Source organism: Apteryx mantelli, chromosome 1 (genome assembly GCF_036417845.1).
Source record: "Apteryx mantelli isolate bAptMan1 chromosome 1, bAptMan1.hap1, whole genome shotgun sequence".
NCBI lineage: Eukaryota > Metazoa > Chordata > Aves > Apterygiformes > Apterygidae > Apteryx > Apteryx mantelli.
In genome coordinates this window covers 42,538,039-43,691,471 of record NC_089978.1, presented here as the reverse complement: position 1 = coordinate 43,691,471, position 1,153,433 = coordinate 42,538,039, and the positions used below count along the sequence as shown (strand labels likewise).

General features: G+C 36.7%; 1 protein-coding gene across 1 annotated transcript; it reads left to right on the top strand.

The window, feature by feature from the left end:
* The first annotated feature begins 300,723 nt into the window (after window positions 1-300,723).
* PCDH9 (protocadherin 9) lies at window positions 300,724-990,362 on the top strand. The gene is made up of 3 exons (XM_013951329.2): window positions 300,724-303,821; window positions 746,460-746,535; window positions 988,078-990,362. The coding sequence occupies exons 1-3, from the start codon at window positions 300,786-300,788 to the stop codon at window positions 988,449-988,451; spliced, it is 3,486 nt and encodes a 1,161-aa protein (XP_013806783.1). The 5' UTR covers window positions 300,724-300,785; the 3' UTR covers window positions 988,452-990,362.
* The last annotated feature ends 163,071 nt before the right edge of the window (window positions 990,363-1,153,433 follow it).

The following is a 1,153,433-nucleotide window of genomic DNA, read 5'->3' as shown; positions in this document are numbered from 1 at the left end:
CTGATTTTGGCAGGTCTCTATGTTTCACTTTCCTCCCCTGTAAACTAGGGATGAAAATAACAGTGATTTTCTTTGTGAAGCATTCTATAAAAGCTACCTACAACTATCATAGAAATTAATACAGCTGAGTGCAGAATCTCAGTCTGAAAAAATTAGTGAATGATTTTATAACTGACAAAACCAAGAATATATTGAAGTGAGTAAGGGTTATTTTCACGCAACTAAAAAGCTAAACAGCTCCTCATGATGACCTGGAAAGATTTTTTTTTTTTTTCCTTTTTCCATACAGGGCAGCATAATTATCCAGCTGTATGGGTGACGGGGAGATTTGTCCTTAAAGTCTTAGATATTGGAAGCTACAAAATTTAAGGGTGCCATGCTTTGATTTGGGTTAGCAGGTCAGGTTTCTTTATTCTAGGTGCTTTGACAGGTTTAACTGAATTCCCTTCTGACAAGCCCACTTTCACTTATAGTCCTGAAGTCGCATTTACAATTGCTGCATGTAAATACAAATAGAGCTTCTGAACACTCATTCTGAATGCAACTGTGGGTTGCTAAGTGAGTCTAAGGCTCGTTAAGGTTCAGTCCAGTTATCTAAACATAGGCACCTGCCTCTATTTGATGCAGCCTAGAGTTTCCAAGACTTCTACACAGGGCCAGGAGATATGATGAAGACGTTATAGGAATCCCCAAACTTTCTGGAACAGCAACATAAGACTAAGTAAGGTATCCCACAACTTCCAAAAGGACACTAGATACTTACATTTAGGGAACTGAAAGCTGCTCTGTGAGTCTTTTTGTTAATCAAAGGCTTTCCTAATCTGACTGGAAGTGATGGAAGCATAAAGATAAGAAGCATCAGTAAATGTTAAAGGCTTTCCAAGGTTCTGTATTTCCAAGGTTCTGTATTTTTGTCATATTGGTTTTATCACAGAAGATGGAATTAACTGAGAATTAGGAGAAGAAATACATACCTCTATTCGCATCTTGGTAGGATCAGTGTAAACACCTACATTTAGCAGACTAAAGATAGAGAGCCTCATGTGAACTAGGAGTTTGCTTCAGTCACTTAACATCATGTCCAGAGCCATTTAAGATGCCGTAGGAGCCATTTAAGATGCCCTAAATTATCTGACATATCCACATGAAGCTGGCACACATGACATAGGGCATGCAGGAATGGAAGACAAGGCATAAAGGAGAAGCAGCTGGAAACCAAGCAAGTCCCAATTTCAAATGTCACACATGATTAGAAAACTGAATCAAGACTTGGATGTCTAAGTTTCTAACGTACAATGGAGAGCTAATTCATTAACTACAGTGAACAGAAGACTCTATTCACTTTCCTAGTAACATTAGATGTCCTAGGACCCCCGGTGGGTTGTCAGTTTTCTCTCCAGCGTGACACAAGTCTCTCTAGATCCTGTGTAATCTCTGCCAGTTCCACATAGATGTCACAGATACACTAGGGCATCTCATATGACACTAGACACCTACTGTTAGGATGAATCAAACTTTAGATATCCACTGAGTATAATAGGAAATCTGTAAGTCATGGTCACTGCTACATGTAGACTACATAGAAAAACAGTTGTCTATAATACAGAAATGAATCCACAGTATAGAAATTAATCCTACTGCTAGTCAGTGACTAGAATCCACAGAAAAGACAGAAGTTTTTTTTCCGCTATATATTTTTATTTTCACAGTTAAAGATTTTAATGAATGTATAGATGTCTTCTGTATGTTGAACAGAAAATAAAGTACTAAAAGATAACAGGAATATAAGGACAATATTTATTGAAAGTCATGATCTGAGGAAGTTTATTGTTATATTTTAAAAAGGGACTCTTTAAAATAGCACAAAGGAATCAAATCTTTATTGCTGTTCAGTGACATCACAATATGGAAACAAAAACCCAGTAATTAAGATTATGTAAGTGGACCTTTGGGCGGGGGGCACTAATAATAACAATGGGATTTAGTACTCCTCACAAAACCGCATGGATATTACAGCTCTGGAGCTGTAAGAAGTCCAGCACAATATAGAGGGACAGGGGCAAAAACTGAAGGAAGAACAAGGATTCTGGAGTTGTATGATAATATAAAGCCCAAGTCAGGAGCCTATATCAGGAAAAGCAAATTAAAAATTGATCAAGAGTTAAAGTGAATAACTAAAAGAGAGCATGCTTTGAATGTTAGACAGTCAGGAATCAAGTGCAGAAACAGACACAATAGATATCCTAGCATAAAGATAGCTACCTCTATAACTCCCCTGATGGCTGATGGACACTCAACCTGAAAAATACAAGCAATTTCAAAAATAAGTCAGTTTTTCTCATTAAAGTGAACTGATATGTCACTTCTGGCTAAATATTACAATGGTATATCAGTGAAATTCCATTGATTTTCATATTTTTCCATAAAGCAATGAATAGTTTTTCAGTTATTCATTATGACATTTCTCCATGCTCCTGACACATATACTGGATAGAGTACTATATTTAGAAAGTATTTATTACTGCAGATATTGCTATATTTTATAACATTTCATTTGTATTTTCTGCAATAGATGGATCCTAAAGCTGGATAACTTCAAACTGAAAATTCAGATTTATGTGGCAGAAAGACAGTAAATCCAGAAGAAGATCACTTGGCCAAATCACAATACTTATATAACCTGACCTTAAAGAGATATACCAATAATTTGAAACAGATAACAGAGGACAAATATAAAAGAATAGCACAAACTTGTACATAGAAAATCAGGAAGGCCAATGCATGAAATAATTCACAACCAGAACTAGTTCAAAGAAAATATTATTTAACTATATAAAAAGAAAGAGGAAGAGGAAAGAGTTCTTTCATTGTTCTTCAAAAAATTTCTCAGCAAACAATACCAAGAAGACTGAACTGTTTCATGAAAATTGCCAGTGATAATCAGATAACCAACACAAATTATATCAGCTCTAAAGAGATAAAGACTCAGGTAAGAACAAGAAAATAAACTGAGAAGTAATATTGAGGAAAACTATGCATCTCCTCCCACTTTAAGGTTCAGGAAGAAAAATATCCCCTTTTTTAAGTTCTTAGAAAAGCACAACTTCCAAAGCATGCTTAGGCCATGCTGATCCCACTGCCTAAAGTTACTGGTACCTTCTTTGTTCAATAATTTAAGAATTAGCTCTCTTTCCTGGGAAAGGAAGGAGGGTTTTTTTGTTGTTTTGTTTTGTTTCTAGGTTTGTTTGTTTGTTTGTTTTTCACTTTTATATCTTTGGAAGGTATTTCAGCATTTGAATCCAGATTAACTTGTGTACCTAAATGATGAGTCTGGGGGTCTCAAAATAGCGAAGATCTTAAATAAACCCCTTTGTATGGTTTATATACCAATTCAGGATGCTAACTGGTATGAATCCCATTTCTGTTCTTCTACAAATATCAGCCTTTGGATGGTTATCTCATTACTTTGAATTCCACTCTTGGAATAAGGTTTCTAAGTCTTAGGCAATGCACCACTATGAATCACAACGCTTAAGGGCATTTACTGAATGTCTGCTTTAGAGATATGCTGTTAGCATTTATCTTTGAGAACTCATGAAAAATGGATGAGGTACCAAAGACTAAGAAAACAAAAAACAAAAGACAAGTTGTCTATCTTTGAAATAGAAAAGACGGGAAAAGCAGGTAAGAAATAAATATTGACCAGCCAGTCAGCTTATTTTCTGGAAAAGTACTGGAACAAATAATCAAACAAAATGTTGGTAGCTATATAGAAGATAACAAGGAAGTAAATAGCAGCAACCTGTTAAGAACAACTCCTGTCAAACAATTCTCTTTTTTTTTTTCTGTGACAAAGTAGCAAGCCTTGTAGAGAGAGGAAAAGCTGTAAATTTCCTATATCTTGATTTTATAAAGGCCTTTGATGTAAATTATTATTCATGGACCTTGCAAATAGCTAGTATGTATCATACCAGGTTTTGCAGGGGTCTAATAACCAGCCAGTACTAGGTATTAACAGTAACTTGGACAATGCAATGGAAAGACAAGATTAGAAGTGAAAATGATCTTAACAAATTGGAAAAACAACGTAATAAAATAAGACACCATCTTTTAAGAACATATGTAATGTTCTACACTCAGGTAGAGACAATCGTCTTCACAAATACCAGCTGGGAAACACCAGGTTACATGGCAGTTATAGCAAAAGATCCAGGAATTTCAACAACTCAGTAATGCAGCTGTGAGTCAGATAAGGAAACCATTATAATGGATATACCTGCAACAAGGTGTATACCTTTATTAAGGCCACAGTAGCAGCTGAAGAAGTGACCATTTGAAATGCTCTAGCATAAATTGCTTGACTTCCAGCTACCACTGCAGAAGAGGGCAGATCTCCCTGTGTCACAACCACCAGACCCATACAGAAGTCTCAGATACCAAAGGTCATTTCAAATGGCACTAAACAACTACAGTTAGACAACTGAATTGATGACTCGGTGTTTACATGCAAACTATATGTCACTGTAGTCAATGGTGATTATCTAATACAGACAGCATAATTAGTAGGGGGTTTATTCATTTACATACAAGTAGGCTGCGGGTGCTGTTTAGGTGTGCTGAGGTGTCCAAGAGATCCAAATCAATAGGGCAGATATGATACAAGGACTTACAGGAGACACTTGCCATCCTGGAGCTGCAACTATGGCCCACTGTGATGCTCTTACTGAGACACTTCACAAACTTTAGTCAAGCAGAGGTTACTGGCTTCAGTACTAGAGTAACCAGATAAAATTAAATAGATGATAGTACTTAACATGATATAATGGCCCTTTCTGTCTTAAATTTTATGAATCTATTTTACAACATTTCTTTCTTTAGTAGTTATTGTGTGCTTGCTGCTGACAATAGTTATCAAAAAAATTAAAACAGGATAATGGGACTGAACTTAGAAAGTTGCAACAAAATGCATTTTGGCAAAATAAGTCATAGTGCCAATGTACAGGAGAAATTTGGGAAGCAGTGATGGCAAAACAGTCCTTAGTGTAATGATGGCCTGTAAACTTACGCAAGGCTTGTTCTTCCTTTATGATATGTCATAGAATAGAGAGATAGCCCTGAATGATTTGTCCTAGGTCAAATAAATAACATATGCAAGATGCTGAAAATGATCATCCAGTTCTCTCAGTTGCCGGTAATAACTTTACCCACTGACACCTAACTAAAATACAGCTCTGAAGCAATTGCACCTACTCTAAAGCCTGGTAACCAGACCTTCTTAAATGCTTCATACCCCCATATAGCTACTGAAGAGAGGGAGGTGTTATTAATGTCTTCTGCTGGGAGTTTCAGTCCAGCTAAATTAACTACTTTATTAGATAGTGAGCTGTTGGGGAGAAATGGGAAGGAATTACCATCTATCCATATTTAGACATTTTCATTGGAGACCTCCCTAAAGTGCCTGTCTCTTACAATTAATTTTAAAGGATCTTAGCTGATTAGTTTAGACTAGATACTTAATTTCAATAGTTACATTTAGATGGGAAAAAAACATGACCTTAATGAAGCATGTTTCACTCAGGTCCTCTAAGCTAGCTGACCAAATTATAATTACACCAAAATATAAGCTGTCTTCTTGTTGTGATGCAACTTTATTCAATTTCTCTGTATTCTCTATCAAAAGCACTTTAAACTGCTAACCCAGCAATAGGTGGCTGGGCAAACACCAGCCTAAATGTTACTCTTGTACCTTGTCAGCTACATCCCCTTCCCCTCCAAATATCCACACACAACCTTCTTATGATAACTGCTATTGGAAACATGAATTATGAAATTCCAGGGCTGATGATAGCCCATGAAGAAGAAGAAGAGTAGCTCCATAATGGCTTTTGTGAAAATGAAAGCATAGTGTACTGTTTTCCAGAATAAAGCAAAGACAGGCAATAGACCAATCCTACAACTACTGTTACTGTTCCAGATCCTCTGTTCCAGATCCTCTGAAGAAAGATCACTCACCTTTTGCCACAATATTAGATGGGCTAATGTGATTGCTACACAAGCTGAATGGTGAGCACCACATGCCAGTACTTGCACTGAAGAAAGATGCTTTTCATGCAGTGGGAGAGGATCTTTGTCGTGGGACAGAAACAGCAGCCCCACATTGCTCCCCATGCTTGTTTGCCACCTCCCACTTCTGTACTGCTTGGGAAAGGTAGTTACTGTCTGGAGATGATTTAGAATTAAGAGCTCTCTAGAAATTACAGACAGCTGCCATGAAAGAAATGAATTACGTAACGCCTGGAGGAGATTAGACATATACTTTGTCAAGGAGGTGGCTCCTGCCCATGAGTGGGATGGATATTTAAAACAACAAGGAGGATCTTTACCAATCTAAATCTGCATAATTAACATATATGGAAACTGAATTTACAGAAGGGATTGAATTACAGAGCGAGATTTCACTGCCTGAAGTCCCCTTTCAGTATTTAAAAGATATAAATGCTTTAATAGTCCAAAAACCATAGGTATAAGTTAGATGTCTTGGAGAAATGGCTCCCACCTTGAACTACTGCCACATTACCCATATAGTACTGACAACCTGTGAGGGATTTTGAGAAAGGCAGGAAAAATGATGGAAAATGGAAACCATTTGGTCATTTGTAGGCTTAATGCTTGACTTTCTCTTATGTTCTGCAGTATATTTCTCTGTAGTCAGGCCTCCAGTGTTATGCTTTCTCTGGCAAATTATACCCACTCTAACTGGGATCACTCAGAGAATCAGTCAGAATCCCCAGAATAAATTTTTGCATTTTGTAGATGTTTTCATACTGATTCTCTCACTGATCTGTAATGATTAAATTATTCCCTAAGTCATTCACAGACATTTATTATATCCCAATTGATACACAATATATTTTGGCTTTGTCACCTCTTTCTTGTAGATAATAAAGGGACATTAATGTCTCCCAGATTATACGTTTCGTTTTTTTCTATTACTTTTTGCTACTCATTTTTGCTTTTACCAAATTTTAAAATGATAATTACAAAGTGTACTTCAGGATTAAACGTTACTAAGACTGTATTCCTTTCTCTGCTGCGTGATTCACCAATTTATATATCCCACTACAGAAATCATTTTGTGCAGTAGTATTCAACTGTGAGGTTTGCAGAGCTATCACCAGTTCCTTAACCAGAACTCACCAGTTTTGTACATCCCCTTGATATTACATTTTCCTAAGTATATTATTACCTAGTATTTATCTGAATTAATTCCTCTGCTCTGAAAGACCCTCTTATGACAGGATATAATCAATCAATCATGCTTCATTTGTAATAATGCAGCATGACAAGTCATACTTCTGCATTTCAGTGGCCAGATTCATTCTGAATGTGTGGTATTGCTGCATCTTTGCAGCTCCTTAGTGCCAGCTTCAGCATTGTTATTTTTGTTTCACAATGACAGTGAAAATCAAATTTAGCTGTCTCCTTCCAAAGGATGTAGAATGAAGGAATAATAAAAACATATATCTAGGTGCTAAACACCACTTGCCTCTAAATATGACCTTGATGGGAGAAGCCTTGCTCAGACAAACAGTGTAAAAATCAGCTTGCTTTGGTAATAAGGAATAAACCTACTCTGTGTAAGACAGAAGTGAAGAATCTTCCCTTGAAATTTGTCTGACTGTCTTTATTAAGCAAAGAGTGAGCCCAGGCTTAGGCTCACTAGCTTGTGTTCTCAGAAGAATCTCATCCCAGAGGACAAATTCAAAATGATTTGACATCCACAAACGCAGATCTCCTAGTGGTGGATGATGGAAAATGTGAGTCACTAACTTTAAAAATACTGATAAAGAAAATGAAGCAGTAGATCAGCTTTGAAGAAGCTTGCTTCTGTACTTTGAAAGACTGTGGCTATGGCATTTGGGACTAGTTCTGGGGTCCCTGACAGATGTTGTTCCCTAACATAATTTTTAGAAATAGTATTCCCAAGTATATATGGTCTTAAGTGATTTAGTATCAGTGTAGTAGTTTCATGTGCAGACTAAGCCTTTCAAGATCTTTTATAAGTTTACATAGAGAAACATATTACTGGATTTCTTAAAAGTTACACATTAATTTTGCTACATTCTTATTTACTTGTGAATTGTATAGAATAAGATTTGATTTTGTGTAGCAGCCATATATTGATGACATATTTTTCATCAAATTTTATCTCTTTAAGGTTTTTCTTAATTGAATCACCTTCCTGATTTGATTGAGAGACCTGTACATGCTTAAAGCTATTGTACAACCAAATTATAACCTAGTATTATTGCCATATCTCAAAAGGGAAGAGGTACTAATGAACATCATGTTGATAATTCTGGACTGAAATGGTAAAAATAAAACAAAAATGTCCAACTATTTCATGAACTTATGAGATTTCCCATATAATGCAGATATAATGCTAGAAAATGGATGACTGAACTCCAGAGCACAGACCTTTATTCAGAACAAATGGTGTCTAAGCAAAATATGCGGTTCCCTGAATGGTAAAAATGTAGATGCACTGATATACTGAAACGTATGTCTAAATAAATTAGGCAAGGGAATTGGAATAAAAAAATAGACTGCTGGAAATGTATAAACTAGTAATTCTATGTTTCACAAAGAAGTTTTGAGATTTTCACAGATGGCTGCTTCATCTACACCTCATGTGATAAGTGGGTGTGAAAGTTCTAATGGAACTAAATCTTGCTGCTGATTAACAAAAAGCATCTGTGCTTGTGACATAAATAAAACAATCTAGTGCTAAAACAATAACCGTAGAAAAATATGTCTCATCCTTTTTAGAGCTCATTAATGGAGAACAGATATTTCATAAGATGCAAGAATTTCTGCTTGGGAAAATTACAAGTGAAGCAAAGCTTATCTATTTCAAGATAATTAATTTTGTAGAGAACTTCCGTGGAATTCTGAAGCTTTGTGTATGGTTGTAGATGGTATCAGGCCTTCTCTCTGGAAAACTGAATCTAGGACTCCAGAGCACCTATTCTTTTACATACTTGTTATTGTCTATCTATTTGTCGTAGGATAAATTAACAAATAGCCAATAAGGTTGTTTCAGGTATAGTCAAGATACTTCAGTTTAAGCTGACACTGCAGTTTAACTTGCATCTTATTACTTGGTATCAATTAACTTTTGGCAGGTAACTGAGGCAAATATAGTAAAAGGCATTATTTTTAATTTCAGTTAAACAGATTTTGATTCATATGTTTTGGCTCAAATATTCTACAGGCTAATAACACACAGTATCAGCTGTCAAAATTCATCTGATATGCAGTCACAGTCACGCAGTTGTATGTCTCAGCCTTAGCCTGTACACCAAGTTGAAGACAGACAAATTCAAACTATAAATGATGTATTTTCAAGTGTTAGCTTAATCAGGCATTGAAACAACTTACTGAGAGATGTCATGAAAGCTTTACATTAGAATTGACTGTGCTTACAAAATGTTTTGGATCATTTGAAAATTAGATATCAGGCCTGAAATTATTTGGAGTGTGGTATGCAGAACCAAAGGTTATATCATGTTTATAGTAAAACCCTCAAGAGTCCATTAATATTATTCTAATATTTCCTAATTTTTAACTTTCTTTTAACATATTTTTGCAGAGTTGCTTTCATTTCTTGTCCATAGCTATGCAAACTCTTGTATTCAAAGGTACACTGGACCTGCACTCAGTAGTGCAGACCTCTGGTACAAATACAGGCTGGATGCCAAACTGGAAATTCTGAGGTAGCATTAGATGAATTAACTAATCCTAAAAAGCTTTAAGCAAATCAAATAAATCGTGATGCATTACACACAGTAGTGTCACATACACTCTTTATTCTGAGACTTACTGTTATAAAAGCTGCTGCACATGTTCTGCTATGCTTTTCCATGCCTATTTTAAAATTTACTGCACAGCCTATTCTTAGCATACATCAGAAATCAGAAGACCTTGCTGCAAGTTTTAGGAAGAATGCATCACGTTCTCTTTCTGGCAAATGAGAAAAAAAAAAAATTTACATTCCTTTTAAGCTGATAGAAGGAAACTTTTTATTGCTCCCTGGGTGCTGAAACAAGAGGAAGACATGCGCTTCTCCCTCATCTGGCAGCAAAAAGACAAGATGAGGAAGGGAGCAGGAAAGTACAGAGGGGGAAAGATTAAGTAAATATGGAGTAATTGGGGAAAATAATTTTAAAAAGTGAACAGAGTTCCAATTCTGTCTTTGGCTTCAGATGAACAGTATTATCCATAGTTCCTTTTCTTATTCCTTTTCAGTGTACTTTGACTGGTGGGGAATTATGGGATGAACCACTACTAAAATTTTCGTGAGACACATGTACCAAGAGTTCTGAACAAATAGTTCCTGGTTGTGTTTATAGGGAAAGATGTATAAATCTACAGAATTTTAAGGTCAATGGCTGGGTCACATGTCAAGCTTTTTCCCATTTCTTCTTACTTAAAAGTAAGTATAATTTCTTTAAACTTCATGGGGTGAAAGAAGCAAGTTTTCTTTCTAGTCAAAGCAATCCCAAAAATAGCAACGCACCAGTACTAGAAATAGGTGTCTGCAATGAGAAAGATCTTTGATGTAAAATGGATATTTATATACATCTTTGTATAGATAACACAGCCCATCTGAATTCACAGATTAAAATACACGAAGCGCCAGGTGCCATAAATTCAGAAGCTTGTGTAACTTGCCATGGGTTTCAGTGTTCTTTTTGCAACCATCTAAGACCTGAGTTGAGGCAGTGCCAAAGTGCTTCAGTTACAAAGTTTTCTTTGCTCTATAAATAAACAGAGGTGAAAGAATACTTGATTTTGTTTTTGTTTTTAATATATCATGAGCAAGCTGTTAGTCTTCTGCCAAGTGGTAGCCAATCTCGAGAATGAAATCAACGGTTTACCTTATGTTACTTAGGTGTTAATTTTACACCACCTACTTTTTTTCCTCACAGAAGGACAGATTACATGCAGACAAATCATCTGTTTGGGGATTTTCAGCCCAAACATATAAAATCTACTTAACTTAAAATGTGATTGGTGAATGAAACCAAGGTAGAAAACATATATTTTAGTTGCTTGCAAGAGCTCTCCCTAAAACAAATTGCATCAATGAACTAGAAAGAATTTAATTTTTCTTGTGGCCCAATGCAGAACTTGTAGGTTGCCTAGAGAAAGGATTGATAAAATTAGATGTTACAGCACCATCTGGTGACTCCTATTTAATATCTTATGCATAAATGAAATATTCATTTAGTTATAGTATTTTTGCTTAATTAGACAAAGACAACATGTTCTTTAATATTAAGTAATAATATTAGAAATTGATTATTTTATCATGATACAGAAACATATGTATTATTACAATACCTGATTTCTCTTGCAACTATCATAATCCTAGCGTGTCACCTCTTTGGAGCAAAGACTGATTATGTGGCCTATAAAAATGGACAGTAAGCCTTAACCCAGAGCTCCAATAAAAGAAAAATAGCAAAGTACATAGAGTTTATTTTAGAAAGACAGTTGGTGTTATGAATCTGTAGACAGGTTCAGTATGTGTCATTCTAGTATCTAGAATACAAGCACATTTAAATGACAACACCAGTAAAAATCCTTTCTGGACTGTTTGTATTATTCTTATATCTTAAGCAGAAATGTCACTAGTTACATGAAGGAGTAAGGGAGGTATATGAACTTGCATTAGTTCATCTGCACAATCAGCAACCATAATTTAACAAAACTGTAGGAAAATTTTGGTTGGAAAGAACCTTTGGACATCATCTGGTCAGCCTTCCATCTCCCCACTAAAAGCAGGGCTAACTTGGAGTTAGATCCAACTTCAAAGTTAAATTAGATCGTTCAGGTCATATCCAACTAAGGACAGTTACTGAGTATCTCCACATACACTCTGTGTATCTCCAAAATTTCTGCAGCCTCTGTGGGCAACTTGTTCTAGAGCTCAACCATCCTTATTGTGATTTTTTTTTTCTTAGTATCTAACTTAAATTTTCCTTGTTGCAACATGTGTTCATTGTCTTCCATCCTGTTGCTATGAACTCCCCAAAAGAGTTGGGGTCTATCATCTTCGCTATATCCTCACTTTACATAACTGAAGCTAGCTCCCCAGCTTAACTCATATTTCTCTGGAAAACAATGGAGTCAACTGATCCAACTCACATGAAGGTGAGATAACATAAATATATGCATATTCCCTCTTCTGCACAGAGAAATCCAGGGATATATGTGGTGAAAATCAAATAACCATATATGAAAACACAACATCTTCAAGAAGCCATGTTAGAGTGAAATTCCTGTTCCTTTTTACACAGTTTTGCCTTCTATGCACATAATATAGACCTAAAAGCTCCAGTAACTGTCAGTGCTTCCTAATCATACTTCTAATGGTAAATTATCCATTGAAAGTTAAAATATACGTAAGAAAAATACATTTAAACCCTTTACCTCTTCATCAGTCAGAAGTCTTCAGTACTTTATGTCTTGGGTTACCAGCCTCAGCAGAAGAAGAAAGAATTTTGGATAAGTTCCGTGTAGATTTTGCAGACGCAGAGCAATTTTTGAAGGGTAGAAGAGAAGGGGGAATGGTTCCTGAAAGAGTAACAACATGTCTTCAGTTAAAGTAATTGTAACTTGAAAAGATCTAATTGTAAAGGAGTGTCAAATTTGCGAAGTATGATACATTTTGTTGCTGTAAGCAATGCAAGGATATTTAGTTCATCAAGAAATTTATATGCCACTAAGTCTCAGGGCCACAAAAATGACCAAGGGAGTGGAGCATCTGACATACAAGCAGAGTCTAAGAGGCCTGGGATTGTTCAGCTTGGAGAAGAGAAGACTGAAGAGAATGCTGTCAAGGTGTATAAGTACCTGTGGGGTGGTGAATAAAGAAGACAGAACCAGACTCTTCTCAGTGGTGCCCAGTGATAGGATGAGAGGCAATGAGCACAGACTGAAATGCAGGAAATTCCATTTAAACATAAAAGAAAACTTTTTTTACTGCAAGGGTGACTGAACATTGAAACAGGTTTCCCAGAGATGTTGTGGAGTCTCCATCCCTGGAGATATTCAAGATCCTACTGGGCATGGTCCTAAGCAACCTGATCTAGTTTATCATGCTCTGAGCAGGGGGTCAGACTAGATCTCCAGAGTTTCCTTCCAAACTCAGCTGTCCTGAGATTCTGTTCCTGTTCATACCAAGAGTACAAATGAAGGTTTGTGAAGAACTCTGACCTTCATGTTATATCCTGAAACTCTGAAAAAATACAACATAATTTAGGACAAGTCCAAGTATGTGCCAATGTTTTCTTTAGATAGCATTTTTTCACTCATTCCTTGCTGTCTCAAATTCCAATCTTCCTCTAAACTGATTATTCCTTTGATTTTTTAGTCAGCAAATATCATTAGAAGATGCTTATTTCTTTGTACCCCTGATTCCCTTTTTTTAAGAAATTATTCATCCATCTAGGTTCAGAGATTTTTTTTTTTTCCCTTGGAACAAGCTCCAGATAGCTTTCTGCATGTTTGATTAAAAGAAATCCCTAAGCCCTCTTCATATGCAAGCTCTTGTGCTCTTCAGTCCTGCTGATTTCAAAACATCAGTTGAATGCACATCTGGGACAGCCTTTCAAGAGAAGCAGGTGTGTCAAGAAAGCAGAATGACTTCCAAATGAACTCTTCAGTTTATGACAGCATTTCAGGGTTGCCTGTTGAAGAGGACTAGACAAAGTGAGAAAAGAGGTCTCTTGTAGTCTGTTTTCATGCTTCTTCTGGAAAAGATTATAAATTTAGGAATGTCCAACCTCATTTAAATACACAGAGGAAGAAGCAGTATTACTTCATTCTTTTGTTGGTCCATACAAATAATCAAAGAATCACTCAGACCAGAAGGGAACTTGGTAGTCAGCTAGTTCAACCTCCTGCTCAAAGCAAGGTCAACACTGAATTCAGACTAGGTTGCTCAGGACTTTTGTCCAGTCAGGTCTTGAAAACCTCCAAGGACTGAGATCTCACACTCTTTAGGCAACTTGTTCTAAAGTTTAATTATCCTCATAGTGATTTTATTTTTTCTTATATCTGTTCATAACCTCCCCTGTTTGAATTTATGTCCCTTTTTTCCCTCTTTTTCTGTGCATCTCAGTAAAGTCTCTGGCTTCATCTTCTCAGTAATTTTGTCTCGCGTATTGTAAGGCTGCTTGTCAAGGTTGAAGAAGCTTGGTTCACTCTGTTGCTCCTCGCAGGCCATATAGTCCTATTAATTTCTATACATTTTAAATCTGCTCTATGACCTCCATGAGAAGAAATAAAGATTGCAGGATTGTCCTTGGTAAACAGTTTTTCTAATACTCTAATGATGTACTGAAGGGAAAACAACCTGTGATTTGTAATATCTTTGTGGTGTGTATTTTTATTTATTCACTATCTACTATACCCATTGGTACTTTATGCTTTCTTCAGAAGTTGTGAGGAAAGCTAACTGCTTGCCTTTTCATGGCCACAACACTTGGGTAGCTGGGACTCTGAAATGCTGAGGAGAATGACATTTCTCTGAGAGCAGTTTTGTGTGCTTAATGTGGGAAAAGTGATGAAAGAGTTTAGAAGAATGAAAAATTGAGTGCAAAAAAGCGTGTTTTCTGCACAGGTTTAATCTGGAGAGTTACTAAGAAGACCAAAGACTATATGCACAGCCAAGCCTCAAATGTAGTGGAGATGGCCTAACTTTAGCGATTCAAAGGCATACTGCAGTTTGCTGCAACCCAGGAAGCCATTGAAAGTTGCTAGACAAACAGTAACCTGAAGTAAATAAACCTCAGGGACACTTTGGATAGGACGGACATGGTTTTTTTAAGCTTATTTCATTTACCACAGCTAACAGGTCTGAGTTTTCTCTGTCTACAAAGTTAACTAAGTCTAGTTTATTATTCTGTGTTTTCTTAAAACCTAGCTTTAGAGACTGAAACTTTTAGAGTTTTTGATGTGCACACTAGAAGGAAAAGAATGTGTGAATTCAAAACTCTCATTGATTCACATATATGCTGGTAAATAAAATGTCAAGGTCTTGTTCTCTGGCCCTGAAAGTAGGTGGAATGATACAGCTTGTGTCCACAGAGCTAAAACTGTCTATTCCCTCCTGAAACAGAGTGCTTCATCCATAACATCTACTGGCATAGTCCCTGACCCATGCCGTCCCTCAAACCATGTGTAGGAATTGTCAAGAAGAAGCTGGCTTGCACTGCCTTTAGCCATTCCAGAAAGCATGCTAAATATTAAAAAAAAAAAAAAAAAGATAATCACATGTCAGTGGCTGTGCCCATAGCCTGCTGTACTTTGCCTGTTACCATAGATATGGCCCCCAGACCAAATCACAACTTTGGTTTGCACTTTAAGACCATTTAGGAGTTTCTCTAGACCCATATGAACAAACATTTTCTGTTCACATAGGTCTACAGCTATGAATATCTGAAATTTTTTCCAGTTAAAATTTGTTTTTTTTCCCAGCTCACTGTGCACCGGCAGAAGGAGGGATTTATGTGGAGATAACAACTTAAAATCATCAGTTAAAGACACTGTGTGCACACATAAACAGATTGAATCAAGCTTGCATCTTTCTTCAGTTACTCATTCTGCAGTTTTAAATGACATTTGGATATGGTTTTGTATTATATGCTTATCATACAGTATGATTTGTATTATATATAAACTAATATTTATGTACTATTTTCTAGTTGTTTTGGATGTTACTGCTTGAATACTACCATATGAATATAAAACTAGTAATTATATGGATGTGTTTAATGACCCTTGGAATTCTAGTTCCAGATCCTTAGAAAAATATACCTGATGTCCTCACATAAGATGCTATTTATTTATGAATAAGGTCTGTAAGTTATACATTTGAGAGAATGCACATGCTTATCTGGGCATCAAACTGAAAATAAACATTTCACTAGAAGAATGTCCAGTGCCGCTTCTCAAAGGAAATACTATTTATCATCAGTATGAAAGACCTTGCAGATTAAAAACAAATTTTAATATTAATGTTCCATATTCTCTCCCTTTACAGACTTTTAAGGGGAGTAATTATTCCCTTTTTTAATGGTCACAAGACTAAGACTTTGCTAGGACTTATACTGAGCTAGTTATGTGATTATAATGTCCACTACTCATTTCTACTTTGTCTGATTTTCTTATTCGTGTACTACTTAACACAATGTATTTTCATTATCTTGGTGAGTAACACAGGTATCTTCTGCTTACCAGCAGGGTGGGAAATCTTGTCTAATTGGGTAGACATCCCTTTCTCAAACCTCAGAAGTTTGCCTTATTAACACATCCATAGTTATAGAAGAACTTTTTATGATGTAATTTCATCTTGGATGGATTCAATAAAAATTTATCAGCGCAAAAATGTTTTTGAAATAAGGTAGACTCTTTAAACATATGCTATATACAAAATTATTGCAATTATTTCCAAAGGTTATAGCCAAACTGCTGTTACCTTGCTTACTTTTTCCCATTTTTTTTCTCACTTTCACTGTTAGATTTAAAGAGGTTTCCAGACTCAGCTTCTGAATTTTCAGCAGATTCAGTGTCTAAACTCAAAGACAAGTCATAGCTTTCTCAAACCATCTAAACATTTAATCTGAGGCAAACATTTCAAAGCTCTTATACATCTCTCAAAATTTTGAACATCAATGATAATGTTATCAATCCTAAAAACTTCAATATTAACAAAAATGAAAACTTAGGTACCAGTTTGTGGCAGGTATCAGTAGATTTTTTTCTTTTTATGAAAATTTGCACTCACATTCCACTTTGCTTCATTCAAATGTGCTTTACCCACTTAAATGTCTATATCTTTAAAACACCATGCTGATGTCTTACTGTCTTACAGTTTACAGATTTATGTGCCTTTTAGCTAAAAGATTTGGAAAGTCAATGATGCCTTTGAAAACATTCAACTCTTACTTTAAGATCCTTAATGAGGTCTGAAAGCCTCATAGTTGATTGAAGTTTGTTTACTCAAGAAGTAACAGCTACTACAGTTTACCTACTGAAAGTGGCATAATTAACAGCTTCTGTTAACTCTAAGGGATTCCAGATATGTCAACATCACAACTGATACTAAATATCTTGCTGAAAACCACATAAAGCTGCATCTCAGTTAATGGTTACCAGCAGTAACTCTTCTCAAACATAAATAGAAAACAAAAACATTTGTTACTGTATTTAGCAAAGATAGGAATGGCAAATAATTCACACATTCTCTGTGTGAAACCTAGATTACAGGGAACATAATTTAAGTAGGATACAAAGCTTTTACCAGTAAAATCTAGTTCCCTTGAAGTCACCAGTGAAACTCCAATTAGCTGTCTCAAAAAAGCCAGGTGTTCATAGGAGTCTTCATACAGCTGAGATAGATAAGTAATAGCTGAAAATTCTTACTCTGACAACATTACGATGTCCTTTTTTTAAACTACAGTAGATAAATATCTATATATCTCTTGTGGTGGACTCCCTGCTGCAGGGGACAGAGGCATCTATCTGCTGACCTGACCTGACCTCATGTCTAGAGAGGTTTGTGGCCTGCCAGGGGCTCATGTGCAAGACATCATGGAAAGACTGTCAAGGCTTGTCCACACTTCGGACTATTACCCACTGCTGCTCTTCCATGTGGGCGCTAATGACACCAAGTGCAAACTGGAAACCATTAAGCAGGATTTCAGAGCTCTGGGGATGGTGGTCAAGGGTCTGGGAGACCAGGTCATCTTCTGTTCAATCCTGCCAGTGAGGGGGACGGATGAGAGGAGGAGGAGACAGACTTTCCAAGTTAACAACTGGCTGCGCCGCTGGTGTTGGCAACAGGGTTTTGGTTTCTATGAGCATGGGACCCTGTTGAGTTTTTCTATATTCCTCCCAAGTGGCCTGTCCCCCAGGGGTCAGTACTGGGTCCAGTCTTGTTCAACTTCTTCATCAGTGACCTGGATGAAGGGACAGAGTGCACCCTCAGCAAGTTTGCTGATGATACAAAACTAGGAGGAGTGGCCGATACACCAGAGGGCTGTGCTGCCATTCAGAGGGACCTGGACAGGCTGGAGAGGTGGGCAGAGAGGAACCTCATGAAGTTCAACAAAGGCAAGCGCAGGGTCCTGCACCTAGGGAGAAATAACCCCATGCACCAGGACAGGTTGGGGGTTGACCTGCTGGAAAGCAGCTCTGCGGAGAAGGACCTGGGAGTGCTGGTGGACACCAAGTTAAGCATGAGGCAGCAATGTGCCCTTGTGGCCAAGAAGGCCAGTGGTCTCCTGGGGTGCATCAGGAAGAGTGTTGCCAGCAGGTGGAGGGAGGTGATCCTCCCCCTCTACTCAGCCCTGCTGAGGCCACATCTGGAGTACTGTGTCCAGTTCTGGGCTCCGCAGTACAAGAGGGATGTGGCACTACTGGAGCAAGTCCAGCGAAGGGCTACAAAGATGATTAGGGGACTGGAGCATCTCTCTTATGAGGAAAGGCTGAGAGAGCTTGGCCTGTTTAGCCTGGAGAAGAGAAGGCTGAGAGGGGATCTTATCAACGTGTACAAGTATCTTAAGGGAGGGTATAAAGAGGATGGAGCCAGACTCTTTTCAGTGGTGCCCAGTGACAGGACGCGAGGCAACGGGCACAAACTGAAACACAGGCAGTTCCATCTGAACATGAGGAAAAACTTCTTCCCTGTGAGGGTGACAGAGCACTGGAAGAGGTTGCCCAGAGAGGTTGTGGAATCTCCTTCTCTGGAGATATTCAAAACCCACCTGGACGCGATCCTGTACAATGTGCTCTAGGTGACCCATTTTGAGCAGCGGGGTTGGACTCAGTGATCTCCAGAGGTCCCTTCCAACCTCAACCATTCTGTGATATCACAGACTGTTGTGATTGATGCTAGTGTCCCTGACAAAAGAGGACATATTTTAGATAATCATTTTTTCACTGCCAGTGGTTTATTTCATTAAGAGAGCAACTGTAAATGAAGGGAAATAGAAGGAATTTCATCCGTTTGTTTGTATAGTTATACTACTGACCTAACCTTTCTTTATACCAACGGAAAATTTTCATCCCAGCTATGAACTTCATCCCGCCTATGAACTTTCTTCCCAACTATGTTAGAGGATCTACCTTTGGAGGCAGTTATTTCTCTCCATAGAGAAATCCGTCTTCTGACAGAGAAAAGTCTTCTGACATTGCTGGGATGAAAATTCATCTGGAGGGACTTGTCTTTCTTCCTCAGCAATAAAAGCATAAAACATAAATTAGACACCTGGCTAAGCTGTCCACTAGCTTTTAGGTGGCTAAAATTAAGTGAGCTGACTCTCGTAATTAGGCATATGCTGCTGCATGTTTAGTCCACAGAAAAAAAAAAACTGATTAGAGTGTTAATATTGGTTTCTCTGTGGGAAATACAACAAGCAGGCACAACGCTGAGGAAATAGAAATGAACAGAGGCACGGTGATTGTGAACCTATTTCATGAAAGGTCTTTCAAGCTGATGGAAGCAGTAGCTACATATTTTTATAACTGCAGTTATGCAGGGCAAGCTGTGGGATATAGAACACACTCTATAAGGCAAGAACTAATCCTATGTATTTTCTTTTTTTCTGTCAGTGTAGTTCATAGTACCAACCAAATCTTGGTTGTCTCTTGAGTACTATTGTAATTGTAATAACATGATTGCTCATACTAAATGAGTAAATTAATACAATATCATACAGAAGTGAATAATCTGGTCCCTTGCTTGATCAAATCTGTTTTTCCTTTCTCATATATCCAGTATATTGCTACTACAGTATAAAAGAGTCACTACAAAACTTTCTGCTGCATTTCACAGGTTGCTTTGATCTGTGCATTTGTCTTCTGTGGTCACGAAATAGCCTTAGCTCATTAATAATTAAAGCATTAATTAAAACTGCTAGAGATCTTCCAAACTTTTCATGGGGCTTATCCTTTTGTACTCTGCAAAACTCTGCAAAAGAATTAATAATGAGTGAAATGAATAGCATTCCCATCCTTTGAGTAATTGCTTCGAAAGATTCACCCTTTATGAACTGGGAACAACAAAATTATCTCTGTATTCCATGGAAAAGAACATAAGTATGTTAAGTCTGACATTCATGGGTCAGGCTTAAAGTCTACTCACACCAGCATTTTTTCTTAGGGAAAGACCCAATCAGTACAGAAGAGGAAGCTTTCTGACTCAAGGTAGGTAGATTAGAGAAACACTTGCAAAAAACAAGAGAAAGGCAAAAAAGGGAGAGGAATATGGGGACCATGTTGCCTGGAGTAGGAACACAAATAGAGATCAGGTCCTGGGAAGAAAAGCTGGAGTAACTGAAGAAAAAGAAAGGGATGAAGATAGGCTGCTAAGTAAATGTGAAGAAAAAGAAGGAAAAATAAATAAATAAACCTTAAGAAGAGCTGGATTTAAAAGGCTTGGCCAGGAAATTAGAGAAAGGAGAAGGTGAGGAGATCATTAAGAAGAATCATTTGGGTGACTCAATGAATGAGAAACCCAAGGAGTAAGAATGACTTTGGAAGCCAGTAAAGATGGCAAATGGAAGAAGGTAAGAGGAACAAATTATGTGAAGCACCAAATATTGAGAACAAGAACTAACTGAATAAAGAGAATGAAATAGGGAGTTGTGGGGCAAGACTGGAATAAAATGAGGACTACTGAGAAGTGGCAGTAGTAATTATGGTCAAGAGTGACTGGAATTAATAAGTATAAGGAGGGGATGGTCAGACTGGCCAAGTTAAAAGGATGAGACTGGAATTAAAATTTGGGTAACAAAGACATGGTATTAAGAAACAGACAGTCTAGAGAGATGTAGTTGAAGAAAATGGGGGAATAGAGAGAGAGAGTCTCTCTTGCTAAAACGTAACTGCCTCCAAAGCTTAAGGGGGATGCAAATAACAGCCAGTACCTGTGAAATCTCCTTCTAGTATCTTCTCTCACTCGTGCTAGTTCAGAGAGAATAACTTTTTGTTCTTAGCTATTCAATTAGCTCAGGTGGTGAGGATGAGAGATTTCGGTCTTAGCAGCAAAGTACACAACTGAACTTGTAGCAGAGATTTTGCTTAATTAAGCAGGGGGGAGGGGGGGTGTTCCCATCAAAAATCCGTGTTCAAAAATTATTAACAGTCAAAAATCAGATGTTAGAGAAGAATTAAGAACAGAATTAAGGTGGTTCATAAGAACGCAATTTGAGCTTCACATGAATATAAGGTATAGACTTTATAATCATGCTTTCTTCCCTACAGGATATTTGTCCTGTTCATTGTACAGAATACACTTGTGTTAGAATCAGTGTCGTGAAGTAGTGAAAGAATCCCAAAGCCTTCCACCAAATTACCTGTAGTGTTTTTTAAGTTATAAAGGCAGAAATTTTCAGGGAAAAATAAAAAGAAAATTCTTGTAATTAAGACATTTGATTAGCGTGACAAAGACCTGGATTCTTTACTTATCCTACCACTATATTTTTATGTCCTTAAAGCAAACTTTACATATTTTATTTTATGGGTGACATAGTGACACTCTGGAGTCTCATTTACACAAATAATAAGTGCTCACAGCTGTAGTTAAAGTCAATGGATCTGTGCTGTGAACATAAAGTCCTATAGGAAGCTGATTTCCCTTAAAAATCAAGACTTGCGTTAATTAAGTTGGACACTCAAATATCAGTGCATCTATGATGTTCCTCATCTAAGACACTCTCTCTCTCATTACAGAGTGTAGGAAGATGGAATAATTAAAATTATTGAGTCATTCAGATTCTAGAGGGAGCATTATGGGAAAGCCTATGAAGTTAATACCTAAATATGCCGTGTGTGTCTTTAAAGGAAAGTTTGAATAGTGTACAGTAAATATATGACTACTACATTAAACAATAAGGCAAAAAATACTGAACTGCTGCCCATTTAAAAACTACTACCCATTCTGGACACAGAATGAAATGTCTCCAATAAAAATAATTTAATAGAGTCATTACAATGTTTGTATTATCATGCTCAGAAGGATAAACTTGTGTTTTTGACAGACAATTTTAATTTCTGTGAGTTTGAGTTTCTCATCTCAATATTGCTCTTTTAGTATAGTTTGTTTGTGTTTAATACTTCCAGTTTTGCTTCGCAGTGGCACACTTTCTAACAAATGCCATTGCAGATTGAAATCACCTTTTTCCCTATTACTTTTAAATTACAAGGTTTATTGCTGTACCTTCCTTGTTCCTCAAAGTCCTTGTATTCTGGTTGTCCCAAAGTATTGCCTTCCTTCATTTCATGATTTCTCAAGACTTGAAGTTAATAGTTTCAGTAGTGTCTGCTATTCTCAGCAAAATTATCCATAAAAGTAGCAATGGTACTTTCTTTTATAGCTGCAGTACTTGACATAAACAAAATTAATGTTTACCTTTTTTTTTTTTTTTTTTTACACAGTTAAGGTACCACTGGTTCTATTTGCATGACTGAATGTTTATCTTTAATAGCAGTCACCGCTGCTAATATTAACTCAGGAAAATTCTCTTCTTAATTAAGGAACAACCTGAAGAGATCAAGGTCATGTCTAGAGTGATTCCTAGAATCCTAAGAACCCTCCTAAGAATGTATTTGAAATATTTTCTCTTAAAGGCATCAATAGAAAGAAAAGAATACCTCAGTTTAGACTTATTTTGCAGAGTTTTGGAAGGCACTATGGTGATGAATGGCTTGATATGACTACATCAATATCAACAGTTTTCTGATATTACCAGAAACACTCTGTTTTGAACTTTTTAAGCTTGAGATAATAGGAAAGGTGATTCTAACATTGTTGTTTGTTATTTAAAGTCCTAAACAGCCCAAAAAGTAATTATTCTTTTTTTCCTAGTTGTTGTTTTCCCCTTAAAGAGATCAATTAAATTTTTCAAAGAAGCAAACTTTAGTGAATACAGGAAATATTTAAAAGACTTCTTTCCCATATAGGTATTCTTCAAACAGCTTGAGCGTTTTTACTAGAAGAAAGAGATTTTTTTCCTAAATGTAATCTACAAGTCAAATTTTAAATAATAACAGCAAAAGTATTCCTTTATGTATGTGTGATAAATAAAAAAGGTGCATTGCTTTCTTTCTATATTTGCAAAAGCTTCTCAGTAATACAGATGATAGAACTATTATGCTAATCATAATAATGCAAGTGAAAATAAGTATCAGTCATTTCATTTGTTTTATATTTGTTTTTATATACCTCGCATCCCACTTAGCAGAGATATAATTGTGTGTCTGTAACGTAACAGCTTATGCAAACACAGCATTTTGCATTCAGACCTATCTTGCAAACAGCTGTGAATATTTATATTGGTGTTAATTAGTCTGTGATGGTATTAATTTAGATAAGGAAAGTTAGCCAAATCCCAAAGTGGTATGAGATTTTGAACACGTATCTGAAAAGAATCTTCAGAAATTTGCAAATGAAAATGTGGTGTAACACCACATTTAACTGTAAAGATAATACCTTCATGAGGTCTAACCACTCAGCCTTCATTACTACTAGTCTGCAATACCATCATGGCTATCAGCTAATAGGATATGAAGCAAAGCCCTCCTGTTCAGAGAGATGAATACTAACAGCTAAGTCAAACTGACACTAAACAAGGAACCAGCTGGCACAACCTCGCCACACAGTGCATTAGAGAGGTAAATAACCTCATGCTTAACCAGATTAAATCAAAGAAGCTGGGTTGGAGGGACTCTTCAGAGTTGTTTCTTTTGTTTGGAGAATTAGATCAGAGGAATATTGTTATCCCTCATATATCAGGACTGAAACATTTTTCAGCTGCGAGGAAAAATATCATGTCTGTTCTATGCTTTTTAGAATAATTTATCTTTCAATTACAGTTGTAGAATTTCAGTGGACCATATTTTTTTTCCTTTGTCCTTGAGCACAGTTGGCTTTTTTCCTTAAAATAGTGTTATAGCACTTCTGGCCTTTTGGTAGTATTCTCCTCAATAACTGGAATTAATGATCGAAACTTTCAGAAAGAAATTGCAATACTAAAAATTTTAGTGTAGTCCCAAATAGTGAAATTAGTCCTATTACTGTAACACACTATATATATCAGATCTGGAAAACTGGGAGTGTTTTGGAGATAATGAATTCAGATCCTTATTCACCTATTTCAGAGATCCAACATGAGATCCTCAGAAATATTTACATTTTCTATTCCAGTTTCTGTGCCCAGTTACCATTAAAGTAACAGGAAACCAGAGATGAATTTGGTGTTAAGAGAGCATACAGAGAGTACCAGCCCTACGTGGTCTAGATTGCATTTGCTCCAATTTGTTCTGTCTTTCTTTAGACCCTTGGCTCAGATTTGTGCCTGGATGTGGACCTTTGGTCCATCCTTACAGCTCTGACTGTGGCTCCAGACTCACCCAGGACATCTCCGCTACTGTGTAGCAGAGAATCAGGAGGTGAGATCAAACACTGGCCACTTTCCCACTTGGAGCAGTCTGCTTAATTATTAAAGTGCTCTCAAGTTAGGGAGGGGGCAGCCCTTAGCAGTATGAATGTGAGCCAGTTTGGGTCACTTTCCCTTGAGGCAGGGATTGATCCCAAGCTCTCTTTATATATAGGGAATTGTGTAGCTACTGACTTTTCGGGTTATCAAGTTCCATTTGCATTGGCTCTAACATTATCGACTCCACTTGTTCTGGTCAGTCTGGTCTCTGACAGACAGCATGGCCCCTCTTCTCTGACCTGTTTTGGAAAAGACACACTGTGGAGGGAGTAGGGACAGCTGAGTCATGATGTTTCAACCATGGGAGCGTTTCTGGCTCTCCTTTCACACTGACCGTAAAGCAAAAGTTGGGCAAAAAAGAGACTACCCAGATCCCTGTGCTGCATTGTAAGTAACTGTAACAGAATACACTAGTTTTCATACAATACATCCAGAATTAGAGTGTAGAGAAAACCTGGCTAAATTAGGGAAAAGCTGCATGGAAGCCTTGCACTTCAGCTGGACAACTGTCTTCAGACTAGTATCGTATCGATTTTCTTTTTTTCTCGGGGACATATCTGGCATAAATCAGTAAATATAAGATGAAGTCAGTAGAGTTTCACCAACATAAGCCTGGCAATGACTTCGATATACTTAAATGTTAGCAGGTGAGGAGTTCTGTTTTAGTTATTAACAATCTCAATCCTTTGTCAGTGACTTACTGCATGAGTCCAGATAGTGCAGGTGTTAATCCAAGGGAATTAATTATTATCAAGTTAAAAGCATTTTTCATTATCAAGAACATTTTTCCTATGATTGATACATACAGCAATTCTTTTTGCAAATAATGAAGTTCCAGATTAAAAGGCAACTTTTAGCCCTTTGTCCTCCAGCCTGTCCCCCTCAAATGAATACCACAAAGGATATTTGAAGAAAGCTTTTCAAAATAGATAGATACTCTGCCTGCTGACCTCAGCTATTCTCTCAAGAGAGTATGTTAGTTTAAATAAAGGAAGGCACCTTTTACCTGGATCTTTCTTATGGTTAAATTGATGATGAAGGTGTGGAGCTGAAAGGGAAACCTATTAGATTCCAAGAGATATAACAATGTTATCACACAGCTTTCTTCCATGTAGCATATATTACTGACAGTTATAATATTAAAAAGGAATCGGCGAGTATTAGAATTTTGTATTTAGCAAGTAGCGTAGACAAGATCATGCTGTCATTTACACACCGATGAATCATGAGTAATTAATTGAAATGAGTGGATTCAGAGCACCATAACACCCAAAATAGTTTTTTTCATCCTTTCAGACTGACTGCATGCAGCATATAGTGAAAAAATGATACTTACATAACATTCTGCTTCCTTCTGGGATAGCAGTTCCCAGGTCAACCTTTGATTACCGAGACCCTCCTTTTCCTTCAGGGGAACAAGAGTCCTGATTTAAACAATTACTAGAGAAAAGGTGGCAGGAGCCAAGAGGGAGAAGGGACCAGTCAACCACAATGCTCCTCTGCAGAAAGCAAGCCTTTGGAAGGGAGCTCAGTGAGCTGTGAGAAGCCTTGCTTTCCTTTCTCCCTTTAGCATAGAAGAAGCTAAGCCTTTTGGCCAAAAAGTCAGCCCCCATCCTCAGAGAACCTGGGGGAAAGAAGGATCTCACTGGTAGCTGTGTCAGTGAGGCTTTTAACCTAAATAAAAACTCATTCATTTTAATCTGCTGTTTACCCACCATTAAATGTCTTGTACAGTATCATCAGCCTTATGTGCATTCTGGATTAATCCAGTACTTCTGCAGATATTAGAGGACAATGAATATCTGAGATGCCATTGTTAAATCTCTGAAATTATAGTTTAGAATAAGTGAACCTTATTTTAAATTTTGCATTATATCTTTATCTTCCCCCATCATTTTCATCAGCAATGCTTTCAGTTCTTCACTGCATATCCATTCAGGTTTCAAATAATTATATGGGAAAATAGAGGGGCTGTTTATATTTATAGCTCGCCTAGGCACATTATTCTGGAGGTCAGAAGAATGCAGCATTTGACATCACAGTGCAATTGAGACGTGTAACCAAACACTTAGTAGTACTTGACTGCTATGACAAATTATATAGCCACTCTTTCTACATATTTTATTCTTTGTTGTTGTTGTTTATTATAACAGCTAAATTCTGGAAGAAATTGTGCTAAAGCACAAGCTCCTAGAAAGAGCTGGTCAAAAAGTGTTTTTTTTTTTTTTCAGCAAGGTATGAAAATATATCAAAACTATTTTTTTGTATTAGTATTTACAGTTTTCTTGGAGTTAATATTGAGTTTCTTGCTGCAACTGGACAATCAAATACAGATTATGGGCTTTATTGGAGGATTGAAAACTCTCTGATAAATGTCCCATCCGCAAAGTCTGAAATGTCTGTTTTAGAATCACAGAAAAATTTAGGTTGAAGGGAATGCCGGAGACCACCTACTCCAACCCACTGATCCAAGCAGGATTAATCAGATCAAGCTGTTCAGGGCTGTGGCCAGTCAAGTCTAGAACACCTCCAAGGATGGAGGTCTTACAATCTCTCTTGGCTGTTGCAACTTCACCCTCACGGTAAAGAAGTTTTCCTTATATCTGATGGGAATTTCCCAAGTTCCAACTTGTGTCTGTTGCCTCTGGTCCTATCATCATGCACCCCCGAGAACAGTCTGGCTCTGTCTTCTCTGTATCCTCTGACCAGGTAGCTGTAGACAGCAATAAGGTGTCCTCTGAGTCTTCTCTTCTTAAGGCTGAATAGGCCCAGACTTAAGAAGAGAAAGCTCAGGGGACACCTTATTACTATCTCCATCTTTCCTTTTGCTTCCCCCCCCCAATCTCTCCTTTTGAAGCTGTCCATATAAATGAAGAAATATCCATGACACCAAAAATCAAGAACTTTTTGTAATCCAGGGGCCCCAGCACAAACTGCCATGTAGGAAGCCTTTAATGGGTCTTTAATATTAAACGGGCAGAGAAGAATCTCACTATAAATCTCTCAGAAAATATCAATACTGTTAAATAAGAGACCAAGGCAAGCTCAGGCTCAAGGACTCAGGCATAATCACCCACAATGCTTAATTGTTAGCTGTCTCCCTGGCTCTGTTTTGGACTGCTGCAATCAGCTCTCCCCAGTAAATCTACCGCAGAGTGAACTAGCTCTAAGCATTGAGTCAGTTGGTGCTCTTTCGGCCTCTGAAATGGGGCTGGTCCCTGGGCATCTTTCATTTAAAAGAATAGATACAGCCTCAGAGGGCAGGTGATTACTGTAACTATTACAATACATACGCAAATCTTTCAAGTTTCTTCTGCCTATTCCAAATGTCATCAGATCTATTCTCTGTATTCCTGGAGTCAGTGCAGCCCACTTAGGACTTTTCTCAGGCTCACTACTTTTTGGCATGTTATCTTATGAAATTACAATTTTCCTTATTATGAGGTAAAGTACTCCAGATGCTTTGATTACTTATAATGTCTAATAATTCTATGTAATTATGGCATATGTATATACGGAACATTAAGATTTACGTAAAGCTGAAAAAGGGACTATTTCCACTGCCTACCTAGTTCCTCTCACAGCCATCTGTAGTTAATGGCTGATTCCTACCAGGTGTGTGACTTAAGAGAACAGAAGTGAGCTGAAGTGAGCTGAATTCTCAAGAGGAGATTGCTTTCTATTTTCAGCATGTAAATGAGGTGTCTGAAGTTAGATAGTGTGAGAACTACACAATACATTAAAAACAAACAAACAAACAAAGTCACTGTTTCTGATAGACAGACACTATACCATAAGGTACAGTTCCTTTTCAGAAAGCATTCCTGTAATGGTTAACAGTCATAGAAAAGTCTTAGTATAACGTTACATATAGAACAGCTGGTACACCCACACAAAAATGTATTAAAGAGCTTTGTCAGTCAGAAAATGTAAATACTTCAGTTAAAAAAAGTTCAGCACACTTACTTTACTTTCTTTTATAAATATTTCAACTAATTACTTACAGCTTTAAAAGCCTTATTTTATTCCCAGAGCACCCTAGAGTTGGAAATCTTTATCTGGGTTTAGTAGCTGTGGCAGAATGCCAGTCGCACTAAGTGATCAGTGAGAAGTTGTCAACTGCATCCAGTGTCATAAAACAAGAAATGTCCTAGAAACTGCCGATATGTTTGGGCTTAGTGCAGAATCTCTCACTGAATGAGTAAATAAGCAGTTCTATTTGTTTCAGACAAAAGCGTATACGTAATTTGTGCCAAAATATGTGTTCTCCTAATAAGGTTACTTACTAATCCACAGAGGAATGTCCTGTCAGTGTCCAAAAGTGAATGAATATTGGGAGGAATTACCAGATTGTGTATCCAGAGCATGATGACCTATATTTTAATGTGGTTTAGCAGTTATTAGAAATTCCTTTGAATTAGGATCTCAGTGGCAAACTTGTAGATACATTGCAACCTCTTATAATTCACAACCTTCAGTAAGATATAGAGTTTCCATTCATAAATATACCTAAGACCGGGTCTTCAAAAATCACTAATCTGTGTGAGGACTTATCTAAGGACTTTTTTAGGAGACAATGAAGAGATTTTCACACACTCCATATGATCTATGTGTCTATCTTTGAGGTCAAAAAAAGACTGCAGATCATTTCTTGGAATTAAAGTCTTTCATTTCTAAATGAGAACTACTAGGTAAACTACCTAGACTACTAGGTGAAAGGGATATGATTGGGAAAGGAAGGGAAAAGACCAACAGTTTCTGAATAGGCTTCACAGTCCTCAGGATCTGGATTGGAATATGAGGCCAAACTGAAACTAAGAATCACTAGTTTCAACCACTGGAAACACCCAATCTATGAATTCCTTAGGTATGAGATCAGTAGAGACTCTCAGTGCTGTCCAGATTAGGGTGTTTTTGCTATGGTGCCTTTAGGATGAAGCACCCTAGGGTGCTACAGTCACATAGTTTGAGAGTTTGAAGATCTGAAATATTTTATCATGTAAAAGTCACAGCTTGATGATTCTACTCATACGCATTTACATAAATTGCTCATGTAAGGCAAAGTAATGGAGTTCCTGAACACTGTATCTTAAACAATCCTATTCAGAATGCTTGGCTACCACTTCTATTCTGCTCTAGATCAGTTCTATTACTTTTCTGGTAAAAAAGCCCTGCTTTGCTATTCACTTAATCTCATAGACAAGGAATGAATCTGTGGGCAAATACTTGTTTTTTCAGTAAAAACAACTAGAGCAATGATCAAGCTTATACCGCTAGGCTGCTACAAAATGGATTAAGTCAACATCAAGAAGAGGCTGGTAAAATGATTTCTGAACATATTGGGAATAGGAGGGGTTTAAAGAAAAGGAAAAGTGGATGAAAAAGAGACACTGAACCCCACTGAAATGCTTCAATTCTTCAGAATTGAATCATGTAAATAGTCTATGCTTTTAATAATGCTGCAGAAAATTTAAAATTGAAAAATGTCCCATTCCCTACTAGATCTTTTTCTACTTCATTATTTAATTTTCATTCAGAAAATTATCCCCAGTCATACTGATATGAAATAAGAATTATTATATTGATTTACTTCACTCAAGACAGCAAAATCAGAGTGCAACAAAGACAGTATTCCAAGACATAAGCAGAAGTGAAAAGGTGTTTGTTCATGTTTATGAATATTTAGCAAGTAATGTCAGGTAGACATTAATGACTTTGTAATGCTTCTAACATCATTCAAGCATAAACAGTGAAGGCTGGATTTTGACTGGTCTATTTGTTTGAGCAGAGTGTAGGGAAGATATTTGGTATCAGCAAACCTTGCAAAATGTGATGACCTGTAAATGAATATCAAAATTAACTGCAGATGTTGCATGCAATAATCGGAATGTTCTCCACACTCTAATGTTTATGTAAGCAATTGTGGCAATTAAGGCAATTTGCAAGACACAGTATCTGAGTCTGACTGCTGGTGAGAGAAGGCAATTTTGTGGTTAATGCATTGATCTTGGACCCAGGGGATTAAAGGCTTTTTGTCAGCTTTGCCACAAACTTCCCATATGACCTTGAACAAGTTGTTTAGGCTGAAATCTATAATAATACTTGTATGGTGGAAGTTATGCAAATAAACCTAAAAATTAAATCCTTAGAAACTCTACTGAATCATTTAGACACAAAAATTCCCCAAATATCTAAGTTTTGTTTCTAAATATGTCCAGAATTGCTTTCATCTTTGCAGCTTTTAGCAGCTCAGCAGTCATTTCATCTTGGTCTATCTGATCAACATTCACAGATCGGATGTGGGTTAAGCATACTCTTCTGAAAATCAGAAGACAACACAGCATCTGAACTCCTTGGACAATGCAGTCTTTAATTTCTCAGTGTTTCATTCCCTCAACTGCAAAATAGAATAGTAATCTTATACTCTTTTCTGGGTATAGACTGTATAAACTGTAAAGTCTTACTTTAGAGAGACCGTTTAGACGGTCCCTTAGATGCATTTGCATGCGGTTCTACTTGTTACTTTGTTATGTCTCACTTTCTCTTATCAGAGTTGTTCCTGCTGTATAAACATTTAAATATCAGTTTGGGACAGAAGCCAATTGCAAAGTCTCATTTCTCCAAGGCCCAACATGGTAAATATGGGAATACCCCCTGATGCGGTCATTCCGGACAAGATAGAGAGGGCTATCCCTGTTTGAAAAATACTACCAAAGTTTCTGTGTTAAATAGTGCTCTGAAAGGTTATGATACCAAGACCAACTAGACAATTGTGAATATGTCCATAAAAAGTCTTTGTTTTATTTTTGTTTGTTTGTTTGTTTTATCAATAGAAATATAGATACTACAGTGACTGTTGGTTTGCATGGATTTACATATGGTCTAAGATGTGTGAGACATTTTTATAAATTTAGTTTGTAATGTCTTCATGTGCACAGGATTTTATGGTCCAATAGACTAAAATGTCTTCTAAAACTCTCACAATCAGTAATACTTTCAGAGAATCAAAAAGTAAGAGCATAACAGAGGAAAATCAAATACCTATCATTTCAGATCAAAAAGTGATGAAAACTGAGGATTTATTTCTCCTGAGACTTGAGTCTCCTTTGAGAAAATAATTTTAAACAAACAATGCAAACTTTCAGGCAAAGTAAGCTGATTGTGTTTTTCTTTCCACTTCCTGTGTGTATTGCCATTAATGATTAAAGTGTTAGCTTGCATAAATATACCTAAATAATAAAATGTGGCAGGCATGTTTAGATAACATGGACTTTGTAATGAACACAATCTAGCAAAGTACAAAGTAGTTGCGATTAAAAGAGCTGGTTTCACCCAGGAGCAGCCATGTCGCTGATCCATATCCTCCCTATCATTGCTTTTGCATTTACATACACAGATTACATCTGTATGTCTTGATGACTTATCCATTTTAACCAAATCTGATTCTGCAGCAGTATTTACATCAAGGGAATATGGTCATTTAAAATTCCAAGTTAACTCTAAATTATTGATTTCAGGAGAACTGTGAGGGGTTTGTTCATTTCTCAACTTTATGTAAAGTGGCCAACTAATGACAATGTTTAATGTCAGACTTTATGTTCCATTAGATTTATAGAGCTCTCTCAGTTTCAAGGCAGAAGCATAGACACGACTTTGTAAAAAATTTATACAACATAACATTTTATCATTTTGTTAATTTCTTCAGGATAATATAGACATCTTTATACAGGCCGCACTAGTTTGAAATCCTAGACTATTTTTGGTTTAGTAATTTTAGAAGGCATTATGCTTTTATGAAATATATTTGTAACCCGATATCCAAAAATGACAGACCTGGTCTCATAGGTCAATTTAAACATAATATCAAAATGGTGTCTCTGGAACGACTTCTCTGAAATATTAAAGTGCAGAAAAGTTAACAGTAGCATTCGTTCTTTCCTTTGTGATCTCCTCTTGACTGCCTAATTTGCAAAGAATTGTTTAATTTGCAAAGAATCACACAATTTGGATTTGCCTTTGAAAAAGAATGCAAGTAAGAACCAAATTGTTGCTTTGTGTAATAAGGAAGAAGATACAGATTACTCTTCATACTGGAAGAATAAATGACACTGCCAAATTCTCACTGATGTGAACTCAGACTGATTATGCCTGTGCAAGGGAAGACTTGCAGAGAAATGGAATTTCAGAAAATTACATTATTCCTGCCCTTAGCAAAAGAGGGAGAAAGTGTGGTTCAATTTTTGACGATTGACACCTACCTCAAGGACAGGTGCTAGCAGGAGCATTTTAGGATGTTTGATATCCAGACATAGAGAGATTACTTTTATCAAAGAACAGACTTTGCTTACATAGCTCAACAAACAACATTTCAGGATTCATGCTAGAATGATCAAAAACAGAATTTTAATCTAGGAAGTAGTCAAGTGAAGTCCTGCAATTCTGATACACATGTAAACATGGAAAACAGGTAAATAAAAATTGGAGAGAAAAAAAAAACACCTGAGGGTATCAAAAATAGAAAGCATTGCACTCTGAAAAATAAACATAAGGCAGGATATTTCAGAAAACTGACTGCAGTCAGATCTCTGATAAGACCAAGCCAAAACAACTAAAATGTCTAACTACTAATATAACAGGGCTGGACAATAACTTAAAGGAATAAAAATTTCCATTGTAGGACAGAGAAAAAGAGATAAAAGTGGAGAGAAAAAAAGAAAAAAAAAAACAACAAGGAAAAGAATCAACAAACTGATTGACTGTTAAAAAATAAAACAAAATATTTCCCCATAGTTAAGAAACAGAATCTCTTGAGACAAAAATGAGTCTGGAGAGGCATGTTCAGAAGGTATACTAATGGGACTTTGCTCTAGATCCCAAGGTTCAGGCTCAGATTTCAGCAGTGATCTCCATAAGAGCATGAACGAAATAAGTAAAAAGAAGAAATACACAGTTATGTGAGACTTTAATTTTCTGACATCAGTTTGAAAAGAAGTGCCCCCACAGGCATCAGTAGGTCTTAAATATGGTTGAATGCATCAGTTGACAAATTTCTGTACAAAATAGTCTAAGAAGAAAGAGGGTGCTGATGCTACTTTAGAGCTACTTTATGTAAGCAGCAGGGAGGAGCAGCAGAGGGGCTGGTTGTAAAAAATAAGCTTACATCAAGCAATCACAAGCTGATTCAGTTCATTTTAAACTGCAAGGCAAACAAAAATGAATCCATAGCTAAGGTCTGGGATTTTAGAAGAACAAACTTTGAAAAACTAAGAAATTAGTTACCAAAGTTGACTGAACTGAACAGCTCAAGGATTTTGAACATAGTGGAAGCATTGAATTATTTTAAGTCAAAAGTGCAAACACTATCTGAAGCTTGCATTTCAAGCACGAGGAAAAAAAATAAAAAATCTTGGCAGGAAAGGGCCTCAGACCTCCCTGGAGGAAGAAACACCCCACATAGGATATTAAGAGTAAATGAAGAACCTAAAAGGAATAAAAAAAGGGATTGATCAGCAAGAAGAGCTATGTCTCAGAGGTCAAAAAGGGTGAAAATAAAAAGAGAATGGCCAAAAGCCTGGTTGAGCTGAAACCTGGAAAGGAAATTAAAGCAAACAGTAGAAATTCTTCAACCATATAAATAAAAAAAGAACAAGAAAGGGAAAAGTTGAGACAGCTACATATAAAAAAGCTGAGAAAAGACTTAGTCTAAATATGGCAGCAGAATCAAGTGCTCTGTCTTATTTTTCAGAAAAAAAAGATAATAAGGAATGAGAGCAATTTCAGATCAGTCACTAAGAATAAAAGTAATGCAAATTACCATATACACAATATAAATAAAACCTGAAATGCTTACACTCACCAGATGAAGAGTATAACCTGTAAACTCTGAACCCCAAATATGAAAAGAATAGGTAGATAAAATTGCAAAATGAGATGCAAGCAATTTCAGCCAACCCGACTACAGTAAATACTTTTTAAAAGATTTTGGTACTTGTAGATCATCAAGGTAGTTAACAACAAAATATGTGAAAAGCAACTATGAAACAGATGGAGTAATCACTTGCAGATCATAGGAAGTTAAGTATGCATGACATCACTGGAAAAAATGGCAATGTGCTATAAAAGCAGTATCTTTCCAGAGTCCATGATTTGCAGAGACTAACAGAATTATACATTCTAATTTACAGTTTCATAATTTGAATATATTTTGTAGATCTTCCTTAAAAAGTCAAAGAACATGGCTGTTTTGTAAAAATGTTATGACAGTGGTAAATGGGTGTTTCAACAGTTTATAGTTTGTGTAGTTTGTGCAAAGCCAACACTCAGAAAGTATTTAAAGTGAGTCATAATGCCACTGTGGAATGGGATATTGCTGTATATAGGCTCTACTGGAATCTACTGTGACCAAGTTGTCATTTTATAGTTAGGTGTTGTATAGTTAGTAAATATGTCCATTTGAGAGAGAGCTGGTTTTTTGTAATCCTTGAAGGGTTAAAATGTCATGGCTGTATATAACAGCACCTCCTGGGTGAGTCATGGGAAGCATTTAAGAAGTACTTGTGCAGTTTTTCCAGTAGCTTTCAGAGAAGGAATTTGATTTTCTCCTTGAATTCCAAGATGAATTAAGTTTCTTGTGGTGAATCATGTCAGAGAACTTCCCGTTAGCCTCATTTATGTAGTCTTTGCAGCTTAGGTTTACTATAGTCTTTCTTTTGCCTATTGGTTTAATCACTGTTTAGTTGTCCTCTCTTAATACTGTATAGATTTGCTCTCCAAGGGAAAAAATTGTGACTGTAGTTGTCTTTGATGACTATGTTATTTCTGGTTTTGTTTTGTTTTGTTTCGTTTTGTTTTGTTTTGTTTTGTCAGTGTTTGAAGATGTGTCTGTGGTAATAGTTCATTCATTTTGCATCCAGTCTGTTGTTACTGCTTTTTAGATCTCCGTAGGAGTCTGTTATAAAGATTTAGGACAGATTACGAAGGAAAAACTAACCAAGAACATAGAAGTAAATGTCCACCTGTGAGGTATCAACAGGACCAAAGGATATAAAAACCATGCCTGAGCTTTCCCATGTCCCACTTTGAGAGGACTGCCAGTTCCTGGAGTCCTAAACTCAACATTTGCTGTCAGCATCTTGCTGCCAGGGTGGCTGCTAAGGCCTTTCCACTGCAGTTCTTGGCTGCAGGGCTGAACAGCCTATATTGCACAGCAAATAGCTCAATAGCAAATATATTGCAAGTTGGGGTATTTCAAACTAGAAGTTCACACCTCCTCCTTTACCAAGCAGGAACTACAGCAGGTAACCAACCAGAGCCTGTCAGTGCCTCTGCAGCACCCCTTAGTGCTGCAGCAGTTACCTGCAGCAGTTCCTCTCTTCTCCCAAAGGTGATAAAGAAATGATTCTTTTCAGATTATGCCAATTGTAGCAGGAATAGGTTCTTCCTAGAAGTGTTTGTATCTAGTAAATCCTAATTGATAGAACAGACCCTACAGATGAATAAAATTTACAGAAGCCCTGGGTATGGCCTTCATTTTCATTTCTGACACTGGTCCAGTGAGAAGAATTGACTGTCATAGTCCCAGATGAAAACCCTTTATCAAAGCTTCATATATGCATAGGGTTGGGGTGCGTGGGAGGAATGGTAATGACTAAGCCAGTTGAGGTGACATCTTGACAACACTGATCCTACTGCATTTCACTGCATTAGCAGTAAACTACTGCATATTGCACTTAGATTTGGGATATTAGTTTTATTTACTTGTCTTGTGGCAACTGTGTTTAATGAAAACTTCCATTCTTAGTATGAGGCACTGCTTTTTGATAGACTTAATGGTGAGCAAACTTTGTAAGGTCCTGTAAGTTAAATAAGGTTGTGTCAGCCACTTGTTTCTTCCTCATCACTATTGATGTATCTTTCTGTGCTGCTTCCTTTAAATTGAAAACCTTGCACTTTATACTGCTTCCCTGATATGCACAAATACCTTATGAGGGGATTTTATTGTGCCCCATGAACACATCATAATGGCAACTGCAGCTAGGACTGTGCTGCTAGCTTGAGCGAAAAAATTAAGGAGGATGTCTAGATTGCTTGTGTGGCTGGATAAGAGGAAAGATGAGAGTGTATTTTGAGGTGGCTGTCTGAATAGTAGATCTTCTATGAATGTATACCTTTGGATGGAATGGAAAGGAAGAGATTGGGTTAGGAGACTGGCATTTTTTCGTGACATTTAAAAACTCAAACTTTGATTAATTTCATAAGAATGTATGGGCCAAGGATCAAAGCTATATACAGACACAGAAATGACACCCTGTACTTCCTGTAGGATATTTAGTAGATGACTTTGCTTTGACCTATTCTCCAGGTGCCCACTGAGTAAATAACAATGATCTAAGATGAATTTTCCATCCAAACAGAAACATTGGATACACTGCTCATTCATCACTCCCACTAAATGCATTCAGAGAGTGTAGGCAACCCCTCCCTGCTATACTCCTTCTCTTCCTCAGCATTAGCCACGGTGTATAAAACACAGACATGATAACTTTCTCCTCTAACTCATTCTGCAGGCAGCAATCAATTTTAATCTCTCTTTCTTTCTACGGTGGTTTGAACCCCCTTAAGGTTTTCAGCGTATGTATACTGGACCATAAATAAATGTGGGTCTGCTCTGAAATTTAAAATGGTCTAATGTATGTCTACCTGCAGTTTTCTGTCATTGTTGCCATATACTTTAGTCCATCCATCTGTCTGTTTCTTTTTTTGTCAGAAGTTAATCTCAGCTCTCTAATGAAATGTCAGACCTGAACACTCTCTCCCTCTGAAAAATAATTCCATTCATTAAGTCTTATCATTCCCTCAGGAGACCATATCCCCAAGCTATTTTGCCTATATCAAAAGTACATTTTAATCAAACAGTTGTATGATAGTTCATTCCGATTTGGGACAATTAATGTTATGTTTATTCACCTGTAATTGCATTTTTCTATATCATTTCCTTTGTTTCTAGCTTTAAACTTTTGGGTGACTTATCTTTAACGCAATTTATTATACCTAATATACCACTGGCCCTTTGTAGTTTGTAGTTTTCAGAAAATTTTAGAAGTGTAGAGTAAACTATAAAGGTGAAACAACTAGCTCAGCATCTTTTTATTTATCTTCAGGCATGAGTAGAGATGTGTGTGTGTTGGGAAGGGGGAGAAGGGAAAGTCCTGTACAAATGGAAAGAAAACTAATCAATGGCCTAAAATGGACATTAATAACATTCAGTAATCAACCTAAGCTAATGGTGTCTTGAGATTTCTTTACAAATACATTCAATTTATTGCAATAAGTTGTGGGGAGGTATGTCCCCAAAGAATAAGTTCAGTTCAGTGTGTCTCAGAGTATTTTTAAAGTTGGAAGCACAGCAGATGGGAAAAACCTGAGTCATCAAATATGCACACTCTCTGATCACATAGAAGAAAAAGGCAGATTAAGTCTGCTCAGTCCCCTGTTAAAGTGAAAATGTTGTCCAAGACTATCTAAGTAGTCATAGCAGTAAAATCATGTCCTCGAATCCTGTGTCAATCCCTACTCAGCAAACTTTCCAGAGAACAGGGGCTCAGTTGCAGGCTCTTCTGGTATAATTTCACATAACCTAGAATAATTCTCTATAGCTTCCCCATATATTGTTTACTGGGGAGTTAAGCAATGATATTTTAGCCAACTGTAATTCTTTACTAATGTATTTATTAAATACTTTAGACACTTGTTAGATTTATTCAATGAACTCTACTATTAGTAAAGTCCTAATAACTTAGCACATTTAATAGAAAATAGAAGGTGTTATTAACACAAAGTAAAAAGCAATAAGAGGAATCAATTAAATTTCCTTATCACGCTTCAGGCTTTAATTTTCTGATTACAGTATTGGTGTACTTTTATATTTCCAAAGTGAATGTCTGGGGAACAGCTTCTTATAGAAAAGACTAAAAGTTTTCTGAATCTGTGAGAGCTACTATGTATTTGTTTTTATGCTCCTGGGGAGGTATTAATTACTTGAAGAGGCATTTTATTGCTCTTTGCCTGGCAATTGTCCATGACTGTCTAACATATATACACATATATGTGTGTATGGGTACATATAAGCATTTATATGCATGTGTATAACACACAAAAAACAAGGATGATGCCTACATAATCTTTTTATCATGTAATCACATAATCAATGTGGACTTAAAAGATTATTAGGAAGTCTCCTAAAGGGTTTGCTCACTAGAAATATGGGTTCTGGGGAAATGTGACCAACTTTGTACATATCCATGTAATTAAATGAAGAGTTATATATTGTGCCCATGACCTTCCAGACCAGCAGCTGAAGGCCAGGCGGGAAACCCTAGGGCACCTCAGATGGCCCTAGACAACTGTGCTTAGACAGCTCTGTGAAGTCTCTGGTAGCCATTCACTGTAAAAGGAGTTTGGATACCTATGGCTTAGTTCACTTGCCCATGCACAGATGCCTAATACCATCCAAGATGCCTGCCCTCATGAATTACACCTGTCCTCCAGCTGTGTGTCCTTCCATCTGTGTATAATACCTCCTTGCCCCATGTGGATGTCTCTGTTACCCTCAGGCATCTCAAATGCTACTAAGCACCTGTATGTGAGTAAGTTAATTTGTGCCCTAGCTTAGATATGTAACATTTAAGTACTTTAATTTTGAGTTTGTCTCACCGTTAATCAGTTATGTGACTGATTCAGTGAACTATCCACTTATCAAAATTCATACAATGTACTCCCTTAAGTCTCAGAAGGAGGAACGCATTTCGGAAAGAAAGAGCTGTGGGTTTTGCAGCAGAGAGGAGAGTTTGTAGGCATCACGGTTTGGCTGAATTTCCTTTTTCTCTCTCACGTTGTTTCCCTCATTGCAGAGGGTTTTCTGCTGTGTTTTGTCCTACTTGGGTGATTTTGTTTGGTGAGAAGCAGCCACCTCTTTTCACCAGATATGTGTCAAGCATGGGGGAACAAAAGTGTATAGGAAATGCTGAGATAAAAATCTCCTTTTCCCATTTAAAACATCATCAGTGGGAAAATCTGTGGCTTTTACCTTCCCTAAGAGAAAAAAAAAAAAAAAGCCAGACAGCACATGTTCAACCTTATTTACAGTGTTTTCTGAAATCCAGCTAATATAGCTGAGTAGAAACATGCAAATATCACATCTAGGCTTAGAGTGACTAAGTAAAATGAATATAAATTATAGTTCTGATTTTTTCAGGTTTGTTCTTTTTCTCATCTTTATTTTTCATCTGCCCAGGAAGTAAGTGTTTTCCTGATAATTAATTCATATAACTCCTTCAAATTTCTCTTCCTCCTAAGAGACCAGACGAGTCTTTATCTCTGCAAACAGGCATCTTTCTGAACCGTTTACTAAGTGAATGAGAATCTCAGTACCTATTACACAGAAACTACAGTTTTGGTAGCCTTTCACTAAGATAGCTCGGTGTTATCTGAAGTCATCTATCTACAAATGTGTAAGGACAGAACATTTCCTCAGTAATGTGGTTCATTGCAGCAATCAAGAATAAAACAGGCTTCCTGACAGAGGATGTTGAGCATCTTGTCTTCATCAAAATAATACAGCTCTAGCTCATGACTGCTCCTGACAAAAATTGAGGGAAAAGATAACTTTAACTTAAAGAATTTCAGGAAAACTGATAGCTAATTAGTAGGTTTGCCCTTGTGGCTTTACATTTGAGTTACACAACAGTCTCTACACTTTGAATGACTTATTAAAACATTCACAATTTTCTTCATGACATTAAGTTGAACGTTTTTTTCTTCTGGTTTTGTTATTCCAGAGCTGGTGATCCAGCTAGCCTCTGAGCAGTGTAATAGAAGGGAATCGTATTTTTTGTCATTATAGCTGCTGCTAATCTTACTGTATTTTTTTTTTCTGTATTTGGAGATTGAAAGATGGGCTATATCTGTCACTCTTTCCAAAGGAGACAATTACTTATATTTCTTCTCTCACTAAAGTTGATCAGAGCATGTGACTATCTACATAAACAGGTTCCAAATTACATTTAAAACATGCATCACAAATAAAATGCTTGTTGTTATCCATCACTATCAATGATGATGGTCATTTAATATTGATTACTAGCTGTCATGTGATTTTAAAGACATAATTTTACAAGGTTTGTTTTCCTATACAAAACACAACACATTGATTCATCTAAGAGTTATCTTTTCCTAAATTTATTTTGGTCTTTCTTCAAAAATTTGGATAAAGTTATTTTCATTTCATTAAAACTTATTTCTGCATGTGACAGAAACACCATCTGCCAATGAGATCCTTTAAAAGGATGTGACTGAACTTATTCATGAGATATGATTCCATATTTTGGCTGTCTTATGTATAAAGTAGAGTTATGATTGTTAATTAGAAACACATGTTTTCCCCAAATGTTATTTGAAACCTTTAAAGAACTTTCAACAGGCTTTTCCCAACCTGCTGCTTGGGAAAGCATGGAATTGGTTTGGTCACCCACAAGATACCATGGAGCCTGATGCTTCCTGTGCAGATACAGCTGCAAGCAAGTAACTGTCAGTGATGATACTAGCTAACACACACAGTTTATCAGAAGCAAGTGGTTAACTGTTTCCATATTGCTGAAACTAAAAATAAGACCAATTACTACCCCCAGTAGACAGGCCCCCTGGACAGACACGTAGATCAACTGGATGAACTTTTTGGAACAAGTTATTCTGAGCAATAATTTCCAAAGGTCCTCTCTGCTAATTTGATCAAGAGTCTTTGTGAGACCAACAGAAGTATAACAAAGATTTTTGCTTCTGTCATTTTCACTGAAGTTAGTAAAAAAAAAAAAAAAGAAAAGAAAAAAAAAGGAAAGTACATACACACACAATTCTCTACTGACCTACCAAGCAAAATTTTCTCAGCTACATCTTCAACAGAGCAATTTAATTAATCCAAGCAAAGATTTCCCCAATGTAACAATCAGAAGCTTTTTCTGTGTTTGTCATATATGTTTCTGGTCCCCTTGAATTTGAATAAAGGAACTGAAGTCTTATGAAATTATTTTTTTCCAATTATGACTTAATTTCTATGCTGGATTTCTGATTCAAGATTCATACTTAAAAATTTTTGAACTCAGGTCTGGAGATTTATGTTTTGTTTGTCAACAGTAGAGAACAACTGCTTTTTATGGAAAGAGCCATCAAGGAAAAGATGACATTACTGTTGTGTAAGTTTTTTACTTCTTACTTACAACAGGATTTCCTCGGATTTGTCGCTCTACCACTTTTGCTTCCACTTTGGGTTAGTGTGTGGTTTTCATTATATGCAATATTTCTGATTATTCAAGAAAAAAACAGAGATTGTGTTTCTTAACTCAGAGTCATTCTCGCAAAACAAAGCTGTTTCCATAAATATCCTAAACAATTAGATTAGACTAGATACCTAATTTTTCAGATGGCTATAGTTGGGGGATGAATTCAGCCTTGCATGTGCCTGTATGTATTGTTTGTTAGTATTCCAAACCAAAGAATAATGGGGTGTGGGGGGGGGTTGTTTGTTTGTTTTTTGTATACCCAGTAAAAAGTGCTGTAATCTCAACATATGGTCCTTTCTTTCTACATACTGTGTCTGTCAGAAGCAGATGTCATTCATCATAGAAGAAGAAAGAACAGGAAAAGGCAAAACCCAATCTGACAGTGAGTGGAGATTAATCTCCCCTAACCAAAATATTCAAAATATTGGTGGTTAATTGTATATATTTTCATTCAGTCTCTTCTTGGTTAGTGAAACATGAAAGGGCATTATTTGTATTTAATTGTGTTTTACTGACATTGACTATTGCATATAACCCAATTTAACGCATAAGTGTAATGATGTCTATTGAAATAAGAATTTTGAAATCATGATTAAAATAAGCCTAACATCTGTACTCAAAATCCTCAAATATTTCCAAGAGCACTTCACATATGCCAAATACTTCCATACTTATTCACTATGTTACGGATCATTCTCTCATCCTTAAGATATTAGACACAGAAAAAGAAAGAAAAAAAAGAGGAAAAATATCTGGAACACCATTGTATATTAAAACCTAAAACTGTTGAAGCTATTTTGTATGAAATCATCTTTAAAACTGTTTTCTTCAAAATGATGAATAAATGATCACTGTCATACACATCCTCTTATGTCTTTAAATCTTAATTAATGATCTGGGTCAGAAATCAAATCAAGATTCAGTCTCTTCCTTCATGTTTAATATTCCCATTAAATAAATAGTAATTGCACTATATATATTTCCTATGACAATAGAGCCATTATAAGGCATTTATATCTTATTTTAGATGCAGGTATTTTTGTACGTGTAACAACACAAGCCAAATGCAAGCAGTGAAAATGTTTTATTAAATAGATGAATAGGCAACTAAGCCATATGAAGACAACATCTCCTAATTGCCTGCAGTGCATCTGCTAATAAACTGCCAGGGCTCACAGAAAAGCACTTCTAGGATAAAGGTCAGCACAATTGTAAAAGCTAAATTATTAATTAATATCAGGCAGCCATCATAACTTGCTTGTTTCTTGCCAGGGCAAAGCATGTTGGTAGAGGGCTAAGAAGGAAAGGTTTCATGCATGATGAAGACTATAATAAATCTTAGTAAGTTCTAATTTTACATAAACCTGCTGCAACCTTCATTTGTTGCTAACAGTCAGACTGAAAAAGCTGTGATGTCCTAACTGCCTTAGATAATTTGCTGCAAATTTAAATTCAGTACAATGAATAATTTCTCAGAAACTGTAAGTAAAACCTAATGCTTGGTTGCTGAACACTAAGTGATTTCTTACTGTATTTATTTGAAACCAAGACATCCCTGAATCCTGAGTGGGAGTTGAAAGTTAGGAATGACATATTTAATTTACCTTAGCAAGTTGTTAGCCCATCTTTTGGTTCACAGACTGCTGGTGATCCAATCAGCTGCATTACTACCAAAATTTGCAGTATGCTGTTTTATGATAAGTCTACACTGATTTTCGAGTAACAGCTTCATCAGGCATCTCAAACTACTTGTGCTCATTTATGAATTAGAGTCCTGGAATGATCATAAGTTGTTAATTCCCTAAATGATGGTAAAAAGGTAATCTTGGTTCAGGTAAAGAGGATATTTATTAAACCTGCCAGAGGCTAACAGAAAGAAATGATATTTCTTGCTGATGTCTTCAGCTGCATCCCATTCAAAATATGGGAGAGTTCATGCAAATGTCAAGTTTCATCCACCTATCTCAATTATGCCCACATATAAAATTAATAGGCATAAGACAGGTAAATTTTATTATAAAAGGAAGCAAAGAAAGGAGATGGATAATGCAAGTCAGTGCTGTTTAAATCTTCTTTTCAGATGGGGACATTCCAATCTAATATCCTAAACTTCCTAAGAGAAGCAATGAATGAGTGAGCAGCAGATAATTTAGATTCCATATTTTACTGAAAAAGATATGTTCTGCTAATTTTGCTGTAAAACTGAGGTAAAAATCTTTATGTCATCCTTCATTTGTTATGAGATAGCACTGTTTATGATTTACCAAGAGATAAAACAGAAAATAACTAATTTGTTGTTTATTGTCCGTAGTGGCATCATTGTACTGGGATATGGATAACAGAAATAGATGTCTCGTAAGATTCATCATTAAGTATTACTTTCATGTTTTATACTCAGTAGGTTTCTTTATTAACATTTCTATTGACAAATGAAGGCCAAAGTACAATTTTTAAAGTGTTTAATACGATAAAATCTAAGACATTTTATATTAATTTTTAAAACGTCATTGGGTTATTAGATGATTAGGTGATTAGATTAGTGAAGTTCCAACTATTTTAAATATATACAAATACAGTTAATGAAATAATAAAGAATATAGGAAACTAGGATTTGTTGTCTTATTTTCTACTTCCTGAATTGTGTAAGATCTGAAAAGTGAAATCTCTGTTTTTACGCACATCGAATTAACTGAAGTTCCATAGACATGAAGAGAAAATGTGCTCATGCATTCTTTTCAAGAAACTTGAGGTTTCATCATGAATCAATTAAATCTGGGTCAAATCCAAGCTGGCACTCAGAAATGTTTCATATACAAACCACTTTTCTGTGAGCATCTATAATGGCAGTTCCACCAGGAAATGTAAATTCTACACCACTTGTTCTTCATTAAGAACACACAGTTTTGATTAGTCTCCCTAACCCAGATTGTAAATATACTTATGTGTATATACACATATATACACATGTATTTCTTAAGTATATACATGGTTGCTGTTCATATTTTAATAGTCAACCTACAGATAAACCTCTCAGAAGGACAGCAAAGAAGACTCCGTTTATTTTCTGATGATTCATAAAAAAGCTAACACAGTGTTTTATATATATATATATATTTTTTTTTTTTTTTACTTATTTGCTTAGGTATTTCAAAGCACTTCAGAAATTGTAAAGTCTAATGCCACTGACCTCTAAAAGATAGGGCACCACCTTAAAAGACATGCTCACCAGTTCAATGGTTGGTTTTGAAGATAAAATGTTGTCCAAGGCTATAAGAGATGACATCTATACATTTCATAATGTTGTAGGGTCTTAAGTAGACGTTTTGGGCAGAAGGTATTTCTATTATGAATCACATGATGGTGATATCCTGCAAAAGAATTTACCTATTTGGACTTGAAATGAACTTCATCCACATGTTTTAAGAGCATGTGTGATTAGACTCTCAAGAAAAAGCAAATCTCAAATCTCAGATAATAAGCTGATTGAGTACCTTTACCTGTTTAGGAAAAAAGCTTTCTTGATGTTCTTTTTCCAGAAAGAATAACTATTAATAAAAGCATTGCACAAAGGAAAGCTTGACTGTTCACGTCAATCTACCTTTTCTCACTATGCTCACTATATTCACTATGATGTTTCACTTATTCGAAGGGCCTTACCTCTACAAAAATCACCTCTGCATTAGAAGGAAGTGAAAGTTGAAATTTGTTCCAGTGATAAACAAATCTTTCCTGAACAGAAAGAGTTTGAGGCAAAGTATAAAAACAGAGGGAAACTAATGCTAAATGTTACTGTAATGAGGTTTCCTGCATTTAAAAGGTATATATTAAAGCAAATGATTCATAGTTTTTGTCAACCATAGTTTGAGAGAGATGTTTTATGAACAATAAAGCAAAGAACTTAAGCAGGGACAACAGATGTATAGAAAAATCCAGTGTTAAGCATTCAGGTGTCCCCCCCCAGAAAAAAAGATTTTAGGATTTAATAAGTTTTTACTTCTTATCTCCTTTCTAGGCAGCAATTCTGTTGAAATCCTGAATTATCAACCTGATAAATATTTTGATGGCTTCTGCCTTTGTTCAGAAGTAAAATTTTGGGGAAGAAAACCTGGTGTCAAAAAGCCTCACTGACTTGAAACAGTATATTTGATTTCACCGTATAAGAAACTTTTGTCCTTTTAGAAGGTGGTGATGATAAGGGTTTAAATATTTATGTGAAAAACAAATTTAAAAGATTGAGCATTTAGAAGGCAAAGGAGTTTGGGGAAAGCCACATGTGAGAGGAAAAGCAGACCTATCTTTACTCTCAAAGAAAACAAAACTTGTGCCTTTTTATTAAGCAGTGGGGAGGACAGACTCAGCCCAGCATATCATTCAAGAGCTAATGTTATGAACAATCAGTGCTGCAACATGTGTACTGTTACTCAGTGGCACTGAAATGCAAGGTGTCTAGACACATGAGAGGAAGCTTTGAACTTGAAAATATCAGGGATTCAGGCTTGACAGATATTGGTTGTTGAGCAGTTTTGTAGTAAGCACTCTACTTTCTTGTCACCTCACAGAAATTCAGTTAACCCCACAATTTGTAAGAGATCCAGGCTCAATTTTGTACAGTAATGTGCCAAGCATTGGACAAAAATGTTTCAAGTAAATTCCTTCTAGTGAACTTCAGCAGAAAACAAAGTATAACTATATTAGCAGAAGCATCCTGACATTCAGAAATCTTTATATTTTCCTTCTTTTTTTTTTTTCCCATCCCCAGCCACCCAACATGCGCACATACCTTGTCTTGAACAGTCTTTGCTGCAAATAAATGTGGTTTGCAGTACACTAATAAAACTCAGGAAATTCAATTCCAGAGTGAGACCAAGATCAGAAACACAACTCGGCATCCTTCAGTTTGCTTAGAGCCAGCAGACACAGAATAAACAAATTCTGAAATCAGGGATTATACCAGCAGTTTAAGCCCCACACAATCAATGGGATATTAGAGCAGAGCACCAGTTTCATTAAAATTTTGAGCGAGGAGGGCTTGCAGTTTAAAAAATAACTTGTGTGCTAAAATTCTACATCCTCAGAGAGACTTGAAATTTGCTATGCCTCGTATGCATGCCAGGTCATATTTACTGTTTGTATCTGGGGCAAATGTGAGCAAGAGGCTGTCAAGTTATAACTTTCTGTAAAACCTCCAGAATTTTACAAAATCAAGAGGGATATATATCCCTTCCTGATCCTCATATGCATATATATATAAATATATATATGTATGGAGTTCATATGGTCCTAATATATTTCTGCAGTGGATCTGTTTGTCAACGTTTATCTTCACTAGTACACAACACCCACTCTCCCTTTTGAGGAACACTACTGAAGAAGGCAGGAATGGCATATAACAAACACTCCTTTTCCAAAGAATTAAAGTAGGTATATGCAGTAAGACCAGGCAAGTTCCAGGAAGAGAAATGAAAAAGCTTCTTAAAAATAGCCAAGAACTCAGCTGTAGACAATTAAGTTTCCAGTCTTAAAATGAAATTAAAATATAAAATTAAAATGAAATAGAGGCAAAACAAAAATCAGAGTTGATCTCCTTTGTTATTCATTCAGGGATTTTTTTTGAAAAAATATTTAGTGCATCTAAGTGCCAAATGGAATTTTGAAAAGTATTCAAGCTGCTATTCTGGAAGTGTTAGGTGTGCAGATACTTTGAAAATCCTCCCAGAGGTAGGATTCAGCTGTAGACTGTAGACCCCTAACATTAAATGACTAAACACATGTCTCTACATGTGAGCTAAGGATCCAACTACAGATGCTGGGATCTAGTCAGCGGCATCTGGAGAGCTATCCTTTTCAGCTGGAAGTAGATAGATATGGCTCAATTCAGTTGGCTGAACAGAAGCATCTAGTGCCTTAAGCTATATGACACACCCACTCTGGGCTGTCAGATGTGACACACTATCTTTGGGAGACCCATGCCCCACTGAAGCAGCAGCCAGACTCCAGGCAGAACACCATACATATCTCAAATGGTACTAGACATCTTAAATCGTATTATGTATAAATTACTAATTTAGCCACTACGTTTGGTCATCAGTCACCTAAATTTAGATTTCTGCAATCTGAAGCTGTATACCTGTCCAGAAATTCATGTTGTTTGCCTATTCATAAGCATCTCATCCTTAACGAGGCTCAAGAGCATCCAAAACATCCCCAGGGAGTCAAGAGCTGTCTGACAGGACCTTTGGGAGACCATGCCCTTTTGAGGTGGCAGCTGGCAGCAATGTGGAATGCCCAAGTTAATGTAGGGCTGCTCCAATGCCTCTAAATATTCATGAGTGAGGAACAGAAAGAAGTCTGGGTTACCTATGTGCATCTTGACAAGACCATATCCCTTTAAAAATTTGGTCTTTAGATACCTAGCACCAGCTTCAAAAAGTAAAAGAGTCAAGCTTGTGCCGCAATGCCTTCATTTTAGGAGTTTGGTCCCAAAAGGAGAATTTTCAGGTAAGGAGTCCACAGTTCCCAGTAAACAGAAATGGGAGATATATGCACTGAAGCATAGGGTTCACCCAACCCCGTGTGCTGTGCTGGGAGATCCTGAGCCACCCAGAAAGAATGCCCAAGAGACACATTTTTCCCAGCTGGACTTAGGCTCCTGCTTGCAGCCACGTCCCTGCACAGCACTGAAGCACATTTGAGATGACAGACTTCAGGAGCATGTTTAAGGATGCAAAAGTAATTAGAAGTTTAATTGACTACATCAAGACTACTGAAAATCTCACACCAAAACTATTATTTTGACACAGTATCTTTTAGTCCTCTTTCAAACAGCTGTGTTTGACTACACAAGGAACAAATTACTGGGGAAGCAAGTCCTTAATATTATGAAAAGCTCCTTTTTTGACCTTTTACTGAGTTTTCCCCTTGATTTATCAACCTATTCTGTTGGTATTTTATGAACTTTAATTTTACACCTTTCAATATGATAAACATTTCAAGTTTTTACTTACCTATAAAAACACATGTAATTCTGCTTATCTAATTGTACATTTATAGTGCTATAATAATATTACTCTACTAGTCGTAATAATGCTTAGTCCCACATAAAGATTAGAATGCAAACCTTCTTTTTCAAAGATCTCAGAGGCTTTCCCAGGCCTCAACAGAGAAAGAAAAAACATATAAGCAAAGAACAGTACAAGCAAATACAGTAGTAAGATGTGCTATCAAAAGATACTTTTTTTTTTCAGAAGTTTCATTTATTTAGAGACAATGTTAAAACAAGGTTTAGTATTTTTATCCATTATTTGGCGATTTAAAGCCTCCTTAAGGGAAACATGAATATACCTGAATGTGTTGTTGAGAAAGTTAGAGAAAACCTCACAGTACTTGTAAACTTTCCAGTTGACTTCCCTGCCTGACTAATCGAGGCAAGATTGCCTTTGCATTTTACCCATGTGGAAAGGAATATCATGTAAAGAGGTTATGCATGCAGGAAAATGTCCTAATATGTCATTAGAAGTTACAAGGCTCATACATTAGCTGAATGCATGGTAATAATGGAGGAGCTTACCTACATGCAATATGTGTGCATAAAATTAATAGGTATTTAAGAAATGATTGAAATATGCATGATAGAGGATAATAACTGATTAAAAATATGTGTCATGACCAAGCAGAAATAAGAAGACACTTATAAGGGAAAGCCTAGTCACAAAATTGAGCTGCCAGATCAACTGGACATAATTTTACGTCATTTGGTTGATAGTTTAATTGTCCTAATCACTACCTACCATATGCTGCAATAGAGAAGTGTGGCAGATTAAGCCAGTGTCAAGTCTTACAGCTAGGCAACCCTGACTGAATCTGGTTCCTTGAAGAGCTAGAATTCAAGATAACTTCTGAAGTAAGCAGCCCCAGCCAGTGAGGAAGCCAGGCTCCTGAGGTGTCAGTGACCTGTGATGGAGGCAAAGCCTTGAACATGCCTCCAGTCTGTGAAAGCTCAGGCATCTCTCAAGTACATTCCGACTCTGCTTTCCATCAGCTCTAATCTCTCTCTCTCTCTCTCAAAATAAAAGAATGCATATTGTTGGGGTCCCCATCAAAAGTTTCTTCAACACAAATAACATTCTGCAGAACAAGCCTAGCTCTTTTGATTTCCATAATAATTTACACCTGCAACTAATATCATTATGTCAGTAAATAAAATAACTGCTAAAGGGAAAAATTCCATTTTTTGGCATTACTAATCTAATGCCACTCTTTCAAAGTATGCTAATATTACTGGATTTTTCTTCATGATTCTCCATTATCCAAATATGATTCTGCACAATAAAGACAAATTTAAGAAAAAAGGATGAGTTCCATTCCTTCATGGAGAAAAAAAATAAATAAAAAATCGGTGCTGACAATTTCCAGGTTAACAGAAGTACTGTATATCATAATATAATACAAATTTACATTCAGACTGACCGTTATGTTTCTGTCAGCATTTTCTATATGAAAAGTTTCAGGACTCTGCATTTCCATTTTCCAAATATAATCCATATTTACAGGTTTCAGCCGGAAAGAAGATGTTACGGAATTTTAATAACCATGAGATAGCCCCATGAAAAGAGGGAGGGAGGGAGAGAGGAAAGGGTGGGAGGAAGGGAGGGAGGGAGGGAGGGAAGGAGAGAAGGAAGGAAGGAAGGAAGGAAGGAAGGAAGGAAGGAATGCCAGTAATGCTAGTAGTGCCAGTAACATCTATTGATAGAAGTATTGTGTAAAGTATCTATTATTACTAGTTTTAGAGGACATATATTAGTCTCCTCTTGCAATCAGTTTAAACTTCCAGTTATGTGGCGTAACTTTACTATGAATACAACTAGCATTATTTAATTTCTTTTCAACAGGCTTATTTTTATTCATAAATTGACTGATATTATTTATGAATAATCAGGGTTAATGTGGAACAAGATGAAATAAACATTACAGAAAACTCTGAAGAACTCAATGTATTTGTTCAATGGCATGTACATTTAGCCTACATTCTGAAAAAAAAAATGTTGCTTGGTATAAAATCTTAATTTTTACAGATCTAGAGACAAAAATGGCATATTTCATAGAAAAAATACTGTCAGAATTATTATGAATTTAATTGGACTGTAAAATAACGCAAACAGTAAATTTACAATTTGCATTCTGAATTTTGCTGCTATGAAATATTAAAGCAGAGTTATATATGCTCTACTCAATCTGCACAGCTTCTTCATTAAGGTAAAAGCACTGTTAAACAGAGCTATACCCAGGTACACCAAATAAAATGTTTTTAAATGCCCATCAGCTGAGAATCAAAAACTGTGGTATTTGAAAAGACTGCACAATAATTGATACATATCAAATCATCAAATCACACAGCTTTCATGAAGTTTGCAGGACTGGAGAGATCTCCAATGCATGCCAGATATGTCTTTAATGACACCTAGACTATCTATATAACTCTTCTGAGCACTATTTACCCTTAGATTACTGAGAGATGACCTTGGTTCTCAGAGTCGTAACCTTTCTACTTGAGGCGCACAATGTGTGCCTCTCTCTGACTGATTTTGGGAAACAAGATCAAACAGCAATCCTTACTACACAATTGTAATATTTGGCTTAAGACTGACATTGCCAGATTGTTGAACTTCTTTGTATTTCTGTCTTTGGCCTCAGTGAATTTACTTAGGCATACTGAATTTAGAATCACATTCAAAGTGGACATGCAGAGTTTGGCCCCAGGCACTCAGTAACTTTGCCACACATTCATACTAGTGGCAAAAAAGCTTCAGAATTGTGAGAAATCCAAAGTCAGGAAAAGAGAAGAGAAGTTTGTTATAAGTGCTACATGGGAGGCAGAATTTAGCTAAAGATGAATAGATGGGGTTTACAACACAAGAGGGAACAATACAATTATATCAGTTCTATTTTGCATGTGGTGGAACAGGAGTTTCCTACAGGGCGTCACATATACAATAAAATTCTATATAGTTGGCAATTTGTCATTGTTAATAACTCGGCTGCTTACTAGACCTTAGCAGTTTTGTTGACCTTATTGTGTGTTTTCCAGCAGGAAATCTGATAGCTCATATTCACATTTTCTTATTTTCATTCCTCTCATTTTTCTATATTAATTCTGAATAAAGTACTAATATACATTTTCAGAGGAGAACGGAAGTACAGCAGTACATTGTTAAATATGTGACCATAAAATGAGAGTTGTAACTTATTGCCTCCATTTTCCAAAATTTCTACATGAAGAGACTTGCTCCACCTGGGTCAATAAAAGGTGAATACACATACATCGAATCATAGAATCCCGGAATGGCTGAGGTTGGAAGGGACCTCTGGAGATCATCTAGTCCAACCCTCCCGCTCAAAGTAGGGTCAACTACAGCAGTTTATGCAAAGGATTAAGAGGCCTTTACTTGATCTCCTGCTTGTGGGGTGGACCTTTCCTTAGCTCAGAGGAGGTGATCCTTGAAATCACAGCTCTTCTGGACCACTCTTCCCTCCAGGGCAGTATCCCTTGGTATTCTTCCAGGCAGATCCCTGAACAAACCAGTCTGCTCTCATGAAATCCAGGTCTGTGATCCTTTCTGCCCTTCTCTCTCCTCTCAGGAGCCTGAACTTGATGGTCTCGTGGTTACTACAGCCAAGGCTGCCCCCGACCTTCATATTCCCAGCCAGATCTTCCTTGCTTGTAAATATGAGGTCTGGCACAGTATCTCTTCTCATCAGCTCCTTGATCACCTGCATCAGGAAGGTGTCATCAATGCTCTTCAGAAACCTCCTGGATTGCTCATACCCTGCTGTGATGTCCCTCTGGCAGATACGATGATGGTTAAAGTCCCCCATGAGGACCAGAGCCTGTGACCGTGGGGCTTCTTCCAGTTGTCTGAAGAAGTCCTCGTCTACTTCTTCCTGATCAGGCAGGTGATAGCAGACATGCATCACAGCGTCACCCATGTTGGTTTGCCCGTTAATCCTGACCCATAAGGTCTCAGCTGGTTCATCACCCATCCTTTGGCAGAGCCTCATGGAGTCCCACTGCTCTCTTATACAGGGCAGCTTCCCCTCCTTGTCTTCCCCAAGGAAGAGAAGCAGTTGGTCTTGTGCTTTAAAATACCGCTGAGCAACTTGATTTGCTCTCCTATATATGACTATCGAAGTGAAACGTCTTATAGGAACATTAAAAATGTGAACTAAAATCTTGGTCCAGATAAGCTGACAGAGCTAGGACTTCCTTACTGTGTCCATCAAACTGTGTATTAATGTACCTACTTCCAGACACAAACATACACACATTGACATATATATGAGACAATCTAAGCGATATTGCTCTCTGAAATTTTTAAGGCATGAGGTTATTAGAACATAACAATACTAATGCCTGCAATGTATAAAATGAAGCTAAATATTGAGAAGCCCAGGCTACTCTATTTTATTGAGTACAGTGACATTTAAACCAAAAGTGATCTCAGAAAAGGAAAAGTGGTCACAATCTTTTATCCTCTTGACTCCAGACAAACCACTCTCATCTGAAAAATTAAGTCAATTAAACCTAACAGGACAGAGTTTGGGAGTTTTCATGATCATAGCAGAAATAAAAACTATTAGAAATTTAAAGAATCGAATTTGCTGAAGTAGGCATTTATAATTCCTATATAGAAAAAAAATAAGAAAACGAGCAAACAAAAAATCTCAAAGTTTAATTTTCAAAGTCATTAGCTGAAGTCAATAAATCATTATAAAGGGTGGAGATAAACGTTCTAGACACCTGACTCCCAACTTTGCTGTGATCAGCATGGTGCTAATATGGAAAGACGGCTTCCATCCACCTTTCTGCTTCTCTTCATAGGCCATGACAGAGTGAAACCTAAAGATTTATCTATTGGATCATGAAAAGGATGGTTTCAAAGGATCTCCCTAGAGACCATCAAGGAGGTAAATGGCACATTTAATGGCAGTGTTTTCAGTTCTTCAGCTTCCTCAGGAACCTGGGATACTGCAGAAATCTCTGACTGTTTCACCAGGGAAAGTTTTTATTTTGCACTGACAGACCTGTTGAGGTAAAAAGATTAGCTTCAAGAATTCAATTACAAAGTGTCACGTAGCTGAACATGGCTCCTATCCAAAATGTTTAATATAATACTACTATAAATAACTCTTATGTTTACACACACACCCCCAACAAAAAGGGGTAGGAAGGAAGGAAGGGTCAAAAAAAATCCCAGATTTTGTTATACTTATCCTGTACCATGCCAGCTCTCCTTGGAGCCTTTCTTCCTTCAGGTTTTCACTTCTGCAGGTCACAATACAGAAGAATTTAAAAAATTATAGCAATGTAAAGCATTATAAACAATGTAAAAAATGTAACAGATTGGAGTTAACAGCTGCATCAGCCTATGAATAGTATTTTGGCTTTGTGAACATCCTGGTATATTTCAAAGCCTATTCTGAATGTAATTTTAGTGTAACTAAATTAGTTCAGTATTCATTCTGAAGCTGAAAGTATACAACTTACAACTTCGTATACAACTTAAGCATGTGAAGTTAGATGTCCAAGTCTCAGGTAGCCATCCTAACCTCTCACTGTAGTCAGTAAAGAGAAATGAGCACATACAGATGATTTCTATTTATCCTAAAATTTGTGCCTAAATTGCTGATATGGTTGCATCCATGTGAGTGAAAAATCTAACACACTAGTTATAGGAAAGCTGTGCTTTCTGGAGCAGCAGCCAGCAGGCAGCCAAAATAGTCAGTGGCAGCTAAACAATGCTGAAAATTAAGAAAAGTTACAGCCCTAGTTATAGGACAAGATGGCCAGAATGCAATATGCTCTTGCACAAGCTGGGCATCACACCTAGCAACCAGAGCAAGGAAGAAACCTTGGGAGATTTAGCCACACAGGGATTTTGACAGCTGAATAGATATTGAGAAAATGAGACTGAATCCAGCTGCAAAAACTGGAAAACTATAAAAACTGGCTGGACAGATGGACACAGACAACATCCAGAAGCATCCTAACTTCCTTTACCTATTTTTGGAATGATATCCTCTCTAAGGAACATTTGTAAACAATAATCACTCTCGGTAATGTATGTGAATGAAGAACATGCAAACATCGTCAGTAGGTGATTAGGTTTGCGCAAATAACTGGGGAAAACAGATTTTTTTTGTTGTTCTTGTTAAATACACATTTTCTGATTTCTTTCTTTAACCTGTGATAAAATTGTAGTAGGATTTAGGCATATGCAAAATCTGTAATTTCCACAAGACTGTTACAGCTAAATGTATCTGAGATCTGAAGAAATTCTGAGTACCTTTTTAAGTATCTATAATTTTAAAATATTTTGACCAGTTGCCCTCAAACATGAGACAAATTCAGAATATATAATACTCTGCTTATGTAAATTTTAATGAGTTTGAACTTAATGCTCATTTGATAATCGTGGTGCAGCATAATGAATTTCTTAGCAAATGTGTCTATTATAACAAAAAAAATTATGGACAACACAGTTTGATCAATTTTATTCATATTTTGCAGGAAAAAATGTAGCTGAGCACTTCCTGTGCTCTTTGGATTAAAGCTAGTGCAGTCGTGCCCATCCATGCCATAAACAAATGCTCAGTTTACTCTTTAGACATTGCCTTTGGGCGTGGCTACATTGGGACACTCAGGAAAATAAATTTGAACTAACTGAAGTTGTGATTTCAAAAGAAACTGGATTTACTCAAATTAACAAAGTGGCTTAAGTAAACCACTGTAACAAAATTAGCAAAAGAATTAAAGCTAATTCAAGCTAATTTTTCTGGAAGATCCCAAGGACACAAGCCTTTAAAGTTTAAGAAAACCGGCAATTGATACAGGATACTTCCAAAATCTCAGGTACCCATCTGTCTGTGTAAATCCATAGAAACACATATTTATGTATAGATGTGAAGTATAGATACAGGTCTTTGTTGACTGTTACCATTAAATATTAAATACAAGGTGGCAAAATACTGAACTGAGAAAGTTTTGTTTGATTCCATTAAACACCAATCATTCTTAGGAAACAGATACACCATCCAAACAATGACTAGTTAGTAATTTCAACCCATGAACATTTATATGCATTGTTTCTAAGGCACAGCAAGAGAATTAAACCACCCTGCTGAAATATGTAACATTTCATTTACATTTTGTGTCACTCTATAGATGCAAAGAAATTGCTTCAGGGTGCACTGTAACACTGACAACTTTTTGCATAGCAAGCAAAGTTTAACAGCTCAGTGTACAAGAATAGCATTGATTCTGTATATTAGTAAATCAGAAGGCAAATCCTGCAAATATTTTATATTAAATTAAAATCCCTACTTTTCCAGGTTGCCTTGATTTTCTTTTTTATTCTTCTCTTCTATTCTTGACATAGCAGAGAGATGTATAAAACCCTTGTCTCCTAATCTGCTCTCAGTCTTGCGTGTTTTTTTCATAAGACTTCCAGTATTTTTCTGAAAAAGAGACCTAATTATCAAATTGTCTGTGATTTCAAAATTCTTCCTGTGTTCTACACAGGAGATAAATTTTGAATTATGTGCTATAACAGTATTTTTCATTTAGATGCATAAATCTGGTATCACTGGTGCAGAGTTATTTTCTATCAGCGTATACCTATTATATATATGAAACTATTTGATTCCTGTGCCTTGGTGCATTCCCACCAAATATGGTGGGAACAAACCAATTAGCCTACTTTCTTTAACTAGCACAAAATACGTCTTTCTGGGCATTCCTTAAGTGAAAATGATAATGCTGCCATTAAGTGCATTTGTACTTTTCCTGTAAACATACTAAAGAGAAAGTTGTCCTACGCCAATGATACATGGCTTCTGAAAGAAAAAGGTCCAAAACAAAAATAACTATTTTCCTATGTGATTATAGTGGTCTTCCATGTAAAACTTAATAAATTCACTGCATTGTTTTTAAATTATGCCCCTGGAGTCTTCAGAATTCATTTTATGTAAGCAGTCTTTTGGAGCAAATGTTTCTTGGGGGTTGAAATGTATTTTAATTGAGTATAATTAAGTATTGGTATTTTATTTATATTAAAAGTTCCTTGTAATGTGTTCTAGATCTAGCATTTTCTCCTTTTAAACTACTCACCCATTTAAGCCCACTTTTAAATACAATTTGAAAGGTATTTTCTTTAGAAGGGCTTTGCTTGTTCCAAGGTTTATTTTACTCCAGATTTTTAAGTTAATGTCTTACATGGAAATTCTAGGTCTCATCTGTTTCATTAAGAAAAGTATTCACACTGCACCATTAGTTTACATTTCCTATTTTGTCTTTAGAAATTATTCATTAACAGTACAGAAGGTTTAACACCTAATTTTTATGGCTGACTACTTCATGACCCAAATATACAATTTTTTTTCAAATATCTTTCATAATTCTTCAAAAAAAATTGAATTGTTGATATTTGTTTTGTGCAAATTTCAGATTTTATCCAGAGTAATAAGTAATTTAATAAGTGCATATATAAATCTGTAAATATGTATGTGGGCATATACCACACAGTCCATACATGCATGACAAAATCACAGTATGTCTTCCCTATCAAGAAAGTGTTCCTAGAAGGTTGGACTACTTCAGTTCTGTTGAGCAGAAGGGATGCAGAGAAATCTCAGACACGAGACCCCCCAGAATATGACAGTTGGTGTTCTTTGGGGGCTTAGCCCACTAATATATCTGATATTATATATGGACAAACAGCAGACAGAAGGAATTAAAAAAAAGAATGAGTGCATGTGACCAGTGCAGCTACAGGATGGCTAAAGCTTTTAAGAGAAATAGTTCTTGTTTCACTTACACAGACATATGTGTCTACTAATATTTGAGATGCCCCAGCATATCCTTCCTGACTTCCAATTGCTTGCCTAGAGGGATGTGGCTTTTCCATATGCACTGTGTCATATTTCTCAGCCTTTCATGGATGGCTTGGATACTACAAGAGTTTACTTGTAGACAGTAGTATCAAGCCCATTATGTAGTACTGAAAAGTGGTTCCATTGGGTATATTGAATGTGTTTGCACTTTTGGCCGAAATCCACAATCGGGGCAGCTCAGTTAAGCACAGATTTTCCTAAAAGTTGGTCACCTAGCCTTAGTTCAATGACTGAATTCTCCTAATATAAGATCTTACAAAAACAATCCAGGTTCTTCTGACTCAGTGTTAGTATATTAGATAAATATCACTTTTTGCTGGCTTTGTGGAGAATTGGTAGAAGAAGCTGGGCACCTGTATTTACTTGGGAGCCAGTATGGCCAGCCTTTTTCTGAAGATGGGCAGCTAATGAAGTAGAGCTAGCTGTGGCAGTGATCATGATGCCAAAAAGCCTTTTGCTATTATAGCGTTTGGAGTACTTTCCCAAAGTAGGAGGTCTTAATTCTAGATCTTCCTTATAACATTTCTTAGACAAGATTTTTCCTACAAGCAAAACATTTAAACTACTATCAGGATATTGTATTAATCATTGACTACTACAACTTTACTCTGGCCCTGTCCACTGCAAATCAAAACACTATGCAAAAAGTTTTAGTTGTCATCTATTTCACATCTCATCCCTTCACAACTCCATGTTTCTCCCTCTTTCTTCATGCTTAAATCAAGCTGCTTAGCCTTTGTAGTGTCTTGGATTATGCTATTTATTTTCTCTCATTTATTGTTAAGACTTTGACTCCAATCTCCAGCTGACTAGTCCAAATTGTTTACTATTACATTTTCAAATAAACATTCTCTCGTGTTAGAGATGCATTCCTCCCATACTTAAGCAAAAATATCCCCTTATTATTCCCAGATTTCCCATAAAAAGTCTTGACACCAAGTAGGCTGCTGGTTTGATGATACCACATGCTAACTTAATTTAGTCCCTTGAATTAACCTGTGTGAAACCTAGTGGTAAAATTCATCTGGTATTTATGAGCTTATAAGACAGTGAAGTCCTTCAGTTCTATGTACAGTATCCAGTCCCATGTTTTAGCCCATGGGCTAAAACAATAAGTAAAAATTAATAATAAAGAAAAAAAAACTAAAAAAACAAAACATAGGGGTTTTTTATAGGAATATGTGTGTGTATTTGGGGGTGGGGGGTGGGGGGAGGTGTAAAGATGTGACCCTACACTTTGAATATTGAATTGCAGGTTATTCTACTTGCTTAGAATAGAGAACTATTTAAAATTTGAGTATGTATCCTACAAAATAAGTGGTATTTCTCACCAAAACTTATTCTCAGATGTTTTGCTAAAATGCTTCTGTGTAAGAAGGGGAAAGAAAAAAGGTTCCATTTAATTGACACTTTAATTTGAAAATATTTTGCACTGTGGACATTACAAGTTATGAACCTTCACAACTGAAAAGCAGATTCAGTTGTTTGCCTGGGAAAGGGAAATAAAAGCATGACATTTATTCTAGTTCACAGAGCTAACAAGAAGCCAGTATTCCACTTAATTCTCATAACCCAATGAACCAAAATTTTTTTCCTTCTTAAAATCAAAGGAGAACTACCATCAGCTTCAGTGGGACAAAGTTTCATCTCGGATTTAAAACCTACAGACATTTACATCTTTGAATTTTCAGAGAGAGGCCAGAAAATAATTAGGTCCTTCAGTGATAATTTTGCATTTTATTGGATTTATGCATAGGGGCAAGGAGTAGTATTCTCAGTTTTGGCTCCATCTAAAACTAAAGGTGTTTCTGAGTTTTTCAGTTACATTTTTTTTTATTGAACTCTAGTGTCCCTAAACAAAATTAAATAAAATGCTGAAACAAATCTTTTGGTTATATGTCATTGCTAAAACTTGTCTGGTAATGACAATACTACCTAATCTACTAGGAGGAATATTTTTTCTCTGTTTTCTGTCCATCAAAGAGGACAATAGCTTTTTTTTAACATTTCTTCCCACATTTTCAATTTTAAACTATCGCAACCCCTTCTTTTTTTTTTCTGAGAATTAGTGTGTGTTAAATTTTGTTTTATCTTTGCAACTTCACAATTTCTCCAGAATTTGAACTTCTTTTTTCTTCAGCTTTCAAAACATAGGCAGAGACTCCAAGCTGTCAGAATCAGGAAGTCTTATTTTACAATCCTTTTATTCACTACACAAAAAAAAGGCTGTCATGGCATTTTGTATTTATGCATTATATTATTTATTTCTGAAACCCTTAAAATAGTGTTCAAGAGAGTTAGTTTGAAAATAATATCAAGTTAACCATACAACAGCATAATGAGCATGAATGAGACACAGTGGCAAAGGATAAAAACAGCTTGTAGTTTTTTGGTTTTGGATATTTTTTTTTAATTTCAACTCATACTTTTGGATGAGGAAAAAAAGGAAACAGTAGACAGTCTTGCTTTTACAGAACTTAGGACATACGTAGTTAAAATTTTATACTGACTATAAAAAAGGTAATACAATGTATTGTGTAAGTTAGGAACATCCTACATGCAGTCTGAACACAAAATATTCATACATCATTTATGTTTTGATTACACTCTAAATGCTGACAAGGTACTGCATTTATGAATAATGTAAAGAAACCGAAAGAATGGGCTCTTTATATTCCATTCTGAGTCTCTGTTTTTCAGCGAAAATGATTTAACAATGTAAAACACATCATTGATGGAATATGATTAGAAATACATTGTGTTCTTGACAGTTAACAATTATTCCAGTGTGCATTAGTGATGCAGTCATAGCAACAGTAAAAGCTAAGTGTCAGGTACCTCCAAAAATATAAGACCAGTCATTTCAGTAACATCTAGTCCTTGTAATTCTATCTGAATAATGTTTTGCCATTAATACGACTAATCAGACAAGAAAATTAAAATATAACACTATGTCATTTCCATTGATCAATTTAATAAGCATTGAGAAGAAAAAATGCAATCACATTAGAAAAATATTCACAAGAAGTACAGTGCCCCATACTCAATTAATTCAAAACAACAACAAAAAAAAGAACACGCGTGCGTACACACACACACACACACACAGACTCAAGAATGCAGGTTCCCCCATCCTGAGCAGCAAAGTTTAAAACTCTGAAAATCTGTTGCATTTCAATTGAAATGCATTGCATGATTAATCTTGATTTATGAAAAATCTAATGTCTTTGTTCTTTTCATTTCCCTTTGCTGAAAATATCCTTAATCATCTTTTTAATCAATATCAGAAAAAATCAACATTGTCACAGTTACAGTAGGATCCCATAGAGCCTAGTCCCAGCAGAAGCAAAAATCTCCAACTGACAAATATTTCATGTTGGGTTACACTAAGCAATTAGCCCCCTTCAATGAACAACATTTATGTGTTAAAGGATGATTTGTTTCAAGTGATTTAAACATTTACAATAGGTTTTACATCCACAAATGAGGCAATCCTTTGCATTAAGATTTAAAAAGAACGTTGTTTAATTTAGTCAGTCTAACTTTATGGAGCCTTCTGTTGTAGGATATTCCTCAAAGACTTCTCTCCGCACCATTTAATTAGAACAGAAGTCTATTCAGAGTTCTATTCTATAATCAGAATACAACCAAGATGTGAATATCGTATTCAGTTGCTCATGGCTGGAAGAATTTCCTGGTTTTAAAAATAAATCCAAAACTGAAGCAATGTGCATTGTGTGGGATGGAAAGGGACTGTGCACAAACTATAACAGTACACTAAGACTTAGATAGGCATATTATTATCCCACTAGACACTCAGCTGAACTTTTTTTGTTATTCCAATTTTAAAAGTCTATATTAGGATGAAATTAACTCCACCCTGTAGTGTCTGTTTCTCCTGGCTGCCTTTAGGGGAATTCTAGACCACTTACTCAGCAATAGATTCCTGCATTGTAGATATCTAAAATTAGGTAGGCTCCTACCAATGAGCTCCTACTCAAGATGATTTCATTCCTTTTAGTATTCTCAAAGACAAAGGAGACTATGTATTGCTAGGTTATGGTGCTTAGATACCACATGACATATTAAAATATTCAAAAGTATATTGCTTTCTAGCAGATACTTTTTAAGAGGTGCCCTCTTCATATTGCCCAGTGAGGCAGAGAAAGAGGTTTATCTTCTCACTTCTGCAAATTGTTTTAAATTGTTCTCGGTTCTTTGTTTGGGAGACAGGTGCATCAAGTGCAAGCCATGGGAAAACAGAGGAATATATTTCAGACCATTACAGTTTGCAAAATCTGGTGCATGTCTTTCATTCTGATCTTGTCAATGTTAGGGAAACCCTTCTTAACTTGGAAGGAACACAGAATAGTTTGCAGTCAAGTTGCCAGGAAATCAGAAGGAAGGATGGGACCCTCAGTGGTGGCTCTAAACATGAAAAATGTTTCTAAGAATTACATGGAACTCATGTTATTTATTGTCTGTGGATGGTAGACAGAGCTCCTTTTGAACAAATTCACTGAGAAGCTCCAGAGTTTTTTCTCTTCTGTAACCTCCCAAGTCTTTCTACAAGGAGAATCATCTGACCTGAAAAGAGGTTTAAATAGATTTGGATCTGCTAGATAAAGTGGATAGGTAAATACCTAACCTTATTTTGTGCCTCTTATTGACTTGAGGTATATTGTGGTGGTAATTGTTTTATAAATATATTTTCAACCATTGTTTGTTTCCTATGTCAAACAGGATATTAGATTTCAACAGGAAATCTTTGCGAATATGCTGAGTCTTGATAAAAATTTGCTTTCAGTCATGAAGGTTTTTTTCTAATCTTATACAGTCATTAGAGGTAAAAACAGAAGACCACAAAATGAAAGAAAGAAGGGGACAAAATAGCCAATTTTTCTTGTACTCCAAAAAGATCACTTCCCTGGCAAAAGAGGTACCTTTGATACACAAGCACTATATGCTAAGGTTTTAAACATTTGTGTAGTGTTACTTCATGGGTAACACCCCTTGAGATTATTCCAAATTGTTCTGTTATCTCTTTTGATTTTATAGTTTAGCTAAAATCATACATTAGAGCTCGCTACTGATCTACAGTCAAGGAGACTTTTCCTGATCTACAATCATAGAACAGTATTCCAGTTAAAAAGGTTTGAAAAGCTGTTCTCAGGACTCAGTAAGGCTTAATTTAATTTCTTTTTTCTTTTTTTTTTCCCAGACTATCAAATCTCCAAAAAGAATTGAATTTCATTTTGATGCAGTTCATTTTGTATTTATATTTTTCACTCAGAATGCACAGAGTCAGCAGGAGAGATGCATTTGAATAATGGGGAGGCAAATACATGATAAAAATGATACAATTTCACACTTTTTAAGATGTCAGTCTGAAGTTTATTGTACAGTCAAAATGTGAATGTAAATACTATGAGAAAATGGCCCACGTCCTGCCCATTCCTATTTTTATTATGTCTTGTTTTGAAGCCCGTAAAATGATAATGGATGTATTTAGGCCCAAGGAATACCGAAAGTCATGCAAGTTTAATAGATCAAATTAGAAGAACTTTCCTAAGGATAGCCACAATAGAAAACTTTTTATCACAGGCTTCTTTAAATCATGATCAAATATTTTTCTAAATGATATTCTACAGCTTGAACAGAAATCATGGTTTTGATGATGCAAAAATGTCATTATGCGATATTAGCACTGTTAGTATGCTTTAGTTAGGCTAGTCTTCAAGAAGAGAGAGCTCGGATACAGATCTCAGACACTGAAAAGCAGAAATAGATTATAACAGTTTCATTTTTGTCATCATTTGTGCTGTTTCTTTTAAGAGATGAAAGGATCTGTGATTCCCATGTAACATCCTGCTGTTGCTCCAGAAGGGCAAAGATCTCCTTTAATTGCTGTGCTATGTACCGTAGACCAATATGGGTGGCTTGGATGCCCTGTGATGTCCCCAGTAGCAATAGATGACTGCATTTCAGCAATTTAATTTACCCCAAGGGTAAGATTTAGCTCAGACTGCAGATAGCTAAAAGTAGGTGTCTAAGTATGTGTGTTTACACATAATGTAAAGATCTGAGCTCCTGTTGCTGACAATGAATGGGAGCCCCCAGTCAACATACCCACTAGAACTCCGAAGAGCTACTCAGCTTGCTCATAAAATAGATATATGTTTGCTCAGATGTCTTCTCTCTCAGCTGTATTTCTTTCATGGAAAGGATCTCCTGGGTTTTGGAGATAACTCTAACTCCTATGTAGACACCTGCCTTTACACTCCCATCAGTTAGACTTCAACAGTATGGAACTGATTCCCACACCAACAGTGGGCTCTATTTTACCTAAGTTTAGCCATGGAAAAGCTAGCTGACTTGTCTAAACTGGTCATTTAGTTCTTTCCATATTAACGGAGATTCTAGTTTCTATGGAATAAATTATCCTGCTTATCTTAAGGCAAGTAGCTTAATGGCTTCCTGGAATGCCTACTTCTTGTCACTCACTCCAGAGGAAACCTACATAATTAGGTTAGACTAATTAGGCACAAGTAGGTTAAACTTCAGGACAGGTAGATGAGATGAAGCCAGTTTTGTGTATTTATCTCTGTTGCCTCAGTGTCTTTATCAGTGCACTTTTATGCATCAGATGTAAATTTTGTTTACCTTTTTCCAATTTTATATCAGCAGATGCCAAGAAAATTATCAGATTTTCTCATTCTTATTACCACTGACCACAACTCACTTTTTTTTTTGTTAGATATTGTTATTATCAATATCAATGATCATATGTTAAGACTTTCTCAATGACTTCTGGATAATATTTGAACTATTTGAAACCCTGACTTTGCCATGGGACTGAAACTTTTACAGAAAGAACTATTTGGACTTCTAAATATCAGTTCATTCTCTCACAGATATTACATTTGTAAATAAAGGATTTCTCTGAGATATAGCCACAATCTTATTGCTTAATATAGGAAATAATTAATTTAAGGCAATACTGGAATAACACTATACCAGGGAATGATTACACATCCCACTATTGAAAAATAATATAATTTATATACAGAAAGTTTCATCCACTAACATATTCTTATATATAGCAGTAGAAGATAACAGAATAACTGCATTAAATTGTCTATAAAAACATTACATTTTTATCCTCCAAACATGCAGCTTCTTCTGCAGAATTTCCTTCTTCAAGTTTGATTCTCTTTGAAAAAGAGACTGAATATAAATGGCACCTTCATCTCAAAAAAGCTATTTCTTCCATGTATTAATTTCCTTAGATGCCGAGTTTAGAAAGAAAGAAAAAGGTGCCTTTAAATTTTTTTTAGGCCCAGAAAGGCACTTCTGAAAAGGCAGGACATGAGAACAGTTGAGGTAGTTGAACTCATGCAACTCAGGACATAATCTGAACATTGGGTTATACTAGTGACTCTCTGAGCCTTATCTGTGGAAGGAAGTACATTCTATGTCAGATCATGAAAGCTGGCAGTAGAAGAAAAGACATGAGCAAGCTGAATCTGCAGCCACTTAAAAAAAAAAAAAAAAAGGAATCCCATGATGTCATTTTTTCAGTCACTTTCTTTTCCTTTTTCCTTTTTCTTTCATTCTTCCATACGAAACCTTTAAAGAAAATCAGTTTTTGCATATCACCTCTGATTTCTGTTTAATTTATACAGTACTTATGAATTTTAAAAGATACAGGTATTATTATCCACCTAAAAGAAAAAATTCCTCACACAGGACTGACTTTTTGTTAGAGAGAAATCATTAACCTACAGATGATGTTCTTTCTTTCTCAGTGTGATGCCAATAATTTAACCTTTTTCCAATAGCTCACATAACATTGAATTCAGTTCTTGGGCGTTCATGAAAGCAGTGTAATAAATGACCACACACGCAGCAAATGTACCATAATGTACTAAAGAAATCATGCCAATGAAACCAGTGCAGAATTAATGGCAAAGCACAGACAGAAAGTAAGGTCAGTTCCTGACAATTTGTGTCCTGATCTCTAATAATGGGACTAGGTAAAACAAAATCTAATCACCGTAGAACTTGGTCCCAGTCATTTGTTGCCTCATCCCTGAAGTGGCAGTAAAAAGCAAAAGCTGATCACTTAGAAATCTTGTGTTGCTTAAGAATGTCACTGCTAGGTCAGATCAAAAGTTCAGGAACCTGTGTCCAGTAACACTTATGTGGCAGATGCTTACGGACAAAAGCTAAGTTTGGATAGAATGAATCCTCCTTGTTTTGCTACAAATAGCAGATTAGAGATTTCCTGTCCCAGAAGTGGAATCCAGTTTGAATTTGTTTGTCCTTTCTGAACCCTTTTATGTTTTGGACTTCCACTGCTTTTTGCAGCAGAGTTCCATGATTTAACTGTCATAAGAAAAAAGTGTTCTCTTTTCCTCATTTTAAACTTGATGCTTGATTTCATTGCATGTCTTCCCTTCTTCTTTTGTGGAAAATAGTAGATAGTTTTATATCTGATGCAGCTTTTCACACATTCATTCTTTTCTAGATGCCTGTCTCTTTATAAAAAATGTCTATTCCAAGTCCTAGTCTCTTCAGTTTCTCCCCAAACAGAAGTTATGTCATAAAGCTGACCACTTCTGTTGCCATCCCTTATCTTGCTTTCCCTTTCAAGAGGGGGTGATCGGAACTGTACACAACATTTACTATGTGTAAGTACCATGGCTTACAAAACTTTTGGTAACAATAGTTACCAAAAGAAAAAGAAACCTCAGACTTCACTATTTTTACAGTTATAATTACTCTGTGGTTTGAGACCATTTTCAATCTTAACTGTATAGTCTAGCCCAGATGTATTATATGTTTGTTCAGATTTCCCAGGATCAGTCAATTATATTACCTGAAAGTATACAAATGAAGCTTTAGACAAATTAAAAAAAAAAAAATCAACATAAAATGATGGCTAAGACCCATTCTTATCAAAACTATTCTTTAAGTAATGCATCATCATCACAGGTCATTGCTCTGTTGAAATTAATCTGCAGAGCCACCTGTGTGACAGACCTAATGATATATTAGCGTGATTCATCATTAGTGATCATCAACAGCCGATGATCTATTAGTATGCTGCTCCAAGGATGGCGCCATCCAGAAAAAATTAACATCTATAATTAAATTATGGCACAAAAGTCAATGACAAGACCATAGTCTAACCCAGTCAACAGCAGGTAGAAACACCAGCACTAAATCAGCTTCTTTAGAATTTTGTCTTTTGGCTTGCTAGTGTCAGCTTTGCAACTTTGTTAATCAGGTCTCATTACACTTGTGGAAAATTATATTTGCTCTACTTCCTCCTCCAGTAGCATTTGGCAACACTTACTCTGTTAAGCCTTCTACTACTTAGAGAGGGGAACACTTTTCACATGATTTAAAAAAAAGGTAAAGCCTCTTGCCGATAGCATTGTTATTCTTTTCTGTAAAGGTAGCAAACTGGAAGATTTCTGTATGAAATCTTAGCAGTATCACATAAGTTAAGTCAACAGATACTTCTCAGCTTCCTCAATTTTTTGTCATGCTAGTGGTCAGCAAAAATTAGAGAGCAGGAAGCTGGTAAAGCAGGCAAAACATGTTGGACAAGCAGGGCACTTCAGACCAATCCAATCATTTTAGCTTCAGGATTAGGTCACAAATTTCAATTTGGAATGACAGAACTATGACAGCATAAAATAGTATTGTCCTCCCCATATGCGAGAGGGCCAATGGCTTCTCTAGAAGTTTGCTTCTACTGCTCAACCATCTTCTTTTCACACGTCACCTAGACAATAGACACTTGTAGCCATTTTTCATAATCTTCTTACTCATTTCAAGCCTCCCCTAATTCTCATGTCTAGATATTTAGCCTAACTGCTGTAAACATATGACAAGATAGATCCTTGTCTCTGTGTTCTGCTCAATATGCTTGTGCCCATGGTAGAGAACTACCACTCTTAGTGTCTACCTTTTTGTTACTAATCCTTCTCTGCCAGCCAGGTGGATTAAACTTAAGGACAGGGTATGAAATCACTTCCTGAGGAAGGTAAAGTCCTGTACAATCTACAGTAAAAGTCCTGTAAATCTTTAAGGTGGGAGTGTGCACATGGCCTTGGTCATTAACTGGAAGAGGAAAGGAAGAGTCTTTTTTACCATAACAGTCAAGTCCCAACCCTCAGGTCCTGCAGAGACTTATAAATAGTGCAGGTAACCCGGCCTGAAGTATACTGGCTCATACTGCCCTCTCCTTCTCCCAAGGCTGCTGATAATACCATCAGCACTTTTATATGCATCTGTTTACATTAATAGTTAGCAAAAGCAGTTCCTACAGTACTGCTGTATCTCGACAAACCCTGACGAAGAACAATTTATTTCTTCTATGTCTCATTTTCTAGTGTTCATCCTTGGAAATTTGCCCCAGGAACTCTTCAGGTTGCCTCCAGGACACCACTTCAAGTAAATAAGATCTAGCTGCTCCACCTCCAAAGCACAAACTAAAAATTTTCATTAAGCACTACTGCTCCATATATTATATCCACTCCACCAAGCCACTAATGAAAGCTGGTGGTAATAGTAATAAAATCAGCCTTTATCCCAACTGCTTTCCACCATCTCCCAGAAAGACAATTAGAAGGTTATTTCACAAACTTCTGGGCCCACATGCACCTGAAGAGACCATCTGACACATATGATTTCTGGGCCATGAAATAAATCCTGTTTCACATACATACTGAGTATATTAGGTCCCAGACTTTTTTCTGGCTCCTCCATGTTTTGTTACTTTTCCTATTATCTTTTCAGTTATGTATTTCTTATCTGAGGCCTCACAAAACTGAGATATTTTCTCATCAGTCTCCTCCTAGATGTGGCCAAGCTGACCATCAATGACACGAGAGGAAAGAACAGGATTATGAAGCCTAACTCCTGTCAAAGGTACTCTCATGCCTCCAAGCACATCATTTATGGCACCTTGCACATCTATAAGGAGTCATGTGAACTATCAGAGGGCTCTGCTTCATGCCCCTGCTAATTTTTAAAACCTCTTACCTCATCTTGATATCTCTCTCTTTTTTTCTTTTTTTTTCAATTTATTGCATCTGAATTTACATGGATCCCACTTCTACGTCATCCTCAATGGAGAAGACTTTTTAGTTTGAAAATATCTTCAGGCCAAACTCTCTCCTGAGAAATTGAGTAGAAACAGTGACCAGAACAAAAAGAATGTAAGAACAGGGCAAGTATAATTGATATTTTCCCAACATGTAACAAACTACAGCTTGGCACTTTCTGAGCCACAACTTATGCCCATGTCACGAGGTTTAATAGCCTTTGATGAACTTTTCTCCTGTGAATTTGTCTAATCTTTGTTTGAACCCATTTATATTTTTGGCCTCCATGGCATTCTGTGGTAATAAGTCTGATAATTTAATTATGTGCTGGGTAGAAAAGTACTTCTTTTTCTTTATTTTAAACTTTCTGGCTATCACATTGAAGCTGGACCATATTGTAACCAGGAAGGGATGATTCACAGAGCTGAAATAAATGCAGGATTCATGAAGATGGAAAAACATATGGCAGGAAGGAGACTGACTCCATTCCTCACAATTAACAATTGTTTTTGGCAAGACAGACATGGGTTTCCCATATTTTATCCTGGAATTGCTGCTACAATTTAGGAATTATTTTGGTATATAAATAACCCAAGGGGCATAGCACTCCAAAGTGGAAGTGCCTATTTATTTCAGGTGCCTGTAGAAGTTAAATTGTATTTGACAGTACAGAAACAAAATCACTTTTTGAAATATAGACAGTCTCCACTACTGTGAATTCATTCAACTGAATGTGGATGTTTACAAGACATGCAACTACATCTGAATTAGCCACCTTCAGTTCTCTTTTTAGTCTATGGAGAGAGAAAGAGAAACTTTTAGAAAGCAAATGATTTTCATCCTGGATTAGACATCCGTATTTTATCACACGAATCATGATTTAAAAGTGAAAGTTCTCCTACTTCTTGGAGTCCTAGATGGAACACAGACAGAAGGACTAAAACTTTCTTAGAAAACAAACCTCTCATGCCTGGTAAAGGAGACAATGAGAGCTCTCAGGTGGACAATCTGAATCTATAGCCCTGATAAATTCTGTCATAACAGATGACAAGCACGGTCAAGATCTTGCTGACTTTGACACAGTATTCTTCCAGCAATATACACTTGGAGGAATCCCAAAAGGTGGGACTGCAGTAGAACACTCCTTGGATATGCATGAGCCTATCTTGTCAAACACCTTGTCCTAATCAGCAGACAGAATGAGTGACAAAATATTCCCGTCTTTCAGATGGGGAAGGTCTTAAAGTAGAAAACAATTACCAAAGGCACTTCAGTTCAGAATGAAGTTGGTCTGATCTAGATGGATCACAACTGTCAATACAGACTCAAGTCATAGCAAGATGATGTTTTATACACCCTTAAAATTCTTGCTGAGAAGTGTGCTACTTCCTCATCTTCTAGAGACCCTTTCCCCCATTTTTTCAAGGCAAACATCGCATGGGTGGATCACAGAAAAGAAGGGAGAAGCCTAGTGAAGACAAGTGAAAATAAGGGTGTTTATGAGAAGGGGAAAACACAAAATGAGAGGGAAAAAATGCTTCAGGCACAGGTACCTGAATGTACTACATTTTTGCTAGTGGAAAAGAACTGAGTGTGCTCTGGGACTTTCTGAGAAAAGGAAGAGAAAAAGGTGGAAACAGAGGCAAGGGGTAGATAGAATAAGATCACACATTTCTCAGTCTTCTCAGTGTACTTTCCTAAGCAGAAGTTAATTGTGCACCAGGATTTTGGCGACAAAAGGTCTCAAGATTTCAGGATGGTCCTCCTCTCTATCTTCGAAGGTAGAGATCAATTATTTTTTGGACAGCAGGATATATGGCCTGCATGGTCCCAGTAACCATCAGAGAGGGATGCAAGAATGTCTTCCATCCCATCATCCATCCTGAGGTAACTGTTCTAAAGCCCTAAGGCCTGACATGGTCTTCAGCTTCCTGTTCAGTATTAGACTTATCTAAAAATTCCTGAAGAGGCACTTGAATTCCCCAGTTGGTCATCAGAAAAAGGTTTGCTCCTACCCTGTTCTTTCTAGAAGCCTTCTGAGATGCTCTTTTCTCTTTGATCATCAAGAGACTTCTGATGCACTACCTGTGCAGTGTAAATCACACATAGGTACAAGTACCTAATTTTAAAATAGTCTCAAAGACAGTAAAGTCATATAATTTATACCATGTGAATGTATCCAAGGGAGCTTACAAAGTTCTGAATTGAAAGAATGGCCTCTACAGACTTTAAAACTCTCTCATCCTTTCTGAATGAGGGACACATGATAATTAGAATCATGAAATCTCATTGTGCTGGCCTGCTCTCATCCAGTCTTTGTAAGACTTTTTATCTTCAATATATAATAGGCAGAAACCCCATGCACTTGAATTTACATAGCGATGAATAACTGCTCATCCTCAGAGGGAATAATCCAAGTGATCCAGAATCTGAAGTCTAGGGTAAAAAAAGAAGAAAAAAAACCTATCAAATGAAATTAGAATAGCAATTCCTTAAAATACAGCTAATATTGGTAAAAATAAACTAAGCAGTACAAACCAGATTATGATTCAGTTTTTGACAAAATAGATCTAAACTCACTAGATAAAAATGGAAACTGAAATTACAATATCTCACCAACAGAGAGAATACTATGAACCAAATGATTTATTTCTTCCAGAACTGTCTGTGAGAGCCCAACAACAGCAAAAATACTGTTATTGATATAAATGTTGGTGCATCAAAGAAAATTCCCTCCTTTCTCATTTCTAAATTATTTTCATTTCTAGTGTGATGTCCAGAGAAAAGATTCATTCTACTGTGTCTTGTCCAATATCAACTACCAATACATATTAAATATGAAATAACATTCATTATGTTTAAAACTGTCAAAAGCATATTCATTATCATGATAGAGAGTATAGGAAAACATAATATGTCATAGGATTGGCCATATGTAAACTCTTTTTGGAAGCACAGCTGCCATATTGAAAAAAGGGGGAAATGTAAACATCATAACCATATCGTCACACTTCAGCAAAGGTAGTGTTCTCAATAGACTCAGCATAAGTAAACAGAATCACTGTATCAGTAGGGATAAAAATGTAAATCTGAGAAAAAAAAACATTAGAAAGATGTGTCCATAGTGTAATTTTTTCTTTGATCTTATGAACTACCTTTGTGTGTTCTTCTAGAACACCAGTTCCATCTCTTTAGAACAAGTACAAAAAATAGGTGTGCCAGGATTCCTCAGAGGAAATTACAGGGACAAAAAAAGCTAAGGCAGGAAGGAAGAACAACATGGCACACTTCCATAACACTGGAGTCCTTTTCCCTGTTAAACAAAGTGTGACTGGGTCAGCAGGTTTAGCAGAGCTTGAGATTCTCACTTATTCTACAGGGTCCTCAAGTGGAAAATTATAAAACAGAGCACTCAAAAATGGAAACTGTTGGAAAGAATACATATGGTTAAGCAATGGGGTTATCTACAGTAACTGAGATTTGGAGTCTGATGCATCTCATCCAAGAGACTTCATGCACATGAAGGGATAACAGCTGAAGAATCTAAGGAGAAGACAGAACTGGGGTCTACTCTGCTCAAAAAACAAAAAAGAACACAGGTTTAGTGTTTGGGATCTAAAATAAACAGCCTTTTGGGTGTCCTGTAACGCTACGAGTGTTGTAAGACCAGTATTTAAAAACTTCAGTGCGATTGCCAATCTTGAAGCTAAAAAATCTCAGTTTTTCTTGTATATTTCTTGGCCTTTACTGCACCATATAACAGTAGTCAAACAATAATCTTCTCATCTAAATATTGTGAACCAGAAAACTATCTTTGTATTTATTCAAAAGGGAATTTTAGTCTCCTTTAGCACCCTAAAATAAATGTTATCCATACTTTATTATTACATCAGTAGATCAGTTCCATAGTGACAGGTGATGTCAAATATATAAACTGAAAATGTGACAGACCCGAAATTCTTGTTTAAATATAACAGCATTTCAAGCCAAAGTGCATTCAGATTTACAATATGTTTATTTATACTTCTGTGCCTGTTGAAAAGACATACAAACTGTGTCATGTCAACGAAAGTGAAGAATACTGAGGATATTTATGTTCTTTCAAAGCACACACGATTTTTGCAAGAAATTTATAGTCTTCCTCAGTATCAATGCTTTCAATATCCCAAAGTTACAAAAACATTTAAAGACTTTAGTATACAAAGAATACTGTTGTCTATAAGCTATTTTGACAGTTAGATTCAATATTTTAAACATTAAATTACCATTAATAACTCATCAAAAGGAGAAGATTTATAAGGACCAGAAGTGACTTTTATCAGTATTCAGTTCTCATGAATGATTTTCAAGTTTAAGTACCTGTAACAATATTTAAAAAATAGGAAAATTTGGTGATATTGGTTATTTTAATATCACTCCGGCACTATTAAAAGTCTGGGGAAAAGAATTAGGATGTTCACGAATATGGAACAATAGACAGGCACTCTAGGTCAGCCAGTTTTAATTTGTAGAGTAACTATGGACTCTTTCCATTCCTTTTAATCCATTTAGTGTGACATTTGAAGGTAGTTCCAACTATTGGCTTCACAACTTCTAAAAAATATGTTTCTGATCCTAGAAAAATGATTCAAAGTGTTATGCTTTTAAGATCTGTCTCTAATGCTTAGGTAAAGTTCAGACCTCAGAGATCTGCTCAGTCAAATCTGCTAAGTAGATCTTACTGCTAGATAGCTACTAGTCAAGAAGAAATTATGAATGATGTATAGCTAGACTCCCTTCTATATAGAGTAGGAATCAACAAGTCAATTTTCTGAGATAATTAGAAGACTAAGTAGAACCTAACTAGAGAGAAATCACCAAGGCAAGGCAAGGCAAGAGAAAGAATTGACATCCAGCTGTTCATGAACAGCCCAGTGACTAGAATTCACCCTATAGAAATAACCAGGCTAAATTCTAGCTTAGTTAGAACTCATGAACTTGAACTGATTGAAACCCAGCCCTGAACTCTCATCTCTCAGGAAATATTATAACTGTGTGGCCATTGTGTGGGACACTCACAGCCCCCCCGTTGAATTTTGGATCAGGTACATTCCAGCATGCAAGAGGCACAGAGGGAGAGGGAGAACTTTATGTTCAGGCTCGGGGCATTTTCCCAAACGTTTAACATTTCTGGAAGCCCCTATAGCTTAGGTAGTCTGGATGATTTCCTTAAATTTAGGCACCAAAATTTCAGCCTCACTTACTTTAAATACCACCACCATCTTTCTGGTTTTGTTCCATAATTTCCAGGCCAATTTGCAAGCTAGTAAGTCATGTCTCATTCTTTTCCATGCTGTTTATCATGCTTGTCTAAATAAGATGCAGGAAGTAAAGATGCTGATCCACATTGATTTTGGAATTTTACCTCTAATTTGCAGCAACAAGTGAAAAATATAACTAAGCACAATCATCTCCAAATTTTTTTTTTTGTAAATACAAATACTGGATTGATAATTGTTAACAAATAGTTAACTGCAGTTAGTTACTGCAGCATAATCTTTTGTATTCACAAGGCCTCTACTTATACCAGTTTTTTACTGTGGTCCTGGCTGTTCTTAGTTGCTTAGAAGGGTTGAGGTCAGCTCAGATGGAAAGCTTCCAGAAAAAAGCTAGATGGTACAAGAAGTAGCACTAGTGATTTAGAAGGCAGTATTTCCCCCTCTAATTCAACACTGAATCAGTTCCTCTGCTTTTAAGGGGCACTCTGCAGTTGTAAGGATAATATTTCAGATGAAAAATTAGTCCTAAGAACTTGACTTCACTATTTCTGGTCAAATAAAGTACAATCACATATATTTATCTTGTCTTCCTTGCCAAGTCTTTCCTTACAGAGTTACATTTTGCTGTACACTTCCCTTTATATTTCATTCCAAGAAGGGCTCTGGTCTTTTTTCTCCCCCCCCTCCCCCCCCCCCCCCACACACTTTATGTCTTAAACTATTGAGCATCCACGGGGCAAAGTTACTTTGCTCCTTGTGTTCCTTGAAAGAGCTTTCATGTTCTATACCATTTTCAGTGATGACATTTTTCCTAATATAATTTTTACCTGCCTTATGGGTACTGTAAAGTACTGGAACAACTTTCTTAGAGACAGTTCCCTTCATTGGAGGTTTTCCAGAACAAGTTAGACAGACTTTTGTCAGAGGCAACATCAGTACACCTGATCCCGTTTCAATGTAGAATTGGACTGGATAGTGGTTTTTCATGTCCTGTCAAGCCCGACATTTGTCTAATTCTATCTTTTAGACTTGATTAATAACTGCTCATTGAGTTTCTTAGATGAAGGTGCCTCTATCCATGGAAAGTGTTAGTAATAGTACAAATAATAAATAATTATGATGACTGGCCTTCAGATCTTTCAAACAGTAAAAAAATGAAGTGAAATAGAAAGTATAATTGCAGATGCTTTCAAGCAATGTCACTGAGTTGATCTTTGACCTACAAATACTGCTGACTTATAGTACAGAATAAATTTATTAACTGGCTGCAAATCCGCTTCTTTCCCCTGAGTGATAATTGCGCTTCTTTCTGTAGTACTCCCTTAACATTTAGCAAAACACCAAAGGAAATAGGGAACATTATATCATAGCTTCAGCCCTCAGGAATGAAGATGATACTGACAACAAGCTACACAGAAGTCACTTAAAATGCCCACAAGATTCTATAAAAAATTGAGAATATCTATAAAAATCTGTAGCTTAAGCAACCAAGTAGATTTCAACACTAATATTTCATTATCAGATAAAATCTGTCATATAGACTACAGATAAAGTCTAGACAACATTACTTTGGAAATAAAATGTATGTTTTCTTTCAAAAATGAATGAAACCAATGCAGTATAATGTAAGTAGTGCATATAATTAAAATATGCTTAATCCCTGTTTTAATTTTGAGATTGATTTATCTTTTGCCAAGCTGAACAGTGCCACTTATTTGACCTCTTACTTTAGGTTGTGCAGCATTACTTTATTTACTTAGCTGTATTCCTATATGTGTATATATATATATATATATATATTCCTATTATATAACTTCAATGAAAAAAATATTTAGATATTAAAAAGAAGATAACAAGAAAATATTTGGGGTAAGAACTGCCCAATCAAAACTCTTCTATTAAATTACATGGCAACTGACAAAATTCTCACCTGGTTCATAAGACCACAATTTCATGAAAATGAGCTCAACCAACCTGAGGAACCAGTGGAACAGGTTTATTCATTAGCTGCTGTATTTCAAAGAATTCACAAGGGTATAAAGACAGTGAATTCCTAAGATTTTTAAAGTTCATAATAAAGATGTGAAATATTTCTCTAATATTTGGATTCAGCTAGGGCAAATGAATAAAACGTGCTGAAGCATGAGAAAACAAGAAGAGAAAAAAAATCCGGACAGCATACTATCATAATACCTATAAGACAGAGAGAGAAAAAACAAAAGATTTAACAAAAAGATAACTTACATGGAGTACCTTGGGAATCAGTGTTTGGTAATGAAAAAATCAAGTTGCTGCATATTTATGAAATGTTAAGAAAAATCACAGTGGTCAAATTCTTCAGAATGATATGGCTCCTTTCTTCCTTTCTAATGCAAATGAACAATATACTCCTAAACAGTTAAAAAAACTGAGTGTGTATCAGCTGAGGTTTCATTATTTTGGTTTGTCTTCTAAGGATGTTTTGCAGAATTGCTCTACATACAGAAAATGAATTAAAAAAGAAAATGGAAAAAATTAGTAAGACAGTTCCACAAACCAATTTTAACAGTTATGTTTACCCACCCAGGAAAGGAAAAATTACTGTGTGACTTTAACGTCCAGGCAAAATTAATCCATACAGTTCAGGTTTTGGACGTTGAAAATCTATACTGCATATATAGACACTAAAGAATTCTTTATAAATTACTCTGTGAATTTTTTTTTTTAAGAATAAATTATGGAAAATAAAAGACTGCTTATGATTAAAAAGGAGAGACAAATGAGGTTAACTTAATGCATTTTGTATCTGAAATTATTCACAGAGGTATATGAATGTAAGAGTTCTGGCAGCTGTCAGCGAATATAGGTGGGATTCATTGCTCTAACTTTTAGTCATCTGAAAGAGAGGCATGTATGTTTGAGGTAATCACTCCAGGCTTTCTTTATAGTCTGTGGAGAAAAATCGGTATATAGGGAGGGAAATCATCTCCACCTAGCCATTTAAAATAGGGCAATGAATCATCCCTAGCTTGTTTCAATCTACTATCTCAAAAAAAGTCTGGGATAAATAGCTGAGGGTGTAGACTTGTAACTCTTAGATACCTCAATTTAGGGCAGAAGAATGGCAGAGCTAGCTGAGGAGAGAGAACAACTGAAGACCTGTGTTAAACTCTGGAAGAGGATGGGGTTTTTCACTAACTTGAAGGGTTTTAAGATTATTATTCAGTCTTGAACAACTAACTTTTAACTAAAGCTAGTTTTAAGAAGTCTCAGCTGAATAGTGGACCTTTGTAAAGCACTCAGTATTGGCAATGTCAGCTCCTATTATCATTAGAGGGAGTTTACCAGTGACTTTAACCACCAGGTGAGGACAATGGCCAACTTCAGGTACTCAGGCCTGAGAACATATCGGAGAACAATAGAACCTTATTAATAATGTCCAATTCTCATCATGAAAGTCTGCAAACAGAATAACCAATTGAATTCCTTAGTATAAAATTTTAACAGAGAATGGGCATGAACCAACTTTGGATAAGCAAAAGTAGTAAGAAAAAAAGATGGACTCAATTATGAAGATGTTTGAGGTTTGGTGTTTGGTATAACAGCAAACATGGGCACTATCAGAAGGAAAATGCCTGTTCATCTTTTCCTACAGGCTTACCTTTGTCCTTGGGTTATAACCTGTCAAATGGATTTGCAGACAATGTGACCCAAATGAAACATATCTAAAATTTTCAAAATTTTATTTTTACGTAGAAATCCAAGTTGAAATCCTTTTGATATATTCTTCATTTTGAATGTATGATTGAACTTTCATTACTTGCCAAACCCTGCAGTTCTTACTCAGTACTTATCCAGGCAATATTTGCTTGTGAAGTCAAGTGAAGTCATTTGGCAAATAAGTAGAACCTGAGGAGATGCTATGAATGTTTCCAGACATTTTTAGACAAGGCAGTGCCAATGGGATCTGTGCCCTCTCATGAATTCAAAGGGACCATCAGTAAAAGATCTTGAAGGCTGGCTTCTTCAAAAAGCTGTAGGATCTCTGCTCAAAGCCAAAAATTGGTTTTGAGAAGAACCCAGGAATGAGATCCTATTCCTATTTTCATGTCACAGTGGCCTTCTCAGGAGAAGTTACTGTTTGAATCCAATGTTCCTGTCTCAGGATCCTGCAGAGGGAGTTCTGGAAGTTTCCTGAAACTCTTTACTGTTAATTGGAGCTTGCAAGAACTGTGACATATACATATATATACAAACATACATAATACATACATACATACGTACGTACGTACATACATATTTATCAGCTATTTATATTTTATCTAAATTATATTTTTAATAATTCCAGCAATGCATATATTCAAGCAAAATTTCTAGAACTGGTAGAGAACTGAAAGTTTATACTTCATAATTTCTTGTGAAAAAAAATGTGCTGTTTTAATCTACTTTGGCTCTTTTTCCAGAACTGTGTGGTGATCAGAAGGACATTGATCCGCCTTCAGAATTTGTCTCTGCCTTTATCATCTACATGTACCTGGAATACTCCCTGCTTGTCCTTGAGAAATGTTGGCTCCTTTTATTGAGCTTTCAGAAGCATTAAATCTTATGGTGCTGTAACCTTTGCATTGTCGCTATGGCCATGTAATTTCTTCCCTTTAATCGGTAAACTTCAAATGTTCTTCATCTTTACACCCTTTCTTGTTCATGCTCACCTTAGTATTACTTTACAAATCAAAGAAAATCAGCTCATTCTGCATCTTAGCCCTTGTTTCCACCTCCTCCTCCTCAAATATTCTTCCTGGTTGCCTTGTTTCGCCATTTTCTTTGCCTCTTCCCACTCTGATAAAACTTCAGCCATATTTTAGCCATTTCCGATGACCAAAGCTTGGCTGTGGTTTTGCTCTCTCACTCACTTATCCCTTTCTTTTGTATTACTTTGATTTCGATGAAGGAAGTTTCTTTGACCTAGTGCAACACAGGGGCAGGGATTCTGTAACATCCACAAGAATATTTTTACAGCCTTTGCAAACCTATGAATAAGTTAAACAGTAGAGATGGCATAATTTTTTCTTTTAAAAAAGAATATATATACATGTATATCTTTTCTCTAAAGTAATTATATTCCATTGAATGATGAAATGATTTGAAGCCAAAAGCTTGTCTTTTTTTTTTTTTTTTTTTAGTTAATAAAGATCTAATGGAGGATATTGCTTCTTCTTACACGCTCTACCTCTAAAATTCCATTAATGTCTTTGAAAAATGAGTTTCTCCAATTTTTCACATAACTATTTTGATCTTGTTTTGGAAAATAAAGTAAGCAAAGAAAGTACCAAATCCTTTAAATATGTCCTCAGGTCATTTAGCCTATCCTTTTGCATGCATCCTATCTCCCTACTGGCCTGGCTTCTTTGGCAGCTGGAGAGTAAATCGTTATATTAAGTACTATATATCAACTTATTTAAACAATGAAACTGAAATTGTTTTTTTTTCTGAAGATGAAGAAATTAGAAACTGCTTTAGAACAGATGGAAAAAAAATAGTCAGTTATAATTAAAAATGAAGATGAAATGAAGACAGATTTAAATAGGGCTAAAAATATGAAACGTAATACAGCAAGATGTTGTGACTGGAAATTCTAAAATAACTTGAGGGGCTCCACAGTATAAGCCAAGGGCTGAAAGAAGGGTACAGAGGGTGCTTATTATTCTGCTAAAAATACTTAGAGAATTGTTGGCTAGAAAATGTGTTACCTATAGAAAAGGTGCTGTAGTTGTCATCATCTTAAGCTATTTTGAGACAAGAATGTGCTGTGAGGCAGAAGATTTGTAGAATCTTGTTAAACCCTTCTAATTGTCTTCAAGGTTGTTATACATTTTTGAAAATAATTAAAAGAAAGCTATCTATCTGGGCCATCATCTTCTCATTTTTAGTGATGTGGCTCAAGAGACACAGTTCAGTCAGTTGAGGTCTAATTCTCTTATAGAATAATTTTGCAAAATAATATCAGAATTTGCCATTTTTATTTAGCTAAGCAGCTTGCTACGAGAAATCTAAGCAAATTATTCTTTTAGATTATAACAAGATTTGTGATTTCCTTTGTGTAAACTACCCTATTTTGACAAGGCTTTTGAAAACTCTGAATGTTTTGAATTCTGTTCTTTCTATTTTTGATCCATCCCACCAGTGATAAAGCACTTAAGCCATATTTAATCTGCTAATTGAACAAACTAACAATCTGGAACAATTATTATTTATTTGATATACATACTCTGTAGAATGAACTACATGTGCCTTCATGGTAATAAACTATATAGGATGTTACCTGATCCAAAATAGCATGATATAAATACAGGTATGCTGGCTTTATTAGTTGATTTATTATAACTATTTTGAGCTGAGTAAGATTATTTTCATACAATATAGGTGTGGGGGTTAATAAAAATGTTTAATACTTCTTAAATTATGTAAAACAACCTTTCTGAGCTTAAAAACATTTAAGTCTTATGGATCTAGAATATCCAAAGATATAAGCAACTATTTAGCTTTTTGGAAAACTGGAATGTTGTATTCAATTTGATTCAAGTGAAATGGGTTAAATACAACTATACTGAACAAAAGGTGACTTGTAGCTTTTCTGTCAGATTTTTTTCCATCTCCAAAACAGTATCATGGTTGAAAATAAGTATTTTACTATAAGATACATAAGTAAAAATTGTTTGGCAACCTGCTCATGATGGCTGAGATTTATCATAATTAATTTTAGATATATAATAGTTAAGCATCACTCTAAGATGAATAATTTTAAAATACAATAATTTCTTTACACATATGATGGTGTCATATGTGTAGATTTTAATGGAATGAGCCATTTTATTCTCATGAATACAATAGCCAATAATATAACATCCCTATTGTCATGTGTGCCATTGTTGCAATATGCAGAAAATACAGCAGATCAACACACTTTAGATTCATCTATGTGTGTATCACATATGTATGTCTGTTGTTTTCTTATACAATGATATATGCTTCGGACTAACTGAATGTTTAAAACTATTTATTTTATGTACGTAATAAAAGAAGTTGGGGGGTACTATGTCTTAACATGCTGGTATTGTTGTTCATCTGAACCAGCACTTTTTTTAATAGATTATTTATCAGCTTTCCCTATGATTCAGTTGGTCCAGCAATTCAATTTTTTATGTATTCATTTGTAAAAATTTATTTCAGTATATGTATATGTGTATTTTCAATAAAATGAAAGGCAATTCACCAGCAAAAGTATAGCATAGCAAAAATACTTGTTCCATTGCATTCAGAACAAGTATTCTGAATGCTGAGGATCTGTCAAGATTAGTCTTTGAAATCATATCATGTTGTCTCTTGTGCACTTACTGTATAATAACTTGCCATAAAACAAAACCTGCAGCTCAGAAGCTTAAAAACCCTTACAATTTAAACTGGTTTGTAGATAACTCAGTTTATACTGATGTCATTTTCAAGAGTGTCTGATTTGATATAAAATAACATTTATTTCTCAGACTCTAATTTTCCCAAAACACATAGACAGTAATAGGTAATTATTTGGAGGAAAGGAATTTGCTTCCTTAGTGTAAATCTGTGTGCTTGCAATAAATTAGATTCTAGTTTAAAAATGTTACTTCACTCAGGAAGGAATTGAACAGTTCATATTCATCTCAAGATGATCACAGGTATTTTAATATAGGCACTTCTTACGAGAGTAGAGTAGGACATGTGAAGTGGAATTGACTTCAGGCAAACCACAAGGTCCGCTGGGAAAATCTGCCAATGCCTGAATTAAATGAATAAGAAAGACTGACAGTCAAAAAACTAAATGGATGGAGGTTTTTCAGTTCATCAGTCAGCAGCATTCAAATACATACAAGATACAGGTAAAGCTCTTGCTGGAGAGTCCATTTGAATCATTATTTTAATCAAAACTGTGTACAGGGGAAGCATGTGAGAGGTCAGAACTGGCCCTTGATATCGGGTTAAATACGGGTTGGCACAGCAGGAGAGAGAAAAAAAAAATGTTATCTGAGGTTTTGTAAAAGAAGGAATTCAATTATTAGGGTGTAGGTTTTGGACTGCTGAGAGAAGCTGAAAACTGAAATTATGTAGCAGCAGATCTGGCAGCTATTGAAGGTAGTGGCAAGCCAAAACGGGTGTGACAGAAGAAAGATTGGTAGCTGGTCATCAAAACTATTTTATTAGATACATCAAATTTTAGGGAAGATGGACACCCTTCCTTGGGAGTTGATACACTTTTTAAACTCATGTTAGGAAGATAACTGCTATCTATATAGGAACGTACGCAAGGAAAATTGGTCAAGCTAGTCACTAGTGCCAACTTGTGGCAGATGATAGGCTTTTCATAAGCTGTCTGGTATATCAGGGAGAGGGACATCACTTCCACACCAGAGAAGCTGGCAGCTTAGTATTAGTGTTTAATACAGTAAATTGACTACCTTCTTCCCTGAACTTTTAACCCTGACAGGAGGAAAAGGCAATGAGGTCCAAACAAAGCTGGGCACTTGCTGCGATGGGGCACAAAAGGCAGTAACAGCCATTCGCTAGGTAGAAAGAATGAAATAACAAAAGATGATCTGCAAAATAGTTTTCACCAAATGGCTCCCAGACGAGGAGATGAAGTTGTTCCCTAATTTAAGTGTATATCCTCCTGCAGAACAATGAAACGTTGGAAACTACAGCTGTCTCATTTTGCAATCTTTTACTCACAGCCTTATTTCAAAGGGATATTTTCTCCAATTATAAATGCAGTGTATCTTCACACTTAATTCCTCTATCACTTTCAGTAGCATTTATACTTCTTCAGGATTTTCAGACTCACAGTATTTGTAGTCTATTGTGCTAGCAAAATTATAGTCAACAAAAAAAGGTTTTTGTTTGTTTTTTTTTTTTCCGTTTGGAATTAAATCTGGCGAGAGATGTCAAGGACAGCAAGAAGGGCTTCTTCAAATACATCAGTAGCAAGAGGAAGACTAGGGAAAGTGTGGGGCCTTTGCTGAATGGGGTGGGTGTCCTGGTGACAAAGGATGCAGAGAAGGCAGAATTACTGAATGCTGCCTTTGCTTCAGTCTTTACTGCTCAGGCCAGCCCTCAGGAACCCCAGACCCTGGAGGCAAGAGAGAAAGTCTGGAGGAAGGAAGACTTTCCTCCTTGGTGGAGGAGGATCAGGTTAGAGATCATTTAAGCAAACTTGACACCCACAAATCCATGGGCCCTGATGGGATGCACCCATGAGTGCTGAGGGAGCTGGCGGATGTCATTGCTAAGCCACTCTCCATCATCTTTGAAAGGTCATGGAGGACAGGAGAGGTGCCTGAAGACTGGAAGAAAGCCAATGTCACCCCAGTCTTCAAAAAGGGCAAGAAGGAGGACCCAGGGAACTACAGGCCAGTCAGCCTCACCTGCATCCCTGGAAAGGTGATGGAGCAGCTCATCCTGGAGGCCATCTCCAAGCATGTGGAGGACAAGAAAGTGATCAGGAGTAGTCAGCATGGCTTCACCAAGGGGAAATCATGCTTAACCAATCTGATAGCCTTCTCTGATGGAATGCCTGGCTGGGTAGATGAGGGGAGAGCAGTGGGTGTTGTCTGCCTTGACTTCAGCAAGGCTTTTGACGCTGTCTCCCATAACATCCTCATAAACAAGCTCAGGAAGTGTGGGTTAGATGAGTGGACAGTGAGGTGGATTGAGAACTGGCTGAATGGCAGAGCTCAGAGAGTTGTGATCAGTGGCGCAGAGTCTAGTTGGAGGCCTGTAGCTAGAGGTGTCCCCCAGGGGTCAGTCCTGGGTCCAGTCTTGTTCAACTTCTTCATCAGTGACCTGGATGAAGGGACAGAGTGCACCCTCAGCAAGTTTGCTGAAGATACAAAACTGGGAGGAGTGGCCGATACCCCAGAGGGCTGTGCTGCGATTCAGAGAGACTTGGACAGGCTGGAGAGGTGGGCGGAGGGGAATCTCATGAAGTTCAGCAAAGGCAAGTGCAGGGTCCTGCACCTGGGGAGGAATAACCCCATGCACCAGTACAGGTTGGGGTTGACCTGATGGAAAGCAGCTCTGCGGAGAAGGACCTGGGAGTGCTGGTGGACACCAAGTTAAGCATGAGGCAGCAATGTGCCCTTGTGGCCAAGAAGGCCAATGGTATGCTGGGGTGCATCAGGAAGAGTGTTGCCAGCAGGTCGAGGGAGGTGATCCTCCCCCTCTACTCAGCCCTGGTGAGGCCACATCTGGAGTACTGTGTCCAGTTCTGGGCTCCCCAGTACAAGAGGGATGTGGCACTACTGGAGCAAGTCCAGCGAAGGGCTACAAAGATGATTAGGGGACTGGAGCATCTCTCTTATGAGGAAAGGCTGAGAGAGCTGGGCCTGTTTAGCCTGGAGAAGAGAAGGCTGAGAGGAGATCTTATTAATGTGTACAAGTATCTGAAGGGAGGGTGTAAAGAGGATGGGACCAGACTCTTTTCAGTGGCGCCCAGCGACAGGACGCGAGGCAACGGGCACAAACTGAAACACAGACACTTCTATCTGAACATGAGGAAAAACTTCTTCACTGTGAGGGTGACAGAGCACTGGAAGAGGTTGCCCAGAGAGGTTGTGGAGTCTCCTTCTCTGGAGATATTCAAAACCCACCTGGACGCGATCCTGTACAATGTGCTCTAGGTGACCCTGCTTGAGCACAATACACAATAAATGCCAAAACAGGAATGAGCTTGTGAAAGGGAAGGGAAGGGAAGGGAAGGGAAGGGAAGGGAAGGGAAGGGAAGGGAAGGGAAGGGAAGGGAAGGGAAGGGAAAGGAAAAGAAAGGAAGAAAAAGGGGAAAGGAAAATGGAAAAGCAAGTTGCAATAATTCGTACAAAAACCTTGTTTCCCATGCATCAAATACAAAGAAAATCAGTGGATAACCATTATTCTAGAATACTCTTTGTTCTTCCATTTTTTCTTGTATTTATTTTCTCCTTATACAAAGTCAACTAAAACTGCTTCCAAAAGAACAGACTAATACAGAAAAAGAGCCACCCAGTATTTTGGTTATATCTACAATGATGTGGTGAGTATTTGACCTAACGTGGACAATGTTATTAACCACAAGAGTGGGAAACAGTATCACCAAGCTATTAAAAAATTTAATAAATTTCCCTTGAAATCTATACATTTGACTGAAAGAAACTCAACACATCATGGCATGAGTTATCAATGAAATCTCTAATAGGTTTTATTAACAGGCCATTTTAGATTTACTTTTTGTATACAAAGTAAACAGATGAATGCAGAATATATGGCAAATGTTTGAAACTAGTATATTGCAAACTCTACCCAAAACTATATATTGTAGATGTTGACAGGAACCATAGTATTTTGCTAGCATTCTGATAGAAGTTGCAATTCTAAATGGCACTTTTGTTCTGATCATAGTTAATCCTAACACTGTATTAACGGTAAGAGTGTATTCCAACGCTGCCCCATTGAACATAATTAGGACCTAAGGCCTTAAGGTCTAGTATGCATTTTCATACCTTTAAAATGAGTTGTTTTGATTTTAAAGTATAGGAAGCAAGTTTCACAGCATGGGCTGATTCTTACAGCTTCATCTTGAAATACTTGTGGGCATTCCAAAGAAAATACTTTGGAAACCAAGGCACAAAAAGAGCACATTCCTTCGCCAAGATCACCCCAAGGGGTAAAAACCCTGCCTCAATTTTTTCTTCAGTCTCTGGTTCAGTACTTCCTGAAGAGTAAATACAAACAGTGGGAAACTTCTCTTTCAGATACGTGTACAACACCTAAAAGGGCACCTATGCCTTAGAGGTGCTATTTCAATATGAGTAATGAATGACAGGGAAGGCAAAGAAACTGGGGCAGCATACTCAGGAGTCAAGAAAAATAAATATTATGTGATTTATCTAATAACATGTCCCTCCTCTAATGAAATTTCTCCAAAAGATGTCACAGTACATGGCCCTCAAAATGTGCACAAAATGACCTAAAAGCCACTGAAATACTAAGGGAAATCACAGTTTCTAATGTATTTGGTCCATTATGATCAGTATTGAAGTGTTTTAGGCAACCTCATTTTTTTCAGTAGGTATTGCCCATTTTGGATAGTTCTGTTTGTAAATGTAGTAGTGATGCCATCTACAGGTTAAATGGAGGTGAACCAAAACACCCAAAATTTACTGCAGCCTTAGCATGCTATCTTATACAAACTGAAGTCTTTACTAAGCACATGAAAATAATAAACAAACTAAAATATATTAGTAGTTGAATAAAACAAAAATGGGAAGAAGCTTTGCTTTTCCATTCAGTTTAGCTTACTGATACACATTTTTCCTCCACTAATTCTTAGAGAAGATTATCTCCGAGTATGCCTCTCTTTAACCTTAGGTGTTTTTATTTTCAATTCACATAGTAGAATTAACCTCTTCTAGTTCCCAGTGCTATTAGAAAGGTTACTTCTTCTTCTCCTTCTTCTTCTTCTTCTCCTTCTTCTTCTTCTTCTTCTTCTTCTTTTCCAGATAGGGGGAACCTCTGAATTTTGTCTGTGGAGTTGAAATTTTATTGAGTCTTTTGAAATGTCAAAGGAATTAAACGATGATATCATATTTGCACAATGCGGAGGAAATGCATGCTGTACATCTTTAGTGCCTTTCTTTTCATAGTATGTAGGAGAACATGATTAAATGCCATAACCATACATGAAAACTATAAATGTAAAGTGGGAAAGACAGCAAGGAAAGGAAAATGCATGGAAACAGAGTGACAAAGGGACTATAATATCAAGGTAAATACAGATAACTCATAGCTAGCTATTAGAACAGCTGTCAGCAAGATAATTCCAAGAAGCCATTCAGTGACTCTGTGAAACATTCAAGATGTTACTTTGGCCCCAGTGTATCAATTTCTTTTCCATTTAGTCCAGTGGGTTTCACCCTCCATCATCCATTTATAAGGACTAGGTGTATTTTCCCCACAAAGTCAATGGGGGCACACCCTTCTCTGAATGTGAAAAAAATAATTATGTATGGAACAGTCAAAGGCTCTTTTACATGAGCTGAATTCCTACAGCCATGTAGCTTTCCGTACAAGTCACTAAAAAAACACATAATGTTGCAAATACGAGTTGTGCTCAGCTACATTTGTAGTATCATTTGGATGAAGGAGAGAGGAAAGGAAGGAAGGTGAGAAAAAGACAAGGTCTCCCTCTAGCAGACCTGGCTTTGATGGAAACAGCTTCAAAGTTGTTTTTAAATCTGTATCTACAGAAGTGGATTTCTCTAGAGTGTTTCCAAACCTTTATATTGAAATGGGTTGTTAGGCAGTGCCTGAATATCATTATACTGGAATAGCATTTGCAAAACATTTGCCTTGCTATTCCAGACCAAACAACTTTTCTGTATCAAAATGATCCTTTTTAATGAAAAGTGTAGATGTTTGTACATACTTTTATAGCAGCTTGATCATATCTTGGCGTAATCAGCCTTGATGTAAATCTAGTCTACCTCTCAAAGGAGCATGTTATACTGAATAAAAAATTGCATAGGCCCTGGTTTCCCATGTACAGTTTTAAAAATAATGGTAAAAAAATTATACAGAACTGTGCTGTTTAGGCAGACTTTTAATGAATCCAGGTGATTGATAGGATTTTCTATAAGCAAACAGCCACACAGAAACAGTAAAATGGAAAGGAGGATTCATAGAATAACATTATGCTAATCCCAGGAAACTAATTCTAGTGATGTACTACAACAGCAGCTGTATGTATTCCATTCACCCCAAACAAGAAAATATACAGCGGAGACCACTCAAAAGTTTAGTGTTACCTTGCAGTGCTATGCAGCAAATCAATGTAATATTCATTTCTAGTGCCAATATTAGGAGTTTGTGAGCACTTACATAAGTTTCCAGTTCCAAAAAGAGATGGACAAACAGTTCCTCTTGATTCATGGAGGGGAAGTTGGTAATATGGCACATGGAAAATATGTTTCCTAATCTAGATTTTCTAATTCTAATCTAACTCTGCCTCAGCAACACTATGCAAAACAATCCCTGGTTGTGCCTTCTATGAGAACTTAACACTCAACATCCTCATCCATTTATCTTCCCCAGAATATAACTTTTCCTCTCTCTTCCTTTACCTCCACCATATATTACTGAAAACTTTCGAGCTTTAGAAAATTTGCCATGTTCTAACCTGAAAACTGGCCAAAGAAGAAATAGATAGGCCCTTTGCAAAAATCTTTATCTGACATTTATGTAAATCTTGATTATGTACATGATTTGATTGAAATGCACACACTGGTCTTAAACACATCTACACTGCTGTAACAATTATGTGTTGTTTAGTGTTATGGTTTAATAACATATGTTTTTAAATTGATTAGACATTTTAACTATCACTCTCTGCTCCTGTCTAACAGCATTTGTTGTGGATCTGCCTCACTGACACAACCAGCAGTGACATATCACAGCAGAGAATGCGAGCCTGGAGGGGGAACAAACAAAAGCTGTTTGTCAGAAACACATAATCAAAGTAGCCAGGGATTTCAGGGACTTCTGTTAAAAGAAAACAAACAGGAAAAATAGATGCATACACACAAAAGATCTACCATTATAATTTGCATATGTAGGACTTAGCAGAGGGAAAAATTACTTTTTAATGTCATGTTTCTCTACAGACTCAAGTGGTAGAACAAATTCCTTATGTGGCACTTATCTATATAGTTTATGCAACTATGAAACTAAGTATCTTAATTATTAATAAGTCCTTATTCACCCACATCTGTGAAACACCTGCCTTCTTTTCTGTCATGAGTGGCTAATATAAAGAAGAGGCTAAGCAAATTCTTCAGATAAAAATATCTTGTCAATATCATATAAAATGCCATTAAAATATTTTGAGGTTTTTTAATAGCAATAGAACACAATGTCATGAAAAAATTTTAGCATGGCTTTTAAAGAGAAATTTAAAACAAAAGATCATTTTTAAGGCTTGAAATCCTGTCAGCTTAGAAACCACAGGAAGTCTATGGATTGCTCCAAGAGTCAGGTGCAGAAACACTAGTATAGTCGAAGGGATTAATCTCCAGCAGTGGCCATGTAATGACTAATGAAAATTACAGATTCATAGATTTTAAATTCAAAAGAGACCTCCAGGATTGCCTTGCATGCAATATAATCTACAGAGATTCACATTCTCTATGCCACCCATTAACTTTTTTATATTATAGCACATTCAATTAAAAGTCTTCAAGGGTGGAGTCATCACAGCCTCAAGTAACCTGTTTTGGTGAAAATTACTCTTATTTAAAAAATGTAATTGCTGTAAATATTCAGCCTCCAGGCAGGGGTTTTTGATCTTTCTTTATATCTTAAGGTACTCTTTAATATCAAAAATCCTAACTCTATGTGACTTGGTAAGGAGCATTAAGCTACTTCATGACCTTCTTTTTGATAAGATAAATGAGACTCTCAGGTCTCTCTGTAAGGTACATCTTTCAGCTTCTGAAACACATTGAAATCTTTCCTTCAGTTACAGAGGGCTTGAGCTTTAGATATCTAATGTATCATTCTCTATCTATACCTGAACTAGCAGTCTGGTATCCTTTTACAGACAACAGAGGGAGATGATAGGCTCTCTAAAGGTCCAATTCATCTGACCATCTTAAGACCACTGTTCTAATATAAATGTTTTAGATAGAAATATAGTTAGAAGACACTTTAGCAAAATCGGCCTTGTACTATGCATATCCTGGTTTTGACAACATTGATGACCAATAAGCTAACAAAAGCTAAGAAATGCTCTTGCATTAATTAATGAGCAAGAATTGTATCCTGAATTCTCCATCTCTGTAATGAACTGAGGAATCTTCCAAGGTACATTTTATGATACATGTCTTGTATGGGGAACTCCTTATAAACCTGCATCTTAAGAGAATTTTCTTTCTCTGATATGCTGGCTTTGCCTTTCTTTGGCTTTCATCTCCATCTTGGAGTAAAATTTCTAAAATATTGCAGAAGTCAAAGAGTGTTTTTTTCACTAATTTAAGAATTGTACCACTCACATGTAGTTGCTTTAAACCATAAATGATCTCCTGTGAAAGAGAGTTCTTTTGTTGGCGGAGATCACTGACAACAAAACTAGCTCTGAAACTCTTCAGGATGTTAAATAATTGTTGAAAAGTAGCAAAGACAATGCAGTTCCTAAGAGAAACACAGGCCAGAATCAATGAGCCTACACCATACATTTCATATAAAGCTATTGTGTGGAAACACATTTTTCCATATAATAATTTTTAACTACTTTTATATTGGTATAAATGATAAAACTTTTACTGCTATGAGTCTGTGGTCAGAGCAGGCACATGCTTGAGAGCAACTGAAATGTTCAGGTTGTTTGCTGTGTGCTGTCTGACCCATGAACTTGAGTTTATGGAAACCTGGGCATGTGGGTGGAGCATGGCTAATGCACCTCTGGGATTTTACCTGATTGTGAGTGGGGATGTGTTTGATGTGCACACCTGGGCTTTGGGATTTGCTCCAGTAGTATTTCAAAGGTCAAAATTCTGACATTCAAATCTGATCTGAAGATGTTTAAAGTATTTTCCAACTATTTTAAATTATACATAGTGTATATTATTGTCTTTCACAGGACACACTGTTCAGAAAGACAATGTTATGTTCTGAAGACTACAAGGGTTTTTTAAACATAACCAGGAAAAGAATTTGTGTGTTTTCCAGAAAATAAGAAATCTCTTCAAAGAAACTGAACAAATTCTGCATCACACCCTTAAGGAAAATCACTTGAGTAGTTTCCAGTACAATAATCACTAATAAATTCTGTTACAGTGGGTCACAATATCGTACTATTCTATGCTTATTCAGAAACACTTTTTTGGAGCACGTTGGCAAGTTCTCACCACTGGCAATGTTTAAACATGCATATATTTTAGAGACAAGACAGAAACAGCTAATCATAAATATGACTTATTAAATAAACAGATCAAAGTGTTACTTGATCTTGAAATGAAGACTGCAAGAAATAAAATATTCACTGTTCCCTCTTGCAGTTTGTTTTCAACTGATAACCAGTCTTACTGTAAGTATGTTTGTCATTTATATTTTCCTGGTTTTAACTTCCAGCCCAGCAGTCGTCTTAGGCTTTCTTCTGTGAGATTAATCAGCTCCTTAGGAGCTTATATTTTCTCCTCTTTGCAGTACTGAATCATATCTTCACCTTTTCCAAAATGCAATTATTATAGGCTTTTCCTGTGCAAAGTTTTGGGATAGAAAGAAACTATACAGGTAGTGGAAGTTTTTATTCTGTTCTTTAGTCTCTAAATTACAGTTGTTTCATTGAGATAATAGTCCTTGGGAGCATATGCCAAAAAGTAGTTCTTCATTCAGGTGAAGAGACTCAGGTGTCCCAAGGTGCCTAGATGTCTTTTACAATAAATTCAGAATCATAAATTTATACACAGTGTATAAAGAGCTTCCAAACCAATGGAAAGAGTAAAGAGATGCTCAAGAAGAGAAATTTGGATTTTTTTCTCTCAGAAATATTATGTCCTTTCCTTTAAATTATCACTGGCTAAAATGCCAAATACATACCCTGAATAGGAAATGAAATGAAATAAAATATCTCATATCATTAGTCATTTAGTTTCATAATCGTGTCTCCTTTCTCTGTCTCCTGGTGAAAGCTGTCTTCCGACATGGAAGAAATGGCTGAACCCCTTAGTTTTCTCTCAGATAATTGAGTTATTATTAATAAGTGGGCAATAACATTTTTTTCATTGAAATTATCTATTGTCATTCTGTCTTATATATTCCTGTCATTGTATGCTGACAATGGTCAGAGCCTACCTGTCAGATAAGATCTTCAAGAAATCTAAGTGAAAGAATACCTACTCAAAGATTGTGTTTGAACTGAGGCACAGGAACAGGATTGAGCTACTCAGCCTTGTCAAGGCTATTCAGACAAGTACAACTTGGGGAACCTAATGAATGCACTTTTGGGTTAGTGTTACATTACATTTAATTTTGATTTTTTTTGTCCTTTTGTGGACCTAGCAATGTCTTCTTAAAATATATAGCTATCTACCTCCCAAAAGATTCTGAGAACAGTAATAGCCCAAAACCAGTCATGACCTTTCTTTAAATTTATATAACGGTAATGTGAAACCAATATGTGTCAGGCAAACTCTATTTCAACCTCTACTGGATGGATAGACAAAATGGCTTAATAATTTCTAGTTTCTAATTTTTTGTATTAAACTTAATTGCATTGGCAAGATATTCATATAAAAACACTTACACTAATAAAAAAATGTAGTTCTGAGCCTTTAATTTTTATAGCACAAATGCTAAATGACAAAGAATGTGGAATTTACATATGAGTCAGTTAAAGCATGAAGGACTCCATGTTCTTAAATCAAAGAAAGATAATAATAACAGTGCATTTCATTTTTATAGCACTTCTTATCTTGGGATATCAAAAGGTATAATAAATAAAATTTATTCTTTCAAAATAAGTCATGCAATTAGACTGTAGAAAAGAAGTCACTGTGTTGAGGTAAAAAGGGCCCAAAACCCTGGCACTGATCCAAAACCAATGAAGTAATTGAAATTCTTCTGTTTTTTTGGAGTAGTACTTTGGGTAGAAGTTCAGGGGAAGTTCTTCATAGTGGCAGTGAAGTTACTGAGATCATAGCAATTTGTAATACTCAGGATTTGACTTTAAATACAGATTGAACTTTCAAAAGATAAAGGTAAATATGAACCAGGTAATAAGGCAATATACAGAATGTTTATACCATTGAATGATTACTTTATAGACAGGAAAGAATGCTCTATAAACACATAGCTAGCCAGATGTTTGGTCTCTAGAAATTCTATTAACTACAAAAAAAGCGTATGATCTATTGCAAATATTTAAACCTGAATAGCTATCATTTAAATGATGACATAACTCTGTGTCCATGTTGTATTAGGTTTGCCACATATTATTCTTCCTTTTCATTCTTTTTTACCTTCAGGGAAAATGTTAGCATCTTTTATGTATTCTTATGCAGAAGAATGATATCAAGCTCACTTGCAACTGTTAAAATGTCATCAGCAATCCCTTTGGAAGGAACAAAAGGGTAATTTGTATAAAGGGTAATATCTCCCTGGACATTGCTTTATGACATGTCACGACCCGCCTGAAAACCATAATTATCTTTAGGGAAAAACTGTAATCTTGTGATCAATAGGCTTCCACGAGCTGGAAACATTTGAAATTATGGTTTCAGATTTATATTTCATTTACAGAAAAAATAAATCACAAATAACTACCCTGAGTCCAAGAGATTAAAATTAGTTTAAATTTAATATACTAGAGATCAGAACACAGATCATCTTTCTTGAAGCTTTTGACTGGCCTCCTTTCTAAGTGTATTTCTTTAAAAAAGAAAGGAAGAAAGTCTTGCAAGAATAATTCTATTTATTATTGCTGAAAATGACCACATAAACAACTCAGGCTTACAAATAGGAGTATGAAAGTCTGTCAACAGATCAAAAAAGTGGGCTGCATGTTCATTCTTTGGTTAGTGAGGTTACTTACCAAAAGTTTTTTGCCTAGAACAGATCACGAACAAATGCAGCCAATGCATGCTATACTTGATATTTTGGTATGCAGCCTCACTAACTGAAGTGAAAAAAACCTAATGATTCTAGAAATCTTCAATTACTGTCATGCCACAGTCGTCTTATTCCCCTAGAAATGGGAACTTAATCAAAGCTCTAATGACAAGTTCCAGACATGGTAATAAAAGTAGTCTGAGTCACAGTAGCAATGTATTGTCTTCAAACAAAAATTTTCAAGCCCATTCTGCATAGCTTTCCTCCTGGAAATCCCTGCTGTAGTCAGACAAAATATGCAGAGCCAGCTGTTGAGACACAGTGTATGCATCTCTTAATCACATTCTTCTTTCTGTGGTTGCATGTAACATTCTTCTAGTAGACTCTGAAATTCTCACATTCATATAGAGCTTCTGTATTCACAAAATGTTAGGAACATGTAGCCACACAAACTTCAATGAGCATAGTTTCTTACACTAAAATGTAATAGAACATAAATATTCATATATTGCATCACTTTTAGCCAATTTGGTATTTCAGAATGAAGTAATGCTACTCAGCACCAAGTACTGGAAGGTTAGAGGTTGATCTTTTTCTAACAGACTTTCTTTTCTGTTTTTGTTCTGACTGAGATATATGTATAAATATATATTTTAATCCAGAGATTTTCTTGTCTCAGGATGCAAATGTTAGCCTGAGATACAGTTCTTGTTAGAATAGACAAGTTACCAGTTGTACCCCAAAGCAAGAAGAGAAACAAGCATTTAGTAGAGAAAATGAAGAAAATTTGAAACAAAAATTCTCATTGAAGTTTCCTTTTTTTGCTGAAGGTCATGTCCTTTATGGATGTTCAGTACATTCTAGAGACATCTGATGAGCAGAAATCAGAGCATATACTACCACTATTTACAGGAATGATTAGTTCAAAATATTTTACTGCTGTTATGCATTATATACTTTTTTTTTTAATCTAGTTTCCCTCAGATAGTTTTCTCTTCAGATATTACTTGTATACAGACAGTGGATTTATCTCACCTAACTTTGTTCACCAAAAAGTTAGCTGTCAGGCCTAAGCTGGCATTTTAGACTCTGTTTAAACTCAGTGGGAGAGACCAATGGGTTGAATCATCCTCTGAAGGTGCCTCTTTTCTCCATTCATTTACAGAAGTGGTCTAGACTAATTTAGTTTAAGGTGTATGTATAGTCTTTAAATTTCTTAACAATGATCAGTTCTACCCCAAATCTATCTAAGACTTTTTTTTTTTCTTTTTATATGTTGCTATACCCTTGGTTTTTCTTCCACAAGGGCTGAGGAAGAAAATTAAAATTGAAACAACTTTCTGTAATAAAATTCTAACGCTGGATTTTCCCCAGTACATTGACAACTGTTAAGTCTTTAGCAATGTTTACACAAGTAAATGTGACAGACCATAGGCTGTTCTTTGACCATCAAGAGGTATCACAGCTCTTTTCCATATTATTAAAGTGCCTTCCTCTCCCCAAGAAGGGTGGCCTTACCCATAACAGCTGCTGGGACAGGTCCTCAGCCCCTGCGGTACCCTAAGCCATGCGTATGTATTGTATATGAAAGTGCAAAACAGTATGGTTCATCGCAGACCAGTGATCCAGGGCAACGTCTTTGTTCTGTTTATTTTACTAGCATAGGTGTAGTCTCTGAAGTATACCTGTAAATGATATGAATATTCATGAAGATGTTAACTGCTAATTCTTTAAATGTTGTATCATTCATTTTTCACACATTTTCTGGAGTTCAGTCAGTCTGTGGGAGTTCAGTGTCATATAGGAACTGTAACTGGCTTGCTCTGATTGTCTCTTATGATCCTGAAAAGTACTGGTGTTTTAACATTATCTTATTAGATCGTATACCAAGAATTAGTAATGTGCAGTTAACAATAGACCCATGTAACTTTGAACAAAAATCTCATTTAAATTTTCACTTTCTGATGGCATAAATAATATTCAGACTACAGTGTTTTAACATTTCCCATATGTTATATTTGCTTGCAAGAGTGACCTCAAACTTACCTTTTGGCTAAGGTGTCTGTACCTTGTTTTAAAGGGAATATCATGCTACTTACTCTGTTTTATACTTAGGATTAGATATTTTTTAATGTTTTGGTTTCTTAATGCATAGGAGTTAGCTGAAATTTTATGTTTTGACTTTCAGCATTTAATATTAAAGGACAATTAATGTCAGATTCAAATTTCTATTATTGCTAGCATTTGTTATTACTCTTTCTGACTTAATGAAGAGCTATGACAAATGTCTAAATACATAGACATTTGAAAATAGTAAAAATAGAATTTTCTTATAAAGTAATTTGCTTATTTTTATATCTACTCTAGTCATATGGCATCTGTTTCCTAATTAGATGTATAATTCTGAGAATTGAATGTATGGGACAAATACTCATATTTTAAGGTTCGACATTCATATTCTTAATGCAGGCTTAAATCGTGCATTCATGAACATCCTGCCAGTAAGCTTATTCAGTAAGAAATATTTACAGAAATCTAGCACAAAGGGGATGCAAACTCAGCTTAAGCATATTTCCATCTCTTATTTAAGCAACTGCATAAAGACAGTTTTTGAGGTATTAACCAAGCTGTACTAGTGACTAACCTATATAATTCACAGAACGGGACCAAACCAGCCGTCTGTCAGTGGCAGATAGACTTGTTAAACAGTCTGTCACATCCTTAGCAAGTATATCAGGCTCAGCCTATAGTAGGAGTATCTGACAACAACATCCCTGTCATGCTAATTGCTAGACCAAATTTTATGTTGGCTTTATGTGGAGATAAATTATTTAATGCATATAACTTGGATCACCAGGAGCTGGCAGTTTAGACTGCTTTAGGGAAGATATTTACTGAAAGTAATGTATACTTTAAGAATATGAACAGCCAGTCAGAAAGTGTCCACAATATAAGCCACCTTTAAAATATTCATTTTTATTTTTTTGTAAAGTTTATAGATCAATTTTCATGTTATCTAATTGGCTTAAGCAAGGATGAGCCCAGAATCTACATGTAATATAATCCCTAAAGAAATATAATTAAAAAAGACAATGTTGATGTTTTATTTAAGTTTCATTTTTCCTTTTCTTTTTTCACCATAGAGGTAGTTTAACTGTCAGACTGTCATAGGATATTCTTGCTTTTGCTAGGCCTATGAATAAAAGATATGCTAATATATAAGATCTAAACAGTTAACTGGTTAAAGAAACAAGGCATTACGTTATACTGGAGAAGTTCAAGTACTTGTATGACAGAGTATAATTTAAAAATATTGATAATGCAGAACAAGTAGAAAAAATGTAATAAATTAATTGACCCAGCTCATTCTCATTTATAGAAAATACTACTACTCTTATTTTCCTGTGTTCAGTGACAAACTAAGAATGTTTTTAACCACAAAATTAAAATAGATGTCCAAACAATATAATTTTCACATAAAGTTCAGTTAGATTTTCTTCAGTTCACATTGCCCGCTATAAGCATCACTCGGAACACAGAGGTCTAAGATAACATTTGTTCTTCACTGGCTTATCCCACGGTGCTGGACACCTGGGCATGGGTCCAAACATAAAAGTGATGTGATTTTAATAACTCAGCTGCTTTCCCACCACTACCCCTTCAAGAGACATAGTATTTTTCTTTCAGCCTCCTCTCTCACATTCTGAGCAGAATTTTGCCACCAATATTCCTTCCTGGAAGGCAGATCCTATTCCATCTGCCATAGGTTTTGAGAAAAATGTTGGACCCCAAAACTTACGTACATGCTTTTCAGACCTATTGACTTATAGTATTCCCCCTTCAGGAATATCTGATACCTGGAACAAAGAGATGGAGACTTCTCAGAGGCATTTACAGCTTGATCATTCTGCTATTAAGAGCACAAGAGATGCACACAGTTAATCTGTATGATTAACATGTCTGAGGGATTCCATGACTCAGTGCTGGAAAACCTGCAAGTCTTGCTCACTTTCTCCTTTATAACATTACCATCCCATAACTGGATTCTTGATACTGAGGGAGCTTAATTTACTTCCCTTTCCCCTCTGCATAAAGCTTTTGGTTAATCTTTCCATTGCATGCCTTTTAAATAGCATGTTGCTGGCTCCAACTCTTTCTCTCTGATAAAGCCTTCTGTAGATTCATTAGCACAATTTTATACAACTTTACTAGAAGAAATATCACACAGACTTCTTACAAGATATATAATTAGCATTGCACTTTAAGTACCATATAAGGATTGAAAATGATAACAAAGATGGTCAAACTGGGAAAGCAATGTTTAATTTGACTCTCGTGTGGCCTTTGGAGCACAGGGTGCACGAGACAATAACGTGACTACTACTGGCCCTATCATTTCTAAAGCATCCTCAACACAGGGGCTCATGGCTATATAACTGAGTTTTTAGAGCATTTCTTCTTAGTACTCCATGCTTCACCCAAATTTGATGTAATTCTGGTAAGCTACTGGCAATCTCAAAAAGACTAAGCTGGTTTTCTTTAGCTTGAATTCAAGTTTACAATAATTTGTTTTTATAATCTTGCAAAATATTTTACACATTTCAGATGAACATCCATAACCTCAATTTCTTCGTGTCCTATAGAATAGTATTTCTGATTGCCCTGATACTGCTTTCTCATCATTCTCAAAGCTTAGGTATTTGGTAAAGTATGGATTACTAAGATTTCTTTAGTCCTTTAATAGGATTTTTCAATTTTTATTAGCTCATTAGCTTCGTTCCTAGTTCTGCCTAGTTTCCCAGCAAATCTGCCTCAGGTTACTACTTCACCTTCTTTCCACACCTCTCCAGCATGTCACCACAATTTTCTTTCTAATCAGCTTTAGCTGCAAAGGTGACCTACAGATAAACTGCGTATGCAAACTTGCTTTTTGATTAATTCCCAAAAAAACAAAACGTTTCTCTTCTTAGCAACTCTTATGTTGTATGCAGCTAATGAAACCATGGTTTTGAAATGTTCTTTGTGCCTAATCTTTGGAGTTTTCCGAACCTTAGTTCCTATAACCTCAATAGGTGGAAAATAAACTAAAAAATAAATAAATATTACTTCAAAAGTTGCAGCTCCTAAAAGTCAGTATATAACTATCACGTCCTATTTGGAAATTAGCCTTGATATGGTAAAGAAAACTGCTGGTTCAAAGGCTGTATCCTGAGGTATGCTGACACCTTCATCTCCTCTCCTGTAACAGGAGACAGGAAGGATACAAAACAAAACTCCAGACCTTTCTACTACTCATATGAAGCTAAATTATCCTGGTCTTGCATATCTCCTCCTTCAGAAAAGTCCTTCTGTATTTTCTGTAACTGGGATTTTCCCTATCTTGTGGAGGGAGGGCTTTTTCTTTTTCCTTCGTCTTCTTCCTAAGGTATTTGATTAACATTTCTATTGTATGCCTTAATTAGTACATTCCTGGTTTCAGGCTGCTTGGCTCTCTTACAGCTTTGTGAAAGCACATTGTTAAAACTAAAAATATTGTTTTAAAGAAACAGTAAATGTACAGCCTTCTTTCTCAATCTGTAATTAATATTATTCTGTAACCCTCATCTGATGGCCACACATACAGTAAATGGAATGAGATGTTTTAACTGTGTAAATCACTCTTCTCCACCATCTAGTCAATCCTTGTTTTTACATGGTGTCTTCCTGGAGTTGCCATCAAAGCAAGCAGCTGAGATTTCAGTTTAACTTTAAAAAGGACAGAATATAAGCAGGTTCTTAAGCACAGTTCCAGTATAGAGATATCTCCCTCAATCAAAATCTTAAAATGTTCAGTGAAGTTGAAGCAGACAGTATTCTTTTAAGTACACAAAGAAAGAAGCTTCAAAAGGCCTTCAAGTGTATCAAAAGAGCTAGCTACAAACCCATTAATGATTACAAAATGAAAGAAGAACTGAACTGTTTCAAGAAATATGTCTCAACTAATATTGGCATCATCCTCATGGCCTTGATTCAACAAAATCTAAGTCCCATTGGAGTAAATGGAACTTCTGCACGTGTCTAAGAGCTTTATACTTTTTCATACTGGCCTCATATGAATAAAACAAGGAAGTCAAGTAAACTTAATTTTAGTGTTACTAAATTAAATAGTACTTATGATTATAACTGAACACTCTGTGTGCCTATGAAATCTATACATGTTAAGATTCTTGGTTTCATTTCTTCCATTAAAAGTTTCTACAGGATAAGGAAGAAAAGATTTAATTTGACCAATTGCTTTAATAAGAAACCTCAAAAATATCTATTAATGGGAATTGTTTCATTACTGGACATATTTCAATTTTATTAAAGTTATTGGAAGAGAGTTAAAAATAAAATGACACATTTAATCTGCAGTCAAAGAAATAGTTTCATTTAACTTAGAGTGGTCACATTGAAATAGTATTTGTTTCATTTTTTCTGTTTTACCAAAACACATGTTATTCACACAGATTTATTTCTGACAGAACACTAATGCACACATTTATTCTGGCATAATCAATAGTTCTAATGCAGAAGCCAAAAAAAAATTATAGACATATTGGCTTCTTTAACAAAAGTAAACATACTGCATGTTATCTAACATGCAGTATGTTTATCTAACATAGTGCAATGTTATCTACATATACAAGAAATATCAGATACTAAAAAAATAATTGAGATGTATCCCAAAAAAATTTTTTTACAATTTTTGTGTGACTTTAAAACATTATTTTCTTCTTAAAACTTCAGTATTGAAGATAAGCATGATAAGCAGCTGAGTCCACAAAAGCAATACATCTAAAGGGAGATTCATGTAAAATTTAGGTTCAAGGTGAATTAAAACCCTGCCTAATTTACTCTACATGTATTTGAAAAACACAGATGGTTATTTTTTAGCTAATAAAATATACTATATGCCCAGAGTTCTGCATCTGGCCATGCCTAGAAGTGTCAACACTCTTTTCTGTTAAGACTGGTTCACACAAAGTCTTGAGGAATGCTTGAACCAGTTTTGATCACCTCTAACCCACTCTGTAACAGCTAATTTAGGTCAAAGCAACAGTCATAGCCATTTTTGTATAAAATCTCCAGTGGAATAATGGCTGGTGATATATAGGGGTAGAAATATGGCTGTGGTTTTTGTATGTACTCATTTTTGCATAACAGATTATTGGTTAGAGTTTACGTTCAGAATGGAAAATGCCTAGATTCTATGTCTTCTTCACTACCCGAATCCTTCCTCAGGATTCAGAGCTTAATTTCTCCTCTTGCAAGAGAATAATCTAAACACTAGGCTGGGAGAGAAGGAAGGTGTGTTCCCCACCTTTGCTAAACCTGTAACACAGTGTAGAAAGATATGAAAGACTCTTAGGGCTATAGGAAAGGCAGACTTCATTCATAGCCTGATCATTTGAGTACTAACTTGGGAGCTAGAAAGTCTCTAATTCTGATTTCTGCTCCTACAACTGCTTACATATTTTACATTTCATAATATTTGAATAAACTGCAAAAACGCTTTCTCAGATGAATGGTCCCATCAGTGGGTTAAGAGTCAGGCGACCTCTTGTCTCATCCCATAAATCTTAAATTCTTAGCTGCAGTGTCAAAGCTCTGACAGAAGAGCTGGAGAAGCTCCCTCCCTTTTCCATTGTTTAAGTCACTCTCCTGGGAAATGGAGGTTTGAACTGCCTCAGGCTGAGGAAGCCACAGAAACGAGATCTGTTACATCTTGAATGCGTGCTCTAGGCTATTATACGAAAGGTGGGCAACACCGCCACTTCCTGACATGTTTCAAAGGGGGGAGAGGGGAAAGATCCAGTTCCCCACACAGAGAAAGGCTGTCAGTCTAAAAGGAGAAAGTTTCACCCTGTGAACCCCCATCAGAAATAATTGCTGAATTTTGGCCAGCAAAGGAGATGCCTGAGTTCCCTGCTATGTTCTATTGGGTAATTTGTGTGTTCCCCTGCTTATTGTGCTGGCTACTGATAATCTTGTTTCTTAGTGTTGAATTCTTTCCCTGAACTGTAGATGGAAGTTTGGCAGCTAATGGGAAATAATAAATTTCGCTCTGGGAGCCAAATGAATACCTACAGATATGGACCCTGTCTCTCCTTTCCCTGGCATAATTCTGAGACTCCGTTTTGACTTCCATTTGCATATTTCCCCCATATTTGAAGAATTCAAAATACACCACTATAGCTCCCTGACAGATTACTTGTCACAAACACTACATTCAAATAACCTAAACTGGATCTATTGCTTCCTCTATGGTCAACAAAGACTGAGAGCTTTTTTACAATTTTTCCGAGTTACTTTTCAGAGATGCCTAGCTCTCTTTAAAAAATATAGAGAACGTATATACTTAAACTAGCTTAAGACTGTATGCTTAACTCATACCATCATGCTTGTATCACATTACATGAATTCTATCTGACGTGCAGTTACACAAATTCATGTAAAAACTAGTTTTTAACAAAGTAAAATCTGAAGCTCATATGACTGTCCTGATCTATGCTTTAATAGCTTAGAACAAGTCCTGACCCTTTGGAGTAGTTGCCTAGTGCCACCATACATTGGTATAATAGTAGATTAAAACATAGACAGACAGACAAACACTATACATTATATGGTAGCCAGAGGTGCACTATCATCAGGATGAAGTATTGTTTATAGAGGTCAAAAGAGGACCGAGTTTGTTGTTGTTGTTGCTGAATACCATTGAAAATATGTTCTTTTTTTCCACTTTCAATTCTCATTGCGTTCAGCCAATTTTATGATCACATTTGGAGAAATCTGCATTGGTGGCAGAATGATGAGTCATTATATAGTACACTTGAAAAGAAGTTTAAAAAGAGGGGTGCAGAATACTCTACAGGTGTTTGTACTGATGTTTTGCAATATTGAATTGGCATTTTTTACAGAGAGACCTCACTTAATCATGAAGAATTACAACCACAGATTTTTAATAGAGACAAAGTAATCATTAACCCACATTGAACTGTTTGATTGTATATTAAAAATAAAGACTCTGGAACTATGCACAATGGCAAAAGAGAATCTCTTTTTGTGTTTGATGCCAATTCCAAGAGACAAATCAAGGACATCTGCCTGATGTATCTATTAAATATTGTGACTCTGCAACAGTGATGCACTGTGGAAAGTACACAGACTGTTTGGTATAATTGTTATATTTATTACACTACTACTGTAATGACATGACATAATTTGATCGAGGCAAGATTGTACTAAACGCTTCAGAAAGACTATCTTTGCTCTGAATAGATTATTGTCTAAATAAAGAAAACATACAAAGGAAATGCTATTATCCTCATTTAATTAGGGACTGGTCAAAGCACAATAAGCATACCTATTCATAGCAGAATCATATCTGTTTCATAACTACCAGTCAGAACTTTTTTTCTAAGTTCTAAAGAAAAATAGATGAAAACACAAATCTCATGAGTCATGGGCTTTAAATATTAAGGCCTTCTTTATTCTCCATTTTAATTTTTTGTTTGCAAAGTATTATGAGTGTTAAAATTATATTTTTTTATATTTCCATGAACTGGTTCAAGTACAAGAAAATGCATGAACATGAATAAAACAAAATCAGTCTTCATCAGTGGGGACACTGCTGCGTCACTACACACTACTCTTAGTCCTCACGCTTCTTGTAGAAAAAACATACCTCACAACAAATGAGATTTTAAATGTAGCTTACTAGCCAAAGAAATAGTCATGCTAAAGCAAATCAGTTGAGAAGGTCAGAGTTGTAGTTATCAGCTGAAAAGGAAGAGGCCATAATCGATGCCAGGTACAAAGTGTATATTTATATCCTAGGCTACATCAATTCTCAACTGAAGCTAATGTAAAGTTACATCTGTGATGCTATTAAAGGCAGCTTGGCCAAATTATGCATGGTACAGTAATAGCCTGTCTACATCTGCACCCCAGCATGAAACCTTAGAGAGCTGTGTGAAACGGCATACCTTATTTCATTTTGAAATTCAAAGAAAAATTTTTTGAAGAATGATTTCACAAGATTAAATTTATAACTGCTGATAAAAACAACTTCAGTACAACAGGTTTTTTTTAAAATAAGTCTGTCTTAGGTGTTGAAGAAACTACTCTGTAAGCATCGTTCTCACATAATTTCTTTTTACCCACTTCTGCACACCTTTATTCAAGCTGACTATCTATCGATGACTAGAGTTAAAAGTTCAGGAAGTAGTGTTCTGAATAAAGGCACCCCTCTATTCATGAAAAATAAAAAAAAAGGAAAACAAATATGCAAAAGTCTGTCACTCCTATATCCCTTAACATGATTTTTGCTACAAGGATAAGGGTATGACTCAAAGGGAAGAAAAAGTCCATGATTTTCACAGGTCAGCTGGTTAATGTCAATGGATCACTAACTGGAGACTGAGTTCTTGTAGACATGGTCAGCCAGCGGGGCAGAGTGAACGTAAGACTCTGTGTCTGGCATGGTTGCATCCCCTGGTCAGAAGCCATGAACCAATAACAGTGGCAATCATGAGAGCAGCAGGAGGTTAAATCAAACCCTAACAGCAACGTGTAGACAGTGATCATCCCTGCAGATTCTTCCTCAGATGTTTCCTGGCAAATCATCGGAGGCGTCCTTCTGAGGCCACTGACATCACCTAGTCTTACACTCAGCTTGAAAAATTCCAACTGAACAGTTAAAATTCAATAGAGCTATAAGCAGTTGAGAAGACTGGCTTGCAAAAGGAGGACTCAGACAGCCTTAAAAACTGATAGTGCTACCAGCCTTCTTATGACCCAAAAGTTTGCAGGTATGTATAAATCCATACTCTTCTGTTTCAAGAGAATTTCATGCTGTTTGTCTAATAAAGTAAAAAATATACATATTGGTAGCCAAGATTTAATTTAGTTTTGACTCTGCCATCTTTGTATAGTTTTGCTGAAGATGCTCTTCATAGACATGTGCATTTACAGTGGAATCTGTGAAGCATGGTGCCCAAAGTAAACTGTTAAATAAGGCTTGTGACTGGAATTAACTCCTTCCTTCCAAAAATGTTACTGATCCCAAGGGCTGTACAATTATTTTTGATATTGCAAATGAGAAACATGAACCAGGGGTGGGGTATATCTTGTCTTCAGATAGACAGCATTAATAAGCTTTCTGCATTTGATGCCTACATCTGAACTTATTGTCTAGATTTCATTTACAGTCAATGAAGGGAAAGACGCAGTTAGAGGCTGTAACATATTTAACTTTAAAATAGGCATCTAAAATCACTTCTGTGAACCGACCCCCAGATAAGTCTATTTCTCTTCACTAACAATGAAGAAAGCTTGATTAGCACTAATGTCATTATCTACATAGTAGATGTCTCAAATAATTTGTGAAAAATCACTTTCTGTATTGTAAGATAATTTTACTTTCTCCCATTAATAAAATAACAAACATTCCTCCACTGTAACAATAGCTATTGCTCCCCTTAGTTCACTCTCTCCAAATGTGCTTTTCGTTTTTTCTTCTTAAAAAGTCATTCCAAAGGTGCCATTTCTTCTTAAGCTTCCTTCCCACCTTTGTTATCCAGATCATAGACCTCAACTGCTTTTCTCTTTTCTCTTAAGAGATCTGTTCTGCTCCTTTTCCTTACTATTTCCACCTGAAGCCTATTTTTCTTCTTCAGGTTCATTTTGGAGTGAGGATGGATTTGCAGTCAAGTGAGTTTTCACTCAGATGTAGATACCTAATATATCCAGCTGTTTTCTAGTTAATCTCCCAACTCAGCTAAACTTATTTTAGTTAGATGGTTTCTAAACCTCATATACACCTACTAATCTTTGTCACAAAAAGCAGATCAGCCTGCTCTGAATGTTAATCTCTGCTTTATGGTGAAAGAACTGTTTTAGGATTTGGTGACTATTATCTTCTCTATTCCTTGCCTGTATGAAGCAGTACTGCTACAGGGAGGGTAAAAGACGCTTTCTGTCTTCTCTCACTGTACTTCTCTGAAGAACAGAGGGAAGAAAGATATCTGTCACAAAGCGTTATTTGGCTGTTTAAAAATATGAGAGGCTCTTGTCAGTTTCATTCAGGGGAATCCAAAGTTTTAGTTACTTTAAAAGTGTATTGATTTAGAAAAGTGACAGCATTTTGAGACTTTTTATTCTAGTTTTATTTTTCCTGTAAGGAAATGCCATTTGAAAAATAATCAAAGAGATTTGAAATAATGCTGCATTGTCCAGAACCAGTGCAATATTACAAAGGTAGAGCGTAATGCAAAAGAGCAGACTAGTTCTTCATTAAAGACTTAACTGAGATTACTATAATTGATGGTGGTCAACAAGGTATTAGAGTAATCAGAGGCCCCAGATAAGCCTGATCTCTTTTTGATCTGATTATGACTAAATTGAGATGAAAAACGTTGATATAATATACTTGAAATTTCATGATGCTTGACCTAGTGATCATGCTATTATGATCAAAAATATACACACAGCTTATGTAGTGTACTTTAAATGGATTAAAATTTCCTGACTGATAGACCTTAAAACATAACTAGAAAATGATGAGCAAAGCAGATGTTTCTACTGGAGTCCTGCAGTAATCTGTGCTTTTGCCAGTGCTAGCCACTATTTTTTATCAACTGTACTAAGAAAATGAATAAACAAAATTATTGCAAGAGACATATTGCAGGAGACATATTGGCACAAAGATGCACAGAATTGGAAGACCAGGGAATATTAAATATAGTCAGATTGTTTGAATCCTGCCTAACTTTTCAAAGTTGGAGTGCATTGAATTGCAACTCATTAGACAGTCCATGTCATTGTGTTATGTTGTCTAATCACTTTTGCTTTGTCTACTACCCTCTACTAGGTCAAAGAACACAACATAGTATCAATGGTCATCTCTTTCAAACTAGCTGTATTATTTCATTCCTGATGTGTTCTTTCCTGACCACTGCAAGAATCCTCTGCAGCATTTCATTTCAATAGCCAGAAGTCTTTGAGTTTTCTTAAAGTTTTTAATGTCATCTGATGCATAGAGAAAGACTCATTATGTACACATCTTCTGTCGCCTGACTGCTGATTTTAGCAGACTTTCTTTGTATATGTATATGTGTATATATGTATATATATGTATATATCTTCTCTGCAAGTTACTAAGTAATGACTTTGCCAGATGAATCTTTCTCATGAGCTCCTGAGATAAATCACTGTGCAACGTGATAAGTGACTTGATAAGTCTTTTCCATTCAAAAGCTGTTCACATTACCCTCCTTGCTAGCATCCACTTTAATGACTTCTTTGGTCTTGCAGAAAGCTCCTGTCTTTTTCTTGTCCATACCAGATAGTGAGCCTGAATCATTCAGAGATCCAATGGAAAATATTAGTATGGTTCTGCAAGCCTTTATCTTCTCTGAAATAGATTTAATGTCAGTTGTCTCTTTGCCCTTGCACTTGGGTCACTATGATTCTACCACTCTCTTTCAAAACAGACAAAGAAATTCTCCTGATCTACCAATCATTGTCTTGAATCAATCATTTGGAGTACTGTCAATAACATTAACAAGACCACTTCTTTCCTCAGCAAAACTACCAGTTTCTTTAGTGTAAAATTTCAGTCCTTCATCCCCTACTGAGAACCATTTTTTTGTCTTAAAGAGGCAACTGGAAGTCTTACAGTTGATTTTACTATGTGTGTCCCAATATTTGATACCCAGCATTTGACAGTAATATTGATATGTACAGTAATAATGCTGACAGCCTGTACTTACTTATTATAAGCTACAATTGTGTTTAAAACTGTAAATATGTAAAAAATTGCATAACAAAACCAACAGAAATTAAGAGAGTTCACAGTTATTCCAATACCGACTAGTACTGGAATCAAACCTGCACTTAAATTTTGGGCACTTAGTAAACCAGTTCTCCTATAGTGAATGTCTGAATTCTCTCTATTTGTCAAAGGAAAGAGGCAGGAGTATTACAGAAGTATACTGTGTTCATCATTAAATTTAAGTACTTGCTTAAGAAATACTGATTCCCCCCCCCTTTAATATTAAATAATAATTTAAAAAAAGCAAAATTTAAGATGCTATAGCAAATACTTTGGAATCCTGAATGCATGAATGAGTGCTGCTGCTTTAAATTTAGGATACGTTCTTCTTTTTTCTCATTGGGATATACATCAATATTCTATTCATTATTTAGTTTACCTGTTCTATAAAATATATTAGATCAGAGTACTTTAAGAAAAACTAAAAAACTCTAACAGTTAGAGTTCTCTTTTAAGTAACTGGTCATATATATAATTACCTGTCATAATGCTAGTTTGTTTTTTCATCAGAGAAACCCTATATTTTATTCTTAGATCATTTAACAAATCAGCATAAGCCCATATATTTATGTTTCAAGTACATTAGCTATAAATATGATTAATTCTGCTGATCCACATTAGAACAGTGTTATAATGGCTGCATTATAAATAGGAGGAAAGTGATGTTATTATATTTCTATCTGTTTCAATTACCTGAAGGTGGACAAATTTCAGGGTGAAGTATGAGCAATTACATAAACAATATTTTTTTTCTATGGGATGTCTTAGTGTAAGGCCACTTACTGTCCTTGATCTATGTATGCAACTGCCATTGACATCAGCAGCAACTCCGTTCTGGTCAAGGGCAATGTATAGCCTTAAGTTATTTGCAACATTGCTTAACACTTCATCCATGTTGTGCTACATTAAAAAAAATGTTGATATTATTCCTCTAAAATCACAGATTCTTCTCACAGCCACACCATAATCCTAATGGTAAAAAGGTATAAATTAATGACTTTTTTGTAATGTAATGTATCAGATACGTAAGAAATGTGTTTCCCATACATATTAAAAAGTTATAACTGGAATAAACTATATAAATGCTGTTTTGCCCACTAACATATTTATAAAAACAAAACAGAGTTTCTAACTGGGAACTCCCTCATCCTCACTTATTTTCTATAGGAAACTTTGAAAAAGGAAAAAAAAAAGATAGCAATAGTTCTTTTAGAAAAAAAAATCAAAAATAGTGTGGCAAAAATGAATTAAACAAGTTGTTTCAAAATATACTGAAGGCTTTTCTCAATGTACAGCTCTTCAAATAAGTATCAGGTGTAAATTAGATTTTTTCTCTGGGATGTGAAATTTGGGAGAGTGCTTTGTTTTTATCTTTTAATGCCAAGGTAAGGACATTAAAGTGAAGGGGGCTGGGGAGCCGAGGACTGTAGTGGCTTTATTTCTTTGGTTATTTTTTATAGCTTTTGTCATTTTCTTTTCATCATTTTTATTTAAATGATCTGTCCTTCACCCTTATTTATTATTGTTTTTATTTTTACAAGACAATGTTTTACATTTTTTGGTGACTGCCTCCTGGGTTAGAAGATTGCTTGGATTACCTGCTCCAGCTATAGTTTACATCCAAATTAATGTCACATCTGTAACAAATTGGGATGCTTTCTTATTGTCAAACAATGTAAGGCCAAGGTTGGCAAGTTGGTTAGTATTAGCATATAGACCTTCTGGCAGGAAAGGAAAGCTTTCTACTTGGAGCTGGGCATTTTGCTGGATTTGTCAACTCAAAGTTGCCACTGGCCTCATTATCTCATTTGTCTTAGTTAGTCTAAATTGGCAGTTATGTCTTCATGGCAAATGTTTGTTTTTACAAATGAGCAATAGAGCAGTGAGTAGAAGACATAACATGAGGACTTTTCCCCTGAAATTTAATTGGAGAATACCATAGCTAGTGACTGGCTTCTCTTGTTTTAATTCCCCAGGAGTTTTGAAAGCTATCCTTCCCTCTCCTGACTCAGTAAAAGTACTGTAAAGTTGTTGGAAGAGAGCTTATGAAACTAATCTTAAATACATTTCTTTTCTCTCTATTTTGATTTTTTTTTTTAATAATGTCAACATGTCTTGCAATTAAGTATTTTGGAAACCGTAACTAGATCAACAAGAACCATTGCCACAGTCATGATGATGTATATATACCCCATTTAATGGGGCCAACAAGAATAGGCAGGCAGGAAGGTTATACATCTTATTAAATAACATCACATTGCACTCTGGGCCACAAAATAACGATGATAGAATTTTTCAGTTAATCAGCATAGAAAGCCATTGCACAAAAGAGAGCTATAAATGTTACATAATATGCTTTTATGCTTAGTGATATCTGGCACTGCAATCTTACTTCCAGTCATGTTCTGAAAATGACATTTTTAAAGCACATTTTAAGTCCTAACAGCAATTTCCTGGCATAAAAAAGTCCTTTTTTCCCCCCCTTTCAAATTTCCACATATCTCTGTGCAGAATAGAAGGATGGGGTACAAAAAAGGGTTCTTGGCCCATCTTTCAGAAAAATTATGCAAGAACAAATGAAAATGATTATACAAAATAGAACTTATTAACCACCTTTTTCTGAAATACATAATAATGCTGGATTTTTTTTTCAATAGTACAAAATAACATATTATGGAAATAAGTTATTCAACTTTTATAAAAATTGTTATGATTTTATCATCTTTCATTTGAGATATGCTCTGCTGTCTAACAGTTAGACTCTAGACCTGTGAATCAGGCTTAGTTCTGCTTTTTATCTGGTGAGTGTATAATATAAAATGTATATAAAGCCTGCAAAACACAGTTGCCCTGTTCAAGCAGAATAGACTAAATATGCTGAGGAACCAGGTTATGGCTTGCATATCCCCATCATGGTCCTACAGAATCTGAGGCTGCATAAATGGAAAATGTGAGGTCAGGGAGAATCCTGTCCCAGTTTAGTCTTCAGGCCAGCTGACAGTATAACGCTGTGAAACCAGAAAGGTCTTCCTGTGAGAGTTTACTATACATTCCTTCCTAGAGAAGATGTTATCTCTCTGTTGGCAACTACAACTGCCTGTCATGAAATGTCCAATCTTATTAACGTGTATTAGGCATGCTGCCGTGTTATCTATACATTCAGGCCCTCCTTTAATGTGGTTTACCTTGCCTAGTTTATATATAAGATTGAGGGTCATGCTAGGAAACAGAACCTTGGCTGTTCACATGGCAATTCTAGGCATATGCTAAATCAGAAAAGCAAGTCACCAGAACAATTCAAAGTCAGAAAGGAGGAAACAAGTCATCTGATGACCAAATGAGGGGAAAAAAAGAAAATATGTTTCAGCTTCTCCGTTTGCCCTCCAAGATCTTGGATTTTCTGGAAGATGTTGACAAATGGAGTTTCTGGCCAGTTTCATAAATGTTTCTTTAATAATAATATTTCTTTAATACTATGTAGGCATTACTTATTTCACAGATTCGCTCTGTTATTAAGAAGCATGAGTTTAGAGTATTACAGTGCAGCTTGTTAGAAAGGTATGTATACTGTATTACCAGATTATGAAGTTCTCTATTGTGCTTCTTCTAAATTAATTGAATGGCTAATAAGAATGGCATAAAATTGAAGACATTTTAGCAATTTTGCCATGGGGGCTGAGTTAATATTGTTAACTTTAACCAAAGTTAAGACAAACAATTTAGTAGTTTGTGAATTTTTGACCCATGAACATTAGTAAATCATTAAAGCTTTTCATTTAAAATGTCATGTCTGTAGTTTAAAACATAATAATAATTTCTTTTTAAATTATAGATGTGACATTTTAAACAAAAACTTTTAAGTAAAATAAACAATTTAGACAATAGTAATTACAAGTGCCTCAATTTTTAGCAAAACAACTCATAAGTTCTTTGATAGTGAAAGATATAATCTGATGCTAATGAAAAAAAAATTAACTAAGTTGAGGCCAGACTAAGTGTTTAATATTCATTAATCTGTTTTATGAACTTATTCTTTAAAAATATGTTCATTATAGCTTTCACTGCATGACTTTTTCTGATCCCTAGCCTAATTTTTTAGAAGCCAGTTACCCTTAGGAAAATCCACAGTTCTTGCAAGACGTAGCTTTCCCTGGTGATCAAAAAAGCATGCTAGGACACAATGTTATTTATTTCTGACCATATCACTCTATCTTAATGCAGAAAGTGAGAAGTATGCCGCAGTTTAAAGGTATTTGTGACGAATCTTCCAAGGAAAAAAAATATATTCTCTTCAGCTCCATCTTCCTTGACCTAGAACCTTCTCAAACCCCATTTGAAAGCCAGGCTTAGAGCACAAAATTTAGAATTAGAGGTATATCATCCAAGCAACTTTGTAAGCAAGGCAGGCATAGAAGTTGGTAAAGGAGGCAGCAGAGCCTCATAAGAGGACAAGATGACTGAGAGACCAGAAGTTCGTAAGGTAGATATGGCACAACCTGTGGCATTGATTTTCAGTAGAATGCAAACCTTTACAAAGATGAGGAGTAAAAAAGATATGAAAGAAAATCAGGAGACTCCTGACACAGAACTGAGTACTCAGATACTTGAAGAAATATCAGAAAACAGGGCAATAAGGACAACACAGCAGGGTACCAGCTATGCAGGAGGTTTCTGGAGAGCACTGATACTCTCCAGAGAGAGCATCTTCCTAGCATAGATGACTGAAGAGCAGAGGAGAAAAACTCTACTGGACCTAATGCATACAAACTAGGAAAAATTGGTTGGGCATGTGAAGGTCGAGGGCAGCCTTGGCTTCAGTAAGCATGAGAGGGTGGAGTTCAGAAGCCTAAGAGGAGTTAGAAGGCAAAAAGCAGAATCACAAGCCTTCAGGAGAGCTTTGGCCTGTTCAGGGATCTGTTTGGAAGAATCCTAAGGGATATTGTCCTAGAGAGAAGAGGGATCTAGGAAATCTGGTTCATTTTCAAGGAATCACCTCCTCCAAGCTCAAGAATAGTCCATCCTGATGAGCAGGAAGTCAAGCAAAGACTCAAGAGGTCTGCATGGATGAACATGGAGCTCCTGACTAAACTTAAATATGAAAAGGAAGCACAGAAGGGGTGGAATCAGGGACAGGTGACCCAGAGACATTGCTCATGGGGCAATGGGGTTAGGAAAGCTAAAGCCCACATGGAGTTGAAACTGACAAGGTACCTGAAGGGCAACAAGAAAGGCTTCTACAAGTGCACAAGCAGCAAAAGGAAGGCTACAGAAAATGTGGGCCCACTGCTGAACAGAGTGGGCAACTTGGTGACAAAAGGCGTGGAAAAGGCAGAGGTACTCAATGCCTTCTTTGCTTCAGTCTTTACTAGTAAGACTGGCCTTCAGGAACCCCAGGTGCCTGAGAGCAAAGGGGAAGTCTGGAGAAAGGAAGACTTACCCTTGGTGGAAGAGGAACAGGTTAGACAACACTTAAATAAAACTGGACATACATAATTCCATGGGACCTGATGGGATGCACCCATGAGGGCTTAGGGAGCTGGCCAATGTCACTGTGAGGCCACTCTTGAGTATCTTTGAAAGGTCATGGTGATGGGGAGGGGTTCCTGAGGACTGGAAGAGATCAAATATCACTCCTATCTTCAAAAAGGGTGCTGCCGTTCAAGGGCAGCTCAACAGGCTTGAGAAATGGGCAAAGAGGAATCTTATGAAGCTCGGCAAAGTGTGGAGTCCTGCACCTGGGGAGGAATAACCCCATGCACCAGTACAGGCTGGGGGCCAACTGGCTGCAATGCAGCTTGGCAGAGAAGGCTGTGGGGAGTAGTGGTGGACAAGTCGAACATGAGCCAGCAATGTCACCTTCTGGCCAAGCAGGCCAACAGCCTCCTGGGCTGCCTTAGGAAAAGCATTGCCAGCAGGTCAAGGGAGGTGCTCCTCCCCCTCTACTCAGTCCTGGTGAGGCCATATCTGGAGTACTGTGCCCAGTTCTGGGCTCTCCATTACGAGAAAGACATGGACTTACTGGAGTGAATCCAGAGAAGGGCCAGAATGACGATTAAGGGAATGGAGCATCTCTCATACAAGCAGAGACTGAGAGAGCTGGGACTGTTCAGCCTGGAGAAAAGAAGGCTCAAGGGGACCTTATCAATGTGTATAAATGCCTGACAGATAAGTGTAAGGAGGGCAGAGCTAGACTCTTTTCAGTGGTACTCAGTGACAGGATGAAAGGCAATGCGCACACACTGAAACACAAGGAATTCCACTGCACCATAAGAAAAATCTCTTTACTGTTAGGGTGATTGAACATTGGAGCAGGTTGCTCAGAGAAGTTGTGGAGTTTCCATTTTTGGAGATATTCAGAACCTGGCTGGACATAACCCTGAGCAACCTTCTCTGGCTGATCCTGCTTTAAGCAGGGGGATTAGCCTAGATGATCTCCAGAGGTCCCTTCCAGCCTCAGCCATTCTGTGATTATAAGATTCTGTGATTCAGTGGCTAGTCTTGCACCTGAGGCACCTATGACAGGAGAGAAATACAGTATCTGAGACGCAAAGCATTAGCTTAGAATATGCTCTCTAACTGGATCCAAGACTAGAAAGTCACTGATCAAAATTATAAGAGGCAATTGTATACAGCTTAGAGGCTGAGGATCTCTAAAGTTTAATTGCCATTGCATCTGGAACATCTTCCTTTAGAAGCTTTCAAAAAATTACTGAGATAACAGTATCTGACCTCAAAAAATTTCGGGCTAATGAAAGAAGAACAGACTGGAAAAGGTATCAAGGTTTTAGACCCAAGAAGCACTGTTGGACCATAGTTTAAGATCCAGCTAGAAATAATTGTCATTTACCTTTAGATTTAACTAGTAATGTTAGGCATTTCTATTTGTTCTATTTTCTGCCATATAGTAAATATTTCCTATGCCGTAGGTTGCATAACATTTCTGAGCACTTTCATGGCATATAGAATTTGAAGTGCTTTCACAATTTGCCTCCAAATCATCCTGTGCCTGGCGCTTAATTAAACACAATGGGCAGTTTGGCATACCAGTGCCCTAACAGGTACTAATACTTCCAGAATCTCTCTCGAAATAGGGAGGAACTAAATGAATCATATCATTTCTTAGAAACTGTCAAATTGGTGGCCATGCAGAGTGAACCCCCCTTCAAAGGGCCTCAGGTACAAAGTTAAATATCCACAGAGTCTATATCTCCAGTACGTCCCAAAGACAAAGCAGTAGCAAAGGCACTGCAATTTCCACACTGATGATGTCTTATCACTGCCTAAAGGGAACACATTTACAGAAGAGAGAACCATGCTTACTGAATTCTTGGCCCCTCTCAGAATGCTGCCAAAACCAAGTGAGTTCTTTGTGATGTGAACATCTATAAAGAAGCATCTGACATTGAAACAGTGCTACCACTTCATTTCATATAAAGGAAGGAAATAGCCTTCTTTTGACAAAGACTTGCACTCAGTAGCAGCTTCCTGAACCAAATGTCAGAAGATTGGACGGTCCTATATTCTGATTTCCAATACCTGGAGCTATTATGTCTCCAGGTCTCTCTTTTCATGCACTCTGTTCAGAACCTTATTTTCCTGATAAAAAGCAAACATTAGGCCAGCAGAAAAAAAATGGGATGTGTACCTTTTGCTATATAAATGTAAGTCCAAGTATTAAAAGAATTGTGCTTATCAGAGCAGAAAAGCTAGCTGAACCAAAGCTTCCTGTTGTAAATTTCAAAACTCAAGTCCTGTTACTTTTACCAAAACGCTACCCTTACACTATCATTGTATTTCTCTTTGCTTTAGACATTGTCTAGAATTTTTAATTCTTTCATATTTCAGTCTTTTCAGAAGAGTTCAGAAGTTTGGGTTTTTTTCCTTCTCCAGCAACCTCTGAAATGCTTAATCACTACTGTTACTTTTTTAATTTATGTATTAAGAATGAGTTTCTCCTCTTGTCTCTGTTCACAGTGTTCGAAAAAGGAGTTTAAAGACCAGTGTTATGCTATGCCTTGTCAACAGTCGCTGCTGTATGAATAGTTAGCTCCTGCAGGCCCCTAGGTCTTATTAAGGAAAAAGTGTGGAAAATCTGTGATCACTGTGGTCCCTTTGTCTAATCCCTCTCTTTTTTATTTTAAGGATTTACATTACTGTAGAACATGGTTGTTGTAACTAAATCAGCAGCATGTGTGACTCATGCTGGAGGACAAGAAGGCATTAACATCAAACTCCAAAAGTCACCTTCTTGTTATATTAAGTTACTACTCCAGTTGTCAGTTTAAATTGTGAAAGGATCTTTAAAGAGAGATTTTAGGTGTCTAGATCTGTGTGTTTTTTTTTCTTTTTCTTTTTTTTTTACTTTTTTCTATGATGCTCTATTTGTGCTTGCATGAATCAAAGCTATGAGAAGAGTCTTCTTCGTTCCTAATGTGACACTATTCTTCAAACTCTGTCCTAATTATTCCCATTGTTGCGTCTCTCAAAAAGGATGGTGCTGCTCTCCAATATCAAACAAATTAAAGTACTTACATAGAATATGTCATTCATATTTTGTTCAACTTTTGCTATATTTGAATATCAAGAGAGTACAGAAGCCCTAGACCATTAGCAAATCGGTAAGTCTTCCACAAGGATTTATACTGAGATTGGTCTGAGTCCGAGTCTAAAACCAGGAGTATAGAAGATTAACACAGCAGAAGACATCAATTTCCACTTACTCATCATCCCATGTAGTATAGTATTTCATCTCCAACACGTCCAGTACTTCTTAATGCAAATGCATGAGAAATGAAGTGGGGAATTCTTCAACTCTTTTCTCCTAGGGGTGTTTCTTCTTAACTCTTCAAAGAATCCTGAGGCATACAAGTTTACATCCCTTCTAAATTGCTTGGTTTTATTTTTAATCCTGTGGATGTTCTCAATAGTGACAAATTACTTTCTGAATCTTGCCAAGCTCTTGGCCTCAGTGATATAATTATCCTCATTACACAAAGTTCATTTTCTATTCAGTCATCTACTGTTCAATTTGAGGAGATGTTACACTCTGTGTATGTGCCTATATATATTTGCATATATTGTTATTATTATTACTATTTTTTTTAATATTGTTGCAAACAGAAGGAAAGCTTGTGTTATGCTTTAACCTTTCCAGAAGAGTGAACTTTTACAGTGCTTTGAGAATGGTCCTTGAGATAGCGGCAACTTTCCCGCATTCCTGAAAGAAAGGATTGCTTTCACACTCTCTGGCCATCTCCATAGAACAATCAGCATATATATAATAAATAAAGTTAGTCACACAGATTCTGTTCAAGATTCCACTGAAAGGAAAAATTAACCTGGAAGACTGAAATCTGAATTCTTCATCAGACAACAGTCTGGCTTCTACAGGGTAAATGTCCATTTTGCAATTATATATTTCTGGTTTCAACTTTAAATTTTCTACCTGTCTACTGAATGTCTTCTTGAAAGTCTGAAACCATCAGTGTTCATAAAATCCTTTCTAAACTATTCAATTACTAGCTCCAACTGGCTTGTCTCTACCTCAATATTTAGTAAACTAGAGACCCAGTAATCCATAAACTAGAGGCAGATTATCGAAAAAGTTTGATCTGTTCATGAGCTAGAATAACTATTCTAGCTCATGACCAGAAGTATCTCACTTCCTCTGTGAGTCCAGAGAAATCAGTGGAAATGTAGATGGAATGAACTACTATTTATGATAAGCCATAAAGAAAGAATGTATGAAAAAATGTTTATGTAAAAAGGATTTATCTCTATGATTTTTTTTAGGACAGAAGTACTGGAAGTGTTTTGTATATTACACATAATTTTGTTGATCCGTTATAAAGTGTTCTACATATTAACTGTCTGTGAATGTGATTGTCAGCACCTATAAACTACACTGACAGTAAGCATTCTTACCCTTAAATATGACTGGACAAGTCTCAGTTTGAGTATTTCAAATAGTCACTAGTATTTAAATTAGCAACAAAATAAACATGAGAATCAGAAATTTGTGGTATGTGGTATACCTATGCTAATAGGAGTTTGAAACTGTGCTTTGGAAGAAGATAATTCCTCCAATAGCCCTATTAAGAAAAATTTTTGACACCAAAATACAAATACTTTTATGGGAACTGATGAATATCTATTCAATATTACTACCGAGAATATTTATATTAGCTAACTCAAACTTCTGTTACTTTGAAATTTTCCCAATAGGGAAGATCATACACTCAGAGATGTCTACAAACACTCACCCTTGAACATCTGAACCACTCCTTATACTAAAAGCAGGGCCTGAAAATCAGAGAAGCTTTCGTATTCTTTCCTAGTGCTAGGAAACTGTTGTCCTCTGTCTACTGACCTTTACATTGTCATTAAACTCTTGTAAATCTGTTTCTTTTCTGGTTCTCCCTAAATTGCATCTTTTGACTCATACATTCTTATGACTGCTGAGCTCTCTTGATATATTCTAATAATACTTCATCAGGATGGGGGTCGCTTTGATGCTGTGTTACTCAAAAAAACTCAAAATCCATCCAGCAACTTAATTAAGCTACAGATAGCACCAGTATTCTTTTCCTCTTGAACTTTGCCTTTTGAGCAAGTTACCCAAGAGTATCAGTTCTCCTTTTCACAATGTGCTGGCTGCTTGCAATCTTATTGGGATCCAGGATCTCAAGAGCAATGAATCAGCAGTATTAGACCGTGGCTAACCTTCCACATTCTTCTCTGTTCTTGGAAAATAGGTTTTCCAAGGGGTTTCTAACCCCTTAACTACATGATAACTGACACTTTAGATCTGTTGAAATGTAATTTCCTGTAATATGTGCATACCTGTTTTTATATGCATACCACTTTTTATCCTTATCTAATATTACCACTATATGCTTTTATACATATTCATTGTGGACAACTATCCCACAGTGGTGCAGCAGCAAGACTTCAGGTGTAACAATCTGCCTAATTTAGGTCTGCATCTTTTACATATATTTTACATACATTTCTCCTGGAGAAAAAAATCTAATCCTTTTCTACTTAGAGGGATAAAGTAGGTGCTTCTGAGGACCTGCAGAGGAAGATGTCATGTGTATATATATATATTTATTTATTTATTTATTTATATTTTTATATATAGGCACCAAAGTTCATGTGCCAAAGTTTAGGTGATATTTAGTCAGTAGAGTCTAGAAAATTTCAAATGAAAAAACATTGTTGTCCATTTTATGGTGAACTGAATTGCTCTCTAAACTCTGTTCACTAGCTATTACTATATCTTCATTGACTGTAATGGTAACATAAACTAGATCAGATGTAGAATTGTGCATTGAGACAACTGAATTTCATTATCTACAATCAACATCTACAAGCTACAGTTTGGGAACTGAATCCTGCCCCCAAGTTACGGAACGACTGCTTTAGCATGGGATTCAATTCCTGTAACATTTACAACGAAGATATCAACTCAAAAATCTCATCAGTAACTTGCAGTGAAGTTTAGATTCTGGAAGGATCTAAAGAGCAAAGCAAGAGGCAAAACTACCTTCCCAGGTGGTGCACAGAATTACTGCTGATAGTGTTTACAGTGACAGAAAAGGAGCAGAGAAGTGAAAAAGTGATGAACTAGAAACTACAAATGCTGATGTATTAGTGCTACAGTAAATCATATAAATTGTAATGTAAAACTGCTCAGAGCTAATGTAGTTCACCACTTAAAATCATCTTGTGCTTTGCAAAGTTTATAACAACCTATTTTGATCACAGCTTAATTCTTTATCCTGGATGTTTTATGTCTAACACATCTTACACAGGCTTTGCCCTAATTACCTAAAATAGTTCTTCCATAGTAATGTGAGGATTTCAATTTTACACCTACTGGATAAAAAAGCCTCAACAGCAGGCTGTGTGACTGTGATTATTTCCTCAAACTGGATTTTAAACCATTTTAAATCGGGCTTAGTCAGTTGTTAAAACTTTTTTTTTATATTATTGTTATTTATAACTCTTCTTAGTAATTCAAATATCTATCTTCTGTAATTTTATATGTGCTACTGAGACTGGTTTCTTCCTGAATTTAACTGAAAAATATTCTGCAAAAAGCAGTCTATAGATTTAGAAGCTTTTCTGTAATATTTTGCATTAATATATTGTAAAATTATTTAAAACATTATCATTTTGTGCTCTGATCTGAGGAAACTGAGATACCAGTACCTAAAATAGACATATTGCCAACCACCAAGTTTGTGACACAGCCAGGATGAGAACACTGCTCTCCTCAGTCCAAGAATAAAGCTTTCTCTATGAATTTCAAAAGTTCTTGATTCACTGGGATTGAGACACCTTCTTCTGGTTTCCTATCAAAATTCATTGCCACCTAAAAATCTATCCTTTCCAACTCTACCATCAAAATTTTTGATCTTCTCAGTTGCCTCTTTTTAGACCCCCCAAACCAGCAAGCCAATCCCTTGCTCACAGCCCTATATACCTCACAATTTCTGATACTCCATCCTGAACCTGATGCTTCAGATGACTCCTACCCGACATCATCAGTGTCGATATCTACCTCTCAGCCTATGCTCTCTTTATACACAACGGAGAGGAATGAGAGAAATATTTCAGAGCTCTAGTACAAAGCTACTTCACATCTAGAAGTGCTTGCTATCTCTATCATTTATAAAGACAATTTAAGGTACCTAGCACAGATGTAGATGTCTACAATGTAACTATTTTAATGTATTTTTAAAATCTCACCCTGTCTTTTTCTCTGTCAAAGTGAATACGACTCAGTTGTCTAAACACAGTAACCAACTGTCATTTGAGACACCCAAGGGTATATGGAAATCCACATAAGCCTGGTAGATGTGACACAGGACATACAGGAGACCCATGTCCTTCTGCAGCAGCTGCTGGCAGCCAGGCTTCTGGCCTCTGCAGTGTCCCAAATACTAGTGGACTCTGTAGGCAACTGAACTGAGCCCAGTCAATCTCCTCTTCCTCACTCTCACTTCTGTAACTCTCTTGCAAACTGTGCTCAGCAAATGTGCAAATATGCATCCCCTTCTTCCTCCAGCTGGCCCATCTCAAGCTTTTAATGTTCAGTCACTTTATGGGTTACCTCTGATAACAACTGACTTGTTTTTTCTTAACCTGTCCTGCCCGTCAAACCTCAATCTAGACATCAACTACATGGCCATTAAATTTATATAAAGCTAGAGTCAAAAGGTGATATGAACATTTATTTACATAACTATGACATACCAAACATTCATGATACATCTTTCATTATCAAAAATTCTGCAGTCCTAAATTCTCCATTCTGTCCCCTCTCTATTTCACAGAATCACAGAATCACAGAATGGTTGAGGCTAAGCTCATGCTTAACTTGGTGTCCACCAGCACTCCCACGTCCTTCTCTGCAGAGTTGCTTTCCATCAGGTCAACCCCAACCTGTACTGGTGCATGGGGTTATTCCTCCCCAGGTGCAGGACCCTGCACTTGCCTTTGTTGAACTTCATGAGGTTCCTCTCCACCCACCTCTCCAGCCTGTCCAGGTCTCTGAATGGCAGCACAGCCTTCTGGGGTATCAGCCACTCCTCCCAGTTTTGTATCATCAGCAAACTTGCTGAGGGTGCACTCTGTCCCTTCATCCAGGTCACTGATGAAGAAGTTGAACAAGACTGGACCCAGGACTGACCCCTGGGGGACACCGCTAGCTACAGGCCTCCAACTAGACTCTGCGCCACTGATCACAACTCTCTGAGCTCTGCCATTCAGCCAGTTCTCAATCCACCTCACTGTCCACTCATCTAACCCACACTTCCTGAGCTTGTTTATGAGGATGTTATGGGAGACAGTGTCAAAAGCCTTGCTGAAGTCAAGGCAGACAACACCCACTGCTCTCCCCTCATCTACCCAGCCAGGCATTCCATCAGAGAAGGCTATCAGATTGGTTAAGCATGATTTCCCCTTGGTGAAGCCATGCTGACTACTCCTGATCACTTTCTTGTCCTCCACATGCTTGGAGATGGCCTCCAGGATGAGCTGCTCCATCACCTTTCCAGGGATGCAGGTGAGGCTGACTGGCCTGTAGTTCCCTGGGTCCTCCTTCTTGCCCTTTTTGAAGACTGGGGTGACATTGGCTTTCTTCCAGTCTTCAGGCACCTCTCCTGTCCTCCATGACCTTTCAAAGATGATGGAGAGTGGCTTAGCAATGACATCCGCCAGCTCCCTCAGCACTCATGGGTGCATCCCATCAGGGCCCATGGATTTGTGGGTGTCAAGTTTGCTTAAATGATCTCTAACCTGATCCTCCTCCACCAAGGAGGAAAGTCTTCCTACCTCCAGACTTTCTCTCTTGCCTCCAGGGTCTGGGGTTCCTGAGGGCTGGCCTGAGCAGTAAAGACTGAAGCAAAGGCAGCATTCAGTAACTCTGCCTTCTCTGCATCCTTCGTCACCAGGGCACCCACCCCATTCAGCAAAGGCCCCACACTTTCCCTAGTCTTCCTTTTGTTACTGATGTATTTGAAGAAGCCCTTCTTGTTGTCCTTCACATCTCTAGCCAGATTTAATTCCAAACGGGCCTTAGCCTTCCTCATTGCATCCCTGCATACTCTGACAACATTCCTATATTCCTCCCAAGTGGCCTGTCCCCCTTTCCACATTCTGCATACTTCCTTCTTCTGGTTGAGTTTTGCCAGGAGCTCTTTGCTCATCCATGTCTCCTGCCCCCTTTGCTTGTCTTCTTACTCATAAGGATGCACTGCTCTTGAGCCTGGAGGAAGTGATGTTTGAATATTAACCAGCTCTCTTGGACTCCCCTTCCTTCTAGGGCCCTAACCCATGGGATTCCTCCAAATAGGTCCCTGAGGAGGCCAAAGTTTGCTCTCCTGAAGTCCAGGGTTGCAATCCTACTTATTGTCCTGCTTCCTCCTCTCAGGATCCTGAACTCCAACATCTCATGGTCACTGCAGCCAAGGCTGCCCCTGACCTTCACATCTTCCACCAGTCCTTCTTTGTTTGTTAGTACGAGGTCCAGCAGCACACCTCTCCTTGTTGGCTCCTCCACCACCTGTGTCAAGAAGTTGTCACCAATGCTCTGCAGGGACCTCCGGGACTGTTTGTGCCTAGCTGTGTTGTCTCTCCAGCAGATATCAGGGTGGTTGAAGTCCCCCATGAGAACCAGGGCCGGGGATCGTGAGGCTACTTCCAGCTGTCTGTAGAAGGCCTCATCGACTTCCTCTTCCTGATCAGCTGGCCTGTAGTAAACACCCACAACAGTGTCACCCATGCTAGCCTGCCCTTTAATCCTTACTCATAAGCTCTCGACTCGCTCTTCATCCACCCCTAGGCACAGCTCAATGCATTCCAGTTGCTCTCTCACATAAAGAGCAACTCCACCACCTCGCTTTCCTGGCCTGTCTTTCCTAAAAAGCACGTAGCCATCCATGACAGCACTCCAGTCATGCGAGCTATCCCACCATGTCTCTGTAATGGCAATGAGATCATGGCCCTGCGACCGCACACACATCTCTAGTTCTTCCTGTTTGTTCCCCATGCTGCGTGCATTGGTGTACAGGCATTTCAGAGAGGTAATTGAGCATGCAGGTTTCCCAGGAGGGATGCAAGGGGATCCTCCATAGCCACATCCCATGTGCACTTCCCTGGCTGCTTTCACCTGCTGGAGGCATCCTGACTTGAGCTGCATTTTGCACCCTGTCTCTATAACTCTCCCCTTCCCCCATCTTTCCTAGTTTAAAGCCCTCCTTACCAGGTTGGCCAACCTGTTGGCAAAGACACATGTGCCCCGCTTAGTGAGGCAGATCCCATCTCTCCCCATTAGTTGTTGGTCTTCAAACAGGGTCCCATGGTCATAGAAACCAAAACCCTGTTGCCAACACCAGCGGCGCAGCCAGTTGTTAACTTGGAAAGTCTGTCTCCTCCTCCTCTCATCCATCCCCCTCACTGGCAGGATTGAACAGAAGATGACCTGGTCTCCCAGACCCTTGACCACCATCCCCAGAGCTCTGAAATCCTGCTTAATGGTTTCCAGTTTGCCCTTGGTGTCATTAGCGCCCACATGGAAGAGCAGCAGTGGGTAATAGTCCGAAGCATGGACAAGCCTTGGCAGTCTTTCTATGACATCTCGTACATGAGCCCCTGGCAGGCAACAAACCTCTCCAGACATGAGGTCAGGTCGGCAGACCTCCGTCCCCTGCAGCAGGGAGTCCCCCACAACAATCACCCGCCGCTTCTTCCGGATGTTCCGGCAAGGCACAGGGTCTGTTGTCCCAGGTACTTCCCTTGCAGCCATGCCCATCTCCTCCTCGTCCTGGAGGGCACTAAACCTGTTCTTCAAATGCAAGTCTTCAGGAGAAGTAGGAGCTTTTCTCCTCCTACGAGCAGTGACCAGCTTCCAGCCACCTTCTACAGTGTTATGATGTACCGTTTCACACAGCACAGAGCCCTCTGGCAACTCCACTGCTGCGGGGGGTTGGGACTCCTGAAGCTGTACAGTCTCCGAGAATACCCTGTCTATCTCTTGCTCATCTTCTCGGATGCTACGCAGCCTACTGACCTCCTCCTGTAACTCCCTTACCTGACGACACAGCTCGTCAACAGCAGCACACCTCCTGCAGGAGAGCTGACTGCCAGCCCAGGCCTCCTGGAGAGGCCCCAAGCACTCCCTGCAGCCTGAGACCTGGAGAGCTGCATCTGCTGTCAGAGGGTCTCACCCTTTACCTTGTATCAGATTATGGCAAACTGAGAACATAAAATCTTTGGGGAAATCATGAGTTAAGGTCCTCACACGTGATACAGGACGACTATATATGACACTAAAATAAAACTATAGCCAAAAAACAATATTAATGATCCTCTGCATTGCAAAAGATATGCAAGGTCTTGAAACCATGGCACCATATGAGTCATGGACCAGATTAAAGATAGACACTGTGTTCAAGGTAGTAGGAACATCCTTTTCCTGTTTTTGAAGTCATGTGGGCCCATTCAGATGCAGGAACACACTCATATTCATGCAGAAACCAAAGACCATCAGAAGGAGTAGTGCAGAAGACCAGTATAGTGACACTTCTAATATTTGTCACTTATTTAGTATTCATAATTGTTCATCCCTTGAGGATTTTCTTGACAGACACTAGAGAGAGATATACTGAGGAACACATTTAAAAAACTTGCTTGTTTCTTAAGACATATTTCAGTTTGTTATTAATTCAGTTCATTTCAATGATACAACTGAAAATCTTAAAAACATTGTTTTGTAGAAAGCACAGATTTTGACCTCAAAATGCTGAAGTACCACCTGTACATAAGTGTATGAGAGGAAAGGAAAATATATATCAATATTTAATTTCTCTGGGCTGGTTTCTGGTCCTGTTGAAGTCAATGGCAAAATCCTAAATGCCATCAATGGCAGCAGGATTTGACCATATTTGTATTTGGTCTGAGAAGATATGTCAATGTTAGGCACATATGCTCAGGTATATATGCTCATTTATGGGTGTATATGAGACCCATTCACAGAAGTGGTTTAAAGGGAGATCCATCTGCCACAATCTTTCTCCTTCTCCCAGTGCAACAGAGCTTTCCATTATTGTCTGCACTAATATTTGCTTGTGCTTATGTGTTCCATTGGTCCAATATGTGATTGCTTCACAGTTTTTTTCAGTTATTTTAGTAACATTGAATATAATACTAGAAAATAAAAAAAATGTTAGAAATATTGAAGATTAGTTTCATAGTAGAGATCACAGGCTTAACTCATTTGTTTTCCTATAGTGGCTTATTCCACTTGAGATTTCCTCAGGCATCCTACCTGGCCTCCAGATACTACTCCAATAGATGGTTGTCTTACTTGAGTAAATTCTAACAGAGCTTTCTAGAGATATCTATCCATCTCCAGTGATTTTACTGTGGAGTTAGCTGAATACCATATTACTACATGTTTAATGTACACTGTCAGAGATAATATGTACCCTTTATAAGTGCAGTTCATTGCAAATTAATCCTCACATAGTCTGAATATAGTCAAAGGCAACAGATATCAGAGTAAGATAAAGTCTTTTGTTTTTCTAGGGAAGGGAGATTTTTAGTATCTCTTGTTAATGATATTCCTTTCTCCTCATTAAATAAATAAGCACTGGAGCTCACAGTAGGCCCTACATGTCTAATTAAGGGTCACCACTGAGTAGCAGATTGTTCAACCAATGTGGTTGATGTCTACATGACAGTGTTCATTTAGGATTAAGTATTTTCCAGTATGTCTAGGAGCTGTCAGGTATGGTTCATTCTTTCTCTTACTTTATCCCCAAGCAGAGAATTATGTCCAGAGTGTATTGTTTCATTTTGTCAGTTTTTCATACCTGTTCAAATATATTTATGCTAAAGAAAAAAAAAGAAAGCTCTGTCTCCCTGCAGACAAGCTTACCTTTTGAGGGAGAAAGCTGTATTGTGCTGGAAGACCAGAGCCATTATCCATAGCCTTCATTGCTGAGCACAAGATGATCTCGGCCTAAGTGATTTGAAATGAAAGACAAGTTCTTAAATTTGGCAAGATTTTTTAAAAGCAAAGGCCAAGATGCATTGCATCTAATTTGAGACGTTTATAATGAAGACATCTACAGCTAACTAGTGTAAACTCCACATTATAGTTAAGGGAAACAAACAAGCACTTATAAGACACAGTTCTTTTGACCTATTAAACATGTGCCTTAGGTTGAGATTAATGGCATTCTGGAAATACCTATACTTGCTATTTTCCATAAAAGGAGGCTACATGGCTAACTCAGAAGCAGGTACTACAACACAGATGTCTAAAGCTAGGTGAGATGCATTCCCCTCTAGATTTCTTCTGTTTTCTTTCCCCTTCTACTCTGCATAGTGAGTCATATTACGTATTCACTAACTTCTAACTTTCTTCCTTCGTATTTTCTTTGAAAAACCCCAAAACTAATGATTTTCTTTGAAGTTATTTTTATGGATTTTCACACAATTTTGCTTCCTAATCACACTCCTAATTTATTTTGTAAATTTCCAAGTTATGCAGTGATATTTTGCAAAGCAAAACCAGAAACTTTCTAATTAAAATATCTTTGCACGAAAGAGTTCAATCTTTTAAAGAGTGGTTATTATACTTGCTGCTGTCTCTTTGATCAATTTTATAATATGTGATGCTCATTCTGAGTTGATCAGTAATCTCTGTCTCTTGTAAAGTAAAGTATTTTATCCATTTCAAAAGTTTTAGGTTTTGTATTATACCAAAGTATTTATTTCTTAGAGGTCTACAAGCCTGATGGAAATGATTCAGCTCACATAACTTATATAGGCTTGATTGTATTATTAATATTCAATACACATTTGAATTATGGGAAAAAGAAATGACTATTTCAGGCAAACCAATTCCACAACAGACTGATTTTTCATGAGTTATAGGACAGGAAATAAGATAAATGCCAGCTCCATGTTAGTAGATTGGTTCTAGGTTCTATCCTGAAAGACTACATAGCTCCTTTATTTTAAAATGCAAGTTAACTAATCAGCTGACAGTACAATCTCTCTACACAGCCTCCTATGTACTCTACTCTCCACTGAGAGGGTATCAGCCTGTAATCAGTCTTTTTAAAGAAAGTTTTCACAGTCCTGGAAGGCCTGGGGCCAAAGCTACTCCAGAAGAAAACACAGTTGAAGGTTGTGAAGATGTTATCATAACACCCTTTTCGCCTGACTTTTTGACAAAAACACTTTTTTTAGACCTGCATTGGAGCTGTAGAAGCCACGGAAGAAGAAAAAGATCTTATATATATGTATAAGTAGAGTAATATATGCCAGCCTAAAACTGGAATAATACAGAAAGAGTTTGTGACTCTTACGTGCTGGGTATCTGTTCTGATCCACCTCTGGCAGCAATACACAACAGAAGCAGTTAAAATTGCTCCTATTTGGAGCAATTTGCAAGACACATGACCATTTTATTTGCAACCAAAACTTTTTTTTTCTTGTTTTTAATGGAATTTGGAAATGGAAATGGAAATTGGAGAATATGGGAATGTTTCTATTTAGGAAATTAAGGCAAATTAAAAATTATAGTTCTTTTTGTAAGACAACAATAACCGATGAAAATAAAGGTTTGTGTACTTCCACACAGCTTGTTAGTGGAGAAGACTAGTTAAATTAAATCTGACATTAAGTAAATGAGTGCATTTGTTTAGCATTGGTTTAGCCTTAGCTTATTTCTAATAGTAACAACTGATACTATTATTGTACTTATTTATATTAACTCCATTGACCTTTTAGAATCTCAACTCATTTATTCACTAAAATTCAGTTAATATTCCTCATGAAATTGCATGTCAGGTGCTACAGGATGATTATCAATTACAAATTATTCAAATACATTCAATTCAATACATTACCAATGTAATGTGTTCCTCAGATGGATCCTCCATAAAATTCACAACTGGCGTGGGAAGAGGTTGTGGGGATGTTATTCAAATTAAGCATTCCATTCTTGATTTCAAAATCTGTGGTATCTAGCTTATATAAATATATAGCTATATTTATATAAGACTCATAGGAAAAGAATAGCAATGATCCTAGCAACAAGAATATATAGGAGTTTTTTTTTTTTTTAAATGACAAAGAAAAAACAATCTGAAATCAGAAAAGGACTAAGCATGTGATATATTCATTATATATTTTCATGAAAAGAAAAAGTAGGAAGAATGTTTGGCACTATGCTTCCCCAGAAGCCAGTCACAGGAAACAGGAAGGAATCCTTTTTAATTAGGTATTAGAGAAACTTAAGGAATATAAAAACAGTCATAGCTTTTTCTCTGTGTTCTTGCTCTTATCTGGGATAGCGGCAGAAAAATAGAGTAAGTAACAGCTAATTCAGCAGAATAAGACAATTTCTATCTAAAGTTAGTGGAGGGAAAATTCCCTCTACATGAGAATTGCTCCTCTCTCAGCACCAGTGAGGCCAAATCTGGAGTACTGTGTCCAGTCCTGGGCTCCTCATTACAAGAAAGACATGGATTTACTGGAGTGAGTCCAGCAAACAGCCAAGAAAATGATTAAGGGACTGGAGCATCTCTCATACAAGGAGAGACTGAGAGAGCTGGGACTGTTCACCCTGGAGAAGAGTAGGCTCAGGGGGATCTTATAAATGTTTATAAATATCTGATGGTAAAGAGGACAGGGCAGACTCTTTTCAGTGGTGCCCAGTGACAGGATGAGAGGAAATGCAGGAATTTCCACATGCAAATGCAGGAAATTCCACGTGGACATAAGAAAACACTTAGTTATTGTGAGGGTGACAGAGCACTGGAAGAGGTTGCCTGGAGAGTTTGTGGAGTCTCCTTCTTTGGAGATATTCAAAACCCAACCGGACACAGTCCTGGGCAATCTGCTCTATATGACCCTGCTTGGACAGGGGGGTTGGACCAGATGATCTCCAAAGGTCCATTCCAACCCCAACTATTCTCTTATTCTGTGAATCCATGAAACTCTATCTTAACTGAGAAGATGAAGCTGTCAGGCTGTATCATCATAATTAACTATAGATTTGTGCTTCATTTTTTTTCTCATCTTTAAATTTTCTTCAATAAGTAAACATATGATACTATTTCTGTATTATATCATATAGAAAATATTTCATCCCTTTATGTATGTCCTATTCCCTTGCAAATTGCTCCACAGTATCCAAAGGAACAGACTGTGTCTCTACAGAAGCTGCACTGACTGATTAGAGAACTAGAGGTCATGGAAAAAAAGTCTTTTGCGCACTAGCACACTAGCAACCAGGCAGGATTCTTGACATGCAGAAAAGTTGGAAGGAATATGCTGGAACACAAGAAGTATGGACTATTCATGTTATCAGTTTCAGAAGGTAATTCCTCTTAAAAATAATGATAATACCAAGATATAGCCAAGGTATTTGTGATCTATATTTCAGTGGTTTTAAAAATAGTGATGAAGATTTCTGATACTTCACAGATCTAGTTATTTAAAAACATGATATCAGACACCATTGATTCATTTAAAAACTTTGCCCATCATGATTTTTATCAAGTCTTTCTGCTGTGGTATTACATTAGTTCAGCATTTTTATTTCCTAAAAGATTTAAAGTATTACAAAATCCTCCAAATATTTTCACTGTGATACAAATTAAGATCTAGATCATTCAGATCCATCCAGCATGCTTTTATCATTACACTGCAATCGCAACAACATGGAGTTGACTACACACGTTCAATAAATGAAAGCATTAAAATAAATAAGTAAATAAATAAAGCTTAAAATTGGCATGGGCCAGTATTAATCTATAGCACCTGTAGTTCTCAGTTATTTGGCTGGTAAAACATGTAGTCTTACAAATCTTTCAGCAAAAAGATCCTGGTACTGAGCAATTTAAATGTTAGTTAACCTGCATAACGGACTGAAAGGAAACAAGACAAGAGAACTGGTAAAGATGTGAGCCTTGAGAGCCGGCCATTACTTCTTTAAAACTCTAAACCAAGTCAGAATTCCAAATTAGATACTCCTTCATAAAAATACTTTCTGAATCAAACGGGATGCCAAATTAACATCTGCACCATTTAAGAATCTAATGTTGATCCACCAAAATGAATAGAGGAACTGCTATTCATTTCTATTTTTGAACCAGATCCAAGAAGCATAATTTTCTTCCTCTTACAGACAACTAGTAGTTCCTTATACATCAGTTAGTTCCTGAGCTTCAGCCTTGAATGAGTATAATATTGCACTATGCAAATAAAAGCATCTTCAAGAAAACCTACTATACTGTTGTTGATATTATGGTGAATGGCATTTATCATTTTGACTTCATAAAATGAGCTATCATGACAGATATGCACATGCTCAGTAAAGCTGTAATAATTATTTCAATAAAAACTTCTAGTATGCAAACATCAAAAAAAGAGAATTTAATCTCAGCTGGACATTCATACAATTCCTTTCTCAAATAAAATCACTACTATATGTCACTGCACATTTGATTACCATCTGTTTTCGCTAAATACTCTTGTAGTTTAGATGGTCAAAAAAAATCTTTTTAAATGTCTAAATATGACTCTATGTAGATTACAACAATTATGTTATCAAGCCCCACCCCCATCCACCAAAAAAATAATTTCTAAACTAAAAACTTCTTCTCTGTGCAGTTCTAACAATTCCAAAGTAGTCCTATAATTTTTATTGGGAAAATAATGGATGAACAAAAACTCCCGTAATGTTCCTACTGATATGCCTCAGCACACAATCTCAGTGCAATTCTGTAACAGAAAAAGCTAACGAGGTATTAGAAAGAATAAGAAGAAAAATATTTAGAAGTCAGAAATCTCTTCGCATGGCATTGTAGTATTATTTTCCATGTAGTGTTCAACACTGATATCTCCTCTACAAGTATCACAGAACCACAGAATGGCTGAGCTTGGAAGGGACCTCTGGAGTTCATCTAGTCCAACCCTCTGCTCAAGCAGGGTCACCTAGAGCACATTGCACAGGACCCTGTCCAGACAGCTTTTGAATATCTCCAAGGAAGGAGACTCCACAACCTCTCTGGGAAACCTGTTCCAGTGTTCAGCCACCCTCACAGTAAGGAAGTTTTTCCTCATGTTCTGACAGAACTGCCTGTGTTTCAGTTTGTGCCCATTGCCTCTCATCCTATCTCTGGGCACCACTGAAAAGAGTCTGGCCCCATCCTTTCTGTATCCTCCCTTCAGATACTTATGTACATTGATGAGATCCCCCCTCAGTCTTCTCTTCTCCAGGCTGAACAGTCACAGCTCTCTCAGCCTTTTCTCACAGCAGAAATGCTCCAGTCCCTTCATCTTTTTAATAGTTCTCCACTGGACTTGCTCCAGTAGCTCCATGTCTCTCTCGTATTGGGGAACCCAGAACGGGACACAGTACTCCAGAAGTGGCCTTACCAGGGCTGAGCAGTAGGGGAAGATCACCTCCCTTGACCTGCTGGCAACACTCTTCCTGATGCACCCCAGGATACCATTGGCCTTCTTGGCCACAAGAGCACGTTGCTGGCTCATGGTCAACTTGTTGTCTCCCAAGACTTCCAAGTCCTTCTCCGCAGAGCTGCTTTCCAGGAGATCAGCCCCCAGCCTGTACTGGTGTAAAAGTGGCATCACTGGAAATAGTCCAGAAAAGGACCACTCCCAAAATATCCAGCAGACTGAATAAAAGTCTTACAATATGAGACTTAAGAATTTCGTTTTACTCCACCATCAAGAGAAGACAGAAAAATGGTTAGAAAATTGTGCATAGATACTTAACAGAAAAAGGAATCTAATAATAGGATTTTTTATCTTGTTGAAAAAGGAATACTAAGCTCAATTTGGTGGAATTTAAAATTAGATTAAAGTAGATAAATTCAATCTCATAATAAGATGCAAGTTCTCCAAACTAAGAGTAACTGGAACAGAATATTAGAGATGATGTCTGTTCTCCAATGCTGAACAGCTTTCAGTTTAAGCTAGATTGTTTCTGAAAGATATGCTATAATCTATTTTGGAATTTATTGGTTATGGTTATCCCTTTTAACCATACTCTGCAAGTCCATGAGTTATGTTTATTGCATCCTAGAATTTGCCTGCATTGCCCTCAACACACTCCTTAACTGCAGCTCTTTATTAAGAAAATATTCATACTCAAATATCAGTCTTCATATAGTTGTATTCAGGATCTAAGGAAGGATTTTTTTTCCCCCTTTCATGTAAATTCAACAGCATGCATTCTAAATTTTCAAAGAATCATGTAATAGTTGCAGTTGGAAGGGACCTGTGAAGATCTTCTGATCTAACTCCCTATTTAAAGCAGGGTCAACTAGAGCAGGTTGCTCAGGGACATGTCCAGTCAAGTTCTGAATATGTCCAGGGATGGAGACTCCACAACCTCTCTGGCAACTTGTTCCGGTGTTTACTCACCCCCACAATTAACAATTTTTTTTCTTATGTTTAAATGGAATTTCTTGTTTTTCAGTTTGTGCACTTTGCCTCTGGTCCTATCACTGGGCACCACTGAAGGGAGTCTGGCTCCTTCTTCTTTACAGCCTCCCATCAGGTATTTATACATGTCGACAAGATCCCCTCTGAGCCTTCTCTTCTCCTGACTAAACAATACTAGCACTCTCAGCTTCTCCTCATATGAAAGATGCTCTAATCCCTTAATCATCTTTGTGGCTCTTTGCTGGACTAACTCCAGTAAATCCGTGTCTCTCATGTACTGGGGAACCTAGAACTGAACACAGTAGTCCAGAGGTGGTCTCGCCACTTTTTTTCCATCTTTTATGAATCCTTGAACATTGGTCAGTGTGTGTTGGCACATCAGCTAAGGTAAACCAATCATCTGGAATTATGCAAAGAACCCTATTTCTCAATAGCTAGCTCACATGTCTTCCTCACTTCCTTCCTCAGTTAAACATGCTCAGAATCAAAATAAATTTGAGTTTGAGAAGGCCTTTCCCATCAGCCAGTTCAACAAGATGTTGGAAGAGTTTTTGTTTTCCTCTCTTTCATGGATTGTGGTTTACCTATTGGGGTCCCGTGCATATGTCATTGTCACAGTATGCTCAAGAAAAGGAAATTGACAATTAGTCTTCCAAAACCTCTTGTCACCCCAAGCAGGTAACTATCTCAGTATGTGGTGTCAGATAGGAGCCAGTAATAAAATATGTATGTTATCCTATTAAGACATCTGTATCAGGAATGATTAATCTTGAATCTTGCAGTTGAATATTGGTCTTGTTGGAGGTAAATTTCAAAAGACATATTTCACAACGAAGGATGTTAGGCATAGAATTACAGAATCATAGTAAAACTTAGGTTGGAAGGGACCTCCAGAGGCCATCTACTCCAACCCCCTGCTCAGACCATGGCTAATCAGATCGGGTTGCTTAGGGCTGTGTGCAGTTGAATCCTCAACACCTTCAAGGATGAAGAACCCACTGCCTCGATGGGCAACTTGTTCCAGTATTTGACCACACTCATGGCAAAAAAAAACAAAAAACAAAAACCAAAACAAAACAAAACCAAAAAACTTACACTTAATTGGAATTTCTCATATTCCAACTTGTGTCCCTTGTGTCTCTCATCCTATCACCATAGATATCTCGTGTCTGGGTCTGTCTTCTCTGTACTCTCTGACCAGGTAGCTGTAAATAGCAATAAGGTCTCCCCTGAGTCCTCTCCTCTTAAAGTGGAACAGACTTATCTCTTACACCCTCTCCTCCGACACCATGTGTTCCAGCCCCCTGGTCTACTTGGTGGCCCTCAGCCAGACTTGCTCCAGTATGTCAATATCCTTCTTTTACTGGGGAGCCCAAAACTGGACACACCTCTCCAGATGTGGGCTCAGCAGTGCTGAATAGAAAGGAAGGATCATTTCCCTGGACCTGTTGCCTATACTCTTGCTAATACAGCCCAAGATGTGGTTGGCCTTCTTTGCAGCCAGAGCACACTGGCAACTCAACTTGTTGTCCACCGGGACCTGCAGGTACACTTCTACAAAGCTGCTTCCTAGGCAGTCAGTCCCCAGCCTGTACTGTTGTATGGGTTTATTCCATTCCACTTGCAGGACTTAGTGTTCACTTTTGTTGAACTTCTTGAGGTTCCTGTCAGCCCAATTCTCCAGCCTGTCCAAGTCCTTGTAAATAGTAGCCCTGTCCTCCAAGGTATCGATCACTCCCCCTAATTTGATGTCCTCTGCAATCTTGCTGAAAGTGCACTCCTTCCCCTCATACAGGCCATTAAAAAGACAGTAAATAGTACTGGTCCCAACACTGATCCCTGAGGACACCACTAGTTACTGGTTGCCAGCTGGACTTTTCACCACTGATAACAACCCTTTGAGCTTGCAGTTCAGCCAGTTTTCAGCCCACCTTATCACACTCTTACCCAATCTGTGTTTCACCTTTTTGTTGATAAGGAGACTATGGGAGAGTGAGTCAAAGACCTTGCTGAGGTCAGGGTGTACAGCATATCATCTCTAGGTCCTCAGCATCAGTCACTTCATCATAGGTTGGTCAGACATGATTTACCCTTAGCAAACCTGTGCTGACTGCTCTCAGTGACCTTCTGGTCCTTCACGTGTTTAGAAACCACTTCTAAAAGGATTTGTTTCATAACATTCCCACAGACTGAGGTGAGGATGACTGGCCAGTAGTTACCAGGAGTCTCTTTCTTGCCCTTCTTGAACCAGTGTGACATCTACCTTTGTCCTGTCACCAGGAATCTTCCCTGATTGCCATGACCTTTCAAAGATGATGAAGAGAGGGTTTGCAATGACATTGGCCAGCTCCTCCAGCACCCTGCACCCCATCTGGTCCCATGGAGTTGTGCACATCTATGCAGGCTGAACGATCCCTAACTCTATCTTCTCCTACTGTGGATACTGCTTCACTCCTGCAAGCTCTGCTCAGAGACTCAGGGACCCAGGAGGCAAGAGGGAAGACCTTACCAGTGCAAAGCTGAGGCAGAAGAGGCATTGAGTAGCCTTTTCCACATCCTTTGTCACTAGACCTCCTGTCCACTGGGGCCAAACAGCAATGGGCCCACATTCTTCTTAGTTGTCTTCTTGCTGCTGGTATACTTGTTATACCTTTCTTCCTTGTTCCTGTCACCTCTCTTGCTAGGTTCAACTCCAGCTGAGCTTTGGCTTTCCTGACTCAATTCCCACATGCCCGAGCAATGTCTTTGTATTCCTCCCAAGCAGCCTGTCCCTGCTTCCACTTTCTGTGTACTTACTTTTTGTGTTTGAGCTCAGGTAGGAACTCCATGTTCATCCATACTGGCCTTCTGCCATGCTTGTTCAGCTTTCCACGCACTGGAATGGGCCAATGAATCTCCCGCAAAAAAGGAGGGCCCTATGGCAGATCAAATGGAATTGTATACCTAAGTATAGAGAGCAACTTGGATGCCAAATCTCTATTTACTAAAGCAGGAGCTTAGACAGCTAGGCAGCTTAGACAGGTGTTTCACTAATAAATGTCTATGTACATTTAAATATCTCACTTAAATATCTCATTTAAATATCTTATAAGTATAAACAGCCACGAGATAAAGCTCTGTCATCTCTCCAGCATGAACAATTCAACCCACAGGGTCACAGGGAGGATACCACAGTTACCTCAATCACTTCTAGGAACAGCCAGCAAAAGAAATGGACACAGCATGAACTTCAGAGAAACTAGTGTAGCAGAGACCTTTAGAGTGCAGGCACACAATGATACCAGAGACCCCAAGAGTATAAACACGAATCACAGATGACTGATTATTTGTCAATAAAGGAACATTGTCTTAAGAACTGGTTTTAAGAAGCAAAAACAGAACAAGAATATACATGCAACATACATAAATCATTCCATATATGGTGAAACCACAAAGGGCATAAGAAGAAAACATGCTGTCTCTACAAGAGCAGCTAGAAAAGGAAGAACAGAAAGTGGAGTTGCTTCAGAATTGTCTGTCTGGTTAAGGACACTGCCTCTGATCAACACCAGCTACCCCCAGCAATTTCCCCTCATTTTCTGCAGAGAAAGCGTGATATTTTTTTTGATTTGCCATTCACCAAATTTTGCTATTGCAATTCAGCAATCATAAACAAAGTATTATAATTTACTGTGTACTTAGGTTAAGTAAATTAGAATTTTAAAGAGGGGTGGGTGGGTGGGTGGGTGTGTGCGTGTGCATTTCCTGCTCCAACCTTCCCACATGACAAAGTGATTGATAACACAGCACTGAGTCAGAGTATTGGATGCAACACCAGCAGCAGGATTACTTATGCAGACTTCTCAGTGATATGGTGCACTAATTACTAGCCTGCAACATTTCATCTTCACTGCTGTTGTTATCCATGCTAGCCAGCGTATGCTCACCCAAGTCATAATCTTCATTTTGTCATGTAAACATATCTTCTGTCTCCCAAGGGATAAACAATAATATGATAATTTAACAACTGTATAAAAGCTAAAGAAGTCAGATCAAAGTCCCATCTAGTTTATTTTTCTGTGGTCATTTGACGACAAACAGGCTTCTAGTGCCATTTGAGATACTGTGTGGTTTCTAAAACAGGTTATATAGACAGGGTATATCTGCCAGCCCTGTACAGACACAGTCTATACAGGGCTGGTAGATATAAGACATCCTGCAGTACACCCATGCTCTCTGGAGCAGCAGCTCAAGGTCAGGTGGATTAAAGCAGGGTGTTTCAAAGGGCACCAGACATCTATGCATGGGTAACTGTTTTAAATAACCTGACTATGGCAGAGACAACTAGAAAATCCTTCATGGACAGTGGGCATGGATGGGTATGGGTATGTTCTTGATAAAGCTGACTGCTTGTGATGACACATATCCAGTCTCTGGCAAAAGAGAGACTACTCTTGAAAGCATTTATGCCAACTGCATCAGCTTGCAACCCCTCTTTTAGCTCCTTCAGAATCTCATTATCTTTTCCCTCATCATAAGCATGAAATCTGATAATTTATTCTTATTTCTTCCATTCTATCTTTAACAAATTATTAGTCTGTGAAAGTTCCTTTCTTCTTGTCCCATGCCTGTTTACTTTCTGAAAGAGCTTTGGTGAAAGATCTTGTCAAAGGGTGTTTTGAAATTCAAATAATATTAATCACCCAAATCACTATTGTCCATGTGTTCATTGACTCCAAAACATTTGTGACACAAATTAGCCTCAACAAAAGCCATGCTGAGTCATATAGCGTAAGTATATGAATACCTACTTATATACTTATTCATATAACCTAACAACATTACTTCTAACTTATGGTATTATTTGTGGTTTTAAATTAAACTAATTTGGGTTATAAGTTTTAATACAATATAAATATAAAATAATATGATTAAACCTAGTAGCATCAAAAGCAGAAACAACTATTATAATCTTTTTTGGATTATAGTCTGTAGATCTACTTAGTTCCCTCCTTATTTTCTTTTGTCTTCCCAGTGTTTATGATTCATACCTTCCCAGATGAGGATTTATCATTATGGATTTAAAGGGCCATTCACAAGTACAGAATTTGTTTGTTGTCTATTCCAAGACCAACCACCAAAAGACAGATTCCAAATTCCTGCAGAATTCATTTGGACCTGATTGTCATTTTAGAGTGCAAAGGATTGATTTCTTCGAACTCAGTGGGGAAACAAAAGTGTAAAATTGGAAAGGCGGGCTCCTTTTCCCTGTAATTCTCAAGTGGAAACCATGGAGATGGATATAGTATAGTGCGGTATAAAGTTTCAGAGAATGTTCTGTCACAATTAGTCATGAAATAAATAGGACTGTTTAGAGAGGAGGATATTTCTCAACAGAAAGGGAGCAGATTTGGAGTTTGGAATAGATATCATATATATCTACTATATTATATATATCTATTATATTATATATGTGATATATACTTAGATATTACAGTTCATAGTTCAAATTACAATAAGCATCTCATTTCATATTTACAGCAGGCACTGAGTTTTCAGAAAACTCTTTCCCACATTATTAAGTATCTGAAAAGTTTTCTCCCCCACCAACAATTAATAAATATCAAGCAAAAGGCAGAAGTCCCATCTCTCAAGCCTCTAAGCATTTTCAGTGCTGGGAGGTTCAACAATTTCATCTGTTTGAATGAGAAATGATAACCCCAAGGGTGGAACTGATCTCTCCTGTTTTCAGTCAGATACATCTGAACTTGTTGCTTTGACTTGTCAGTCAGGAGAAACAGGGTATTGTGAGCACAGAAGTCTCATCTGTTTAAGATAACTATTATGTAGGTGCCTAAAGGTAGATGAGATGATTTATTCTCTAAAGACCTGGCATGGCAAGACAGATGAAGTGACAACCTATAGTGGATCTGGATCCTGGGTTTATTTAACAGCCAGCAAGACTGGAGCGTTTACCCTGCTTGATTATTTCACACACTCACTCACTCACTCCCCCGCAGTATCGTGTTCAATAGGTCTTGACTTCTCGGACCAGCAGGGAGGTTGCTGCTGGTCCAGGAAAGTCAGGGAGAAAGTCGTGTTGGTTTGTGCCATGCTGCTGCTCACAGTTACGAGTCTCGGGCGTCACCAGCCATGGTCCCTGGGCATCCTCCGGTATTTGTCTCCATGCAGCTCTCTGATCTTCCTCCATTTCTTGAATCGTTCCTCCAGCCAAGATCTTCACCTTCTTCTTTCTCATGCCACTTCTTCCTAAATCTGAACACTCTACTTTCAGAAGCGCAATGCATGATCAGCCTCCTAGTTGGTGAGTCTGTCTCATGTCTCTTTATTAACTGGAGGATTCGGAACATGCCACTTTTATGCAGTCCAGGTGTTATCAAAATTTACAACACAACACACACACATACACCCAATTATCTGCTGCCTGTCAGCATTCACAATTTAAGCTTTTTTCACTTATTATAGGACCCTGCAAGAAATATTAGGGTTTTCCAAAATCAGATCATAATACACTATAAGCAATTTTGAAAGAAATGTCACCATTCAGGGGTGATTCTTCTACTTTCAGAATAGGTCTTTTCTTCTAAATTCTAGCTTTGCTTCTCCAATAAGAATCTTTAGCAGAATAGGTATTATTTCCTAAAAAGTGTACTTCACAAAGCATCTCACTTTCTGAGTACTTGTTTCTATTGTTTACCATCACTTTTTACCTATGCCAGATGATGCAGCTATATACTCATAATGAGATAATTTATCAAAGTGAAAACCATTAGCTCATTTCAATATTTAATCATCAAATAAAAATTGACTAAGCAAAGTAGCAGTTAAAAAAAAGATAAGAAATGAATTACTTAGTTTCAGTAAAATGGTTATGTCTGGAAGTTGAGACTGAGGGTATAACTTGTATTGCAGTGCTTAACGTTTTCATAAGAGCCCTACAGGGTACTATTCTAACAATAATCATGAAGGATTCTAGATACTCAGACCTATAATTGAGCCTGTGTGTTTAGGTTCGGGGTCATATAGGAATGGTTTGTGATAAAAACAAATGTCAGATTAAGATCTGTTTATAAAATTAAATGCCATCAGGACAAATTCACAAGATATTGCAACATATCTTATCACAGACCGGTTGAATTTTTTGAAAGTTTATGTCACTAAAACTGGACTATTCCATATTCTAGAGAGAAATCAGTACCATTTTGGTCTCTTAATAAATTCCTAGTATTTTTTTTAATCACATTCTAGTGCTCCAAATGTGCTGGATGCCAAGAGCTCTGAAAACACAGGTTGTTTTATAGCTGATTGCTCTGAGGGTGAAAATTTCTGCATGCAGAAAACACAGGTACTTCATGACCATGATGCTGAGAACAAGGGTTAGAGAATGCTGACAGATGGGTGGTTAAATTGTTTGATGATGCACAGTACAGGCCAAATAGATTTGTGTGTATTTGGTGATCACAATTTCTCTGAAGCAGACAGGCATCTCTCTGCCCATATTTTATCTTCCTAAGGAGAGCTGACAGAGAGTTTGTATTGTGCAGCTTAGAAAAAAATGTGCTTTCTGTAACTCATGATTGCCACGTATTGGAAACGAGTAGGATGATTCTAATTGCAAGGTCACTCAAACTGTCTTGGTACTAGGAAAGTTTAGGGAAACCACTTTGCTTCCATGTTCTCTACCTTGTACAACCGCAGAACTCAGTAAGCTTCGTGCAGACTAAGATTCCTGTTTTGACTCATCTTCATGGCATCAGTAAAAACACTGTGACATCTTCCAAAAACTTTCTTTCCAGTATACATTGGTTCCAGCGAGGCTGGAACTGTGACTTCAAATTCCTTCTTGCTTAATAACATTAGTCATGTTTATAGACAAGTAACCAATAAATATTTCTCTGTAAGACTGTCATGTCAAAATCACCTGATGAATGTTCAGCTTACCTTCCAGGCACACTAGTAGCTGTGTTTGGATCCTTCCTCTTCTCTTTCAAAGTTCTTGAAGACTTCCAGACTGGCACATCAGAAATGACAGATATGCTTTGGCACAGTTATGCCATTTATTCCTTTTATCTTTGATACTTAGCACCGACAATGCTGATCTGGTAATGTTAAATGGGTGGGGGGAAGCATATTTTGGGGTATTAGTGATATCTCTTCTTATAGAAAAATATTTTTAAATGTTATGCTCTTGCAACATTTCTTGGCAATTCAAATTGTACACTCTTCAACAGATAACATACCTGCCACATATTTTGACTGAAATGAATTAACATTATGAAACATGATTTTGACCATGTAAACATATGCCAAAAATATTTCACACTTTGAAGTGAAGAGCGTTTTTAGTGGATGCTTAAAAACAATATTGATTATTGCTAAAATAAGCCAGATAAAATAAGTGGTTTAGATATGTTTAATACATGGCAATAAGAATTGCTAGCTCTTCTAGTGTTATTTTTTTATCTAGAAGTATCTGATTTGTATTAGCTCTTTAGTGCATATACTGGTTGCATGAATGCATGTACCCCTTTGAAAAACCCTCTTTTCTCCTCAAAGGATTTTATCAGCTTTCTGAGAAATTATGGTCCACACTGAAAGCTGATAATGAGACAGAAAGAAATAGATCTTTGTGTTGGCGTGCTCATTTATCCCCTTACAGATATGTGTGCCTCGCTCATGTCTTGTTCATACAATTGGGAGGTACAATCTATATTTCAGTTTTCAGAATCTATTTGTTGACAAAATATTTTAAAATTAATGCATACTTAAGTGCTTCTCCCTCTCTCCAGTAAGTTCTTGGAAACTTGGAAAGTTTTTCTATTGGATTTTAAGAACTAGAAGGTGAATTTTATTGTATGATGCATTAACTTTGTATAATCCTTTCAGCTTTGAAGACAGCATATAACATTGCAGGTTTGAACAGATTTCAACTCAAATAAGGTGTTAGTAGATGAGTGGATGCATCAAGTCAAAGAAAGTAAGAGGCTCACACATGAGATGAACCAAGTCAATAAAAAGATTCAGTTCAATTGGTCATAATTTCTTGCAATTTATTTTTAATGTTTCCATGTTTTCAGAGTGTGTTTGGTCCTTGTGGGAGGACTGGTCATTTTTATGCTTCTCTTCATTTTCTGATGAATAGCTACTGCATATAGAATGAAAACACCAGGAAAACCATAAATGAAAACTTCATCTATTAACTTAAGTTCTGTGCAATAACTTGCAGATTCTAAGGAACAACAGCAGCAGAATGCATTAGGCAGGGCTATACTGACAACAGTGGTCAAAAAGCAGAATCACAAGCTTGAATGTTCCTGTTCTTTAAAAAGAAATAGTTGAGATCACACACAACCATGACAAGTTTAAAATCGTGTTCCTAGAAAAAAAAAAAAAAATGAGAAAGGTTTCATGGCTCCATACAGCAAAGTGATGATCAGTGATTATTCATGTTTAAATTAAGCACATACCTTAAATGCTTAGCTAAATCTGATCTTGAAAGCTTAGCTTCTTGTAGGTCAAAATTCTTAAATGACACAAATATTTCATGTGGGAAATCTGAGCAAAGAACTACCTTAAGAAATGAGCTGTTCATATGCAAATATATTTTAATGTCCAAAAGTGAACCATAAGAGTAAATTACAGATTGTTTACTTTCTATATAAAATTAATTTCACACCAAACCTTCATCCGATACATAATATGAACTCAAAAATTCAGAATTTTTCGGTCTTGCCAAAGGCAGTGCTCTGAAAGGACAAAAATCAGGAATATTTTTTTTTTACAAGCTGCTTAAAATTAATAAATCACATGATAAACATAGCCCGTTTCTACCCTTCATTACTAATGGATTGTTCAAGATTTAGATTTCTGTAAATTTGTTATTTGTAATTGGTCAGTGAACAACAAATGTGAACAATTGCAGCCTGTGGATTGCTTTCCTTAGCTACTCAATGTTTGCTGTATGTGATTAGTCATCCGCATCACATAGTATTGTTACTGTTCCTGGAATGGGTAACTGAAAAGAGGACAATAGAGAACAGCAAACAGCAAACAATAAATACACATGTCCATAAATGAATGCCTTTCTTCATATATGAACAAGTATCTACATGAAAAAAAAAAAAAAGAACAGTAATCCTCCAAGCACCCTTATAAACAAAAAATTATTCCTGTAGATATTTACATTTTGTAAATAAAAGCAGTTTGAGCATAGTTAAAGCAAACATCCATCTGGAATTCAAACAAGTATTTGTAAACACTGTTTTAAAAATATTTCTTCACATATACTTGCATACATATTGTACCCTCTTATATTTTTTAAAATGCATAATAATAATAATAATAAAACCTTATGGATCATGCAGTTTTAAAACCAAACTTCATATTATATTTTTGTATTTACTTTATTCGGTACATAGAGCTAATGTTTCCTACAGAGGAGCCTTGCTTGTTTTTCTCATTCACTAATCTTATGTTTTTAAAATCCTGAGCAAATACATTGTATCTCTTTGTGAATGTTATCATTATATTCTTTCCATATGTAATATGGAAAGTAATCAACTATTCAATTTTTTGTTGAAAATTGCAAAAAGACTGTCATACAAGCTATAAGAAAGTAATTTCCTGAATTCATTGACCTTTCAATTGATATCATAACACAGGATAATCACTAAGCATTTAAATTAGCAATGTAACTCAACACAGACGGGTAACAGTGAAATCTCAAGGGTTTGTTGCCTGAACAAGACTGGAGCACTGTAACTAAAAGGGTAAATGTGCTTCATGTTTAGGGATGACCTTTAAGTCCCACAGCTGCCTATCATACGTTTTGTTGATCAGCTCTGTTGTTGGGTTTACCTGCTTATCTTTTTCTTCTTTTTTTTACAGCAGAAGTGTAGTTTTCAGTAAGGTCTGACACTTCTGCTAAAGGTGCAGCATAGATCTGTGTGCTTTATTATATATCAGTCATCTGGCTGAGGAAAATGTCCAGGCACTGAAAAATAAAAATATACTCTTAAAAACTTTGTTGTTTAAATGAAATGTAAAACAAAAGAGTTTCATAAAACTTATTCTTTGTCCCATATATTTCATTAATACTAGGATTTATCTGACCTAATTTTAACTGTCTAAAGGTTAGACATCTAATCTAAATTAATCATTTATACTCTGAATAGTCAATGGTGAAGAACTGGCACTTCCAACTCATTCCAGCTATCTCACTGCCTAACCCAAGGTGAGGTGAACATCCATAGAGAGGTGTCTCTACCTTTCTCTACTGGTGAATAGACAGAAGAGCTCTTTATCTCCCCGACAGCAGGGAGAAGAACTGGAATTCCAAGACAAGCTTGTAAAAGAGAGCACTTTTGTATGAGGAATTAGAGGTTTACCAGATTCTCCTCTCCTCTCCTCTCTTCTCTTCTCCTCTCCCTCTCCCTCTCCCTCTCCCTCTCCTCTCCTCTCCTCTCCTCTCCTGCCCTTGCCCCTCCCTCTCCTCTTCTTTACAATGCCTCCTCTATTTGCACATACAAATAAACAGACTGATTGTCTGTGGCAATGAAAGTACTGTTGCCCCATTTCTATTGTTTGTACCCACAAAATCAGAGTTTTTCAGTATACGTGCGTGTGTTTGTGTGCCTTTGAAATTGCATGTATGTGTGTACAGAGACTGGATAAATCTGGCAGGATCACAGTTCAGCCCTGATGGTGTCCCATGAAAACAGAGAAGAGTATTTAGTAAAAATAAAAAATATTTTAATTGATTGACTTTACCAGTGCTTAAAGCTGTTAGGCCAAATTCCATAGGCCTTACCTGAACAAACTTCAGATGAAGCCTAAGGAGGTTGGTTTGATGAAGGACTGCAAAATTTGAATCAGTGGTGTCTGACAACTGTTTGAAATGAGTTTGGGATTCCTATCTAAGACAAGTAGACAAGTGCCCACATTGCTAAAAATTCTTGGCAGTGACAAGAGAGATGTTAGGGACTGAATGCCTAAGGCAATCGGACTAACTTTTTTATCCTCTAAATCACCTCCTCTGGGCATTCAAACCTGTATCTTTGCTCCAATTGAATTTCTACTGTTATTCCTGTCTTTTACAGAATAATTCAGGTAATCTGAATAAAACTTAATTACTCAGAATTACCTACTGATCAGCTAATGATTACAATAAATCTGGGAGGTACCAAATAAGCAATTTTACATTCCAGCATTAGCTGACTATACATGACACTTGGTAGCCTGAAGAGCAATACCAGAATATTTCATAAAGGAACATAAGTGATAAAATTTGGGTTAGTCTTTTTCTTTTAATTGGGGGAAGAACTACAGTTTTGTGTACACAAATTACTCTGTTCTTTTAATCTACTTTTTTTCCTCCCTGATATGTAAACTTTTCTAAAATAAGCAGTAATTTTCAGGGTTTATAACATTCATTATCCCTTCTGCTTATCTTGTGTAGCAGGCTTGTGCTTTTTAAAAGGACATTTTTCTTCTTGGTATTGCTGTTTACTTCTCACACAGTATTTTTAAAGAGAAAATGTCACGTTGTGATGTCTCCAGGTAACCTCCACGCAATGTTTTTTTACCACAACTTATTTTACAAAAGGGCTTTTTAGCAGCAAACCCAGTTCAAAGCACTGCAGAGTTTGGAAACAAAACAAAAGTTCCACAGTAAAGGAAAATCAATGATCTTTCAAATAAATCAAGATTAAATCAAATCAAACCAGCTTTAACAGTGGATTTTAAAGCCAAACAGTGACTTGGCTTACCTGATGGTCAACCACAGGTATAGCAGATCAGATGAATATAAAGCCTAGTAATAAACGGCTGTACCCTCTCCAACCAGATGTTATAAATAAATAAAAAGATGTTGAGTTAGCTTCTGCCACCTTTATTCACCATAAGCAGCCACTTATTCTACAGGCTGTACTTTTGATTTCAGTGGGATCAGATTTAAAATAAGATGCTATTTAATATGAGATGGCAAAAATAGGCTTTTGTCATCAATCGAGTATATCATTTTGAGCAACTGTGATGCATTTAGAGTTGATAAATATATTTAAAATCTCAATTAAATATTAGAATGGTTAAACTGAAATTCAGTAAGCTGTTTCAAAATATGCAGGCCTTACCTATCCCTTTTGCACACAACAAATACTAGGGCTTTTTTGTTTGTTTGTTTGTTTGTTTGTTTGTTTGTTTGTTTGTTTGTTTTTAAGAGTATGTGTTTCATTAAGCACTATATTCATCCACTGTAGTGGTGGGGAAAAGTTTATAGCAGACAGTCAACAATAGGAGGGGAAATATTTGACTTCAATATGCACCTTTATTCATACACTGTAAGTGATTTCAGCATTTATAAACTAATTGTTTTTCTGGGCTTTCTAAATCTCTCCTAAAATGCCAAGCTAGTCATTAGCCATCCGCTTCCCTTTCACCCAAGTGCTCTGCCCAGCTTAAAACTTGACATATTAGACAGTGTGATGACATTCTGCATACAAACACAGTCTCAGTTTATTGTTTGAGTTGCCAGCTGAGCCTGGCTAGTTTTGCACAAAGTAGCGCATCCCCATTATCACATTCAATGTACTGATAAAATATGAAGTAATCACCAAAGCTGAAAGACACAAAGTTTCTTTCTAAGCTGCCTCCAGCATTGTTAGCAGATAACTAGCTCATAAGAGAAAATATTAAGTTCCAGCTCTTTGGTGGTAGTTCATGGTTTGCCATCTATTTTGGGTAGCCCTTTTTTATATAATCATGATCAGAGTTTACCTCACTAGGGGGAAAAGAATAGATAAGACTGCATTTCTGTAACTTAATTCCTTACTACTCAAATGTTCCCATTTAATTTACTGACCTCCCTAAAAGCTGTCAAATGACAGAAAGTATCTGGGTATCTTTAGTCGTACAAAAATTTAAGACAGAAGCTGGAATTCATCTTTCTTAGCTTTATTAACATAAAAGTTAGGCATCTAACTTTGATCTGGTCATCCACTATATGCTTGGTACTCTTCCATGACGATGAAGGAAGAGAACTTAGATTTAGACATCTTACTTTTGCATATCAGAAGCTGGTAAGATGAATCCTATTACTTGTGCAGTATGTTTATCACCCACTTTGAAATATTGAATGCTTTCATCTAGCACTGTTTTCAGTAGATGTTGAAGGTACTTACCTCCAATTCCCTGGAAGTTCACATCTCTGGCATATCAAAATGCTGCTTTAGATTCTCCTCTCAAAGTCTTAGAGGTCAAGCACATACACAGGATATTTTGTGGCATTTCCTTTTTTTTTTTTTTTTTTTTTTTAAGCTAGACATTGATTTCTTTAATATAAATATGATAAAGTTTATTTTCTACTCATCCATATTTATTCATCCGTATGACTATTCCTTTTCAATAATTTCATCTCATTAGTGCCTTAAATCAACAGGAGAACAGAGACATTTTTACTGAGCATCAAGCAGTCGGAGTTTTACCTTCTTGTTTTTACTGTTCATTTAATATTTTGAATCCTCACAAATCACTGTATGTTGTTACTGACTCTTACAGTGACTTTATGATGATTTGCTGTGGGATTAATGGTAATTTCAGGAGAACAAAAATCCTAAACTTTTTGCAGAAAATACTGCTGGATGCCAGTATTTTTCCCAAAGCTTCCACTCACTGGTGGCTTTTCTCAGTTCAATTTTCCAATGCATATCATCTTCACAACAGCTGCACTAATAGCCAATACTCAATGCCAGGTCTTATCTTCTGATCCATAGAACACATTAAATCACTTTTACTCACTAGTTTGCCAATTAGGTTTTTCCACTGAATGAGTTTTGCTCATCAATTAAAATTATTGGTGATCATCTAAAGCCATTTTCCTAGTTCATTGCCACTATTTCTGTGCCACTATTAAAGCTGGTACATTATGTTTTTGCCAGCTGCTTTTCGTCTGTATATTTTTAATAGACCAATGTTGATGTTTAAATTACAATGCCTGATTTCAGTTATGGACACAGGAATAATTTGGGATCCACTCAGAATGTACCTTTTTGTTCTCTTTGTTCAATTTCTTCTGCTTGCTGGGTCCTTGCTATTCCCTCACTTTGGATCCTGTCTAGATTCTGTCACATTAACTAGATTGATCTCTAATTCCTATTTGACTTTCACTGGCATGTTTACTGTGTAATATAGAGACAAATCTAAAACTTCTTTCATATAAATCTTATCTAGCAATTTCATGACATGCAAATCAGCATTACAAGCAAATATAAACAACCCCAAAATCATTATTTTCCCTTCATTTTTTCTTTTTAATGGATCCAGTCATCAAAATAAGTAAAGACTGAGGCATAATTATAATTTTAGTTGAGTATACCTGAAATATATGTGACTAACTATAGAGTATTCTCCCTTAATGAATCACAGAATGTGAATACATGGAAAGTTTTGCTTCAGTCTTATGTCCAGGCATGCAGATAATTCTGATGTGTAGTTTTCTTTTTAGCTAAGGCACTTTCAATGTTCTTCGTTGTTTGCCTTCCTTTTATTTCCTAAATCATTTTTTAGAGATTACCATATTTGCTTAGTGTTTCAGGAATATGCAGAATCTTGCTCAGTGTCTGAACCAAGAGGAAAAATAGAAGAAGAAAAGTATCATTAAGCTGCTTAGGCCCTGAAAACTTAATCCAGTAAGGCTGTTTGTTAAATCCCACTGCTTCTGAAATGCATGATAAAATTGATAGATAGTAAAATTTATACAGGAGTTAAAAACTAATTTGCCTCAAACTGTTTTAAATGTATGAATAGTGACCACACCAACACCACAGGGCAGATGTGCTCTACAGTCTTGGATCCTCAGGCATATGATTTGGAAGCATCTCAGATGCATGCCAGAAAGACACCTGGATATGCCCTGCATCTCCGTATGCTAAGGTTTCCTCTGAAAAGAAACTTGGTCTCACAGGGAAAGAACTACAATGTATTTTGATTTGGATGACTGGAGGACTGAAAATGTAGGTGCGCAGCAGACTACATTTGCTCAGCAATATAGACACAGTCAGTTCTGACTCAAGAACAAACAGCTTGATCCAAACTCTCTGCAAAATTATAAGCATCCTTCTCTTACCTTATTGGGCTTCCTATCTTCTTTCCAAAAGAGAAGATAGCTGACTGTCATTGACCAAGACTTCTTTTTTAATCTAGTGTCCAGCTAGTGTTTAGTCATGAAAAATGGGAGGGAGGCGTCTTTGATTTCAGTGCAATTTATACTTTCTCTATTCTTAAGTGGAAACTGCTTTACAATATTGCTTGCAAAATGTATCTGAGTAAGCTGAAAGTCATTCATTTGATTTTAACCCACAAATATTACTAGTGTCAAATCTTATTTTCTTTAGGAAAACAGTACTTTGAATGTAGGCTAGAAGTTGTTAGAACTCATGCTGATCAATGATTTGACTCAATATTAAATGTATATAAAAATAGCCATTTATGAAAGACTTTAAAATGAAAATCTTGAATAGAATAATTTTTCATGAAAACACTGAGGTTTCTATTTTCTCTTTTCTTACTTTTTTTTTTTTTACATTTTATGTCATTGTACACAATTTAATGCAATATAAAATATAATAAAAATTGAGGTATTTTTCCCCCCTTTCCAATGGCTGCTACTGTTTTTTTCCTTTGCAACAGTACACCTTCACCATCATTGTGAACATTTTGGAAAGGTATGACAATAAAAGGAAAAACATGCAAAAATAACCACAACAACGAAAAACTTTGTCTACTATACATTTTGTTAGTGACAGGAACAAGAATTTGTAATATTAAAAAACAAACAAACAATACATTTTAATCCTCTAACCAAAAAAGGTAAAAAAAGAAATTCATACCCACCGAATAGCAGAATTCATTTTTTCCCATTTTTTTACTCATCTGACTAAAAAAAAAAATCAAAATACTGTAAGCCCAAACTTCTATTACAGTCAAGAAATGTAGATACTAAGCTTTCTGAATGGTTATATGTCTAATCATTCCGGTTTACTTCATTGCCACATTCTCAGATCCAGAATTTGATTATGGTGGCAGTGTCTATCAAAATTCCTCTAACATGGTATCAAAGATCCTCTCTAATAAGACATTTTTCTTTATCCATGTCAAAGCCTGTTGGCTACATATGGTCTTAATTTCTCTGATATTTTAATCTGAATTCTATTAACTTCTGCTTTAGCAAGACAGAGTTCATCCTGAAACATATTTTATTTAATAATACAGTATATAATAATATATCTACTGAAATAAAATGATGTAATTACCTAGGCAGTTGAAATATTTTAAAAGTAACCATGCATTCAGTTTTTATATCCCAACCATAAATTTAAAGTTGGACTGTAGCAGTGTAATAGGCTAAGCCACACCATTCAAAAGCAGAATAAATTTCTTTCACTTTGATAAATAGTAATAAATGCCCTCATTTTTCACTGCAGCTGAACAATGGCAATGTAATATGGGGTTTCTAGAAGCCTTGAGTCTGTGGTCTCAGACCATCATACAGTCTTAGGAACACCATTCAAAAGGAGGCTGAAGCACTAAGCCACTCCTCAGCGGTATAGTGCCTAAAAAGTTAGATGCCCAATTGGTAATGAAATTCACAATGTTGAATTAAGCACCTCCTTTCCATTTATTTTGAATGAGATCTGTAATTCATAACGGCCAGCATGGTAATCCCTAATAGATCCCTAGCAGACAAAGGGAAGTGCCTGAAAAAGGGTTTGTCAGATCCCTCTCACACCAACTTTTTCAGCTCACCAAGAGATGCATTTTTATGTCTTTCAGACAAGAAATTAAAATCTAAAATTCCTTCAGGAACTTACTTGCTTAAGTGATATTTTTAGACATGGGCAAAAGGGTCATTGTTTCTCTTAAACACAGTTCAGCATATGTCATACTCTTACATCATACTCTTTATCATATTCATATGTCATACTCTTAACATTAGTTCAGCAAACTGCTCTGTGACCTCATATTCATTTCATGCTAGATTTTTAAAATTTATTATCTTCCTACTTCTCCCTTCAATTCCCTTATCTTTAGTTTAAAAACAGTGCAAACTGTGATAAAGAAAGGAATGAGGCTTCCATCATTGATCACTTCAATTTTCAACACATAAATAGGACTAATCTTTCCAAGGATGATAAAAAAAAAACAAAAAACAAAAAACAGCCAAATGTTGTCAAGAATCATAGCCTAAGGGACAAGTAGAAATGAGAACTGCAACATTTTGACACCTTGACAAAGCTATTGCATATATCTGAAGTATTATAAGAGTACTGAGAATTTATTAATTTATCCTGCCATGTTGCTCACTGCCAATATGTTAGCATCAGCAACCATTTATTTCAGTTTCCTGTACAAATACTAAATTTGACTAGTTCATAATGTAGACTCTTCAGTTTCCAAGCATTTTTAAAATGGAAACTGGCTGTGAGATATTGTCTTAAAATATATTGTGAAGCCACTCTGGGAATGGAGAGCATGGTCCTAGTATCACAGTTCAATTCAAAATCTGCATGCACTCTATCATGTCTCCAAAATCAAGATAAACTTTGGCCCGTATCAATTCACAAACTTGATAAACTCAAAAATTCTGCTCTAATAGTTTAACAGGGGTGTGGTAGTTTCTTTCAGCAATCTCATAGTAGAGTACCTAACGGTCATAGACACAAATACTCCCTGCTGCTACAATTCAGGATGCTCACATGATCTTCTTCCTAAGGATGCATATACAGATGAAGTAGACTAATAGTGGGAAAGTCAAGAGCTTCAGTGTGAGAGAGGAACTGATTTCATCATAAACCAATTGCTCTTATGATAAAATAGAGAGCAAGAAACAAGGATTATAAGCCCATGCAGTTGCTAGGGTTTAGGTCAGTGCTAAATAAAACCCTATACTTGCAGAAAACAAGTTATTTAAAATATTAAAGGATATTTTCTGACATTAGTCAATTAACACAAATAGAGACAAATTGTCTGTTTGTTGCGTCTGACTGACCAAGCAGAAGACCTTTTGCCTAAAATGCAAGCTCCAGGGCCCATTCTGGGAAAACAAAAACAATAATAAACCCTTCATATTTTATATTCTCTCTCTTGATAATGTATTCTGGTTTGTAACTAGTTTTCAATCTAATTAGGCGGGTTCTTGACCTTAAGAATGGCTATGTAATGGCACTATTTCAGCCCAGGGATTTCTGAATTGAAAGGCTAGCCATTCCCAACAGATGCATTTCTAAAGGACCATGGTCAGGTTTTTGATTAATTTAAGTGTACTTTACAAGAAGCTCTTGTTAAATGACATTCATCACAATGAGATAAATACATCCTCTTCTTAGACCATTAAAACTGTGTAGTCTGGGGTGAGCCTGATGTATAAGGACACAGACAGAGTGGGTAAAAAAAGAGAGGGAGGGGAGTGAATATTAGCTTTTGAGGGAAAAAATGAAGAACTGGAATTAAGATTTCCATTACTTATTTGTGGGGAAATAAGTCTGTTGATTACTCCAGCTTTCTGTAATCTTATAATATTCTATCTTAGAAGCTTAGATCTTTTTTTTTTCTTTCTTTCTTTCAAAACAGAAGCAGCTTTGAACAGTAAAAAGGCAGAAATTCGAAGTTTAAGTTGACATTTTGTTTCATGTCTTTCTCAGAAGTCTTCTCTTATTTATTCTGATAAAGCAGTGCTGTTAAAAGCTAGACCTGCCCATGGCAGGCTTGACTTTTGCTTTAATTTTATTTTCATACTGTTCATAGTTAAAATTTATCAATAGTTATTGAAAAGAAGTATGAATTAACTAAATGATTAAGCTGCTGCAGTGAGGCACCTATGTCCACATGTAAATCTCTATGTACTACAGCACTTCTGTTAACTCTAGCATGTATTGCACTGACTTGGATACATTTAGGAAGATTGTTTGTTTAAGGCAATTCATGATTTTGTCCATCTGAAGGCAAAAAGAAAGTCTTCCTATAAACAGATGGACTCAGCTTCCACTAATTAAATCTAAGTATAGTTAAGGACAGAATTAGGACTATAAACACAATGGTTTGAAGTAGTGTATAGTTAAGTTTTCTAACTGATCACCTTTTTGTCTGTGGTAAAAAAATACATAGGTTCACTGAAGACAACTTAGATAGCTACAAAAAAGCTAAAGGTCAATATTAGGTAGTTAAAGGCCTTAATATCATTTTAAATATATAATCAACATTTTCTTTTAATCCTGAATTCAAAAATATGGTAAGAGCCAAATTTGAAAAGAAGTTTGTGTATTCCTTCATGTGTATCACTGAAAGATGGATAATAATGATTCTTCACCACAGTACCTATAACAAAATTTAAATTTTCCTCATTTCTAGAGTGAAGCCAATATTTTTCATATAATGATAACTGTAAAATAGAAAATAAAATTACTATGATAGACAAGAAAAGCTAAATATTAATACTACCTAACTATTCTATAGCACTTTGCATGGAATTTTGTAAGGGTCAGGATGAGAAACACTTTTTCACAAACAAGAATGTGGAAGCACAGAAAAAGGAACAACAACGGTAATGCTTGGGATAAATCCAGATCTCCAAGTTCCAGCCTAGAATACAACTCTTCAAAAGATATGTCAGATGATAGGATAAATCTCATCTAAGTGTGGACATCAAGATTATGAATGTCTACATATCAGTTAGTCATGCAGCGTTTCTTAATATTGAATAAAATGGGGCACTTTTTCTGGAGCAATTATTCTGAACAATTTGGATGCCTACCTTATGACGAGATGAATTATCCTCTAGACTCCACTGACTATATTAACCAGATTTCTACTGACTACGAAGATCGGCATGAATAGTTCAGATATACACATCTACAGTCTATACTTAGTGAGACAAATCCTGCCTTAAGATTTTGAACTCATTATACAATGTGTCAAGCATTTTCTGTCTTCACTCCTCTTTACTGAAAAACTGAATTAAAGCCGTTGTAAGAGGTGTCTTTTTTCTTTGAAAGCTTTCTTTTTCTGTATCTCCTGTTCTTTCAGGTTTACCAGAAAATTAATAGCATAAGAAAACCTAAGGCAAGTGAGGAGAAGGGTCTGGAAAGTCAGTTTTTGATCTTTCAGTAATGAGTTGATACTTTTTTTCATCAGAATCATTTACAAAAATTATTTTAATTTGCATTATATTTCCTAGGTAGTTCTAATAGCAAATTAATTTGATTATTACTGCTGCTTACTCCTCTTTCTACAAGTTTCGTTCCCCTTGTGTATTTCAATATACACAAATATCAGCCTAAAATCTCTCTACACACCATGAAACTAATATCCTGTGATGGAATACTAATTTAACTGAACTTAGTTGGAAGTGGATGTTGAGCTGTCATTCCAAGCAAAGTTTCAATAAATCTTGTCTAAATCCTGTGTAGTTCCTTAAAGAATAGAGTCTTTGCAAGCTCCGAAGCCTATTCATTAATTTATTTTGATGGGTTTAGACATCACAAGAGAACTCTTCATATCAAACACTTGTTCTTGTTCAAACATAAATTGTCATGCTGGGAAAAAAAAAAAAAAAAATATATATATATATATATATATATAATGCCTTTCAGTTCAGTGTTGCCAAGAATTTGTGCATTATAAAGGGACAATGTACACCTGGTACTGAACTAGCTGACTAAAGTTTGTATCCCAGAACTAATTATAGTACCTGTTATTTGTGACTAGGCCTGTGCAAACCACTTATTAAAAAACCTGAATACAAATTAGGCTCACTTCATTTATTTTGACAGAAGCAGGATTCTTTTATTGAGATTCCCATTTCTAATAGTGAGACTCAAAAACTCTCTAGGAAGAGTTTGTGCGACCCTGCCCCATAAAGATTCAGATCTTATCTTGGTACGGTTTTCTAGGACTGATTGGCTGGCTTTATCATCAAAGTATGACTGGCTGATTGCACCAGCTATTCATGAGTTTTGGAAAGGTCAGCAAGAGACGTCTATAACATATTTGTAATTGAACTTCAGCTTGAAATGAGAATTTAAATGGTGGAACTGAAGATAAGGGGGTGCAGCAGAGTATAAATGGGAAAGAAACTTTGGAGGACTTCTGAAAAGTTCCTTCAGAAGGATGGGAAAAGGACTCAAATGTAAGATATCTATACAAGGATTCATTTCTAAATTGTTCAGACTAAATCAAGCCTCCAAAAAAAAGTGTTGAGCTATCCAAACTTTCTGCCATAGCAGCCATGAATTGTGGCTGTCAATTGCATCTGTAACCACTATTTTTTTCATGTTCTATGGTATAGTCTGAAATAGAGAAAATTGTAAGAATGAGAGACTTCATTCCCAAGCAATAAGAAAGATTTTCTCAAATTACACAGACTTCATAATTGAAAGGCCACTGTGCTGAAGTTGAAGGTTTCCACCTTACACTTTGCACAACATCCAGACTAGAGGAAGTTCTGAGAGAGACAGTGATAGTTGTCAGGCACTATCCTTGGATAAAAAAAATCCTTGTGTTTATAATGATCCTCTAACAACTAGATGAACATGCAATGAAATAATTAATTTGGGGGGTTGTTCGAGTTTTTTCCTAGAGAAATATGGAAGATGTGAGATGGAAGCAGTCTCTTGAGAAAGTCTGAGCAATAGAAAGAAGGAAATTAAAAATAAAACTAGAAAAATGTATGTATTAGTATCACTATCACATAAAGGTAAGCCTTTCTTTTTTTTATGCTTCAGTATTACAGTTATGCAAAACTGCAATTTTCCTGCTGACTGGAATAGAATCTTTAATGTCAAGGCAAGGTGAAGAGGACTTCCAATACCTCCTACAAAAACTGAATTGCAAGCTGTTTATCCTCAGTTCGTCTGCTATATGAGTCAGCCCTGACAGGATTTGAATCTGTGATCAAAGAGGGCACAGAAACCAAAGTTATTAATGGCATAACTGAAAAAAATGCAAGGGAAACTAAGAATTTCCCCAAAGAATTTATTGGGGGAAAAAAGAAAAAAGAAGAAGAATATAAAGTAATGCTTTCTAGCTTTAAATATTCTAATATCCCACAAAGACTCTATTTGACATATAAAAGACTTCCTTCTGTAGACACTAAAATGTTGATGGTCTGAATGGTCAAGTTTTCATTGATTGTTATTGTATCTTTCTACAGATGTTTGAGGGTGACTAAAATAAAAAAAAAGAGTTTTATAAACACTGTACTTATTATAATAACGTATTCTATTATTTCACACTATGAGTTGCATGGATGCATGTGTATTTTACATTATATATGAAAGATTTTACTCCTGCCTGTTCTAAACTATTCTTGAAATCCCTACTATTTATATTCTTTCAAGGCTTCAATCACCAAAGACTGAAAAAACTACATTTAATTTTTGCTAGGTTTTCATTAAATGACTGTAATTAAATGCAGCTCCACTCAAGTCAAACATGCTTCAAGTGAACACAGACGACTTTAATGGAATATAGATTTCAAATATTGATACACTTCTCATCAGCACACTGAAAATTGACACTACTATACATTGATATGAAGAGCTAAACTTTTGTAGGATATGCATACAGCTGATAGCTACATGTGTCTGCAAACCGTAAGTTTCCATCTGTACCTAAACTGTAGTGAAAATGCATACTGCAGTATATCCCATAGGCCTTTTCACTTCTCAGAGGATCACTGTCTTACTGTCACAGTTTTGTGTTTTTTTTCTAGTAATTCCAGCACATTGGTAATTTTCTGTGTATTTTTAAAGATAAAATAAAAAAGTATCATTTAATCAAAGTATTTCTTAATGATTTTACCCAAAGTCAAATTACTGTGAGTGCTGCAATATCCTGCTGTTTCATTAGAGGACCCAGGTAATTTTTATTTAATTAACTAAACTTCTGAAATGTTTCCTTTTGTATCCTTGAAAATTGTTATCAGTTCCACAGTTAGTCTTTTCTTGTGCTGATTTTCTTCAGTATAATGTATTCTCAGGCATTTTTTAGGCTTTTTCTCTTCTCTAGATTTTCTCCAGCTAGTGCATAGCTTTCTAGATATGGTAGCTAAAATAAGACATAAAATCAAGCTCACAATTTACCAGTGCTGAATAGGGTAGCCAAATATTTCATATATCTTACAGATTATGATATTCATAGATCACAATATGATAGAGGGATTTTTCTTTTTCGCAACACCATGATTTTTTCCATGTGTGTTCAGCTCGTGATCCACAATAATTCAGTTACATTTTATTGTAGTACATTGCATTTATTTCTATCAAATATCATTCTGTGTTTTTCAGACCAAATCAGCAGGATTTTCCCAGCAAGATTTGATCTGCAGAGTTATGACATATATGCTGTACTCTATCACTGAAGTTATTAATGAAATTATTTGATTGTACCAGACACAGGAGATACTCATACAGAATTCATCATAACATAAGAACAACTACATCAACACTTCAGTTAATTCGGTATGGTCAATAACAGATGCCTACAAAAAGAACATATATTAAGGGCAAGTATACAATGCTGCTTCCACAGAATACTCTCCCAGTTTCCAACAACTGGTAGCTCAGGAACTTCCTGAATGAGAGATGATGTCTTGGGATTCAGTATGACCCAACAGAATTTTTTCTCATTTTTTTCTTTCACTTTTGAACCCATATAAACTTTTAACAACCACAGACCTCCTAGTAAATTACTGGATTTTGACAATGAACCATTTATTATCCCAAGCACATTTTGCCAACCATCTTCAGACACATGAAGTATTTTCATCTAGAGCTTACTTCTCTCATTTGCTTTTAAGAATACTGGAAGAAAAAAAGAAAAAAAAGAGTAAAAAGCCCTATTAAAGTCTGGGCATACAGCATCTATTAGGGATTCTGTATCCACAAACAATGTCAACCTGTTGTTGCAGAAAATGAGACTGGGTTGAGATAGCTTGCTCCCACCATGACCATTGTGGACTATTACACATCAGATTGTTTGCTTCTAAGTGCTTACTACTAGTCAGTGATTTTAGTCTTCTTTGTAAAGCTCTTCAAGATCAATTAATAGAAAAGGAAAATATAGGAGTGTGGTGTTAAAAATTATTTTCAGTTATTGTTCAGGTTAATCCCTGTGGTCTTGATTGATCTCTCTAGGTCAATGGGGGGAGGCATCAAGCTGAAGGTTTCTAAGGTTACTAAGGTTTCTGTGAGTAACGTGGAAGAACAAGGATGCATACATTCCAATATTTCTATCAGATCTATGATTTTTAAAATGTTAGAAACCAGCCGGAGCCACTGATAGTCTTTGCATGCTTGTACACAGCTGTTCAAGACCCAGCTATTCCCTTGTGTATCTTTCACATTCTTGTCATTGTGTAGAGAAGAAAAGACACAAAAATGACAATAAGGCTGGAATTCTAATCCAAGAACAGAGCTGAGCGTGGAACAGAGGGGCAAAGATAAGGAACCTAGAGAGAAATAACATCCACTGGGACTTAAAATAAAAAAACTTACCCAGGGAAGATAAGGTTTAAAAAAAATCTGGTAATTTGAAGAAAATAAGTTCATTCAGTAACTTAGTTGTCTGTTCCAATATATGCAAATCATTAGCAGGACAACAAAGGCGACCCCCAAAATGACTGTTTTCCTGAGTATAAAACTAACTTGCTACTTGTTGCATAAACTCATTGCATTCAACTAAACTCACAGGTAAACTTTGAAATTGACTGGAAACCCTTCAGAGTTATCCATCTTTAAAGACACTGCTATGTCCAAAGTGCTTCTGGGTTTGTGAACAGATGCAGAAGGAAAATGAAACAATGTATGAATATATTGCTGAATTAATAAAATTTACAGAACAATGTTTTCTCAGGCAGAGTTAGCTGAAAGTAAGCTGACCATGAGGTGTATTCTGCAAAAATTAAATAAAAGTAAGTGTAGACTGTGATGGATTTGACCCTAAAATAGACACAAAAAATTGCACAGATGGAGCAATTGTAATAGTGATCAATTATTTCAGAGAGTTAAAACAGCTTTGCATTAGTTATACAATATATAAATGGTAGATCAACAAGGAAACACAGTATTTGGACATTATTCAAAACCTGTTTGCTTTTGTAGGGAAACAGATTTGCAGCATAAACACATGTGGTTTACTAAAGGATTTCTGAATAACCTTGCAAATGACGACACGCAGTCCACTGAAAAATTATAGCATGTCTCCAGCTGTTTAATTTAGGGTATGATAAATGGCATGCTGTTTGGATTTCTTTACAACTAGAAAGGATGAGATTCAAAAATCAAGCTGAATATCTGGCCTGCTATTTCGGTAATTTCACAGTAGGGTTATCAGAGACTATTCAATCTAGACTAATTGAAGAAAACTTCAGTGCTGCTGGAAACAGCCCAAATATGTAGCTGCAAAGTAATGTTTCATTTCAATAAGGAAGACAAAGAATTTTTTTGTCTTCCATTTGAAATAATCACATTAACACCTATACAAAAATGAGATAATATGTTAGAATACTTAGGTGTGATATGTGACAAATTATCCCTATGAAGCTTAAGTCATTCATACAACATAAACTACATGAAAGACTTTTGAAAACTGCAATGTTATTCTTTACCAACAGCTGTGCAATGGCAGGACTGATAAACAAATGGAGGACACTGCAAAATAATGTCACAGCTGACAGCAAACAAAAACATTTTCACATTCCTGGGAATGGTAAACAGATTTGCAGGACTCGTTTCATAATTTTATATCAATACTTAGTAATTAGGATGAAAATATTGCACAAAAGCTTAGGACATACAGCTTACCCATATATCTCTAGTCTGTTAACATCAAGAAGTGCACAGACAATCTGAAAACAGGATAAGAAGAACTTCAGAATATAGGTCTCTCAAAGAGACAGCCACCGCCACACGGAGGAAAAGATATGTATAGCCATGGCTGGAGACTCCTTTCTGAGGGAGCCTGCTCTGAGAAAGACGAGGTATGCTTTGTCCCAGTATTACGAGAGATACAGCTTCTGCCTGCAGTACAAATTTGTAGCCCTAAGTACAAGATGTGAAAGTCATTGTTTATCTGTCTGGCCACTACTGACGCTTCTTGAACATATAGGAAGTGACTACAAGCTCTGAAAATTAGGATGAAGGAGATGATAAAACACAAAATGGAATCCTTTAATCTGAGGATAATAGCTAGTCACCTTTTGGAGGGGAAGGTATGGCTCAAACACTATTTGTATAAGCATTTTAGTTTGAGATTACCCACAGACAGCTAATAAGGGAGATAGGGTCCATCTGACAAAGACAAGTAAGAGATAACAACCTGACATCTTAGAAATGTTGACTTTAAACTACATGAGGTAGGTAACAAAAGACCATAGGACAAAGGTCTGACATGTAAAAGAGGAATAATGTGAAATTGCAAATTCATATGATATATAAGAAGAGAGAATGCAATAATTTCCTGAACATGATACAAGTCAACATTCCAGTGCTAGGACAATGAGGAATAAAGTGGAAAATATGAAAAAATCTGCAACACTGACTTCATTGGCCAAAACATTAGACTGGAATAGTGTTACAGAGGAACACACCGTGTATATACAAATCAAACAATATAAAGGGAAAGGCTATTATACTGTACTACTAGGAAGTATACACCTGCTCTGGAGATGCAAGATAGATTTGCTGAAAGTATATGTGAAAACAGAAGGGGTAAATGAGAATTTAACAGAAAAGACAAGTTTTATTATACTCCATGATGGAAGATTAAAAATGAGGTTATATTTATAATCCTGAGTTAAGCATTTCAGCATCATTTTCACCATCTTCCATGAAAAATTACTTGTCTTTGAAACACCAGAATTGAAGTAGTGCATACAAAATGGAAAAGGAGAGACTGTCATCCTAATCACGTTAATTAGAGCAAGCTACTAAAGAATTTATCAGTACATAAATGATAAGAAACAGCCAGTATGGATTTGTCAATAACTGATCATGTCACTATTGAATCTGATTGAATGACACTCCAATTTACCTAGGGGAATTAGGGACTTCACTGATGTGATGAATCTCAGGTTTTGGTTTGGTAAGATTTTGATACAATCCATGGCAATTCCAGAAAAAAAAACATGTTCTTGAAGAAAGTACTATACGATGAATGCAAAAGTATTTAAATATGGTACCCTCTAAAACTGAGAAATCAAATCGTATGGATTTCAAAAAGTATGTATTTTTAGTCTGGGATTTCTCAATGCATTCAAAAATTATTTAGATGATGAAAGAAATTACATTTAAAACTTGCAGATGGTAATAAGTATAAATTCTAACATGATGAAATGGACATAAATTGAAGAAACAGTTTGAAACTTGTAAGATGAAGCAGAATAGAGACATATTGTTTGGGATTTAGTTAAGAGTCAGATATCTGGACCTAGACATTTTCATGAGTTGTCTAAATGGGAAATAGGTGTTAAAGTTCACATAATCATCAATGGATATCTACTAGTGTTAATGTTGATCTACAGACAATAGCAATAAAGCAGACAGCTAGAGTGTATTTTAATTAACTAAATATAGATGTCTAGTGTTACTGGAGATCCATAGTATTTGTAAGACAGACAGACAGAAGATATGGCACAGGATGTACAGGAGATACATGCTCTTCTGGAAGGGGAGATGAAAGGCTGGTGGGATACCACAAAACATCTCAAATGACATTAGACACTTATTTCTAAGTAGCTAGAATGAGCTGCAACATTTGTTCAGCTGAAGAAATGGAGCTCATTCTAGATCACAGGCAGGCACTTAAATTTAGATACTTGAGTGTCAAACTGAATCCCATCTTCTTTACACTTAGGAAAGAAAAAGCCAAATGTACAATATAAAATTGAGAATGACTGTCTATGTATTAGTATTACAGAAAAGCATTCATTAGTGTTTGCAGATTACAAGAAATGAACTAACAAACAAGAGGCTATTTTAAACAGACAAATTTTATTCTGGGTTATATTAACAGAAATGCCATGTGTGAAATCTGGGAACTAATTTTTCTGCTCTTGGCGCTGGTGAAGTCTCAGCTGGAGCATCTTGTTCAGCTTGACTACACTTTTTCAGAGTGATCTGTTCAAAACTAAAAAGAACCCGTACAAGACCATCAATAATCATGGCCTCTAAAGAAGAGAACTGATGAGAGAAAAAGATATGATGAAAGTTTCCTAGTCTATAAAACTGCTTTTCAATAAAGAGAAAAACGATCATATATGCCAAGTATAGGACAAATACTCAGAAATTTACATTAAATGTTGGACACACTTTTTAGATTCTGAAGATTTTTAAGAAATAGGAGACTTAAGACATAGGAATTCACCTCTATTATTAAATGTTTTTAAACATAGATTAGAGAAACATGTCAGTAGTGTACTAAGTATACCTATTTGTGCCTCACAGAACTCTTCTTGAGCTCCCTGCCAGTCATGATTCTACTAATCCACCTGATTTGGAACAGCCACAGTAGCCACCTGTATCAGGACTACATGACAAAAACCCAGTTGGTTTTAAGATGAAACATAATTCCTTTACAGTATCATTTATCATCACTGCAAGAGACTGGTCTCAATAGAGGAACTCTCTTTCAGCTTTTTGTTGATTTCTCCAAATATTTCAATCTCAAAACTGACAACAGGGTTTATTTAGTATGAAGAAAACCATATATGGAAGAGGAGTTTGGATTCACAATCTGTTGGAATAAAGGAAGATTGTATATCCTAGATATCTATTTGTAAAGCAAAATAGTAGCAAGCTTAAAAAAAGTTTTGAAGAGTTTGAAGAGTCTGAAGTATTCTCTTTACACCTATATTCAAAATCAGTATCTTTGTTTAGAAGTGCCAGAGAGTACCTTTTCTATTCCAAGAAAAGGAGTATTGGACTATAACCCTTCATAAACTAGTAATTTAAAAAAATATTTGTGATCACAATTTAAAACAGAGTTCATGTGTAGTATCTTTGCATTACTGTCTGATAGCTTCCAAATACTTTCACTTTCCATAGACTTAGATGAGATTATTATCGTTACTGGGATGGAAAGTGGGTGATTTTTTTATGGTATTTTCCAGCATATTTCTAAACTTTTGAAATTCTTACCAAATAAATATAAAGGCTTTTTCACTTAAATGTATCTCTGCTTGAAATGAAAGGTTCCTAGCACATGGTACACAAAGTGACAGTAAATAGTACTGATCTATTTTTTGTCTCCATTCTTTATATTTTGTGGTCTTTGTAAAAGGGAGGACATGGTAATTACAGTATAGTTATTTGATCCTGATTGTAACAGCGTCCAAGAACTGAACCAGAGTTCCTCCCAGAACTAATAATTATGAAATAAGGAAAGTGTAAGATTTCAAGATAGTTCTTATCTGCTCAGTTAGGGCAGGTCATAATGTACTACTGAAACTTCTGGAAGGAGCATTAAGACAAAAGATCTCAGAAATTAGATCACTCTCAGAAATCAGATGGTTTCATTGCTCTAATTTGGTCAAGAAATAACAAAAGCTGACTGCTGAGTGCAGTGGCAATCACAGGTGCACAGCTGGGTCTTACTCAAATCTCAGTCATACCCACGTAAATTAAAAGTAACTTGACTGAGAACATTACATTTGCAGCAATTAAAAACTGATGTAAGGTCAAAATTAGGTCAGTCGTTCAAAAATATGTATCTAGTTAGAGTATATCTTGTATGGGTTTCTTTCCACTCTTGTTAACTCTTGTTTCCCAAATACTAAAGATACATTTCTGTAACACTGAGTTAAATGCTAAATCACGGTATAGCACAGATGGAGCTCTTGCCTCAAGGTCTCAAGTCCTAACTCAGGCTCGAAGACAACATATGCTGGATCATTTCTTTAAAACCAGATCTGGGGTTTCCACAGCTCAAAATTATATAAATGGCAGTTTCAATTACAGACAAGATCTGCAATGAAAAGAAGCGTTAAAGGTCAGATACAGTCAAATACCTGAGCCAGCAATATATGGAAAACTTTCATTTCATTTGACAATGTATGTTTATATTACAACTATGCTCTGACTCCTTGCTTGAATACTCTTCAGTCAGTCAAAACCTGCCCTTAAAAAGAGTAGCATATCTGATCACCTTTCTGCATTCTGTATCATACCATGATAGTCATAACAGCTGCTAAAACTAAAATGTAACAGTCTGTATCTCAAAAAATCCTTGCTTGTTGGTAGCTATTTGGTATAATTATAACTGCTTCTATTGGCTGAGCTCTCTGATAATTGAAGACTGTTCACGCTTAATCAGAACTCTCTGCGCACCTTCAGAACATGTGCACATACAGAAGATTCAAATACGAAGCAACATATCTTACGTTGCTTATCTTATCATTGTTGAAGTATAATTACAATAACAGTCATGGTACAGTTGAATCTGATTTGCAGTAAGATATCCTGCAAAGGCCACATTTCATCCCTCAGGCTGGACGGAATGGTCGGGGCAGAAATTCTTCCCATGTATAGCACTGCATAAATGGTTCAGTACATTGCTTAATAGTTTAGAAATAGAAAAAGAGTCACTTCCTTTAAAAGCAAACAGTTAGTAGCCTAGTCCAGGAAGACAAATTCTATTTTTCTAATATGAATTGAAAAGCAGCAATGTGGCTTTCACTCAAGCTTCACCAAGTGATTGTTATCTTTTCTAGAGTTAAACTGCTTGCTATAATTAATGCTGCCCCCAGGTAGTTGTAAGTTGTACAAATAGCATTTACTCTGCATGTCATCATAGGTCTCACAGGCCATGATAGCAGCATGGGGTCATATCAGTACAGATTAAATGGCCTTGAAAACTTCTTCACTATTAAATTTCACCCTCCAGCTATTTTCTCTTACAAATAAATCTATTGTGGAAATAGCAAAAAAAAGAAAAAAAACCCACCAAACCCAAATAATGTTTGTTGTCCTCCAACTGTCTTGGACTACCAAAGCACTATTCATACCAATTCTTGTCTTTGTTTTATATGGATTAGGCTTCATCATTCAAGTGCTGTAAATGAATAATAGCAAGAGTGTTTCTGTGTGGTATTTGAAGCATCTTCTAGACCACACTGCATTTAGACAGCTGCTCACCAAGCCAAAACATTTGTCTGCACCTGGATTTTTTCTCCTCTTGATAATGCAACCGTCTTCTCTGTTTCAACACTATGCACCTCACTGCTCTTTCTGTTCCCTCACATCGCATCACAGCCACAGCAATATAAAATTGACAATACTAATCTGTACTTTTTAGTGTATCTTAAAGCACAAAGGATTACAAAGATGGGGTAAGGAGTCCTGTCATCCCAGTTGCTAGCTGAGTGGATATATCTAAAGAGCTTTTGTGTCCTGCTGAACTAATTGTGGAGGTTTCTCCAGGCCAAAGAGAAAAATGCAATACATACCCATTGTATCTGAAATTGCTCTATACATATCTGATGTCTATCAGGAGCAGTCACTATTAAAAATTGTCACCTCAGCCATGCACATATTTTACTTTAGAGACAGTAAATTGACTCACTGTGAACAGAGAGCACCCAGAAGCAAACTAGCATGAGTGTCATTGCGGTCAATGGACCAATGCCCTAGAGCAAAGCTGTGAAAGAAACTGACCACAGAGACACACTTCTTTCTTAATCTATTGTCTCCATGCCATATTCACTAGCTTGGTATATAACATAACATTTGAGATGTCTTCTAAAAGTTATATACCAAGTCAACAACTGAATTTAAATGAGAAACTTGTTTAGCTTTAGTTACTTTGGCTATGGTGAGAAAATTAGAGATGATAATTAACTCTTTTGAAGGCTAGAAAGACTGAAGAATTAGCTCTCCCCAGGAAGTGAGCACCATCTCACGCCTCTTCATAGTACAACGACCTTGTCTTCTCTAACAGAAATATATACTCATATGAATGATTGTACAGATGTGAGTGTAAATAGCAGAACATTCAGAAATATTTCTACTGCTGGGGAGTGAAAGAGAAAATACACATTATAGAAAGGTTCAGAAACAAGACAGGTATGATGAAATAAGCTATACAGAATAGACTAGAACAAGTTAAGACTGCATATCTGATTTCTAGTCCTCTCTACCATGCCTAGAACTTACTGTCCCAGACAGACCTCATATCCCATCCTTGCAGTTTCACCTCTTTGCTACCTTCTCAAGCATGTTACAAGAACATCTTCATAATCTAACTTAATCCTGCTAAACATTTCTTATTTAAAAATTAGCAGTTGCACTCTTACTAAATAGTTATTCAATTTTCATGTAAGTGGATTTTTGCACTATCAGTAATCACTGTACACTAGCAAAAATTCGGACATTAAAACCACAGCAGTCATGTAGGCATCATTTCAGTAATGACTCATACCATCATGCTGGTGTTCTGTCCTTGCAGTGCCACCCTAGATCAAGTCTGACATTATGATACCAATGGCACTGATAACTCTAATGCTAACAGCCCTCTTGAGACCAATTGAGGTAGCCTGAGATGATCTCAGAGTACTCAACATTCAGGTCTTGAATAGCTTCTGATTCAAGAGGAGGATACTTCCAGCAGCCAAGCACTCTCCTCCAAAGTGAGCTCAGAGGTGGATAAGGAGTGAAAAAGACAGCTAGAAGTCAGGAAAGCTTGAGCCTTCTTTGTATGACACTTGGCCTGATCAATGTTAGTGAATATGTTATAGGCCCATAGAGGAGTCACTCACAAATTCACAATTCTCTGATTTTTTTGTTCTCCTTATGAGGTTAGGGTAACTTTCTGAGCTGTGCGTCAACTCCATAAACACAAACAATTTATATATAAAAAAAGAAATCTTATGACAGGCACCATTTAGGTCCCTCATTGCATTGGTAGAGAGCCAGAAAATAAGAGTTTTTCAGCCTTCTTTTTATTTAGCTTGAGACCTTGAACAAAATCAAGGCTGCACTGTATTTGCCATTGTGCTAATAATGAAGAAATTGCAATTGAAACATAAGAGTCAAAAGGGGATAATATAAAGAGTATTATTTGGGGAAGATAGATAATAAGGTGCAAAGTATTCGGTGAATAGTAAAAGGTTGAAAAAGAATCTGTCTCAGAGCTAGAGATTCAACAGTTTCACTTTTTTGTTATGCTAAACAAAACAAAATGGGGAGTGAAGTACAGAGAGAATTCATCAGTACTCTACTATACAATATTCTTTACTCATGGTCTATAAAAGTGCCAACAGATTAGTACAGGCCTTTCCACCCGTTAGCTCTCTAGAAATGTATATTATCTTCTCACAATAAACTGAAGCTCTGTTTTAAGTATTCTTGCGGAACTGGATGCCTGAAAGGATTGTTAGGAGTTTTGAAGACAGTGACCTCTTGGCCACCCATTTGGCCATATTTAATGGCATATATAAAGTGGCATCTATATTGTTATTTTTTTATCAGTGATCTAAGTCTGATTCTCCTTGATTCTTGGAAAAAAATCTTAGATGTCCATATTGCCATTTATATGTAAATACATTTAAAAGGATAGATTTCTTACATTCTACATTAGATATAATATAATAAAGGACTGCTCTGGAAGACATATGAAGACATAAAAAGGGTGATATACTAAAGATGCACATGCGTCTTATTTCCTCAAACCGATGCCTCATAAACAAGTACTGTGAGTGTGCCACAGTGGGATGGTAATATAATCATAAGGCCTTACCACTCTTAAATTTTTTGAGACAGTTAACAGATACATTCTAGGAAGAAGTCTTGTGACAGAAAGCAAGGAGAAAAAAATAGATAGCTCATTATTTTCTCCTCATACCTACTCAGTCAGTTTGAAAACAAATTAAACCCAGTAAATATGCTTATAGTATATGCCATAATTAATTGAAGGTCCAGTCTTGAAGAGGGTGTCCCCTGAGGATCAAGGGTTCCAGCTGCTATATTACTGTCCTTTTTGAAACCACATTGTTGATTAGATGAGAGTGACTAAGCAAACATTTAATCCATCTGTTTACGTTGTTGATTGTGACAATTAAAAGAGACCCTCAAAGAATCTGCAGTAATTATTGACCTGGCTCTTCTCACTATGGAGTTTCAATACTATTGAGTGAGATAATGAATGAAATCATATGTGCAATAAGACTTAAAAGGTACCTCCTGGAGCTGGCTGGTGATCCAAAAGATGCCTATGTAACAAAACAAAGCCAATGAATGTAATTCTCAGAAATCTGAGTTGATCAAAGTTTCCCAGATCCTTCAAATCAGCTGAATCCCAAGGTGTCTCTATGGCACTTCTTAGCATTCTATTTGCATAAGCAGAAGAGGCTTGGGGATTTGTTCAGATTAGCCAAGAACAGAAAACAATAGTGCCTCCTTGCTCTATGCTGCACCTTTTTCAGGGATTAGTGTGCTGCACAAATAGTTGAGCAAATTAGCAAAACTATAATCCTTTGTAACAGTTTTTAAGAGACCAAAGGGGAGTACTTCAAGTGCTACAGTATACTGAGAGTGAAATGTTGAATAGCAAGGAATAAAATGGTATCTTGCACTGGGGCTTACTACACCTCCATTGCTGCCATATTCAGTCATATTTCATCTTGTGTTTTCATCTGTATCAGGCATAGATTATGCATAGTTGCACAGCAATTGCATCTTAACCACAGCAGTAGCACGTGATTTTAAAACTGGATATGAATACCTGACTGATTGACACCTCATATGACGGCCAGTCAGGCACTTTTCTTTCTGAATCATTAAGGTTATAAAGAAACTACTCTCCAAAATACAATAATAGCTGCTGATTTTGGACACCAGAAATAGATATATATGTATGTGTTTATCACATGTACAAGCAACTACTACTACAAAAAAGTGCTTATAAAATGTAAGGTTTTATTTCTAGGACATTTGAAAAGGCACTTTTGTGACAATAAAAAAGTATATTTGTATTGAAGTATGCAGATTTCTGTTATGTCCAAGTATTTTCATACACTAATGTGTTCTATTTTCTTCAATTGGGGGAAGTTTTAGCCATGTATTTGATACACAAAACCAGGAATTCGGTTTTGTTACTTCTTTTTAGGCAGTATACCTTTAAACATTTCCACAGAAGGGCTTTTCTGACAGGGATTTCAAGCTGAGACATCCCAGAATGACACTTGTTTTTTTCTTAATCAAAAATAGATCTATAATGAAAGTAATTGTTTTAACTTTGTAAGTATAGAGCAGAAAGACATGTTCTAGATGGGCTGTTATTTGAAATGTATAGATAGATCCTAGGACTGGAATAATCAAGCCATGTCATTTAAAACTCCAAACTTTCGAATTCTTCCCTTTTGCTTTTCACTGATTTACTACTGTTTTTTTGCAACTGAAAGAAGCAGTTTCTCAATGTGCATAACTTTTTGCAGCGCTTCAATATTTTTCCTTCTAAAAACAGAGAGGTTTACTTTGATTTTTTTTTTTTTTTAATGGACTTTAATGAAAGCAAAGTTGACAGATAATGCCACTGTGGCATGCTTTCTCTACTCATCTCAGGTGAATGCTAGGATTGATTATTCATGTCATTATAACTCCAATATAATAAGCTCAACATATGGTAGGATACCACAAGATGATAATGTACAGAAGTCAGAGGTCTGAAGAAAAACATAAAAGCAGGAATCAGAGATATAAATCACTCTTTGAGGAGAACAGATGACAAGAGAAGGGTTTCTTTTTTTTGTTTTCCTTGGCAAGTTGGCTCCATCAAATTTATCCAGGAATTTCCAAAATAATAGAGCTTTTTATTTACTACTGAACCTTTGACTATGACAACAAATTCAGGCTAAGTCTCAGTATTTCTTCTGTTTTGGCAATCGGGAGACAGTTTATCACTCGTTTTGCCTATGTACACTTGCTTTCACACAGTTGTTCAAACATTTAACCTGCAGAGACTTTGCTAAGCTTTCTTATACATCCTGTATATCCTGGTTTCACACAAAAGTATGATTTAGACAAGTTTGGAGCTTTTAAAATTCAAGACCTTTTGAATCCCAAGTAACTTCTAAAATAAACCTTTGTAAACTTCCTATTTACAAATATTTAGCTTTGAAAATGGAAAATTCTGTTGTTCAGAAATCACTAGGAGCTAAATCTGCCAGCAGACTGCTTCATTCAGTATCTGAGCTCTAACCATTTGGTACTGCTCAACATAAGCTTCTGGAAAAAAGAAAAAAAAGGTCCATCTGATTCATGTTAGACCATTATAGTCCCTCAAAACACCCTTTTCTAGGCACACAATATCAACTAATAATCACAACAAACTTAAAATTTCAAAAATATTTTACTTTGAAAAACATGTAAGCCATCTGCCACCTAAAATTAGCTAGGAATGTTAAATTAATTTCTCAAGTGCCTGACATTGTCACAGGTATCTGAGGGTCTTCCCTGAAGAAAAAATATAAAAGAACCACTGTTGTCAAAATGTACTATCTCCATTAGTTCTGGGCTTGACTGGGACTTGCTTGTCAAAAAGGATGAATGAGTGAAAGATCTCCAGTTCTTGTAATCTTCCTGACAGGTGAAGTTTTCTAGAGCTCTTATCGTTCTCTGGAATCTCTCCAGTTGAGCCACATCTTTCTTGAAACACTCTGTTCCAAATGAGATTTTACTTTTTTACTGTCTCCTTCCTTTCTGAAATTTGAAGAGAAATAGGTATTTCAGGGTGAGCTTCACCTGAACCATTTTCAATTTCTTACATTTGGATGAAGTGAAATTTGTTTTAAAAATATTCATTTTTCTACACTGATCAATTCAGTTGTAGATATTACATTGAGGATGCCTAAAGTTAAGTGAGATAAATTCCACCTGAAGTTCCGGCTCAGGTCCTATTAGTATTTTACAGGACTGATGGATTTCACTGTAAGCCATACATAATATTCTTATGTTTACTAAGCTCCTTATGAGGCCTGCAGTAGGAGGACATTATTGACTTCAGTGCAGCATGAGATAAAATCATTCTCAGTACCTTCTTTTGGATAACTTCTAGATTTTATTTGGGTTCTATTTGTACAGGTGATGATTTTTGCCTAAGATAATAGCTTGACTTGTTCCTAATGAATGTATCATATTTTTTTCAGACAATTTCTACAGCTGGTCAAGATAATTTTGAATTCTAATCCTGTCTTCTAAAACATTTGGAGTTCTTCCCAGCTTCGGTGTCATCTGCAGATTTAATAAGCATACTCTCTATGTTATCATCCAGGTTCTTAATGGAAATATTTAATAACAGCACACCTAGAATGGATGAGTGTAGAAACTCACTTAATACATCCTTCCATTTTAACACTTGAAGATTGATATCTGTCCTCTGGAATATTTGTTTTCTGGCTATTTTAAAAGTGGAAAATAAATTTTGTTCTGGAGTTACTCTGTGATATTTTTGTCAAATAGTCTAGAGTAGTGTTTATTGAACTGTCACTGGTGGTCTGCTGGTGACCTGCAAGATATATAAAAGTGATCTGAAAAACAATAAAAATATGCAATGATTTGCCTGAAAGCAAATAAGAAAGCAAGCAAAACTGAGGTAAAATATTGATAAAAAATGAACATTCAAAATGAATCGTAATTTTTATCTGCCTGTGACAAAAAATCATAATGAAAGCCTTATACAAGATAGTCTGGAGATATTTCATAAAGATTAGGTGGTCACTCATTAAAAAAAATAGTTAAGCACTGCTCTAGAAATTGGGCCTGCAAGTCCCAGATCTATCTGATCTGTACATTTACAGTGGAAATCTATACATTTATAGTAGAAGGTGATGTTTACCAAGACAGTTTGCCATTCAGAAATGAACTCCAGAGATGACAGTAAGTAGTTTATGGCCGTTTCAGCAACTGTTTTCCCTCTAGAATTAATGTGAAATTTTTCATACCTAAACACTAAGGACAGATTTCCCTTCTGTATTTGAACACAAAAGAACATAGTTGTTTAACTAATCCACAACATTTAGAAGCAGCTATGATGAAAGATTGCTTTTTAACATTCAGATATTACTATGAATAAGTTAGGGTATGACTGCAATGCAGTCAGAGCAGAAAGTACGATATATTGTAAAAAAATTCCCAGGCAGCTAACCTAGCACCATGGCACCTGCAGAGATACATTTGCTGTATTACAGTAGACATATACTTTCAGTTTTCTGCTTATCATAACAGTTTTTAAGGGCTAAGGTTCACCATACTTTTTGAACAGTTATATCACACTGTAAACATTTCATTTTTTTATATTGTTTGTTAGGATCTGTATCTCAGCTTTACTGGACAATTTTGCATAGTAGTACTCTGGGGTTACTGATTTAGCCACAGAATTCCAAGGTTTATTTTTAGTATGAAGCTCCATATTCCTTTCTTTTCCGCTGTCGTAGGCATGCTGGGGATGGAATCAGTTTTACTGTCATCTTCTCATACACCTTCATCTCTTCCCATGTATATTTCCAATAAAAAAAGCTTAAACTTGTTTTGCTTAGCTTTAGCCCGGAAGCTATGGCTTTCTCAAGAACTGCCTGGAGCCTCCAGCAATGCTTTTTTATTGTTACTTTTCAGACCAAAATATCATCTGTGCAGAAACTGCTTATCTACGCAATAAAAGAAATCCATTATTTTTCCTAGTGATATACAAGTGCTGAACAACGTAAACAGCAGTCCAAGGAAATAGTACTTCCCAAGAAACTATGCAGTGTACATAAATATGAGCCGTGTTTTTTTAAGGTCTTATGCCAGGACCTGGATGCTGAATGAAGTTAGAAAATACTTGTCATCAGCCATCTCTCAAAAAATGTTTCCATTGGTAGCTCACTGAAAGGTTAATTTCCAGATATTTGCTTCTTTGAGCCTATATATAAGCATAAGTATCTTGTTTTGTCTTCATTTCTCCATGATTTTGCATTTTTCCTCTGCTCCAGTGCTCATAAAAGGTAGGAAATAATTGTGCTTTTTCTCTTCAATCTCTGATACCTAGATTAAAAGAAAAAAGAAATTCTCTTTTAGAGTCTACTTCAGTGTGGAGAGTTTTCCCACAATCATCATCTCTGCTCTCTGCATACTCAGCTTTTTCTTCATTTTTAATATTGAAGTTAAGTGATTGACTGTATTTAACCCATTTATTTGGGTATAGTTGCTGATGGAAATTAAAAATTACATCTTCTTCAATATATTTACATATATATTTATCTCACATACTTATGTGGACAAAACTATCATCGTAAGACCCAAATAATTATCCTGCCTCATTTTTATTATTTACGGATTTCTTTACAGTACTAATGTCATTATTTGTGGCACCACATTTCCTTTTGTCTCAATCTGAAGTTAGTACAGTTCCCATGTGCGTTCCAGTCATTCCTTCATTGCTACAATATTCTCTCTAATGTTTTATGGATAATTCTTCTGAACCAGTGGTACTTTCATGCACTTTGTCAATAATGAACATTCTATTCTGACATTTGCAATCTCTCATAGTCATGATCATTTCCTCTGCCTTTTCCCAAAAGTCAAGTGCTGGTGTCCTCTGCCATGCAGAGTTTTAGATGAACTCCAGCTTTGAATTTCCAGACCTTTCTGTCTCAGCCTCATTCTTTGTAGCACATTCTCCAACAGCACAAGAATCCTATCCATTCTTTATCACCTTGAGTCCTGTTCAGGTAACTTCCTTTGCTTAACAAATTCTGCTTGTTTTGTAAAGAGGTAATTTAATTATCTCCAATTTGTTTTCATCCAGATTTTTTTAGTCTGTTTTTTTAAATTATTGTAAATTATTGTTTCATAATAGGAGATTCCAATTACTTCCCCAGATTGCAAGATAAGTTCTCATCCATAGATGCAGTACAAATTCCTCTCTGCTTTTATTTTAATAAACTCTATTAAAAGCATCTTTCCATCTGTTTTACATGAAGTGCAGTACTCCTCATTTCTATAATAGTTATATAGTTATCCTCTTCTGCATGAATTAACTGAGTAGTATTAACAACAGGTAACACTTCAGAAACAACTGTTTCAGAAATAAGACTAAGTCTAAATATCTTCTTTTCTGCTGTCAACCATTCCTTACACATTTTAAGTGATGTTTCAATCTTATTCCACATTTGGAAATACTTTAAGTCTAATGAAAATTTTCATGACTCCAGTCTTCTTTTGCAGTTTCTCTTTTCATCTTTTTCTTGGTATCATGTATTGCTCAATAATTACTCAAAAGTAAGGTATCTGAGAAAGGTGGAGTACCTTGTGCCATAGCAGATTTCTAACTGATTGGCACTGTGCAGCATGGGCCATTGCATAATATAACATCCAGTGACAATGGATACAAGGCAAAATATTCGTGTGTGACATCCTAATTTAAGCACCTATTTTAAATACTAACTCAGCAAAATTTTAGGTATTTGACACCGGGGAGGCAGGTGGGCAATTCAGTCTGTCTAATATAATGGCCTAAGTTCTCTGTCAAGTCAAAGCTTTGTTAAACTAACTAGCTTTAGGATCAACTGATCCTAAAGACAAGTAGAAACAGATAAATAACTCTCTTTCTACTGGAACTAGTGGGAAACCATAGGAAATTCCCATCTCAGGCCTCTTGCAGCCAGTTTACCTAACCTGCTTTAATGAAAGAGTGGAGAATACATTTTCTGCATAATAATGTAGCAGTTTGAGCATTCACTTAAGGAGCTTGTTTTGGGGGGACTTAAGAGTCGTTTCTATAAAGACAAGGGTGGGCTGCAATCACAAGTGCCTGCAGTATTACTCTTCTCTCTAGTTAACACCAGGCCACTGTAAAGTCCAGCATGCCAGCATCATAAGACCAAACAGAGAAGATGGAGAGAGCCTGAAGAACACAGTCAGGAAGCAAAAAGATTGACAGTTTCAAATTTGGTCTCAAAACTGTTTGTTTTTTTTAAGGACTGTCTAATCATAGTTCAAAATTTAACTTTACATTGGAAAAATATTGTCCATCTCAGCAGAAAACACATTCTAAGCATGTTATTAAATATAATTAAGTACATAAGGTATTTTCAGAATAATGAAAATTATTTTATAATGCATACCTAAACAGATACCTAAACATCTAAACATAATACCTAAATAGATGCCTAAACAGATATCTAATGAATTTAGGTACTTAATCTGTTAAGTATTTCCCTAAGGTAGACAGACTACATTTCTCTCTGTAATTTAAGTGACTTTTAGGGAGACCAGGTTCTACCTCTTAAAATTTACTGGTTTCTTCAGGTAAATGCTCCATTTTATTTTTTTCTTAGACATTGGCCTTGCAAACATCCTGTAGCAATGCATTCCATATATTTTATGGGAAAGAGTTTGTTTTCATCAGTTCTGAAAATACCTTTTAATTTCACTAAATACTTTCATTGTTCTTGTGTTCTGAGATAGACATCGGGTTTTTATAACTTTGCCATTCATTAGTTTAATCTCTCTTTAAAGGAGAATTTTTCCATGATCACGATCATTCTTGTCATCATACTTCAGTGTATTTAGTGCATATTGTAATCTCCAATCTTCTCTAATATGACATATTTTATGAAAGTCACAGCACAGTTTTGCTGCAGGAATAAATTACTACTATTCCTCTCTGCATTGGATACAGCTCTACAGTACTGAAAATAACATAGGTAATCTCTTAATGCATGTAAAACTATATTTTTGGACATAGAGCCCATATAATCTCTATGCACACATGCATATGTATGTATGTAGTTATATACTACCAAACAAAAGAGAGTCAGAGACCAAAACCTGGTTCTCATGTTAGATGTCGCATACTATTTAAGGATAGAGCCCCTTAGAGATGATTTGTCTTGGAGTAAACTACTTGAAAAGGCCGAAAGCAAGAGCCACGGATGCAGCTAACTTAAGCAGCACAGGCATATTGAATGCGTCTTTCCTTAGCACTCTATTGTTTGCAATGCAGTTATATGCAGATTAATCAAAGTTCAGATCTACAGAGACTTCCACCAATTTCTGGGTAATCCTAACTCAGCCAGACTGAGTCTTGGTGTAACCTGTTTAAAGTAAACTAAACACAGTATATAATAATGTCATATATAAATGTTTATCCAGATTCTACCGTTGGACTCTACCATTATTTAGAAAATTGGAAAGGGTAAGTGTCCAGTTATCTCCACTGTTGTTCTGATCCGTCTTGTTCTCATTTCCTCAGTGCCACTGGAGATATGTTTAGCCTGAACAATTTTAACTGGCCAACAAGCTCAGCGTACATTTAAGACTAACGTGGCCATTCTGTGCAAAAATTTGTCGTTTGCTCCAGAGCCCTGTTTACTGACTGCCAATAAATTTAAGTAGAAAAGATCTAGTGAAGATAATATCACACAGCTCCCCACTGAAAAAATAATTTTGGAATGGGAAAGAATTAGTAAAAATTGTCTTTTTCCATCATATTCTTGTAATCTGTATATTTAAAAGACAAATATTTCCTAGTAAAATTCTATCATCTTTATAAAGAAGAAACTAACTTATACATTCACTTAGGAAGACTGTGGGAGGAAGAAGCAAATGGTGCAGGGGCTAACAGTAGTGTCTCTCTTGCTTTTATTCAGTAGTGTGACATCTGCTACATTTGACTATCTGCAAGTCATAACACTTTTTACTACTTCTGCATAATGTTTTTGGAACAATATGAAGCATCATTAGTGTATTTCAGTTCCCAACATTATTGTCTCATGTTGCTTTATTACCATAATAAACTTGTGAATCATAGTAACTAACGCAGTAGGGCTCCCGTAGTGAATTCATTTTCATAACCTCTTTTGTTATCATAAATGTGATCCAGAAAATTGTAAAGTCAGCAATTCTATACAGCTTATTCATAAAGCACATTACAGGAATGCATTAAAGCCTCAACAGCTGTATTATAATGAAACAGTCTACTTATAATTACAATTATGCTAACACTTAATAATAATTGGGCCTCTGTGTCTGTAGCTCATTTGCTCAATAGGAGATTGGGTCTTGTCAGAAGTAGCCATTCCCTCAGCAGGTGACCTGGTTGCAAACATAACAGAGTTTAAACAGGGCATGAAGTTAGCAATGGCATGAAAAGGGCAAATATGCAGGTGGGGTTACCATCTGTGTGGAGGAAAATGTGAAACAATGAGATATGTGGGCTTCTTTCTTTGCAGAGATCAGCTATCCAAGGGTGAAAAGAGGAGAAACAAACATAATGGATGAGAAAGGGAACAAGGCAGGCACGTGAGGAAATCTCCTGATACACAATGCACAGCTTGCTAATATTAACAATATGTAGGACTACAATGTCAAGAGTAAACAACTAGTCTGTACATCTCAGTCATGCTACCAACTATTCTTCTGAAGTAGAAAATGAATTTGAAGGAAAAAAAGACTGAGAGTTTATTGTTAAACCCCAGCTTTCTCCTCATGGATGACAGCAGTGATCTTGGAGATAACCTGTTGTTCATTACAGCTTCTTAGTCTCCAACCAAAAGACACTGATACACTCTTATTTTAATCAAGACACACTAGCAGCAGTCAAGCTCCAAAGCTATTCTTACACTCTAGAGATGGAGCTGGGTAGTCTGGAAACCCTTATGTTCCTACAGCAGTAGCAGCTTCATCACAAGAAGCCAGAACTTCTTCTCCAGCATGAAAAAGAGTGCTTTGCATCCAAGAATTTACAGGAAGAAAGACAACTCAAGTTTTTATGCCTTGTCATTACCACTGCCAACAAATTACCCTCAGCAGAGGTGGCTCACAATCTTGCATCATGAGATGAAGTTTCGTTTCCCATCACTGTGCTAACCCTCATTTAGGTCAAGGCTTCATCTGCATTTGGACTCATGGTGGATAGAGCGAAAATCGCCATTGGTGAAGGGTGGTACTAGGTTCTTACTTCCAGTAGGAGAATCTTTACCTGGGATTCTCTTTTCCTCAGTACTGCAGATAGGCTTATGAGGGAATGAAATATATCACATCATGAACTCTATTTCAGACAATAAGTGGAAGTAGTGATTGCACAAGAGTAACCTCTTCTACTGTATTCTAAAATGACTGTCCTACTCAGAGAAGATCTTTCATACCTTGTAGAAGAGCAACTGAGGGTCACTTGGGCATTATCAACTATTGGTCTATTGTTATGAAAAAGTGGCCTTTCTATACTCATCCTCCAAGGTATAGTAAATATGGCCTGGTGGATTGGTAGCTTTTCAATGTGAGTACATGCCCTAGGAAGAGCAACCTATGTGAAAGCAGAATTTATCCTTTGCAGAATCTTCCATTGCAACTAAGAACTTTCACTGCAGTTAAGAACTTGTTGGCAAGAGGGAGAAGGAAGAATTCAGTTCAGCCTGAAATACTAGTGAATATCAGATTCATGAAAGGAGGGGAGGCCAAGAGCTTACCTGTAATTCTCAGTTGCTTAATAATAAAGTGGAATAATTAAGAAACTGTTTTCTGCTCCTAACTTTGGGTTCCTTCCTGCCAAATGATCTTGGAAGAATGTAAGAAAATATAACCAGAGTATCTGTAGTGTGGGAGAGTTCTGAAAGTGCATGGGTGAGTAGTGAGGAAGTTCAGGAGGTCTGAAGCACTTAACTTGAGGCATACAGAAGGCGAATCACTGAAACAACATCAGACATGGCTCCAAAGGTTAAGATTGTTGCACCAGAGATGCAGAAACAGCAGTAGTCATCTGCTTTGACTTATACATCTGTCTTCAGCTAGGACAATTCCTTCTTGGGATGTATTTACCCTTCTAACTTGAGGAAGCTTAGACTAATGTTTAACTGTGTAGGAGTACATGGAATGAATCTCACTTCAAGTAAACTTTTGGAAGACGGTATAAGAGGAGAAGAATGCATGAAACATGGCCTCCAGCTACTGAAAGGACAGAAATGAACCATACGGACCCAAAATAGACTTTTATTTCAACCTTTCAATGAGATTCTGAATTAAATGAGCTGAATGCCTGAGGCCAGCCAGAAGTCTGTGTAGGCTTAAAATAAGTCCCATACTTCCCCATGTGTATAGAATCCCAGTGGAGTATTCGGAGATAGAGGGATCCAGGCTCTTTATTCAGTGAAGGGACTTAGGCACCTTTAAAAAATGAATCTGTACTCCTCCTACATGATGTTCCCACCTAGAACTAGAGTTGTGAAGACACAGTTGGTGATGGCTCAGAATTATTCCTAGATGCTATTCAATTAAGCCCACAGTATGCCTTTCTTAGGATACATGAAGATCACGATTCAAAAGAGCAGGCTGATGATATGTTTCTTTGATGGAGCTTTAGAGCCCATCAAAAATTACTGTGTATTTTAAATCTTGCAAGGGGTGTAAAGGGTGGAAAGTATGTGTTACACAGCCATAATGTCCCTTTCTATAGATAATAGTATTTTCAAGGACAGATTCTATGTGACACTCAGCCAGTTGTTAAAAACTTGAGTAAATCAGCATCCTTTAAATGGAGTAAGTGTTTACTGCACTCTTGTTTGCTTATAGGGCAATACCCTAGGAATGTAGAACTTTCCTTTTTCAACTGCTCTCTGAAAAGAAGTATCTGAACTTAATGAAAATGGTTTTAAAGAATAAGGCATCTCCTAACAAGAAGTTCGTAACGTGGTTTGTTTATAGAGGAAAGTTTCCAAAACGCTGTACCTCTAAGAAATGAAAATAACTGTTTTTATTTCTTATCAGTTTTATCATCATCTTTTTTTTTTAACTTTTTTATTCCATTAAAGATATCTGGATTAAAAAAAAATACCTTGTAGACCAGTAACGGATATTCTTATACCATTTAACATTTACAGAATCACAGAATCACAGAATAGTTGAGGTTGGAAGGGACCTCTGGAGATCATCTAGTCCAACCCCCCTGCTCAAGCAGGGTTGCCTAGAGCACGTTGCACAAGATCGCGTCCAGGTGGGTTTTGAATATCTCCAGAGAAGGAGACTCCACAACCTCTCTGGGCAACCTCTTCCAGTGCTCTGTCACCCTCACAGTGAAGAAGTTTTTCCTCATGTTCAGATGGAAGTGTCTGTGTTTCAGTTTGTGCCCGTTGCCTCGCGTCCTGTCACTGGGCACCACTGAAAAGAGTCTGGTCCCATCCTCTCGACACCCTCCCTTCAGATACTTGTACACATTGACAAGATCTCCTCTCAGCCTTCTCTTCTCCAGGCTAAACAGGCCCAGCTCTCTCAGCCTTTCCTCATAAGAGAGATGCTCCAGTCCCCTAATCATCTTTGTGGCCCTTCGCTGGACTTGCTCCAGTAGTGCCACATCCCTCTTGTACTGCGGAGCCCAGAACTGGACGCAGTACTCCAGATGCTTACTTCCATAAGCTGTCCCACTGACTTCTGTGAAGCTGATATACAGTAATTTGCTATTTCATCTGATTTAGTAAGACAGTCAAAGAAGAAAAATTAGAGCTGTATTAAATTGGATACTCTTTTCAAAAGAAAGCACAGAGTAGCATAACTATAAATATACATTGGTAAAATTCTAAATAGCTTATTTTTCATTCTATCAGACAAATTATTTTGGTAGCCAGTAGGATAACATACACGTGCCATTGACATGCAACATTGAAATATATTATTGAAATATATGTTCTTCATTTTCTTCTTCTTGGGTATTTTCAGAATGACTTCATGAACATTGAGAATAAATTTTGGTAGGATTACAAGCAATCTTACTTGCTATGAATAAGTTTAGTCTAGATAGGAAACAACCCTGCCATATAAATATCTTCCATCTTATCAAAATCACCTTTTTCAGGTTTGAATAATTAAATCTGAGTTACAAAAGCTGTAAGACAATTGTCTTCTTTTGCTTTTGGAGTATTAGAGAAATGTACTTGCAGGTCTGTATAACACTATAAGGATTTATTTATGGATTTATGGATATTACAATATTTAAATACATCCATATAAGCTTTCTAGATTTAGACAAACTTGCCTTATATAAAGCCCTTCTCCAAAATGTGTCAGAGTTTAATTTTGATTGTTCAGTCACTAGGTTTAGCATTCAAGAAAACACTTTCTCATCTGCTAGACCACTTCCCTTAGGGTATTGTAATTCCATAGCTGAGCTCTCAATATTACCACATTATTGTTCATACGTTATTATTGATTATACAATCTAGAGTCAGTATATGGCCCTTATGTTTTAAATCTTCAAAATATATTGCCAAGCATTTCACTGCTGTGATTCACACTTCCACAATATGGTCAGCTGTTCTCTATTACTTTAGTCCATCAGAACTCAATATATTTTTCTCCAGAATTCATAATGCTCTGTTCCTCTGCCATTGCTGGAAGAAATTGAAATTTGTTAGCCCATTAAATAAATTCTAGAATATTTTATACCTCAGAACATTTATCACTGCATTACAAAGGACTTCTTTAATATTTAATCATCTGTAAAAGACAGTCAAATATAGTGTTGAAAAATAAAGTCATACAAGGAAAACAGCTTATACACTCTACTGCTCAGTTTTAATATTGAAAATTAAAATGGATTTTAAGAGAAGTAGGTGCTTAATTCTACTGAATTTAACTGGACATGTCAATCTTTTTTAAAATTTTAGGTTAAGTTGTTTATAACTCTTTGCAAACACTGACATCAGTGTCCTTATATTGTATAGCAGCTTTATCCAGTCATCCAAGTGTTTTCTATTTAACTTTTGGAATAGTGTGTTATTCAACACATGTAAAGATGTGAATGTGTGGTAGGGTAAAAAGCAATATTTTGAGTGACTAAGTCACTAAACAATTTATAAATAAGTTTTCTAGCTCTCATTTTTTATTTTTTTTTTATTTTTAGTAATTCATTCATCTATACTCTTGCACTGTCACTAGAGACACCATTGTATCTTATTCCTGAAAACTGTTGGCTACTCTTTCTTTCTTCCTTTCACAGTTTGGAAGGAAAGTTAAGTAATCAATAGGAGCTAATTTTCTGAATTAATATATATATTTTAAATTCAAATAGCATATTACAGTTGCATTGCTATAATATGTACTACATTAACAGATGCTTTAAAGTGAGTCTCTTATATTGTATAGAAACTATGTCACCATACAAAAGAAAACAATTGGGAAAAACAGTGAAAAAGTATATAAGGATACAGGATTTGCCACTTAATATATTGTATATGTATATAAGTTATGCATCTTTTTTAAAAAAGTTGGTCACAAGTACTTAAAAGACCACCAGTGGTGACATGGCTCAGATGAAAGATGAACTAAAAGTAATCAACATTCTTTGTAAAATATTTTCCACCCAGCAGTATTTTCTTACAGTTGGAAGGAAGTATAGTGTTTAAAAATTAAAAGCTTTCAGTAAGGAAACATTTTTCATAGAAAATTTTAGCGTAATTTTAGTGAATTAAAATTGAAGGTTCATTTGCAAAAGGAGAGAGGAAAGGCACACTTTAGAATATAGTTTGTTATTCCAATGATCCCTAAATTTCTCATAATTCTTGAATAGACGATTACATTATTTTGATATCAGTACTCTTTTTAAAACATTATTATGCAAGGTTTACTTTGGGGAATTGAAGGCTCTCTGTAATAATGGTGTCCTGTACAAATACTGCTCTCTAAAGAGAACTATGATATTTTTGGTCAAGAGTTCTTGATAAAATGTTTTTTAACTTTCCTATCTATAAACTGTAATATATTCAAAAGCAGCCCTTTATGACTTTAACTAAATATAGTAAGCCATGCAACATCCTAATGACCTTCACTTACTTACATACATTTTGCAAAATACTCTGAAAAATACTATACAAAGTTAAAGCATAAGAGACATTGTGAAAGCATTCCAGAATCTGTATAAAAAGTATTGAGATTTTATAATTATAGGTGTTCTCTCTCTAGGTATTCAAGATTTGTTGCACAGTGATGGAAAACAGAAATACCAAAATTTGATCATTCTTTTGATCTTGTTTAAGTAAAAAAAGACTGTTTTCCATGCATCACAGGTTTCTCTTAAAATTCAGTAGAAGCATACATAAACTCATAATAGCATAACATGATATGAATATATTACAATTATTACATTAACAGCCACTCTTGATTCAAAATTTAGATTTTCCACTTCAGTGAGAATGATTCCTAATAAAATATGTGTACTTAAGTATGTGAGACCTAAAGAGCAATTTAACACTTCTGCCTCACAGTTACTTAATATCTTACTTTTCTGTGTTATGTAGATGTTCAAAAAAAAGAGAGACAACTTCAGAAATCTATCTATCTGCTAAGTAAATTCATTATCATAATAAGTGATCAGGTTAACAGCAACTCTTTTTGGAATATGTTTTTTAAAGTTGTTTGTCTGACTCATAGTACACTTCTCACAGCATCTGCATTTTAATAGTTTATTTTTAAAAAAAGTTTGTATCAAAAAGTAAATATACATAGATTATTACTTATAGCAGTTTCATATCAATTCTTCAACTTAATCAATGAGCATTAAAACTGGAAGTGGCAAAACAAGTTCGCACTTCTTTCTCCTTCCAAAACACAAACAGTAAATCATAACCACGCATAATTTCTGCTGTTATATATTGTAAAGGTTATGTTTATACTATGAGCTGTGAATTAGATTAATGAGTTTTCTCAGCACCATAAACCTCCTCCACCAAAACAGAAGCTAAATTGCAATAAATCACTGTTTATGTTCACATATTTATGGGACAGCAAAGATTTAGAGTTCCTCTATGGAGAAAACTACCCCAACACAGAAGAAAAAAATTACAGCTTCTGTACTGTAAGGTGGATGAACAGGGGCAAAAGAATGAACATTGTTTTCACTTCACTATAATAATGGCAGTAATTTATTAAAAGCAATTGCTATAGCAAAGCTTTTTGCCAATATGTCAGCCAAAGTGACAATATATCAACCCAATACATTTGCTCTTTTTCTGTCACTACAGATCAAAGCTATTAAATTATACACCTTTCTTACATTATTCTTTGAACAATTTTTTTTTGTCAAAAAATTATTAGTGATGGTGTAAGTGTGCTGTATTCTTCATATACTTTATACATCATAAAATCCTTACATAAGCCTGAAGAGTAGTATTTACATTTACACATTTATAGTGGTGCTTTCAGATTATTGTAGACATAATTTCTCAGTGCATTTCTTATAGAAAAGTAGTTTTTAACTACATTTTCTTTCATCAGTCACCCATAAAATTTTCACTTATCTGTCCAAAACCAAAAGGTTTTATAAAAAATAAGTCCTCTTTGTGTTTATAGAGGGAGTTTTATATATATATATATATATATAGTCCGAAAGAATGAAATCACAAGTATTTGCATGCAAATTTTAAGCGGTAACATTTTATATTTGTGGGGAAACACCTGAAATTATAACAAGAATCTTTTGTGGAGCTACTGACTTTCTTTTTTTCCAACAGCTTCAAACATAGATAGGAGCAGTGCAGTGTTCAGTTCCCTGCCCAGGCATGAATGGTAGTGCAAGCAATTAAAAGTAGTTAACAGCCACTCCTCTAACATAAACACTTGCAGTTAATTTTCCAAAACAACAAAAAAGGGGGACATTCTTATCACATCATGCGTTTTTAAACTATGGAACTGATTCTACAAAATGTAGCAGATGGTAAAAATGTATGTGAAACATAAAAGTCATCAGATAAGTTTAAAAAAGAAAAATAGGCATCAAGAGTAAAGAAAATTTGTGGTTTGGGAAGTCTGTAAGGCACAGATCTCTGAAAACTAGGAAGCTTTTTGATGGAAGTATCATTTTGTGCTTCCTACACAACAGCACTAAGTTATTCTAACACTCTTTAATGCAGCTACTATTTGCTACTAACAGAGGCAGACTAGGGAACTGTATGGTCCTTTGGTCTGATCAGCTACAGTGATTCTTAATTGACATTCTTGTGCAATTACAGCATCTTCTTAGTCTATTAAAATAGAGGAACTAATCTGCTGTCATCTCAGCTGAGAAATGGTAAGATGGTGGTAGTTACTGAGTTTTTGATAGGGAATGCAAGATCTTTCCTAGAAATAAAATTACTCATTTTATATTAAAGTGATGATGATAATAAGATTTTGAAGGAAAAAATGCTTAGTTGGGATTTATATGTAGAAGGTGGCACACAAAGATGCAGGACCCTGCAAAGCTGGATTTCATTTTCAAAAACTTTGAGAAACACTGTATTAATGGAAACATGTTGTTACACTGTAGATATTATGTCAGGTTTGTAGCTCCTCAGGGAACAGCTTGATCTCTCCAAAGAAAATAAATTCCAAACCCTTAAAGTCTAAACTTTTCAAGAGGAAAATCATTCTGTTGCCTAGAACAATACATTTCTGTTGCTCTCCCTTTTCCTTTGCACCTCCCCAGCAAGTTCACACATCATGTTCAGGTTATTTAAAAAGACATAGGAATGTCATTTATAGTCAATGAAGAGAGATAAGACCTTCCAGCGAACAGTCAATCTGATCTCTGCTGATGTTATACTTCAGGATGCAGTTCCCACACCCTACAAGTGCCTATTTCTCTTCTCTGATTGCAAAGGGAGCATTATTCACTATCTCAGACATAGCTGTCTTCACTGTGGCTGTTCACTTTAGTCAGATGATGACTCTCATATTAACTCTTTAATACAAAATGAAGTAGCACAAATGTTTCCTTTGACATGCAGAAGTCTGAAAATAATAAATTCCAGTCTAGAAACAGAATGATATACTATATAGTCTTATTCAGACAGTCCAAAAATAGTAAAATATATTATTTTCCCACTTAATCAACAATCACAAATATTCCTCTTATCCTTAGATTCAGGTCAGTAACTCAGAGTAGTGTCTACCACGGATAAGTTTATGGCTACAGAAAATATCAGCTAAAAGATTCTAGTGAGATTTAATTCCTTTCTCATAAAACATAAAGGTACACTGCAACAAGACACCAAATTACAATATCCAAGTCCATCTGTTTTACTGGAAAAATCCAGTTATTATAAGACCCTGCATCCAAAGATACAGAAAGATCAGGAGAGTGTTTTCAATTCAATAATTAATTATCCTGTTGATCTGAATCAACAGGATCATTCTAAAGGAATGATAGTTCTTATCAGTTTATAAATGAGTTTTCTCCTTGAAGATAACATCTGTCATGCTAAAAAAATGCACTCAAACATGTACACAAGCTAACTTATCTCCATCCCCCAACAATTTTGAACTGGACAGAGTCCCAGAAAGCCCTAGGAGAAGCAGATTCCCACTGCAAATACAGAATAAAATTAACATTCTACATCTGAAAAAAATGAAAGTCAGATGCACGGTAGCAGAAAATCACACTGAAACAGATTAAACCCTAGCATGAACTATGCATAGTAACCTGAGACACAGGTCTCTCAATGACAGCAAAGCCCTTCTCAGAATGAGGGAGTTTCCAGTGTACTGTTTTCTCCCCTTTCCCCAAAGAGGTAGTGATGAGCCAACTCAGCTCCCATTGTCAACCCTATGGGGAGATAAGCATGGCCAGAGAAAAGCATCAGTTGAGGGACACCACCTGTGCAGAACTGCCTCTGCTCACATTTTGCAATGGAAGTGTACTTCCAAATTTCCTTTAGAAGTATATTGTGATAGAGTACTACATCAACATAGTCAAGCAAGAGTACTATCACATGCTATCCAGTATTTCAAATGCTTTCTTCACGTTTTGTGAACTATCAGGAAGAAAAAAAAGAAAAGAAAAAGAAATAACACTGTGATTAAGAATTTTGTTGTTTGAAGCAAGGCACAAATTTATTAATCTCCATACATACTGAGTGATAATAAACCAATTTTTTTTTGAGCAGAGACCATCTTTACATATTACATCTACACAGTACTGTCAAACTGGTGCCACAGATGTCATCATTTCAGTTCTATAACCAGTGTTCCCACGCACAACAATGTTCATGTTTCAAATTCAATTCTCATCAACATGGCTGACTTAAATAAATTGTGGAAACATCCAACTCATTATGGCTTAATTAAGATACTTCTTAGTTATATGGGTATGCACTTACTCATCTTTGCAGTTTTTCTGTAAGAGTTAAGCACACAGAATCTTTGAGTTTTTAGCATATAGAGGTTTTTAAATGTACCCATCTCATTAAAAGTATTATTTCAAGAATATTTACAGGCTCATCAGGATTCCAAGCTGTGCTTTTCTCCTGGCGTTAGCAACTGGTTATTATATTCTCTGTCCCTGGAAGATGCCCCAAGTAACTTAGGCTGCTTTCTTTCCAGATTTTTACAAGTATCTTGTGCATGAACGCTGACTTGTTTCCTAATGGTTGGGTTAAATAAAAAAGAAAGCAAAAATCCATTAGCATTGTAGCTGAACTAGGTGGCTTTACAAACATTTTTGCCTTTCTCTAAGTTAAATACAATTTAATTCTTATCATTTAAGAAAAAAGCAGTTTCTTCCATGATAAAGAAAACAAAGGAAAAAATCAGGTCAGGGAGGAGGAAGAGTAAAAGTTCTGTTTATTAGTTGCTTAAAATTCCATTAAGTTCAGTCTCTTGGTGTTTTGCTTTACTTTGTTTGCTAATCCTGAAAAAGCTGCTACATTAGGTACATTGAATAAGATCATGTTAGACGTGCTCCAACATAACAAGTCTTCGTTTTTACACAGTAAAGGTCATATACAGAAGTTTTAAATTAAATAGTCATTCAATTTCCATAGAAACAAGAATAACTTTTATATACAGAGACATATAGATATTTATAGTTGATATAACTTGTTTCCTTTCAGCATAACTTGGTATCATTGTATGATTTTTTCTTACTTTTCTGCCCTATAGAAAGTGTTATTCTTAGAAAATACTCTGCTTCCATTTCTCATGAGGAAATACATAATTTTACAAGACAGAAGTTTCTTCCCTTTGTTTTGTGTGTGTGTGTGTGTGTGTGTGTGTGTGTGTGTTTACAAGTATATTGCAGCTGCTATCTGGAGAACTGGACTGTTTCTTAGATAATGGAAGGCCTCATACAATTTTAATGTCAAGATATTCTGACCAGATAACTCAGGTACTACATAGAAACTTTGATACTATGTGACATTTTATTATGATTTAGGAACAATCACTTGTGACTTGCTATAGTCTGAATTGTGATGTATTGATGGCTAAATAGGAGGAAGGATAAATAGTCACAGGATGTTGTTGCATATACAACATAGAATAGAAATTTCTGTCTAAATGACAGTGACAATTCTCTACCTATACTTTATTAGGCAACAAAAAGGTAAGGAAACTGTCTAAGGTACTCTTCAGAGAACTATTCATTATTGTTGTTGTTGTTGTTATTCATTATTCATAATGATCATTGCAGCTCTACAAGTCTTGGGCTGCTTGAGGCCTCTCTCTCTGGATGGTCTTCTTGCCTGCAGAAGGTGTGCATTTGTTGAGGAGTTGTGCTGCCAAGTCATGGAGTTGTGGGAGAAGGTCAGCAGACTGCACACCATCAGGGAAGATGAGAAAGACATCAGTCAGATCTTCTCTGAGACCCTACTTCATCAAGAGTCTGAGCCTCGCTGTAGCAGAGAGGTAGGCACAGTCAATGCCTATCAGGTCAGAAAGTGGAAACTCACATGGTGACAAAGGTGGGAAATGGAGACTTCCAGCACCAGAAGAAGGGCTCCTGCTCCACCCGAATGAAGACTTGAAACTCTGGAATAGGCTCACTCCCCTTTGGATGATGAGGAGCTGGGAGTGCTGTCAAATGGAACATCTGTGACAGCTCAGCCTCCACCACACCGGAGCACCGGGAGGAAGCAGCTGGTATTAGTCCCCTCACTGCAGGTGACGGAGACCCCCATCTGTCTACCTGACCTGCCAGCTAGGGAGGTTTGCTGCTTGCCAGGAGCTCGCATTTGGGACATTGTGGAGAGGCTGCTGAGGCTTGTCTGGCTCTCAGACTGTTACTCCCTGCTGCTCTTCCATGTGGGTGCCACTGATACCAGGAGAGCCAGGGGAGAGCTGGAAAGCATCAGATGTGACTATATGGCTCTGAGGGTGAGCATCTCCTCGAACCTGCTCATGAGGGGGAAGGGCGTGAGGAGGGCAAACAGATCCTGTGAATCAACAATTGGTTGTGCAGCTAGTGTCAGTAATGGGGCTTGGGTTTCTATGACCATAGGACCCTCTTCAAGGACCGATGACTGCTTGGAAGAGAAAGTGGGGCAAGAGTATTATTGCCAGTAGGCTGTCCAACCTAGTAAGGAGGACTTTAAACTCAGAATGACAGGGGAGGGAGAGAATGACCAACAATCAAGTGAGGAAGTGGTGGACAGGGCAAGAAACCAAAGGTGCTGGGGTGATGTGAAAAGAAGGGACCTCTTAATCAATAAAACGGGCTGAAGCGGAGTCATCCAAACATACGCACCTAAATAAGGAAGTGCCTATGGGGAAAGCACTAATGCCCTTTCTGGGAAATCAGCACCCTAGGGCAGCTCTCTGAAGTGCCTGTACATTATGTGTGCAGCATGGGGAACAAACAGGAGGAATCAGAAGTTGGTGTGCAGTTACAGGGCTATGACCTCACTGGGATCACGGAGATGGAGTGGGATAGCTCACCCAGCTGGAATGCTGCAAAGGATGGATACAAGATCTTTAGGAAGGACAGGCCAGGAAGGCAAGGAGGGGGAGTCACCCTTTACGGGAGAGAGCAGCAGGAATTCACGGAGGTCTGCTTGGGTTAGGGGCCAGCTGAGAGCTTATGGGTCAGGCAGCCCAACATGGGTGATGTTACAGTGGATGACATTACAGTGGGTGTCTGCTATAGACTGCCTGATCAGGAAGAATAAATAGATGAGACTTTCTTCAGATAATGGGAAGAAGCTTCACATTCCCAGGCCCTGGTCCTCACAGGGGACTTCAACCACCCTGGTATCTGCTAGAGGGACAACACAGCAGGACACAAGCAATCCAGGAGATTTCTGGAGTGCATTGATGGCAGCTTCCTAACTCAGGTGATCAAGGAGCTGATGAGGACTGGTGCTCTGCTGGATCTAATACTTACAAATAGGAAAGAATTGATTTGGGATGTGAAGGTTGAGGGCAGCCTTGACTGCAGTGACCATGAGATGGTGGAGTTCAAGATCCTGTAAGGAGGGAGCAGGGCAGAAAGCAGCATTACAACCCTGGCCTTCAGGAGAGGAGACTTAGGCCTGTTCATGTCTCTGCTTGGAAGAATCCCATGGGATACAGCCCTGGAAACACTAGGGGTCTAAGAGAGCTGGTTGATTTTCAAGGATCACCTCTTCCAAGTTCAATAATGGTCCATCCCAACAAGCAGGAAATCAAGTGAAGGCAGCAAGAGGTCAGCAAAAGTAAGGCTATAGAAAATGTGTGCGTGTGACTAAATGGGGCTGGGGCCCTGGTGAGAAAGGACACAGAAAAGGCAGAGGTACTCAAAGTTTTTTTCTCCTCAGTCTTTACTGATAAAACCAGCCTTCAGAAATACCAGGACCCTGAAACTTGTGAGAAAGTGTGGAGCAAGGAAGACTTACCCTTGGTGGAGGAGGATCAGGGTAGGGAATATTTAAAAAAACTGGACATACACAAGCCCATAGGACCTGACATGACGCACCTGCAAGTTCTGAGGACACTGGTCAATTTCAATGCATGGCCACTCTCCATTATCTTTGAAAGGTCATGGCGATCAAGAGTGGTTCCTGAGGACTGGAAGAGAGCAAATATCACCTCTCTCTTTAAGAACAGCAAGGATGATCCAGGGAACTACAGGCTGGTCAGCCTCACCTCAGTCCCTGGGAAGGTGGTGGAGCAACTAATCCTGGATAACATTCCAGACACATGAAGGACAAGAAGGTAGTTGGGAGTAGTCAGCATGGATTTACAAAGGGAAAATCATGCTCAACCAAGCTGGCAGCCTTCTATGATGAGATAACTGGCTTGGCTGATGAGGAGAGAGCAGTGGATATTGTTTATCTTGACTTTAGTAAGGCTTTTGACATAGTCTCCCATAACATCCTCACAGAGAGTAAGTATGAGCTAGGTAAGTGGACAATGAGGTGGGCTGCGAGGCTCAGAGGGTTGTGATCAGCAGCATGAGGCCAGTTGCTAGAGGTGTTCCCCAGGGGTCGGTATTGGGGGTCAATACTGCTTAACCTCTCCATTAATGATCTAGGTGATGGGACAGAGTGCAACCTCAGCAAGTTCACAGACAATACAAAACTGGAAAGAGTGGCTGATACACCCCGTTGTTGTGCTGCTATTCAGAGGGACCTCAACAGGCTTGAGAAATGGGCAGAGAAGAACCTCATGAAGTTCAGCAAAGGGAAGTGCAGAGTCCTGCATCTGGGGTGGAATAATCCCATGTACACTGGTACAAGCTGCGGGTCAATGAGCCAGAGAGCAGCTTGGTAGAGAAGGAGCTGGGGGTCCTGGCGTACAATAAATTGAACAATGTACCCTTGTGGCAAAGAAGACCAACAGCCTCCTGGGCTGCCTAAGGAAGAGCATTGCCAGCAGGTCGAGGGAGGTGATACTTCCCCTCTATTCAGCACTCGTGAAGCCACATCTGGAGCACTCTTCTGAGCCCTGGTCTGAGATCCCCATTACAAGAAAGACATGGATGTACTGGAGTGAGTGCAGCAAAGGGCCACAAAGCTGATTAAAGGACTGGAACATCTCTCATATGAGGAGAGGCTGAGAGAGCTGGGACTGTTCAGCCTGGAGAAGAGAAGGCTCAAGGGGACCTTCTCAAAGTGTATAAATACCTGAAGGGCAGGACTAAAGAAGAGGGAGCCATGCTCTTCAGAGGAGCCCAGCAATAGGATGAGAGGCAATGGACACAAACTGAAACACAGGAAATTCCATTTAAACACAAGAAAAAATGTTTCTCCTGTGAGGATGGCTGAACACTGGAACAGGTTTCCTAGAGAGGTTGTGGTGTCTCCATCCTTGGAGATATTCAAAACCCAACTGGAAACCCCTGAGCAATCTGATCCAGCTGACCCTGCTTGTGCAGGGAGGTTCAACTAGATGATCTCCAGAGATCCCTTCCAATCTCATCTGTTCTATTTTTCTATGATTCTGAACTTAAGGATCATTGGTATTTTATTGGACTTCCAAAAAGAAAAGTTCCTTTTTTGAAACTGTATTTATAGTTACTTATCATCTGGTGGATTATTGCTGTTAAATTATGCATAAACTTGGAATTGATTGTAATATCTCTTCCTGAAGTAAAATCTGTACAAATACAAATAAATAGATAAAAATAGTGGAACAATTCGAGTCAGAGTCTGTCAAAACCGTATTCAAATCATACACTGGAGCTTTTTAATTATATTCTGATTACCCTCAGAAGAAACAGTAAGCAGTATTTACCCCACAACACTCTGTGAAGCTTAGAATAAGAAAGGTATTTACAATATCCATTATATAAAAAGGTTGCTGCCTCAATGCTGTAGTCAATTTTGGCTAAGTAAGGAACTTTGTGAAACTTATTAGTACCAATAATGGCCTTTTAATGCAATCAATTCCCATATCTTTCCATTTTCTTCTAGTAAAAGTTTTGGAAACAGCAACATTTTGGATTTATGTAAAATTCTTTATGGGGCATTAGATCATCTTTCAACTTATATTTTTAATTTCACACCAGATATAATCACTCATGATCACTATTTTTTGAATTAAATGTGTCTTCTAACTACTTGTCAGGGTTTTGACACATTTATGAACTCTGGCAGCTGCAGGGTATTTCTACTCTTTCAATGTTTCTTACTACAAGTAAGAAACTTTGTCCTGGTTCCCACTCTCCAGTCTAGTGCAGTCTGTAAGACCATTCATTTTGCCATGTGGCAGTTTCTTCTGGGGCTACTGAGGGCTTCTATTCTGTTTGCACTTTTATTTATCATAGACTTAGACAAGGAATTAGTAGACAATCTGACCTATAGTCAGACTGAACCAAGCATAATTAATTTTAATTTACTATAGCCATTTTACCTTATTATAACTATCTGAAAGATTAGACTTCTAATCTAAGCTATTCTAGATGTCTTAGGAAGAAAAAAGAAACAAACACATTCAAAAAGTGACTTATCCCCTCTTAAAACAGATGTCTAAGATAAGTCAGATAGCTCACCAACTCTGTAGCCTGTCTTCCCCGATTAACTTCGGTGGGAAGCAAGACAAATAGCTTAAACCAGACACATTGGAGATTTCAACTGAGTTCCATTTATACATCTCAACATCCTGTTCTGTCAAGCTTATGGTAAGTATAAGTCTAAAACAAAAGTTTGATCTGGTCTTGTTCTGAAACTCTTGATGCTTGGATAGAGAAATTGTTTAATTTTAATTATAAAGTAACTTGCTATTCGTTTTCTGCAGTGCAGAAAATAGTCTTTTAACAATAAGGTTCTCCAGTGGAACAAACCTAACCTAGCAACACATGTTTAATTGGCCATTCCTCATCAGACAGTCAAATTCTTGAAGCTCAACACACAGAAATCAGTAACCGTTCTGGTTCCCTGGAAGATGCATTGAGAATACAGAGGATTGTAAGACTCTTCTCATTCTTTAGCACAGATTTTATTCTCCCTCAGTTTTTCATAGAGGCCACACATGACATGGCATTTGAAGTAGTTTGTCCCTGGCTTTTGTCAGCTGTGGGACTCATATTGTTTCAAATAAGCACATCAGATGACACAGAGTGTAGTATAAAGAGCAGGAAATAATTGTACTAGCCCTCCAGACTTAAATTATAGATGATACTGAAGAGACAGAATATACCTAAGTGAAAGGACAATCTTGACTGTGACCTAGTTGATTTATTAGAGCTAATTAGGTCAGTGGAGCTGACCTAATTTTTTAATTAATAAATTGATTCCAAAAGAACACATGCAGACATTGCCAGACTTACATAAACCAGGAAGGATAATTACATTGTAGAGATAACAAAACAGTTTGTAATGACATATTTTTCATTTGAATAACTAAATTCTTACATAACTGATTTAAAATATGCTGTATTGTAGCTGTAGTGCAGGTGGTGCTCCATATGGCATTTATATAAATATAAAATGTCAAGTATGCATTTTTTCCTATCACAAATTCTCTAGTCTACATTATATTGGAGAAATGCATAAGCATATACTTATCCTACATCTTTCCCGCATATTTTCAAAAAGAAAATACAGTTAATTTTAGCAACCAGAGGACATTATGAAAACTGCGAATAAATTTCTCAGAAGTTTTTTTTCTAATAATGTCCTACAATTGGTAATCATTCATTGTATTCAGTTTTACTGCTGTTATTTTAATTATTTTCACTTTTATGTTGTCTTAAAGAAGATTAAGTATTCCTAATAATTAGAGGACATTTTAATTGGTTTTATAAATAAAGCAGCAAGATTCTTCCCTGAAAAAATAAATAAATAAAATAAATCTTTCTAGACCTGATGAACTGTTTTATATTCCCAAAGGAATTCTGAACTCATTTAGGTTAAGTTACCACTAAGATCAAACATAATTTTTTATACGTCTTACAATTTGAAAATTAGTTGTAAAGAAACTAATATAGGAGGAAAAAAAGTTAGATGACATGAGCAGGAAGTTGTGCCATAACTTCAGATCAACTTCTTTAGAAGAAATTTTCAACAATCAGGAAGGTTGAGTAGTGGGTGATCACCACTGATTTGCACTAGATTTGAGGCCAGCTCATTCTTGGATTCACCTGGTCCTTCTCTGCCCAGTCCAGCAGGACCATTGCAAGACCATCCAAATCATGGAAGAGATGACGTTTTATTGCATGTTTGCTATCCACAGGAGAAGTCAAATAATCCTGCCTCTGCAATGCCTTACAGAGGCTCTTAATTTGGGAACTCCAATTTTACAAGTTTGGTGATCGTCTCTGGCTATAAAAAATCTTTGATTACCTAAAGTTCACAACAGCAAGTGGGTCAAATTAAGATTTTATTGGTTTCCTTTAAAAAAATATGAAATTATAGTATGGATTTAAAGATATTCATGCTGATCTAAGATATTTTCCTACATTAATCATTTAAAATCTCAATTAATATCTCCTGAGTTAGGGAGAGAGTTATACATTAATTGGGAACCATGGTCAAGAACCAACCATTTCCACAGACAGGGCGTGCTCTGGCCCAGTAATGCCTTCCTAGTTCTTCAGATTATCCTCTTGACACTCAGAAATGTCACTGATACAGTTAAAAGTTATATAGCATAGTAACCTGGCAGCACTAGTATGTTGTTTTAGACATATGTCATGACCCCAAAGCACCACTCAGACATAATGAGGTTTGCACTCTATCTGCCCAATTCTAGCTGTTAAAATTACTCTGACATCCACTGGCGAAAATAAAGCGGCACAAATACTTTTCAAGGGGAGGCCTACCTGAAAGCACTGCGGAAGGAGGCCTGGACTACCCACACCCTGCTCTAATGGTTTACGTGCAGTCAGGGAAGACACAAAGCATCACAAACAACTGTTAGCAACTTTATATATTCCTAACGCATTGGGGAAGGGAGACCTCAAGGTGCTAGCAACCCGGGCAGCAACTGCTTAATTGACTTTGGATATGGAGAAAATCTGGGAGATTAGCCTGGGGCTACGTGACTAGTGAGGCGAGCAATTAACAGCTACTTCATTAGCCCCCGGGAGGAAAGATATCCGTGGACATCCAGCACCACGCAGAAGGCTGAAGTGAGGGGGGACTGTGGAGTGGGAACCACTGCACTCAGGGGCCAGACTGGCAGCCGGGAGACAGACACATCCAAGGATCGGAGTGAGTGTCCTGGTGCCCCGAGCCTGTGCTGCCAGTCACAGCAGGACTAATCACAATTCCAACTTTGTGAACATTCTCTGTAGAGATACAGACACAATTCAGAGGCATAGCAGTATTTCCCAGCTTCCAAATAAAAGAAATTTATCACTGTAGGAAGTGAGTTCTTGTGTTACTATCAGGAAGCTTGTAAGCACATACGCTTACAACTTCAAAGCAAATACATGGTATAATTCCATTGTTGACAGCAAGACCAGGATTGCGTGTTTACCACAGATTTTTCATGGGACTAATTGATGCTACAAAGGAGAACAAGAATAATATTATCTTTCCTTTAGAATCTTACAAATTTCTTTAAACCAGGTTTCTTCAAGATAAGTATGTCCTTGGGGGCAAAACCATGTGGGTGGATGTTTTCATTCATAAATAGCAGTATGGTTACCAGTATCATTTTTCACTATTCTCAGCCTGACTTCTGAGAACATTACTCCCCAGTTGCCTCTTTTATGAACTCTAAATTTTATTCATAACCCCTTAGTAACAGAAACCATCCCTAATCAACAACTGAATATAAAGTGGAGGGAGGAGAAAGTGTGAGAGGGTAAAATGAAGAAGTAATGCTAAAAAAAAAAAAAAAAAAAGTTTTAAGTTGAGGGTTGACAAGCAGGTTTCCCTGAGAGTTCTGGTACTTCATCAACTTTTAATAGCCATAATTTCCTAAATATCTGTTCCAGTGCAATAATAAAACCTTCTAGTATTTTACTTTTTCCTAAAAGGAAAGAATTTCCAGTATCTGTACTGCTACTCTTTTGCTTTAGTGCAAGATTCAGAAAAGAAAGACCTTAGATATATAATGTTATTATTTACTAGCTATCCATCCTGCTACTGTAATGTACTTAACTTCTATATTTAACAACTTATTTTTCTTCTTTCTCCTGCCCTTCCTTGTCAATTATCATATTTTCCTATGAATTTTCATTTTTGAGTTACTCTTACAACATATGTTATCTTACACTTCAGAGACAATAAAGTTCCAAGTTTCTTTCTATATAGTGTATCAATTCATGATACATGAAAACACAGGAATTTGCTTGCATTCATCTTGACAAAAACAAGATTCACTGCAGCTTATCTTCCTGAATATGTTGAATTAAGCAAATAAGGCTATTAGAAATTGAGAAGAATGTAAATAGGACATGAGAAGGTACTGTCATAGAGAATACTACCAAAGAAAGGGAAAGACGGTTATTATAGGAGTGATAATGGGTAACTTTTGATGGGGAAAATCTCCCAAAGTAGCCAAAAATGTTGTTCCCATCCCTGAACCAAGCATCTAGATGTTTGAAGTTGCTGACCTAATAATAAGGTCTGTAAATTGTAGCACATGTTGATAAACAGATATACAGAGCATAGACAAAACAATCATATTTCTATATAGTTCAGTTGGGATGAAGGAAGTTTAGAAATTATGGGAGAAACAAACAAATTGTAGCTAGTAATCATACATATTGAGCTTATATCTTCTTTCTTAGTTTTGTGTTCATGAACCTTGGGTGATTTAATAAATCAGATTTTGCTTTGCAGGAGAGAGTTTTGCAGTTCATAAACAACTACTAAGATCAGTATGAAACAGTTTACAGATGCCAAGCCCTGCTATGCCTATTGTGTTAATATGATCGGGAAATATGGAACTACAGTGCAGAGATCCAGCCTACGACTTCTGAAATGGTATAGTGCTATCCAGAGAGGGGTGAAGGTACAGAAAACCTTTTCCAAAGAGCTACACTTTCAATGAACTGAACAGTTCTAAAGTTCCATCTGTACAGTAACTGGGAAATGCTAATGGTAATTGCCTTACTAGTACCACCTCGAATGGTGCACTTGCCCCTGCTGCGTTGAAAAGCAACTGCCAGAATCAATGCCCCTTTTCCATCCCTGACAAAAAGCTCTGCCTTGAGCCAGTTGCAGAACAAGCAACCAAGGAGGTCAGCAGCAATAAGAAGCTTAAAAACAACAGTGAGGAACTGACCTTCTTGTTGTGCTGTTCTGTGACTCTTTTCATGCCTCTTACATGATGGGCACATTTTTTAAAACTATATAGATAATTTAGAATTCATACAAAGACTCCAGCTGACTTTGGTACCCAAGTACTCTTGCTCACAAGAGCATGAGCCTCCTGATTCATGGAGCAATACAGTATTTTTAACTCTAACCATACTTTTTACTATCTCAAATGACAAGACAATTTAAAACATGCAAGTGTACGTAAGAGTTCCAATTGTAATATTCAGCAACAAAAGCAAAAAGTTCTATATCTCAAGTATACAGGCTCAAATAAAAAAAATACGCTGTTACAGAGAAACTGCAGCATTTTACATTTAAGCTTTACTTGCTCTGATATTCTTTCTATACTTGGTAGTGTAAAAAATTATTAAGGATTACCTTATTCATGGAACAATATATCCTACAAATGAAACATCAAAAGAATAGCCCTCTATAGCAGATCATATTGTAATGCTTGCAAATATATTGCTACAGCCTAAGATTTTTGTACCTGTATCTTCATTTTACAGGCAAGGTTGATAATGACTGTGCATATAATATGTTTTATTTGGATTTTAGCAAGCTTTGATCAAGTTTTTACATGACAGGCCTCAGCTTAAAACTACAAGCTTCAGAGATTCAGATTAAGACACAGAAAAGGATAAAGAACTGGTTAAAAAATAGACTAGAGATTATCTCATGGAAAAAATAACTTACTGTAGTTTCACATGGGTCAGTGTTCATGTCTGAAAGTGCTAACATCTGCAGAATATGTTGGGTAAGTATCAACACCTAACTGCTCATAAATTCAGGGAAGACAGAGTAAAGAGAGGTGGATGACAGCTTTCTACAGAGGGTGGTAGTGTGAGGGGAGCTGGGGTATACCCTCTTCAAGGAGTGCGTCTGCCTGTTCTCGGGAGTAATTCAGGTGACACAGCTCAGTCTGGGCCTCAGGGCTACATTAGACAGCCCCAGTTTATGACTGGACTTCAGATTACCACTGTGAAAAGATGTTGCCACCACATGTTCTTAATCCTTTTGCTTTCCTGCACACTTTCCCATGACCTGAATCATTCTCATGGTCTTTAGTGCTGTACCATAAGCTCTTCCATGGGGAGGGAGGAGGATATGTTATATAACTGAATGACCTTTCCCGAGTGACTATCTCTCAGCAAACTGTATGAAGTCTGTTAGTTTATGGCACTGAAAATAAATAAATAAATAAATAAAACTGTCCCAAGGTCTATAGACCTTTAAAAATGTTTATATTTGTTCTACAAAAGTAAAACAATTTGGAGTTTCTGGCATTCATATACATGCATTGTTTAAATGCAAATTAAGTGCATAAATCCCTATGTAGGAATGTAAATAAAAGTAGATTAATTTTAAAGAGATCAAGTTCCTTCACCTTTAATTGATTTTATTGCTGGGTATTTAGTTTTTATAAAAAAAAAATCTAGTCTATCATTTAAGTACTGAAGCACTGATAAAAGAGCTTAGCAATTAGGGTTTAAAATTTTGCATTGTATACTCATATATATTATAGTCACACAGGCATGTACGTGTCACATATGTTTTAACATTTCAGAGCTGAAATATTTTTAGGGTATCTTTCTGGGAGAAAAAAACATAATTTCAGATGTTTGTTTTTGTGATAAGGCCTCAAGACCTTAAAGAAAAGAAAGTCCAAAACTCTGGCAAAAGAGGAGAATCTGCTAGCAATGACCCTGTTAAGAAGTCAGGTAGTGATTAGAGTGGAAAAGAGGACAGTTGTAATTCTACCTTTGCATCCTCACAGCTCCTTTAGGACTACGCAGTATGCTGACCTTATCATGCTGCTCTTGGAGTTTGATCCAAAGGAAAGATTTGAGCAGGGAAGAGAAGGAGGAAAGAGTGCTGACATCTTTGATTTGAGCTGGAAGAACATTTTAAAGTATCTAAATTTTCCTGTTGCCCCATCTCACACCTGAAGACTCTTTCCATCCCACTGCAGGACCTCTAGACTAGTTACTCTCCTGGAATTAACTAAAACCAAATTGGTTTTAGTATCTTCCTGGAGCTTTGTAAAATATTTGAAGTCTATTAACTTAGTCAGTTCAAATTCTCTGGCCCAACTAAATAATAAACACAGGAACAAAGACTGACTACAAATCTTTGTAGGGATCTGCCAGTTTGTCAGAAAAAAATATGTGTACACACACTAAGTAGCTCATGCACAGTGTCTCTGACCCAGCCAAGATGGTGTTCAATCTGCTGCCTACAGATAGCCTGTTCATTCACAGCGAACCCCATGTTCTTATACAAGTTCACTGTACATGTGCAGAATATCTTTACTGTACAGGCATAGTAAATACAATATATCTGTGACATGTTACATCTATCGTGTGCTCAAACCATCTGTATTATACCTGTATGTAAAGTATAGGAAACAAGATTTGTGCATGTGTGATAGATACGGCTGGCACTGATGGATGTTCCAAAATTCTCAGGTACTTTGTGGACAAGATTTTGAAGTAGAAAAGAGAGATCAAATTGTGAAAGAATCCATCTTTCTGTTCAAAGATCCAAGCAACAGGACTCTTCCTTCTGAATTAAAATTGTCCAAATTTAGCACAATTAAGTATTACCTTTTTCTTCTTTTTCTTGTCAAAGCATATTCAGTTCCTCTTCTTGAACAGTAGAAATACTTCTTAACTTTAGATGCTTACTATTTTGTGCATTCTCTAAAACATAAATGTTTATACATTTTATTTATCCTACCTATTATGCACGGATATGTCTTAATACAAATGACATCTTCTCATGGTGACTTTCATTCATCAACTATTATTTCCTCTATACATTGCAAAAGTTTTTCTTTTCATTGCTTTTTAGTCTACTGATTTTCAACATTGCTGGCTGCTCCTAAGTTCTTGTATGTGAAAATAGATAAGTAAAGGCATTCAGTTTACATTTTCCTACTGTTATTGTATGTATTCCTTTTAATTAATTATCTGCCAAAACTGCCCTGTCCCACAGCTTTTCCAAAATCCCTCCAGGTAAATGTCTCTCTGCCCTAAAATGCTTGCATCTCAGGCAATGGATACATCATGATTTCTTCTGGAGAGGCATCCCCAATTCTACTAAGGTTAATTACTTTAGATAGACTGAAAGAACGTACTCTAAAACAATTTCTAAGAAAACCTAATTCCTTTAAATGACAGGGCAGGTGTTTTCACCTCAGAGCTGCCATGTGATCAATGTCCTCAATGCTCTTAAAATTAAAGGAATAGCAGCATATAGAAAATGAAAATTAACACAGTTAGGCCCAGCTTCTGTCATTTCATGGAAGTCTGAGGCATTTCAGACATTCATATCATGTCTGACATTGCCCATTCTGCTTTAAAAAAAGACAGATGAAACTGCAGAATGCTTAATATCACAAGCCACAGAACAGTGTTTTATTTTTACACATAAGGTAATTGGAAAAGGATCTTCTCCGAGAAAGATACAGTGAGGACATTGTTAGAAGTTTGATTAAACCTCTTCAAAATTGGTAGGGTAAATTTCATCCTTTATCAAAAATAGCAGAAATTATTAAACTTATCAAGGAATCCTCCAAATCAAAACAAAATAATTGCAGCCATTTAGCCACTTGAGCTTTCTGGACAGAAGACCTCTGAGATATAATGTTTGCATTGTGGAGGTCAGAAAGAAGTGAGAGGGAGAAAAAACAGAAAGCACAGAGTCAGAAACAGAGGGGGGAGAAGGAAAGAAGCAATCTGAACAATCAGTTGAATGTAATTCTGAGAAGGACTATAGAGAGTTTGGGGCATAATGCCTGAAAGAAACATGTTTCAGTAAGCCAGGAAATTGTCTCTTGTCCTTTAATTTCCCACTCTTATCAGCAAATCAACATTTTGTATGTTTTTGGAAATATAAATATTACCTGAAGTAGACACTGGATTTTATCAATGTGTTATCCTAACTGTAACAACGCACAACGTCTCAAACCTTTTAGTTTCTCATGTCAAAAGAGATAATATCACAATTTAAAAAATCAGATGATCAATTCTTTTGATCCAGGACAGTGTTTATATGAGTAAACTGTCTTGTAGTCTTTATCTGGATTTTCCTATACTTCCCCCTCTCTGCGCCCAATTCACAAAAGTTAATCCAAGGAGGAAAAACAAATTAAAAATAACATTTATTCAGGGACGGGGCGGGGGGGGGGAAAGGGTTCTAAAGTATAGGTATATAAAACCAGCAAAATGCATTTTCATGTGGGAAATTATTTCAGGGGCAGCTAAAACTTCAAAGTAGAACACCAGGATTTTTCAGAAATTTGTTTAGCAATCTAAGCCTCTGCACTGTGATGCCTTCCCTTCAGTCTTACTCTCAGTCTAGAAACTTTACCCTGGCTTCATGAGTTATGGCAAGCTCTGCATAGTCTCCTCTGAATCGCTAGGAAAAGTCTGTCTCTCCCTCATCTTGAGGCCCAGTTATGCATCTGTTACCTGCTCTTTTGAGACGTCTAATACCTAGGAGAATACCAGATTCTTACCCCAAGAGCCTTCACTTTGTCATCTTTTTGGCCTCCTCAACCCCATCCTGTGCTGCAGGAGCCTCTCCAAGTTGGGCATTCTCAGTTGCTTGTGTGGGAAATGATCAGAGAAAAAGCATCAGGCTCTCTAGATGGCTCCATCTGACCCAGAGTGCAGTAGTTTTCTGCAGGCTTGCCCCACACTTTCTGAAGAAGCTGTACAGGAACAAATCAGATTATCACCTGTTACACCCACATGTCTCCACAGATTCTTATACATATTCCTAGAATGCACATTTTAATAGAAGATGCATGCAAAGCTTCAAAGAAACAGTTTTGTTCATTGACTTAAGGAGATGCAAGTATGCCACATGATCATGACATGAGACAGCTATTTTGTATTGACAAGCTTGTGGTTAGATATAGTTAATCAGTGATAAATCACACTGCATCTTCCTTTGTGATGCCTTTGCAATTTCACTGCACTCAAAAATATAAGATCCTGAGACTAAGGACAGACAGCACAGGACTATCAATATTCCTGGAAGTCTGCTTCAGCAAAAGGGTCTCCTACATTCTGTCTCACAGGGGTTCATGGATAGTGGGGACAAATGTAAAGGCAAAGTTATTTTGTTTTTCATACTGTGCCCAGTTGCAGATATATAATGGGACGGCAGATTCTCTGAGAGCCAAGCGCACTTGCAGAGAACGGAGTGCACTTTCAAAATTTGTCTCAGTTTAGTGAAATTTATGTAGCTAACAGCAAAATGATAGAGAATAAGAGCTTTGATAGAAAAACAGAAGGACTGGAACCTAGAAAGTCTGTTTCTTTTTTCTTTTAAAACATAATTATGATAGCAAATATTTGAAAAAAAATTCAAAACCAAAATATATGTTAAGCACGTATTTGGTAAGTGTAAAGAGGAACAAAAGAGTTAATTACAGTCACATGGATCTCTTACCAATATGTTGCACCCAAGTTACAGAATAGGTTGCTTGAATTTCCGCCAGTAACATTCAAAAACTTGTTATGGGCAAAAGAAACACATCATATATCCAAAGCCAAAAATTTATTGTTCCTCTGACTACAGTCTGAACTGTCTGATCAAAGAACTATTATTATTCTAGTTAAACTAATTCTAGCACTTACAGTTTGAATTATATACAGCTAGAATGATGCATACACAAACTTTCTAGTATCTACCCCTTTCTCTGGCATTATGCTCACTCTTCCTCTGCGTCTTCAGTATCCCAAGTCCTTTGATGGGAGGAGCATGGTGTTAATGTTGATGGCTGCTTCCTCCACTAGAAACCACTTGAGGTCATTTTTCTAAGTATATCATCATATTTTATATCCTTCTTTGGCCTGCAAGTCCACAATACATCTGAATTCATTAGATATGGTGTGATTTACATATATTGGATATTTGTTCTCTGTTCATTACTCCTAAAACTGTTTTTTTTTTTCCCCAGCTCTTAAGGTTGCATTACTGTGATGATAGTAATTGAATACTGATGAGTGGTTTATGGACCTGGAGCCTCTGATATCACTTTAACTCTGCTATCATCCCATGCCTTTATTTGTCTGTGCTCCATTTTATTATAGGTCTGTCACAAATGACAGCAACACCATATTTACTGGATTACAATGCTATGTATTTACAATATGGGAATTTATGATCCCATTTCGCATTGAGGAAGAGTTCATTTGTCCATAAAAATAGCACTGTTCTTTGTCCAAAAGAGAAATTTTGAATTGTTTTGACATTTGAGTAAATTCTTATATATATATATATTATACATCATTTGTCTATATTACATATTTTATATATATTCTTATATAACTATACATTTTTATTAACTCTTCCAATTTCAACATTTTTCTCATCTAGCTGACTCTGATATCTCAACAAGTTTTAGCTGACAATTTGAACCCATTAATAGAGAATTGTAAGGACTTTGTCAAGGATATGCAATATGTTTTCCAAATAACTCTCCCAAAACTGAGTGCTATCTTTATTTCCTTTGTGATTAATTCTTCAGAATTAAAAATATTCCATGATAAATTTATTTAAAGTTTCTAAGATCTACTTTCTTTGTTATACTTCTTGTTTCTTAATTTGCTTTTATGATACTTTTATTGCTAACATTTAAATGGATGTAAATTTTCAAATATATATTTTGTTTAGAAAATCTCAAATTCAGCAGGTAAGCAACAAATATGATATGGCTTTATTCATTACTTTTGTTGATACTATCTTTATGCTAATATTCTTTTATAGATCATGACTATTCTTCAAGAGATAAAGTAGTTGTTGACTAACTATGAACTCTCTCTTGAACTAATGAAGCTGGTCATACTATTTGCAATATCCAGATAAGTGACAGTGAGCACCATAGCTGCAATGCAAAGCAGTAACCATTGTGTTGCAAATAGAAGTTAATTTATGATGTATCAAAATAAAACAAATGAATCATACTTTCCAAATTGCTAACAATACTATTTCAACAGCTCGACACAATGTTTTCAAAAATGGATGCACACTTCCAGACAGTTTTTTATCACTTTGCCATGATGATAAAAGAAAACCGTCAGGATTACAATCCTTGGTTCAGAATATTACAAAGCCTCTGAAATAAGAAAGTCAATGATTATTAGACAAAGAGATGACAGAACAGAGAGTAAAGGCAAGAAACTAAAGATAAGAAGAACAACAGGGGGTTGCTTGTTGAGCCTAGTGACCTTATTTGCTGCTCTTAATACACAAAAATTGTGCCAATTGCATAAAAAAGAAAAAAAAAAGACATTTTAAATTCAATCTTTCTACACAGCAGTTGGGTATTGTTGGGTTTTTTATTCCTCCATCTCTCCTCAGCACTTTTATTTCCCCCCACCTCAGCGTAATACTTTAAAATGCAAGTTGGTGTAAGCTAAAAGGGGGGGAAAAAACTGATTATGCACGTGTAAGTTATTATTACTGATATGTATGCAAACTGCTAACTAGTGCTCTGTGCCCTTCATTCAGCTTGTATTATTTCCTTGATGAGAAGCACCCAAATCACTTGGGAAGAGTGCAATACAGCCTTGAATTAGTTTCAGAGCTTCTCAAACATTTAATAAGTAATAAGAATCCATCAAAAGATGGACTCTACCTTACTTGTGGCAGCTGGAGGCAAGAACTACTTTACAACTTGGCCTGAAAAGTAATTTGCTATGAAAATGACATGAACATAAGAAGCAGGAAAGAGGAAAAACTGTTCTATTGCTAGTATTTAAATATAGAGTAATCTAAGAATAGCTGACTTATTGACTTTTACATTTATTATTATAGGCCCTCAGGAGCTATGAGCTATGACTGCAGACATAGCTATATGCACTTATCTGTGTGTGTGTATCTGTGAGTTGAATAACATTTAAGGCTTTGATCCAGTTTCAGCTGAAATTTCGTCTTTCCTGCTTGGGCTACCAATCATTTAGACACCATAGTATCTGAGTTTTACCATTGTTACCTTGCACATAAGAAAGAAGGATATGTAATTTAGCAATTCTGAAATTGAAATGAAAAAGAACGTAAAAAGAAAACTGTTTTTCACTGAATGTGCTAAATTTGGAGTTTCTTTCCTGGAATTCCTAACATGTATACATCTAGATTATGAATTCTACAAGGTACTGATCATTTTTGTATCTTTGGAAACTGTTCCTTTAAAAGCTTTTGGTTTGGAGGGTAAAAATTTAAGAAGAGATTTAAGTTCTAAAGTAGCTTGAAATAGGGGAATGAGTCACTAAAAACTGTTATCTGCACTGAAAAATCCCAGAAAATCTGGAAGATACCCAGGTGGATCAGTGCTTCACCCTGGGTCCCTGAACAATGAGCACCAGTACAAAAGAATACCTAAAGAAAGTAACCTTCCTTCTTATGATCACAGGTTCCATTGCATTTGTTGCATTTGTTTTCCATTAAAACAAAACAAAGGGTTACTTTAAAAAGCATTAAAGAAATTTTAGGACTATTGCATTCTGCATATAATTGAACATTTGGGAGAGATGGTTTCAAATAGTGAAATAAAAAAATATATATAGCAACAAGAATTTTTGTTCTGTTGCTGTAACTCTTAAGAGATGTTAGGGTTCATTTATTTCTGGTAAGTCATGAGAATTGACCAAGTCTGGGAAAAGAGTCTAAGAGACTCACGAGAGAATTAAAACTAACCCTTAACAAAGTGTCTAGAAATTCATCAAGGAAATTAAGTTATCATCAATAATGAAATGTGTAAAGTACAGAAATACTTTTTTAAGACTGAAAGTTCAAAAATAATCCAAGAAAGGGGACTCAGTATCAACTGAATGCACAGTTCAGAGCTCAGGTACACAACAGTTTACCAAATTTATGAAAAGGGGGACAGGGTCAAGCCAGGGTCAAGACCATGCACATGAAAAATAAAAAAAAAAAAAATCCAATTAATTGGATGAGTTTGCAAATATCTATAGGAAGTGCTATGAAGAAAAAAGGACAACCGCAGCACCTCTTGCACAGATGAATTGTTCAGAGAAGCAGTGGAAAATTGAATATAGGTAACTATCACACTAGAGCAAACATAACATTTACTTATTTAAAATGAAGCAAAGGTGCACAGACCACCGTGACAGTAGAAGTGGAATTAACACTGAAATACAAATAATGGAAGGTGAAATGTAAAGTGGAATGGAAGTGGTTAGCTTATTGCCACCAAATATATATATGAGAAAGGTGCATGAAGAGGGTGGAAGTGAGAAAAGATTTTATAAACCAGGAAAAAGGACACTCTTGGGCTAAAAATGCACCTAGCCAGATAAAAGAAAAGACTCAGTTTCATATTTGGTACTGTAAAGCTTACATTTTACATGTGTATATTCCCGAATCCTGTTCTTAGCAGAAGTGGCATGTCTTTGAGGAAGAATGAGAAAGAAAGAATCCATATGATCTGTTTGGTGATCCTTGTGGAGCCAAATAATAAGAAAAACTCAATATCAGAGCAGACCTTTCCAGATCTTCAGCACCTCACTTCAGGATTAAAAGAGAGATTTCAGCCTGCTTCTGCTTGGAATCCAGAATCTGGGATAGACCACTTCACAGAAGAGAATACAAGCTTCAGAAGAGGAAATGCAAAAAAGAAGCATAACCACTGATTCAAGCATTTGGATGAGAAGAGTTTGGTCTCAATGCCTTCTAATTTTTATTTGTTTCATTAAACAGTCACAGGATAAAAATGTGTGCTGATGATTTCAGTTGCCTAGAATAATCTGCTCTGACTGAAATCTGTTAAAGAGAAACCACAAAAGCAGTTCAACTGGAAGATCTGAGGATGTGACAGCAACTTCCAACAAGGGATAAAGAGTGACCTTTTCTGCCATCACAGTTAGAGCCAGAAAAGGATGTAAATCCTTGGCCTGAGGAAGGACTGATCACAACCTAGCCAGTTGTGCATGCAACAAAATCTTAAGAACCCTCGGACTTCAGCAAATATTGATCATAACATATGGCTCCTATTGGACTTGATAACATTTTGAGCCTTTCACAATGTGAGGTATTCGTTGGGTTGACTACACACAATAAAAATCATATATGAACAGCATGTTGTAGTTTTAATGTCTAATAATATAGACAACCTTTTAATGAAATACAGAATACCTCTCATCTCTGGCAGAAGTTGCCAGAAGTCTCTGTGGTATCTATAATGAAGGCTGAAAGATCCAATGTTCTCTTGAACTTGTGCACCTTTAAAGTCTGGTAAAGTAATTTGGTTCTAAGGGTAAAAAAAGCTTAAGCAGCTCCAGGTGAAATGAGTACATAGCAGGGATAAGGATGACTTGTCTTACAAGAACTAGATTTTTCTCAGACATAAATTGTCAATAATAAAAGCATTCTGATTGATACTAGTTTACTGGGGTCCTAAGAGGCCCAAGAAACAAAGAATTCCTCAAAGCTGAGACTTTTTTATATAAAAGTTTAACTGTCAATCCTGATATGGTGATGAAAAACAAATTTTTCATGCTATATCTTAGATTATGCCTTGTACCTTCGTATACTCCTTTTCTGTCTCCTTAAAATGCTGAATTGTTAGGGCTGTGTTAAAAACATATCCTAAGTTTTCTGTGAACCGTATCCCAAGCATTTAATACACTTCTTGAAAAAGTAATGAATTCAGTGTGATGTCTGTTATTTACCTACCCAACAATCAATAGTAAGTTGGATAGAAACTATTAATGAGTGCAAGCTGCTTAGCACTGTCTCTAGCAGGCAAAGAAATGTGCTTTCAGCCATTTCATTTCAAATGCAGAACTGAATCATAGATCCTAAATAGCATTAGGTACCTGAATGCTTCTTAGGATTTGGTCTAGCCAGCATACCTATAATTGCACAAAAATGTGTGGTGGCACACAGATGTTTTACATCCAAAATTTGTGTCCTAATAATTGAGCTTGACCTGAAAAATTATTATATATCCTTGAATTTGAAAACTAAATTCACCACTCATATTTACGCCAGTTTCTGCTGGAGGACCTTATCAGTTGCAGCCTTCTTTCCATTATAGGACAATTACAGGTAACCATCTCAATGCAATAAAAGAGAAGGGACCATGATGAGGGTTGAACAGGCATCGTTTTAATTGGTTGTTTCTTCACTAGATTCCTCCAACGCAGATGTTAGCAAAGACAGCTTCTAACATATAGCTATATTCTCACAATTCTGGCAATAAGATTTAAGGAGGAAACAAACAAACAAACAAAAAACAGTGTTTAGTTTCCACTCCCTAACCTCTAATAATATGTCTGGACAAAAATCATTACATTTAGTATAAAATGTAGATTATATTGCATTAAAAAAACTTTCCAGTAAGCTAAACATTTTATTTATGTATTTCTGAAAACATAAATGTAAGCGGCATGAAAGGCAAAACTATCTTCTGTGCTATTTTTACCTTTACAAAATAGCATCTTTCAATGCCGAGAATGAAGATGCTGTTTGTTTGTTGTTTTCTTTTCTTTTTTAATCATGTATCAAGGACAATCTTTGTGAGAAAAGCAGGTGTAGTGTAAAGAATAATTAATGAAGTTAGGAGGAAGGATTCACTGTCTAATGTCAGTAAAAGGAACTTTCTTATTCAGCCTTTCAGGACCTGATCCAAGTCTCACTGAAGTCAGCTGGATTCTTTAATCTGATTATTCAATTGTGGAATCAATAAAGAATCAGCAGAGACAAAGTAAACAAGACGCATCCTAATAAGTTCCATAGAAGCTAAGATCTTTCCTACAGGAATCAATATAACTTCCATATCTGGTTGTCTCTCATTGTACCCGTGCAGAGTACTTTGTACCTTCTATATTTAAAGGCTGTGTCCAAAGGTTTCATCTAGTCAGAAGTGCACCAGTCCTCCAAATCCCTATCTGGCACAGTAATCCCCCACACAGCTGCGCTTCACAAGCCATTGACTTTCAGCATCTTCTGTATTTGGAGTTTCTTTTCTCAGAAAATAAGGAACTAGTCTTTTAACGCTCATGCAGCTGACTCAGGAACTTAAACTTCCAGTTTGCCAGCATCTAATTCCTTGGAAGGTGGCCTGGTAGGACTCACTACCTTGCATTAGCCATTGATTCCCCACATGGCAACATAATCAAAACCAGTAAGTAAACTAAACCATGAACCAACAGGAAAATCTAAGAAATCTCTATAGTCTGGTGGCTGGGGATTCACCTGGAGGAGAAGAGTTCTAATTACTGTTTCTGTATTTCAACCTGTAATTACTTAAAATAAAAGACTGAAACGACCTTATAATTTGCCCTTCTCTTTCTTGCCCAATGAATTTTGAACTCTGTTTGTCATGGGCAAAACAGAGTTGACTTGGAGAATTTCACTTAATTTAATTTAATGCCAATTAACATAAAGTTTAATTACAGATTGGGGTACTGAGAAACAAAGACACACACAATTAAACACTTAGGGAAACATCTTTTCTCCCCTTTCCTCAGAGCTTTCCCCAGGCCCTTTTCCTTCAGCCCAGCACCTCTCCTCCTCCCTTCCTAGTTTCCACTCCCCTTGTTTTCACCACGTTACACTCAGTCCCTCTCCGTCCCTTCGGTGAAGCAACGGGTGGTGGAGCAGGTTGGGGGCAGTGCTTAGTGGTTTCTCCTGGCCGCTCCTTGCATCTTGCTCTTTCCTTCTGCTGCTCCTGGCTTCTTATTCACTTCCACCACTCCGGCAAAAGTCCCCCATAGGCCACAGTACCTTCAGGGGTGTCCCTGCCCTGGCATGGGGCTGCGTCCCCAGCCGTGACCCTTCTGCTTGTCTCCTCCATTTCATTTCTTCAAACGCGGCTCTTCACACTTCTACTCGCTCATGTGTCTCCTTTTGTGTCTCCTCCTGTGTCTGCTCTCAAGTGCGTCCTCACATGTCCCTTACACCTGCAGAAGTCTCACATCTGTTATTTAAGGACATGGTCGTCAACATTGCATATTTATGTTCAGGTTGCACACTGTATGTGGAAGAAACCTTTAATTTTAATAGAAGAGTCAAGAGATTTTACCTTAAAGAAGCAAATGACTCAGAGCTTGTCTATGCAAACTAGAACAATTGAAACAAATACATCAGATGTGATGTATTCCTTTGTTTCTAGGTAAAACAAGTGTGGGGAGCCATTTTCATTGACAATAACATAATTTGATAAAGTATTTGCTCATGGGGGCATATGGGTCTTATGCTGAACTGCATCACTGCTCATTGCAACAAAACTACAGTGGCTGCTCATTTTTTTTCTGTCCTCTTGAGTATATACAGAAGATCCGGGGACAGTCTGGCTCTTAATTCTTGTCCAGGTAATTACCTCCTAAATAAGTTAATCAGCTTTTTTACCTACTGAAAGGATGTGTGAGTAAAAGGCAAATTTTGACACTAACACCTTGACATGGAGAATAATGCCAAGTGACTAATGGAACAACGTATATAGCAATAAGCTATTAAGAAGATTCACTTTCCAGTTCTTGCAAATGTGATTTTAGATCATCTGCATTTTTACTTCTTCAGCTGCACTTTTTTGGCACTACAAAAAATTCTGAATTACAATTTCTACCTCTTTGACAGCTAGTGCTATATGCTGTCTTTTGCTGCTAATTATCCAGCATTATTTTCCTAATATTTTAAGGCTGTTCACAGTTTCTGTTGGGCCCCTCTTTCCAGCTACTTTTTTGTGATCTTTAGGTCCTGTATAGCAAGAAAAACATACCAAATGTTTCTATACCATAAGCTTTATGGCATAATTATCTGCAAGACAGTATTTCTATCACAAAAGAGTTCATTGTCACTGTGCTGTACTGTGGCTGTATCTTGGCTTGACTCTGAAGGCCACCACTAAGCTGCAGCTGGCACAGCTGGCAGTCACACACCTGCTAAGCAGAGCAGGCTAACAAGAATATCTCACACCAGCACTCTTCTCTTTACGCTAGTGGATAATACAGCTCTTTGACAGAGGAAAAGTCCTTGTCCCTATCTGCAAAGGCCTACCTTTGTGAAGGCCTGCCACAAGCCTGCTCACTGCTTGCCCTGAAATGGCAGCTGCAGTAAGCAGGCAGCATGACTTTGTGAAACACTATTTATTTGCATGCCAAATATTCTTTTTCAAGTCTTTGTACACTTTTTACAGATTTTAAAAATTACAGGCATACAAACCTGAACCTATGTCTTTCTTTGCTTCACCTTCATATGTACAAAATATTCTGGATGTTCCCCTCAGGTAGCAAGTAGACAGCTGGTCACCACGGATTATGAAAGTGGTCAGTCAATGCTTGCACACCTCACATGTGAGGAAGAGAAGAATTGTTAAAAATAAGATAACTCTAGCAGATTTTTCCATGTCACTTGTTGACCAGCTCTCAAAAATAGCCATACACTGGCAAAGATGCACCATTTAGGGTGTTACGAGCTCTGGAGAAAGTGTGTTTTTTATAAAGATTCTCTATAGCATATATGGCTATGTTTTACAGAATAAACATATATTTGCTATATATTTATTTATCATATTAAATATGTATTAAATATGCATTTAATAATATGTGTGTGAATTTTTCATTTACTAACAAGGAACTCTCAGCAGCATTTTGTTCTCATAAAAAAAAAGATTATGTATCTCTAATGCTTGGGTTAACAGATATTTGGAGTGTGATTATGTGATAAACTTTTCCAATTATTTTTTCACAAGAAGGCATGCCTGTTATTAGTTATTAATTATATTAGTATGTTTTTATTAGATATTAGTTATTTACGTATGTTTTCTGCATGGTTCTTGTTGTATGTAACAATTAATTACCATTAATTTAGACTTACTAACTAACAAACCCTTCTCATATTGTCACTGAGAATTAACTAGCAGAACAGCTTACAATCTTCATGGAACATGAAACAACACTGAAGGAGTATGTATGTGTGGAACTTTGAATTATAGCTCTAGCAAAAGGGTAAATATGGCTGTGTAAATAGAACTATCCCATATTTCTTTTACATCATTCACCCTCGTTAAAAATGCTTTCAGGGTTAATTGCCTGATGTTTCACTTGCAGATTGGTTAGGGCACTATTTTCATGAACGCTTTGGAATTTTGCCCTTATCAGTTTCACCATTAAGCTCTTTGTCTTCCTTTTGTACTTTTTCATCATCAGATACCTCCAAAGAGATAAAAATGGCTTTCTTATTGACAGCAGTCAAAGTTTTGTAACCTCCAAACAGACTGCATTTTTTCCAAGATACTCTGCAAAGGGGTAGGGGGAAAGTCTGGATTTTAAGGCTCTCATTAACAATATGAGCTGACAATTATTGAGTTCAGAAAATCATTCTTTAAAGTGTTATTCTAACTTTGATACTCTTTAGTTTCTTAAACGGTTTAAAATCTGCTAAAGTACTGTAAAGCTGATTATTGATGTTACTCAATAAATTCAATAAATTAGAGATTTGAATATAACACTTTTATTTCTACATATTTTTGAAACTTAACAGAAGTTCTTAGATTATTTGAAATTAAAAAATATATATTTATCAGATTTTTATCTTGCAAAGTAAGTTCAGCTTTAGTTTTAAAAAAGAAGCTGGAAGAATAGCTTGTAAATATGTACCCCAAACCTCTACTGAAAGAAAAAATCAGTCTCATGAACATTGCAGTCAATGCAGCTCTGTGTTGCCTTGGATGTTCTTCTCATTAACCTTTTAAAATATTTAAATACTAATAGTTTGTATCATGTTTCAAGATTTTTTTTTTAAAGGTAACTGCTCAGATTGAAGAAATCATAGTTCTTCTATGCTTAGTGTTTCTAAAGATGTTTTGAATCACTGGGAAGATATCACTGTGGTTGGAATGTAACCATTACTTTATCTTAAATATCTCTGTTTTACCCTGAAAGGTTAATGTTTTGCCTGCAAGTATACATATTTTGTGGTATATATACACAATGTTGTTCATTCATGTTCTACTTTTGCCTGGAAAATGAAGCGTACAAATGGTAGATAGAGGACAGTATAATATTAAGCACATGAAGTCATACTGTAGATGTTGTTTTGCTGTTTTGTAAGAAAGAAATAGTCAAGAACACATCTGTATATCCATAGGTTGTGCAAAGTTTAACCACTGTTGCATGGAGAGAGTAGTTGTAAATGTAGTTCAAGGACCTTCACATCTGGACTGTGAAACAGTTACTCTGTAAGGGTCCAGCGTGGGCGACGCCTGGCCTCCCGGCAGGAACGGATACACAAACACAAGGCACACTGAGGTCGATGCTTGTATGGGAAAGTGCGGAAGAATGTCGAGGAGATAGGCGATGGAAGCTAGCCAGACTGTTCCGTGGGAAAAGGAGCATCAACAGGGCCTGTTGACCCATAGCCACGTAGCTGGGCCTATGCCAGTGTGGTGTGCGCCTGGGCTTTGACTCGAGATTAGCGATGAGCTCAGTGTGCCCACTGCGCATGTGTATAGTACACAAAAACCACGTACAGTGCTCCCCCCCCCGGTGTTCCTCACCATGGACCGACGCTCAGCGGTGCCAGGGACTCTCCCACTCCTTTATTGCCTTGATCGGGAAATCACTGGGGAAGCCCCGCTCAGACGCAGAGGTAATAAACGCTCAGCATTGACCTTAGTGTGCCTTGTGTTTGTGTGTCTGTTCCTGCCGGGAGTCCAGGCATCACCCCCGCCGGACCCTTATAACTGGCGTAGTCGGCAGGATACACAAACGACAATGCCGTGGCCGAGGAGAGCGAAGGGGGAGGGCGAGAGCCACGGAGGGACTGCTCGCCTGCGGCTGCCAGGATGGCCCCAGACTGAGCGGTGGGGGCTGGTAGCTGCATTGCTTGCAATGTCCCCCAGGACTGGCCAGAGTCGGCACAGGGGGAAAATGTTACCCCAAAGGCTGTTGAATCCGCTTTACAGGCTATGCCCTTCCGTGCTGCTTCGGAAGCAGCTCGGAAGCTCGCTGGACAATTAGGGTGGGCGCTGTTGATGGGCATTCGAGCCTTAGATAATGAGGTATCATCTTTGCAGCAACGAGTAAAAGATCTGGAGAAGGAGAATGGAGATTTGCGTGATGCGAGGGCGGTAGCACAGGAGTTGATCGCGAGCCAAGCTGAAAAGAGTCAGGAATTAACCCATAGGGTAGAGCGATTAGCTTTACGAATGGCTAACAAGCGCTGTGTGCGCTATGGTAAAGCCCCAGCTACAGTTGCACAGGTGAGAGCAATAATAACTAGACCTTCCTGGGACCCGGAGGAGTGGGATGGTAATATTTGGAGTACTTCATCTGACTCGGAGATTGAATTTGGATTAGAAGGAGAACCGGCTACTCCCCAGGTCCGACCTCTTGTGCAGCTGAAGGGGGAGAGGCAAGTAGACGGGAATACAGTGGAGCAATCTAGGACATATACCCCGAAGGAATTGTGTGAGTTTTTAACTGCTTTCCAGCAGCAGCATGGCGAGTCTTTGTTAGCCTGGTTAGCAAGAGCATGGGATGCAGGTGCCGGATCGCTTAGTCTCGTAAGAGAGGAGCTGAATTTGATGAGCCCCTTATCAACTGGTGCTCAAGTTCAGTATTATCTTACCCAATTAACTGCTCCGCAGGACGGGGCAGGAAATATTATCGTAGCTCCAACATTATGTCAATGGTTTTGTGCTGCTGTGGTAGATGCTTATCCGTCCACCGATGAGTTAGCCGCCACAGTGGGAGCGTGGCATACTTTGGAGGAAGGGATCAACGTGTTGCGGCAGCTAGGGGTAGCAATCGGATTAGCAGATGGAGAAGGACCGGACGGTGTGGAAATAACGCGGCAGATGAAGACCCAGTTATTAAGGGGGGCTCCAAGTGCCTTAAAGCCCTTACTATTTGGAATAGTAATGCCTGCAACTGGAACAGTGGGGGCTTTAATACACAATATAAGGGATTTGACACTTGTTGGTGAACCAGATACTAAGCAAGCAAGAGCAGTTTGGAATTCCAAAGGAAGAAAATTGGCAGGGACTAGTAAATTGAGTGGAAAGATAACAAGGCGACAGATGCAGACTGATTTGCTGCAGGCAGGGGTATTACGTGATGAGATAAATGGTCTTTCTACTGCTGACTTATTCAAGCGGTGGCAGCGGCTACCTGCTAATCAGCAATGTCGAACACAGCCTACTGCCCCCCCTGCTCCAGCCACAGCGTGGAAGCTGCCGGCCAAAAGACAACGAGGGGGAGGCAGGTCCCCTGCAATACGAGCCTTAGTTGCGGCTTACCATCGGGGGGACCAACATCCTTATGTACCCTTGCGAATTCGCTGGCGCTCTGGAGGAGAAATTGCTGTGCTTGCTTTAGTAGATACTGGAGCAGAAGCTACTGTACTACATAGTGTGGTAGCTCTGGGGAAGGCCACTACCCTTATATGTGGGTTGGGAGGATCAGCCACCCTGGCGAGACAGGCTGTAGTTACGTTAGCAATTGGCAACCCCCCCCCCCCCATTTTCTGCCACTGTTTTATTAGCACCGATTCACAAGCATATCTTGGGGATCAATGTGCTACTGGGCAGAGATATTCAGACCCTGCAAGGATTGTTCTTCTTTGGAATAAGTTCTGCATTACCACAGTTGCGATCCATTACTTTGATTAGAGGGTATCCAAAATGGGACCCAGTGGATCTACCGGTTGCCCCCACTGTAGTGCAAGTGAAGCAATACAGAATTCCTGGTGGGGAACAGGAGATTCAGGAAACTATAGATGCTTTATTGCATACCCAAATAATACGCCATGCCCTGTCAGCTTTCAATAGTCCTATTTGGCCTGTTTGGAAGCCTGATGGCTCATGGCGTATGACTGTGGATTATAGGGAGCTAAATAAAGTCGCCCCACCATTAGCAGCCGTAGTACCTGACATGGTAACTCTGCTGGAAGGCATAGGGAAACATCTGCAAGAATGGAAAGCTGTCATTGATTTGGCAAATGCATTCTTCTCTATCGCTATATCCCCGCAATCGCAAGACCAATTCGCGTTTACATGGAATAACAAGCAATATACGTTTCAAGTCCTTCCTCAGGGCTATAAACATAGCCCCACTATTTGCCACCAGATGATCTCAGCTGATCTTTCCCCCCCCCGCTTACAGAGTGTACCATCCATCATTATATCGATGATATTTTGATAATGGGACCTTCTGAAGAACAAGTCCGTGAGCAGTAATCATTGCTGGTACAGACCCTACAGGAGCAGGGGTGGGCTGTAAACCCTAAGAAGGTACAGGACATCAGTGTGCAATTCTTAGGGGTAGTCTGGAGGGGGCAGATGAAAGCTATCCCTGAGAAAGTGTGCAACACCATTCAACAGTACCCTGTTCCCACTACTGTGAGACAACTACAAGCTTTTGGGGGCCTTTTGGAGTTCTGGAGGACCTTTATACCCTACTTAGCATATTTAATGCGGCCGCTACAGCGTTTGACCAAAAAAAGTAGCCAGTGGCAATGGACTAAAGAACAGCAGCAAGCCTTCGACCTGTGCAAGGAGGCGGTGGTCCAACATTGCGAACTATTCACTCCGTATGAGGGACGACCTTTCGAGCTGGAGGTAACGGTCATGGGGGATACGGTGTCTTGGGGGTTGTGGCAGCAATGTGCCCACGCAAGGCGGGAACCTATAGGTTTCTGGTCCCGTTCCCTGCAAGGCGCCACAGCAAATTATACACCTCTGGAAAAACAGCTCTTGGCCATGGTGTGGGCTTTGCAGGATACCGAACGAGTTACAGGACGTGACCCGGTGATCGTACACACCCCCATCCCCATTCAGGCATGGGTGACAGATGATACCATCAGGGCCCATGTGGGGGTGGCCCAAGCTGCAACTCAGTGGAAATGGAAACACTATTTACAAGCCCGGTTTAAGGCAGGGAGAAGGACATGAGCACCCCGCATGCAACCTTGTTAGGGGAGGTACGTTTTGAGCACATGCCTCTATTGTCAGAGCCAGAGGGGCTGCCCCCCCTTGCTCCCCCAATAGAGCCATCGCCTGTCCAAAGGCCCCTCCTTTTGAGACGTTATCTCCTGAGCAGCGAGAGTGGGCCTGGTTTTCTGATGGCAGTGCAGTGTATTCCTGGGCAGGAGAGCGAGTGTGGTGCTCTGTAGCATATAATCCTGCCATGGATACTATCTGTTTTGCCTCAGGAACGGGATACTCAAGTCAGTGGGCTGAACTAAAGGCTGCAGCTATAGCTCTCGATGAGGGAGATGCACGCTACCTCTATACGGACAGCTGGGTAGTATACAAGGGTCTGCGAACCTGGTTACCAACATGGGCCGCTGCACAGTGGAAGATACATGATAAGGAACTCTGGGGGAGCCCCTTGTGGGAAAGGATTTGGGACATTGTGCAAACTAAAGCTGTGTCTGTGCAACATGTCGATGCCCATCAGAAGCAGGAGACCCTCGAAACTCAGCATAACACAGCAGTCGACCAGATGGCAACTCCCTCAGAGTTAAAGCAAGCTTGGCAAGCGCATGAACAATCAGGGCATCGTGGCCCCATCACAGCTCAGGCTTGGGATCTATTACGAGGCCATCCCATGTTAGCCCTACATTGGTATAAGACAGCCCGTGCTAACTGTCCCGTTTGCATGAAGATAACAAAAGTGCCTTTCACCAGCACATATGGTCGCATCAAACGAGGCGAACAACCCTTTGCGACCTGGCAGGTAGATTATGTAGGCCTGTTACCTCCCTCACAGGGGCGAAAGTATATATTGACTGCTGCAGACACTTACACAGGCCTTATGTATGCATATCCTACCTCCCATGCGAATCAATCCTCTACTGTACAGGGCTTAGAGCAGCTCATGTATACTTATGGTATACCAAAAGAAATACAGAGTGACCAAGGTACCCACTTTGCAGGCCATGTAGTACAAGAATGGGCAAAGGACTTGGGGATCACCTGGGTCTTGCATATACCATAGCACCCTCAAGCTAGTGGATTAATAGGGAGAATGAATGGCCTGCTAAAAGAACAAATTCGAAAGCTTACCACCATGCAAACCTTAAGGGGGTGGATGAGCATGCTCCCACAAGCGCTGTTTATGCTTAACAACAGGCGTGTTGGAATGCTTACTCCCTATGAGCGAGTACAAGCCAAACCGACTCTAGCAACTCCTGCTCGGATATCCGTAATGGAGGGGGGGATTGCCCCCTGCATACTCGCCTCCGGGGAGGTAGAATTCTATACACCGGAGCAACTCACGATTACTGAGCAAAGGGTTATAAGCTTACATTTAAGACTTGACTGCCCTTCACAGTGTGTATGGCTGTTTACACCTTTGATACCTGTCCAAATAGCCCCACTCTTATTGACCTCTTCTCAAGATTTATCTTTCCAGGTATCCGTATCCACGCCAGTGAATATTGCACAGGGAGCACCGATACTGTGAGGAATTCTGATCCACAGTGCCGGAGTGCCTCAAGTTCAGCAAACACCCTCAACACACTCTTTAGCCAGTGTGTGAATACTAACTCCTCAAAAGGAAAAGCAGCCTGGCACTGTTCTAGCAGATGGTCCAGGAGCCACTGCCCTAGTTCTTCCTGATGGTGATACTATGCCTTTCTATCTTCCCATCAACAGGTTATCACACCGGCATCTGTAAGCTACTGTTGAGATGTTGCCTCTTGTTGACCACGACAGATGCCGTTAATCTACAAGACCATCCAGCTTCCCATGTAAATACATGGATTTGGCTCACACAAAGATCAGCTAACCTCTCTGCTTTCTGTATTGCAGGAGGACGATCAGTGGATGATGTCTTAACTACGTGTTACATAGGTGTACCAGCTCCACTCGTGGTACTACAGAGTTATATACAAAAAAAAAAAAAAAGGTATTTCTGTCACTCCCGTGAATTTATACAATTTGGGTATTGTTTCCCAAAAGATGACACCTTGGACTTACTCTTTTTGTATAGCTAACATATCTAAAGCATATATTTGCTTTCGCTTTGTAAATGCTACCTCTGTTCTGCTCTCAGCATTGACCTCAGTGTGCCTTGTGTTTGTGTATCTGTTCCTGCCGGGAGTCCACGCGTCACCCCCGCCGGACCCTTACAACACTGAGCGTTTATTACCTCTGCGTCTGAGCGGGGGTTCCCCAGCGATTTCCCGATCGAGGCAATAAAGGAGCGGGAGAGTCCCTGGCACCGCTGAGCGTCGGTCCATGGTGAGGAACACCGGGGGGGGGAGCACTGTACGTGGTTTTTGTGTACTATACACATGCGCAGTGGGCACATTGAGCTCATCGCTAATCTCGAGTCAAAGCCCAGGCGCACACCACACTGGCATAGGCCCAGCTACATGGCTATGGGTCAACATGCCCTGTTGATGCTCCTTTTCCCACGGAACAGTCTGGCTAGCTTCCATCGCCTATCTCCTCGACATTCTTCCGCACTTTCCCATACATATTCACATCACACAGATTTGTTCTGCATTCATAGCACACTGGGTTTACCTTGACCAAAGTCATTAGCCATGACTTTGGCTCATGTAATCGACCCAAACATACTAAAGAAATGTCTTGTGCTCATCCAAATGCTTAGTGAGTTTTATGCTGAGACGCTTGCTTGTCAAATTAGCAGGTTTTAGGACCTGTCATCACCAACATGCAGATTGTGCATCATTGCAGTTGCCTAAAGAGAAAAGCTACCATAGCATTTGTAAATGTCTCATGTCTCTAAAAAAATAAATATCAATACAGCAATGAAGGTATAATTTGATACCTAAACCATGCTTCCATCAAAGATCCAGGTTTGATGCAGATTTCTGAAGTTATTGAGTTAGACCAGTTATTTAATCATTTCAATTCAACTATTCAAGTAGCTAGTCAGAAAATTAACATTTAAATGATGTTTCAACAACAGTTTGTGCACATATATTATTATTATTATTATTTTAATATATGGCACAGAATTGTCATTCACTGCCAAAGGTCCCTATCAGAAAATCAAGTTTATCAGTTTACTGAGGCAGTCATAATAGCTCTGTCTTAACTGTGGGATTTGGAACCAATTTTGGAACCAGAACCAGTGCCTCATTGCCCATATCTGGAGGAAGTCCAGATTTTACTAATTCCTCAGTCCCTCAGTCCCCTTTTTTCATTCTGTACGTTCCACTGGGGGAGACTTGGAGGGAACAAAGGAGCCTCGATCAGCTCCATCTAGACAATAGGTAACAAGACTTCAGGGCATTTCCCACATTGCACCTGTCCTTCCATATAAATTCAAGCAGCATAATATAGTTGTGAAACACAATCCAGAAAAGAAGAGTCATACCCTGTGATTCCTATATACGTAAAAAGACAAAATTAAGAGTTGAAACCTGCCAGTGCCAGATGTCCTCAGTGATGTCGGTAGATAAAGAGTTTTTTCTTTAACAAAGAATACCCAAAGCCTTCTATTTCGAGACCATAAGCTAAAGAAATCTAAGTAAAGAAAAGCTTGTATATAAAAGTTAAATATTTGTATAGATGCTATCCAAATTATAAATAAACTTTGATCCTGAAGGCATTTGACTTTGGTGAAATATATGAAATTTTAACTGCAACTCACTTTCTGACCTCTCTGTAAGACAGTCTAAAAGGTTTGTTCCTGCTTGAAACAGGACTTTTAAAAGGTGTCTATACTGTGGTAATTGAAGCTAAAAATAAGTAGCTATTTCTTTTCTAAACAAGAGTTGGCCTTGCCCTGGGTGAACCAAAATTTATTGAAAATGAAAATGAGTAATTAACAATGTCTTCTCCCTTATCCCATTATAGAAAACCATTTATTTCCTGAAGAGGAGAACATAAGCTGCCTTAAACAAAACAGAGCGTAGCTGTAGTAATTTGAATTGTAGGATATGCACAATTGAAACTGGAGCAAATTCTGCTTCCATTCATTCTCTAAGAGTACATGATGCAAGCTAAGAAAACAAAAGATTTTAAGGGCTCGACCTTGTATGTCTCAGGGTTACAAGGGAATAATGCAAAGCCACAAGTAAGGCTGTTAAAGATGATGCTTTATAGGACACGATACAAAAAATGTACATGAACAGAGAAGCTGAGCTTTTCAAAAGCTGAGGCCCATACAATATATGCAGCATTCAAAAGCTGTTTATGAGAGACAAAATTTCATCGGGAGCATGCCTGTCACAGTGTGGCAGTAATTCCTGATTGCTCCTGCCTGTGGTTTTAAAAGCACACAGAAAGCACTGTTGAATAGTGATTGTCAGTGGGAGAAAATGAAAATCTTAACATTATTTCATTGTATCTCAGTGCATTCAACAGGTGCACGTAAAGCTTCTGTGTCCAGGCCATGTGCTTCTTTAACTATACTTCAGCCAACTTCTCATTCACTTGTGCTCTGTTCAGTGACAAGAATGAAAATTTGCTTACTCTGTTGATGACAGTACATATCCCCACTGCTGTGTTAAAGCCTGTTAGCACAGGTACTTAGCAAATGATGTCAGGAAAAATCTAGGCTTCATGGAAATCAATGACAAAGCTTTTCATTGATTATACTGAAGCAGGATTTCACCTTGCAAAACAGAGTTCTTACACTTTAGCTTATTGCATTTCTTTTCATCAGTATTCAGGAGCTGGAAAGATTGAGCTTCTGACACCTTTTATTTTTAATTTACTTATGATAAAAAATCTTTAATTAAAAACCCTTGTCTGGCAAAGAAAGAATTCCAATAACTTATTTGTGAAATGAAATCTCTGTATTTACTATACCTATATACTCTGGCTTACTGGAAAAGCAGTTAGGAGTTTTTTGAATGTATTAATATGTTTAATAAATTCCAAATCAAGCTGAGGACATACAGGTACAAATATTCTCTTGTTCTTACTTGCTGTGAGCGTGTAGAAGGAATATATGATAAACACACAAAATTACTATAGCCACTGAAAAATGTCTCTTCCTTTTATTTAGCATCCTAAATAGTCTTTAACATTTCACAGTTATTGTTTAATTGATACTGTTAATTATTTGTTATTATATTTGTTATTATATTGATAGTGTTATTAATGGAAAAAAAAGAAGAATTGTATTGATTTTATTAAGGTTGGAGAGAGATTTTAATACTGACCAGTGTAGTTAAACTTCTGTTTCAAAAATTCATCTGACCATGTGTAGTTTATCTACATAAAGGTCTGTAGTCCACTGGTACTTCAGATGTAGATAAATTATATTTGGTCAGATGAATCTTAACCTCTACATTCCTTTTGTAGTTGTCAGCCCAGAAAACTATTGTACAAGGAACTAGTGATCCACATAATAGCTAATCCAGGTGTATGCCTCCATATCATGAATGCCATGCAACCACTACTCAAAGAATGTGTATCTAATCAATGTGCAGTTAATCAATGTACATATATTCAATGTGTATTTAATCATAAGGATACGTGTAGTGCATTGTTCTGTCCACTTTAATTATTATATGCACCTATTCAGGTTTATTCATGAGATAAGAATACTAGAGTACATTGCTCAAGGGACTCTTTAAAGCTAAGTCCATGTTCCAGACTTGACCGCTCTCCATGACTGATGAATCTGTATTGCAAGCAAGACCTTAAAAGAGTGCAAGCAAACACAGAGCCGGTGAACCTCATCATGGACAGAATCTGCACAGCCTGCTGGGATGAGAGGTCCATCCAATGATGTATCACTTCAGGGTTTCCAGCATCAGAAGAAACATAAGATTTTATAACTTGCTATCATCTTTTCTGGGATATCAATAAACAGTTATCTGTCTTGAAGGTGTTTGTGCCTTTCTGTTGGGGTCCGAAAAGAACAGGCACCTCCTGGTACAAAACACCTTTTATTCAAGCTATTTAAAAAAGAAACTGCTGTAAAAATGCCATAGCCTTTCATTGCATAATTAGAAAGTGGAATAGCTTTCACATCTATGATTCATGCTTGAAGGCATGAAGGCATGCAGTATGGCATGCAATGCAGTGAATATCTTATAGCGTAAATCTCTGAAAAAGAGCCAGACTTCTGTTTTCTAGAATGCCGAGCATGGGCTTCCGGGTTCTTACAAGCATTGGGTACAGGAGCATCAGGCAGTCAGTTGCAGCACATTGTAACCCTGCTGCTGAAAGTGTGTATGTCTTTTATACAGCATTTCTTTCTACTTCAGGTCCACCAGTATAATATATATATATATGGCTGGCTTTTAGAGCCCCATGGAATGAGTATAGATCCTCAGAGGAAGAGACTCTCATTTGTGAACAGCTTGGCTCATGTTTGAGGTCATTTCTAGCTCACTACCAGGAAGTCAGTGAAAAAAACGAAGAAAAAGTGTTTAGGTTTTTTTTTTTTTTGAGACCTATAGTATTTAGGCCTCCTTGAAAATGAGATTGCTTTCCATTCTAATAATAATCTAGAAAGTTTGGGAAGACTGTAAAATTTCAGGAGGTGATAGACATTTCCTGCCACATATGTGCAAAGATTTTAAATATATCTTCTAACCTAACCAAAGATTTTGTTTTAGCTTTCCATTTATAGTAAAAAGCACCTTTCATTCAAAGCCTAAGTAATCTTAGACCTTAACAGCTTCTCACTGCAATATGAATCATTCTTTCCTTTACTCATTCCCAGCAATAGAAGTGTGAATTTGAATTATTGGAATAAGAAAAATATAGGTAATTTATGTTTGTTGTAGTCTTGTTTCTATGATTTTGAGAGAAGATGGCCATAATTTGTAGCCCTGTTAACAGAGACTGCAAATCCATTTGTTAAAGCTGACCCAACAAACTGCTCGTCCCTCTGGATTTTAGTTGGAGAAAAAAAAAGAAAATGAGATTAACTTGTCATTTGGGGATTTTCTTGTTGTTGTTATTGTTTAATTATTCAAGTAGCATTAGAGAATGAAAAATTATAAAAGGATCTCATTAATAACTGCTTCTGATGGAGCTATTTTTAATCATCTCAATCCTGAAGCAAAAATAAAGGCCTTTTTTAACATTTCAGAAATGATCAAAACACCAAAAATCACCATTCATTCAAGAATATTTTACCGCATACTTAACATTGCTTATTCAGAATGGCACCTAATGTTAAACATTTACTTACAGTTGTGGAAAATCAGGACCAAACAGTAAGAGTAATTGCATATGACCGGAAAAATCCTACAACGACCCCAAGATTTTGGGAAAGAAGCGGATCGTGACTCTCAGTTCCCACTGCAGTAAATGGAAATAAAAGTCCTTTAAAGCTTACAAGAGGTGCTTAACACCTTCTAGCATCTTGTCCTTGGTTAGCATCAGTGTACAGCTGAAATCTTGGTCTGTTAATTTATTTGATGTGATGGAACAGTGTGTGTTCTAAATGCTTTTCTCTAAATCACACTCAATTAAATAAAAAGCTTGTGATTTGTTGATGTGATATCAGTGCCCACAAGCTGTAGGGTTAGTCTGTATTATATAAATGCTTCTTTTTAAAAACAAAATTTCAATCTCAGTACTTCTTTATGAAGTACCACTATCAAAAATATATCTGCTCCCTGAAATATTCCCATTTTAATAACCACATTCCATTATCCACCTTTTTTCTCAAGCCTATTGTTCTGCCTCTGAATCTACTGCACCTTTTAGATGCTTGTCCATTACCTCCCTGCATACATCCAATTTCTCAGCCATTTTGCACAAAGTAGTGAATTTCATCCTAAAAGTCCATTTACTATCTATTTCTTCAGTTCTTAAATAAAACATTCAGTTACCTAAGCAACTGTCATAGCACTGGATTTTGCTAGCCAAAAGAAATGCATATGTCCATATAGAACCCTCTATACCTTGTTTTTCAGGTAAACAAAACAAAACAAAACAAAACAAAACTCTATCGATACAAGATTTGTCTGAGATTGTATTTACTGGCACTGTAGGTCAGGTCTGGATTGGATTGCTGGATCCCATATATTTCCCACAAGTCTCCTAAACCTGGTTAATGACTGATCACAGGTTCCAAGAAAATTTCATGGACAAACTTCCTTAATGAAAAATCGTGTTAGATCCTCTTTATGGTAATGGAACAATATGATGCAACTGTCAAGACTGTAAAGCCTGTGTATCAGTCTCCTTGCAACCCAGTTGCCTACAAAAAACTGACTTAATTTCAGCCCAACAGAATAAAGCCTGATTTCAGGATGGCAGCCTTCAAGGACTCTGCACAGGAAAGGGAAGGAGCACTGGCTTAGTTAAGTAATTTTTTAAAAATGCATATACACTTTTATATTTAAAAAACAAAACACAATATTTACAAATATATTCAAAACTATACATCCCTCAGAAAGCATTTGCTATCTTTGTTCCTTTAGCTGAACTGTGGATTCAGGATTTTGGCCAGGTCTCTGAGACAAACAATCCTCCTGCCTTTTTGAACTGCCCACCTGGCTACTAAAGGAGAAACTTCCCTGTTTGCATAGAGACCTTTCCCCTTTTAAAACAGACTGTGACTCCTTTCAACCCCCTGCGCTTATGCTGCAAATTTTCCAGCTCTGACATGAACATGCACCCTTTCAGCTTCTGGGCAGAGAGTTGTTCAAAGTCAATGGCCCTGCTGCTAGCAAGCCCATTGATCCACTGGTGCTGAGCCATTAAGTGTTGATGGCCCTTGATTGCTCTATCAAAGCTTCCCAGCTATAGTCTCTTCACTAAGTGTCAACCTCCTGCTTTAAAATGAATGCTCTAAGCTGCACTTAATGTTACCTTCAAAATGAAGTGTAAAACACAACAGGGTATTCACAAAACACCAATGGGAGTTATACATTGACAGCGACTTGTCAATTAAAAGAATGTCAATTAGTCTTTCTGTCAGTTAAAAGACTTTTAAATCTAACAAAAAATGAAGAATGAAGTTTGAAAGACTACAGCAAGTGTGAGAATGGGACAGAGAAGTGCATCTCTGAGCAAATGGATGGATAATAGTGCTCTGACTGTATAGCAAAAAGGGACAATCTGTTACTAAGGCTGAAGTAAATGAAGGATTATAAGAATCTTAAGTATTCTCAATCATGTGATCGAGCTATTGTAAAGAGTTGAGGTGTATATAAGACATTAATGAGTTCAGCTCGACTCACTCTTTGGCACAGTGCTTACTGATCATTTGCACACTCAAAGGATGAGTAAATTCTCATAATAAGTTATTGATTTATTTCATTCCATTTCACCCAGTCAGGCATTTAATTACTCACAGTTCTGCAAAAGCATGGGCTTGTTAAAATCCAGATATGAATGTAAACACTATTGCCTTTCAGACTAGTTTTAATCTGTTACTTAATATTTTGCAGACTGATATTCCTACTCAGCCAACCCTCCCTTTATTGAAAATACATATTTATATCAAAACAGAAGAGGATTTATATTTTATCCTCTAAATATCTGCCAGATGCTCAGCTGCTGTCACCTGGCATAGGTCTATTAAAGGCAATGTCAATTCACACCAGCTGGTCTATGTGACTACATGTCTAGGTGAAAGTAAAATTTTGTTGTTTGTATACAGTGTTCTTTGTTCCACTTACTTGATTCTTCTTTAATGATAGAAAATTAGAGTCAGCTGCATATGTTGTTTTGGTTTAAAAATAAAATGTACAGCCTAATGTAGCCTTTATATTTGTCAAAAGAGCCACATTTCCAAACACTACCCAGAAAGGTACAGTTATTCCCTGATGAGAAGGAGGAACAGTTTCCAATTGAGTTTAAAAGGCAAGTGAAAAAAAAAAAAGAAGAAGAAGAAGAAGAAAAAGGAGAACAGGAAACTAAAGCAGGACTAAAACTCAGAGGGGAGATATTCATGCAAAAAGAATTTTAGTAACAGCAATTGAAGATACAATGAGCTGCAATCTCAGATGTTTCCATATATTTTTTTTTCTCTGTGTTTTCAAGACTGACATGAATATATACAATAGATTAGCCTATCCCAGCCTTATATCAGAGTTTATGAATGTATCTTCTTTTCACTGCTTTGCAGTTGTTGTTTCCAAGCTGCTTTTATGTCTCATTTTGATATGCAAATAATATAGGCTCAAATGTTAAATCACCTACTAAATAACAAGACAATCTTATTTCATTCTACCTTTCAAAATGTTATTTTCTGGTTTGCTTTTTATAGAAAAAAGGTCTTCCATTCATATGAGAAACAGGACTAAAGTAGACTATATAAACTAATGGGATAACTGTGAGATTAAATCAAGTCAAGAATTTAAACACATTTTTTTTACAAAATTATGATCAACAGCAAGGCTCCCAAAAAGGCATATTTGTAAATAGACAGAAAAAAATATCAGTGTGATCTAAACAGCATAAAATTGTGTTGGGACCAAGCTTTCCTCAGAGTCCAATAGAGAACTGAGTCTACTCAATAGAATTTTTCCTCCCTCCACTTTTAAAATATTTTTTTACATATATATGCACAGATTTGTGATTGTGCATTTGCAAGTGTGCAGCCAGCTAGGAAGAGTAAAGAAAACAAGTCTGCAGCCTACTTATATGAAGAAATGCCACAGGAATGAATGCTTCATTGTCAGAGAATCCCTACACCATAGTGTGAGAAACTAGCCTTGAAATAAGGACTGAGCGCAAGCAAACAAATTTTGGCTTTCTCATTGTAGTATCAGCAGAAGTTGCGCAGAGAACCCCTCTGAAAAACAGTTGCCGCTCTCCATGAGTAGTCCCACCAATGGAGGTCATAGAAATCACCAAGAATTGGTGACACAGTCACAGGTTAGTGTGCTGTGTTTTGTGTTCACCCCTCAGGATGATGAATCACGTATTTCACTCAGGAAATTCCACAATAGTATATGCTGAAGGATCATTGTACTCACAGGTGTTTTATATTGCCATTTATTTGTTTTAGCAAATCCTGGGAGACACATCTTACCCAAAAGGATTTCCATCTGAGTAGCTAGGCAACAGAGCTAAAATAGTTATCAATTAAGTCACAATTTGCCAGTGATCAGCGTCTATGACATCAAGGTTTCTTTTTTGTCCTTAGATATTTCAGATACCACAGCAAGCTAGTAAGTGGCAAATTGAGGGCTTTCTTTCTTTCTTTTTTCTGTTTGTTTGTTTTAATACAGGAATAACTGCATTGGCTTGAACAAAGTCAAAGGCAATATTAAATAAGAATAATTAGCAATAATAGAACAACACTTAGATAATCAAATCAAAATAAACAAGGTGCAGCCACCACTGAAACGGATCCTGGAACATATTTCAAAGCACTCAGCAAAACAGCTGTCTGAGAAGAAAAGGAAGACTAATACTTTATTCAATTGAAATTAGCAGACAAACTCCAGGGGGCAGAATGCAATTACTTGACTTGGAACTTGGCCCAGCCACACCCCAATTATCTGATAGCACTATAGATCTTCTACAGCCGCAGACAGTCAAACTTAGTCTTATGATTCACAGGACTGTACTAGGATTACAGAATCTGCCTTTATTTTTTGTGGGTACTTTATAGACTATTCCACAGCTGAAATTGCAAAGCAACTTGAAGATCAGTACATAAAAATTTAACGAAGGTAGATCAAAAAGATTATTTTAAAAGTTCTTCTGGGAAATGTTTATTTGTACATTCAACATTATAATATAAATTACTGTAAGTGAGTTAAAGATTCTAAACAAAGAGCATGCCAAATGCTTTAAAAAATCATTTTCTTATATTACTGGCTGTTCAAGAAGCATATCGCTCCTGAGTTTAAGTGTAGCTGACAACTGGTGAAATATTCCATAACACGAGCCCACTCATGCTCTTCTGCCGAAAATAATCATTGACTCCAGCTGAGCTCACCAAATTTTAGATCAGCAGTGTCCAGAGGAGAAACTGGACCTAAGGCATCATAAAAGTAAGTAGAATGATTAAAAAGAATAGTGGTTTTGGCAACCATAACTCAGGATGTTTGCAGACTGCCCAGTAGAAGAACCAACAAAGAAAAATCTGCTGTTGGACCACTGCTTTGACAAGCATGTACAAGGCATTTTTCTGTTACTGTGCTATTATGTCTACCACGCATTGGACAATATAATCTAGTCCACAGTGCCTGTAGCTTTCCTCAGCATGCAGTTTATGATGTTCTCTGTGGTACTCATTATACAGCCTGCAACCACTAACAGTTGCTGAACATGTTTTTGAAGTTCAGTATTTAAGCCTACTTTCTCGCTCTCTAACTGACAGACATTGAAAATGCTGTCTGTGGAGTCAGCTCATTTAGCTAGAAGAAGACGTAGACATACCTGGTGGTATATATATAGTTTTTTCTGCGGTTTTGCTAGAAACACCATAGTTATGTTTCAAAAGAAACTGTATACGCTTTTCAGCTGGAGGGGCAGTGTGGATCAGGCTTCAGGGCTAATGAAATGTTGGCATAGTAGAGGCACAGAGACTTTTACAAAAAAACTAAGTTTAAATGGGGGAAGCATCTACATCAACATTATAAAATTTTGAAATGGGAGCATGTAATTAGGAAAATGCAATTAGATCCATCTGATGCAAAAACTGGAGGAGTCATCATTTTCTGTAAGCAAATAATCACTGCATATATATTTCAAACATAAAGTCTAAGGAGTATATACACTGTCTGTAATACACATTGGTGATTATAATCTTCTAAATGAGTGTCCAAATATTACTGGGGGAGTGAATAAAACTGTAACAAGGGCATTGTCATTTTTCACAGAATTCTAGTTAGGGAGTGTAAATGTGCTGTGATGACTGAGGAGCTGTCACTCACGGGAGTGTTTTTTAAATGTTATACTGTACTAGGACACTTTTATTTTCTACTGCTTCACTGGAGTAAGGTGAAAAAAATGATATATAGCTTTAAGGGATGGAGGCTATTTGTAACTGAGTATACAAATGTTAAGGAAATCAGAATAAAAATAAAACACTTACTGATGTATTTGTATGAGCGTAGTCAGACCAGCACAGCAATACTTTTATTAGCATTAATATGTCAGCATTAACAATATGTCCTCTGCTTCAAAATTAAGCTTTCTGCTGTGAGAATATATGCCTCTCCCTGACAATGTTTTTTCCTCCTTGAGTATAGATTGTGGTCTTTGTTCAATGCACAGTAAATGGCTTTTGCTACTGTAAATATTATATGTCTGCTTCAAGACATGCATAATTATGAGTTTGTTTTATAAATGTACATGTTCTTAGAAAAGGCATGTAATAAAAAGAATGATTGCTAATCATGTCTTCAGATGCAGAAATCAAGATCAGGGTGATTCGTTTTTCAGATCTCATTTATTCTTAAAACATTTTGTCTCTTTTTTAAGCCCTTATGTATGTTTCAGAAAACTCAGAATAGGTCTATTGGTAGAACTGTGGATTTCAAGTTATGAATGGCATAATTTGTCCTGAAGATTCCACATTTCTACATACTATTCTGTATGTATCCTCTTGACATAACTGCATAGGTTTACATTTTCAGCTATACATTCTATTTAAATAGAAAAATTTGTAAATATATTGAGAGAGAAATTCTGAAGCTCTAGAAGCAAATAGTTGAGAGAATAAGTGACCTACAAGTACCAGCTACTGAGTTGGTAATCAAATCTATAACATCACATCTTGAAAGGGAATCATGGGATTGCATACTAAATACCTGACATTATTTTCTGTGCTCCCAAAGAGAATATGACTTTACTGTGCAAAACATTCAGATTGTAGTTTGTGTCCTGTGCTCTCAGCCCTTCAAATTGTTTAAGACTTTAAAATTTAATCAAGGGATTTCTTAATGGAGGCTAAGAAAGAGTAACATCAGAAATACATTTGACAAAAGGGTAACAAATTTCTACTTAATTATTTACAATGGCCCTATACTGCTATTTAGAAACACAAAGTAGTCAGGCTCCTGAGCATCAGATCCAACAGTCTGGAAGGACAAGGGCATCAATTTGTCCTCACATCATGCAAACAGTTTTCAAGATTGCATCTTGTTGATCTTGATGAAATTACAAGTCTAGGATCTGATGCAGCATGCCAGTAATTTATGATCATAGGTCACTCTGCGCTGAATGTTTTCAGGGCACACCAAGCCTACTTGTCATTTGCATGCAATTCATTTTATCACCTAAAAGATGTTTTTCATCAGGCCACTGGGCAGGCATTTGCAGTTCTGAAAGTCCAGCATTTAAAAAAAATTGACCTCTTTTCATCCATCACAACATTAAAACAAACATCAACGCAAAATGTAATATTAAAGCAATTAACCTATTATCTTCAGGTCAGATGTTTGCTATTTTGCCATTTACAGAATGACAAACTCTCCCACTTGGCTGCTGATGTTTAGATTGGGCCAGCTGTCTGTTCTTTATAAATGCTGTTTCAGTTGATTATGTGACTATGAAATGCCCTTCCTTCTGCCATGTGGGATTACTCCAGGTTAACTTTGTAGCTGAGCATTTTTCCCTGTATTGTTTGGGGGGGGGGGGGGGGAAGAGGGTGACAACGACTGTACAGTTCTTATACTGTATTGGTCTCAGCCTGCAAACTTTGGGATAATTTGCATTTCTAGAGGAATCAGTCTCACTCCTTATGTTCTAGCTTGCAAAAAAAAAAAAAAAGTTAAAGTTCTTTGATGTCGTTATTATTAATATTTTACCACTCTCAGGGGCCACAGGGGTCCTGTAAGAATAATAACAATTTGAAAAAGAAAAGCAAGATTCCTTAAGACACTTAAAAATTAGAGACTAAATGATATAAGCATGCCAAATTTCATGAAGTCATATAGAGCTTAAATATCTGATCAGACTTATTTTGTCTCTTTTCAAAAAAAAGATTAAAACTCATTTTCACTAGGTTAGGCATCTTAGTTAGAAATATGTGTCTGTGCTAGTCATCCTAGGCTGCCTTTACAAGCAGCTCCAAAAGAGGATTCATCCCACCCAATGATAGTTGTTTAAGGTAAATCAGACATAATATCCTGGGGGTTCCCGTTTCTGTCTAATGACTACAGGGGGAGCCAGGATGATTCTTTCAGAGTTAGACAAGAGAATTGCTGCTTCTCTGAAGTTATGTGGGATGAATCCTGCACCAGGCATCTTTCTACTCTAGGTGCAGACTGTCAGGTGGGTCAAACTTTTGCGGTGGCATACTTAGTGCACAGGGTCTGTATATCACAACGTGTTCCAGCTAGCTGCCAGGCTGCAGATGTCTTGCTTATATTCTACAGAATAACAATGAAAAGGTTTACGTGGCTATATAAATTCTAACACAAGAAAAAAAGGAGTATATCTCTTTTGCCATCACAGTAGTTCAAAGCAGACTAGCTTTAAGGTGTCTCACTTGAAACTATCTCTATTAACAATACTCAGGGCAAGCTAGCTGTTGTAGAATATCCTGCTTCCTTGATGCATTTGGAGGCCACATTATACCAGCCAGGTAGTAGCTGAACTTGTAGGTGAACTGGAGATTAAGCCTAAATCAGATATGTCAACAGCAAATTGATTCAAATCACTGTTGTAAATATGCACTAGGCATATTTAGAGTCTTACTCCCCCAGACTCTGCAACAGAACAGTCAAAAAAATTTATTTGAAAACATGTTCATTGAATAATCTGAGTTAAGATACAATCTGACCCCGTTCAGACCCATTTATGTTTACTTTTTTTGAAGTCTTTTGGTGACTGGATGTGGTGCATAAGTTATATTTTTGAAGTAAGTGATCTTGATGTAGCATTTTTAAATCAATTGCCTCAGACTTTTTTCCCGTTCTTTGTTGGTATACCATGTTCTGCTTTGCACAGCCCTGCCCTTATGCTTTGTGTCTGTTTTACTTCATCAGCTTTCATATTTCAGCTACTATAATTAGACAAGTCTATCTCCCCACTCTTTACTATTATCCACCTAATAAGGCAAACAGCTCAAGCAAACTTCCTGTCATGTCATCTTGTCATCAATTCAAACTCAACAGAGGAAAAAATCTGCTCATCTTCCCTAATGCTACCAAAGCTGTCACCCAGATTTACAACCCAGGTCATACAATTTCTCCAGAATTTTTTTTCTGTTACATTCATGGGAGATGAAGGTACAAAGATCATTCAAGGGCGTATTTTCACCTATAGGAGGAACCCTAATTACTCTTTCAAAAATATAGGGTTTTTTTCCAGCTCATATGTTTTCTGAGTGAGAAATCAAGAGTGCTTGGAAAAAGAAGTTACTCTTAACCTCCAGCAAATGCAAATAAAGATTACAAGAAAAATAAAACATTTTTTCTGTGTTCTGTTTTCCTAAAATATATGTCTATCAAGCTCTGAGCAACAGCACCAAATAAACTAACCATAAAATCTTGACATTTAATGTTGAAACAGATAATAAGTGAACACAAGTGAAACCATTCAGGGGAGAAAGGAAACTAAAGGTGAGTCATAGCACCTGGAAACATCCACTGAATCTGTATGAGACTTAAAGGACAAATTACATGCAGATTATAAAAATATAATTTTATAAATGGATACAGCAACTTGGGTGCTGCAGTGCCATACATCTGTTTTATAGACTACTGAATAATTTAGTAATGGATTTTAATATTAGAATACATTACCAAGGGCTATTAATATTGCATGAAGCATTGTTGAATTTCATGGTATCAAAATTACATCTGTTGTAGGGTGTTTCTTCCAGTAATGGTCAACTATGTTTATACAAAGTCACTGCTTTTCTTAATTGTAAGTATTTTAGTGATGTTGTGGAGAGTGAAATCAACAGATGTTATATAGCATATAGCTCTTCCAGATTGTGAGCAGTCCTGCTTTAATGGTCTAAATCAGCTTCTTTTTTAATCATCAATACCTATACCTAAACCATCACTACAACACTTTTTTTTTCTTGAAACTATTAAGTTGGAAAAAACTTGTCATAAATTTTTCAATTTGCCCTCAGAAAGATGACATGGACCAAACACTGAAGCCTTTATCCTGTGAAATTCTATTTGATTATGGTATACATCTGATTTTCTCTCAACTTCCCCAGGGAAAGGTTTGGAAAGTATGAATACTATTGCTGTTGAAGAGAAATAGACCCTATTACTTTCTGTATCTGACCAAGCATCACTATCTTCTCTTTTTAAACTGTCATGCTTCTATGTTCTCATCAGAAAAACAAAAAGCCTTCTGAAACAGTGAGTGGAACATAAAACTTCCTTTATGTTGTTAGAAAATACAAGAAGGATGTAGTACTATTATATAAGGATTATTTTAACCAGTTTCCTTACTATTATTTATATCCACAAAACATCTTTTTTTATATTCTCTTAGTGAGTGTGGTCTCCATAATATGACATAATTACTACAACAATGTTTCAAGATGCTGATAGACTCATTTAATTAGCATCTGGAAAGTAATAAAAATGATTGCTTCTGACTCTTTTGGTTCAGAAAGGCATAACCCTTGGCACAGCACTGTTTCAAACAGTTACCACCGATTACTTTCCTTATTGAAGCCCAATTACAGAGTTTTAAATATCTGTCTTCCCAACCTATATTCATTTTGCTGCAGTATATGTCAACCTTGGCACAGCTGTGAAATATAACAACCCAGCTTGCTGTACTAATGAAGCAAAGAACTGTATGTTAAAAAATAGTGAAAATTATATTCCATCCCAAATTTTTTGGTTGATATTAAAGTAAGTTCTACATTTAGTCACAAGGCATATACTTAGAGCCACCTCCTGCTTCTCCAAAGCTCACTGAATCCTGTTGGCTTTGTAGGCTTTCAGCTAGGTATCTATCACAGATGCACACTGTTTCTTTTTCTCTCATTCCTGCCTCAGAACACAAGGTCATATCTCCACTCTTCCCTCCCTTGATGGGTACTCTCCAGCCAAATTCTGTTACGTAGCTATCTGCTTATTAATTGCAAGCATTCTGCAAAATGCATCCGTAAAAGAATCCAGATTTTTCAGAGATATCAATAGCACATTTAAAAAACAGTTTCCATTTTCTGCATCCCAGTCTTGACAGTGAATTCCCTCTACCTTCTGCCTATTCTGACCTTGCTCATGGAGCAAACATTGATCTTTTCCTTCATGTTTCTTGAGAGAATAGTGAATGTTCCTCCGTTTCATGTATTTTCTTTGTGCTCCAAAGTCCTTGCTGATACAATTATCATGGTGATGTATCCAAGACTCTGTAAAAGCTGTCTTCTTTCTCCTGTCTATGACTGAACACATAGCGAGTATAAATCATTAAAGAATCACAGTACTAACAGAGGTCCACATTTTTGAAACTGAACTGTTGTCTTTAGGGTATTGCAAAGCTTCTATGCTGGTATAAAGAGGGAAAATGAGGAATCAGAATCACTTTTCTTTCGATTGCTCTGTGCTAGTAAAATTTCTGAGATGGAATTAGACCCCATTATTAAAACTAGAAGTGCTCTTTGCTCCATTTATTCTTGGCCTAATATGCATGTGTGGTGTGTATAAATATATACTCACACAGAGAAGAGCTTAACAGTAACAAACACAAAAATGTGTTCAGAGTTCGAATTCTTGGGCAGGTTCTTTCCAACCTTATGGCCTATATTTCAGTAGTACTCTCTAAGCTGACTTACAATTGCTGCACAGTTACTATCTGTCCCTGAACATAGATGTACACTATACATTGTGGCAGTGACAAAAGAAATTAGTGGGACTGCGAAAGTGGTCTTTTACAGGGAGGGAGTGAGCAACTTTCCTAGGCATGCTTCTGCATGTCTACAGACAGCAGGTTTAGCAGTAACCTACAAGATTGACTGTAAAGAACAGACAAAGGAAGGTAAAAGTATTATCACAGGTCATTGGTTACTGAGAAGATTGAGCCTTTCTGTGTGTTTTTCTTAATGTACCAATAAGAACCATGGCATCCTGCTATAACATGGAAGTCTCAAATTTTAAGCCAGTGAGAGAAGTACTAACTTTAATAATCCATATATTAGGTGTGTGGTTAATAGAGAGAAGTAGGCATTCGTTCCAAGACAAGTTTAAGTTTGGCAGTATTGGTAACTTCAGGGGCCAGACCATGAAAATAGCTGACTGTGGAAGAGTTAAACACACAATGAGCTATTCTGAGTATAGCCAGATGTATGTATGAGCCATATTTACAGCTAGTACAGAAAATTAATTACCCTGGCACTTATAATTGCTAACAATACCATAAGTGTGCCAACATATAGGTGAACTACCTTTTGAGGTTACCTTTTTCAAGGCTTTTGAGGCTTTTGAGTCATTCTAGAAATTGTTCCAGATAGGCCTTATTAGTGAAGGAGATAGAAGGTGGACAGCGCATGCTGCAGATGCTGACAAAATACATTCTTATGTCCTTCCTTATTCAAGATGCTTGCAGTTAAGCCCACACTTCAATGGCATCCTGAATGTGAATACTTCCTACACTACAGCTTAAATTATCGTATGGCCATATCATCATATCATATAGTTATGTACCATATATGTAATAACTTTTTTATGTTATTAAAAACATTGTGAAAGGGATACAAATGATCAAATAAGAAGTCTACATTTTGCAACTCATACTGGTATTAAGTGATCCTAAATTATAAACCTCAAGAACAAAATATTATTTTCACTCAGATCATTCACATAGCCAAGACATTCTCAAAGGCACCGCTTGCAGATAGGGTTCTATAGAGTATAGAATATAACTGAAATAAAACATATGAGAGAGCTGGGGAGAAATAAAGATGTCTTAAAATGCCTCTTGGCACAGATATTTTTTGTACAGCTAAGGAAACAATATAGTAAAACTCTATGGAACGCTGCATAGAATGGCCTCAATTTAACTCTTTGATATTAATCTCTAAATGGAAAAGACATTAGTAATTGTGTATTATTGTTTATTTAATACAGGTCCATAGTCTTCATTACATTTCAAAGCAGTATTTGCTGCTTTCCAGATTTGAATTAGTCTCTCAATCTTCCTCCAACAGAGATCCACCAGCTGTGACCATCAGTAACTCTTCTTTTTGTCATAACAAAACATGTAGTGCCACATCCAGAGAAAAATTAATCTGTTGGATTCAGAGATGGGAGTCAGCAGAAATAAAAAAGGAATGAATTACCTAAGAACAGAACTATGAGACTGAGAACAGAACCATGCTGAGAGTGCTGTGGCATGGATAGATGTACAATGTAATCAGCATAACAAAAATAAATGCCATACTTCAAGCTGAAGTGACTGCCAAATTTCCATCCAAACAGTAGAGATGAAAACTGTTTTTTATTAAATTTCTGGATTTTTTTCTACTTTCTGACAAGTTTAAGCATCAATTATTTGAGATAATTTTAATAAACAGTTCGTTCTTTCTGTTTCCATTAACTGCAATAGATATCTGTTTTTTCCCCCATGAGGAGAGATATCTAATACAGTTACCAAAAATAAATGTGCTAAATTTGAGAACAAACATACCTTACACTTTTGTCTCTGTCACACCACCAATTTCAATGAAGCTACATAGATGTTCTTAAGGACAGAACTTACCTCAAAGTAGATTTTTATGATATAAAGATTTGTACTAATTTACACTAACTTGGTATTTGTTTATAGAAGGACCCATTAAGGACGTATGTATCCATCAAGGAGAACTGAAGGATCTGGGATTTTATATACAAGAAGCTGATGTATTGATGCCTCCTCAAAACAAATGATGACCCTTTGAACCCTCCCCTAACCCTAAGCATGCCAAATCTGCTTGTGGTTAACAGAAGCAGCTTGCAAAGAGGAGAGAAGGACTTTCACAGAGTAACAGAAGGGTTGAGGTTGGAAGGGACCTCTGCAGATCATCTAGTTCAACCCCCCTGCTCAAGCAGGGTTGCCTAGAGCACATTGCACAGGATCATGTCCAGGTGGGTTTTGAATATCTCCAGAGAAGGAGACTCCACAACCTCTCTGGGCAACCTGTTCCAGTGCTCTGTCAGCCTCACAGGAAATAAGTTTTTCCTCATATTCAGATGGAACTTCCTGTGTTTCAGTTTGTGCCTGTCGCCTCGTGTCCTGTCGCTGGGCACCACTGAAAAGAGTCTGGCCCCATCCTCTTTACACCCTCCTTTCAGATATTTAAACATATTAATAAGAACCCCCCTCAGTCTTTTCTCCAGGCTGAACAGTCACAACTCTCTCAGTCTTTCCTCATAGGAGAGATGCTCCAGTACCTTCATCATCTTAACAGCCCTTGGCTGGACTCACTCCAGTAACTCCAGATGTGGCCTCACCAGGGCTGAGGAGAGGGGGAGGATCACCTCCCTCGACCTGCTGGCAACACTCTTCCTGATGCAGCCCAGGAGACCATTGGCCGCCTTGGCCACAAGGGCACATTGTTGGCTCGTGTTTAACTTCGTGTCCACCAACACTCCCAGGTCCTTCTCCGCAGAGCTGCTTTCCAGCAGGTCAACCCCCAACCTGTACTGGTGCATGGGGTTGTTCCTCCCCAGGTGCAGGACCCTGCACTTGCCTTTGTTGAACTTCATGAGGTTTCTCTCCGCCCACCTCTCCAGCCTGTCCAGGTCCCTCTGTGCTTTCACCATCTGAATCCTACTGGGTGTATATTACTGGTACTCTTTTCTGTTACACAAAAAATATAGCCCTACAAAAGGAGATAAGGTAATCTGGTTATTTCATAACTGGGAATCAGCAAACTATCACTCACTATCTGAACACAGTTAGGACCTCATAAAAAGCAGATGCTCAGAATGGTGCTTATCTGACCAAATGTAAACATTTACATTCAACCTTATCCTACACTGAATCTGCAATGCATTCATCTCAACCACAAGGAAAGAGAGGTCAATGCAAAATGGCCCACCTAACTCCTGAACCAAAAGTTGCTAGTCATCAAGCACATGATTCTGGTTTCAGCTAATTTTAGCTCTCTACCATACAGATATCTACACCTTAGCTAATCACATTTGTCATGCTTTACAGTCAATGAGAGAAACAGGCACTGTTTAAGGCACAGTTGTCTTATAGTTGAATAGATATGTTGACCGGTATAACTAGTGCAGTGAAAAGCACTCTCTGTTCTCCTGGACCTGATTTGAATTTAGCCTAAAAGAAATAATGAAACATATAACACAAAGTTAATGAAATCCATGAGGTACAAAATATTTCTCAAGAATTTTACTCTTTGTTATGGGAACAGTGTGGTACCTGAATAAAACTGAATAAATAGCTAACAAAAAGTCTCATTTTACTCAGCTGTACACATGCTACAAGCATTATATTCAACCCACTGTAATTGTTCAGCTGCAATAGGAAGACATCACAGTCAACACTGTATTAGACTGTATTTAGGCAGCAAAATATAAGCCTCTATTATATGCATCCCAGAACTTCATAAAATTCAGTGGTCTGCATCTTTCCTCAGTTCCATCTAGCTTAAAAATATGGAAGAGAAAACAAAACAGAAAGTCAGAAGTTTGTGCTAAAAGCATATTAAAAATGTTATTTAAAACTGAAAAAGGAGTAGTGTATAAATTGATCAGTATCTCTAAAAGACACTGTGACAAAGAGAGATGCTCTGAGATATGTATCTATGCTCCATTCAATGGGAATAATAATGGGATAATAATTTTTTGTTGGTCTAATATGGCAGTAAATGGTAATCCTTTATAAGACACAGATGTCTTGGACAGTTCATTGAAGAGCAGAGCCAATCCTGTGCTTACTTCCTATTCACTCCTCACCTGGTTTGGGAAGAGAAGTAGGCACATTTTTCCCAGTTAGTGTTAGGTACCTAACCAAGCATGGTTCTCATCAGCTCCTACCTCAGTCAATGGAGATACGAATCACCTACGGCAGCTCTGGTCCTAATTTAGTCACTTAGGTTAGGTGCCTAAATGCAGACCTTATTACCTGCGTAAAGATGGTCTGTGAAGACCAGACTTCAAGCATAAAGGTGCAGGAAGGAAGCTATTTACTCTCATGTGCAAACTTTTTGTCCAAGATGTTAGATGTGTTACAAAATGAATGAGTGTGTGTGTGTGTGTGTGTGTGTGTGTGTGTGTGTAAATATGGTGGTGGCACAGCTAAGAAAAGCTGGTGATACCTTAGCCTAAAGCTGAAAAATAATTGGTTTAATAGGTAAATTCAGGGCAGATTGTTATCGTATTTTGACATATGTTATATAATTATAAACACAGAACAACTCAGCTGCCTTCAGTAAATGCAGCTGCAAATGTATTTGACTTTCATATTTTTTTAACATACATGTGGGCAATGTTTAGTTAGACAGCACAACAGTGTTTTTTTTCTTGATACACAATAAGTGGCAATATCAGCATGTGACAAACACAGGCTTGTATTGGCTAGAATTTTTGCCCCCCATTTCAGTAAACTCTGTTAGGCAAATAGGCAGTCTGTCTAAAGCTTTCTGGTTTTCTAAAATGGAAAGTATCATGGAGCTGTGGTAGTCATTCCATGGTTGAGGTTGTAAGTACCTTCCATTTTAAGCTCAATTAGGCCCTTCCATCTAATTTTAACATCAGACTGTTCTATTAGAAATTTCTCTTGTGTGGTGCTCTGCAAGAAGATGATTTCCCCCCCCCCCCCCCAGAAAGTTTGAGGGTAATTGGACAATACATTTGTGAGATTTGAGATGCTGTAAAATCAGTGGTAATTTGCATTTGTTACATTATCCTAATGTATTTCAGAACAGCATATCCCCAAAACAGCATGTTGTAGAAACTGCAAATGTGGTTTATTCTCCTGTCTTCACTGAGGAGTGTGTGGAAGTTATGAGCTTTACAGGACTAGACAGAACTACCAGGCTGGAAGGAAGCAGAGCTTTAAAGGTTCCCAGGAGCAGGACTGCTGTCAGAGCTTCTGTTTAGCAAGTACTCAGCAGAACTTTGGAGCATCTTCCTGCCCGAGACTGCTTTAAAAGACAGAATTAGGAAGAAACATAAATATTAGATTAAGCTTTCTCTTACTAGAATAGACAAATCCCTTTAAAAATCGTGGAGACAAATTTTCGGATATGGTTCTCCATCATATTTGAACATTCTATAAGAAATCAGAAATTTGAAAGTCAAGAAATTACAGTATTCTAAAGAAAGATTAATAAAACCTAAAAATCAGAAATGTTAACGTTCTTACATAAAGAACCAACACCTCACTTATTTCTTTCTCCTACTCCTGATCCCTGTCATGTAGTTTTCAGGTATACTTCAAAGATCATGTATTGACCTAGACTTTTAGGTCATGATCCCCTACTGAGTAATAAAACACAACTGAGAGAACACAATATTAAATTATATGTAACACAAAGTATTGAAAAATTATTACAAATTTAAGCAAAAAGAAATCTTTTCTTCTTTCTATCCCCCTTTCCCTTGCTTATGAAGTATTTTATATCAAATTCTTAAAACACATATATAAATTACATAGGCTTATCTTTATTATCACAGGCAATTGATACACCTTCTAATGTAAATCTCATAGTTTCACACTTTAGTTTGAGAAAGAAACATAAGCTAAGAAACATAGAATAGCAGAAAGTGCCATATTACAGGCCTGTAAACTGGGCAACTACACATATTCATTACAAGCTGAAGACCAGAATCATTCTCCAACTTGTAATATGGATCAAAGATTATATTATATGCTCTATTCTTCGTGTTCATGTTTTATACACCTTACTGCAGGTTTTAATGTATTCCATAAACTTTTCAGTATTATGCATAGGAGACGTATCACAGAACAAAGACTGATTTTTAAACCAGCTAGTATGGAAGGCATAGAAGAAATTATTTCACCTGACTTCAGTCATCTAAAATTTGGTCATCAAATCCAAGGTAGCTGTTTCAATCTTTGTTTAGTCCAAAAAAAGAGAGAACAGCTCCAGAAGGTAATTCATCCCATTTGAAAACATAGATCTAAGACAGATGGAATGAGTTATCTTTGGCAGTAACTTTACTTTCTCTGCTGGCTCCATTTCATCTGGAGTCAAAGGTTAGGTTCAGTGGCCTTAACATCACAATTTTGCTCCATTTCAGGTGTTCTAGGGTATTTGAGACACCAAGATGGGGTTGGCAGATATTACAAAAGACCTATGGATACCCTGCTGGAGCTGTTGCTGAAAGTCACTCAAGGCATGCCAAGATATCTAAAATGCCACTAGATTAAATATTTGGGGAACTAGATCCCACCTATCTGCCAAGTCTAGACTAAGTACACAACTTTTTGGTGACTAACATTAGGTAAGAGTACTTCCACCCATACTTGCAGACATAAACACAAGTCTAATGGGTAATTTTGTTTGTCAGTGCCAAATTGTTTTTACTGTTATTTATTACACATTACCTGGAGAACAGTTAGTACAGGTCTTCTAATGTACATTGCAGTCACATTCCCCAGTTGCAGTATAGCCATACCTTCTCAGAGATATAGGATATAATAAAAACTTTTACAGAAAGGAGAGTAAGCACAGAGAGGAGCTCAATCAGTCCTTAACTGGTGAAAGTATTACTATTTAGCAAAATAATTAACCATTTTCTAAAAGTACATTTTTCAGTCTCATTGTCCTTAAGTATATGTTTAAACTTAGCACTTGCCAAGTTTTTTTCCTGAATGAGAGCTTAAAAGATGAAGAATAAACACAAGAGACAGAAAAAGAGATCATTGGGGGGAAAAAAAATGAAGTTAAGAAAGCTAAAAATATTTTCTTCTCTCTGGAGTAATACATTTTCTTGGAAATACAGTAATGATCTAACTACAGTGACACTCCTCTTACAATGAAAATTTATTCTTAAATGATTTAGCAATGGCAGTGTATAATGAATAAATTATCCATGAAGATTAGGTAAGCCAGCATTAGAGTGTCAGTTGCAACTTTTTTTTTTCTTTACAGCATTAAGTCAAGGATACTTCAACGAATGTTCTAATGCTTGACAGAGCTGTGAACAAACTAATAGCTCCAATGCATGAATCTAGTTTTACATAAATAATTTCATAGTTCTCCCTTGTATTAATAGTTGTGTTCTAACAAGAACTGACATTATTGCATGCATCTCATGGAAAGAGTCCTTAAAAAAACTTAGGCTGTTATTTTTATGGCTAAGATATAAAACCTGAGGTCTAGAGAGGTTACCATAAAAGTGGATTTTTGGAAATTCTGAGTTGTTTGGGGCATATTTTACCAACCTAATCTTCCTCTTCATGTGCAAATGATGCCAGTATTCACATACATATAGGTGTCTGCATTCAGTGGATCACTGAAGCAACCAGTACTCATCAGCTGATCAGTTAATGTTAATTCTGGAGTGATTGTGAAAATAGGAGCTCTAAGCTCCTACTTTGTTCTTGTACATCAGTCAAATGTACATTTTTACTTAAAGAAAGTCAGCTTTTTTTCTGGATGTGTTAAAAGTCCTCTCAGAGAAACGTATGAAGATGTTATTCAGCTTTTTAAACATTAAAAAAGGAATACAGTCATACTGTAGCAAATTCATACTTTGCATCATCTTGCTAGAGTCAATATATTTAAACATTGTTTCTTCTGCCTACAAATCACTCCATGTAAACTTCAAATTTCACTGAGCACAACAGCTGTTTCTGATGGCTAAGTACTGCATGATGTTACCTACGTTATGTTGGTAACATATCAAAAGAATGATACTTTCATTGTCCTGAAACAACTGGTATGGAGTATGTCAGGAACATGCTCTAAATGGTTTTTCTGACATTCGCTTAAACTGATATCCTGGGTTGTGATTCAAGTGATTTAGTCTTAAAGAAGAAATTATAAGATGAACTTGAATGAAAGCAATAACATTACTGAAGAGGAATAGCTGGAATCAAATTTACAGAATTGGTCCACAAGTTCCTCGCAGCATGAAAGAACTTTGTGCAGAGATTTGAAGTCCTGTTTACAATTATCCTTCTAATTCAATAAACCATTCTAATCCTGCTGCTCAGTCATTTAAACATCAAGTCAGTTATATGTAAGCTTCCTCAGTAATCAGCTGATGGTAATAATATTTTCAGTTAAGGGGATGTACCATATACAAACATGAGAAATACCTAAAAAAAAAAAAACAAAAACCAACAAAAAAACACTTCTGTATTTTTTTCAATAGTTTCCTAAATTAATGTCATACTTCATTCCATATTATCACTCACCTCTCTTCAAACAATTCTAATTACCATCTCCTATTAAGATGTTAACAAAGAGAACACATATCAGATCAATTTTTAATGATAGATCCTTCTTGTGATTGCTATCCATAGTAGACAGTTTTTATTTGTTAAGCTGACATACATAATTAGCCCTGTTTTTCCTTTAAAATTCTTTCCTGCAAACAAATCAGATGACATTGAATATCAGATAGGAGAATAATAAAGTTAGCCAGAGAAATTGGTATTCTTTAAAATAACGTATCATTTTATAGATATTAAAAAGATTATTAAATTCCTCTCCTTTAGCTATTTGGCATGAGCAGCCTAATAGATTTTATTTCAGTCTATTTTTTTGTCTCTACATTAAATGAAACTGAAGAAATGCGGGGCAGACAACTCTTCATTCAGGGAACTAATAAGCTCACTAAGTCAGAAACCCTGCCTCAAATGAGCTGTCGTTTTTCACTTTTCTTACACACCTGGGAGACATTAAACAATTTTTCCTATGAAGGGACTCCTTTCCCTATCCAAAGAAAGTGCTTTCCTTGTATAGCCTCTAAATAACAAGTCACTTGTTATAACAAGTCACTCACAAGCTGAGGTGCTTGTATAATAGAAGTGCTACATGAGGGTTATATGTATCCAAAAGCCCATGACGAAAATTCTACTTCTCAAATTTCTTCTGACTGCAAGAATCTTGGGGAATGAAGGGGATTCTGCTTTCTTTTTGAGGCACTGTATGGTTGCGAGTTTTGGTCTTTTACTGTAAATTTTCAGTTCTTAACAGGACACTAGAAAGTGATTTGTGGTCTGTGATAGATGAGGTCATGTAAAGTAGACGTCCCGTAGACCCCATGCTGGGCACTTGTCTGCAATTCATGGGGTCTGAACTGGCTTATCTACAGGTTGTTTCCAGTCCTGTGTTCCTACTATCTGACCTCCGGATGACAGCATATAAGACCATTCTAAGGGTTATGCATTTCATTTCTAATGCCCAAAAAATAACTTTGTCCAACTTTTCAGTCCTATTACTGCATCTGTATCATGCTTCTGAAGAAAACTGTAAATTCAAAGGGTTGAAGCTTTGAAGAAGAAAGTACTTAAACTAGAGCTGAATCTGAGGAGAGAATCTATTACAGATGCTGAGGACTGTGACATTCCATGCCCTAAGAAGGCCAAGGAGATGTCTAGCAATTGGTGATGATTAAAAGGCATTTTGAATGAGACATAGAACTGTGCTACTTTGCATTATATTGTGAAAGTCTGAACACACACCTGGTTAAACAATAAAAAAAAAACCACATTCCCCTTTACTCCAGTGACTGCTGGACTAAGCCCCTGAGAGAACATTTGTCATACTGTTTAAATACAGGACAAACCTACTCAGCACCACACACTTCCACTAACAGTTTTCAGAAGACATTATGTCTTATAGAAATTACAAATTTAAGTTGTTTCCAGTTTGTCTTCTCCTAACACAGTTTAGTCTCACAGAAAAGATAATTGAGCCATATATAGCAGAGAGTGGGCGAAGAGGAAGCGCCACAGTAAGACTACAAAGGCCACCTGATATATGATACCTTTCTCTCTGTCAAGGCACTTCTCATGAAATACTGACTGGTGCCTCAAGGGAATTAGTGTGAATTATAGTCCTGGGGAGTAGAGGGAAATAAAGATGTTAAGCTTGCCTTTCTTGCTTTAAAGGTTATTTCTAATTTTCATTTAATCTCTTTAATGAGAAGCCTGTTGTTACCCTAAACATACTTGCCTACTTAAAAAGGCAACAGATTCAACCCCAAACCTCAAATATTAGAACATAACAGCTAATTATACATTTTTTAAAAACAGTCATAAATAAAAAATACCATCTGCAAGTGTTCAGAGAATTCAAAATATTCAGAAGTGTCCCTGAGTTTTAATTGTTAATTTTATATAGCTGATTTTCAAAATAAAAACATACATGTTCCAACATCAAGCATTACATTCATATTAAATAGCTATAACAGTGAAAATATGAGGATGTGAAGAAGTCAGTCTATTTACAGTTTATGGGCTATGTTTCATATTCAGTGCTAGTACACAGTATTTTATAAGTTGCAAACATCACTTTGAACTTAGGCCTTGCATGTCTTTTCTGCTGACTTTTAGCTCAGCATTGAGCTAAATCCCACAGGTGGTATTATGAGAAATTCTTGCTTTTATCACAGAGCAGAAAACAAGAGTCATTAAACTTTGATGACTTAAATAGGATAATGTTCAATAAGGAGATGCATGCAACCCGGAAATTGTTTCATTTGAGTGTGAAAGATATTGTTACTTGATAACAGATTATCCAGTAAAGGCTTTGGTTACTTGTCTGAGAAGTATCTGAAAAAAGTAGATTGACAATTATAAGAGAAGGGTTTGCTGAGACACCTTCTCTGCTGCAGGGTGAGTGCATTCCATAATTATCTTGTAGTCTTTGCCCACCAGTTACCCATAGCAGAGGACCTGGTGAAAAACCTAGGAGCCTTCTCTGGCCATCAACTTAGCTTTCAACCAGAACAGCTAAGGCATCAGTGGTGAGCATCCAGATGTCGTTCTGTTATTTACATGAGAATTTATCTCTGGTTCCTCAGTTTGCATACAGTCTCATATAACTGGAGTAAGAGAGAGAGGAAAGAGAAAGTTAACTGCAGAGATGCAAGGATATTCTGTGGTCTAGAGGAAATAGCATATGCCAGAAGAATTGCAAAGAAAGGTCTTGGGCTCCCTTACAAGCTTTTTCCAAAGCCTGAGAATGCTCACCGGACACAATAAAATTGAGATATGGAAGTGTGTATAGGTATTTATTTTTTTCACATAGTTCTGGTCTTCCTTGGATTAGCAGAATATGATTAGTATTAGGACATATTTATATGTGTCTCTGAAGATTGACTGTAAACCCCAAGAATGTTCTAAGTTAAATTTTCATAGGAAAAGATGTTTAAATCACTGCGAAGGCTAAGGAGGACCAAGGACACCAACAAATGTCAAATTCCATTTGTAGGAAGGAGTAACAGAGGACCTGTGCCCATCTGGAAGGATGCCAGAGGTTATATCTACACTGCTAAATGCATCCAGACCAGGGAGTGAACCCTGGGCCACCAAGAGGTATAACACTGCTTCACCACTGCAAAGCACTAGTTTGCCAGTGCAGTCTGACTATCTTTGCAATATACAGAAATCAGTGCTGCATCTTTTCTGAGATCCATGTATATAAAATGTAATTACTGCTTTTGTTGTTGTTGTTGTTTTTGGGTTTTTTTTCCAAGTGCAAAGCCCAAGAATAACATAAAGGACCTGTTGTAGCTCACCAAGGCGATTTTCTTGCAGTATGAAAGGGAGGCTATGTATTGCATGTCCAGAAGGGCATGTCATTAGGGCATGTCCTATGCTGGGATAATATTGGAGGGAGAAGACAAACCTGATTCAGCCTTGTCTACCACACCTTTTAAGAGAGGTCTCTGGACTGTAGCAAGGATTTGTTTGGAGGTAACTACCTGATACATTGTGAGCTTTTGAGTGAATTATCTTTCATGCAGTTTGGTCAGTTAGGGGCCCTGTACTGTGGAGGGAATTTAAAACTGAAGCTGATTAACACCATAGATGTACTGTCAGAGTCCGATACCTTCTGACCAGGTTCTTTGAGAGATTCCACGCATGGAGAGTGTAATGTTTAAGATCAGATTTACTTATCTGAAGATATTTGATGTTACGCGGGATTTTGATTTAGCAGGGTGATACAGCAATACAGTGAAACCACAGTACAAGTGTAAATTACACTTAGCCTAACTTAGCAACTGTAATATACAGTTGGATCATAATACAAATTTGATTCCCATTACTTGTCTCTATAATACGCTGTGACATTGCTGAGCATCCCCAGTCACCAGGAAGGAATACGTGGGTTGAAACCAGCTCAAGCCCTTTGCTCTCTTCAAAGTTCTTTTGTTAGTTGTTTAGTTTTTCTACTCTGCTTTGGGCTGAGCCACGTATACACTTCGCCCATGTTGGTCTGGCTAACTCAGGGAGACATTCACACTCTTTTGGTTAACTTGATTAACGCGGGGAGAAACATTTGCACCACCAGTTGATCCACTCAACTGATACAGCACTTTCTCTAAAACAAAGGCCACCCTCCAGTCCCCTTTGTGTTGAGATAAATTCAGCTTTCTTTCCAACAGCAAAGGTCAGTCACTGCCTACATTCTTACCTGAGCTTCATGGACACCTTGCCCCCACCCATCTCTGAGACTTCTTCCATTGTAGGGGTTTATTGCTGGCTCACACCTACTCACCATGGGCAGTGAAGAAACATATTCAAACTTAGGGAAGTTTAAGAATACAAATTCCCTTGTGCATCCAGGGAAAATGTACCTGGGATAGGTAATAGCTAATTATCCTTTCAATATGTATTCTTTTCTTTTGCATCCAGCATTGCTTGATACTAAGTGATTTCTTTTCCATGCCTCTATGAAGCAAATTTTATTTTAGCAGAGAAGATACCAAGCTTTAGAGTAAAACAAAAATGCAAGGATATACAGATTATCATCACTTATAAAGTTTTATGCCAATGTATGAGAGGTTTATGGATTATTATTTTTTTAATCTTGTAAAGTTTTGTGACATAGTAGTAATATTTCCTGTCCCTGCCTTGCCACTGTAAATTCAAACTTCTCCATCCATCCACTAAATATTTAGGTGGAAAATGGCCCTAATGATTAAAAAATCTTTTGCCCTTTCTTTGAAGCACAGTCTCTACATATTAGTGCTAAATAGAGATAGTCTTTTCCTACTGACAGCGCAACACAAAAAAACTATTTCTGGGTAGACATTCCTGCTACTTCAATGCTTATCATTGAAATGAGATAATAATAATAATAATAATAATAATAATAATAATAAAACTTCTTATTCAAGGATGACCCCATCCTCTGGCACTGTACCCTCTGTTGGCACCATATGATCCCATCAAAATAAGAGAGCAACTTGGGGTAGCGTGGAAGGACAGAGAATGGAGAAGAGCAAATACTTCACGGTGAATCATTTAATAACATTTAGCTTCTTTTCATTATGTCAAGTGCCCACAAGTAGCTTAATACTTTCTTGACTATATTCATTATCAGCAACTATCCACTGCACAGTTTCTCTCAATAATATGGATTTTAAATTGTTCGTTTGAACTGTTTATTCAAGATGCAATATTATTTTCATTGGACATGCATATTTTGTTCAATGAATGAATGCAAATGAAATCAGGTATCTGGTGGGAATATTTCAGATTAAAAATTCATAATTTACTCTCTCAAATATTTGCTATGTGAACAGTAAACATATTTCTAGTAGCAAGTTTTCACTAGAATGGCTGCAAAAATGTGACTACAATTAGAAGAAATTCAGTGGCTATATTCCATTTTTAAGGCAGTCTCTGAGAATGGAAAACAAAAACAAAAAAACCCACTTAACTCCTAATCCCCCACCCCATCCCCCAAAAAGTCCTTACAAAATCAGAAGCAATAGAAGACTGCTATTAGTTTCTGTCTTAAACCAAGTTGTTCTTCAGTGTTTTGGGATAAGTTTTGATTTCTCTCCCCCCCCCCCTTTTTTTTTGCTTTCTGTGAAGAGCTCAGATATACACTCAGCAACCTTATCTGTGAAAATCTATTTATAGCAGCAAAGAGGTCAGCCTCACCCCTTGGCCAAGAGTGCTTGGAACAGTAGTTTTAGAAGTGTAATCTAGCCCTTTTATAGTAGCAAATGTGACAGCCCTTTGGCAAAGTTTTAATAAGCTCTCCTCTCTCCCATTTCAAAGTGCACTATTACATGTCACACATTCTTTCTGTAAAAGCTAGTTCAACAGGAATGATCAAAACAGATATTAAAGCAATTTAGCACTTCCGTGCTTCCCCTTCCACCTCACAATATTTCAGGATGGTAACCAAGCTTTCCATAGAAGATCAGTGAGATGTTATAGTGTTTATCAGTACATATTGCTTTTTGATCTCATTACTCTTTTGCAGCATGCTAAACCCATTGATGACACATTTGTATTGTGCATGGACTCATTTGAGCATACACAAGGCTGAATTCCTCCAGCTGTTACTACTATGCTTGACCATGAAGAAGGAACAGCTCATGCATGACCCCCCCTTTTTGTAATTGTGATGCCTGAGACACATTATTTTTCTTTATTCTCATCTGTAATGGGAACCCAAAGTGTATTTTACCCAAAATGCCAAATTCACAGTAAAAGTAGATAAGGATTTCTGAAACTGATGGAGACAAGACTAGTACAGGCAGGGGGTGGGGTTTGAGAGTGGTCATTCATTGCTGCTTCCTCCTTGCACATTGACAAAGGCTCTAACGCTTGCTCAGTTTCCTTTTTGTAGCTATATTCAAGACCTTTTAGTTGCTGATACTTGGTTCCCCTTTCCTTTCATCCATTTTATTTTGTCCTTATCACCTTAATGTCTTTCCTTCAGAGAACTGCAGGCAGGTTTTCACTGCAGCAGAATTCTCATCATCTTTTTATTGTTCTTATCCCCATGATCCCCCAAATTGAAAATGCCTGTTTTTAGGCTAGCAGAACAGGTCTGGTGATGATAACCCGGTTCAACCAAGAGTCCAGACAGCCAGACAAGTCAGTGGTGAAGAGGCAGGTCCCAGGTAAAACTGGGAAGTCAAGTCAGCAAGTCAGAGTCAGGATCAGGTCAGATGAGGGTCTGATCAGGTCTGGTAAGCAGGGTCAGACACAGGCCGGTGATTGACAGACAGGTCCACAGTGATGAGGCAGGTCCAAGATCAAGTCAAATAGTCAAGTCTGCAGTATGCTGTATTCACCCTTCTTTCTCTAAATCTTTTGTGTATTTGAGATTTACTTAAATTACAAGCATCAGCACCTATACAAATCAAGTGGGAAATACAAATAAACTATTTTTTCAGTGGATTTACTCCAGACAGAAGCAAGGATAAACTGGTATTTAATACAATTTTGTTCTCCTTTTCATAGAAACCAAAGAACTTTTTATAATGACACAAAAATGCATAGAAGTTATATTGCTATTCAGTCTTAAATGAAGATAAGAGTTTCTCCATACTCCATTGATTGTATTACTAAGCTCGCCACCATCTATGCTGAGAATCTAATTTAGGTTCTGACTCTGGAGCTGAATTCCACACCAAAAGTGGCTGAATTTGCATTCATCCTTTTTTTTTTTTTTTTTTTTTTTAATAAACTCAGTTAGGCAAGATCAGCATTGTGCCTTCCTTTCAATGTGGATTTCACCTAGTTCTCTTAGTCAATGACATTAAGGAAAGATATCATATGTGTGCAATCTGAGACTGAAACATTTTCTATGTAACAGACCACATGAGAGGAATACTCAATCTCCCTAACTTTTGCCTAAATTTTAACCTTTATTAGAATGGGACCTCTTAAGTGAAAAGGGACACATTTTCAAGCCTCCAGAAGGATTCAGTCTGCTTGACTCAGGGGGTCTGAACTTTAGCAGATACAATTTCCATCTTAAAAGAGATGTTCAAAAGCACCAGTTCCTACCCACTGATTATAGAAGGGGAAATTATACTGTTACTTTACTAGAACTAGTTCACAGAGGACCTAAAATTTATGCATTATGAACCTAAGTTAGATGAATCCACATTCTCTGTCTACCTAAAGTAAAAGTGTTTGAGGGTGACCTACAAAAAGGTAAAAAAATAGTTAAAAACAGAAAAAAGAAACTCCTGCTTTACAAGGTTGGTATATTTTAGAAGTTGTTTCCGCAAGAGTTTGTAGAGGCACACAATATTGGAAGATTAAAAGAAAGGATTAGACAAATTTGTGGACAGCCAATATATAAGTCCTTACTAAAAGAACTGGATAGGGATGTATCTTCTAGCTTTCCTACTACCACAATCTGGATGCTGGAGAAGAATGAGGGGAATGGACTATAGAACGTAGTCAGGCTCATGAACTCTCTTTCTAAATAGCTTTGGAGAAAGAAGATTGGGGTAGAGGGACCATAAGTCTGACCCAACAGAGTATCTCTTTTTCTTATCATATATCTACTCATACCCTGCATACACCCCTGGCATCGCCAATGAGAAAGAAAAGTGTAAAATTTCTCAAGAACACATCCTTTTTCATAAGGCAAACATTGCAGGTCTGTTTCCTTGCTAGAAGCATGGTACGGCATTTGTTTTGGGTCTGCGTTATGCCCGATTCATAGTCTTATTATACACTCTTTTTCCAAAGTATCTTCAGCATTATCCTGCTGAATACCTCTTGTGAAGTGATGTCATGTCTTTGACTATCTCTGTAGTGAGGAGATATTACTCTGCTTCTCATACTGTCCCCAAAGTCATTCTGTATCACAGTTGCTGTGTTTTATAGATAACAGAGGCTCTGAGTCCCTTTTATATCTTAAACAATTCCTGTCAAGATGTAATATCAGAATAAGCCACCTTGGCAACAAACAAACGTAAAATTCCCTATTCCTAGTCTGGCCTATAGGCCATGCTTTTCTGTGTTGACTGCTCTGGCTGGAGATGTAAACAAGATTCCAGCTTGGCTTTTTCTCTGGATTTAAACAAACAAGGTTTCTAGAGCACTTGTAACTGTGGCAAAATAAATAAATAAATAAATAAATAAATAAAAATCATTTAATGAATTGTGCTTAAACTAAAGGCAAGCAATAAAACATGTAATGGGTAGGATTCACACCCATACTAATGCCAAAGAAGAGCAGAAAGCAAAATATATGCTTTGACTATTAATATAATTTTCCCCCTTTCATTCATTCCAGAGTTTTTTGGGGAATGAACTGAACAAAAGATTTTGCTTCAAAATAAGAATAGCTGTTTTACCATCTTTCACCAGAGAAATTCAAGAGGCTGAGTTTGGTAACTACAGATCAAGCTTTAAAAAGGTATGTAAAGATATGCCAAAATCCCTTACATCCAGTCATTCTGACTTGTCCTTAGGTCCTGCAGGTATTGTGGAAATAAGTACTGTTATAATGATTAATTTTAGCAAGCTTCATGTTGGATTCTTTCTCAATGAAAATTTTAAAATATAACTGGATATTTTTCTCATGAAATCTATGCTCCAGTTATGTACTTTTCAGCATGTGTTTCATGGACCCATGCAAATTCAGGAAACCTAGCTAAGGAAAGAAAACTATATTGACAGAGAGTTTAATTCTGGACTTTGCACTTTTACTGTGAAAGTGTACAAGGGGCTGAAAATCAGAAAAAAATGTCACTTTATTCTTTCAGCTACATCTATTGCAGTTGAATCACACATTAATTCACAGTCCCATGGCCTGTGCTAAGAAGGTCTGACAAGATGATCAAGATGATCTTTTCTGGCCTTATGATGTATGAATCTATGAAATGACTTACATGTGATGTGTTGGAAAGGTGAGCCAGTATGAGTCTTGTGCCAGTAAAATGAGTTTATTTTAGATATGAGCACTCTTTTACATGGATGCACAGCTACGAATTTCCTTTAAAGCAGACAAGAAAAAGATGATTTGCATGAGTTTGCATGCCAAGGACCCTGAAGACAATATAGGTCAAATAGGCTCCCAACTTACTTTAACTTATGCCTTCCTCTTGCCTCCTGGCATAATGGTTGAACCAATTTACAGTCATTTATACATCAGCAGAACAAAAGTAAGTAGAAAAGAGTCCAAGTGAGTTTAATGGAAAGGGTTCTAATTTATACCATGTCATGAACCATTTTTGGACTTTATCATAGAAATTAATGGTATAGAATGTCTATTAATTCACCTATACCATCCTCTATAGCACAATCCATTTACCCTGTCCTGTGTATCTATTTTAGATGAGGAAGTAATGAGAAGGTGTCTTAGAAATCACCTGCTTGGCCAATGATTTGGGAAAAATTTCTGACCACCCAGGAGACAAAAAATACAAGATTAATTTAGATATATGACTCTCAAGTAATTGGCCATTCAGGAATAAAATATAAATAGCAATAGGAAACCCTTCTAATGTGTCTAATTTTAATATACCACTCATATCAGAGATTGCACACAAAATCAAGCAATTTCCACCTATTTCTGTCCAATTTTCTAACAGCTAGGTGCCACAGTGATTTCCCATACAGAATTTTAGAAAGATCTCTTTACTTTTACAACATTTCAGAACATGCAATTTTATAAAGCAAGAAGAAGCCTCTGTGATCATGTAGCCTAATATCCTCTGAAATGTGGACACTAGGGTGAGGCTGCACCGCAGTAGCAGTTCCACCGCTGTTGAATGTAAAGGTAAAATGAACTCCCAACACCAGCTCAAGATTGCCCTGCTTGTACATGCAATGTTCACATCAGTCCTTTCAGTCTGAGTGTCTTAATGGGAGCTGATATAAAGCTGATGAATCCTTTGATACCTGAGATTATTTTTCCCTAGTCACATATTCCTGGAATAGAATCTCTTTTCTTCTTAGTTCTCCAGTATGTGACCATACATTTGAACTTACTAAAATGCAAGTCTATTTGCTCGTTCTGGTTTAAACGTAATCAGATCACTTTCTAGCAACACTCCATTCTTTCTATTATTTAATATTTTCCAACCTTTATCAGTCATGTTTTATTCTATATTGTAACAATAATGTTAAATAGCATGGATCCAAGAATCGATAATGATAAATCTAAGGCAGCAAGTGGCAGACCTCTGTTCCTCAAGTCAAGTGCTACAGATTGACTCATTCCAAGACTGCTTAAATCCAGCCCCCTTGCACAGCAGATTGGCTGCATTCACAGCCTGTGGTATCCCTCTGGTCCCAGGGCATAATTACTGTTATTATTTGGGGAAAAAGTTCAGGTCAAACATCTGAAGTAATGTGCGGACTGTGTTCCAGTCAGTGAGAATAGTGATTTTATACATGAAACATTTTGTAGCATGTTCTGAATGCCCCAGTCTGTAGCCTGAGGGTACGTGGAAGTGTTTGAGAGTGCAAATCCAGCTGATAGTGTTGGAGGAATGTGGACAGCAGAAGGACCAAAACTTGATTCAGTCTCATCCATATAGCCTTTTTACAGTGAACCTTTGAAGAACCGCCCCCCCCCCCTCACTATCCCCAGAAACTGGCTTGGAGAAAACTGGTTGGAGTGGTCCAGAACAGAATCAGAGTGAATGATAGGTGCTGGTCCTTAATTCACTCATTGACCCTCTTTAATTTAGCAGTGCAGGCAGACACAGCCTGACAATTCTCTGTAGTGACACAGTGTCTTGATGCTGGTGATTTCATTACTTAAAATCACTTTCTGAGTCCCAGCAGACAAGTTTTTATTACATTTAATACATATGATGTTAAGTACTACCCATTCTAATTTCTTAAAGAAAAAAAAAACATGTTCTACCAAGACAAATATTTCATCAAAATCTGAATAAACTACATAGCACTCATATCTTTATCTGGTAAACCTGCAGAATCACCAAAAAACAGGCAACAGGCTAGACTGACAGACTCTATTAATAAACTCTAAGCCTATGTTGATTGGTATTAATATCACTCTCTCTACGCTTTTTATATTTGAGTCCCATATTAGCAGTTCAGCAATTATTTTTCTCAGGGTAAGTGTCAGGCCAGCAGACCTATAGTTTTGTAGGTCACTTACCATTTTTAAACATCAGCACTGTATCCTGCTAATGTTCTTTGAAGTACTACCATGAATAATTAAAACTAAGCTACAACTGTCAAGTATAAAATCACAGTATATACAGGATGTCTTATTTTTGCCAACATTTTATTCTGTGTCTTTGTTTGTTTACTTCAGGGAAAATTCCACCTTATTTATTCATTTATCACTTAGCAGAATTCTTGTTTACTTGTGTGTCTGCGCATAAAAAAAATTATAACTAATGCGCTGATGCTCCTATTCACAATTTTATTGGTGTGTCTGCCATATGCTCAGGTTAAACGACTCACCAGATTTGTGCACAAATTTCTCTCAGTTCGGGCTGGCAGTTGGAACAAGTGATTTTTCTGCCTTCCTCTGGAACAGGAGTTGTGGTCCAATTCATAGAATAAACTGGGCATTTAACTTAAGAAATTCCAGAAAGTTGAAGAAAATTAAGACATTGACAAAAGTTTCAAACTTTTTTCTTTTAGTTGCACATAGTAGCTTTGGGTTTTACATGCTCAACATCTTAAATTGGCTAAAAAGCTTTGATGGACAATTTTGTGGCTCATGGTGCATAGAGCAGATATTCAGTGTACCCTTCTGGACCAAATAAACATAGCACAGTTGCTTGAGAGTATGGAGAAGGGACATGATGTCAACATGATGTGGCTAGTCGACAGCCACACTCAGTTTGGTGGTCCCCTCTGTCCTTTGTTCTAAATGTGCTATTAATTATTTGCACTGTACTTGATTAATATATTATGAAAAAGAAAGCAAAATCTGTGTTAGCTATGGTACATCATCCAGGAAAAAATATTTCTATTTGCTGTGTAATTAGCCTGGCACCTTCTTTTCAAGAACATCTATTAACATCAAAAGTATCATTATATATTTTTAATTTCAGTGAAAACAGCAACTGTACCCATCTGTTACTCATAATTCCAGTCTACAGCTACTGCTTATTAATAAGGAGCTTTAAAAAATATTGACAATGTCTTTCAATGCTAAAAATTTACTGGAGGCTTTTGGAACTGTCAGGTCCTTTGCAGCAAATGAAGTGTGCTGCTTAGAGAAAAGCAAATGAAGCTAACCATGTACTTGATACTGATTCAGTCTACACAACAGATGGCAACATGGATGCAAATACAGTGCTTGTCCCTTTATTATTTTTAGTTAATATTTACATCACTGGAATGCCCAGAGGCCTCAGTCAGGAGCAGAGGCCCATTATGCTAGACACTACACAAATACACACCGGAACATTTTGTTCCAATATCATCTTTCTCCTCCTGCACACCGAACTCATTGATGACTCATTTGCTTTGCCCAGAGAGTCATTCAAGCATACAGAGGGTTGATTTCCTCCAGCTGCTCTGAAAAGTTTATAGTCTAAGCAGCAAAGGAAGGAAGGAAGGAAAGGAAAGAAAGACAGAAAGAAATATAAAATTTCACTTTAAAGGTTTTTCCTTGCATTTCTTATTCCACAGATGCGTTGGAATACCCTTTCACTTTGTCATTTCTCGGGTTCCCTTCTTGGTTCCCCATTACTCCACTGTTCACTTGCTTTCTTATTCCTGTTTCCTTCCCAATGCTGTATTCTCCTTACTTTTTCTCCACTGCTGTCATGGTCTATCTTTTTACCAGAACATCACCCAACATCCTCCAAACCTGTTTGCACACTAGGAGCTCTATAAGAGTTACAAAGCCTAGGGTATCCATTGGCCAATGATTTAGGATGAACAAAACAAAGACTTCTGTAATTTTTAATTAACCTAGTACATTCAGCATAAAATATTCCACTGTTTTCATACAGAGGGATCAAAATATTGGTGACATTTTAACTATGATGATTAGTGTGTTGCTCTATTGCATATAGTTATTTCCCTACAGAAAAGCTTCTTTGGCACTCAGGTTTTGTCTGAGGAGCATTTTTACCAGGTAACAGGAGCAAGCCCCAAAAAATTCATCCTTTCTCTCAGCAGGTACATCATTCTGTCTCTCACAATTAAGCCCTAGTAGAGTTTGAAACTAGATTTCAATCAACTACTTTTTGATCCTGTGAATGGGTCCCAGCTACATTGGTAAATAATGTTTTTTCTCTCCTCCTGCTTTCTCACCTCTTACAAGGAAAAATTGAAAGACTTTTTTTAGAAGTATAGCAGGCATTTTGATGTTTAGGATTGAAATGTGGACCCACTTTTTAGCTCATTTCAAATATGGTACAAGTCCAACTACCTAATAAAGGATAAAAAAGATTTACAGTTTTAAAATTCAAGAGATGCAAAAATAAAGCTTTGTATGGAAAATTTGTGGCAACATATAGTACAAGGTGTCATAGCATTGGCCTTATTTAAAGAAATCTTACCTTAAATGCAAAAGAAAATATTCCTTTGCAAAATAAAAGCATTTACAAACTCAATAGGTATTAAACAAGCAATATCAATATTATTAGAATGTCTTACTCATAAGGAAATCATGCAAATACAGAAAAAAATGAAGAAAAATATTGTTTTCACTTAGTGCTAATAATCTGTACTTCCCAAAGAAATCAAGTGTTCCTGATACAATATAAGGGAAGAGAATTCATTATATTAACAGTGAGTGATCATTAGAGTTCAGAGTTAGTATCTACTTCCAGAGAAGCAACCTTATACCTCTTCAGAAATGCCACAGGTAGCGATCACAGAATCATAGAATCACAGAACTGCAGAACAGTTGAAGTTGGAAGGGACCTCTGGAGATCGTCTAAGTCCAAAACCCTGCTCAAGCAGGGTCACCTAGAGCACATTGCACAGGATTGCGTCCAGGCGTGTTTTGAATATCTCCAGAGAAGGAGACTCCACAGCCTCTCTGGGCAACGTCTTCCAGTGCTCTGTCACCCTCACAGTGAAGAAGTTTTTCCTCATGTTCAGATGGAACTGCCTGTGTTTCAGTTTGTGCCCGTTGCCTCGCGTCCTGTCACTGGGCACCACTGAAAAGAGTCTGGCCCCAGCCTCTCTATACTCTCCCTTTAGATATCTGTATACATTGATAAAATCCCCTCTCAGCCTTATCTTCTCTAGGCTAAACAGGCCCAGCTCTCTCAGCCTTTCCTCATAGGAGAGATGCTCCTGTTCCCTAATCATCTTTGTAGCCCTTCGCTGGACTTGCTCCAGTAGTGCCACATCCCTCTTGCACTGCGGAGCCCAGAACTGGACGCAATACTCCAGATGTGGCCTCAGCAGGGCTGAGTAGAGGGGGAGAATCACCTCCCTCCACCTGCTGGCAACACTCTTCCTGATGCAGCCCAGGATACCATTGGCCTTCCTGGCCACAAGGGCACATTGCTGCTTCATGGTTAACTTCGCATCTACCAGCACTCCCACATCCTTCTCCGCAGAGCTGCTTTCCAGCAGGTCAACCTGTACTGGTGCATGGAGTTATTCCTCCCTAGGTGCAGGACCCTGCACTTGCCTTTGTTGAACTTCATGAGGTTCTTCTCCGCCCACCTCTCCAGCCTGTCCAGGTCTCTGAATGGCAGCACAGCCTTCTGGGGTATCAGCCACAGATCAGTGATCTGTGTATATACTGTCACATAGCATTTATTTGATGAAATTGGACATAGTTTAATTGCTAGCAGTACCTTTCTTCAGTGAAAACTCCATATAACTCCTGGGGCTAAAAGAAATATGCCTGCACAGAGTGCTGACCAATACAGCATAATCTAAACCTGCACTCCAAGATTCATGGAAGCCAGTCAACAAGTATATTCATACTAAGTTCTTTGGGAACAATCTGCTAATATCAGGAAGCACTGAGGTTTGCTAACAGTGAGTACTGAGGTGATCCTTTAGCTCACACTTTTGTAGAGAAGAAAAAAGATTTTCATAATATCAGAAACAAGAATAATGGATTACATACAATTTTCATACAGCTGCTCCTATACAAGACTAATAATGCTGTCCACAGCTGCTATTACTGTGCTGCACAATTCCAGGACAAGAGAAGCACTTCAATATTGCCCCAAAAAGAAAACAAGGGTGTGCTGTCCCATACAAATACTGATACTACCTTTTGCTCAGGGCCGTTAGCTGTAAAATAGTTCTGGTAGGTTCATCTGGTTGACTGTACTTCCTGTAAATTAAATAGAATTACTAAGTCATGGCCTTACCTTCAAAATTGGAAAAAAACCTATATATTATCTGCTTATGTTTGATATGCATTATTTCCTGATTCCTTAGTAATAATGCTGGCTTTAAAAAAAGCAGAAAATAGTGAATGCAAAAATGGACTTAGAGGTTAAGAGAATGGTAGGACAAAGATGCTCGATAACGAACTTTGAACTTCGGAAGTTTGGCGAATAATAGAACAATGAGATTTGTGAAAGTCCCCACCTCCGAATGTTGTGACAACAGACATTTTCTTGTGATTGTGAAGAGCTATTGATATTCAACAGCTATCTTTCAACCCTCCCTCATCTCCCACATCATCTTCCCCTCCAACACCTCCCACAGTTTATTGTCTAGTATTGATAATCCACATTTTGGACAAGAGTATCTCTTGTCCTTAGGAGGCTGTAGTTCCACAGTATCAAACAAAATGATTGTTGCTCTGTATTAGACAAGGATGCCTATAGAGTGTTTTCTAGCTTCAGCTGGAGCAGTCTTAGATTATCTGAAAGCTGTCTTCTGACCAAATCCCACCAAGTAGCTCCACTGGTATCAGTTACATGACTAGATCATATTGCCTGTGCGGAAAGAGCTCTTTCATTTATCTTTCAGTTTGATACAAACAGTAATTCTGGAATTCATTTCCAAACTCTGACTTCCGAAATCAACTGTGTATGTGATGACCTGATTCTACGCACCAAAATATCCTAAAACATTTGCCATGAACATCACATGTCCTTCACAAGTCCCTAGCACTATATCATTTGGATAGCACAATGTGAGCATTATAGTAATTGCAACTCTATAGTCAGGGGCCTATTTTTGATTTCAGAGTAGTAATCTGAACTCTGTTCAGTTGGCATTTTTGGCAGTGGCACACATCTAATTAGAAGTTCTTGCTCCCCAGCTCATGCCAAGTATGGGAATGCCATAACCTTCACTGAGAGCCTTGATTACCTTCCTTTTTAGGTAGTCCAACTGTACAAGGTGAAAAAAACAAAACAAAACAGAGGAACAACAAGAACATCGTGTAAGGTCACAAATTCAGATACTAGCAGTAAATCATAGGCTTAGAAATGCCAATAAAGCTAGAAATAATGAATGCCAGTGATAGCAGTTCTTGACATGAAAAAGGGATTTTTAATGCTTTTTAAAACAATGTAAGTATTGCTTTAGAAAGTAACACAAGCTTATTCTCATGATGTAGACAGTGGTAGCAGTCATATTCTGTCTAGCTTATGTCAAGGACTCAAAAAAGGATTCCAGGTTGACATTGGTGATGAGGAAGGAAGGATCTGACCCTGAAAAGCTTATATTTGAGAGAGGAGAATGAGTTTCTTGCCAAAGACTGTTGATTTACACTTCATGAGTAGTTTAGCAAATATTCTTATCATACTTGCAGATATTAGACTTTAAAACATTGTTTTTTTGAAGTTATCTTTTAAATCCAGAAAATTAGTATTTTAGCACTGACTGAAACTTCAGGAATACAAGCAGTTCAAGGTATTTCAATTAAATATTTAAGGATGTATGTATTGCAAAAGGAACTTTGGAGGAAATGCTGCTGCTTAGATCTCTCTACAAATAATGCCAAACCTATCCAATATTTGTCTTTTCTCTCGCTTCCCATCCCTCAATTTTTTCTCTAGGAAAAATAAAAAAGAAAGAAAAAGAAAAAATAAAAAGAGTGATGCAAAATTAGAGAAAGGTAAATGTTTCTCCACCGGAAAAAAATAAAATAAAATAAAATAAAATAAAATAAAATAAAATAAAATAATGGCTAGCAGATTTATCTTATCAAAAATAGTCTTTATATATAAATTGGCTTTCTTCCAAAAAGTCAATTTTCCATTAAAAGAAGTTTTGAATTACTTTGCTTAACAAGTTTCACTATAAAAGAGGTATTAAACTCTCATAGGGAAGGGGAAAGAGTAAAAAAGAGCCCTACTATGATTTATTTTGTCTGTAGTACAAACCATGTGTAATTATTTTTCTTTTTCATTGTGGAAAGAGAGGTCCAGGTATACCTTTGATGTGTTTATTCTGTATAGGGCTCAATCTCTCTGTTGCTGTTCTGCATTTTTATTGATGTAATTCAACCGAATCCTGATGAGTCACTCTTAATTTATCCCAGTATTATGAGAGAAGAAAGGTTCAAACAGCGTGAAAAAAGCAAATGAATGGTACACTTATGTTGACAGTATGGGTTAGAGAAATTTTTCTAACTATTTTGGCTCTATTTTTGCCAAAAAAAAGTTTTAATAGGTTTTGTTGCTGAAATCAGGAAGTCAGGCCATAGATTGTTTTCTGTTAAAGAACTGCATGAGCCACATAATTTGCCACTTCTTTTTTTTTTTGCCACATAATGGTTATTAATGAGGCTCGTCTTGAGCTAATTCATCCAAAAATTCCTTAGCACCCACACATGATACAACTTTCTTGTAAATGTGAGTCATTCACTTAAACTAAAGAGATATTTATCGTAGTGTAAAACATTAATTAATTATCAATCTAAGAAGATTCCAGGAATGAATGTTTAAACTCCTTGTGTTTTAACAGATGACAAAGACATTAAGTCAAATAATTAACCTTTCTGTAACAAAAAATGACATAGAAGAGAATGATTTTTTAACATATCTGATAAATATAGAGAAGAGCATGAGAAAGTAAATAAAAATCCTATCAGCAAAAAGAGACACAGTTATTTCTGTATGGAATTATAATTTACACTGGATGTCACTCAGAATACTCATAGCCTTCAAACCACAATTCAAATTTGCTTGGGCAAATTTGTCCCAGTGTGACAGCAAATCCATTCCTTACTATACATTACAGTCTAAAAGAAAATAAATTTTAAATGCTGGTCATAGTTTACTAACCCATATTAAATAATCTGATGTAATGAATCTGCATTGCCTTCAATTTCAGAGGCTGGCTTGTCCTTGGTTAAATAATACCCTTGTAAAATTGCAAGGCAAAAATAAACTGTTTTCCCCTTAACCAAACAGAGATAGCCCTGTGATGTGAAATTACTGAAAAGATGTGATTTGGGGAAATTACAGTTCCTTGCTTAGTATGTATTGTGCATGCCCTACAGCCTTCCCTAACCAGTAGCTCCCAAATTCATTTAAATTGTAATGATTTCCTTTAAGGACAATTACATTGCCTAAGAGCAATGCATGCATAATAATGCTGCTTTGGCATGGTTCAGTATAGAATGAGAGTAACAACTGTTTATTAATATGATAATTAACTGTTAATGCTTAGCAACCTAATTATATCTGTTAAATAACTTACATTTTTGAGCCAAATACTAGCAAAAAGAATTCTATTAAAAATAATAAAAAACTATGAACATCATAGTAAAGTTACGGTTTAAAATGCTGGTTTCCAACTTCACGTACACCGAACAGATTCTGGAATTCTGCATACTGTGAATAAAAGTGGCCGTAAGGCCTTCCTTGTTCTAATAGTAAATGGCTTGCTGTTAGAATTTTGGACTTATTGAATTCTGACTGCATGAGTGAGCTGTGAATATCTTAAAATATGAAGCAAATGAATAAATCCAGGTAATGTATAGGCCTATTAGAAATCTGTTTTCAGAGAGCGTTGCACAAGTTTTGCCAGTGGTGATTTTACTGAATTGTATTACTACTTTTTCTTTCTTTGGTTCAGCATCTAGAATTGTTTCGATACTGAATAACACAGACAAATACAACCTTGGCAAGGTCTTGACTAGGAGCAATAAGATTTCAATACCACACATCAGGAAAAAAGGTGGACTAATTGGTGATAGTCTAAAAGAGAAAATAAGAATGATCAGAAGACTAGAAGGTATAACCTATGGCAGAAAAGTATTTATTTAGACTAAAGAAGAAAACACTGAGGGAGAACATAACAGTCTTCCTGTCAGAAGTTAAGTAGAAAGGAAGAAGCTGTTCTCCATAACCTTAGTGAATTCAACATGAAAAGTGGGCTTCAAAGGAAGCAAAAATGTTGAGGAGAGGCAACTGAATGTATTCCTAATGATAAATATAGCAAACCTGTGCAAGAGTTTTCCTGGGGAGACTGTAGAGTTTCCATCATTAGTGGCTTTGAACCTAGTTAAACACCTGTGAGGAATGACATAGGCTGAGCTGACTCTGAAGCAAGAGGATGGCTTAGTTGCCTCTTGTGGACTGTCCCAGCCCTGTGACTCTTTGCTAGCTCATTTCCAAATAGGCATATAAAAGGATTGACTGGAATTTCAAATGTTCAAAATTTTATGTAGTGGTCTACAAATGGATGGCTTGAATTAATTTGGGCAATCATTCTTTGAAGTGCTATCACAGCATCAAAGGTATCTGAACCATTTGATTATTTCTCATACTGTTCACTGGACCTGTAACTTGTACAGCAAGAGTCACATTTTCACCTGTCTGATTGCTAACTTCTTATGGAGGTCTTCTCATTTCTTGACCATGCAATGCTTACAAAACACTGCAGTTTCCATTATCTCCTTTCTACAGATTTTGGAAGAAAATCTCAAGAAACAGTTCAGCTGAGATCACCCAGAAAATCAATAGCAGAGACAAGAAGAACCCAGATCTCCTGAGCCAATGGCATTTCATGGGATCCTATTTGTTAGATAACCCTTTCCTAGGTCCCTTTGTAAGAAGGAATTTTTTGAAAACAGCATTTGGTCAAGATGGAAGTGGAAATCCTTCATCTTGCTTTGTTTATTTCCTCCGGGATCTTCTTTTGCCCCATAATTGAGAACTATTATTTTTCACATATTTGGTCTCACACTAAACCTGAGCCTAAAATTTTATGTAATAGTTACCAGTCTGTCTGAAACCCTGACAACCCCTAATAAAAAACAGCATGGGTTTGGGGGGGATTCTCCCCTGCCTCCTTCTTCTGATTACTATTTTTGAAATAAAATAAGAATTTAATGTGGAATCATTTTATGTAATCCTTTTAATCTCCTTTGGGTAGTACTTTCATAGTTCTGAAACTGCTTTTATAATCTACCTCCTACCAGCTTCAACATCATCATCTGTAACTCCATTCTTCAGGATAAAGAATATGACTGGACTCAAAATCGCAAATAAGTTCTCCCTGTGGTATCCAGACATAAGTCTTTGAAGGTTTTAATCAACAACAAGAATTCGAATTTAATTTTGTTCTGGAGCTAAGACCAAGCGTCATTTGCAGGATACAGTATCATATTAACCAATGTCAGATAGACAGATAGACACTTGTTGAACCAGCAGACTTTTTCCATAGGATTTAATTGGCCTGGCAAGGTCAACATACAAGGTGTAGGAGAAGATTAAGAACAATAGGTAATGCAGGGATCAATTCAAAATCTACTATAGTGATCTAGAAGTTTTGTATTACTTCAGTAACTTCAGTGACACAAGATCATACTTTACAATACAGACATTGCAAAAGCCAAAAATTAAAATATGTCTTAATAATGGTCACTTGAATCACAAAGATAATGGGCAGCAAATCGGTTGACACAAAGGGTATCCTCAAATGTCTTATTAGCCCTACTCTAAGAGAGCTTCATTTCTAATAATTGAAGGAAGTAAAAAGGAGCAGTGAAATATGTGATCTTTCATCACATAAATCAACCATAAAATGGAATGGCATAACACTATCACTCTGTATTCTCCACATTGGGGAACCTCATCCATCTCTTAGAAGAGAAATGGATTCCTGGCAAACTAAACTGGTTGAAGTGTTCTGATTTCTTTCAGCCAGCTATTTCAGGGTTGATTCATTTGTTGCATTAGAACCTATTAATACAAAATTTAAGATCCCTGACTTTTCACTTTTTCTTTATTTCAGAATTAGAAATTTTGCCGCAGTGAGGTCAATTAAAACCTGTATTATTACAAAACTGCTAGAGTAAAAGAATTTTCCTATAATTCATTCATGGGTTGTGCAGACAGACTAGGCAGAGTACTAGACCTGCACTGAAATCAGAATCAGGAGATTTACTAGACTTATGTTCATAGCTCTAGGAAAAAAAACACATACACAAATGTGTGTGTGTATATATATATATGTATGTATATATACAGGAAATAATATTTAGCACGAATCACAATGTATGTCTGAGTTTTTACCCCTGAATTGTACTTCAGAAAAACTGATCCCATTGTACTTATTTCCCTTCAGGTTTCTGCTGTGCAAAGAGAAAGAGAATATAATTGTATAGAGCAACCTAAAGTGCTTACTCATACCTATGGAACATGATGACCTGGCCCTCCTGGTATCATTCCTGGTGTCATTCCAAATATATACACCTGGCCCTAACAGAGTGGCTCACAGATCTTAACTTAAGCATCTTCGCAGAATGATTAGCAATGACTAGAGACAGGTATGAGAAAGATGATCTACAAAAATTTCATGTGTGACAAGGAGCTGTGTGAAGTTAGTCAATAGAAGACACTCCATACATACTTCTGGATGCACGTCTCCCTCTTCAGAGATTAGATGCCTATATTCATTCAGGATCAAAGACTAGGCCCATTCCTGAAAGACAGGAGGCTTAACTGAGTAGGCTTATATTCTTTAAAGAATAGATACCAGAGATGCTTTCTGCCTGTATACAATGTCATAATGGCTAAGTGCCCATGCCCAAATAGTGAAGGACTTGTGTTCAGTTTGCAACTCACCCTGATAAAATTTGTGTCCACATTTTATAGAACAGTCTTGGTAAGTGCAATATTTGGCTTTTGCTTGAAGCTGGATCACTATATGAAAAGAAATTTGATATTTATGGTGGCAGGTGGACAACAGGAGAGAAGATTGACTCAGCAGTCAGGTTTTGAGAGCATCCTGCTTGGATGTGGAGGAACTTGAGTTCTGGCCATTGTCTGCTTCTGCTTTTCTGATCCAGTTATTGTACAATGTAAAAATACATAAACAGTTCAGGGCGCCAGGATTAGAATGCAAGTCTTTCTTTTTATCAGCAGGGTGTCCTATATCCACTTGGCTGCAAAGTCCAGTTTCTTAAATCTCTCCATCTGGCCCCAGAAATCTCACGTTTCTTTCTGCCCTCGGTCCTGATTCAACAGTAACAGCAGGAAACATCTGTGACAAAGCAAGCTGCCATGGCTATCACCTGAAGACTGGAGAAGTCTCTCAGAAGAAGGAGGAGTAGGTTTAAACACTAAGCTGAGAAAAGAACTGACACCAGTTTTCTCATTTCTTCCATAAACTGGAAGTGGTTTGAATTGGTAACTGGTTGCTTACTGACTAAGAGACACTTTTCCTCTGGCACTGTATTTCAATAGAAGCATCCATGGCTTCTACTCTTTTTAGTAGACTCATACTCTTAGTGGGCTTTGGGAATGCTCCAAACATGGCTGTGGGACCAGGCCCATCTGAGGGATCAAGTGGAGCGGAGGCGACCAGCTGCCTCCTACCGGCATCATGATGAATGTTGGTCGCCTCACTCTCCAGGGGGGACTTTTCCTGTGCATGTGCAGGCACCTATAAAACTTTACTATCCAAAAGGTGGAGGTTTAACAGCATTAAGGCGTTAAAATAAATTAAACAAGTGCTGAGTTGTGAACTTTCTGGAAATATTTCCACATACATACTCTTTTGGTGTTCACTCTTCCTGATTTGCACTACATCAGTAGTTTCTTAATCTCCAGGCCCACAAAATAAACAATCCAAAAGGATAACAAATGGACTCTCCCATCCTTCAGTCTCATTCCACCAGTGGCTCTTCCTAGCAAAAATACGAAAAAGATTTGATTGTATTACCTACAGATCACTGGCCATGTAATTTTTTGTAATTTGTCTGTAAAGCACCCGTGGGGTGATATAAATAACAAGAAGAAAGGAAAAATGAAAATCACTCACTGGTTGATATAATCCTCTCCACATTATCTTGTATCATTAAAAATCTTTTCTTGTATCTCAGCATTTTTTTATTTTTTTTCTTTAAAAATAAGTAAAGTGGAGAAAGGTTGGTCTGTCATATGTCAGCCTCTCTGACAGACTCTTGCTCACCTTCATTTAGTGAATGACATTGCACCTCACGTATGATCCCAGACCATGTTCTCTCTTAGTGTCACATCATTGTTATTTACTGTATAGTGCCTGTATGCAGCAATTTGTGGAGTATGAAAGGCAAGGCTGCTTGACACTCATCAGCTTAAAATAATATCAAATACATAAAATAATAATATTGTACACATGATTTAATACTCAAACACAAAAAGATCTATAAGTCCCAATATAAAAAGGAGAAATAAAATCACTATTATGTGCTTATTATTTATTTTTCTCATTGTGTTTTTCTGTCCTGACAGAAGGTGCAGAGTTTTTGTAACACAGGTGTAAATACAGACATGATTAAAATTGCTGATGAATTTAAAAAAGTGTAGGAATAAAAAACATTGTGAAGCAGAATACTGTAATGTGACCTGGAGAAACTGGAATACTGGGCAATTGGTTGTGGGAAAGGTAAACAGAAGTAAAAGAAAAGACATCTGGAAACTAAAGAATCCAAGGAAGGGTGAGGGCAACAGAAGGTAAAATTAATTAAAGGCTCACAAAGTAATATTGTTGTGGGGAATAAAAAAGAAAATGCTTTTTTCATATATATGTACTATATACATACACACACACACACATATACCTATACCTACACCTACACACACACACACGCACACGCACACGCACACATATATACATACGAGTTCCATGTATACAACAATCAAGTAATACTGTTCTAATGTCCTCATTCTTTTCAGGCTGATGAAGGGTTTTAGTACAATAAAATCAAATTTAGGAAGAAGAAAGATAACCACCCAGATAGAATAAAGGGTAACTGTACAGCACTGAAAAAAGATTTCATAGAGAAATTATTTCTGGTCTGAAAAATAACAGAGCAGATTGTAAAAAAAAAAATTAAAAAAATCAGCTTATAAATAAAAATATTCATGATAATGTGTGGCTTATTCAAAATCTTGAGGTATTTAAGAAAATGCTCACAGTATCTCATTGTTCTTAGTTTTCTATCATCATTGCAAATTAGTCCTTAGCTCTTTTTAAAAAAAATGATATCATAGGTAACAGTGTGTGGAGCAAGTGTCTCTACACAGCTGAAATTGACTTTATAATCAATCAATGTCACATTTGAGCCATAAATATTTGTACAATGTCAGAGTTGTGAAATGATGTCACAGCAACACGTTAGCATTATGCAACACTAAAGAGCTGAGGGTCACCAAATAGTTTTGAGGCTTTGCAGAACAATTACAGCCATTTGATACTATTTTCTCCTCCTGATCCACCCATGAATAACACAGCCTTCTTTGGGATGCAGTAAATTCGGTATCTTCATCTGAGTTAATCACATTAGCCTGATGAAAATCAGTGAAGAAAAACAGAAACTTTGGGGGCATTGACAATGAGTCAGATGTATTGCACCTTGAAAGCTATTTTTTCTCTATTTTTTATAAAAGGGGCTTAAAAAAACTTCATCAGATGTAAACATCTATACCATAGATATCCAAAGCTAAGTGAGAAAAATTCCACTAATACATTTTAAATCTTTTTTTTTGTCTGTATAAAATCGTGGATACATGTGTCCAGAAGTACAATTAATGCTCCTGTGAGCAGCACTGCTCACTCTGCTTGCTTCAAATCTCCCAAAATTCTGGCAGAGAAGAATATAATATTCTAAATATATGTATATTCAATTGTCTTTAACATTTGGGGTCTCAGTCAAAATACTATTGTCTTTAAGGTAATATTTTCTGAAGGGAATTAATTATTCATCCTCTCAGAAAATATTACGATAAGAAAAAGCAGCTTAAGTCACTTAACTTCAGACACCTAAAAGTTAGAGATATAAGCCTGAATTAGTCACCCTTAGTTCCCTTGACAGTCACTGGAAAGAAATTGGCATCTCCAAAGGGCAATTCATCTGACCGATCCTGGATATCAATCTTAAGATAGGATGAATCATTCCCTTGAGGCGCCTATTTCTCTTCATTGACTATAGAGAAAGAGTAGGGTGAGTTAGAGAAATTTAATTTTTTGATGCCTAAACTAGGGCAGATTAATCCCATGCTGAGAAGAAAAATGTTAGGCTACTTTATGCTGAAAATTCTTAAAAGTATAATATGGGCCAAATAGAACTCTTTTAAAAACAAGGTAACAACACTGAATTTAGTGAATTTCTTCCTATTGTACTAGGCTGAATTTAGATTCAGAATAACTGGCCACTCAAGAAAACTCAAGAAAAATGTAAGCATTAAGAACTTTCTGATTGTATCAAACACAGAAAGAAAATATCTATAAAATATCTATTCCAAAGCAGTCAAGAATCATTTTAGGAGTCCAGGCATTAAAAAAAAAAAGACTAAATTAGCCTGCAGTTTTTAGTATAATAAATTAACCCTTCTAATACTGATGTCAGCATTCATACAAAAGATTAAGGTCAATCCCTTATTTGTAGGAGACTTTCAATAAGAGCCACAGGCTTAGAACCAAATGAAGAACCTGGCCTATAGTGAATGCATGTTTGGAAGCCAGTCAGGGTTAGGTGAAGAGAAATGGGAGGTTTGGAAGAAACTTGACTGTAATATAAGAGGAATAATGATTTCTTGCTCAATTAATTTGCAAGAACTATCTTATTACATAACAATTAAATGTATATTTAAAACTTGTAATTGAAATTGTTCCAAAAATACAGAAATTGCTCTCAAAGTAGGGAAATTTATTTTGCCCTACCTTGAATTTCCGTTTCTCCAACCTTCCAAATGGGGCATGAAATAATTTAAATGGTTTTGCCATTTTTTTTTGTCATACTAGCATGAAATCTAAATGTCATACTTTCATAGAAACCTCAAACCAAAGAAAAGCATTCAAAATTTTTTTAAATTAAAAAAAACACCCTACATGTGACAACATGCAACATCTATAATGAGGAGTGCTCTGTGGAGGAAGAAGAAGGAAGATTCCTTAAATTCCATAGCTAGATATTTCACAAGTATGTAGTTTCATAAATGTGCATGACTTTTTTCAGAGCAAAAGTATGGAAAATCATAGCTGTCCTGAAGTCAACAAAGTCCAAAAAATTCAGTAGGGTCAGGCTTTCATGTTCTGGGTATATTGAGACTGTCCTTCTTACCCAGACTGTTGCACTAGAGGTGCTTTCTTTCCTCATGTGCTCTGTTTAAGATCATACAGATTCTTGCTTACACAATACACACAGTATGTGTGATATTTTACAGAAAAAAGATAGGACTTCCATTGGTTGAGGGGTTGGGGGATAAAGGGACACAGCATTCTGCCATTTCCTCCCAATCATTATTGCCGAAATGGAGAAGTTACACGGGTAGCACTAGGATGAGAGAGCTTTGAGATGCTGGCAAAGACAGATCATGCTAAGCAAAGTAACAGCAAGTGAAGTTCAAAAGTAGTGTCATGAATACCTTGACATCTCAAAACTTTAATATGATCTGGTTTTAAAGTACATTTGACTACATTTAGAATCATGATATAAATGTCGTATCAACAACCTGTAGTGCAAAGATTTTGTCAGTCTGCCTTTACAAACACAATTCTCTAGCAGAAACATAGTTTATACTGTAAAAAGGACTTGAAAATACCAGTAACTCATCCTGTAAACCTCTATGAGATAGGAACAACATCTACATATGTTTGTTTTTTCCAGCTAAGTCAAGTCATCTAAGGATTTGTTTTCACATCCTGATGAACATAACTTTGCCAGCAAAATTTTACCCAGTGGATATGGTCTGATACATTGACAAAAGGAAAAGACTGTATCAAAATCTTGAATATATTGGATAAAGGAAGCCAGCATTATACTATGACTCTGAGTTTGGGACCACCATACAGACACTGGAGTTATCTACAATAAGAAAAAGAAAACAGGACAGTTTTGGAATACATGATTAAAGATTCACATTTTTTACTCTGGAGTTTATCAAAAGTTATATCAATGCTAATTAAATGACACTAGGAGTAAAATTTTCTATAACCACAATCTTTTTTCCTAATTGTCCTTTTTAAGTGTCCACAGAGTACATTAGAAGGAGAATGTCAAGCCAGATTAGCCACAAATCTGATACAGTATAGCTATTTTAATGGTCCAACAAGGAAGTCATTAGAGATATGATCCAAAGGTAGGACTGAACACAGAAATATGAAGGGAAAGAATAGAATATGATAAAGGATTTATTTGGAAAATATTTTAGTATTAGATAATTTGGAATTTTACTTTGAACCAAGCACAGATAGAGGTGAGTCCAGCCAGGAATATTTACTTAAACGAAAACACATTTGTATGTACAATGTGCATTTTTCTTACTCATATTACAGACATCACGGCTTTCACAAATCTCTCTTCTCCTTTTTACCTATAAGCTGTATTCAACAGAATGATCCATGGTCTTTCATAGTGGATAAGCACACAAAGGTCATAGATTCAGACTCCACACCTGGCTGAACTACTCAGCAGAAATGCAGCTGAACTGTGGAAACCAGTTCTGCTAAATTCAGCAGGTGTCCCCCAAAGTAAGTTGCTAGGAGCTACTTATTTCACTCAGGCCAGTTTCTTTAATTCCACCCTTTCCGGTGCACCACTGATTCAAACAGGCCTCACAAACAACCTTTATAATGGAGAAGACTTAATGAGAAAATGAAGCCAATGTTCTGGATTAATGCCTTCCATAGTCACAGACTGTTAGGTAGGTGCCCAGAACAATTTTCAGGCAAGTTCTCTAATCATCAAAAGGTCCTTAGTATCTAGGCAATGACCTCAAGCATGATTTTATTAACGCTTATCATTATCCTATTCCTACCGCATTCAGTTTTTGAACAGAAAGTTGCTGCCAATCAGCTTTAAAACAAGCCTAAAAATCTCCCTACTTGTATGAATATCAGTTAAACTGCTTATAATATTTGATGCCAGGTTTTAATTATGGAATTAGAGAAATATTGGATGGTGATGCATCAGTAAACATAGGACACATAATGATTTAGCATTTGTTAACATAAATGCTGGGATACACTATCAAACACAAAAATTCAGGGCAAGAGTTTAAGAAGGAAAAATTTAAAGTATATATTTTTTGTTAAATAATATGCTCTCTTAAATATAATACACTTATTTCTTATGATCACTGTAGAGGAAGTGATCCTCTAAAGGAATTTGAACATGTACAAGCTGGTGGTTAAAATATTGCTGACACTGGAGAAAATCTGAACATGAAGGTAGAGGATGGTAAAAGAATAAGGAGAATAGTGCAAGAAGGGAATGAATTAGGTATGAAGGTTAGAGCAGAAAATTGGGGGCAATTAGTCTGGAACACTGCAGAGAGGCCATTGTTCCTGGCTGCGATGTTTGCTGAGATTGCAAATCACATATTTATTTATTTCTGCTGACTAGCCTTCTAAGTAATAAAGTACTGCAAGGGCACAGACCAAGAACAGTAACATAATTCATTTGAAATTAAGTCACAGCAACCAGCTTATAGATAAATGGATAAAGAGTTACATTTTCTCCTGGCATAAATTGGTGTAACGTCACTGGAGTCAATGGAATTGTGTCACTTTACATCAGCAGAGAATTTGTTCTACAACACAAGCAATAGTTTTGGCAGTTATGTCCCATTTTCAGTAACACCAAAGCTACAGAAAAATCCCATTTGCAGCTTCTTGTTGATCTGTCTAATAGTTCTGTCTAATGGCTGGAAGGGTCCCCCAAGAATTAAAAAAGAAATCAATTTCACTGCTGGTGACATCCAAAGGCAAAGGCAAGGAATGAAATTCTGATGCTATTTATACCTAGCAATTTCTCTGAGCTCAAAACACCATTTTATGGCAAAAAAAAATTTGCTCCATTCTTTTCTATAGCTCTTTGCCATTTAGATGTCTGAATATTTGTATAGTAATAAATACAACATCTGCATAAATGCAGATTCTTTGACTCCTTCAGCACTGACATTTCCTCCACATAGATTTTAAACAATAAAGGCACAAGCTGGGACAACTTGTCCAGACTGAACATTTAAATAGTTTCGTTCCTTAATGAAATTTCCACATTGCATTTTCTCCAGGCAATTAGAAATTATATTGCAATTTACAGCAATGATAATTGTTGATTTCATAAAAAAACAGAATTTTACAGGGATCCCCAAATGCTTCATAAATTAATTGAAACACTGGTCTCTGCAGAGGAATTACAATTCTTTCTTGCTCATATTCTGTTTTTTCTTCATTTCTTGATGTCTTTTCTGTTGTTCTTCATTCTGATATGTTTCAGGTGAAGAATAAAACAGTCTCTTTGAGAAGACGGAACTAAGAACGGCATAAATCTTACTAAGAATACACCTTCTATTCTAAAATGTTTCTGTATTTTTAATTTATTTTTTCTGACAGTTCATGGAAGCCAATAGGAAAACAAAATGGCTTTTACCAAAAGGGAAAGCTTTGCTCCTGAAGATATTAGTCATTTCATAAATATTGCTACGTATGTCCTCATGATCAAGCTACATGGACTTCTGAGAGTCTCATACACCACTCTATCTCTTTAAATTTCTTCTTCAATCTGCTTAAATAGAGATAAAATAGAAGCAGCATAAGAAATTGTTATTGTCAATACTGCTTTGACCACAATCAATTACTCAGAGTTATGATAAGCATCTTTTCGTCTTTTTAGTAAAAAAAAGTCCTAAAATGGGGTTGTCTGATATGTAACACTAATAAAAATAATCTGATGTGTAATGCTAATGATAGGACAACAGGTTTACACTGGAGGCTCGCGGAAGCTGGAAGCTTTAAGAGCAAGTGCAGTCCACAGTGCTAAAGAACTCCCCACCAACAGCTAAGTCTTGTGCTAGTGATCTGCAATAAGCACACTGCTGCACTGGAAGAGCCCAAAGAGGATACAGGGACAGTGTTACTGGCATACTAAGCTACAAAGGGCATGATTTATACATCAAGCTCCAACACCATGGCTTTACCGTGCTGCTCAGACCCCCAGATGGACTGCCACCTGCACCTACAAGCACCTGAAGACCCTCTGCTGCCTGTCCAAAGATACGAGCTCCATCAGAGAGATCCCGATGCCACCAAACTTCTTTGTGCCAAAGCCCTGACAAGGCTGATGAACAGTTCTCACTAAGGACTTCTAGTCTGGTTGACTTTCTTATATGTTTGAGCAGTGCCACCCAAAAGATATATCTATTTTATCCATTATCTCAGTAGTCTCCTAGGATAGAGAAACTGAGGGCTGAATCCTGAAATTCAACACAGTCCTGCTTTAAGTACCCTATTGCCATACTGAGAGTGTCTGGGACTTTCCTGAAGGCTTTCTTCTTGTTCAATTTTTATTTGTTAGTTTTTGGGTGGCAGTGTGCAAAAGAAGTGTCTCAGGCTCTTACTTAGAGGATTCCTTTGTCAGAGAAATAATTATTTCTTCTTGAGGAAGGTGTTGAGGTCCTACTTCCCTAGCATTTTCAAAGAGCTTGACTAATTCATGTGGCTCTGTGTTCAGCTTACAAGTTTCTGTGAGTCGTATACTCAGACACCTTACTTTCCCTGTTCATTGCAAAAGGAGAAAATATAATTTGGTTACAGATCTCTCAGAAATTAGGTATTACTGTACTTAAATTCTTCTCCGGGTCCCAATCAATCTCCCTGATGATCTCGGAAAGAAAGAAATCTTGCTGCATTTATATCCAGCACAGCATATGAATTTCAACACATTACTATAATCGTAGTTAGGTACCTTAGAGAAAGGTAGGTACTGGGGTGAAATATGATAAAAAACAATGAACTTTCACCAGGAATGTATCTGATTTTGTAACAGCAACAACAACAACAACAGCAAACTTTATCTGTGATTCATTCATATCAAAGAAACCAAACTCCTTTATAAACAAAGGAATCCGTTCAGCTACTAATGAAATGCAATCACCCAGAGGTGAAATGAAGCAGATTTTCTCTTTTTATAAACTTTGCATAACAGTTCAGCACTGTAGTGGAAAAGAATATCAGAGATGGGAGAAATAGTCTGCATCTGATTTTGATTACTTTGGTTTTAACCTCCCTGAATACAGCAAAATATTTTGTAAAGTTTTAGGGTGCACCATAGCCACGGTTTCAGAGAAGAGGAAGGCAAAATTAGACCCTTAATGCACAAACAAATCTGTAAGCAAAATTACTTTCAAAACCACTGATCACTAACTGTCTCAGGTTAAGACTTGCTTGATGAGCCATTTATTTAGGTAGGGACATTGGATTATTATTAATAGAGGTGCATGCAAGGAGGGAAAAGGAAGTCTCACAATGAAGGGGTTTAAGATATCAATAAAGCATGTTTACTGCAGCAGCATTAGGCAGTTAACTGTGATTCACGATTTTAAAAGCAGAAGTCATTTAGCTTGCTAATTACAACAACAGCTGCAAAATTAAAGAATTCTTCAACTATTTATGAGGTATGAAGACAAAGAGTAGACACAAAACATTAGAACATTTGAGATTTGACAGTCAAAGATTTTCTATTAAAAGAGTCTCAGATGAGTCCAGCAGAGTCTCACCAAAGAGACTTTAGAAACATCCTCAGTGTTTCTTGCTCAATACCTACCTGTGTTGCATTATAGTTTTAGATGCTGCTGGTCCTTCATTTGATTGTTTTAGCACACTGGCTGGGTGTTTGGTGCCTGAAAGGCCTCAACTGGATATTGTGAATTGAATTCTCATATGCCTGCAGAAGGTTTGATTCAATGAAATAGCAGGTCCTTCCACAGGATGACCAAGCCACAGACCATGAACCTCTAAATTCACCTCAACTGTAATTTCTTACCCCTTCTTTCCTGCAGGTGCCACAGAAAAAGTGGGCTGTGTGCTATGCAATAATTCCTGGTGGTCCATACTCAGGTCTACTCCCTCCTACTTCCTTTTTTGAAATATCTTTTTTTTCTTCCATTGCCTCTACACATGTGCATCTATTTTTGACCAAAATGCAGTATACTGTATAATCTAATAGATAAACAGTTCTGCAGCAGGATGTATACATCTGGTCACGCCCCTACAAATATGCCTTTCATTTTGTATCCTCATTGGTTAAATATTTTTGGGGGAAAGGGTCTCTCTGTCAGACTTCGTTTTTGACCTCTGTCCAGCTCTTTTTTTGCCCCCTGCCAGCCTATCCACATGGATGAAATCCATATTGAATATGCAAATATTAATGGAAATGTAGGGGAGAACTTGCCACTGAATAACGTTATTTAGCTAATAAGGTTAGATTGCTAATAGAAAGATTGTTAGAAAGCTAATGATAGTAATAATAGTTTTGGCAACAAGAGCAGGGAACTATGTAGGAGAATGTGACTGCTGCTTGGGTCATAGTCACTTTTTAAAGCGCCATTTTGATGTTCAGGAAGCAAGCGCTGTTAGGTGGAAAAAGATTGTGCTTCAGAGCTGGATGGACCAGTAATAACTACAGAACCAGAGGATAAAAAGGACTGTTTAAGATTCCAGGTGTCTCTCAACCCAACTCAGCATTCTCCAGAGAGTTCAGAAGCCTGCAGCCGATGTCTTCCGGAAACCTGTCACCTTCAGTTGCTATTGATCAGTAGCTACCAACTGTTGTGCTGGAGGTTCAGCTCACCAGCAACAAAGTATTGTCAGCACCAAAGGTGTTGCACAACAGTGCGCAGAGCTTTTTGATGACTAAAATAAAGAGAGCGAGATCTTTGAATAAGATCAGAAATTACTCAGTGATAACACGTTTTCAAGTTATCTGTGAAAGCATCACCATGGCTTAGTTGACAGAGGTGAGAGACTTCTCTAAAACACTGATGAAAATCATAAGGGATATCTTGTTTTTCAATGCAGAAGAAAGAAGCTTCTTTTTCTTATTTTTATCTTCATTTTTATCAAGCTGCACTTGCACTGTTTTACTTATATTTTATGTAATAATACTTCGTGAAATATATATATTTTTTAAATCAGCAAAGCCTTTTTTCAAAAAAAGCAGACTTTCTAAAGCATAAAAAATTGAAATGTATAATAATTTCTCTGAAAAAATAAAGATAATATGAAATAACTATAACATAAAAAACTTAAACATGGGGGAAAAAGTCTGCCAAAGGGCATACTTGCACAACCGATTCATTTCACGACCTAGTGAACCTGTGGACTTTCTGCCTAACTACTTTCCTGGAAACCTGAGGGCTTAAGACTTTGTAGAATGGTCCCTCCTGAATTTCAGAGTCCAAAGCTTGGATACAAGAAACCATTATTTTTGCTATACTCAGTGGAGGGAAAATCCTGTGCAGGTTGAAGTACAGAGGCTGCTTAAGACTGCCGAGCAGTGCTAACTGAAGTCTGTTCCCGATACTCTGTTTATAGTTTCAGTAGCTGTGTCTGCCATCTACCTGTTCTTCTCTGTAGCCTCAGAGATCATGGCAACAGTCTATTCAGTCCTCTCTCAGGCAGTAGAAAAGTCCTTTTGAGACCATTGCTTGTCATTCTCAAGCAGAAAAAATCCTTCATGCTTTGAGTCATCTGACTTGTTTCCTTGAGGAAGCTGTTACAAACCCACTCGTCTCAAAGAGAAAAGAGTGGCAAAGAAGGGGCTGTATAAAAAGGTGTTGAGGTCTGGAGAGTAGACACCTCTACTGAATATCCACAGCAAGTTGACGCATAGCACTCCATCAAAAGCCATAACTTGCAATGAAATAGATATTATCCATCCATTGAGGACTTTCCAGAAGGAGGTATCAGCATGGACCTGATTCTGTCTCTTTTGTCTAAGTTTCTGCAATTATTCTCCATTTGGTTTCAACCACCAATACAAGTATCACATTCAAATTGGAGTAATATTAGCATAGTCTTTATCTAACTGGCTATACTTAAATAACTTCGGGAAGGGCAGAGATTAGGGAAATCTATCTGAAAGGCAGTATCTTCCTTTTCTATCAGGCCCATTTTTGTGATCAGCAACTGATTTTCTCTTGTTCTTACAATGGTATTTGCACTTTTATTTACATTTCTAACTCTTTCCAACAGCAATTAGGAAAATTTAGATAAAATTTACATGACCTTAATCTCAGGCTATTTGTATGTATAGGCAGGCTATTAGTATATAAAGGTGTTTGCATTTAAGAGCATATATGTATAGGAAGGCAGGGAACTGGGGTAAGGTTCTTAAATCTAAGCCCAGTCTTAAATGTATACTGTGTATTTGCTCCGATGGGGAAACACTGAGTTATTTACAAAACCTGAGAAGCTCTGCAGCCTGCTACTACAGAAGCCCATGCTGGGCAGGCTTATAAAAAGAGATGCCCTTCAGACTGCTTTCAGTTTGCCCTATCATGTCTTTTTCCATCTTCTGCCTTTTAACATTTTCTATGCCTTGCAAACTGAGAGGAATTCATTCCTCAATGGCCCTAGGTGGAGGTTAATCAGCTCCCAGCAGCAGCTGACTTGGCACTAGAAAAGAAACACTCTTCCCTACACCCAGCTCAGAGATGTTACCATCATATCCCCTTCCCTGCTTTGGGACACAGTACTGACAGTAAGTCTTTTTCCACCTCAGTTCTTCTGGATACAGGCTGGCCATGCAGAAAGTTTTTTCCTGTTTTCCTGTAGCTGAGAGGGTGCTCATGGTGAAAATTGCTGGTAAGTGTGATGTGATACTGAGTCAGCCAAAGCCGTGAGGTAGATATACCTTCTCTTTTCTTTTCCTTACATCATACCAAAACCACAAAGTATGTCTTTGAATCTTAAAAATAGTTGTTTATTATAGCACAGAGTAGAATAAGGTAACCCTTAAAATAGAGAAAACTAAGATCTTGTGGGTAAAGCAGCTTAAAAGATCTGAAAACAAACCTTCCCCCTCTCCACTGTGTCCTTCCTTCCTTCTGACCTTGTTCTCAATCCAGCAGTTTTCCCTGGCTTCGTGGATTGCAGCAAAGTCTCCATAAATTGCCTGGAAAGTTTCCTTTCTGCCACCTGTGTGTACGGGCTCTCTGCCTCTGGCCAGCTCGCGCCCCGGCAGCAGGCTCCCCACCTGCTCCACCCGGCACTCGCGGGACCTTTTCCCAGCACGGCATTTACACTCCCGCTCAGAGAAAACACCATGTCCCCCTCCCTTCCGAGCACAAAATCCAGGACAAAACAAAGCGGCAGCTTTTGACCTTGCTGTCCAGTGCAGCCTTTCCACCAAATGCTCCATACGTGCAAACTGTGAACAAGCAGCCGGCACGGGCTGTTTGACCACCTGCACAGTGGCAGGGTGGTGAGCGGTAGGGAAGGGGGAAAAAATGGAAGAGATTATTGGAGGATAAGCAGCTAATCATATGCACATTTCTCCCACATTTCCTACATCATCAAATGTCATCCACATACGTAGCCAGGAAGCAGAGAACTTGCCTGCTTAAGAGGAGCAGACTGGGAAGGTACTGAGGATTATTATTACTCAGAAGGATTCCTTCTCAGCTGATAAAAGAACATAGTTATCTATACTGGAACAAACAGCAAGGTGTCTCTGCCTTGTAATACTAGAGCCAAAATATGACACTTTCTGTGCCTTAAATTCCATTTTGTTATCCTCTGAAGACATGGACAAATTCCACTATAAAATAAATAGAGTTTTGCACCGAGCGTTGAGAATGTTAGAGGTTAACAATATTCTCTACCTCTTGCCTCATTGGTGCCCTGCCATCTCTATACATATTCATGCATATCCAAGTGTATGCTGTGAAATGTTCCCTGCAAGAGTTTGCTGTTAAAAATGCTGTGCATTATACCTGATAAAATGCTGAGATAAAATGGAATTATAAAAAGCTGTGGAATACATCTTGGACAGTGCTATGATACCGTGCTATGAAATGTACTTCCTAAGAAACTTTGAAACCTGTCCCCTAAAGCATGGCACCGATCTGTGAGGAAAACTAATATGTATGGTGCCTAGTTTTCATAGTACTCGGTGAACATACTCTCATGATAAGGTTTTTATCATTTGAATGTGCTGTACCAGAAGCAAAAGGATAAAAAGCACGCTGTCACCAGTTTGGAACGAGGTCTGTAGCAGTCTGCTGGAAACAAAGTAGACCACAAATGGGAGAAAGGGAGATGTCTAAAGAGGTAAGTTTTTCTACACAAAGAAACCAAAAGAATGGAAAGTCAGTTGTTGTAGCTATAGATTTTTCAAGTATAATCCTCAAAAGACTTGGAGACAGTAATTGATTTAATTGTTGAAATTGCCCCAATTTATCTTTTTTATTTTCTTACTGATTTCAATTTAATGCAATAAAATAAGCAATCTTGAAGGATATTTTCCACCTTTTCCATATTTCTAGATCCTCAGTTTTTTTAACAGTTATGAAAGCACCAAAAGAAATATTAAACCATGTAACTTTTCCAGTCTGCCGCTTTTCCAACCCTCAATTTTTACAAGTTATAGAATTTCACTTTTCACCATTCTGTAACATTCATAGCTGTAGAATTACAAATAGAAAAAAGGAAAATACAAATATAAAAATAAACCCAAACATTAATATCACTATTATTGGTATTGAACCAAGTGGCAAAAATGGGGTAGGAAGAAAAAGGATGAATAAGGGAAGTTAATTTTTTAAAATACTTTTTCCAAAACAACTACTTTTAAAAGTATATGCATTTTTTTACTTGTAGTTTTTTTCCTAGTTTGATTTCTGCAACACTGGCAAACTGTAATATACCATTTATTTACTTTTTTGGCTTTGCACAAATGTTTCTGTGTTTTTTCAATAAGCTCTTCTCCTAACATGTAAATATCTTTGGCGAAGACCATCCCCCTGGAGTGATACAGGATGCATTGCTAAGCAACATTTTTTGAGTTTGCCTAATTTGTGTTCTTTTGTTCTCTCACAGAGTTCTTCTTGTCATTTGCTTGTTACTGCATGAACACAGGGGAAAGTTTCACTAGGGCCTCCTTCTGCCAATAGTATACATACAGCTATGTAAAGACTTCACATTTTTCAGATAGCTCATGCAGAAGATCACGATATTTATTAAATAATTTGGAATCTGCTGTTTGGAAGATTGGGAGAGCAGAATCCCACTGGAATTTGGGAATATTGATCTAAAGTATTTCCAGTCTAGTTTACTGCTGAAATACCTGTGATTCCTAATTTCAGGGATCATCACCTGCCAAGCCAGGGAGCTATATCTGTCTGTATTTCTTCATGAAAGAAAGCTTTAATTGCAAGAAATAATTTTAAAACTTCATTACTTCTGTCACAGACAGTGAAACTGAATCAGGATTGAGAAACCATAAGCAGGTCCAGACTCTTAAGTCTGGGTACCTTGATCACCTGCATCTCAACTCCATGTCAGAGAGAGATGAACTTTTCCAGTCTTTTTCTTCCCTCTGCACTTCCAGCTCTTTTAAAAAGAAATCTGGGCACATAGATTAAATGGGAGCCAGAGTACTCCAACAAGGTCCCTTAAATAGAAGAGATGAGCAGAATGAGGACCTGAAAACATGCTGGAGCACATAGCCTTTGGTCAAGTATAGACAGAGCCTCCATTTGTCCAAGTCTTAGGTCACTAAAGATAGTACACACACACAGCAGAGCTCCTCATATCCAAAAAGCCAGCATAGGCCTTTAAGTCCAAAGATGTATCTCCATATGTAAAATATTTGAAAATTATTGTTGGACTTGGAACACCTACAGAGCAATCTCCATATATGCCCTAATATTGCCACCCCGAATAGCAGAAATGCATGCACTATTGTATTCATAAGCTTGCAGTTATGCAAAGATTACTAAAACAGAATCCTCTGCCAAAACCTAAAAACATCACATCAAACTTTTTGATGTTTTCCTCATAGAAAACATACAAGCTGGCTCTGGACAAGCTGCTTCTGAAGTTGTCATTTGAGAATATGCAGCTCTTCTGGTTCTTCAAATCATAATGCCAGTGCTCCTGCCTCTCTTCTTCTAGAGGGATCTGTATTTTTGTTGTTGCCAGTGCACACATGACATGGCAGCAGTTTCAGATAGGCTTACAGCTGATCAGAAGCAGTCAGAAATGGTAAGCTTCCAGATCGTTATGACAAAATACATCTTTACAGACAAGGAAATCTTGTATTGGTATGATGTCTTGGCAGCTCAGGCAACCTTGACATAAATTTTCAGCAAATATATTCCTGCCTTTGCTGACCATGCTACCCTATCAATCCAACATGATTATCTAGTCCAATACCAGGAATTCACTTTTAATAGATGGTTCCAGCAGCAATCCTCCCACACCATCAGCTAAAGTTCATCCTCACTCTCTTCTTTACTTTCATCTTCATTGCTCTCTGCAACACAGCTTCCCAGTTGCATAAAATGGTTTGCAAGGATAGGTATTTGCTTCATAAACTCTTGCTTTTCTCAACTGTTTGTTAGTGCAATGGAGGATTTTCAGTACGGCATGTAATTAGCTATAACTGAGCAACTAAAAACAGGAGCAAGAAGTGTTTGTTGTTGAAATTGTAGCAGGCGAGAGTGTGATCTGTCAGCGATGTTCCTGCCTACATTTTTTTAAATGGCACCATGTCTCTCCTAAAAATTATTTCATGAAAAACAATAGTATTTCTACCAGTGATCTCTACTTGTGGAAATGGAGACTCCTGGTTGTCCTTCAGAAAATAAACCCTCCACGAACAAAAACACCTCTCCTACATTGCAAGTAACAAGGCAGCACTGAAGAGCATTATGGAACACCTAGGCACAGTGATGCACAGATAATTCGTGGACACTCCCCACCCTATTTGATGCATATATTGGTTTGTAATGAGTTAACAACTCTCAGTTTGGGCAAAAGTTTCTTGAAAGTAGTTACCTGAAGACTTTTATGTTGACGTTTCACACTTATGGCAACTGTATTTGTGTGACCTTTTCCACTGAACACAGAAACCCTTTTTGCAAGCACTGAAACTATTTGGTGGGGACAGTCTGAGACACCCTGCTAGTGTTTTTAACACAGAACCATATCATGCTCTAAGCACACAAGAGGCCACAGCTTTAGTTCACTGACAGCTTGACAACCGTACAACTTTACTGCAATATTATCAACTATCAGCATAAATTAAACGTAAAATATTTGTATCATATTAGTAAATAATCTGGGAAGTATGACTGTGTAACCACCAGCCAAAAATCTTGCTTTTAATCATACCAAATTTACATAGATGCTGCTCTTTTTGTTTCCTAATTTATCTTGCTGTTTCATTTGTTTTTGTTTCGTTCTTGGCCTTCCTGACTACTGCTCTTTCTGCTCAGAATGCTCTCACATCTTTTGCTACCTAGTGCTTCCTAAAGGTATATAATCACTAAAGCTAAATTGCATAAAGCATTACTTTACCCATAAAAAAAACTATTGCGAGGGATCACATTTTCCTATTTGGCTCCTATGGACCATTTCCATTTCCCCAGCTGTCTCAAGACAGGAGGTCCAGCTGCTTGCTTTTTTCACTTCTTTCATTAGCGTTCACACTTTTCCTCCAGACACCCTACTAGAGCAACTGTCTTCCTACACCAAAACCCTCTGGAGATGTAGAAACATTAGTGATCATGTTAGAACTAGTAATGTGAAGAAACTTATCCTGTGTTGCATATGCTGCCTCCTGAGTTTTGCATAAAGAGCAGTTAGTCTCACAGCATTCCTCAATTTGAGAGAAAAAAAAGGGGGGGGGAGGGAGTAGATGGAGTAAGAAATGTTCTGTGCAACTGTGGGAACCCTTTCATTTTCTCCTTATAAACACATTTACCCAGGCAAACATTCAAATCCAGCAGTGTTCTGCCTGTTGAAGCACTTGTGCCTGCATGGCTGTGGTTACTGTCTCTTCCACAAGAAGCTCTGCATGCTTTGCTTTTCCCAATGACATACACCCCAAGCCACTCAGCCATTGTCCCTTGTAGCTGGTTACACCGTTGGCTCTGCGGTCTCATCCTTACTTAAGAGAACAAAGTCTTCTGATCAAATCGTCAAGTTTTCCAATAGTAGTATTAGCATTTTTCATTATTATAATTACTCTGAGATTTGTGCCCATCATCCTCAAATGAGATCACAGCCCCACTGTCCTTGTCACAAAACTTTATGAGATGGAGTCCCTATCACAGAATCGCTGAGGTTGGAAGGAACCTCTGGAGATCATCTAGTCCAACCCCCCTGCTCAAGCAGGGTCACCTAGAGCACATTGCACAGGATCGCATCCAGGCGTGTTTTGAATATCTCCAGAGAAGGAGACTCCACAGCCTCTCTGGGCAACCTGTTCCTGTGCTCTGTCACCCTCACAGTGAAAAAGTATTTCCTCATGTTCAGATGGAACTGTCTGTGTTTCAGTTTGTGCCCGTTGCCTCGCGTCCTGTCACTGGGCACCACTGAAAAGAGTCTGGTCCCATCCTCTTGACACCCTCCCTTCAGATTCTTGTACACATTGACAAGATCCCCTCTCAGCCTTCTCTTCTCCAGGCTAAACAGGCCCAGCTCTCTCAGCCTTTCCTCATAAGAGAGGAGCTATCCTGCTAGCTTACAGTTTAAACAAATAAGATAACTGAAAGGTAAAAAATACAATTTAAACCATTTTGTAGATCAATTTAGGTAGTGACTAAAAGAGGAAAGCATCGTCTCACTGTCATGCTCTTTCATCTAGCTTCATTCTTGCAGCAGTTGTTTGCAACTTTTCTTGACAGGCAATAATGCACTGGATACAACATTGTTTTTAATTATCCCCATCACCCTTCTAATATTATCATTACTCCTGTAGTTTTTGCCCATATAAATGGAAGCTTATTGTTGATTGCAAGTGATGTTGACCCTCATAATGGATGGTCACTTTAATTATAACAGAATTATAAAAGGAAAATTGCTTTTTAGCCAGTATTATTTTTGTCAGAGATTTTATCTGTAACTAGTTAACTTGACAGCTTTACTGAAACTTTGTTATAATTAAGTTTCTGTATCATGTAACTGTCTTGTTTGATTTTATTTCATACTATAATTTTTAATTCATTTAATTAACATTGTAGTTTCATTAACCAATGGTATGTTTTTAATGCAGATCATTTGTAAAACAGATAGTAACTTACATTCTAATGGACCCATTGCACTCCAGTTCTTTACAGATTGCACTCTTGCCTGACCCGTGACTGAAATTAGACACAGCCTTAAATATTTAAATTCCTGCAGAATCATATAAAACTGTGACAGGGAGGAGAGGAGAGGCACATAAAATTTGTAACTCCTTCTTCTGGCAAAGCAGGTATAGCAGAGGATTGCAGGATGGGGACCTGCTTGTGGTCCAGAAAGAAAAAGAACACAGCTCCAGTTAAGGCAAGCAATAACACTTCTCCTAGCATTTTGTTATATTATATATAATATATATAAATATATATATATATACACACACACACACACATTATATATATAGAGAAAAGGTTTAGTAAAAATATTAGCCCCCAAAAAGGCAGAAGTGAATTATAAAAAAAAAGGGGGGGGGGAGAGGAACCTTCATAGGTCATGGGTTGGGGAGGGCATTAATTGTTGCTACTCACTGCATCTGAGGTTGGAAATAGAAACCTCTTAGTAATGTCAAGTTATCAATGTAGGAAGAGATCCATAATTTACCTCTCTTTTAAATCTTTTTAAAGGGATAGTTTCCTGCCATAGTACTGCTGCTATTGTTTGATGAGTTATTTCAAAGGAATCAAATCTTTGGAAGCAGCATCTAGTGCATGTTAATGAAAAATCTGTGACAGAAAAATAGTGAAGTTAATCTCTCCGAAAGAAATGAATGACCATGATCAGGTAGCCAATAAGATCTTTGTTTGTTCCACATACAAATATGTTTGAAAATGGCATATGCTGCTGTTATTCTTCATCTGTGCATGTTTGCAACGTTTGGCAATAAAACTGTGTAGGGATAAAATTTTAACAACTTTTTTTGCTTTTGTTAGTATTTTTTAATACTTTTAAGACATTTCTTCATGCAATTTGAATTACATTAGATTAAGTACAAATAACTGAAGCTAATTATTTAAATATGCACTGGTCAAAACTATATGATATTACAAATTATTTCTTTATTTCCTATTATAGCAATTTCACATAATACTGTGTTACCTTAATTGAACCAAACCAAAGATTCACAGCAATAATGGATATTAGTTTAATTTCTTTAAACAACTGTGATTAAATTAACAGCCTTAAGGCATCCAAGCATTTTGTTGTGACAGTGTATTAGGCTTTCTGGTGTTCCAAAAGTAGAGCATGTTCAATAATATAAATATATTTTTTGGATAATTACTGTGGCTACTGTCTAGCTTCACACTTTCACTTTGCTTGTCAAAATCTTCGTAGAGATGTTCGTCAATGACATGCAGTACTTAAAAATATCCTCTAGATGACACTGTTTACTGCGTTTAGAAGATTTGCAGGCCTTTATAGAAATAGCTGAAAATTGAACCAAATACATTTGACAACTATTGTTTGAGCCTAATCTTGCTCTCTTGACGTCAATGGCCACGATTTCAGCAGTTTCAGTGAAAACAAGAAGAGGTCCTATATTTATCTATGAAACTGAAAGAAAATCTCATACTTTTCCTTCAATAGAAAGGACTACTCTTTAAAATGCAATTAAAAGAGTTTTCATTGAATCCTAAGGTATAAAATGTACCATAGGAATGCATCTTAATTATTTAAATCCCCTTCTTCTACATGCACACACTTAGTTATTCTGTATGGCTTTGTTTAAAAATGACACTGTATAAATATTAATCTTTTTTTCCAACTACTCTTTGTTCTGTGATCTACATTCATTGTAGCACAGTAAATTTGAGTTCATTAGATCAGTTACTGCTATTTAGATGCAAATGTCTTCAAGGAGGATTAATTACTCTCTAATTCTGATTTTTTTTTTTAAGTCAGGATAATGAAGACATTCTCTGACATTTCTCTGATAAAAAAAAAAAAAAAAGCAGCAACTTCCCCTGTTCCTCTGTATAACACAGTTCATAGTAGATAAAATTTTGGAAGGTGTGTGGATAATTTTTATGGGACTTGAGTTAGAAAGTGGCTTAAGTTGAATTCCAGGAAGAGATTTAATGGTTGAAACATGTATAATCTGGATGTCTTTCCACTACACAGGCATCTTGGTTGTCTCTGGAAAGCATGGGAAGAGTTAAACATATCAGAGTGCGCTCCTTTAAAAATGAATTTGAGGCTACTCTTTTCTTTCAAACCAGTCAGAGGAGAAAGAATTGCTACTACCATGATGATTTATGTAGTTGCACCGTGTTTGGAGCAGTGTTTTGAACAACTTCAAACTGAACCTTCCTACAGATTGTCTTAAAGAATGAGAGAGACCTATAGAGGAAATTGAAAATGATCATTAGCAGACATGCCTTTTAATTACCTTTTGTAGACCACTTAGAAGTGGTAAATGAACTACCATAAGCCCTTGAATTACAAGTTGGAAATTCCTGTCAGTTCTCCCAGGAAATGGGAAAGCTGAGAGTTACTTCCCTCTCTGTCTCGGGTGATTCAAACATACACACCTCTCCATTAGTAGAATCTCTTAACCTGAAAACTTTTGGCTATTCTTGGAGGGTTAGGCTTATTGACACTACCCAGGATTTTATGCTGTGACTGCTTCATGTAAGGAATACAAATAGTTCATGGAGAAGGGAATGTAAGCCAAGATCTCTCCCTTCCATCTTAATCACTAGGCTAGAGAGTCTGTGCACACGCACGGCCTTCCCACTGGAGCTTTATGTGTATTATCAAAGTGAGCAGTGTCATCAGGAGAGGCAGTTAAGACATTCTTCCAGAAAAAAAGGAGTTGTGGTTTTGAGTCTATAAAGACAAAACCTGAGCAAGTGCCTTCTGGACTAAAGGAATACCATTGTCTCCTTTCATGGGTGTATTTAAAAATAAGGTAAAATAAAATGAATTGCTTTCTGCACAAAGCTTGATTTTGTAGGTACACAGTGCTTTATCTAACAGTGGGAAGAGGAAAAGCATCTTATTTGTAGATTCTGATAGGGCTTGAGAAACACGTTGGTAAGATATATCAAGACTAAGAGGCTTTTGATCAGCCACAAAAAGCAGAAGTTTAGCTTAGAAATTTTCACATTGCAAACTGAAGCAACCTGTGGATGTAAACTTCCTCCACAGTTTGATGACATTTTAGTTCAGACTTTCGGGATTGCCTTTTGGGGTAGATGCCTACATTCTGTCCACATCTTACTTTAGACAGCTAAGATCTCTTTAGATTTGGTTTTTGACTTTTTTTTTTTTATATCAATTATCTTTTCAGTGGTCTTACAGTATTATGTTGAAGTGGTTAAAACTACATTTTGATCTACTTCACATCAGACCAAGCAACATCAGTATTAACAAGAACAGAATTTGTGACAGTATACTTTAAATCAGAGCTGCCTTAGGCTATATAGGATCACTGACACAATCATTTGCAATGCTAACTTCATATAATAAAAATAAGGTAAAAATTATGAAAATGAGCCTGAGGTCTGTTTTTTGTGAGGAGGATCCAGTTTTTCAACACTACTTCCTCTTAATGCTATGAAGAAATGTAAGTTCTTATCCTGAAATGAGAGCTATGTGTGTGAAGGCCCATATTCAGACAGAGCACGTTTCTGGTTCAAGATCAAAAACTGTTTCTATTTTCAGAAAAACTGAAACATAACAGAGTTTCTGAAAGAGAACCAGATAGGTTCAACTTCTGTAGCCTGATTGGAAGCTTACATCTATTTAACTAAAAAAATGAGATTTCTCTCCAGCCATAGATCGGTCACAGGCAAACAATTAGCTCTGACTTTTGCTTTATGACATTTTACCTTAACTACCTCCAAGTGACTTATGGGGCTAATTGAAGAAGACTTGGGTAGTTGTTAGAGAAAGCACAGGACACTGTCCTATCACAACATGCACAATGCCAGTGAAACTCAGACCAAAGCAGGATAACAAATGCTTTTGTCAACTGAAAGGAGAGTTTTCACTAATGTTCAAAGACTTAGCTTCAAGGCCAAATACTTAATGGGGAAGAAAACTGAACAACTCCATTGGTTGTCTCACAGTTACATATCTATGTGTACAGAGAAGGATTCCTGCTATACCATCTGTAAAAAATATGTAACTCTAGGGCTAACAGAGACAGTCTTTTCATTCACTTAAATGTAATCATGTTAATAAGATTTCCACAGTTTCAGTATTAAAAAAAAAAATATATATATATATATATATATATTTGTGTCTGTAATTAATAGCATATTATTGTCCCAAATACAACTGGCTACCCTCATTTCATATCCTGAGGTCTTCTGGTACTCATGCTACAAGAGGAAAAATCCTCCTCTTAAGATTCTCTATATTTCTCAGTCAGGCTGAACAGTAACTAAGTCAAATAACAGCTGAAGTTCAGTTTTGAAATGACTGGTGTTCAGTTAGGTGTATGTGAAGTTCACTAAATTGCACAGGTGTTTTTCAGGATTGAGAGCAGCATAGCAGTGGAAAAAAAGTCTTTGTAATTATTAATCCTCACTGGCATGATAATAGCATAGGTAGGGTGGATATGGTTTTTACAGTGACTGACATACCTTGTAATGCCTAGAAGTAAAAGACCTCCCCAATTACATGACATGAGATAAACTTATCATTTTTATATTATGCCTCCCTATATCTTCTCCTAGCATCACATGCATTTCATCAGAGCCTTTAGTCCAAGAAAATCTGTAACTTTATTTTCCCATTATACAAATATACTACCTTCAGCGACAAATAGTCACAAAAACATATACTATACAGAAAAAAGACTGTCTAAATAGGACTCTGAATAAACTTCAGTTACTAGTTTCCAAAATGTCATACCCTGGAAACAAGTATCCTCTCCTCATCACAGGGCTGAGGTTTGTCAGCATGGATATAAACTAATCAGGCAGAAGGCCTTCAGTCTACCCTAGCTTTATAAAGATAAGAGGGAAAGACAGAGATATGAAAGGGAATCTAAGCACTGATCCCTGTAAATACAACTGAAAATAACAACTTTCTGGCATATGTCAGAACAAACTTTGCCAGAAAACACTATGGCAAGTCCAAGCAATTCCCAGTATTGCTTTTTTCTGATTCCGGTGTGACCTCCCTAGCAGGGAAAATTTCCCTGGCCTACTGAATCCCAGTGTGTTCAGGCCCAGCTGTTGGACAGAGGGAGATCAGTGCCCTGTTAGGCTTTTCTGTGAATCACTGTGGCCCCCTACTACCTCTGTTAGGACTAAAAGCAATCTAATCTACCTGTCTAGACAAGGCTTTGCTCTGGTCTGATCCCTCTCTTTGGTGTTTCTTGTGACATCCAGAAACTTGACAAGGAAAGCAATTATTGATCAGTCTGAGGTGTGTTTTGCTGTGATAATTGTCTAAGTATGACTGAGTGATGCCCCTATAGATAGGTGCTTACTTATTTCTTGAAGCATGTCATCCTTACAGCGACAGAAGCATTGATAAGGCAGAGGACCAAATGACTAACTTTGATGGAGTTTGTGTTGAAACATCTGCTGCTTGTCAATGTGGGAGGCAGAAGCAGTGATTTATTAGTAGTAAAAAAGGGAGACAAGGAAATTCACCATCTTATTATTCCCCTAAACTATTTTTTCATTATGAATGTCTAGTAAGTTCCCATGAAGATAAAGTACTGTCCCATTATCTCTACATTTTTGCTTTGCTTAATTTGCCATATACATAATAAACCTTTATTAAGACCTTTGAGTAGCTTCTGCCCATTATGGAATTTCACCACTAAGTCACTGAATGAAAAAGTGAAAATCCATGGAGAAGTAAAATTGTGAATTTAGAGTCTTTCAGATTTTGTCTCTTTTTCAGAATCTAAATAATTTTAAGGATATTGAATAGTAAATGAATGTGAAGATATTTGGTGACATCTAGTTTATTCCCTGACTGTATACCAAAACACAGAGCTGTAATTTTGCCCCATTGCTCTAATGAGATTGATTTCATTGGGATGAACGCTTTTATTCAGGCTCAGCTCTGCATGGGGACTTGGTGCAGTTCCAGTTCCCACATGAAGAGGAGCTCTGAGAAGAATTAGACTGCAGAAAGCCAGAATTAAATCAAAATAAATCCCCAGAATGTGGTGGCATGTAGAGTCAGGGTAGTGCTGAACATAGGAGGAAGGCGCACGCCTCCTCTTTTACGGTCTTACATCCTGAAGAATAAAGATACTTTGTGAATCACAACACATCCACAGGGGCAGAGAAAAGGGGGGTGGCTCTGGAAACTGCGTTCTTGCCTTTGCTGCATACAGGTTAATAGATGGACAATAATCTGCTCAATGAAAGGGTGTAGCTATTGTACTATCTCTACTGCCAGAACACAAAACAAACCACTCCCCCCCAAAAAAAACCCTCAAAACTGTAGATTCCTTTGTTTTATCTGAATGTTAAGAAGAGCAGAAGTGTTAAAAATAAGAAACTATCATAACAACACAATGTTTTTAAACAGAAGTTAGTCATCTCTCTATCTACCTATCTGTAATATAAAAAATGAAGCTATGCCAAAAACGTTTTTTTTTCCTTTCAAAAGGATGTAGAGTTTCACTACCTTAGTAATCTTTTGCAAATGGCAAGGTATAGCTGACATCAGAGTAGGACTGAAAAGCAAAAGATATTTAGGTTCAAATTCAGAGATAATGTAAAGATGTCAATCACACTAATGCAAGTTATTGAGAGTATATATATTGATTTAAATTGAGTGTATTCTGTTTTCAGCTGATCTATATAAAGACCAGGTCAGAAGTTCAAGGCAGAAAAAACCAAAATACATGCTTGAAGGAGGTCTCATTCTGATCTTGCTCCTGTCAACACTGCATCAGCATAACTCCAACATTCAGATTTACATTACTTTTTGAGGGGAATGAAAATCCTTCAGTAAAGCTTGCTTCAGACATTGTTTTGCCTGAAAGTCTTCAGATCCCCTTTCTTTTCTGTCTTTTTTCCTTCTCCCCTTTCTAAACAATAGAACATCAATAAGACATCAGGTCATTTGCAGGTCTTGGAATACTTTCACCTTACACAAAAGCCTACTGGTTGGAATCTGCTTCTGTATTCTGATTCATCAGCTACTTTCTTTGCAATAAATAACATGAGGGTAGCAAAGAACAAAACATTTTTTTCTTTTTGTGCCACATGCAATTACATCTTTTTAAGTGGTCCAATAATTGCATTTTAAACGGCACTTGTTTATTACTCTCTTTTTGTCATTTCCAAATTGATTTTTATTGTTTTACTAAATAGTTACCAGAGCCCTGAGTGGGGGGGGAGGGGGGGGGAGAAACACTCTCAAGAAAACAATTCAAATCTGTACGTTAATCTGTGCCTTTAAATAAACAACAATAATTAATGGGAGTTCGGCACCTTGCTGTATTGTACAGTGACAGGGATTAAACACTGGCACTGCAAAATGCCAGTTTTCAGCTTGTGCATTTGTAGACCCTTCAGAGCCATCAACCGACATTTGCAATCTTTGTCAGTCAAAAAGCCCGGCAAATTCAGTTAAATTTAGTTCTGCCATTCAAACGGAATAAAGGTCATCACCTGCCCCTTTTGTGATTTGATTATCCAGGGACTGAGTTTATTTTCCTGAAGGAAGGCCCATTAAAAGGGCCAAATTCTGCAACTATTACCCCATCTCAGCAGCCCAATTGGCTTCAGTTATTCATCTTTAATTTGCTACTGCTGTTCATTTAAAAGTACAGATTAAAATATAGTCCTGAATTGTTTGGCTAAGTGTTTTTCTGTTCCCAGAGCTCTAACAACTACTCTATGAAACAATTAAAAATTAAATTTTTAAATTCTAAAATTGAATATAATAAGTACCATTTATAATTGACTTACTTGGCCTTTTGAAAATACTGTAGTTATATATGGTTTATATTACACAAAATATTTTTACTGATTTCATTTGAACTACTCATTTAAGTAAAGACTCTATTATCAGGTCAAGTCCTGTGCCCAGGACAAAAGGAAACTTTGAAGAAAGCTCTAAAATTCAAACCATCACATACATAAAATGTGGACAAAAGAAACATGGATATTGAGAAAACAGGAATTTAAATGAAAGGCTACCACTGAGGGTCCGCAGTCCTCTCTGTATGTTGTTCCCTCCTTTGTGGCATCTTCCTCCTTCATCTTCACAAAATTCCTGAGGTTCTGGTGATTAGGAGACAAGCATCACTTTTCGGCACCAGTACTTCTTCCACAGGGGTTTCCTGAGATTACCATGTGAACTGGGGCAGACGCCTGACTCAAGCAAAGAGCAACAGGAGCCAGACTGAGCAGAGCAACGGCAAATGTCTGCCTTATGAATGTGAACCACTGCCTGGATTAAATACTATCCATAACACAGGGAAACCTCACTTTTTACCTGCTACAGTGAACTCCAAAACTCCCAACTCTCAATTCGAGGAGGAATATCAGGAACACCCTACAAGATCTCGGCGAAACTGACAATTTGGCCCTGACTATTTCCTATTCAAACCTGGATTGTGGCTGTGCTAGCTAATGTTTTAAGCAGCATTAAAGGAGCAAGGCTTCCAGTGATAACAGTAAGGATCGCTAAAGAGCTAGCACATGACCGGCTATTCGAACACATGGGAAAATGTTTATAATGTATTTTGTCACCATATTGGAAGGAAGGGGACATGCTATAGGTGTACTGTAGCTCAGGCTCCAGTGGGGCAGTGTGATGGCATGAAGGAAAAGAGCTCATTCATTACAATATGAATCAGCTCACTACAGAACGTGGTAGAACCGTAGGAGAGGAAAAGCCATTTTGCCTTAATAATAACAGGCTGTAAGAGGCAATCCCAGGTACCAAATGATCAAGTGACCAGAGCCAGTTCAGTGAAGAATGATAGCATTTTATGCTCAACACTTCAAGATTAAAGTCTTTAGTTAGCTAAGCATAATGTGAATCAGTTTCATGAATAATGTATTGTGTGAGCTGGTAGCCAGTGTGATACAATGTAAGCAATTCCATTTAGTGCAATTTGACTATAGCTAGTACAGAATAATTGGAGTCAGTTTCTAGCATGCTAGAATTTGAATCAAATATGATCTGGAAAAGAATTTGATACATAATAATATGCAGGGGAAGATAACATGCAATGATGTGCATGAATAGTTAATATGCTATAATACAGAAGCCATTCTAATAGGTTATGATGTGATTAGGAGACCAGTGTTCTTATATACAGACAAAAGCCTAATACATTATGGTAAAGATAGGAGACCGTTATGGAGCAGTACAAATAATCATACATAGCTGCATTTGAGGAGAAGGTAATGCCAAATACCATAGTTTCCCCAAATATTACAGCAACTGAATAAACATTTATTGGAGGATAAAACATGGCTACCCAAGTGAATACTGGCGACGTTTTAGAGCAGTTTCTCAAATTTCAGAGGCCATATAACGCTGTACCAGGCAATTCTGATTGTTACTCAAGAATTCAGGGTTCTATTAATTTTCTTCCAAGATTATTAAAAGTAGTTGTGACAGTTCTATCTAACCCCTTTGGTACTCTGAGTCCCAATTTTACAATCTATTATGCAAACATTGTAGTCTGAAGACCTATCTTTTCCAAGAGGTTAATAATGTATCATTAGTTAAAGAACTACAGCATTTTAAAGCAAGCACATAGGCACTAATATGACAGATCTTCAAGTAAACATCTTTGGCTTTTTAAAAATACTTCAGAAAACAGCAAAACTTGTTTGACTATTGTAACTTGTGAACTTGGGTTTAAATCCAATAGCTACTAGTTCAGTGAAACTTTACGATTTCTCTTCTTAACTTTTCATGAGACTAACCTTGTGTACATGAGAAAAGCTCATTTATGAGCATGTGGTAATCAGTTCTGACTACAAGTTAAAGTCATCCCTGAGCAAACAGAAAACTATTCAGCTTAGCAATAAAGTTAAATAATTATTACCAGGCTATGTGATGAGACTACAATGTGACATTGAAATGACTATGGTGTGATTAGAATAAGAATGGTATATGTCTGTGATGTTACTAGAATGAGGCTATAAAACGTCTGTGATGCTGTACTGCTGTGATATGACTAGTGTCAGAAAAAATGTGGCATTATTAATGCATACATAAACACACAGTATTTCAGAAGCAGACTGCATTACAGAAAATGCTAGTAGTTCTAATTATCTTCTTTATTAATGGCTGATCTGCTTTGTATTTTAAAATAAGAAAGATTTACATTCTTAATTCATTCACAGATTTTTTTTTTTCTAAGTGTTTTGGCCATAAAGTTGCTCCTTCTTGTCACTTTCTTGACTTTCAATGCTGGGGCTGTAGCCATCCTTCCTGTATTACTTAATAAACATTCTTCTTAAAACTATTATTAGATTCAGTTCTGTTTGCTACCATTACTTGATGTCATCAAAACCAGGATCAATTTTTTCTTTGTGTGTCTGTAATAAGAGTCTTTTGGACACAAATGCAAAGCAAAGCAGAACTAAGAATGTTTAATCTTTACACATCATGGGATTATAGCGAATGCAGCGTTCACACACACGTAGTCTATCAATAGCGTCTGCATCTGTATGACTGGCAAGGATATGTACATATATCAATATGTACCACATGAAACCAAGCCATGCAAATTACCGACCTCTAAGAGATATGACGAGCTTCCATCGTTAATTAATAGTGTGCCATGTGTGCATACATACATGGCATCTAAAGGTAGGAGCCTGCATCTGAAAAATGTAAAATCCTCAAGGTAGAAACTCAGATCTCTAGCTGGCCGATGAGATCAACTGAAAGTGTGTAAATTATCTAGTTGTTGTACTGTGTACAGAAAAAGTCAAATACTGATGTTGTCCTTGTTTTTGGTATGTGTATATATTTGAAAGGCTTAACTAGACACAGCAGTTACTTAGCCTGGCCACATATCTGGGCACACTAAATCGGATAGGTACTCTGTCATATAGTTTCAAGTTCAAGCTGAGAAAAGCTAGCAATAAAAGCAGTCAAATAAAGGTTCATTCATGCTGTAGAAAATGTTGAGAAATGCACTACGTATAATGCACTATATATATATAATGTACTATAATCATCTTCTTGTCACACTTTTGAGGTCACTCATATCATAATACATTGGCATTTTATTACACTGTCTTCCAGGCATGTGATGCTTCTTTGTGGCTAGCTGGATAATTTACCTGTGTCATTTATGGGGAAGGAGAAATGATCACTTTTATTATTTATCAAACCACAGTGAAGAATGCTTTCCAGCTCAATGTTTAAGCAGATGAAAAACAAACCAGCAAACAGCGCTCTCCTTTCCTTCAGCGAATTCGCGGCTGACCCTTCGGGAAGGGGAAGGAGAAAGGTGTGCAGGCGTAAATGGGAGCCGAGACAGGGCTGGAGTCAGAGTAACGTGAATTATAGATGAAAAGGCATATATTAAATATAAAGTCGGAACACGCTGAGGAGCGCCGCGGTAGGGTATCTTCCTCGGCGCGGCAGGCCGCGGAGGCTGCGCGGCCACCAGCGGCCATCAGCGCTCCCCGCACCGCGGGCCGCGTCCGCGGCGCATCCTGCCCCTTCCGCGCTCCCCCGCGCAAAGGGCGCCGAGCACTCCCAGAGGACCCCCCACCCACCCCCAAAAAAACCCAACAACAAAACACTGATTTTTCCTGATTATCACTGCGCTCCTCGCAACGCCGCTGTGCGTTTCCCCCGCCCGCGCCGCGGAGGCTGCCGCGGCGGGGCAACTCCCAGCCCGCCCCGCGCTCCGCGCCCCGCTCCCCCCCCCCGGCGGCGGCGGCGGCGGCGGCGGCGGCGGCGGCGCGCGGCTCGGCGCTGCCCCGCGCGGCTCCGCTGCGCCGCGCTGCTCCGCGCTGCGCCACCCCCGCCGCGGCGGCCGGAGCGACGTGCCCGGCGGCCAATGCGAGGGCCGCGCTCCGGCAGCCACCACCCCTGCCGGCGCGGGCCAATGCGGTGCGGCGGGAGGGGGGGCTTAGCGCCGCTCACACCCTCCCTCCGGGCTTATTGAGAGTTATATCAAGAATTTCAGTTCAGAGAGAGAGAGAAGGAGAGTGTGCGAGAGAGACTGGGAGGGAGGAGAGGAGGGAAAGCGCTGTCGCTTCCTCCCATCACTAAAGCAATAACCTATTAGGATTTTCTTTTCTTTTCTTTTCTTTTCTTTTCTTTTCTTTTCTATTCTTTTTTTTTTTTTTTTTTTTTTTTGTGGGCAACTGTCACCCCAGAGAGAAAGAGGGAGAGAGAAGCACCACCAGCCCAACTCTGTCATTTCCAGTAAGAACTTACAGACTTAATATAGCTGCCTCTGCACTGGTGAGAAGGGGATGGAAATTGTGTGCAGTGCAGAGTGGAAAATACCCCCGATCTAAAGAAGTGCACCGGATTTTGCTTGCTGTTTGTTTGTGTTGTTGCGTGCACGTTAAACACCCGAAGGATCGCCGCTTAATAGAAATGAAACGTGGAGAGGATGACTAACGACAGAACTGTGAATTTGTTCCTTGGAGTTGCTAATTTGCTACCCCGAAGCAACACATATCTCAAGGAGGAAGCGTTTGACTGCTGCTGCTTTCTCCAAAACTGGTGGTTTACCAGATGCATTGTGCTGTATGTGCTCGAACAGATCATTGCTTAGCTGCAGCAGATCGTCAGAGGTAGACAACCAACGTAAGTGCAAAGTTATCCATACACCGTGGTGCATTTCATTAAAAAAAAAGAAAAAAAAACACGCAGGATATTTATCTAGGGAAGGAATCAGTATTTCGGATTCAGTTGATGTTGGTGGCTAAGGCTCACCTACTCGCTGTCTCTGCATCCATACCTGCATCACTCTGCTGGAAGTAATCACGGGCATCAGCTACCGTGCAGCTTAATGCAGATAAGATTAGTGCTCAGTGGCTGACCGGTGCCGCCAAACTGTAGATGCTGAGAGCCTTGCACCCGTTTAATTCGCGGTTAGCAGAGCATGTAAGCAGAAGTCTTTCTCTTGCTTTTTTTTTTTTTTTAACCTGCATTATTAGTCTGCAGTATTTATGTGTGGCAGCTGCTAATAACATCCTGAAGGGAGATCAGTGTCAATGGGGAAAGGCTGCACCTTTTTCCTCCTCCCATCATCAGAAAATATATCCCCCCTCCTCCCCTCCCCCCCGCCGTAAACATACTGGCTTCTCCTAAGTTGCATTTGGAAATTCTAGCCCCCTGATTTAGGCTATAGCTAAAAACAAACAAAGTTAAATGTTTTAAACATAAGGAGAAGTATCCAACAGCTGGAGGGGAAACGTTGAGCTGAGAGTGTAAAAAACTGTAAGTCCTGTTATTGTCTCATCAGTTAATAGGGATGTGAAGTAGCCAGTGACGACTGCTGCAGCAGCAGCATGTCCGGGTGGTTATTTCCCAGTATGATAGCAATAGAGGGGGATGCAAGACACAAGGAGCAAAAAAAAGATATAGATAACAAGAGCAAAAAAATAGGTGTGGAAGCAAACAACAAATTACATTTGGCAGCTGACATAACAGTTAGCAGAGAATCCAGAAGAAGTACAGGAAGGTTTTTCACTTGCACCAAATGACTGGGTGGAGGAGAGTGAAGGGGGGAATGCACGTTACGGATTACACGGTGTACCAAGAAATTATTCAGAAAGTATGTGTCGAAACTGTAGCTACCCTTAATCCTGCAAGTAATTATTTCCATTCTTGCTCTGTGCAAATGAGGCCAACGGGATATTGGTGCATTCATCTGGGGGGATTGCTAGTGAAAGGGAGCAGTAGGAAAATGTACTGCTGCAAGTGTGCACTGCAAAAACAAGTAGTAGTTGGAAATTATGGATTTGTTGTGCCTTAGAAAAAACAATAATGCTGTTCTGTGTGGTTGTGTTGACAGTGCTGTCTCCAAATAAGAAATGAGATGTAATGCATCCTGCAGTCCATGCATGCCTCCTCTTGCAAATCGCGCATCATTCCTCCGTGGAAACCTTTAAGTCCTAAAATCCAGGAAAAGAGAATAAAAACATTATCATGGACCTGAGGGATTTTTACCTGTTGGCCGCTCTGATTGCCTGTTTAAGGTTGGATTCTGCTATAGCTCAAGAACTTATTTACACTATTAGAGAGGAGCTGCCTGAAAATGTACCCATAGGAAACATACCAAAGGATCTGAACATTTCTCACATCAATGCTGCCACGGGGACCAGCGCCAGCCTTGTCTACAGACTGGTGTCTAAAGCGGGGGATGCCCCTCTGGTCAAGGTGTCCAGTACCACCGGGGAGATCTTTACGACGTCTAACAGAATAGACAGAGAAAAACTCTGTGCTGGAGCTTCCTATGCAGAAGAAAATGAGTGTTTCTTTGAACTTGAAGTGGTGATTCTCCCCAATGACTTCTTTAGGCTGATCAAAATAAAAATCATTGTAAAGGATACTAATGACAATGCACCTATGTTTCCATCCCCTGTCATCAATATCTCCATACCAGAAAACACTCTGATCAACAGTCGTTTTCCAATCCCATCAGCCACAGATCCTGACACAGGTTTCAACGGTGTGCAGCACTACGAGTTGTTAAATGGACAGAGTGTCTTTGGACTGGATATTGTAGAAACTCCAGAAGGAGAGAAATGGCCTCAGCTGATTGTGCAGCAGAACTTGGATAGAGAGCAAAAGGACACCTATGTGATGAAAATCAAAGTGGAGGATGGAGGTACCCCCCAGAAATCCAGCACAGCTATCCTGCAAGTCACAGTAAGTGATGTCAATGATAATAGGCCAGTTTTTAAAGAGAGTCAAGTAGAGGTTCATATACCAGAGAATGCCCCTGTAGGCACTTCTGTAATTCAACTTCATGCTACAGATGCAGATATAGGAAGCAATGCAGAAATCAGATATATTTTTGGTGCCCAAGTTGCCCCTGCAACCAAAAGATTTTTTGCTTTAAACAACACCACGGGGCTGATTACAGTTCAGAGGTCCTTAGATCGAGAAGAGACTGCTATTCACAAAGTGACAGTGCTGGCTAGTGATGGTAGCTCTACTCCAGCTCGAGCAACTGTTACCATCAATGTCACTGATGTAAATGATAACCCTCCTAACATAGACCTCAGGTACATAATAAGTCCCATCAATGGCACAGTGTACTTATCTGAGAAAGATCCTGTCAATACAAAGATTGCCCTAATTACAGTTTCAGATAAGGACACTGATGTGAATGGCAAAGTGATCTGTTTCATTGAGAGAGAGGTCCCCTTTCACTTGAAGGCAGTTTATGACAACCAGTATTTGTTAGAGACCTCTTCCTTGTTGGACTATGAGGGCACCAAAGAATTCAGCTTTAAAATTGTTGCTTCTGATTCTGGCAAGCCCAGTTTGAACCAGACTGCCCTGGTAAGAGTTAAACTGGAGGATGAAAATGACAACCCTCCGATTTTCAGCCAGCCTGTAATTGAGCTGTCAGTTTCTGAAAACAACCGTCGTGGTCTATACTTAACAACTATTAGTGCCACAGATGAAGACAGTGGGAAAAATGCAGACATTGTTTATCAGCTTGGCCCTAATGCCTCCTTTTTCGATCTGGATCGAAAGACAGGAGTTTTGACAGCCTCCAGAGTTTTTGACAGAGAAGAACAAGAACGTTTCATTTTCACTGTTACAGCCAGAGACAATGGCACCCCTCCTTTGCAGAGTCAAGCAGCTGTAATTGTTACTGTCCTGGATGAAAATGACAACAGTCCCAAATTTACTCATAATCACTTTCAATTTTTCGTATCGGAGAACTTACCAAAGTATAGCACTGTGGGGGTGATAACGGTGACTGATGCAGATGCTGGGGAAAATAAAGCGGTGACCCTTTCCATCCTGAATGACAATGAAAACTTTGTGCTGGATCCTTTCTCTGGAGTTATAAAGTCCAATGTTTCTTTTGATCGAGAACAGCAGAGCTCCTACACCTTTGATGTTAAGGCAATTGATGGAGGACAACCACCTCGCTCTTCTACAGCAAAAGTAACCATAAATGTCATGGATGTTAATGATAACAGCCCCGTTGTCATCTACCCACCTTCCAATACTTCTTTTAAGCTAGTGCCGCTTTCAGCAATTCCAGGATCAGTAGTAGCAGAAGTATTTGCTGTGGATATAGACACTGGAATGAATGCTGAACTTAAGTATACGATTGTAAGTGGAAATAACAAAGGTTTGTTTCGTATTGACCCAGTGACAGGTAATATCACTCTGGAAGAAAAACCAACTCCTAATGATGTGGGGCTGCATCGTTTAGTGGTCAACATAAGTGATTTGGGTTATCCCAAATCCTTGCATACTCTTGTGCTTGTATTTTTGTATGTAAATGATACTGCTGGAAATGCCTCTTATATTTATGACTTGATACGCAGGACTATGGAAACACCTTTGGACCGGAACATAGGGGACAGTAGCCAGCCCTACCAAAATGAGGACTATCTCACGATCATGATTGCTATTGTGGCAGGTGCTATGGTTGTCATAGTGGTGATATTTGTCACAGTTCTCGTGCGCTGTCGACATGCATCCAGATTCAAAGCAGCCCAAAGGAGCAAGCAGGGTGCTGAGTGGATGTCTCCCAATCAGGAGAACAAGCAAAACAAGAAAAAGAAAAGGAAGAAAAGGAAATCTCCGAAGAGTTCTCTTTTGAACTTTGTGACCATTGAGGAGTCCAAACCTGATGATGCAGTTCATGAACCTATCAATGGGACAATAAGCCTTCCAGCGGAGCTGGAGGAGCAAAGTATAGGAAGATTTGACTGGGGCACAGCACCACCAACAACCTTTAAGCCTAACAGTCCTGATCTTGCCAAGCATTACAAATCTGCCTCTCCACAGTCTGCTTTTCATCTCAAACCTGACACTCCAGTTTCAGTGAAAAAGCACCATGTGATTCAGGAACTCCCGTTGGACAACACCTTTGTTGGTGGTTGTGACACCCTTTCCAAACGCTCTTCCACTAGTTCAGATCACTTCAGTGCCTCAGAGTGCAGTTCCCAAGGAGGCTTCAAGACAAAGGGCCCCTTACACACCAGACAGGTAAACGAGCACTTTTACTGGTCTATAAGTACTGCATACAAGTGCCCGGTCAACCAGTATTAAAGTGCCAGTATGTTTTTTGTTTCAGTCTAATTTTTTCTTAGTTATACTGTGGGGGGAACAAAAAATCCCAACAAAAATCTTGACCCCTTTATCATTTACCCGGGGCTCAACCATGCATTTGCAAAATGCCTCTGATACTTCACATTTTAAAGAATACTGATTGTTAAAGGACTGTATGCATTTGTGCACATGCACATGCATGTGTATTATAAAAAAAAAGAAAAACTTTTTTTTTCTCCCCAGTATTTGACTGCCCAAATGTAAAAGTTATTGAAGAAGAAAATCTGTTTCCTTACATGCCAAATTTCACTCATAAAATTTGATTGTTTCAAGATTAAAAGGATATGTACATTCAATTTCAAATTTAAAAGTGAGTTAGCTTGAGTTTCTTTTATAGCTCCAACTGATTTGGAACATTCTTGAGTTATTGTTGCTAAAGGGGTTAATTTTTTTCCCTAACAAAGACAGCAGAATTTCCAACTTCATCTGTGAAGCACGTGGTTTGTTGGTAGGATATAACTAAGCCATATGGAAGTCTTCCTCTGTTTTGAGTTCAAATGATTTTGTTGTAATAGATTAAAGTTGGTATCTCATAGACAGTTTGTTGCATGTTTTAAAAATGGCCAAAGCATACTGTCGAAAGGAATGCATTCTCTGAATACATCTGAATTATGCAGAAAAAGCCAGCCCATTGTAAATATTTTCTCATCTTAGTAATGCATAAGTGATCTGTCATAACTCATTTTAAACTGTGAAATATGCCATATGAAGAGGGATTAGGAGGCTGAGAAACTCATATTTCAACCAAATCCAGCATTAGTTTTTCTTAGGTCTAATAATTCCTTGCTAATAAAGATTTAAATGCAGCACTGTCTAATTTATTTTATTGGTGCTTATCTTTTGCCGCTAAATTAGAATGTCAATATAGCCTGTAGATGGCACTAAGGTACTATGTCGCTTATGCTGGCCAGATGCCAGTCCTGCAGTAGATAGGAAAAGGGGGAAGGGAAGGATCAAGCTGATATTACAGCCAAAGAACCTTTTATTTAATGATAGTTGCACTGGAGTGGCCAATAGTTAAGCTTGTGTGTTTGCAAAGGAGCTTTCTTAGTGCTTAGCTTTCACTGCACCAACTTTTTAGGTGTTAGCGATCACGTTCATATTCCTGCTGATGTTGTACCCTCCAAGTTATGGTGATTTGTCTGAATTTATTAGGGCTATGGATCTTAGAGAATTGAGCGAGACACGTTTAAGCTTGTCTTTGCAAAAAGATTTTGACAGTAGCCAAGTTTAGGATAAAGTCATTCTCTTGCTGTTGCATTAGCCTTATCTAAGATGAATGTGATGTTCCCAGAACTGTGTCTTGACTTTGGGTGTCTGTAAGGTGTCACGCTAACAAGATACTAAGAATAAAACAAGCACTTCTGAGGCAGGTCTGTTAAGGTAACTGCTTTAAAACTACTCATACTTAAAATGAGACACCAAAAAACACCTTAGAAATTTCTCACAAAACCTTTCAAAGGACTTTAAAGCATGGTAAACTCTCGGAGCAGTGTTCAGGCTGTTATGCAGCACCATATACATACTGTCAGCGTAAGTTAAAAAACATAGCTGTTTTTTTAAAAAGATCTTGAGTGTAGAAGAGCTCTGGATAATCTGCAGTTACGTGGCTGAAGTTTTCATGAGAAGAATTTTCTTCCCCCATTTTAGTTACAAAATGTAACACCCCCCACCCACACACTCCTTTTCTGTGCAGAGATGTTGTTAATTTAGCTGAAATTAGCTTTCCAAACTCTATTAGGAGACTCAGACTTAATCCCCCCACAGCATTTTGAGGCAGTTAAGATCAGAAAAGTGATTCACCTGACAGAATGCATAAGCTCTGCACAGTGACATTGAGTATGAGAAGAAAAAAGGACACAACATTTTCAGACTCACCAATGTTCATTTCATTAAATACACTGGCTTCAGTTTAATAATAGTATCAGTATATTTATAGTTTTGTATATGGACCTGATTCAAATCCCATTCTAGTCTTACTAAATCCTTTTGAAGCTAGTGGATACTCATATCATATGATTTGGATCACTCCCTGCAAAAGCTGTAATATAAGTGAAAATGCAGCTCTTTCCTAGGTAGACAATTATTTAAATTGATCTTGTGTATTTTTAGTCTGTGGGGAAAGAGGAAATGGTGTCTTTTTTTTCAATGATAAATGTTACAGGAAGTAAGCTTTTTATGTTCACTTGTCACTTTTGGCTGGAGGAGTACAGCCAGCAATGTTAGTAATTATTAACAGTCTTAATTTTATTCTATCTGTAATTCCTGAATTTAGGATGCATCTTGGCTAATATTCATTGGCACTGGAATTAAATACACTTTCATAGGTCTTTTTTTTTAGACATGTTATAGAGGATGGCAAGTATTCAATCTTAAACTCTTATAGCATAGTATGAAATACTAATGTCACAGTCTCTGAAGAACATTTTTTAAACTCCTTTATGAAGAGATATTTAATTCTGTGTCACTGTACTGTTTTCTTGAGGTTTAAAATGATTAATTTCTCTATAGTTTGTGTTAGAAGTTGTAATAAGAATATAGGAATTCACCTATACCTTCAGAAAGTTTTCTTTATGTGGTTTGGAAAGGGTGTGGGAATTGTTGTTGGGAGTGTTAAGATAGGGAAAGAAGAAATATGAGATTTATATATATCTAAGAAATACTAGCATCCTCCATTTTTACTTACAGTTTTTTTCAGTTCAAGGAAAATACACATACAATATATGTTGCAGGTAAATTAAACTTAACAGCGAGCTGAGACCCAAGTCCACACTTGGACTGTATTCAAGCAAAAACCCATTACCTTGAATGGGATTTTGGCCCTAGAAATCTGTTAGAAATGCGTCTTAGGTAAGAAAGCTTATAGAATTCAGAAATAGATTGTTCAATATAAATTTCTCAGTATTTTTTTGCTGGGCAATTTCTGTGCAATTGTCAATAAATGTAGTGGAAATTCTGTGGTTAAGTCTTCACATATCACTTTGAATTGCACAGGTTGATGTTTCAGAAGTATCCAGTATAAAAACCAAAGCATTCTTCAAGTGCCTATGTTGCAGAAAACCTGGTGGATGCTCTGAGAAGAGCATTTTTGAATACTTGAACTTGGGATTGTTCTAAGTGCTAATTAACATAATTAGGAGTATGGAAAGGATGTTACACAGCACCAGCTCATATAGCTAAGCTTCCAAAATCAGTATTATGACTCATAAAGAATACTGAAATCTATGCAGGCTTCTCAATCAGTGTTCTTTTCAGTATTTGATTGAACTTTAAAATGCATTTCAAATTTAGTAAGTCACTACACCAAACAACTACACAGAAATATAGTAGAAGACAACATGTTGTATTCTTCTATGTGAAAGACCTTTTATAAAAAGCAAATAAACAAAAAACTCCTACTCACTGCCAGTAGATTAACAATAGATTAAATAATAAGGCAAAATGTGGCCAATTTACTATGGTTATCCCAGTTTTAAATTATAATAACTTCATTTAATCAGATTTGAAATACAGCAGTGACAAATAACACAGGTCTGAAAATATCTATCAGTAAGGGTTATGAGCAAAATCTTCAGTCTTCATTCCTAATCAAATAGCATTTAGACATGTGCTTAACTTTCATTTAAAGTCAGCGAGACTGAAGTTGATCCTTAAAGTCCAAATGACTTTAAAGGCCGCCTTCAATAAAGGTAGCCGTAAGCATATTCTAAGCACTTTTCTGTATCAAGATGATAATTTATTAATTCTGGCAATGTGCACAGTTCTAATAGATTCAGGAAAGCTAAATATATGTTAGCACTGTCCCTTTATTTCTGTGCTCTGATGGCAGCAAGTAAGGATTTAGGGCTTGACTGACACATTAAATGCATTCCATACTAAGATATATTTCTAATCATATAGTCAATAACATAAGCTCTGTGGAGCTTGCTTTAATCCTTTTTCAGTCAACGGACTTCTTGCCTGATCAAGGAATGAGTAGCCAGGCTCCCACTGATCAATGCAGATCACTTACACTTTCTGTGGCAAATGCAGTTGATGTTGCCTTACTCTGGAGTGTTTAAATTTGTAACTTTAGGATTTATGTAAGAGAAAAGAAAAGCTGAGAACATTAATGACTCTGATACATTGGGAGTGGCAATTTCAAGGTGCATAAGATGATGGAAATCCGCATTGGAATAGCAGTGCAGAACCTACATCACCTGCAAATATTAAAATTCTGTAACCATAGCATTCCATAATTCTGTATGTGGTATTATTTTTAGTGGCACTGTTTTACAGCTTAGTAGAAAAAAATACAATTCTGGTGTTTCTTTTTCTTTTTATGTTTTCTTTGTTTTATATGTTAGCATGGGTATTAGTCTTGGATGAGGACGAATGGAAAATGTCTGCATGTAAAATTCAATTGGTTTTGAGTTATATATATTTATATATATATATGTATACTAAAATATTAGAAATGCTGAAAACGTATAATATATTTTTTCTATCCTTGTATAACGGAAAAATAGGTTAACGGATTTTGCTCAACTGTCTAAAGAAATTTGTCTTTGAACTGAGACCAAGCATGGAAAATTTCAGCTGAAAAGAAGAATTTTTGCAGAAAGTAAAGAGCATGTGAAAACTGGGGGTTATAATGGGAATCTGAACATAACCTTAAGCTATAATACCATTTTCAATAGTGACAGTAGAAATGCTAAAACTAGAGTAGGGAACATTTTTTGTATGCAGATACAAACAGTAAAACCTTAGCAAGCTTCCTTTCTCTTTAAATCAGTTTCCCATGCAAAAGATTTTTTTCTGAATCACTGGGGTTGCTTCTGTCCTGAATGTGCAAAGCTGAAGTTTCACAAATGCTAATACATTTGTGCCACACCTGGGACAGAGAATTGGATCCTGAGACTTTAATACTACTGGAATTCTGTGATAATGTTCTTTGTATATAGGAACAAGGAAGGATCTTTCTAGTTTCCATTTCAGATTTTCACTTCCAAACAATCTATTCTTCTAGCACAGCAAAACCATATCAGCCACACTTTATTGACAGCAATTTTATTGTAGCCAGAGGCTTACAGTAAGCTGTTTATTTCTGTTCCCTAACTCAGTTGACAGCAATTGGGGAATTAATTTTCTTGCCCCTGATGTGCTTTCTTGGGTATAAACAACAGATGTTAAAGATATGAAAACTATGACCCATTTACGTTCAGCAACTTTTTAAGTACAGAGTCTACCTGTCTGAAGTTCATCTTTCAAATCTTAGGAAAATTGTTTCATCAGTTCTAGAATTCTCATTTTTGCAATAGAACTTTTCATCTATTTATGAGAAATATACTGCATATTACATAGAAGGAAAAAATACATAATACCTAATAGACCAATCCTCATCTAGGCAGATTCAACCCAAGAGTAGCTGGGTTCAAGTTTCATTTATTTCATAATGTGCTGTAACTTCTTACTCCAGGACTTATTTGCACCTAACATACAGAATGTAACTGACCAAAAGGACATAACATGTTCTGTAAGATCTAACAGGAATTATAGGTGATAGCTGCATTTTTACTCTCACCTTCTTCCTCAAAATATCATGGTGGTCTTTAAAATCTATACTTCGAAGTTTCTTCTGTTGCTGCTCAAGCACAGCCATTTCACATACATTCTGTAATGCTGGTATTGACTCCATATCAGTGCTTAAGGAAAAAAAAAAACAAAAACCATATATTATTTTCTTCTTCTTTTATCTCTGCTTTGACTTTACAGCCTGTGGTGGAATGTATGTAAAATGATTTATCCCAATAGAGTGATATAGACATTTAGTCAGTTCATTTCTGGCTTGTAAGAGATAACATTCCACTGGCTGGAAAAAGATTTTTCCAGGCTGCAGATAAGAAAACAATGGATACTATCTTATTTTACGGAAGTATGTCTATAAAAAAACTGAGGGGGCATCTTTTGTTTATTTGCATTGGTGTCTTTTAGGAAGACATTTGCAATGTAAGTGTTAGTGTTGTACCTAATTGAGATTTTAAGTGTTTGTCTAGACAGCAAATACATATCATCTTAAATTCCTTTGCTCCATTATAATTAAAATATCATATAAAATAGCTCCTTCTAATATAGTTGCAATAATTTTTAATTTTGTTGTAATGGATTGTGTTCCAGTGAGCTATAAACTCTCTCTGGCAACAGAAATAGCCATTTCTGACAAAAGACACCTTAAACTGGTATAATTGCCATACTATATTGGTTGTGCTAATATGAAAACTTATAAACAAATAAATGAAATTTTTTTGCAAAGCCACGTTGTTGCAGTGGTACAAAACCATGTGTAGATTATTCCTGTGAGCTAACTATTCAGAGAAGCGTTTGGCCCACTCTAACTTATATATTCATGTTGATCACACTAAAAAAAATCCGGAGTTTCAGATCTTGGAAAGATTTGGCCTGATTTCTCATTTCAGTTTTCAGTTTTGTGAGTGCCATGAATTATGAGCGATGATACAGACAGAGGTGCTTGCAAATCTGATTTGTAGTCATATTGAGGTATCTAAAATGTAGTAGTCTCAGAAGTTGTGCTTTCATTTTTCCTGTTTATTCCTTTTGCAGCTAATGAGTTGGGTGTGGGATTTGTTTTAAAGTCTTGGCTTAGGTTGTCCTGCATATAATGCAGGAATGTCCTTCTGTTGCACAAAGTGGGAAACTTGAGTCATTCACCATTTGTCAGGAGGTTATCTAGAACTAACTCCAGTTGGCGTACAGATTCTGTAGTTTCCTATGAATTGGTGTTGTAGTTTTGCCATTTCTTTTGCAAAATAGCACACTGAATTTTTTGTGTACAAATATGAAAATTGTTCTGGAGTATGCACACTTACTCCTACAAGAAAAATATAAAGAGCCCTTTCTTACCATAACAGTTGAAAATTTGAAGCCAAATCCCAAACTGGAGTAAATCTGGTAATTTATGCCATCTGCAGTCTTGATGCTAACTTCTTTAGAAAAGCAGTAAGATAACACAGAGATAATATTTTCAAAATCTAAAAAATATGTAAAATGAATTCAGACTCAAGTGTACTTGTATTTTATTTTGAGCTAAATTCGATAAGAAGTAATGGATCAGCTATCAGATTTTTCTTCTTTCCTTGCTTTCCTTCCCCCAGTTCATAAGAACAAGGTCTGGATAGCACTTTAAAACAGCAACCTCTCCCCCCCCCCCCTCCAAAAAATTAAATAGGATATTCATCCTGGCTGATATAGTTGAAAGAAGATAACTATTGATGTTGATTTTTAAAATGTTTAGTTGCCTCAAATTGATATTCTGTTCTCCCTCAGTCCTTACAGCCAAATTGGATGTTAGATACAACTACTTTTATTTGTAATTTTGCAGGATATTCTTAGTACCTCCTAGACTACTATGTGTGTGTTTCTAGTGATAAAATTATGAAATTGCTTTTCTTAATTGGTCCGTAAAAAGATGCTTATACAATATTTTCTATTAAATGAGTTACTTTTAGCCTATGCCTTACATGGTCATATAGCCTTTAAAACACCAAAAAACCTAAGAGGCAGTCCATGTTTCAGTTGTGAATGGTATTTGCCACTCCTGTAGCCTCTCTTTGGTGGGTATCTCACAGTAATTTCTTTTAAATAGCTAAACCTGCTGGAAGCAAAATAATGTTGTATATCTGGACTGTGGATACATGGACAGGTTATAATGGATCTGGAAGGGAATCCCATTAAAATGTCACGTTAAGTTTCTAGGACTATATTTTAAATCTTTTCTCAAAATCTCTGCTCCTTAGAAACTCATAAGATATGGAGGCAATTGTGTTTCAGGTGTAATAGTAGGATATGTGAAATGTAGGATGTATATGTCTCTATACATGATCTACAGATCAGGTTATTCTTACAGGGAGCATTCACTCAGATTCCTTAAGACAAATGAAGGATTTGAAGGAAGTTCTTGAACTTCAGGGTGGAATACTTTAACTACTTAAGTTTCTATGGGTCTCTATTTTCTCCTAGCAACATTCTGGAAGAAAGTTTTAACACCTTGCTTTTACAGGAATAGGTCCAGAAACTCCAGTTATGGGTGCAGATTTGTGAATTTTGATTAAAGAGAGTGCCTCTTTCCTATGTAGAATAAGATGTAAAATCCAAAGGGGGCTAATATTTAATCCATGGTTTTAGCAGGTTTCCATTTAGTGGGCTGGCTTTTGTGAATGCTATTTTCATGCCAACCCCCTGCTTGCAGTATATAATATATATATTTAAACATTATGGTTGCTTCAGGTACCCAAGTTCTGTTGGTGGATCTGGCCTAAATTCTGTAAATGTTGTTCACAAAAATAGGGTATTTCTTCTGTATAATTTTCAACAGTATACTAGCTGGTAGAATCTGTGCATACACTACCTGATATTGCTTCTTTTGATATTATGGTGGGATTCATCACATCTAACTTCTAATTGTACATCAAATCCATGATGCTTCACTGGATTCACAATTTATTCTGTCCTAAAGAAAATATGCTTGTTAAAACTAGTTGCCAAAGTTGAAGGATAAAGCTGCGTGAAATGAATCCTGCACATAATTACCACTGACGAGTATGATCCAGTCCAGATTTCTCACTGAAGTCAATGGAAGGATGTAAGAGTAAGTATTTCTATAGGAAACAATTTTATTTGAATAGTGTATACAGGCACAAAAGTGTATAGTGTCCACAGTTACTTTTGGGAAGGTCACCTGTAGAATATGGATCAAATCCAAAGGTTCCTGAATCAACAGAAAGATTTTTATTGACTTTTTATTAACATGTTATCAGGCTATTTGTGCAGCTGGCTTTTTTTAGGAAGCCAGTGCAGTGAAACACTATTTATTTTGGTTTGGTGCTATTCTGAGTATTTCTGTTTTTCCTTGGTGCTACATGTTTCTTGATACCTCATCCTGTGAATCTACTTTGAGTAGAGATAAGGGAAGTTGTAGGCTTCTGATCTTTAACCTCTGTTATATCTGACCATTCGCATCATAGTGTAAAAATGCTATTCTTACCTCTCAGTTTTAGGTGTGTGTCCATAGCTGTCTGAATTTTCAGTCACTTGTCAGATTGTTTCACTTTTGCCATTTCAAAAATACAGGTCAAAATATCAGTGAAGTGCTAGTCTTACCAGTAACAGAATTTGAAATTGCCTTCAGTTTGTGACAACAGTACCCTATAGCATGGATCATAGTGAAGGCTGCAACATCCCCAGCAGCAGGAGGTAGACCATGCACCAGTAGTAAAGCCGGAGTCATCTCCCATATTTTTAACAACTTCCAGATAAATTAAAAAAAAAAGAAAAGAAAAGAAATCTTCATCTGTCTGAGGGACAGTGAACCTCACCTGTTGAAATTTAATCTCTCCTATGTACAGGAGATGGACTTTCCTATTGGACATTTCATCAGTTTCATTTCACAAAGCTGTTACATCTGTCAAACATTTCAGTGTGAAACGAACACCGTTTTTTTTTGCTTTTGTATGCTACAAGAGCACCAGGTTGTCAATCACCAGAAATACAAAATCAGACGAGATAGATCATCCGCTACTATGATTGGCATTTTATTTTTATGTTACAATCCCCTTTTTCTTCCTCAAGCTGCAATTAGTTAAAAATGGCAATGCCTGCCTTTACTGTGAAAATAGATGAAAAGCATGGATATAGCCAAGGGGTGCTACGCCTGGTTTGCCCTGATCGTGTTTGCCTTATCTTCTGATCCCTACCCTTTTGAGAGTGTTGGTAAAGTCCAGGTGGCCAGTGAAACTGCAGGTGTGTATTGCTATGAATTGTATGAATGAGAATGTGAGTCACATGTCAATGCACTTTAAATATATCGTGTGACTGAGATTTAAATATTCTTACTTTTGTTTTTCTTAATTTTTCTATGGAATTAATACATTGCAACAAACCTCACACAGGCCAAAATATTTAACTGATAAAGTAAGGCCACTTTTGGAGGGGCTGCACAGGCCTTCAGAGTGCATCAAGGCAAATGGACAGTCTAGAACTTTTAACATGTATTTGCATCTCTTAACAATTTTATTTTTTTAATCTGCTTCCCTGATTACAAATCCAAATATTGGTTTCCTAATGTGATTTTTCAAACTCTGGACTAAGAAACTGTTAAAATGCAAGGTGCTTTTCAAGATTGTTAAAAAATTAATGCATTTTTGTGATCCTGTGGTGATATCTATTACTATCTGAACATCTGTGGATTCCACTGTTACACAGCTTTGCTAAAATCTATGGTCTGGCCTTTTTCTGTGCTTTTGCCGTTGATTAAGAAATATTCTAATCCATCACAGGATACTGAGAAACTAATGGCTTCTGGAGTATTTCAGTCTTTAAGCTTCCATTATAGATGATATGAAAAATAGTTGTCATTTGGCTGATGTTTAAATACATCTCTTTCCTTTACTGGATATTGTCACTGTCCTTTCTTGTTTCTCTTTTTAATCTCCTCTTTCGTTCTCTGAGTATATTTATTTTTGCAAAACATATATATGTACATATTAGAAATCTGAAATTTTCCCTCAAATGTATACTGTCACAGTAGAGAAGTGAAACATTTTGTATAAGATCTGTTGTAGCACACCAAACTTATAACTATACATTGCAGTAGGTTGGGACTTATAATGACCCAACTGGCTTCATTAAGAGTTGAAGTATATCCATTTGGAAGCATATTTGAATAGAAGCAGATTATGGGAAGTAAAATACTTTCTAAACTAGCTAGATACTTGCTTTCACTTGTCCCATTTTATTTAAAAGAACCCAGTTAGAACAAATTACAGATATTAATATAAATCTGAGAAGAAAATCCACTTCTGCAATGTGTAAAACACATTTCCCCTATGTAGCTTGGTGGCGTACTAAATTTGGATTGCAAAACTGAGCTGAAGGATTGGCAGAGGAGAAACTGGGGCCAACTTCATAACTGTGGATTTGCAGAAATGTTAACTGGCACAGCTCCTTTTGGTTATAATTGGAACTGAAGGAGTAAATGTATTTGGCCCCAAGTTGCCTATCAAAATCTGAATCATCTCTAAATTAGTGGAATTTATAAGTAGTCAGGGAATTAGTCAGGGTGCTAGTTGCATAGTGTTACATGCATGCATTTTAATGTAATTGATATGATATAGGTATCCCAGATGTGCAAAAGACCTTATTAACAGAGGAGTGGAACTTGCTTCATATGGTATAATACGAATTCATATAGTATTTGTGTGAAACAGGTTCTCTCAGAGCAGGTAACATCTGTATTACAAAAATACACAATAAAAACGCTCTGTATGTATCTTCTACTACTGCTGGAGTACGGTGCAGTCCTGTAGTATCAGTTAGCCTGCTGGATTTCACTAGCTGTTTTTGTAGCCATCCCACACCTGTCATAGTTGAAGCAAGCAGACAAAATAACTCGTAATATATGTTTTGTTTGCTTGCCTTTTTTATAAGGAGATTGTTCATGCTTTTTTCACGAATGGCATAAGACATTCACAATCTGTGATAGGTGTGGTGTCTCACTGAGAGTTATGACAGGAAATTGATTCTGAAAACAAAGACAAAAAATCGTAAATAATCAAAAAGCAGAACATTGGAGATTGCAACTGAGTTACTGGATGGTGCTTCTTGAATTCAGCAATTGCAAGGGAGATTGGAATGAAAGATGAAAACATTTATGTATCTTTACATTTCAAAATGGATAAAAGCTTAGTGTGGATGTCTGGACTTGCAGGAAAACTTAGAATAAGTCTTCTAGTGAGAAAGCTGGCAGCGCTGCTGTGATACACAGAATGTCACTGATCCTCGAGTCTGCTTGTTTAAAGCAGTGTGCTGAGCACTTTCCAACAGGCATGCAGTGCCTACTAAGATGCTTTAGAGATGGTGCGGATCAGCTCCAGACAAAGTACTTCTTGTTGCCATTTGTGATTTTTGTCTGTCATAAATACGTCACAGAAGTAATTCCTGCTTTTAGAACATCCCTTCTTTGAATCAATGGTGACTACATTCAAAAAAAAAAAAAACAACCTCCATTCCCTATCTCATGCTTGGCATTTTTTAACATTTTCATGTCCTAGTGCTGAATAGCAGCTTAACCTGAGAATTCAATTATTGCTGAAGTTCAATTTCAGGAAGCCTCTAGCTACTGAAGAGCATTATAACGTGCTTCCTGATATCCTCAGTAAAGATAGTTGGGGTCAGGAGAGTCCTCTGCATGGTGTCCTGTTGTTTGCTGCTACTCATGACATCTGGAATCTGATAGGGACACTACAACAGCACCTTCAGTTTAAAGCCATAGGCAACAAGCATAACATAGAGAAGCCTTAAGACTGCTTAACATTATGCCATTTCTTCTGCTAGTATAAAACCAGCGTCGGAATAAATTGGCAAGGTTAACTTAATTGTGATCTTCACCTAAGCACTGCCCATGAGACCTCAGACCCAGCAGAGAACCCTAGCTGAAATGTCTAGGGCCTTTTTTTTCAGACTGCTTAAATTTACTGTACTACCTTTAGAAAACAGCAACATAATTCTATTATAGTTTTAAAGCCTTAAACTTTTGCTGCCTGTTTTGGGTCTTCATTGCTTTTACGTGTATACAGCTACACAGATAATGAGAAACCTGCAAAACATGCAGATCATTGCATGTAACATTGCCCTGCAACTATTTACCACCTCATTAGTTTTTTCAATAGCAAAGATAAGTTAGCATTTTGTCATGAAATTTGAACTGCCACCACATCCAGCTGAAACTTATAAGCCAAGGCATAATAACTTTCACAGAGTGCATTAACTCTTGCACGAGAAGATGCAATCTTGTAAATACAAAAAATGCATATGACTACTTATATCTGTGAAACCAATTTCTTTCACATTTTCTCCAGTAAATTTTGCAGCTCTCAGAAATATTTAAAAATACAAAGGGAGAAATTTAGCCCTTGTGTTAATCTGAACAACTCAGTTGACTGAGATAGAATGATCTCATTTACATTTTGACTGTGATGTACACTCATTACTCTTTAAATGTGATGTGCCTTTTTCTCATTTTTGTTAAGGCTGTGTCTTCACTGCAAAAAAGGTATGTTTTACATCAAGATAGACACTGTGAAGTAGCTGTCTAAATGTAAAATCCTTGTGGAAACAAAGAGCGGGTATTTTGTACCTTGATGTAGTTGGTTGAGGTCAGCCCAGAACAATACACCTGGGGTTGATCTCAACTGGCTACATACAGGTGAAACTACAGTACCTTATCATTAGCAGGATTTTATGCTGCACTATCTATTTCAGTGTAAAATCATGTTACACTATGTTGTCATGTAAAGGTGCCTTTGTGAAGGTATGAACTACATTTCTAGTTATTCTGGGCCATTTTACACTTCTAGAGTGATGTAAAGTGCAACTATACCATACTATATATATATATATATATATATATACATAGATATATACACACACACACTGTACTATATGTAAGGCAGAATCATACAGTTAGGACTTGTGGCTGATGTGAAGTAAAGTCATTGCTGGATTTTCACAATTATCCCTGATGATACTAGCAACATTACCCTTAAAAGTTCCTGCCAGGCTTGCAGTACCATCTGTTATAATTCCAATACGCTTTTCTTATCTACTTCTATATTGGTGCTACCCTTTTGCAAATGATGCGTGATTGCATCAATGATAGCAGCTTCATACAATGGATATAACTCAGTCAGCCCCAAAAAGTGGAGTAATAGGAAGCATCAAAATCAAACATTAATTTAACACAGGCCATTAAATTGTGATGGTGATGGTATAGATGTGCCTGTATTCAATTTTTACTGCAGTAAAACACAGTATTTTATAGGAAGCATGATCAGAATAAAATGTTTCTTTCACTGTCTACTCAGTCTTGACAATACATGAGTATAATAGGAACAAAGGACACTTCCTTTGCAACTAAGGTAAGCAGTTCTGAGCATAAGCTGCCTTCTCCAATTTTTGTGTAGTGTGGTATGAGTCTACCTGTTCCTAAGTCTACCTGTTCTTCTCAGTTTGTCTCTCCCACCTTTGTCAGTCTGAAACTGGCCATAAGTTTGAGTTACTGAAGGGTTATCATTCCTTTAAAACAGCCTTAACACTTGCTGTTTATTTTAGGCAAGCAATCTGGATAAACAGTTGTTTTATACCTTGTACTCCTGCTTTAGTTTTTTTTTTTCCTCTCTTATATTTCTTAAAATATTCCTGTACTGCTGTCTTCTCACTTAGTTTTTGATCTAAACTCAATGACTTTTTTTTGTGCTTTCTGCTTCTGAACTTTCTAGATAATTTGCTTGCCTCTTATCTTGCATAGATGCTCCACCCATTTAAGGATCCTTTCCTTTTCAATATCTTTTTTATATATACACTGACCTACAAGAAAGCATATCTGGTTCACAGTCAGTAGTTACTCAGCAGGAGACGTTTCCCACTTGCATGAGATACCTGCTGGCTGCTGCTTCCAATTATGCCATATACTGGAGAGCAGAGCTGTTGAAGTACTAGAGTCAATGTTGTAATCAAACTAGTTAAAAGACACTAAGATACACTAGCAGTATATCATTAAAGGGTCCTGGACTTGTCTGATTTCTGCCATAAGCAAAATACTGACAAGTCCTGCTTTGTTTTGTTGCTTTTTCAGATGGCAAAAAGCTAGACCTACATTCATTATATTGTAAAATCACAACCTTCGAGATCTTGCTGAATCTGCCCTACAGCTATTTATCATATAATTGTAGGGAATGAAAATAACATTTTTCCTTCTACTAGGAATATGTTGCTAACCTTGAGGCAAGATAATGCATAATTTTTATGTATGCCTAGTCTTGCTGTTATATATAGACTGTTTTGAGATGAATCAGTGTTATCATTCCCAGAATTTAGTACTAATGTTTTACCAGAGCCAAGGAGATTTCATATACTTAGGCTCTTGGCTGTGACAATGACCAGGGATCCCAAGTCTGAGTCACGTTTACACTAATGCCACTTTATAGTCATGGAAAAAGGCTAAGAAGATGTTAATATCATTTGCTCCTAAGTTGAGTTTTTTTGTTGAGGTTAGAGCTGCCTGTAGTAATGTATAAAGGCTGTCTGGGCCCAGTTCTGATTTCACAGCCATTAATTTTATATTTGAGAAATTACAGCTATTTCACTGGTATTTTTCACTGATATTTTGCACGTAATCAAGATCTGAATCTGTCTCCTCATGTCTGTGCAATAATCTTTCTTTCTTCTTCCCCAAAACAGCAGTCTATAGGAAATGAAGAGCTCTCTAAGAGTCTTTTCTCTTCCTTGCTGCACACATCCTTCTTTGAGATTTCTTGAGTAATCACTGTTTTTTAATATGAAGCATTAATTCACTTTAAATAGCAAGAACTGGGAAACCTTGGGCTCAGTCCCTCTCCACAATTAAGTTTTTAACCAGCAAATTACCTATCTGATGCTTTTCTAAGCATAGCTCTGGTATAGTATTGTACCCAATATATAGTTCTGACTTCTCAATTTAGTTCAGTTTGTCATAGGTATTGTTTATATCCTTAAAGAGCCAAAGCTGAAATCCTGCTGATAAAGTGCATGGTAGCCGAAGACAAACTAAAAATGCAGATTTAAGCTGTGGTATGGTTCACGGGGTAACCTGCAATGAATAGTTTTAAACACCTTGTAATAATTTCTGATGTTACATGGGTGCTTTCTGGCATGGCTCACTTTTGAGCTATTTATGCATATAGACAGCATTTATTAGGTATTGTCTAGTGATAAACATTTCCGGGATGCAATTTACAATCTGCATTCATTGACTTTGGGTTTTAGCATATTTGTGACACATAACATCTTAAGAACAGCAAGAACAGAATGCAATGTATAGAAATTTTTTAAGGTGTATGCTCATGAAAACAGTTGAATATGCAAACCGGTTACAGCCACAGTTTTAAGGAATAGAATAGTTCCGTATGGAGAGTTGTCAGGGTTGGCTGTATTTTGAGAGAAAGCTTGAGGACATACCAAAATTTTTTATTTCCATCTGTGCCCTTAGCAGAAACTTGTACTGTTATGAAATAGATGTCATTACTTTCTAACCATAGGCGACAAAAGAATCGTGTTCAGTCCAGGGCTTGGTGAGAGTTTGAGGTAGTTAAATAAAACAGTGAAAGGCATCATATGAAGTCCAAAACCATTGAAGCTTCAGTTTATGCTGTTCTAACTTGCTGGGGAAATTTTCTTTAGGGAAAATTAGGGGATTTCTAGTTGATTTAAACTTGATAAATATCGGAAGGTGAGAAGGTTGGATTTACAAGCTCTTGTGGATTGGTGTAGCTGTCTAAAATATGGTTATGAATACAACAGTCCACTTTTGAAGACTTTGCTGAAGCAAAAATATTGGGATAAATTCTGTAGAACATACCTGGGCAAAATGCCCATTTGTTTTATTGAAAATTTTGTCTGATTAAGGTCTGTTTTCCCCTTATCTGCGAGTTTCTTGAACTAACTGTGTTGACTCTGATCCAGTAAAGTAGAGCAAGCTGCTTAATCTGGCACATTAAATAAAAGCTCAGCTGGGAAAGGAATGAAGTATTTTGTCTTTGCATTTCAATTGAGTTGAAACTTATAATTTTAAGCTTAGCCTGTGCTAATCATCTCCTAGCAATGTAACATTTACAAAGTCAGGTGATAGACCGTTGGACTGAATACAAGGATATGATGGGACACATCTTTCCTGCTAATGAAAACACAGATAAATAAACGCAACCCTCAGACTTCCTTATTCAGTTCTTTCAAGTGAGTGAGTTCTGACTTGCAGCACTCCTGCTGTTTGAGTCGTGGACCTTTCTTTTAACACAGACAGTGTATTATGCTAATTTGCGTGCTGGGCAAAGGCCAGTTGAGAATAGCTGAAAGTCTAAAAGCACTTTCACTTTTGACCATGTCCCTGTCTTCAAGCAAGACAGCTAGTGTTGCAAGGTTTGTCACCTAGAGAAGTGTTTTGAGGGCCTTGCACATCTTCCTTAAAACTGTAATGTCTGATTTTCCCCTCATTTGACTTCTTTTCTCCAGTGAAATTACTCATATTTTATACTAGTGTAATAAGCAAGAGTTGGACTTTTTGTTTGTAAAACAAGTGAGCATTTTTTCCACTTGTACTGAGACTTACAATAAATCCTTAGATCTCTGCCAAAAAAATGAAAAGAAATCACCAACTGTTCTGTAACTCTTTAAGCAATTATCACTGAATACACACCATGGTTCTAAATGCAATAAATACATGAAATTTCAGAAAGCAAAATCTAGCACAAATAAACAAATAACTGATGCAAGTACTAACAGTCCTTTTTGATGTTAATACACATCAATTATAAAATCTAAGTACATTGTCAGTAAACCCATAAATGTTTTAGTGCATGTTCTTACCACATGGTGAATGATGTGAGGCTGCACTGAATGCTTGTAAGCTAATTTCTCTCTGAGAAGTACTGAAAATTTTCAGTTTAAAATACAGAAGTATTTCTCAAGAAGCTTATCAAAACAATATGGTGGGCTTAGGCTAAGATCATACCAGAAGCTCCATACTCAGTTTTTCTGTGATTCATAAGAAAAAACAGATTGTCAAATGGAAAGTGAGAAATAATGCAATCTAACCAATCTGCACTTTGGCAGAGTTATTATAGGCTGGCTGAGATTTCTTTCCTATTCTCTGTTAATGTAGGTATTTGACACAGTACTGAAGAACCGACCATTTTAACCGTGAATATGTTTTTCCTGGAAAGCAGAACTCTTGGTAGGTTCAGAGGAGTCTCTCAGTGGCTTCGTTACAAAGTGCTCCTCGGAGTGAGGCGGCAGGAAGAATCACAGCTGGCTGCATCAGTACTTGCACCAACCCTCTGCTGGGAATTGCTGTGTTTAAAAGAGTCCAGAAAAATAGATATTTACTTCCTGCACAACTTTCATTGCTTCCCCTGAAGCCTTCTGGCCATGATTCCTGTTGATCTTTGAAGCCCATGAAGTTTTTCTGGGGCTTGGGAGCTGTCACTTTTTAGAAATCTCTTGATGGAAATTTTGTGATTCCTACTGTTTTTGCTGAGGCTGAAGGCTTAATTTTTTCCATCTCTTTTAGGCACTTTGGCTTCTCTTCATGTTGTCTAACCAAAGGCAACATGGATATTCTTCCATTTTTCCTATCTCTTGCCCTGACTGCATGCTCACTGTCATTCACCTGTGCTTTATTTCACAGAAAAATGAGCAAATGTTCTCACAGAGGAATCATTATTTGTTAAAAAGTGAATCAGATGAGGACATACATAGGTCTGTAGCATGGTATAGAGTTGTGCTGTTTTAACAATAGTTAAGTGTGTAGGCTGAATTTGGATATTTGTTTTATGGAATCTTATAACTATAAAACGTTCTGTTTCTCAAACTAATCCGTTTTATTTAGTATCGATGAAATCTATTTCAAAGAAACAGACAGTGGTATCCAACACTGAAAATAAAAATAATATTTTGTCTACATATAGTATTCTTCATCTATAAATTGCCAAGTGTTTTACAATCGATAAGCATTGTTATTGTTATTTCAGTAAAGGGTAAATTAAGGTATAGGGAAACAACATATTAAAGATAGCACTGCAAGCGTTGAAGCCAAGAACAGAATGTGGGCTCAACTACACACATTAAATGCAATGACCATTAGATAGAATAATTTATTTAATTAGATGTAGGATATTGATGTTTTCATGGAGGAAAACTTACCAATATGAGAAAGATGAGCATGGCAGCACTACATCAGCAGTTATTTGCATAGTATTGTCAGGGACAAAATATTCTGGAGACAATTCAGTAAATCAGAGCTGTTTGATTAATCAAATCAATTCTCTGTTGCAGGAATGCAAAGAGGTTATGTCTGCTGGCAATCTGATTTGAAATCAAATGTTTATGGATTAAAGAACACAAGACAATTGCTTCTAAGCCTCTTTTCAAGCAAAATCTTAGGTCTTTAGAAATGTGCATAAGTAGGGAATGATTAGCTGGGTCTGGCAGCACAAGTAAAAATTTATCCCCTCACATACACACTCTTTACAATTAAAAAAAAAATCCAAACAATTAAAAATAACCAAAATAAAGAACAAAATTTGCAAGTTGTGTTTTGTTATTCTATTAAAATAGGGTAATGTCAGCAAATTGTAATCACAGTTATATTACGTTCTAATTGAATAATAAACTTCAGCAGAGCACTGTCAGTTCACATCAACTGAGGATCTATCCCACAATCTGTTTTTTAGAATATAATCCAGGCCTCATTTTCAAATGAGCCTTGTACTTTAATGTATCAGAAAAAAAATCAGTCTTCCTTGCTTAGCAGTTGTTGTTCATTATGTTATCTTTAAAAACTGTGAACAATGTACATATTATAAAAAGAAATGTGTAATCCATTTGAGCATAAAAGAGAGCTCTTCTGCTTTTACAGGAATTGACTCAGAAATAATTCAGGTAAAATTTTGTGTTCCTTTTGGTCTCTTTCTTCCCTGAGAAGGCTCTCTGCTTTGGTTTGATACTAAATTAGTTATACCTAAATGCCACCTTCATTTCTGCCCACTGAGCTTAACAGTTAATTTTCAAGGCTAGAAAAAAGAAATCCTTACTTTCATATTTTATCCCATCCCCATGGTGCAATAGACCAATAAGAAGCATACAGTTCTTACTGAGTTAAGAGAATAGTAGCACTTCTCTGAAGAAAACTGGCTGGCTTTCACTCACTATATAAAAACGATCAATTAAAAATGGAAACAGTTGGAAGTGAACATCTTCCTCTCGTCAAAGGTGAAGATTAAACTGCTCCTGATTTGGCTTTCCTTTTCTTTTTGCAAGATGATACTCATTATTTTGTGATGGCTCTTTTATTTGCTAAGGTCACAATGATAGCGTTACCTACTTAGACTTGTTTTTGGAAAACTGACTATGCATAACAAGTACCTGCACTGCCTTCTGTGCACGAAGGTGACTGCATCTTAAGTTCACATGGGGTGAGAATTTTATCAGAACTATTTAGGGTTAGCAAAAGTCTTCTGTTAAAATCTGGGGGAATTTTACAGTTGTTACTAAGTCCTTTGGAAATGCCTGTCTTTTTGACTCATGTTAGAGTCATGAGGTTCACAGAACTAAATCCTAAGGATATTGTCTGCTACTTAACCTAAAAGCTGATCTGGTCTGGAGGTTAGAACATTTTAAAAGGAAACATTAGTGATGAAAACAGTTAATGTGAAAAAAATGAGCAAGACTTCAGCCACACTGTCTTAAAACTGTAATATGTAAGTGCTGTTTTGTACCGGGAAAAACTCCAGGAACTGGCTACTTTTATCAAGTTTCATACTGCCTCATCATCCCAAATTTGTGATTCTTCTAGTGCATAATAGTGACTACACCTCACATGGTTTTAGATACTTATTTTAAGTTGTACTAATTTTAGCTATTTTAGGTTATTTATTTTATTATTATTATTAACAATAATTCAAGCAAGGAGCATATGATGTTACTCATCACATTGCCTTAGTACTATGCATGTGGATGCATAGGTATGTGTACAGAATATGTACATGTGTGCATGTATGTACACAGGATTATATATATACCTGTTGAGATATATTGAGGACTTTACCTCAGAGAAAAGAAACAAAGTTGATTGAAGATACCTTATTCATATTGCCTAGAGAACACGCACTGGTTTATAGTTAATAGCTAGGGTGTCATAGGAAGTTCAAAATCATTTTTGGCACTTTGAGAAAGACCAATGTTACTTCTTTTTATAATAATCCAAAATTTCACTGCTTTACATTTTCAAGTAAGTGAACGAAGTCATCAGAAGGTACTGGAGGATCTCTTTGTTTATGAAGACAGCTGAGGATCTAACTTAATGACATCTGAAGGTTTATTTTACAGGATAAAAACAGATGCCAAGCATTCCAATGAACCCTGTCTGAAAGTCTTGTACAATCACAGTCCAGATCAACAGGAAGCTTGTCCCATAGAGACCCATGGTATATATACATCAGAGGTGAACGTATGCTGTAGGAATGCCTTTAGACAAAAGCATGATTGAAGGCAGAAGGGATAAACAGTTTGTAACTGCCGGGCTCCTTAGCAGCCCATCCCTGCCAGTATTCTTGCTGTTTACAGTCTAAATGAGAACTAAAATAGCTAGGGATGTCATTATAGCATTGGCTAGCACGCAAAGGGAAAGTGTTTCTGATCATAAGAGAGCATGAGATATGTCCGGTGAGTCTTTCATATTCCATTTGGGTTTACTTGTATTTTAGTATTTGTTCCTCGATGCAAAAGTCTTCAGGATTGGAACCCCATGAAACTTTCCTCTTGTCAGAGCTTGGCAAGTATTTCTAGCTCTCAGTCTGGGAAACACAGTGTTGGTACTGAGCTGTCAGAGCTGGACACCCGAAGCTTCTTTCCCAGTCAGATTTCTCTGTCAGATATTGAATGTGTACAGTTGTTCAGCAGGCATTAAAGTCTTCTAAACTAATTGCTTTTGAGCCTTTTATCTTCATGTAAGAAATTGCATTTTGCTAAGTGTTTTACCATAAGAGTATCCCCACTGTTTCAAAAAGTTTTGTAAAACACACAAAGTGACATGACTGGTGTTCCTCGTAGATAATTTCTGATTAAGTTTCAACTATAAATGTTGAAATTTGACAGTGAAATTTCAATCTTGCAATACTGTTTTTCAAACTAATAATAGAAAGTAATTCCAGTTTTCTTTTCAGTAATGAATGTGTTAAGTTTGGTTTAGACTTGAGTAGATTCATATCAAACTTAAATATGATTCTTCTGTGTAGAATTTGGAACATATTACATTCCATGTACATCAAAGAAATAAATAAAACTAGCTCGGCGATCTGGACGTAGTATGCACGATGCCCCTGAGTGAGTAAGACTGATTCTTGCAACAGTATACTAACAAACTTGACTAGTGTGTGCAGAGCATGTAAATCGTGTAGTCGTATTCATGACTGCTATTCTAGCGCAAAGTGTAAGGTCTTGGAATTCTAAAGGATAATATCAGAAAACACTGGAATTAAAATATTTTAAAAAGACAAGTAAAAAGTAAGAAATAAAATTTTATAATTTTAAATATCTGAGATAACAGACTTTTTTTAAATTTCTTGTGTTTTGTAGTTGATTTTGAGGATTTGGCTCTTTTATTATTTTTGTGATTGATTTGTTTATTTATTTCACTTTTTATTTAATTTCATAATTAAAATCTCTAAATACTGAGACAGTTTTTTCTTCCTTAAAGATTGTGGTTGTATATGTCATTGAACATAGACCTTAATACAACTAATAAGCAAAAAGCTTTTCTCTAAAGAGTTCACTAGATAATCAATCGCAAATCCTGCGTAGGAGCTTGCAGCTGTTACTTTTTCATGTCAGTAGAATTAAACCAAGGTTTACAGGTTTAAATATATCAATCCAAAGAAAGGTTGGTTTTTATTGTTTTTATTTTTTCCTAAAAAATAGATGACTAAATGGAAAAAGGATAGGGATACACATACTTGATTTGGGATAGAAACCCTGTGGCTTCATTTGTGCATGTGCACACGTGTGTGTGTGTGTGTGAGAAGGAGATCCAGACAGATTACTTTACAGTGTAAAAAATGTTGAATTAAAAAGAGAACCAGTAGTGTTTATAGAGACTCTTGTATTTAACTAGAGCAGCCCTGGAAAAGAACGCTTCCAGTAATCTCTCTTTAACAGATTCAAGTGGAAGAAAGCCAAGTTGTTCAGTTGCACAATAGGTTGCAATCCTGTGGGAGAGTTCCCCGTTGGGAGTTGAAAACTGAAAACCTGACATGCATAAGTGAATGAAGCTGCTCTACATGAGGTGTTGATTTAAGATTTTCCCCCCTCCTTAAAAATACAGCTGAACTTCTGCCTTTGTCTGGGTACTGAAGAGGCAAAACTTTGTGAGACACAAAATTAATTTTAAATTGACATTCTGGATGTTGGTGATAATTTGTCCTGACATTATCGCTATTGGTTACGATTGTGACAAGCCAGCTTGATCCAAGTGGGAATTGTAAGAGCCAAATTTAATAGCCTACCATTGTAATAGTCTGCCTTGCAGACAGCAGAGACTTTCCAACGTTCCTTCACCACAACAATCAGGGATTACTATATAACAAGTCCACAGGATTGGGGGAGGATTGAAAAGATTAATGGAGTATGGCAAAATTGCACCTGAGGGGGGGAAAATCTGTAGCAGTTTTTCTATGGTGATGTGGTAGATCAGGCAAATAATTGGCAGTTGCTACTGATCTTTACACATGCATGTCTTCAAATAAAGTGTGCGAAAGTCAAGCGGAATGCAACTCTGTGGCCTAGGTTGTCGTAATCATTATGTCATCAACTACATAAATCACTTAATACTATCATTTTAAGTATTTCAATGATCTATAATGATCTTCAATGACTATATTAAGCACCAGTAGATTGCAGGCACTGTACTAAATCATTTTATACTCTGCTGTAACCTCTTATCCTGTTAAACTAAATCCTAAAAAAGATTAAAAATGTAGGGTTAGTCCAACTCTTCAAGATAATTAAGGGATACAATTCCTGTTCTGTAAGAATGTTTCCAGCTTTGGAATTTAATATATATCTATTTCTATCTATCTATCTATCTATCTATCTATATGTGTACACGTTTGTGTATGTGTGTGTGTGTATATGTAATATAGATAAAAATAGGTTTGTGGTTTGCATTCATGTGCTGACATGATGTTAAATAAAACCCTCTCTATCCCTTTGAGAAATATCCATTTCAAAACAATCTTAGCCCCAAGTTCTCATGAGATATTGATGTATTTAGAAAAAAACTGTTAGCACTGTGAAACATCAGAAGTTTGCTAATACTTGGTTTCTTTTCACACTCATTTAAACCAGAAATCACACCACTCATAGCAGTGGATTTGCATGAAATAGGAACAAGATGAAGCAAGAATAGAGTTATCTAGCTTTATTTTTAAAACTCTAACTTTTCTTTGAAAAAGAACTTACCTATTAAAAACTGATTATTGCCTCTTTAACATAAATCTAAACTTTGGAGTAATTTTTTTACATAAGCGGAGCAGTTTTTTATATATGTATTGCATTCTTGATAGCTGAATTTAGCCTTTAGGGCAAGATACTTTTCCTTTGTCCGAAGTTAATCACTAGGAAAATAGCAAGTGGTTAAACTTTTATCTAGGTAGATCTAAACAAGAGGGAGAAAATTAAAGAAGAAAAATCACTAACACATTTATCAATTGCTGTCTGAGGTCATCTCTCATGTATTATGAATTGTTAAAAGAAGCACTTCTTCAGCAGTGTTGACTGAAGGTCATGTTGTTATTTAGACTTTTTTCTAGTGGAACAGCAAACGATTCATTAATTCCATTAGCCGTCCTTTCTGCAGCCTGGGAAAAGCAATTGTAATTGTCAACAATTCCTACCATATACTTAAGCTGTCAAGGATCCTGGAAGGCTTCTGGTATCCTCTTTGAAGATATCAGTTAGTAGGGGGTGGGCTATTTTGTGTCTTTAAAGCAGAAATAGAGAAAAAATTGTGCCACATAATGTAAGCTAAAATATTTATTATTAACCTAAAGTGACATTCTAATACAGAAACACTGAGCAGATTTCTGATGGGTAAAGCTTCTGGTTATTATTTTTTTAAAATAAGTCTTAAAGTACAGCTTGTCAGTGCACCATTAGCATTTTGTGCTATGTTTTCTCCATAGCTATGTTTTCTCCAGTATCCAAACCAGGGACTTCTCATTTCCCTTCCCGTTGGTTTCTGATGCTTTCTGTAGGTCTGACACTGCGTGTTGCTGCATGTGGGTAGATAGGTGTGCGTGGCGTGACTGAAGGCAATGGGTATGCTGGGCTCTTCTTGCATGGATGTTATGGCAAAATCAGGGTGTGTATTTTTATACCTTTTCCCCATTAAATTTCTGGTGGGTTAGTGGACAGAAAAATGAAACACACCAAGTGGATCTGAGTAGTTATTAGCCTTTCTTCCTACTATTAACAGGGATGTCAGCTGAACTTCCATCTGTTTTGAGACTGAAACCTAGTCTACTGCATTTAGCATGAAAAAGCAAAGAGACATTCTAGGATTAGGAGCCCAGCGAAAAGTATATTATATTTGCATTGGGGTGTCTGCCCTCTAAATGATCACAGCTATTGAACAATGTTTTGCAGGAAAAGAATTAAACTTTTTCCTCATCGAAGAGACAGTTACCTTGAAAAGACTGTGAGGCTCTTTGAAGCAAGAGCTTCATTTAGCTATGATAAATAAGTCCTGGAGAAGTACATAAGCATTTGATTTTTTTTCACCATACCAGTGTGCTTAAAAAAAATAGCTTGCTTTCTTCTTGAGATTGTAATGTCCCAGAAGTCCTTGTTGGTGTTTAAAAATCCACCTTTGGTTATTACATAGTTCAGCGTATTGCTTTTATCTTATCAATGATGAATGCAAAGCTGTCCTGTCCTTTGCAATGCTTTGAGCTGTTCAGATAATGCATTGCAGGGTGGTTAAACACAACTCACATAACCCTACTGTGCTCTATTTGAGGGGAAAGTACAACTTCTAATTCATTATTGGGTAACTAATTTTCTGGTATGCTTTTTCCACACTTTTGAGTGACAGTTCCACACCCCCAGTACATGGTTTGTTTAACTGTGGTGCTGACAACTTCACTTTCTCTTTAAATATGTAATTTTACATTCTGATTGTAAAATAATTAATAGGTTGCTACTCACTCTCAGATCCTGAAAAAGGAAGCACATCTTGCATACTTCTGGAGACATACTTAGTCACTGTGTGATGATTTTTCTCTAAAACATGAAAAACTGTGGAAAAGGAGGTCCTGCTGTTGGAAGAAGTTTCCCTCATGTGTGATATAATGTATGAGTAATCATAAATGTAAAACACTTGATGTGACAATTTCCTATATAATTATTATGCAGTAGTTAGTAGCCACAGTATACTATATTACTCCTGTTATGTATTTTGGAGGTGGAAGCTATGGATTCATAATATGGTTTAACATGTATAAGTAGTATCAGTCCATCTGAGGGATACTCTTCCCCCAGGTTGAGAATTACAAATTTACAATGTTGATTTTTTGAATCTTATGAGCCACTACAGAGTGAAAAATATTTAAGGATAGCAGTGTATGTACTTCTGTATGTTACTGAGTGTTAAATAAGCAATCAATTGATTGTTAAATAAACTAATATATATATAATGCATTATATTTATGCAAATAATAGCTGCAAAAATCAGGTGAAGTGTTTCACTTTTATTGTAGTAATAGGCACCATTGCTATGTATTTATCTATGCATAGTTTAGGAGAGAAGAAGATGCTGTCAATGATTCTGTAATATTTTCTTCATTGTAGTGGCCATTGAGTTGAATAAGAATTCACTGATATGTATAATAATGAATCTTTAAAACTATTGTTTCTAATCAGTGTTGGACAGTGCAAACAAACAGGTGTCCTGTATAAAATGGACCTTTGTACACTTTGAGTTAAGAACTACATAAAATAAGATACGAAGTAGCTGTACATTCAAAATGTATTAAATTCCATTTTTCCTTTGCTATATTTTGTAAAACATTTTCAGTGTAAACAGTATGCCTCTCACACATGTCAAATCAAAACTCTTACTATTTATTTTAAAAATATATACCTAATGTCATTGGAAGCTTATTGCACTCTCATAAATGTATATATTGTGACTTCAAAAAGTCTGTACTGAACTTTGCTTAAGCTACTAGTATGTGGATTTCTTTCAAATTTATTTTTAATGACATTACAGATAAGGTCCTTTCTAAATGTACGTTAAAATTCACAATAAAGTTTCAGAAGTTGTTTTGTACAATGTTGAGGCTTTGTGTTGAGTTTTCTTGTTGAAATCTTTCTAAACTGGTACCTTGTTAAAATTCCACCTTCCTTGAGCATGTGTAAATCTGCATTTACCGTCATGATGATTTAAATGAGGTACGCCATATGAGAAAAGAGAGTATCTCCATTTAGTGAATAGCTGTCTTCATTAAATTAGGGATTCCTTCTCTGTTGAACACAGCAACCTCTGGCACTTCTGTAATTTCTTCTGGAGATTCAGTTTGTATTCAAGCAATTCTCTGTAGTGGACTTGAAGGGTGAGAAAAAATGTAGTGTATTTTGTGGATCAGCTCAATCCAGGAGACAATACAGAATGAGCTGGGTGAAATAACAGGGTAAATATAGAGAAAAGCACGTATTTATTTTAGAATATCTAAAAATCTGGCTTATAGTTCCCAGTGAAAAATGAATATAAATATGACAATATTGCAGAACGACGCAATGGTACAATATATAGTCAATTATATTGCAAGCTTTCATTTTTATTCTATGTCTTTTGTTTTTAATACTATCGTGTTATTAAATGATTCAGTAGTTATTGGTATAAAAATGTTGGTGGTCTCAATGGGGAATTTGAGTAAATAGGTGATTAGGCTCTGTAGAGCTTGAAAAAATGATTTTTTTTTTATTTCTGTCCTCTTTCCCCTACTGAAAAAAAAGACAACTGTTTTGCTCAGAAATAGAAATTTCTATTTAGCAATATGTTTAGGGATGACTCAAAAGGTTAGGAAGTGGATGATGCATTGTAATTTTTCCTTAGAGGATAAAATAGGCTATTCCCCCCCAATTTACTATTCTTTAGCTATTTACTATGAAATTTTTAAAAACATTCAGCATTGTCCTATTGATGTCACTGTGAAAATTCCCAACGGCACATTTTGAGGTCATTGGTATATGTGTATGACAACCCCCACAATATGTATTGCATACCTGCATTTTTCATAGTCATGAGAGTATAACTTCTCAAAATGCTTTTACTGTCACTGTAGATCCAGAAATCTGAACATATACATAGTTTGAGAGTTCCCATTTAGAAATTCAAATATAGCCCCTTAACTAAGATTAAACAGTTTTTTCACATTAAAAAATATAATTCTGAAGTCAGGTAGATTTGGTTTGAGAATGAGGTAGAAATCAATGTGTCTTTCAAAATCTTTTTTTTAAATTGTCTGTTTAAATAGGTAAAGCTTTTTCAGAAATTATTTCCTGCTTGAAAAGCATCAACCAGAGTCCAAGGTAAAATTAGACCTATTTATCCTAATATTGGATAATATGTAGCTAAATACTCTACTTAAAAAGTGCTTAAACTTTAATAGTGTTATTCCTACAGAAAATCAGGTCCTCTATCTTCTTTCTTTTTGAGTGACTCCTTTGAAAAAACTGAAGAGTAGATCAGAATTGTCATTGAAAAAGAAAAATCTGAAATTTAGGCTCTTAAAAGAACCTCAGATGTCTACAGAAGTAGAGCATATCACCACACTCAGCTGTTTCTGCAGTCTTTGATATCATTTACCTCAGTAAAGATCTGCTGTAGGCTAACCGGACACTCTCAGTTAAATTGAAGCACTCATACTCCAAACTAGAGAACCATTTTCACTTTTAATTCCTGAAATGGGAAAGGATGTTGAAGTAGTCTCATGTGTGGAAACACTGATCACCCAGCAGAGGTAGGATTGCATACTTTTCTTGCAAATATAGCCAGAGACCAGAAGTAATACACCAGCATTATTGTACAACAGAACTAAACAAAAAAAAACCTCCCGGTCATGAGGAGTGCAAGTCAGTGCATTGGCTGTTGCCTGGTTTCACCCTAGTCACTGTCTGTTCTGCTTTCTGATATTAGAGACCCATAATTGTCTCCTGATATAATACTTTATGTTGCAGTCTTTTTGCTAAAGTTCCCATTTTCGCCTTCTTTGCTATGAATTATGAATCTCCTTATTGGAAGGCTGCTGCTAAAGTTAAGTGATTAGTCTTATTTAGGGCCAGATTGCGTAAGCTTGGCTCGCGTTAGTTGGCAGCTACATCTGTGAGTGGCCCCGTTAGTTTCCATCTCACACAGTGCTCTTGTAAGTGCTCCGGGCCCGGCATGCCAGGGGTTGTGTGATCCGGTGCTAGATGTATCGATTCCCCCCTCCAGAGTTCGAATTTAGCCAAGGTTTCTTTTTTAAATAAATTGAGAAAAAAATTGAGAATTGAGAAAAATGAGTCCTATTATCCATGAGCAGAAGGCCCATCTTGAGTTTTGTTTTATGAAATCTTACAGTGCTGCAATATCTCGGTATAATGTTGGTAGAAACAAATGTGCAGTCAAATTAGGATATGGTACTTTCCTCAAATAGGACAGACTTTTTTTATTGGGATTTTTTTAAGAGCCACACATGAGACTAATGAATAAAACCTAGATTGCTGGTTTCTATGCCATTTATTCATACTGCATATCATACACCAACAGTAACCTTGTCCAGCTTAAAAAGAGTCCAGATGCTGGCCAAAAAAATGAAGAGATTATAGCCAACAGTAGCAAGAAGTGGGATGAGATGAACTAAACCCCTTCACTGGTAACTATCATCAAAGGCAAAAAGAAAAAATAGTTTATTATGAACCCAGGGGAACAATTTAATTTAGTTTTTGAACATATATGAACTCAGTAACAATACCCTACAGAAAGAGCTCTAAATTAAATTTTATTCTGGTCTTAGGAACATTACATTTTTGTTAGTTGTTGCGGGTTTTTCAATATCAAGTAGTATAATCAATCCATGAAGTTAGGTGTTAAAAATCATGTAACACTCAGACTCAGTCAGTTATTTCTATATGGATGTATTTATTTCAATTTTAATTTTTTTATAGAGGAAATTATTTGTTTTCCTCATGATGCTTCAGGAAGTGCTAGAGTGCTTTACTTTGCGCTTTTCTTGACGAAAGAAGGATTTTTCCAACAGCCACTGTCTGAATGTATGACAGAGACTTCGTAAGAAATGAAATCAAATGTTTTTCTCTTTGAAGATGGCTTCCTCGAGATTTGAAGGGGAGCAGTTTTACTGGAGGAATTTGTTCAATTTCGTTCTTGCATATTCCATTTGCACTTAATACAAAATGTTTTCTTGTTTGCAACAAGAAGCAGAAGCTTGTCACAGCACTGCAAATGGGAAATACGTAGTGGGCTTTGGCATTTCCTGACAATATGCTTTCATTAAAACTTTAAAATTCAAATGTATGGAGAAAATGCATGTCATGTCCCATCCTAGAGCTTCCTAGCTATGCATTCATTGCCACTAGTATGTGGCAAAGTTGTTCTTTCTTCTTTTTATAGCTTTTTTTTCCTGTAAATGTAACTATATACAACAAGTTATATCTGAGAGTGAATGTTTTGCAAACCTTAGCTTGTAAATTAGAGTCTCAGCTCCAGCTCTGTTAGATTATTAGCAGTTTAAATAGTAACCAATGGTTAACAGATTTTTAACACTGCAATCTTTTTTTCTAAGTTCTTTCTCAAAGTGCTTTGCAGCGCTATTTTCAGGTCACTACTCAATGTCTTATCAAAAGGAGTGGGTGGATTAGAATTCAGATACATGAGAAATGTTAAATGGAAATTGCTCAGTACTGCTTTGACTATGGCCAGAAATATGTTAATTAACAACAGAGGAGAATAATCCTTTTCTGAATCCAAATGGCTCTGACAGTTCGTACAGTTGGGAGGCATGGGGCATGTTTTAACCAGTTACAAAGCTTTTTAGCTGGATCAGAAAATATAGTGGAGAAAGATTATACCGAGGAATCCAATTCCAGAAGTGTCACATCATCCCTCCTTTTGCTTTTAGTTTCTTATTTTAATGTTAAATACTCGAAACACAATCTATCATTTAGAACATATGTTAATTACGAAATAACGTAAGAGCTCATTTTGCTATCAGAAGCATTACTTTTTCGGGCTGATAGTACACAGCAATATGTCTGATTGATAGTAGCATTACCATCAACTCAGAACCCTTTATTTGTTCCAGATTCCTCAAACTGGCCTTGCTAAAGACATGCTCAAAGATCACAGAGGCAAGTCCCGTTCATTGTCAGAAAATCATACATCCTTTCATAAAAGTGACCACAGAATCTACCCTAAGATATCTTTTTCATTGCAATCAAGAATACCATGACTGTGTCCTACAGGAGAAAGAGTTATGGAAGGAGCTGGAGTTTTATGTGGTTTGATGGCAGAATTAGGAGACACTGTTATATAACCAGTACACTTGCTATTTATCTCCATGTGTACTCTTAAACCGCGGCTGCAAAATAACTATTTTTGCAGTTGATAAGCTTTGTTTTATGGATGTTTCTGATAGGAGACTTAGGGCTCTGTGCCAAAATACCTGCTTACTATAGGAGTGTCTTAAGAAAGCTTCAACAGCGTTAGGTCTGTGTGCTGCTTTGTGTATTTATGCTTTATTCAAAAAATTATTTTGACATGGCTTTTTTGTGCTTTTCTTTTTTCTCCTTACTTATGCTGACCCGGTCTTTTTAAGTATGCAAAAATGCTCTTTGATTTTTTTCTAATTAATATTCTTTTTTAGAGTCTCCTTTGCTGATATAGCTCTGTTTCAGGATGACACAGTATCATCTTGTTAGAGGCAAATGTTGACATCACCCAGAGTTATACCTTTAAAAATGGAAATAGTGTGTTACTGTACTGATCCAAATCACTATACAAATACCATTGTAAACATCTTTGCTATAGACCATGACAAGAAATTAGGTAGTTTGTCTTTGTAAATGTGACAAGAATGTCAAGCTACAGTAGAAATAAATGGGAAATAAGCATTATTTTAGAGAAAAAATAATGCACTGATATCCAAAAATAGCTGGTTGCCAAAACCAAATATTTCACTTAAGTAAAAGCTTCAACCATTCTTTAAAGAGACCTGTGTTAAGGAGTTGCGGCCAAAAATTAAGTTTTAAAATAATAATCATTAAAAAATTTTAGAATCATCAATAAAAATATGAACTTCATTAAGAAAAATCAGTAAAACCTTTTTCTAAATAACTGGTGACACAAAATGCTATATAAGAGGAATAATTTCTGAGAAATAAATGCTGTACTGTAGTACTAATCTGCTGCCTGCCTCTGCAATTATCTTGGATTGAATTCATCTGACCAAATGATCTAGCCAGCTGGATTCCCTTTATAGTTAGTGGAAAGAGATAATTTGGGGGCATGATTCATCTCATCCCATCCTAAAATAAGTATCCAATATTAGTTGAATGAATCTAACCCTAAATGTTGATTATAAAGGGAAGACAGGTTAAGTAACTCATGTGTAGACATGTACATTGTAGAGACCTAAAGCTTGATGAGATCAGTTCTTTCAGATCTGCTATTCGAATGTCATGTCTAAGTATTTCCAGCCTTAGTATTTCTCTGTTAAAGACTGAGAGTTCAATATATAGCATAAAACTTGCTGCTTGCACTGCACTTCATTTAAAAATATGTAAGGAATAGAATTCAATGGAACTGAACATTTTCAGTGATGACAGACTAAAGCCCTGATAGTCACTGTGAGTACAATACCTTAATAAAAAGCATAAATGATGATCGTATCATTTAAGTTATTCTTTAACAGTAAAGTGGCATATGCATTTTTACACCTGTTACCACTTAGAGGCAATACTTTATTTGTTGGTCATTATCTCATTTGAAATAGGTCAAGAAGTTAATTCTTGGGGTACTTCTAAGAGCAAGCCCTCTAACCACAACTACTTCAACTATTTTTTAGTTAAAAAACAAACACAAAATATTAAATGAGCATTAAAATAAAATTTTATGCTGAAAAGTGACTCTTTTACTTTTGTGGTCTGCAATTGCTGTTATGCAGCCACCTGTGTTTGACTTGTACCTAGCTCACTGTATAAATAGGAATTCTTCTAATTGCTGGCCCAGAAAACTCAAATCTGAATGTTAGGCTAGGATTTTTTCTTTCTTATGCATCACCACCAATTACACATGAGTCAGACTAAATTGCTCCATCAGTTTTATGAGAATCTTCTATCTTAATGCTATTCCCTTCTCTAAGAAATTTGCTCCTCTTTAAGGATATCCTCACAGATTTTTTTCTGTTTACTTTCTCTGAATGGATGGCATTTGCTTCATTATCAAATCCTAGACACTGTGACTGGGGATGGAAGAAATCTCCTTTAAGCTTTATTGAACTGTTTCTTGAATTTTCTTCCAAATTTCATTTTAACAGAACATAACTCTGAAGGGTAGGGATTTTTTTTGTGAACCTCACTAACAGTGCAGTCCTCTCTGAGCCTCATCTCCGAAACACCTTTAGGCACTTAACACCTCAGTCCTACCTGGGTATCTTTGGCTGTCAAGGGTGCTGGGACAGAGCTACTTAGGTGGCTCTGTGTTGCTCTCAGTATTACAGCTTTGAATCTACTGCTGAAAATGAGGATTTTAGCTTTCAATGACAGCAACAATAATCATAATGATAACAACATACAATGGGAAAAGAAGAATAATTCCAAGCATAAATTTCTGAGCGATCAGCAAGCGTATGGGCATGTAATTTCAAAGATCTATAGTTTTTTTCAATAAATGCACTAGCAAAATATTTATTTCACAGCAGGATATGATCAACAGCTTGGAATTTATAAAAGATACTGTGCTCTCAATCCATTCTTTTTTTTCCAGCTGTTCTGCCTTTGGGAGCAGTGGAGCAGTCTGGAAAAGGCTGCGGCAGATGAATGCAGAGGCTCCTTTAGGAACTTGGCAATGAGCAAAATATATCAGCATTTCTCTACTGACAGTATGCAGTAGGTGATCTTTTCCAAAACTCTGTTACTCACACAATATTAAAAAGACATACAAAAGCTTAGAGTGCCCATGGGGCTTGGGAGTCAAATAATTTCTCTCAGTGAGTTGGCACCTGTAAGTTAAGGACTGTATTCTGGATGTTAGCTTTGTTGGTATAATAAAGTCTCATGAAAGAAAAATATATAAAACTAGATCCATTACCACAGAAATAGGAAAGGTTATTTCCATGGAAACCATGGGAAGCTCTCATACTATAATTTTGAAAAAGCCTGTCTTTGAAGCTACAATACATTTGTACAATGAGTCTTGTTTGAAATTAAATTAAATCTATATATGTAAAGTGGTACACATTTCGAAAATTCTAACTTACTACAGCCTTTTTCTGGAAAGGGAATGAATATCAAAGCCAGATGTGGTGTTCATTTTGGCTATGAGTAAGCTGTTTGGTATCTTTTCCTGCCTTTCCTCATGTTGTAAATAGCTGAGCTTTTATACTGAGAACAGCAACGTTTTAGGATTCGGGGCTGAGGTTTCTCTTTTCTGTGGTTTCATTTACTGCCTAAACCTGATGCCAGACTCCAGCTTCTAGGGAATGCTTTCTAGTATATGTATTTTTTTTTTAATTTGAGAGCTCATTCAGGTACAGTGATGAGACAATTTGCAGGGGTCTACCTTTATGGAGCAATTCTGTAAAATGTAATAATAGTGCAAAGAGCAGTGTTCTGTAGAAATGACTGTGAAATCCTGTACAAGTTAATTTACCCTATTTTTTTTCCCTCATCATCCAGCACCACAATCTTTTTATATTGTTCTTTAGACAGTGCTTTAGATAGCCCTTTTTAGAGACTTTTATTCATTCTGTAACAAGTAAATAGAGAATCAGCCTATAGGTAATTTAGAAATCTTATCTAAATATATAATTCACCAGTGCGATTTTTTTCATAATGAGAGAGAATTTACCATTCCTATAATGCAAGTACAGCTAGGTAGATGGAAAAAGAAGAACAGTATACGGTAATTAAAGGTGGGCTTTATGATACTGGAACACACATGCACCTATATTCAATGTGGATTTACAAGCACATATGAAGTTTGCATGCCAGATCTTAAAAAGTTTGCTGAACTAGCTTTAAAAGTAATTCAACTTTGGAATCGTCAAGCATTAGAAGGTAAGAATCCTTACTTAAAATAATTTACATAAAATCATAATGAAGGTTGGAGCCAGACTACTTTCTTTTTCTCTTATCTCATCAGAATCACTGAAGCCAAAGTCAGAGCATCTACTTTTACATTCCTGCTTTATGTTTAAATCATCGGTAAGCTTTCAGACATCCTACTCCCCAGGGTTGCCTATGAAGTCAATGGGAAGAAGCAGTCATATCTAAGGTTAGGCAGACTCTGCACTATTGGTCCTAGCCCACAGAAGGATCCCTCCCATTAAAATCAGTGGAGTGTAGTCTCTTAAATGTCTTTCCAAATCTGGCCATGTAGTTCCTTGATTACACAGGAAGCTTGGTATTATAGACTGGGAGGGCAGTCTGAATTGCTCTTTATCTTAGAAATAACAGTAGTTATGGAGCCGTAGCTGCACTTTTGTAGGAAAGGCTCTGTATATTGTCCATGGTGTCTTTCCTGTCAGGATTTTAAAATGCTTTGCAAATATTAACCCTTTTATCATTCCAAGTTTGTTGAGGGAGTTAAGGATCAAAAGTGGTAAGGCCAGCATTTCTGAAGTTTTCACTAATTTGATGAAGGTTTTATGAGTACCTAATTTAAAAAACGCTTCTGCCTGACTTTTAGTCTAAGAGTCTAGGACAGGGAGTTCTTGCTGAGAATAGTATCTGTTAGCATCTGCATTAACTGAAAATCAATTTAAGTTGTTTATCAGAAGTTTTGGAAGCTACAAGTGGGAAAGAAGAAGTGATGTACTGATACACAGCTCACTGTGAATAGGCATTTCCAGATTTGACATCCTGACCTTCAAGGTGCAGATAAACTGAAAGAGATAAATGAAAACATTGTGAGCCTTCTGCATTATTAGTCATGTCAAGAGGGCAACCTTGACTGGAGTCATCATAGAGTTTGTCACTAACCATAGTGCAGCCATGCACTTCAAACTTAAATTGGAGATGTTTTGAATCAAAACATTTTGATTTTTTTTTGTTTTAAGTAATATTCAGTAAGGAAATTGCAATGTAAAATCTCGCCAAGAACCAGCTGGTGTTATTAAATACTCTAAATGCAGTTGCAAGAACACTATTATTATTATTGTTATTTTTGCCATTGTAGGCATGTATACAATTCTCTCCATATGGCAAAGGAAATACTTGAATTCACTGAGGTTGTGTATTTCATTTATATTAATTTACTTCAGTGACACTCTCCAGGACATCCCATTTTCTTGGCCAGTCCCAGATAGGCCAGATGAAAAGGTGTAGATGCTGTTATGTACAAAGTCTGCTTTTGCTCCCTGACTGACTGAAAGAAATTTCTAAAGAAAGAGAGTGGTTTTGCTTCTTGCTTGGTGTTCCTAATCCCCTCTGCCAAACCAAAACACAAATCTTGGTAGTAGAAGATTCTTCTGATGTAAGACCACCATGATCTCTCAGCTGAGAGTTAGGTTGGGATTTTTCAAAAGATCCTACTCACATACCATCTTTATTCATTTGTCTTACCTTCATATATGATACAGAAGTCCCCTTTCATTTGTTAATTATTTGATGTCATTAGAATCCTATGTCATTTGTTAGAAAGTGTCCTGGTTCACAATTTTCTGGAAATCAAACAAAAATGTTTTAAGAATTGGGTCAACAACAATTAAAAATCAATCTATCTTTTGTTTCATAACTTTTGTCCTCAGTCTCACTTCTCCAGTCTTCCCCACTGGGAAGTTATGTTCAAAGTTGTATTTTTTTTTGTCAGGAAAGTACTGAACTACATTCAACAGAAAATACATCTATACTTAAAACAAAACAAAATGAAAAAAACCTTACTGTTGCCAAGGAACACTAGTCATCTACAGCTTACTTTCTTCCCATTTGGCCAGATCCAGAGCTAAGTCAAGGGAAGACTCATAGGAATTTCAGTGGGCTTTGGAAAAAAAAATATATATATATACTTGTTTCATAGTGGAAAACAGATAAAAATGAGAAATAAACTGACAGTATTTTATTTGTATACAACTAGAAATATCACAGAGTATTATTTGTACAGGTTTCCAATGGCACGAAGGCAGTCAAGTATAATATTTCATTCCAAAGCTGTTGCATGTGAAAACTTGCTTTGAAGTCAATTGGAATGAGGAGATGGGAAGAGACACACCTATGGGCGTTAAAATAGGATTCCCTTTGTGTCTTCCCACAAACCAGCTTTTAAATATGTAGATGACTTTCTTCATTTGTATTAATTATGACTATTTCTAAATCACAGTTTAGCTGCTTTCAACCTTTTTCTCCCCTTCCTTCCCACTAGGTTTTTAGAAGACTAAATTTAGTACGAGTCACCAACTAGCAACAGTCAGTTAGTCCAAGGCCTCCCATCACTTTTACCATTTTCACTGGTACAAAGGTACTAATTTAAGTGGCATTCTTCCATATTTTCCACCCATTAAAATAATGACTGAAGTAGATTCAGACCCGTTTGGTCTAGCATTATGGGCCCAGTCAAACTCTTGCAGATTTTCTCAGTGACAGCATGACACCAGGATGTACCTTTTAGCTTTGGTATTTGGGCATTACTAGATCTATTTCTTTGTTTATTCATTTTAAGGGATGTTTTTATTAAATGTATAAAAATTGGCCTGCTTTTATAATCTAATCATTGTCATCAAAGGAACTGGATGTATCAGTTGACATCATTACAACCGACACAAGTGTTTAATTGACATTTTTGAGATTAAAAGAAGAGAAAAATAGTTTTAAATTATTAAATTGGCACAAATGTTTTGAACTCAAGAGCAAGTACCAGAACAGTATTCCTTTGTATTTTTCTTGCTATTGATGATTTGAAAGTGGGAAACTGGAAAATATGTTTGATCTCTTTACAGGCTACGTATTTGCTGAAAGGTCAAACAAAAGGTTATCTGGAGTTGACATTTTTGAGAATTATATGAAGAGAAGGATGATAAAAATTGTAGAAAGAGATGTGAGGAGTGAGGAAACTTTATCAAAAGTATGAAAAGAGAAATTATCCATCATTTCAAATTTACAGGAGAGTATATGCTAAAATGTCAAAAGAAGAATACTAATTTTAATCAACAATTAATTTATCATTAAAAGTGAGGTAATAATACATCACCATCCATTACTGTTATTGTCCCATTCGTATTTTCATTATAGACACTGTTTATATACACAATAGCTTCAAGAGTTTACTGTTACAGCCAGATCCCCACATGCCTCTCTCTCTGTATTTACAGAACATCTTACAGGATTGGTGTCCAATTCTACAAACAATCCTGTTTAGCAAATTAAAGAAACGTGTGTGTACATATGTTTTAAGATCAAGCCCCCAGCTGAGAAGTAACTCAGGAAACAGAAGACAGAATTTTGAATATGTTAGGCAGTAAACAAAAATGCAATGCAGCTGGCAGAAAATTTTAAACTAAAAGCTTGTTCTCAGTCTATATTGAATCATATGAATGTCAAAAGTGGTTTTACTCTTTACTGCTGTAATTTAAGTGGAGATCAGAAATGTTGGGCTTGGAATGTGAAAGATTAACAATATTTTGGGGCCAAAGATGCAATGAAAACAAATAAAAACATGTGACAGTCATTCCAACTGCACTAAAATCTAACCTCATCCAGTCTAATTTAATGTAACCTATCAAATGTTAACAGTATTTTTTTCTGATAATAATAATACATATATGTGGGATGTATCTAAAGATTAATAGTGTGATAACTGATATGCTACTTACAAAGAGCAGAAGAATCTCAGGTAATTCCCTCCAACTCAAAGCACAACATAGGTCTCATTAGGGATGTGCTGGGTGAAGAAGGACAGAACCAGTACGAGAGGCATCCGTTTATCCTGGGATCATGGAAGGCAGTGACACAAGTCAGAGCTGTTTGGTAAGCCCTGGGAAGGGGCTGAGGTTGAGAAGAAGGGACCAGGAATTTGTTTTTCATCACCTCTCATATCCTCACATGGAAGGAAAAGTCCACAATAATTGTTTATCAGTGCATGCAGTCACTGATTCTAAGCTAGAAAGACCCAAACATTTATCTTTATCCTCTTTTCCTCTGATATACTGTACTGCTCATTAAAGTATCAATGTGTATGCAAACTGAAAATCTACCACCATTTCAAACTTACCTGTTAGTTGACAGCCATCGGATTGGCTGTGACGATACAGTTTTTGTTTGTCTGGAACACTGAACAGAGTAAGTGCTAACTGAAACAATATTAAGTTTAGTACCATAATATAATCGATAATAATGAAAGACTTAAGGCATTACTGAAAAATCTGCTGAAATGATTAAAACTGTACCAGGCTAAATTTGGCTCATCTCATCCTTTCACAATATATAAACAGAGGATACACAATGAGTTGCCACAGGATCCTGAAGGCAAAATTCTGCCAAAGATAATTTCAGGTCTCTTGTAAGTCAGTAGGAATGCTGTGCATGACTTATAGTGCAGAACTTCTTTTATTGAATGATTGCTGTGTTTTAATTCTTCCTTTAATATTCAATAAGCAGAGTAAGAACCTCTCAGTAGATGTGTTATGGGGTATTCCTTGATCTTACTCTTTACCTTTGTTTCCACTTTGAGTTTTTTTTTTTTTTCCAAAGATCTTTTTATCATTTTCTTCTTGCAGGAATCCATTTATTTACAAGGTTTTACAATGACATTACTGGCAAAGTAACTAAACAAGTAGAAAATTAGTAATTCCTATCATATATTCCTATAGTAATTCCTATATTATATATCTTTATATATAATAACCTTGTATATAATACCCTTTTAAAATCTGTGTGTGTGTGTGTACATTTTATAATTTAAGTAAGATGTTATATTTGATGTTTCTTACATTTTCCCTCGTCAGGTAAGTAATTTACCTACCTGTTCGTTTGTTTCAGAAAATCATTACAGAGTTCTGTGTAACTTCCTCCCAGAAGGTTCCAGCTCATCTCAATGACATTGCTGTTTTTATTGTGCGTGCATTGTCTCTGTTGTATAAATACTGAACATTTAAAAAAACAATTTTTTCCCCCAACATGAAGCAGTAACTATCATGTTCCCATTGATAATAATAGAGATTTTGTCAATGATTGTTGTGGGAGCTGGAATACTCATTTAATACATCTATCTAGATCATGCAAATGGTGTTTAGAACCTTCTCAGAGTGTATTGGACCCATGTCCAATCCAAGTTACACAATGCAATCAGATATAACTACCTACACTGGAGTTGCTCTAACTTTGTGGAGCATTGAGCTGATATGTGTACAAAGAGTCAACATATCTTTGTAAATAAGCATTAGAATTACAGTGTTGGGGGTGCTTGATGTTGTTCTTGGTATCGGTTTCCATTTCCATTACTCTAAGTTGCGGGCAAATATTTTAGAGAGGTAAGATTGCTAGAAATATGATCTCTATGATCTCTTATGAACTCTAAAATGACTGTAAAGTTCTATACCTGCTCTCAATGACTTTCCTGTCAGTATAGGTAGGAAGTCAAAGATGGCTTTTCTAATTGTCAAATCTGTGAATGCAATCTGAAAATCAGTACATGTTTCTGACTTTCCTATTGGGCTTACTAATAAAAATTCTGCAGTTCAAATTTAGATAAATCATTTTGCTGATGACGCATGAGACAGAACAGAAATTCAGCTCACTTTAAAATGATGTGTAATTCTAATAGTAATAAAAAACTTGGTATTTATTGTTAAAAAAACCATACAAAGTGTTTGAATGGCTGGACAGATAGATCTTTGTGAATGGGAGGAGGAAGAACTGGTCAAACAGCTACTTTCCTGAGTTTATTTTTAAACACTGACTGTAAAAGACCTGATCCTAAGCCTAGTGAAAATAAGAAGATACCAAGGGTCCTGCACCTGGGGAGGAATAACCCCATGCACCGGTACAGGTTGGGGGTTGACCTGCTGGAAAGCAGCTCTGCCGAGAAGGACCTGGGAGTGCTGGTGGACGACAAGTTGACCATGAGGCAGCAATGTGCCCTTGTGGCCAAGAAGGCCAATGGTATCCTGGGGTGCATCAGGAAGAGTGTTGCCAGCAGGTCGAGGGAGGTGATTCTCCCCCTCTACTCAGCCCTGGTGAGGCCACATCTGGAGTACTGCGTCCAGTTCTGGGCTCCCCAGTACAAGAGGGATGTGGCACTACTGGAGCAAGTCCAGTGGAGGGCTACAAAGATGATTAGGGGACTGGAGCATCTCTCTTATGAGGAAAGGCTGAGAGAGCTTGGCCTGTTTAGCCTGGAGAAGAGAAGGCTGAGAGGAGATCTTATGAATGTGTACAAGTATCTTAAGGGAGGGTGTCGAGAGGATGGGACCAGACTCTTTTCAGTGGTGCCCAGTGACAGGACGCGAGGCAACGGGCACAAACTGAAACACAGGAAGTTCCATCTGAACATGAGGAAAAACTTCTTCACTGTGAGGGTGACAAAGCACTGGCACAGGTTGTCCAGAGAGGTTGTGGAGTCTCCTTCTCTGGAGATATTCAAAAGCTGTCTGCACAGGGTCCTGTGCAACATGCTCTAGGTGACCCATTTTGAGCAGGGGGGTTGGACTAGATGATCTCCAGAGGTCCCTTCCAACCTCAGCGATTCTGTGATTCTGTGATTTAATTTCATCAGGCTTTGAATGTTTGCGTAACTGCAGATTATAAAGCACTTCTTAGTTCTTGTAGATACATTTATGATAGTTTGGAAGGTTCTGTATGTAAAATACACCTCATGACAATTCCCTGCTGAGACCAGATAGTTAGAACCTGTCCTCCATCTTACTGGATTTAACTGCTCTTTTAAGTCTTGAAACACTAGAAGAGATGCTGACCATGCCCATGCAAGGTCCAGTTAGCACATGACCTTGCCTTTTTCAACTGTAAAAAAAAAAAAAAATTGTATTTTCAACTTAGTATATTCCAACTTGATTATTCGTGGAGAAAAAACTTCTTGAAATCTAATTTTGCTAATTGATATGCAAGTTTTTTCACACACTTAACAGAAGAACTTTGAAATGAGTATACTGTGTCTGTGTCAACAGGGAGAGAAAAGACCTTATAAATAAACCTTTATGGTTCAAAAATAGTTTGATGGAATCAAACACTTCTTCGAAATAAAACACAAATACGCATTTGATACAATAATTTTTACTGGCTAGATTCCATTGGTATCATGAGACATCCTATTTCCCATTTCTTGGCAGTTTATAACAATTGATGCTGTGTAAGTCAAATCCATCAGAGGACACCTTTCTGCGAATTTCTACGCTCTGCCATTGCGGAGTTCCCAAAGAGCTCTGGAGAGACATGAGGAGAGATATTTATTATTGGCTTCATTTATTGAAGAAAACAGCTTTTATATTTAGTGGGAGGATCACAGAGGCACAGTGAAACTCCGAGAAGTCCCTAAGCTCTAGATTTTAAATCTCCCAAGCTTGTTTGTTCTTTTATTTGTCTGTCACTGCACAGAACAGCATGACCACTGTTTGCCTCCTGAGCCACAGCTGCCAGTGGGGGATAAGTGAGAAGTGCAACGAAGCAGAGGGGAGGGGAAGATGTTTACACAGATCCACTCCAGCTGAAGTTTATGCAGGAGGAACTGCTACTAGAAATGTATAGAAATGTTAAAAGTGAGGACCGCTTGCCATGTAAGGGGAACTTTTGTAACCTCTTGCTAGCTTTCTTGATGCCTTGCAAAGAATTCTCCAGCTCCCTCAAATTCCACTGAATTTTCTTCAGCTTTAAAGCCCCGCTGATCAGGCTGCCGGCCCTGTGGAATCTGGTTACGTGTGAAAATGGCTGGGGCGGGGGCCCAGTGGGTAGCTAATGAGCTTTTTGTTCGTAGTGGGCAGTCGCGGCTCATTGTTAGTCAATATAATCACTCCTCTGTTCAGTAGTGTCGTTCCAGCATTGTTTCTCTGTCAGCGTTCAGGCAGCTTCGGAAATGCAAAACATCCCAAAGCCCTTTTGCAGCACACCCCTTCCCTCTTACGTGATGACTGTCACCTTTCGCTGCCAACTGTGCAGTGAGTGCTAGCATGCAGCCTTCGCATGCGGTTCCCGGCAGTCGCACACCTTCAAATTTCCCTGGAGGCTGGTGACACATACTGTGTCACTCTTTGGGCAGGTATAATTCACTTATCCTAAGTCGCTCAGCAACTTCAGGGGGCGCTTATCATTCCGCCTGGACACTCAGCAATGTAAATAAACATCAGTCTCTTTACTCCCCTGGGACACCTTGATTATTGCAGCAGGTGTGCAAGAAGGAGGAAGAAGCATGCTTGTGATCTCATGGATACTGCAGCTACAGCTTGGCCTTTTGTTTCTTTGGATTACCAAACTCGATGTGCGTAATATATTTGTATTTTTCTCTAATATGGGAAATTCTATTTGGAGATTGCACCATCTAAAAGACAAGGATACAGCATGATGTTCAGGGTGAGGTTCATCTCACCTAACCCTAATTGTCCACAATTGATATGTTACACCTGAGCTGATGACTCTGTGCTCTCTAAATAGTTGTAGAGAAACAGGGAATAGAGTGTCACAAGGCATTTGACTTTCTTAACAGCACATGATGACCTAACATTGCTAATTTTGCTCTATTGACTAAGCATACTAATGCAATAGCAAGCCAGCATTTCTTGTAGGATCAGATTGTTTTGGTTTGGTGTTTGATGTGAGAAAGAGCTGGTTCAGTATAACACATGTATGCTATAATACATTGCTTCAAGGAATGTTAATTACTCCAAAAAAAAAAGGTAAAAAAAAAAAAAAGGATGCTTGTAATTTAGAGAGGATATGTTATGTGGGTATATTTTCCTTTATAGTATGCATGATATTTAAAACAATGTTAGAACAAACAGCACTTTTGCAACCAAGAATGAGTTTTTCCTCAAACTGAATCACATGACCTGACTGTGTATTTTATTTGCCTATGGTATCTTTCTGTTTCATCTGCAAGTCTAATTTGTCTAACTGATTTTAGGCTTTTATAACAGGTTTATCACTACAGTATCTAGACATTAAATGCTTCAATGCATTTTGGAATGCTTTTATTTTACTTAAATGAATTTGAACACATTTAGGAAGTGTTATTAATTAGAATTAGGAGCCCAGGGCAACTTCAGGTAATAATTAGACATTGTTCTTCCAGAAATACTTTCCAACTTTCCTAAAAAAATAAAAAATAAAAAAGAATTAGTTAATAATTTGCAGATGGAGAAAACCATTTTATGTGCTTTTGTAAATCCTTAGTACATAAACATCAGATATGGTATGATTAGAATATGCTTCTTTTTGTGGAGACCAAAAATAAATCTTAAAGATAAGTTCTGCATTGTCAACTGTAAATTGTGTATACTTAGGTAAGTTCTGCCTTCACACACATTCATAGGGAATTTAATGAAAACAATGAATTTAGAAAGCAGTCATCCAGTGGCAATTTATTCCTAACATTTTGTTTCCATTCATGTTTGAAACTATTTAAAGTTTGGTATTTCTTTTTTGTTTTTATCTCTTTTACCTCATAGAAATAATTTGCCCAGAATATATAACACAACCTTTCCTTCTCCAAAATGGTGTGACTGTACTTAAGCCCTGTAATTTTCAAGCTGAAAATATGACTGTTATCAATAATGGAATGGTAAATACAATGTCAGACCTTCTATGAGTATTACAAGCATTTCATGTGTCTGGTACAGTATCAGTGTTCCTAAGGAAAGCGCAAAGTGTGGTGAGCAAGAATTTAAATACTTAAAACATCCCAGAAAATATCTTACAGTTTATTCAAAGCTAGGCTATAACTGGGAACTAACAGCAGCGATTCTTAGTTCATTGGAAAGCAAAACTTCCTTTAAACTGCTACAGCAGTTAAAACTACAGAGCTCGGATGCATCTTTTGCCACACATGGGCCATGTGAGTTATTGGCAGTGTAATGCTGTTAGGCAAGGCTGTCTCACTCTTGATCTCAATACTTGAGCTAAATCTGCATGTGCATCCTTTCCCCAGAGGTTCTTTGTCAGGGTTGTTACCACTGATCCACCAGCTGTAATCTCACTTTGCCAGCCTTCTCACAAGATAAGGATTGGATAATGCTTTCTGCTGGTAGTTGTCAGGGTACAAAAGAAGAAGCCAAATATGAGAGACTTTATTTGCATACATAAGTGCTTTCCTTAACACTTTTTTTAAAGAAGTGGAAGGACATTTCAACAGATTGTGTGCAGTTAAGAAAATAAATTACCCTAATGTTATAAACTCTGTGGGGAAAAAATACGATACATGCTAAATGTGAGCTGCTTTACATTTGATTCCACACTAATGGGTTTGAAGAATAACTCCTCTGTCTTTCATGCTGTAAATTTCGAACTGCATTTTTTGGCTTTGAAACTGTTGCGATGGGATTAAAAATTGGATGTTAGATAGAGTAAATGTAAGGTTGTTTGTGAGATGATGCTAAGATAAATTTGCTTAACTTAAACAATCATCTTTTATTTGCACCATATTAATCTTTATCCAGAACTCTATTTCTGCCTTGTGTGTTTTTTTCTACTGTGCGTGCTCGTTATTGTTTTCTGCAAATAATTTTGTGAAAACCTGAGCCAGCTTGGTACATTTGGACAACATTCAGTTTCTTATGACCATTTTTATGACCTTTTTCTTTCAAATAGGCCCTATACTTCATGTACCTCATAAAGTCAGACAAATGTGAGTATATTTTGTGATTAAAATTGCAGCTACCTCTTGACACAAGTTTAAAATGAACAAGTTTTTCAAATTATTTTGCTTTCTATTACTTAAGGTGCTGAAAAAGAACAAGAAGATATGCTCAGTTTATGCTTTTGCATGAATCAACATTACAGGGAGGAATATCCTCAGTGTTTGAACCGCAGGGGTGGGGGGCAGGGGAGGACTCCTAACAATAGCATTTACTAGTCTTGAAAATACTAGGAGATTCTTTCCACTATCTATAAAGATCAATGAAAGAACTTATAAGACATATTAGGAAGGAACAGGTTAATACATCTTTTAAAGGGTGATGACTGAGAAACAGGCTTTCTTCCTGGAAAAGGTTAGGGTCCATTAGCAGCTAACTGCATTTAAATCTTGCTTAGATTTTGGCTAGAAATCCAGCTCCAGTATTTGCCATGAATGGACCCACAGAGTTTGCAGAGACCAGGTCAAATGATAGTCATTGTTAAACCCAGGTTTAAACTTGCATCTGTCTAATACCTGAAATGAATTTATGAATCTTTAATGAAAACGATAATGAACTTGATGAGGGAACAGAACTCCGGAGCAATGTGCCAGTTTTAAAGAGTACTGTCTCCAAAAAGGTTTGTCTCAAGCAGGGTGACTTCTCTACTTGAAAATAAACTTACCATAGAAAGGTAGCACAATGATTTATGAAACATAACAGGAGCTGAATCTCAGATCTCAGAAATCTTCACATAACCTCCCCATGTCTACAGCTATCCCTGAAGTCATGATGCTGAATCCTAAAGAGCTAGGAAAGAAAGCCAGCTTTTGTCAGAAGTAGAGCCTTTGCAGTTCTTCGGGAAGGAAGCTTTTGTTCAGCTCGGTGCAGTGAGTTGCAGCTCAGCAGAACTTTTTGTACATTTTTTTTGGCTGACATTGGACTGCAGCTGTGATACAGATAACTTTTCAATGGATCTTTGCTGAATAAAATGAAAGGTTGAGACAGGGCAAATATTTTTATGAGGTCCTCAGGGGAAGTAGGATCCCTGGAGCAAAAGGAGTGATGATCATAAATTCACATAGTAATCTGACATTCACAGTTCACCTGAAATTTGAACTTTAAACTAAAGGACATACAGGTCACATCTAGTACATGGAGTGTCACGGCAACAGAATCTCTCTTCTTTTCTCATTACTTCCAGTACAGTGTACCACATACACAGCAATCTAAGTGAAGCATGACTCTTTAGTTAAACAGTCAGATTCCTACGAAATAGCAGTACTTTTACTACATTGTATAAGAACGAGTTCTTTTACCAGCGGACCACTGACTCTTAACTATAACTCTTACACAGAGACTTGTATGAAGGAGTCATCTGGAAGTCTGGACTGGGTTTTCGGTATTAGCCACAGCATTGTGTGTGCGTTCACTTGAATCAAATCACACTGGATCATCTATTATTTCTTTTGATGCTCAGAATACGTACTAATGCTTCAAGAAATGTTATTTTTGTCAGTGTATATATTTAGTGTCTATTTTTATGTATACATACATTTCTGATAAAGGTCAGCTACAAAGCATAGCTTATAGCTATGCTTTAACAATGAATGGAAATTAGCTATGTGGAATGAAAAAAAAAATCATCACCAGTTATATAAACTGTAAGCTTAAAAATACCTGACACAGTTTCACATGCATGTATGTTTATTTTAAACATGTGAAAACTCCTCTAAACTTTATTGAAAAGTGGTGTTGGCTGAAGACAGTGTGGAATAGTTTGGGACAAATTATGTCCTGTGGTTGAAAATTATGTAATTGGTAAGAAAGATGTCCTCCTTAAAGTTGATTGTTTTGTTTATTCAACTTAGCAGAACAAGTTTTTATTGTGCAAATTACATGCAAGTTGTTTGTTCTGTCCATTTTTATATTCTACAAAGATTTCTCTTGTTTTTTTTACCAGAACAGTCTTTTTCTAAAGAAAAAAATAAGAAAAATAACTTTGCAGTTTGTTTAATCTGTTCCACCATAGCAGAATAGTTTCTCTTGTGTTGAAGTTTTAGTTCAGGGTAAAAAAGTAAACCTTCCTTCATTTAAGAAAGCAGTTTCAATTTTTTAAGTCATATAACATGAAAATAGTTTTACAGCATTCATCTAGGCATTGCAAACTTGCTGTCCTTCAAGTGTGAATGAAATTTTTTACATTTTAATAAGGAATATGTTAGAAACATATGGGTTCAATGTCCTATGCTCTGTCCGGGGCAAGTGACCTCCACAAATCTTTTTCCCAGCTCTATCCAGGGGCCTCTCAGTGAGAAGGATGACAAGGCTAAGCATCCTCTCTGAAACATGAATTGTTAGCCTCTCCACTCTGACTGCTTTGCTCCTGGGCATCATAGTCCTTGTAAAGAGATGCTTGTCAGCTTCAAGACGAACATGCCTGAAAAAGATACCCTTCCTTTTCCACATAATAAATATCAGAGATTCCTAATAACAGAATGTTTTAACTCTTTCTTTGAAAAGGCCTAGCTGACCACTGGTATAATAGATTTCTGACTATTTATGAAAAAGGGAACTTTTATCCCCTTTGTTTTTTGTTAAAAAATTTTTTAGAAAGACAGTTCATTTTTTTTAGTTTGTGATGACAGGAAGAATGCTTATCATTTTTCAAAGGAGTCTCCCTGAAACTCTAGAACTTTCTGATGCCAAATGATTTAAAAATGCCAGCTAGTTCTCTGTTTTTCTAGAACAACATCTAGAAGAAACAGCTTATAGTCTCCTTCATACTGCCATACCTGTGTCCACCTGACCATCCACATTATTCTTTAGCATGAGAATGTGGTGGCTAGAGCTCTTGGATCAAAAATAACGGAGATGCAAGTCTCACTGTCTCTCTGTAGATGTTCTTCAGATAATGCAGCATCTAAATCATATGTACTTTAGACAGATTTTTATTAAAGTGGTAGTTCCTTGTAAAGTCTGTTCTTTCCTGGATCCAGTTCAGTATCAAAGAAGGTAATTTATCATTCTATAGACTGATTTCTTGCCACAGACTGGTTCATGTGAAGTCAAAATTATCGCAGTGTCTGCAAATCATAGCACCTGGGAGTAATGGCCTTGCATTGACCTCATGCCTAGTGAATTAGGGATTTTGCCATTCTGGAACTCTCCAAAGGACACTCATCTTTCAGTACTCTCCTAAAAAAAACTGAGCTTGCAAGGACAATAATTTGCTGCTGGAACAATAGCTGTGTTTCCAAAATGGACTCATCACCACTGCATCTCTATGAGAATCAGACCAGATTGACCACTCTAGAGCATCACTGTGAGGTCTCCACTTCCTAAGCAGGAAATCCCGTGCTACAAAATGCCCCTGGTCTCTCTGACCCCATAGGGCTTAGAGAGGAGGGAGCGTGACAGTGACAAAGCTGCCTGACACTTCAAATCTGATGAAAGCTGTTAGCCTTACTGATAGGTAAAGGGAAGAGAACACACATTGTAACGTGACTAGTGGTAATTATGAAAGTTCCAGCTCTAAAAAATCTTTCTCCCCAAATTTTCCTGTTATCCAGCATGAATTAGATGAATGGTTACTTGCAGTACTTTCCCTTACACAAAACAAAGCTGTCACACATTTTGTGTCCCAACAATTTTGGCTTGTATCAAATGTGAAACTGGCTCACAAATCGCTTATAGGAGAGAGAAAGTAAGCCACTTAGCTCCAGTAAGTGCCTGAACACTCTCTCATTAACTTGGCATGAGGATGATGGTATTTCAACTTGACATTGACATGAACGTTTCAATGTCTGGACAGTAAGCTCTGTGATAAAGCCATTGTCTGACTAGGAAGCAAACCTCTTTTACAGGGCAGCCTCTTTGCAGTAATTATAGTAAAAATTAACCTTTCAGAAGTTAAGTTTCTGTTTGAGAGGCCAAAACAAGGAGTGAAAGTAAGGATTAATTTCCCAGCAACAATCTAAGCTCTTTACTTTTCAAATGAAAATAAAATGCAGACAGGACTTTATAGGAGGTATTTAGATGCACATGAAAATACCAGTCTTTTAGGTTTCCTAATTAAGCTCTGCTTCCAGGCATGAATATATGCAAAGAATTTCTCATGCTGAAACAACCCTACCCCAGACCTTGGAAAATTCAAAGCAAAATAAACAAGAAACCCATCCAGAAAATAGCATTTTTTAGAATATCATAGCTATGTCCTTTTAATAGGTTTTGACAAGAATTGCCTCATTTTACTTGGCATTTTTTGGCATGCATTTTAAATATACAATTCTTCCTGAGTATACTGCATAAAGCACAGCTCTAATATGGCTTAGGATATCTATTAATTGACTCTCATGCACATGGTAACTCTTTTCATCTCTCTCTGTTTCTTCTTGTCCCTTGTTTCTTTCCCTATGTTTATGAGCATTTTATAGCAGCCTTCTGAATCTATGTTAATCTACTAGAGCAGTGCCATAAAGTGATATCATCTGGAAGCTAAGTAAGCACATTATGCATGGAAATGATTCCTAAATCATATATTCCACATTAAGAAAAATCTGGGGGAATAAAACTTCTGTCATGACTTGTGCGAAAAAAAATGTACAAAAGACTTGCCGGATACTGTCAGACAGTAAGTAATATCCACAGTGAGAGTCCACCATATTATTTAGTTTATCATTTTGCATTACTTTTAGTTATAATTCTTTCATTTGAGGGTTTATTATCAGTTGCTTTATATTCATCCACATATTTATGTTTCAGTGACCTTCTCTCTGAATGTCTGATCTTAAACCATTTATTAATCTTAAAATTAATCTGCTTTTTGAGAGTATTTTTTCCCTGATTAGCATCAAGAAAGCTTGCTGCTTTAGATGAATGCGAATTGTTTTGGTTTGTACATGATGGCAAACTAGGACTTCTGCCAGTTCTCTTGATTGTTTTAGAGAGATTCCAGACAGCTAGAAAGTACTAGCTCCTTAATGCATATTTAGTATTGTAAGTCTCCTATTGATAGTGCATTAATAGCTGTCATCAGGAGTATCATGTAAAAATCTTGGTGTCAGCAATGCTATGCCTAATGGCAGTCTCCTTGCATACAGACTATGGAAAGGAGTATAAAAGGAGAGAAATATTTTAGATCCTTGTCCTTTATTTAAAGCCAGAGAGGGGTGAGACTGTCACTTTAAATAATAGTTTTCTACTTCAGGAGATAGTTTGTTAGTTATTCTCTCTTCGTGTTATGCCAAAGTTGATTTTTGTGTACTAGAGACAATAAATGTAATGCAGAGGCCTGATACATATTCATAATTTTGCTCTAAGGCTAAAGTGCTTTACTTGTAAATTCATCTAGCTAGAGATATTGTGAGCACCAAAAGCAATTACTTCACCCCATCAGTTTGGTCTAAAAAAGAATACCATTAAACTGCTTGTTCTATATTTATTGTTCTAACAGGGAACAAGAAGAACATTCTGCAGAGACACAAGTGCAAGTACCAAAATTAGGATGCTTTTATTCAATTATATTTGACAAAGCTGGGCACCTTTTTTTTCAATCTGTAATTTAGTAAATTTATGTACCTATCAAAAACAATTCATAGAGCTCTCCAGTTTTCAATTGTGGTAAAAAGGGAAGGCTAGAAAAAAATAGAAAAAGAACAGTATGCTTTTGTTTGCAAAGAAAGACATGAGACTCCTAGGAAAATGCTAACTTTTCAAGTTGGTGTTTTTATTGTTCGTTTTTGCACTATAAACACCTAGAACCAAGAATCTATTGTACTGGATTCAATACAGAGAATAAAAAGATGGGTTCTGTCCCCAACACTTGCATATAACACAGAAATAAAATCTGGATAGAGTCAAAAGGACAATGGAATATAAAAAAAAAAGGAGGAGTTATTTTATGGTAAAAGATCCTTATAAGTGAAAAGTTGAAAGAGAAGAATGGACTAGTTTTCTAAATGGGTAGCCAGGAGGCCTTTTACCAAGCTTGATACATATACAGAGAGATATTTGTTTGAAAGTGAATAGGTGATAGGAGTTGGCCTCATGGGCTTATCGGAGACAGAGGTCAAACTCTCAGTATAGAAGGAAAATTGATGGATAAATAGGAGGTCAGCTGTGGAAGTCCTTGAACATTAAAAAAAGTAATTTGTATGGAAAAGTAATTTGTATGGAATAGTAAATAATACAGAAAAAAAAAAATTTGGAAGGACCATAAAGCAAGGAATATGATGAAATCATCAGACCAAGAAAATTATCTTTTGCAGTTTTGTACATACAGTTCTGTATGATTGTTAGTGTGTCAAGACTGCAGTTGCTGAGGTAAGGGGGAAGGGGCTTTCAGTAATGAGGATGTGAGATGAGAAGAAGCTAAATAACAATTTTAGCTACGTTCTTTAGGAGATAAGTTGTAAAGATACCTGGAACTATCCCAATTCATTGAATTGCCTAAATTAGTAACATAGTGGCCCCAGATGCCTTATGTAGAAAAGGAGAGAAGCACCTCCAAAAGAAGTATCATCCATCCTAAACCAGGCATGCAAAGTAAATTAGATGAATCATTTTTCAGGGATTCCTGTTTCTTTCACTATACGGGGCAGTTGAATGACTTGCCCCACTTATGGATGGGTAACATTATGCAAGTTGACTCTTACCCATGCGTGGCCGGTGAACATAGATTTTTACTGCAGTACTGCCGAAAGGCTCCGCACTACGTTAATGTCTCGTTGTGAAGGTGCTGTAAAACACAGCCTTTCATATGAAGAGCATGTCTCTTTCTGTACATGCATCATGCATCTTTTCTGGAGACTTCTGAAGTGGGAGTCTTGTGGACTAGAGGCAGAAGCTTTACAAGGTGAACCACAAGAGCTTTTGAAATGTTTCTAATTGGACTGAAGTGTGGCCAAAGATGTTCACAGACCTTGTTTCTTCTGTGTACCCTGGTGTAAAGTTCAGGAGCTATGTTTCTACTTGGGAATGTAGGTAATGCACACTGCTGTAAAACAAACCACATTAATGTATTTGTATACCATATCAGATAAAACACACAGTTGAAGCTACATATTTATCATGAAATCATATTAGTGAAATGGAAAATTAATTTTTTTAACTAGTCCTGAGTATAGCCATTTTAGAACAGAACAAGTGTACACAAACTTAGTATCTAGAGTTGTCCTATTTTAGAATGTGCTCTGAACAGTCTGAGAATGGGAATGGTGCTCACAGATAAAGAGGAATGTAATGCCTATGGAAAGAATGTATATTTTGAAATACATACTGGGACGAACCAATATGTTTACACAGATTCTCAGATTTTATTCTTTCCTGACTTGAGGCAAAAGATTTGTTCAGGCAAATTATAATTTTCCTAATTAATCATTTGTTTTTAAAATTAACCTCAGAACAAGCTAGTTTCATATGCGGCATTGGATTGCTGAGTTCACTTACTGTTAGTTATGTAAGAGAGAAATCGTATCACCTAGCTCTGTATCTCAGAAAGGCTCTCCGGAGGTTGAACTGAGCCCTGCTACATGGTGGTGAGGGATGGATGAGCCATCTCCGTGGTATCAGAGTTCTGTTTAGAAGCCATAATTGCCCTTATTGCTGTCCTATCTCAGCATGTCAGTGTGAATTTAGCTATTGTCACAACTTCCTGTGAAATAGGAAGTTGTTGTCCTTACCTCTGAGCTTTCAAACATGCTGAATCATGTGATTTGGCCAAGATGACCTAAGAAATTTGTAGCTAGAGCAGGAAATGAAAATGCCTTCTTAGGCCTATTCAGTGACCCATCAAATAAGACTATTTGTTAAAAAATATTTTACTCACTTTTCATTGCTGCATGTATAGATAAAAGTTTTGAACTCTGCTGAAGTTAGGTATCGCATAAGTCCCAGTGCCCAGTGGCAAAGCTGTAAATGTTTTTACCTGATGTGATTGATATCTGCAAAGAAAGTTGCCAAACTACCTAGGAACTGGGAAAAGGAGCACCAAGTACAGGGCCTCCACACTGGAAATCCTTGCAGATGATCTAGGGTATCAAGGGAGCAGACCCTTAATGAATATCACTTTCAATGTCACCTGTTTGTCATGTTTTTTTCTATATAATGTTTTCAGCTGTTTTGGTAGCTAGTATTATAAACGGGATTTCAGATCCTGATTAGCTTCTCTGTTCCTAATAAAGCTCCCCCCTGGACACACTCCCATCTCAACATACTCTCTGTCTGTGTACCCATTCCAAGGCTTTCTAAATGTGGGCTTGACACATCTCTTTTTCCATTTGTCCATGTATATGAAGGCTTTTTACTGCAACTGATTTTTGCTATTTAAGAGAACTCTCATTGAAGTGAATGGAACCTGCCTGTGTCAGGAATGAGAAGGAGAACTAGATTTGACTTTAGATGTCCATCTGAAGAAGATAAATTAAAGTTTAGCTTCCATTCATCAGCTATACCAGCCATTTGGTAGTATTTAAGAAAGATTCTGGATCTTAGTTCCTGTTGCTGTAATTACATCTTCACTAACGAAATTTCATGTGAAAATGTCACAGAAAGAACTATCACTGGTAAATTTGAGACAGGGAAGCTTTCAGCTCAGTATTTCTGATTAATTCAATAATGTAAGAAATTAAAAGAAATTATGTCTTGTCTTTTAAGATGCTGAAGTGAAAATGAAGGGTAGTTACAATGAGCTATTGCAGCCATTGTCAAAAGCCCTTTAAAATGAGATTAAATCATTTCATAGTTGCATTATTTTCAGTTGGAGAATTATAATTTTGCTTTATAAGAGCTCTATAATATACAAACTTCACTGGAACTTGAAGGAGTGAAGTAATAGTTGTTGTGATGATTTAAGATTACCAGTGTTTAGATAAACACAGATGATCATTTTAATAGATCTGAATTATCACCTGAGATTATGTAACTTGATTTATCATTTCACTGAACAACTGCAGATAGCAGTTTACAACATATTTTCATATGTGAGCTTGTCAATGTTTCCCTTAATAAATTATGCTCCTCTGTGAAACAGAAGCAGCATTTTTCTTTCATCCTCAGGTCACAGAAGATTTATGGAAAATAGGTGTTTTCTAAGCAGAAGAACTGATATTATTTACTTCTTCACTATGATATAGGGACGCACAGTTACGCTCTTCATATACTTATATTTGGTGAATTTTGTTTCTCATTCATATTCTGGAGTTGCCAGAATAACTGTGGTTCTGAAAAAGTGCATTTAATTTCCATTTGCCAAAGTTAATAAAACCAGTTTAAGAAAATTGCTTCTTTGTCAAACTATTCTAATGAATTATGGTGATTGGACAGGTCATGTCAGCAACTCTCGGTCAGATGTTGCATTTGGAGGAAGACAAGGAAGGACATTTGTCAGAAAAGTATAGTTTGTAAATAAATATTTTTGCATAGGTTTCCCAGTCACCTTTTCCAAGCTTGACTATTAAAATTTAATTGTTTGTTTAACAAAGATTTTCTGTTTCAGTGGACATGAGTCAGATATAGCTATTTTCTCTGCTCCCAGCAGCAGTTTGTTTGACATAGAGGATCTTTTTTTCTGAATACATTATCACAAAAAAATACTGCAGACAAACGAATGCACAATCAGTTTTCATTTTTCTGTTGTACATGGAATGGCGAAAAGGTGCAGTTGCACCTTATTTTCTTCATTCACTCAGGCCTGTAGCCTTTTAGTCAAGGGCACTGAAGTATATCCAATTTCTACTTTCTGATGCAGACTCCTGCTGACTGAAATCTAGGTCAAAACCTTGTGACCTTATTCCATGTGCACGCTTTCTGGTTCTCGGCAGCTGTGCTGTTTGATGGCTGCAGTGCCAGTTTGTAGTTTAGCAACTGAGAGACACACAGCACTTATGGTTTTGGCTGTGCGTTAAATTGTTGTTATAAACCTTTCTTACTCAATAGTTGTTAGGCATCCCTCCCCTCTGTTCCCCAAATCATGCTGAAACAGCATAGTGCTCTGCTTCGGGAAGTACAACTCGGGTTCAAGAGCTAATGTTGCTGCCTGTTTAAAAACATCATATTCCTTCACTAGCGCTGCGGAATTATAGTAGCAATCCAGCGGTGTTCCTAGAACAGGAAAATAGCTTTCCGGGGTCACACCAAAGGTCTTGCTTCTGAGTGTGGACCATAGCAGGTGTCTAAGGAACAGCGTAGTGACAGGGAGATCACAGAAATGATGCTCTGAAGTGGTGGGTTATTTATTTCTTGCTGTTTCATTCAGAGCACTCATCTAGGCACAGGTGAAAACCAGACCTCCTTCATTTGATAATAGGGCAGAGGGAGTTAACTAGAAGTAATAGGAGTAGAACATATATAGCGTGAGTCTCAGAGAAACTGCTTAGTGGTAAGTAAGCTGTATTAGAGAATCAGCCAGCTTCCCAGAGAAAGATGAAGGATCTATATTGCTTGTGGCATTTAAAAGTAAGGTGGGCATAGCATAAAAAATATGTTAAGAAGTATCTAGCTATTGCTGACAGAATGACAAATCAGACAAATATATTGCTATGCAGGAAAAGATGTAAACAGTTTCCAGAATTGGTTTAATAAAGACCACGGAAAGAAAATATATGAACTTTGTCTTGAGACTATAGAAAAAAGTTTCACCTTTTTTTCTGCTCATCTTGCAGAAATCACCTTCATTCTGTGAACCATATGGTATTGCATCCATAGCTTAACTTTTACAAGACTTTTTAAATGTATAAAGATCATATAATAATCTATATTTAGTTATATGCTGCAGAACATATATTTAAAACATATATGCATTTTTAGAGCACTAGGTGACTGCAAAAAATCTTGCATAATTTTCCTTTACAAAACTAAATTAGTATGTATTGTGTTCTAACTCAAGCCAAACAGTATCTATACCATGTCTATGCACAGGAGTAGCCTACTACTCAGTCTAAATAGGCATATAACCTTATCATTTTAAGCAGGTGAATGCATCTGCCTTGTTGTCTTTTAATAAATAATCTGTCCAGAACGTCATACAACCTGTGAATTAAATTCCACATAGTCTGAAGCATTTACTTTTTAACACGTTTAATATGCAGCTGTCTGCTAACATATATAGCAAATCACCATGTGAAGCTATCAAATAGAAATAAGGCATTCAGAAACTTCCAGGCATCACACAATTTTACCATTGAAGAGCTCTGTACGGCTTTAGCCTCTCAGGTAACTTAGGTTTTATACCAGGGAAGAAAAAGATTTAGGTATTCAGAAGGAGTTGAAGTCAGAGAGTGCTGTGCCAGGTGTTTCAGTCACAGGAAAGCTTAAAGCATGGAAGGAGCAATGTAGCAGCAAAGCAGACCTACTGAATAATTCATCACTGTCTTACACACTTCTGCTGCTGTATCATTATTTCGGAAAGAATATTATATTGTTATTGATTAAAGCACTTGCTGATACGTTTCATTTGCTGGGAGGTGTGTGTGTGCATGCTTTGTATTTCCGACACTTACACCATCAGCAGAGAAACTTATGTATGAGCTCTATTAAAATGTAAGAGCCTGAGTGAGTGCAATAGGCACACACACACACACACACACATGCACGCACACACAGCATTTATCCTAACATTCGCAGTGCGGGGAGGGAGAGCTTGCTTTATGTGTCAGAGGAGGAATCATCCCACAGATACTGTTTTCTAAGTGAGGAAAGAAAAAAAAACAACATTTCTTAGGGGAGTACAAGCAGCTCTGCCTTTACCGTAACACTACTGGGAAAGCGAGTCCTTCATTATACAGCCGTGTCGCCCCGCAGTGCTGCACGAACGCTTCGCAAAGAGCCCGGAAGCAGCTTGCGCTGTGCGAGCCGGCCCCTGATGTGGCCGTGATCACAGACAGCCCCACTTACGAGCCAAACCCCAAGGGTGCCCTTTACTTATGCCGCTGCAGTTGCTGATACAAATAAACTTCAGCCCATCGCTGGCTAAAGGCCAGAAGAAGCTGATGGCTGTTGCAGCTCCTACATGTTACTTTAGCAGTAAAATGGCATGGTTCCTTATATGCTTGCAAACAAACATATTTGTATACATAGTTTTCCATTATTTATGCTTTCAGATTTATACCAGTGCATTGTAAGACGTATTATTTTTAGTCCCTTTTCCAAAACAGTGAAAGATATTTTCCTCTGTTAAGGCGGGACGAAGGAAAGAAACAGATCAGAGCCATTTTTTGGTACTTTTCTGTTTGATGGAAATCTGGTGTGCATGCAAAAGATATAATGACAGAATATAGATTATCTAGAAACAGTGTTGAGATGATCCCAAGAGGTTGTGACAAGATTCCTCTCAAATGTTGAGGTTTTAGGGGATTCCATGCCAAATCCTCAACAACACTGAACTTTGAAACAGAAAAAAAAAAATGGCTTGTATGCTGGGGGAAATTGCCTTCCTTACCTTTCCTCCTTACATACCCAAACCCCTAAATAGCAAAAGCAGAATATAGGCAGAGCACAAGGGACCCTGAATATACTTTACTAAAAAAATAATGAGGCTTCTCTCCCCTTTTTTGAAAATCCACTTGATGGAAAAAAATATATATATATATTTCTATACCAGGATGAATCCACGGTAAGATACTGATCCGTTGAAGCAAATGGCAAAATTCTTAATGGTTTCCGAAGAGTCCAGAGTCCTAATGTCCCGTTTGCCCAGGCGACAAACAGTGATTAGAATCATAAACATCTGTTTCGCAAATATTTGCTTTTGCTCAGATTTTGGGAATAGCCAATTCACATTTAGCAGGTCCAGAAATTTAGCATATTACATGATCCCCAGTCCATCACTCATATGTACACTGTGCATCAGTTTGATATATGAAAACTGATGTATGCAAAATTCAAGTAGCTTGGATTTTTTTTTTTAAGTCTAAATTTTTAACGTTAACATAAATGCTAAATGAGCACTGTTCAGAAGAATATTCAGTAATGTGACTAACAAGTGCTACATGAAGTTCATTTTATTTCTCTTTCCTTTTCTTGCCAGGAGGAGAATTAGATGGACAGTTAATATGTGTATTGTAGATTTCTGTTTTAGTCAAAACTGAGATGGCAAGACTGAAGAAAAGTGTTGTGCTTGGAAGAGAAGATTTTAAGCAGATTTCTCTCAGTTTGTATTTGCACTGACTCTGTATGGATATTGGATCAATACTGAATAGAAATTTGTGAATATAATTTTGCAGAACTGTTCTTAAAAATCTTTGGCCTTTACTATCGCAAAAAATGCATGGATGCTGCGTATTTAAAAATAGATTCTTCAATGTTTTTGCATCAAAGAAATCTCCTACTTCCACTGTTTAGTTATTGTGATTTACCTAGAAGAAATCCATACAAAGATTTAGTCAATGTTTTGATTCTTGGTAACTGTAGTGAAAAGGAATAGCAATAGATCTCTGAAACTTATCAACGATGTTAAAAGGTACAACTTAATCGTTATTTGTCATCTAGAGTTTGTGGTATATCTGATTCATTTTCAAGATAAGTGCTGGAAAAAGGAAGGCAATGCGTCTGTTAGAAAATGCTCAGCAAAACTCACAATAATATGGTAGTGATTAGTGCAGTGGGATGCTTACAGCAATCATATAGTGCCAGTGATTATACTTCGGAGCCACTATAAAAACAAGATGTTCCTGATGCGCTTCTCAAAAGTAGGACAAAATGTTCTCCATTAGTCTGTTCCTACTTAACATCGTTCTCTACGTCATATCTTAATTTTTCTCTCATGCCATCTGCAGAAAAACATGTCTCTCAACCTTCTAGATCCTGAGATGGCAATTTTCAGAGCTGTGAGAGGAATTAGGCCATGTGAGAGAAGAATCTTGTCATGGTGATGTTGCAGAGGCTTTTTAAAATATACAGGAAAAGAGCAAAGTTGCCAGCACTGATTTTTATCTTCAGTACAAGTAATTACATCATTATTCCCATATTCTGTGATTTTATTCTATTTTTACTGCCAGAGTATACAAATATTTACACCTTTAACCTTGGCTTTGGTAGCTCAGTTTTAGAGCAATTAAAAAATGCACTTGTTGCGAAACACATTCTTGCTTCCACACAGAGGGCTCCTACTAGGTAGTGAGTAGTATGGGCCAACCTGACAAACACCTGAGATGCGTGCTCCATTTTAAGCGTGTCCTCTGTCTCCTGAAGACAGGCAGAATGCTGATGAGGTGCAGCCTGTACCCAAGTGCCCTGCTGGATTGACACCAGAGTGTTGAACGTACAGTCAGCCCTGACTACCTCCAGGGGCTGTGTTTTACATTTTCAGCTGCTTTTATATCAGATGAACAAAGAGCAGGACTGTGTTTCTACTGCGGGGCAGAGCTGAGACCTTTCAGGACTGGCTGGTGATAAATGGGCAGCACGAGCAGTGGCGGGAAAGACTCGAGCAACATGCCTGAATTCATTGGACTTTTAAGAAAGAGGAGCGCTTGCGATTGAGTGACACAGGTTTGAATGGTGGTATTTTTCTGTAAGATATGTTGCTTCCTGACATGATAACGTCGTCTGGGCACTGAAAATGACTGCTTTTCGACTACACCAAACAACTTTGCATGAGAAGCTCAAGGTTGTACCTATGACAAACAGAGTTGGTTTAGAAAAGATTAGAGATCTTAGCAGGGCCCAAAACTGTGCTCCGTCATACACTGACAAACTTTCAGTTTCCCAGTGAATTATAACTGACATTATTGTAAGGAAGCAAATTGGACAAAAAGGCAAGACAGCTGGTAAACTTTGAATGGGCTTGCTGAGATGAGAGAGGGTAAAAAATAATAGGAAATGCAACTGAGAATCTTAGACTGAGAAATGGTGTGATGTGAAGCTTTGTTGAAGTCAGTGAAAACTGGTGTGGCTGAACATTAAAGTAATGTTTCGCTCACCATGAAGCCATGTGTCATGTGGCAAATTCCTGATACTGTTAGCGTGAATGGTGCTCTCTTCCTTTGGTGGATCTTCCTGTTTCAAACACTTTTTCTCTCCCATGTGCCTTCACTTTTCTCTTTACAGTGAGTTTCCTTCTTTTGCTTTACAGTGAATATTTGATTAGCAGTTACTCAAGTACTATCTAACTTCCACTCCAGGTAGCAACAGTGGTTTTTTCCTTTTTCACATCTTTCACACTGGCTCTTTATCTTGGGAGTTTTTATCAGTGCTGTATTCTTGCAACTCTCACTGGCATCACCATTTTCTTTTCTCCTATTCTGTTTTAGTTTCCTTGCTATGTTTCTTTCAGTAGTGAGGAAAGAGATTGTCAGGCGTTTTATACCAAAAAATAAAGGACTGGAAACAAAGGGCTTTACAGAAGCAGATAGAATTATTTATTGTTAAAAAAATCTCAATGATCTTATAAAATTAATTGAAAAACTTACCTTCAGTACTGGAAGCCCAAATATCACAAGGCTGAGAAAGAGCTTAGCCTAAAGCAGTGTGATGCCAATAGAAAGATCACAAGTGAGTTATAGTCAATTGGTTTTAGAGCTGAATCGAATCTGTGACACTTCTGTGAAAAATATGTCCCTCTTTCTGGGATTAACTGGCCTTAATTTATATTTACAGTGTTAACATAGCTGCTGTTGCCATGGGATATAATTGCCTTTCGTATTCTGTAATGTACTATGTCATGTATTATACTATAAAATGTAGGGTGAATTTAAAGATTTTTCCATTTTCCATTTTCCAGTTAAGATCTGAGGCATACACTGCTTATATGACTTGCTCAAGGTAACAGGTGGAAGCTTGTTTCAGAGCAAGAACATTAATTTCAACCTTCCAAGTCAGTGCTATAGCACTCAAACAGTTGCTGCTGACAACTCTCTGGTAATCAAAGACCAGAAAGTGAAGAACATTAAAATGCCTATGGTATATCAATCTCTACACTGAATGAGAAACAGAGGGAAAGAATTAATCTAAAAAAAAATTCTAAAATGTTCTCCCTCTTCTATTGAAACCAGGCCACTTGGGCATGAAGGGATTCAAGCATCATGAATTTAGGACAGCAAACACAAAGGTGCCTGATTGTGTATCCTAGAGGCTGAATGACTGCCCTGGGATACAGGAATCTTAGAGATCTGTTCATTCCACTGTTCAGTCATTTTATATTAGATATTTGTTTGGCCAAGAAAAAGAAAAGAATAATAATGTAAATTATTATTCTGTATTCTGAAATCTGCTGAAGTTAAATTTATGGATAAAAGTAAAGTCTATTATGCATTATTCCTGTGGAAAGTAGACATCTAAGACTGTACTTAAACTAGAGGTTGCAGGAGTGCTCTGAATAAATATCTAGGGCGTGGTGTAGAATGCACTCACAGGTCAGTACAGATATAGACTGATTGATTTAGGCATTTTTTATCCTTTGTTCAAATATTTAATTTCACATTTATTTTAAAGAATGTTATTTGTGCTTGCTGTGTATAAGAGTTACAATTATGTGTGTCTGAGCTCTTTGGAGCTTATAATGTTACTGAGGCTCTGGATGTGATGGATAATGGGTGCAGCAAGAAAAATATGGCCAGGAATAATATTGGCTCTTCAATTTATTTCAGATTAACACAAGCACTCACGGACACATGTCTTCCTGGAGTTGATTCCTGCTTTAGAAACTGTAGAGCTATAGAAGAAAAATGATGCAGGTTTAAATTCCACTGTCTTAATGAACATGAAAATTGGGAGCCCTAAAAAAATGTGGACACAGGCCCTATTTAAAGACCTAATGTTATTACATGTAACAGAGTTTCAAGCTATGAAATTGTTTAGAAAAGCTTATTGTGAAACACTGGACTTTTGAGAGTAGAGATCTGGAAAGGTGTGTAACACAAACCTGAGACACAATTATATGCGACCTTTTGTGAGAAGATAGTAATTTGTTGATTTTCTGACAGAAATACATGCTAATGGGGCATTTTTGTGCATGAAATGCAGCAATGTTGAAATATCTCTAGAATAAAATTTGACTGGTTGATCTTCCTTTCCCCTTAACTTCCCTTATATGCTTGAAGGCTACTATCTTCTATGTTCCTATATATGTTAGGTGCTTTTTTTGTATTTTATTGTGTTTACTCTTTTGGCAAAATTGAGCTAATATTCCTTTGCCAGTAACTTAGTATTCTTGACAATGTTTTATTGACGCACTTCAACCTCTTCCTCCAATTTAGGGGTAATGTAAGTCATCTTGCTCTCAAAAATAAATAAGGTAATGTCATTTCTTTGTTCATTCTTCCTTTGACAATAGGTATAGTTCTCTGTTTTCACTGTGGAAAAAATGCTACTTCTTGAAGAATGGCCCTATTTTAGAAGATCTTATAAAGAATTTAGTATCACTGAGTTTGTAGATTTGGACTAGGGAAAACACCGTCTTGAGTAGTGAGGATTTAAGCAATACTCAGAAAGATGCATCTGTACATTTACATGCATCTGTAGATTTAAAGAGCCATGTTGGATGCAAAAAGCTCTGCTGTACTCAGTGGCTATTTCAAGACTAGTAAATAAAACTGGCTGGAGCCTGTTCTTTAGCTCTGAGGATAAGTGGTATGACACAGCTAACTTCCATGCAGCTAGGCTGTCTTTCTCCAAATCAGGGTCACCATCATCCTGCAGTTTGGGAACTGTTCCCATTCCAGGTAAGCCCTGAACTATGCCATGGCGTTGTCAATGACAGCAAGAGTTGGGCTAAAACTGACAAGGACTGTGCTAACTGTTAAACATAATAGATGTGCCTTACTCCTACTTCGCGTATGAGGCTGGATGAACCCAGTATTTTCTGTGCTTCAGTTGCAAATGAGGGGGCTGATAAATGACACACACACACACACACACACACGCATATGTAAAGTAGTTTTCTGAAATACTGCAGCCCATAACACTCTGAATCTCAACTTTATCCTACTTCTGGAGTGGTTGTTATTCTGGTGGTACCCCTGGGATTTAACCATGGATATCCAGAACTCAAAGTTTGGGGATGCTAACTCATCTGTCAGCCAGGCCTGGAAAGAACACTTCCCCAGGATAACTAGGAAAAAACAGCGATGACTGACTCTAGGACACCATGTGTGTTTGAAAAGTTACTATGAGAAAATGTGATCATACTTGAACAATTAAGGCTAATATGCTTAATATGGGCTGTCTGATCATTTTGCATGTTATGGACAGGTCTAATTACACTAACCACAGTTGAAGAACAAAGCTTCTTACTTTAGCTACTTATTTGCATGCAGCCTGGGTACTACTGTACTTGGGAGGAGTCTTCTATGAGTGAAAAATAGCGAATAGGAACCAGATAGCTAAATATCACTTATACACAGTTTTTTTTCAGTTTTGAAGGAAGAAGAGTATTATTCCATCTCAGACATTGAAATGTCTTCATAATCTAATAGTATTCTTTTGTGGAGTGCTACTTCTTTTTCAAAGGTATCCCCTATTTGTCATTTTTTCTTATTTTGTGTTATGACAACAATATTAGCAACACATGTTGCTTATTATCCATTTGCACTCATGGCTACTGTCCACATAATTCTAACTTTTAAACTCCAAACATGAAGGAATGCTTCCAAAAGATTGATGTCTTTTAAAATCCTCATTAACAAAAGTTATTATCTGTGCAAAAGCATACGTGCATGTATATATACAAACACAGCATCCATCTTCCTTCCTTCCTTCCTGCCCTCCTGCCTTCCTTTCATTCTTCCTTGCTTCCTTCAGATGTAACTGCTTGAATATTCTCTCCTGTCTTACCATTCAGCAGGGACATCAATCACTTTGAAGCTGAAGATATTTTCAGGAAGATGCTCAGGTCTTTTCATATTGATGTAAACTTGATTTAATCAGAGATTTGAAAACATCTTTTACCTATCTATGGAGTCTCTGAATTTGACTGGCCATATGTTGTCACTGTAAAATAAAAGCAAAAATATTGGAGATGTATGTTTGTGGAAAAGACATTTCTTGAGTTTTGCTTTTTTATTGATAAAGCTGAATTAAAATGTTACCAACATGCTTTTATTTATTTATTTTTTATTTATTTTTTTTTTTTTTGTGTGTGTGTGGCCTGAATGGCACAGCATAGCTTCAGATACTGGAGGTAAATATCTATGAGAAGTATATTGTTAATTTTATAATCTCAGACAGAATCAGCACAGGCCTGGAATCCATTATGCCATTTTTGGTAGTAAAGCAGACAGTTCAGCTGGGGCTGACTTTTGCGTCTGCTTTGGACCCCCTGAAATCACTCAAGATTTCATCTTAAAACTAGCTGAAGAATGATACTCTTGGCTCAAAGAAAACACAAGGTATTTATTCCTTTTAATATATTTGGTGTGCTCACTTTTTTCTGAATAGTGTCAAACAGGACAGGCTCAGGAGATATATATGCTCTATGACATGGTGTTGCTATTAAGCCTAGATAAGATGCTATTTCTATAAACGTGTTTGGTTTTATCCAACAGACATTTCTATTCATATTCTGCTTGAAAAGACAGAGAGGTTCTAACTACTTCTGCTGGAGTGACATGATACTCTGTAGCTGTACCATGAGTCATGTATCTCAATCCTAATATGTAGTTCCTAGAAATACTTCCTTTATTGAGCTCTCCAAGCCTTTCTTCTTTTCTGACTGAATTTTTCCTGAAGTGAGATACTTTTTTGGACTCTCCTCAGAAAAATACATATGAATCCTGTAAAAATAAGTCAAGAAAAGAGGAACCTGTGAGACTAAACAGTGTGCATCCCACTTCTGTTGTATGTTATTGCTGCCTTCTTCTGTTCCTGTTGTGTTTCCAGGCTAGAAACTCTTGGGATGTAAATGCTGTCTTTTTGTTGTTGTTGCTGTTGTCTGTAAAAAAAAATATATATATATATATATATGTATATGTATATATATAATTTAACATCAGCAATGATAAGTAATAATATCACTGATTTGGAAAAAATGTCATGCCAGGTTTAGGCAGATTGATATTAAGCTAGACTGAAATCCTTTAAAACATTTAGTTTGTGGTATAACACAAGATTTAATAAAAGCTGTATTCTCATTGCAGTGAAGCCAGCAATCACACTCCCAATGACTGCAGTGTGAACAGGATCAGCTTTTGCACACACATTAAAGTACAACTTCCAAAGTACTTAAAAAAAAAAAAAAAGTTTACCTTTCTGCTACAAGCAAAATGGAATTAATCCTCTCAGTTCCTTTCGGAGGCAGTAGTGGTGACCGGTTATGACCGTTATTGAATTTACCATTTTATCAATTTACCATTACCATTGACCGTTGCTATTTAAAAGCAAATGACTAGCAACATTTTAATATCACAGATATCACAGAATTTCTAGATACTTAAAGAAGCTACATGGTGCTTTCCTTGGGTCAATGAGAACTTTGCATTGATTTTGAGGGAACAAGGTGAAGGTCCAGATGTGATATCTTGAATTGTCCATTCTGGTAATCAGTGACAAATATTGACTTCTTTCACAGCAGTTTCTAAAGATTATTTTCCCCATCTTGCAAGTGGCAAAAATCAAAGCTGAGAGGTTAGATGGCTTGTGTGCAACCACAGGTGAAGAAAATTGAAGAACCAAGAGGCTCTAGGAGCAACTCTGAACTAGAAATTTGGAAGATACAATGGGCAGCAGAGAAGAAAGGAGGCACACACTGACTTAAGACCCGGGGAGATGCACAGAGTTGATTGAGTGAAGCATGGGTTAAAAAGAGGTCAAGAAACACTTTTATGCGCTGAAACTGCATTTGTGTGTCATTCCTAACAAAGGCACGGAGAAGCCCCTCCGAGCCAGGACTTCCAGGGTGCGAGAGCCATGGCTGGGGATTGTGATCCTTACGTTCACTACTTGATGAGGTTTGACAAGGTCGTACCACAGTGTGCGTGCTGTATCGCTGTCATAGTGGAAAGTAAAATTGCAGTTTGCAGATACAGGAGCACCAAATGAGCCTGCCTGTCTGGGATACTGTGTTTAGGTAGTCTGAAACTGATTTAACTAGGTTTCTCTAGATGACAAAGTAAAAGAAGGAGCTGAATGAGCAGGCTAGTGGCCCTTTTAACCTTAGAACATGAAAGCCTTTGCACTGATCAGCTTTTCCAAAAGGCCTCTGAATGAAAAAGAAAATTTCTTTAGGGTTAAATGATGTAATCAGCAGGATGCACAGCACTTGGAAGAGGATTTTGATAGCTTTTTGCCTAGAGAGTTTTGCTTTCTTGAGTTTCTACAGGGGAGGAAAGAGGATGAAAATAATGACTATAGGAGATACCATGTGCGTAAACGAAATTGAAATGTTAGGTTTTTGGGTTACTGCTTTTCTTTCATGAGGATACTAGTTTATATAACACTAAAAATCATCCGTCTTTTTAACATAGGTGATAAAGATTGCTTGTACAGAGCTGGAAATAAGACAGTGCATTTGCCTTGCATTCCCCATGACACATGTGTAGCCCCCCATTACCTTGGAGAGGAAGGCATATACCTCAGGTGCAGAAACTCAAAGGAGATAGAAAATGCCTATAATTGGTCCCTAATTGTCTGGGAAAAGAGATGTTTCAAACAAGAATTTTTTTCTCATTAGGCAGTGGTTTTGCCTCTGCATTAACTGAGAGAAGGAGGGGAAAAAACAACAGAAGTTACAATTCTATTGCAAAAAATAGTGTGAAATTACAATCTTCAAACATAAAGGACTGTGATATGCATTTCAGGTATATATATCTGTATTCATGCATAACTATTTATAAATTCTCAGTACCACTGTGAGCTACTGGGCTGCTGAGGACTTATGTTAAAAAGATAGACTTGCATGTAAATGCTGATCTCAACTTTCCACTAGGGACCACTAAAAAGTCTTTCAATAGAAAAGGCCGGGATCAGCAAAACGTGAAATCATTATAGCTGCTGACTTTCTAGACCTGCTTTGTATTAGGCTTTTGAAAAGGACATTTGTTTAAGGATAAGATAGTTTTATCCAGCCTCTAATACTTAATCTTCAGCTATGGAAGAACATGAGTATTCTCACAGTAAGGTCGCTGAACGCGGACTGAAGCGCCCACCTTCCCACCCTCTGATACTCGACATGTCCTGCTGCAATCTTACTGTTACAATTAAAGGAGACCTACACTAGGAAACTTAAATGTTCTCATCTTGATTCCATCATTATTTACACCGTTGTCAGTCAAAACTGACCTCACTTAAGATATAACACGGATTTAACACTGGTGAGAGTGCAGGATGAGGCTTTGCTTTTTACAGGGGTGGGTACCTTGGCGAATATCCCAGCTTTTTACTTCTTTACTTCCTTTACTGCAAGCAAAGTAAAGGTAATAATTCCACTGCCATGGAGTGAGTAGTACTTTTTCAGCTTGTCAGTGTCTTTTTGAATTCCACCCAAAATTTGGTCATATAAAGGTGAGATTCAGCACATCCTTCAAGGCATGCAGCCCATCGAGCAGGGTGTGATGTTCTCATTTCCCTGCGGTAGCTGAGTGAGGAGCTAGCATGAAGTGATATGCAGCAACAGGGTGACCTGGTATTAAATATCTGAATATGTAACTCAGGCGAAAGGAATAAATCAAGTTGTGGACAAAAATAAAGTACCCAGATTTATGGTGTGTATTTTCTGCTGTTTAATGATACACACTTTATTTGCGCAATCTCAAGAATCTCTGAGGAGCGCAGAAGGGCTCCTATACCCATGTAATTCTGTGAAAATTTGGACAATTTGGAATTGTAGATCTGGCTTTTACCTGTGTGACATCTCCCACTGCCAGAAGTCATTGAGACAATATGCAGACTTGGGCCCCTGTAATCTGGGACCTAAAGAAGAGACAATGCTCTGAAGAAGCTGTAGTTGGGAAGGTGATTTGCACTAGGATTTGCAAAAATAAAAATACATATATATTCAAAAAAGCTATACTATGAAAGTGAACCCTTTTTAGAGTAACATTTTTTCTGGCATGTATTTTTAGAGTTGAAAAGAAACTCTTTGTCCTAATGTCTGCTTGCTGCATATCCCTTTCTTCCACCTGGCAAGAGATAACTTCTAGTTCTTTTCTCACTTTTTTTCCTCTGATTCTCAAACAGATAGCAGATTCCAAGACATTTTTGGTATATCCCTTCTGCATCCTTGTATGTTACTAATCGTCCTGGGTTTTAAGCTCTTTAAGACAGGTATTTTCTCTGGTGCTAACAGAATTCAACCTTCCAGTACTCGAAAAAGGTTAGTAAAAAACCACAGCAATCACTGTGACTTCATGAATGAGCTGTTTCTTGCTGTCTTCTCCTTCTGAAGAAAGAACTGATGTACTCTTTCTGAAGTAAGAACAGCACGTTAGAATGACAGATACACTAAATGAGTTGTTAAAAAAACACTGTTGCATGTATGTGGTAAACACAGACCCCAAGAAAAGAATGGGTTATCTCATAGTAGCCGTATAAAAGGGTCTTTTATATGCTCATTTACAAAACAGGACTAGGAAGTCAACATGTTGAAAGGGTCAGAACTGAACTTAACTTCGGTTGCCTATATGAGCATGTATTAAAAGTAACAGCATAAAAATTGATTGTTCAAGCAACTCAGTGATGCCTGCCATGTATGACAGATTAAAATTTGGCATCTGGGATATAGGAGCTATTCTCACTAGAAGATTTGTGTCTAATGCCACAATAAATGAATCAAAAGTGGCTTTTCTTAAAAAAGAATGGTGGACAAGCAAACTAGCTTTGAAATCTTTACTTTCTTCCTCTCTTTCACATAACTATGACTCCACTAAAGTATTTGTGTATCTAATGAATGTTGAATGGGAACAGAAAGTGTGCTGTTTAGTAATCCAAATGCTTAAAGGGAGACCACATCTCCTGAGCTACTGAGTTTCAGCTATGTCTAGGTGGAATGTAACAAACCAATTCCCACGTAGTTTGTGCACTATATATAATTAGCCAAGAACTTAAGCTTTCCTTTTTGTTTTTGACCTTTTAAATGTGATCAGTAATGTTCTGTACATAAAAAGGAGACAAAGTTCTCTCCACAGTCCTTACAGAATATTTTCCTTTATAAAGATGTCAGAGAGCTTTTTTTGTTGTAATTCTGAGGAACATAAATGTCTGAGCCTCTGAACTGATTAACATCTTGGGCATGCAAATCTAACACAAAAGAATCTATTTACAGCTTGACTTCACAGCAGATTGCTACCACATTAGCAAACACCTTTAAGTAGTTTGAAAAAGTGATTATTTGTTATTTCCTTTGGACTGTGTGGCTTTCAGTTGTACGTGGCTGTTTTTTTCTCTCCTTTAAGGATCTCATCATCACTACCACCACCAAAAAAAAAAAGCCTTTCACAGTCAGTGTGCTCCCCATATTGATGGATAATACACAGAATCATTTAAAGAGTGACATAGAAGCTAACTATTTCAGTCTATCTGTGGTTGTCTTCTCTATGTTTTTACAGATGGCTGGACGACAACCCATAGAATCTTAACTCAAATTAGAATTTCAATGTGAGTATAACTGAGTATAAATAGAGTATGTAAGCAAATACCTTGGAATAAATTAGTAAAAACACTGATTTGAAGAGATTTTTGAAAGGAATTTCTGTTTAACTGCCTCTGCTCTACATATATTATCAATTTAATATTGGGACAACTCAATTTCTGCTGTATAGATAAAAATGTATATGCATTAATTAGCTTACAAACAACAATGATAGAAAGGCTGAATGAGCATTGAGACTATTTTACAATCTCATGCTTAGGAGTGGTTATTTCAGGTCAAGGATATTGTGAAGGAGATAGCAGCCAAGGACAAACAAGGAAGCTTGCTCATTGCTACTACGTTGTGCCTGTTCTAAATTTGGCAGTTTTCAGGGAGTTCAATCCTAACACATTTAAAAGCAGTACTGAATGAACAAAAGCATGTCTGGGAATAAGGGACCAGACTCTTAGTTGATGTGAATTATCATAGCTGCACTGATATCAGTTAAGCTAATTGCAGTGTTTGAGGATAGAATAAACACACACATACACACACGCAACACACACACACATATGTATATATGCATATATGTACTTATGTATACACACACACATGTATATTTATCCTAAGCTATTTGTATTAATGGAAGGGAAGAGGAAGATGGTATCAGATAAATATTAGTATTAGAGATGAGCATAGACAAGAAACCTACTTGAAAGTAAAACAAGAATATTTCTTATACTTAAGTAGATAACCTTAGAAATGGTAAAATGGGATGAAGACTGCAAAATGTTTTGTAATAATTTTGTAACTTACCAGAAATTTCACACTGAAATAGGAGGAAGATTAGTTTTAGAACTCTACTCATAACTTGTGTGAACTGCTTCCAGGCTGTCCAAAGCAGTGTACTGTGAGGAAATCTCTAGTATAAACATTACCCTAGCTAAAACCAGTGCCTCTCATTGAAGAATTTGCTTATTACTATTGATATAAAATTGGCACTGCAAAGAAAAAGCTAAAAAATATAAGAAAGATATATATCATCAAATATCTATCATCATCATCATCCTGATGTCATTAGACCACTGACACCTTTCATGTGGTTTGATGGTTGCTATTGAGATGCGAATGCCCAAATGACAAAATAATGTGGTTGTAATACTGGACTGTTATAGTGTAGTGAGAATAACATGATGCATGATTGAAATAAAATTATACAGCAAAAGTGCTGTATATTTGAAGTGCTAGGACTGCTTCCTAGCCTGAATAAACAGGAATACATTGACAATGCAGGTATTAGTGACTGAATACAAAAATTATTGTTTTATTGGTCTGCCATACCATTTAGGAGCCCTAATCTTGGAGCAGGATTCTGTTGCGTTAGATGTTATCCAAACACAGGAAAAAGAGCTGGTTTCTGTTTCTTCTCCAAGATTTTAGAATCTAAGCTGAAAATTGATGAATTTTTAAAACCTCAGATCTTGTTTCATTGTGCTGGACCCTTGCACCAATATGAAATATCAGGGCTATGTTAGGTATTCATCTGAGTTTATCTACGAGGAGACATTTTAACACCCAAGGAAAAGAAGGGATTGCTTTATGCTTATGTGAGAATTAGTCTTGTAACACTTTACATGTGTTGGAAATGATAGTTGTGCAAATAGGAGTGTAAAGGATACATCTGTGCTAAATAATGTGCTAATACCTCTTGTGATAGAAACAACAAACTGGATGAAAATGGAAGCTAAAATTAGAGACTTCACATGAATGAAAAAAGTTGCAAGATTGGGAGGGGAGCAGTGTTTGTAAGAAGGATGTGAAATAGATGGGACTGAAACTGAAGCTAGTCTTTGCTTGGATTTGAACCTTTTCCTTTCTCTTTAATTAAGAGGTTTATTTCCAGTAGATTCATGCCTTTGAGTCCATTTTGAGGTAAAAAGAAGGTATAAAAACATTCTGTCCTGAGAAATTTTGGTCGTATGTGTGAGAAAATTTTTCTTCAGTACTTCTACCCATGATCCTTATGATACTAAGCAGTACAACAGTAGGACAGGAAGAGCAATCAGAAGGAGAACCGCTTGTGTGAGAGGCTGAAATCAGAGCTTTTTCCCAGTATCTCTTGAAGAGATTGAATGTGGAAGGGAAGGGCAGGTGTTCATCTCAAATAAGGTCACCAACGAATAGAATACCAGACACAGTTTTACTAAAATTGGGCCTGACTCATTTTGGAACAGTATGAAACATTTTTTCTCAAAAGGACCGATTCCCAAAAGGGTTTTTCTCAAAAGAGCTGGTTGGTCAGTCGGCTTTTAGAACATCTCTATCATATATGAAGGGGCGAGGAGTTGAGAAGAGATGCTGGCAATATACAGTGCTATCATTAAGCCATTCAAGTTTTCATTATAATGCCTTTGCTCTTCCTGTCTTCCTGAGAGCAGTGAAGTTTTGCTAGCATGTTAAAATGATGCTGAAGTATTTCGTCTTGTCATCCAGTATATTCTGTTCTGCCATTCTTCAAACTACTGTATGTATACAGGGCATTATAAATATATCAGAATGTGGACTGTGGTTTCTCATTGTCACAGTACAATGCAGCTGTGAGTACAGAATCACACAGAATCACAGAATCGCTGAGGTTGGAAGGGACCTCTGGAGATCATCTAGTCCAACCCCCCTGCTCAAGCAGGGTCACCTAGAGCACATTGCACAGGATTGAATCCAGGCGCGTTTTGAATATCTCCAGAGAAGGAGACTCCACCACCTCTCGGGGCAACCTGTTCCAGATTAGTGCAATAAATGTTGAAAGCACTAAAACCCAGTAAATGATATTAAATCTTTGATAAAATTCCAAATAAAGAATTGCTTGTAGTTTACAAAATATAACCCTGTGTTTATTTTTATCCACAAGCTTGATGATAAACAATTTCTAATGTGAACAGACTTTCGCGGTCAGAAACAGCGAAGGCTATATTAGGCTTCCTTTTAAAAGATAATTTCTTCCCTGTGCCTGCCTGAAAAGTATGGCTCTTAACCAGTCAGACATTGTCCCACCAGCCAGGGAACAGAGAAAATACACTGCAGGATATGGGAGGTAAAGGAGTTTGGACACAATGTGATACAGAGAAAATTGATAAGGAGGATTTTTCGGTTCCAACTGGAAGAACAGTTTTCTCCAAGTTCCTGTTTCTGAATTCTTATTGCTTCTATCTGCTGATGGCTTTTGCAATCCTCTCATTCTTAAGCCTAGTTCTGAATGAAGTCCTTCAAGAGATTCAGATTCCTTTTCTTGAAATAGATGTTTTTCTTGGCTCATTGTTTAACTCTTGTGCTTACAGTTTTTATTTTTCAGATTTGTCTTCTCTTTCTAAAGAATTGACTAATGCTTATTTAGCAGAGTACTAATAAAGCATTTCAAAGCAAGGTGGAGAGCACTTTTTTGCTCCATTTTGGTAATATCAGATGCTCTGTTAAACAATTTTTTAAAAATATTGGGGAGATATCTGAAATCAGCCTGACATTACTTCTATTCTTGTTTTATTACTTGTTTCAAAACAGAAGAAGACCTCTTATGAAAAGCAAAAAGCAATTTTATTTCCGGAAAAAAATTATGTTTTAAAGGATGTAACCTCTATAATTCATGGGAAATAGCTCCTACAGACTCCTACTGTGATAAGGATTTAATTGCAAGTGCTGTACAAAGTCAAAACTGTAAATACGGAAATACAGATGTATACTTATCTTAATAAACAAGATAGCAAAGGATAAGTACAGAAGTTGTAACCATTATAATTTTGAACTGGAGAATTTAACCACAAAAAAGTTAAGTGAACTACCAAAGGCTCCAAGGAGGTTCATACATTAAGTGGGAGCTGAATTTAATAATTCTTAATCTTTAGGTGTAGTACTACTCTCCTTCCCTGAGACTTCAAAACCAGAAGAGTAGAGATGGAAGGGAACCCATGACTTTGCATTTTTCTGCAAATCTTAATGAAAAAGGTGAAATTCTAGCTCCTTTGAAACCCAGAAGAGTTTTATATTGCAACTATTTTTAAGTTTCAATTTTACATTGCTTTACATATCACCCCCTATTCTGATGCTTTTAAAAGCATGCAAATTAGCTAGTGAGACAATTATGCTGTATCTGTGCATATTTTCAGTTCTGTTGCTTCATGTTCAATTACTGATAAATTACATAGGAGATTGTCCTGAAGTATGATGTCATTTACTTCTGATTAGAAATTGCAGCTGTATGGTTAACATTCAGATGAGATTAATATCTGTATACTGTGCTAGGGGATTTGCTTGCTAGCATGTTGAAGAAATCCATTGGGTTTATGTCAAAGGCATTCAGAAAGTTGCTGATGAGATACCTGATGCAACCCATATATGAGATTAATTTGCATTACAAAATGCTACAGACTGTTCTTATTAAGGATGACTGTCCATTTCTAGCTACTAAAATACATGAAATAATCTGTCTTAATTAAAAGTCTTAAACTTTTATCACCTTAGCTGATATGTAGTAATCCTTTATCAGCTCCATCTTCCATATGAAGACAAAAAGGAACAAACCAACAGTTCATGATTTGTCTTTTAAAATACTAAAATTGGAAAAATATGATGATATAACATTTGGCTCTTTTTGCACCATCTTTGAGAAGGTTTACTCAGAAGATGGAACTGGATTTGTCCAAATTTTTTTCTCTCTCTTGGAATTAATTTGGAGCATAAAAATAAGTAAAGCCGAACCAAGGGTAACATCCTAACCCATTGAAATAAATGACAAAGCTATTTTGACTTCAGAGGAGACCAGAAAGAATTTTTGAGAACAATTAATTGTGAATCATTTACATTGTGATCAAGATCTATTCTGAAGTAATTTTGTTATCCATATTTTTTAATTCATACAAGTATTTTGTACTAAGCTATTTCTTTGAATTTCTAGTTTGTTTTTAGAGGTGAATCTTTGTGGCTTGACATATTTTCTTACCATCTCAGGGCCTTTTATTATGAACTTGCTGTAAAATTTCAAGCATCATTTAGTTCCTTTAATTCCTCTAATTAGCTTTCCCTGTGTATTTTAGACAGGCATATCCTCGCTCTGGATTCTCCATCACATCTCTGGACTTAGGTGTTCTTATTAACGATACAAGCAGGAGATACTGTCTGTTCATTTAGAAAAAGCACTCAGCTATATGCCAAAAGCTGCAGTTATTATTTAGAATTAACAATGTTAGAAATGCAGTGCTTGGTTTTTTTCAGTACTTATTTTGGTGCTGTTCGAAGGCACTGGGCCAAAATCAAGATCAATATAAAACAATATTCCATTGATGTCGGTATAGTCAGTCTTCTAACTCTGAGTCTAAATTGGCCCATTGCCTACATACTTTAACTTTCAGAGGATCTGATCCCAGAGCAATGGACACAGAAAGCATTTGCCTGTCAGTCTTTTCAATTACTTGAGAGTCGATATGGTATATTCCTCTATAGCAGTAATTATAGCTCTCAAGGGATAGTCCAGGCACAGAGCTTTCCTTTCAGACAATGCTTGTTGCCTCAGGGGGAACAATAAACATGCAGATATTCTTAGACAGCCACTGCCACTCACAATAGCCGTTCCTAGATGTATAGCATCATAGTGCTGAGGAACTGTATGATTTGTTGTAAGGATTTTTTTTAAATAGCTGCCAGCAGCCTCAAACCATAAACTATTCCAAAGACTGTAATCATTTATTAAACTTAATCTAAGCTAGTATCAATAGCCCATTGAAATGGTAAAGAGAGTCACATGAGAAGTTCATAAAAATGCATACACTGCACAATTAATTTCAAGGTTAGCCTTATCTGCCTGGCAGTTCTCCTTAAATAAACACTGGTCTAGATTTGTAGGTCTAGTATGAGGATGAGAGATGACCCCGCTGAAACTTACCTTCTCTTAGGTCAGAACTTGCCCACAAACTGGGAAGCACATCGGCAAGACCACCCAAATGCTGGTGGTGCTCCAGGGCCTTCCCACAGCTCTCCCTGAGGGTCAGACCAATTTGCTCATGACTGACTAGGAGCAAATGCTGTAGCACAAGGAATTGTGGGCTCTTCTCTGGCAAAGACAGCAAAAGGCAGAAACAAAAGACTCAATGGGATAGCTTTGCTATAGGATGCTCGCAGTCAGGCAAGGCCGACCTGCATGTTCGGTCTTGGTGCTGGTCCACCAGCTGGCTGGCGAGTGCAGATAAGGCCTCAGTGTCAGAGTGAGCAGCCCTCTTCCTCTCTCTCTGCATGTGACTGTGTGACCTGGCTACAAGAATCAGAGATAGAAATGGAAATGGACTGTCAGTCCTTGTCATGGGCAACTGCTGCTCAGAAAGGAGAAAAAAGGTTCTAAAGTGGAGGCAAAAATGCATTCCTATTATAAATGCCATTTATTTAAATACCAGCATTGCTGAAAGGGTATTTTATTCATTTTCTTTCTTTTAAACAATTAAAGGAATATGTCTGAAAGTTTCACCTCAGTAATCACAGTACAGAAAGCGAGGAAATGGAGGTCAGCTGTTAGTTGTCAGTTTTCCCATTGTATTATATATCAGAAAATGAAAGACACTGTGATTTACCATTTGTTTTGTTTACCGCTTTCATCCAGTTTTGGCCTCTCCATTTCCTTTTAATTACTGTTAAAACCCCAGAACCCTTAATTCTCAGAATATAAGTAAATTAGCAGAATTCATAATGAAACTGTTAAGACTTCTAGTTCTGAAGTAATAAGTAATGTTGCTAATCCATTGTTTCAGGCAGTGTAGAGGTCATTTGTGCAACAGTCTTTAACCAGTAGATTTTGTTTAAGGCCATTCTTCTTTTAATAAAGATAAGAATCTAAGGGACTGATTATTTGCAATTCCTTAGGTGGAAAATAGTAAATGGATGACAACATTTTTCAGAGTTGTGTTTGGATATCCAGAGTGTAATCCCACACCTTTTCCATTCACAGAATTCCCACAGAAGCTGTGAGCATAGCAGTTTTATCTCCCTAAAAATACTCGAATGACTCCTTTTCAGGTTTGTCCTAAGATGCTTCTGTGATCAGACAAGCCCCTGTGTGACTGGAGTGAAGGAAGAATGAAAGACCTCTTGCATCCTTTTCTTCGAAGCAGTATATCTTTCTCTTCCTGTGACTTCATGTGTATGTCTTTGTGTGCAGGGCAGAAATAGTTTGAGGATGAATGAACGCTGGCAAAGGAAAGAGGGGTTGTCTGGAGGCCCCATGTGGCCTACAGTTATAAAAAATGATGATAAAAGTGAGGACAGACCTGAAAAAAAGGTTCAGGTATTTTCAGGCACATGTAATTGCTCCACTCACTTCCATGGGAACTCTGTGAATGAAAGGGTGTAGGATTAGGTTTTGAATATTCGGTATTCCAGTTCTTCCACCATAAACGCCTATCCTGATCTTCTGCTTAGACAAAGAAGGAAAAGGAAGAAGAATAAGTTAGAAGTCTGCTGCGAGAGAATAATGAGCATAATGTAGTTCTGCTCAAAATCTAGAAACCTAATGCAACATTAAACATCCTTTTTTGAAAGAGGAGCTTTGGAACAGGTGAGGTTACTGTGGCCCACTGCTGAAAGGCAGGGGAAATAAAATTAGGGACTCCTAAAAGAAACCTAAATCACTGTCACCAAAACTCATCTTCATTATCTAAATCAGAAAATAAAAGTAACTCGATCCTGCCTATCAGAAATATAGTGGATGGATTTGGGGTTAATTATTCTTAATTTGTGCCGTAAATGCTGAGGGCAGTTTTTTAGTTAATAAAAGCGTAATAACTTTGCTTCCCAAGATTCTGTATTCACAGTCAGATAAGGCACTACAGGATAGAGACAAGTGCTGTGGGAAAAAAAACTAGGCTTATTATACTGGTTGTTTATGAATTGATCAGAGTAACCAGATGAACATCTCATGCTCTTTAAGTGAAGGAGACTGACAGTTGCCTTTTGTATTATTTAAGTGTATGTGCCTGCAAGGTTCAGGAGTCCCTATTGATCTCACATAGTTTAAATTAAGTCCCATTTCAAATGTTAAATCCCTAAAATGACTCCACTTTTTTTTTTTATCAGGGGCAGATGAGTGCTGGCTGACAGTAAAATTGAGAAACAAAGAAGTTTCTCAGAGTTACTTTGTAAAGTATTTATGAACCCTCATGGAACTAAAATACAGAGAACTTGCTCTAAATGCATCCTTTATTTCTAAGTACCAAATTATTAACCCTGGCTAATAGCTGTAAGAATCTATAAGATGTCAGGGTATCAAGGACTGAAAATAGTCTGAAAGAAATTAAATTATTTCAGTAGACCAAATATAGTATGATGCATTCTTATAGAGATGACTGTGCTGTTTTTTGAGTGGCTGGAGAGAAGCCACTTCAGTGCAGATTTAGAGTCAAGAATGGCAAACTGTGGGAAAACTCAACATGTACACTATCATGAATATAGTGAGAGAAGAATTTTAGTGTTTGCATTGCTAACAGTTGAAAAAGTAAGAAAAGTTGGGGGTTGGACTTGCATTCTAATTTAAAATATCTGGTAAGATGAATGGACAACCTAAATCTGCTCAGATCAACTGAGCATTTTCACTTTGGTAAATGTTAGTTTTGAGCTCTTCAATGTTAGTTTTAACCTCTTCAAATGTTTGTAATAATTCTAAATATTGAAATTAATTTTTGAAATGATGTTGCGAACACATGTCATTCAGATAATGTCAAAACTAAAACTATTAGTTTTATAGGAAATTTTATTTTTGTTGATTTCTTTTGTTCCACTTCTTCATGGATGACTGAAAAGTTTCAGTGCTGTAAATCTTCATTTCTTCCCACCTCCCTCCTCTCCAAGCTGTGCTCTTGAGTCTGTTTTAGTGAACATGCTTAAATAAATTCCTTTAGTTTACGTTGGTGCAAATACAAATAGACTGCTGGAGCCTTTCTTCCCCTATGCAGATAGCTGTGTAACTGCATACTTTCTCATATTTATCTGAATCTACATATGCTCTATCCAGAAAATACCTGCTACTTGTACAGATTCATCTTCTCAAACACATTTTCAGCAGGCCATGTATTTTTTTTTTCTTGGAAACAATCTCCCAGAGACTACTACTTTCTTTAGGGGTTGTCCTTTTCAAGGTGACCCACTGCAGACAGGCTCAGCAACTTTAATTTGTCTTTACCTTCCCCAGGCAAAGCAGAGATGACAATTCAATAATCTGTTGGCAGAAAAACAAACATTGACAACCTCAAGCACTCCAGCCTTCTCAAAAAGCATTCAGTGCATAAAAATAACCAAGTTCATGTTTATTTTGTTTGCCTTTGGTTTTAGAACATTTTAAGTCCGCCTGGTTGATACTTTCAAACTTTTCCCTGCAACTAGGGAGTTACATGTATATTTTATTTAAAAGCCACGCGGCCTTCTTCCCTCAGAAATTTCATGTATTCATATGACTAAGAGCCAAAAAGCCCACAAGAAGCTATATGGAGAAACTTGAGAGCTGACCCAAAGCAAATTAGAAATGTGCAGCTTTCCGTAGCCTGACTATTCCTTCCCTTTATTAAGGAGGAAGAAAAAAAGGGGAAGGTATATTTCCAGACCTTTGCTCAGTCCTTTTGTTCTCGCTTATGCTCCAGCAAAGGCGAGATAAAGGACAGTTTATCACCACAAATATCTGTTACTAGAACAGGAAGCTTTGCTTAATTCAGTCAGTCTCATGTACATGTATTTTTAATGGAAGAAATTTTCTAGAAAAAGAAATGTTTACTGCCTCATTGCAGGTACAACTGAAGCTGAGAAAGTTACAGTAATACTGCTTCTGTCATTGCAGAATAGAGGGGGGAAAACTACAGAAAGGCAAAATTTGAAATCTGTTTAGCCAGTAGAGCCTATGAAAGCCAGCTTTCATAACAGGACAGAAATGTACAGCTGTTTCAAGGTGTGCAGCCCTCTAGTGTTTTAGAGATTAAACACTGTGATTGGTGGGATGCAGTAGTTTTTCTGCAGCTCAGGGAGTGTTCTGCAGTGCCAAACAACTTTCATGTTCTCATGATTAGCTGAAGTGCAGCAATGGGGAGACACAATTAGGATAAACTACTCTCACTTCAGTTGCTTGCATGTATTTTACTCGTATGGAGCAACTGGCAAGTTCCAGCAGCTTTTACGATCAGTGCAGCAGCTCACTGAAGTAGGCACACTTTCTGCAGACAGATTTTGTCATTTATTCTGTCAGTTGCTAGATGTGGTATATCACGTAAGATCTCTTTATATTGTGATGCTTTGCTATAATCCTGAATAGCATTGAATGTCATTGAAAGCAATAGAATTGTACTCTTTCACTTTAGATATGAATTTGGCCCATTAATCTAATTTGGTCCATTCTATTTCATTACCTACTTAATGTACCAAGTTTCTGAAGCAAAACGTTTCTATAGAGGTGCCCACGCACACATTATGGAAACTTAACATTAAAATAAAACAAAGCCCCAAACCTCACATGATGCAGAATTGTGCCTACAATGGTAGAGACAACATAAGATGAAAATAGTAAAGCAGTTAAGGAGACTGACATGACATATTTTATTTTTTGCTTCAGAGTTGAAGGACACCTTCTCAGGGCCCTGAATGTAATATTTAAAGCATTGCATACATTTAGGGCACCACGTGCTTTAAATAAATCTGAAATAAATAAATAAAAGGTATATTTGTATTTGAATGAGAGAATGATAATTTATTGCAAATTTATGGGTAACAACTTTGAATTCCTCATCTTGAAAGATTTTTTTACCTAGACTAGCAAAATGATGCATCTGTAGCCACTGCATTAGCCTCAAATGGCACAGTAATGGGGTACATGTAAGAAGGTAAACATGAAAAAGATTTGATAAACTATTACAGTAAGACTGCTTTGCTTCCAACATTTATTCATAAATCTGTGGTTGAAAATCATTTTATAAATCATATTACTGTGAATGAAAAAGAGATGATGAAGATGCCAGGAAGAAAAAATGGCAATGGCTTTGATTTCTGTCTGAACTGAGTTGAGAAACCAGAGGCCTCTTGAGTTCGTGTGTGTGTGTGTGTGTGTATTGAGTGTTTTATCTGTGGTGTTGGTAACCTAATGGCAAACATCATAAAAGCTGTACCAAAAAAAGAAAAAAATATATATTTGGCAGAACATATGCAGTCACCCAGAGCAATAGAGGGGATTGTTCAAGAAAAAGTGAAAAAGTTTCTCCTGGTGTATGTGGATTTGTCACTTCCCTTGGGAAATAAATACGTCAGTGCATTTGCTGCCTTATGTGTAATGAAACACCCTTCCAGCCAAACAAGCAAATAAATGACCCCATCCTTGTCCAGACAACAAGCAAGAATAAAGTCAAACTTACTTTTCTACTTCCAACAGCCCTCAAACTAAAAGCAGTGAGAGAGAAGGATTTTGACTGAGAGTGTTTTGTATATGGGTACAATTTTTTTTTGTCTTTTTGTGCAAAGTAATGAAAAATCAGGCACAGCGAACATGTCTAGAGTCTGCCCGTGAGCTACGTACATGGGGTTGCACCAGTGTGCAGTGCACACGGTGTACAGGAGCTGTGCATGAGGGTTCAGTCGTGCATTGGCCAACAGCATGTTCGCAGAGTACTACTGCAGAGCACTCCTTGACTATCTGTTAAAGCTACAAATTCAGCTTTATATTCTGACATAGTCCTCTATAGTGGAGACTATGAAAGATTTGGATGTTCTGACAAGGCCCTTTATCGGTCTAGGCCATCTCTGTCTTTGACTTTACTATTACTGGCATGGAAGAATTTAAGCAAAGGTGGGTTATGCTTGCCTCTGTATTGCCACATTGAATTTCCATCTGTTTAATTCCTGTGGAGGGATGCATACTAGTGCTACCTCAAGGAATTTATAACTGTGCATTCAGCCTGGCTCTTCAGGTGTGTTTTATGGGAAGTGTCCAGCTGTGTTGCAGTGCTTTAGATTAGCTCAGTTAGAGATCATTTCCATATTGTTCTGTTTAAAGAAACCTTTGGTGGAATATAGTGCATGTGAGTTGGGTAAAACAGTGTGCTTTTTTTCTTTTGTGTTCCTGTTTTTATGCAGTATTTGGCAATGCTAAAAAAAGAATGAAATACAAATTGGTACCATAAATTGTATTCTCAATAAAACATTTGTCATGAAGGATCAGTCAGAGCTTTAAGAGCTTAAAGGAGATTTTTTTTAAGAGTGGACCCTGTGTTCTCTTGATCAGACAAGTATAACGAGCAGTCATTTTGTTGTATGTTTCCATCAAAAAAAAAAAAAAAAAAAAAAAACTGGAAGAGGAGAGAACTGTTCTGTCTAGTGCCAATCATTTATTCTTATGTCTTCTTTGGATTATTCCCTTTTTTTGTCAGTTACTTCTGTTCCTTTTTGGAAATTTAGTTCAGTTAATTTGTGAAAGTAAACATAGGGAAGAACAGTTATAAAAATATCCACTATATTCAAGAGAGAAATTTTGCCTTTCCTGTTACAAATTGTTATTTGACAGTGTGTCTTATTTCAGTGCCACATCTTGAAGGCTCTGTAGTCATTTTAGACTTTTAAAACCTTTTAATGAATACCTCACTCTGCTTTGGTAGGAGAAGGGCCTCTGTTGGAGAGCTATAGTGCTGTTCAATCTGCTGCCACTAGCTCTCAGTGCAGATTGTGTGAGGCTGCAGAATAAATTAGTACTATTTTGAAACACTGTTTGTCCACTGGAATGTCATCCCTTCAGATCCTGGCACTGAGCATATGAAATAGCATCAGATGCAGACAGTGATGTATGTTTTAGTACGGTTCTCTCAATTATGGTCATGAAGCTCTCTTGCCTGCATTGATGTTTTGTGAGAAGAACAGAGAACAGCACTGGTTCCTCAATGTATGTGTGTGATGGATGGTATTTATTGTTATTTCTTTGTTCTTTTAAAAAAGGAGTGACTGGGTAGATGGAGGGAGCTGTCTTTTTGTGGAGAAGAGATTCGAGAGTAGAGGCTGGAGAGTGAGTCATGGCTAAGTGGGAGTCTGCAGCATGGGCAGAGAGCAGGAAGCTGATGAAAAAGTGCAGGGAGCAGACACAGGCTTCAGAAGTGCAGAGGTGACAGAAAGAAAACTTTAGAGGGACCTAAATGGGGACTGAGCTGAGTGTTCTGCAACCACGATCAAGTCACCAGATCTGAAACCAACCCTAGGGGAAAGGGACTGCTTTCAAATATATGCTAGGTGAAGGAAACATTCTTTATTATCTCATTCTACTTCTGTTTTACTCAGATGATTCTGAGCATTCTCTATTAAAAAAAAAAAATCCAGTTTCAGTTCAAAAACAAACTTGCTTTAGAGTGTAAAAGCCTTTTGGATTTTTTGGGGTGCTCCCTATAGTGAAAAAGTAAACAGTTCTGCTTCAAAGGTCTGGCTGACTTTGGATCTGGTCACAACAGATTGAATTATTCAGAGCAGAAAAGCATATGTATTTTGTTAAACAACCTCCCTGAATTACTTGCTATAAAAAAAGATTCTGTAATCATTGAGCTATCAGGGTCAGGGCAATGTAAATCAAGAATGGCACTGCCTCTGCCTTAGAAAAAGGTTTTCCTTTCTCTCTCTCTCTTGCTTTTAATTGTCTAGATTTTTACACCCCCCCCCCCCAAAATACAGTTCTTATGCAAAGTGTTGCACTTTATTTTTGTATTTGTCAGAAGTAGGACCTTGAAGACCCTATCTACTTTTGGAAACTGTAAAAATAAGAAGTAAGGAGAAAAAAAAGTATAAAATTATTTTCTCATTTTCATAACTTACAACAAAATTAAGTTGTTTGGTCTACCCAACCAATCTATGACATTCCTAATGTACTGAGTGTCACTGGTGTTTAGATAAACTTGAACCCATAATAAAACCAATTCAATCAGACAAGACAGTCAACCACTTTCCCCATAAGTGAAAATTTATATGTGAACTGAACTCAGTGGAATTTTCCCATTGAGTTCAGTTGTGCTGGAATAGATAAAATGTTACTGGTTTATGTGTATATCTTAAAAATGAGGAGGTTTGACACATGCCGCAGCAATTCCAGTTAATATTCCCTCCCACCCCCTTTTTATTTTAAAATTTCCTGAGGCTCCTAATGAATAAAGTTGGTAAGAAAAGTAGTCACAGTCTGTCTGCATCCCTTATGGACTTCTATGTGGAAAGGAGGCCAACTTCTTGCGTGGTTCTGATCCTCAGCTTAGTGGCTGAAGTATCAAGCTTGGATATGAAACCTTTATTTTCTTTGAAGATTCCTGCAATAATAATTTCCTTGCCATTTTCTAAATTTCAGCTAAGTTAGCCTCTCTACAATGGCACCCTTTTTTTAAAGAGAAGTTAGGGGGCATTGAGATCTCAAATCTTCTCTTGGATTCCAACTCAACATGTAATCTTTTGGCCAGAACATCTGTGAAAGACATAGAAATCAATATAGTTACACAAAATATTGGATATACATATATATAAAGAAGCATATAATCAGCAAAGCTGATTTCAGAGCCAACCTTGGGGTTGGCTCTGAACGAATGGCTTCTTCAAAACCTCTGAGTGATTAAAAAATAATTAAAACCTAGTTCTCAATTTGGAATTTGAGTAGATTTAAAAGCTTTTTGAAGGACGTAACTTTCACTAACCCTGTTTTATAGATGGGAAGAGAAGAAAGCAAATCTCCTAACATAGCTGAACAAACCAATAGCAATGCTACAGTTAGAAATCAGGCCTCCAGGCTACCTGTCAGGGCTGTCTATGCTAGATCCCACTTACAGGCAATAATACAAAATGAAAGTTGTCTCAGTGTCTCTCCTGGATGGACTATTATTAGTGTTGTGTATTTACAGAGGTTCATGTCCTTTGGCATTTACATACAGGACTCAATTTATAGTAGGTGCATAATATAACACAATTAACACCAAGACAAATTCAAAGTGGCTAGAAATTAATGGTAGTTATGGCAAAGACTCTTGGGTGGAGGACCTGGGCTCTTATTCTTGCTTTTGTTAACCATTAAAAGAGTAAGGAACAGCATGGAAGAAGGCAGAAAATTGACAGCAATTGAGAAAGAAAGGAAAGAGCAGTCACTAGAAATTGTAGAGGAGTGTGGCTGGACCTCTCTAAGTGTAAGGTAAGAAGAAGTCAAAGATTTAGGTGGTCCTAAAGCAAGGGAAAGTACATAGAACCACAGAATCAGAGAACAGTTGAGATTGGAAGGGACCTCAGGAGATCATCTAGTCCAATCCCCCTGCTCAAGCAGGATCAGCTAGAGCAGGTATCTTAGGACTCTGTCCAGATGGCTTTTCAATATCTCTGAGGCTGGAGACTCCACAACCTCTCTGAGCAACCCGTTCCAGTTTTCCACCACCCTCACAGTAAAAAAGTGTTTTCTTATGTTCAACTAGAATTCCCTATGTTTCAGCTTGTGCCCATTGCCTCTTGTCCTGTCACTGTGCACTGCTGAAAAGAGCCTGGCTCCCTTTTCTTTACTCCCGCCCTTCAGGTATTTATACACATTGAGAAGGTCTCCTTGAGCCTTCTCTTCTCCAGGCTGAACAGTCCCAGCTCTCTCAGCCTCTCCTCATATGAGAGATGCTTCAGTCCCTTAATCAGCTTTGTGGCCCTTCGCTGGACTTACTCCAGTACATCCATGTCTTTCTTGTAATGGGGATCCCAGACCAGGGCTCAGAAGAGTGCTCCAGATGCAGCCTCACCAGTGCTGAGTAGAAGGGAAGGATCACCTCCCTCAACCTGCTGGCAATGCTTTTCCTAAGGCAGCCCAGGATATCATTGTCCGTCTTTGCCATGAGGGCATATTGCTGGCTGATGTTCAGCTTGTTGTCCACCAGAATCCCCATGTCCTTCCCTCAAAGCTGTTATCAATTGCATTGACCCCCCACCCTGTACAGATGCAAGGGGTTATTCCACTCCAGGTGCAGGACTCTGCACTTGTCTTTACATTTCTGTCTGCCCATTTCTCCAGCCTGTCAAGGTCCCTCTGAATAGTACAACCATCTGGTGTATGAGCCACTCTGCCCAGTTTAGTATTGTCTGTAGACTTGCTGAGGATGCACTCTTACCCAGGTCATTAATGGAGAGGTTAAACAGTATTGGCCCCAGTATCAACCCCTGTGGAACACCACTGGTGACTGACCTCCATCTGGACTTTGTGCCACTGATCACAACCCTCTGAGCCTGGCAGTTCAGCCAGTTTTCAGTCCACCTCCCTGTCCAGTTGTCTACCCAATACACCATCAGCTTGCCTATGAGGATGTTATGGGAGACTGTGTCAAAAGCCTTACTAAAGTCAAGATAAATGACATCCCCTAATCCACCAAGCCAGTTATCTCATTGTAGAAGGCTATCAGGCTGGTTAAATATGATTTCCCCTTCATAAATCCGTGATGACTACTCCTGACCACTTTCTTGTCCTTCATGTGTCTGGAAATGGTATCCAGGATTAGTTGCCTCATCACCTTCCCAGGGACTGAGTTGAGGCTGACCAGCCTGTAGTTCCCTGGATCCCCCTCTTGCCCTTCTTGAAGATAGGAGTGACATTCACTCTCTTCCAGTCCTCAGGAACCACTTCCAGATGGGATAAGACACAAGATTTTAGTCTTATAGTCGGATTGGGATCTGAATCAAGTTAGATTCGGAGTAATGGATGCATCACAGCATGTGATCAGTTGGTGGTAGCCTGCTGGGCTGCATCTCTCAAAAGGAAGATCAAGAACTCAGAGTGGAAGGGAGAGATGATCTTGCTATGGAAGGCTTAAAACTGTATTCATTTGGGGCTCCATTTCACCTCCAGGAATTTTGTGAATGCAAGAGCCACAGAAAGTAAGATAGGAGTGAATAAAGAGATATGGGAAAAGAAGGATAACTAAATCAAAAGTGGAGATAGAAGAAAACAATGAGGGCAATAGGAAGGACTGAGCAAAGACAGGATGGCACTGGGGCAGGGGAGCATGTGGGAGAGCGAGGACCACATTGTGGTAGGTGAGAAATGTGAAAGAAGTTTCCATTCAGAGTCTGATCTGGCAGCATCTGAGGCTCATGATAAAGCTTTCTTCAGCTACACATACTGCTTTCTGTATCTGTGCTTGAGTCTTCCCTGCCACATAGCGTCCATACTGTGAGAGAGTGTCTTCACCCTCCCACCTCCTCATCTCTTCACTGTGCTGCCTCGTTTACTCCAGACTGCAACCACCCAGGCCGCAGCCATAGGCCAGTGTTGGGGTCATGAACCAGCCAGGCACTGGGCCTGTGGGTGGGCTCTGTGCTGGAGTGGTAGTGAGTCAAGACTCTCACAGCAGTGGGAGACTGGGGCACTTCTCTGAGGTACCATTCAGAAGTAGAAAATATGCAGAAACTGGCTGCTAGGTGAGCCACTCAGAGGAGGCCATTTGTACTTCTGCTCGGTCTTCTCTTCCAGCTAAGTAGCTTGTCATATTTTAAACCATCTTCATTATTTTGCTGCTTTTCTCTGGGCTTTTTTTTTTTTTTTTTTATTCTGCTCTTTGAAACAGGAGAGAACATAGAGTTTTTAAGGTCATTGTATTTAAAGGCTTTATTTTCATTATTGTTCTCTTTTTTAGTCTTTTGAATTCTTCACACCTTAATAATATTGTTGGGCATTTTGACTACTGCTGTACACTGGACAAATGGTTTTATTGAACTGTCCAAAATACTTTCCACATCCTTTTCTCTGAATAGGTGCACTTAATTTACAACCCATTTATACACTGGGGTAATTCACATTATTTCTTCCAATGTGTATTGCCTCTTGTCTACACTGAATTTTATCTGTTGAGTTTCTTAAACATGTACCTTTGTTCAGCCTTTTGGAAGTTCTTCCTGGCCTTCTCTAATCTTGAGTAACCTGCGTCACTTTGAATGTGAGTTTTAAAGGTTCCATTAATACTTTAAATGGTTTTTAATTTTTTGTTTTGTTTTGGGATTGGCAAGGCAGTATCAAAGATACATTGAAAATACCTTTGTTCAGCCGAGCTGCAGTAATTGGTTCTGTCTCTTGTAATTTGAAGAAAGTGAAATAAAGTGAAAATACCCATTCATAACAAGAAAATGTAAAGTCAAATAGGCACAAAGTTTTTAATATTTAATTTTCCACATTATAAAGCAGACTCTTCTTCTCTGCCTTCCCATAAACGCAGAAATGGATAGGATTAATTAAACATTAAACCATTATTCTTCCTAAAAGAAAAGTCCTTGCTGGTCATGTTTGATATAATATATTCCCAAGGTGATCTTTCCACCATCTGAATTTTCCCCGTCTTTGGTTTAAAAAGTAATTAATAATAAAGAAATAAATATTGTGTTATCATATTATTCTTATCTTTTTACTGGAGGAGAAAGGGGTATTATTTTGTAAATTCTCCTTTGATTAAATAATTGACTGGAGGACTGATTCCAAAATGGAAATGTTGTGTGACATTCAGTGCAGCCACTGATTTAGAAATGAGACAGTGAGTCTGTGGAAGGTAAAAGGTTTCTAGGTCCTTAGGCTCTAGGGAAGAAGCATATTTACTCTCTAGACTGTTTGCCTTCTAGAGAAGGAGGAGGAGCAGGGAATGAAGCCAACAAAATAGGGCCACTAGCATTTTCAGCTGATTATATGCAGTGTCAAGAAGGTGCTGTTTCTGTCTGTGGGATATTGCTATGGGCTGACAGAGTAAGAAAACAAGAAACATATGAAGTAAACTCAGCAAAGCAAAAAATGCCATCCAGGAAGAAAACAGATACCAGAGAACTTCCTTTTTTGTATAAAAGTAAGTCATGCTTGCTTAAATTACTTTAGAATTTCATTTTGTAACCATGAACATATGAACATAACTATTGCATTTGCTGTACCCTGTAATCTTTAATTTATCTCTATTACTTGCTGTGTTACTCTGTAGTGTGTGCTTAGGCTAAATGGATGGTTCAGGTCTACATTATAAACATAGCAACACTGAATAAAATAGTAGCTACTGACATATTTACAAAAAATAATGAGGAAAAAATAAATTGTCTTTATAGATCTACAAAAGTAGAAGAAGAGGGGAGTGTCCATGTAATGTATTCCCTGATGTGATACTGGTAAATAATGAAGAATTGTCAGGATCTCTCTGGCCTTGGGAAGATATGAAACTTTAAGGAACAGTCTGAACATTTACCTACTTTGAGACTCCCTTTATTCCTTCATGGATGTTCATAGGAATTCTATTAATCATTAAACTCAGAGTTTACCCACTCTCTTTTGAGCAGTAACTCTACAATTTGTAGCACTTTCTTTTAATCTCCCAATGGTATATTTACTATCTTAGAAAATATGTTAACAGCACAGCAGAATCCTAAAGGAGGAAAAGGGAGACCTGTCATTACTCAGATGTATAAAATCTTCTCATGGGCAGCAAACATCCACCAGTATCTTTCTAAAATGATACCAAGAGTGGACAAATGATACAAACTTGGGATGTAAATGTCAGTGGGAGAGGAAGTGAGAAGGAAATAGTGCCCCACTGAGTGCTGTGAATACGAAAATTCAATCTAAGGTAGGGTCTTTCTAGCTCCTGACTGCCATAACTTTGATTAACCTTGCAGTGTTTCAGCACGGGGTCATGCTATCCAGTTGACACTTTTCCTTTGAGATGTCAGTCACATTTCAATAACTTTGCAGTGTGGGCTTGTAAGTCCTGTTTCTTCATTGACTTTGAATGAGGCAGGTTGCTTATGAATGCAGCTTGAAGTGTCACTCAGATATTCTTGCATTGTGTTATGTTTGATTGACATGTCTGGAGTGGTGGAAAAATTCAGGGTATCTAACTGCCCCTGTTTTGACAGAGAGGACCCTCCATCTTTTTATTTTTATTTTTAATTCCCGAGACTCTCTCACCCTTCCGATGATAATGAGATTTGGTAGTGCTTTTTCTTTTTACTATTAACAAGCACAGGAGAGTGCCATCCTGCAGATGTAGCATCTTAGCATTTCTCTCTGGAGTTTAGGTTCTCACAGCATGAAAAGCATAAGCTCCACTAATGGAAGATAATACGTTAATGATAATAGAGTAAGCACAGGTTCAGGAAAGGACATAAAAGAAATTCCTATCAGTTTAGCCTTCAAGACAGCTTTTGTTTTATGTCTGGCTTGAGTAATTCCTAAAGGTTAGGCCTCACACAGTTTAAAAGGGGCCAGCATGAAGGAAGAAAAAATATTTCTAGTTTTTCAATGTTTATTATTAGCAACATTGACTATAGTTGTTTTTGTGGAAGTTTCACTATGTAGTAGAATGCTGTGTCCCAGAGCAGTGATTGTTCCAAGGCTGTGTTATTCAATAAGCTGATTTATAACATATGACTCCAGTTATAATCTAAGAGTTGCTCCATTTATTTTAAACAAAATAAATATTTCTCTGCTGTAGCTACTTGAGGTTTATCATCTTGTTTTCAGGAGTGCCCAGGCTCACATAAACAGACTTACCCCTCTTCCAATGTTACCAGAAAATGCAGTGTTCAGGGTGGAGGAGGGGAGAACCCTGTAAGATAAAATAGTTATATATATTTCATAATGTTTCATAAATCTGGTTCCCAGGTAGTGCAGGAAAATGAATAAGAGGTGTTCCTGTTTTTTTAGCTACTACTACAGCTTCTTTTCTCAGCTGAACAGAAAGAAGCATATAAAAACAGCACTGGAAACTAGATGTAAAACAATAGCAAACAAAAGCTCTTCAGCAAGAGTAATCTCCTATAGTCAGTGAAAGTTGAAGACTTCATTAAATTCACAAGAGAACTTATTTTTCTAATGTAAGCCCTGGAGGAAGCATTCATGCTGAGATGCAAAAAAAGAACTAAGGGCTGTATTGTGAGCATTGCCACGCCAGACGGTTGCGTGCATGTCTGTCCGCAAGACTGAATCCTGAACCTTGGCTAGGCACCCGTGTAGTGCACAGGGAGAGTGCGGTGTCTGGGGATGGAAGCCACAAAATTCGCTGCGACGAGGAGACAGCTGTTTCTGTTAGCTAATAGCAGGGAGAAGAGGGGTGTCTTATGGATCATCATATACAGTTTCAGCAGCAGGAATGAAAAATATCCCACCACAGCTCATAGTCTGGTGCTAGGGCACTTGGAGACAGGAGTTGGAATGCTCTTAAAAGACAATTGAACTGAATCCTCTCACATGTTACATGAGTGCTTGAACCGCAGGATAAATGGGACCAGTGGTTCTTCCTGCAGCCAAGTTTTATTTTTTAAGTGGTACTTACAGTGGTACTTTGTACAGACCTCAATCTGCTACAGGTGCTTGAGAGGGCCTGGAAGATCAAGTCCTCAGAAAGGGGAGGCAGAAGAATATCTAGCTTATTGATCTTGCTAGGGCTTAAGCCTGCACTAGGTGTGAACATGTTCAGCTCTGTCAAAACTGAGACTGTTCTGCATGTATTCAGAAGCAGGACCTCAAATGACTGGGAATCTTTAGTGTTCCAAAATGAGACACCAGAGAAATTTAGATGGGTTCACATATACTCTAGCAACTGGATTTTCAGGATTGTCATTTTGTCTTAGGTACCTATGTAAACCTGTCTAAGTTCCTTTTTAGACTGGGAGAATCCCAGCATGAATTTGTAAGAAATAAGAAGACACTCTTTCAATTAATTTGCCTTTAACTTACTTGGAAATTAATTTTAACAGACTTAGAATTCAGCAATTCTATTCAAAAGTTTCTCTTCCCTTTCTCTTTACATTTGTGCTAATACTTATCACTGAAAGGTTGTGAATATTAATTAATGTTTGTAGAAGCCTTGAGATCTTTTGCAGAACTAGTAAGTTCAAATTTGTGCAAAAAATAGTGCTTTGATTGAAATACCAGCTTCTTCCTCTAATACACATTGCAAATGGATGTTATGCTTTATTGTGGCACTTAATGGTATCAAGATTAACCTTGGTATGTTTTCTTTGTGGCTTACACAAAAAAAAGGAATATTAATCTACAAAAATGTAACAATTACATATATACATTACTCCATTGGCTGACTAGAAATCATTTTTTAAATGAAAAGCAAATATTTGCATTCATAAATTACTAGATGCCTTAGCTAGTCATAATTATCTATGATGATTTCATTTCCAGGAGCAGTTACAGTGATTTCTTATTACTCTGATACATTTTTAAATGATTTTTAAAATAATAGCATATTTTCCTCAAAGGTAGAGGTTTTTGATATCTTATATGCAGTCTCTTTTGATTTTTTATTCATTTATTTTTATATAATGTTGCATACAATGTGACAGTGCAAAAATTTGTGTATGTGTATACATATATGTGTATGCATAATATGTGCAATATAACGTGCATAAAACACTGAAAGTATTCTTTCAGCAGCAACATTATGACCAGCCTAATGATAGGAGCTAATATGCTGAACGCGAGACTTTGAAACCCCATGTGATACTGACCTCATTCCTCATTCACCTGTCTTGAAATCTATCTTTTTTTCTATAAGAAAAAAAAAAAAAAAGTATTTCCCAGTGGACAGCCATGAGCAAAAAGAGAGAAAGCTGTGACATGACTTGAAATATCACATTGCAGGGGTCATTGTCCAACTGCTGAGCTGTGTGTGACTATCACAGTAAATGCCTGTGGAAAGTCCTTTAGTTATAAAAGAGGTGTTGGGAACCAGTTTTCTAATGTAGGAATCCAATTTCTCCTATATTAATAGATGCCTAGTAAACTATTTCTCCTGATCTAAGTGCCTATACTTTTACACAGTTACTGAAGAGGTTTAAGGTGTGTAAACTTGTGCAGGCAGGATCTCTCTCTGGAAGTCTGTGGAGGTGTGTAACTTCTCTTCATTGACTATAAAAGCATCTTTACATACTTTAGAAAGTTTGGTTTGCTACATACCCATGATGTAGTTACGAATAAGTTGTTAAGTTAGATGGGCTGAGTGCTAATGATACCTCAGTCATATTTAACCAGTAACATTACATCTAACGTGCAATGAATACGAAGTAGAGAAAAAAAAATTTAGCGGGATGTTAGATTTATATATTCAGCTTCGGGTGGGAACATACATTTGCATTGTTCTGATTATTCTGGATTTTCTAGGTGTCCAGCTTATTAGACTCATACAATTTTACCAGGAGATTTAGTGAATTTCAGGATGAAAAAAAGAAAGATGTTAGAAGGCTGTATCCAGTACTTTTTGTTCTTTGCAGCCTCTGCTTCCTAATAGTCTGATTGAATCTGTCTCATATGGGCTAAGGGACTGTGCTTCAGCCATTTCTGTTCGGAGATTTTCTTCATAGTCTTACGGATGTGGTATCATTAGGAACTCTTTCCTGATATATTGCCTCCAGGATCTACTGAGGCTTTTAGAGTAGTATTGTAGCTACAGGACTGTGGAACGGTACCACACACAAGCAGTGAAAAGGAATATGTGTTTCTGGGATAATGACAACAAGTACCTCCTGATCACTTTGGATAATGAGTGAATAGAAATAACTCTTTAATTTTTGGTTTACTGATTCTACCTAACTGCATTCAACTGGTTGTAGAGCAATGGCTGTTGTCTGTGAGATGGTAGCCTGGAGCATTAGCCTACAATTCCAGCTGCCCCTCATTTGTCCCTCTCTTCTGAATGCAGCTGTGCTGGAGTAGCAAAAAGCTACTACTAAATTAAGCTTTTCTTAGCTTTATTCCACTTAACTTCATTGTATAAGTCATATGCCTTGTGTAGAGTAGTGCATGAACATCTCCTTGGAAGAGTGGCAAACAGTGGTCTTTTCCATTCCCATTAGACAAAAGGAGTTCAGCCCAGTTCAGGGTATGTGCCCTAACCTGTTAGATGAAACAGCAGCAAGTGTTCCTGCGTGATGCCAGATTTGTTAGTGTGTTCCAAGAGTGCTTGCTACAGAGACTGACCTAGCAGCCTTCCTTCACGGATTTGGATGAACGAGAGAAAGAGGTACTCAGTCCTGAGAAGGCAGAGGAGTGAATTTAAGGCTCAAACTTTATGACCAAGTTACAGAAGCTTAATGGTTGCAGCACATCCTCTGAGCTGCAACAGCTAGCTGCATTAGTCTGTGTGGACTGAAGATTAATTGAAGACCATAGATGTAGTCCATTGATGTAGCTTAGCTCATGTGTGGTACATCTCTAAGTTAAGGTCATTTGAATATGTGTCCAAGACAATTTAGGTAAGCAAAAAGTAATGATTTGAAATAGAAGGAAGGATTGTTTAGGTTAGATTTTTAGAAAAGTTTTTAATGGCAAAGATAGTTGAGCACTGGAATTGTATTGTGATATTGCTGTCATCGGAGATCTGGAAAACATGAACATGTTAAAACATAGGAGGAAGGTTTTCTTCTGAGTAGAGGAGCCTTCCAGTTCCAGGATTCAAAGACCCACAAAAGCACTTGTTTGCCCTAAACAGTTTAGCAAAAGTTATGAGAATACTTTGATGGAGGAAGGAACCTAATCTTGGTTTCCCAAGTCCTGTCCTTCATCTGAACAGAATCTTTGATCTGCAGGTTTGTTTGTTTTTTACAATCTTTTAGATAGTTTTCAGTCTGCTTGACAGTATTTCTATCCCATGTACTTCTTCTTGAGTTCTATGTGTTACTTAGATGTTTTTCATTCAAATTCTGAGCTAAGCTGGTCTTGCTAATGGGATTGCAGGAAGTACTGTGAGGACAAGATAAATACTTCCTTTGAGTTCTTTATTTTGAAGGGAAATAAAATTATTTGCCTTCAATGTTTATGAAATTTAGGAAATAATATATCTGCAGTATTTTAAGGAACAGCTATTGTTCCTGCCTGTTAATGCACTTGTGCCTTTCAGGAGAAGTGAGTAGTACCCGTTTCCCAGAGACAAGTATGGGTTAAGTTTTAGTGCCATAGTCACTCCTCACTTGATTCTAGCCATAGATAGGTAGATTTATCCCATAACCTTGGGGCAAATATGGCCTTAATTTCAACAGCATTTGTTTTTTATTAATTCTACTTCATTGTATATTTTGACCTTAATTTCATTTGGACTTCCTTTTCGTACAGAAAAGGTCTATGTAAAATGAGAAAATAAATGAAAAAGGATCACTGACACATAAGGAGATCCACAGCTCAATAACTCACTAGGGTTTAGAGATGCTTATTACATATATTCTCAGTTTTCATTCACAACATGCAAAGTGCAAATTCTCCATCTCTCTTTTGACTGTACTGTCAGTAAAATGGATTACATTTTTTCCATGTTCAGGATGTATTGTCTATTAAGATCCATGAAAGTAGACACAATAAAAATTCTAGTGAAATGTTATTGTATGGAATAAGTAGTTGCTTTCAAAGTCTCACTATTTTAGCTGCTTTAATTGTACAGGCCACAGGGTTTAATATTTTTTGAGGGAAAAATTAGGAATTTGTTTGAATTATTCATGTTTTGAAAATGGCCTATGTGACAGCTATTTTCATAACTCATTTTTACTGCAAGTTTAGCACATACCAAAACTCCCACCGAATTGAGAAATTAGGATAGTTAGGATTTTACCTAAAGTATTTTCATGCTTTCTTTTAAAGAAATAGCTTCCTTATTGTTAATACACCCCACATTGTCATGAACGGGAAAATACAAACCTGTGAAATCATGAAATGCTTTTCTTCAGTTCAGCAGACAAAAAGAATTTGTCCTTTTCAGCATTAATAGGATAGCTTTTTAGTTAAAAGATTTTTAATCTCCCTTTCTTCTGACGTAGGAAAGACCCCACCTAAATGGTAGTTTCATAATACACAGTAATAAAAACAGCAGAAAGAACAATATTAAGCCTGGAGCGCTTTTTCTGTTACAAGTCTGTGGAAGAAGAGAGTGAGAAAATGAAAGCTGTCTCACTGTCCTGTCTTTGTTTCCTCCTACAGCCACATGGGAACCATTCAATAAACGGTCTTGAGCATGTTGGGTGGAAATAAGGAACAGTAATTGAGGGGCAGAATTTTTCTCTTCACTGGCTCAAGTTGCTTGATGCATGCAGATTAGCATGGATCTCATTTCATACTGCTCACAGTCTGAATCCAAACATGGTTAGCAGCTGGAACCCTGATTTCCTCCTTGATGGAATTAAGTTAGATCTATATTTATTCAGCACCTTTTTGGGAATCTTATTTATGTGATCACAGAAGGGTAAGTTATTTGCAACTTGCTGCTCCTTATTGCAACAGCAATGTTTTTGTCCCTGAGTACAGCCAAATTAGTAATTTTTGATATATGCTGGGTTATATTGCTCTTTCCTGACCAAATAAACTAATTTAAATATGTTGCTTGTACTACACTTAGATGCTGACCATAGTAAATTGTGGTGACATCCAGAAAATTGCTCATTAGGAAAAGGTATTTAGAATAAATGAGCTGTAGATTGAAGGAGCAAATGTGCTATAAATCTCATTTTTTACGTGTTTCATTTAATTTACAGTCCCGGTTCTGGTCCATCTTCATCTGGATATTGCTTTCTTCTTAAAAGGATTTTGAACAAAATATACAACCACATAGCAGGGTATTTTGAAAATGCTTTTACCCTTTTCAGACCCTTGGGCTTTAAAGGAAAGTAAGAAAAGCATGTTTGCTCTAATAAAAACATTTTTTTTAAGCAAAAGAAAAAATACCAATTTCTAATGAAAAAACTGCTAAACATTAAATAAAATTCAATGTGCCATATGGCAATTATGCCAAAAGATTTAATTTATTACCAAATAAAATTGTTGGCTTGTGCATTTCACAGTTTCCTCCATTCATAACCAGTGTGTTTTCAGAGATTTTCTGTAGGGTTGCTTGACCAGACTTCTGCAAAAACAACAGTTTGTCCTTATTGCAGGAGGTGCTAGGAAATCAAATCCAACTGGAGCATGGAATGACATTACAGGCTGATCCTGTCCCAGCTGCATGACACGTGCCAAAAGCTGATTTTTCAGGGCAGACTTTTAAAGAAATGACTACAGAATTCTATTTGTTCTCTTATGGAAGTATCCGTGTGTTTTTCATACTTTTACATGTTATTTAACATTTCAGCAAAGTCACTGTTTGTTTTCACCTCAGTGAAAACGTTTCTACAGATCACTTTTGAGCAGTAATCTTACAAGAAAAAAACAAAAGTAACAGCCTATGTAAAACTTTGAATTCATTACTAAATAGTATTTGTATGTGATAGACTTACTGTATCAGAAATAGTTAGCTCATAGTCATACTAGCTTATATCAGCTTTGGATATGACCTGTTATGTTTTTGTTTTATCGAATGACATTATTAAAAAAAAAAAAAAAGTGTGAGACCAGAGCAGTTCGGTCACTAGCATTGCAGGAAATTCTTGTGGAATTTCTTATTATGTTCCCTGATCTCAGAGAGTCTGCTAATGAATCCAAGCATCCCAATATGATTTTGAATTATTAAAAATATGTGTTTGATATGTGAACTCTTGTGCCATCAATATCCTTTAATCTATAGTTTTAATTAGGTCATATAATGGGAAAATATTTCCCTTCTTCCTCCCCCTTCCGTTTACTCCAGCCGTTCATCTATGAAAGTGGATGTTTGTGTTATTGCCGCAGATAAGATTTGGTCTCTGAAGTTGTGAGTCTGTGATGCAGTTAACATGCATTTAGCATGCATATTTAGACAACATTCATACCAAGCCTTCATTGTAACTTGCATCCAAATTGTTAAATTATGTTTTTTTTATGCGGGCACCTACTGAACTTTCTCGGTGTGTTCAGCAGTGCTTGCCACATTCAAATTCTATTGACAAAAAGAGGGTGAAGGGATAAATTTGAAGACGTGAGATCCCTTCTCTTCCACTTGGACACGCAGTGTGACTCTCACAATTAAGTTGGCAGAGATCCTTGAGACATGAAAGGGAATCCTTCAGCAAGGACAACGGTGTTTTTATTTGGCAGTAGGAAAAGATGCAAGGGAACAAAATAAAGCTCCATACTCTTGCATTGAATGGCTTAATTCAGCTATGCTCGTTCACTGATATTTCACTCCTGTTCCTGTGATTGGCATGGGGAGGAACACAGGAAAACAAGTCTACAGAAGCTCTCTTCACAAGGACAACTTGCTTATCTATAACCTGTCAAATTTGCCAACAACTCATATCGGTATATTAAGCCTTTTCTGAATGTATTCACACAGTTTGTTTGGATCAGTTCTGTGGACAGAACTCATCCTTGAATCTCTTCCCTCTCTCAGTCCTCTCCTGATTTGCCTTCTTTGGCATCTAATGTCAAGGAAATAGTATAATGTGAATTTGTGAACAATATTTTCAGCAAGTTCATGCTGATACAGAATATCCCTGAGAGGCAGCATTAATAATGGGTTGGCACAACACATTTGCTGGAGTGGGTTTGATGCCTTGAGTTTCCGTGGTGCGTTTGTTGTTGCTTTGGGGAACATGTGGCTGTTGGATTCAACAGACCATAGAATTTTGAATTAACCTCTCTTTTTCTCTTCATGAATATAATGGCTTCACAATCTGTTCTTGCTTTGGCCTTTTATTTAAGGGAGAGAAAAGGTTCAATTTTTAAAAAATGCCATTTTTGAGAGCATTGTGAGGAAAAATAAATATATGTAAGTAAACCTTGATTCATAAGAATTTCTTAGGCTACTTTCCTTCAAGAGTTTCCTACATTGATTCACTATAAAATATTCAGTTTAGCCCCGAAGTGCAAAAGATGAAAACCATTAGCCCTAAGTACAGATATGGCAACTCCAGTCACACCCTTTGTTAAGGAGAAGCCTTTGATGAATTAGAGAGACTCCTGGATGACTTTCAAGAGTCCTGTTAAAACCTGTCAGGGGTGTCGTTTTAGATAAATGCTTCTTTTCCTGGATGTTTTAATTAAATAATGTAATTTTACAAGATGAAGATTGGAAATAAAAAAAGAAGAAGGAGAAAAAGAAGAAGAGGAAGAAGAAGAGGAAGAGGAAGAGGAAGAGGAAGAAGAAGAAGAAGAAGAAGAAGAAGAAGAAGAAGAAGAAGAAGAAGAAGAAGAAGAAGAATCTTTTCTTTATTCCCTGCTGCTGTGTTCAGCTATGTTCTGGTTGCCTTTCAGTCAAGTAGAAATTTGCTTTGAGGGTCACCAGAGCATCAATCTGATCTTTGCATTATTTCCAAAGTCTAAGAAGTTTCTTTTTTGTGTGTGTGTGTCTGAGAGAGATACACACTTGCATGGGGGAGAGGTTAGTTGGTAATAAAAATTATTAGTTAGAGGCTATATCTATACTGCAAGGTAAAAAATGTGCTCAGGGTTAACTTAAGGGAAAGTAGGTGTAATAATACTAATATGTTGATTTGTAAACTGTGGCACAGAGTGGGTATGAAATCTGTGTTGTTTAAAAATGGCATGCCTGTCAAAGTACATAGCTTTCCTTGCATACTATTGCTAGTGCTTAGGCTGTCACATTACAAAGAATGTACACAATAAATATACTCTTTATCTTCAATATTTAACCATGTGTTTACTCTTTAAGCTCTGTTTGCTTATCAAGAGACAGGTTTAAGTCATTTTAATTCACTAGCTGCCTACTTTAACTGCATCTCACAGTATTTTGGCTGTGTATCTCAAAAAGCAAATGTTTATATATATGCTTTTAATTCAAATTTTAAAGATAGCTGGGAAAAGTATGATTACTTAGGGTTTGGTTTTATTTTAACGAAAACTGGATATAAGCTGTCTTTCAAGTTTGCTAGTTTAACCCTAGCTTAACAGCAAGCCGTTGGGAAATACGTGAATGCTCTTTCTACCTAAGTCATGACTGCAAAGAATTAATGTAGCTGTTTCATACTTCAGTGGTTTGTTTCCTGAGATTCTCAATCAAAGTTGTTTAGGTTTTAGGCTGTGAGTTAAATTTTGGGAAATAAAATTAAGCTTTGGGATGGTCTATGTGTATTTCAGGCTTGCAGGAAATAATTTGGGTAAAATTTATTTGCACTAGGAATTAGCTGAACTGAACTGATACTGTCCATAGTTTAGCTCTTAAGAAAACAGTGCTTAAGACTTTTAACACCTTTTATTTCATGACAAAAGGGCCGAACAGTGGGAATTTCTCCCTTTGTCTATAATTCACTACAGCAAGCAAAAAGGACTTGCCATTTTTCATTGCCCATTGCTTGCACCAGGATTTTTTTCCACATTTTGCTGTTCTCACTCTTTTAGCTCCATTTTTTGGTAACAGTGAAGAAAGCAGAAACAGGTAAATTGGTTTCTGCAGTAACACAAGCTTTAAGTACCATAAGCATAAGGTGAAGCTGGAAGGCCTGGAGGAGTAGGGGGCACTGTTGTTTTATTATCAGCTCCCTTAAGGTTGCTGCTCTTTTTGCAGTAGCCTTTGCCCCTACCAGCTCCACATGCAAGAATCAGACTTGGTTGATGAATAGACCTGATTTTCTGAATGGTCAGTACCCATTACTCTAAGCAGGGTTACAGGCATCTGCAAATCCCAGCAGTGCTGAAAAAAGACATGAAACATTTGTTTAATACTGTCTTTTCCACTATTTTTATTACTACTGGGCTCAACTGTAATAGTGACAGAGGGAAATTTTAGCAAAAGTTGTCATGGTGCTGCCAAGACCACACAACTGGGGTTCTTGATTTGGTAATCCAGCTTCTTGCATGACACAAAGTGTGGGCAGTTTTGGTATCAGAAGATCAAACTGCTTTTTTACATGCAAATAGAAGGCACTTAGCTTGTCACCATATGGAACAAAAGTAATTACTGAGGATGAAAGGCAAAGCAAGACAATTAGCATGCTTCTTGTTTGTCAAGAAGCAACCTTCTATATCTCAGAATGCTGTAATTCGGGTTTCATGATGAGGGTTTGTGGGAATGCACCAGAAGTAGTGATTTGAAAGATTTATTCATTTATTGCAGTGACAAATGCAACGGAAACCTGTTCAGAGACTTGCTTTATACTCAATTGCTTCTTGTAACTGATTCATTTATCAGGTATTTGACTAGGAGGAACCTGGTAAAACATTATACTGATGTAAATTAGTGCAGAACAAAATACGTTAAATTGCATAGGCTTGCATCTACAACAGAGCTGATTATCACTATATCTTAAATATTGGGTATTTTCTTTGATAGGGTTTGGCACCTGTTGAACTTGATCTTTCTGTAGTAGTCTTATAGCATGGTAAATTATAATGATAAATATAAGGAAACTCCAGATACATAGAAACAGTGTAAAGAGATTGCTCATAATTTCCTGTCTTCTTTCATGTGGCTTGGGTCAAGGTTACAAGAGGGGATATCCATTTTCTGTGGCAGAATATTAAATAGTGGATCTATTTTACAGTGTAATTTCACATATTCTGTGATCTAGTTTCAGTAAGTTCAGTTTATATCTGTAGGATAATTCTAGTTTACTGTCACATGCTTCCTTCACTTACTCGAGGAAACTTCAGTCCTTGAATCTGTGAGGAAAATGGTCTCTATGAAAGCCTCAGCAGAAGAGTCCATAACTGAGCACCCACAGAGAATATGTTAGCAACCCCCATGGTCCTTGGATTTTGCCAAGCAGGCAATGCTTTATGAGAATTATAGACCCCTGATAAGCCCTTAGCTACCACAGGTCCTCCCATCCTGAGTGAAAAATTCTTCAATGTGATATGAAACCCTCTTTTATCTGGGCTGCAGTCTATCCATTTTCACCTGCATTTTCTTCACCCTCCCTGATCAGAAAACTCCCCTGTGTTTTCTTCACCCTCCCTGATACTTTGATTCCTGTATTTGAGTCAGTGTATTGAACAGGAAATCTAGAGAGAAGGAAGCATCTGGGCTCTGGTGTTTGTCCTTGCCTATTTCAAGAGTCTCTGTGGCACATTCATAGGATTTATATGGGGTTTTTTTGGATAATCCTTTCTAATCTGGAGGTCATGAGTGTGTAAGTAATGTGTATAAACATGACTATTCCATTTTACTCTGTTTTCTTCTTCTTGCCACAACATTTTTCTTAACTGTATGGTTTCTGAGGTATTCCTTGGTGATTGTTTCATATGTGTAAAAGTAAGAAAATGGAAAATGACAGGACAAGAACGGACTTTTTGGAGCCTTTCTTATCCAGAAAAAAAACATTTTTCAGATAAATTTTATGGTGCATATTCAGAAAATGGTCTACTGTGCATAAAATAATTGAAGTAGCCTGAAAATAGATACTATATTAAGTAGCCCTTTAAGTTAAAAATTAAGATTGTGTTGATAATCTTTAAAAAAAAATTACCAGGCTTGATTGAAAATATATTTAAAGGTAAAGGTTTTGGTGTATGTAGTTAACATTCTGAAAAGGTATGCTGTACCATCATATACCAGTCTACTTCAAACCTTCTGTGTGCTTGCCTAAGTGTCTATTACTGATGCAGTTATTATAATATCATAATTATAATGAAAAAGCAAAGACAGAGAGGTTAAGTTGCACCAAAAAAAAGGGTTATTCTCTAATTGACCTTGGTGGTTTAACTACTGACTTACTAGTTGCCAGCAGAGCCACTATGCACGTTTGTTGATTGACCTGCAGGAGAGTATCAACAGATTGTCCACCATGGCTATGTTTTTGTTTTCCTTTTGTATTTCAAAGACAGCCACCTTAATTAAGATTTGTGTGATGACTTTAGCTGAATTTGTCTTCATTTAGTCAGAGCTTTAAAATTACTTAATAGTGCTGTTTATAGTATTATAATTTCAGTGAATTTTACTACACTAGATGATACAGTGATTTAAAAATGCCTGTGATAGGGTCTCCCTCCATTTAAAAACGGACTTTCTCGGTTTATTCTTGTAGGCACGTATTGTCTGCTCTGACCTGCAATTCATGTAATAAATCATTTTTAATGCTGGCACAGGTGTCCTTTTGAGTTTAAGTATGCTTTCCATTCATATTATCTGCTATAATTTTTTCTGATGTGTGGCTCATTATCACATCATTCTGTGCGTGCAAGTATTTTTATAGCATCAGCTTTTGTAGCCTTTTCTAGTTCCACAGTTGAATTTCCTATACTCATTTTTGAGTTCCATATTCAAACTATATGCATGAGCTTTATAATAACATATTCAAATCACTCCTGCAATTTTTCAGTGAAATTTGAATCTGTCTGAACCTGATTTATTCTCCAGTCTGAAAACAAATGGTCTGATCAAGTAATGGTTGAAAAAGTAGCTAAGAATTCAGAGTTCTCTGTAATCTCAGCTATAGATAGCTATGTATGGCATTACAGCAGTGAGGGCTTGACTCTGCAGAAATTCTCTGCTAAGAATAGTAGTTCTTAAACATACAGGTAGTCTTTCTGACAGGCTGTGTGTAAGGAGTACAGGACTGTTCTCTAGAAGTCTTGTTCTCTACCAATTTTTAATTGGTATAGTTATTGATTAGAATTAAAAAAAAAAAAAGTTTGATCTGTGTTTTCCAGTCCCTTCCAAAGTAAGATCAACTACACTTAGGTCATTCCTGACAGATGCTTGTTTCTTAAAGACACCCAGCTGTGCGAATTCTCACTTAGCAATCTCTTCCAGTGTTTCAGTTACCTTCCTTACTGTTAGAAAGTTTTTTGGCATCTTACTGCAATTTAATGTCACTACTTCTTGAACAGGGACAAGACATTTCCTCTTTGCAGGAAACAGATAATATGAATGGAACCTTCCATACATTGAAAGATTGCTATCTTTTTTATCTTCAGCCTCCTCTTCTTTCACTTTAACAATCTCAGGTCATTCAATCCCAGTTCTTTCATTGTTGGCCAAACTCCTGATCATTCTCCTTTGGACTTCATCCTGTTGGTTCATATCTCTTGAGCTGCCCAAAATGGGACAAAAACATTCCATCTCAGGTTTTAGCAAAACTGGAGCAAAGCAAAAGACTTACCATGCATATCTTGCAGAGAGTTCTCAAGTTGCTATATCTCAGGGTGTCTTTCTTGATACAGAATGACACTCAATTTCTTTTTAGATGGAATCCATTCAAATCTCCAGATCTTTCCCTGAAAAACTGCTACCCAAATAGTTGTTCTGTATCTCGTATTTGTACAGGTTTGTTTCTACCTATTAGAATTTTGCTTTCTAGCCTTACCTTCCAACACACTGACAGGCCCAATTATATGTTTTCTTCAAATGCAAAGCACCCATCGTATTAATAAAAGTTTAAACAGACTTCCTGGGCGGGGAGGGGGGGGAGGGAGGGGAAGGGGAGGAGGAAAAGGAAAAGAAAGTATTTACTTTTAGCAATGACCTAATGTAATCACTCTCTAAGAACTGTTACCTTGTCAGTTTTGCACCCTCACTGTATTAGTATCACTTAGATGAGCTTTCCCTTTTTTATGTGCTTTTGAGAATCTTCTGTGAGATAAGCATCTTGAGGACAGATAAATGACCCTGGTTGCAACTCACCTGTCCACAAGGTCTCTTACCATTTGTAAAAAGAAATTAATTCGGTTGGCATCATTTGTTCTTAACTAATTGTTGTTGGCTGTTCCTTATCTTTACCAATCATGTTTTTCATTTGTCCCAGAATTTTTCTGAGACTTAATGGTTAACTGACTGTTTTATTATTCCTAAGCTCCTGCTTCCTTACCTTTTTAAAGACAAGTACTGTGTTTTCATTTTTTCATTCTACTGATACCTCATCTGCCCTTTACAGGTTCACATCTGAAACTGCCTTTCTAAAGATAACATGGTCTTGAGACTACTTTACCAGTTCTCTAAATACTCTAGGAGGAAGTTCATCAGGCACATGTGTTCTGAAAACTAATTCATTTAAGTATTCTCTAACCTTTTCTGTCTGTATTTTCAGCTGAAATCATTCCTTTGTTGTTTGTATTAATTATGCTAGTCACCCCCCCCCTCATTTTTGACCTTTTCAATTAAAACTGATGCAAAAACACATTAAACACTTTGCCTTCATAGTGTCATCTGTCAGTAACTTTTATTCTCTACTGGATAGCAGAACAACACTTTCCTTTGCCTTCCTCTTAGTGAATAGATTCAGTTTGATTAGTGCAGGATGGAGATTTTTAATTTTGTTTTATCCTCTGAGTAAGTCAGTTTAAATTTCCACTGAAGTGATTTTTTTTTCCATTGACTTGAATGTGTTCATGTTCTTTCCAGAAATCAGATTGCTGGTATTTCTGAAAAGTTTTACACAAATAAATACACATTTTTTAAAAACAAACAAACAAGCAAAAACAAAACAAAACAAGCCCAGATCAGGAAAAGTCAATTAAGAGTCAGATCTAGAGACCTGATAGTTTTGTTTGTTGAGTGACATATTCTGCCCTTCATTATTCACACACAATGAAAATGAACACTTCAGCAATTGGAAATCATGTTAGCATGATCAGTCAACGAGAGAGTTTGATGGTGTAAACATTCCTGATTCTCTAATCTACCACAAAGTATCTTTTATATGCTGGAATAGTTTTTATTACCTCTAATAATATTCACTCATAACTGCTCCACCAGGAAAGAGATGAGGATATCTGAATGACTAAAACATGAAAACATTAAAAAGAAATAACAAAAAAACAAAAATAACACCACAAACAAACTTACCTCTTTCAGAATTAACTGTAATTGAGTTTTCCTTCCCTATTATTTAAATTTTATAATTTGTTAATATCACCCCTTAGATTTACTCCTGATACTGTTTCAAAAAATTAAATACTTAGCAGGAGACTATCGTTATAAGTTCATTATGCCCACGATGAAGCCTTTCTACAGTTGAATTAATTAATACAGCTCTTACTAAGCAGTATATTACTGGAAACATGTTTCTGTTTCTCACTTTGCCTCTTCAAGTGGTGTGATCTCAGGTTGATTTTTAAGATTACATAAAAACCTCCCTAAATGAATTTAAATAAATAGAATAAAAGTAAAAAATGGTTTTAGTAATAGTAATAACAACTTTCAATAACACTTCAGTAGCATCTGTTTGACCTTCTAGAAACAGGACTGCTCTTTATGGCACGGTAACAGTACTACAAGATGATTTAAGGCATTTGAGTGGGGACACTTAGGGCACATACATGAAGTAAGTCCTGCCCATATTTCTCAACCACAAGAAGCAGAATGAGATTTCACCATTGCTTATCCAAAATGTGGGCTGCCTACCAGGTGAAGAATGGGAAAGCTGTCAACCAAGAGAGTATGCACTGAGGATGTTTTTGTCTCTGCAGCTGGACTCTGTAGCTAATTGTATTTGCTATTAGTCACTGGAAAAAAAAACTTTCTGACTAAAAGAGACTGGGTTTGGGGTGCTGAAACTGTATTAAATCTGCCCTGGGCAACTTAAAGGAAGACTCCACAGTTATAGGTGAGATGTGTCTTTTGGTATGTATAGGAGGAGAACGGATATGGAATAAAGTACTTAAGAGTTAAGTTGAATCTTTCAACTTATGATACATGTTCTTCAAGAAGAGTACCTCAAGAGGCTTTCATAGTATATATAAATAAGAAGATACAGATCATCATTAACCAATGTAAAATACCCTGCTATCAGGTCATACAAGATTTCTGGATGTGATCTTGTAACTAGACAACTGGGAAGGAAAAATAGCCCGTTATTATAATATAGGTTGTCAGTGATGTCAGGGTTGCTAATGTACCATAAGCATTTACAGGCAATTTGCTGAAGCTGTGATAACTAAATTTCATGCCAAGGATGTCTAAATTATTTGTGAGATTTTAACAGCCTAGGATGTAGCTACAATAATTTCTAAAGAATGGAAAACATAAGATTGTATTTTACTGTGATAGTAAATTTAACCTAAGAGGTGAGAAGTATTTTTAACTCAGCACTATCTAGATAATGTAATGTTATTGCCACCAAGGTGGGGCTTTTTTCTTTTTTCCTTTTTTTTAAGTTTAATCCCATGAACTGCTGGCTATTGCTTGGTCAGGTGATGTAAGGTGCTAACTTGCTGGAAGCAGCATGGTGAGTGAAATGCTGTTACAGCCTTGGGCACCTAACGTCCTTGCCATTTGTTAACATTATACAGGGAATTCTGAGTGTGGCTGATACTAATTTATCACAGCCCTACATATCGCAAAGATAAAATCAATCTCCCCATGCTAATACTGAAAGAATCAACACAGTATGGAGCTAGAGTGTATATGTTGTAGCTTTCCTCATATGCTGTTTATCAAATACCATTTTGAATAGTGTACAATATTTGCATGACATTACGGGCAAACAAAGCAAAATAACTGCTAAAAACCAGCCAACCAAATAAGCAGCCTATTTTATTTTAAGGCTTTGTATTTCAGAAAACACGGTGTACTAATCGCTGCATTTTTGTCTGTACATTACAACGCTCAAGATCATCTGGAAAATGCATAACCTTCCCACTAAATTTAAGAAGAGAGTAGAGCCAACAGTCCCATCAGTCTAACAGTGTCTGAAAAGTCTACCCTATCTGAAGAAGGTCTCAGATTTCACATTTTTGTGGGTGCACTGTGGCATGAGAAGGCCTTCCACAAATCCTCCAGTCTTCTTAAACCTTGCTTGTGTCTTTATTAGGCTGTTTTTCTTTACCGCTAGAGCTGTTGTGGATTTATCTTTTGATTACATTGCAGGTTTGTGCAACTGCTAAGTAAAGTTCAGCTAATGCTGAGACCTCTTGCAGATAGTATGCGTTGGGGTCAGTGTTATCCCCACAACTAGAACTTGATGCTAAAATTACTTGGCAATCAAAATAAAACAAAATCTAAGCTATTCAAGGGTTAGGTAACTATTTAGTAAGTTTTGTAGTAGACGTGTAAACATTGTTCTCTGATTCAGGATATGATTAACACATATTAATTTTAATAACCCAATCCTCTCCCTAATAATATTACTTTTTCCTGTTTTACTATATCTATCTTGCTTTTCAACATTATTATTATTATCATTATCATCATCATTATTTTATATGCACAAATATATTGAGTGTCTTCAAAACCAGATGGAATTTTAAAATTTATACTTTTGAGAAAGAAATGATGGAAGATTAAAATGAATCCTGTTTGGTTTTATGCACTATTTTGTTCTTAATAATGTAGTGTCAAGATTAATCATTGTGGCCAGATTATTACAGAGATGAGATAAGCCACACCATTGCTTTGGTCCTTTTAGCTGTGTTCATACTGTACCTCAGGTTAAGAGAGGAGTGGTTTAACAGGAGTCTGGAAATTAAGAGGAATCAGTCTAGTCCATAGGACCTGATCCACAACACTGGTTCAGTATTTTCTGAATAGGACTGAAATGATTGCATTCTCCTCCACCTACAATCCCAGCTTTTGTTCATCTAGTGCATATCCACAAAGCAGTTACTTTACAACGGGAATTTTATAACTTAACACAGTCTGTTCTCTTGACTGCTTGTGGAGGTTTATGCATTTCTTTACTCTTGGTTTGATATTGTAACTTTCCAAGGTAATTCTGGGTAAGAAAAAATAATCCAAATTGTGTGTATGATTACAGTAGATATTGAACATGATATGTGTGGTATTATCAATGCATAGGTCACTGTCTTAAGGAGATTTTATTGTCATGGGCTAGAATTTAGCAAAATAAGCTTCAACACTTTGAATGATGAAGCATTAGGACCTGCTACAAGTATTGAGAAAACCTTCCTCTTATTGATTTTATTTTTCTTGGAGAAAACTAGTAATAAAAATGGATCCTAAAATAAATTTAATTTACATTTTTTTCTCTGCTGCATAAAACCAACCATTTTTAACTGTTAAAATGCTGGTCTTCTAATCCATATTAGTTAAACAGAACACAGTCCTGAAAAAGAAATTACAGTTAAGTTTCTGGCATGACTGTATTTTTTAGCTGCACTGGAAAAAAAGAGGCTATTTGTTTCTTTCTCTGTTGATACAGAGGACTCATTAAATCTCGTATCAGGCTTGCAGGCACTACAGAAGGACAGAGTTTTCAGAGATCTTCAACCTCTTAGGAACTTTGGAAGTTAATGAGCCATCCCATAGTTATTACTTTGTGTTTTATCAGGGATTGGCTGTGGGCTTTTATTCGATTTTTCCGATTGTAGTGCGATCTCCTGTGTGTGCACTGGATGACATCAGCTCTAGAGAGGCTGTATTTTCTGGTACTGATGGGCTATACCATTCAAATCTTTCAATGCTATTTGAGTCTTTGATGATACCCCAAGTATCACAACACCATTAAACACTTTAGACAGGAATCAACAGGACTTTGTGTAGTTCTTTAGAGTTTTAATAGAACTTTGGCCACAGTGGAGTCTGTAGCACTAGGTCCTACTGGGTGTACTGGGACCTCCAAATATTCTTGTATCTACCCAAAGTATTAGTAATCCTTCATTGCTTTCCCTTGCAGAAGCACCAGGCTACCTCTGGTGCCACGCTTGTCTCAGCTCTGCCCAGTTCAAGGCATTTTGCTCTCAGGATGAAGGGGAACCATTCGTATGGTGGCGAGGGTAGAGCTACCTCCAGTTCCTTCTCCTTGTCTGAGGCCAGCTAGGGAGCACTGCCCCAAATCTAGCGAAGCAAATGGAGAATGGGAAGAAGGGGAGGAAAAGGGCACAAAAACTATATTAAGATATTACTGAAAGATCAGAATTGAGTTTTTGTGGGTTTTGGTGTCATTACCCAATGCTACTTTCCTGTTCGTTGTTCCCTCTGAGACAGTCAGAAATGCTTTAAAAGAAGATGAGGTTTTCTTTCTACCAGATCTTATAAGATTATCAGAACACTGGTCTAACAAAAATCTTCTCCAGGAGAGAAGTATAACATCAGATCTTTAACCATCTGGTGAAGTGAGTCCACCCCTCTAAGGTAGCGTCACCGTTAGAAATGATGCCTTGCCTTGCCCTGCCCATGGGTTGAGTTCGAACTAGCAAGTCTATGTCAGACGAAATTGAGGTTCACACCTGGTTTAAACTACGTCTTTTAGACATAACACTTAGAAGTCAGCAGCAATCTTTCCATCTACTTCTTTGAGCTTTTGATCAGAAACTCAGGGTTGATTTTCTTCAGCTAGAAACATCCTCTTCAGAGAATTTCAAACAAAACTCAAAACTCTTCCTTTTCACACATTCTCTCTGCTATGCTGCAAAAGTCTCTCTTTTATTCAGGTTTCTTTTCGTATTTTTTTATATTTAAACAAAACCAGTAAAACTAAACAACCATGCATTTTCTGAAAATACAGTTATCTTTGAAAGTAAAATGACTACTGGACTTCATTATATTTTGAACCTAAGCAAGAAGTTGAAGAATGAGGGTCAGTTAAGTGAACATTTTTTTCTTATGGGGGAGGGGGTTAAGGAGATGAGGAACTAAAGACATTTGTTTTAGAGCAATCAGACCTTCTTGTGCTGACATGCAGTGTTTTTCCACTCCACTTCAAATGATTAGACATCCTTTGACATCCTGGGGGATGTAAATCAGGGACTGAAATTTTTTGATTTTTTTATTCTCTGGAGATATGTCCCCAGTATTTTAATGGTTATCTATCTTTCCCAACAGCTTGCTTGCTTAGATGCATTTAGGTTTAAATATATATAAACATATATTCCCCCACAAATCTTAAAAAGACAAAATGACTTTTGTCTGTAATTCTTGTTATCATTTTCCTACACCCATACATTTTCCAGAGGTGTTTTTCTAGGAACAGCCTGCTGCACAGCTGTTCTGCTCCAGCTAAACAGGTTCATAGGGAATGAAGAGCTTAGAGCAATTTGTAGGCAACGAGGCAAAAAGAAAAATCCACAAAGAAGCAGCTGATGTTAGCAGCTCTTAAAGAGACTGAAAGAAAAAGGGAAGAATAGGCAGTGGAATGTAGAACAGAGAGAGAACATGAATTTGGAAGAAATATGAATTACTATTTTTCAAAACCAAGGAGAAGCTACAGTGCTTACCTTATAAGCACTTTATCCTTTCTTGCTTTTTACTGCCTGCTGAGCAATATCTCTGCTTAGAATATGCAGACATTAAGCCAACTGTTTAACTTCATTGCACAAATGACTAGGAGCATGAGACTAGCAGCCAAAGTTTTATGTTCCAGCTCCATCACTGACACACACCCAGGCCTGGTTCAGGAAAGTGTTTAAGATGTGTTGAATTTTAACCACATGGTTAAATCCCACTTGCAGTCATACCTTTCTGAAATGAAATGTGTGTTAAACTCCCCAAACTACTTCAGTCTTGCAGTGCCTCTCTTTCCCCATTTGTAAACTGGGAATAATAATACCTAGTTCCTATGTGAATTATGAAGTTTAAGTCAGGGCATTTATTCACCACTCTAGGTAAAACGCTTAACATAATAGAATTATGATTTACTGTTATCTTTCATTATCATTAATATAAATTGTTCTGTGTGTATATTTCAAAGAAATTGAAGTGTTTTAACTTTTCATGGACTTATGGTATTGAAAAGCTTAAAGGAAAAACTGTTGGTATTAATTGTCATATTTCCATTTTAGTCATTGTCACAAGGTCAAGTCCAACTCCATAGGTCACATCTAATTACATAGGGATATATTTACCCACTGAGAAAGATTATTTCATGCTTTTTTTTTTTTTTGCTTTAGTTATTTAGTCTCATACAAAGTGAGTTACAAAAATGTTAACAAATCAAAACAAGGTATCAATATGCACGTACTTTGCAGAGGTGCATATGAACTACTGAAAGCACTAATGAGGCAAGGAAGCTTATAAACAAGGTACAATAGTGGCTATGAGGATACTAGATATTTTTATTTACATGTTTTCATATGGCCATTGTTTGGAATAAAAATAAGTATTTCAAGATATAGAGATAACTGTACAGAGATTAAAGTGAAGTCTGAATATCTCAAGAAATCTGATAAGTCATTAAAAAAAAAGAAAAAAAATGGAGGGAGAAATAATGAAGAAAAGCACTTTAAAATGTTGTGGCTGCTGCATTTTTTTAAAACACGTTGTAGTGTTTTTGAATCCCCTGTAAGAGTATGTTTGATTTTCCTGAGGATGTTATACAGTGTCATGGAGCACAGGGACCCATTATTATATTTCATTGGTTCTTTTATTACCTGAGGGTAAGCGCAGGCAATAGAACAAGGTGTCAAACTTACTTTTAACCTTTGGTCTTAGAAGAAGCTAGATGAAGGGTTTAAGTGTATTTTAAGTTATTATTCTTAGAATCATCTAACTCCCTCTCTGTTTGCAACTAGTGAACACGAATGTTATCCAGTTTGCAGTGTCAGCCCCTTATATTGTGATCCACTTAGACCTGTTGTTTTCTCCACAGGTCCCTTCGTACCTTTTCCTCCACTTTGTGTGACATGCTATAGGTTGTGTCAGATAACTTCAACATGATTCCTGCTTAGGGGGAAAATTGTAAAAAAAAGGAAGTAATATTTCACTTTTGAGTGACGGTAAAGAAGCACAAGAATGGCATATTTTTTGAAACGTACACAGGTCATAGATCAGACAGAGAAGTGTGGCACCCATGCTTAGAAAGAGGAATAGACGACTCTTCAGTATTGGAACGTAAAAAACTAGAGAAACTGCAGAATGTTCTTCTATTATAAAAATACTGTTGGGGGTTATTTTAGTATTTGCAATGTTGCTAAAGCTAATTTGCTCCTAACTCAGCTGCAGATATAAACTGTTTGCAGAGGTCAGACAGAAGGTAAACCAGGCTAAGCATGCCTCTGTGTTAGAGCAGAATGTGGGTCAGGAGAGCAGGGAAATTAGCTTTACTATAACTTTGGAATGGAATCAGAACTATGTTTCCTCCCCACCTCCACCTCTTGCCCCTGCGTTTCCTGCCACACACGTTCTCCAGTTGCAAATAAAGTGAAAGGTAATAATGGAGGTTGATGGGGGTAAGGACCATAATGGGCCTTCACTCCCTTCCCTGAGAAATCTGTGTCGCAGTAAGGTGTTAACATGCCGATGTTAGTGTCTCTCTCACACACACACACAAAAAGGAGAAAAATAAGTTGGAAAAAAATAACATGAAAACATTCTTTAAACAGCTTTATGGAGGCAGCTCTAAAGATTCATTTTTATTAAGCCAAGGAAAGATCGTCTGACCTGGGTAAAAAGAATAAATAAGACCCTCCTATGACTTTGATATCAGAAAGCACTGAAGATGCTCATAGCACTCAGCAAAGTGATAATAAACATTTTGCGACTGCTAAACAGTTTCAGATTCATTATTTTCTTTTCCTAGTCCGACAGCTATTTTGGGGTGGTGAAGGATAGAAGGTGCTGAACTGTCTGCTCCCTGCAGTTGATGTCATGAAGTCGCCTAGCCTTTACACTAGACACATAATTCTGGCTGTAGTTTTGTTTGAGTAAAGCCAGCTCAGCAACACAGACAATTATTTGGAGAGAACTTTTATGTTACAGCTTTTTATTTTACTACTGAGGGTTGTCTGTGTTTATCGACTCCATCTGGGGAATCCACCTCATTTCTTGGCTGGAATGACCTTTGTCTTTATAATGTTTCATCAGTTTCCAGGCCGTCAGTTGGAGGTGAATGTTCCCTTTCTTTCCTCCCTTTCCATTTTAAGCTCTGACATAGTGCAATTTGTTGAAATCCAGAGGAAGTATTAGGTTCATTACTTAGATAGGAGATTTCTGTGATTTTTGGGCTTCTGTTGTAAATATGCTAGTGTCTGTTGTAGATTGGTTAGTCTGTGCTTTTTATTATTGCACACTAATTTTTTTTTTTCCTGACGGTAGTTTGAACACCTATCATACCTTTTGATTACAGCATTGTATCAGTATTTCATCCTCAAATACTAAGATAGAAACACTAACAGTGTTCTGCTTTTCATAATTTTTTTCAACCATAGATGTGAGAGTACCTGACAAAGGAGTTCAGCATTACTACATTCCATATACATACTGGGAAAGTGAGGAAAAAGAAGGGAAGGGACTTGCCCCAAATTAACTAAGAAAGCTCAGCTAGAAATGGGGATAGAAACCACATTTCCTGAGGCTCATTGCCCTCTTCTGATTCCAAAAATTTGTGGCTATTAAATTCCCATGCAGATAAAGAAAAAAGGAGAAGCACTCTTTAAGTGTATGGAGGAGGAAGAACCATTTTAAACCACAACCCCCTCACTTAATTTTGTCCCTCAGCGGGACATAGTATCCTTGCCTATTTCTGAGGAAATTAATTGTAGTTTATTTTATCAAGGAGGAAAATGTATGATGATGCTTTTACAGATTTCTTCAAATATTAAGTCACTCAGTTTATATTAAATTAAACTAATTTAAATTAAACATTCACATTTAAAATACCTCTACTGGGAAATAACCACTATTTAACTTTTTTTTTGGGGGGGTGGTGTTTTTTTAATGGGTTAACAAGGTAAATATGAACTGGAAAAGGCTCTTGATACGCAGAACTATCTGAGGATGTAGCTTGTGTATTGTCTAAATAGCGTTTTATGGCCCTAAAAAGCAGAATTAATGGGCATTTTTAAGCTAGCTGCATAAACATACATGCCTCTTTTGATGGGACAGTACCTTTAAATATTATTTTAAATAATTAGTCCTCTAAAAAGAAAGACCATTTAATTAAAAAAGGCTAGTTAATTTTAATAGTGACATCTAAATGGATTAGTGCCAAGATATCTTTGTGATATATTCTGGCAGTGAGAGTTTAACAAGAAAATAAATACCAAACACAATCCGTGTTTGAAACAGAATGAGTTTTTTGTAATAACTTACTGAAACTAAATTTAGTTCACTAAAAGCTTATTTATATGGAGACTTTCAGGAAAATTAATCTGTAAAAACGAATTTAAAGTGGATTAGTTAAACCTAATTAAGTCCCTATATAGATGTTCATTCAGAATTAAAATTGCCTTGATTTGGTTTAACTTAACTCCCTTCCAAATGAATTACAACTACGAGAGATTTAATGTAGTTTAAATAATCCACTTTAAAAATTAAATGCAGAATAATTTTGCTTCATGTCTCTGTGTAGGCAAGGTCTCTGGAAGAAATCTGTCTGTCTGACCCTTTCCCAGATGTTAATGTTGGTGTAGATATTAACTTAATTTTAAATGTAGCCCAAAGTCTTGTAAAAGGTATTAAATCACTCTGAATTCTGAAATATTCTCTTAGGAAAGGACAGGATGCAGGCAAATAAGCTATCTCACAGGTATGAACTTATGATTTGAAGGAAGAAATGTCTTCTGGTGGCGCCTGCTTGCAGTAACTGTAGAGCAAGGCTAGACTTTAGCATTCAGGCTGACTTTTGGTGAGGTTAATGTGATCCCCAAAGAACGAATAAATTGGTTAGGGTCATCTCCTGTAAAGTGATGGGAAACTGGAATTTGGCTGGTAACAGGAATTTTCACTGTTGTCTGTAATTGTTTAGAACATTATAGGTTATTTATCCTCAGATTCTTGTTTAAATAGATCCTGATAATAATCCTGAACTACCAGTACATTATTTATATGGTTCTCTGACTATATATCTTTTGAACAGGTTGTCATTTCTTTCAAAATTTTTGAGCATAGCAGTGTACCACAGTTTCTGAGTGACAAATAATCACTTAGACTGGAGGTAAGGCCCGACTGAGTCATAAAGAAAAATAAAACCTATTTCTGCCACAGCTCTGCTGTTTCGATGAACATGGAAGCTTGGATGAACATCCAGGCAGGGTCAAAATGAATTTTGAAAGATCTTTTTTATGAATGAGCTTCTTAAAGTTTTAAAATAAAATCCTTTATGGGCAGGAGGGACATACATTGCAAATGATGAGAGCAGCTTTTGTGCTGATGATTTTGTTGACTCTTTTGGAGGGTTGTATGTAATTTCTTCCTGTCTTGCATTTTTTCTGCCAGTTATGCAAGATGTTGCAGGTATCAAAACTATTCTTTCAGTTATAGTGGAATGTATTTTTTCTCAAGGGAACCAGCATTATTTGTGGCTAAAATTTTTGATCAGAGGTAGATTATCTCCCCTTACTTAAGCAGCAGAAAGAATGACACTTCTGTAAGACCTCAGCTAGATAAGAATCAGAGAATATTGAGATGTTCTAGGAACCGCTGTGAGTGAAAAATAGTGTGCAAAAAAGTGTTGCTGAAACTTAACAGAGAGAGTGGTAGCTCTGTGTATGCAGTAAGCGCACAATGACTGGAGATATAAGTGACTTCATTTTCAAAACATCAGCAGTATTATTGTTCTCTGCAATCAATTTTTACGTGGCACAGTTTAAAAGCTGAATTTGTTTCTCTTCACTTGCTTAGTAACAAACATCGCTGGAGAGCAAACTTCCAATCACTGTAATGAGAAGTGTCATTGAAATACACATTTCAACACTACTAACTTTACACACTGATTTTATTATTGGATTTTGAAAGAGGTGGAAGAAAAAATAAAGAAATATAGAATAATAGAGTGAAACAATAGAATGATTTTGTGAACTGAAAACTATCTGAAACTACCTAATAATATCCTTCGCCTTTCACCTTTATATGGAATAAACCACAGGACTGTAATGAAAGCTATTACTGGTGCATAAATGTACTTCTCCACACATATGGATCAACTCTTGAGTAACTAAAGAAAATTCTCTTCTAACAGGGGAAAACAAAGTTAAATTGTAGAGCTGTAAGAACTGCAAATGTGCAGTTGACCCTTTCAGAGAACAAGGCTTCGGGATGAAGGTCCCTGACAGTTTAAACTGATCTAAATCCGTCCTGCCAAGGTACCTCCTCCCTCTTCCCCAAGCGCAGGTCCCCATCGTTTCTTTTGTCTGACCTCTGTGAGCTGTTGCAACTCTCTGTGTTCACAAAAACCAAACCCTACCAAAACAGAGGCAATGGGAAAATGTGCCCTGAGTGAAGAGTGAAAGGGAAAAAGTCAGTTTAAACTGCTTTTAAGTGCACCTGAACATTAAGTTCAGGTACAGATATGAAAATGTTCATTGTCCAAATAGGTACATATACATATACATATACATATACATATACATATACATACTGCTCTTACATAATCATGAGCTATATTTTAAAGTGAGATATCTGTTTAGTTTGCATTCTTTACTTTGGAGTTGAAAATGCTTCTTCCTTTAATTTGTTAGTTCAGCATCTATGATGTATATTCTTCTGTTAAATCCTTTCTGAAACATCTGAATTATTAAGGTATAAATTAGACAGTTTAAGAGCAGAACATTGTTTATAATGGGACACTTGTCACTGTTTAGAGGTAAAAAGAAATAATCCTACCACGACAGTAGTCCCATGGGAAGATCTTACCTTCCTGATACCATCCATGTTTCTTGTGGTTCAGAACACTTGTTAAACTGAAAGGGGGGAAGAGAAGTGTGTGACATTTAGACTCACTGTAACATAAACCATTTCTTATCTCTCCCCTCAGTCCCTCTCCTCTGCCTCCCTTCTGTCTCCATTTACAACTTCACTGTCTGTCCTGTCTCCTGGGACCATAACCTTAGTGTAATCTTTGACTGTTCTTTTTGCTTCCCTTTGCATGTCTAAGCTCTTGCTAAGACAAACTGTTTCATTCTTTTAACAGCTCAAAAAATCCACATTTCCCTCAATGTTGGTGCTGCCAGAAGCCCTGCTTTTTTTTTTTTTTTCCTAAAAAAAACCCACTAAATATTTTCCTATTTCATCCCTCTGCCTCACAATTCCCATATCAGTGAGCCTATAGGGCTAAAATCCCAGCTGGCACTACCAATTTTATACACTAGTTATAGGGTTTTTTTGTCATAATGTGGGACATTGTCCAATTGGGTTGTACAACTGATCTCCTTTATTCCCTGAGTCCTCACCAACACCCCCAACATAAGAGGTATCTAATTATGCCAGAATGGACTGTTCTTCCAGACTGGATTATTTTGAGCAAGCTTGGAAAGCATCTCTGTTCCAGTATCAATTTCTCAAATATACACTACCCTACATTGCTCATTACAGCATTTCATGATTTTCATGTTAATTAAACATTTTGTGATATAGCCTTTCATTTTTCAAATTCCCATGTCAACCAAAAGTTCTTTCTCAGGACTTTCCCAGAAGTATTGCTGTCTTGGAAGAGCTGTCAAACTTGCACTTTAGCCTATTTAGATTTACAAAGTAAGCATCCCTGTGCCTAAATCCCTATGGGATCCGGTCTGGATAGGTGCTCTGTAAGGAAGCTTAACACACACTGAGAGCAGTGAGTTTAGCTGCAAGTAGTCATGACCACAGCCATTTTTATTCAAAACATGTTTAGAATATAAATGGTGCTGCCTTTCTTCTAAAGCATTTGCCCAGGAAGTGACAGAGTTGGGAAGACCTGAATGATGCTGAATTCCTTTACTGGTTTCACCCTAAACTCTCTATTGCTTCGTTTCTTCTGAAAAATAGGAACAACAATATTTGCATATTTTTCAGAGTGTTTTGAGATCTCCTGTTGAAGAGAGCTGTTTAAAAAGATGTACAAATTTTAAGAGAAGCTTTGAAGCATCCATAGTTTTGCATTCATAGTTCTGCATTATTAGTTTTGAGTTTCAAATGAATGCAGTTATAAATGGCACCACTTAGGTATGCCCTGTATGTTCCTAACTATGTAATCACTAAGCAAGTGCAGCAGTTACATATCTTACGGCGTGTCTATGTGGGAGAACAACTAAAAGTATGAAGTTAATGCAGCTAAATTAAGGACCATTAAACCCCTATATTGAAACTCTTATTGAGAAGTAGAGTGCTTAAGAGGGGATTAAATGACAAAAAGTAAAGCCATTTTAATTCAGAATGACAGTATCTACGGTGGAGTTTAATGTGATTTAATTTCTCTGCATTAACTTCATAACTTTAGTTGATTCATCTTAACCTTACCATCTGCAGGTAGTCCCAAGGGATATCAGTTATTCACAAAAGTAGGTCTTGGGAAGCCGTCTCTTGTAGTCAGACCCTCTCTTTAAAACTTTATATCTTTCTATACCACTCCTGGCAAGTAACTCAAGAAAACAATTCTTTAAAAAATAAATACTAAGAAGAGTAGTCATCAGCATTTTGTGGTCAACTGATTAGGCAGCAGGCACAATCTTTATTACTAATGGACATCTAAGTGTGAAACTACTTCAACCTATTAAAAGAAATATATAAACTGAAAGTAACTTCATGTTTGACATGTAGAAGTTAACAGCTTAAGGGGAATTCAGAAGTTCATGGGTGATGGACACAATGGAAAATGACAGAGAAGAGCGAAAGAAATAGCAAGATAGTGAAAGGCATTGTATACCTGCCTAAAAAAGTGAGCAGCAGAGTTCAAATCTAGCAGTAAGTCCATGATAAAGGCTTACATAAAGCTATACTATGCCAAAGCTGGGGTACATCCTGTCAGTCAGTGCAGCTTGCTCCCAAAAGAATAGCCCTCCTCTTTGTTTCTATGGGATGGCCTCATTTTTTTACTGCTTTTGGAGGGATTCAGCTTGGCTGTTTGGTTGCCATTTCATCATCTCTTAACCAGAAAGATCAACTGTAAAGAAATATATGAAACTTCCAGATAAACCATCCCACATCTTATACTCTAGAGTCAGTAGAAATTTCTTCCCAGTCATTAACATAGGAATTCTGCAACCTTTTCAGCACTGATAAGGCTGCATCGTGGACACGAATAATAATACTTGTTCACTGGAATCAACACTGTGTGGATTAAAATTTTTGTAATTAGAATTGTGTCCTATTTCTTTGACACTCATGACTACAGCGGCCTCTAAGTATTAGATTTGAATTTTTTTGCTGGCATTATTTATAAAAATTCATGGAAATTAACAGGATTATGTCCATTTCCAGCTGCAGAATAGTTGGTTCCAGTTACATTCTTTACTGATGATATCATTATGCTTAACATAACACTTAAGTAAATGGAAGAACAACCATAGTGACAATAAAATACAGTAAGAAACAGAGGAATCAATATCTTACATAGAAAGCAAACAGAATATTTTCTAATCCTAGCAGTTACTACATCTATGAAGGACAAAAGCCCTGCTGGTTGTTGTTGGTTTGGGATTTTAAAGGACCTTGCTAACTTCACATTAATGTATTAGAATACTAATGAATTTTTTAAATAAAAGCCTGTTCCATTAAGAAGATTAGAAAATTCAAATCTTCTGTAGTTATTAGAGAAGTTTCTTATCATACAGTATTGACATAATTGATGCTAAGTAGATTTATTTATGCAACTTGGTCATTTTTTTAAATAATATTTAATTAGATATTAACAGTACACAGTAGGGAGTAATATTTGAAAGCAGTACAGCATACGTAACTATCTTCAGTGCATATCTTCACAAAGGTATCTGGCTACAAGGGTATGCTAGAAGCACAACAGTCTTCGCAGATAGATGCCAAGTCTGGTGCTTTTACTTTATCACAACTTACAGTGGACTGCCAAACCTGGGGCTAGTGCTTTTTCTTGTTCACCAGTGCATTTTGCAGTTAGAGTATGTAGGCTTCATTTAGAGAAATCAATGCTCCCTGCCCTCCCACCCTTTTTTCCCACTGCTGACCATTTTTCATGTCAGTTTGCTTTTCCCATTGCTGGGTGAGCAGCTTATGAGAAATAAACCACTGAGGCACATCAAACCTTATAAGAAGGCCAGGACAGTAATTCAGTGGCTGAGTTTTTCCAATCTATTCTCTTTCAAGTGGCTTGTTTAAAAACAAACAACAGAAATAAAACCTTACTGTGTCTCATGTTGATATTTAACAAAACTATAGAAAGACCTTTTGCCTTAATAATGCCAGTGACATGCATTTTGTTTATCTTTCTAATTATTTATTTATAGTTGACATAAAAATGCTTCCCACTAGATATCATTGACTGCAAGAAATCCAGTTGTGTATTGCCTTTATGAGACTTTCGTTATTATAGAATGATTGAAATAGTACATTAATTATGCATCCTGCTATAAAACTGGATACTGCAGAGGAAATAAATACATATTAATAATACATTAGTTATTAATCTGTATACTTGTCATTTGAATGAGATGCAAACTACTACATCTTCAATTCATGAAGACCACCATTCATCTGCTTGTTAAGTCCACTAACATCTCACTACTGCAGAAGGACAAGCTTTTGTTAAAGGTCACCTTGTGCTACAAATGATTAATCCCAAGATTAAGTAACTGACACAGCTGTATTACTAAGTTAAGATTTTAAATGACTGTGAGATCTGGTGGTAGCATAATAAAACAGATTGGCCACGTGCAGTCAAATTTTCATCATGAAAAGTAGTTGAATTTATGATCATTGAAAGGGATACACCTTCCTGGAGCAACAAAGATGATTCTGACTTTTTATTCTGTGAGTTTCCTTGTACTTGAAAGGATACTTTTATACTGAAGAGGGGCCAGCTGCAGTTTGATGAATTGATGAAAAAGATGTTGTATAAATGAGTATTTGAAACACAATAGGTCTTGTAAAGCTCACCAGATGAGCTGCACTGGAAGGACTGCCTTACAACAAGATTATAAGATTGTGTGTGGATAGGTTAAATGTGAAGAAGTTATGCCTACTTGGTAGTAACACAATGGGTCCCTAAGGTTTTGCACATCAAGCTGTCACTTAATTAAAGGATGGAGGTGTACAGTTGGTGTACAAAGGTATACAATAGCAGTCAATTAGGCTCAGCAAACTTTTATTAAAAGAAGCCATTCTCTTTCTTTTAGGTTCAAGCTAAAAAAAAAAAAAAGTTTATTTAATATATGAGCTGCTTGGCCACATTTGCACAAGTAAATTAAATGTGCCTGGGACTGTTCATTCCAGTGAAGCCAACTGGCATGGAGTGACCCATGTCCATATTGTTAAAATCTGTTAGTCTGAAAAAGGAGGTAGCTGCAGGCAAATTGCCTATTAGGAACATTGTTAACTCCTAGAGCTTGTCTAGAAGATAGTTTGGGAGAGGCCTAGTTGACCAGGACTAAAACTGTGCCAGGGCGTGTTTGAGTAATTTAATAGATGACTGAGTTTCAGTCCCTGGGTACGTTCCCTACCACTGCTTATATTACTGGTAGTGATAGTCTTGCTGAGTGAAAACCCACAAGACAGAGTTGTCCAAGGATGACGTTTCATTCAAGATCAAGTTTATGTCATAAAATGGCATATGAATTCTCTATTACTTAGAGTTTTTACATATATTTTAATTATTAGGCCAACGCATGCTTAAAATCCTCAACCTATCAGCTTCTTCTAGGTAGGTTTTCTCATTGGCCTAATATTGAACAATGACAAATGGAAACCTTCAGAATGGGCGTGCAATTTTAAAAATTGTTGCATTAACTTAAGAGGTTGTGTCAGACAAGGCAGATTAAAATAATAATAGTAATAGTAATAGTAATAGTAATAGTAATAATATGTAGCTCTGACTTGAGATTTGCACCAATAGATCTAAAAGCACATGACCAAGAAGGTCAATATTATTTTATGGAAATATTATTTTATGGACTGCAAAACTGAGACAGAGTGAAGTGCATGTCATGACCAGAATCACCTTTTAGATGACTGGCAGACCCAGGAATAGAATGTGGATCTCTTAAATCCCACATTAAAGCTCTGTTTTCCGGGCTAATTTTCCTCTGTTATGGCATCAGTGGTCGAGCACATCATAGGTTTAAATTTTTCCCAGATAAATTTTCTATCCAAGAAAGGTCCTGAGTAAGTGACTGTTGGAGTCATGTAACATGGAAGACATCTTTAAGGTTAGTGAATCAGAGAAGTATATGAATGTGTATTAGAATAAAATGTCTCTCTCTCTTACAGACTTTCTTGTATTTTAATCTCTTCTGACTTTTTTTCTCTGAAAGAAGACAGAGGAAATCACCTAGTCAAGAAAACTGTCCTGCCAAAAGAGAAATTCACCTTTAAACCCTTCCTGATAAATATTTTATATATTAAAAAAGAAAAAAAAATCCAGCAGTGAAAATACCAGTCTCTTTTTATGTAATATTTTCAGTCCTTCTCTATCCTTATTCTTAGAAAGTTTTTTTTTCTAATGTCTAACCTACATTTCCTTTGCTTTAAGTCCATCTTACCCTCTTCACAGCTGACTCTCTTCTTTCTAAATCCATTGCCTTTCCTTTTATGGCAACTGTTGGTGTATCTGAAAATTGTTAATGGCCTCAAGGATGTAACAGCTTGATTGTGGAGTATAGGAAAGGGTGAATCTCTTCCTTCTTTTGCCACTGTTTGCAAACCTTTCTATCGCTTTCGTCAAAACACTCAGCAACCCTGTTTACTATTTTTCCTTGGAAATATGGTCATCTTCTTCCCTTCTAGAAAAGCTCTGCTCATTGAATTGTAGACTTCTAGTAAGAGAGACAAAAACACATGAATACTGGTAAACACAAGCTCATAAACAAGAAGAAAGCAAGCTGGAAAAAAACAACACACTGATATCATAGCCACTCAACTGTTTTACTGTCAAATTTCTTTCATTTTAAGACAAAGTTGCACAATTATATATTCACTGTTTGTTTTGTGTTATAAAAACCTTGGAGTGATTTCTGTGAGAGGGAATGAACTGATCTGGCTGGCTGCTGAGTGTTTTGGCTGCTTTAGGGCACTTCAGTAGAAGTGGTTTTGCATTAGCTGTTTGGATTTTTTTTTCTTTATTCTCTTCCTTTCCTTTTTTGGTAGGACAGGTCATAAATAACTATACTCCAAAAACGTGATTCTATAGCTTTTCTATAAGAACCAGGTCCTGCTGTTTTTTTAACCTTATATAACAACAGTGCATTCATTCAATGAGATTACAGTGATGCTTTGGCAGTGCTGTATTTTCATAAATGCATGCAAATCCTTCTATTTAAAGCACTAGGTTTTCTTAACTTCTCCAAACACACTAATGGTCTTGTAGCTGACAGAGCACAAAAAATCAAATAATATCAGAAGACCTAGCCCTTAATTCCTGCATGGCTATAGAGATGCTTTCCTTGTTTAAACTAACTCTTTACTTGTGCTTACTTTGGTAATGTTTATGTTTGTAATTACAGCCCCTCCCAGGGTTTCTGTTTCAAGTTATTGATTATGCTGTACTCACCCATCAAAGCTGATGAGCTGTAGAGAAAAAAACCCTGATGCTCCCAGGGGATTTGTTGCGGGTTGGGGGAGAGAGGAGGTTGGAGTCATTTCCCTGGGGACTTTATCACACTCCTCTGGTTCCAGGAATCTGTAAATTTCCTTTGACAAGATGATTTCTCTAGAGCTATCACTGAGAATTGCTCTCTATATGTACAGGCATTTTAGGGTGTGGAGAAATAAGCCACGGAAAACAGTATGTGCCTTAAGGAAACTTGAAACCCCTCTCTAACTCCAAATAGTAAATGTCCCAGTTATGTCTCAAGACAATGCAATTTCGGTAATTCTTTTGAAATCCCACTTTGAGGGGAAGTTTTGCGGCATCCCTTTAAAATTTGCTGAGATGGCTACACTGAAAGGAACAGTCTGCGAAGAGATGTATAGGGTCTGGACGAACTAATTAAAGATTCTTTGCGAAGCTAGAGAAATTGGAACTGGAGTTTGACAGACTTCCTGCTTACACACTGGTCTGAATGATATGAGACCTCTTTCATAATATGCAGCCTAATTAGGATAACGAGCATTTGAGGAGTTAAAGGCTGGATGCAGATGGTCATATATGGGATATGAATTTATGGAATGTGGCGTCCTGATGATTTGGGGTGTGAGGGGGTTCCCCCTCCTCCCTGCTTGCAGACAGATAGCTTTATTTCTGCATAACATCTGTGGCTTCTGGGCTTTAAGTGGCTGGTAAGGTCACAGATATTTTTGTCCGGGCATCATCATCGAATATACACACATATATGCACATGCACTCACTCTTTCTCTCTCTGCCTAGCAACCACAGAAGAGAAGATGTCCAGTCTGTCTAATGATAAAGTAAAAGTGCAATACAAGTGAAGCTACTGCTTTGTGGCTTCTTCATACTAATGCTCTGACAGTATGCCAAGGCATTACAATGCAGGCCCGAGATACAAATGAAGTCTGGAGTGAAAAGCGGGGGGGGGGGGAGAAATCCTAACAGTGTAATGCTGAAGTGAGCTGGATGTTATTCTGAGAGTTGTTAGCAGCTGTGAAAGGAAACAATGGTGTAATTTTCCTCTTTCATTTTCAGCTTTTGCTTGTTATCTTTCATGTTAGCTTGGAACCCTTTCTTTAAGATTAAGATGTGCTCTGATAAAGGAAGCAATGATACATGAAGTATCACCGTGCCAAAGCACAAAGTCGTTATTGTCATCCTCTTCTCCTTACTTCACTTTCACACCTAACACTGTAACTAATAAGACTTGCACTTAGGCTCTCACCTTTAAGCTTTCTGTGGCAGTGTCGTACTTGAAAAGCAGTGGCTCTTGCTAAAGCACTGCACTAGTATTACATACTGCTCAAAACATCGTTCTAAACAGATACATTTTATTATTTATCATTGTGTAGGTGGAGAAGACTGACTCCTGGGAAGGTTAAGTGACTTGTTTCAGGTCAAACAAGAAGTCAGCGATCATGATCAGAGATTCACAGAGTTTGCTTTTGTACCTAGTTTACTTGCAATAACATCATAGCATTAACAAACATGAAAAATAACTGTGCATACTTGGAACAATCAAAATAATACACAAGCAATTGAGATAAATTTCCAACCTGTAATAATTAGAATTAGAATTATTTACATAAGCAATTCACTTCCCTATGCAAAAGAAGTAAATCTCTTTCTCCTAATATTGAGATTTCTTTTTCTGATTCCTTCTCTTCATTCTCTTTAGTCTGTTTTTATCCCCAAAGCTCTTTCATCCCTTTAGCCAGGATCTGCCCCTAAGTACTTTGCTTTCCACAAGAGACTGTCTTTTTGTAGCAGACGCCAGTTCCAGTTGGTGGGGTTGTAAACAGAAAGTACCCATGACAACTGATTCATCCCGCATAGAGACCACACATAGCACCTGCAAAACGTCTGCACTTACAAAGGGTGAATCCTGTCTCCAGCTCAGGTTTGCAGCACAAAGTGCCAGTACAGATGCCAAGAGAATTCATTTTGGCTTGAACTTTATGAATAAACTAATGTATGTTTGCAGTCTCCATTGACAGCTTTCTGCGTTCTCTCTATTTAAAGTATAGAGGAACAAGCTTCAGTCTGCAACGTGATCATTTCCCCCAATCCCTGTTTTCATAGTAGTAATTTCTACTTACATTGTGTCTTCCATTTGAGAAGCTCACACTCTACAAACATAAATTAATTAAGCTTTATATTCCCTCTGTGAGGAAGGTATTATTAGTCTCTTCTGGCAGAGAGATAGACCTAGGAATTGAGTGGTTTAACATTATACTAGTGTGCCAGCCGGGAAATAGCAGAAATCTAGTTTTCTTCCTTTCCGCATATGCCCCTGGGGCAGATTGAATGCACACCTCAAATGCAAGGACTGAAAAAGACCATAGGGAATGTGGTGTTGACAGTGCTACTAGTCTTCCAGTTTGAGATGAGGAGCCCTGCTAAGACTAGCTGGAATGCATGTCGCAATGAAAGAAAGGCTGATTGCTGGTGAAAGGGTATACTAGGGCCTGCTGAGGTATGCAACCTTTCCCGCTGCCCTTGAAGGGACCGTCACAGTGGCTTGTGTAGTTCTGCCTTGTTGCCTTCTCTCAAGGCAAAGATAGTAGCTTAGAGATGCAGCCTTCCCTATAACGATTTTCCTAAGATCAAAGGGATGGTTGCGTGCAGGTATGGATTTACTGGTGGGACTGAGAGGGTAACAGCATTTCCATTTAGCTTCACCTAGGATGGCATGCAGTCCGGAGCGAGGTGACAGCTATACAAGCTCTGGCCAGTCAGACTGGGGCTGTTTGTGCCTCCAATATGGGCGCAGAACAGCCAGTTAAACTTGGGAATCCTGTGTCCTAGCTTTGTTATTATTAAAAATAGTAAGTAAATAAAAATAATAAATACTTTTCTTTATTTTTTTCTTCTTTGAGGCCCCATTTCTTTATGCACAGTAACTTTTCTTTTTTGTTTTCCAGAGTAACAGCATTGCACTGAATAAATTATTACCTGAGGCACTAAGACACGGTTGCTAAGAAAGCAAAAACAGAGCCTGTAAATGGGTGTTAGAAAGAAAGGGTTTCTGCAGTTTAAGAGTAATGGCTAGAAAACAATTAAGTGTTGGCTTTTAAATCATAGGGCTAAGCTAATGTATATTGGGACTGTAAATTGGAAAAGTTGCATTATTTTTAAATGGCTGAATACCTGGTACAGCATCCATAAAAATAGTTACTTCTCTAAAGCTGCATAACTTACTACAGTTAAAAAAGAGAAAAAGAAATTTAAACTTAATCTACCTAAAGAGAATATATCTTGACATTTACCCACCATTAAGTATACATCCTAATCCCATGCTATCTATACAGTTTGGTTTACAAACAAATGACTCAATTAATGGCTCTTAAAGCCAAAGTCCTTCAGGGAGGGAGAGTGGAGGACGTGCACTGCCTGAGCAATGGTTGCTGAAGGCATTTTCATTACTTAAGGTTGGAATAGGCGTAATATCCCAGGGTGGGGGATCCTTATGCCCTGGCAGCGCTTTCTCTTCTCCTTTTGAAAAGTGGTAGCATGCCCCTCCAGTAACTCAAGCTGTTTACTAATCCCCAAGGAGAGGCTGTAGCGATGCTGCCACCCAAGGAGAGACAAGCTCCTCAGGTCACTGAATACCTAGGTAAACATGAGGTGCTCTCATTCTTCCTTTTGTGTTTACCTAGCAACCCAGTAAAATATCTATTTTCTCCAGATAATAAGGGTCAGTGGACTTCTGTTTTGTAAAAAACTGGATGAATTCTAGTTATTTGATGTTTTTATCTATTAAAAGTCATCAGGGATTTAATTCCCAAGACTATCATTGATCCACAGGTAGCTTTCCAGAGGCCTGGAATCCACTGATTTCTGAGCCATAGAAATGGGTTCTAATTTTAACTTCTCTCACTTCCCCCAGCTGAAGCTGATCCTCTGCTTTCCTGAGGATGTTTTTTTTCTTTTTCACCTAAATCTGCCCACCAGCCAGAAAGCTGCTCAACCTTGATCTCAGAGGGATATTCTCTACTGGTTGCTGGTTTGATGTTCCAGTTGACCCATTATATGTTGTTAGGCTGTGTCTGTCCTCTTACAATTTCCAGCTACCAGAAGGAATAGCCAAAGACAGGAAATGTCTCTTCATTGCTCTGGTATGTATCTAGTACAGAGTTACCCAAGATTAGCAGACTCCCATTTACATAGTGCAGGTCGGGTTATGTCTAAATTCTGTGTGTAATTAAGTATCTAACCAGAACTTCATGATCGACTTAAGGAGGAAAAAAATAGAGTCATTCTATCACCAGAGTCAGTTTGCCCATCCAGCATTATTATAAGAGATTGGAAGGTGTATTTGTCAGTTTACCTTGTAGGGGTTCTGCTACTGGCAGGTACCAGCTTGTCCCAAATGGAGACCATTGGTCCAAATCAAACTATGGCAGGTTTGAATATTAACTAATACTTCTGTCACAAAAGGAGTCCTACAAGGGAAGCAGAATTGAACCCAGAAGGGAAAGAAATGCCTCTGAAGAACTGTACATGTCTGAACGTGTGATCACATAGGAGATACGGTTTGGATGTGTTTATCAGAAAGTAAATTGAGTCCTGTAACTGTACCATGCTGAGCCTGAATGGTACAAAATGAAAAGCAGAAGCCAAAAGACACAAATGGTATGATACCAAATTACTCAACTGGCTTTGAATTAGAAACAGATATGCTTTGCTTTATAATCGTAATTCAGTTCTACTACACCCATCCCCACCCCAAATAAGACCATATTCATTCTGATGAAATAGGGAAACCTAAAAAATCATTTTGGTACTGTAAGGGGAAATAAAAAGGGCTGAAAGATTAATAACAGAATTCCATTGTACACATGATATCCAGGCTTGAACCTGAGGGCAGTCCTTTCAAGGAGCTGAATGACATCTGTGTGTAATTAAATAAATGACTATTTTAGCACTTAAAAGGAGAAGCTCTCAAACACATTGTCTTTGTGGTGATTGCTCAGTTCAATTACTGTAAACAAATAATATAACAATATAATAGGCACTGAAATAAATCCAGCCTAAAAGGGTTGCATAAAGGTTGGAAATATCAAAGCCACTTTTATCCATAATTCAATGATTTGATGCCATACTCACCTAAAAATAAAAGGCCATCCTTGGATGAATATATCAGTAGCAAGGTTACTGATTTAAAGAGCTTATTGACAACTCTTAGCTGTTGGTCGAAATAGAATATTTTTCAGCATGGATGTTCATGAGTTACTGTATGCACAGAAACACTTAGCAACAGGTAGAGGTTAAATATATTAATTGGTAGGCTTTTATTTCTATTTAGAGACTCTCCTATAAAGAGCTGGCTTTACAAATAAAAGGTAGAGAAATTAAGCCATCATTTAAAACGAAACATTATTTTACCATTTGAAATAACCATGTGGTTCACTAGATAATAAACCAAGTTTGACGGGAAATTCCAATGTCAAGAGTTAACACACAACTCCAAAATCATTTTCCCATTCTGCTTTTCCCGCAGGCAACTGCTTTCATGTACTAAAAGGTTTTGTTTGCTCAGGAGATCTCAGGGTGCCTGGGATTTCATGCTCTTTCACTCCAGATTTTTCTTACCTCTTGTGTAATTTGGCTTGCATGCTTTGTTTCGTATCACCAGCTTTTTCAGCAGCAGCAGTCCTCCCTCCTTCCCACAAGCCAGTCCTAACCAGAGCAATGTGTTGAGGCTGAGAGGACAGGATGCAGCTGCCTCCAAAAGCCCACCAATGCTGCTTCTTTTTAAGCCACTGAGAACGGCTAGCACAGCTGAATAGCGAGGTGGATTTACACTTTTCACCATTTTTTTCTATAGGAATATCTCAAAAGCTGTATAGAATAATGAGTTAACTGCTGATGCATGAAGGCAAATGAAGACACTGCCTTATGCTTAATGACATCCTATGGACAGCCCTCTATTTTAGAGACGGTTTTTCTGGGGAGACGTTGTCAAGGTCAGATGCTGGGGTTATTTTTTAGTCTTTACAGGGAATTTGAGGATATTCGTAACTTCAGAGCTGACAGTCCTAGAGTAAGAACAAATTTGAGTTAACATGAAATCTACAGCTTGTATCTTGTTTCCTTTCAGCATTTAATTGCTTCACTGCTCATGACTCACACAGTACCAGTAGACAGAAACAAAGCAGTTAATTTGAGGCTTTAATTTATGAATGTGTGATTTGTTTTAACATTAGTGTAGAATCATTTTACATGGAGTAGCAGCCAGTGGCCTTAGTGTCCAGGGCGCTCCCTTTTTCCTAGCACTCCTCTTTTCCCCGCAGGCTCTGCTAGTTACTAGCTCCATCCAGTCTGAGAGCAAGAGAAGGAGGAAGGCAAGGGAACAAGCCTGGCCAGGCTGCAATCTGATGTTTCTTGGCCTGTTTGCTTCCCCTTTCCTTTTTCTGTTTATTAAAGTTGGTGGTGCTGTCATCCACATGGCAGCTGTGCCTGGTCGGTGGAGGGCAGGGAGGGCAAAGGAAGACCCAGGCAGCAGCAGCAGCAGGAGTGGATGCCACTGGATGTTTGCTGCTGTGGTTAAAATGCCGAGTTAAAATAATGTCTTAACATTACAAATGAAAACAGTCATCATGGCCTTTCCATAATTTCCAGTTAGGCCTGTTTGAAATGAATCAGACATACATCATTTGATGCGATGAAGAACCTCTGTCGAAATGACAGTCAGGAACAGTGGTTATATCGTTAGGTAATGACTGAGGTGCATTGGCAGATATATGGGAAGAGGCCTGAATGACACTTGTGCACATTCTTGCTCCCTAGCGAGTGTTCCCAAAGCCAGATCTTCAAAAGTGAATTGAAAACACAACAGTCTGTGGGCATGTAAGTGCTTTTTGCAATGAACTGCCAGTATAGGATTTGAGATCATACTCAGCTGGATTTCCGAATCTGACCTGTAATATTTTGGAAAACAAAATATCTTTGTAATGCTCTTAATTCCATAATGTTATCATTGTGAGAGAATCTATTTGGGCTACATTTATGTTTTTCCATATGCACCAGGTTAAACTTTTTCCTGTTTTGTGTTCTTGTGATACTGCTTGTGACAGCAAAAATCACCACCTTTAAATGGCATAATGATTTCATTAAAAAGTCTCCTATTGGAGAGATCAAACCATTTGCCTTTGTAAACAGGCTGGAGAAAACACTGTCAAAATGATTAAAAGGTCTTTGAAAATGTAATTCTAACAATCAAAAACAAATTAACTACCAGTTAACATGATTATGTGCATTAGAAAGTGAGTATAAAGTGTGAAAACAGCAGCTTTATATGATGTGGGTACCTGAAAAGGAGACATCAAAGAAACCCACAACTGTAAAATGTTAACAAAATATTTGGAAAATTAACTGAAGGTTGTACTGTAGGTGATTAGAATTTATTTGAAAAGTCTGTTAAAGAGATGTTCTGACTAGATTTTAATGAAAACACTTGCTTTGGTGACCTTAATAAGTTAGGATTAGTTGGTAAGAAAATATGAAATGTCAGATGCTTTGACATGATAGAAAATATCACCTTTCAAACACCCAGCAGAACTTCAGATTAGCTACTAATCTATTTGTTACTTTGCCAGTGCTGGGAAGTGACTGCTGTATTTCCAAATGTCATCAGAGTAGTTTGAGTCATACTATACACAAGTGAATTTCTGAATATTCTTATGAGCTTTTCCAAGCAACTGAGTTCCTCTGGCTTTGGCAATTCTCTAGGCTGTTGTGTTCTCACAAACATGTCAAACATTTTGGGTTAAAGGACTTTAATCACTTACATCACGGATTATGTGTGTATGCTCAGCACTTAGATGGGAATGAAATCTTCAAAAGCCTAGTTAGCTACCATTGTGTTGAAGTCCCTGTGTGCCAACATATCTGCTGATATAGTCTGCAACGCTTCTGCATCAATATATACATACAGCTGCTTGGGTGTGGAAATTTCTGGCCTGTTAAAAGCCCTGTCTGTTGCTTATGATGTTTTCAAAGCCAATATTCTTCCTCCTGGGCTGCCATCCTAACAGCTTTGCCAGAGCAAAAACACAGACTGAACCTCTACCAACCTGTCCAGGGATCCTGTCATCAGAGCCCAGGATGTGGAGTGTGTGTCTGTGTGGAGAGGGAGAAGTAGCAATGACAGATGACATTTCCCGTTCCTTAGTTTTACTTAAGAATTAAAGACATGACATGACATGACTCCTACTCTTTTTGGAGTACTTACCTCCAAAAGTAGGTTCATGTGGGAGAAAGTATACTGGAAATAAACACTGCACTACAACCTGAAGTTAGGTGGCATACTACCTGAGAGGTGGTTTTCACACATCCCCCTCTCTTCTCCTTGCTTCTGATTACTTTATGTATCTCCTTGTTCAGGCTGCTGGCTTTTGTAAAGCTCTTAAGCACTTAAAATGCAAGGAGAGCCTGACAACCTAGTGTGGATCTAGGGATCCTTTTTACAACTGGGTGCCTGACAGATATGTCACCACTGTGTACTGCAAAGGCTTAGTCCTTCTTTCTCTTATCCTGAGCTAATTAGCACTGTGATTAGAAGAGTGGCTGCAGGCCATGACTCACAGTATTGTTACCACTGGTGGAAGTATACCAGTATAACAAGAGAAAGCATATCCTTCACCATTAAGCCTCATGTAAAAAAGGCAGCTCTTACTGGCATGTGATAAAAACAGTGTCCCTTTGCATGGAACAACATTACTGGTATCAGACAGTGAACTTGCTGAGAAAGTACTGAATGGGATTTGTTGGAGCAGCTGTCTTCTACAACTGTCCAGATATAAGGAAAATGGTTAAAGCTTTGAAGTTTGGTATACACAGAAATCCCAGAAGCACATAGTGCTAGGAAAAAGGCTTAGGTTTCATATACAGTAATATTGTTTCGGGATTTTTACTTTTTTTGATAAATCAGGTGCCAAACAAGGCAAGTTGGTTTTTTTTTCTTCTTTCAAGGAGTTGATGCGTACTTTTGTTTGGAACAGATTTGAAATGTGATTTCACAGAGGAAATTCAATCTCATCTTACATAGCTACAGAATGCCAATTTTATACTTATATTTTGGCAAAAAAAAAAAAGAATAGCATTAATTAGTCTGAGTTATTCTCTAACAGAAACATGTCTCTCTCCTTTCGGCTAGGACTATTCTAGTAAAGAAACATGCCAGGGCCATTCTCTGGCCCTCAGATAGTGCAACAGAGTTGTATCCATATGGCTAAATTCTCCCCTGTTAAATTCCCCTGCTTCCAGAACAGGATGGCCTGGTCTGTAATGCCAGTTGGAAATCACCAGTGGTCGCTGCTATTTCACAAGCAACACTCAGGCGTTATCTGGGAAAAGCTATTTGGCTTGAATAAAAACGATGGCAGCAAGTTAACAGTTAAAAACGATGGCAGCAATTTAACAGTTAAAGAGTGCTGATAATTGTGTGCGGATGCTTGAGCCCTTAATGTGTTTCTGCTATTACTACAAAGATAGATAGCCTGTGGCAGATGTCATACAGCCAGCACACATGGCTGGTACTGAAGGAACAGCTAAATGCTTGTGCCGAGCACAGAACTTAATTCACGAGTTGCCTACAGAGATAATAGCCAAAATATAGGATCATACCACACTTTTAGCTATAAGGCTATCTAAGCCCGGGGACGGGTTACTCAGGAGGCTGTGAGATGGAAATGCTCCATCACCTGGAAAGGTGATGGAGCAGCTCATCCTGGAGGCCATCTCCAAGCATGTGGAGGACAAGAAAGTGATCAGGAGTAGTCAGCATGGCTTCACCAAGGGGAAATCATGCCTAACCAATCTGATAGCCTTCTATGGGGGAATGACTGGCTGGGTAGATGAGGGGAGAGCAGTGGATGTTGTCTACCTTGACTTCAGCAAGGCTTTTGACACTGTCTCCCACAACATCCTCATAGGGAAGCTCAGGCAGTGTGGGCTAGATGAGTGGACAGTGAGGTGGATTGAGAACTGGCTGAATGGCAGAGCTCAGAGGGTTGTGATCAGCGGTGCAGAGTCTATTGGAGGCCTGTAGCTAGCGGTGTCCCCTGGGGTCAGTACTGGGTCCAGTCTTGTTCATCAGTGACCTGGATGAAGGGACAGAGTGCACCCTCAGCAAGTTCGCTGATGATACAGAACTGGGAGGAGTGGCCGATACACCAGAGGGCTGTGCTGCCATTCAGAGAGACCTGGAGAGGCTGGAGAGGTGGGCGGAGAGGAACCTCATGAAGTTCAACAAAGGCAAGTGCAGGGTCCTGCACCTGGGGAGGAATAACCCCATGCAGCAGTACAGGTTGGGGGTTGACCTGCTGGAAAGCAGCTCTGCTGAGAAGGACCTGGGAGTGCTGGTGGACACCAAGTTAAGCATGAGGCAGCAATGTGCCCTTGTGGCCAAGAAGGCCAATGGTATCCTGGAGTGCATCAGGAAGAGTGTTGCCAGCAGGTGGAGGGAGGTGATCCTCCCCCTCTACTCAGCCCTGGTGAGGCCCCATCTGGAGTACTGCGTCCAGTTCTGGGCTCCCCAGTACAAGAGGGACGTGGCACTACTGGAGCAAGTCCAGCGAAGGGCCACAAAGATGATTAGGGGACTGGAGCATCTCTCTTATGAGGAAAGGCTGAGAGAGCTTGGCCTGTTTAGCCTGGAGAAGAGAAGGCTGAGAGGAGATCTTATCAACGTGTACAAGTATCTGAAGGGAGGGTGTCGAGAGGATGGGGCCAGACTCTTTTCAGTGGTGCCGAGCGACAGGACGCGAGGCAATGGGCACAAACTGAAACACAGGCAGTTCCATCTGAACATGAGGAAAAACTTCTTCACTGTGAGCGTGACAGAGCACTGGAAGACGTTGCCCAGAGAGGTTGTGGAGTCTCCTTCTCTGGAGATATTCAAAAGCCGCCTGGACGCGATCCTGTGCAACGTGCTGTAGGTGACCCTGCTTGAGCAGGGGGGTTGGACTAGATGATCTCCAGAGGTCCCTTCCAACCTCAACCATTCTGTGATTCTGTGATATCCCCATTTCTGCAAGTTTTTAGGTTTAGGTTAGGCAAATATTTGGTAGGCATACTTAATCCTGCTGCACTTAGTAAGATGGACAGGTTGATGCCATGAGGTCCCATCAGCCTTACCTTTCTAGAATATTATGATTTTAGAATGCTTTTTGCTGACAGTTGTGGTATATGTGGAAAAAACAAAAACAAAAAAAACCCAAAACTGTAAGTGTCTCTTGAACTGAGTAAACAGTTCCTAGGCTTTTTGTGTTCACTGACATGGACTTCAAAAATAGTGAAAAACAAAGTTTCTCATCTCAGAAATACTGATGTTACTAAAGATTCCTCCGGGTATTTTGATACTGAGATTTGCTCTATATCTAGAAGCTCATCTATAGCTATGGCTGCAGATTAACTTTTAATGTGCATATTTTTCTTTGGTGGAGTAAGACTATCCCAGGGAATTTTTCCTATTCACACAAAAAACCCCAAAAGATAAAATGGTCAATGAGATCTTTACAAAATAGCCCCAAAAACATTTGATTTTCAATGTAACTGTTTCTGATCGTACCATCCATAAATTGAAATCCCTTTAATACTAATCTCCTCTCTTCCCTCCCTGCACCCACCTCCCCCCATATGAGCTTTCACATAAGATTGTCTCAGGATACACAGCTCTGAGAATTTAAGAAGTGTTGCTCCCCTTTGTAAAAATAGTAGTATTCTGGAATACCACTAATGAGAAATGTATTAGACTTTTAGGTTAACCATGAGAATTATCATGAATTCTAATTTCCTGTCTTACAGAAAGTGAGATTGCTTGAAAGCTCAGTTTCAGGTTCAATGAAAAAAAAAGGGGCCCTTGGAGTCCTAAGCACAAAAATATTTATATCACGAATCAGCATTAAAAATGAACTCTCATTTTTTTGTTAGTTAAATATCTGATGTATGCTGTTGCAGTTTTCCCTGTGTGAGCATAAAAAGTTAGAAGCTTCTCAGATGGTGTTTAGTGTTTATAATGCATTTGTCTGGGCAGATGTGCTTGTAAAATTACCAACCCATTCAAAGTTATAAACATAGTTCAAATAAAACTTGATTCATCTGTGTGAAGGAAACTGATTCTTTCCTCTCCAGACATCCTAGAACACACAAACGTTATTACTATGGTTTAATGGATGCTGCTGCTGTATGTGCATTGTTACTGCTAGTTCTCCCTGCTTTTTTTTTTCCTTGGTATGTTTATTTATAGAGAAGTTGTGAGACTGTGATTGAAGTTGGAAAAGATGGTCCCCTTGGGCTTGAAAAGTTACTGACCCCAGTCAGCAGGGCTTGTTGTCAGTGATGCTGGAATCTCTTCATGAGTGAGTGGAAAATAGTTTCCTGTCAAGTTTAGTTAAGATTGTTCTTTTTTCCCCTTTTTTCTCCATCATAGACAATCTTTGTTGTTATGTACAGTGTGATTCCTGTGCTGCCTAAAAGAAGAAAGCTTGTGTTTAAGATAGAGAGACTATTACAGCTAAATTTTGGTACACTGGAGTTGTCACATAAGAACTTTCTATGCATCAAGAGAGAGATTTCTCCATCAGTGAGTCCTGCCAGGGACCTTTAAAAAACGCAAACTTATGATTGTGTTTCCCATCACAGGCCAGTCTACTTTATCTTCTGCCTCTGCAGTTTGAAACTAACCTTGATGTCTTTGCACAATGTGTTGTACAGTGATATGTGAGGCTACAGAGGTGAAAGAGAGGGTAGAGACATGTCTGATGATGCAGTAGTTGGAAGAGGAAATAAAGGACATGCCTTTGAAGAAGGACATTTTCTTCATTCTCCAGAGAAACAGCTCAAGGGGGAAAAGATCAGTTTTCCACACTGGACATATATTTATCTTTCAATTAATAAATGCCAGTTTCATTTTTTTTTCCTTTTTTTAACCAATTTGTTGACTCAGGTTACAAAAAATATAATTTGATTGAGAGGATTGGATCCATATTTGACAACACATAATTGCCCCTTCTAAGAGTGACTTCTAACATCCTCTCACTATTCCTTCTGTAAAAAAATCTATTTTCCTTTGCAATATTTTTCTCAGTATGCTAGTCTGGCATTGACCCTTTACATTTGGCAGCACAAAGCAATTACAGTTCTCAGGTAGCCATTTTATTTCTCGTTGTTGCTTGCTATTGTTCCTTTTATTGTTCCAGTGGTGAATGACTTTAACTCCTGTCATTCTTTCCCTCTTAACTTCTGCTTTAGGAGAGAAAAAAAAAAAGAGAGAGAGAGAAAGAAGTTACTGAAAGAGAATGACATTTTTCACACTTACTTTTGATGGTCAGAGAATTTATTAGAGTGCTGTTCTTGACAGGATGGTTTCAACTGCAATTCAGGCTTGGTCTCAGATCTGAGTAAGAGTCTGATTCTGACTAGGACAGCGGTGGTTTTGCCTAAAGCCTTCTCACAGTTCTAAATACATAAGCTAAAAGAGTAGTTTCCTGTTTTGGAAGATTGTTGTCAGACTTGGTTATTAGATTAAAGTGCTCCAAGACAAATGGTGCTCTGTTGTAGAAGTGCCAAGTGTTATTAATTATTAGTAAAAATATTTAATTAGATACAACCTTGTTGGTTGTGATCATCTGAAATTCTAAAGGGCAGGTTCTGAAATTGCTGGAATATAACCAATCTGGTTAACCTATTGCTTGGTACTTTTCTCAGGATTTTGGCCTATTCTCACTAGGAATTGCTCTGCCTTATAAAAAAGGCAAAATGCTACTGCATGTCAGAGAATTGCTTTTGTTTCCTACACATCTAGAAGCAACTGCTTCCCTCTTCCTTTGTTTGCTACCTTTTGACATGCTTACAGTAAGGAATGTTTGAATATCTGATTAACATCACATAAGAACTGTTTTTGCCCAATTTTCTGACGAGATGCCGAACCAATCCAAATCCCCTGAGTCTTATGCGGGAGGTAATCCCACGATCCAATGTCACCATAATCCTCCCAAAACAGCTTAAATATTTGTAGTTCTTTCTTAAATCAAGAAATCCCTTGAGGTTTATACCAATCCCAATTTAAAAAATGACTTGACCTGAAAACCCTGGAGGAATGTTTGAATGAGGCTGTCTTGCCTCTGGCTTCTTGGCCAAGTTGTTCTAATAAGATGTGAATAAGATATACAAGGTCATAATTTATAATATGATATGAAAATTATGCATCCAGTGAAAGGCTAGGGGGGAAGAGAAGGGATGGCAATGGTGGTAGAGACAGCATTCATTGTGATTACTAGAAGGGGGTCTCAGTGGGCTGGGATTATTGTACTTTAAGTGAAATTGATTTTGTACATGATTTGATTTTAATCTAGTTTAGATGAATCAAATTCTACAAGGAACAGATATTTAATTTAGTACTTTAGGATGAAAAGGACATCAGTTCAGAGAAGTTTAATGCATATGATGTGATAAAAGCAGTATCTGATTATGAGAGGGTTTTTTGTAGTAATTCCTTGTTATTTCATTACTTCTTGGATAATTTTTTTTCTCCTCATAATATTTTTATTAAATCCAGCCAAGATTTTGTCTCCTTAATGATATTTAGACTGATTGCCTGAGCTAAAATAATGATGATGATGATGATGATGATGATGATGATGATGATAATAATAATTGGAGGAGGAAAGGGAGGAAGACAGAATTCCGGAGTTACCACACTGATTTTTTTGCTAGAGATCCACTCTTGCAACAACAGAGGATCCTTGCTTGCCCCCTGGGCACTTGCTGCAGGCAAGCTCCTTTGCAGAACGAGTCATAGCTGTCTTGTTACAGCCTGCAGTTGTAAACAGAGAGTCTGTGGAAACCAATCTCCTGCAATTTTCCAGTCTACTGTTTTCTAATCTAAGGGAGTTAGAATCACAGAATCACAGAATCACAGAATCACTGAGGTTGGAAGGGACCTCTGGAGATCATCTAGTCCAACCCCCCTGCTCAAGCAGGGTCACCTAGAGCACATTGCACAGGATTGCATCCAGGCGGCTTTTGAATATCTCCAGAGAAGGAGACTCCACCACCTCTCGGGGCAACCTGTTCCAGTGCTCTGTCACCCTCACAGTGAAAAAGTTTTTCCTCATGTTAAGATGGAAGTGTCTGTGTTTCAGTTTGTGCCCATTGCCTCGCGTCCTGTCGCTCGGCACCACTGAAAAGAGTCTGGCCCCATCCTCTCGACACCCTCCCTTCAGATACTTGTACACATTGATAAGATCTCCTCTCAGCCTTCTCTTCTCCAGGCTAAACAGGCCAAGCTCTCTCAGCCTTTCCTCATAAGAGAGATGCTCCAGTCCCCTAATCATCTTTGTGGCCCTTCGCTGGACTTGCTCCAGTAGTGCCACGTCCCTCTTGTACTGGGGAGCCCAGAACTGGACGCAGTACTCCAGATGGGGCCTCACCAGGGCTGAGTAGAGGGGGAGGATCACCTCCCTCCACCTGCTGGCAACACTCTTCCTGATGCACCCCAGGAGACCATTGGCCTTCTTGGCCACAAGGGCACATTGCTGCCTCATACTTAACTTGGTGTCCACCAGCACTCCCAGGTCCTTCTCAGCAGAGCTGCTTTCCAGCAGGTCAACCCCCAACCTGTACTGCTGCATGGGGTTATTCCTCCCCAGGTGCAGGACCCTGCACTTGCCTTTGTTGAATTTCATGAGGTTCCTCTCTGCCCACCTCTCCAGCCTGTCCAAGTCTCTTTGAATGGCAGCACAGCCCTCTGGTGTATCGGCCACTCCTCCCAGTTTTGTATCATCAGCGAACTTGCTGAGTGTGCACTCTGTGCCTTCATCCAGGTCATTGATGAAGAAGTTGAACAAGACTGGACCCAGTACTGACCCCAGGGGACACCGCTAGCTACAGGCCTCCAACTAGACTCTGTGCCACTGATCACAACTCTCTGAGCTCTGCCATTCAGCCAGTTCTCAATCCACTTCACTGTCCACTCATCTAGCCCACACTGCCTGAGCTTCCCTATGAGGATGTTATGGGAGACAGTGTCAAAAGCCTTGCTGAAGTCAAGGTAGACAACATCCACTGCTCTCCCCTCATCTACCCAGCCAGTCATTCCCCCATAGAAGGCTATCAGATTGGTTAGGCATGATTTCCCCTTGGTGAAGCCATGCTGACTACTCCTGATCACCTTCTTTTCCTCCACATGCGTGGAGATGGCTTCCAGGATGAGCTGCTCCATCACCTTTCCAGGGATGGAGGTGAGGCTGACTGGCCTGTAGTTCCCTGGGTCCTCCTTCTTGCCCTTTTTGAAGACTGGGGTGACATTGGCTTTCTTCCAGTCCTCGGGCACCTCTCCTGTTCTCCAGGACCTTTCAAAGATGATGGAGAGTGGCTTAGCAATAACATCCGCCAGCTCCCTCAGCACTCGTGGGTGCATCCCATCAGGGCCCATGGATTTGTGGGTGTCAAGTTTGCTTAAATGATCTCTAACCCACTCCTCCTCCACCAAGGGAAAGTCTTCCTCCCTCCAGACTTTCTCTCTTGCCTCCAGGGTCTGGGGCTCCTGAGGGCTGGCCTGAGCAGTAAAGACTGAAGGAAAGAAGGCATTCAGTAACTCTGTCTTCTCTGCATCCTTCGTCACCAGGGCACCCACTCCATTCAGCAAAGGGCCCACATTTTCCCTAGTCTTCCTCTTGCTGCTGATGTATTTGAAGAAGCCCTTCTTGTTGTCCTTGACATCTCTAGCCAGATTTAATTCCAAACGGGCCTTAGCCTTCCTCGTCGCATCCCTGCATACTCTGACAACATTCCTATATTCCTCCCAAGTGGCCTGTCTCCCTTTCCACTTTCTGTATACTTCCTTCTTCTGGTTGAGTTTTGCCAGGAGCTCCTTGCTCATCCATGCAGGTCTCCTACCTCCTTTGCTTGACTTCCTACTCATAGGGATGCACCGCTCTTGAGCCTGGAGGAAGTGATGTTTGAATATTAACCAACTCTCTTGAACACTCCTTCCTTCCAGGGCCCTCACCCATGGGATTCCTCCAAGTAGGTCCCTGAAGAGGTCAAAGTTTGCTCTCCTGAAGTCCGGGGTTGCGATCCTACTTGGTGCCCTGCTGCCTCCTCGCAGGATCCTGAACTCCACCATCTCATGGTCACTGCAGCCAAGGCAGCCCCCAACCTTCACATCTTCCACCAGTCCTTCTTTGTTTGTTAGTACGAGGTCCAGCAGCACACCTCTCCTTGTTGGCTCCTCCACCACCTGGGTCAAGAAGTTGTCACCAATGCTCTGCAGGAATCTCCAGGACTGTTTGTGCCTAGCTGTGTTGTCTTTCCAGCAGATATCGGGGTGGTTGAAGTCCCCCATGAGAACCAGGGCCTGGGATTGTGAGGCTACTTCCAGCTGTCTGTAGAAGGCCTCATCCACTTCCTCATCCTGATCAGGTGGCCTGTAGTAAACACCCACAACAGTGTCACCTCTATTAGCCTGCCCTTTGATCCTTACCCATAAGCTCTCGACTCGCTCTTCATCCACCCCTAGGCACAGCTCAATACATTCCAGTTGCTCTCTCACATAAAGAGCAACTCCACCACCTCGCTTTCCTGGCCTGTCTTTCCTAAAAAGTACGTAGCCATCCATGACAGCACTCCAGTCATGCGAGCTATCCCACCATGTCTCTGTAATGGCAATGAGATCATGGCCCTGCGACCGCACACATATCTCTAGTTCTTCCTGTTTGTTCCCCAAGCTGCGTGCATTGGTGTACAGGCATTTCAGGGAGGTGATCGAGCATGCAGGTTTCCCAGGAGGGATACAAGAGGGTCCTCCATAGCCACATCCCATGCGCACTTCCCTGGCTGCATTCACCTGCTGGAGGCATCCTGACTTGAGCAGTCTTTTGCCAACTACCCTGTCACTATAACTCTCCCCTTCCCCCATCTTTCCTAGTTTAAAGCCCTCCTTACCAGGTTGGCCAACCTGTTGGCAAAGACCCGCGTGCCCCGCCTCGTGAGGTGGATCCCATCTCTCGCCATCAGTTGTCGAATGCTTTGCAGTTTGGAAGAAGTTGCTGTTGAACAGAGGTCTCCTACACTTTAACAGTCAGGACCAGATGGATCTGTTTTCTCAGGTTAACACCTGGGCTGGGAAAGCCATCCATGCAGACAAAAAAAGAGTTTAGATAGTATATATACAGGTTTCTTTTTCTTACAGAATGATTTATATGAAAGTATTCCTATTTCTTTTTCTCTTTCTTTCTTCCCTGACATCCAATTACTGGAGGCCTCTTGTTGGAAGAAGCAAATGCAGTTGATTATCTGGCTTCTTTGCACCTTTTTAGCACTGTTCTGTGGGTTATTATAGATGAATCAAACAACTAGTTCCTTCGCTGAGGAATGATTTCTGTTTGGATGTTTAATGAACAAACCTTTTATATGCTCAAGGAAAAGATTTGTGTTGGAAAGGACTTTCTATTACCATCTACATTCACAATGATCTGCAAGGGTCACAGTGATCTGCATGGGTAAATAATAAAAAGGAATAATGAAGGAGAATTCTTACATCACAGATGCAGGACAGGAGTTGTTAGAAAAGCGTTTTAATACATCAGTCTGGGAATGCTTGATTATATGTCACCTCACTGCACTTGCTTGTGTTAAAACAAATTACAAGTGCTTTTGACCTCTTTTTAAAAAATATAATTAAGATTTTTCATTTGCTGAAATGCTTTATAGCAAAAAGAAAAAAAAAAAAGCAGCTGTATGGGCCTGGCAGACTGCATCCAAAGGATGGGACCTTCCCTTTCAAATGTGTAAGCCCAATCATATGTCTCAGGCAAAACTACATCCCTCTTGAACTCCCCCTTCCCTATAACAAGTTGTTCCAATTTAAAACCAATTTAGTTAAACTGGGACACTGGTGGATAATTGTCAGTTGCCTCCTATTTGGAAGCAGAATTCAGTCTAGAGAAATCTCTGGAGATGGGTTTATATTGATGTAAAGGAATTAAGATTTTAAAGGAGTGCAAGCTCCTTTAGGAGAAGAGAATGCTTTGGGTTTCCCCTTCATTGTACACCTTTAAATCTAGTACCTGTCACCTATTGCCCTAGTCCAAGAGCTGTGGTCATTGTGGTTCCTTATCAGAGGTTGAAAGCCACTGTAGGAACCATTTGAAGGACAAATTGAGAATGTGGTCTGGCATGACAGAGAGACACTACTTCCCTTTCTGGGTTTGGAAGCTTGGCTCCTTTTCTGAATATCCAGTAAATAACACTCCCTGAGAGCCTGATGAATCAGCAAAAGTAAATGTTTGATTTTTTAATATTTCATACAGATACTGTGCCAATGAGTAGAGGTATTGTTTCTTTCTTAAATACATGTGTGCTGTAGGCAACAATTGCAATTTTAGCTTGTTCTGTTAAAGAATAATGACTTCTCTATCTACACTGTTTTCTTTTCTGTCTTTGACTAATTGGCATTGGCAAATAAGTCTGTATTGTTTTGGATCACATGAAGTTCACATGAGGTTTGAATGAAGCAGTGTTAGATATTGTAAGGGCTAGAGCACTGAAGTATTAGTTTGGTCCATGCCTTATCAATAATCTCGGATTTCTACCATCTTCAACAGCTATAGTTTCACTCCATCTCTTTCTTTTTCCTTGAGATGCTGGGAGTAATGAGAATTTTGTTGTCACTGCTGACTGTAAGTCCTGTATCAAGATTGCATCAGTTCATTTAGCTAGAGCTTTTCAGCAGCCTCCTGGCAGGAATTGATTTCCGTATTCTGGTCCCTCTGTTCTGTGGATTCAACCCAAAAGGCAGCCTTCAAGGAAAGGGATTATATTCTTACACCTATAAAAAAAAAAAAAAAGGGAATTTTACCAGAACATTTCATGCTAGGGAATACAATTTTCTTTATATGTAAAGGTATGCCACATTTGCTGAGTGCTTTAAATTTTTTTTTTTTTGCATTGCAATGCTAAATTATCTTTTTTTAGGAAAAGGGTGGAACAGAGCAAAGTAAACACTCAAATCTGGACATTGCATTGATGAGATAAACCCATGTAGTGCAATTAAAAGCTTGTGCATTTTCTTCTTGTTATTGTATTACATTTCCTAGCTTTTACTAGGCTTTAAATTTTCTGAAACCATGAAAGGCTATATTCAATATCACAGATGTGTGCGGGAGAATGCAAACGGCTTGACGCATGCACTTGTCAGTGTCAGCTGAGAAAAGAGCTGGCATGGATTGTTTAGTGGAACAATAAAGGAGGTGGTATCTCCAGGACAATAGCATTAGCTGACAGAGCAGATGGACTGCTAGTTTGGGAGGTCTAACTAATCCTCCATCAGTACAATGAACAAGAGTTTACACTTTACTTGGCTAAACTCCAGCCAAGTAAAACAGAAATGTGGATGTATCAGGAATCGTGAATTAGACCCATAAAATGCAGCACTTTTGCTTGTACAGCTTGTTTTAAGTGTTGCAGAACTAGTGAGTATATCAGCATAGGAATTTGTTGTTGTGAAGCAAATCCAGATAATTTGCCCATATGAGCAAACTCTGATAGGTGATGTGATAGCAGCATCTTTTTTAAACATGAAACTTTTCACATGAGGAGATTGTCTTCACTTGCTTATAATGGTGCCAAATTTAAGTCTGACGTTTTCCCTTGCCAATATCTGCCTAGGCTCAAAGTTTGGACAATGTCCAGATAAGAATGAGATAGATGCAAAATACATTATTGCATCTTTTTTTTTTTTAAGTAAAACCCCCCCACACACACACACACACAAAACAAAGCCTCTTATAACTGTTTACTAGAAGAAATTTTGTTCCTCTCTGCTTTGGAAACTGAACTTGGAATTGATAAGAATGAATCTTTTGCTCTTCCTTTAGGAAAAAAAAAGCACCCAAATTTAGTCCCCACATAAGCACTGAAAAATACCTCTGTTTGCCCTGGCTCAGTCGGAGCATTAGGATTTGGCAGCTAAAGTCTGTGATTTCTGTCTGCATTGAGCTTGCTTTTATCTCTCAGAAATCATTGGTGTGACCTGACTGCAACATGAACCACCCCTAAATAGCTCTATCCATTTATACTGGGGTGAGCAGTCCTTTTCCTTTAAAATGCAGAGTGCTTGGTCTCCATAGAGACCTTCTCTTCTATGTTTTTAGTATTTGTCCATCTGGTGTCCAACAGAACTGAGAATTACTGTCTGGCTTGGTTGCAGTGAGGTGAGGAATGGGCATGGAGCATGAAATTGGGGACATGGAGGGAAAAGGTACCTAGGGTGGAGGGAGTAAGAGTTGACAGGAGCCAACTGGGAGGTATAGGGTGGCACATGGGTGATGCTGACTGCAGCTGCAGCTAGGCAGGAATGTGAAAACTGAAAATAAGAGCAAAGGTGAGGAATGGTATTGGCAAGATCTATGAACAGGGCTTATGAATCTGGGAGAGCATTAGCAGAGATTGCTCAGAAACAGTCAGCAAGGAAAATGTAAGTAGGCAGGTTGATGAGGAATAGAAACTGTGAGGTGGAAAATATTCATGAAGGCTAATTTAAAGTCTAGGATCTTACTTCTGTAGGATCCCTCTGATATCAGTGGTGAGAAAGTCGGAACAGCGGTGTATGCTAGATACGCTAAGTTAGCCCTCTTCATTGGCTGGAGAGGGAATTCGGAAAAGTGAACTGAAATTAGCCTGGTGACAAGAGACTTAAGTGAAGCTTTCATTTAAGTGAAGGCTTGCTCACTGTGTGTTTCTTACTATCTCTGTGACAACATGTGATGCACAGGTTCTGACTTGGAGAGTTCCTGTGCCCCTGCGCTTGTAGCTGAGATCAGTGGGGGTTCTGTTCTGAACATGTGAAAGGCAATGCAATGCTAACCACCAGAAAAACACGACCCTAGAGTTCTTCCATTTATTTGATACTTCTGTGTTTTGGGCTTTAGTAACTGCACATCAGCTTTACTTTGTAAAATGTGGACAGTAATACTACCACACTGCACAATGATGTTGTGTGGATAAATCTGTCAATATTTAGAAAGAACTAAGAAGTTATAGTTGGCAGCATTAAGAACACTTGAGGAAGTTAGTAATTTGGTATCAAGTCATGATTTGAGCAAGGAAAGAGTGTGTGGTGTATTGAGTGGATAGTGAGAATAAAGGAAATTATAGAATAGATACTAATTAATAAGCATTGTATCTATGCAGTCGGTGTGGAGAAATAGCCAACCACATATACAATGTTTATGTATGGAGAAAGGAAAATAAAGGGGAACAATTGTTATTCTGGCATTCTCTAACTTCTGGGGGCCTGATTTTGCAGTCTTAACATTCTGCTCTCTTATTTCAGCAGTGCAGCTTTCACTAATGTTCAGGCTATGCCTACCTGCTCATCTGCCTTATCTCAGAAGGCTTTCTTAAAGAAAAGACCTACCACCAAAATGGATGCTGCTGGGAAGGGGTTAAATAACACAAGCCTTTTTCTGTCCAGTTTGTTAATATGGGCACAGTGTTAGATTCACAATTGCCTCTGAGGTTATCTACCCTGTTAAAGCTCAGAAGAATTTTCAGTGACGCTCATTTGTAGTAATACCTGTTGGGGAGAAGAAAGAGCTTGTGCAATTACAACTTCTCTTATAGCCATTGCTTATCAGAGTCTGCCTCCGAGTCAGGAAGCCTCTTCCTGGCTTGAGCAGTGCAGTGAAGAATGACTCTGCTGCCAACAGAATGGAAACTCAAAACGAGATTGAGTTTAAATCCACAGCTGGGACTTGAACACTTGGCACCAGAGATCATAAGGTCATTGCATCAAGACAGGGAACATTCATGCATAGTGTGTAAGAAACACATTGTCTTGCCAGTCTTTGTTGGAGATTTTCACTGTCTGGTATATGTGTGCTGTGTTGTAGATTCCACTCTTTCCAACTTGCAGAAGAATAACAAATCCATGAGATTTTTTTCTCTTTTTTTATGGCCAGACCAAAACCAGAAAACATTTACCTGCAATAAGTATTTATTTTTTTATTAGAGTTGTCACTTCCAACACAGTGCAAAATGGCTTTTCATCTACTTTTTGACAAATAGAAGACACACAATGTCCTATGAAATATGAGTAAATTGCTAAGGATGTAAAACCTGACATAACTGAAGGCAATTGTTCTTTTTGTTGCCACTTTAAAAAATTATTTGTTTATTTGTAAAACATTGTTTGGGATTCATGTTTCTTTTAATGCCTTGCACATGCAGCATTTTATGGCCATTGAAGTTATTAATAACATTAAATTCAGAAAAATAAACGAGGATCATTTGCAAAGATAAGGCTGTAGCTTCAGTCTCATTGCAGATTTTCTTCTCTCTGTTTATTACAGGTTAAGTGTTTTACCTTGTGTGATTCTTGATAAATACAAAGGACCAAAAGAGAAAGTGCTTCTTTCTAAAGAGGCAGTGTGACCTCTGGAATTGGAGGTGCATATTAATCTTGCAGCCAATAAACCTGCCTGAAAAATACATAAAATGTATTTTAATAGAATCAGAAGTAATAGTTTCTTTCTGTGAAGAAAAGGTGAAAGCTTCACTGAGATGGAAAGAGCATAACCCAGTCTGGTTTCAAGGACTTAGGGTACAACTTGGTATTGTACAGACAAACAGGCACAGGGGACAGATGTGGGAATATGCAGAGGTTTCATTCTGCAGAAATGGGGTTGTATGGTATGAATTTATTAATAAGAAAAAATATTTAGGTGACTATTTATAAGCTCTCTGTAACTGTCGTAATTACTAATGCACTGATCATCACCCAGATGCTGAATATGTTTTGTCTGTCTTCTCATAAACATGACAAATTTGGCAGAGATTAGTATTTTCAACTGTTTTTAGACATTGGAGAATCCTCACAAGAGAGAGTTGATGGATTCCCCAAACTGAAAAACAGAGCTTGCATGCTATTGACAATCTGCCCACAGAACTGCCTGTACTGTTAAAAAAAAAAAAAAAAAAAAAGAGGCAAACAAATTTACTTGTATTCTAAATCTGGCTTTCAAATTACATGATTGATTGGTTTATATGGTATATGGGGAACAATTAGGAGCTAATAATGCAAATAATGCACATCAAAGACTGGCTAAATATCTGATATCATAGCTACAAAGCATAGGGCTGAAACTCCTGTCATTTGATTTAAATAGCCTGTAACAGTGGAGATCACAGAAAGGCATCCAGATTTGGGAATCTTATGGTTTGAAAAAAAAATCAGTCTGAACTAGGTGAAAACTAAACCTTTTTACAATTTGCTGAATCAAAAATTCAAATTAAAAAAAAATGTTGCAGGAGCACTGGCACATAGTGTTTTGGAATTAAAGAGGCTCCCTGCAGTTGCTCAATGGAGCTCAATGGTTTTCTTGATGGACCAGCAACTTCAGTTCAGTGATCAGCTACTTTGGGTGTTAGGGTCTGTGGCTCTGAGAGGAATTGCTGTTCTTGAGGCTGTCCTGCTGCAGAATGAGAGATAAACCCAGTGAGAATTGGGCCTCTCAGCGCTTTCGGTCTCCAGACTCCTTCACATAGCGCCCTGGCATGACTAACTGCCCTGATGGGAGCCCTTAAAACTTTCTTTTGGATTCATTAACAGTTCATCAAATGCAGCAGGTATGGGCCCAAATATTTTGGAGGGTCAATGAATACACAGTCAGAGGAACTCCTCCGGGAAGCTGAAGAGAACTTGCAGTAATAAGGAAAATGTCACTTTTCAGTGACTTCCCTGTCATTTTTTCTGTTCTGCAGTAGTGTCTTCTTAACTTCCCTGGACAAAGCTTATCATCTAGTCTAAGACTATTCAAACTCTAATTTATCCTGAAACCTTTCTGACTGAGGTTTTCTGCCAACTCCAGGGGTTTATTCAGTAAAACAAAAAAATTCTGGCTATGGTGTTTTGCACTCTTTTTCTCCTCTTGGCAGGACCGCTTCTCTGGCTGCACCTATTCATGCTTCTCAAAACAGCGATTAAAGACTCACAACGCAGATACTGATTTACTGCTAAAAAGTCGTACTCTCCTCCCTCAATAAACAATTAATTGATTTATCCCTTTCTTATCACAAGATGTGATCATGTCTATGTAGCAGTTTCCCTCTCTGCTTCCACTCAGATCTAGCTGGCAACTGAGAATCCCCTAAAGAAATAAGTAACTCAGTTTAACCTTCACTTTATGCAATGTTCCTGCAAAACATTTTTTATTATTTTAAGAATTGTTCTGCAATGTGAATATCACCAACATCTTCATAAGTAAATATTAAGACTAGAAATATGGACCTGTTTTTACTTGGCACTGCATTTACCTTGGCAAAATGAGGATCAAGTTCCTAAAATATAATAGGACAATAACCATTAAGCTCCCACTTCTTAACCTTTCATTCTGGCTTTCCATCTTTATGGATTAACCACAGTGCTTTCTTTCATTCTGATTTATTTTTATTGTACTTTCCCAGCAGGCTTGCAGTAATGCTGCTCTCTGTGGCTTCTGTGTGCAAAACACACACTCTTGCAGCGATTCAAATTTTGTTTGTTCCATTTCAGGGGCAGGCAGATTAAAAAAAAAAAAAAAAAAACATGATGGCTAACTCTTTCCACAGTTTCTCTTACAGCATGTTGCAGATAATTTTTGACCACTGTTGTAGGTATAAGTACACTAATGACAAAAGAGTACTGACATATAAAGGAATCCATTAACTGTTTGTTGTTGAGATTTTTCTCATCTGTGATGTGCACGTTTCAATATGTATTGTGTGGAGCAAACTCATAGCTCATACCTACTACAAAACAGTTTTAGATGGTTTCACTCATACAGAATACTTTTGCCTGCTAAAACTATTGTGGAATCATGCTGCTGACATTTCAGCCATTGAAAGTGGCCTTTCTTAGCTCCAGTTAGTTAGGCAGCTGAAACAGTCAGCTTTTTCTGTGGAGAGTTTTTTTTTTTTTTTTAATCTTTTTATTTGTTTCCTTCTTTGAGAGGAATTAGCTCTGCAGGACACTTTTTGAGCAAAAAACTTGCTCTTGCGGAAACTGTCCAGGTTGTGTTTGTGAGCACGAGGATTGCTGCTAAGGCCACACCTGCACAGGCTGTATGACTGGTGCAGTTCAGCCCAGCCAGTGAAGGCGTAGTAGTTTCTTCTTCAAAAACTAAGTATATGCATCTCACCCTTGTCATCCTGTGAGCGTAACAGTGAGGCTGCCTTTGGAAGCCCTGTAGAAACTTTTGTGATGGTTGACACGATATGCTCTGTAGACTGTTTGCAGTCATTGTATGGGACAGGCCTTTTTTTTTGGTACTTTTCTGAGATTTGAGGGAAAGGGATCTTTGTAGCCCCTTCCTTCTCCGTAGCAGTGCATCTGTACAACATATGGAGGTATTGCCAGCTTTCAGACACCAGGGTACAGTGAAGATGCTAGATTGTAAGACGAAGGAAGGAAAGTGTTACACTGATAAATTCCCCCAAATACCTCATCTACTGCTTGCTTTACTTTAAGGTTTTATAACTCTTGAAGGAACAAGGCCTGGTAAAGATTTCAATTAAAATAGACAGCAGGGTGGTATACTAGCAGGAGTTGTTATTTTGTTACTGGGGAAAAAAAGCTAAGTGATGAGTATGAAAATCAGAGCTCAGAGTGTATAGTGTATAGCACTGCAAGACCTAACATACTAGATCCTCCTTGCCTTGTCAGTGTGAGTGGATTTTTAGGAGTAGATCATTTGCTGTCTTACAGAAGACACCCTTGCCGGTTTCTTTACTTTAGTATCTTCCATAGATACACTTGCTATTTGAATCATTAAAGTACCCTTCCTAAGCTTTCATTAAGTATGAGCCAAATGTCACCATCTCCTAGAAGTGTGCTGTAAGATTACAATATGTAGCTGCCTTCTGCTTACACACAAGTGAGCTTGTGATAAATTCACTTTAAACTGGATTTTCTTCCTCTTCTCTGCTTCTTCACCCTCTCTTCCACCTCCTCCCCTCCTTGCTTGTAAGGGTTTAATTTTCACTAGCTTGCCAAGAGCATAATTATACTTGCTGCATATAATACCCAGTGGAGATCAGAAAGAGTCATTTTTAGAATTCTGAAAAAATTGCAGATGTAAACTGAAAGTGCCAACAGGATTGGAAGCATGTGGGCTGGATCACTAATTTCCACTAGGGCAGGCTTCATTGAAGGGGAAAATATGGTTAAATTAGACACACTTAGGTAATGAATTACTTGCATATCTCTAATGAGCACTTCAGATTACCTGCTATTAGAATTCTCAGAGACCAAACCTAAATGTGGATGGGAAACTCTGCCTACACAACTCTTCATTTGATCAAAAAGAATTACATTCACTTTTGAGTATATGGGTATTTTATTTGACTGATTTATATGACTGATTTTATTTGCTGTGCATCTTAATCAACCTAAAATGTTTTTTTGCTTATGCAGGATCTAACTTTACATACACACAGAAAATATTGACTGCATGATACAAAGTGGAGTCGTTATTCTTAGTGTTAAATTGTGAGTCAGTGGATTTTAGTGAGGCAACATTAGCTGATCGAAATAGCAACATCTCTAGTAACTTTTAGCAAACTCTACTTGCTCATCTATGTTTAGCAAAGAACTGAGTAGTACAGTACTTCAGTATATATTAGTTTAAATGCTGTCAGGGCATTCATTTACCACATTGTGTAACCTTTGGTCCAAGGTCTGGGCTGTAAATTGAAACGAAACGAACTTCTCACAAATACATAGTTTCTATTCTGTAGAGTCATGATGATATTTTGACATAGGCTGTGTTCTTGTTAGTTTGGCCTGTGCCATTAAAAAGAGAAGATGAAAAAAAAAAAGTCTTTTTTTGTTGTTCAAGATGTCTTCAGATGATCAAGGTGAAATTCATGTAGTCTGGTCAGAAATCCCCTGTAGTCAATGAAAAGATTCCTGTTAATGCAAACTGACTTTTTATTAGACTGAAAACCTTTTCCTTCAAAGCTTTTCCCAGCTCTGCAGCTGCTTATTTTTAAAGGTTACTTTTCTCTAATTCTCTGTACTACAGGGTGTCTCTTACTGCTCTTTGGTTCTCTATTTTGTCCTAATACGTTTTACCTTTTGGGTCTTTTATTCTGGATCTTACTATTCACTTTTGTAGACTTCTATTCATGACTTAAATCGGTGTCTTTTGTCTTCATTCAAATACCTCTTTAAAACTCATCCTTTTTATGGAGCCTTTAGGGAGAATCCACTGACTTAAAGAAATCTGAAATGCAAATAATGCACTTGGCAAATATACAATGTACTTAATCACCTTCCTGGGAAAACTGTGGCCTTCCGGCATACTCTAGAATATTCTTATTTCCCTTTTGCTTTTTCCATATGCCACTTTCTTCGCCTTCCCCACTGTTTTTCTGTTCATTGTCTTTAAACAACTTCTGCCTTTGGTTTATTATCATTATCATATCTTATCATAGTTGTTCCATATTTTATCATATATGTTTTTTTATATGAGAACTCTGACCTTATTTCCCTATAATGTGTATGATTCACATAAGGGGCTGATTATCTTTGTGTATAGACACACATTCTATGTCACACTTATAAATACTCTGCTGCTGATGTGCTGTATCATGCTTTGCTTTTACCAAGCAATCATATTTTAAAAACATCTGTGCAAATTTACCTAAATGTCTGACCTTGGTCAGAAGTAAAATACATGTTAACACTGTAAATGCTAATAAATTGTCCTGTAATCCTTTCTGATTTTTCAATACTTGCTTCATATCGTTCCATGCAATTATAATGACCCTTTTCCATTACCTTCTATGGATATTGCAGAAGGTCTCATTAGAAGAACACTGACAGGTAGATAGGAATGCATTTTAAACCTCTCTGAATATACAAAAGATGAATAAACTAGTTAGAGGTAAAATATTTCTCTAGGCTTTCTGTATGCTTTAAAATATCTGTCAACCTCTCCCAGTCTGTGTCAGGTCATGAGTGACATTTGAACAGCAATTTTTGTTCACATGTGGCATACCTAGGCTGTCTCTGGATTTATTTTTCTTTAAAAATAACAGCATCCCCCTCCCGAAAAAAATCCCATTTCCAAAACCCATTGGTAGCCACAATAAGCAAATATACAAGTAATTCTTTTCTTATATAAAATCAATATTGTATCTTATTTCCAACAATTTTGCATATATATAAAGCTTATTTTGTTATAAACAAGACTACCAGCATCCTTTCAATGGTAAAATGTTTTCAGTATCATTTGTTTATTATCACCAAAATTATGTCATCAAACAAAGTTGTTCCAGTTTTTAACAAATCCAGTAAAATGCTAGATGTTGGTTTATAGCTTGTGATACCATGACAAGAAAGAAAAATCCTTACTAATTTGCAGTAAGATCCTTTTGCATATGTAATGCTTAAACATTCAATGACTTCTTTCCACTGATGTTCCACAACTAAAGTTAAAACTAACAAATATAGAAAATAAATTAAATATAGAAGCATTCTGAAATGAAAGGCTCAGTTTTTTCTCAGCTGGGTTAGAGCTCAGAGTTAAATACAAAGCGGTTATTATGATTCTACTTACTAATAATTGTGATTATCATGAATGAAAAGAATAATTGTTGCATTTACTTAGGGTCCTCACATAACATAACATGTAATCTCCAGTATTAGGACAGTTGTTCTAATAAGGCTTCCTGAACATCTATCCCAGTAACTTTCTTTTTTTATCAGATGCGTGCAAAGGAAACACTTATCTGTGAAGAAAAAATAATGAGAAGAAAAAGTAGGGCTGTTCAGCATAAAATAATATTAAATGCAAGACACTAGCATGATGTTCTCTTCAAGATCAGAAACTTGTTGGTTATCATTGGGTATGTTTCAACAGGAGGTCTGTTTTTTATTTTTGACTTGAGAGATATTTCTCTTTACAGTTGACATCAAGCTTTTACATCAAACCTTCACATGTATAAACAAGATCAAAAGTTTTGAAAAACTTTAAATTCCTCAGTCAGCATCTCTTTATAAGCTCAGTCATAATGTTACTTTACACAATGTTGTATGGCTGTTTTTCTTGATTTCTTGCAGTTATTTTTTGTAAACATGTAAAAGAATTAATAGGGTTACACCTTGAGAAATGGAACAGAATCAGAAAAAGGGGTGAAAGAATGATCTGGATCAAAAGGTCTGGATGTAAAGGCATAGCTTTCGCAAACTGATAAAGAATAGACAGAATGATTGAAATGGTTAGACTCTGTTGCTTTTCAGTTCTCAACTTCTGTATCTTTTAAGCTGAAGAATAGTGAATCTTCATGGATAAACCTACATGTTGGATAACCTATGCAAAATCAAAGCCAGAGGCAGGGGGATCAGCAGCAGGGGTGCTCCTGGGAGGCAAAGGAAGAGGACTATAAAGGATTGGCAGGAAGGATATTAAGAGAGGGGAGTCTTGGAGTTAAATCCTCCTTGCATGATTACACACATGTACTTAAATATTGTTTTACTTCTTTAAAGATAAACCCAACATCAAAAATGAAAATTCAGTATACCCTTAGAAACAATAGGATGGTTTCTGGATATCATGTAGTTTCTTTTATTACTGAAGGGCCAGATTCTCTGCTGGTATTGGTCAGTATGGTTCCTTCAACCTCATGTAGCAACTGGCAGTGTTGGCATAGATGGGACTCCACAGGTTCACACCAATTAAAATTAGATTTCAGGCTGAACTACCTGGTTTTGTTTTATTTTACTTTCATCTGTGTAGAGACCATTTTAAGAATTATTAACTATTTCTTCCTCGTAACTGTAATGTTTGTCTGACCCTAAAAAAGTTCAAGTTGACACTCACCCAGATAGGGATTTCTCAGTGCACAAGGCATTGTGAGATGCTTTTGGGTGCTGTCTGTTTCTGTTTGACTAGCTTGCTGTGTAGTTCATCGAACTTCCCTGAGTTGAGTCGAAAGCCTTGTATTGGGAGCTGTAGCTATCAGTGGAAGTAAATGAGTTGCCACTAGTTACAACACTTTTTTTTTTTCTTTTACCCCTTAAGCAGCAGTAGTCAGGAAATGTGGGATGGTATAAAATAATTGGATGTAAGAAATCTGAAGGTACAGCAGAGACGTCATATTTTACAGGTAACTGTAGAATTTGAATAATTTAACCTTTAAAATGTTGTTTATTCCATTGTGATCAAGGGGAAAAAAATGTCACTCCTTTCTTTTGCTGATGCCATTTACAGGGCATGATTACAGATGCATGGTGTAGGTGCTTGTGTACAAGGAGCCTTCACCTCAGTGAGGAACCTTGCTGTGTGAAGTAAATCATCCAGAACAATTAAAAGAAATGAAAGCAGTCCAGACTTGGATTTACGTAGCATCACTCTGGGCATTGGCAAGGTGAAGAGACTGGCTTGTGAAACTAGAGGGGAAAAAGACAACCCCTGCCATGCTGCCAGGAGGCTCTCCCTGGGGCAGCGGCAGGAAGGGGCCGCCCGAGCCTCCGCAGCCAAACCCCTGGGTTGCCCAGGGCCCTATGATGACATACAGCCTGAATCTGACTTTCCACGTTGTCACACCTATATTAAAAGTAACAAATGAGCAATAACAATTTGGAGGGATACATTTTTGGGAGTAGGAGGGGATCAAGAGGCATCCACCGTCAATGCAACAGTGACTGGGGTGGTAATTGTGCATCCTTCCTTGTGTGTGCAATGGTGCACGCCCTGGTGTTAGCCATTTCAAATTGCAATCACAGGTAAAGTAAATCTGAAGAAATCCTGGGATGATTAGTTCCAAGTGCTGTAAAATGGCCTGCTTTATGTTTTGCCACCTCCTGAAGCTAGAAAGTCACTGTTCTCTTGCCTTCTCTTGAGGAGAGCAAGTTCAGAGACTAGCATTGTCTGTCACACCGTGTATTAACAGTACTATGTGCTGCCTGGTACTAGTCGTTGTGGAGATGAGAAGATCTTTACTACAAAGACCCTTATTCATAGATTGGTACCCGTATGTGCTTTGCCAGCGTTACTTCACCATTGGTAGGAAAGACAGTGCTGTGCTGGCTGTCTTTAATATTTCTCTTACAGGAAAGCCAACAGAAATGTGTTCATGGAAAAATGAAAATAAATCAAGGAGCAGAGCTATTATCCCAGCAACATTAACAAAAAAAATGTCTTAAATCTGCCTTACACTAGCCTTATTTCAACTGCTCTGACCTCTCCAGAGGCCAGACTGTGCTTATGAGTACGGCCAAAACGTAATGAGCTCCAGCTTGCCTGGCCGGTAAGTAGGGAGCAGCTCCCAGCCAGGCTGTATTGAGAGCAATTGCTGAGCGTGGGATTCCAGGTTAAACAGGTCCCTTTATGCTGCGTCTTCCACGATGTTCCAGATCATGCTTTGGTGTACCTGGTTCATCTCTTTAACAGTTGTTGCAAATATTTATGCGCAACAGGTGGAGAGAGTTCCCTCTTCTCACATAAGTTTGTTCACAGGACAGAGGGACATAGTGTAAAAGCTCCCACATTCTTTGCAGTTTTACAGAACTTTGCTTTAAAAAGTGACTGCTGCACTCTGAAAAGGGCATCAAAGTGCCAAAGTTACCCTCGGGTCTTCTGGAAAGAATGCTGAATTTTCAGGAATAACTTCACCAGGTCTAGAACATTTTCTATTATATGCTATGCCACTGCAGATAATCCATTGAAAACACTTTGCCTTATGAAGCATGGCCTGTAGCATGCCTTAGGGCATGGCACTTGTGGGGCTAAAGTAATAGCTGAGTTACTGTATATGCACTGCATAGTTGCTTATACTTACTTCAACATAAAACAGCACATTTACACATTAGACAAGCAGAAAATGGTCCATGTGGAACTACTTTCACTTGAGGCAAAGTCTCCTTGTAGTGGTCTGAAGTGTGAAGTGAATTTTATCATTTTATTTTAAATTGTACAAATAAGCAGAAAAGGAAGTTCACTTGTATTCTTTTTCTGGTTTCAGGGTAGTGGTTTGCCTTTTTTTTTCTGCTGCTTTTTTCCTCCTTTTTGGGAAGGGAGGAGAGCTGAGCCAAATTCTCTTTTTTCCTAGGGGCATAAGCCTATTTCCAAAGGAATACAAAATATAATAAAGATTGCGGGAAAGGGAGCCTAAGCCTCTCGAAGCCAACTTGACAAATGTGATGAGTAAATTTATTTTGTGTTTTACTATGTAGAGCTTTTTGTTTAGCCAGTACAAAGTGAAAAGAAAATTATTGTATTGTGTTAATGGGTTGGAGTGTAAAAAGTGTATCAGAAAAAGTGCTATGCATTTCTCTTTCCATTGCAAAGCTCTAACCATCGGATATATAGGTTGCATTTTTAAATATATTCCAAGACGAATCCTCCAGCTTGTACCACAGACATCCTGTTTGAAACACTGGCACATGCAGAGGGGTACTTCAGCACAGAATTTATCCCTTCACCTTACAGGCTTCTGGATAGGCTTAGTGTCACTGAGATTTTTTTTAAATTTTCTCACAATCTCACAATCTAGCTCTTTTCATTAGAAATTGTATTTTTACCCTAAGGAGATTTCCAAAACATGCTCACCAGTATACAACACAGTAAGCAATTTGAATTATTTGGATTTAGTGATTCAGATGGAAGAGTCACCAGAGCGCGGTGGCAGATCTGACAAGACTGTGATTCATGAACGGCAGCAGTAATTCAGAGACCAGAATCTAGTGCTTTGAGCTTGCAACACATTAGCACTTAGAGAGGAGTAAAATAAAAGTCTCCCCATAGAAGGCAGCTACTTCTGAGAAGGAAGCAACTAGATCCCAGTTGCCTTACTATAAAGTACGCTGCAAGTAAAACACCTCCTGAAATGGCTGAGGATCATCTTTCACTGTGCCTGTAAAACCTTTGGCAGTTGCCTTTCAAAATCTAGAAAGTTTGAGCTGCACGGAGCGCTTGGGACTGCTTAAGGAGGGGTGCTCTCTACAGCTGCCTGGACCTGAATAGATGGGGCAATCTGGAAATCAGCCCCTCTAACATGTAGTTCAGTATGTGTTAAGCCCCCATTTTAATTTACAGTCCATAATATAGTTTCTTTGTCAGGGATTCATAAATCTCCATTTCATCCGTACGACTGCTCCATGATAATGGAGTTTTCTCTGGTGCTGCCTCTATCTCCACTAAGCCTGCCTCTCAGGACATGTAGGATTCAGCTGTAGGAATATCACCCGATGCCAGGCCTCACAGACGCGTAGCATTATTGAAATTGTGCTGGTGCCTAACATTGTTATGCAGGTCCATGGTCATTAAAATTTTATCATATAAACCCTGCCGTCTGCACCAAAGAAGAATTGAGAGCCTTGGCAGAGGATGATCACATATTTTATCAGAATCTTCTGAAAGAGGAAAACCAGCAGGTTCAGAGTAGGAAAGAACCAGAATAACATTCCCTTTAATTTAAATATAATATAAAGTCAAAACCCCAGAAACTGACATTTATCTACTGTAGTTCATTTTAGCTTCTTCCCCAGAGTGACTAAGTATCCCATGATTGCACGACAGTTCAAACCGGTTGCACATGATATAATTTTCATGTTTCTCTTGCAAGGCGGATATTAATCAAAACATGCCTCAGACAGCAAGAGCAAAAGGCAGCAAGCTATAGATTGTAATGTTGATTTATCGGGGTCAGACTGTCAGATTAGTGGGTTCAGAGACTAGGCCATTCATGGCACTTCCTAGCACAAATGCAGATATAAATTGGCAGGGAACTAATTAAGCAGAGTATTCTATAGGGGACACAATTAAGACATTTCAATAAAAAGAATAGTGGTTAAGCCATTTGCAGGCCAAACTCTTTTGGCTTGTTTTCAGCAAAGCATCTAATCAAAGGAGTTTGGCCTGCTTGTGATTTTACCAAGATTCTTTTTTGTTCCTAATAACTTCCTTGTGTATGCAGGTTTCCCTTTTCAGTTACACTTAAAAAGAAGTGAAAGTTAGAGAAAAGTTAGAGGAAGAACATTATAAAATTAAATATCTAGGAAATATATAAGAAATACTTATTTTGAATTAACTAGAAAATATGTTATACAGCTGGTAAATTTAGGAAAGGAAAAAGGTGAATTTGAGCTAAGTTTTCCAAAATGATAACCCCTTTTCTGCGCCTTACAATCTGACTCCATATCTTAAGGTAACTTTGTTTTCAGAAAATACACTTAGCTCCCACTGAAGTCAAAGAGATCATTGAGGGCTCAGCACCTCTTATGATTAGGGCTTAGTTCTCCATGAATGAGTACCCAAAATATAGTACTTGAAATCCATAGCATGTTGGCAGACTTCAGACTCACTAGTCCAACCCCTAAAGAGAGTTAAGGTCCAAAGCCAGGAGTTTCTGGGCCATAACCTATATTCATATAAATAAAACATATTTGTTCCTTAAGTGAAGAAAAATAAAGACAAAACCAGATCTACTGCAGGTAAATATTTCCATTCTCGTATTATATGCATACATGAACAGTGTTAGGGGAAATTCAATGATTAATGAATTCGGGAAAGGCAAACCCCAATTTTCCTGTGGGCAGAAGACAACTGGCATCTAACAGTTCTTACATTGAAAGCTAAAAAAGGGACCTTTTTCTGTAAAGCATTAGGATGAGTGCCAAACACTTCAAAGGCACTGAAAAGAAGCACAAGTGTTTTCATTATTTAATGTAATTAAGAAGCAAAAAAAATTGTATTTTCTTATTAAGAAGTAACATTTATCCCTGGAATTAACAGCAGTGTGTCCTGCATGAATGTTTCTTCCGTATTTCTTCTTACTCTAATGTAATGTTGGCTCTAGATCAGATGGTTAAATAGAACGTTCTTACCTTGCTTCCATATGTGCACATTTTATCCCAGTAATTTTATTTCACTTAGGAGTTAAAAGTGCTTGTTTTTTTCAGCTCTTGGCTTATCTTTTCTTTTTTATAGATGAGTGCAGCTTTGTTCATTTCAATGTCAGCTAGCTTTGTCAGTTCTAAATAAAAGTACTTTGTTATTTTGGCTTGCCCCAAGTTTTTTTAATAACTTATCAACAGTTTAATTCAAGGAGTGTCTGGCACTACAGTGATAAAATCTTGGGAAACTAGAGAGAAGCAAAGACATGTTGGTACTCAAAAACAAACCTGTCCTCTCAGAATAGCTTTACAATCTTAACTACATGTTCTCCCCCCCCCACCCCCAAATATTTATAACTGAATGATTCTTCATGGGCCAGTGTCACTTTTTCTAACTGATCCCTAAATCTAAGATTGTTCTGAAACTCTTAAAAGAGGATGTGAAAGGCTAAAGGCCAGCGCAGCCAGCATTTGTGAAAGGAGGAACTGCCTCTCCTGTGCAGAAATCATCGTAGCTTCATCTTTTTCCACCCTTGCCTTCTGCAGTACAGACCCACCGTGAAAGGAGGGCAGCAGGCAGAGCACTGAGTTTGAACAGCTTTAGAGGAACTGGTAGTCTTCAAGGTGGGCTTGCTTCAGATGTTATTCTCGGAGACCAGTGAACTTATTCCTGTCGGGTCAAATACATTAGAGACAAATGAACAAGAGATGGAGGGAGAATTTTGCTTGGGAGATTTCTGTTTGTTTTTCTTCCTATGCCATCCTCTGGATGATCTAGCTTTTTACTGGGGCAGTAATCACCTAGGTGAGTGTTATGAGTCATCTACTGAAAAATAGCAGGTTTCTCTTATCTATTAAAAACATCTGACATCCTTTCTGAATATGAAGAAACTACAAGAGATTCTATCATATGCTTACTTTCTATAAAAATCAGCCAGATAATGATGCTTCTGATCTCTGATTAGTATTGCTGACAGGGATGCATCAAGTGTTTTATATCTAAAATTTGAAAATACTTTGGCACTGTCAAAGTTACTTTCCAAATATTTAGAGCATTATCTTTCTTGCTTGCAATTGTAGTGATGTTTTATATGTTTGCAGCTGAAGCTTGCCTCCTTACCAGAAAAGATATGTCCTTTTTTTTGAATGTATATAACCTTTTGAAACTTGTAACTTGATGAAATCTACTTGAACTCTTGTTTTCATGAACCTAGAAAATGGGAGCTTTGTCATCTGAGCACTCTTTCTTTGCTTAATATCAGGTTTTAGCTCCATAAAGATCTTCAAAAAAAGTACTACCCATTATCAATGTTAGCTAAATGATCTTTTTTTTTTTCTCTCTCTCTCGGTTTTATTTTCGAAAAAAGCAAAAAATGTCTCAGTGAACTCTTTGGTAAAAAGTAAGTTAACATAAAATTTCAACTAATGAACCGGCCTGATTCAGAGGACAAGTATAATTTTAGCTTCATAAAGTAAAACTTTAACTGAAGTGTAAGTAACTGAGAGCAAGGGTTTATGTCCTAGGAAACTTGGCAACCTTAACCATGGGCATTTCTACCAGCTATAATCACCATCATATTAATATTTCTTGTATTCCCTTAGCTGTGGGAAACATGTTGAGTAAGAGCAGTCTCATAATGTATATTGATCACCCAAGTATTAACCTACCGAAACAATATTTACCGCTTGCTTAGCACTTTTCATGTCTTTAAGCATGGAAGCACTTTTAAAACGCTGAGTGGGTCTGTATTTTTCCACTTTACTTATGGAGAAAATGGAGGAGAGCGCGACTAAGTGACTTTCACGACCTCAGGAGGGTGTGTGAAGTGACTTAGGCCCTCGTGCTCCTGAGGCTGGATGAGGAGGAGCACTTGGCCAAATTTGTAAGGGTGCTCGCACCTGCTATTATCTGTGCAAGCACATTTTTGTGTAAATGGCTCTCTAGGTGCTTATTTTATGAAAATAACAACTTATTCCGTACCTGGTCTATCCCACAGTTTTATCTTCTTTCCACTTCCTGCTGCCGTTTCTAGGCTTGAAAAACACACGCACGCAAATCAACCATTGAAGATTTCTGGGGCTGAGTAGGAGGTTTTCTTGTTCGTCCTCCTGATCATGGCACACAGTCACTCTTTGGAAAAGGCGCTTGTAGGGAACTCCAGTTCAGCACTTCTGTTTTACTAGACATAGTACTTCATGTTTATCTCTTTCTGCCAGTGCTCCTGCAGGAGTTTTCTGGGGAACTGGGATGATGTTTTGTGAGAGATAAGATAATATAGTGCACACATACTGATTCCTAAAAAGTGTGCTTTCTAGCATACCACGTTGATAGCACAGCAGGTAAACAACAATAACTACCTCCCTGGCATACACATCCACAGCTATCGCTAAGGGACACTGCCATCTGAAACCTTTTCTTCCATGCGGTGCTGCATGGCTGGGCATGGGCACTGTGATTTATGGTCCACTGACTGCCATTCCAGCTAGCCTCCTTTGAACCAAATTTTGCTTTTAAAACGACCAGTCTGGGCTTTGTTTTTTGTTTGAAAAAATCAACTGAATTTTCCACCAGATTTGTAAAGTTGCAAATTTTTTTTGTTTCAATGACCAATAGTTCTCCCATTGAGCCCTTTTACATGTCAGAGTGGAACCTTCCCCAGGCTGATTTAAAGGCAAAAGACAGAAATGGGCCACTCCAGGCTTTCTGTAAACAGTTTAGATGAGAACAATGTGCTAACAGTACCATGACGTTTTCAGAGGCAGCTGAATTTGCTGGATTGCTGACTCACTGACAAGCTGTCGTGTGAACGAGACAATAATTTCTTTCAATTAGAAACTCAAACAGGCAGGAATATTCTTTAAATATCAGGGAGATAAAGTGGAAATTCTGTTACATTTCAGGGAGTGATTTCTCTGCTGCCTTAGAACAAGCAGCAGATAATGGAACTATGCATATTCTTGTAGACATCAAACTTCTTTCCTTCTTCTTCTTCTTTCCTTCCCCCCCTCCCCCTTCAGTACTTCCTAACTATCTTTTCTAAATTCATTTTACTGTTGGCTGACTGTCACCGGTTACCATAGCAACAACCTCTGGTAGCAGCAAGTCTGGGATGCCCAATGTGAGCATCTTCACATTTGAGCCTTGCCAAGGCTAGCTATTAATCCAGGGTTATATATTGGCTCAACACTGTAAGATTGCTCTTTTTTTCCCCCCTTTAGCTGGCTGCCAGTTTCCTTTTCCTGAGTTGGTTACTTTTCTTTCCTCAAATATCTATTGGGCAATCTGCTGTTAATTTTCATTCTCTGATCTTTTCAGGTTGGTTATTTTGAAGGACTGTTTAGCTTAAATGTCTTCTAACAAAAGAACTTAAAACACAATTGTTTTAAAGAATCTCTTTTTAAAGATGGCTCTTAACAACAACAAAAAAAGAAGGATTTGAGGTAATCTTGTTCTTTGGACAAATATTATTCACGGCTTATTAGGAAAAATTTCACTTGCAAGCTGTTCTGGTCTTTGAAGTTTTTAAATGCTTTGCATGGCATAACAGAATGATAAGTTTTTTACTAGTGTAAGGGGGAGAAAAACACCTTTAATGGTAGAATGTTTGGAGACAGATGACTAATATAGAACAGATGTGGTTGATGCCGCACCTAATGGCAGCAGTGGAAGGATGTTACAGTCTCTAAAATTTTGCAACCCCACATACTCTCACCATAAAACAACCCCTAATAACAGTTGAAGCCTTGCTGTAAAGCAGAAGTAGCAAAGTGGTTAAGAGTAGTTGGTTGGGAAATGAGAGCTGAAAGAGAAAACTGCAGTGCAGTGATTGGTTTGATTTGCTGAATAAATTGCTATGTTCAGATTCAATTTGTATCAATAGGCAAAGCACTGTACACCTGCAGAGCCTGTCACACTTGGTATCCAAAACTCTGACACAGCTAGTCTTAAACAATCTTTTCACTGTTGTCAATAATTAAAGCCCCCCACACACACCCTAAACCCACAAAACTTACAGTATTTACCTTTCTATTCTATGTAGAAAAAAAAAAAAGAGTAATGTTTCTTTTGGGTATTTTCTAAAAAGAAACAATACTTTTTATAAATATATGGAATATTGTAGTATTCTCAAGGGATTACTTTAAAAGTAGCCAAGGGGTACTGTTCATTCAGTAGAAGAATTTCTTTGTTAAATGTGACTGAAAGCTAAAAGCATAATGTGCTGTCTCCCTAATACGGTGGAAATTGTGCCTTTATAATTTACAGCTATGATGTAAAATGGGTAAATGTTAAGGCTTTTACATTTGCACCCAGCAATTGATGTTTATTCCTGTCTGCAATCCCTATAGTTTTTCAGGATTGAGAATAGTAGGTTTCTAGGGAGTGCTTCTTTTTTATTTGGCTTAAACCTTGTTGGATATGTTTCACAATGAGTTCAGAATCTGAACTCTAGGTTTGCTTGGAGTTTGGAAAAATCCCTGTGGATTTGTTTAGAGGTTTGAGTTCAAATCATTGTGATGGGAGTTTTCAGGAGGAACAAGACTGAGCTCTTATAAATGATTGATGTAGAATAATATTTTTGGAGAAAGGGGAAGGATGAATTTTAGGAGGAGGTGTGAAGACTCCAAGATGTAGAAACTTACTTGGACCAACCCTAGCAGATTTTAGGGACAACTCCTTAGGCATATGGAAAATTGCAGAACTAACTGAGAGGTCTACCAGCTTCATATTTTCTATTATGAAATTCCATTTATTTCCAGGAGAAGAGAAAGAGACAATTATTTATCTGTTAGAGGGACAAAGTAGAGCCTATTGTCGCATTTACCTTTTCCTGTTTGTGTGGTTGTTTGATGCTGAGTAACTTTTGTCCTGACCCTTTAAGTTGCTGCGCTTATGCCTGATTTTACTCAGAATCTTGCAAATTCTGTTTCTTATGGTAAATCTGCATCTTTTTTTTGCTCAGCCTAGCACTAGGTAGAAACTTTGAAATGTTGCTTTTTAATTACAACTGTCGTCTGTAAACTTGGGGTCAGGCTACCTTTTGGAAAAAATGCCTATGTGGCAAATTTCAAAAAGTAGTTTTGGCAGTTGCAATCCAAAAGACCTATGGAAGGTTCTATAAACTGGTTTTCAGCCTTCCTTAATATTAGTTTAACAGTCTAATGTTTAATCAAAATGTTTGATATTTAATTATTAAACATTGTCATTTTCCTCTGGACTCTTAAACCAATATTAAAACAGGGTGAACATGAGCATCTTGTTTAATTATTGTTAATGATTTCAGGCAAATTCCAAGACTTAAATATCAGCACTTATTACATGCCTAAAAGTAATGCTATTCTATTTATTCTTGGGGACAGGTATTTTTGCCATGTGAACTTAAAATATTTTGAGCTGACGTAACCTTCTTTAATAGATAATTTTGTTACACTGGAAGGAGGTTGGGTGTCAGGAAGTAAATAACACTCAGATTTTGATGACTGACAGAAAGAAGGTGTCCTTCCTAATATAGGTGGGAGTGACCGTCTGTGATCAGAAATACATTATCAGTTTGAAATGTATACCAGTCCATATTCTTAGCTAAATTTTTAAGGACATGTATTTTTACACTGTACCTTACGTGGAAAACCTTCACACTGTAGACTAATAGTCTCAAAAATACCCATGATATTATGGAAAATTATTCTTTTAAATTTGCACTTCCATGCAAACCAATATATTTTAAAGGCCATATCTAACTACCTGGATTTTTTGTGCTTAAACAAAACAAACAAAAAAAAAAAAAAAAAAAAAAAAAAAAAAAAAGGAGGAAACACTGATGCTTTCTTTCCTGTAGTGGATAAAGAATATCACTGATGAAATCTAGAAAGCAGTCCAAAAGCATAGTGTTAATTTGGAAGACCAGTTGGTCTCTAAGCAGTCTGTTAAATGGGGTTAAACGAAGTCCTTCAACCTAGATCTCTAACTTTGTTCACAGACTTAGTTAAGTTGAGGGGCACACTGGCTCACCATCCTTCCTTCAGGCTACACAGAAGGAACAATTAAACACCCTTTTATTTAGACGCTGCTGGAAACAGTAGAAGCTATTCTACAAAGTACTTGGCTGTACGGCAGAACTTGTGCTTGCCCACCTGAAGAAATAAAAGGCGTTTCTGAAGCCGAAGTTCAAAGGCCAGTGGATTTATTGGCTGCAGTTGTGAAGGTGAGTGGCTAAAAGCAAGAGCAGTGGTCTGGGCCATTCTGCTGTGAAGATGCCAAACAAAAGAGCTTCTTTGGGGTTCTGACTTAATTTTTGCTGATAATATTTATTTCTGAGCAAGAAAAATGTTTTCTGTTTTTAGACAAAATCAGGTGTCGTGACATTCATAATAAATAAGCAGGATTGTGTGAAGGAAATGTTTGATGACTATTCAGTTTATCCTAACAGAAACAGCGAGCAAGTTGTCTCATAATGGCTAAACATTCAAGACAAAAAATGCACAACAGTGTTAATTAGTGCAGTATATTAAAAACTGGATGGATGTGTTGTATTTGTGCTATGCTTCAAAAGCATGATCTTTTCTCATGCTGGTTTTTAGTATGTCATTTTGTTAGAAATACCATAGGTATCCAGCACTTGCCATAGAGAAGTTTGCCTGACTTCCTGTCGAATTTGTGTTCATTTACAGAAAGCTATAAGGAACTTTAGCCAAAAGGGATTTGGTCAGTTGGTGCCAGTAGGCACTGACAGCTTGTATCATTTTACCATGTGTGTGTTCTTGGTGAGCAGTCTGTTCCCTGTCTTCTGCTTTTAGGGAGCTTTGTTTCTTTTAGTCAGGTTGTTAATGAAGGTGAGGAATCTCTTCCTACACATCATTACTGACATCTTCCATGGAGGAATACAGCCTTGAGTTTTGATTTCTTATTGCTTTTAGAACAAGAACACAAGAAGCTGCATTGACTTATTGAACAAAAGAGATCAGACTTAGATGATGATGCAAATGATGATTCAGAAGAAGTTTTAAATGAAATGCCAATAAATATGATCATAGGGCATACCTACTCAGCTATTTCTTGATTGGTTGGCACAGCTCTGTATATGTGTTTGCTACGCAAAGCCATTAAGCGATACGTTAGTGATGAAGGCAGTTAAACCATAAAAACCAAATACCTGAAACAGAATTACTGTGATAGTCATGCAAGTATTCCTCAGTGTACAGAGACAGACAGCTTCCTGAGGTTGTGGCTCCTTGATAGGTAGGTAAAGACCTACAAGTCAAGAAGAAATTGTGAGAGGATATTCAAGGATGTATCTGTTTTTCCTGCTTATGAAGGAAAGGATAAATAATGAATAACAGCAAAACAAGTCAAGCAGGAAGAGGTGAGCTGCCTTTTCTGCCACGTGATGGTTATTTGCTTCATTCATGCATCATAAGTCTGCAGCTTGTTTCTTAGTCTTCCAGTGCAGAGCCCTGGAGCATACCCACACTACTTGTTCTTGGAAGTATAATGACAAAATAATGACAATGATTCAGGCTGAGGTGAATGAAAAAGGGAGGGACTTCTAATTTGTAGTGATTAGATAAGTACTTTTCATGAGCTTGCATTTACTTGCTCTTTTCAAAGATTTTTTTTTTCTCAAGGTGTTACCTTGCATGTGCTGGTTTTTTTTCTTTTTTTTTTTAAGCAAATAGAGCCATTTACCTAACAGGGAATATATGAGGAAAAACATTTGAGGCCTGATTTGCTTCTGGCATTCTGCTTGCACGTTGTTTGCTTTATTACAGAGTAATACTGAAATGCTAACAGATCAAAAAGATAGTATTTACGTAGCAGAACTGTAAAAACTAGATAAAACACAGTGAATCATTAGGCGTTTACGCGTTAGCCCTCCTGAATGAGGAGAGCTATATTGTTCTTGCAGAGACTGGGGCCTGTGGTGCTTGAGGAAGTTTGCTAAGGAAACACATGGCAGCAAGTGTGGCAGTTGAATTGATAAGCTTTCTGAAGTGGATGACTTATACCTGTGAGAAAGATGTGGTGGTTATTTTTTTGGATTTGGAAAATGGAATAGTTACAGCTGTTCGGTTTCTCTTAAATTCTGCCTCCCTAGACAGATATTATTACTGCTGTGCAAAACTGCAGTTGCACATTCTTGAGCAAAGACATTTTGGGATCAAGATACCCAATAATTCTCATTGACTTCACTGAGAACTCATTTTCAACACACAGTTGTTTTAGGTACTTGACAAGGATTTGATTGGTTATTATTTTGTTTCAATCAGATCACATATTGCATGTGGCTGCAGATTGAAAAGACTTCATAAACACCTGCTCTGAATTGTGTTTTTATGTGTTAAATTTAGACCTAAAATATTTTTAACCAAGAATGTTTGTTATTTGTGGTTGTTGTTCTTAAAATGAGACAGATTTTTTTTTTTAATGGGATTCTCTTTGTTTTATTTGTTTTGTTGGGATCTTTCTGTATTCCTATGTGGGCAATATTTTAAATATAAACTGAGAAATAGAGATGAGCTACTTGTTTAGGTTATATCAGCTTTGAATATTAGGAGATCATAAGATGGTAATTTTTTTTTTAATTGCCACATAACATTATTTGCAATGATGTATAAGTGATGAAGGCAGTGGGTCCAAGTGGTGACAATCACCTGCAACTTATGTGCCCGGTCTACATTCTAATCAGTTATTAGCAAGTGATACTTTAGGTTCTTCTATATAATAATGTCATTCCATTTCAAAATTTGTAGTCCAATACAATGTGCTGCTTCAGAGAATGTAAGGATTTATGGCATCTTATGCTTTAAAAAAATGAAGAGAGAAGCTTTCAGAGCTGCTTTTCAAGCAACTCTTTGTGCAGTGAAAGCAAACTGCATAGACATCAAGAAAGATATGTATGATATACATCACGAACAACCTGGAACATTTCACTTTTTTTCATCAGACAGTTTAAAAACGTCAAATAAAGGCTATGTTCTTTTCATTTTAACTAGAAAATTCTCAACAATATCTATGTAGCAAGAAGAATACATTCACGGATTGGTATGTTACATTCACAGTTCCTCTCATTTCCCAAAATGCACAGCTGCTGTGTCATTCTAAGATTTAGAAGTCACTGCATTTATGTTTTAATGATCAATGGCAGCTGTTGATCTGAGTCATTAATGAGATTTTGACTGCATCTGCATTTAAACCTTGTGCATTCTGCAGGAGACAGAGTATGCCTGGAAAATGAGATTTCTGTCATGGTTATAATAGAGAGTTTTACATGTTCAAGCTGGGAATATACAAGAGCAAATCCTCTGCTCTACTCTATGGAAGGTTATATAGTACACACTTTCTGTTAAATGAGAAGGCTCAGTTGGAGAACTCTTGCTGAAATTTCAAATAGAGTCCTTTGGTCTATGAGCACATAGAAAATGGCCCTTAGGTGAAGGTATCTGCCACTTCTGTGTTGAGAGTAAAATAGTAGGAAAGTCTCCTCAAAGTGAAATGCAATTTTGTAGCTAGCTCATTTATTAAAATGCCATCTATTACTTCCTTTGAGGGCAGCAGAGTACCTTGAGAGTGACAGATTGAGTGCACACAGTGTCACTTGGGAGATGTTTAATATAATGTTATAGATGTTTGGGTATAGTTAAACTGCTCTTAAAAATAGCAAATAATAACATTCCCAAACTTAGTCCAAATTGTAAATCTGATCCATAATAAATTCCTCCTTATAGTTAAGTGTTCCTGTATTAAAAAAAAAAAAAAAAAAAAGTTGTAACTACCACTGGGTTTCCATATAAGTAATAGCATATGGCTCAGTAGAAAAAAACACATTTTTTTCAAGCTGCAAAGAGATAATTTCTAACTTGGTTTGCTTTCTTGCACCCTGCCTTCTCTGATGTATGAATTTCATTAGCCTATCAATACTTTCACTTAAAAACTTGTCCTGTCTACTTCAGAGCCTTGCAATGTTGCACTGTTTAATTTCTCCTTACTGATAAGCTAAAGGTAATTCCTACAGCAAAAAGACAGAATTTTCCAAATTAGGCTTTAGTGAAAATGTACAAAAAAATCCAGAGTAAATTATGATAAAGTTTTCCTGTAGAACTGCTATAATGTTATATTTAGTCCTACTGAACAATGAGTAGTTTTAGGCTTCTCATTGGGAAGTTTGTCCTTAGTAAAGCTATGTCTCTTTCAGACAATTGCTAATTATAGTCTAAACAGGCTAATTGTTGCTGCAGAACCTGTAGTACTGCACATTAGGACAAGTGAGAGGTGGCTTAGGAGAACTATCGGAGAATGCTGACATGTAGTTTGCAGAGTGATGGGACCAAGCAACTATGTCAAATGTCAGTCAAATGTCAGTTTCACAAGGACTAAACCCATAAATTACCCCAAAACATTAGGTAGTAAAGTAGCACACAGCAAAGTTAGAGAGTGAAAATATTACAGTTTTTTAGACTTGCTAGCTTTCTTTCAGGCACCATAGGCTGCCTATTGATTTCTGGTAAGGCAAATAATCACACTCATCACCACTGCTTAAGAAAATGTGTCCCAAAACATCCAAAGTCATCACATAATGGTTGTTGTATAGGTTATTCATTATTCAGAGTTAACTCAGTTGGAATTTGGCTGTCATGGACAGTTTAGGAACAGATACTACTTCTAATTTGGCCAGAGAAATTAAGGACAATGAGACACGATGTTAAGGTTGACAAGAGCAATAACATTTTTATTTATCTCTTTCAAAACTTGTCCACTGCTGATTAAGGTTATTTCTTCATCCCATTTGTCCTATACAAATCTTTCTGTCTTTTTAGTCCTTGGATCTTTGATTTGGCTAAGTGCCTGCTCTTGGTTCTCCAGCATCATCCTCTCTTTTACAATGGAGAACTTATCCTTTGGCTTTTGACATGCTACATTGCAATTGCAGCCTGTATTTTCACTAAGTCTTGCCACTTGGGCATTGCAGAACTAAATAGCTAGAATTAAATCATTTCATACAAATAACTACGATTGTAGCAGACTAATTCACTTTGAGAGTTTATGACTATGTGATTGCGGGTCTTAGGGCTGTACGTGCTTGGGTTGATGACTGAATATCCGTAGCCCTGATGTGCCTCATCTCATTGTCCAGAGGTTGAAAAATTCAGAATGCAACATGCTTAGGGCTCTCCCCATCTTTTCTCCTTCATCCCATGTCACTAGTTACAGTGGAAAATAACAGAAGCCTCTCATAACTTTGTCCACTAGCATCCTCATCTGGTGAGATTACTAGCTGCTCTCTAGCTGCTCTTCTCAAAAAGTTTAGACGTTTTGGAAGAAATAAGTGAGCTAAAAATGCTGCTCTCGTGTCTGAACATAGACAGGTTTGGAGATTAGGAGAAGGGAAATGAAGAGGAATAGTTCAAGAGAGAGCTCTGAACTGAACTTCATGAACTAAAAACTCAATGAGTATCATAAACTAGGTCAAAGAATGATTCAGAATGTTTGTATTGGTGCTGGTTCAATTGACAACATTTTATCGCTCCAGAGATTAGTTTGCTTTTTCATTATTTCTCTTACTATCAATGACAATTTCAGGGGAGGGAGAAAAAAAAAAACCCTCTGTATGCAGTAATGTGTCTGTTGCATAGCACAAGATGATTTCATAATTCCCCTTATAGACATTTAAGCTTAAAAAAAATTGACTTTCCTGGTGAGATAACTACTATCTAAGAGCAAAACTGTTTCAGGCCTCATCCCACAAACACCTTAGTAGTGGTAAATATCGTGGGATTAATTATATGAATAAGGGTTGCACATCTGGGTCCTTGGACACTTTGACTCCTGAGTAGAGACTGATTTTGAGATATGAGTAGTGTTGTGGAAGACATTACAAATGTAGTCTGATATTAGCTACGTTTTAATATTGTGAAATTTTAATGTTCATTCCATATCAGACAGTATATGTGGGCAAAGGAACCAATACTAAATTATATTGTATGGAATAATACCCAGAGTATTTTTATAGTGAGACAATGAAAGCAAAGAATTTGTTATTATTATTGCTGAGACCCTATGGTGTATTTTAGGATTAAATAAAATGAAGTACATATGCATAAAGAATATGTACTTATATTAAGTATAAGCTTACTTAAGCAAAAGTTTTATATTTATACTTATATTAAGTATGGTTAAGCTTTTTCAACTGCTTAACCATTTTCATGGAAATGTGGGTTAGGTCTTGATGAGTTCTACAAAATAACAAAGCTCTCCTTTACCATTTTTGTCTTCCAATCACACCATTCCTGATTGAAATCTCTGAGAAGAAGGAGCTTTTCAGCCTCAAGAAAACCAATCCTAAACCATTAAGCATAGCTCAATCTCCTGCACTGAGGGGGGAAAAAAATCACGACTGGACTGAGGACAAAGCATAGTATATGCCAAATCCCAATTAATGTGTAGGGAAAGCTATGAGCAAGTGAAAGAGTTCTGGCATATAATTGAATACAATTGTTTATATTATATTGATGATATTTTATTAGATTGGATATCATAAAACTCAGTAGGCCTTTGATTCAGTACACTCCAGAGCATCCCAAAGTTTCATCTTTGGTACTGGTAGCCTAATTTTTAACTGGATAATTTCAAGATTAGTACACTTTTTAAGAGAGCTAAGTGGTATTTCGTAATATTCTGCGCATTCCTTTTTTATCATTTAAAGTATGCATTAATTCTCTGTTCTGTTGTCACATTTGTCATAACGGCAGCAGACACTTCTTATTGATATTTCTTCCAAACCTCACTTTGAGAATACAGTGACACTAAAGGAAAAAATGTGTCCTTTCTTTGGCTGAGATGTTGCAATCTATCCCATCCATAGTTTTATTCCATGCACATTTCTCTCTAATCTAATTATATCTGACTTTTAATATGGGAGTATTCTATTTTCATAGTAAAGGAATGTGCACTTATTTGTCCATACCAGGCACAGTGTTTGTACACTGTATAACAAACTAACACATACCAATGCAAGGTATAGTAAAAGAGCACAAAATGTTATTTAGATTTAATATGCAAAACAAAAAGATAACGTGCATGTGTGTTGCATGAATGTCTTAATGTTACTGTGGGGAATCTAATTTTGCAAAACTGTAATGCAGTATTTTATCTTTTATTTTAATAGCTGACATTTATGCTCCTTTGCTAAGAAAGGGAGAGTAAGTTAATTGGAATAGTTTTCAGTAATTGTGCAGATTTTTCGTATGAAAATAATATTTGACTTTAGGCCATGCTTTTTAACCATGCTTTTTAATGTTATTTAATGGAGGACTTTAAAAGGTAGGCTGGGTGACTGACCAGAACATTTTTGTTGCAAAATAGTGATCATTTACCTACATCTGTTCTCTTGATAAGATTTTTCACTACTTCTTCCATAATATGAAATATTGAGATAGACGCTAACTTCAAACTAAGTGGTTCTCAATAAAAATAAAAGGGCTAAAATATAGCTAGAAATACTGTATTTATGCAGCATTAGAGTCATTTTTTTTGCATTTGTGTAGTACTTAATAAGAAAAATGAAATGCGCTCCTTTCCCAGTAGGTGGCTTCCAAATGAAATATATTTCATTGTTTTATGCTTGTGAAATTGTTATTAATGATAATTAACTTTTAACAAAAATTTAAAAGGTGAAGAATAATACACATTCAAAGTATCTTAAGCACAGGCTTGTAAATATTCACAGGCTGGAAGAAGTTTTTTTTCCTATCATATCAGCTGTATTCATACTATTTATTATCCCACCTAACAGAGAATCCATTTCTTCTAGGCTTTTGAAATTAAATTCCTTGTTGTTGCTGTCAACTCCTTCTCTTTTGCTACTGAATATTGTACACACCAAAGTGTGTTACATGCATGTCCCACGGACGGGATTGAGCATAAAACCAGTTTCACTTGTCTTGCAGGCTCACTGTAAAGCCTCAGACATATCTAACCCAGCGACTGCACTTGTGGACATCTCAAAAGCTAGCACTAACACAAATCAGTAATTCACATGGTGCAAGGTACTCCAGCTCAAGCTAGGAAAGTTAGAACACAATATTCAATGTTTTTTCTGGCCAAAAGAAGAAAAAAAAATCATAGGACCATGCCTGATTAGTGAGGTGTGCATCTGAAAGTAAAGAAAAATAAGCAGCACCAAAGTAGTGACGACGGTTGGGGCAGGAGAGGAGACCAGGGACATCACATCTTTCTTTCTAGTAGCTAGCCACATCTGAATTTGGCTGGGGCTGCCCATCTTCTCTCAAGTATCATCCCTGGATCACGAATCTTCACTGTCTCTGCAGTGTCTGTCTTTTGGGAACTGTACAAATTTGGCTTCCCTTCGGAGCAGTCGCAGCCCCCAGCATTTCGGTTACGTAGCTAGCCCACAACTCCCAGCTGCTCAAAATTCCCCTATCTGCAGTATCTTCACCTACTTGCTGGCCACCCTCAACCCCCCACAAAACTTACCAGGTTTTGTGGGGGGTAGGTGTCTGAAAGCAAATAGTGGCAGTAAATTGAAGCTGTATAAAGGTTACCAGAGTGGTTTATCTCAGTACTAACAATTTTAAAAGCTTCTGTTGAATGAGGCCTGCAACAAGTAAGTTGAATCTGCATCTTTGAAAATTGTAGGTGGTTTTAATGTCATGTAATTAACTTGGCTTTTAGTATAATAACAATAATAATAATAATTAGACTACCATTTTTCTCCAAAACCTGTAACAGGAATACACTTAAACGTTTCCTCTTCCCCCCCGCCCAAGCCACTTTGAGAACATAATGGTGTTAATAATGGTGGAAGGAAGAATTATTTGAAAACAGTGCTCAAACTCAGTGATCCTGCTTCTACCAAGTATCATTCACATTCCCTTTTTGATTCAGTTTCCAGTTAATAGATCCGATTTGGGGAAAAGCCCTCTTAGGCATGTGACTACCATTATTTATTTGCACTGAAAGTCTTTGTATAGGAAAGAGCTAGGGAAAGAAAAGCTAATGAATGAAAAAAGAAAGGGTTTAAGAACAGAAAAAGGGAAGAATAATACCGTATCTCTCTGAGCAGCAGGACAGGCAGAAAGGAGAAAAAATGTGGTAAGGAAACTGTGGAGAATAGGGCATAAGAAGCAAAGTGTCTCTTGTTTGGAGACATTGTGGATGTTATTTCAGCTGCAGGATATGAAGCATGATGTCAATAGCATAGCTGGAGTTTAAGGTAGGGCTCAAAGACAATTGGGACACATGGAATCATTGTATAGCTGCCGCAGCAAAAGTATATATGGTTCTGCATCTAGAAATTTCACAGTCACTCCAAAGACATGCACAAAGTTATATAGCTTTATGGCAACAGTTATGCTGATTGACAGTGGGTGACACACAGATCCAGTCAGCTAATTGGAATGGAGTGGAATACAATAGAGCATAGAACAATTATTCTGCACAACAGACCAAAGTCCTAATACTAGGATTTCAGTAGTAGCAAATGGATCAGAACAGTGATTCATCTTTTACACCATCTCCCTCCAAGATGGCCCAGATGTCTCAAGAGAAAATATAAACACAACAAACAAACAAAGCAAACAAAGCATAGAAGTAATCAAATAGCCAGAGATGGTAAAAATCCACTTTTAGGGAACTTTTCTTCAAATTCTTTTTAAAATCACAAAGCATGACATTTAATATCTGTTTCAAAAAAAAATTTAATGATTAGTCTGTATCAGATTCCCAAGACTATCAAGAGTTATAAGTGCCGAGTTCTTCCCTGAATCTTGGTAAGGTCTTGACTTCAGTGACATCCTGTGGCATTGACTTCCATAATCTAATTATGTGCTGCATTAAAAAGTATGTCCTTTTATCAGATTTGGAGCTGCTGCTTTTCACTTTCACTTAATGTCCTTTTGTTCTTGAATTATGAGATGCAGGAATACAGAAGTTCCTGATCTGTTTTCTCTTTACCACTTACCATTTTTATACTTTCATCATATCCTTTCTTATTCATCTTCTTTCCTAAGGTTAGCAATTCCAATTTTTTCAGTCTTTCGTATGAAGGCTTCTCTATATGCCTAATTATCTCAGTCACTCTTCTCTGAATACCTTCTAATTCAGTAATATCCTTTTTGTGATGGAGTGACCAGTACTTCACACTATTCCAGAGAAAGGAAAATTATTGATTCATATAATGACATTATATTTTCTTTCTTATTCTTTAGCTCATTTCTTATGCATCTTAAAATTTTATTTGCTTTTTTGACTGCAGCTGCACATCGAGCAGAGCTCTTCTTGAGCTGTCTTCAGTGAGGCCCAGGTGCTTTGCCCAAACTGGCACTCTTAACTGAGATCTCTGGTAAAATGAATGTTTTGTTACAGTTTTTCTCATCAATATGCACTACTCTGAATTTATAATAAACAATTTTCACCTCTTTTTTTACTGCCCATCCACCTAGCTAGGTCAGTTACCTCTGAAGTTTCCTGTCTTCTACTGACTTGGTTAACAGAAATTTTTTGTGTTATCTGCAAATTTTACCACATTGCTGCTCACTCATTTTTCCATTGTTAATTAATATAATTTGAACACCTGGTCCTTGTATGGAGCCTTGAAGCAGCCCGTTGTTAACTTTTTCCTATAATGAAAATTGACAATATTTTTCTTAATCTTTGAGAAAAGTTTGGCTTCCTTTTGCTTCCTATCCCATAATGACTTAGTTTTGTTAGTCTCTTGAGAAGAACCTTGCCCTTGCCACATTTATTCAATGAATCTGACAAGGTTAAGGGCCAGATACCTTCACAATTAAAGCTAAATGTTCGTGAGACAACTATGCTCTTTGTGACCACAAGTATGAAAATTAAGGACAGGGAATGGAAATTTCACTAATTCATTCAGTATGTTAGGCCGACACATTCAAAATTAAGAGCTTTTAACATAGCAGTTCTTAACACCGTCTTGGTGATAATCCTAGCAAACAAGAATGAATACAATCAGTCTAAATAGGCAGGGGCATAAGACTCTGCCTTTTACACCTAACACTTAACTCTTTGGGGGGGGGGGGGGGAATAGTGGTAAGCTCTAGGCAGCTATTAATTTTCCCAGCTTTCTTTCAAAATCCAATATGAATGAAGATATTTAAAGATTCAGAATCCCCAAAGTTTCTTTGGAAAAGGGAAAAGACAAACCCATTTTGAGGCTTGAAATGTCCTAAAATCCCCTAGGCCTGCTTATTTCCTGGTATCTCTCTCTCTTTCTCTCAAGTGTTCCCCATCCTCTCCCTGAGAGAGTCAATGTCTGCTTCATCAACCCTGCCTGCCTACAGTATGCAACAGAACCCAACACCTTTCTTCACACAGAAGATTGCTTGCCCAGAAGAAGGCTTCTCAGACTGCTTGGGACGCCTTGCACAGATGCATGCCACTTCACTGAATTCAGAGTGGACACTAAAAGACATCCTGAACTTATTGGTGGAAATGTGATCAGTCACCTGCAACTCAGACCCTACCTGCTTGGTAAAGGAACTAAAGACAGCTAGAACTTCTTGTGAAATTGCCAAAGTGTTATCCAGAGGAAATATTGTGTTTTTCGTCCGATAGTCCACCTAGCCCTAAAGCAAACTGTTTTGGGTGGAATGGAGGCTGACAGCAGGTATCAAGTCTCCCTTTTCTGAACAAGCATATTAAAATGTTAGTAACCTCTATACAATTAGTACTGGAGCCTTCCTAATAAGATTTTAGGCAGAATGTGGAAAAGAAACAGCACTGATAATGCTCATGGATAATCTATGGCTACCTATTGATTGTTTATACTTCTATATTATATATATATTCATTTACCTACAGCAATCTATTGTTTTTGATATAGTCAAGTATAGGACACTGAATTACAAGAGTGTAATGGTAAAACTCACTACTTTGGCCTTTTTTTTTTTTTCTGTATAGTAACACAAAAAAACCCCAGTATAATATTAAAGCACAATCAACAATATAAATATAGGTTGTTATCTGAAGGAAAACAGTAGAAAGAAAACTTGGTGCTATTCACTTAATTTTGGAAGGCTTTTGGAAGGTTCTAAAATAACACATTGTTTATGCTGCATAAGAAACTGACAGGGGTAGAACGTAAATTGTACAGCCATATCTATTGATGAAGATAATGTTATATTAATGATGTTTTTGCATCAAATATAACAACAGAAACTGTCCCATGTGCCAGTTAGCTAATTTAGGGGAAAAAATGTATACCAGATACATGAGCTCACAGCAGTGAACAATCCAAAGCTGAATGCTTTTCACAATATAATTACAAAATAAGCAACAATCTAATAAAAAAGTTATTTAAGTCTTTACAGTTTGCTAAGAAAATGACTTAATGTTAAGTGATTGAAGGCTTGAGTTTTGCAGAAACAATGCATATGCAAAACAATGGGAATACTGTGCCTGCTGCTGGCTTTATACTCAAAACATCCATGCTTTGCATTTGCTGTAGATTAATATATCTCTTGAATTGTATGTGTATCAGATAGTGTAAGAGATTAATATATGCCTTTTTAATAGTGCATTGCTATTTGGGAGAACATCACAGAATATTTTTCAACATCTCTGCTGTCACTCATTAAATGGAGCCTGTAGCCCACCATTTTTAATGTAAATCCACTTTGACAAAATGTATCAAATAAACAAGCATTAAAATATTGTCTGAAATAAATCCATATCCTGATAATATTCCCCTGTAGAATCAGCACATTTTTCATAGGGTTTTTTTTTTTCTTCTCTGTTTCTCTAGAACCTATATCAAAACTAATGTGAATATAGAAAAGATTTATCAGAGGTTTTTCAGGAAGGCTTCTTCGTTCTCTCTTTCGCTTAGAATCTTGCACATTCATTTCTGTTCCCCAGAGTTTAGTGGGCCAGTAGAACCCGTGAGCGATGGTGCATTTTTCAGAGAAAGTGTTTTTAATACCTTGCCTGTCTCCATTCTGTTAGTCTCTAGTAATGACTGCTTCTTGGAAAATGGTGTCAAAGTTTTTAATTTTAATGTATAGAACAATAAACGAAGCAACACAATACGTAAAGGATTGTATTGGCTAGCATACTTCTAGGTTTGTTTGCAAGCTCCTGTTCCGTGAGCTTAAACCTGTCAAAAGAAACCTCTCAGCTTCAGGTTGTGTGATTTTTCTGTGACTATTGGGAGCAGTCTTGGGTGGCATTTTTAGTATCTCTGGAGATATTCAAAACGCGCCTGGATGCAATCCTGTGCAATGTGCTCTAGGTGACCCTGCTTGAGCAGGGGGGTTGGACTAGATGATCTCCAGAGGTCCCTTCCAACCTCAGTGATTCTGTGATTCTGTGATTCTGTGATTCATCTGCATTTCAAGCTCGTATGAACCCTAATATCATGGTGATGTTTGGACAATTTTTTTTCCCTTTTGGCTTACTAATTAATAGAATTATGAGACACAGAAGGTAGAACTTGTGAATTTTAGCAGCATTGTTTGCTTTTTTTTCTTTCCTCTGAAATTCACAGCTATAGAAAAAAGTTTCTGCAAAAGTTCTTTACTCAGCCATCCTACACTTAATCATTGGCTTTTATCCATTTCATATAAAACTCATAAGTGGGACAATGTACTGTTGCTGCATTTACTTGTGATGTTCCATGTAGGTACAGTCATAGAGGCATAACCATATGACATGGTTCTATTTAGTCCTTACATTTTACTGAAGGAAGATGATTTGCTCCATAGAAATCAATGGGAATTTTGTTTTTGACCTCAGTGGAACTAAGATTCCATCCAAATTTAACAAAAATATAGTTGAAAAGCTGTTTTTTTTATTAACACTCTGAAATCACTTGTGATTTCTCTGTGTTTTTGTGATGGCTCCCTATTTTTCAAAGACATTGATTTTTTTTCTGACACTTTTAATTATACTTGTCTATGTAAAACAAATTGTGATCAACATCTAGTCAAAACTCTCAAAGAAGAATTATTTGTGTTTCCCAGAAGGAAACTGCTGAAAACAGTAAAGCTAGATGGACAGGTACATTAATTATTACATTAACTTCAAATTTCTTTCATATCAATTTCACTTGGAGGAATGGAGAATCCAGCAAATCAAGCATTTGACAAGTGATGCACAAAATATCATGCCATTTATCTGTTAGAGAAGATTTTTTTTCTGTTAGAGAAGATAATTTGTGACAAGATATGAATAGTCTATCTATATACAGTATTATTTTAAATATATTAGTATATAGTTATCAACATGTCAGCATTAGCATCTGTGAATGTTATCCATACTTGCATCCTTGCCTTTAGAAAACATAATGATCAGAGTCCTTCCCTTGAATTTTCCTAAGTGCTATGAAACCCAGGGCTGAATCAGTGGAAATATTTAATCTTTTCTGATCAAAATTAAATATGGTATTGCAAATTCTTATGATATTCCCAAGCTCTTACTGGCCATTCATTATTAAAGCATACCAAATGAGAGTGTAATTAAAATTCAAGATGTTCTAGTCTGAAGATTAAAATGTTGTATTTATCTTCGTAGTTTTGTAAAAGGAACATTGCCTTATGAGTAATATCTTTATTTTAAAGGAGAGTCTTTTGTGTGTATTTTAATAACAGTTAATAGCAGTGCTAACTGTCATAACTTCAATCTCTAATTTGTTTTTCATTGTTCATCTGTTTCTGTTTAATTTGAAATCTCACTGATTTTGAACAATGGAATTAGAGTAGCCTTTAACTTCTGGTTTCCTTTTCATGTTCTGTTACAACACAGTGCCACTTATGCAACAGTAAGTTAGGGCAGGGGAAAAACAGAACGACCCAAAATAGCACAATAATAAAGTTTGTACTGACTTTTTCCTTAAAATTTAAAAACATACTAATTCAATTCAGTTTTTCCTGTAACTTCAAAAATATACGTATACTCAAGGTACTGTATTTTTTTTGTCCCAAATTTATTTTAGGAAAACAATTTAGAGATTTTTCCAGTACAGCTAGTACAGCCTAAGTTTTGATTGTAGTAATATTGTCAGTATTGCATCATAGCTTGTTATTGTACAATACCTTATTTTTCACTGAAAGAAAAAAAAAAAGCACATGCCATAGTACTTCATTTACAAAGGAGATAACTGACAAAGAAACATTCTAACCCTGTGCCTAACTGTAAAAGAAGAATTTTTATGAAGCAGTAGTTAGTTTGCACATGAAGATCTCTGAACTGCCTTGTATATCTCAGATTATTTTAGCAAATGTTTGAAGTTTGTCCATAACATTAACTGAGGAATGTGAGGTTTAAAATAGGGTATGTTACATAAGCTCTTCCCACCTCCCAAGAATTGGTAAATCCAAATAAGTAGCCCTATAAGGACTGGAAGTCTGCATGTCTTTATATAGATTTACTTTAAAACATTTCTTGTACTTAAAGCCTGCTTAGACAGATCTTGTGGTTCTGCCTAGATGGTCAATTCCTAATAATTGCTGTGGTGGAAAGTAGATCTGATTAGGAAGGAAAAATAATGTTGTGTTGATTAACAGTAATCCCACTCATTTTAATTCAACTTTGGATAAAATAAAGAGGAATTATTAGTAATTGCTAGATATAATATTTTGTAAGTTTAATGAACAGTGGATAGAAATGCCATATTTATTTCAAGATCATTCTTTGTATGCCTGTGTTAGTTAAACAATTTTGTGTATACTTAAAATAGATTTGCAAATTTTATATTATACTGTGTATGGAGGTCAACAACATATCTCCTATTCAAGGAACTCCAAGGTAAAGCATAATGTTATAATATCATCACTTAGTCTTTTCCCTACCATTAATACATAGCACATTGCTTTCTCATGCAGTGGTCAGTCCATATTCAACTATGAAGTCTTTTCATTTTGAGTATGTAAGAGTTTTATATAAATTACATGTGTGTATTTTGTAACTGAGATGTAAAAATATATATATATATATATAATTTTCTTCCTTTTCTGTCTCTCATAACTTTATTAAATCTTCTTTGACTAAATAAATCAGTACTTGATAAATATGTTGGTCAAGCCTCTTCTTATGGCTTGTCTGAGAGAGGGGGGCTTTCAAAAGCTGATCTTGAGTACCTGGCTTGCAACTCTCAGGATGTTGAATTAGGGTGCATCATTTATGGTTGGCAGAATTGGGTATATGGAACAAATACTTCTAACGTTAAACCTGATTTAAAAGAAACTTAAGTTCTTAGATCACTTAGTGTGAGTGAGATGATAAACTAAACAAAATCAAAGATGTATTGGGAAATCATTCAGACATTCACAGTATCAGCTTTTCTGTGTCCCAAGAGATCAAAAGGTAAATATGTGAACTGTACGCTTAACTCTTCCTCATCTTGAGTCTTACCAAAATTGTTGTCAGTGGAAGATCTGTGTTGAGCCAATCAGAAATCCAATGTTAAGCAAAATGTATGATCTTTTCCCCTTGGTAACAGTTGTGTTTAGCACAACACAAAATATAGTTCTTCATTGCTCTAATTGGCACCTTTGTTGACAGTTTCAGAAGAAAGGTCGGGACATGGCTAGGCATGGGACTGATGTACTGTCTTACAGCTGCAGCCTCTTGGCTCAACGCTGCAGTTTATTGAATAAACATGTAATTTTAAAATTCTGCTAATGTTCTTAGCAAAATTCTGTGGATAAATTCTATATACATTTATTCTTTTTTTTTTTTTCTTTTATGCTTTCCTACAAATAGTATGCTTACAAAGTAAAATTGAGGTGAGAGAAAGTCAAACTGAGGTGCTAAGCTAGTGAAAAAATATCTGCAAGTTGAACACTTGATAAATTCACTCACTGTTGGCAGGAAGTGAAGTCTTTTATACAGTGGAAGTATTAATACAACCTAGGCCAGGCTACTTTGGGTATTTGAAGAAAGTACATATTAAAATACCTAAGTTTAAAAATGTCTATTCCATATATAGTCAAATTCCATGAAGTAGGCACTCCTAGAGGGTGATTCAGAGCCCTAAATTAGTTGACTAAAGTTAGACAGTGTGAATACCTCCCACAGTAGCAATATGTTGCAGCGGGATGGAAAGGAGACAAGTGAAGAGGAGGAACAGAGTGGTAAGGACTGCAAATAAAGTAACTCTGTAGTGAACTTTAGAATCAGAAAGGGCCATTTGAAATAAGTGAGTAGGGTTTTTTGACAAAAGGGAGATCACTGACTTTGACATAGCACATGCTCCAAACTGAATAACATCTCTGTAGGTAACCGTAACAATAGTGTAGGTATGACAGCTTCAACTCTGAATGCCTATACGTACATTTATTATATCTGTATTACAGTTGTTTTTGGAGTCCCCAGTTCATACTTGAGGACCAAAATATGTATTAATAAATAACAACAGCAATAGTAATTGAATACTAATAATTATTAATAATTACTAATAATACTAATAACTCCTGCTTCAAAGAGCTTACAAGAAAAATATAATTATTAGATGAACAGTGGGAAGGCAAAAAGGAGAAAGGGAGATGACATGACCTAACCAAGGTCGCCAAGGGTACTAATTCTTTCTTGCCATAACATAGACTGTAATCCCTCTGATTTGCATGTGTGATAGTATTCATAATACACACAACTCTTGGGCATTCATTTACTTAAAAAAGGTTTGCCTTTAGTAAAAGCACAAGTATTTATACTCACTAGTAATGGTACCACAGTAAACAGTCTCATTTATGTTCATAAAGATTGAGTAGAATGCTTGAAAAGGTAGTCCTGTCACAGTATTTATGGCTCTTCTGTTTTTAATTAAAATAATTCATTTGGGCTGTAGACACCTTTTTTAAGAGAATTCAGAAATTCTGCATTCATCTGTCTGTAAATTTATTGGCTCATCAGTCACTGTACCAGTGGATGGCAAATCTCAATTTTTCATCCTCAAAACCAAAGGTTACTGAAGGACAGACATCCTACATGTCACAGACTTTTGATTTTTTAATTTGTAGTTAACATCCATTCAGAAGTCCCTCAGCATTTAATGGGAGTGCCAAGGAGATTTCTAGTCACAGACATACATGCAAACACATACTAATGCTTTACATCTGTCCATCTATTTATTTACCTATCTATTATATTCTATTGGATAAAAGCATCTGTTATATAATCATCTATTGAGATCCATATATCTCCAAGAAATTTTCCATTAGACACAGTCACTATTGCATACCTTATGTACACAGTATTGTGGTTTGAGGAGACATGCACTAAGGTAAAATCTGAGGAAAATGCAAAATTTTTCACTCTTTGATGGAATTTCGTGTTGCTTATTCATTACAGTTGTGAAAATTCTGAGTGCTCATATCCTTACTTTGGTAAAATGTAGTAAGGGAGTCATAGGTTGCAGATTCAGGGTTTCCTGTTTGTGAGTATGTAAAACTGACAGTCTGAGATAAATACGTACCCAGTGACTTCTGCAGAAGTAGAATATATTGGAATAGAGCAATATAGTCTTGGTAGTATCTGGATTTCCTAAATGTCATCATATTTTAGATTTGGTTTTAGACCTGGCCTGGGCCAGCTACTGTAAACATAATGATACTGTATATATTATATTGTGGATGAGTACACATTATATTGTGGATGAAATTCAGCATCCATGCCAGTTATTGTAAGTCTGCTTGATCTTACTGGACAGAAGCCTTCAACTGGATGTCTCTTTACTAGCAAAGGAGGATGAATTTCATGGTACATTCTTTTACTTGCTAACATACAAGGAAAAAAAATGGGGCAAAGTTTCTTTTGTCTGAAAGTATTACAATAAATATATATAGCTGTCTATCCTGTTCAGCAAGAACATATGATCTTTAGCTTGGCTACTGAAAAGGGACAGGCTGTATTTGTTATATAATGGCTATAATTTTCTTTACACAGGTTCATCAGTTTGGTCTGTTAATAGAGAGAAAGTTACTGACATATGTTGCAGTGTCACATACAATGTGAGTTTTATAACTACTGAATACTGAGATTTTTACAGTTCTAGAAAAATTATGCTAAAGCACTAAAAAATTTAAGCTTATTCATTATTGTAACCTTCCTTTACCACTTTATAGTCCCTCCCCTGCCTAACTTCCCATACTTTTTTGTTATTTTAGCAGTGAAAGTACTCAGAGCAGAGCACGTTGGGTTGGGAGTGTTAACCTTGAGAAACAACTGTAGCAGTGAGTCACTATTTTCTTTGTTCTGGGAGTAGAGACGAGCCCTTTTATTCAGTCTGTATCGGATTTCTCATAGTTCTGGAGCAGGAACCAGACACTAAGAGTATGTCTGTGTTACTGAACCTAACAGCCCTGTGAGTGGCCAGGTCAGGGTGCATGTTCCAACGGCATCCAAATTCTGTATTTTGACAACAGGAATAGACCTGCCATATCCCCTTCTCAGTGTCCTGATAATCAGGAAAAGAAAATTGGGACTGGACAGAAAATGGAGCCATGCTCGAACGGGGTAAGTGTAGATGCAACTGGAGTATCTTGATAAGCTACTTAACACTGCGCTTGATTTTGTACTCCCTCATAATGTGCATAATAAGCATATTTATTTACTTACCTATGTGCATACTTAGTTTAAAAGTGCTATCATTTTTATATGCCTGAGGTACAAAGCAGTATAAAGTCAAAATGCAGTACTTCCTTAGAAAATACCAAAGCAGCTGGTTTCCCTAAAAACTTCTGTTAAAACTGAATCTATCATCGTTCCCAGCACCAAAGAAAGGTGATTTGGTAATCAAATATAACAAATTCATTGTGAAATGAAAGTGGCCATATGAGAAAGCTACTTTTTTATCTTTGTGAAAAAACTGTGTTTTTTTTTTCTATTACCAGAATAATTAAATACTAAACTAAAATATATTATTAATATCATGTATTTGTTGAACATTTTGTATTCTTCATATAGAATATATACTGTTTAAGTTTCAAAATCTTTGGACCAACTTCTATTCTTGGTACCAATGCTGTATCCTTCAGGTAAGCCTACTAATGCTAAAGTTATTATCCATGCAGAATAAAAGAGAAAAAAATAACATTTTAGTTTCATACCCTTCCCTTCACTTTTTGAATGCAAAATAATTTTTCCATATAAATGTGCAGTTTCCCTTATAAACATATGAGGTTATAATGTATTTCCTAAGGTCTAAATAGAGGTAGGATTAAACAGTGTAGCTCAGCTTTTTTTTTGGTCTTTTTTACTGGTAGCAAGTTCATCTCACTACTTCGTTTTCATGCGACCCTGTGTCTATGTGAAGTAACATTTAATTTTTTTAATGAAGAAAGTCCTTCTAATTTCCTCTCACATCACCTGTAGGAGTGGGCTTGCAATTGTCACGTAGTTAGATGAAGAACATCAAGTATTTTAGAACTTCAGCACAATCGTGTGCTGTGTTTTGTTACTCACTTTCTTTTATGCTGTTCGCATGCTGGGAATTTGCCTCCTGACTTTCTGGAAAAATGCCAGGTTCAAAGGAAATTTCAGCCTCCTCTTCCCTTTTACCTTCTTGTTTAAACACTCTGTACATTCAGTAGGAGCATGCTGGCTGCATGAAGCCAAGAAGTACAAAGTGTAGGAGAAGAATTTTTTAGTGTATATCTCACTGGTTTTGCACATTGCTTATGAGAACCTGTTGTTCTCATGCTGGCCAAGTTGTGTGTGTGGTGAAGTGAGAATGCTAGTTCTTGAACACTGGCATTTTAGAGTTCCGGTAAAAATTGTGCTAAATATTTGTTTATTCACTTCTCAGGGGGAAGGAACTTTTCTGGCAGTTTTAACAGTGTCATTTGCAATCATTTATTTTAGTGTCTTGTGAAAATATATAGAGCAGCTTGATTTTGCCGTGAAAGTCTTTCACTGCGTGAGTGGTAGTGTTGAGCAGCCATGCCTTATGTAAGCCAAATGTTTTTGAAATAGAACTGCTTGTGGAAATCTTAGAATGTCTCTGGAGGAATGTGCCAGGGCAGGGGCATATCGGTTTTGACTAAGGAACTTGTAACCATTTCTCTCAGACAAATTATATATTACTAATGACAGCAGTTCTATAGGGAAACAGAAGTGCTGTAGATACTGCAGAGGGCGAAGTCATCTCCCTGCCTGTCTTTTGTTTTCAAAGTCTAGCCTTAGAAAATTAACGGACAGGAGAAAAATAAATTATTAATAGAGCTCATGAAATTTTAAATGTACAAACATATCCTGAAATATAGTAGCAGCAGGGTGATAAACCCACACCCTTTCCAGTTTTCTCAGTAGTGGACACTTTCATGCAACAGCACTCAAGCAGAGCTTCTTACTGCAGGTGCTTTTCCCATTTTGGGAGTTCACTGCCCTTGTTTTGTTAGCCTCAGCATTTTGAAAGCGTTGGCTCACCCGCAGTGCTTGCGAATATATCACTGTCCGTGCTGCCTTTACTTTTTGTATTTACTGGTGTGTTATTCTTCAGGGTCTCTGATGCCCTTGAGAAGCTGTGACCATTTTTTACATCTGAAAGAGTGCCAATTCATTTATTAAGACAGAGTCTGTGAGGCCTGGATAAATTTATTCTATCTAACATTTAATAAAACATTAAATTAAAAATGTGACTTATACTGTGACACACTCAGCATTACCCTTCCAAGGTTTAAATCTGAGAGTTGCCTGGCTCCTCTTTCTAGAAGGTAACACGCTATCAATCTTGCTCTGAGGTGACAAGGCCACTGATGTTTTCCTGTGGTAGTTGTTTAATAATTAATTTTTCATTGCGGGTGTGTTCAATAAATAGATTGCAACAGTTAAGAGCAGTTTAATAGGTTTATAGGTTCCTTATAAATTCTAATGATGATAATAGTTAATAAGAGAATAATGAATTTGTGCTCAAAGATCTCAAGATCAATCAAGCAAATTAAATCTGGCCTAGGCCTAGGCTGTGACTGATGTTGTGGGGTTTTTGGTTGGTTGGTTGGTTGTTTTTTTTTACTATAAAATATACCCTGTGTGGATAAGCCTATGTGATGATTTGTTGAATTTCTTAGTATTTCACTTGTCATATTAATTTAAATCTTTAATCTGAGGACGTGGCAGGCATATCAAGTAGCACATTAAATCAATATTATGTTGTAGACGATGTCTCTGAAGAGGTTGCCGTTGTGTAGGGGAATGCAATAATAGGAATAATAAAAAGAAATTGCATTTTGATCTTTCCACATATGTTATCACAATGCTGTTCACCCGTTTTAAGAAACATACAGCTCTGCTTGTAAAGGCAATCCCTTGCACAGAGCTTTGTCACATATTCAAAGTGCAAAGTTAAAAAAAAAAAAAGGCGCCCAGATGGGGAAGTCTTGTCAGTTACTATTAGGATTCTAGAGAATCAGCTCTACGAAGAGGGACTCTGTTGCTTAACAGGCGTTTGCTTGGCATTTAAAATAGATGGTTGCGGTCTCATTAGAGTTCCTGATAGTCAGACATAACCTCATTACGAAAGTTAATAAAGAAGGAAGGTACATTTGGTATATGTATTTGGTTTATATCTCATTCAGGGACTGGTTTTCCTCTTCTTTTCAAACTTCTCTGTATAAACACTTGAACTGGGGCAAAACAGGTGATTTAATTGTGGTTTCCTAGGCATTTCCACAGCTCTTTATTCCTGCACACTTAGTGCACTGAACTGGGATTCAAAATACTGTTTCTTCATTCCTGGCTCTGCAGCTACCTTACTGAGCATACCTTCACTTCACTATTTATCTATTTTCTACATCTATAAAATAGAAAGCAAGCTAATGACCTCTGTAGGATGTTTGGATTCAAAATGCTGCATAAGAGCATATTATATTAGCTGCAAGAAATTGGGGCACTCATTTTCCAGAACTTTTTAAACTTAAATTATTTATTTATTTATTTATTTAAGCAAGTCTGCTGAAACAGTACCTTGGCAAAGCTCTGTAATATACCCTGAAAAGCAGGGGAGGGGGAGGAAAACATCTATTATTATCTGAATTCTAAAGAAATCATCCTTAAGGAATATTACATATCTAAATCAGCCTCTGGCAACCTGTACATGACACATCAAGCCACTTCTTTAGCCTTCCTCATTCCTGCTGTAAACCAAAGCTACCATCTCCCAAGCTTCCAGGTAAAGAAAAACCAATGAGGTAGCAAGTAATCATTGCCTGGGCAGCAGTTAGCTGGAGCTGCTGCCCTATTTATCTGCCGAATAACTTTTATGGAGATCATAGCCTGGGTACCCACGTGTAGGTGGAGAAAAGAGTTTGAGGGCTTGGGAAAGATAGCTATTGGGGATATTGCAGATAGAAAGATATTCAGGTGGAATATTATATTACGATACTGAGTAGAAGTAGTGTGGGAGGTTATTGTAGCAAAATGTAAGGGGAAAAACTCAGGGATGGGGGCATCATAATACGAAAAAAGAGATGAAGGGCACAGTAGTGGTAGTAACTGCTTGGAATTTTGGAGGACCTTAGTAGGCCACATTTCTAAAGCCAGCAACAGATACAAAAGTCCTGGCTGCTAGTGATAGTTACTGCTGGTAAACCTCTTCCTCGCTGCTAAAATCAGTGAAAGATGTACTCTGATTGATGGGGACTCCATGTATTTAGAACAGGTACTATCAGTAACTGGCACTATCCTGTTTCTAGTTTTGGTAGTAGCAGATTAATACCAGTGGTGACGCTTATCCTGACAAAAGTCGGTCTTTCACTACTGCAAGCTGATCAGGTGTTGCCAACTGTATTTGCCATTCTGCAGTTCATCAGTGCTGAATGCTCTGGGGCAGTAATTGCAGTTATTGCCTTTTTCAAATTTGGACCCACAGTGACTGCTTGTCCCATGGTAAGTGATCACTGCTGATCCACTTCTGCACATTGCAATTACCACTCAGTGGCTGGCAGTGACTTTCTTCTCCCAGTGGTGAACAGTCACCTCTGAGAAGCAATCATCACCAACCAGTGAGTGCAAATTGCACTCAGCTGCATAGCAGCTAATTACTGGGGTATGTTCTGTGAAGACTTGTCCTGGGGCAAGAGCTGCAGAAAGCAGTAACTATCAGTCACTAATCAGTTTGTACAGTGACTTTGTGATTCACAGCAGGTGATGAGCAGTCATAGTTTACTACTGGAGTATGCAGGGACTTCAGGTAAGGAGCCTAGGGTTCAGGAGGTAGGAAATATAGTAGGAAAATGGGATAATTGTAGTTAGAAGAGAATTAATTAGCAATACTTTTGTAAGAGTGCAGGTGCAACAGACAAGGTAGTTAAGATTTTGAGATAAGATGATAGAAGAAAGGGGGCAGGAAGAGGGATTACAGCACAAGAGTACTAGGTTGAAGTTCTCAGTGGCTTACCCCTTTATTTGCCTTGTGCAGTCTTGTTTAGTCTTGATATTGCTGTTACTGAAATCCACTTAATATTTATGCTATGAAGACCCATGCAATTTCAGTGAAGTTATTCCTGAAACACAGTGGATGATTCAAATTCAGTGCATGTGTGTGTATACAGAACAGTCACTAAATCTTTAAGAAGTGCTATTTTCTCAAGGGTGGAAGGAGTGCTGGTGGGTGGCTTTTTGACTGAAGATAAGCATTTGGAATAGAAATGATAGCAAGATTTCTCCTTGATGTACAATTAGTGTATAGAAAGAACTGCAACAGCAAACCTATCAGTTTGGAAATGTTTAGGGGAGAATCTGAATATATAGCAACTGTTCTCTCTGCCAGAAAGTGTAGAAAAAAATATTAAAAGTCACAGCTTCATATAGGCATATTGGAGAGCATTCTAATATGTTTAGTTGTTTTGTTTTGTTTTTTTCCTGACTTCAATTTATGAGGTTAGCAGTAACACTGCAGTGATACAAAATTATATGTGCTAATGTTTGCATGAACTACTGGCAATTTAAAACTTCTCCTGATCCTACAAAAATAAGGTAGGCATTTATAGGAATTCCTTATTATTGAACAGAATTTTACTTGAAGAGTAATCAATCCTTTTGTAGTCCAGAATAAATTTGGAAGAGGAGATGACTAAGAAGTTGTATTTCCCTACTTGTTGGAATTATAATGAAAAAACTCTTAACAAATCTGCAAGGTGTGAGTTTTATTTAAATTATATGCCCAATTGATTCACAGTCCAAAAGGTATGTAACTCATATGTACAATTAATAGGAGCTCAATTACAGCATTATTACATTTAATTCTCCTTCTCTTGGAGGTAGTTATTTCAATGAATCTGCAAGCAACAAATCCCATTTCTTTCATTCTGCTGAACACTTAGATAAAAGTCCGGTGCTGGAAACCTTTGCTGCTACTGAATGAAAGTTGTTCTTTAGCCTATCCCATAGTGCTCTCAGACTGTTGTAATCTTAATCTTCTCCAGTTCTATGTTAATATTGATTCATTTAGGATATGGAATCTTATGTCCCTCCTTAAATGTCTCCTATGTTTGGACATGATACAACACCCACTGTTTAAAAGCCTTTGCTCATTAATAAAACACAGTATGTAAGGTCTCAGTTCATTCTATTTTAAGTATATGAAAAATACCATCTCAGATCTACAGCATTGTAACATTTGAAAAATGCTGACTTGTTAAAGGTAACCATTGCATATTTCTGCTGAGAATGCTCTGAGGACATTTCCATTTAGGAAATATATCAAGTTTTAGGCAGAAGAAATGCTTCTTCTAACACCATCTAAATTGTTTCTTTCATATTAGTGCTACTCAAAGGCTTTCAGAGTACTCTGGATATGTTTAAATACCCATATGATCAATTTAATGTGTTATTAGTGCCTCACTTTAAACTTGGGATCAGCACAGTTTATTTTTCGAAAATAAATTTGCAATAAAATACAGAAGTTGAGTTTTCTTTCATTGATTTCTTTTGGGTTACTTCCCCCCCCCCCCCCCAGGTTATGCCATGAAAGTTCAGAGCAATATTCCCTCAGGGTCCCTTTTTAACATTAGACAGTGTCAGAAGGAAACTGAGAGAAGTACAGAGAGTGACCAACTTTTCATCGAGCCTGTGTCTATCCAGCACTTCAGTTCTAGTAGCTGGTTTATGTGCTGAAACATGAGGGCTTATTTTCTTACAAAAAAGGATGTATGCTGTCCAGTGTATCAGCTGATGGTCTTGTTATCCATATAAATGTCTACTCCTTTCCTGAATCCTGCTGAGCTCTTAGTTTCAATGATATCTTGAAGGAATACAGTAAAACATTTTTCCTGACATCAACTTTCTCTCTTCTTGGGAATGAGCTGCTCATTATGATGAGAAGGTATTGACCAGGGTCTTCTGGCTCTAACAGACCTGATGAAATACCTTCCTACCAGAAGTGGCCAGCTTCATATCTCCTGAGATGGAAAAAATGTGCTTCTCCCTCTCCACTCTATTAATAGTGTTTAACTACTAATGGATTGGTCTTGCAAAATTGAATTCATACCTGCTGATAGCTACCAGCTCAGGCTTGATTCACTCAGCTCTATAGATCATTTATGGACCGTGGACAGATTCAGGGCAATGCTGCTTCAAAAATGAGTTAGAAAGTATGGTATGAACTCTGCATAAATCCACATCAGACTTATAACAGGTGGGTTGAAGTAAGAGCAATTTAGAAAAAAGACTGGTATAGATTACAGGAATATGCAGATTAATCAAATAATAAGGACAGAGGGCCGGATATTCAGAGCATTGTAAATCATCATCGCTTAGCTGAAGTTACTGAAGCTGTGCTGATTTACAACACCTACAAAACTGATCCAGTAGCAATAATGTTGGTGTTTTCTCCTGGTGACAGAGCTACAGGAATCAGGGATGACAGTTGGTTTGTGGGGCAAGTTTAAAACAGAATATAGAGAAACGATGACATACATATCTACAGTATGTGGGAACTTAAGGCTGGAGAAGACCTTCTGGAGTTGCTGTGTTCAATTCCTTACTGTTGCAGGCAATCACATCATTCCATTCATTTTTTTTTTTCTTAGAAAGGAAGTAGTTAGTCGAGGGAGAATGATATTTTAAGCACAGCTTTATCCTGAAAACAGACTGAGTGGAACTTTTATCATCTGCTGCCCTCTGGTTTCTTTCATGATCATGAAGAAAAAAAATAAATTATTATTATTAAAATAATTAATTTATTAGTATTTTTTTTCCTTAATGCTAGTGCTAACCTTATACAAGCAGGGGAATTATGGAAAAGCGGATGGTCTTCCAGCTCATTCATCTTTCAGGAAGTGGCTAACGATGTTTTATTTTCAAGACCTGTTTTTGTAAAGGCCAGGGAACCTGTGCATGCTACCTCTACAGCTAGAACTGGTAGCATTCACTTGATGCTGTATTATACTGTGTGAACGTACTAGCTGAAGTATCTGCTAACCTGTGAATGTCCACAGCACCCCAGTCCACGGCCCTGTGTCTACTAGGAGTAGCATTTTGCCTGCTGAATCTTTAATGCTGGCAGCAATATAGAAAGCCAGAAGGACAACAGCTTGGCTTACAAGTAGCATGCTGAGTCTGCAAGTACCGGTTGGATAGAAAGACTGTCTATTGACTTGTAAATTGAGAAAATTTTATAGTGAATCCTATGGCATACTGAAAATGCAAAGTGTTCTATGCTGTTTATGAATGTCATTTACAGAATAGGATTACACTGTAGGTGAACATCATCTTTTTAAACAGAAATTCTGAATAATCTCTGAAAATGTTTGCATTAGCACTGAAGTGTAACTTCAACCCCGAAAACATTTTAAATCGTGTGTGCTTTTATTTTTACCTAGAGATTTTTAGTTGCTTATGGTTACTGGAGGAGTACATATGTGACTAGGTCTTGTTTGTGTATGCCTGTGTTTGAGATCTGAGAGAGAGAAAAAAAGGAGGGCTTTTTATTTAATCTTCCAGAATGCAGTTCCTGATAATTGATAGAGAAGTTAGCATGGATAAACATTCAGTATTCATTTCCTAAGCTTGATCTATTTTATTTGAATTTATCAAAGTTTCCCTACCTCCAGAGAAGAATGAACATTTTGCTGAGAAATGTTTTATGAGTTTTGTTGTTGTTGTTGTTGTTTTCTTTTATTTTTTCTGGCTAGCTTTCAGAGCCTCTGGGGTCTCTTTTTCTGATGTTTATCAAATTCGGTTAAGGTACCATCAAATCTTTGCAAGACAATGTATACAGAAATTGGCTGTTATGAGAGACTAATAAAAGATATTAAGCTTGTTGTCTTCCAAAAACCCTGTGTTCTTATTTTCCTGATCAAATACAGCATATTGTGAGTGAGAGTTGCTTTATTTATTAAACTGTTTAAAAAAAAAAATCAAGATTTCTGTGAGGTGTTCTGCTGGAAAACTAAGTTTATTCCTTGTAGGAAAACATTGGCTCTCCTGGAGAGAAATAGTTTTCAGAGGTTTAAAGTTCAGAGCTGAAGTGTACTAAATAATATTAAAGATAGTTTCCCTGTGGTAAACTGGTTAAATTATCTTAATACCTCACTACTTCCTTCTTGGAGAATGAATTACATACAGTTTCTTGGAGCTCACGCTTATGAAAATACACTTTGGACAATGAAATCTTATATTTGAAATCTATTCACCAGTGATAGTATTTAACTAATGGAAAATGGTTTATGTTAAAAACAGCACCAACAAAAAAAAAAACCCAAAGCAATATCCAGTGGTTACTTCAGGATATTGCCAAATGAAGAGCACTATGCAGAGGTAGATTTATAGCATGCAATTAAATTGGTGAATTGATTCAAATTAACTACACTAAGGAAAGTGAGATTTAATTGGTAAACTCGACTATTACATAGTTATATTAGATATACTCGTTATTATAGGCTGAAACTTCTTTTTCGTAGTAAGCTGTGCTGGTGTGAGGCTATCCTGATCTGCAGGGTGATATACAAGCTGTCTTCAAATCCCCTGGTTAGTACCAAGCAGGGAGATTCTGTCTGTGTAAGGGTCTATCCAGTGCAAGACAACAGTTGAAATTGGTCAGTTGTACTTTCTGTATGGTAGAGGGTCTTTGATACTGTAGGTACCAACTTTTTTGGGGGGGGGGCATAGCACAATGCACATATGTATGGAAAGTCTTAGTCACTTGATCCAAATGGTTTCTGATTTTCTTGATTAAAAATGATTTAATTAGCCAGTATGAAACTGGTGCTGCAAATGTGCTTAAGGACATCTGAGAAAAACAGTCTAACAAGTCAGAACCTCTGTAGAATTAATTTAGGTTAAGAAAGAAAAAGGAAGAAACTCACCATTGACTCCACAACTTAATAGAATTGTCTACTGGTGAATTTACTGCCATTTCTAGAAAGAATTCAGAGCAATTTGTATGAAGCAGGAAATAGTGATGTAAAAAGCATCACCAAGAGAAACCAAAACCTGGAAGAGGCCTTAGACTGACTCAGTTTCAGGGAAAAGATCCTTATGGTGGAATATCTCTATTTTATTTATTTGTTGTAATTCACAATAATCCTTTAAAAAGAGAGCAACTAGGCATCTGAGTAAAAGACTGCTGTGTTGTGTTAGCCTGGCCACTTTGGCTCGGGTGGCAAAGAAGATGCTTCTCCCTTTCCTGGGAGCAGCTTGGCATACTTAGGAGAGAGGTGTAAGAGAAGGGAAAGCAAAGGATGGACTTGCAACACAGCAGAGAACTGGAGGCTGCCAAGCAGTGAACAGAGGTGCAGCCAAACTGTAAAACGGATGGAGGGAAAGGTTAGTTTGAGGGGGGGGGGGTTGTTTGTTTGTTTTGTTTTGTTTTGTTTTCTTCCCTAAGGAGAAGTCAATTCTATGGAGTTTTTTGCAATATGACAAACTATTGAAAGATAGCTGAGCTGACAGAAGAGCATGAGGAAAGGACATGGTAGACTGGAGAGATGTTTGTGTATAGTCTTTTTTTGGTTTCTGTCTGTTACATTCTGAGGTTTTCTTTCATTTTAACATATTTGTTCTTCTAACATTTTCTAATACAGCTCAGTCTAGAGTAAAAAAAAAAAAAAGTCTGATGTTACTTGAAGAGCTCACTTGATGGGAAAGGAAGAGGCAGGTCTACCTCAAGCTTTGACTGACTGAAGTCCAGTCATAGTCAGAAAAAAGAAATTAACTTGAGGGAGATGCCATGCAAACAGGTACATAAAATCCCAAGTGGTGAAGCCTGAGTAACTTTTTTCCTGATTACTAGCAATATGGTTAGCCAACTCTGATAGTTAGCAAGATGCCAGCCCCCACATCTGGTGAGTCCTTCCTTCCTTATCATTAGATGTATTCCAAAGGCCTTAACAGACACAGGGGGAGAACGGACCAGATTTACTGCAAGTCCCTATGTTTTGGGGTATTGCATGTTTACCCTAGGAAACTGACTGCCAAAAGGATTTTTCTTTCGTAAATGGAATTGCACTTGACACTTTGGGCTGGTGGGGTGGGGTGGTTTAAAGGTATTATCTAGGCATTTATCCTTAAAAATACAAGTCCTGTGTTAGGCAACTTGGTGCTATGTACAGTGCAGGAGAAAATAGGGGGCAACAAGCCACGTCTGACAACCAAAAACATGATAACTAGGAAGTGATTTTTAGCATGAGACGTTCAGCTCTTTTGGTAGCATTCGTGTAACTGTTTTGAGGTAACTTATATACTGTTAATAGCATATGTACTGCAGTTTGTGAGCAGTGAATGTATAGCTACTCAGTAAGTAATACCTAGGGTAGTGACAACTATAGGTGTGTTACTGGGTCCAAGAGGGCTTCTGAAGAAACCTGAATACAGTATATGGAAAAGATGAATATTCTAAGAATAGGGCTGTAGAGTCAACATGTATATGGATATCTGTCTTTCTCTCTTTCCATAAATGCTGGATTTAGGCAAATTATCTCAAGGTTCTTCTCTCCCTGGAACTGACCTTCTTAAGGCCAAAACAGAACAGAAGATACCAAATTCTTTCTACCTGCCTGTGCACTGCAGTAAGTTCATGCAGTAAGTTCATAATGGCAGGTTACTGTTTGAAAAGTATCTGGAGGAGCAGGGCTATTTATATTCATTATTTATATGATTTCTAAAGCACTGCATTAAGGCTGCTTTATTGTTATTATATTTGATTACAAATTTAATTATATTTCCATTTAGATATAGACTGGCAATTAATGGCAGTGAAAATGTGGGATGATTTTATACAATTTGCAGCTAGACAATTTGGGGAGTTGGATAAGGGATGATAAATACATACTGTTGTCCAGTTTTTGTGCACAGTGTATTAAGTCCACAATAGGTTTGTGGCTTAAAGCCTTTTCTAGCCATCTACTAACAACAATTTTCATTCAGTATGATTAGGAATGAGTTTGATATGAGTTCAGCAGATGATTCACTAAGTTGCTTGACCTCCTTTCAATGTCTTATTTCAGTACTGAATCCTCCTCTCTCTATCTTTAGCAACATCAGCTGAGTTCACATTCCCTAATTGTGCTTAAAGGCTTTTCTACTACTTTGTGTTTTTGTTTAGTCAACAATACTCTCTTTTATATATGAGTGTGTATGTATATAAATATGTCTATTTACAAACTTCAAATTATTTCTCATGTAACTTAATACTTCATACTTGTTAACTGCCATTTTGTCTGTAGAAAGTAAAAATAGTGCTTCCAATGGAATAGCCATATATGCAATTGCATATGTCTTTTATGGTCTGTGTATGTGAAATTACTTGATACTTGCAAGAGATCTAGAACCTTTTTGCAATCTCTCTTCAGCCTCAATTCTGTAGTAGAACTGTGACAAACTTGAAATCTCTGTTATATGGAGATTTTTTTTCAAATTGACCTATATTTGAATTCCAAATTGGAAGAGTAAGACAAAACATTATTTTCCTGCAATTTATGTTTTGTTTTGGTTTGTTTTTTTTTTTTTAGAAATATTAGAATGACATTTTTAAAAGGTTCAGAACACTTGTGTTACTTTACCAGTCAGCCTAGTTTTCAGAGGTTTTTTTTTCTTGATTTCATAACATTTTTTACCGTAATCGCATACAAATAATGGTTGCATGCCTTGTTCTCCCAGTTTACTTACAATCATAGTTTGTGATGCTCAGAGAAAGGGAGAGCACGCATTGTGCATATATGGATTTTATTTTTTGTTTTTGAAATCCTGATCATCCTGGTAGATTTTTGCCCTCTAAAATCAGTCTTACTGAGGTCAATAGGGCTACTTGTGTGAATGTAATGGTTGTGTTCTTTTTTCTTTTTTTCTTTTTTATTGCATATATCTATAATAGTATTAATGAATTTACTGTAGATTACTGAGCCTTGTAATTCTTTAGGCAAGTTTGCAACAAGGGCATGTTGGGCTGAATGAGAGGTTGTAAAACTTTAAAGTAGTCAATAAATCAATTAATGTATCAACAGTATATACTATTAGGCAGCAGTGCAGTAATGCTACTGATTATACAGCAGTCTAAGGTTTAGTCTAGAAGAGAAATAGGGTAGCTGTGTTACTTTTTTTTTTCTTTAGACCAGCAGCAAAAGGGTGGGGAAAAAAAAAAAAAAAGATTTGACATGAGAAGAATGGAAGTGAAGAGTAAGTCTCTTCTAATTATTGTTTTTGAAGATCTCACTTTTGAATAGGTCCTAGCTTAAAAAAGGAAACAAAAATAAACAATTAAAATAGCATAATTTTGGATCCCTCCAGCTTCTTAAAACATGTTTTGTTTAGAAAATTAAATGCCTATTATAGTATTCTGAGTGCTATCGATGGAATTAAGTGAGGTTTTTATTTTCAGTAAATGACAAGCTGTGTAGCAGGCTATGCCACACCCTGCAGCTTCTCTCCCCCTCCTTTTTAAGATTAAGAGCCTCAAGTATCATTAGCAATCAAGGCAGGCTTTCCTACAGGAACAGTATCATTACAAATAAGTACCTTAACACTCTGCACACGTTAATGCACAGAACAAATCTTAGCACCAATTTGTCAGCACTAAAACCCATTAGAACACTGGCCCCAAAAGAGGCAAATCTTTGAAGATGCACTAATCATCAGTCAGGTTCTTTGGAAAGACTTTGGGTCAATGCCAGGCATTATTAAGATTTTCAGTAAGTTTAGACTGAGTTTTCCGTTTGGTTTGCTGAGAGAAACTAGTAGATAGAGACATTGTCTCATGCGTGCATAAACTGATACACTACGGATTTATGGAAGTTTTCTGTCTTAAAAGAGAATCCATATTTAGTAAGTTCCAGTATACTTCAGGGATAGAAAGCGGTAGTACAGCGTGTCATCTCTGAAACCTGTGTTCAGTCTGCACTTGGGATGGCCCAAGTTGTATCACCATTGTTACTTGCTTGTCCGTTGTCAGGAAGCTGAAAAGCAGTCAGCACAAAAGAATAAATAGGTAAATGTTTACACCGATGTCATGGCTGGTGCACTGCAGACTGTCTGTGGGGGAGCTCATCTATGAAAAATGGACAATGTGTGAATTTATGGCTCTGTCAGGTCATTTTCATGGCTAAGGGAATTGGTATAGTGGTTATCGACCAGCAGAGAATTTATATCTAGGATTGACTATCGTTGTTCTGTACAATGGATTGTTTCTCACACGTCTCATAAATAATGTGCAGCCTTTCATTCAAATTGATGAGTATACCAAAAAGGTGTGTTTTCTGCTTTCCCTCTGCTTGGTATTAAAACAGTGATGACATCTTGCCACTTTCTTTTGCTGCTTTTACATCTCTGAGGCCTGAGAGTGAAAAGAAGATAAACAGCTAAGGAGGCACCTACTTACTTATTTTTTTAAACCAGTCAGAAGCCATCTGTTACAGGATGTGTACTGACACTGTCTCTCATCCCTGGCTGAGTCAGTGGTGGGACTGGGTTCTCTATACTTTGGCATCATAAGATGAAAATGTTCCAGGAAGGTGGTAGAAACCAAAGTTTCTGCTAGTGTAAGTGGGATGTTCATTGGCTTCAATGAAACTTCATCCATCTTTACAGTGCTAGAGAGGCTGGCAAGGTCTTTAAAGCACATGTTCCTTCAAATAATCTGAGAAAAGTCATCTCATCATGTAGCTGTTTAGTCATGTATGGACTGATAAAAGCATCTACTCATGGTCAGGTAAGCTCATGCTACTTAACTCAAACATTTACCCTTTTGGTGAAAGGGTCATGGTCCTGCTCCCCTCCTGTTCCTTCTGCTTATGTTCATGGGAGCAGGTGAGAGTGGGAGGAGGCAAAGAATGTTTCAAAAATACTCAGGCAAATTTAGTGTGGGCTTTATAGTGTACTTTCTTCTTTTGTGAGCAACTTCCACAGAGGTAGTGGTGGAATATGGTGACCACAAAATCTGTGGCTTTCGGAGGTTATCAGGGAAATCGGGTTTCAGTGTTAGGTATTGGGAGCTTCTGCTGCTGTGACTGTCCCTCCGTCCTCTTCAGAGCTGAGGTATGATTCACTCCCTTTCTCTGCTAACCAGGTCAAATACCAGATACTTCTGTCCACTTAGTGCTTGCCTAGCAACTGTTCCTGTGGTGTTTCACTTATTCCCTTGGTGATATCGCAGCCAAAGTAGACATCTCCAATTAGCTTAAAGTGAGCTTGCTTTGCTTTTGCCGGCAATGCAGCCAGTGGCAGCACAATGTGAGCTGCTTGCTCAAGTACTTACTCAGCATCTGGTAGATGGGGTAGTCCATAATAGACTGATGTAACGGATACATTATTAAGTAAAAATGTGAGACAGAGCAACTGTGGTATAGTTTACGCCACAGTGGGAAAGTCTCCTAGGGATTTTCACCTCAAAATGTGGAAAGCTGTGCAGCTTTTCTGTTTATTTATTTATTTATTTTTTCTTACCCCTTCAGCTTCATTCTCCCTCAGCTGTACCCATTCTTAAAAGGTAAAGCTGTCTCCTGTTGGATCCATCTCAGGAAGAGAAATCTCTTTCTACTCATTTCTAACTACCTGAACTGCTGTTGCAATGAATGCACTGCATGGATTTATTAGAGCCTTTCCTCTTCAAAACAGAAGCAAGTTTGTTTTAAAAAAGCCTAAAGTGGATAGACAAATAGGTTTCTTCCTGGCAATTTTTTTTAAACTTAGTTTAGTGTTCTTCACATATATTTGTTCAGTGGGTTTTTTTTGTTGTTGTTGTTTGCTTGTTTTGTTTTTTAAATAAGTTTCTGTGAAGGCAGCTTATGGTCGCAGTTACAAGTAGATCACCAGGCAACACTAACATGTTTGGCCTGTAAACTCTTGACTTTTGGGTAAAGAAATTCTGGGTTTGATTTGGTTTGAATTATGTCTTCCTGCTGTTTGAGGAAAATATAATTAAGGCTGAAGCAAGACCTTTTCTTCCTTGATAAAGAAAGAACAGTGTGTTCAGTATGTGTATCTTTATTCTGAGAGTCTCAAAAGTGAATTCATTAAAAGAGAAGCTAATCTGGTGATTCACTGATAAAGCAGCATGCCTCCACATGGAAGGCTTTAAGTTCAAGGCTACAGCTTGTTCTTCGTGTTTTGGAGTAGTTATTGTTTTTAAGCAGACTATTTATTACTATAATTTCTTAGCCATTTGCCCTGTGTCATACACTGAATTCCTGTAACTGAAAAAGAGTGCAGAAACCCTATTCAAAAGATGAAATCTATCCGGGAGTTATTCCACCAAGCATCTGTCATCACATGACAAGTAATCGTGCTCATAGAAAAACTGCAAAAGTGCGTGGTGAAACTATTTCTGAACACTAAATGCAGGTCCAGTTTTAGTTAGATGAGGAGTGTACATGTTTGGATTTTTTTTTTAATCATGTTTTCACTTGAAAAGAAAATTTAGCAGTAGCTGAACCATAATCCTTCATCAGGCTTTGCTTGCTATGGACTGCTCGACAGAGTTCCCTCAGGAACAGCAAACTCCCCCAAGATGCATTTGAACAGCCAAGATTTCTTTTTCTTGATCTACGGATTTGATCCCAATTGATGGGGATCCCAGAGTGCAATAGATACTCTAGCCCTTGATCCGTCTGGAAGCAAGTCCTGCAGCTAAATGTCTGTGGGCTTAGAGTATGTATACACATTGAAAAGCTCAAATAAGTCATCACTGACCTTGTTTCCTTGTTTTAGCATGATCTTTTGTTATCCACTATGAAATTGAGATCAAATGCACAATAGTGCTGAAAGCAAAAGGCCTGTCAGGGAAAACTAAGGGTGACAAAAGGGATCAGTAAAAGAGCTGCAGCTTGCTGATGTGGTACAGAGTTAAATATGCTTCCAGATCCCCTGTATCTGAGTGACTTGTGTAAGGCCTTACCTTCTTTTAGGTCTTATGGGTAGGCATTCTTTTGCCCACTATAATACTTCCTTACTCTAACACTGATACCAACATAAATCTTGCCTTTAATCCTCTGGATTCTCTCTGTCTGTCTAAGACACATCTCACAAGCTACAAGAGCTCACATACAATATTTTGAATGAGCAAGTAGGATTTCTTGAATGGTACTTCAGTTGTAAGAATGTCCATGTCTGGTTCTGCAGTCAAAATTGCAATGATAACATACAGTTTTCTGAAGAGATGGAAGATCACATGTTCATGATTTATAGAGAAAATGATTATTTTCTCCCGATATTTACTTGCAGAACAGGTTGTGTAAATAAAGAAGGCTGTAAGTATGTATATTTTTAATGGTATAATAGATGCTATGTTGTGTTGCATGCCATGGAAAGGATATGGTGTTGAAGCACTGAGCTAAAATTTGTCATTTGGTCTCTGACTCCTTCAAAGATTTTGAATAACCTTTGACAACTTGCTTATCCCTGTAATTAATTTCACATCTACAAAATAGAAATGATTCCTACTTTTTTTCTCTTCCTTGTATATTTACTGTTAAGATTTATAAAATAAAGGGTTTTTTTTTAATTCTTTTGTTGAACAAATTGAACTAGTTGCTGTATCTTACCTGTTTTTTTCCAGATAATCCTCTAATTTAATCAAATGAGAATATAAAAAATAAGTACTAGTCCCTAGTACTAGTGAAACAGAAAGGTGAAATAGAATCTTTTTAAGTATAATAGAAGTAAAAATCATTATTATTATTATTATCATCATTTTAAATAGAGAACTTTATTCTTGGCATCAGAATGGGAACAAATCCTACTTTATGATTTATGTTCTTTTTTTTTCATCACAAAATCATGAACTCTTTTCCATTTGTATCTCATTGATCAGTTTATTTTTTCCATGTAGAAGAATAGTGCCTCTAAGATTAATGTGTGTCTTACTTGTATTATATAAAACAACATATACATTTTTAATGTCTTGCATTCAAATTCTAGCTTAAACTTTTTGCATAGCTCTCTTTACTATGAAAATCATGTGCCCTGTCATCCACTGAGAGATTCAATCTGTTAAATTTTGATGAAGAAAATATATTCATCTAACAGCACAATCACCAAGGATGTTGCACCTTTCTACTGAACAGCAGTACTATCCTTAAATCTCAAGTTTGTCTTTACAGGACTCAAGACATATAAAATTGATACATATAAAGTGTATTTAAATCTCAGTGCATATTGTTACTTAAATTAGAATTCAGTGAGTTTAGTAGGAGGAAAGCAAAGTATTAGTATGTTGTCCCAAAACCTAGCAAGTAAGCTCATAGATGATCAAGTCCTTGGGTAATATCTGGAGATGACCAGAAATGTCTAAATGAAAGTTCTGCCTCAGCTATGTAAATTGGACACTTTCAGGGTTTGATAACATCTGCGAGGAGGTTTTCAAAGCTGCAGTTTTGAACCAGGATACCTAGTTTTTTCCATAAACATTTACTTTCTTTACCTATCAAGGTACAAAAAAACAAAAAACAAAACTCTCTTTCCAAGATAGCCTCCAAGTAAACATATTGTTTGTGGAATATTTTTTCTTTTACCTTTGAATATGTGATGTGTTTGAACAAAAGCACTCTCAATGACTTTAAACATTGGGAGTTTCTGAAAATAAGATTTGGATTTTTAAATAATTTAATTTCTGGATATTAGTCTGAGAGCCAAATAAAGAATGCCAGAGCTAAACATGCTAAGATCGTTCAGCCAGTTTGGCAACAGGATATGCAAATGTTCCAACTTCTAAATCTTGGTGCATGCAGAACTGGAGTTTGAGCCTCATGTCGTATGAGCATCGTATGATAAGTACTTGCTCAGTATGTTCAGTGGTCAGTATTACTGCAGTATCTGCAATAATGATTATTAATTATTAATGATTATTATTATTCTTAAAAAATAAGCATTATCTCACTTGTGTAACCCACGCTGATGTCAAGAGAACTAGATAAATACTTAAAATAGGTAAAATCTTTATTAAAAAGCTAACTACTCATAAAATGATAGAGATCATATATAAAAGGATAATGTTTGCAAGCTATGAATTTCATACTAATTCAAAATTCAAAGCATCCCCAGTAGCTACTGTTGGTAATGCCAGATTACGCAAACAGCTTTAAGCTAATTGGAAGTGGGGAACAAATCCAACTGCAAACTTTGTCTACCTTGATAGACCTCTTCATTATCTTAGTTTCTGAGTTAAAGACAGTGAAATACTTTTTGGCGTGTGCTGATGTGGATATAGTTTCCTTAAAGCTAGACCAAGGTCTGAAAACTAGAACTAAATTTATCATTTTGCATTTTTGGTGAGTTTTAGTTGCATAAATGCCAACTACTGATAATTTCTGCTGTTTGTTATAGAAAATCAATCCTTGGTTTGCATTAGAGCAACCACTGGAATTTTCATTCATATTACAGCCTTCCAAATCATTGCTGCAGTGAAAGCGCTCTCCCTCTTTTGTTCTCCCTCTCTTGCGTGCTCTTTCTCTTTTTTTTCCTTTGTTACCATGCACAAGTTGAAAATTACTCCTACCTATAGGAGTTTCAGTGCTTCTTAGTGCTTCAGTACACAGTCAGCCAGCTTAATTTAAACTACCAGTGAAGGGGTTTTTTGGAAGGTTTTGTACTTTAATTGATTAAGCAGTATTCACACAATCCCATCTGCTAGCACTTCTGTGGCACATGGACATCTTAAACCACTATAGCTGTTACTAAAATGATTGTGTTTATACCTTTGTAATGAAAAAGGCTTACAATATAAGAAAACAAATAATCATGAGTCTTTTTTTTTTTTAAGGTATTGTTGCTATTTATTAAGCTGATTTTAATTTCCTTTATACCTATTTTATGGAGAAGTCATAATTTATATTTCTTCTTCCAGATAAGTTTGTGCTGGTAGCTGTTTCTAGGTTCTACTTCAGTGTTACACATTTGTAATGTAAAGGCAAGAATGACCAAAATTTAAATTTGGAAAATATACATTTTATCAGATGGGATTTGAATAGTTGTTCAGATCCCCCCACACACACTTTGGAAGAAGAAAAAATTGAAAGTCTAGAGTCATCTGTCCTTTAAGCTTTGGAATTAGCTAAGTCTTAGTATGATCTTACTTCTTACAGTGGGTCAACGTAGAAGGAATATCTTAGTATTTTTTCTCATTTTCTTCGAGGAAACATTTTGAATTTCGCAGGTTTACTAGTGAGCAGTAGACAAAGTGAGACATTACAATACAAAATAAGGGAACAGAATAACGGAATTAAGCAGCAGTTGAGAAAGCAAATACCAAAGTAGCCAATGTTTTGTTTGCAAAACCTTGCATGACCGTACATAGAGACAGCATCTGTGGTCAGTGTCTAGCTTGACTAGTGTCTCACTGGGGTAAATCGTCTGGGACTTTTCTCAACCATTTTTCATAGTTATGATTATGGAACTTTCTGTTGTGTAGGCGGAGGAATAATGTGTCTTTGTTACTTTAAGGGAAGCTGAAGGCAATTATGCTGAATCAGATTTGGGAAAGATGATTGCATAGCAGCCCAATATCACTTACTGCCAAAGTCAGATTCTCAGGTTCTATTATAGTAACTTCTAGGTGTTTGACTACTGAGTCTTTTATCTTTGGCAGCATTTGAGATGGTGTAACATTGTGTCAAAATCTTGTAAATGGGAAATTTTGTGATGTGCCTCCAAGTCCTGGCCCTCCAAATGTGTGTGTTAGTGACCTGTCCACAGTCTGGACAACTAGAGAATAGGCGCGGAGGAGATGTGTTGGTGCACCCTTAGAAGCTATAATTAAGTTAGACTCACTGGACCCTAGCCAAGAAGAGAAGTGATATTGCTTTATAACTGTACAATTGTACTTTTTGTTTTGAGCTATGCTTCACATTTGTTTTTGACAATTAATTAGTCAAATATTTCAGTGATGCAATTTTTTCAGTATCAGTGATCTCCACACATGATCAATCCTAAAATAGCTATGGTGCTGGTATGATGGACAGGAACAAAATAGGAAAAGTAAGGTTAGCTTGGAATTTGCAATTAAATATTGATGACTTAATTTTAAGGAAAGTAGCATTAACCAGATGCTGTATTATGAGGAGTGACTCAAAGAATATGTGACATCATCTTTCAGATAGTTTCCTCAGTGTCCAAGATAATCATCTTCTCCATGTTTGCATACACTGAGTAAAATTTGAGTCCCCAAGGAGTTTCTCAGTCTTACGCAGAAACTATTGAAACTGCCTACTTCTCTTCAAGTTTAGCATGACCTCTTGCACAGTTTAGAAATCCTCTGCTTTTATTACCTGAATTATTATTATTATTATTATTATTTTGCTAATCAACTTAATTTTTGTTTTTGAGTCACAATTTAAATGATGGATTTCAGAAAGATTTTGAAAAATGAAAACTTAAAATTGTTCTTTGGAGGGTTAGTTAATGCTTCTTTCTCTCGCCTTCCTACCATGTATAGTCTTAGATTTGTTTCTGAAATACAGCACTTGAAAGTGTTGCTTTGGGGCTCATACCATGCTGCCTGTTTCTCCTCACTGTAGGAAGTCCTGATTAGGCTTCAGGCTTGTCTCACATGCACACCAAATTATCATTCAGAACAAGAACACAACAGGTGGCTATTGCTCAGAGTACTCACTTACATTTTAGCATCCTTCAGTTGCAGGTGCTTTCACTCCCACTAAATCAATGGGCATTTTTTTGTAGAATCATGGAAATGAGGATTTGTAGAAATCTATTAGATCGTGTAGCCTCAACTTCTGCTGTAACATGAGTGTTCTAGACTGATTTTTAACCCATTTTTTATTTTTAACCCATTATTTAATTTTTAACAGTCAAATCTCAAAATCGTAGGACTTCAGCCACTCACTTTACTAGACTATATACTTGTGTGTTTGAAGTCTGGTTTGGGGGGGGGGGTCTGGGGGAGGGGTTGTTTTTGTTGTTGTTGTTTTTTACCTTTGTTTCCTCACTTTCCTACATCCTTGTGCGTAGCCTTCAAACAGCTTCTGTTAGGTATCTTAACTTTGGGCTTAAAGTCTCCATCTTAGAGAATGATACTGCAAAGCAACATATCAATAAGAGCTGAAACCATTATTAGATATTAGAATATTCTGAATAATCATGAGTTCAGGTTTTAGAACAAGCTTTACAGTAGATATAATCTTCCTGACTTTAGGAGATCTTAGAGTGTTTATTACCAACTAAAGTAGGATCCATGTGTATCTTGGTACATAAACAAGTTTTATTTCAAAAACATGCGTGCTTTAACAGTATATTAAATAGTGTGTAAAACTATCAGCTATTAGAAGGTATTTTAAAGTTGTTATATAAATTTTCTAGTGCTGATGAAATGAAATAATTGATGAGGCAATTTGCAGTACAGCATAAACATATAGCATTCATCAGATAAAAATGGTTGATCAGAAATTATATCATATTTAGTAGCATTAACTTTTTTTGCCCTTTATATAATGGCATAAAAATGCTTCTGGAATGAAAATGGGTCTTTCCTTGAAATATATCCTCCATTTCCGCTGCTTGTAATTTCTATTATGTATCACCAATTATGTCTTGGCACTTTGCCTATCATATTGGATACACTGTTACAGTTGCAAAACCATTTCATCTGAAAGACCTGGTGGCCTGGAACAGTGCATTACATTTACAGCTGAGAGAGAGAATTCGGGGAGAAATGCAATTTTCCAGAAACTGTTGCTAATGGAGGTTAGATACCTACCAGAAATGATGCTAAGAAGACCTGAGGTATGAAAGAGACAGGGAGAGACCTTCTGCTCGATTGCCATTCAAGCTGTAACCTGCTATGACAGTTGTCAACATTGCCCTTTCTGATTTCTCCCAGTTGTATTCCATTTATTATAAGCACTTCAAAGAGACGCCTGCTGGGGAGTCCAGAGAAGAGTCGCCACAGGAGTCTGGCTAACAGATTTAGTCAAAAGTATCCTTGCTCCCTGCTGTGAGTGGTAATTTAATGATCACTTCATGACAACAATATCAAAACAGGCATGCCCCTTGCTTTCAGTGGAGGGAACAGGTAAGAAGAACGGGCTTCCCAAATATATCCTGTATTTTTTGTGACTGTGTTCTAGGCTCCTATCTTTTTGCCTTGTTATGGTGAGCAGAGAGCAAAAGTAAGTTAAATGCCTGTCCTGTAATGCAGGACAGATAATGTTTGAAAGCTGACAGACAGCATCAAGCTTTCCTACTGGCTTCCCAAAGATTTTTTTTTTTCCCCTTTGAAAATGAAAGAGAAGTTAGAAAGTCTAAACAGTTTTGTGTAATTTTGAAGGGAAAACACACATTATTAAAGCAATAGGCAAAGGGAATGTACAAATCTCAAAACTGTTTTATAGAATGTCAGATAAAAATGATTGGAGCAAACCAATACACAGCCTGCAGAGTACAGGAAAGATCTTTATTTAAAGCTAGCAATTCTGCTTATAGAATACCTTGGTGGCTCACTCTGGTTTAGAAAAAGGATCCTGGTGCCCCCCTACCAAGAAAATCTCCAGGAACTCCATTTTGCTAGAGTGGAAAAAAAATATATATCCTAAGTATCACAAAAAGTTCTTCAAAAAAAGACCAATTTCCTGTCTCAGAGTGGTTGAGCATGACTCTCTGTGGTACTTGTTGGGGAAATAACGTTGGTCCTTTATTTAGATAGAGATTTATGAAAGGTACATTTTAAACTTGGTCAAGGCAGTGGGGTTTATGATGCAGTAACTCTTCCAAATACTGGGCGATAGTTGTTCACTGGTATCTCCTCCAAACTCAGTTAAAACTTAAAATAACAACTAAAAGAAGATCACAAAATGCATGTGTGCATAGCAGAAGAATGCATTGGAGCACTAAGAAAATATCATTACCTTCTATTTAGGTAATGGCAGGACTATATAGTTTTGTAAACAGAAGATATTTGCATGCAAATATAACCATTTAAACATCCAGTTAACTCTCTAGAATACAGATATGTGTTGATTTATGGACATACATTTCATAGGCACAGACTTGATTAAACTTTTGAGCCACAAAATTAGCTTGTGTTAATGTCCTATATGCTTATTATAGATAAGTGCCTCTCTTTTAGATTATTTACTAGAGTTTACGAAATCTGTTGTTTCACGATCCTAATTTAGTTTTCTTTCAAAGGGAAACTGTAGGAGGCCATCACCAGTGCACTAATATGGGGCAAGCTGTTACTAATATCAAATCAGAACTCATTAAACCACAATGCTGGAGATATCGGTCAATTATTAAAGCCAGGTTATGCCAGTGCATTTCTGTCAATGAGGAAGGTGAATAGTTCATTCAGGTTTACTAGTCCAGTTGCTCATAATTAGCCTACAGGATGTTGAATGTCAGTTTGTTACATCTTTAGACTATTTATGCCCAGAGGGCCTGAAAATTCAGTTTAATACATTGTATTATGGACTTTCCTATTATATCCTTGCCTTATTTGTTTCCTGATTTCTTTTACTTCCAGGGAAGAACAAAATCTCTTTTCTAGTTACTTACCAAAAAGCCTCATTTTATGCAAAACAGCATTACTGAAATGAACTTGATCAATCTCATTTTCTCACTTTTTCTGGGTCCTACTATGACTTTTTAGCTTCACAGAGAACAGACAGCTGGCTTTGTAGCTAGTAGGAGTGTGGATATCACTGAGGTCTAGATAACATTAATGTGACTAGGAGTTAATTTGCTTGTCTATGTGCTCTGCATTGTGGGGTGCATCTTTAGGTTTAACAGTTGTGCTAGAAAAGCACTCTGCCTTCAGAGCTGGGTAGTATGAATAAGAGGAGATAAGAGGATTCACAGCCAGAGTAATTTCTAACTGATGCTGTTAAACCTTGATTTAGGATATTTCTGCACAGTTTGGCCCAGGCTCACAAAATGAAACTGGTGGACTGTGCTGAGATCATAGGCAGTGATTAAACATTTATAGTTAATGTAGTATACTATGGTATTGCTGCTGCCCAGAGGCAAAGTGTTGTAATGCAGATTCAGTATAGCTGCTGCAAGAACTCTGAAACAAAAGGGGACACAGAGTTTCTTCTGCCGTACTGGCTCCTGAAAATGTGACAGTTCTCAAAACTGTGTTCATTTTTCTTCTGTTCTGCTTTATTTTAGGTGGGGGGGAGTAGGTGGGGGTTAATAATTCTTCAGAAACTGCAGCTTCCATCCTTTGTGTCTGTCCTTTGTGTCTACCCTTTGCTTAAACTTTATGCATGTGTGCATTAGGTTACTCTGCTTTTGTAAACTACTTTATGCAATTAAATAGACTTCTTTATAACACTAGTGCAAGTACGTAGCTATGCCAGTGGTGCTGGCTTAGCTGCAAGATAGACTGGTTAATTAGAATGACAGCATATAAAAGGCCTCCATTAAAAACAACAACAACAACAAAACCCACAGGTGTAGACATTTGGCTTTTAAATGCATTCATGTCATGTCCTTGATCGCATTAGTTATGTATATGACAATCATGTTTAAAACAGGCTTTTGCTTTTTTTTTAATAATTATAAGAAATGATTTCTTGACTGTTAGAAGCAGTTGATATTATTCTTGAGTTCAGTGTTTTGCTTTGTTTGTATTTATTTGCTTATCAGAAACTACTGTTTGCATAGTAAGACCACTTTTAGTTTAAGTCCCTGTATGGATGATTACACATGCATCATAATGCCGTAGGTTTTTATGCTATGTTGAGATCCAGTTCAGCTTTCTGTCTTGAAAAGTGTTGACTTGTAAATGTTCACTGTATCTGAAGAAAATAGTTGGATCATAGCAACATGCTGTTGATGCTAAGTGCCATAGTTGTTATGCTGCAAATTTCCTGATGCTGGCTGGTTGGTGGGAGAGGCAGAGAAAAGAGGACTTAAAGGACATAGATAATCACAGAGCTTTGTTATGCACATGTATGAATTCAGATAAACAAGTGTTAGTTTACTGCAACAAAGAGCAATGAGGAAAGAAGAATGTTTTTTTGGTAATGTGTTTAGGAGAGGGGAGCTCTAAGATGAGTTCCTGTGGGATATAAAGAAAATATTTAAATCTGTTTTAGTTGGAATTTACTGCTACAACATCAGAATAACACTTTTTAAAATGACTTGTAAGCATGTATGCAATGTTGTTAGAGAGGGTTACTGTTACCATGACATGATATAACCTGCAGTACGACTTGCTAGTGCTACCCTTGGCCCTAATAATTAATGTGATTTAAAAAGAAGTACCTGTTTGGAAGACACTTCCTGGAGGGGTAATTGTGCATCTGCAAGTTCTTAATTCATATGCAACTGAATATAAGCTTGCCTGAAAGCTGAGCTTGACCAACATTTTCTATGAAAAGAATTGGGGATTTCAGCTGGTTTCTTTGAGGAAAGCTTAGTCTGATTGGTTCCCGGTATTAGATAAATGGCATCATCTCATGAAACAAGTACTGCTGCTATCCCTATTGGTATTTGTATTTTGTATGGAATTTAGATGTCTTAAGAATTCCTTGACTGGCAGCCCTCTTTCATAAGTGCTTGATTCATGTAAGCATTTGAAAAACAGAAGAAGTAGGTAGTTGTGGGATTCAAAAAAAAAAAAAAAAGCAATTAGAGGCAACATCTTGTTTTAATGCAAGGTTTTGAAAACAGGGATGACCTTTGAAAGTCGTATTGTCTTTTTGTTAGTTTATGACAGAATATATACAAGCTTGATTTGTCACAATGCAGTGTCATCTGTTGCAGAGAATTGTGCTTGCTATTTCTTATCTTGCTCTTTTTCATCTTTCTTATTTCTTTCTGCTTTTGTGTTTACCCTTTAGTTCAACATAAAGATACCTTCAGCTTTACCCACAGGGAGGAAAAGCGAAGAAGAGGTGCAAAACCACATCTATATGAACATCAGTATGTCAGAAAAACAGACGTTCATATCAGAGGAGGATTAATGTCTTTTCTAGTGCCTGGGGAAAAGAAAAAGGAGAGACAGAGGAATTGCAATACATAGAAAATGAAATGAGGGCCTTTTCCGATAATGCTATTACAAAGGGTTGGTGTGGTTTAAGGGTTAGGGCAGGAGACTGGGAATTAGGTCTCCTGGGAGACATGCGAGCTTTTTCAATTGACTTCTTGACCTCAGGTAACTATTTGTGGCTTGGTTTGCTTGCCAATATAATAATATGTTTTTTGCTTCTTGTGGGTGTGGTGGGAATTGATTGACTGTTTGTAAAATGCTTTGAAATTCTCAGATGGCAGCCAAATTATTCTTATTGGAGGCTGTTGGCAGTATTTTTACACTCACGCTCCACTGAGAAGTGACAAAGAACAGGGAAAAAGTAATGCCTATCAAACCTGAGTTTCACCGCCTTGCAATGTGTGTAATCATTTACTGCTGTGTAAAGTGAGTGTAAAAATGCTACTCAGCTAGAAGATAACAGCATTTTATGCTCATTTTATCCAGGTGCAGATCACTATACAATGATCAAGACAGTAGCAAATCGGGCTCTCTGGGTAAATATACAATACCCTCTAGATCCATGCTGGACGGGTTGTTAATAGGCTGCTTTGCAGCAGGAGGGATTCCACTGGGAAACCTTCTTCCTCCTCCTTGAAGAAGAAATTTCTCTTGGGAACTTCCTAAGCAATGAGGCAGCAGCTTTGCTCTTCCCCTGAAAGTACCGTCTGCTTCAGTGACAGCTTGAGACCTTGTCCTGAAGGTGGAGCAGGAGAATATGGCATAATTGTGAGCTAATGGTGTCTGAATTAGTGCTGGCAGTGAATCTGAATTAGTGCCTCCTTGCAGCTGTATGCTGTGCCTGGTGGAATAAGGTCCAGGTCCAGGGTCTGTGCACCAGCCTCTGTTGAGCAGTAAGCGTGTAATTCGTATTGCTGCAGAGCTCAGGCCCTCTTCTCTAGGTGAAGTGACTGTGGAAGCATGGCCTGACCAGAGGCAGTAGTTCTTTCATGCGTCCCCTTCGTTGCATGCCACATTGCATGGTGGCATGGGATTAAACTAATTGCGTTTCCAAATTGGCTTGGGTTCTTAAATAAGGTTGGGCTCCGTGTGGCAAGAGATGTTTCTTTGTGGCTGGAAACAGGCCCAGAGCGGTAAAAAGCTACAGAGCATGTGGGTTAGCAGAGTCTAGAAAAGAACAGTTTTTCCAGTTACTAGTCCAACATGTTTGTTTGTTTTCTTTTCCCCCCTAATTTGAATAGACTGTCTATATACAACAACCTGTTTTTTGTACATTATGAGGGAATGGCTTCAGATATGAGGGAAATAGCCTGTGACAGGAAGTTTTAACTCTTCAGTAACAATATCAATAGCATCTGGGGTTTTAAAAATTAAGATGAACTAATTCCCATGAAGCTTCTTCAGTATAAGTGGTTGTAAAAGGCAAACTGTGTTTCAACCTAAAGTAATAGCGCATGCTTCAGGGACTGTAAATTTCAAAAGCTTGCCAGGTGCATTTCAACTCAATAGTCAATATTTAGAGCAGATGTCTATTCTATAATTGATTGTGTATATTTTTTATGACAAATCGTAGAACTGTGTTGGGGGAAAGACAGCTGATGGACACTGTTGATCAAAGCACTGATATTTACATGTCTTCTCTGTAAAGGGCTCTTTGAAGTGAGTTTGCTTGTTAATTCATTCACCCCTTTCCTTAGAAGGCAGCTTTGAGAATGAGAGTGTTTAATTTGTGTGCGAGCAATATTTGATGCGGTTAGAAGTGCATCTCAAGGATGATGTAATCCCAGACTTGGAGGTCAGATTTCTTTGGCCGATAGTTGTCTTCAGCTGACTGATTTCTGCTGTGATTCTGTGAACTGTTTCGGTATTGATCTGAAAAAATTGCTTGCATGTCTGTGATTTCTGGCTTTCCTGCAGAATATAACTGTTAATTTTATTTCAGCTAAATAGTGCCTGAGTGGTTGGCAGACAGAGCTGCTGTAATTTTTCTGTCTGTTTTTTTGTTCATTTCTTTCTTTTTTCTGAAATCTTGCCTTTTGTATTGTATCCTCTCAGTTATTTGCATAAATGAGCAGGTTTAATTTTATCAAGCTTTCTTAGGTAGCATAGTAAGAGACTAGCCTTTTCCTCAAGAACCGTCAGTGCAGACTTGTCCATACTCTGCACAAATGTTTTGGAAAATTCAGTTGAAAGATAAAGGTTGCACTTGCAGGCATATTTTTTAGAGTGTCTTTGGAAAGCTGCGTGCGCCAAAAAGACCTGTTGTGAACAAGGTCTCATGGACAAGAAGGAAAAAGAAGGTTTGTTATGGAGCACAAATCTCTGCAGCACAGTGCTTAAAAGGGTACAACGTAATATTTACAGAGATGTTTCATGGCTCCTCTTGCCATCAGGGATAGCAGGTTAACCAGTGAAAGCCAGAGTCAGATTCTGAGATGATCAGCTAAGGTTTCTGCCTGTGTATCTGAGGGGAGAATGTGGTTTCGTGTTTTCGCTTACCTCTGCCCCAGTATTATTGCCTGCGTTGGAACTGGGTTGGTATTTTAGTGGAAGAAAATGAGGTGGCAACTTTAAACAGGGATGTGAAGGTTTATGATTATGAAAATGTGCTTCTGAGGAAATTGAAAATTTGGATGGTGAGAAGCCCTCAAATGGGAAATGATTGTCAGTAGCTACAGGGATGTTTCAGAAATCACCCGTGCCATGTTTAATGAATATGTCTGAGCTCTCTGGCTGGGAAGATCAAACTTTAAAAAAAAAGAAAGAAAAAAGGAATGATTCAAAAGAGAAAGCAAATGAGACAGGGCAAAACTACTCTAACTGTTCAGATTAAAGCTTTGTGACTAATTTATTTCTTCAGCAGCTGTAAAGGAATAAAACAGTTTGGGAATCTGTTAGGACAATTAAAAGGCATGTGTGTACACATACAATCTGTGTTTTGATGGTGTATGATGAGTTTTATATATGTATTGATATATAAGTAAATTCCTTTTTTGTTTTGTTTTCTTTTTAAGAAAGTCTAACAGATATATGACCCAGATGAGTGTTTTTTACTTTTTTAAATTTTATTTTGAATTTATACTGTTTAAAATAAGTAGCATGCCTGTATCAGAAAATAACCAAGTTAAAAGAAGAAATGGGGTCAGTTATTTAGAGGTGAGGTAATCTATTTATAGATACAGGGCTTGCTATTAAAATAGTCAAGCTAAACAAAACGTTAATCTGCACTTATGCAAGCCTCCTCAGCAATCTCCAGACAAGTTGTAATTTCCTTTTAGTTCCTTATTAAAACATGCAGTCCTTTTCTAAGCAGTCTGCTACGGTTTGCACGTCACAGGCAACTGTAGCATCTTTCTTGCCACAGAGTGAAAATCTGTTTTTACAGCCCTAAATAAAGCAAATGGTAACAGCAGTAAAACAGGCAAGGGTAGTCATTTTTTCCCCAACAAGAATGACTTTTTTAAACTTTATACTTATAACAAATATACTTTCACATATTACTAGTGCTGGAAGTGCTTTTGGCCAACAGATGGAGTGGGAATTATAAATTAATGTCAGTTAAAGTATTATGGGCCATCATTAGCATGTCCCTGGGAACGTATGTAATAGTATAAATGTAATACAATACACTGTGGCTTTTCCTGAAAGCTTCTTTAGCTCTGTGGAAGTTTAATGATCTGTGAATGTTGATAGTGGAAAATCTTATCCTTAGGTATGCAGTTCATTTAGCAAGAAGTGAAGTAATCAGGTATGTGTGTGGATGTGATATAAGTAAACATCTCTCTCATATATGGGATTCTCTAAGGCATACAAATTTTCACTGTTTTTCTTTTCTGCTTTAAAAGTAATTGAGAATGAATCTTGTCTCCAGGTATCTCTTCAGGGTGTTTTTTTTTTCTTCTTCTTCTTCTAAGGGTAGTAAGCTAGGAGTTGCATGCTGTGTATCATGCTGTGTTTTCAGTTCTAATTTTGAGACGATATCCAGGCAGTAAGGTCAGACAAAAAGTGTGTGCTGGATGGGCTAGACAGAAAGAAGCTGGCCAAATGAATTAAGAAGAGAATAAATAGATAAATATTACAGAGCTGTAAAACTGCTGGTTGAATATATTTAATCTCTCAACCTTCTGTTTTGTTCTCATCACATACAGAGTTCCTTTTCAGGAAGCAGGTATAATGCACAATATAAATGGTCTTCATTAAGATATCAGTTAAGAACTATTCTTAAGTCTTAAAAATAAATAAACAAATAATAAACCTTTATCATCTCACATGTTACATTCATAACTTTATCATCTAACATGTTAGAGATGATTTTTCATCAGATTTTGACTCTCAAACACATCAGCATTGTTTTAAATCTAATGAGCATCTCAAACTTTTTTGAATTTTAACAAACAGTAGTATTTCACTCATGCATTGTATATCTTGCATGAAACATGCTCAAACATCTGTTAGTTTGTTAATCTGAAAATCTCATTCTTTTTCACTGAGATTGGAGGAAAAGATATTTATAGCTAATCATTTCAGCCACCATATACTAGGAAAAATGCAGTGTGCATAAACCAAAAAATTAGGGTTTTTTTCCCCCTCTGAGTCTGTATATCTAGAAAGCACGCATAGCAAACAGTGTTTAATTGAAATTTATTTTTCAGATATAACTATTGACTCCTCTACCTTTTTCTTTATATATTTTTTTTGTCTGTGGCCATAGTACCAAAGCAGTTTCAGATGTTACTGAATTTGCAAAATTATAGAAGATGATCTTTGTCACCCAAACCTCACTGTGGGTGCCACCTTGTACGGTAGCGTGAGAGTTTTATTGCGCAAAGAGCATCCCTGGCCATTCTCCTGTCATAAAGCTGAACACGTTGACAGAATTTCTGTCCAAGGAGTTAAATTAAGTATTTGGATTCTGAAAGTATGTGATCATCGGTATACCTTCAGAGAAATGAGCCTAATTATGGTATTTTCACATGGTCTATCTATATAGATGAAACACACACAGCAATAAAACTCACAATCTGCAGCAGCTAAGGGTTAAACACATGTTCAGATAATACGAGATTATCACAGAATGCTCTTTTTGCGAGTAGTGTCCTGCCTCTGATCCTCCATAGTCTGCTTCCTGCACTGCAACAACCCCTTTAGCTCTGATTTTTTTTTTTTAGTAGGTTATCTGAGGTGCTGGTTATAAGCATAAAAATAGGAAAATTGTCTATTTTTAAAATAAGCAGTTCATAAACTGTTAAGTATAGTTCAAGCGAGGGTTTTTTTTTTTTTTAATACACATGAGCTTATTTCTCAGAGGATAAATTAAACGCTCTGCTATGAATGTGCAGAGGGAAACATATGATGTATTTTGTTTATAACCCTTAGAAGTGTGGTGCCTCTATCTTAACAGAGAGAAACTTTCTTTAAAAACCTGGATACTGTTCCTACTCCTATCTTTACTAAATTCCTGTTTGACACATTTATTCTCCCTTCTGGATCAGAGTTAGATTTTACCTAAAATGAAACAGATTTATATTTAGAGGTTAAATGAAGATAGGCCTATCTGGAGTTGCAACTTTGAAGACTAGTCAGAATGAATATCCAGTGGAACCTGCTTCTCTTTTGTTCTAGCAGTGATACAAAATAGAGAAACAATTCATTTTGATACCGGAGCACTAATGTATCTTTAAAGATCCCTGTTTTATTTGATTTAAGACTGCCTTTGCTTGTAACATCATGTCAGCTGCTGTTTTCTTTCATACACTGGGAACCTCTGTGGCTGAACATCACCAGTTGCCAGTTTATTGTTTTTTTATGAACAAGGAGATCTACAGCACTGAACAATGGAATAAAACTCTATAATCTTCTGCCTTAAATGTACAGCACTTAGATTTTATCCTATAAATCTTACACCAGCAAATTCAAACATGCTGTTATAAACTGATTTATATCATCATCAGATGGTGAGTTTAGCATAAGATTTGTGAAGAATCAGGAGTACGGCAAAAGTTCTAAACTGCTCAGTGTCTTTTATTGGGAGAAGGGTGCATTTGTAACATGCTCTGGGTCCCCACCAAATAAGATGAATGACATTTATTTTAGATTTTAGTGATACAGTTCATCACTGTCATTATAATTTTGGTACTTCTAAAAAGAATAGTTTGCTCTGAAGAGATTAGCGGTCAGGAAACTTTATATATTTTTTAAAATTTTTAGAGATAGATTTTCCACTACAGATCAGAATGTGAAGAAAAATAGAGAAGTGTGTGTGTGTACTTGTTTGTTTGTGTTTTAAGGGAATTCACCATTTGATATTAAAAAACAAAACAAACAAAAAAAAACCATTATTCAATAACTGTGTAAACACGAGTGCTTAGCATGTGGCTTGGGGACTTAATGGAGTATGGTAAAAACTATTTTCCATCCCGTCATGCTCACCTTAGTTTGACCCTTGATGTTTCAGCAAGGTTTTGAAATCTTGGAATCCTAGACTGGGGAGGAAGGAGAAGGTAGAAGAGCAAAAATTCAAATGAGATAGAAGATAGAGAAGCCACAAGAAATAGAAATAATAGAACATATTAGAAATTTTATAGGAATACCTCAATCATCATACGACCACTCTTTTAGAGGCTTTCCTGTAAGCAGCTCTTGGTGTGCAAAAACTTGGGAATGAGGGGTCATTAACTTGCTCATGTCCATAATGGAGCATGGACACAGTTTCTCAAAGACAAAAGTCATGAAGATTTGCATAATTTTCTGCTGTTGCTGGTTACAGAAACTTCAGTGAGATAGAAAATGGCAGTTATGACGGTTGCTACCTAACTACCACAAATGAATCGATCTGACAAGGTCCTTACACTTGAAATGTGTACTTATACTTTGTGCTTACCAATTTATCTCTTCTGAAGAATACATCACTTTTTTTCTTGATGCACGTATTACCTTGATTAACTAACTATTTTAGGTATATCTTAAAACACTTCATTGAAGATGCAGATGTTTTAGTGTTCTGTGAAAGTCAAAAGCTGAGGAAGTACTGAGTATTTAAATATTGAATATAGTGTTGTTCTGGCACACTGAAGCTAGAAATATTAATCTTCCTAATAAGAGGTTAGTAATTTACAGTTATATCATTCTTAACTGTGGATTTTGTCACCTCCTACCTTTTAAGTAAAGTCAGAACTGGTCTGTGGGGGGCTATGATTTCTTCAATGTAAACTTTATCAGTGAGTAATTTGGACTTTAAAACCAAAATATGTATTGAGCTAATAACCCTGTGGTAGACAGAGATCTTTGTAAATCAGGGATGGTGCTTTCAGATGGGCTGTTAATTCGTATTTAGCATGTAATTGCCCATCTCAGTATTGTGATTAAAGTTCCCAAACTATGTCTTTCTCTTTCCAAGTTTCTTTTAAAGTGAATGTTGGTAACTGTCTCATTTGCAATGCCTTTTTTTCCTCTAAAAAAAAAAAAAAGACTGTTTTCCACATCCAGAATCTTATTCTTGAAGCAAGAATTCAGTGACAATAAAAGATGATAGTCAATATTCATGTAAATAGTTTCACAGTGGAAAAACTAACATAAATACTTGGGAAAGTCCAAGAGACAGTGAGTATAGAAGACATAAATTCTGTAAGGGAAAGGTGAGGCAAGCTTTTGTATTGCTTTGCTACTTCATCTGTCACTTTCCACCTTTCTTAGGGCTAGATGTCAGAACAATTTATTTCTGTAAATTTATGGTCAGTAGATTGAGATGCTTCAAGATAAAGATAGATTATTTTTCAAACAGACATACTTAAATCTTATAACATAACCTTGTAATCAAATTCACATAGATGGGATCTGATGAAAATATCTTTTGAAGAGTTTTTGTATAGACAGTCGGAGTGAGGTCACTGTTTGTAAAATTTAGGATTGTTAACCTGTTCTTCAACAAAATTGTGCATTTCAGTTCAGGAGCCACAAATACTCACCTCGATTCCTTGCAGTGCACAAAGTTAAGTATGTGAATGAGCCATTGCCAGGTTGAAGTCTTTGCTTCAACTGTTTCTGGAGAAGAGCCGTGTGTTCGTATCTCTCTGTCTCTGTCTCTCTCTCTCTCTGTATTTTTAATCTATTTTTAATCTTCCTTCTTTAGTTCTTTAGTTGTTAGCTGTTTTCCAAAAAATACATTTGCTATTTTAGCAGACTGAGAGGGAGGCCTCATTTGGTGTTAACCAGTAAGGTGTCTTATGCGCAAAAAAAAAAAATAAATAATAATAATAAAAAAAAATCATTGCAGTAAATTCTATGAAAATAATTATTTCTCTTCTGGAAGGGGGAACAGTATCTTCTGCATTTCCTCTGTATATTAGTTAAAAGAAGAAAAGGTTATGCATTAGAAATTCATGACTCTGAGAATTTTCCACTTACTTCTGCTGAAGATGATTAGAATTCACATAACCAAACCTACTGTGAAAACAGTGTAAAGTCTGAATAACAAAAAACTGGCTTTACGTTATCGATGACGTTATTACGTGTATAAAGACTTAGGTCTTCATTTTCGTATTTTAAAGCAGAAAATATCTACAAGGTATTAATGTTTTCCCAAAGCTGTCAGTAATGGTTTCTAAGAAAGCAAATGATTGTGTGTGTGTGTGTGTGTGTGTGTGTGTGTGTATCTCCATGTTTTCCCTTTGCACATTAGGCAGTGGATGGAACTGTTAGTTCAGAGGGATTTGTTGCTCAGCATTTTCATGGTAAACACAAGGTAAGGTTTTGATTAAACAGCTTAAGACAGTGTTCCATAAAGCCAGTAACTTACTTAGCACTTTTGCATGGTTTTCTGAAAGGCTATGCATTATAGTTGCAAAAAGATTACTTCTGACAGCAATGTTCTCCATATTAGAGCATTGTCAAAACAGGTATATGCACAAAGACAAGGAACAGCTGAAATACGTTGCTTGCTGAACATATTGCTGGGCATGCTCAATCTGGCTATGCAACTGCATAGGAAACCTAAAGGCAGTTATACAACAGATGTAATGACTTTGGGCAGTGAAACTGTACCATAGGATTTCTTAATGAATTTTAGCAAGCCTTGAAATATGTTCATATTTTGGGTACGAGGTAGAAGAATCATCACCTTATTTTGCTTGAGATTCTCATTCAGCTTTTGTATTTTGACTGACAGTTGCTTAGTAAATACAAATGACACTGGAAGATTTTTTAAAAAAAAAAGTGCCCTGCCTTACATTCAATTTCTGATCTGATTTCATAACTTGCCCTTACACTCATTTGAGTAATATATTTACAGCATGGCTGCTTGAGGGATTGCCTACATTATCATGCTGATTAACATTAAAGAGGTAGGATTCAGTTAACATAATTGTCATATACCATCCTGGTATTTATTCTGCCTTACTGAAGTGAGAATGGAATTTTGATTTTCATATATAACAGAGAAGGGATTGTTTCAAATCTATCTCTAAACCACTCGTGCCAATTCACGCTCAACTGGGGATCTAGACCTTGCCTATGCAACAGCAAAAATAGAGACCACAGCTAAAATGCTGCTGTCCCTGCTTCTCCAGTGCAGACCCCTCTCTATTGCAGACTCCCATTCCCATTTCCTCCACCATATCCAGGTGAAAATAAGGAGCTGCTTGCTGCAATGAGTCAGGGGGAATCGATCTGCACTTCCCTTTGGTGTATCAGCGTGCGCTTGCAAGAGTGGTCCATGGAAGACATCTGCTCCTCTGCTGGAAGCAGTGTATGAATTACAGAGTGTTACTGCTATGTTACCGGGTGGGAGAAGGGGGAGCGTATAAGCCTCAAAATGTCTGTTTTGCAAGCGGTGTTAATGTGGTTAGAAAAATGTCACACAGGAGTGCAAGAGAGGGGTCTGCATCACTGACGGTGACATAGCGATACCAGCGTGTGAAGTGTTTTACTCTTAAAGAATGAGCAGTTTTGTAACAGCCACCTGTCAGAATCCTGGTACTCCGTGAAGGGGAAGCTGGTAGGCTCAGGATTCGTCTGTGAAAACATCTGTGTAATTGAGCTGAACACCAAAGAGCATGGGAGTTCAGATGATAGGTGGGAACTCTGCATGTATTCTTAAATAGATGTATTTCATTATCACATGTATGCAATTGCATAGACCTGGCTATGTAATTCAATAGGCATTGATCAATTGATAGGTGAATACATCAAATGCATTAAGAACTGTTATACTGAAGTTGGGATAGAAAGGAAAAAAGTAATTTCTTCAATAGGTACTCCCTTGTAAAGTTATCCTTGCCTTCTGTTCAAATGGGAATTCTGTGGCTTTTTATCTTCTGTTCCCAATTGCAATTAAAAAAATATATATATACAATTTGTCATTTAAAATAAAGATGAATTAGCCATATTCCTTCTAAGTAATAAAAGTGCTCCCAAATCAAAAACATACTCTAATTACATTAATAACTTGTAGATGGTATATGGTCTCATTATATCAGGATTAGATGAAGTATTGGTATGGTGTACATAGGATGAGAACACCAATGTGTGATGTGTGATTGCAATATGTTGTTTTTTGAGGAATGTAATTTTCTATAAAATGCCTGCAGATGTTTTAAAAACAAACATATGATTCTCAGAACACATGCTATCCTGAAGATTAAAAGTGCATACAGCTGTTAGGGTTTTGTTTTGTTTTAATCACATCTTTATTTTTAAGGGGTTTTGAAAGTCTTGCATTTAGGATTAAATCTTGCTTAATATTAATTCAGAGTTAAAAAAAAAAAATCAGATCAAAATCATGAGTTCTAATTCCCTCTTAAAATATATCAGAGTCAGCTAGGAAGCTAGTGAATATGGCCAGATGTGAGATAAGGGTTTTTTTGCTACCCTGAAGGTTTGTTGAGAACTTCGACTAGGAGCACATTTAGGAGTGAGGCTACATGATTACACATTTATTTCTTCTTTTCTAGTTTATTGATGAGATACTATTCATGTCACAAATTTAAATCCTATTCTTTACTTATTAAACTCTAAATATGTATTTTACTATTGAAAAAAAGGACTGTGTGGTGTTCCTATAACATACCATAGTCTTTCTGTTTTGATGAATGGACTCAGTCTAAAGGATTCACTACTATAATGTGTGATATACCTCAAACAAATAGAAATATGTTTTTCATCAGCACATTGGAAGGAATAATTTATGTTGTCACGTATGAATGACTTGTTCGGAATGTCCTGGTCCCTCAGTTACACTGAGCTGCTCATTTAAAGTTTGCACTGGATAAAAACTGTTGTTCAGCTAAATAATGATATCCCCATATAGTTAAACAAAATCAATCCAATGTAACTTTCATTTTCAGAAATGCATTTATTAAAGACAGGTTTTCTATTTTTACTATTATTTTGAGGAGTGCTGAGAACAAAGAATAGCAGTCACTCTTTTTTAATACTGATTTAACATCTAATGGATAAAATTAGGTGCTTCCACATAGTACTTTGCTATGCAAAACAGACAACCTAGTGTGTGGTTTCAAGCCTAAACAGCTGAATATTACTCAGAAACGTTTTCTAATTAGCAGTGTTGAGGATCAGGGTTTTTATATAAAGACCTAACTTGACCTAGGAAGTACATTTACGATGTAAAAATGTTTGTGTGTCTATTTCTTTTGTCAGTGGAAGCAAAGCATAATGTATGCATAAAATATTTCTTGTGCCATGAATTAATTCCCTGTTCTTTGTGTGGGGTAGAATTGCTTGACATACACACACATGCATGAACGCTTGTCTGATTTGCTTCTCATTTTAATAGTTGTGTAAAGAGTCTCTCAGCTTTTAGATCTTCTTCCCTCTTACATATTTCATTTTCTTCAGATTCTGAGAGGGCAATGTATTGAGGGAGTCAACTGGCACAATGCCCACAATTAATGATAAGCCTTTCCTTTTCATTCTTGCTCTGCATCATGAGTAAAGTAAAAGAACATAGTGTGTCTGTGCTTCTGAATGCAAAATCTAGCTCTTTGCCTTTCATTCCAGGGAGTAGACATGTATAGTTAAAGAGTAAGACCAGGACAGCAGATTTCACTTAGGATGATTTGGAAAGCTTGCTTGTTTCTTTCTTTTTCCCTCTCTCATATTTTGTTATTTTTAATTTTCTGGAATTATCATTTTTGCTGATAATTTGAAAAGGCCTTAATATTGTAGTTTTAGTCCATTTATTTATTTATTTATTTGAATGGGAGTGTGTGAATGAGGCTTCACATGCATTTAAATAATAAAAACTGGTGTCAATAGGGTATCACTTTTGACTTAATAGTTTGAGGGGTATTTCCTTAACTTTTCCTCCTACAAATGTCAAAAAATATTTAAGGATTGTTCTTCATGTGTACCTGAACCTCTTCTGTGCTTCACTGAAGAGCCCTGGAAGGTGCCAAGTATTCTGAATGAGCCCTGTGCACATAAAGATTTTGAATAATATGATGTTTAGGACTTTATGCAATGCCACTTCTAGTGGTTGTGTTATCTTGTACCAGCTACCAGGTTCAAAATCCATTGAAGTTAGTAGAAATACTTTCTTCTTGCTTCAGTATATTTTTGCATTGGGCTACTGTAATTTTAAACCTCCTTTCGGGATTAAAATTTAAATTTTGAAGTATGAGTATACTTCAAAAATACATAGAGAGACTCTTTAGAGTGGTAAAGGATTGCATTCTAGCAGCTACCATAACTTATGTTTACAAAGCACTAGCTTTGTGATTTTCAGGGAACATAAAAATAAAATAAATTATTAATTTTAAGGTCTTTACCTTGAAAAAAGTAGAGAAAAAAAAGAGTATATGGACACTGTGTATGCTAACTCTGATTCTCTGCTGCAAATAATACCAATGGCCAGTAGAAGGACCTTTCCAAACTATAGAATGTGATTTTGGTACAGGATGATTTTATTTTAGATTTGAGCCAATAGCATGTTGTGTCATACTGGGGAAGTTTTCCAGATTTTTCTTCCCCTTTAAAGAAGGCAGACTGATTCCTAATGACTTCAACATTTTTATTATGCTGCTAAGAGATCTATCTATTAAGAGAAAAGAACAATTAGAGCCATTACCAGGAGTACAAGATAACTTCTTAAAAGTTTGCTTGTTTGTTTTAATAAGTTGATTTAATAGATTTCTTGACTGAAATCTTGACTGATGCTGGATCTAGCAAATTACAGAAGTAATCTAGCTTGCACATGGGTATGTTGTACAGGCTGTGATGCAAAAAAAATGCAACATGAGGATGCTTATAAGAAAATAATGCTATTACATCTTATCTTTTCCAGAAAAATAATATTGTTGTGAAAAAAAATATATATTGTGATATATGAAGCTAGTATCTTTCACAGACAGCCATCACATGTTCAAGATGAACAGAGGACAAAGAGATATTAGTTGATTATTCAGTCTTTTTCACATTGTGACACTTAGATGGCTTTCCAAAATAAAAATCCACAGTTATTAGAATGTAACTTTTTGCTAACTTGTTTCTAAACATTTTATAGAATCTAGAGTATTTTAAGTCACACTGTAATTGCCTGCTATATGTGTCTAACTTTGATTACATAGGTAACTGATCATTAACTACATAGGTAGTAGTGAACTGCTGTTAGTGGAAATGATACCAGAGTATCTTACTCAGGTACTTGCAGTATATTGTCTTGCCATATAATCCTGCTAGAAAATTAAGCAGGTAGATTTAAAGGATACCCATAACTATGGTTGTTTTGTGCACTTTTTAGGAGAGAGAGAGAGGAAAAAAAAAAACTTCTTTTGAACTCTGGTTATATTTGTATTGAATTCTGCTGTTATTTTTCTATTGGAGCATTGCTTGCCAGTCGGTTACTGCTATAGATTTGATAGAACTATCAGTCAGAAGCGTTGTATAAAGGAAAATACACACACACACATGCAAAAGAACTGGCTATGAACAAATACTGGCCTCTTTTGTACTGTGAAAAGGACACCTATCAGAAGGCCCTTGTTTGTTTGGATGCAGCTGAGCTTCAAAAGAGCAAGACAGGTGTGCTGCTGTTTTCAGGAATGTTAATTTATTATGTGACACAGTTCAGAAACCAGCAGCTGAATGAGCAAACAGAATGCATTTTGAGGCCAGATCACTGTATCTTTCCATTCTGTAGAAATGAAAATATTTCATAAATTTTTCATCCTATTAACCCTTTGCACCAGAGATGCTGCAGGTATCATAGCAGAGCGGAGATCTTTGTCTAAGAGGCATGTGCCAGATCTGTCTGCTCTGCTGGGATGTCTCAGCACTTCAAAAACCAGGACAGATGCGGTGACACCTCATGAGAGAGCATTCTGCCGGATTTCAGAGGAGCTAAAAGAGTTGAAGGTGGGGCACTGTACCCAGCTGACATCCCAGTTCTGCTGCTGGCTCCTATTACTGCAAATGAGAAAATGATGGCAGCAAAGAAATAGAAGAAAGACTAGCAAGCAAAGTTATACACAGTCCCCAGTGGAGCCTAGTGAGAAGGTGAAAAGTGGTGTGTTTCTGTTGTGATCTGTCTCTAAAATCTTTACATTGATAGTTTTTAGAGGAAGGAAGGGTTTTTTGGTTTTTGTTGTTTTTTTTAAATACCTTTCTCCTCCATCTTCCTACTCCGTCTCTCTGGTGTTACACCTTCTGTGTTCTTTCTGTACTGGTTTGGACTTTCTTAGTCATCTGAATATCCTATAATCTCTTCCATTTTGTGTTTTTGTTACTCTTAATATAAAAAAATCCTATTGTGCTTTCCTATTTCTGTGGCCTTTCTTGAAGCATAAGCTGTGCTTTTTTACACTTGCTTCTTTCTTCAGATACCATTCACCAGCTCAGTCTTTTTCTCTCTTTAAAATGTTTTTACATAAATGAATCAGTTGCAATGAAAATGGGTCTGCAATGATGTAGCTTAGGCTTGCAAAGCGCATAAGGCAGCCAAATTTCTGCATGATCAGAGAGTGAGGATATTTGGATAAAGGGTGTGCATGGGGGACGTTGCAACTGCTCCAGGATCTTTTGAACTTCGATTCGCCACCTCCCCCTTCAGAAGCGCAGTATTGTGGCACTACTTTTTCACAGCCATCAGAGACTGTGTTTTTCCCCCAAACTGTAACTAGGTCTCTGGTATAAGATTGCTGGCATATGCTTGTGCTATATAGTTACAGTTAAGCATGGTTAAGGGTTACACAGATTAAAATATCATGTGTTATGAACTGAGTTTAGCACTCATCAGGTGAAGTCACTGATAATGAGTAATGTTCTGGTATGTGGGAAGGGTTCACTATGCATTTGCTTAGCTAAAAAGGGATCACTTCTTCCGCTTGTACCCTGGTATTACAGTGGTGAACTGTAAGGCTGAAGGAAGGCACTCCCCTTTGTATTTTTTTAAAGTTATTTAATTTCCCTCCCCTCGTTGTCATCTGGAAGATCTGGAATGCTGTCTGCTCTTTCCTTAGAGGCTTACGCCTACAGCACAGTCCAGTAGACTACTATTAAATGGAATTGTGTGCACAACTGATTGTGACTGGAAATGAAGATGACTCTCTGTCTCTTCTGTCATGTTGAATTCTGGAACTGGCAGTTAAGAAGCCTTTTGAATGAGTAGCTTCAAATTGATCCACTTTGTTGAAAAGCTTGAGGCCCAGTGAATTGAAAAATAGCATTTGGGTTGAAAAAAATGATAGATTTCAAGTTACTATACAAGTTTTGTAAGACTGGAGTTTGCATTGCAGCAGTCATTTGGAGTACATAACTGCTTGTTTCAGCATTCTTTTAATTTTGGGACTTCCCCTCCACTAGTCTTTCAACAGAAAAGTATGTCTATATGTGTGTGTGCATGGACATATTGGTAACAGCTGTATACCAAAGATAATTATATAAAATTCCTCCTAAATAGTTTTAAAAGGATTAGAAACTGTTCTAATGTATTTCCTAAACATGTTACAGTTGAGAATACTGTGTATTGCAGATGGCTTTGAGTGGATCAGTAGCACTTGCAGTATGTGGTTGAAACCCATGGTTATAAACAACGTGCTGAATTATAGGATTCTTGGATAATCAATTACTGTGGATTATTAATTTATTGAGACATGAATAATTTATCAGCTATTAATAAATTGTTAACAGTGTCATGTGCACACAAAGTATGATAATTTCATTTCTAGGCCTTTCTATTTTTCCATTGAGGAGATCTTGTGACTAGAATCTTGAAGAATCTTTTCAAATAGTAACATCATGAATCAGCAACTGGCTTTCTGTTTGCAGAAAAAAATTAAGTCTGCACTTCAAAATTAGATGTGGAAGTTTTTTAGTATGGTTATATGATGCATTTATTGCCTTTTCTGAAAACAGCTTAGGTAGAACTAGGATGGTTAAGGTTTACTGCTTAAACTTCAATTTGACTTGCATATTTGCATACGTTGTCCATTTCTCTAAAGTTAAGGTTTGTTGGTTTTAATTAGCAGTTAACAAAAGGATTTGGGAAATTCTATTCTTCGTATTTGTTTCTATTTCACTTTTGCTTCTTGATGTCTTGTTAAATAGGCTACAAGCAATTTAATCACCTTTTTCCATAATACTACTGCAGTGCCTCTGCACCCTACAAATATGAGTTCAGGAAGAAGAGAAACAAAATATCTACATATTTTCATCTCCAGGCTAGACTGACACAAGCTGCTTTAACCTGAGAGTGGCCTGCAAGGCCTGCCGTAAGCAATGGTTGCTGTGTCACTGTGGATGTATCCTACCAGAACACAATTTCTAGTCTGTGCAGGCTGCTGGTTCAGAACTAGTTCTGCTCTGGGACTAGACTGTTGGTTTTCAAAACTTACATGAATTTGGTTCTCAGTATCTTGAGATCACTTCTCTAAGGTGTAGAAAGACATGGTGAGGTTGCTTTTGTAAAAGAACTTAAAGTTGAATCTACAGGAACCAGAAATTTTTGATGGAAGCCCTGAGATTGTGGAATTAGTGATAGAACCACTTTATTATGCGTAAGACGATTCTTAATGCAAGTTCTCTTTAAACTGGTCTTTAGAAGCACCACAACTCTAGGTTCAGCTCCTCCCTCTTTTTTTTTTTCCTTAAGATAATAGTTCTGAGCAAGAAGAGAGAAGACCAAATAAAATGAAATAACAAATGCTAGATAAGTGTATCTGTCTCTTTACAGATTTTTTTTCTTATTTTGGAGTGCAAAGAAAGTCATCAGTTTTTGTTGGTTTTTTTTTTTGTTTTTTTTCTTTCACATAGGCCTTTTTTGCATGCTTAGCTGAACCCCCACTGTCCAAGACAAACACTGGAGATCTTGAGGAAGTCTGCAGGCTTGATATTGATGCTCATCAGAGTACTCAAAATATTTGGAATGACTGCAAAAACTGTAAAATTCCTCAAAGGTTATGGGTCTTCTTTCATAAATATATATTATGTTTTTATGGCAGACTTCAGTTTGGATTACTCCAGGGATCAGAATAATTTTACTGTTCTATTAAGTATTTTCATGTAATAATATGTGATAATGTATCTACAAAAACTCAGAAGTCCTTAAACATACTTACTTGAAACCTCTATTTTAATCCATTACCTCAGATATATGGAGTATATGGACATAAAGCAGTAGATTTAGCTGTTAATTCTGTGCTTCAATCATTTGTTATTTACATATTCTTACTGCTTGTCATTGGCACTTTGATTTTTGGTGCTTTAGATTTCAAAACTGGCCTCATGATGTCAAATCTCTCACATTCTTACAGACTCATAATTCATAGCGTGAAGACAGTCCTTTAAATAACAAAGTCATCATCACCTGATGAGAAACTACTGAAAATAAATGTTTAACTCTGCAGAGTCAAACCATCATAGCATCTGAAAAGGGAAGTCCTGGCTCAGTCACCCAGTTTGAGCTCTCTGGAAAGTTCTTTAGGTATCAGCTGAAGTTAATCAACTGTATATAATGTATTTGCCATTATTTTATTTGTAAAAATTAAAATGGAGACTATGTGCTGAAGAGGAGAAATAATCTCAGGGTAAGAGAGAGAAAATCCTCAAGTGAATTAAAAGTTATTTAGATGGTAGGAAACAAAGAGCCAGAGTTAAATTTTCCTCCAAAGAATTAAAAATAAAAATAAAAATAACAGTAGGGTAGTGAAACAGCCATACCTACAGGTCAAGGCTGGCTGTATCCACACTAGCACAAAAAATGGGCAAGGGCAGTCTCCTGGTCTTGAGGGCAAAGGGCACAGTACTGATCACATCCAAAAATTTTCTTCTCCACCTTCCCTGTCTGTCTCCCCCACTAAAAAAAAAAAAAAAAAAAAGTTGCTCAGTGAGAGCAGTCTCAGACCACACTGACAACTTGAACCGTGTAACAAGTTTCACAATCCAAGCAGTGAGCAGTTTGCAGGCTAGTGAGCAATTTGACCATGTGCATAGGTGTATGCTAGAGCACAACACTGTGATCTAATCCTGTTCAGATTAGTAGGACGGGTGTCATCAGGACCAGGAATAGCAACTTCATGAGAACGCTATTTAAAATTCATATAGTGTATCATTTTCTGAACAAAAACTATATCATTATATAGGTTAAAGAAAAAAAAAAGAAAAATAATGTTTATGTAAACAATATAATTAGAATTCTGAAGCTTTTAGGGTGTCACATCATAATCTTCAGGTTCTGGAAATCTGCATGAGTTGCCTATCACACTAACATGCTCCAGGGTGAAATGCTCTCATGGAATACAGTAACAATTTGGCATTGTCATGTTTTACAGTATGCCACAATTAAAAATCATACTCCTTGTACGTTTGTAGACATTTAAGTGAAGAGCAAGAATATCAATCATTACAATAATTAACACTAACAAGAATAATATTGGGGATAGAAAAAAATCACTTTTCAAGATTTAAACTAATTCTGAACTATTAAAAATTAGGATGAAAGCTGATAGGGATGACATGACCTCACAGGTGCCTAATTGGTGCAGTGGGTTTGTTCTACATGATGCTGGCAACATCTGGAGATGAAATGTTGGATTTAAATGAAACATTCATGTGCTTGTAGTTTTCTTACTGTTAAGGGAGGTTATAGGTCTGATGCCCCTACTGGGCTTGCAGACCTGGGGATCCCTCCTGCCCAGTTGCTGGAGCACAGCCCAGTGGCCCATGGAGATCTCCATGTCCCAGGCCAATGGATGCAGCTGCCATCCATTGCCTGAGGTCTGACTCTTGTTGCTGGCCCCAAATTCACTCACTCAGGTCTCTGCAGTTGCCAGCATCTAGACCTTACAGCTTTCACGCATGGGGTGGGGAGTGAGATTACACAGAAAAGTAGTTAAGAAAGGGTTTAATAAGTTGGATAAACTGCAGTGATCAGGTGCAGGGCTCACTCAGACAGCATACTGACTGGCCACCACGGAACTGGCCCCTTTTATCCCCCTTCCCATCTATTCCCTTCTTTGCTTCTCCCTGATCCCCTTCCCCAAACATTCCTTAGTTGGTTTTGCACAGTCCCACAGATTCCCCTCTTTCCCCAAACCCTCATGTCTCGTTTCCCCCTTCTTATCATTTCCAAAGCCCAGGTGGGCTCTCTCCAAAGCTTCGCCTGTAGTTTCTTAATGGCCCATCAGTTAGTGACTGGAGACTTTCGGTCTTTGTCATTGTCTCCGTTATCCCTTGCCTGTCAGGTTCGTGTCTCTGTGGGTTTTGTTTATGGCTTCCCCCTTTACTTCTTATCTTTTTTGCACTGAAAAGGTCCTTTGATCAGATAACCTTAACAAAGCTCTCACATTGCACATGATACTCTTACACTTATCAGTTACTAGATGCCAGCACGGAGCTGCGTGCTGTTTGCACAGGCGGGCCAGCAAGTTTTTTAGTCCACACACTGGCAGTCCTAAGTAACTCCAACTACAAAGGCCGTTTGGAATTCCAGCTGCTAATAGCTGATGAAGCTTGTCTCCAACCTCAGACAGTGCAATGATGCAAATGAAAGGGAAACAGATAGTAGGACCATGGGAAAGATGGCAAGAGAACTGCATCAAAGTGGTAGTTCAGTATGGCTGTAGAAGGCATATTCTTTGAAAGGCTGTAGGTGCAACATGCCTGAGAAGCTGCCTGATCAAGGCAGTGACTTGTAATATTGTGCTTAGTTTATGGCATAGTAAATGGGAGAACTCAGAATTGACATTTGGTGTTTTCACGTAAATGGAATAATTTGCCCCTAAGAAAAAGTGACATACTTAAAATTTGATATTTTTCTTTTCAAAATGAAAGAAGCCTTTGGCATAAAATTCATTCAGGGTCACATTTCACCCTTATCCTGTGTTTTTTTGGGTTTTTTTTCTTCCTTTTTCAAACTCCTGTCTAGTTACACTTCAATATTTGCAGTCTCTCTAGATTGTCAACATCATTGTATAATAACCAACTTATTATAGGAAGCTGCAAATGCCATGCTGCCAATCACTTGTCCATCACACTAACAGGTGCACTGCCATTGTCAGTGTCAGGCTGAATACTGGGGATCAGTTAGACAGGTGGAGTAATTTACTCATCTTGTAGTGGCAGAAGGGGACACCTTATCATGGAAAAAAAAAAAGAAAAAGAAGTGGCTTCCCTTTGTGCAATTGGTATGTGGCTGTATAACATGGCATTTATAGTGTGTATGTAGAAACTGATGCAATCACTAGATTTTACTCTAAAAAGTCAGATTTTATGTTCTTTATATTCTAGTTATTATGCAAGAATCTGTTTTTCCTTTCTCTTCGGATTATCTGGTGTTATCCTCTCTCTCTCCCTATCCTGAACCTTTTACTATTGTCAATTTAGTAGACTGCTAAATCCTTTAAAGATCTGTCTGTCTATTGGTGTTTCAACAAAACAAACAAAAAAATTGACAAACTTCAATATGAGCTAGAGACTTTGCACATTAAAGTAGCCTTTTTTGTTTATTTGTTTTTTGTTTATTTTTTTGGTAGTATTTGGAAAGGAGGTGACCAGAGCATACTTTGTCTTCTAAAGGAGAATAAATGCAGGAGTAATTATAGCAGTACTGACTTAGATCTTCGACTGTCCTAAACTCTATAGACATGACAGCTGCAGGTGATACCTAAAAAGTTTCTGGGAACAGCAGAAGTGGAAGTTATTTTGTTTACCTGTTTTTCACTGTTATTCTCAGCATATTGGACAAATTTTCCAGTATCATCCCTGACCTCTTGACTAGAAGGAGGAAAGCTTTAAACAGATACATTTGGATAAATAAAGTGGCTCATTTAGAATAGCAAGAGCTACGCCTGGTGTGATTGCACTATTAGCTCCTGCTTAAAATATCTGTGGTCAGGTACAACCAGTAATTGCCTAGGCCAGTAAATAGAGCTATTAGTTGTAACAGATATCTATCTGTCTTCAGAGTCAGGATGGCAGAGACAGCCTCAGACTAACCAGTGGGAAGGAAGAATTCGTGGTAATGGTTTTGAAACCTCACTTTTATTGCAGCACAGAGAGCTGTGCCTGGTTGTTATACAAGTTACACCGAGCGTAAGTCAAATGCATTCACATAAGCATTTGCAAGGAGTACAGCATACTCTCGCACTAAAAAATGTGTGCTGTAGCATTTAAACAAACTTTAGTTTACTAAACTGTTAATTTTCTTTATGATACAGCTAATATTAGGCTTCACCTGTGGGTTGACTGGGGGATTTGTGGGGCTTTGAATGACTTGTTTAACAAATGACTCTCATACGCTTCAATTCCATCGTGCAGCTATGTAGTCCAGCCATTCTTGTAATGAGCAGAGCTTTCCCTTCTTCTTTTCCCTGCCTACTAAAATGTAATAGGCAGTGCTAAAACTTGAGGCAGCCTTGGGCACAGTGTCACGTTATACCTAATCTGATGTAATTACTCGTGCCCTTGTGCTTCCTGTTTCTTGTCTTGTATTCTGCAAAAGGAGGGGAAAAAAAATCTTATCTACTAGATCAGTAAGAACCAACTATCTCCAGGCTGCAGGAGTGCTGGGAAGTGAAGAGGACTAGGATTATCTTTTTCAGCGGCAGGCAGCAATTAGGTGTAGGGTGAAATTGCACCTGTACTGTCCTCTGCTGTTCCGCAAACCTAAACAGGACCCTAAACCTTCCCTCTGCTTGATTTGTTATTACTCCCCATTTAATGCTCTGCATGTACCATAAGCCCATTACTTCCACTGTATTAATTTCTGTGATATGTTTGACAGCACTGTGGTGTTATCTCTGTTTAACTGGTATGATGTTTACTGATATTAACAAATATTACTCAGTCTGAACATTTCGTTTACTAGAGCAGCGTGCAACCCTAAAGACTGTGATTTTTAAAAAAGAGATGGGTTTGGGGGACCCTTTTTTTAAAGCAGCATAATAATTAGGTGGGTATTTTTAAATATTATTTAGAAAGTTGATAGACATTGACAAATTTGTAGGATTTGATCAAGTGCATTTTCCTTTAAGTGTCTATTTTGAAATTTGACTTGATGAACAGGAAAATCAGGAGAATACTTTGCATAGATGGACAAATGAAACAAAAAACAAACAATGCTGAAATAGCTCCTCATACTGGACATATGATGAAAAAGTTTTGTTTTCTTTTAAGTCTTTCTTTTTCTTTTTCTTAGCATTCTTGCACCCTGTCAGAAAACTGAGCTCAGGAACCACAGATCAAGGTTATGTCCTGGAAACGAGCCTGAGTCTTTAAGCTTTAAAAAGCACCAGACCTGGATGCACATATCTAGTCACCTCCTGACTCCATGTTTTAGGCAAGGCCTTAATATTCTAGGCCTTCTCCCCCTTTTAACCCCTCTCTTCCTAGAAAAAGGAAGTGTGGGTGTACACCCTGGTTGGATGCTAATCTGAACACTAATTCAGCAAGTCAGGCCCCTAAAACATGCTGAAGTGCCTGCAGCCGCAATTTCCATCAGCATTGGGACTTTTGTCTCCACACCAAGAAAGCCAGGAGCCAGGCGATTCCCAGCTCTGGGTGGTTTGCACCACAGGGCTGCCATAAGGACACTGAAGTCCAGTAGGCCACAAGACTTAGAAGCATGAGAAATTTGGTTTTGTTTTAATGGCATTGTGCAAACTACATGTTTTAGCAAATGCCACTGCCGCTTATGTTGAGAAAGTGTTCAACATCTGAGAAATGAGCCACTCGGAAGAATACCGGCCAGAGTTATAGATCATGAAATACATTTATTGCTATTCATTCATAGTAAAGTGTTCAACAACAAAATGACTAGAAATATTTAAATTAAATGAGAAACCTCTGCATTGACATAGACTGAAGATTTAGATTCAAAATCCTCTATGAGCGTATTTTGCTGCCCGCTTGAGTGGAGATTGCAAAGATAAGTTCAATTATCACAGCTATATTGACTTTCTTTTCATTTTCAGAAGTAGTTTTAAAGGTAAATCATGCTATTCAGTGCCGATAAGCATGCAAGCATTCTTTGCTGCTTGCAGTTCTCTCTATAAATGAGAACTGTCTCTAATGCTGGCAGTCCAGTTCTTTGTATAACAGCTAAATTCCCCTTTTCTCTCTCACACTTAGGGTTCAGTTTCTCAAAAAAGAAAAGAAAAGAAAAAACTCTCTTTCAATGCCTTTTAAATATTTCTTCTATTTCTGCTATGTAGTACAATCTAAAAGGAATGCAGTCTTTCACCAGTTCTGGTATTATGATTTCCCACCCAGTGATACCATTTTGTCTGAACTATAACCAGTGCTTTCAGATCTGTTGTGTAAAGCTCAGTGTCTGCACCCATAGTGAATTGAATGAAAATTGCAGTTAAATATACCCCATATGGATTCAGGAGCCCAGCCTTTAAGCACTCAGGTTTGAAAATGTTGGTCTGTGTTTTTTGTAGCAGTGAAGGGGAGAAGAGAAGGATAATGTTAAGGAAAAATAGTGGAGAGGGTTTTTTTAATTTATTTATTTGATCAGAATACTCTTATGATGCTGTGTCATCAACGTGTGCATGTGGAGGCATCTCTTTAGAAAAACTGAATTCTTTACATGCTGCTGCTTCAATAGCAAAGCTGCACAGTAAAACTCTATGAAGTTCTTTATCACTGGGCAGATTTTATATGTTCATGGATAGCTCTGATAATAATTTCATTTTTAAGCTCTGTACACTTTGCAGGATTCAGGTAGCACTTACCACAGCTCACAGGAGTCATATGCAGTGTGAAGTGTTTGTGTGTGTGAAGTTTTGTGCATGGTTTTTGTTTTCTTTGATAGAGCAGGGAATAGAGGCACCAAATTTCAAGGGGTTTCTTGTTTAAAGACTAAATCCCTTGTTGCCTAGAAACTTATATACAAAAATCTCATTAACATTATATGGGAAGTCAAACACCAAGGATATGCAACTGTCCTGATGAAGATACACAGACCTCCTAAAAATTTACCTTGTGCATAAAGTACAGAAAGCTGAAATTTTGCAACTCTAGCTAAAATTGTTTGTTTCAGTATTTAAACCCCAGTGGCGAATGCTAGAAAGGAACCATGTGCTCAGCTCATATGTGTGATAGTTCATTTTTCAAAAAAGTGTTCTACTTGCCATTTAAATGGTATCACTTAAAGTCACAGGGGATTTCTCATCTTCTGTTCTTAAGCTGAGGTGCCGTACTGGCAATTGCATGTGGAAAAGTACCTTTTTTTTTCCCTCTCACTTTTTTTTTTTTTTTTTTTTGTTAAGCTCAGCTCCCTGCTCTTGGAGTATGTTTTAAAAGAGATGTCTCAGTTGCAGGTTTTTTGGGGAATACTTGTATTGCTGCCAGCTTACATCTCCCACTGGGAGCCACTGTAGAGCAGGGATTACCTTGAATAGGTTTTAGCAGATTAAACAAGCCACCAAAAAAAGCTTGTCTTTATTTTTTCTTCCTCTCTCTACAAATAAAGCCGTAGAGAAGAAGGGGATGAATTACAATTTAGTATGTCAACCATAACCAGCCTGTATCTCAGGAACATTTTTTCCCACTTTACTAACTTAGAAGTAAAGTGTCATCTGAAAACTTCTGAAGATAATAGCAAGTACATATATGATATCAAACCTGTAGAAAAATGTAGCCTGTGCTAAGTTTTTGCACTGCTATTACATTTTAATTTTATATTTCAGTTCTCAGTGAAATGTTTTATTTTGTTTTGCCTCTGCTTTCTGGGACTGAAGGGTCTTTAAATTTTGAAACAGTGTATACTGAAATAAATCAGTTATAATAACGTTTTTGTTAAACTACACATTCTGCTTTCTTCTATGCTGAAGGACAGATATTTTCTTCTGATTTCACTGGAAGAAAAGAGTAAAGCTTATACCTATATACATGGGCATCACTTCTCTAGATGCATTTCTGGCTCTTGCTGGTCTGTCTCTAAGGGCTGCTGAAGTCGGTTAAGTCTTTGCATTTAAGTTGATCAGTGAGTGTCAAGACTGAGAAAACGTTGTGTATATGTACTTGAAGCACACACTTTAACTGGTGTAGAGAAATGAGATCCATATAGTCTGTCACGGTGCACAGTGACGGATCACTGCTGGGTTTCTATCAATAAATATTGCTTTGTGTCGGAGGACGCCGGAGTGGGAGGCAGGCCCGGAGTAACGACGGAGTCTCAATATGAGCATGATCGTTCTCCCTTTATTAGAGCTTACACAAAGTATATATATCGACAAGCAATACGCATGCGCTAGCAATAGCTACATGATTGGTTACAGTTTCTGTCCACACGCATAAAGCGGATACATGATTGGTGCAAGGTTGCTGTCCACGCTCCGTCGACATTTATGGAAGCTAGTTCCGTCCAGACTTGTTTACCAGTTTTGTGAATACCTTCTTTTGTAGTGCTCAAGGCCGCTGCAAGGCTCGCTTGCCTTGGCCTACATTCCTTCCCTTACCCTGAGAACGGGATTGCTCATCCCAATCAGATCATGCCCTCTCTCGCTTAACCATTCCTCCAACCATTCCTCCACAGCTCTGTATGAATGAAGCAGAAGTGGCTGACCCTCTTCGAAATTCTGCTTGGAGAGTAAAAGTAAAATGCTTTTTGAAAGACAGGCCACATGCAAAAGATTTAATCTCATTAAATTGTTACATTATGTCCTCTCTACATGTAATTTTAGGCATTTTTCCCACCGTAATACTCCCTTTGCTGTTCTAGCTGATTCCCTGCTGGAGTGTGTAATCAGTGTTTCATATTTGTCTCCAACTGAAATCTTTTTTTCTTCATTTCGGCTAATAAAGGTGAAGCAATGCAAGTTGCTTCATTGATGTGTGATTATATGTTAATTATTCAATACAAATTCAATACAAATTCATATTGTGGAAGACATTTTGTAGGGTTGCTTGCATTTTTTTTCCTAAGTTGATCAAGCATGAGTGCCTGTTTTTTTTGTTTCTTCTACAAGCTTTATGAGCAAATTATTCCAAAATAATTCTTATGCCTTTCAGACAACAATGGCATATCATTCAGCTAACAAAAATATTCCATTTCTAAAAATGTAAAATGTTTAAACTATACAGTTAAAGTCCAGTTATAGATGTCAATAAATTTGTTGTAAGGGAAAAACAATCATTTAATGTCTTGCATTCCTGAATTATTTTAGTAAATGTCCAACAAAAAACATCAGTACCTCTCAACTTTTATATTTGTACTCTCCATAGGTAAATGTCATTTTTATAACTGTGTTCTTCACTCCATATCTGGTGCTACTTTGTGCTGTAAATAAGCCCAAGTGTAAAGGATGATTGCTAGTTATGTCTAAATTTGGGGAAAGGGAGAAGTACAATTAATATCCTCCAAAACTTGGCTTAGGCTTATGCTTCTGACATGTTTGCCTAAATAATTTCCTCATATTATATGGAAACTAGATTAATTTCTAAAGCAATATAGTCTATTGTGGATGAATGATAAGGGGATTAATGCTCATATACTGAAAGCATGACACTGTAAATCATGTCATTCTTGAAGCTCAGTCACAGTTAAAAAGTTGACTCTGTGGAAATGACAGCATGGAGTTCCATATTTATTCTTTCTCAATGATTTCCCTATCAAATTTGCTCAGCTTGCAAGTCGAAAAATCATTTTTCTAACTGCCAGCTGTGCAAACTGAACCTGAGATCTCAGATCTGACTCTCATATCTTACCCACACAGTAGAGTTTGCTTATTGAAACGTAGATGCCAATCCTGTTTGCGGATGGATGAGGCAGGACAGAACCCAGCTCACTCTTCCATGCTGTGGCTATGGTGGCATTACAACTGCATTGCAACTCATTATGAAAACTTTGCAAGATGAGGAAACAGATGTAACTCTATAAATAGAAGCTGTTATGTAGACTGAAAAGATGTCATTTTTACATCATACGTTTTGTCTGTGCATACCAAAGCATGTTAGAACAGCGTAGATGTCATTATCTTTCCTTTATGGGGAGAGAGAATACAGCTGAGAGGTTGGAAGCTGGGTTATCCAAAGCCACACAGTATTTTCATAGCCTATTGTTAATCATTTTAGGACTGATTTGGTTATCTCTGTGGTTAGGTATACCCAAAAATATATATATATTTTTTTACGTCAGGAGAAGTAGCCTAAACAGATACTGCAATTGGATACAATTAGAGTGATGTCTCAAACGGTACTTGCTTATCCTACAAAGACCTTAAATTTATTTTTGTGTGCAACATCACCGTCCTTTCCATGACTTTTCCTTTCCATTCCTGATTAGCTTCCCCCAAAAATAAGAGACCATAAACCTCTCCATCTCTTTCACCCATCTTCCTAGGCATGTCAAAAACTCCAGTTCTGAGTATGACCAGAATTATGGAACAGCATCCATCATGTTTGCAACTTTCTACCTTTTCTGCCTGTAACCTGTCTGCTTTCCCATGTAGCACAATGGGCCAGTATTTGATCCAGTAAAATATAAAGAGCCAAAATAAAACTTTCAGTCCATATTCTTCCTAAATATTTTGCTTGGCAGAAGCTTCATTACACAATAAATGAGTCTTTTGGAAACAGCCAACTGCTTCATATAAAACGAGCTCCTGTTCCTTTATTGCTTTCCGGGGAGAACAATGAAAATTCACTGTTACTGGCCACATCAACCTGAATGAAAGCCAAATAGGAAAATTGAAAATGATTGTCAAGTTCATCATATCTAATACAATAGAGGCAAATTAGAGTTATCTGCAGCAGCAGAAGTAGCAGCAGATTGCATTATAAATCATCATATCATTGACAGTCAATTACATTCAAAACTTTTCAAGCGTGAGGCAGCGGTAGTGTTTATCTACTAACAAACTTGTTCAAGCCAGAAAACACAGTGTGGGTGTGTGAGGCATGATTTCTTGGGAATCTGAAGGATTTACATTTAAAAAAAAACAAAATTTCAGTAAAAACATCTTCCACGAAGAGTGGAAAGGATGAAGCCTGTTTTTATACCAATTATCCTGTTCTGCCTTTCTCCTTCCACTGCAGTAAGCACACATCTTCATATTGTCCATGAGAGCCCTCCAGTAATACCAACTTCCTCCCAGTCTTCTCTGCTTCATTACCACTTCTGCTTTCATAGTACTTCTAGCTCTCTTTTGAGTTCCCAGCATTTTCCTCCTTCCTTTGGTATCCCTCTCACTCCCCAATTTGAAGTATGTTTTTTTTTTTTTAGTTTTTCTTCAGGAATGAAGTCCTTCCTGTAGAGCTGAAGAATGATTTTGCGTTTTGGAGAAGCAGTACCTCACTGAATGGATAATATGATTTTAATTAAATAAATCCTGATCAAACAGATGGTTAAAAATATTAATGTAACTTGATAGAAAAGTCTTGACAATATTTTACCGGTGAGACTACTGTAGAGATTGTGAGAATTGAACTGTCCTGTCAGAATTAAATGCAGTTTATTCTCCACTGGAATTTACAATGTCTGTACATTGTGGCTGGGCCTGTGGGCACAAGGCAGAGCATAGAGGGTGAGCAAAAGCTGCAGGCACTGAGTGGAGGGTTTGTGATTTTGCTGTACTGAGGGGAAGAATGCTCCATATGATGGTCCGTTTCCTTTTTTGGTGAGTGTAGGAAGCCCTGAAGCGGTAGCAGAATGTAATGCAGGGCTAGTATCGATCCGATATTAGGGTGTGTAGGGTAGTTTTGTTGTTAAGGGGTTTTTTTTGAGGGTGAGGAGGCTTATTTATTTATTTTGTAATTGATTCTGGGTAAATATTCAGTTTTTATACTTTGTTTTAGGATCAGTTCTCGTCATATTTTTGGAATGACTTAAGAAAAACTCTAATGTGTAATAAAGCAAGGAGTGAATTGCTCTAACATTGAAATGATTAAAGAGTTGGGATGGAGAGCTGTATTACTGTTTTGCAGAATAAATGATTTATTTTAAATGCAAGATAAGAGACTTTCTTTGGGTCAGAGGGCTTCCTCCAGGTGCTACGACTTCTGTCCCATCCCAGTCAGCTAACTCCAATTATAAAGCATTGGTACATGCCTGAGATTCAGTCTAAATTGCAGCCCTAAAGTGCTAAGTAATTTTTGTCAGTAGCCAATCCAGCCCCCAGCACGTCTGGGATTAGAGGAGCATACAGTGAAGAGCCAGCTTGTTGCAGTCCCCATACATCTCTGCTGAACTGTAGCTCAGCGAAACCTCAGGACAGCTCCGTGGCTCCCTCTAACATTAACTAACCAGCTGAAGTGCTGAACAGGGCACTACCTGGATGATTCAAAGGAGGAGATTGGCACCTGCAGAGGGTGAGTCAGATATCAGATAGGTTATATCATTACCGGGAATCTAGGACAAAAACTCAGTTAATGTAGGTACTGTAGTAAGATGCCTGAAGTAAGGTAGAATGAACCTGTTAAGGCTAAATTCAAAATGAACACAAGCAGAAATTGCAGTTACTCCAGCATTATTTTTAAGTGCTAATAAATCAGCTGACAAGGTAAAGAATAAAGATTTGTGCATAATAGTGAAATCAAAACTGTGTTGAATTTGCACACCTAGAGACAGTAGATAAGTCTACTGGCTAGCATCCGTGTCAGGGAAGCAAGGAATTAAAAGATGGATCCTGTGGATGGAGTTCAGGTGTCTGATCATAGCCATCCTGTGCAGTTTGGGATGCCCTAGCATACCCTATGTAGCCTTTAGCTGCCCTTCTAGAAGGGCACAGATGTCCTAATAGTCCTATCTCCTACCTACCAATAAGACAGCAGATATGTTGCACCTGTCATATGTGGGTGTCTCTGAAGCATTTGAAATGGCAGTAGATAACTGTTTCTGTAACTATATCTCATCTGGTCTTTGGACTCAGTTATCAAATTATGGAACACAAAATGTAAAGTAATTATGCAATGCAGTGCTTGCTTTTGCTTTAATACCATGGTTAATGGGGTCTGGAATGAAATCTGAATTTCTGTGGTTAGCCAAAATTTAACGTATTTTCAAATATTTTCAGTTTTACTGTGAGGCTTTCATACAACTCTGACTATAAAACATATGTATATTTATCTATCTCCTCTGCCTCTTCTAGCTTTTTATATAACACTCTTGCACTCAGTACTGTATTATTTAAATAGAGGAAACAAAATTTAGTGTGCAGGTAGTTTTGTAGAAGAATAAGTTCCATATCCTTACCATATTAAGAAGCTGTGGTGTTTGCTTGCTTGTTTGTTTTTAATGCTTCTTAACAGTTGGGGTACAATGAAAAGGCTTTTATGTATGCTTGCTTGGAAGTTTTTTGGAAGTTGTTGGACTAATATTTTCTGGTAGCCATAAATGAGCCCTCTTGACCCAGGCTATTTTATATTTACTTTCACACATTTCACACGCAGAGTTCTGTCGTATGCTTTATTCCAAAGGAATATGCCAGAATCAGTAACTCTCTGGGTGATATTCTGAGTACACGTTAAACTAGAAGGACTTGATTATGTTTACAAATATATATTTCAGTAACCAGCATGAATAAAATACTAGATTTCAAATGATGTTTTTGATTACTTGAAATTGAAAGTTATTATCATTGCGCTATCATAAATTTAAAAGCAAGCTTGTGATAGGAGCATTTGTTAAGATCAAGAGTAGTGATTTGATCTCAATAGCATAAAAGACTATTCAAATTGCAGCTTTTTTTTTTTTTTAGTACGTTATTCAACTTCATTAATCTTTTGGGAGTGTTTTTCAGCAGTTTTCTTTTTAACTATGCTCATAAAAAATAAATAATGTCTTCATTTTTTTCACCTGTGGTGAGCTACATGATCCTGCTAGTATTGACTGAAATTATTAGGACACCTTTCATGCTTAATGCTGTTCATGGACTTTTATTTTCAATACTGGAATTATTTTTGAAAACCTGATTTTCTGCTCACTAGCATTTTAAACATTTGGGTTAATGTTTTGAACAGACAGGGGCACGGCTGGTACAAAGCAGCTTTGAGGTATTGTTAAGTACAGTAGCATGTAGGTTGTAGGAGCTCCCTTGATGCTTTGTTCTCTCTCTCCCATTGAAGTGTATCTGTTCCCAACAAATATTTAGGATTATGTTCAAACTCTTGAACATATCAAACCATTAAAACCATGCCACTTCATAGTAATGTGTGCTGCATTTCAGCCTTATCATAAGACTTTGTATTCTAACAAGATCTTTGCTGCAGTTACAGGCTCTTAACCTCCTTCTTTACTAAAGGCATCCTACCTCTCACATGACCCAATTCCCGTACTTTCAAGGAAAAGTTTAAAAAAGCTCTTCTGTTTTGTAAATTGATGCCATCTCTGTTGGTTTATATTGAGTTTCTTGGTGGATGGTACTGAAGGTGGAGGGATTGTTTTACTTTATTTTTAACTGCTTCCCAGTGGGAAATACCTTATCTGTAAAAAGCCCAATTAGAAACTACAGTAATGCATATGTTCTCAGAATTTATGCTATATGGAGAACATGCATAATTTATTTTACATATTTGGGATTTGCACCTTCTTTCTATTATTTTGTAGGAAGGAAAATGATGGATTATCAAATCATGCTCCATGTTTTAATTTTTGATAGAATGAGCGAATATGTTTATACAAGGTCACTCAACTCCTGTAAGGAAGGTTATTAATGTGAGAAATTATTTGCTGAGGTAAACCACCTCTGTTAGACAGCAAAATTCATCACTCCAGACTTGTTTAGGCCTGTAAAAAATACAATGTAAATGTTGTTGAAATTTCAAGGGAATTAATGTTTTAGCCAAAATATTTTCAGGCTGTCCAACTAGTAATGCTGGGGATTGATGAGACCTGTTTTTGATGATCTCTGCACAAATGGTTTTTGTGACATGATCCAAGGTTTGTTTGCCAAATGTCAGCTACTCTGTGCTAACACTCAGTTGAGTGTGCAGTGACCCCACAAGACGTGTTTACCCCCTGTTCAATTTGCAAAGGAGTAAGAACATGTTTACAAGTAGTTACTATGAAGAAGCTAATGAGATGTAAATTGTGGCAAAGTGAAATTGAAGCTTTTCAGACAAATTATATGCTCTGTAATAATCTAAGATTTCTTTTACACTTACGCTTTTCTGTCACTTTACTTTAAAAGTTTGCTTTTCATATTGTGGTGGCATGTTAACACCCCTCCAAAATTTATCTGGCACCTAAGTCAGTCTTCGGGAATCCCATTTTATTAGTATTCATCTTGTTCCCACGTATCTACTCTCTGTAGTTTTAAGGAACATAATGTCGTGGTCTTGCCAGTTGCTAGCAAATATTAAAAACTGTGGATCCCAAGATGCCTGAATTCAAGTTGCAAGTGAAGCTTGCTCAAGACAGTGATAGCAGAGCAGAATGCTAACGATGTTTAGTTATCAAACGTTTTGCCCTCTAGAAAATACAGTACCAGTATTTATGCTAGTCATATTTTGAATGGTCAGTGACCATCAGTAGAAAAGGGGAGAAGGTTATTCAGAGAGACACATAAGGTTCTTTGAATAAACACAAAAGGTATCTTGTGAACTTCTTAGCCCCCAAATGATGGCTAGATGACCAAAAAAAAAGGGGGGGATCAGCCCCCCCCCCACAACAAACAGCAAAGAAAAAGAGGTGTAGTATAATGTGTAGGGTACTGTCTTGACAATTCTGAAGATCTAAGTATCTCTCTCAGCGCCACAATTTTCCTTTGTGACTTCGTCCAACTCCCTAAGACTTAGATTTTAGAAGTGTTTAAATAAGTGAAGATTTTTCAGCTGTGATAAATAGGATTTAGAAATTTTGAGAATCTTGCTTGGAACCTACCTCTTGCTCTTTCTCACAGAAAGGAAGCTGCAAGAAAACTAGAAGGAAGATAATGGACTCTGACAAATTTAGGGAAAAGATAATTAGGCTCCTCAAGGAAGATCATCTGAGGCATATTGAACTAACAGAACTGGAGAAATGGAAATTGTGGTAGAAGCACAACTGCAAACTCTTTTGAGGAGTGAGAGAGAGAGGAAACTCTGCAAAATACCATTATGGCTGCATCAGGAGATCTTTGATAAACTGAGAATCAGAAAGAAATTGTACAAAAATGGAAGAAAGAAGTACATAACTAAAGATAGGTTTAAAGAACTAACTTGGAAATAAAATAAAAAAGTGAAGAGTGAAAACTGAACTATGCCTGCCCTGGGGTTTGGGGGAGCAGGGGAAAGGTGGTGGTGGTTGGGGAAGCAACTAGAGAAATGTAAACTGGGCTTGAACATAAGAAAAAAGGAGCACCTTAGTCACAAGGTTCTATAGAGAGAACCATAGTCAGTCTGACGTGAACCTGTGGAAACAGTCTAGAGCAAGCTATTAATGCCTTCAACATGTGAATGTAATTGTAGAATGCTTTTGTCAATACTGACAGGTTAACTGATCTATAGAAATCTGTAGATGTAATGCAGCTTGAGTTTAGTATGCTCTTTCGTACTGTCTTACATGACATTCCTGTAGACAAACTTGGGTTCAATTTAATCAGTATCATGTGATGTACAAGAAGTAATAGAATCAGTTAATAGAATCAATCAGTTGGCCTCCCTTCAAATTAGGAGGACATGTCAATGGGAGTCCAACATGTGTTTGCCTTGGACAGAGTATTCTGTTCAGTGCTTTCATTAATAGTTTTGATGATAGACTAGTGTATCCTTGCAAAACCTGCAGATAATATCAAAGGTTGGGGAGAAATTCAAGGGTATGGGGGCTTGTAGGGTGTCAACATTTGCAATGTTGGACAGCAGCTTTGAACCAACAAGCTGATATTCATTAAAGACAAGTAGAAGATGTTGCACTCAGGAAAAAGACATTAAATGCACTGAGCAGAAAATATCTGGCTATTCAGGAGTACGGTGCATATGAATCTAGGGGTGATAGTAGATCAGAAATGAAACGTAAGCTAACAACGGGATCTTGTGAAATATATGAACAGAAGAGCTGTATGCAAGACATGAAAAATAATTATTCAACTCTGGCAACGCTTTTGAGGCCGTATCTAGTATATTGTTTAGTTTTGTTGGTTTTGTTGGTTCATGGTTTAAGGAAGTTGTGAGCAAACCAGAGAAAGTCCAAAAGGAGAAGAATGATGGGAGGTTTCAAAGATATGACATATAAGAACAGGTTGATAGAATTTGTTTTGTTTAATCTAGACAACAGAAGACTCAGAGAAAACTTGAGGCTTCTGTAAAGTAGTAAACAGCACAGTGATCAGTTGTTTTTCAGGGCCACTGAACAAAAGAAAAGAACAAATTGGGTAAATTTGCAGATTTAGGTTAGAAATTAGGGGAAAAGAACAAAAGAAAAACTTATAAGACAATGAAATACTGGAATTAGCTAACCGCAGATATTCTTTCTTGGAGGCTTCTACAGGTTTGCCAAATGCCTGTCAAATAATTCAAGTATAATTGCTTTTCCTTATTTTAGGTAGTTGAAGTAGATGTTCTTTAGAGCTCACGTTCCACATTCATTAATATGATTCCATGAAATTTATGTTTATTTTACCAGGTTTATTTTGTGCTTGTGTGCCTCAGTTTCTTAGCATTAAAATACAATAAGAATTTTTCTACATTTGGTAGTCATGTTCATACGTATGAAAAATTGAGACTGCTTGGATACTGTGACAATGGAAGCCATATACATTTAAACTGTAGAGTGATAGACAGCTGTTCTATGAAGTCATTGCTAAAATGACATCTCTTTGTCTTGAATTCTTGCTTTCTATTTCTGGGAGTTCAGAGGCTTATATGGTGGTTTCATAGAGTTGCGAAGGAAGTATCTAACCTCAGTTGTGCCTCTTGGGACCCCTTGGACAATTTTTGGAGAAGCGCATTTGCATATCTCCAATCAACTCTTTGGCAAGTATGGGAAAAGTTCCTAGCTGCCAGTTTTGACAGCCACAACTCTGGCAGCTGTTAGCCTTGAAGGAGAAGGAGGAAAAAAAGAAAAAGTAATAGCATTGGTATTTTTGTAGAGCTTGGGTGACATTTAATATTACCTACTGAAAATAATAAAAATAAAAAGGCAGGAATGAGAAGGAGAGAAAAGGGTTCCAACTCATGGAACAGATAATAGTAATCTAGCATTTTAAAGCAAATCCCTGAGTATTTCATCTCTGAACAGTTCCACTTTCAGCATGTTAAATAGAAAGTGGAAATAAGAAATTACAGACTGAAGGAATGGGGTTAAAAATAAATTTAGTGGGTTGGAAAAACTTCAACTTCTTGGGGAGAGGTAGTTTAGCTAATGTTAGTTTTCTGATGTAATTTTTACAGGAAAAGGTCTGGCACTGCTAAATATTTCTTACAGGGAGGTTACTTTAATATAAAGATAAAATTGTATAATACTGATTTTTATATACAATAAGTACATTCTTAGGTGTTTGAAGGATTTAGAGAAGAAATGTTATGAAAGGGAGTATAATTTTTAAAGGGTATAATTTTTGATTATACTTCTAAACAATGAAACAAGTTTTCTCTAACTTTTGAGTTAACTGTGTGATCATTCTCAGGAGAGACTTTAATCCTGATGTGGCTTGGCGCTGGCTACTACTTATTTTAATGGTTTTCTCGTTTTCTTTCACAAGGAGCCTACAATCTTCTGAATGCAAAACTGTTGTAAGAAATTTTACTTGAGTAGGAATTGCATAATTTGACCTGGAGGTCACACTAGATTTTCTCTTGTATTGAAGTATCATGGATAGTATTAATCTGTATTTGTCTTTTGTTTTCTGCTATATGTTATAATGATGCATTGCCATTATGATAACAAATAGCCTGTCAACACATTTACTGGACCGCGACCCTCTTGGGATAATCACTGAATTTTCATCAAGACTGCAATGATTAGTGTTTCTGATTATGATAATCAAATAACTAATTAGCTATCATGTTTTAGAAGATACATAAAATTAAAAACGTTTCTAGAATAGTTTGACCCTGAAATTGTATCTGCTTCCACTTTCTTCAGAAATCTTAAAGTATGTAGGAGGAAATAGAGGTTGCTTGTTTTTATTGGAAAGGAAATGATTTGCTTATCTGTCTGTCCTGCTATGTAAAGATCTGTACTACGTGCCTTCCCCGTAGTATCTGAGCACAACTTATTAAAGAATTTGGTGAGCTTATTAGTGGGCAGTGTAACACAAGATACCTTTTTTTTTCCCCCTTTTGCATTACTTTACATTTTGTGCCTTTTTCATGAATTTTCGGGGGTGCTAAAATCTGATTAGACTTCAGACTAGAGGCAGGGAGAGATCTCGTCTTCACAGATTGGCTCACAGCAGTGCTACATTGTGGTGCTGAGGTGGTGTTCTCACCTTTGTGTGTATTTTCTCTTTCTGGATTTGTACGTGGTGAAAGCTTGTGTTGCTGTTTTGTTTAGGTTTTCTGCCTTCAGAAGCCAGTGTCTGAATGAAATTTCTGTGTGTTTTTTTTTCTTGTTTGTTTTTTGTTTACTGGTGGTGGCAGAGAAAGAAGATGACATAACGAATGCTTGAGTCTGTTAAAGGATTCATTGCATGCAATACCAGTTCTTTGCTGGTTCCCGGAACTACTGTTGGATCCAGATACTTGTAATTGCATTGTTTTCCATGCTGTCCTTCATCTGTGCTCATTTTAAATGTCACAGAGAGAGGTGGTGACATTATGCTAATTTGTAATGGATTCCAGTGTTACATTGCCCCATTTCTTTGACCTCAGCAAAGAGCACTTGCTGAGAAGAACAGAGGATGATTACCTCCCCTCTGAGCATGAACTAGCTGCTGTGGCTAGATGACCTTGGATTTAAAGAATAAACTCTAAAATTGCTGTGCAGAGGTTGTGCAGGTTTTGTGTCTAAAACAAAGAAAGGATTTCAAAGAGTTTTTTTTTTTTTCCCCACTGTGGCTGAGTTTGTAGATTCTTCCTTATATAATACATCTTTCATTCAGAAATTCCCCTGTCTAAGCTTATAAGATCAGTTTTCAGTGAATGTGAAAAGCAATGTGGCCCACATATATTTAGGATATGTTCTTTAAGAGGTAGCAAGCTTCTATAGAAGAATTAGACGAAAAGAATAAGTATTGCAGTTTATTATTTGTTCATGGCTGGAGTATAGCCGGTACCTGTATCAAGATAAGGATCTTGACTTAAAGATCGTTGTGGTTTGATCCTCCCGCTGCCTAAATGCAGGAATTACTGAGCTCCTGACTACAAAAAGACTCTCAAAGCAGCCCCTGAAACTGTAGCAATTCTGTACTGCTAGAATTTAAAAAAAATGGTGGTAGCATCAAAGACATAGTTCAGCCATTAATGCTCCTTTTAAAAAAGTACTGAACAGGGTCATGTGGGAGGACCCTATGAATGGTAGAACTGAAGGAAGATTTCAATCTACCTTTGAAAATACACTGGCATTAATATGATTTTGAAGAGCATGAACAAGAAGCTCCACAGTCAAAGCACGGCTGCAGGAGCAGGTTTTTGGCCTTTTTTTTTTTTTTTTTTACATGTCAGTTACAATTACACTGCAACTCCAAATAGGAGGTGCCTAAAGCCTGAGAACATGATTCTGCATTCATTCCTCACACCAAACTCCCCCTTATGATCAATGGGAGTGTAAGGGGGAGTTCTGTGTTAGGTGACACTGCTTAAGTTCTTGGTTCTGGTTATCCACAGTGAAAGGTGTAACCAGTGTATAACTTCCTTATTTCTCTTCAATCATAGGGTTCATAAGTAGAGCCAAAGAGAAAGAGTAGGCAGATTTTTTTTTTCCTGAAAGGAATTATTTTTTGTCTTTTCTTCAGATGCATTCTGATACTTCAATTTTAATAGAGTAGGTGCTTCATACTTGAGGAGAGTCAGATGCCATTCCGTTTTATCTAAGGAATAACCAGTATTTTTAGGTAATACCTTTGCTTTTGAGTCTTGTCACTCTTTTATTTTCTGGTGGTTGTCAGATTGTTAATGATACTGAACTGAAATCTCTACGGCTATCAACCGACCTGATGAATTTGATTTTTCTTTCAGTAGATGAATGGGAAAAATAAAATGGTGTCCTGTACAGTTGCAGAATGAATGTCAATTGTAGGTTACTGTAGCATTTTTTCCCCCATCTTAAAGACAGATTTGTGTTTGTTCTCGAGGGAACAGAACTTAGCTTTGGGACCCTGCAGAGCTTCATAGATTTTTAAATTTTGGAGCAGGCTGGACTCTTGTGTAGATTGACAAATGAGGAAAGAACAGTGATATTAAAAACCTTAGCTTCTTTTCAGTGATACTGGATGTATGTCTTCATATTTATTACCTTCTCCCCCCCATTTCCCTCCCAAAGCTTGCTTGTAATTGTCTGTTCCTCAAAGTCAGCAAAGAAGAAAATTTAAGACAGTATAGAATGACAATTTTTATTGTTTGAGGTATAATTGTGTTAAATTATTGCCAAGGTTTATGAATCATCTCATTCAAAGTGTCATCTTTTATTCTGATCTTTTCAGATTCACTGTCCCACAGTCCAAATTAAAGAAATTGTTTTTTGTCTGAAATCTAAAATGACCGTTTGTGTGAGTGTGCACACATTTGTGCACTTAGTGAACAGTTTCATATTTTTGTGCTCAGAATGTCCTTAATTTTAAGACCCTGATACATTATAAAAATCTACTAAAATAATTATTTGCTTGTTTTGTATTCCTGTAATTTCCAGACAGATATGAAGAAAAACTGTAGTTTCAACTGTTTGATTACATGTCCAAGCACATGCATAAGAGCTGCTGAAATGCACTCGCTTTTGGGTGGATTGTGACAGGTGCTTAGTAAGGGATCTTCCACTAAAATTGCATTGCAGTTTGAGAACTATAAATGCATTAGAACTCTGAACTAAAATACAAAGATTTTTCCTATTTAGACAGGCAATCACTTATTTTAATCAGATACCAGTATTACATTGTCATACTTCTTCTATTTCAGAAATAAATTTCTGTTGAAATATACTATGCTACTGCACAGAAAGTTTTTATTAGCACTGTGGCAAGGTCAAATTCCAGATTAAATAAAAGGGGTTAATTCTGCAGCGTAAAGAAGAGCGCATAAAATTTTACAGTACGAATTGTATGTGCACTGTACTTAAAATGTTTCAAATCTTTAGTAGCGTCAGTCTACTTAGCAGCAAATGGAATGAATTCCTTTAGCTATTAATGAAAATTCCTGATGTATTCTTCCTTAGGCAGTCTTTGGACCAAAATGGCATTTGTATTCAGCTGGCTGTAAAGTTACAAATGCCTACATTTCTTGTCTCAATTTATTTAAAACATAATGTTAAGGTGCAGTCAAGAAATCACAGTGGCCTGAATTGCAGATCTGTAGAACCAATCCAGCATGTTATCTTTCTGTAATTTAAAATCTTTCAGAACATTTTCCTTCTATGAAATGAATTTTTGGCAAGACAATAGTTGTTTGTGGGAAGCAAACAAGTAGCAAAGCAGATCCCATTATTGTTCAAAGTATGTTTTGATGAGAATTTTGTTTAAATGTATAACCATAGCAACCTGGTCAGAACAGGGAATAAAATTCAAATATACTGTTCATGAACCATTTAAACCTGAGAATAATAACAAGCACAGGATTCACTCCAAAGTGTTTCTGTATTCCTTCTGCTTTGTGTGTAATGACTTGAAATTGCATCCGGTATGGACATAGTAAGATGGAGAGATGGATAGTAATTGAATGTGAATGATCTTTGCAGTTGAACTTTGAAATAGAAGATTGGCTCTTTTAAGTGGAAGGTTTTGCTTACTGTTTCTCCATTCACCTCTTTCTCTGCAATGTTTTCTTGGCACGCTTAATGCTTTGTTGGATTTCAGCAGAACTGGTCTAGCTTGTATACTACAGATCATTTACTAGGAACCTGCTGGATTACTTTCAAAAAGGGTGTGATTCTTCAATTTGTAATTAAATTACCAACAGTTCCATCATAATGGTACATTTAATGTATTATTTGTAAACTTTTGCTAGATTATTTTCAGTGAGTAACTGAAATGTTTTTTATTTTATATGTTCATAGTATGATGGCTGTTACATGTATAATAAATACAGTGTTAAACTTGAGTAAGGTCTAATTTAAATATTATCAAGCAATACTATTTCTTTTTCTCTCTTTCTTTCTTAGTCACTGTAAAATAAGATGTGAAAATAAATCTGGTTTTAAGAGTCATTTGCTCTGATAATTTTAGGGGTGTTTGATTAAGAACATAAGCCAAAGATCTGTGTGTTCTAAACATGTATATTTGAGATACAAATACAGTGGAAAAAAATGATATCAATTTTCAATGTTTTTCATCTTTCAATTCAGATTTACTATCAGAATTTCAGAGATAAAAGAACTGAATTATTCTTATAGTGATGTGTATTTGGAATGAAAATCTGAAAGAAATCCTTCTCCATATTTTCAGAAAGAAAGAAAAATTATAGAGTAATAGAACCACAGAGTCATTCAGGATGGCAGGGATCTCAGGAGATCTCCAGTCCAACCTCCTGCTGAAAGCAAAGTCAGCTCTGAGGTCAGACCAGGCTGCTCAGGACTTTGAAAACCTCCAAGGATGGAGATTGAACAACCTCTCTGGGCAACCTGTTGCGGTGTTTGACTATCCTTAATTAGGAAAAAATCTTTCCATATATTCAGCAACGGTCCCACATTTTCCTTGTTCAGCCTTTTGCTACTAGTATAGCTGTAGAAGCTCTTCTTGTTGCCCTTTATGTCCTTGGCAAGTATCAATTCTAGACAGGCTTTTGCTTTTCTGACACCATCCCTGAATGCCTTAGCAGTGTTTCTAGATTACTCCATTGTAACTTGCCCCTGCTTCCACCTCTTGTAAATTGCCTTTTTGCGTTGGAGCAATACACTATTGTATGACTATATAATATTGTACAATATCTCATTGTTCAATATTACTACATTATGCATGTATTTATTTGTGATAGGATTCTGCTGGTAGAATTGTTTTAGGCCTGAAATAAAAAACATTACTTTGACTGACATTTGGTTGTTTGAATTCACTTTACTTCACTGCTAAGTTCTTTCAAATTCTTTTCCATCAAATAGATATGTTGCTTTGTTTTAAATATCCTTTGCTAATACAGCATTTGAAAAAAAACACCAGTCATTTTGTATAGTAGAATAAATAAGTTTTTTATGGTGACTGATCATTGTAAGGTTGACAGGTCCAATTGTGAGGAAAACGTATGGTATCTTTCTGTGATTTATCCTATTTGCATCAGCATATCTTTTCTTTGGGACTGTCTTTCCAGCTTTAATAAACACTTGAACACTGATTTTAAGTGTTAAGTATCCTTCTAGAGTGTTGCATAACAAACATGCAACTACAGAAGAAAGCAAACTTACTGCTTAGAAACACACTATGTTGGTTTCTGTAGACCTAGTAGTACTGGAAAATTGCAATTTCTGTTGGGCTTGGGTAGATGTGGAGGTGAACATTCAGTAGAAAAACTTCTGGTGACTTCCTCAAATCATAATTGTGTTCTATATACTTGCAAGAAAAAAAAATTGCCTTCTACCTGATAATAATCTCAGAGCCTTAAGAATGTATAGATATGTATGTGCACATTTAATATTTCTCTTATTTAAAAGTCAATGATACCAATTCTGAATATTACAATATTCTACAGATGATATTTGCAGATACTTAGCACTGCTAATATATGCAACTAAAAGAAATTATGACTTTGTAAATCTTCTGCTTCTTTGGCTATTATTATGCTATGACGTTTGCAACGATGTAAGACAGTATATGTTTGCTTCTATTTATTTATTTGCTGTTATACTCCAACAGCCTGTTGTGGTATACTTCAGTCTTTGTCTGAGTAATTGTGTGCTTAATCAAATTGATTGGGATGTGTTCCAAGAACATCTAACATGAACCAAACTTAACTGAATATGCATCAGACAATGAATAACAGTCCGTATCCTTCTTCAGATAAACACACAATTTGAGAACTTTGTAAGAATTGTTACTGCCAAAAGTTGTTGACTAAGCAAAATGGAAATCATAGTCTTGCATCTTAAGGTTTCAGCCCTGCAAAGATTTAAGAAATCAACTATGTACTTCACAGGACTGAATTAGCTACTAATGGTAGTAAAATCCTTAGGTGTGAATTTATATGTATGCATGAAGGTTGTATGATTTACCTCCTCCTCCCAGAAGAAAGCCCTATATTTGGTCTGTATTTAACTTTGAAAAAATTTTCCACTTTGTTTTAACTTGGGCTACAGTTCTTATCTATCTCCTCCATTCCATATTCTTTTAACTCTGTTTCCTTGCCAAAAGATGTGAAGAAAGGCATTTCCTTTAGGGCACTTAAATTTAGAACATGGGGCTCTTAATGAGGGAGTGAAAATTGGTGGTACTTGAAGTGAATAAATAAATAAAACGTGACTTAGCAAGGAATAACTGGCTGAGAGAGTGCTAACTCAGTCCTGATATCTGTTAGTATTTTAATGCATCCTGCAGCATAAATATATGACTCCTGCCTCCTTAATTATAGCAAACACATTTTATAATGGTTCTATTGATCTTTCGTGAACAATGTTGATCTTGTAAGATGGGTAGGTGGAGCAACTGAATAAGGGCACATGCTGCTATTGCTTTCCAGCAGGGTAGTGGCACTGAAGTGCTTTTTAAACAAAATTATTCAATTATTTGTGGTTTTGATGTAGCATATATTTTCAATATTATAAAAATTAAGTGAATATCTTTCTCAGTTTCATGACTTGGACTGTTATCAGCTTCTGTCATTCACAGGAAATTACATCCAAAAACTGCAATAGATAACATGTAGCTGCTGTAAATGCTAGTGAGATGAGGTAATGCTATGTAGGCAGTACAGATTGTCCCCGAAATATTCAGTGCAGCATTTGTAAGAGCTTTTGCCAATCACTAAAGATAGGCATTACGTAATTAAAATGAAGGAAAACACTTTCTTGAGTTGAATGAGTTTTTTGTAAGGAAACTAATTAGTGATTTTGAAATAAGAATGATATTTTGAAGCTGGATAACTCATTGCAGAAAAGTAGTAACAAGGATCATAAACTACAATCAGATTCATGCTATATTATTTTTTATTTGAATCAATATCAGCACCTCCCCAAGGTGCCTCCCCACCGCCCCCCAAGTGCTCAGGTCTGGCAGAGAACACAGAAATCTCTGAAACTGGCTTAGAGAAATTGTTCTGTGTGTTATACTATTTTTATTTGCTGATTAGATATAAAATCAAATTGAAATACAAAACACAGAGCTATGTATTTGAACTGGTTTTGCACTGTTTTTGAATCTAATATTTCTTTTTTAAGTAGTTTGGAAACACAAGCTGACTGGATAAAAGGTGTCAAATGTCTCACTCCGAAAAGACAGATACATCCTTTTGACATTACTCACAGGGGTAGTTTTGCATAATTCAATGAAATTGGAGAAAATATTTGATAACAAGAATAAAGGTCAGAAGGACAGGAGGAAGAAATGTCCTCCTTTTGCAAACAAAAAGTTTAAGCACGTTATGTGCTAAATATCATGCGTCACTGGATGGGAGAAAGAATTGTGTGGGATCTGACAGGTTCCAAGCACTGTCTAATGGGATTTTTAAAATCCATATTTTATTGTGACTTTTCAGATATACTGTTTGTTATAATTTAGCATATCCTTCAGAGAAATTACACGCTCTTCAGGAAAATGAGCAGTTATAACAGCAAGCATACTTGCTTGTACTGTCGAGGTCTCCGAATTCATTCTCTCTCTCTCATAAGATGGAAAAGAAGCAGCATTTCAGAAGGAGGTTGCATTATAAAACATTTAGAATTATACAGTACTGCTATAAAAGTGCACTGTTTGCTGGAAAGAAAGTAGAACCTAAAGGTCCTATTCAGTGGCCTTAATGCAAAGCAATACCCTGCCGAAGTTAGTGAATCCTTTTCTAGTATTTTTGTCATGATTGATTATTCTCAGTTTCTGTCACAGTAGTTAAATATCCCATTTCACAAAGAAAATACTGCAAAATGCAGGTACCGTTCACGAAGACTAATAATTAATTAGGCAGACTGGGGATCAAAATCCAATTTTAGAAATAGCATCTGAGTCTGTCAAGGAAGAATGAATGAGGAAGGATTTGTATGGTATCCTCTCTTTCTGTCTGCAAAGTCCTCATTGCAGTTGTTAGCTGAGAATAAGAATGGCTTACAATCTGCCACAAATTGGTGGGGAGGATGTGAAATCTAACGCTGTTCTCTTCAATGTGGAGTCCTCCGATGCATGCTGAGTTCTGGTCCACCAATAATTCGGACCAGTACAGGGTCAAAGACTGCAGCTCTCATCTGGGCCTTGTGTCCTGTTTCACAGAATCACAGAATCACAGAATCGCTGAGGTTGGAAGGGACCTCTGGAGATCATCTAGTCCAACCCCCCTGCTCAAGCAGGGTCACCTAGAGCACATTGCACAGGATCGCGTCCAGGCAAGTTTTGAATATCTCCAGAGAAGGAGACTCCACAACCTCTCTGGGCAACCTGTTCCAGTGCTCTGTCACCCTCACAGTGAAGAAGTTTTTCCTCATGTTCAGATGGAACTGTCTGTGTTTCAGTTTGTGCCCATTGCCTCGCGTCCTGTCGCTCGGCACCACTGAAAAGAGTCTGGTCCCATCCTCTTGACACCTTCCCTTCAGATACTTGTACACGTTGATAAGATCTCCTCTCAGCCTTCTCTTCTCCAGGCTAAACAGGCCAAGCTCTCTCAGCCTTTCCTCATAAGAGAGATGCTCCAGTCCCCTAATCATCTTTGTGGCCCTTCGCTGGACTTGCTCCAGTAGTGCCACGTCCCTCTTGTACTGGGGAGCCCAGAACTGGACGCAGTACTCCAGATGTGGCCTCACCAGGGCTGAGGAGAGGGGGAGAATCACCTCCCTCCACCTGCTGGCAACACTCTTCCTGATGCACCCCAGGATACCATTGGCCTTCTTGGCCACAAGGGCACATTGCTGCCTCATGATTAACTTGGTGTCCACCAGCACTCCCAGGTCCTTCTCGGCAGAGCTGCTTTCCAGCAGGTCAACCCCCAACCTGTACTGGTGCCTGGGGTTATTCCTCCCCAGGTGCAGGACCCTGCACTTGCCTTTGTTGAACTTCATGAGGTTCCTCTCTGCCCACCTCTCCACAGTTTGCTGTGACTGCCCATAACCCAACAACATATTGCCTCTCATCTTTTTGAGATTTGTCCTATTTGTGTGTTTAAAGATTGCTGCCATCTGAATAGGAATCAATAATTGATATAAATGGGTCATGATATGTTGGTAGCCTTAAGATCGAGACAAGGCTTCAACTTCCCAGCAATGGACAAACAGGGAGGAATGGAATACATGAGGTGCTTGGATTGACGTATTCTTACTGAGTTTGCTCACTTGGGAATTAGGCAGTCACATTTTGCATTAGCTTAAAAATCTTAAAGCATAGTAGTAACCTAGCCCGAGTATTTCAAAAAGGCAGTAGTTTCCTAGATGTCTGACAGTGAAAACTTTGTGTATAGTCAATATATAATCATCTTGGATTAGGAAGGAGTCTAACACAGATCCATAGTCTGGATCTGAGTTTTTATATCTATTCAGCCTTGCTATGCAACATTATAGGGCTTTTTATACTTAAACAGGCTTTCAGCAATTTCTATGGCTTGCTTTGTTTGGGGCATTTGATGTTGTTTTTTTCTGTAGTGGAGTTCATTGTGATAATCACCTTGAACTGTAAGTAGCTGACTAGTTTTTCACAATCCTATGGTAATCTAATTCAGTGCAACTCACTCTAGTGAAGTTGACAGTATTCTTCTCACAACTGTGCATGCAGTCCCTATGTGATAATTTCTAATTTGCAGAAGACTGGAAAAAGACATTATGAGGTATGTTTCTAGGGAGTCTTCATGTTTGTGTCACTGACTTTCTCCTTGATCACTTGGAGGGTTCTCTTTTATGTTGCTGTTTCCTCATTAAGTTTGTTGCCATTTTAAACCATTTGTTTTTTTCATGATGTTTTCTATACACTATTAATTTATTAATACTGCTTATACAAAACTAAAGAAGTGAAAAATATTTTTACATTAATGTCATGAGGTAAAATGGTCCTAAAAATATGCTCCAGAAATACTGCTTTTCAGTCAAGCAGTTCAAAGTACTGATTAAACTTGACAAGTCATATTAGATTCCATAGTGGAAAACTTGTGAAAGTAGCTTACTGCTTTTCTATTTTGTTTCTATTTTATTCAGTAATCTGATTTCCAGAATTCTCTGAAAAATGACCACTGAGCATGCCCAGGTCAACTGCACATTACATGGTCAACAATGCATTGTAGGCACATTGGACTCATGGTGCATGTCATGGGAGGGATAGTCTAATGACATTTGCACAGTAATTTGAATGTATACTTAGTGAATACAGTTTATCTGCACATGCATCATAGGTCTTCCACAAGACTTGCTAACATTAGCAGATTTACTAGTACTATTGAACTCAGTCATCATTCGATTAAGTTATTAGATTATCTTTTTTTCTGACGTTCTCACCTCATTTGATTACATAGTCATTGAATTATAAGTGCTTCCCACTCTTTCTAAATCAGAGGTAACTCATTTAACACAATACTGTGCTTTCTCTACTCAACTTATTTTTTTTATGAGAGTACTTACAGAATTGTATACTTAATCTGTATAGGTGGGAAAACCAGTCCACAGTTATCTATGACTTCTTCAACTTTTAAACTGCTGTGACAAGCTTCCAAGTTTCAGATGTAGCCTGGCAATAGTTTCAGTGTAATACACTTGTCGTTGTCCAACTGTGGAGAGAATCTGTGTCAACCAGTAGGTAATTTCAGTACTTTTTTGGTCCATGACAGACATTTTGGCATGAAAGGCTGGAAACCTGCAGATAGGAAATTCCATTGCAAAGCAGAGGGTTGGCCTATACCCTCCAACTCCCCTGAGCTAACTGGGTCTGCTGGAGTTCATCTATCCATACGTGTCCAGAAACAGACACTGTAGGAATGCTTAACTGGATGCTATACACACTATACAGATCTTCATGGTGATATCAGCAACTATGGAAAGGGATGAAAAATACAGTACCTCTTGGAATGGGGTGAATAATAAAGTACCTCTTGGACTGGTCTGAGTGGAGAAGATCCTGGCCTATAAATTAAGATGAGGATTAGGTTTGTCTGTTTATCACTGCAATAGTGAGAGTATGAGGGACAGAAAATGGTTGGATCAGCCTATTTTTGTGTGTTTTTTTCTTGTTTTTCACAGTTTCTTTTAGTTTGTTTGTTTTAATTTCATGTTGAAGGAAGAATAAACAGCAGTCCGAACACCCCTACTAGTTTCTCAGGTTGATTGTATGCTGCAGCCCAGTGGTAGACATGCCTGGTCAAGAAGGTACCGGTTTAGCCATGGTAGTGCTGTGTTCAGCATGGGCTGAAATCTCAGCCATTTTCTCCTTTGGAAGTGTGAATGTGCTAGTGTAGCAGCCAGAGTGTCCTAAACTCATACCATTGCCTTCGGTTCCCTAACTGCCTGGGTTATGTTTGGGGTCTGATTGCAGTTGCGCCTGGGACTAAAGTGTAGCCATACCCTCAGAAACAGAGGGGCATGTAAGTTGTTACACTTGGAAGGAAAGTGGGTTTTACATTTGTGGTAAAGTGACTGAAGATTTATGTGGCAAGTGGCTCCAGATGGCTCACAAAGTAACCAGAAAGGATATGTGATGTTTGGGTGCAGGAAATAATGTTATACAATATTGGTGCTTTTTTTTCTTTTTCTTTTTCCCAGAACAAATTATAAGGCTACAGGAAAGATGTAGTTGAACGTTTCTTTGGCTCACACAAACCATTTGGTTATACAAATATGGTGTGTATATAGGAATTTCTCTGATTCCTCTGTCCCTTCAGACCCATTTCTGTGTCTGCAGGTACGCTGATCTAAGGCAAGAAGGGAAGTTATGATAAGTTATGATAAAATATTGGTGGTTGATAAGAAACACAAAAGGTTTTTGTTGTTGTTGTTGTTGTTGTTGTGTTTGATTGCTATAAGTGACTATGTTAAATGCTCAGCAGTTAATTTCTAGCAAAATTAAAACTTTAGTGTGTAAAACCCAGAAAACTGAAGTTTGTTCTGTGGAATAAATAGATTATGAAGATGAAAATTTGTAAAAAGCTTATCCTACCATTAAAATAGTCTTTAAAAATTCAGCAATTGTCCTTTCAACTCAGTGTTTTTCTATAGGTTTGAACTGAATTGCAGTAAGGTTCAAGAGGAGTCAGGCCCCAGATACCCCTTAAAAAGGATTAACTTTGCTGACCTAATCAGAAAATGTCAAAGGGTATTTGGGAGGAGGAGACTAGGCTGGGGAAGCAATGAATCTTTAGTTTGTTTTATTGAACAGCCTCAGAACAGCCTCAGGGTCTAAAATTTCAGTCAAAGAAAAAGAACTCTCCTTGTCTTAACTCCACTAATTTTCCTTTTTTCTTTTATTTTTCTTCCCCATGTATACATGTCTTCCGGCAGTATTTGTACTGGAAGGGCTCCACATGCACACACTTTCTCTGTGAAAACTTGAGAGAGAATTCCTCTGCTCAAAAAAAGTGGATGTATCCTTGCAATTTCTCACCTTTGCATAGCAAGAAATTTGTGAAATTTTCCTATCCCCTGTCTTTGTTACACTATTAGAAGTTCTTCTCCACAAAACCTATTTGGACAGCTTTCACTGCATATTCAGGTTTTCATTTTTAATACATTTGTGCCTTAGATCAGAATAAAGAACAGTATGGAACAGCATATGAACATAATGTAATATTCTAGAGTGTAAATTAGGAACTTTCAAACTGAGGTTGCTGCCTTGCCATTCATAAAAGTACACGGAGATCCTATTTTAAGTGATGGTGGTGTTTGCTTCTCTTACATATCTGTTTGTATAGAGAATTCAGGATAATAAATGGATTTCTAAGGAGATCTGTCCTATCTGTAATAGAATGCAAGGTTTTGCAATGATGGGCATCGAAAATGTCTATTTCCTTTTCTGTTTTCATTCCAACTCAGTGTTATGCATCTCTCTCATCTAATTTTTTTTTGATCTTTTCTTGAGGAATAAAACTGTTACAGGATATTTTTCTTTTGCTGGTGTGGTATCTAGGCAATAATAATTACAGATTAAACATTTCTCTTTTGTTTTTAATGAGTTTCTCATCACTTTGCAGTCAGGTATGTATCATTAAATACCATGCTTCAGAATGAAGTGTGAATGCTTGTTATAGTTGTTTTATTTTAAAACAACTTCTTCTACGATGGCATTTCTTTTTCTTTTCTTTTTTAAATGGAAATAAAACATTGCACTGATCTGTTTTGTAAAAACTTTTAACAGAATGAAATTTATAATAAAAATGAACTTTGTTACTTATTTCAATCTTATAAACAAGGAATCTGATGATCATGATTAATTATCACAAGTCTGAGTTAAGAATTCCTTTTAAATTCCACCTTCTTGAATTGCTCTTTAGAAACAAGAGCTGGAGGTTTTATTTGAAAAAAAAAATATATATATATGCCATCAATATTGTCACCAAAGTAAATGACTGTGTCTGAATTGATATATATATGGGATACTTCCAACTTGGGATGAGCGTTGTGCCATATCTCATTTTTTATAAAGGTTGAGACCACAGTGGATGCATTTTTTGCATCTGGTTTTCCATGGGATCAGGTCAGAATTTTACTCAGCCTTGATACAGACAGTTAATCTTTCCATGAGAGAGGATTTTTTCTGTGGGTGAAGGTGACTAAATCAATTCCTTACAATTGGAAGAAATAGGAGACACAATTCAGAAGAACTGAAAAGAGATCATTATAATCTGAGAGTGCTGTGTGTTAGGTTAAGTGTATATGAAAACATTTGTCATAATGGTGCATAGACAGGCAAGTCAACCCAAGTGTGGAGAATATAAAATTAAAAATCCAACATTAAAATGGTTCAGAATTCATCCTGTGAACTCCAGAAGTGCTTTAACTCTTTTTGTAATGTTGGGTGGTCTGTTCTTTATCTAAGCATGTACTTTTAATTAGGGGTCACATCACTGTAGGAACTGAGTGAATCAAAAGTATTTGAAAATAGAAATCATTACAGATTTCCAGAATAATGCTTATTTTCAAGATGCTTAATGGTTTGTGGAAACAGGTGGAAAATGAATGTAGTTTGGCTTACATCTGGGAACAAATGGAATTTCTGTGCAGTGTAGAACTTATTGGAAAAAAGGGGAAAAATAACTATATTGCATTTTCCCTACCCCTTCCACCTTTCATGTAAGATCTTGTGTGTCGTCCTCCCCCCCCCCCCGGTCCCTTTAATGCATGTGTCTAATGCCTCTTCTTCTTCCCCTGCTCCCTTCATAGAGGACATTAATTCCTTCAGTCTTCCTTGCTCTTCATCATTTTTTGTTCAAACTCTTGCATTTTTATTCTTCAAATACTTCTCTCTTGGTTCAGTCAGTTGTGGTGGTTCTTCCATAGCTGCTACCTCATTTCACTGAATTTAAAAGGGAACTTTAGGAATATGGTGTGTATAATATTGTATAATATGGTGTATATAATATTTTTTTCCATCAGAACAAATTCTGTGTACCTTTTTTCACTAAAGGTATGAATAAATAAGTGCAAAACTTCTATTTATTTTGACTAAATGAATTTAAATCATGTCAATGTGCTTTTAATCAAGCAATTAACATACATAAGAATGGTGCTACTGCACTCTGTCCAAGAGTTTATTTAGTCCATCATATGGCCTTCAATAATAAGGAAAAAATAGATCAGGGCAAGCATATTGTCTATATACCGCAGAGGGTTTTTTTTTCCTATGCAATCTGTGGTTTAAGGTCCTGCTGGATCAGGAGTTGTATTTTATCTTTTATTCAAGGGATCTTGATGGACTTTCATTTTGCAGTTATATAGAAGAAAAAAGGACTTATTTTTGTCTTCTGCTGAGCATTTAGACGGACTGATGAATTTTATTTTTCATTTCATGGAATTCAGCTGACAGCTTAAACTAAAGTAAAGTAGTTGTTTCTTTGCTATTTCTGTAGTTATGAACTGTTAATTTTCTTCTGGGAGGTGAAATGCATGCACTTCATTTGTTTTCTGAGGTACTATAAAGAAGCAACAACTGAGCAATGTATGTAACTGATCATATAGTAATGTTTTTGCAAAAGATTTAAATGAGGCTATTTATTTGATAACTCTTTTGAAACAAGATAGAATAATTTTATACTCTCAAGTTGAGGTAATTTTTTTGAACTGAGAGGGTGAAAAACAGAATTAGCTAAAATATTTTACTTTTCCCAAACTCTGGGATATTTAATAAAATCCCCCTGAAAGTCACATGAGGCTTTGTTTCAGTGCAAGTAGCTGTTCCCTGTCACTGTCTTTGCTTCAGCTGAAGTAGTTTTACCAAGTCATCTAGTGTGCAGTGTATGGGTTTCTCTGATAAGACTTCTTCCCTTGTAGAAATGAAATCCAAAAATCAATGTCAGATGGAAATCAAAGTTCTCAAAGTTTGAAGGATTGATGGAAAGAGATTTTAATGACTGCGAATTTCAAGCTTTACCTTTATAAATTTGGCAGAAAGGGCAAGCATGAAATTCCTGGGTGCAGATGTCTGGCAGAGATATTCAAAAATAGGGAGGTTGTAAAAAGTTTAAATGAAAATCAGGGGTAACATTTTGATGGAGTGGAAAACACATTTTTCACATTTCACCTGGAAATGTAACTCAGAATTTGAGGAAATTAAGTATTTGCCTGTACCTTTGTGAAACCGGATGATAACCACATTCCAATTACCTCTCAGTTAAAGAAGCATCAAACTTAATTGCTTCTATTCAAGTAGCTATTTCTTCTAATTTAAACTAAAAAAATAAAAAGCAAAAAAAAAAACCCCACCCAAACCCAAGAACAGGAAACAGTGTTAATGAAGACACCAGCCAAGTTAACTGATGAAGGTAGAAGACCCATACAAAACCAAAATATTTCTGGGAATTGGGGAAGGGGATGCCTGTCTGTGAACTACATGTTTTTATTTATTTTTTTAATAATATTTCAGCCAGCACATCACCACACGAAATATTCTGTAAGCTAAGGTTAATTTCATCAATGATCAATTACAGCCATATGAAAATAAAGCAATTTTTAATTGATAGCACTGATGCATGCATATATTTATATAAATTTGCTTTTCTTCTGATAGTTTTATGATTATTTTGTCCTGCTTACCCCTGTTATATTTTGCTTTGCTAAAAATCGTGTGCTTATGTAGTATGTTGGATATTGGCACTTAAGCTAATTTAAAACTATAATGGGCAAATCATTCAAGTGAAAATAAAGGTAGTTGTTCGTTCTTCATGTAACAGTATTGAATGAAAAGTGAGTAATAAAAACACAGAAAAGAAATTGGAAACTTATTCATCACAACAGTTGGGTTCTATAGCAACTAATGCTAAAACTGATATTTGCCTCTTTCTCATATTTATTCTGAAATAAAAATGCAATTAAAAAATGAATGGGGGAAAACAGTTTTAAAAAATGACTGCAATAAGAAAACGTTTTTGGAATAGGCTACATGATCAACTAAAATAGGGGTTTGAGTCTTTTGATATTCTAGGGAGATTTTCAATAGATATTGGATTGGAAACCATAGCCTTATGATTTCTTCAAAAGTTTGTGATAAAAGTATCTTTTTCTCATGTACACTTGTGCAACAACCTTGCCTGTTTTTTTTTTTTTTTGTGAAATACAAGAACTTTACAGGTAATGAAAGTTTGAAAGAGCTCTGCATGTCACAGGTGTAGTCTGTGTAAGAGCCTTCCTGTACTCAACTGCACGCAGATAAAACTGGCAATTGAGAATCTTCATCCTTGGAGGTTTCCAAAACTTGACCAGGCAAAGCTCTGAGCAACCTGATCTTGCATTGAAGTTAGCCTCCATTTTGAGGAGAAAGTTGGACTGGATGATCTCCAGAGTTCCCTCTCAGCTTTAGTTATTTTACAATTCGAAGCTGCACTATATTTTAAAAGTTGGCATATTAATTGTTCTCAGATTGCACCTTCCTGATGCACTGGCATCATGCCCAGACTCACAGCCATAGAAAAATATTCGGCTTTAGCTCTAACAGCTGGAGTTCAGATGTCTGAAAACTGCTGAAATTAAATATGGCAGCTCTCCATGGACATTCCAGAACCTTTTGGTCTATAGTGACCTAATTAAAGATTTACTTTCCTTTCTTATTCCCTTCTATAATTTCATCTTCTTGAAAAAATGCTCTTGCAGTCCAAAGGTTGTCATTTTGACTAGAGTTTGGCTTCAAATTATAAGTGCTTGTAATGCTCGGTGTATACGTAGGAAGTTTGCTGTAGAAGGAAAAAAAGCACAAGGAATTGTATGCTTGTGGTTGTTATTTATTAGAAAAAGATTTTGAGGGAGAAGAATTCTTTTAGGGGATAGTTTCCAAAAGCTGCAAATCACAAACACAATGCCAGTTACAGGAGGATTAACCTTTATTTTTACAAAAAAAAAAATCTATCCCACCTTTACATTTTCTCTCTTGTTTTCCTCTCATGGTTCTGAGTTGTTAGTAGAGGAGCTGACTGGAAGAGACAGATCATATGTGTAGGAAGAGTTGCAGTAGATAGGAAACACTTCTTACTGAACACCACTAGAGAGACTGACCCTCCACTTTCTCCTGAAAGCCCATACTCCACCATCTCTGCTTCGCCATAAGAAGGGGCTTTGCCAGCCCTCTTAAATGAGGAACCAAATGTGACAGCTCAGCTGATGGTGTTGACATTGGCAGCAAACTTGATGGACAGCACCAAATCTTGTCGTGGCCTATCTCCTGCTAATTAGCTGTTCGAAGGAAGTCTGTGTGCCACAGGCATAGTCTTATCAGTAAAGGACATCCTTGCCATTCACACTGACAGCTGTGATGCAGCTGTTCAGGAAGAGAATTGAGGATGGAGGGGGAGGGTGGCACGCAGAGGAGAATTTAGAACAAGTGACAGCCCTGGTGTCTTGCATTGAAGTTGTCCTGAGCTATAATAAACAACTGGCGTGGAGAACAGAGAAGATGGGAATCGAAATTTATAAAATCAGAATGTGGGTTAGGCATAAAACAAGAGTGCGAGTGAGGGAAAACATGCCTGCTCCACTGAGTGCTTTATAACACAACTGCAGCTGTATACTCTTGTGATTAATGCTGGCCAAGGGATTTGCTTATGGATTTAACGTACAAACGTTCATGATTTTCTGCAGGTTGTACGCATGTCTGTGGATATTAATGGAGAAGTGTGACAGGAAGTCCCACATCTGAGCAAGATGGGGAGCAGCATGGGCTTGAATAATTTATTGAGGTGCCGTAGATCTGATGGCTTTGGAGACAGGCTGATGGGAGAAGTAAAAAATAAAAATAAAAAAAAATTAAAAAGTACTTTCTCTGAGTGATAATGGGGGGGAACGAGAGAGTTTGAGTGCTTCTCTCCTGCTGCTTTTCAAAGCAAATACCCTTGCTGATGCAGAAAGTCTAAGTGGTAAAATACATTGTTGTTACATTTTTTCTTATTTAAGAATGTGTACAGTACTTTTATGTGCACTGTACTGACATTTTCTGAAGACAAATGTCTACCCTAGTTGAAGATTAACTGGATAGTAGAGAAATCAAGGTATGGGGTCTAGGACGTAGAAGAGTCAGTTGAAAAAGCAACATTTTGATTGATGTATTTGTATTAGTTCCAGTTAATTTTGATTTTCTGTTTTTTTTGGTTTTTTTTGTTTTTTTAGGAGAGAGTGTGAGACTGCTTTGTGATGATAAATTATCAGTTTTAAACTTACCAGTCAGTTTATAATATAATCTAAGAAGGAAAATATAATGAAAAATTCTACTAAAGCGTCTTGAGATTAAAGTGTTTCTACATTTTTTTAAAGTTGATCTCACTTAGAGGATAAAAAATAGTTTAGATGAAATAAGGATGACAACAACAATAAAAGTGTCTTGTTCTCTTCCCCAGAACTCAGACTAAACACTTTTTTTATGCTTGAGTTAAAAAAAAAAAAAAAGTTATTACAACATTAATTGATTTTCCTCTGTATTTCCTAGAAGCAAAAAGATTAAGACAAATGTTTTCCTTGCAATATATCTGTCCCAGGCAGAAGTAAGGAGTCTTAGATTGCCTGGGGAAGCTTGCTTTTAAAAAGCATCTGGTATAATTTTACAACTGAGTGGAGTGGTTTGTGATAGCATTGAGATTTGGGATGTTGCTGTGAGCTAATACTTTTTAAGGTTTTCCCTTTTCATTGATGATTACCTATGGGTTTTAATACTCTACTGACATGTAGACAAAATAGCTAACAGTATGCAGCAATCAGTAGCCAAAACTGTCCAAAACAGATGTTTTTATTCTTACGGCAAAGAAACCACAAATATACTTATACACATCACCAATGCTTTGTTTATATTTACTACCTAGTTTACTTTTACCTCCCATCCTTCACTGAAGAAGTCATCTTAAGATGACATAAAAAACTTAGATATAGACTTTATATATATTTATATATATATATATATCAACAATAATTTTCCTTATTTATATATATTTTAAAAAAGCCCTTGGAGAAGATGAACTTATACTTCAGGAATTTTCTCAATCAGAAAAATAGGGATTCTTGATCTGTGTTACAATGGGACTGTTCCAGTCGTTTTTATCTGTCTATAATGTACCCTGTGCTATATTTAGAGAGACATGTGATGCCTTATGGTCACATTTTGTTTATTTTCACTCCTGACTTGTGAGGTATTTCCAATTACCCTACTGAAAACTTTAGATATTCTTCATAAATATTAGATGTGCCCACATAACCTCAGGTTTATCTTTCAGTTTTCATACAAGTTTAATGACAAATGTGAATTAAATTTTTAGTGAAAGTGATTTTGCTCAGTAAAAAACTAGTTTGAGTATTCACTCTAAACAGTTTGCCTGTTATTTTTTGACTTTTATGTTTTGTTTTTTAATTTTTAAAGAAACCAACATACCATTTAAAATTTAAGTGACTGTTTGTATTTCTCCTGCAAATACTTATCAAAATTATACATGGTTAGTGTTTGTGTGTTTAGGTTTTGACATCTGGTCTATGCAACTGATCACCCAGCTTAATCATTTTAATAGTATAACTTATATCAATACCTGCTCACAACTGATTTAAGTGTTCATTATCATGTGGTTTTTAGCTTCAGTAATAAGAAAGTTTTAGAGGTTTACATGTAGTACAATAATACTATTCATATTCTCTGTGTTGTGTGAGTTTGTCATTACACTGTAAATTGATGTTTTCATGTAAGGGGCATTTTTGTAATTTTATATTACTAGTTTAGTACGCTAAATCTGGCTAATTTTGCAGCTAGTTATTTTGCTGTGGAAATATTTTCATCAATGAGAAAATTGGTCTGCATTTGCATATTCTTCTATTAGTAATATAATGTTATTTTGTGTGGCTTGTGCATGGATGGAGACAACTGAATCTTTGTACAGCATGCTGTATTACTAAAATAAAATAAGATTTACTGTTCTTAATGGGTTATTTACATGTAGCAGATAATGACATTTTTCACTTTTATTTAGGTTGTGCACAAGCCAAAACAAAAATGGTAGGTCCTTAATTAACCTAAAACAAATCTAACCTTAATGGATTGGGCAGAGTTAATGAAGAACCCAGAAGATGGACACACACTGTCAGTCATGAAGAGATGACTTAGACCTTTATTTTAGGGTTTTAATAGTCCTGCTATATGAGAGTATGAGCCGGGTGGCAAAAGAGGAGGGTAGGAATTTTTAACCATGTTAGACTGTGAGCAAGTGACAAATCAGTGAGGTGAAAGGAGGCGACAGTTTTCTTCTTTTTGTTTTCCCCACAAAAATCTGATGTTTCTTCACTATATGACTGAAGGGCAGTACCCTAGCTATTACACATGATTATGAAGAACAGATACATCAGAAAGAAATCTGATCTTTTATTTAGCATTTCTATAGTAGTAAGTTTTGTTTTAATCTACGATTTTCTTACAGGAGATATTATGATAATCCACAAGCCACTGCTGCCTGCTGCAGTCATAAATTATCAGGTTTCTTCTCTCTGTGAAATTAAAATAGTGCCTCTGGATGCTGCAGATACAATCTATTTGATGGCTTGTCTGTGTGTTTATTGAGTTTATAAGAGATGAACAGGAAGGAGCTATTCAGAGAAGCACAGCATTTCATCTAATGTATCAGATGTAGTCAGTGTCTGTTCCAAAATGATAAGAATATATATGTTTTCTGTGTAGTTAATAGAGTCATATTAGGAATGCAGTGCCAATATAATTAAAATGCTCTTTTTCCTAAAAATAAATAAATAAATAATAATCCAAGAGGGAAGTCTCTGCATTGTTTTTTTCAGGAAAGGAGTTTTAGTGATTTCTTTCTCCTTGTTAAGTTTCCTTTCTTTCCTGCTTTTTCACGCCCTCTCCCACTCTTCCTTTCTCAATATACTTGATCTTGCGTTCTTCCCCGTGCTCTTTTGCTCTTCCTCGCAGGCACTCTCCCTGTCTTTTGTGCTTGCACATGCTTTCTCACGCGCTTGTGTGTGCGTTCTCACATGCTCCCCTGCCGTCTCGTGGGCTCTCCCTAGCTCACTTACACACTGTCCTGCTCTCCCGTATGCGCTCCCACGCTTTCTTGCATGCACTCTCGCTCTTCCACACTTGCACACACTCTCTTGCATGTCTGCACACACACTCTCGCTCCCTTTTGCACTTGCATGTGCTTTCTCTCATGCTCACGCTCTTGTGAGCTCATGCTTTCTTCCTCCCTTGTGCTCCCCTGTGCTTGCACTCGCTTTCTTGCACGCTATCGGAATGCTCGCCCTCTCTCTCCCCCCTCCCCCCCCCCACTCACTTTGTCACTGATTCACTTTCCACAGTCTGTCTCACTCTCACACTCTCTGTTATCTCTAACTTATTCTAACATATTTTTTCTAGGAAAAGAATGTCGTTCTTGGCCCTCAGAGAGTGACCAGGGATTAGTGGTACAAGGCATTTGGATTGCTAAGAATATTAACCCTTTATGAACCTTGTTAATTGGATTCACAGGAGAGAGGTTGTTGTTGTTGTTGTTGTTGTTGTTTCCTTTAAGGTTCATCCACCCCTCCTCCCCTTCAATCACATCATTGCTTGGAGGCAAGAGGGTAGGGGAGAGAGGGGAAGAGAAGCTCATTTAGCATCCCCAGTAGACACAGGCATCACAGCACCAATCAATCAACACAAATACTTTCCCACTGAGACTCCCCTGTGACCTTGAGGAGTGTGACAAATGATTTAGAGGACAGAACAGACAGAAGTTTTGTGATAAACCAAGAAATTATGTTCTGCTGGATGATGAAGAAAAATAAAAAAGTGAAGAGTGAGGGTAGCTATATACTTGGTTTAAAAAGACTTGATAAATTCTGTCACTGCTTTCCGCTGCACTGACTGTGGTTAGACTTTGCTTTCATGGTAATCAAGACTTCTTCAATAAACCTTACTGCAGTATTTACTGTACTTACTTGTGCAGTACTGCAGTACTTTATGGGTCTGAGCCCTCAACTATGGCTGGAGGTTGTAGCAGTTATTGCTAACAGATTCCAGAGGCAACATATTTCATCAAACTCATGTGTCGGGAAGGTAATCAGCAGAGTGAATCACTTAGCTTGGACTGACTTGACTCATTCTGAAATCTGCAGTAGGTTAACTAAGTCATGAGAAGATTGTTAATAACCATAAATGTTAGATACATTAGTAAGAGCATCAACTTACAGTCTGGCTGTAGATACACTTTCAGCATATTTATGTATTATTTGAGCTTTCTTTTTTTCTATTTTTGAGAGAGAGGACAGTTGGAATCAGCAATCTTTATGTATCAGTATTGTGTATGCACTACAGGACAAAGAGTGCATATTCTTCCACCCACTGATGTGTGCCTAGTGTTAGTGGAAAACAATACCCGTCAGGAGAAAGATATCTTTTCCCACATTATTCATGCTTTGTGTCTCATTTAATAATGTCCTTTAGAATGCAAATTGGCTTTTTCATTACTGATTCCTGCCCTTTCCATCTTTTTCTAGTTTTTTGATGACCCTTATCAACATGACTGTCTGTATTTGTCCTCTGTTAAACCCTTAGTAGTAGCAATCCTTGCTGCATATTCCAGTGAGCCAAACCTCTGATGGCTCCTCGTTCTGTACTCAGATTCCTCTTCTTTGCCGCTCAGTAAAGAAAGTAGTGACCTTCTTGTTGAAATATGGACTGCTGAACAAACATCAGAGGTCAGTAATACTTATTCTCCTTTATTGTCATTGCTTTCAAATCAGTAGGGGCTAAAAGACTTAATTTCTAATCCCATTGCCTGAGATTAGAAAACTGTTTCCATTCCAATTTTCTTTCTTGTTCTGGATAGAAAGGGTCTGTTCTAAACAAATTTGGAGACTACATTTTTCTAATAATAGGCTATGTCTTCCAATGCATGAAAAGGTATTTTGGTTCATTAAGCTCAGTAGCAGCGCTAGTAAACCAAAGGCCAAATGAAAGGAGGTGCCATGCAGGCAGTAAAAGTCTACATCCCTCTAATGATATTGAAGCTGGTCAGATTTACTGGTAAAATGCCCAGATCTCACTTGTAGCAGGCATAATCCAATATGCATCTGTTGTTTTAGAGTGCCGGAATTGAAAATCAGAGAAAAAATAAAGCATTACCTTGTGGAGAGTTTGAAATAATTTAGAGGAGCATAAGCCACTTTAAGGAGGAGTGAATGACAATCACTACAAGGCCTTAGAAAATGGCTGGAGAAAGCAGTCTGTTACTGTTCCAAAAGATTTGTGTTAAATTTACCAGCATGGGATGTGCTATCAGAGGGCAGCGGATACGTATCAGGAAAAAATTCAGAAAGTTATTTGTTCCTGGGGTTTTTAATGAGGTCAGTAACCTAGTCCTGTAGAACAATTAATTTCTGCAGCACCTTGCTGAATGTAATTCTGTTTTGTATTTTCTGTATTAGGCTCCTTTTCTGCAGCAGATTTTGCTGTGCTTTTCATTCAGGTAAAGCCAAACTGGCACTGTGTAGGTTTGCTGCCCACTCATCCCTTCATTTGCTCTAATGACGGCCTTCAGAGTGGGTCTGACTATGGAAAATGACAGGCAAGTAGGATTATAGACTGGTCCGAGGTTAAAAAAAAACATGGCAGCAAATGATTTAGGGTAAGCTATTAAATGAGAATTGTGTTTACTAGGTGCTATGCTTAATTAAAATGAGTAACTATCTTCAGAAGTGTAAAAAGCAAGGCTTTGTAGCTTTCTATCCAGTAGATGTTTCAAATTGCAGATATTTTACCTGGCAGCACCAGAAAAACATTAAATGGTTTTCAAATGTTTCTGCTGTTCCAAGGAAACTTTATTTATTTATTTAAGATTGGATATCATGTTAAAATTTTGCCCAGTTAAAATTTATTTTATCTGGATGATGTCTCTACCCAATGCAGTTCAGTGACTTAAAAACTTTTGAAAGTATCTTCAAGGACAGAGAAATATGGGCATCTGGATATTTTTATTAGTTTGGAAACACAAGTCATGTAGCTTTGCGTCTCAAAGAGATAAGGAAAAATAGAACAGAGACTTGAACCCAGGTCATTAAAGCCCTAAGATAACACTTTAATCACTATACCTATCCATTCATTGGAAGAAGATTATTAATGCAAGTATTTTCATATTCTGCTTTTAAAAGTCAGTTTTCTAATAAAATAGCAGTATACCTCAGTAGAGAGTTTCTGTAGCTCCTGGATTTAATACAAATTGAATAATAGGTTCTTTGTGTGATCAATGCTAAAAGTCTTCACACTGACTCTGTTTTGGTTTCTCCTGTAAAAGGAATGTTACCACATTGCAGAATAGAATACATATCTCTTTATAACATTCATCTTCGTATTACAGAAAATGGATCCGTTGGGCTTGTTCAATTTACTGTTGAAGGCAAGAAATACCGAAGGCCAGACTCTCAGACAACTGTATAGTCTGTTCACTGGAAACATATTTTTGAAGAGTGAATGTAAGCTCTGAATTTGGCTTTAAAACTAGCAATAACTCTGAGAAGTGTTAAATCTGCTTTTAAAGCAAAAATACTCCCCCCCTCCAAAAAAAGAACTTTTTAGAAATAAAAAATAAAAACTTGGAGGGAGAGCACAATAAGGTTGGAGCTGAGCATAGCAGACTAATCTTGTTCTTACCGTTGCCATCAAACAGAACTTCATGCACATCATTTTTTGTAGAGGAACTTTGCTGTAATAAGATTTAGTTCATAGCAACATTATGAATCATAGTTATGTAATATTTGTTAGACTGAGTTTTTAGTTATGGTCTAGCTTTGTTTGTCAGTTATGCTTGTCCATAGTTATACAAATGTGGAAAACCTGCAATATGCAGCAGCATCAAAACAAAACAAACAAAACCAACTTTGTGGTATCAGAGGTCAGGTGTTGGGAATTTTGTTTTGTTTTGTTTTTTTGTTTTTCCCTACAACACAACCAACTTGTAGGGAAAGATGGAAAGAGTTTCAGTGACAGTGGCTCCCCGCTACAGCCTTATAACCTTAAAATGATTATTAGACTGGAAAGCTGTTGCTATTTAAGAATGCACCTTGTTTGGGAAAGGGTAAATAAGTAGATATGAAGGAGAAGCTGAGGAAGATGAAGCCAACATATTCACAAATCAATGCTGACATTGATTCTGAATAAAGTTCTTAAAATAATTACTCAGAAGCAGTGAGACCATGTGCTGGTTAGGGGAAAGGGGGTGTTGGAGCCAATGCCAATAAACTTAAATTTAAGACATTGCTTTCCTTCTTAAGACTGATAAAAAACACAGTTTGAAAAAAATGAAGAATCCCATAAAGGGTGGTGATCTGTATGTCCCTGAGTCCAACCTTTAAGAAAGAAAAGAAGAAGAAGGAAAAAAGAAAGAAAGAAAAAAAAATCTTGATGAAATGAATTTTATTTTGCAGGAACTGGGCCCATGCGATTTCATTTCATTACCAGGATACGCTGAGCGGGCTTGAATCAGCAAGAACTCCAGGCAATGCAGGCTGATGATAAGCATTTCATCATGGCCCTAAACATATTAAATTTTTAGCTATAAATTTTATCAACAGCATCTACATGGCAGGATACTGTTTTCCCCTTTTATTTCTTCAGCCTGCTCCCTGTTCTCTTTGCTGTGCAAATATAACTTGTACTTGACCATTCTGAAAGCAAATTAAAAAAATCAATAAGTAAAAATACATCTACAATTTGCTAGTCCAATAATTATCATTCAAGCTATCCTCTGTACTTATTGAAAATGGGAAAACAATGTTACAAAATGAACAAGAGTAAAAATAGACAAATCTCATTAGGTTTGTGACAGTCTCCGAAAGATTTCCTCCTAAAACTAATAGTGTATCCCAGGGGAATATTATTCAATTGAAGACCTTATTCCTAGTTTCTCCAACTGTTTTTCCACAGATGTATGACCTTTATAGAATACTGATAGGGAAATAAAAGGTATAAATTAAAATAAAAGATTGTGCATTTGATATTTCTCATAATAAAAAACCTATAGGATTTCACCAGTTTCAGATGACAGTCATGAGAAAATGGCCAAACCCAGAACTGTACTGGAATATACAGTAACATTTCTAATTAAAAGTTCTTGAGGACCAGGACCAGGAAAGAACTTAATCCTCTGCATTGCCATATGATATCCCAATAACTAAAGACAGACAAAAAGGAAACATAAAACTGAGAAGGAGAAGAAGGAGAAAATTTTAGCTTAGTCTGGAAAAGGGCATGTCTTTCTGAGCAGTGCTCCGGGTAGCTGTAATAGCATCTTTAGTGATAAAAGCAAAAAAGGTGCATCTTTGAGAACTCTCAAGGCATGACAGCCCTGGGGCTGGTTAGAGGCTAATTAGTTTCAGAAGTGAAGACTCTAGAGTAGCTGAGGGAAATGCTAACTGGATTAATAATGCATTCTGTTCTTACATCTTGGTATAATATGATTCATCATTGCAAACGTGGTTTTAAACAAATATGTTCTTTAAGTTTTGTCTAATAGTTAACGCTGACTGAGTGGCCTGACAGGGAAAATGACCATGTGTACAGCTATGTTGACTGTTAAAGCCAGCATGTCCAATATTATCCCAGTGTGATTTGGGAATACCCGAAAAAGCAATACATTGCTCTTCCACTAAGCTGCATAGCCGGTTTTGAAGCCTGAAGTGCAAGAATCTAGGGGCAAGAAACGTGCAGTGATGAGTGTTATCCAAGAAACTTCTTGGTTATGTAGCCATACGGGGAGTGAGAAGGATGGAAGAATGCTTGAAGATCCTAAGAAAGCTTCTAACAAGTGTATTCAGCTTCTTCTTTTTTCTGCTTTTCATCCTTTATAAGGAAATTCATCCTGCTCCTCTGTTTGATCTCTGACTCCTGTTCTTACTGCTGAAAAAGGAAATGTGTTTGTCTCTGAGATGTAAGGATTAATAAACAGTGATGACTGGAGAATCAATAGGCATACCTGGATTTTCTAATAAATAAATAAATAAATCTGTAGTTTGAGAAAGTAAAATAATTGTTATATTAAGTCTGGAAATACAGCTAGAACCGGTTTTTCTCATGTTACCTGAGCAGTCTTAACATCGGCATTGCTTGCACTCAGAATGTGCAACTAGAACTGGAAAGGATGCATTATTAAAGAAAAAAAATCCTGAAAAATGTTTCTATGTGAACACTTCTGTAGAATGTTCATCTTTTTTTTAATAACATTTTTATTATTAATTTTACTTCAGTTTTGTTATATAAATCCACAGTGCAGCTTTTTGTCTAGAGTTTTTTGGAACAGCTCATCCTGTGCATATTGTAAAGCCAGCCATAGGTGTCATTTCTACAGGTAACTTTAGGAAGACTCCAGAAAATAGCAGCTGTCATTGCAAGTCTTGGAAGTGGGGCAAATTATTGTTGAAAGGAAGTAGGGAACCTATCTACATTCCAGTATGGTTTTCATCGCTGTGGTATCTGAGTGTCTCATACAAATAAAGATTACAGTAAGGATTTTTCTCCTTCTCCCTTTCCTACTGGGAAAAATGCAGCAATGGCTCTATGGGACATCTGGCACAGCATATATTAGATGATTAGAACAGTGTATATGCATTGAGTTGGGCAGACATTGTTTCAGACTCTATGTGGCTGCATAACATTTGTCTCTGTGGAAGAAAGGGTAGCATGTAGAAGGCTGCTGTAGAGAGGAAAGGAATAATCTTTTCTCAGTGTCCATGGTAGATACAACAAGAAGTAATTGGCTTAAATTGTCATTGAAAACTCAGGTTAAAACTTCCTTCCCATAATAGAAGTAAAGCATCGTTATCTGGAAATAGATTACCTGGAGACATGGAAGAATTGTCATCACTGAGGGTCTGTTAAAGGCAGACTAGACAAATTTGTCACAAACAAACAAACAAACAAAAAACGCCAGATATCATTCATCCTGTCCCAGGGTAGGAAACAGTGGATGACTTCCAACAATTCTTTCTAGCCTTTTAATTATGTGACTCAAAGCAAACATTAATGATTTTGCTTTCTTGCAGTTAGATTTTCAGTTATAGTCATTTTGGTACTTTTGTAAATAACAGTCTCACTGGCCTCAAACTCCCTCCAAAATGTATTTCATATTCAAAGCTTTTTTTTTTTTTTTTTTTAACTAGCTATTTGATCAATAAATTCAAAAGCAGTTACCATCAGGTTGCTCAGAAATACTTCTACCCCTGAGCATCCTAGCTCACTGACAGATTTCAGTGTCATGGCCAAACCACCTCAAAAGAAGAGGCAGTAAAATTTACAAGATGGTTTCTTTTATGATATGAAAAAAAAAATCTTTTCAACCTATTGCATATTAACAAATACTTCAGCTGGGTCTTTTGCTTACACTTTCAAGCATCAACAAGGAAAATTTCTTTCCAATAGAACCCAAGACCAGAAAACCTTGTGAAAAAGTAGGTGAAAGTTTCAGGCAAATAAAAATGGCTGAATTTGGAGTGGCAAGAGCAAAATGAAAAATTATGTAACCCTGATTAGTAGTTTATTTGTTAGTCATGTTTCAGAGCCATAAAACAACTTTATTCCATATGTCCTTTGGTTTTACTGCAAATTTTTCAATTTAGATACAGCAGAAGACTTTCATGTTCACTGTCTCATGTTGAACTCTGACACTTGTAAAGCTACTCCTAAAAATATAGAAAACAACATATTACAAAATAAGTACTCTTTTTATAAGGAAGTTCTTAAGAAATTGAAAACAAAACCTATAATTTGGTTCAATAATCATTAAGGAAATACATTTTACATGAAAAAATGATTTCACATTCTAAGATGCAAAAACCTTGATTTTACATTAGACTTCCATGATCTTTATTATTCACTCAACTTCTTTCTGAACTCTCCTGTTCTCATTTCTTTGTCTTATTAATGTTCTGGCCTAGGATTCATTTCTCCTTTTTGTTATTTCTATAATTTTCACAAAGGCAAATTAAATCTGTTATGTGACAGCATTATGCGACAGTTCAGCAGTTTCACAATTCCTACAAATATTGCAAGTCTATTGCTGTCGCAAGTGATGCTCTTCTCTGTGACTTTCAGAGAGCAGTTATAGCTAAAAGCTTTTTATAGGCAGCTGTGCTGGTTGTGCCATTCTCTGCTCTGTTCTTCAAGTGAGCACAATGGAAGAGTTCTTTTCTGATATGCCAGAGCTCCCTGGGAAATTGGCTTCCAAAGCATCCACAAAATTGTCTCATACCCGTACTGGACTGTATGTGACCTGATGTGCAACCCAAAGCATCTTTTCAATTTCCACATGCGTCTGCTGTGTCTTTGCTCTCAGAACTTGTTTATTTTTTGTTTTTTGTTTTACACTGAATGGTCTTCAAACAAAGGCACCTAAATGTAGTTACATGAATTTCTTGTGCATATCTTATGTTTCCTTCTGTCTTCTTACCAAGATCCTTTGTGTTACGCTATTGGTGTCATCATTCTAATAAGTGTATATTTTTAAATAAACAACTATAGTTTGATTGTTTTAGGACAATGTCTATGTTTTCCCATTTTTGCTTTGATTTGTAGTGATATGTTTCCCATTTGCTACTTTTAAATAGTTAAAGCTATCTGGCAAGAGTCTCTGCTAATTTGCCCTTCTGCTCATTGCTACTCTCATCTTTGTCTTTTGATAAGTTATCAGGAAGCATTATTTCCTGGCTTGATACAACATTAGACTAATGAAGGTCTTTTGCTACTCGCCAAATGCTATTCTTGTTTACTTCCAATGAAAGGTCTTTGAGTTGTGACAAAGAAGTATGATGCTATGGAAGCAAAGTACAATAGATGGTGGCAAACCAAATCCTTTCTTGCAGGCTATTGACCATCCATATTTTATCTGAAAATTTGAAAATCTATATATATGCCAAACTAATTTCTAGATAAAAATAAGGATTTTTAAGGCATAAGTCCCCAAACAGTTGTCAATTTTATTTAATTTATTAATCCTTCTGTTTCCCCCTACCCACTTTGTCTTCTATCTTCCCCACCAAAAAAATCCCATGTAGGTGCAAACTCTAGTATATGAACTATAAGCTTCTTGTCAGTATGGTTATGTGGTATTTTTAGTTACCATCTATCTATCCTTATATATTCAGCATGTCTTGGAGTTTTTAAAATGGTAGTGCAAAATAACAGCAGTGCTGCTAGATGGTAAGAGGGGCCATATAGACACAGCCATTTTTGGGGGGCCTGGAACATGGCTTACCATAATATGGTCAATATCTATCTGTCATACAGCAGTGATTGTGGAAGTTCAGTTACCTATTATTTTCTTATTTTTTTTAAAATCACCTTTTAAAAAAGTATAGTAATAATAATACACTGGTTCTGACATCATCTGCTGGTATCTCTGGAGTTTTTCAACATCCCTTCTGAACTGGGGGCCCAAAACTGGATGCAGGATTTCAGATGCAACTTCAGCAATGCTGAATAAAGGGGGATAGTAACGTTTCTTAAACTTCTAGCCATGCTCATCCTACTGTAGCCCAGTATGCAGCTTGCTTTATTTGTGATGAGATGCATTTTAGGTCCATATTCAATCTGGCATTAATCATAAATCTCAGGTTCCTTTCAGCAGGGCTGTTATTCAGCCAACCACTTTTCAGTCTGTACTGATGTGTGGAGTTATTTCTGAGAACTTTGCCTTTTTCCTTATTGAGTCTCATGTTGGCACAAGCCTGAAGTTTATCAAAATTCCTCTGGATTGAGTCTGTTCCAGGTGTCATGTCAATCACTCCCCCAAATCTAATGCCATCTTCAAATTTGTTGAGGGTGCAGTCTGTGTCCTAGGCCAGGTTGTTACTGAAGTTAATGAACCATATGGGGTCACGTATCAACCACTGGGGTATTCTGCTTGTTACCAGCTCTTAGCCAGATGGTTTTACCAGCCTTTGGTTTCAAGGCAACCCAGACAATTTTAGCCCACCTAACATTCTTTTTTTCTAGCCCATGCTTCTTCAGCTTCCAAATGAGAAAACCATGAGATGTAGCATCTAAAGCCTTACTAAAGTCAGGATAGATGGCATCTACTGCTCTTTGCTGCTCTTTTGTGTAGAGAGCTCACTGCTCTTCACATAGCCAGCCATTACATCACAGTCGTCAAGCTGGTCAAACACGACTTGGTAAATCCATGTTGAATATTCCTGATTGTCTTCTTGTCTTTATGTGCTTGAAAATGGATTCCAGGGAGACATACTGCGTAATATTTTTATTGTCAGAAATTAAGCTGAAGTTGATCATCTCATAATTCTCTGAGTCATTTTTCTTGCCTTTTTAAAGATGAATGTAACATTAGCCTTTTTCCAGTCATCAGGGACCTCATCTAATTGACATGAATTTTCATAAGTTATAGACAGTGGACTACAGTCACATCAGCCAGTTCTTACAGCACTCTCAAGAGAATCCATCCTATCAGATCTGTAAGATTTGGATACATCCAACTCGTCTATATTGACCCTAAACTTTTTAAAGTTCTTTTAGTGTGAATGCATCATTTCTTGCCCATTAATTATGCCCTATCTCTCTCTTCTTTTGGATTTGAGAGAAATTACTTTTTTTTTTTTTTAGATAATTTGATTTTAGCAATTCATTTTCACAAGAAAAATGGTATTTGATGATATTAAGGCTAATGTTCTGGATTCAGGAAACTAGTTCTACCACATACTTTTATATGTAAAAATCATGTAATTCATGCGATCTTTTCATGTGTAGGTTGTCTTTCTGTTATACTCCTTTTCTTTTTTTTTGCCCCTCCCCCTATAAGGCTGTTGTCTCTTGTTATCTTGCCTGTAGCACTGGAACTTCAGTCTAGATTGGGACCTTGAGATTCTACAGTAATCCAAAAACTGTTAATAGATAAAATTGCTTGGAATATTATGTCGTTGTTTTCAAATCTTACATATTTCCTGAAAACTCTATTACCATAGTCTCCTAATTTTTTTTATTCCTTTCTGAGTCAGTCAAATGACAAGCAGACATGGTTAATCTGAAGTAGTCTGCGGTGTACTCTTACCCCTACCCCATTATAATTAATAATTTGCTAGTACACATATGCTACAAATTACATCTTCTGCCTCACAGACATGCAGGCATATGGCAGCATATTTAAAAAATAGACTTCTAATTCTGAACATTTCTCAAAAAAATCTGATTTAAGACACTTTGAAGCATCTCAGATTTGAACTAGAGGCCCTTTAGAAGATGTTGCCTAAAGTGAAGATTACCAAGCATTGCATTAGCCTATCTAAAATTTGGTTAACACAGTTGATAGTTTCTGGTAAGTTGTATCTCTTCAAAGGTTTTACAAAGTTTTTTGTAGTTTATAATGAGGAATTTTGTAAATACTCTCAAATTTGTTCTGTTGGCCTTCCCATTTCTCTTGATGTGCAGATATCTGCATTTATAGTTAGAGAGAAATAAGGACTTTTAGCATGAGAACTTTCACCACCTCATCTGTGGTAGGTGCTTACTTTTCTTTAATTGACAATACAGACAGCCTACACGACTCATTCAGTTGCAGATGGCCCACGGTATATGTATGGCCAGAAGCCAGATGAATGCCATCCATACAAAGTTAATTAAATGAGCATGATGTAAATAAGAACTTTTAATATCTTCTTAAATTCTCTCAATCAGTTGTTTAGTTCAACAACCCAGTGTGAACAGATAAACAGATTCAAGGTGCTGATTTTGGCTTAGACGTTAGTCACACTGGGTTGCTGTTGCTACTGCTAAAAAAATGTAATTGACTGATTTACCTTTCACAAGACAATAAGATTTCATATGTCTGGCATAGATGCAAAAAGCAGATTTCCAGGATATCCGAAAAGACAGAATATAATAGGAGGAGAAAAAAAAAAAAGAAAAACAGGTTAATTTCACTAGGAAAATAAGGGAATTGATATGCAGGTGTATATACTGGGGGTAGGGGGAAAAGGGAGAGCTCAACACTATTAGAAGAAAAGTTAGTGCATAGTGCTATTAAAAAAATTCACCTCGAAGAACTTATAGTTTCATCCTTTCTTTGTTTTTTTCTTTTGTTGTTGTTGTTGTTTTCTGTTTTTTTTTCTTCCAAATAACTTTTTTATAAAGTCTTGCCAATCATGGCAAAACTTTCCTTCTAGCCAACTCTTGGACATTTTTAGTGTGTTTCAGCATTACTGGCAGGTTTCCCAAAAGTGAAAACTGTGACATTTTTATAACAAGACAAAAATAACAGAGGAAAAAAGTGTCCTATTCACCCACTTCTCTGTGTGGAGGTTTCACATTTGTGGTTTTAGTGCAATTAATCAAAGCCCAAATGCATTTGTATTCTCTGAACAGTTGGGGAGCACTTTCATATTTTCTCAGTACAGCAGTGTGAAATGGTGCAGGATGCCAATGGATAATAGTTCTGGGAAAGATATCTTTCATGCTAGAACAGTTCTTATGGGTTTTGTTTTAGATGATGGATTGCAAGTTCTCAGTCATTTGCAAGCCACAGGCTTTACATGCGCTCTCTACATTATCAAATTTCTTGCTCAGTTTGAAAACCACAGCATTTTAATTGAAAGGAATGGTGGACCTTCCTGCCATATCAATGTGGAAAGGTTGTTAGAGTCTGTGAAATAACCTTCCCATTTCAGAAAAATGAACAAATACAGTGCAAATGTTTTTACCTTAGTAACCAATGTGGCTGAAAGGTGAGTTGACATGCATTCAAGCACAAAATATCAAACAGGGAGCCCTCTGCTACAAGGAACTTTTTTTGAGTTCACTGACTTGGAAGAGTTTGGATATCTGAGGGCTTAGTAGTGTCTAACAGTGGTGTCAGTCTCCATAAAACTGCTGTAGATTTCTCCTTTGAGGTCACTTAGAGTGTATAACTGAGATTACTAGATCTGTTTCAGTAAGAAAAGAGATCAGAACAAGAAAATTGAGCATTTTTACAGCAGAAGCTCTAAGATCAGACCATTACAACTCATCATGTGATGGGGTTTAATTTAGCTCTAATCTCACTCAGTAAAACAAACCTCAGTAAGAAATGAATGCTTTAGGGCCTTGACACTGTGAAATGTCTTAAGTTATGCAATAAGATAGATTTAGAAATAAAACTCTATTTATATAAATGCTGCCTTTTTCAGTGGTTGAAAAGTAACTTTTAGAATGGCATGGTATACATTGTTTAAACTGTGTTTAGAGGTAATTGCTGATGGGTAGGTTTTTTAGGTAATGAATTTAACTTCAAAAGCTGATGTTGCTATTCTGACTTCCCACTTCTTCTAATCCATTTTCTAACAACCTATCTTCCATTTGACAAGTTATTTTGACAGCTGCTTTTGGAAAGGCCAAAAGCTTATTTTAGCTCAGAGAGAAGGTCTGTGTGGATTCCTGAAAATGTGAAACCATTATTTGAAAATTTATTTGCTTATTTTAAAAATACATTTATTATTTTTGTATACATTAGCATTTCTAGGGTATATTCAGTGTTTGCTGTTACGGTATTTATGAACACAGCAATTTAGTGATTATGTGTAGATAATAACACCAAAACTGAATAAGGGAGAATGACTGACAATGAGTTTGAAGTATGTCTAGAAAAGTATCAGTTTATGGATCTTCACCTAAACAATCCCTAATATCATATCATATGAACATTTCCCAAACAGATGTAAAAGGAAGGCCTAAATCAGAAGTTTTAACTTTTTTTTCAGTGCAGTCTGAAGTTTAGACTGAAGTTTTATAAGACTTTTAAAAATGTGCTTGCCCTTTAAAGACAGTAGTAAGATCATTTTGTCACAAAGTGCTTTCTTCTGTAAAGAAAGAACACAGTGTGTTCCCAAGTCCAGACACCTATTCAGGCAAGTAGTTACTGATACAGTTCAGGAAATATTCAAGGCAAAGAGTTCAGGTCTTCAGAGTTCCAGGTAGGTAAATTTTCCAGAAGTATGTGCACTGCTGCTAATTGGTAGGAGTGGACCACTGATAGGAAAAATCATTATTTTTTATTCATGAAGATTCTGTGCCATTTCGTTTGATTCAGGATTAATATTAAAAGTCTTAGCCACTTTCTTTATAAAGACATGTTTTTGTTCTAGTTTTTGTGAGTGCTCTTCCATTACTGTGAACTTAGAAGTTTTATAGTAGATCCAAATGGCAGGCAGTTACGCTTTACTATGAATACTTTGCTTTGGTTCTCCTTCCTTCAAGTGCAAAATATGTACCTCATATGGACATTACTGTGGCAAATGTCTGATGAACCTTTTCTTTAGCAGCTCCCAAGGAACATCAGAATGACTACTTTGGCAGATGCTACTGACCAAATTCTCTGGTTCTGTAGCTACTGGTTCTTTTAAAGAACTTGTTGTCTTAAGTTCATAAAAAGTCAAGGTCCTGTTCAATGCACCCCTTCTGGAGTGACAGCATAGCTTGTGATACCATAAATCATCAGCTCATTGTTCCAGATAGCAGAAAAGTACTGGTGTTAGCTTGTGGTATATAAAACTAGTTCTAATGGGAATTTGTGTTCATCTCATGCTCCTCCAGTTCAGGAGGAGAATAAGGAATGAGGCAAAGCTCCTGTCATATAATATTGTAGCTGTCTCTTTGATCTCTCAGCATCAGTTTTGACCACACTACTGCCAAAAAGGCAAGTTGTGCTCTTTTTCCTGCCTCTGGCTGTCTGTTCCTGCCACCTCTCTTGTGTCAGCACTAGTGATTGTTCAGCTGTTCTGTGAAAATTAATAATTTGGGGAGGCAGGTCTAATTTTTAGTCAGTTCAAGGAACTGACATAACTGGTGAGCTACGTGATTTAAGTATTGACATAGCAGAGGGTGTGCCCAGCAAAGGAGAAGGAAGTCAGGCTGTCTTTCTGGTGGCAGCACAAGCTGAAATCATTTAAACCTTAGTGAAAGTTTACAGCCTGAAACAAATCTCTTAAAAAAAATTGACTGAGGTCTGTGAATGTTTGCTAAACTCAGGTTTAGTGAATGGTGACTCCTTAATTCTGTTGGTATCCATGCATGTCCCCTGGTCCATCACTTGCGTTTTCGATTTCAGTGATATTTGAACATTTTTGTTAGAACAGGTGGATTAGGTAGTAGGACTTGATTTCCTTTATATTTACCAATGTATGTTGATTCATTTCTTCATTCATTTATATGCAAGAATTTGGAAGGAACAGCTAAGTTAGATTTTACATTCAGTTCTGAAAGTGGAGAAGCCTGAAATCACTTTTAATTTTTCCGGTGAAGTCAGTGGAAGGAAAATGGAACAGTGGAAATTCTTTCTACTACTCTTTACACCTTCTGGTGGTACAGTTTGTTTTCAGAGGAGCCTGGTTGTCACGGGAGGCGCAGTGGGAAATGCAGTGTTTTGAGCTAAAGACATACTGTGGCATCTTTCTGTTGAACTCTATAATAGTAAGAATATCAGTGCATGGACAGAATATTAAATTAATATATTGCTCCTGTTTGTATAAACCGAACTTTTTAAAATTGTGGTTTGTTTTTTTTTTCTGTTATTGGATGCTGAAATAGTAATGCTAAGAGTTCAAAGCATGTTAAGTCTGAGCCAGTGAGCAGGAGAAAGAGGAGTAGAGAATTAAAAACAAACAACCCCCCAAAAGCCAACCTAAAGCCTCAAACTTGCTTCTGTAGGCTAGTTCAGCTTCAGGCAATTTCTACTCACATGATGACGGTTATCAATTGTAGAAGAAATGATCCTGAATAAGTATGAAATTTTGAGAAGAGATGAAGGCTGCTAAATAGATATCAAGCTAAGGAAAACCCTTGATTTTCAAATAATCAGGAGCTGGGAGAATGCTTGAGGGATGTTTGCACTGCTCTTGCTTTTCCAAACCACCCTTTTAGGGCCAGTATGAACCACTTCTTGTTAATTTTGGTTTGGGTTAGGGCTTTGTTTCCTGAAACAAACAAACAAAAACTTCTCTGGAAGAATTACCATCCTGCACAATGTGCCCTCACAAGAAATTGCACATTTATTTTAGACCTAAAAGAGAGAGCGCAGCTAACAGAGGCAGCGAACAGACGCAGCAGTTTGCGCAGCAGTTCGCGCAGAAGGGCGCGCGAAGGGACGTGCGAAGGGACCTTTGTTTCTGTTCCCTGTGGTGTACACTTCCTCAAGTATGGTCGTGACACGCCGCAGAGCACGTTCCCCAGTAGCTGTTGGACTCGTTGCATTGGCTGTGTCAGAGGCTTGGACCCGAACAGACCCTCTGACAGCAGATGCAGCTCTCCAGGTCTCAGGCTGCAGGGAGTGCTTGGGGCCTCTCCGGGAGGCCTGGGCTGGCAGCCAGCTCTCCTGCAGGAGGTGTGCTGCTGTTGGCGAGTTGTGTCGTCAGGTAAGGGAGTTACGGGAGGAGGTCAGTAGGCTGCGCAGCATCCGAGAAGCGGAGCAAGAGATAGACAGGGTATTTTCGGAGACTGTGCAGCTTCAGGAGTCCCAACCCCCCGCAGCAGTGGAGTTGCCAGAGGGCTCTGTGCCGTGTGAAATGGTACATCATAACATCGTAGAAGAAGGCTGGAAACTGGTCACTGCTCGTGGGAGGAGAAAGGCTCCTACTCCTCCTGAAGACCTGAAGCTGAAGAACAGGTTTAGTGCCCTCCAGGATGAGGAGGAGATGGGCATGGCTGCAAGGGAAGTACCTGGGACAACAGACCCTGTGCCCTGCCGGAACACCTGGAAAAAGCAGCGGGTGATTGTTGTGGGGGACTCCCTGCTACAGGGGACGGAGGCATCTATCTGCCGACCTGACCTCTTGTCTAGAGAGGTTTGTGGCCTGCCGGGGGCTCGTGTGAGAGATGTCATGCAAAGACTGCCAAGGCTTGTCCATGCTTCGGACTATTACCCACTGCTGCTCTTTCATGTGGGCGCCAATGACACCAAGGGCAAACTGGAGACCATCAAGCAGGATTTCAGAGCTCTGGGGATGGTGGTCAAGGGTCTGGGAGCCCAGGTCATCTTCTCCTCAATCCTGCCAGTGAGGGGGATGGATGAGAGGAGGACGAGACGCACTTTCCAAGTTAATGACTGGCTGCGCCGCTGGTGTTGGCAACAGGGTTTTGGTTTCTACGACCATGGGACCCTATTTGAAGATCGACAACTGATGGCGAGAGATGGGATCCACCTCACGAGGCGGGGCACGCGGGTCTTTGCCAACAGGTTGGCCAACCTGGTAAGGAGGGCTTTAAACTAGGAAAGATGGGGGAAGGGGAGAGTTATAGTGCCAGGGTAGCTGGCAAAAGACTGCTCAAGTTGGGATGCCTCCAACAGGTGAATGCAGCCAGGGAAGTGCGCATGGGATGTGGCTATGGAGGACCCTCTTTTACCCCTCCTGGGAAACCTGCATGCTTGATCTCCTCTCCGAAATGCCTGTACACCAATGCACGCAGCTTGGGGAACAAACAGGAAGAACTAGAGATATGTGTGCGGTCGCAGGGCCATGATCTCATTGCCATTACAGAGACATGGTGGGATAGCTCGCATGACTGGAGTGCTGTCATGGATGGCTACGTGCTTTTTAGGAAAGACAGGCCAGGAAAGCGAGGTGGTGGAGTTGCTCTTTATGTGAGAGAGCAACTGGAATGTATTGAGCTGTGCCTAGGGGTGGATGAAGAGTGAGTCGAGAGCTTATGGGTAAGGATCAAAGGGCAGGCTAACATGGGTGACACTGTTGTGGGTGTTTACTACAGGCCAGCTGATCAGGAAGAGGAAGTCGATGAGGCCTTCTACAGACAGCTGGAAGTAGCCTCACGATCCCAGGCCCTGGTTCTCATGGGGGACTTCAACCACCCCGATATCTGCTGGAAAGACAACACAGCTAGGCACAAACAGTCCCGGAGGTTCCTGCAGAGCATTGGTGACAACTTCTTGACACAGGTGGTGGAGGAGCCAACGAGGAGAGGTGTGCTGCTGGACCTAGTACTAACAAACAAAGAAGGACTGGTGGAAGATGTGAAGGTTGGGGGCTGCCTTGGCTGCAGTGACCATGAGATGGTGGAGTTCAGGATCCTGCGAGGAGGCAGCAGGGCACCAAGTAGGATCGCAACCCCGGACTTCAGGAGAGCAAACTTTGGCCTCTTCAGGGACCTACTTGGAGGAATCCCATGGGTTAGGGCCCTAGAAGGAGCGGGGGATGCCCAAGAGAGCTGGTTAATATTCAAGGATCACTTCCTGCAAGCTCAAGATCGGAGCATCCCTATGAGTAGGAAGTCAAGCAAAGGAGGCAGGAGACCTGCATGGATGAGCAAGGAGCTCCTGGCAAAACTCAACCAGAAGAAGGAAGTAGATAGAATGTGGAAAGGGGGACAGGCCACTTGGGAGGAATATAGGAACGTTGTCAGAGTATGCAGGGATGCGACGAGGAAGGCTAAGGCCCGTTTGGAATTAAATCTGGCTAGAGATGTGAAGGACAACAAGAAGGGCTTCTTCAAAAACATCAGCAGCAAGAGGAAGACTAGGGAAAATGTGGGCCCTTTGCTGAATGGGGTGGGTGCCCTGGTGACGAAGGATGCAGAGAAGGCAGAGTTACTGAATGCCTTCTTTGCTTCAGTCTTTACTGCTCAGGCCAGCCCTCAGGAACCCCAGATCCTGGAGGCAAGAGAGAAAGTCTGGAGAGAGGAAGACTTTCCCTTGGTGGAGGAGGAGTGGGTTAGAGATCATTTAAGCAAACTTGACACCCACAAATCCATGGGCCCTGATGGGATGCACCCACGAGTGCTGAGGGAGCTGGCGGACATTATTGCTAAGCCACTCTCCATCATCTTTGAAAGGTCATGGAGAACAGGAGAGGTGCCCGAGGACTGGAAGAAAGCCAATGTCACCCCAGTCTTCAAAAAGGGCAAGAAGGAGGACCCAGGGAACTACAGGCCAGTCAGCCTCACCTCCATCCCTGGAAAGGTGATGGAGCAGCTCATCCTGGAAGCCATCTCCACGCATGTGGAGGAAAAGAAGGTGATCAGGAGTAGTCAGCATGGCTTCACCAAGGGGAAATCATGCCTAACCAATCTGATAGCCTTCTATGATGGAATGACTGGCTGGGTAGATGAGGGGAGAGCAGTGGATGTTGTCTACCTCGACTTCAGCAAGGCTTTTGACACTGTCTCCCATAGCATCCTCATAGACAAGCTCAGGCAGTGTGGGCTAGATGAGTGGACAGTGAGGTGGATTGAGAACTGGCTGAATGGCAGAGCTCAGAGAGTTGTGATCAGTGGCACAGAGTCTAGTTGGAGGCCTGTAGCTAGCGGTGTCCCCCAGGGGTCAGTACTGGGTCCAGTCTTGTTCAACTTCTTCATCAATGACCTGGATGAAGGCACAGAGTGCACCCTCAGCAAGTTTGCTGATGATACAAAACTGGGAGGAGTGGCCGATACACCAGAGGGCTGTGCTGCCATTCAAAGAGACTTGGACAGGCTGGAGAGGTGGGCAGAGAGGAACCTCATGAAGTTCAACAAAGGGAAGTGCAGGGTCCTGCACCTGGGGAGGAATAACCCCAGGCACCAGTACAGGTTGGGGGTTGACCTGCTGGAAAGCAGCTCTGCCAAGAAGGACGTGGGAGTGCTGGTGGACACCAAGTTAAGCATGAGGCAGCAATGTGCCCTTGTGGCCAAGAAGGCCAATGGTATCCTGGGGTGCATCAGGAAGAGTGTTGCCAGCAGGTGGAGGGAGGTGATTCTCCCCCTCTACTCAGCCCTGGTGAGGCCACATCTGGAGTACTGCGTCCAGTTCTGGGCTCCCCAGTACAAGAGGGATGTGGCACTACTGGAGCAAGTCCAGCGAAGGGCCACAAAGATGATTAGGGGACTGGAGCATCTCTCCTATGAGGAAAGGCTGAGAGAGCTGGGCCTGTTTAGCTTGGAGAAGAGAAGGCTGAGAGGAGATCTTATCAACGTGTACAAGTATCTGAAGGGAGGGTGTCGAGAGGATGGGACCAGACTCTTTTCAGTGGTGCCGAGCGACAGGACGCGAGGCAATGGGCACAAACTGAAACACAGACACTTCCATCTTAACATGAGGAAAAACTTTTTCACTGTGAGGGTGACAGAGCACTGGAACAGGTTGCCCCGAGAGGTGTTGGGGTCTCCTTCTCTGGAGATATTCAAAACTTGCCTGGATGCAATCCTGTGCAATGTGCTCTAGGTGACCCTGCTTGAGCAGGGGGGTTGGACTAGATGATCTCCAGAGGTCCCTTCCAACCTCAGCGATTCTGTGATTCTGTAAAAAGGAATAAATCCAGTACGTTCACAGAGCTTTGCAGGTCAAGATTACCAAGTGCTCTTCTTGGGTGTATTTCAAGATCATTTCACAAAAGATGTCAAGCTGGTTGGACCTGAGCTGGGCAGGTCCTTTGCCTGAACCAGTATGGCTGGTGCTGTGGTGGTCATCTGACCCAACCACTCCCAACTTGTCACATGGCACGTTCAAATTTGTTTAGTCTGTTTTATTGGACTTAGTCCCTATTTAATTTTGTGGTTTTGTTTCTGTTGTGTCGTCAGTATTTTCATGGTGAAGATTTATAATCCGTTTGTGTAATGTGCCACAGAAACACTGCATTTTAAAAATCTGTGTCAGACTTGATCCCGTTCTCTCTGAAGCTAGTGCAAGTTTTGCCAATGACCTGAGTAAAAACAATGAATTCAGCCAAAAGTTGAATCTAAATTTAAGAATTTTGATTTTTCTTTTAGAAGAGTGCAGTCTGAACAAAGTCAATAATTTTAAGAAAGGAAGGAAGAGTTTTCCCAAAACTGCTAAGCCTTTTTTTAAATTTTATTTTTACTTTAGGTAACATATCCTTTCTGTTTTAATATTCCCTGCATTCTAGCCTATAGGTCATAGTAATATTGGAAGAATTATATGTTCTTAGGCCCTTGCTAAATATTATAACATCTTTAGATAACGCATACCAGTGTTGATGTCGCAGCAAAGGAGAAGAAAACCAGACAGAGAAAATTAGAATTGTTATGCCTTGGAGAACTAGCAAAAAGTGTTAGAGGAGGTGGAAAAATGCACAGTTACAATACGTGTTTCTTTCCCAAGATTTACTGACATCAGATCCCACTGAAATGCAGCTTTTAAAATTGAATGATATTACCTAATTTTGTTATTGTCCGATGAAGCAGTAAAATATTTCAGGAAATAAGGATGTCTGTATTTTTAATCTCCTTTCTGGATGAAGTAATGATTTTTTTATTCTACACCACAAAGTTTTTCTCTTTCAGATGTAACACGAAAGAAGGGATAAATAAAATTAAAATTTGTGTTCTTATAGGCATATTTTCAGAGTAGTGAAAGAAAATTGTGAGTTTCTTTTGACCATTCTGACAATGTTTTGCCTTATAATATCAGGGGTCAGAAAAACACTTGAAAATGTAATACAGCAGATTACTGTTTGTTATAGAGGTGCTTTGTGGCAGGGCACAATAAATATTTATGTAATATTTTTTGTCTCTTTAGATAATCCCCCAGGTTTGAGTTGAGTTTATGAATAACTTTGGAAAATGTTGATGCTTTTGGAGTGTATAGCTCTGTGGTATACAATACTTAGGAGAAGGTTCTAGTAATTCTCATTGTATGATATGACTGAACTGAAAAGACATTGGGCTCCAGGTACGGTCCTGAATGCAACCAAAGCTGCAGGGGGCCGAATGTTGGAAGAGGGAATGTCAGTGTTTCTGATATTGGGGCACACACTTATATGTCTTTTTTATTCTATTTCCATTTTATGTATTTCACAGAACAAATTGGATCATATTTATTAATTTATTTTTTTAGTTAACTCAAGTCAAGTTAAACAAGGAGCCAAAGCTATGTCTCAACTGTGGGAAAACTGTCTTCGGCAGAGCATTTTGCGGTTCTGGCCTGGGAATCCTATTTTAGCCTATGGCATAATGCCCTTCTTTCATATTATGCAGTTTTGGGTTTTTTGTTTGTTTGTTTTTGTTTTTTCTAGTTGGACTTAACCATCTGTCAGGAAGGAACGTTATGAGATGGTATTGTCTGAACTGTGGCACCCAGTTATGCTGTGGGCATTGTAGGAAGTTTGTTTTTGTAGACGCCTGGACCCGGAAGCTAGACAGTTCTCCTAATTTCTGCAGTTCAGATAAACTCTGATTAATTCTGTCATAGTCTCATAGTACTTACTATAGATTATGAATTTAACACTGAAGTAGTCAACAAGTGATGCTGGCTTGAAAAATTTTAAAGGTGAGAGTGCCTTCCTCTTTTATACCCCATCTTCCCAGGGGCTTTTAAAGTCTCAGGAATCTTAATGTGAACCTCAAATTTTAAAGTCTTTTGCTTTTACCTATGGAAGTTTTCTACTCAACTGCCAGTCAAATGGAGGTCAGCAATTTGATTTATTCCTAGTACTTATCCAAAAACAAACAAATAAATAAGGCATGCATATAAAAGAGAGAGGACATAGGATGACCTGCTTTAAGTAGCACTTCAAATATAAGATATCAGGGGAAAAAGATTTTTGATAGATTTTGTATATAGGGTTTGTTTCAGGAGCAAAACCAGTTACAGCAATGATCCATGTAATTTATGTAAAGCTTGTCCAATATTACTGCAGTAAAATGCTTTTTGGTAAAAAGTACCAGACAAAATACTTAAAACATTAATACGTTGCACATTTTTCCTCATTAACTTTAAATTCTAACATGATTTTCACAGTTTCTTTCAAACTTCGTATAAGTATTTTCTTTTGCCACAGTACTGATCATTTGTATTTTAGGTTAGGGTTTTTTTTTTTATTACTATTATTTTCCTAATTTTAGAATTTAGAAGGTTATGTGTAAGTAAACATAGGAGCTGTATCATAGCACTAAGTAAAACCTAGCTTTGCTATTGCAAAATCTGATATAGGAAATTATCATAGTAAAATGGATTATGAATTCATCACTGTGCTAATATTTTCTTAAGATAATATTGAATTTTATGAAAATAATGAACAAGTCATGTTGGATTTCAGAGTTAATAAAAGCTTTAAATGTGTTGCTGTATTAGCAGCTGCTATATTACATCAGAGGATTCTGTATCACATCAGGGAATATTGGATTTGCAATAGGACACTAAATGTCAATGTAATATGAAACTTGCACAACTGATATTTTTGAAAGTTGTTAATATAATAGACTACTCAAGTGAATGATTTTTATATTTTGTCAATAGCTTGAGAGTAATGAAAAGACTCATTTTGGTTGCTTAACTGTAACTGAGTCATGAAACAGTAGCATCCTGGTCAGTCCTAGTCCTATATGATTGTATTAGGCAAAGAGAGAGAAAGGAAGAGTGATAGCTAGTTCCTCTGTATTTTCATGCCAGCTGCAGTAGAAATGAAAGATGTAATAGACCTCTAATTTTCACAGTCTAAGCAATCCTTGCAAGGTGATGGTGGGGAGCCTGATATTTTTTCCTCGCCTCTAACTGGAATACCTCACCACAGAAAGGATGACTTCATGATGACCATGCATTCAGAATAAAAACAGTTGATTATTTTATCTTGTTTATTTGAATAAATCACATCTCTATTCTGCACAAAAAGCCTTGGTAAAGTATTAATGACTGTTAAGCAGAAGCCATTTAAAATGTAAAAATGTTAAATGAAAACAAAATAGGGAAAGCAGTAATAAAATTTAAACTCAGCCCCAGAAGTGGAAACAAACTCCATCTCTGCTCCATCTATGTAAGGGCAAGCAAGCTGTACTGGGGGGAGCAAGGGAAGGATTCTAAGTTGGTTCACCCATCTTTTTCATTATCTTGGTTTCACAAATTTTTTTAAGAGATATAATTTAAAAGGCAGAAGTGGTGAGTTCTGCTACCCAAAGGCAATGACTTCAGGTAAAATGGTTATAGAGGTATTTGGTGGAGGTGTGCGAGACATAACTTTTGCTGAACTTACCACTCAAAATCCAATTCCAAAGCACGTTATCTTTTTTAACAGGAAGGAAATGAAGTAGCTGGATCAGAAGAGCACCTGTCCAAAAAACATGGAGTTCATTTGTTCAGGAATTAGCCATCTCTTTGTACTGGAGTGCCTCTGGAGTTTTTAACTGTAAACTCTTCAGAACCTGTTTAGATTTGATCCCAGTGAAATCATGCCTGACCTAAAAATGCATGGATATTTTAACCAGGAAATATTGATACTTTTCTGTAAATTCTGTTCAACTGTTTTCTGCTTGCTACATATGCAATGCTTCTAATGAACCGTGGGGATTATCTCTCAAATGACAAAGCAGTTAGTAATAAGCAAGACTGAATGAAAACAAAGGGGAAACTGAAATTCAAAGAAAAATATTTTTCAATTTTAAATAAATGTATTGATAGTGTTCCTTGGGGCCTAATGAGGATAGAATAGCTTTTCACTAGTTTTCTATTTAGATTCTCCAGAAGAAAACATGAAACACTCTGGGAGTCTGTTGTGTTCTTCTCCCAGATGACTGGAAGATACAGTTTTGCCAAAAATGTTTTTTCTTTCAAACACTTGATTAAAAAAAAAAAAAGTTTTCTGCACTTTCAAATGGATTCAAAGACATTCTTAGGAGATTTTCTGAAAATAGAGCTTGGACTGCAATTTTAGTGAGTCCTAAAGCCCCAAGTTTTTCAAAGAGGTTCTGGAGCTCCTGGATCATCTTCTTCTTTCAATTTTTTTTTTTCAATATTTTCCAATGTTTCTCATATTATACATCAGAGAAAACTTGTCTCCCACTTACTCAACCCAAAACTGAACCAATGGAATAAATGAAAAAGACTGTGTCATACGATTAGTGGATCTTAGGACTACCTGGGATGTCAGATTGATAAACAGAAACATGGAAAATATTTATTACAGTCACATAAGATGAAATTTCTTTCAGAGAAACTGTATGAGTTTACCTGTATGTGAGTGTAAATTTAAATCAGCCATAGTTAAGATTGTGTGTGTTTTCCAAACAAAATAATATATTTTGTTATCTCTTTGCTTGCAGTAACCAAACTATAACTATTTGGACAGAAATATTCCATGAAAGGTGTCTACCCTAGACATATCAATTTTTGAAAAAAACTGATTTAAAATGATTTGACTGTTTCCAAAAATGAGGTTAGAGAAAAATCTGTTTTCCATCTCACATAATTTGACATGATAAAATAGACTTTTCTCTAACCTCATAAGCATCATCTCATAATGTTAAGGATACCTATTGGCATATTAAATGTCTTATTTAGTTAATAGTCATACAAAATTGAAAGTGAATCAAGTCAGCCAACTATCTGACAATATGAAAAATACCTTTGAACAATGATGATGAGATTCATCCTGCAGATCTTTCAATAGCAAAATGTCAGATATGGAAGTCTGAGCAATTATGCTAGGTTCCATTTATAATAAAAGGAGGGGTACTTCCAGAGAGCGGTTCAATTGCCTTAACTGCTTAAAAAAAAAAAAGTCAGAAAACTGAATTATAGATCACATTTCTACCTTTGCCAATAATGTAGCATTTGACTGTAGGGAGTCGGGAATCCTCAAATTATAGTAGGAAATCTAGCAAAAATAAAAATAGCATTTTTTGTTTTGGACTTCAGGGACTTTGGATCAGACCTAAGATAACTGGCCTATCTGCTAATCTGCTCTGTTTTCATTCCGGCAGTTCCTTTTGAAAATACTGTTAAAATGAGGTTTTGTGGGATTCAAAGGGGAAGAAAAGCATTGACTGAACTACTAGATGTCTTTTAAAGCACAACTTGGTTGGATACTGTGTTACCTATAACCCTATCCCAGCCATCAGTGGAAACAAACTATTGAACATATGCTTTCTTGGCTAGCAGTCAGATTTCTTTAGCACAAATTCTTTTATGCATACACTCCCTCTTAAGCTAATGGTTCTGACAACATGTTTTCTAAAGAAAACCTGCCTATGAGAAAATTTCTTAGACATGCATGATCTTTTTGCAGAAAGCTGTCAAGGATTTGTATTGATGCTTGATGGTATATTATTAACATGCTTACAAAACTAATTCAAAGGTAGTAGAGTGGTGCTGTTTATACTATTTGTGGTAATATTACCATTACTAATTACATTATATTGTTATACTCACTCGTACAAATCAACTGCTGGCAATGTCAAAATTAGTGTGGAATGGTATAATGAGCCAAGATTTTTGACCTTTGAGTTCAGCTTGGCATTGTCTTAATGAAAAAGGTTTGTTAACTTATTCTTTGAGTGGAATATATGCTAGCTATCCAAAATAATGGAAATATGGCATTTATTTCCTGACCTCTGTTTTCACTTTAAGCTTTTGTTCTGCAGAATTAGAGAATTTTTAATGAGATTGAAAAATATTGTTTATTTAAGAGTGTAGTGAATTTTATGATGAAGTGCAGTAGAGAAGGTATCATTTCTTTTTTCTTAATGTAGAGATAATAGGTGACAGTGGGATCAACGTAGATCATTTAAGCCATCTTAGTGGTCAGTGTGAATCAGCCTTTGGCTGATTAGGAAGGCAGTTGTGTTAACTGTGCTATTAAATATGCAATGTATTAAATCTAAGCACGATATCTAATGTATTAAACCTAAGCACAACCTTCTGCTCCCCTTCTAATATTAACATCGATGTAAGTACCGGGATAAAATTCATGGCATTTAGAGAGAAAAGAAAATAAGATTAGACTTACAAGAAACAAGTTATATGAATAATTGAATAGGAATGTCTGTAACAATGTAGGTTCTTCATGTAAACCTTGACAAAACATTTTTTTGTTTGTTTGTGAAAGGGAAACATTACTAACAGGGGGCTAAGTCAATCGCTTAGGCATTGTAATGAGGGTAATTTATGAAGCTTCTTTGCAAGCATTACTTTAATTCTTTGATATCCTGATGGTCTTCATAAGGATTGCTTTACACTATTCTTTATGTTGGGAAAAATAAACTGATCGCAGTAAACTGTGTAATTGTCTTCTGACTATCATCAGAAGTTTATTCTTATTTTCATTGAACAGTAACAATAATTATCTGTGTCTTCAGCCAGAAGTTTCCTCGCTTCATAATTTGTTCACTTCATAAGAGAGATTGACCGTACTACCTCTGCAAATGATTGCCAGGAAGTCTCAGTGTATATTTTCATTCCCAGCATGGATTCTAGCTTATAGCATTCACAGGATAGAACCAAAGGATGAATTCAGGAAAAAATTAGTACATTGAATCGTGGGGCCAGTCTTAAAGCTGAATCACAGCTACCTTTGGAGTTTTAGTAAAATGGAGCTTTTCATGCCTAAGAGTCCTTCCACCAGACTACAGACTTCTGAGGTGTCAAGGATTGTCCTCTTTGACATAGTATGTTGCCTGTGAGAAGAAGAGGGAGAGACACTTTATTGCTTCTAAAAAGATAAGCTTCTATTTCACTTAACAAAAAACCTGTCACTTAAAATTTAGAAGTGTCTGGAGAGTAAATAGTATCAGAAGTGAGGGTTTTTTTCTTTTTCCCTTTGCATATAGTCTGCTAAATGCAATGTTGCAGCTACTGAAACGATCTGTGCCCTAGTGTTGCTGTGCTTCCAGATAACTGATACTTCTGTAAGTTCACTTTAAGAGAGTTTCACACTTGTGAAAGGTGGAATATAGATCTTTATCATCCACTATTGTCACTGTGTATCCACAGAATAGGTGAAGTAGCAGTAAAAACTTCTTCATGCTGCACACCAGCGTATGTCAATGCTATTCTTGAAGAGCCAGTCAGTGTTGGTCAGGCAGTGGTTTGAATCTTTGACCTTTTGGCCTTAGAGTTTCCAATAAGTATTTTACTTGTGGCTTTTCATAGATAAATTATGTCTATTTTGAGTTACGTTTAAAACACCAATTTATTTCATGTAGGAGTACTGTGCACAGGCCTAAATAACGGGCATCTATCAAGAACCACACGTTATTCTTTGTCTTATCTGACCATGCCTTTCCTCTGTCCTTGACAAAGTGCTGAATAAAATGGAGAAATTCCCAGTGTATAATTTTAAGGAACCCTAAAGAAGGAAAAAGACACAACAATTTGATATGCACAGTTGTTAATACAATTATTTTATGTCTGAATCCAGTTATAAACTGTCAGTAATTAAAAGTCAGTCTAGGCCCATTTTGGGCAGTAAGAATTATGCTGTAGTAGAAATACCAAGGCATTAGAAATACCAAGGTAGTTAATAATTGTGTTATGTTGTTCTTATGTATGGAATACATCTACATATGTTTGTGTTCCAAATATGTACTGTTCCATTGGAATTATATATTCAGTACTACACATGATGAAGTTCTATACCGTAAAATGGTCTCACACCAGGATGTCAGTGTAAATTAGACATTATGTAGATGATAAATAGATGAGGGAAATTAATTCACTGCAAGGTGGACTTACTGTTCTGTCTGCATCATCTTTTCAGCGTTACTTCCTCTTTACATCTCATTTGAACTAGTCAAGTACGAGAGGTTTATTTAACAAAGATGTCTGGAACAAAAATAGGGAATATAGGTCCATGAAGCAATGGTTACCAAGAAACATGACCTTTACAATAAAATTTTTAAAGTGTAGAGCAAGGTATTACATGTTCAGAGGTTTTCTGGGGGAATGCACATGCTTTGAGAGTCAAACTTTGATTATGAAGTCTCTTTCTCTTTTTTTCTTATGGGGTACAATTTCTCTGTGATCTTCAGGACATTTCTCTCCTCAGATTTTTTTTGTATTTTGTATTCACTGCTAACACCAGTACAGGTAACTTCTAGAGCAAGTTTAAAAAATGAGCAGTGAAAAATGTGCTTGGCTTCTTTACCTAACAAAATGTTCATTTGTCTTTCTGAAAACATACTTAATTGCTCATACAGGAAGATAATTGCATGTCTTGTGAGCCTTTCAGTTCCAACACTAACATTATTTTCTTTAATTTCATTTTTTTTAATAAATTAAAATCTGCCTTTTAAGGTTTTACTTCATCCTTTAGTGATGTGATTGTGTGCCTTTGAAAAAATGCAAATTTGTTCATGTCTGTAACTGCTGTAGTTGTTGCTCTTACTTTCTTTTTTTTCTTCTCTCATGACAAGCAATCATCACCATTAGGAATTATTCATTTCTTATTTTTCTGTGATTTTTCAACTCTTTTAAAGTACAGCATTTTAAAATAAAGGCAAGCTGTAGGCAAAAGGATGCTGAGGACAATTTAAGCCATGCCAGCTGGCAAAGAGGAGAATCCAGTAAGTTGGCAAGGGCTTATCTGGTGGTGGTGCTGCTTCTTCAGTTAAATGCTTATTGTGAAGGTTTTTTGTGCGTGTGTGTGTGTGTATGAAAGTGTCAGAGTGCAAATCAATCCACCGTCCTTATTTTTCCTTCTTTCTGTCATCTGTTGACTCTTTTATTTCTTCACCATAATTAAGAGGTTAGTAGTTCATCTTGAATTCTTCATAAATGAGGATGATGTTACAGAATCTTCACAGATCTTACAGCCACTTCACAGAAAGGTGTAATCCTATGTAAGAAGCCATGCAGAACATGCATATCATTTCTAGACTGCATGTTTGGGCAGTACAGCCAGTACACTGGCTCTCTAAATGAGCAATTAAATGCTGTGCTGTCCTGTCAGCTCTCTCTTATATATATGTTACTGTGTCATTGAAGTGTAGAGATGAACAAAGGAAATTATCCTTGCTAAGGCTTATTAATGATCAGCCATAAACAAGTCTTGTAGTTTTTCTTAAGACACTATTGCTAGTACCGCCTGATTTGATTGATTCTGGTGTATTTTATTTTTATTTCTATGTAAGAGCTGCCTGTACTGCTTCAGTGGGAAAAATTTGAGAATTATGATGGTGTAATGGTGCTGGGGTGTTACAGCCAAAAAGATACTAAATTCTTTTGAATCCAGAACTTCCTTGCTTGCTTTTTTTCCCCTTTCTGTATGAATTGCCATTGTTTTAAAATGAGTGATGAACAATCTGCAGATTGAGGTGATTACTGAGGTAACCAAATAAGGTTTTGATTTTTCCTTTTTGTCACTGAAATGTCAGAATTATGTCATGAGTTGTCTGGGGTTTAGGGATGAAACAGGAATAAAATATTAACTCCTTATTTCCCCCTTGCCCTTTTCACATCTACTTTCCTCTAACTTCCAGGAAGAGAGCAATATCACGCAGGTCCCATTGATGGAACAAGATACTGGATGTTCAGAATCCCTTATGTTTTGATCCACTAGATTCAGAGAAGTTTGCCTGATTAGAAAGTTTATACACATTTCAATAGTGTAATTCAGATAGCTTAACCTCGACAGGCACTGTGTGATGATATCTGTATGAAGAGGTCAAACTAAAAAATTCAGTGTCCAGGTGACGGAGGTTTTTCAGAAGTAGGGTTTTATTTATGGAATTTCACTAAACGTTTGAGGCTAGCAAAGTACAGCAGGCTTCTTTCCTCAGATGTGATTATGTTTTCTGGTGTCTCTGTTTCTGAATATATGATCCTGGGGGAAAAGGAGAGGAAAAACTAAAAGGTTAGATTAATGGATGCCTAAAAGGAGCTAAGTTTGAGGCCTGATCTCAGAACTCTTAGTCTGGAAAAAACGTCCCATTAATTTTAGTGGGACTTTTGACTGCACAAGGATTTTCACGATCAAGTACTTTCTTGTTCATTAAAGGGTAGAAGGTAATTAGAAATAAAGCACAGAAAAGATTTTATATAGTATTGCTTTTTTCAGCTGAAAAATCCATATTATTGTAGGAGTTTTAGGCTAATCTGCCCTCTCTCTTGCTTTCTTACATAAAATGATGACATAGTAGGTTGTTTTCATTACTCTTTGCAGGTCTGTGGTTCTATCTGCTCATTTTATTGGTGAAAAAGCAATTGGCAAGGTTTTTTTGTGTTATCTTCCTCGTTGTTGGATTGCAATCTCATCTGTGATGCTGACTTTGTCATTTCCCTCCTCCAGCCAAACTGTTTAGCTCTAGACATTCTCACAATTTTTTTGTTTGTAAATGGTGGATGACAGATGAAATAAAAAGTCAGTGTGCATTTCAGCTGAAGGATTTTGCTGATGTCAGTTTATGAAATAGACAAAGAGTTGGGGAGAAAAAGATAAAACTGTGCTAAGTTTTAAAAATACAAATATTGCATGTTTTATGATACCTTAAATTATGTTGAACGCTTTTGGGGGAAGAACCTAGATATATTTAAGACCACCTTAAATCCAGCCCTGTATATGAAACGTATGCCAGTCATGAGCCCATTTCAGGATTCATGCCTTTAGGCATATGTTGGAGTGCTTTCCACACTCTGGGACAAGGGACTCATCCCCTATTAGAACAATCGCTTTAAACCGCCTTTTGTAATTCAATAATATTTTTCATGTTAGTCTTTCCTCACAGCTACTTTTTTTTCCTTTTTTTTTGAGTGTATCAAGATCCTCTTTCAGCCTTCAGCCATAATTTATTTGAGTGAAGAGTGTAGTCTGAGATTACTTCCAGTTGGAATTGTCACTGATTGTAAGACTGAGACCAGGAGCCTCTTTCTTTACTGCTTTCTGTTGGTGCTGTGGACACAGAGAAGCTGTAGAAGGATGGGCAGCCAGAGAAGCTGTTGTTTCCCCTATTCTCTTTGCTGACCCTGCAGCATGTAACAAGATTAACCATTCCCAAAAGCAAGACAAAAGTGCGAGCAACATTTTAATTCTGAGGCAGAGTTATACTCTGCTTCTTGGTAAAATAGATATGTAGAATAAAAGGCATGGTGTTTAGTGATGCCATGCATCTTGCTTTTTGATCTGATTTTTTTTTATGAATGGGATTTTATTTTTGTTTCTAATTTTTATTTTGATGGTCTCACTAAGCTTTTACCTTGCTAAGGGGATGGGGGAAAAATCATTATTTGTTGTTATTGAAATTACTCGTCATTGCTTTCCAGTTATTTTCAGGAAACAATATTTCCTATTTTTGTAAAGGTGACTTTCTAACACATAAGAAGGTATTTGATAATATGGCACACAGTCTGCCTTCAGAAACTCATTCACTTTTATCAAAACGGATGGAACTGTGCAATATACACTCTAAAGAGAACTTGATCCACAGGGACCTCCCCTCTGCTTTTCCACCAGTTTAATTCTGTTGCCTTTGGGTGAATTGCACTTCATTTATACTCATATAAATGAGGAAAACAATCACATGTAAAATATCAGAGGGAAACACAGGCAGATTTTAGAATGAGGTGTTCTCAATGGCTTTTCCCTTTCTGTTAAGCTATGCTTATTAATCTCTATGGATTGTGTAAGTACCTTTTGATTCAGTGTCTAAGACCAAATAGCAGATTTCTCCTTGCATAAAATATGTGGGTTCTTTTTTTTTCTTTTAAATGAAATTTTAGATGGCAAAGAAGGGACCTCCTGAAGTTAGCTGGAAATGTGACTTAAGATATCAGAGGAGAGTACTTTTTGGTAGATATAAATAGTTAAGATGACTTTCTCCTTTCAGGGAGAGTTCTTGAAAAAGCTTTTAAAACTGTGATATAATTCTCCAAGACCACAGAACTCATGTAAGATATCTGAGGTATCTCTTGGGAATACTTTAGAAGAGACTTGTGTTTTGCATTGCGAGTAAAAGTACTATTTGATGTAAAGTTTTCTGAAGATTTTGCTCACCGTGTGATGGTAGCAGAGTGGGTAAACAATTCTGTGCAGAATACTGATGTCCTTTCTGAATATAGCGCACAAAATTTGTTTGGAATTTGAGTGTATTACTTTATGGAGTGGATTTGAAATTGTCCATCTTTCCAAATATATTACTCTCAATATAACGTTCTCTCTCTGGGAAGATTTCTTCCCACATCCCCCACCAATAAAACAGTACAAAGGCCTGGTGCTGTGTTAATAGCTATATTTCTGGCTGTCCTTCCAAATGTGTGCATTGTCCTGGCTTAAATTGTTCAGAATTACTGTGGTGGTATTCTGTTTTGGGTTGGATAACTGATTCAATTCCTATAGAAAAATGCAGTTTTGAAGATTCTGCAAAGTTGATAACCTACTGAGCTTTCCCTCCACAGTTCCCTTTTAATCCCATAAACACAGAGCCCTTCTGAGTCTAGAGTCCCAGCGTCCTTTGAGAATCCGTATTTTGGGGTGTCCTATTATTATACACAGGAGGGAACCTGAAGTACATAGTGGTATTTATATTCTGCAGTTAGTAACAGAGTATGAACATCCATTAATGCTCCCACATTAAACACAGCTTTAATTGCAGTTTCAGAGATCTGCTGTTTTTGCTTTTTAGAGTCTCAGGGTTGATTAATAATATCTTAATAAAAAGCTTAATAGTGCATTAAATTAAAAGAAGAAAGTTTCTTCTTATTATGAGAGAGCAATTTCAGTTGGTAGTTCACTAAACAGAACAATAAAAACCTGCTCTGCTGTTTGAAAATATGTTGCCTGGTTGCGGCAAAATGTTATATAATCAGCCTTTGGAAACCAAACTGAGGTTTGATGTAGCACTTTTAAATGTTACCAAGCATATGTTTGGTAACATTTGGCTAGGAACTCTGAAGTTTGTGAACCCTGGCAAAGAGTTGTTTATCTTCCTTCAGTAGAAATTTGCTCATAATTTTGCTTTATATATTACCAATATCGGGCCAATTGGGAGGTGGGATATCTGAAGATCTGTAGTAAGAATGACACATCTTTTTATTTAAATATTATTGCTTTTTAGGCACTGAAATTTGGAGATATGCTGAAGTACTTGTGGGAGATTTGGGTACCTGAAAAACCATGGGTGGTAAGATATCAGATCCACTGAAATAAACAAAATAAACATTTAATTTTAAGTTAGGTATTTTGGGCCCTGCTGTCACTGAATTAAATGGTCAAAACTCCTGCAGGGATCAAAAGTAGTGCATTACTGCACATTTATGCAAGTGTGTTTCCATTTTTTTAAACATTATCACACTAGTGTGAAATTGAAGTAATGCCTATAGCAAATTAGAACTGTGCAGTAGCATTTGGCATGGAGAAGAGCTATTTTCTCATTTGAAGGTTATAATAAGACCTTTTCTGTTATCTTTCTGAGACAAGCAAGCAGCTAGGTATTGGTCATCAGAGCAATTTGCGGTTCACAGCTGGGCCTGTTGACTAGTACTTTTCTCCAGGCATAGTCTTGTTAGTCTTGTATAACTCTTGCTCAGGACTCCAACCCAGTAAGCCAAGGAAAATAACAGTCCTTTTAAGCACCAGCTGGACTTCTCAGAAAATGAGTCCAGTGGGTGCTAAGTGTCTGTTCTCCACTTTCAGCAAAAGTGCTTAGAGAAGGGCCAGAGTTGAATGCTTTGATTTCTGCGGCTCTGCGGTAAGGAGGAACCATGCTCTGTTTAGAAGCATAGTTTCTTCTCTTTGCAGAATCCTGGTCTAATCCTTTGGTTTCCATGCTGTTTTTCTGTGAAATAAAGTAAAATACAGTCTGTACAGGGGTGTCAGTATTTGTCCACTAGCTGTGCTTTTTTATAGAGGGTCCTTCTAAAATTTATATTAGAAAACTCCACTTAGAAGTTCAGACCTTCCGAGTGTTTTAAAGGTTAAAAATTATAATGTAATCTAAATTTGGTGTCATTTCATGATACCTGTGAGTTTATTTACACTTGCTCAACTATTCAAGGTACAAGTTTACAGTAAAAAGTTGTTTCCACAACAATATACCTCTCTTCCCCCAAAACTAAGCACTCTTTGGCAGTTGCTTTAAGTTATGTCAAAATAAGAAAGTTTCTTGCATATCAGACATTAAACTTAAAATGATATTTTCTATCTGAGTATTTGACTTTTTAGCCTTAATAACTGTTCAATGTAAGCATTTCAGAAGGAAGGGAATTGTGTTGATTTTCTAATGTAACATGTTTTGAATAAGGTTTCTAAGCACTGAAGTTCTGTAGGATACTCATAATGATTTGACATATATATAATATATATAGTGTTGTATATATTATATATATCATGTTAATTTTTAATTTATTGTATATATTTAACATATACACATGCTAAATCTCTGTGTCCTATACAACTGATATAGATATCTCTTATCTGTGTATATGTATCTCCTCTCTCTAATGCTATAGTAGGGTGCAGTGGCTGTAAAAAAATATTAATTCAGCAATGCATGAATTCTAAAGGAAATTTGAAGGAAAAAAGGTTGTCATACATAGTTAGAACAAAATAATTTAAAATGGTCACAATAATGAGTAGGATTCCACTCCAGATACTAGAAATTTAGATGCCTATGCATAGGTAGCTATGTAAAAATTCCCATTATGGGCAATGGAGAATGGATGGCTACTCAAGACAATATTGAAGTATATTCAGGCAGCAGAATGCCACCATGTGAAACTAAACACAACTTAAACTCCTAGCTGAAATTTCAGATGTCTTTTTGTGGGAGTACTGGATTATACTGATTTGGCAGAAGCCATCTCTTCATGCATTTCCACTAAGATTTTATTACATTGGATATTAATTACAGAACAAAGAATACTGAGGTACTGTTTTATTTAAAATTCTAAGCAGAATATAAATATAATGCTTCATGATCTGGTCCACTTTTTGAAGGAAAATATTACATTTTAAAAGTTGATTTTTCAAGAGTTTCAGACATTAGTGAAATCATTTGGATAGAAGTTGGATGTTAATTACTTTCCGAAAGTTCTAAACTTTTAAGCTAATTTCTGGGAAGATTTTAGGGAACTCTCTCAGCGTTTCCCTAAGAATTATTGCTCTTTGTCAAACAAATCGTTTCAGCTAGGTTAAATAGGTCAAGAGAGTCAAACAAATGGGTAAACTACTTCCCCTGCTTGTCCTAGATTAAAAAAAAAAAAAAAAAACTGCACATTTGTTCTCCTATGATCTACTAGCTGATATTAAGAATGAAAAACTGTGATTTTTTTCCAGCTGATGTTAGCAACGTGGCTAATCACTTCAATCAAAACCTCATTTCCATCAATGTAACTGTTTGACCTTGAAAAATTCCTCCAACATCTTATTTATGGAAACCATTTTAAGTATTTTAATTTGTTTTTATGATGTTAAAATTGATATATCTTCACAATCTGTGCAATAACTATGTAATGTTGATAGTAGTGTGAATAAGGACTGCTCATCTGTAATGTATTACTGAATATGAATAAAGGTTTATTGTATTGTTGCTTTTTAAAAAACAGTTGAATTACCTGTGAGCACTTTGCTCATCTAAATAGCTATTACACAGTCTCTTTCTAAAGACTTCTTGGCAACGTAAATCTCCATCAACGTTGTTTATAATAGAATCTACAAAACTAGTTTCAGAGAGACCTAATGGATTTTCTATTACTTGAAGTTAAATTTTAGTCATTGCTTTTAATGTAGGTGGTAACTCAACCCAAGGATTAGATGCAGAAATTCCTACGTCTGGTGTGACTGATTATGCAGCAGTTCAGATGACGTGATGTCTTGGGGGAAATGGGGAGAGGTGGGATGGACGCAAGAAGGGAACTGCAGCACTCAGTTGATGTACAATCTAAAATGTGTTTACTAAGTGTGATGGATGGTAGCGGGTGGGCAGTGATTTCTGTTGTAAGGTTTCTATTCTACAACACTCACGCACACAATGCACTGACACCACTCAAGGCCCTAGCCCCTTTGGTCCTGTTTAGACCAGCATGCAAGGGAACAGGACACACAGTCCAGCCATTTGACCTGTCTAGGTCCTCTTTGGCAGCCTGGCCCTGACATGCAGCAGTTCAGGTTCAGCCTCCTACATGGTGTTGGCTGTCTATGGATGTGTTCTCCCATGAGGAGTTACTGTCTTAACTATTTCTAAACTATTTCTTTCTAAATCACATTGTTGGCATAAGCCACTAGTGGCCTCACTAGTCATATAGCCTCAGGCCAATCTCCTTGATATCAGCCAATTAGCAGTTGTCACTGAGGTTTCTATCACCCTCTAGTCTCCCATCCCAAATGTGTTGCAGAAGTGCAAAGTTAGAAACAATTACATGATGGATCTATTGCAGCTTTGTTTTCCAGTTCATACCAGGTTAATTTGGTTATTTACAGATGGACAGATGTATTCAGGGTCTCATTTATCGGAGCAGTGCTTTTGGGTAGACTTTACCTTGTGACAGATAATCAAAAAGGTCCCTTCTAGGATTCATATAGAATATAGTGGTGCTTTGGCATTAATAACATTAACATCTGATCCTTTGTAAGAAGAAAAGGAAAAACACCACTATAAGAGTTTGTGTATAAGAGAGAGAAAAGGGGTACATGGAATAATAAAAGCAGGAGGAAGAGGGAAATTTGCAAAGGATGTATTGTGAGCATGAAGCTCATGACTGACTTTCTCCTAAAGTTACAGAATCTTTCTTAGAGAGTGAAAAGAGACACTGAGCTGTAGGGAATGGACTAAGGCCATTTGGCTTGGTTTCCAAATAGTAGATCACATGGAAACATTTTTCTGCATAAGCCGTAGTTTTTTCTCTGCTGTTGAAGCTAGATGATAATAGTTGCTTGCATAAGGAGTCTTAAAAGAGGAATGTTCTGTACATTTTATTATTTGCAGTCTCAATTTATAGACACTGTTATTAACCATAGCATAAGTTTTCACAATTTGTATTTTGTTCTGGTCATAACTCTTTGCCTATTAACTGCTAAAAGCAGTCTCTTAACTTGAATGTAACTCAGGGATGTTGAACAAACATTGATCTTCGTTTTAATTAGGTTCTATTTTGATTTTGTTTTTAAAAATAAACCACTTTTTAGTTTAGAACCATTATTAAAATTCCTCATGAATTCCTCTTTCAAATGAATTTAAATAGATCTTGGTCAATGAGGTGCTATTTTTTCTGTCTGCAAATGTGGTTGCAGTGAAACAGACCCACTTCAGCTATTTATATAAATAAATACCTACACATATATCTTGACTTCATTTCTCCCTAATTAGTAGTGTGCAGTGTACCATTCTGGTTTTTGATTCACCCCCTTGGATCCTGCTCCTCCCCTTGGGGATTTCCCAGCTGTTTTCCTCTCCTGCTGTAATTGAAATCAAACTTATTCCAGCCTGTAATTGATAGTGAATCTAACCATTTTATGTTTGCTGTGAGACAGATGTACAGCAGAAGCACATGAAGTGGCATATGGAAAACCAAGGGCCCTACTGGGGTGCAGACAGATCTATTCTTCTTCTATTTCACAATATTCCAATACTTTGATCAACAAGTTTATATATATGTTATTAAGGTGGGAGTGTGATATGCGTAGATATTATGGGGTAATGCAATATATTGGCTGAAATGATTAAGCCAAGTCTGTCTGTCCTCATGAGGATCTGTGCCTCCAAACTGTTCTTATATAAAATCCTCTTTGCCTGCTCTTTTCTCTTGCAATGTTAAGGAAAAGTATTCAAGTTTCTGTCTGAGTGTTGTTATGACAGGTCTAATGGCTCATATGGGAATGTAAATGTAGATGTCATCTCTCACCCTTGTTTGGCATCTAGTGCAAATCATAATCTTGTTTTATATAGGGTACATCTTTTTGTCTCCGGGCATGGCATTTCCTAGGAAATTGCAATGGCATTTCCTAGGAGTTTGCCATTGGAAGCAGGACACTGCTGTCTGTCAGTATTTCTATATATTCCTGTTTTCTTTATCTCTTGTACTATGTAACGCTTTCATTCCCAATAAATAAAATAGGAAGGTGATTCTTTAGCTTATATCTATACAGAAATACTATTTAAGGGAAAACAATGATGTCAGTCATGATTTATTATATTTAAATAACATTTTAATATTTTAAAACGTGTGTTATCTGTTCTGTTGGGGACTTACTCTACATTCTACACTATAAGGGTTATATAGTTTTAGTAGAGCTCTTGTACCTCTAGCTTCTCTTCATGACACAAAATAAATATGCAGTAATTAAACAAAATTAAACAAAAAACATGAAGTAATTAAAAATAGAACTAAAGGGAAATCCTAGGTTACTAACAACTTTGCTGGCTGATGGGTTTCTTGAGACATTTTTTAGGTATATTTTCTTAGCAGAAATAATGTAATAGTCCCTTATGTGGATTTCCTCATATCTGGTTTTGAAAGGAGCCTTGTGTGTTCCTTCCAGTGATACTGATAACAAGAGGTTATCAGTACATCTGAGTCAGGCAAACTTAGGCTTTGAGTGAACACATTTGTAAGTAAGACTGAAGACCTAACTTAAGTCAAAAATCACACTTATTCTGTACTGTTCCTGACTCTAAGTATGGTTACCCTGTGTAAAGTTCAGCAGGATTTTTCCTGGGATAGCAGAGTTCCTTTGGGTATTTCTAAATAAATATTAGCATTGTGGTGAATACTTAAAAAGAGATTTGGAGGAAGCTAATCATTCTGTAACTCTTCAAATTATACCCAGTTTCTCAGGGACCTGAGGAAAAATAGAGGTGAAATTAACTTCTTTACACTGTTCACTATCATAGTAGAGATTATTCTCATTAAATATTCATCTATCATGGAGGAGAAAAAGAGTTGAGTAATGAGACATTGGTGTTGATTTAAATACCATAACTACAATTAGAAAAAAATCCTTACAATCAAATTTTATTGTGGTTTCCCAATCTGTGTTCTCAAAATGTCCTTCATTTCTACTTTCCAGCAAGAGGAGAAAGTGAAGTATGATTTTGAATAAAGTTTCCTGCCTTTTTCCTCTTTCACAAAATTCTATAAACTTTCTATGACTCAGTGATCCCTTTATAATATATATTAGGTTAATTTGGGGATGTCAGTCATTTTCTGTATATAGATTTGCCTGCTACCCTCCAACTTGATCCTCCTCTACCCTCTTTTTCTTAACATCTCATTTGTCTTTTTTTCTGTGAAAGATGAATCTCTCATATAATAAAAAGTTGAGTGTTTTGGGTGTTATTACAGTGTCAAGTCATTTGATACTGTAATACTCTGTCATGTTATTTACCTGCTAGAAGGTATTGAAATACAACTTTATAAATTGTTCTGCTTTGCAGAAAACTGCAAAGCTGTTTTCTATCCACGTGGCCCCCAACCTGCTTTGTTGCATTGTTACATAGAAATATTCCCTCCCAGGCGAAGGACTTTGTGGTTGCCATAGCTGAACTTCTTAAGGTTCCTCTTACCCATTTCTCCAGCCTGTCAAGGTACCTCTGAAGAACAGAGCACTCTCCTGACCTCCCACCTGCAGCTTGGTGTCATCTGCGATCTTGCTGAGGGTGCTTTCTGCCTTATGATCCAGGTCATTAATTAATTAAAACATCAGATGCATAGGCAGTATTGGCCCCATTATCAGTCCCTGAGGAGCACCACTAGTGACCGTCTGCTGGTTGGACTGTGTACCTCTGATCACAGCCCTTTACACCTGGCAGTCCAGGCAATTTTGCAGCCACCTTATAGTCTACCCATCCAAACCATATCTCAGCAGTTTGTCTGAAAGCGTATTGTGGGTGACAGTGTCAAAAGCTTTGAGAAAATCAAGGTAAACCTTTTTCATGGAGGCAGTCATCTCATCACGGAAGCCAGTCAAGCTGGTCAGGCAGAATTTGGACTTGATAAATCCATGTAGGCTGCTTCCAGTCATCTCCTTGTCCTGTATGTTCCTGGACACAGGGGGACCTGCTGAGTAGTGAGGCTAGACTTGCTGGCCTGTAGTTCCCCAGATCCTTCTCCTCCTTCTCTTGAAAATGGGCGGGAATTATGCCTTTCCCAGTCATCAGGAAACTACCTGAATCACCAAGACCTTTCTAAGATCATAGACAGTGGCCTTGCAGTGACAGAGTCCAGTTTCCTCAGCACCACTGGAGGCATCCCACCTTGTTCCATGTCTGATTTACTTACTTAGTTTTTAACTTGATCTTCTTCTACTGTGGGTGTGGGTCTTCTACTGTGGGTCCACTGTAATGAATGCATCACTCCCCAGGATTCTGCCACTGGCTCAGGGGAAAGAAACAAAGAGGGCACCTAGTACCTCAACTTTTTCCATGCTCTTTGTCACTAGGTCCCTTGCCCCTTTCACCAGCAGTCCCACATTTTCCTTTGTGGTCCTTTTTCTGTTGATAAACCTGTAGAAGCCCTTCTTTTTATGCTTCACAGTCCTCCCTAGTTTCAGCTCCAGCTGAGTGTTGGCTTTTGTAATTCACCTGACCTCAGTCAGGAGTTCCCTGTTTATCCACTCTGACCTTATGCCATGCTTGCTTGACTTCTTGGGCATTGGACTAGACTGTTCTTGTGCTCTGAGGTTGTTGTCATTGAAGATCAACCTGCTCTCCTGGGCCCCTTTCTCTTCAGGGCAGTCTCCCATTAGATCCTCCCAAGCAGATCCCTGAACAAGCTTAAATCTGATTTTCTAAAGTCCAGATTTGTAATTCTACTGTTTTTTTTTCCTTTCCTTTTTTTAAAATATTTTCCTCTGGAAATTAAACACTACAGTCTCATGGTTTCTTCTGCCCAGGCTTCCATCAGCCTTTCCATTTCTGGCCAGTTCTTCCTTATTCTTGAATAACAGGTCCAGCCAAGTTTCTGCTCTAGTCAGTTTTTCGGCCACTTGTGTCAAAATAATAGTTCTTGACACTTGCCAGAAATCCCTTGGAATTTTTGTGCTCCCCCATGTTGCCTTTTCAAAAGATATTGTGATGATTCAAATCTCCCCTGAGAACCAGCCCCTGTGATTGTGAGGCTTCCTCCAGATGTCTAATGAAGGCTTCATTTCCTCCTCTTGATCAGGCAGCCTGTGTTAAGCACTCACCAGAACGCCCACCCTGATCTTTACCCATCGGCTCTTGACAGGCACATCACCTGCTCCAGTGCAAAGCTTCATCCATTCGAACTACTCCTTTGAATAGACCACAGCTCCTCCTCCTCCTCCTCCTCCCCTTTCCTCAGGACCCTGTATCCATCCCCTGCGATTTGTTTCCCATTCAGCATGTTTGCGTTACAAGCACTTGAGAAGAACCCCCAACTGTGTTAAATTTCTTTAATTATGCCCCTGTCATGCTGTCCCCTGGGCACCTCCTCGCTTTCTCTCATTCTTAGGTTTTGTTCACCATGCCCTGATGTTTTAAAGACCACATATGCACACACTAGATTAGCAAGCCTGTTTGCAAATATGGTCTTGCCCCTTTTTATCAAACAAGAAACATGCAAATCTTTAGATATATGTTTAATGTGTATGCACAAAATATCTGTGTGTCTATTTAATGTCTGCCTATGTGGAAACCCTGTATGCATTTTTATGAATAGAACAGGCACTTTGTATATATTGCCATGCGTTCTTATACAGAAGGAAAAAGAGGAGAACTTAAAATGTTTTTCACATACTCAATAATTCCCTCATTTGGAGGTTTTGTCTTCAGTTCTGTGCCTTCTACATGCTTTACTGGTGCTGTTATCTTTCAGTCTGATTTTTCAAATGGTACAAGGTGTTTTTGTTTTTGTACGTCATTGAAGTGTGAAACAGAAACCACTCTTACATATGCCTGGCCTATTTGATGGTGATTGTTTGTTCTTTCTAGTAAATAAGGTGCTGAAATGTTTTGGAAAGGCTGGTCCTGTATAGGAATTCAAAGCCCATAAGTTAGAGATACAACAAATTTCATGTTTTCTTCCAGGATTATAATCATACATTAAATAAATTTTAAAAATCAACATACAGCATTATAAGCATAATTGAACAGTAGTACTGATTTATGTTCTTAAAAATGACATTTTATAATCCTCCTACAGATTTATTTTGTTTAAAAGCTGTGTTTTCATTGAGGGGGGGGAGGAAAACAATAAGCTTTTTCATGTATCAGTAAACATTTTAAGGGAGGATATATACCAACTTAATGTTCCTTAGATGCCAGATCTTTGGGAGGATGAGCCACAAAGTGAGAAGTGATTTTGTGTGACATTATATTTATATGATAAGAAATATCTTGGACATTGCTTTTGCATACTATTGTTAATGCTGTTTTGTTGTCCTAAACTAGTAATTATCATAGTAGGTGGGAGAAATGGGGAAATATGCATGGGAACATTTCTTCAAAAGTTTTCTTCATCTTTTGTATCCCTTCTAAAATAATTTTTCTTTTCATGCCAAAGAAAATGTTTCAGTTGCATTTTTCCTCGGGGGGGGGGGGGAATAGAAGGAGAAAGAACATTGTGTTCCATAACTCATAAGGCTTTGTGGTCTCATGTTAAATGCAAAGATGTAGGAAAAAAAGAAAGGTGCAAGTATGATTCATGCTAGTATAACTAGTCTTATTTTTCTCATGTATATTTCCTTTGTTTGGAGGTTACAGTGCCAAAAAAAAAAAGGAGAATTTTTTTTTCCTTTTGATGTTTACCTGTTTCTGAGCTGTTGTTCCTTAGGTATCTTGTCACATGCTTGTAAATGGATTGTTGAATAGAATTCGAACCTACCTATCTGCTGTATAGTAATGTTAATCGCTCTTTAGACTCAGTGGGACTGTGTTGACTAGGGGCTCTGTTCATTTGCCTGCTCACACTACCCTAAGGTACCCAGGATATCCATACAAAGGTGGAAGATACAATAAGAGATCTGTGCCAACCTGGAGTGACAGGTAGAGAGTAGGTGGCATACCTTATAATATCTCAAATGGCAGTAGACACCTATGTTTAGGCAACTGAATGAAGTCTTAAGTATTTCACTGACTATAATTGAAGCTTGGACACCTATATTATGGATGTCTGAATTTGGGTGTCTGAACCTGGAGTTGAAACACAGCCTTCAAGTTCATGCTGTTGGTTTTTTTGCCAAATCATATTCAGTGAATTTGGTTAAAGAATCTTGGTAAAACTCTTCTCACAGAGGTTGAAATGGCATATGGATGGTTAATAATTTTTCCACCTTTTTTTTATGCCATGTGACATCAGACTTTGTCCTCAGGAAGACCTATAAAATCCAGCTTACATGGTTGTCACTGAGGGCAGAATTTGATAAGCTTTCAAAAGCAGAAATTGATTAAGGACATAAAATGTCAGTATAAGCTGGCAATGTTGTCTTGTGGGGATAAACAGAAGTGTTATATAAAATATAATGCAGTACCATCTTTGTCAATGACTGAAGAAGGATAGATAGGGATACCTTTATCCCGATTAAAGTTAGTGGACATTTGCCATTAACCTTATGCTGGTGATTCCTTTCATCTATAGAAATTTAGTCTGTTCTGGATAAAAGCTTGTTACTATTTCCTTCTTCGGGGAGGATGCACATACATTACCTAATAGCTGTAAAAAGGTTTCCTCATTTGTGATGATTCACCTCTTTTGAGCAGAGTGGGATCAAACATTTGTAGTGAATTCAGCAGTTTCAGAGTACGCAGAATAAGAATAAGAAAGAAGCTTACTTTTTTTGCATATGTGAGGTATCGGATTCATTGTTTCAATTTTGGGATTAATGGGGCTAAATGAATAGACACTGAGCGGATAAGCAGTCTGTGAACTTTGTAGGAAAGGAAAGGGAGGTATTTTGTTCTGAAATGTTTCAACAGTGCTGATTTCTTTTAAACCAATTATCTGGACTTGCTACAGTGCCTGTTTTGAGCTGTAGTATTTGCTGTACAGTGCAGAATTGTAAACCCTCACAGCTTGGGCCTTGCTTTAGCACCCGTAGAGCTTTGGGTATATATGCTTGGGTACATGAATGTAGCAATCAGGAAATAGCACAAAGTGAAATGGTTGTTACTTCATGTTCTTCAGCATGACAACATACTGCAGATCGGAGAGATTTATTACAAGAGATTTTTTTTTTCTCCAGATGATCTCCACTGTGATTTTTTCATTATACCATTCCAGTATCAGAAACAGTAAATCCATTATTAATATTGTTCCCAACACTTCACTATATACTTCCTTAAAGTAGGATAAAGTACATCATTACATTTTGCTTCATACTCTTTCCCTTTCCCCTCTTCCCAGAAAAGCATCCTGACCTCTACCAACTTTTGTTCGGTCCAGAAGCAGAGGTTTTACAAGGATGAAAGCTGCCAAGTCTATTTGCCAGCAATTCATATGTACACTTTTCAATTTACAGAACTGGTCCTCAGTCTCAGTTTTTAATTTGGTGCTTTAGCTGAAATCCTATTTGGGGAAATCAATGAGAGGTTAACCAAAGCCCAGGCAGCTGCAGTGGTTAAAAGTCAACAGCTTTGACTGGATGGCAAACTGACATCTAAGTTCAGGTTTTTTTCTGTTTCTCTTATTCCTCTTTCTCCAGCCTTTTGCCATATAACATAATCCACTATATGAAGCTTCGATAGTGAGGGGGGGGCAGGGGAGGGAGAATTAGTATGCTTAACAAAGAATTGCTTGTTATCTTATATTGTAATTTTACAAACCCAGAAATATCAGATGAAAAAATATATTCAACAACAATAGATATTTAACACAGTTTGAATTTCTGACAAGGTTTCAACAGCTATGCCTGTTGCTCTGATACCCTTCACTGCCCCTGATTTAAATCAGGCTAGTGATTAAATCGCATCATTGATGGAATGTAAAAGGCCACAGACTAATTTATACAACATAAATGATACATGCAAAATAATAATAATAATAATAATTTATGCTCGTTGCATACAAAATTAAGGTGGACCAATTCATATTTTCCACAAAAAATCTTTACCTTCTTTTTTATTAAGAGGGAAAAAATATTCTTCATGAGTTAATATGGCAGTTAAACTGGATGTTAGCAATGGAATTAAAACACTTAACATAACCATGTGGAAATTTCCCTCTCCTATCTCACTAATGGATTTCAGTGGAAAAAATCAGATAAAGACAGTTCTTAGCTATAATTTTATCTTCATATAACCATGTGTGTAAGTTATTATTATACATATGACTACTTGTGTAAAAGCTGGTATTCAGAGAGTGGTTAAGGAATTGAGGGAGTTGCCCCCAGAACTGGTAATAGAACCTGTATTTTCTAAGAGCCTTACAGTGCCCGTATCTGTTGGACCACACAAATCCAGCCTCAGGATGTCTGTGGTACCTAAAACAAGGCGCTTTAAACAGTATGTAACAGAACAGCTATTGGCAGCATTGCAGTGTTGGAAAAACAAAGGCCAGAGGGACAAAAATTAGAGAATGTGATGTTGAGAGAAGGTGGGAGTGACTGGTGTCTGCCTGAACCAAAGCTCCTTCATTATTTGTGTGAAGGCCCCTGACATCTGTGCTACACAATACCCATTACAGGCAGTGGTTATGAAGTGTAGCTTTGTGTCAAAGGCAAACACCTTTTGATAACTCTGTTCCATTACATGTATGAGTAAGGTTGAAAGCTTTTTCAAGGAACTTCTTATGTCATGCTTTTATTTTATTCCAGTTGGCTGATCATTCCAGCTGGAAGTAAGTCTGAAAGAAGAGTAGGTGTTTGATCTTGCTCTGATTAAAGTCAATGCAAAATTGTTTTTGAGTTTAATGGCACAAGTTCAGTCTGTAGAGAAACAATTTAAACCCTTCCAGCACATTTAGAATATTTCCAGTGTGAGATGGGAATTCAGGAAGCGAAAGCTTAGACTTCTTTACCTGCACTTCCTTTTTGCAAGGCATTTGTTAAGCAACCAGCAATTGCTTTCACATGCTATTATTCACTGTAAATTTTGGGTTTAATGGAATGAAAAGCCAGGAGAGATAATTTAGATCATCTGTCTGTATTTCTGTATGTCTTACTGTTCCTTAAATACTACCTCAATATTAATCCCAGAATATAAGTCTAAGTTGTGGTTTTAAAATTGTGGTCTATAAACTGCCAGGGACCCACTGTTTCAAGGGCATGTAAATGGAATAACTAATAAAACCCTAAAAGACAAACTTAATCATATTAATATAGAGATTATCCATCATTGTCGATGATTACAGCTGACAGTGTCTTTTCCATATTGTTGCCATGTAAGGTATTGTCATTGAAATTAAAGTTCAATATCTGCAAGAAATGGTTTTGTTTGTTTGTTTCAGACATTAAAAAAAAAAAATCTGACAAAGGGAACTGCTTCCCTAAATTTCCTTTGGAGTGTCTTCTTCAGCTAGCTGGAGTCAATTGTTTTGAAAATCACCAAGGTGACTAATCAGGTGCCTGACACAAGAATTTGGCTTTTATCTAGAGTTGGAAGTACAACTGAAAAATTAGAAAGACAATTAAAAGAATGAGAGGTCAAATTCCCAGAGGCAGACTGAAGTTTAAAGAGCTTAGCATCTAAGCTCTAGAAAGCAATTCACAAGAAAAAACACGACAGAAGACTTTATAGCTTAGGTGCTAGAGAGTCTGTAGGTACCTAAGGTTTTCAAGAAAAGATAATGTCTAAAATTCTGCCAATGCGGAGGCACAGAGGCAACACCAAATTGACTGAACTAAGTATTTTGTTGTCAGTCTTGTGAATCCCCAAAACCCTTAGGCTCAGTGTGGTCTTCCCTGTGAACAGTCCCAGTGAGAGGACAGGTTGTCCATCAGATGGACTCTAGGAGCGCATAGCATGTACTGACAGTGCTGAGTACAGCACAAAGCAGCAGCCTTCACCATTTCTGTGTGGAGACAGATGAAAGCAGAGCTAGGACACCAGCACAGTGGTAACTTCCTGTTGGGAGAGAGCAGAGCATTTTCCAAGGAGGGGCATATGCCTACCCTTTGCCTATCATATGATGATCATAGCGCATATCATGTTACTTCAAATGTGCAGAATGAAAGGTTTGAACCAATTGTGTATGTGGAGTGAAATATTGGGCAATAAATCTGGCATCTCAGGTTTTTTTAGTGCCTTTCCTTGAAGCTGGTTCAATGTTTGTATGGCAAAGAATGCAAGATCTATGTGGCAGGAAAAGAGAGAGTTCAGGACAAAAGGGATGATGAGTCAGCAGCTATTTTCAGTCATTCTGGCATGCATGTGATCTTCAGTTTCTGAGTTCAGATCCAATACTGTTGTTTGCCCCAAAATGTTCATGCAATAACAATTTTGGAAGAAAGAAATAGAACTGAGAGCGAAAATGTAGGTATTGTTATTCTCCAACCCACCTCCCATATTCTAAAAAGGAAAAGAAAAGAAGGCAGTTGTTTTGTATACAGATGCATAGAAGTTCAAGGAGAAGAGGAAATGAAGTTTTGAATCATAGTCTCACAGAGACATTCAGCTCAAGATTGCAACTATGATCCAAGTCCAGGAGAAAAAGATGTATCTGTTGGATGTTTCCTACTGATCAGCTTATCTCTTCTCCTCCATCACTACTACTTTCTGCCTGCCCAAGCAAACCATTATGAATTCCATTCCAAGAAGCTCAAGATATTACTGGATTTAGGTATGCAGATTCTTCATGAAGTCTGCCTTAAGAGTAGGTACATAGGGAACCTAATGTCCTTTAAGGGTCTTTTTAGACATCCATGGGATATTTAGAAACTAATTTCTCATTTGTCAGATTACAAATTTCTTTTATAATGCTACTTAAAGATGGGGAAACATGGCATTAGGAAGCTTCTGAACAAAACAAAATAAGATGAAAGAGAAACACATGTATTATTTTTGTATTACTAAAGAGTCCAAGATCTCTGCAATGAACTTACCCCCCCCATTAATTCTTACAGCATAAGTAATACTTATTTCAAAATAAATTTGACAAATTGAAATACAGAACTAATCATTCTAAAGATAGCTTTACACTTCTGTTGCAGGGACTAGATAGAGACTTAGTGAAAATTACAAAGTACATGATCCTGTCCCAAATCTTTCTACTAATATCACAGCATCCAGAGGGTTTGATATCTCTCTGCAGGTTATGTGCAACTTCCATAAGGTCAATGGCAGTTTTTCACATCTTATGTAAAGAGACTCAGGGTGCACAGCTTCAATTCTTCTATTTTATTATATTGTATTATCATGTGATAATTCATGATTCTTTCCCTTGGAAGTAAATGCCTACTCTATTCCTCAGTCTATTTATACTGGTCATGCTGTGAAATCCACAAAGATTCTGTTGTCTTTGCTTCTGTGGAGAAAATATAAATTAGTTTAGTGTGAAGGCAAAATACAGCTCAGCACCCCATATAAGATGCTTTCCAAATTGCAAACATTAGCTGTTTTTGTTTTGCAAACACTGGCATGATATGTTAAAAGACGGACTGCTGCCTGGACTCTCTGAAACAAATTATTGAACCCCAGAATGCTAGCATGAAATCCACAGAGGTTTTACAGTGATTTTAGTAAAATGTCAAATTATGCCTGAAGAAAGATAGACAGCTGTAACTCGTAAGCACTGTAGGAACAGACGAATTGCAAGGTCAAATTTCATTCTGGAGTACGGCAGTAAGATTGATTTTTATTTTATTTTTAACTCCACCTGAAGATTAAAAAATAATGAAATTAGGTTTTCAAGCTTATGCATGAGTATCCATAGAGTGGAAGGACCTTCTTAGAAATCTCTTTTCCTCATGATTTATATGTATAGATTTTTTGTAGCTATATCAATGAAGATGACTTAGGAGAGTAAAACTTCTGTTCTGGGAACAGTGAACATCTGTATTTGTGAAAGAAAGGAATTCATGACCAATTTTCATGCAAGTTTTCATGTGCAAAATTTAAATTCATACATCAGTTGTACAGAATAAATTTACAACAGCTCTATCAAGCTGCTATCTCTTGCAAAATGAAGTCTGTAAAAATGATATGAGTTGCATAGGGGATGTCAGAGCAAAAAATATTTTTTAACCCCTTAAAATAAGGGTGGGTAATTAATTAAATAATCACCATCTGATACTTTTGGAAGCCTATATTGAAGTTTATATTAAATATTCAGAGGTTGTTTCTTTTCATCCTCTGTAAGTTCTCTGTAAGTTCTCAAAGTGTACCCATTTCCAGCACAAATGAGTCCAACTTTTTAATGGCTAAAGTTAGGTCAGCTGAATCTCAATCTGACTAATATACTTAAAACCATAAATGGTAAATGCAGTCTTGGTGATTTTAATTCAGAGTTGCTGTCTTTGCTGGTAACAAGTGAGAACTATGTATGGAAGTAGCAGGGGAAAAAAAAGAAGATCCAAGTCAAATACCAGCTTCTAAGACTATTTTGAAGTAAAACAGAATACAGTTTGGGAAGATATACTTTTAGTGATTACATGATATTATTTCTGATGTCATAGGCGTTACTTACTCAGTTTTGTAATTTGTCAATCATGGCTTAATGCTTCTAAAATGTGCTCCTCAGCAGAATATGTGAAATCTGCTTTCAGTCTAGACGCACCAATACCAGAAAGATATTCATATACTGGATGGGGGGTGGGGCTGTGGGGGAGAAAGGAAAACCCAAGGAGCTGACATTACAGGAGAAATCAATATAAATAAATACGCATAGCTTGCACTAAACAGATATGAAAAATATAGCCAAAAATATATATTTTCTTTTTTGGATGTCTTTGTGAGGTAGAATTATTTAATTTTTTTACAAGGAGGCATATATTTAGTAATTTATACTTAGAGAGGTTGTAAGTAAAATTAAGTGAAAATATTACAATGAGTTTTCATTGACTTATGTAAATTATATCAGAGGAAAACAATGAAAGCATCAGTTCTTCATATGTCTGAACCAGATTAGAGAATGTTTTTGAGAATGTCTTGTAGGAAATAGTTCTGGGAAGGAGAAGAGCTATATGGCTAAAAGGTTTATCTTTATTTGTTTATTATTTTGTGGTTCTTAGAATCCCAAATCTATCCCTTATAGTTGAGTCTTAGCCAAGAAGTGAAATTGCTGTGAGGAGTCCTGAAAACTGCATCACATTTCATTCCAGCTCAGCGTATCAACAGTTCTTTAAATAGCAATTTAGAGAGGTTTTTATCTGGTTCATTTTTGATTGTGCTATTGACATGTTAGCTGCCAAAGCACTATGTACTGGATTTCTCCAGAGACTAGGTGTCTGGAAAGAAAAAAAAAAAAAATGAAAGAAAGAAAGAAAAAAACCCCAGACTTTCACTAATTTATTGTATGGCAAACTACCATCTTTGTTCTTTCACATTGGTAAATATTATTATGTATGTCCTTTTATTTCAGGTCCTGTCAGGCTATATGTAACATACTGTTACATGTCAGTAAGGCAAATCCATTTGTTACATCATGTATTCTGCTTAATGACGGTCATTTCTGGAGTAATGGTTAGACTAAAATTCAGAGAAGTAGTAGCTATGCTTTCGAAACTGCTGTCATGGTGTCACTCTTTATATTTTAGTACAAGCCTTGTAAGATTTGAAATAGTTATCTGTACACAGTCTTTGTATGATTTGGCTTTTCCAGCTCTGAAACAAAACCCTGGTAACAAGAATTCTCCCAAGCTACATCGGCACAGATAAAATGGGTAACTTCTAAAGAAGAGAACATATAAATTATGCAGTTTTTCAAAGATTAAAACTTGATTTACTCTTTACACTGCTCAGGAATTCAGTGTAGTTCAATCTTTGTAACCAGTTCCACTAAACAAGTCACTTGTTTTGTACTATGTGAACGTTAAGAGTATTCTTAAGTGTAGCCTCAGATTGAAGCCATTATATAAATCTAGTCCAGAGACACAAGGTGATGCAATTTTTCCTTGAGCTAGGGCTCGACATTTTTGCATGACTTAAGAAAAAAAAAAAAAAAAGTTTTGTGTAGTAAAAATCAAAATAAATGACTGGCTTTTGCTTTTCTTTCAATTTAGAAGCCTTTTTTAAACACATTGACCATGTCTATAGTGTTAATTATATGAGGACGACGGACTGATCTCTGGCTCTGGCACTTTTCATGTCATCAACACTTATGCCTAAAGCTGTCTGTGACAGATTTGCTTGTAGAGAGCTTGTTGAACCTGTCCAGAACAGATCCAAAAAAAAACGCTCCAGTGTGAACAATTAGGGGTCTAGTATTGGAAGCTGCTTTTATTTAGCAATATAGGTAACACAATGAGATACCAGGGCATTGTTATGCAACATGATAAATGGATATAAATTGCGGAACAACTATATTGCACTACAATTTACAAAAGCAAAGTTGATAATGGATTAAAGCTTTGGTAATTTTAGTTACGTGGTCCTTTCTTTGGACCTTGATACATCAGGTATGAATTTACTAGAGAGAACATTTGCTTTTAATTTCATTTATAGCTAGTGGGAAGAGAGAGGTACCTCCACAGGGAAGTTCAGCCTTTGAGAGGTACTGATGTCTGGCCATTGACTATAGAGGAGATTAGTAAGATAGGCTGAATGCAGAAATAAGTATTTTTGCTTTTTCTCTTTCAAAGTCTTCTCTCAGAGTGTATAGAATTCTGATATACAGAAAAAATTGTGGACAGGGAGTAAGATATCTACCATAACTCTTTTCCTTCACTGTGCAGAGAAAGTAATTTTTGTGGGAGTTAGCAGTGGGATGACTTAGATACGCTAATGTGTTTGGCACATTTTTATAATAAGAAAGCTTATAAGAAAGCTTCACTCCAGACACACTAATTACCAACTAGATCATGTAAATAAACTTTGATTCCCTACAGTATAGCTGCAAACTATAGCCCTCTATCTAAACAGTTAGTGCTGACCAAATGTATTTGCAAATGGCATGCTGGTCCTTTTCCAGTAGAGTTTGCCAGCTAACATGGCAGCTACCCATTCCCTTCCTCTTCCCCTCCCACCTTGTGCCTCCTGTATGTCTTTTCAGTACCCATGCATCTCCCCAGAGCTCTTGGAAGGTGGTATATTTAGAGAAAGGACAGTTTCATGTTCCAGGAGATTTTAAAACTGTAGCCAATTATGGCTTAGCTGGCATGCTGAAGTTTTCAAGAGCATCTGTCTATAAAATATTCTGACTCTACTTTTTACTGATCTCTGTTGGAGGCTTTGAGGGGAAACTTGCAATTCTTGTTCTACAACCCCCCCTCCCCCCCCAAAAAAAAACATAAAGAATTTGAAACTTGATAGAAATTATATTTTGCTAGTACAATAAAAGGCAGCTGCACTGCTACTACTTTAACTTCTATCTCCTACTCACCTTGATTTATCCTAAGAACTTATGTTCTCGACAGCAAATTCAGAATAAACTTTCCTTATGATAAAGGCTCTGGTAATGAAGACTGTTTAATATCTGAAGTACGAGTAATGCTTTTAGTGTCTAAGAGTGATACATGAAATGCAAAAGTTAAAGTAATGAGCATCAGGAAAAAAAAAAAGGAAAGAAAGAAAGAAATTTCAGCATGTAGGTGTTAGGGATTTTCTTATTAATTAATACTCATATGTAACATTATAGCAAAGTCCATAAGTCTGAGCGAGATCAGATTCCCCATAGCAAATAGCTGGTTATGCCCCAAAGACGATACCAGTTAACACAAATAACATAGGTGAATAATGGATATTTTGTTATTCTCAGTTTAAACCTGTAAAATATTTTTAAATTTAGTCTTTCTTTTTAAGAGTCTATATTTAACAGCTATTAAAAATCCTACTGGACATCTCTATCAAATGTAATGATACTATTGTTACAAGCTGAATTGGTTTAATGCTTTTACATTTTAGTTTATGGTGTGCCTAAACTTCATCCACTATTTGCATGAAAAATGTATCATTATATGAAGGTAATTAGGTATCTGCCATTGCCAGCTGCTGTTCCCTTTTAAAGATGTTGACATTTTCAGCACTGAATTATGACTGGACTTGAATAAGGAGTTACAATAGACCTTCTCTACACTGGTGCCTTATCATAAAGCACACTGTACCTAAGTAATTGTACTTTCCTTCGTGCCAGTTGCAAGAAGTGCTGCTTAGGGTGTAAAACAGGACTAAGGATTTGTGAGGAAAGCTGGTGTTTTAAAGCTGGCAAAAATTAACTCCAGTAGTGATTGAAAGTCGGCAGAGTTAGGCTATGGAGTAGTTTGCTTCAGCATGTCTATCCCTGCACAACCGGCTTTATTATTGGTCCAGCAAACAGAGAAGGAAGGAAAGCAAAGAATTAGTAATCAGAGCACTAATCTTATCTTTCTTTACTTGGAAGTTTTTAGTGAATAAAAAGAAGAAATTCAATGCAAAATGTGATGATTACTGCTTTGGTAAATTATTGTATGCAAAAGCAGGTTGCCTGACAGAGTTTTTTTGTTGTTGTTGTTGTTGTTATTTGTTTGTTTTTTCCCCTGTAGGGAAGAGCTTTTGACTTATTCTTTGTGCACTTCAGTGAAACAAAAGATCTTGTAAGCTTGTTATATTTTCTGTGTCTGCAGAAGCAGAGATCACAGAAATATTCTTTATCACCTCTATGCTCCATTTGAAAACTTGATGAGCTATAAAATATCTTTTTTCTTTTGGTTGTCCTCCACAGTTCTTCCTTAGCTGGGTGTTTAGTTCATGTGGCATTAAGAATTCCTATAGGCAGTGTTTTAAATGTCAGGGACTTTCCCTGGAATAAGATACCCAAAATGCAGAGGTCCCCATTTTTTTCTGTGTATAGGTTTCTTTTTAGCATATGTAGCTGAATAAAATGGGGGAGACAGAAAAGTTGAATGGATCATTAATACATCTATTGGCTTAGCATGCCCAGGTTTCCTATACTGAATCCAAAAGATGGTTGCTTCATTATGCTTATGATATGTCAAATGATTATGATATGTTTCTCAGTCATTTTCTCTAAGTTTCCACTGCTGTCATCAGAATTTTAGTAATGTATACATAATATGCTAATATTTTCAAAAGTGATGGATGGATATGTGTTTTTTGTTTTTCATTCGTTTGTGGTTTTTTTAATCCTCTCTCCTTCTTTGAGTGAATGTGATACGGTACTATACTTTCACAGCTGTGTAGTTATAACTGCTCTTTTTGAATGTCAAAAAGATAAGGGCAAGTACATCCTATCCAGATTTATGTAACTCTTCCTACAGTCTACATGAGAGTGAATTTCTATACAAGGCATATTAGAAACTAAATGGCATTGGGCCCAAAATATTTACATCTTCTATTTACAGCACAACAGATAAATCAGTAATCACTAAAACAGTAAAAGTACAAGTCCTATGGTAAAGAAAAGGAGAAAGTCCTACAAACTGTAAGCTATTGCCTTCACACTGCATCTTCTCATCTTGATGTCACTACTAGATCTCTGGCTTTCTGATCTTCTGTTTTTGATTACAGCTGCCTTCCTGAGCAGCTTTGTTTCTTCATGATGCAGGTTAAGCTTCAGGCCTTCATCCTGCCTCCAGATTGTGTCTTCTGTAGGCCACCTGTTGAATTTGGGAGAGATTTCCCTAGGATCACTGCAGTCCTAGCAGAGTTATGGTACGCCAGAAACATATTTTCAGGTATTGCTGAAAAATAAGTTAATGCATGAATTTGTTTTTAGCTCTGTCAGTCTTAAAACAACAACAGCAGAAAAGTGTAGTGAGTGCAGTAATACAAATTTACGAGACACAGTTTCACCAGATCCGTCACAGGATGTTAAGCAAGTTTATTGTTTGACATATCTTTATTAAAATGCAAATTCTGGCATTTTCCCAAGCTGGCAAATCCTTTCCACTCAGCAGTGTGAAGTGATAAAACCCACACAGCTGTATTCAGAGAGAAAGTAATATTGCTAGGGCAATTTGCTAAAAACAGTAAAAATTTCAAACTTGGATAAAGAAAATTTATTAGAAAAATTTAAAAGGAAAGAATTAAAATCATAATCTGGCTTTCAGTGTTGTCATTCTCCTGCCTTTCTGACTCACCAACCGGTATTTTCTTAGTATTTTTATTATTCAGTACTGACCTGCATTTTTCCAATCATACTGCAGAATAAAATGACTCAACTAGTGTCCTAAACATTTTTAACAACAGCTTATCAAAGTATACTAACTCATAAATATTTGAATATAATTTACATAAATTGGAAAAAAAGTACAGCTACCTTGTGAACTAAATGAATAAAAAAAGGGGAAACATTTCAGTAAAATGAATCTTCCGATGAATGGGATTGTGTCTGACTAATGGGGTGGGCACTGAGGTATTCAACATGCTCCATAGAAGGGAATAAAGTGTAGACTATTGAATCACATTCCCTTTGATCTGTTAATGTATCTCTATCAACAAGACCTTTTTTTATACAAGTGACAGAATTCCTTTGGCTTAAGAGAGTCTAACATCCAGTTTAATATTTAAAGAGGTTAGCTATCATTAAATAACTACACAAGTCAGGCTGTGACATCAGTGTGTAAAGTTATGCAAGTTAGAAAACATCTACCAAGTCTTGCAGAAATGAGGTTATATTTAGCATAATAAGAAACAGAGGAATAGTTAGTGATCAGAAGGTCTCTATTTTATAAAGGTCTGAAAAAAGATGTGGAGGGAAGTACATAACTCAATGTTTCTCAACCTGTGTGCACAGAACAGTGAGGGAAGAGGAAATTAGTCCTTGCTCCTGGAATCTATGTGCTATGATAAGATATAAATTAGTGCTAATTAATTATAGAGAAGATCAGGAGTAGACTGGTTTATATGTACTGCTGCAACTTATACAGAGAAATAATTAAAAAAAAAAATCAGTGTAATGCTGGAATTAAACCAATGCTGTTAAAATCTTGTGTAACATATTTTAGTCAGTATGACAGGTAAGAACAGAGACATTTGAGCTATTCTGTGGGATACATTTTTTACAAGGTGTGCTGGATCGTTTAAAAAGATTTTAGAGCCACTCATCATGGCTTTCTTTCAGATTTATTTTAGAACCAAATAATTTGGGGATTTACAGTTGCTAACATGGAAGCTGCTGGCCTCTCAACAAAGTATTTTAAGAGTGGAAGCTGTATGGAAGGACTACTTTTCCTCAAAAGACCAAAATCTTGGCCATGCCTTACTGGGAAGATAAGCAAGCAAGATTCTGAAGGAGTCTGGATGAAGTATGATGAAAAAGAAGTAATGTTTTAACTAAATAGATACTATGTAAAAAGGATTACTTTATATCTCCCGTGACTGCTTTTACATTTTCTCAGCCAGAGAAGGCAGAAGGTGAAAGAGGTTGATTTAAGGATTTAGGCCTTTATTACATCCGGGAGGAATGGAACTTTTACTAGGTGGAAGGGCTATATTTTTATAAGCAATGTTTTAATATTGAAGACGAAATAAATCACTGCAATTTTAGAATTATATCAGAGGATCAGATGGTTTGCAGACCTCTACTAATAAACAAAAGAATACCCTAATCGTATCCCCATAGAGTAAAAAATATTTAACAGACATTACAAGTCTGAACTCATCAGATTCCTTGAAATAGAATTCCTTTAAATCTATATAATTTCTATAGATCTCCTTGAAATTGGGTAGTATGAGTACTGGAAATTTTATTTCATCTACATTCCCACCTTCAGGAAAATAGCATGCGTACTCTTGAATAAACTTAATATTAACATCTTCGCTAGTGGAATAATTCAGTATGAAATTGGTTTGATAAATCAGTCTGATGCTTTAATAAAGAAATTTAATTTCCATTGTCAGCACAATGATCATCAAATAATGTGCTCTACAAATATATACAGTTAAAATAATCCTTGATGAGATAGGTTCAATTGAAGAAGTCTCAAATACATGATGATTTACAGAAAGTTAAGGCATTCATACTGTGATACAAAGCCAAATTTTATTAGTGGTAAGCTAATCTTCCCCGCTGTGGAAGGTGACACCTGTCATAGATAATGACTGGATTTCTAAAACCACAACAAAAAATATCTGAAGACCTACTTCTGCAGAATGTTAGATCTAATCATTACATGAAAGTCTGCAAAATACAGTGACCAATCAAGTGTGAGAAGTTATTTTGTTAGAAAAAGAAATAAGTTACTGTCTAGAGAATGGTTGAAAGGAGCAAAGAAAAAATAATGAGACATTTAATCTCAAAATGGTGTTATTGGTATGAGGTGCTAAGAAAATTAAAACAAGATATTTAAGGTAGAAATAAAAATTCCTGACTATAATTTCAAGTCTTTCTCTGCTGGAAGGTAAAAGCGATCATTTATTCTCACCCAACCTTTTCAAACCCAGTAAGTGAAAATTGTTGGGACATGAAAAATTTCCCCGGAAAAGTAATAACATAGTAGCAGGTATTTTTAAGGACAGTTCTGTTTAATCCAACTAGCAGAAGTGCACCAGGAGAGGCTAGGTATTTAACTGCAGTTGTTTATTTTATGCAAATATATTACCTCTTAGTAATAATCAGTTATGGTTGAAAAATTAGGACTTTTTGGTGAGAATTTATCTGATTTTTCTGCCAGTGTTGACCATTTCCACAGCAACAACAAGAAGAAAGGAAAACTAATGGACCTGAACTTATTTTTTCCCTTTTACCATGGCTAGTCTTTCAATGGAAATCCTGTAATTAATAAGAACTGAATAAATCAAAATAAAAAGTAGCTAACAATTAGTGGCTTAAAATAGCTGGGGAAAAAATTACATGAAAGTAGCAATGTTTGATATTAGAGAAAACTAAAAGCTTAACCAAAACTCTTGAACAGAATCACAGATCCAGAGTCCGATACTTCAGACTTCTAATTCCAAGCGGCATGTCTCTAAACCACATGCATCTCTCAAAAGTTGACAGAACAACAGAATTAATCGACTGATGCACCCTCATCTCAGCTAGTTGCTTGTAATCCATCAAAAAAAATTTCTGTAAAGATTGAATTAGCCTAGAGAACATTCTAAAAGGTTATATTTAATAATGACCACATGCTTGAACTCCCAATGTTTAAAAAATTATACATGTACACTCACACACCTTCCCCCCCCCCCCAAGTCCACTTTCTGGAGCCTCTGTGAATCTCTTATAGTTGGATTTAGTTATTGCAAAGTAGTGGCTCTTTACATGTATTGTTATATGACAAGAACAAAAGTTTTGAATGTTGTCCTTCTTTTTTGAAATCTGAGCCCATGTTCCTTTTTCTGTCCCTTACTCAGTTCCAGTTCTCTTTTTACCACCATTTTAGATTGCAACTCAAGGAAGAAGTTATTGCTTAGTATTACTTTTTTTCTTTATCTCAGTTTTAAGAGCAGAAAGAAAAGACGTGTTTTCCTTGAGAGCCTCGTGTTTTTTTGTCCCCCCCCTCAGCATTTAACTGCTAGTTAGCTGTGAGTGTGTGCACAAGTTCTGTACTAATGTTGCTCCTCCTTAAGTGCCATATATGCAGTAATTTTGTTTGATGCTGATTATATGTATTTTTCAAGTATGCAGTACAGAATATTATGAATGATGGCAGAAGAAGATTCCACTGTCTATTTTTGGCATCATTCATGTTTGGAAATCAGCTTCCTTTCTTCTTCCTTCTCTGTAGTCACCCAAACAGCTATTGCCTATTCTTATGACTCTTTATGCTTTTCTTCTGATTTTTTTTTAATTTCTGATTACATTTTTATTCTATTTTACTTTAAATTATTTTTAAAATTCTTATTTCCTTTTCCTGTTTGTTTGTTCATTTCACATATATTAAGACATATGTCATGAATATATCATGCACAGGAATAGAAAAGTTATTCTATCTTCTATTGAAGACATTGCTTTGAATTTATGAGGATATTTGCAAGTATTTGTCATACCTCACTTTCTACAGCCCAGCAGAAAGTTTGTGCATTGTTATCAGAAAGTATTAGTCCCAAGAAATGGAGAAAAAGTCAGTAGGAAGTGTGGAACATTTTAGTATTTTAGTGTCAATGTGACCATTTGAGCTGTACAGAAAGGCAATGAGCATTATTAAGAAGGTTAAACAAGAATAATGTCTTAAAAAAAAAGAAACCCTCTCTTAATCAGTGTTTTTCTGGATAATAAAAAGAAAGCCAAAGAGATGAAATTGACAAATGTAGCATATAATGGTCCTTCTTGGAGCAGTACTACAGGGGCCTCATTAGTAGACATTTTAGTACAATCATTTTTACCCCTGTGGCTGTCACTTCAGACTACTCAGAAAAGGTCGCTTTAGGAGCTAATCACAGTGATGCCTTTCTTAATTTTATTTTCCTTGTAAAAATGAGGCACAGGAGAGTTAGTAAGTTCTAATTGAAATCAGAATTATCATTGCCATGGATGCATGCTGTGTCTGTAGGGTATGTTTTTGCCAGTGGAAAATTTCCTCTTTCCCCATCACAAGTTTGGGGGTTTTAGACTTAAACGTAAAGTTGTGTTGAAGTCAATATTAGCACACATTTTACTTTGCTGTTTTGAATGGCACCAACATTACTTTTTCATTATGTTGAACAAAAGTATAGTTGTCCATTCATGTTTAATATTACAAATTGTAGTTGATAAAGGGAGGGACATACTTCAAGGATGAGATGTACCATTTATATTGCACTTTAAAGTTTAAATGGGCTCTCTCTTGCATGTAATTCCTTTTCCTTGAGAGTTCCTCCATTTCTCTTCCAAAAATAATTATCAGTACCATTTGCTGCTTGCAGTTTAATTGTCACCTTGAGAGACACTGCAAGACACTCCACTGCTCAAAAAATCATATAAAACCCACAGAAAAGTATTGTAATGGTATTTGAAGGGGGAGGTGGGGGGAAGATTCATTTTATTCAAGTTTAGAGAAATATCTGCCTGTCATGGCCCATTGTGCAGACACTGGATAAAAAGAGATGTTCATGAAATTCCATTCCCCCCCCCCTCCAATTTTATATGATATTGATGGAGTAATAGTCACTTGTGGCAGCATTAATCTGGAGTATTCCAAACATATCCCCCCCTTTTCTCTTGTCCTCTTGCAACATAGGAGATTTTTGCTGCTACAATAGAGAGACCAACACAGAAAAAGTGGTTTAGAAAGTTCAGAGCTTCTTTGAAGGTGTTTTTTCATCACTGTTCATGTCTTAGGACTGTCTAGTTTTAAAGGTCTGACATATCTGCATCTTAAATGGTAGAGGGAAACATCCCATCTTACTGTATAAGTGATTGATGGAAACTGAAAAAAAAACTTCGAAGAGTTCCAGTGGAGTCTGATCTTTTCTTTCTGAGAGAGGATGACCTCTGAAAGAGGTGAAAAAGAACAGAGTTTCTGTGGAAACTTAGGTTAAGTAAATTGAGCCCTGTTTTGGTTTTAGTACAGCCTTTTGATAATTGAGAAAATGGAGCCTAGACCTCAACTACCTTTCCACCTAACATGTTTTTTAAGTTGTGTTTATACAGTTTTACTTGTCTTCTAATGCCTGGAAATGCTATTTAGAAACAACACAGCTTTTGTACCGTGTTGTTATTCTTTCTGGAGTGAGTTGTTAAATGTCACTATTACTGAACGTTTGAAAGTAAACAGAAACCACACGATTGTTCCTAAAGTCTTAGAAACCAGAAAACCTTTCAGTAAGTTAATGAACTGAGATTTTCAGATATAAGAGAAAAGAAGCCAATATGGCAGAGCAGTTAAGTGTCATTGCTATCAAGCAAGTACATACTTAAAAAATATGAAATCTTAAGAACTGAAATCCTGACAGTGTGAAACCCTGACAAGATCAGCGAAAGGGATTCTCATTGTAGGTGGTTCTTGCTAAGAATGCCAGTTGAAGAGAAAGGGTAAAGCTGTTCATTGATAAAAGCTGTTATCAGAATTATAACTAAATGCGGACTTTTTGGAAACCACGTATAACCTACTTACTTTATCCATGATCTCTCTTCTTTGGTCGAGGAAACAACTGAGGCAACAATAAGAAAACAGGCAGCTATAATGGAAACTGTTTTTCAACTTTAACCAAAGCTGGTGCTATCACATACTTTTTGTGATACTGACTTCTGTGGAGGTGAGTGTCAAGAGTTATTAACCCAAGAGGTTATTTTGACTGTGGTGAAATTAAGGGCAACAGAAGTACAATAAAACTTTATGTTTCATGAAAGTCCAAGACAGATATTCTGAATTATTTTATTTGTCACCACTAGAACTATCTTTTTTTTTCGGGGGGGGGGGAACAATATTGTTGTAATAATTATCTAATGGTTTACAGGTTTTTATGAGGGTAGGGGAAGGGATTCTAGAATAATGTCTGCAGAGAGGAAAAGAGCTGCCAGACCAACCGAGGCAATTGAGATGTGATTGTGTATGTAATCTAACTGGACATAACATCTTAGTTTACTTAGGGCAAATCACATACATTAAGTGTATGTATGAATTGCAGACTTCTTAACAAACCTGCTCTATAAATGTATGACTGCTATATATTTTTAAGTAGAAACATTCTGTCAAAAAGCACTCATGTTGTATAAATGCCTAACTACTTCATTATGACTGAAGATCTATCAAAAAATATAAAGGCAGAACTGATTACTTAAAACAGTTCAAAGGTCTGTGAATGATACCAACTGTGTATCAACTACACTTCATGAACAAAGCATTGAGTATGGAAAATTCAGTTTTAAAGCACTGGGAAACAAGAGGAAATGCTTTTGTTCCTATTAAATTTAGACAATTTTAGTCAGTTTAAGAAGGATTTAAGTAAGACGTAGAAATAGGAAAGGGTGCTGTAAATGAGCTAGCTTAGTACTTCAGAATATCAGGAATTAGTAATGGGAGTCAGAGAGAATACTTTTCACATCAGTGTAAGATAGGTGTCGGAAAATGATCCAGAAGATGCGAGAATAATGTATGTGTCGAGGAAGCCTTGGACATCATAGCAGTAGGTGGAATGAACAAATCGACACAGAAGCCTGTTAGTGCCATTTCAGTTTTACTGGTGATAATAAGAGTGCTGCACTGAGTTTCTGGTGAGTAGTCTGTGTTTTGTGTCTAGAAAGCTAAATAGCCTTCAGACTAATTTGGTTCATTTATCTGGCTAATCAATTGACTGGTTTCTTCACTCAGTGCAAAGAAAGTAGCTTTCATATTTTTTATTTTTTTTCCATTGGAAATCTAAGCTATTGCCATGTAACATGGAACACTTACTAGCCTTTCATCCTCTTTTCTTCTATGAAGGTGCACATGGTGAGAGATTTATTTGAAGTAGCTCTGTTGCAGATGATAAATTACATTTCCTTTTACCTCCTTCCCCCAAATCCTGTTGCCCATGTCCTACACTGAAAGCATTAATAATTAAGAAAGTAAGTACTGCAATATTGGTGAGAAGTGATCACAAAAGGTTTTTAGAGTAAGAAACTACATCATTTACAGATATAATGCTTCAAAAACAAAATCGTCGTCTTCTTGGCTTTTCTTTTAGTTTTTGTCCATTATTCTTCGTTACAGAACAACAGGGAATGCTGAACTGTCATCAGCATTGTATTTCTGTATTGAATTTTTTAAAGAATTTTTTTTTTCCACACAAAGCTGTGTTTGCATATAACAGTGTCTTGTTAAACATGCAAATAGCAGATATAATGGGCACTGCATTGGAGGAGCTACGGAGTCTTGCCATGTTGTTGTTTCCAAGTTGCCTTTGGTGTCTCTTTGTGTGCTTGATCTTTGCATTTTAATCACTTTTGTAAGTAGAACAGACTTGTGGGTTTGCATACAAGATTTTAATGATTTTTTTTCCTCTCATAATCATTTCTCACTAGAAGTATGTTCATTGAGCAGCTTGCAAATGATCATGCATCTATCACACATCCATGAATATCATGAAGGGTTTGCTAGTTTATAGCAAATCTAATTTGTTTCAGAGAACAAATAAGTTTCAGGAGTCCTTCCCAAACCTTTGGATAAACAACCGTCTATTATAAACCACAGTGTGTAATGTGCATTATTAATGATGCTCTTGTAGGGCTGCCTTACTCAAAAAAATGAAAGTTCTCAATTGTCAGAAGCACATTCAGAGTGAAGGAAGGAAGGGCAGTAAGGGACAAAGAGCCAGACTCCACACTACAACTCTGTGTTCTGTTAATGCTGATGTTGTATTTCATCCTTCTAGTCAATTACCCTGCTGGTGGCTTATGGGGAAAGCACAGACATTAATATTTCCAATAAACCTGATTGTAGTCAGATGAAATTTGAAACAGTTTTCAAGCAAGAAAGGAAATTAGGTCAGGAGAAATAGCCACCACAAATTAACAAGCCCACTGATAGCCTCATCATTAGTCTCACTATTTCCATAACCTATTCCAAAGGTGTAGAATTAAATATTAGGTGCTATTTCACTGAATAAAAAGAAAATACAATAGTTATCTGTATAATTTTTTTCTTTCTTTTCACACACTGCAGTTTTCTGCTAAAGCAAATGGAGTATGGATTTTCAAAAGCACTAAATGTGGGGGGGTGTTGTTGTTGGTTTTTTTTTTTCCTCTGTCCTCTATGTTCTTAACACTAAAGCATTCATTCTGTAGAGAACTAATTGCAGGTCTGTCTTGTAGTAGTCCTGCTATGTGATGTCAGAGGTATCCAGAAAGAACAGATGACCAGGGGAGAGGAGCTTTAACTATGTATAAATCAATGTACTCTGTAATAAAGATCGCCTAATAACAATTTGATTTTAGTATATGAGAGAGATGTGAGGGACATCATCTCTTTCTCTGTTTCCCTCTCTCTCTCTCTAATAGTACAAAGCATCTATTTATCTAAAAAATATATAATAACGTGTGTGGGTGTGTTTACGCACACATGCAGTGAATGCAAGATGCCACGAATGATTGTTCATACACCCAAAAGTCATCTCAGGCCTAGATAAAGAGATGAATCCTAATACTCCCTGTATCTGTTGTATACATGTACACACATGTAATTGGCCAGAACAATAGACAGCATTAACTTTGTCCTTCATGTCACCCCAGGGTGATGACCTTAGGAGCATTTTGCACAGAAAAGAGAAAAACGAACAAACAAAATACCCACCATGGAACTTCATAAAGACTACATAGGTCTGTAGGAAAATAATGTAGGCAGGTGGAGAAGCTGTAAATGTTTCGTGTTGCTCCTTACTTTAATATTTCTTGATCAGTAGGTCAGATCCTTACTCTGTGCAGAGTCGCTAAGAATTTAGAAAATTTTGTAGAAGACCCATGTAAATTTACAACGTAAATATTATGCTCCAACTGAATATATGTCATTCTCTATAAGCCAGGGAGTTATGAGCTCACTGAAATGGGATTGTTTAGCAGACTCCAAAACAAGCCAGCTTCCATCTTCAGAACAACTCTTCACTGGATTAATATTCATTAACAATGAACGTTGCCAGTGGTTAGTTCTTAATCATTATCAATCATCCGTAACAAGCTTATCTTAAATCAGCTGTGAGTGTACAATACTACTGAATGGATGCCATTTTAGTCTGTACCGATAGCTACAGTCCATCAGTCCTGCGAGCTCTTTGAGAAGGAAGCCAGAACTAAAGTGTGCTGTCTTCTTTCTTCCACATTTTTCCCCTCTTTCTCATGGTTGATGTTTTATGCTCCTCTGCCTCCTCCCCAAAAGAAAATTGTGTGATCTCAGCTGCTCTTTGCATCTTATTTTTGGGATCAGGACTTGCTCTGGTTTTGCATATTCTGCAGGATTATTCTGATTCCCTCAGACACCTTCTTTTCTTTTAACGTGGCAGAAATATAGAGTTTATATCTTTTCACTTTCTCATTAGGAACAGCTGGATAACTTGCCAGGGCTCTCACAGGAGCTCGGGTCAAAATGAGCACGTAATGGTGCTGTACATGCTGATCCAGAACAGAAAATGAAATTGTTGGTTTCAAAGTATCCAAACCGAAATTTGAAAGGCAGCTGCATAATCAGGTTAGAAGAAACTTGAGGTATTTGAGAAAAGTGTTTGGAGTTTCTCTGAATGTCTTGCATCGCAAGCAGAGGCGTTCAATGTACCATGAATGTTTGAACTGCTGACCACTCCTGGGTTGTGATAGTCTCCTAGTTGTTGTAAAGGAATATGCTTCACTTGTGACATTACTTCTTAGGGGCAACCCAGTCCAAGCCACTCATATTCTTAAAGGTCTTTTTAAACCCAACTAAATGGCAGAAACCCTTAGAGAACTTCCCTGCTATTCTTTTTCAGTATCAGAGACTACAGATAATTTAACCTCTTTGAACCTCAGTTTGCAGGTATGTAGAATTAAAGCTTAGAATCATAATTAATTTCAGAAGAATACTTTGAGCTGCCCATATGAAAGGCTCCTGGAAAATTTTGTGGAATGCTATTTTCAGTGATCTTTTGGAAATAAATTATGGAAAAATGACATATTGGGAAGGGCCTGGAGAACGAGAAAGAGCTGTCTACTCGAACAGCTAACTACGTGAAACTTACAGTTTAGCAGCTGAGTAAATTCAAAAGCCTTAATAAGTATTATTCTCACAGAATATTTACTCTGTAGGACAATATAAATATCTTTGTATTATACAGGGTCATCAAATATTGGAGTACAGGCTTTGTTGGAGTAAAGGTCAAAAATTTGATCAACTTCAGTGAAATGAAGATTTTATGCTAGATGATCGGCCACATGTTGTAAGTGACATTTTGAGAGAGGAAAAAAAAAGTTCTCAAAATCACCAGATGCTTTGGTGCTATTGTTGTATTCTCAAACCAACTTACTGGGATTGTATGTGCTTTGAGCAAATCTTCTGTATGCTCTGTGACGTATAAAGTGCAAAATTAAAAGACACAAGAAGTAAAAACAGAATGGGAAACACTTAACTTGTGGCATTTTTCTAGCTTTAGTAGCATGACGCTTTGGAAAAGATATGTTCTTTTTCCCCAGATGTAATTCCAATTTTAAAGAGAACAAAATTGATTATTCTTATTATGCCATGAGGATATCCAGAAAATGTATTTTGTCTAGTTACCTAAAAATTGTTTTAATGACTAAAAGGAACAGAGGACGTAAGGGCAATAACATCTTTTTTGTTTGTGTTAGGAGTGTCGTTCCAACTTCCTTTCACTGGCAACAAATTCTTTCAACTAATTCCAAGAAGACTAATTCCATGTAGTTGCTTGTGTGAGATCTGGCTTTTTGTGGTTGGTTGTCTTAGAAACATAGAGTAGTATCAGGTGTGAAAATCCAGAGAAATTACTGGAAAATCTTTCCAGTTTAGATTTAAGAGCTCATGTTTGAAGAGTCACACTTTGTATACTTTGTTTTAGGAAAATGATTTGATATCTGCATTGAAATGTATTTGCAGTTAATCTTTGTCTGGAGGCCTGTGGACTGCTGTGAATTTTGAACATTCTTTGGCTAAAATTCAGAGCACACATCACAGCCATCCCTGCTGTGTTGAAGACCAGCTGGGAAAAAGATACATACTCTGAAGTTAAAATAGTCAGAACAGGTCCCCTACTTGATAACAGCAGAGTGCTGTAGTCAAATGCAGCTATTGCAGCAGGATTCTATTGATTTATACTGGACAAAACTGGTGCTTTTATGAAACAGTTTTGTGGCTACTCAGCAGTCTGTGTCAAGCCATAGGCAGAGATTTTCAAGAAGTTCCTGGCATCCAGTGAGACAGAGACAACTGGTTATTATACTAGGCAAATCGCTCAAATCATTAACAGCATGCCTGCCTCAGTCAGATGGAAAGCACATTCACATTATGCGGATTATACTGCAAGCCAGCACAGCAGAAAGATTAGGCCTCACAATTTTCCAGGTAGTGTTTAAAATCTTTTCCCCAGCTAAAGGATATAGCTGACAGTTCACACTCCAGAGTCAAGTTAATCTGTAACATTATCCGCCCATTTTGCACTGAGCAGTCCCCAAAGCAGTTTGTAATATGCATATGAACTGAACCATTGTTGTGATCAAATTTTAAATACCCTTGTGAAATGGGAAAAAAGGGAAGATAAAATAAAACCCTGCTGCTCTGGTACTGAAGACTGACAGCAAAAGGAAAAGTGTTGCTTCATTGAATACATGGCTCTGGCTACAGTGGCTGCATTAAGTTGCTGGTGGGACTTCCAGTCCCTCCTCTAATGCATGGCTAATAGCTCAGCATTAACTCTGTAGAGTTGGTTGATGAAGCTTTTCTATTTCAGAATATTATGAAATTGCAGTGGTGTGAAATTAGGGTGATAGTTATCGTAAATTTGTTTTGGACAAGGATACTTGGTTAATATAGCCCATGAATATAGTTTTGTGTGGTAGGTAGGTGTCTGACAGTAGCTCACCACTGCAGCAGCAACCCTGCAAAGCAATAGCAATGTGTATTACATTTTCTGAATTTGATGGCTTTTAAAACTATTTCTTGTACTGGAGATCACACATCTGTTTGAAAGCGAGAGGAGAAAAGGGGCACAAGGAAACAATTGCCATTGTGGCAAAAGGTAGAAAACAACACGTCTTTGTTCGTTTTTCTGCTGGCATGATGCCCTCTTCTAGAGTGGTTGACACCATAATTAATTATATCCATTGGTTTCATAGTAGTGAAATTCAGTTGTGATTTTACTGTGTACTCAGAGTTGATCCCATTTGTAAAACCATATAATTCACTTTAATAACCTGAACACCAGCAGTATGCCATGAGATTTGTAAAAGCTTCTATACTTTATGACTATCTTGTTATTTTAAAGAGCTCTCTGTTAGTGTAGTTCCTACAATACAAGGGTGAATTAAAAAGACAGAAAAAAAGAAATTTGATCAATGGAATTTATATTATTGCTGCTAATATGTTCTTTCCCTGACTTCTTAGCAATTTACTTTTTCTTATCATTGCCTCTGGTATGGCTTATTCTAGCAAAAAGGGCAAGTTAGAAGAAATTTATTTTTCTATCTTTGTCTCACATGGCCTTGGCAAAATGCAAGTATTTAATCCAGGTTTCTTCACAGAGTAACCGAAAAACATGAAATATATTCTCCCCCTTCCCCCCCCCCCAGGTTTGTTGGAAGTATTATTATGAAAAATTATGTCTCCATTATTTAAAAGACCTGTATTTTAAGAGCATGTTGAAACAATCTTGCAATTCAAGGAAAAAGAACTGATACAACTTTTGTAGAACCAATACTGATTATTCAGTATTGTGATGATTTTACAGCACTTTCTTTTCTCCTAAGGCTGTGCTAGAAGGATGAAGACAATCAGCCCCTGATCCTGCAAGTACCTCTATAAATGTCACATGAATTTACAGAAGAAAAGCTAATTTCTGTAAAAAAAAAAATGCAAGCAATGATATAGCTTCCCCCTACTATGACATGATCTTAGGCTTGGTGATATAAAATATATGATGACATTAACAAAAACTTTCAGTATCAATTTGCTTTGAACAGATAAGTATATGAATATGAATTATGTTTGATTCCAAAAGAAATCCAATTGATGTTTATAAAGTTCTAGGATACTGAGTTTTCATAGTCATTAGAAATTATTACGAACAAATAATATTGCCTAGTTGTGCAAAATCAGCAACAAAACCAGTAGTTTAATTATACTCTGGCATGAGCTTTAATTGATTAACTCACTAAATTGTGGAAGTCCTTTATTTTTTCTAATCCTCATGTATTTTATCTTGAAATAAATGTATTTATAAATTCTGACACAAGTATTATTTGCATAGCAATTGGTCACAAAGAGCAATTCATTAATATTCAATGAAATGTTAATTTATACAGAGCCTAGAGCAACTGTAAACTTCATTTTGCCTTTAGATGGAAATTTGTTGCAGTGCAAATATAACTGTGTATAATTGTATTAATCAGTCCCAAAGCATACTTCAGGTAGAAACATACATGTTTCTTTTCTTTCTTTCTTTCTTTTTTTTTTTTTTGACCTGCAGTAGAGCAACATAAAATAGCTAAGATGAGAAGGAATGAGTTTTCTAATATTCTTATCATGCTGCTCTGCAAATACAGTTAGAAGCACATGAGTTATTTTACAAAGACTTCTTTTTTGTTGTTTGTTTGTTTTTTGTTTGTTACCTGAGCTGTGAAGTCAGCAGGATTTTTCCCTTCTACTTTCTATTAGAATTTGGGAAAGAAGAGAGGGACAGAAGTAGAGGACATAGGATATTGTTTTTGAGAGAGAGATTTTCACAGCAACATTTGCTTACTCTGTGATGTTTTCTTCTTTATTGGACTGTGAATGTAAAGCACTTATTTTGTTTTTAAACAGAGTTAACCTAGTACACCTTGTAAGTGGCTCTAGGCAAGAGAATCACTGAGCCTTGGGATAATGTAGATTTCTTGACTTTTCATAGATAGGAGTTCAGTGGGAGAGATGCAATGTAGAGAAACAGTACATTAACGTGACTGAAACATGATAGCCAAAAGGTTTTTTCTTTTACCAAGCCACTAATGGCTTGTATTATATGATGTGACAACGTGCAAAAATAATCCGGAACGTGCTGTGTATTGAAGGTAGGTAGAACTTTCCTACTACAACTGATATTGGCCTTTCTCTTTTACAATTTTCTTGTGCTCCACTGTTTCTGGATTGCTGAGAGAAAAAGGAAAATTCTAAAAGAGAGAAAAAGGTACATACACTGCAGAAATGCCCATATCACCAAAAACAATTTGGGAGGTCAGCAAGTAGGGATACTTGCAGTTCTCAGCAAGTCTTCCTGGAAGATTACTACCTGCTGAGAAGAAGAAAAGCTTGTATCACTGTAGGAGGACATCATGGAAATAGGTCAGATGTCCACAGATGTGCATGACTGACTAATATAGATAGGTTAATACATGGATCTTGCTCATATATTTATTTCTGTTAGGTTTTTACTGTTATTGTTGTTGTTGTTGTTGTTGTTATTATAATGGGCTTCTTACAGCTTGCCAGCCATCTGTCATTTATCAGAATGCTTTTGATAGAAGACTACTTGCAGTTTGTTAACCCCTGCCTGTTACTCAATACATATGCTCTATTACCTGACCTTTAGTAGTAAGAGCTGCAGAATCTTTTTATGTGGAAGGACAACTGGAAGAAGTCATATTTGAAAATGAGGTATGATATTTCATGATAGAGCAGTTAGTTGGATTGCCAGATTTGGCAAACTAGTAATAGCGTTTGTGAAGTCATAAGGAAATGTAATGGTAGATTCAAGATTTATTTTTATTATGTAAAGAGATCTTACAAAACTAATTTTATTTACTGAATTGTTACAAAATGCAGTTCCTGAACAACTTGTAAAAGTTTCAGCACTCAGGTTATGATTATCAGGAGTAGCTCATTTAGAGAGAACTGATCAAAAGAAGGTAGGAATTTTTCATATTATGAACAATGGAAGCAGTGATGGAATTTTTTTGTATCCCCAAGTGCTTTACAGCATTGTGCTTTTGAGTTTGTGTGGGAAAAAAACAAACAAACGATCAAAAAAAGCAAAACAGTTACAGTACAAATAGAGATAAAATCATGTTTTCAGAGCCAAAGTATACAGCCTACAATAAGTCTGCACTGTTATCAGCCTTCAAGCTTTTGTATTATGTATTTAAGATGGTAGAAGTGCTATTCTGAGCCATTAGTTTGAACACTCTTAGGTTTACAGTATTTTTTAAATCTAAAATCTCATGTTGATTTAATGTATAGGCAAACTTTGATCTTGTCTGGTCATATCTCAAAACCAGCTGTTTAGGAGATCTGTTGTACAGGTATAGCACCCAAATCTTTGCTTCTATGAAAAAGTGATTCCATTTGACATCAGTGGAGCTCTGCCCATTTATATCGGTAGACTATTGGCCCTACAGGATTTATCAGAGAAATTTTGGTTTTGAATTTCCTTTATCTCTCAACCTAGAGAATTCTGTTTTCTGTTGATTTTAATTGGATTTCAACTGTAGAAGAAAGGATTGCCTTTTTACAACTGACCTTTCAAATCTGTTCTGATATATCCAGCTGAAAAAAAGTGACACTGTCCTAACAACATTCCATAATTCAAACCTGGCGCATAGTAGATAATTCCTCCCACCCTCCTGGGAAACAAACAAACAAACAAACAAAAGAATAAAATTAATCTTTTCCAGTGCCATTTGTTTACCTATAAATTAGTTGCATAATATTTTCAAACAAGTCTACTCCCTTGTCCTCTTTCCCTTCTCACAGCCAAAAAGTGTGGCTGGTGAACACTAGCCTTCCGCAGTTTACTTTCCAAATGGGAGACAAGTTTGAGTTGGTAATGCTGCCAGCAACTACAGCAGGTTGGGGGCACAGCTTAACCAACTGTCACTAATTGAAGAGAGAAGACTAATGGTTACAAGTAATATTTCCACAGTAATGAGAGCATTGTGTTGACGCTGCTGTGTTGCTCTGTGAGAGACTAAAATGTTTTACGGAGATGACAATGCCGTACCACTTGCAACCCCCTCCACCCACACAGCCTAAATGTCATAATGTAGCATATAAGCTGACTTGGCTGAGGAATTCCAGGCTGCTTCTTTTCCAGTTCAGAATGGGAAGAAAATTGGGCCTAGTGGAAAAACGTTGGCCAGCCGTAACTGAATGCCAGGAGCACTGCTTAACCAACATCTAATGATAACTGGAAAAATGTCTCCATGCAGACCACAATAATTACAGAGTGATAGGATGCCATAGTAACATGATTGCATAAATGACTTTTGAAAGCGTGGTACAGTGGTGGCAGAGACATTGTTTCACACATAAATAAATAATAAATCAAATAGAGTGGGAAGAGGAGGAGAGGAAGAAATCATTCCAATGGATTCAGCATACATGCAGCCTACAAGTGAAAGGCTGGACAGCAGCCACCATCTCCCATCAAAGAAATAAACATATTTCATCCAGGAAGCTGAAAGAAATCACTGTGAGGTAGAGAGGAGAGAACAGAAATCTCTGTTTAGACTCTCTGAAAGATGCTGTTTAATAGATGCACTATACACTCAGATTTAGAATAAAATATTTGTTAACAATTGTACAGTATATTCTGACTTAGAAGTTCGTTTTGCCAACACAAGCATGTTTACCATTGCTTTCAAACTCTCTTACTGCCTGGCTTGGCAGACAGGCAGTGCAACTACTGAGAAATGTGGGACAGCAGCTGCATCCGTTTGCTTGCTTTATAAAAGGAAAGGAGGAGACTTTATCCAAAACTTTAATGCAGCTCAGGGCTGTCTCACTGATCATTGTCCACCCTTACACATGTCCTGTTCTAACAACAGTAATGAAGAGGATAATAATATGTGAGTAGTGTATTATGATGCATGAGATTGGAAAAAGAGGAGGTTATGTTATTCCAGGTAATTTGGACAGGGATATACATTTAGATATCTATCAGGAAGATATGCAGCTAGCAGAAAATTTACCTATGTAAGCTGTTCTCATTGTTTTCCTTTAGACCTGAGGACATTAAACTTTTAACAATCAAAACATTACCATTAGAAAGTCCTTGCAGGGATTTTAACGTGGCAATGTATTTGTAACATTCATTTGGCCCTCTCTGGTTCTGCAACTGGTAAAGTGCTACTTCCTGTTCAAGGACAAATCATAGATGACATAAATGCTTCTTAATTAATACATTAGCATCAGAGAAAGAATAAAATGGTGTTTAGGTGCCAAAGGATTGAAGGGGTCATGTTGTTTGTGGAAGGATGTAGGTGTCAGATCACACAAATGTAAATGCTTGATATTACCTCTTCCATTTGGGTGAATATTAGTCTTACTATAAAACTTGGACCTGTCTCATGCTTTATGATTAAATAGATCCCCAAATGAGAAAAACATTTGAACATGCCTTAAATTCTACTCTAAGTAAAACACTTCTCTCCCCACTACTCCAAGTTAAATGCCACTAGCTTATACATTTTCTCACAGCAGCATTCAGATATTACCCTTACATCAAAATCTATATCTCTTCTGGTTTTGATCCTGTATGTCTCTGATAAATTCTTAACTGCAGTGGTACACAGAAGGCATGTAATGGGGGTCCACAACTTCATCTATTTATTTTGACTTTATTTTCAACAAGAAGAAAGGAATAATAAATTGTACTTTCTGAGAGAAAAAAAAAAGTCTTCAAAATAACACCCTTTTTTGTTTGCTTATAGATAAATTAAACCTGGATTTTCACATTGCATTTATTTATCATGAATTCATTTGCCAAATTATCTGGTTAACAACTTTATCACTGAAACATAATTTAGGATTAGTGATGATGTTACTCCTATCTCTTGAAATGTGAAGTAAGCTGCCTGTGGTGTAGACTTGGATGTGGTATGAGGGCTGGTGTTTATATGCACACAGTTTTCTTTTAATATTTTAAATAAACTGTACGACATGCAGATATTTGTTAGACAATTAGTTGCTGCACCACTTCAAAGAAGTGGTAGGATGCTACTGACAAAAATTTAGTATCAGGGATAGTTATTAATTTCATGTAGTATCCGGTATTCACAGAGTTAAGGTTAAAGGACACGTGGATGAGCTGGAAGTAGTGGAATACTGCTAGCTGTTCTTCATTGTAGATCTAAACTTTAATCCATAAAGGCTGTTAGAGCCTCTGGTAGAGGTTGGGTGATAGTGGTGACTGTTATCCTAAGAAACAGATGGTAAAGTGAGTGACACCTATAAATGTGCAGGCTATGTTACTTCACTGACAAGATGCTAAGCCCTTCTGGCACTAAAGTAAAAAGACAGGTGTTTTTGACACAAGAAAGTAGTATTGAAACTGTGCCTCAAGCCATGTGGAGAGTCAGAGCCAATTTTTCCAGTAAAAGTGACTAAAAATCTAAATTGGGGTATACATGTAAAAGCATGACAGCTTCAGACCTTCCCCATCAATGAAATTTTGATGAGTTCTAGTGTCTGTCTCATACCTGTAGAATTAGCCGATTGCCTTTCAAATAAAACTCTAATTTTCACAGCTTGAATAGATTGGTAGCTTTGCTCTAGAAATCTTAAGCAGCTCATTTCCAAGTGAATGAGAGGGCAAGCAGTATTTTGGGGCTTCTTTGATAACATCCTTTAAATTTGATGGTAGAATTCTTCAATTACTATTATATCTGCCTTAAATATAACATGAAGTTAATCAAGTGTTCACATACCACATATTATAATTGTAATTAACAATGTCAGGTTTAGAGATTCTTGTGGCCACAGTGGTGTAAAAAACAATTTAATGGGTGTACTTGCTTTAAAATCCATTATCATTTCAAAAGATTACTTTGTTTAAAAAGGTATTAAAGCTAATAGCATTTAATCTGCTTGCTTGAAGGTAGTAGTATTTTTCAGAAACCAGTGAAAATAGAACTTCAATAATTGAGAACTACCAGATGGAAAAATCTCCAGTGCAATTCTTTCTCGAGAAATTGGGTTTCTATCTTTTCTTCTGCTTTCAAATTTAAAACACCTACTTATGTTTATTCTGGATGGAAGGAAGTTGCTAAACAATAAAAAATGCTTTAGGTATTCACCAAAATAAAATCCAGTGGAGTCCACCTTAAAAAAAAAAAAAAGAAAAAAGAAAAGAAAAAAAAGAAAAAAGAATAGAAAGTAAAATGATGGAGAACCTTAAATTCCATGAAAGATAAAGGGAAATGTATATTGTCTTTGTTGCCGTGAAATGAAATGAATTCTGCCCATTAGTTAAAACTTTCTTCACATGCATATGAAAAGGCTTTTATGTATCCAATAGTCTTTTCTTTTTTTTTCCTTTTTTTTTAATGACATGTGACCATTAGAGTCTACTAAAATAATTGGTGTTAGTATGTCCTGTTCTACTTCCCTTCTTATCAGTTTCATTCATTACATCTGTGTAGTTGCCTTCTTGGCAAATAGTCTCCTTCTGCATTTCTTGTAGTAGTAATATGCTCTTAGAGTTGTTTTGGCTGGATAATTTATTATCATAGTTCTGATAAAACCTTTAAGTCTAGCCACTATGTATTACTGATAGCAGGGGACACTTTAGCGGTGTATTTTATTATGCTATAAGAATTCAATAAAAGTGTGATTAGAGAGTATAGCTATTTCAGTGACAGGTGCAGAACAGCACATGCAGTGAATGATTTGCTGGTGACCTTTTGCACATTAAAATAAGTCATAATATGATTTTTATAGTATTGTTTTTTGTATTACTCATCCAATGTCAATATGATGGAAAAATGCCATTTAACACAACATTTATGCATCCAAAAGTAGACAGCACAAGAGGAAGCATGACTCCATAGTCTTCTGGTGGGCTTACTAACCCAGGTGGAGGAAATCCTTCCAAGACTGTTTCTTTCATTTGAACAGAATTGGATAAAATCCTCAGGAGTAGGGACTGGAGCCAGGGACTTCCTTCCCCTCAATCTGTGCTTATACTGTTAGGCTCGCTCATTTGCTTTTCTTTCACAACTATAAATTCTTCATTCTTGATTGTACAACAGACCATTTTCTACAGGAAGAGCAGAGAATGGTTATATTCTAGCCTGATGATTAGGACATCTTCCCGGGCTTCAGTGTAGATTTGGAGGGCCTGTTTTCCTGTTTCTTGGATTACTGTTATAGCCATATAATTACTGTGCTAAAGCTAGCCATCATAACCACCTCCATTCTTCGATAACTGTGTTTTAAAAAGGAAGGCTGAATTTTGTGAGGGATGACTTTAATTTCCTGCATCTCATCTAATGAAATCCAAGTGAATGCTTATTTTAAGAAACAGTGTTATTTTCACAGCCATAAGTTTAGATATGGTGAAACAAATCTGTTTTTGCTGCCATTACTAATATCACTAAGTCTCTTTCCTGATTGATGTTGACACACTTTTCTTTACTGTTTTTTCATTGCTGTTACTGGAATAGTTTTTCTAATGTAGGTTTGAAACACCACATCTTGCCCAAATTCATCGTAGAGTGCGTCTTTGTGTTTGGGTTTGTTAGAGGGTTTTTCTTGTTTCTTTAAGGGGTGCATAATATTTTGATATGTTTGATAGTTGACTCTCTTCCTTTTATGCTTGAGGGAGATGCCTTATTTGCTAATAAGTCTACTGCCAATAACTGTCAATAATGTAGTATCACTTACAAAAAAATCATTTCCATTTTACATCTTGCAATTTTTGCTAACCGTATGGAACACTGAGACTTGTTTCTCAGCCGTCATCTCTTTTAAGGCTGAGATGTGCATATGGATGGTTGTTGGATTAATGTCAAACTTGAAGTATTCTGTGATCCTAGTTCTTTTTCAGTAGTTGCAGACTTTTATCCATATCATCATTCATGTTATTCCAAGACTAACTGGAGAGAACTTCAGCTTTTCAAAAAGAGTTTTAAATTTGACCTGAAAGAACACTAGAATACTCCTTGATCTGGCTATACTTCACCCAGTGTGGCTTGGTAGGCCCAGGTCTTAGCAAATGTGTCAAGACTTCAGGTGAAATCTAGTCTTTCATTATGTAAAAAGTAAAATTGTCTATAGGACTACAAGTTTCTAAGACCAACTAAATATATAAGCTTTAGAGTATCAGATTGTCTCTGACTTGTATCCTTAATGGGTCTGGCAGAGATGTGCATAAGTAGTAGTCATAGAATCATAAAATAATTCAGGTTGGAAGGGACCTCTGGAGATCCAGTCCCCAGCTCAAAGCAGAGTGCTTAAAGCTGGACACAGTAATCCAGATGCAGTCTCACAAGTGCTGAGGAGAAGGAAAGAATCAATACCCTCTGCCAGCTGGTTACATTTTTACTAATACAGCCCCACATGCAGTTGGCCTTCATTGCTGCAACGCCACATTGCTGAGATATTTTCAGCGTGTTCTCCGTGAGCTTCCCCAGGTCCTTTTCTTCAAAGCTGTTTTCTATCCAGTTAACCCCCAGTGTACATAGTTGCACGGGGTTATTTCCTCCCAGGCGAAGGACTTTGTGGTTGCCATAGCCAAACTTCACAAGGTTCCTCTTACCCATTTCAACAGCCTGTCAAGGTACCTCTGAGGAGCAGCTGTGCTCTGCAGTATACAGAGGGCTCTCCTGACCTCCCACCTGCAGCTTGATACCATTTGCAAGGGTGCTTTCTGCCTTATGATCCAGGTCATTAATTAAGACATCAGATGCATAGGCAGTATTGGCCCCATTATCAATCCCTGAGGAGCACCACTAGTGACCGTCTGCTGGTTGGACTGTGTACCTCTGATCACAGCCCTTTACACCTGGCAGTCCAGGCAATTTTGCAGCCACCTTATAGTCTACCCATCCAAACCATATCTCAGCAGTTTGTCTGAAAGCGTATTGTGGGTGACAGTGTCAAAAGCTTTGAGAAAATCAAGGTAAACCTTTTTCATGGAGGCAGTCAAGCTGGTCAGGCAGAATTTGGACTTGATAAATCCATGTAGGCTGTTTCCAGTCACCTCTTTGTCCTGTGTGTTCCTGGACATGGCTTCCAGGAGGACTCACTGAGGAGTGAGGGTGGCCTGTTTTTTCCTCCTGCTTCTCTTGAAAATGGGCAGGAAGTATGCCTTTTTCCAGTCATCAAGAACTCTATCAAGAGTGGACTACATGAAATTACAGACGATTCTAGTTTCCTGGAAAGTTTCATGTGTTAAACCTGAAACCATAGATGATGCCTATGCTCTTAAATTTACACAGGATATACATATTTTTTTTTTCTTTTTTTTGGACTAGGATTGAAAAGATATTTATATAACTTATATGCAGTTCTCTTTGTCTATAAAAGAAGGACACACACTTCTGATCTCAAATTGAACCTTTAAGAATCTTTTTGTGAAGCTGGAGAATAAAAGCTTGGATTCATCCCTCATATACTTAAGGGAATGAAACAAGTTAATTCGGAAGATAAATTCTAACAGGTTAGGTTTTGGCTTACTTCTGGAACTTTGTGTTTTTCTCCAAAGACTAGCTAGGGATTGTGGTAAACAGTTTAGACTAGATGACTTAAGTTGGGACATCTATATTTAAATTTAATGCTAAATAAATTTAAATTTAATGCTTCTAAATTAGAAGTGTAGCTTACTGATGTCAGTCATTTGACTGACTTCTATCCTTCTATACTCTAAAGCAATGAAAATGGATTTTCTAATGCTTCTTTAGGCTGCAGCAATACTTCATTAAAGGTGGGAAGTTTATGTAAATTATTATTAATATTATTAATTTTGGAAATGAATGCCCAGCAGCTATGGCAATGGGCACTCTGTAGAGTAATTAATTGTGCTGCCACATAAAAGCAAGTTTGGAGATGTCTGAGTTGGGCAAAATTTAATTACTCAAATGAAGTTTGCAGAGGGCACCAAGTCTAACACTGATAGTACTTTTCATGTTATGAAATATTTCATGAGATTTTAAGTAATCCCCAGTGATCTGGACTTTGATTTTCTTTCTCATTTAAGAGCTGGCACATTACACTCCACTGTCTATCACTGTTTCTTACCAAGCATATCATCCCCTTGCAATTTCCTTTTAAACTAAGCAATAGATGCTGATGAAATATAACATAGCCTCCTGGATTGCTGAGATTTCCATTGACAATCTTCCATCCTGGTATTTGCTGAGCTGCATGGTGTACAGTTTGATATCTGATACCCTGTAGGGATAAAACATATTCTCTTTAAATGTTATATTTTGAATCTTTTGGTGATAAGACTGTTAATTGACTTTTTGTACTCCTTGATGATGAAGTAATGCATTTTTATAAATGTTTTTACTGATATCATTATCATTACACATTATATACTCTTTGCAAATAAGTTTAGACTGAAATCAAACTCGGCAACTAAAAAGTCAAATTGCATTTCATTAGATTTCTCAGTAGAGTAGTATGAAGCCATTAAGCATATTGAATAAAAAGTTGTCTTCCATTTATTTAAGCAATGGAATGATACTTATGTGTCAGTATTACCTCTTATGGAGTGTAGATCCTGCCATGTGTGCAGACATTATGTAGGCTGTATCTAGTTCAATATTTCAGCGAATAGATGTACTAATATATGGGTGGTATTATTTCATATTATTCCTTGTTTATGAAGACAGAAAGGACCATGTGATAGTCTAATACAAACTTCTGCATTACAGAGGCTACAAGGTTTCCTTTTATTGATTTCCTTTAATTTGAATCTCTCTTTTAGAAGAAAACAGTTTCACTTTAAAAGTACAGTGAAATGCAGTGAAAATACAGTGAAAAAGACAGTGAGTCTCCCAGAACTCCTAATATTTTTGATAATTATGTGTATTGTTAAAATAATGTAAAATACTTTTATTTTGAATATGTTGAATTTCAGTTTTTAGTCATTTAATCTTGCTGTGCTTCTGTCTGCCAGACTGAAGCATCTTCTCTCAGACAATCTCTGATACAACTAATTGAAGTTTATTCTTTGGTTTGTTAAGGTGATGAGATTGAGCTTCTCACAGATGCGCTCCTCAAACCTTGAAACAGTCTTCCAGTTCTCTGAACTCCCTCACTCTATTAACTTTCTTCTTGATGTAAAGATAAACACCTTATTCTAGTAATGGGCAGCCCTGCATGAAATACAAAAATAATGGAACATTCATATTTTAATTTGACATTCTCCAATAAATATATCAGGCTTTTTAATGTAATATATATTAAAAAAAAAACATGTTAGTCTTTGGGCTGCCCCCTTGTATTTGAAGCTCATGTTCAGCTGATTACCCATAATGGCCCTGAAATTCTCCTGGACATGATTACTTCCCTAGCTGCATATGCTCCGCAAGATTTTTCTGTTTGTTTCCCTCCCACCCTCACCCCCTTAGTCCTCATGTATATTTTTAACATTTGATCATATTAAATTACATAGTTTGCTTGGGCTAAGATTGCATTCCGATCCCAAATTTCTCCTAGTCAGCAACTTGTTTTATTCCTTCACTTTTTACATAAACTTTATGTTATGTGTGACTTCAACCCCTAGTTAGTTTGTATTACACAATCCGTTCATAAAAATCTTAAATCACAGTGCCAAGATTTGGTCCCTGAAGGATATCAGTAAAAATAAACCTGCTTGATAATGATTTTCTGTTTACTTTTACGTTTTGACACCTACTAATTAGCCACTTTTTATTTATTTAATGTGTAAAGACTTGATTTTAATACCTAGTTTCACTAGTAAAATGTTGTGGAGAGTCAGATACTTTTTTTTTAATAGAAACCTATGTCGCATCACTATTACTATTACCTTTGTCAAACAGAAGTTAATCTTGTCAAAAAATTTTGAATTAGTTTGCCTAAATTCATTTTTCATGAACCTTTATTACATTAGCTCCGACTCATGTCCCCCTTCATTTTTAATATCTAAGTCCCTACAGGTATGTATTACTTTGCTGAGAATCAGAATAAAGTTGACTTCTATAACCTTTTATATCATCTTGTTTTTTTCTATGGAGAAATGAACTATTTGTGGAATACTTTTTCCTGTGTGCCATCTTCTACTATTCTACCATGCCAGTCATTTCATGTTTCTTTCAAACTTACTGTCTACTTCTTGACAACTTTTCCCTTCTGTTCTAAGCTACATTTTAAAATGAGTATTACTATCTTTCTTGATCATTGTATCTTTTTGGATCTAGTAAAATATGTGAATCTTTGGTACCCAATTTGTATATCATGTCACATATGCATGTTTACATATTATCACAGGCTATTTAATAGTAAACACTAAGATTGATGTGCTTATCTCATGAGGTACTCTGTTTATCACAGAACTATGTCTTTAGCATGGAAGACAAACTAGAATTTTGGACAGTAAACATCTCTTATACATAGTACTGAAAGCTAAGAGACCTTAACAAGAGCATATTATAAATAAAATATTCAGAACAAAAGCTCTGCGTAGAATTATGATGCAGCTTCCAATACGTTAGGACAGATTGTTCCTGATCCACCATACACAACTGCCACAACTTGGTATATATGCAAAGACTGCAGAGGCACTCATGATATCTTATTTCTTCCCTGAATGACCCAAAACACCCCAGTAAAGATGGAGGAAAGGTTAATGTTCGTAGCATATAGATTACATTGTCTTTGCAGCCTTTCATTCTGGCAAACAAGACCACAGGAATCTGTAATGATCACAATTATTCATGACCTCTCTTATTACTGTGTTATTTCCAAAACACACTTTAGGACATTTGGCATTATGATAGTAAATTGGCATAGTGCTTCATGAGGTGATGAATACTATAACCTGTTCATATGATCATAAGGTTATGATCATTCAGTTAACTTTTATAGGCATAAAATCTGTAAGTTTATAACAAGGCTGCTCAAAAGCAAAATATCATTAAGTGCGTATAAGACATTTTCACCACTGATACTTGCAGAATTTTATTTTTAACTACTGTTCAGTGTGCCACTGTTTGTTCCACCATTTAATGATTAAAAATATGTCATGCTTTTGGCTGGTTTCACTGGGTATTGTATCAAGTATCATAGTGAGTTAGATATTTGTAAGATTGTATGTTTTCTTAAGGGATAGAAAAGAGTTTTCATACTTAATTTGATATATGTTTAACTTTTTCCCCCCTGCAAACTGTTTTCCACATACCAAGGACAAAATTTTAAGTTCTGAACTAATAAACAGAGTCCCTCCTAATTATTATTTTCAGTGATGCTTTTTTATTCCTTTGTAATCTCAGTAACCATTTTAACACCTTGTCAGGCATTCAGGAACTTCCATCTGTGTAGCCTAGTGCATTTGTGAAATAAACCCATCTGTACAGCTGATTAAAAATTGGATGTAGTCCATGTTTTGTCTTTATCCCGAAAGAAACAGTATTGCTGCAGCAGTTGTTGATGTAGGGCCTGAATGTAGAGTGGAATGCACAGGGCTAATGGAGCAAAATAGCTTTTAGTGTTTTCATTTGTATTTAATAATTGTTTAAAATAAAATTAGAACAAATTAAGTGTGACAAGGAAGGCCAATTAGAAAGGCTGCAGAGTTCAAGTCTGCAGTTAGATTCACGAAGAAACTCTAGAATGTGTCATTTCAAGTATGTGTTAAACAGCAAGGTGTCTTCACATACTGTTCTTACTCTTTTACAAACATTTTTAAATATATTCTGAGTGTATGTTTGCTTCATGTATATTTTTTGTTGGTGTGTTAGGCACTCTTCAGTGGCATGTTTTCGGAAAGGTGGAGGAACAGATGCACAATTCCATTCTTACAAACTGGGTCAGTAGAATAGCTGCCTCTGACTAGTTGATTTGCATCCATATTTGGTAGTCAGAGATACTACCTCTCAGATTTCCATTCAAAGTCTTACTGCTACTGAAAAGTTTTATGCATGAAAGCTGTATCTTCACAAGGTTGTGGGGAATATCTTGCTTTTAGAAAAACAAGAAGAAACAACGGGAAAAAAAACACCCAGTCAAGTATGTAGATAAAACATTTGGTTAAAGACTAGAGAAGATGTGGACAGGGCATAAATTATCCTGTAATAGTCATGTGGGCATATTGAAAAGAAAAAGGAAGCAGAAGAGAGAAGAAGACAGATAAATAAAAAGAGGGAAGTGTGAGAGACAGAGAATGAGAATCTTTGCCTTGTATTTTTCAGCTTTCTCTGGATAATTCTGATCACACATCTTGCTCCTCAAGCATAGAAATGCAGACCTACTTTTGGATGTCAGAAGTGGCATAACAGAAAGAATTTGTACCATATTCAAATAGGATAAAAGTGATGTAGGGACATAGATTATGATATATAGATCTGTAAACTCGTGTCAATGCAAGCAAATAAATCTACATAAGATGACGCATCACCATGCAAATGTATTAGGTCCCATTTCACTGGTACAATGTCCAAGGACTTATTTCCTCAGATACAGTCAAATGAACGTGGCTGTGTCTTTTTTTTATTAGAAAGCTATTTCATACATGCTTGCTCAAGATACCTGTAATGTGCTGCCTTGTGTGGTTTGGACATGCTCATTTTTGCTATGTAAACAACAGTGGTGGTATAATATACTGATAAAATATTATTCATCATTGGAGGCTCAGTGCACTGCAAGACCATTTAATCCTATTATACCAATAAAGAATATCTTGTGGTCACCTGTATGAAACCATATCTGAAACTTCCTGAGCTATCAGTTAGGTCTATTGCCCTTTATCCCACATAAATATATGACTCTTACCCATTCTAATTATCTGCAAAGACTTCCAAAGACTGTAGACTGAAAGAAATTTTCTAAATTTCCACAAGTGCATCTGAAAATGGAACGTGACCTTAGGTTCTTAGGTGAGAAATATGGCAGATTTTAGCTAGTTAAAGATGTCAGCAGTGCTGCATAAGCTGTCATAATTCGTAAACTGGAGCAGCACAGTCTTTTATACTACTGAAAAAAGCTGAATAGATTTTTGCTTTTGTCAAGGCATTTACAGTAATCAACAGAAAAACAAGACCTTAATTATAATGTAGATAGGAGATGATAATTGTATTGGATAACAGTGTCATATACTCAAAAAAAAAAAAAAAAAAAAAACTAAAAAACTTCCAAACCCAGAACAAAGCTAGAAAGGAAGAACTAGTACCAGACTAACTGCTCTAAGGAAAGAATAGTTTAGGTGGGTTTTATTCAGAGAATCAAGATAAAGAATTGTTTAATTGTTAAAACTAATCTCTTTGATTGAGTGTATTTGGGTGAGTGGACACAGTTGGAGTGCTGTTTCTTTTCTTTTTTTTTTTTTAACGTGAAAACAAATTTAATCTTGGGATAGGAAAAGATAACTGTAATTATACACTATAGAATTACTGCCAACTGAGTACTGCTTTGTTGAATGTAGTTCACTTTGGTGATAATAACAATACGTCACTTGGTGAATTGTAAATCCCCTCAAGGGGTTTATAATATAACCCTGGAGTTGAACAAACCCCAAGTGCTGGTGTCTAACTTAAACAAGATAAATACAGCTGCTTGCTATATAGGACAGTGTCACTAAAATATTTTTAAAATACTCTGTTTGGAATTTCAGTTTCAAGTTGCCCAGGTAAATTGGCTTGAAGGTATTTTAAAATCTACTTCCCTCCCAAGGGCCCAGTCTAGTAAAGTGTAGGGGAAAAGAAGATGATAGACATAGGTTTCCCCTCCCTGGCCGTTCACCCCTCCCTGTTTCAAACATATCCTTTGGTCTGCACAATGATAAGCCGTTTGCTTCAGGTCTATCGTCTTTACCTTTTCACAGATGCAGATGGTGATTCATTCAGGTGTAATTCAATCATTATCATTATGTGAGGAGGTTTTTCTTAAAGGCAAGTTACATGACTGGTGATTCATATTCTGATTCCTTTAATAGACTAATATACAGAGAGCCTTCTCATTCCATGTGGATTGGATGACTAAAGGTGCTCCAGGGAAGTGCTGTACTGAAGACAACAGAAAGAATTAATTTAAGCAATGTCATATGTAAATCCCTGTTGCCTTTTCATGACAGAAAGTTAATTCTAGAGATATACGACCCCACTGGAGTCTGTGCCAGTCTTAGACAGGATAATATAGAGGTATAGCACAACTGGGGGAATAACTTTTAGTTTTGAATAATGCTGACTTCAATACAATACTGACAAATTCACCAGTGGTTTACACTGGTGTAACAAAGGATGCCAATTGGGTTATGAATTGTATAATAAGGAGAAGAACTTGGCCCAGTGTTTTTGCATGAAAGGTAAATAAGGCAGTTTTATATACAGCCTAATTTATTCAGTGCAGTGTCTAATCAACCTGAATGTAAAAAAGGTTTCAGGCATCATGTTTGTAATCAACTAAATTTAAAAATAAAAATACTGGGTTACCTTGGGGCAGGCTAAAGCTTAACATTTATGTTCCTCCCCTAAATATATTTCCTGAGCAGACATCTTTTTCAGCCAAACTGTTTGAGCAGCTGATCCAAACTCATTAATGTAACAGTATTTCAGCAAAAGTCATGCTGATAGCTATTGGTTCATTAGTGTCTGAATCCAGAAGGCATACGGAAATAGAATCAACTGACAATCTTGGCTTCAAATGCAATGCACTGATAAATAGTTTAGAGATATTTTTTGAGATTTTTCCCTGTAGTTTGAAAGATGATTGGAGATTATACTGTGTTTGATAGCATTTCCAATAGACCTACTTTATGATTGTATGTTTCTTTCTCATACCAAGTTACAAATTAGATGCCACTTATTAATGAGGTGTTTATTCTTATCTTACTAAGTCATGATGTTATACCAAATATATCACACCAGTTCATTGACTAAAACTGACATCTGTAGTCATGCCAATTAATGCACCTCCCTATGGGATAGTTCTAATCATCAGGACCAGGCTAGAATCTGTTTTGGAGCTAGAAAAAGTCACGAACAAGAAGAGATGTGAACTGTACCAATTCAAAGAGCAAGGTGGGAAGATGTCTAGAGGCCAGGAAAATGGTCAGAGAACTGGAGGAACCAAGAAATCTACCAGGCTTTAGAACAAGATGATGGGAAGCCATTGGTCTGAACAATTTCTTCCAGCCCAGCTTCATTTTCGTCCTAGATTCATGTTATTAGATGGAGTCTAAAATGAGGGTGAGGGGAGGATCCTGAGCTGTGGCAGTGGGAGACAGGAACTTGGGAAAAATGGAGAGGAGCCAGGGTAAAACAGACAAGAAGCAAGGACAGTCAAGCAGCGTCTTAAACAGCAATGAGTGAAATTCCCTAGGATACCTATTAGCTGAGGTAACCACGTCAGGCTTGTGGAGTTGTTCTTAGTCTTTGAGAAACTCTTAATGGCTAAATGGTAACTACAACTTAGTTGTGTAGGTTGAGCCTGACAGTTGGATCTTGACAGCTTGACAAAGGCTGGGACAAGATGAAGTGGATGTCAAACAATTAAAAAAAAGAAATCTCAGATGCAGTGTTTTGCTATTTTAATCCAAGAATGGCTTGAGACCACCTGAAAATATTTTAACAAATTGACCATAGAGTCACAGGCTATAGTGTGCATATTCAGAGAAGAACCTTGTAACGTGTTAAAAATCCATTGAAATAAACATGTCTAAAGAACTGCTTCAAACTTTTCTAAATTAGAGTTTTAGCAATGATTAATTAATTGTAATCAATCTCTCTTATCCCTCTGGATTCCTATGGACCATCTAATTTGTTTTAAGTCAAAATTGTATCACCGTAAATCAGATTCCATATATTCCATAGTATTTTAAAACAATTACAGATTGCAACCGTTTCATTTGTTGTATATAATCTCAGAAAGAAAGGTGGTGAAATAGTATTGAAATAGGTTATTTTGCATGCAAATAAAATTTGTAATTACAAAGAACATGTCCTTATCTTGAGTGTTACTACTTAGGAAAGAACATATGCTTCTTTAGAAAATATGGATTTCTTTCTTCTGCAGGTGTTTTCATGACACCAAAGGGAGATTATAGCAGGAGTTTTGACCACCTTTGTGTTGTATTAGTAAAGCTTTCCTACTGTGCTTTCCAGGTTGTCTAATGGGCACACAATTCATCAGTTGGATGCCAAGATTTCCATGACACCTGTATTATAACATTGGATTGTTTCTGTTTTAAAAGGTTTAACTAAAATTAGTCCTGGTAACAATTCTGAGAAGCAGTTATTCCTTGCAGTAGTTTACTAGGTCTTCGGATTATTCTTATTTTTCAATTTAACACAGTATTCTCAGGACAGATTTCTCTTGAAAGACATGGTTTGACTGCATAAACTGTCATGGTGTATGTATGTATTAAAATAACAGCTCATTTAAACTGTAATCACAGAGGGTGAAACTGTATTTGAACTACTAATGTACAGAGTAGCTACATGTGGTTTATAGGTCAAAGTATAATAGTGTGAGCATTTTTTGATTGGTACAAATTGTAGCCACGGTTGTCAACTTGGCTCCAAGAATCCCACGCACTTGGGGAAAAATAATAATGTGTTTTTTAATGATGCCAAAGTACTTCAGGATATTGCTTCACCAAATATTAATTCTTCTGTGCAAGTTCCACTTTCCTTTTAGTGCTGCCCTCAATTAAAGCTTTAAGCACTTAACCTGTAGTTGTGAAAAAAGCAGTTTATGATGGGTGTAATCTTACTCCCAGAGGTCTAATTATCTCAGTTGGTTCCCAATTAATTCATGAAGTTGTTAGGTCTTCCTTTTAATTAGATCTGTTCTTCGAGAATTTTATTTTTCATATTTCACTTTATTATTTCCTTTACTGGAACCCTGCAGGGTGGGAATACTACTTTGAAACGTTCTTATTTGATTGCTGGTTGATGCTTAATGAAGATGATGTTCGTTACCCACAGCTTGTGTTAAAGTTCAGTTTGGAGATTGGAATGCAAGTCCTTTAACCATGAAAATTAAATGTAAATATGTACTAAGTGAGACAGTGCATACTTGCTTTATTCTAAGACATTATTTAAAGTTTTGGGTTTTTTTTCATGTTAAGGTACAATTATCTGTGGTCTAATCTCACAGAATTAAAATTGAAGTAATTCTGTACACATTCTGAAATAACATTTTGCTTATTTTTCTTTATATGTTATTAATGCATATTTTTAAGAGATGCCATAAGAGAACACATGTCTAAAAAAGTTGGATGTAAAATGGTATTTCCTTTTTGCTTCCACCTGTGAAAAATCTTCTTTTCATATGACAGGGATCTGCAAGCACGAATACAATGTTAAGTAAAGTAGTCATAAAAATATCAGTAAGTTAGTTAAGTAAGAATATTATAAGAAAATTGTTGGGAATTTCACTTACCCATCCACTTCTGTGTCAGCTCTGCATGATAGGAAGCTGTATTACTTTATCTGACAGTGCTCTTTCCTCTCTTGTGGCTCTTGTGAAAAAAATCCAACTATTACCCACTGGAACTGTGGCTCACCATGCTTCTAGGAAAAAAGTGATCATCTGTGGCCTTCTTAACTACAAAATTTAGCCAGGCAATGAAACTCTATTTGATATATTTGTTAGAGTGGTTCACTGAATGAAATCTTTTCTCCCCCAAAGCAGGAGTTCTTTTTTCACACCTGCATCATTTTGTAACTATTTATTTTTATTAGTTTTAAGAGACAGTGAATCCGTTGTCCATTCAGAATTACTATACCATATAAGTATTACTTAATAACCTGTTCAAGATAATTCTCAGATACTATATAAACTATATTTAGTATTCTTTAATTCTAATTAGTAAAGTTCATGGAAGGAAGCAATATTCAGTAATGCAGGAATGAAAATAATAAGCAAAATAAGGTCATAATAATTTTTCATAGATTGCATTCATCTCCAAAAACATGCATGTTGACTAAATTATATAGATTACATATACTAGAATCAGAAACCATTGTTATACAGAGCAGAAGCTCTGATATTCACAGTAATTGGTGGTAGAGTACTGTAGTTAGTGATATAGTCATCATTTTGTGTTTTTAGGAGGAAAAGTGCAAATAAAAATACTGGGTTACCTTGGGGCAGGCTATTAAGAATTCTTCTATCACAGATTAAGAACAGTGAAATTGATGTAAAACCCCTCCAAATCTCGTTGTATCCCTGTAGTCAGACTCTGCAGAGACTCTTTGTCAGGTAGTGTGTATACAGAGAAGCTGGGGGTGTCTAAGTAAGTGACTGAAGAGAACATCAGGGAAGAGGCAAGAAGTGTACATTGTCCTCCGCCTGACCTCTAGATTTGGAGGGCTGTTTCTGCTCCTTAGGTTTTGTGTGAAGCTATGAACAAGGCATTTCCATATTGGTACCCATCAACTCTTTTGACAGAGAACATGGGGAGAAAAACCTTTGGAATTCACAGTTTGAGAATTTATCTCATTAATTTGTTTTTTCTTTTTTGTTTGGTTGAGTTTTTTTTTTTGTTGTTGTTGTTTCATTTGCAAGGCTCAGTGTGATGGGCAGAAAAGAGACAAGTTGTGGTTTGTCTTCTTAAGGGGCAATGTAGAAAGATGCTATAAGAGATTCTTCATGAGTATTCCCCCCATAGGACAAAAGAATTGGAAATATATATGGGGGTATACTGTATCTTTGAAGAAACTCAATTACTTTTTAGTAATCAGATGGATTTTGTTTTGCAGTTCTTCAAATTCCGGTTTAAGAACTTCTCCTCTGTTCTCTTACCTTCATGTTCATGTGGCGGTTTATTATTTTGCAACTTCCATCGAGATGGCAGTCATTCGAGCAATTGATTTGTCTATATAGGAGAAAGTGACTTTAATACCGGTTTGAACAATCACTGTAGGATACTATAAATAATTAAAATATTCTTAGGGTAAGTAATCTGGAGACAGGTGCTCTTCTTCTCTGTGCAAAATTGCTCTCTTCTTAAAAACAGGAAGAAAAAAATATACACAAAAGACAATAAACAAGCAAAAACCCCTCCAAGCTGTACTTGCCTTCCCCTTTTTGTTTTTTTCTAGAAGCTAGGAGTTCAAGTTCTCTATTTTTCTCTTTCTGCAAGTGTGTAGATTTAGGCTACGTCTAGCATTAGCAAGTACTGTGACTTAATAGGACAACATCTTTAGAATGAAGCAGTTGATGCTGAGGTCTTGACGTCTGTACTCTGTGAATTTTTAGTATTTTACTGGATCTAGCTCTGGTCTGGTACTATGCTGAATGCACTGGAATTCAGGAGCTTATCTTACAAGTTAGCTGAATACAAAATAAATCCAATTTGTTTACTTACAAACCTCTCCACATTACGAACCAAAGTTCAGTAAATGAACACGGTCTGGATGCTAATTTCTAAAACTCACTCCTGATTCAAATGAAAATGCTCATGAAGGTGTACACTTAGATATATGCACGTTTTAACTGAACTAAATGTAGTGTTGATTTCTAGCAGTCCAAAATATTCAATATGGTTAAAATATTGTTGCCATGTTGTTAATTGTATTGAAAGCTGTATGTTACCTGATTTTCTGGCTAATTTTCAGTGTCATTAGAAGTATTAATGCTGCTGCATGAGTTAGTTGAACATTCTGCAGCTGATGGAACTTGTTGGTTTCCAAGGAATTTTTTTTTTTTTTAATAACTATTTTGAGGAAGAAAAAGGTTTATGGCCAGGTGGAACTGTAGCAACAAACTGAATGTTATTGTAGCTACATTTATGGGAAGAAAAGAATGATATCACACTGCATTGCTGAGAAAAGATATCTAAACATATACATGAAGACAGTACTCAAGTGTCCCAACACAAGAGGCAAAAATTAATTTCTCATGTTGAACTTTACATTTGCTGGTGGCTGAACATTTAAATGTGTAACCACACTTACTATACTAACATCAGGTGTTGTTTTAAATATAGTTAATGCATGCAGCATAGATGGGTGAATATTCTACTGGACTCCCCAGTCATCACACTTAATGAAACATGAGGAGACTGAAGGGAGCACAAAGCCAGTGTTATAATTTAGATTGCTGATATTGGACCTTGCTTAGGCCTAATTCAGCCTTTTCACATCATGGGGAGGTCTTCCAACCTTTTTTGCCCTAATCTTAAGCTTTTACTATATTATCATGATCACAGGTCTTTCAGGCTAGCAGTGATGGAAATGTTAACATTATGCATTTTAGACAGTGCCATTGATCTGCACAAAGCAGGTGGCACAGGGAATGAAATAGGACTAGCTGCTCCACTTTTTGCCTCCATTAGAAATGATTCCTTCACTAGAAATGCAATAGGAAAAGCTAAGGAAAAAAATAAATTTTAGTTTGAAACAATACTGGAGTTTTCTAAGACAAATCATCATTGGTTTTTGCTCCACGCAAGCCTGCATGTAAAAGTTGCCAGTAGATGGCCTGACCCTGCCCCTCTGTTATCCGGTGCTTTCTGCATTAAATGAAAAGAGAAAACAAGTTCAGCCCCAGAGCGGTGATCCATGAAAGTTAAGTACACTTCAGGGACAATGTGGAAAGCTGAGGTTGCAGCTGTTGGCAGGTAGATTAAAAGGAATAAAGAGAATATGAATTTAATGCAACTGAAGAAATTTAAATAAATATTTCAAAGTAAATTAAATAATATTTAAAAATATTATTTTATTTCTAGTAAGTGTGTGATTTTTTTAGGTGGATTTTTATTAAAAGGGTTTGCTAATTGTGAATTCCAGCCTCTGAAATTGCTCTGACAGACCTTTGTTCATTATGCAGTAATTAGAAAGGCACCATTAGCATCTATGCTGTGAACTTTTCAGTGTAGTTCAGGACACATGGTAGTATAACCAATTAAAACAAAAACATTTAAGTGGGTAAGAAAACTATTAAAGCCAATTCATTAGACCTGCATATTTTGTGGTCAGTGGTACAGAACACGCACATCAAAGCAGAAAAAGCTCAAGTTGCTAATATGCCCCAAAGCACTGAAGTGAGCAGCATTGCAGATTGTGATTCTGAGAGGTAGGGCAACCTTAGGGTACTGATTACACTGACGAGGATACAGTAATGACTTAAGCAGCTATCAAGTGTTACAGAGGCCAAAATCCACAAGGATGTGTGGCTAGGTAGCAGATGCCTTTAAAACTGCCTGTTTTGTTACTGTTCAATAACTTACAGCAAAACTTTGATGAGGTGACCTCCACAGCGTTTTGTACGCAGATTGGGATTTTCAGTTTTCAAAAGTCAGATTTCTTGCGGCTGTGGATGAGTTCAGGTAGATCTGATTTTAAGAGTTATCAATATACATGGCTGATCAGAGTGCATGAACAGAGGGGAAGAAGGGGATTTGGAAGAGCGCTGAACAGTGAATTATTTCAATCAATAGAGGACCTTTTCAGTGCATTATGCAAATTTAATTTAGGACAGATACCAGTGATCTCTCTTCAAGGCCAGCACCACACTGAAAAAATGTGTTCAGGTTGGTCTAATATCCAATCTTATATTCTGACAGCTTTTGACAATCCGACCAAAGCTTGCAGGCCCAGAATCATCCACAGAAATAGATTGGTCAACAGCTTTATATAATCCAGTGACTGAAATCATAATTTGTTTTTAGAAAAAAAGGTTTTCTTCTGCAAAAGTTAGCCATTTAAAAGTTGTGTTAGGTCAAAACTAGTCATTCATGGTCTTTCTACTGTCAGTATAGAAAAACAAGCATCTCAGGAGAGGGATTTATGCTATCCTGGGCATCTACCTTGTGATATGCAAACAGTTCTTAGAAGGGTCTTTCTGTTTTATCTGCAGAGGTGGACTGAATAACTAATTTAGATCAGTTGCCTAATTTTTGGAAGGCTAACGTTACAGGCAGTGGAAGAGGGGTTAAATAATAACCTGCCTGTTACAAATTATCAAGTTAGCACAGCTGTGTAATTATATACCCTTATCCTTTCTGTTTTTCTATTTCCACATATAGCAGCTCTTCCAGACAATTTATTAAGTATGTACAATCAACTGTCTTTTTTCCCTGTGCTGTAGTTCCTACAAATGTTACACCAATAAAACTGAGCTGTGCTACTTGGACAGTATTGTCAGTAGCAGGGTGTAAAGTAGTATCAGCTTCAGGAGTGGTGTGGGGAATCACTGACACCTGACCTCAATTAAGCTTATATAAAGTGCTGAAAATGCCTCATACTAATTATAATAATTCTTCAGGGATTGCTATCCCTTACTCCTGCAGCTCATGTGCAGCTTTTTTTAATGAGCAGCTCAGTGGTCTTGTTCACAGTGAGCACAGAAGTGAATATAGTTGAGTACCAATCAGTAATGTGATTAATCACTGTTAACATAAGAGCAGGGTACTGTTGACTGTTGGTATGCGCTGTTTGATTTGAATGCATCTATCTGGGGATGTGGAAGTCTCTTGTTATTCTGACTGAAGCAACCCTGCTGTTCCCAACAGCTGCTGAAGTCAGGCATGTTTTATTGAGATTAATTCAACGTGAGATATTGTTATCATTGTGCTGAGGTGCTGGACACATGTCATTCTTGCTTGTCTGAAAAGTCATAGTAAGAAGATTCATACGCTCCGAATCAATTAAGCTTTTACTGAGTAAATGATATTGTCCTGGTCAGACTTCAGTGCTGTTGTTTTACTTTGCAAACTGAGGCTGGAGGTATTTGAACTATCGAAAATAAATTAAAAAGTAGACAGTTCTCCTTTATACCAGGTGTGAATAGCTCTTTAAGGTGATATTTTCCATGATAAAAATCAAAGATTTGTATCATCTTTGCATCTCAAAATTACACTGCCTTTTCCCTGCTGCTTTTGTCAGAACATTATTAAGGTTTTTTTTGTTTTTTTGTTTTTTTTTTGCTTTGGTTCCCTGTTGAAGATGATAGATGGTTACTTCCCTTTGCTGTCAGCCAGCCAGTGAATAACTAATTGAGAGCAGGAGAATATAGGACCAAGCCCTTTTCCTTTTCACAAAGTCTTAGACTTTTTAAGGGGAAGGCAAGCATAACTTTAATCTCCCCTAATCTATTTACTGTAGTACATAACCGTGGTACATGAGTGCCTTCTAAATGAAATAAACAGTGGTAAAGGGTCTATAGCTGAACAACAGCACTTTCCCCTTTTGAAATAAATAAAAAACCCATCATGTTCGCTAAAGATTTTGATTGTTTCTGGAATGATTTGTAATTTTTTTTCTTTTCCAAGGGATTTAGATATAAAGATTTAGATTTTCACTATTAAGTACCATTTGTAGAGTGAAAGGCTTTTTTAGAGACAAGAATTTTGTAGAACTTCCTGAAGGCTGTCAAGCTTGATATTTCTGAGTTCTTCTGCAAACCTGCTCCATAGACATCTAATTTCATAGTGGGATTTTAGACTTCTACTCACTGTTATAGTCTGAATATACCTCTCACAAGTAAAGAATTGCCAAGACATTATGTGGGTTTTTTTTATCTTATTTTGTTTCTGTGGGCACGAAACAATGAATTTAAATAAAATAATAGTGTTGCTGTGGTAGTTTATCCAAATATTACTTTAGCGTAAAAAGATTGGTTCTCTAAATTTCTAACTTTTTTATTACTATTTTGACATAATTTTGTATAGTATTAAAACTTGGAGCTTTGATTCCTGAATAGTTGGAAGCTGTAAGGTTATTACGAGTTTGCTTCTTAAAAAATAGATACTGTCATTGTAAGTTATAGTATATTTGACATCCCAACCAAAGAGTAATTCTTAAAACCACCCAAGAATATTGCTGAGGTGATTGCTTTGTTTGCATTCTCAGAGGAATATCATCAGGCTACATGCAACAGATTGTTCTGCCTTCTTTTTTGATAATATGGAGTGAATGGGAATATTTAGTTTCTGCAAATATTTATAGTTTGCATTTATCATTTCAATTCATGAATTCTTGAATTTTTTGTCTCTAGAGTTTCACTTCATGTGGTGTTACTGATCTGATCAATACAGAATCCACAGATTTTTGACTGTTTCAAGAGCATGATGCCCATTTACCAGTTAAATAAGGCTGATTGATTGATTTTTTTTTTCTTTTTATTAAAAACTGTGGTAGTGAGCAATCTATGCAGAAAAGTAGTGGAAAGCCAAAATATTATAGACATTTAAATATAATTTTTATGACATTTTTAAAGGAAAAGAAATCCAACTATCCTGAATAGCCTAATTAGAAAAGTGAATATAAATATTTACCAGAGTGTATCTGAAGTTTTATATATGTATACGTTTTGTTCATCAATATTTATTCATATCTATTATTCCCTACATATCACATGCCTGTTCCCTGTGTTGTCTACAGCCATTTAAGGTGTCTTGCTGCTCTAGTAGTTTAAGAACAGAAAGTATTATGATGTGTTAATGAAGTATTTAGAATACCTGCTTGTACTTTGTTTGACAGCTCATTATATGAAATAAAAAATTTCAGTCAATAAATTCTGAGCCATTTGTCTGGCATGAATAAAGACAAACTAATAATGCTTTCAATATTGCTTAGAATGCCAGCCAGATGGAGATAGTAACTACCTTGTAAACAAAAATGTGACATATAATGGAATGTTGGCCTGACGGCATGAAAACTAGAGCATATTCCATCTGAGCATTGCTTAAATAAACCAAGGCAGAAATGGAAATCATAAACAGTAATTATTTCTTAGTTACTAGTAATGTTGAGAACATCAGCAACCAATACCAAGAATGGACTCCTAAAAGAAAGATTAGCACATTATAAGGGAAATCTGTGTCACACAGGATAACCAAGCTGTTTGCATAAAACCTGTGCTACAATATGTATGTTGTGACTCTGCTTAGAAGAGGTGCTTAATTTAGATAACTAAGACAAAATTACACTTAGAGGGTAACATTTTCAAGAACACTTTCACGATCAGAAAGTCGGATTCTGTTTCCAAATGTAACCTTGGGTCTCCTCCTTAACTATGTCAGAGTGTATGACTGAATTCACTGTGCCACGCATCTCCTTGTTGCCGATTTTCCTTGCAGAGTCTGCTGAACTGATCATACTCAACACAGATTACAGCACAGTATGTGGCACTTTGGGCAGCTGATGAACTTTGACTGACATGTGACTCGAGCCCTCATCTAACATTACAGTGTAGCGATACCATTTAACTTTGGTAAAACTGCATTCCTAAATTTGAGCATAGGTTTCAGCTCATTTAGTTTTACCTACTTTTGAAAGTTTATTTCTGTGGCCTGATTTTCGAAATTATACTTAAACAGGAGCTATTCAGTACCTTTGAAAGCAAATGTTTTATGTAATCTTCTAAATCTGAATTTTAGAGAATATTAAAAATGCTTGCTGATCTTAAAAATGTTGTTCCTATCTACTAATTTTATTTGACAAATTTCATGATAATAACAACAACCCGTTTCTACTTGACTGTATATATATTCCTAAAGAATCTCATATACAGTTATTTAAGAGGATTGGTATTGATTTTTTCCTTTTTTTTTCTTTGTTCGTTCATTTGTTTGTTTGCTCTGAGGGAAGCCTTTTGAAAACAGTAACCTCAGCTGCGTAAGGTTTCCTACTCTTTTGGGGGTTCTTCCTGATAATTTTGAATAGCCATATGGTGATTCCTAAATTACTTGCATGCTTGAGGTCAGTTCAGCCATTTCTCATTTTCTGTCACAGATTCTCAAAGTTGCAGTGCAGGTTAAAAAGCTGAAACTTGGGATATTGTAAAAGCACCTCTTTAAAAGCTATTATTGTGTTTAGTTTTGATTTGACAAATATTACCTCTTGACATCTTGAAGTTTGTCAATAACTCCTTGAGTGCTGGAATGTACAACATGCTTAAGAACCGCAGCTATTTAATGATGCTTCATTAATTTGAGTGGAATGCTCGGAGGCATATTTTCAAAATGTCATATTGATATCACTGTTCTGGGAATACATCATGTTTTGTGACAACATCTGTAGGGCAATAAATCAGTTAGCTGTGTTCCTCTAGGCCCTGAAAATGAGCTAAATCGCTGTTTCAGAAACAACTTTTCCCAAGCTCATTTAAAATAAGGAGGATTGGAAAGGAAACGTTAGTACAGGATTAAACTGAAAGGCCAAGTGAGGTGTATATATAGGTACAACAGAAGGGCATCATGGGGACTGTGAACAGGATTCCTTCTGTCACAGTATACTGCTAGAGATAATGAGAATGACAAAAAAAAAAAAAAAAAGTGCTGTAAATAACCTAGTGCTATGAAGAAAACTGAAATAAGAAAATAAAATACGTACTTATGTTCTCTGCATTTTAAACAAGATGATGGTTCTGCAGTTTTCTTCCAGCTGTGGGGGAAGGGAAGAATAGAACAAAACCCTCAGGCCAAAAAGCTCTTAATTCCTGGAGTGCCTCTGTCCATAAAGCAGTTCTAAGGTTGCATCCATTGAAAGGTTTTGCTGTTCTCTATGGAATACCGTGATGTCCTAAAAAAATCATTCAGTACCAAGGAATATCTCATTCAGGAATTATTCCATAATTATTCATATGCACACACATGCACACATAATCCTATATATTTATTATGCATGTGTGTGTATATATAACTCTACAGATTTTCAGTTATTTTTTCCTAGCATTCATTTAACTGTGCTTTAATGTAAAATGACACAGCAGTATTGTCAAGTATTCAAAAAGAAAAAAAGTCGCTTAAATAGGAAACATTGTAATCTTATAATAACAATGTTTAGCATGAGATATTTTATAATGTGTCATTTAGAGCTTGCAGGAGACTGTGTCACTTGAGAATTGTAGGGTCTTTATTCATTGTAGGATGTGTACATATACATAAATATATATAGATACATATATATATACACACACATATATAGATGCATATATAAACTCACACATACATGTATATATGTATCTTTCTCAAGTTCATTAAGGTTTCTATCTCTTTCAGCATATCACAGTTTAAATGCATGTATGCACACACACAGACTCAAATACAGAAAATTCCTGATTTTTTCTTAAGATAATCATAGGGATTAGGGAGACCTGTTAAGTAATTTAGATATAATTCTCCTGTCTGCAAGATCCTAAAGTGCAGAAAGTATGTCAAAGGTCTGCTTTGCTTTTTGTTGTCATGTAAATCAAAAGTAGCACTTTGAAATTAAAGGACTTATATAGGTGTAAAAATGAGAATATATACAGATTTGTGTGCTATATTTAAAATACAGGAAAAAAGAATGGAGCACAAGAAACTGAAATTCTTATGAATAAAATGCATACTTCCAGTACAGTGGGCTGATTGTGGAGACCAGGAAATGTACCTGCAAAAATATTGATGATTTGCTGCAGTTATGGAGCTTGAGAAGACTGCAAAGATTTCTTTTAAAATAAGACATAGCAACAGATTTGGGATGAACAAAAAGGTCAACATTTCATTGTTTAGTTGGACTGAAGGAAAATGTCAGCATGAAAGAATCTCCAAATTATCCATGTTTCAGAATTTACTTTACTATATTTTCTGGCATGGTGAGAAATCCGTGTTATCTATTTTTGGCTAATTTAAATCTTGGGGAGGAGTGAGTAATATATTTCAGTGAGTCCTTTTCATATGTGAAACTGCACCTCCCAGAGCTAATAAATAGTCCATAGAATTATTCATCCTTTTATGAGTATGCCTGAACTGCAGGCAAAGGGATGACTCCTGTAGACATACTCATCAGAGTTTTCAATTCATTTACTCAGGACTGAAGCAATATGGGTGCAATATAAGCTGAATAATCTTGCAAAAAACCCACCTTGTTTATGTTAGATTTTATGTTACCACAGTCCGTGAGCTAGCTAGGCATAACTAGCAAAGTACAGCCACGCGACCTGCAGTGCAATATGCAGTCGTATGCATACAGCACAGGTACACTGCAGTGACACCTTGGACTGAAGAGTACACATACATTTCTCCCCCAAATTGCCTGAACGTTAACTGCGTAAAAGGCTTCATGGCATAAGAACCAACACGGGTAATTTAAAGAATCTTTCCTTGAGAAAGAGAATCCCTGTTTATTGGATACCTGATGTATGTAATGTATGATGTTATAAACTATGAGGGTACTGCCAGAGAATTTTCCAGTGGTTTCCGAATTAAGATGTATGATTTGTTAACCTAGGGTTATTAGAAGTCTAATTCTTTATATGTTTTATATATTTAAAAAGATGCCATAAATCATTAAAAAGATTTTTTTCTGTCTATTTACATATTTTCCTTGTTCCTTGTCTGAAATTTATTTGTAGACTCAAATTAGTCCATTTGGCACACATTATTAAAACTATGTGCATAAAAATACTTGTGTTCCAGGATTCTCTGTCAAATAATTTCAAAAATTGTAATACATGTTCTTGTCTGTGGAAAAACTGAGCATACTAGAGCTTCCTACTGATACATTGCCACAGCTTCAGTGATCAGAAGCATTGCTGCTGTGCCATACTTAACATTGCCAGGACCTGAGTCCTTAAAGTTGCTCTTTGTACAGAGTGTGACAGTCTGCAGCAATAACCCAGATTGTTTGTGTTACATGTAGGACTGCATTTTTATTTTTTAAATTAAAAATATTTTTAAAAATTAATTCCCCTCCCCCCTTTGAGGGAAATGCTGACCATTATAGTAGATAGGTTTTCTGTACAAAGACTGGATTGACATTTGATTTCTGATATTAGAAAATTGAAAGGCTGTGGCTCATTTGGAGAGAATCCAGGCTGGGAAATGTGAACCAGATGAAAAGAGTTCATTGCAGGAGAGCTATGAGAATGATCAGACGTCTAAAAAAAATATAAGCTGTGAGGAAAGATATAAAGAACTGCAGTTGTTCAATCCAGAGAATACAAAATTTACGGAGACGTAACAAATAAAGGCTGAACTCAGGAAGGGAGATTTAAGTTAGATTTTAGGAAATAACATTTTTAACAGTAAGGGTACCGAAGCACTGGATTAGATGTGTTGAGCGAGGTTTCAGGAACTGATGAGAGTTTTTGAAATTAGGTGTCAGCTAGAATAGACTCAGGTGTAGTAGTTCTTAAACCAGGGAAAAGGGATAGCAAATGTGATCTTTTGAACTCTGTAATAGTTTTTTTTTCTTCCATGATTATATATTCTGAGTCTGCTCAGCATTGTTTTCACTATTTTGCATTGAAATAAGTAAAATATATAGAGGTTTTTTCTTTTTTTGGTTAGCAGGAAAGAAGTGTTTTCTTTGGTGCTTTTACAAACAAATACATTTTCAAAATATATGTGCCTATTGTCAGCTGATGTCTTTTACACACTGGAGATTGGTCAAAAATCTTAAAATCTATTTTTGGGAAGTGTATAAAAGCTATTGCTTTCTGTTCTAGTGACATTTGCATTAAAAAAAAGAAAAAATCCCATAAGCAGGTAGCTGTTTTCTGCTTTCTATTATCCTTTCCTTGATGCTTTTTCTTATAGTTAGTGGAAAGTAGTTTTGGGCTGGTTTCTTGTTTTTTTTATTACCATCCCGCCCCAACTTTTTCTTCAGGATAAATGAAAATGTACCTGATAATAAAATGAACATGCAAATAAAGTGTTTGTGCATTTGAAGTGATTAGCTATGAAAACAATTTGGAGGTGTGACTAAAGTTTTATTGGTGTTTGGGAAAAAACAAAATGTGAAAATAGTGATGTGTTGCAGCAAAATTCCCTAGAGATTCCTCGTGGACAGAGCAGGACTTAATTTGTAATGGCAGATCTGGACAATTGTAAGATATGCTATGTCCAGGACTAGAAACCAACAGGAGGAAAGACTGGAAATACTAGTTTGACAATGGATTAACAGTGGTCCGCTAGGTTACAATGCTGGGAACTAAAAACTTACTGCATTTTTAACAGGATTTAGCTTATGTGATCTCTTCTTGTTACTGATACCTGCCACAGAATATTCTGCATTAGTGTGACACATCTGTTTTGATTTGGTTTTAAAGGACCTATTCTAGAGATTTAAATCATGTTTATAAGTGATTAGTAAATATTAGAAATAAATATTTCCTCTAGTTAATTAACGCAGGTATAAAATTTTGTAATTGCAGAGGCAGAAAAACCTCAAGCATTCCCAGTGTAGCAGCTAATTATTTTTCAGAGAGGTAGATTATGTCTGAACAGCAAGAAAGTTGATAGAGGAGACTTGTCAAGACACGGAGGAAAACTGTCCCAAGTGGCTGAATGATCACACAAAACAAACTCTCTACAAAAATAATGAGATTGTGTGAAAGAACGGAGAGGCACCTCAGCAGGTGAAAAGATAAAGGATAATCAGAAAATATCATTTGGACCAAATAATGGATTTTTTATTTGTTGATTTTAATAAATTGTATTCTAACTTATGTCTTTCTTTTTTACAAATAATTAAGACTAATTCCTCTAACATTTTTATTACGTGCAGCAGTTAAACCTTGAAGTTATTAATCTTGTAGCTTATCCAAGCTAAATTATATTCCTCCAACTTGCAGTAAGTCTATTAATAGTGGCCTTTTCAACATATGGTATTATATTTTGTCAGTACAGGACATGGTTCTTTTTTTATCCTGAATCCCACTTGTACTTCTAAACTGATGATGCAGTTATCAGCATTAATTTTGTTACAGAAATCTTGACAGATCTTTCTCATTGCCTAATGATTGTCTGTGCTGAAGATTACATTCTCACATTCTATCCCAGAATCCCAGTCTCCCAGAATTCAATGTCTTTTTCACCTTATTAGGTGGTTTATTTTTGCAGTCAATATTCATCATTTTTGTCGAGGATTTTTACATGCATCTTTTTTGCCATTTTTTTAAAGGAACAGAGAATTGTGCAGTCTCTTCTAGACACTTGGTGGTCTTTTTCTCAAAAACATTCTTCCTATTTCTACATCATTCCTAGCTCATTAATATTGACAAAGTCAGACCAATAGGATAAAGGTATATGGCTAATTCTTGTATAATTCTCTTACAGGTTCATATGAAATCCATAAGTATACTGTTGAAAAACATCTCATAGCATACGTAAGCAAGTCCTGGTAAATTAATATTGAGCTAATTAAGACATATATGACAGTGTCTGTTTAGGTCTGTTCAGTATGGGGTGGGAAAAAACTGAATACAATTAATTCATTTACTGGTACATGAAGAAATAGAAGAGCCTAGATATGAAAAAAATATGTTTTGTAAATGGGATCCAAAAACTTTTCTGCAGATGAAGAGGAATTGAGGCAGAGGACTTTTTAAAATGTTTGAGCCAATGTGAGAAAAGAGTGTTAGAATTTTCCATTCTTTTTAAACAAATTGATGAACCAAAATAGAAGTTTAGAGTTGGAAGAATTTGAGTATTTGGTCATATTTTAGGTTTAGAAAGGCAAGCCCATGAAACAAGCTGGCAATTTCAGTGGCTATGTTGATGATAATGCCATTTCTTATGATTCATTCTTCCAGATACAGAGTTTTCTTTGTATTATTCTCTTGAGAGAAGAGCTGTGCAGAGCAGGAGGAGAAAGGAAATCAACTGGAGTGAACTTTTACATTCTTATTCTGTTACAGATATCTTGTGGAGTTTAGTTGGAGTTATGAATAGAAAAAATTAATCAACCTAGTGTGCCTAGTGAAAGCTGAGGGAATCAAAACAAAAGTCAAGGCTTTGATATGGTATTGTTATGTCAAGCTGTGTTAGCAGTAGCTTTATGATGCCATGGTGTTCACCTTTCTACTGACTAATCTTTATGCAAGGTTTTAACTATCATGGTTTCAGATATGTATAAGACTCAGAAGTGTAAATAATCTGTTTTTTTGGAGATGAGCAAGACAGTCTTGACCTATGCTTTTGGAAAGTAAAACATATAGAAAAACTCAAAGGTGTGATTTTTGAAATTTATATGGATACTATCCCTGTGATTAAAATCTCTGTAGAACTTGCTCTGGTTTCTTCCCAAAGGTAAGAAGTAATCTTACTTCAACAAAATACTTTAAAAATATTATTCACAATGGAGTTATGATATGAATTTATGATTACAGGAATCAACAGTCACTTATAATAAATGTGTCATTATCATTTGGCAGTGGACTCCCAGATATTAAAAAATCGCCCCAAACCCTTAATCCCAAATCAATTAAAGGTGGATGGAACAGACATCCAGTGATTTTGGTGAGCCTCTTTTGCATCCCTAATACACCAAATAACAATTTAAAGCCTATTCTTTTGTATTTTATAGCAGTTTGCATACCTTTGTTACATCATGCTGGAAAATGCTTTTGTTCCTCAGGGGCTAAAGATAGATATTGCACCCTGTTTGTCCTTTACAGCAGTGTCCTCCAAAATTATAAAGGTCTGATTTCTTGTATGTAACCATAATATTAGAGATTATTTCTTATACACCTATTGGGTTCTTGTCACAAACTGTCAGGATTGTAAGAGTCTACTGAAGAATGTAGAGAAGCGCAAAACAAAAGGAAAAATAGCCAAACCTGTGAACATCAAAATCATTAGTGATTTACACTGCAAAGAATTCTTGAAATAAAATCAACTTTTACTTCTTTAGGATTCCAATACATTCAATGCAATTACAGTATCTTATTCTTTTCAGTTGTTAAGATGAGCAGATTACAGCTTTGGTGTTATAAGTGACAAACTGGTTCTTATTAATCAACAAAGTGCTTTCATCAAGGGTGCTCTGTGGTAGGAATTATGTACCTTTACATGGAAAACAAGCAGGATTTTTTAACATTTACATAACGGCCAGTTTTTCTAGGTTTACCAATGCTCTGCTTTTACCATTTCTTGTATTTTACAGCTTTAGGAACACCCCAGATAGATTTTGGTTTGATATTTAATATAATTCTAAAAACAGGAGGAAAATATAGTAACAGAGGTGTTTTCTCAGAGTTATCTCACTCAGGACTTTGAAAGTTAAGCTCCTTCTTTTTCTAAATAGTTCTTGCCCTTCTCAGCCTCCACCTGTCAGTACATCTATGAGATTTGAGGCTTTTCTATCCTAAAGTATTTCTTAAAATAGCTTGACTCTTTGATATGGATCATGGAAAAATAAGCAAAATTGAATCTTGGAAATGCATTGGAAGTTGGCGTGAATCTATCAGCTGTTGACAGATCAGGTTTAGGTGACTGACTTGTAAAAAGGATTTGCTCTTCTCATCACACCTATTTTCGCTTTTCAGGTTATGTTCCTGGTAGATTACATTTCTGAGTTTTGTACACAGATGTCTCAAATGGGGAAAATAAAGCCCCTGCTACATATTTCATATACTTTTGTGTCTTTTAAAAGCTTCTGAAGTTCAGCAAACTTTGCCTTATAGAAAAGAGCTATCTACCTCTAGCTATCTAGTTTTATTTAATTGGCTATTTTTTGGTTTGGTTGAGTATTTAGTTGTGTGTTGTCTGTTGGCTCCTTTGTGGCATCTGAAAGGCTCAAAATTGTGTTTAAACTCTAGCTTGTGCAAAATCAATGTAGGTTTATAAATAAACTCAAGTAATGATAGTAAACCTAGGGAATACTGGAAAAGTTTCAGGTCTTGTATTTGATATAAGTAAATTGTGCAAGTCTCTCATATCCTGTATAATTTAAATAGAAACTCTGTTTTAAATACTGATTTTGGTAGACTAGTGAGCTTCCACATCCTTTCAGACTCAAAGATACATGGAAGAGGGAAATTCAGAATTTTAAAAGCTGGGAGGAAATACATTATTGAGGATATAGAAAGAGATAGAAATAAGCTTATTCCATAGATATAGAAAAAGCCAACTGGAAAATTTGAAGGCCTCTATTGCTAGATTTTGCAGAAGGTATTAAACAGCGATTTTAGGAGAATATACTACCTTGGACTGAAAATAACTTAAAAGAGAGTAGGTGGTTTGAGATAGAGGGGCAAATACTGTTTCAAAAACAATTTGATTTTTTTAAAAAATAATTAATTACTTTTATTAAAATTCACTGATTAAGGAGTGCACAAAAAGCTTCTCTTCTATTGTATCCCACCTTATGTCTTCATCATAATGACATTTAAAGCCTCATTATGTTTTTAAAGTGAAGAACTTTGTCTTAAGATGTATGAGCATGACAGAACAATGCTGTACGATTTTCCTTTGAACTTCTGAGAAATTCTTCCCATCACATTGTGTGACAATTTCTTAATGAGAAGATGTTGGTGGAGTGGAAGCTCAGTGATTTTCTGTGTAAGTGTCAAGGTTTTCCTTTGAGTTAAAAAGATCATGAAAGCAAACTGTAACGTTCATATTGATCCAGACACTATCTATAGCTGCATTTATTACATTTGTTTATTTTGCCATAATTTATTTATGACTAAGTTGCTTGATGGAGTCTCAGGAAGACCAAAAGGGATTTTCTGGTTATTAAAAAAAACTGAAAACAAGCAAAACAGACTTGTTTTAAGTGTTAAAATCTTTAACAGTGTAATAGAAAACCAAAAGAGGAAAAAGACCAGATATGATAGTACAATATGTTAAAAAAAAAAAAAAAAAGCCTTAGCATGGCATTACATACATAGTTAAACATACATAGTCCCAGTGTACTTAGGAACAGATTATAAAATTGCATTTTGTTCAAATGTGTTGTGAAATTAAATGTTATCACACTAAATTATTTATTCTCCAGTTTGAAAAGTAAATGAATGCTAAAGGCCTCATACTTTTTTCCTTTCCTTTGATAAAACAATTATAATCTCCTGCTATCAAAATCCCTGTATCATTTATGAACTAGATTTCAGCTTGATTTATTTCAAATTAAATTGCTTAATATACTTTATAAACAGTCTGGAGACCCATGAAGGAAGATAAGTAATCAGTTATTCATTGTTTCACTGGAAGCCATACTATACAGGAGAAATGCAGCTTTATATTAAAAAAAAAAAAAAAAAAAATCATTCAGGCCTAAAGCCTTCCCATTCGCCCTGTGGGAACCCTAATGAAGTATATAGCTGTAGATTCTGGAAATATTTTGTCTTAGTATCATGAGGGGAGGCTGTTGATACTACAATGAGGTTTTAATTCGATCATTACAAAGTGAGTAATTCATTTTACTTCTTGATCACTCTCAGGCTGTAGAGCCAGAAGTAGAAACACTTAATGACATCATAAGATTGCAGAAGTTATTATGTCAGCAGACAAGTAACTTGATGGAAATACATGGAGAGGAACTATTAGGTAGAAAATTTTCATTTTCACTGTTCACTGGAGAAATTGCTTTTCAAGGATGTATTTTATCCCTTTCTAACAAACATTTATTTCCTCCTGATAAGAGTAGTAATCAAGTCTATTTAATATTTCTCAAAAAGATGTTTAGCATTTGACAGGGTATTGGACCCTTCAGGAACACCTATCAATTCACTGTTCACCTGCAAAATCATCCTACAGTCACATGTGTTTAATAACGCTAACTGAGCCAGCAGTTCTGGCAGTCTTTCTATGAGATTCTGGTGCTGCCAATCAAAATCTGTTTGATTCCTGTTGGATTCTTCTCTGCCATGCAAAATTATGTACACCCGTGCAGAGTGGCAGAAATAGTCTCAGGAGCAGATCTGCTGCTGCTATGAATTGTCACAGTGCTATTGACTTCACAGGAACTATAATAATTTATAGCAGCTGAGAATCTCCTCCCACTGCTGTCTTATTTGAGTGGATAATCTGATTTAGTGGTGATTTACATTGCCTTTGCAGAAGTGTAAATGATTACTCAAGGTAAAATGCCACAGAGGATCAGGTCTTTCATACTGATCGCTTCTTGAGAAGGCTGCACCAAAGAGACTGGCTTTCTCTATACACATGTTGGATTTTAATACATTAACAAATGTCTTTTCAGCATACCGGCTTTTTAATTAGGGTTTTTTAGTGTTACTGCTTTATAAGTAACTTTTTTTTAGTGGTCACACATGATAAAAATCTAGAGTAAACAGAAGGAAATCATTCATAGTGCAACAATTATCCAAAATGTATATATATTTTTTTCTCATAACATGAGGCTTCAATTTGTATTAGTTAAAGATACTTCCTGGGTGGTCACAGATACAAGCTGAAAATTCAGTTAGGCTTTTTTAACTCTATAGCTAAATACCCTGGTGTTTTATTGCTAATTTTCACATTTTCACTGCAGTTCCTCATTGCTTTGGTGGACTGTGAAATTATTCTTTACTCCTGTGAAATGAGATAATATGCTGTAGTCTGTTAAATGGGATATCTTTTTCTGAGTTCTGATTTCCAAGTGCAGTATTTATGCTTTTTACATTTTAAAATAGTTTTATTTTAATTCCGTAACAAAATAAATAAATAGATGTCATCCTTTTACCATTTATGCCACTCTCTGGTTGAAGTGCAGTCACTCTGGTGTTAAACTAGTTGAAGTAATGAATGAGTCTAACCCAAGGTCTCAGAATCAACCCATTAACCGGAAGATCCCCTCAAAAGGTCCAAATCAAACAAAAAAAATAGTGCAATAAAGTAAACTACAAAACAGCCTGTTTAACAATTTTCCCCAAAGACAAGCTTTTAAAATCCTAGTAAGCCTTCCAAACTCTGTGTTGATGCTTAGTTGTGTTTTTCCTTTGGAAGGCTGTGGAACTAGTTTTGTGGTATGGTTTAAATCAAACATTATTAAAGAAGAAGTGGTTAAAGCAAAGCAAAAAACAAACAAACAAAAAAAAGAAGATAAAAAAAAACAACTATGCGTTACAAAGTTGGCTTTGCATTAACTTTGCTCTGGCAAAGAGAAGATATCACTTCTCTAGAAATGGTTGCCTCTGATTAGCTTGAGTAGGAATTATCTCCCCCCATACAGTTGTCTAAGAATTATTGCCAAATTGTAAACTGGACATTTAGCTCCTCCTATGGGCAGTGGAAAGAAATTGACACCAAGTGATTAATACTCTGCAAAAACGGGGGTCTGAGAGTGGTGGGAATTACCCAGAAGTCTCTGGAGTGGATGGAAAAGGGAGTGTGTACACCTAGAGGAGACTTACGTGACTAACTTATAAGTAAGACTGAACTGCTTCCTTGGCAATTAGCCATACCATGTCCCTTGCTGCATATATACAATATCTCCTACTTAAGGTATTTATCAAGTAGCTGGTATTAGAATTTAGTATCATTTCTTTTCACAGTTAGGTACAGCACTAACTCACAAAACCAAGAATATCTAATGGGGAAACTATGGGGGAAGTGTTTCTTTCACATGTAAGGCTTTTCATCCCTGAATTATCTTTAAGAAGTTCTCCACCTTCTTATCTCATGTTCAAAATTTCATAGGTAATTTTACTTTCTCCTTCCTTGTCAATGTTTTTTTTTTGTCTTTTTCTTTCTGTATCCTACTCTTCTCGGGTATAACTGTTAGATCATATGCTTTCTGTGGGAATGTCGGTTTTCTAATTTATTTGATTGCAGAATTAGTAGCATTCATCTCTTCAGATCTTTCATGTTGATTTTCACTGCTAGGAAGTATAAATAACAGATTTTAGGACCTTTTTTACGTAGACCTTTGCATATTGCCCTGATAAAAATATATACCACTGTAGAAAATATTCATAGCTTTTGTTGTGGAAACTTGAAAAAAAAAAGGGGGTTAATAGTGAAGCAAAGCTTGAGACACAAATTTCATAGAGGAAATATGCTATTACATACTAATTGATCATTAAGAACAAGACAAGGTTATGCCATATTTAGTTTGTGTTATTAGGCTACTTGTTGCAGTAGGAAAAAAAGAAACAGCTTTTGGATACTCAGGCCTCTTCTTGATCCTATTATGTACAGTACTGGTGCAGCTGGTGTTACATTTGTGATAACAATTAACTTTTACTTTTCTCTCACTGCACCCCTCCCCTTCTCGTTCTCAAAGTATAATATAAGTTTTATTTAAACCTTCTGGAATTTATTTAAACCTTCCGGAAACCTTCTGGGCTCATTTACCTACTAGTTGCATTTTATTGTTAAAAATAAAACAAAAAGAAAACATTTTTTTTTATTTTTTATTTTTTACAAACTTTGTCATTCTGTAAAAGTGGGACTTAAACCAAAATTAAAGAGATTACCAAGGGGGTAAGTTATGTCCTTGTTTTAGAAGAATTGGTATAATGTGATATGAATCATACACCTATATTTAACTTTACTGTCTAAAGTAAAACAGGTCTGTGCATAAGGACCTTAATTATTCAGAAAGTTTTGAGTGAACATTTCCATGAGAGTTCCTTGGAGTAGCAAATGGACCCTTCCTGGCATGAACAAAGATTTTAGAATAAAGTTGAAACAAATGCAGTGTAAGTTTTCTAGTGCATTTGCAATATGAATTTTAGAATTCAGTCCTGATGAATTCTCAGGCTAACAAGTTACTGTTTCATCAACCAGACCTGAATTTAGATGGGAAAAAAGCTCTAAAATATTTTCTAGTTTTTCAATCATACTTTTTTTTCTGTTTTAGATAGCAGTTATTTATGTATGCAATGAATGAAACACTCTGATCCCTGTAAGTCATTTTTCACTCCATTACTACAAGAAATGTTGAAATAATTGTGATTTCAGTAATAGTTGATGAGTTTTTATAATTTCAAGTTTAGTGACTACTCTATAGAACCATATATTAAATGACATATAGAACCATATCCGTATTTGACTGATAATATTTTTAGGAAGTTAGCATTCTAGAGTTCCTCAGTCTCATTTGAAACCCATGTAAAAATAACTTCCCCAAACATCCCTCTCTAACAAAAAAGGGAACAGTAGTACTGTGGCTGTGTAAGTGGGGAAAATTACATAATTTTCACTTCCTAATCTGATTGAGGTTTGAGAGTTAATTGTATCCCTCTTACCCTCTTAACTAGTATCTTGTATAGAAGGAAATTTTCTTTTTGAATAATTTACAGGTTTTTCTTACTAATATTCATATAAAAAGCCACTCTGTTGATGTATCTTCAAGACAAAAGAAAATGTACCTCCTTGCCCTTGCCTGTTTTTCTGAAAGCAAAGATATCATGTACATTTAAGGCTTCTGCGTGACTCGTGTGCAGTTAACATTTATAATGGTACAGCTTAAAAATACCAGTCTTTTCCAAACTGATTTGGTCAAGATTATTGTGCAGGTAATAACATGGTTAGGCCTGGTATTAACATCATTAGTGATAACATCTTCAAAAGGGTTCAATCTTTGATGACATCAGAGACCTTTATCTGAATCTTAAAATATCTCCATGTTGCAAGACCATGTAATTAAGGCAGTGACCAAACATAGTCCTTGTAAAGGATAAATTGTATTTAAATGCTGATTATTCTCTTAGTTTTGTAGAGTGGTGTTTTTCTTCACAGTTTGTGCGAGTTATTTCAGATGGACAGCCAGAGATGGATTGAAAAAACGATAGAGTAGGACATGGAAAACAATCAAGGCATTTTCCCTTTCCTAGCTAACCTTTCTAAAATCATACTTGATCTTAAGAAACAAAATGAAGAGTGTTCTGTTCCATTTCCCCTGGTATACAAGCAGAAGTACTGATAGACTTATGTACCGTTGTGCATGAAAGGGTTCTCTGTGGGAAGCTTTTGATTTCTTCTTGTAAGTAGCTACTTTATTATCTCCTGAATAAGTATAATGGCTAAATAATCCATACACATGCACAGAGTTTTAGGCAGGTGTGAGCTAGTCCACTTCCAGAAGAGAAAGAGGACACTTGGGGCCCAGATTCAGGTCACTTAATATGAGGCATTTAACTGAGACCGCCAAAATACGGACTCAATCATTCTAAGTTTCAGTGATCAGAGAGTGACTGAGATTTGTATGGACTTACGGAGATACCCACCTGTCATTACTGACTATATAGGAAGCTTATGAGGACAAACCTGGGTATTTTAAAAGGCTCCACTTAGATGTTTTCTATTCCAGTGATTCTTGGCTTCTGCTAACAATGACAGGAACAGGATAAGCTATGTTTTTTCTTGTTTCTTTGTTTTTCCCTAACCATCTGATACAGTTGACATAATAGCAAAAGTAACAATAACTGTGTTTATCTCAAGGAAGTGAGCTTGAGAGCTGTGTCTGTAAAACCACTTTAGTTAAAGGTTAATGTTCATTAGTGTGGAGTCAACAGCACTCTGATAAACCTCTTAGTTTAAACTAAATGACAGAATAAGAGCTAGTAGTACACTAGTGAACATTACAATAAAACATGATGCATTGCATTTATTAAAATAAAAACAACAGACTTTGGAAAACTGGATAATGCTTGCATTTGATGTATTACAGGTGGAGTTTTATTCCCATTTCTGCTTGCAGTGAGATATGCAACATTGCTGCCACCTAAATTGTAAAATAAGTGAATGATGGATTTCACTGCTTAAGATCAGAATATGAGACCTTTGTGAATAAAGCATGGGAAATGCATAGTTAGCTCACAATAGTCTGTAAAGGGGTGGTGGGTTTGGAGCAGGAGAAGGGACAGGAAAGGAAGGTTTGCAAAATGTGCGATACATTTCCCCGGTTTTGTAGGAATGCCTGACTGGCTTGCCAAGTGCAGGCTGTTCGGCACATCTACTCCAGCAATGATTTAAAGCCAGGAAGATTTAAACCTCAGCAAGAATGAAGCAAAAGTTTTCTACACAGAAAGAAGAATTAATTTGACCTAAGGGTGAACAGGCATTTTTTCTAATCTGTATGTCAGTCTTTTTTCTAGACGGTTATCTGGACCCCAGACCAAAATAACTTTTAGACTGAAACCAGCCAGTATTTACTCTAGGCAGTATCTTAGAGGCTCCATGTCATTCATCAGCATAATAACAATCAGTTTTGGAGGTTGAACATGGAATAGGAATGAAAAATGAGTGAGACACTGAGAAATAAGCAGGACCAGACCAGTTTGAAGTTAAAATTAGTTCTAGTTTTCCATGTAGGACAGCTCAAGTTTTATTCCTGCTTTAATACTTCAGAACTATAATTGGCTAAAAAGTAAAATTACAATTCATGAATGAGGGCTTTTGTCATGGCTATAATCCATGAAGGATATTATAATGAAAAAAAAAAAAAAGAGTTGTTCCATGACCTGGAAAGGGATCATAAAATTAGGAGCTAAGAAACAGGTATAAAGATAAAGCAGAAGTGTCGCTTTGTTAGTTTGGTTCAAATCTCAGGTGTATCTGGCTGTTCACAAGCAGAGGTTAAGTGCCTATTCCAACTCCTGAAATAATCAATAAGAACAAATATTGCAGGCAGCTTTCTGTAATAACTTCAGACATTTCATACCAGAAATACACATAAGTGAGAACTGTAAAGATTGTTAAACATATTGCAAGTAAAACAGTATTCTATTGATAGGCTTGATTTATGGTTTTGATTTTTTGTCCAGGGTTCCATAATTATTGACAGTAGAAGGGAAGTGTGTTTTATTTGCATAGTACAGTACAGACATTTATTTGAAATAACAGTTTTAAATATCACAGTATTAGGTTTGGATTAATAGTTGAGGCCTCTGGATTCCTTTACCCTCATGGACCCAGAGAAATTGAAGTCCCCGTTAATTGTACTTAGATTTTAGGGGAATCCTGCAAGCCCTTATTGTCGTCTTATGATTGATTTCCTCCAAATTCTTTTCCCAGGTATGCAGTATTAAGGGCTTTCAATTCATTTTTCATTTCAGATAGCTTAATCTCAGATTTTTTCCATCCGATTTTAATAATTTTTTTAGGGTTGTAAGCATGTGAAGGCCTACTTCCTCTCCAAATGATAAGTGTTCCAAATATTGTGTGGATTTCCTATTTTCATGTATAAAAACCAAAGCTGGTACACAGTAGAACTCTAATTCAGGAGTGAGTGTGATTTTTATTTATTTATTTATTTTTTAGAACTGTAGAGTATAGATTATAAGATTTAAGTACAGAGGAGGTCTGGTCACTTACGGAGTTCAAGGAGTGAGCCATGTTAAAGTGTAGTGTATGATGGCAATTGTGGTGTTGAGTGCCTTCAAAGATGAGAATTAGCTGTGCTTTCAAGAGTTTTTCATCATCTTGCTGTTGCAGTGGAACTCTCATTGCTTTCTGTGGTCCCAGAACATCATCTTCTAAGACACAGTAACAATATCTTGTGCATAAAGGTGATGTATAAATTAATATAAAAAGAAATGTAAACACACTCCAAAAGGCTTTTCGGTAAGGACTTTCAATATTTAACCAACTGTTACATGTTATTGTTTCTCTGTACTTCCACTGTTAATGCATTCCCATGCATTAAGGCAGAAAATTAATTCTTCATAAACTTCTGTAAATACTCTTACAGCAACAGCAATTGGTAAACAATATTTATTTTGTACAGTAGAATTGTTCTTAGGTAACCACTCAAGTGGTTACTAAAATAAAATGTTCTTTTTTAATTGGATCACCTAAAATAAATGACTCTGAGTAGCACACTGTGAGTTTATATATACTTAAGGATACTGTTTTATGAGAAAGTTGTATCCATCAAAAATGATAGCTGAAATATCTTTCACTGTGATGAGTTTGCTGAGATGCTCCACTTTCAAGGGTATATGAGAGTATATGAGTGTGCATCTGTGTATTCACATTTCTATACATCTGTATTGATATTATTCTGGATATCAATTGATTTTTAAGTCAGTGGAAAAGAAGAGATGTTCTATATATACATCTTTCCTGGAACATTCAAACCCAAATTGCTATGCTCTCTTAAAAAGGTAACCCATTTAGTTAGGATGTGAGCTGATCTCTGAGAGTGCCCCTGTTTGACCTTGATTTTTTTTTTTTAACTTGTTTAATACTGGATGGTGTATGGCCAAACAGAGAAATCAGACATTTGCAAATGGAGAAAACTAAGTGGATCAGTCAGACCACCTGCTGCTGATGATGATTGTATACGTCCTGATGCTTTGCTCCAAGCAAAGAAGTTCTTACCACAATTCTTGCAAGATTGTTCCAGAAACAAAATAACACCAATGATTAATTTCTTGATATTATTTTTTTTCTTTAATAATGTTTGCCTACTGTTACTACTCACTACAGCGTATTGCATTTCCATAATAATCTCTCTACTCCTTTTGTTCTTGTGGTTCTAAATTCTATGGAGACTCTATGCAGGTCTCCTTCCAGCATGTCGGTTGTTGCTCTCTGAACTGCCGTTCTAGAAAGGGATGATGAGCATGTTACTGAGCTATAGTCATAGTAAGCTAGAAGAGAAAAAAGAATATTTCTTTTTTATTCCATGGAGCTTCTGCTACTGCAGTCCAAGCTTGCATTGGGAAACACATACCTAATTTGCCACTGTTGGAAAGTATGTTTCAACATCACTGCTAATAAAGGTTTTTATCCTCCATTAAATATCAGTGTTTAGAATTATTTTATTCCGGCTCTAGTTATCAACTGGAACTTATTGTTGTCCAAATTTTTGGCTTTATTTTTAACAATTTCATCGTCTTTTACTGTAATGCCTGTTTACAAAGACAGTACAGCGTGTTATAAATCCCTCCTCTTCTGAACAGAGGACATATTTAGCTATTGTTACCTGAGGTTTTCCTTTTCTTGGACTATATTTTTATTGTTAACTTAAGTAACACCAAAGTACAATTCTCACCTTACTTTTTCTCTTCCAAATTTAATGGGTTTTATGTGTTTCCTCATAGGACCTTTACTGTCCCACCTTCTGGTTTCTTCTCTCCTGATAAGCATTCTAGCAGCTCTCACATCCTAAAAGGTATTAATAAGGGCCACCTGCTCCTGTGACTCATTTAAAACATCTCTGCCCAGTCTAAGACAAGAGATAATAAATATGTCCAGACCATGGGGGAGCACAAAGAAACCATGAGACAGTATTGGTCAGCATGATGGGCAGTGGTCTCAGCATGACAGCAACCTAACCTTATGCTCCATTATTCCTTTGTGTAAATGCTCAGCAAATGTCACGATCCTGTATGTATCCTGTAAGCAGTTTGTGGCAGGTACCACATGCTGCTGAAGGTCTGCACATAACCACTGCAGTGTTAGCTTTTAACAAATAATTTTCAACAACCCCTTCCCCAGAAACATTTTTGAACAATTGCCAAAGTCTTTCCTACCAAAAAATCTGTACATCTCTCTTTTTATATTTTCAGTAAAAAGTGATACTTGTTTTTGTTGTTTTCTTTTTCTTGGAGGAGAGTGGAAATATCTCTCCCTCCTGTAGTTTTTGACTATGAATACATTCAGTTGTACTTCTAGCTCTAAGCACCCCAAGTTAAATTGCTTTAAGTATTATTCCTTCCTATTATATGTGTGTGCAGCACTTTTTCTGGAAAGATTTTATCATTTTCTTAATAATGTTTTCTCTTTGACAATAGTACATATTACTTATCCCCAAATATATACATTTTATTGGCTTTATCCTAGCATGTAGTGCAAGACGATACAAACAAGTAGTGGATATACTTTTGTTATTCCTTTAAAGAGTGAAGGACATGGCAAAGGCACTTGTCTTTGCAGATGGAGAACATGTGTCTTTTTCACAGCGAGAGCATAATTTTATACATGGCAAAGAATGCATTCTTGTCATGTTGTCTCATGGGTTCTTTTTTTTATAGTTCTTTTTTTTTTTTTTTTGCTAAGTTGAAACAAGGTCAGACATTCTTCAGAATGTCAAGCTAATGCAGTGAATTTCATTTCATTATGTAGCCCAAAATAAAACCAGAGCAGAATTATTGCTTAAGTATAATGACTTAAAAAATGTAAAACATAATTACAAAACACTATTAATAAAAAACTGTATGTTAGTGTACGGAAAAGATTTTTTCTTGTAATAAAATACACTGAATAATACAGATATTATTTTCCTAAGTCTTAGATTTGCCTTTTAGTTGAGTTTTTTTGACTGAGTTTAGTTTTTTAGCTAAGTTTAATTCATGCTTTCTATTTTTTGTAATTTATTTCTTATAAAGGGTTTAAATGTTCCTCCTTGAATGCCTTGGCATTAGAAACAAATTTAGAGAATAAAAACCTGAAATAAAGCAACTTGATATCTTAACAAAACCCAGATTTACCAAATGTAAGCCACACAACAAAGTCACTACTATTGAAAAGAGTAGTTCTTAGTATCAAAGCACTTCCTCTAAAGTTCCTTCCCCATGGAAACCTCCAGAGAATGAGGATTCAAAAAGGACATTAAATCCAGGCTCAGCTGCACCATGGAGCAATATGAATCACCATTTTTTTTAATGCAATATAAACATTACATTTCTCTGGAAATTCTGCCAGCATTCTGAGATGAAACACTAAATTGAGAGATATCTCCAAATAAACCAGTGTCATATGGTAGAGGGAGTGAAGGCTTGTCTAGAAAAGCAAAGAAAAGATACTGTAGGACTGCTCATAGAGTAGATACAACTCTTTTTCTCCCCAGTTTGACCACTAGGAATGTTATTAGCCCTTAGAAGCATTATCTGGCCTTTGCAACGTCTGTCTGACTGTAAAGCAGATGGCATTTTTATTCTGCTTTCTCTTTTCGAAGCAATGATTTTTCCGCTTTCCTTTCACTTTCCCTACTCCTTCCTTTACGACATCACTTATCATTTGGAAATGATCAGGAACCTTCTTCCTTACTGCCAAACCAACCAAAGCTAATATCTTTTTTTTTTTCCCAAAAAACTTTTCTCTTTGCATCTGGAGAGCCAGCAAATAATTCAGGTTGTTTAAGTATAGTTATTCAAGGACTGAGTGCAGGTGCTCATCATTCATTTGGCCCATTTCCTCTCCCACCAATAAATGAAAAGATGGTGTTTACCAGTTGGGGATATTATTACTATGTTATTTTTGTGAAGTGGCCAAGTAAGACATTTCAGGTAGAAGTGCTTATGAATGTTTTTTAGTATCTTGAGGCCTGTTTGTTCTAGCCAATGTTAAAAGGGGCATATTATTAGAAAGATATTTTGTGGTATTTTCCCACTTCATTAAATATTGGTTAGGAATCGAAAGGAGCAGGGTGGGGTTTTTGTTTGTTTGCTGCCTCAGCTTGTCAGGGAAGTAAGCGTCACGTTCTGCAACAATGTCCCACATAGCAAAAAAAAAAAGGTTGAAGAAGAACCTAAAGCTATTTAATATACTAAATTAAGTGTTGTGACTGAGATACAGTTAAAGAGCAATTGTATTGTTTGCAATCAGAATTTCTTAGAAGTTTTTTGTCACCAATCCATTGCCTCAGAATATGCCTTGTTTCCCTGAAATGGTATATAAGTTGTCAAATGCTATAATCAACCAGCTCAGCCAGCCTTATGGCAAAATTAAAAAGCCCTCACTTTTGATCACGTCCCAGAATGTACTGTGACCTCTAAGCTGTGACAGGACTGCTTCTGATTTTTCATTTTGTAGAAGTATAATTGTCACCTCAACCCAACCACCATAAATTTAGTTGGGGGGCAAGTTTCAATCTACAAGTTGAGTTTCACTGAAGCATGTGGAGTCCTGTGTGGTCTCACTACAGCAGACAGGTGTCAGAGTTTTAGCTTCAAGGCAGGGTTTTCTGTATTCAGGAGATTGCATCCTTTCCACTTGGATATGGTGCCCAGAGCATGGTTCTGGAATTAGTTTGTTATCCCTAGGATATCTGTAGTTTGTGCACACGTTTCTTCATACTGTGTTCCCAGGTATGTGTGTGAGCTTGGATACATATAATGCGTGTATCTATTAAGTTCATGTGTATGTATCTGCTGACATACATAAATTGCCATACAGGAAACACTGTTTACTCTTTTCTTTCTCATCTTCTGATGTTTCATTGCCAAGCTAGTAGCTTAAAAATACCACGTTAGTAGAACTGATAAAATTAAAAAAAAAAAATGCTTTCACTGTATTTGCTTTCTAAGACCATTGAATCCCTTTGATTTTCTTGCTTATGCCGTTTGACTGTCTTGCTATGCCAAATAAACACCTCTGGAAAAAAACAAGGAGAACACAACTTGAAAAGGGCAAGGAAGGAACATAGACTGAGAAAAGCGAGAGTTAAAATACTAAATACCAGCTCTTGTGACACATCCTGCGTGATGAGACTATATTTTGCTTTCAGCCTATTAGTAGTGGGATCCTGAGAGTTGCCCAGTATATAGTCTTTCTAGAAATCTGCCTCAGACTTGTCTTGGCTAGGTATTTGTATTTGGATGATTTGAGGACTAATTTTTTCCCCACAGATGAGCACACAGAGTAACTGAGAAAACTGCCTATAGATAGCAACTTCTGATTCTTTGCCAGCTCTTGATAGTTGCTCATCCCTGTGTAATTGTTTGTAGTATTTCATGAAGAGCCTGTTAATCCCTATAGGTTGTGTAAAGTGATTCCCTGTGGACGATCTAATTGAAGCAATTAAGGTGGGTTTATTATCACAGTTTAGTAACTGGACCCATAGTCTTCCTTTTGTATTCTCAGACTGAAACAAACTCTGGCTAGGAAGAGTGATGGGCATTTCTTCTCTGTAAGTGTGGAGAGAATTAAGTAGTATGAAAGCTAAGCAGATAAGCAGGTGGGTGAGTCTGGGGTTAATTCACAATTAGAAGGTCTTCAAATTTATTAGCTGCTTTCCCTTAATTAGATTTCTGTTGAAGGTCAGCTTTTGCCTTGATGGCCTCTTCGTTTTATCAGGTAAAAACAATGACTCTGATAAAGGGTTTCACTGAAACCCAGAACAGAGCAAGAGGAAAACTTCAGGGAGCATATTAGCATGTAAAAGGGAGGGATTCATCTGCAAGGTGACAAATTTCATGAAGTCCTGTAGCTTCAGCAAAAGTCAATGATAACTAGGTCCACGCTGCTTAAACAAGTAATGTCTCAGGCCTGTAGTAGTGTAGTAGAGCCTGTAGCACTGTAGTAGAGCCTGTAGCCTGTTGCCTGAGGGGAAAGGCACCATAAGCAGAGGGGCTGTTGACATGAAGCCCTGGACACCTTGGTTTCACTTCTTCCTTCACCTCTACCATACTGTTTTGTTATTCTTGCTGTCGGGGTACTTAGAGGATAACTGAAGGTCTGCTTTTTATCCAGTAAGAATGTGGCTGTGATAATGCACAGTTATTCTCTTAACATTTTTTCCTTTCTCTCGTATGCTTTGGAGTTGAGCTCTGAGACATGAAATGTAAACACCGTTAGTAGCCCTTTCTGTCGGCTCTTCTGAGCTTGCCGGCCTACTGCAGCCTTTAATTAACACCAGCAGATTATAACATTTCTCAGATTGCCACACCCTTTTAAATTAGGCCAGCTCTCCATAGAAATCATGCATGAAACATTAATAATGTGGTTGACATGCTTGTCGGTAAGTGTTGTGTCTAACGTGCCTTTCTTGTCCTTTTGTCAAAACTGGGGGCTCTGGCTGTCACACTGCATGACACTAGCTGGGTCATTGTTTGTGACCATAAAACTCTGGGGATGGTTATGTCTAATACATGCCTAAAATACTTAGTTAAATGCAGTCTTTCGAGTAATGATTCTAGAATGTTTTAGGCCACTGAGCTACTGTGGATGCCTTGCAGTTTTTGGTAGGCCCCAATGCGCTCTTGTCACCCTTTTTAATCTGAAAATGTTCTTTATGGTTTCATGGACTAACTGCAGAGATACTTGGCTAGTGGATGACCAAGAACAACTATTCAAAGCACAACCACCAAAATAAGACATATCTCAATTCAGGACCATGTTTTCCAGGGCCCATATTACTTCAGGGCCATGTTTTCAGTCAAAACTGAAAAAGTCAGAACAAAACAGTTGTCATATAGAACAAGTCTCATATTTGAAATGGGTTTAGCCTTGTGCAGTATTAGATAGGGCAAAATTTTTTCATCTTCACTGAAAAGAAATTTTCAACAACCTATATGCAGTTAGTTACATAAATGTAAATCATGGATAGCTGGGCTAATGCCAGAGAAGGTATTCTGTAATAACTATTGCAGATGAGAGGCAGAATTTAGCCTCTAAATTGATTTTTCTGTACTCTAAAGCCCTTCAGGCTACAGGGGAAATTGCTAGTCTGAAACAATTAAAATGGACATATCCCATTAATGTTTTTAGTCAACTTTTTTAACATCAGCCCTCTCTTGACTTATCTGGGAGAAAGTAAGATTACTGAATCAGGAGTGTCAGAAAGATCTGCAACTTTATCTCTCAAGTCATGACAATATGCATGGTTGACTCCTTTTCTTAAATCTCTGTTTGAGCCTGCTTAGAATTGTGGTTAGGGAAAAAAATAAGATTAAAACAAAACCCTTATACTATAAAATACTGCTCCTGCTGCTCTGTAAAATAGCACATGTGAAAGATTGTGAACAGCAAAATGTCTATGGCTGTACTACTGTGGGCTGTGTAAGACTCTGGAAAACAGGCTGGCTGTAGCTGCTGCGGAAAGAGGTCTTGTTTGCACATCAAAAGGGTTGTGTGACAGATGTCAAGCTGCTTCTATCCGCAGCTTTTACTACCCTCACTATTCTTGGTAGCAGCAAGAGCAGCAAGCCAGAGCCAGGCATGCAGGATTTTTCTTCTGGTTTTCCTTTACATGTTTGCACCTCTTCTCTTCCTCTTCTTTTGCAAGATGAGTGAAATATCTATCCATCATTCTAAGGGCAGTAAAAAATTAAATTGCATCTGAAATGCTGAGAAATGTTAAAACTGCTGGTTAGATGCCAGTGTTCGGCCAGTGTGGCTCTGTGTACCTGTGAACTTGAGGTTTGTTTGATACTAATGGCAATAGGTGGGGATCTTCTTGTGTATATTGATATATTGCATAAACTGCTCTCAGACCGTACACAAAAGAGCATGAAAAGTGCAATAAAGATCTGCACTGCAGATAAGAGTGCAGCAGCATCAACAGGAAGAGATTTTTACCTTAATTAAATTCTAGAAATTTCTAATGAGATATGGACTCCCCTTGACATGCTTAGATCCTTATCCGCCAACCATCCAAAAGGGAGAGGCTTGTGCTCTTCTAGAAGTGTACGATGAATTGTGCTGTTTTGTTTTGTTTATAATCTTTTTATGTTCGTGTTGTTTCCATCAAAATGATCTTCATTTCTTTCTTTAACAAATAAACTAGAAATATTGTCTTCCCTGATAATTCATCTTACGATTCTTACAAAAGGTAAAAAATTGTTAATGGTGATTGTTCTGTACTTACTTTCTGCATATTATCTTATGAAAACACAAACTCAGCATAACTGGCAAACTTGCATCCATTTAGCTATTCAATAAAACATGAATGTTACACACACACACACACACACACACACACACACACACAGAGTTGTATGGATATATTTGGAAACCTACAGAAAAAACAGCATCAGAAAATGTCTGGTCTTGACCATTATGCTCCTCACATACAGTTTGAGATGTCAGGTTCTATGTTACTGTAATACAACTGTGTGCTATAGTGAAGTGTATGGCCACCTAGAAAAAATAAGACAATTAGTTGATACATTCTTTTTATGCAAAAATTGACATTTTTGTAAATAAATCTGTCAACAAACAGCATAATATTTTCATCATTTAATTCCTTTGAGGGAAAAAAAATCTCTTTTTTGGTAAGAAACCCATGAGCAAATTATTAAAACATGAAAAATGTATAATAAGTATTTTAAAACATAATTTTAAATGTTGTACAATATAATATGATACTGATCCTATCTTTTGAAAAATATAAATGTCCATCACAAAACTCAAGAAGGAAAGTTGACTTTCCTTTCCGCCCCCAAAAATGTACGTTATTGTCGTCAAGGAAATAGTAAAATAACTAACACAGTGTCAAATTTGCTATTACTAAATGTAATTAAAACAGTGAGTGGATGTTCTGATAAATGCTATAAATAGTATAAAAGCAATTTGATATGTATTGATCTTCTAGATAAATCAATGCTGAGCATTCATAATGCTATTGGAATGGAGAAACTTTGTTCTTTTTCCATGAAGAATAGTTTTAAAAACTTGGTTTAATATAGTCTTACAGCACTGAATCTGTGCCAAGCTCTGTCTATCCAGGTTTCAGCAGCAAAAGAAAGGCTAGAGGAAAATGTGGGCCTGGTAGTAAATGATGCAGGTGCCTGGTGTCAAAGGACACAGAAGAGACCAAGATACTTAATGTCTTCTTCACCTCAGGTGAAGAATCAGGCTTTACTGATAAGACCAGCCCTCAGGAATCCCAAGCCCCTGAGACCAGAGGGGAAGCCTGGAGCAATGAAAACTTACCCTTGGTAGAAGAAGATCAGATTAGGGAACACTTAAATAAAACTGGGCATTCACAAGTCCATGGGACCTGATGGGATGCACCCACGAGTGCTGAGGGAGCTGGCCAATGTCATTGTGAGGCCACCCTCAATTATCTTTGAAAGGTCATGGCAATTGGGAGAGATTTCTGAGGACTGGAAGAGAGCAAATGTCACTCCTATCTTCAAAAAGTGAAAGGAGGATCAGGGGAACTACAGGCTGGTCAGCCTCACCTTGATCCCTGGGAAAATGATAGAGTAACTAATCCTGGCTACCATTTCCAGACTTGTGAAGGACAGGAAGGTGGTCAGGAGTAGTCAGCATGGATTTACAAGGGGGAAATCCTGCTTAATCAATAGCCATCTATGATGAGATGATTGTCTTGGCGGATGAAGAGTGGACGTTGTTTACCTTGACTTCAGTAAGGTTTTTGACACTGTCTCCTATAATGTCTTCATAGACAAGCTGATGCAGTATGGGCTCGATAAGTGGTTAATGAGGCAGATATTGAAAACTGGCTGAACTGCTGGGCTCAGAGTGTTGTGATCAGCAACACAAAGTCCAGCTGGAGGGTCGATAGAGCGATTCCAGCGAAGGGCTACTAGGATGATTAAGGGACTGGAGCATCTCATATATGAGGAGAGGCTGAGAGAGCTGAGGCTGTTCAGCCTGGAGAAGAGAACATCTAATCAATGTTTATAACTATTTGGTGGGACAGTGTCAAGAGGACAGGGCCAGACTCTCCTGAGTGGTATCCAGCGACATGATGAGAGACAATGGGCACAAACTGAAACACAGGAAATTTCACTTGAACACAAGAAAACACTTCTTTATTGTGAGGGTGAGCACTGGAACAGGTTTTGGAGTCTCCATCCTTGGAGATATTCAGCACCTGACTGGACATGCTCCTGGGCAACCTGTTCTAGGTCACCCTGTGAGCAGAGAGCTTTGATCAGATTGTCTCCAGAGGTCCCTTCCTATCCCAACTATGCACTGTGATTCAGACTGAAGTCAGTTTTCAGTTCAACCTTTCCTATTTTATTGACTGATTGTATACAGCTTCTGTGTGCTGTTAATAGCTGTCATGTGCTATGCAGCTATGGCTGTATTTCAGTGGTAAATAAGTTTCCTCCCTTTCTATGTTTACTGTTTGCAGTTTGTAAGGCAATCAGAGTTTTGGGATAAAAAATAGTCTAGAATGTCAAGATATAATATTGTAAAAGAAACAGAAGCAGGATAAGAGATTGTTTTGAAAAGGTTCATTGGACAGTGGGACTCAAACACTGCAGATAGTCTGAATAAAATATTGATAGCAAAGTGTAAGTTCTATGTATCTTGTGCATAAATAAACTTTCCAAAAATTTTTGAATTTATTAAATGATTGCAGAAGGTCTGACACCTTTACACTGTTCCTTACTCTACTTACCCAAGCTTAGATGTCCAGATTTGATCCAATGACCCAATCTGTGTAAAGAAATAGGCACCTACCCATCTGTCTAACAGACTTTCCTTAGAATGAGATTGAATGAATCATGCTCTGGAGATGCCTATAAAAAAGACAAGCTGACTAGCTTGCACTGAGACATAACTTTTAAACATCTAAAGTAAGGGAAAGTAAGATGAATTCTATCCAAAGTCTTGAGAGAATTTACACATGTATCAAATATCAAAAATATGTTTTAAAATATATAATAATTATCAAGTGTTCTTTATTCAAATGGACATTGGTTACATTGCTTATCATGATTTTAAAGGATATTTGAAAGAAGCATTATGATTTACAGTTAAAAAAACAAAACCTCTGGAAAACTGGAAAAAGTTGCTGTTAGGAGGGCATGCAGATCAAGACTTATATTTTGGTCAAATGTATTTTTTACAGTAGTGAGTAATTCAGAAGTTAGAGAACAAGAATTCTGGAATAAGGAAGGAATGCTTGAGAATTTTTTTCTCTTTTTACATACAACACTATTACATGCCATTTAATTGAATATACCTTAGAAGTTTTGCCATCAAATTGCAGGGCACAGAATTTATCTATATCTTTTACATTGTTACTCCTAAAGTCTTGCTGGTGGACAAAGAGGAAGCACATCTTACATATAAGTAAAGCCAAGAATTTGTTGATAGTGTATTTGAAATATCAGGAGTCTAATCATTATTAGTCCAGATCTAATAGTTGCAGAAAAAGAAGGAATAATAATGCAGTTAAGATTCTTATACACATACTTAGTTTCTACCTTGCCGTTATTTATGCTCACCTTTTCACTGCTCCTCAGGATCCTAAGGTCAGTGCTTTCATGCTGGGAGGGGGACAGGGAAGCTACGGCAAGTTGTCAGCATCTGGAGTCATTTGCCTGGAGGACTGAAGTGTTCATGGTGATGGTTTCTTCTTTCTCACTCTAGGATCCAGTTCAGGTCATTTGTACGTATTTGCTAACAGGCTTTTGAATTGCTTCTTTCTTCATTGGTCTGCAGCTCCATGCTACATCCAAATTTACTATATATGTTGCATTTTAGGTATGTTAGATACTTGGTCTTTGTTCTCTTTGTTACCGCTAAGACCAGTTCTGTCCAGCTCCAGGTCTCCATTTCTTTAACTGACCACCAGTGTGTCTCCACTTCTTAAGGCTTCTGCTACAGTACCAGGCCTGTATTTCTCTAAGATATCCTTGTGATAGAGTTGTAAATATCTCATTTTACGTAGAATAATTGCTTGTTGCTGCTATCCATATAAAACTATGGTTGTACCATAAAAAGGCAGACAAAAGTAACACAGATTAGCCATAGCCACCTGGCCAAATTAGAGAAATTGCTGCCACAGCTAAACCAAGTAAACTAAAGCTACAGTCAGGTCAAGTTCAGTCAGAGCAAGCCTAAAAAACCTCAGATCTGAAGACTTGCAAAGTCAGTACAAAGCTTATGACCTGTTACTAACAATGGCAATAAGGTGTTACAGAGCTGCATGGTTACAACAATTAGATGGAAGGGTTAAGGCGAAATAATAGTAAATAATGGAAAATAGTGATTAATCTATATTTGGTTATGAAAGAAGAAAGATTATTCCGTGCATTTTGTGAGGGTACACAAATATCTGTTTACTGTATTCCACCATTAAGGGCTTGTAGCATAAAGAGATTATTGCTTTTATTTTTATACTTGCTTTTATATATATATATTTGTAATTTTTGACATAAGTATGTACAACATGCACAAGGGTTTGTCTATGACAAAGACCTCTAGGCATTTAGTATTACAAAGAATTAAATGTGGTGCAACTGTCTTATCAAAGAAAATTAAATTGCTGGTTTGGGCCATTAAGTCAGATTATGCTCTTAGAATTTGAAAGGCTGTACGAGGAAAACTTGTCTGTTTAAAACTTTCCCATCAATGCTGTTATTCTGTTACTGGTTTCATTTTTTAAAAGTCACAGTGATCACGTGATATGATTCTTTTCTCACACAATTGTAATAATGACATTGATTTCAGTGGAATTGTTCTTCTTTTGCCCAGTATGAGCAGAGAACTTCACTGAAATTATTTTCTTACCATATTATATGAACTTATTATTTTTCCCTGTAAGACATTATCATGATAATTTTAGTAGGGAATAGGTTAAAATAATCTTCATTCAGTTAGACTAAATAGAGTCAGCCTGCTGCTGTGTTACATACCCTGTCTGTTCTGCCAACTTATTTTTGATGTACTTCTTAAGAAATAGTCGCTTTTATACCTATGACTTAGGGTAGGATTGTCTGTAATTATGTCCTAAGTAACATTGCAAGTATAAAGGAAGAAGGGGGGGGGGATAAAAAAAAAATAGGTCTTTTATGGGACGTCTTGTAGGCTTCTGTCTCATTATGGTAACAATCTGCCTAGAGAATGGTGTCAGATTTAGAAAGCAGATGAGATTGATTTACTTTTCAGGCTCTTCTACCCAGCCTAATTATTGCGTTACAAATGGTGATTCTTTCACCCCTCTGAAGGAGCACTTTGATTAGTGTCTGCAATGCAGGTGCCACGGCTTAATACGGTAAGTGCATGTCAACTAGTTTCTTTCATCACATAGTCAAACTGTATGAAACTACCATTGCGCAGTGGAGCTGATACATGGCTTTACCATAGCTTACATGAGCTTAAAATTGATAGGTTAGAACAGCTACAAATGTTGCCATCTTTTTTTATTTTTTTTTATTGATTACTTGTGTTATTCTGGTAAACACTGGAATGATGGGTAGATGTGAAATGGAAGTAAAATTAGTGTGAATAGGTAGTTTACGATCGTAGAATTTTAAATAAAATTCAGATCAGAATTTCTGCTTCCCCCCACCCCAACAAGGTCAAATGGTTATACTCAGAAATTAAGGTATGGTTTCAGCATTACAGACACGCTCCTCAGCTCATGTACTTATGACTCAACTTATTGAATTGTTTTATTATTAAAAAATAGTAGAGTGATTTTCTTTTTGGCTGGTTAAAGATTCATTTATAAACAGCATTTTTTGTTAGCAGTTGACAATGACTAGATAAACAAAGGCTTGGACAAGTAAATATAAAGTCCAGGATTTTATAGTTAGTACTAATTCCTTTAAAAATGAAGAATCAACATTGGTGTCTAATCCAAATCCTGTTAAAGTAGCCATAAGACTTCTTACTGACTTCTCATTAAAATAAGTTTCTCAGTTGTTTGATGTGTTACCTCATTTGATAGGGAAGCTTTTATATATATATATATATATATATATATATATATGTATATATTCACTTTCCTCGGACTGAAGGAAAAAATGTATGTGGCTTCTAATTTTAATAACATAAATGGAAAATATGGAGGCAAATGTCAAAATTTAAAATAACAATATGCTACCTGTTTCCTTTGTATAATGCTCAGTAGGGCCAAGGTTTCACACAATATGCTTGTAAAATTGCGGGAGTCCAGTGATTGATTTTAATGCAGCCAAACCCAAATTCTTCATTTGTCCTATTAAAATAAAAGGATAAGATTATACTTCCACATCTTAACCCACTTCAGCCTGCTGTATTAAACACAATAGAGTCTTAATCTATGGATATAGGCCTACTGAAACCAGGCATTAGAGAACATGAGTAGGCATATTAGAATTTAGAAATGAGAGTAGACTTTTATGTTGAAATTATCTTGTCTACCCATATTTTAAAATTAGTCTACTCTTTGATCATATCTTGTTTGACGACAGTAGTACTGACTCCAGATTTTCTACTCAACTTCCATGTCAATCTATTGAAAATTTATTTGCATTTTTCTCCAACATCAAGATCTGATCAAACTGCATTTCTTAAACTTGTAGAACAATTGTTCATTCTTATATAGGACTCCTCCTTTAGCTTGTGAAGTTATTTACAATACTGTTGACTCTTATTTTCATTTTTTTCCTCTGCATTTTTTCATGTACAGTATTACTATGCAGAAGTTTTTATAAGCCGTGAAATCCTGACTTCATCCTCTTCAACTTTTGCATTTTTTCAGCATCTAGACCATTACCAAATCATGTGGCAATTTTCTTTGCAACATTTTTCTAACAGTTTCTTCACCTTTGTCTCTGTAGTTGAAACATTTTACTGGAACAGTAGTTATCTTTGACCTTGTTTCTTAATCCACTTTTACTCACCGTGCCCCTCCAGGTTCTGACATTTCATTTTTCCTAGACATGTAACATAAGCGCTTTGCACAATTAAATGGACAGTGGTGAGCATGAATCCTCAACTGTTGTAAAATCAGGGTATACTGATTTGTTTAGTTGCGATCTTCTGTAAGATCTTGCAGTATTGTTCTAAAATTTAAGAACTTAATTATATTATCACTGTGGGTATTTTTCAGTTTATACGGTATTGCATTGATCCAAGCCTCCCCCAAGAACATAATGCCATGTTTTTTAACTCGCAGTGTGTGTGCTATATAAATATGATCTAAGAATTCCAGGAGTGATGGGTGAATTTAAGACCTTCTATATCGCTAAAAAAAAAAGGGTTGGGGGTGAGAAACTGATCTGGGCCTAGACCATGAGGCTAAGAGTCAGCAGCTGGATTGCACCAATGTTTAAGGCTATGCCCCTCTCTAGAGCAGATTCCTCTTGGAGAGAGCCAATGAGTTTGGATAGCCCCAAACATAGGGACTTTTTTGGTTTGGGTTTTTTGTTTGTTTGTTTGTTTTGGAATATTGCTTGAAGATCCTGCAAGGGGTGCATGCTTTTCAGAAGATAGGTTTTTGCAGATTATTAGAGTTCTCTTTAAGTTTTGTTTTGGCTTTGTTTTTTAAGTCAAATTCTAGAACTACTTGTAACTTCTATATTTTGTCTTGGAAAAAAAGTTGTTGAATGCCACATAATATAAAATAATCCACAATATTATATGCCTTTGATAGAGAAATTCAAAAGTTTTATGAACACGAAGCAATTAAATCTTTCTCAAAGATGTTGAAGTATAATAATGCACTTTTACAAGTTGGAAACTGAAGCAAATTAATCTGATCTGAACACCAAACAGCTAAATGGCTATGTAAAAGCTAACTGGAGGTTAACTGGAGGTTGAAGTTTGTTAACCAGCTTAAACAAAAAAAAACAACAAACAAGCAAACAAGCCAAAGCAAAACCAAAACGAGCAAGCAAGCAAACAAAAATGAGTAGTCCATGAAGCTACAGGAATGTAATTTGGGGGATACAAGGGAAATGCAAATGCAAATGCAAATGCAAAAAAAAAAAAAAAAAAAGCCAGGAAAAAAGGTTGTTATGGGTTCCATAGGACATTAACTCTCCTAAGTTTCTCTAGTATTTGTTGTCTGTATCTTTGCTACTTTATTCTACCCCCCTCTCTGAGTCATATGCAGCATGTATGCATATAATTTTAGCTTTGGGGGATCCTATTTATGCTGAATGTCTAGCATATATTTGAGTATAATTTAAAAAACAATCATAAAGGGCCAGTGCCACTCTGATATATGAATCATACAGCAGAATAAGTTAGAGATTTGGCTTGACAGGCTTTTAATGATGTAGTAAACAGGAATTTTAATTGACCACACTTTCTCATATATGCTGAAGAAAACTTACAGTAACTGAGAATAGAATTTGACTCTATATTTACAGCTTTTTAACCAATTAAATAAGAAAATCCAGTTTAATTTCCAGACGTGCATTTGATTCAGGTTAGGCAATTACTTATTTTTTGCATTTCTCTGTTCAAATTCAATTTTAAGGAGTTTCAAAGCTGTAGCAACACATAAGCATGCTTGCAACACTAACTGCAAGGTAGCAATAGCCTATGAGAACATGAAGATCATCTGTGTCATCATTCTTGCTTGATGCATAATTATGACCTAGTGCTTTAATTTGAATTGTCCAAAGGAAGGTGGAATTAACCTCCTTGCTAGTAAATATAACAGCTGGGGTTCTGTTAGTTCCCCGCAGACATCTCCAGGCAATATTTATCAGAAATTTCAAGTGCAAAATAAACTGTTGTGCTACAGCAGTCAGTCTTCACAGTGATGTGTGTACAGCTATAATAAGTGGCAATATATATAGTTACACAGTGTAAGTTTGATCCTATTTCTCTATCAATAATTCTTGCACATTTCAGGTGTTCTGATAAACAAACCTTTACTTCATGAATGTAATTTTTATGTGTGTGTAGCAATTTTTTTTCCTTAGTGTTATATAAACCAACTGCATGTTGCTGCTTTCTTTTCAAGAATGAGCTAATACTTACAGCAGAGTCTCTGGCACTTTATATCTCTCTGTCTTTGTTACATAATCTCTGATTTGAATTTTTATTCCCCTGCCTAGATCTGCCAATGTGCTTTAGGTTCTTACTTTAGGGATACCTTGAAGGTTGACTAGGGAGCCTTGCTCTGACTTTCTAAGGTTACGGGGTTTGAAACACATCATAGTCTTTCAGTTGGGAAGGGACACCTGAAAAAAAAAATTATAATGATAATAATAGCAAGGCAGTGCTGCTGTAAGCGAGAGCTGAGGCTCAGCAGTGCTCGGTGCCAGCCCAGCTCTTCTCCACTGAGTTGAACTGTTTTGTCAACAGCTCCATCTGCAGCCCATGGGCAGCCGTGTGCTGCGTGCTGCCATCCTGGGATGTGTTCGCAGAACACAGTTGTCTGTTAAAATTAGGTTTGAAAGGCAACACCTTAAAACACCTTTTTGCGGTTGAAATTTTGGCACTGTCAGGTTTTATATGATTTCTGAGAGTATAGCCGTAGGCTCTGTCAACAGAAACTCGCTGGGAAAGAAGCAGGGAGCAAGGGAAAGGAGAAGCGAGCTATCACTGATGCTGAAGGCTTGCAATCAGGCATAATAAACTCTCCAGTCAGCTGTTTAAATACGTACATGGCAAATTAACCTGAATCTTTGATTTTTTTTTTTTCTTAGAGAAAACAATCTCTCTGGGTATACCTTTATTTATTTACTTACAGAGGCCGTTTCTAAGCTGTTGAGCGCTTGGTACCATCTCCCTCGTGATTTGAGAGTGAGAGCGGCGTAACTCAGTCTGCTGCCAGGGCTGTGATGCATGCTGTTTGAATAACCTGTTTGCCCAGAAGTGGCAATGTCAGCAGGGTTTCCTTCAGGAGGTGGGGCAGAAGTTAGCATTGCTTTGGTCTATTTTTAGCCCGGGTCTGTAGTTCGGGAACACTAGAGGGCTGTAGAAGTCTTTCCTAGTCACCTGGGGGTGAGGGAGTTTTTTGGCGAGGGGAAAAAGTGGTGGTGGTGAGGGAGGTGCTTGTGCAGGGTAGGAGGTTTGAATGCACGTTATAAATCAGTTGCAAACCAGCAGTACTTTTACATACTTTAAAATTACCTGAATACAAGAATCTTCATTACGAGTGTGATTATGACTATATATGCCTTATATGTCCTGACCTTTAATAACATAGTAATTGCCATGTTTTTATAGGAATGTTCACACTTGTGTATTTTTTACTTTACTTTGTACTTTCATTAATAGCATATGAGTGTGTGTGGTGGTAGTGTGTGTGTGGGAGGGGTTCTAGGTTAACTTTCATACACAGAACTATTTCTAATGCCACAGTCTCTGTGTATATAGTGTTAAAACTCTGTATGTTGTCTTCAGAACATCTTCAGATATCTTTTTTGACCTCTTGGTGCCCTTGACAAATTAAAATGCCATTCAGGATGGACAGGAACATTAGTCAGTAGGGAACAGTCATTCCCTGGCCACAGAAAATAGTACGCACAAAAGCTTACCTGCCCCATCTCACTTCTCATGACAGCAGTCCTACCTACATGTCTGTATAGATGGATGGGGTTTTGGTACATTTGAAAGATTAACAAATTTGGATCACTTCAGACAGGTGTAGAAGTGAATTCTGCAATGAAAGAGCACTCATATACCTTGTCATTAGTTCCCTGTCTTTCACTCTAAGGTGCTTCAGTGCTGTCAGTAATCTTAACACATGGGGAGTGAGTCAGTGTCTCAAAAAAGCAAGACTTAAGTCATTTTGGGCTTTATAGGTCAAAAAACGGCACTTCAGACTCCACTTGAAAAACAACAGGCAGCCAGAGCAGATTTGGAGAGCAGATGTCAAATGCTCATAAAGGGATACAAGGCATATCGAGCAGGATGCCACCTTCTACACCAGATTGTTTTCAGGTTGATTTAAGGTGTGACCCAGTGTGGAGCTCATATCAGTTGTTAAATCTGTTATTTGATAAAGGAATGTTTGTAAATGCTAAATTATGATGATATATATTATAATATAGAAATATAATTATGCATTAAAAGAAGAGGGTAGTTTATCCTCTTTATTTTTGTGTGTTACGAGGTCTTGTAAGATTGCTGTCATAAGCTCAGTATACTTCAGTTCCACCTAGAAAAAAAATACCTCTATCCAAAAACATTTTTACTTGGCATTCTCTTTATCATTGTCCCTTTGCGGAAGGGGAAAGGATTGTAGCATACTTCCTTGGAGATCTTGAGTAAGATTAGAGGAAGTCAGAAGCTGAAAAACCATTCCTACATATTCTTCTGATCTTAAAGACCTTTACAAGTCTTTGCAGAGTTGTAAGTTTGTATGTATTTTTGGTAGAACTGTTATTCTGGGAGCAATTACCCTTGCTTTCCAAGGTGTAGTAATCAAAAATAACTATTCCACTTCAAACATAAGATTTGAAGATCCCTTAATAACATGCTATATGCATAGCATAAATTAGTATACTCAACTTCTACTGTCTGGTTCAATCCTTCATTTTAGATGCAAATTTAAGTATTTTCTCTCCTATCACTTTATTGTGGAAATAGATTGCATTTAATTTTATATGTCCATAGTGTTTTAGCAAACTCCGACAGTGTGCATGATTTGCTTACATGGCTCACAGAACATATAACCATGGACCATTTTCATGGAACCTTTTATAATAAGAGGTCCTAGTATGTTTTATGAACTTAATCAACCCATGCTTATATTACTTATGAAGATGTTTTACATGATGAAGAAATGCAGATACCCATAAAGCAGAATGTGGCAGCTCTTACCAATGTGTATCAACATTACGTGAAGTATAAAGTAGGAAGTAAAGAAGGGAGCATCCAGCTGAAACTACTTCTGATGTCTCTTTACTATGGGTCAGCTTGCTAATAATGTTTTTATTGTGGATTATAATTGGATGGTTTTGTTTCAAACTAGAGAAGAATAGCAAAGCTTTTTCTAGAGTTTTCAACTGTCAAAATACGACGCTGGTAGGGTATGTTATCAACTATTGCTGCAAGGTATTCGTTACAAGAGAAGAAAACAATAGGTAGTCAGTCTGGGCAAAAGAAAGGAAAATCCTGCGAAGCAGGAAACTTAAAATCAGAATTAGCACTATCCTAACTTTTGTTGTTGTTGTTGTTGTTGTTAGCTATTAGCATAATACTGTAAAACTGAACAAGCAAAGCAAATATGAACCTTTTTACTAAGCTATCCAGAAAAGGATAAGTTAAAAACACGTAACACAAATTCCTGCTATCATTGCAGCTAAAAGGAAATAGAATATCAAAAAAAACAACTATAGTTTGGAACAATGCAGTTCAGGTTTGCAGACTATTACATATTTTATTCTGCTTTGATGTTACATATAATATCAGTAATGTTTAGTTTAATGTTGCATATGATATCAGTAATGTTTATAGAAAACTTGTGAACACCCTAATCATTTGATTAATGAGCATCAGGGTTTCTTTAATTATAATATTTTTGCTTGGCATCAAGCAGGACTTAATATCCTATAATATCCTATAAACTGACCATTCTGGATGACCTTCTTGAGCTCTTTGTGACATTAATGAATTACTGACATGTCCTTGTAGAACTGAGGGTTAAAAAAGAAATTTTGTGATACCAGTTAATTTCTTTTATTGATTTAGCTGACTGTAGAACAGGTTTCCCAGCATCAAGTGTGAACAGCATGACCAAACTGCTTCTTATTTGGTTATACAAATAAAGTGAGAGCTAAACTTCCAAATGTGAAGAAAGGGAACTAAGAGGGCTTTTGTACTGCATGAAAGAAATTGGTTCTTGTTCTTCTGTTACTTTCTTGAGCAATGAAATCATAAACTCATTAATGGTACAGTTTTCCTGTGCTGCATAAGTTATGGAAGTGGTAGATAATAAAGAAACAAATTGCTAATTCAGATCAAACTTTATAAGCTGCTATGAATTCCAGTGTGATCAATGTAAAATCCTCGGAGGATGGATGATACTAACAGATGGAAAGCTATTTAGGAAAGCAGTCACTCTGAAAACTTTGTGGAGAGAAGTAGAAGATAATCAAAGGAATGTGAGCTCACAAAAATGAAGAGTTTTCATGTCATCCTTAGAGATGTAACGGTGCAAATATTGTGGAAGACTCAACAGGTTATATTGCCCATGCTCTTGGGCTAGTAAGACTGTTTCATTAATATTGTGTCCTATTCTGGTGCCAATAAAAATAAATAAATAAATAAATAAATAAATGAATGAATGGGAAGAAGGGCAAAGGAAGGACTGAAAGGCCTGGAGCACATGCTTTATAATGAAAGCTGAGCTTAGTTTGTTTAGCAAATAAAAAAGTACATGAATTAGTGATTTGATTTAAATCTATAAATGGCTACATGAAAAACAGAAATTTGGTAATATATGTCTATTAAGTCCGTAGGTGAGAATATGTAAAAGTGTAAATGCTAAAACTAGAATATAGATCAAATCAAACCAGAAATAAGCTGGATGTTTTATCTAATCATGAAAATTACTTTCTGATGCAACAGATGGATTTTCTGCCACTGGAAATAAAATTGTAAACTTTTTTCATTTTTTTCTTTCAAAGATATCGTCTAAATCAAGCTTATATATTGAAATTGAAGTAGAAATAATTAAAGAAGAGTATAGTATCTATAATGCACAGGAAGTCAAATGACCATAATAGTATTTCCTGTCCTTACAGATGCATTAACCTAAAATAGAAACCATGCACATTTTCTGTTTCTTTTAATTTCCTTTCTATATCCTAACTATTAAACTATGTGCCAATTTGTTGTCTACTACTGAAAATACTGTGTGTAGAGAGCTTCCTTTTAAATCAATAAGATTAAGGGATATGGGGCCATACCCTCCATATAAAATATAATTTATTTGGATATTGGCTATCTTCCAGTTGATGTCATAGCAAATTCTACTTGCCTGAAAGCATATGAATTTCTTCTTGCTCTTAACAATGTATGGCACTGCACAATTGACAAAGTGTTTTACGGAGGAAGTTCATCTTTTTTAGAGGATTAAGTATTACCCTACCTCAGAGGCAAAATGTTAGATTGATTTGATGGACCAGTTTACCATAGCAAACTGCATATTCTAGAAGCACTTTCTACCAAGAGTTGCTGTCTGCTGTGTACCATCTGCTGAGAGTCTGATATCTCTAAATTTAGATGATCGGTGCAGTCAATTTGGATAGTAAATTACTCATTTAAACATTGTAGTGGACAATTCACCACATGAAAGCTTGCTTCTGCTTCTTCCTTCTGAAGTTTTAGTTAAGTGAGATATAAATACAAAACCGATGTGTAAAAGCAAATGCATTTTTCAGTACTCTGAACCTTACTTACATCCATACAAAAGCATGTATCAACTGAGTCACTATTATAATGTGTATGTGCTAATTTGACACTCAGCACAGCAAGATAAGTAATGAAGAATGAACTCAGGAACTGCAGACTAATGGCACTGTGATTGCATTACTTTGGGATGACAGTTTATAAGATATAACATCGCACTATATATATATATTTAAATATATATATAAAATATATATAAAATATATAAATAAATAAATATATATATATTTAAACTGTTCTGTACCGAGAGCAGGGGAAAGCAATACAGAAAGTGCAGCTGCAGATTTTTTTAGTTTTTCTTCCCTGCTACCTATTTGTCCTTGTATCCAGTGAAGTATTGTATAACTCCTTTGAGAGCAATGACTGGAGACAAGCGTGACTTGTTAGTTAAGCTGTGTAAATTGACAGCGTGGCTGGGCTAAACTGGTGCCAGGCCAATAGTTTGTGACTGCCCGTTGGGGCAAAAAATACAAATTGGAAGTGTCTCATAGGCTTGCCGTCAAAATTGAAGCTTTCTTGATTGTGGGATTTACAGACAGCCCACTCCTGTACCGTAACATGTCCTCACACCAAATTTAAATGAGAACTGCCAGTGTAGGTTGAGCTGACAAGTTAGCAGTTCTCATAGGTATTACGGGTTTTGCTGATAACGTTTTTATATCATTTTGTTTCTAAGTACTCTATGCTCTAATAAATTACAGAAGACCAGGAAAAGTAAACAGTTTTTTTTTTTTTTTTTTTTTAAGTTTCCTCTATTCAACCCTGGAATGAGGATGGACTGCAACCTGACATGTTCTGTGCTTCTGCCTTAGCGTTGCAGAGTTTTGCTTTTACAGCTCTCTGCAACAGACTTTGTGGGTACTATGGACCCCCCTCGTGTCTAAGTAAAGATGGCATTGTTAAGTAACTTTGAAAGGTAGAGTTAAAACACATGCAGTATGTTAGGAAATTTCAGTTCTGTTTCAGATATAGCTCATGCTGGAAAATTAAGTAAGTAGCTTAGTGCTGGCTCTGTTGTTTTTCAATATCATCCACAGGAGTCAGTGGACGGTTTGCTACTTGGGCGTATGCATGTACCTTTGGCTTTTGTGATAGAAAATAGCTGAAGATTGCATGTGTATAGCATTCACAAGCTTGACTGCTTGTTCAACACAGTCCTGCCTGCATTATAGGTTGCTAATTTTCTTAATTCTTGCTGTTAATGATCATGTTACCTCTATGGTGGAATAATATGGTGTTAGTTTAGTGCATGAGCTTAGAGTCTTCTCATTCTCCCTGTTGCTGGGATAGGCATTTTTGCAGACAATTCTCAAATTAGGAACAGAGACAGTTTAAACTAAAACTGCTTCTTCTAGTGAGAGGTTCTGTTTTTAATGATGTGGTGTATGCATTGAAATATTCTTTGCTGATTCAGATATGTGTATCACTCTGAGAGCTGTTTGGTACAGTTTGCCAAAAGATATTAAATTAAAATCAAATAATCATGTAGAAAGAGTTCAAGTAATAATAAAAGCAGAAGTCAGGATTCTGTAATACTTAATTTATATGGGTGCTTTCCTATTTTATTTCCTTCCAGGTTAACAAAGAATAATATTGGTCCAATAAGAAGTTTCCTTGTTCAGAATAAAAATGAAAATATTTTTAATGTGTGAGGATTTTTTGTGTTTTTTTTCCTAATAATTACAGAGTGCATGTACATAATTACGAAACACTAATTACTTAAAGGTCACAGAAAGAGTGTTTTTTTTTTTTTTTTAATATCCCGTGGTCTCCTTTCTATAAAGCATAATAATTAAATTCCCTATCAACTAAATTCATGTGGTGTCATTTCACTGCATTATTCTAAATGGAAATATGTTGAATTTTTGCTGTACTTCTTATTCTGCTATTTGCTATTTTTGCTGATGGACACATGTCTGGAAGAATCCTTAAGAAACAATATAATTAGTCTACTTGCATTGCCTGGAATTAGGTGACCTTTGGTTTTGGCAGTAATTAGACCATCCCTGCTGTAGACTTGACTAGCTGGTAGTCTCTAACCAGGCAGAAAAGGAGTCCAAGTGGCTCACTTACTGAGCTACAAAAGCTTTTCAAATATCATTAAAATGAACAGGAAATTATAATTAATAGTGCGGTATCATTTTATGGATGTGTCCCACAGATAAATTGTGGCTAGAAGCAGTTATTTACCCAGCCAGAAAACCCTTAAAATAAACCAGCGTTATCCTGGCCACAGCTCCTTTAGCCTCTAATTCTCATGCTGCAGCACCTTAGAGCCCGTGTATATTCTGAGTGATTTATTTTCAGGAACCGTGTATGTAGGCGTACGTACTTAGCCTAATTTTTACTGAAGGTATTTACAACTACCTCTCTAAGACTAGTAAAAAATTTATATAGCCATGTAGATTATTTATATAATCCAAATCCACTAAGACACATCTCTCTCATAATGCTTTCATGTCGTTAATTATTTTTGCATTAGAAGATATTGAAAGCCAACATGGTAAATTTTGGAGTAATAAATTTTCCACTGTTTACAGAGACTTAGAAAAATCACTAAGAACCAAATACCCAGGTACATGCGTGTTTGATCATATATGGATTATATGTTCCTGTATAAATGCATTCATGCAAAAAAGGTAAATCTGGATTGCCATTACACCTAAGTGGAGGTTCATGCCTTTAATTCTAGCAGTTAACTGAGGCACCCAAGTTCATAGCGTGGATTAACTAGACTCCTAGTTTAAGTCTCAGATGAGTTCAAGTAGCATGGTAGGAGGAATCAAAATATTAAGGTACCATAGTAAATGACTCACCAGAAATGTTGTTTACACAGAATGTCAGGACTGTGTTGGAGATTTACCAGTAAGTAATGGCTGCTTTGCATCACTTAATTGGTAAAATGACTGATATATCCATTTTTATGATTGGCTTGTCACACTACACTGTTACAGGACAAATAAGGTGTACCTGTGATTCTTAACCTATGGCTCACATGACAGTATTAAAAAGTGGAAATTAACACAGACAACAAACTTTCATGGTATGTTGTCCTTTTATTGATCATAATGAAAGTCAGTTAAACTATAAATTCAGGAATGCCGAATGCCAACAAGCGTTTATTTCACAGGATAGTTGGAACTTTTTTTGAGAATTTTACAAACATCAATCCTCATAATATTTTTGTGAGATAAATATGCATTATCTATTATATATATGTGTGTGTTATAGGATTTATTCTCTTAACAGCTGAATGTACTGTATGTATATTATAGCACTGCACACAACTATGTCTCTGTTTTCATAAATAGCACTTTCAAAACCAGATGTTGAGACTGTGTCATTGAAATTCAAATTAATAGTTAACATGATAAAGAATTATATACATTTGAATTAAGTGGATTCTTGTTCTAAAGAAGCAGCCATGTTTTCCACTGCGCTTGCCACTGCTTTACATCCTGAACCAGTAAGTGGTTTGGAAGCAAGATGAACAAGGTAATTTTTCTTGTTAGGGAAAAGATTTATTCTACCTTACTTTAAACATCTAAGTTGCACACCTTAGAATAGTCATCTGTCTGTAGTCAAAGGAAATAAAATAGATGCATTGTTCTGTAGAGATGCCTATTTCTCTCTCTAACATTTTTTCTCTGGCTAAAGAAGTTATCCAGGATGTCTAATTTCAACTTAAACATCTGATTCTTAGATTTCAAAACTGGAATAAATTGATCACACCCAGTTTTTAAAACATTTTTTTAAACAGTTGTGTCTGAATACCGTCAAAAGTCTCAGTTAAAAGAAAAGTTAACTTCAGTACATTACAGTCTATAGTATAACCCCCCTACTCGAGTTTACTGCAAGAAGGCTAGAGTCCCACATTACTCTCTTCTTTCAGCTCTTTTTCTTCTTCTTCTTCTTTTTTTTTTTAATCAAGAGGCCAGCTCATTCGAGAAAGTGTGCACGCAGGTGTACCTTGTCTGAAAGAGTTAACACTTTACAGTGCCGCACTTAAAGACTTCCAAGCACTCAGTGAACCTTTATTGTGACAGTGACAGTGGACAGATGGTCACAAAATGAATTAATTCATTTAGAAAATTCAGGATTTGCTATTTAAACCAGAAGATTGGCAGGTTCCAAACTTTTTTTACTCAAGTTTAAAAAAAAAATCTTAGCCGTGAAGTTTAAATCTTTTGTTTCAAAAGACTTGGTTTGGTGAGATTTCAAACTTCTTGTAAGTGTAGCTTTTTCAACACAACATGATTATTTACACTTTTTATTCTGTGTTAGTAAATTCAATTTAAAAATGCACAGAAAAAATCCAGTTATCAATTAAATTACATCATGTGGATACATATTTAGAACACTATGGGCATAGGGTTAGCCTTTGATAGATTCAACTGTTTGAAAAATTAAGTATCTTATAATTATCTGATCAAGTAGAAAGTGATAGGCATCTCCACAGGCTGCTTCATCTTACCTGTTTTAGATTCATTTAGATTTATTTAGATTTATTTATATGTAAGTACAAATGCATTATAGATACATTGTTTATGTTTGGATAATTCCTTTTTTGACAATGTGTATCAGTCCATTGAACTAGATTTAGACAACTAGCTGAGATCGGATGCTATACCTAATATTAACTGAGATGCATGCTACCCCAGAAATTTTACATTATTTAACTGTCAGTAGAAACACATGTGAAGATTTCATCTCTCATTCAAAGTATAAGAATGGAAAGCAACCTGTCTACAATGTGATTTGTCCTGGAGACGGTGCCATTTGGTTAGTGTTTGATAAATTCCACAAAATATTGATCAACATCTGTGCTAGAGTGCAACATAAAATCTGAGTTCTTAACTGATGACCCACTTTGAATGATCGCTGGCCAGACTTGGGCAAACAGCCGCTGTATGGCTGAAAGTAAATACCTTTGACAAGTAGTTATGGAAGCATGAAAAAAAACCCAAAACAAAACAGATGTTATTTCATCTTACTAACCTAATAATACCTTTCAAGCCTATTAGATACTTTAGGTACCTAAAATAACTTAGGTAACTAAGTTAATGAGTTGCCAAACAAGTCTGATAATGTTTCACTTTTACAGTAGGAAATTATATGCTTCAGAAATGAGGGATAGGGGGTAAATTTTTAGACTAACTGATTGAATCCCATGTCATGTTAATTTCTTTATGAGTTGATTACTGTGTCTGTCATTTCAAGTTTATTGAATCCCTCAGTTTGAGAACTGCTGGGCCAAGGTAAATGGTTGATTTTCTTACTTGAAAGCAGTTTTGTTGTTTTTTTTTAATACAACAGAAAATATTTTGTTAGCTGAGGGTTAAAATCATACAGACCAAGCTCTTTTTAATATATATTTCCATTTTGGCAGTGTTTTGTGGATCTATGGAAAAATGAAAACAAAAAATCCCCCACCAACATCCCCTTAACAATATCCAAGACTCTCATTTCAGTGTGGATAATGAGAAGCAAATATACAGCTAGGATTTTGTATAATACTTTTGCATTTGCAGACTGTGATCTAGCTATCTAGATATCTACCTATCCTTTCATGTGCTTACAAAGATATATGAATGCACAAACATGTTATACAAACACAAACAGATACAGTGGCTCTGAAACTGAAGTATTTTGTCAAGAGTATTTTAGATCAAATTTTTATCTGATGTTGTTAATGAAAACTAACTAGCCTTAATTAGAGAAAGATTTTCTTTTAGGAGATATATAGAGAGAGGAACATAACAATTCCAGTTATTGCATGTATAGTTAAGAAGGATATGTAGAATAATCTTGTTTTTTTGTTTGGATGTTTTTTAGGGGAAGTGTATATTGTCTGTGAGCAATCTATTCATGTGAATTATGGGTGATGATGGTGCCACAATTGCATTACTGCTACACCTGTTAAGCCTATTAAGATTACAGGTGCAGACTGTGTATTGGTAGAGCAGGGAAAGTGTTTGCTTCCGATGTGCACAGCAGTTGCTATTTATGCAAGTTTAAAATTGCCTGAGATAACTTGTGCATACAGTTAATGTTCAGTATTTTCAAATTCACAAAAGATATTTTTCCATGCATCCACTTGCAGGCTGGATTATCTCTCATTTCTTTTCCTCATCAACAATGTCCTAAAGTTTAACCATCTTATTTATAAAACAGAAGGTGATATTGTCTCTAATGATAGTCCATGCAAAGTTCTGAATGTTAAATCTACTAGATAAAACTAAACAATAAGCAATATCCACAGAGAATGATCCTTCTTTATGCTTCAGCATTACAGGAGAAACAGTTACAGACTATTTTGTATATAGAAGTCCCAGATGTACAACAAAGACAGCTGTAGAAAATGTTTGCAAAATTGGGATTTGTATCTTCATAGGAGGTGGTAAAATAAAAAGGAAAAAAGAAAAAAAAGTCTGTCTTTAATAATATTCAGAATTACTATTTAAGTTCATTTTGTTTTAATTGCTTAAAAGGATAATAATTAAATTTATTTCAATAGCTCTTAAAATTTAGCTTCAAAAATAAAACAGTGGGAAATGCAAAAGAAAGGCTTTTTGTTCTGCACTGAATTTTCTAGTACTCTAGAAATACCAACAGATGCATTTGTAAGAATATCTTTAGTCCAGAAGGATTTGTAAATTATAAACCTGTGAAATTAGGAATTTAGAAAAGAAACACTTACTGACCCTTAGCTACAAAGGTGTCTAAATCCTTTATTAAATTTGGTGCTGGCATTATAGGCTCTGAAATTATTGAGAAGAAGATTATGACTACAGTTTGATTTAGGATTAGATTCTGAAGTGATTTTCTATCACTATATGAAAAGTGTTGCAAACCCCTCACAAAAACAAACAAGTAGTCTATACAGTACTTTGTATTATCCTCAGAATTTAGTATCATTATTTCATGTACTGAATAATAAGTAGCGGAATTTACCCAAGCTAGAACATGGATAAATAGGAGCTATTCGGTATTTTTAGGAATGCATATTGTAACTGGGGGTATGTCATATTTATTTATGTAATTTATAACAAGTAATTCCAAGACGTTGGTTATTCTTTTAATCCATACTAGCTTTAATTACCTGAGGAACAAAAAGGATAGAGGATTTCATCTGTAAAAATTTCTTTTCCCCTCCTCCTTTCTCCTTTCTCTTCCAAGTAAGAAAAAGAAGACTTCAAATTTCTTTGGAAGTTATTAAAACAAAGTGTCATCGGCAGCCTAAGATGTTAAAATAGAAAGATGTCACTGACATTTTATCTATGCAAAAAAAGATTTCTAATCTCAAGATGTGGAGGAAAAAAATGACAGATAAACAGTGACTAGAAATACCATATAAAGGTGTCACTTCTCTTTTGCATTTCCAGCTGCTTTCCTCCTTAGCCTTATTCAAATTTATTGCTGATTTTTTCAGGGCTATAAAATCCTGGAGTGTAACACAACCTCACATAATGTTTTTCTCAACTTTTATAGTGGAGGTATGATTTACTATTGCAATAAAACTCTGCTATCAAGTATTTTCTAACTGCTTTTATCTCTTTTGTTTATGAATAAAATGTAAAATGAGATTCCCAGCTGAAAATATAATTGAAGACAAAGTTACTTATTGCGTACTTCTTTGGGAAGCAAGGTAGATTTGGGTGTGTTAGATTGATGTATATGAAAGCGTCTCACAATGTGCAACTCATATCTTTAGTACTCAGGAGCCTCAGAAGTTAAGCACATTGGTATGACCCATGAGGCTTTGACTCCGTCATCCCAGAGGGATACAGTAACCATAGCCACTACGTCAGAAACCACTATGTTTGATTTGTGTGTCAAACAATTGGATAATTGTTTCTGTTTTCATAATCTAGTTCAAATCTGATCCAGACACAGTATTGTCCAAGTTCTTTCTATATATTCCAGTTATATCTACTTTTTGGGGGGTCAGTAACTGCATTTCTAAATGCTAGAATTTCTGAATTCTTTGCAAAGAAAAAAGGCATAAAACATTTTTATGCACACAAAATATTGTCATGCACCTACGAACAAAATAGATTGTACACCTGCTCAGACTTTCCCCTTCATTCATTTCTCATTAACTTTGCAATAATTTTTTTCAACAACGTGTCATGAAGCTAAAAATAGAAGTGTGAAATTAAGAAAAAAATAATAAAATAATGGCATTGCATATTTCCTCCAGATGTGACGGCTTCGGATGCCACATATTAGCAGCTTTGGCATCCATTAAACATGCTGCCCCCTGTGGCTTAAAAGGAATTTTGGTTTATATTAAATTCATGAGTTTTTTTTCTACCAGCCTGTATGGTAGAGTTGCAGTTTAGCATTAAAGAACAGCTCGTAGTCTAAAATGTGTGGCATCCAGAAGCTGTCAGATGCGCAGTATGGACACAGAGAATGGAGCATGTTCTAACTTCAGTGTGCCGGGCTTTCTGCATGGAACTAACCTAGGCAGGAACGGAGATGGCAGCATCCGTGCTGCGTTGACTTTTGTGCCTTTTTTGCCGGGCTCATGCTAGACTTGCATACTGTTTCACTGCTGGTTTCTCTTCTCAGATGAACAGTGGGAACTGCACTTACTATTTGCTATCAGTTCTTTCTCATGTTTGCTGCCTTGTCAGATTTATTTGAAAGAATTTTGGAGCAGTGGAAAAAAAATGTTGCAAGAAGGATGCCATTTATTAGGCATGTTTATTATTAGAGCTGTTTGAAGGTTGATTCCCCCCCCCCCCCATGAAGGATCTTTTGAAATATGTCTTAATTCTGAATTGGAACTAAATCTGAACATCCATATGAAGGGATTAAAAAAATCATTTCAGATTAATCATTTTTTTAGATGCTATTTTATACTGCAGTACACAGAATAATATAAATAGAAAATAGAACAGGATGACATGTCATGGCTGCCTGTGATAGCATGGTGTTGGATTTGCTAACCTAGTAGATCCCTTTCAGTTCTATGAATAGTAATTTCAGAAGAAAGAATTAAAGACAGTTGACATCGTCAGCTTTTTCTTCTTTGAAACAAAATTTCAACACTGTAAGCTTTTTCACTGTTAGAGTTGGGTTTTTTTTCATTAGAAAAGGCTTCCAACATTTACTTTTTCTCAAAATACTCTACATGTTTAATATACCATTAAAAAGTAACTTGCAGACATAATTACATGACTGTATTATAAGTAAGTGTGTAAAATAGCACTTTCGTTATTTTACCAGCTTTATTCATCAGCATTAATTACTAGAAGGTGAAGTTGTATTGCTAAATTTGAATTGTTCATATAACTCAGTACAATACTCTACTATGGGGTTTTAATTTTGATTGAATGAATGGACCATCTCATTTATGGTGGCAGTTAGTGGCGAATTGTGACATTAGCAGACAGAAAAAGGCAAGTTGCAGAACTTAAAGACTGCAATTTCTGCCTTATGGCCCAGTGGAAGCTAGAACTGGATTTGAATTAAGAAACAGAATAGCATACAGTAATACTAGACTAAAGGACTGTGCTGCTCAGAGTTTTCCTAAGTAAACATTACTTAAAGAAAGACAAGAGAATCATACATGTAATTAATAAGTCTCTCCTGCAAACAGTGTAAAATAATAATAAGCTTTTAGACAGGAAATTTTATTTACATCTATTTATTTCATAAATGAGACCGTGAGGCAAATAAAAGGAGAGAGGCTTGACTGAAGTCAGCAGCTGGGACACTGGCAGAGTAGGGTATGAAGTTCATGTTTCCCAAGTCTAAGCCACTTACACCAAATGCCTTCATAACACCAGACAAGGTGTGTATAAATTGCTTATCTCACTTAATCAATTGTCTGCTATTGCAGAGGAGTTTGGATCAGTGGCATCTGTTTTTCTCATTTTCTGTCTGCCTTTGGCAAAAACCTTAGTCTTCTGAGGACTGAAGTGCTAACTAAAGTCTTTGGGCTTAATTTAGGAGCATGCGGATGAAGCCTTAATGGTTTATGATATATATGGGAGGTCAGAGCAGATGATCTAATAGCCCCCTCTCACCTTAAACTGTATGAAACTATGTAGACTCCTGAAATATGATAAAGCTGGAACCAGTGTCACAGATCACAGTGATAAATGCTGAACTAAACCTTATGCTTGGCTACAGTCTGAGAAAAAGATTGACTGTGAGCACCACAGTGCTATGAAGAGACTTAGCCTACCACTGTATGCCAGAGGAGAGCAGCAGCGAAGGAATCTGGAATAGCACCTCTTTATATTATGGCCAGCACATTTTCTGTAAAAACAACAACAACAACAAAAACCTGTTGAAATGTGAACGCATACTTGACAGAAGTATGTAAGCCGCTGATTTTTGTTCTCAGAAATGAGAGTTGTTATAAATGGAGAGGCATGTTAAACGTCATGCTATGAGACTTTAATTCTCTTTCACAGTCTTTTGTTTTTGGTTTAGCTACATACACTGTGAACAGGTTCTGTCCTTTTTTGTCTTAAATGGGTTGTTGCTGAGCCTCAAGTAAAGGACTAAATCCTTCAGCATCATGGATTTGAGGTATTTCTGGAATATAAATGAGTTTCCAAAGCAGTCTGAACCTGTTTACATATTATCCTGCACTGTGTATGTACCAGCGAGAAGTGCTGCAGTGTGCGGTGAGAAGGGCTGCGTGTCCTTGATGACAGGTTGAACAGTAAGTTTCAGTCACAGCAGGCTGGAAGTGGAGGCTCCATTGAAGTTTGCTGTAAACCTACTGTGGAATAGAAACTAATTAGAAAATGCTTCAGAGACAGGATAATTTTGCTTGCATGAGAATGTCTTCTTTCTGCATACATATTCCAGACAAGAAAACAACTGCCACTGTCAGGTGTGTAGATGCAAGGTACTGATAACTGAAAGCCAGACCTAGCTCTAAAGAGGCATCAGCATTGCATTTCACTCCAGCTGTTGTCATCCGTGTCCCCACAGCCTCTCCTTCACCGAGGAGCATGACTGCTTTTGCTATTGCTTTGAAGATTTACTCAGCAGGCAGGCCTTGTGATGTGGGACACTCTGCACTGCTAGCTCTGCTGCCCTTGTGCAGCATGAATAAGACTTGCATTTAGGAGATAAGAATTTTGTTGATAAGCTTTGTTTTTTTCTTCTCTTTGTTAACTCAAATTCTTATACACTAGCATTAAAACACAGGTAGGGATAATGCACTTAGGTGATCTTTGCAATAGTATTCTGAATTGATATGAATGCAACAGGACTGATTTCATTAAGTGTAAGGAAGAAATGTTGCTGTAATCAAGGAAATACAAAGATGGATGTGGATTTTAATTGTGCAGATATAGCTAAGAAATGCCGTTTTTCAATCTGTTATACAGAAAGAATCTTTAAGATTTAGATATCATCTGGAAATGAGGACCTAGAGAGAGAAACCTACAGAGAAACATTACTTAGAAAATCATTTCTTTAAACTGACATAGTAAAATTAGGAAAAAAATGCAAAATAACAAACAATTAGCAAATTCATTTTTTACTGTTTCCCCCCACACCCATAGCTCAGTTCATACATGCAAACCCAAATTCTAAATGCACAGAATTCTTCAGATAGAAATTATGACATACTTAAGAACAACATATTTAAAAGGAATGTTGTCCTAGCCAGACTAAAGACATTTAAGGAAAAAATCCAAGCCACATTTTTGTAGTCAAAGATGGATGAATATCTTTGAGGGATACAAAACTTCCCTGAACACCCATATTGACTGTGAGAATGTAAATCTCTTAGTTTGGCCCTGAAAGAAACTAAAAATATAAAAGTGACCTAATGGGGTAGATTCTCAACTGGCAAAACTGGGATTTTGCTGATGTTTCAACAATGTATGCCTCACTGACAAAAACTTGCCTTATGGAATGTAGTTATTCATCCTGCTCAGAGTTGTGCCTAGCTGGATGTTTAGACTGTGGGGGTAATGCACATGTATCTTACTACACAAATAATAAGTGACCAGTAAATCCTGATTTAGACCATTGCAGCCTGCTTCTTTCCAGTGTGAGTGTAGATGAAGGCCAGTGTAGTCTGTGATCTTACTGCGACACTGCAGGTCTATGGGACTCTTTCTTCTGAAGTCTGGTTGGAGGTGCTAATGCACCTTCAGGCTATATTATAGATGGATAATTAACATTAAAATGAAACTGGATAGTATGGCACTAAAAAATATCTTCATATAATCATATTGGACTGCTACAAATCTTTTATTAAAAGAATGGCATTGCTGTGATTTTTTTCCAAGTAATTCAGTGTTATTCATATTTGTCACTGTCCAAAAAAAATAAAAAAACCTAAAAATCTAAAATAGAGCATAAAAAATTGCAGAGGACAAAACCGTATTTTGAACTATAGGTTAAGACTAAAGAGAATGTTGATTTTATTTATGTAAGTGCACCAGAGTGAAGATAGAGAAAGCTTATCCATCTCCAATTAAAGAGAATGAATGTCATGGAAGGTCACACTAAAGCTCTTTTTGCTTTTTAGCTTTACTAAATATTAAACAGGGCCTAGTATGTTTTAGGGTCTCCGTAGGAATGTCACACTAAGGGAGATATATCCCTCTCTAATAAAACCTTGTCAATGCAGCAAGTCAGTCTTGCGAGTGAATCTGCAGAACTTACCCAGCCTAGCACACTACCTTTTAGGTTTTAGGCAGAATGATCGTCTTTCAGCTCTTCTGCTTATGAGAGGTTTTTCTCTGTCTTTGTATTTAGCAGGCATCAGGCTATAAAATCACTTCTTAGCTATGCAATTGGGATTCACTTCTTAAGCCAGTGTTACATTTCTTCAGTGTGCCTTCACTGAAGAAGTTTTGGGGTGTATGTGACTTTTCTATCCAGTCCTGCCTTAAGACTGTAAAATTTAAATCTCATTGAGGCATTTTATAAATGTAATTTGGTTATAATACAGAGCTCAGTATTTTCCTAAAGAATTCTCTCTCACTTCCCCATAAACATAATTTTAAATTTACTAATAGCCTTTCACCATTTTCTGTCCAGGTAGCATATTAAGGACCCTTCTGATGCTTAGCTGACTATAAACAAATAGTTAACCTACTGTGAAGAAGATACTAATTTCTAGAGTTTGAATCACAGAGTATAACTTCTTTTTATACTGAAACCTATAGTTCATATAAACATGCATAAATTGGCAATCACAGCTTATGCATGCAATTTATTATTAACTTTCAGCTGGGATAACACATGGGGGTACCTGAGCACTTTGAGGTGATGATGGGCTTGGACACATAAACATTAGCCTTAGCTCAGAGGCATCCAGTGATAAACTTAATTAGATTTGTTTCTGGGTATGACGCTGAGACTAATGACCTTGTGCTGATAACAAAAGGCACCCCAATTTTATATTGACTGTGTTGTATTTGTTCAGCACCTCCTATATTATTAATCAAGAGGTGAAGATGGCACAGCTATGGACTGTGACAGGGAACAGATGCAGTCATTCTGGAGTTGTCCTATTTTTTCCTTGCTGGAATGAGACACCGGGTAGCGGAGAACAATTGCTCACCCTCCATGAAGGTCCTCCTGTACGTGAATCTACTTAATTGACTTTCCTGCTTAATACTTGAGGCAATATAGTGAGTTGATAGAACAGGTGGTACCTCTACCAGATGGATACTGCATGCTATCTGTCTTTAAAGAACTGATGATTTTGATTTGCTTATCTAGTATCTTGCTGTAACTGGGTTTTGAATGAGGTCATCCTAATTATGAGTCATTTCACAGCTGAATGAGTTTATGCTGGTATTAGTAAGAGGGATACTAGTTCCTTTAGTCACATTTATATCTGTTACTGCCAGCAAGGGTCCTTTCTTTCTTCCACCCCAATAGTTAAGGTCCTTCTTTCTACCTATTGTTTGTTTCAGCACAGTAAACATCAGAATAAAACAGCCTAAGCTTGCTGCATGTGAGGGGGGAGGCAGAGGGGAGAGCAGGAGCTATCTGTGTGCATGGGTAAATTTTTGGTCCTTATCCGCATACCAGACACATATTCTTCTGAATGCTGGATGTCAGGAATTTAATGTCAATGGGTTGATACCTTCATTTCCCCAGTCTAAAGAGGGTGTGGGGTAGGATGCAGGGGAAAAAACCTTGCTGTCTGGTGTCAGATTAGAAGTTTGTGAAAGCAGGGTATACTTTTACATTTTACAATAAAGTTAAATTGCATTTACTGGTGGGTAAAATTGTTGTGAACTAATTTCACCAGTTCATTTCAGACCTTTTCATTTAAACTGACAGAAGCAAATTATGGTTCTATAACTCGTTCATCCATGATTTCACGCTCCTGCACCCTAGGAAACAAGAGGCAAATCTCAAGGGGTTTCTCTGTGGTAAAACAGTTTTAATTAGTAAATAATTCTGAAGCTTCACATTCAAAACAAATCCTCACTAAGCAAGCCTATTGTCACTTCCAATCAGAGCACTTTCAGATTCCTCAATGACTGTGTGCATAGGTTCACTTTTCAAAGCAGTTTTCTCTCCAAATAAAAGAGAGAGTCAGTCCTGAACACTGTTGTTGTTTTTTGCCAATTGGACTAGCATACAAATTGAGCCAACTATGTCTTTGTGGAAGCATTTCAGTCTGCAATCTGTGAGACCTATAAATAGAAACTAAACAGTGCGGGTCGAAAAATGTGATGGAATGTCAAACAAAGATGCATTTGGTTTAATGGAAGTGTAGTCAAAAATAGTGTTTTCCGGTGATGGCTGTTGCAGGCAGAGTGAAAAACAGAAACCTGAATGTATTTTGTAGTGTCAGTTTGTTTTAATTCATAAAGAAGAGAAGCAATTAAAACTCCTGGGCTAGGATAAGAAGGATATAAATAAAACAAACAGGAAAAAAGCTGAACCACATTTCAAAAAGATAAAAAAAGGCTTGGCAAATATGGTTGGAAAAAGTTATATAGAAAGCATAGATTTTGTCCCATTACTTTCATCTCCTTCCCTCTGTGAAGACCATATCCCATACTTTTTGTATGGATGTCTTCTCAAGACATCCTCTTTCCCTACCCAAGTTGCAGTGGTATATCCACTAAGAACAAAGAATATTTATTCATCATGTTAAAGTTGCAGAGTCCGGCATCCAGAAACCAGTATCAGTGTTGTGACTGGAAATCAGCTCAGCCCCCACTGTGTGGGGGAACTACAATACAGTCTTTAATTACCTAATCATGTATCAATCATTATTTCCAAAGAATCCTGATCCTATTCAGTGCATGAAATAGTCAGTCAAAGTTAATGACTTAACTTCAGTATTTGCTTTCCTCCTTCTTGTTCACTCTGTGTTGATGTTATTTGTTGCAGTGTTCGTATCCTGTTCTGAAGACAGAGCTATTAGTTTTCTCATGGAATTTGCTATGACATTTATCACTACTGTATCTGAATGTTTTGCAAATATTAACACATTTATTCTTCAATGCAGAGTCAAAAGGATATTAGCATCCTTTGTAGCTTTGGAGGAGTGGAGCATAAGCCACTGTTGCAACTTTCAGATCCTAAATAAACCATTCAGAAAATAAAGAACAAAAACTGAAGGTGAAATTACCTCACTTCAGTAACATTTCATCTTACTATAGAGGAAGTCATGTAGACATTTTTTATAGTCGATGGAAAGCAACAGGCACTGTCAGGAAGTGATTCATTCCATTTTAAGGTTGTTGCCTTAAACATGTCATCCTTGGAAGATGCCCGTTTCTCTTCACTGACCTGAAAAGTAACCTGTTTCTTTTCACCCTAATTGGTCATTTGCAGAAAGTGTAATGACTTCCCTAGTATCACATGCACATTTTGTGTGGTCAAGCCAGGAACAGAATCTAATTCAGAGTAGTATCCATACATCCATCTTTGCTAGGTGACATTTTTTAATTCTTTATCTTCTATCTTTTAACACCTAGATTTGCAATAACTGATCCATTTCTGCTCACAGTAAAACCACTCACTGCAGAATCTTGATTCATCCCCAGAAGTATGTCCTATTGCACTGAAGTTCTCTTCCCAGTGAATTACACTTTGTCTCCTCCAGTTCCTAGTCCTAACTGGGTAGGCCAGCTAGAGACTTTTCTCCCATTTCCTTGTTAAATCTACTTCCTTTCACCACCTACCTCTTTTCCCACTGGTTTTTAATTCTCATCTTGTTGTCAAGCTATCCTTATTTTATCCTTGGCTTGTCATCTAATCTTGGTCTTATCCACTATTTTTATGTTGCCTTTCATTTCATTCTCCTTCCTGTCTACAACTTTCAACCTGCTTCTCTGGCCCCAGTTTTATTCTTTTTGTCCAGTTTCATTCATCAGTCCTGGCTTTTTTATTTCTAGAGTCAACTTCCTTGCCAGTTACCTGGTCACAGTCTACACCCCTTGCATCCTCTGCAGAGGTCTAACTCATGTTCCCATTGCAGTCAAATGATTGCTTCTTCCGTCTTGCTCCAAAGGCCAAACCAAAATATTCTTTCTCCATAACTGATTGTATTCTAGAACTATGTAATGCATTAAAACAGACATTCAGGTTTGTTCTGGATAGTAGCCCAGGGTAAAAAAATAAAATAAAAGGATATGAAGCCAGGTTGAAAAAAAATAACTGGTTTGCTAACTCATCTTCCCTGAATCACATGTATTGCATTTTGCAGGAATGAAACAGTCCTATAGTGTTTACTTTCTATAGTCTTCCACAGTCTAAACTGCTGCAGAGTAAAATTAGCCTGCTTCTCATCAGTGTCCTACTGCTCAGAGGGTTTTGAATAGCAGCAGGAAAATATGACAAAAGACTGTTGTCAGTTTTAACTCTGCTGCAGCCTGTCAAATCTTTGGGTTACAACAGTGGCACTCCAGCTGTCTGTCTGCTGATTTAGGAAGAGAGCACTGAATTGGTTTCTTTCAGTTTACAGTTTAGAGAGTTTCTTTTCAGATTTTTTTCTTTTTTTTAAGCTTAGATTCTGCAGAAGCTGATAAGGGCCTGGAAGGAGTAAATATATTCACTAATAACTCAGAGCAAATTTCTGGATTGGCATTAATTTGATTCACCCGTATAAGTGGACTGGAATTAAGTATTACATTGCATTTTGATATCCTGATATTTCTTTATGATGAATATCTTACAGAGTGTAATGAAATTAACCCAAGTACTAGAAACATCACAGAAAAGTGATCCTTCTGAGTGTTCAACTGAATGAACTTAGATAGGCAAATGGGTTCTTTTATCATTGGAGTGTGTCTCAGAGGAATTATGTAGGTGAGCATTGCTACGTAGGAAGCTAAAGTATTAGCCACTTTCAAAATACAGGTCTTCTGTACAAGATTTTTAAAAGATTTTTCTGCCTAATAGAGTTATGGGTTTTATTATTGACATCACTTAAATGGTTGCATACAATGATGCTTCATGTGAGTATCTGATGGAATCCTTATCTTGAAATTCTCTGTTGCCTGTAACTTTCTTGTCACTTCAAAACAAAATGGCAAGTGAAGGATGATCCCTACCCCAGCAGGCTTCACTAATGTATTACAGCTTCTGTAGCGTCCTCCTAATGTGTCAGTGCTGCACTACATGTAGACACTGTTCAAAAACATCAGTTAGTTCACTACCCTCCCGCACCTATCCCTTACTTTTAAGCATCTTAGAAATAAGCTGTTGTGTTGAAAGTGCTTTGTCCAAGTCCTTTAAAGACAACAATTGCAAAGAAATCAGACTGCCCTCTCTCTCCTTGGCCTGGAAAGACCTGAATATTCTAGCTGTCTCCCACAGCCAACTCCACTGGAATTTGAAGAATCACTTCAAAGTTTGATTGTCAGTATCCCAACCCCTGTTAAACTCTGGACAATGTATGGGGAATTGGTTTCAGAGCAATATTTAGAGTCTAAAGGAGCATATCTGTTTAATCTGGCAAAAGCCATCTCAGCACTGTTATTAAGCCACTGAGGGAATTTTCAAATGCCGTTTTCTATGTTCTTTCTCCTTCTGGCATCTATCCTGAATTGCTCCTGGATCAGAGAGATGTGAAAGTCCCTTATGATTAAGGGACTTTTTGTGAGAGTGTGTGGGTGGCCCTGTGCCAGACCACTGCCTTTCATTTCTGTAAAACCCTTCCCTGCAGATAACAGACAGTGGAGTGACTGAATAATAGCTGTTAGAAGGAAGGTGAAGGATAGAAAGCTCTCATTGGAGTGTTGGCAGATGCACAAATATGTGACTTTTCTTCCGTACTCATACCAAGGTGGGATAGTGGCCATTGAACTACTATTGCTTCCCATAATTGATGCCATTTTGGCATCTCATTTGAAGAGGGGACAACTTTTAGGGATCACAGGTCATCCGCCTTAGTTGAAAACTATCCTTGCTATTTTGCTCTGCTGGTGGCCAAGATGCTTACATTGCTGCTCTCATGTTTGTGAACAATTCTGAGAATAGATGATGCTATTTATTAAAGCAAATAGGACACTAGTTAGAGCTTCCGATATCCTAGTACTTGCTGTACTCAGCGAACTCGAAAAGAGTTTAGAATTGACACTGTTGAATCTAAGTGTTTCAGTGTGGGCATCTGTGAGCTGTGACTCTCAATGCAAGTAAATTAATACAGCTTCTACCTGGTAGGATTCACTCCTTCAAGAAAAGGAAAACTGAAGATTTAGAACAATGTTTAGATAGCTGTTATTTTCAATAAAACGTGTTAATATTGTTCTAAGTCAGCCATGATCAAGAAAAGTCAAAAAGAATGCTAGAAAATACAGATTCCTTATCAAAACTTGTCTGCTTTGCATCAGAAATGGCAAAGCATGGAAGCTGATATATCAGTCATTTTTTCATCAAAGTGTCCCTAAAGGATAGGAAATGCATTTCTAGCATTTACAGGGAAAATATTGCTAGGCAGAATAATTAGGACTTGGCAGAACTCATTTGTTTTAGAAGTGCCTGGGTATCAGCTCAATCCAGTTTCTTGCTAGTTTTTTAAAAGGTGTTATTTATACAAGGTTTTCAAAGATGTCTCTCAAGTGAACCTTCCTAACACCTTGATTTAACTATTACCTAGGTTTTTCCAAGATGAATAATGGTTACTGGTTCATAAATGAGATTCCATCGTGGTTTACATTAACAAGGGTCAGAAGCTTGTTAGCAATATAGTTTTCTGTTCTTAATTTAGAAGTTTTGGAAAGTTTGGTCAAGATCCTGATATAGAACTGTTATATAAGGTTATATAGACCCTGCATTTTATGTGGAATTTTAATTGTGGTCGAAATCATTGAAATTAGGTACATAGATGAGTTAGTTAAAGATACCAAGACAGAAAATTTTATATAAAACTTTGAAAATGGTATGCAGAAATATAAATGGAATTTTTCCTCGAGGGCAATCCTGAAAGGAGTCTACTGCGGTACTTTTGTGTATGAACCAAGGAAGGGTATTTTTCAGATGTGAGTCCTCATTTGAAAAGTTCTCTTTTTGACATAAGCATGCAATTTTCATTTAGATGGTATTCTTGCAAGTGGATATTCTGGCAAGGATCTTCTCTGATATAATTGTGAATCTATAGCTGTGTATATTTGTATCCATAGTCTTCATCAACACATGGAATTTAAAGTACACCAAGTGCTTTGTTGCACAAGCACTTTTGAATTCAGAACTCTCTTAATCATGGAGAATAAATATTAGGGAAAGGAAAAAAAATACATATTTTTAATGAATAGAAATAAACATATCTAGTTGATTTGTTCTTTTCTCCAAAACATAACATAGATGCTGAGAATAGTAAGTGTTATAATTGTAATTCTAGAAACCTCTCTTTTTTTAAAGCAAAATGAATGTGAAAATTTCAACTCCCCAGTCTAATTAATTCTGCTCACTAACATTCTGACTGGCAAGTCTTCTCTAGAAAGAGCTTTTGTGGTTTTGCTGTTGATATTTCTTAATTATTTTGGTCAAAAAATCTCTATATGCTCATTTGCCTCAATTAATTTCATTCAGTTACGGTTGGATCCCAAGCAAAAGTCTTTAAGAGGAATTTTCCATTAGTATTTGCTTTTACCCTCTAGACTTTTTCACTGGTTTTGCCAACGTGTCTGCTTTTTTGGCACACCTCCTTTTGCTCCCTAGATTGTGTTAGTTCTTCTCTCAGAATCAGTCGTGAGCAGCTTGCAACCAAATGCCTGATTAAAAAGTTAGCAGACCTTGAGTGCAATTACTTCAGCTCTATGGCATTCACGCATTAAACCCAGTGTTAATTGTTTCCCATTTTTGTAATGATCCTTATAAGAGGATAAAAACAGAAGAGATCATTTCTTGGAGTTAAAACAGCAGAAAATAAAGATATTTGCTCTGATTAATCATCTCAGTATGAAATTAAACACAATCACAAGTAAACATACATGTTCTTTGTGCTAGATACCAATAAAAATTGTTATTGGTACTGTTTGAAATATTTATTCTGGAGGCTGGCACAACGCACACTTTTGTCATGTTTAAGTTTAGGCAGAAAATAGGATTGAATAAAGCAGTTTTAGAGTTGCAGGTTAGGAGTTTCACACCATTATTAATGTAAGCAATATTTGGATATTAGCCTGGATAATGTCCATATCATGTAGTATATATAAATGTGCATAATCTTCCATAAATTAATACTTCCATGATTTTGGTAGTACTAATGTATATCATCTCACCTTATTACAAAATTATTTTTATCTTTGAAGAAATCTGAATTAAAAAATCTTCAAAAGTGACAGTAAAGAATAATCTGAAAACCCAGTGAGATGAGTGATCTCTGAATGTACAGAAAATATTTTGACATAATGTTTGAATTTCACAGCTTAATGACCTTTTCTTAGATTTTGTTTTGATTATTGGGAAACTAACATTTGGCTATTTCCAAACCCATGTAATAGAAGTGTTTATGCAGAATGTCCTTTTCACACCAATGCTTAGTGTCTTCCTGTGTTTATCTTCCCAAAGATGGCTTAGCTGATTTCAGGTAGAGAACTACTGGATATTACAAGGAAATGTCTAAGAGGGGAGGAGTATTTGCGATTTTTGCATGTTCTTGTTTAAAAAATATACCTTAAAGTAAAATTAAGCATCTTAAAAGTGGAAATGAGATTAAAGAAAAGAGTAGTAGATTATCGAAAGAAGTAAAGGAAGAACTGAATCCATTTTTTCTTAAGAGGCAAAATATCCTGAGAAAAAAACAGAAAACATAATGATTTAGATCCATCAAGCAGGACACACAACTAACCATGAAGCTGTTCCTGCTACCTTTGTTATTTCCCCATGGTTCTCTTGTTGTCTTTACTTCATTCAGTCTCAAATCATATTGTAAATTTTGTGGGGGAACAACATTCTTTCCTGTGTTATTTGAGTATTACCTCTCACCGTACCACTCTTCTATTTACTCCCCTGATCCAGTAGAGAGACACTGGCATTTTACAATTAAAGAAATGGAAATGAGAAACCTATTTCTCATTCCTTAAATTATAAAGTAATAAAATATTTACACTTTGAACAGCATTTGCTATCTGAGCATTCTTTTACAAACAGCATGTTCGCTTTGCCTAGTTGAAAAAGGCAGTGATCTTTCCTGCTTATCAATAAACATAAAATTGTGTTTCCCATCACTGGCAGCTGAGGGCACTGACCAGTATCGGGAGATACTGAGTACCTGGAAGAATCAGACTCCAGGTATCCGATTCTGAGTCTAATGGGAAACTTTCTGTTGATTCATGAAATCTGTCACAGAGCTGGTCTTCTCACTCCATGTCCTGTACTTTAACCACAAGATCACCCTCCATCCCCCGGGTGGGAACCACTGCTTATATCTGCTCATGTGTTAGCTTCTCTGTCATTTTCAGTTTAGCTTAGAAATATCAATGTCATGAATTCTTTAAAATGCTACTTGTCTGACCTGGCCCCTGATTTTAATTGTTAAGATTCAGGCTAGCATTCCAGATGGTGCCCTCTGCCAGGGCTGCACAAACTGGACCTGGTTGGTGTTTTGACATTCCTAAGGAAAGTGCCAGATGTTAGTCATTTTGCTTGTTACTGAATATCATTTGAGATGATATTAGCGGGCAAAGTCCTGAAGGATATTTGGCTTTATTGCTGTGGTGAATATCTGTAGCCAGTGTTATTGAATAAGCAGTTTCTGTTATGCCTGATAGTCATCTTATGGAAAAAAAGAAAAAAAGGGGGGGGGGGGAGAAGAATCAGGAAATTAGAGCACATCTGTCCTGCTTTCCCTTCCATCTGTCAACACAGGGCATGTACAATATCAATTTTTTTCCTAGTATGGTAAACATTTGGCTTCTCATTATGAAGTTAGCTATGTACAGTTTGATGCTGAATTATTCTTGTTATTTTTACTTTTGCTATTAACACAGCTATTCAGAATATGTTATGCAGAGAGTTCCTAGGTTCAGTTCTAGAGAATTTGAACTGTGTTTTTCCTATGAAATAACTATAAATAACTTTGTGTCTTTCTAGGAGCAAAGCCTGTACAGTCAAATCTTTTGCAGAATGCAAACAATGTGTTTCTCTGATCTGTTTTATATATGTTTTAGGTTGTTGTTTGCACTAGATACACAATAAATCATCAGATAGTATAGCTTTCAATAAAACCAATAACAATAAACATAATCTATGACTATTCCCATGGAAACAAATATTTTTTCAATAATAACTTATTCAAATATGGTCTTACCTTCTTTTTCCCAATTCCACTTTGGAAATCTTTCTCTTCCAAAGTAATGTCTGATACCAAAAAGACTGATCTGATGACCTGCTGCTTTCCCCCACTCCTTTGTTACAGCTGTTGCCACTGTTCCTCTGAGCAATAAAATGTGTGTTGTTTTAAGGAGCAAAGGGAGTATATCTGTCCCAAGCAGGATTTTTATGGCCATTCCATAACATGCATATCTGAGCACTGGTCAGACCTAATACAGTGCATGCTTGATACTTCAGTAGTTTGGACCATTCTGTCTTTATATGATGGAGGTATTAATGGAATAATTACCTGTTGATGAGAGCCTTACTGCAATGCAAAGCCTCCATTACCTTCTGAAAAGTAACTGCAGGATTTGGCATCTAGTGAAACATGCCTATCACTTCATACTGAAATGTTGATCTAGCCTAACATTTGACTGCACCATAATATCTTCAATAACATAAATTAGATCAAAAAGATTAGCAAAGTCAGAAATATTCAGAAGGTTGACCTTCTGACCTTTAGCTGACTAGAAAAACTTGGACTTTTATTGGCTTTGGTGGTAGTGGAGATGTTGATAGACCAATCCTAATCCCACTGAAATTCGTGGGAGTCTTTCCAGTGGCGGATTACTCCTTTGAATTAAGTTTTTATTCTTCTGTTTTTATTCTAAAAAAATGAAATTCAAGTTTGTGTGAACAATTATTAGTCAATATAGTTTTCTGTTGCAGAGACTTTCAGCCCTGAAACTGTTTTGCTTGCTCCTTTCACTGCTTTTTTATTTATTTATTTTACTAGTGATGGTAAAGTAATAATTACATCGTCTTCCTGTGCACATTCTCTCTCTTAAAAAAAATTTCAATTTTTAGATTTTCTCTGAAGTAGGTGTGGTTATCTGCCATGTTTGATCAGTTATCACCCTACCTGCAGTTTCTGTGGAAAATCTCTCAGATTTTCATATCATTGATCTGCCCACATTGAAGATCAAATCAGAGGTTTCAGCTGCACTCTTTATGTGTCTTGTCAACTTGTGAAGACTGAGATAAGATGGCTTCCAAAGGCATTAAGATCTGTGATGTATTACATACTCCGATAACACTTTAAATCCCAAAGTACCATCATTTATTTTCTTCCATCTGTCATGGTAATACATATCAGAAATGATCCTGATCTACTTATTGTGTGAGAAACTGATATCAAACAGCAATGCCAACTCAGTCCAATTTCTCCATAAATATATATAATTCATTTGAATTCTAATTGAAAAATGTGTTTTATCTGTTCTTTAGATAGCTAGTAATGTAGCATCGACCATAAAGTGTGACATAGCAGAAATATTCTTAAGCCATTGATTTTTGTTTAAATGACCTCCCTGGACTCCTTCTTTGCCTTCTCTGGAAAACACACACACGGAAGCATGGGTATATACCTACATAGTATTTATGTAAAGTGCCATTTCATTCCTTTGTGCCTGTGTGTGTTTGAACCTCTCAATTATTTGCAACTTTTTATTGTTTTTATTGAAAAAAATATTGTTGCATAAAATGTGAAACATAAATTTTGTACTTGTCAGTTTGTCTAACAAAAAGCTAGCATTTGCAAAATACATAAAAATTACCCTCAAAACATTAGTAAATGTTGGGCACAAAAGTCAGCAGTGTTTGGCTATATCTGTGTTAATAGAAGTGATTGTGTGTTGTAGGTGGAAAGTGCACAAATGAGACCATCAACCTTAAACTCTGGTATCAAAGGTGATGGCATCCAACAAATTCTGTGAAGTGAGAAATTTGCCAGTATGTAAATTAGACAAAATATGCACCAATCACTAAACACTTTATGGTGGAACTGAATATCCAGTGTCCTGTTTTCTTCATTTTTGTATACATGTAATACTAGAGAAGTCACAATTAGGCCAAGATCATATGAAGATCTGTATTCTTGAATGCATGACTTAGTGAATAAATTCCTAGTGGAAGCTAAGCAGAAGTAGATAGTGTCAGCTGACGTAAGTTCAAAGACTCCTGCAAAATCATTCTTTTAGACCAGAGAAGGAAAGACAGAAGTTCACCAGTGTGAGTTTGGTTTATCAGCACTAAGCTCAGCTGGCACAAATTAGGTTAGACCATCAGCACCAGAATATGAACAGTGGCTGTCAGACTTGTCTTTCAGCCTATTCCGAGGGGAACCGTGGCTCTGGCAGCATTTTCTAAAACTATCAAGATAGTCAGAGTTCTAGTTTTCTCTGTAACTTTTAATGTGTCAAGAGCACGCCATATGTAATTTGCGGAAAATATTAAAAACTGGACGAAGTCTAGTAACAATAGTGGTTCTTGTCAGCTCTCATTTTATTTCTACTTGAGGCCAGCAGAGAATACATTTCTTATAAGTTACTCTCACAATAAGATCTCTCACAGCTACTGTGAGAATATCTGCTGTTTTGATAGTATAGTGGTATTCCTGTCTTCTCTGTACAGGTGATTTCCATGCAGAAAGGCCTTGTTTTTTCCTCTTTCTTTTTTCAACTTGTTTGATCCTAAATGAGATTTCAGCTGCCTTACTGGCTAGGCGGCTGAAGCATGTTTTGTAATTTTCAAGAAATCCCTGTGTGGAAACTGCTTAACAAAGTTACTTTTCATTTTGCGTCTTTTATTTTGCACTATAATTTAATTTGCTGAAGGATGTTTTATAAGTTCCTAGAAAATTCTGTGAGGAAACAACAAAGTTACTCTTTATTTCATATCTTTTATTTTGCACTCTAATTTCATGTAGCAGAGATTTCTTTTCATGTAGCAGAGGTTTCTTTTTTCAGTTTCTGTAGCTTGTGTTTACATATGCAAAATGAAAAGTCCAAAGGTTTACAGTTCAGTATAGAAATACAGAAAGTTTAGAATTCTGCTCTTAGGAACATCCTGTCCCAAGTAACAAAATATGGGTGTTCATGGCAAAAATACTTTATTGTCTACTTCTTTTTCTAGTACAGATGCAGATATGTTTTACCAGAGGTGTTTTAATTAACCTATTGTATGTGCAATCAATTGTGATAATAGTTTCAAGATTAAAATATTGTGGAAATCACATCTTTCCCAGGATGCACCAGCTTAACCATATTATCCTTGACAATCATGTCAACTTTCAGCTTTTCCAGGGTGGATCCATTTATCTAACATGACAGCTATAGTGTCCATTGTGTTAATAGATGCACAGCTGCTTTCCAGAATCATTGCATGCAAAAGGTCTTATCCTCAAAGGGCAATGCTGCTGCTGTTTCTGCTTTCGGTGCTTGCAGGAGAAGACATGACTGATGACTCAGAATTAATTGTAACCCAGTGAGCTGTCAGTGACAGATACCTATTACATGCACTAGTACTAGTTCAGGAAGCAATGTTCTAATATACTATTCCCCCTGCAGCATCCCTAAATTGAGAGGCTCCTTTCTTGCCCTCCTCCCGCCCCCGCACTAATACAGGATATCCTTGGAATCGCTGTGCGAATGCAGGGCTCTTTCAGCACGTATTAATCTTTGTTTGATCCAGGAGTAATATGATCTTTTGTTAGTTGTACTTCCTCAAAATAACATAAATAAAAGTGAATATTTACATTATGATGTCAATATGAGTCCAGATTGTTTTAGACTAGGGACATTTAAAAGATGTCAATTTTTTTTTCTTTTGTTAGTTTGACTGCCTTTAAAGTCCGATGGCACAGAACTTCTTAGTGGACAGCCGGTCATTTGCTTGTGATTTTAAAGTATGTTTTTCTTCCTCTTATATAACACAATTGTAAACCAAATATTCAAATCCTGAGTTTAGTTTTAATATAGAGTGAGGGCTGCATCCCCCTGGACAAAAGATTGTTACCTTTACACAAGAGCCATGGCCTGCTTGATTTCCGAGGTTATATGCCATGCTAAAGAACGCTAATGTAAATGGATTTTTGTCAGCTCATTGTTTTTCCTAAAGATCACTGGGAAGTTTCCTGCTTCCTAGTACTACATAACTTTGCATTTCTGCTGTAGTGACTGACAGTGATAAAAGCATAAATGTACAGCACTTCTGTAACACAGTAATTGGCAGCTTTGCCAATAAGATGCAATATCAAGAACAATTATTGACATGATACCATGCCATACCACATTACTCAATACAATTAACAAACCTCAGTTGATGGCATACTTCTATAACTCATTAAATAACTATAAACATATTTTATGCTGATATCATAAATATAACTACAAATATAATGGTCAAAATTTTCACTATTTTATGATGTGTATAAGATCATAATAGGCTTTCTTCTTTTAGAAGCAGGCTACAAATTATCTACATTCCTCGGATGGGAAAATTTCTCAATTGTTTTTTCTCACATTTAAAAATGTAATTTATAGGTAGAATAAAGTCCCCTCAAATTTATTACCTTATTCATGTTAATGAAGCCAGAGGAGTTTTATGGAATGTAAATCAGAGAATAATTTATTATTATAATTAAACTTGAAAAATTTCAGCAACAGCTGTTTCTACATTTTAATAGTTCATATACATTATTGATCAACACATGCTTTTACTAATGTAAAACTTCTGAGAGTGTAGAGAAGTTATGCTAGTTATAGTTATAATTGGAACAGTGCTTCTGCAATGGTTCTTCAATTGAGTGCACTGATAATGCGCATTATGTGTCTTCCTAGGAGGAGCTCATCACCAAAATCAGACTAAACAGAAATAGATTGAAGATCATTGAAATCTTTAAATAACTAAAGATCACATAAAATATAATTCTATTTTAACTGAATTGTTTATACGTGAGTTTCTTTACATGCTGTAATGCAAATAAGCTCTTTTTATAAAACATGCCAGAGTAACAGATAAGTCAGTTCACAGTCAGTGCGGTATCTTGTTGTCAGTGAGATCCATTTCTTCATGGTGCTGTATCCTAATACTTAATGGCAGCTAAAATTTTGAGTGTTTGGTATCCAAAGTCAGGTACCTAAACAGTTACAAATGTAGTGCAAGATTCATCTTTTCTTACTGGTAAGCTAACTTTGAAAAAACTGGATTTTATGTCTCTCTGATGTCAAAGAATATAACAATGGATTATCAATGAGATTAATCTTTCTTGAATTCAGTGTTCTAATAGTTAAATGTCTTAAGTTAATCTATTCAACTGTAGCCAATGATAAAATATAGATACCTCAAGAAGGCATTTTACCTTATCGTTCTTAGAATGCTTTTTTTATGGCATGAATGTCTCACTAGAGCTGCCTCTCTTCTCCATTGACTGCAAAAGGTGTTTAGACCGCTATCCTAGACTACATACTAATTTTTAAAAAGTACGTACAAAATTATTGCATTTTTAATGAATTATTATTTTCCCCAGAGTTTCTGGTAAGAAGCACTTGATAAATATAGTGAATTATAGTTTACTATCTAGTAGCAATTTGGGTTAATAATATTTCTGAACATTTGCTAATGCATTAGCTGAGCTGTCTACTGCTAGTTGGTTATTTTCTTTTATGTTTTATTCTGTACAGCAGTCTCCATCTCTTTCCCCCACATACCTTTCCAGACATGTGAGATAATAATTTGCCTAATCGTGGGTCTAGAGCTGATTTCCTGAGTCTCAGACAATTAATTGGGGGGGGGGAGGGGGTGGTATGGGAGGGCTGTTAAGACTGAAATTGTTGAAAATTTATTAGTATTTTATCTAACTCCCAAGTTGAGCAAGGTAATATTCTGATTTAGATTAGATTAAATTGTACCACTCAGCTTTCTTGCTGGGTCAAATTTACCTTGCAGTCAAGATGATTATAGATAGATGGCTGCACTTATCAGAAAAAGGAGTATTCACTTTCTAATTGAATATTAGGAAGGCAAAACTTGAATTAAAATAAATGGTAGTGCTGTGTTTAGTGTCTTTAGTTATAAGCTTGCCAGTATTTCCATTGTCTTACTAAAAAAAAAAAAAGAATCTGAATAAAACAGGAATAAAGCACAAAGACTGTAGTTTCATGAGATATATTAAAAGAATGTCGCTACATAGAAAAGAGAGAAGGTGTTAGTGCCACAAATGATTGGAACCACAAGTTTTGACTGCAGGTGTTTCTGTATTCACTGTCTGACTGCAAAGCTAAAATAACATCCCAACCAAAGGGGCTGTTTGTTCCCCACGCTTAAATGTGCTTGGGACCATCCAGCGCTGGTTTCCTCCCTGGAGAATGGGTAGACTGTAGCTGAGGTCTGACAGCACCTCTGAAGAAAAGGCCAGTCACCTGCTTACCACTGTGGCCTAAGCAGTTGGAGAGATTTAATAGGTGATAGTATTTATGGTTCCTCTTGATATATTATAGTGTAATTTACTGAATTATGTGGAATTTTAGTACCACGAATTAAGTGGAAGAAATCTAATAATTATCTGGTGTGTTCTGCAATTAATACCACCACTGTTACCTTAGGGGGAAAAATAAGTGAATGCCTGACTAACCACCCAAGCTGCGTAGATGGTATGAAGTTGTGGCATGGTATAAAGCTGTAGCATGAAGAAGCAGCATGAATTCCCTTTTCTTTTCCCTTCCTTAGTTTAGCCTGAGAGACTGCTGGAGCCCTTGTCCACCCTGTCCCCTTGGTTCTGCAGGTGACAGATCTGGGTGGGCAGGAATGAGGGGCTATCCCATGACACAAGCAGGATCTGAGATGTAGGAGTGCTGTGGGGACTGCAGCAGTGAGTCTCGTTTACGTGTGGCCAAGACGAAAGACGAAGAAACCCATTTCCCTCTTAGCAAATTGCGGGGATCTATTGTACAATGTGTACGTAACACAGAGTTGAGCCAAGATTATTTGGGAGAAGCAAAGGAGCCTTTCACAAAGCAAGTAGAATGGTTTTATCTCTGATTCCAATCCTCTTGTGAGCTCGAGTGAAACAGGGAGGAGGAAGGTGTGTATAAGTGATCACTGGGCTGGGTTATATGAATCCTTATTTGAGGGGATTTGTGCCCTGCCAGCAGGATACGTAATACACTTTCAAAAAAAGGTCGCAGTCCAGGAGTGATTTGTTGGTGATTCACCTTTCCAGTTTGGGAAAGAGAAGGTAGAGTGTAGATTTTAAGAGGCTTTCATTAAGTGAATCAGACTTTAAAAAATATATAACAAACTGTTGTTTATTTATAAAAGCAGCAATCAGTGCAGCAATCATATGTTAATTCAGAGACCTTGCCAGTTCTTTCTGTGGAGCAAATACAAACATAAGTATTTGTGTGTAAGTCAGTCCACTGGTGTATTTTAATTTAAAAAGAATCTCCTTATCCCAGATCACTTTATCAGAAAGGAAGGGTTTTAACTATAGCTTGCTAAAACTGGATTTTAAGTGTAGTGGTGACCGGTAGATTTTTTCTCCTCCCCCTTAAAACTGATATTAATCTGGTTTTGGTGACTTGACTAAGCAAGGGAAAAGAAAAGGGAATCCATGCTTCTTCTTCATGCTACAGCTTTATACCACGTATATCAAGTTTACAGGCTTGATCTCATCACAAGATTATATCTGTGTTTTAATCCATGAACCAGGAGCCTGTGTTTTGATCAAGAGAGGCACAAACTTTTTCAAACAGACATTTTCCACAAAGGACCTCAAAAGAAGCATGGTTATTTCCTGCATCTTCACAACATTTTCTCAAACTTGTACTCAGACAATATTTTCTTCCTCATCACCATTTCATAAGCTTTCTACAGTGTTTGTCTACTGTTTTCTCTTGATCTTATTTTAATAGGTTTCTTCTCTGCCTTCTTTATTCATGAGTGGGGTGTAAGTTGCAGTAAAATATAACATGTATAGATTCTTGTTTCTTTTCCATAAAAGTATATTGTTTTTCACGTTTCATTTTTGAGCCTCCATACCTTGAATAATTTTGTTCTGCTGCTAGAAAAATATTGCCAGAAAGTATTTTTCTTTGTTTTTCTTTTGTAGTGCTCTTTTGTCACCAGGATACAAAGTATGACATAATAGTTCAGACAGAAAAGGGAAAGAATTTCTGTTGATGCAAATCTTTTCCACATTTGAAGCGAAAGATCTAACATATATTGAAGATGTGTCAAACATATGGCCCATTCTGTGCAGCTTAATTTTGCTTGGTGTGAGTGACATGGTTTGGTGACTTTTTCTTGTCTGGAAAAAGCAATAATCAAGTCTCTTAAATTAAAACTATAATGAGTGGAGACCTGGGCATTTTGTCTGAAGTACTTGCTTTGTAAACTCAAGAACCAACTCAGTTCAAATTTAGCAGGTTGTCCTTGTAACAATCCAGTGTAGAAATGTTTTTTTTAATTGTAGCTTGTTTTATAACAATGGATAGGATCTTTTCCCAATTCCGTTACTGCGAGACATTCAGAAATGGAACATTAGTATAATTATTTCTTGGACCCCTGATTAGTAAAAACAATACAATAATTGTATAAAGCTTGAAAGTCTAATTTTCAGAATAAAACAATCTTACCACACAAAAGCTCCTCTTAATGCAGATTTCATAACTGCCTACAGTCTGGTAGCCATCATTCAGGTACATAATTAGAAGTAAAATGCATTTTAGACGCCTGAACACAATGGAAATCACTGAACAGTTTTGAAAACTAGTCCCTATACTTCCTACATTACATCTCTGTCTGCAACACGGCTTGTAACTCCTCTCTCATAGGACACTTCAAGCACTCAACAGCGTTTGCCATAGTCTTTCCTTCACTCAAGATTTTCAGTACACAGGTCAACCAAATAGTTTACACTATTAGCAGCCGACTAGCTGCCTGTGAATGAGGGTTCCTTTGAAAATGGGGCAAGAGAAAACAGCTCAGTCTCACAAGCAACACCCAAACCTCACTGGTATCATGGAGAAAGCCATGCAAAATTCCTACCGATTCTTTTATTTAAGTAAGGATTTCAGGTTCGTAATTTTAATTCTCTGTGACACTTTCTAACACAATAGATTTGTATGGAATAAAATTACAAATTCTGCTATCAGAATACATTTTAAAAAGCTAGTACTGTGGGAAATAAAGTACTTAGGTACAACTTATTATATTTTGAGACTAGTGTACAGCTTTGGAAATTACGAAACTACTCCAGATATTTCTAGCTTTTTTTTTTTCCAATTAAAATTTCTCATATCAAGGCAACAAAAGTGAGAAAAATATGACAGAAGAATATGTGGAAGAAAAAAAAGATAAGCTGTGACTAAGATGTAGTTTTGAAATGTTTTCAATATCTCCAAAGAAAACATTGTAGTGAAGAAAAATGCCATATGCTCTAGCAAGTGCAATTTCTACTTTCCTGTATCTGAAGAATAAGATTAGGAATATTCCTGCCCTCTCAACCTCAAAAAAAGGCATTTTATTGATATTTCCATTGGCATATTGAAGATACTACAGCTATTATTTATATCCAGTAATTTAGAAAATTACAGTTGTTAGAAAGTGCTAGGTATGTGGTGGTTTCTTGGGGTTTCAGTGGGGTTTTTTTGGTTTTGGGTTTGTATTTTTTTGGTAGTGAGAAAGAAGCAGCTAGGCCAGTTTCATGTGTGGTTGATCTGCTATAATTTTGCTGTTACTATGATTAAGAAGAGTATCGGCTGGCTGACCACCTGATCTGAAACATCTCCAGAAAAAAAAATTGCATTCCTATTGCACTTGAACTGTCCCTTTATCAGCACCAGAGTTTGCTATCCTTTATCACTATCTAAGATACAGAATTAGTTCTTCTCTGTATCACTTGTGGGTGTGAAATCATGCTTTGCCTGGCTGAGCTTTATAGAATCTGCTGCAGTAGATGATTATTAGAAGAATGATTCAATGACTCTGATTCCAATTTTTTTCCTGATTTTTAACACTCAGCCCAGGTTCAAAATGTATTGAGTCAAATTGTCCTGGCTTATAAATTTAAATTGCATTGAGACCAGGTAAAATCATGTTGTTTCAACTGAGTTTCCCTTTTGGTTTTGGCAATCACATAAAAAGGATATGATTTTTTTCTGATTAAAATAGAGATTGGATGTTTTTCATGACATAAAGGAAACCCATACATTACTTTTTTTCCTCCCCTCCCCCAGTGATGATTTAGGACTGAATATGTCACGGAGCTCAGACTTGAATTTTGGCCAAGTGGTGTGTATCTGAACCTTAACCCCACCCCATTCTGTATGCAATCTTACATATGCTATACCATAATTAAAATCATAACTGCTTGTTGTTATTGATCCCAGTGTTGTACCTACTATAAACCTCATTACTCAGAGTAACTTGATTCTGTTTTTTAGTAAAAAAAAATTCAAAGCTGCATCTGGTTAAGTGAAATATAAATATAAACATAGTGTAAGCAGGTTGTGGGATTTTCTTCCAAAAGAAGAGTCCCCAATCCTATAGTAAAAGAAAGAAATTCAATTTGATTTTGAGAAAGCATTGTGAATGCAGTACATTTAGAGCACGTGTTTATTTTAGGCTTATGATGTGTCTGAGGAGTCTGGAAGGGAAGGACAGTCTTGCGGTCTAGCTTGCCTAAGTCTCCTGGACACTTTGGAGAGTGGTGGGAGGCATTTCCACCCCTGTTGTAGCAGCTGATTTAGCTGGATCAGCTGGCTCTCCAGCAGATTGACAATCTTCTCTTTCAAGTGATTTGAAATGGCTAAATTAAGCATTTGCTTTAAGTATCTCTTTGTAGAACGATCTTTGCCCTTACTGTTTCGATGACATGGCTTAGTCTTGAGTTTCTTGCCTGGCCACATGCTGTCTGTTCATCATCTTTGAAACTGGATCAGTGTTTACCTGACCTTTAGATATTTTTATAATTCTTCATGATCTGTGGGGTCCTCAGGGAGAGAGGCTCAGAAAGCCATATAACCAAACCAAGCTTTTTTTTTTTTTTTTTCTTCCTTATCCCTTAAAGATTGAACTTAAAAATTATAGGACTATCAGCTAAGGAGTTTCCACTATTAGTGTTAGGCCTGTGACTTTTTACTGGCTGACTGGTAGCCTGTCAATGTAGACTCACGGTAGATTTTGGCTAGTATGAGGAGGTTTTTTCGTAAAACAAAGGCATTATTTTTGCTACATAACTTATGAAATTTTGGACATTCTTTCTAATTATATATTTTCTGTTTATTTGGGTGGCTAATTTATTACAGAGATTTAAGTATTATGCATAATCTTGAATTGACATTTTCATCTCACCCCTTATTTTAATAATTTATTTTCTCAGTCGTTCATATTTTCTAATGAATTTTTTTAGTTCAAAACAATGAAAACGATGGTAATTTCCTTTTCCTCTGCTGCTTACTGTTTTTACTATTGCTATAAATTCTTATGTTGGAAAAAAAACAGAACTCTACATCTGGGTTACTAGAAATAAATATAGGAAGAGGAGATTTTAAGTTGTGTGGTTAAGTGTATTCTTGTTCTGTTCATATTCAAAGGAAAGAATCATCTAGTAATATAAAAATATGTTCAGGGTTGCAGCGCCAGAATGAAAAAGTTTTAAGAAAAAGTGACAAAGTATGAGGTAAAAGTTTCCTCAGTCATAATATATAGAGTTAGATCTTCACCTGATGTAAAGTAATACAGCTCAATGACTTCAGAGGATCTATTTGGTTTTGCTGCAGCTGGGTTCTAAACCTAAAGCTAGGAAAGGAACTTAAAAGCAAAATACTAATTACAAAATCATAGCCAAGAGCAAACAGTATCACATTTATTTCTATACTGAATTACACAGTAATCCAAAATTGACTTAATGAACTATCTGTGTCCACCCAAGGGAAATTAATAAAAAGAAGCCTGGTAGAGGATATTGATCATCATGTAAAATAGTAGTAATTACCATAAACAAATAGTTTTTAATAAGTAAACATACAGTCGGTGCTCTAGGTTTTTCTCATCTTAAAAAAAGAGAGTGGAAAAAAAAAAAGAGAATCAGGGCCTGATGCTTTTTCCATTCACTTCAGAAAGATTATTTGGATTTTGGGATGGGATACAGGTCACTTAATTTTAACTACTTAAAAATAGGTATCTAGTGTAAGATACCTATTGCAATATCTTCCTGATGCTCCTTTCTCTATGGACTGTGTAGAGATCTTGAATGATAAGCTTAGGCATAACCCCTAACCTTTAGATGGTTAATAATAACTGATAAGAAAGTCACCACTAAACCAGAGTTGTTAAGCTTAATGCAAACTTTGTGAATGTCTTCCTCATTCTAAACGAACCAGATCACTCAGGCTCCCTACTGCTGAAAGTCATTTTTGAGGGAAGATATGCTTAACTTAATTTAACCAATCTCTTGAGATGTTCTTGAACTAGTTGTTTCCAGTGCTTCAGAGATGCAATATTCTGACCCATGAAGTGCTGTTACATTCCTTTCATGAATCCCACAGTCACTGTTTTTAAACAGTTCACAGCAGTGCTATCGGCTCTGCAGCTCGTGGGGAGTCACTGACTCAGTCTGTGGCCACAATCCACAAAGTCAAGCTATTTCTCTAGACGAGAGATTCAAAATCAGTTATGTTTAACTAAACCAACTGTACGCTGTGGATTTTTTTTTTCTTTTTTTGAGTCAAATTCCCTGCTTTTTTCTAAGAGGTTCAGGAAAATTTGTAATTCTGGCTCTCATATACTGTTGCTTTGAACAAAGTACTCGTTTTTATTTTTATTTCTCTTACCAAAGTGATGATGGCTTATTCCATCTTTGCATTCTATGAATCTTTGCTGACCATTGTGATTTCACAGGTATATTATCAATGCTAAATATCCGTATTAGTTAGAAAACTGATATCAGTTAAATATCCGTATAGATATATATCTTTCTATTCCTGGAAGATGACAAAAAAAAATAATTATTGGTTTATTGGTTTTTTCCAGTATGAACAGTGATAATAAAGGTTTTTACATCAGAAGTTTATCTACTTTTTACATTTTCCGATGTTGTTTGCTGTTCGTAGCATAGTTTGCACAGGTTTCTGCTTCTCAGAATAAGTTTTTATAGATCATGCTTTTAAAATCATAAGAAAGAAACCTAAATGTCTACTGATCACTTTCTTATGGGAAGCTTACTTCACAGATGAGCATGTGGAGACCTTTGAAATTTTGCTGTCCTGCCTGCCATCTTCCCTGGGTTGCTCTAAAGGCAAGCAAAAAGAAAACAAACAAACAAACAAACTGACAAACAAAACCAAGAATAACAAGAACAATAAATTAGTATTTATGAGGCGATTGTTATTCTTGGTTTTGTTTGTCATTTGTTTTGTTTTGTTTTTTTCTTTTTCCAGGAATCTATTTGTATTTAACAAGTTTAAAAAAAGAAAAAAGAAAAGAAAAGAAAAGAAAAGAAAAGAGTCAGGAGAACAGAAAGAAGAGCACTAATCAGCGTGTCCTGTGCTCTTCTTTGTAGTCCCAGCGCCGTGTTACATTTCACCTCCCCGATGGCTCCCAGGAAAGCTGCAGTGACAGTGGTCTGGGAGACCACGAGCCGGTGGGTGGTGGAACCCTGATCTCACACCCTCTCCCTCTGGTTCAGCCACAGGACGAATTCTACGACCAGGCCTCACCGGACAAGAGGACTGAAGCTGACGGCAACTCTGACCCCAACTCTGGTGAGTCGCTGCCAATGCTCTGCTCGTTTTCCTTCCTTTGGTAACTCGCTAACGGACGTCTTCGTTCCTTTACAACAGTAGAGATGTCTGCAAGCACATGCATGAAATTCAGTCGTATTAGTTCATCACGCTTGGTAGCATAGATAGCGTGGTTTGTCTGAAATACCTTATGTTATAATTTTGACTGTAGAAACAAAAACATGTTCGATGAGAAAAAAACAGCTACAGACAGAATGCACAGTGAGTGAGAAAGGCTGGGAGGAAGGACATCGTACAAGGTAACAAGCTTTTCTTGGTAGCTGTTTGCAGTGTTGTTTGTACTTAGCTTTGCACTTCATTTTAGGAAAGTCCTTCTAAATGCACATTTAAAGATCAAGGACATGTAGGCTGCATGAGCTATTAGGCTAACCTTGGAAGCAGTAAATCAACGAAGTGCTGAAAAATGCAACAAATTCAGATTTCTGTAACATACACATAATTCTCCCTTCTAATGGCAAGGTATGCAGAACTTCTTTGTTAGCTTGGAGTGGCAGGGTGTTTTGCTTTTTGGAACTATTGGATATGCATTTTTATAAAAATATTAAGCATGTGCAGTTTGCCGGGTTTGGAAAATTTTTCCTTTCTTCCCTTTTCCTTCTCAATAGTAGATTTACATTATGGTGGTGTTTATGACGGTCAGTACTAAAAGATGAAGTGAGGTCTTTACCAATACTATAACTAATATTTTGGCATGGAGACTTGAACATGCTGAAAACTGGAAGAAGGCAATAAAATTGCCAGTAACCATCTTGTTAAGATTTCTGTCTAGAAGGTGGAGACTCAGGTTAAAAGTCTTTTCTGTGCTCTTGGAAGGTAATTGAACCTATGTTCTCAAACATCCCAGGAGTACAGGAATTAGTTTCTCCCTCTGGCATTTTTCCCTTTTGTATAGAAGATTAAATTGTCACTGGGCCTGTATAACCTGAAGGAGAGAAAGTGGCCCTGGGATCTGATGCACAAAATTCAAGTCCATGTTCTCATTCAGGCAGAGCTGGATCTGAATTACGACATTTAAATTATGGTGGATGAGAATGCTTACTGTAGCATATTGATGGTAGAAGCATTTTTCCCATACATTTTAGGGGAGGACAGAGAGGGTGTGTTGTGGGAAATTATATGTAGAAAACTAACTGAAAACCGTTAGGTTTTGTTGGGGTTTCTTTTTTTCTTTTCCTTTTCTCCTTTTCCTTTCCTTATTTTATTTTCCTTTTTTTTCTGAATATGACACCTGCATTTTTTTCCCCCTAAAGCCAGAAATGTTGTTTGAACTACCCAAAATCGGTAGAAACACAAAGAACCCTAATAAAGTAGCAACTATGAATGAGTTGACTCTGGAGCAAGAATGTATGTCTGTTTAAGAAAGTGAGGAGCTTAAGTGGAATTATCCTGTTAATTCTCTGACCACATATGAGACATGTAAAAGATTTAATAAGATCAGAGAGGAGTTTTAAGGAAGCATTACCTGTTGGCACTGTCACATTGACTTCGTGGAGTCTGAGTTGCACATCTCTTCAGAATGTAGCATAAAAATTCTCCAAAAGATTTGGGAAAAATATGCTCAATAAACTTCATACCACATTATTAAAAATATGTTTATATAAATTCTGTGTCAATCACATTGTGCAAACATGTAGTATATTAATCATGAATGATCTATTCATCCCTAATACGGTAATAGAAGATGAGTCAGAGTGAATAAATGTTCTTAAAGCCTACATGGAAGGTTTTAACATGTATGTAGCTATACCCGGTTTAGCCTTGGGGATGCTAAATTCATGGTAAATTTATGAAAATCTAACCATCAAGCTGTACCGATGATTAGTGAAGCATTGATGTACAGGCTTTTGCTTTTTAACAGACTGAATTAAAACAGACATTGGTGTAGTGCATTCTATATCTCATCAAATATCACCGACTAAGAAGGGAATGATGTGGTCATTACTGTGTCAGAAATAGTCCTAGGAAAACCCAGGGCAGAAAAGGAGTGATGCTTCCCATTAGATGGTTTTGGCTTTTATGTCTTATTCAGTATTCAGTTATTGCTTAGGCATTGTGTCAATAGTTATTTTGCTACTGGAGGCACAAGTTTTTGGATGAGATATGAAATGGAGTTTAAAGCAGTTTATGGTTATTGAAGATCCTGTGGCAATTTTCAGAAGAGTAAAAATGTTAGCTGGTGATTGGGCAGAATTACTGTGTGGGTATTTACATATGGTTATGGTTAAAATAACTGATGTGGTGTCATTTCAATGTAGTATTTAACACTTCTAGTCTGAATTTTTAGTCCTATTGTTGTGGAATGTGGAATAGTTGTTATATTTAACACTAGAGGTAGTTTAATTTCAGTGGCTGTTTAAAGGATTGCTGTTTATGATAATTCTATGGGCGTTCTAAGGTCAGAGATACAGCTATGAAGTATGGAAAAATTCTTAGAGTATGTGAATATTGGTGGATGAGATCGCTCCCATGCTTGTGATCACCTTATTAATAAAGCAGTGAGCTATGTCTTTATGCATATAAAAGATGACTTAGGTAGGCATTATGATATGCATTTTTAGCCATTGTTTTTGATAAAGCTAAGTATAGAACAGTGAGTCAAAAACTTGGCCTTCCACCATTGTCCACCACATATGTGATTTACAGTTGTGAAATCTGCACAGAACAGGTACAAGAATGATACAAAATCAGTGATTCATCTATATTTACTTTGTACTGTACAAAGCACAATATAAAGGATTTAATTAGTCTTTTAAAAAGAAACAGTATTTTCACTGCTGTGGAGGTGTCATGCATGCCTAACTCTCCTCCCCCCACCCCCCCCAAAAAAAACAAAAAACCGACAACTAAGTATTTGAGAAAAAATAAGTAAAACCAGTATTTTCTGTTGGAAAGGCTCATCACTTTTGTCTTAAGAGATGATTTAGGCATGTAACATTTCCCCCAAATCAGTCAGATGATCCATCAAAGTTGCATTTTTTAAACTAATAATCTGTTCTCCCCTTTGCCTCAGAACTTGCAAAAATTTTTCATATTGTAGTTAAATGAGATGGCCTGTAATAAAATTATCATATAATTATCATTGAAGAAAGTTGCATATATATTTTTGAGATTATAGCTTAAAATCTTCATTTTCAAGTAGTACTTATTTGTGTTTTAAAAATATTCCTTTTTAACTCAAAAAATCTTAAAAATAATGCAGCTTAATTTTTCATTTATACTGTGCATTTTACTGCTTTTTAAGTTCTCAGTTAACAGAGAAAATTTGGTGGCCAATGCCATTAGTTTCTACTAAATTTCCATTTCATATTCCCATGTACATGTATTGCTGCAAATTTTGGATGATAAATGGTGCAGAACAGCTTTTTTTATTTTGTTTTTAAGAGTTTCAAGAGAAAACAAAGTGCTCATGGGAGTATTTTCTAATGATCTCCAAGAACAAAATATGCACAAAAAATATAGATTTGTCCCTCCAGTATTTTTCTCACAGTTCATTCTAAGTAAAGGTTTGGTTTAGTTCATTGGAGTATGATGTTATTCTTGATAGTAAAGTCCTTGCCTCATGGTGAGAACAATTTTTGTTAATGGCTTTAATGCTCAGTGACTTGTGTGGTTTATTATTGTACACTGTGAAGCTGTGTAAATAAAAATGCAGCCATTATTTCTTGATATTAGTATTTTGCTTTTTTAATTCTGTTTGGAACAGTGACCAAAGCCAAGGTTTTGAAAACCTGAAATGTGAGAAAATGAGTTAAAAGTCTCACACAACTTATCACACAAAGGTATGAGTAACATGACTGTTATATTTTCTTGGCATCATTAGCTTTTGCAGAAACACAAGAGCTACAATTACATGATTTAATGAAAAAAACATACACAGTAAGAGCAAATTCATCTGGATAATCTTAAAACTGCAATCTTTCATGCTGGGAGAGACTGAAGCGGAGAGATATTGCAAATACTAGCATTGTCAGCCACACACTGTCACTGTGGTTATGAGGGAAGGGGAACAAGACAGAAATAAGAAGTAGGAAATAAAATTAACAAGAACTTTAATCGTGACGTGCGTAGTCCAAGTTTGGTTCACATCACTTAAACCTGTCTTCTTTGTATAGACTCAGACATATATATATTTTTTTTCCTGAAGGTTTCATTCAGTTCCCTCAGAGGTCTTTTCCATTTCAGACTTGCATGATCAATATCAACTGATTGTCAAAAGACTATGATGTTAACCTGGCAGGTGAAACTTCCATATATTCCACATTTATCACATTTGCACACTGATATGTTGCTCACTGATGGAAGAATTCTTATAAAGCAATCTATTGTGTTTAAAAAACAGCATATTGCTACACAGTGACACCAGCACTGTGGTTTTGTTATGCATTATTAAATGATAACAACAACAAGTAATTCAAATTTACTACAGGAAGTCTCATTATTCAAGAGTCATGATTGTGATGATTTAATTTTGCATACAATACTGATTTGTAAGGCAAGCCTTGGGTATGCTACTAAGTTCTGCTGCATTTAAAACCTTGCTGACCATGACTTTGCCAGAAGCATGGGCCAAGAGAAATGGAAAGCAGCATAATGGTACCTGACTACAATGTTTGTCACCATGATCACCAATAATAAGACCAAAGAGAAAAACTGTAGTGTTAAAAATATGGGGAAAAAACAAAGCATATACTGAACAAGGAGAGACTGCAGTTTCTTGGAAAAAGTTTGTGAATAATCTGAACTAAAATATATATATATATATTTGGACAGCTGTACATGCTTTGGTGTGTGGAATGCTAACCTGATGTGTTCTTCATATGAGCACTATCTTTTGCGTTTAAAAGGTGTATATTACACTTCCTACAAAAGCTAAAGGAAGATATTCCAAAGATGCCTCAGTTGATGAAAGTTCTTTACCTCTCAGTATGTCAGATATGAATGTATAAAACATCACATTTCTTTAGAACCTAAAAAAAAAGTCACTGTAAAATTGCATTTACCAGTGTGACTTTATCACATCTCTTATTACAAAAAAAAGGCTTTGTTTAATGATTTTTAACATATATATCAGCAAGTATACTGTTAACAGAAACGTCTTGTTTTATCATCAGTTCCATTAAAAGTGTACAGGAGTCTGGTGTAGTTTCATGTGAATTGTTTCTTCAGTAGTTATTCAAAAGAAAACTATGTTTTGTTTGCCAGCAGTCAGGCGCTATGCTATTTTTCATTGCTTAAAGTGTTATTTTCATCAGCATCAAACAAAACCTTATTAACGGAGTGTTCTTCCTTTGGTGTGATTTAGTAAAGATTGTCAGGGGCTCAAATTTAGATAGAAATTGTTAACATATTGCAGGGTTTCATACAGCAGAGTTGTGTGCTAGAAATGTGGGAAGGAAAAATGTGCCTCCTAGTGTAAAGAAGGGGGAATATGTACTTTCATAAAAATGCTTGATAAATCACATTTTGATAGCTGCAAGCTGTGGATGTGATTCATTTTTCTTCAAAGAGATAAAGAGGAATAGCATATATTTAGTGGAGTATTGGAACAGCCCTGGGGAGAAAGCCTGCTATACACTGTGGATGAGTCTATGTAACAATTCCAGTGGTTTAAAACCAGACAGAAATATAATATTTATGTCCTTTGATATGTGTTTATGAAGCTAAGTAAATGCTTGCCTAATTTCTACACCTCATTAATAAATAGTATCAATATATGTTACATAACACAGAGCAATAACTTTATAAAAACAGTGAGCTGAGAAAAAACTGTAATCAAATCACTGTGTTTTAAAGGTCATCCCTCAACATCAAATTAAGTGAAAGATTCCATTATGCCCTAAGCAATTACATAAAAATTCCAAAGCATTTCCATACTCTTGGAAGTTGTGTTATAATGCTATCAATAACACTATTTGTGGCTTCTTTTTTATTTCCAGTACATTACAAATTATGTGGATAAATGTGGCTGATAAATACCTGAGTTCCCACATTTTAATAAACATAATGCGACAGTGGTTTAGTGAAATGTATCAGGGGTATTAAATCATGCTATAATTCCAGTAATAAGTAGGAATATCTCTGTGGCAGTGGTTTAATTATGATTAAAGTTCAGAGTAATGGCAAGACTGTCTTGTATTACACTTGGTCATATGATGGGGTCCCATGTGGCGAAGCTAAGCCTTTCATGCAAAGCGCTTTGGTTTTGCAGTGTCACTATCATTATACTCAGTGGGTGATGATGGTTTAACCTTGCAGGCTATTCCCTCTGCATAATCCTGTCTTTCATTTGCTGCCTCAAAAGTTGCTTGTCACGCTTGGCAATATTGGAGTCCACAGCTGAACATGCACATCCGAAGGTGTAGGGAGGAATGCTTCTCTGCTAATGCTTTCTCTCTAGATAAATCACTGTCCAGTGTTATACTTGTGTTTTCATAGTATGAGACTCTGTGTGAACTGAAAGAGGAACATTTGCCTTTGAGTCATTTCCTCCATTTCATTAAACACAAGTTCATACTTCACACAGAATCTTATACTGTCAGATTTAGCTACAGGCAAGTAGGAGTAAGAGAAACTGGAGTCAAGTTGGTGAATTAGCCTACTGAAGAGCTATAAAATAGTCTGAAGGCTAAATTCAGCCTTAGCCCATGCATTTATTTCTTTTAAAAAGATAGATGAAATCTGAGAGGCATAAGAGGTAGCAACATTGCATTAAGGATTTTAAAACAGTCTTGGTTTTGAAAAGTCACTGCACTATATCTGACCGGTGATACTTTCTTTTTCCTTGTGCACCAGTGATAGCGAATTGGAGTGTAAATCAGGGATAAGTATGGCAGAGCCATTGCATGGGCAGAGTGAGGGGGGATACTTGTCTCCGTTCCTCTCTGAGGTGAGCACCAAATGTGTCTGAACTTGCTGGCTGCTGCCATCCGAGAGGAGAAATTGCAGGTCTTCAACACTGAGCTTAAAAGGCTAGATGGGCATGGAAACTATTTAGACCTGTAAGAAAAAGTTAGAAGTGTTAGAGGATTAAAAAAACAGGAAGGTTGCATACTAGGCCAAAACTGGTACCTGGGACTACCATCGCTGCTAATACCCAGGCTGTTTTAGACCCACAGATATTTTTGCCAGTGATGCAAAACAAAACACGAGACTAATTAAAGGAATTAGTAAGAGTTATTTTCTCACAGTGCTTTTCTTCTTATCAGAGTGAACCCAAATCTTTTGCAGAGATTTATAGATCTTTAAAGTTTTAAAGCATTATCATTAGCTAGCCAAACCTCTTTCACAGTAGTCCTCAGTATTCCACACAAGATTTTGTAAATCAAGCCTATAATTAGCATATATTTCAGAATGATTTCATTGTTGATTTAAAGATTTTCATTGACAGAGGAAACAGTATTTAGATGCTTACTGACTTTGATAAAAATCATTTTTTATCCTTGTATTTGATAAATTAAATGTTTGGTGTCTGTAATTTGGACATGGTGTCCATGACTTCTTTGTACTTTTTTGAATTTTGCAATGTTTTGTTTTTGTGGGCTTTTTTTCTCCCCCCAAATATTGGTCCGATATCTGGCCAAATCATTAAAGAAAAATGAATCATTCAGTCCCTTCTAACAGTCTTACAATTAAATAGCATAGTCACAGTTTGAAGTTAAATATCCATAATAAGAAAAATAAATTATAACCTTTGTAAAACACAGTATTTTTATCAGTTTCTTCCTTTATCATTCTTTATTTTAAAGTGAGTGGGTACTTTTCCATGCCTCTTGAGCGAACAAAAAGTTTCTATGTATTCAAACTGAAAATGACAATTTCAGATTAAATTTGCAATAATTAACAAAATTAAGACAGTGAAAGAAGATCCATATCAGTATCACTTAAAGTTGTTGACATACATTCCAGGGCAGAAGTTGTTAATAAATATTCGCAGTGATTAAAATGATAATCATAGTAATAAATAATGATAGTAACAATAATAATAATAAACTTCTTTGCTTATACAACCTTTATTCAAATGCAGACTCCATTGACTTTGCACCAGAGCATCCATCATTTGGGAGATTCCCCTAGTGCAATGTAGGCTGGGAAAGTGGTGCATATACTCCAAAGAAATTGGGATGGAGGCTGTATTGCTACACAGATCTTCTAACTGGGACTGTATTTAGAATGAAAATTTTTCTCCAGTTCTCCTAGAATATAAAGCTAAAGAGATCTCATAGAAACTTTGGTTGCATTAGGACAATGAAATCATAGAATTTTTATTCTGAAGCACATTTTCAGAACATTCTCATATTTTGTTAAACTGGATTATTAAATAAAAAGTAATTGTGAAAGAAGGGAAAAAATAATTACTGTGGTAAAACTTGATAGCTTATGCATGTTTGTGCAACTGTATTTGTGAAATTTTATGGGGATGATGTCACTTGAATTTCTTTTTTTTTTAATTAATAAAAAGCAGAAATTACCCCATTCATATTTAAAGTACATTCCAATACCAAATTTAAAGTACATGCCAATATCCTTCCTTCTAGAAGTTAGTTCTTGACTTTGGAAATTACTGAGCACTATTAGTACAGGGTGTATAAGAAGAAAGGAGTGCATCTCATAGGCAAGTCATGTAGTTTTTCCTGTGTTTTACTTTACTGGGTATTTTGAAATATATGTATGAAAAATTAAACACTAGGGGATAAATACCATAAAGAGCTTGAGGGTATGAAATAATAGGCTAGATTCACTTCTGAATGAGCCCACTTCAAATCCACCCTGCTGACTTGTGGTTATGTTAAAAGGGTACAAAGAGGAAAAAAGGTAACATTAATTTTTCTGATATTTCCTGCATTTTCTACTTTCTCACAAAGATCGTTGAACTTGTGCTTCATTTCACTTAATATCAGTGACCTTAGGAGAAACAAAAATGCAGGAAACTAACTCTTTGCAAGGGGCATGGTTTATCCCATGCAGTGCAACCCAAGATTTAGTTGGAAGTGTTTATTATTTAAAATTGGAGAAAAAGTGCAAAACTTCTTGCTTATTAATCACCTATAATACCTCTAAATATATCTTTTGTGTTAAGCAGCTGCTAATTCTTTTTGAAGTCTCTGGAGTTTGCATCTTTTTATACTAGAATGACTGAAACACCAGGCCTGAGGTATTTCATTTAATATAAGGTGAAGTGAGTTTTTCTTCTGGTTTTGCTTTTATTTGTTGCTTTCTTTTTTTTTTCCTATGTATGTTTTCATTTGTGACCGCTTGTCACTGTTGAATGGAACAGAACTATTAAGGGAGTGAATCTCATAAACATGTTTAGATAGTTCTCTTAGATTCATGTAAAACAAATATACCAATTTTATAAGATTTTCATTTGAAAACATTGAAATCATTTATAAGATCCTCCTAACCCTCTCTCTCATAACTTTGCTCATTTTTACTGCAACTGAAACTGATATTTTTTCCTCCAAAGTTCTACTCCAAATTGTAGCTATGTAATAAGTTTTCCATACTTTTATTTGTAAACATTTACCAGTTAGATTACAGGTTGTCTTTAACAACCTCTTTTTCATTTGGATATTTTGCTATTTAACAATACTTTTCTGTTTTGAGTAGAACAACAGCAGCAGATTTTTCTAGTTTTAGAGACTTTCTATGGGAAATAAAAGTAAAAAGAGTGGCTGAACAGATACATCCATAATCATGGCTAAATATATTTGAAGGGCTTTATCAGCATTCTAAGTGCTCTATCAGAGCATTGTCTCTATTGTCTCTCTATCAGAGACAAGGCACCTTCTGAAAGTGTGATTATGGCAGCAATATAATACAGCATGTTTGTTTGAGATTTTTGAAGTTGCTTTCTGAAATTTAATGAAAGTTAGCATTGAAACTATGGCTCTTTTTAACACTGATACTGAGATTTATTTTCTGATAAATCACATTTTGTTTCTAACAGGGTCTTAGCAGTGCAACTCCTATTCACAATGGCAAACACTGACTCATTCAAAAGAAAGATTATAATTGTGAGAATAGGGATGTCCAGTTTAGCTCATGGAATTGTTATTTTCAACATTCAAACAAGTTATGAGTGGAATTAGAACTGCTTCAAAAGATTGAATAACCCCATGCAGCAGTACAGGCATGGGGCTGACTAGCTGTAAAGTAGTTTTGTAGAAAAAGACTTGGGGGCTCTGGTGGACAACAAGTTGAATATAAGCCAGCAATGTGCTCTTGAGGCAAAGAGAACCAACGTCATCCTGGGCCACTTTAGGAAGAACATTGCCAAGAGGTTGAGGGAGGTGATCGTTTCTCTCTACTCAGTCCTGGTGAGGCCACATCTGGAGTACTGTGTCCAGTTCTGGGCTCCCCAGTATGAAAGAGGCATGGAGCTACTGGAGCGAGTCCAGGGAAGAGCCATGATGATTAAGGGATTGGAGTCTCTCTCATACAACAAGCTGCAAGAGCTAGAATTGTTTAGCTTGGAGAAGAGAAGGCTCAGGATCTCTCCTGAGCTTAATGTGAATACATACCTGATGGAGGAATGTAAAGAAGAAGGGCACGGTCTCTTTTCAGTGGTATCCAGTGAACAGAGAAGAGGCAATGGGCACAAACTGAAATTCAATAAATTCTGTTAGAACATAAGAAAAAAACTTTTCTAAGGTGAGAGTGATTAAATGTGTTTCCCAGAGAGGTTGTGGGGTCTCCATCCTTGGAGGTATTCAGATGCTGACTGGACACAGCGCTAGGCAATCTGCTGTAGGTGACCCTGCAGAGGGGGCTGGACTAGACAATCTCCAGAGATTCCTTTCTGTGATTCTGTGAATCAATTAAATTTATCTTGTACAGACTATAGAAGACAGATGTGGAAAGAAAGGAAGGAAGGAAGGAAAGAAGGAAGGGAGAAAGAGAGAGAGAAAGAGAGAAAGAGAGAAAGGAAGGAAGGAAGGAAGGTTGCCTTTTCTAAGGTAAAAGAGAGTTGTAAACTTGTAACTTTATGGTGGAATCTCTTGTGTAGTGTTACACACAGTATAGAAACCAAGAGTAGAATGTAAATATCTACATGTTGCTACATGTACAATCTGAACTACTGTGGTCTAAGCCAGTGCTCTAAACATTACTATTTAGTGCCATTTGTGATGCCCTATGGTAGTAACACACTCACATGAGACTAGCAGATATGCCACGGGAGCTATTTTCTGTGGTAGACCAAGAAGGGCAATGAGAAGATGTCTCAAATGACACCGAAGGCCTCAATATCTAAACTAGTCAACCTAAACTCTTTTTATATAGAAAGAAATAGGTCAAGGTAGACTTCATAAGAACATAATAAATGAGTAAAATCTGTCTAGCCCAGAAGTTTCTTTGGGCGGTAGAAGAAGCTGTTTGCAGAAAGCACTTAAGCTCCTAAAGAAGATATCTGAGATTGGTCAAGCAGATTTCATAGAAAAGTGCCTATTTGCCACCACCAGTTATGGTAACTAGCCAGGAGGTAAATGTGTTCATTCCAGACATTAATGATGGAAATCAGTTCTGTATTACAGACTCCTAAATGTACACATAGGGATCTAAAACTTTATGGAAAGTATCTAAACTCCTGTTTAGTCTGTGAAGAAAGAATGAAAGCACTAGAGCTTTCATTTCATCCTAAAGTAAACACCTAGAACTGGTCAGATAAATTTCTCTCTAGATTCTGTTTACTGTATTGACTGTATTTCTACTGAATGTAATAGGAGCTCAAACACCAAGCTCATATGTAAACTCTTGGGGATGGAATTTAGCTCCAGAACGTAGGGCTCAATTAATTTGTTACACATAGTCATCTGGAGCTACTTGAAATACTCTGGGGTATTGTAGTTTTTTCTGGCTGTGCTTCCTTCTTTTTCTGTCTGACATCTGCATGCAAATATCTTAGGTATCCCAAGGTATTTCTGGACTGCCGTTGCATGCTAATGGTTAGGCAAGAGAACTACGCATTTAGGTTGAGATTCATTCAAAATGGAGTTGTTACATTTAGGTGACTATTGACAGGGGTATCAGTGTTATATATAACCTACCTATGTGTCTATAACTCATTCAGATATGTGTTAGATATCTGAGCTCCTGTTGTAATCAGTGGAGACCTAGTCAGTGTAGTAATGGAATCTAGAGAGCTAGCCAGAGACCAAATGTTTGTGGCTACTTTAATGTGAGAGGCATAGTTTTCCAGACCATGTTTAGATTGCCATTGAATATAGGGAACGCTTAAGTAAAATTAGTAGATTCCGATGAATCCAACCCTTAAGGTGAGACAAATCCCAGCTCTTCTTCTTGCTAAGGGAATAATCTTATCTTTTCTGAGATATGTCTTTCTTACCTGCACATAACATCTTTCAAATGAACGGGGCTAATTCCCTGCCTCATTTGTTACATTATAATACTAATTGAATAAATATATCAATTTTCATAACTTTTCTTGACGGGGGGGCTATAACTGAAGTGAAGACTTCTTCATCCTATCTTTTAAAGCACAGTTCTAAAAGGTTTTCTAATTTTTCTTATTCTCTAACCAGTTTTGCTTCCTCCAAACCACCACCAAAAATTGGTTGATAAGTACCATGAGTATTGTATAAGTACCATTTTGAAAAATAGCATTCTTTGAACTGAAAAAAAAATTGCATTTCTACTGTTCGATTAATAATGTTCATATGGGATATTCATGGAATGCAGTCACTGGATACTGAATTCTTTTATCAAACAAATGGCATAATGAGATCTTGCTTTCCAAGAAGAGAATCTAGTCCTTTTGGTAGAAAAAGTGTAAGTATCATCTTAAGAAATCCCCTTATATATTTGTGTCTGCAACTGTGCCCTAGTCTTGTCCAGAGATGAACATATTGTGTTTATTTTATGGCTTTATCTTCTTGTTTTTCTCAGATTTTTGTTTGTTTCTTTGTTTTAAATCTAAGGAAAAATCCGTGCATATAAAGGGAGGTTCCTTGAATAAGATCTGAGAGTTATCTGGTATATAGATGAGGAATAGTCTTTGTTTCTTTCACATCCCTTCCCAAAGAATGCTTTATGTTCCAGTGCATAATCTTGATCTGGTTGTTTTAGCCAAGAGAAAAGATGAAAGGGGGGGAAAGATGAATGAAGTAGTTTGAAAATGAATAAAGAATGATATTTACAGTTCAGAACATTTATAAATAGGCATTCTAGAAGTAGGAATAATAGTTGAATCTTTTCTTAGTCTAAAGCTTTATCCCTTTTCATACTGATCCAGGTAAATACATGTTAAGGAAGATAAGCAGGAAGAATGGAAATAATCATAGAATGGTTGCAGTGTTCAATGTGCACAGCATGTTAGATTTGTAATTCTTCAGTGTCAGGGAAATATTTATTGCTTCTTGTCAATCACAAGGAGAAAGCACACCTGAATACCCAGATGTGGTACTATTGTAAGCTGCTAAGCTCAAGACACATTTACCTTTGGCAAGGAAGGGGAAACACACACAAATCTTTACCAGAGCCTGAAACTTTTTTTTTCCCATCTGAAATCAAATCATTTTATCAATCAATTAATTAATTCTTTAGTGCTTCAGGAACGTTAGAAAATTTTCCAGTTTTAGAAAAAAAGATGTTCAGTATAAAAGCATGCCAGAAAATGGGGGAAAAAAAATGCTGTTCCTTATATAGCAAGGTCTGGTCATCTTTAGGAGAAAATAAAAAAGATTGTCTTTGTACTTATACCTGTATTTTTTATTTTTATACCTAGATCAGTGTGATTATATCTACACTAGCAAGTAATACAGCATAATAGGAACAGATCTGAGAGTGAAACAGCTGGTGCTGATGCTTGCTGTATACACATTTGAGGGGTTTACTTTGGACTAGTCTGGGTCCATAGACTGAATTCCAGTTAGGGGTTGGAGCACAATTCTGGTTTCATTTCATCCAAAAAGAATCTCATTCTTATACTCCAGAAGTGTTCTTTAATACAAACCAAAGCATGTTAAGAGGAGATGGCTAGCAAATTCAGAAGTACACTCCTGATCTGAATTTAAGAAGTGATACAGACATATTTTTATGTCTATTTTATGTTTAAGAATGCAGATGTACTGCTTAAGAACACATATTTCTCTATGGGTCCCCTCATGTATCATTTTAAAGAAATGTTCATTACAGAACAGTTGTCCAAAATATTGCATGCTCAAATATCCCCCAGTATATCTGTAGCAGTTTTAAAATTCTTTTTTGTCATTTTCAAGATAAAGCTTGAAATTAAATTCTCTGTTTGTGTTTGCCATTTAGAAGAAGGATTCTTTTTGCATTCTTGGTGATAGTCCCAATTCCTCTTTGAGATTAGATCTGTGTTGTCTTCAAGATCTAAAGAAAGTCTTTAAGTTCATTGAGAAAGACTGAACAATTTCTTTCTTTACTTTGGCCTAACTGAACAGTAGTGAAGTATTTCATTGCATAGCTATACTTGCAGAAAAGTGTCAGGGAGATAGCTATTGAAGGCATACTTTTATATTAAACAAAAGCATCAGTTATAAATGATTTATGCTTTTAAAATAACTGAAAAAAATGAATTTGAAAACCTTCTCATCTTTATAATCACTGCATAGCTTTAAGTCAGAAAAGTACTGTCTCGCGTGTTTATTAGTTTACACATTATTTTTGCATATGTAAAAATATCTGTGGCTGACATTGCAGTGTGATGGAATAATTGACCAGTTTTGATGTGTAGTTTTTACTGAAAAATAATGAATCTTTTTCTGTTAAAGAACAGTGGTCAATTACCAAACTTGAAAGCAAATTCTTAGTCAAAACATGTAAGTTGTAGCAATTCAAAATGTACTTAAAATATGCAAGCATATATTTCAGTATTACCAAAACCGTTTACTGTAACACAGCAATGGCATACAAAATAAGTTTATTTTCAGTAGAGAAATTAATACAATTTGCGTGTTATTTTAAGTATATTGGCTTTGCAAAAATGTAACAAAAAAGGCTGGTTTTAATGCTTAGTGTTATTGCAAGGCCCTTGAAACCCAGCCACTTACCAGATGTGAGTGTGAATGTGATTTGGCAAATGCAGCATAGTCATTAACTAATAGACTGTAGTTACAGTCTTTCAATAAAAATGTGTAGGTGGTTAGTAGTACTGTAGTGTTACCAGCAATTTTAAAGTCATTTGTAGGTTAGCCTGTGAAATTAAAAGTGTATTCAGAAGTTTCCTTTCACTGCTGCCTTTTTCAGTTGATTTAACTGCAGATTCTTTGGATCATTCAGAAAAGCAATCAAATGAATCAAAAATAATCATAAACACCACAGTGGTTTAGTCATTTGGATGATGCAGTTTCACAGTATATATATTTCTCTTTATCGTGTGAGGTAATTCCTTTGTGCTGTTACTCTAGGTCTGATTTTTTTCAATACCAGGCATACAAGTCCTTTATTATTGCTCAATTGTGAATGGAAATCATATATTTTCAACTCTAAATAGATAATTAAAAATATAAATGGCTATTTGCATGAGCAGCTACACTGTTTGTAGGCATACTTATGATAATTTTTGCAAAAGATTCTGAAAATATTGAACATATATGTTATAGATGAAGATCACTCAGCCAGCTGCAAAAGACGAATGTACATATTGACCTGCATAGCTGTAACACATTCAGCCAGGGTACAGAGGTGTTCAGATAATCTAGATTTTTACTAATGATACTAACCTTTGGCTGTCCAACTTCCCTTCAGCATTTGTAGAGATAGCCAGACTGTTCTTAAAGATTGACATAGTTAAAAATAACCTGATGCATCAGTGTTTGTACCCTGGTTGATACTGTGGGCAATCTAATCAGACTCTCATGGTCACATTTTCAAGAAAGTCTGGGAGCCTACGCTCAAGTTCTATTTCTGAATATACAGCCTGCTGTGCTGGGCTTAGGGTGCCTCTCCAGTTCATCTCGGAGAATCCTAACAGAAGTAGTGTCTTCAGTCTTTATTATGCATTATGCATATTTGAGCCTCCTAGTCTATAATATGAGTCATTCTTCCCAATGGATCAAAAGACTTTGGTATTAAAAAATGTGTTGATGCTCGCTTTCTTTTCTGCAAGTCAGGCAGCGTTATGAGCTACCATCTGAGTAAATGGAGGAGAAAGGGGTCATGTCAAAAGAGGAGAGTGGGGTGAAAAATATTATAACTTTAGAGATGTCTGTGAGCTTATTCGTGCCATTTTGCAAGCAGGGACTTAACATTATTATGAAACAGTTTTATTTTGAGAGAAACACGGTTAAGTAATGAAATCATCCAATAAATAATGAAGGATCCTAGAACTGCCAAACGGTAAGTTGCTTTGGATATTTAATTCACTTTGGGACTGAAGGGTGAGCAGCTGGTTCTGCAGGAACATACATGAATAAATAAAAAAATGTTTATAAAAGCACAATAAAAGTTAGAGAAACATTTAAGGAATAACATTTTGATCCTTTGGAGGATATCTTAGTACAAAAGAGACTCCTGGACCACGCTCCTCTCTCATTTTGGAGGAACATCTTTTGTGACCTTGTATAAGCCTCTGTATCTCTTGCTTGCTTGCTTGACTAAAAGTGTTCCACTCCTTTCTCTAGTTTAGTTAGAGCGCTTTCACTTTTAGTTAAAACTGTCATTGAACGTTCACGAGGCACAAGATTCAATTTAAGAAAATATTCACAGAGATATTCATTTAACTTATAAACTGAGATTATATTTTAATCATTTTAGATTTAAACCAGTTTTTCTGTGCTGCCTACCAAAAGTGGGAGCAAGAAAATTGTTTCCTAATGTCTGAAACTTCATCAGTTGCTTTGCAAATTTAGTGGAGGTTTACTTACACCAGAAAGTAAATACATTTGTTATTCCAAATGACTAAAATTCATGACTGCATTTTTAAACTTTTCTTGAAGCAGAGTTGAAACTCTACTTCTGATTTTTTTTTAATTGAGAAACACAAATCTCATGCAGTTGTCACAATCTTTCACATTTTCCAATTGTATAACAGCAAAAACTCTAGAAATGTTAGACTATTAGCATAGGCTGACAGAGCTTTCATTGACACCAACATAAAATTTGATTGTCTCATTTTGAAAGAAAATAATCCCCTTCTTTTTGGATATATTATTTTTTTGACAGAATGAGTCAACCAAACTGTATTTTCCTCTTATTTTTGTTATCATCGTATTTGTTACCTTTGTTTCTCTAGGCAGTAACTGCTTCCAAGCAGTCTCTTCTTCTTTGACTTTTTAGGCCTGTTATTCCTGAACAACTTAGTTCCCAAGGCCTCTTCCCACCCAAATTATTCTGTGATTCTAGTTCCTGAATCTTTTCCACTAGGGGGAAACAAAAAAAAAAAGTTGTGCAAAATATGGAAAGGAGTATCCCTTGCTGATACTATGCTGCTGCTGCAATCTCCACGCACTAGCAGAAAAAATCCTTGTAACATTGTATGTAAATGTCAGTCTATGTTTAGTGTCGTTAGAAATGAATATGTAGGGATTGATGATAAAATGGAGTATTTTTCAGTGGGATAGATCCAGGCATGAGTATTGATATTGCCTCCTCTGTTGTGGAAGTGCAGGGAAGGAAAAGGAGGGAAAATCAGATTGCTATTGTTGGAGAGGCAGAGGAACAGATGTGTGGAGGCTTGGAAGGTGTCAGGTAAACTGGCACCTAGATAGATTACGCATAATGATGTAGGCATGGGATATGAAAGACAGAATGGGGAACTAACATCTGTGTAGGTAATTCTTCTGAGTATATTGAAACATTTTAGAGCAGATCTCTGCAGCTCAAAAGTCAGAAAGCTGTTTTATTTATGGCTCAAAAATGCCCATGAATCATTCTGCCAACTGAACGAACTTGAAGGGAACACTTGTCCTCAGAAGCCTGCAAAACTCCAGCGCAAACTGGAAAACAAAACCAAATTGAGAAAGAGAGCACTTATTTGGGGGAAGGATGAATATCATATTGCTTAATTCAGCATCCGTCCTTTATGGTCTTGTCAAATGTTTGCCTATCACAAGATGCCAGCCTACTCAGTGCTGTATTCTGCAGTGTGTAAGGTATATGGCATCTCATAAATCTGGCAGTTCACTGACAGCAGTATTCTACTTTTCTGCTCTGGTTGCCCATTAAAATCTGTATAATTAGGTTGAGGCTTGGAGATCTGAGAAGCATGTATAGACTACCTAATGGTGTTAAACTCTCTTGTTACCAGATGTAATGCTTAAGAAGAGATAGTAACGACCACTGAAATCTATTGAGGAAATATTTGCATATTGCACATCTCTGCTAACACTAACAGTAGTATAAGAATAGTTTGTTTTTCTTTTTCTTTTTTGTGTCTTAGGCTGTATTACCTTCCCAAATATGTATAATTTACATACATTCTGCTCAGTGCATCTGAAATGAAAGTATTAGTCATATGCGAATGAGCCTGCTTAGTGTAGTAGGCATACAGAGTGCTATCTTCATTCTTAGTGAAATAGGGTAAAGATGACAAAATATTGTCTTTTTTTTTTCAAATAAATTTGGCATAAATTGCTTCTTAGTCCAGATTAAATAATTGGATCATCTAGATTATTTTACTGGATAAAAAATTTTAAATCTGTGTTTTCCACTGGAAAAGATAATTGACAACTGTCTACTTGGTTTTAGTGATACTTAAGTCATCAACAGTGTTTTTTGTTTTGATAGAGTTTATTTCACAGCTATGATAATTTGAGTCAGCCAGTCACAATCAACAAGGGTCAATTTGTGTAGCCTATTGCCTGTCTCTGGATGATACTTCAGTAAAACTCCAGTTTAAAATAAATACCTGGGAGATGACCAGTTAAAAAAAGAACAAAGAAAAAGAAAATAAATAATTGGAAAGAATCTTGAAATGCTTTCTGTAGTTGAGAATCAGCTTTGCTGATAGTCTCTTTTCTGAGAGATTTGTCGGACTAGGCCATTGGTCTGTCTATTAAAGGGCCAAACTGCAAGCAACTTGAAAATACTGCTTTCTGCTGTCATAATTGGTTGTATCCCACATTAGAAAATGGACATTTTAAGGGGGAGAAGTAATTTTCTTTCTTTCGTTCGTTCGTTCGTTTATTCTTTTTTTCCCCAAGATGCTGCCTTTTCAGGAAAGACATTTGAGGAAAGTTGTCCATAATTATCTCTATAAGCACATTTGTTTGATGGTCAGGAATAAAAAGTTAATTACCATAAAGATCTAAACTTCCAGCCATGTGTGCACAGGCATTCATGGATTTTTCCTCCTTATCCAACAAATGTGGGTTTAGGAAGCACCAGCGTGATCAGCTAATTGTGAAGCACTTTGATTCTTTCCGGATCTGTTTTGCATGGTAGGTTCTTTGATACACTGTACTAATCAAACCATTTCTATTCGGCCATATGAAGTGTAATAAAGAATGAGTACCTTCTCTATTACCATTTCCCGTTCTCTATTTTTTTGATGAGTTTCTAAGAAAACTTTGCCAATTTAACTCTCTTTCGACTTCCCAAGTAACTTCTAATTCATGAGGGTGGAGGATACCTACCAGTTTTATTGTTAGTAGCGTGTCATGTGCTAAATAAATTTGGCAAGCAAGAATTTTTCTTTTTTCTGTGTTTAGATTAATTCAATCATTAGACATTTGCTACACTACAAATATCCATTTCAACCTATTGAATTTATTATCTAGTATCTGTAAGCACTGATTAACAGTTTTGCTCATTATCAAACTGAACCTGTTGTATAAATCATAGCCTTAAATTGTTAGTGTGGTTGTTCCCTGAACCCTTTTTAACCTTTCGGGCTCAAGTGCTTCAGCTAGGTTTTAAAAAGACAAATATTTCATTTTTCATGTTTAACCTTGACTGTAAATCATAATTCTATAAAAAAGATTCTCTACAACTACTTATATGTCTATCTGGACACTCAGCCTGGCTCTATGCTATTAAACAGATGTATGTATTTTTATTTTGCTAAATATTGATATCTTATTCAACCTCATTCACTTCTTATTTCCTTCCCTTTAACAAAAATCTTGGATGTAGTTTCCAGAAAAATATAGTGTTATGTATTAGAAGGACCCAATTAAAACATTTTGACCAGTTTTAAGATTCTTTTCTTCTATATTCTTTTCATTTCTAGCTTTCCACTGTCTCAGCTGCTGTTTTCTGTCTGAAGATGCTCTAGTCCTTACTTTTACATGTAGCAGAAAAGTGGGAGATATTAACTCTGTGACATTACCATACAGATACATGTGAGGATTTTTGGGAGAGTTTGTCATAACTCTTCTTAGTTATACATGATGAAGTTTGGAGAAACTAATGTTTAGAATATAAATATATATATTTCAGAGAAGGGTGCTGTTCTGTCACTAAGTCTACTCTCATGAGTATGAATTTTCAGAATAGGAATGATGCTGAAGGAAATGCTGTCTCTCCCACCCTCCACCCCCAACCCCTAAGCTCAAAGTTTTGTTCAAGTTTTTGCTTCCTCAACAAGTCTTTCCTTGTGGAACAACAGGCTTTCTCCTAAAAGAGTTGTATTGTTCTGTGACTGTGTTTCCTTCTAGTGAGGCGAGCTTCCTTAGCGACATGCAAGAACATTACTGGAGAGATAAAGCCAAAGCTAATAGACCCTTTCTCACCTTAACTGGTGTCAGTAAGGAGAGGTAGCAGCCAGAAACTGGAATGCGTTCAGCCCCGATCACTTGCCACTTTTCTGAACTCAAGAAGCTACAGAGAGTCTATGTCAGTCTGCCATTTCACCATACCTTCTTACAAGGCCTGTAACCATATCATTCAAAGCGAACGTATAGGGTTTTGCTTTCCATATAAGTAAAAGGGAGGCTAGGAGAAAAAAACAAAACCAAAAACACCCATAACATTTGCCAATCTGCTTCGCTCTTTTGCTATTTCGTCTTTCAGTTCCTACAAAGCAACCGAAATCCTGCATCACCATCATAAAACTGATATGGGCACCAAAAACTATCTAAACTATGTAGCAGTGCTACTCTTTGGGTTCGTATCTAGCACTATGTTGAACACATTACTGCAGGGCTCTCAATTTCTTGCTTCAGCAGAACAAGAAATGCTGTTTTTTGTTAGTTTTATTAGAACTTGAGGGACTTTTTGGAAGTGGAGAGAGAGAGACATTGCAGATGCTTTGCACCATGTACTTTTTCCCTCCTTCCCTTCTCAACTATAATACATTGCCATTCTGATGGCTTGTCCAGAAACTGTGAAAATTAATTCAGAATATTAAATAATGCATATCTAAACCTGAAAAATTCATTTGAGAAAACTCAAGGGTTAGAATCTTTCAGTTCACATTGCACTACACTGTTTTTAACCCAGTGATACCATTATAATTTGTTTCCAGATGAGTATATTTTTATTGCACGCCTACATCTGGAAAAGCATTCAGATCTTTATTTTTTCCTAAAATTACTGCCTGACATACGGCTGTGAACAGCTTAAAAGGAAAAACTGTAAACAGCTGTCACAGAATACGTTAATGTTTCACGAGGCTTTGCTTTGCAATCATTTTTTTGAAAGTACCATAAGAGACTCTGCTTATGTTTCCATTATAGAGAGCCTCATTCTCTGCTAAATAGTGTGTGGATCTTTTGTCCCTGGTGCTTTATTATTTCATCCTTTGGATCTATTTTTCGCTTGGTTGAGTAGTCAACTATTTAACATGAGTTGAGATAACCTTTGAAAATGGCTTTTCCTGATGTTTGCTATGCAAGACCTGTTTTCCAAATGCAAGCAACAGCAGTCTTGAGAGGATTTTTGCTTTGCTTTGTTTTGTTTTGCTTTGTTTTTGCTTTGTTTGTTGTTTTCTCCCCTCTTTCCTTTTCCTAACTTGACTACAAGGCTTATTTAGGAGAATAAACCCACAATTACTTACCTTCCGTCTGTGCAACTGGAAATCCAGATGTAGAATACAGTGAGTGGAATAAAGGCATCTGAAGAAAAAAGAGAATGAGAGAGAAATGGAGCAGTCTGGGCAGGGTGTCCTGTTTGTTGTGGAGTTAGGAGAGAGCCTTGACTCATTATATTATATTACATCCTATGGGTCAGTCTCTCAATTTTTACCCAGAGTCTCTTGGAACCTAGTTGCCCATTGATCAGGATTATCCTTTAGGCATGTGCATAGAAGTTATTGAACTCAGTGTCATTTTATTAATGATATTATTATTATTATAGTTTATTTAAGATGGAAGATGTTTTCTGTCTCTCCAAAATTTTTTTCAGAAATAAATTCCTAAATTCTATACTTCCGGAAAGATTCTGATCAGTTATTTAAGCTTCTCAGATGGATTATGAGCTCTAAGTATCTCTATAATAGATGTAGCAATTGCTTAAGATACCGCCTTTCCCACCAACTGAACTTATTCCTGTTTTTAAATAACTTCTTATGATATTATGATTCAACTAAAGGTAATATTACAACTGTCATAATTGCACATGAACTTCTAATTTTCTCATGTCGTCAGGATTTGCCAAACTAGTTTCCTGGTTAGTGTGGCAGTGCAGGGGGCAGTAATTCTGTTTTTACACAAGGTGTTTCTGCAACCAGGGAGAGTTCTGCAGTAACAGCTTAACTTTGGGTGGATGATTGATTCCATCTTTTGATCTTCCTGGTATTCCTCAAATGGGATGAATTCTGAGCCATACAGTAACAACAGCATCTGACTCCTAGCAAGTAGTTTAAATTGGATTATAGTTTATCTGGACCTGATACATCACCATGATCATATAATACCCTAATTAGAATTGCTTAGCCTGATGGGCTTTACATGTCGTTCACTATTCATTTCAGTCAAAACAGATTTAAAATGAAACAGAATTTATAAGTGAGTAAGTTCAAAATTATGATTGTTGAAACTTAGTTTTCTAAATCATTAAGTTTATTGCTTTATTTGTGTGAAATTTAGCTGAAAAGGAGGGACACTAGATTTTTAGTCAGTTCAGGCAAATATATATTATTTGCTATTCCTTCATTATAGAATTTTGCAAAGTGCTATGTTGTCTGCATTGAAATCAAAACCATGCTAATCACAGAAGATGGATGAGAGTGTCAGCTGAATTGTGGTGCATAATAAGAGAAGTTCTTTAACCACTTGCAAGCATTGCATAAAAACGTAGCTCATGATGCTAAGAAATGGCATACTTGCCTTTGTGGTAAGTACTGAAGATCAAAGTAAGAGTCCTGATGATGAAAAAGATACTGTGTCTGTGACTTCATGTTATGTGAGATTTCTGCATTTAGGATATGTTGAGGAGAATGTGTCCTGTGTTTTGTTCAGTGCAGACTTTAAGTTTGTCCTCCAATTTTTTTCTACATTGTATGTGTGTGTATGTATGTATTCCTGAGGTTCTCCCTTTTGAGTGCAGAATAAAATAAAAAGTAATAACACTGAAAAGCCGATGGGCAAAAATTGATTCATAAATGAGAAGGTGGCATTCATCTCGGCACTCTTATTGAAAACCTAAATCTCAGTAAATTTGTAGCCTAAGGATACAATGGGCTTAAAGGATTTCTGTCTCTGAAGAAAAATTAGAAGGCCTTTGAGGTAAGGTAAATGGAAAAGGTTGTTTGGGCAAACGTGGAGCTCTAGCACTATTAAATGTTAAGCACCATCAGGGGGTATCTCAGTCATTAACAAGAGTGGCATGTTGAAGATTGTTTCAAGCAGGAGAAGAGTTATGGATAGCTATGTGGAGGTGGCACAATGCCACAGGGAAATTATGTCAAGCAAGAAGAAGATTTTTTTTTTAACTTATTGTGGGGAAAAAAAGTACTGAAATAGTGTCCTTTTCTCTACCTGCTTTAGAATCTTTTCTCCAAAATAACCCTATGTTGTCTTCGAAATGAAACAAATCTGGAGTCCTAAAAAAACTAATTTTGGAGTCCGTTGTGCAACTTTGTACATACTAGTTCTCTGGTATATTTTGTGTTTACTTGCAGTGTAAACAAAAGTACCAACTTAACCCAAATATATTTGGATTTAAAGTGAACATGTCTGTGTTCACTTTAAATCCAAGTAGTTAGCAGTCTTGACTGACTTGGAAGTGTTTTATGGACCTTGTGTGTTAGTTTTGTATATAATTAAAAGGGATCTCAGGGGTTCTGTAAGCAGCCAATAAGTTAAGCTATCTGGTGTGAGAATAATGTGTTGCTGTCTAGGGAAGGAAAGATTTAGGAGTCGAGCTAGGATCCCTGTTTAAAGCCAACGGAGCTTGAGAAGTGAACAGACATGAAGTGTTATATCTCTAGGCAGTAGTTACCAGCTTTCTCATTAAGCTAGCACATCCTTCTGGCTGCTTTGCAAAATGGCCCTGAGATTAGAAGGTCTGCAGGAAGCTATCTGTGTTCTCACACTTGGAAGTATGTTGTTGGGATGACAGCAGTTGCATCGAAAATGGGTATTAAGATAGCCTGAGCATCAAGAATATGTTGCTTTCCCAGTTCACCTTAAGATACTGCTTGGAGAGAATAGCAGTTTGTGTGATCTATGTTGTAATCCTTTTCGAGAATAGATAGTGTGTATAGCATTAAGAAATGCCATTTTAAGGTTATCTTCTAATATATTGTACAGTACGACAATAAATTGTACTATGGAAGGAACTTAACATTTGTTCGTAGAGTGGACTTCAGCAGTTTCATACAGAAACTGTTTCCTAGATCTCCACCACTTCCTATGTCATTTGTTATTGCATAGTATACTTGTAGCTACAACAAGCTTGAGTATTTGTAGGAGAGTTGACAACATGTGACCTTTCAGTTTCCTTTGAACTGTCATCAACAGCTGTGTGGACCACAGTTTACAAGGCCTTATTTATCTTGCTGTTGCAGTATGCTAGGATTTTAACTGTTTTTTATCATCATTATTTTGGACCATATTGGAGAGAGAAAAAAAAAAGTAGTTATGGTTCCTTTTATGGTATTCTGGTGTATGCATGATCCCTTTAAAATGATCCATGGGATAGTGTATTTCATTAATCCACCAAGCTTCTGTCTGCTCTTCTTCAGGGCAATCTGGAATCTTGGTGGTCTGTTGGAGCAAAACCCTTCATGGTTTGCAGTGCCTTACAGTTCGGAGAACAGAGAACAGAAACATGGGAGGCTCTCACAGAAGGTACAGGATAGAAAACTGAAAGGATATGGGGAAGAGTAGAAAGCTCTTCCTATCCTTTGTCCTTGTCCATTTGTACAAATGACAGTCACACACACTTACTAACTACTTTAGACTAGATTATACATATAATTTTAGAGAGTGATTCTGTGATTGCCATTTACCTTTCCTGAGTATAGACCAGGGATTGTGTCTCATTATTGTTTATACAACACTAACATCATTTGATCAAAAGAGAGATATTAATGGAAATAAAATTGTGCTGATAGGTCAATTGAAGTATGAGCTACCATAAAGCACTGAGGCAGTAATTCTGGGTCTGCCAGATGCTTGCTAACTGGCAACAGTAGAAACACGAGTCTTAAAAGAAGTTATGGGAAGGGGGACAAAGTGCTGGACTGTGGTACACAGAACATTATCCATTTTCTCAGGTGAGGCTCAACTAAATACATCTTTACCTTCTGTAAAAAAAAATAATGTTATTGATAATTAGTATATACAGATTTAAATAATGTAATTTTGATAGCCAAGTAAGACTCTAGAACTCAAAGTAAATTCATGTTGATAAATGTGAATAAATGAATGAAAAGAAATGACCATTATATTGAATCTACATTGACATCTTGATTATCCAGTGGTCTTTTAATAGTATTAGGGAGAGGAAGGAATCCATTTATTTGGGATTCAGGTATGTTTATTAGCAACATTATAATTAAATGTTGCACATGTTCAGAATATGTAAACACCCTGGCAGAGTAGTATGTGAAAGGTTAGTACCACATGTAATGCAGTAAAAAGATATTGTGTGGATAAATGGGACTTCATTCTTCTTTGTTTTTCACCTAACATTGTTCAGAAGAAATTCAATTTGAAGGAAGGACCACACATTCTTAGAAATTGATAACATGGCAAAAATATATAATCATGCGTATAGACAACTACTTTGGCACTTTACTGGATTTGCTAAGCTCTTTTTTTGGTGGCAAAATTCTTAACCAGCTTGTTCAGGGTATTTAATGTCTTTAAAATTTAAAGCTCATTATTCCTATTTCATTTTTAATACAAGCCTTAAAGTTCAGAAACTGAAAAGCTGTAGAAAAAAAGATCAGTTTCAGACTAAGATGTTACTCAACTAATCTTGCAGGAACAGATCCCGATGATGTGAACTTTTATACAGTTTGCACTAAAACATCCAGTTGGCAAGTGGAATTAAAGATAAAAGAATGTATGTAAAGCCCTGAAGTGCTGGATTAATTCCTTAACTAGAGTTTTGGGCTACAGATTTAATTCATAGCTTCTGAAAATGTTAAATATCACACATATTAAGGCTACTTAATTCAGATTTAACAGTAGGAGTTTTGGAGGCCTGCCATATACAAAGTAAAGCGAGAGAGGTAAGCACTCCCCTGACTTTAAGAGGAGCCATCACTCAAAATAATTTCTGCCTAATTTGAAACCATAGATTTTCAGGCTGAAATCCTATGGAAGCTTTGTGCTTTGGTGAAAAGTTTACATTAAACCAAGAATAAATTGCCCCAATTATAGCACCTATGTATCAGCAAGAAAGATTCTTGCTTTGTGTCTCAGAACAAAAATGTCTGGTAAAACCATTTGAGGCCATTTGTGCCATATGGGATTTTGTTAAACTGTGATTATTGAAGGTAAAAAGTAACAATATCAATGCATTATTAGTAATAATACAATATCCACCTTTTCCAAGCAAGCATGATATTGATTGACAATGAATAGCTGTAGAGCAAACTTTAAATTACAGTATTTATTATGAATGTGATTTACAATTAATTAAGGGATACATTTTCTCCTCATTTATGGTAATGTTACACGTATTGAAGTTCTCTGGAGTTGGACATGCTAATTAATGGCAAAATGTGGCTCTCAATTCTGAAAGTTTCATACAATTCATGTTTTGAGTAATAGTCTGTTATTATTATGAGCAAAGTTTCAAGCATATCTCATGTTTACAGGAATCAGGCACATCTTTTGGAATGGTAGCACTCAGATCAGTTTCTAGGTATTTGGTTTAGGAATAAATTCATGTACACAAGGAAGAATTTAGGCACCTATATTTGGTGGAAGGATACACAGTCAAGCTATTTACTGTTCAGTTTTCCCAGGCTTTGATATGGACGTCAGTTGGGGTGTTCCACAGTTCTCATACTCTCTTCTCTATTATCATTTCCTTTATATGGCTAACTATTGGTGTATACCCAGCTGATGCCCTGCTGAGAAGTTAGGAAACAGCTGAGGCATATACCTGATCCCAGGAATCTGAAAATTCAGAAAATTAGTTTCCACAGTCTATATGTAGCCCCTGCTACCAAAGAATGGTACTCAAGTGTCCAGCATGAGGACTAAAAGAATGCCTAAGATCAGGAATTAGAAATCATCAGAATAAAGATCTTGTGTCTCACCAGACTTAGGTGCCCACTTGTGATTCAGATTAAATGTGTACAGTGAGGCTGTGGTTCACAATTCAAAATCCAGTTCTAAGATTATATTTAAATAGTTTCTGTGGGCCTAAATAAGTAGCTGTTGCATTAATAATGCTGAGGAAAGAAAATAAGAAATATTTGCTTTTATGTAATAGCCTGTTAAATGGAGCATCACCCAAGAGAGTTGGAGATTGCAAGGAGGATTGCTTGGGGAAGGAATACAAAATTCATAAGGTCAGAGAGAGTAGTGTTGAGAGATTCCCCTGAAAGAAGCTCAAGTCTTACCCTACCACAGCAGACTGCCCCTGCATTCTGTGTTAGAGAGGCCTTTGGAGGCCTATATTCAAAAAAGATATAATGTATCAAGAGTGGTTTTAAGAGAAGGATAGGACTACCTTTTTGCTGCTGCTAGAGCATTTTCTTTGTGTTAACTTTTTTTCCCCACCTGTTGAACTCTGGAAAGCAAAGTAGAGAGGAGGAAACTTAAGGAATTGGTCGTATGTAGTAGAGGACAAATGTTTTCAACCAAGCAGTAAGTGGGGAGAATAGTGCAATCTTCTCTGAGTGCAGAGAAGGTACAGCAATTCTCAAATCTAGTGGTGAAATGTAAAAAATTTTTTTATAGCCTACCTTCTTGGGACATAGGTGGTGCAAACCACTGACAGCAGTTCCACAGTCTTATGACATGTGGATGATCAAGCCTAGTAATTAGTCTTCATCTGAATTCAGCATGTAGACAGTTTCAGTGCACTGAGGAGAGTGATAACATAAAAAAGATAAGAAGTTGTTAGTAGAAAGAAGAAACGAAAAGAACAGTTAAAGACTCGGCTGGGCCAAAGAGTTCACAGAGTTGTCAGATGATACATGTGCACCCGTCCAAAGAGGCAAAGCAAGAGCTCAGTGCAATGTCAAATAATTGGAGAGTTCACATAATCAAGAGAATCGGGAACAAGAGTATTGGCTTAGACTCTAAGTGAACTGGCTAGAGATAGAAAGTATGCCTGAAATAGCACAAATCAACGATGAGAACTGAAGAGTCAGGATTGAGAATCAAGAGTGAGAACCAAAAACTGAACAGGCAGAAAGTTACAAGGCTTTAGGAAGTCTACAGTTTTCAAGATATGCTCATGCAGCCCTTGCTTGGAGGTGTCTAACTGGTCATGAGACACAGTAGACATGATTGAAGCAGAATTTGTGTCCTCTGTATATAGCAGCAAGGTCCTGCCTGACCGTGGAGTGACTGTTCCCTCTACCCTCCTGTCTGCAGGCAGTTAGTGATTTTTTACAGGGTTACATGCTGAACAGTTTGGATGAACAGAATAAACAGTTTGTGCTGTTTTCTTGGCTGCTTTGACTATTTCATTTTTTAACCACACCAAACTTCTCTGTGGACATCACTACACTGAAGAGCAACATTGAGGATGAAAGTTAACTGTGCATGTTCACTACTCCCTTTGTAAACATATCTTGTGGGGGCGAAGCTTTGTGGTCAGTGTAAAAGCCTCCCAAAAAAGGAAGAAATAGAATTGAAATCATGCAACCCTCCTCCCCTTCTTTGTTGTTTATGGTTGGGGTAGGAGGAAAGAGTTTAGTCATAAAACTGCAATCTCATTAGGGAACAATTTGATAAAAAAATTCCATGTGGGGAGCTTTATGGTTTTCATTTATCCACTTGATTTTGCATAGTTTCCCTCAGGAAAGGTCAGAATCCTTATGCCATCACCTTATAATTATATCATTTTGTTCTTCTTTGGTTTGTTTGTTTTGCTTTTCCTTTTCTCTTCTCTGGTTTAGATTCATGCCCACTCTTCCTCTTTCAATTAAATTAAATCATTATTAATTTAATTTGCAGTCATATCATCTTCTTTTGATCATTTCCCGTGAAACTCATACCTTACTGAGCCTAAGCAAAGGTTGCTGAACATCATACATCTTAGTTTATAAAGAGCCAAAACTATGACTCTGTAAACATTTCTCTTTTTTAAAACCAGTAAGTCATCTACTACTACTCAACTCAAGTGGAACACCCAATCTTAATAAAATATGAAAGCAATCTCCTATTGCTAGAATAGGCTGTTTCTATTTTGGTTGCTATGGAGCTTTACAAGTAATCAAAATGCAGACATGAGGCATGACACACTGCACCTCGTGTGCTCCATTGATGGAGACTAGGGACCCCAAGTCAGTGAAACATGTACAGAGGGATGTTATATTCCCTTATTCTCAAATCCTCACCTTCAAGCAAAAATTTAAGTTATAAAATTAAGTTTTTTAAGTAACTTAAAAAAGCAGTTGTATTAACTACTAGAATTGTCATACTAGGGACAATATACTTCTATGCTTGTAAAGTAAATTTGAGTTCAGTATAACCAATCCCAGCAGCGTTTATAGTGTTTACTTCTTTGTTAGTGAGATTTAGTTACAGAAGATCAAATATTGCAAAAGAAAAAATGATACAAGCATATGTAATGATAGGCTTTTATGTTATTCATACAGTTAAATATAGATTTCCGAAGTTATTTCAGTGCTTCTTTGTGTTATTTCTGCAAAAGCATGGTTCTACTGAAGTTTTCTGTTTTCTAGAAAGTTTAAGACTTTTTTTTTTAAATTTTCGTAACTACTTACTGAGATGCATATTTTCCTATTTACTTTCATTTTTGTTGACTCCTTTGTATTTTATATTCTGCTTTGACTTTTTACTTTGCAATTTAAGCCAAAAGATTAATAGCGAGATTTTTTTAAAGGACATAAATGCTAGTTATATGGTAGCTGGTATTTATTACTTCTGTGTAGACATGTTCTTGGAACTAAACAATGGAGTAAAGACTAAGCAAAATATTATATTAGGGAGGGTATGTATTGTGTTAAAGTCTAAAAATTGGCTCCTAAAGAGTAAGCTTACACTATGTCAAGAGGGGATCATTTAGTTATTCATAAATACGTGCGTTAAATCAGATTATAATTGTGCCATCTTATATGAGTTTATAAGCAAAAGTCTTTGAATAAATCCTTTCTTTGCTATAACTTATTTATAAGCTCCATTTTATCAAATAGTGAATGGTTTGAAAACACTCTAATAATTTAGCAGTAGTAATTATTCAGCAAATTTGATCTTTCTTTGAGATTTTTGGTAAGGATTTGGAAGCATAATAAAAACTACATGAGATGGAAAAAATCTAGACAAAGAAAAATAATTAAGAAACAAGAAGAGGTATTTTATAGTAATAAAAAGGTTTTTCATTAAGTATTTTCCTAATAAACCATATCTATTTTTATTTTAATTATATATAGTAATTCTTACATACACACTACATTTGCCTCACTTTTTTTTTAAATTTCTGTAGCTCCTTTTCTTCAAGTATTTAATGCCATTCAAGAAAGGAAAATTGGAAAGGAGTTAGCTTGTGGCAAAATAATTCCTGTCCCTTTAGGTTTGCCCCATGAGAATGCTCACATAATAGCCCAAATCCTCTAGATTTAGGTCTCACAGTTTAACTTGTCAATATGCGATTATGATTCCCAAACAAAACAGATTCCTTCACAGTTATAGTGTGGTTGCATCCATGCAGAATGGAGCAGAAACACAAAAAGCTGGTGAAAGGGACTGTCCCATTAGTACTTCTTTTATATAATGAGCCATGGAGACTGGGGCTATACTTGCATATATCTATTCAACAATCTGAAACAAGAAACCTTTTGAGATCCCCTAATTAATACAGTCTAAAAGAACTGAGACCTTAATTTTGATTGCCACCAATAAACTTACAAAGCAATGAAGTATTTTTTACATGTGTTTTGTTATCTTTTTATCATAGTTGCTGGCAATATCTTCCCAGGAAGACTGGATAAATAATTCTCTACAGACAATATTTTTGTCACATCAAAGCATTTTCTGTTACAAATTATAATTTTTTTTTTTACAGTTTTATGATGGGTCAACACTAGGATGGATTGTCAGTAGCAGTACAGTTTCCCTAGCATAGTAAAGAGGATCAGTTAGGGTAATACCTCTTTTTATCAGTATATTTTTAAGGACTCTTCAAACAACAATGGAAGTGTGTGTTCTTTCTCAATTCTCACTGCTCTATCAGTCTTTCATCCTCACTGGTCAAACTGGCAGCTCTTTAATTCCAACAATAAGTTACTTTTAAAACTTGAAAGTTAATAAAGTTGTTAAAGGTTCCTGTTATTGTGCTTTGATAGATTACATGAAAATGTTTGCCTTCTATCAAACCTGTTTGTTTTACAAAACAATAACCATGGCAGTGAGATAAGAGGCAACTACATATACACTTTTTTTCCATGCAATATCTATCCATGCAATTTGTATAGGTTTATTTTAATCCAGCTGGGGCACTTGGTGGCTCAGGTGTGATCATCAGCAGGAATATAATTCCTCCTCCAGCTGAACAACAGTATTTAAGGCTGAGGAACCCAAGAGCTTCTGATAGGAGGAAAATCCCTGCTATTACCTGCTGCCTAATTTGAACACCAATGGCAAACATCATCATACACTTGGAAAATCATCAATGTATGTCATTAAAATTACCTTCAAAGAAGTTAGTTTACGTTTGTGTCTTTGGCATCACTATGATTGACTCATGACCTGTGGTCTTCAGGCAGCTTGACAAGCAACAACTTTGTCTAGCAAACCACTGTTAACAGAATACACTCAAGGGTCCATTATATAGGGGTAGATTGCAAATGAAATCATGTCAGGCATACCCAAACCCTATTTAGACTAACCTGCATTAAAATCAAGCAAACCATCAAGTTCTAGCTCCCTAAATTCCCATGAATAAATGCTCAAGTGTTCATGGTGCTCGCCTGCATGTTTTATATTGCCATCTGAAGATAATGCTACATTGTTCATAGATTTTTCAAATTTGATGAAACTTCCTGAAAGTTTCACAGTTCTTACTATCCTACTAACTGCTGCGGTACTCACATCAGTAAATGAGAATTTTAGGCCTACTGCCATTCATCTCAAACAATATCAGCATATTAGTCAACTAAAACATATTTAAATAATAGAGCTGAAAAAACATTTGTGCTACTTCTGAGTGGAATAAATCATTAGGAAGGCAAAAAATTATATTGCAAATACTGCCTTTTAAACAATTGGTTTTATGTATGGAATAGATTGCATTTATGTATAAGTAAAGATATTAGAACCAGGGCAAAAGCTTTTTTCTAGTGACTTTCTACTTATTAAGAGAATTGTGCAAACATTTCAGTTTAGCTGGATATTACTGTATTCTTTGCTTGAATGGAAATGTTTTCTGTTTATTGATATTTCACAAGCATTTTTTTTTCATCTCACATTGTGTTTAAGCTGTTGCATTTTTCCTCCTTCATACAATTCACTAGCTTGCATTTATACAAATATAATTATGTATGCCCTCAAGCCAGAATGATTTTGAGAGTCAAGGAAGCTGGGAGGAAAATATCCTCTTTATACTACAGAGCTAATAATAGGCTGGTAAATGTGGATTTTTTTTAGTAAATACTTAAGTTTAATAGACAAAGCACAGTAACCACCATACTGTGTATGGTTGCCTTGGTAATAGCATGATTCCTGTAGCATACCAGAACATGTAGTTCAGTTACTTGGTAGCTATATAACTTGCTAGGAAGTGCATGATGGTAAATCTCAGGTACCAGAAATTTTAAGTTCACTTTTTTAAAATGTACTTTGCCTCCTACTCAAGTTCTTTAAAAATATTTTATTTATGCATATTCCTCATATATTTCCTTTAAGTTCTCCACTTGCACTTTCCCTGCTTTTTCAAAGTGATGATGTATTCTAATATTTTAAGCATGGGGTGTTTTTTGCTTAGGAAGAAAAAGTTACATTTAAGCACTTGGAAAAAAAAATAGACATTGGAATTGAGGTTTATTCCCTTAACTATCATCAGCCCTATTTGTCTTCTTGTTGTGGAGCCACTCTGTAGACAAATTGACTGTACCTTGATAATGACCTAAAATACAGTGTTAATAATAATCAGTTTTGAATCCTGAAATTACTTACACTGAATAGAATCATATTTCATGGAAATTCATATTATTTTCAGTAGGTGATACAAGTAAAATTTCCATAATCTGGAAATGACATGTTACTTGAGCAGAGTTTTCACCTGCAATTCTCATCTTTTCAAAGATGGAATAAGTTTCACTACTCAAATAATTGTGATCACTTTTTGAAGTTTGCATCATGTCTTTTATTTTCAGATCTTTCCTCCTACTGTTGATGTAATTGGTAGTATTTGGTGGACACCTAGCTACTATTTTCACTTGTTAACTTCAAAAGAACTGTAATTTCTTGTCTAGAATACAACATAAATGCATTTTGATAAGTCACTGAGTTTTAAGACTTCCATAATTAGTATGTCAGTGTACTTTACTATCAGTTTAGATCTTTCTTTTCTTGAGATATAACAAAAATGCAAAAGACATATGTATAATTGGTAAAAATAAGTTACATTAAACTCTGATTTAATCCCATCTTTTATTTCCTGTACAGTTTCTCTCTTGTCACATCAACAGATATTAAATGCCCAATTTGTTTAAGAAATCCAGTAATGTGCACTGCAGTTAATTTATTTGAGAACAATTACTAACAGGGACTTGAAGTGAACATTACTCCTGTCCTCTTGCTGGGGACACACAGAGCAGTTGTGAGTGACAGTGTATTTAGTGGTGGTGAGAGGTTTCAATCTGTGCTTGGAAGTGGCTCCCCTCAAAACGCGGAGGGTGCAGAAAGGGCACAGAGAAGGACAACTGCCAAGTAGCTGGTCTTGTCAGTGTGTATGTAATGAAAATGTCTTATGATAGCTGCTTCAGTGAGCAGAATTGGCTTATATGTAAAGTATTATCAGGATATATTAGCTCTAAGTGCTTTTCTTGGCATTGTTCTTTGTTTTTTGAGGTAAGACTTGTACTTTTGCAAAGAATGTCTACCATTAAACATGCTCTTATGTAACCATTGTGGACACTTGGAATTCTCTTTTCTGTTTTCTGTAAGACATATAGAAATCAGGTGTTTGATCCAGTTGGACATTTGATGCCTCTGAGAGAGTGGAAAAACTAGATAGTCTGTTTCAACTGCATGCAAGTTTAATTTTTCTTTCAATATTATAATTTGCATGGGAACTTTTACATTACATAATAAGATTTCCTTTTCTGTTGCCTTCAGGTGTTTTCTGTACTGCTGTCTTATTGACAAATTTCTCTGTAATCCCTAATACAAAATTAAAATTGACCTGTAAACTGAAACAAATGAAACAAGTGTTAAGCACTTAGTTCTGCCCTTTCTAATGGCATTTTTTCTCCCCTTCCTTTTTTGTAATACAAAGATTCCTTTCTGTGTACTTCAGTGAAATTATAAAATTCCTCAATATTAAGTTGTCAAGATAGGTTAGTTTATAACTTGCTATCTTCTGTAGGTGACCGCTTTTATTTATTTAACACTGTGTGTGTGTTTGCAAGAGAAAGAGAACCCGCTGGTTTGCAGCACTGAGATAGGCTTCTGCTTCCTCTGCTGCATATAGCAGCTGCAATAATGTATAGCTCATAAATTCTAAATATCAGAATCTTGTCTCTAGAAAAACAATGGACAAATAATTTTGCAGAATAACCTCTGCTGCCAGACCATGACTTCTGTTAAAGTTTGAAGTATCTTAGAAATTTTCTCCCCACATGAGTACTTTAGCCTATGATCAAAGTGCCATGTAGTCTTCTCACAGAGAACTTTAAATAGATTGTCTTAAATCTCTTATTGTGAGAGCAGCTTTAAGCATTTGATTCATTTCCTTAAACCTTTGCAAAACTTTTTTCATTTTTTCAACACCTTTTGGAAGCAAGGATTCCAGAACTAGATAGAGCTTTTCAGTAATGCACTCACTGCTTATACCTATGCTGACCTTATTTAAGTGCTGCGGCCTCTGTGATCTCTGATTAACCTGTGTGTGTCCATAGTGGCACTATGTGAAAGGGGGAAGAATGAGAAAAACAACCAGGGAAGAAAAAAGGTGATTCAATATGGGACACCTCTGTGCAAGATCTGAAAGTTGAAGAGATAGACAGAAAACGTCGGAAGGTCCACAAAGATGAAATTGGGTGAGCTACAACTGCTTTACGAAAGTATAGTTTCTCAGAAGATTGCAGCACTTTGTGTAGTCCAAGCATCATGAATTCGAAGGTGCTTGTGCAAGTTAATCCTGGCCAGCTTGACATTTGGAGATGGTGAGCGAGCATAGAAATAAAAATTGTTTCAAATTCTTAATTTTTTCCTTTCACTTAGAAATATGGTGCAATAGAAAATAAAAATTTGGCTAAAGATGCAAGATGCAGCTCCTTAATTTTTCTTTTAGCCACAATTAAAAAAAAAAAAAAGCTTCCTGCCTGCTGCCTTTTGGGTCACAGGAGAACTGTGGTTTTGAACTTCTAATAAATACATCAGACTTGAGTATTATTTATAATTTTAAATATTTAAACTTATTTTTGACAACTAATTAATTTGAGTATGGTTTTCTTAAAATACCCACTGTATATGTTTGCTGGTGGGCAGTATATACTGTTTGCACAAAGAAAAGTAGATAAATGGCCACTTACACTTAGGCAAATATCAGATTTTAGGTCAGTGTTTGATTCAAACTGAGTGAAATTTCTGGTAGATCTAGGGCAGGCTTTTATGTTTAAATTGGAATACTTTTTTGTTCAGATAATTAACTTATGAAATATTAGCCCATACAACAATAAAGCAAATGCTTGAGTAATACCAAACTTCTTATATCATTCTTGAGAATTATCATTATCTAATAATACATCTAATGACTTCCATCATTTAACGTGATAGAGTAAATTATGAGAAAATCACTGCTTAATGAAATCCAGATGGAGACTTTTTGTCTCATTGGGATTTTTCTCCCATTCCCTCTGCTAGGTCACCAAACCATTCTAGAAATTTAAATTTACAAAAGAAGTTCATGAGAATAATATGTTGAGCAATTCAGTAGACCACCTAAAAAGAGCTAATCTGATCCAAAAGGAAAGGTCTTTGGGTTTGATATTTTCTTTGGTCTTCAGTTCAGAAAAGCTGAGTTTTTAAATCTTCTGAAAAATATTTTAAAAATATGTACAGATTCCAAATATTCATTTTCCTAGTGTAAAACCCTACTAGATTTTACGTTTTGGTGTGGCTTTTGTTCCATCGCAGTTTCTGATATAAATAGAAGCATAATAATATGTTAAACAGAGCAAGTGTAAGAACCAGGAAGGGCTTTCACTAAGTTGCATGTAATTGGTTTTCAGTCATCTCTCAGCTCAAGTTTTGGATTAAGATCTTTCTCCCTTGGGAATAAATAAATAAATAAATAAATAAATTCCTTGGTTTCTTTTTCTCCTCTCTATTTAGTACTTCTTAGTACTGTTTCACATAAGAAATGGTCCAGGTAGGCATAAAATTCCTATTCTAAGTATCCACCAATATTTCAATGTTGGTGTTTGAAAAGGGAAGTATTGCTGTTTTAGTTAGAGGATACTGACGTGAAGCTAATAATTGAACTACATGCCACTGTGGAAGTTATTATGGTCGGACATCACTTCAACTTGACTACAGGTAGAAGGGCTTTGTGCACAGTAAGGAAAGCTAATGTAATGGCCTTTCTTACTATTAGAGTCAAAAGAGTGATTTAAAGACAAACCTGTCATACTTGCTGCCATCTGTAAGTGCTACTGCAGTTGCAAGTACAGAAATACATGGTACATAGAATCATTTTTGTATGGCATCAGAATAAAGACAACAATTTATTAAAGCAATAGACAACTGCAATGATGAAAGCAAGACAAGCGGTGGTGTGCAGTCTGGTTTGGGCTTTTTTTCTTTTTGTTTTTAAGACATTATATTTCATGTTATTGTCTCTGATTGCAGTGGATTGAGCAAGTAAAAGGAAGTTATGTCCTTGCACTATTATTTTCGGTGTTGTGAAAAAAGCCATTAAAATTCGGAGTCATTTGCTCTGTCTTCTTTCTAGTGCAAGTTAGGAAAAGCAGGGGAGATGAACAAAATTTGGAAAAAAAATCCCTAGAAAGTTTTATTAAAAATTTCCAGAAAGATTTACCTCCTTCTCTTTATCAGCTGTCCCTACTTTTCTTTTTTGTCCAAGCATTCCTATTCAGCAAATAAATACTTAGTGCCAGTGTGCAAAACAAGCAGTATTCATGCTTCCTCAGAGAACTCTTCTAGAACACCTGAAACAAAGTTTCTTATGGCTTTGAAATATACTTCATTCCAGCAGCTTATAGGCCGCCATGAGTCAGAGAACATGGCAAACAATAGTAATAATGTGGGCCAGTTTGTTATAAAAGCCAGAAACGATTAATGATGAAAGCAGTATTTTAAACTTATGCAGGGAATAGTGGCAGCTCCAGAGGACAACGGTTTGTTAGAACCTTTGTTTCCTTGCTTTTAGTTAATTTAGGTTGAGAAAACTGTTTCGGATAGTCCCATAGGTGCACAGAGAGTGAAGGGATATTGCACTGTATTCTAAGTAATTATATGGTTCTGTGTGATGCTAGACAGGGTCACTTTCTAAAATGACCACTTAAATTATTATATATTATCTTGGTTAATTTAAACAAAGCAATGTAAAGTCAATTACTTATTTGTATTGCTAAACCCATTGCAGAAGAGTATTCCAGAGCACTGGTTATTTTTTCTCCCTCAATCCTATTAAAATTGTCATCTCTGTGAAATAAGTTATAGGAGCAGCTGCTCTATGTCAACTACTTTTACTTACTGTGACTCATTACTTTTTTTCTTCTATCAAATTAACCTATTTTGTGTTCTAATTTAATCCCATATGGTGGTGTATTGTAATGAATAAATATATACAAACCTCTCTTGGTCTATAAGAATTAAGCATTCCATGCATACTTAAATACAGACAAATGAATGGATAGATAGATGGATAAACAGATAGGTATACGTACTTCAGCAGAATCTAGATTTCCATTACTATAAAGATAGTGAGAATGTATAGCAGCAATAAACTTTTTCCTAATGCTTTTAGTTTCTAATAAGCATATTTCCATTTTACCTTTAAATTAGTTATTTGAAAATTATTTGAACACTAATATTAAAGACCTTTGATATATTTATATAGTTCAATAATTACTACTGGCTGTCTGCCTAGTTATAGCAAAAATGCAAAAAAATATTTTGACCAATTTACATAGATATTTGGTCTGAAAACTTTTGTCTAATGTGCAACTAGACAAAAAAATCTGTTTTAACTGATATTTGAGCTGAATGCAGTGAAAAAAAAGTAAGTAATAAAAAACAAACTTTATTTTTATAGGTTCAATTATTTTTTTGTTTATCCTACAAAAATTTCTGTGGGAGGACCCTTACGACTCCAGAGGGTATGACTGAAACAAACAGGGCAAGACACCCAAGGGTAGAAGTCTGTGCTCATTTATCTGATATTAAAGATTAGTATGGTAGCAGCACAGAATGTTTGGTTTGTTTATTGAAATGAATAATTTTAAACTCTGGCCTTAAACTGATGAATGTGAGGAATTTTGCAAATGACTATAAATTCATCTAATGCTTGGATGTAGAAGCACTTCTGCTACAGGAATAATTTTCCTGTGGCTATGTCTTCATCTGTGTAAAAAAAAATGTCCTCTGTTTATTTCAGGATAAGGCACTCAAGGGGTTAACTAAATCTTGTTTCTATGGTGAGAAAAAATAATTGGTATTGATTAGCAGTTGGTGCAACATTGCTGGAAGGGTTATTAAAGCCCTAAAGTACAGTACAAAATGATAGTGAAAGCATCTTGTACTCCCTAGACTGTCCTACACTAACCATTCCTGTGTTTGAAATGTCCTCCTGACTTTGCTCATGACTCTCGGGAGCTTTGTTATACTTAGTGATTTCAAATTCTAAAGAACATTTAATTAGTTAAATGGAGACTAGGGGTGAAGGGGAATTACCCAGATGTACAGACTGCTGTCTTTCTTTTCAAACAAAACTTGAGAGCTATTTCATTAAGAAAGAAATGATTAAAGAATTGGATCTTATAGCCATATTTATCTTTTATGCAGCTTCGCTGTATTTGATAACAAAGTGACAGCAAGGGACTGGAAAGTACATGTTTCTTTCTTTCTGTAGCTATTTTATATTTTCAGTCAATGTATCCTCTCAGTGAGCCAAGAATACACTGGACTTCACGTAAGTGATATCCCAGCAAATCGACTCATATTTGTCACTTATTTTGAAATAGAAAATTGCTTGTCAAGAAATGCTTTAAAAAGTTATGCTAAATATAGAAGTAGCTCAAGGAAAACTTGTGTTAAAATTAGAACAGAAGCTGTATATCATGATCTTAAATCTCCTTTCACTTAGATTGATGCTGATTTTTTTTTTTATATATACATCAAACTCTGAATATACTCATCATGACAGTTTCTGACTGCTTTAACAAAAATAAGTGCAGTTCAGTAAAAATGTCAAAAACAGATAACTGCTTTAGGACCATATTTAGGTGTTTTTTAGGACTGACTTAGAATAAAGTGGTTGGACTCTAAAAGTCGTGTGCCTGGGATGCTCAAGGGATGCTCAAGGGATGCTTCTCCTGCTTTGCCAGGTGGCTGTCAGAGATCGTGGTGCAGTGGACGGAGCATCTGTGGGGAGTCCGAGGATGACGTCGCATTGTCCTTGGAGAGGTCCCAAAGGAGGGATCCAATCCCTATGGCTTCTGCACTGGATCACCTTAGTTTGCAAAATGAGAATTTCTTAAAAGTTAAACTGGAATTTCACTGAAAGTTTTAGCAGTTTTTCTTTATTCAAATCCTCTAGTAGTGAGCAGTTGTAATCTCCTAGTAGGGAGCTTGCTCTGACCTCAGTAAGCTGTTTCAAGGAGTCTGTGAAAACCACCACTGTAAGAGACTCTTCTAGCAGATGTTGACCTAGCAAGGAAATGCCACAAAAGAGCTCCACATTTTTCTTCTGCTGTTCCTCCTTAACTTCAATGTACTATTTCACGCAGTTTGTGCGAAGAGGTTGGGATTAGCAAAATCTGGTCCAACATCTAGATTTTTACAAGTAGAGGTAAACATAGTAATAGAATGTGTACCCACACTGTTTATGTCCATACACATACTTTGTGGCTATTTGTAAAATAATGTCCTCTTCTTAGTAGTGTATAAAACTGGACACCTACTGTATACTGTTACCATTAATACAAAATTCTTAAATCTTAATTTTGTTGTAAGGAAATAAAATGCATCTATTGAACAGCATCTTTGTTTAACCTAAATTAGTTCTAATTGAGGTTAAAATTTATAACTCTATTATTTAGGAAATACATGATAGAGCATTAATTTTTCCAAACAAGTAAATGTTCTTGCATGACACAGTGCATCAGAGAATAGCTAAATAATTTAATTCCTTCTTGCCAGATATGTTTGGGAATGCTCCACTAACTATGGTAGCAGAAGAGAATGAGTCTCCCACCCCAAAACTGTGATAGGGTAAAATTTGAAATAGCAAATCGACAATTAAAAAAATGCTTTATCTTGAATTAAAGCCTTTCAAGCTAGCCTTCCCTAACTGAGAGCTGGCTTAATGTGAAATAATATACCAATTAGAAAATGATTGCACTAGAATCATGTACTCATTGTTTTAGGAGTTGATCAGTTGTGTTAACTTAGACATGATGAAACAGAAAACTTCACAGACACAAATGCAGTAAGTGTTAGTTCTTTTCAGTCTGGGGCCACACTTGAGTTTTAAGTGACTGGGTAAAAGTAATATATATATATATATATATGTATGTATGTATAAAAACTTATTTTCAAATGCTTACCCCAGAATAATACTGTGATTTCTGATTTGATAGGTGAGGAAGTATTGTCTTCTGTCCTCTGAAGCTATTATTGTTGACTGTTTTATGTTTCTTTTTGCAAACACTTTCACATGATGACACATTGCAATGGTTTCATTATTATGGTGATATTTTCTTTCAGTTTTAGGGCAGAGCATCACCTAGGTTATGCTATAATTGCCCATATATTCTCAGTACATTGTTAGAAATGTTTAACTAATGTATGTCAGGATCCCTTAGAAAGACTTATTTTTCTCTCGCCCCATTTCTTCTACTTTACCACCTCCTATTCATTTATTGCAACTGAATTTTCCATAAGTTCCCTGGCTGAGTTCCCTGCATTTTAAAAATATATAATCCTCAAATATTGTACTTTATAGATGGTCTGTGTATTCAATGACGAAACAAACATCTGAAAAATGTTGAAAGAACTTAGCAAGAACTTGGACAACAGAAGTTTCCCACTTCACATTATATGATGACAGATTAAACTGAGTACTGAGGTAAAGTGCTTGGGAAAACATCTGTTAAACAAAGATACAGTTAATGATAAACTAATCAAATTCTTTTGTGACTGACTGTCATCCAGCTTTACCTAAGAACAGAAGAGCTGTCAAATCAGGCTAGTCATTATTAGGAATTTCTCACGAAAGACTCAAGAAAGCAGTTCATTGTAATCTGTTCCAAGTAAACTGATATATTTTCTACAAATTATCTGATCTGAGAAACACATAGATAGATATGCATCAAACCAGACATATATCAATCCCAGATTCACATATGTCATGAAAATAGTCCTGTAGAGTTTCTTGAGAAAACCTCAGTTTCAGTCCTGATGTTGGACAGTTCACACACAAGCTCTGCTATTATCTTTGGTGAAAGCAGAATCAGCCATATTAGTGTATTTATAAAATTCCTCATATGTGCTCTCATCTTTAATTTAGTGAGTGATAGTTTTCAGGCCTTGTAGTTTCTGTGGTCTGTTTGAAGTAAGCCGGAGAGCAGTAGTTTATTTTGCATTCCTGTAGAGAATTGCACATGGTCTGGAAATGTGCAAACAGATAAGCCCGCTTTGGTCAATATGAGTAGGGCTTTACACTGCTTAAAACTTAACTGATAGCAAGTGTGTGCATAGTGTCTTTATAAAAGGGCGTAGGTCACTATCATGTCAGCTAGTGTCCCCCATGCGGAATGACACAGTCTCTGGCTATTTAAACATGAGAGTGCTAGGTGCAGGATATAAAGTAGGAGAAAAGACAGAAAGTAAGCTTTATCCTCCCTGGACAAAGAAATGTCCTACAGGGAGCAAGCAGAAACATCCTAGACTGTGTCTCTTCACGGTAGTCAAGAAATGCTACCAAAGGTAAAGGTGTATCACTTTGTTATGAAAGGTATCTGTTAGATCAGGAAATTAAAATTCTTCTTAAAGATCCCCTTGTTAAACTGTTGAAGTTGCACAATAGGTTACAATCTGTTTGTCATTGGTGGGTTTTTTTTGTTGTTGTTTTTTTTTTTTATGATTTTCAGTATCCACACAAAAGCTTGAGGGTTACCTGAGTGTGAAGAGCTGTACTTAACATGACACTTAACACCTAACTAATGAGTAGGCAGGGCAGTCAAGAGGCCACCTAGTGTTGCAGAAATGTATCAAAAACTTCAAAGAAAAGCCTTTCCTTTCTCCATACTATTGGCACAATGTTCTTTCTAACCCATCAGTCTTCCATCCCCTCGCTCCTCAGGTTACTGCACCTTACTGAATTGTGTGAAATAAACAAATTTACTAAGTTTTTATATGGCGATTCTTTACACTTTTCATTGTTACAAAGCGAACTGCTCAAATCCAGCTTCTTAGGAGTAGTAAAAAATATCATAATGAAATGGAATTCTAATGCAATATACTTATTAGTGCTGTTCAGAGAATTTTGCAAAACTTAATATTTCAATTAAAAATAAAAATGTTTTTTTTTCCTTTTCCTATCAGTTCTTACCTTTATCTACCAGCAAAATTACTTTGGATTTTTGTAATTTTCAGTCCTTCTCCCAGCTGTTTTTGATTTCAGTGAGAGTTCTTTGACACTTGAATGTAAAGGGAAATATGTCCTTTACATTGATTAAGTTTAGTTATTTGGAACAACGTAGCCTCCTCACTAAGGAGTTGAAATGGAAATTTGAAGGCCTGTGCCTTCATTATGTTATTGATTTTACTACTAACCTTCTCCATGGTCTTGGACATGTCAGTTTTCTTCTCTAGGCTTATATTTGTTGTCTACATTTGTGTCTGATTTTTCTAGTTATATTGTAAACCACTTTGATTAGAAGCCTTTTCTTACTTTGTCTTCATCCAGTGTCTGGTTTCACTAGGGTCCTAATGCTACTACAGTAAGAATAATATACCAGCACAAATACAGACTCATTACAAATAGCTTTATCATAAGTCTTTAACTTGGTGGAAGGGGGAAGAATGTGTCTGGTAAGCACAAACCAATTCTGGGTGCAGTTCCACTGTTTTAGTGGCCTCAGGAATAAGGTGAATTCCTGCATGCTCTTTAACTTGACCGCTCAAATGGCTAAATCCACAATTGTAATGGGGATATTCTTTATACACAGTAAGTTTTTCTATTGTGACAGTATTTTTCTTTCTTTCTTTTTTCCTTCCCTAACTTGTGATTTCTGAAAGATGTAAAATGATTTAATCAGACAGATAGAAAGAAAGATAGGGAAAAATTGTGATAAGCATGAAATCCATTGTAAGATGTAATTTTCCACCAATTTGGTATCTGCCTTCAAAAGATATAGTTGGATAAAGGTTTGTGTTGAAAGTAATTAGTTTTGTTCTCTATGTTTGCAGGGTGAATTGGGACACAACCTGAGCAAATGATGTTTCTTGCAAAACTCTCTTAAAACAATTTCTAGGAGAAAAATTGTGGAAAAAGCAAGACAGTTTACTATTGGTGCACGGGTCTCAGGAGCTTGCAGTTGAAAATATTAATGATTTTTGCATTAGTTTCAACTCAAGGAGATTTACTCCTTTGACTGAGAAATGAAATGGCAAATTGTGCCTTCTTAAACCATGTACTAATGAGATTTGTATAGGTTTCTGCAATTTTAGTTGAGTTTTATTGTTTTTCCCCTAAGATCTGTAAGCCAGCTCTTAATCATCATAATACATTTGTGGAAAAATTGTATAAGTCATTACCAGTTCTTTTTATTGTTTCTTTTAATGGAGTAACTGATCTTGTGTAGTCTCTGGCTAGTGTTATAGTCAACACAATAAAACAAACGAGAACACTAGGATATTACCAGGACACAGAAGGTGGAATTTATATACCTTAAATAATGGAAGCAAAGCAATGTAAATACGTGACTTTTGCTAAAAGGAAAGCATAGTCCTCTCTGACAATTTGCATCATTTTATAAGCATATGCAGGACCATTTTCACCCTTGTCCTTATTCTTCTATCTGAAAAACCACAGTTTCTCGTTAAAGAGATGAGTCTGAAATTAAAGACAGACTCTAACTATTGTTGGTCTGCCTCCTGCTGCTGCCCAAGAAAGGTAGATGTGAGGCACCACATGTGGTAGAGAAAATTCTGCATTGTAGCTGGACTGGAGGAGCAGCAGTGACAGGAACAGCAACAGGACACTGTGTATTATTATTGCTTTTTTACTGTTTTATGTTTGTCTCCTCTGATGTTTGTCTAGTGCTGCAAGAAGATAAGGACAATTGAAGAGATGTGACCTATCACCTCATATGTGCTGTGGCAGCTCTCTCTGTGTGCTATGGACCCAGTCACTCCCTGGGTAGCGTAACACACAATTTCCATTGATTTTGGTGGGAGCTGAACACAGGCAATTAAGGGCAAAATTTGGTCTTTTGGCTGCCTATGCGTGAAGATTGCAAAGGCAAATAAAGGTCTGTGTGATTCCCTTCCTTCCGAGTAAACCACTGTGTGAAAAAGACTGAAAAACAGAAACTTGCTGCAATGTCACTATCAGTTTGAAACCCCAGCTTATGTCACTGTAAAAAGAAGGGGAACATAAGCCAAGTTTTTGAAAATGTCAAGAATTATCTCTGCTTTGTCAGATTTGAGAGTGGCGTCATGGGGCTTAATTAGACATCGTGTAATAGAAAATGCAGGGGTGTTAGTCAGTAGTGAGTGTCTTTCACAGAGATATAAACATTCATGCTGCTACATTATTCGATATCTTTCCAGCGAGCTTGTGAATGACCTAAAATATAACGAAAGATTATTCTACTGTGAAATGTCAGTCTGACGCTCAGGTATAAATTCTTCTCTATTTGTTTCTAAGAGGTTTTCCAGATCTACTAAATGAAATCAGAGTTGAGGATTTTTAAATATAAAATCTTGGGAGCAGCCAATGATTTCTTTAACTGGTATTTTATTGTGGGAAAACTTGTAAGAGTCTACTGAGTATTTCTAGCAATATCATTTTACCTTTGTTTTTCCCTTAAGAATCTTTTAATTTGTTTGAGATTGAAAGTATTGTATTCACAGGGTTCAGTTATGCTTTTATGCAGGTGTGTGTTCATATGGCTCTCCTCTAAATATGAAAAGCCCTGAGACAATTAGATACAGAAGTATTACAGTCCGTTGAGGTTGTGGGTGTTTTTTGTTTGTTTGGTTGGGTTTTTTTTACCTCTGGCATGTCTTTGAAGAAACCTAGCTTTATGGCCATGCCATCTTTGGTAATTATAATAAATAATAATTTTAACAATCAATATATACAAAATAAGCCAAAATAAATCCAGTAAGCCCTGGAATCCATCATTTCAGAATTAACTTCAGTCTAGATGACTGAATTCTAAATAATTCTGGAGGGTGCATGCAGAGATAATTGTCCTGGATTATTTGGGTGTTAATGGAAGGTAATAATGGATGAACCTTGCAAAATGAAACCTAAGATTCATAGATGTAATAATACACTTTCCCTACTGTGGTGCTCAAATGAATTCTAAACCATGATAAAAATTTAGGACAAATTATGATAAGCTACATAAGTGGGCTGTTTATCTTTTTTCACAATAAACATAGAAATAATAATTAATAAAATAAGAGGTTTCCCCCCAGAGGTAGGATTACACTGATATAAAACTAGTATGAGAAAGAAGAAGCCTCTATCATAGTACTTGAAAATTTGCATCCCTTTTAGGTGCATCGGTTCACAGAATGATTCTTTCTTCTGTACATCAGCAGTTGTTTTCCTTCAGAAATTTCAAGTTTTCTTTGTTCAGTTTTTAGGATGCTATTTTTGACATGATGTTGCTGAAAACTGAGATTGCACTTTTTATTTAATAGGTTGCCATAATAAAAACATCTTTTATCCTCACTGATATCGAGGGACTCATACAATTTTTGCATAGGCAAGTGTTCTGAAGTATTGATCAGAGAATGAGAAAGTCTCATCTCCTGAGTCTATATATTTACATACTGCCTCACTTCACACTGATGTATAGAAATAAAAATGACAGGCTTGTAGAAACTTAGAATGATGGCCACCATAGTAGATCTATGGAAAAATGCATGGCTGCATCTATTATGACATCTACTTCTGGGTTAAAAAACCAAAACAATACATTTTTGCAAATCTTGAAAACTATAGTCTATACCTGCTTTTATTAACTTGGAGATTTTTACACACACACACACACACACACACACACACACATATTTAATTAACATTTAATCCACATTTCGATTTTTTTTTTCATTTTCATCAGTAGAAAGCTTTCAAAACTTTCCTTCTGCTTCATCAAACACATCCAGCCGAGATCTTCCAAAAGAGAGTCAGGTCATGGTCTTCTGAATTTTTAGCAATTGGGTCTCCCAGATATCCTTTTATCAATATGCATATTTAGATTCATTGTTCAATACTGTGTCAAGATAGATGATACTTATCTTGAAATTGATTTTTTCACTGTGTCTTAAGTTCAGGGCTGCTGTCAATCTCATGACACATTTTATACTGTGAAATCCATGCCAAGAATTTAAAGAAAAAAAGATCTAGGAACATTGTACCAGTATATGTACTGAAATTATATTTTATTAATACAAAGTGCATTAATGTAATATATTTTTTCTCTTTTTTCCCCCTGTTCTTGTAGTCTTCATGTTATTACAAGATCAAAATAAATTGCAGTAGTTCAAGAGCATTACAGGTGTTAGAATATAGTAATTTAATTCCATATTATTGAATAATTTCATAAATTAAATTAGTCTGATCTTCTATCCATTATGAGTCTTTACATTGACCCCCTTACTGCCTGTGAAATGTCTCAGGTGGGATGAATCTTAGAGTTTAGGGATGTCCTTCTCTGTGGCCGAAGACCTGAGAATTCATGCCTCGTTCTGATGCAAGAGATATACATCTTTTTTTTTTTATCATCTGAAGCCTAAATATGACACAGTAAGCATAAACCCCCCCCAATAAACAGTAAAAAAAAAAAATGTTCTCTAATGTACCAGCAGAAGAGCTTCAGCAGCTCCACCCCTGTGGAGTTTGCTTGTAAGCCTTATCTCTATGTTGCTGAAGATTGTGTTTAGTTCTTAGAAATGAACAGAGGTAGTCCTTCAACAGAAGAAGCAGTACTCTCTACCAGCACAAGACATATTGGAAGAGTTACTGGAGTCTTCCTGTTCCTAATTTTGCCAACAGATTTTGTGGATTCTAAAATGCTAGAAGTAGGACACAAAGCCAAACCAGTTAAAAAGCAGGAAAATCTATTCAAAGTATCTGAACATAGTAGTGTCTCATTTCTTTCCTATTTATAATTACAGCGATACACTTTAGCCTGGCTGGAGATTTTCTATGAGGAAAATGGAGCATGTTGCACCAGCACTGCAACATGCATGAGTCTTCCTTTTGCTGGCTCATTAGAGGGAATGTTTGCCTAGTGATCCCATCCCTAATTGTTTACACCTTTTGTTTACAGCTTCCTGTGGAGGAATCTAGCTCTCATGTTAGAGATGAATAATGTTTTTTTAAAACAAAACCTGCCAGCTTAGGGTTTTCTTCTACATGGGTCAAAAATAATAATAATAAAAAACCAAACCTGAGACATCTTTAACAACCAATTTCATAACAACGACTGCCTTTTTCCCAATTTTCCAAATAATGTGCTACATTGTAACCTGTCACGTTAGATTATATCCATCATGTAGCACTATAGCACCTGATTTGACATAATGGGATGTGAAGGCAAGTATCAGATATGAAGAGAAGAAAAGGGTTTTATAAAAGTCAAGGATGCATTTGTGTGTCCGTGTATCTCCACTTATCTTATTATTAAAGTGTAAAACCTACATTTTGCTCACATTAAGGGTTTGACTTTAACCCACTCTACCAAAGACATTTTGAGTTCAGAATCAAGCTGTGTCCTTAACTCACCCTGGCACACTACAACACATTACTATCTGTTATGCAGCATCACTCATTCTTTCAGAGACGTGTCCATTGACATTTGAGTGATTTAAAGGAACCTTAATTTTGAAGAAAAAATAATGCTAGATTCTGTTTTTTCATCTTACATCATATGAACAGGGTGGTATTTCACCCTTAAGCAAAGCCTGTGAGTTTTAAGAGTACTTGCCATTTGATTTTCCTTCTTCATCATTTGTTTTAAGTAATCATAGACTAATAGAATAATCTGGGTTTGAAGAAATCAGCCAGAAAAGGTCAGCCAGCCTAGCCTTTTTCTCAAAGCAGAGCTAACTTCAAAGTTAGATCTGGTAATATGACTTTTTATTTGTAATGTGTAAGTATTGTAGTGCCATAGTTAATGACTATCATACAGATCATGTAACAGCATACAACTTTTTCGTGTTAAACCTAGGGACTTCTATTTCTGTTTTGTGCAACACCACGCGAGTTGTTATGGCTAAGAAAATAATAAATGTCAAATAACATGGAGTCATAAAAATTGATTAAGAATATTACACATGAAAATAACTTACTGTATTGTCAAAAAGGAATAATTTGTTTTATGTGTCATGACCAAAAAAAGATCATTTTTTGTCTTAATGATGACTGTGGGTCAAATCATAAATTGGACTGATTTTGATTTTGTTCCTTAGCTTTTGTTGTTTAAAATCCCTTGAGAACTATACGCAGTCTTAGTTAAGGCTTCTCATCTTAAAGCAAAATGATTCAGAAAATTAGCCAAATGCTCTCTTCCCTCAATGATAAAGACATACAGCGTTTATTTTAGCAGTTGAGGACATAGTGTCCCTGCTTTACATGGCCAGGTAGCTTCAGCATCTTTCTATTTTAGTATTTCTACCTACTGTTCTCTAAGAAGCATTGCTATGTTATTTCCACCTAGAGGACACGTAACTGCATCACAGAATCTTAGAAATGCGGGTTAGAAGAGTCTTTGGGAGGTCGCGTAGTTCAATCTCCCTCTTGAAGCAGAGTCTGGACTTTATAGTGACTAGATCAGGTTAGCCATGGTTTTCTCTAGTTGAGTCTTGAAAACCTCCCAAGACAGAGATTTCCTGGCATCTCTGGATGACCTGATCAAGTGCTGCACACAAGTTTTTCCTAATGTCAAATCTTAACCTGGTGTCCACTGTAGCCCCCAGATCATTTTCAGTCAGGATGCTACTCAGCTGGCTGCTTCTCTGTCTGTATCATTGCAATCAATATTCTATCCCAGGTACAAATTTCTGTACTTTTCTATACTGAACCTCATAAGATTTCTGTTAGCCAGATCCTCAGGTATCTCAGGGTTACTTTGAACCATTTCCATACCTTCCCAATTTTGTATTGCTCACAGATTTGCTGAGGGTGTATTCTGTCTCATCATCCACTTTTTAACACATGCCAGCTGGCAATAGTTATCCTTCAAGTCTGCTGGTGCAGCTACTTGTCAATCCACCTAACAGTCTGTTTGTACCGTCCATGTTTCCTCAGCTTCCAAATGAGAAAAAATTGATAGAGATTATCAAACACTTCAAAATCAAGACTTACTAAAGTCAAGATATATTAAATACATCACTCTGCTCCCAAGTGTATAGCCAGTCATTTCATTGTAAAGGGCAACCAGGCTGCTAAAGCATGATTTGCCTTTGGTAAACCCAAGTTCACTACTCCTGATGACATTCTTGTCCTGTGCTGACTTAGAAGTGGATTCCAAAAGGCTATAGTCTATGATTTTCCCTGTGACTAAAGTGAGGCTGACCAGCCCTTAGTAGTTCCCCAGATCCTCCTTTTTCACGTCTTTCTTAAAGATGGGCATAATATTAGCTTTTTCCCAGACACGAGGAACCTCCCCCACCATTGCTATAATATCTCATACATGATAGACAGAAGCGTGGAGGTCTTTCATATCAACCAGGTCTTTCAATATCCTCAGGTGAATCCCATCCAGTCTCATATATTAGCTCTACATATGAGAGCTATGAAATATTCTTTTTTTTATTATTATGAAGAAGACTATAAATACAAATGTGCAGGTTTCAGAGTGTGAGGAATGTAGCTGCTCTTCTCATCAATAGGTAATATGTTTTCCCTGTATTCTTGTCCTTCCATCTTGCTCCCACTGAGATACCATTTCTAATTTCATGCTTCGATCCTCATCTGGTACTCATGAATAAAACAAGTCCAGGCAATATTAGATTCTTATATGAACTGCAAGGAAAGTTCCATTCCTCATGGATAATGTAAATCCAAAAACTAACTAACTGAAGTATGTATGTTTTTTGTTTATTTCTTCTTTTAAAACAAAGCACAAGTGCTGCAGAATTTCCCAATTTGATATCCAAAGACAAAATATTTTTATTTAAATGTTTTTGACTGGTAAAGAATTCCAAAGAATAGAAAGAGCAGAGACAGCCCACTCAGGAAGTGGTACCAGATTTATTTATTTTTAAATCATAATATGGGAATTGTGTCTGTAGCAACAATGTTCATCGCCATGCCTGGTCAGAAAAAACAAAATATATAAGCATAATTTCCTATATGTAGTGGGAAACTTGCTGAAATTCTCTCCAATATTTTTTTTTCTTTCTTTCTTTTTTTTAGGGAGGGAGCATATAGCAATGGCAATCAATGCAAAATTCTAAAGCAGATGGCGTATTTTCACTTTATAAGGAGGAATACTAAGAATTTTAAGTGGACAATAAAGTATAACAATTAATAAAAAATTCTATTTAAAAATAACCAAATAATGATAATTTGGGGTTTTGTAAAACTTTCTGCTCATTCCAGTCGTGTTATCAATATCCAAGAACAACATACAATTGAACCTTCTGAGTAGCAGTACATTGAATTCAGCTTACTTTTTTATTACTAAAACAAATTGGTATTTTTATTGTGTCACAGATTTTATTAGTTACAGGGAGATACATCTTCCAAGGAACCCATTCCTTGTTCAGTTACTTTTCTATTTCATATCACCCCTTTTTGTATCTGTGATGGTGACTATATCTCTTGCTGGGCTATGTTTCCTTAATTAACCTTAAATAACCTCCAGGAAATTCAGAGCAAAATAATGAATGTACAGTGAATTTATAATGGTAGCACTAAGGAGATTTTTTTCCTCAGGAAAACTAGATCTTTACTTAGGTTGCACTATTTTTATCTCTCTAGAAATTTGGCTTGGTGATGTTGTGTTAGCAAGACAGATACAAAATTTTAGTGCCAGATGTGATTAGAATTGTTGTAGGTTAATGATTTGTCATATACTATTTTGACAAATTCTAATGGACAAAATATATACACTTTTCACTTACTGCCTGCTAACTTTAGTGATCTAGAGGAATGTGTCAGTGTTTTTACAATTTCATATACAATTGATTTCCCCACTCCCTAATGCCATTCCCTTAGGAAAAGCATTATGCAAAATGAGAAAATAGAAAGGAGGAAACATTTCCCCCCCCCCCGAAAACTCAGTCATATAAATTGTTTATAGCACTTCATTAAACTAGCTGCTGAATGTAAAAGACTTACTCTGAGCTTTAACATACTATCTTCCTTGACATGGAAAATTGACTCTTTCTATTGTTTATGTTCAGGAATGTATTCCAGATAAACTACCAGTACAAAACACAGGGAACTGAATGTTAAATAAATAAATAAATTCACTACCTAACAACCACGAACATTATTCTTGTCAATTTATTAGCTAAAATAGACACCATTTCCAGTATCATGCTGTTGGGGCATCATCCTTGGAATATTCATTTTTGCTAATGAATGTCATGATGGTAATTTGTGAACTGTAGTTTACTTCCACATTTTCTTGCATGTTTCTCATCTGGGGAAAACTAAGAAAAGAAAGTTTGTTTGTTTGTTTTTTCAGAAAAAAACAGAGCATTGAAAATTATTTTAAAAACATTCAGTAATAAATTTGTTTGAGAATATGGGATTATAAATGAGGGAATTTCTGATGACCCAGCAATAGTCCAGTATTGATAACTTCATTTTTATGATGTTGCTAATATCCATATAATATAGCAATTGTTATTGCTTGTATAGGTTATTAAATAACCTAAGGAATTGTGGAGAGTGAAGTGAAATATTGTCAGTGCTCAAATATGGGATAAAACACGATGTAAAGAAAATGATTGGTATTTTTTCTCACGGCAAAACTTCAAGGGTGAGGTTAACTTTAGGTTGTATTAAGTCTTTTTCTTTTCTTCTTTGTTTTAAATATCAAAATTAATAGTCTGAAAAGATAGGGAGTAATGAGGTAAACATATTTGTAGATGACATATTTAACATCAAAGAAATATCTGTGTTAAAGAAATCATGAGACTTTTAGACATATGCAGGAGCTGAAAGCAATGGTAAATGGAACTTAACACCGTACATTCGAATTGTAGGGAGAATAGCTTATAGTTGAATTCAGTCATATACTTTATAGTCTTTTAAATTACATATACCAACTTTTAAAAAATTTAAAAAGACCTTAATGTATAATTTTATAGAACTCAAGGAGCAGTTCAGCTTAATACATAGCTGCAGTAAAAAAAAAAAAAAAAAAAAAAAAAATTAGCAAGCTTTTAGGATGTGTAAAGAAGGGGATAGCAAGGAACAGGAAAGATATGGTAATGCTTTAAAAAACATCAGTGGTGTAGCCTCTTCTAGAGTGCTATGTGTAGTACTGATCATCCTGTGTCTTAAAGGATATGGCAAAATAAAAAGAGGTTCAACAAAAGCTTGCAATCATGAAAAGTGTGAAAATGTTCTCATGTTAAAAGAGACTGAAACTATTGGAAAAGAAAATGAGTAAATGAGGAACATGACAATAATATATAATATAAATCAAAAACTTCCATCTGGAAACTTTTACCTGTCTTTGAGCACAAGAAAAGCAGATAGTAAATTGAAATGTGATGTTGTACACACCAAAATTGTTTATAGGATTGCTGTTATTTTTTTCATACACATATAAATGGACTGTAGAGTTCATTAGGACAGGACACAGTTTAGGTCAAATATTGAGGAAATTTTTTTAAAAGTTCATAATTATGTTGACAGATGTATCTACTCTTGTAATAAATGGTAAACCACTGTTTTGAAATGCACAGTTTTGAAATAGGTATTTTAATCTTAAATTATTCTCTGTCTCTTAGATTGGATAACCTGTCTGATGTAGGCTTCTTACATCTTCCTCTGTCAGAGACAGGATATTGAACTAAATAGATCTTGGGTCTGTTCCAGAATATCAGTTTGCTTTTTGTGCTCAGTATGCTATGTGTTTACAATAAAGCTCTATATAAATACCAAACTAAATGTAGATTCCAAAATTCGGAAGTGAAAGAGAGCTGGGAATGAAATCAAGGAAGTTATTTATGGAGGGAAATGATAAAGGAAATAATGTGGATGGCAGTTACACAATACTTATCAATGTAAGCCCAGGCAGTCAGACAAATAGTATGAGAAATTCAACTTTGATTTACCTGGATCTGGTCTTGAGCTGTATAGCTAATAACTAAATAAGACAGTTTTGGCTTTAATCCTCTTTTCCTCCTTCCACATGAAGAAGAAAGGTTATTAAGTCAGGGGCTCAGTCTGAGGCAACCTCAGGTACAAAGCTGATTCCTGGTCCCCAATTTTGTTTGCTGATTCATGTGGCAATTATTTGCCATTCCATCAAAAAATATCTTGGTTGTATCCGATTCCCAATCTAAGCATTTTTGCCCAGGCCTGTCCCAAGGTCATGTTGTTCAACTGTTAGAATCTGTCATCCCTAAATGTTCATGTCCAGTATATTGTACCTCTGTGCAATTACCATATTTTCAGAAGATGCTTTCTTAGCAAGTTTACAGTTCAGATTGTTCCATGCATTTTTTTCAAAGTCTGGCACAAACTCACAGTCTGCCAAACTTTCCTAAACCTTTCTAATAAAACCAGTCTAATTGTATTGCTAATAGCTGCCATTGGATTCCATGTCCTTTGAATTTTAATTTTCAGATTTGCTCTGGTGTAAGCCTCCTAGTCACTGTCAAGGTAAACAACTAGAAGATGATCTGCCTGCTGCTCAGCCATCAGTGAGTGATGAAGAGAAACTAGCTTGATAGCATAATATGATAAATCTTTTGGATAAATCCAAAAGAGGATTGCTTCAGCCCTCACGCACAGTTAAGAACTTTCAGCTGACTTGGCTGCCTATTTGGGGCACAATAGTTAAAAGAATCCATTAAATCATTAACTGTTAAGAGTCCATTAAATCATTAACTTTCTTTCTAGATAGAAGTCTTGTAATAACATGATTACAAGGATCAATGGCCAAGAACATCTGTCCTATTGTTGTTGCTGTACCAATACTGAAAAAATCTGTGCCAAAACTTGCTGAACTGAAACGTCCATTCTTTTAGCAGGTCTGATATAGGAAATGCATTCCCTTAATTTTTCCCTTAATTGTCCTAGACAAAAAGCTGTTTTGTTTCCTTCAATATGAAGAAAGTTTCCTTTGCATAGGTAAAACACTTGCCATTTCCCAAGTGCTCCTAGAAGCATCATTATTACCTCTGACACAAACTCTCTAGGCCTGAAAGAACCAAAAATAGGCACTAACATATAATTTGTGCCATTATTGCATCACTTGGCCAATATTTTCAAAAATGCCAGCTATGTGGCTTTAGGGCAGCCATCCTCTCCCTGCCCTTCATCCCCTGTCAGTTTCTTGACAACTGTCAGCAAATCCTCAATGGAAATGTTAGATGAATAGGGAGTCTAGTGTCATTAATTATTCTAAAACAGTATGTACCAGGATACCAAGTACTTTGCTAGCCTATCTGGCTCATTTGTGCACCAGGTACGCTGCAGACCTTTTCTAATGTTAATTCTGTGAATTTCATGAAATCTGATGAAAGCTGTAGATCTCTTCTCTTTTCTGGGCCCATGATGGACTTTGCCTTCTTCCTAGTCTTCAGTAATTGCTCTGCCTTAATAGCTCTCTTAATTTAAAGGAAAAGTTCTATTACAGTTTTACTAGTTTTTGCCTGGAAAAGACCCATCCATTTTGGGGGGCACTGAGAAAGGGAACCAACTTTCAGTGACTGTTTTTCTGAAGCTTTGTTTTCTTTGTAAAGTCCTTCAAGGAAAAGGTAGTTCTCCTTTCATCCTGGTATGGGAGACACAGAATCTGAGAAGGAGGAGAAAGAGAGGCTCCTGTCTCTCTGGCCATACATACATCATAAGCTTTTTTCGCTCAGTACTTTCCCTCCTACAGGTGCTGCATTTAATTATTATTTGTTTGATTAATTACCCCTCTAATTGAAACAGGAGAGGAGAACACATTGCACTGAGATCCAGTCATACTTGTGATTGATTTTGCTGTTAGGCAAAGGTTAGGAAGAGTTAGGAGAATTAAATGAACTATTATTTTTTATGGTTTTAATGGAAGAAGAGATATGCCTTCAAAGCAGGTTGAAAATACTAAATAAATTAGTTGTATTTTTTAATTATTTTTATTGCATAAGATAATGTTTTCTGTTTGAAAAGTATATGAAGGTGTTGGTTGTGTGTCACTATGGAAGTATTTACTGCAGTTTAGATAAAAGCTGTGAATTTTTTTTTTAACATAATTAATCATTTTCCTATATGTTCTGAGTGAATATATTGCATTAAACAATAGTAAACAGAATATGAAAACTTGATAATACCTTGATACATCCAGCCCAGTATGTGGTGCCTAGTAAGAGTTAAGAGACTTGCCTTACAGAGGGTTTTGCCCATGAAAGTAATATAATGGGCAGCACTGAAAAAGTTAAGTCTAAAAGATTAATTTTCTGCTCAAAGTTCAAATAGTGCTATCAAATTATGAGCTCACGGGTCCCACTGATTTCAGTAGAACCCCTAATGCTGATTTTGGAGAGGCAAACTGAACTCTAAGATTATGTTCTTATGAAGAATCCACTCTGGTTTTACGCAGAATCTTGTTGCTGAGAATGTGGAAGTTATCTACTAAGAACAAGTTAGATAGATGAGCCTTTTACTTAATAAATGGTCTATAATAATCAACTGTGCCAGACATCTATAACCAAAGACTCATTAAGCCAAGCTGATTAAATAAAAACAGTAAGCCAAATTATTAAGAGGAAAGTCATGACCTGCAATGATCCTAGGTCCTGTTTATGACACAGAATTAATCTTTAATCATGCCTAATGGCTGCTTGCATATTTAATGCCTCCTACAGTTACTATTCCCCCCAAAGGGAATCCTCAGTTTCTTTCCTTTCTCCAGTAGTTCCTCTGGGAATATGTATTAATTGCTATTACAGAGCAATACAAGTAGTTCAGGTTTTCAGAGCTTTTTCTTTTTTCTTTTTTTCTTTTTTTTCTTGACAATTGTCAGCAATGTATGCATACATAAACTTTAGTTGTGTCCTCAGTGGCACACAATATAAGATTAACCTCAAGAGTTTTTTGGAGAACTTTAAACTTTGGTTACTGTGTAAGAAATACCTAATAAGTAATTTGCTGATCACATTGTTCAGGCAGCATAAGTTATATTTAATTTGGGTGAATGGAAGTGACAGTTTGATATGCAGTTCAGGTAAAATTTAATTTCTCGATGAAATCACTAATTTGACAAAACCAGCACAGCCATATCACATGCGCTATCCTGATCTACCAGAGGTTTTTCAGTAGTGTTAGGGGATTTAGATTTTTTTTTTGTCAATCTTGTTGTTTTCTCCTGCTACAAGCAGCAGGAGATTGATTATCAGGTTTTGAACTGTTTCTTACATTCATTCTGTTCTTAGGGTCTGTTTAGTTTTAGGTGGAAAGGTCTTTCTTTTAGAGTTGTAAATCCCTGAGAGGGAGAATGTGTCCTGTGAGATTTTCATTGCATCTCACTGTACCAACCAAGAGTTTCTAAGCTCACAGAACACTGGTTCCCCCTCAGTGATGCGGGGAAAGATAAGTATAGTGAACTAAGTTTAACTAGGCTGCAGGTTTTCTAGAGTAACACATCTGGAAGCTGTATTTAAAGAAACTAGAGGGTTTTTTTTTCATTTTTAGCTAGAAAGTGTTATTGTATTTTGTAAACTCTTCTGCCAGATACCTAGCATCTGCTCACCACAAGTCACTCTGCTTCTAGCACTCTGTAAAACCTTTAGGGGTTTTGAAGGATGATAGGCTTTCTTATTATATTTCTTTAAAGCTATTAAAGCTTCTTTAAACTACTGGCCTTATTTGATAAGAAATCCTACTGTCACATGTTTTTGCTTTTTCTAAATCAAATAGAACACACAGAGATGAGCTGTGCTTGGGGATGGAAAGAACAGACAGTTCATCTTGTGATCTGAAATGTCTGCCATGAAGATATCAGCATCTTCAAGACACAATAAAGTGCTAACAGTGGTGGAATGTTAAAATGTGTGTGAGTTTATATGACTGCTTCTGCTTCTTTCTGTTCTCTCTCTTTGAAGGTAGATAGGAAATTAAGAACGCCAAAGTGAACTAAATTAATGAAAAGCATGAGTAAAACATTTGCATCGTCTACTCATGTGTCATTAGGATGGAAAGCTTTATTAAGTGCACCTTAGTCTCTCACCTAGACAAGTAGGATAACTCTAATGAGTGTGAGCAGACATTGCTTATATCCATATAAACCCTATCTGTGCCTTTTGTCAGGCAGAAAAATAATGATAAAAAGGAAAGAAGATTAGCCCTTTGACAGTAACAATTCTCTATAAAAGACTTAACAGCCATTGAGGGTGTTTAATGTATAACTGTACTGGATAACATTTACCTTTAAAATGAAACTGCATAAAGAAACAAAAGCACTGGCTTACCAGTTTTAGCTGTAGTTGGACATTATGTGCTACACAAATCCCGGCAGAGCCTGCTGTTCGAAGACTTCATTGTTATTCGGTTTGTTAACATGACAATGATCAAAGATATCCAGGCTAAACCACTCCTTTATTCTAATTAGAGTAACTTCACCAGTCTCTTACAGGTTTATCCTTACAGTATATATATCTAGCAAAGGAGTAATTGGTAACCTTAAAAAAGTTACAGAAAAAGGCATAGTGCATTCTGTCTTCAGGGATACTATGATTTGATGCAGAAGAACCATAATTTTTAAGAGCAGTCCATTTTTGCTTCATCTCATTTGTTATAAAAGCATTGGTCATTTACTGAGAGGTGGGTTGCTGGCAGCTGGCCAGGTAATTTGACACTTTATTTGGTATTACAGTTGAAAATGTGAGAATAAGAAATGGCACTTAGCAGTCTGATTTACACCTGCTTTGAGCATTCTTTTTAGAGAAAAGCATGCAAAGACAAGCTTTGTGTGATAGTCCAGTCGATTTATTCCAATCAGAAACAACTCTGTGGTATATTGATTCTAGGGACATTTTATTTGCTATGTGCCATGTCCTGCAAATTATTTGTATTTAATTTAAATTACCTGACCTTTTAGAATTGCAAAATAATTAAGTGTCTTCCTCACAATGAGAGATGGGCTGACACTGAACTTCTAAGCTTGCTCAGCAGTTTGAACATCATCGAAATATTCAACCAATTGCTTAAAAATAGAGGACTGATGAGTGCGCACATTCTGTTCTTTTTTATACTGGCTCTTACACCACTTTCATCTCAGTACCAACCTCAGGAGCTGTAATTAGGTTTGAGAATGACAAGTGATTCAGTCTGCCTCCTTTAGGAACCTAACTGAAGTTTTATGATTAAAGTTATTTGCTCACTGTAAATGGCTTAGGCTTAAATCCTTATCTTTGACCAGGCAAAACTACTGATCTTTATCTGTTGTGTCCAAATGACAGTCATTAGAGCAAAGCACAAGTTAGGGTGGTGCTTCTTTTGGTGGGGAAGTAGCAACTAAAAGTACGGCCACCACTGTGGAAATTCTCATGTGTTCACATCCTCGGGACTGGCAGACCAAGTCTCCTCTGAGAGTCCAAGTGATTCTCTCCATCATGGAAAGGAGGCAGCATGAGTGCAGTTTTCATGGCCAGTTAACAGCACTGGTTCCCATCTGAGACATGCATCCTACCTGCGTGTATGCATGTATCTCTTGGTAGGTTGTGCAGTTGGGCATCAGGCTCAGCTAGGAAACAGCACTTTCGACTGCCCCTTCCAATGCATGAAGCAAAGGAGGAACACTCATGTACTCAGGCTCTGGTCTTAGCTGCGAAGCAGCAATTGCTAGCTGAGATGTCTAAGAGCAGCTTTGCGGCTGCTGCTGCCTGTAACCTGCTGTTCTGTCTATGTGGCATGTTGGAACTCAGAAGGTTTTCCTTTAAGTCTAAGAAACCTGGTGAGTGTCAAGAGTTGAAATTTGTAGTCTGGAATCAAAGAGTTAAAGTATGTCCAGTTGATGAGCACAGACCTAAGGCAAATATTGAGTAGCTGTGGCCTATTTCCTGTCCTTGACTACATCCAAGAACTAACCATGAATAATAGTCAGAATTGCTATAACTATCTTGAATGTGTCACAGTGATGAGCTAGAAGACTGTTGTTTCATTGCCCTCTGTTAGTGTAATATAATTAACATCTTTAACAAAGAGTTAATAAATTGTCTCCTTTCTTCAAAAAGAAAATGTTGGTGTACAGAATACTGCTTTGCTGGGATTTTGTGTGTTTCCTCACAATAGATTGCCTATACCCTTTTCATATTTATAAAATCAAAGCAGCACAAAGCATTTGTAGTGTAAGGCTTGTATGAGAAAGGTGTGTCTAACAATCTTAACCCGGAATAAGCTTCCCCTTTGTTTCTGAAACCATTATATTTTTTGTATCATCTCCATCACACACACACACAAAATCCCATGTGGTTTTATAGTTTTGTCTTAAGTGACTAGTGTTATTTCTTAAGAACAAAGGTATGAATAATGATTGTTTACTTATACTGCATATCTGGAATGCCACTGTTCCTTAGACTGGCTGCACTGAGGACAATTTAGTCACAGCCCAACTACATACAGCACCAACTTAATTCAGTGGAGTTGCACTGTCTTATGGTAGAGATAAGTTCAGTTCCTTCTTTTTATCTAATTGTTTGAAACAATGAAGATTTTCTTTGTGACACAGACTCTTGTTCCCCAAAGCTTTCTTTCTCTCTGTTATTATTCCTGCAGAGTACATAGCTGTGAAGTAGTATTTGTATTAGCTTTCCTCCTGCAGTGGCTTAACTCTGTCTTGTAGTTTTATCACAACAGGTGGTGGAAAATCAACAAATAAGCATACAAATGCAAAAAAAAAAGGCCTGAAAACAAACCTGAAAGAAAAATATAGCAATGTCATTTAGTTCTACAATATACTGTGATATAATGAACAGACTAAGAATGAATGATGGGCATAGGAACCATATATTAAGTAAGGACAGGAACACTTTAAAAAGACTGCTTCTCTTTGTTAGAAGTAAAGCAGGTTTACCTTTTCCAGACTTCTTCATCATCTTTTCCTTCCTTCTCTCCCTCTCTTACCACATAAGGTTTTCATCCCCATGCCAGTTGCTGAACCAGCTGTTGATGGAGATGAACATTAACCGAGAGAATGAAACCTCTTGTAGCAGAGCAGGAGCCCCGTGGCTGGACATAGAGAGAGTAGAAGATAGGATTGGATCTCTTAAAGTGATAATGAAAGATAAACTGCTGATAAGTCATGAAACAATAATTGTGAGACGCTTATAATTTTACAGCTCCCAATGACAGCTTGGTGCTCAACACTGTGTTTGGAATGTGTTATGCCAGAGCACCTTGGAACTGTCCAGCCTGAGGTCCTTTCTATAACAGTGTTAAATATATGTATGTTTTGCACTGTTATTCTTAAAACACAAAATTAGCCACCCAGCTGTCAAAGAGAAATGAATAAAGTAGTCACAGAGGAGTATTACACTGTCTCCTTTATGTAGCTGACTTACCAGTTCTGAATCACCACTCTAGAGATGCCCGCTCTCTCTGATAAGCATATAGGGAACTGAGGATCCTAATTTGATTTTCTAAGCCTAAGTCTAATGAGCAAGTAGTGTGGTCCAACAGGAGTGAATTTGTAGGGGGTACAGTGCTCACACCACATACATTTCAAGAGGGTTTTTTTTTTGGGGGGGGACGACTAGTTTTATTCTGAACTTGTAGATTGAATGCCTATTAGTAATTGGAGTGCATTAGAGATCTGTCTACATTAGTAAGTGAGGTGGAGTAGATTTGTACAATGAAACATGTGGTGCTGAGGACACCGTGTCCACATCATACATGTTTTTGAGTGTGTGTGTGCATGCGTGCGAGTGTGTGTATGTATTCTTGAGACTTGCTGTGGTTTGGTATTGTGGACTGAGTACTCATTAGTGGTAATTGTGGCAACCAGAGTGCATCTTGTGGCTTATTTTTCTCCAAGAAAAATTCAGTTTGTGTGCTCCAAGACTTCTCCATGTTGTGAGCCAAAGAGCAGTAAGGGTGAAACTGAAGAGATTTTCTTCAAAAGTACACTCCTGATCAAAACTGAACTGCTAATATAGATGCCCTCTATTTAAATACCTAATTAGGTTATGCAAATAGATACTTAATAGATACATCTTGACTCATATTGAACTTTATCATAACATCATAAATAGTCCTATTAAATTCAATAATGAGACTGCTTTGCAGTGAAGTGCTCCCCCATATAAGGAAGAATATTAAAATCTATCTTAAAGTAGTAATAACAGTGTTTCAAATCCATAATTGATGGACTCTTTTGCAAGCCAGAATTAATATATGAACTTTTGTCTTACTTAAAAAGAGAAATTTAAGCTGTTGCAATGTCTGTTTTATGGCTTTTATTCATATATTTTCTGGATTATGATCGTTTACTTACCCACAGTTAACAGAAACTTTAGTAAAACATCAGTCATCCCAGGATTAAACAGTCATGGAAACTGCTGTTACTGAGAGGACTTAATATAGTAGTGATTAAAGAGCACTTTCTCAAAAGCGGGATGTTTAGAACATTTAGGCTTAAAGGAAATGGCCAATGGCAAATGAAAGATTTGTCTTATAACGATTTCTAAAGTCACTAGTCAATGCCAAGCAAGGTTGACAAGAATAATAATATATAATTCCTTTTTTAAAAAGTAACCCCAAAACTCATGCGTTTAATTATTGATCCAAGTAATATTTTCCTTTCAAACTCATCCAGGGGCTAAGAGCCATTAGTGAAAGCATCTGACAGAAACTCTTCCTAAAGGATTAATGAAATGAACTCTTCAGCAGTTTGTAAAAAAGAATTTTTACACTAGTAGATTAAAGAAAATAGACATGTAAAGCATACTGATTCACTCAAAAAGAATAATAATTACACCACAGTTTCTTCTATTCCTCCTTTCCCTGTACACCACGTTCAAGTGACAAGTGGTACATTAGTCTAATCCTAATGGTAATTAATGTTGCATGTGAAAACAAAATCATTTTCAGGCTGAGTCTGCTACCTTTAATTCATACTTAAAACTACTTTGCCACCCAGTATGTCCGTTTATATAAATATGATTGAGTAATAAGATATTACTCATTTTAAGGAAAAATGTCATATTATGGACCTTATTGTCTCTGTCTTTCTCTCCTTGTGACTGCTTGGGTGTTTGTGAGTTATGTGTATGTGAAATTTCCACTATGTTGAATATATTTATCCTTTTGATACATCTGTGAGATATGGAACTATTCTTATGGACATCTTCGAAGTCTGTACCTTTTCTCCCACTCTGTAAAGTCAGGCATTGAAGTTAAAAAGAATTAGATGCCTTAAATGCTTTTTGAAAATCTAATCGGGTGCCTGTCTATATTTCTTGGAGCCTAACACCTTTAAAAATTGAGTCCAAAGTGACTTTGCCAAGATATTACTGGAAGAGAAAGGACTTTTAACACAGATTCCAGGTTTATGCCCTGACCCTCGAATCACTTCTTTACAGTATTTTTTTCAGTCTTTCTGCAGTCTCAACTCTTATAAATGTCAGAAGGAACAAAATTACTAATATTGGAGGTATGAGCCAAGAGGGGGAAAAAGCTTGCTTAGATAAATTTTACTTTGCACTCTTGCAAGCCCCTTTTCAATAATCCACTTTATGGCCCTCTACGCCCTATTGAATTGTGGGATAAAAAAGTACAGCTGACATAATTCACCACTGAGCACCCAAAGGCAGACTCTCATTTTCAGAGTGGTGAGGTAGGAAGACAAAATTAAATTGGCTTATTTTAAGCCTCAGGAGTTGTAATACTGGCTTGTGCCATTTTATCTAAACAGATATTTTTAGTGTTCTGTGTAGAATGAAGAGAATGAAGAAGCATACAGCAGAATTCCTATCTATTTTAAAATTAAATAGACATTTTCACTTGTGTGTACACCAGGGGTGAAATTATGGCCCCATTCAATCTGATGGAACTTTTTGCAATTGACTTCAGCGGGACTGGGACTTCACCCCAGGAGTGTATTTTCAGGCTAGCTAACATCTTTTTTCATGTACCCCCTACATAGCCTATTAAATATTCTTGTCATTACAGAATAGAGAAGAGCCCATTTTCCAATTTGTTACGCTCCGACGAGCACTGTTTCACAGAGCTCCCCTCAACCCCTGTTGTTTCCTACTTACTAGTTAGAGCATGAAAAAGCCAGTGGGGTCACAGGTTGCTTTCTCAGTCATCACGTATACCATATAGCAGCTAACAGTGTATGAAGGCTTCCTAACGGGCAATCTGAATTTAGTTAGAAGGCTTTTGACATACCTGCTCCATCTATTATTTGAGGATTTTTATTACGGGCATGGTTTAGTAAAAAAAAAAAAAAAAGGTGATTTTAAACAGCTGGCCTATGGAAGTCATTGAGAGAAAAAGCACCATGGGAAAGAGCAGAAAAAAAATTCTGAGCATCTCTTTTGCAACCACAAAGAAAGAAAAATGATGTTGGGTGTTAATGACTATACCTTTTGTCACTCCTTACAAAAAGCCATTTTTAAATTTGTGGTGCATTTCAGTAACTCCAAAAACAGATTACCTTGGTACATTTGCAGAAGCACTGTAGAGCCTGCGAGCTCTGGTGTGTGCTGCCATCTCTGCAACAGGGCTGTGGCTGTTGCTGTTCCACAACACTGCCTACAGCTAAATGGAGTGCAGAGGTGAGGGAAAGACACAAAACCAGTTATTTTCCCCAAACTCTGTTTACTAAAGGATACGTGAGGCTTGGACTTCATAACAATTAAATTTGAGTGGGTAAAATGGGACAACTGAAGTAACACTGAAACTGACTGCTAGGTTTTCTTAGTGAAGGAGTTAAGCTGCTGAGAGCTGAAAGTTATTTACTCTGGATTTGGTGGGAAACTTTAGGAGCATCACTTCATTTTGTTAGTTTAATGAGCATTTATTTTCTACTGAGTTATTCGTATTTAGGAAATGTTTCTATTGCTTTGCCTAAAAAGCATAAAAAGAAATTTTCAATGATAAATCAGGGGATACCAAAAATCTGAATTAATTACCTGTTTACATAGTTGTAACTGAGAAAATATATGGTCCTCTGTTATTATAATGTTCTTATCATACAAAATACATCAAGAACCATATAAATTAATAGAAATAATAAAGAATACAACCCCATAAGATCATTATTGTATGTTTCTCTTGTTTGGATACATTCAGGGATCTAATCCCACAGTGTCAAAACCAGGAATTAGTTGAAGTTATATAGTTCTCCTTTCAAATATTTGAAGGATCTGCACAGAGTAAATACTTTGAGCATATTTCCTGTGATTTGTCTTCGCAGGTGTCATTCTAATTCAATGGTTTGAAAATTCATGGCTGACAATTCATTCAGATATCAACACTTTATAATATAATCCTTTTATATGTAGAAAGTGAAATGTGGAGAATATTAATCTCATCACTAGGTTTCTAATAGGACTTCAGTACTATTGGAAGCTTCTAAACTCTTGTCATTAATATTTAACAATGAAAGACATGTTCTTGCTGTTTTCAGTAAATTTAATTTTTAGCTGAAGGTGGATTATTGAAATGAAATTTTGATTTAAAAAATCTCTCTGCCATTTCCATATATTTTTAATTATGAAGAGGATATATTTCAGCTATAAGAAATGCCCACATCATAGTTTGAAGGAAGATAATTAGAAAATAATTATGGTTTTAGATCTCAAAATTATTAATTTTGTTTGTAATTTATTTTAAAAGAATATGATTATTATTCACTTTTTAAAATACTATATTGACCATACAGTTTAAGCACAGTGTTTTCCTCAAAATCATCTACAATGAGCTGGTCAGATTCAAACATTTGCAGGGTTGCACTGTATTTTAGTGCTTGTGTAGATTAAAAGATCTGCTTAGGATTTATCTTCAAAGCATTCTACAAACAAAGCCTTCTCCTAACTGTATTCAAGTGTGCAATCAGTTTTTAGAGCCTGAAGTGATTCTTGTTTAATTTTGAAAGGTTTGGGGACTTTTTAAATATAATACAGCTGGTTAATGTGCAGCACTAGGTTGGGCATGATCCGACAACAGGATAAGCACCTCTGTGCCCTGCGTATCAAAAGCACTCTACAGTTTTCAAGCTGATTTACTTAATATATTGTATTGTTGCTATGGCTACTCTACTTTATGCTGTTTCACACACGGCCCATATATATGTAAAGATAAAGAACACTATACCCTTACATCGGAGGTTTTCATACAGTTTATCTTTTGGGATGTTCTAATTCATTGCTTGAAAATGTATTTATGTATAGGTAAGGTATTCACCAAGAAAATGAAACAAACCCCTTTCTTTCTATTATTTGCGTTTAAGAAACACTTGAAACCTCAAATGATATTGCAAGTGTGTGAGGGGCTGTGCAAATATTTAGTAAATCTTTGGGTTTTGTGGAGAGAGGGGAATAAATGGAGAAGTGTTTACATTCCCCTGTTACAGCCAGGAGTTAGAGTGGAAGACTGAGTGACTCAATCAAATATCAATTGCAAACTTGTCAAAAATGTGTTATCTTATTCCTCTTCACTTTTGTACCTAAATCAGATGCCTGCAAAAGTGAGCTAGTGAACTGGTGTGTAATCGGGAACTTTTTTTTTTTCTTTAATTCTAAACTGTCATCCAGTACACTCACAGTTACACTGGATTTTTATAATGCAAATCAACCATGTATCTGTGTGTCTGTTTGGCCTTTAAAAATCAAAATAAAAACAAACCTTCCAGGAGGTCCAGGCGCAAGCTCTAAATAAGGTTCAGACAGAACACTTTTCAGGAACATAATTTTAATAACTTCAATCCCTTTTGTTTTTATTATTTATCACGTTAGATAAATGCAAATCCTGAGATAAATTAAGTATAATGCCACAGTGATTTTTCCATCCAAAGGGCAGTAGCTAGATACTTGGACTGTAGTACTTTATTGACAATGTTAGCAGGTCAGTCATCACCTGTTTTGGTCTGTTTATTGTCTATGTAGTTAATTAATTGTTTTTACCGTAATTTAAAAGCAATAAGAATAATTCTGTTGCAGTTGTTAAAGTGAGAGACAACTGATCATGATGAATATATGGATGGGTGACAACCTCACAGTGCTAAAAGCCAGGTGGGACGAGAAAGGCAAAGGGCAATGTTCGTAGGCAGTGCAAAGCTGTCCTTTCACACTGAGAGCTGAAAAAGGGGTTTGCCTCTGTAGTGGGCAGTCATCCATCACATTTGTATGGATTTTTTGTGCATATCCACATTCACAAGAGAGTTAATGTGAGTGTACAGAACTGAGTAGGAAAGAGAATATAAATATCCTGTTCTTTGGATATGCAAGTTGATTCAGTATGTAACCATAGATTTAAAAGGATCTGGGGCCTTTCACAAAGACTTTCTTTTACCTTTCAGTGTTACAAGTACTAATGTGCAATCACAGCTTAGTTTCACCACCTTCTGTAGTAGTTATCATTAATTTAAGTTAAGCAGAAGGATTTTCTTTTCATCCTATAAAGCCAGTGTTATAGATTCTTTGGTTTACTCTCAGGTTTAGATTTTGGCTAACTAATTGGTAGAAATGTTAATTTTCTGAGGGGATAAAAAGACTAAAGGAGTCAGTTTAAAAATCAGCAGTCTCAGAGGGGTTTGGTTGTCAGACTACTTAAAAACACCTTAAAGGTGTACTCTTCAGAGCTTTTGGCTAGTGGCTTAAACTGCAGCCAGTCAGTTTCTCATCCTCACTGCATTTCTTGTGCACCTTAAATGCACAAAAGAGAACAACAAGTGTTTTCCATCCATCCCTAGCTCTTCTCAGAGCTAGATTCACTCTTGTCTCCATTCTACTTTTTATAGCGCTCAGAAAAATTGTGCCAGCTCTAACCATATCAGATTTTCCGCTTTCTTTGACCCTTTGCAACCTCTGCAATCAATACAATGAAAAGATGGCAATGAATAACATGTGTGAACCATCAAGAGTAGGATAGTGTGCCTTCCTAGGGAGAAGCATGGCTCTCAGTCTCAGAAATCAGAATATACTTGAAGGCATATAAATATTTTTAGTGGGTTGTGGAATAGGAACTGCAAAAGAATAATTGAATATTCTTATAAAGATCATAGTCACTTCCTGTTTAGTCAGAATAGATTAATCTACCCAACTTCCTATACTACATTAGTATTTGCCTCTCTAGTATGAACATTCAAGGGATGCATAGAAACAGCGTGACTAGATCTTGGGTCATGCTAACCAAAGTTTTTTCTCCTCCCCCCCCCAATCTTCACTGGTATATTATGGGAAAAGAGATGTCACTTATCATTATCCTGTTTTCCCAGGGGGTAGTATGTCTATGGTAATAAAGCACTTGAGATTTATGGATGAAAAGGTAAGTGCCCTGCCGGAACGCTCGGAAGAAGCGGCAGGTGATTGTTGTGGGGGACTCCCTGCTGCAGGGCATGGAGGCATCTATCTGCTGACCTGACCTCTTGTCTAGAGAGGTTTGTGGCCTGCCAGGGGCTCGTGTGAGAGATGTCATGCAAAGACTGCCTAGGCTCGTCCATTCTTCGGACTATTACCCACTGCTGCTCTTCCATGTGGGCGCCAATGACACCAAGGGCAAACTGGAGACCATCAAGCAGGATTTCAGAGCTCTGGGGATGGTGGTCAAGGGTCTGGGAGCCCAGGTCATCTTCTCCTCAATCCTGCCAGTGGGGGGGTGGATGAGAGGAGGAGGAGACGGACTTTCCAGGTTAACGACTGGCTGCGCCGCTGGTGTTGGCAGCAGGGTTTTGGTTTCTATGACCATGGGACCCTGTTTGAAGATGGACAACTGCTGGCGAGAGATGGGATCGACCTCACGAGGCGGGGCACGCGGGTCTTTGCCAACAGGTTGGCCAACCTGGTGAGGAGGGCTTTAAACTAGGAAAGATGGGGGAAGGGGAGAGTTATAGTGACAGGGTAGCTGGCAAAAGGCAGCTCAAGTCAGGATGCCTCCAGCAGGTGAATGCAGCCAGGGAAGTGTGCATGGGATGTGGCTATGGAGGATCCTCTTGCACCCCTCCTGGGAAACCTGCATGCTTGATCTCCTCTCTGAAATGCCTGTACACCAATGCACGCAGCATGGGGAACAAACAGGAAGAACTAGAGATGTGTGTGCGGTCGCAGGGCCATGATCTCATTGCCATTACAGAGACATGGTGGGATAGCTCGCATGACTGGAGTGCTGTCATGGATGGCTACGTGCTTTTTAGGAAAGACAGGCCAGGAAAGCGAGGTGGTGGAGTTGCTCTTTATGTGAGAGAGCAACTGGAATGTATTGAGCTGTGCCTAGGGGTGGAGGAAGAGCGAGTCGAGAGCTTATGGGTAAGGATTAAAGGGCAGGCTAACATGGGTGACACTGTGGTGGGTGTTTACTACAGGCCAGCTGATCAGGAAGAGGAAGTCGATGAGGCCTTCTACAGACAGCTGGAAGTAGCCTCACGATCCCAGGCCCTGGTTCTCATGGGGGACTTCAACCACCCCGATATCTGCTGCAAAGACAACACAGCTAGGCACAAACAGTCCTGGAGGTTCCTGCAGGGCATTGGTGACAACTTCTTGACACAGGTGGTGGAGGAGCCAACAAGGAGAGGTGTGCTGCTGGACCTCGTACTAACAAACAAAGAAGGACTGGTGGAAGATGTGAAGGTCGGGGGCAGCCTTTGCTGCAGTGACCATGAGATGGTGGAGTTCAGGATCCTGAGAGGAGGAAGCAGGGCAATAAGTAGGATTGCAACCCTGGACTTCAGGAGAGCAAACTTTGGCCTCTTCAGGGACCTACTTGGAGGAATCCCATGGGTGAGGGCCCTAGAAGGAAGGGGCGTTGAAGAGAGCTGGTTAGTATTCAAACATCACTTCCTCCAGGCTCAAGAGTGGTGCATCCCTATGAGTAGGAAGTCAAGCAAAGGGGGCAGGAGACCTGCATGGATGAGCAAGGAGCTCCTGGCAAAACTCAGCCAGAAGAAGGAAGTATACAGAAAGTGGAAAGGGGGACAGGCCACTTGGGAGGAATATAGGAACACTGTCAGAGTATGCAGAGAGGACACAAGGAAGGCTAAGGCCTGTTTGGAATTAAATCTGGTGAGAGATGTCAAGGACAGCAAGAAGGGCTTCTTCAAATACATCAGTAGCAAGAGGAAGACTAGGGAAAATGTGGGCCCTTTGCTGAATGGGGTGGGTGCCCTGGTGATGAAGGATGCAGAGAAGGCAGAGTTACTGAATGCCTTCTTTGCTTCAGTCCTTACTGCTCAGGCCAGCCCTCAGGAACCCCAGACCCTGGAGACAAGAGAGAAAGTCTGGAGGAAGGAAGACTTTCCCTTGGTGGAGGAGGATCGGGTTAGAGATCATTTAAGCAAACTTGACACCCACAAATCCATGGGCCCTGATGGGATGCACCCACGAGTGCTGAGGGAGCTGGCGGATGTCATTGCTAAGCCACTCTCCATCATCTTTGAAAGGTCATGGAGGACGGGAGAGGTGCCTGAGGACTGGAAGAAAGCCAATGTCACCCCAGTCTTCAAAAAGGGCAAGAAGGAGGACCCAGGGAACTGCAGGCCAGTCAGCCTCACCTCCATCCCTGGAAAGGTAATGGAGCAGCTCATCCTGGAGGCTATCTCCAAGCATGTGGAGGAAAAGAAGGTGATCAGGAGTAGTCAGCATGGCTTCACCAAGGGGAAATCATGCCTAACCAATCTGATAGCCTTCTATGGGGGAATGACTGGCTGGGTAGATGAGGGGAGAGCAGTGGATGTTGTCTCCCTTGATTTCAGCAAGGCTTTTGACACTGTCTTCCATAACATCCTCATAGGTAAACTCAGGAAGTGTGGGTTAGATGAGTGGACAGTGAGGTGGATTGAGAACTGGCTGAATGGCAGAGCTCAGAGAGTTGTGATCAGTGGCACAGAGTCTAGTTGGAGGCCTGTAGCTAGCGGTGTCCCCCAGGGGTCAGTACTGGGTCCAGTCTTGTTCAACTTCTTCATCAATGACCTGGATGAAGGGACAGAGTGCACCCTCAGCAAGTTTGCTGATGATACCAAACTGGGAGGAGTGGCTGATACGCCAGAGGGCTGTGCTGCCATTCAGAGAGACCTGGACAGGCTGGAGAGGTGGGCGGAGAGGAACCTCATGAAGTTCAACAAAGGCAAGTGCAGGGTCCTGCACCTGGGGAGGAATAACCCCAGGCACCAGTACAGGTTGGGGGTTGACCGGCTGGAAAGCAGCTCTGCGGAGAAGGACCTGGGAGTGCTGGTGGACACCAAGTTGACCATGAGGCAGCAATGTGCCCTTGTGGCCAAGAAGGCCAGTGGTCTCCTGGGGTGCATCAGGAAGAGTGTTGCCAGCAGGTCGAGGGAGGTGATCCTCCCCCTCTACTCAGCCCTGGTGAGGCCACATCTAGAGTACTGCGTCCAGTTCTGGGCTCCCCAGTACAAGAGGGATGGGGCACTAATGGAGCAAGTCCAGCGAAGGGCTACAAAGATGATTAGGGGACTGGAGCATCTCTCTTATGAGGAAAGGCTGAGAGAGCTTGGCCTGTTTAGCTTGGAGAAGAGAAGGCTGAGAGGAGATCTTATCAACGTGTACAAGTATCTGAAGGGAGGGTGTCGAGAGGATGGGACCAGACTCTTTTCAGTGGTGCCCAGTGACAGGACGCGAGGCAACGGGCACCAACTGAAACACAGACGCTTCCATCTGAACATGAGGAGAAACTTTTTCACTGTGAGGGTGACAGAGCAATGGAAGAGGTTGTCCAGAGAGGTTGTGGAATCTCCTTCTCTGGAGATATTCAAAACACGCCTGGATGCAATCCTGTGCAATGTGCTCTAGGTGACCCTGCTTGAGTAGGGGGGTTGGACTAGATGATCTCCAGAGGTCCCTTCCAACCTCAGCGATTCTGTGATTCTGTGATTCTGTGTAAGAATTGTGGGGTAGGTCATTAAAACCTCTTTCAGGATTCAAGTGTTAGTATTTATTTGTCATAAACCTCCCTTCTATTTTGCATCATTTCCCAGCACCTAAGGTTAGATACCTATGTACCTTTCAGTGACTATACCATAGTGTGTCTGGCTATATCTACATTACAAGGGGAAGAGCAGGCTCTACTTCACCAACCCCATCGCCCAGTTTTTCTGAGTGCATTGCTTTGTGTAGCACAGCTGTAGCAAAGGCTCAAAGCACCCATGAATTACTTAGGAAATATCGTATAGACAGGACTATTGTGTGCTTGGCTGTGTTCCTGCTTGGTCAACGCAATTGCATGAACGTGTTCACATGCTGAGAATACTTCAGAGCTTGGGCTATGTACATGTCTGAACACATGCTTGAGGGTTTACAGTGTGAATAGTGGGTAAGTCTAGCTTTGAAAGTTGTCATGGATGCTCATTTAATTGTATAGGGATGCCCCATGTATAACTGTTGTCACAGTACAAATATTAGTGAGGAAGGGTTACAGTAGAAAATACTAGCATGAATGTAAAAAAGCTGCATTAATCCAGTAAAAATGAAAAATATACTGTGCAGATGTTCAGGCACTACAGCTGGTGTTTCAATAAAATAGACACAATAGACATAGGGTGCAATCAATTATTGTTTTAGAATTTCAGAAAGTCAGAATTTGAGAAAGTTTAAATGTCTACCTAGGTAATGATCTACAATGAAGCTTTTACAGTTTGAGTAGTATCAGCAAAAGTGCTCTCCTCAAAGCCAGGAAATTTTAAATGGGGATGGAAGAGATTGTATTTGAAAATGTCCATGGCCACTTCCTGAATTTTATGTGACCCTTCGGTGTCTTAAATAACATTGCTATATCTTCCCACCACTACCATCCTCATTCTGTATTCTCAGTGATGTCTCACTCTTATTATGTACTTTACTGATGTCTGATTGCAAACAGCCATTGCTAATCGGCTTACTCCAGCTTCCATGTATAACTTTTAAAGAGCTTATGAAGGTAACCCATTGAGATTAAGCACAGATAAGGCCCGTTGTTTTCAGGTACCTGACAGGGAGATGGAAATGAGCCCACTTCCCCATACAGTGAAGGTAAAAATAGAGCAGCTTTCTATCAGTAATTCTCATTTATTTTTAGTGTGTCAGATTTAGTGCTTTATCATCAAAACTCACTACCTTATCATTGCCTAATCTAATACCAGGAATACAGCAAGAATTGAGTTGTAAGAGGTTCAAAGGTTGAATATTTGGTTCAATCTGTAGCAGTATGTTTTTTCTGTACTGATTTAAAGTTGTCTTTTATGGGGACTAAAGTAAACTATCAGTGTGATAAGAGGTGTTTAGAAAACAAATGAGAAGTTAAAAAGGGAAAGACAATGTCTCCTTTAGAGGCAGTATGGATGTCCTGGGCCTGAGTGAGGAGGAAACAAAAATCTCTTCAAAAAGTCAGAGTGTTTTAACACTGATCTATATAAATACTTTAAAAGAGAAAGTGTTTCGTGAGGGTTTTCAGAAAGCAGGTTTAATACTTTCTACACAATGTGAACTCCTTGGGATTACAATGCAAGGAGTCAGCAATGAGATCATACTGTTTAACTGCATAAAACATGCAAAATCTTTTTTGGGATATCATTGAGAAAAGACAAAAATTGTATATCAAATTAAGAAAAACAACAATCATATCAACAATGTTTTTATACTGTACTAATATTCATGGTACAGTTTAGCATATATATGTATTTCTGGAAAAAGGCAAATTTCTTAGTTTCTTCATCTTATTCCCATTTGTGTGTTTTCTGTGCAAAGGGGTAATATTTGAGAATCTAGTATATTTACTGTATTCATCTGCATTTCTTTTGTTGTAAGATATTTTGCCAGAAAAATATTTTACATATAAAAATATAAAAATATATTTATTATTTAATGTGACATTGCTGGGCTTCCACCGTGTAAATACATAGAATTGTGTAGAGGTCAATCTTCAATATAAAATACTTGTTTTCAGAAAATTTAAAATCAGAGCATTTGGGGAAAAATAGGATTTTTTGTTAGCATTTTTATTTTTATTCACATTCTTAGCTTTTTAGCAGAAATTATAAATAAAACCACATTCTTTTTCCATGAATACTCTTCAAGTGACACTAATCTATTACCATTGACTCCCTGTGCTGTTTCTGTATTTCAGGGTGGTATAGACATAATCAAGCTAACTTAAAATAAGCATGTTCAGTACTAGTTATGTCAGCACAAACCTCAGAGTAAACGCATTTACCTCTTCTTTTGAGTGTTCCTCCCCTGTCTAACTAATCAACAGCAAAGAAAACCATTTTGCTTCCTCAAACCTATAAAGTATATAAATGCATCAAAGTAGGTTGCTCTTGTCTTTCCTATCCTCTCATGTTTGAGGTGCAGATGGTGACATTCATCTGAAATGGTGACACAAATATGGTTTCTGAAAGCCAAAACAACTAAAATACACAGCACTTTTGAAAAACTAGTTGCTAAAAAGAAGTAAGAGGAATGTAAAGATTTTCCTTTTTAGAGTATATGTATGGTACAATGTCTCACTATACTGCTTGCCATCTATCTGTTCAGCTGGTAGTATTGATTGGCGTAAGCTTTCTGAGTTTTACATTTTTGTTGCTGTGACTGTAATACTGCATGTATCATCTATCATATCTGTGACATGTGCCCCTGTAGTTTTGCTACATTAAAAGAAAATAAACTGTGTTTCCTTTACATAAATGACTCAAAATTAAACTTTTTGAGGAAGGACTTATGGAAATATGGATTGCAGGAATGAAGTTTAAATTTCTGAGTATCTCAGACTTATCCTTGCATTTCGATTATAGCTAAGAAGACAATGAAACATGGCTGCATGAAAGTAATGTTTTGATGCCTGATTGTTTTTAAGATATCATGAAAGCTAGATTATTTTTCCTCTGTGGACTTTTTTTGTTATATAAATAATTGCCTTTCTCCTTATCTGATCAAATCCAATTACTTCAGATCCAGAAGCACCCAAGAACTTTTTGCTTTTTAACATTTCTTTATATTAAAACATGAGAACTCATGGGCAAATGGCTCCCATATTTTCTTCTTGAAAAATGTTGAAGTTCCATTGGTGAACTAAAATCTGTAATCCAGACTTTTGTGTCTAAATGTGCTTAATTCATGGTAACTAATGAAATTGTAGGTAAGCCACCTCTGTCCTCCATGGTTTTTTTTTTTTCATGACATTATCTCCCCTGATGTAACTGGGCTTGTAGTCCCACTAAAAAGCCTAGCCAATTAAGAGAAAAGAAACACAAGGCACACAAATTCAATTTCCATGAATCACTGCAAATTTTTATGTCATATTTTTAAGGAACTGTCTGAAAACTTTTTGATTTTGGGGTGTTTTTTTCCTTCACTGAAGAAACATCATCAGCTAATCAACTGTGTCCCACTGGTGTCTTGAAGTTTGGGAGAAACCTAAGCACTGCCTTGTAGATATGTGAGATGAAAGTAACTGCTATGGGACCACCTCAGAAAGAAGTGAAAATGTGTGTCTCACATTAAAATATGAGGCTCGGCAACTTCTATAACTATTCAGGCTGAAATTTTCCTTGCTGGCTAGTCACCTCAGGATGAAGACTTGAAAAAATCAGCCAAAATGGTTCAGCTGTTTCCAGGAACTAGGCTAGAGAAAAAATATGTTGTTTTTCAATGCTAAAATACAAGTGACCTTGAAATTTGGCAGAGGAGTGGCATTTGTGACACGGATCCTTTTGATAATCCATCCTTTTGATAATCCAAGCAAATTTAGCCAAGTTGAAAAAACACATATGTTCAGTAGATACTTACCAGAACTTCACGCTATTACCTCCAAAAATAAAGTCTTTACTGGGTATGTTTTGGTGTCTTATAGTTCCTAATGCTATCCAGATTATGAGATGCTATGCTGAAATGTGACAAGAAATGCTTCATTCAGGCCAGAGTTGCAAGGGCGAAACTGAACTTTCCTGATACAATCTGCTTTGAACAAAAACTGGCCAGGAACTCAGATAGAAAGAAGGGAATTGGTCTCTTTCTCTGCTTTTTTTCTCCTCATCCGACTCCCTCTTCTCCCCTCCTCTAATAGTGTGGTCGAGAAAACCAGCTAGCTCAGATACATGGCATCTAGGTGGCCAGAGAGATACATTGGCAATAGGAGCCTGGGGAGGGGTTGGCTGGGTAAGAAGCAACAAAGAGGGCAGCTGGGGAAAGAGGCAGTGAGTGAACTGAATTGAATCAAAGGAGGAATTATGTATTGGAAACAGTGGAGAGGGGGGAAGAAAAGAAAAGGTGATAGTACATAGTTGCAGAGCAGGTGGAAGGCAATGGGGTCTGTAAAAGAAAAGGAAAGTTACATTAAATGAAGTGTAATAATGATATCTAACATAAACTGCAGCACCATGACATTTTTCTTCAGTAATTTATTGCTACAGTGCAGTGGTTCCTCAAAATCACTGCTGTTGTTATTGTAAAGCTAAAATATATGGCTAGAATTTTCCATTTCCCTTAAGTAGGGTATCAGGTTTTTCTGAAGAAATGGCGCATTTCAATCCCTCTCAGTCTGTCAGTATCTGAGGAGTTATTAACTTAGTTTGCTTTTTCTCTGCCTTTCAAAATCTGACATGGATTTGTCCCACATCTCCCAGAGGCTTCTGTGTGCAATTAGCCATTGGATTCACCGAGTAATTGCTTCATTTTTCATGTAAAATGTAGTTGATTTATTGTATACTTGGGAGGGGATGGCAGAGATAGGTCAACAACAGTTAGAGGAGATTAGCAGAGGGCCTCTCTGCTGCTGTAGTAGCAATCAGTCCCCGGGGAAGCTGCCTGAGTGGGAGCAGTGCCATTCAAGCTTTGGCAGTGGTGCACCATTTGACTTTGCCACTCCTCTGTGGAATTAATATGAGTGACTGCCGGGCAGATTTTAATCCCTACCAAGCTCTATGAGCCAGCAGATTGCGGAAATGGTGGAGGTGTTTAAGGAATGTGCTTGGTAAAAAAACAAGTTCCTTTTTTCTCTATAGGAGTTATGTGAGCCATTTTAGAAGCTATCAGCCAGGCAGAGTAGTTACAATGTGCTGGGGAAAAAATTGTAGACTGTCATGTTTTTTCCAGACAGTTATTATTTGTACTCACTGTTCTGGGTTAATGGTTTTTTAAATAGTGAGTTCAAAATAGTGATGTTAGCAAAATGATACAAAATAATGAGACATTTTATTCGCAGAATGAAAAAGTATGGAGGGTGGTATTAGCAAGAAGTGTGAGCTGCTAGAGATATGTATCTGGTAGATTAAATTCTGATAAAATATATTGTGAATATCATATATCATGAATCCTCTAAAAAAATCAGTTGTTATGGGACACCTCATGTTTCCTGCGTTTTTATATAAACTGTATCATTGTTAATAATGATTACTCCTTTGCTTTTGCCATTCATAATTTTATTTTGTTTAAAATCCTTGTAAGATCCAGGGTTTCAAAACTGAGCTTTAGGAATTAAATGAGAAATGTAAATGGAAATAAATGTTAGTTTTGAAGATGTGGGTATTTAACCATAGCCACAGTTTACCAAAAAAACATAATATATTGTTCGTTACTTAAAAGTTGTAAAAAGATTACTTTTTTTTTTTTTAAAGTAGCATGTGCTTTTGCATATAGCAGTAAGTATTAACAAAGAGATTGCTAGGTGAACCTCTACTGCTTTTGTTTGTAAGGTCAAATAAGTGATCCAAATAGTACCATTACTTTAAAATCAGTGAATTTAGATGGTTCTAATCTGCTGAGCTTGTGCTGTCAAGTCTGTGTCTCAATATTCCTTTTATGAGAAACTAGTCAGAAATATTAGATTATGATGATGGATGTTTATGGACTTTCCAAAGATAATGAAGATAATTTGTTATATGATTTTATTTTGTCCTAATTTGGAACATACTTAATGTTTTACTTAATTCTATCAACTTTATAATTCTAATCTATGTCAGTCTATAAAGAAGTGTCAATGCATAAAGAAGGACTTTGCTATTTGTGATAACCCCAGAAACCTCCGTGTCTGCATATTAGCTAACTGTTCCACAGAAGCTCAATCTAAGCTTTAAGAAATGAGGAATGTGTTTGTCCTAATTATAAAGGTATAGTAAGAAGAAATGATGTTAAAATAGAGAATGCTTCGCTACACTTCCAGTACTTAGCTAGCTTATCCTCCAGAGGCAGAGGACAACTTTCACTCCATTGGAGACCAAAAAAACAGAGAAATAACCAATAATTACAGTGCTTTTCTTCCATTTTTATGAGTAAACAGGATGACCAACTAAATCCCTCACTAACACTAACTTACAGTACTCTGGGAGTGATTACAACTTGTACAGAATTCATAGAATTACACAACCGAAGTTTTAAGTAATCATAGATTTCCCAAAGGTTTACCAATAATGTGAGGAAATATTGTTAGGAAAGCTTTGTTGAGGATTAGTGGGTGTCAGTGCTGGCATGCAGATATGAAGTAGTCCTGTCTTGAACTGAGTAAATCCCAGCATATCTACAGTGAAGTAAGTGTCTGACATTTTCAGTGCATATTTTCTATATCCATCTTTTCTTATCAAACTGTTCTTCAATAATATAGTATAATATTTTTTATTGAAAGGTTTTGTATTTATAACTGTGTTTATATAGATTTCCAATAAATCACATGAAGTTATTTCCTTTTTTCTTATTCCTTTTATTCTAACTCCAAACTTCAAAGAAAGAAAAAGCAAAGGAGAGAGAAATAGATACAATAAATTTCTGTGACATAAAGCACATAACATATAAGATTGTTAAGTGATGTCAGTAAGACTACATGAGTATAATTTCTGATATGCTCATGGGGTTTGAAAGTTGATTTATGTTCAGCAAATCGAGACAAATGATTAAAGTGCAAATGTACCCTTTTCTGCTAATTCTGGAACTTTTCAATTTTAGTTGTGCAGGAGAACAGGAAGAAGAAAACTGATTTCCTGGAGTAATAGAGGAAAGTTGAGTAAAATGTCTTCAAACTCTGAACCGTGAGTCATATTTGCAGAGCAGTTTGCTTAGGTATTGCCACTGTAAGATTTGAAAAATGTCCAAAATAGATTCTGTCCCTTTAAATCATTATTCTAAAATCAGCACTGATCAATAGTTGTGACTGTCTGGTATTGGAGTTATGGTTACCACAGTTCTCCCACATGATTATAGCAGGCATTATCTCTGGTATCTTTGTAGCAGTGTTTAGTAGATATTGTTTTTTACAGGCTTTCCTTTTCATTCAGAAAGTGAAAGGTATGTTCCTAACTAAGGTGGGGAGATGAGAGAAAGGAAAAATAATCCAAAAATTCAAACTGTAGTGCTTGTTGTAGGACTAAGCTTTTTGTCAGCTGTAAGTCAGCTTTGCTGGAGGTGCTGTATCTTCAAATCCACCCTTAACCTTAGGCAGGATGTCCTAAAATTGATGCCATGTTTTGACAGATCTTCTGAGTTTGCCTGTTTTGTTCTAATAAACGTAGAAATCCTTTAGATGACCACACACTCTGTTCTATAACAAAAGACTGAAAAGTATTCCAGCAATTTCTGGCACTGATTAAAATTGGTTCACAAAAAATACTGAAACAGTTGTGTACATCACGGGCAATATTTGACATGTGTAATGAATATACAAGTTTTCAATTAGGCAACTTTTGACCTTTGTGTTTCTAAGGTTCCTCAAGCAATTCAAGAGTCCTCAAGCAAGGACTCTTAAGATACATTGGCTGCTTAGTGTTTTCTTTTAGAATTTTTGAGAAATTAGAAGCTACTCAGAAGAAATCTCTCTCAACTGTCTATCAGAACACATAATCTCTAATACATAAAGGAGTTCAGGCAAAAAAAAAAAACACCCCCAAAAATGTATCTTCCGTGCTTTTAGAGGATAGTTATCTTGCATAGTCAGTATTTCTTCAACCATTTTATTTGCTTTTATTTCCTCTCTAGTCTTGCTGGAGTTCAGTACAGTTCAGGAGGAAAGTAAGATACAAAGTGCGTTTGTTTTGTGTTCTTTCTGATCCTTGGCCGGCTTTGTGCTGAGCCAGTATGCTTGGTCCATATTAGAGAGGCATAAAAGAATGCCAATTATATTGATTGCGAGGACATAGTCATGTCACAGTCTTGATCTTAACTGAGCAGTGCTCTTTTGCTAGGAAAAGAGCAACCTTGAAGTGCTATAGTATTGCTGCAGTATCTGAAACAGTGGTAGCCACCAAATACATTTTAAATCATCTTTATTCTGTGACAGATACAGTATTCGCTGCAGGGCAACTGAAGAGCTGGAACTAAGATTTTTCCTTTCTTTTGTATTTTCTCAGACTGTCTTTTCTGGAGCTGAATGGCAGTTTCTCAATGATTAATATGTTCAAAACTTGTGTTTTCATTATCATTGAATTATCTGTGATTTTGAGATAGCATTTAATGATTAGCTTGAGCTGAAAGGGATGTCATGAATTCTCTTTCCTCCAAAAATTCAGGGGCTGAATTTTTGCACAAGAAGTGGTGAACCCAGATCAAGTCTGTGTCTGAGTGGCTTTAGATGTCTGTTTCTCATTTTTCAGTACTAGTCCCTAAATTTTAGAATGTAGGGATTTTAGGCATGGATTTTACTCAGTACTTCTTGTTGTAAATATTCTGCTCAATATGGGAAGATATTCAAATATTTAATGAACCCAGGAGTGAAAATGTTGCTATTGCTTGATGATTAGAGCATCCATCCAGGAGACAGCATGCAGGTTTCAGTTTCTCTTCCAGTGAACGCTTAATTGTTTATATGAAGTAGATTGCAAGAACCTGCCCCAAAATATTTCTGACTTATCCTTTCCGAAGGAGATGAGAAAAGAGTCACATCCCCTCAGGCAGATGCATATGTAAGTCAAACCTGTTTTCTCTAACATCAGAGTGTGTCTAACCCTGCTTCTCTGTGTCTTTTGTAAAATTAGAAAATGCTGTGATTTTCCCTGTCATTTACTTTGTTTTTCTTACAAGTGTAATTTTATAAACATTTTAAGATTTTTTATCAAAGAATATGAAATATATTGCATGTTTCAGTAACACATGCATACACATTGTTTTAGCTTATATCACTTTTTCTCAGTTTGAAAAATCAGTTCTCTTTGTACTCTATTCTGGACTGTATCATCCTGTGTAAAATATCAGAACACCTATAATTATTAGAATATCCAGTGTCTTAATTTACACTTTTCAAGGTAAGAATTCTGCCACATATTTTTAGGGTTGATTAGTCATTTTCAGTATCTATTTAGAAGTTTAATCTATCTAATACTTTTGCAAAGATCACTTTTGATTTCCTAAATATAGCTTTTTGCACTTTCTCCTCAAATGATGTCAAATTGATTAGACACTAATGCCTTGGTATATCCCTAGACTGTTTTCATCTGAGCAACAGAGGTAGGATAGTGACTTTACAGCCCTCAGAGATTTCTAGCTGAAATGAGTTCACATGTGAAAAACCTACTAAAGTGTCCCTACCTTCCATCCACTCTGCTCAATCATAAGAACCATTAACTTTTGATTAACCTTTCTGTTAACTATATATTTCCAAATTTCTTATATGCTGTCATGAGAATTAAAGTCTAAATTTCAGCTAATGTTCACAAAGTATTTAGTTTTCATGTAAGTAACCTGATTTTCTACAATCAGACCCTAAACTTGAGATAAAAAACGTTCATTTTTTCAGGGGGCATGTTAACAAATGGACACTCTGGAAAGCTATGTGTAAAACATAACTAATTAAATCTGTGGATCTGAAGTACATTCATTAGAGTATATTTAAGACTGGGCTGAATGGTCTTTCCCTTCAAAGGAAAGGGAATGAGGGCTCTAAGCAAGCTTGGGGCTTCTCAGCAGAGCAGGCTAATTCAACTTCTCCTCCACTGGGTAAACTGATATATAATTTATTTGGTCCTTACTGACGTTGAGATTGGAATTTCATTTTGGAGGTGGTAGAACAGTTTCTAGGCTAGGGTTGTTTAAGAAACTCTGGGAAAGAGCTTGTTGAGGCATCATGGGGTGGGGATGGCAGGCTGCAAAGAGTTAGTGGAAAGTGGCACTTACTCACCCAGCTCTCTTCTGCTTTCCTTATCATCTCCATGGCTTCCTTTCTCTACTCCCTAGGAGTATGGCATGCCCACGCTTGCATGCCTTTTCAAGATGGGCCTACCCAGACTGCCTTTCTTCTACCCCTTCTCACTCCTCACTCAACCAGCACAAAAAGCAGGAGTCAGTCATGGTAGAAGGGGAAGAGAGGAGAAGGGCAAAGGAGACTCATCACAGAGAACAGACAAAAGTGGAGGTGAGCTATTCCCCCATTCCCTCATCATGCTGTATGTGAACTGGCAAGCCGGAAAGAAGGGGTGGCACAGGAAGGCAAACAGGACCAGCCATGCAAGCAGCAGGCCGATGGCTGCCCCAGCAGTCAGCTGCTTCGCTGAGACCATTTTGTAGCTGAGTGACTGCCTGCATGCAGATTTAGTGTGCTCTGACTAACATTAATTCATATTTACACCTTCAAGAGATTTGGACTGGTGTCTCCGTATGGGAGTTGAATGCACCTGGTCTTGGACATGAAGCAGTCTCAGGACTGTCCTGTTTGGGAAGTCGTTCAGAAATACTGGTTTCTGCAGGCGTAAGCCAAGGTAAAATGCTTGGCAAATATTAGACCACAGAATTCAAGGGAATAGGAATATTCCATTCAACCTCATGATTACTGCAGAGATGATGGATGGGAACAAAAACAAAAACAACAAAAAAAGGAGGAAGATAAGTTAATCAGTGTAATTTTCAAGAGTATCCTAATGTAAGTCTCACAGTGGTGGTTGTTGCTAGCTGGGATCAAATACTACAGTGACAACAGTGGGTTACATATGAATATTAGAAAAATATGCCTAATCCTCTCTTACTGTTTACCTATCTATTATTATCTGACCGTATTTTTAGTTATTTGTGTACCAGTCTGTTGGCTGTCCTAGTCTGTCTACTCCAATCAACATGTTTAATCAGTTCATTTATATTTCTACATAAATTCCTCCTCCAGTGCTATATTATCCCACTCTTTCCTTCCATATGCTTGCCACCTATTTTTTCCTTCTCTTTTTGCCATGACCCATATGCATTCCTTTTACTTTTAGTCTACAACTACTCTGGGATACTTTAAAAGGCTTTGCTCTTCCTTTTCTCCTCTCCCTTCTCTCTTTTTCATCTCTTTTTCTAGTCCTCTCTCTCTAGTTCCCTAAAATTCCCTATTACTCCTTCTCTCTTTTAATTAATCTTTTCTGGCTCCTCCTTCTCCTGATCTCTTCTTATTTCACTTGTTTGCTCAGTCTTTCTGTCTCCTTTCCTTTAATGGTGTCCATGATTCATTTTCTTGGATATGTCATCTCCCTGAGATGCGGAGGAAACACTGCGTGACCCCAGTGTCCTCTTCTGGGGACTTGTGGCTGAATGAGGCTGAGGGGTGGCGAGGAGGCACTGGGTAAAGCAGAAGGACAGCACTTGCTGTTGTTATAGAAGCTATGATGGCACAGCTAGGTAGTTAGATAAGTAGATGAATAAAGGTGTCAAGCTTTTAATCACAACATGAGAGAAACAGACTACATTTCTTAAAACTGTCTGTAATGCTGAGACCCATCTTGTAAAACGGGATATTCTTGACAGATTTGGATGGCCAATCACCCAAAGTACATAAGCAGCAGCAAGTAATGAAAAAAACAAAAAAAAAACCCTGTAATCTGATGTGTGTGCAAAAAGGGTTTATTTGATTCTAAGGAAATTAATAACCATTGTGTAACGTCAGTGCTTATTAAACTCAGAAGATCTATCACAGACAAATTCAACTCTTTTTTTCACTTTCCATTACTTTCTATTTATTTGAATTTAACACACTAATTTCTCTAACAACAAGATGATGATAGAATAATGTGAATGTAAGCTTTTCAAAATCAAGAACTTATAATTTTCTCCCTTTTTATGACTCATATTTCTTGTTTACATATTAAACTAAATTGTATGTATTAAATAAATTACTAACATAAGCTTATGATGGGAAAACTTAAGCTACTAGCAATAAGCATTTCATATGGTAGACTCTATGAAAACAGTCCAAATTACTCACCTTCAGGAAGATTTATGATAGTCTTTCAGAATGTGGAAGGAAACACATTTCTGAGGAAATGCTCAAAAACTATGTAACACACAGAGTTTTTCTCCTTGTATAGCCTTTATGTACTAGACACGTACAGAAACATACACAAGAAATGAGGAGTGGAAGGAACACTAGTACACACAAAATCAAAGTATCGAGGTATTATCAAGGCTGTGTCTGTCATCTTTTCTTTGGTGATAGCTGTGGAGATGTCCTATCTTGCCTTCTCTGTGCAACCAAATAACTAGAAATAGAAGACAGCTTGGTACAGAAATTCCTAACCTGGAATATCTTGGGTCTGGAAGTAGCAAAACTGTATTGTACAGCTTTGTGGCAAACTCAACTCCTGGTAAGAGGATGAACACAAATGTAGTGTTTCCATACCCAAACTCTGCTGGTAGTGTGAACACAGGGATACTATTTCACCTAGAGGCCTGTTGGCTCTGGTTTCTGTTTCACTGGGCCTGTTGCCCAGTGTGAAAGTGCATGGTATGCCCCAGGCTCAACTGATTAGATCAAAATTATTAAAAAATTTCTAATAATGATGGATATTCCAGTAAGGTTATTTAATTAGAGACACCTAAGCAAAAATCTCACAGTTTTAATTAATCTCAGTATGGTTTCATCTCTTTAGCCTAATTTTAAGATTATTTGCATTTTTAACTGGAATGTATGTGTGTGTTTGTAAAAATAATCAATGGCAATAGATTTTATATAAGTATATGGAAAATATCAGGAAAAGTTACGTGTACTAACGATTTTCCCACGTAGTGGAAAGGCAGAGCTTTGAAGGCTATCTGTATTTTGTATAATATCAAGCACACTGGAAAAACTAAACATATTAAATCATCAGGTTTATTTCCCACTAACATGGGCATTTCCTCTTATCTATTTCATGAGGCTCAAGAGTGTAGTTTTAGATAACAGTTGAACTCCACAGTAGACATTTTATTTTATCTAGCCACCATCACCTAGTTTACCTGTAATATCTCTATTGTAATATATATTGTAGCCTGTTGTAATTTGCACAAGTGTTTTTTTTTTCATTGAATAGAATTTTTTTCATAGAATAAAATTTCTTTAGAAATAGATCTTTTAAAAACATTTATATTTTCCTGTCTACTTTTTATACCAAAGAAAGTACAAAAATATTGAGTGATGTCATCCTGGATCTTTTTTTCATTTAGTCATTTAAAAAATTCTGATTATAAACTAAATATGGCCCTTTTGCTTGATATGGTACTTTTATGGCATTTATATGCACTAAATATGGTACTTTTGCTGTAAAGCGAGAAGGAAAAATCCAGTTCTGAATTCCAGAGTGACACATCATGTGACTGCTATTTTGTGTCAGAATGGCTAGTATCAGTGTAAGAATTTCACTTTCTATATCTTACCCAAATACAATAACTTCTTAAGCCTATTTACTCTGTGATTCTTTGTAGTTGAATTAATCTCAACATACTTAGCACATAAGCAGCTTTCAACTCAGCAAAATTCTCTGCTGTGTTTTTTCTCTTTAAACAATATAAAGAATAAGTCAAAAACCACTCAGTCTGGGGATAAATATTATTGTTTCTTTACCATATATATATACATGCATAATCAGCTAAGCATGGACAATATGCTAGGGCTGTGTTAGAATAAAAGGCAGAGCTATGTCCATTAGCAGACTTCTGAACTACAACCACACTCATTGTACTGTGCAAAATAGGGCAAATTCATACTGACGGGAAGAAATTACCCTGCAAATTAACCTGTTCTTGCAGTCTTCTTATAGTGTAACTTTTGCATCCTTGATCTCTTTTTCAGTCTCCAAGGTGTCTTCTAACAATTCCTTCATGTTCTTTAGCCTAGAATTAAGGGAGGAGGAAGGGAAAGAGAGGGCAGCTAGGAATTTAGAACAGAACTATAAAGGAAGTAGATCTTCATTATTTCTGCCAGCTATCCAAAAATGGTCATGTTTAAAATGGTATTCCTACCCTACAACACCTTTACCTAGTCTAAGCTAAATGCTATTTCTGTGCTAACAATATGTACCCACCGCTGCACGCTTGTGTGCATGTGAACCTAACACAGCCTTTATGAGTATTATGGGTTTTGTATCACCACTTTGTACTTAAAAACTGAACTAATATGGAAGTCTTCTGAACACAGTACGGAGGCAGCGTAGACACAAATAACTTACTTGTTTCTCTTTACTGAGCCACTGAAAAGCCCTCAATGACTCTTTTTCGCATTGTTCACTCTGTTGTTTCATATTCTCAGAATGCTTTGTCAATAGTTAAAAACTAAGCCCAGTACAAAAGTGGCCTGTCGGAACAGTTGTGAGTCTAACAAATCTAATACTATTGTTCCAGTTTCAAAAGGGATTGTATACAGTTTCTAGAAATGACTGACAGAAAACTTCTGTTTATAGCCTGATGCAGAAACTGCAGACCTCATCATGGTCCATTTCCTTTCAAATTGCTCAGGAAAATAAAAGCTGAAAAAATATGAAGGAAATGCTAAAGAGGCAATTTTTCACTCTGTTAATAATGTTCTACAACACACAAAAAGCCAAATACTGCATTTTATCTCTATGACTGTAACTCGAATTCAGACTTGTAAAGGGTGTAAGGGAAAGAGATTTAAACATAGGTCTTCGTTTATTTTAGAACTGATTGCTCATTAATCTTTGGAATAGTTACCCAAGCTGTCTTCCAACTGCAGGGGAGGCAATTGGCTGCTAGCATCAAACCCTGCTGTGCAGTATTCAGTTCTTTTTTGGTACAATATTTAGCCTTTTGTTCAATGTTTACATACACAAAATTTTTGAGAAAATATTATTTAATGAGCTGGTATAGTTGGACCAAAGCAGTTAGACATTCACTGGCTGCAACTGGGTAGCCTGTGTAAGCCCACTTGAGTTGTTGGATGTAAAGCATAATTGTTTCACAGTTTTGATTTGGTGGTGCAGAAACCCTCTGACTCCATGGAAACACTGAGGAACTGCCTGAGCTACTGATTCAGAACCAGTGATAAAATGTGCAAAGACTAGATTTAATTGTGAAGTATTACTTTGTGCCTTCTCTGAACCACAAGAATTTGATTTTTCTCTTCTGCAGGATACAGATAGAAGCAACACTTTCTAACTATGGGCTGAAAGATTCTGTGAGATGGTTAAGCCTATTTTAGCTTTTGGACTTTCCTGCTGGATATATCAGCTGGCAGTGTAAAAGTGATGAACTCTGATGTGTCCTTTTCACCAGGCGGGATAAAAATTGGCAAAAGTGATTTCCAATCAGGACATATACTGTATGTTTGCTTGAGCAGGTGGGGCCTTTCTTTTGGCTCATTTAAAAGAGACAGGCTGTTTGGTGACCCACATAATTCTTTCTGCGTTTACTGAGATTCTCCTTTTTTTGAGTGACAAAGACTGGATTCTCTGAAGGTCGCATAAAGTGTTGAATGTTCTAATGTTACCTACATTAGAAACCAGACCATAAACTATCTATCTGAGAGCACAGCCACTAACTGACCAATTCCACTGGGAACCTTGGTTCAATATCACTTTTTTTTTATCTTAAAAGTATCATGGAACAGCCTAAGTTCATCAGCCAATATCTTCTGACTTGGCACTGAAATAAAATCCACCAGAAAATAATAATATAAAATGAGGTGAACAACGAAAATATTATTTTGAGAAACTATTTGCAATGGGTATGTGAGATTAAAGAATAGTTCTGTAAAAATATAAAAATGTCAGCTTAAGACTGTTAGTGAATTATCAGTCAGAATGGTGTTTATTTTTGAAAAATAGAAGCATTTGATTACTGAGATCGGAAAGCAGCATACAAGTAAAGCATAAATAAAGAATGCATATGAATTTCAGGACTGCTGGCATATAGTGGGCCTCCAAGTAATTTCAAGGAGCTGGAGGACAAGGACATTTCCCATTATGTTCCTCTTTATATCCCTATTCTGGCAGCAAAGGACAAACTGAGTAATAGGAAACTCATGCCAGTCAAAAACATTTTATTTAGTGTAATCCCTTGTCAGACTAATGTAAAAGCATATATCTTATTTTAATGGGACTGCCAGCAATCTGTCAAATAGAAAGAGTAAGTTGTGCAGCTTAAACATGTTAGCCTTTCTGTCTTGAAAAGACACCCAAATGTGAGCTGTGGCTGCTGTCTGCAGCCACATCACCAAAACATCTGACCGTGGTCAGGCAAATTAAAACCAATGATCTACCAAGCAGTCAGCTCAACATTAGAAGAATTTTAGCTTTTGTGACCCTTATTATCCTAGCACAAAATATTTTAAAAGAAGTATTCCATAAGGGTGCAAAACAGAATAGCCCAAACGTGCACTGTCAACATATATGTGTGGAATCTTAGTTACTGTTACATCAGCATAAATTTATGAATTCTGTAGAGAAACAGTACATTGCATTAGTTGCATATATTCCATTTGATATATAAGACATGCCACCTGGAAAAATAAATAACAACTTTGAATTTCACTATTCAAATATTTCATTGTTTTATTTCTGCCCATTCTGTATTCTTGAAATTTTCCTCTTGAAAATAATTGAGGCTCATTCTCTTTTCTTTGTGGATAAAGAGTGAGTGATAACACAATTACATGTATGTATGAAGCATAGGTTCTGCATCACAGTCATTGTGTAAATGACAGGAAAGTCAAGGAAAAGAGAAAAGAAGGGATTTGGGTACTTTTGCTTTATCTTCTGATGTGCAATTAAGGATGTATTTTGTATCCTAAATGTTCCAAATAACCAGATTTGTGATCTGCTGAAGGAAGTGTGTCAGTTTGTTTGTCAGTGTCATCATAAAGGGGGAAGATATGAGTACTTCTAACTGGAAACCTGTATCAGAATGATTCTTTTGTATAACTGGTCAGGTTTTTTCATGATCAAAGCTATATAGAATGTGTGTGCGTGCACGCACGTGTGTGTGTATTATATAATTATATAGTCACTTATGATCTGAAATGCATCCATTTTCCATGGAAAAGTTGACATTTCTGTCTTGGATATTTTAGTGAAAATCAAAAACTTCCATCTGAAAACTTTTCCTATTATAACTGGAATTTTATGTGGGAAATATCTAACCTTGTTTAATCTTGTGAGGGATATCTCGTAGTGGTCTCTTCCCTCAGTGTTTCCAGGCTTGGAAGAAATGGGAGAAGCTTAATGACAAGAGGCTAATCTGACTGTGTAGGCCCACCTGTTCAGACAGTGTGTGTCACAAGCTAGCTGCTGAGATTCTTAGGGATACTGGAGCAGACAATCTCGTGTCTCATCTGTTTCATTTCTAATTCTCTCCTATTATCTTCTAGACTTGTTTCTAGATATTTAGCCTCTTCTCATTTAATATTAGCCTCTTCTAATTTAATTCTTCTGATCTGGATGATTCAGAAAAAACAAGTATTGGTGTCTGTTTTGCTTTTTAAATTGTTGCCAGCAGACCAATCAGATCCTTTTCTCCCACAACTCTGTACTATGTCCAAAGCATTGCTATTTTATGCTCTTCCCCATGACTATCAGAATAAATGCATGCAGCCATGTTTGCAGGTATTATAAATACATATGAAAACATGTTAAGATATATTTTAAAGAACCGTAAGATATATTTTAAGATATTTTAAGATATATTTTAAAGAACCGTAACTTTACCAGCCCAGAGATATAATGGTAATAATGGGGTGGCCTTTAAAGATCACATCTTTAGGTGTTAAAAGACTGCACCACAGTATATGGTTGCATGTTCGCACGCAATAATTTTTCCACACAGTTTACATTATGAACGTAAAGAAATGACACATGACATCTTACCTAGTGAATTATTTCAGTCTGCAGTTATGGCCCCATGACTTAAGTTAAATATGAGAACTCTTGTGCAAAGACTCATTTAAAACTAGAGCATGAATTATTTTTCATGGTTTAAGATGTTGCTTTCCTTTTATTTTATTTTTTTTGATTTATTTATTTTTTTTAATCTTGGCTTGTTTTATGGACCAGACATAAAAAGAGGCATCCCAGACAGGACAGAAGGGAGATAAAGGATATCTGGCAAAAATCTGATGTTCCAAAATTCATGCACAGTTTTGTTTCGATTCCTGTCTTTCCATTGAATCTCATATCCCAAGGAGACACTCCTTAGTGTTACCATCATGACTGTTCCTTGCCCTTAGATACAACAGTTTGGAAAACTCATTTCACCCTCTGCGTCCCTATTCAGTGTGTCATATCTCACTGTTTAGCTTTGAACCTTACCTTGACATATGACTGCTGGGGCCAGGGATACTTGTTCTTCCTCTGTGTTGCTACTAAAACAGGATATTTCATTTTTCCACCCACTTAGCTTGAAAGAATGATTCTCAGTGTTAACAAGTTCTCTGTTTGACTGTAGATCAGTATCAAGCAGTTTTCATGGTAACACCCTTTCAGTATAATGATTATGGGGAAGACTGTTCATCACTCTTCTCTGTGGACAATGTTTCCTTGCCATACTCAACATTGATTATTTGTAGAAACGTTGAAATATATAATATATGAAAGTAACATTTTATTCCCAAATCAATATGTGGAAGTAACATTTTAAGCCAAATAACAAATTTTATTCTAGCTTTGATTATACTTTCATTAATGTCCAAATATTGATGAATAAAAATAGATGGCATTTTAGAATTCATCACAATAATGAATAAAATATTTTTAAAGCTTTACCTCTCCAGATCTTCTTCAGATATCACAAAAGACCTGGCACACAGGTAATGCTATTATGCTAACTTAGTAGATGGGTAAAGCCAAGGAACATTTCATAAAATATGAAATTAGCAATACTAGTATAGACTAATCTTAAAGAAATGGCAAATGGAATATGGCCTCCGGTTATTAACAAAATGGCACAGGCAGTGTTTCTGTTTTCTCATTAATATCTTAAGCAATAAAATGTGGAACAGCAGCTGAAGCCACCACTTTGGGAATTATCTGTATCTTTAATCATAGTAGATAAAGAAGTCCCTCAGCTTTGCCTCAGGGTCCATTACTTTCCTAAGCAGTGCAAAGCTACTGATATAAATGCCTCTGAGTCAGGTCTTCCTACTTAATTGTAACCAAAATGTACCATATGTATTCTACTGTCTCCAGCTAGATGTTATTAATACAGAAGCTCTGCATGTATTATCCATTGAATTGCACTTCTTCAGGGAGATATAAATTAAATTGAATTATTACATATTTCCTTAGGTTAGTAATAAATGAGAAAGAGAAGAGAGAAGTAATCTTTGTTGATACACTAATTCCTTTTAAAACAGGGGGTTTCAAATCACATTAGGATGACATGTAAAGAATTCTCATAATATTAAAAAGATATTTTCCTCGCCTTAGAAAGGATCAGTTAATTTTTTTTAATACCATCCTGTTTTGTCATATATTTTTCTCAGCTTAGCAATATTAGCCCCACAGAATACAGAATTAAAAAAAAATATATAATCCACCAGATACCCCTGATTAACCAAGAAATCTTTAAAAAAGATAGTAGTAATGGTGTGCAAGGGGGGACATAAGTGTCTATTTCTCTAAGCATGGTATTCTGGGTTTGCGTGATGCCTGTGCTTTGGCACACAAAAAAGCTTTCAAGACAGAAATAGGTATCTTGTGAGGTTGTCTGTACTGGAAAATGATGGACTGTATCTTTGCCTGAAACTTGCATTTTAAACCTATTTCATTTTAGACAGGCGTCAAGTGTACTGGTTCCTACCTACGAGCTTTTTAGCATTAGGTGCTAAAATATTTATTACCAGCCAGTGTTACAGACCAATTAATTTGCACGTAACTATGGAGGACTTGTTTAGAGTAGGATTTTGCTATATACTGTGAATTTCAAGGAGTATGTGCTTATACTAATCCACAGGATGAGTCCTGCAGTACATAAGATTAGAGTTGCAGAGAAACAACCATTCAGATACAAGTTTGAGTAGTCACTTAGTAAACTTACAATGCTTGAAAGTCTTTCTTTTAAAAACTTAACTCAAAATGAATTAAAACTGCAGCAAATGTTTAGCACTATATATACCCTCCACAAATTAGTGCATTTCAATTTGTATATGTACATACAATGTATTTTTTTGCATGTACTGTATGTATACATTCTATGTTCATATACGTGCACACACATACAGTTCATTTGATAGATAGACAGATAAAAATACATTCTTGTTTAGGTTAATTGGATTATAAAAATTTTAATTAATGCAAGAGTAGCCATATAATATGATGTACAACCACTCTAAATACTAATGCAATATTTCACCTCCATCAGTTCATACACGTATTTTGTTTTGTTTTGTTTTTTTTCTTTAAAGGTGAAAAGCTTTTTAAAATTTGTCCCTCGTATACCCTGTTGTAGTACAGATCTCATTCAGGTCTCTAACATGTGTATTAATAATGCCTGAAATAAGAAATTACTTTACATCTTTACATAAGAAGCTTTACATCTAGTTTAATTTGCTGTAATACTACTAAATGTTACACATAGAGGGTTACAGGCATACGTGCATTTTACAGACTTGCACAAAGGGAAGGTCTTTGCCAATTAACTTGTTATAGGCTAAACACTCATACCTGTGAGGTCTACAGAACTCATAGATATTGGCTTGACTACCCTAAACAAAGTATTAGACACAGTGCAGTATCAGGCTATTGATACCAGCAGTCTCAGTAGGAGCCTTGTCCTTCTGAATTTTGGCATGAGGGAAATTCTGCCACTAAGTCTGCAGGGTATTCATAGTTGATTGAGGTTAGTGCTCTCACCTGGGTGTCATAACCATAGTAAGGGAGCTCCAGTCATGATAACAGCTTAATTACAATTTAACAAGCTCAGTCTGGGGGGTTTTATCTTAAAGTGAGACATTAACTAGGAGAATCCATAAAGAGAGAGAACAAAATGCCACTTCCATGAGCTGTTTTTGAAATTGTCCCTAAAGAAGCATCATGTATCAGAGAATCCAGTTTTATCAAAGCAAAGGGGAACTTTAGGTGTAAAATATCCATAAAGCTCCAAAGAGTCATGGCTGCACAGTTGCTTCTCCCTGTATACCTGGCACCATTTTCTGCCTTAAGTATGATTCAGGGCTGTCAGGCTTTTGTGTATACTCAGTGGAGCATATCCACCTGCTCAATGATTCCTATAGAACAACTAAGATATCTTGCCATAGTTGCTACTATTCTTTTTGACATGGAAGTTATGAGGCTAGCCAACACACATAGGAAAAAAACAATTTCCTTTATAATGCTGAAAACAGCATCTACCTGAGGCAATATGCTCAGCAGACTTCTACATAGACTTTAGAAGAGTTACTGCTGTAAAGCATTTGAACAGTTCAAACTGTGGATTTCACATGTGCTGGCAGCGAAGCTGTGCTGATGTGAGGAGCGTTGGGTGACCTAAATCCCTAGCTTTAGGAGCGAGGGAGCTATAAGTGCTACAGAAGTTCACATGGCCAGATGACACACCTAGGCCAGATCTGCAATGGAGTAGTTGGAACCTCTGAGGAGACATTGTCATTTCTTGCCTGTGAACCATTCCTGGAATTTTCCCTCTCTTCAGCTTAGTGAGTTTTGTGTTAAGTATATTTCACTCAGCTGTAAAATGATTTTAATGTGCGGTATCTGGTATTCATAGGGTGGTGAATTCTGCATTCATCAAGGTGCATCCAAACCTTTTGTATTTCCCATTGAAATCAATGACTATTTATATCCAAAAGGGTGGTTCTTGGGGCAGCCAGTGTGATCCCATTTTCCTTGCACATGATTTCAGGAGGCAAGTTTTGACCAGATTGAATCTATTCTTGCAGTCTTACCCTCTGTACAGTGTTTAAGTCTACTTTTAAAGATGCACCTCAGCCAGCAGTGCAGATACATCCAAAGAGCATCATCCAAAGAGTATACATCCTTCTCTAAGAGTGAAACCGAACAAATGATCATGATCTACTCCCCTATAAACATAGAAACTTTTCTAATATTAGTGAATCAATAGCAAGACTTGACCCAGGTTTTCTTTACAGAAACAATTACAGACACAATTAACCAAGATATTGCTACTATTTTGCAATATTTCTTTGAAATTGTCTTATTTGAGGAATACTTCTCATTCAGTTCTACAGATAGAAATTGAGAAATGTGAGCTTTTTGGGGGGTAGGGGCTCATCTGTCTTCATGCTTCTGCTTTTTCTTATAGTTTTTCCGCTAGAAGAAGATGAATTGCTTTGTGGGGGAATAGATCAGATTCTTGCAAAATTTGCAGTATGGAATTTTGCAAGTCACTGTTATGTCCTCAGACTATGTCAGCATAAAACTACGGAAGTGCAGTGGGAAATCAGGTCCAGAAGTATAAGGCTGAGCTATCTGCTTTTTGCTAGTGGAGAATGCATGCCATACTCATCTCTTTTGATATTTTAGACTTGAAAGACAGAACAAGGAATTCTTTTTTTGCTATTTTTTTTCTCAAATTACAATAACTTGTAAAAAGTAAAATAAAGTGTTGTAACTTGTTGATTGAAATTAAAGTGTTTAATTATATTAATAGCGGATTCCTGATTTGCTGAAGGACTCGCAGTAACAAAGGCCACTTTGGCAATTACAAGTTGTTATATAGTGGACACAGACTGCAGGTAAAAAAGTCTCCTAGAGCACCAAATCCTTTAAATTAAATCTACAGTTTGTTAAATTAAGCCCACGTAGGATTAGAAACTTGTATTCATTACTGAGCTCTGAGAGAAAGTTTTTCTTTGAACTTTGGGGGAGGGATCCTGACTTCCACAATTTCAAGGGCAAAGCAAAGCATAATCTTTTCATTTGCAGGATATTTTTAAGCTAAAGAGGGCCACATCATTTGTATGCTGACATCCATTCTATTGTTTTCATTAAAGAAAGAAGAATGAGAGTCTGAGAAATCTTGAGCTGCACCTGATAAGGAATTTTTAAAAGATGACCCTAACCTGCGGAGGATGATTTATGAAATCATGGTTTTCATTATTAGACTTAGTGCTGACTCTGTTGTTTTTGATTGATATGCCTGGAGTTTATAGGCTTCATTTTTTTGTCTAAAGCAAAGAGCAAGGGCACTGGAATTTTACTGGAGAACAAAGTTATGTAAAAGACATCAAGATACAGGAACAAGTATCACTGAAGGTAAAACAGCTACAGAGAAAAATACTCTTTTTTCTTTTTAATTACTGTCTAATATATGTAAAGTTTAATTTTTTAAAAAAGCTTTAGGGGTAACAATTTTGAAAAAGGAATAATTTATTTTTCATACAGAATCACTAAATGTAAGATCTCCTCAAAAATCCCAGCAAGAAAATCCCAAACACAGAAACTGAAATAAAAAGTAATGTAGTAGTCATATTTACTTCCATTGGCAGATATATGTTACCTACATTGACAATATTGTCCATATCTTTTTTATCAGAGTTACAAAGTAACATCACTGCCATTTAAGATACTGAAGATGTCTGAACTGAGTTGACAACAAAATATGTCCTACATTAAGATATAGCTTAAATTTCTTAGGCAGTTCACCCATCCCATTATCAATGTCCAGATAAATGACAAGAGTATTTTTTCTTTCATTTTTAAAAGTCTAAGTTGTCAGAGTAATATTTTTCTCTATAAAGAAAAAAACCTATAGTTTTGGCTTGTGCCAAATTCAGACTAGGAAGGGAGAAGGTTATTTTGTTTAAAGAGCTAAGAGGACAAAATCATTGACATATTTTTAGGAAATGAGATTATTAATTGAGAGTAAAATCCAGGTATAGAAAATAGGACAGGAACATGTGCTATAGTAATATTTACAATAGTTAGTATTAGGTCCTGCTTGCTGATAAATAGTTTTTGTGCACAGTTAAATTATGGAGAAACATGACACTGAAAAAGAAAGATTATATGCTGACTCACCTATCTGAGTTCCAAATATATGATTAATATTTCATTGTCTTATGATGATTAGGTTTACAAGTGCTGATACATATGGCACTTCTTGCTAAACATAGCAGCTGGGGCAAAGAACTTTAGATTGGAATTTTCATCCTTATCTACTTAAAGTAAAAAAATCCACTTTACTGTAAAATTCATTGGAAATGAATAATGACAACATTTAAGCTAGATGCAGGATTAAACTCCTACAGCTGTAACAAGTTATCATGCATCAGCTGTGCTGTAGTAATTGACCATGAACTTTAAACTTATGGATTTACCTGCATTTCCTGTGAGCTAAAAGCATGCAGATGGTTACTGATTACACAGGTGGGTTGATACACTGGTATTTATTAAGCATCAGTTGCTTGATCCTATGTCTGAGCTCTGAGTAACCTCTATTGCTACCAATAAAGTTAAGGTGCATATGCCACTTGAAAAGGAAAAGAAGGTGATGAGTGAGATGTGGAGAGATGAAGAACAGAAAAGAAATTCTTCTGATGAGAGGGCTCTAAATCTCTTTGTGACTTTACTTATGTCCATTTCTGTATATGTCTGAATATTAGCTGCATAGTGTTACTTAGTGGGATTTAGATACCTAACCACTAATTCTCCTCTTTTTGACATGTGCTGGGCAATAATAGCTTCATACTGGAGACTGAAACCTAATAAATCACAATCTATCTGAGCTACTCTATTTCTGTGAAAATACTATAGACATCAGTTAGATTCTACACTATATAAGTGCATACACTGTAACTTGCATTTTAATAAATCTCAGTATGAGCACAAGAATCCTAGTGAATTTATTTGTAGTATATGCAAACTTCTTTACATTTAAGAGGTTTAAGATTTGTCAAAGTGGTATAGGAAAGCTGCTGCCCTGAAATGTCATTGATAATAATTAGACTATTGCATAAATGACTTTGTGCAACTGTCCCTTTTTAGCATAGAATCTAAATAGTGTTTGTAATTACAGTGCTGAACATTACAGAAAATAGCTATTATAAGGCAGTTGTGAGGAGCTAGTGAACTTTAAGGAACTGAAGCTATGTTCTTGATATCTTAATTTAACATCAGGAGCCTTTTAGTTCATTAGACTAATGAAATGAAACATTCTTCTACTGCATATCTGTTTTTTTTGATTGATTTTTATTAACAATTGTTTGCTACAATTTCTTAAAAATAAAAAGATAGGGGTGTATCCAGCTTTGCATTTTTTTGGTTTGCTTGCATGGATGTTTTTGGCAGACTAAGTATGCAGTCTAGGAGACCTTTCCTAATATCTATTGTGTGTCTAGCCTTCTGCAGGTGTTGTACTTTGTATGATTTCAGTGGAAAGTCCAGACAGATATCTGAAGGGGTGTTGCCAGCATAAATAGTCCACCATGCTGCAAAAAGTCAGGATAAAACAGTATGAGGAAGTTAAAAAAACAAAAACAACAACAACAAAAAACATAGTTTAAAGGTTTGCTTCATATGGCAGCTGAAAGTTTTTTGTTTTCTTTTTAAATCCAGTGGAATAATTATGTGGTTTTCTTCTGCAGTATCACCGAGTAAAAATTAAACTGCAGATACTGTTTCTTCTGAAGTGAGGTTATGTCTCACAGTTTTTGGAAAAAGAATTCAAGTCTTCTTGGGTACAGTATACCCACTACACTACATATATATTCTTTTTTTCAAGAAGTTTTATGATGAGAATTGATATATGCTGTGACATAAAAGGTGCTACTGTTAGTGAAGCATAGGAAATAGATATAGAGGACTAAATTCATAATTGGAAAAGATACATAAAAGTAAATGCTAGCATACACACCTTCAGTAAGACTAGCTACTGTGGTATACATGTTGCTGGTCTACTATTACTAGAACCTAAATTTTATTATTGTTGCATCTTCATAGAACCCTCACTAATAAAATATCTAAGTATATGCTAAATGTTAACATTCCTTCAATGTGATTTAAGCAAATGCTTAGAACTTAGGACATACTTATGTGTTATTCTTAATAGCTATTTTTTTCTGAATCACATCTGAATTTTGATTTAATTTAATTTAAACATCTGAAACCTCTTTTTTTGTCCTTTATGCTACTAGTATATAAATTACAATAAAGTCGAAACTTATACAAGCCAATAAACATTGCATACAGCTCAATATAGCTTGCTACAAAAACAAAAACAAAGACAGTTGGGAAGAGTTAGTTTCTTTACGTTTGCCTTTTACCTACTATAGACAGATACTCTGGGATAGATTGATCTACATTCATTTAGATTTCTTAAAGCTAGCTGTCACCCACTGAAGAAGACATATTCAACTTTATTCGTAGTCAGTGGAAGGAGATAGATACCACCAGAGTGTGGTCCTTCTGATCTGTTAGATGCCTGTTTTAGACACCTCTATATTGTTCTCTGTTTCTCAGCATTGACTGTAAAAGATACAAAAGTGACTGCTGCAGACTTAGACATGCAGCTTTCAGAGTGCTAAAGTTAAGTGAGATGAATCTCTTGTTATGTCCTAAATTGTCACTATTATTCCAGTGTCACTATTTGTTCCAACAAAACTGCTGTAACATGTCTTAGAAAGCAGGGAATCCATATGTTCTTGGAATTTCATTTTGAATTTACAGACAGATTTGTAAAATGGCCCAGCATGTATTAATTTGCCCTCATGGAAAAAAAAGAATTATCTCTCAATTTACTCTGAGACTGAAGTATACCAGGAGCTAGAAATAGAACCATTCAAAAAGTATATAATGCTTTTATCGATGGTCATATGTTTTTAAATGATCTAGCATAACTTAATAGCAAAAAAGTATTTTTCAGACTTCATGATATAAACTTCAAAGACAAATCATCCCTTTTCCCCCTTTTTTTTGTAAGAGAAGTTGCCAGGACCTTCAAAATTCATTTTAGTGTTGTAGATGGGAGGAGATAGGTTAATTATGTAAAACATTGACCAGTTTTGTGTTTTTATGGTACCTGAATGTTTAGTGAGTCAGATTTTCCCTGCTGGGTTTGAACACAGTCTCTTTTCTGGGGCTTCTAAAGGTTGGGGGCTGACCTGCTGTAAAGCAGCTCTGCGGAGAAGGACCTGGGAGTCGTAGTGGACCACGAGTTGATCATGAGGCAGCAATGTGCCCTTGTGGCCAAGAAGGCCAATGGCATCCCGTGCTGCATCAGGAAGAGTGTTGCCAGCAGGTCGAGGGAGGTGATCCTCCCCCTCTACTCAGCCCTGGTGAGGCCACATCTAGAGTACTGCGTCCAGTTCTGGGCTCCCCAGTACAAGAGGGATGTGGCACTACTGGCGCAAGTCCAGTGAAGGGCTACAGAGATGATTAGGGGACTGGAGCATCTCTCTTATGAGGAAAGGCTGAGAGAGCTGGGCCTGTTCAGCCTGGAGAAGAGAAAACTGAGGGGGGATCTTATCAATGTGTATAAGTATCTGAAGAGAGGGTGTAGAGAGGATGGGGCCAGACTCTTTTCATGGTGCCTAGAGATAGGACAAGAGGCAACGGGCACAAACTGAAACACAGGCAGTTCCATCTGAACATGAAAACTTCTTCACTGTGAGGGTGACAGAGCCCTGGAAGAGGTTGCCCAGAGAGGTTGTGGAGTCTCCATCCTTGGAGATATTCAAAAGCTGTCTGGACAGGGTCCCTTCCAACCTCAAACATTCTGTGATTCTGTTTGGAAAGAGAAAACCATTCAGTTAATCCAAGAAAGTGAGCCACTCATGAGAGACCATTTATGTAATTCAGAAACCATAAATGACCTTATGTTTTATGAAATTCTAATTCTCTTGAAACACTTTTGAAACTCTTTTTTTTTTCCTTGTTGCATTTGTTCCATGTTGCATGATCATGTGTTGAATCTTTCTGAAACAATTGAATGGAAGTTAGAAGTAATGGAATCATAACAAGTAATCTTTCTATCAAGTAACTAACTTTAGATGATTTAAGCTTAGCCCCAGAATGAGAGAATTAATTTTTTCTGGCAGGTGAACTGAGCATTTAGTAGCTGGATGGTGATGCTTTTATTCTGACCTTGAGGTGAATAATCTGTTGGGATTTCAGATACTCCTACAATCTAAGAGAATGTATTAATGATATAAGGACAAAGCTTCAGCTATTACTCAAGGACAAATCATGATGCCAGGAGGTAACAATTCAATCCCATTCTCTGATACTTGTATCTATTCAACTAGTTTCCCTTTCTTTTAAGTAGGAATATTAATCCACAAGGAACCAGAAACAGTTTCTTTGTTCTTGTCATGAATATAAATTAATAAGAAAAAGGGTAGCTTTAATGACAGATAAGTTTTAGAGTTGCATTCTCCACATTTGTAGCATTGATTATTATGTCTTTGCCAAGATTTATCCATGGAAGATTATAGTTTTTGTATATATTTCTGGTAAACGTAACTAAATAATAATTAAATATTTCTAGCTATGCTGTTCATCAAAAAGAACCAGAGATAAAATATGCGTTTTCTGCAATTAGTACCTTGAGTTTGTCCTTTCCTAATTTGATTCTGACACCTGCTTAGGCAGAAGCCAAGTTTTATCTAGAAGTAATTTTCCTACACCATACTTTACATTGAGAAGGATAGCATTGGAGAAGAGAAGACTGAGAGGGGATCTTATTAACGTGTACAAATATCTGAAGGGAGGGTGTCAAGAGGATGGAACCAGACTCTTTTCAGTGGTGCCGAGTGACAGGACAAGAGGCAACGGGCACAAACTGAAACACAGACAGTTCCATCTGAACATGAGGAAAAACTTCTTCACTGTGAGGGTGACAGAGCACTGGAAGAGGTTGCCCAGAGAGGCTGTGGAGTCTCCTTCTCTGGAGATATTCAAAAGCCGCCTGGATGCAATCCTGTGCAACGTGCTCTAGGTGACCCTGCTTGAGCAGGGAGGTTGGACTAGATGATCTCCAGAGGTCCCTTCCAACCTCAGCCATTCTGTGATTCTGTGATTAGGCCAAGACCCACCCTTTCATGTAGAAGAGAAACCGAGGGAGAGGAACACTGTTATGTCCACAAGGAAGATAGGCATGAATGTCATAGATTTAAACAGAAAGCTATCATTTTAATATCTTAGAAAAAGCAGAGCTTGAATGGACAATATGGCTTAAAGACAGAGCAGATCTTGAACTTTATAGAAGTTGGAAATTCCTTAAAAAATGATAATCTTATGTAGAATAAAGTCTTGCTGATTATGCTATCTTGTTGGGTAAAACTCTATCTGCAAAATGAATATTATGCAATAATACTGACTTCTTAAAATAAAAACAGAAGCAAAATCCCTTTATACAAGACAACTTGACCAGACGACTCCCAGACTAGTTTTCAGTGTTCTCTAAGTCTTCTTGACCAAGTAGGAGAAACTGAAAACCCACATTTTAACATTAGAAGAAACCTCGCATTGCTTAAGTCAAAAAGTCCAAATCCATGGGCTAGAATCTGTGATTCTAGCTGATTTGTTCTTGAAATGTTTTGCCTTTTTTTTTTTTTTAATTCAAAGCTGGGTTTTATTCTAGGGATAAAGGGACCAGTACTGACTAGAGGCAACAGCTATTCATTATAACCAGTAGTTATAATCAGCCTCATTTAAATCTTGTTGGAGCTAGAGACTTTAATGTGCCTGTAAGGGTCCGGCGGGGGCGACGCCTGGACTCCCGGCAGGAACAGATACACAAACACAAGGCACACTAAGGTCAATGCTGAGCGTTTATTACCTCTGCGTCTGAGCGGGGGTTCCCCAGCGATTTCCCGATCGAGGCAATAAAGGAGCGGGAGAGTCCCTGGCACCGCTGAGCGTCGGTCCATGGTGAAGAACACCGGGGGGGCACTATACATGGGTTTTGTGTACCACACACATGCGCAGTGGGCACATTGAGCTCATCGCTAATCTCGAGTCAAAGCCCAGGTGCACACCACACTGGCATAGGCCCAGCTACATGGCTATGGGTCAACACGCCCTGTTGATGCTCCTTTTCCCACGGAACGGTCTGGCTAGCTTCCATTGCCTATCTCCTCGACATTCTTCTGCACTTTCCCATACACTGCCTCATTTATTTCACAGGTCTTTCAGAAATATATTTCCTCTTTTATTGTCTTTCTACTGGCAATTAGTTTGCATCCTGCCTCCCTTTTACACCTTAGTCTGTGATAAAGCAAGTAGGAAACCCATAAAATATGACCGGAAGTGTCTTAACGTACACCACAAAGTTGTCTTACACAGAGTGAAAGAGGTGCTGTTATAATGAATTTGAAAGGGAAAAGCCCTTGTGCATATAGCAAGTTGGGTTTCTGAGACGGTTGTAATTTTTAGGAAAAACTATGAATATGTGGAATTTTGTTTTTCTGTCATATACTTTTTTATTTTTCTGATTTCACAATTTTGTAAAACTCAGATTTACCTATTAGTGTTTGGAGTACTTCATGATGATAGTAATGAAAGGAGGGAGGATATTAAATAGTGACATTTTTACTATTTCTACATTGCTATTTGAGGGTGGTCATTGGGGAGAAAAGGCATGAACTGGGCATTTTCCCTAATCCCTCTGCCTCTCATCTAGTCTGCTGCCTGGAGATGGTTGGTCCAGGGCTGCCTGGCACTTAGTGGCTGACTAAGTCTCTTGTCATCTTTGGCCACGTGTGGACCTGCAGCGTCTGGCTCACTGTTTTGCTGTCTGCATATATATGGTGCTGGGACACTTCCAAAATATAATGTAGTTATATCTACTGAGATGTACTGTGAGTACAGTTAGGTAACACAGCATTAAAACTGACCAAATCCTATACTAGGTTCCCAGTGTTAGAACAATAATAGTGAAAATGAAACAGGAAAACGCTAAATATATTATTGTTTCCTTCTTTGAGCACTGTACATGCAATTTCAAGTCTGTCAGCCATTTTCTAGTAATCTAGCTGCAACAGGCCAAAACAGGATTCCTCTGGTGGAGGAAGAGTCCTCTGCTTCTAGATCGTGAATCAGTGATCTTTCCCACTTCATGTATTCTGAGAAAATCTGGCCTAGGAGGGAGTTTAACATTTTATCTTTTTTTAACTCAGACCTTTTTCATTCCAGAGTGGGTAAACCCTAGACTGAATCTGTAAATCGGAAGTTGGGTTAAGTCTCAAGCCATTTCATCTGTCTGAGGATTTAACTGGACCTTAGTCATTACTTATTTGCAAAAGTAATTCTCCTTAATTTCAAAGGCAGCTACCTGTGGAAATACTCACCACTGTGATAGTGAGTGGATTTCCATGGGCCAGACCTAAACTCTGCCACAATATTCATTGTCACTTTATCTGAGTATCTATGTGTTGAGGGGATCAGTCTGGAAGTTCTGTCTGCTAAATGTAATCTGCACAGAAGGAGTTAACCTAGCCAAAACAATAATAATGATAATCATAAAAAGACATGCTGCAAAACAGGGAAAAAATAATCCATACAGTAAAGTTCCAGATAAATGATTATTTGACTGTCCAGCCCTGATAAATAGACATCCTGAATTTTTTAAACTGAAAAAAATCTGTGTGACTCAAATACATTTTGCCTTAAGGAGCTTCAGTCAGTTTGAACCTGAAATGCAGTCCAGGGATGAATATTTAATTTCACTTTCCTTATAAGTGAAGTTGAATTACTTCTACAAGTCTGTGGGTGACAGTTCCAAATTTCAACTCAGGCAGGCAATCATCAGAGATTAATATTACAGCAGGGCAAAAGTTGGTGACTCAGTAATGACATTTTAATATTACAGAGGAGTAGTAAAGAGATCTGCAGTCTCCCTTGTGATAGCTTCTGTTGACTTAATAATCAATATCATCATAACAAGCAGCATATGTAAAATCGTAGAAAGAGTCAGTGCCTGAGGATAAAGGAGAAATGCATTCCTCACATTTTCCTGGATTTGCAGTATATAGCTCACTTTCTTTTAATGATTCAGAGCAGTAGTATTTGAGCCTACAGGCCAGATAGAGGCACTGAAGGCCCTGTGATCTACTCGGGATTTTCACACTTGTGGTCAGAATTCATGTTGCTTTCGTCCCCAAATAAGTTTTCTCCTGACTTTTTTCAGGGATAGAGTCAGAACACGGTTGATGAGAATATTGCTGCAAAGAGCATAGTGGAACCCATTAGGCAATGACTGGCTTTCATTGACATCATAATAGACTGAACACTCATTCCCTATGTCTACGTCCAAGATACAGAGAAGGACCGGGTGCTCAGGAAAGAGAATTCTTACTCAGGGCAAAAAAGGGAAATAAAAATAAACAAACTGGAGTTGCAGCAAAGTGAGAAGGTAACTGTAATTTTAAAACCTTGCATGCATTTGCAATGTTTCCTTGGGATATAAGCTAAATAAGAGACGAAACTGTTTCCTGATGATGCATTATCACAGCATAAATATGACAATGACAGGTTGTTATGGCCAAATAATTGTATGCTCTCTTAGTTATTTGGCAGCAATGATCCCATGTGTCCAGACCCAGCCCTGGTACAAAAATAATTGCAATTTGTGTTTAATAAAGTAACAATGAACTGTAGATTGTTGAAAATTTAGATTTCTATCTAAAACTGTGAAAACCTGATTCACTTCTTTGATGAACCTGATAAACTGTATTTTTAAGATAGATTTAGAAATGCATCTTTAAACAGTCTCATATAAAATCTCATTCAGTTCCTGCTTAGCTTAGTTTGGTTTCATAAAAGATATATTGTCTATATAAAGTTATTGGGTGGGGGGTGTCTGTGCATGTATGTATGTGCAATTTTCTTGACTATTTTCAAGGGGACAGTTCGTCCACATTTCCTTTAGGAATTTTAATAAGATAAAGAAATAGTGCTTTGCTATTTGGATTTGAGAAGTAGTAGGAGGAAATAGAGAGTAAAGACCAGAAAGTGAAAAAGGAGAAACAGGTATTTAAAATACTATATGGGCTTAATACAAATTCATTTTTTCTTATTAGTTTGCTTCCTATTCCTATGAGATAGGAAGGAACAGAATAGGAGTAATTATGCTGATATACATTGGGAGGGGAGCACAGTCCTTCTTTAACTACTTTGAAGAGTAGTAAAATGTGTTTGTTTTTTTCTTAATAGAGTTAATTCCTGCAGCTTACTGAGGTTAGTGGATCTATTCATATATTCCAAACCTATATTTTAATTACTTTGCTGGATATGGTCCTAATCACTTAGCAGAGGCTCTGTAGTCATAAAACCAGAACTTTGAAAATCAGCAGCAGGGTCTGTGTAAAACAAAACAAAACAAAACAAAAACAAAACAAAAACACAAATGAAAACAAAACCAACCCCTTATAAATGACCTTATAATCTTAAATCATTTTTAAATCCATTTTTTAACCGTACATATTTGAAATTTCCAATTACAGAAGACTCTTCTAATTTGTGGAGTAGAAAAAATGTTTGATGGCTTATGCAAGGATGGGACCATTCAGTACAAATAGATCACTTCCTGGTTAAGGTACTGAATACATATGACAGAGTCAATACAGTAGAGCTTGCATGCTTCACAAGAAGGGAAAATACATGTAAACCAAAAGGAAAACAGAGCAGAAATGAAATGCTGCTGTTAATTTTAATACATTTTAATAACCCTAGGAGACAGCAGGCTTCAGCATATAACTGCATTTTTTGATTTCTAGAAAAAATGTTTGACGCAGCATTAGTTTTAACTCTAGTGTAAAGGTGAATACATAAGTAAATCTAAGGAGGCTTTTAAATCTTATCATGGATGTGATTTATAATTCCTTTTGATATTTCTTACTAAATCCTGTTGGTCAATTTTGTACTTCAAAAAGTCAAGTTTTCTCTTAATAAATATATTGAGATCATGCTCTGCATTACCTCTTTGAAGGGTAAGTGCCTAAATAAAGAAAAAAAAAAGGAATATTATTTATGCCACAGGGGTGAAGGAAGGCAGAGGCTTCAAGGTGTGGTAATAATTAAACAGTCACCAAAGGATGAATACTATTTGCACTGAAGTGAACATATTAAAATATTGGTAGTATATCCTTGAAATATATACTGCAGGGACATAGGTAAAATATAAATTTAGAATGAATTAATGAAGTAGATAATTATTTAGACTTTTCATCTTTATTATGTTTCTATGTGTTTTCTTCTACTAAGGCTTAACTAAGAGGAGCTTCAAACAATATTTTATACCTTCAAAAACCTTTTTGATACCAGGAAATTTGTGTTAATGTTAGCATTTATTGGGATTGTGCCGTTGCTGTTGCAGTTTTATGTTATGCTGATAGCTTTTTTGGTGTTTTAGCCAGGTTCATTAGTAAACCAGAGTTACTGCTTTGTTTGCAAGAATACTAGTTATGTGTACTCTGGAAATTTGGCTTTCAAGTCTCCTTTGCCTTCAGATTACAAAGTATTTGCCATTAGACTATTTCATTTTCTTTTCTTTCTTTTGTTTGCTTCTTCACCTTGCTTCCTTTTATTTTGTAGTCATCTATCTGCAACTTTTCCACATGCTGTTTAAGGGTACTCAGCAACATTGAAATCTGCTGCCATTTCCTCATTATTTTTCTTGTTGCATTGCTTGAAAATGGCTTTTTGGGCTTCTGCCATGCAGTATTTTGGAATCAAATCCAAGTTGTGTGCATGTCAGATAAACCTCCACTATTTCAGAGGCTGTGGTTTGCTGGTGACAGGTCAACCAGTGCATGTGGGGGTTTTTTTAGCTTACTGTTTGTGATAGTCTGTCATTATAAGGTTCTTAGCTTCTACTGAATACTGTTGTGCCCCAATGAATACAGCATATTTGTGCTAGGTCAGGAACTGCAGTATATGAACGTATTTTTAAAAAATTAATAGTGAAAAAATCACCCAGATATTAATCCTGATTCTCCTCCTATTATAGCTGTTGATGTAATCTTCAGTGATTTCGGTTGAAGAACACTGACCACGATTTGTATTTTGATCTGTATTTTTCCACAAGTAGGGATGGACTGGGATGAGAGAGGCAACTCTTCTACTGCATAAAAAATAGGCAGAAGGAATAAGCTTCCACAAATGGGAATACTGTCAGAAACCAGTATTTTGTTCCTATGTAGTCTCTTTAATTGAATTTGTTTCTTTTTCTAAGAGAAATAAAGGGGATAGCTACATATTTTGTGTGTGCGTTACATTGTGCACACAAATCTTGGCGCTGTGGAGAACAGCAGAGGTCCTTATGCCAGGCTATAACAATTTTCTGGACTCTCAGATTTTTTCTTTCTCTATTTTTCTTGACTTGGATCCCTCTTGTCATTTACGGTGAGAGTGCCAAATTATAGAATATATTGTTATGACAGTGAAATTCCTGTAAATAACAATGTTCCTTAAGTAACTGAAGTACTTTGTAAGAGGCTATAGAAAAAGAAATTAATAAAGAGAAAAAAAAAACTTGAAACTTTTACATCTTCTATATGTTGCTAGTGAAGTATGTTTATTCCATAATGAATGCAGAAAAAAGAACAAACTGAATATCATATTTTAAATGTATATTTTCCATTTATTTTATTAGTATACATCTGTAGCTGTAGCTAGAAATTTGTACACATACTAGTTGATGTTCCATGTTTCCATCAAAACCTCAAAGCAGATCCACTATTTCACTGAATACTGTCTCTAACCTAGAAGGTACTGCTATCAAAGTAGCATTTTGAAAATGTAATGTAAATGTAAAATGTAAAAAAAATTATGTTACCCTCTCTCCCTCCAAGCGCAGAAGTCTGTATCATGGAATACAGCTGTTAATACCTTTGACAGGTAAATTTTCTTTCCTCCCCTCCCCTCCCCTCCCCTCCCCTCCCCTCCCCTCCCCTCCCCTCCCCTCCTCTCCCCTCCCCTCCCCTTCCCTCCCTTTCCCTTCCCTTGAATGTACACTGGCTCACTAAAACTGGAAGCAAGAAAAGTCAATACCACATTATGCTAGCTAGTTGCTGTTCTTAATTTCACATGCATCTGGGTTCATGAAACTCAGCTGAATTAAAAATCATGGGAAACAACAAATAATCTTAAAATTTAGGTAATGATTTTGGAGTATTCTGTGTGGCTTTCTGTAGCCCTCAGTCCAGGCTATGTGTTAATTTAGCAATTTCAGCTGTAGTCTGATATCAGCAACAATTTAGAGCATATGCATAATAAATATTCAGTAACTTTACATTTTTCACATGGAATGTCACTGATTGCTTATCAAAATGAGAAAATTCTGTATCTGCCCTGTAAAGTTGTGAAGTATGTCTGCAAGACAGTTGTAAACAAATTTATAAAAGCTTCTATCCCAGCTTTGGATGATGTACAGACAGTTCTGAAGTGCAAAGCAACTGGCCTGGTCCTGTAGCTGCCTTAAGGTTTTGCATTTCTGTAAATGCCCAGACTTACTAAGATCCCTACTGCAAGCATTGCTGTGTCTGTAGTAACTGTATTTTGCTTTACGACTGGCCAGTCATGTTGGGAAAAGCAAAGGCAATGAAAATCTGTTATGCACCACAGGAGGTGGACAGCTCGTTTCCATAATCTCTTGACCTCCCAATCTGATTTTATGTTTTCAGCCTCAGAGCAATTTATGTTTTCAAAGCATTTTCATAGCTGGCATCCTGCAGAGCCACTATCCCTAATTTCTGATCTGGATATGTTCCACTAGTTTGAGCACTAAACATTTTAAAATTTACTAATTCTGACAAGCAACTGGTGACATTATGATGGAAAGTATATTTTTAAAGCTATTAAGTACTTACTGTGTATATAACCCGTATTTCACTTAACATTTGACAGCAGAGTAATTGCAAAATGAACATTTAGATTGGATTGAGGACACCATAAGCTAGAACAGCTGTGGGTGGGAAGAAAGACTAGCTTGGTGGTACATGTTTTGCAGTTTGTCAGCAATGGTACTTTCTTGTTAAATCTTCATGCCTGACCTTTTATAGTATTTGCCAAATGACAGGTTAATTCTTGAGACATGGGCTAAATCACCTTGTGGAGTATCAGTTGCAGTATGCACAATTTGCTGATTATTGAGCAGATTGCATAGCAGCTAAGACCCCACCCTGTATGCCTCACTTAAATTACTAAAATTGGTGTCAGTGCTTAAGTATTTTGCTGGATCAGTACAGCAGATATTTATGAATAATTTTTGTTGCAAGCTTTCATTTAATAGCTCTTTGTTAAAATGTAAGGTTGTTACTTAGCCTGCTTTATTTTCAGAAAACTTGGCCAAGCATGTTGTTGGGTAAAAGGGAAAATGTATTATGGACAGTCCCTTGAGCCACCCAGAGGAGAAGACTCAGAAATCTGTCTACAAGCATTCAATTTCAAGCTTATTTTTATTTTGTATATTAGTTTTTTTCAGAAAATGTTTCTCAAATTAAAAGTTTTGAAATTAATATATCCCACAATATTGGTATATGCCTCTTGTATTTCTCACCTAAATGCTAATTTTTTTGCTTTGCCAGTTTTGGTGTCAAATGTAAACTTTAAAATAGAATTGTTTCTTTTAATTTTGGGTCTGAGTAGTTCAGCTCCTTTTAATAAGGTGGGCTATTTGCCTCATTAATGTAATTGCATTGCTATTCTGCGTTATTATCTTCAGCACTAGGCTGTTTTCCAGCAACAATTGTTATACGAGTTACACTAATTTGTACATTTTCACTGTCCTAATATTCCACTGAGATACTACTTTAATTAAAACTTGACCTTATTATTCATAACTAAATGTGAAGCATAACCTTTTATCCTCAAGGAGTGTCATCAAAGGTTGCATCTTAGTTCTGCATCAGATCAATGACTGTCATGCAGGATGAGGCTCCTATCACCTGTGAATGGCACCCGATGGTAATTTATAACATTACCTGCCAACTCATCTATCTTTGGAGACACACTGCAGTCATTCTCAACCTGCATTAGAAGCTTTCATTTAGCACTGCCTAACCATCACTCCCCAATGATAGTCAGGAGACAATTCATAAAATCAGAGTGAATTACCGTGTTTATCTGTGTCTGTGTGTGAAAGACAGTAAGAAGTCTCCGAAGGCTGAAATAAGTTTGTATATGCTGTACCATCAATTTGTTTTGTTATTTTACCCAGAGGGGAACCACTTTTGTTTTAAAAGGTGAGCGGCTCTGCTTCAGAGCTAGGGGACTGTGAAGCAAAACTGAATGGTTGGATCTCTCTCAGATGATCAGTGAATGGAACACCATGCAATAAAAATAGCTAGCCTCAGGTCAGCATAAAAATTCATTACCATGGCAATTGAATATGCTGTAAGAAAAATAACTAATGAAATAACCAAATGAAGTGTATACTGTCATATATCAGGATTTTAAGTAAGGATTTTTTCTTTAACGTTTGAGAATTTTCCAAGAATTAAAGCTATAAACTGGAATCCCTTACCTTGTCTATAAGGATATTGCTGTATGCATCATTATACTTGGTCCATTCAACAGCTAGTTTCATCAAGCAAAGTGTCTTTATGCAAAATGTCTTCATGCACTGACCAGCCTGCAGGTATTTGGGTCCCCATTCTTCCCTCAACCTTAGCATCTGATGGGCCTTGTTAGGCTGGCAGACGGAAGGAGGATGGAAGAGGAAGGACTATACAGGAAAATATAGAAGCTGTTTTAAGAGTGTGGCTAGATTTAGATACTCATTTTGATTTTTTTCTTTATTGTAATTGGACATTTTTACAGGAGACTTTTTTTTTCCTTTACATTTCTGTCACAGCCAAGCTAAAAACAAAAGTACCCTTCCTGAGCTAATGCCATTTAATCAAATAATTTTATTTGCTTGTTTTGCTCATTGTTTAGTACCAACTGATTACTCTCATAGCATTTAATAGCACTAGGTCTAATCAAAAGGTGAACTGACAATTACTGTTGTTCTTTGATACTGCTTCATTCAAATGGTAGAACACAGGAGGCTACAGAGCCAAGTTTTTCAGTAACTTTTTGGAGCTGTGAGGGTATTCTTAAATTTTTTAGGAGTGTTCACCATTTTTGTGCTGACCATGTAGAATAAAATGATATTCTACTATTTATTCTGTACAGCAAAATAATATTACTGAGACTTCAAATTTATAAATTTGTGAGAAAATAAAGCTTTTTTATTGGATAAGTCTTGGTATAATTAGAGTGCACAGTAAAATGCATATTGAAGAATATCTAAGCCATCTTTATATTGAATGAAACTAGAAAGAAAACACAAGAACATGCGGTAATCCAAAACATTCTGTTTTTTTCTAGTACAAATTAAATTAGTTAAAAAAAATCCATATATTTTAAAATCAAGTTTCAAAAGCACACTCAAAGGGACATTAAATTCCAAATAATTAAGCATCAATTGCTATTTCTAGCCATCTCTGAAAAAAAGGAAAGTATTCTAATTCAAACCATTAATTCCTATCATATGTATTATACCAGCTATGCAAAAAATCTTTCTATTTTCAGTTATTCCAAAGCATTCATTTTTTTCCTCCTCTGCCTCTAATTTTTCAAAGTTCAATCATTTATGCTTCATTTCTTACACAGCCTCCCACTGCTGTAAAGCACATCATGGTATTAGTATAGAATCACTCCCTAAGAAAAAAACCTACATAGGCAGACATTGATATAAAGGACAAATGGTATACTGTAATAATTAAAATTTTCATAGTACAGCTAAGTAATGCTTCCTTGAATCCCTCAGGATTAAAAAAATCAGGTTAGTTCCATTGAGAGAATGGAAGTCTCTCTATGGACCAGTGTTATGGACCACACACTGAACTTTTGTCATTGGCTTTGTTTAGTTCTCTCTTAATCTTCAAAACATATAACTTACTTGGAAAATTTAACATTCCTTTTCCATTCTCTTTCATGCTAGTTTGCCAGTTAATAAGGAGAGCATTTTTTCTTCCTTTAAGGCAGAGGGTTTTTTTTTAAATCTTAGCAGTATGTCATTTTGAGAGTGTGCTTCAAAATGGAAAAGAAAAATAGTAATAAAAAACATTCATGGTCTAAGAACTGGCTTTGAAAATGCTATGATGAGTTCCACTGATGCTTTTTAGTGACCTCATGAATTTTGCTTATTTTTTATATGAAAAACAATATATATTTGTTAGCTTTATGGCCTGTAATGATCAGTTTGAGCAATGGTGTAGATATCCTAATATTAACCTTGAGTTCTGTTCTTGATTGGAGTCTTTGCATGTGCTGCAGTAAAATAGTCATGAAAAGTAATAAATGTTTGCTGAAGGAAGCTTAGCCTAATGTCCATCAGGTTTACTAGGTCCTTTCCAGCAGAGCTGCTACCCTGCCAGTCCGTCCCTAGCTGTACCAGCGTGTGGGGTTATGCTGCTGAAGGTGCAGAACTTTGCCTTTGTCATTTTGAATTTCAGGAGATTATGGCCCACTCATTCTTCCAGCCTGTCTAAATCTCTAAATCTATCTGAATGGCAGCCCTGCCCTCAAACATATTGACTGTCCCCCCCCCCCCCCCCCCCGCAGTTTGATGTCATCTATCCAGAAACTTGACGAGAGTGCGTGTCTTACTAGTTTGGACTTATTGCTATTTGCCTGTGACAGATTAAGTCATAATCATTTGTGCCAAAAGCAACCTTTAAAGGGGTGTGTGTGTGTATGTGTGTGTGTTTAGAATTCCTTCTTGGTTGTCTGAGGTAAGTGTAACGCAGTCTGTAGGATGAAGCAATTATTTTATTAGGAACTTCTTTCTTAACAAATTTTAGAGACTTCCAACATATGTCATTCAAATTGAAGTCATACATTGTAATGTGTTTTTTCCACCTACGCAGCAGAAATCAGTGCTTTACAGGTCAGTCACCTTTTCTCGAGAGTAAATTGATGGTTTGTCACAGACACAAACTAGTACCTCATCTAAGCTTTTTTGTTAGAACATGAATCTATGAACATTCAAAATCATTGTCTTCTGAGTTACCAGTGAACTCAGGCAATACCACTTTTTTGACATAAATGTCTTTCTTCGTTTTTGCCCACTAGGTCCTGCCTAAATAAGGTATATCAAGGTTTTTAACATTCTGCTCATGCAAATCTTCCCACCAGGTTTCAGTAATATCAGCTAGATCATAAAAGAGCAATTCCAATTCCAATTTCTCTTTTTTATTATCCAGGCCTAGCATTCATATATAGGCAAGTAAAGCATTTCTGTTCAAGCTTCTTGGTGCCTGGATTAATTTCATTCTTGACATCTTGATTTTGTGCTAAATGAGTGTTCATTTGTTTCTCCTTTACACCCTCCTTGGTAGTTGTTAGTTAATGTCCTTTGACTAGTTGAGTAAACTGATTCCCCAGAAGCTCTATGAATTCAGATGGATGAATGGCACTAGTGCTAATATGGACAATCAATGATAAATTCTTGCACAATGACAAGGGATGCATAAATAATCTTGAATTTACACTATGGATCGTATTCATTTTAGTTCATTCATTCAATATAAGTCAGGCATCTGGCCTAAGTTGCTCTATAGCCTTTCTCTGCATTCAATGGAGAAAGGTACCTCCATTTCTCTAATCCTAGAAGCACTCTTAAATTGGAATGAATTATCACCTGGAATCTCTTTCTTGGTGGAAGAAGCAGCCTGGATAAAGCTTCATTAACTGGAATACTATCTCTCATATTCAGGGGTAGGATTCATTTAATGATAAGCTGAATCATCTTCTGGAAGTGGTTATTTCTTTTCATTCACTATACTGGTTAGTTCACATGTGGAAGCCTGTCTTAGACATTCATAAGTCAAGGCAGGTGAATCCCACCCAAAGAAAATAAAATACTTGTCTGTTCATGCAAGATACTCCTTCTATCCTCAGTATCAATTTCTTTTTCTGTCTTTTCCAACTTACTAAGTTCTTTCTGTTTGTGAGCAGTTCTGGTTATCCTTCCAGATTGGCCACACAGCTATTTTCAGTTATTTTCCATTCTTTCCCACAGGATAGGATTCATTTCTTAAATGAGGACTTTTTCCTTATGTGGAATTTTTCCTGGACCTCTAAACCTCTTTCTCATGGGCTGCTCATTCTCATCTCCCTTCTGTGATCCAGAATGTTTCCATGTCTTCTGCTCTCTAGGGAAAGGCTGGCGCTCTCTCCTTCTGGCTTCCACTTTTTTTCTTTATTCAATGTGAGGTGAATATAATACTTAAATTGGGTTATTAAGCTCTCCTTCTCCTTTGTGATGCTCCTATTTTTAGAAGATATCTGCTAACCCTAACCTCTCCAAACAACTCCAACATGGCCACCTGATTGTACTTTGTACAACGACAGTCTTTTCTGGCTCCAGAAAAGCATTAAAATATAGCATCATAACCTCTTGTAGGTCCTATCCTCCATTTCAGTGCTGTCCAGAGCAGTATGAAGCAAAGGACTGTACTTTCAGACACTGTCTGTTCCCCACAGAAGCTGTTCTACATATTGAATTTCTTTTCTATCCTTTCAGTAACCACTTACCAACTTCAAATCTTAAATACAATTGCAAGCCTCTACTATTGTGCCATTTGATACTTAAATCACTGAATTCAGTTTTTTTTTTTTCTGATATCTGCTAATTTTTAATATTTCTTGGGGTTTTGAGGAGGGTTATTTTGTTTTTATTTTTCATTTTTTAAGTTAGTAAATTAAAGCTAAAGAAGTATTTATTGCACTCTGGTGTCTTGGTAAAGAAAAGTACCCAGGACTCCATTTCTGTGGCTGACTTGGTTGACTTCCTTGTGTCTACGTTAAAAATTGCTTGTAAAAAAAAGTAAGTCTTTAAATGCCCTGAAACAAGACTTTAGAATGGATTCTCCTGTTCCTCACCAGTTCTGAGTTGGCTGTCAGTATGCCGGTCAGAGATCACATTGTGTCAACACCCAGTACAGGCCTTTGCAAAACTTTGTTTCAAATAAACAGTCAGATTCTCCTGCAATAAGGAAGTCATAAAGAAAAAAAACTTAATGACATGTTTTGCACAGATTGAAATCCAACCTTCAAGTTCCTTCAGTGCCTCAGTTTCCCCGTCCGTAAAATGAGGATAATTATATCTCCATTTAAAACATCCTGAATTTTGTTGATAAAAGAATGCTTTAGGAGAGCTAAGCATTATTATCATCCTCATCACTGTAACATTTATAGACTATAGTCTGCACACTGAATCATGATAGGAAAGCAATTGCTTTGTATGGTGTCCTATGACTGAAAGCACTGTATGGGTTAAATACAAACAAGTACAATTCTAGATTGTCAGCACACAAAAAAAGGAAAGAAAAAAAACCCTGGAAAAGTCCTTTCTTTGCAGATAATATATGACTCAAAGTTCGCTTTTCCCCTGATAGCTCAATGCTAGGAGCTTTACCAGTCCCCAGGGGAAATCAAGATCTGCATTTAAATAAAGATATTAATAACTAGAGCTAGGACTTATTTTGCAGGAATGTTAAGTGTTGTAAGGTATTTTGTATAAGAGAGCACGTGAAATGAATACCAAATGTTATGCCAAAATATTCTGAAGAGTTCATCTTTTGTCATTTATCACATTTTGTACAGTAAATTATATGTTATATTGTAGAAAGTCTAATAAATGTATTATTCAGGAGTTAGTAGAATTCTGTTAGAGCAATTCAAGTTTAACTTTAGTGTGCATCACTAGGAATGTTCATACACTAAAAGGGAGCATATGTTCCTCAAGGTTTGTCACCATTATATAAGAGATAAACAAGAAAAAAAAACTTCAAGAAAAACCCAGCAAAGCATTATGTTTGTGGAAGTAGGCAGCTGTGTAACTTAAGCTTAGAATAAATGTTTTATATAAAATGAGAGTAACTGTTCTGAAGATTATGTAAAGGATAGGTTAAAGAAGACTTTTGAAAGCTATGCAAACACAAATCTGGTTTCAAGAATTTAGTGTGAGGAACAAGAAACAAGAGAGGCAGCAGTGATACAGCACTGTAGGCAGAGTGGTGAGCATTGGTTAGGTCCTTTTACTGTACTTCTCTGATTTTTTAGTGTGGAATTCTCCAAAAGCATGACATCTTTCAAAGTGTTAATTATAATTATACTAAATTATACTTTCCATCTTTCCATCTAACCTCATTACTTAATAGTGCAGGACATTGTGCTGCAGTTGGGCCCCATTGCAAGATACAAAATAAAGAACAGAAGTCCTTTTTTTTTTTTTTATAGTACTCTGAAATCATCATATTTTAAGGTGGCCATGAAAGATGTCATTTCTACTGTTAGACTACATAACTCTGCTCTATCCAGCAAAAAGTACTGCTAGGGATTTAATTCTCAACATGACACAGTCAGCATATTTCCTCCTAATTTTGCTTACAAATACTATTTCTATCTGTGGGGACTGGGAAACTGAGAATTGGGAGAGATCCAAAATCACATTGTTTATATTCTGTCAATTCACTTTTCCTTTTGGTTTCTTAACGTTTAAAGTATCTAAAGAGTTTTAAAGTATTGCTGTTTAAGGTTAATTTCTCAAGGCAATGTCCAGCAGTGCAAGTACCTGGAAGCAGTCATGCTTCATGCTGTAAGCCGCTTTAGGACATACCAAAATGCGACTACAAAATAGTTGACTCAGCTGGTCACTGAGTTCTCCTAGTGCTGGTTGGGGCAGAGGTTTTAAGGCCAACAAGATCCCCTTTGAAACAGGGGCGAGCTGCCCTAATACTCTTCCAGGGAAACAGAAATGGAGATACCTGTAGGCTAAGTCAAAATTTACTAAATCTGGTTTCAGTTGGGTACCGTTCTTGTTTCTGAGTCAAATACTGCTTTAACTCATTAATTACGACATGTCCTGTTGAATTTCAGGGACTTGCCCAAGGTGTCAGTCTGTGCAGAATATGACCTTGTATTTGTTGCCCAGGTAAAAAGAGAAGTCTTTAACTGAAGCCAACGGCAAATCATTGATTTTTTTAATTCTGTAGCTTTATGCTGCTATTATAATTGCGACAAAAATGAATTAAAGAATTCCGTCACTTAAGCTGAAAGTAGATTAATACTTACTCATTTGCGCATGAGGGGAGGAACTACAGAATGCATTTGAAGCTTTGTCTTTTTTAAGTTATGAACCTTTTCTTCTGTAGTAACAGGTAAGTAAAAGAGTACTGTGCCCCAGCAACCTCTTCTGTGTAATATTCATAAATAAAATGACACTAGAAAGAAGAACTTAGTCATGTTTTCACTTTATATTATTACATTCTCAATAGTTGTCTCTGCGGTGCTTTCTTTGTGAGACAACATAATGTGCTTTTGTCAAAGCACAATGTTTCTCTGTGCTGAAAACAGATATATTACTATCCTCATTAAAACAAATTAAACTGTCAACCACAACCATATATCTAATTATTTAATTAGCTGGCTTTTTCTAAGGAGATGTGGTGAACGAAAATTATTTATAAGCCTGAGTGAAATGCTGCTTTCCTGGCCTTCAGTATTCAATACATACTGATGTATATCTGCATAAAGACAGTATTTTCCTGGCTTTATTGTTCTCTCTGTTAGAGTACTCTTGGGGTCAAACCCTTTGTTTGCATAAATCAACAGAGCTCAATTTGCTGTAAGGCACCACCTTAAATTCGTTAGTCATATTTCCAGTATATACTGCTTGTTAAAATATGATTACAAAATACTTTGAAAAATATTTTAATATTTTCTCAACAGATTAAAAATAGTCTAACTTTTCTAGTGAAAAATCAAAATAGTTTTTTTTCTACAATGGAGCTGAAAGTGCTGAGCAAAAAAGTTAAGAAAAAAAGCTAAATTTAAAACTAGAAGAAAATGTTAAATGGAGGAAAATATTTAGAAATGCAAATACTGAACATCCTGTGAGATGTTCAAAAAAATTCCAGCAGCAAATAGGAAATAAAGATATACAGTTTGTGTAATGATAAACACCACTAAGGCAGACTGGATTGCATCAGCTGAGATCTGGCTCAGTCTGTTTGACAATCGAGCTTTATATTTTGTTTCCTAGTATACAGTTAGAACTGTAAGGATTTTTCAAGAAAAGAGGGTTTTTTTGAGGAAATACCAACTCAGCAGTATCAAAAAGTTTGTTCAGAAACATGCCAGTTCCAGTGAAAATTGTCCCAAGAAATATTTCCCACATCCATTGACTGCTTTCAGAATAGGAAGAAGAAAGACCTGCTCTATAACATTCAGTAACTCTGACATTCACTGAGATATTGAAAAAAAGTTCAATCCCATGCTTTGCCTGATTAATATAAGGGGCTTTAATGTAGGGCCCCCAGTGGGATGCACAGCTTGAAATCCCTGTTCTGCTGCATGGCAGAAATGTTATTCGTTTATCCCTTCTCACCACTTATTTGTTATTCCGGAGTGGATGTAGGTCTCTCCCTATTGCTGAGAAACTTTGAAAGGTCTTTGTTCAGCTGTGGTATGAGAAAAATTATGAACACTTATAAAGTCAATCTTGATGGGAAAATGATTTCCTGGGCAGCATTATGTGTGGTCAAGTCTATTTTACTGCCATGGTTAACTAAATGTCCCCATCTCAGATCAGAGCTTGCTCCCAGTAAGGGATCGATATGCTTTGAATTCTTTAGAAAAGAATTTTAGAGTTTTAGATATAATATGAAAAATATTTATTTCTCTCTCTTGTTACTTTGTACAATTTCGTGATGCAGTCCTAAATGCAAATTGCTCCTCATTACATTATTTTGGTGGCTTGTTTTCTGCTGTTCTTCCACATGTTTATTTATAAACAGATTGCTCCATATGATAGCAATTACAGTGACAGTAAGAATAATAATCCAGCAAAGCCAAACCAATAATCATTGCAAAGAAGAGCATAGGAAGGCCTAAATTAATATCATAAAAGTGTAGTCAAGCTACAGTGAAGAAATACCCACTTTGGATACTGTGGTTATGCCAAAGTCTCTAAAGCATTAATAATTACATACGAGAAGAAAATTTGGTAGTTGAATGAAAGGTGTGCTAAATACCTTTTATTACAGTAATGCATATTATTAATGAACATATTAAAATATGGGAATTAGTAATACAAAGGAGAATAGCATATGAGGAAAACCTAATGTTAATAGTCTTGCAGTGGAGGAGGTAAAAGCCATGTTGCTTGGGTTATTTAAAATGGGAGAAAATGCAGCATTTTAAAGAAACAATCTGTACTGTAGTTTTTTTGTGCCAGACTAAATGCTGCACTAGTGAATTTAGCAGATGATGATGGCAGTGTGAGTCAGGCTCTGAGTATGGAATATCACATAGCTAAGCTCATCTTTTGAGAATATCCTCAGCGAGGCCCAAAGGAATTGAGACCCCCCAATTTTTTTGTTTTATCAGTGCCAATGACAGAAGTGAAGAAAGACAAGCTTTCCCAGAGGCTGTGCCCATTTCAGTTCTGAAATGCCCTTAAGGTGTCTCTTTTGTTCTCCAGTGACTGTGCAGAGAAGGTAGAGCAGCTTAAATGGATGCCTTTAAAATTAGATGACTGCTTTAAGTATCCAGCAAAGTTTGGAAATGGTTTTGTGCCCTTATAAATCTTATTTCTTTGACAAAGCATGGAAGGAGAATGCTATCTATCCAGGCATATGTACTGTGCTTCTGTTGCTATGTGTGAAATACTTACATAGGGAAGAATATTGGTCGTCAGATTGTACAGGTTTACAACACACGTTTTCTCTCCTTTTGTGTAATAATATATTTTGATACTGTTTCCTAGGGAAAAGTTGTATAGAATATTAATTTTTCACAGGTTCTCAGGGAGTATAATGAATAGCATTATATGGGGCTTGCATACTCAAATATATGCTTACTTTGTTCTATACTCAATTTGTATTAAATTACTAGTTTTCAAAACAATTTTGTTTCAGCTTGAACTGACATTTTCAGAGTCAAGGCAATTTAAATTTACCAACTTGACTGCACTTTTTAATTCAAGTGCACGTTTGAAAAGATTGAAAAAGCTGTTACAATAGCTTAACTCTGGCTCAACAATTTGAGAGCCAAGAGTAATGGAGAGCTGAAGTCATTGCTCTCTCACCAGAGGCTGCTCAGCTAATCTGAGGATTAAATCTAGCATTTCAGAGGTAGACCGAAAAATAGAACTGATACTTCTGCTGCCCAGCCAATTCTTCAGTGAGACAACTGCACTTCTAGGCTCTTTCATTAAAACATAGGTAAGTCTCTGATGCATCCGCAGGAAAACCGTGGACAATTTTTTATAACATAATCAGGATGAGACTGGAAAACAGAAAAAATACTTTCATTTGCCACCATACTTTTCTGGACTGTGCTGATCACATCCAAATAAGATTTCTGTGAAGGAAAGACATGTATGAAATTGTTCCGACTCTGTAGACATGATTAGACAGAACATAAAAATACATGTAGAAATGGATTTGATAGAATACTAGACTCAGTGAAAGTCCACCAATTTTTTTTTTTCCCAGTCACTGTGGGAAAGCAATGGATTAGAAATGAAAGACCAATTTGTTGGCTAAGTATGTGTCTGCTTCCGAGTCACATATAGTAGTCATAGCATACTTTTCACAGTCCTTGTGCCACAATGAGGTAGATTACGAGTCAAGTTACCATTCAATGATTTGGTGGAACAAAAGCAAAAATAATTCTTGGTGAAGTTCTTAAAAATCTACACATGTCCAGATTCCGTTTTGTAGGCTGTACTTGCTTCTTGCATTCGCTGATGTGTTCTCAGTCTGTGGTATCTGGGGAAAATGTTGTCTTTAATATTGCTTACACTCACAGAATATTAATAAAATAAAGTGGGAACCAAGAGAGAGAACAAAATATGATGTTGCAGATTCTTCTTACAGAGTATATCATTGCCCATGGACCTGTCAAGGTTGAGGGCTATAGCTTTAGGTTTGGCACTAATCAGTATTCATTCTGATTACCTTTCTCTTTCACATGTGGTAAAGCATCCCTATATTAGTTATTTATTTTCTGAAAATTTAAAAATATTTTACTTTTTTCAATGTTATTGCTTTTTGATTTTAAAAGTTTGCTTCAACCCAAATAAAGGTGACATATACTGATAAATGAGTGGTGAGTAACTTCATAGTGAATTATTCATTGAGATACATGAAGTAAGATGTTCTTACCACTTTTCAGAATTCTGGCTCTTGCATCAAGATCAAAGCAAACATAATTGATATGATGCTAACAATGCTATAAAATATAGAAAATTGAGGGATGGAGAGCCTAGTCCCTTCAGGTTGTAGCAGAATAAATCTTGAAAAATAAGTGCTTTCAAAGCTACCTAAAAATCAAATAGAGGAAGCTCTGTGAAATATTTTGACAGTCTGTTTATCAGAAAGTCAGTGTGTCTGGGAGGAATTCAGGAAACCTGTTTACATTCCTGCTAACTTTAACGCATTAAAGATTTTTCATATATAAACATATGCGTAGTGGCAAGAAGCTGGGCAGTTTAATAGTGGCTCACTCTCTTTTCCCCTGCAGTCATGTATCTTCTATTCATCATAATTTGGAGAATTAATTTGGAGTTCTTCTGGCCTGAGATATCTGTTTTTGTGGACCTCTGCCTCTTGTGCTTGAGAATCTCAGAAGTATTAATGAATTTACTTATCAAATCTTTATGAGACAGTGCTATTATTTTTTCAGAGGATGAACACCTGTGGCATGAAAATATTTGGGTCTGTATTTTTATTTGGTGTAAACTTCCAGAAAGCCTATGAAGTTTGCCCAAGAAAATTTGTAGACTTACCAGAAACTGATCTCTTGAACCCAGGTATTTCAGCTCTCTCACTAGGGAGAGATTGGTCTCTTTTTGGCTTTTCCTAAGTTCTGAGATATGATGCGGGAGTGACTCTCATTTCATGGGTTAGGCTGCATGCTCCGTTGTGTCCTGACTTTATTCTGGGATGAAATCTGAGCTATTTACTACTACTTTCTAGGTTCCATGCTAAGTAAATCTGGATCTCTAGGTTAAGAGAAACTATGGTGTACTCCAGCGTGTCCCCTGAGGGGGGAATCCAGATGTATAGAGCATACTGGGAGAGCACCTGTCATGTAGAATATAACATCTGTGTACCTTTGGCTTCTGTGATTACATATATATATATATTTTTTTTTCTTGACAGAAGGTAAACTGAGAAACTTGCTGTGACATATAGGAAAAGACACTGAAGTGTTTCATGGTATCTTTCACTTTGATATTGTCACTGATTTAGGGTTAATAGTACATTTGTGTGCCATCTGAAGTCAGAAATCTCTCTGCAAATCTATCAGAAGGCAGCAATTCCTTTGGGAAGTTAGGGTTGAAAGAAAATTAATGAGTCAGAGACTATGCTCTTGCAAGTCTCTGGACACTAAATCTGCCCTGAGTTGTGAATCAGAGGACAGAATTTGACCCATAGCAATGAATCTGAATAAATACACGGGAGGGAAGAGTGTTCAGTTACTTTCTTCTCATATTATAGCTGGGATTCTTTAAATTAAAAACAGGAACAATAAAAAACTGTTCCTAAGTGTCGTTTTTTTAACACTTGTTATTTAAAAACTAAATTATGTCCACCCTTGTGCAAAGAACATGGAGTTTGACTTACTGCAGTGGTCTCAGTTAACATCAAGGATACTGCTAGTTTTCAGAACTTATGTCGCTATTTGAAGTTATCAGTGTATCTTTCTCCTGTGACTTACTCCCACCATAATGTAGGAGTGTACAGTGTTTCCTTGGTGTTTAAAAAGACAAGAATCCTATTTTGTTTCCATATTAAAACAGCAGTGAGAACTTGCAAACGGAAAAATGCCTTTCAGTTAAAAATGTACTTGTTTATTGAAAGCTGTTACATTTTAAATATTTGCAATGCTATTTCCCTTCAACACTTTCCCACATGATTTAATCCTGTCTCTCCCTCTTCTCCACAGTTTAGATCTTGCTTGCAAAGCAGTAAGAACGCTTTTTTTGCCTCTCACCTTACTCCTAGGCATCTCTTACAGGAGCCCAAACATACTTCTAGTGTGAATTTGTGCGTGTATTTATCCACCTGATTTTAGGCAGCTACTTGAATGACTGAAATTAGGAGCACTGAAATTCTGATCACAATTAACTAGTTTTTCTCTATGAAGAAATAGGTGTTTCCAGAGGAAAACTAATTTGTCTGTGTCTCTTCTTTGAGGTTTGTAGGAAACTACTGTGTTTTATGTAATTACCTAAAGTTAAGCTGGCTACAGTGGGCCTTCATCCCTATGCAAAGTGACCATGGATGGGCAGATCTGAAGATTTAGTTTGAAAAGGCAGATAGCAATACAAGTTTCTCCACAGTACCTAGCGCGTGTGCAACAATCCTGAGGCCATGGCTATGCATGAGGCCATGGCTATGCATGGCTAAGCACTGAAAGCTTGCTCATTCAGTGCTTGACACTACTGCTGAAACTGCCAAGATATGTCACAGTTCTTCTGGATGTTTTATTAGAAGGACAAGTTTAGCCACAAGGAAGTTAGCTAAGACAACTGCATTTCAAGATGAGTAAAAAAGAAAGCATAAAAGAATTAAATTCAATCTGCTGAATAGTGGACTATTATTAAGTCAATGAAAATGCAAACTTCTGAACCAGAACTGTTTACTTTGGATGTGTGCATTCAATTAGTTTAGTCTTATTCTGCCTTCTGTAAAATACCCAGAAAATCTTATGAAAGTGGGATGGTGAACAATGAGCGTGGGAAGTTATCACCAGATTGTGATTTGGGAAGCAGCACTGAGATTTTGTCTTTAAGAAGACTTTAAGAAGAGTAGCCATGGTTATCCGTGACATATCTTTTAGAAAAAATGTTGAATATGAATTTTCTTTAAAAAGTTAAATGATGAACTATTCAGCAAATTTTGTTGACAAAACCTTTTTTAGTTAATACAATCACTGTTTCAAAAATACTAATTAAAATATCTTGCCTTATTTCTAATATCGATCTGTCTTTATTGTTGGTTCTAAGTTCAAGGAGTTCTTCTGCCTAAGAGCAAAGAACAAATCATGTGTTTTGATAATAAAGACTTAAAAAAAAAAAAAAAAGATTCCTTCAGTATGGAATGGAAACATGAGAGAGAGAGCCTGGAGCATAATCAACACTTAGACAGAGTGTCAATATAATAAGAAATAAATTTGTACTTTTAATCAGATTAAAAAGAATATATATCAAGGTGTTTATTCACTTCTCAGTAATGAAATAGAGCCATAGCATTGCCCTTCTGCCAAATTCATGGAAATTGGGTGTTAGCAAAATGAAGGGAGAATGGCTGTGTTAGCCTCATGATCAGTTCTCTTCTTACACATCTTTGCATAGAGTTAGATTTTATTTCAGCATTGCACAATTTTGCACACATTAAAAAAATCACCTGGGAAAGCTCCCATAAAGTCCCTCCTTAATTTTCTTAATAGATCAATTCTGTCATTCTTGTTGAACAGAACCCTTCCCAAAATCCGCTGCAAGTTCTCAGCAGGTCAGAGTTCTGATTTATACTAGTGTTTATCTCAATAAGCTTATATATCAAAACTGCACAATGCCTGTTCGTGTTTGTGATCACAGAATGTCTGTGGTGTTAATTTTTTTTCTAAGAAATTATGTAAAATTGTTTGTGCTTTAAAATTTGCCTCATTTGTACTGATAATGTATCAAATGACTGAAGTAAGGCATGTTATAGCCTTGCCTTGTGCCGCTGCAGTTTACTGAGTAGATACATGCCGCCTCATTATCAAGTTTTTGGATCTCCTCTAGGGGTCTATTTGCATAAATAGTTCTTGGGTTTTTTTGTTTTTTATTTTTCTTTACATATGTTACATAAAACTTGCTTGTCCACTTTTATCCATGCTGGAGGTTAATCCACATTAGCTAATGTAGACTGAAAATATGGAAATTCACTTCTCATGTATGATTTCTTTCATATTGCTTTCCAGGGGATATGTAGCTGGAAAATGTGTTAAGTAATAACTTATTTTATAACAAGTGTCACTGGAATCAGTAGGATTACTAAGGGAATAATGCAATAAGTAGGAATGATTTTAGGAAATTGTGCAAATTTTACCTATACTGAAAAACACTAATACATGCTAGTCCTATCGAATCTTTAAGGTTCACAGCATTACTTACAGACAAAAGTATGCAAGTTGTCACTGAGTACCACAGCAGTCAATGAATTTTTTAAATCTAAATATAGTACACAAATGTTCTTCCATATGAAGACTGGAAGGCTGGCTTCAGTCTTTCAGATCTGCTCTTTGGTATATGACTCCTTTATGGACATCACCCCTAAATGAAATCACGTGGATTTTATTTATTACAGTAAACTAAAAAGCCATTGATATGGACAATTAAGTGTTTCTGTAGTGGTAACTTTTAATTTGTTTTATAAGTGAAAGTTCTGTAATAGGCTGATTTAAAGAGCAGCATATCATCGTGCAGCTGTACAGTGATGGCAATTTTGTGAATTCTGTCTCCCAATTATATATTAGCGTTCTTTGTTTACAGAATGCTTTTAACTCGCATATTGTAGGATAGCAGGAAGACTTGAAGAGGAAGAGAACTGGAATATTGTATTTCATTTTGGCTGTTTCTTAGTCCTGCTCAGAATGAATAATTATTGCCAATGGAAGGGGAAAAAAAATTCTCTTTTTCTTCTAACTAGCTTTTCCATTTTCTAGGTTTGATAGCCTTTCCAGCTAATCAGAGAGACAAAGGTGAATGCCATTGATTACATTATTACATATTCTGTGATTTTAGATGTGGCTAATTGATTATTCTGAAAGTTTAGTAGCACACACCAATTTTATTACACATTATAAGTAAACAGAGATACATACACATTCCAGCACCACACTGTGTGAGAAACATGAAAATACACTGTGGGTTATACCTGTAACTCAGCTTAATAGCTGTAAGGCTAGCTCTATAAAGAGATATTGGGTCACTTGGAGAATCTTTATCCCCTAAATTACATATCTAGACACTCTATGTAATTCTGGTGCATTACATATCAGGCAAACGGAACAACAGTATGATTCACAAGAGCCAGCAAATAAGAATTGTTGATATATGTATTTTTTTTATTCAGTAGCTTATTGTGCACTTGGTATTTTCTACTGGGTAACTTGAATGCACAGATTTACTTGGGGAAAGGCGAGGAATGAGCAACAAACCAAGTGAATTTAGAAGCTCCTTTCTAGCTTGGGGCTGCATTCGGCCCTGAGGAGTGTCCTTTAAGCCTCATCTTTTCAAGAGAGCCTTGTACCTCTCAAGGGATTCATAGTTGAACATGTTCTGAAAACAGGGTTTCAGAAAAGAAGAGCTTTGGTTTCACCCAAAAAGAGAATAATAAGACTCTGCATTTTTTTTCTAACAGTTCAATGATTAAAAAACTGTCCAAAGTATGAGAAACTTTGTTTTAAATCCTTTCAGTGCTTGATGAAACTTGAATATGTTTACTATAAGAGTGCTTCAAGTACTGGACTATAGATATATTCTATAAAGAGTTTCTCAATCCCTTTTCTTCTCTCATAGAGCTTCTTGCTCTTCTGTTCTTTTTATGAATTATTTAAATATTTGTTGGAATGGAAGAGAGAGAAAGCAAGCTCTAATTTCATAAATAAATGGCTGAAGAGTTCTCCAGGAAGGTGGGCTATGTGGCTTAAAATTTTTTCTCCTTTTCTCCTGAAAATGGATCACTGCACTCATAGAAAGGCAGAAGAACTAGAAAGATGGCAAAAATGACATATATGTGAGTTCCAGTCCCAGCTCACAGGTCTGTGTTTCTGAAGGCGGTAACTTTTGTATAAAATGTGTAAACACTCATGGAGGCTGTGATGAGAATGCCAAAACAGGCATCCTGGATAGAAGAGTGGACTCTGGCAAGCCATTTATCCTGTTTTTTGGTGGCAACCATTAGAAACCAGGATTTATTTTCCCCTGCAGAACCATGGTTTCCTTTCTTCCTTTAGGGCATTTCATGATTCTTTCAGGCCTAGCCACACAATACTGCAGTTTATAAAGGGTCTTACCCCTTTTTCTCTGTCTTTCCTCTCCAATTCACAAAAAATGATTGTTGACATTCTTTGTGAAAATGGTTGACTGTGAAAATAGTTGTTGTTCATGCTGAATTTGGTTGGTATGTCTAAATCTACTTAAAGAGAAGCCTTGCAAGAGGTCATGAATACAACATGCTGCTTTAGGATTTAAACATGCAATTTTCCAGTGGCGGTAAATTAATATGCATAATTTCCAAAGTCTTATATGTCTTATGGGACATCCATCGGCAATTTGTAGTTACATGTGCAATTTAGTGCTCTGATGGTTTTGGCCTTAGCAGTGACATTGAGGCACCCTACAAAATTCCTATGGCCATTACTGACATTCTTAGACATGCTTTAAGCACAGACTTCTGTGATTTCAATGTGGAAGGAGGGCCTGAATCGACAGGAGCTATTCCCTGGCATGGGTTCCTACTTCCACACATGAACTTATTTAGACATGCAGGGAGTTAGGGGGTCCAAAGAGAAGGTGTTGATATAAGGTAGGCACTTCCAAGGTTTGACAACAGAAGGCCTTTTCAAAATCCTGTCTTTCAGCATTAAAGTAGATGATCAGCATCTTTCCCCTGAGACTTATTGTGAAGCTAGCTTATTATTCTTTTATAGCTGATGTAACCATTCTCATTTACATTAGTGGAAGATTTGCCTTAAATACACACCTAGTTTGGACCATTAGGTGTTTCCCAAGAAATGTTCACCTAAGCATAGCATGTATTTAGCACACAATGGCTTATGGAAAATAATTGGCCCCTGCATTAATTACTTATTATTAAATGATTGTGATAATAATTGTCTTCTAACTGTGAGTGTAATTGAGTGAAAGTGATGGCTGCGCCTCTCTAGCTACTATCTTATTTTGGGTTGAACTCAATTAGTAAAGCAGGTCCTAATGTAAGAACAGTACATTTGCATGTTGCTCCTGCATTCCTTGAGTACTACCACTCCAGCAATCAGAATACTGAGGCTGGGAACACTGACAATAAAATAAGTTTTAAATGGGATGAAAATGAATGCATGAGAGTAATAGGAGCTTCTAGGAGGGATGTTCAATGCTTGGAATGCAGAGGGAAAAATAGGGCTGAAGAAGCGGGTGATGCTAGCTTTCCTTTCTAATTCAGCAGCACTACACATAATTAATGCACTCTGGGAATTTCTCATTCTGAAATTTGACTTAACTGTCAGCATTGAAGTTCCCTCCTTCCTGAACTTCTTTTGCTAACTCTGTCCAATCTCATCTGTTACAGAAACTACTTTAGAAAGGTATCCTTGTCGGTCAGTCTTTTTTGGAAAACAGCAGATTAGTCTTCTGTGTAACTTCCTTGTGTTAGAATTGCTACAGGCAGGTAAAACCTTTCAGCTGCTCCTAGAAATTAGGAAAAACTGCAGCTCTGCAATTGGCTCCTGCCATTAATTCTTCTGACATATGGGACAATTCATCTTTCCCTATCTCTTCCTCCATCTTACCTCCATTTCTGTTATTTAGGCTCATAGAAAACCTAGATTTTTCTGCTCAAAATTTAATCTAATTTTGTTAGATTTTGGTATTGACTTTTTGAGATGTGGATCTCCATTAAAAATATTTTTTAAATATGCTGAGTTTATCATTTTAGTGTATTGTCTACAACATGTATTTCACAAAGTCTTAAAAAATTTAGAACGTTATACGTAGGAAATACAAAAAAAAAAAGTGCACTGAGTTAGATTTAAGAATGCTAGAATATCTATCTTAATGGCAATTTTTTTTTTTTTTTGCACTTACTGACTTCTGTTAAAACTGTAATATCAATATCACCGGAGCCAAGAGGCTTCCAGATCAATATAAAGTCAAATTCAGAATTCAGCAATGTTACATGATAAGAAAAAAACAGAATGTGATAAGATACCTGTATATCCCTTCTTTCCCTTTTTCACCTTTTCTATGTTTATGCAATTTTTTAATAGCTGCAGATATCACAATTTGTCACTAAATGTGTGTGTGATATTGAATTTAAATTGAAATGTGGGAAGATATTTACTAGTTACAGCAATATTAAATACCTGAATATCTGAAAAAGTTTTATGCTTGATGATAAATTCCAGATATTATGATGAAAAAGAGAGACGTGAACTTGTGCTGAAACTGCTGGATAGTGACACAATAAATTAATTTCAAAGGTTTTATTACACATCTATGCATCCATGTACTAAATCTATTACTTTAAATGGTAATCTGTTTTATAGTTTCCTTGAACTAATTCTAGACTTTCATACTGAGGTGAGTAGTTGTCAAAGCTGCAACAATAGGTGACCATAGACACCTTAGATTTTTCTTGCCATTTTAAAAATACAGAGCTTTTGATCATGTCAGAATCTTTCAGTATGAAAAGCTCTGTGGGTATCACTGAAAAGGCATGTATTTTGTCTTCAAATCATACAGAACATCATTAATTATATTATTTTCCTTTTCATCCATTCCTCTCTGCACTTATGTACTTGCTCACAGCTATTAGCACTGTGACACACAACCTTCCCTAGAGCAGAGCCTTTTGAGCAGGTGCATTATTGTGTTACTCGGCTGGATGGAATATATTGCTCGAGGTCAACCCATCCACACAGGCGGTCACTTAGAGGACACTGATTCACTTCTACCCAGGATATACTAGAACACTAAATATGTACTGGGAGCATTGTCAGTAAGCAGAGAATAATGTCCAGGAAAATGATTTGAAGATCAGAGTGCTCTGCTGCTGCTCCTTAATTATTATTAGGTACAGTAATCGAAGAATATTACTTTAGTTTCACCTTCTGTTGCTGCATTAGTCTAAATAAAATGTAGGGGTTTTGACAGTAAATGTTACAAGTCATCATTTGAAGTACAGACTATTGGGATGTCATTGGTAGTTCAGAGATATCTTTAGTTATTAATATGCTGCATTCAGCATAATTTACATAAGAAATGATTTACTAGATGGGTTCTTTTTCATTAAGTTAGTCTAACAAATACAGTTCTAGTACATACAAACCATGTCACTGTTATGGCAGGGACATGTTGGCTGTGTTCATCTATTGTACAAAATGGCTATGTTCATCTATTGTACAAAATTTCACTTCTTGAAAGTCACAGTTCACTCAGTGCAAACTGTCTTCAGATAACGTTCCAGAGAGAAAATCAAAGTATTGTCATAGTTTTCTGCTGATGTAGGTTTATTGTGTTCTACTGGCTTTTCAGTTAAAATGAGATAAGTATATAAAACTTGCTCACTTGTCCCTTACCTCCTGTTCAGAAGCAGGATGGAAAGAAACAAAGGAAAATGGCACCTAAGACACAGAAATCAAAAGCAAATTCTTTATTGCAAAATATAAACAAAAGAATCATCAGCAGTCTAAAATAATTTCATTTTTAGGGTGAAATTTCTCTAAGTAAGTGCTTATGTCTCTTCTTTAGATGCAAGAAAGCAGGGTAATAGTAATAACACTTTCCTTGATATCATAGCTTTTTAATCACCTTTCACTGCTTAGTTATGCCATGGAGACCATTTTGTATAAGTCAGCATTAAACCTATTTAGGTTTTCATGTGAAAAAAACATTGTAAGAGAGCTAGAAATGTTGCAAGACTGGGTTAATACCTGATTACATGCCTGCAACATCAATTTTTTGTAAAGTCTCATCAGAGGTGCAGTAAGACATCAGAGCAGAAGTGCTCATTCTGTACTGTCTTGCCAGGGCTGGGGGAAAAAAGAGTGTTTCTTGAAAACATACTTCCGTTAAGAATGGTGGATATTCTAGTATTCCTGCATCTACCTCTACGTAAGAGAGACATGGAATAACAGTCTTAAGAAGCCAAACATCATAAATCGTTATGAAAATTGTTAGAAAATTTATACCCTAACAGTTGTCAGAAATGAAGAGAAAATGGACAATCTCCAAGAAGTTTATACTATGTCCTCCATTGTCTTCCAACTAAACTGTATTTTAAAATGGGTAAATGCCATAAAAGTGTATTTTCAGCTTCTTGTGTCTCTGGCAGATGAGCACAAATTAATTTTTGCTATAAGCCATGCAAGCTTGTGAATCCTTTACTGAATTTTACCAAGGGCAAATAACTGCTATGATAGTATTTTCATGCTTCCATAGCTGTGCAGCTAAACAGAACTCTTTTACAGTGTTAGCCAATGCAAATCGAAATTGGTCAATATTCTGTAAGTAGACGGAAAAAATATTATCAGTCTCCATGTTTGAATGAATCCATATGTGAGGAGGTGTTGCAAAGGTATTTGATTTTCTGACTTAGTTTTGTATTTTCTTCTAGTAAGTCAATTGTTTCACCAGTTAGTCAGTTCAGAATGACCAATTTCACTTCATATGCCTGACTTTAAATTGGGTTATAACTCCTTCCTGAACAGAATGGAGTTTGTGAGCGCTATAGTTCAGCTTTAATTTTCCTTGGCAATCATTGTTTCCTCTTGATCCTGCATTTCTTATTGAGGTAAAACTCCCATTCTCAGTAAAATAAGGGCTGCAGAGCCAGTTCTCACATCTGTTGTTGTTCAAAATTGCATCCAGTAAAAAGGACTAGTAGCACAGTTTGAAACCTCTCAACTGTGACTAAGAAATCTTGTATTTTCTTAATAATTCTGCCACTGACCTATTATGTGACTTTGAACAATTCATTTAACCTCTGTTTCCATCTCTCTTTCCATTCCTTGTCTGTCCCATGTATGTAGATAATATTAGTCAATGGCTTGTCTCCTCCTAAGTTTGCAAAAACACCACTATACAATACCTGGTCTCAGTCAAGAACTCTAGAGAGATACCATCATATAAAGAAATAATAAAACAACATCTAAAGGAGAACTGATAAATGACAATCATTTATTTTTATGGGTATCCAATTAATTAGACTTGCAGTCCACTTGGAGGAATCTACTTCAGAATAAAGGACTTTTGCAAGTCAGTTAATTGTCTGTAATCTCTGCTTGACAATTTCTTATTTTTATGCTTGAGAAGCATAAAAGTTCTTTATTCCCTCACTCCCCCACCCACCCACACAATTTACACAGAGACTGAATGAGGAGGAAGAGTTGGTTAACACTGCACTTAACTATCCTTCCAGCAGCGCATATTCATTAAGACCCATATTTACTGACAACACTATAAGCAAATGCTGTGAAGGTTAAGTAGGGAAGTTAAACAAAAAGTAATCCTCCTACATGTTCTTCCAAGGGCACTGCCAGAAGATTACCAGAGTGGGAGGGTAAGTATTCTCTGGTTTACTCAAATTAAAAGATACATAGAAAAATACTTTTTTTCTTCTCTCTTCACAAGGATGCCCATGATCTTTATTGGCATCTTGCATGCGGCAGTGGCTTCTCCCTAAAGAACAATGCTTATAATTTGTTTTCCATATGCAGGACAAATATTGATCTGTCTATGCGTTAGACATCGTGTGTCAACTTCTGATGCTGATCCAAAGGAATATTAGCATTCTTTTACCTAAGTTTATGATCCTGAAATACAGGTCATAGGATGAATATGCCAGATGACCCATGCAGTATTCATTCCTTCAATCTCCAAATTCTTTAGCAGAATAAAACACTATTTCACTAGCAATGTCATATTATGAAGGTTCAGTTGGAGGACCTCTTGATCTACTGCAATAGGACAGAGTATATTTTGAAGAAAATGAGCACCTTGTGTGCATCATTTGGCCTTAATTTGTTAAAATATTTAGGACTAAATTGCTTCCGTAAAAAGAAAAGGCTCATTACATAAGAGACAGAAGAAGAAGAAATATAAAGGACAAAATATGTGTTGTTATTATCCATCTCATTACTACCATTTGTAGCGAATATCTGAAGAAAGAAATAATGCTCCCATGTACCTTGAGAAAACTTATATAAAGTGCTTGTGTAAAAAAAAGGACTCATTAGTTTACTTAGTCCTTACTAGTATATTAGTATACTTAGTTTTTTTTAGAGACTTACTGCACTGCAAAACTGTAGGATCTTCAGCTAAAGTTACTCATAATAAACAACAATTAGAGAGGGAATACTTTGTCTGATTCCAGAAAGTTACTAGACAGGATGTTGTTGACCAGGGAGGAGGAAATTATTTCAAGAGTTAGGCAAATTAGAGCACTCTGCCTCTGAATCCCAAATGAATAAATCCAGATGCATTAGTAAAAGTTCTTAGTTTTTAAGTCAGCTGCGGCACTATATGAAAACCCATTAATAGAGAGAAAGGAAAAAGGGGAGAGAGCACCTTAAACATCATTTGTGTCTAATTCTTTTTCTTACAACTGATTCTTTGCAAATGCCTGCATTGATGCATTTTGCATCTCTTTTCCTAACACTGATTCCCTGCAACTTAAATAGGTACCTAAGTCAGCCCAGTACTTATGTATGAAATTTAAGTTAAATCAAACTTTTCTAGAAATGTATAACTTCCAAATATTCACATTTATTTTAAAATATTATTTTTAAAGAGTCATAGTATTTACTCCAGAGTAGGAATGCTTTGTGATGAATCTCTGGGTAAGTGGTAATTAAGATATCTTTTCCTAAGGGTTATAAAGTACCTTCATTTTTGTAACTATTAAAATGAATTTGCTCTGACCATCTCTAATATTACCAAGTCTCATTTTGGAATAGATGCTTATGTTTCTTTAAGCAAAGCCCACACAAATGAACTGTGGGAGAGGAGGATATAGAAAATAAATTCATCATCATATATTTTTTTAAATTATCATTATCTTGCCCTTGATTCAGACAATTACCATAGTGTTATTCAATAAACCTTTTCTCACCGGCAGTACTATTACATTTAACAGGGTTTTCAGCTAGATGACACATTTTTCTGTAATACTATTTTGTATCATCACCATATCATCTCATGCAAGAGTGGGTAATGGAAATTAATATTGTAGTGATACCCAGTGACACTAATTGGACTAGCTTACTTTACTATTATTGAGGAAAGAGGATTGTCTAAAATTTGTTTTAGAGGACTTGCAGGAGAAACAAATACAATGAATAGCGTATGCATTTGTCTGTGCTACTAATAATTTAGTTGGGTTTGCAGAACGTTATTAAAATACCTAAGTATATGGAGCATAAAATTGCATTTTGTATAGAGCTGAAGAGAAACAAAAAGAGCCAAAAAAGTAATGAGAAAGGCTCAATAGTGGAGATGTAGGAAGATGAGTGGATGATCACCACATAAGGAAAAAAATTCACATGACAGCTTGAGTGACACTTACTTAAAAGCAGCTTTCCTCATGGTAATTGCTGTCTTGAAAATGCTTGCCAATTTACAGAAGATTTACCAGTTATATTTAAATTTGTCTTTTCCATTTATGTTAGGTAGGAGTTAAATAATCTTCCCTGGATACATCCAAAGGCATCACCTAATAAGATACTAGATAGAGCATTTTATTTGTTACTGATTTTATCATCAGCTAAATCATACCTGTAGATAATCCAGCTGGATTACAGTTTGTATAAAGTAAACATATCTCCAACCAATGATATCCATATGGTCATTTAAATGCACCTCTGAGGCTTGAAATGTGGTCCCGATGGCACTTAGGGTAATATACCTCCTTTAAATATATATGTGCCTACTATGTATTCCAAGTTTAGTCTCAAGCTGTTAATAGGATCTTTTATTCTTTTATTGTCTTTGCAGAAAAAAAAAGGAAAAAAATGAGCTATTATGCATTGGTTACAAGAGAGGTGCTGGGAATACTTGTATGTATAATGGCATATAGTATTATTCTTTCATGAGCTGTGAGTGAAATAGCTCCAGGCTTTTCTACTCACAGGCCTTTACTCAAGGTGTAGCAGCTATTTCATTCCTCACTGAGATTATAGTAATGTTAATGGGGAGTGAGATATCCCCCCACCTCCCATCCTCCCAGAGTGGTAGGTTTCTGAATTTGTTTCCTTTCAACAATATTTGGAATGAAGGCAGTGAGCTGAAGCTCAGAATTCCAGAGGTTCACAGCAGCCAAATTATGTGTATTCTTCCACAGATTTGGTATAGTTTTAATGACTTTGTGACTTTACCATGATTTTTCTGTAGTAACTGAGCTTTGTAAAAGCTAAGTTTTTATTTTTATCTGAGTTTATGCTTGAACTAAAGAACCTCATCTGAAAGGTTGTGCATGTATCCACACCAGTGCACAGCCCCTAGGAAACTTGCATGAAAGTAAAGATAGTGGAACTTTGAGTAAATCAAAAATCAGAAAACCAGATTAACCTCCTGTGACTGCTAAGCCTCAGGGGACCAGGTCGCAAAGAGGTAAATCTATTGTAATTGAAGTAATGACATTGCATACCATAAGCATAGACCCATGGGACCATAAAAATGGCTGTCCTTTGAAAACACACTCTGTACTGCAATTCTGAAGGGCCCTTTTGATAAACAGTTTCACAAATATATGTACAGGGCAACTGGAGCTGAGCAGATTTAGCACAAAAGATGATGCATAGTTCATAGTTTATGCATTGGGGGGGTTTTACATGTGAAACCGAAAGCTGCTGTTTTCTAAATGGTAGTGTATCAGCAAGGGCTAAAAGCAGTGTTATTGTACAGGATGCATCTGGTACCAGGTAGTGGTTGGAAAACAACTGCTTTGTGCCCTATGGAATGAGAACACCAGGTCTTGCAGCCTCACTGCTTAGACTTCATGCTGTAAAGAGAGAGAGAAAAGACCATGTAGTGGTGGGAGGGCTGAGATGCACAAAAGCACCTGTGCATTATCTTTGGAACTTACTGGTTTTCTGTCCGTGAACTCACACCTCATGGATTTGGAACAGCTTTTAGAACAAGTTCACAAGCTTATCAGAGTTGATAGTGACAGAGGAATGAAAAATGATTCCTTGATTTGCTTTCTTTTCCATTCCATTAGGATTTCATGGGATCAACAGGAATTAGGGCTTTCTTTGAGATGTCAAACAAACCAACAAATCAGTGAAAAAATGAAAACCGATGCTTTCAATGAAAGACTTGATTTCTTTTAAAGAAATAATTAACTACATTATTTACTTTTGATATCAGTTAGTTTTACCAATATTTATGCTCAGTTATGCCATAGAAAATATACTCTTTGCAAGTCCATCGTACCTACATGTGTTTACCATATATCTTTCTCTTTTGGGGATTTCACTTCTGGAAGAAGAATCATCTTCTAACTATCCCTCAGATCTTTTCCTTTCTCAGCCAGTTTTGTTTTCCCTGTATGATTCAGTATAAACATTTCTTAACAAGGTAATCACTGGTATATGAATCTGCTTGATCTTAGCAATGAGACCTCAGAAGAGCACGTTTAAGAATGACATGGCATTATCTCTCCTTTTACAGAGTGAATATTTTGGGTAGCAAAGGATTAGGTAGAAAAATCAAATGTTTTGAACCCTACTTATAATATTGACCCTAAGAATGGCCTTCTAATGATTGGTAGCTTAACTTGAGTGTGGGTGTTTTTATTCCTGTAAAGTATAAGTGGGAGATACTGTACCATTCTCATTCTGTAACAGTTTAGGCGAATAGTGAATCAAGCTCCTCTTTCCACAGAAAGATGTCTCCTAGACTCCTTCTGTAATCAGTGTTAAAAGAAAGGCACGTCATCTATTCTGGACAAATATCCTGAAATGAAAGAATTGTCCCCTGAAAGTACTCCACTGAATATAGAGGGATACTAAGGAAATAGTTTAAAGTAGATATCCAGCTTTTAGGTGGCTAAAGTTGAGAGACATGCATTCCACTTTTGTTTTCCATACACATAAAGTCACAGCCACTGTGGTTTAAGCATACAAACTTGCCTCTTCTTTGTGATTATACTAATAGCTCTCACACATCAAATTTTCCATGCTCAGCTGATGAGTTAGAACTCATTAAGCCACAATTATACAGTTAATTGTTGGCCCTGCACTTCCCTTTCCTTCCCTTTCTGAAAAAGGTTGCTGTGCCCCTCACTTCTAATATTTTCCCTGTTTTTTAAAAACACTGGCCAGAAGCTGCTCTGCAGTGAACTCAGTGGTGTCCATGCATTTGGCATGCTTATCAGGTGAGGCCCCTTAGGGATCTCAGGTGCAGGTCCATTTCTGGCTTTCAAATGGGCTTCAAATGTGAAACTGATACTGAGAGGCTCAGGTTAACTAAAGTAGCCTCTGGGGTAGTCCCTGGGTCTGAGCAATAGCAGAACTTGAGGCAGCTATATAACTTTTCAAGCAAAACCTGTCAGTTCTTGGGCACTAATCAAATTTTTATGGTATTCCTGCTTAAGGTACGTTCTATTTACATTGACTCCAAAGTATTTGTTTGTCTATCTTTACCTAAATTTTCCATCTTTGAAATGTGATTATTAATACTTCCTTACTTGACAAAGATACTGCAAGGCTGAAAGTATTAAAGAGACTAAGGCAGTCTGGATCTGTGGTGATAGAGGTCAGCTTATTTTTTAGCTTATAATACCTGGTTATAAGATAGCATTTCTGTTTTACTGTGACTTATCTGTCTTCTCAGCTGAAGCAAAGGAATACAAAACTCTGCGTGTGACTCAGAAGGGATGACTTTCTTTGAGTGATGCAACTGAAGGATAGTGATTTGAGGGTTGGAGTTTTTGCAGAAACAATTGTGCATGCAATTTTTTCATTGATTCAGTATCTTTCCAGTAATAAAAAAGGCATTTACTTTTTTTTTTCTTTTTTTTCCCAGGACTGAAGGCCAGTTCTTCATAAACTTTGCAGCTTATGCTGTTATTTTGCAAAAAAAACCAGTGCTCTTGTTCATAATTGTAAGCTAGTGGTTTCAAGAATGATTGGAGTGATAAACTATTTGCAAATACTTTTTCACTGATCTTGTCTGCTGGGCATAAGAATGCATGTTCCTATGAGCTTATGTTTACAACATAAAGAGCCAGTTTTTCAGGAGGTCTAAAAAGGAAAATTTCTGTTCAGTATTAACATGCAGAAGTGAAATATAATGATCTTATGTTATATCACTAAGAACAAAAGAGTACAAATCACAGCATGCTGGAGACGCTGCTCTTCTGAAAGAAAGGAAAAGGAACAGAGGGAAGGGATGGGGAAAGAAGGGAAAGGGGAGGGGAGGGGGAAAGGGAAAGAAAAAAAATACTAAGTTCTGATGCTCGTTACGCTAGAATATATGGGCTTTTAGTTGTAGCATATTAATTAAATTGGGGGGGGGGGGAAGCCCAGGGAATTACATTGGTTGTCAGCAGGAACTTCAGACTCTTTTTTTTTTTTTTTTTCTTCCTTGAAGTTGTGATCTTGGTTTTGAGAGCACATAGCTTTGTAGTCTCTTCTGAGTTATACAAAACTATATTAATCTTGAATCTGTAACTGTTCCATTGTGTAAGGGATTGAATCATGAAACTGCTGTTATAATCCTTACTTTTTTCAGGTTCTTTTGACTGCTTAATAGCACCACAAAGCAGTTAGCCACTGAGCTCAATCGTTTAAAAAAATGGTATCAACGTTGTTGCTCTTAGAGAAGCAGATCATAGTCCTATTCAAATACCTACTGTCCTTTTTCATACATAAGCTAGATGTAGGTCTCACTGAGACAGACAGATGCTCTTCCCATTTATCTCTAATATACGTACCCATATTTCTTTCTGAGCTGCATTAAAAAGATTGTCCTCACTGTTTAATTTCTTTATATTAGGCTCCTGTCCTCTGTCAAGAGGTTGCAATGATGATAGAAACTGAAAAGAATAGGCTGGCACAACAGACTAAACAACAACAAAAACAGAAAGTGTGACCTTCTGTGGCAGCCTGCAAGATAAGATTTTAAAAGTATTTTTCATTAAAGAATGGATAGAGATACCTTACTCTACTTCTAGATGAAATCTGTTAACTTATTTGCAATGGATGGCTACTTTAAAACAAAATCACATTAGAACTCATCCATATTGCTGCCTCCAAAAATAACCCTTGCTGTGTATCTATCTGCTTCTTCCTTAAATAACTCTATATCTTTTTTCATAGCCCTCTTTCCCAATGTTTATTTCCCTGTGGCTATGATACTCCATTGGTTCTTTAAGTCTGGGTCAAGTTATTTTTCTTTAGTCCCATTTCTGTCTCTTTAACTAATGTCTTTGAAGTGCCCTTACCTGAAATAAATATGAATTTGTCTACATTGCTGAAAGCTAGGTGTATATAAATTTTCCACTTTAATTTTTTAACTTTAAGGTTTTTACACTGTGTTCATGACTCATTCTCCTTAATCCAGGGATAGACTCGATTAAGATTCTTTCTTGCAATATTACTTCTAGATGTTGTAAACAGCAAAAGCTTTCATTTATGTTTTCTTTGCCTTAATAAGCAAAAAAGTATGTTTTCATTAAAACAAGCTATACTCACATCTATGTCTTATGATATCTATGTCTTTGTCAAATGCTATATAGATTTTCTTTTCTTTTTTTTTTTATTAATTTAAAGAGTGAACAATTGAGCCTAGTCCAACTAAAATAGGTTTCTGTATCTACTAGTAGATACAAGGTTCTGTGAGATCTCTGGGTCAGCAGACACTTTATCCTTTTCCTCTAGTAAAAGACTTTCTCTTAGGGCATAAGTTGACATCAGGAAACTTCATGATGAATCTCAACTTTCTTTTTGTTTTAATTTTCTGGACCTCGTGTTTGTAGAGAGAAGTTTCAGAAAGTAGGAACACTCAGGATCTATAGAATGGCTAGAAAAGAGCCCATTAAAGAAATATGTCTCTCAGTTGAGATGGGAGAGGCAAGCTTTCTTCAATTCATAGCAAGAACCTTTTTATGTCAACCAATTCCTATTAATATGAAAGCTAAGCTACATTTCTTCTGTCACACAAGGATCCTACTGTGGTCCTACTGTGGATGGGCGTAGGACAATTTTATTCAAATTTTAGTAAGTAAATATTTTCTTTGTTTAGGGCAAAGTGAATCAGAGAAAAGAATGAGAGTGCTTTATCCCCAGATAGCTTGTGAATCCAAACAAAATCATGTGGCAAGCCTCAGTGAGGAGCTGTGCTACCTTTTAAACAGAATCAAAGCATCTTATTGGTCAGAAGGGACCTCTGGAGGTCATCTGGTCCAACTCCTTGCTCAAGGGAACAAGTAGCTTGGGGACTAGTCCATTTAAATTTTGAATGTCTCCATGTCTCTGTGTCTCCATAACTCCACAATACCTCTGGGCAAAGTATTTCAGTGTTCAGTGTTACACCACACCCATGGTTATATTTAAAAAAAAAAAAAAAAAAAAAAAAAAAAAAGCTTTATATTTGGTCAAAATTTCCCATTCGCCAACTTGTCCATTGGCTCTCAACCTATTGGTGCACACCTCCTGGAAGAATCTGGCTCCATCTTCTCTTTGCCCTCCCATTATGTAGGTAAGGCCAGCAATGAGGTCTCCCCTGAGCAGCTTCTCATGCACCATGTGCTACAGACCTTAACCACTTGGTGGCCTCCACAGAACTCCCTCAGTAAGTCAGTGTCTTGTGTTGTGGAGCCCAAAACTGGACATGTCTCTCCAAATGAGGTATCACATCTTCCAAACAGAGAGGAAGGATTACTTCCCTGGACCTGCTGGCTACACTCCTGCTAATGCAGCCCGGGATGCGGTTGGCTTGAGGCAAACCTCAAGGGTGCACTTTTGATTCTTGTTCAACCTGTCCACCAAAATCCACAGATCCTTTTCTGCCAATCTGCTTTCTATCCAGTCAGTCCTCAGTCTATAGTATTGCATGGGGCTATTCCCTCCCAGATGCAGAATTTTGCAATTGCCTTCACTGAACTTCATGAGATCCATGTCAGCCCATTCTTCCAGCCTGTCCGCATCCCCCTGAATGGCAGCCATGCCCTCAAGCGTATTATCTATTCCTTCCAACGTGGTATCATCTACAAACTTCCTGAGTGCCCTCTCTCCCATCCTCCAGATTGTTTATAAAGTCATTAAACAGTATTTGCCCCAGTAACTGGTCACCAGTTGGCCTTTTTTACTGCTAATCGACACTCTTTGAGACCAACAGCCCAGCCAATTTTCCACTCACCTTACTGTCCACTTATCCAGTCCATATCTCGCCACGTTGGCTATAAGGATAATATGGGACACTGTGCTAAATGGCTTACTGGAGACAATGTATACCACATTCACCATTACACTCTTACCCACACAGCCAGTTCTCTCCTCAGAGAAGGCAATCAGGTTGATCAGGCACAGTATGACTGTAGCAGGAACCCAGTGATCAGCATGTTTCCTGCCACAATGAGAAGGGCTGGTCTGAGACTGACATTGTTGCAGGCTAAGTTATGGGAAGGAATTCCCTTGAGCAGACACAAATGAGCATCCCTTTCATGCAAAGAGCAGAGGGGTGAAAGATGATTCCAAATATGTGTGAACATAATGACATAATTAGAAGGATCTCTTGTCAAGCCTCAGTCTGTGCTAGGTATGATAAGCAGGTCAGGACAGAGGCTATAGTGGCTTTGAGTCCCCTGTCCCCATTCAACAATCTTCAGTAGTGATTGGCCAATCCTATGAAAGACTGGTCTTCCCACATTTAAACAGGTGCTGTACTTTGCTTTTTTTTCTCCCAGTTATGCATCTTGTATGGGATTCATCTCACCTAACTTTACCTTGTCATCTAGACTCCCTTTGTAGTTGCTGAAAAGAAGTAGGCTTTTCTAAGATATGATTCAACTAACATCACAAACAGCTACCTGATATTGAAATCAGATCATTCTCTAAAAATACTAGTTCTCTTTACTGAATATAAGGAAGTCTGTCTTAGTTGTAGATGAAACCAGATGAATCCCACATAAAAATTTTTCTTGAATCTCCCCAGCACATTTCTATTACAATTCAGTTATTATTAAGTGAATAGTCAAAAGTATAAATATAAATTTTCCTCTATTCTAAAATATTCCAATCCAGGGGCCCTCAGAGCTTTTGTATAGCTTATGATGCATTGTGTCTTGTACTAATAAGTTATCTTTGGGTTTCCTTCGGGTTCTATTATCTGTGTTCTATTTGCAACATCTGAACAATCTGTTTTCTTTTGCTGCTGCTAGCCATTATTTAGGTATTTTGGAAACATGTCAATTTTTTAAGGAATCCAGTCTTGCGTGAGTTGAAAATAATGGAGTTTTGCTATTGCCTTCAATGGATGCAGAATCAGGTCTTCAGTCTTCTTGCTCTAATGTGATTCTAATTATGTTGCACGTTTGTCCTTCTTCTATGCTTTCCCTTGCAACATTAAACTTAATTTGTTAATTACCTAACATTTGCAAATTACAAGGCAAATCTGGAACTCATTTTATTTCCTTTGTTGCTTGTTCTGTGTCCTCTCTCTTAAACAAATGGAGTGATAAGCATCTGACTAGTTTTTATAAGAATACTAAACTTTGTGTCCTTTATTTCAGTCTAGTGTACAGTGGTCCCCCTTATAATTTTGTCAGTTTACGTTGGACAAATTACTTTAGTTTTGCCCTGACTGAGAAAAATATTTAGGCTTACAGCTAACGTCAGTTCGGTTAGGGATACTACTAAATTTGATGAGACTACTCATGATGAAAGTTAGGCTTGTGTGTAATTACCCTTACAGTATCCATTACAGTAGTCCCCATTAGGGGCTACTTCCAGTATATCCTATTACAAGGCTAAGAGCATTTATGAAATACTGTAAATACTGGAATACTGTTTACCTAATGCAAAAGTGGTGCATCTAAAAATTTAAATTCTGAATAATGAAAGTGATTTAAATGCAGAATTACATCTTTATATGTATTTCTTGAAATACTGCTGAGCACCACCTTTTTACTGAGGAAAGAACCAGTGTCGTTCCCAGATTAGTTACAGCAAAAATCTTTTGAAAAATTATGCAAAGCCTTTTGCAAAATTAAAAAAGCCAACCAAAAAAGCTGTTCTGGAATAAATCAAAATCTCTCCACAGGTTTTTTCCATGTCTGCTCTATTCATGCCCTCCTTCTTGCTACTGTCAACAAGAAAGTCAGTTGTAATGCAGATATCTGTCCAAAAGAAAGTGAATTGAGACCATGGGATCAATTTACATAAGCAATTGGATAGCCATCACTCAGTAGTGGTGTTTAGTTTGGACATGCTAATGAACTAGATCACATACAAACTAATGGTCCATCTGAGGTTAAAAGGTCAGTGTCCTTTTACCAGACTTTATACCCATTAGTACTCTGGAGTGTTTGATTTCATTTTCCTTCTGATTTTTTTCTCTTGACTTATTATTTCTGATTTATGTCCTTTAACTACATTCTAACTCTTGCCCTAGAGCCTTATTTTTCACAATATTTTTTATTCCATGGTTATATTGTATCAAGCACATTCAAGTCCTCAAATTTGACCAGGTCTCTTGGGCATTACACTAATAAAAACTATCAGTATGCAACAACTTCATCTCCAGGCAAAATTAAGCCTGAAAAATAGAAGTAACAAAGACCATTTCCCCACAAGTATCAGAGTGATTCCTTAGCTCTTCATCATATCTGGATGCATCATCCTGGAGGTTCAGATCTCGGAAGATTTTCAGGTTGAGTCTTGTCTCAGCAGCAAGGTTCCCCAGTGATCCAAGAATCCTTACCATAACGGAAATCCTGAAGAGCATAACTTGAGCCAAGAATTTTGGGATCTCCCATCCAAGTCCAGAGCACCCTCAGGATGTGGCAGCCCTGAAATCACAGGTACTGGAACCTGTGAATCCTGGTGCAGGGCCTTCCACCTGCAGGCTTCTGCCTGCAGCCAAAACCTCTGCCAGTCACCCAAGCTCCCTTGGCTGCTGAGCGTGTTCATGGGATGCACTCTGATCATTTATCCTCTGTGAACATTTAACTAGGATCATGTTGATGTTTCTGGTAGTATTTTTAGGAAGCTGACCTCTCAGTGCATTCTGTCCTGCTCTAACCCTCCATTATATCTGGTATGAATTTTAGTAGTCTTAAACTTTATATAATATCAAACTTGAAAAATTACAGAGATGCAACAGTTTGAGGCCTTCTGTCCTTTCACAGAAACGTCCACAGTCAGTACTAGAAGAAAAAGTTGCGTTATCATTTCTTCTTGTCATTTCCTGCTATTGATTAACTCACTAAATGGCTTACTGAGAGGGTCATTGTTTCAAAGATAAGTCTCTGATTTTGCATATGTACAGCTATAGCTGTTCAGAGATAAAAGTGCTTGCAGTCAGATGTGTACACAAGGCCTACAGGTTGAAAATTCGGGTTTGGGCTGGAGCTGCCAAATTTGTGACCCTACAGTCTCTTGTCAAATATTCATCAATTCACTCCATTCAGCCCTATCCCACCTCTTTCTCTCCTGCAAAATAAACTCTATTCAATAAGCTCTTGACTATTCCCTTTCCTCTTCCCCCTTCTCTCACTCCTAAGTCTATCTAGAGCTTCCAGGAATACTTACTATAAATGTACCACCATCCTTTGAATTAAGCCATACCTTGGTAAATGCCTATTATATAATAAATTCTAAAACTGCCTTCTTTTCAAGTTTAATTTATATTCTAAACATGCATCAACCAACTCTTGAATTTGCCACTAAAATAAGGATTAAGTATTCATTTGGCATGTTTATGCATACACTGGCTACTGCTATGCCAGGGGAACCAGCTGGACTGTGGAATAAAAATCTCTTATTGTTTTTTCCCAAAGACTTTTCCCTTAAAGAAACAAACAGAAATAATAGTAATAATAATAATAAAAAATAACAATACAGGTATTTACAGCATGAAGTTGCAAAAATGTGTTTGTCCTTGCTGCTGGAATCACCTACCCCCCATTTAAATCTACTGGTTTTGAGTATATATGATTTATTGTGGTATTAAATTCCTAAGACCTGCAGCAGTTTAAGTTGTTCCCATTAGCACATGAAACACTGACTAAAAGCCTCAGTGTTATACAGAAGGTGTATCTTAACTCTAGTTTATATTTCATCCTTTTTATAGGACAACACTTGCCTTAAAAAAAAAAAAAAAAAAAAAGCAGCCTTATTAGGAGAGGGCACTCTAATTTCTTTCCTTGCGGAAGCTTTCCAGTATTTAAAACTGTCTTTTTTGTGTGCCTCTGAGCTACACTATGTAAAAGTCAGTCCTACTAAGATATAATTAGAAGTGTAGGGTAATTCTAATGCTGTTTTACAAGTGATGAAATCTGCTTCAGCTCTGTCTACCACCTGATTACCATGGAAACCATTACTGGCCAACAGAGTAATTCTGATCAAAAGGAATTATTCTTAATCTTCCCAGTCAAGGGTGGATGGAGATTTGGACAGCTTATGTTAAAGTTTCTTATACAGGCTGAAAGGTTCAGGAAGGGTAAATATTAATTCTTAATGTGCTAGGGAGCAAGAATGTTTTATTATCGGGGAAAATACAACTGACTCTCAAAAAATCAGATATTAGCAGATTACACCATCAGCTGTGAAGCACCCAGGAACTGGACATAAATAGAGGTAGTTTTCTGGATGGTAGGGAGGTACAAGAAAAGCTGACATAAGAAAATTAACTGTCTATTTCAAGGACAGTCAAATGCTAGTTTAAAACTTAATGCTGCAAGGAAGAAGGAGTAATAATATTGTACACAGGTTATCTTTTAGAGTGGTAAATGGCTATTTTGCCAAACTACACTCAGGTAGAAAAGATGCTTTTGCTTTTCTTTCTTTTTCTTTTTACAACCATTTAATAGACAGAGACAATGCCCATGCTTGTAATGAACATTGAAATCTAAATATTTTATAAAGTTTGGTTCAGAGTAGGTCATAGAAGCAGATATCAGAACTTCTGCTACTCAGATAAACAATATTTCTTGTTTATATTAAGGCTCTCAAGGCAGAAGAGAAGCCACTATTTTCCAGGAATTCCCCATCTTTTGAAACAGATGCAAATTGAGCAGCATTTAGTGTTCTAGGACTTGAGATGTTTTTCAATTCACAAAATGATGTTTGTACCAGACACCAGGGCCACCAAAAACGTTGTACTTGTGTATTAGAAAGACACAGTTACAATGTCCAAGTGATTCATATTCCAGAAAGGGTGAAAAAAGAGTCCAAAGAGTCAACACACATCACAAAATGGGAATGAGGAAACAAAATGTATAGCAAAAGATATGGAAAATAATTGTCTTAGTTTTTTCTGCTTTATGTTAATATACCAATAAAAGAGGTGAAAAAAAAAAAAAGAAAAAGAAGTCCTTCCTATCTCCGTTAATAGAGGAAAGATATTTAAGCACTCAACTCCCAGTGAACTCAGTTACAATGAGATACATAGACATTTAACAATTTGTCTCAGTCAAGCTATTTGTCTAGGCTCTCTCTGTAAACAATGGAGGGAGATGGGTACCCTGAGAGGATGATTTCATTCCATCTTAAAATGGGTCGAATTAATCTTAATTCCAAACTGGCTGTTTATTTCCTTTGACTATAAAGGGAGCATGGACAATATGTTTGGATTATGCAACTTGCTTTTAGGTAACTAACTTAGGTGAATGAATCTTATGCATTAATATCTTCAGAAATAGCTGAGTGACTTGGTGGCTAACTTCTTGTTCTTGGCTTTTGAATAGCCAATAGTGGCTTTTAAAGAGTGCAGGCCCCATTGGTTTAAATATCTAACTGCTTATGAGTTTTCTTTGTAGAACGTATTTGGAGACTAACATCAGACCAGGATAGAAAGATGTTGGGAATAACAGGGAATGGACAATTATTAGTACAGCAATTGCTAAAAGAGTTTTTTCTTTCTTTTTTTTTTTTTTTTTTTTGACTGGATTAATATTGACAGTATAAATGTAGTTATTTTCCTGGATATTATATGAATTAAAAAAATGAAGAAAAAAACCTTTGCATAGTCGAATGGCTTGGAAGATAATAGGAAGTACTGATTTGTTGGAAGCCACAAACATGGAGGGACTCTGGAACTCACTGTCATGCTTTATAATATCAGGCTTTCAGTCTCCCAATGGGAAATAAAAGAGGACTTCTTTCTTGATTTTTTTTTCACCCTTAATGGCCAATTAAGAGCCTTTTTAGTTCCAGCTGAAGATTTGGCAGGTCTACACCACAACATGGTAAGGAATATAGTGAAAGTTAAAGTTAAATTAGAGTTCAGCACCTGTGACTCACTTGGCTCTGTGTTCACATTTGACACTATGCCAAGGCAGAGCCAGACTAGTGAAAACCTTCTAATGTTGTTTCTTGGCAGTCAAAGTCACCTTAAATATGAGTTAATACAATTCTCCTTTCTCTTGTATATAGTTAACTACAATACTTTGATTTCCATCTTGCTCAAAGAGACAAACTAAGACCTTGGCATGTTTCTGTTACCACAACTTTGGCTCAAGGAGTTATGCAGACTGATGAGAAATTCATCTTTTAAATGGCAAAGGTGAACCCATGACATTGACTGATTGAACTTTATTGGGAGACACAAATTGCTGTTTAGGTTTCCTAAAATCTCTATGTTTTATTGGAATAAGAAAGTATTTCTCTGTCCTATGAAGCTTTCTAAGATTTTTTTTTTACTTTTGTTTTCTGATTTGAATAAAACTAAAACTTTTTGAAACTTCTCATGAAGAAGCGAGACCTATTTACCTCAGAATAGCCATTTTTCTGAAGATTATTGTACTTTCAGACAATGAGTGATACCCATTTTTCAAAATGGCCATGAAGCTGAGTCTAGGAGCAGGCTCTCTAGGATGAGTGAAACAAATCCATTTTTGGCTCTTCTGGGTTGGATTTCTCTCAGTCTCTCTTGTTGCGGTTGTCTCTCTTTATAGTTTTTATAAAATAGGCACTGGAAGAGGATCTTGAACTTGGGTATTCTTTATCAGAGGTTATTAAAATGGTTATTCTATCTACATTTACAAATTAATCATTCATTTTATGTAAATCAATAAGCCAAAAAAATGAAGCAGTTACGTTTACAAGGCAAAAAAGGAAGCTCTTTACCTTTCGGGCATTGTCTGTGAGCTACCTATCCAGACTCAAATTACAGTCTATAGAAGAAAAAGGAAGTTCTAGGCTGAATTTATCTCATCCTAAAGCAGATATCTAAGAGACCAAATAAATTTCAGGCTAACAGCATCTGTTTCCCTCCATTGATTATAAAAGAAAATGGACTGATTAGCTCAGTTACCTACATTGTAGTTTTGTTAAAGTAGATGAGATTAATTGTACCCGTGTTGTCTCTGTGGTCTAATGTTTAGACTGTTCGTCTGGAAACAGATCGGGAGACCCAGCCCTCTTTGAAAGACTCTAATGAGACCACAAAATGATGCTGATACTATACAGATAGATTAGATTAGCAGTAGAAAATGACTGGGGTAGAAAAGTACACTAACTTGAGCAAGGTGTTGCAATGAAGTGTTCAGGCTGCATACTTAGGAAAACACAGTGACTTTAATTTTCTCTTAGTGAAATACATGTAATGTTTGAAGAAGTTTCTAAAGCTAAAATTATGCTATTCAGTCACTTAGCCTCTTAACTATTAGCTCTATTTTCTTATGAAATTTGTATAAATGAAAGATCTATTAAGATTTAAGTTAGTCCATTTTTGTTTTTGCCATACCTCCATTGCTTTCAACTTTAAGGATGATTACATTGCAGAGATGGTATATAAGCCCTAATAGATTTATACAATACTGTCCTTTGTCACTATCAAAATAAACCACTGAAGTTACTAGAATGCATACATGTAAGTATTTATGAATACATATACACACACACACACACACACACACACGCATACATAATACATAGTTATATGTATACTATGTAGGCATAAGTTTATGTTTGTATATCAGTCTTTTTATTTGCATATCTATATACACACTTTATTGGAAATAGTCAAGATAAATATTCTCAAATCACAGTAAAAAGATTACAGTTTACATGCTTGCTTTTCATAAAATTATAATTTTAATCTTCATCTCAGTCTTTTTCTAAATGCATCTCTAACAAATATTCAGAAGTTGCTATGTTAAATTCAAGGAATCAAATAAATGAGAGGTGAATTTACTTATTTGTTTTGTTTTTATGAGTTTTGCTTATTTTCTGATTTTTAATCCATTGATTTCCTAAATATAGGATGGAGCAACAGTTTACCCCTACGGAATAATATAATATAGTATATATTCCTATTTTAAGGCATTTTTCTTAGTAGAATAAGTGTTAATCCCAAAATAAACAAACCCAATCTAACTGGAGAAAACAGAGGCATTACAAACTTATTGAAAATAGGAAGTCTGAGGCATACCTAAAACGTGTATTGTGGCAGTTTTGTTTCACTCATATACAAATACTGTGTATTTGAAAGGGAGAGAATTATTATTACCTATTAAGATTTATCAGTCCTGTTATAACTACAGTCTAGTGGATGGAATGCTACAGAGAAGGTCTGTTAACACAGCTGACTAAAAAAAAGAAATAAATTTAGAACTGACACTGTAGATAATGGGTCAATGACTGTAGTTTGATCTGCAACACTGTATCTCTATTACAGCTTCAGGAGAGGAAATACTGCAGTGAAATTTTGCCTCTAGGTCTAGGAAAGGAAGTTCAATACTTGCTGACAGGAGTAGAGACTGGAGACCATGCTTTGGAAAATCATAGCTGTTGTTTCTTCCTTGTTCCAAAGGAAAAGTAAACTATGCTAGTTCTGTATATCCGACTCATCAATACTCTTTCTGTGTTAACTCAGCTGTGCTAGCCGTTTCAGGGAGTCAGATGAGTAAAAGTCTTGACTGTGTCCCTATCCACTCATTCCCTTTTCTCACAGATTTTCAGAAAAAGTTGCAGCCCCATGGTGATAACCTTCATAAAGCCTGTGGGTTCATTTTTGCCCTTTTCTGACCTACATGGTAATGCAGCTAATAGCAAATGACAGTCTTGTCTATAGATGGAAAAGACAAAGGTGTGTTTATGCACTAAAATGTGACAGCATCTATCTTAAAAAAAAGCTTTCATTTTAAATTTGCATTAATTTAACTTGGAATATTTTTCTTTTCCAAATGAAAATAACACAACTGTAAAGCCATGCTTATATCCTGTGTCACTAATCATACCAGCTCCAACATATTTCTCAATTAAGATACCATGCTAGTACATTAGTCAGTCATTCCCAGAAAGTAACCAACTGGAAATGCAGGAAAAGGAGTGAAGACATGAAAAGCTCTTACTGCAATAGGCATACATCAATGAATGTATTTCAGTAACCAGAGTTAATGTGTTGGCTATACTGTGAAGAGAGGATGCTAGGATTGCCTTTTGTTTGACTGTTATATGGAATGTTATCAGCTATCATCATATTAATGAAATGAGAGAAATGTTGCCAGTAGAAATGCTTTCTGTGATCTAGTGTAATAAAATATAAGCTTGTACACTGAGGAAGTTACTTACACAGTGAGACTTTTATATTGTATCTTTGGCCTTTCTTTTGTCTTAATAATTTCATTTAAACTAATATGATATGAAAGGTACTTGACAGTATGTGATCTGAGAGCTTTACTGTGTTAGTGAAAATGGAATAAGGTAATCTCATGAAAGTTGTTAATAAGTCTTAAAGTATTATCAACGTTTTAACATATTATTGACTTTCATATGCTATTAGGGAAAGGGGAGTTGGCTAAAGTGATAAGAAACCAATTAATATGATACAGAAACAAGTATATGATAAGACCTTTGTTCAGAATATTACCAGCTTTGATAAAACCATGAGCTCAGTCATTCAATAGCTTGTTCATTGCAACTGTGATAGTTTGTTAATGTCCACCATAGAATAGCATAGAGATATATTTGTTGCTCTTTATACAGCTTGTATCATTACCAGGGCTGGAGTAATGGTTTGGAAAACATCAGATTACCTCTTTCTCTGAGAAAATTTCTGGCCCATTTCTAAAACTGGTAATAACTGAGACTTTTTCATTGTATTTGAAATATTCAGATCAAATGTTTCCCTTCCATTATTTTTTGTGTGACCATTTAAAATATTACAATTACTCCCTTGGAAATGCATATTTTATAGTACGATCTGGAGTGAAAGAAGTGTCAGATTCCATGCAGTTCTTGTGAATCTCATGGTGGTCTTGTTTTTGAGAGATGTGAAGCTCAAGTGGTTCATATTCTATGTATATTTATAAGCACTGAATATGCTTCAGTAAACACATGAACTTGAATACAGTCTTTAAATACAAATCCTAAAAAATCCAGAGTACTACTAGATATTCTTATATTTATGTTCAGCAGTCTATACTTTGCTAAATAGTTTGAAATTCATAAGAGAAAAGAAATTCAAATATGTTTACTTTTTATTGATACTGTAGTATTATACAGTGTGGTATTTTAGTGATTTCTTAGTGTATCATCAGTACTCCTATTAGAGTTTTACAATGATAAAATTTAAAAGGACAGGCTAGTAGATTTTCCTTTATTTTTTCAGTCTACTTCATTACTGTTGTTTAACATTTTATTACAGGTGAAGGTTGGTTTCTCCTTATCACAATAAGTATTGGTTGCTGTTTTCGTTACTATTATTAAATCATATTCATGTCGTGTATCCTTGAAACAAACAGTAAGTCCTGCTCTGAAAGAAGTTTGAATCTGTTTTAACAGACATTTGTCATTTTGGATCATGGTTTATCTGGGATCTCCAAAAGTTTGCCATGTTTTGGCACTGTTTCTGCACAAAACTATAATTCATATGACATAATACATATTTCTATTTCAGAATTTTTCCGATTTAGGCAAGACTGTTAATGGCTGCATTAAAAATAGTACTTTTTTTTAAAATAGATAGTTAAAGAAGAATGCAATAAAAAGAAAACTGAGGAAACAAACAATGCAAAGAAGGTAAATAAGGAAGTTTGATTCTTTCAATCTCATAACACACATAGGCAAGACATTCAAGAGAGCTGAACAGTGGGAAGTCTAATGAAAGAAAATGAATGAATAATACTCTTTCAATATACAATGTTCATTTTCTTTAATTTCTTTTCAGTCATAACCTTGGCTGGAAGAGGGTCGGACTAGTAGATGCTGCCTTCTAAGGCATGTTCAAAGCTTGAATGCTGAAGACAAAGCTAACTTGATTTTAAAACTGGGGGGGAAAAGATGAGTGCAAGATTTAAAATCTGAATGACAGCAGTAAAAAAGGCTAATCATATTTTTAGTTAACAATTTTTGAACTAGTTGCCAAAAAGAAGTTGTTAAACATTCATTAGCTTTTTCAAAGTTAGGAGTTAAAGCCTCCACCAATGTGTTTCTTTTCTTGTCACTCCTCTCCCCACAAATGAAATGAAGCTTCCCATTCTGATGAACTTGAAGAACCTTGAGATGATGCCATTGCTATGTATATTTTAATTCTATTTTAATTACACTACCTTAAATATTTTCTTTTAAATTGTTCTTTTGTGATTTGAATTTTCAGTTCAGTAGGTTCTATTCTAAACATCACTGAGCTTGTAATTGTTTGAGGCACAAATAATAAAAGCTAATTTGTTGACATTCCCTGAAACACCAAGGAATCCAGCCGAGACTTAATGGATTTCTCTATCCCTTTCTTAAGAGGCAGTTTCTAGTTTAATTCTTTCTCTGGAAAAGTACATTTCACTGATGCGTAAATTCAAGGATCTAAAGGTTATGAATATAGCTCTTTGCTGTCCTAGTTATTCATCCAGGGTCATGAAAGCTCATCCTGAGATAGTGGTCTCTTTTTAATCTTCAAGACAAAAATGGAGAATACAGTAAACAGAATTAATTGTTTTCTGTCTATAAATGACAGACACATTCAGTAATGTTATTTACTACTTTTAAAAATTCTAATAGATACTACAAATGGAACCTCTCAAATAATCAGAATACCTTACTACTGTCATATTAAATCTGAGAAATGTGAAACCCTGATCTAAATGAAATTCTTCCTCTGGATCTTCTGAACTACTGTATCTTTCTGAGATTGTAGTCTTCTCTACTCTTTTGGGAAAATGTTTTCTTGATCAATGTATATAGTGTTTGGCCCACAGACTGCTTAATAGTATTATTCAACAACATAATTGCTAGACCCAATTGTTGTGATGATATTTCCCCAGGATCTTTTCAAAGTCATTTACCTCTTTTATTTTTACATCCCATAATAGTCTAAATTTCTAAGTAACTAGCAGATTATATATATATAATGGGACTAGATGAGACTGATATAAGAGAAAAGGACAATGTCTTAGTCACTCATCTCTAAATACCTTTGATCAGCTTTGCAGATTATCACTGGTACTATAACTATGCATGACTGATTTTGTGATTCCTAGGAAATTTACAAATTTCGTAGTAAAAAAAAATCATTATTTTGACCAGCAATTAATGTTCTTCTGTCATGTCTTCATGTAAAAAAGTGATTGTCAAGGACATCCTAGATAGGAATGAGGAATTTGGTGTTTCTAAGAGAATATACTTAATTTTTCCCTCTTTCTTAAATCATATGATGATAAAGAAGAGCGCTTTAATCTACCGAGGAATGGGGATGTTCCATAGATTTCTTAGTCCCATGTCTGAATTGAGCCAAATGAGGCTGCAGCTACAAGCTGAACTCAAGAAAACCTGCTGAGGGGCAAAATCAAACAAAGATTCCAATTCCTAGGAAATATAACCCCCTAAGGTTATGTATAAACACAGGAAAAAGACTCAGGACTTGATATGTATTACCCACATTTGAGATAAGTGTGAAAGCTCCCATTATAGTCAGTGGAGATTTAGTCACCCTAAGTAGGTGCCTAGGGCTTGAATTAGTTGCTATCACAAAGGTTTATAATATAACATAACATAATGTGCAATATCTGATAGAAATTTGCATGGGTCTGTCAGATAAGGCACAAGACCTATGGGATACTTACCCCATCTTGAAGGGACAGCTGGAGTTCAGGCAGTATACCCTATGGCATCTCAATTGGCAATAAATGTCTGGTTAACTGAATCAAGTCCCCCATTTTTTCAGCTGAAATGCTTTCTAGCCCCTTTTGACTATTGTCTGGATCTCTCTTAGAAATATTAAGGACATAGACATATACATGTAGGCTCACAAAGGTAAGCATTTTAATCAGTTAGCTGAATCCTGCCATGTATACTCTGTCCTCTTAAATGATGTGGAGAAGAAGGTGAGATATAGTCTGGTTAGTTCTCTTGGCCCTAGAAGGTACTTTATTGGGGGGAAAAAAAAAGTGCTATTTGTATTTCACATGCATATTAGAGTTCTTACTGAAGTAGCCAGATAATCTAAAAGACAATCAGAAAGACCAAGATGCCCATTAATGTGGACAAAGTACCTCAGTAGCCTGACGACAGCTTCCAAAACAGAATTAGATCTTTCCTAGCTCATCTTTTCCTATCTCAGAGCACTGACGTAATAAGTCCAGGCCAATCTGTACCCATTCACATGGACATACCCAAGCCATTGTTACTACAGTGGATGGAACAATGAATTGAAAAAAATCACTTCTTTGGTTGTACCTGGACTCTGAGAGAACAGGGAACTCAGCTTGGGTAACTATAATTGGTAGGCTCATACCATACTCACCTCCTCTTACTTGTGGTTTTCTTCGAGTATAGTTCTGTCAGTTTTGATGAAAATACTCTTGATGAATTCCACTATGAAAAAAAAAATACATTTTGTTAGTTTATCTTTGCTTAATAGTCTTTTGCTTAGCAATAATCAATTTCCACAGTGGCATAAAGCTTTTGGCTTTTATGCCCTAATTTATCCCCATGGGAACCACATAACTACACTGAAAGCTTAGAGTTCATTTCATCCTTCTTTAATTACGTGTTAATTTCATGTAACTCTTATGTGAACATCATTGAAAAGCAAAATAAAATTGACCTATTGCTGTATAATTAAAGAATCACAAAGGCAAAAAACTCCCTGAAATTTCCCTTATATTAATGAATTAAACCTTTAATCGATGATTATACATTTAACTTGCCATTTAAAACTATGATAATTACAGGTTAGTGTTTTAATTTAGTTGATAAACTGCTAATTTTCCTTTAATAAAAGTATTAATTAAAATATATGGTGCTTTATCTTTATTTCTGTGTGACAGTTATCAAGTTGATAATTTATGCAGTACAATGTCAGAGTACAGGCACAATAAGTACATCATTCCGTATTTAGTTTACAGTTATCATAAAGGGAGGCTAGCAAGGATGATTGCTAAGACTAAAATAATGAACCACAGTTCTTTCAGTGATATATTAATCTGTTAAATTTTCACCTAACATCTTACTCTTTCTATAGTTGGTCTACATCTGCAGGATTTTTTCTTTGCCTCCCCTGCACTCCACCCTGAGCTTAACCATTTTAAAAACTGAAGGGAGATGAAAAATTTTGGCTTTCATCATTTTAAATTATAGCCCTGAAACCTTTTGTTTGCAATGGAAGTTGTGCTGGTGATGCAGGGAAAAATTCCATAATGTACTCTATCTTAAATTGCTTTAATTTACCTGATTATGAACTTTTAATATTATGTATGACACATATTTTTTTTAATCCTAAGAAAAAATAATTTGTGGTTATATATTTAAGTCTAGTTGGATCTCCATGGTTAAAAGGTAGTAAATACAGAAGGAATACAATATTTCTTAATTCATTTTTGATTTTTTACGGTGAATGAAGAAAAGAAAAATCTGACCATCTTGGGATCAGTGTTTGAAAGAAAATTTGAAAAACTTCTTTGATTAAAATAGAGCAATAATGTAAAATGAATTATAAACTACACTGAATGTAGATTTGCTCTAATCATTATGACCACTCCTGAAGTCAAGCATGACATGTGTGAGGGACAAATTATGCTAGCTTTGTAGTTGACCATGTATTCCCTTTTAAGTATAATGAAGGGGAACTCCAAACTACGAAGTGCTTGGAGTGGGGTTGCTTACTAGGCTGATAAAAGAAATCAGACACCTAATCAATGTTCCAAAATCTTGGCAGTCCAGGACCCCATGAACTTTCTTCCCTTTGTTCCTGGCCAGCATCTCCCTGCATCTTTTCCACTATTCCGCCTCTCATCTACATCTCCTGAGACTCTTTTTGTGGCCTTCCTAGCCAAACTGTTTATTTAATCTTGTAACAGCAGTGTACAGCAAGTTATCATCTATTGCAATTTATCAAAAGATCTTTTTTCAGATTTCAGCCTTTCACATGCTGAATTTAGTTTGGATGCAGTAATCACAGCATGTCTCTTGAACTATTAGGTTCATGGAAAACTGACAGATTAGAGTCCCTCTCAGCTAGTATCCTTGTGCATTGTAATCTGGTGAACATCTGCCCAAATTGCTGAATGCTGTGGATAACATTTCAGTACTGCTTTCCTCCAGGTGTGGTGGGAGCTATTCACACCCCAAATATTAAAAAAAAAAAAAAAAGCTTTAATATACCAATTGTATGTAATAGTGCTTTCTTCTAGGAGCTGTACCTGAAAAAAATACATGCAGAATTGATCACAAACTCGAATCACAAACCTTATTCATATTTCATGTATATGTTAATTTTAAGGTAAGACTGCACCAAATGGAAATTTCAAAACACTTAGATAAGTTACTTTTTAATAGAGTTCTTAATTTAACAAAGTCTAAATTAGCAGGTTTACCATATCCAGCACATATTACTTATTTTTGGTATGGTTCTACGCAGTTTCATTAACATTTGGGTTTTTTTGCATTTCTAAAATGTTTTTAGGAAAAACAGATTATAACACATCCCTCAGATGACACAGGGTTAATGTTTTATGCCTGTAACAAAGTTTCTGGCTTATATAAAGACACAAACATTGATTCTGATGATACAAGATTGAGTAGGACACTTGCTTGCGACCTCTACACAAAGAAGGTAAAAAAGAAAATGGGTTTTCCTTTAGTAAACAATATTCAATATTATGACTACTAGAGCATAATGTTTGGGGAAAATTATTACACAGGTCTTCTAAAACAATCTTGTACTTGAGCAATGATCATAATGTAATATTTGCAAGGAGTAAGAAGTGGTTCTTGCTGTATTCTGGACACTGCATAGTGAGAAAAGTAGTAAACAAAACATTGCTATGAAGACAATGTAGCTCCACATGTTTAGTAGAAAGACCCCAAAGCTCATCTATCATATTTGCAGAATATCCCCAAAGATGTGCCTCTCAAATCATCCTAGCTAGACCAGTTGTACTGCAATATTGCACTGTTAGTTATTACCTGCTACTGTCAGACTCTGCCTCTCTGGAGTCTGCAAATAAGCTTTGCTTTCCTACTAACACAGCACAGTTACAATGCAAGCAATTGTGTTATCTTCATTGCCATATGATAATAGCTTGGCATATGGATGTACACATTTGATCTCTATTTCATATCATTTCTTGTCACTGTAGTCAAGCAAGTGCATTCAAAAGTGCACTTTCTCTCTGTGAAAAGAAAGAATACCTAAATGTTGGTAAGATCTTTTCAATAGCTTATCAGAGATAATTGATTTAATTGTTACTAATGGCAGAAATTCATAGTATTACACAATCTGACTTTTGTTCATGTAATCCTATCATTTTAATCTGTGTGGTTATAGGAGCTGATCTCTATGAAATTTAATGAAATCCTCATCTTGCTAGTGACAAAGAATTTTGCTATGGTCTTGTTTTTAAATAATGAATTCATACAAGATATTCAGGATTCCTATGGATTCAGATTTTTGTCTTCTTTGCTTCACTTAAGGAATTATTGTTTCAATAATGGCCCATATGCAAATTTTTATTCATGATCAAAAAAAAAAAAAAAAAAGAATGGCTACTCCTTGATAGTGTTACAGTTCTATCTTCATTGTTTCCTGCGTATCTTAAAGGTATTTGAAATAATGACTTGAAATTTTACCAAACACATTAACTTGATAAGAAAAAGGCTCCAAAAAGTTAGTTTCAAACATAGAGATTTGTGTTTAACATCAGTCCAGCTGGTGTTGACAAACACTTTAGCTCTTATGCCTAAATAAGTTGGTGCAAAATTAGAATCTTGGCAGTATCTGAATCAGATACTAAATATGTATAGGTTATAGCTTGAGACTCTGCCAACGTCTGTAGCTGAACATTGAGATTAATAGTGTCCCTCCCGTCTTTGGTCCTTTTAGAGTGAAACAGTGAAACCTAGGGGCAAGTGAACTGTATGTATGATATTTGGACAGTTATAATGCTAAAACCCATCAGACTGGTCAGCTACTCAGCCCCTTGCAGAACCATGGTACATCATTCCAACTAATGATTTATCTAGCCTGTTCTGCAATGATAGTGCCTTGACCACGTGCCCTTAAGGATCTTATTTCTCCAACCAATTGATCTTAATGTTAAGACCTTTTTCATATTTACTACCATCATTTTTCTGTTCTTTGCTTCTGGCCAGAGCTCCCTGTCCTTACCGTTTGCTAGAATAAATAAATCCCTTCATTTATGTATTGTTACCTTGAAAGTATTTCAAGAGTCTGATCATGTCCCTAGAGTTTTCTGTTTGGTAGATGACACGTGATCATTTAGTCTACCTTCATATGGTTTATTTTCCAGTTGTTGTGTTTCATTTTTGTTATTGATCCTCATATTAATCCTTCAGTTCATTTTTTTGTGATTCATTATCTGTGAGAAACAGCATTGCAAATACCAGGCAACATTCAGACTCTTGGTCAGAACATGCAGCTCCACTGCCTAAAGCAGAGTAGTAAAACTACTTCTGTTAATGCTGAATGTGGTCCACTGTCCTTAGGGTGCTGGTACCATAGAAAATTGATCTGTAGGTGTACCGGCATAATGCAATAATGTTTAATGTTCATTTAAACTTTGGGAATTGTTTTGTGAGCCTTGCTGTCGTCTACACTGAAGGATGAAGCAGAGCCCATAAATGACACAGGATCATTGAAGAACAGGGAGGGAAAGATTTACTCAGGATCTTCACATTACAAAATGTAAATCAGTTGTAGTGTGCAGATTCAGATAGGTGTCAGACACATTCTGTAGGCTTTCTTCTCCTTTCGTGTTGCTCTTCCATTATAGCTAACAATGAATCTTATTGCACACATCCCGTCATGGAAAGACAGAGTAATAATTTCTACCTGGGGTGCTCCTGCAGGTATAAATTTTGGTCTCTTTGCCACACATAGCATTTTAGCATTCCTTCAGTGATGAGACTTTTGCTGGTCTTAAAAGTGAATGGTGCTGGAAAAAGCAGGCTGGATATACTTCATGCCCTCTCAGCTGATAACTTTATAGGTGCCTTGAGGATGAAACAGATAAGTTTACACTGTCTTTCTCTGTGTGTGTATGTGCTTATAGACATACTCTTCTCACGTAACATCTGAATATAGGCAGTGGTAAAATTGCCTCCAATATGTCTTATAAATCTCAGCTGCAGTGAAGTAGAGTAGACCTTGTTTTATCCTTTTTTTTCTTTAAGTGAGTGCAGCTGAGGTGTTGATTGTGATGATGTTGTGTACAAGCATGAATATTTGCATCTAAATGGAAAATAACCTCCAGAATTTCAAAGGAGATTTAAGACTTTCGTGGTAGCATTATGAAGGAACAAAGTAGTAGAAATCTGTTATCAGATGCCATGCTTTTGGTCCTGCTTTCACCTTGGATTCTTTTTTAGTGTTTGGCTGCATCTGCATCCACCCCAAGGGGCTGATCCCATGCCAGGTGGTGCAGAATGGCTCATGTGCATATTCATTACTCAGGGCTAGCTTCCTTCAGATCAGACTGGCTGCATCCATGCTACATAGCACATGGTCCTGGCTCTACTCATGCTTCATGTAAGCCTGTATGACCCTAAGATAAAACTTTTATTTTGGTGTATTTTTTCCACTCTGGATGTTTGAAATACTATGAAGGGTATGCTGCAGCCCTCTGTGAGAATTTTAAAGCACAGAAGAGGGGGTGTTTGCAGCACATCTTCTGATGTAGCCTGAGGGAAGGCAGGAATGCTTGCAGGTATACAACCTGCTGGAATAGTGTTAGAGGACTGTGTAGGGCAAAGGAAGCAAACCTGGTGTAGTCATGTCTATACAGGGTATTGGAAATGATCCCTGGAGGAAGCTATCCTCAGAACCGCAGTCAGGTTTTGTTTTGGAGACGATTGGTTTTCTCTAGAAAGCATGGAAATGAACTGAGATTTCTGTAGCATGGAAAATAAGAGGATAAGGACCTGGAATTAACTGAGCAACTAAGCTGTCTGGCTTGCATAAAGGTATTTGTTGAATATAGTTTAAGATGTTAGTTCTTCTTCCTTATCTCTGATAACATTGCATCCAAAGTTTTCTCATTTGTAGACTGGGTTACAGAATATAATTTCAAATGTATCAAGCATTTTTACTTTGCAGGTAAGGCAGCAATGTCTTTCCCACTGGTTATCTGTTACCAGTGGTATTTAATGATCAAACAGCTTTGTTCAAACCAAGTATCAATTACTTTAACAGCAGATACAAAATTCCAGAGAAAAATAATTTTTAAACAACAGAGTGATCTACGTGTGGTTTTGCCTTACTCAACATTTATCACCCCTTATGACAACACAGACAGTTTAAGATATGCTTCTTCATATCCCTGTTGGTCAGCCTGGTTCTTCTGAAGAATGTCCATTTTCTACAGAAGAAGCATGTATCATTAATTCCACCATAGTTCTTGCATTTGTATACATTTTCCAGACTTTTTACTGTGCCCATTTGAATCAGTTTTGTAGGTTGGCTATTAAGAAAAAAATAATTAAGTTGATAATTTCAGCATTGTCTCTCAGCAAATCTTTAGCTGTTTACTTATGTGTGGTTTATCTTGAGTAATTTGTTTGCCTCCTACTTGTAATCTAATTACACAGCTGAATTCTAGTGTGACTGTTTAAATGTTATAATGATCTGTATAGATAATGTATTAATTGTTTTTTAAAAATATCTGCCAAAAGGCATATATGTTTGGGGTTCTTAAGATGGACTTTTGGGACAGATATCTTAAATATGTGTTTTTCATTTTATTGTAAGAGCAGAAGTTGTACCAAGAGCAAAGTGAATCTCATATTCTTAGAATATTTCAGTACAGTAAATACTCATCACTTCTGCCCAGTGTCTAAAGAAACTCCCTGCAGCAAAACTTATCGTAAAAATGTCAGGCATGATTGAAAAAAAAAAAAGTGAAAATAACAAAAGCAAAAGATGACGAGAGTCATTCTTATGGGAACCAATTTTCCAAGCTCTACAGGTTCTTCTGGTTTGTCAAACATACAGTAAAGAGGCAAGGTCCTGCATCAGTTGGCCTGTCCAGGATCACTGCAGTACTGTATGTCAGAAGAAAACTTCAAAGAAGAATGCAGTGTTAGGCTGACTTCTAGCTTGGAAGGGGGGAAGGGATACTAATAAAACCAACAGCTCATTTCCCTTTTTCATCCTGTACTAATCCTGCTAAGGAAAGATCAAGGCCCAATTTTGTAAGGGAGTAAACATTACAAAATTGCAGATGCTGCAGTTGGAGGAAATAAATATTTGCATATCTCTTATTACGATACTAGCAGAATGGCAAAAATGCCTAGTACAATCTAAAAATAGGCAACTAGTTGGACTAAGAAGGTAATTTTATTTCTGAATGTATCATCGGTGAGACTAATAGTATAGTGCTGCATCTTCTTGGATTGCTCTATTTTAAAACTAATGTTGAAAATTTGATCTAATGATCAGATGACTTTTTATGTCTTTCAAAGCTTTACATCTAGCCATTATGAAGTTTATTCACTACCTCATAGTGCAGATATTCATTCTACAAAAAGTATGAATTTCAGTGCAATCATATTCTATGAATTGTGTATAAATTTAGCATGTGGTAGAGACATATTCCTCAGTAGAGAGAGCAACAGTCAGTGATATCAGTAGAAGGCTTGCTTTGAGATCAAAGAAAAAAAATATGGCCTAGTATTTTATGCACAAGCTTTGTTTATTTTTAATATTCAACATGAATATGATTATTTATGGAAACTGCAAATTACACATAGGTTAATAAGATTACAATAAGTTACAAATATGAAGGAAAATATTGTTAGGCTCAGCATAACCTAGTTAAAAATATGCTGTCCTTAGAATTATATTGTTATTATTATGTTTTATTTTTCTTCCTTCATACTCTTTTTTTTCTATCCTTTTCCGTCTCACTGAGAGTCATCTTTTCTTCTTCCTCATAGCAGCTTCTTGCTTTTACTACCTGCAGGCTGCACACTCATGCCAAAGTAATGCTCACTTTAAAGTTTTATGTAGTGGCTTTGGAATCAACAGATCCAATAAATTAATGAGTAGTATGGATCTCCTGTCTTTGACTTATTTCTTCAGGCCATATTCAAACACAAGAAGGAAGGCTTTACTTCCTAATTGGAAAATTTCTCATGTGACCAAAAGACTAGAAATAATATTTAATTCTGAACTTTTTAAGTAAATGACAACAATTTCAACTGATTTCAGTGAGTACTAGGTTCACCCTCCCTTCTCTGTGAAGTTTGAACAAAGCATGAGGAAAACAAGCTACAAGAAACAGGACAGGTCTTCTTTCTTGGTTGTATTTATTGCTCATGTTTTCCTCCATCCTGGTTGGGAAACTGTGACTATAACTGTGGCTACTTCTGCAGATGTGCAGAAAGACGAACACAGCATTACTGAATTCTGACAGATTTTTCACATGAGTGTATTCTAAGCTGTTTAACTAGATGACTTTTTTTTCTTTAAAAAAAGAAAAAAACATGAAGCGCAAGCATAAGAAGTCTGTCATATCTGTACTGATATATCTACACTTTTCGCTTGTAAAACCAGGGCTTTATATATGCTTTCAAGGGAACTGTAGAGATTCTACACCTAATAGATAAGACAGTGCTATAGGATGGATAAAATACAGCGGAAGTCATCTCTGGACTAAATATGCCATGAACTCAGGAGAGTTACATCTGTCCTTATCACAAGGTTTAAACACCAATAGTAACCATAATTTTAGAACCTTAAATATACATAGTACTTTAGTCACAAATAAGTCAAGGTTACCTTCTGTAGTCAATTCTTAATGTACTCAGAGACCTAACTACAAAAGACGTCGTCTCCCCTTGAACTGATTAATGGCAGCACAACAATATCTACTTCCAGTGTTCATTCCTCATACGCACCTCCTTCACAGTCATCTCAGTTAAGTGGAAAGAGGAATTGTTTAAAAGGCTTTGAATATTTACAAAATGGGGTAAAGGGAGATGCACTACATATGTATATTTAGAATTGTCTGTATTAACATGTTTTAGTTTGCTTAATATCAAAATTAATGCTGAAATTATATGATATTAAGGATAAGCAAACTTTCTGAATGAAGTAAGACTGAACTAAGACCTTTATTATCACTGGCAGGTGGAATTAACTGTTTTGCAGTTAAGTACTGGAAGGATAATTTTTTCACTTGTTACAAATATTTTGATCTATTTCTTCACTTCATAGTATCACCTTTGAGGGAAATCTGATTTATGAAAATCAGGTACTAAGTACTTTTCTTCTTGAAATTTCTGACTTGATCAGAAAGTAACATTGCAAATTGTTGATGTTTTCATTAGATTTCTGTTTATTTTGTGAAAAGTTGAACAATCTTTCACTGTGTCTTGCAGTTCACAGACACAGAATTTTACTTTATAGATTTCAAAGTTCAGAGAAAATCTTGATAGTTGTATTTGAGAAATGCAATAATTGTAGCTATTGCATAGACACTGAATCATGTCTGAAAAAATATAGATTTATTATAGTGAGGCTATTAAAATAGAAAGTAAAATCTATTTGCCTATAATTCATTCAATAAGTCCATGAAGTTAAAAGTATATTTTAAAAAGATATAGACTAAAGTGCCAGAACAGGATGCCAATTTCTAAAATATGTTCAATGGTGTGCCAAGTATATATATACCTTTGCAAAGTTTTCCCATGATTAACATTTCAGTGTAGACTAGTCTCCTCTTTGCTATTTCAGTTGTTTATTCTTTGTGTGAAGCTATCTAAAAGTACATGCCACTATTTTAATCTGTTTCTGAAAATTTAGCCTTGAGGACCAAAATCTTCCATTAGAAACCCCTGAGCAACTCCCTTGAAGTCAGTAAGAGTTAAGTGTGCAAAGCATTTGAGGCTAATCAAGCCTAAAGGCTCTTGCTTGAAATTCTCAAAGATTCAAGGTTAAGGTCACTCAGTGCACTAAGGTTTCAATGGTGTAGAAAAATAGAGTAATATGATGGTAGGCTTAAAAATTCTTTTTACCTATCAGAAGTCACCTGGTAATGTTTATAAAGGCTAAGTGGAGTTTTTAGTACTTTGTTTTCATCCCTCATACTGCAAGTATTAGCCAGCTGTAAATTCAAAAAGTGGTCTAGTGCGAATTAGATGCCGCTTCTGCTAGCAATGATAGAATAAACATGAAAACCTAAATCCATGTAGAAATATACATCTTTATGCACATAGCAACTATTGTAGTAAAAGTATTTTTTTAACATCAAATAAATGTAATTGGAAAAAGGATGGGAATACAGCTGTTTTTATTACTTCTGTTTTCGCAGTTGTCCTTCACTTACACCCCCTCATCACACCCACAACACATACTCATTTTATAATGGTTTATTGTTTAATCATTCATTTAACAAAGGTTTTAAGGCATGAAGTTTAATTTATCAATTGTGTGGGTTTCTCATCCTCCTCCTTTCTTCCTTTCCAAAGCATGGTTTGGTCCTTCTTGAGCAGTGGTGTGAAGGTAAAGTGTTGCTTTATGAGTTTCCTTAGGCTCTCCATTTACATCAATAATTTATTTTTATTTTTTAAAAAGTAGAAACATAATCCTTTAAAGTGCTGTACAGTGGAGTACTGTTATCTCTGTTTCTATGGGAGCAAGCCAAATTGTGGTGCATAATGATAAATTTCAGTTTCTTTGCCCTTAGAAGCATCCAAAGGACTGTATTCAGATCAATATGAAATAAAACATGTGAAGTAGGTCAAAAATACAAGGATATACAATCTAAACATTATCTGAAAAATAAAATTCTTGCACATAGATATGCTGTGGGTTTCTTGTTTCTTTGCTTACCGAGTTAGTGTTTTTATTTTAGGTTGCAGGGTAAGACAATATGTCAATATCTGGGACTGAGGATAACAGTTGCTGGTCTTGAGGTTACTTATATGTTTTCAGCAAAAGTAAGAAGAGCAGGTTTATTAGAAAGGTGTATAGAATGAACACAGTTTTAAATTTTCTTCAACGTTTCATGAACTGTGTGCTCTTGCTCTTGCTTTCAATTTATCATCTGAACATTCATTTTTGCTCATGGCCACCTATTGAGAAAAAGGATCACAGTAGTTCACTATTTCTCTTAACAGGTTTGTAAGGAAGTTTTTTCTTTCCACAGACTATCAGCACCTCACCATGTTGTTCAGCATTTCAAACAGTTTCTCTTCGTTTGCTGTTCTGTTACATTTCTTTTCACACGCTCACACTCACTGGTGCTCTCTCTCAGTTTGCTAGGATTCAGAATTGTCTTACCTAACTAAGCAAACCTTAATTTGGCTGAATAAATACATGGATATAAATATGCACCAGGCCCTTTTGAGTGCTTAGAGAAAGTGCCTGTAACTGAATTTCTAACTTATGTGTCTCAAATAAGTTCCTGAAAATAAGTGGGTGATCCAGGCTCTATTGCCCCAAATTTTCTGACTTCTAATCTTTCTTTTTTTTAACTTTACCTCTGTTTTATATAGTAAATGTTGTATATCAGAAATAGACGAGAACTGGAAAAAAGTAGAACTTTTTCTAGCATTTATGAACAAATGGATTCTCTATCAGACATCTAGGTATGAATGAAAATGTTAATTATGTATGTGATATAGACACTAGTTCAGAAATTAATCCTTAGGTTGGGAACCTTGGGAAGTCTTACCATTTGGCCTGGACTGAAAATAAAATATGATTTTTTCCTACTAAATGACTTTTTCCATCAGGATGTCCTGTTCAGACCACCTGCAGTTTCTGCAAGAAATATTGCCAAATTATTTTTTCTCCATTTGTAACCATTCTATATTTATAAAAGTTGACCAGTTTTTTTATCCGGGATCCATGAGGCAGAAAGCAATATGATTATCAGGAAAAAATGTCCTGTACTGGTTTTATTTTCTAGTGCTGCTAGTAACTATATCTACACTGCTGAAGACATCAGTTCAGGGAAATGACTAAGCCAAGTGGTGTGGAGTGGTTCATATCCACATTGTTTTGGACTGTGTCCCTCTGGAGCAGATTAGCTGTGTCCACACCATGCAGCAGCAATGGGTTTCCTTAGAGCCCCAATTCATGCTCTTGTGTGATCATAATTATCAGCTCAGCCGTCTCTTGAAATAATGTGAGGGCTGTGTTGCAGACCATTGAAGCAACATTTTCATAGCATGAAATGGAGGTTACATGTTTTGTTTCAGATGTGACATGAGGGCATAAGAGCTGCTGAAGAATACCAACAAGCTCTTTTCAGGGTATGAGCATTAGCCTACTGGGTGAGCGCTGATAAAGAGCAGTGTAGGGCAAAAGGATCCAAAACAGCTGTGGTTATGTCCTTGCTGAATTTTGGGAAGGGCCTCTGACATGAACTATCCTGTGAGCTATGCTTGTATCTGGGGGGTGGGGGGTGGGGGGCGTGGAACAGTTACACTACTGAGTTACACTGCTCAAGTTTGCTCCCTAGACATATTCTGTTTTTATTTCTTCTTATCTGTGTATTCCTGAACAGTAGCATCACCGTTCTTAAGGTGGATCCAATCTTCAGTGTTTAACCAACTTCTTTCTAAATTCTTTAAAAAGATAGATAGATAGATAGATAGATAGATAGATATACACACATACACCCATATAAACAGAGACAAAACTGTTTTCAGTACTCTCAGAGATTTTTCTGTGGACTGACAAAGAAGCAGCCTCATACTTATCATTTAGAACTATGTCAGCATTTCTTTGCTATAGGTTTCTTCTATCTTTTAACATTTCCGCACTACCTCCAGGAACTTCTGGAATATTTCCCCAACCCTGGAATACCTGAGTGTTCTATTTCCTGACTTCATTCATCAGATTTTATAAACCATAAAGCAAATACTTTATAAACCATAAAACGAACTACAATGTTGAGTTTATCTTGGGGAAAAGAGCCTTAATGCTCGAACAATTTTTCCTTCATAAGCAATGTCCCTACTGCACAGTGGGTGCCAAAAGCATCACATGCTTCTTTTTCTTAATCTCTTTAGTAGGCCCTACATTTTAGTTGTGATTTATAGCTTCTCAGTAACTAGTTTCTAGTTTCATACTCAGCAGTATCACAGTCCTCAAGTTGCTGACCTGCTCAGCAAGCAGTTTAGGGGAAAAATTGTGGCACCTGGCTGGTTTCCAAGAGTGCCTGGACCTCCATTATTCTGGAAATCTAGGGCTCAATTATTATGAACAGAAACGACTTATCCTTCAAACTGATAAAATAATTAAAAAAGAAACAAAGAAAGAGATAAAAAAATGAGCAAGTGAATTTGGAAAAATCCTAGTGAAACCTTAGATATACTGACCAGTATTTGGAGTACTGTATCTAATGGGTCATTAATGTGATATTTCTGCCTTCTATCTTTGTACTGTGCTATCGATGTCAGCGCGAAGCAAAGGAACATGCAGTGCAAAGATTCTTTTTTGACAAGCTGATTGTGCAATAAAAGTTTTTGACTCAATGCTTTCTTTTAGTCTTAATGTAATTAAGAAATAAAATTATGATTTTCAAACAGTAACTTATGTATCCATTTTAGGAAGGACAAAAAGAAAGGAAAAATGCCTATTTTTTGTTCTTGTTCTTTGATATCCTTCACTTTTCTTACCAGAGGCTAAAGTTGAAATCTATAACTTATTTCATAGATGTGCTGAGTTTAGACACCTTCCTACTGAAAGGGAGGATAGTGTGAATATGCCTGTTCTTTACTGCTTATCTGTTATATTACTTCATTTTGGAACATCTCTAGCTAGGTGACTTTAAGAAAACCCCTGCTTGTGTATTAATGCTGCACATGATTTCATAAAAGATGTTAATACTGGGATGTCTGAGATGCATGAGAGCTTTGTACAACTATGTTATGTCTGGGCTTGGGAGGAATCTGAAAGAGACTCCTTTTTAATGCCATAAAAATGTTAGGGGGCTCTTCAGTGTTCAGTGCTGGCTTTTTTGTGGTAGATCTTTACTGCTACAAAAGATACGGAGTGAGATTCTTCTCAACTGTAGATGTCCACCTCTAGTTACTTTTTTTATTGTCAGTGGAGAGAAATAGGCACTTTTAAGGAGTGATTCATATGACTTGTTTTAGATATTCACTTCAGTATGAGATGAATTGCATCCAGGAATTTTCTTTTTCTCTGAAATGACTATAAAGGAGCTTAGGCTGTCTTCAGATACAGACATCTGTATAGTGTAGATATTTGAAGTTATTTGACATGAATCCTACCTTTTCAGTCTGCTAAAGCCTCAAATTTATCAATGAAAATTATGTTTAATCTGGGCAGTAATACTGGCATGAATTTAGCAATCAGATGATATTAAAAGCCTCCTTAGAGTGACTGAGTGCTGAAAGATAATCCAATTATCTTCAAGTTTTAACCTGAAAGGTTTGTGCATGTATCTGACTTATTTGATAGTAACCAACCTGTGATTAATGTTTACTGCCAACAATTGCAGCAACCTGAGAGAAAACATTCTTTTACTACCAAATCTAGAGGTCTTTATCACCTCATATTAAGAAAGGTCAGACAGTTAGTTACTCTTATTGCAATGCATCTGCAATACATAAACGTATCTTTCCCCTGGGAGTTTGAACTGGACTGGCCTTGTCACTGTCAATCAACTTCTGTTTTCTTCTCACTATTCTCTCAATCATTACCTTTTTTTTTTTAACCACACCCTTTTATTTAATTAGTTTCTCTCCATTACACAAAAGAAAAATAAGTGCATGCAAAGAATATTCATGCCAAGCTATGTGTGTAATTTGGGAGTCTTCTGTAAAATTCCACCCTGGGAATCAGAGGCCACCAGAGTTCATAGGATTTTTAAGGCTCAAAAACCGGTTCTTGAACAACCCTTCTGTGTGGAGAAAAGTTGTTTAAGAATCCAATCCTTACAACTGCATTTAAGTCTGCATTTGTTATCTGACAAGACACTTGAAAGCATATCTTCTCATGTGTTTTTTTCAGGACACAAGGAGACATTACTTACTGTCCTGCAAAAATTAATTAGAAGAAATGTTAGCCTATAAATTCAGTAAGTAGTCAGCAGAGTCAGATAAGTAAATTACAGTTGTGATAGCTGATAAACACAAGCACTTTAAACTTTTGTTTTATTTTTAAATATCAGTGTGAATTTGTTTTAGAGATTCAAGTAAAACTGGGTTGCATGCAAAGAATCAAGCTAAACCTTTTATTCAAGAGATCAGCTATGACTGTAGGGAGTTTACTTGATTACTTTGGAACGAGGCACAATGAAAATAAACATTTTTTCTATGAAATCTGTAAGAGTCGTAATCAAATGGTTAAGGCTGTGATGTGTGGCAAAGTCTTGAATTATGTTTTCCCTAGATTGGGATCACATGTGAGGCAGCAGCAGATTTCTCCATGGCTGTTTGCCTTAGATGAATGCTGCTCGAGGGCATGGCAGTAGAATTGGCTTCCATCACTTAGACAGTTATATAATGTACTTGGAATGGAAAAAGGATGATTCTCCATTAGAGAATCTAAAACCTGTGTCCCTTATTGAACCCAGTGTTTAATATGCAGGGGAGAGCACTGAGAGGGGAAAGCAAGGAGAGAGAGTGCTGTAACATAATGCTTTTACGTAGCTTCATAGAAGCTTGGGGGTTTTTTTTGTTTTTTTTTCTTTTCCTCTGCTGTGCCCAAGCATACTAATTGCTTCTTTTTCTCTTCCTTGTTAGTTCTGTAACCACTCAAACACTATACTGTACATAATGCTTTACACTGGAGGTGAAAGTGTGAAGGTCACCTGTTAGTATGACATTGCATTAGTGGAAAGGTTTTACCCTCTAGTATTCTTTAAACACAGGCTTTTCAGTTATAACTGAACTGTGTTTTTCATTTTTTACTTGAATGGATGGTCTGTTTCTGAGGGACATTTTTTCTCTTTGTTCTCTTGTTGGGTTTTCTTTTTTTCTAGCCAGTATGTGTGGGTCATATTAATTGTGGCCAGAAGTTTTCCTTGGGAGCTTTAGCTTGAATTTATTTGAATGAGGGGCCCAAGCACTGTTCTGTAAGGATGCCTTTATGAAAAGCCTGTTGTTGAAATTTTGGACCACTGGAGAATATATTAGTGTGGTTCTGAGATAAAAAAAATGACTGTAAAAATGATGGTGTGGTGCTCCATACTTGTGCCTCCTTTCCTCTTTCTCAGATGTGCCCAATTATCAGTCAAAAAATATTTTGTTTTATTTTTTTTCTAAGTGCCTGGTCTACAAAATCATCCTAGAATCTGAGGGCCCAGCTAAAGTGTGTTTTCTGATGATACATATGTTGTGCTTGCAACCTAATTAAAATCTTTGTTGCTGATGTTTGAACTTGAAAAGAAATAGTGCTCATTTTCTTGTACGTTAGAAGTGAGTGGCCTACTCACTTTTTAAATGAAAAGATAAGTGTGGGAAATTGATACAGTAGTCAGTAATAAGATACAGATTTACCCTTCTTATTGGTTTGACCTTCTGTCCACTTAGAGGCTGGCATGCCTTGTGAAAGAGCTTTAATTCATAGGACACACAAAACCTCATGACTGTTAGATATTGATGAAGATCAAGCATTTGCACTGGTTATTCAGATCTGTTAGCTGTCAATGATATACAGTCATCTCAAATAGATATAGGTAAAATTTATAACAGCAGTTATAGAGAATTCCTATAAATGGTCTGCATGTAAATCAAGTGCTGTATCATGGCTGCACCAAAATAGCATGATCTTTGATGATAAAAAATCATGAAGATTTTGAAAGTAAATAAAAATAATGTACTTTACAAGCAAATTTGTACTCAGTTTCTTATAATTAATTTTGAGGTTGGATATTAATATTGGCAAGATTGAGGTACATTGCTATTCTCTAACATTAAGTTTTGGTGTTCTATTACTTTAAGTACATTTTGTATGATTAAATTAGGAATCAACATGATATTGATTTAAAGTGTTAGGAATTAAACATTTTAGGGTAGGTAAATTTAACATATAACACATTTTTCACAGCATGTCAGCATTAATAGGAGCTCTAGTTTATAACAGCATTAATAGTGACATTTGTGCACTATCCATTAAGAAGATTTAATAAATCAAAAATCTAAGTCAATCAACTGCAATATTACAAATAATTGTGACTTTCAAATACCTAAATTAGGAGAATGAATATTAATGATTGAATCAAGTTACGTTGGCACATATGGTATAGCAATACGAAGTACAAGAGAAAAATCTACAGTCACTTAAAAATGCACATACTACTAGAACTTTCTTTTAATCTCAAAAGAAAGTTTCAGCATACTTAGTATGAAGTAGCCAGACTGTTGAATAACTCTTATAACTCTATTTACCCTCAGTTTTTAATTCATATTTTTGATCTTCAGAGCTAAAAATACTTCTCAGGCAATGGAACTTTCCCATATGTAGTAAGCAAGAGTACAATTACTTTATTTTATGTATCTGTTGCTAAACTGCTACTAATTATGTTACTTCAAAGTACTAGAAATACTCTGTTGCAGAGAACATGCTTTATTTTGTTTCTAGTTTTGCTGTATGTTAATTATCTATTTTTATTTTCACCTATCCATCTACATGTGTGCTTTTTTACCCCTTCTCTCAGCAACATTTGGACTTGTAGCTTGGCTTGTTTTGGCTATAGCTAGCTTAAATAACAAAATATTGTGAACAGATATGTGGTCATAAATATTTGTACTTTTCCTGTATGCACTTTTGTGTTAAAATGACACAAATGATATTTACTGATTTTATATCAGCATAATAATAGTCAAATGACTCATAAAATATCTGCACATTTCTTAATACTTAAATTTTATAATAACCTATATCCCTCAAAAACCTGGTATTAATTGGTAGTAGGTAAATTACTGTAATTTTGGCACAAAAAAATGCATCAGCTATGGATTGCATATTACCACTGCATTCACTTACCTTTTTTCTTACACAGACTACAGTAGATGTAAGAAACTTTATATTTACTGATAATCAGCTGTATTAGCATAAATCTAAGTTCGTTCTGATTGAGCTGTTTATATATTTATTATTTCATGGACACCATATGTATGCACTGGCCAAAGAAAACAAAGATCATTCTTAGAATCCACATCTCTCTCTCTACATACACATATATATAAAATAAATATACCTACCTACCTACCTACCTATATAATACACACACACACATATATAATAAATATACATATATATGTAGAGGGACATATATAGATATATAAATACACACACACACAAGCACTAAGTAATACATATGTATGCATATTTATAGCAGCGCTAAGAATGATCCTCATGCCACCCTAAAAATAGATTTTTTGCTTTGAAAAGCCTCTGTTGTTAATAAAACCAACATACAAAGAATAAGTGAAAATGATACGAAAGCAGAGGAATGAGAACTGGGACAGAAGATGGTGACTTGCCAGTGACTGCACAGGAAATTTTTAGCAATCAAGGAACTGGACCTGTATCTGCAGTTTGGTTAAGTGTCTTAACCACACATTTCCTGTGTTCACTTCTGTCCCATATAAAAGGGTTGTCCAAATTAATTAAATTCAATATGTTGTAAATTGGAAATAAAGGAAATAGGTGGGGGTTTCACTTAATTAAATTAGATTAAATCGAGAGTTGTGAGCTTTTTGCTAGAAACTTACTCTTTTACTCTTCAGTAGAAAAAATACTTTTCAACTAAAAAGGACATTAAAATTTGTATTTTTTCCTTGTCCTTTGATAGAAAATGTATGCCAATCAATAACATGCAGACTGGCACTGATAAGTAGTTTGGGTTGCCCGTTGCGATTATAGCGAGTTAGGAGATGATTTGCTTTTAAGCTGAGATGCAGATCGTAAGACAACGGCCATACGTGCAGGAGAAGAGCACTTGTTTGTCTAAATCAGGCCTTTGTTTCGCCAGCCCGTGGCAGCTGGCACCTGCTGCAGCGAGATGAATAGGCTGTCTTGTCCCGCAGTTTTACTTCAGGTCACACGGGAGTATGGACCCACTTGAGCAGTTAGAGGACGAAGAGCTACGCTAAGCGGAAACCTAGAAGGATCCTGAAATAAAGTTATATCCTATGCTACCTCTTCTGTAGTAATTGGTTGGATTTGCATAGCAGCAAATAGAAACATAAGGGATTAAATTGCATGTTCGCTTTCTAATCACTCTCTTCTTTTCTCTTGGACTCTTAACCATTTAATTAATGTTGAAGGTATTCCAAATACAATATACAGTACTTGGTGGCTTAGACCAGCCAATGGCAAATTATTATTCTAAAGAACGTTTACTGTTGCCCGAACAGCTTTAACTTTTAAGCACATGTAGCTGTTTCTCATCTGGCACAATGGGTAAGTCACTAATGAATATACAATAAACACTTCCTTCTCTGATTTACAGACTTCTCTTTACTACTCTATTTTATTATCAGTTTTTCTGTTTCTGAGTGCGTGTTAGTGTTAGCGTGACAAGTATCTAGTTGTTTTAGAGTGTTAGTGTTAGGGTCACAAGCATAAAATTTCAGGATTCAGAACAGTTCTTTTGCACAAGAAAATTAGAACTTTTGCCTTCTAGAGAGCTTAGTTATCCAGTTGGCAAGAGGCTAGTCCATTGAAAAATATTTGTATTTATAAAGAAACTTAGTGAGGAACTTGTGTGGTTCATAGAAATGGAATGTGCCAAGCTCTTTGTTCACACTTTGCAGCAGGTTTATGTAACATATTTTATAAAATTTTAATAAGTATACATTTACACAAATGGATTATCAAGTCACAGAACCCCAAAAGATGATATACATATAACTGTCTACATGTCTAATGATTAAAATGAATTAACCTACATAATATAAAAATTAAAAGATGTTTCACTCAAATGTTAAGAAATGCTAGGCTGGGATTTATCCAAGCAAGCTGAATTTGATGCTTCTGTGGGGCTGAGGTATCTTTTCAAAGCATTGAGTTGGTACCTGTGGAACAACTCTAATATCACACAAAAAATAATTCAAGTGCTGTGTTTGTGCAAAAACATATGTGACATCCAAAACGTAAGCAATTTCCCAGATTAGTTTATGTACTAGCATTTTTTTTCTAATTTTTACTTCTAGCTTTTCTTATGTTAATGAAACAATCTGCGTCATCTCTGGTGACAAATACCTTTAAATTCTCCTAGATATTTTTCTGCATCTAGAATCTGATTTGCACAGATGGATCCAATCCTTGGTTAGGCAGGAGAACATTGAGGTGTGGCTCTAGACTGACACAGAAATGATCTTTACATTCTTCCAGTCTTTAGCTGTTTGGATTCCATGCTGCTTCTTAACATATTTCCAGTTGTTTCAATACCACTAGAATTTTAGCATGCTTTTGGTCCTTCAATTCAATTATCATTTTTCCAGCTTACTTCAACCAGTCTGTTTATAGTAGTTCAAATCCTGTTTTAGCTGCATCTTTATTTTGAAAATATATTATAACTTTGTCTCACCATTGTTGCTTTAAATACATTTTCAGGATTGAATTTAGCATAAAACCATCCTTTTTTAATAAAACTACATGACACCCTTTAAAGTAAACAGTATTAACACAATATAATGTATTTCACAATATTTTGCAAAAAGGTTATTTAAAGCTTATTTACAGTTATGTGCCTCCACATCATGTAGACAATACATTAATAGATTTGTCTTTTTTACCTCTACAGTAAATTGCAAATGTGCTTTTATTTTGTCACTATAAATGTTTTCATTGTATCCTCTAAACTGAATAGACTTTGTCTAGTGTCTAGCTTCAATGCTGCAATAACCTATCATTTTTTGTTAATGTTGGTTTCATTAACATTTTAATTAACTTTCTTTCATCAACGTTACTATGAATTATAGAATTCTTACTACTTTCTCTAAAACCAAATAAAAATATAAAACAACTTGATTAATTCACGTTTAAAATATCAGGCAAGCCAAAAAAGTCTATTTTATGCAGATCTATGGATTTAATTATTTAAATAGGTAAATAGTCAATATTTATGGTTATTTAATAATAAATGCTTATTTAAATATACAGTAAGCATTATATTACTATTAGTTTTTCTTCCTACATACTTGCATCTTCATCACCGTAGTATCTTATCACACAACATAGTTCTCATTTAATTCCCACATATGGTTTCACCATGGTAAAGCAAATTAATCTTTTTTATTTAAGGTTATGATTTACAGTTTTAATTCCCTCCTAGGGTGCCTATATTATACTTAAGTCATTATAGTGAATTACTGTTTTTTCTGAACTTTTTTACCTGATTCTGAGCACACTAGTAGTACTGTATAATATTTCAAACCTTGGTTTTTATTATTATTATTATTATTATTATTATTATTATTATTTTGTAGACTGTCTTAGTCTACTGTTAAGATTATCCAAAAGAATGTGTTTTCCTGTCATTCCCATTCCTCTTTGTCTATATGTCACAGTGGCTTTAGCTTTATGGCATTTATAAGTAACTATTTTATATGAATTCTCTGTATTTTTAGTTTTAATAGAAGCTCTGTCCAAGAGGCTACCACAGGTTATCCTTATGTAACGTGCTTTCTCATTCATATAGAGTTACAGTGAGTGAGCTACTGGCAAAAAATGGAAATCCTGTCAATCTAATGGAAATACAGAAACCACGACATACTTTTGTAGTTATATGTCCCCACATGCACAACCAGTGAGCTTTGCTTCCCTGCATTTTATAATGTTCCAAGCCAGAAACCCCAGTATAGTAAATAAGAGGATGAAGAGATAGGGATGCTATGAAAGGAAGAAAAATGTTGTGATTAAAAGAGGATCTGCTGAATATAAATATGACCTGTACCTAGAAAGCTTAAGCAGCTCTCCAGTTCCTAGCTAATACACCAAATATGCTTTCTGAATGTCCAGAATAACTGTGTGCTCTCATAAACAGTAATTGTGCAAATACCATGGGACTAGCAACAAGAATATTTGGATGCATGCAGGTGTCTGTTGGCAAGACTGGACTTTTAAAATGAGTTTCTGCACAGTATATGATGAATTATTCTGCAGATGAATTCTATTGTTTATAGGTTGCTGTAGGCCACTCATGAAGTCATAGGCATGGTCATTCAAATACAGAATGCTTATAAAATCTGGCATCAAAGAATATACATAAACTTCTTGACATGCAACACTAACTTGAAACACTCAGCCTGACTATTAACACCAATGCCAGGTGTTCTGCAAGATTTTTTTTTTTTTTATGAGAGCAATGAAACACGTGACTATAATTGTCAATTCTTGTTGACACTGATGTGCTTGAAACTTTTACTTTGTTCATATAACAAAAGAGCGATGCAGACCTGACAACTATTTCTGGTTGCACTTTAGCCAGATCCAGGAAAAGTACTAAAATACACCATGGTGGTGGCTTAAAGAAATTGTACTTGTGGTTAAAATTGCAGACTCTTATTGTGCAAGACAATGAAGTTTTAAACTGATCATAGCTCCTTATTTTGGTGCATTTATCATAAAAAGCCCTTGAACACTTTTGTTTTGTTATTTTAAATGCTATAAATATATGTTCTTCAGTGCTGAAACACTAAGTGCTGTGTTTAGCCCAGAGTGATTTTTTTTTATGAATAATAATGCCCCGACAAGAATGGACGCGCTGGCAAACCCTTGACTAGAATGTTGTGAACAGCATGGCTGTAATACATGGCTTTTCTCTACTTGAAGTAGGAGTCCCTCTGTATCTGACTATGATTCTGCTAGAGTGGTGAGACACTGTCTTGTGCATGGGCAAAAGAGGGATGCGTGAACTTAAAAAGGACATGCTCTGTGTAAGTGCAGCAAGTCAAGTCATTATTGAAGCGTGTATATCAAAGCCTCTATTAGTAGGCTCGGATTTAGGCTTGACCTGTAAATGAATTGTGAAAGAAAGGGTAGAATGTATTCTATAATAAACACACACAACATGGTTTTAGTGGATTTTTTTTTTCTTTGATGTGGAATGTGGTTGCAACTTGAAATCTGACCTTGGCAAACCTGTTCCACTCATTTTTTCTATATGCCTTTTGGGTAGTCAGATAATTTCTACGGGACAAGCACTACTTGTGCGGTAAGAATAGAGAGGAAAGCAGACAAGCTTGCTAGCCAAAAAGCTCCTATGCTGCTCTCCCAGCAGGATCTCAATAATGGTATTTGAATTCAGTGATTGAAGAGTGAGATCTCCTAGCAAGGAACTCATATGCACTTAGTGACTCACTTTTAAAAATCCATTTGTAATAATTATTTCATGGCAGTTTTTAAATTATATTTACAATACCAAATGGTCATTCAACATTGTGACTCATGGCTTGATCCACTTAGATAAGCGCAGCTATGCACTGCATGGCTTTCAAATGTGCTAGGTATTTTTATTTTACTCAAACCTGTTTTAAAATGTTGCACAAATTACAAGCAGAGGCCAAAACTGATTAGCTGCTTTGAAATCTAAGCCATAGTTTAAGACTATAGCATTGAAAGTGTACATATATACACATACATTATATATATTTTTTATTTCTTCTATATTTATGTATATAAAAGTAGTAATACTGTGTTCAGAGTAAGTTGGATTTAAATAAATACTGTTTATATTCTTGTTTCTTTTGTTTAAGCATTCTCCGTAAACATATTTGATTAAAATTCTGTATTGCAATAAAAATAAATTATTACACATATTCATTTTTAAAACCAATAATATTTTTTTTCTAAAAGAATGAAATATAATCCCAGAGCATTCAAGAGACTGTTTTCACCATATATTACATGTGTGTCCTTTATAGAGGACATACAGAAAACTTAAATATCTCTTAACACTGCCTGAAACTAGCATATCTGATCCAAATATAATGACCCCTATACAGACAGCCTAAATTCTATTTAGATCTCTTTACACTACTACGTGGACAGATTATAGTCATTTTCCTCCTCACCACCTTTCTAAGCATCTTCTTTGCTTTACAGAGGTTTTCAAACCCTCTGGCTGTCTCCACTGACTAACCATGAGGATTTGGGTTGAATTTAGGCAATCTAAATATGGTCCTAGGGCTGAAAAAGTCAATTTCTCTTTCAAAATGTGCTCAGAGGTAGTTATTTTAAAAAATGGAGATATGCAATACATCAAATATGAATATGTTCTTAAAGGAAGGAGGAACAGAACTGTAACTTCAGGAATGTTATTAATGCCTCTTTTTGTTCTTGGAAAAAATTTGAAAGTATTATGAATATGATTTTGTATATCTGCATTCCCTTGCAATGGCAGTGCAAAATTCACCCTAATCCACTAGCTGCACAGTAGCATAATTAATTGTTCTCCAAGTCCATCTATGGTAAAGCAAGAAGCAATCAGATTTATTTGCATGTGATAATTTGGTTAAATGTTAGGAAAATCTCTCTAATTATGAGGGGTCTTATGCCATAGAAAGACTTAGAGAGACTGAGGCATACCACTCATTGGAGATTTTTAGGGAACGATAAGGTAAATATCTGTCCAAGATAAGCTGTGTATACTCAAAACAGACATATAAACCATAAAACCCCTTTTTCATCTCTACCATATTTTAACTCTTTGATACCAAACTCAGTTCAGAAATAGCCATAATATTATCCACTGGGGCTGTTTTTCAAGTTGGTTAAGAGTGGGATTCTAAACTCAAAATGGGAAAAATGTCTTTTACTCTTATAAATATAGTTGTTTCATACTAATTCCCTTTATCTTAGAAATCTTCCATTCAGGAGGCAGACATAATGGTGTTAGAGAAATTCTTTTTTTTCTGAACAAGTATTTATGTAGACTGCAGTCCTTTTCTTAAAAAGAATTAAATACATTAATGGTAAACTCACTTCTACGAGCGTAAACAGGGAGGTTGCATTTCAGATACTTACTTTCCACTTGGAAATTAAACTATGGAGCGCTACCAGGCCAATCTTCTGCAGTAACTAATAAATCATCCAGTAAGTTTCTAATATATAGTGTGGTCTATTTTGAAGAAAACCAGAAAGGAAATGGACCTGCTTACAGAAGTCAAAGTGTACCCTGACAGAAACAGCTTTGAGGTGAAGAAACCCTGTTCTTTTTCCCATGTAGGAAACTAGCTAGCATCATTAGAGTCTTCAAATATGACATTGACAATTGAGATGAGCATCTGGTAGCATTTGATAATGGTCTACCACTGGAAATGAGGTACTATATTTCTCCATAATGGCTCACAGCCAACAGTGCTCATTTATGAGTGAAACAAGATGACCATTTATTTTCCCAGTTGGGCAATGTTGCGGATTTGTGTGCTATTCCTTTTGGTAAAGATCTTAAATGGCTATTAAAGGTTTATCATTGCAAACTAAGCATATTGCTTTAAATACTCTGTGTGACAGTTCCTTGTTATAATTATGTTTTAATGTCAAGCACTTTGCAGAAATTACCTGTGTGAATATATCTGTGAAGGTACAGAATTGAGCTAATTTCTCCTTACTATAAATACATGCTTTTTGTATTCAAAGGCTAAAAACATGCATTTTTGTGGTATGCTAGAGGAAAGCTGTGACTTGTGCTCTGTTAACAACCTAAAAGTCAGCTTAAAACTGATTCATATGCAATTAAAACACAGCCTTTGTTCTCTCACCTCTGAAGTGAAAAGTGCTCTAGGGCCTGGATTCACTGTCAAACTTGTCTATGGAAATTTTGCTGAAGTATGCAAATTTAGAAACTAGTCTTAATTATGAATCAGATGTTCCTTTTTTGTTGTTTTGTTTTCAGTGGTGATGGCATGTTTCTGGGTGGAGTAGAAATTCACTACTTTTAGGGTGACCTTTAGGTACATCTCATGGCTTCAGACTTGTATAATTACTGGGGAAAGTAGGCAGTCCTGCACACTTTGGGAGTAGCTAGGTTGACTCTCAGTCTCCTTGTGTTGTCACAGGATTATGACAGCTGTGTGAAAAGCATTCTGCTTTTATTTCATTTGTAGTGTGCTGAGAGGAGAAGCTAGAGTATTCCAGTTCTCCAAAAACCATCTGCGTTCAAGTGCGAACTAGGTCCAAGACTGTGTCAAGCAAGACTAGCGAGTAGTAGCTGTTTCTCATAGTAGACTGGATTTGATGATTCAGAAGTGTAGCGAATGAAGGCATGGACTCAAGAGGAGGTGCATCTTGAGACATTTATTGTTTATTTCCGAGCATATTTATACTGAGAAGTTTGCTGCTTCAGCGGTTTTACAGATACGCTTTGCTAAGGCAATCATCGTGCTGATCACACTCCTGTTCATGCACAAGCTAGCCAATCATCATGCTGATCATGCGGTAGGTAGCCAATCATCACACCGATCATGCGGCGATCACGCCTTGTACCTTGCTGCTTGCTTCCCCCTTTCCCATGGCTTGCTACTTGCAACTTTCCTCCAGTTTAACCCCGTCATGACCCTCCACACAGAAGATCCGTTCTGCTGTGCTTTTCCTAGCTAAGACACTGTGCAAAATGCTGGTGACTTTATATGATCACTGAAAATGGAACATATTTTCCTGAACAAAGTAATGGTGTATGCTACTCATGCTTTTGCAGTGGAAAAGATTTTTTTTCTTCTTCTTCTTTTTTTTTTTTAGGTATGTATGTGTGTAAGTGGGGAGGGTGAAGGGTGAAGAACAGTAAGCTTGTTCATGATAAATGAGTTGCTCCAGCAAAAGGTATTGTATTGCTTACTATGTCTACTTGTCGTTAAGAAGAAATACATTTGTAACAGCATTTCAGTTTCTGCATTACATGCATTTAAGTGCCTGTCCACTAAGGACTCCTGCTTCTCCTGATTCTGCACAGGAAAGCTGGCATATTATTCCCCAGTGTTCTAAGCTCGATGCTGGCTTCTATTAAACGCTGCTAGACAGGCAGAACAATATTTGAAACAAGACTGTTTGAACTAAAATGTAATTGGACTCATTTAAAGTCTTATTACAATGAAATCTGACTTCCTCCTTGTAATTTGGCTTGTAGAAACTTCTCAAAAAAACATTACCTTTTGCCACAGGCTGTAAATTTAAATTCTAACCTAGGTAAGCATAATGAGAAAAGAAAGTTCTGACATGGCTGGAGATCATATCAGCTCTGGCTTGATTAATTATTTCCACAAGATCAATCAGCACCTTATTTAGATAACTGGAGGCACTCACTAGTTAATTTGTGAGAGCAGAACAATGAGGGCAAGTATTTATATGGCTAGTCAATACTCCAATTAGTGTTAGAAAGTCAAATGCAGGTTTGAAAATAGCTAGTAGAAGAAAGAAAAGGAACTGAAATAACACAGCAGCTTCTCAGGTCTTAGATATAATTCTTTCTATGCTTACATTTCAGTGACTCAATTCTTCCTCCCCCAAAGTATTTGCCTAATCTGTCTCATAAACTCATCTACGTCATAAGACATTTTAAAATGTTTCTATATACTTTTAAAACTTCTTAAAATAAGTACAAAGACTGTATTCAGTAGTGTATAATCTATTCACAAAGTTTCTACCTGAACAGGACTTACTTTCCACTGCAAGACAGATGCTAGTACTAGGAGATAAAATCATTTACTTCTAGAGTTAAAATGGTACACTACCATGTACACTACAAAGCATTGCAAGACATAAATTATACAAAGGTCAGTTACTGCTCCATGTACTCTATTACTCTGAAATATGTGGTGGCCAAATCAGGAAACTAACTTCTGCGTTCAGAATACACTCCCTGGCCTCAATGTCAGATATAGATGGATAAACTGGCAGAGATTTTGGAGGAATGTTGCTCAAAATTACATTGCTGTAGTTCCCTGTAGCATCTCAGTACTAGCAAATGTCTGTACATGACAAAAACAGGAATAGCAATTTTATATAACATCATAAGTCTCCTCTCTCCTCCTTCTGCTCAAGAAAGGAAAGGAGACAAATTCACAATCTGACATTTCAGCTAAACCACTTTTATCAACATCAGATTGATTTTGACGGAATCTACTACTGGAGGAAAAAAAAGCTCATACAATGAACCAAACTTTTTTTTTTAGAAAATTTTCAAAGTTTTGAAATATTGAAAATGTATAATTATGTGGGGTTTTTTATTTAATGCAGTGTAATTTGAACCAAGTCATTATGAAATTAGATAGTCTATGACACAACCCTATTACAATTTTTTTAGATATTGAGTGAGAAAAAGTTTGGAAGGAGAATTTTTTGGGGACCAAAGTATTTGGAAGAAAAAGGCAACCTTTTGCACATGTCCCATAGGTGACAACAATATCACTGCTATTATATTTTGACATAATGGTAACATATTCTATTAGTTTTATGTTTGATATCATTTTTTATCTTTTAAATCATGATGTCTCTATCTCATCAGTCAAACATTAATATAGATGAGATGCCATCACCGAAATCACCATCACAATTACAGTTCATGTATAGTTTGACACTAAGTAGAAGGATCATACAGAAAGAAAAAAACAAAAACAAAAAAAAAAGAAAACCCCCACACAAAACCCAGGTTTGGTTGCCTCAGATTTCCTCAGTTAGTCAATTCAAAATGAAATTTAGGAACCTCATTGTTGGATGATCAAATTGACTTCCACAGCAATGATCTTTATTATGGTGTTTCTGGTATTGCCAACCAAAGAGAGAGAGCAATGGGAGAGAGAACAATGTTTCATTGTAATATGAATAAATAATTTTATTTATCTTAAAATGTGCACATAATGGTGAACAAAAATATTTTCATGTTGCAGTTCTGTGAAAAGTGAGTTAGCTTATTACCTGTTCAGTACTTCTCTCCAGTAGAGGTTCTCCTAGTTTTTTAGCAGACTGAACTATTTGTCAATATCTACCTGAAATAGCTATGCATTTCTGTATTTTCAGTAAGTTGCACATTCGTCTTCCTAAGAAATGATCTAGTTTATAAATCTTCAGTCTTGCATGACCTTCCTTTTTGGGTGCAAGTTAGGTAGGTGATATGTGGGAATTAACGAGAGGTCTGTATCAGAGCTGTAATGACTCTAAATCTTTGATAGGACACCTGTGGCAGGGAAAAACTGCTCAGCTCGCATGAGTTACATCAAATCAGGATCAAAGTGGTTTATTGATTTATTAATTATATGTAATTAATGGGCCAAACAGTGAACTATATGTTCAGGATCAATATCAGCAATACAACAATTAGAGGATAATGCTAGACACTTACACAATGTTAATGAACACCTACAAATTTCTAACTCCCCTTCTATAATGCCAAGATTTTCTCACTGCACACACACGGTCACCCAGCTATGTGCCCACCCCATCTCTGCTGAGAGCACGGTTACCCGGTTGATGGACACCTCCTGTTGCAGATGTGGGTTCTCTGGCTTTGTGCACCATGCAGCCATGCGGCTCCCTACAGCCTGCAGATCCATGTGCCAGTGGGAAAGCCACCCCCAAGGTCACACACACACAGCCAAGGTGTGGGTCCCTGTGTGTTGCACCCCACACTGTCACCCCCGTAGCTGGAGTGCAGCTGCTCATGCCATCTCATGGGAAGGAGGCCCCATCAGGCCCAGGTGGAGATCACAGTGCTGGTGGGGTAACTTCTGGCAGTGTCAAATTGGGATTTAACTCCTGCTCACTTACCACTTCCCCATTCTGAGGTCTCTCACCCATTACAAATTTTCATGCTTTCACCCTTCTTTTCAAGCTTTTCTCAGAAGTCCCTTGGTAATTCTCTGGTTACTGTTTAATCTTGCTAATGGTCATTTTAAGTAAAACTTGTCCTTGTTAATTTGCACTTTGGTGTTATCCATTTTGAGACAAACATGCTCTCAGAATAGACAGTTTGGGGTATTCCATTCACACACTGTTAACACTCACGTTCCTATCGTATAATCTGTTGTTAACCTGGCCATACTAACAAGAGGTGGCTTTGTGGATTCCTCCACATCAACTAAACTAACAAACGTTAAGGAAAAGAGCTTCTGAAAAAAAGTAAAGGAATCTCAGGGGATCTGTTTCTCAGAAAAATTGTTTCTCAGAGAATCTACTGAGTTTAAAATCTGGGCTTAATAAGGAGATGTTAATTTATATCCTATGAATAATTTCATAAAGGGACACATACCCTAATATCGGGTACCTTTAGGCCATTAACATGGTTAAACCTTGCTTGTGAATGAATTAGAAAAAGTCATATTTGATTAAATTTCATCTGACAAAACAAGAAATTGTTTACAAGATAAAGAATAGTTGAAGGGGTGTGGAGGGCTAGAATGAGAAAAGGTGTTTCTGCCTTATATCATTTTTATATCCTCTCCAGCCCGATTTTCTTCCAACAACTCTTGCAGAAATTGCTGAAGTGCTAATGTATGTCCTTTACACATGGCTGTATGCCAAGTCACAGGATTTTGTTATAATCCTCCTTTCCTCCACCTCTTACTATATTGAATTTGTCCTTGGAATGGACGGCATCGTTATGAGTGAAGATTTAATTATAGCCACTTAGAGACAACTTAAGAACTGTTGTTTAATTTACTGCAGTTCTAAAGTGGAAGCTAGATGATAGTCCAGAACTTCAGTAGTTTTAAAATACAGACAGATAAGACACTTAGTCAAAGGTTTGTGTAGCATAAATTCATTCTCAAGGAGAAGGAAAACGATAAGGGCTTTCAGACTTTTTTTTTTTTTAAGTACCAATCGATTTACCTAAGAATAATCTGAATAAATCTTTTCAGCATAACTGATTTGCTGTTATCTTGTTTAACTAGTCATTTTGAGAGGGATTCATCTCACTTAGCTTTAGACATCTGCAATATTCACATCTGCATCAGATATGATCATCCTATATTCCCTTTTGTATTTAAGAGAGAGAATGTATGTTTTAGGGCACAATTGATTTGACCTATTCTAGATGGTTTCTTTAGGCTGAAATGAATCATATCCTGGATAAAACTAATTTTCATTGAGTATAATAGGAGCCTAGGGTGATTAGCTCAGATGTAGATACTAAGTTCTGGTGTAATGAATTCCATTCCAGTTGTCTTATAAACCATAAAACATTTCCTTCTATTTAAAATACATGTCTATGAGTTTTCTGATAGATTTATCTTTTATATCTGACAGTATCTAATTGAATCTTATTACTTTAGTATCCGTAATTCTGGGCTCTCTTTTCCAGACCCTATACATGTGAATTTGAAAATATCCATCATCTGTCATACTACTGAAAACACTGTAAATTCTGTTAGCCTATGCCAATTATGTATCTTGATTGAAGTGGATTATTTCACAGTGCTTATTGTTGAAGGTTTTTTCTCATTCATTTATTTATTTCTACACAGAAAGATGTTTCATTCAGCTTACTTTTTGTATTGGGTTCTTGTTTTCATAAGTGAACAGTATTACTTGGCAGTGTGGGCACTGATACAAAGTTTGTTTCCAGTTCACCCTAGTAAAAGGCTAAAATGGAAATGGCCTTCCCAGCCTCAGTCAAGGCTGAAAGCATTTATGTGGATGAGTTGGAGTGGAAAACAGATAAGGTCATGTCCTGTGGACCATGAAGGAAATGTGATAATGTGGATTATGGAGGTTTTCCAGTTTCTTTATTTGTTTCAAGTGTTTTAGGTGACAGGACACTAGGCTGTCTCCAAGTTGCAAGGCTAGGCTCAGCATAGAAATTAATATAGGACTAGAAGAGGTGGGAGAATACAGACCTCTTTGCCTCATGTCTTATGACAGTAGTGAGCCTAGTGCAGAACTGCTGAAGGACAGAAAAGCACATTTCAGGGATTTACACAGTATTTTACCTTCTCTATTGTTTTCTGCAACTAGCACACCAATTGTCTTTGAAAAACAGTACTTGCAGGAGCTATTGCAGTGCTAATGTCAGAAGTTCAGAGAAAAGATAGTTCTGTGCTATAAACATGCACTAGTGCTGTAGTTGGGGAGATGGGGACTAATAACTATATGGGGAACAAAAGACCAAAACTTCCTTATTCTTGTCTCCTGTTGTCAACCCTGCCCCTTAATACATGCTTAGCATAATAGTGATATATGACTAGTTAGAATATTATATAGCTTAATGAAAGTCGCTGATTCCTTCAAAAAGGTATTTTTTTTATTAGCTTTTAGTGAATTCTCCTTGATATTTAGCTGGTGGTGATGCTCGGAGGAGATTTGCAAATATCTTTCAATGGCACCTACAAGAAAATAATAAGTTTATGCATAACATTATGATGAATATTAAAGAAGTAATCCCTAACCCTAGCATCTCACCCTTTTAAAATGATTTAAAATAATCAATCAGTCAATCAGTCAATCTTCATTTTGGGCCCTTTGTATGGAAACAGAATCATTTGACGACCGCCTTTCAATAGCAGCAGTATGAACTATGGGGCAATGCTTTATTCTGAGGGATATGGCAGAGAAACACCATTTCCCTTACCATTGCATGTATTTTTCTCTTAAATACACATTTCTCACAAATACATTTCAATTTTTCTAAGCTTTGACTTATTACTGAGACTGGTGTATATTATCAGTTTTAATGCATTTCAATACATCTTTGCTTTCTGAACTTCAGTTCATAACTCTTTATGCATATAATTGAAATTAACTTTAATTTGAATCTCAGCCCTTAGCAGAAAAGATATTTAATGGGCTTCTGCAATCTGCCCAAGTCTGTTTACATATGGAAAATAATTTTTCCATTGGTCCATTTGATGTAGAAATGGACTTAGTATATTCAACAAGTATTAAAGAAAATCAAAAAGCTGTTTTTTTAAGATAAAACATTAGACCATTTCTTAATAAGATTTCTGAAGCATGCACATACAATCCAGTATTTTTGCACTACATGATATTCCTCAGACAATTAAGGCATTTTCTTTTTTGCCAAACTTTGCCATTCCAGCTGAGTCTACGTATCTTGAAAAGTGCCTTGCCTTTGCCTTTGCCTTTGCCTTCCCTTCCCTTCCCTTCCCTTCCCCCCCCCCTTTTTTTTTGGTTTCGAGGAAAGGTAACTGAACCAGGATATAATAATTTTATTTCCTGAAAATAAAATGTGAATTCAGTTAATTGAGCATGATTATGTCTTTACAATCCTTTTTCATTTTTCTTGCTTTGCCTTGGGTGTTTTTAGGTAAGTTATGTTTATGACCAAATTAATTGTCATCGGTTCTTTGTTGTAAGGCAATCTTTCAGTGATGCCAGAAACTTCAGCACATTCAAGATCGATTTTTTTTTAGTTTAAAGGTTGTATCATAGAAAGTTTTACCACATGTTAAAAGACTTAAAAGTAGTATTCAGTTTCTGACAAGATCTTTTGTCATCTATAAAGAACTTAAAAATTACAACTGAGAAACTAGCCTCTCTTTGTAATAGTAACTTGTAATAGACAGAAAATTTACAAAGTTCCTTTCAAATGCAGTTACAGAGATAACTGCCTTTTAGGATCATGCCTCAACATCCCCATGTATTCACAACTGACAAAGTGAAATGTATGCTCTTATTCTTAAACTAATTTGATAGATGCAAAAAAGGTTGTTTAATATTTTCGTTACATAACCCTGAAGATAGCCTGATGACTTGCATGTGTGTTTGCTATATTGTTTTGTGTGTAAGTTGATCAATTATGTGAGAGCAAATCTTCATTTTCTTTTCCCATTCATTTATAGTCACAGTAGTGTGTCCTGAAAGTAACAGCATTAGCGATTGCAAATAATGGTACATTGGATCATTGAGTGAAGTGTATTTTATGCATTTTCAAATATTCATAGTTTTCATCAAGTAATTACTTTTTAAATCCCAAGATCTCTTTATCAAGATATGAACCTGTGGATCCCAGAAACCCTCTGTCCAGCTGCAAATGCATAGTAAGCTGATGTCAGACCACATATGCAGTTCATATGATATGCAGTTTGTTCTCATGCATACCTAGTGAGAGTAGATTTACTTGGCAAGCAGCATAGAGCTATCTCTGCGTATATGGCAGTGCATATGTATGGATAGAAGGAGAAACTTTTTCACCATGGGGACAGTAAAGCACTGGAACAGGTTGCTTAGGGAGAGTCTGCGGTCTTCATCCCTGGAGGCTTTGCTGACTGGGTCCCCCCTGAGCAACCTTGTCTGATCTGAGAGCTGACACTGCTTTGAGCTGGAAGGTGGACTAGAGACATCCTGAGGTGCCTTCCTACCTGCATCATCCTATGACTCTATTCTGTTGTGTGCGCACATGTGCTGTGCCCAGGACCTGCTTTCTACTCTGACTTAAATGGCCAGAGCAGGTCTGGTTCACAGCAGACAAAACAAATTTTATCTACTGGTGTTGAAACACACTGATCAAAAGGAGATACTTGCCAGCCGAAGGACTTTGTCAGCAGTGCAATATCCAGGAGTGTCTTTGTTGATCCAGAATTCATTGTGTTCATCCCCCTGACCTCCTTTTGTAGCTTTCCAGCTAGCTGCTGTAGCTTCAGCTAATGTAATCACTTTGATTGAACATGTGCTGTACTGTTTATTTTCTGGAAGTTAAAAAGGTTAAAATGGAATTTTCACATGTCCTATAGCACAGCTACAAGAGGACAGCTTGACCAAGGACATGAAACTTTTCTTTTTTCTGAAAACATAAAATAGAAGGTTGCTTTCACATTTTTCTATGAACAGTAAGCAAAATGTTTTATTTTTTGACAAAAATAATTACATATTTGTGTGGAAGCAGGTTTAGACTGAGTTTGTTTGGGGACAGATAAGAAGAGGAATGGGAGTTTTCACTTTTGGATCCATTTGCCTCGAGTTTAACAGGAATACCATTGCTTTTGTGACATTTCCTGGTAAAAATGTCATTCTACAGGTAATTAACTTGCCTTTTTTAGCTTTATGGTTTTATTCATTTATTTAGGACCTCCTGAGGGCACTTTTGTAATGTTGAGTATGTTACTTCTATCACATTCTTGTTTTTTACTTTTCATCAACTTGGAAGCCTCTTTAAAAAAAAACAGATGTTTTTAGCTGGAGTATGTTCTAGTAATGTTCTCTGTTTGGTACATTAATTGTCTTATAAATAGAAATCTAATACCATTTTTTAATCACTGGATAAAATTTTGTACTTAATTTTTTACTTCAGACATGTCTGACAAGCCTATAGACATGCCTATAAGCACAGACATGTTTGTATATTTGCTATATTTGGTAATACAGCTGTCAGTGTGCCACCTTATACCTTAAAGTAATTGCCTCTGAAACTAGGTTTCTTTCTTCTTTCCAAAAGTAAGGAAGTGATAACATGTAGCTTAGGATTTCTTGACTTCAGAGATTGTTGATGTAAATGCATATTTTCTAAATTAAATTTGATTATATTAATATAACAAAATAAAAAAAATCTATTTTTACCATATAATTTCATAAACCTGAAAGGGTTTATTTTAGGCTTTTTCTGTTAGTAGAGGCTTCAGGTGTCTCTTCCTGCTTGTATTCTGTAAAAAAACATTGCTTCATAAGAAGTGAAATCAATCCTGCCCTAAGATATCTGTCTTTTATATTAAGGCTTTATGCTGTCGTTCATAAACATGTCATTTAAACACCTTCCACATGTCTTGAATATCAATAGCAGATCTCTGATGACTACATCGGCTATGTCTATCCTAGTAAATAAAACAGCTCCAGGGAATGCTTCCAGGCACTGGAATCCAATTGTCTACATTGTTAAAACTGTTAGATTTGTCACAGAATCACAGAATCACTGAGGTTGGAAGGGACCTCTGGAGATCATCTAGTCCAACCCCCCTGCTCAGCTGGGTCACCTAGAGCACATTGCACAGGATTGCATCCAGGCGCGTTTTGAATATCTCCAGAGAAGGAGACTCCACCACCTCTCGGGGCAACCTGTTCCAGTGCTCTGTCACCCTCACCGTGAAAAAGTTTTTCCTCATGTTCAGATGGAACTTCCTGTGTTTCAGTTTGTGCCCGTTGCCTCGCGTCCTGTCGCTCGGCACCACTGAAAAGAGTCTGGTCCCATCCTCTCGACACCCTCCCTTCAGATACTTGTACACGTTGATAAGATCTCCTCTCAGCCTTCTCTTCTCCAAGCTAAACAGGCCAAGCTCTCTCAGCCTTTCCTCATAAGAGAGATGCTCCAGTCCCCTAATCATCTTTGTGGCCCTTCGCTGGACTTGCTCCAGTAGTGCCACATCCCTCTTGTACTGGGGAGCCCAGAACTGGACACAGTACTCCAGATGTGGCCTCACCAGGGCTGAGTAGAGGGGGAGAATCACCTCCCTCGACCTGCTGGCAACACTCTTCCTGATGCAGCACGGGATGCCATTGGCCTTCTTGGCCACAAGGGCACATTGCTGCCTCATGCTTAACTTGGTGTCCACCAGCACTCCCACGTCCTTCTCGGCAGAGCTGCTTTCCAGCAGGTCAACCCCCAACCTGTACTGGTGACTGGGGTTATTCCTCCCTAGGTGCAGGACCCTGCACTTGCCTTTGTTGAACTTCATGAGGTTCCTCTCTGCCCACCTCTCCAGCCTGTCCAAGTCTCTTTGAATGGCAGCACAGCCCTCTGGTGTATCAGCCACTCCTCCCAGTTTTGTATCGTCAGCAAACTTGCTGAGGGTGCACTCTGTCCCTTCATCCAGGTCACTGATGAAGAAGTTGAACAAGACTGGACCCAGTACTGACCCCTGGGGGACACCGCTAGCTACAGGCCTCCAACTAGACTCTGTGCCACTGATCACAACTCTCTGAGCTCTGCCATTCAGCCAGTTCTCAATCCACCTCACTGTCCACTCATCTAACCCACACTTCCTGAGCTTGTCTATGAGGATGCTATGGGAGACAGTGTCAAAAGCCTTGCTGAAGTCTAGGTAGACAACATCCACTGCTCTCCCCTCATCTACCCAGCCAGTCATTCCATCATAGAAGGCTATCAGATTGGTTAGGCATGATTTCCCCTTGGTGAAGCCATGCTGACTACTCCTGATCACCTTCTTTTCCTCCACATGTGTGGAGATGGCTTCCAGGATGAGCTGCTCCATCACCTTTCCAGGGATGGAGGTGAGGCTGACTGGCCTGTAGTTCCCTGGGTCCTCCTTCTTGCCCTTTTTGAAGACTGGGGTGACACTGGCTTTCTTCCAGTCCTCGGGCACCTCTCCTGTCCTCCATGACCTTTCAAAGATGATGGAGAGTGGCTTAGCAATAATGTCCGCCAGCTCCCTCAGCACTCGTGGGTGCATTCCATCAGGGCCCATGGATTTGTGGGTGTCAAGTTTGCTTAAATGATCTCTAACCCACTCCTCCTCCACCAAGGGAAAGTCTTCCTCTCTCCAGACTTTCTCTCTTGCCTCCAGGGTCCCTGGCATAGTTTTGGCCCAGGCCCAATGAGACTCTTCCAAGCAGTTCCTAGGCTCCGTCCAGTTGTTAGAGCAGATAGGAGACCATCCCCAGTAGGCAGTTTGGATATGCCTTGTCCTGACTGTTTTGGAGAGCAAAGGAGTTAATAGCAACTGCACAGGCTGTTCTATTGATGGCTGATCTTGGTGCCAGAGAGCAGTCCCAGGATATTTAAATTATGAGTCTAGTCATAGCCATAGAGGCATGGTATGCTCACTTTTTACTCTCAGTAGCACCCAGGGTGAAGATTTTTTTATTCATTTATTTTTGTTTATTTGTAATTTGGTTTGCTCGTTACTTTGGAGGTCTTCTGAGATTTTGTTTATTTATTTGTTTTGGTCATTTTGGGATACATGTATTTACCATGGTCAGATCAAAGGAACTATTGATGTGTTATTGATGAAATATTCTGCAGGAAGGGCTTTATCAAAACTGAATGTTTTGCAGCACATACTAAGGTTTGTATTTCCTGGTTTTCCTCAATCTCTTCTAGATCAAGTCTTTTCTAATTACAGATCACTCAACTTTTTGCTCCAGCATTGTGTGTTTCATCTTGGTCTTCATGTACCATTTTGTTCCGTAGGAATATTACTGTTTGGATATTTCACATGAAAGGGATTTAATCTACTCATTACTCTGATAATTTATATCCTTAATCAAGTAGCAGAAGTGGACTGGCGCATGAGTGAAATATTGATGTATAATGGTTGTATAACCGTGTGGTGAACTATGGAATTAAAGTGCATGATAGCAGGAGTTTATGTTTTATTTTAACACCACACTATAAAATAGGCAAATGCCAGAGAACATAGTTCATTCTTAATGTGCAAGTTCTATTTTCTTCTTGTCTTTTATTTATTTGAATATATTTAGATTAATTGCTGCTGCACATGGGTGCTTGAGCTGCAGCAAAGTTATTATGTAAAGGATAAACTGAGGTTGCACACTGAACAGATCTTAAAGCTGGAGATAATTACGTTGTTTCTTGGTGCCAGAAATGGCAAAGAGAGAAAAGGAGCCCACATCCTTTTCTTGCATCTGCAGTCTATGAGCTAACAACTGTTAAATGAATCAAGGGTGGATTATTCCTTTACAGGAAGCTCTATGCTGAAAAGTCTTTGTAAAATATTAAATCACCAATATGTTGAATGACAACAATTCCAATATTTCATGTTTAAATCAATTTTCATTTAAACATAGTTTTATGCTCTATTTTTTCCATGGGGCTTTTCAGCAAAGTTATTCCCATAATCAGTCCTATAAAGAGGAGTTAAAAATGTAGCCTCGAAACACATTTTGAATGAACATTTCTATTTCTGTGTAATTCAGCTTTCTTAGGAAGTATATTTTTAACAACTAAACACTTTTGCATATACAGAGGGAATGTAACATCATCTTGCAGTTTTGTTCCCAGGAAGGTCCATTTTCAGTCTCCCTGCAGCAGCAATCATTCACTCATAGAACTATTAATACTGCTTTGAAACAACTTCTGAAGCACTTGAAAGAATTTAGAGAGAGAGTTTCATGTGATCTGACTCTTCTGAAAACCTGTAAGGTCCAGTTGCTTGCTAATTTCTCTATTTTTGCCATGAGTTTGCCATGAATTACTTCTCTATTAAATTGAAGGAATGAAGATTGTCTTCTACAGTTACTTTTCTAGGTTTTGAGAGAAATAACTGATTGTTTACAAAAAAAATAAAAATAATAATAAACTCCTAATAATCCTAATCCTAAACTCCTAATCTTCTAATTCCAGGAGCTTTAGGACTACACCTAACACAATTTCCATGTGCTGGTTTCTAGCTCTTGTTCTGAGCTGTGGTTTATAGGAGGTTTTCTCTGCCATCTCATTGCATCTTATTCCAAAATAACCACTACCTCTCAGACCTCTGAGAGATCTTCTATCTTTCACTAAGTAACTGCTTCTCTTAACTGTTAAGTGTATACTGATGGCCTATGATAACTATTTGCATAGTCATTACAGTACCTGTTGACCTGTATAACAGTGATGTAAATAGTGTCCATGTGCATGTAATTTCCACATTTAACCTATATCCTTTCAAAAGTCTCGTCAGAGTTGCTGTTTATTCCAGAGATCTGCAGTTTTAGCTATAGTGTGGAAGACTGGTTCCCCCAACCCCCCCGCTTGATATGCAGAGTGTTGTCTTTTGGTTTTCTTTGACTTCTTTTAATGTGGGGGAGTGGAAAAATACATTCAAGCAGTGGAAAACACATGTGGTTAAGTGCAATATTTTAAAGAACCACTTTCATGAACATTCAGAAGAAATCATTGGAAATTGCAGGGCTTGGAGATCTCATTGTACTGAGCATTCAGACACACGTTGACTTTGCCCAAAAGTGCTAACTGTAATAAGACTAGATAAAGCAATAGATTGAATGTGATGAACAATTAAAGGGCATGGTGAGGAAGGATCATGGTGACAAAGCAAACAACACATGATGGATGTTACTTACAGTCACTAGGACTTCACTGTAAGACACTTCATATATGACAGAGAAAAGCAAAGTAGAATGTATCCAGAATAGCCAGCAGCTATGCCTGATGCAGAGAGGCGTTAAGAAAACAACTTGGCTGGGATTCTTCAAAATGTCTGCTACTAAATCCTGTGCTATGCTCTCACAAATTTTATGTAACGATGGATGTTACAATTAATCTATTGTTTTATGTAGTTGTATATATTTTGTATGAATTTGCTAAAAATTTGTTACAGAGAGATTTTTACCTCCTTTTGCTTTGCTGGTGTTGTGCAAACAGATCTGACAACTTTCATACGGGTTTCATCATTTCTTAGTAATGTTTTGAATTTTAAGTTCTCATGAATCAGCATGTGCCAAGAAGAAATTTTACAATGTTGCTGTGAATGGACATATGCATTATCAAATATGGAGATTTATGGAGAAAGCCTAAACATTGAAAATCAATGTGACCAAAAGTTTTTTAAAAAATGCCTGCTGAGCTCAAAAGTATAGATCATTTTATCTAAATGTTGACATGTTGTTAATGCTTTCTCCAGCTTCAGTGATATTCTCCAGCAGAGAAAAATGGAATTTCCTTTCCACTCTTTCTTAATTGTTTTTAGCTATCAGAGATGAGATCTTTAAGTGAAATTCCAATGATAAAGCAGATTAACTACTGGAGATCAACTTTTTCATTAGGTCACATATCTTTAGTATTCTGCGTAAAATGCTATTCATTGCCAGAGGAGATTTTGGGAGGAGAGACAGGAAGGAGAGAAAAAGGGTGAAAATAATTAGGAGATGAAGATTGGAAAGCAGTACAGTTATGCATATATGTGATGATGAATGCATTATAATATTTTAGATTGATTAGTGGCAGTATTAACTTTTAGGAGGAGAGCTCCAGAAATACAATGAAATGTGCAAATACAGCTGATACTTCCCTAGGAATTTTTAGGAGTGAAAATATTTGATGATGGTCAATAAATTTCCCTCCTCTATTAGTCTTTCTAGTTTAAGTTGGATTCATTCTCCAAGCCATAGTTCGGTATGTCTGTAGAGGAACTTCTCCATTTGTGTGCTTCATTTACTTCTGTGTTAGAGTATACATGTGCATATGAATAGGCAGGATAGTAATAACCAAGTTTCACCCTGAAGTTTCACCAAGTTTCACCAGAGAGCTGAGTATGTAATTTATTACAGGCATTCGAGTGCGCCTACCAGAATTTGCCAATAACACGTTGCAGAGAGATATTTACAGAGAGATATTTACCTCATTTGATAGCAAAGAATCTATTATTTAAGAAGCTTATTAGTCTGAAAGCTAACAATTAACTGAATTCAAAATTAAACTAATTAAGACTACTTTAATCTATGTGATGCTTTAGGCCACGTCTCTATTGTGTATAGAAAGAATAAAAAACCTGTAAAACTCCATTGTTTTCCATTATGAAAATTTTGGTTTCTGTGGAAGAGAACAAATGGCTGTTGATGATCCTTTCATTAGGAGGAAAAGATGATGTGCATAGTAGTGAAACACAATGGAGGTAATTTGTGAATATTGACAATAAATTACAGTAGTCCCAAATGACGTCTTTGAGCAAATTGGAAATATCACAAGACTCTCTTTAAATATTTATGGACATCTCTTACTTATTTCCTTATATGGATTTGTCTATATTTGAAGTTAGGAAGAACTATTATTGATTAAATACTCTAAATGAACTATTCTGGACTAAGTATTTTTCTCACCCTTTTTCTGCTTTAACAAAACTTTTCTGTTAAAATAGGAAGATGTTTAATCTGAATTTTTCACACATAGTTTATCCACAGAATCATGGAAAATTGGTGTAAAACATACAGTCTAGTTCAGCATTCTGCCCTGATTCAGAGCAGCTGCCCATTACAAATTTTCATCATAGATTGTTTCAGATTGACTTGATGTGTAGATAAGGTATGAGTTGAGAAAATATTTATAACTAACTATGAGGTTTAGAATTCAGATAAAATGTATAGCAACAAAAAAACTTTCAGTTTTAAACCAATCCACCTTCCAAAGGCACTGTGAGCCTTTTATGAGATTCTAATGAAAACAAAAAAAATGCTCCTCCCTTACAAAAAATGTTTATGAAAAACAAGTTTTGAAGTAGAAATTCTTGCAAGAGAATACCAAAAAAAAAGTGCTTTCTCATCTAATCAAGGAATGAGGTGCTGAAGAACTAACGTTTTTACAGAAAGAAATTTAAGGTTGTGGTTAGCCTATTTTCAGTGAAGCTTCTTAGTGGATTAGAAATCGTCTACAGATAGGATTGTCTATGTAATTAGGCTTAGATTCATCCTATTACTTGGTACCTTGTCAGATGCCAGGCTGGAAGTGTATTAACTGCTAGCTCCCTGTCTTTTAATAGAAAACAGCACCTGCAGAGAGTGATTTGGATTTTAGGAACACAGAACTACCTTGAGATATGTTCATCTTTGACTAATAAACCTTAAATGACTTGCTTCTAATTCAGATAGTTCACTTGCCTGAAGTGTTGGTGTTATGAGTCTAGCCCTTAGATTATGAACAGTGGAACAATATTAATTCATGCAGTGATAATATCCATTTCTGCAAGTAAATTAGAATTCTAAGCTATTTGGGATTGAAAAGCATTTCTAGTCAGGCCAGGTTCTGCTGAAATGCTTTTATCTGCCTTTCTACACACACATACCCTGTTCCCTGTTGAGCCCTGGTTCTAACTTAGCTATTATCTGGCCTAAATCAATCAAGTAAATGACTGTCTAGGATGGAAAAATTTCCAAAACACTTAGTTTCTGAGGTCCTTAAGCTACAGCAGCATTTATGGGCTGAAAAGCTTGGAATTCATCTCACCAACTCTGGCCATGCAAGTGTTTGTCAGTAAAGTTTAACCTAGTCAGGCTCCTTCTATTATTAAAAGAAAGAAATAGACACTTTCAATAGGGGAACTGATCCTAACTGTCTTTGAAAAATATTTTGGGAAGGAAGGAATTGTCTTTCAAAGGTCCTCTGCAGTGACTATCCAGTAGCTGATGTGGCTGTTACACACATAAGGTTAGGTGTGATGAATCCCATTGATAATATCTAAAACTTTGAGTTGCTGTGCTATTCTGCTGTTAGTCATACCCTCTTATATTAATTTACCTGCAGCAGCTCATGATTAGAATGTTCATATTTGGCAGTTTAATGCCATATGCAATTTTCTTTCCAAAGTTCAATTTTCTGCTTTTATTTTTATTGTTGGGTTGTAAATATGCTTTCTGACATTCAGCATGATCTTTTTGTATATATATTTCAAAAGTGTTTTATAGAAAGTGTGCACATGATTTATTTTCTGTGTGTTCAATTCAATCAGCAAAACAGACGTCTGTATTTAGGGAGTTTTTTTCCCTATTATTAAGTAAAATATAATGCTTAACCAAGTTTAATTTTATTCCTATTTTTATTTTTTTTACTATTACAATTAATCTCTATAGCTTTTTGCATGTTTTTGTTAAGTATTTTCTCCCTTTGAGTCTTTGTCTTTGCTTTTCGTTACCAATATTTGCATGTGTATATAGGTTATTTATTGATTTAATTTTAGTCATTTAGTGAAAACTTTGCAGTCTGTTCTCCCTCTAATATGAAGATGTTTTGATGTATTTTCATCTTTACTTTTTCAAGATTTTTTTCCATGTTTTTTTCCGTCCTTGAGAGACAGTTTTAAAGGGAGGACTTAGAAAACTTCTAAAATATCCGTGTTCAAAAAGAGAGGAGAAAAGTGGCTCAGTCTTTGCTGCTAACTTGGGATTTGGTTGGTGTAGATTCAGTTTCCTTCTTCACATAGACTTCTAATGCCACTTTGGACAACTTGGTAGCTCATTTCCTTCTACTCTGCAAAGAATAAATCCAATAGTCTAATATGAGTCAGAGGGAGTCTAATGGCGTTCTATTATTTGTCAGTATCAGCCCAAAACCAGAAATACTGTTCAGGACTGGCAAAAGCTGCTCCTGTATTGCTAAGTTTCTTTCCTACCCTTGCTGTTCTGAAAGCTGCTGCACATTCTTTTCATAATCTTCGTGTCCTTCGTGTTGTTTCAAGCTGGCAACTTCCTTTGGATCTCTGAGCAAGGACTTCAGGAGGCTTTTTCAAGAGGGTAGACAGTAGTTTCTCCAGGTTGCTTCTTTCCTGAGAGCCATTAGGAAACCACAATTTAGTCAGGGTCTTCAACACAGCAACAAAAGTGGGAATATCATTTTATATCTGCTTATACTAACTGATAAATAAAATCTGTCAGGAATATCCTGCAGTGCTCTGAAGCCTGAAAATACTTACTTAGGAGTCTGTGCTATTTGCACACAAGGATAGGTAAAATCTGTTCCTGAACATGGCTACTCAGGAAATGTGGGAGGTATTCCAATTCCTTCAGGACATTTAAGGCAAAATTTTTACTCCTGCATATGCCATAAATTCTGGTTAGGCAGCTGCTGTTTTCTATTCTGCTTTCTAGACATCAAGCTACCAATACTATTTTAACACTATTCTTTCATTTCTAGAGTTCTCTCAATTTTACCACTTGCAGACACATGGCAAAGGCCTCCATTCAGGAAAGCACCTCTATTTGCTATAGTGCTTTAATTACATGATTACATTTTTAAGGTCATGTTTAAGTTTCACAGAAGTGAATGGTCCTTAGAGCACATGCTTGAAGATGACCATGTGCTGAAGTGCATCTCTAAATAGAGGTAGATTTAACACAAGTTTAAGTGCTTTTCTGACTCAGGGACAAAATTTTACCCAAGAGTAAACTCGGGTAGTTCTAGTGAGATCAATCTAGCACACACTGCTTTTAATTTTAATTTGTTCTTTGTATTTTAGCTGCTTTTCCCCTGACATTTCCCATTTAAGACTTTGATATTATTTATGCTTTTTAAAAATTAAGACTGTACATGTTTTGCAATCCTGTCTTTGAAATTCATCATACTTTGCTGAAATCATGTATCTTAACTTGTCATCTCATCTCTGACTTCTCATAACACTAGCACGTAAAGCTCTCTCTCATTTCTACTCCACACACTGTAAGTAGGATGTGCTAATGCAAACCGCTCTGGAGCTTCATGCATTATTAAAAAGTAAATCAGTCAGGTAGCTGTTATCTACATCCCTTAAGGTGTGTTTTACCCTGAACCTAAACTGAGCATTCTTGCAGACTGTAGGGGCAGTTAGGTGGATGGGGGTAAAAGTAGTAGATTGGATATAAAAGTAGGTGGAAAGAGGAATGGAGATGGTGAAAAAGACCTAGAGTTCTTTTGTAATATGATTTAGCTGACATTTGTGTTGGATCTTTTAAAGAAAACAAGGAAAAAGGTTTGAGATCCTAGATATAAATAAATTCTAATCTCATTTATTCCAGACTAAACATGAACTAACTTCACTGGTATTCAGAGGAGTACTATTTCAGATTTACACGCGTGCAACTCAGACTTGCACTGGAGTCAAAGCATTTTGGAATCTGTTATGTGTTACAATTATCTAAAGCAATTCAACACACTGCTTCCTCCTGTCCAAATGCTGTATGCTGAACTCTGTTCCCACCAATCCAAGTTTTCCTCAAAACAAGGACTCCACTAATGGTATTTTTTAAAAAATCTGGTTGCTGGCCAGTATTTTTTACGTTTCTGCTAGGAATGACCTGCATGTGTGACCACTCTATAGCACTGCACAGATTCACAAAAAAACATTCTGTGAAGAAAGCTTTCAGGGTTTTGTTTGTGTGTTTTAAACAAAGCTACTCATCTATTTAGAAAGTACCTTTGAATACTCAATGCTTGGTACTTCACATGAGACTTTTCACTCATATTCAGTGCCTCTGGCTTACAAGCAAGTCTCATATGGTTGCAGTTAAAAGGATGTCACAAAAACTTCATTGTAAGTAGGGTAACATATGCTCTTAAGTGGTTTGCTTTGGTTTCCAGTGCTTTGAGTCTTGCTGGGGTTGGGAGTCACATCTTTCACAGCTAGTCAGCCTTCCTGCTTTAGATATGTCAGCTGACAGGGTGCCAGTTAAAACATCTTCCAGAAATGTTGACAAGTATCTGAAGGGAGAAAGCCAACTGCTCCAAATAAACAAAGATGACAGAGGAATAGCAGTGGAGAGTTTTGCTCCAGAGGTGGTGCATCTATCAATCAAGCAGACTATGGGTGGCATTAGAGAAATATTGCTTGTTGAGGGATAGGGATGGGAAGGGTTTTCAGTAATTCTGCCTTCTGCTGTAGGAACTGCCACGGGCTTACCAAACACGAGCCAGAAATAGGGACAGCGAGTATTAACAAACGAAAAAAAAAAAAGGAAGAAGAAAGGAATTGTGCAGTGATAACACAGCACAGAGATGAGGCACATAAGGAGATGTGTGACATTCCTGCTTATCACAGAAGGCTAAAGCTGCACAAATTCAGTCGTGTTAAAAGAACAAATTGAATTAGTGAGGGAGACTCATCCTCTGTGCCTACACTCTTTTAAAATGCATAGCTGCAAAATTAGTTGGATGTGTTTACAAAGAAATGCCTTGCAGAGCTATTTCCTCATTCTGAATTTGTTAGAACAGGGGCAGGCATTTGACTCAAGTTCTCAATTCAATTTGGCACATGTACAATTATATTTTCCTAGATTTCAGCATAATCTTTACATCTACTATGCAAAGAAAGCAGGGAAATCAACCTGCAAGTTGCACATTTGAAGGCTATAACTACATATTGCCTTTTGGTCTTCCTTCATGCAGATTTTTTTCCCCACGAGAGGTTTTTTTTTTCTTTAATTTTAATCCTTTATTTGGCAATTGTGCTTTTCTTCCCATATGGCTCACATCTCAGTATACTCTAGTAATTCAACTCTGGCTGTCAGAAAATTAAGCAATTTAATGCACTGGACAGAAAGCAGATATTCTTAATTATTTTCCCATATATCCCAAGTATATTACTTACAGCTATGCTTGTTGAAAAAAAAAATCCTGCTGCCAGATAAGATCCTATTTCAGTCAGTTGTTTGACTGAAATCATCATTAATTCCATAAAGATCTTAAGTGTTTTCCCTTTACCATCTGTATTAATGTTCTGACAAGGAAGGAGGTGCTAAGATTCTATCTGATATTCAAATCAACTAATTTTTTAGTTTTGTTGCAAAAGCTTTACTTGGTCACTTGGCACTGATGAATATCATTTATTATGTTAGGTTTTTGAAAGTAGCATTTCCACAACTTGTGGTTAAATAAAATTAAAATAAAAAACCTCAGCAAGTGATATCAATGGATAGAAAAAATTGTTCTAAAATTAAGAATCTAATTTCCCAGTTAATTCTTTTTTTACCTAGCATAAAAGTATAGAATGGCAAAGTTTAGTAATGCATCTGCTTTATTGTCTGTCTTAAAGCCAGTGGTCACAGGGGACATAATTTTGAAAATATTAAATATGGAAGCAGTACCAAGGGTATTGTATTATTTTTCTATTTCTGATAAATGCTTAAAAATTTCTTGTACTGATTGTAGTTGAAAATTCTGCAAAGTTGTCTGTTTTGTTTTGTTAATTGTTGTCAGTTAGGTTGGTTGATTCCACTTTGTTTAAATACTATTCATTCACTGTGACTTTAAGATATCCTTAAAATATTATGTCCTCATATAGTTGCATTAGACTGATCCAAAAAACAATCAAAAAAAAAAAGATTAGAAGAATAAAAAGTACATCTGAGTAAGTGTCCCTCTTCTCAGTCAACAGATTGAATGACTTGTAGTGCTTTGTGAGTGTATGACTACATCATATATTTGGGGCAGAAGGGAATATTTAGGCTCACTGTGCTGATGAGAAAAGGACCTTCTGTGATTCAAAAGGACATGACACTAAGCTTGTGGTAACCTACTGTCTTAGGAGAATCTAGCATTACAGTGGTGCATTAATGTACCTTTAGATGCCTTGAGAAGAAGAATGAGCACCACCTATCCAAAATAAATTTTGTGGATATAATTTAGTCTCACAGAACAATGTGTTAATTTGGGGTTACCACTAGTTGCTCACCTCAGAATAAGCTCTTGTTATGAAGTCGTCTTGGGATGTTTTAGTACTTCCATGACAACAACATAAATGGTCAGAGCTGACAGAGGTCTGTATAAGAATATGGTATATTGCCAATATTATAAAATATATAAAAAAAGAAATATGGTACACTGCTGCTGTTTTCACAAAAGTATAATAGGAAATCTTGTAATATTATTTATATATTTTATTATTTCTTTTGAGAAGGTGACCTGATTAATCAGGTTAGACTGAATAGTGGATCTGAAACAGTGTGAGATAGTTAATGCTACTATATAGGACCTTCAGCCTACAAATGGCTTACTGTTGCTGCTCTGTCAAGGTCATCTTTACTGAAATTTTTTCTTCACAGATGAAGAAAAAATATAGCAGTGACTCCTCAGTGGCTATGTCAGCATTAGTATTTTGGTTTGGGGCAGTGGTACTGTTTTGAAGCCAATCCTTTGTTTGTCCCTGTTTTCTCTGTGGTGTATCAGTTTGCAGAGCAGTTCTGGTGCATACAATTCTGGTTCAAGCTAGACTTCTCTCAGAGAGAGTAACCTGGAAGCTCTGTGGCAGGTACACACCAAATACTTTCTTACCTCCAATGGAGGGAGATATATGGGTCTGAACCAAAGAGTGGACCTTCGGAGGGCTTCAGGCAACACGTATAGTAGGGATGTCCAGCCCAGGGGACCAGATAAAATCTATCTCAAAATAACCATCCTGCCCCAGACAGCAGCTTTTGATCTAGATGTAGGGTCCTTAGCACCAACTGCTTTGATTTACTAAGCCACTCCTGTTGCTCCAAACTACTTGCTCTGGTAGACATAGCCAGTGATAATGGACTAGACTCTGGAAGCCATGAAAAAATAAGCCTAGCTGTGAAAGGACTGAAACTGTTTCTTTAAGAGCTGACTTTGAAAATTCAATGTCAAAGACATTAAAGCATCTAGTCTTACTTTAATTTTTCCCTCAATAAGTATACATTCAGCGGGAAGGGGCAGAATTATAGTTAGCAGTTCCAATGTTTTGAGGTCATATCTGAGCACTGAGGCACATTTAAGAATACAGCCCCAAGGGATATATGAGTAGGATTTTTAAGTTCTAAGTGGATATGTTCTCAAATTAGTGATTATGATGTGACATTTTTAATAGCTAAAATGAAAATCACTGGTTCTATTACAGAAAAGTCATTTACACAATTCTGGTCCATCTATTAAATGCAAGTAATTGCATTCCAGTGCAGTGCATTTAAATTTATGCAGAAGAAAGACTGCTTTGAATTATACATATTTACTGCTAACAGGCAAAATTTGGAATGAATGGAGGACTCTTCACATCAGTTGAGAAACTCGTAATGGGACTGCAGTTTCTATCTGCTTAATACATGCTGGTGGTGCTTTTGTGTAGACTGCAAGTTATATTGATTTAGTGGAAACACACAGTGGTGCCATGTTATGATGTAGATTGTCTCATCAGTTAGCCAATATAAGAATATAGAAGATCTTAACTAGAGTATTTGAGAAAGCAGAGTGGAAGTCCCATTTAATAGGATTTTCTTCAGCTTGATGTCAATGACTCTCTGATCAGTGAGATTCTGTCATAGAATTGGCTTACTTTTGGGTGTGTGCATGTAAGGGTTCTCCGGTTGTAAGGAAAAAGAGAAAAAAGCTTTGATAGACCTGGGATAATTGGTTGAAATGCTGTCAGCATCATGCTGCCTGAGAATAGGAATAAAACATATGTGTTTGCATGGTAGTAATTACAGAGTGAAGATGATAGCATATTCTACAATTCATATTAATTCCTTTCACCTTGAATTCTTCCTACATAAACTACAATTAATCACTTGGATTCAAATACATGAGTGAAGGCTGTTTTCAGTGTATTTTCAAATCACCTAATATTGCTGGTTTTAAATATATGAAGATTTGATTTGCCCTCATTCCTTCAAGGTACAGATTCGCTAGTTCTCTGTTTAGAAACCACAACTTTACAAAATAATGTCAAAAAACATATTCTGTCAAATACAATGACATTCAGTCTATTTTTTTGATCAACATTTGCTCAGCCTAAAGTTAAAAAGATCTGAGAGATCTATTGCATAGCAGCCATGAAGGTGATAACCCCTTATGAACACCACATCTTGAGATTAATAAACACTCTCCTGGTTCAAGCATCTGGAGTGAGAGTTGCATTTTGCATAGGATGACCTTGGTTGAGGCACTGAAACAGAAAAGTATGTTACTGAATTTATAACTTGCCATTTATGCCAGCTACAAGGATATAACATGCCTAGCTGTTTTCTTCTCTTTAATTTCTTATTTTATCGATAATACTTTACAGCTTTATTCATCCATGACATATACAAAAAAGCATCTTTGCCTCTGCTATTCTCAGTGCTGTGTATTCTAAGCTAGTAAAAGGAAAGCTCTCTGAAAGATGCTCTTATATAAACCTTTCTGTTCTAGAGCCAAATTCAATATCTGTTGGTGTCAGCTGAAAGATCCTTATTGAATTGATTGTGTTCCTAATATTTATTAACATTTATACAACATGAGATGGATAGTCACCACAGGCAGTCTATTACAATAGACAGCCAGCAAAAGGTAGTATACTACTAACTTCTCATTATTGTATGTGTTGTGTTTCTGAGTTCATATGCTTCCACTCTGGGTCTTATGGATGTTTCTTTTTGAATGCAATTCATCTTCATTGGTTCTGTACTGAGAGAACAGAACCTACTCACAAATTTTAGCGCCAGCAATATTTTTATTGTTGTTCAGAAAAAAACTCCTAAGGGTGCTACTATTATATTTTTTTAGGGACATACTGTGTGTTTTCACTATTATGAATGATGACTTCTCTATACAAGGGGAAAAATTGTAACAGTCATATATTTTTATGGATTGCCCAAGCATTTTGATTTATTACAGTAATGCCTTTCAAACTGTTCTGAAGAAGGACAAAGGTGATATCTAGGCTATGTGTACAGTATTTCTTAGGTGGTATTCATAAAATCTTTGGAGGAGATGTAATCTATCAGCAGTCCTCCAAAACTGGCTCACCTACAAGCAACAACATTAAGGAAATAATGAGCTGTGAGTAACAACGTATTTTCTTCTCTCTTTGCATCTCAGTTTTCTTTTGAAATTTTTTGAGGCAATAAATAACATTAGAAATCCCATCAGGCAACATGTTGCCTAAGAGCCAAGGATTGGGACGCTTTAGCTTTTGCATCTTGATGATATAAAAAATAATATTTTGTAGAGCCAAAATCAACCCTAATTTAGAACTTATGATGGAGTCACACAAAAAAACCTAAATTTATTTTTTTTAAAAGCATTCTCAATGAAATAATGACGAGCAATACAACATAGCATGGGATGAATAGATGTTTTGAGATACAAGGCCTGATTATTTCTCATTGAAGTTTTTCTTTTATGCTCTCCAAATAGTTTGTACCCAGTGAGTGCCTTCTGATTCATAACATGACTTAAAGATTCCCATCTGTTGAATTGAAACGCTCCAGTATTCCACATGGTAAGTTTAATAAAATAGCTGAGTAGCACACTTCAGAACCTAGTCACATAATATAGCCTCATAGCTGTGGATCTTGAGACCATCTGTATTGTGAATATAGCAACAAGTCATTCACATCATTTACCATACAGTAACAGTCAGGGAGCTATTTTAAGAGCAATGGTCCTTAGATTGCAGACATCTAGCAAGAAACTACAAAATACAATTTATTTACTTCAGTGCTTCACAAAGATTAACTTTATCCTTGGGAGGCTAATCACCCTAGGCTCCCTAAATAGTCCATGGAAAGAAATAAGCTCTTTCGGTTGATTCTGAGCAGAACCCTAACTTGAAGGACACAGACCATTTGGAGAAAGTACAGAAGAGATCAAGAAGAGATTTTAAAACAATGATCTACTTGTAAAGATTGAAGGAAGGGGAGCTGTCATGAAGAAGAGATGACAAGGGATAATGAACATTCTAAAATATGTTACAGGCTGCTGCAAAGTCTATTCTCCAGATAGATAGCGAGTAAGGCAAAGCAATAGTGCAGCAAGGAAGATTTACATTTGACAGTAGGAAAAGTCTTCCAGCAGTAAGGAGAGGGAAGCATACTGAAAGTTTGTCCGAGTAGGTTACAAAGTCTGTCTTTGGTGGGATTTAAGAGCAGGTTAGACAGAGAGAAATGGCCTAGATGACCTCTGGAGGTCTGTTCGCTCAAGGAGGAGCCTGTCCTCCTCCGTATTTTATAGGATGGGTCAGGGACATTTGTGTCTTTAGAGCAGGGTTAATTTTTGTAACAATTACTTGTTTCGTGTGGAAGAATATCCACTGAAAAGTTGTCAAGATGCTGTGTTCCTACCCATAAGATATCATCAGCCCATGGATCCATTCTTGAAATTTTGTTTATGAATAGCCCTCGATACATAATGTACTTAATGATGTAACATCTTACAATATACATACATATTAAAGCATTTGATGCTATTACCTTCAGTATAGTCTTAGCTCTTTTGAGAGATTTGATTCCACAGTGATTCTGTTTTTTACTACAATAATTCAGTTTACTAATAAGATATTCTGAACTATGAATCAATTTTTATACCCGTTTTGGTTCTAATACTTTAAGCTTCTTCAAGCAGCTCTTCATTCACTGCTCCTACTGCAAAAGTATAGGCTGCAAAGATATCTTATTAATGCGCTGAATATATTGTTGTGGTTGATAAATATATATGCAGTAGTCGACACGCTGGATTTATTGAAGTCTTTATTTGTACCACTGAAGTTGAAAATAACTCTCCTGAACTAAGCTCACTTATTTCAGGTTTATAATTCAACACTATCTGTCTCTGTATGTTTGCTTATAAGTAATTTTGTGGTTTTGATTCTACACGATATGTTCATATGTGCATCCTTTTAGTGCAAATTATAATAAATATAAAAAAGTGAAAGCTGAAGATTTTGAATGAGAAGGTGTGTGGCCATTTTTAAGTTTTAAATTAATTTAAATACCGTTATTTTCTTTAATCAGCAATTCCTTGGAAGTAAAGTTCTTTAGTAACCCCTAACATGAAATACTGAGGAAGTGTTTGAGATGCTGCATTGTCATTTCTTAGTGTTCAAAATTAACCTTTAACTTTTGTAAACTTTTAATTTTTGTAAACAATTTAATTGAGTAGTATATATAAGATTGAATTTTGGCTTTAATTAGACTTTTAATTATGTACAACACTGAGTGTACTGCTGATTAATATTTTTTTCAGTCAGTATAGAACCAATGGATTTCTGTCCACCACCATCTCTTGTTATGACAGTAAATAAAATCTCCCAGGCTTTTCAATTTAAGTATTTTACTAAAGGTTATCTGGTTAAAAAACAAACAAACAAGCAAAAGTCTGTGCACTATAGGCATAGTGGTAGAGCCATTACTAGAAAATATGCCATATTTTCTTAATAGAAGTACAGTAGTTGGTAGCCCAGCAAATAAGAATGGTGAATTACTGCCATGTAAAACATCAGTAAGTTGCATAATGTCCTATAGCATGGAATACAGATCAGCAACAGTACAGGCAAGAAAGTACAGAATTCCATAGCATCATGTGGAAGAATTGCAAGCAACCTCCACTGTCATTCTGTTCAGCATCTCTCTCTTTTTTTTTTTTTTGGGGGGGGGGGTTCTGGACATGCTTCTGGACATGCTAAGAAATGTTGGATGATCTAAATGCAGATCACAGAATGTAAATCAGTAGAATGTTGAGTTTTGGGTTTTTTTTTTACCTTTTGTTTGCTGAAAATTTTCTTGTAAATACATTATTTCTGGGCATTTTCCATAGGAGAGGAGCAGTGTCACTTCTGTAGGGTTACAAGTCCTTGTGGTTGGGAGCATTTTTTATTAAAAGTCCAGACTGATGGGAATATGTCGGAGCATATCAGCTTATATAAATCAATCAATAGATACATGCCTAATACTTATGATTTGAAGAAGAAACCTTGAAAAGAAAAGTTCATCTTAAGAACTGAAAGAAAACAAAAGGCATATCAAACAAATCTAATATGTTTATTTATTTATTTATTTATTTGTCTGCTTTTCTTTTTTTAAATAGCTAGGATGAATTTTGGTCCTGGACTCAGGACTTTAAACATTTGAATTTGGCAGTGCTTCATATGTGTACCCTTCTTGGGGGGTACCCTTCTTTCTTTCAGCTGGTACGCGAACCATGAAATTGCTGAAATCAAATGGAGTTTCATGATTGTGCTTAGAGCACAGACAGTTTTTCTTTTTTTACAGCAATGGAGAAAACAATGTGCCTGCCTGATGAGCTAAGCCATGAAGAAACATTTCTGCCTAGATGTGTATTTTTCTTTCTCTTGGATTGAATCAGTGAACTAAATTCTATGCTGCTATAAATTGTTGCAGATTATAGTTTTGTTAAAGGATTGCTAGTGTACAGCCTGTGCATCCTCTATTTACTTTCCTATGCTTGCTATCCTATAATTCTAGCCAGGGTTCTCTGGGAATTAAGTTTACAACTGATACATCTGATTCCTTTGACAAAGACAATTTTGAAGACTGCAGAATTGGCCATTGACCTACACAGTGTAACAGGGGAAGGAAACATTCTTTTACGTGCATTCCTCCAAAGATAATAATTAAAAAAAAGAAGCTGTGACAACTAGAATTGCTTTGGGATAGAATGAAAGTATCTGATGGGACTGCTGTGTTGTGGTCATCGGCAAAAAGATATGGGTGCTCTGTCTTAAGATTTAGTTGATGTTAAACTATGTCTCTAGCAGGAATAATTACATCTTGTAAATGACGATCTTTCTAAATACCTGTAAACAGTAACAATCCACAGTATTATAGTAGGTGCTATAATAATAGTGGTGTAAAAAGTATGGTGAAAATTGCAATTATTAGAACATTTTTATGCTATATTTTCTTAACATGTTTTATCTGCTGTACAAATTAAATCATATAATTCAAAGTTTACAAATTAGAAGGTTCTTTTTTAAGATCTTATTTTTCCCTTTCTTTTGTTGACCATATCCTAAAGAACTGGTCAGTTCCTTAAAGCCTGTAATTGCTTATGGGTGTCTGAAAGACAAACCAGGACAGTCATTGCAATTAGACCATATAATGGGGGATTTTTGTTTGGTAGAATTTGCAGAAGAAAATTACTTTTTTTTTTTTTCAAATATGAACTCACTGAAATGTGTATGGCAATTAGGAAATGTTTTGGTGAGTGTGAGGAGATGTCCTCCTGTTAAAAACTAAAAGCAGTACCTTCAATTTGGGAAACTAACGCCAAAGATTCAGAAGACACAGAAGGAAGTAGTTCTATAAACTGGAATATGTTCACTTATACATTCTTTTACATTATAAATAGTTCTCAAGGATTTGCACGTGTGCTTAAGTTTATTTTATACATAGTAAATAGTTTTACCAAGTTCAAAAGACATTTGTTTCATTTCATGTACAAGTCTTTTCAGAGTCAGCTTCAAACTGCAAGTGCTGCAATACAATCTCTGGCTTCTATACAGGAATGAAAGTAATGTGGTGGAGAAAAAGCGCATGATTTTTCTGGTTGGCTTTTCTTTAAAGGAAAAAAAAAGTGACAGGTGTTTGACAGCTGCTCAGAGATTTGGCATGTCCAGTGTAGTCCCAGCAGAACAGAATTTGTGGGCCAAACGCAAGTGAGATGATGTACAGTAAATGCAATCTAATCTTGCATCTGTGCAATTTATTGCATCTCATCACATCAGATTTGGTTTGAGTACATACTCATTTGACTTTTTTTTGATACCTTGTTTCTTGCAAGTCATCCTTCATTGTCATCTTTAAGGTTACCAAAATGGGCTACCCCTGGGCTTCAAATAGGCATGGTGAGGGGGTCACTGAGAGAGTAGGCCTTGAACAGAAATTTTCATGCATGGTGCTGCCCATTGCCACCTGCTGTAAAAGTACTGCAAAACCTCTGACGTAACGCAACAGTTCTGGCTGCATGCAGTTTGGTAATCCTAGTTTCTGTTTCCTCCCTTATATTCTTTTGTTTTAAGGAAAGCAGGAGAGAGTGGTAAATATTCATAGTGAGTGGACTTTTGCACGCAGTTCAAATTCTGTGTATCTCAGAAGCATGTGAAGAGAGGTGTTTTGAAGGCTAAATCTAACCACTTCCATTTTGGGCAAACATTCCAAACCAAACATTTTCTAGCTAAGGATCAAGTGTTTTTGCTCAGAAATATGAGCAAAAATGTGAGAAATATGAGCCTTACGTCAGTGGTGCCTCTGATGGTCTGCAATACAGATTCCTCATGATCCTCTTTTTTTCTGTAGTTTGACCTTCCTAAAAGGATTTATATCTGCAGTAACCTTTCTCTGCTTTTAGAAATGACAGACAGTTGCATCATGAAAAAGTCTATGTTCCATTGAAAAAAACATTTTGTCAGAAAATTTTCAACTAGTCCAACACATCTGTTATAAAATTTATGCTTTGTTCATGTTAATTCAGGCAATTGGTTTCTCACTTCTGATTTTTTTGACCTATAGGAAAGTCTGGCACAACTGTGTAGGGAGGTAGGATGTGCGTGTCATAGGAACAGTTGACATTAAAGAATGAGAGTGGATTTAAGAAGTTATACTAGCTTCAAATTTGTATTGAGCTTAAAGTAAAGTTAAAAAAAAAAAAAAGGATTGTATGGAGGCACTATCTGTAACGGTTCGTGTAGCCCCACGAAAAGCACCAATGCCCTGTTTAACAAAAACAGGACATAACTTTTCTTATTCCCTTTTGCTACGGGGGTGGGAGAAAAAAACAACAAAGAAGTAAAACACCATAAAACAAAGTCTAACATTGCATTAGTGAGACAGACAAAACGAGAGAGAAAACATTAAACACCATCAAAGCTGTTAACTAAGACAAATATTTTGTTTCATTCTTAAATGTGAGAGTCAGATGCACTGCTGGATTCTAAAAAGTGGATTTTCTATGTAGCCAGTTGTTTCTGCTCACAATATTCAGCCACCTAGTGACTGATTTGTGCCAGGTGGCATTTCTCCAAATATGTGATGTTTCCAGTTCTCAGTTTACAGCTTTCTGGAGACAGATAGATAAAAATACACCAGCATATCATTCTACCTGTGGACAGATGAGAATGCATATGAGACTGAGACTAATTTAATAACAGCCTAGAAATGTAATAGAAAACAATAGTTTATTAATGATTTTAGGGTAAATGAGATTGGTATTGGAAAGGCAGAGAAAACCTAACATAAAAGGTTAAATGTATTTGAAAAAGGAAAATGTGAAAAACAGAAGGATGGATATATACCAAAAAAGTAAATCACTGTATTACAAAACTGTAAAATACATAATACTGTTAATCGCCTTGGTTATTTTCAGTGTTCATAGTCACCTATGATATGCTTTAAATAAGTATCGCATTATAGTTAGCCCCTTGAAGTAGAAAATGCATTAGATGACATCAGACTGACAGAGCTCTGTTGCTTACTTTGAATTTGAGAGCCCAGAAAGTTTGCTGTAGTATACATTTAGTCCCTACCAGTTGGGAGCTTCAAAGGTAGGTCTCCCACACAGAGCTGCAGAAGGCAAAGAAATCAAGGTTTCCTACCTCATTCTCTGTGCTGGAGACTCCCATTCAGGAAGTTGATGTAGGGCATATCTGGCCACTGTGAGACTCCATCAAAGGGACTTTGTGCTGAGAGAAAAAGAGTCTTAGCGGAAAGAAGCCTGGAGTTGATCCAAGTTGCCAACTGAAAAAAGGAATATGTTTTTATTCTTTTTTTTTTTAAGGGGGTCTAAGATAGGAGCCACATGTTAGTGATATTACAAAGCCTCTGTAAAGGAAGAGCAAAGATCTTATCTACTTTGCAGACAAGATTTCCCCAAAGAGGACAAGTGATTCATAAAATTCGGCCCTCTATGTGATATTGGCCAAGAATAAAAGGATCAGAAAAATAATGAACAGCAAATGCTGAAAGCATTGCAAGCAGTTTTGCATCTAGATTATTTTTGTAATATTGAATATTTCTGTTTTCTAAACTGTGAAAAATACTTCTTCCCATTGCAGATTTTATATCAATAAAAGAGAAAATGTTGCCAATGTATAGCATACTTAACCTGTAGTAGATATCTTGGATTTTTTTGTATTTGTGTGAAGAATAGGACTAGACTATAGCAGAGCATTTGCATGTTCAAAATGCAGAAAGGTATTCATAAAGAACACCTGAAATAGACTCTTGCTGTGAATAACCTTTCAGAGGAGTCTCTGTGTCTCTTCATTGTCTGTGGAGTAAGCCTAAAATTAGCTTTTGTTTATATTCCCCAATTACCAAATTATAGCTATCTGGTATTTTTTATTAAAGTTCACTGGATTTTAAAATTCTGCTGTTTAAAAGCTGTAGAAGTTTGACCATTAGTGGATTTTGAAAAACATATTTTCTTTTTCTTTTTTGTTTTTTTTTTGGGCTCTGAGGTTTTGTGGCAGTATTGATCTTCACATCAATGCATCGTTATGTGGTTCTCTGAGACCAGTCATATCCTATTGCTATGTAAGTGCAGCCACTGAAAAAAGAAGTGTATTTGAAGCAAATCATACTTGGATCACAAGCAAAATCAAAAGGAGGAAAAGCAGCAAAATGAATTCCACTTAAATATACAATCAATAATATATGACCTTATCCAGTGTTTAATTGGTTGGTTCTTCAAGTCTTTAAAATGGTGGGTTACTTTCCTTGGTTAGCAGAGCAGTTTTACAGCAACTATGTACCTCTTTGTATTGATCTGGGCTGTGCACTTGGTCATGATTACCATGTAATGGATAGTTCAGTTGGAAGAATTTACTTAAGCACTGTGACCTTGTAATAGATTGCCATATGTTCATAGACTGGTACAAATCTACAGTTGTTTCAGAACTGAAACAGGCTGAAGCAATAATATTATGAGACAATTTATAAAGCAGTGTTATCAAACTGGAAATATGAAAGATGAAGTAGAAAGGACTCGCAAGCTGTGAAATTTGATGGAGTTTAGCAAAAGAGCTGTCAATACTTTTGCTTGGTGTCTTTTTCCCATTTGAATCAATTTCACTAACATTATCTGGAAGCATACATGCTTCTCTGGTGTGGCCTCGCACAAGTCTGTGCATTCGTATGGACCCACCTGCGTGTGTACTGTAAATAGGACTGTGATCATGGAATTATGGATATACACCCCCCTGTGTTTTAGGTGGTCTTCAGTAAAGAAGGCATACATCTTTTTTCTTTCTTCTCCTAGTTCTAATGTTATCCTTGCTAAGTTTCAGGACTTCTCTTAAAGATGGGGCTGTTGATTGCCGGCTACTGACAGCAGACATTTAGCCGTTAGGGGTACTTTTCCCAAAAGAATTAAGACATATTACTGGTAATTTTCTTCATTTTCTTCATTGCATGAAATTTAAATGTATTTTTCCAGCTTCTGCAAAATGTAAACATTTACATTAAAAACTCTTTAGACCTCCTCTCTTAAGTCAGTGTTACCTAGAGGGTATGTCTTTTTATTATTGTCATTAACAGGCAGTCCTTTACTTACTAAGCTTCAGGAGGATTCCAGTAACATAACAGCTAAGTATAGAAATCCTAAAAAGAACTCATTATCTAAATTGTGTGTCCTTATTTTATTATACAAATCATTCAGCAAAACATTGCTGATATCATTAAACAGCCACTTGGCTCTTGTATACTGGTGTGCAACCATGATGACTTCAGCTGAGGAGAAATTTAGTGCTGCAGTGCATAAATTCAACACATAACTGTTAATATGACATATTTGGGACAAAAGAAGCATACTTATATTATTTAAAGGAAAAAATATATGCTGAATATTTTTGGTTTTGAGATGCTGTACAATTTGTTCATATAAACCTTTGCCAGATTTCTTTTTCAGTTATGAATTCAGAGCATACCCTACAGCACATTCTCATGCAGGAGCGACTAATTGAGGGAATTCTTTCTATTATTTATAGACTTTACTTTAGCTTAAAAAAACTTGGTATTTCAAAAACATTTTCTCTAGGATGGAGGAGCAGGGCCTTGATCTACTTTCTTCACTTAACTTCAGTTAAATTCATTCAGTATTACTCCTTCTCAGTCTATGCAACAACACTGGTTTTATCTGAAGAAAATGTTCTTCTGAGCTGAAATATCATGCTGCATCTTTGAATGGATTTTTTGAGTTGAAAATATGGTGGGACAGTGATGACAGCACAGAATGGGCTTGGGGGAGTCTGGATTGCAAGGTATACATGACAAGAGCAAAGGAAGCTTTAAAGATAGATGGTTTGTCAAGGCTGTATTGGGGAGATTGTAGATTCGTATGTTAAAGTGCTTTACAGTGAGATTGAAGAGATGCAACTGGAAAATTTCTGTTGTCTTAAGTCAAAAATAATCTGACACCAAAAAGCCTAACTTTCTTTATGTGTGCATATAAAGGAAGCCACTAAGTGATTTGTATGTGCATTTTCACTATTAGTGTTTAAGAGTGACCAACTTATTCTCTTCATATAAGCTATAGGTATAGCCATGTTTTGTTGTACAAGTATTGTTTGCTTTACCACACATACCTTTTTGGTTTGGAGGACATTTTCCTTCTGGGTGACCTTTCAAACAATCATCCATAAGCAGACAAGTGTAATGAATCATCTTCAGTTTTTACTTTTCAGTTCCAGCAGTTGTCTGTAACTGGATAGTTCATTACAGTGTTTTCTCTTGGAAGTTATCTCAAACTTTTTTAATAGTGAAAGATATTTTTTCCTCCTTGAAAAAAATGAATCAATTGTCAAATATCAAAAAAATCTTGACAGAACAATGAAATATAAGCAGTAATTCCAAAGATGGGATAAAATGTGACACAGGCCAGTATAGTATTTGCAGTAGTAGCATTTGATGTAGGAAGTACATTTGCAGATATAGAGGCTTTGAAAAGCAGACCAAAATCTTTGCAAAAGACCTTGACCTTGCCCTTAGTTCAAAACCTTTAGATTTTATGTTTTTTAATTTTTTTTTTAATGGTTTATTCACACATATAGCTATCCAGTTTACCAAAATTATAGTACATTTTTTTTCCCGCTAACATTAGGTTTTCCATCCACAAATAACAACAAAGTCTTTGATGTATCTGATCATTTTGGCTACAGAGACCCCGTCTATACAAGAAATATGCCTGGGACTGAGCCAAGGCAATGAGACCAACTGGAATGCAGCAGCCCATATCTGTGTGAGTAAGCGCTGTCAGTCTCCAGAATGGCGTGGCTGTGTGCCATCTGTCCACTGGGAATGATCCCTGCCCCTTTCTGACTCCTCAGCCATGCCTGGAAGAGTTTGACCATTTTAACAGTACAAACAATCTCATTCAGGCACTGTTTTTGTTTACTGAATGTGAGCCACTGAATTAACTGAGAGGCTCCTTTCAGTGAGTTAGCCTTCTAGGCTATTTGACTGCCTTACCAGGAACGGACAAAAGAAAAAGATTCCCAGATCTAAAATAACCTTGATTAGATGCATAAATATGGCTAGAAGTGAATTTACAACTGCTTTCGATCATACCTATTTCTCTCATATAAAGAAGGAAAAGTAATTAAAGATTTTGCCTAACAAAGTGCAAATATATCAATGATGCAGAAAGCAAACTACTGCTTGAAACAATTCCCCTGGTAGCCTATGTTGTGAATGCAATAAAAAAATAAAGTTAGACTTTCTTTTCATAATGATAACTCAGATCTCGAGTGTAATCTAAAAATTTTAAATTAAGATAAATTGGACTATAATTTAGGAATTATCTCATAGCCTTAATTTGAACGAACCCCAAATGACACAGGTTTCAACTTGCACTATTGTAAGGACTCCTCTGCAAAATGATACAATCAAATTTCACTCCAAAGTTGCATTAGAGTCATGTGCTCTTTCCAGTTTGTTTTAGTGAGACGCACTTTCTTTAATAGTTATTGCTCTGCAGAACTTTTATATTTTCTGTGATTTGGATTCCATTCCTCTGCTTGGCATGTTCACAAAAGAGAGAGAAATTCTTTACATTCTGTGCCCATTTTATTTCAAAATTCACAAATATAGAGTCTAATTCAACATCAACAAGGATTTTTGTTTCTTTGCTTATTTTTACCTTTTAAGGCTGTAAATGTGGTTTTGTAGTTGGTGTTCTGTTATTGTTTTAAGTTGTGGAATAGTTTTAGCAATATGTGCAAGTCTATTTATGCATACCACAATTAAAAATCTGTGTGAAAATTTAGAACATTTTTCTTTATAATGAATTACTGACTCTTAGAAGTTATCTTTTTTAAAAAAAAAATCCCTTTTATTTAATATTTATTATTTGTTTCCTTTCCTGAATAGCAAATATTCTAGGAGGTGAGGTAAAACAGAGGAAATGACCTGAAAATTTCAGCATGAAAATATGTAAAACTCTGAAAATATGTCAGATAGTAGTTTAAAAATTCACTCTTGAATGTTTTAGTTAACAAATTTTTCAGTTGCTATATTTGTTAGTGGACTTTGCACTCAAAAATGCCATGGCATTAAGTGGGAAAAATATCAGTAAAAGATGTCATTAGTTGGTAGTTAAACCAGTGTTTCTGGTATTATTTACACCACTGCATTTGAAGTAACCTTATTGGAGCTCTTATCAGTTTGAGTTCAATATCAGGCCTTGCGTAGGAATAGCCAGTAAGCCAGATATGTATCTGAAAACATTTTCCTTTAAAACACTGTTTTTCACAGATGCTTCAAGGGGGATAACCAAAGAAAAAGGGCAATCCTGATCACATGGTGCTTTTGTCCAATAGCAGGGAAAGTAGCACTGTTGTGCTTTATTGATTATTTGACCATTATTATCTCTTTAATTTATTTGCAAAAAGCTTGGAATGCCTCCACTGATTAACAGTATACTAAGTTCTGTATCATCAGTGAATGGGAAAGTATGAATATTTCACACCTTGTGATTAGAAATTGCCAGGAGAAGAGCCTTCCATGTGTCAATTTTATGTGTCATATTTGGCCTTAGAGAATCTAAAGGAGCATCTTACTGGAATTTTTGATTAAAGTTGATAGTATGTGAACATATTGCAGTTTTTGTCTTCATCCTTGAACTCCAAAAGCTTATCTGGCTAAAAAATGACTTATGTAAACTTCCTTAGGGATAGTGGTAATTCTCCAGGGAAATCCCATGAGTCTGCAAAAATTCCGTCAATAAAGGAGCTATATAAAACTGACCCTCATAACTACACTAACAATAATTCATATCAAATCATATATAAAACAGCATTGGGTCATAGCAAAAGATAAAACTGTTATTGCTGTGCAGTGATGGATGGATTTATATAATAATGTCAAAAACTGATGCTGATTCATGAAGGTTCTGCTACTTTCAAAATAAGCAGCCTTCACCTTGCCTTCAAAATTTTGGCAGAGGGGAGAGTGGAGAAACAGTTTCACTTTCTTGGTCTAGATGGGTAATTCAAAAGCTCATACTCTGATACATTTTATGCCCACAAACTATTTGTGCTAGTTGTTTGCATGGTTTACAGCAGGAGGGATTCAGTCTACATGAGAAATCATTGCCTGGAATAAATATTATAGTGATGGTACGCACAGCATGGGAGATAACCTGAGCTGAGTGATGGCCAAGAGAGTGTGACGTGAGTTGTTATGTAGGCTTTACATATAACTATTTTACATCCCCTTGTGAAGTGTATGAGGCATGATGCACACTGTGAATCTTAAACATTTGCATTTTTGTTCCGGCTTCAAGGAGGGAGAAATACCATGTTCTATATTAATCGGATATCTTTGGCTCAAGCTTTTAAGTGTGACAAATGGAGATGTGCCAAACTGCCTGAAAGTAATTCGGGCTGTCAGTGAACCACAGTGGCTGCCAGTTTGCAGACAATTTCTAGTCTTCTTGGGTCTGTCACATCTCTTTCACACTACCTATTTACCATCTGAATAGAGCACCAGTACTCTGAGACATAAATAAATGTATTCGTCTTCAATATGAGAGTGTTTCTGTGAAGAACTTGTGTTACATTGGGCCACACATCATAAACCAACCTGAACTTCTTCAATAACACAAATTGCACACGGTCTCTTGAAGCAAACAATAATGGAAGTGCTGCTGGAAGCCAAAGAACATGATTAATAAGCAGGCAACTTTTAGGTAGCCACATAATTTTCTTATGTTGGAATGATGTTTGTGTTAGATTAGCTCATTCTCTTCAGGACACCTGAAAGTATATTTATGATGGAACAACCCACCCCTGTGGATCCAACAGCAGAAGGCTTTGTTGCTTCATGAGTCTGGTCCAAAGCAGCCTTACGCTCCTTAGTTTACAGGAAATCCAGGGTAAACCTTTATTTACAAACAGGGAACACTTGCCAAAATAGAATAAAAAAGCAGCTGATTAATCAGCATGCAGCTTTCATCTTGAAGGGCCTAGCTGCCTGGACCTTTTTAACATTTGGAAGATTAGCCTTGGTGAGAGAAATGTTGTGTGGAAATGCCTTTGATAGCTCTGTGATTAAGTATATCATGCTTTGGAAAGGGGATAGTACCAGGTTTAAACAAGTCTGCATGATAGAATAGAAAATGTTCATGGCTGGGAAAAAAATTACCTCATTATAGTTCTGTACTGTTGCCCTTTGAAGCAAAATGAGAGAAAGGCTTGCTCAGGTACTTCAGCTGATAAAATCTGCTTTCTGGAACATGACCAAGTCTCAACATATATCATCTATGAGAAATAAGGCAGTCAAAAGATTGTATTCCTAAATAGGGTTGGAATATCTTGGCAACTGCTAAAGAAACACAAATAAGGAACAGTGCCTGCTAGTTCGACCCTTAAATTATGCAGCTGTTCATTACCAGAATTATATATCTCATGCTGCCCTTTGGAAGGAAGGCATGGTGCACAGAGTTGGAACAATTACTGAATTATAGTACAATAAGAAAGACCTCCTAAACTGTCACATGCATGTAGAGGAAGATAAGAAAGGCCAGCTTAAGTTCTTGGCATTTTAAAGAAGGCAATCAAGAAACCCTTTGAATTCATTGGTTTTCTTTCGCTGCAGTTCATCTACATTTTTATGCAAGTCTGACAAAGCATCCCATTCATGTGTCACTACACTCCTCTCTAGATGCATTGGTGTTTATTACAGGCCGAATTTGCAGATACTACCATTTGAAAACAGTAATAGAGCCAGTTGTGTGGCCTTAATATTTATATAATTACTAATGATTTCATGCTTCCCTCCCCAGTGCTTCTGAAATAAAGAGGGCTACATTAGCATGGTCAAGCATAGCAGTGCTCAATGCAATCCTATAAGCCTAAATTGTTTTGCCATAACAGGCTTTGAATTTCATTCTGAAATAAAATATGTTGTGTTAATCAACTTACTGTTAATGAATGATTTGAGTGACACATTTGGCACATTTTTGCACATTTAGTTATGATCTGACTTTTTTATATTAATCACACATAAAATGTATACTCTGCAGCATGTGCTGGGGTCTCTGGAATCTTTTGTGTTTGCTCATTTGAAAATAATGTGATGTATTTTTTAGCTCTCAAAAGCTTATCCAGGACTATGATCTGGAAAGTAGACTACTAAAAAGTTTTTTGTATTCCTCTAAGATATACTTTCAGATATTGTATCTATCTCTTGCATTTGGATTGTACTGAGAATGCTCATATTCATACCCTTCATGTTATTTGATAATGCAAAAGTCATACAATATTTCTAGTTAAGATCTCACTTAACCAAAAGGAAAACTTTTTGATAGTAAGAATTGCACTCTCCCAGCATATTTAACACCATAATGTTTAATATGGCTACATATTGAACTTGAACATATTGAATACTTTCTAACATAGACAAAACAAAAAAAATGAAGTAATTTAAAAATACATCAGTCTCCCTATTTTGTTTTTCATTGGTTGGGAGGAGGATATTACAATTATTTCTATGTTTTAAATTTTAAAAAGAATTAATAGATGTTGGTAGACTTGAAGAGTGTTTAAGGAAGTATGTTTTGTTGTTCAGCTGTCTTTTAATATATTATCTTGTCCAGAGGTTGAAGATGATGGGGCAGTAAAATCTTGTTTGTAAATCAGGATCAAATTCCAATTAAACATTCTGTATAATTACTTATTTTATATAAGTATACTTATAAATAAGTATAAATAAGTAAAGGAATTATTAAGGGAGATGAATGTTTTAGAATCTGCACCTGTGCTGCATAATATTCTGTGGCTTAAGAAAAAGGGAAGTATTAAAGTATTACTTCTGATAGTAAAGATGAAAAAAGGAATTACTTGCCCCTTAGAGGATTGAGTTAACAGGGGCTATATGTCCAGAGCTTGGGAAAGATTTGTGAACACAGAAGGAGCTCTGACAGGCTTAGAGAGTAGCTATGCCTAAGAAACAGGATCCCCATTATCAGCTTGTATCAAAGCTAATATCAGTAAAATCTCTGTTGGGTAGATTGGGCTGACGTCACTTTTCCCTTTGCTGCTTTCTTGGTGACCCAAGAATAGGATGCTTGAAAAGGGAAGCAATTAACAAATGCTTGTCATTGGCTACTTGAACAAAAACCCGATCACTGCCCAAATAGTGTAATGCTCACTTTACAAGAGAAACTTAAACTGTCTTCTGCAATGACAGCTCAAGAATCTCTTTTCAGACCTCAGCATTAAAGATATCTGTCCTTCTACTCAGTTTCCACACTTCAGAAAAACCCCAAGGCCTTAAGCAAATAAAACCATATGAAAATCTGCCACCAGGAGAGTAACTGGAATTCCCTCTTTGCCAAAAGTGTGCTCTGCTGGACAAGCTCCTGCAGGGAGCTTGTGTGCAAACTCCTGGTTTCATGGCCACCTGCTCCAGTACAAGTTCTCTGTGTAAACTGGTGCACCTGCATGGTTCCTGTTTTTGCTAATGTTGGTGTTGGAGTGGAATTGTTTTTAATTATTTGCTCATTCAGGAAAATGATAGGAAAATAAATTTGTGTCACTAGTGTAAGCTTGTGATCTATATATAAGGTCAATAGAAAGGAAACTTCAGGACAACTAAGTGGATTTGGAAAATTGTCTAGTGAATGCGAGAGTTCCCAAGAGGGAGGAAGAGATGAAGGCTTATGAGTTGAAAGGAGAAGGAGCACAGAGACACATTAGTCCCCTGATAAATCTGCAAATAACATAGGCTGTATCTTTTTAAGATCTTGCTGATATAGGTCTGAGTGATCTTTGCAGTTGGGAATGAAGGCCAGTCACACCTCACTAGAATGCTCACACAGATTGCTCACTGAAAATTAAACTGGAAAAGCTTGCCATTGTAATGATAATTTCAAAAATCTCTCCAATGGAAGTTTGTTTTGTTTTGTTTTGTTTTGTTTTTAATATGTATCAAATGTGTTCATCAGTTTGATCCATGTTTCTAGCCATATATATTAGCTCTATTAGGAATATGTCTGGTCTAATAGAAATTTTGCTTTTAGATAATAGAATTGCAAAACCAGAGTAAGGAAGTAGTATGCAATATACATAACTACTCCATAACTACTGCCTAATCTTGAACTACTTCTTTGCTCTGGTTTGGCACCTTTCAATTTCTAACTTTATTAGATTTCAAGATTCAGAGTCCTGTTTCTGATCTTTCAAGAAATGGTTTGAATAATGCGATTTGGCATATTTAAGCTTGGTCTGCCCTGTTCTCTGTTTCTTTAAGATTTAAGATTTCTTTGCTTGCTGTATTTTATTTAGGGTAATAATTTATTATAATAAGTGTAAAAATGCTGTGCAAATGCATTGGGATAAAGACAATACAGTAACTCATTAAGTCACCAGTTTTCATTTCTAGCTCTGGCAGTTGTCTGGTTAGCAATAATATATGTTGCAAATTTGTAGTTATAAATGATCTGACCTTGTTTCATTGTTGTTTAAATGACTGAGATTAAATAGTATTGGCTTATTTTTATGTGTCTATTACAGAAACAGATGCTGGGGACACCTTTTCCTAACTTCAGTGGTGCTATAACAGTTCATAAGGCTGGGCATCTAACTTATGACTTCTGTGAATATCTGGCAATGCATAAGCTATTTTGACTTGAGAAGAAGAAAAAATAAAAATAAAAATAAAGATTTACATTCATTTGGGGATTCTTTGTTCCTATGGAATTTTAGGAGACCTTTTTTCTATGAGATGAATTTCAACTGTTCATATCTCTTGCGAGTAAATTTCAGGCACTATGGGAGAACAAAAGAGAGCATTCCTAAACAGGCAAAATGCTTTCAGCATAGACAAAAAACATGACACCCCCCCACAGGTCTGGCTTGCTAGAGGGGTTACTAGTCTGTCATCTCTAGCACAGTTAACTCATTACTACTTTTGAGTGACAGAAGATGACTCAAATTCAGGCCTGTGAGCTGCAGATAATTTTTTTTAAGATCAAACAGAGAAAAGAATGTCTATTTTGGCTTTAAAAATTGGATTGTAAATACAATGCTGTTGTTCTTACTATTGACAGGTACTTCTTTGTACCTATTTCTCTGCACTCTCCAAATTCTATCATTAGCCATTAGCTGTAGACAACCTAATAGCAGATTTTTTATTTATTTATAGCAATTTTAAATACTTTCTTTCTCTTTAGGCTACTGCTGCTGCTAAAATATTTATATACTTGATTTTAAATAAATAAGCCCTCTATGTTTTTCTAAATCAATATGGAAAAAAAAAAAGAAACAAACAAAACTTTCTACCAGGGAATTCTGGATGAATGCTAATTTAGCCTTACAATAAAAAGGTACTTTCCTCGAGGAGATATGCAAGCTTTGGCTGAGATATGAGAAAGATTCTGACAGTGGTTCTGGAGGAAATTAGGAGTAACTCAGCTGAAGTCAATTGGTGTTGGTGTAAATAAGATTCAAAATCAGCCTTTGCACATATGAAACAAGCACATATCAGAAGAGTCACTGTATAATAACAGAAATGTGTTGCAATGAATTTTTCACTAAAGTAGTTCCTTGATAGCTATCATGAAAGAGGATAAGGAAAATTTAAAAGGATGCATCATGTATCAGAAGGCAATGAACACAGATTTTGTTGTTGCAGCAATTGTTTACTTGAACCATGAGATGAATGAAACAGCTTATGCCAAAGAGAAAAACATATCCTGCATATATTCTCTTATTCAGGGAGGGAGGGATGCCCCCTCTTTTGAAAACAGCACTGTTGTTGTTATGATTTATCATAGAAGGCTTTACAGAAACACCACCTTTCAATGGCACTTTGCTTTGGGGAGATGTCAAATAGTCCCTTCTGAAAAGAAATTGGTTTGTGAGTTTTCCTGTCTTCTTGGTTTCCTCATTCAACAGTCTCCAGAAGAGGTTTAAGTACTTACAAGGCTTCCATTGCCATGGTGTTGGAAAGCCATGGAATCTGAAACCCACTGCATTACCCTGTAAGATGTGCAAATTTTATTATCCTCCTTTAATAGATGAGCAGTAAAGACACAGATGAACCGGGTGACACACTTAAGGTCGTACATGTTGTCTTTGATCCAGCAGATATTTTCAAAGGTCTGTCTTTCGTTGCTTCAGTTGTAGAAGCTAAGGATCCCACATATACTTCTAAGTTAGGCACTTTGGGTAATTTAGTAGTCAGCGGGGAGACATAGACACTTTCAGGGCACAATTCATCTCATCCTAAAGTAAAACCTAAAGGACTTCAGATGAATCACACTGTAAAAGAGCCTGTTTAAAGAGTCTGGATGATTAGCTGAAAGGTATTCTTCATTACAAATGCCACTATTTCATCAGATCAATCCTACTTGTAATGCCTTCTTTTATAGATGAGATTTTTAAAAGTATGTGAACCTTTACAGCATTCATACTGAAAAATCCTACCTTCTTGCTCAGGATCCTTAATGCTGCGTTTCTCTCTCTTTCGCTCATTATGAATCTTCTTATTGTATCTCATATAAGAAACAGTAGATTGTGGCTAAAGTGTCTTAATACTTTATCACAGTGCAAACCTTTTCTGTACATCAGATGCCATGGCTGTAGTTAATCCTTAAGAATTAAGAATGAGTGATGCAAGTATAAACTTCTACTAAAATGTATGGGAAAAATCAGACTACTGTTTTTCATATGGAATTTTTGTTAATAGAAGAATCTAAACCTTAGGAAGGGGTCCAGTACTCTGTTATTACAGACACCGCATTACCAGATTTATTCTTGTGTCAGTACTATCTCTTAACTTAAAAAGTCATTTTACATTCCTAATGTTTACCCTGCTATTCAATGACACCTCTTTTTTCTTTTTCTGGCTTCGTTTTCCTAAATGAAACAAGCTAAGAACTTCTAGTCCTCTCTCATAATAAAGACTCATTTCTTTTTTTGTTCCTTCAGTCCTTGATGTCTTCTAATTCTTTTGATAGGATAACTTGATCTTTCTCTACTGATGATGCTTCTCTGATGCTTCAGGATCAGATCATATCAGCCCTTCTGATATATTTATATCAAGGTTATTACTGAAAATATTATTCAGGACTGGTTCTGTTATTTAACTGTGAGAAATGTCCCTCCAGCCCTGTACTTCCCCTTTCACCATTGTCTATTGAATTATCTCCTTGAATCACCCTACAGGTTCTATTAACATACATTTGAGCTAAACTAAAATAATTTCCTATGTGGCACTTCATCACATGCTTTACTGAAGTCCAGAGAGATAAGATTTACTCAATTTCCTTTGTTTCTAAAAATAAAGTAACTTACAAGGGTAAGTTACTAGCATTATCTACCAGTCTTCAAATTGATGTTGCAGTTCTTCCTGTTATTCAGTTATCACTGTATTATTATTATTTTTTAATTCTCTTCTAGTTCCTTCAAATCAATTCTTATAGATTTGTGGTTACATGTGCCCCCTTTTCTTTCCTCTAAGTTTTACTGTACATTTGTGACACACCCGTAAGGTAGTACTGTCTCAGTCTTCATGTATTTATAAAACTGGTTGTTGCTGAATTTGATTTTTCTTCTGATTAATTGTGTTTGTTCTATCTGTATTATCACTGAAGTAAGTGCTTTCCTAATAAACAATAAGTATTATAAACAAAGCACCTCAAGTATGGATAGGGAAAGTAAGGTGCTTTGTAACACACTAAACATGCAGTTTAAGCAAATATTTCTAGTAGATGCTGTGATTTGCTGCAGGCGATGCTGAAGTGGGCAATTGTGCAGACCAGTGCTTCTCAGACTTACTTAAATCAGCCGTGTCAACAAGGAGCTCTTACTACCTCCATCTTTTAGTGTAAAAGTGGGATCCCAAAGGTTTACTTAGTAAACTAACATAGACCCAGAGAATACACTGTAGATGCACAATCATTAGGACAAAGAGCGGTTTTAATGTTGTGGTAGTCTGGAAAAAGAGCACTGCAGAAGGGATAGGCAAGCCAGGAGTGAACTGATTACCAAAACATATATGTGTCATCCCTATGCACTTTGACAACATAGGTATATAAATTGACAGAGTGTAAAATTCCTTTGAAAGTCAGGCTACTGAAACTTGCAAAATGATTACCTGAAACTCTGAAATAGATTAATTAACAAAGGAAAAAAAAATCACAGTGCTTAATAAAAAACTTCATATTCAAGGCATCTGCCAGGTGTTTTCAGTGCTTTTTTCTTCTCTCCACAGCAGGGAACAACATTTTCCATTTTAGTCTAGTGTACTGCTAGTGTTTTATGTTTGAATGGGGGACCAAGAGCAGTTTATGATGTAATTTATCTTTTCAAACTCAAGATTTATTTTTTGAAATATTCTTCATCTCACCTTGCACTCTACAGGGCCATTAGCATTAGTGTATATTGGCAATTCCAGGTATATTCAATCAATAATTATTTTTCAGTTTTGTTGGCCTGTCCCCCTGTCCTACAACTCCGTCTTTGGTTCTTTTCACTCTACAGAAATCCCTGCTGTTATGGTGACATAGATCTGCAATGCTATGAAAGTGAATAATGTTCCTAATATTTTTATGAAAATCCATTCTATTTCTATGTCACAATGCTGAAAAAAGGCATTATAAAACCCCAAAATCTTAACTAGAGAAATTGTAGTGAGACTCTCAATATGTTCTTTGAGACCATCCAAAAACCTTGTTAGAGTGGGGGTTCTATTCCGTCCCGATGTAATCCATTCACAATTAACAGAGCTAGGGAGGAAAAATGAATTACTTTAATGGGCTAAGTTCTGTGTGTAAAAATATCTGTAACACTTCATCAGCTTCATCTGTTAAGTTGCAAATATACAATAGGAAACATTCACTTTGCATAATCAGTTTAGATGTCTGACTCCAGAGCTGAATCCTAGGGTGCGATGAATCTTACTTTTGTTATGACTCTGTATTTAAGTAATATTAAGGTTTATACTTAAATGAAGTACAAAATGAAGCCCTTTGCTCAATGAAAAGTGAAATCTGGAGACTAAATCAATGATAAAAGTGTGTAAGAGAGGGCTTTCATTCAGGCAGCTGAGAAGATGGTGGGAATAAATAGGTTTATGGAGAAAAAACAGGGATGTTGATGAGACCCAAGTTGGAAATGTGTCAAAAAGAGAAAAAGCAGAACTATATATAGACAACTTAGAAAAAGCAGAGTCTCGAGCTGAAGAACTTTTAAAGGAAGAATTGTTGTGTTATACCGGGAAGCTAAATGCTAAAGGAATGACCTGTGGTTCACAAGAGAATTGATCTGTTTTCCTCAGTGCATCCCTTCCTAAATCAGGCTTGCCAGTGAAATTCGTTTGGTGCTCTATAGAGACAAAAGACCCAGTCATACATCCAGTGAAGGCAGTAGCAAAACTCCTATCTATTTCAAAGGAGAGGAGGTATGGATCCAGCGAATCTATGGGGAAACAGCTGCCTGTCTCTTCTCCCACAGAATAAATGGCCCTGGGATACTTCTGTTTGCCTACCAGTAAAGTATTCTGACAGCTCAGATAGATACTTTCACTGTGCTCTTCAGTGTTTGTCATTGTTTCTAAATAATTTGCAGCCTCTGAAGTTACCGCTTAATAAATTAACTCACTTGATACAAGGGTAATAATCTTCTTAAATGTGACTGTTAATTCCCTCATAACTACAATTTTATAGTAGATCCTCTTCTAAAGCTAAATTGTCAGCACAAAGCCATGTATTACTGGTTGGGGTTTACAGGGAAAGGCTGCACATTCTAAGTGTCAGTGATCCTTTTCATCATCCTTCAGTTCAGATCAGCCATTGAACCCAAGCACGGGACAAAGGTATTAACAGAACAATAATTCTTAGGTGTTTTGACAAGGTATTTTATGAATGAGAATTAACATCTGTACTGCAGTTTCTGTCGGGGAGGTGAAACAGTGAAGATGTTAAGCGAACTAAAACCTGGCAACTGGAATTCATTTACTTTTCATTTTTTGGTAAATCAGCTACTTTTTTTTTTTAATATGAGAGAACCAAACTATATGATTTTGTGTTGTTAAACTGAGTTGCTTCACAGTTTTTCAATTCTCCATCAAGTTCAGTAAGCACAAAGCTGTTCATATTGTCTCTTATTTTCAGAAGCCAGAATGTGATAAGCATGCAACATTCCTTATTAAGTATGTGCCCAAAATTGTATTATGCATTGATTTTTTTATATTTTAAGATGGCAAATAAAACCAGTGAATTCAGAAATATGAAATTACTATTTACCTTTATGTCTCAAACTGGAACAAAAAAAAATCCAATTAAACTGCCAAATATTCCCAAGTCTCATTTTATAGAAATTGTCAAATTTTTATATGATAGAGAAAGGAATATAAGTTGCTAAACAATCGGAATTATACAAAAACAGAGGCTTAAGGAAAGCAAAACAACAGTTTGTGTTCATGTGCTCCTACCCAGAATTAAAAATTGCTTTACACATGAGCTAAGTTTCCTAAAATAAACTGCCAAATGATTTTTGGATTACTTGAGAAATCGAGCTGTATACAAGCATGAACCTCTGACATGTATATGTGCTCATGATCTGTGCTCATAGCACTGATTCTTCCTTTAGCCTCTCTCTCAGTCCATTTTAATCCATTCAAACTCAGTCATGTTTGTTAATACTGGGTTGCTTAAAATGTTGAGACACCTGAAGACACGAGCGAAGATATTCCTCTAAGTGTTAGATCTACCATATGTGCACTTCATGCACTAACTTTAAGGCAACCTTTTCACTGTGTACACATTTTTAGATGCAAATTAAAGTGGCTTATCTTCTGTCCTCTCTTACATGAATAAATGTAATAAATAAAAAGAAAATGTAAGAGTTTTGGAAGGTTTTGTTTGCTGAATTATTTGGTTAAATGGAAAGTAGACCAATAAACTCTTCAGCCTCCAGTAAATGTGCAATAACTTCACTTGTGAAATATGGTTTTATTTCCTCTTAAAAAAAAATCTGTTTAGTACCACAAAGAGTTTTTCTTCAGTCTTCCAGCTAAGATGTGAAAGCCTGGAACCATACCTCTTGCCAAGAATTATAATAGGACTGTATGACTAACTAAAATTATCTGGAAAATGGTGCATGCTGATTTTGCTTCTGTACTAATTTGCAGCATGTTAAATAATATAAGACTGAGTGTAACATAGATTCTTTTTCAAGCATGGTTTAAAATAAATGAATGTTTTGACTTAGGAAAATTTGTTTAATGGGAGTGTTATATAAACTGTATAAGCTCATTAAGAGATGTATGAAAATCTCTGGTAAAGAAATTTTGTAAGTGAATATAGTTTTAAAGAAAATGAAAGAACTGTAGCATGGGTGTAACTTGGACTTACTGAAGGAAAGCCATCTTCATGTAATAAACCTTCATTTCTAACAATTCTACTGGGACTGAACTGCATTTTACAAAATGAAGTAAACGAGAGTTATACAAGCAGAATTAGGAAACGGTTCCTTCATCTCTGGATTAATTTAATGGCATCTCTGACAGCTCTGTTCTGTGAAGTTTATGAAACATACATTTTGTACAAAACAGAAAACAAAATCTATATAATCAAACTTGCTAGGCACCTAAGTTAGGCGCTTTCTTCTATTACTTACTTTAGTTATTCAGATTCATGTGCCTTAAGTCAGGGGAATGAGATCCCAGCTTAAAGTCTTAATTCTGCAAAGAGAAATGTGCTTCAAAAGGTGCTTTCAAGTCAGTTAAGCTACTTTTTTACTTAATAGCAGTAACACATAAGGCATCTGTCACAAATTTGCAACAAATTCAGTTTTACCTTCATTTGATTTTAATCTGAATTGTACTGAAGGAAACAAGGAAAGCAGGGAAATAATAAGGCTTCCTAAAAAAAGATACATTCAACTTAAATTTAATGATTTGTTTAGATAGTTGTAATTAACCTAATTACAGAATGAACTTCATGTTTCTATGCAATAGTCTTAACAATAGTCTTAACTATGTTTGTCAGTTAGTAGTATTTTTTTTTAGAGACTAGTTTATATGTCTGCGTTTTGGCTTTGCTGTGAAACAAATTGCTGTCTGGAGTAGAAGATTTGTGGCCTTTTGATATTGTTTCTTTTTCCATTTTTCATTTATTCCTTCAAGTAAGCAATTGATTTTTCCCCTTTTTTATTCAGAAATCATGGGAAAAAATGTTTACTTTGGCACTTGCTACTGTACAGAAGTTAATCTACTGCTAAGAAAATAATATTTAGGAAATAGTGCTGAATGTTTAGAAATACAGTTAAGTGATAAAATTTGAGCTGAAGCCACAGTTATTGTTCCTGATGGGAGCTTTATGTTATAAATTTGCCAAAGTTCCCAAAGTTAATAACTTGGGACTTCTATCCCAAGATTAAAACCCAGAGCTGTTACTTTTGGAGAGAAACAAACTGACAACCCCAGCTGAAATTGCCTCATAAAACTATGGTTTGTTTGATTTGAAAAAAGGTAAAACTTACAAGAATGCATAAAGGTACTGAAATCTGGGGCCAGATTCCTGGAAGTCCGGGAGGGTTGTATAGTGGTAGGACAGTGCAGCAAGTTGTATGGTTCTGGTAATATAACCTTTCTCATAAATGTTAGCTTTAATGAAGAATGTCACTATTTGAAATTAAATATGAACATAACTTTTGCTGTGATTCCTATCCTGCTACTACTTCTAGAGCTTGTTTGAAAGAAAACAGTTTTATGACATTTTAAAACATGCTCCATCCCTTTTAAGAAAGCTAAATTGTGTTAGACTAAAATACTTCCTATCAAAAAATTTCCTTGTAATGGGATAAAGAAGCCCTTCTTCTTAAATTATCAAACATATATTAGATCAATGGCTGGATATTATCATATTCCCTTAGTTTATTATTTTATCATTATTTTAAGATTGCTGGAAAAATGGAGATATCATCAAAGGAGATGAATATAAACTAGCAAAACTACTAAAACTTAATACTCGACTTGGATTTCATTAACTCCATACATAGACTGAGAATATCCTGGTGATAAGTACTTCAAACATAACCATATGAATCCCTGGATGAGTATATAGTTTTTCCCAATTTAAAACTCATCTGGATCTGTGTTACAGTAAATAACTGACAAAGACACTATTTTTAATCTTGACATACCGTATTTAATCATTTTGACATTTTGCACTTTTATGTTTTCCAAGCTTTTAACTGTATGACCTGTTCTACTTTCCGTGCTTCTGGAAGCCTCAGAAATGACAATCTTCTTTCTCTTATAAATAGCAACTTTTCTGAGTCCTCTACCTATTCCAAAGCATGGAAAGCCAGAAGTATTTCTTTGGGCGTATTAATAGCTGACATCCTCCAATAAGTCTCTTACAAACTTCACAGAATCTTCCTTCCTGAATATGCTTGAGATGCACTGCTATTTGGGCTCTTTGAATAGTATAACTGTACTGGTTTATTCAGTGATTGCTGGAACCATTTTATTTATAAAGGAAAACCTTTATTTAAGAGCATTTTAAGAGATCAGGCTCTAACATCCTCTAGATGCAACAATGATGTAGACTGATCCCATCTATTTGAAACACGCAGAGCTAAATGGGTAATTGCTATGGATTCCTGTTTTATCGATGAAGAGAAACTAACATCGCCAGGAAGTGAATCAGGTCTTAAGAAAGCTGAATCACACACTAAGGAAATGCCTCTCTTTTCACTGATAATAAAAGGAGGTCTGGATAAACAACCTGGGCACAGTGTTAAGTTGCTCATTTTGTGAGTGATTCCATTCATTTCATCATGCGGCACTCTATTTACTCAGCCCTTCTTTGTTAAATGAAGATAAAGAAATTAGATGGATAGACATAAAAATTATGTATGCACAAAAATCAATAATACATAATATATAACACTATATATAATTATATATCTAAAATATATTTAATATATATAAAATTATATAAATATATTTTCATATATGTGTGTGTATATATATGTATATATGTATGCATGTGTTTGTGCGTGTGTGTGTGTGTATGAATATATATATATGATGAACTATGCTTTTATTCTGTTTTGGATTAGTAAAGCAAATATCCTCATTGGAAAAAAAAAATCACAAGGTACCATGCTGGCCCTCAAAGCATGATCTGTGTTTATCATAAGTCAGAAGATCAGGCTTGTAAGTTAGAAAGTGGACAGGAAAAATAATTCTTTAATTTAGACTCCTCTTTAAAATCATAAAATTGAAATGAAATTCAAATGGACTTATTCTGCTTTTCCTGCTGTGCATGAGTTAATGGTCAGGCCTACAGTAGCTATATAAAAACTTTACAAAACTGTACTGTGCTGAAATAAGTATTGTTCAGCTATCTCAGTGGCAGTAGTTTCACAGCATTCTGCCAACCTTTCTCACATTGAGCCCTACCTTTTTTCATATGCATCCTGTAGAAATTACTCACCAAAATTTTGTTTTATGAGAAACAGTTGACAGGATCTTTCAAAATGATACTTAAATTGTTTTTTACTGGTAGCAGGTTTATGTTTGGGTTATATTAATAGATCAGAAAATATGACCAGGTCAGAAGTGATGCTGTTTCAGCAGGTTACCTGTAAAGCAGTTCAACAAAATATTTTGTTCGAGTATCATAAATATTTAGGTGTGAGAGAAAAAAAATATAGTAAATGATTATGACCATGATGATTATGACCATGAGATGCTTTATAAATAATTTATTCTTGCCCTCCATCACCACATTTTGTGAATAAGGTCTTTTTTAGGTAGAGAAATAAAGCATCTGAACTCAATGAAGAAAAAAGATTCATGCTAGAAATTAATATTAATCCAAATACTTGAACACTGGCTGTGCTTCGGTCTCATTAAGTGATCCAATCAAATTTAGAAGGTTCATTTGAATCCTCTGTGGAATTTTTGATTTGTTAGCTTGTCCCCCTAAAATTAAATGTATTGCAGGAAAAAATGCTAATTTTGAGGAAATAGGATTAGATGAGGTAGCATTCTCTATGGCAGTAGCTTCAGCAGACAAGAAAATGGATGATTTCCATGCCATGCTGAAGATGGGTGCAAATTTATAAAGATATGCTCTCTGTTCTTAGCATGCTGTAAAGTCTGTCTAAATAACAATATCCTCACAGAGGGAGAATCTGCTGTTCTGGCTGCCCATGTATTATTGTGTTTGGACTGTCTCCATTTGCAAATGTTGACTTTTCATCTGTGACCAAAGAATGAAATCTGTATGAGAGATGTGTAAAACATTTAATCTTTATTTATTTGTTAACAAAAGGTTTTTGTCAAATCCTGTTTGCACTTCTTTTCTCCCTCTCTCCCCTGAAGTTGACTCTGTCTGCGTCCAAAGTGTGACACTTAAACTCAGAATGCAAATTGCAGTTGTTTTTTTTCTTTTTTTTTTTTTTAATGACAGAATGCATTAAACCAGAATAACAATTCCAGATATTACTTTACATCTTCTGTATTTCTAAAGGGTATGCCACAGCTGGCTAAGTTTGTTAGTGAAAGTTTATACAGAACACACTTTTATGTTCATATTTGCTGATATATAGCTTCTTAAGATGAGAAAGGGCCACTAGCTTGTCTAGTGAACCTGCTTTTATAATGCAAGGTATAAAGTTTCACCCAGTTAAATCCTGCAAAAAAAAGGCAGCACAGAGATCTGAGCATAGTCTATGTATATTTCTTGATAAATAACACAGGGCCAGATTTTTATGACTAGTAAGGATCACTGAATCATTCAGATGAGAGGTGTTCAGTAGGCAGCTCAACATCGTTCCAGACCATCAATGTTTTGGAAGGCCTCCTGAGAAACTCCTCCAAGAGGAGCTATCACCAGGGAGTAGACGCTCTCTTACTCTGAAGTGTTTCTGATAGTTAAGTGCTAAATAAATGCAGTATTAAATAATTTCTGTCATAAAAGAACTAGAACTAAAACAGAAAAGTAAAAACATATAGTTGAGCTAAATTAAAGCGTGTGTTCAGATGGCAGGGGCAGGGAGATGTGAAGAAAGCCTGTCCATAAACTGAGTGTCCATTTCCAGACAAGCTGGTTTGCAAGCTGTCATGGGATTATTAGCACACTAAGTTAACAAACTGCTAAAATGCTATATACTTTCTCTAGGTGTATTTGCTTAGACATAGCAGCATGCAAACTTAATCTTATGGCACCTGCTCTACATTAGCCGGAAGGTCAATAAGGCAACCTGTTTGTTCACATCTGGAGAAAAAGGCCACAAAATTCCTTCCAAGGAATGTGTAGGTAAGCAGACGGCTTTAAAGTCTGAAAACCCTTGTAAAATGAATCCCACATCTTGGAAGGTGTCAGGCATTGGAAGGTGTCTTGTCTTGGAAGGTGCAAGGACCTAAAATTTTTTCTAGTGCTTCAAAGTATAGACTCTATGATACATCACTATTTCCTGCAAACACGCATAGAGGTGTTTATATGTGTACATGTATGCACAAAAAATAATCTGGCCTGACAGAAAGTCAGGCCAGATAAAAATAACATACTGGTAGCAGTGCTGCTACTAAGGGAGATGTAATTTGCAAATGGTAATTAGTTGGTTATTAGTTTATAAATTAACAGTTATTAATTTTATAGGACGGAAAGCAGAAAAAAATGTAATGCTCTAAGCACCAGTCCCTTGCATGGTAGCTTTTGGAGTTGAGCAGCTATAGGTGAATGCACCTCGAGACAAGAAATACAGAGTCTTGTCTAATACTGGTCATGCTTGTAACAGCTACCTTTTCCACAGCAGATTAGTAATTTCAGCATTCGCTAGGGATGTGAGAAATCATAGTATAGTCCCCTTCTCTGCGGAAGGGAGTAGGCAGCTGTTTCTTATTTATCAGAAGTGCTCTCATTATCAAGATCAAGGTTGATCCCTGTGTATCTATGGGAGAACATGGGATCTGAATCCATTGGGAAGGAGAGGGAAGTGGAGCTGAGCCTCTCGCAACTTCTGGGAATGTTCTGACGGCAAGTGACTTCTGCACGGTGTTTGAAACACAAAGCAGGCGCCCTTTCTCTAAGCAGCCTCTGGGTATAAACTGGAGTGGGGAGAAAAAAAGCGTACCATGCTGCTGTATTGTTCAAAGCTACGACCTGCTTGCGTATGTTAGTTCTGCTCTTAAAATACCAACCTTATTGAGGTATTCAAGGTACAAAGGGAGAGGAGCACTTACTTTCTTAAATCTGATTAAGTTTAGGCATGAAGCGTCTCAGCCATCAGAAGACTGAGGCAATTCTGTGCAGAAGCAGAACTTTGAGTAATTGAATAACCTTGTATTTCAAAATTGAGATGCCCTTGGAGTCAAAGCAGCAGTCACACATGATTTTTAGAATTATAGTTTGGATCGTAGGCACCTACATTTCTGTGGAACCCATTTGGGTCACTTCAGTACTTCACAGAATTGGATAGAAAATCTTATTCTGCCAGGCTTCCCTGTCTTGACAGAAAATACTTTAGTGGATGAATTTCTGCATTCTGGGAGCTTCTCTGTGCTAAGTAATACAGATATAGGCTAACCTTATGGTATTTATTTAGTTAGAGGCAATGAAAAAGAAGCTTCAGCCAAGAGAGGTAAAAGAAATTAGTAGGGTTTGCTTGATCTGAGCCTGAGTACAGAGGATGCAACTCCAGGACAAGGAGAGAGAAGCCACAGGCAACAAGGAGGAGGAGGTAAGCCCACCCAAACTGGTAGCAACAGTGGTAGGGATCAGGGGATCTTGGAACGAGGTGATTTGGGGACAGGCTGCGATTTTAACAGCACCGCCTGTGCCAGGAGGAATAACCATGCAGTAAGCCACTAAAAATATTTTTGGTAGTCACTGAAGAATCTTTCTGTTTAATTAATAATACCTAGAAAAAAGCATCCAGCACAGAATGTGTGTGGATTTGTAGTCTCAGATATTTTTAACACACTAGAAATAAATAACAGGTTTTCTCATTTATTTGGCTGATATTTAAGAGAAAAAAAATTAAAAAAAAGTCCAAAGAATCTATTTATTATAAACTCTTTCCAGTTTTTATATTTATTATATTCAGTAGTTGCAAAACCTTCATGAAATGCAATAATGTCATTTCAATTCCAATATACGTGGGGAAGGTTGTAAAAAACATGTAGTCTCTTCAGAAAAGGTCATTTAGTAAAGTAGCCCATGAAAGCTTTAAAAAAGCTTTCTGTATTTGAGGTTAAATAGAGCTGAAAATGTTGTTGCTGTTGTGGTTTTCTTTCTTTTTTTTTCTCTTTTTAAGAAGCAATATGAAATTTTAAATAAATATGATTGTCTGAAAAACAGCTGTAGCCATGTTCAAATCCACTGTACTTAATGTTACTGCATTCAGGCAAAGAGTCCCAATTCATTTTTGAGACACAAAAGTCTCTCTGAGTGGAATTTATCTTGTGTTCTTGACTCTTTCAGAGTTAAAAAATGAGTTTTCTGGTTTTAAGCAAGAGAGTTTTAAAGAAGCAGGTTGAAAAGCAGCTGGTCAATACACCAGAAGCTCATTGCTAATTGCAGCAGTAAGTTAATCAATGAAATAACAGTTTAGCTTCTGGGTATAATAAAAAGAGATAAAAGACCACACAGAAATTCCATGATTAGGGTTTGACCGGCTCTTGAGTGGCATACATTATTTTCCTTCTTACACCTGTCTGCTTTTGAGGAGGCAAGCCATGCATCTGCTTGACAGCTATTAACAGAATAAAATAACAACAAAAAAGCATTTTTGGGGAAGATCTGATATAAATATTTACAAAGACAATTTAAGGGAATGTTTGTTATGCACTTTTGTGTTTGCTTTCAAAACATTTAACTCCAGAGACAGATGGCTTGTACAGTTTTATCAGCACTTGTGTCATTATATATTCAAGCAGCCAAGACTGATAACCAGCCTCATGTATTACAGATTGTTCAGAGAACAAATACTTTGAAAAAACATATCAATAAAGTACTTCAGTGTGGAAAAACTGACAGAGAAATTTCAGTGACATTTTTATGACGAGAAAGGAAACAAATTAATGCAATTACAAAATTAAAGCAGCAGGAGCACATTTTTAAATGTTGTCATTGTACGTGGTAATGAAACAACTTTAGAAAATTGGGTAAAAGCTATTGTTCAGCAGTGGTGGAGGAGAAAGATAATTACCGTTAAGTCAACTTTATGATTTCTCAGTATAAAGCAGCCAGTTCTCCAGTGCAGGTTACCCCCGGAAGATCTCTCTCCCATCGTACTGCTCATGATCATTTCACTTTATGCTATTGAATAGCAAGAATAATAAGGAGACTCTTAGAAAAGAATAAACTGTCTTTGCTTGAGAACATAGTTACACAAGACTGGAGCTAAAGAAAATTATATTGCTGAAAGACGTTTTCTTTCTCTTTGTGTGTTGGTTTTTTTTTCAAAAATCTGTTTTTCTTTTTTTTTCCTTGAATCTCACAGTGCGGCATTTATATAGTCCCCTGAATCATCATCACCATTATTAGTAATACTATTTACAAAAAAAGTTATGATTATGTCTAAACTCCTTAACTGGAGATCAGGTATGACAGGCACCCAACTCATTATGAATGAAGCTGCCTTTTCCCTGAATCAGTAACCACGATCATTTCTTGCAGTATCTCAGCATTAAAATATATTATTTTAACTATTTGCATTTCAAACAAAAATCGTGGGTTTACTTTTCTCTTGTGATGGCTTAAAGCAAAAGTGATTAATATATGTTAATCACCTGTTAGGCGAAGCCCAGCAAGGCACTTTTGTCAAATTAAACCTCACAAGTAAATCTTCCCTGTATCTTACAAACTGGAAAGCCTGAATCACAGTTCTTGAAAATATGCATGCTCATTTGAGTAGGAGACTGAACATGTTCTCAAGTCTGGACATGCATTTTGTTCTCGTATTTTTATATACAGGCACACCTAGAGGAGTGTGCAGACTTAGACCATATCCCACACCTATTTGGATGGTTATACAGCTAAAGGAACTGTCCTACAGGGCTTCCTACAGGAGTCCCAGGCCTTTCCTAAGAGCGAAGGGCCTCATTCTGTCTGCAGTTGTTACTGTCATCCTATTGCTACTGCCCACTGTTCACAGTAATAGATACCTGAATATTCCAGTGCTCTCCAGAAAGTTTATCAACTTAAAGACGGCTAAAGCAGTGGATGCTTAAAATCCATTCTCAGCTTAACAGCATTAACTCTCCAGAACTGTTACTAAGAAAAGTGAAACACATGAAGTAAATCTTCCAAAGAAGAGTTTGACATGTAGCTTATAGGGCCACATGTATATTTTGTCCTAAGAAAAAACAGCTTCTTACTCATTTAATTTTTAAATGGAAATAACTGTCTTATCACTTAGAATTTATTTTATTTAACTAAACAGAAAATGTAACTTATCCTCTTCAGAACTGTAGTACTGAAGGCTCTCCTGTAACCTTTTATTCCACTGCAAATTGGAAGCACAGAGTGCATGCACTGTATTTACTGAAATGTGTCATTCTGTGGTGAAGGGTTTTCTTCGTGTATTGAAAGTTTTAATCCCTGCCAAACCTTTCCTCCTTGGACAGCAAGATAGTATTGTATGGTCTGAGCAGGCAGGTTGGAAATAGTTCTACCACTTCTCACTTTCTTCCTCTGAAAATGGGAAAAAACTAATTAAAATTAAATTTCTGTTGTCAGCAGAAAAAAAAAAAACACCCAGCTTTTAACCTACAGATTAACCTTTGGAAATGTTAACAATATACTGGGAGTACTTCCTTTACTTACTATTGCTTTTTTGTACTAAGTACCTGCCTCAGTTTGATTATAGCTTCATACTAGGGGATTCAAAGGAGAGCTTCTACAGAAAAAGAATGTCTCTCTTCCAGGGAATTATCACAGTTCTCATTCTAGAATCAAGATTCTTGGGTCTCCTTGAAACCTTTGCTAAGCTTCTACTTTGCAGTTACTTTTTTTCTTCCTAATGGTTCAGGCTTAATTATTTCATCTTGTATTGACCTAAATAGAAAGTTGCATTGATTCCATACATTTTTTATGTTCTAGTTGACAGCAGTAGGATGCTTGCTTATATAGGAATTGCAGAAGCAACTTTTATTATGGCTTATTGTATTCTGTCACATCAACAGTTTACTGTATATTCTCCAGATATTCAGAAAAAGGAGCTCCTCAGAGATCTCACAAAGAATGCATAAGAACATAGCAAATTAAATTTTAAAATGTAGAAATATATCTGATTGTATTTTCTATATGTGGAAAGCATGTAAAAGCAGTGAATTTAAATTCTGTGGAACTTACTACCACAAGCTGTCATGTGGCAATTAAAAAGACTGGGAAAAAGAATAGCAGTTTCCATAAAATTAATTGGGATAATTTCATTATTCAGAAAGAGATCTATTACTAAGGGTAATGTATTGAATATTCATGGAGTACAAGAGAATGAAATATTCTTTGGCATTGTAACACAGAAATCTTTGCTAGAGTGTCCTCAATTATCATTTAGAGTCTCAATTATATTATTATAAAGATACACTTTTTTGCTGACACTCCACTGACATTTTTCTTCTGATTAGTACTACTTTTTAGGATGCTTCATAACTTCACTATTCATGCCTATCTGCTAAACTTCGTTCTCAAAAATCAATCTATAATTTCCTTCCTGTCACTGGGTTGTTTAATCAAGGAAAAATGTCTCCTTAACTCTTTGAATGTCTACAGCAATAGCGAGTTGATTTGCTCTGAAGTCAAGAAAAGGCCTCTCAAAATTCTCACTCGAAATCACAATAAATTTAGAAAAGAATCATGACAAAGCGTATCTCAGATATTGAGAAATATCTAACAAGAACACACAAAATGGTTTATTTGCCTTTTTGTTGGCTTGTCCTTCCTAATAAATCCAGTCTGATCAGATGAACAAGTTCAGTCATTTAGAAATACAGTAAGACTGAGAGGATTTTAGTGCTGCTGAAGATGTGGGTGACCTGTCTGCTGAGCTGACTTGATTGCAAGATGCCTGCAGCTGGCCAGCTGTGTCCTCAGGAGTGTGCGAAAAGTGATGTGGATCTTTAATATGCATAGTACATCAGCAGTCTTCGTTTTTGTCTCCTGTGGTCTCATATTCCTGACTTACAAAGAATTGTGAAAATAGTTCTTTATCAAGCATAAGATTTATATAAACATTTTTTTTTATTATTTTTTTTACCCCTTTGTCTTTATAGTTGCACATCAGTTTTGAGATGTGTGGTAATGGCTGGAAGAATTAGTTTTTACTGTTTCCTGTTGCAGTACTCTGAAGTGTTTCATGAATTTCATGCTAAATCCAGCAGAGATTAACTTCTCTCCTACTCCTTGGGTGACTTCGCACTATTCAGAGTTTATAAAATAGTAGAAACCAAGGTTCTGAGAATTCAGTTGGTCAAATAATACATTTTCAGATAGTATAAATGTTTCTCGTGTTGGGGTAGGCTGGTAGTTCATCAAGGCTCTATGGGTGTATAGTGAGATGAAAGCAGAACAGAATACATCCAAACTATACATATGTCTTACCCCTCTTATTCAGCATCTGCAGGGGTGTGCTTACTTCCCCTGACATTTTTTATCTACCTAGCTCTATTTTCTTAGTGATTGAAAAAAGGAGTTAAACTCATTCATAGTATGATCTGAGCCGATAACATAAGGCCAACTGAACTGTCTTTCCATCTTTTGGAAAAGTGTGTATGTTTGGAAAAGTGTATATGCAGAGACTATATGCACAGAGGACAGTATATGCCCTACAAAGCAACCACTCTGCAACAGAAGGAAAATGCACCTAGGACCTACCGTTACCATGAGTGGTTTTTGAAAGAGTACAATATTTTGTCGCAGAGTCTTTGTTACTTTTCTCAGTCTTAACAAACATGAGTATTTGCAAATCTAATATCAATATCACAATCTAACTTTTTTTTTCTCTCCCATTTTCTTCTTTCTCTGTTTTGTTTTTTTTTTTCCCTTCTGTAGATGGGCCTCTTGGGCCAAGAGGATTAGCTGAAGCTACAGAGATGTGTACTCAAGAATGCCTGGTTTTGGGTCACTCAGATAACTGTTGGATGCCTCCCAGCTTGGGTCCATACCAACAGCCAAAGTCTCCTCTCTCCACCTTTGCACCTCAGAAAGAATGGGTTAAGAAGGACAAACTAGTTAATGGACACACATTGACAAGAACCTGGAAAGAAGATAGCAACAGAAACCAGTTCAGTGACCGAAAGCAGTATGGTTCCAGTGAGGGCCATTTCAACACTGGCAATCACATGACTGACATTCCTTTGGCCAACTTGAAGTCTTATAAACAGGCCTCAGGATCTGTTGAGAGTCCAAAGGAGCACCAGCTATAAGAAATGGTTACTTTGGACCAGTGACTTTAGTCTACTTAGACTTGTTAATTCTGTGTGCGTGTCAGAGCTTTATGTACTGGGTAGACCTCTAGAACTATGCTTCACCTAGCAGAGATATGCATATCCTTATGTTAGCACCATGGAAGGTATGATGTCCTGCAACATGAAAGAGTGTTTCTACTAGTTGTGTGGTTTTGTTAAATAGACATGGTTAAACTCTGCAGAGATCTCTCCAGTTTGCAAATATCCTTTTCTGTTTGCTTGTTTTTTGACCCTGGACTGCTGCTATGAACAATAGAAGATGCATTTGGAGAGTGAGAGAGCAAGAAAGTTCAGTGGATTACAATGATTGGAAAGAATATCCAGTTAGAGAATTGTGCTTTGGTTGTCATTGATCTATGCTGGGACCGTTATACTTGACATCATATTGCAAACAAAACTGAAACTATAAATATTAAACCTATTGTGCTATTAACAACGTTAGTGGACACTTGTAAGTCAATCAGTGTTCAAATACTTGTAAATAGAAACAATTATTACTTACAAATTTTGTGTACTTATAACATTCACTTGAAAAGATACTGTAGCATATTTCTGTGTTTCACAGTTGCTTTTTCCTTTCTTTCATTTGCTTCCTGTTGTTTTGCTTTTCTTTTCAGTGATGGTGTTTCTGTGTTAGTAGTCTGTCTGACACACAATGTTCCAAGGAACTCAAAACACTTTTCTTATAAAGGGAAAAAGGGATGATGGGACGGGAGGGAACGTTGGTTGCAGAAAAGAAAAAAAAAAAAAAAGACTTTTCTTTCTGTGTAGTAGTAAATGATGCTGGCATTCAGGTAGACTTTTTTTTTTCTTTCTTTTTCCTCCCTCAAATATTAAGCAAAGAAAGGATTTATGTAAGGGCTTAAAACTTTAGCAAGTTTGTTTTAACTTCCATTCTGTTTCATAAAGCAGGGAAACTGCAAAACAAAAGAAGAATATTTAATTTTGTGGTGGTGGCAGTGGGTGAGAGGGAACACTTAATTTGGAATCTTTGATCTAGGTAGCTGCAGTCTCCCATTAATGAGTAGCAACTAACATTGATCCCAGTTGGAATATATGGAGGAAATTCTACAGAAACAAATACAATAATCATTTTTTTCCAGTTGGGCAAGTGTGTGTCTATACTTAAGACAGTTTGTATTGCCGAAACAGCAGCATTTGTGTTGTTCTTCATCTGCGTTAATGTTGTAGTAACACAAGTGTTTTTAGACCATAGCCACAGAATATTTAATGTATTGTGCCTTCATGAAGTAACAGAGCATTCTCCTGGTAGGCTAGTTGGGGGAGCTAAAGGGTTAAATCTCTAATTATTGCTGTTTAAATGTTTGTTATCATAGTTGGTCAATGCCTGGCAGGTACCAGTATCATGTCACCTCAGTCAAACCAGCAGAGTGACTCCTAATGTTTGTAAGATCTAAGTTGCACGTAAAGCAAATCCAAATCCAAACATTCTTAGATGGTTTTTGTTAAGGCATGACAGATGATTTACACAAATAAATAGCATGCAAAAGAAGTCCTTACAGAAAAAAAGCAAAAGTTATCTTATGCCACAGTGAAACATCAGTCTTAAAATAACAAAGTTATTTAATCTGAAGGTGATTTTGTTCTTACCAAAAACACAAGGCTTTTTTTCTCTTTTTTTATTCTTTTGTATATAGCAGTTATTTTTATTTTTATTTTTCCTCCACAGCATAAAAGGCATAAAATGGGTTAGGGGTGCATTGCTTATTGCAGTACTTATGTCAGTTTGTGAGGGGTGTTTGATGACTTTGACAGAATAAATATCTAACCAGTTATCCTTGTTACTGCTTTGCCAGTTCAACGTTATTTAGTTATTCAGCTCTTGCAATAAATGTTCTGAATTCCTGATTGTGTTGTGTTAGTTCTTGGGCAGATGCCTAAGGGACTTTATTCCTGTTAATTTCTCTCTTTCTTTCTGTTGTTGTTGGTTTGTTTGTTTGCTTGTTTCATTCTGAATTTCCAGTTGTTTTTTCTAAGCATATCATGGTCCATTTGGTTCGCATAGATATGTTTAAGAATGGAATATACAATTGATAAATCCTGAGGGCCATATTCTGTCGTTCTTATAGTAAGTAGGAATTTATTCAAAAGGAGGCCTTTGACGTGAGTAAAGTGTTACTTACCTAGCACAAAGGTGACAAAATCTAGCCTAGGTTTGTTAGGCATACTTAAAACACAAGTAATAAGCATCCTTGCATGACTCTTTGTAATAGTACAGTGGTAGCTTATAGAAAAGTCAGCATTTACCACACCTCAATCTTTTTGTTCAGAGTAGAATGAACTGTAGTCATATCAAAACATGGTAAATGTTTGCTTACAGGAAAATTGTATGGCTATATAACCGCTTTTTTGCAGCACAGTAAAAAAAATAAAATAACATAAAATAAAGTCCAGCAACCTTGAAAAAGAAGTAACAATAAATGCTGACGTTCAAAGCAGAGGTTCACAGCGTTCTGCATTAAAAAACAAATAAAATAATTATTTGTGAACCCAAAGAGCACCAACTATTTATAATTATAAGTGCCTTTTTAAACAGAATATATTTGAAAAATCTTCTATCAGGAATAGAAAGTTCTTTTGTTATAAATAAGAATTCACAATGACATGGCTATTGCTACAGAAAGAGAACCATATTCTGTTCTCTACTTCAGTACTTTGTGCTGCCGTCAACCTGTGCAAGAAGAGCACAAGCAGATATGATTTGAATTTCTGGCAAGTGAACATTTTTCTCATTTCATTTTGCAAAAATGACTTTTGTATAATTTTACACCCTTAAGGCCTTACTCAATTTTAAATATTTATTGTAATTAAAAAAAAAAAAGAAAGAAACAAAGAAACAAATAGCTGTACCACTGAGGACTATATCTTAATCCCATTAAAGCCAAAGGAATGTTTTGTGGAGGTTTCAGCCGAATCTGGATTTGACCCTGAACATATATTCAGTAAGTACCCATTAATTTAGAACTGTTTGGTTGGCTCAGTCAGTAATACTAGTACTGCTGTGTAAAACTCACACATCAGAAAAAAAAGGTTAAATCCTGACAGGAATTCAATGATATGCCAGAAAAGGGGCTTTAAAAAAAATGCACTTCAGAAAATGAGAAGGCATCTAAACCTTCGTGATTATTTGCATTTATTAGGTTTACATGGCATGAGGCTAAACATTACTTATAATTATTGGTAATCTGGCCTGGCTAAATATGGATGCCTCTCTCATGCCAATTCTGTCTTATTTTCTTCAGCTAGGAACACTGGGTGCAATATTTTAATGTACACATTTGAAAGGACTGCTAACAGTGTATACCAAAGGTTGCTTCAATGCTCATTTATTTTTACTCTCACTGATGATGACAGCCCTTTGCCCAAACAGAAAATTGAAAGCATCCATAGATATAGCTATTTAGTTCTGCTTAATCCTATGCTATGCTGAGCACTTACTGAAGGTAGAACGATCAGGACCTCTTTCCCAAGGAACCATCTGAAGGTAGACAAGGAGTTACATGGAGCAAAGTCAAGGAGAATGCAGAAATGTACACTGATGTTAACAAGTATGTATGAAGAAAATGATACTCATATTATTCATTCAATGTGACAATTATCTTTTTGCAAGTTATTAATAGGAATCGTGATAAGAAAGAATCATAAGGACTTTAACATGGAGTTGACTGAAGTCTAATGGAGAAGCTCAGGAAGCTCTAAATACGTAAACAATGTAAAGGCAGCAAATACATCTGTACTAGAGGAAAGCAAAGGAGCAATAAAGATTATTATAGCTGATATAAAGAAAAGGGAAAAGAGGATCACAGGCAGAGATAAGAAGTTTAATCTTGGGATGTTTTGAAGAAAGAGGCACTAATAGGTTTTAAGAAAGAGATGGACATGGTGAAAATCATGGGACATGGCAATAGGTCATGTTGTGAGACCCATGACATGACAAAAGGCATGAGGGGTAGAGTCTAATAGGCCTTAGGCAATAGGATCTAATACATCAAAAGTAGGTTACAAAAGTATTTCTACTGGCATGAGAGCACTGCAGTGATATCATGTGCAGTTTGGATAGAAGAACAAGTAGTCTGTGATAAGACTGATTCCCTGTGACCACAAAATACTTTCACGTTTCAGCCACTTAAACAAAATTTTCTTACGGCATGTGTCTTTGCCAGAATGTAAGATAAGCCGTGAGAGATCTGTACAGGCACATATGCTCACATGCACAGAGACAGTGCAAGTAACTGAGTACTCACAGCCTCTAAACACTCAATTATCTTTTCTGCTTAATACACTTCTTTGAAAGAATTATTTTTTGTTCCAATATGTCAACTTTCTTTAATCTATATGCTTGCAGTCCTTTTGCAATGATGAAAAACTTGAAAATGGAAACCAATTATAGAACACTGCACCACTTTTAGTCAATGGACGAGATGATACAATATCACCCTGTGTGAATCAATTCAATATATCATGAACAGTTAGGCCCTAAATCAATTTTAATATCAGTTTTATTAACTTTTGCTACTGATCATCTAGGTCGACACATCCATCATATATAATTATCCCATAATCCAAAACTGTCTCTGACTTTTCCTTGTCCTCCAAAAACCTCTCATTGGTAGATAACTAATTGTGAAATTAGCAGATACCCTTTTTCACACCCTTTTGCTTGGTGGATTGATTTATTCTTCCCATTTGGTTTCCCTGAAAGATAATATCCTATATAACACTGCTGCTTATATTATAAACTGCGCTTCTTGTGACAGACCATTTTATTTGTTTGCAATTAGTTGAGCATAGCAAGATCATAACATAAAAGACCAGATTTTGATCCTTCAGGCTTCATTGAACTTCTTACGAGGCAAATGATCAGGACTGGTCCATAATTAGTAACAAGAATAAATAGCAAATCCTTTAGTAACCAGTGGACCAACAAATGCTTGAGAAGAAGCAAATTTGTAATCTACAGGTTTTTAAACGCAATGTAGTTTATTCATAAACTGTAATTAATGCTACTAAAGGTAAAATTAGAAGTTCATTCTTTTTTTGACATAGACACATCACTTCACTGGAGACTAATAGAATTTATGTGCTGATATGTGTCCTCATCCTGCAAAATACTGTGCGGCTCTTTTGAGGCATTGAACGCCCTTAATTCCTGTAAAACACGACAGTAATCATCCTTTTGTGGGAGAAGCTCAGCATTTCACAGGACTGTGTCCACAGTGAGAAGAATATCACAGACAATGTCATAAGTTAAGTTTTGAAGCATGAATGCTTTCTCTAACTGCAACACCTTATGGCTCTACCTACAGCTGTAAGTTAATACTGCTACCTAACTGTCCAATAGTAAAAGTATGTCTTTAACTACTAGAAAGGATCTCAAATTCTCATTGTATATTATGATGAGAAGGAACTGAAGGAAGGTAATGTCCCTCATTCTAAACATTACTTTTTTTGACCACAGACATTTTTAAATCAACCTGTTGTGCCTAGGTATTGCAGCACAGTCTAATATTGCATGGCATGTAAATAGATACCTTAATTACTCATAATGAAATGATTATATATACATATATATAGAGAGAGATTATATACATATACTTAAATATTATCTATCACATAATTACTCAGTATTATTTAATGGAATTTGGGGAATATGAATTTTGTTGTTTGATGTACTTTAAACTGTATGAAGCAGCATATTCTTAAGACTACCCTCACCAATGCTTTTGATTATTTATTCGTTAAATAAAGTGCTTTCTTTTGCTTGTTATAATCCTGTTTGTACAACCATGTGATAATGTTAAAATGGGTAAGTACTGTATGGGAATTATAACTGTTTCTTTTCTTGTCTAAATATATGCTTATAACAATATTTATTAGTGATCTGAGTTTTAAGAATGTGTCTTTTTATGTGTTTACTATTGCCTTGTACATAGTCCAAATTTAAAGGAAAGCTGAGCTAACATTTCTTCATATAGCTCTGAATGCCCCAATGGCTTTTAAATGATTGTTTGCCCTTATTCACAAGTGAAATTAGGATGAGATCTGTACTTTGAATCAGCTGTAAAATAAATACAATACTTTGGGTTCGCTTACTGTAGCTATCACAAGTGAACATACTTTCTTCATTTCTTAAGGAAAGATATGTTAAGCTTCAGATGGGGAGGGAGAAGACTCAGTAATCAGAGGATAATATTTAGAATAGCTGATTTAACAGAAGTTGAGTCAGAGATATAGCATACTAGAGGCTGTTTTTTCATGTTTCACAGTCAGCTTCCATCTTTATATTGCATAGATGATCAGCTAGAATGCTTGCCTCTTTGAGGAGCTCAAACATTTCTTATTGATAAACCTGAAAATTGTTTTTGGTGACTCCTAGTTACATCAAAGTCAACAGGAATTTTCTTGTTTACCTCAAAAGGCCAGGATTTCACTAACATTTAAATGTGTATTTCTTTCAAGGAAACTCAGAAGACAGGTGGCCTTCTTTTCACTCACTACAATATAGCATATTTCTTTTTATTCCACTTCCCCCCACCCACCCTTGGATATTTTCTGGAGAGGTAAGTGCTGCAGTGCCCTAAAATGGTTGGCTGATGTTGAGGCAGTTGCAAGTTCCTAGTGCTCATTAAATTGGACAATTCTTTTACATCCCTTGATTCCTTTTTAGGGATGCCAGATGGCCACTATTTCCACCAGCCATCTCCTAAGGCTCCCTCCTGTAATTTGTATTTTCTCACATTGCTTGAGAACCCACCTGTACTCCTCAAAGATTTCAACACTAAGCTAAATCTGTTGCTGTATTATATTTACTGTACCAATTCTTCCCTAGGATATAGAGAGGCATTTTTTACATTACTTTCCAGCTAGGGAGTTTAGGTAGGATCTATGTGGTCCTGCAGCTATCTAGACATTTTTGACAAGCTGTCATATGGGTGCTAATAGAAAAGAAGTCTGTCAACCTCATTGCTTTCATAATGAAGAATAGCAGAGAGTGAAGAGGGATGAATAGGAGAGGGGAAAGCAGCAAGCATCAAGCAGCCTGGGTTAGGGAAGTAAACTACAGGAGCAGCCTGAAGACTGAGTTTGAATTTGATGAGGAAAATGAATATGAAAGCCCTTTAAATGTGCCTTAAGTCTTCATATCCCTGCAACACTGAAAAAAGGACCCAGCTCTCTCAATAGGTCTGTGTCCACACAGCGCATAGCTACATTTAATACTATTTTGTCATGGAAAAGATGAACCCTGAGTGGTGGTAAGCCTCTACCATTCTTCTGCTGAATTTCTTCCATTTGGTATTCTTCCCATTCTTTCTGAGAAATTCTAATTTTTATGAGACATTGCTCTTCTGCCTATCTTCTGCCTATCATATATAGAGAGAGACCAGAAACAATACCATATGATTTAGGTAACTGAGCACTGAGTTTGACTAGTGAATTTTGAAGATCAAATGCTTTAAAAAGGATTAGATACAGGTAGCTTGCAAATAACTCACAGGCCCAAATAAATAATAAATATAGTAAAAATCATGATCTGTGACCAATTTGCAATGAGGAAAAAAAAAAAAAAAGACAACACACAAAGGAATACACTTCTAATAAAAAGTTCAGACACTTCTATCCCCAAAAAGGACAAAGCTGTTGAGAATATAGCCTTAATGCCATAAAGGATCAATGAATTTATTTTCATTTGCAATATTGTGCAAGAAATCTGGGTTGTGCAGATATTCATGTTTTCATCTGATATTTAAATTATTTCAATGTAAGATTAAATAACCTTAGTCACATATAAACAAAAATCCAATGTCTTCTTAATAGCAATATTTATTATTCTTTCTATTGCAAGTCACGTGTAACAAACAATATATCCATATTAGTAGTGCTTAAAGAAATTCTTTAAAGAGTATTTTTTAGGCTTATATATAACTACTTTGTATTTTTTATAATGCACAATTTTATATTTTCTTTTCTTTGGGGAGAGGGGAGAAAGTTTGAATCCTGTTTACAGCTTATATACTTTTGATTTTTTTTTGAGAAATTGTTTCAGGAGTATTATTTACCACAGGGAATGGTGTAGGCCTGTGCTTTTAGTGCATGATCTAGTACTCCTAGGACACTTAAACTGTCTTCAATAGGAAGTTGCTTCTACATTATTGATAAAGATCTTGCATAATTACTGCCCACCTTGTGGTGCTAAGCCCCAAACAGCAAAGTGAAAAAGAAAAGGAGGCAGCCGCATAAATACATTGTTTTATTCACACAGGAAACCTGTACCATGTTATGAAATCAAAATGTACAATTGTCTATTCATTCAGCCAGAACTACATACTTACTGATGCTGACTGCGATTCAGCAACATACTGTTTGTTTCCTTCTTTATGAGGCACATTGAATGAAGTCATGAACAGTTATGCCTCATCCTGAAAGCTGTTTGAAACTTGGGGAGCTTCTGGATACATGGATTTGGGGGAAATGCAATCTTAGGCAGGTCTTTGACTCCTTGGTTTTAGGTGCATAGTGAAGCAGCCTTTTAAAATTACCTTACGTTCACTGAATAGTTAACAGATATAGGTAGCTCTGTTGAAGACCTCCAGAGAGAAATTTTTCATTCCCAAGTCTAGACAAGCTGGCACTCTGCTTTATGGAGAATCAGAGTGCAGAAACTATTCCAAACTTGGCAGCTAACAGCTGTGTCTGTGACTTTACCATGTCTAATCACAAATATTGAAAAACTGAAAACCTATAGGCAGAACAATGGTGAAAGAGAAATTGAAGATAATATGTTCACCCTGTGGTAAAAACAGAAACAAAAAAAACCCAAACACACACACACACACACACACACACACACACACACACACACACAAACAAGCACAAAAGGGAAAGACTTTTTGCATGTTTATTTCTTTGCAAAACACGTAACTGCAGGGAAGTATATTGCTAATATTGTGTTTTCTTTGGATGCCCTACTATATATAGCTCAATTACTGTAGTGAAGGCTAAACTCAATAAACTTACAGGCAATAATTCTACACAAATATGCATTCAGTTAATATATGGTTCTTGTATGGGAAGTACAAACAAATCGAGTTTTTCTGCATTTTTAGAATATCAAATGCTTGATTACTGTTTATAATAAGCTTGCAGTCACAGACTCTGTAATTCTTTGGTCCTGAACAATTGCATAATTATCAACTCAACTACATTAGCATTGGGAGTAGACATGGATGATTTCAAAAGGGATACTACTGATTTAATGAGGTTTCAGTCTGTACGTTTCCAAAATTACAGAAATTCTATTTAACACCCATTGATGCTTTTGAGTATTTGAATCAATAAATCAACCAAACACCAACCAAAAGAAGCTTTTAAAAATGAAAACAAAGCAAACAAAAAAGACAGTGAACTTGCATTTTTCAGGATACACAGTTATCAAAATATTATTTTCTGACTAATTTAAAATAGCCTGGCTGGCCTTACTATGGACTGACTGGTTGCTGAATCTATTGAGTCTCTAAAGCTGCCATTTGCAGCACTGGTTTTTTTTGTATTTTGAATGTTTATGGCATTGTGATTACGCTGCAATAAACATTACAATGGGCCATGAGCACAGAGAGGCTGTTCTGAAATCTTTGCCCTTCTCTTGCACTTGCCATGTGAGTGTGTGCGTGTGTGTGTGTGTGAGAGAGAGAGAGAGAGAGAAATAGACAGAAGCTGATCAGATCCTGATGTTGTGGAGCTGGTATTTTGTCAAAAACAAATAGTTGGCAGTTCTGTCTGGAGAGATATTTCTAATATTTTGTAAAGCTGCATTTTTTTTTCTTTAAGGTGTCTTTATTCTGCAGAGGTCCCTGTATTAAAAACTCCCTTTGATTTCAGTGGGGGACGGATTAGCTCAAGCAGCAGTTTTCATGTCAGCGGACTTTACACCAAATAAGGATGAAAGGATATGTCAGTCAGAGACATGGTAAAATCCTTAAACTCATATGTCCCCAAGTAATCTTGCTGTGTAACAGACAATTACATTACATAGAGGAGTAAAGGGGAACAACGATCTTAACTTGGAAAGATTCAGACTGCCTAAATTATGGCATGTAGTTGCAGATCTACCAGACAGCACCCAACTGTACATCAGCACTACCTCATCCCATGGGCACTAAAATTAATAATTCACCTCCCTCATCTGTTTTAATGCCTTTTCAGTGCTGAGAGTAGAGCAGAGTAGATTCTGCATGTGTTCATACCTTCTTCACACGTCACTTGCAAAAAAGCTGCTCATGGATTTAGAGGAATGCTTGACTTCTGGCAATGTGTTCACTAGCTATACTCAGCTAAATTCTTATTCTCAAAACAGGACACCAGAGCCTGGATTGCAAGTGGATGGAGATATCTTAATCTCTTCCTAAAAGGTGGAGAATGGCAAGAGCTAAGTCACAACCCTATGCCTACTGTTCCCTATTAGCAGCTGTATGTAAATCTCCTGCAAAGGATAAACACTTTCTGTATTGGTTTTCAGTAACTCTCTAAGGTCCAAGCACTTGATATAGCTGATCCATGTTGCTTTACTAGGGTCAGATACTTAATTTTTATGCAACAAAATTAATCAGTCTGGATCTCACTTTCTGATCTGAAGCCACGCTTGTCCATGTTTCACCCTTTCTCTCCCTTGATTAAGGATGCTATGATCTCATAACCCTCACTCCTATCTGACTCTTCTGGCTTCTTCAACAAGGTGTCATATCTGGAAGAGAGAACCTTTTTATATACTGTATATATATATACTGTATATACTTCCTTTTCCTCCACTTTTCTTCTTAATTCTAAATAACAACCGTTCAATAACTAGTGCTACTGAAAGACAGTTTAGAAAAACATGTTCACTTCATACTTCCTAGTACTAAAACTTGACAACTATACTGCATGCTTTCTGAAGAGATTTACTGTGTGCGACTGATCTGACTAAATAGATATGCTCTTCAAGCAGATATTTGTTTCTAATAGCAATTTCTCGGCCCCTGAGCAGACATCTAACTCCCCCGTTCAGCAAGGGCCCAATGCCTCAGCTGGAGTGATATGGCTACCCCGCCTCCTCTTAAAATGTCATGTATGAGCATGAAGGAAGGGCATTTCTAGTAAAGGTACAAGTCAGTACAAAGAAGCGCGCAGAGTGGGGGGACTGATCTGAGATGCTCATACCTGCCTGAAGCTCTCACAGTGCTTGGCCTAAAAAATAAATACCTGACACTCTACAAGTGCTTTGAAATCATAGTCTAGGCAGCTGCTTCTATCCTTGCCCTGCTGCTTCTGTCACACCCTGATCTGTACATTCCTGCCCCCACCCCCCCCAAAAAAAAAAAAGATTTAGAAAACAGATTTAGAGGTTTCCTACCAAAGCACCAGCCAAACAATCCCTTCTCAAACTCTCCGCACTAGAGATAGGGTCCCTGGCATTGGCTGGGTTTCCCACTGGGACACAAGCTATGGTAAGTAAGATGAGACTAGCACAGTAACTGTAAGCAGTGGATGTGAGCAATTCATTTTGAATGAGGACACACAACAGTAAGACATCTATGTGGAAACAAGATATACACTGCTGACTGGTAAGAACTCTCTCGTGTTGCTCAAGCACCACCAAATAGATACAATGGTAAGGAAGTGGAGCCAGATAAGCAGTATGAAGCCGCTCCCCTTTTGAAGGGCTATTTTTCCTTTCATCATGCCTTTTATTATGGCACATCTTACAGGGAGGGGCAATGGGTTTGTAGAAAAGCAAAAGCCACCTGTGCAACAACACCAAGAACAGTACTGAACCGAGTGCATGCCTGATGGTGGGATGCTGCATTTTGTTTGTCCCAAAGAAAGAGTGTGGTGGAGAAGGACTGTGTAGTATTGGCTGTGGTAATCAGTACTGTAGGACTTCTGAGCAAAGGCCAGAGTTCCTCAGGGTAAAGAGAAATGGAGGAATATATTTTGCACATTATAGAGGGCCCTGCTAGCAATAGCTGTTTTGTGCTAGGCAGTAATTGCAGGGCAAGGTGAGTGGACTGGAAGCCTATACTGGTCCTGAGAGTGGCTGTGATGTTTTGGAATGACCTGCATTAGTCTAAAGGGACCAGACTCCTGCCACTGGTGAATGAAGGCCTTCAAAAAGGGAAAAACAAAACAAAATGAAACAAAAAAAGGCACACGCTACAGAGCATAGTTTTCTTCTCCATGTATTTTCTTCTTTCTGGACAATGTTGTCATATCCTTTGTAAACTGGAGGGTGGTGTGTTCATGGGATAAGCAGCTAAAGTTTACAGTTTGAATCAGATGATCTGCCACTCCCCATCCACATATATGAGAAAAGCAGGGCCATTCAGCAGCTGTCCCTACGGAACACTCTCAGGTGATGATGTTGGTGTAAGCCTACAGGACTAGAGTAGCAGTGCTGTAGGATCAAACACTTGTTCCAGGAAATGACAGGCAGACCAGTAGCTTAAATATTGTGCTCCTTGCAAGGGGTAGTGTATGCTTCTGAAGCCCCCTGCTGCAGCATTTTTCTATACTTTCTAGGAGGAATGCCTTCTAGGCTGCCTAGGATTTTGCTGTGCTATCCTTCTCAAATTGTACACTCCACCAAATTTTACCACTAAAGCTATTTGTTGAATTAAGAGGAACCCCTCTTGTCTTCCTCAGACCATCATGGGCTGGAGAAGGGAGAAAGCACAGACTGCTTTCTCATAAGATGGACCCACTTTCATAATTTATGAACAGACTCCTAAGATCTCAGGGACACAGTCATCCTCAAACCACTAGTCAAGGGAAGGGTATGTGCTATCTTGCCACCCAGTCAACATGTGTTCTCAGGATCAACTGGAGCACTAAGAACTGAATGACACTGTCCTCACTTGATTTTTAGCCCTGTCTAGGAACAAACATAGGTGATATGAGAGGTAAGGGCTAACTATAACTTTCTTTAGTGCTACTAAAGATATTATATTAGTTCCAAGATGGTACGCATACAACAAGCTACTTGTTATAAATGAGCTCTTATTGCAGATGGCTGTAGTGTTGGTGGTAATTTGCCACATGTGGGAGGACCTCCCCTCTGACTTCTTCTCACCCATCCTTGAACACTAACACAACTGTGCCAAAGGAACCTCCCTACACTCCCACTGTCACTGAGGAGTCCACTTCTGCTACTGCGGGGAACTGACATTTGGATATGCTAGGAGAGCCCTTCAGTCGTCATCAAAAGGCAAGGGTGAGCATAGGAGTGGAGACTGATGGTGAAGAGGGCCTTCAAAGAGTGGGGAAAAAAAAAAGTTTAACCTGAGAGACCTCTTCAAATGTGAAATTCATTTCTTTTCCAGCTTTAATTTCTACTGATGTATGAAATAAGCACATTTTTCTTTTTTTCTTTTGATGTGACCTGCTGGCTTTTCCCAGTCTTATTCTGGTAACATTTAAGTCTTCTGGCTGCATGAAATAGACACCAATATTCTTGTGTAGTGTCTCACTGTTGGTGCCTATCATCTCTGCTCTACTGCACGATCTCCTAAGATATTAAGGATGAGTGACACAGTTTAGCAAATCGCAGCCCTCCTGATCCCACAGGACCTCCTTCTCTCTGGATCTCTGCCCTCTTGTTGGAGTGGCTGCTCCTTTTCCTCTGTGACACCCTCAGGCACTTCAGACTGTGTACGAGTTCCAAGTTTTGTGCATCAAAATATGCTCCAAAGATGACATTTATCTGCCTCAAGACATACTGTAGTTTTAGGTCAGTGCAGGCAGTACCTTTGTTTTTCAGGGGAAAATTCTGCTTTACAAGGGTGTCACAGGGTGTAGTTTTGTACATAACTGTGCAGAACATCTGTTTTCTCCAAGTCTGAGGATTCCTGAGATGAGCAAGAAGCCAGGGTTGAACAGGATAAGTCTGACTGTCTATAAAAAAAGGAAAAGAGGAAACAGGGAGAGAATAGAAAAATGTTATATTTGATTGTGCTTGCTGTAGCCAAGATCAGGATGGATGTCTTCTTGGGGAATGTTTCTCCTTGATGACATTATGCATGAAGCAGGAGAAGTACTAGATCTTGCAAATATTGATGCAGATGTTATGCCCCTTCCTCCTTGCCATACTGAAAATAACTCCAAAGAAGAAGGAATGTGCAGTCCAGTTCTGGGCCATGAGACCCGTAGAACAGATGGACTGCTGTGTATGTGTTGTAAGTGAAGCTCTTCCCCAGTACCGTGGGAAGCTGCTTCACCACCCAGCAATATAGCCTTGTTCTGGAAGGTGCTATTTGCCAGCTAGTGTCAGGTAGTATCATGGTAGTGCTAATCCAAGCTTTGAAAGGAGGTGGTGATGTGTGGGAAGACTTTCAATTACAGAAGCATTTTTGATTTTAATGTAGACCCAAAACCTCCTGAGCTTCACTGGAGTTTGAGGAGGCAAGAATGTCCTAAATGCAGCACTCTTCAATCTCTGACCAGGGAGATGGACACCGAAATATATCTCGGTCATCACTTTTCTAACCTCTCTGAACTGTTACTTGCCTTCCCTCCCTGGTCCATCAGCAACACCTCCTCATTTCCTTGCCCAGACTTTGCCCTGTCTGATCTTAGATCCACACACAAGTCCTGTCTAACTAATCATATCAACCATGTGCTCCTAGACTCAACTAGAATTCCCATTAAAGCCTACCATTATTTGTAACCAGTCTCCATCTAATATACTTTGCACTTATTCTATGACAATCAACTCCAGTTCTCACAGAAATCACGTTCTGCTTGCTATGGCCCTTACAATATCATTATATCCAGATATCAGAATAAGCATGTGTGGAGGCAGACTGATTAACAGGAGAACCTGTTTTTCTCCTCAAAGGCTGCATTTTGGACATTCTTGACTGGTGTACTCATGGTCCAGACAAAACTAAGATAATGGGCATGTTGTCAGTGAAAGTGTATTGTGAATGCATCTGGAAGTAGGATGTTAATTGTGATATTTGTAAGATGGCTGAATTGCAGTTGTAAGAGAGGCAGTGTTGATATTTTTTAAGTCTGAATGTCTTACTGCAGATGCCTTCTGGGTATAGATATTATGCATGTTTTTGAGTGTGTGCATGTGAATGTGGGGAAGTTGTTATAGCTCTGATGAGCACTAGGTCATCTATAATCCTGCATGATATCAACTTTTAGTCAAATGAGTCACACCTATTGTGACCATTATTTAAAAAGAAAAATAAGATAGAGTTTTTCTTTTCATTTTTTCATTTAGTCATGGATGGGAATGATGATTTCCCTGTATGTTAATCAACTTCTGATAATGCATTTCACAGTGAAAATTTCAAAGCCAGGAAGTAAAAAATTATATTTAAATATAGTAAAAAGACACAGTACATTCATCACTGTACTGACTAATTTGACTTGAATATTATTAACATGACATAGAAACATTTCATTTCACTTGCTAGATTTAAGAGCTTTATTGTAAATCTGGAAAGCAGTTGAAGGCATACATAAAAATATAATTTATTCCAGGAATTCAGAGAAATTGAAAGCCTGATCTCAAATCCATTGAAGTTAATTAAGCCATTTCTATTATCACTTATAAAACAAAATAATTTTTGCATATTCAATTGCTTCATTAATTGGGCTGTTTATTTAAAAATATCATTTGAAACTAGTTTTATTACCTTAAGTTAGGCTTTGAAATTTATATCTAAGCACTTAACTTCTGTTGCTTTTCATAAAAGTTTCTCTGAAATTACATCCTAAATTACATTCTCTGAAATTTACCAAACTCTTGTTCTTGCATTGTCCTTTGGGACTGAAGATAATGCCTCTCATGGTATTATACTGGATTACAGGAGGGCTAAAAAGAAAAAAAAAACACAGTGCATTATTGGGATGTCCTTTCTCACTTGCTACGTATGTAGTCATAAATCTCCACCAGCTGAAGCTGCAGATATTTTTCATTGTTGTCTCCTTGCTTTACTATGAGCACAATATTTCTGCCCAGATGAGCAGGATTACCAGCACCAGGAATGCTTCTGAGTCCCCAGGTTCAGGTTTGCATTCTGACTCCATGGGGGAACCAGAGCCAGCAGTACTAGCCCCCATCTCTGCCATTCTGTAAAGAAACCAAATGCATAGGCTAGAAGGGAACAATAGTGACCTCTGAACAGGAGATCTTGGTCCCTAACAGCAGGTAAGCAAGACCATGAATACTCCTGCTGGTAAATGTAGGTTCAACTGAGTCTCTTCAAGCTGAACTGCTGTGCACCAGTCCCACCTATCTGCCATCAGTAGTTCTTAGCTATTGACATTGATTTTTTTATTGCTTCAAGTTGTATTTCAGTATATTCTTGAAGTGTTTCCTCTGTTTGTCCTGACCGCTTGCTCCTTCTTCTAGTCCACGGCACACCAGCTGCTACAGGATGCTGGTGTCTTCTATTCTAGATGTGTGACCAGCCCAGTGCAGCTGTTCTGTGATGCTCATGGCTACAGTCCCTGGAACATAGCTCTGCTCTGAAACTTTCTTACTGAGAATTTTATCCTACCATCTGATGCACAACATGGTCCACAGATGGTGCAGATGACATTTGTCTAGGAGTCATATATGTCGTCACTAGTCCATGTCTTCAAACCATTCAGCAAATTGGATAACACTGCTGCTTTGTAGATTCTTAATGTGACCTACTATTTAACACTGAGCTGCTGTTTGACCTCAAAGTAACATGCATCCTAGACTTCATGCTGTACAAAAAGCTGTGTTTTTTATTGGGCTTTTTAGAAAAAGAAAACAAAAAACTTATAGATAGATAGTAGAAGAATGAGGGAAGGGAATATTATTGTTTTCTTACTTTTTAGCCTGGTTTCCAGTGTATTAAAGGGGAGGTATACCACTTGCCTACTTCATATATCTGTTACAAGTCAGCACTTAATATATGTATAGTGCATTTGTGTAGCTTTTCCAGTGCTATAAACTGATAAGTGTCTCAAGTAAGCACCAGACTTTGACCACAGTAGGCAACAGGGGGTTACATGTCTTACAGATGTCAGCCTAGAGTTAAAGAAGTAGGCTGGCACAGACAGAGGACATCTACTTATATACAACAAATGCTTTTACAGTGCTTATCTCACATGTTTAAATCATTCAGGAAAACAAACAAACATACAAAAAAAGCCCCAAACCTTCACAGTTGCTAACTCAACAGGTTTTCCATCTCTGCTTTTTCTACAGCGAAAACTTTTACCTGACGGGGAATGTACCATGTGAATGGCTGCCTTCCTTCCATTCCCTTGTCTTCAAGGGAAGGGTAACCACCAACAGCTCCTTAGGACTGCATGGGATAGAATCCAAAAATCCTTATTTCATTGTCACTAGTCTGACTTTAAGGTTGCAGATGTGATAAGCCCTCTGCCAGCCGGACTAATGAAGAGAAGTTACTTCAATATCACAGTGAGTTTTCTCTGGCCTACCACTCTGAAGGGAAAGGGGAAAACAAAGTCTAGGAACCCTGTTCTTGCCTTTATGTAGCCCATTGTAATGAAAGGTTAAATATATATCTTTTTCTTGTCCATAGTCTAGGCCAGGAAGGAGCAGAAAATCCTTTTTTTTAAGATGTTCCTACTTTAGTTTTAATTTTGATGGAATTTCCCCTTCATCTACTTTGGTGAAAAAAGGTAAAAGAGAGCTTCCAGCTTTGAATTAGGTTATGCAAATTCATTAACGGTTTAGAGGATGCCTTTTCCTTCAGGTCTATTTTAAACTACACAGTGCTAGGCTTTAAAATTTCTCATATGGAAAATTTCTTCTGGGTAGTTGCGTTGTCTTTCTCTGACTTTTTTTTCTTTTTTTTCTGGTTATAACCTTTATGACATGAGATGATCAGAGCACTGTCCTAGGTGATAACACTGTTAAATCACATATTGCTGTCACAGGACTTTTTTTGTAATATTTTCTATTCCATTTAAATTTTTTAATTTCTAAATTACGAGCTGAACATATGTTTTCACTGAGCTTCCCAGGTGTTTAGCCTCAGTGACTACAGCTACTTTAGAACCTAGACATAGGTATGAGCAATTCAACTCACTCCTTACGCTGTACGTTGCCTATAACATAGCTAATCTTCTGTTCACTAAATCTCCTCCTCATTTGTCTAAATTTATTAGATCCCATTGAAGTTCTTGTCTTTTGTAGTCTTCTCTGAGGACGTAGGTATACAGCTCGATGCAGTTTAATAAGCTGGTTTAAGTAGTTACAGGGTCAATTAGATTTGTATTGTTTTCTCAAACTCAGCCAATTCCTTTGCAAGGTAATATATTGCTTACAGTTCTTTCACTGAATGTGACTATACCATAGCCTAAACAATCTGCATGTATCCCTCAGATCTGGCCATCAGATTGTCTACCATCTTGTCCAGATTATTAAATAACACTAGTGCTGTTAATGCCCCACGTAAGCCTATTTCCAGGCTGACAGCGGATTATTTTTTCCCACTCTGAGGTTTTTGTCTCCTAAACAGCACATTATCTTCAACAGCCTTTAATCCTCATCTCATGTCAATTTTGTTTCCATTATGGCCTCACAGAAAGTCCTGAGCAAACAGGGGTTTTGCAAATCTGAAGGAAGCAAACATACTAGTTTGTCTGTAATGCTTTATTTGCTTGGTTGGAAACACTTGACTTTATACTGTCTGCAGAATTAAAATGAGTTGACAGAAGAAAAGAAGAAACAAAAAGATTCCTAAAAAAATAAAATAAATCATTAAGTGACTACTCCAGCAGAGAGCACACCGGCTCTCAGGCTTTAATCCTTTAGAATAGTATGGGTACACACACAAAATTAAGTTCTGTCCTCTGTATCCTACTTTTTATTAAATATTATTATTATACAGTGGTGAGTCTGTTTGTCATAGGTAGTGAATGAAAGTGCTTGTAAATAATATTTTCCTTCCTTTCCCCTCCATCCTCCTAGGACTAGAACTAGAAGTGAGTGAAAGGACTTCCAAATGCAACTGTTTCAAGTGAATTGAAACCCTCCTGTAAGTATGCAGCGAGTCTATCTTTCCTCTGAAGGATTTATTAATTTTAAAATACTCTGTATATACTTGTTCATTTCTAATTTTAAAATATCCTCAGAGGATATGTCAGAAATTTACAGCACAGAGACAATGTGCTAGAGGGGAACTGCACTGTTAACAGCAGAATATCACAGGTCATCTACATGGGTTTAACAAATACATTTGCAATGCTTGATCTGCACCAAGAAAACCAGAGCTTAATCACTTAATGGTATGTCTGTGTAGACATAAGCAAAGGTCTAGCTGATACTCCTTTTGGGCATTATGGTTGACTCTGCTCTTGAAAATTTTTTAAGTGTTATTTTCCAAGCTTCTGTTTTAGAGCAAGGATTTTTACAGATAAAATACAGTATAATTGTTCAAAAGTCACAGTCTCTGTAGTCCTACTAACTCAGCCATGTCACACATTCCTATTACTTTATGTTTCTAATTGCCTTGTTAATATTGCAGTAAAACTCAACAGATGATTGTGCATACTTTTAAAGCAATTACAAAATTCATACATCAAGTTCAATAGTATCTGTTCTAGAAACTGAGAAAAAAATGCCCCCTTGGAAAATGAAATAATTGTTTTGTGAAGATGGGGATTAATGAAGTCTAATCCTTCACAGATTTGCATCTGTTTTTTGCCTAAGCCTTTTTTCTATATCCCCTACGGCAGAAATACGGAGCAAGAGACAGCACGTGCTAAACTAAACTTGCGCTGACTGACTATTCAATAGCTCTGATCTGATGGACCAGCCAGTTTTATGTTAAGTACACATAGGTTCCTTGTCTCAAATAGTGAGGGAGAAGCAGCCTGAATTTAAATGAGTTTAAATTATGTTTACATACAGTTGAATATTTAATATACTTTATGTATCTCAACAGATTTTGTGAGTGGATTGAAGATGGGCTTTTCTTCCCATCATAACATTTTGACACTGAGATTTTCAGAGAGATGGCAGATACTGTATACCACTTTTATTTACTGTTAAACCACTTTTGAGGCTGAGGTAATTCAAATGAGAAAAATTTCAAATGTCTCATTGAGTCACTTTGCCAATTCTTTCATAGCCTGAAGATGATTAAAAAAAAAAAATCCTGACTCATTTGAGTTTCATTTTTAGGGCAATTTTTAAATTAGATTACTGGCATCTGTGGGGTTTCTAGAGGTTTAGTGATGTGATTTGTGTTTTGCTGGATAGGAGTGCTACACATTCATGTTTATTGACAATTTGGATAATCTTATGATGCTTTCTTTTCTTTTTTTCTTTTTTTTTTTATGTATATTTCCTAGGAACTGAAGGTTCCTCTAGGGCTTTTGCTGTGGTAGTTTGTTAATCTTCATCCTACTGGGAGAGCATTTCCAAATGGTTTCTTGTTTGTTTTGCCACTGTAGGGTTTTTTTGCCCTTGAAGTAGTGAATAATTTATTTAACCCCTTCACCTCTGAAAAGCCTTTTGCTTTGATTTTAACATTCTGCTCCTTTAGAGAGAAACAGATTCACAGAAACAAAAACTATATAATTGAACAGATAAACAACAGTGTATTTTTGCTATGATGTTGTCATGAAGGAGTGATACACTTCACTCGTAAGAGGGAAGCAGCACTACGTTTATTGTGGTAAGATAGCAACTTAACAAAGTTCAATTGTAAATAAGAATGATTTAACGAGGTTCGATTGGCAAGGGTCACTCAGTTATTTATTGCATGAAGGACAGGGTCAGATGCGTGCGTGACGGAGACCCTCCCGTTGAGTCATGAGGTTCAGAAAGGACCCCCTTGCTTTCTAAACTCCTTCTGCAAGGAGTCTGGGTGCGGCTGAATCCAATCTTAGTCCCAGATTTGGTCAACAATTCATATCTAAACATGTGTGTGCGAAGGGGACCCTCCCGTTGAGTCATGAGGTTTGGACTGGACCCTCTTGCTTTCCACACTCCTTCTGAGAGGAGCCTAGGTGCGGCTGGATCCGATCCTAGTCTCAGACTTGGTCAACGGTTTATGTCTAAGGCATTACGTGCACAATTAATCAGAGATATAACTCAGCAAAGTTTCACAAAGTTCACAAAAGTTCAGCATGCTATTAATCACCTACCGAGGACCTGTCATGGGTAAGGAATCTCTCAACCTCGAGGAGTAACCTTGAGAGGCGTCCCTGCTCAAGAGGAGGTTCTGCAGTGCAGCCCGCTGCCATGCAGGAGAGCTCAAGGGGCTCTGGGCTGCCCCCTATTTATGGGGGAGAGATGATTGACTCATAGTCATATTTGCATGCTAGACGGGCCTTAGTTGGCACATGCTCAAATAGCCCCTCTCTACGTGCTGTTTACAGGGAGGTCAGGTTGAAGGGGAGGGAGCACATGGGGGTGAGGGTGGGGGAAGAGCACACCATCACAGATGTAAACAAATTATTATTTATGAGACAATAATCACAGAAAACTTCCATTACTTACAGAAATAAGAAGCAAGTTTGTGTGTGTGTGTGTGTGTGTGTGTGTGTGTGTTTGAAGGTGATTATTACTTGCTTTGGCTGATAGGAAATGCATAATGCTAATTAATAGACTTTTAGCATAGAAAGAGCGCAATTTAGGAAATACAATAGTTGAATACACTGTTTACAGTTCAAGAAAGCCATGAAACATTTTCTTTCCTGCGGATCATGTTGCTACAGTGATGAGAATGTCTTCAGACCTATCTCCAACTCCACTTATTGTTTCAACATAAGAACTGATAGGATTATCGGGACCATCTCTGCAAACTGATATATCCCAGAAACACTCATCTATAGCAGCTGAGAGAATCCAACAACCCATGAATAAGGAAGCTGCAAATTCCACTTTTGTTACATGCACCAACTTCTGTAGCTACTTGTACAAGGTCATAGTAATGTGTGGTACAGTGTATGGGAAAGTGCGGAAGAATTTCGAGGAGATAGGCAATGGAAGCTAGCCAGACCGTTCCGTGGGAAAAGGAGCATCAATAGGGCGTGTTGACCCATAGCCATGTAGCTGGGCCTATGCCAGTGTGGTGTGCACCTGGGCTTTGACTCGAGATTAGCGATGAGCTCAATGTGCCCACTGCGCATGTATGTAGTACACAAAAACCCATGTATAGTGCCCCCCCAGCATTCCTCGCCATGGACCGATGCTCAGCGGTGCCAGGGACTCTCCCGCTCCTTTATTGCCTCGATTGGGAAATCGCTGGGGAAGCCCCGCTCAGACGCAGAGGTAATAAACGCTCAGCATCGACCTTAGTGTGCCTTGTGTTTGTGTATCTGTTCCTGCCGGGAGTCCAGGCATCGCCCCCGCCGGACCCTTATAACTGGCGTAGTCGGCAGGATACACAAACGACAATGCCGTGGCCGAGGAGAGCGAAGGGGGAGGGCGAGAGCCACGGAGGGACTGCTCGCCTGCGGCTGCCAGGATGGCCCCAGACTGAGCGGCGGGGGCCGGTAGCTGCATTGCTTGCAATGTCCCCCAGGACTGGCCAGAGTTGGCACAGGAGGAAAATGTTACCCCGAAGGCGGCTGAATCCGCTTTACAGGCTACGCCCTTCCGTGCTGCTTTGGAAGCAGCTCGGAAGCTCGCTGGACAATTAGGGTGGGCACTGTTGATGGGCATTCGAGCCTTAGATAATGAGGTATCATCTTTGCAGCAACGAGTAAAAGATCTGGAGAAGGAGAATGGAGATTTGCGTGATGCGAGGGCGGTAGCACAGGAGTTGATCGCGAGCCAAGCTGAAAAGAGTCAGGAATTAACCCATAGGGTAGAGCGATTAGCTTTACGAATGGCTAACAAGCACCGTGTGCGCTATGGTAAAGCCCCAGCTACAGTTGCACAGGTGAGAGCAATAATAACTAGACCTTCCTGGGACCCGGAGGAGTGGAATGGTAATATTTGGAGTACTTCATCTGACTCGGAGATTGAATTTGGATTAGAAGGAGAATCGGCTACTCCCCGGGTCCGACCTCTTGTGCAGCTGAAGGGGGAGAGGCAAGTAGACGGGAATACAGTGGAGCAATCTAGGACGTATACCCCGAAGGAATTGCGTGAGTTTTTAACTGCTTTCCAGCAGCAGCATGGGGAGTCTTTGTTAGCCTGGTTAGCAAGAGCATGGGATGCAGGTGCCGGATCGCTTAGTCTCGTAAGAGAGGAGCTGAATTTGATGAGCCCCTTATCAACTGGTGCTCAAGTTCAGTATTATCTTACCCAATTAACTGCTCCGCAGGACGGGGCAGGAAATATTATCGTAGCTCCAACATTATGTCAATGGTTATGTGCTGCTGTGGTAGGTGCTTATCCGTCCACCGATGAGTTAGCCGCCACAGTGGGAGCGTGGCATACTTTGGAGGAAGGGATCAACGTGTTGCGGCAGCTAGGGGTAGCAATCGGATTAGCAGATGGAGAAGGACCGGACGGTGTGGAAATAACGTGGCAGATGAAGACCCAGTTATTAAGGGGGGCTCCAAGTGCCTTAAAGCCCTTACTATTTGGCATAGTAATGCCTGCAACTGGAACAGTGGGGGCTTTAATACACAATATAAGGGATTTGACACTTGTTGGTGAACCAGATACTAAGCAAGCAAGAGCAGTTTGGAATTCCAAAGGAAGAAAATTGGCAGGGACTAGTAAATTGAGTGGAAAGATAACAAGGCGACAGATGTGGACTGATTTGCTGCAGGCAGGGGTATTACGTGATGAGATAAATGGTCTTTCTACTGCTGACTTATTCAAGTGGTGGCAGCGGCTACCTGCTAATCAGCAATGTCGAACACAGCCTACCGCCCCCCCTGCTCCAGCCACAGCGTGGAAGCTGCCGGCCAAAAGACAACGAGGGGGAGGCAGGTCCCCTGCAATACGAGCCTTAGTTGCGGCTTACCATCGGGGGGACCAACATCCTTATGTACCCTTGCGAATTTGCTGGCGCTCTGGAGGAGAAATTGCTGTGCTTGCTTTAGTAGATACTGGAGCAGAAGCTACTGTACTACATAGTGTGGTAGCTCCGGGGAAGGCCACTACCCTTATATGTGGGTTGGGAGGATCAGCCACCCTGGCGAGACAGGCTGTAGTTACGTTAGCAATTGGCAACCCCCCCCCCCCCCATTTTCTGCCACTGTTTTATTAGCACCGATTCACGAGTATATCTTGGGGATCGATGTGCTACTGGGCAGAGATATTCAGACCCTGCAAGGATTGTTCTTCTTTGGAATAAGTTCTGCGTTACCACAGTTGTGATCCGTTACTTTGATTAGAGGGTATCCAAAATGGGACCCAGTGAATCTACCGGTTCCCCCCACTGTAGTGCAAGTGAAGCAATACAGAATTCCTGGTGGGGAACAGGAGATTCAGGAAACTATAGATGCTTTATTGCATACCCAAATAATATGCCCTGCCCTGTCAGCTTTCAATAGTCCTATCTGGCCTGTTTGGAAGCCTGATGGCTCATGGCGTATGACTGTGGATTATAGGGAGCTAAATAAAGTCGCCCCACCATAAGCAGCCGTAGTACCTGACATGGTAACTCTGCTGGAAGGCATAGGGAAACATCTGCAAGAATGGAAAGCTGTCATTGATTTGGCAAATGCATTCTTCTCTATCGCTATATCCCCACAATCGCAAGATCAATTCGCGTTTACACGGGATAATAAGCAATATACGTTTCAAGTCCTTCCTCAGGGCTATAAACATAGCCCCACTATTTGCCACCAGATGATCTCAGCTGATCTTTCCCGCCCCCCCTGCTTACAGAGTGTACCATCCATCATTATATAGATGATATTTTGATAATGGGACCTTCTGAAGAACAAGTCCGTGAGCAGTTATCATTGCTGGTACAGACCCTACAGGAGCAGGGGTGGGCTGTAAACCCTAAGAAGGTACAGGGGCCGGACATCAGTGTGCAATTCTTAGGGGTAGTCTGGAGGGGGCAGACGAAAGCTATCCCTGAGAAAGTGCACAATACCATTCAACAGTACCCTGTTCCCACTACTGTGAGACAACTACAAGCTTTTGGGGGCCTTTTGGGGTTCTGGAGGACCTTTATACCCCACTTAGCATATTTAATGTGGCCGCTACAGCGTTTGACCAAAAAAAGTAGCCAGTGGCAATGGACTAAAGAACAGCAGCAAGCCTTCGACCTGTGCAAGGAGGCGGTGGTCCAACATTGCGAACTATTCACTCCATATGAGGGACGACCTTTCGAGCTGGAGGTAACGGTCATGGGGGATACGGTGTCTTGGGGGTTGTGGCAGCAATGTGCCCACGCAAGGCGGGAACCTATAGGTTTCTGGTCCCGTTCCCTGCAAGGGGCCACAGCAAATTATACACCTCTGGAAAAACAGCTCTTGGCCATGGTGTGGGCTTTGCAGGATACCGAACGAGTTACAGGACGTGACTCGGTGACCGTACACACCCCCATCCCCATTCAGGCATGGGTGACAGATGATACCATCAGGGCCCATGTGGGGGTGGCCCAAGCTGCAACTCAGTGGAAATGGAAACACTATTTACAAGCCCGGTTTAAGGCAGGGAGAAAGGACATGAGCACCCCGCATGCAACCTTGTTAGGGGAGGTACGTTTTGAGCACATGCCTCTATTGTCAGAGCCAGAGGGGCTGCCCCCCCTTGCTCCCCCAATAGAGCCATCGCCTGTCCAAAGGCCCCTCCTTTTGAGACGTTATCTCCTGAGCAGCGAGAGTGGGCCTGGTTTTCTGATGGCAGTGCAGTGTATTCCTGGGCAGGAGAGCGAGTGTGGCACTCTGTAGCATATAATCCTGCCACGGATACTATCTGTTTTGCCTCAGGAACGGGATACTCAAGTCAGTGGGCTGAACTAAAGGCTGCAGCTATAGCTCTCGATGAGGGAGATGCACGCTACCTCTATACGGATAGCTGGGTAGTATACAAGGGTCTGCGAACCTGATTACCAACATGGGCCGCTGCACAGTGGAAGATACATGATAAGGAACTCTGGGGGAGCCCCTTGTGGGAAAGGATTTGGGACATTGTGCAAACTAAAGCTGTGTCTGTGCGACATGTCGATGCCCATCAGAAGCAGGAGACCCTTGAAACTCAGCATAATACAGCAGTTGACCAGATGGCAGCTCCCTCAGAGTTAAAGCAAGCTTGGCAAGCGCATGAACGATCAGGGCATCGTGGCCCCATCACAGCTCAGGCTTGGGATCTATCACGAGGCCATCCCATGTTAGCCCTACATTGGTATAAGACAGCCCGTGCTAACTGTCCCGTTTGTATGAAGATAACAAAAGTGCCTTTCACCAGCACATATGGTCGCATCAAGCGAGGCGAACAACCCTTTGCGACCTGGCAGGTAGATTATGTAGGCCCGTTACCCCCCTCACAGGGGCGAAAGTATATATTGACTGCTGCAGACACTTACACAGGCCTTATGTATGCATATCCTACCTCCCATGCGAATCAATCCTCTTCTCTATGGGGCTTAGAGCAGCTCATGTATACTTATGGTATACCAAAAGAAATACAGAGTGACCAAGGTACCCACTTTGCAGGCCATGTAGTACAAGAATGGGCAAAGGACTTGGGGATCACCTGGGTCTTGCATATACCATAGCACCCTCAAGCTAGTGGATTAATAGAGAGAATGAATGGCCTGCTAAAGGAACAAATTCGAAAGCTTACCACCATGCAAACCTTAAGGGGGTGGATGAGCATGCTCCCACAAGCGCTGTTTATGCTTAACAACAGGCGTGTTGGAATGCTTACTCCCTATGAGCCAGTACAAGCCAAACCGACTCTAGCAACTCCTGCTCGGATATCCGTAATGGAAGGGGGAATTGCCCCCTGCATACTCGCCTCCGGGGAGGTAGAATTCTATACACCGGAGCAACTCACGATTACTGAACAAAGGGTTATAAGCTTACATTTAAGACTTGACTGCCCTTCACAGTGTGTATGGCTGTTTACACCTTTGATACCTGTCCAAATAGCCCCGCTCTTATCGACCTCTTCTCAAGATTTATCTTTCCAGGTATCCGTATCCACGCCAGTGAATGTTGCACAGGGAGCACCGATACTGCGAGGAATTCTGATCCACAGTGCCGGAGTGCCTCAAGTTCAGCAAACACCCTCAACACACTCTTTAGCCAGTGTGTGAATACTAACTCCTCAAAAGGAAAAGCGGCCTGGCACTGTTCTAGCAGATGGTCCAGGAGCCACTGCCCTAGTTCTTCCTGATGGTGATACTATGCCTTTCTATCTTCCCATCAACAGGTTATCACGCCGGCATCTGTAAGTTGCTGTTGAGATGTCACCTCTGCTGACCACGACAGATGCTGTTAATCTACAAGACCATCCAGCTTCCCATGTAAATACATGGATTTGGCTTGCACAATGATCAGCTAACCTCTCTGCTTTCTGTATTGCAGGAGGACGATCAGTGGATGATGTCTTAACTACATGTTACATAGGTGTACCAGCTCCACTCGTGGTACTACAGAGTTATATACAAAAAAAAAAGAATTTCTGTCACTCCCATGAATTTATACAATTTGGGTATTGTTTCCCAAAAGATGACACCTTGGACTTACTCTTTTTGTACAGCTAACATATCTAAAGCATATATTTGTTTTCGCTTTGTAAATGCTACCTCTGTTCTGCAGTATGTAACCAATATACAATTAATTTGTAATGACACTATAAATATTGCTTATGCGTCTGCTCACATTATACTACCCTTAGGTTGGTTCCTTCTGTGTGTCACTACAGCATATACATATGTGCCAGCCAATGCCACAGGTGGCCCATGCACTGTAGATTGTGTTACTTTAAGCATCCTTCCCTTTATGATGGAGCAGCGAAGGACTCTGTGGCATATCCTAGATGCCATTTGTAACCTCCATGCAAGTTTATTTCCTCATGCAGAAGCCCTAGGCCTATTGCTAAGCCTAGTTGGGATCCTGGGGGTGGTGGTGCATAATTGTAAATGGTTAGAGCATGTTGTCTGTGCTTTAGCTCAAGGCTTAAATTGGACATCTAGAGCCATTGCCTCTTTTAAATAAAGAGCTGGGAGCAGTACGGCAAGAAACACTGCAAAACCACCTAGTGATCGATTATCTCCTACTGTGATACAACCATGGATGTCCTGACTTTGCCAGGATGTGCTGCTTTACCATCACTGAAGAATCAGCATCTACTGAGACTGATATCAGCCACTTACAGAACATTATCCAACATACCTGGCAGAATGGCGGAGATGCCTGGCCGGCTAATTGGTTTGACTCCCTAAGGGGATGGCTGGGCCACCTCATACAAGGAGAACTCTTGTTTATCTTTCGCATTGTATTATGTTATGTTTTGATTTCATTACTTTGTAAATTCCCTTGCCCTCATACCACGCGCCCTCCTGAAGACTGGAATGGCCTGTAACTAGCTTTCCATTGGGGGGGTGGAGTGTATGGGAAAGTGCAGAAGAATGTCGAGGAGATAGGCGACGGAAGCTAGCCAGACCGTTCCGTGGGAAAAGGAGCATCAATAGGGCGTGTTGACCCATAGCCATGTAGCTGGGCCTATGCCAGTGTGGTGTGCACCTGGGCTTTGACTCGAGATTAGCGATGAGCTCAATGTGCCCACTGCGCATGTGTATAGTACACAAAAACCACGTACAGTGCCCCCCCGGTGTTCCTCGCCATGGACCAACGCTCAGCGGTGCCAGGGACTCTCCCGCTCCTTTATAGCCTCGATTGGGAAATCGCTGGGGAAGCCCCGCTCAGACGCAGAGGTAATAAACGCTCAGCATTGACCTTAGTGTGCCTTGTGTTTGTGTATCTGTTCCTGCCGGGAGTCCAGGCGTCGCCCCCGCCGGACCCTTACATACAGGTAGCAGTAATGTGTTGTAACAAGAGAAATGTTCTAATAATGGATTTATTTGCCATTTTCAACAAGACTGGGATACCAAATCAGAAGTCTTTATGTATATTTCATATTTTAAGGCCAGCAATCTGAAGTGGGAACAGTATGTGTGGCGCATTAGCATTGCAGTTTGGATAAGAAATACACTTCTGAAGCAAATCTCCCGATTGTCCCCATTTACTGTGCTTTGGTTCACCTCATGCAACAGGGTTGGAGTGCATAGATGAGGTACCTTTCAAATGAAATTTAACTGGAAGCTTTGCTATAGAAAAAGTGTAACTAAAGCACTCTGACCTTTAATGGTCATTCAGTCCAGTAAATAGCTTAGTCAGTCCCAAGAAACCTCCCTGAATGTATATAGTGTGGACACTGGGACCTCACCACCAGCAGGGTCACTACATACCTGCTCTCTTTGGTCTTCATTGCTTGCTAATGTAGGCATAGGTAAAGCTTATTCCCTCTTTGCCTTATCTTTTAGTATTTGTCATAAGACAGCTTCAATTTCTAGGCCTAGTCATCTTGACTGACCCATCCAGCCATCTTTCATGAATTGTCACCAAGGCTAAAAGCTGTCCTTTGGCAGAGTAGTTTCCCAGAAAAATAAAATGTCCCTTATTATTCCCAAACATATTAAAAATAAAACAAAAAAATAAACCAGGGTCTATATCCAGAGTCGTTAGAGTCACAGAATGATGATTTTTACATGTTTGGATCCCAGAGTGGAATCTACAGCCCTGAGCTCTGAGGACATTTTGGAAGACAATCCAGAGCAGCTACTTGTAGAACAGGGAACTATGAAAACCAAGAAAGAGGGGATACTCAGAGAAATTTGTGCCCTACATGCCTCTCTTTCAGGAACATCTCTTTCAGGAGCACATTGCACTCTGCATTCTCTCCTCTCTTCAGCATGAACAGAGTTAAAACTACAGTGTGTGCTCAATCTTATATTCCTGAAAGAGATGGAGAATGACAAAGCGCCTTATATATCAGCTTGGATGCCTATCTCTCTCCTTACGGTCTGGCCTGTATAGACATATAGACATAATACAAGATGCCAGAGGGCACAGAAAGTATGAAATTAACTACAACTCTATATTCTAATGTTTAATGCACTTTTTTGGGTGCATTAGGGACAACAGAACTGCATACGCTTTTGTACTTGGGTGCAAAGACTTTAGTTTCTCAATCCGATTCCAGATGCAGAAACTGTTGATCCATTTTACATTCCACAGTCATGTCATGAAATTCTGAACCAGTCCTATGAGCCAGGATGAGAGTCCTGCAATCCAGGGTATAGTAGAAGGATATAGGCATTTGGTTTGATTCTTTTCTGAGTGGGTTTTAACAGAGGATTAAGATTTGTTCAATTCAAATGTATACTACTTGTCTTTATTACAGAAGAAATAAGGGGAAAAAAGTGCTAAAAACTCTAGTTCCTGTTCAGCTAAGAATCCTACAATTGCTTAAGCTCTGGAATTGTTAGTAAACAGGCAAACCATTCCAACTCCTTGTGCCTTCTTCAATCATCACAGCTCCTGTCTTAAAATTCCCCTGCTGAGAAAGGAAAAGGCAGTAGAACTGTTTGGGAGTAAAGTCAAAATGCTCTTTAAGATGACTGTTGAGGTCTCTACCATATTAGCTCCCTGTTTGTCTGAAACTTCCTTGTTCTACAGAAGTCATTGCAAGACGTGAACTAAGAAAAGTGTGAGCCACAGTGGAAAGTGATTTCTGTCTCCTTCACTGGGTTGTAAAAACAGTTGTCCAATATGCTTTTGTTTTGTCTCTCACAGAGAGAAATATTGGTATTTCAACAAATGTCAACACATGTTTTCATTTTTATATATATGTATATGGTATATATGAATATACATATGATGTTTAACCACTGGCGTGCCTTAATCATTAAACTCTCTTCAGTATCTGTTTTATCTTGCCACTAAAATATGATATAGCTCAATTGCCTTAGGTTTTGAGTTTTGTTTTTTTTTTTTTTTCCCCCTGATGTGCTATTTTCTGGGAACAGAAAATACTTTTTTACCCTAGGGCTGATTAGAAAGTGTTGTTGGTAAACAATGTTTGTGACCTAAACTGACACTCCCAGCAGGAAATCACTGGGATAGAATAACTATCTCAGTGGGACTCATGGTTTGGGGGACAAACAGCAGTGCTGTATCATACTGAAATAACATAATGATATTGCAGTGGAAACCAGTGAATCTGTTTTGTTTTGTTTTGTTTTGTTTTGTTTGCTTTGTTCTTCCCTTCTGAGATTTCTTTTAAGGTTTTTGTAACAGAAAGTTGTGACATAGCAGTGTAGAACAGAGAGCTTAAAATATCTTTTTTTAACAGGAAACTTTCAACTTCATGTGAAACAGCACCACAGTTTTCATTGTTAGGCCGAGAGCAGTGTCAGCATTTCTACATTGCAGTAACTCTGACCGTAACTTTGCTGAGAAAAGAAACTGTAAGACTGCTTGCAGTGGCAATCATGCAGAGAGACTCTGCAGGCAAACTTCTGGACTTACTTCAGTCATTACACATTTGGAAAGAGCTTCACACAAAGGTATTTTGTGCATGAATAGTCCAGAGGAATAGGTTTCTGGACCAACTGGTGTGTAGCTAATTTTAAAAAGTCAGTTTACCATAACAATTATTTTATGGGCTGTAGAGCAGATCTCATTAAAGTGGCAAGGGAATCATAAATTAAAGGAGAAACAAACACATTAATATGTCTAATACTGCCTCTTCTTAACAGGGACATTACAAATAGTAATGAAGACACCATTCTTATCCTTGTGGGGGATGGTGGTAAATAGGGTAAAAATATAAAAGTCTTATATTCTCAAGCACAATTTTCTGGTGTTATTTCCTCTATTTTTTTCCAAGTGACTACATAGCAGCTTTTAACTGTACTCAGAGACCCTTGCATTGTCATTCCAATTATTTTATTGGGTGGTTTTCTTATTATCACATTACTATCTCTTTTTCAGAAATACCTAATACCAGCTACCTGTAGTTTTTGCCTCTGCTGGAACTTGGAGCTCTTTTTTTCCTCATTATTATCTATCCTCTTATCTACTTTGTATTTTGTTATCTTTTTTTTTTCCCCCTGTAAGTCTCAAAATATCTGGGCTCGCCTAGTTATGTATAACAAGTAAACACATGTACGTACGTGGGTACATTCACAAGCTACTTAAGCTAATTGGATAAAAAAAGACAATAAAAAAACCAACAACAGATACACTTCTTTCCTGTGAAGCTGAACAGGTACTTCTCTTCAGGAATGTCACAGAGTGGAACCAGTATTCAGAAACATTAGAACAACTTGGACTGAGTTTGGGGTTCACTCAGTAAGTCACTCTACACAAGACCGAAGATTATCCGTGTCTGCTTCAGTGTGGTCAATAATGGGATCATTAAGCTTAACTTTCCATCCTTATTTGCAGATGTGATACCTTTATACAATTTGTTTATATTTAAATTGCTAATTTTTTAAAATATTAGAAAATGGACTTTTATTATTTGTTTTCAAGTGTTGAATTTCTTCATTTAATATTTATTTCAAAGAATATGTGCATTTTTGTACACCTATTGCATATAAAAAACAGAGATCTTTGGTCTTTTGCTAGTCAAATTTTATTCTTCTAATTTCAGCAGTAAGTATTAAAAAACAACAATAGTAGTCAGTGGGAGTTTTCCCATTGACTTCAATGAAATCATACTTAGGCCTGAGGTGAGTACTTTTGAAAATCTCACCCACTATTATGCAGTTCTGAAATACAACACCACAGGGGTGCCTGCAAATCATCATTTGCCATCCAGAAAGGAGAAAACTCTTCTCAACCTTTTTTTTAATAATGATAATAATAGCTACCTCTTTCATAGTGCTTTTTATCAATCAGTCACAAAGCTCTGTGTGGAGGAGGCTGATTTCATAATTCCCACTTTATGGATAGAGAGATGGAGGTACAGTGAGGAAAGTGACTTGTTCACCTCAGCATTTGTGCAGATTTTCAACAGTGATCTATGGCCCAAGACTATTTAGTGGAAGAGTGGTGCTTAACCAAAAGAATTAGTGTTTGGGGAAATAATCATATGAATCATGAAACATACTTGAAATGAGGTAAAATGGTATCTTGGACTGATGTCAGTTAAGTGGGTTCTATAATTATAGCAAAACTACTTAAAGTGAGATGTTCCTGGGTTCAGATTGGATCTGCAGTAATAAAGGACTCTCCCACCCTGCGCTGGCTGTTTTAGAGCCTTGTGGCAGCTACTGAGATGGGTAGCTCTGACTCCACTTAGGACAGAGGTAACTACAAAAATTTTGAAGCAGAGCAAGAATTTATCCAGCTTTCACTTGGGTGAATGTATCGGTGATGTGCTTGGATTTGTTCATGTCTAACAGAAAAATTCAGCATTGAAAAAGACAATGCCGTTTGACTTTGTGTGAAACAGCTCTATGGTTTTCATTGTTAGGTTGACAGCAGTGTCAGCATTGCCACATTGTAGTGACTCTGACCGTTAACACCATTGAGAAAAGAAACCATAAGACTACTTTTTTAAATGTGTGTGTTGTTGGAGCTCTTTCTATCTTCGGTTTATTTGTATCCCTGCCTGTAAGTGCTAGTGCGTCATCTTGGGCCTGTAACAGTATTTTATCAGTGTCTGGCACAAACTCTGTAACAGTGAAGGTCAGAACAAGATAAAAAGCAGCCTTGAGCTCCAGACCCCAACATTTAGGTGTCTATGTGTCTGTGGTGATATGGAAACTAAGTGTCTGAGCTTTCATTATTGTCAGTGGAGCCTACAAAAAACATCAGCTTGGGTCTTGATTCAACTACCTAACCACAGAGGTTTAGCACTAATTTGAGACTTTCTAGGATATTCAAGACAGCTGCATGTGTCTGCACATATGAGACGGGACCTAGAGGAATCTCACACCCCTCTGAAATGGCACATATCTGCCACACAGATTATTCTTATAACAGCTCAAATGACAATAGATAAAAATATGTGGGCAGCTGAACTGAGCTAATTATTGACCATAATGAGAGTTTATATTCCCATTATGTAGACATGTAGATATTCACATTTAGATTTCTTAATTACAAACTGAATTTCCTCTCCTGTAACAGATATATTACATGAGTTTGCAGAAACCAGCTTGACTGAGAAGATGAAGTAGTATTCCATATGTTAGTCTTTTCTTTAAGGGAAGAAAATTAAAATTAAATCCAGTGCTTCTTAATCTGACAGCTCACCTGAAAAGCTAAATGCTGTTGCACTGTAACTAAAAATTGCCAAAGAATGCAGACCAGAATTCACGTATTAATTGAGCCAGTGAACTTAACAGGCAGTTAGAGTTCAATTCATTTACCAAGACAGCAGCAGCTAATACTTTGCTAGTTGCCCTAGGTAGCCTGTCTTGACTTCCAATGCCTTTCTTAGAGAGCACGAGTATGCTATACTTGTCATCCCTGTGGGGATATCTCAGGTAACCTGGAGTATTTCAAATGGCAGTAGTTGTATATGTTTAGGCAACTGAATCAAGCCCTTAATGTTCTAGCTGTGAGGAAAAATAAACAATATTGACAGCTGAGTTTCTTGAGAAAAAAATGCTAGATGTAGCTGGAAAAAAAAAAGGAAGTATGTAGCTACAGAGCAATAAGCATAAGCATATTCTTTTCTGGACTCTTGCTAGGAAGTATTATAAAAACAGTTAATTAACAATTAAAAACAAATAATGCACAGAGGATGAGGATGCTGACCAGGAGCAATGTACCTCATCAAAGGACAGATTAGAACTTCAAGGGGTGGATTAGCTAATGATTACTAAGTACAATCCTATTCATGCCATATAACAGATGTACTGGAATGTTTTTAAGGAAATCAGGACCAACACATCCAAAAATGAACACTTGGAATGAGTGAAATATTTGGTACAGAATTAATATAATCTATCTTTATATTTCTGTCATATAAATACCGATATTTCAGCTAGCCTTTCTTTATTGGTAATGGAGAGAAGCAGATACTTTCACAAACCAAGTAAACTGCCCTGTTTTCAACATCTGGATTAAAATGAGATAAATCTTGCTTTAGAACTGTCTGCTTCTCTCTACCGAGTAAACAGACACCTCTCCTCTGACTATTTTCATGAAGAAGAGTGCTGTCATTCAATATTCTTCATCCTGAAGAGCTTTCATTTGTAGGATCCTATAAAGACTAGCTCTATTTTGTCTTTTCAGTGTGTAGGTGAGAATTCTTGAAAAACTCATGATGTCGTAAATTTAATTGACATGAGCATCTTGATCATTCCCAGACATATATATTTATCTTCTTAGCTGTGATTGCATCAATGACAATATATGTAAGGAACTGGATGAGTGTCAGCTGAATGAACATCAAACTGGGTAAAACAGAAATGATAACAACAGGAAAAATAGTATGTTCATTTTGGCCTCTAGTAAAGAAAAAATATTGACGTGAAGTCAAGGAAGGGAAAAATGAAGTCTATGTAGATGCATGTTACTTTATTATCATTTTGGACTAATGTAAAAACAATTGTTACTACTTAATAAAAAGAGAGACTCTGTGGAACAGAACATGCATGTAGCATTGACCTGAAAGACAGGGACAAGGAAAAGTATGAGTTGCATCTTCGCTGGGCATCTAGACAGAACAGTAATAAAATTTTAAAGACTGTTTAGCTGATGGATAGTTGGGAGGAAGGTAAAACTGCAGTTTAGTACTACTTCACAAGGGTCAAAAAGGAAGAACTGGATTCTTTTCCCAAATCCCTCACTGCCTAGGTATTCTATTAGCAGATCTTGGTTTGATTAACATAAATAGGCACATGAGAATTTGATCCTTAAACTCATTAGCCTTAAACAACTATTTTGAGACTGATTTACTGTTTAAATACTTTGACATTCTAACAGGAAAAGTATTGCAGAAATCATAAGTATTGGTTTTTTTGTTTGTTTGTTTGTTTTCAGCTAGAGGACTGGTGGTCCAAAAAAGAAGCTATGACAAAAAGACTACATGGTCTGAAAGCTACATGAAAAGATATAGCAGTTTCCAATGATACCAAAAAAAAATCAATAACAGGATACTAGCTCTCTTCACATTGGCTTATGTAGTTGGGCAAGACTTCTGGAAAAGAAAATTAATTTGAACTGAAAATAGACAAATCACATATGTAGCATAAAAATCTATAATATAAAAAAACCCAAGCTCTGAGCCAGCCTTGGCTTTCTCCTGATCACTGTCAAAAAAAAAAAAAAAATCGTCATTAGTGATACTATTTAATTATTTTGCAAATGTACCTCAGTGCATGCCTGTCATGTTCTGCTGCAACAAGAATTTATTGGGTTGTAGAAGGCAAAATATGGCTTTATTTACACAGATAAAGCCAGATGATTAAAGTCACCTAATAATAATAATAATAATAATAATAATAATAATACATAGACATGAGCATATTTTGTTGTAGTGCTGGATACAAGAAGCACAACTGCCATTTCAAAATCACACATTTCTTTCCTTCAGCATTATTTCTTAAGACAAATTACTCTAAATAAATGTTAGCACATGTTCAATGTCAAAAAAGTGTCTAAATATTGTTTTTTGTTTTTTTTTCCCTTGTAAAGAAGGGAAAAGTTTATAATCCATATGGTAAAGGGTGAAATAGTTACAGATTTTACTGTAGCATGCCTCTTGAGCATTCATTTGTTTAAACTGAAAGAAGTAAATGAAGCTGAACTTCCTTTCTCAATGTTGATTGTGTTTGTTGATCTCGGCTGGGGCAGAAGTACTGCTGTGTGATGCTGTCACTTCCTTCACAGTTGTAACTTGGCATCGTGGCTGTTGTCCCTTCAGCAGGGATCCCTTGATTTGGTGGAAGATCAGGAGGCAATGCCTGCGCATATTTAGAAACTAACATATGTTGCTGTGATACTGAATCTTGACTGTCCAGGGCAATCTTTTTCATGCTGCATTTAAGTATTGTCACACACAGAATGGAATAAGTTTTTTTTTTTTTTTTCCCCCCACGATCCTAACCACTCTATACACAATAAAATTGGCAATTTCTGTATAAAAGTGTTTTCCTTAATTAATGTTTGCTTCATTGACTTTCAAGTTTCAAGATAAACTAATTTTAAGGATCAAAGTATAAATTCTGCTGTTGGACAGGTACCTTGAAATGTATCTTCATTCTATTTGTAAGTAGCTGTTTGTTAATAACGATAATTAAGATTAGTCTTTTTATTAGTACCCATCACTGATCTAATTTTTTCTTATTTAATAGCAATCTCTTTAAACTCACTATTCAAAATATGATTTTTTGAGCACTGTTAAACATTTGTATAACTTTTCAAGCATTTTATATGTTCTCAGTGCTACTAATACTTCTCAATAAATAAGAATATTATTTAAAACTTAAATTCTTCTCAAGTGAATAGGCTCCTATATAAAGAGATAAAATTGATCTTTATAGTTGTTATTTTATAAGTCTCAGCCAGGTGGGGGTCTTCAAAGCACATGAAACATCCACACTGAGTTTATCGGAGAATGAAAGACAGGTATGATGGACATAAGAAAACACAGGAGAATGGAAAGCCTGATTCAGATGCACCAAGGGCCAAGGCTATTCATTTAATATCCTGGGTTTCTGAAACAGTCTTAATTGGAAGAAATTTTCTGCCAGTGCAGAAACCTTCCTCCAGCAAAGACAGAAGAATGCCCAGGGAGCGTATTGACTGCCTACAGCCTCACAACACTTTAGCTAGAAACATGTACCTGGAGATGAAAGCATTCCTCATATTTCAAGAAGTTAACATTCCTTTCTCTTGTTTTGGTTATAATTTTAGGTTTTGATCAGAAGAGAGTTTGCACATCAAGAGGGCATTGCTACATATGCAAATGATTGCCAGAATTCCTGTGGTGGGGGGGTGGGGGGGGGAAGAAAAGATACTCAAGTATTATCTGTTATCAGGGTTTAAAGTTCTGACTTAATGTCTGACAAAATCATTCAGGATTTGCTGAACTCATGCAGTTTATTTAGTTGGAGCTTAGTCTTATCTGAAATTAATATAAACCCGACTTCCTCAGGTTCATCATTGCAATCCTTGTCTTAATGTCTACACTTAGTAATCAGCACTGGGCTGACTTAATTGGCTGATAGTCGAATCTAAGCTACTATTAAATCGACAAAGCTCAAGTTACTTACAAACTTTCAAGTATAACCTAGGCAATATGTGCTATATTAAAACTACTGCCATGTTATTTTTGATGTGTTCCTGTTTCAGTAATTCAGGTATTCATAAACTTCAGTATTCATATACTGCTGATCACGTATATCACGTAACTTGGACAAAATATAAATGGCAAAGGAGAAAAAATTCAATCTTCATGATTCAGGACAAACATGGCATGATAAATAAGCTAGTAGATTTTATACTACTGTCTGTGATGCTTGAAGAACTGTATTTTAATTGCAGTTCATGTCAGTTTGTTCTAATTTGCATTAACTTTCTTATGGAATAAATCTGTTGCCAACACTGGTGCTAGACTCTTAAAATGGTGTAAATCAAATCAAAATTTGACCCCTACAATATTGTCTTTTAACTTTTTTTTTAATTTACTGTAGTTCTAGCCTCTTGAAGTCTGACTTGCTAAGCCACAAAGTACAGAAGTGAAGAGAATTTACTACATTATTACTTGTCTATCACACTTCAGAATGTAATTTTAAAAAGTGCAAACAAATTCCAGGAGTTATATTTAATTTCTGAACTGGTATTTAGTAAGGTCAGACATAGTATTCACAATTACCCTGCAATTTCCTTTTATTGTGTCCCATGGTATATTTGTCTGGGGAATTTAAAATGTAACTTTTTTGTTACTGCCATTCTATAACGTAATAGAAAACATCTTCAGTAACACTCTAAAAAGGAGAGGTATTACTTTTACTAGTAATGGATATTTGCATCTGTTACAGTCAGTACATATAAGTACAATGTAAAATTGCAAGATTAAAGCTTCCATAGTATTTTTTCTTCTTTTGTATCAGAAATCACAAGGGTACTTGTTAGATATAATTTCATGATAGTATGGTAGTAGAGAATAGTGTATTATTGTACTGTCATCTGACTAGTGCTTTCCTCATTGAAAGTTCACTAATGAGTCCAGGAAAACATGATTAATAAATGATTCATTAATCTAGCTGTTTTCAGCTTTACATTAAATCATATTGGCTGGAATATTACAGTAACCAGTAAGAGAGGTCACCTACCAATTTTCACATTTGCTTTGAGAAAGGAAGGCTTGTTAAAAATATATACTATACTTTGAATTGTAGGAAAATTGCTTTTTCCGTAGCATTACTGTTTCTAAATCTGAACTGCCAAAGATCAGATCTGCCTATGAGCCTCTTTGAGCTCTGACATCTGGTGGGGTTTTTTTTGTTTTTTTTTTTTTGTTTCTCATTTATAAAAAGAAAAGGGTGTGGAAAAATGCATTTCTATTCAAATGACTACACTTCTACATAATAAAACAAATGCTGCAATGTGATCCCTTTCAGGCAAACAGCTCAGGAAAGCAACTGCAAGCTTTTTCTTGCTTCACTGATATGCTTTATTGCTGAATTAAAACACTTCAGGGAGGTATTAAATATGCATGCTATTCTTTCTTCTAATTTTAGTGTGAGAATTACCCTCAGAACTGTGTTTATACAGTAAGCAGAATATAGCAGATCTGTGGCAGAGTTAAGAAACCCGTGAGGAGGTATCAAAGTTTATGCATCTTACTTCAAATTAAATCTCTGTGTCAGCAGGGTGTTTTCCTCTTATCTTTTACAGAGGCAAGGAGATGGGCTGAGAAATGTGTTAGGTGCCTTGTGCTTAGTTGTCATTTTTGCCCTTTACTTCCTAAAACTGAAGGGACCAGTTAAAACTCTTCACGATAAGCTTTAAAATGTTATTTGCTATCATTTGTTTTTACAGTTCTGTGAGGTTTTTGCTTTTTCTAGGAGTCCTGACTTGGAATAATTTCAAATGTATGCATCAACAACAAAAAAAAAGCTCTACATAAGCTCCTTTTGTGAGTTTTTAAGCTTTCATTTTGGAACTAAAAGGCTCAATCTAAAGTCCAATTTTGCAAGCACATTATATTTCACTAAGACTTGATATTTTTTGCGTGGGCAGTTAATTTACAACAATCATTGCTCAAATTCCTTTTCCAAATGATGTATTGACTCTCTACTTCTTAACTTGAAATTGGAAGTTAAAGGTAATGCAATCTCAGAAGAATGAGCAAAAGAGCAAAATTTGAAATGGCACTTCATTAATGTCTTTTTCATGGAGGCATATAAGCCCCTGCTTCAGATTAATTATTTAATTTGAGTACCATCAAATTCAATGGGAGTTAAGCACCTCCTTAAAGTTAAACAAGTGTTATTACTCCTAGAAGCAGTATCTACAAATATAGATTTGAAGGAATAAAACATTAATCTGTCCATTCACTGACACTTCAAAACTGTGTCCAGTTGGGAGCCGGTGAGATCAGTGCATCACAACCCCAATAGCTTATTAAGGACTCTTAACTAGGTTGTAGGATACCAATTCTCAAGCTTTTGCTTCTAGTCATGTGCCACCATGAGGAAACAGGTATTTTGTTGCTCAGCTAAGTGCTCTGGATCATTGTTTTTTTTGCAATAATATGACAAGAGATACTGCATGAATTACAAAAGAGAATCTGAGTGCCTTATTTGGGGCTGAAGGTTCTACTAATATCTGCATACATAAAGCTATATGCTGAAATACCTAAGGGCCTGCTCTCTTGATGGCCTGATCTAAATTCCATTAAAATCATTGGAAAAGTTCCCATTAACTTCAGTCACCACAGGAGTCTGTTTTACAGCTTTCATTCAGGCAATGCTCCCAGGGTACTCAGTGCGAGTTGTGCATGACCGAGACCTAGGTAAAAAGAAAGTGATTTGGGCAACAGACTTATTAATTGAACATATTTCCTATTTGTTACATTAATATATAGTATTTCACAAGGCTAGAGTACACGCTTTGAAATAAATATCTGTTATCAGAACTGACTGCAAATCCTTCGGAAAAAACAATTCTGTTCCATTATGTCTCTTCATGGTGAATTGCATACAGCTACATAAAGTTGGAATATGTGAAATAGACTCAGTATGAACCAGCTTAATCAAATATGGCAGCATCACACGTCTACATTACTAATACAAATATATAATATTTTTAGCATATCTGACACTATCAATCCACTGCTGGACACAGGACTCCCTATGTCTTACATCTTCTGCAGTATCTGGTTAGTCTGTACTCCTGCTGCTCTTGGTTATTTTCCAGGTTCTGTCTGTCTGTGACTTTTCTGCTGGGATTCCCAGGTCTTGGCTTCCATTCCAGAACTGTCTTTATCAATTTATCATCTTCTTTCAGTGACGTTCTTGTACGTTGCTGCTTGCTGCTCTGGATCTTCTCATGTGGTATTTCACACCACGGTCCAATCCGCTTCTTTCATTCCATAGTTATTAACAAAATTCTTATTAATTATTTCATTTTTTGTGAAGCAACTTACAGTTTATTTTCAGCTTTGGAAAAAACATAATAACTAAATTATATATTAGGAACAAGGCAATTTCTGTATCATTGTTATAAACTTTCTTCCTGATGGGTAAATGTATCCCTGTGCATACAGTCAGCACAAGACTATGCACCATGTAGGACCTGTCTACACTCTCAGAAATTATATAAATAGAATCCACAGCATGCACAGGTCTTGTTCTGGCTCTCTTTGCAGACACAATTTCAGGTAAAGATGAAAAACAAAAATGTAACATTTTTCAAAATGTTCATATTTCATTCCAGACATGAGTTGGGTACCTAAAAGCCCAAGCCTCGCTTAAACTATGTCATGTTAGAGTACTATATCGTAGTGCTTTGGAGGTATTCAGGTCTTATAGAAGTTCAGATGCTCGGTGGTACAATGAATAGAAAGGGTTAGGATCCTCTGAACTTAAGTAAGTAGCTAAGTTAGCAAGAATGAAATGAAAATTAAAAGACAGGAGAGATGTGCCAAATTCAATGTACTCTGTCCAAGCAAATACTTTCCTTCTCTTCACATCTTCAGCTATAAATTCTCTGCCAAAGTGAAGTATTTTAGCCCATCTTCTTATCAATAAAACAGTTAAAAGAAGTAAATTTAAAAAAACCAAACAAACAGATCTCCTCCTTTCAGATTTTGTTAGACAGCAAGTACCTAAGATGTTAAAAAGGGGGGTAGATCATTCTTGCTGTATCTGACCAGGGATTTAAATGTGCACCTTACACTCTCAAACTCTTTTTCTAAAAGCTTAAGAGTTCTTAGATGGGCAAAAGATAGGTTTGACTGATTCTAGAGTCCACTCACTTAGAAGTAACTGTACCATACTGTAGCTGTCATGTCCCATACACTTCTGCAAGTGAGCATCAAGACATTCTCTAGTGAATGACAGCACAACAGAGGTTCAGTGAATTTGTTTGGATTATCAGCTTCCCAGGGAAGACTGAAAAGGAGTATGATGACAAAGTTCACCCGTTGTTCTGCTCTGAAGCGCAAATTCTGTTCTTGTCAGATGCATAGAACCTCTACCTTCGGAGGGCCTTAAATGCGTGTTCAGAGAGAACCTAAGGCAGATGCAATTTATAAAAATGACAGCTTAGGAAAGATGTGTTTACTAAAAGTTGTTACACTTTTTACCAGAAGAAAAAGATCTACATTCAAGTCCCTGTCAGGTAGAAGAGGATGTGTGTTTTCCAGATCCTGGGTGATGCTCTAATTATTAGGTTATTGGCCACCATGATGTAATGTGTTCATTCTTTTTTTAATTTGTTTTCTCTTATGTGTATGTTTTATTTGATTGTTTTTGGTTTGTTTGGTGAGGTTTGTTGTCTACAAAGGAAAAAAAGAACTAGAAGTAGAAAGAACTGCCTGTTTCAGCTATCATTTATCTTTGCTCTACTCCTTTTTTCTGTGCTTTATGCACAGGTTTCTGCTCAGCTAGTCCCTGAGGATTCTTTTTCTTACATGTCTAAGGTCTAAAAATCTCCCTTAAGTTGAGACCCAGTGATCACAGTACAGAAATCCTCCTCCATCCATAACAGAAGCTCTAGTCAGTGTGCCTGAATCAGGATTGCCATGCCCCTGGCAAGGTCAGTACTAATCTGGACACTTCAGGCACAAGCCATCAAGTCTATTGGTATATCTACAGCATTGTGATTTTCTATTCCTAATTTCTGATCCTATGAAGACTTTGCCCAGTGCCTAAATATCTTTTAAGTGGGATCTAGACAGCTTTTAAAAAATTGTCTTTGTAGTGTCATCATTTTTTTCTTCAAATGACTTCAGATTGTCTCTCTTGCAACTTTTTGTTTCACAGAAATGATTGCTAAGACTATATGCACCTCTGTCTTCTTGAATAGACTTATATTTGTAGTAAAGAGTTTAAAGAATTGGTTCTTATATAGGAGAAATGTAAACCCAATAAATAAAAAAAAAGTAATACTGTGAAGATATTATGATGAAGGAAACTCAGATTCTAAATATTTCAATTTATTGAAATAAAAAGTCACAGTATTTGCTTAGTTTCGCACCTTAAAAATATAATCTACTCGTGCAAAAAAGTGCTTCTGAAATTATTATCTTCCTGAACTAGCATTAATTATATACAAAATATATGAGTATGTGTGCGTGTGTGTGTGTGTGTGTTTATGTCTGGAGAAAGAGAGAGAAAAAGAGAGAAAATATAGTATTGCTGTGAAAGTTTCTGGGCATTTGTTACTGTAAATTTGGGGGTTGCTGCTTCTCCACTTAAAACTTACCCCAAAATTACAGTTTGTAGCAGTGCTTATGTCTTTTTTCTGCATCCAACCCAGTGGAGCAGGAAATTCTTACATTTCTGTGAAACCTCACAGGAACTATCAGGGTTATGCAAACCATGGTAATCTCTTTGTGTGCAGCTCATTGAAGGCTTATGTTCTTAGAATCCAAATCTGCCTACGCTTCCACATGCCCATTTTTTAGGTATATATATATATATATATATATAAAATGTCACTGTAATGCCATTGGCTTCTACAGAAATTCTCATATGCATAAATTATACATATGCTTAAATATTAGCAGTCTCAGCATCAAGTATTGAAAATTCCGTTAGTGGAGATTTGGTTTTCAGAAGTTTTTGTTTGTTTGTTTGTTTGTTTGTTTGTTTTTTAGTTCACCAAATTCAGAGGTTTGACTTCCAGGCTGTATTTTGCTTCAGGTGCATTCCATGAACTCTGCATTTGAACACTAAAACTGGTTGAAAAAACAATTACTTTAATGAAAAATTTCACTAATATTTTGCAAATGTGAACACTTTGACTGACTTCAGTCTCTCTATAGAACTGAAAATCAAATAATCTGGTTTCATTACCATAAGTAATTGGTAGAGTGGGACTCCAATTATTTGGGACTGGCAGTGGTCTAAAAACCCTTCCTTTTCCATGTTATTGAAATGAATCTGTTGTCCCAAATCTAGGGATTCGTTACCTGGTGTGCAACAAGTCAATCCACACCCAGAGTCGAGATATCATTTTTTATTTTGAGATTGCACGAAGTCGGGTGCTAGGGGGTAAATCCATAAAGCTATCATGCCAGGTATTTCTTTATCATTCTATTTATACAGTTTTTCTCACCCAAGAGCTGACTCTTGTTCTGCCCCTATTACATGATTGGTTAAAATATTTACATATTGCTTACATTGCAGTTCTCACTTATGCATGCCCAGTGGGGAAGGGTTTCCCCACAATTAGGGGTCTTCAACCTAGTCGTTGTGATTTTTAACATTATAATGATATTATAATGAAGAAAGTTCACTTTCAGTTACAGCTAGTTGTTGTTTTTTTGCTGACTGATTAGATATATACAGGTTCCCAAGATGTTCCTAATTTGAAGGATGAACATCGTCACTAACACTGATTAGGAGTTCCTTCCCTGTTCACTCTTGGAAGCTTCAAAGATAGGTGCTCCGGTCCTAAATCTTAACCATTTAAATTCCTTCCGAAGTAAAATTTGCAAGTTCAGTTAATAATTCAGATAACAAATCTGGCCTAGATTAGAATTCAGACTAAGTTTTTCCTGCATAAGGATTCTTCAGTAGTATATACAGAAGTAATCTGTAGTCTCAGCCAGTTCCTGGTGAACCTGCATTAACAAAATGAAAATAAAATCCTCACGACAAACAAGAAAGAAAATACTAATTATCAGTAGTTGGCATTACTGATTGGCAGGCTGTAACAGAGAAAAAGGGTCATAAAGAGTGGATTTCATTCTCCACACTTTTGTAAAGTATATAACCAAACAAAGCATGGCCATCAGCATAGTTTGTTTAGCACCAATTACATTCCCATTATAGAAAAGTCATGGGCTGTGTTAAAATGAACAATTCTTGGCTTTATAGGATTAAATGGACTAGGAGGCTGGTCACAGCTACATCCCTACATCACAGCACTGTTATAAGGGAAGAAAGACTTATTTTTTATGTTTTTATATATATAAAATTTATAAATTGTATTTATACATACATTGCATATTTATACATTTATGTATATCTATGTGTGTGATTTGAATAGTAAAATAGTTGCTAAGCTTATGCCTTTAGGCTGATACTTGCAAAAACAGCTTCTTTGTAAATCATCTTTGTGTAGGTATGAGGGAGAGATCTGAGAAAAATCACTGATTTTGAGCACTTCTGGAATCCATGAATTAGTGATAGATGAGTAGAAAACTGAACACAGTAGATACAGGTAAGACCACTTCTAGTCTGCATGAATATAAATGTACATGTGAACATTTTCCTTCAGGATCCAATCAAATGTAAAACCTTATTTTTCCTTTCTGAAAGGGGCTTGAACTTTGGGAGGTGTGTTAAACCCTCTTATGGTATTAAAATCCTGGACAGTAGTTAAGTTATTAATATTGTTTGAATTATATGCAGGGATGACAAAAGAAAGATAATGATCTAATAAGATCTTTTTCATAAACTGATCAGTCACCTCTGCTTTCAAAGGGAGATGAGTTTCCTGAGCATCTCATAAGTTGAAGTGCTACTATAGTAGTACTATACTGTTCAGCATCATTTCAACTGTACTGATTTTCTCCCTTTTCCAGTATCTTTTTTTCATTAACTTTTAAAATACAGAGCTTCATTTTTCTCGTGCCAGTTGGCATTTATGGATGAGGGCCTCCTACAACTTGTGTACGTTACAGGTGTTAGAAGATATCAAGTCTGATTCAGCTGATTCTGTTCAGAAGTTGCTGTTCTTAACTCTAAATTCAACCCTCTTTTTTTGTAGGCAAACAGGAGTTTTTCAGGAGATAATGTAACCTACTTAATGCTTCAGCTTGACCGATTTCTCATTGTGAAGTCTTTGTTCACTGATTTAAAAGCTATCTCGCAGAACTACTTTAAATATCTATAGTGACAAGATTCAAGTCTGCATTCACTTCTGGGCAGCTCATTACCAGAAAAATATTGATGAATTGAAGGGAGTGAAGCAACAGAAGTGGTCAAGGGATGAAAGTGATTGATTTACAATAAGCAGAGATTAAAAGAATTTAAGTATTCACTGCTTTGCTAAGAGACAACAAAAGAGGCTTCCTGATAATGCCCTGGCTATATCAGGAAGATGTGCATACCAAAGATAGAAAGGGAAAGGATCACAGAAACAAGATTATGTAGTAGAAAAACAATATAATGAGGAGTCAGTTGGGGTGAAAATTAGAAATTTCTTAGCATGAGATCTGAACTATTAGACTACAACTGCAGTGGAAAAAAGCCATATCTGTAGGATCATTTAAGTCCATATGGACAAAGCATAAATACAAAGCAGGCAAAGCATAAACTCTGTGCAGAAAAAAAAGGAGAAAAATTTGACTATTTAAAAAAAAATACAATTTCTAGATTTCATAATTTAGATACTTTGAGATTTAGAAACAGAGAAAGAATGAAGTAAATATATATGTATGTGTGTGTGTGTGTGTGTATGGCTGAATCAAGCAAGATATATAGGGTACTTAAATCATCTTGAGATGACAAATAAGTGCACGAAATTGTGCATGTCATGGACTTCAACCTACAAAAAAATTCCAGTTAACTGGAGTTTATTCACCTCTAACCTTCCTTAGTGCCAAACAACAACTCAGTCTGTCTGCCTTCCAAGATTGCTTAATCCTGAAATTCATTAGATGCTTTCATTCCTAGCTGAGTGCTCACTTGCCAATGACAGTTAATTTGTCATGCCTGCTCAGAAGTGCCTATTTTGAGGCAGCAGGTACTTCTCTTCAGATTAGAGCTCACATGTGTCTCATATTCATGATCTAAGCCCACTGAGAAACCCCCAAACATAAATGTGATTTGCCACTGTCAAGTTTGTGCATAAACATCATGTCTCATTTGATAGTTATTATGTATCGTGAGCATTAAGTAGGAATTTGAAAGCTAGTTTTTTGACCCTACCAGACTTAAGGGTCTTGAACTTACATCTCCTAGGACCCTGCTGTGACAACCAATCCGTGGAGTATCATCGGTAAGAGATCTTAAACATTTTGAGGCTAGATCACTGTGTAGTCATAGATGAAAGTGTAATGGAGCTAGCAGAAATGCAAAATAATGTCATCTACCAGTTAGGGCTCATGGGTAGGTATGGAAATATGTGTAGAGAGATTGTAAAAACCATGGAAAGCTCAGATACTATTCTGTCTCTCTCTCTCTTTTTTTTTTTCTTTTTTTAAGAACCTTCCATTCTTGATAAATCTTTTCCTCTGAAGGTGATGAGGAAAACAGATTTAGGTGGATGGATATGGCTGATATGCCCAGTATTTCATATTGAGTCTGAATCTTCACTGTCTGTGTAGGGAACTTGATCCCTCCTCTTCTTACAGGCACCTAAATATTTGTGACCAACTTGTGCACCTAATTTAGATGGTCCAGGCTCTACCTATAGTGGTATTTCATTAACTGAGGGACCTGAGGCGAATAAACATACCCAAATATTGATTTAATAAGCATGTAATCATTTGCCTGAGCTGAAAGTTCATCTATATACTTGATCTATGAAGAAAATGTGGAAAATGGGCAGAGATGGCTCATATTACAGCATATTACTAATAGTATACATGTATTTCTATACACATAGTATAGTATATATGTATAGTATATATTCTACTATGCATATGTAACTGATAGGATATGCACATGAAAAGATGTACATTTGATCATTCTGTCATAGAGCAAATAAACTACTTGCTCAGTAAGAAAAGAGACTTTAGCCTGTATTAGAGAAAAATAAAATACAATAGTTACCTTACAACTGAAAAATGACAGAATAAAAAACACAGGTGATTGATGTATTAGACAAAGAAGGTGGGAAAATACAGAACGGAAGTCTCTTATTTGATCTCAGTCTTTCTGATGTGACTGATATCTAAGCTTTTGCAATTTTATTTAATTTTTATAGGAATTATACCTTCCTGAACTCTGTGAAAATAAAAGAACATTTTTTTTGATTCTTTGGTTAAATCTATTCAGCTATTTGTAGTCTGATTCTGATCCTTCTTCATCAGTAAAGATTATTATAAAAATTGGCTCAGTCATGATAACATATTGACTTCAATATGTAAGGAAAATATTGATACATGGCATGTGATTAAAGGGCAGAATACGTTTTATTTAGTATGCATTTGAAGATAGTCATATGTGTAAACAGAAGAGTCCAGTCTTTGGGAAAAGGGGCAGTCATATTTCTCATGGCTAGGAGATAATAAAATTCCTTCATCCATCCATCCAACGGCTGCTCTGGCCGTTTTCTTCTGTGATTTTCTGTAACCCTGAGTTGTAGCAAGGTAAACAGCTGCTTTGCCAGCACTGCTTCTCTTTCCTGTTTTGTAATGGAGAAGTTTAAACTAAATAAACAAAAAAAGAACAAAGAAGTGATTTAATTTTGACCAATCTACCCCTACAAGAGAAATTTCTCTGTAGCTTTCTGCTATTTGTCAATATGACCCTTCCTTCAGCCCTGCTGAACAGAATATCTGCATGGGCTGTGCTGACTCTTCAACCTTTAGTCACCTCTAGCCCCAGCAGTAGCTCATAAGTTCTTCTGCTTTCCCCTCTGCCCTTTTTAACTCTTGCATAAAGTGCTAGGCAGGAAAAGGGTCAGTAATGACACACCTACAGTCAAACATGCCCACCATGCATTTCACCCCCCTCAAATGCATCCACAGCTGTCATTCTGATTGCATCAAAACACAACAATGTCTCATTTCACAGATTCTGATCCCAAACTACCAAAAACTGATTTGAAGTTACAAGTGTAAATGTTTCTTTCAGTTGTATTCCTGGTGCCCTCCTTGTGGCCTACAAGAATGGAAGACAGCTCCAGAGCCAAAGAAAGAGTTCTGAAGAACATGAACATAAATATGTATATTTAAATGCTTGTCAGCATTTAAGAATTCAGTATTTTGAGAGACTGGAATGAAAAAAAAAAGAGATTGAAGTTTTTCTGGTATTACTTTTCTACATAGTGAAAATCAGTTGTAATAGTAACTATTTCAAATACCATCAATGGCAGATGAAGTGCAAGTCCTTTCCAAGTGAGTACTCTGAAGCATGACCTCCTGAAGGCTACTCTGGTCAGAAGTCCTGAGTCTTCCTTGAAGAGAGAAGTTGCTGCTGCTGTATCTCAGTTTTTGACTATTTAATTGAAGTTACATTATCAATAGGTATCAAACATGGTACTAATCACAAGTACTCTAGATAGAAATCACAAAACTGTGAAGGTGGCAACCAATTTCACACTAACATAGCTTTTTGATTAGGGAATATGGTAGCCCTAATTCTGTGGTTCACAGAGCACCGAAATAACAGATTCTTCTGAACTAGAGTGCATCTTGTCCTTGAATTCTTTTTCATACATCTGTCATATTAGATAAAGTATCAGACGCTTCTCAGCATGATGAATTCTGTAGAAAAATGACTAACCAGTTTTGGAAAAAGAGAAGACTTTTTGAGGTGAGAATTACAAAAGTAACTGCAATTACATAATATTAATGTTGAAAATTGATTATTTGCTAAAAGAAATGTTGAACAATACTGTTGAAAATGAATGCCTAATTTTAGACTTCTATATCTATATTTAGACTCTTTAGTTTAATCAGTCAGCACCTGGTTGCTACTATCGCTTCACAAAGGCTTGTACGAAATCTGGAAGGTCATCCCAGTGACACAGTTTTGACTGGCCCCAAGCTGCCGATTATATTGTAGGCTCTGTTTAATTCTCTCTTGTTTTCAAGAAAGCCATGTGTGCCTGCAAACGATGTGTAATATTTGTTATTTCTGGATGAATGCACTCAATTATCTCTAAAAATCATTTCATCAACAGATGTCTCCTCCTCCTTCCTTTATACTAATCATTCTCTGCATTTGCAAAGCTTTTTTTCTGAGTCTCTTCTTATCTCTGAAGGATTTCTTCTCCAGGGCAAAGCTCTATCTCAAAACCAAAAATGTGTAGCTGCTTAAAGTACACCAAAAAGCTCTGCAAACATTCCCTGGTGCGTGTTTGAATACATCCATGAGATCTGTCCAGATAGCTTAAAAGAAAAAAGACAAAAAAGACAAAAAAGGCACATAATTTTAGTAATTGCTCCAGTGTTGTTGTAACAACTAATGCTTTAAAATACCCAACAGTATAGTTAGTGCTACATTATGGGTAAAAGATCAAAAAATGTTCAGTGTTCACAAATCAGAAGGTATACAAAAGGGAGGTTATCGTCATAAAGTGTACACCACAATTAATAGCTGATACATTTTCTGGTAAATCTTATTGATCATGATTAAACCAGCTAGAATCGTATTTCCAGGTGTAAAGAGAAATAGAGCGCCCTGCATTTGCAAAATGACTGTTAATCTGTGGAATCAACCTTATATTTTTATTAGTATCATAACTTTGGAAGAACTAATACTTTAGTTTTGTAATCCACTGTTATTACAGTACTTGCGAAATGAATGAAAGTACTACTAATAATGAAAAATAGGTATATTCTGTTTATATAATATGAAACAAAATATCACCAGCAAAAAATTTTTTTATGCTTCTGTGCTCCAGGGAAGCACACAGCTGAAACATGACAATTTAGGTCATGATAAATCCAGGAAAATATTATTACCTAGGATTGGTTAAAAATCTCCAGTTTAAGACAATTATTCTTATCCTCTTGGCCAAACATAAAGCTGAAATGGTGATCAAGTCTGAATGACAAAGCAATGACACAGTTTTCAAAACAGCATTTCTTGTTAGAATCTGTTTGTTCACAGTAATGCCCCCGTAAGCTTGTAGACATTGAACGCAGTATCTTAAAGAAATATAGAAATAGCATGTGATATAGAAATAGCACAGTCTTTGACAGAGAACCCTAATAAGTTTTTTCAACTCCATGAACAACAAAATTTCTCTGCTCCTTTTTCCTTATAGTCCATCATTTACCTATTTTTTATAAATTCATGTGACAACCATATCCACTCATTACACTAAGAACTGTATAGCTTGTTATCATAACATATATAGGTTCATTTCCTGGATCATTCAGCCCAGCACATATTACATAAGAGAATAATTTTGTTCACCTGTTCATTTCAGTATTAGTATTACTTATCACAGTATTATTTTTACCCATCGCGCCTAAAAACATTTGCCATGGATCACGACCTTTTTTTTTTTTTGGCATGGTACAAACAGATACTGAGACAATTGTTCTTTTTCTACAGGTTAGACATTGTGAATAAAAAGAACAGGTAAATATATAATGGTTGTTACAAAGGCTGTGATTTGTATGACAAAATATAAACTCACCTAGTATAAATGGCTCATATGAGGTAGTCTCCTGTTATAGTCAGTGAAGACAAATAGGTAAAGTGCAGACCTAATTTAGAGGTCTAAACCAAGTAAAAAGTATTGTTACATACGTATGGCTATTTCCCTTCATTAAGTACAAAGGGACTCCAGGGTTACTAGCTCAGAGACTTTTGCAGTATAGACAGTGTTAGTTACATTAAATGAATCCAAAACATGGAAATAATGAAACTCTTCTTCAGGATGTCTGTGGATATTGCTACAACCAAAAAGCTTAATGAGGGGAAGGAAGAAGTACAATCCCATATAGCTTACCTATTTCCTAATATTTTATAGCATGCTTTTGATAGAAAACTAGTGTACCAAAATCAATATAATAGATTCATACCTGGACTACACTGTATATTTTTTCTAGTATATCCATGTTGGAGTACAGTATGAAAATTCAATTGCAAAATGTCTCTTAGTCAGAGGTTTTGTTGATTTAGTTAATATTATATGGGAGATCATGCAAATTTGCTAACAGGAAAGAATCCTTTTTGGCATACGGTTTCTATACTCAAGGGTTCTGCTGACATAGCTGTATATAGAGTTTGTAAAATATTCAAGCCTGGCACTGAAGCAATTGCAGAAAACATCAGGGAGATCTAGTTTACATGGACCCCAAGTCCCCTAAACATAGACCCCCTGTTAAGAGTTGATCTGAAAGATGATTATTGCTAAGTAACTAGAAGTACAAATGCTACGTCTTAAGAAATAAAGGCTGCTATCAAAGAATGGATGCAACATTTTTATTGTGTGTTGCAACATCAGTGTCACATGGTAATCTTTAAGACATATAAAAAAATAGTATTTAATGATTAAATAGCTCTTTGCTTGGCAACATGCTTATTAATGAAAATGTTATTTGAGACAGAATTTAAATTATTCTCTAGCAATAGGAGCATTGTACGTTTACTTGACTATTGAGACATTGGACAAATGAGGTGTGATTATACAAGAATTTCAGCTTTTCTTGTAGAATCTAGGAAGCCATCATGCATAGGAAACACTACACAGGGCTACAGAAGTTATCTTTCACTGCTAAAGACTGAGAACACTAGGGTTAGATTAATGTTATCAGCCATCACTTTTTCACCGTCTAAATATTGTGTGCAACAATCTCAGCTAATCTTTCTCGGTAGTCAACAGAAAAATAATGACATCCTCAAAGAGTGCAAATCATCCCCCAATATGACAGTATAGGAAGAAAAGTAGAGTCTTCACAGAGGAGAAAGCAGTCATCTTCTTTATGTTTTAATTTTTCTAGTAATAATAGCAGTTGCTTATAAGGTCAGAAAAGTTTGGATCCCTCTTCCACAGTCTGACCTTGAAGTTGTTTGACCCTACAGCTCTTGTTCCACAGGTGCCTGTCCTAAACGCAAGGTCACTTACAAGATTGAGTAAATCTTTTGTTGTTGCTCCTATTGAGGTTGACACACTGAGTAGAAAAAGTTGGGAGGAAAATGAACAAAGAAAAGTCCAGCTCTTTGGTTTGCTGATGAAAATATGAACATGGAAGCAAAAGAACCTGCATTCAGATCCTTGCATCATGGCTTGCTTATGATTTTTGCATCAGAGTCAGAAACATGTATAAATGTAGCTCTCTGCTCACTATGAAAATTAGAGTGTGTTTTGGTTTAGGAATACTTTTTTTTTGGCTAACATTTACATCACTAGCCTCAGCCTTCTCAGAAAAAAAGAAGTACAGACTGTATTTTAATTTAAAAGTGTTTTTTGGGCCAATATTTTTTTATTTGGTCATAGTGTCCTCTGGGGAAGAAATACAAGCATCAGAACCTAGTCAGATTTGATGAGTATGGGTGCTGTTCAGAGGAATATAACAAGGGCTTGATAGAAGGATGGGATAATTGTGTGAGCCTATCTTGCATATGTTAAAGTTCATGGCCAGAAACTGAGGGGATGCTTGCTCAGAGACAGAAATAAAATGACACATGAATCTGATATTCCAGTCAGAACAGCAACATGTATAAAAACATCAGATACATGGAGAGACTTCACAGAATATAAATTTTCACTAGGCTTTTCCAGTCATTTATTATTTCATTATATATGAGGAGATACAAACTGCACAAAAGTGGTTATAAAGGTGACAACATCCAGTTTAAACTGTACTTTGTGCCACCCTTTATTGCTAGCTATACTGTAACAATCATGGATTTACAATTCTAGCTACCTAGTGGTTTTGAGTTCTGTTCCTAGTTTCCAACATCCACAAATATTCACATATAATTATTATAGCATTCCAAATCTTCAGGAATTTAAGCAATCAGTGAACAGTAGCTTTATGCTTCCTGTTCTGGGGCTTTGCCACTTTGATCTTCTTAGCACTGTGTTCTATTCACATTATCTAAACATGGTAATTGTGAAAATGTCTTCAATCCTTTTTTATCACAGCTCACATTCACCTTGTACTTACTTCACACAGGTATTAATAATTATACTTGCTGAAAAATGATGGAGAATCGAGCCCAACGGCTCTCATTTACACCCACATAATGCAGGGGAATATACCACACAAGACTGCAAGGCAATTGAACAGAACTGAAAATGCTGGTCCAGCTTTCATAGAATGCATAATAAAGTACTTTCTTCTCTACTTTCCTCTATTCCATACCATATAAAGTGAAGTAGAAGAGAGATGCTTTCCTGGGTTTTCCGTATTATCAAACTGTGGGGAAAAAAAAAGGAGAAATGTAATCTCCTGTGGCAGGCATAAGAGACGTCAACAAAAGTGAAATAGGTCTAATTCTGATTCAGACTGTGTACTGCCTCAGAAGAACATTGGTCCTCATCCTGACTCTTTTGTACTCAGTTTTGGAAACAAGAGTATTATCCGTAGTGGTGCAATAGAAACAAATTGTTCCAGGGTCCTTAGCCAGCAGTGCTCCAGAAACACAATGAACTACAAAGCAATTCTCCCAGCGCGAACAATGTGATGCATGCCCAAGTGCAATAGTAGCAACAAAGCACTGATGATATTTCTAAAGCACCACTTAATTAAGTTGTTGTTCATGCAGTAAATACAACATCAGACTCCCAGGCCTATCTTACTGTGTTGAGGGACATTACAGCTACATAGCAGACACTGGAAACAAGGACATGCTTCAGGCATAATGAAGAAACCTGGAGAAAAAAAAAAAGAAACAAAAAAAGAGCTAACAAAAGGAACCCATTACAGATAGTGCAGTAAAAGATATTGGATCAAAAGCTGTTTTTCTGTCTTTGTATATAAACAAACCTTCTAAGAAAAATTTTGGCAAAAGAAATGAGTGGATTGAGAATTATATGCCAGTAAGAGGATGGTAACAGTAAATAAATAGTAACATGACTAAAAGAAAAAAGTAAAACTAAACTGAACAAACTGATATGAAAAGAAAAGAAAGGAACACAAAATAACATAACATAACATAAAATAAAACAAAACTTTTCTTCAAGTACCTTTCAATTTTTGTGACAAGGAATAATTGCTCTGTAGTTACAAACATCTGGTTTAGTTAGGAATTTCTGAATAGCTTTGCTTGCTTGCCTATGCCCAGGCTCATTTATTTCTTTGTACTGATGGACCTGCTCAAAGGGAAAAGGTATTTCAGATGTTGTTTTGACCGCCTTTTCAAGCTTCTAAATCATAAATCCAGAAATATGAGAGGGCATGGGAAAAAAATCATTTGTTTATCATACTAGCACTAAATTCTTATGTGAATTGTGGTATAAAAATTCTTAATGAAAAAAGTAATGAAAACTTAACTTGAAGTTTTATTTGTCTTATAAAGACTAAGAATGGTCTGATGGAAGAAAATGTCAGTTGTATTTGCAAATATATTTCTCAGCTTCCAAACTTATCTGAGTATAAAAAATGTAGTGGTTCTTTTTTTGCAACAGTTTCTGCATGCTGTGGTACGCCACACTGTTCTGTGACAGTGATGCTGTGGATTGACACAGCACTGCTCATGCTCTTCAGGTAGAAAATCTGGCTGGAGTATGCCTGTCTATTCCTGCCTCTGCTTGATTTCTTAGCTAGAGAGGTTGTGGAAGGCCATCTGCTGTTATTCTGGAGTTCTTCTCTGTTCTCCTGAATGAAATGAGAAACAGAACTGCTGTGCTTAGAAGTCATCTTTTAAATATTCTTTTATATGTGTTGCCTAATGTCAGAATTTAAAGCATGTAGTTGCATAGAACTATAACACTTTATAATTCTGTAATTTGTGTCCTCCATCCTAAAAAATGATAGAAGTGGTGTGTGATTCATGAGCAGCATAAACTTGTCATTTAGTAAGTAATATTTCAGTAACTCTACATTCCAGTTTCCTACTGAATATTTTTAATGAATATATATTAAAAAAAAGTATTTTTTTTTAATCTGGGTATAGCTTTAGCCATAAGTAGAGTATGATCTGTTCTTCTTTGTCCCCTGCTTTAAATAACATCAGTCTGTTTCTTCCCATGATACCATCAAACTGTAAATTAAATCCTTTTCAGAAATGTGGATTATGCAGGACTGAGTAAGAACTAAAGACTCACTGGGATAAAAAAGAGCACTAACAGCCAGTGTTCCATATAACTGCCCTGTATAACAGTACTGGTTCTTGTTTGCTTTCAATTGCTTCTACAAGTGCCAGGTCTTTATTGTGGATTGTCCATGGATGAAAAGGCTTATGAGAGGCGTAAGAAAAGAAGGAGGGGGAAAAAAAAGGCGGTATTAAGGATAGAAAACAAAAGCTCTGCTGAAGAACTGCTGCCAATCTCTCCTGGAAATACAGACATTTAGTAATTGCTGATAGAAACTGGTATTGCCAATAGATGTGAAAACTCCAGAGAAGAGGAGCAGAAGCATAACAAATATAGATGGGTCATCTGAGCTGGCTGACTGTAGAAATGTGGAAAAAAAAGGTGGCCTCAGCAGTGTTGTGAGAAATGAGAGGGAAAAAAGCAAATGAAAACTAAAGGAGAGTGTGCGGGATTTTTCTGTAGAGTACAACAGGTTGATCAACTTAAACAGAGTTAAATATACACCAGGTATTTTCCTTTTTTTTTTTTTTTTTTTAATATGCAGACATATTTAATTTTATTTGCCCAGAAACACTGTATTTTTACAAACTGATTTTTGAGACAACCTCTATTCTGATGTATGGCGAAAAATGCCTTGTAGAATGTTTCAGGAAACAATAAGATGTGGATCTAAAATGTCTGCACTACTCACTGTATTGAAAAAACCCTGAATGGAATCTGGGAAGTATAAGTATTAAGAGTGGCTTAATCTTGTATTTTAAAATTATGTTATTTTGCAGTTATATTTAAACAAGTTGATCTATGAGCCCTAGAACAAACAGTTTCCTGTGCATTTTGAGCATTGATCAAAAAATTTCCCCAGACTGATGAATTTATAATGTCACATTCAAAGTCTTCTTATGGGCAAAAATGGAACATACCTTATATGTGTATTTATTGTTAGTCTAATTAAAATCTTAACTATTTAATCAAAGTCCAGCAAACAGTTACTATTAGTCTAGTTAAGATAATATGCAATGCTTAAGTTTCCCAAATCCCTCTGAACCCTAATGTTGACAGAGCCAACCTTCTTCTAGCAGAGAGGTGTTTGGAGTCACAGTGAGTAGATCACATCCTGAGTTCTTCACTGGGAGAAGATCCATGCTGGTGGTGGTGTGGGGTCCCTTACTTCTCAGGACTGTAGTCTGTTTGTTGCTGTTTTTATATGTTTTCTAATCACTGTCTGCCTCCTTCTCATGGGATCCCAGATGAAGTTTGAAAGTTGTACAGTAGCCTTCCTCAGCCTTAGCTGACGCAAAGTGCTGCTGTTTGTTAATTTGGTGACCACCTCGGAGTGACAGAGCTTTCCTGTATTTTCTGGTATTTTCAGGGCTTTGGCTATAACAGCTCAGGGGATACAGTCACTTGACCACTAGGGAATTGTTGTTGGCTAAAACCAGCTCAGGCCAGGACGAGGTCAGTCAGGTCCTGACACCCTGCAGTACTGGGTCAATACAAAGTCTATATGTCCCTCTACTAGCGAATATCCTGTTTCCTGGGTTATAATCAGATGTCTTTCTCTTCCTCTCTTCCTTTCTTTGGGTTTCCGTTTCCATTTCCATTTCCCCTTCCCCTTCTCCTTCCCCTTCTCCTTTCCCTTCCCTTTTCCCTTTCCCCTTCTCTTTCCCTTTCCCTTTTTCCTTCCTCTTTCCCCTTTCCCTTTGCCTTTCATCCTCCTCTTTGTCCCATACCAAGTCGATTTTTTATTGTTTTATAGGACTGTAGTTCAACATGCAGTCTTTCCATAAACTGTGGTTATAGAAAACAAATCCAATATCTCCTCTCTACTGAAGAACCTATTTTCCTAATAATCTTTGAAACCACTACTATTCTATCAAATATGGTTTAAACTAGACAATCAGGTCCAGAAGTTATTAAAGATGGACATGCAGACAGACAGCTGGCATATAAGCATATCCGTACAGAAATTACATAAGCTTCATTATGATTAAGTCTCAGTATCTTAGAGATCCATCCGAATTAAAAAATCAAATTATCTGACAGTGGAAAATTCAGTAAATCCTAAGAAAAGTCTTGTATATTTAGAGCTTGTACAATTTTGATATTAAGCATTTTATTTTTGAAAGCTTAAATGTTGAAAGCTTACCTTTAAAAGTGTCTATTAAAGATTATAAGTGCTTTTATGATTTTATTTGTATTTGTACTATGTCTCCCCACAAAGGCTATCTCAAAGTCCTTATCCTGAAAACAGTGTCATCCTAAATCTACCGATCTTCATAGTACCTTAAACAAAACTGCTATATAAATATTTCATAATGAACAGCATTTCTAAGTGCAATATATCATCTTTTATAACCACAGCATTTTACATTCTATTTTGGGCAATTTATAGTCATTTTTAGCATGCTTACCAAACTTATGTTTACTATGACTAATTTAATCTCTCATCATTGAGTTCTTGGGCCACTTTACTTTCAAAGGAATTGCGGTGACTTTGCATCTGATATATCACATAGCAACTCCAGATAAAAGGGTAATGTTACATCTACACTTCTTTTTAGCTCCTATCTTCTGTAGAAAGTCTGGAATTGCTTCATGGAGATCTCTGCAGGATGATTTCAGTTTTCTCTTTGAGGAATTTTAAATATATTTTTCTTCAGATAGGAAATTTCTTTACTTTTGTGACATTTCCACCATGAGAGCAATGTGCCACAGTCACACATGACAGAGGGCATTATAATATGACCACATCTGAGATATTAAATTGCTGCTACTGAGGTTAATACTTTTGTATCTTCCGGTACTATTTAAAAACATTTGACTGAATCTCTCATTCATATTTGTTTTCATGCAGTGCTTCCAAATAAATCTTTGAGGTTTGTATTAGTCTAAAATAGATTCAAAAGGATCTTTAGGCCAAGAAAATTAAAATTCTTTTTTTTTTTTATGTGTGCCATAATTTTATTCAATAGTTCAGAATAAAACTTGCCTTGTCCAAATTTTTAGAGATATCAGTTAATAAATTAATTAACACATGACCAGGTGATTACTCAAGATCAAACTTCCATGTGCTCTGCATCAAATTGACCCTACTTTCTTCAGCAAGATTTTGAATCTTAATGTTGATTACATCACTGGCAGTTTCAATCACATTTACAAGTGGAACTTGCAGCCCATTAAATATGATATTTCCATTACCAATACAAGCCATAGGCTTTGTACTGACCTGACAGTCCTGAGGACTTTTAGAACTTGTCTGAGCTGGTCTTGACCTGAGCTGATTTTAGCTTGTTGTAACAATTCCCTAGTGGTTAAGTAACCCTGGGCTCTATTTGTCTTAGCCGTACAGACGTAGTCTGTTGGACAGACTAGAAGGAGATGAAAGAAATCTGTTTGATATGCAGGGAAGGTAATATCTGAAATTTTTCGTAGACTACTGAGGATAAGGGGAACAAATAGATTCTTTTTAGCACAGAACTGAAGGGACGTTCTGCCTGCCTAGGTGAGGAGGCTGATAATGGAGGAGTGACACAAAGTGTAATATGATGAAATAAGTTTGGAGTAAGGGCAGAAGGAATATTCACAAAGAGGAAAAAGAGTTCATTCAGGGCATGAAACAGGACCCCAAGTTTGTTAGTCCTATAAATGTTCTTATATCAGGAAATAGCCAGCAGGACGATAAATCTAATATCAAAGGAATATTTTTTAAGGGAAGAGTTTGTTTTTTCATAACTGTAGGCAGTTCGGTATAGAATTAAGTGTGATATTGAAGTTGTATGTGATGGGTATCTTCATGTACATGTTTTATTTATGTTATATGACTTTAGTGACAGTGATAGGAAATGATGATAAGCTCAGGCTTGGAAAGAAGTGCATATAACCATGTAGAATATCCTTTCTTGAACATTTCTCAAATTCATGGAGGTGGAATTACTCAAACAACTTCAGACCAACTGTTCCTAGGACACATGCAAAATGCTTCTGATTGACAGAAACATATTTTTGAGAGTCACAAATATTTGCATTTACAGAGAACTTCATTAATTGAGAAAGATAGAATGTTTAAATTTCAATGTATTGTGTTCAATGCTCCTTTAAAACTTGTAATGTTGCAGATGTCAGCAGACCAAATTGATGCAATAGATAATGATACAGACATGAGCAATTACATGATTTGTGTTTCTCAGAACAAAAATATCAATGGCAGCTTTCTTGCTTAGTCTATAATGGGTCATTACAGGGGTAGATACTATTGAGAAAAGAGGTGGAACAGAAGTAGTGTTTCAGAACTTCACTATTTAAAAGTTAACCCTCCAGTGTAAGCTAATCGTCCAAACTCCTTCTGCATTCTGTGGTACCAGTTTTAGGAATTATTATCTGGAGGTGCTTATTTCTCTCCACCGAATACAGATGGAGTCTGGATGACAACCTTTGATGACACAACTAACATCAACATGGATAAGTTTTTAGAGGAGTTTTACCTGTGCCTTCACCCTTAAAATATTATATCATTCTCAGTAATCATATAATCTAGAAGAGCATGACCTGCTCTGGATACAAACTAGCAAAACAGATTTAAAAGACTCTTCAGATACCCAGTCTGCAGAGATCACCAGGAGGAATTCTGGTCAAGGAGCAGATACTCCTCCATGTCAACTGATATGCTAAAGGCTGATTTTGCCAGTGATTTCTTAGCATAGAGTGGAGTTTCACCTGTCAGAGGTACATTCATCTTTCAGTGAGCCTGATTTGGAGAAGGGCACATCAGTTGGCTTGCTTTTTTGGGGGGTGGTACATAGAGATACTCTAATATTCTCCAAATATTGGAAATTTATTATGATATATCTTTGCATATGTTGGAGAAAAGCATGATGGACTCATGATAGTCTTCTGCTGCCAGCTTATTCCAAGTTTGATCACAATGTGAACCTTAGCAAGCACAAGAGATGTAGATATAAAAAATGTACATTAAAAAAGATGAAATATTTATTTGATGTGAGGCTCCTTCACCTCAGCTATTGTTTTCATAAACTTTTGTGTGTTACAGTGTTGATTGTGTTACAATCATCTTAGTTTTCAGCATGTTTGGTAAATCAGAACCTGTCTGTACTTAAAAAATGAGCTAGTCATTGGACCAGGAGAAGTTAGCAATGGAAAACTGGAAAGTGGGAGAAGAGAGAGCTGAGAAGCTTGTTCAGTAGAATGCAGCAATGTGTGACATACAAGTACTTTGTAAAATGAACTCTAAACATCAAACAGGGTAGAACAGCCCATGCTGTCAATTAAATCTGAAAGGAGAAGCAAATAAGAGATAATACCTGAAAAAAATTGCTAAAAATCTGTTAGGAAAGTATGTCACCTATTTTTTTTCTGCAATATTTTTTAAAAAAGCATTTAAAAACACCATTTTAATGATATTTTTGGGTTTTACAGTGAATGAAGCCACGAAGTTTTAGTAGTTAGAAATTCCTAAATGTTTTCTCATAAACTTTTTTAGTTCCTGCCACTCACTTCATAAAGTAATAAAGATAAATCTGCAAAAATGAATCTACAAAATGTTCAAGTGTGCAGTCACTGAGCCAGCATAATACTGTGCTCTGCAAATGTTTGTGCATGTGTTTGTTCATGTTACTCAGAATTAGCAGATTCATTTTGTTAGTTTTTTTTTTTTTTCCAGAAGTGAAAGGAATGAGGAAGCTCTCAGAGGAAAAGTTCCTTACTCTTTCTGCAGACTTTGCACCTTTGAATTTCAACCACAGATATTCTTCTCTAAGTTTTCACAGAATCACAGAATCACAGAATGGTTGAGGTTGGAAGGGACCTCTGGAGATCATCTAGTCCAACTCCCCTGCTCAAGCAGGGTCACCTACAGCACGTTGCACAGGATCGCGTCCAGGCGGCTTTTGAATATCTCCAGAGAAGGAGACTCCACAACCTCTCCGGGCAACCTGTTCCAGTGCTCTGTCACCCTCACAGTGAAGAAGTTTTTCCTCATGTTCAGATGGAAGTGTCTGTGTTTCAGTTTGTGCCCGTTGCCTCTCGTCCTGTCACTGGGCACCACTGAGAAGAGTCTGGCCCCATCCTCTCGACACCCTCCCTTCAGATTGATACACACATTGATAAGATCCCCCCTCAGTCTTGTCTTCTCCATGCTGAACAGGCCCAGCTCTCTCAGCCTCTCCTCATGTGAGAGATGCTCCAGTCCCTTCATCATCTTAGTAGCCCTCCACTGGACTCTCTCCAGTAGCTCCATGTCTCTCTTGTATTGGGGCCCCCAGTACTGGACTAAGTTTACTTCCAGTAAACTTATCAGTACATGTATGCAGAACATAATCATATTGCTTTCATGCACACATGCTCTTTTTATATAAAAGAAAAAGATATACAAGGCATCCACCACTTTTTTTTTTTACCCTCCACTGATGCCTCTGCGGATACCATCTTTCCATTATCTGAAAAAGCACATCTCTGGTGCAATGGATGGAATGACAGCTCTGGTGCTGGGTCATGGCAATTTGGGGGGGGGGGGGCTTAGTTTTTCCTTGGATCAGACTTTCCTTTGTTCCTTTGACATAGAAGTCAAGATGGATATAGCTCTTTGGGAAGAAAAAATCTGGTTGATTTCTATCTGTTCCTTATTATGAAGCTTACATTTTAAAAGGCACCATGATGTGAGAACAAGAGGCCTATAGATCATTGAAGCTCTGTTTAACTAAATACAAGAATCTTATGAAACGCAATATGTTACAAATGGAAAATATTTTTGAAGTCCCTTTTCTGCTTTCTTGTAAATGTAGTATTGTATAAGATTTCAGATTTAGAAATCCTGTATATTAAATCCCTTAATTTCAACACAAATAAATTCTGAGATTTCAACTCTGATTTCATCCTTTTCAATCAAATATGACTAGAAAATCCCACTTCAAATGACATGAGAATAATTCAGTTTGTGTACTTTAAGTATTTGTTAAGACTAACACCCCAATTTTTATTCTAGTGACATTTTATTAATGAAAAATATTTCTAATGACCTGCTCTGGATACGAACTAGTAAAACAGAGTTAAAAGACTCTTCAGTTACCCATTCTCTACAGAACTGTATTTCATCTAAACTATATGGAGGCCATTCTCCACTACAGCTCCAGATTGAAGCAGTTTTCCTCAATCTGTTTCCTGATTGCTTTTTCTGTATCTCAGTGTCTGCTGCAGACTGTCATGGAAATATCCATTTTACACTTTCAGATAGCTTACCTATTTTCTAGATATCATTTAAAGAAGAGTGCCTGTTGTCCAGTAATGGCAAAAGAGGCCATTTTGAACTAATGTATCAATTATCAGAGAGCGCTGACAGCAAAATGCAAACCAGCACAGTTTATGGGCTATGAAAAACTCTTTCACTTTCACCTGTACCCTCTTGAGACGGTCAGCAAGAACTCATTAGTGGAATTTTCCACATTATGCTATGAAAGTGAGCTCCAGTAGAATATGTTGAGGTTTTAATGGGATTTTCATATAAAAAGAAGAGAAAAAGTTGCATAAAAAATTCATAGAGTAAATGCTTATTTTATTCAGCATAACCATGCTCTATTACAAGGTTTATGTGACATACAAAGTTATAATGGTGTAATGCTTTAATAAGGAGAGTATGCAATTATAACTATGTTGAAGGAATGGAAATGTATTTCATAGATATAGCCAAAATACCATAGCCAGATGGTGCATGCTTCACTACGGCCAATGTCATTACCAGATTCTTATTTAAAAGCTCTGGGAATTTTAAACAAATGTGGTTACAGAACATAACTGAGCTGAAGAGGGAGATGGGTCAATAAGATGATGTTAGGATGCAGTTTAGAAGAGAGATTGGATTTAAGGCAAGAAAGAGTTTGGGTGTGCCAAGGTTTTGGAAACTGCTGTCACAACAATTTCACCACAGTGTCTAGAATATTAAAAAGAATTTCTGTTGTCCTGAAGCTATCAACATCCTGGATTAAAAATTTATTATTATGGCTATCTGCACTTTGATTTTACCTTTGTGAAAACAGAAGCTGAAAAGAGACTCCTATAAGCTTTGGACCTAATCCCAAACCATAAATCTATGGAAGAGTTTCAGCTAAGACATCAAATCAGAACTTTTATTTGTGTGCTTCATTTCAAGTATTTTTCCTGAAATTTTGATTTCAGTTATCTCTTTTAGTATGTAGCTGTTGAGATCTGCAACTGAGTAGTACTAATGCTTTCGTATTTGACTTACAGATTGTTGGGGTATTTTAATGTATGGTCCTCAAAACTAACAGTTTATGAGTTTAATTTAAAGAAAGTCTTGTGATAATTATTAAAAATCTGTTATGATTTATCAAATGTGGCAGAATTCAGTCTTATATATCCATATATTACTAGGACTGATTAAAATACTTGAAATATACATTTATACACATATACACATATGAGCTGCAGATACATTAATTTGCTCAAATGAAATGTTGATATAACTAGTCAATGCACTGCAACACAAATATCTGGACTGCTGAGACTACAGAAACACATGTTTTTAAGCATAAATTTATTAGCAATATATGTAGAAATACAATATTTTTCAGTTCATCTAAGGCTGGTTACCACAATATTGTGCAATTTCTTCTATGGTCCTTAGTAATAGTTCTTGATTTCCCTCTCTAAAGTTGACCTATTACATGAACAGACAAAAGGATTCAACGTTTCCTAAGGAACCATTTAATTATGGAGGTGGGCAATTCAAAAATTAGTTCACAATGCATTGCAAGTACAACTCCTAATAAGAATTTTCCATTCTTAGATACAATCTGTAACTCTGCAATCTCCAAAACAAGTTTCTGAAACTGTACTTTAAACAAACACAAGTTATGGAGTTCAATTCAGGAGTAACTGAATGAAATCATATGTTCTACAGGAGGTTAGACTAGGTATTCTAATGGTACCTTTTGGCTTGATAATTAATGAATCAGTGAACTTCCTCTACTGTTTGGATTTCACCTTCCATTACAAACCTAGGGTCTAGAAAAGTCCTGGAAAAGCATTGTTAGCAGATACATACTATACATCTTCCTTTTTTTTTTTTTTTTTTTTTTTAGAAAACCTTTGGAACAATCTTTTTGATACTTGACAGGTAAGAATGTTCCTATGTTTCTAACTAATGATTCTAGGTTTGTTAAATATTTTAAAGAAAATGACTCCTGTTTTCTTCCAAGAACATCTTATATCCATTCCCGCACTGAGGTTAGTGGTTTTTGCATGTGTGTTAAGAATCATAGCTCTTTAATGCTCTTGGAATTTGTAGTGTGATCTTTGAAAGAAGAAAATGAACAGTAGAAAGTGATGAATTTTGCTCAGTAATTATACTGTATCCTTTGATAGGCAGATCTGGAGGAAGAAGCTGACGCTCAATCTGCAGATAGTGATGCAATTAGGATATTAGTTACTCAGATTCCATAATTAAATTAGAAAATGTCAGTAATATCTTGAAATTATGCATTGGGCTTAGAAATTTTTGAATATAGTATTCACTTCTGCTATTCTGAGGCATTTGATAGATGTTTCAGATATATGGTTTATTGTCATCTTTGTTATTTACTCTTTCTTACATCCACGTTGCCAGCCATGTAAGAACAGGAGAACAATCTGCCTGTGAAAACTCAGTATGTAGATAACTTTGCTATGTACCTACTTAAATGTAATGGCTATTGATTTCCGATATGAAAGCCTCTGTTTTTGTAATATGTGTAAGATGACATGTCAATTCTATGGTTATTGAAGTGCTGTGCCAAGACTACAGACCATCCTGAACAGATTGTTGGCTCAGTACCTTGTCAAAACTGTAGTTAGAGCAGGAAAATTTAGCTGATTGGGGCCTTATTTGCACAACCCCAGGAGTCCAAGTATTGAAACAGAAAGTCATTCTTAACTATAAAAGAAAGTCATTTTTAACCATAACTGTTCTCTCTTAACATATTCAACAAAACAGATAAGCCAGCTCTTCAGTACCTACAGACATAAAAACCTGAATGCTAGCGTGGTTATCTTTTTGTTTTGTTTTTCTTCCTCTAGTTTTAAGGGAAGTTGAATATAGAGACAAATTGCTCAAGTCTTTCTTAAGTACATGCTCTCCCACTAAATAAGAAAACAAGTAAGAGGGGAAGGACTTGAGCAATCTTAATGGAAGAAATAGCTTTTAGTCTGAGTTCAAACTGGGAAAAAGCTCACATTATAGCATGATACAGTGAGCTAATAATCCTAGTTATAAACATATTTCTGTACAAATTAAACAGCTGATATTGTAAAATCAAGTGTATCTGAGCTTCTTAATACAATCCATATATCACACCAGAAGCCATAGGATTTAGAGGAGAAAGATTAGCTTAGTAGGCCATGGACTTTTTTCTTTCTCCTTTTTTTTTCTTCCTTTTAAGAAAGTAGTTTATTGTGGTCTGAAAGCAAACACATTTTATTTTCAAGATAACTCTGATTAACTTTTGCTGTTGACATAATGAAGATGTGAAAACCAAGACAGAATTGCTGTGGATGGATGCAAAGCAGGTGCTTACTTCTCTGTAGGGGAAAAAATATATCCTTAGCCACTTTCAACAATCCTTTTATTCTCCGTATTGGGTATTATAGTGTCTTTAAATCAGTAATGCTTTCTGCCTTGTCATTCTGAATTTTTTATGACATGGAGTATAAAAATAGTTTACTAGAGAAATACTTTTTAAAATCTAATGTGTTTTTGTAGGAAGCTAAATATTTGTGATGATGTTTTTGGCTACTTGAATTTTGCATTTTTAAGCCTTGATATTGTACTTCAAATTAATTGAATACCCATTTTTGAAGCATGCTTTATTTGTGTTCTGATACAACCATAGTTAACACAGTTTCTTAGAAGGTACAAGGCAAAGCTCTGCGCAAGTCTGATTTCAAAGAGATGGTGTAGTTTTCAAGTGACACTATGAGACCTTTTAGTACTGCAGCACAGTGATCAACAATCATTGAGAATATTGGAGATACAGTCTTGCCCTATAATTTATAGTCCTCAGTAAAGGCTAGATTCTCCTTCTAGTATCAGAATTTCTGATGATGTAAGTAGAAGAGGTGGTGCAAGGAAACTAATTCACAATTCATAAGCCTTACCTTAGCTTTTCTGGAGGTAACAGCATTGTGGTGGATGCATCAACCCCTGCCTTTTGTCAGTGATTTCCATTGAACTGCCTAGCACAGAAGGATACCAGGAGGACATAAGTCTCCATTCTTTCCTCCTGTTCGCCCTTGATAAGATTTCTAAATTAGGTGCTACACCTGCCTATTCCAGACAGCCTATGAATTCCCATACATCAAGGCAATTCCAATTTGGAAATGTGTAAGAATCTGCAAATAAACTTATTACAATACAACAACAATAACAACAAAGGCAAAAGCCAAAAAATGCATAGATAATACGTGGGAGATAGAAAAAGATATGGTAGAATACTTCATGTTACAGGAGTATTCTGTACATACCAGATACATAGAAGTGCCAGTACATGTTTTGTAATATATACAAAATATATATTCAAACTCTTTTGCTATTTTGCACTTCAACAGTATGTTTACAATAGAAATGCAGTCTTGGTAACCTCTGACATATTTCCTGCACCCCTGCACATGCAGCAAAGCCTTCACTGCCACTAGAGTTAATATCTCAAATGCATAATATGAAAATGCATTTTAAGACTTATACTGCAGGTTTGGATGACTTTGGTGAATTAGTTTTAATAGGCATTGACAACATCCATATTAACAGTTCCTTTGGAGCAGTTTCTCTGTAAAATGTCAATTCCGATTAAGAATAATGTGTTCTGCACATGGAGCCTACTGAAATCGATGGTACACTACCAGAGTGGTGCATGCATAATGCAATTAATTATGAAAAAAGTTATGTAAATTCATACCAAATATTTTATTAACATTAAAATGACTCTGCACTCATTTTCTTCAAAGAACACAATGCCTTCTAAGGCTGAACCACAAAGCATCTTAGATGCCCACATTCACTCTTTGGTTGAAACTGACTTCCTCAAAGACACCAATGAACTGCCACATGAACCTGTTGGTGTCTAAAACTCTTCTTTACCAATGTTTCCCTTTAACATATCTACCATTTATGACCAGTCAAGTGTCAGGCATGGACCCTAGTTTGCCACAAGCCTAAGAGCTTTAGTCACTGCCATCAGGCACAGGAGTAACTCCTGATTTGAATGATACCAGCTCCTAATCTATATAGCTCAATCTGAGAAACAGCTTCCTGCCATTTGGATGCTCTCTTGAAAAAAATGTTGGAGTGCTGGGAGGTACATGCATAGTTTAGACTGATCCCAGTTATTAGAGTCATCACACCCAAAGATTTAGAATGCCTTGAGATTAATCTGTTTTAAGATTTTAAATGTTCATTTCTCAAGAGAAGAGAAAACAAACAAAAATATTCATTACAAAATCCAGAACAGATGATGTACAGACAAGGCTTATAGTGGCAGACCTGGCAGAAATAAATTTAAAAATATGTGTAGTTTTCTTAAAGTAAGATTCAATCCCAAAGGTTTCTCTCTCCTTCACTGTACACAATTGATGGCCTTCACTGTACACAATTGATGGATTGTGGATTTTTACCTAAATCAGTTATGCAAATTCCCCTTGTAAATATGAATTCTTGGATTGCAATTACAGAAATTTCATTTTGGTAAATTACATGTTTGTCTGTACTGCATCTCTTTCTTGAGGTTCTATTGATATATTCCTCACTTCAGAAGTTATTTGTCTTTTAATTATTTAGTATTTTTTATATCATCTCAGGTTGTATACTGTCCTCAAGTATTTAGAATTCTAATAGCCCTTTGATAGACTAAAACCATATCGTGAACTTGACTGAACTATTAGGAAAACGTTATCCATTGAAAGATAAACACTTTCTTGTCTGGAGAAGCAATGAGCTGATCTCTTTGTAAAGCTTCTCTGTAGGCAGAATTCCACAGGAACATGTGAACTGGCAAACATATTTGAAATAAATACATAAATGGAGTTAGTGCATGCAAGAAATACTAACTCCTGACTGAGCTCAAACAAAATGGCTATGTCTATAGTACAAAATAAAAGAGGGTCAGGGACTAATCCTTGGCTCTGAGCTCATATGGCAATGATCAGCCTTCATCAACAATGTCTAGAGAACATTGTCAGAGAGTTAGGATATGCTTGATGCATCATCACTAATTAGACTCATCCTGAATGTCCTCTGGATCCCAGCTGAAGCCCACACATCCATAAGACACTATTTTGTGCACGCTTTTTCATGGAAAATGTCTATAATAATGTGAAGGTACTGTTACAGTTCAATAAAGTGGTGTTTTTATGGTATGAAAATGAAATTATATGTTGCATATCATAAGAAGTGGCAAAAGATTATGGAGGAGTGTTTGAAGGTGCAAAGTCTGCTGGGATAGTTTTGGAGGACAGGGTTGTGCTTAGGGAGCCAAACTCTGTCCCAGTCACACTGCCCTTTGGAGGTGGTCCCAAGTGCTTCTTATCCCCTGAACTACAGGGGTTACTACAGGTACTGCAGACTACAGTTTGGCATTGTTTCTGAGAGTTCATGTTGATATGGGCACAACAGTGTGAGGCAATTAGCTAACATTAAGCTGAGTACCGTGGATGATCAGTGCTTGAGCTTAAACCATGACTTTCTTAAAAGTATAGATTTAGCCAATAACAGTAGAGCATTTTTGTTTTATAATGAGTTTGCAGAGATAAAGATTTGAGGGACATAATAATTTCACCCTATATTTTTAAGATGTGATGCCCCACTTATCTCAATAGAGGAACACGACTCCTCAGACAGTAACATGTTCAGAACAAATTTATGGCAGATGCAGTTTTCATGCAATATGGCTAGAAAAGTGGGTGTTTTTTTCTTTTTCAATATTGATTGTCTGTAAGTATATGTGAGTGTTTAAACATCCCACTCCTCAGAGTCATTTGGTGGGAAAAGTTTTCAGCCTTGGTTGGTTGTGTTAGCCATTAAGCACTCTACTGAATGCTCTGTGGTAGGAATCTCTCATTGACTTCTGTTTGAACTATGACACATTAAAACATAATTAAATATGAACTGAGTAGATCTTCCATATTTTAGAGTTAGGTTCTCCCCACTCTCCCATCTGCATTGGCATATATGTGTCTAGCTCTGTCTAGCCTTGTAAACATCTGAAGGGCATCTAAGCTACATTAAGAAAGATTAGATATAGACTGAGTCATCCTCTGGTGGACAAGACTAAATATGTGTGTAATGAAAAGAGGTGGGTGGCTAGCTAGGATGGTCTGGATTTCTCTTTGCAGGTCTACAGAAAGCACAGATTTTTAAATTAGCTTTATAGAAAACTTAAACACTTACTCTAGATGGCCTGGTTTGTCCGTCTGCCAAGTTAGGTTCACCAGATTTCATTCTCAATACTTTGACTTTAATGCTGCCTTCTCGTTGGAACAAAATCTGAAAGTACTCTTATTTGCTTGCTTTCTGCAAACTGACCATGAACTGACCCTTAATGCTGAACTTAAATGTGTTAACCATATTTACAATCACTTTAAATAACAAAATGGTACAAAAAGCAATTAACATAAATTAAAACATAATTTTTATACAGCCAACACTTAAATAATAATAATAATAATAATCAGACATCTACTGAATAAAGATCTAATCCTGGTGCCATTGAAGTCAGGTCATATATTGTTTTAATTTCTTCTAGCTAGCTTGCAAGTTTCTAGCTCTTATATAGGATATATCACTGCAGCATCTAAGTGTTACCAAGGAAATAGTTAACTGCTATAACAACTGTCCAGTGGTCCATTTTTTCCTCTCCACTTCCCTTAAGGTAATTAGAGCTATGAATATATTTTCATTTATTGTGTTTTTAAGCACAGCTTCCTCTTGTCTTCCTTTTTAACTCCTCTTCCATTCCTTAGAGACATTTGCAGTGATAACTTTATGACTGCTGATTAGAGAAGTTTATATTTTACTTGAAAAGGTGTTAAATTTAATCTCATTTTAGTCTGGCCAGATAAAGTTTTAGTCCTGTTGTTGAGATAGTCCTGTACCACAGTTTTTTGAACTTCCTCACTATTGTCAGGCTGATTCCACCTACAGAAAACACCCATAAAAGGAAGTCCTCATTATGAAGAGGGAAACACTCTGTGAGATATCTCAGGCATTGAAGATTAACAGAGAATACTCTTGAAGGTGGCTGATATGGGATGACCCTTTTAAGAGTCATCACATTAAGCAGTGTTTTCTGGCCTTTTTTTCTTTTTTTAGTAGAACGTTCTGAATTTGTTATTGTTTTGAGGCTGATATCTCACAGCCAAATATTAACAAAGTTTCAGGAGCATGCCAACACATGATGGCCGATGACTAACACAATGGATGGAAGTATGACTCTTATTAGCTGCTGTAGCAGCCATTACTGAAAAGAATTGTTTATTCCCTATAAAGCCTCATCTGGCAGTCTTGTCTGAAAGAAAATAGGAAATAAAAGAAAATAAGTAACTCTGTTGAAATCTACACCTTTAAAAGACATTTCACTAACAAATTAAATAGGATGAGATTCTGGAAGATGAAACTACAGATACATACCAAGTAAAGCTAGTGAAGATATAGAGAAACAGACAAACAAAAAAGCATTTGGGTTAGTTTAATTTAAGGATACTAAAACAAATAGGCTGCCCAACCACTACAGATTCATAAATTTTGTATGTGCTAATTAAGATCAGTGACACCTTGAGTCTCCTGTTTATGTACATTGCACTATCCACAGCACAGTTTAGATTCTCACAGCTGTTACCAAAAGTCAGGTTTAGTCCATTACTTTAATTAATCTAATCTCATTATCGGCACGACAGTCTTCCTGTGAACAGAAAGTCAATAGAGAAGATGTATCATTAGTGATGTTTTTAGAGTAATTTGCAGGAAACTTAGACATTAAATATCTTCTACCCTTAGTGAAGTTCTTTGATCTGTAACAATATTAATGGCAACTCCAAATACAACCTTGAAATAAATACTTGAGGGCAAGCAAATCTGGTGCATAACAGAAAATGTCATTCACAAGAACCAGCTGCTTTCTCTTTTCTTAGTAAATTAAGGGGTGTTACCTTGAACATATGCCTTTATAATGATCTAAATATTCTTCCAAGATTATGAAAAAATACCTCTCAGTAGAAAGGAAATGAATAATTACAATTACAATAACTTATTAAAAATAATAGGTATAAAAAAGGTAGTTATACAGATATGGTTTGAAATCAATGTATTCTGTTAAAGAAAACCTAAACTACCTGCTTGATGTACAGATTACAGCGTGCTCTCTCTCTCTCTGCCTCCCTGTCTTTCTGTGTATAATATATAGCTATATGAGATATATAGTGTGAAAATATACACTATGGTTGAATATATTTTCCTATAGGGAAGATAAATTTTCGATTCTTGATTAAAAAACATATTTTCATATCCTGTCAAAATTAGTTGAATAAATAAGTGAAAACTACATTAAACTTGAAATAAAAGTGAGAATGTAAAATATAACCAAGGGGAAACTTGTAACAGGAATTTTTAGTTATCATAGACACAAATATTACAACTCCAGACAATTCATTCTTGAGGTTGTACTTTAAAGAAAACCAAAAGTGTAAACCTGTGGATATTCTCCACTGAGGCAGCAAACAATAATTTCATACCTCCAATAACCATGCAGTTCTGGAAAACAAACTAAAATATTTACATTAACTACCAATTAATAAAGGAGAATGAAAAGGAAACTAATGGAAACAAAGAGGGGACAAAGAGCTGTAAAACTCCAGGATGATGATAGGATGTAATAGGTATGTTTTGCCATGTTTTTTTGAAACAGACAATCAAACTAACAAAACCCTCTTCAGCTCATTACTTTCCTATCAACAAAACAATGAATACAAGCTTTAAGAAATAATTTTCTTCCCGAAGATATCAATAGTACGTACCTGCCAAAGGGGACAGACTTAATGATGCCCTCCATAGGATACATTCTTGGATTAGATTAACTGATGTGTTGAATGTGTTGGTATATTTAATATATTCATTTTGAGCTGTAAGGATGGATATTGAAATTTTTTTTATATATATATATATATATATAAAACAAAACAGTCAGTAGTGATCTTCATGTAGAAATGTATGTTACTGGGTAACAACTTTTTAAAAAATAGCAGGCATATAACAAGTATTCAATATTTTTAGGAACAGTGGGAACTATTCATGGATATCTATCTGCTCTAAAATAACAATAGCTGCATAGCTTTATAATGATAGACATCATTATAAACAACTTCATATAAACCCTCAGAATAGAGAGGGGTCAAAGCATTATTAACTAAAAATATTATTGCTATTATGAATCATCTTGTAAACATATCAACCCATCTGCAAGCATGCCACATAAATGAAAAAGGATGAAGAAAGATAACTGAGCTATGGAAAGTTTTCCATAAAAGATGAAGTTTCAGAAATTAGGGCAAAGGCTCTCAACATTGAATTCTTGTAGCCAGTTGTGTGCCTGCTGTGTCATTCCTTAAAGGAGCCTGATTTTAAACTGCCACCCAGCATTTGAAGCATCCAAATTTCAAATACCTTGGCCTAATAAAATATGGTTTAAAGAATGTATAAATCAAATGCTTCTGCTGACTTGGTCACTGCTTGGATCACAGATTTAATGTTTTTCCCGTTCAGGGTATAAATAAATGAAGTGGTGAATCCCAGTAAATATGATTTTGCCATTACTGGTAGAAGGCTATAGACTCTGCACTGACCTGACTCTGCAGGGTCTGAGAACTTGTCTGAGCTCGTCCTGGCCTGAGCTGGTTTCACTTCATCAGTGCAGTCACTGGAGTTTAGAGAGCAATTAATCTCATCCTAAAGTAGACATTTACATTTGACCAGCCGATTTTACGTTGCTTTAATTATATTATTACAGATTTCCCCTGTGTACTGTAGATGTGTCCCACTGCTCCCTTTTTGATTTGGCAACCTGCCTCCACCAGTTGTCCTTGTGACAATGTGTCATAACCAGCACTAGGAGATATAATGTGTAAAAATCCTTCCTAGGAAGACCTTGACATTTCCGGAAAAAATGACAGAGGGAATTTGTAGGTAGCATGAGCTTAGTCTGAGCTCAGTCTCCCTAAAAAGGCAATACAGTTACACACAATGCCAGGTCTGGCAAATATTCAGGACTTTCAGACTCTTTTTACGGTTGGCCAATTCAGGTATATGCAGATATGGTCAGAAGGAATAACAACACTTACCTGAATGTAGGGCTTTAGTATGTCTTGAAAAACATATTTGAGCTATGCTGTATTTTCACTATTTATTACTCATATTTCCACATGATTTTATTCCTTACAAATGTTTATATTATGAATAACATAAAAGAAACAATTATAATTTTTCATCTGTCTATAAGTTTCTTAGCTAAAAAGAGAAGAAAAGCAAAAAGCAAAAGAACCCATAATAACTGAAAGAGAAGCATAAAAAAGAACTGATGTCAAATTTTTAAGTGGATACAAAATTTATATACACATACTTAGGAAGTTATATTTTATATGTACCAGTCATATTACTGGATATTCAAGTATCTGGTTTATGTTTGTTAACATTGTCTATTTGATAAAATATTACCTTGAGCTCACTAAAAATGAATAAACAGAACTTAATGCAAAAGTGAGTTTTATTAATGCACCATATTATTTATAAATGTAATAAACTTAATTTTAAACACTTAAGCAGTATAAATTTGGAATATATCCATTACATTTTTGTAAAGGTATAATTTTCATGAATGAGAAAGGTCTCCAGACACATGAATGTGTGGATCAGATCCTATAATTTGTTACAGCTCTGCTGCAGTCAGTGGAACAACAATTTTCACTAGCTGAAAATGCATTTCTAAATATTTTTTCTTCCCTGTTATTGTATTTGCTGCTTGTTGTCTCACTTTGATCTACAATTTTTTACATTTTACTTCTAATCATATAGAATTATTTTGTGTATAGTACACATTTTGGCTATTTGTCATACAATACTTTCCATCAACAGCTGTTTTCAAAAAATATGAGATGAGTTTTAGCTAGGTGATTCTCATTAAAGTCAATGGAAAATGCACTGCTGAGGTCCTTGTTTGCCACTTTGAAAATTTATGAGGAATTTGAAAGCTCACTGGCTACAAAGAGAGTCTGTGTTTGTTGTTAAACTCACTCAGTATTCAGTGGCTCTGCTTGCTGAGCTGCGGGCCGCCTGCTTTACTGGACACTGCCGTTTCATAACTGGCACTGCTGGTTACCTCTGGAACCATTATCCATCACTTCATGGGTCCCGCGGTAATATGGAATGGGGATCATTGTGCACAGTTGTTTTCAAATTAGGAAAGAAAACTTAGAAAGAGGACATATCATTAAAAGCCCTCTTTTTTTAATTCTCTGTCCATGCTCTGTCATTGTTTTTAGATTCCAGTCAGAAGCAACCCTGAGGCTTACTTTGCAGCACACAGTGTATTTTTATTTACTTGTATGGAACCCAAAGAATGAGATATACAGGAATAATGAGAAATAAAAGGAAAAAATCCAAATACACAAACTTTTTTTTCTTGAAGGAAAAAGAAACATAACAAACTTGTACTGAACACAGTCTGAAAGCGTTGCTTGACAAAGGAAGTACTCAACAAAAAATGTTCTGCCTTTTCTTTAAATATAAGACACAAAGACAAAAGAATGCAAATCCTGAATCTGTTACAAACATCAGGTTAGAAGCATTAGACTACAAAACACTCATACATTATTAAGTATCTCAACTGTGGTATCAGAGTACTTCTAAACCTTCTTCTCGAAAGAAATAAAAACTGTATTTATTAATTACTAAAAGGGACAATAAAAAAAATCGAAACATTTGTGATTATAGAAAGTTTTGAGAAAATAAAATCGCAGATATTCACCTAAATGAACTGCTATTTTCGAGTACTCAGTAAGGTATGCTATTATTTCAAGGGTCTAGCTTGGGTATATCACATGCTTAGGGCCTTAATTTTGGTTTTAATTTTGGTATAGTATATTGAAAGGTGCCTGAATATGTAAGGGAGAAGTTTGAGAACCTTACGCAATATTATTTTTTGCAATATTTTTGTGAATTTAATGACTACATCTATATTAGTAACCTAAATGTGTTTGGGACCTGTGGCACTTCAACCACCTGGCACATTATAATCTACATTCATATCTAGCCTTCAGAACAAGTTGACAACATCCAAATTATCTGTAAAAAATGGTCCTTGACCCATGCTACTTCCTAAACTGCTCCTGAGAGAGTTTGGGAGAAAGTTATTTGGCCCAAGCAAAAACTGTGCAAGGAACCATTCTAGCAATTTAATGGTATACCCAACAGAGTTTGAGTAGCTGGAAATGTTCCCCAGCATCATTTGATTCAACAAGAGAGACATAGTCAATGTCTATTACATAATCTGCAAGTTTATAGCATAAGGCAGGCATACTGGGATGAGTCTTAGACAATATAATTTCTTTACTGGAAGACATTACCACATCCGTACTCTTCTGGTGATTTACATTCACTTCATGAGTTGAAGTAGAGAACTGTTTTGGCCACCTGTCTATCTGGCACACATGAACAATGACAGCACTTCTCTTTGGGACATAAAAAAAGTACTGCATCTGCTGAGTTTCGGTATTTCTCCATCATCTCTTGGCTCACCATCAAATTTCTTGCTGCCTTCCCTGAGGCCACCCTTATTTTACCTGTTTGCATTTTCAGTTAGGTAATTTTGGCAATATTTTAGTGCTGGTTTAGTTAACAATCTTAGCTAAGCTGAACATTGACATCTTATTCATTTTGATAATATTTTGTCCTGGGTCGATGTCACGTGAAAGGGAGGGACGGAAGGCCCTTCCTTATCTTTATAATTTACATTTGCCTGCCAGAGCCCCCCTGTTTGAGGACTTTCCCTGAGACAGTTTCGCAAAGTAAAAAGAATAAGATTTTATTAAAGCGACAGATACAACAGGTTCGGAATTGCCATTGATAAATGCTCTTGCTGCTACAAATTTTCTTTCTATGAGCTCAAACTAACAATTAAGCACTTTCAATAACAATATATTTTCCCGGGTAACGTCCAACGTTTGTCGGAGGCGCGAGTCTTACCAAAGAGGCGTCCCTGTTTGGGGGAAGGAGAAGGAGGCTCGCTCGTCAGCAATCTCCAGTGAACAGGTCGGCGGTTCAAGTTTCTTCCCTTCCAAAACTTTAGTGAGCTGTCCTCTGTTTTACAGTTGCTGAAGGTGGGATGTGGAAGTGGCAGCAGCCACGGGGTGGATGATGTGGGAACAAGAGAGAATTCAGGGAGAAAGATAAGGGGGCACACGGGAAAAACAGTACGTGGCAGCCAAAGCACACCACCCTTTTGCAACATGAGTAACGAACTAGCTGGTGAAGGCCAGACAGCTTGTTCCAGCTGCACGGCGGAGGAGGGAGCGATATGGAGGTATCACGGTCCGCCCCTGACCACAAAGGGTTGCATCCCAAAAAATAATTGCTGCTCACAGACTAACTGTTGACCTATAGTGCCCCCAGCCTCATTATCCCTGCTTACCATATTAAAAATCATGCCCTTTGCTGCATAACGACATGTAAATAAGGGGGGCATACCCCCAACAACCGCGCAAATGGCAATCTGGCCAATGAAGTATGTCTGCCACACTTCCACATCCCACCTTCAGCAACTATAAAACAGAGGACAGCTCACTAAAGTTTTTGGAAGGGAAGAAACTTGAACCACCGACCTGTTCACTGGAGATTGCTGACGAGCGAGCCTCCTTCTCCTTCCCCCAAACAGGGACGCCTCTTTGGTAAGACTCGCGCCTCCGACAAACGTCGGACGTTACCCGGGAAAATATATTATTATTGAAAGCGCTTAATTGTTAGTTTGAGCTCATAGAAAGAAAATTTGTAGCAGCAAGAGCATTTATCAACGGCAATTCCGAACCTGTTGTATCTGTCGCTTTAATAAAATCTTATTCTTTTTACTTTGCGAAACTGTCTCAGGGAAAGTCCTCAAACAGGGGGGCTCTGGCAGGCAAACATAAATTATAAAGATAAGGAAGGGCCTTCTGTCCCTCCCTTTCACGCGACAGTCCACAATAGGGTCAGCTCCCCAAGGGCGCCGCCAGCGCTGCGGTCGCTGCCTTGCCGGGCTCCCCCTCCGCGCCCTGCCGCGGCCCCATCGCAGCCCAGCCCAGGGCCCGCAGTCACTGCCCCACGACGCCGCCCGCAGCGCTGCCGGTGTCGGCTCCAACCCCGCCGCTGCCCTGCCCCGGCCCCTGCCCGGCAGGGGTAGGTGATATACCCAAACTTAATACAAATGCTACACTACCTAAGCATGACAGCTTTGTAACTTTTTCAGTCCAAGAACAGCCAAAAACATGGTTAATTAACAACTAACTAGCAAGGAAATTAAGACACTCGTTGGCACTCGTTCCAAAAGGAAGGCTTTCACAATTGTACTGGAGACTTCTAGGGCAGCTAGGAGAGAAAACAGGAAGGCCAGTCAGGGCAGGCTAGTGAGCGAAGGAACAGGTGAAAAGAAACCAGGTACACAGAAGTTAGAAATGAAGGGACAGTGAAAATAAAAGAATTAGATCGGGGCAAAGTGCCAGAGTCAGGGCATTCATGTGAAAAGGTAAAAGATAAGATAGGACATTTTAAAAGAATTGATTTTGATTGGATTTGAGAAATAAGACCTCAGGAGAAAAGCGGATGGTCTACATTAAATTTGAAGTGATTCTATTGAAATAAATTTGGGCCTGAGTTTTGCCTTCAGATAAACTACCGTGGGAACTGTACATGGTATATATGCAGGATTTGACTCTTTTTCTGTACCATTTTAAGGTTCCTGATAATAAAGAGAGGTCAGAATAAAAGTAGATGGAGGATTGTAGGCATAGTCTATTTTCCCTATATTCTGTTCATTGCTAGTTCTTATGTTCTTTAATCCACTTTGAGTTGTGCTTCATTTGTTGTATCTGGAAAGGTTACAAGCTGGCATTCTCATAGGAAATTGAACTCTGTTCCCAGAGCTGGAAAGAAAAGGGAAATAATTGCCTGGGTATTAATTAAAGGTACAGCAATGGCTGTGGTTTTCTGATGAAATAATGCCATATATATAGTTTCAAAATATTTGGATTGAATTTAATTTTTGTGTGCCTATATTTTATCACCAAGTCTGGCTAACAATTTTTATCAAAATATTTTTTAACAGAAAATATTTGTAACGCTAGCTTTTCTCTTTGCAAATATTGTTATCCACATGGGAAAAAAATACTCAAGCTAGAAAATAAAACTATTAAACAAGAAAGCAATTTCTGTTCTGTTTGTGTTTCAAGGAGTTGCATTTGTCAACTTCTGTGGATTTGGAACCCTAGTCAGTTCACATGTTGGAGAATATGCTTATGAGAAATTGTCTCCTCTTCCCTAAAACAGAAGTTGTGATTCTGAACAGTGGGTGATGTAGTAGGGGAGAATGATACATGAAGAATCAACACTATGGCAACCAAATTTCATTGTCTAGAAGAAATAAAAATACATATTTGAACTTGATCTAAAAGCTAAAAATTTTCCCAGAAAATTTAGACTAATATGATTCCTAATCTCTATTCTAGACCCAATGTTGTTTAGGGAAAGAGTCTATATCCCATATAATCACCTGATAGTGAAAGTTTTTTTGTATTTTCCTTTTGGAAGAAAAATGCACCTCGTGGAACACGAACAGAAGTCTCCGGGACACTCTCAGGACCCTGTGAAACAGCGTGAGTGAATGGGCGATGGACATGGGTGTTTTGTAGGGTTTGGGGGTCCTAATCCTTTTTGTTGAGTTGGACATAAACAGAAAAGGTATTATGAATATGCCTGTATAGTGTCTTCCTGAAAACTGTGAACCCACTCTATTTACACTCTGGACAAAAAATGTGTTGATATTATGTTAGGGAGGCATCAAGCTGAGCTAATAATTCTTGCTGAGAACTGGATATAGTAACTCACGCTCAGCATGCTGCTAAAGTACCTTGTGTGATTAAAACTGTGAAATAAGTGATCGATGCCTGCTCACACACTGGATTCGTATGGCTGGCCAATGAAGATATAAAACATTAGATAGAGGGGTCCTGATTCCACTGTCTCCTGGAACAATGAATGAATATGCCATTGCACACAGACACAAATAATAACCTAAAATGTATGTATGTATGGTGTTAATGCTGTTCGGGAGTAAGCTAGTTTAATTCAGCATTAATTTAGCATGTTTAAAAGTGATAGCCATCCATGGTGCTGATATTCACTTTTTCTTTCCCAGTGACATGTGGGAGGTAAGGCCATGAAACTTCTTGCTTTGTCTTGGCTCCTCTCAGTTACCAAGTATTTATTTATTTTTTAATTTTGTTAGTAGTGTTTTGCTTTTAATGGCTGTGAACATGCACGTACCTATGTATGTTGGGCCAATTTATCAAAATATGCAAACAGATGTTCCACCTAAAGCATCAGAATAACCACTATCTTGAAGTTAATGAAGATCATGTGATTAAAGTTACTCTAATATTTAACTGAAAGGCTGAATTAAGGCCTGGGAGCATCAAGTTGCTTTAAAATCCTTGTGCTTCAGCTTCTTCATTGCCAAATGATGTCCTACAATATAAATAATACATTGACATATCTATGCTAAACCTGTCATAGAATTAGAAAAAAATGAAATATAATAAAACTCTAATTGCTAGAATGCATCATCTTATGTTGATGATTGTGTAATCACAGACAGACAAATAAAGGATATTAAATTTAGAATAGATAAACTAAACCTATCTTAAAACAGCTCAAGAGAGAAGCAGAGAACTTGGGCTTAAAGTGCAGTATACTACAAGGATAGGAGCAACTAGCTTTCAGACATCGGGACAGTCTTTAGAGCCATCTCTATGACAGAAGGTTACCAAGAAAGATGTTTTTTTTTTGTTTTTTTTTTTTTAGATTTTATTGTATTTTTACAAGTTAGAAAAAATGGAGCACATGAAAAAAATGATATTGTCATCTTCAGGAAATAAGTAAAGCTAGTTTATACACTGGAGTATTAAGGGGATAATAAGACAGGTATACTGTACAATTAACCTCCAAGGACAGGAAGAAGAAACAGAAATGAAAACTACTATGAAGAGATAAGGAGGGCAAGTTAGGTTAACAAGATTGTCCTTATGGATGATTTGATTTCAACCTATTTCATCCTCCCTGGTATTAATTGGGAAATCTCTGAGGCATGCTACAGAATGGAGACAAAACTGAAAGATTTAGGATTTAGTAAATGATTGCTTCCTTAAACCATTGTGTTAACAGCCCAACAAGGAACAGATTTGCCTAATCTAGGTTGAATTTTAGCCAGTGACTAAGACAATAGTGGTAAATTACTGAAACAGGAGAAGGCAATAAAGTCAAATATCCACAGTACACTTGCTTTTGAAATAGTATATTTAGATACAGGAGCAGCAAATACATAAAGGAATTGGAAAAATGGAATAAAAAAAAACAATGGTAAAGAACTGTGTAAATAAAATGAACTGAAGTGAGGAGCAGTGGATGCTGAGGATGAAAGACAAAGTAAACTTTAGGCTAATATGTGTTGCTTGATACTATTTTGAAACAAATAAAATATTAACGTGAAAGAAGAGTCAAATCTACCTATAAGCCATTGATTTAAAAGGGCTATGACATATATACAATTCTGAAATGTACCTGACGTACATAAATTCTTAAATGGTGTAGACAGTGTCATCCCTAGTTAGTGTTTTCAGTCTACTGCACACAATAGTACAGGGAAACATAAATGGATACAAAGGGAGGCAAGACTAGACTGTTATTATCCACGAAAAGTCAATGGAGCTGTTGAGCTCTTTGTGCAAGTCTATAGAGGTTTACAAGTCCACCTCTTGAAAGATAAATGTCATGACCCAGGCACTTAACATCTTTAGCTGTGCCACAGAATACTGTAAAAAAATTTGAAAACCTCGTACTAAAGCTTTAGAACTATTTTTTATGATCTTGCTGGAAAACAGTAAGATCAAATACTACTGAATCTTTCAAATCTTTACTAAGTCATGTTGACTGAAGAAAGTGAAGTTGTGCAAATTAATGAGCATTGATATAAACAAAGGCAATTGTCTCAGGAAACAAATGCCTACTGGATTTTTCTTTGCATTTATTTGTCACAAATTGCACTGGCATTTTGTTATTCTAGAGACACAGCTTCTTGTTGAAGCCCAAATTAATGACTTATATGATGTTCAATAGTAACTTTATAGATGAAGATTTGTTGTTGTGTAGTATGGCATTCACAGTCATGAGATCTCTGGAGTCTTTATATTGACAGAAGTTTCATTATGTATAGCTTATAAAGCTGAGTTAAGATATTTGTAAGAATGAAAAGAAAAAAGGAATAGCTTTGAACAAGGACTACTATTTACAAAGAGATTTTAATACAGTAAAAGAACCCACCTATAGGTATTGGATATTAGCAACATGCATCAGTTTGGTACAGGCATGAAACTGAAAAAAATAATTATTTATTTTCATCAGAGCTACATGTGGCCTGAAAAGTCAAAAGTCAACCTGTAATTCTGATAGAAACGAGTATCTTTTCAAAGAGAATGAGTGCAGTCAAAGCACTCTGGTACTTAAGACCCTTGGGTTCAGTTCATGGTAGACACTGCATAAATAAACTAATGAGTCTATGCATCAATTCTCTAACTGTGGAGTGAGGTAATGTTATTTCTCTGTTTTTTGCTTATTTTGTCTGTATAACCGTTAAGTTCTTGTGATAAGGATATGTCTCTTACTCCATATGAACAGTTGTAGCTCAGTAAGAGCCTGAATTTGGTGGGCATCTCTGAATGTTATTTTACCTAAAGATCACAAAAAGCAGTTATTTTAAAAAGTCATGAATCTAGCACATCATCCCAAACACCTACTTCAATAAGATAAATAATTAATACTTCATATAATACACTGATATAATCATTAGTGCAGGGACTTGAACTTGTTGTCAGGGAGCAGCAAGAGCAGGGCTGCTCCACGAGCGAAGACACACCTGGAGCTGAGGGTGACCACAATGCAGGGAAGGGGTGGTGACCTCATTGGCCAGGGTGCAGTCCCAACATATCTGAGGAGGGTTGATAATAATAATGGGGACAGGGCTGGCCATAGGCCAGCCTACAGCACAGCTCAGGACAGCTCAGGACATGATTTACTTCAAATAATTGATTTCAAATACATTTATTTCTTCAGTTCTGCTAGTCATAGAAAGTAAGAAAGTCAGATAGTAGAAGGCATTTTTCCTGGTAATACAAGCTGTATCTACATTTCTTGTTTCTGTAACTTCAAGGAATGATACTTTCCATCTTGTTCCTTCTGCATCTGAAGATTTGTGTTTTATTATTCAGAATTTTAAACTTAATCTCATACATTATAAAAGCTTATTTTTAACAGGAAAACTATGTGACGTTCAATGATAGTGTCTTTGTAACTACGGGATGTATTTCTTTTTTTTTCTTGTATTTCTTTTCCTTGTATAAGTACGAATTTTAAATATAGTTTAAAAACAGAGAAATAAATCTGATGTTTCACAATACATTTTTGCCAGATTGTATCAGTGTTAAAAGATAGGAGACAAAAAAACATTTCTGACTCATTGCGTCTCATATATTGTGGCAATTAACAATTCTGATATAGAAACAAATGCTTATGTCTGTGTTAAATATAATGAAGTTATCTGTTGCTATTATTCATTAATGTTGTAACCATTTTTCCCCAAGAAGTATTTAGTAATCTAAGAAGGAGTGTATGTTTGTGGCAAATTATATTCTCCCTTAAGATTTTGTAAAAAGCTCATGATAATAAGCAATTATATGGTACTTCTTTAGCTTAAACTTATAGATTAATCACAGAAAGGATTTGTGCACAACCTCATTGCCAAGAACATACTTTAATATGACGGGTTTATCCTCCATTAGTTTTTCCTAAAGAGTCTTCTTTGTACTATTACAAATGTTTTGGTTTAGTAAAAAGATAGGGTATTCTATTTAAAGATTCATTAATCTAAAAGATAATCTGTTGAGTATACTACTTCAGTGAACAATTAATTTGATAAAACTCTACTTTTCTGAATAGTTTTTTTATATGCACAGCTTAGCTTTTGATAATCAAGATGACAAGATAATACAGTATCATCCTGCAGACGCTGTAACCAACAGGTAAGCCCTATGCTACACAGAGAAGAAAAGTATCTTTTGTAGTTTTAGCTATTGTTAGTAGATGTCAACTAAATCACAGAATCACAGAATCACAGAATCACTGAGGTTGGAAGGGACCTCTGGAGATCATCTAGTCCAACCCCCCTGCTCAAGCAGGGTCACCTAGAGCACATTGCACAGGATTGCATCCAGGCACGTTTTGAATATCTCCAGAGAAGGAGACTCCACAACCTCTCTGGGCAACCTCTTCCAGTGCTCTGTCACCCTCACAGTGAAGAAGTTTTTCCTCATGTTCAGATGGAAGTGTCTGTGTTTCAGTTTGTGCCCATTGCCTCGCATCCTGTCGCTCGGCACCACTGAAAAGAGTCTGGTCCCATCCTCTCGACACCCTCCCTTCAGATACTTGTACACGTTGATAAGATCTCCTCTCAGCCTTCTCTTCTCCAAGCTAAACAGGCCAAGCTCTCTCAGCCTTTCCTCATAAGAGAGATGCTCCAGTCCCCTTATCATCTTTGTAGCCCTTCGCTGGACTTGCTCCAGTAGTGCCCCATCCCTCTTGTACTGGGGAGCCCAGAACTGGACGCAGTACTCCAGATGGGGCCTCACCAGGGCTAAGGAGAGGGGAAGGATCACCTCCCTCGACCTGCTGGCAACACTCTTCCTGATGCACCCCAGGAGACCATTGGCCTTCTTGGCCACAAGGGCACATTGCTGCCTCATGGTCAACTTGGTGTCCACCAGCACTCCCAGGTCCTTCTCCGCAGAGCTGCTTTCCAGCAGGTCAACCCCCAACCTGTACTGGTGCAGGGGGTTATTCCTCCCCAGGTGCAGGACCCTGCACTTGCCTTTGTTGAACTTCATGAGGTTCCTCTCTGCCCACCTCTCCAGCCTGTCCAAGTCTCTTTGAATGGCAGCACAGCCCTCTGGTGTATCAGCCACTCCTCCCAGTTTTGTATCATCAGCAAACTTGCTGAGGGTGCACTCTGTCCCTTCATCCAGGTCATTGATGAAGAAGTTGAACAAGACTGGACCCAGTACTGACCCCTGGGGGACACCGCTAGCTACAGGCCTCCAACTAGACTCTGTGCCACTGATCACAACTCTCTGAGCTCTGCCATTCAGCCAGTTCTCAATCCACCTCACTGTCCACTCATCTAGCCCACACTTCCTGAGCTTGTCTATGAGGATGTTGTGGGAGACAGTGTCAAAAGCCTTGCTGAAGTCTAGGTAGACAACATCCACTGCTCTCCCCTCATCTACCCAGCCAGTCATTCCATCATAGAAGGCTATTAGATTGGTTAGGCATGATTTCCCCTTGGTGAAGCCATGCTGACTACTCCTGATCACCTTCTTTTCCTCCACATGCTTGGAAATGGCTTCCAGGATGAGCTGCTCCATCACCTTTCCAGGGATGGAGGTGAGGCTGACTGGCCTGTAGTTGCCTGGGTCCTCCTTCTTGCCCTTTTTGAAGACTGGGGTGACATTGGCTTTCTTCCAGTCCTCGGGCACCTCTCCTGTTCTCCATGACCTTTCAAAGATGATGGAGAGTGGCTTAGCAATAATGTCCGCCAGCTCCCTCAGCACTCGTGGGTGCATTCCATCAGGGCCCATGGATTTGTGGGTGTCAAGTTTGCTTAAATGATCTCTAACCCACTCCTCCTCCACCAAGGGAAAGTCTTCCCCTCTCCAGACTTTCTCTCTTGCCTCCAGGATCTGGGATTCCTGAGGGCTGGCCTGAGCAGTAAAGACTGAAGCAAAGAAGGCATTCAGTAACTCTGCCTTCTCTGCATCCTTCGTCACCAGGGCACCCACCCCATTCAGCAAAGGGCCCACATTTTCCCTAGTCTTCCTCTTACTGCTGATGTATTTGAAGAAGCCCTTCTTGCTGTCCTTGACATCTCTCACCAGATTTAATTCCAAACAGGCCTTAGCCTTCCTCGTTGCATCCCTGCATACTCTGACAACATTCCTATATTCCTCCCAAGTGGCCTGTCCCCCTTTCCACTTTCTGTATACTTCCTTCTTCTGGTTGAGTTTTGCCAGGAGCTCCTTGCTCATCCATGCAGGTCTCCTGCCCCCTTTGCTTGACTTCCTACTCATAGGGATGCACCACTCTTGAGCCTGGAGGAAGTGATGTTTGAATATTAACCAGCTCTCTTGAACACTCCTTCCTTCTAGGGCCCTCACCCATGGGATTCCTATTAAATGCTATTTAATATTTTCTCCCGCAAAAAATTTGCATGTTTGGATGGTTCCATACCTTCAAGTTGAAAGAAAGAAAAAGTCTAACTAAAAATTCTAGACTTCTGTACTTCTATTTGACATTATCAAAATATACCATGGAGGAAATATGTCATGTTATGTCATAATATAAAATGACAAGCTCTGTACAAACACATGAGCAGCAAATCTTTTATCTGGTATTAGCGAAGTAAGTAGCAAAGGTATAAATGTCTTCATTTACAAGGGGATCAGATACTATAACTAGAGACAAGAGTGAAACCTTTTAAAAAGAGTGTTAAAATAATTACACGCTCATAAAGTAACATAGGAGAATTGGAATGGGAATGATCTTTGCAATGGAATAGGTGTCATCACTGTTGACACTGTTGCTTTTTTGGGGCTAATTCCAGACTGCTGGATGTTGACTGAACATTCCAGCTTCGCTAGGTGGAACTGGAACAAAGGGGCTTTCTATTGTCGCTTCTACACAGAAGAGAGTTGTCCAGTTGCAGGGCGTTGCTTTGCAATCAAATAGTTGGTCACTGTGAGAACCTCTGTGCATTGTTCACTGGTGAATCCTCAAGAAAAGATTGACAGTTGTGAAAGAGCTTTTCCAGCACATCCTCTGAAGGAAGATGAGCACTACAGCAATTGAGACAATGCAGAGAAAGAAATCTGAAGCATTATAATATGGAAAGCAATGGAATATGACCTTTAGTCTCATAAAGGTTGGAGGAAAATTGGTAAGAATTGTAGTAACATAGGTAACGCTTTGAAATGAAGATTATTTCTCAGGGTAAGACAATCCAAGAACTTAGATCTAGGTGATCTTCATCTAGGTGAATGTGCAATAAAGAAAAGCCCTGTTTGAACACAGATGTATTTGGATTATTGTAACGTAAAATATAGAAATACAACATAGGAAGAGACAGTACAGAGAATTGTATTTTTAACTGTTATTTTATGTATGACAATAGTATATTGCTTTTGGTAGTAAAAACAATTAGGGTGGGATTCATTACTCCAGCTTATCTCACTTAGATGTTTAAGTCTTAGCTCATCATTTTCGCTCCAGTTATAAACAATGGAGAGATATAATAGCTGTCAGAACACAAGTTACCTCAGCTATCTTTGATAATTATCTTAAGGTATAAAGACGATTTATTTTAGGGAGGTTCCTTTTCTTTCCACTGATTATAAACAGAGCTTAACTCAGCCCAAATCCTCCCCTACGACATCTTTCTGATGACAGCATGAATCACCCTCCTGAGGTTCTTGTCCTTCTCTGTCCACTAGAAGAAGGAAGTTAGATAATGATTTTATATGAATTAAATTATACATTTTATTTATATTGAAGAGTTAAAATTAGATGAGATGGATATAGCCCTTATGGTACAGAATGTATTTGTGAAACATCCTCCATTTGGAAATGGAAATTACTTAGTATAATTTAATAATAAGACCAGATCCTGTGTTGTTTGTCATTATTTTGAAGGTTACTTAGAATTGGTAAGAGAAGGGAGGATTTAGACTTTGGTTTTCAAGTGTCGCTGAGTTCTGTTAGGAGTCTATTAGATGATAAAGTGACTATATTTTATTTTATTGTCTATTTGTATCTCTATTAAGCGAGTAAAAATTGACAAGATGGGAAACTGATTTTTCTCTTCTAAGAAGTCACACAACAAATGCAGTTACTGAATTACTAGTGTTTGTCATTTACACTGAGGTTTCACTCAATGTATTCAGTCAGAAATGAATAAAGTACAAATATGTGCATAAAACTGACCTTGTCCCCTGTAATCCTGTAAATAGTTTACTTTTATCAGTGATCAGTGTGGTGTGGTCCTTCTAAAGGCTGGTACACCTGCTGTAAATGCATTTGCATCTATAGTATTTTTTGATAAATACAGCACTTTATTATTACCATGATAGACTCCAGGGATAAAATGATTTAAGTATTCTATGCAAATATTCACTCCTTCTTACAGATTTATTAGGCTAGCAATAGAAATTCTTGTCATAAAAAAGAGTCTGATAAATTCCATCCTTACCTTGTATTTCTCTTTAGAAAACTACATTTTTGTTAAAGAAATTTGTTCCAGTCCTTTATATGTGCACACAGACATAAACACAGGTTACAGCTCTATCAAATAAACTTTTGAGAAAGGCTGGATGTTTTATTGGAACAGCTGAACTATTTGCTTACCAAGGAAATTTACCACAGGTAGTTACAGGTCTGTTGTTGACATATCAATTCCATCAAGGGTATAAAGCAGATACTGAAGGAAAGATGTGATGGTTTAGTCTCTTGAAATTCTGTACAAATGAATGAGTATTGTGTGTGTCATCAGATATGTCCAAAGGTCAATTCGAGTTCTGCAACAATATTCTAAGACTTTGACGCAGCCTGATCAATCTTGTCTAAAGCACTCCATCTGGGCCAATTAGCTTCACTTTAGGTGCTGGCTTGGCTTCTTTTTATCAGTGGTTTTGCACTCCTGCAGATTTTTTTTTCTTTCTTTCATGGAGACTCAGATGTGCAACACGTTAATTAAACAGACAACTATATGAACTTCCTCTGCTTGGATGGTTTGTCAAATGAGCTTTCAAGTTATTAAACTGAAGAGTGGCATTGTGGGTCTAACAGATAAAGTCTGAATAAAAGAGTTTCAGAGTTTATTGCACTGGTGTACTGTTGCTTAAAAATACAAATTTAACACTAAAACAGAGTGAAGAGAAAAACAGAATAACAAATACCATGTGTTGACCATCTTCCCACCTATATAAGGCACCAGAAGTAATCCACTGCAGAAAGAAGAAAGGAAATGAATAAGATTAGTATAAACTAGAAAACTGAAAATCTCTAGAAAAGCTCTTTCGTGAGATTAAAGAAATCAATTAATTCTGTAAAACAGGGGCCAAATTTATAGCTTTATAATTCTGTTAACAGTGATGATAATATTTTAGGTAAATTTTGAATATTACATTCTGGTTTGAGTCTACAGTTTTTCTGATTGTCTCTAGAAGTTCCTGATTATAAACACTGATATTAAATTTGATTTCTGATAGCAGTAATGAAGTGTTACGTTACTGTCAGAAGAAGATGCCAGTATGGTCTTTTAGCCCATGGTGCTTTTGCATCCTTTTCATTTTATATGTTGCTATTCTTCAATAAACATTTTATCCCTTGCCGACAGATAAACCCATATGGATAGACTGCAGTTTTAAACTGACGTAGTGGCACATACTTCACTTGCTATGTGAGCTTAGGGCTGAAGTTGTAAACAAAAATAGTTTTCTATGTTGCACACTGAACTGTAATTTGAATTGATATCAGGTGATATTCCCAATTTGGCAGTAAACAAAGGTCACAGCGTGTAGCAGTAAAACTAATTTCTGATTGTGCTTTGATGACCTAAACTATAGCATTAAAGATTTAGGGTTAAGTTTTCTCCCCAGGCCTTGCTGATACACTCATATTTCTCCCCTGGGCATGCTCAGTACACATCCTAACTATTCCTTTCTCTGAAGATCCATTCTATTTCCCTTTTATCTGTTCAGATTAACTACCACCTGCTAACAGCAAAAGGAATCTTCAAGGCAAACAAGGCCAAGCTGTTAAAATATTTTGCACTGTAATTTGCAATTTTATAAAGCAAACTATAGTAAATTCTAAACAGGTTATCTTCTGTTTTATATTTGAGGTTTTAATATTATGGAATGAAGATGCATACTGCTTTCATATTATGCATTCAAATCTGATTAAAAAAAAATAAATATGACATTCCCTAAATTGAGGGTGGCTGTGGAGTTAAAAGTCCAAGTCTGAAAAGTGTTAACTAAAAGTAATAATTATTCAAAATATGATTACTATTTCAGATCTTGTCGTGGCATTCCTGAAACCAGGATGACCTTACTACTTTGTGAAAAGTCTGTACCAGAAAGGAAGGGAAATGCATCATCCTCTAGTGGCCTGCTTATCTGTCTGCGGTGATAACATTCAAGTCAGGATGAAGGTGAATAACCAAGAACCCATTAACATCAATAGCTGAGGATCACATTCTTGTGTATTATGGAAAAAGATTGAAATAACAGATAAAATTAGGGTATGAATGGGTCTGAAGAAAAAGCTGTCTCAGTAAATTGTCTCAGTAAATTGTTTAAGGGAGATCTCTAAAGGTGCTTACTAAATCATAGGGATATTTTAGTTTTTGTGGGTTTTTCTTTTAGTTCATTTGTTTAGGTTTGTTTGCATGTGGCCCATCTTACTTCCATCTTTTTTATAGCTTGTCATGTAGATTTACAGATTAGTGAGAATAAAGGGAAAATCCTTCTGTAGCAGAAGGAAGTAAGAGAACTTACAGTTGGACTGATTTGGTCTTCAAATTACCCATCATCTGTACCAGAGACTACTGGCATTGTTAAGTGCCTAAACAGTAGTGCATTTCCTTCAGTCTTTTACTTATAGACAGTGCTATCACATGTGATTGTCAGCAGTCAGGATTTTTAGTGGATACTACATAGTTTTAGAAGGGAGAATAGTCCTCTTTTGAATGTCTAACTGTGTTTTCCATCTGCTGCCTGGTCCTCTAAAATGTAAACCAAAAGAACAGATGTGTAATTTGGGAATGTCACTAGCAGCACTAAATACTGAGTATGTTTTTTTTTTTTTTTTTGGCACACCATTTATATAGAAACCTACAGTTTTCCTGGTGTCTATTTTTCATTTGCCAATTATATGGTATTCCCTTGTGCAAATAGACATATACATACTGCTTAAAGTGAGCCAAATGGGAGATCCTAGAAATAAAATTTATAGAAAGCAAAATTGCCTGGGTAACTATATTATTAATACAATCTGCAAGAAGCGCAGGGAGAAAAAAGCCAAATTCTGCAGGATGCCTTCTCTGCTTGATACTCAAGGGAGGAAGAGCTAATGAAAGCTTCTGCACGAAGCAAGGACATTACTCGCACCTTCCTCTGGTGTCTTTTATCAAAGAAGGAGAAAAGGGAGTTAGGAGCTTAAAAACAGTCCTTCCTTTCTTTGAGAAATGAGAACTTTTCTCTGTTCCAAAAATATCAGTTTTGAGGAAGAGGAGGAGGAGTTTGTATTACAAAATTCCCAAGATAGATAGATACAAAAAAGTTTTGCCCCCAGAACTGTAAATAAAGCAGAGCAGAAGTGAAAGTTTAAAGCAGAAAAGGTGTAAGGTAGAAGATGTAAAGAATAGACAAATGTATTGAAAAGAATGGAAGGCTGGGTGGCAGAAGGAAAAAAAAACAAAAACATGATGTATTGATTTTCATATTTGTGTGAAAATTACTTGGCAAAGGACTGAGATTTTTAGAGAAGAGCTGGTGTAAAGGTAGAACCTCCACCTCTTTCTCATATCACTTTAAAATACTGTGGGTAAACATTTTTTCTCTAGTATAGCTGCAGATTAAATTTGCCTTAAATAAGATACTAACAATTTTTGTGTGTGTTGCTAGCACCTCTCCAGATTTGTTCCTTTCTTCTGAATAATACTGACATCAGTGCCACTTTGAAAACTTACACATACTTATTCCTAAAATCTGCAACAATTAACCTAGATAGGAAGTTTGAAAGAATAGGAAAGACTTTTAAGAAACAGAGTGAAAGAACAAATTAGGGAGATGAAGATAGAATAAACAGACATAACTAGATACATTTCATTAAAAATCTTCCTTATGAATTTATGTGAACCAGTTAAGCTTATCATATTCTTTCTACCCTAGAAACTAAAACAAATATCAATACTCATTCCTTTTATCAGTCATTTCTTTGAACATAGAATCTGTAGATGCTTTGACAAGTAGCTTTTGAATAGGCAGTCTTAAAATAATAAAGCTCACAGTACAAAGTATGAGTTACAAAGTCTCAAAGATCTTCTATATTCACTGAAGACATAAGATATGAATTCTGTTTGACAACTCTCAGCAAGCTTTGTGATTAATTTGCTGGCATGGGCAAATAAGTTTACACACTCGCTTCCTCTTTCAGAGCGCATACAAAAAACAGGAAGAGAAGTAAATCAGATTCCCTTGGTGGTGATAGGAATAATGGCCTACTAGAGCAGCTGAAATGTTCAAAAGTAGTGTAGCTGGATGAGAGTACCAGCTGGACATTAGTGTTGAAGGTAGACGAGTGAGTGAACGAAGATCCAGAACTGAAGGGAACAAAAGGATAGGCAAGGTTAGAACAACAGAGAAATATTATCTGAGAACTCTACAAAACCCAGGACTTAATGAAAGAAAAAGAAGGGAAAAGGAGAGGTATTTCAATTGCCATGACTGACAAAGGTGGAGGCATTATTACTTGCTGCAGATGCTTGTTCCGTGGTAGAGCTTCAGCCTGAGATGATTTCGAAACCCTTTATTATCACCTCCATCACCATGTACTGTTGTTAGGACAACAGACAGATGGGGTACAAATTAACTGGAATCTTCATTACATGCTCTGCTTCTTGTTTGTATCATCATCCATTTAGCCACTCAGCTTCATTTCTTAGAGTTAGCTTTTTTCACTAGTCAATGGTATTTACTTGCAAAATGACATTTACTTATAAAGTGACACTCTTTTTCACCCTCAAGTGACATTTTTACAGCACACTGAAAATGTTTGGCAAAGATTTGCTGGATCGATAGAAGAAACAAAGGAAAAACACATAACAGATGTTGATTTTTTTGTTGCTGCGACTATTGCTTTGAAAGATCGACACAGAATTTTCAGTTTTTCTGTCTTCTTGGCAGCAGTATTAAAAAGCTTGCCCAACTGCAACACACATACTTTCACCTTCATTAAATTGGCTCTGCAGAGTCCTGATGAGGAAGGCTGCATGTCTTCTCTCACAAGACGTGCTGCTCTGAAAACAGCAAAACTATTACAGAGTAGTCATGCATCAATCACAGAATGGGATGTGTTAGCCTGCAAATATAAAACCGACCCTAAAAATGTCTTTTCTCTATCACTAGAGTGGTCAACGAGCCATTTCCCCAATCATTTCCTTTATTTTTTTTATTGCATTTTTTTAAATAACAATTAGGTTTTGATGGGAAATCCTGGGCCTAGTGAAATACAGTAATTTAGAAGTATCAGTTTTCCATCTCCACTGATAATAAAAATGATTTACAGAGGCAGATACTTGAATGAATCAATGTGTTTATTACAACAGATGACCTTCAATAAGTGTTTGCCATGTGTTCTTTTAATTCGTGCCTTTTACTATTCACTGCAGAAGCAAGGAGGAGTTAATCTGCTCATGGCAAAAGCTTGATCATTAAAAGCCCCATATTTTTGGATGAATCTTTAAGTCAGTAGATTTGAACCACTGGATCATAAATGCATAGGCTTAATTTTAAAGAAAAACAACTTGAAAGGTGTGATATCTTTAAGCTATTATTTATGACATGCATATATTTGAGTAGCAAGTACCATGTTGGCTTTGCCATTTATATTAAAAAAAAAGTCACGGTAATAAAAGGTGTCTGGACATTTATGCTAAACCAATAAATCCCATCCAAGATGAAAGATTCAATTTAACTGTCTAAACATAGACATCAAGGGTCATTTTAGATGCCTGATACACAGGATGTCATTTTAGATGCACAGGATTTGCAATACACAGCACAGGCCCTTGTTGTAGGGATACCTGCAGTACCTAGAGCAACAACTGGAGGCCAAAGGGAATACTCTGAGGTACCTCAAATGGCACTAAACACTTACATCCAAGATGTTTGATTTTATTCTTGGCTGGGATTTATCTGGTGAGAGTGGAATTCATTGCCTAGTGCTGTGCTTCAAATTAAACATGGGATCAATAAACAATATGAGAACTTGTATAGAATTTTTTTTTCCAGTTTTCCCAAGTTTCTGTAATGAAGAGTTTCTAATCAGAGCCTTTAGGTATTCTAAAGCGTGGCTTAGGCCGAAAAAAACAAAAAAAACCACCCTCCCTCTCCCCAAGTCCTCAGAAATGATAATGTCAATTAAATGCCACACTGCATGGGCAGACTTAAATCAGTCAGGCCTAGACTCACTCCACTATATTCAGTTAGTGCCTTACTTCAGAGGTCAACTGATCTACAGTGGTGACTGTAGACCTCATATAGTTTGGGACTCCCTGGTGGCTTGTGTGACATGGAGGTGAGTGTCATGGTAGCACTAAGCCTAATGATGTCTGACTAAAGATGTCCTGAAAGTGAAAATGGCTGTCTAAGGTCTGCCTTGTCTCCTGAAAGGAAATCGGTCTTCATTTGCTTTGGAGGGAACTTGCAGTAAGCATAATTTTTAATCCAATGCTTACATTTAGATGGGCTGAATCTGGATTTCACTATAGTTCTCAGAGTGCTGCTCTCATATACTGTTAAGGAGAGGTTCCATTCAATAAGCAAACTGTTGCACGCATCTTGTTTCATGCTCTCTGCTATAATCAGGCATGGTCCTTCTATCAGACATCCTGATAATTTTATTTGAGAAAAGACAACCTCCCAGCTAGCTACTGCTGAAGCATGGCCATCTACCAGCAGCTGTGGGTCTGGACTAAATCTTAAATGAGAACACCGGTGACGAAGGCAGATGTATTCACTCATTTAAAGAGGCTTACATAAAATTTCCCAAAACTTGTTGTTTTTCCCAGCTCAGCAGAATTATGTGAGTTTGGTCTGTGCTGAGTTTCATCCAGCTTTCTCTCATTTATGCACTAGTTTGGATTAAATAACGTTTGAGATACTGAACCATATTATAGAATAAACTTCTAATCTGTTATTCCCATTACCAGATATTTATGCAATACAAATATACAGTAAATGCTTTAATAATATGATTCTTGTCATATGGTTTAATTAATTTTCCTGAGTTTCCTAAGCTCTGATTTTGGTTATGATTTTTTTCCTTCACTTACTTTGGATAGATGCTTTTACTTTGGATATCATAAAATGTGGCCTTTTCTTGTTATGAGCTCAAGAAAACCCCTACAGTATACTTTTTAATAATGGAAAAGTAAATAAAGGAATAATTACAATGAAGACCAATGTTATGAATTGCTACAGTCTTGTGATTATGTTTCCATGAGAATTATTTTTGATGTTGTAGGTGAATTAATGCAATACGAAGCTCAGGTGAACAAACTATTTACTTTATGTTATAAAATGCTAGATTTTGAAATTAAACACAGCAGGCTGGACAATGCTGAATAGATTTAAAAAGAAATTGCTGCCCGCACACTAAAATGCATTCACATTACTGTTAATATCAAACCAAATTGTAGTTTATGTAGTTTTTATCCTAAGTAGCATATATATTTTAGAATATTTTTCTAATATATTAGTACATAGAGTTACCATGATCTTTTATTTTAAATTAATGAATGTTTTTAACATGCTAAGGCTATATGTAGACTACAACTATCAGATATATTTCCTCTGAGTAGCTGCATGCATTATTGTGATATTCCTTTGTCTAATTAGTTCTATCTTTTAAGAAATGTTCTGTAAGTGATTTATCTTTCAGCACCATTACATTCCCCAAATTAATTATATGTAATTCTGCAAGCAGCAATAATTTTTGTATTATCTTTCAGAAACCCCTTTTGGCTAAAATTAAATTACACTGCATTTTAAATCTATTAATGGGGATAAGAAGAGGTAATATTAAAGGTTATCCTAAATATTAAAGGGTAGTAGTTACAGATGATATATATGTAATATATAATATAATATAGAAATACTACACTATAGCTCCTGATGAAACAGTAAATAAGAGGGTAATCCAAAGCAAGTAAAACAAAACTGCCCAGAAATGGAAACTCTCACTTTCCCAGTCCTCAGCTTGCATAAATATTTATCACCATAAGACAAAAATAGTGAATAGAGGTTCCAATTAGTTAGAAAGATAGGTTTCTCAAGACTGCTATGGAAAAATAAAACATTTATTAGAAGCACAACACAGTAAGACATAGAAAGATAAAGAACTGTCCTTGCAATAAACAAACAAACAAATAAAAAAGTAAATAGATAAAAGCAGTTTAAATCCCTCAGTAATTAAAATTCTGAGATAGAATTTGGAAAAGAAGAAAAAATAGTGAAAATAGTAAAAATGCTTTTGCAAAATGAAAAATTATGAAACAACCTAACAAAAATACAAAGCACAAATATCTGTTAAAATAAGCTAGGAAAAGAACTTTTAGCAAATTTTGTATTGTATAGGCAAATATTAATGATATAATAGTTGCAAATGCAGTGAATCTCATTTCATTCCAAGCTGTGTACCAGGATCTGATAGAGTGATAAACCTAACCATATTTAATATCCCTATATGGTGGGATATTGGAGCACATGAAATCTCAATGTAATGCAGAGCTCTAAAGGTGCAATTAATGTGCTATGAGAAATCCAGACCATTCCTTTTTTTTTTTTTTTCCCCCAGTTTCATCTCAATTCTCTGAACACGGTTTAGGACAGATATCAATGAATGTTAAAGTGCTACTCTTAACTGCAGTCTGTTAACAGGTATTTATTTAGTTATGCCTTCAAGTGAAATATTTCTCCTGAGATTAGAGTTTGAAGGAACTCATTTGCTAGATAATTTCCTACAAGGATATACATTTTATTTTGTTTTATTATTCTAATAGAAAGTAGATCTAGGTTCTAATGACCTTGAGTCAGATAACACTCAGGCAAAGACACAGATAACTACACTAGTTCTATAACACGTTGTCAGCCATAGACAACCACTGCCAAACACAACTTCTGGCCAGTGTCCAATGTCACATGGTTAAATCCTGTCTTTTTCTGTTAGACAAAGATTGATTTAGCAGTCAAGCAGTGTTCACTGCACTTATTTTTTTTCTGGTTTAACCCCAAGCTCACCCTTTGCTTCTGGAAGTTGTAAGGAACTACCTTGCTTCACATTTTTTTAATCCCTTCAAACTCATACCTGAGAACCTTTTAGGTGCTCAATTAATTGGTTGAGGTACACGGGGGAATTCATGATAAACGAATGTCTTTGAAGGTCTTGATGGAAGATGAAAGAAAAGAGGAAGTCACACAGGATGTCAACCCAGTGAAAATATGTAAAATATATGAATCAATGGGAAATACGTAACTGGATCATTTACAGCAAATATTGGAGACTGACTGGGACGCATGGCTCTGGGCATTCACAATAACTCTGTGCTCCAGAACCAAAGTTTCTGAAGGAAGAGCTGTAATGTGCTTAAGGTGGTAGGTGCTAGGACAGGCTAACAGTTTAGGATAATTTAGAAAGTCTGAAATATAATTTATAATCTCAGTTCAGGACTAAAATCTGTAAAATGTTACCTAGCTTTCATAGACACCTGATACAGCCTCTGTGACCGAGACTTCTACCAAAACCTTCCTGCAGGCTTAAATTTGAGCTACTGAGCATGCTTAGTGCAGTCTTTGACTTTGCTGTACTGATTTCCTAGAACAAAAACTTTTCAGAATTCATAAAAGACATAGCCTTGCAAAACTCTTTTGTTTCAGACAGCTGAGATGAACCTTACTGTTTTGAACTCATTCCAGCCTATAAAAAACAAGTGGTGATCTTTGAACAGCCACTTAGTACTTAGGTCACTCCTTCAGAAAGGAAAAATGAGAATTTTATGCCTTATTCCCCTTAAGGAAGTTAGGATCCCCATTTGCAAAAAGCATTTTAGCTCTTATAGGAAGGAGATTATGTAATAGCTGAAGATGGTCCAGTCTAAGGCAGTAAGACAAGATCCATCGGGTCAGAAGGCAAAGTGATGATAGAGAACATGACTCCGGAGCCTAGTACTTAGGACATTCAACTGCAAAAGGGGAAAGTCAGTGAATATTTCCCTTGCCCTAAAGTTGTTTTTCTTTATTCTTGCCTTTTTTATCCAGTGTTTCTCCACTGAATAATACAGAGAGTAGCTGATGACAGGTCTATCCTGCAGCACTGTCCTCATTCAGAATGCTCTGCAGTCGCTGGAATTGTCCCTGTTTAATTTAGTGAGTCTGATTTAGACCACAGATCAATAGCAAATAGTTTGATTCAGACCACACATCAATACAAAAAATAAATGTTATTTCTGATGACCATATACGTTTCAGAGATTCGTATCATATAAGTGCGGTTATTTATTGTTCTTTGACTATAGTGTTATCGTTTTTCTCATATTTATGCAGACAAATCACACAGTTTATACCAATGCACTCTCTTTTCTTATTCCTAATCTCCTTATAATGTTTATTATCATTACTACTATTATCATTACTTATTATCATTTTCTTCTTTATTATTAATCATAATATTTTTTTTCTATTTTTGCCATAATGACTAGAAATCTCAGTCATATGCCAGGATCCCAGTTGTATAGGTGCTGAATAACACAGAAAAAAATAAAGGTATATACCCCAAAGGACCTGCAAGTTAGTGCTAAAGCAGTGATTGAGATGTCATTTTAAATGCTTTAAGGTATCTAACAGAGTACTGGAAATATGACACAAGGCTATAGAAAACTCAAACCATTCTGGATCAGCAGCTGAGGACCAGATCTGCCCTCTGGTATTGAAAATGGCATTAAATACATATTGCTCAATCACTGCCAAGATAAAAGAAACAGATATATGTGTCCTATACCGCATCTCTGTATGGAAATACTAAAATATTATGAGGATCAACAGCTCATATATAATCACTGGATCAGTGAGGGCTTCCATTGATTAGAGAAGGCTTTACTCAAACTATGTTAAAAGGCAGTGAGAACTTACCTACTCTGCTTCCATTTTAACTACACATCTTTGGTATGTATAGAAAATTTAAGACTCCTGAAAAAGCAGACTCCCTTGTGATCAAAACAAAACAAAAATCTAAACCCTACAGTGATACAAGAGCAACAACATCTTCCTCTCAAGAACTGTGAGCTGCAAAATATCTTTAATCTGAGGGTGAATGGAGAATTTATTTATTTCTATGTCTATTCTTGGCACATTTAAATTATAGACATTTGTCAGCCTTGCCTACTTGCTAATACTGCTTTTGACCTATGTTTCTTTTTCTCTTCCTCAAGTGTGTGATACTGCATCCTCGCTGGTCAGGGCAGATAATTAATAGGTATTTTCTACTGCAATTTCAAAAAGGAGCTTTTAGCAGGAAGCCCCAAAGAATGCAAGATCTGAAGGCAGTCAAGAGACCTTCTCAGACCTTTCAGAAATTACCAGAGTTTGCAGTGGGTCATCATACAGAAAGAATAATTATTGAATGAATTCAGCCTTGAAAGCATATTTAGATTTTTTCTTTGTGTTTGATGTGAATTTAATGCCAAAACTTCTCTCTCACATATTACAGAAAACAGGCAGCTTATAGATATGCAAAGTCATTAGACAAACATACTTGTACAAATTAGGAACCCTGAATAAACAGGTTATAAGCAGAAATAAGAGTTAAATTTGCAACAATTAATTTGACTGTATAAATCCAGTTTATTTTGCTTTTATCTAGTTTGGTTACTAAACATTGTAAATCTGGATGTGCCACTCAAGATCTGAAAAATGCTTAAGCTAACATTTATAAGGGATGATAGCCTTCTTAAAAATTAAAATAAATACTATTTTCAAAGACAGTCCTCATCTCTAGGTCTGCTATGCATCTTCAATAGCATATTTGGATCTAAAACTCAGCTCACCAGCTGGCTGAAGGCACGCTCACTATTCACCAATCGGACCAGCTGACTAAGCAACCCTTTCAGTCTTGCCCCAGCTGGTGTTTAGAGGAGGTGGGAAGGGCCATTCTCACATTGAGGGTGAATAGCTATTCCAGCGCATCCTGAGACATTCAAGCACATACAGAGTACCACACTGTGCCACCAATCACCAAGTATGGGACTACACTAACTATACTTATCATCTACTGTGAGTAAGCAAAGCTTGTTTTTGGTTGTCTTGTTTCTTGATGTTAGGTCAAGGCCTTCTTTCTTCTATTTTCTTCTCTACTTTCCAGTCTTCAGTGTTTATTCATGATGGGCTACTAGTTATCATGCAAAATCAATTTCTTTTCTCCAGTCAGGGTATTCCTAAGAGAGTACATCTGTACATCATTTAGATATTGCCTCTGAGGAACAGGCAGCTGGATGGCTGGGTAGAAAGATGGTCCATGAAAGACCTTTCTGTTTTGAAGTGGTCAGTGAAATCAAAAAGAGGTAAAATGTTGAAACAAAGTATTTATTATACCATTTTACAATATAAATTGAGACACCACTTCAAATTTGCATATCTAAGTGTAGATATCCACAGTGTAGATACCATTATGTAACATATGTGTCTAAGTTCCCATTATAGTCAGTCAATACAGTCAACAAAATGTAAAGAGCTATTTATTTCAGCCTAATGCGGACACCATAGGTTCCATTCAGTTGCTTTAATTTAGTTGTCTACCATCATTTGAGACGCCCTAGGGTATTTTTTATGTCCTTAGTTCCTGGTTCAGAAGGGGGCAGCTCTCTTGCAAGTCCTGTGTCATATGTAATAGCGCTATGTAGCTATTTGGCTACCCCAGTATGTCTCAAAAAGGACTTTATGTCTCTGTTTAGGTATCTGAATCAAACAGTTTATATGTCTAAATGTCCTGTATGTTTAAGGTTAATGTAGTTAAATTACAAAAGCATACAACAGGAATTTGTGTTACTTTCATTATCTGAGTAAAACTGATACTGAAAATCTCTAGTCTGACTAGGGCTCCTTTTCATTAGATAAGATACTAAGGGGATAAAAAAAACAATAATTTTCTAAAAGAGATTTATCATATTAATTAGCTAGTTTGAATACATAGGACTAAAAAAGTGCTCCAGTAGAACAAAGTACCTGATTAAACATATTGGCCTGTAGTGAACTTTTACAAATTTTATAAGACGTGTTAGCATAGTGATTGCACTTGTCATGAAAAGGGGCATTTGTTTTAAAATGGACACATCATCAACATATTTCACTAAATGCTTTATAAACAACAGACCAGACCAACTTTGCCACTTTTAAAAAACATTTTAGATGCCCATAGCCACCTATAGCTTTCTTCTTCCAAAGACAGCTACAACCACTTAACATATGATACCGTCTCCAAGCATATGAAGGATAAGACGATGATCAGTAGTCATCATGGATTCACAAAGGGGAAATCATGCTTAACCAACCTTCTATGATGGAATGACTGGCTGGGCAGATGAGGGGAGAGCAGTGGATGTTGTCTACCTTGACTTTAGCAAGGCTTTTGACACTGTCTCCCACAACATCCTCATAGACAAGCTCAGGAAGTGTGGGCTAGATGAGTGGACAGTGAGGTGGATTGAGAACTGGCTGAATGGCAGAGCTCAGAGGGTTGTGATCAGCGGAGCAGAGTCTTGTTGGAGGCCAGTAGCTGACGGTGTTCCCCCAGGAGTCACTGGGTCCAGTCTTGTTCAACTTACTCATCAGCGACCTGGATGAAGACACAGAGTGCACCCTCAGCAAGTTTGCTGATGATGCAAAACTGGGAGGAGTGGCTGATACACCGGAGGGCTGTGCTGCCATTCAGAGAGACCTGGACAGGCTGGAGAGCTGGGCGGAGAGGAACATCATGAAGTTCAACAAAGACAAGTGGAAGGTCCTGCACCTAGGGAGGAATAACCCCAGTCACCAGTACAGGTTGGGGGTTGACCTGCTGGAAAGCAGCTCTGCAGAGAAGGACCCGGGAGTGCTGGTGGACACCAAGTTGACCATGAGGCAGCAATGTGCCCTTGTGGCCAAGAAGGCCAATGATATCCTGGGGTGCATCGGGAAGAATGTTGCCAGCAGGTCGAGGGAGGTGATCCTTCCCCTCTCCTTAGCCCTGGTGAGGCCACATCTGGAGTACTGCGTCCAGTTCTGGGCTCCCCAGTACAAGAGGGATGGGGCACTACTGGAGCAAGTCCAGCGGAGGGCTACAAAGATGATTAGGGGACTGGAGCATCTCTCTTATGAGGAAAGGCTGAGAGAGCTTGGCCTGTTTAGCCTGGAGAAGAGAAGGCTGAGAGGGGATCTTATCAATGTGTACAAGTATCTGAAGGGAGGGTGTCAAGAGGATGGGACCAGACTCTTTTCAGTGGTGCCCAGAGACAGGACACAAGGCAGTGGGCACAAACAGACAGGAGGTTCCATCTGAACATGAGAATAAACTTCTTCACTGTGAGGGTGACAGAGCACTGGAAGAGGTTGCCCGGAGAGGTTGTGGAGTCTCCTTCTCTGGAGATATTCAAAAGCCGCCTGGACGCGATCCTGTGCAACGTGCTGTAGGTGACCCTGCTTGAGCAGGGGAGTTGGACTAGATGATCTCCAGAGGTCCCTTCAAACCTCAACCATTCTGTGATTCTGTGATTCTGTGTGAAACAATTCCTCACTCACAAATTTTGCTGAGACATATCATGTTTCTTTTTCATTTACTTCTTCAGTTTGAATAGAATACTGGATGTAGCTAAAGGTTAAAGCTAAACTCTGAGTCGTAAATAATGTATATTTTGAGCTTCTGTGCATTTTTTTTTTATTTCTGTTTTGTTTTAGGTCTGTCTTCTTTGCCACAGTTAAAATTTGACCATAGGGCTTTATAAGTTTTCTCTTTTCTTTTTCTCTTCCTTCCTTCATTTTTAAATAATGTAAAGATACTGGCATGTACCATCTTTGACAAGTCAGAATGATTATTTCTAGAGTACTGTCAGGTTAGATAAGCATTCTGTACTGTGTTAAAGCTTAAGTTGGAGTGTTTAATTCTAAGACAACCTTCCCGAATTTGACAGCATGACACTGGGAATCTACTGATACATGGAGGAAGCACATCTGGAAATTGAACGATTCATTGAACTTTTGGAATATGCCTCTCCAAGCTTCAAAATTTATTAACATTATGCATGTTAAATGATAGTGTAAGATTTCATAGCACTAAAACTTTTCTAGATATGTTCTTTATTACACACACACACACGTATATATATATAGCCATTTTTATATATAATGTATATGTGTATATATACTATAGTATACATAGTATGTGTATATACACATATATAGTGTGTATATTTGTGTATATTACATATATAATAAATGTGCATACATACATATATATATTGTGTAAGCAGACATTAGAGATGTGTATTCCCTACAGTAAAACTACTATTTCAAACAGGTTTAAGTAAGTGCCTTTGTGCCTTTTGTCACAGTCTTTTATTTCATTAGTGATTTTATATTTCTGTTAATACTGGGGGTTAATTTTATATATATTTGGTCTTTCTTTTCATAAGTTTGTCAGGTGTTAAAGGTCAGTTTTATTTAAGTATACGCATGGGAATGAGAGTGGCATCCTCCTGTATCAACCATGACAATCTGACTGTAAAGCAAAGGAATATCACGAGAATACTAATGATGTGCTTAACTCTGGAGGTATGAGAGATGGGCCTGTTCAGCCTGGAGAAGACAAGACTGAGGGGGGATCTTATCAACGTGTACAAGTATCTGAAGGGAGGGTGTAGAGAGGATGGGGCCAGACTCTTTTCAGTGGTGCCCAGCGACAGGACACGAGGCAACGGGCACAAACTGAAACACAGACACTTCCATCTGAACATGAGGAAAAACTTCTTCACTGTGAGGGTGACAGAGCACTGGAACAGGTTACCCAGAGAGGTGGTGGAGTCTCCTTCTCTGGAGATATTCAAAACCCGTCTGGACACGATCCTGTGCAATGTGCTCTAGGTGACCCTGCTTGAGCAGGGGAGTTGGACTAGATGATCTGCAGAGTGACTGAAAAGAGGTGACTGGTTCACAACTGTAATAACTGTTAGAATACTGTGCACAGTTCTAGGGTCTAAATAATAAAAGAATTCTCAAAAAATTGAAATATTTGAAGTAGAAAAAGCAAAAATAATTGAGATTTAGAAAACTCATTTACAGTAAACAACTAAAGATAATCAACTTATTCAAGTTTTGGAAGTGAAGCTAATTATGCTCTGTGAGTACATAACATGGTGGGAGGAAGATTTAAAATAAAACACACCTTTTCAACATAACAAGCAAAATTCTTCTAAGATCCAGTGAGTGGGAAGTACAACTGGATAAATTTAGGGTAGACCTAAGAGGCAACTGTTTAATAGTCATCTTTATTAGCCATTAGAACAACCTACTGCTGCATGTACAGGATTTTCTGTCACTTGAAGTCTTTACCGCAAGTAGCAGGTTTATTACTAAACATTCTGTGTGTCATTAAGAAGCTATGAACTTGATGGAGGAATTTTCTGGTGAAATTCCAATGAGTTTGCTGGTACATGAAGTCAGAATAGATCAAGATATTGACCCCTTCTGGTTGCAAAATCTATAAACGAATACACACCCAACTAACTTCTATAACCCAGAAGTTTTTTCCTGAATGTCTCTTTGGGAATGCAAAGTTGTGCTCATTTTCTACTTTGCTTCCTCAGAAAGTACACCCTGGCATTTCAAAGCCAGGGAGTGTGCTACCAAGTAAGCAGTATGGATGGTCAGTGGTGCAGGGCTCAGGCTTGCATCCTGGTCTTGATTAATGTAGTAAAATAGATGTAATCTGTAAATTTTAATCTGTCCCTTTTCTAATGGAATTAATATTTGGGAATTAATAGATGGGCTGTTAATACTTCACCTGATATACCAAGGTCTGCCTCTAATGTACTGAAATGTTTTCAGATTTCCCATCAAAGATAGTTTTTATCAGAGAAATTACCAATTCAGTGGAAATCTATTGAAATGAATTGAATGAATGGAATACTTAGGTGAAAGGAAAGGCGGAGACAAAAGCAACCAAGCAAACCAACTTGAGCATTCTAAATTTCCTAGAGCACAGTGAAAGGTGAAACAGTAAACTTCCTTACTTTGTGCTCTGTTGTAGATTTCTGTGAAGCAAGACAACAAAATAGAACTCATTTAGAAAAAAAGAAAGGAAATTTTCAGTTGATTTTACTCATCTATCTTGCCACAAAATAGACTGGGATTTTTTTATTTTTTTTTTGTAGATTGGTACAATGAGAACTGTATATAACACTGAAAGAACAAATTTTTATGACATTGCCTATGCCCATTGCAATTTCTTACACTCAAACCATTAAAAATAAATCCTCACTTCCATCTTCCATACCCACCCATCCGTTGTACCTGTTTCAAACTTTAAAAATTCTAATTCCTTGATGAGCAATTAGATATCTTTTGGAAAACTTCCATCTAGTAGTGTATGATGGAGAATTTTGTATGGCTCTGATTTGTAACTTTAATCAATTGCTGTGGCAGACAGATGCTTCAATTAATGTGATTACATTTATACAACTAGAGGTTCCCTGTCTAGAAGAATAGCATGGAATTTCTCACACTGAATAAGACTGTATTTTCATTGGGAATTTTTTATGCCTCAAAGGGAAGTGAATTTCAGTCTGTAATTGTTAAAACCTGCTATATAAATGTTGCCGATAAAACTCAAGACTAGATTTGGCAGAGTTGTTTTGCAAGTGCAAATCTAACTTCTTTTGGTGAATATCCAGATATGACAGTAGAGAATCACACAAGTGTCTAAAACACTTTCTTCCTATGTCATCTGACTGTCATGACTTTTTTCATTATCAGCCCAGTATATGTAATGTTATTGTATTTACATATTACTCACTTTCTGCTACATTAGAGGATAAAACTTCTCTGTAACTTCAAGAAGTTCACATTTTTTTCTTGTTCCCCTGTCACAGAAAATTAATGGTAGTTATTTAAAGATATTTAAAAGGAATTCATCATGACTGATATTACAAACTACAGCATTTATTATATGAAAATTGTACTACTAGTTAGCTAGATATTTTTCCTTAAAATTATTATCTATTATTTATACTGCTGACTAATAAGTGGAGCTAATGAGTATATCACCTCATAAATATCAATGGCTATATCTAATAAAGGATGTGAGAATTCTGAAAATTGGATTCTGAAATGTCTAACTTTATTCTGAGCAGGATACATACCTGTGATTTAGGTGTCTAAGCTTCTATACAGAATATCAGGAGAGCCAGCTACCCCAAAATGGGTTCATCACACAACATTCAATGCTTCGACTTAGCGAAGAAGGGAAAGATAGAGGCAGAGGTATGTCTATTCCAACAGGACTGACACTTGGAATTAAAAATCTGGAATCCTCTTGTGAAAAAAAAAAAAAAAACAAAAAAACCCCCTTTCCTTAGAGAGCAATCAAGAATTTGAAGTTGTGACTGCTGCTCATAGGTGTATTTGTGAATTTTAACCAATGGAAAAATATGGGAATAGGCCTTATCAAGGATCAGACTCCAGCCCTCCAGCAACTTTAGTGAGAACCCTGACCATGAAATAACAGAGCTTTGCTCTCTCTCTATGTAGTGTATTTACTCTTTAAATATTTTCTGCATATAAGTGCAATTTGAACAAGATAGGTATCTATTATCCTCTCCTCCTAGTGGAGTACATTCTTTTGGTGAAAGTAAACCAAAGGGCAACATGGATTTGAACCCCTCTGGGAGAAAATTTAACCTGGGTTAAATTCTGCTCACTGGGAAATTGTCCTAACCTGTGAGAGTAACAAACATTGAAATCGTATCTTTTTTGTCTAATCTTGCTGTGTAATTTGCAGGTTGTGAATGGTATTAGGTTTTGATTTATTCAGACTCACAAGACAAAATCAGTTTTGGCTGTATACAGAGCTGAAGCTCTAAGTACCTAGTGAGTATCAGTGTTAAATGTAAAGTGCTAATATAGATTAGGTAACTTTAGATCAAGGCGACAGGTGCTCAGGAATAACAAATTTAGCCCAAGATGCTTAAATTTTTCTGGATTTCCTCTCCAGGGGCTCTGGCTGCTCGTTAGATCTTGCCTGTAACATATATTATGCTTTCACCTGTTATGAATATTGTCAGCACTTTGTTTCTGGGGACTGGAGATTAATTTTGAAGAAAACAACTATTACTCTTTAATATAAATAATAAAGACATTAAAATGTATATTTTAAAGTGCAGAATACACTATAAACTAATTGCATCTCTTTAGGGTATCCCTAACCACAGTTAATTACTATTGCAAAATGTAGATTGCCATTTTGCTATCTGTGTAATGAGAGTTTAGACACCGTGGATTCCCTTTGTTCTCTGTAACAATCATTTGGCATTTATAATATTTAAAGATAACACACTTTTTTCATGATGTATAAATGCTTAAGGGTAAAACCCTTAAACCCCAATATTGTAATGCTGAGATTGTGGTTTCTAATGAGCATTTTTTAGTCTGACCCTTTCAGGCATTTCTTGTTCATTATCTTGTCTGTGACCTTCAAACATTCTGAAAGGAGATATTTTAGATGATACCGTTTCTGCTTTCAGTACGACTGCTTTGTGAGCATTGCCCCCTTCTCTAAATGGAGGTTAGAAGAGCAAAAAGGAATTAGTATTAGTAAAGTGTTTGTTGCTCTTATCAGATACCTCCTCCTCTGCCCTCCCTCCTCCCTCTCAGTATCTCCATACATAAAAGAGTATATGCATAAAAAGCATACTCTGCTTTTTAAAGATTTTTTTTTAAATTTATTTCTCTCTCTGTCTTTCACATATCCTGCATCTGGGTGAGATTTGAGAAGGAGTTTGTCAGAAAAGGATTTTAGAAAAGAAGCTGGTCAAGAGATGGACAGACAGGAGTGAAGGGCAACAATGACCTTTCAGTAGTGACTGCCACACACAGCTGGACTGATATCAGACATTGACAAGACTGGGCTGCAGGAAGTTTTGCATGTTATTTCAGCTCACCACCACCAATGGCTATTGCATTAGCTGTGAACACTAATTAGGTTAAGCCAACACTAAAAGGAGAACAAGAAAAATGTGATTAGAATGACTGTGGATGACTTTCCATAGAAAAGTCAAATGCAAAGCATTTAACTTTTGAAGCAAACAAATATTAATTCTCAGCTACGAAACTGGAGATCTGGAAATGGAAGAAAAATGACATAATAATATTCCCCAATTCTATCTTGTTTAGTAAAGGTATGAGCATTAATGAATATACACTCTACTATGTCAACATAACAAACTCTTTACCATTGAACTTAGAGATAAGATGCCTATCTAGCTGATATTTGGTAAATTCACTCACAACAAAGGTATAAAGCCCTTCTCTGCTTTACTACTAGTGTAAAGCTCTGGTCTGTCACACTTATACTAAATTAAATAACAAAAGTTACATATAAATACTTTTCAATAATAAAATGAATTTAGGCTGTATGTGTTGAAAACAAACATTGAACTCATTTTGAAATTTGAACAGCAAGACCTCTGTTCTTTCATGGCCTACACTGACCAAAATTCTGAGAGTATCAAGTGTTTTATCTAAGGGAATATAAATACCTTGTTTCAGACAAACATCTATACATGTAACAAAGATTAGTAGAGTTCTCTGCTTCTATCTTCAGAATTTATTAAATAGAAATGGTATGAACTGTGTATTCAAGGTGAGAACACAAAAGATCTGATAAGTGATTACTTTTACTGGTCTGATCACACAGTAAAAGTTATGGCTACAAAAAGCTATAGGTTTGATACATGGCTATGTATCCATTGCATCCAATATCACAAATCTCAGTGAGCAAGTTTCCACAATGTGGATATGAATTGTAATTCCAATAATTATAGATGTTCTATGACCTCAAATATTGAGGAAATTAGAAAAACTATTTGATTCCAGATTTTTGAAATTTAATAAATACAATGACCTGTGGCTGTAACATCTCTTCTAGATTTAAGCATTGTCTTGTTTCCCCCCCAAAAAACCCAAACCAAAAACCTAAACAAACAAACAAACAAACAACAAAAAAAAACCAGCCTGGAAAAGCAGTGGCTCTTTCTCCATTATCTTGGAGTACTGAGGGAAGAAACCATTGCACCTGTGGACTGCGATGTCATTATAATTTCAACTATTTAAGGAATTTGAGATAAGTCAGAAGGGTATCAATTTTGTTATTTAATAACTTAAATGATTAAATATTTATTGTATCTTTGATCGAGCAGATGCAGCAGTTTGAAGACCTATTCTGTTAGATAGTAGGCAGCTTCTACAACGTGTTTGAGAAATATCTTTATCTTTCAGATTTGAAAAGCTGCCATCTGGAACTCTATTCCCACTTTTTGCTGAGTAGCACTCTCTTGGCTTAGAAGCAAAGTCATATGCTCTTTTTGAGATAGCTTATTTATGTACTCTTGAGCTTCCCTTCACCAAGTAATTTTCAGTGCTAGTCAATCTTCCAAGAACAGGGATTTGTAGAGGCAAATCTCAAGAGAGACTGGAAGGCTTTTCATGTGGAATGTCTGGGGTATATTGCCTCTGCACAGCCAGTTAATCCACCATCTTTTCTTTATCTGGGTTTTTGATTGGTATTTCATATATACTGATAGGAAGAAATAAACTGAATGTGATTGGAGCCATAGTCACTTGCAGAAGCTGGTATAATACAGATTTGAGATAGACCACACAGGCAGCACCAGCAGTCACTGCTTTCTAGTTGTCTGCGGATGTAACACTGCTGAAATACATACCAACAAAAAAGTATGGTGTTGCAGATGCAACATACTAGGAGAAACCCCATTTTCAGGCCAGCAGGTTAGCTAGTATTTAAATAGTAAATCTTGAAAGCACAACATGGCAGCTCAAATTAATCTTTACTCTTAGAGTGCAGTCCAATACAAAGCACTAAAATATTTTTAATCTCACAGAACTTTTATGGTTTATAGGGAATATGTAGTTTTCTTCTTATTTTCCTTAAATCATGATACATTCCTTTTGTGACGTATGAGTAAGTCTGAAAATAAGAAGAAAATCATTGCTGTAGTCCTGGCATTTGTAAAGTTTCATACATCTGGCAGTATGGGGTAGTAGATATTTTGGAAGCAAAAGAGGATGTTTACTGTGTTTGTGCCAGAAAAGATGTTTAGCCCACAGCTATTTCACAGCTGTATTAGTGTCCAAGATCTGAAAGCAATGGAATAGGTCTTGCTTCCTTGTGGGATTTTGTTGTTATTTTTGTATATAAAAAAGCAGCAGGAAGAAAGTGTAGAAACTCCGTCTATTAGAACATTCACAGCACTTCAGGAGTGACTCTAAGCATAATGATTTAGTATACATTACCACAGAGAAGCCCCTTTAAAATTCCTTTCCATCTCCACACCTCTTTCACCTGGCCTCTTTTTTCTCTCAGTAACACTGATGCAGTGGAATCCAGCAGAGCACAAGCTCAATTGATATCTGTCTCAATTGATTAACTGTCTAACAGATTTGATTTTCAGAATAGACACCCAAGAGAGCTCCAATTCATTAGTGGTTGTCCACATGCAATTAGAAACTGTGGGTGGGCTAACCCCCTCTTGTAATTGATCCAATTTCATATTCCTTGTGGTCATTAAGTGTGTTAATGGCAGCTTAGCACCTTCATAAAGAAACCAACTTAACAACATCTTATATATGACTTTAAGTCAGCAGGTGCCAAATTTACAGGAAAAAAAATGAATTGTTGCTGCTGTAATGTTACTGCAGGAGGGATATGAAGTAATAAAATGTTGCAATTGTTTAATCCATCACAATCAAGCAGTCATCATTTGACGATAACATGGTTGTTACATTATTACTATTCTTTGTTACTGATTGCCCCCTCTTCACTCAAGGGTACCGTTCCTGTTTTACGTTAACAACTAAACTTTCATACATGGTACTTTATAAGGAAATAAGACTTCCCACTTTCTTCACTATAATGAGAACTATGCAGATAGCAGGCTGTATTAGTAATAGGATGTACCAGAAAGGATCACAGTGGGTTTTTTTTGTTTGTTTTTGTTTGTTTTTTGTTTTTTTTTTTTTTAATGCTTGTGCTGTATTTATAAGGACATTTTGCTTGAGACATCTTTTTGTAAATCATATGAAAGGAAGCTCTCACTTTAACAACATGATATTCCTCACATTTTCTGATTCCAGCAGGATTGGCAATACAGTAAAAATAAATTATGAATGCTACACAACCCAGAATTTTGTTTTCGGAATATACTGAATTTTTCATTATTACATTAGTTTTAATAAGGAATTTAGGATTTAGACTTGTAGTTTAGAAAGATTGTCCAAAATCGTTTTCTTTTCTTTCCCCAGAATACATGTGCTCAGCTGCTACCTACATCTCAGGACATGGCTAAGTTCCACAAATACAAGTTACTAGAATTGCACCTATTCACATGCCAATATCTGCCCCATTCTGAACACCCATATGCCTAAACCCAGTTGGTTTCCAAAAATTAACTGGAGGAATGTCTTTGCTCCCTAAAGGGCTCTATCTGTGAAGTATTTTGAAAATGTTGCATTTAGCACGCACCTTTTGGATTAGTTTGTCATACAAAATGGAGTTACTCTAGGAGGGTTCTATTGTTGCACAACAGAGTAATTGGCAATAATTTCTCATAATAGCTGAGGAATTAAAGAGAGTTTTGAGAGTGAAGAGGAAACAGGTCTATTTGAATCTATTACCATCTTGGTATTCCATACAGTTAAAAGACAGAAGGAGATATAAGAATGAAATCTATTCCTGGAAATTCTTGGTTAGCATTTAAAAGAATTCAACTAGGAGAAATGGGAAGACATAGGTGAGGAGAAGAAAAGAACAGAGAGAGTGAGAAGGAAAGAGAAGGCTTTACAGTGGAAATCTGTAAGAATAACAGAGAATCATTATCCCGTGGTAAGAAAAAAATATGAAATTGTTCTGTTGCTAATGCTATGGAAAAATCAGTCTCATTGGCTTCTAGGCACTGATATAATGCAAGAGTAAAATAAGTACAAGCTTTAAACCAAATGTTCTTCAGAAAACACATGAAGTGAAAATTTGAAACAAAGATGTACAGATATGAAAAGATATTTCTTCTTTTTATTAACAAGTTAAAAAAAGAATCACACACTGCACATACCATCTATCACTCAGAATGTAACCTTCTAGACTACAGCACTCAGGGTGGTTTCTTGAAACACTAGAACATAGAGGGTCAAAGAAGAAACACCATAACCTACTTAGTTATATTACACTCTTTGAACAGAAGGCCAAGGATACCAGAAAAAAATGACTGGGAGGCCTAATTGCTATCAATTGTTATTTCCTAGCTGAATGTGGAGTCTCTTACTGGAGTGCACTTCTTTCCTTCCATTCCAGAAAAGCAGCAGGTACCCCTCAGGAATGGAGGGAAAAAGATTCATCCCTGCAGCTGGGCTCCATACTCAGCTGCAAAGTGGCAGCTGAGACATAATGTTAACAACCACTTCTCCAAAGAAACTCAGTATGCTTCCCCAAAAACAGAGGGAAGGAAGAGAGATTTTTGGTGCTGAGTTCAAGTCAGAAGCTTCCTGTTGTTTATTTGACAGGAATAATCTATGACATATTATTTGCTTAGTATTTTCTCAAGGGTCAGAATTGGCTGATTGATGATTGTCTTTAAAAGAATAACCAATAAAATTTGAGTCTTGTATAAATATTTACACATATATATGCATATATGTTTATATAATGACATTAAATTTGTTTAATTAGTTCAGCTGATCCAACAAATTGTCACAATTGACATAATGGTGGGTAATCAGCAGGTTGCTGTGTCAAAGTCCAGAGTTTAAACTTAATACGCAGTGGAAGTATAGCAGTCTTTTCATACTTATCCTTGATGCCATACTATTTTCCTCTTGGGAACTGAGAATACCATTACAGCTGCTTCAGGAAGGTATAATATGTGATTCTATTAATATTACCTCACAGAGTAAGTTTGTATACTCCTTGTATTCTCATCTGTGTCACATCCTGTTGCAGAACAAAATTGTTGTTAGACATTCTTCAATTATGTAGTTAAAGGAAAAAAAAGTGTTGGAGCCATCTGTAAAAAACCACTGTAAAGACATTCCAAGTGTTTTATGTTTCTATACTTTTTAGTGAAAGTCCAAGAAATTGCAATCATAACTCTAGAGAAAAGTACAAGCACCAATCTGAGGAGAATAATGAGATCATGAACTTCAGTTATCATGACTGGGCCATAAGGTGGGCATTTGGCTTCAGTCTAGTAAAGGGAAAGAGAAGGAGAGGAAAGAGAATGATACAGGTCAAGGCCTTTCATAAGTTTCTAAGAGAATGGCTAAATAAAACTCTCCAAATATCTTTTTTTATTCCTAGATTCTTTTTCTGATTTTTCTGATCTTCTTCTTGCAGACCGGCACAGGCTGAAGTGGTAGAAATAATTAATAATTATCCTATACTAGCCTTTAGGAAAACTTAAATCTGTTGAAACTTTTCATTAGTTTTTCCCTGATTGTCTCTTTATTTCTTGATGAATTTCCCATGGGGGAAAAAATCATTATTAACTGACTAATGAATACCTGGGTCATAAATATAAATTATGGAGATTCTGTAGACAATTATTATGTAAGAAGTGAATCATTTAATTCTTCATTAATTCCTTAGAGTGAATATTCTATTATCTTGTCAAATGTTGGCTTTATCAGTAAATTTAATTTAATGCTTATATTCCTAATGGAATATAAAAACAGCTATAAAAACAAATAAACAAAAGCCTGTGACAACAGTTTTCACAGAATTCTAGCCAAATTCTCAGTTACTGTAAATTGATTTTCCTCTAGTAAAGTCAATGATGAGATGCCACTTTGATGCAGTTGCGGGCCCAGCTCTTGATATCATAGAAGCAGTATCTGCCTCCTCTGTTTTGGGATCCTATCCAACACTGCTTTTGCAGACTGCTACAAGTCTGGTGAATTGATATCCTGCTGTGAATAATTCAGACTGGGAATTTTTTATTTCAGTGCCAAATGGGAAATGTAGTCTATACTGAGAGAGCTTAGAACTGCACAACTATGACTAGAGCGATACAACGGAAGAATAATTGGGGATGTACAGTAGCTTCAGCTGATGTAGGGGAAAAAAAAAAAAGTTCTGCTCACATCTTCTTTCCTCAAAAAATATTGCTTTATTTTAAGGAAAGGAAAATTCTCTAGATATATCCATGAATGAAAAGAACTATTTTACTATATGCTGTCCTGTATATGTATGATGAATTTTCACAGGCTACTGTTTAAGTATCTACATACTCAGTATTTTGTTAGAATATTTATGATGATGAAAAGTGGGGAAGAAGGCAATGTGTTAGTCTTGACCTTGTTGCAGAACTTTGAGTCAAGTGAAACGCTCCAGAAAAAACAAGAGGTGAACCTTTCTTTAACTGAGCTTGTTTAACTGGGAGAGTCTTCTGGAGCTCAACGCAGGGCAAGCAGTGAATGGGAGATATCACTCATGTATAGTGTCCACGTACCAAAATATTCATTTCCTCATATTCATTTCTTTATCGTGCACTTTATAAGCAAAGACAATTTCTTCAAAATTAAAATGTAGTAACACGTAGAATCTGCATCAGGCTAAACCAAATAAGGAACATCAATTTGTGAAATAAGACTTACGACTAGCACAACAGTGAGTTGTCTATATTAACTACATTAACGTGTTGCTGTCCTTAACTAGAAAGGTCCTTCTGAGCTAATACAGATATTTGAATTTAGGACCACATCTGGCTTGGAGGCTCTCACATCCTTAAATACTAGTCTATGCTTTATTTTCTATTTTGACATCTATGGTTTATTCATGTGCCTGAAAATAGGTTATCTTATGCCAGTTGAGATGCTTGAGGGCATCCCACCTGGTTTCCAGTTGCCACTACAGAAGAACAGGGGTCTGCTTTTGCTTCTGTGGCATACCTGCCATCCACTGCAGATGACTTGAATGCCTTAGGGAATCACGGATGGCACACAAAGCCTGTGTTTAGAACACTAAAATCATTCTGTAGACCTTGGTTGACTGTAATAGGAGTCTTGACAGCATATATGAAGACACCTAAATTCAGGTGTTTCAATCTCCTACTGTTATTCCACCCCAAAATTCTTCTTTTACCCTGAACAGAGCAGCTTGCTAGCTTGGCTTGTAGCCCCAGAGAGGATATTGAAATTAGGAGGACTAAAAGTCGCCTGAAGGACTCAGTCTAATTAGCATTTCAAGAACATGCCTACCAGGAAGACTGGGCCCTTCACAACATGCAGCTGTACCTCTTCCCTTTACAGTTTTTGGAAAGAGTTGTTTACTTTTTATGTACTTACTTAACCCATTTCAGGTTCTCACAGCTCTTTTCCTCAGAACAACCATGTCTATACTTTTAGGAACAGCAATATTTTGTTTTCATATGTTTTAATTCTTTGGTTGAAGTAATTATGGTCAAGATCAGGTCTTGTATGTACATTTCAGGAATGATCACTTCTTCTGTTTGGAGAAGGTGATTACACTTTATTACTATTTATAAATATACTATCTATTACTATTACTGTGTATGTAAATACTTTCATGATAATATGATCACATGATGTTGTGGCACTGTGGTTAAAAGTTACATTCATGATTATTTCTATCTTCTTTGTGAAAGTGGTAATTAAATTTTAGAGCTACAAGTATGCCTTTATAATTATCTGCAGGACGTGTAATTTTTGTCTTCATTTGCCAAATAGATAAGATTTAAGTAAGTTTCTGATATGGTACTTCTTTAACTGCAGCATAAAGACTTATATATTGATGATGGCTGATCTTTTCCATAGTTCATTTTCCCTCTTCCTGTCTCTTTAAAATTGAAGGGAATAAACAAAAACTGTGTGTTTTGTTGGAACTTTGCATGAGTTAACCTAATTTGTTGAAAACTTCATACTCAGGTGCAAGGAACAGACTGAGCTAGTTATGTTGTATACTGACATGACGAGTTACCGAGTACTAGTAATCCAGTAATTATATCAAAATATATACGTCACATAAAAACAGACAAACAAACCCCCCTGAAGTTTATCCTAAGCCCAAGGGGAAAAAAAACAAAACGAAAATCCTTTCCTTCTTTTTTGTGTTTCTACTCTGATTTAGTGTGATGACATTTTGGGATATAGGAGCTGGGCAGGCAGAAGACGACCAGTTGAAGTTTAGATAGTAAGAAAATTGATTGCCATGATTATATGAAAATATCCTGATGTAGAAATTAGCCCCTAGTTTCCAGAGAGGAACCCAGGTCTTCAGTGCTTCAGTTGTAATATCTGATGTTTAAGTGCTCTCTTTCACAGCGACCTTTTTAGCCACAAATTAGGTGAGTAATTTTCTGAAGATTGCAGGCCTAAAGGTTCTCAAAAATTAGCTAGTCTCCTAATGCCTGGCAGATTAGTAGTCAGTGGCTAGTGCTTAAATTTCACTGTCTCCAAATAGTAATGCTTACCTTTGCTTCTTGCTCATAACCTTGCATTCTCTCTAGGAATGGTTAAAGGTTCAGAATTGCTCGTGTTCTTGTTGAAACAGTTTCACTTTGAGTAAATTTTTGAATATTCACTGCAGAACTGATTGGAAACTGAACCTCTGTTTTCAGCAATGAGCGTAGATTAAAGCATTATTCTTTCTCTCTGGTCTTATTTCACAGTATCATAAGATAATTCAAGTTGGGAGGGACCTCAAGAGGTCTCTAGTCCAACCTCCTGCTCATTCAAGATCTGCTATGGGGTCAGGCAGGTTGCTCTGGACTTTACCCAGGCACATCCTGAAAATCTCCACAACTTCTCCAGGCAAACTACTCCACTGCTTGACTGCTTTCCTTGTCATGAAAAAGTTTTTCTTATAGCAAATTGGACCTGCCCTTATTTTAGCTTATGCCCATATGTGCTCATATGATGTATCAGTGTACGTATGTTTAGAGTGGTTTTCTTTTAAGTCATTTCACACATCTCTCCTAGAGCACTGTCAAACAGCCAATTGAATTAGCAGAACCGAGAGGTAGCAACGAGCCCTGATCTCTTGATCCGGGCACAAAGGAGTAAGGAAACTCTTATACTGTGTCTGTCACAAATGAAGCTACAGTCTTCTCATGAATACAGCCACACAGAGATGTCTCAAAGTTTATTTATATTGGTCACTCCTATTGGCTGCCATTAGACATCATTTCACCTTATTTGTCTCCCACTCATTTTTCATCAAAGTGCCAGAGATTCTTTTTTTGCCTTTTTTTATAAAGGGTTTTACATCCACAGACCGGAAAACATAAACTACATATAACTGCCCTGAAAGTAAAAATGAAATCCTAAGTTTTCACAATCCCTCTAGATTTGCTGTGCCAAAGGCTGAAGTTTCTCTAAGGTTTTTGTTACATCAAGCAACCTCCACTTCTGCAGATGTAGTTGTGCAGTGTCACTTGATTGTGCTCTTTGTCTGGTAATACTCTGCTTACTTGAGAGGGGTTTTTTTGTTTTCTTTTTTTTTATCCTTTCAACATATTTCTCCTTTTTCTGTCTTCTTAAAAAAGTGCATACAATTTACTGGGTCCTTTAACTGAAATGAAAGGCATTTGTTTGCTCTTAAAATAACTTTCAGTGAATTTGTCGTGTACTGGTAATAGAAGAACCATCTTTCACTCATTAGCACTGCAGATTAAACCTATGGTTAATACCTTATTTACACAAATCGAAGACTTTCGTATCCATGTTTGGCAACCTTGAAGCTGCATTGTGTTCAATGCCCTTTTTATAAACTTAATTACCAGGGAATACAGAGCTTTAAAGAAAGACTAACATTTCACTTTAACATCCACAATAATCTATTATAAAGCCAGCTAAGCCAGTCCCCAAATACAGAGAAAGGTTATTACATGCTCAGCTAGCTGTCAAGGGGCCATGAGTCAGTGGCTTACAGTTATCAAAAGTAACAAGGTTGTTCAGAATTTCCTCCAACAAAGCCAGCCAGCTTATGAAGGGATTAAGCTCTCTTTGATTAGAACAACTGGAACACATCCTGCCCTTTTAATTACCATTCCCTTTTGCTTGGTTTAGGCTTGTAATTTGACACTCTTACTAGCCAATGCAAGAAAAGACTTGCATTTCTGGCTTACCCTTGAGTATTATAGCAGTAGTATATTGGTCTGCACTAGCTAAAATGTGAATATTTTTACAAATCATGTTCTAAGACCTATGAAAATCCCAAAGGCACAATGTCAATAGACACAGTGCAATAATATACGAATGCAATGTGTGACAGGAGAATCTGTGAGCCTTTAGGCACAGTATATTGCCCTGAGACCATAATCTTTTTACCTTCTGTCTGGAGAACTAAAAAGTTTTATGTCAGTTTTACTGATATTTTAGAGGTTTACATTTTAATTTCTACCTTAAAGCAAGTCAGTCATAGTCACCTCTGTTTGCACTGGTTAAGAAATGAGTGAGAAATATGTTCAAAAATTCAAGTGTTGATAAAAAGACAGATTGGCTTGGAAACTTCATCCTTGCCATGTTGAAAAGAGAGAGAAAAGGTTATATTTTATTAGAGCACAGTCACTGGTATCTTGAACACATTGCCAGCCCCCACTGTTCTCCTCTCCTCCCTCTCCTGCCCCAGTATCTCAGTGTCACGGTGTTGACTGGCTTTTGGTAAAGATAAAGGAAACTGCAGATGACCATTGCCCCTCTCCTCTCTCGATTTCAGTTAGCTACCCAAAAGTCTATACTAAATAACAACAGAGTTAAAAGCTTGTCAGTGTTTTGTAAGTTACTTCTTTCCTCTGGTGCATTTTAAATAAGTCCTCATTGTCTCAGATCAACCGTTTAAATGTATACTTGAGTGTCTCCTCTCTCCCTCCCTCCCTCCCTTCCCTTCCTTCCTTCCTCCCTTCCTTCCTTCTTTCTCTCCTTACTTGTTTCCTTCCATACACCATTAAGAACACAAATTCCAATTTGTTCAGTGCAAACAGTGGTGACAGTCAGCTAAGGCTCCCGTATGTTTCAAGAGCAGCTGTTCATCTCCTACTCTCCACCCACCAGATATTACCTCACTCTCAGATCTTCCCTGTGATCTGCTTGTGTAATCACTCCCTAATGCAGTTCTATCAAAATGATCAGTGTTAGGAAAGTTCTAACTTTTAAAGAGTTTCAGCTAACCAAGATCTTGCAGTAAAACATTGTGTACTTATTTAAATTCACTAATTTCATTTTAGTTAGAAAATGTGTAATCAAATTCAATAAAATATTCAAATGTTACTGTTATTTTCCTTATTCCTTATTCATAAAATTACAAAAGTAACTTTGATCTGAATTTATTATTTAATCTTCTGCAAGAACGCTGAACAGCTTTAGTTTGAAAATACAGAACTGATTTTTTTTTTTTTTCAGGAAAATAACATATCTGAAATATCTGACTTCTGCAAATGTATGGAAATTGGATTTAATATATTGCCTCCTAAAGCTATTACTATGTCTCCTGTCACCTCTTTCCTACATTGTGGAGGAGTATAGAGATATCCGTACAGTGAAGGATAGAACTGGAGAATATAGACCATATTCATGCAGGTATTTAGAATATCATTTTTCAGTTCATGCTACAATTCTGGGCTCACTAGAAATGCATATAGAAGTTTAGCCCTTACCCTTCCTCACAACTTTTGGACATTGGCACTGTTTTCTAAGGGTTGCAGAGCTGATTTTTTGATGTCTAACAGTAGTATTGGGTTTAAGAATGCTGGGAATTACATACAGCAGCCTGGGTTTTGTCTACTGGCCTTTTATTTTAAATGCTTCATCTCTTATTAAGCTGCCTACAGGCCCAAACAGGAAGCACTATAAATTACTGTAAAATCAGTAGCTGAAACTGCTCTCTCCTTGGCAAAGCTGTTCCCCCTTGCCTCAGCCTACGTTTTGGTGTGACCCAATCCATTCTGCCTGACAAAAACATTCAAAGAATATTCTTGAAGTTGAAACACACAGGTTTTCAGAACTTTAAAATGGCCTAAACTGTTTAATAAGCTAAACTATGCATGTTTAAAAAGTCTACTTTTCCAATCCATTTTCAGGGATAGCATTTTGGAGGAAAAAAAAAAAAAAGAATGTTTAATTTGAAGAATATTTCTGGAGACAAAAAAAGTAAAATTCTTTGCTCTTGAGAATGAATAACCTTCAGAAACCTGATCAATGTAGTTTTTTGATTTAGGAAGAATTTCTGCATATGTGAAAGAAAAAAATTTGTTTCAAATTACCTGTCAAAAATAAGATCCTTTACAATGATGTATGAAATACCACCACAATGATTTTTCTCCTTGATCTATATCGATTGATCTGGATGTAAAAATCACATGAAAGTCACTTAATTTCTGATATATATTTTCAAAAGTAAGATTTCTTGAAGGAACAGACATAATGAAATGAAGTGAAAATATTTCTTTTTTCTTTTTCTTTTTAGTGAGGCTGTTAGGACATTTAATATTCCATGAAATAATATTTTTACATTGTGGTACTCTAGTATATGATTAAAAGTAGTTGAGGTAGTTCAATGGAACGTGTAAGGTAGATATCTTGTTTTGAGAATATCAGTATAGAAAGAACCTGTATAATATGTAGCATACAAGATAAAGATAGTAAGAGATGGCATCATTTGGAAAGAGGAAAAAGAGGCAAACAAAAAACAGTTATGGAAATATTCAGTACGTGAAGACAGATAAAAAAGATATGATATGAATGTGTATTATGCAGCTTCTTAGACTTTTGAGTTCTATTATACATTAGGATTATACATAGAGAAATACTGTGAAAAATACTGTTTGATTTCTGTTTCATGCGTACCATGAACACCTAATAAAGAATTAATTACACAAAAAGGAAGGGTACATTTGTCATTTGATATTATGATTAGGATAACACTTTGGTTTCATCTGTAAAACTGTACATATCAGATAAAAAATGCTGCATTTATCTAGTAAACAAAATACCTGGGAATAATTGCTAGGATACTTTGCTTGTGTCCCACACACCCACACAAGCACAGACAAAGAGAACTCACACACTCGCAGATAGGTTTGTGTGTGTATATAAATACACACACACACACACAACCTATCTATATCTATATCTATATCTATCTATATATCATTTATATCTATATCTATATCTATGTCATCTATATCAATACTATCTATATCATCTATATCTATATCTATATCTAATCATCTATCTATACCACCCCACCCGTATATATAGCTAATATATAAAAAATACATACATACATATATATAAATAAATATACTGGAGAGAAAAAAGTAAGGAGTCTCTTTAATACAGGCAGCAATGTTTGTGCATCTTACCAGATGCCTACTCGTGCACAGCTCTCCCCAGCTGACTGATTGTTGGTTTGCCTTATTGATGCAAACAATGTGATTTCAGGATAAACTAATAAAAAGCTTTGTTTTTATATAAACAACTTATAGCTGAACATCAACTACAAGAGAAAAGAAAATATCCACTATTATTCTGTGTCCATCTAATTCAGTCTTCCAGCTTACCTTTCTCTTGCCTCTGAAAGGAAGAAAGCTAAGAACATTTTTTTTCCTATAAATTGTCTTGACATTCAGTCTACTCTTTTCAGTAGTTCTGAAGTTTAGAGGTGGTCAGACTTCAGGTTTTAACTTATGTTTATCAGAGATAAGCTTCAGCTGTAAAGTAAATGTCCACTGTATACTCTGGGGTATGTGCACAGTATAGAAATGGAGGGATACAAAGTGAAAGGGCTGATATTAGATTCATGTGTAATAATGACTACTGAATAAAAAAAGTAAAAAAAAAAAAAAAAGAAAGAAAGAAAGGAAAGGAGCCATTTAAAGTCAAAACAATATATTCCTGCTTAAGTGGAATTGTATAGTATAGGTTCTTTGTTAATGCTGTTCATAACATTTGATTAGATGTTTTATGTACTACCACAGTATGTACAATAAAAATTATGCCCTTTTCTCCCTGACCAAATTAACTTGATCTAGAGAGAACTGGAAGGACTTTCTTGGGAACACTATATAAGCTTTGCAGAATGAAAGGAGAACTTTTTATATAGGGAAACTAGAAGAGGACCTCTTTTATCAGAAAAAGTTCAAAGCAAAGTTTATCATATAAAGATGATTCTTTCTGCTTGTTTCAGAAGGTATTGATATTGCTAAAAGATAGGAATAGGAATGAATATTTAAAAGGAATGCATCATTACAAAAATCTTTTGAAATAACTTCTGTTTAATCATAATACAGATGGAAACTGGGAAATGCATGCTATCATAATAAGACTGTTTTAGAGCCTGGTAAGACGCTGAGTATCTCAGCTAAGGCTAGCTGGGTATGAATATTCAAAGATGCCCAAAATGTAGGGATTACATTACAAACTAACTTATATTAGCCATTCATAAAACAATGCTTCCTTCATGAAAACACAGATGTGTTTGTTTCTGTAAATTTTCCTCTTTTATATGGTATTTAACTTGCTGGAATTGTGTAGGCATTAAGATGAGCTATCATATACATGAAATTCTAACCTGCACAGTTTTTGTGGCTCAGTATGCCAAAGAAATAAAAAGAAGATTCCAGGAAAAGGAAAGGCTATTTTTAAGCATAGGCAAAATTACATCTGAGCACAACAGCAGGTTTTCTTGATACATGCACACCTCAAATTTTAGAGATAGATATCTCATTCTTGTAAACTGCAGCTTGTTCAAATAAAAGGAGAATTAATACTGATATAGTCAAGAGAAATACTAATTAGATCATATAAAAATTCCATTATCCTTTCTGTTACTCATTTTTAATAAGTTGTGTAGAATGCAGTACACAGCATAATAGATTGGTGGACTCCACAGATATGTGGAAGAGCTGATTTGGTCAAAATAAATAGTTTTTGGCAATGGAATCTTACACAAACATTATTCTGAAACCTCAGCTGATAGCATTTATTCCACCTATTTAAAACACTTCTGCTTGCTATAGATCTGGAAAGAATCAGAAGTCTCCAGATGTTACTTAAGAAGATATTCCTGCAGTACCTGTAGTCAGGCAGAAAAAGAGAGAACCAAAAATCTCACAAGAGCTAATCTCTTGTATAATCACAGGCATTCACAGGTCATGTCTCTAGTTTCTGAGCTGAGCCACAGTGTGCCTGAGGGTATTAATCATTCAGACTGGCAATCTTCTGGATCATTTCATAGCTCCATTTAGTTTCAGTGTATCTGGCCACCTTGAGAAAACCAGTATATATCTAGAGTGCAGGGGAGTCTAGGGTGCTGGACATCTCCTTCCATTGAGGAGTGGAACCATGGAAAAAGGAGCTGGGAAGAATTTTTGAGATACTTAATCTAGTTGAAGTGAGAGGGACAACAATCTGACATCTAATATTATGCCTACAGTTTAGCTTCAGGCACAGTTGATAACTGTGACTTCAAATTGAGCAGTTCAGAATCACATTGAATATACATTGAATTCTCATTGAATATACGTTTAGTTCACAATTGACTGCAGAGACATATTATACAGAGCTGGAAAATGTGGCCCAGGAGGCACAAATATTTTGGAAAATGCTATCTTATTACACATCAGTACTTTTGAGCACTTACCTAAACTGAAAACTCACCATCTATTACTACTTGTTATATCATTCAGTTGCTAATGATTCTTTTTTGGAGACAGACTTAATTGTGGAAGCAGCTGCAACCCTTTGTTAATTGTTGCAAGACACATAGTATTTTACGTGTAATATAAATAATACATGTAATAATGCAATGTATAAAATGAGGTAAAATTACAGCTCTTGAGTTTCTCTTTAATAAATTCAGTTCTCTACCAGACTCTGCTAATTGGTTAGTAAGGCAAAATGCAGCCTACTGATGTGCTGACAGAGATATCTCTTTGCAAAAGATTAAGCATTGGATTTGAAATAGGCTACAATCAAATTTGGTGTCTCATGGCTTTGGAGGGAGGAAACCTATGTGAATGTTAGCAAAATGAAGAAGGGATGAGTCTTTGGCCCTGAAGCCAAATGGAACGGAAAGAGTAGTGTCCATGCTCTGCTACACTTCAAAACAGGTTGGCTCTATGGAAATGGAAGGGAACAAGCTCCAGGGATGGCACCGGCCTCTGCTGGCTCTCAGGAATACCCGAGCACTGTGGGGAAGGACCAAAGCTGCGCTAACAACTTCATGGTATGGATTTCAGTGTTTGGACTTGTGCCCTGGCCAGTTCAGGTTTTCAAGTATAGACATAGCTGACTGGTCTCTAGTCTGTACATACATTGTATAGTGAAAGAAATAGGTAAGATTTCAGCTAGCATCCATTCATCTGGCAGTGTTTTTCAAAGCTCTGAATGATTCTGCTCTTTGCAGTCAGGAAAAAGTTTGTTTCTGCTGCTTGGTCAGTGTTGCTTTGCTTTTCCTAAGAAGGCTTGTCTCTCTAATCAGTAAGGGCACCATCTGAATGAGTTAGTTTCAGTTTATATATTTCTTCAATCAAACATCCTACTCCTGAAGCATCCACCTCCTAATCTTATCATTTCTATTTTCTTTTCCTTTCTCTTAAAGGGCTTAATTTGCAAGCAGTCTCTTGTGGTTTTCGGAGGAAGACAATGATTGTTGTTAGTGTTTCAGTCATTTGTGAAATTCTATGAAAATCCTAATGCTAAGTAAGAGTCCTATTGATCTGCTGGTAGCCTGTGCACTCAATGAAGTCCACATTGGTTCTCTCACTTGTTCCAGCAGAGCAGCATTAGGAGGATGTGAGGCAGGATTGCTGGTTGGCAGTGAATGTCTAATTTACCAGATCATGGACGATTAGTGTTACCTAAAATAGCTCTGATATTTTCAAGAAGCATTTTCATTCTTCAGTTGTCAAAAGTATGATTAATAAACATAGGGCTTCTTTTATTCCTGGCAGCTTTTCAGCATCAGAAGGCTGATTCCTTCCTCAGCTAAGTGTCAAATGCATGTCTCACTTAGTATTAGTTATTTAGCTTTATATATTACATTTATATATTATATATATATATATTTATATATTTAGCTTTATATATTACTTAAGTAGAAGAAAAAGCATTTAGAAAGGGGTTATAGTGTTCTACCCAAAGATTAGTAGCTGCTTTGAATTTTGAGTACTTCTTTAACATTTCTGCAATATTTTAATAATTAAAAAGGAAAATGCTATTTTTAAAGCAACAAAATTAATGTTACTGAAAACATCATTTTCTTATATGTGGTTGTGAATTCAAATTCAGCATACCTTTTTGTGAGATCATTCTTTCATGAGTTTAGCAAAACTGAGAAACGTAATCGTATAACGGACTACCAGAGCAGTTACATTTTTTAACGCTTCTTTTTGTTCTTCAAATGAAGTGGTATAAATTTAAAATGTTTTGGGATTATGCTTCATGACACTCTAAAGAACGTCTTTACAAGTAACCTGATTGTACTAATTAATCATTAAAAGTCTGAGTAGTAGATGGGGGACTTAAATGCTGTTTGTAGGGAAAAAAAATAAAAGCTTTTTGCTTCTGGATATATCCAGCTACATTAGCTTCATTGTGCCATTGACATTCACTGTGCCATTTGGGGCATTGCTTGAGAAATGGGTAAGGAAGAAGAGCAGAGCTGTAAGTCCAGCATACGTGTAGAAATCTCATTACCTGGTAAATGGATTTAGGGAATCCTTCAAATCCATCAGTAATGGGGTTCATTCCCTGAGTGAGGTTATAGGAAAGCAATCTGAAATAAGGAAGTGTTTAGCTCTTCGCTAACTTTTCTTCTCTGATCTACCTCCTCTTAGGAGTGCCTTCTTCATATGCCAAATGCCTTCCCTCTCTTAATTTAAGTCTTCCCCCCCCCCCCCGAATGACCCTTTTCTTTATGGAAAATCCATGGATTTGGAGTGAACAAACTCCTGCTCCGGGGCCCTGCTCCCTTGGGGTGGGGGGATGGGACCTGGCGGACAGGACTGGCCCGGACTGGGCCAGCCTGCAGCCCTTAGTTTACTTACACAGATAATTTTAAACTGCTTTTATCCTTTAGCCACTTTTCATATTTTATATAGTTATATTTCTTTGTTATTTGTTTGTTAATTAATTACTAACAACTCATCTTACTTCTTCACATATTTTTACATTTATGTTCTGTGTAGAGTGCATAGATACCAAGTCCATGTTGTTCTCTTGTACAAGGCCAGTTTTTCTCACTTTGGTAGCTGTACTAAAAAGGAGTCAGACACTTTATTTGTTTCAGTGACCCAGCACCTCTGGCTTGCTCTTCCGATACGAAGGCACAGAATTTAGTGAATCTATTGCTTGACCACTGATACCCTGTATACCCAATGTCTGTGTTACAGAATGGATTCCTTGATTTTCATTTTTCCCATTGCACACTAAGTAGGATTCACTTGCCTAAACATAGGTGTTTAGTATCATATCTGAATCTCTGTCTGAAACACCTGCATAGGGATGGTAGGTATGACAAAACACCTTATGGAAAGGCAACCAGAACATGACAAGATAGGAAAGGGCATCTCAGATGGCTGTAAATGCCTATGTTTAGGTAACTGAATTTCATCATGTTTATGACTGATCTCATTTCCTGTGGCAGCTGCCACCGGGACATAGTATTTTCTCTGTACATCTGTGCATCCCCCAAAGATTTGGGAAACTGAATCATACCATTTAAATTAACAAACCACAGAAGGTTTTCTAAACCTGCATGAAACAGGGTGATTGTAATTATGAGTAGGGCTGTATGCCCCAGCTGTGTGCTCCAGCTAAACCCAAAATCTATTCACTTTCACAGGTATTAATAAAAGAGAGAACGTTAAAGGAAGAACTGCAGTGATCATTATGTTTAGCAATTTTGAAAAAGCTGTCAGGTCTCAAAAGGTTTTTGTGGTAATAGAAGGAGGGCTACAAATGACCACAAAGTTCAGGAAAAACGTACTGAATGCAAGGGAACAGTTGACAATATAATATACATGGTATTTTTGCCATTAAGGAAAATACATTAAAATTGAACAAATACCTCACATATATCCTGAATCAAAAAAAAAAAAAAAGTTTAGTTAGCAAAGTTGTCTGCTTCTTTTTTTGTTGTATATAAATATTCTAGTGATGAGTTTACTGGCTGGAATTTGTGTGGAAATATCATATTCTGAGCAAGTATTAGAGAATATGCCTAGACAGTGAAGTGTGAACTTGAAAATGTGAGCAATTGTACTTAAAGCTATTTCTTATTCTCCTAAGCTATGCTCATGCTCTGAACACTAATAGCTAATGTTACTATTCATAATAAAGTACTCAATATCACTTACTTCACTGCTCTACCTGCCCTGATAATTACTTGCTCCACAGATCAAATATCAAATTCTAATGACATGGTTCCAGCAAATGTGAATGTTAAGGTAAGCAAGCTTCAAACAGGAAAGTAAATTTCAGTCAGAAGGACCAACACCATACCAGTGTTCTCTTCTAATTTAAACTATGGGAACTCAAAGATAAAAACCTCAATGGACACTGTCTACCATAGTACAAAATGGACCAGGGATTCAAAAATGGGCTAAAGCCAACTTCTTTAGCCCTGATTTTAGCCTCACTCAGAGGCATAACCCATAAAGCATTGCTGGTTGCACTCATCCTGATGTTGAACTACCCCCCATATCTGAAGAGTGTTGGGCTCCAGCCCCACAGTATCAAGAACTTCCATAATTCTGTTTTTAAACATCCGAGCGCTCTCACAGCATCTTACAGAGAAAAAGCTTAGAACCCCTACAGCATTTGTTTCCAATAGTCTCTGCTAACTCAGCAAACAAGGCACAATTGTTGATCTTATTATGGTTCTTTACCATCAAATTTGTAACATGCATGGTAATCTACCATCCCCTCACATGCCTGACTTCTTACTGCTTTGAGAAGCAATTGAAATACAATTTACTCATGTTTCTTCTTGTACTGAGCATCTTGAACTCTTTGAGGATGATAACTTTATAATAAATCCAGACTAAACAAAAGGAATTTTTGGAAATTGGAGATCTGGCTACCATAATCATGGGAAAATACCACTGCTGTGACTGGGAGGTAAGAGAGGGCTATACAGTCACTCAGTCACAACTGAGTCAGATATTGTGGGAATACAATCCAATTTGTCAATGCTATTAGATGGAGGTAAGCCCAATTTATAGCGATTTATGAGTTTAATACAATAAGCTAGACAGCCAATAACCCGATGATTTAATGGAATCCAAAAAGAATGATTCCTCCAGTGATATTCACCAAAATTCAGAGAATCTTTATAAGCATGTCTTTTTCTTTTTTTTTTCTTACACTGAAAAATAAATGTTCATCACACCTTACAGAAAGCATATGAGTGGGTTGCTTTTCTCATACACAAGCAGCAAATCTCTGACCTAAGGAAAAAGACAGGTGAAAAATTCTTTTGTGGAAATTTTTGACTTTTCATTGGGGGGGGGGGGAACAAAGCCCAACCCTTCTTTCCTATTTTCTCATAAACAACAGTTTCAAAGAAGGATGTCCTCTCTGTAAATAAATAAACAAAAAAGTGTACTTTTCTGTTTTCTCTCCAAGTCACCTAATGAGAAGGAAGGAAAAAAAAAAAAAAGAATTTGATCAATTTTCTTCCTGCAGCATCACGTATAGGCATGAGGATTTACACTTTGAGAACCCCTTTGCAGGATTGGGATTACACTATGGAATGGAATTATAGAATAATTTAAGCGATGAGGAACCAGTGAAAGTCATCTTGTTTAAATCCCTACTTAATTAGAATTGATTTTGAAGTTAAAGCTGGTTTCTCATGATCTGTCCTGTTGAATTTTGAGTGTCTCCAAGAATGGAGATTCCTCGACCTTTTGGGGCCACCTATTCCAGGATTTTACCACCCTCATTGTGAAAAACATTTTCCTAATATCTAACTGGAATTTACCTTGTTGCAACTTGTGTCCACCGCTTCTTGTCCTTTTGCTGTACAACTTAAAAGAAGTGTCTGGTTCCATTTACTCTGTAACCCCCATTCAGGCAATTGAAGACAACAATTAGATTCCCTACCCACCCTCCACTTAGCCATCTCTTCTCCAAGCTGAACCAAAGCTCCTTCCACCTCTCTTCAAATGTCATGTACTCCAGGCTCTTAATTATCTTGGCTCTCCATTGGATTCTGTACTCCAGATGCACTCTCATAACTGTCAAAGAGAAAAAAAAAAATCACTTCCCTTGATTTTTGGCTATATTCTTACTAATACCCCCCAATGTGTTGTTGGCTGTCTTTGCTGCAACAGCACACTCTTTCCTCATGTTCAACTCACTGTCCACCAGGACCCCTAGGTCCTTCTAGGCAAAGCTGTTCTTCAGGCAAAGGATGGGCAAAGCTGCTTTTGGGGCAAAGGATGCCCATCCTGTACTGTTTCATAGAGTTATTCCATTCCAGGTACAGGACTTTGTATTTGCCTTTGTGGAACTTCATGAGGTTTTTTTGAAGACCTGTCAAGGTCCCTTTGAATAGTAGCCTTATTCTTCAGGATATCAACAGCTCTCCCCAGTTTGGTATAATCTGCATAGGGTCCCCCCTCTGCAGAGGGTCCATTCTGTCCGATCATCAAAGTCGTTAATGAAGATATTAAACAAGATCTATCTAAGAATCAGGCCCTGAGGAATGTTAGTAGTAACTGACTGCCAACCACACTTCTTAGGGCAAATCACAACCCTTGGAGGCCAAGGTCCAAATCAATTTTCTACCTACCTTAGAATCTACCAATCTAAACCAGTGCTCTCCAATTTGACTATAAGGATAATATGGTAGATTGTATTGAAAATTTTGCTACTGTCAGGCACACTTTGCCATTGATAAATCTATCCTGGCTGTTCCAGATCGTCTTCTTGTACTTCATATGCCTGAATATAGCTACTGGGAGGATTTTTCACCCTAGCATGACATTTTCCATGTTCCAACTCTCATGATGCTGACCCGATCACTACGGCCTTTCACAGATGATAGAGATCAGAATCTCAGTGACTTTGGCCAGGTCCCTAACCACCTTCAAATGCATTCCATCTGGTCTCATGGAATTGTGTATGTCCCATTTGCTTAAGCGTCTTCTTCTATCTGTTCACTCCCACAAACTCTGCCACTAGGTCTCCCAAGTTACCTGAGAGGCCTGAGAGAGGAATTGCCAGTAAAGACTGATGCAGAAAAGGCTTTGTGTATCTCAACATTTTCTGAGTGCTTTGTCACTAGGTCCCCTCTCCCACAGGGCAGTGGACCCATGTTTTCCTCAGTCTTCCATTTGCTGGTTCCTTTTGCTTTCTGTTCATCTTTGTATCACTCATTAAATTCAGCTCCAGAAGCACTTTGATTTTCCTAATTCCAGCCTGCATTTCTAGGAAACGTCCCTATGTTCCTCCCATATCTGCTTTCACCTTCTGTATATTTCCCATTCTTATTAAGTTTGAGCTCTGTCAGGAATTTCTAGTTCATCTATGCCAGCCTTCTGCCATGTCTGTTAGACTTTCTGTATATCACAGCTGACAATTCTTGTGCTTTGAGGAAGCTGACTTCAAAGATCAGACAATTCCCCTGAGCCTCTTTGTCCTTCAAGACACTTTCCTATTGGATCCTACCAAACATTTTGCTGAGCAAGTTGAAGCCTGCTCTCCTGAAGGCCAGGTTGTAATTTTGCTATTTGTTTAGCTCACCTCTCTCAGAATTGCAAATGCTACCATCTGACGGTTGCCACTGCCAAGGCTGCCATCATCTTCAAATTCTCAGCCCTTGCTGAGAGCTAAATTCTCTTCCTTGCTGTTGAGTAACTGTTCCAGCAGAGAATCTCCCCTAGTTGGTCTGTCTATCATCTGTGTTAAGAAATTGTGCTCAATTCATTCCAGAATCCTCCTGAATTACTTTGCTACCTCCATGTTGTCCTTCCAGCAAGTGTTGGGGTCATTAAAGTTCCCACAAGAAATAAATAGAAACTGTGATAGTGAGACTTCCTCCAGCCAGGTGTCTAAAGGCTTCCCTTCTTCATCAGGCAATCTGTAGCAAACACCCATCACATTGTCTGCCAGTCTGGTGTGTCCATTTATCCTTACCCATTAGTTTCTGGTGGGCTCATTACCCATTCCAAAACAAAGATCTGTGAGTTTGAGTCATTCCTTTTCACAGAGTGCACTGCTCTCCCCTCATCTACCCAGCCAGTCATTCCATCATAGAAGGCTATCAGATTGGTTAAGCATGATTTCCCCTTGGTGAAGCCATGCTGACTACTCCTGATCACCTTCTTGTCCTCCACATGCTTGGAGATGGCTTCCAGGATGAGCTGCTCCATCACCTTTCCAGGGATGGAGGCGAGGATGACGGGCCTGTAGTTGCCTGGGTCCTCCTTCTTGTCCTTTTTGAAGACTGGGGTGACATTGGCTTTCTTCCAGCCTTCAGGCACCTCTCCTGTTCTCCAGGACCTTTCAAAGATGATGGAGAGTGGCTTAGCAATAATGTCCGCCAGCTCCCTCAGCACTCGTGGGTGCATCCCATCAGGGCCCGTGGATTTGTGGGTGTCAAGTTTGCCTAAATGATCTCTAACCCGATCCTCCTCCACCAGGGGAAAGTCTTCCTTTCTCCAGACTTTCTCTCTTGCCTCCAGGGTCTGGGATTCCTGAGGGCTGGCCTTAGCAGTAAAGACTGAAGCAAAGAAGGCATTCAGTAACTCTGCCTTCTCTGCATCCTTTGTCACCAGGGCCCCTTCGCCATTCAGTAGCTGGCCCACATTTTCCCTAGTCTTCCTTTTGTTACTGATATATTTGAAGAAGTCCTTCTTGTTGTCCTTGACATCCCTTGCCAGATTTAACTCCAAATTGGCCTTGGCCTTCCTTGTTGCATCCCTGTATAATTTGACAGTGTTCCCATATTCCTCCCAAGTGGCCTCTCCCTGCTTCCACCTTCTGTACACTTCCTGCTTATGTCTGAGTTTTGCCAGGAGCTCCTTGTTTGTCCATGCAGGTCTTCTGCCCCTTTTGCTCGACTTTCTGTTCATTGAGATGTACCGCTCTTGAGCTTGGAGGAAGTGATGTTTGAATATTAACCAGCTCTCTTCAACGCCCCTTCCTTCTAGGGCCCTAACCCATGGGATTCTTCCAAGAAGGTTCCTGAAGAAGCCAAAGTTAGCTCTCCTGAAGTCCAGGGTTGTGATACTACTTTTTGCCCTGCTGCCTCCTCGCAGGATCCTGAACTCCACCATCTCATGGTCACTGCAGCCAAGGCTGCCCCCAACCTTCATATCTCCAACCAGCCGTTCCTTGTTTATTTGTACAAGGTCCAGCAGCACACCTCTGCTTGTTGGCTCCGTCATCACCTGTGTCAGGAAGTTATCATCAATGTTCTCCAGGAACCTTCTGGACTACTTGTGCCTTGCTGTGCTGTTCCTCCAGCAGAGGCAGTGCTTGAATTTGTATGGGACTGCATGAGTCTGCACAACCACTACTATCCTGGATCTGAGCATCCTGCAAGCAGCAGACCTGTGGGACAGCCTGTCTAGTCAATAGATGATTGCCTCCGTCCCCTGTAGAAGGCAGCCTCCAGCCACTATCTGTAATTGTTTCCTCTTGGTGCTGATGCATGGATCAGGGTCAGCTGGCCCAGATTCTTCCCCTGAGGGAACTTGATCCTCCTCACTTATTACCAGGGCGTTATACCTATTTAGAAAGTGGGCATCTGCAAACGGAGAAAGAGCCTTCTTTCTATTGCTAGAAGTCACATTCTTCCAGATCGTCCCTTGGGAGTCTCCATCATCCACTTATTCAAGTGTGTTCTCCAAAAGTCCCTCCCTCTGTGCATTGTCTTGCCACTACAGGGTTTCTGTTTATCTTCACTTTATCTTCCCTGATATTAATCAGTTTGCTCACCTCCTTCTGCAGCTCCTTCACCAGGCAGCTAAGTGCTTCAACCAAAATACACCTCCTACCTGCAAGCTCACCTTTGTCCGCTATTTATTTACATCCTTCTTCAGGACCTCCATGGGAGGCAAGGTCTCTGTTATCCTGGCATTGTCTCTCCGGCAGAGCTGAGGACCGTGCTGTGGGAACAAGAGAGAATTCAGGGAGAAAGATAAGGGGGCACACGGGAAAAACAGTACGTGGCAGCCAAAGCACACCACCCTTTTGCAACATGAGTAACGAACTAGCTGGTGAAGGCCAGACAGTTTGTTCCAGCTGCACGGCGGAGGAGGGAGTGATATGGAGGTATCATGGTCCGCCCCTGACCACAAAGGGTTGCATCCCAAAAAATAATTGCTGCTCACAGACTAACTGTTGACCTGTAGTGCCCCCAGCCTCATTATCCCTGCTTACCATATTAAAAATCATGCCCTTTGCTGCATAATGATATGTAAATAAAGGGGGCATACCCCCAACAACCGCGCAAATGGCAATCTGGCCAATGAAGTATGTCTGCCGCACTTCCACATCCCACCTTCAGCAACTATAAAACAGAGGATAGTTCACTAAAGTTTTTGGAAGGGAACAAAACTGAACCGCCGACCTGTTCACTGGAGATTGCTGACGAGCGAGCCTCCTTCTCCTTCCCCCAAACAGGGACGCCTCTTTGGTAAGACTTGCGCCTCCGACAAACGTTGGACATTACCCGGGAAAATATATTATTATTGAAACCGCTTAATTGTTAGTTTGAGCTCATAGAAAGAAAATTTGTAGCAGCAAGTGCATTTATCAACGGCAATTCCGAACCTGTTGTATCTGTCGCTTTAATAAAATCTTATTCTTTTTACTTTGCGAAACTGACTCAGGGAAAGTCCTCAAACAGGGGGGCTCTGGCAGGCAAACATAAATTATAAAGATAAGGAAGGGCCTTCCGTCCCTCCCTTTCACGCGACAGTAAATTGGCCTAGTCATCAGGATTGTCATGGAGAAACGGCTGCATAAATATAAGTGTGCACCATCCCAAGCAGGGAAAGAATGGGCCCATAAATTTTGGAAAGATGAAGATAAAGTGGTAGAGTGAATAGAGCAATGTAGAAGCCAGCAAAAGATCAGGAAAGGTAAAGGAAAAGGAATTGTTTGTGCGGTATTGGGGGCTTGCTTATCTTGCACGCAGAAAGAGTATAAAGAGTCCCCTCCCCCCGAAAAAGTTGCAGACGCAGAATATGCTGCTTTAAAATCAGCTAACAAGGTGCTGGAAACCTCACTAGCCTTTGAAAAAGAGTATCAAGAAAAGTTGGGGACACAAGTAGACAGTCTCACTGTTGAAACCCAGAATTTAAAGACAGAAAATAGGGAGCTGAAGATGCTGCTAGCTGCAGCAGAAAGGCGAGAGAAGCAGCTGCAGGCAAAATTAGACTTACTCCTAAACCAAATGCCATCCACAGTCTCGGCTCAGCAAATTCGTAAACTAGTACGCTGTGCTGACCCTGAGACCTGGGATGGGGATATCTGGTATGACAATGACGATAATGACAATTTTCTGGAAAGCTCTGATTGCTAAACTCCCCCCCCCAGAACCTGTACCAGTACGACCACTGATTAAAACTGAGGTTGCAGCTGAGGGAGAGGATAACATTCGTACTACTGTACGCTCAATCCCTTGGTCCCTGGCAGAATTGGCCAAGCTGCAAGAAAAGTACTCTAGGCAGCCGGAAGAATCTGAGACCGAATATGTATGGCGAGTCTCCCTCATGGAGGGAGATCGTATCTTGCTGAGTGAAGGAGAGGCAGAGGGCTACTGGGGCCCCAGAGTATTTCTAACCACCCCTCTGGGCGACCAGAACTATTCATTAACCGCCCGAGCTGCCTATTGGGCCAGTAGCATAGACCCGCAGGAGCGAGGGGACCCCCTCGTTATTAAGACTACAGGCTTCTCAGACCTTGCTGCGTCTGTGCAGAAGGCAGCCTGCATACAAGCAATGTATGGGAGGGAGGTGTTAAGGAGATCCTCCATGCTGGCTCCAGTCGATCCAGCAAGGTTAACACCCCTTTATTCGCAGTCTCCCTGATAGCCTGAAAACTTATGTGGCCAATGCTCAAGATCGCATACAAACCGCTCATGCAACAAACGCTGGCGCAGCTGCTGCGCAGCCCCTGCGAGATCAGGTTCATGTGACCTCCTGGAATGAATCTGTGCAAGAAACAATAAATTATGGACACTGTATGGGATGGATTGGAACTAAGCCCGGAGAACCGACTGATCCTCCCTGGTGGGTCCACCAGGTACGGGCTCAGCCTGAACCCAACCCAAAATTTGACAAGGACCTTTGGCACAGGGCACTGGCAGTGGGAGTGCTGCAGCAGTTACTGCACAGCACCCCCATGGCTGACCTTCGGGCTCTGGTACAATCTCTGAGCTGAAGGATTGATGCGAGTGGGGGGGACCCTGCCCATAAGGCATGACTCAGCCCCTGGCAGATCCTAGCCCTAAGCCTCGCAACAGGACCTGATTGACTTACCAGATGCGACACCAAAAACCTCGCATCCCCGGGGAGGGCAGTGAGCCACCCTGCCCGGCGAGTGCTAGTTCCACAATGGCTCCTTGATGCTGTCTGCAGCTGCACAGGCAGGAATTGATGGGGTACACGCACTCCCCCTACAATTCTCCCGCTTGTGGTCGGTGAGGACATTCCCACTCCCTCAAGAATCATAATATACCAATATGTTGATGACATACTGGTAGACGGAAAAAAAGATATTGAATTAGTACTAGATGTATAGTACCCATCTTCTAACATAAATTTCGCTGGTTGGACGACAACCGAGCATCTTTTCTTTATGTTTCCACAGGTATTCCACATGCCAGGAAATTGCACCTGGGATCAAGGACTCCCTTACACTGACTGGGAATGCCCCCAAGGATTACTAATTGTTTGTTGCTGGGTAATTGTATTTCTAATGTTTATAATTGTCTGTAGGCCAAAATTGTAATCAAAGCCTTGCTTGCACTGTCGCTTGTAACATACTGTCAACATGAATCTAATGTTATACATAGGCCGCGCCGAGAAAATAGGCTTGAGCTTAACGTGTATATGCTTAATAGGTATAATGATAAACACATGTGTAAACCGAGAGAATAATTGGCAGAACAGTATGAGAACTTGCCGTGATCAATTCCCTTATGATTTGAATGATAATCTGATTTTAGCCTTGATAAGGGGCTTTGCAGCAATGCTTAATGAGTCCAGCATCACTGCTTGCCCGCCCCTTCCCAAATCAGTTGAGGATCCCCTGCCTATGGGAATAATTCCAACGGATATAGAAACCAGTCTATTACATCTCTGGAATCAAAGTGAACCCATACCATTTGTAAATCCGCATGCCCCACATCAGGCACCACTATCCATAACACCAACTGGAGCTTTCAATTTCTCAACAATTTCCAAAACTGACTGCACCCTTAGTTGGAACTACACAGAGGAGCCTAATGGCTCAATGATCTGGAACCCAGGCGGCTGGACTATACGTTGTAGTGCATTGCCCTGGGGTGCTTTAAATTCATGGTCTTGGGGACGTGCAGTCAACATCCTGCAATATACCCAGCCTGTAAACACGTCCTGGTGCATACAATGGGACGATGGAATGGGCCAGGGATGTCCAAAACAATGCCACGATGCTACACTGGCTGCAAATTGTCCTTATAGTTGCTCTTGGTCCAACCCTGATAGGGGCTTCATACCCTTTGATCATGGGTCCCCTTTTATTCCCACGTCAAATGGATCAGCACTGTGGTCTTGCCGACTGGTGTAAATTGCTCCAACTGGGAACAATACAAGTGGGTACAGTATTACTGGTCAGTTTACACGACCCTAAAAATGGGCTGCCTGTGCTGAAACCACAGCGTGCCCTATGCATACATAGGATCAGAATTCGCACCCCGCAATGACTGCCGCATCGCCTCCAGTGATGCACCAGCAGGCCTAATTTGGGCCTGTAGTGATGGTCATATGTATACCACCCTATCTGCTAGGCTGCCTAACCCCCAATGTACACTAGGCATCCCCACTTTGTGCCCTGTATGGAAGAGGACCCCAGTCCAGCCCCACTGGTTTGCTCGCACAAGAAGGGAGCTGGGAGGCAAGGTCGAGGGGTGGCAGGACCCAGGAGCAGCTGTCCGAATACCATGGGGAATGGAAGGATTTTGGGGATTTGGGTCCACTACAGTAAGAACGCGGTTGTGGATAAGTAAATTAGCCTACCAAGTAGAACTTTTAGCCAATGCCACGCGAGACAGCTTGTCCCTGATCAACACACAATTGCAAGCTACGACTAAGATGGTTCTCCAGAATCGCATGGCACTGGACCTGATGTTACTGCACCAAAATGGACTGTGTGGCTACCTCAATCTCTCGAGCATGGACTGCTGTGTTTACATCCCAAATGTCACACAGGACCTCAACACCCAACTAGAAACCATATGACAGGTGGCCAAAGATACTCGCGAGCTCCGAGAGTCAATGAACAACAGCTGATGTCGAAATTGTTCAGCTGGTTTGGACTCAGTGTCACCGGATGGATCCAAAGCTTGTTACAGACTGGGGTTATCATTATCATTGTGGTAATATTGCTATGCATTACTGTTAGCTGCCTAAAAACCTTCATAAGCCATGCCCTAGAGTTGCGTCCTCTCACCACTTCCTACGCCCCACTAGTGGAAGTCAGTCCAGAAACATACGCATCACCCTTCCAACAAGTTATTGATACACCTGTGACTGAGAGTGGGATGTGAAAGTGGCAGCAGCCACAGGGTGGATGATGTGGGAACAAGAGAGAATTCAGGGAGAAAGATAAGGGGGCACATGGGAAAAACAGTACGTGGCAGCCAAAGCACACCACCCTTTTGCAACATGAGTAACGAACTAGCTGGTGAAGGCCAGACAGTTTGTTCCAGCTGCACGGCGGAGGAGGGAGTGATATGGAGGTATCATGGTCCGCCCCTGACCACAAAGGGTTGCATCCCAAAAAATAATTGCTGCTCACAGACTAACTGTTGACCTGTAGTGCCCCCAGCCTCATTATCCCTGCTTACCATATTAGAAATCATGCCCTTTGCTGCATAACGACATGTAAATAAGGGGGGCATACCCCCAACAACCGCGCAAATGGCAATCTGGCCAATGAAGTATGTCTGCCGCACTTCCACATCCCACCTTCAGCAACTATAAAACAGAGGACAGCTCACTAAAGTTTTTGGAAGGGAAGAAAATCGAACCGCCGACCTGTTCACTGGAGATTGCTGACGAGCAAGCCTCCTTCTCCTTCCCCCAAACAGGGACGCCTCTTTGGTAAGACTTGCGCCTCCGACAAACGTTGGACGTTACCCAGGAAAATACATTATTATTGAAAGCACTTAATTGTTAGTTTGAGCTCATAGAAAGAAAATTTGTAGCAGCAAGTGCATTTATCAATGGCAATTCCGAACCTGTTGTATCTGTCGCTTTAATAAAATCTTATTCTTTTTACTTTGCGAAACTGACTCAGGGAAAGTCCTCAGACAGGGGGGCTCTGGCAGGCAAACATAAATTATAAAGATAAGGAAGGGCCTTCTGTCCCTCCCTTTCACGCGACACGTGCCCTGTCACAACAGTGCTTGTGCAGACTCATGCAGCCTCATGCAAGTTCAAGCAGTGCCTCTGGATCCTCTTCCATGCTACCTTCCATGCCAGCTTCCATGTTAATTTCTGATTTCCTTTTTGCTGGTTCTGTCTGTTGTGCCTCTGGATAGTTATAGGGTATGTTTACATAGGTTTCTATAGATATACTATGGTAACATCAGAATAAGACACTAAGAGATTGATTCTTTTGCCTAAACATAGGTGTCTACTGCTATTTGCAACATCCTAGAGTAGCCATGGGGCTAAAAGATATGACACAAGACCTTCAGAAAAACATGTTCCTTCCTGCACGAATAAAGAGGGACCAGACAGGGTTCCCTATGCTGTCCAGACACCTATGTGTAGGCAACTGAAGTGAGCTACTATAGTAAGGTAGTCTACATGCAAATATTTATGTGTGAGCTAACTGTTTATACCCTCATTATAGTCTTTGGGGATCAGGGACTTAGTTCATCTGCAACATACAGGTGTCTAATACCAGATGGGACCTCCAATGGTGTCCATGATATCTGTGTGTGGCTGGCAGATATGACACAGGAGCAGCATGGGAGACCTGTGCAGGCCTGGATCAATACTTGAAGTCTAGTGGGACACCACAAAGCATTTCAAATGGATTGTGTGCCCATGTTTGGAAAAATGAATCAAGTCTCTGTGACATGCAAGTCAAGAATTATTCAATTCAGCCTTTAAGAGCCTGAATGTTGTCAGCTGAACAGCTTTCTGGTCTCTATGGACTAAATTCAATTGCCTAAATATAGGTGCCATTCGAGATGCTCTAGGATATCACACAGAACTGACAAATAAGACATGGGACATAAAGCAGACCTATGGTTTTCTGGAGTGGCAGCTGGAGGCATGTCACAAATGACATGAGATGCACATGTTCAAGGAAACTGTTTGAGCCTCAGTGACTGTATTGATCACAGGTGCAATCAGTTTACTTAAATGTAGACTTCTACTTCAATATGACTTGCCCTAGGGTATCCAAGCCATAGCACAAGCATGGTACCTATGTCACAAGTCCTTCAGAAGACCTATGTAGTTCTGAAACAGAAAGTCGAGGACAGATAAAGTAGCACACAGCACCTAAAATGGCACTAGACTGCTCTGTGTAGGCAACTGACAGAACCCTGCCCATATCGTGTGAACCTGAATTCCACCCCCAGGTAAGACGATAGAGGTCAACTATGAAGGAAAGAAAAGGGGAGAGGAAAAAAGACTAATTACAGAGAATGACTATCACATGGGCATCATGTAAACATAACAATAATATGGTTTTTACTATTAAATGTGTTAGAAATCCTGCATGTTAAGGCAGTCATTGACAGAAATTTGACAGAAACAATTAAGCACTGTAGCCTCGCATAACACAGAATAGATTATGATACATGTTTGTAAGACGAGAAAAATAGAAAGAGGAAATAATTCTTATCAGCCAATCCTTTTTAAAAGACACAGTATAGCAGTATTCAAGTATTCTTTTGCTTTTCACATAAAAGTTCAGGATAAGATGAAATGATTTTTTTTTTCATTCAGTTTAATATGCATAAAAATGGTAAAAGCTCCAAGATTTTCTGAAATGATACCTCTAACAATGATATCAGGTGTGGCTTACAAGAGTATAAATCTTCCATCTGCTTCATATGCAAGTGTCTCTGCCTTCTGATTCCTGCTAAAGATGATCCCAAACTCCTTTGTGAGAACAGCTAAAACAGGCTGGTTTGATATGCTGGGAGAACAAAAAAAATTCTCTTTACAGAAAAATGCTGTTGAAAGTGTACAGCTTGAATATGTGTGCCTGCTGGAAATCAGGGAACATATTAAAAAGAGGAGCTATAAAATACCTGGTTTTGAATTTATACATGATATTTCTGAGTATTGTAATGCTGTCAGTCATAACACAATGAAATGAAATAGATTAAGGTTGTAACAAGATCTTTCAGTAATAGTAAATTGTTTCTAATATTTTTAAACAACTGCAGTTAAATCCAGAAGCTCACAAACATTCGGGTTAGTTAGCACACCTGAAAGGAAATTTAGTCACCTACAAGCTATGTTCCTGAGAACTTGCCATTGTCCTATCACATGCCTCTTTTGCTTTTTATCTGTGAAGTGCCTTCTGATTTCAGTTGCACCTTTGCCTAATCCTAGAACTTTCTCCCAATCCAATGTTCTCAAGTACCTGGACCAAAGAATTTGTACTATTTGTTAAAAAAAAAAAAGTGCATTTTCAGTTCTTATGGATTTGCTTTTTAAAAATGTATCTTCAGATTTATTGTCAATTTATTATCAGATCTGGGAATAATCTTGATTGCAATAAAAGGTTTCAATACAATAATTTCAATAATTTCAATACAATACATTGGCTATTCAGCCAATGGGTATAAATCTTTATACTTTAACTTGTAATTTTTAATTTAAAAATATTCAACTTGTAATCTGGCTGGCTGTTTGCATTTCTTATCAGGATTTCTCCCCTACAACATACACACATTCTAATTTTGGAATTTTCATAATCCAGTTCCTCAGTCTCATTGTTTTCTTATACTTGTTGCTTTAAACCAGTTTACTAACAATAAAATAGTGTCCTATTTCCTTGGTTAGGAAGAAAGATGAAATAGCTTTGATTTGCAAATGGATTTTTTTTTAGTAGTAGGAAAGAGGACAATAAGAATTTTATCATGAAAAAAAACACAGGTTTTCAGATACTATGTTTAAATAATACATCAAAAATACAATGGAGGTGATGGCTGACATAAAAAAAGAAGCATGATGGTTCATTAATCTTGTAGATATATCAAACAATGAAAGACTGACAAGATATTCAATAATTCTGAAAGGAAATATCATTTTAAACCTAAGTTTTACTTTTTGAAGCTAGTGTCTTTAGACAGTGTTGAACAGCAGAATAAAGCACAGCTTAGCTTGTTGCTTTATATATATATACACCTGTGACATGCTGTTCCTAAAGGAACATCTCTGAAGCTGTTTGAAGGAGGTACACTTTTAATACAAATGTAGGGTTAGGTTTTATTTTAATTGATTGTGCTGCAAATTAGTGAAGGTCAGTGTAGAGCTAGTGCCATTCTGAGAAGATTTTATTTAAGAGCAGAACTTTTCAGACTGTTAGTCCTATATTTTATAGTAAATATGCTCTGTGAACTATAGTTTATACTGAAAATTATGGTATGTAGACTTTCAGTAGTTGATGTTTGAGGGATCTGAATGGCTTCTGTATCTCAGGTTTCTTATAATATACAAGTACGTAGTTCAGAGAGCAGGCACAGTCTGTCTAGCATCTGATGTGTTTCTCATTCCCAACCAAGCATTTTAACTTGGTTCTCTTGGTTTGAAGAATGTTTCTTAGTTTCTTAGTTTCTTTTTTTTTTCTTTGCCTCATACAGAACTATGCATTTCATTCTAAATGTGCTCAGAGTTCAAATACATTTTTCAAGCTTGCATCCTGTTTGTCTTTAGTTTTGCTTGTCATGCTAGCTGCCTATTCATCTGAAGGGAATTTGTGTTTCTGTCAACAGGCTGTTAGTTTATCCGATGTCAATCCTATCATCTTCGCTGTGAGACATTATACCACAACATGGTGGTCTAAACACGAGTGCAGCTTAGGAATCACTCTTAAGAAATTAATTGGTTTTGATTTAAAGTCTGAGGAGTCTTATACTTTCCCTTTGAAGGTTAGCTACTAAATGGCACGCATTCACATAAAGTCTCTTTGGCACATTAAAAAAAGATACATATATAAATAGCATACGTGATTCTAGCATAAAGTGCAGTGTAGACATCCATGAGAAATAAGTCTGTGGTTTAAAGAAAGCAATATATATTGATGCTCTGTTGATGATGTGAGACTTATTTCTCTATATAAATTCACCTGAAATTCTTGAACAGAAATTCCAATGGAAGAACAATTCAGGCTATCTCACTAGAAAATTGGATCTGTGGTTGACATTTCAAAATGGCACCTAATTAGGAAGATAGCATTGCACAATTTATAAACCCTCTCCTTTTCAGAGATTTTCATGAACAGTTTAATTTTGAACCTCAGAATCTTTCTCCTGTAAATGCTGTATCTTCCAAATAGTTTATTATCATCAAGTAATATTAATACTATGCATTTATGTTGCCCATCCAAGGAACCTGTTCTGATGGAGGAATGAACTGCTTCTTAGGAGTACTGAATACTCATTGAAGCATATATTCACTGAAGATAAAGGGAAGCTCTTTAGTACATTGGAAAAAAAAACAACTATGAAATAGTTTCACCATTTTCTTGTTTAGATAAGTAGGTCTTCTACATTTTTTTCAGATGCATATACATATCTGCATAAGAGTCATTTGTTTTTGCTTATTTTCATTTGGCAATTCAATTCACTTTTAGAAATAGTGAGTAAAATTGTCTATGAATTTAATTGAAGAAGTAGGTGCACAGATATCTGCAAGTTCAACATGCCAGTGATGACCTGCGGCAATAACAATGTATTTCTAAACTCCTTCTTAATGAAGGACACTGTGAGAGATTTGTCCAATAAGGCAAGACCCTTCCTCTGTTATCTAGGAAAATGTCATGTTGTATTTTCAAACTCAGAGTAATAATCTGATATCTGGGTTTAGGAACTGAGTTTCCATATGTTAGTGTGAGCTACTGACAAGAAATATGAAACCATATGAAAAAGCTTATCAGCAAAAAGTGAATCCAAAGAACCTTTAAACGTAACCTTAAACTGAGTAACTGACTGTAAGCTTATGATATTGGAACTGCTCAGAGCTATCTCCTAAAAGACTTCTGTAAGCTTCACATACATTTCATAACAGCCTAAGTAAAGGAGGCTAGCTCAATTTATGCAGTATCAGACTTGCCAAGGCACCCAGATGATCTGTGCAATCATATGGATTTATGATCCAAGAAAAGTAGAAATCTAGTGACTACAAGGAGAAATCCATAAGGAGAAAATAATAAAGAGAAGCATCAAAAGAAATATCACAGTTTCACAGAGAAAATAGGATCAGTTTGTGATAAGTACTTTCAGTTCAGATATGTTCATAATTTCAGAACTATTTCTTTTATAGTAAGCAACTTATTAGGCTTTCTAAAATAGTTATAAGATGAATGCTATTTTCCCATTAGACCACAAGCTCAGCTTAATTGGAAAATAGAGATCATTTCTTACTCCTGGGATTTTACTGAGCTGAGGATACAGTGGCAGTTTGCTTCAGTCCACCATACAGTGTTAAGTCACTGGCTAAGCACCAGAACAAAGTAGTGAGGTACTGTTCAAAGTGCTAGGGGCTACAACCTGACCTCCAGGGGTACAAAAGGAAAAGGAAGGGAAAGGCAAGGACATAAGGTATGGGACAAATCGCTTAAGGTTATAGTATAGTGGCAAAACTGATTGATTGACATAATGAAACAAACAAACAAACAAAAATTCACACTGTAACTCTTCAGTAGTAGTTTGCTTTTCATTTCCTTGGAAAAAAATAATTTTACATGTAGATTGATCCAAGTATTTTGTACAACAGTGACAACACTTCTGGAGAAGCCAGGACATAAAGCCACGTAAGCTGTTGGCTGGAACACTCTCCTGGAAGATGGGACTATTTAGTATACATCTCTCTTCTGAAACCATGGATAACCATGGATATGAACTTCAGGAAATGCAAGAAAAAATCTTGGCAGGTAAGTGCTGCAAAAATCGAGCTATGGAATGTTTTTAATCCAGTGATGAAGAAGCTGTCTTTGCTTGTTCTTTTCTACTGTGTGAATTTTAATACAGCAAATGATATTGTTCTCATCCAGCTAGGCTAGTTGTATTGCTATTCTGTTGTCAATAAGAAAAAAGAGTAATTTGCAGATATGATGTGTGGAACTGTCCTTAAATGATGAACATTTATTTTTAAAGTAACTATTTTAAACTATGCTCTTAAGTTTTAGATGACTGGAGTGAGATGAGAATTTCACCCTAACAAAGAAAAAAAAGGACTAAATTTGTGTATTTATGGTTCAGTTCAAACCAGTTTTATTTTATTAATTCTGGCTGAATCAAAAAATTTGATAGTTAAAATACAGAATCTTGTGGATTCCAAGAGACTGTTCATGTGGTAGAAGATTGGCATAAATGCGTCCCTGCTCAGGAAGTAGTGCACTCATGATGATGACGGCAGTGTTGAGGATAGCCTATGTTGCCCAAAGTCTTTCAAATTCTTTGGCTCAAAAGAATGTATTGAGAGACAGTGCATACTCTAGGACAGTGAGCCAAATGGCAGCCTGTAGTTATTTTAATGGTCTGATGAAAACTTCTTTTTCTCTGCAGTATTACCTTAATGCTTTAGTTATACCAGCAACTTGGAGTCCAACTGTTTTTGCACTGGTTGCCAATATGGCATCTCCTAATGGAATTGTTATCTCCATTGGTGCATGCTGGAGTCTAGCTTGCTCCAGATCCCAGTATACATTAAAAATGTGCAGTTTAAAAAATCACAAGGGAATAAATTATGTACTTAGGCAAAGAAGAAAAGCATATTCCTAGCTTGAAGGTATATTAAAACAGAAACTTAATAACTTCAAGTACAATATAGAATAGTTCATAAGAATTACAAGTAAAACTGATGTATAATTGAGTTGTGTCCCACAGGGAGACATTCACCTCAAAATTAGTACTTGAACAGATGAAATACTTGCTATAAAATTATGGTGATGCTGTTTACACCACTCAACCTACATGTGTGTCACGGTTATTAAATAAAAACAAAAACACAAAAACCAAATCCTTGTGAAAACTTTCTGACTCATTCATAACAAGAAAACAAATCTCTTATTTCCCTGGGGTGGTCCAGTCTCTATATTCATTTAAATAAGTTTGTTTTGTTTTGGACATTTTTCCTGTACCGGGAAACAGTTTGCAGTACTGTTTACTTTGCTGCAAGTCCAATCCTCTTCAGCTGATTACAAAACTTTCAGACACTGATATCTAAAAATAAAAAAGAAAAGGAATTAAACTTGTTTACTGTCACTTTTCTACTTTCTATAGATTTCTGAGATACAAGCATTATTACTTCTTAATATTAATTTGCGTTTCAAATGATTACCCAATGCTCCAGTTCATCCTGGATCTTTTTTTTTTTTTTGCATTAGGCAGTCCTATCACAGATCTTTGTTTCCGTTTAATCTGAAGCTTATTTAAGCACAAGGATGGTGTACAAATGACTACAGAATGCATGCTACTAATCTCTATCTCCTCCAGTCCTAAGAACAAAATGGAATAAGCCATGACACTGGAAGAGTATAATATGACAACACTGCTTACTAAAAGAGGTTCAAATAATGGTGCTTCTTTTCTGAGGCCTAGTGGCATCCACAGGCCCATCTCTCATTAGAAATAGTTTTTTCTACAGCAAATTTGTTCTGGACATGACTAGTTAGAACAGTCAGGGAAGAAGTTAATGATTAAGCAGGGAAGCAATCAGTAGCCCAATACATGAACTCGCACACTGCCCCTCTTTTATTTGAAAGTAATGGTATACCCAAAGACACAAGGTGTAAGAAAAAAAAGTGTCAATCTCTTTCTTAAGCTCTCAAAAGACAGAACTTTCATTGTAGCCTCAAAGCCAAACTGTGGAAAAGAAAATATTTTTAGGAAGCTAGAGCTGTATCCTGCCAAAGACAGCAACATACATTTTTTGTAGATTCAGAGAATTTTACGGTCATTTGGTTTGACCTCTTGTATAACATGGGCCATAAGACCTCATTCAGTGATTTCTGAAACTAGTCTCTAGCCAAGGAATCCTGTCTTGACTTCTGACTTAGGTCTACTTTTGAGCTTTTTTGTGATGAAGAGTAACTTTTATCTCAGAAATAAATATTAGCTGGTGAGATTTAAAACTGTTGGAAAACGTTCCTTTTATCCTCACCCATCATCATCCTTTTTTTTTTCTTTTTTCTTGGATGACAAGTTATTTGATGACACCGAGATTTATGCCTATATGTTGCTGGTGACTTAATCTTTCTTGTAGTCTCTTGGTAATGTGGCAACCAAAAATAACAATGTCTTTTGTTATTTCTCTCCCACCAGTCTAGCTGTTACTAGTGCCAAATTTAGCCTAGAATTATGTCAGTGCCTATAAAAATGCCAGCACTTACTACAGTATTGCGGGACTTGAAATACCGGGGTGATATTTAGCTGCTAAAAGAATTACCTATTCTCTTAGAAGAGTATCTCATATAGTACAGTGTGGTAACTGTGGGTAATATATTTTCTAATAGACCAAATATATGCTATGATTCAGAAAGGCTGAGGAGTGCAGATCCATTGCCATTAGAAGAAAATCTGTCAAAACTATGGAATATACTAAATTTCTGATCCTATTAAAATAAACTATACCTGACTGTAAGCTGCATCGGTCTTCACTGAATAAAAAGGCAGAAGCATATGGCCCCCCCATGCCATTCTAGAATTCTTAATCCTGGCATATATTGTATTATTTCTTTACTGCATAAGGAGTTTTTAATGGATAGGACAAGAGAATAAAAAAATAAACAAATGAAACTTGATTTCCCTGCTATCCTAGTAACAGAATTTAAGTAGCCCTGAAGGATATCCTGCACATGCGCATAAACCCACACAGAAGGCTGTGGGTGGTAAATTCATTGACAGACAATTAAAATAAAAGTCACAGCCTCCTTGGAAAATTGCTCGTACTGCATGCTTTCACAGTTGGCATTTGCTCAAGTGAAAATGAAGTACTCTCTTCCAATGTAGTCTTTTAGGACAACAGAACTGTTCAGTGATTTACACATCTAATAAAAGTATCCATTTACAGAAATGTTTCAAACAGAGTGTTTTCAATTTTAACATATAACATAAGAGAGAACCAATAGAACAATAAGTCACAGTCAGTTTTAAAATTTTATGTAAATGTGTAAAATTGAGCTAATTTAATTATGATCAATATCTCTGTAAAAGGACACTTATATGGAAATCAGGTAAATTAAAGTTATATGTGTATATAAAGTATGCTATACATGTTAGTCTATTGAGTAGTATGAAAATCCTAAATTGTTTCACTGCTTCTCAATGTATGATCTGCAGTCCTGTATTAGTGAAAAGTTACTTCACAAATTCTGTTATGGAAGCAGCTGTTATTCATTTAAGATTCCATTGGTGAGTGGAACAAAAATATTCCCTCAGTTGGTTGGCCCAATTGGTGAGTGGCAGCAGGCACCACTTGGTGTACCACAGGTGAATGACGTCCTGTAGGTCCTTCTTTTCCTCACTATAAGTGAACCCTTCAATGAGTAGGTCAGATTCTTGTCCCTTCACTGCTGACTTAAACAGCTGGATGAGATTAATCCCCTGGCCACACTGGCCAACAAATCCTTGGAAAATATTAAGAAAATTTTAGTTATAAAGAAGGTGCAGAAAACATCTGGAGGATGTGATTCTAATTAATAGATTTTATTTTAATTAAAAGATAAGAAGTGGTTGAGAAAATTGAGGTGGGATCTAACTAGGTAGATTAAGCATGAAATGATAGTAATCATAGTCCTCAGAATCAGAAAGAGGAAGAGCTACAGAAAGAAAACACGAAGGCAGACTTGAATAGAAATAGGAATTGATATGAAAGACTGTATCATCTTGTGGAGGAAAGGTAGAAGTGTTATAAGTGATAAATCTGGCTAAATTGCATGCTCTCCAACTCAAACAAAAGAAGAAAGCATTTAGAAAAATGGAAACTATGTCTCGTTGATACAAGAATAAGAGAAACAGAACAAACATGAAGAATGAAATAAAAGACTAACTCTGCATTGCTAAATACAACAGGCTAAAAGACATTCTCTGTTTCTCATGAAGCTGCTGACCATGTGAACAATATATAGCACTTGGCTCTGGATCTGAAATAATATGGGGAATTTGTTGCAGCAGGAAACTGAGGCTGTATCTATACCAGTAAAGTAAATGCGTTGTGGAACGCAACTACCTCCCTCCTCCCCCCCCCTCCCCCCAATCTCGGGCCCAAAGCATTGCAGAGCACATCTCAGGCCCAAAGTGTGGTGGAGCACAACTATCCCCCCCCCCACAAACACCTTATCTCAGGACCCAGCTGACTGTAAATAACTGACAGCGCCCAGGGCTGACCAGGAGGAACTAGGCGATATTGGTTGCAACTGCTGAGGCCAGAAATGGGCATGAGATCAGCAAAAGGGTATATTTTCCCCAACACAGCATGAGGTCAGCAAAAAGGTTTATCTCCACACCAAATATCGTATGACCGTGAGTCAAACTCCATGCCCATAAGTAGTGCTGCAGCCTAGGGCCCACTGAGCTCTCCTGCACGGCAGCAGGCTGCACAGCAGTGAATCTCCCCTTGAGCTGGGACTCCTCTCAAGGTTACTCTCCTGGAGTTAAGAGAAACTCTGACAAGAAACCGTTGTAGTGGTAAGAAACTGAGACTCGGGCACTAACAAATGTGCAGTAAGATTTGCTTGCTATGACTACACTGTATGGCCATCTTCAATAAATCTGTGCAATAAACCCAGAGATAATAATAACAATAATCTACTAATAACCAGTATCCCCCCATCACCCCTGCAACAACATACCAGGAAAGTTTCCTGGCACTGGAGTCAACTGACACCACACAGTCTATGTGCAACTTGCAAACTGTTTAAATTTCCAAAACTGTGGCTGCAGACAATTTGTCTATTAGGGATAGCCCCAGGAAAGCTGTAACTCCCAAACTGTGCTCAGGAATTGTCAGGGGACAGTGCTAGCTGGAAGGTACCAAGAATGTGGGGATTTTCTGGCAATGTGCTAGCACCACGGATTGTATCCCAATGCCTGAGACTGTTCCTAGACACTACTGAATTTACTTGCATAGATGTAGCCTGAAGATATGCATTGCTGGCCACAGGGTGTGACATGAAAGTATGTAGTGGAGACTGACAGCGTAAAGCTTACTTTAATAGGATTGGGAGACTGTAGAAGACGGAGGGAACCAAATCAGTACCGGCTTGTTCAGATTACTGAATTGTGCTTTTGTATTGTCTACCTCAGTACGAGATGTAATGAGCCAAAACTGTGCCAGCTGATGTGTAATCAACTAAGCAGTAAGTGACTTGTGCCCTATTTTATTAAGCAGCAGAGATATGGCTGGAAAGTCTTGTCTAAAGTCTTATATCCAAGAAAAGAAAAAAAAAATCAAGGATTGACAAAAGTAACCAGAAACAGTGCTGTAAGCACATGGGTAATAAGTGGAAGATTAAGGCAAGGGGTTTACACTACTTGGTGAAATAGTAAAGTGCTGGCATACAGGACTAAGAAGGCTGAAACGTTAGTCTTTATTAGTCTCAGGTTAGTATTAGTATTAGGACTTGTATTATTTTTCACTAAAAAGGGTCTTCTACCATCGGGTGGTTAATGCAGTTTATGTCAACAATGCTAGCACAAGATCAGATCTCAGACTTGAAGGAGAAAGAACAGGCTAGAGAGAAAACAAATGACAGGTTTTCAGATTATCTGGTATTGATGAGTTTCAGCTCACAGTACTTAAAGTATTAGCTGATGAAATCTGAGAACTGTTTACAATTATTTTTGAGAACTCATGATCTGCTACCAAAAGCCTGGAGAAAGGCGACTGTGGTCTCATCTTCAAAAGGAGGACCTAGGGAATTATATACCTGTCACCTTAATTTACGCTCCCAGAACAAATACTGAAAGAAATATTTGTAGGTATCTATAAGAAAACAAGGCGATGAATTACAGCCAATATGGATTTATTAGAAATAAACAAGTTTCCATTTATAAAAGGATAAGAGGAACTGTAAACTGAGGACCAACAAAGAAAACATTTATCTTGACTTTAGTAAAGTCTTAATCAAATTGGACAAGGCCATGAAAAATGCAAGCATAACAGGGAAACATTACTGGGAAGTACAACCTGGGAGATATATGAAATAATCTTTCAACTCTGCTCAGCACTGGTGCAATCTCAGTTGGAATGTTATTTCCAGTTTTAGGTATCATATTTCTATAAATATTTTGGCAACTGGAAATAGGAAGAGAATGGTGAAGAGAATAATTAAATTTCAAATGCTTGGTCTATGAGCTCAAATGAGGAAACACTGAGTAAATTAGTACGCGCAGCTTGAGAAAGAGAAAAGAAAGACTGAGGAGTGATAACCACCTTCATGTATGTTAAAAAGAAATCTGTAAGAGAGGAAGCAATAATTCTTCCTTGTTTATGCCAAGCTGCATAGGAAAAGAAGTAATGAAGTTTAATTGCACCATGGAAAACTGGACAGCAGGGAAAATTGTTATTTTAACACTAAGGAACCTCTGGAATGGATTATTGCAGGCATTTAGGAGCCTTAATCATTAGAGCTCTTTAACTCTGGGGCAGATAAACATTGGTCAGTATTGACTACATTTACTTCATGGACTAGCTTATCTTTCAATGTCCCTTGTAAGTTTATGATTTTATGAAGTAGAGCGGCCTTTCATGAAGTGGCTTATATTTCTGTGAATATCTGTAGGAAGCTTAAACTTGACTTTCTGTTCTTCACTGCTTTTTTTGTCTTCATTGTTTTTTAACTTACCCCCTCTTACCTCTTGGCATGTTGTGATGTGGCATAATCAGTCACAAATTTTCTGAGGACCAGACCAACACTGTTTTGTTTGTTTTTTTTAGTTTCCTTTCAGCTTCAGGTGCATCTTAAAAATACTGATTTACTGTAGTAGAACATACCTGAAAAAATATTATGAGAATCTTGACTTTATAAAGACTATTGAAAACCTGGCTGAATGTAGCACAGAATATCCAGTGAGATCTCAGTGGAATAAGTTTTCCTAAAATATGAGGAAAAAAGTGATGAAATACAACAGTTTAAATTAGCTACTGTGAATTGATTCAGTCAATTCTACCCCTGAACTGCTTATGAACATTTTTTTTTCAAAAACACTTATTTTTAATTACTATATTTAAATATTAGGGACATTATTTTCAGCTTGTAATTGGTTATGCATATTGCATTATAATTTCTAGTTTTTCATTAGCTGCCTGGTCTTTTATTAAGCAGGAAAATACAGAATGACAAATCAGTGATAGATGTTGCTTCCAGTCTTTAGATAATAGTTTTCTTTCTCAGTCCTTCCTCCTTCCCTTTATTCAATCACATAGAAAAAAGAAGTGAGGATGGATGGGCTAGTGAGGTGAGCAAAAATCTGCATAGACCTCCAAACAATTCACAACTGTGATGGCTAGCAAATAAAGAATTACAAACATCTGTATTCATGCATGCAAAACTGTATCGGGAAGGTGTCAATTAGAATTGATAAAATAGATTTATTAGTATCTTTTTGTGAAAAAAACCCTCCTGTCCCATCAGTTCTTTGTTCATCAAAATAACTTTCATGTTTTTCATCTAGTTCAAATTTTCTCATGCATTTTTTTCTCAATCATAACATAAGAATCTATTTTTTACATTTGATTGTAATCAATCTATGATTGGAAGGGTTTAGAATATATTTGGTGAAATATATCTTCAAAGTGGAAGGGTTTAGCAGAACGCTGATGGTTTCAACCGAAACCAAGAGCTTTTCACTTTTCTTTGTAAGACACTGAACTGTAATGATGAAAAAAGTGTTACATCCTTACTCTGCATGTTTCAAATTGATCTGCCAGGTATGTGGGCAGGAAACCCAGGTGGGTGTGTTATATTGCAGCATCATAAAATTGTAGTATCAATATTCAGTAATATCAATACATATGCACTTCATTTTCTGATAGAAGAAGCTCTTGGTTTGCTTCTGTTTCAACACAGATAAATAGATATTGAGACTTTGCAAGTTTCCAGGAAATAGAGTTATTTTCTAGTCAGCACTACTTTCTGATGTTATTTTTACAGTAGTTTCCAAGTCTTGATTTTTTTTTCCTTTAAAGATTCACTGAAAATTGCTTGGAATAGTTATACTCCTACTCGAGGTCCAAAAGTACTTTCCATCATTCTGCGGACTTTATATATAATCTGCCAAGTCATGAATTCAGGACTGCAAAATATCCTTCACTATAGCTATTGAAATCAGTGGTACTGCTTTCTTAATGTGAATCCTCATACAAAAAGTGAAATGGGGCTATCTACCGAGTCAGTCAACTTTTCTCCTCCCCATCCCCCCAAGCCGCCTTCTTTACAATTCTTTGGCCTCTGGCCCTAGAGTAGTTTCACTGCCTGTACACTTGATAGCTACGGAATATTTAATGCCAGAGAAGAAAGGGGGAAAAAAAAGCTTTCTGTTCTACTTATGTTCTGATAGTGTCACTAACTCTTGCTAAGAAGCACCTAGCAGTCTGAGGATAGGTCTTGTAAAGGAAGACATTTGAGTTAACTTTTACTGTATGTAGTTGCTGCCTTCTGCTCCTCTGAAATATTTGAAGGAAACTTCCTTGCACACTGCTGTTGAAATAGGTCTCCTTGTAGAATTGCACAGGATAATGGGTCCCTTAGCAAGCCAAAGGAGACACAAATATTGAAAACATTCTATTCTTGAAAATATTATGAAATCTTCTGCACAGACGGATTGAGAGTTTAATTCCAGCAACCTCTGAGTGTCATGGACATCACTGTTATCTTGGCATTGGAGACACAGCAACAAAAATATCCATTAGGAACCAGCCTGACAGATCTATATCAGTTACGACTAAAACCAGATGCTATTCTATGTCACCCAAACACCCCAAAATGTTGCAATATCCTTATTACTGTAGGAATATTTTTAAATATTTAATGGGATATATCAAATACAGCACAAAACCCAAAGATATGCAAAGACCTAATTAATGATGTAGTTTGCTCAGTATGATGCTCTGAATACCTGCATTTTGGCACATATCTGGAGGCAGCATACACATCACTGAATTCTCCTGTGAAGTCCAGGATATTCTCCCCAGTGTTCTCAGCTGTAGAAGAGCTCTTCTGCAGTTGTGCACGCTACGTTCATGTGTTGAAGAACTGTAATATATTGTCACATATTTTTCTCAATAAAGGGCAAAAAAATGTTATATCAAAATGGATGCATCTTATTATGGTAATGTGAATATAAACAACATAAAGACTAATATTCCTTTTGTTATATTTTTCCCTACCAAGTTTGAAAACTTTCTATTTTTGCCATTAAAAAAAATAAAAAAAATCTAAAAAGAAACTAATGAAACCTTCATAACGGAAAGTATCCTTTCAAAACCATAGGTAGTCAATAATAGCCTAAGTAGGCAGCACTGTGCCACAGTGTAGCAAAACAACAACTGTCATGAAGAAAAACAATCAATAAAGTAAATATCACTCTATTGAGCTTACAGAATAGTACATGTGCAATGTCATAGCAAGTGGCATTTTTACTATCCTCAAAATAATATATGGAACACACCATCTTTGGGCTTAATCATATGACAGAAGTTGTTTGTGGGTTCTATTTATATATATATTTGTGGGTCTTACTTATATTACAGGAATCAGTGGGGATTTGTACTTTCCTTCAGTTTCTACAATATCTTGCAGCAATTAGAAAAATTTTAAATGGGTGGATGCAGGCAGACTGAATTCATTCTTAGAGTGCTTAGAGATGGCTGGGTGTGAGACAGCTCCAGCGTGGAAGCCAGTCTCTTTAACATTGCATCATACACGAGCTAGTATACTCCACCTTCTAGCATAACTTTTTGTCAGGTATATTGACACATCATCACTGTTTTCATTTGTTCATATAGAGAAGGTATCAGATAATGACCTAGGAGCAGGATAAAATGCTTGATTTCTGGAGGAATTACAGGGACAGTTCTGTCTTTAGAATGTTGATGAAAATTCAAATTACATTGGCTAGTTTATGCTATTCATGATTCATGATAAAAACTGAGCAGAAGGAAGACAAAATTCCCACTGCAGTTTCTACTTTAATTCTTGGCAAGTTCCTTAATCTAGCAAAACACTGAAATTCACATGTAAATCTTGAAAATATGACAAGCCTGTCTCTAACTGTGCTGCTGAACAGAGATGGGTCTGCATAAGTGCAAAGCATATGAGCTTTCACACAGACCATTCTCTGCTGCTCCCTTTATTTTTAAGCACAAATGTTCTGTAAAGTTCGTAATTTTAAGGCTGTGGCACTCTCATTTCTCTATCCTGTTTAAAAGGATCATAGTGGAAGGATTTGACATAATTATTATACCTCCCTTGTGTGTTATGGATAGGACTTATATAGCCAGGTGCTTCTTGTAACCACTTATAATCATTCATTTCTGTAAAGGCAATTATAAATTCCCCATCCACAGTAAACATTTAACCTCTCATGTCAGCGGGGCCTATCTTCTTGTCCTGAAGAGATTTTAGCTGTGAAGTGCAGATGGATTGTACAAAAAGTGGTTCAGCTCCCTGGAAATTATGTGAGCATCCTACCAACATCAGTCTAATCAGAACGCTATTGCAACTCTTCTGCCTGAAATAGCTTCAGTCCGGGATGTGTATATAGGGAGAGGGAGAATTGCTTGAACAAATTTTACTACCAACTGTTCCTCAAATGGTACAAAGTGACATTGCTAGTCTATAGAGAATGCTGCCTGTTATCTGTGGTTAATAACATCTCTCACTAGCACCTATTCAGCTGCCACTTAGCACAAAGCCATGTCTGCTTGACATTTAAAGGGTCTGCATTAATACACCCAGCCAATCAATGGTTTCTGCCCCTTCCACAAGGACACTGGCCTGTTACCATTACTAGATGCTGTCAACAGAAAATGACACAGGAGTTGCAAAAGGTAAAATAATGTCAATTTAATCAGGTAGCAGACAAAAGGCAAACAATGCTGCTCTGGAAAGAAGTACAGCAAGGAGACTCAGAGGTTGGCGTAAGCCACACTCGGCAAGTCCCAGTGAAACCAGATTGAAATTCAATGATACAAAATCCAGCAATGTGACACAGAGAATGAGAACTGTTGTTTCCATTCAATTAAAATCAGTGACTGCTGCTGGCATAAAATAAATTTGAGAAAATACCAAGAGAATCTGTATTGTAGGTCAAACTATTTTCCTTCTAAACTGAAAGAAAATAATGGCGGTAAAAGAGAGCAATTGTTGTCTAAATTACACAAAATAAATAAAAAAGCCTCCTGCAATTTCCTGTTCACTGTGAAATTAAACAAAACTCTACTGATTGAGATGATTCCACCACAAAAGCTATGTAATTTAAAGTGTTTGCCAATTTATAAAAATGTGCTCTAATGAGTTTATGATTTTTACTTGTGAAATTCATCTTTTATTGTGTATATGATTTCCATAAAAAAAATACATTTATTTTCAAGGATTTGTAGACAAGTAACAGTCTATCAGTTTTTGTGGAAAAATGAATATATATTTTCAGGCTATTTTCAGATCATGTAATGCTTCAGTGCCAGCCTAATTATGCATTTCTGTAATGTGGGTATCCTGTACTGTCAAGATACCGTATCCTGACTGCATATCAAGACTAGGTATGAAGCTTTCTTCTTCTTCTCTGTGATGATTTTAGGAAAGAAACCTCGGTGCACAGGCAGGGAAGGATCCATATTGTTTCTGGTCTAAGCTTCCTAGGTCAGGAGAATGAATCTCATGTGTCCTGCAGTCTGGATGCAGGTTTACAAACTTTCAGGCCCAGGCTCTTTTAGTCTAATGTTAAGCACCAAAACAGGATTCTTACATTTCTTTTCTAGTTGATATACCTCCAAAGGGCAATTTGGTGTTTCAAGCTCTGAATCACTCAGAAATGCTGTGTGCCTCTCTCCCCTGACTATGCAGGAAATTGAGAGGAAGTACATTCCCATTCCCAGCTTAATTTTCTAATGTTAGATGGGATAACTTTGGGTTTTTCATGTGTCTACATCAAAAACAATCATGTGATGAAGGATAACTATAAAGATGATAGGCAGGGATCAGAAAACTCTCCAGATCCCTCTAGTCTTCCAAGTAAGCTAAAACTATGCGAGAAAAGGAGAAAACAGATTAGAAAAAAAAAAACCTCTCAATTTGTTGTAAATATGCTTTTTAGAATTAAAATTATAAGCTGCTCAATCTGATACAAATATCAAGGCCAGGTGACCCAGCTGTTTGTCAGTTATTGGTAATACATGAAAGCTTATTTTAATGAAATCTTTGGGTAATTTCTCTGGTAAACTTTCCTGTTCTATTTTCCTGATTGTGATCTGAGAATATTAATAACTACTTATTTTACTGGCGTATAGCCAGGATTTTTGAGCATTTGCAAAGAGTTTTCAATATGTATAGTTCCTTGACTTACATTATATTACTAGAACTATACTGAGGTTGAGTATGCTGAAGATTTTTCTGGTCATCTGTATATCATTTCTACATGTAAACTACTTCAAAAATAAATGAAAGTAACTGTAATCAAAATAGCTTTGTAAGATGTAAAGTGACGAGGGCAGGTGCCAGCCTGGTAATAGCTCTTCAGTTATATGGCATCCTACTGAGAAAAGCAGCTGGACTGTGATTTATGAATGAGGATTCATTAAAAAAAAACATCAGTACAATCTTGCATACATAATTAATCTGTTGTGAAGCCACCTGAATGTGGATCCAGCGTAAGGCAGGCTCCTGCTCTTCTAAAGTAATACGGTGGCTGTCCTTGTGAGGGAGCTCCTTTTGTTTTTTGGGTAGATATCTTTGACAGTGACATTAGTTGGGGATATAACTGCTTACAAAGAAACCTACTGGGTTCTTCAAAGCAGATCACTTATCCTTGGCTTTATCTGTCCTAACAGCAGGTACCTAAAAGACAAGCAGTTATCATAAATTAGGTATCTAGGTGTCTTATACAATAGAATGAAAGAGAACTCTCTAGGAAAAAAGACACATCTCATATTACAGTTTTGGATGATATCACTTGTGCCCTGGAAGTGCATCTGTTTCTTTATTGGCAGAGTATTTGTTTTTCAGCCTAGGCTCCTAATTTTCAGAAGCTTTAAAGCTAGATGACATGAATAGAAATTGTAATTTTATGATGATCTAATTCATTTCTGAGCAACATCAAGGTTTACACAAAAGTATTATTTTAAAAAAGCTACTTTTATATGCTCTAATGCTGTAACATATTAAAAAGCTTGTTTGAAAATTAGAGTCATTATGATGAAAACTCTACTGATATTACGTCATTTCCAAAGAAAAAATGAAGAAAGTTTTTCAGCCTTTTAGAATACAATCATTGGACTTCACATATTTGACAGAAATTTTGTACACACTTCTAAAAATATTTGATACAATATCTTTTTTATGGGGTGGGATTCAGATTGATTTAACTTAATTGAAGAGATTCAGTTTCAGGCTCTAAATGCTTTTTTTTTTGTTAAAATGAAAAAAAATAAAAACAAAACCCACATTTCTTTGCAACAAAAAGCAGGCTGGAAATCTTAGAGAGTCTAAAATGTCACTGGACAACTGAATCAGGTCCTTAGACAACATGATGCAGTCTAGAGGGCTTCCTGATTGACCAAATGTAGGCACCCACTTTAGGGTGATCCAAAAGCTCTCTAGATTTCTTTGTATTGGCTAGGTTTCTGTGGATTATCTGTAAACACCTACTTGTAGACACATAAATATGGATTACTTCTGCACAGACTCAATCACAGTACCCCATTCCCACTCACCGTGTTACACACAATATGAATAGGGACTCTCACATTGGAATTGAACATTAAAATTAAACCATACATTTTTTTCCTTCAGAAATTACATCATGAGAAATTTTAAAATGCTTGTTTTTATTCTGTCTTGGAAAAGAAGCAAATTTGAAATCCAAGTGAACAGACTGCTGGAATTCCAGATTAGATTTCAAGTGGAAGAAAATGCAGACATTTAATTATTTATTTATTCTGTATAATATTGGGTTCACATGAATTATCACAGTCAAACTCATTCTAATTGATATTTTATATTATATTTTATATTATAATTGATAATTTGATAGGACTCAGTGGTATATTGTCTAACAAAAAAAGGAAGGGAAATTGTAGTTGAGTAGTAATACCTTCCAGTGGATCTGAGAACAGTGAGCAAAAATCTTAATTTTTGAAGCAAATTGATTGAAATCAATGGGGATTAATTTTAATACACAATGATACATACATAATACACAAGTACCATGCAGTTTTTTTAGCCTATGCTTAACATATAAGTACTCTAAATTTTGCATTCAGTCTATTTTCGTCTTTTTGCCTTTTAATGTAGCCCTTCCTATACGTTATACACAAAGAAGAAAGCAAGATATTGCATGATATTTAATATACCAGTACAGTAATGGTTCAGTATGTTTAATATAAAAGTAGTCTTTTACTTTTGCTTGTCTTTTATTTTCCTTCCATAGAGATTACTTCATTTTAAATTATATTGTAATATCAGCAACTACTGATAATGTATAAATTTAATGGGAGAGAACAGTTTGAGCAGATATGACACATGCTATATTTCTTTATTAGGATACAAGATTTCCACTGTATCCGACTTTCTACTGGACTGTGCCTACTAATTATTTTTAATTAGACAATTGATACCTAATTTCTAAATCACACAATAACATGTTGAAATTAATATGGATGTACCACTGAAGCAGTAGATGCTGAATAAATTTTACAACCTCTAGGGTGCTTCTCAGCCATGTAACCCATGTTATACATCCCCTTTTATGAGGTCTGTTGGAAAAGGAATTCTGTTTTTCTGAAGGACAGCATTACTCAAGTGTATTCTACACAGACAGGTCTTCCAAAAGGAGTATAACGAAACTGTCTACACAAGTTGTGCATGATTTTTGTGGTCGAGAAATAAAAACAATTAGACAACCTTGGTAAAAGCACACTGCTCATAGTTTCAGTACAAGAGAAATACTGGCACTAGATTTTTAAGGAACAGGATTCCAAAGACTTGAGATGTGAATGAGCTCCTACAGCTTTCCAAGTCTGTTCCCAATAATCCATCAGACTTATATATGAACTTGAAATTGAAGTCATTGAGTTACTGAACTTTCAAAACACCTAATGTCTAACTCTCTGAACTGCGTGAGTGGAGCCACTGAAAATCTGATATGACAATCATTAGATTGAAACTTTAAGTCACTTTCCAAATGTTCATATTTGGCTTGTGGTTGATTTCTCTATCTCAGGGCAGATCGACATCAGAGACTTCTGTTAGCATTAGAGTTTTTTTAAAATGTGCGAGTCTTCATGTGCATAACTCTGCCAGCAAAATTCTTTAATATTAATGAGAATAGAATAGCAAGAAATGGCACAATTTTTCAAAAATAATATTCAAAATGGTACTTATATAAAAAGCAGTAAATATCTTATAAAAAAATCACACAAAACTCAAGTTGCTTTGTGCCACAGAAGGCACAGTTCTGGTTTTATCATGCGTCTGGATTAAAGACTTTTTCCAGAGAGCATTTCTTCTTCTCTTGAGGCAGAAGTTTAAGATAGGTCAAGTGAAGTGCATCCTGAAAATTCCAATTCTCTCCTTGAATTCTTAAGGGAGTCTAGATGATTAGCTCATGTGAGTATCTACATAGCAGAAGTCTAAAGTTATTAAGGTTAATCCCATCCTACACATGTGTTTGTGGGGAGATGTTACGCTTGCTTTTCATGCAGATGTCAGCAAAACCTTGCACACAGAGTTGCAACACAGATTCACAAAAATGCCATGATTGACCTACCATATTTAATAGGGTTCTTTATACTGTATCATTCTTGCTTTATTTGTACTATGTTGAAATCTACGGAATGAGTTTTAATTTGTATTTTTAGAGTAGACTATTCACTGTCAGTGGTTATGCTTAGAAAGAAGATTCAGCCCATGCATGAAACTCTGCAGAACTATGAACAAAAGTACAATTCAGGAGATGTTTCTGAGAGTTGTATGGCTCAGGTGCACAATGAATCCTGAAGTCGTGAGGTAACCCAAATCCATTTTATGGCTATTTCCTAATCTAATATTGAACAATAGCATTTATAATGTTCATAACTCCATTTAGTGAAAAATGTCATTCATTAGATTCAACTGTAAATGATTTCCTGTTTAATCAAAAGGGTTGTTAATATAGCGCAGGACTGCAGCTGAGGATCACCTTTCTATCCAGACTGGACAAAGCCCTGAATAACCTGGTTTGACTTGATAGCTGACCCTGTTTTCAGCAGGAGGTTGGACCCCAGACCTCCAGAGGTCCCTTCTGACCTGAACTATATGATTCTATGCCATTTTCAATATAGCAATGCTTCTTTTTTTATTCCTCCCCAGATCTGTAAGTTCAGAACTTGTCCACATTATAATTTTTTCTCAAAATCTCTGCAAGAATGAAAATGTAACAATTCAAAGAAATAAAAAGGATCAAGCTGAAGAATGTGTGAGGAATTTCATGAGTACAGGGGAGAAACAGGTCCTGAACATACACATGTGGAGGACTATAGTAAGCTTCAAGAGAGAACCAGAATACCCTTGTGGACATCCAAGCACCTTTAAGAGGATATGAGGGAATCTGTGTGTAAAAAGGATCTGAAGTGAACCCTGAGAGGCAGATAAGTAAAATCAAAGTGCAAATGGAAGAAAAGAGCAGCTTAAGACACATAATTGTATGTGGACTATAAAATCTTTATTCAGTTGTCTTTGTTGTATTGATATTCTATTTATTCCTGATTCTGATGTCTAAAAAGAAGAAAGGGAGTTTAAAATTGGTAGTAATATATTGCATGCAAAAGAAAAAAATTCTGTTAGTTAAAGGGTTTTCAGATGTGTGTTGGAATGTCAATGCTGTGTTTGTGCTGTTAACTTCTTTAAATGGATTGCCAACTTATCCTCCACTTTTACAGTTGTCCCAAAAGGAGAGAATGAATCTTTTCTGCAGTAGATGCAGCAGGCACACCTTTATTCTCACTCTCTGATAGCTGTGAACGTTAGAGACTCTGCCCCTCCGTTCTTGCTTATTGGGGCTGGGTGGATACCAGTTTTAAACTGTTGACTGTTAGCTTTGGCTTCCTTTTAATATTTAAAACATTTTCACTCTACTTGTTGGCTAAAAATAAAAGGAAGAAGAAGGAAGAGAAAATTTTGCTTGGTGATTAAAATCCCATCTGAAGCAATTTTTGAGAAGCAACATAAACTGGCTTGTGTCCTTTATGATGCCAATGTATAAAAGCCTCCTTGAAGACAGTCAGGGTAATCTGGAATATTTGTGTGTCCATCACCCACCACTCTCCTTGAAGATGACAAATAGGAAAAAAAAGGACTTCAGTAATTCTTACTCCCAGCTCTTGTTTCTTAGGAATACTATAATTAGCTTCCCTTTTTCCAGGTAGACCAAATAATAGGTCACCTTTTTGGCCACAAAATTTATGAGTTCTCAGACTTCAAATGAGTTCATCAAGTCAGTTGACAAAGGCACCACTTACAGACAGGACATCCTATTAAGCTGCCTTCGATGGTACAGACACAGGAAGGGGGAAAAGGACACTTTTTGTTCCCCAGGATGCTAATTCTAGCTTCAGATACCTGATTCCTTCTAAGTGAGTTCAGACTCTTTCAGTATCTGTCTTAGGAGCACAGTCACCCTCAGCTCTTTCTATGGCCACTGAAAGATTATAGCAAAAAGTTCTACAAATGATTCAGTCCACTTACTTCTGACTCTCAGTTCTGAAAGGTTTTCCTCTTTCTCTCTTCCTGGACAAGAAGATGAATAAGATTATAATTTAAAGTACTTCTCAAATTATGTAGAAGGAATTGGGGTCCAAATGTCCAGTATATGTTTCAAAAGCCAGGTAACAAGAAAGAGAGGAAATAGTGAAGAGTGAAATATAGCACTATTCTTACAAATTCCTCATGTCTCTTCAAATATAGCTTTCATATTTGTGAACATGAAGTAAATTATTTTGTAAAGAACGCACATTTCAAAAAGCTGTAGGAGTCACTAAAAAGGTTTCCACTTTTGTGGCTTCCTTGTCCCAAGATATTCCTGTAAGCGGGTTATGAGCTCTGTCAGGGCTTGTTGCTTTGTAACAAAAGTGTGACCGTAAATACCATTTAAAAGCACATTCAGTGAAGGAACTCTATTGTTTGTGGATTCTCTCAGAAACATTTCTGTCTTTGACACTATCAAAATATGAGTTTATATTGTCCCTGCCAGGTCCCCCCATCCAGGTCCCCTTTGGTCTAGAAGTGCAGGTTTAATACTAGTTTAATAGGGCTGCCCTGAAATTTGTCTTCAATGAGGACTGCTATAACACCTGCTAAAAAAAATTATTTGCTGATTACCAGGGATGGGATTTGTTTGGATAACCACTTTAAAAAGAAAGAATGGTTGTCTTACAGTAGTCACTTCCCTGAGCTTTGTCCTCCTTCCATTTTCATCTATAATGTACTAGGTGGCTTGAAAGTTTTGCTGTACAGTGGGAATTGCTATTCATGAGGAATCCAGATACACAAAAAACCCAGAATTTTTTAGATACTTTTTTAGATAATTACTATAGGGTAAGTAATTATTAGCACTGTCTAAATAAGTGGGATTTTTTTATGCTTAGGATTGTTATATGTTGAATGAAGGGTTGAATAATCTCTGAAAGATCTTTTTCATTTCCCACTACCACATATGCATTGGCGAAATCAGTCAAGCTAGGAAAATAAAGCGATAATGAGAAACGAAGCAACTATTTACATTCCCAAGAGGCTATATTCATTCAGATGTGTTAGCTCTTCTGTAGCATTAGAGGTGGAAAGGAGCTTGCTTGAAATCCTGGATGAAGAATTACTGATCCAGAAGAAGGGAAAAATCAGAAAGATAGCAAAATAACCTTCTTCCCCAGAGGAGGTAAAAGTAAAAAATTGGAAAAATTTTCTAAAGCTCTACATTACAAGCAAGACAAACAAATAAAGACAAGAAAATCTTAACCCCAAATTTTAAAATAAAAATTTCAAAATAAAATTGTCAAGAAATATTTTAAGACAGATCCTGCACATTTGCAGACATTTTCTGTACAGAGAGAGAGATAGGTAATCTTATACATGTATATTAACTTCTATGTGCATAGATGAAAAAAGCAATTGCTATTCTGAAGGAGTGAAAAGGAGCATTTTCAGGATTCTGAAGTTTTTTTGCTTGTTTGTTAGTTTCTTTCTATTTTAAAGCAAAAAAAGTTGGTTAAGCCAGGATTTACTTATTTTTTA

What these genes read in the sequence shown, in the direction of transcription:
- PCDH9 (XM_013951329.2), top strand. Translation starts at nt 300,786, where the DNA reads ATGGACCTGAGGGATTTTTACCTGTTGGCCGCTCTGATTGCCTGTTTA. An exon ending in GCCCCTTACACACCAGACAG is followed by an intron (nt 303,822 to 746,459) that starts GTAAACGAGCAC and finishes CCTCTGGTTCAG; the next exon opens with CCACAGGACGAATTCTACGA. An exon ending in CAACTCTGACCCCAACTCTG is followed by an intron (nt 746,536 to 988,077) that starts GTGAGTCGCTGC and finishes TCCCTTCTGTAG; the next exon opens with ATGGGCCTCTTGGGCCAAGA.